The sequence below is a fragment of the Leopardus geoffroyi genome, chromosome C3 (genome assembly GCF_018350155.1).
Source record: "Leopardus geoffroyi isolate Oge1 chromosome C3, O.geoffroyi_Oge1_pat1.0, whole genome shotgun sequence".
In the NCBI taxonomy this organism is placed as follows: domain Eukaryota; kingdom Metazoa; phylum Chordata; class Mammalia; order Carnivora; family Felidae; genus Leopardus; species Leopardus geoffroyi.
In genome coordinates, this window is record NC_059338.1 from 64,202,247 (window position 1) to 65,123,163 (window position 920,917).

General features: G+C 47.0%; 6 protein-coding genes, 7 long non-coding RNA genes, 2 other non-coding genes and 1 pseudogene across 30 annotated transcripts; 9 read left to right on the top strand and 7 right to left on the bottom strand.

Annotated features, from left to right (window-relative positions):
- The first annotated feature begins 11,799 nt into the window (after nucleotides 1-11,799).
- Nucleotides 11,800-57,316, top strand: DESI2 (desumoylating isopeptidase 2). 3 transcript variants are annotated; one of them, XM_045453181.1, is made up of 5 exons: nucleotides 11,800-12,102; nucleotides 43,099-43,171; nucleotides 45,754-45,847; nucleotides 47,490-47,631; nucleotides 55,700-57,316. In XM_045453181.1, the coding sequence occupies exons 1-5, from the start codon at nucleotides 12,061-12,063 to the stop codon at nucleotides 55,931-55,933; spliced, it is 585 nt and encodes a 194-aa protein (XP_045309137.1). In that variant the 5' UTR covers nucleotides 11,800-12,060; the 3' UTR covers nucleotides 55,934-57,316. The 3 variants fall into 3 exon arrangements, with proteins under 3 accessions (XP_045309137.1, XP_045309139.1, XP_045309138.1); XM_045453182.1 differs by having other exon boundaries at nucleotides 11,856-12,692; XM_045453183.1 differs by lacking the exon at nucleotides 45,754-45,847 and having other exon boundaries at nucleotides 11,826-12,102; nucleotides 47,495-47,631.
- A 27,961-nt stretch (nucleotides 57,317-85,277) lies between these two features.
- Nucleotides 85,278-86,619, bottom strand: LOC123585237 (uncharacterized LOC122455338 homolog). Its single transcript, XM_045453184.1, has one exon. It carries the CDS (start codon nucleotides 85,750-85,752, stop codon nucleotides 85,402-85,404), a length of 351 nt encoding a protein of 116 aa, XP_045309140.1. The 5' UTR covers nucleotides 85,753-86,619; the 3' UTR covers nucleotides 85,278-85,401.
- A 21,546-nt stretch (nucleotides 86,620-108,165) lies between these two features.
- Nucleotides 108,166-108,301, top strand: LOC123587149. Its single transcript, XR_006707188.1, has one exon. It is a non-coding gene; the product is annotated as a U4 spliceosomal RNA (small nuclear RNA).
- Nucleotides 108,302-128,039: 19,738 nt separating this feature from the next.
- On the bottom strand, nucleotides 128,040-155,949 carry LOC123585240. Of its 5 annotated transcripts, XR_006706004.1 has the most exons (5): nucleotides 150,453-151,608; nucleotides 141,821-141,966; nucleotides 140,385-140,469; nucleotides 132,622-132,928; nucleotides 128,040-128,077 (listed from the first exon to the last, which is right to left on the bottom strand). It is a non-coding gene; the product is annotated as an uncharacterized LOC123585240 (long non-coding RNA). The 5 variants fall into 5 exon arrangements; XR_006706003.1 differs by lacking the exons at nucleotides 128,040-128,077; nucleotides 132,622-132,928; nucleotides 150,453-151,608 and adding exons at nucleotides 139,566-139,617; nucleotides 152,235-155,949; XR_006706002.1 differs by lacking the exons at nucleotides 128,040-128,077; nucleotides 132,622-132,928 and adding an exon at nucleotides 139,566-139,617.
- LOC123585239 (cytochrome c oxidase assembly protein COX20, mitochondrial) lies at nucleotides 151,692-159,448 on the top strand. Its single transcript, XM_045453187.1, has 4 exons — nucleotides 151,692-151,806; nucleotides 158,265-158,379; nucleotides 158,475-158,538; nucleotides 159,202-159,448. The coding sequence occupies exons 1-4, from the start codon at nucleotides 151,765-151,767 to the stop codon at nucleotides 159,377-159,379; spliced, it is 399 nt and encodes a 132-aa protein (XP_045309143.1). The 5' UTR covers nucleotides 151,692-151,764; the 3' UTR covers nucleotides 159,380-159,448.
- HNRNPU (heterogeneous nuclear ribonucleoprotein U) lies at nucleotides 156,535-178,677 on the bottom strand. Of its 6 annotated transcripts, none has more exons than XR_006706001.1 (16): nucleotides 177,784-178,653; nucleotides 176,736-176,847; nucleotides 176,577-176,650; nucleotides 174,378-174,517; nucleotides 173,691-173,790; nucleotides 173,183-173,295; nucleotides 172,577-172,840; nucleotides 172,168-172,287; nucleotides 171,616-171,744; nucleotides 171,355-171,523; nucleotides 170,854-171,108; nucleotides 170,167-170,351; nucleotides 169,731-169,802; nucleotides 163,646-163,715; nucleotides 161,504-161,606; nucleotides 156,535-160,987 (listed from the first exon to the last, which is right to left on the bottom strand). XR_006706001.1 is itself a non-coding variant. In XM_045453186.1 (14 exons), the coding sequence occupies exons 1-14, from the start codon at nucleotides 178,415-178,417 to the stop codon at nucleotides 169,255-169,257; spliced, it is 2,421 nt and encodes an 806-aa protein (XP_045309142.1). In that variant the 5' UTR covers nucleotides 178,418-178,677; the 3' UTR covers nucleotides 168,175-169,254. The 6 variants fall into 6 exon arrangements, 2 of the variants coding, with proteins under 2 accessions (XP_045309142.1, XP_045309141.1); XR_006706000.1 differs by having other exon boundaries at nucleotides 177,727-178,653; XR_006705998.1 differs by having other exon boundaries at nucleotides 161,504-163,715; nucleotides 177,727-178,655.
- A 23,213-nt stretch (nucleotides 178,678-201,890) lies between these two features.
- LOC123585241 lies at nucleotides 201,891-214,300 on the top strand. The gene is made up of 3 exons (XR_006706007.1): nucleotides 201,891-202,375; nucleotides 205,772-205,871; nucleotides 214,122-214,300. It is a non-coding gene; the product is annotated as an uncharacterized LOC123585241 (long non-coding RNA).
- Nucleotides 214,301-234,535: 20,235 nt separating this feature from the next.
- On the top strand, nucleotides 234,536-236,583 carry LOC123585242. Its single transcript, XR_006706008.1, has 2 exons — nucleotides 234,536-234,780; nucleotides 236,248-236,583. It is a non-coding gene; the product is annotated as an uncharacterized LOC123585242 (long non-coding RNA).
- A 20,028-nt stretch (nucleotides 236,584-256,611) lies between these two features.
- LOC123585244 lies at nucleotides 256,612-258,623 on the bottom strand. Its single transcript, XR_006706009.1, has 2 exons — nucleotides 258,299-258,623; nucleotides 256,612-257,060 (listed from the first exon to the last, which is right to left on the bottom strand). It is a non-coding gene; the product is annotated as an uncharacterized LOC123585244 (long non-coding RNA).
- Nucleotides 258,624-259,459: 836 nt separating this feature from the next.
- LOC123585245 lies at nucleotides 259,460-263,178 on the bottom strand. Its single transcript, XR_006706010.1, has 2 exons — nucleotides 263,049-263,178; nucleotides 259,460-259,789 (listed from the first exon to the last, which is right to left on the bottom strand). It is a non-coding gene; the product is annotated as an uncharacterized LOC123585245 (long non-coding RNA).
- EFCAB2 (EF-hand calcium binding domain 2) lies at nucleotides 261,747-393,017 on the top strand. Of its 2 annotated transcripts, XM_045453189.1 has the most exons (7): nucleotides 261,801-262,261; nucleotides 324,983-325,067; nucleotides 365,807-365,879; nucleotides 386,465-386,544; nucleotides 387,664-387,706; nucleotides 387,805-387,871; nucleotides 392,414-393,017. In XM_045453189.1, exons 1-7 carry the CDS (start codon nucleotides 262,231-262,233, stop codon nucleotides 392,527-392,529), a joined length of 495 nt encoding a protein of 164 aa, XP_045309145.1. In that variant the 5' UTR covers nucleotides 261,801-262,230; the 3' UTR covers nucleotides 392,530-393,017. The 2 variants fall into 2 exon arrangements, with proteins under 2 accessions (XP_045309146.1, XP_045309145.1); XM_045453190.1 differs by lacking the exons at nucleotides 386,465-386,544; nucleotides 387,664-387,706; nucleotides 387,805-387,871; nucleotides 392,414-393,017 and adding an exon at nucleotides 385,957-386,389 and having other exon boundaries at nucleotides 261,747-262,261.
- Nucleotides 325,425-325,509, top strand: TRNAQ-UUG. Its single transcript has one exon. It is a non-coding gene; the product is annotated as a tRNA-Gln (tRNA).
- Nucleotides 388,560-390,049, bottom strand: LOC123585246. Its single transcript, XR_006706011.1, has 2 exons — nucleotides 389,776-390,049; nucleotides 388,560-388,828 (listed from the first exon to the last, which is right to left on the bottom strand). It is a non-coding gene; the product is annotated as an uncharacterized LOC123585246 (long non-coding RNA).
- Nucleotides 393,018-424,400: 31,383 nt separating the features above from the next.
- Nucleotides 424,401-432,750, top strand: LOC123585248. The gene is made up of 3 exons (XR_006706012.1): nucleotides 424,401-426,518; nucleotides 426,692-426,838; nucleotides 432,739-432,750. It is a non-coding gene; the product is annotated as an uncharacterized LOC123585248 (long non-coding RNA).
- Nucleotides 432,751-441,665: 8,915 nt separating this feature from the next.
- KIF26B (kinesin family member 26B) lies at nucleotides 441,666-919,919 on the top strand. Of its 4 annotated transcripts, XM_045453192.1 has the most exons (15): nucleotides 441,666-442,434; nucleotides 443,292-443,693; nucleotides 616,810-617,346; nucleotides 664,400-664,566; nucleotides 771,003-771,186; nucleotides 825,879-826,085; nucleotides 831,176-831,269; nucleotides 832,265-832,527; nucleotides 835,867-836,050; nucleotides 851,482-851,641; nucleotides 891,543-891,705; nucleotides 892,642-896,044; nucleotides 901,284-901,486; nucleotides 901,878-902,028; nucleotides 913,058-919,919. In XM_045453192.1, exons 1-15 carry the CDS (start codon nucleotides 442,372-442,374, stop codon nucleotides 913,204-913,206), a joined length of 6,330 nt encoding a protein of 2,109 aa, XP_045309148.1. In that variant the 5' UTR covers nucleotides 441,666-442,371; the 3' UTR covers nucleotides 913,207-919,919. The 4 variants fall into 4 exon arrangements, with proteins under 4 accessions (XP_045309148.1, XP_045309151.1, XP_045309150.1 ...); XM_045453193.1 differs by lacking the exons at nucleotides 441,666-442,434; nucleotides 443,292-443,693; nucleotides 616,810-617,346; nucleotides 664,400-664,566 and adding exons at nucleotides 744,118-744,471; nucleotides 744,671-744,737; XM_045453195.1 differs by lacking the exons at nucleotides 441,666-442,434; nucleotides 443,292-443,693; nucleotides 616,810-617,346; nucleotides 664,400-664,566 and adding an exon at nucleotides 743,627-744,111.
- LOC123585731 lies at nucleotides 451,000-451,629 on the bottom strand (annotated as a pseudogene).
- Nucleotides 919,920-920,917: the final 998 nt, after the last annotated feature.

Below are 920,917 nucleotides of genomic sequence, written 5' to 3' on the forward strand. Positions count from 1 at the left end.
CACCACTGTTTTTGAGAGTTCTGACATTACAAGAGGAAAATAAAATAAAATAACCATTATAAGCACTGGGGGAAAGGAGATAAAAATCCTCTCTTTCAAAAATAAGATCATATGCCTAGGAAACCCAAACTTAGTCACAAGAACTACCCTATAGTTGTCTAGACTAAGATAATTTGATGGCACAATGTAAGATAAATATTTAAAAATTAGTACTTTTTCTCTAGAATGCTATATAACAACAATAGAAATAACAAAAAGTAATCTATTCATTGTAGTGACAAATTTTTTTTTATGTAATTTATTGTCGAATTGGCTTCCATACAACACCCAGTGCTCATCCCAACAAGAGCCCTCCTCAATGCCCATCCCCCACTTTCTCCTCTCCCCCACCCCCATCAACTCTCAGTTACAGAAATTAAATTTTATTTAATTACAAATCTTTAAAATCTTTATTGAAGGAGGTGAGACAAAATCTGATAAAAATATTTGATAGAAAGAAAAAACACCCGATAAAAATGAGAGCAAAGGATACAGTCATTTTACAGAGGAGCATACCCAAACAGCCAATAAATGTATTTAAAACAACATTTTTTGTGTGTGTTTACTATGCGCCAGGAATTGTTATAATAATTTACCTAATTCTCTTCAACGCTGTGAGGTGGGAATATTATTATCCCATTGCAGAGATGAGGAAACAGGCACAAAAAATGGCAAATAATTTTTGTAAGGTCACACAGCTGCTAAGAGATGGAGGTGAAATTCACACTCAGGCACACTGACTCCAAAATCAGGTGCTGTCCACCTCTGATAGTCAACCTCACCCCAGTCAGAAAGATACAAAGTTACAATGAGGCTGCACCCAAAGGCACAAAGTCGGAAGGGTAACTCTTGGGAAGGAATGAGGGTCAGGAAACTCTCGCACTTCTGAAGGAAAACCCAATTATTTCAGCCTTTTTGGAATGTGATCTGGTAAGATCTATTGAAAACATCTATGCTCTTGCGGCGCCTGGGGTGGCTCAGTCCGTTAAACGTCCGACTTGGGCTCAGGTTGTGATCTAACAATTCAAGAGTTCAAGTTCGAGTTTGAGCCCCGTGTCCAACTCGGAGCCTGCTTCGGATTCTGTGTCTCCCTCGCTCTCTGCCCCTCCCCCACTTGCACTCTGTCTTTCAAAAATAAACATTTAAATTTTTTTTAGTAAAATAAAAAATACGCATATATACACGCTCTTAGACCCAGAAATTCCACTCTTAGGAATCTATTTATGGGATGAGATGGGATGGAAAGGAGATATATATACATATATATATATATATCTATATATATATATATATCCTACTTGTAGGATATATATATATATATAGATACTTGTATCTATATATATATATATAGATACTTGTATCTATATATATATAGGATCCTACTTGTAGGATATATATATATATAGATATATATATATATATGGGTAGATATATAGATATATAGATAGATAGATAGATATATAGATATATACTTGTATATACTTGTATATACTTGTATCTATATATAGATATATATATATAGATATATACTTGTATCTATATACTATGTATATACTTGTATCTATAGATAGATATATATATATATAGATATATACTTGTATATACTTGTATATACTTGTATCTATATATATATAGGATCCTACTTGTAGGATATATATATATATATATATACTTGTATCTATATATATATATATAGATACTTGTATCTATATATATATAGGATCCTACTTGTAGGATATATATATATATAGATATATATATATGGGTAGATATATAGATATATAGATAGATATATATATATATATATAGATAGATAGATAGATATAGATATAGATATATATACAAGTAGGATATATGTACAAGTAGGATATATATATATAGATATATATATATGGATAGATATATAGATATATAGATATAGATATCCTACTCGTAGTATAGATATAGATATATATATATATATCCTACTCGTAGTATATATATATATATATGGATATATATATATAGAGAGAGAGATACAGAATCTATATATACGTATATGCTGTATCATTGGTTGTCATGACAAAACTCTACAAAAAGAACTAATGCCTATCAATAGGTGAAGAGTTGAATCGATTGATTATACGTTGACCATATAGATCAATCTGTACTAGTCGATTTGAAAGATTTTCCACGAGGTTTTGTTGAATGAGAACACAGAGAAGTAGTTAGAGTATGATCTTACAAACAAAAGAAAACCTCTGTGTGAGAGAACATGAAGAAATGTTCGGAAGGATACATCACATTCCGTTAATGCTGTGTGCCTGTGTGAAGGTGTCTGTGGGTCACTGTGGGAGGGGAGTGGGGATATATCAAGAGAAGTTCTAAATCAAACCCTTAAAAGGGCGGAAGAGGAAACAATAGAGGAGTAGCACGTAAAACTCTCCTTATTGTAAAACAGCGTGTCTGTGATGTAATTCCAAGTGACATTTGCTTTCTTGCTCTCGTTCCAGCCACATTGAACTTATACCATTTTTATTCATACAAAAATAAAACTCTTGTCATCGTGAACAAAAACATGGGAGACAAGGAAGGGGAGACAGTAAGTGGAGGCAACTCTTTCAGAGAGTTCCTTTGTTCCTGTGACAGGGAGCAAAGAAATGGAGGCCAACACAAGGCAGAGGTGAGGCCGGGAAGATGTTCTGGAATACTGAGAGGTATCGTCCGGGAGCTAGGGAAAACCAGCAGAGGAGGCGGATAACTGCTGGACCAAAATCTTGAGGAGGCAAGATAGCTGTGATCCAGCGCTGACCCTAAGGATGGAACATTTCACCCACTGCTACAGGGGGGAGCCAGAGTGCCGGGGTACCCGTGTAGGTGGGGTGGCAGGAAAATGAGCAGTGTGGCGGCCTTGGGAATGCTCCTGGCAGGCCTCCAAATGAAGATGTGCGACTGAGCCAGGAAATCGGCAGCTGCCTTCGGGCGTCCACCACCACACTTGCACCAAGGCCACACGTGCACCCTCAGGCTGCTCCCCTCCGGCGACAGGGTACAGAGGGGATACTGAGGCAGACTGGATCCTAGGTGGACCAGGACCCCTGCGGCCTGCCTCAGGGACTCCTGAAGGCTTCTCAAACTTATATCGCATGGCCCCTGTAAGGTGGTGTGGAGACCCCCACCCGATCTCTGTCTCTCGCCCTCTTTTCTGTCTCTGGTGATTCTCCCAACCTTCCACTACTTCGCATTTCCTTTCAGGGAGTACTTCCTCTAATAAAATCGCTGCATACTTAATCCCGTGTTGGCGACTGCTTCTCAGAGGCCTGGGCCAACGCAGCAGTGACCCGAGTGGTCTGAGCAAATGGGCAGGCAGAGGGGATTTGAGACTGGCCCAGCACCCAGCAGGCAGAGACAGCACCATCCTGGAAGGTAAGAGGGGCCGCAAAAGTTTCTGGCTCAAGCTCATGGTTCAGTTGCTGAAGTTTTCATTGGTAGTGACCTGGGAAATGTCCCGGTGGGAGTGCTAGCGGGTGTCATGGAGCAAGCATTTGAAAAGCATGGACTAACAAAGACAACAGAGTCCCCCGGTTCTTGCTAAATTACGTATGTTTTTCATTGAAATATAATTGACATACAACATTGTGTAAGTTCAACGTGCGTTGATTTGATATTTACATGTCGCGAGAGGACTACCATTGTGGCATTAACTAACACCCCTGTTGTGTCACATAATCATTTCCCTTTTTGTGGTGGGAACAACTCAACATCTAATCTTTCAGCAACTGTGAAGTTTATGATGATCGTTGACTATAGTCACTGCGCCGTGCCATAGCTCTCCATTGTCTGCTAGTTCCAAGTTTGTGCCCTTTAACAGCATATGCCCAATTCCCCCACCCCTCTGCCTCTGGTAACCCCCATTCTACTCTGTTTTTATGAGGTTGGCTTTTGAGGATTCCACATATAAGTGATATCACACAGTATTTGTCTTCCTCTATCTGGCTTATTTCACTTACCATAATGCCCTCAGGATCCATCCATGTCGTTGCAAACGGCAGGATCTCCTTTCTCAAGGCTGAATAATGTTCCATTGGGTATATATGTACACCACATCTTCTTTATCCATTCATCCCTTCACACTTGAGTTGTTTCCATAGCTTAGCTACTGTAAGTTATGTTTCAATAAACATGGGAAAGTATATATTTCTTCAAAATCCTGTTTTCATTTCCTTTGGATATATACCCAGAATGGAACTGTTGGATCACGGGGCGGTTTTATTTTTATTTTCAGTTCATTTATTTACTTTAAGAGAGCACATTCACACAACCTTGAGAGTAGGGGAGGGACAGAGAGAGAAGGAGAGAGAATCTTAAGCAGTCTCCGAGCATGGAGCCTGTTACAGGGCTTGATCTAACTGTGCGATCATGACCTGAGTCACAATCAAGAGACGGCCGCTTGACCAACTGAGCCACCCAGGGGCCCCTTATTTTTAATTTTTTGAGAACCCTCCGTACTGTTTTCCATAGTGGCTGACCAAACTGACATTCCCACCAACAGTGCACCAGGGTTCCCTCATCTCCACACCCTTGCCAACACTAGTTATTGCTTAACAACGTGCAGAAGGTCAGTGCGAGGCAGAGCCCCAGTGGTTCCAGGCGAAGGGTGGTGGCTTCAGAGGTGGCTTATAAAAAGAGATCATCATCACTAGTAACAGAAGGACAGACACCACTGAAGCTTTGGAATCACAGGGCTCTAGAGATGTTTGAACGCTCAATCAAGGCAGGTCTGTTATGTAGAGGTTGAGGTGCTGGTAGGGATAGAGGTTGAGGTGCCGGTAGGGAAAACCTGGGATCCTGAAAACTGGAACAAGGTCATCTGGATGGATGCCTCTGAACGCACAGTCTCTCCACACCCACTCCTTCCCACACGCACCCTCTGGACATGAAGATGTTGCCCATCCATCTCTAGTAAGTGGTCACTTCCCCTGGGCTGGGGGATGCTGCAGAAGCCCCTCCCTCACAAGAGAACGTGTGCCCCCCCCCGCCCTCGACATCCTCTCATGGATTGGTACAAAAACTAACCTTTATGTACCCACTGAGCGAGGGGAGGACTCCTGAGACTGGATTCCAAGGGTTCTTTAAAGCCGGATAAGCAAGTTCTTGATGGCTTGGAAGCATTTTCTCAGGATATGGGATCTAACTAACACCTTATCGAGGACCCTAAGGGAGGGGGCAAGTTTACTGCTGGGGTGGCTCTCAGGAACCTGGAAAAAACAACAGCTAACTGTCAGCACATAGAAAAGCCTGAGTCCTGGCAGTTGGTAAAGGAAGGAATAAAAAGGCTCAGGGAGGTGACAGGCTGGAATGGATGCATTACATGAGGTCCCGATGGCACGCCAGTCATCAGGGACATATGATCTGACGAGAGGACCACCAGCATCACTGAGAGGCCCAGTGGTGGCTGCCACTGCAGCCAGGGGCGAGAGGAGGTGAGGCAGTCACAGATGGGGTTCATTAACACCCACGGGGAGGACAAGGCCCCAAAGTAAGAGAGGCTTGGTGATGGCACTTCACTTCCAGAAACCAGGGGGCCACAATTACCATAAGGACAAGGAGTGGCCATGGGGATTTGACCTGCAGGGAATTATGGAGATGGTCAATAGAATATTCTGGCAAAATTGTTGGACAGCCAACAAGGTTGTTGACTGCACCTATTAAAGAAAACAAAATGGAGGAGGCGGTTAAGGGCAATCGTCTCGACAAAAAGTCATCGTCCTTGCTCCAGTCCCCAGACCTAAGTAGATTATTAGATCCAGAATCTGCCAGTTCCCTAGGAAAAAGGGCCCTGCAACACCAGGGCAAGTCTATAGCATGACAATTCCCCCAGAGACCTGTGGCCATCCAGTCAGTCGGCTGTATTGGTCAAAGTGGTGAAAGCACCTACACTGGTCAAAGTGGAATAGCCAGACATTTGGAGGACTTACCAGACGGAGGTCTGACTTGACAGCGATACTCAGAGGCCCAATGTGCCACCAACCCCCTTTAGCATGGGGACCTTGAAGGGCCACAGTGGCTCCATGCCAGGGGTCCTTTCCCCAGTCCTCAAGTGCATAACTGGAATTGACACATGTGGCTGTTGGAGTAAAGCCCACATGGGGCTCCTGGACTGTGGGATAGGAATGATCATAGTTGGGACGGCCAAATGGAAACCTCTAAAACTGCTCCCCCCCCCCCCCCACACACACACACGAGGCCAAGTTAGAAAATCATTACCATTTCCAGGTGGGTAGCTGAGATTACTGCCACCATTAAGCCCTTAAGGATGCACGATTGGTAGTCTCTGTCACGTCTTTATTTCATAACCAGTCTGGCCCATGCCAAAAAAGGAAAGGATCCTGGAGAATGACCGTAGACCCCTGCAGATTTAACCAAGTAGTGGCTCCAACGACAGCTGGCGTGTCAGATGTGGTGTCCGCGCTAGGGCGGGCTAATTGGACCTCGGGTATCTGGTGTGCAACTACTGACCTGGCAAATGTATCCTTTACGGCCCCTTAAGAAAAGAGGGTCAGAAGCAGTTCACGTTTACATGGAAAACAATATTCAATTATCTGCCCATCTTATAGAATTCCCAAGTACACATTGTCATACACAGAACCAAAATAGCAAACCAAGCCCATGTCTGGGCTGCTCGCAGAGTCTGGGATGCCATGCTGTTGTGGGACCCCGGTCCTTCTGTACCAATTAAGAATGAAACAGCCAGCTAGGGCAGATGATTGCCCAACTTTCAACAAGGATGATCTCTCTCTCTCTTTTTTTTTAATGTTTTTATTCATTTTTGAGACAGGGAGAGACAAAGCATGAGCAGGGGAGGGGCAGAGAGAGAGGCAGACACAGAATCCAAAGCAGGCTCCAGGCTCTGAGCCGTCAGCACAGAGCCCGACGCGGGGCTTGAACTCATGGAGTGTGAGACCATGACCTGAGCTGAAGTCGGACGCTCAACCAACGGAGCCACCCAGGCGCCCCAAGGATGATCTCTATCTTAGCACCAATACGGAATAATTCTGGAGACATGGGAAGCACAGCATTGACAGGTGAGCTGTGTGGAACTCTTACCTCCGAGCCAGGAAAAACGAAGTGTCTTGCATGAAGTGATCATCCACTCTAGGTCTACAGTGCTGGTGCCCTGCCTGGGCAGCCTCCTCAGTGGCCGCTACCCAAGACTGATCAAACACAAGTCGGTACAACTATCAATGGCTGAAAAAGCCACTTCGTCAGTACAGATACCTAAGACAAAACCCACAATTATCCTCTGAATCTTTCCATGGGGTTTTCTTCTCGGTTGGCAACTCTGAACTGGAAAACAGTTTCAAGATGTCCTGTAGAGTGTACATTTGTGCCTTTTAACTCTGGACTACCTGTCGGGCTGCAGCAGTCAAGATGCACCCCCCCCCCCCACCCCCAGTCATCCTCGCCTCCTAGTAGTCACATCTGCGTGGTCTCCTCCCACACTGCACCAGAGTTGGTCTGCGTGATGTTAGGTCCCTTCCGAGATCAGGTGATAAGACACTGCGGTTTCCTTCTCTGTCACTTTCCCACTCTGGGTCACTGAGAGAACCAGCCACCAGGCGGTCGACCCTGGAAAGGCCCATGTGGTGCTGACGTGTAGCCTCCTGCTACAGCTACGTAAGTGAGCTTGGAAGATTCTCCAGCCCCGGTCAAGCCTTCAGATGATGGAAACTCCCTAAGAGACCCGTTCACCTAAACATAAATCAGATGGTCTCAGACTCCCGACTCAGAAACTGTAAAATGTGTGGGTTTTTTTAATGTTTATTTATTTGACAGAGAGAGAGAGAACAAGAGGGGTAGGGGAAGAGAGAGAGGGAGAATCCCAAGCAGGCTCTGTGCTAACAGCGCAGGGCCTGATACAAGGCTCTATCTCACAAATCATGACCAGAGCTCAAATAACGAGTCAGACACTTAACCGACTGAGCCACCAAGGTGCCCCTAAAATGTTCTGTTTTAAGCTGCTGTTTCGAGGTGTTTGCTAGCCAACAGAAAATAAGGCACTGTCAGGCTCAGTTCATGTCTACAACACAGCTCATGTAGCAATAAACTTAAAATTTATGTTCCTCTGTAATGCTTTGGAAACTTAATGTCTCCCTCTGGGTTGCCTAAGAAATCGTTTGTGGGAGTTTGTATCAAGGCTCCTATCACTCAGTTTCAAATCTGCCGTTCTCGGTAGAGGCTGGGACTCCACTGCCCAGTCGGTTTCTTGGGACCAGGTACCAGAGGGACATGGGCAGGCAGGAGGAAGGGCTTCCTGTCCCCACCTTTCCTGTCCGCGTGAACTTGGCTATGCTTCTTCACCCCGGAAGGGCCGCAGGCTTCAGTAGCGTGTTTGATTTCTAATTTTTTTAATGTTTATTTCTGAGAGTGTGTGCACCAGCAGGGTAGGGGCAAAGACAGAGGGGGTCAGAGAATCCGAAGCAGGCTCTGCACTGACAGCAGAGAGCCTGGTGCGGCGCTTAAACTCACAAACCGTGAGATCGTGACCTGAGCTGAGTTGGATGCTTGAGCCACCCAGGTGCCCGCAGCATTTGATTTTTTTTTTTTTAACGTTTATTCAATTTTGAGAGACAGAGACAGAGCTCAAGCAGGGAAGGGGCAGAGAGAGAGGGAGACACAGAGGCTGAAGCAGGCTCCAGGCTCCGAGTTGTCAGCACAGAGCCGGATGCGGGGCTCAAACCCACAAACTGTGAGATCATGACCTGAGCCTGAGTGGGACGTTTAACCGACTGAGCCACCCAGGCACCCATGACAGTGAATTCTCTTCTGGATCTGATGAATTAGAAGTGACCACGGGACATGGGATGTCAATGAATTCTCCAGAATCTGCAAATACATTAGTGTACGTAGGGAAAAAAAAAGACTTTGCAGATGTGATTAATGAAGGATCTTGAGATGACATACTCCTGCCCAATGTAATCATGAAGGTCCTTCTAAGTGAAAGGGGGAAGCAGGAGAGTCAGAGAAGATATGAGGATAGAAAGAGGGGTTGGGGCAATGTGGCCATGAGCCGAGGAATGAGAGCAGCTTCTAGAAGCTGAGAAAGGAAGCAGATTCTCCCCCTGGAGCCTCCAGAAGGAACACAGCCCTTGATTTTAGCCCAGGGAAACCCATCTGGGACTTCTAACCTCTGGAACTGTAAGATTATAAATGTGTCTTTTATATACATTGTAGTTCCTGTTCATGTGAGACAGCAGCCATGGGAAACTAGTATCTCCGGTAGAGAAATCCAGTAGGCTGCAGGCTATACCGGCCCAGTGCTTGGGACAGATGAGGGGTTTGGAGTTGGGGGCATCAGACTTTTCAGCATGTGTGTGATTATGACAGCTGAGAGCAGATGAGATCACAAAGGTCAAGGCAAGTGTGCAGGGTCAGAGGTGAAGTGAACCGGCGGTGTGAGCCCTCGGGAGTGCAGCAAAGACTCAATGAGGTGTTACCGGATAGCACCCTTCCCCCATATCTCTAGTTTGTTCACCTGGGTTGGGTGGAGAAGAAGACCACACCAGAGACGGAAGGGAAGGCAAAGCAGCTGGGTACACCGAAACTCGAGTTTAGAACTTTGTCCACAACAGGTCTGAGGACAGTCAAATATCAATCATGCATCCAGCACTTACCACACTCGGCATTGCCTGGCCGGTGAATCTTATTTCCCTAGTATATTTGTTTCTCCCTATTCTACACCCCTGTCTCTCTCTCTCCAAATTCCCTACACCCCTCACCTTCCCTCTCCGACTCTCCGATGACCATCTTGCCTCTTAATCATTGAGAAAATCAAAGCAAAGCAGGAGGGAATATTCATTCCTCCAGCCCCCAAATTTCTAACCTGCCTTCATTTGTCTTCTGTATCTTCACCACTGTGCACCTGCACCTGCCTTACATGCCGTCACCATGGTTGAGGCATCCTTCCTACTAAAGGCCAACCCTGTACCACTCGTGCACTAGATGTCCTCTTCTTACCTGGCCCTCAGAAATCCCCCCCCCCCATCTCCTACATCATCAATTTCTCTCTCTTTACAAACAACTATACCTTGGTATCGCTCATCTTAAAAATGTCCTCCATTGGCCACATAGTCCTACCCCACTATTGTCCCCAGTTGCCTGTGGATCTCCATGTCCTCACCTCACATTCACTCCTCAAACATTCCGGATGTTCTTTGGATCCCACTCTTCCCAAGACTGCTCATGTCAAGATTACCAGTAACCTCCAATTTGATACAATCTAATAGTCTTGTGGCTCCTGAGTTGCATGTTCTCGTGTCTCTGCAGTTCCTTTTCCTTCCCAGCTTGACCTCTAAATGAAGGATCCTAGAACTTAGCCTTTGGCCCCTTCCTGTGTTTTTAGCTACACATTTTCCTAGGTCATCCAATCAGTCCCAAGGCTTAACAGTCTATTTATAATGGCTGCGTCTCCAGCTTACACCAATGCCTATTTGATATCATGGATGTCTAGAAGACATTTCTAACTTAACACGACCAAACCATAATTCTTGATTTCCCTCCTCCCAACCGTTCTTCCCAAGTTTCACATCTTACAAATGCCACCACCACCCACACAATCTCCTAAGTGAAAAATCTAGAAACTGCCCTTGAATGCTTTCTCCCTAACAAACGCAACTCATTAGCAAGCCCCACGAGACTCCACTTTCAAACTATTGCAGATAGAATGTTCTCAGTGTTCCCCACTACTCCCAATGCCCAAGCCACCTTTTGGTATGCACTGTGGAACAGCTTCCTAATTGGTTGAATGTTAGCTTTGCTGCTCCCCCTTTATGCGGTTTTTGTCCGGATGGATAGCCGTCCTTCAGATCTCAGTCTAAACCAGACCTTGTCACCAAGACGTTCCAGATGCAGCCACCCTAAGATTACTGTCAATCACTTCATCCCATTTTGATTCTCTGCAAGGCACATACCACCCATATTTATTCTTCCTCCTCTTATTACGGTATTCCCCAGGGCTCACAACACTGCCCGGCATACGGCAGGCACACAAAGATTTGTTGAATACATGCAAAAGCAGCTACTGTGTCCTAACGTTATGCTAATCTGTGAATGCTGTACTCTCCTCCCATTGTCAGCAAGACAGTTTCATAAAACGTAAGATTTCATACTGAGCACTAGCTGGACGCGTGTTATGCGCCCCCCCCCCACCCACCCCCCCCCGCAACCTGCCTTCCTCTATTTCCGCACCTTCTCCACGTGCAAAAAAATAAGCAAGGAAGGAGGGTTTGGAAAACAGGGTCATCGCTACGGTCTTTTGCCACACTCCGCTGGCTTCAACGTGCTCAACGCGACGGAAACTAACAGCAGTGGCCCCGACCAAGAAGGGTTGAAGGTAGAGGACTTCACCTGCCGCCAAGGGCGGACCGCAGAGGACCGGCGCCGATCCCCAGCACTGCACGCTGGGAGCTGTAGTCTCCGGGGGAGGCCTGGTGTGGTAGGAGCGGGATCCCCCGCTGCATGCTGGGAGTTAGAGTCGACGGCTGGAAACCGTACTTGTGAGATTCGGCCTCTGCGCTGGGAGCGGCGAGCGGCGGAGTCCTCGCTGCATGCCGGGAACTGTAGTCTTTCTGGGACCCCTCTCTGCTTCAGCGTGGAGAGGCGCCATCTTAGGTCCCGAGGTGCGGCCGCGCCGAGCCAGAGCGCAGGCGGGCTCAGCCCCCGCGCCGGGCCGGCCCCGCCCCCGGGGCGCCTGGCGCCCGCCCCCCGCTCAGGCCCCGCCTTTCCCCACGTGTCCGCCGCCGAGGGGAGGTGCCTGAGCCGGAGCGGGCCCGCCAGAGGTCCGGCCCCGTCGGCGCTGAGGGTCCTGTCGGCGGCGCCCGGGAGCGGCCCGGCTCCCCGATGCTCCCGCGCCGGCTGCCGCGGGCCGGGCTGTGCGCTTAGTGCCCGGCTCTGGCCCCCCGAAGTGCCCGCGGGGGTGGGAGCGGCCTCGGCCCCGCGGAGACGGAGCGGCTGGAGGACGAGGCGGCGGCCGCGGGGAGGAGGATGGGGGCTAACCAGTTAGTGGTGCTCAACGTGTACGACATGGTGAGTGCGGCCCAGGCCGGCGTCCTCCGGCCGCGGGGCTCGGACCCCGGCCCCCGGCCCCTGCGCTTCCTGCCGCGCGTCCCCGCCTCCGGCTTAGTTCTCGGGGGTGGGGGAGGGGAGCAGGATTAGGTTTTAATCCCCGCGCACGTCGGCGCGCGGGGAAGCGCTGCCCGGTCCGCCCGAGGGCTCCGGCCGGGGCTCCGGGCGCCGGGCCCGACAGCTGGGCGGGCGAGCGGTGTCCTTTCGGCGAAGCTGGGGTCGCGGGTCCGACCTCCACTCCTGTCCCCGGGGACTCCGGGGCCGCCCCGTCCCCGAGCGCCTGTCCGCCCCGCTCTGCCGCTTCTCGCAGCCGCACGGCTCCCGGTGCCCGAGTCTCCAGAAACTCCCAAGCTCACGGCTGTCGGTGCTTAGGCTAGACTCTCTCCAAAGGCGCACAGGGGCCGACAGCCCCTTGCCTCCGAGGCAGCCTCATTCGGATGAATGAGGCTCTAGTTTACCGAGAAAAATAGCCTAGCTGAGTTACGTAGATAGAGATCTAGGTGGTGCTCCTTTGCTAGATTCTGAAGACCACTCTGCAGGTGATGCAACAGGTATCCGACGTGACCGCAGGAGAGGGAAGGGGAGTTTATGAGGTCATCTAACTTCGGGGTGCCGCAGGCACCCGGGATCGAGTCCGAGGACTGGTTTGCCACGGAATTGCGCCTGAAGTACCCGGCAGAGAAGGATCGGGGCAGTTAGATGCACGCCTGGCTTTGTTGCTTTCGGTTGGCTAGTTTTCGTTCTGCGAAGGGTTCCCTCCGCCTGCGTGTGTAAAATTTCTTGTAAGTGTTTTGGCAGGTGAAAAAGCCCTCCTCGTTATTTCTGTGGGCTGAAAGATGCAGAAGGAGCTGGAATACGAGAGGTCAGGAGTCACGGTTCGCCCTCGCAGATCTAAACTTTGTATTCCTTTGCTGTGTGTAAATTTCTACCTTCACAGTGCAGCTTCTTGGGTAGAAAGGAATTTCGGCGTCCTATTCTGGGAGTTATGTCAGGATGGGGTAGAGACCGCCTGGGACTTGAGGTGACGTCTCCGTTGATTTGGTGGAGAGGTTTGGGGGTGGAAGGAGATGGATGGACGTGCGTGAAACGTGGTAGGAAGAAATTAGAGAAGCATAGAACTGGAGGGCCTAGAAACGCAAGGCACTAGTTAATAAGGTCTTTGGCGTGTGTCACTGGTTAGGAGTGGTTCTCTGGATTTCAACTTTTTGTGGTCAGTGGGATACCTTTACTGTTCAAGACTTTTCATTGCCCTTTTACTGTTTCATCGCCTGCCCCCCTCCCCCCACCGCCGTCATCTGCATTTGGTATCTTGTCTGTTCTTGAAGACTTACAAAACATCTCACGGCATATATTCTGCTTTTGAGAACACAACATGCCTCTTCTTCTGGATCATTAAGCCCCTTTATAAGTTAGGGTTATGTAACAATGACCAGAGGGTCATAGACTAAGAGAAATCTGAAGGTCGAAGCAGGGAGAAGTTTTGCTGCTTTCGTAAAACTGAAAATACATTATTTGGCCTATGATGGGCTTCCTTGCACCTCAGGTGCTCTATGAATCACAAAAATCGTTGCTAATTGTGGTGAGTGTAGGAAAAGCTAGAGGTGATATTTAAACCGATACATTTTAAAGGGAGGAATGTTCTGAAAGATGTTAAAAATATTGTTAGCAAAGATCTTATTCCTCACATCACTTTTATAAAGTGGGTAGTTACAGAGGAGGCAGGTAGAGAAAAGGGTAAATTAAACCTGCCCAGATAACCAAAAATAGGATCTAGAATTTCTAGACCACAGTCTGATTCGTGATCTCCTCTGCTGAATAATTCCTGTGTTTGTTTCTTAACGTATTGCTTTTCCCTCGCAATAGGAGGAGAAGCAGCATATGAATGTTTATCAGAATGGTAAATAGTTGAACTATTAGAGTTCTGACAATCTTGCCCTTGTTGTGTTCTTTTGAGGGCTTTCAAGCTGTGGCTGTTTGATGTCAGTCATTCAGCAACCTACAATTTTTTATGACCTTGTAGAAGTCACAAAAATGAATGAATGATCTTTCCCTCTTTGAGGAATTTAGAATACCATGGGGGAGGTACAACAGTAGTAATAATTCAAAACAGAATAGTGTGATTTTGTGATTTTGGTAGCAGAACAGGATGTAAAGCAGACCACGTGTGGTTGTGGGCTCAGGAATTGCTGGAAGGTGCAGGGACCTGTAAAGGCGGAGAGCAGTCAGCAGGAATCGTTGTGGCCAGAGGAGAGCGCACGTCGGCCTGGGAAATAATCAGCTGGCCCAGGAGAACTAGAGTGTAGGATGCATGAAAGAGACACATTGGAAAGTTTGATTAGAACTTTATTAGTTTGGGGCTGGAAGGAAGGGCTAGGGGTGGGGGGTAAGGCTCTGAACCAGGGGGGCCATCTTCACGGTAGGGAACAGCATGATCAGAGGTATGTTTTTGAATGAAGACCAGTGTGTTGAGGAACAAGTGTGTTTCCTTTATACTCCCTTTTCCCAAGTTGTATTGGTTTTGGAAACCTTTTTGCTTGATGTCAGGGGCAAATCCTTTTATCTTTGATAGTACTGCCTGTGCGTCATAGATGCCTTTGATGGGGATTGCTGTTGTCTGTACAGGCCCCGTCTAGCAGCATTCTGTCTCGTCCAGACTTCACAAACATCAAAATCAACCTTTGGTTTGCACTTCTAATCACTGTTTATAGGGACCCCTTGCCTGTATCCCTGTGTCTCCTTGTCTGTGAGGCTGTCACCAGCTCCAGCCCTGACTGTTTGGTTCCTATTCCCTAGATTGGGAATCGCTGATCATTTCTGTTTGTCCCTAACTGCCACATGTAAGAAGAAATTGTATCAGGGTCACCCGCATTAACTTCTTCCCACAGAGGGATAGTATAATCCTTAAGAGGTTACTTAATCCTACAAAGTGCTGCTAAATTATTGCTTGCTGCTTTCTCAGTGATTATGTTCCTCTTTGTACTTGGGGATAATCTACCACCAATAAAACCTGTCCTGGGTGATTTTCTGAGTCTCTGAATGAGGTGATTCGCATATTCCCAGTTTGCTAGCATCCGTAGTAGAGCAGGTGATTCAGACTAGTTTCAGCTGCTGGGACAGTCTCTGCTGGAGCCACAAGGTGTTCATTTGCCACGGATCCAGATTTTGTGCTTTTTCAGGTTATCTTGACTACTAATGAATTGTTAGAAAAAAAAAATATGCAGTAGCTTGATAATATTTGTAGATTCATTCTACAAACAGTTTTCTTCCTGTTTTCAAATAGCATCTGTACATCTCCAGAGCCTTAATAGGAAAAAAAAAATGCATTCTAAGACTCTTCAAGCAAGGAAGTTTGGCACCGTACTTTAGACGATCCCACCTCCATCCTACCTTGAAGAGAACGTGAGGGCACGCACATGGGAGAGGACCTGACTTCCCACACATCTTTAGATCTAACTCAGACTTATTTTTAATGTTTTATTTATTTTGGGGAGAGAGAGAGTGGGGGAAGGGTAGAGAGCGAGAGAGAGGATCCAAAGCGGGCTCTGTGCTGACAGTGGAGAGCCTGACACGGGGCTTGAACTCATGGACTGTGAGATCACGACTTGAGCTGAAATCAAGAGTCGGATGCTTAACCGACTGAGCCACCCAGGTGCCCCCATAATATCTTTATATCAACATGTCCAGAACAAACTTTTTCCTTTCCCTTCTCTCCATAGCTCAGATTTTCCCCTTTACTCCATTTAATACCCCCCCCAACCGCTCCCCTCACTAGCCTCCCCCCACCACTATTGTGTTGTAATTTTGTCCTGATGACCTTCTGTTTAGTTTCCCAAGCCAGAACCCTGGATGTAAAACTATTAATTCTTCTGTGTTACAAACCCTTCATAGTCCAGTCACCAGGCCCTGTCTCCTTTAGTTGGGTTGATTCTGTCTAAAAGTAATTGAGAGCTTAACAGTCAGTAGCTAATACTGGAAGGGTACTTGTCTTGAGTCCAGATATAAACAGTCCCGGGGTTGGTTCAGCAGCTCTGCTGGGACATCGGGGACCCAGAGTCTCCATGCTTCTGCTCTGCTGTCTGTTCCCATCACGTTGGCTCTTGTTCTGGTTTGTCCCATCATAGCTGTGAAATGGCCATCGTAGCGGCAAACATAGTATCTTCAGTGGGACGTGAAGGAAGACAGGGGTAAGCAGGGCCTTCTGTGTGCACCTCTCTCCTTCTAATAGGCAGACGAGGCTTTGCCAAGGCTGCTCTCCTTTGCCGAGAAATGGTCCCAAGTTGGCTCCACCGTGACTGGGAGGAAGCTACCTGACTTTCCCGGCCTGAATGGCAGTGAGCTGCAAACCCTAGTCCCATTGTTCTTTAAGTCGGTTACCTTATCATTATTTCTGCTGTTGCTTCTCAAGTTCAGGTCCTTGTTATCTCTGTTCGTAGAACAGTCTTCTGGCTTCAGTCTCTGGCATTACTTCGTTTTAATCCATCTTCCCTTCTGTCACCAAAGTCATCTTTCTGAAACATAGATGATTGTGCCATTCCTGTGCCTAAAATTCACTTGCAGGGTTGGGTCTAATGCCCTTTATGATGTGACCCCTCCCTGACTAATAGGCCCACCTCCCACCAGTCCCACACTCTGTCCCATCCCAGCACAGACACTTCGTGCTCAGTACTGATATGTTTAGTTCTGCAAGCAGGCTCTGCTACAAGAGCTTACGCCTCAGTGTCTGTGCTTGTCTTACCTGGAATGTCCTGTTCTGGCATCGGCCACCCGCCGCCTCCTGCCTTAGCCTTGTCTTTATTCGGCAGACTTGCGCCAACTTTTGCGCCCTAGTTGTACTTTGTACGTATCTTCCACTGTGTGTGTCATAATTCTGTGCGTCCCATTAGACCAGGTTCCTCGATGGCAGTATCTAGAACTGGGCCTGTCGTGAGAAGGTGTTCTGTAAATATTTACCAAATGAATGGGACTTCAGGCAGTTTTATTAGGAATGGTGCCAGTACTTAAATGGCATCAAACAGTCTTCCAGTTTCCCTTCCCTTTGTGCCAAAAACCTTTCTGTATTTGTCCCCCTATTTAGTACATTACTGGATTTTAGCTTTGGTTGTTGTAAAGGGGTGATCGAGTGAAGGGGGGAGGAACACGGGAAGCGGGGAAGGAAAACTATCAAATATTCTTCTTTGACATAGTTTCGTTTTGTTTGTTTGTTTGTTAAACACTGTGGGGCTAGACTGTTGATTCAGTGAAGTTGGAGCCGCAGCCACTCCTTGAGAGGCCCCCCTCACCTTTGTCTTCCTTTACATGCTGCCGAGCGAGGATCCCGCAAGGCTCTGACGGTCCTGTTGCAGCCGTGACCCGCAGACCAAGAACAAGTAGTTGCTCCTGGGGAGATCATCTTTCTGAGAACATTGTCAGAATTTCAGCATGGATGAACCAGTTAATGGGAACTAGTCTTAATTCCCTTGCACCACGTCTGCTTCTGGGCCCAGGGCCGCTTCACCGCTTGACATAGAAACAGTGGGTCCGTGAGTCTAACCAGAAAAAAAGGACGGTCAGTCATAAATCTGACCTCCTACGTTATCTGTGGCGGTATCATTACTTTTTTTGTTTAGTCTGTATGAGAAAAGAATTTAATCTCTGTACGGATTTGTGTTCTGTTGCTAGAAAAACGAATTGCCAAAAATGTAGCGGTTTGAAATGGCTCGTGGGCCAGACGTCCAGGTGGGCGGGGCTGGTCTCACAAGGCTAAAGTCAGGGTGTCGGTGGACCTAGACAGGGACAGATTTGCCACCAGGCTCATCCAGATGGTACCAGGATTCGGTGGCTTGTGGTTGTAGGGCTGAGGTCTCCTTCCATGCTGTTCCGTGCAGTTCCGTGCTGGCTGCCAGTCGGAGCCACTCTGGGCTGCTTGGAGCCTCTCACGTTCCTCATTTGCATCCTTGGTCTTCAGACCAGCTGGAGGGCCTGGAGTTGTGCCATGTGAGAGTCTGACCTCCCTTCCCCTGCGTCTAGCCCACCTCCATCCAGAGAGCTCTCCGCTCGTTTAATTAAAGGGGACCCACAAGGATATGCCAGGGTAATGTCCCTGTGTTAAGGTGTCTCTAACTTAAATTACATCTGCCAAGACCCTTTGCCATGATTCACAGAACAGATTCACAAGTTCTGGAAACTAGGGTGTAGACACCTTATAGAGTCCTTTCCCTATCGCACCATCTATGAAAGGTATTTTGTAAACCCCAGAATATTCAGTTCTCCCTTTTAGCAGGCCCTTGACTTGTCATGGAATAAATATTATCTCCATAACTTAAAATGGAACATTTGAAGTATTCAAGAAGTAAAGCATGGAGAGGCGCCTGGCTGGCTCACTCAGAGGAGCATGTGACTCTTGATCTTGGGGTTGTGAGTTCGAGCCCCACGTGGGGTGTAGAGATTTCTTCAATAAAAAAAAACTTAAAAAGAAAAAACATGGAAACCTTTTATGAGTGGCTCATACTCCGATGTGAAAGGTCCGGGCATGTTGGTGAACACAGGCCCTTCAGACCGCAGCGGGATATTGTGTAGCAGCTCCGAGGTCACATTTGTGATGATGGATAAAGCTAACAAATTAGAATTTAATGAAACTAGTAAATACGACTAAATACCAACGAAAACCTATTTTAGGTGAATTCTTACATTGGATAGAATTTTTTTTAAATGTATACTTTAATTTCCTTTTGTTGACTGATTTTCTAGAAGATTATTTAAATTCCAAAGTATTATTGTTCAAGTGTCATCCAGTCGGTTGATAGAATATACAGGGAAGTCTGCCAGAATAAATAATCTTAAACTATAACAAAGGCAGAAAAATAATAAAGGGAAATGAGCTACATGAAAATAATTTTAATTTTCAATTAATCTGAAATGGATTTGGGTATATGACTGTGATTGCCCTTCCCCCAAAACAATAACGTAAAAACAAATTGACCCCACATTATTTGGAATAAAAGTCTGGGCTCACTAGGTTGTGATACTACTAAATTCTTGCCCATATGGAATTGGGGAGTCTCATTACTACACTATTTGAATTATTATAATTTCACAGCGTATCTTAGGCTGGACCAGTTTCCTTTCATTATTTTTCCCAAATTTTCTTGGCTATTACTCATTTCCTCTTCTAGGCTTTCTGAAAAATTCCGTACATTTTTTTTTGTCTCTTTGGGTTTTTTTTTTTTTTTTTTTTAAACTGTCTTAAAATACACATAAAATGCACTGCCTTAACCGTTTATGGCTGTATTAATTCAGGAGCGTATATTCACACTGTTGTGCAGCCGATGTCCAGGACTTTTTCATCTTGCAAAACTGAAACCCTGTATTCATTAAATTCCCTTTACCCCTCCCCTCGCCCCTAGTTACCACAGTTCTACTCTGTCCTGCGAATTTGACTAGATACCTCCTAGATGTGGAATCAACAGGACTTGTCTCTATAACGAACTTATTTCACTTTACATAGTGTCCTAAAGTTGTACCCATGTTGCACCACATGTCCGAGTTTCCTTCCTTTTTAAGGCCGAATAGCGTCCCGCCGTGTGTGTATCCATTCATGTGTCCATGGACATCGGGGTCGCTCCCACCTTTTGGTGACTGTGCATGATGCTGCTTGAACACGAGCGTACAAATAACCTGTTTGGGTCCCAGCTTTCAGTTCTTTCAGAGGCGCACCCAGTCTGTAAGTTGTTGTTTTCATTGGAACTGCACTGGTTTTAGTGCAGTTTAAAGTAACTTGGGAAGAATTGGCATCTTTCCTATTAACATATTCTTTTTTTCTCAATGGTGAAAATGGGATTTTTTTTTTTTTTTTTTTTGCTTTTTGAAATTTTTATCGAGAAAATGCAAATATTTCATACATGCATGTAGTTGATAGGTTAATTCCAAGTCCATATATCTGAGCCATCTATTAACAGAATATACTTCATAAGTAAGTAAAATAAGATTGATTCTAGGTCATTTTGTCATAAACATCCACGCTGCATACGTTTTCACCATGTAAGTAATTGACTATAGGGCAATTTGCTGTAAAAAAAAAAAAATCACAAAAAAATGACATTTCATTTGAAAGGACATAGTGAAACATGAAAAATGAATAACAAAATTAAAAGATCCTATTGCGAAATACAAAATATTTGAATACATTTAAAACATGTGTAGACTTTTGACAGTATTGCGCAAATAACCGATTTGATTTTGTGGATTGTACCTAGGCATTCGTCTTCGAAGTCTTTCATTTGTAGTATTATACCTTTTTTTTCTTTTTTTTTTGTATGTTGATTCATCTCAGCATCACTGTTTTCCTTCTTTCACTTCCTTCCTTCGTTAAGAGAGGTATCTGTTTCCAAACACGAAGATGCGGATTCGTAACCGAGCTTTGCATTGTGCAAGCCGCCTGCACTGCTTTTTTCTCCTGGCATGTTGTCACATGTTGGTGATAGTCTGGAATTCTCTGGGAAGTGTGGACGATGTGCCGGCGCCCGGATGCGTTCGTGATGGAGCCCTGCCATCACCATCGCTGCCACGCTCCCCTGTCCCCAGTACAGCACGGGGTCTGGCCTGACCCTCCTGTTTCACACTGCCCGTAGGCGGGCTCCCTCACGGTGTTTTTGTCAAGTCGATCCATATAGTCGTTACCATCCAGTCTTTCAAGAACACTACGTCCATGCATCACTGAATAGATCGTCGTGAGAGCAAGCTAAGATTTATACAACATCAAAACAGGAGTTTTGTTAATGGAGAAATAAACCGACGGCCAACTTCGATACGTTAACCCAGCCAAGGACGGTCGAGTCATCGACTCGACTGGGGAGATGAAGCCAGACCATCCACCAGTTATTTTAGCTTTTATGGCAAAATGTTCTTACAGCCAACTGGTGGTACAGCAGAACTGTTTGTGGCAAAAACGTCTGTGGCTGAGACGCACAGGGCGAAAATCCCGGACGTGACTAAAAGGCATTTGGTATATTAAGTGGCAGTAGGACTCACCAGGAAAATAAAGCAGGGGGAGGGGAAGGAGAGCGTAGGCCGGGATGGGGCAGTGCGGTTTCTACTACGGTTTCAAATCGAGTGGTCAAGAAGGGCCTCGCCAAGAAGAAGGCATTCCTGAAAGGTGAAGGGGTACACCGTGTGGATACCTAGGGAAAGAACATTCCAGGCAGAGTACGCAAGCACAGAGGATAAACCAGGCCACATGCCTCCAAAGTAAATGTACAGCAAGAAATAGAAGCTTTTAGGGGGAATTTCTGATTTATGTTCTCAGATAGGTTCATGAGGGTCATTGAAAATTGAGCAGACAGTACCAGAGAAGGAACAATCTGAGATCAAGAGAGATTCCGCAGAGGTGAAAAGTGCCATTGCCTGACTGAAAACTGCAACAGGAGATTGAAAACTAAAGAGAAAGTAGCAAGATTTAGAAAACCTCTCAAGTAGAAGTCTCGCCAGCCTCCAAAAGGATCAGGTGCCAGGCAGTGTTTGTTAAAAGTTAGGAACGTTCAAGCAAAGCCCGGTTTAACTTTTAAATGTTAAGGATGAAATAAAAAGTCCTACAGACACGCACAGGCAAAAAAAGGTACCTCAGGGGACCAAAATCAAGACTTCTCTGTCCTGACACCAAACCCCAAATACAACGGAGCATTGTCTGCGGAGTCGTGAAAGGGAGAGCATTTCCGTCTGAATGCCCTGACGTCTCTAGTGGTCACTCGCGCAAAAGGACGTGGAGAGTATCTGGCACCTCTGGGGGGGCTACTGGAGGTCTCAAGAACTTAAGAATGGGGTGGTGACTGTAGAGGAAAAGCCATGGTCTCCAACGCTAGTTGGAGTTAGCAAAGCTAGTTCCTATGATATATATGGTTATGGACTATGCCAGGGTCCTGAATTACTCTTCAAAGAGAATGAACATGATGTTACGATTAAGTCCCAGGTTGTGTTGACCAAATCTGGAAGAGAGGGAGGGAGGGAAGTCAGCAGATACGGTTGGTTTTGGTCTGTATTGGAAAATTGTATGTGTAAATGCTTTTTGTCATGTAAATGTAAGTAGTGTTGGGATAAAGTTGGATCTAGAGGGGAAACAGCAGAGAAAACACAGTACGTACAGTGGAGGAGAGAAAACAGAAAGAAAAATGGAAAAGGAAGACAAATAGGCCCAAATACAAAAATTATGAGATGGTCGTAAATAAATTAAATCCCCTATTAAGTTTGTTAAGTATGTTTATGTCCTTTCCTTACAGAAATTTTAAATTACACGTGGTCAAAACTGTCATCGTTTTATGACCATTCAGGTTTATATCATCCCTAGAATGGCTTTTCCGGGTCTGAAATTATAGAAGTAATCCCCGTGTTTACTCTCCAGGGGAAAACCAGTTACCCCAACACTGTTGATTGGATGATCGATCGTTCCCTATGTTAATTGGAGGTGCATGCCACATTTATCCTCTAACAGATTGTCATGGATGTAGAAGTCCTATTTCTTGACTCTCTGGGCTTGTCCTGTATTTAGTTGCCTCTTCCCACACTCTCATCAGATGTTTAGTTGCGTATTCCAGTGTTACGATACTGGTGATGGAGGTTTCTCTTGCTCTCTCTTGGCATTTTATGTTTCTCACACATTCGTATTTCAAATAAAACTTAGAATCAATTCATCAAAAAAACTCACTGAAATTTTCAGTGCAGTGACATTAAGTTTATGAATAATTTGGGGGGAGAATTGACAGATTTAGAATATTGAGTCTCCCCATAATATAAGAACTTTTGTATTTTAACACTCATTTTTGAGAGAGAGACAGAGTGCAAGCAGGGGAGGGGCAGAGAGGGAGGGAGACACAGAATCCAAAGCAGGCTCCAGGCTCCCGAGCTGTCAGCACAGAGCCCGACGCAGGGCTGGAACCCATGAACCATGAGATCATGACCTGATCCGAAGTCAGACACTTAACCGACTGAGCCCCCCGCGTGCCCCAAGAACTGACCTTTTTGAGTGACTATTACAGGCCAGCCATTGCCTCATATCATCATCCCTTTTTAAGATGATGAAGCTGAGGCATAGTTGAAAGGCCTGCTCAGATTTGTGGCCATAAGTGGTAGAGCACAGTCCTGCATCCCGAGCTCTGACACTACAATCTGTGCCCCTAACCACCACATTACAGTTCTCTTCCTCCTCCCATCCCTGGAAAGTGCTGTTTCTCTATTTGTCTTGATTTCCACACCCCTGACCCCACCTAACTTCCACTCTGTGCTTTCTGGAACTCCTGAAGGGGCAGTGGCAAAAAAAAAAAAAAAAAAAAAATCCCTGACCTCTGAATATTCCTGTGATGGCTAATTGTATGTGTCAACTTCACTGGGCCAAGCTAGTACCTGGGTTTTAGTCAAACATTAGTCTAGGTGTTGCTGTGAGGGTATTTTTTGGATGCAATTTACATTTAAGTCAGTAGACTTTGAGTAAAGGATAATGGGGGTGGGCCTCATCCAATCCGTTGAAGGCCTTAAGAGCAAATACTGGGGACCCCTAAGGAGGAAGGAACTCAGCCTCCAGAGGAGCTACAACATCACCTCCTCCTAGGTCTCCAGCCCCCCCCCCCAGCTTGTCCTGCACATTTTACACTTGCCCCCCGCCCCCCGCATCATGTGAGCCAGTACCTTACAATGACCCCTCCCTTCCTGCACCTTCATCCAAGTTAGATTCTGGCATCACCGTTACTGCCGTTCCCTCTGGCATACTTGTCTGGCAACCCTAGTGAAGTTGAACTCCCCATCTCAGCAGCTGAGCGCGGCTCGAGAAAACCCCACAGCCATCCTGACTGATCTCACTTTGAAATCGTGACCACAAACCCCAAGGGGACCCTAAATGCTGTCTGGCAGTGCTTCCATATTTCTTTGGTCAACTGACTTTCCCACTCCAAGACAGCTCCGGTGCCCCTCCCCGGCCGTCACTCTCCGCTGGTGACTTCACTGCTTGCTTCACTTTAAACAAGAAAGTAGGGGCGCCTGGGTGACTCAGTCAGTTAAGTGTCCGACTTCAGCTCAGGTCAGGATCTCACAGTTCATGAGTTCGAGCCCTGCATCAGGCTCTGTGCTGATGGCTGGGAGTCTGGAGCCTGCTTTGGATTCTGTGTCCCCCTCTCTCTCTGCCCCTCCTCCACTTCGTGCTCTCTCTCTCCCTCTCTCTCTCTCAAAAATAAACATTAAGAAAAAATTAGAAAGGAGCAGCTGAAGAGAATATGATCTCCCCCCCCCCCCACCACCACCACCACCACCACTGCCTTGGTACAGTCCTGCTGTGCGTGGAACGGGAATCACCCGTGTCCTTACCGGAGGTCAGACCTCCCACTCTGTGCTGGATCCCAGCCCCTCACTTCGGTGCAAGGACCTCTCACTCAGAACCGTCCACGCTCTCACCTGCTGTCCTCGTAGTCGCTATGGAACGTGCTATGATAGTTTCCGGTCCTTGTCCTTCTGAACTGAGGAGTTAGTGGACTTATTCTGACATTCTGTCCGTTGACCATGCACCATATGGCACCACGCTCTCAAGCCAGAGGTTTGTGTCTTTTTAATCAACTTCTTTAGAAATGTGTTACTTTAAAAGACTAACAAGGAAGCAAGCAAGAGCTGGGCTATTTCAGGCCTGTTCATTCATTTCTGTTGCTGTTTATCTGGGCATCAAACGGTAATTCACACACGGTCAAGTTCCTCACTCTGCAGTGAGCTTGAGGGCAGAGACAAGGTCTTACTCTTTATTCCCAGAACTTGGTGCATTGTCATTGCTTTTAAAAGGTTTGTTAGGCTCACCTGAAGTTCTCCTAGGAGCCGTCATCCTGAAATTGTTCCTCTCTCCACTGTGTCCTCTTGTTCATTGAGGCTGCCTGCAGGACGATGGAAAGGATGGACGGACGGACCTCCCCACCCTGTCAGGTGGCCAGCGAGAGCCCCAAACATCTGTGCCGGTTCCGAACAGGACTATCAATGTGACACAGAGTCATGGCTAAGGCAGGGGCAGCCGGAAGCTGTCCTTGACCTCTTCCTTGATCAGGCCTGCTGTCTGCCGTTTGGAATCTGTTCTTTGTCTTTGAGGTGTAGTCTGGAATCCCTCAGACCGTGTGGATTTGCATCCCACCTCCTGCTTTTTACCTGTGTGACCTGGGAAGGTTTCTTAACTTCTCTGTGTCTCTGTTCCTTGCTAAGATGGGAATCGCAATTCATAGGGTTATTGTAAGGGTCGATTTATGTCCAATGCATGGACAGGGAGCTGGTACATGATAATCACAAGAAAGCACCAGCTGTGTGTTAGTGGTGTTATTTGCAGGATTAGAAGAAACTGAGCAAGCTCCCGGTTGTATTCCTTCTGCAGTTGCAACACCTCGTAACTTGATCTTTGGAATTTCCTCGCTTTATCTTAAGGAGTGTTCCGCTACCGAGGACAGGAAAGCAGGCTGTTGCGTGTTTGACATTAGCTCTAAAATCTCCCATCACGGTGTATGTGTAACTCTGGGGCTAATTATGTAAGCCTTTTCTCTTCCCTTGTGCGTTGAGAGCCTTTGAGCCACGTGAACTTAATGGAGCTGATTTCTCAGTCTTGAAACATTTGTGGAAGTTGTGAAAACAAACAGCTTGGCCGAGACTGGTTTGTACACCATAGCAGAGTTCTCATTTCTAGCTCATTGTCCGGCAGTCAGTTAAAGCAGCCACCAGGTAAACACACTGGTTCTTCCCAGCCCTTCTCAGCATAATGTGCGTGTGTGCCCTAGTTTACTGCCCAGTAGTACGGGAAGTTGTCTGCTTGAAGGACTCTTGCAATTCTCAGGTCCAAAACGAACGTATCTTCTAGATTTCTCCTCCTGATGTCCTAGAAAGGAGTTTCAGATACGAAGGTTCGTTTCCAGAACAGGAGGTCTCTACGTTACTGAATTAGTGACCAGGTGGGCACATTATATGGCATTTAAGGCAAAGGCTAGGCAGTGACTCTTTTTACTTGCAGTGGTGCGGGAGGGGTCACCATAACTTCACACTTAAGGAAAAATGATGAATAGTCATGATCTCCATCTTACTCCGAAGTTGTTCGGGGCGCTTCCAGATCATGTAAAGAAAAGGAGGAGCCCATGAGGCTGTCTGCTGGAAGCCAGGCTGTGTGATAGGAGCAGCAGTAGGTAGAGGCTATGAAGCCTGGGCTGTTTATGGTTTGGCCGCTCATCATGTGACCATGGGCAAATTACTCCTAAAGAGATTTACGTGTTTTGCATGGACCGTTACTACGAAAGAGAGTGAGTGAAAGTACATTTTAGGGTAGCATTCAAAAATGAGTTTTTGGTTTACTACATATGCACATATTTCTCTTCTAACACAGGTTTGTGATTGATTGCTTACATTCTTAATGAGTTCCTTATGGACAAGGACTGAGTTAATCGTCCGTGTAACCCCAGCGCCTGGCAGCCCCTGACACATAGGTGTGCCTACATTGTATTGAATCTGGGTTGTTTAACTTGCTTCATTTATGGCTTTGCTGCAAGTAAACATTTTTAAATGAGATTTAAACTGAGGTGCAATTTAGGAGACCCTTCTAGAACAGTAGCTCTTCTTTTAAAAAAATTTTTTTTTATTGTTTATTTATTTTTGAGACAGAGAGAGACAGAGCATGAACGGGGGAGGGTTGGAGAAAGGAAGACACAGAATCCGAAGCAGTCTCCAGGCTCTGAGCTGTCAGCACAGAGCCCAATGCGGGGCTCGAACTCACGGACCACGAGATCATGACCCGAGCCGAAATCGGATGCCCAACTGATTGAGCCACCCAGGTGCCCCTAGAACAGTAGCTCTTGATTGTATCCTAGACCAGCTAAGAAATACACTTACATCACACCATTACGCACATGTGTAAACTGATACCAAACGTTCAGGAAACACCTTATTCAGTGTCTTGTCCTCTGATAAGTCCTATTCCGTCATATTTCACTCATTGGAAATAATGCCGGTGCCAACCCACCGAAATGATTTCGGGATCCTGTAATGGGGTGCAACCTACAGTTTCAAAGATGCTTCTCAAGAATGCAAGCTCTATGAAAACCAGAACTTCATCATATTTGCTACCATGTTGCTAGCGCTTGGCACATAGTAGGTGTTCAGTAGATATCACCTGCATGAGTAAAAGAATGGAGATACTCTTTTCCATAGGTCACAGTCGAAAAGATAAAGCATTACAAACTCCTTGCTGCATTTCAATTCATCCAGTATTTGAGCAGTCTACTAGGTGTAATACAGTGCCCTCAGCACCATGGAGGATCCAGGAATTTTTTTTTTTAAGTTTATTTATTTTGAGAGAGAGAGCAGGGGAGGGGTAGAGAGGGAGGGAGAGAGAGAGCATTCCAAGCAGGCTTCACACCATCAGCATGGAGCCCAACGCAGGGCTCGAACTCAGGAACCGCGAGATCATGACCTGAGCCAAAATCAAGAGTTGGATGCTTAACCATCTGAGCTACCTGGGCACCCCTGGAGGATCTAGAATTAAAGAACACTCAGCCTCAGGCCTCGCTCAGTTTAGAGCCCAATCCAGAGTGCAGGTCAAATACAGATAGGCCATGAAAGAAGTTTCAAGCTTTTACCAAAATATCTGACATCAGCTATTGGGACAACTACACCAAGTGCCTCGTAGGAAAGATTTGCCAAGAACTTAGATTTCTGGTACAGATATGCCGTCAGGACCAAGAATTGACAGTACTCTGCCTCATCTATACCAGAGATAACATTCTCTGGTAATGAAAATCGAGCCAAACTGTAGGTTACATGCAATAGGTTTAGTCTTAAAAATATTCAAGGAGCATTTGGTTCACCGTTGATTTGACTTGTAAAAATCTATTCTCCTTTAAAAAACAATTTACAGTTATCCTGGGTCTAGCTTGTGGTGGGTCCTAAAAATTAGGTTTTTTGACAAGCACAGGAATTTGTTTTTGAAAATTGGTTTGCCTAGTTGATAAAGCGGAGGAAACTGACGTTATGTGAAATGCATAGGAGCACATTTTCCTTGGTTTTAAGTTTCCTGTGAGTGCGTAGTGATGTGTACTCATGCTCGTGAACTTCAGGACAGTGCTGTGGAGCTTTAAGTCTCAAAGCACAGTCCTTGGGAAGGCCAGCTTTGGACTAACCTTAAAATGGATCGTCAGAACTGTGATTTAATAAAAGAGGGTGCAGGCTGAATAGTTCTGCTGAAACAAACATACACTGGGACTCTGTGTGTGTGTGTGTGTGTGTGTGTGTGTGTGTGTGTGTGTGTATGGTTACACTGTCTCAAAAAAAGCTTTACAGAACATTTACAAAACTTGAAACCCTATTAACTAAAAAATTACTAGCAAATAAAGATCGAGGCTTAATACCTAAGGTTATCAACAATTTATAGATAGCATGGTAATGAAAATGTTAATGTTATGTAAAGATTTTTTTTCCTAAGACCCAGAAAGTGAGTGATGTGCTTATTTTATTTATTGTTTTAAATTTTTTAGCGTTTATTCATTTTGAGCAAGACCGTACAAGCGGACGGCGGGGGTGGGCAGAGAGAGGGAGACACAGAATCCGACACAGGCTCCAGGCTCTGAGATCTCAGCACAGAGCCCCACGCGGGGCTCGAATTCAGGACCGCGAGATCATGACTTGAGTCAAAGTTGGACGCTTAACCAACTGAGCCACCCAGGCACCCCAATGTGCTTATTTTAGATAACATTCTCTGGTAATGAAAAAATTGGACATTCTTAGAAATAATGATAATGGAATAGAATATGTAGTGTGCCATCCTTCTTACGGTATAAAGCAAATTAACAGATCTGGATGCTTACGGTTTTATCTAGAAAAGAAAGTAGTCTGTCTCAGTTCATTCAGTGAGTTTTTATTGACTCTGTTTTACGATTAGCCTGATGGTAAGGCTCTATAGATAGCATTTTAATAAGATTTACTATTAAGTAGCATTTGCTGTAAGATTATCTAGGACTCAATCCAGTGGTACCAAAAAGACCTCCTGAGGTAGTCAAACAGTGTGAATGTCAAAGACGGCTTTATATGAGATGGCACTATGGGAATTACCCCAGTCTCCACTACTCGCGGTTTATTTTTAATTTTTAACTCAGTAAGTGAAAGGCCTTCTCTTTTCCCCTAAACACCTTTTTAAATTTTTTTTTTTTCAACGTTTATTTATTTTTGGGACAGAGAGAGACAGAGCATGAACGGGGGAGGGGCAGAGAGAGAGGGAGACACAGAATCGGAAACAGGCTCCAGGCTCTGAGCCATCAGCCCAGAGCCTGATGCGGGGCTCGAACTCATGGACCACGAGATCGTGACCTGGCTGAAGTCGGACGCTTAACCGACTGCGCCACCCAGGCGCCCCCCCCTAAACACCTTTTTTATGGGAGTTAAGTAAAACACTTGCCTTAACCCACACGAACACGGGTTTTTTTTAGGGGAAACCATCATACTTTATACTTAGATCAGTTAATACTACCTTTTGAGGAAGTCAGGCCCAGCACCTAAGTGGTTATATTAAATGTTTTAAGTTCCAGACTAGGGAGATAGCATGTATCCTCACTGCTGCTTTCAAACAGGAAGCATAAAATTTTATTAAGTTGATAAGTCAAATCACTGACTGAAATGAAGTTTAATGAAAGTTCTCTGTCAGAAGAATAACATAACATTTTAATATAGGACTGTAATACACCACAGTCAATTCACTTCTGTAAACAGTGCTTTAAAGTAATAAATGGAAATGTTTAGGTCAGTGTTTTGCATTGAGGCAAGATGGAGCTCAAAAGTAATTGCAGTTATCGATGTATTTGTTGCCTTCCCACATATTTTAAGATGATAGGTTTCCTGTGAAGTGTTTCCTTTTACCTTTTATTATATTAATACTTAAAAAGCTTCGAAAAGCCCTCTACACTTCCGTGGCGGTTGGTGTCGGAAGAGGTGAAGCTGGAATCCGTGCTCCTTCCTCGGCCCTCTTCTGTATGCTTGGGAAGGCCCAGGCCGTGATGGCCCAGTGCCGAAGTGACGTGTGGCTCTCCAGTTCCTCGCTCCTGTTCGTGACTGTAGGAGCGCCCTGTGACACCACTGGCATACTTATGGAGACCTGTTCCTCAAACCTGTGCTCCTCCAGAGGATACATGATCGCGTGTGGGATTCTTAAAGCAGACGCAAATTAATTCTGCCGTTGTTTGCTATTCACTGTAATGAGTCACTGCTCCTGGGAATTTGACATCGGCTCCCAAAGATTCTTGAAAATTCCGAGATCTAGCAGATAGCTGGCACTGAGCCGCTTATTTACATGAGCGTACGGCCATTTCCCGGTAGGTAAGACGAAAGCATGAGGGAAGGATCACATGGTCAGTAAACGTGTTTGCTACTCCTGACGCTTCCTGTTTCCCGGGCGGGTCAGGTAGCCCTCTGAGGACTTCACGTGGTGTATGCTATCTATTAATAATCCCCATTTTATAAATAAGGACAGAGAAGATGGCGTCTTTTTTAGGTTACGCACCTAGCGAACAGTGAAGCCAGAGTTTGAACCGAGGCTTTCAGGCCCCAGGATCTGAATTGGAATCCAAACGCTCTTTGAGACCAACAGGGGACCTTGAAGAAGTTCTCATATACGTGCATCAGAAGAAACCAAAGCAAAGAGCTCTGGTCTCCTGACAGCCCAGTGTCTTTTCCACTATCGTTCAGATTCTTCAGCCCGTGTGGGTTGTCGTACTTGGATCAACCTCTTTCTATCCAAGCAATATCTCTGTAGTCAAGTGTAACAGAAGCCACGTCCTTGGGATCTAGCCCGGAATAAAGGAACACTGTGGGCTTTCCTGTTAGACCCGAAGGGAAGGAGCGCTCTGGATGAAGCCAGCTGACCAGGCGATACCCTCCATCCAGATGACTTAAGTAGGTGGTTGATGGGGAGACACTGTGGTAACTTGCTGGTTTCGTGGTTTGAGAGAAGACTAATTCGTGGGAGCGTCTGGCAGCTTGACCATTTTCCTTTGCGACAGAAACGTCTGATTTCTCATATGATCCACTGAGGGCCTCTCTTCCTCAGCACTGGGTGAATTTGGCACATAGCCACCTCTTGTGGATGTGCCCCTGACGTTCTGTGTCCCTTCTCTCTCGCAGTGTGGCCTTTGTGTGATAAACTCTCTGTGATGGCCAGCCCCGGCGTCAGTCTGTAGAGCTCTGGGAGCGACAGTTCTCAAACTAGTCCCCTGAATGCTAGTTGTACTCTTACACTTGAACCAAGCTCTTAGGAGTAAAAGTGGTCTTTTCCAGTTCGGATGAACGGCTTTTGGGTGAAACACTTCTGGGTTATCCATCTTTCCCAAGTACGTGACTGTAAACCTTGGCACCTGCTACTGTTTAGACAACAAAATCCGGGAAGACGTATCCAGCAGAAATTAACAGAAGTCTTGCGTACATCCAGCCATATCTAACTCAGCAGCTTGTTTTGTTTGTTTGTTTTTCATGGACGTGTGTTCTTGGCTGGGAGCTCATGTTGTGTATTTTTTGTTTCTTTTGGAAAATGTCAGTGTTTTATGGTGTTCTACAAAAGCAAGAATTTCCATAGCAGGTTTGAGAAGCTCTGTTAAAGCTCTGTGGGGAGATAAAGTAAACACAAAGGATGGAAACCATGTCAGAGAAGGACTGAGAAACCCTACTGTTAATTTCAAAAATCTTGGACTTGGGGGAGGATAGTGGTTAAATCACGGTAGGGAAGTTTTGCAACTGAAGTCATTTAGGAAAAGGCTCAGCTGTCATATAGTTTTTTGTTTTGTTTACGCTTATCTTATTAAACCCCCACTTAAAACAGGCACCATCCATATCGTCTGCAAAGCCTTGGCAGGACTTTGAGGGCGAAGGACTCGACAAGGCATGCTGACCTTGAAGGCATGTTGACCTGTCTTCCACAGGCAGCCAGCCCGGTTTTTAAAGGTGGAGCCTCTCAGGCCTGTGCTCTAATAATAGAGCCAGGAAGCCCAATCAGAACAGACTCATTTGGAGGGCATCACTCTCTATGACTGACCCCCCCCACGGAAGCTTTCCCCTCTTTCCTTCTGAATTCATTCAGGGAAAAAAAAAAAAAAAAAAAAAACACCAAAGAAAAACATCTAATCTCCTTCATCATGTAAATTCTAAGAATTTTGGCAGTAATATGCTGCTGTTCATATGTTCATTCTGGTCCCTGACCAGAATATATGTATTTAGAGTTGCTTTTTGTCTGTTCTTTTTTTTTTTTTTTTTTAATGTTTATTTATTTATTTATTTTTTTTTTTTTTAATTTTTTTTTTTTCAACGTTTATTTATTTTTGGGACAGAGAGAGACAGAGCATGAACGGGGGAGGGGCAGAGAGAGAGGGAGACACAGAATCGGAAACAGGCTCCAGGCTCTGAGCCATCAGCCCAGAGCCCGACGCAGGGCTCGAACTCACAGACCGCGAGATCGTGACCTGGCTGAAGTCGGACGCTTAACCGACTGCGCCACCCAGGCGCCCCGAATGTTTATTTATTTTTGAGACAGAGGGAGACAGAGCATGAGTGAGGGAGGGGCAGAGAGAGAGGGAGACACAGAATCTGAAACAGGCTCCAGGCTCCAAGCTGTCAGCACAGATGCGGGGCTTGAACCCATGAACCGTGAGATCATGACCTGAGCCGAAGTCAGACGCTTAACCAACTGAGCCACCCAGGCGCCCCATCTTTTTGTCTGTTCTTGATGTGTTTGTTATTTGTTTATAGCCTGGCTTCTATGTGATTTTTGAAGGCAGCTGTCCGAAATTTGAGAAGTAACCTATTTAAAGGCTTTTGACTGGGGATAAGAGTTCAAGAACTAATTGGACCACCTTTTGTGTCATTAGAAAATGTTTTACAGGGGTGCCTGGGTGGCTCCATCGGTCAAGCATCCAACTTCAGCTCAGGTCATGATCTCATGGTTTGGGGGTTCAAGCCCCATGTCAGGCTCTGTGCTGACAGCTCGGAGCCTGGAGCCTGCTTCAGATTCTGTGTCTCCCTCTCTCTCTGCCCCTCCCCCTCTTGTGCTCTCTGTCTCTAAAATAAATAAACATTAAAACTTTTTTTTTAAAGAAAATGTTTTACAGTAGCTTGTATATTTTTCATTGTTTTTGTTTTGGTCGAAAGCCCCACGGTCATGATCTGCATATTTTATTTCACTCAGATTGAAGTTTACATTGGACCATTTGTTAGAGTAAGCACAGGGAAATGGAAACTTTTTTTTTCTTCATGAATTTTTTTGGTTTTCATTTTGCTAACAGTGGGAAAACTTTCCTATAATGCCAAATTTCCTTATTTTTTTTTTTCCAAAGGAACTAAGTATGTATTGTATTCAAAGGAAAATTTGTCCTTGGGGGACACTTGGTATTTATAGAACAGTTTTTAAGTTTGCCGACTACAAAATGACAGGCTCTTCTGCCGTTTATCTGCAGTTCATAGATCCTTTATTTCTGTTCTTCGCGTTTTTTGAACCGTTTTCTTGAGATATAATTCACATGCCATCCAGGTCACCCTTTGTGTGCAGTTCAGTGGATTTTAGTGTGTTCACAGAATCCTACAGTCATCACACTCCATGTTAAAAATTTGTCTTCACCCTGAAAAGAAACCCCATCCTATTAGCAAACACTTCCATTTCCCTGCAGACCTCCCAGCCGAAAGTAACCACTGCTATACTTTGTTTTCTTAAGTTACCTGTTCCGGGCATTTCGTGTAAATGAAATCATATGCTCTGTGGTCTTTCCTGACGTGGCATAATGTTTTCACAGTCCGTTCATGTTGTCCCCTGCATCAGTACTCCAATCCCTTTTGTTGAGAAGTGGTGTTACATTGTATACATATATCACGTTTCATTCATTCATCGGTTGATGGACATTTCGATTGTTCCTGGTTTTTGGTTATCGTTAAGTAATACTGCTATGAATGTTGATTACAAGTTTTCATGTCACTGTGTATTTTCAGTTTCTCTTGGTGTAAACCCAGGAGTGAAATTGTTGGCTCATAGAGTAACTCTAGGTGTAATATTTTGAGGAAATGCCAAACTTTCCCAAAACTGCCATGCCATTTTGAATTCCCATCAGCAGCGTATGAGGATTTGTTTCCCCACATCCTTGTCAGCTTGTGTTTGTCTTTTTTGATTATTGTCATTGAAGTGGGCGTGAAGTGGTATTTAATGGTTTTGACTTGTGTACCTTCTTTAGAGAAATGCCTGTTTAGATCCTTTGCCCATTTTTTAACTTGGATTATATGTCCTGTTCTTGAATTCTAAAAGCTCTTTATATATTCTGGATATATATGCCTTACCGAATACGTGATTTGCCAGTATTTTCTCCCATTCTGTAGGTTGCCCTTTTACTTCTTTATAGTGCCCTTTGAACTTTGAACGTACATGTCTTAGTTTTTGTGAATCTGATTTATTCTCCTTTTTTCTTTTGCTCGTGCTTTTGGTGTCACAACTATGAAGCCATTGTCTAATATAAGATCATGAAGATACACTTTTGTTATTCTAAAAGTTTTATAGTTTGCTGCTCTTACATGTAGGTCTTTGATCTATTTTGAGTTAATTTTTGTATATGGTGTAAGGTGGGGGTCCTGCTTCATTCATTTGCATGTGGATATCCAGTTTGTGTTTCTTTCTTTCTTTCCTTTTTTTTATTTTTTATTTTTTTTTTTTATGCTTATTTTTGAGGGAGAGAGAGCATGAGCGAGCACGAGCAGGGGAGAGGCAGAGAGAGAGACACAGAATCCAAAGCAGGCTCCAGGCTCTGAGCTGTCAGCACAGAGCCTGACGCGGGGCTTAAACTCCAGAACTTGGAGATCATGACCTTGAGCTGAAGTCGGACACTGAACCCCCTGGGCCACCAGGCGCCCCATTCGGCTTCATTTTTTAAAAGAACTTTCTTTCCCTCATTGAACTGTCTCAGCACCCTTGTCAAGGATCAGTTAATCATACGTGTAAGAGTTTATTTCTAAACTGACTTCTTCTCCATTGATCTGTATGTCTGCAGTTACACACTATAGCTCAATTCTAAGTTTTAAAGTCAAGAAGTGTCAGTCTTCAGACTTTTTCAAGATTGTTTTGGATATTAGACTTCAAGCATTATCTTACCAATTTCTGCAACAACAACAACAAAAAATTGAGATTGCAGTGATTCCACAGGTCAACTTGGGGAAGATTGTCATCTTAACAATATTAAGTTTTATATTCTGTGAGCATGGAAAGTCTTTCCATTTATTTAGGTATTTAATAATGTTTTATCGTTTTCCGATACAGAGTTACATTTTTTTGTTAAATTTATCCCTAAATATTTTTTGCTGTAACTGTAAATGGAATTTTCTTAGTTTCATCATTGCTAGGATGCAGAAATACAGTTGATGTTTGTATATTAATCTTGTGCCTTACAATCTTGCTGAACTTGTTTATTAGTGTTAATAGATTTTTAGTGGATTTCTTCAGATTTTTATATGCAAGGGTACATCATCTGCAAATAGAGATAATTTTACTTCTTTTTTTCCAATCTGGGTGTCTTTTATTTCTTTTTCTTCTGCAATTGCCCTGGCTGGAATTTCCAGTACAGTCTCTTGGAAGGGGCAAGAGCAGACATTGCTGTTTTGTTCCTGATCTCAAAGGGAAAGAAAGCCTAAAGTGTTTCACCATTAAGTATGATGCCAGCTGTGGCTTTTCATAGATGCCTTTTATCAGACTGGGGAAGTTTCCTTATATTCCTAGTTTGTTGAGTGTTTTTATCCTGAAAGTGTGTTGGATTTTGTTAAGTGCTTATCTGCATCTAATGAGATGATTGTGTGGGGCTTGCCCTTTATTCTGTTGGTATGGTTTAGTACATTAATTTGTTGAATATTAAACCCACTTTACATTCCTGGAAGAGATCTCACTTGGTCACAGTGTATAGCCTTTTTTTATATGTTGCTGGAGCCAATTTGCTAGTATTTGGTTGAGGATTTTTGAGTCTGTGTTTATAAGAGATGTTGGTCTGTAGTTTTCTCGTGAGGTCTTTGTGTTTGGTGTCAAGTTCATTGTGGCCTCGTAGAATAAATTGGGAAATGTTCCCTTTTCTTTCTTCGGGAGTAGTTTGTGAAGAATTGGTACTAGATTCTTAAGTATTTGGTGGAATTCACCAAAATCATCTGGGTATAGTCTTTTTATTCATGGGTAGTTTAAATTACTATTCTCTCTCTCTCTCTCTCTTTCTCCATTCTCATTTGTTATAGATCTAGTCAGATTTTTTATTTCTTCTTGAGTCAGTTTTGGTAGTTCGTGTCTTTTCAGGAATTTGTTCGTTCTGTCTCAGTTGGTATACGGTTGTTCATAGCATTCCGTATAATCCTTTTTATTTCTGTAAGGCCAGTAAAGAGATCTAGTCATAGATTTCCAACTAGTAAATAGTTACTTTAATCTCACAAAGAAATTAACTCTTAAACTTGGGGGCTTTCTAGGTATAGAAACTACAAAGAAACATGAAAGTCAAAGTACTGTCGAGTCTCCCATTGTTATTGCTAACAGTGAATAAACAGCCTCAACTTTAATGCCTGCCCGGCACAGAATATTGAGACACAGCCTTTGAGAAAAAAAATGATGTTAGGAGGGGGTAAGCTTCTGCTGTTTAATACTGTCCAAAGGAATGTCTCTGGGTTAAGACCTCCTCTTCCTGGCAACTTGTAGGCTTCAAAACCTTGAACAAAAACACTTGACCTGATGGTCCAACTTTCCATCCGAGAGTGGAGGTGAATGCTACCAAGTGTTCATTTGCCATTGTCGTGTGTCTCAGCAATTTTCATTAGAAACGTTATGGAGATCAGATCTCCTTAGAGTGAACTCCAAGGGACTGGCCAGATGTTTGGATAGGACATTTCTCTCTCATTTTTATGTTTCTCATATTTTACAGATCTTCCAACTCTAGAAATGCATCAAAACATACACATTTTTCTTTCGTAGAATGTAAAGTCTCAAATGCAGGGACATTTCCGACTCTAAAGCAGTAGAGTACCTACCCAGGCAACTTAAAGGAGTTCTAAGCATCGGAGAGATTATTTTCAGTTGTGAAAGGGCAGAAAATAAAAGATCTGAGTTCAAGATCCCCACTCTGGCAAGTGCATTCCCTTCCTTGCCCTCCCTGTCTTAACTCCTGGCCAGAAGTCACCATTTGTGTATGATTTTTATTTTCGTGAAAACCTTTCCGTTAATAAAGCATTTAGATTCCCATTATAGAAATTTATTATAAAAGCACTTTATATATTTATTATAAAAGCTATTTACTGCTCACCTAAAAGATAAATTGTTAAAGTTAAGCGATACTAGACATTAAATGGAAATAAATGTTTCGTTTCTTAAGAGTGTAAAACCTTTTGAGTTATCGCAGACAAACCATTTTGGATATATCTCTGTGGAGAATATTCTATATTTTGAAAGAGAAGCTACTCTATAAAAAGAGAAAAGGTCACATTTAAAGCGGAGCTGTCTGCATCCAGAACAAAAGCCTGTCGGTGCTGTTGTTAAAGAAATCAACAGTACACAGACCAAATTATTGGTTGCAAACAGCATAAACAATGGAATTTTTCAAATGGAAAAGGCAGTTTAAGTCTTAGAGAAAAGGAAACCAGCCAGTGACTGCAAAAGCCTAGCAAAAACTGTGTGCAGACTAGCTGATCCCCTTGTGGTGTTTTCTACTCTTTCTCTGAAAAGGGAGAGAAAGGAGGAGGATAGCAAGAAAAATGGAAAAAGCCTCTCTTCTCTTGGAAGGAGGCGAGAACCAGATCATTTTCTTTAGTTCCCCCTAACTTTTTATTTTGAAAATGTTTATGGCTTCAGAGAAGGAAAACTGGAAAGAAGAGTAGTCTGTATACTCTTCACCTGGAGTCACCAATTTTTAACCACGTTTGCTTTCTCATACCCTCTCTTACACATACACATACCCACATTCACACCCACACAAAGTCACAAACATTATAGCATTTCATCTCAAAATACTTGAACATGCATTTCCTACCTAACAGGGCATTCTCTCTACCTAACCACAGTACTGTTATGACACCCAAGAATTTTCCCATTCGTTATTATTTCCCCTAATAAAGTCTTGGGGAAGAAGACGGGGGTTTAATGTAAGATGCAGTCAGGGTTCCTTCATTGCATTTAGTTGTCGTATCTTTTTCATCTTCTTTAAAGAGTAATAACCACTCTTCTTTTGACTTTTATGTCACTATTTTTGAAAAGACCAGGTTACTTATAGAATATCCCGTAGTCCAGGCTTACTGATTTTTTTCCTTATGGAAGCATACGATATGTTAAACATATCTTGACAAAACCAGTAAAGAAAATGTTGTGGCCTTTCTATTTTATCACATCAGGAGGCACGTAACATCGGTGTGTCCAGCTGTTGGTGATTCTGTTCAGTCACCCACATAAGATATTCACCGTATTTTTTTTCATATTGTCAAAGGTGTCTTTCTTTTTCTTGTAATTTAGAGAAATGTGGGGTACGATACTTTGAGACCCGGTAAACATTGTTCTCCACCAACCTCCTCCTTTTTCTCCAAAATCAGGAAGAAAACAAGGATGCCCACTCTCCCCACTTTTATTCAGCATATAACTGGAATTAGGCAAGAAAAATAAATAAAAGGCATACAAATTAGAAAGAAAGAAGTAAAACGGCCGCTATTACGGATGACGTGATACCATATATAGAAATTGTTAGGACTAATAAAAAACTCAGGTTGTGGGATACAAAATTAATATGTAAAAATCAGTTGTGTTTCTGTATACTGGTAACAGACTTGTCAGAAGGAAAAATCAAGAAAACGTCCCATTTACAGTTGAATCAAAAAGAGTAAAATACCTAGGAATAAATTTAGTCAAAGAGGTGAAAGACCTATATACTGAAAACTATAATACGTTCATGAAAAAAATTGGAGACAAGTAAAAAGCAAAGATATTTCGTCCTCAAGGACTGAAAAAATTAATAGTGTTAAGATGTCCATGCTATCCAAAGCAATCTACAGATTCAGTGCAGTCCCTGTTAAAATTCCAGTGGCATTGTCCACAGAACTAGAAATAATTCTAAACAGATTTTAGACCTGAGTAACCAATTTTGACAAAGAAGAACAAAGCTGGGGCTATCACACTCCCTGATTTCAAATACTACAAAGCTCTAGTAATCAAAACAGTATGATATTGGCATAAAAACAGACAGATACATCAGTAGAAAGGAGTAGAGAGCATGGAAATAAACCCGTGCATTTTTTGGTCAGTTGATTTACCATAAAGGAGGCAAGAATAGAGTATAGGGAAAGGGCAGTGTCTTTAATAAATGGTGCTGGGAAAACCAGACAGCTCCGTGCAGAAGGATGAAGCTGCGCACTGTTTTACACCATATACAAAATCAGTTCAAAATGGGTTAAAGGCTTGAATGTAAAACCTAAAATTATGAAACTCCTAGAAGACATAGGCGCTGATTAGCTCTTTGATACTGGTCTTAGCAATGTTTTTTTTGGATCTGACTCCAAAGGCAAGGGCAACAAAAGCAAAAATAAACAAATGGAACTACATCAAACTAAAAAGCTTCTGTGCAGTAAAGGAAATGATCAGCGACATGAAAAGGCAACCCGCTGAGTGGGCGAAAGAACTGACACAACCCAGTAGCAAAAAAGTCTGATTAAAAAATGGGGAGATGATTTGAATAGGTGTTTCTCCAAAGACGTACAGGTACATGAAAAGATGTTCAACATCACCAATCATCAGGGAAACACAAATCAAAACTACAATGAAATCTCACCTTACACTTGTCAGAATGGCTGTTACCTGACAAGGTATTTCTTCTGACAAGAAATAACAGAATATGGAGAAAAGGGAGCCCTCTGAATTATCGGTAGGATTGTAAATTAGTGCCGCCACCATGGGAAATAGTATGTAGACTCCTCAATAAATTAAAACATGAGCAACTTTATAAGCCAGCAATTCCAGTACTCTGGGTATCTATCCAAAGAAAATGAAAACACTAATCCAGAAAGATACGTGCATTCCTGTGTTCATTGCAGATTTATTTACGGTAACCAAGATGATGGAAGCAACCTAGTTGTCCATCTGTGAATGAACAGCTAAAGCAAATGTGGTTGATTGACTGATTGAGAACTCAGCCATATGAGTAGTATAGCATGTAAATATTACTCAGCCATAAAAAAGAATGAAGTCTTACTATTTGCAGCACGGATGAACCTTGAGTGTATTAGAAGTGAAATAACGCAGACGGAAAGAGACAAATACTGCCGGCTTTCACTTACGTGTAAAATCTACAAAACAAAACAGAACAAAAACCCAGACTTACGGAGAACACGGTGGTGGTTGCCAGAGGGGAGGGTCTTTGGGAAAGGGAGGGCAAAATGGGTGAAGAGGAGTAAGGAGTGCATACTTCAAGTTATAAAATAAATAGCTCACTGGGATGTATTGTACGTCAATAACATTGTAAGGTGAAAGAGGGGAACCAGACTTACTAGGGGGACCATGTCACAGTGTGTGTAAATATCAAATCGCTGTGTTACACAGCTGAAACTCGTGTAATATTGTCAATTACACTTCAATAACTGTCTTCAAATGTTTAGGTAAAAATGAAAGTATCCCTTTATACTGCACCCCCGCCCCTGCTGTAGCTACGCCCCTTTCCCAAACTGTGAACAGAGATTGAACTGTATCCTTCGAACTTTCTTTTGCTGTAGTTGATGGCAGTTTTGTTGTATTTTTTCCATATTTAGCGTGTAAACATGTACGAAGGGCGTATTTATTTATTTTGCAAATAATGTGACCATGCTACAGATGACATATCGTGACTTGGTGTTTTACTTTATGTGTCTTTTTATGTCCCTTTGTACTGAGTTACCTCACTCTTAGGAGCTGTATGATAGTTTATACTATGGATTTACCGTAACTGATATTTATGTTTCTAGGTTTTCAGTATTCTAGACAGCTGCAGTGAATATCCTGGAGTATGTCTCTGCATATGTTCAAGTATTTCTATAGAATAGATTTCCAAGAGGTAGAATGGTTAATTAACTGTCATTGATTCACACTTCTGCAGTAGCTTCCTCACACCCTTACCAACACCGGCAATATTTAGCAATATTTTTTATATTTGCCAATCTGATGGGTTAAGAAAAGAATGGTAGCTTACTGTTTTCATCAATATTTTTTTGTTTTCTAGTGAGAATGTTCATTCATGTTTGTTAGCCACTGATTTCTACTGTGATTTCTCACTTGTCCATGGGGGTTATTTTTTTAATGGAGCTTTCGTACACTATATCCTTTGTGGTCTGAATTTCTGCTACCTAAACTCTGGAATTACGTAGATTTGATAAAGTCTTGAGAAATCCCTTCCTATATGTACCCTCACTGCTGTATCCAAAATCAAACTGATTCAGATGACGACGTTCCTGACTTGCTGTCAAAACTCAGGAACCAAAGAGAATCTTTTAGAGAGGAAGACGCAGCTCATTCTAACCTTTGCTATGGAGTGTTACGAATTCACCCCCCTGTGTGTGGTTTATCTTTTGATGTCATTCATGCGGTTTTACCCAATAAAAAGTTGGAAATGTTTGTCGAACGTCTGTGGTTTTCCGGTGTAAGTTCTAAGGTTTTGCTTTTATCTAGGTCATCTTTTCTCAGTTAAGAATTTTTTCAATCTATTTTATTTTCTTCTCTATGGTTATTTTTAGGCACACTGGAATTCTTGGGTACATGAAGTGTATCTTTATGCATAATGTATTTTGTCAACACATTTTTAATACTTCATCCTTTATCGTTAATCATAAACATCAACTTTATCATACACCAGATTCTTATGTACGCAAGGATCTTGTTCTAAAGCAGTTTAATGAATGTATCAATATCTAGATAAGAAAGTTCCTTATTCTTTTTCAAATATCCCTTGCTTATTACTGCTTCGTTTTTCTTCCGGGTACATTTTAGGACAAAATAAATCGATTTTGCCCATTTATGCTTCCTGCGGCAATGTATGTGAATGTGCGCTCCCCTGGGTCTGGGAGAAACTGGTTAGGGGTCTGGAACCAAGGGTAAAACTTGAATAAACCCAGAAAAATTAAAGACAAATTATCCTCTAAACCTGGAAGAAATCTAATGGGTTTGTAACACTGTTAAGTGCCGCCTAAGTGTTTGTTTAATGAGCTCTTGACTCATCGATTCTTCTAGGTAGACCCTTTCCAGTCCTTGTGCTTCTCCGCGGTCACCCCCAGCATTCACATCACGATGCTGGTGCACTCCCTTCACTCTTCCAGACATCTCTCCCCATCCCCCTATGCCCCAACCCCCCCCCCCCCACTTTCTATCCGAGGAAATTTCATTGGTTCCTAAAAACCCAGTTCAGATACTACCTTTTCTGGGAATGTTTTCTTCCTGCCGACGGTAAGAAGGTTGTGGGAGCCTTTGTGCCTCTTCTTATTTGTTCCTATATTATCATTATCCAGCTTCGGACTGAGCCAGGGCAGAAATGCCATATGGGTGTTTTTCAAGTGTTTTTGAAAACTAGTAAGACATCTCCCAGTCTTCAGGGAGCTCACCAGAGAATGGGAGGAAAAGCTGAAGCTAGAAGAAAAATAGATGTGAAAGCATAAATTATATGTGATTTTTTTTTTTTTTTTAAGCCACAGGAGAGCTTTTATATCCGTTTTTCCCCCCAACCTGACCAGGTTTAGGTCTTATGGTTTACGCTCTAAGCCTTTGCAAATGGAGGCATTCATAGTACCAGCAGAGGCGCAGAGATTGGACCAATCCTTTATCACGGTGTTTGGAGGCCAGAAGGAAAAATACTGAGAAATGGACTTAGAAAGACCTAGATGTTCCGTGAAGGACTTAGGGGTCATAATTGCTATCGTGTGGCACTGTGTTTTAAACGAACAGATATTCTGAATCTCTCCTTTTTTTCCTAGTACTGGATGAATGAATACACCTCGTCCATCGGAATTGGAGTTTTTCATTCAGGAATTGAAGTATACGGCAGAGGTACGTGTACCCACCGTGTGAACAGGCTTTCCGAAGACTGTTTTCTCTTAAAGCGCTCGCAAAATCATCACTATAGGTCTTCCTCTTTTTTTGCAACTGCTTCCATACATTACTGCAGAAAGTAGAAGAAAATCTCCCCACATTTTGTACTGTAGTCTGGGAAAATGCCCAGAGTTGAATGCATTTGAGGAGAAAGTACTCAAGTTCATGAACATAACGTTCGTTGAGTTATCTTTTCTCCCAAATACAGCGGCTTAAAAAGCAGTTGCTTCTTGGATTATTTCACCACCACAGTTTTGCTCTGACAAATACTGGAGTTCCTAAGAAGCCTTGTGCTTTGAAAAACCATCATTCTGGTTGGAAGAGTATTGGTGCTAGAGTGTCATACTTGAAATACCAATTTCCTGAGGGAATTTCAGTATTAAATTTTGTTTTTGGAGACTTGCAAGTGTGTAGTTATAAGGTTGGAAAATATCACTGAGCAAATCCTGCCCTTGGTTCCATCTAGCTTTTTGCTCAAGAATGATGGCCTTTGTCATTAGCCCAAGCCCTTTTATTCTTCATTGCCCTTAATTATGATAAATATGACAGGAGCCACTCAAACCAAGCAGCTTTGTTTTTAACAGCTTTTTCCTTTGTTCTAATTCCCGCTGCTGGTGCAGGATAATTTCCTCCAGGTCAAGCTGTAAGCAGTAATGATCTGCATAAGACGGACCACATTTCCAGTTTCGTCGGGGTTGTAAAAATACATTATTTTGAATCCTAAACTCACCCCGTAGCAGAAATGTCTGTCACGTGCTTCAGTCAGGAGGCCTTTGTGCGGGCCCTGAGAATATGCGTTGCAGTCCACCTGGAGTTCCCCGTGAAGACCGCATCCCTGCTGTAGCTGGTGCAAGGAAGAGGCTCCATTACCTACCTGGGTCGGTGTGGTGCTTCTCCTGTCCCTTTCTTACATTCCACACCAGCCGCTTCTGGGTGCAGCATAGCGTATCACACGTTCGCTATAAAGATGTGCCATTTAAGCTCCATGTGAGTTGGGAGCCTGCACTGTCTGTCTCCCAGATAATTAATCCCCAAAAGCAAGGAGGCTCTTGCCCAAAGGGTCAGCAGTCACTACGTGTTGCTGCGGGTGGCCTCGTCATCTGTGGGTTTGTGCCCTTGTTTGACTTCGCTTTTGCCAGAGTTGCGTGTTTCCCCTTTAACTGAATCTCTGGTGTTATAGTTTTCTAAGTGCTACCAAGTTGTGAACCGCTTGATCCCGTTGCTGTGAAGTAGAGAAGGACGTGTGGGCCTGTGGCGCTTTCTCCATTTTCCAAGCGAAGAAACCAAAGCTCAGATCAGCTGGAAGTCAGATCAGATCAGCTGCTAATAGTTCTTAGAACTAGGACTTGAACCCAGGTGTTCTTACGTGCCAGTCATTATTCTGTTACCTGTCTAACCATTGCGCCCCTCCACCAAATGATTCAGGAGTCTTCAGAAACATGGTTCGAAACATGTTCGTATAAGTTTAGCAAAGCTAAAGTCAGATGTCTTCCTGAAAGTAAATGACGCTTCTTGAACAGATGAATAAATGGCTCTGTGACTTTCCTTAATGGACTTGAAGAAGTTAAAAATCTAAACATAATCTTTCCATATCCAACCTGATTATCGACAAGGTTTATTATAAAGTCCTATCGTTAAGATAAGTTTTAATGTGTATTTCAGAACTGAATGCCAAACACTTTCTTATCCAGACCTTTGCTTTTTTTCTGGAAGGTCTGAATCAAAAGTAAACTTGGTATGTGCCTTGTTCTCACCCATGCTTTGTTCTAAGACCTTTCACGATTAGATTTAATAAATTTTAAGAGATGAGATTAATTTAAACATTTGTTTGTAATTTTTAAAGTAAGTCCACTAAGATTTGCCACTTAAATATCTAAATATCTCATACCAGCAATTTGAATTCCTTCCTTCTCCGCTTCTGTTCTGGATGAGAGTTTATATCCCATGATCCTTCAGTACAAGTAGTTCCCGCAGAGCTGAAAGATCTTCCGCGAGAGTGTGTGTGGAGAGGTGTATACATTAACTCGGCAGCTTGCTTGTTTTCTTGAATGAGGGGGATTGAATTCAGTTTTCCAGGTTTGGTAATGTTTCATTATTCAAAGATAAACCAAGAGCCTTCAACCCATGAGCCATGAAAGCTCATTACTGTTAGTCAGTTTCTCCAGTAAAGTGTTGAGTTTGAAATTTGATGCCTTCAATTTGGAAAGCGGCAAAGTGCAGAACTGACCGCCCATGTCTTTTGGCACGACACATGGGCAGAGAGACCGTGGTCACCTGCGATAGTCACCCTCCTCCTGCCAACAAGAGGGGACGAGTCAGGGTCACCTTTGAGTGTCTTTTGTTATCAGAATCAGGCCTTTTGTATCGACTGTTGTTACACGTAACAGCTAAACGAGACTGAGATATTTGTAAAAGCATTGATAAACTGGAAAATATTTAGATGGTGTCGTTATTATCCTCATCATTTATTAAAGCTAATTCAGCATTCTGGTTAAGTTTTGTGTGATAAATACTAAAAATCATGAGTTTTCTCTTTTCAGAATTTGCTTATGGTGGCCATCCTTACCCCTTTTCTGGAATATTTGAAATTTCCCCAGGAAATGCTTCTGAACTAGGAGAAACATTTAAATTTAAGTAAGTAGGGAGGATAATTTTTATTACACTGTCTTAGGTGCCAAAGCTTGTTTTCAGGCCTATGGAAGTCACTCTGTAGACTAAAATCTAGGAAGTTAAAATGTTTAACGCTGTTTTAGTTGCTGACATTTATTTTAAAGTCAAACCTGTCGGAGTTTGTGTAAAGATGAGAATCGGCCAGATGAAGTGCCTGAAATAACCTAGTCTTTTGCTTTTTTTCAGGACCCACGTGAGTTATTTTGTGTACTTTAGAAATGTTCTTACTTTAGTATGTAACTTGGATTCTGCCTTAGAAAACGTGTGTATGTGAGTGATAGCTTCCCCCTCAGACTCCCGTGCAGAGAGATGGAAGAAAGGGTCGCTGTGACCTACCTGACACTATTAGAAACCTCTTTACTCTCCCAGCGAGTGCAAACAAAGATGCAGCATCGCTGTGTTGTACGTCTGAAACTAACGTAACGTTGCGTGTCAACCATACTCCAAACAAATGAAAACTTTTTTCATAAAATGCATGAAGAGAAAAAGAAGTGGTAGGATTTTTTTTTTTTTTTTTGTAATCTTTTCATTTTTCCCGATGAAAGGGATACTGTTGATACATTTGAAATACCCGAACAGTTGATTAGCTGAGGAGCTATTGTTAAGGTGCATGCAGTACGCCTATCGAGAAACGAAAATACTCTGGACCTTACCGAGAATTTGAAAGCTTAATGATCCAAATTTCCATTTCTTAGTTAAGGTTTGTATGTGAAGAGATACTTAGAACCTTAGTTTCAAGGAGCTCTAAAGAACCTTCTGGGCCTATAATCATTAACTTGCCAAGTGGAGAATAGCGAAATGAGGTTGTTAACATTGAAATTCAGGGTAGGGCTACTACCCATGTCGATCACTACCAAGTTCATGGTTCTCCCAGCCTGTCACTGATTTGCTCTAGTGCCATCCTGAGTCTGTTCCTCGGGTGTCCCTTTTGGCAGGACTGCTAGATGAAAGGGTTTTCTAGGTATTTGTAGTTTTCTTGGATGCCTAATTTGTATCTGCCTTAACTTCTGCTTTCTGTTGGATATCATGTCTGTCGCATTTCCAGGGTGGGGGTTGGGTGGAGGGTGTTTGGTTTTTAATTTGGGGGTTGGTTGGTTGGTTTTTATAATGCTGTTAAAAAAAAAAAAAAAAAAACTGTAGTTGTTTGGTAGTTTGTGTCCCCGTGGCACAGAAGCCAATAACATAAAAGACTATTTCTGAATGGGATTATGGCCAGTTCTTCACTGGCCAGTATTACTGAGCAGGAATATTTGCAGCATGATTTGGGCCTGCAGTAACCTGGCTGCTTCCACGGTGCTTGTAAAAATAACAGGACCGTGCGTTTTCAGTATATGACACGCTGCTTCCTAAAGAAAATGACCAAGTTTGCATTGGTATGATTTAGAAGTAACGGACTTAAGAGATTAGGGTAGAAATGCAAAAGCTCAAGTAACACAAAATGTAAAAGTATCTCATTTACCGTTTAGTCGTAGTGCATTGACTCCACTCTGTTAACCAGTCAGAATATCCCTGGAAATGAGCAAGTCTTGAAACACGCTCTTTCTCCATACCTGAAACTTACACAGCTGTGGTTTCTCTTTCTTTCTTTTCCTTTTTGTTCTTTAAGAGAAGCTGTAGTTTTAGGGAGCACGGACTTCCTGGAGGACGACATAGAGAAGATTGTGGAGGAGCTGGGCAAGGAGTACAAGGGCAACGCCTACCACCTGATGCACAAGAACTGCAACCACTTCTCCTCGGCACTGTCGGAGGCAAGTGTCACCCTGCGGTCCTTCAGGCACACGCCCTCCGCTGTCACCCTGCCTCCTTCAGGCACAGAACCTCCGCTGGTGTGCCCACTGCACTGCTCTTTCCTTTGCTCGTTTCCTCCTTGTCTTCCCGAGTCTTCGTGTTGTGTAAAGCGTGGCATTCTGGTTCTTTGCCTCATCTGAGTGGCCTTTCTGAGGTCGGTGGCTTCCGAGTGGGCACCGCGTTAAACTGTGACCCCATTCACGACTTCGCCGCGGGGAGGGTGAGCACTGATAATCGTCCCTTCTTATCCTAATCCGTTCCCTTCCAACCTGAGCTTCCTCTTTAAAGAAATTAATGCTGGGGCACCGGGGTGGCTCCGTTGGTTAAGCATCCAACTCTTTTTTTTTTTAAGTTTATTTATTTTCGAGAGAGAGAGACAGCATGAGCAGGGAAGGAGCAGAGACAGAGAGGGAGACACAGAGTCTGAAATAGGCTCCAGGCTCCGAGCTGTCAGCACAGAGCCCAGCATCGGGCTCGAACATGGGAACGTTGAGATCATGACCTGAGCCGAAGTCGGACACTCAAACGACTGGGCCACCCAGGCGCCCCAAGCGTCCAACTCTTGATCTCAGCTCAGGTCACGGTCTCACGTTTGGTGAGTTCGAGCCCTGCGTTGAGCTCCGCATTGGGCTCTGCATTGACAGTGTGGAGCCTGCTTGGGATTCTGTCTCTGCCCTTTCTCCCCCCACCCCACCCCCTTCACATGTGCCCTTGCTCTCTCTCACTCCCTCTCAAAATAAACTTCAAAAAAAAAAAGTCTCCACTGCTAAAAAAATTAAAAAAGAAAGAAAGAAATTAAAGCCTGAACCACTTCTGCTACTTAGCCACAAGATTCTTCTTTTTCTATATTAGTTGCCAGTATGATTTTTCTCCCTGGCGCTTAAAATTATTAACAAGCCGTCCATCTCTGCGGTCTTGAAATTTCGTTCTGCCAACAGAACACCCCACAGGCACTTACTTGCCTTCCCTGTTCTGGACTCCCAAGCCAGGAGACCTGAGAATTGCAGGACCTGAAAACAGAAACCAAAGGGAAGACATGAGACTGTGAGATGAGGGCTGGAGAATCCGCTAGCCCTGAGACAGCTTCTCTGCTTGTTGACCTGTGGCGGCTGGTGGCAGGGCAGTGTCCCATCCTGCAGAAGCCGGAGGGTGTGAGGGACAGAACAAGCTGCCATCCCGGTGGTCCTCATCCCTTCCCACGTGGCTCTGGACAGGCCCGGGCTTGCGTGTGGCCTGGGATGGGTCCCTGGGACCCTCAGCAGGTAGGACGCAAGATTCACGTCGCTTCCACCCCTGCACGGCCGGCTGAGTCAGAATCTTATCGCTAGTGATTGTGCCGACATGGGAGTTACAGAAGCACCCCCAGGCTCGTGCATACGCCAGTTCCACGGAGGCGACCCGGTTGCTCCCCAGGAATGAGAGAAGGTTCAGGCCTCCTTGACCCCATCTGCCGGAGACGCGTTCAGGGATCCATCGAATGGGAGAATCGGCAGAGATCCTGGATGGCACCCAGTCCCGTGTCCTCGGTGTGCAGACGGGGCAGCTGCCGTCCGTTGTGAGTGGGGAAGTGGCCTGTGGAACTGGGAATGACAGATGCAGCCCCAGGACACCTGGCCGTTTTAGCCAGGCCGCTGATGTGAGGCAGGGACGTGTAGCCCGGGTGATGCCTGAGCTTCGTTCCCTCTCCGGGCAGGAAGAGAAAAGGGAAGCCCCCCAGTTCCCCAAGTGGAGTTGTGGGTGAGCCCGAAATGCTGACCATTGGTTGCTGCCTCCTCCGAGTGGGAGGGGACATGATGAAATCGTTCCTGGGGCCGGAGCAAGGTCAGAAGGGGGACAGGGGGGCCCTGCTACTGAGCCCCCACCCCCTCCCAGCTTGGCCCTCCCCCGACGGCTGGAACAACAGTCTTCACTAAATTTACTGCTGGGGGTTTGAAGAAATTCCCAGTCAGGAAAGAAAAGGGGAATTTTTTAATGGCTTTGTATTTTGTGATTATACGATAGGAGTTGATGTAAAACGATTCATGCTTATAATTGTATAGGGGATGCGGGGACCGTCTCGGGAATACTGGCAGAAAACGCGTTAGTGGACACAGCTCTCTCACTTCTTGAAGCCGCAGAGTGGGTGGATTAAGTCTCAATTATTAAACGAACGCCTGTCTCCACAACTGGGATTTTTTATAGGGTTTTTGCCTCTCGCAGCCTCTAAAGGCAGACGACATACAGAGAGAGACAATTTCCAGATGAACTTCGGGGTTTTAAAACGCGGTTTTTAGATACTGATTAGCCCTTATACTGTCAGTTATCTGAGGCGGGGAGGTGAGGATTTTCCGGTCGTGTTTATTTGTCAGCTGGTCTTGAAAGGGGCCTCGGAAGACCTCAGTTGCTTAACCTTAGAAACGTGGCTCCCTAGCTGTGCACCGTGTTCACTCACTCATTACTGTCCTGGCCTTTTCTCAAAATCCTGAAATCACGATCCCGATTGCCTGCCCCAGACTGTCGGCCGAAACCCACCCTTGTCTGCTCCACACCGGGCCAGACTGAAAGCAGGTGCAGGCCCAGGAACCACCTCCTCCTTGGGGACCCTTGCGGGTCTGGACCCCTGTCCGCGGAGCCCTCTGCCACAAAAGTGTCGTGCACGTCGACCGCTCCGTCCAGGTGGCATGCAGGTGTGCCCTGGGAGGGGCTCGTTCCCCAGCAGGGCCCCCTGCGCCCAGCCGCTCGGCCCCGTGTCGCTAACCAGGGATTCTTGCCAAAACCCGCAAGTGGGGGAGAGCGGGGCCCCTCGGCTGCTGCAGTGGTGACAGCAGGGGGGCATCCAGACCGCCTTCCCCCCACTCCCCCTGCACTCCTTAGTGAGGCAGAGCCGTTACCAAATGCAGCAGCCACAGAATTGGGGTGTTCCTCCCTAGGCCCTTCACAGGCTAAACGGTCAGGGGGAAGGAGGGGTGACCTGTAAACCCGTTGTGAAATCTTCTGCAAACTCAGGATTTCATCCTGACCAGTGCCTGATAACGACGTGTCCATCTAGTTTGTCACATAAAAATATTTTCCAGTGACAGCTTCTGTTCTCGTATATGTCCTTTCCAGACCAAAAAAAAAAAAGAAGTCCAGATGAGAGTAAAGGATAATTTTTAAAGCGTAAAGTTAGGATTGCCAAACGGCGCACACTGATTTCGTGACCGCGAAAACCAAAATCCTGGTGCCGGGGGAGGTGTGCGGGCAGGGAGGCGGCCTTCATGACCGGTTTCTCGATGCTGCTCCTCCCCTCGTCCTAAAGACCAGCCGTTGCGTCTTGCCTTTCTGAGCTGCTGCGAGCACCTTGGATCCGCCAGGCTGCTCACCTGCGAGCCAGCGACAGTGCTGACACAGCAGAGAGGCTGTTCCCGCACCTGCCGCACAGAGTGGAGGCCGATAACCTGGTCACGACGGACAGAACTGTTTGGGTCTGTCTGTGGGCAGACCCTCCAAGATTCGACTGATCTTTCAGGCCAGATCGGAAGCCCTGTCAGTGCGTTTGGGCAGCGGTAACAGGGCAGCACAGGCCCGGTGGCTAAGAGACAACAGACCGTTCCTTCTCATGTCCAGGATCCAGGCACTGGCAGGTGCAGCCTTCTAGTGAGGTCCTAGGCCGCTTCTTGCCTTGGCCTCAGGTTGCGGGAGGAGTGAGGGGCTCTCAGATCCCTGGTAAGGGCACCAGTCCTATTTGTGAGGCCTGGGCCCTCATGACCCGCCCACCTCCCAGGCTCCCTACTTCCACCAGCGGTCAAGTTCGAGGTTAGGATTTCAGCTTACCGGCTTTGGGGGACAAAAATCCTCATCCTCGAGCGAGTCCCACGGTGTTCACTGCCAGTGAGGAAGCACGCTGGGGGCCTTGTAACCGGTGCTGCCTGACCCATGCGTGCCCTGCTTGGGGGCCCTCACACTGTAAACCTCCCGTTCTGGGGGGTGTCACGTGTGCCCTCTGGGATTGGTTCTTGTGTGGGTGCCCTCTCGTGACCCCACCTCTGGCCGGGTGAAGAGGGTTCCCACCAAAACTCAGGTGGAAGCCACTCGGCTTTCTAAAGTCAGCCTTTATGGGTTTGCTTTAGTGGGGTTTGCTCTAACTGGCTAGGTCCAGGAGCCCTAAAAGTTGTGACTGAAATCAAAACTCCAGGTTGCCCTCACCCTGCTGTGTAGGGTCCTTTGGTAATATTTGCTGCAACAGCTTGGCTAAGTTTGGGGAGGGGGGTGTAGAAAAAGAGTTAAAATGGGTCAGAGGCTGCTGTCCCTATAAAAGACTGGGGCCTTGGATGGCATCTGAGAACTTGACTTTCGGAAGGGCTGCCAACAGTTGCAAGATGGAAGGGCAGCTCACCAGACCTGACCTTGTGTGCATAGCGTGATTTCTGCAAGACACCTGCTCCCATTCCAGGGAACCCCAAATCTTGGCACATGCTGAGAAGCAGGTGCCTATACGAACAGGCACAAATAAAACCTTGGATGCTGGGTGTCCAGTGAGTTTCCCTGGTGGACATTTCACATGTGTTGTCCCCCCTCCTTGCGGGGTGGACCTGAGTGAATCCTGTGTGACTCCATGGGAGAGGCCCTTTGACAGCTTGTGCGTGGTTTCCTCTGCACTTTTCGTCCATTTCCCTGTAGTAAATGAGAGCTGCGACTGCCGCTGTGTACCCAGTCCCGTGGGTTTCTTGGCAAGTCACGGTCTAACCAGGAGCTGGTCTGGGGGACCGCTGACACAGCTCACTTCTCCAAAAGTAATCAAGAGGTTTTTGTTGTGTTGTTTTGTTTAAGTGTCATGAATTTCCCCTCCTCCCAGATTTAAAAATACTTGACTTCATGAGAAAAATCTCAAACAGCCTAACCTTCCACCAAAAGAATTAGAAAAGAACAAACAGAGCCCAAAGTTAGTAGAAGGAAGGAAGTACTCAAGATCAGAGGAGAAATGAATAGAGACTAAAAAGACAGTGGTAAAGATCAGTGAAACTAAGAGCTGGTTCTTTGAAAAAGATCAGCAAAATTGACAAGCCTTCAGCCAAACTCACCAAGGAAAAAAGAGGGTTCAAATAAATCAAAAGTGAAAGAGAAATCGCAGCTGACACCACAGAAACACGAAGGAGCGTTAGAGACTATGGCGAACAATTCTGTCCATAGATTGGACAACCCAGGAGAAGCAGACGTTCCTAGAAACATACAGTCTCCCGAGACTGTATCGTAAGTAGAAAATCTGACCAATTTACTAGGGAGGTTAAATCCAGCAAACAGTAGTCCACGACCAGATGGCTTGACTGGTGACTAACACGCAAAGGTGTAATACCTAACCTCAAACTTTTCCAAAAATGAAGGAGATGAGTACACTTCCAAACAAATTCTGTGAGGCCAACTTCACCCCGATACCAAAACCAGACCAGGACGCTACAAAAAAAAAAAAATCACAGGCTGGTATCCCTGATGAACAAAGATGGAAAAATCCTCTACAAAACATTAGCAAACCAAATTCAGCAATACATCGAAAGGATTCTATACCGTGATCGAGTGGGATTTATCCCAGGGGTGCAGGGTGGTTCCACAATCGCGAACCAATCAGTGCGATATACCACATGAAGAAAATGAGAAAAAAGAATCATACGGTCATCTCAGTAGCTGCAGAAAGGCATTTGACAGTATTCGGCGTCCACTGATAAAACTCTCAACGAAGTGGGTATAGAGGGGACGTACGTCAGCTTATATAATGAAGGTCGTACAGGACAAGCCCACAGCTCGCGTCACACTCCGTGGGGAAAAGATGAGGAACAAGACCGGGATGGCCACTCGTGCCGTTACCAACAGTGCTGTGATGAATATCCCCTTACATACATCTCTTCATATTTTGCCAGCATGTCTCTGGGGGAGATCTCTAGCAGGGGACTCACTGCTTGAAGCTTAAGTGCAAAAGTAATTTTGCTACATAAACCACTACCCGCAGTAAGAAATATGTTTTACGCCATGACCCGGTCTAAACACACATGTACACGTAACACGTTAAAACAAGTGTCACAATTACCCCACCTCTCTACAGTCTGACGCTGAATGACTCACTGGTGGATCTGGACTCAAAGTTTAGAGACGCTGGCTTGGTAGAGGACCAGCACACTTCTGAGAGGGCCGGGCGGGAGATCTTTTAGGCTGTAGGACTGGTCACGGACGGCACTCTGCCGTGGAGAACTCAGCTCCCGGGCACGGCTGCTATAACTTCACCTACGAAATCAGGAGGCTGTAGTTTGCTGTCCTCTGTTTTAGCCTGATCAGGACACACACACACACACACACAGAGACGGGTTGGGATGAAGATCAGGGCACACACACACACACACGGGTTGGGATGAAGTCAGCCTCCTGGGAAGCACATGGACGTGGGAAGAAGGGAGGGTGCCTGCTGAGTAAAACCAGGACTTCGGAAGCAGGATGAAGGAAGTAGCTGTTGACAAGTCAGCGGTGGCTGTACGTTAACCTAAATATCCCTTGTCGCCTCTTCTGTGGTCAGCCTTCGGGTATGCAGATACCTGAACGTGCTGTGGGTATAAAATACATGAAACGTTCCCCTGTGTTTCATAGCGCAGAGGGACAGGCATGGCGTTGTGTAAGGTCCATTGCTCGGCTTTCCTCCAGGTGTAGTTCATGGACATATGCAAGTATTCTTAAGTACTCTCTACCTCTCTGTGCTGCCGGGCCAGCTGATCGGATTTGGTCAAAACATGCCATCTTCCCTCGAGTGAGGCCATCTCACTTGTTAAGACAGAGACTTCGTATTAAAGGAAATGTAACTGTTGTCTTGTAAGGCTAACCCCTTTAGGAAGGAAAGCTACATGGTTGCTTAATTGCAAGTACCAGTTTACTTACATTTTAGCTAATTTGGGAGCATAAGATATTTTGAAACCTTTTTTCAAGGTCATCAATTCAGATATGATGTCAAGATCATGATTTTTGACACGACTGGAGGCAGGACTGCTAAGGGGACAATGAAGCAGGGACACAGTAAGCCAGCCCCGTGTTGTCTGCAGATGGGAAGGAGGGTGATAAAGAGTGAGGTCCGCAGTGTCCGGGTGGCTCAGTTGGTTAAGTGTCATACTCTTGGTTTTGGCTCAAGTCATGGTCTCGTGGTTCGTGAGTTCGAGCCCTGCATCGGGCTCCATGCTAACTGTGGAGTCCGCCTGTGATTCTCTCTCTTTGTCTCTGTCTATCTCTCTGCCCCTCCCCTGCTTGTGCTCTCTGTCTCTCTCTCCCTCTCTCTCAAAAATAAACTTTAAAAAAAACCAAAAAAGTGAAGTTAGTTGTGGAAGACCCGATTCTTACTGTTTGAGATTGGCGAGGGTGTGGGTTATGGCCCAGAGTCCTCTAAGGACAGGGTAGGGATGGGGAGTGGGCAGAGAGCTGCCGCAGACCGTCAGCTGGGAGGGAATCCCCCTGGCCCCACGCCTGCACCCCCACACCCCTAGCGGAATCTGTGGACGAAAGCTCAGCCTGGCCTTCCAGCCTGGTTCTGACCGCAGAGTCGCAAAGCCAGGTCTGCATCCGTGGAGACGTTTCTTTCTTGACCAACACGAGAAGTAACAGTTTAGAACGCGGGCCCGGACAAATGGGGTGGCGGAGACTGGACGGAAGTAGGAAAGAATCTGTGAAAAGGGACAACTGACGGCGGGGAGGATCCCCAAGACCAGCCGCTCTGACCGTCTGGAGCGTGTTACTCTGGTCCCTGTGTCAGCAAGGCTTCCCTGCTGTGTTGTTTGGAGCACTTGACATGGAGTCTCAAAGCAGTTGCAGGGAGCCAAACGGAATTAGCTTCATGCTGTAGGTGTAGAAAGTGAGCCACTTGACAAGCCTCCGGAGGTGGCGGCTGCCTGTCATCCCGGCCTATGTGCTTCCCCGCACCCCGCCTGCCCGTCCCCCGGCACCGGACCGGGGCCCCTCAGCCCGCACCCCGCCTGCCCGTCCCCCAGCACCGGACCGGGGCCCCTCACCTCGCTCACCTGACACCGCCCCCTCTCTCCTCCGTAGATTCTGTGCGGGAAGGAGATTCCTCGCTGGATCAATCGTCTGGCCTACTTCAGCTCCTGTATCCCCTTCCTCCAGAGCTGCCTCCCCAAGGAGTGGCTCACCCCCGCGGCCCTGCAGTCCAGCGTCAGCCACGAGCTGCGGGAGGAACTGGAGGAGGCCGAGGACGCGGCCGCGGCCGCCTCCGTGGCCGGCCCCTCGGCGGGCTCCAGACCCGGGCGCCACACCAAACTATAAAAGGCCTCCCAAGTCTCACCCTCAGAACTGTCTCCGGCCGGTGACTGTCCCCAGAGAAAAGTAAGAGAAGCGTCCTTTGGGTATTTTGTATGCAAAGATGGCTCTCCCCCAAATCCCAGTTCTTCAGCTCAGGATTATATTTGTAATCAAAAGAATCACTTGGCGCAGGAGGGAGAACTTTGTACGAAGCCGCCCTCGGTTTTTTTTACCCACGTGTAAATTGGGGTTTACTTCTGTTTTCTACAAGCTCTGTTAAGTTATGTTTACAGTATTTTGTATCGCTGTTTACAAACCTTGCATGGACTCCTGCCACCGTGAAAGAAGACAGCCTTCACGTCTCGGGAACTTCGGTGGATCACCTTCCTCCACTTGCGACAATTTCCAGAGCTACGGCGTCTGCAGTCGGCACACGAAGGGCGCTTGAGGGGCTCTGGCCACCACTACCTGCTCCAGAAGGGTCGTTGAGGTTCGCGTGTGGTTCTGTTCGCGTTCGGGCCCTGGGACACCGAGGCCAAGGAGCTCCCGCAGCCCGAGGGCTCGGGGCCCGGGTTGGCGGGAAAGGCTCTGCTGGGCGGGGGCCTGCACCCCTGACACCTGTCCCCCCGGGCAGGCCGGCCCGTCCCATGACGCCTCTGATTCTGCCGTTAGGATGGTTTTCGTTCGAGATAGTCTTGCTAGGAACCGAGGGGTATTTTTGCACACGTGTTGGGGGCTTCATCGATCTTTTAATATGGACTGACCTCCCTGCACACGATTACGCTGACAGGGCGGGAGTAGCAGCAGGAGTTGACATTCAACTGCTTTTGAACTATTCAGGCTGCCTTTTATACTAGACCTTGAAAACTGGAGCCTGAAGTAACGCCCTCCACAAAGTTCACGGTTTGATATCCTGACACTTCATGTACCAGACGGAGCGCGTCAGAGTTCTGTTGCTTCGTTCCGGGGGTAGTTTGACCTCAGAGTAGAAAAACCTAGTCTCATTGACCTCTCATTGAAGGATGTTTGTGTGTCTTAAAACTCCTCTTTTTCTGTTCTCCCAAGTGTGTGTCTCTTATGTGACCTCCTCCCACAAGGAATTGTCACCACCGATAGATAAGTCCTCGTTAGCAAGGACTCTGTCTGCTCACATCTACTCCCAGTTTGACCCTTGGATGTAAGAGCCAAGTCACTACATGTCAGATTCAATTTTTCTGCCTTAAGAATGAATGTCCTACATAGAATATTGGGTGAGCGCATAAATTATCCAAGGCAGTGACTTCAGCTTTATATATATTGTTAGTTTTAAAGTCACCTCCTTTTATTTAAACTCCTAGATCGGATTGTTTGCTATTTCTCTTTGTAAAGATACATATCTTTCAGTAAAGGACATTTTTAACTTTTCCATCAGCTGACTCTGATTCATTGTATCAACCTAAGCACACCCTGTTCGAGGGGAAAACGGAACCTTGGGTTATAAGCTGTGACCTGAGGCAGATGAAGCCACTTAACCTAATTTATGCTTTTGACTGTTCTGTTTCTGGAGAGGAAAGCCTTTCCGGTTGTATTCTCAGTTCTTCAGGGGGTGCAGAGCACCTGTTTAAGAGATGTGACAGCAAGAAGAGACGAGCATCTGATCTTTGTGAGAAGTAGGCTTGGTCCGGGCCCGAGAACGAGATTCAGAACACGACACTGAGACTCAGGCAGGTGTCCTTGCTCGGAGGACAGTCCTGTCGCTGAAACCCGGGTTAGTGAAAAGCGTTGGATGCGGTTTGCTGGGGAGTGTTTTTAAAACACGTGGTGGAGGACCATTTTCTCTAACCCATTCTGGCATACGCGAGCCAAGTCTGTGCTGCTCGCGGCGGCGGTCAGTGAGACCCTGGTGCGTAGCCCAGAACCCCCATCTGTGGTCCCCAGAACCCAGCGCCTCAGCACACATGATTTCATTGTCGTCATACTTCTCCTCAGCATCCGGAGTTAGAAGTAGCGTAAAGGGTCCTCAGAGAAATCCACGGCAGCCTGAGGCCCGTTGTCACGCTGGCAGCCAGCAGATACGGTTCTGGGCGTGAGATTGCCCGCAGCCTAAATTGTACTCGAGGTTGAAAGATACAGAAATGTCTTCACTGTAGAAAATCTCATTTAAGTCCGTTCCAGGCTGCAGTTCAAAATTGAGACTGGACTTAACTAGCATTTAACCAGCGTCTCCCTGCCCTTGGAGGAAAAGAATTGTGTTCTCGCAATTGTGATCTCTGCTCAGAAAGACCCAGTCGTGAAGATACACGTGACGGGATGGAGTCAGAGACTCTGTCATCGTCACCGAGCGAAACACGCTTCTCACAGTAGGTTGGACAGAAATAGAGTGTGGGAGGGTCAGGAGCGGTGTTTTCAACGCCCTTGGGTGGGTTGGGGGGGGGGGGTCTGTCCACCCTGAGAAGGGGGTGTCAGCTCTGGAACGTGGCCTCTGGCCTTGTAGGAGGCGGTGATGCCACAGTGATACCTGAAGCCCAGCCGGGGTTGCTCTGACCCACAGCTCTGGCACAGGCTCCCTTCACCAGCATTTGCACAGAGCAGGGAACTCTGGTGTTAGCCGATCGATGGCACCGTGTACACGAGGAGACACTACAGGCAGCTCGGGCCTCTGTTTCCACGGCTTCCCTCCATCACAAAACGGGTAGAAACACATTCACTGCTTCAGGGCTCTAACGTGTGCGTCTTCTTGTGGCTTGGTTTCTGCAAGATACTCCATACCTTTGACACCTGCTGTGTTTTCTTCGGGTTCTGTTCAGCAAGCTGGCCATACTGCCATTGTGTCCTGTTTTCCCTTCAGTGTGGTTTTAGGGCTCAGCTCAGTTGTTAGACTCGCGTTGTCTCCGCAGTCGATACACATCTTCGCTGTTTGAAAGGTGTTACAGCTGTTAAAGAATCTTCATGAACCTGAAGATAATCTCTTGTGAAGTTGAATGCAAATGTACTGTCATTCATAGTGTTTATATAAAAAAATACCAGGAATTTCACTTTTGCTACCTTGATATATAGCATTGGGCTATCATGTTAACAACATTGAAATACATCGATTTATTAAAAAAAAATACTTTTATAAGAAATGTTTTATAGTGCTTTCTGACCTCCAGACCTCTTATGTGTTTGTGTTGGGGGGGGGGGGTGGGAGCTAAACTTTTAAAATCCAGGGATCCTGGGGCACCTGGGTGGCTCAGTCAGTTCAGCATCTGACTTCGGCTCGGGTCATGATCTAATGGTGAGCTCAAGCCCCACATTGGGTGGGCTCAAGCCCCATGCTGACAGTGCGAAGCCTGCGTGGGATTCTCTCTCTCTCTCCCTCTCCCTCTCCCCCTCGCTCATTTGCATGCTCTCAAAAAAAAATAAAACCAAGGATCCCATCTGCTATGCAGACATGGTCAACCATCTTGTGAGCCCCGGTGTATCTACTCACATGATTGCTCTTGGCCCAAATCTAGGGCCCGGTTCCTTCGCTGCCAGAGAGGACAGCCACATCCCTCACAGGCAGTGTGTCAACCCCTGCTCTTGGGCAATGAAAGCAAGCTGAGAAGGGTGACGTGTCCTCTGCTGTCCACCCAGAGTGCGGAGGGGAGACCCACAGAGGAATAGCCCCCGCTGTGTGCACACACGCGCATGTGCATGCACATGAGGCGCCGAGCAAGCAGAAGCCAGGGTGCTGGGACTCCCTGTTTCCTATGAACCTGTTCTGCTTCTGTTCACCTCCGGCCCAACCCTTCCCCCTTCCCCACTGGCCTTTTTGTACCTAGCCAAGTAGTATTCCCTTCCACTAGCTCAAAAACTTCTCTTGAATTAAGTGTCGTTAAACAAACTGGCAGTCTTGTGGTCAGTGCCTGTCCATGATCTGCTAAGAAGGAACAATCTAGAACATATCTGTTCTCCCCTCAAACACAGCCACAGAAATGGAAGAGAACCCCCACCCTGATCTAAATAGGTTCTCATAGGATTATAACAATTCTCAGGGCACGTGGCGGGGGTCAGTTGGTTAAGCGTCCAACTCCGGATTTTGGCTCAGGTCACGATCTCCCAGTTCGTGAGATCGGGCCCCACATCGGGCTCTGTGCTGACAGTGGGGAGCCTGCGTGGGATTCTCTCCCCCCTCTCGGCCTCTCCCCCGCTGGTGATCCTTCTCTCTGAAAATAAACTTAAAAAGAAAAGATTATAACAAGTTGGCCACAAGCTCAGATCTGGTAAAGCAGCTGGTCTTGGCTGCAGAAGAGATGCCACATACACTGAGAAACTGTCCTTACTATCTGCTCCTGAAGCTCTCATCACCCAGACGTTGACCTTGTTCTAAGTTTGCAGAAGCATACGTTGATAAAGATAAATGGCTTTGTGCTATACTTTCCAAGAGTCACATGAGACGTGGGCAGTGTTTCCTTACAGATTCTGAACCCAGAGAACTGCCGCGCCCTCTCAGACTAGTGCCTTTGATCCTTCCCCCCAAAAGAAAATCCTCCCAAAGATCACCCCTAGACCCTGCACTGGGAAGTGTGGATAGTTCCCTTGTCGAGGCCACGGGGGAAAGCTAATGAGAAGAAGGGTCTTCTCAAGTTCATCACAGAGACATTCATTTCCAGAGGCCAGACAGGCACGCCTCCTGATGAGGAGGGCTCTGTGACCCCAATCAGGAATGTTCTGGTCCCAGGCTGTTGAGCGGAGTAGAGCTCTTTATGTACCTTGAGCTCCTCCCTGACCCCCTCATTCAGGAGCAGTTGCCTGGTTCTACAAAACACTCCTGGCCACTTCACAGGCCCAGTTAGGGGAGCCTGGCTGCCAGGCTGTTTTCCTCACACCCCTAACTCCCAGAGAGCGGTGGGAGCTGGTGCCTGGGCAACCTCCAGGTGCTTCTGGGGCTGCATCTGTACAGAGGGAGCCACCAGCCTGGACAGGCTGTCCTTAGAGCTTTGCAGGCAGGTGGACTCGGGAATACAGTTGGCAAAGTTGCGAAGCCAGACCCCTCGGAGGGAGGGAGGAATGACCTGTTGTGTTTGCTCTGCACTGGGAAAGGCATATGGGCAGAGCGGCGAAAACTTAGACAAGGAAAAGTTATTCCGTCTACCTAGGACCCTCCGTCCATGTGGCCAGTGATCATGCATCCAAATGGGGATGGATTTTCAGATCACCAGACTGGAATAGGAGAGACGAAGGCATTCAGGGCTGCCAGACTCGGCCCTAATCAAAGACAGGACACCCTTGCCTCCCTCTTCCCCAGGATCAGCCACCAGGCATCACAGGGAGGCCATGGCCATGGCCCCTGGCAGGTAGTTGACCATCCTCAGAAGACCAGCATCCCCACAAATACAAAAAGTTGTCATCTTGAGTCTGAAAAGGCAGTGGATTTTGTGACCAAGACAATGGAGTAAAGGGACTCTTGTGCCCCTGCTGTGTACTCCCCGAGGCAGCACTGGGCACTGTACCCACATTACTTCAACCATCGCAACAGCCTAGGCCATGCATGATTCCTGCTTTGCACACAAACCATCGAGGGGCGATTAGCCCAAGACCACACGGGCGGCGTAGGAAACGCCCACGTTTCAACCCAGCCCATCACAAAGCTTCTCCTTGCATTCAAACACACTGCTTTGCTGACGGGGGGATCCCTGGCCCACCCAGGACCTGCTGAATCAGATCCGGCATTTCACAAGACCCTGGGGTGATTCCCGTGCACTAAAGTCTGAGAAGCCTTGCCCTGTACCTCAGGACTCTGTTCCGTGCGGGGCTGTTCCAGCCCCTCTGCCCACCGAGGTGAGAACTGCTTAGAGGTGACTGTCCGGCAGGTGTCGTCAGTCAGAGGCATGAATGTCTGCAATACCTGGTGACTGAATCTCCAAAATTGAAGAGGTGTGGTATGGTTTTCTGAATGTCTCCTGGGTTTGACGGAATTCATCTAAGTTACTCAAGGAGCAATCCAAAAGCGCGAAGCATAAACTTGACCCCGTCCAAGCTGCTAACAGGAAGCCCCGGATCCACACACTAGGATTCTGGACTGTGCTTTGAGCTGTTGTCCACCCCCCTGTGAGGGGCCACCAGGGTGGCACCCAGCACGCGGCCAGCCTAGCCAGTGTGTCACCCAAGTCCCAGCTCACAGGCCGCCCTGCCCCAGTCTGCACCCCCCACCACCCTGAGCGTGGCCTGCTGTTCATCCTCCTTGGGCACCCCCATTGGCCACAGGCAAGTGCCCCAGTAGCCTTCACGTCTTCAAACGTCTCCTGGCCTCTCCGCCTCACGTGCACCCCACTGTCCCCTGCAGGCGTGCCCCCCCCCAGAGTGTGCACCCCCACCGCTCGTGGCTGCTTCCACAGACCTCCTCCTCCTCCCTCCCAGCTCCCCAGTGCTCCGCCTCCTCCTGCCTGTCTTCCCCTCCACCCCAGTCCTGTCCTCATCCATTCCCAGGGACATTACCCACACGGGTGATGCATCCCACACCCTTTCCCCGCGTTTCTCCCCAGGGCTCTGTTGCCACTGGGTAAGACAGTCCCTTGTGCTAGACCATCCTTCCTGTCACACATGTGGCATCTGTAGACTATGGATTAATCAGAGCACTCCCCACCCCCAGTCCCTGCCATGTCTAACGTCCCCAGGGGGTGGGTGGTCAGTCCCTGGTTGAGAACCACTGTCCGTGTCCCAGTCCCTCTTTCGCCACAAGCCTGTCACCACCTCCTGACGTCCGGGCTCAGCGAGCACCAGACTCTGCGGGAGGCTCGGCCCTACAGTCCGCGGCCAGTAGTGAAATCAGCTCCAGGTCGGGACACTCCACGCCTGGGCCCCTCTCTCTGGCATCGTCATGGCCTGGCAGGTCCAGCCCCAGCGGCCGATCCACCACATGGTCCCCTCCACGCAGCTCCCGTGGGAGCCCGGCGCTACCCCGGGTGACACCTTACGTCCCATCACGGCTGATCCCTCGCCCACATCAGCCCAGAACCTCACCGTGTGCGTCTTTGAGCCCGAAGGCAACCTGGGCAGTTGGGTCTGTTAGGAAGACCCGGGCTCCAGCATCCCCTGTGCGCCTCTACTGTCACAGAACATCTCACTTCTGACACGTCTGGTCCCCACACCAAGCAATTCTGTGCCACACCGGCAGGGTGTCCTGCGATGGACGTCAGTGCTGACGCCGGGTGCCGGGAGAGGGTGCCAGACCCCCCCCCCCGCCCAGTTCAGGGCTCCGCTCACTGCAGGCGTCCCCAGTGACCACAACTTCTGGTTGCCGTGGTTACAAATCAGAGGTTCCCACGACCCCTTCCTTGAGTCCAATGCACCTGCTAGAGCAGCTCACAGACCTCAGGGTATTAAAGGACATGATGAAGGACACGATGAACAGCCACACGAAGAGATACATAAGGTGAGGTCTGGGAAGGTCATGAGCGCAGGAAATCTCTCCCCATGGGGCTGGAGTGCGTCACCCTCTCTCATGTGGAAGCGTCCACCCCCTGAAGCTCTCCAAACCCTGTACCATTGGGATTTCTATGGAGGATTCTTCAGGAAGGTGTGATGGATCATCACCTCCATTTCAGCCCCTCCCCCTTCTCTGGATAAGTGGGGGTGGAGGGGGAGGTGAAAATTCCAAGCTTCTAGTCATGGCTTGGCCTTTCAGATGAGCAGCCCGCATCCAGGAGCCGTCCAGGACACCCCCCGACCCCCGAGTGGCCTCGGTAGAACTAAAGGTGCCCCTAGTTCTCTTACCACGTAGGAACTTACCAGAGTTTCAGGAGTCCTGTGTCCAGAACAGGGGCGGAGACCAGCGTGTGTGTTTCCTATTAACTCCCAACCTCCAATGTCCCAATCTGCAAACACGTGGATTTGTTCCCAGAATCACCATCCCTGTCACCATGGGAGGCAGTCTCTACTGTTCCCGAAGGCCAGCTCCTCCCTTGTCACACGACACCTATTTCCCGTTCTCCACTGGGTCATTTCCTAGCAGCATAAAATACGTTCCGTGGTTTCTCAGCTAAAAGCAGAACCGAAAACACCCCGACCCTGCCTCGACCCCCTCCCTATAACAGCGCCGCGTTTCTGTTTCTCTGTGCAACAGAACGCCCTTCACCTTCACGTCCCAGTCATTCTTTTCAACGGCACCTTTGTGGCAAGATACATAGGCAAAGGGATGTGTAAGATGCATGTGTACAGTTTAAAAATAGTAGGGGCGCCTGGGTGGCGCAGTCGGTTAAGCGTCCGACTTCAGCCAGGTCACGATCTCGCGGTCCGTGAGTTCGAGCCCCGCGTCGGGCTCTGGGCTGATGGCTCAGAGCCTGGAGCCTGTTTCCGATTCTGTGTCTCCCTCTCTCTCTGCCCCTCCCCGTTCATGCTCTGTCTCTCTCTGTCCCAAAAATAAATAAACGTTGAAAACAAAAATTAAAAATAGTAAAATGCGGGCGTCTGGGTGGCACAGTCGGTTAAGCGTGCAACTCTTGGTCTCAGCTCCAAGAGTTCAAGCCCCACGTCGGGCTCTGTGCTGACAGCGCGGAGCCTGCCCGGGATTCTCTCTCTCCCTCTCTCTCCGCTCCTCCCCCACTTGTGCTCTTTCTCTCGCGCACGCGCGAAAGTAAATAAACTTTAAAAAATAATAAAAAATAGTAAAACGAACACCTCCCTGTACCCACCACCCAGCTTAAAAAGCAGAACACACGCAGGACCTCAGAAGAGTCATCCCGTTCTGTGGTGGCTTCCTCCTCCCTCCACAGAGATGCCGCCATCCTGAGCTCTGTGTTCATTATTTCTTTGCTTTTCTTTATGGTTTTAACACCCACATAGGCATCCCCTTGACAATATGTAATTTGGTTTTACTTACTTTAAAATGTTATAGGGGCTCTCGGGTGGCTCAGTTAAATGTCTGACTCTTGATTTAGGCTCAGGTCATGATTTCACAGTTTGTGGGATCGAGCCCCACGATGGGCTGTGGGCTGGCAGCAAGGAGCCTGCTTGAGATTCTCTCTCTCTCTCTCTCTCTCTCTCTGCCCCTCCCCCCTCAAAATCAATGAATAAACTTTAAAAATTTTTAAATGTTATATACATGAAATCACACTGTATATGTTCACCTGTGACTTTTCAAATTCCATATTCTATTTTTTTTTAATTTCTTTAATGTTTATTTATTTTTGAGAGAGAGAAAGAGACTGTGTGAGTGGGCAAGGAGCAGAGAGAGAGAGAGAGAGAGAGAGAGAGGGAGACACAGAATCTGAAGCAGGCTCCAGGCTCCTAGCTGTCAGCACAGAGCCCGACACGGGGCCTGAACCACAAACCGTGAGATAATGACCTGAGCTGAAGTGGGACACCTAACCCACTGAGCCACCCAAGCCCCCCTCCATATTCTATCTTTTAATTCAGGCATATGAATGTGTGTAGCTACAGTTCATTTTTCACTGCTGTGTAGTATTCTGCCACAGAAATAAACCACAATTTTATTTATAGATTCTACTTTTATGGGCATTTGGGGCCATTTCTGGTTTATTGTATTATGAGCAATGCTTCTATGAATATTATAATGCATATCTCCCACTGCACATGTAAAAATTTCTCTCAGAACGGAATCGCAAGGAATGTACCTGTTCAACTTATTAATGTAGGAAAAACAAGGCACTCTTCTTATTACACTTTTATTACATAAAAAAAAAAATCCTATCCAGCCCTCTCTCCACCTGCTAATGAGAGCCCCACAGGCTACCTATTTTCTTATAATGTCATACGATGAAATTTCAGAGCCTGGCCTTCAAAAAGATTTTCTCGATGCTAACTACAGGAGTCACAGAGGTGAGACCCGTGCCCTGTTCCCACAGCTCTGTCGCCGGGACGGAGGACGTTCAACAGCACAAAAGTAGTGCCGAGAATCCGGTTGGCTTGGTTTTAGAACTCAGAACAGAACGCCTTGTTCTAAGCCAGTCAAGTGGACGCGTGCGAGCATTCACCACCATTTGCGACTCTGGTTGGAGCAACAGGGGTTGGTTAGACGCCCGCCCGTTAGAAATGGTTGCCGTGCCCCATGAACATAACCACCAGGGGAAGGCAACCTTTAAGGGACACCTGCTGTCCGTCTTACTCCATAATTCACGGGCTTAATTATAGCGCTGTAGACAACATCTCAGTGAAAGGTTATAGATACTTGAAAAAAATGTCTCCCGCAGATCAAGAGAGGACCGTGACCCTTCTCTCCCAAGTGCATTTTTGAGACACCAGAGCCCCTGCGAGATTTATTTAACACATCCTCTGAAAGTAACATTCTTGCGTCATCTCGTCAGCACGTGGTGATGGAAACCGTTTTGCCAGTGTGGCTGCAGCGCTGTCCGCGCTCCGGAGAAGATTCCCTTTCCCACTGCTGCGCACCCCTGCCCATCCCTGATACTGACTGACTCTCCAGCGTTTGGCAATCTGCCAGCGTAAACTGGCACCGAGCTGTGCTTTCGATCTGCGTTTTCCCGCTCAGCTAACAGGATTGAGAATCTTCAGTGTTTCCGGGCTACTTATGTTTCCTTTCCTGTGACATGTCCGTCCTACCCCTTGTCTGTTTCGCTATGAGGTTATGTGTCTTTTTCTTACTGATTTGTAGGAAATCCTGACATGTTCTGGCTACTCTTCTTTGAGAGTTCTGTGTACTGCAAATCGTTCCTCCCAGCTTGAGACTTCTCTTTTCGCTTTCAGGCGTGTGTGGATAAACAGAAGTTCATTTTAAAGTAGTCAAAAGTATCAGTATGTTTCTCTATGGTAAATGTTTTTTTGTCCTAGCAAATTCATCTCTCCCCCTAAACCATAAAGATATTCTTCTACGTTTTTCCAAATATTTTAGTGTTTGCTTGGTGCAAGTCTTCAATCCATCCAGAATCAATTGTATGTGTATGTGAGGCAGAGAGAGACCCAGTCTAGTTGTTTTTCTTACGAGTAACAAGTCGCCCTAACACACTGCCCCAAGTAGCCTGTCCATTACCCGCTGATTTACAATTCCTATTTTCTGTTAACCAAGTTTCCGTGCATATGTGAGTCTCTTTCTCGTCTCTCTCTACTTCCACTGGTCTATTTACTATCTCCAGACTAATGATACACTGTCTTAATTGCTAAGACTTTAAAATAAGTCTCAGTGTATGTTAAAGCAAGTCTCCCTAACTTCTTTTTTTTTTTCAATTTTTTTAATGTTTATTTATTTTTGAGAGAGAGAGACAGAGTGTGAGTGGGGGAGGGGCAGAAGGAGAGGGAGACACAGAATCCGAAGCAGGCTCCAGACTCTGAGCTGTCAGCACAGAGCCTGACACGGGGCTCGAACTCACGAACCGTGAGCTCATGACCTGAGCCGAAGTGGGACGCTTAACCCAATGAGCCACCCAAGCACCTGAAAGCAAGCTCACAGGTTAAGCAGGCTGTGGAATACAGACAAGACTCCTAGGAGGGGTTAAATAGAGCACAGAAGTTTCCTCACCTGTGAGGCGCGTTAGGCACGGGTGAAATAGAGCACTGTGCGCTGACACAGATGACATGCGTGGAAAGCCCACGGAGGTGCCAAATCCTCACGAGGAACACAAAGCTCCAAATATTTATTATACGCCACATCACGCACTTGGACTCCAAAATCCCACGATGCGGCAAATCTACCTGAGGCAGCCGCGGCACCAAAATGCCTAACCAAATATGCATAATATACATGAGGCACTCGACATTCACGAGTTAAATTGGCCACTGTTTTAAAATGTACCCAGATTAGGACGCCTGGGTGGCTCAGTCGGTTGGGTGTCTCGCTTCAGCTCAGGTCATGATCCCACACAGTTCGTGGGTTCGAGCCCCGCGTCGGGCTCTGGGCTGACAGCTCAGAGCCTGGAGCCTGCTTCGGATTCTGGGTCTCCCTCTCTCTCTGCCCCTCCCCCACTTGTGCTTGGTCTCTCTCTCTCTCTCTCTCTCTCTCTCAAAAGTAAGTAAACGTTAGGGGCGCCTGGGTGGCTCAGTTGGTTGAGCGGCCGACTTCGCTCAGGTCATGATCTCGCGGTCCGTGAGTTCAAGCCCCGCGTCAGGCTCTGTGCTGACAGCTCAGAGCCTGGAGCCTGTTTCGGATTCTGTGTCTCCGTCTCTCTGACCCTCCCCTGTTCATGCTCTGTCTCTCCCTGTCTCAAAAAACAAACAAACAACAACAACAAAAACAAAAAAAAAAAAACAAAAAAAAAAAGTAGACGTTAAAAAAAATTAAAGAAAAATGTACCCAGATTGATTTTAACCAGGTACAGTAGGACACGCAGACACAGAAACGAGGGCCGTGCAGGAAGACGTTACACTCACCGATCCCCGGAAGCAGGCACGCCGGCCCCGTGGGGGAGAACCGAGAGCCGTGGGGAAGCCGAATGAGCAAGAGAAAGCAGGAGCAGGAGCCTTTGTTGTGGTTTTCCCAGAAGGAGACAGGCAAGGCAGGGTCGGCAAGCTGAGCGGGCAGAAGACTGGAGAGTTTGGATAGCTGAGCAGGCCCCGGGCTACAGAGAGGCCCTAGTTTTCCAGAACCTTCCCTGGGCTGATGTGGAACAGGAGGAGAGTGCCCCAGACCGCAGGATCCTGATGGAAGGATAGCTCACCCTGACGTGGGCAGCCCCTGCCGGGTCTGCAAGACCCAAAGGCGTCAGAGCATCAGAAAATACAGAAAATAGGGGTGCCCAGGGGGCTCAGTCGGTTAAGCATCCGGCTTCAGCTCAGGTCACCATCTCCGGGTTCATGAGCTTGAGCCCCACGTCGGGCCCTGTGTGGACAACTCAGAGCCTGGAGCCTGCTTCGAATTCTGTGTCTCCCTCTCTCTCCCTCTCTCTCTCTGCCCCTCCTCTTGTCTTTGTCTCAAAAGTAAACATGAAAAAATTAGAAAAAAGAAAATACAGAAAATAAACAACAGGATTAGCAGGGTCACCCCCTCCTGGGACCATGCGGGCTCTAGCGTCCCAGGCACCCTCGCCAGGTGTTCTGTGGGCCACCTGGTGGCTGTGGCCAAACGTCCTGCCTCTCCTGGACACCGTGAACGTCCATCTCAAACATCTTCAGTCTCCTTCGCCACCCTGGGTGTCCTGAGCTCTGGTCCCCACAGACCCCTCTGAGAGCTGATGTGACAGAGGGAGAGACTGTGGGATTCTCTGTGAACCTCATGGAGCACAAGCCTCAAGGCCCCTCAGCTCCAGGGGGGGATCGGAAGCCAGGCTGCGTCCCCGATGAACGCTGTGGAACCCCGGGTTCAGGCGGCTGGTCCTTCCTCCCACCTGGGCCCTCCCTGTGTCTGTGTTACTCCACTCCTCCTCCTTGCTTGAAGCTGTGTGTTTACACCGTGCCATTTGGGCATCTCCCTGTGGGCCGTGAGCTCTGCCCCACGGCCCGGATGGCCAGCTTGGGGGGCAGGGGGTGCTTGGAGGCCACCAGCGCGTCAAGGCCGCTCTTCCTGTCCCACTGCTGATTTGCCAAAGGGCGCTTTGGAGCAAGACGCAGCCTCGGGTTCGTAGTTGTCCGTGACCGCTGGTGCCTGGGTTGTGGAGTCTGAGGTTTACGCTGTACGAAAGCCAGTATGGATCTTGAATGAGAACAGGAATTAGCACAAACGACCGGAGTCTCACAGATTCTAGTTATTTCATTTTTTGTTTTTATTTATTTATTTTGAGAGAGAGAGAGAGACAGTGTGACTTGGGAGGGGCAGAGACAGAGAGAGAGAGAGAATCCCCAGCAGGGTCCGCACTGCCAACGCAGAGCCCGATGGGGGACTCGAACTCACGAGCTGTGACACCAGGACCTGAGCGGAAATCAAGAGTCAGATGCTTAACCCCCTGGGCCACTCAGGCGCCCCAGTTGCTTTGTTTTTTAAGGTCTCTTTAAGCAGTTTACCAGGAGTCCTAGGTGGGAAAGCTTCCATCCAGATGGGCAGGTTCTAAGGGCCAAGGCCAGTGAAGGGCCTGAAGCTCACGGCCCGTGAGCTTCGTGGGGAACCCCATTTGCTGGTGCTCCCGGAGAAGACAGCCCTCCCCGCTGGACACCTTCCCTTCCCCTCCCTGCTCCTCGGAGTCCGGTCTCAGGGCAGACCCGCACGGGTCCCTGCAGACTGGCACAGCCGTGGGCAGGGCAGCCTGGCGGGAGCTGGGGCTGGGAGAGAGCCCTGGTGGCTTGTGGTGATGCCCTGAGGCTCCCCCCTCCAAAGGGCTCCCCAGCTTGTGGGCCTAAGAAGCATCTGGAAGCTGCAAACACAGATCCGCACAGGCATCACCTCTGAACAGTCTGAGTCAACGGACCCCGAGGGGGCCCAGGAATGTGCATTTGTAGCCAGCACTCCAGGGGGTTCAGACTCAGGTCTGCCGACCCCACTTGAAGGCAGGTGGGCTTAAGGAGGGCTGGAGAGGCCCGGACAGAGAGGCTTTCGTGAGCGGACAGGCAGCGTCCTCCCCTCAGCCTGTTTCCATCTCTCTAGTTGGACTGTTTGACCCCAGGCTCTCAGGTCCAGCGGCGCGGATCCAGAAGGAAGGACGAAAGATTCACGGAGCACCTCTCTGCACCTTCGCATCATCCCCTGTAATCCTTCCAGCAGAGAGGGAAGGGACGTTCTGAGAAGCGAAAATAAGTGGCCTGGGGACAAGCCCCAGTCCCGTGCTGCGACCTGGGCTCTGTCGTGCCTCTCGGGTGCCTTGAGGGAAGCAGTGGAGAATATGTTTATGGAGCCCCTACGTGTTCCAGGCCCTGTCATGTCCGTTTCTGCACGCGGTCCTCACGCTGGCCTGTAGAGACGTCGCTGTCCACATCGCAGGCACGGGGACTGAAACTCGAGGAAGTTGAATAACCTTCTCGTGGCCAGACAGCCTGTCGGGGGCAAGCCGGTGTCGGCCCACGTCTGTGTGACCGCAATCGGCCGCCTCCCATGGGCTGCCCACCCCCGGCTCGGTCACTTGGCGCCCCCAGGACTCATCTGCAATGTCACCGGTGCTGAGCGCCTCCCCGAGGCTGCAGGGAACAGCCCGGCGAAGAGCAAACTCCAGGCTCGCACACAGGCTGCCATCACTGCCCTGCCACCAGGTGGACAGGGTCCGATCTCCCCACCACCGGGAACCGAGGCTCGGCTAACGATCAGACGAGCGGCAAGTGGCCTAGTGCTAAAGGGGCCCTGCTGGACCTCAAGGCCGAGTGGCTCCATTCTGACTTTCCGGAACCATTGTCACCTGTCTCTGCGCAGTGCCTCCTGGGTCAACCCCCAACCCCTCTGTCAGGTGATCTAAGAAAATGTTTGGCCTGAATGGCGATAAAGCAACAGAGACCACTCTTCACCTGTCTCTCTTCCATCTTCCCCCTCCTCTAAAATTCTTTAGGGAGCTGGCCACCCCGAAAGCCCCAACTTGGTTCAGACATCCGGAGAGCGGACCTTATTCCGCAGGCTGGGGGTAAACCCTGATAGTGTCAGCCGTTGATGGCAATACGTTTCCCCTCTGGCCCTTGAGACATGAGGACACTCTGCTGGAGGGATTCTGAGGGATTCCTGCCTCTTATGAAGGTCCGAAGACGCAACCCTGTTCTTGCGGGTGCTGTTATACCCAGAAGGTGCGTGCGAACTGCCGCAGCCTAAAGATAGAGCCAGTGCACCAGGGACAGAAATGGAGAGACTTGGGACTTTGATGCTTCGCCGAACTGCTCGTCACCCAAACCCGGAACTGGTCTCCCTAGGGATTTCTTATGATGTGAGATGACCTCCCTATTCGTATGCGACTTTGAGTCTCTTTTCTCGCAGCCAGAAGCAGCCTAACTCATGCACCTGAACCGGGCCAGGACTAGATCTGGCTTTGCGCACAGCTGTATCCTGCCTAAGCTCATATGATGTGTCGGGCCGATTTCTCTCCATTTCTTATCTCCACCTCCTCACGACTGGCTCCTGCCTCAGGCACACCCTCTCCTCGAGGGCCAGGCACGAGGTGTCCTCGTGTGGGGCCAGCAGGAAAGAGCCTTTGTACCGAGGTCCTAAAGTCTTTTCTTGACTTTCCCCACGGGGAAAACGCTCCCATCCCTGACCTACACAGTAACCGCGACATGGAACATGCTGGTTGGCTTAAGACAGGCTCTCAAATAGGGCTGCGTGTTAGAATTAACCGGAGCATTTAAGAAGTGCATATCATTAAGTGAAAGAAGCCGATCTCAAAAGTCTGGATACTGTCTGATTCCAATTATAGGACACTGTAGAAAAAGCAGTGGGAAGAAAGAAAGGAAGAAAAAGAAAGAAAGAAAGAGAAAGAAAGAAAGAAGAAAGAAAGAAGAAAGAAAGAAAGAGAAAGAAAGAAGAAAGAAAGGAAGAAAGAAAGAAAGAGAAAGAAAGAAAGAAAGAAAGAAAGAAAGAAAGAAAATCAATGGTTGTCAGGAATCTATGGAAAGGGATGAACCGTAATGTAAACTATGGACTGTGGGTGATAAAACAATGTGTCGGCGACTATCACAAATAATCCACGCTGGTGGACGATGCTGACCATTGGGGGAAGCTACGCAGGAGTGGAGGCAGAAAACGGGTATGTGGGCACCTGTACTTTCCACTCACTTTTGCCGTGAACCTCAAATTGCTCTTAAAAAAAAAAAAAAGTCTATTACAAAAAAACAAAGCCGGTGCCCAGGTTCCTGCCCAGAACCAACAAACCAGAGTCTGAGGGTGGAGCCCAGGGCTTCTGAAGGACTCGGGTGGATCTGTGTGCAGCCAGGATTGAGGACTGCTGGCAGAGCCCGGGGAACCCATCCCTGGACCTTGGCATAGATAGTGTCAACCTTTTGCACACCTAATGGCAGAGACTGTTCCAGAAGAGAATCTGGGATACTTTTATTACCAAGCAGCATGAGAGATGAATGCCACTGTCAGGGACAACATACCCAGCTGGATTCCTATCCCAGGAGCTCACAGCTCCGGGAGTAAAAGAGGCTGTGTACCCCCCCCCCCCCCCCACACACACACACACAAAGTCGCTGAGGGCTTCTGTTTTGAATAAGGAGATAAGCATCTCAGCCTACAGGTACAGATGTCCTTTCCAGGTGGGAGAACAGGGTCTTGTTTTCTTTAGCACCTCGTCCTACCCCCCAGATCCCCTTAGGGTGAGCGCACGGGCTAGGAGTCGAGGTCTAGGGCTGTACTGGAAAAACAGAGTAGTCTGTAAATCCAGTCGCCCCCTTCCAGGCATTCAATGTATAGCAGAGGCTTATTAATCCAATTTAGGATGAAATCCCTTCCTGCTGCTTCCAGCTTGATATCACTTCCCAGGGTCCACAGATCTGCCCTCCATCAAAGAACGAGACCATTAAGCAACCCCACCCAGCCTCTGCTGGCCAGCATCAAGGGCCCCAGGACACTGGGAGCAGCAGGACAGAAGGTCATGAAGGTTCCAGGCCTCTGTCACTCACTGACCTGTGGGGTTCTCACAGGGACCACATGAGCCATCACGCAGGAAAGCATTTGCAAATTGTGAGCCCCTGTGCAAAAACAGAGCGTTACTTTAAAATCCATATATGAAGATGTGCATTTTTTAAAAATTAGGAAAGTATTGGTATCAGAAAGGGTTCTTCACTTTACATCGTGTTTACCCAGGAGTCCTTTGAATGACAAGTTCCCTGTTCCTTCTAGATGATTCTGTCAACAGAGCATGTTGGGAAAACTGGATATCCCACGCACAAAAGAATGAAGTTGGGCCCTCACTTGATGCCATCGTCAAAGAAATGAAGCCGGACATTAGTGAAAGCATTTAAACATTTAGATTAAAATGTTTTATTCAGAAACTACTGACAGTAGGAAAAGAGCTGAGCTCCATTCCTATTTGTGCAGAAGTGACTGGTCTTTTTGAGGGAGAAGGTGGGGGGGTGTGCCTCAAGTGAAAAATGACAAAGGGCTGGTCAGTGTGAATGTGACTGGGCCAGTGGGGTCTCTAGCTGGCAGTTATGGAAGTTAGGAGTCTATCCTCCCACACAGTCTGGGAGGAGCCCTACTTCTCCTGATGATTACATTTCAAAGGAATGGCTCTCAGGTTCTTGAGAGAGATACACATCAGTTTTAGGAGACTTATAAACATCTCAAAGAGACAGAAGAACAATTCACACTTGTACTCCCATTTTAGTATGTGTTCTAAGAAAGGGAGGTCAAGGCCCTACCTTCAGGTGTTGGCTACAACAAACAATAAATTCTTTTGACAAAGCTGAACTTTTCCAGACAGGAACTCTACAGTGGGGCTGGGTTGCCTGAGGGCCACCGGCCTTAGACTGCCAAGAGCCAAGTTCAAGGTCTCACCAGGTCTCCTAGTACAAGGGTTTAAATGGAGTGTTTGTGCTCAGAGTTCATGCTGTCCTCACCATAAGCAAAAATTAACTTAAAATGGGTAAAAGACCCAAACATAAGAACTAAAACTGTAACACGCTTAGAAGAAAACACTGGACTTGGCAATGATTTCTTGGATATGACACCAGGAGCACAGGCAACCAAACAAAAAAAAAAAATTGATAAGGTGGAAAACAGCAAAATTTAAAATGTCTGTGCTTCGAAGGACACAAACAACAGAGTGAAAAGGTAACCTACAGAAGGAGAGAAAATATTTGCAGGTTGTGTATCTGATAGAAGAACTCCTACAACTCAAAAAGAAAAAACAAGGCCAATTTTAAAAATGGGCAAAGGACTCAAAGAAACATTTCTCCAAAAAAGATATACAAATGGCCAATACGCACACGAAAGATGCTCCATATCACTAACCATCAGGGAGATGCAATACAAAACCACAATAGGATTCCACCTCACACTCATCAGGATGGCAACCGTGGAAGGAGAGGAGAGGAGATGAGAGGGGATGGGAGGAGAGGGGAAGGGAGGGGAGGGGAGGGAGAGGAGAGGAGAGGAGAGCAAAGGAAAAGAAAGGAAAGGAAAGGAAAGGAAAGGAAGAAAGAAGGAAGGAAGAAAGACAGAAAGAGGAAGGAAGGAAGGAATGAAGGAAGGAACGAACGAACGAAGGAAAAGAAAGAAAGAGAAAGAAAGAAAGAGAAAAGAAAGAAGAAGGAAGGAAGGATAGAAGAAAGGGAGGGAGGGATGAAGGAGTGAAGGATGAGGGAGGTACAGAAAGAGGGGAAAAAAACAGAAAATAACAAATGGTGGGGATATGGAAAAATTAAAACCCTTGCACTATTGGTTGGAATGTAAAATGGTGCAGCCACTGTGGAAAAGAGTATGGTGATTCCACTTGTTGTGATGAGCACTGGGTGTTGTATGTAAGCCAATTTGACAATAAATTATACTTACAAAGAAAGAAAAGAAAGAAAGAAAGAAAGAAAGAAAGAAAGAAAGAAAGAAGAAAGAAAGAAAGAAAGAAAAGAAAAGAAAAGAAAGAAAGGAAAGAAAGAAAGAAAAGAAAAAGAAAATAGTATGGTGATTCCTCAAACAATTTTAAATAGAATTACTACAAAATCTAGCAATTCCACTTCTGAGTATATACCAAAAAAAATTTGAAAGCAGGGTCTGAAAGAGGTATTTGCACACCCATGTTCACAGCAGCATCATTCAGAATAGCCAAAGGTGAAAGCAACCCAAGTGTGTCAGATGAATGGATCATATATATATATATATATATATATGGGATATATATATATGGGATATATATATATATATATATAATGGAGATAGATTAGATATATATGAATTAGATATATATGAATATTATTCATCCTTTAAAAGGAAGGAAATTCTGACATATGCTACAGTACAAATGAACCTTGAGGACATTATTCTAAGTGAAATAAGCCAGTCGGGAAGAAGGGAAGATGGCAGTGGAGTTTTGTGAGGCCTCGGTTCCAACAGCAGTGGTGACGGGTCTCATTTCAAAAGGAGACCAAAGCACACTTAGTTAAAATGTGCCACATTAAGGCCAGGGACCAAACACCACACCAGGCAAAGAGAGACTCTACAGATGACAGGCTCGAAGGATAAAGCAGCCAGACAAAACAGCAGAGCACACAGAGCCCATATTGGACACACTCTTGGAAGTGCCAGGCCCTGGGGAGCAGGGGACACTACACTGCAGGGCACTACAGGATCTCTTCTTCATAAGGCCATTGCCCTCAAGAACAGGAGACGTAGCTGACTGTCCTAACACACAGAAACAGGCACAGAGGTGGCTCAGTCAGTTAAACATCCAACTTCAGCTCAGGTCATGATCTCACAGTTCCTGGGTTCGAGCCCTGAGTTGGGGCTCTGTGCTGACAGCTCAGAGCCTGGAGCCTGTTTCTGATTCTGTGTCTCCCTCTCTCTGCCCCTCCCCTGCTCACACTCTGTCTCTGTCTCTCAAAAATTAATAAATGTTAAAAAAAAGAAAAGAAAAGAAACAGGCACAGAGACCTAGATAAAATAAGACAGAGAAATTTGTCCCAGATGAAAGAACAGAACAAGACACAGCCAGAGATCTAAGTGAAACAGATATAAGAAACATGCCCGATGGAGAATTTAAAGCACTGATCATAAGGATACTCACTGGATTTGAGAAAAGAGTGGAAGACACCAGGGAGACTCTTACCACAGAGATAAAGAAAAACCAATCAGAGAGGAAGAGTGGAATAAATGAGATAAGAAACACGTTTGATGGAATGAACAGCAGGCTGGAAGAAGCAGAAGAATTAACGACCTAAAAGATAGAGTAATGGGAAGGAATCAAGGTGAACAAAAGAGAGAAAAAAGAATTATGCAAAACCACAATAGACTTAGGGAACTGAGTGATTCCATTAAACATAATAACATTCAGATTATAGAAGTCCCAGAAGAAGAGAGAAAAGGGGGCAGAAATTTTACTTGGAGATAATAGCTGAAAACCTCACTGTCTGGGGAGGGAAACAGATATCCAGATCCAGGAGGCACAAAGAACCCCCAACAAAATCAACAAAAGCAGATCCACACAAAGATATATTGTAATTAAATTGGCAAAACATTAAAAAAAAAAAATTAAAACAGCAAGAGAAAAGAAGATAGTAACACACAAGGGAAACTCCACAAGGCTATCAGAGGATTTTTAAGCAGAAACTTTCCAGGTCAGAAGGGAGTGGCACGTGCTAGTCAAAGTGCTGAATGGGAAAAATCTGCAGTCAACAATACTCGACCAACAAGGGTATCATTCAGAATAGAAAAAGAGATTAGAGTTTCCCAGACAAAAACTAAAGGAGTTCATGACCACACTACCAGTCCTACAAGAAATATTAGAGGGGACTCTGAGTGGAAAGGAGAGACCGCAAGTTAACAGTACAAAGGCAGGAAACGCAAAAGCAGGAACAATGACTATTTCTGCATAAATTCAGTCAAGGAACTCACAAATAAAAGAATATAAAATACGAACATATACCTGAAACATGGAAAGGAGAGGAGTAATGAATGGGTTCGAATGTAAACAGCCATCAACTTAATATAGACTGCTATATGCAGATGATGTTATACACATACCTAATGGTAACCATATATCAAAACCACTGACAAATATGCAAAGAATAAAGAGAAAGAAATCCAAAATATCTCTTTAAAAAAATCGAACTATGAAAGAGAGAAAGACAAGAAAGGTTCAGAAAATCTTCAGAAGCAACTGCAAAAAAAAGTAATACAAATGGCAATAAATACATATCTATAATTACTTTGAATATAAATGCACTAACACTCAATCAAAAGACATAGAGTGAAAGAATGGATTTAAAAACAAGACCCATCTATATGCTGCCCACAAGAGACCCATTTTAGACCCAAAGACATCGGCAGACTGAAAGGGAGGGGATGGAGAAATATCTATCACACAAATAGATGGCAAAAGAAAGCCGGACTAGCAATACTTATATTAGACAAACTAGACTTTAAAACAAAGACACTAACAAGAGACAAAGGACACTATATAATAATAAAGGGGACAGTCCAACAAGAAGATACAACAATTGTAAATATTTATGCACCCAACATAAAGTACCCAAATGGATAAAACGGTTAATAACAAACATAAAGGAACTAATCGGTAATAATAGTAGGAGACTTTAATGCTCCACTTAATTCAATGGACAGATCATCTAAACAGAAAATCAACAAGAAAGAAGGGCTTTGAATGACACACTGGACCAGATGTATTTAACAGATACATTCAGAACCTTCCAGCCTAAAACAGCAGAATACACATTCTTTTCAAGGGCACTCAGAACATTCTCCAGAATAGATCATGTATTAGGCCACAAAACAAGCCTCAACAAATTCAGTAAGATCAAAGTAAGACCACGCACCTTTTCTGACCACAACACTTATGAAACTAGAAATCAACCACAAGAAAAAAACTGGAAAGAGCACAAATACATGGAGGTTAAATAACATGCTGTTAAACAATGAATAGGTCAACTAGGACATAAAAGAAGAAATACAAAAGGACATGGAAACAAGTGAAAATGAAAACACAAAGGTCCAAAATTTCTGGGATGCAGCAAAAGTGGTCCTAAGAGGGAAGTATATAGCAATACATGCCTACATCAAGAAGCAAGAAAAATCTCAAATAAACAACCTAACCTTACACCTAAGAAAAAAGAACAGCAAACAAACCCCAAACCAGCAGAAGGAAGGAAATAATAAAGGTTACAGCAGAAATAAATGATGTAAAAATAAAAACCAACAGTACAAATCAATGAAACCAGAAACTGGTTCTTTGAAAAAAAATCAATAAAATTGATAAACCTCTAGCCAGACTTATCAAAAGAAAAAGAAAGAAGGAATTCAAATAAATAAAATTACAAACGGGAGAGAAGACATAACAACACCACAGAAATACAAACACTTATAAGAGAATATTATGAAAAACTATATGGCAAGAAATTGGACAACCTAGAAAAAATGGACAAATGTCTAGAAACATATAAACTGCCAAAACTGAAGGAGGAAGAAGTAGAAAATTTGAACAGACTGATAAACTGCAAATTGAATCAGTAATCAAAAAAGTTCACAACAAACAAAAGGCCAGGACCAGATGGCTTCACAGGCAAATTCTACCAAGCATTTAAAGAAGAATTAATACCTATCCTTCTCAAACTATTCCAAAAATAGAAAAACTTCCAAATTCCTTCTATAAAGCCAGCATTACCCTGATACCAAAACCAGATAAAGAGACCACTAAAAAAGAGAACTACAGGTGAGGTATCCCTAATAAACATAGGTGCAAAAATTCTCAACAAAATACTAGCAAACCATATCCAACAATACATTGAAAATAGTATTCACCATGATAAAGTAGGATTTGTTCCTGGGTTGCAAGGTTGGTTCAATATCCACAAATCAATCAACATGATACATCACATCAAGGGAAAGGATAAGAACCATATGATCATCTCAGAGACAGTAAAAGCACTTGATAAAGTACAACATCTATTCATGATTTAAAAAAAAAAAAAAAAAAAAACCTCAACAAGGTAGGTTTAGAGGGAACATACCTCAACATAAGGGCCTTATATGAAAAACCCACAGCTGACCTCATCCTTAGTGGGTAAAAACTGAGAGCTTTTCCCCTACATTCAGGAACAAGACAAGGATGTCCACTCTTGCCACTTTTATTCAACATAGTACTGGAAGTCTTAGCCACAGAAATCAGACATCATAAAGAAATAAAAGGCAGACAGCAAGAAGTCAAACTTTCACTATTTGCAGATGACACGATACTCTATATAGAAAACCCAAAAGACACAAAAAAACTACTACATTGATAAATGAATTCAATAAAGACGCAGGATAAACAATCAATGTACAGAAATCTGTTGCATTCCTATACACCAAGAATGAAGCAGCAGAAAGAGAAATTAAGAAAAGATCCCATTTACAATTGCACCAAAACCAATAAGATACCTAGGAATAAACCTAACCAAACAGATAAAAGACCTGGACTCTGAAAACTATAAACACTGATGAAAGAAATTAAAGAAGACACAAAGAAACAGAAAGACTTTCCATGCTCATGGATTGGAAGAACAAATACTGTTAAAATGTCTATACTCCCCAAAGCAATCTACACATTTAATGCAATCCCTATCAAATACCACCAGCATTTTTCACAGAGCTAGAACAATCAATCCTAAAATGTGTATGGAACCACAAAAGACCCCATATAGCCAAAGAAATCTTGAAAAAGAAAAGTGAAGCTGGAGGCATCACAAATTCTGGACTACAAGTTATATTACAAAGCTGTCGTAATCAAAACAGTAGGGTACTGACACAAAAATGGACACATGGATCAATGGGAGGGAATAAAAGAACCCACGAGTTTTTGGTCAACTAATCTTCAACAAAGCAGGAAAGACTGTCCAATGGGAAAAAGATAGTTTCTTCAACTGTCTTTGAACTGCTACATGCAAAAGAATGAAACTGGACCACTTTCTTATACCATGCACAAAAATAAACTCAAAATGGGTTAAAGACCTAAATGTGAGACCTAAAACCATCAAATCTTAGAAGAGAACACAGGCTCTAGCAACTTCTAGATATGTCTGCTGAGGCAAGGAAAACAAAAGCAAAAGTAAATTACTGGGACCACATCAAAATAAAAAGCTTTTACACAGCAAAGGCAATAATCAAAAACTAAAAGGCAAGTGATGGAATAGAAGAAGAGAATTGTAAATGGCATATCTGGTAAAGGGTTAGTATCCAAAATATGTGAAGGACTTAAAACCCCAACACCCAAGAAACAAATAATCCAATTAAAAATGGGCAGAAGACACGAACCAACATTTCTCCAAAGAAGACATCCAGATGGCCAAGAGACACATGAAAAGACGCTCTAAATCACTCATCACCAGGAAAATGCAAATCAGGACAACAATGAGATATCACCTCACACCTGTCAGAATGGCTGAAATCAACAAAAGAAACAACAGGTATTGATGAGAACGTGGAGAAATAGGAACCCTCGTGCACTGTTGGTGGGAATGCAAACTGGCGCAGCCGCTGTGGAAAATGGTATGGCGTTTCCTCAAAAAGTTAAAAGTAGAGGGGCGCCTGGGTGGCGCAGTCGGTTAGGCGTCCGACTTCAGCCAGGTCACGATCTCACGGTCCGTGAGTTCGAGCCCCGCGTCAGGCTCTGGGCTGATGGCTCAGAGCCTGGAGCCTGTTTCCGATTCTGTGTCTCCCTCTCTCTCTGCCCCTCCCCCGTTCATGCTCTGTCTCTCTCTGTCCCAAAAATAAATAAACGTTGAAAAAAAAAATTAAAAAAAAAAAAAGTTAAAAGTAGAAATACCATTATGATCCAACAATTTCACTTTTGGGTATTTACCCAAAGAATATGAAAACACGAATTCAAAGGGATACATGCACCCCTGTGTTTACTGCAGCATTATTTACAATAGCCAAGATATGGGAGCAGCCCACATGTCCATCAGTTGATGAACGGATAGATGATAGATACACCTGGTTGGCTCTGTTGGTTAAGCATCCGACTTCAGCTCAGGTCATGATCCCACGGTTCATGAGTTTGAGCCCCATGTCAGGCTCTCTGCTGTCCGTACAGAGCTCGCTTCAGATCCTCTGTTCCTCTCTCTCTCTCTCTCTGCCCCTCCCTGTTCATTCTCTCTCTCTCTCAAAAAAAAAAAAAAAAAGAATATTACTCAGCCATAAAAAATAATGAAATCTTGCCATTGGCACAACGTGGATGGAACTAGGGAGTATAATGCTAAGCAAAATAAGTCAGTCAGAGAAAGACAAATACCATATGATTTCACGCATACGTGGAATTTAAGAAACAAAACTAATGAGCTAAGGGGGAAAAAAAGAGAGACAAACCAAGAAACACTTTTAACCATAAAGAACAGATGGTCACCAGAGGGGAGGTGGGTGGGAGGTAAGGGAAATAAGTGATGGGGATTAAGGAGCACATTTGTCATGATGAGCACAGGGTGATGTACGCAAGTGTTGAATCACTATATTGTCGACCTAAAACTAATACTGTTATGTTAACTAACTGGACTTAAAATAAAAACTTAATAAAAAAAAAAAAGAGAGAAACCAGTCATGAAAAGACAAATAGTGTATGATTCCATTTATATGAAATTCATACGGACAAAAAGTGAAACACTCTTGCCAGGGTTCGAGGGAGAGGGGGCATGGAAAGTTACTATTTAATGGGCACAGAATTTCATTTTGCAAAAAGACGAGAGTTCTGGAAACGGCTGGTGATGGTTGCATGATCACATGAACGTGCTTAGTACCACTGAGCTCTACACTTCAAAATAGTTACGATGGTCGATGTCATGTTTATTTTACAATTAAAAATATTTTTTTTTAATTTTTTTTCCCAACGTTTTATTTTATTTTTTGGGGGACAGAGAGAGACAGAGCATGAATGGGGGAGGGGCAGAGAGAGAGGGAGACACAGAATCGGAAACAGGCTCCAGGCTCTGAGCCATCAGCCCAGAGCCCGACGCAGGGCTCGAACCCCCGGACCGCGAGATCGTGACCTGGCTGAAGTCGGACGCTCAACCGACTGCGCCACCCAGGCGCCCCTAAAAATATTTTTTAGAAAATGGTTCCAGTCATGTGGTGGCTGTCAGAAATATAATGTATAAATACAAAGTTAAGAGCTACTGTACCCATGTGAGTCAGACCGGGGTGGTGGTCGGGGGGCATCGTAAATCTTACCTCTCTCATTTGGCGGATGAAGGCTGCCTTCCATGCCCAGCCATATACATATATATATGTACATTCCTTGGAGCACCGAGTCAGGTAGAAGCTTCTGGAACTCTGGGCACATTGACCTATTCACAGAGCACAGACCCCTCCTCTTGGGCTCATCAGTGGTGTGAAATGTACAGCACCCCTCCCCTTCTCTTTCAGAGGGTAAAGCAATTCACCGTCTCGAACTCTTTTCCACGGACCCCAAGCACCACAGCTCGTCCCCTGTCGTCCCCAGGGTCACAATGAGCTGCCCTCTTCACTGGTAGCCACCGCCCAGAACTCAGAGGGTGAGGCTGCTCAAGAGGCCGGTGTCCTTCTCCATGGACACACGGAGGGGTTGGGGGTTGCACCAGAAAACAACCCAAAATGGCTAACAGAAAACTGCATTTCTTTTTATTGGCTTTCTGCTTGAAGGAGGATAGACGTGAGAGAAGGAACAAGTCTCATGCCGGTACTACTCCAGCCCCGGAGGATCAGAAGTAAAGACTGTCACCGTGAAATACTGTCAAATTCCTGAGCAGTGGGGGTGGGGTGTCTAATGGGGGAAGGGTCCACCAGCCCAACTCCCTGATACAGCACGTGCACCCGAAGGCCGTGTTTCTGCCAAACCTGGTCTTTGACAGGAGATTCCCGCTGGCATATGAGCCCAGAAAATCTAGTAAAAGCTACCACTCTCTTGGCCTGGGAGGGATCCAGGATAGGGATCCAATGGCTGGGAGACACCGATCACAGGGAGGCCGCCTTACCAAAACCATAAGGCTTTGTGGGAATACCTACAAGTGAAACTCGGAATTTCACGAGTGAAACTCTGGTCTCTGGGAATTAAACCACTATAATAATTCTCTAACTGAAATATTTACATTACACCGTGCCTATACCCAGAGCTGACGTGTGTGCGTGTGTGTGTGTGTGTGTGTGTGTGGAAATGAGTGCACACAGACCCCAGCACGATCTAGACGAATTTCCTTAGCCTCACGAAGAGGAAGGATTGTGGAGGCCACAGACTGGCAAAACAAAAAGGCACAGCTACACCCAAATTATGGGTCCGAGAGAATTACCTTTGCATTAGTTTGGCTAATTCTGGCCAGTTTTCTGAAAGAAAGAAACGCGGGGAACTTTGCATAGTTGGAATCTCTTAACGTATTATTCAACAGCACCTCTGTTCTGGGCTTTGAGGATTCAGGAATTTGGTCCTCTTCCAGGGACTTCTAAAAAAAAAGTCTCTCACCTTCAACCTCTCCAAGCAAGGAAGATCTCACTGGGCTGCTCCCTACAGAACGGCTTTTTAATCAGGCATCCTGGAATCCCGGTCTCATCAGCTACAGACAAGACAACAGCACTGATTTCCTTATAAGGATGAAGGCTGGCTACACAGCTTACCAGCTTTTCTCGTGGAAGCGCACCCCTTACCACACCCCTGAGGAATAACTTAGGGGGTCCGGGGCAAGGGCAGGAATGGGGAGGTTAGCAAAGGGGCAAAATGCACCTAACCTCAATTATAGACAGTAGCCCCCCCCCCCCACTTCAGCAGCACCCACATCAAAGCAGAGAAGCTTCTAGGCCCCTCGCTCTGGGTTTCTGGCTTGCTGTTGAAAGGGCAGTTTGGGCAGGTGGGGGCAGCAGGGAGGACCGTAGGTGTGGGCAGTAGTCTCTGGGAACAGCCCCAGGAGAGGCAAGCTTAATAAGTACCCCGACCGTGGATGCCCTTTCAGAGGCCTTCCAGCACTTTCCCTTCTAGTATTTTACTTTCATCCTCCCATGCTTGTGGAGGCCGCGTATCATTAGCAGGTTTTTATTGATGAGGAAAAAGGAAGAAATTATAGACCCACCCAGGAGTCTCCCGGATTCCTCTCCCTTTCCTCTTTCATCTCCCATCACTAGTTTTCAAACTCCCTGCATGCAAACCCCAAACCTTGGTTTTCGTGTTGGTTTACAGAAGCTCACAAATGCCTGTAAACAAAAAATAAATAAATAAATAAAAGAGTTTGAGCACGTCCATGCGGGGTGAAGAGCTCAGCAATCCGTTTAAAACAAAAATGGGGCGCCTGGGTGGCTCAGTCTACAGACTCTTGATCAGGTCTTGAGTTCAACGTTCTGAGTTCAAGCCCTGCCTTGGACTCCATGCTAGTCGTGAAGCCTACTTAAAAAACAAACGAAACCTTTTTTTTCTTTTTTTTTTTAAATCCCCCAAGGGCTGTGACTTCTGCGGCTCTCACCCCTTCCCAAGGGTTGTCCAGGCCCAGAAGGCGCAACACAGGGTGCGGGAACCCAGGAGGTTGTGGGGTCCCTGGAGGGTGCAGGGGGTGGTGTAACTCCCCTGGTGGGTGCAGAGCTCCGGGAAGGTGCAGGGCCCCAGGGGGATAGGAGGTCCCTGGAGGGTGCGAGGTCCCCAGGGTGAAGGGGGTGGGGGTGGGGGACATACTGCTAGGCGCCTGGAGGGTGCAAGGCTCCAAGAAGGTATGGGACCCCAGAGGGATACGAGGTCCCTGGAGGGTGCGGGGCCCTCGGGGCGGGGGCGGGGTGGCGAGCCCCCCCCCCCCCCACCCCCGAGGGTGCGTGGCCCCTGCGGCGCCTCCCTGGCTTCCCTTCGCCTCGAGGCCCGAGGCCCTGCGGCCTAGGAACGGCGCGCTGACCCGAGCCCTTTTCGTCCCCGAAAACGCGTGCGAGGACGCCAGGTGGCAGGCGCCCGGCCCCAAAAAGCCCGCGTTCTCTCATTCCCGTGGCGTCGGGTTTATTGTCATTCCTCGCCTTTTGTCCATCACAACCGAACCAAAGCTGTGGGCGCACGGGGCGGCCCGGGGTGGGGGTGGGTATCCTGGCGGCCGCCCGCGGCCTAGTCTCGGCCGGTCGCGCGCTCCAGCGCCAGCAGCGGGATCTCCTCCAGCCGCTCGGGCCGCTCCCCGCACCGCAGGTAGCGCCGCCTCCAGGCCGCCAGCCGCTGCAGCAGCCTCTGCACGCGCGGATGGGCCCACAGGCCGCGCTCCGAGACCGCCCGGCCGCGCGCGCGCTTGGCCTTCCTGCGCCAGCCGCGGGCCGCGCCCCGCCGGAACAGCCGCCGCCAGCACCAGCAGCCCGCGCCGCCGTCGTCCGCGTCCCCGCGCTTCAGGCGCGCCGACCCCTCCGCCGGCCCGTGCTGCGCGCCCCCGCCACCGCGCCGGGGCCACCCGGGCCGCGCGTCCTCCATGCCGCCCGGCCTCCGCGCTCCCACGGGCCCCTCTCGGCGAATGGGTCCTTTCCGCCGCCTCCCTGGCGTCGCCGCGGCCTGCCCTCGGGCTCCGGTTGCCAGGGGAACCCGAACGCTGACCCCACAATGCCCGGCCCGGCGGTCCTCGTCCCGGGGCCGAGCGCGCGGCCCACCCTCAGCACCTGACGAGACCCCGGAGACCCAGCTAAGCCCCCGGTCCTCGAATAGGTCGGCGGGCCAGGCTGTGTACTGATTCCCGGACTGGCCTCAGTCTGGCGGGAAGGGACCTAGGACGTGCCCGGGGTCCATCTGGCCCTCCCGCTGACTCCCACCTTAAGCATCTGCACGACCCCCACTGGATCCGGGCTTGATGTCAGTCCCTGGGGGCTTGTCATCTGGGGGGTGTGGGGCCTGGTTTCAGGTATTCCGTACTTTTCCGCCAGTAGGGAACCAGAGTTGCAGGAGAGATCTCAAAACCTGATTTTCTTCATCCGACCTCTTCCTCGTGGAATTATGATTGATTTTTTTGCAATGTTTTTTTTTTTTTTCTGATTGCAACCATACGAATTTTTGTGGAAAAATTGAAAACACAAATGCAGCAAAGAAAACATCTTTTCTCCTGCTTCTGTAATATCATTTTTGCACTTGTCAGTTTCTCAAATTCAAGCAAGGAAAAGTTAAAATAACTTCCCCATGTTGTGCTTATTATTTCTAAGCACTCCACCCAACATTCTGTACATTTCTCTCTCTCTCTCATTCTCTCTCTCTCCCTGTCTCTCTCTCTCTATTTGTAGCCCACTGACAAGTGAGCAAGCTCAGATATATCTGCCTGAGTTTGAATTCTGGCTCCAACATTTTCCAGCTTTAACTTTCGGCAAGTTACTTAACCTCTCAGTGCCTCCCCTTACCCATCTGTGAAGCTGAGGAAATAGCAATCCTACCTCTGTGTGTGTGTGAGGGGGGGTGGGGTGGGGGTTGAATTAAATGAGCACTTAGTATACACTGGGCACATGGCACATGAGTAAATTATGACTATGCAATCCTAACAGCAACTCAAGTGAAGCGGTGCCCAAGTGAATATTCCCCGCTGTGCTGATTGAGAAAATAAAGCCTAAAGAGGTAAAATCATTTATCTGGGGTAAAATAGCTTGTAAGTTAAGGCAAATGATTTGCACCCCAGATTCTTTGAGCCCCAAGATATCAAGTGACCATACTGTTGAGTATTCAACTAGTCACCTTAGTGGTACAGTGTCCCTCCTTCTAGTGTACCCACCCTCCAACGACCACAGCCAATAGGTAAGGGCTGGCATTTAATGTTTGCATAGACTCTGGGTGCAGAAAACAGGAGGAAAAAAAAAAAAAAAAAAAAAAAAAAACAACCCACCAGCTGTCCAGTCCTTATTTCTAGCGACTTTATAAATTCACAGTCATCTGGGCAGAAGCCTTTTTGGTTCCTGTCGCTCCTGAGCAGACGCTAACAGTGGCCTTCCTTCACTCCCTCCCTTCCTGCACAGAGTCCCCCTGCAAGACCCGTTCCCCTGTAAGAACTACTTTGTTTAATTTGCTCCTTCTCCATTGTTCCAAGGCTGCCTCCTCCTTGTGTTCAGGCTGTCTGTGCTTCCTGCCTGCCTTGACCCGTAGCAAGTCAAGCACAAAGTAAATCCTGGCTGACAGATTTGGCTTGTAAAGAAACGAGTGCATCATGGGGCGCCTGGGTGACTCCGTCAGTTAGGCGTCTGACTTAGACTCAGGTCCTGATCTCGCGGTTTGTGAGTTCCAGCCCCACATCGGGCTCTGTGTTGGCAGTGCGGAGCCTGCTTGGGATTCTCTCTTTCCCGCTCTCTCTGCCCCTCCCCACTCGCTTAATTAAACTTTAAAAAACAGCAACAGCAACCTGAGAGGTGATGAGGAACTGTCTCACAACAGCCCCCAGTCAGCTGCAGGCAAGTGGGAAATGCTCTGGCAGCTCCGACCAAGCCCCCCGTGCCCTCCTGTTCTGGAAGGATTGCTGGAATGTTCTGTCAAGACTTAGATTCGGCTGCAATTCTTGGCTGGCTTCTGTGGCCTCTGTGGATACACACAAGGTGGTCAGGGCACCTGCACAAACCAGTTCACAAGCTTCCTGAATCTTCTTCTGGCTGTTATGGACTAAGCTGCGTCCCCTGAAAATTCCTGTGTTGAGGTCCTAACCCCTAAAGCCTCAGAACGGGGAGATGGGGCCCAAAGAGGTCATTTAGATGAGGTCATGAGGGCGGGTCCTAATCCAATATGGCTGGTGTCCTCCTAAGAAGAATGGGACACCGACGGACATGCAGGGAAGACACAGGGCAAGGTGGCCATCGTACAAGCCAAGGAGAGAGGTCTCAGAAGAAACCAAACGTGCCAACACCTTGATTTTGGCCTCTCAGGCTGCAGTATTGTGAGAAGATAACATGTCTGATGTTGAAGCCATGCAGTGTGGCATTTAATCATGGCGGCCCTGGCTAACGAAAACACGGGCTCGCTGGCTTTGCCTCCCATTTCATTTTGCCTTAAACCCCTCTTCTTCCTAGGTCATTCTGCTCTCAAAGCACCAGGAAGCACTTCCTAACTTTAAGGCTCTGCCACTCCCACGTGGACGCTCTCTGTGAGGCTCCGACCAGGCCTGTGCATCGTCAGGCCACCGGGAAGGGCTGGGCGGTCGCAGACAGAGCCTCAGGCCTGGCTTGGAGATTGGGGTTTTCCGATATCTGCTTGGGCTAACCCTGGGTCCAGGGTTGCCAGATAAAATCCAGATCACCCAGTTGACCCTGAATTTCATATCAACAACAAATAATCTTTTATTATAAGTATGTCCTATTTATTGCATAGGCATGCTTATAGTATAAATCAACGGGTCATTTGTGGTTTTTTTTTTAAGTTTATTTATTTTGAGGGAGAGAGTGAGTGGGGGAGGGGTAGAGAGAGAAGGAGACAGAATCCCAAGCTTGAACTTGGCTTGAGTTCGACACAGGGCTCGAACTCACAAACCGTGAGATCGTGACCTGAGCCCAGATCAAGAGTCAGACACTCAACTGACTGAGCCACCCAGGTGCCCCTTAACTGGTCTTTTGTATTTTTATTTGCTACCCTACCAGGGTCTTGGGGAGAGTCAAAGGCACCCTTCATAAAGGCACCCTGGGGCAGTGTCCCTCCAGATCCCTCAGGAGATCTTCAAAACTGGCCAGAGGCTGGAGCAGTGTCCACGTTCCCCGACCTCAAGCAGAAGCTTCTCATGCCGCCGTGTCCTAACCCAGGTACCCAGAATAGTCCCAGAGACCTGGAGTCTCCAGAGTTAAGAAGAGCTCACATTATAAAAATAATGGGGTGCGAGAACCCCCTTTCTTCACTCCAGGATTTTGAGGGAGTGACAGAAGATTAGGACCAAAGATTTGGTACCCCCCCCCCCAAATCCAGGGGGAAAAAGGATAGCGCAATTAAGAGCATAGGCTTTGGGGTCGTACTGACTTGAGAGAATTGGCAAAATGGTGTTGAGCACGTAGGGACCAGTCTCTACATCATGTCTCAGCAGAGCATGAGAGTACCCTTCCTACCTGTCGTCATGGTGACGAGCGATGAGACAGGCACGTAGGGCCTTAGTCAGTGCCTGACCCAAAGCCCGTGCTCGGTCAGTGGAGCCCTGTGTCCTGAAATTTTCTCCACTTTGGCCAGTTTACATCTCCTGCTCCCAACGCTCCCCGGCACGTACAGGTCTCCTCACGGGTGTCCCAATAGTGCCTTCGTTTCTGAAGCTCTAGGGCCAATGACAAGCTCTGTGCGCTCAAATTCCTGGAAACTTTCCCAGGAAGATTTGGGATGCAGAGATGTGACGTTGAAGAAAACAGATGGATTTGGTTCTCCTGAGGTATGGACAGTGAAAGGTCAGGTAGGGGAGAGCACGCACCACGCCAAGAGGCCCCAGCCCAGGAGGCCTCTTCCTCCCATCTCCAGCCAGCTCCCCCGCATCGCACGCCCGCCGGCTACGCAGCCAGGAACAGGTGGACAGCGCCGGCTGAGCCCTAGGGCTACGGGATTAAGCCAGCACTCGGTTCCATCAAGGCTGAGCCAGTGACATCATCCCTATATATGAAAGGTGACATATTTGTAAGCAGAGACATGAAGCAGGGCCATGAGATCACCCAGGCCAACACCTGCCGTTGCCCAAATAACTGGGCCAGAAGTGAAGTGTGGAATTTGAACAAAACAGAGATTTTGCCACTTCTCGTTTTGGATATTGCCCTCATTCTAATATAGAAATTCGCAAGGTGACCATTGCAAAATTGTTCTTTATTGTAAGAACCAAATGTTTCCCCTAGATATTTTGAGATAAAATTTGGATAAAGTAAATGCATCCTAGGGAAAGCTGGTTCCCATTTTAGGAAAGCAAACTCTGTATCCAAGGACACTGGATAATTACACCCCTGAATGTTTGTGTGCTATTACAGTGACTACGAGGGAACTAGGTTCTCTCCCCTTTACCGTGTGTAAGCGGATCTTACCCTAGGATGTCAAGGCTACTGAAATGTTAGTGCTACCTCAGCGTCAGACAAGGCTTCCCCTTAGAAGACCCCCAAACCACGGCCTATGGAAATCCAAAGCATTCTCCCCCCACCCAAGATTTCTGCAAATTCTTTGTCTCCAAACTCCTCTCTCTGTACATGTACACCTTTCTCTCTGACTTTCACAAAACCCCTTTCACAAAACTTTCACAAAACCACTTGAAACATGGGACATCTGAAATTCATAGACTTTCATGGAAATCTTGGAGAGGGAAATCAAGGGGCTTACATTGTAAAAATACAAAGGACTTCCCAAAGAACAGTATCATGGTTCTCTGGGTGTCCACCTCTGTGGGGCCTCCCTGCCCAAGCTCAGCCTTCTCCCTCCTCCTGGCTTTGTTCAACCTTGCCACTCTCTCCTCTCCACGTCTCTTTCCCCTCCTTCAAAGAAGACAGAAAAGCAATCCTCTGCCTTGTTCATGGCAAAGAAGTTTTCCTTTTTCTACTGATATATTGATGCCTGGAGACAAATGACTTCAAAATCTTACCTACCTCAATCAGCTTGATATTTTTCTTAAAGACAGATATTTCCACCAAAGAGAATACCTTTTCACCTCCTTACATGAAGTACATTTCTATTGTTATAATGTAAACCTTTGTAACTTCCCTGTGGGGTCAGAGGTGGTGAGTGGATAAGTGAAGAAGGAGGATGAATACTACTGAATCAGTATCATCTCTATCACCAATCATCACCATCACTGTCATCATCATTACCATCATCATCATCACCACCATCACCACCATTATCAACTTCACTATCAAAATCACCACATCACCATCATCACCATCATCACCGCCATCACCACCATCACCATCATCATCATCACCATCATCACCATCATCACCATCACCATCATCACCATCATTACCACCATCATCATCATTATCATGCATTGGCTCTGGCTGTAATATAAGGGCATAGCATTCATGATAGCACTTCAGCCTCACGACAGTGTATGAGGCAGATAGAAAGAGCATCACATTTCACAGGTAAGGTCACTGAAGTGTAAATTGCTGTTGAAGGCACTATGGCACTACAGGCAAGCAGAGACAAGAGGCCAAGGCAGGAAAATCTTGCAGATAGGATTCCCGCCTGAGGAACTGACTAGGAATTTGACCGCCCTCCTGGGTGGAAAACCAGGAACTACCAGGAAGGGGTAGAGGGGTGCTGGAAGATTTGAACCAGGCAACGATATACGATATTTATGAGAGAAGAAGCTTTTGTGTTGTTCTTGGAGAAGGTCAAGATGCAGTTAGATGTTGCCTTGTGTTGGGAAGTAGCAAGGCCCTTGGCCTCTTGGAGAAAGGGAGCTGGAAGAAAAGGGCCCAAGGCAAAGCTGCAAGGGGTTTCTGGGGATAGAATAGAGTTGTCTTAAACCAGATTGTGAAAAGGGACCAGCTCTATTTGCTCTTTACTCACATTAGCTATTGTAGGGTCAGTGACCTAAAGTTTGTAAACATAATTTTGTAGACCCTTGAGTTCTGTCTGTGGCTTATTAATTTCAGTTTTTTTGCTGTCTTTATAAAGTTCTCCTAGACAATGCCAGCCTACTTTTTTTTTTTTTCAACGTTTATTTATTTTTGAGACAGAGAGAGACAGAGCATGAACAGGGGAGGGGCAGAGAGAGAGGGAGACACAGAATCGGAAACAGGCTCCAGGCTCCGAGCCATCAGCCCAGAGCCTGACGCAGGGCTCGAACTCACGGACCGCGAGATCGTGACCTGGCTGAAGTCGGACGCTTAACCGACTGTGCCACCCAGGCGCCCCAGCCTACTTTATTTTTAATAAGGAAGATAAAGAGGAGATTTTTTTAAATAGTTACTAGGACCAAGTTTTAAATGCTAATTATGTACAACATATATCTGAGCAAGGGAATGACTAAGGGAATCCAGAAAGAGTTTCCAAAGGAAAGGTGGAATTCAGAGAGAAGGGGTCTGGGACACTGACACAGCCACACTCTGCCACCCTCTGCCCTGAGTTCTCCACTCAAAACTTTGACGTTGAATCAACCAAACACAATGAGTAAATCTTGTAAGGCTATGATTTAAATAAATCAACCGTAAGAGGGGAAATTTGAGCATGGACTTTAGATGGCACTAAGGAATTTTTGTTTATTTGATTAGGTGTTAGAGTGGCATTACAATTTTCCAAGGTGAGGGTTGCTTGGGTGGCTCAGTCGGTTTAAGCGTCCCGCTCTTGATTTCGACTTGGGTCATGATATCACAGTTCATGGGATCAAGCCCTAAGTTAGGCTCTGTGCTTAGTGGGGAGGCTGCTTGGGATCCTCTCTCTCCCTCTCTCTCTCTCTTTCTCTCTGCTTCTCCCCGACTCCCTTGAGTACACGTGCTCTCTCTCTCTCTCGAAATAAAATTTTTAAAAACATTACAGGGCACCTGGGTGGCTCAGTTGGTTAAGCGTCTGACTTTGGTTTGGCTCAAGTCGTGATCTCGTGGTTTCGTGAGTTCAAGTCCCGCATCAGGCTCTGAGCCTGTTTGGGATTCTCTCTCTCCCTCTCTGCCCCTTCCCCACTGGTGTTGTCTCTGTGTCCCTCAAAATAAATAAATTTACATTTTTTTAATAAAAAACATTGCAAAAAAAGTTTAAAGGTAAATACTGAAGGATTTAAGTGCAAAACTGGAGTTTACATTAAAATATCCAGGAAAAGGAGAGGGAGAATGGGTAGATGAAACACATCTGGCAAAATGTTGGTGATTTGTAAAGCCGAGGGGATGGGTCCATGGGGATTGTTATATCCCCTGTGGTTTTGCATATTTTTCCAAGAAAAAACTTTGGAGAGGCTGGCATAAAGAGTTTGTCACTGTGGGCCCTACTTAGTGTGATGGGAAACAGAGATAACTTTTCAGGTGATTTGAACAGATGTTTGAAACCACTGACCTCAACTATGAGCCCTTCCTGGCAAGGGAGATGTGCCTGGGACACTGACCCAGATCTCTACCTCATTTGGCCTAGCCCACAGCCCAGAGGAAATCCCAAGGGGCAAGATCTCAGAGGAGGGAAGTCTCCCCCACATTTTTACCACAGAAGGGCCACGGGCCATGGAGGCCACGCCAGCCTATTGGTAAATACTTCTCGGAACCCAAGGGATGATGTTCTCACTCTGGAATTTCTAAATCACAGCATCCAAACGATGACCATAAAGTCAAGTTGCTTTCTCTCAGTGTCTCAGTTTCCACATCTGGAGAAAAACCTGAAATAACAAGATGGGGACAAACCAAACCTGCTCTCTGCCAGGGACAGCTGTGAGGCTCCGAGAGAGAGCCACGATTACAAGGCGACCAAACAGACACTAATTACAAGCCACACAAGCCCCGAGGTGCTCCCTCATCCTTGGCTCCAAAGCTTCGCGGCCGATGGCTGGTGGAGGAGTGTGAGTTCGCTGCATGATGCGGTCAGAAAGCCCTGAGGACTGGGCAGACATTCCAGGGGATTCCTGGCCCAGGATATTCCAGTCCAGTGGCCAGGATAGGCAGCGCATTCCAATGTCGGCTTGGGCCAAAGGCTGCATTTATTTGGCCACATGTTTTATTTAAGGAAGCCCAAAACATGTGTTTCGGTCAACAAATTCCTTACTCCACACTCAATAGCCAGCGCGGCCTCCAGAGATAATTTGGGTGGGTAGCTCATGCTGTTTCTGTTTCCAGGCTGAAACCTCTGTGGTTCAAAGGCCCCAAAGATGTCAGGGCCTGATGCAGTTTGGGGACTCGCCCACCCTGTGGAGGTGTGGACACATGGCAGGATATTGGGAGAGGCCGTCTCGGGTTGGCCCTGTTCTCCCAGCTTGGAGGGGAGCGGCTCTGCATTCTCGGATGCCCGCATGTCTGTCTGCTTCAGACCAGACAGCACCCAGGGAGATGGACAGGGGCGCTTGCCCTGTCCACTCTTCCTCGTCTGACATCTGCCCCACCCCCAGCCCTCATAGTCAATGACCCTGCTCCTCTCAGGCCACAGAGGTTCGAACCCAAACTGCATCACAGAACTGGTCTCCCCGCATGGGGTGCCTGGGTGGCTGAGTCGGTTGAGCGTCCGACTTCGGCTCAGGTCACGATCTCATGGTTCGTGGATTCGGGCCCCACGTGGGGCTCTGTGCTGACAGCTCGGAGCCTGGAACCTGCTTCGGATTCTGTGTCTCCCTCTCTGCCTGCCCCTCCCCCACTCAGGCTCTGTCTCTCTCTCTCTCTCAAAAATAAATAAGCATTAAAATAAAGGAAAAAAAAGAAAAAAGAAATGGTCGCCCCCCTCCAAGAACTGAAATCACGATAGTTTCTGGTTAGATATGTGTGGGTGCCGGACCCAGAAAGTCATGTCGACTCACGCCAAGTTCTAAGTATAGGCAAAGGCGGAGGTATGTATCCCTTCAGTGTATACCCTTTCCAGCAAGATATACTCATTCTGTTGGACAGTATAGACTAAGAGTTTTCAACAGACACGTGGAGCAATTGCTCAAGGTCATACAGTAATGCCCAAGGACATCTAACTGGCCTCTGGATTTCTCGAATCCAAAGGCAGCTCATACCCTATGAATGAGAACTGCTACCTCCTTGGGAAGACGCGGCTTCAACTGAACCCACGTAACGTGAATTAAGAGGTCTGGTGGGGCGATAGGCTCGGCAGCGTTGTAACCCAAAAATCAAGAGGGGGTGAAGGAACGGGGCATCAAAACAGCCAGCATCCAGCAGAAAACGGCCAGCCCCCGAAATCACTGAACCCGGCACACCTTCCGAATTAGGTATATTTTAGGCGATGAATGTAATCTTCAGCTCTATTTTTAGCTTTCCAATCCTCCAGAAGCAATTGTGAGAACAGATAAAACCTCGGTGACAGAATCTATTACGTGTGAACTGCTCACCCCGTGTCTCGGAGGCAGAAACACTACAGTTCCTCAGGTTACGCTTTGTTGTTTTTTTTTTTTTTTTTTTCCTTTTGGAAGGTGACACAAAGAGATTTCTAAATTCTTCATAGTGGAATACTTACTCGTTTGTAACCGGAACATTCCTCAAGGTCTGTAAATGAAATCACGAACCCTCGGGCCTTTTCAGACATAAAGTTGCTGGGAAGTCTGACAGAATAAATGGCTGGCTTTCCTTGACACCCAAATGGAAAAAACCGTGGCCAGAATGGTGTTCGCGACGCGATGTCGCGTTGGTGGCTTTGGTTCCCAATTCCTCTCTCCAGGCAGTGTGACAGGCTCAAGCAGATGAGTCATCTGGGGTGGCCTCAAACTCCGCACGACCAGGCTAGCCTGGAGCCATCAACACAGACCCGGGGGACACGATGAAAGCGGCCAATGAGGAGGTTAACCGAGGGGCCGAAGGAACGGAGGGGACACATGGCTATCGGGAGGAAGGCTGGAGAGACCCCCAGAGTGCGCCGTTCTGGGGCCCAGCCCCGCTTCGCCAGACCCTAGGTCCTAGCGGCACTGGTCTGGGATAACAGCTGTGTATCTCATACGGAGGACTTATTTCCTTGAAGGTTATGAGAACCACACTCCAGCACACTCAGCCACAGGCAGAATCCCCTGTGAGCTCCTCCAAGATGCCACTCGGTGGTCGACACCATTATTTATAACCCCAAGGCCGCTCCCATCGGTCTAATTAGGAAAGCCGGGACCCTGATGAGGCCAAAGCCCGTGCCCCAGGCACCAGTCACCAGGGTCAACAGAGAAACTGATCCTGGGCAGCAGGTAGGAGGGGTCATCTGCACCTGCAAAAGCGAGTCCTGGCTCTGCCCCCGGCCAGGGACAAGTGTCTGCACTTTTCTGAGCCCCGGTTTCCTCCTCTGCAACCCCGGGGATCATAATAACATCATCTTCCAACGTGAACGAATTCAACGCGGACCGTGAAAGTACTTCGTTAAACGCCATGACACGTGGGACGTTACGAATTCATGAGGAAACCGAGGTTCCTTGTAATGCATTCGTCCCCAGCACATGGTCTTTTATGTACTTCATAAATATCCGAGGACAAGGGGGATTATTAGGATTAAAGTATGCCGATCCCCCTCCCCCACCGCCAGCAGCGGACCCGGCAATGAAAGAGAAGGCAGGCCATGAAGCTTAAGGGAGAAAGTGCCCTCTACCCTCTGCTGGGGGCTAGAGGTTCCTGGGGGTGCTCTTCTGAGGTGTGCGGGAGCCAGGAGACCACCTGTCAGCCTTTTCCAGGCATCTGAAGCTTTCTTTCCTAAAAAAAAAAAAAAAGGTAACAATCTAACCCAGGCTTTAGTTTCCAGGCAATCAGCTTCCACTGAGCCCGTGTTTTGGCACTTCCTGGATGCGTGAGTCGTATTTACTCTGCACAGAACAGCGCAGCTCAGACCCCAGCTGATGGGACCTCAGTGCAGGCTTCTTCACCCGCTTCTGCCCTGGGTCTCTTCTAAGAAGAATGTTTCTACGTACATGGAAAGGGAGATCACACAGGATCATAAAGGACACAAACCAAATCTGATAGTTTTACAGTTTATGCAAAGCAACATGTTTGCCTCATTATGAACATACTTTAATAGCAATATTGGGCAGCGGGTCTAATCTCACTATCAAAACTGAGAAAGTGGTGACAATCGTGACGTTCCAAACAGCCGTAACGTGACAGAAAATGTCTTATGAGTGTTGTGCTGGCGACAGAGTCACAGGGACTGCTAATGGTTTCTGCCTGCATTTCGGTTGGAGGTTAGTAAACTTTCTGAGCCTGCAGACCTCCTGACACCTAGTCCCTAAGTTAAGAATTCTTTCTTTGGCGCAAATAGTGACAGGGTCTGAGTAACGGGACGACACAGGACCAACTCAGTTATTATTTACTCACTGGGTCGTTAGAAGCCTTGTCCAGGCCGAGCCACAGGGAGCCATGCTGGTGGCAGAGGCTAAAAGGCACCTGTGACCCACATAGGGCCCACCTACTCAGAGAGGGGCTGTCCCTCACCTGTGCCCCTGTCCTTCACCCCCACGCCACCTGGACATCAACTCTGTCTTTCCTCTCACATTTGTCTTTTCATCTCCCCTCCCACTGCCCATCTGTCTGAACTGACCTCCTGGGCTCGAGGGACAGCTGGTCCCCCTCACCCTTCCAGTGTGACCTGTTCACCGCTATCAGGCGAGACTTCTTCATGGGGCTTCCCTGCGTCTCCCTTTCTGCTCAGAGACACCTGCTTTGACTGTCCCTTGTCACTGGTCCCAAAGCCACATCTCATTTTGGCTTTTGGGGCCCTTCACAATTTCAAAGTTATTTCTCTCTCTCTTTTTTAGTGTTTATTTATTTATTCTGAGAGAGACAGCAAGAGCTGAGGAGGGGGCAGAGACAGAGGGAGAGAGAGAGAATCCCAAGCAGCATCCGCGCTCTCAGCACAGAGCCTGACACGGGGCTCGAACTCTCAAACCGTGAGATCCTGACCGGAGCCAAGGTCAAGAGTCAGACGCTTAACAGACTGAGCCACCAGGTGCCCCTCGAGGTTGTTTTTCATCAATTCTCAACAAGTGCCCAGTCTCCTTCTGGCTCAAGCACACACACACACACACACACACACACACACACTCAGGCTTACACTCCTTGCCAGACTCACCACTCAGTTGAGGCCTGTGTCCGCCCCCTGAACCGTTCTCCTGTCACCATTCACTCACACCAAATCCTGCCTGTCCTACAAGAACCACCCCCCGTCCCTTCCCCCAGCTGAGTGCCACCGACCTAGCCCGTCTCTCAGTCCCCACTCATGATTTGGCGTTAAGTATCTCCTATGTCATGCACGTTGTCTCTCCAACTGGCCTCTCAATGCCTTGAGGATAGGGAATCCTATCTTCTACACTCCCGTGGGCTCCCTGGGCCCAGACTAATGCAGAGCATACAGAGAATTCATGACATTTGGTCGAATTATCACAACATGGGAAAATGTTTATTTTATTAGATCTCTTTGGGGGAGCTCTGTACGTGTTTGGAAGAACGGCTTTCACGGGCTCCTTGAGGCCAAGAGTGAGGCCTCTGGAGGAATTCTCAATCAACAGAAGATGTTGTTTCAATTACTCCTGTAAGATCAAGAGAGTCATTCGTGGAGCTTCTGAGAAAGAGGGGAGGCAGAAGGGACATGGGGAATAAGACAGATTCTGTGCTGCATTATGATGAACCACTGCTACTCCAAAGCCTTCAGCAAAATTCTATTAAAACTCACCAAATAGCTGGGACACATAGATTTCTGATGGATGGAAACCAGTGAGGGGGCCAAGTTTTATACCAGGGGTGATGTGGGGCTTTAAGACTTTATATGGGTGCCAGAGCCAGATGGACAGGGGGGCCTTGACCGGCATTTGGCTCATGTTCCCATAAATGACAGGCCAGTGCAGACGACTATCATGGACACGCTTGTGATGGCACAACAGCCCCAGATGTAGTCTCCCTCCTCCACTCGGCTACTGTCTATTTAAAGAAGTACCAAAGTGAAGGCCAAGCAAGGCCCTCAATATAGGACAGTCACGAGTCTGTCTTTGATAAGACCCACATGGAATGTGTTGCCTTGACTTGGGTTTGATGTTGAGATCACCTCAAGATCGGGTCAACCATCCATTCCATGAGCACACTTCCTTAGATTGGATTCAGGGGGCCACGCCAGGCTTTCGGCCCTGTGTATTCAGGGTGTAGGTGGGATTTTGCACTTACTGGTTCCATCACCTGTAAGTGTCCTCATTTAGGGAGGCATGAATTCTGCCACCTCAGCTCCACCAGGAAAGGCACTTACAGTCCATGTCACCAACACTGTAATCCGAGAAAAAATACAATGGGACAAACAGGCATTTCATTTATAAGACGTGACAGAGACTAGATAAATACTCCACAGACTCAATTCAAGTTCATTACACAGACTTTGTTCATCACGTTACATAAAAATGTTGCAAAATCGAGTAGAGTATGTATTAGAGTTCTCTAGAGAAATAGAACCAATTGTATATACATACATATGGGGGCGGGAGAGAGTCGGGAAGAAAGAGATTTATTATTTATTATAAGGGATTGATGCGTGTGATTACGGAGACGGTCAAGTCACAGGATTGCAGTCAGCAGGCTGGAGACCCAGGAGAGTTGATGATGTAAGTTCCAGCCCAAGACTGGCAGGCTGGACACCAGGAAGAGTGGGAGTCCAAATGCAGGAAAAGCTGAGTCTCAGCTCAAAGGCAGGAAGAGTTTCCTCTTAGCCTTTTTTGATGTATTCAGGCCTTCAACTGAATGGGGCGGGCCCCACCCATACTGGGGGAAGATTATCTGCTTCGCTCAGTTCCCCAATTCCAATGTTGATCTCATCCGGAAACATCCTCTCCGACGTACCCAGAATCGTGGTTCACCGGATGTGCAGAAAATTCGGTGGCCCAGTCAAGGTGACACGTAAAAGTAACGGTCACAGAGTACAACAAGGTATCTAATTATACCGGGTAAAAACACAGGCAAAGTGAATCAATTGTGTAACAAAGTCAGAAGAGGGGTGGCTGGTTCCCGGTCTTTCCTGAATCAAACTTGGTTACATAGGTATCTCCTGTCGTGAAGGAGCCCCTCAGGGGCTGAGCCCTGACTGAGCCACTCAGGCGCCCCTCAATTCAACATAGTTTAAAAGGTGGGCAGGAGGCGAGGGGAGGGGGGGGGTGGTTGTGAGTATCTGTCCTACTGGAAACATCTACTGAAATGTCTTAGAAGATAATCCTGCTATAAATTCCTTCCAAAAAAACTGTGTTTCCTTGGCTCCTATCTTTCAGTCTCTCAAAATGCCTGGCTTGGGAGCAGAATGATACGGCCCCTGTTTTGATTCCCTTACACGAAAGCCCACTTACATCGAGATGCATCTTTTGTGCCTTACATGGGGCCCCAACATCTGGCCCCAACCAGGGGACGCTCCCACCACGTCCGGAAGCACAGGAGTCCAGGCTGATCCCGGCGGGGGCCACAGCTGGAAAACCTCAACAAAGCTGACCGGGTTGAAGTGACACCACGCAGGAACCTCGTCGCCAAGTTTTCTTCCATTTTTGCTGCTGTCCTGCTCTCCCTGAGTCTCCTTCTGAGAGATCATTGTTGCTTTGACATTTCTGGGCAGAAAGAAATTGATCTCAAACCCGATTCATATCTGGCTCTTGGCGGGGGGGCAGGGGAGTGGGGGAGATCTCATCGTGCAAAGGGAGCTTTGGATAATTTTTTGAAGGAGTACTGTCCAAAGACATTTCGTTTCCCTCTTAATTCTTCCAAGTGCATATTCTTTGAGAGTTGAATTCCCAGACACCCTGTAAAGTAGAAATTGACGGGTCAGGGGCGCCTGGGTGGCTCAGTCGGTTGAGTGTCCAACTGCAGCTCGGGTCATGATCTCGGGGTCCCCGCGTTCAATCCCCGCTTCGGGCTCTGTGCGTGACAACTCGCAGCCCGAAGCCTGCTTCGGGTTCTGTGTCTCCCTCTCTCTCTGCCCCTCCCCTGCTCATTCTTGTTCTCTCTAGTGCTGACCTAAAGTCTCTGGCCTCCACATTAACATTTTGGCCTGAATCAAGTGCCTTGTTAAAATCCTTCCAATTAAGTTTATCCTTTCATTTGGTAGACTATTAAGTAGGCATCCCATCAATGCTGGAAAGCGGGTGACCTGATTTGGGACTGCAGCTCAGCCACCCACTAAGTGACCTTTGGCACATCATTTAACCTCTTCGAGGCCATTTCCTCAAACCTGCAGTGTGTGGGATAGATTTAAATGCATATATGCAAAGTTCCTAAGCCACCGCAGCCATTCAGATGAATAGCATCTATTCGTCACCATTGTTGCCATTAATTTCAATATCCCGTGAAGTCAGCGTAGACCTGGTCCAAGGAAATCAAGACAGTTGAACTAAAATAGTGCACGAATTAGGGCGCCCGGGTGGCTCGTGGGTTAAGCCTCCGACTCTTGGTTTCGGTTCAGGTCACGATCTTACAGTTGGTGAGTTCAAGTCCCGCGTTAGGCTCTGCACTGACAGCACGGTGCCTGCTTGGGATTCTCTGTCTCCCTCTCTCTCTGCCCCTCCCCTGCTCGCTCTCTATCTCTCTCTCAGAATAAATAAATCAACATTTTTAAAAATAAAATAAAATAGTGCACAAACTCCTTTATACTTCAGGACGTTTGAAGCTCTACGATCAATAGGACACACTTCAGTAGAATCGAGACAGGGTTCAAATCATCAATAGGTCTGGAATCTACCAGAATTAGAGTGTTTGTGATTAGGTATGCCTAAGTCTTTAATAAAACGGAACAAATGCAATTTATTTTAAAATCACTCTAGCATGGCTGGCTTGAGGTTTTTATTACATTCGATCGATCCTTTTAATGACAGGAATGAGTGGTAGGGAGGTAGTCTACTTAATTGCATTTTGATGAAGTGATGGATTTTGAAATCTTGATAAACATGATTCGAAATGACAAACGCGGGGCGCCTGGGTGGCTCAGTCGGTTAAGCGTCCGACTTCAGCTCAGGTCACGATCTCGCGGTCCATGAGTTCGAGCCCCGCGTCAGGCTCTGGGCTGATGGCTCAGAGCCTGGAGCCTGTTTCCAATTCTGTGTCTCCCTCTCTCTCTGCCCCTCCCCCGTTCATGCTCTGTCTCTCTCTGTCCCAAAAATAAATAAACATTGAAAAAAAAAATTTAAAAAAAAACAAAATGACAAACGCAATTCAGAGAGACATAATAAGTGGACTTTGCAATAGCTATTGACAGTGAAGAAATCTTGAGGAGAGGGTCCACATCCATGTAACCTTCTTCCTAGCCTGGGAAAAATTCATTTCTTACACGGTGGTTTGCAAAGTATGACAAGAACAGCACTGAGGTTGACTTTAACAAGTATGTTGAAAACGTGATTACTGAAGAAGGTAATGAGATTTTTCTTTCCGTTGCAGGAAGGAGAGAAAGTTCCTCTCCCTGAAATTTTCACGTCGGATAAACCCAAGGCTGAAAAGGAAATAATTATGTAATTCCTCTGCTTCACGTTATCTCCTTTTTAAGGAACACAAACTATTAGTAATACCCTGGTGAGAATTTTCATATGTGAGTCATTGCCCATGAATCATCAAAAGGCTTTGATTGGGAAAGATGCAGTTATATGCCCTATTCCCACACTAAAAGAATCACTCCCCTCCCACAGGGGCCAACAGAAAAACATGGCTCTTCAGCCTTGAACTTTAACTTCTTTTCTGTATTTCTTTGCAGTTTGATTTTTATGGGGATCTGGTCTAGGCTGGCCGGCTCCTCTGCGACTGACGTTATTTAGGGCTTCCTTCCACACAGGATATAATTCTTGCTCACTGTTGTCTCTGCCTTCATTGGCTGTTATTTCTGCAAGGATAACATTCAAAAGTCACTGTTTTTAGAGGCTTACAGTTTACAGCGCAGTTTCGTAATTACCCCATTGGAGCATCTTAGCAACTTTACGGAATATAAATTAGTGCCCATTCTACAGGTTGGGAAACGGAGGCATCAGAGCGGGGACGTGACCTCCCAAGGCCCCACACCTCCTCGAACCAAGCAGAGTAGATCTAACCCCTCAGCAGCTCACCGGCCCCCACCTGCCTGGGAGCTGAGATGCGGAGAGACCCAGAGAGCACAGAGGGGTTCTCTCCAGGGAGAGAGCAGGGAGCACGGAGACTCGCAGAGCCGGCCACGTGGCCCAGGGCCACCAAGCGCACTGCCCAGGGCCACCAAGGCAGGGTGCGGCCTTGCCTGGGTCCGCCGGGCCCCCCCCCCCCCACCGCGAGAGGGCCAGGCACCGAGGACACCCCGTGAAGGGAGGGGGCCGGTGCACACGGGAAGCTCACCTCTGCTATTCTCACCCACTGACCCCGTCCCCCAAGATATGCACATGGCCTGCCCCCCACACCGGCCTTCCTGGAGCAGGATGCGCTCCTGTCTGCTCACAGCTGCAGGGGGTGGTGCAAAATCAAACCCAGCCACCGCCTGGGAGGGCGAAGAGAGTGCGCACGGCGACCCTCCGCGGGGACGGCCTCAAGCCTCGAGGCCGCACGCCCCAAGGCATCATCTCCTGGATTTGATGGGCCCCCGCCTCCAGAATCATTCACCTCTTGCCTGTGGGTGCACAGTGGGAGACGCGGTCACGCAGACAAAATCATAAATGCAGTGCTCAGGGCAAAAGCGGGCTCTGTGTTCTGCCCTCTCTTGTCCCTTCCTTCCCTGTGGTCACCCTCGAGGCCCCTTCCCAAGGCCTTGCGCCAAGAGCACAGTGCCTACGACGGACCGCGAGCACAGAGGGTTCACGGTGGCCGGAGGAGCACTGGCCAGCAGGGCCCCGGGCAACCCTGGCCTCCCGGCCCTCGACCTCCCCTCCTCCCGTCTGCGGGTCCCCGGCACTGCGGGTCACGTGCCGACCCCTGTCATGACCAACACCCGCAGTGCCTCCCAAGCTCATTCTCAGACCGCCGACCGGCTACTCTATCTGTCCGGCTAACTCCTCAGTGACACATTCCGATGACCCTCTGACCCCACCGGGAACCCACCCCTCCTGTCCGCCCCCGGTTTCCGCTTGTCCTCTCCTGGTTCCTCACCCACCTTGTCCCGTAACTAAGCCCTGTGCTCACTGGCCTGCTGACACCCTCTGCTCCCTGCCCCTCTCGACCCGAGGCCTCCGGATGAAACCACAGCCCTGGTTAAACGGACTCCGCCAGTCTTGGGCCCGCACAGCCCCGGCTGGAGAAAAGCACAGAGTCACGTCCTCGGTGCTCTGGAAATTGGCCATGATGAAAGCGAGTGGGGCCCGAGTGACGCCCCCCAAGCCTCCCGTACTTGTCTAGTCTCCCCTCTCCCTCTCCCCCTCCCCAGCTCATACCTCTCCAACCTTCTCTCTCCAACCCCTCAGGCCTCCTCCCCATCTCGGCAACTTTGCTCTCCCTTCAGCGGGAAAATGGAAGCAGGGAGACCAGAACTCCCACAGGCCCAACATTCCCGCCAGCCTGCAGGAGGGGCTCGCTGCTGGGCCCGCGGCCCTGGTGCAAGGGCTGAGCGGCCGCACCACCGCATTCTCTCTGCTCAGTTATCCCTGTCCACGGACAGCACGCTATTCTTCTTCATCTTTTTTTGTTTAATGTTTATTTATTTTTGAAAGAGAAAGAGAGAATGTGAGCAGGGGAGGGGCAGAGAGAGAGGGAGACAGAAGATCTGAAGCAGGGTTCTGGGAGAGAGCCCGACGCGGGGCTCGAACTCACGAACTGTGAGACCATGACCTGAGCCGAAGTCGGATGCTTAACCGACGGAGCCACCCAGGCACCCGTCTATTTTTCCGTCTTAAACGGAAAGAAATCTCTTCACCTCCTCTCCCCTCCAGCTCCCAGCGGATTTATCTTCCTTTACCACCAAACTTTCTGAAGGAATGGAGTGCACATCGCTTCTGCCACCCAAGTTTCTCTCCTCTTCTTTCTTGAATCGACTGCAACCGGGCCCCCTCCCTGCACCGAGCAGTCCCGGAGGCCACCCGTGGTGCCGTCACCAACCGTCTTGTCACCCCCTCCACCACATGTGACACAGCTCATGTTCTCTGCTTCTTAAAGCTCCTTTTCCTGTCCTGGCTCACCCCTACTTCTCAGCCATGTGTCCCAATGCCCTTGGGGGTCCCTCTTCACTTCTGTGACCTTACGTGTCAGCGTGCTGCAGGCCTCGATCTCTGGACCTTTTCTCTCTTGTTCCCATGGGGGAGTTTCATCCACTCTAGTGGCTTATGTACAGTTGGGGCGCTTGGGTGGCTCCGTCAGTTAAGCACCCGATGCTTGATTGACACTTAGGTCACGATCTTGTGGTTCATGAGTTCGAGCCCCATGTCAGGCTCTGAGCTGACAGTGTGGAGCCTGCTTGGGATTCTCTCTCTCTCTCTCTCTCTCTTTCTGCCCCTCCCCCACTCGCTCTCGCCAAATAAATAAGTAAACTTTAAATACTACAATTGACCCTTGAACAACACGGGTGTAGGGGCACCAAGGCCCACACAGTCAAAAGTCCAGTATAACTCTTGACCCCCAGAAAACATAACTACTAACAGCTTACTGATGACCAGAAGCCCTACTGATAACATAGTCAATTAACACGTATTTTGTATGTTATATGTATTATGCACTGTATTCGTCTAACAAAGGAAGCTAGAGAAAATAAAATGTTACTTAAAAACTCATAAGGAGGGGCGCCTGGGTGGCTCAGTGGGTTAAGCATCCGACTTCAGCTCAGGTCATGATCTCACAGTCCGTGAGTTCGAGCCCCGCATCAGGCTCTGTGCTGACAGCTCAGAGCCTGGATCCTGCTTCAGATTCTGTGTCTCCCTCTCTCTCTGCCCCTCCCCTGCTCATGCTCTGTCTCTTTCTGTCTCAAAAATAAATAAAAACATTTAAAAAAATAAATAAAGATAAAAACTCATAAGGAGGAGCGCCTGGGTGGCTCAGTCGGTTAAGTGTCCAACTTCCGCCCAGGTCATGATCTCACCGTTTGTGAGACTGAGCCCCAAGTCGGGCTCTGCTCTGTTAGTGCGGAGCCTGCTTGGGATTCTCCCTCTCCCTCTCTCTCTGTTCCTCCCCGCCTTGCACTGTCTCTGTCTCTCTCCAACTAAATAAATAATTTAAGAAAGTAAAAATAAAAAACTAAAACCTCCTAAGGAAGAGAAAACACGTTCGCTGTGCTGTATTTATCAGAAAACAAATCCGCGTGTAAGTAGACCCGCACAGTCCAACCCCGTTGTCGTTCAAGGTCAGCCGCGTGTGATGATCCACAAATGTGCTACCTTCAGCGAGAACCCTTCCCTTGAGAACCCTTCCATGCATACTCACAACCCAGCGGCTCCTGGGTCCTCACCTGGCTGCGTAACCGGCACGTTAACGAGGCCCCACACGGAGCTCACGGCCCTTCCGGCCGTCTTCCCCAGCTGGCTCGAGACAACAGTGTTCTCGTTGCTCAGGCCAGAGACGTTGATATGATCCTTGATTGTTCTCTTTTCTCCCCCAACACACCCGTTTGTTAGCAAATGTCTCAGGCCACACTGTCAGAACATCCAAGATCTAACCACTGTTCACCCCCCCTCCACTGCCTCCACCCTTGTTCAAGCCAGTGTCACCCCTCACTTGGGTTACCACGACAGCCTCTTGGCAGGCCCCGCTGCTTCTGTGCTTGTCTCCTCTATTCTACCCTCAACAAAGCTTCCCGAACCATCTGGTTAAATTCCATCACCCAGCGCATCTCCGTTTCATGCAGAGGGAAGCTGGAGACCTTAGGGGGGACCAGCGCCCTTCCTGGCTGCACCCCTTGTCTTCCCGCCCTCATCCCTGCTGCCCCCACTCACCACCCCCCCAACTGCCAACAGCCACACTGCTCCCCTACTCACCGGATCCAGACACACTGCCCCCACCCCCCCATGGCTCCAGCCACACTGACCCCACCACCCCACTGACCACAAGCCAAGCTTTTCTCCTTAGGATTCATTGCACCCTAACGTACACTTTATGCACTTTACTTACTTGTGTTCGTCGTTCCTCTCCCCTCTCAGACACCTTTGCGGGCCGGGAGTTTTGTCTGTTTGGGTCACTTCCATATCCCGGTGACCGGGAAGGTTCACGGTAGCCACACTGTGTGCTCACCACTGCGGGTGGCTTCGTGGACAGGAAGGCCTAAGCCCACGCGAAGAGGATGATTCCCTAGCGGTCGCATGGGAGGTATGGTTTCCAGTGCTTACACCCCGAGTACTGCAGAGAAATGACTGCAGTGGGGGCCCCTCTCCGACCTCCCCGCCATCAGACCACCGAGGCCCAGGCGGTGAGGCCATAGCCTGGTGCCAGAAGCCCCGAGGAAATGGGCTGATTTCGGCCTCCCACTCTTACCAGGAGTTTGACCTCGGGGAGAACAATTGATCTCTCTAAACCTCAGTCTCCTGATCAGTAAAATGGGAATAATGCTACCACTCCAAAGGTCTATCGAAGGGTTAAGTGATACCGGATAAAATACTTCCTACAACGCCTGACACAGAACAGCACTTGGAGAATAGAAATGGAATTTATTAGCAGAGAGAAGAAGCTTGTCTATTATCAAAAGGATGTGGGGGGTGGGGGCGCCTGGCTGGCTCGGTCGGTGGAGCATGTGACTCTTGATCTCGAGGTTGTGAGTTCGAGCCCCACGTTGGGTGTAGGGATCACTTTACAAATTTTTTTTGAAAAAAGGATGCTGAGGGGTCGCTTGCTGTGTCTCTACAGAATGAATATGCTTTGGCCACAGCGGGGAAGGGTCAAGTTCAAACCATGGAAGGCGTGTCCTGTTGTAAAGGGGAGTAACCAGGGGAGCAGCTTCTACAGAGAAGCTGTGACATCTCACCAGTACAAATCTTTAAAGACTTGTATATTCTGGTTTGTCACAGGCTCTGTGAACCTTTCTGGTTTACAAGGCTGGGATCGTAAAGAGTCACAAACATGGTGCTTCCCCGGAGATGCTGCGAACCCCACAGCAAAACCTGACCTCCGGAAGCTAACAGGTGCATGTTCCGAAGGCAGACACTGCAATCCTCACCCTCCTTTGTTAATTCGCCTCTCCCCTTTTTTTCAATCATATTTTGTTTTCATCTTCTTGGTTTGCATTCCGCCCCCCGCTCGGTGTTCACTGACGGAGTGCAAGCACTTAGCCTTGAAAACTGCAGGCTTTTCTAATGGCAGGCGAGAGACAGCTCATCAGAATGAGTAGAGAAACGCGTGTATGCCCCCTCACACTGAAGGCAAGTGGATACTCTCTTCTACAGCATAAACCATCCTTGCGAACATTACTTCCGGTCAAAGATCTGGTAAGATCTTGGGATTTCAGAGAGCATTCTGAAAATAACCTTTAAGCTTGGCACAGTGGCAGTCTCGTAGCCAATGAGGTTTATCCGAGGTGCTATTATTGCTAATTGAAAATAACCTTTAAGGGGTGCTTGGGAGGCTCGGTTGGTTAAGCATCGAACTCTTGATTTCAGCTCAGGTCATGATCTCACGCCCGGTTCATGGGTTTAAGCCCCGTGTCTGGGTCCCCGCTGACAGCACAGAGCCTGCTTGGGATTCTCTCTCCTTCTCTCTCTGCCTATCCCCCACTGATGCTGTCTCTCTCAAAATAAACTTTAAAAAAAAAATCTTTTAAAAAAAGAACCCTTGGGGCGCCTGGGTAGCGCAGTCGGTTAAGCGTCCGACTTCAGCCAGGTCACGATCTCGCGGTCCGTGAGTTCGAGCCCCGCGTCGGGCTCTGGGCTGATGGCTCGGAGCCTGGAGCCTGTTTCCGATTCTGTGTCTCCCTCTCTCTCTGCACCTCCCCCATTCATGCTCTGTCTCTCTCTGTCCCAAAAATAAATAAACGTTGAAAAAAAAAATTTTTTTTAAAAGAACCCTTAAGATGTCTATAGTACTGATCATCTCACTTAATAGTTTGTTCCTTGGTAGTAATTCCATTGAAATGGACATCTCCATTTTCTAAACGCCTGTGATTTTCATGTGTTAAGCCGGAAAGGGATCATTGCCCCTCCCTTCCCACATGCAAGGTGGTAAAAAACAAAAACAAAAACAAAAACAAACAAGCAAAAACCTCAGGACTTTCTTGAATTTGTATTTGAACAACAAGTCTGTGTCTTGCTTGAATTAACAGCACTAACAGATCAGGGTGACCAGAGCCTTAGCTCTGCCTTACAGGTCTGGTTCTCAGCTCCAGCTGAACCTTAGCATCCCCTGCTGGTGAGTACCTAGGTTAGTGATTTCTGAGTACAATCACCCAGGAAGTTTGGTCTGGCTCCCGAGTGGTAAAATCAAACCAGCATTTCCGGAGATGGGGTAGAGGCACCAGTGTCGCATTAAACGGTGCCCAGATGGCTCCAGTGGGCCACCAGGGCTGAGACCCACTGGCGCGGCCGAACCAACATATATCCTACTTCCTGGGACAGAGTTTTCCACGTGGTTTTGCAGGGCTTTCCTGATAAGTGAAGTAAGTCTCAGTTAACAAGACAGAAACTATAATATTAATCCAGACTCATGTCATTTACTGCTATAATTCCTCTTCATATGTAATTTTCACAATCCCCAAAACGCTTTTATTTTGGTGTTAAAATTTGTGGTTCATAAGATCCTCCTTTTAGGGGGAAAAAAAACCCTCAGATTTCTCTTTTAAACCCTCCAATTGTTTTCTTTTCAATCAGACCTTTGCCTGGTGGTTTAAAACTTTAAAGGTATCGACCCTCTCTTTTCCTCATAAACAAAAAGCCTTACGTTGATTTATTTATATTTATCAAACTTTTCAAAATGATACTTTATTATTATTATTGTTATTATTATTGGAACGCTATCCCAGAAGCAGAAACGTCCGTGACAGGGAAGGCCTTTGTGCCCACGTTTCTATATTTTCTATAGAGAGCTGCTCTGTCTCGTGCTGTAGCTAAAAACCACATGGGGCTCTTTAAATTAATTTATAGCAATTCAATTTAGAAATTCAGCTCCTCAGTTGGACTGGTCACATTCCAAGTGCAGTGAGAGGCAACGATGATAGACTGTGCCTAAGTAGAATATGTCCACCACTGCAGAAAGCCGAACGGGGCAGCACTGAATGTGTGACTTAATTTGTACAACCACATACGGTCTTGCTCCTAGACGTTAATGGAACCCAGGGGCCCTCCCCCTCCACCTGGGGAAGATCCTAAGCCAAGAGGTAAGGAAGTGTGCCTTAAAGAGCACAGCCCTGCAGGTTAGAGGGAGCTGTTTCTGGGGTTTCTGAGGTGTAAGCCCTTCGGCTTTGACTGTGAAGGTAGCTCATTTCAGGTGGCTCCTCCAGTAAGCATTAATGCGAAGTATTGTCAAAAAACAAAATTGGGGGGCACCCGGGTGGCTCAGCCGGTTAAGCGCCTGATGTCGGCTCAGGCTGTGATCTCACGGTTCGTGGGTTCAAGCCCCACGTCGGGCTCTCTGCTGTCAGTGCAGGGCCCACTTTGGATCCCCTGACTCCCTCTCTCTGCTCCTCACCCCCTCTCAAAAGTAAATAAACATTTTTTTTTAAGTGTAACAAAGTAAATTTGAAGATCTAATTGGCTTTGTTAAATAATTCGTGAATGGGGTAGCATCCCATCTGGCGAGAGGAGAACTCTAACAAAAGCAGGGTTTTTAAAAGCAGAAAGGGGGCATTTAAAAAAGAAGAAGGGAACTTGTTAGCAAGGTTTGCATTGTTTAGGCAAGATTGCCTTCTTCTTTTTTTTTAATTTTTTTAAATATTTTTTTTTCAACGTTTATTTATTTTTGGGACAGAGAGAGACAGAGCATGAACGGGGGAGGGGCAGAGAGAGAGGGAGACACAGAATCGGAAACAGGCTCCAGGCTCTGAGCCATCAGCCCAGAGCCTGATGCGGGGCTCGAACTCACGGACCGCGAGATCGTGACCTGGCTGAAGTCGGACACTTAACCGACTGCGCCACCCAGGCGCCCCTAAATATTTATTTTTGACAGAGAGAGAGACAGAGAGAGACAGAGCATGAGTGGGGGAGGGGAAGAGAGAGAGAGACACAGAATCTGAAACAGGCTCCAGGTCCTGAGCTGTCAGCACAGAGCCCAACGTGGGGCTTGAACTCACAGACAGCAAGATCATGACCTGAGCTGAAGTCGGATGCTCAACTGACTGAGCCACCCAGGTGTCCCAAGATTGCCTTCTTAGGGTAGTGGAAGGGGTCTGTCAATAACTTTCCTACTACTGACCAGGAAATTCCATGTTGACTGGTTAAAGGTTACATGGGGATTTGGGGGATTGAATAGGCAGTTGGGTTAGGTATTCAGTCTTGGTTTGCTGACTTGGCCTAAGTGATGCCATTTTGGCCTTGTGGTTTTCTTTCTCTCTCTTTTTTTTTTTAATGTTTATGTAGTTTTGAGAAAGAGAGAGACAGAGCGTGAGAAGGAGAGGGGCAGAGAGAGAGGGAGACACAGAACCCGAAGCAAGCTCCAGGCTCTGAGCTGTCAGCACAGAGCCCGACACGGGGCTTGAACTCACCAACCGCAATATCATGACCTGAGCCTAAGTCAGATGCTTAACCGACTGAGCCACCCAGGTGCCCCTCTTTTTAATAGTGTTAACATAATCAGCAGAACCGGGGAGACAGGTGACACAGGCACTGATAGGGACCGTCAGCTTATCAAAAGAAAGACCCTTCTCAGCCTAGAAGCCCAAAGCTGGGCTCATGATTCCAAATGTGTGGCCACTGCAATGGCAAGGACTTAACCAATCAAGGGGATCGTGACAGCCCTAAAAATCTGATGAGGGCAATTAGGCAAAAAAGAAAAAAAAGAAGAAAGAAATACAACTAGCACTATTTGAAGGTGACATAATCTTGCATATTGAAAATTCTTAGAAATCCACTAAAAAACTATTGGAATTAATATGTTTAGCCAGATTTGCAGGGTACAAGATTAATATACAAAAATCAGTTGTATTTCTATAACACAACAGTAAATAATGCAAAAATGAAATTAAGAAAACAATTCCATTGGGGTGCTGGGTAACTCAGTTAAGCCTCTGACTCTTGATTTCAGCTCAGTTCATGATCATGGTTTGTGAGATCAAGCCCCAAGCTTGGGATTCTCTCTCTCTCCCTCTCTCTCTGCCCCTCCTCTCAAAATAAATAAATAAACTGAAAAAAAAAAACCCTTTTTGTATGCTGACAGATTAAAAAAAAAGAAAATTCAATCTACAGTGTCATCAAAGGGAATAAAGTAGGGATAAATGTAACGAAATAAGCATAAAACTTGTACTCTAAAAATTACAAACTATTGTTGAAAGAAATTAAAGGAGGCCTAAATATTGTGAATACAAAGACATTCCATGTTCATGGATTGGAAGACTTGATATTGTTAAGGTGACCAACACTCCCCAAATTAATTTACAGATTCAATGCAATCCTTGTCAGAATCCCAGCTACATTTTTATGCAGAAATCAACAAGTTGATCCTAAAATTCATATGGAATCGCAAGGGATCCAGACTAGCCAAACAATCTTGAAAAAGAAGAACAAAGTTGGAGGACTCACACTTCCCAATTTCAAAACTTAGTACAGGGCTACAGTGATCAAGACAGCATGGTGTGGGTATAAGGGCAGATGTAGAGATCAATGGAATAGTTTTGAGAGTCTAAAAACAAACCCTTACTGACAGTTCAATGGGGAAAGAATAATCTTTTCAATAAACTGAATGGGGACAACTCCATGTTCCCTTCCTTATACCACACACAAAAATGAACCCCGAATGGATCATAGACCTAAATGTCAAAGCTAAAACTACAAAACTCTTAGGAGAAAACATAGGAGTAAATATTCATGCACTTGGCTTAAGTAAAGCCCCCTTACACATGACACAAATAGCATAAGTGACTAAAGAAAAAATAAACTGGATTTCATCAAAATTAAAACCTTTTCTGCTTCCTAGGATATCACCAAGAAAGTGAAAATCCAACCCACAGACTGGGGGAAAATATTGGCGACTCATATCTCTGATAAGGAATTGCATCCAGAACAAAGAACACTTACAACTCAATAATAAAAAGACAAATAACAGAATTTAAAAATAAGCAAAAGGTACGAACAGACACTTCTTCAAAGAAGACACAGAAATGGCCAACAAGCGCATGAAAAGATGCCCCAAAATGGCTCATTAGCCCTTGGGGAAATGTAAATTAAAACCAACACAAGATATCACTTTGCATCCATTCAAGAAATATAATTTTTGGGGCGCCTGGGTGGCGCAGTCGGTTAAGCGTCCGACTTCAGCCAAGTCACGATCTCGCGGTCTGTGAGTTCGAGCCCCGCGTCGGGCTCTGGGCTGCTGGCTCAGAGCCTGGAGCCTGTTTCCGATTCTGTGTCTCCCTCTCTCTCTGCCCCTCCCCCGTTCATGCTCTGTCTCTCTCTGTCCCAAAAATAAATAAACCTTGAAAAAAAAAAAAAAAAAGAAATATAATTTTTTTTTAAAAAGATACCAGGGGCACCTGGCTGGCTCAGTCAGTGGAGCACACAACTCTTGATTTGGGGGTCTTGAGTTTGAGCCCCACATTGGGCACAGAGATTACTTTTAAAAAATAATAAAGGTATTATCTATTTTTAATTAGTTTTTAATTATATTAATTTAACTCATGTGTTTAAGTAATCAAAAAGATAACAAGTGTTGATGAGGATGTGGAGAAATGGAAACCTCACTACCAGTGAAAATGTAAAAATGGTGCAACCCCTTGGGACAACAAGCTCAGCACGTCGTCAAAGTTACCACGTGACCCAGTGATTCCTCTTAAAGATCTATATGTACCCACAGAAACCCTCCACACAAACACTTGTACATGATCAATGTTGACAGCAGGATGACTCATAGTAGCCAAAGGTTGTAAACAACCCCAAGTATCTATCAACCGATGAACGGATAAACCAAATGTGAACGTAGCCACACAATGAAATATTATTGGGCGATAAAAAGTAACGACGTACTGTGTCATAGCACAGATGAACCTTGCAACGTGCTAAGTGGAAGAAGCCGGACACCAAAGACTGCCTGCTGCATGGTTCTATTTGTCTGAAATGTCCAGAAGAGGCAAGTCTATTCAGACAAAGTAGATTGGTGGTCTGGAGGGCGGCGGGGAAAAGTAATTTATGTGGGAAGTTCGCTGGCGTGATGAGAGGCTCCAAGGTTGATTATGCCGCTGGTTGCACAACTCTGTGACCAGGTGGATGCCAGTGAGCTGTACCCTGCAGGGGCGGGGGGGGGGGGGGGGGGGGGGGAGGGGGAATTGCCTAGTCTGCAACTTAAATCTCAATAAAGCTGTTTAAAAAAAAACAAAAAACAAAAAGATCTGGTGAACCTGTGAGTGCTGGATGCCAGCCAGCACCATCTAGAGCCTAGACTCTTCTTTGAAGTGTGGACGGTGGACCTGACGCAGCTCAGGCTTTCAACCAACTTATTAAATCTGCATCTTCCAACATCCCATAGGCACACTTTAAGCTTGAGAGGCTTCGGACTCAGGAAACAAACTCTAGAGCGACGTAGTGATTGATAGACATTGAGAGAATGTACGTGACATGTACTTGAAATATTTCTTTAAGTATTACTTTGTCTTCTTTATTTATTTTCTGAATCGAGGGTAGTGCTGTGAGATAAATGTTTATGCTTTTATTCAAACATGATAGGCATGCTCCTAACTGATCCCCCCTTACCAAGTTCATCCCATGGCCCCTGTTCTCCATTCCCACTGCAGTGGGCGCTGGCTGGGCTGGGTGCACAGTGAACCCCTCTCTTGCAAGCTTGTTCTTCTGAACACCATCACATTCGGCAGGTGGATGGGCTGGTCCAGAGGCTCCAAGTCAGCTCTATTCACCTGCCTGGCAAGACGGCAGGGATGTCTACCAGGCTGCGAATGTCTACGAAGGAGCCTACATGGGCCTCTTCAGCATGGTGGTCTTGGAGTAGTGGGATGTCTTTTTGTATGGTGGTCCGGGGCCCCAGAGTGATTGAGTGGGCAGGAAGTGAAAGTTGCCAGTCTCCAAAGGCATGGACCCCAAATTGGCACCGCATCACTTCCATCCTATTTTATTGGTCAAAACAGGCACAAATGGGGCGCCTGGGTGGCTTAGTCAGTTAAGTATCTGACTTCAGCTCAGGTCACGATCTCATGGCTTGTGAGTGTGAGCCCCGCGTTGGGCTCTGTGCTGACCGCTCAGAAGCTGGAGCCTGCTTCACATACTCTCTCTCTCTCTCTCAAGAATAAACATTTAAAAAAAAAAGAAAAAAGAAAAACAGGCCAGAAGCTGCCCAGATTCAAGAGAAGGAGCCATAGACCTAGTCGGGGAGAGAGGAAAATGGGAGTCATTATTTAGCGGGTATAGAGTTTCAGTTTTGCAAGATGAAAACGCTCAGGAGATTGATTATACGACAATGTAAATATACTCAGCACCACTCAACTCTACACTTAGAATGGGTAAGGTGGCAAATTTTGCATTACGTGTATTTGACCACAAGTAAAAATACAAAAAAAAAAAAAAAAAAAAAAAAAAAAGAAAAGAAACTCCCTTGAACAACGCGCTGCCAATTTAAGGCCACCATGTCATACATAACAACAAGCACGCGCCCAATTGCTGCTGACAGTTGGCAATCTCTTTAAGCTCATCTTAGCTGTCTGTAGGGCCCAGGATTTTATCACTGCAAAATTGTGTTGGTGGTGTCATAATTTCTGAAATAAACGTGAAGACGAGACACCACAGAATGTGCCCAGTGAGATTCTGAAATGGGTCCTACAGGGAGGGTGACAGAACCGCATGGGAGCAAGAGCAATGGAATACGTTCATCTGCAGTTCAGATCATGGAATATGTAGAATGAAGCAAAACCGATAATTGGGAACGACTCTCAAATGTTTCATTTACAGGTGAAAAACCAGAGGCCCATAAAAATTACCTGAGGACATGGAGGCAGAGATCATGCTCCTGGATGAGAAGATTTAATACTGTGACTCCCTCTTTCTCCCTGGCTTCTCAGTGGGAGACATGTTAAAGGACAGGGTGGAGGGTCTGGTGCCAGCAGTTCTGTGTGCACTGGGCCCTGTTCAGTGTCATAGTTGGGGAGGGACACTGGGGACTTGCCTCAGGGCACACAAATTCAACTGGTGCAAACATGTTAAGCCATCATCTTAGAAGAATGGGTAAAACTTGGGGCGCTTGGCTGGCTCAGTCAGTAGAGGATGCGGCTCTTGATCTCAGGGTTATGAGTTTGAGCCCCACGTTGGGTGTAGAGATTGCTTACATACATACATACATACATACATAAATAAAAGATCGGGTAAAACTTGATATTCTCCCCACTCAGCAAGAGCCTTCCTCCACCTCTCAAGTCATTGGCTCTTGATCTCTTGAACAGAGATGGGTTGAGGCCAACACCCACAGTCAGCTGAGGCCCTTTGGGCTCTTGTCCCTCCCAGGCTCCTGACCTTAGCTGGGGAGCAGCCTCTGTGTCAAGTGTATCCTCCACCTACTGATAGAATCCCAACACAAAGGGTATAAGGAGATCCTCAGTGCAAGTGACATCAAGAATGTGACCAATATTTGATGTCCAAGGGAAACAAAAACAAAAATAAAGTATTGGGACCTCATCAAGATAAAAGCGTCTGCACAGTGAGGGAAACAATCAACAAATCTAAAGGGCTGCCTGAAGAATGGGAGGAGATACTTGCAAATGACATATCGGATAAAGGCTTAGTATCCAAAATCTGTAAAGAACTTATCAAACTGAACACCCAAAAAACAAATGATCTAGTTAAGAAATGGGCAGAAGACATGAATAGGCATTTCTCCAAAGAAGACATCCAGATGGCCAACAGACACATGAAAAGATGCTCAACATCACTCATCATCCGGGAAATACAAATCAAAACCAAGATGAGATATCTCCTCACACCTGTCAGAATGGCTAAAATGAACAACCCAAGAAACAACAGGTGTTGGTGAGGATGTGGAGAAATGGGAACCCTCTTGCATTGCTGGTGGGAATGCAAACTGGTGCAGCTGCTCTGGAAAATAGTATGGAGGTTCCTCAAAAAGCTAAAAATAGAACTATCCTACAATCCAGCGATTTCACTACTAGGTATTTACCCAAAGAATATAAAAATATAGATTTGAAGTGGTACATGCACCCCAATGTTTATAGTATTTCACTAATAGCCAAACTATGGAAAGAGCCCAAATGTCCACCAACTGATGAATGGATAAAGAAGATGTGGCATATATATATATATATATATATATATATATATATATATATATAGTTAGTTAGTTAGTGGAATATTACTTAGCCATCAAAAAGAATGAAATCTTGCCATTTGCAACTATGTAGATGGAACTAGAATGTATTATGCTGAGTGGAATAAGTCAGTCAGAGAAAGACAAATACTTTATGACTTTACTCATATGTGGAATTTAAAAAACAAAACAGATGAACATATGGGGGGGAGAAAAAAGAGAGAGGGAAACAAACCACAAGAGACACTTAAAGGTAAAAAACAAACTGAGGGTTGCTGGAGGGAGGTGGGTGGGGGATGGGCTAGGTGGGTGGGGGATGGGCACAGAGGAGGGCACTTGTTGGGATGAGCACTGGGTGTTGCATGTAAGTGATGAAACACTGAATTCTACTCCTGAGACCAGTATTGCCCTGTATGTTAACTAACTGGAATTTAAATAGAAAGTTGAAATGGAAAAAAAAGAATGTGGTCTATATTTGAAAGGAAACGTGGAGACGTTAATACTAAATCCGAATGACAAGGTTGAGTATCACGGACATTTCTAGGCTGCCAAGACAGATGAGTGATCACACTGACCAGTGTCCGCTCTGTGGGTGCCATCAACATAAATGACAAGGAAGTAGGCTATTTGGCTTTCCAAAGGTCAAGACAACACAAAGCCAGTTAGCAGATTTGGGCCAGATTCCGGAACCAAAGCCCAACTTGTGTGCATCTCTGACCTTTTGACGTAGAAATCCCATTTGGAGGCGTCTACTCTAACCGTAGTGACAGATGTCGTCTCTGTCCAGCATCCATCCTTGTGGGGAACAGCACCGCCTTCCCTCGGGAGATTTCATCTTGGACTAGGAGGCTCTCTGTGGCAGAGCCCCACAGCACTCGAGTAGCTGGGACAATGAGTTGAACTTGAAGGAGGACATCACAGTTCCCCCCCAGAGACTACCAGAGGCTGCGGTCGTGGGGGTGGGAGCTGTGCGAGCGGGATGTAGGGATGAAGAGAAAGACAAGACCTCCCAGGGGGAGGAGCCAGAAGCAGCAGACCCATGAGATCTCCTTGAGATGATGGATGTTAACGAAACCTGTTGTGATCAGTCCACAATACATGTAAATCAAACCATCTTGCCCCTTGCCTTGAATTTATAGAGTGACGTAGGTCAATTATTTCTCAATAAACCTGGAAAAAAAAAATAAAAAATTATGAGAAGACACAAAAGTGTAAAAATATAATGCCAGTCACCAGGAATATTCCACTTTCATACATGTGTGTATCCATACACATAAGTTAGAATCATGAAGTATTTATTGTTTTGGTTTTATACCTTCCTTTAACTTCACATCATAAGCATTTCCATGTCATTGAATATTTAAAAAAACAATTAAAAATATTTTTAAGTTTATTTATTTATTTTGAGAGAGACAGAGACAGCACGAGTGTGGGAGGGGCAGAGAGAGAAGGAGAGAGAATCTCAAGCAGGTTCTGCACTGTCAGCATAGAACCTAATGCGGGACTTGTACTCATGAAACCGTGAGATCACGACTTGAGCTGAAACCAAGAGTCAGACGCTTAACCAACTGAGCCACCCAGGCTCCCCTAAAAAAAAAAAAAATTTTTTTTAAAGATTACATAACATTCTATCAATGGATAAACCATACTTTAACCATTTCTCTTATCAGGTCTTCTTTTTCTTTTGCAAGATTATATATACCGCTATCATGAACATCCTTTGTGTGCGTCCCTGATAATTCCCTTAGTATCTTAACGAGTATCTTTGTGGCAAGTCACAGGAGCCCAACTCAAAGTAGCTGAAGCAAAAAAGTAGAACGCATTTGCTTACATAATGGACAGAAGTCGAGCTGCCCCAGGGATGACAGATGGTCCCAAGGGCTCTAACAAGGCACTCTATCCTGCCTGTTTCTCTCTGGGCTTGCTCTCATTCTCTCCTATGCTCTAGAATTATCCTACATGAGTCAGAGATGTGCTGTGGGGTAGCTCTGGATATAAGTCATCCCAAATCATGAACCCCAGAGGAAAGAAAATACTTGATCTTTACCCCAGTCCATAAAAATCCCTGGAAAGGTCTCGGATTCCCTGGCAGGGGTATGTATGGTCACATCCACTTTGAACCAACCACTGTGCCCAGGGGGTGGGCACTCTGACTGTCAGCTTTCACCAGAACCACATGGTTGAAAAGGAGAAGGAAGGAGTGTTGTTGCCCACAAGGATGGATGCTGGACAGAGACGACATCTGTCACTACGGTTAGAGTAGACGCCTCCAAATGGGATTTCTACGTCAAAAGGTCAGAGATGCACACAAGTTGGGCTTTGGTTCCGGAATCTGGCCCAAATCTGCTAACTGGCTTTGGTGTCGTCTTGACCTTTGGAAAGCCAAATAGCCTACTTCCTTGTCATTTATGTTGATGGCACCCACAGAGCGGACACTGGTCAGTGTGATCACTCATGTCTTGGCAGCCTAGAAATGTCTGTGATACTCAAGCATGTCATTCGGATTTAGTTTTAACATTTTTACATTCACTTTCAAATATTTACTCCTCTTCTGGGGTCACCCACATTGACTGCTGACATATGGTGGAGTATTGAGACAGAGATCGAGACATCTCTGAAGGTGGTGGCCTTTCTAGTCCTGGATCCCCATGGGGTTGGCCAAAGCTGTCACTGGGTCTGGATCTCAGCTTGACTTCTTCTTCTGCCCAGTCCTGCTTCTGAGCCCTCCCTTCCATAGATGCTGATCCCAAGGGCAATCCTTAATAAATACTCCACACATCAAACACTGTCTCAGAGTCGGCTTTCTGTGGAACACAACCCACAGCATAGCCTTTATGATCTGAAGTCATTTTGGTCTTGGATCCCAAATTGCCTTGTATGCTTTGATTTCGCAAGGGTATGCCTACCTCTCATGGGGTATGCTTACAAGAAGACTGTAAGCGTCTTGAGAGCAGACGCTGCTGTACGTTTCGTTAACACCCATGCCACCCTTCCCCCACCCTCCATCCCAGCACTCTTTGCTCTGAATTAAACTCAAGGATTTAGTGCGACAAGAGCAAGCACGTAAAGGGCCTTAGAAATTTTATATCTACATTATTTGCAAATCACAATGGGGAAAACATGGACTCTTGTCTCAAGGGCTCAGGCTGATATAACAAAATACCACACAGATTGGGTGGTTTACACAATAGAAATTTGTTTCTTACAGGTGGAGAAGCTCAAGATCGAGGTGCTAACTGATCCAGTTCCTGGTGGGAGAGAGGGAGAATGAGAAAGAGACAGAGAGGATACCTTGTGTCTCTCCCTTTTTTTATAAGGACATTAGCTTCATCCTAAGGGCCTCACTCTCGTCACCTGATCTAAAACTTACCTCCCAGAGGCGCCATCACTAGGGATTAGGGCTTCCACATATGAATTCTGGGGGGAGTCACAAACATTCAGTTCATAACCATTCTTTTTCTTTATTTTTCTTTAATTTTTTTAGATGTTTATTTATTTTTGAGAGAGACGGAGACAGAATGCGAGTGGGTTAGGGGCAGAGAGAGAGGGAGACACGGAATCAGAAGCAGGTTCCAGGCTCTGAGCTGTCAGCACAGAGCCTGACGTGGGGCTTGAACTCACCAGCGGTGAGATCATGACCTGAGCCGAAGTCAGACGCTCAACCAACTGAGCCACCCAGGTGCCCCAATTCTTTTTCTAAAAAGGTCCTACAGTTTCTGGATTCCTTCCCCACTCACACTCTGTCTGTGTCTCTGTCTTTCAAAAATAAATAAACATTAAAAAAAATTTTTTTTAAGAATTATATATAGCAACGAAGGTTAAGTATTCTGCCTTGTAAAGCCAATTGCAAAGTGGAAAAAGAATCCCCTCTTCCCACGTTTCCCATTCCATTGGACTTCTTTTTTTTTTTTTTTTTTAATTTTTTTAATGTTTATCTTATTTTTGAGAGAGAGACAGACAGAGAGTGAGCAGGGGAGGGGCAGAGAGAGACAGAGATACAGAATCCAAAGCAGGCTCCAGGCTCCTTGCTGTCAGCACAGAGCCCGACGCGGGGCTCCAACTCATGAACCGTGAGATCATGACCTGAGCTGAAGTTGGACGCCCCTCCATCCTCTTTAATCGTCATTACTCTCTTTGGCTGTTTCAAGTTGCATGATGGATTTACTTAAAGTTAGCTGAATTATCATCAGAGAAAGACATATATCATATGACTTCACGCACATGTGGAATTTAAGACACAAAACAGATGAACATAAGGGGAGGGAAGCAAAAATAGTATAGAAACAGGGAGGGGGCCAAAACATAAGAGACTCTTAAATATAGAGGACAAACAGAGGGTTGCTGGAGGGGTTGGGGGAGGGGATGGGCTAAATGGGCAAGGGCCATTAAGGAGGACACTGGGGATGAGCACTCAGTGTCATATGTAAGTGATGAATCGCTGGATTCTATTCCTGAAATCATTGGGGCGCCTGGGTGGCGCAGTCGGTTAAGCGTCCGACTTCAGCCAGGTCACGATCTCGCCGTCCGAGAGTTCGAGCCCCGCGTCAGGCTCTGGGCTGATGGCTCAGAGCCTGGAGCCTGTTTCCGATTCTGTGTCTCCCTCTCTGTCTGCCCCTCCCCTGTTCATGCTCTGTCTCTCTCTGTCCCAAAAATAAATAAAAAAACGTTGAAATCATTATTGCACTATATGCTAACTTAGATGTAAATTTAAAAAAATAAAATAAATAAAAAATAAAAGTAAAAGTAGCTGAAGTAGCAATCCTTGAAATTCACCAATATAGGAAACCTGCGCAGGTATACTAGGGCGACACCTGGTGGTAAGATTTGCAATAACATCATGAACCTCCTATAATGGCGGATTCTCAGCTTACCCCTGAAGAAAATGGAATAAAATTTTAAGAACCATTTCACAGAGTTAGCGACAAGGAGAGGGGGTGTGTGCACATGCACACATGTGTACATCTTCTTGTGCATGGAAGATAGAAATGACCCACGACACAGGCAACAAAAATGAGAGTATGATCCAGAATGTGTGCCGTTTAGCCTGTTCCTTAGGTCTTCTGACCTCCTACAAGATACTCAGCCACTCTGGGCCCCACTTTCTCATCTGTAAAATAGAAAAAAATCATAATGCCTACTGAATTCTCTGAACAGCCTAAATGAAAAGGCGTTTTGTGAACTGTATGAACACTATCTACACATATGTCTATATATACATATGGAATTAAGACTAAATGAGAGTTAAAAGAGAGTGAGTATAATTTGCAATATGGCCACACGCTCTGACAACATTTTTTTGTTTTTTTGTTTCTAATAGGGCAAGAACAAGGTGATGGAGCATGCAGAAAAGGGCTTTTTAAAAAAATCTCTTTAGTAGTCATATTGGCAGTGTTTGTGAGACTGTTGTAGGAGTATTAAGGAAAAAGCAAATTGACTAAGTATGGGATAGTCTCTTATCCATTTTGTTTTTGAGAACCCTCTACTCAATTTTGGAAGAAGGGGTACACAGCTGTAAGATAGAAGCGGTTAAGCAAAAATCTTGTGGTCCTGAATTTGAAGTATCCGTATGAATAGATGGAGTATTTGTGTATATCATATCATATCATATCATATCATATTATACTATATTATATTATGCTATATTATATTATACTGTACCATATTATACTATATGTTATATTATATTATATTACACTATACCATATTATACTATACCAAATTATACTATACTATATTATATTATACTGTATTATTATATTATACTATACCATATTATACTATATTTATATTTTATATATTATATTATATTATATTATATTATATTATATTATTATATACAACCTCCACTGAAAAGGCTCAGAAAGAAAACAGCAACCAACAACAGTAGCAATGAGCATCTTTGGTGCTGATTATTATTCTGAAATACCATTTCCCACTAACAGAAACCCAGGCTTCTTGAAGAAATGATTGATTCCTGGTTTGAGGCAGGAAATGTATACATTGACCCTGTGACATCACTTAATCATATGAGATGGCAGCAAAGCTGTCTTAGACGACTAGATACTGTAAAAAGGATTCAGAGGCCAATGGTAAGAGGCATCCACTTGCCAAAGGTGGAGTCATTTCTGCTTCAGTAATTCCAAGGGATTGAAATTTAAATCCATAGGTTCATAATTATATACCTTTTATTTTTAAAAAATTTAATGTTTATTTATTTTTGAGAAAGAGAGAGAGACACAGAGCACAAGTGCCAGGTAGGGGCAGAGAGAGAGGGAGACACAGAATCCAAAGCAGGCTCCAGGCTCTGAGCTGTCAGCACGGAGCCCCATGCAGGGCTCGAACTCACAAACCACAAGACAGTGACCTGAACCAAAGTCGGAAGCTTAACCGACTGAGCCACCCAGGTGCCCCTTTAATTATATATATATATATATATATATATATATATATATATATATATATATTTTTTTTTTTTTTTTTTTTTTTTTAAACCTGGGTGCCTGGCTGGCTCCATCAGTAAAGCATGTGACTCTTGATCTTGGGGTCATGAGATCCATGATGGGCATAGAGCTTACTTTAAAATAAATAAATAAATAAAATAAATATCATCACATTTGGGGGATGCTTGAAAAACCGGTACATAACTGGAAAGAATGCAGCACTTTTCCTACCTTTCCACATGAATTGTACCGCTGGGAAAGCAAATGGTAGATGAAGGGCAGCATTTCCATATGAAAGTGTTACAATTAATAAATGAAAGAGAAGTGATGGAATTAGAGTGTTACCACCCTGCACTCCCAATGAATTAATGGATTTAGGCATTAAGCAGCAATGGCTGCTAACATAACAAAAGGGAATCGGATGATTTTATGCCTCCTGATTCAAGATCACATCACCACTTAATGATTTCGCCAACGGGATTGACCTGGGTCTCACCACGCCTCAGCTTCATCCAACCACCAAGTGGTAGGAAATCCAGAACATGCTGACCTGTACCAAGAGTACGTCATTGGGCAACATCCAGACTACAGAGAATTTCGCAAGCCAAAGGATTCAGGTTGTTCAATGGATAAAGTATAAGGCTGAGAAAGGGATCAAGGGGAAACTTAAAATAATATCAAAAATTTTAAATGGGGGCTCCTAGGTTCAGCATCAGTCGGTTCAGCATCCAACTCTGATTTTGGCTCAGGTCATGATCCCAGGGTCGTGGGACCGAGCCCTGTCTTGGGCTCTGCACTGAGTGTGGAGAGATTCTCTCTCTCCCTCTGCCCCTCTCCCCTTCTCATGCGCTCTCTCTATGTAAGAAGAAGAAAAACCTTAAAAGAACAACTATAGAATCCCAGGGTATTTACCCGGGTGAAAGGACTGTAGGAAACACAGGCAAGTGATCAGCTTACTGGTTACTTGGGAGGAAGAATATGGTCAGTATGGGGTACATGGTGGTGTGGGGCGGGGGAGCTCTACTCAGTGGCTGGCAAAATTTTATTTCTTGATCTGGGCAGTAGTTACAAGGGTGCTATGATGATTCATTAATATATGCATTATAATTAAATATTAATACATTAAATATAAATATAATAGTATGTCAATATAAAATTCAATATTAACTTCACACCTCAATTTTGAGTATTAATCTGAGTATTAAATACTAACATATACCTTATGATTTATTAAGCTCTCCGTTTGTTGTGTGTGATTTTTCTGTATCTGTGTTCATTTTTGCAACAAAAAAAAGCTAAAATAAAAAAAGAAATTGGCTGGCAGAAATTTGTGGAATCTTCTCACAGCAGTAGAAGCACACGGAGGGTTTTCACAGCTTTGTTTTTACACTTAACCTTTCCAGTTGATAAGGTAATGGTAATTACTTGGGTTGGCCACTAGGGTGTGCTGTCCGTTGCCCACAGCCACTGCGCTTGATCCGGTAAAGAGGGACTTCCCACGTTTCTGTAGTGCCCCGTGAGCATTAGGACAAAGCAAGCCATTATCCCATTGTCATTTGATCACGATCTACCTAAGTGTCAGAACCAGCAAATTTTATTTGGAAAGTTAGATCCAATGTGTAAGTACAGTGTAGATACTGAAAATGCTGTAGCTTTCTCCCCCTTTAAGTTTTAATTTATTTAATAAGTTATTATAACCAAACCTCATGAGCCATCATAACAAAACATTAGGACCTAACACATGGAGGATGAAGGGTGACGTTGTCAGATCCGTCTTTTACACAGATGAGAGCACACCCGTGGCGAGGACAGAAACTCTCCAGGGCTCTTCAGACGCGCCATCAAACATGTCAGGCACGCTGCCCTGGGGGGACTGCCACGAGCAGCCGGCCGGCCTTTGAGGGCCCCTGAAGAGTGAGAGTGTTGGCAGGGTCAAGGCTTTAGAGCGGAGATGGGGAGCAAAAGTGGGACTGTGAACCCAAGAACCGTCCTGCCTGATGCGCAGTGTGGAAAGGGCTGCTGGTCACAGAATTTTATTCGTAAGCTTGGCGGGCCTACATCTTCGGCGGGGAACAGTGGCTCCTGTAAACAGCTGCTTATCTTTCCTCTATGGGGTGAACAGGTGATCTCTTAATAAATCCTGGGTCTCGGGTGCTTTGTGTTGCTAAGGAAATAGAAAGCTTCTGAATTGTTCATAGGCCAAGAAAAAAGATGCTTTGAGTTTTGTAAATTTTTTAAAACTATTTATTTATTTGAGAGAGAGGGAGAGAGCGCGAGCACGCACCTGTGAGCGAGGGAGGAGCAGAGAGAGGAGAGAGAGAGCCAGACGCTCAACCAGCTGAGCCACCCAGGTGCCCCTCGTCTTGTAATTTTTCTACAAGGCTGCAATAGACAATACAACAGCAAACCTTAACCTGTAGCAGCTTAATTTTTACTCTGTCATTTGGCCGGACGTCTCCAGCCATCCGAGGGTGTCATGCAAGTGCACGTGGGTCGGTGTGCATGTATGTTTGTCACAATGCACTGGAGTCAGGCATTCTGGTTAGTTTTTGAGATGTGAGATTGGGTGGCTTCATTCATCCGAGACACCTGGGGGCACACACCCTTCCCCTTCCCGCGGTGTCTTAGCGGGAGAGGTGGGATGCTGGCTGAGGGCAGGGAAAGGTAGGTGGGGAGGATTCCCGCTCGGCAGACACCGAGGCTTGTCCCTGCTCCCTGGTGCCATTTAGGGACCCCATGCCTCAACCCAGAGCCCAGATCCAGCCTCTGTCGCTGTAGGACATTCCCAGGAGCCTCAAGCATACACTTTGTTCTGGGCTCCTGGGTACCCCACAGTGTCCCAACCTCTAGGCTTCCTTCCGGCCCTGCCAGCCTCACTCCCCCGGTGTCCCCTCCTACACCCTGACGCTTCCTCCGGTGCCCCCTTTTCTGAGGCACATGCCATGGTTAAGAAATGGACTCTGAGCTCACAGAGAACCAAGTTAGAGTCCCGGCTGAGCCACTTTTTTAAAAAATTTTTTAATGTTTTTATTTATTTTTGAGACAGAGAGAGACAGAGCACGAGCAGGGGAGGGGCAGAGAGAGAGGGAGACACAGAATCCGAAGCAGGCTCCAGGCTCTGAGCTGTCAGCCCAGAGCCCGACGCGGGGCTCCAACTCACGGAGTGTGAGATCGTGACCTGAGCTGAAGTCAGAGGCCTCACCGACTGAGCCACCCAGGCGTGCCCCAACAGGCTGAGCCACTTTTACGTGACCTTGGGCAAAACATCTAACCTCCCCAAGCCTCGGTTTCTTTTTCCATTACATAAGGATGGTAAGGATAATAATATTGATGTAATATTTATCTTTTCACAAAGCAAACATTCACCTGTAACCAACACCAGATCAAAAAATAGAGCAGGAGGCACCCCGCGCTGCTGCCCCCTCCCATTCGCTGACGCGGCCCGCGCCCCCTGACGTGGAGACCGTAGATTTGTCTGGTTTTGAACTTTACGCAGATGGTAGGTAACCTACAGTGTATACATTTTCAGGTCTGGCTTCTTCCGCTCAACCTTCTTTCTATTTCTGGGATTCACCCACGTTGTCATGTTAGCAGTGACTCCTTCTCGTTCTGCCACCGATGAGCACTTGGGTCCTTTCCAGTTTGGGCCATTACCAAGAAAGCTGCTAGGAACATGCCAGATGTTGTCTTAAGCAGTAGAAAATAAACACGCTCACTCTCTCCTGCACTGGGGCAGAACAAATTCTAGACGGAAATATCACACACATGGGGCACCTGGGGGGCTCAGTCGGCTCAGTGTCTGACTCTTGGTTTCGGCTCAGGTCATGATCTCCTGGTTTGGGAGTTTGAGCCCTGAGTCAGAGCCTGCTTGGGATTCTCCTTCTTTCTCTGCTCCTCCCCTGCATTCTCTCTCTCTCTGTCTCAAAATAAATACAAAATAAATAAAATAAACTTGGGGCGCCAGGGTCACCCAATCAGTTAAGCACACAACTTCGACTCAGGTCATGATCTCATGGTTGTGGGATCAAGCCCTGCGTAGGGCCCCACACTGACAGAGCAGAGCCTGCTTGGGATTCTCTCTCTCCCTCTCTCTCTGCCCCTGCCCTGGCTTGTGCTCTATGGCTCTCAAAATAAATAAAGAACATTTGGAAAAAAAGAAATAACACACACATTACAGAGTTGTTTCTGAGAGGTAACATGGCACAATGGAAAAAGATACAGGGTTTAAGATAAGACACACTCATGATCGAATTCTGGATTTTCCACTTACTAGTAGTCAGACTTGGACAGTTACTTGCCCTCTTTGAGAATCAGTTTCATCACCTGAAAAGTAGTAATAAAAAAATATCTCCCTTTGGAGTCACCTGGGTGACTCAGTCCGTTAAGCGTCTGACTTCGGCTCAGGTCATGACCTCAGGGCTCGTGAGTTCAAGCCCCTCGTCGGGCTCTGTGCTGACAACTCGGAGCCTGGAGCCTGCTTTGGATTCTGCGTCTCCTTCTCTCTCTGCCCTCCTCCGTCTCTTCTCTCTCTCCCAAAAATAAACACTAAAAAAAAAAGATTTTTAAAAAATATCTCCTTTGTATGGGCACTTAGGTGACTCAGTCAGTTGACGGTCTGACTCTTGATTTCTGCCCAGGTCATGTTCCAAGGGTCGTGGGATCGAGACCCACATCGGGATCTGTGCTGGGTGTGGAGCCTGCTTAAGATTCTCTCTCTTCCTCTGCCCCTCCCCCCCCCCAAATAAAAACATATATATATCTGTCTTGTTTGGTGACAGAGATGGTCACCTGCCATGGCCTGGCAGGGAGCCCGGCACAGACGGCCCGTGTAAAGGTGTGTCTGAGCACCTGCACCAGCATTCTAGGGGTGAGAGAAGACCACAGGTGCAATGGCAGAGGCCCCTTCCCTCCTGGATGCATGTACTCAGGGTACTTGCTCAAGCAGATGTCCTGGAAATAATCTTATCATAAAAGAAACAAAGGGCAGAGACATTTAAAAATTTCCAGAACGTCTGACCAACTGAAACAAATCTAACTGCACATCCGATTGGTGCTGTATCCAAACAGATAAAGACTAAATCGTAGTACTGACTGCACACCCCCTGTGGGGTACACCCTAAGGGCAAAAGACGACAGAGAGAGAAATAGGGACACGCACAGGAGGAGCAGATCGTCACGGTAACATCCTAGGAACCAAGATTTGCAGCGTAAAAGAAAAGAGGTAAGAATATAAAACCCAGGGGCGCCTGGGTGGCTCAGTCGGTTGAGCGTCCGACTTCAGCTCAGGTCATGATCTCACGGTTCATGAGTTCGAGCCCCGCGTTGGGCTCTCGGGCTCTGTGCTGTTGGTTCAGAGCCTGGAGCCTGCTTCGGATTCTGTGTCTCCCTCTCTCTACGCCCCTTCCCCACTCACACTCTGTCTCTCTCTGTCTCTCAAAAAATGAATAAACGTTAAAAAAAATTTTGTAAAAAAAGAATATAAAATCCAGAAAAGTTGAGTAAAAAAATCTGTAACTGATTAATATGTACTATTATTTAGTAGACAGTAACTGTCTACGGAAAAGGCCAAGAAGCAAAGACACCTAATGGCAAGGAGCGTGCCTGAGGCCCAGATTGTAAATATCCTAATTTAAATATCAGCATAAGTTCATGACTTAATGAAACTTTTCTTTCTACCTCTGCTCATGGAAAGAGCTTGAAAGCAATGGCATCCTGGGAACAGTGAGGTCACCTAGCAATCAGGTCCTGGTTTCCAAATACTTTACCCACTTAAAAAAAAATTTTTTTTTAAATGAAATGGCTCTTTGGAGAAATGGCGAGTCTGGGTCCAAGGCAGAAAATACACAAGACGTTCCAGGGATATCTTTTGTGTCAGAAAGAAAGGAAACTATTGAGGACCTCCGGGATCTTTTCAAAGATACAGGACTCGACTTGATAAGGCCAAAATTGGGACAATTTGAATGTCAGAAAGAATAATGACCACAGTGGATTAAAAACAATAAAATTATAGGGGCAGCTCAGTTGGTTAAGCGTCTGACTCTTGATTTAGGCTCAGGTCGCGATCTCGCTATTTTGTGAGTTCGAGTCCCGCATGGGCTCTGTGCTCATAGCGTGGAGCTTGCTTGAGATTCTGCCTCTTTCTCTGCCCTTCCCCCACTCACACTCTCTCTCTTTCTCTCAAAAAAAAAAAATTACAAAAACCCAAACACCCATGACACTAATCGCCCTGCCCCTCCCCCCAACCACCACCACCACCAAAAAAAAAAAAAAAAAAAAAAAAAAAGCCCGCATTGCTTGTTTTTGGAGATTATCAAGGTACCAACACATTTTTCTGCGAGTTGGCAAATGAAGGAAGAGTCTAAGTATTTGCCCTGCCTTTCTAGTCAGCTCTGATGTCAAGCTAACCACACGGTTGATGAAGGAAAGTTCTTTGAGAAGCCCAGTTCATAAATCCAGAAGCAAATGGTAGCCACTAATGAAGTAATGCATCTTGGCCACGGTCATCAGTAGGGACGAAAACCATCAGCTCAGGGGAACTTTCAATGGAGGGATCAGGCCGACGCATTGACTGCTTGACCCAAATCTTTGAACGTCAGAAATAGGGAGCGTGTGGCACGACGGACGGTCAAGTATCTCACCTGCAAACCTGGATCTAATCAAGCCTCTGGAGCTGCCTGCCAGTTTACAGGAAACAGAAGGACAGCAGAGCGGGCTAAATGACGCAACAGGGGCACCTGGGTGGCTCAGTCGGTTAAGCATCCGACTTTGGCTCAGGTCATGATCTCACAGCTCATGAGTTCGAGCCCCACGTCAGGCTCTGTGCTGACAGCTCAGAGCCTGGAGCCTGCTTCTCAGATTCTCTGTCTCCCTCTCTCTGTCTGTCTCTCTCTCTCTCAAAAAATAAACATCTAAAAAAAAATGACGCAACAGAGGGGCGCCTGGGTGGCTCAGTCGGTTGAGTGTCTGACTTGGGCTCAGGTTATGATCTCGTGGTTCCAGCCCCGCATCAGGATCTCTGCTGTCGGCCCAAAGCACATTTCAGATCCTCTGTCCCCCTCTCCCTCTGCCCCTCTCCCGCTTGCTCTCTCTCTGTGTCCCCCCCAAATAAACAAACATTTAAAAATAAACAAATAGGGGCACCTGGGTGGCTCAGTCAGTTGGGCGTCTGACTTCAGCTCAGGTCATGATCTCACAGCTCGTGAGTTCGAGCCCCGCATAAGGCTCTGTGCTGACGGCTCGGAGCCTGGAGCCTGCTTCGGATTCTGTGTCTCCCTCTCTCTCTGCCCCTTCCCCCACTCATGCTCTGTCTCTCTCTCTCAACAATAAATAAATGTTAAAAATTTTTTTAAATGTTCTAGCAAAAAAAGCAGGGTAGGATGATACGTATGAAGTCAAATGGACCAGAGGTTGATGGTTCAAGCAGATAAAGGCTACTTAAGAGCCCATTATGTTATTCGCTCTACTGGGGGGTATATTTGAAATCTTCCAAGGTAGAACATTTTCAATTTTATCTAGAATTTAAATCTATGCCACAGACATAAAGTACATTGAATCTCATTAATTTGGACTAATGGAAATCAATGCCAAACTAAACTTTTTTAGAGTATAATTCCAATTGTAGAAAAGTGTATTTCATTTCAACAGACTGTATATTACTCGTAAGTTGATGCAGTCACTTGGACCGGGAATGTTTTAAAGAGTTCTTTAAAGGGTTCCTAGATAAAACATCCGTCGTTGTATCTGGATGGTTAAGGCAGGTAACTCTTCAATGTCCGTTTCAGCAAGGGCCCCAAAGGCCAAATGGTGAACAACAGGTTCCAAGTTACCTGCTGTCTCGATTGAGATAGCGACTGGACCAGACCGTCTACGCTGGACTGGTAAAGGGGGAGATCTAGGCCAGGTCCTCGGGTACCAGGTGACCACCGTCTTCTAACTTACGAGAGGTCAGGAGCTGGGCTGTGTCCTCTGCCCACTCAATCCCAGGGAAGGGATGAGGGTCCCCAAAGGGGCTCCGAAAGCCCCAAGGGCACTCAGGAGTTGGGGGTCATGACTGACGGCAGGCATGTGAAAGGGGAGAAGCCATGGCAGAACAGCCTGTCTGCAGGCAGAGCAAAGAGAATCACCTGGAAACGAGCTATACTTCCGCTGATGGCCAAGCAAAGGGAGATGTTTCCAGGGACCATATGTGGACCCCATGGTGGGCCCCTGCCTGGTGTCATGGAAGGAATTCCTCTAAGAGCACCACTTAGAATCCGGACCACCCAGAGGTCTGTCCTGCAGACCTACACCCCTGTCCACCATGGGAAACGCTGCTCTGTCCCCTTCACCCTGCCCCGCAGGCATCAGAAACTGCTACTAATTTCCAAGCCAGAATTAGGCCCAAGCTTGGGAAGCGGGGACATTTTGAAATTAAATACATTTGGAGTTTCTTTTTTCTTTTTCTTTCTTTCTTTTTTTTTTTTTTTTTTTTTAGAGAGAGAGCGAGAGCACTAGCAGAGGGGAGGGACAGAGAGGGAGACACAGAATCCAAAGCAGGCTCCAGGCTCTGAGCTGTCAGCACAGAGCCCGACGCGGGGCTCGAACTCACAGACCGTGAGATCGTGACCTGAGCCAAAGGAAGTCAGACGCCCAACCGACTGAGCCACCCAGGAGCCCCAGATTTGGAGTTTCAACAGAATTCTTAATGAGACTTTACATTTTCTGAAAGGACTTATTCAGGTGACAGACACAGAAACCAAAAAAGCTTTGGGACGTAGTCATAATTTTATCCAAGAGAGAGGCAGAATGAGTCTACAGAGTAAGCTTAACAATTAAAATTTCTTTTAGGGGCGCCGGGGTGGCGCAGTCGGTTAAGCGTCCGACTTCAGCCAGGTCACGATCTCGCGGTCCGTGAGTTCGAGCCCCGCGTCGGGCTCTGGGCTGATGGCTCAGAGCCTGGAGCCTGTTTCCGATTCTGTGTCTCCCTCTCTCTCTGCCCCTCCCCCATTCATACTCTGTCTCTCTCTGTCCCAAAAATAAATAAACGTTGAAAAAAAAAAAAATTAAAAAAAAAAAATAAATAAATAAATAAAAATTTCTTTTATACTTACCTACTCAATCGAGATTTTTTTCACCAAACCACTGAAAATACTTGTAAAACCTTGGCAGTAACTAGAGAGCTGGGGATCCACACAGGTTGAGACCAGAGGGCCAGGGGCCAGATGGTGACGACAGCTGAGCCCTGTCACGGATCTTGGTCTTTGTCCTAAAAACAATGTGGAGCCCCTTCATTGTGGATTACGAGGTAGGATATTCAGTTGCACCGGGGCAAATGCGGTGGAAGCTGGAGTGGAAGCGGGAAACCAGTTCGGAAACTACAGGCATCCGGAATCCAGCCAGATGGTGGCAGTAACCCTGCTGGAAATCAGGAAGGCGAGGAGATATTAGGTTTATTGGATGAGAAAATCTACAGGGCTTTTTGATGATTGGCTATGGGGGGGGAAGAAGGGGGGCGGGCAAGAGAGGGTCCCTGGGATTATGGACTGAGCACCTGCATGGGTGTGGTGCCTTTTCGGGAGGGAGAAGGCCACAGGGGAGGAGGTCTGGAGGGAAGAATGATGAGCTTTGGTTCCAAAGCGGTCAAGTTGAAGTGAAGTCCCTGGGAAGGGAGCAGGCAGGGAGCTGGAGACAGGGCCTGGGGCTCAGAAGAAAAGGGGCCACCGAGAGCGAGTGCAGCCTCCGGAGGGCCTGGCTGGCTGGGCCGTGTGGGAAGTGACATCAGCGGCCAAGAGAAAAGCCCCAGGGAAAGTGAGGGGTGGGAGGGGAAAAAGGTCAACCCAGAATATCTCAGAAGAGGAGGCCAGAGAGCAACCAAGAAGAGGGAGAGAGAACAGTGCCATCAAAGTTTAGGGTCAATGGAATTATAATAGTGGGGGGAGGGGGGGCAGATGGTAGCCACACCCGCGACACGCACACCACACCACACAGACTTGCTGAATCACTGAGGTACACCCGAGACTAATGTAATTGTGTGTCCTCTCTACCCCAATTCAAAAAAAAAAAAAAAAAAAAAGTTGAGGGAGGAATAAACCACAAGTTCAATGTTGTTGGATGGCCAAGGCAAAGATGTGAAAATGGTCGTTGAGAGTTCTTATAGTTTTGACAGACGGACTGAGTATTCGGGGATAAATGACACAACATCTGGTGTGTCCTTCAATGTAATCCTGGGCTGGGGTGGGAGGCAGCGGGTGGGGCTACCTGGGCGCGAGCTGCTAATTGCGGGAGCTGGGCGCTGAGCGCGGGGAGGTTCACCTCGCCCTTCTCTCTACCTAGGTGTGTGTTCGAAACTTCCCACCACAAAGTTTTTATTTGCCCCGTATGGAGGTTCCTCAAAGAGTTAAAAAAATAGAACCACCCTATGACCCACCAGTTGCACTACTAGATGTTTGCCCAAAGGATACAAAAATACAGATTCGAGGGGGCACATGCGCTCCAATGTTTTTATAGCAGCATTATCACCAACAGCCAAACTATGGAGAGAGCCCAAATGTCCATTGACTGGTGAATAGATAAAGAAGACGTGGGGTACACACACACACACACACACACACACACACACACACACACACACTGGAATATTACGCAACCATAAAAAAGAACGAAATCTTGCCATGTGCAATGACGTGGATGGAGCTAGAATGTATTATGGTAAGCGAAATAATCGCAGAAAGGCAAATACCCTATGATTTCACTCTTCTGTGGAAACTGAGAAACAAAACAGATGGACATGGGGAAGGAAAAAGAGAGAAGGAAGCAAATCATAAGAGACTCTTAAAGACAGAGAACAAACTGAGGGTTGATGGAGGGAGGTAGGTGGGGGATGGGCATTAAGGAGGACGCTTGTTGGGATGAGCACTGGGTGCTACATGCAAGTGATGAATCACTAGTTTTGCCATACATGTTAACTAACTAGAATTTTATTTTATTTTATTTATTTTGAAAGAGAGAGCGTGTGCGCGCTCACGTGGGGGAAGGGCAGAGAGACAGGGAGAGAGAGAATCCCAAGCAGGCTCTGCACTGCCCCTTAGCTAACCAGAATTTAAATGAAAACTTGGGGAAGAAAAAGGTTGTATTTTTTCCATAATAAAAAGTAGCCTTTGGGAGCACCTGGGTGGCTCCGTCGGTTGCCTCCGACTCTTGATTGCAGCTCGGGTCATGATCTCACAGTTTGTGAGTTCAAGCCCTGAGCCGTGCCCCGCAGCTGGTAGCATCCTCTTGACCCAGAGGAGAGCCGGGCACCTAGCAGGTGATCAAAAAACATCCTTAAGCCAATGAATGAGTGAAACCCACCGGAGAACATTTTAGTTTCAGCTTTAGTGACAAGCTTTTCTTTTTTCCTTTTTTTTTTTGGAGGGAGGGATGGCGCTTCTGAGGGCTGATCTGTTACTTTGCCCAGAAGGTCAGTGTCTCCTGAATCGTGTGCCGCATTGCCGTCCTCTCCTTCCGTCTTCCTTTTCCCAATGCAGTTAGTTTTTATTGCCGCCACCAAGAACAGCTCCCAGACTTAGCACTTCACATCTTGTGCCTTTGAAAAATCCCCCTCAAATACGAACATAAAAATCCTACTCTAAATGCAAAAGATAAGTTCACCAAAGCGTTGCTCTAAAGAAAACGTCCACTTCAAATCCTCTTTTTTTCACTTCACTTGCAATTTAAAATTAGAAACGAGTCTTGGGGCGCCTGGGTGGCTCAGTCGGTTAAGTGTCCGACTTCCGCTCAGGTCATGATCTCACAGTTCGGGCCCCACGTCAGGCTCTTTGCAGACAGCTCAGAGCCTGGAGCCTGCTTCGGATTCTGTGTCTCTGTCTCTCTCTGCCCCTGCCCTGCTTGTGCTCTGTCTCTCTCTCTCTCTCTCTCTCTCAAAAATAAATAAATATTAAACAAAATTTATAAAAAAAAATAAAATTAGAAATGAGTCTTGACCTCCACCTCCCCCATCAAAAGCTGGTCCCTGGAAGAATAAAAGCATACCGAATGATTCCAACAAACTTTTTGAAAACCACATTACCTTAAGGTAATTTAATTTAATTTAATTATTTAAGGTAATTTCCCTTTTGAAATACTAATGTCCGAAATGCTAACCCTAGTGAAAAATAGTAATATCTTACATTTGATTGTGTATTATATGCATAAGTGTATGCCACCCGGCCCCAGCATTGTTTGAGATGGCAGGCGGTGAGGGCCACCGAGGCAGGAACCGTGGTTAAGGCCAGTATCTTGGGCTCATAGACTAAGCTCCACTCTCTCTAGCTGTGTGATCCTGAGCCAGTCACTTCTGGGCTTCAATTTCCTCCCCTGTAGAAGGAGGTATTAATGCCTCCCTCACAGGGTTGTGAGGGTTAATGAAAAGCCCTTGGAACACCTGAAATGTGTGAGTTAGCTAATATTGCCTATGTATTGTCTTTCTTTTTACAGATTAGGAAACTAAGACCCAGAAAAGTTCACAAATGTGCTTAAGGTTGCACAGCCAGTAGGCATCTGAGTTTTGACTCATCCCCAGAATTTCTCACTCCAAACTGAGTGCTCCTTCCATCGAACTACAATTATCTCCCATTTTAACAACGAGAATGTTCGGCTGCGCTTAGACAAGGTCAGAAATAAGAATCCTCAAATTATAGCATGCAATCGGGAACTGACAGCAAGAATACCATTTGCACGTTCTCACGACGTCCCCGTTCTAGATAGATCAATCACCAAAGCACAGAGATTTAACTACTGTTTTACCAGCAACAAAGTACCGTGATCCTTTAAGTTATAGCTAAGTAATTCCCTTCGGGATTGTTTTTTGTTTTTGTTTTTGTTTTTGTTTTTTCTCATCACTCCCTCTTACTGGCCTCTGTGACCGGATGCAACTGTATGGCGTGTTACAAAAATACAGCCGATCTCGTTATTCACCATAAAGTGAATGTCCTGTAAAGTCACTGCGAACAGAGTTACTGAATTCGCAGGGGGAAAAACAGGGTTAGGTTCGGTGAGCCTCCGGCGACAACATTTTTGTCAAGCAGTCAAATCATAACCTTGTTTTATGTGTGTTTCTGTTTAAAGACACCTTATTTAATATACATTGTTGATTCGTTAACATTGAACTCAGGGGCGACATCACTGTAACTCATGCCTGAGCAAAGCGTATCTAACACGTATTTCTCTCGTAAAGTACTTCACAGCCTTCTTGTGCTCAGGAGCGTTGCCAGGACCCCAGCACTACACTCGGGGGCCACTTTAAAGAGCAAATCACCTACGAAAAACAGAGCAATGCCAAAAAGCATGGCATAAAAGTGACCACGAGAGGGACATTTATAATATTCAAGCTAATGAAAGCAGGCAGAATGCCACCGTGTTCTACCTCGGTTGGGAACGTGCGCATTGGGCAACTCAAAAATTTCACCACGCTGTGTGTCTGGCTGTGAATGACCCAGGGACTTATTTGAGGATAACAAATCAATTTTAGCAAGGAGATGAGTTCACAAATGGAGTCTGCAAATAACTGTCAGGAAGAGCCGTACGTACTTGGAACAGAGAGAGGCCGTGTGGAAGGGGGCCGTGAGCTTCTAGACTGGCTCGCCTGTTAAGGAGGTGCGTGGACAAGTCCCCAAGTCAATCTCCAACTGGATCCAGAAGTCCTTGCGGCACTAACATTCATTGATGCATTTAATGACTGTCACATAAGCATGCAATAGACGACTTGACTAAATGGATCATGGGACCTTTGCGACTCTGGGCAAACAGCTAACCTCTCTGAACATAGATTCCTTCTTTACAAAATGATAACATTTGGCTCAAAGAGTTGTTGGGGTGGACAATGACATGGGATAATAAATGAAATCATAATATATGCGAAGTGCCTACAACATGGTGAGGACTAAAACGGTCATTCTTTCCTGAGAATGTAGAAAGCCTGCTTATTAATATAAACTTGTTCGGGGCACCTGGGAAGCCCCAGATCGGTTGGGCACCCGACTCCGGCTCAGGTCGTGATCTCACTGTTTGCAGGTTTGAGCCCTGCATCGGGCTCTGTGCTGAAAACTCAGAGCCTGGACCCCCTGGAGCTTGCTTCGGATTCTGTGTCTCCCTCTCTCTCTGCCCCTTGCCGACTCGCGCTCTTTGTCTCTCTCTCTCAAAAATAAATAAACATTTAAAAAAAATTTTTTAATAAATAATACAAACTTGTTGAACTGCATGCTGGGAAAAGGGGCTACTTAATAACTTCATAAGATCCAAGAATAACCAATGACGAATATGTTTGATCAAGTACCTAGTGGTTTCTAAACTGGTAATAAAATATGTCAAGATTGTTCCTGAGTTATTGCCAATTAGCAGATTAAATGTGGCCAGCTCAGCCACATCAGGTTATCAAAAGTCCCTGGCTTTCTCATGCATTGATTCATTCATCTGTTTATTCCACAAAGATTTACAGACTACTTACTATGTGCCAGGCACTGCTCCAGGCCCTGGAGATAAAGCAGAGAACGAAATAGTTAAGTCCCTGCTCTCCAAGAGCTTATGGTCAAGCCTAACGAGGGGCAGACAATAAACCGAGATCTAGTGCAGTGTCTGGTGACAATCAGAGCTAAGAAGAACAATAAAGTGGCTCAAGGGGACAAGAGCAACGTGAGGAGGACCCCCTTAGATGGCAGGGTCAGAGGAAGCCTCTTTAAGGAGGTGCGTTTGAGCAGCAACCAGGATGGTGGGAAGGAGACACCCGAGAGAAAATCCTGGCAGGGCAAGGGCACTCCAAGCCTTGAAATACGAATGAGTCTGGGGCACCTGGGTGGCTTAGTCAGTTGAGCATCGGACTCTTGATTTTGGCTCAGGTCATGGTGTCACAGTTTGTGGGTTCGAGCCCCGCTTTTGAATCTGTGCCGACACGTCTGAGCCTGCTTGGGATTCTCTCTCTCCTCTCTCTCTGCCCTTCCCCTGCTCTCTCTCTCACACAAAATAAATAAATAGTAAAAAAAAAACAAAGAATGAGTCTGTGCATCGGATAAACAACATGGAGGCCAGGGCCCCAGAGTGTAGGGTCAAGAGGGGAGAGCAGTACATGAGGTCAGAGTGGTAGGACAGACCAGTTCATGGAGGCCAAGGAGGTCATGCTAAGGACGGTGGACTCCTTTCTAGATACTGTGGTGAGCCAGCCAGTCATGGTTGGGAGCAGGTAAATGACTTTTCTGATGTGTTTGGAAAGAGTAACTCTGGGTGTCATGAGGCAAAGACCATGTGAGGGTCAAGAGCGGAAGCAGAAAGACCAAGCAGGGGCTGCCCCGTCACGTAGGCAGGAGGTGGTGGTGGCCTGAAGGAGGGTGGTCGGCTCCTGAGTAACAGGATGTAACTGGTGCCGGGTTAACTATATTCATGGAAGTCATGGTGCAGGAATTCTTTACTAACAGCTGGCAGGACGTTTAGGCGCTCTGTACCCGAGTTGGACTCTAACTGGCCTTAAACAAATCTGAGGGGAGAAAAAAAGCCAAAGTTCTCAAAACCACCCCTTTTTCCTCTTTCAGATCTCTGTGACCTTACCCTGCAAGACCTTTGAAAAGGAAAGAATATACTGGAGATTTCCTTCGTGGAATTTTTTTAAGTCGGGTAAACATACATTGAATGAATTTGAATTGCTTTTTAAATCCAATTATGAAACATTTAAAGCCACTGAAAAGCATAAAATACAACAAGCCTGGCTGGCTCAGTCAGTTAAGCGTCCGACTTCGGTTCAGGTCATGATCTCGTGGTTTGTGAGACAGAGCTGACAGCTCAGAGCCTGGAGCCTGCTTCATATTCTGTGTTTCCCCCTCCCTCTACCCCTCTCCCCCTCATGCTCTGTCTCTCTTGGTCTCTCAAAAATAAATAAATGCTAAAAAAAAATAAATAAATAAAGTAGGGGGCGCCTGGGTGGCTCAGTAGGTTAAGTGGCCAACTTCGGCTCAGGTCATGATCTCACGGTCCGTGAGTTCGAGCCCCGTGTCGGGCTCTGTGCTGACAGCTCGGAGCCTGGAGCCTGTTTCAGATTCTGTGTCTCTCTCTCTCTCTCTGACCCTCCCCCGTTCATGCTCTCTCTGTCTCAAAAATAAATAAACGTTAAAAAAAAAATTTTTTTTTTAAATTAAAGTAGAATAGAATCTTCCTGGTTGCCTGTCCTCGGTCACATACCTCTCCTTCCCCACAAGAGGAAATATTTTCCTGAATTTGGTATTATTATTTCTAGGTGGACCTTTATGTTTTTACTACTTTATATGCATTGCTACATGCATAGTGTTGTTTTGTATAATTTTAAGCTTTATATAAACACTTTACATATCTTTGCGCGGTTTACATTTTGTTCCAAATTATGTAAAAAATATTAAAATTATTGTAAAAGTCATCCACATTGATGTTAATCTAGTTCACTTGCACTGATGATATATATGTTATTGCTGACTTCGCCACAATTAATTTACCCATTCTCCCATTCAAGACACTTCCATTGTTTACATTTACATTGTTCTTGGCATACTGCTATGATTATTCTCACTTTTATATGTGAGAATTCACACTTTTACATGCCCCCCTTTTTTTTTTAAATTTTTTTTCAACGTTTATTTATTTTGGGGGGGACAGAGAGAGACAGAGCATGAACGGGGGAGGGGCAGAGAGAGAGGGAGACACAGAATCGGAAACAGGCTCCAGGCTCTGAGCCATCAGCCCAGAGCCCGACGCGGGGCTCGAACTCACGGACCGCGAGATCGTGACCTGGCTGAAGTCAGACGCTTAACCGACTGCACCACCCAGGCGCCCTACATGCCCCCTTTTATATGCGAGTCAAAGTTAAATCTATTTTACTTACTATTCAAAGCGTGGTCCCAACATTAGCAGTATCAGCATTGGCTGGAGCTTGCTAGAAATGCAGAATCTTGAGCCCCACAACAGACCTATTGAATTAAATCTGCATTTTAACAATACTCCCAGGAAATTTATGTGCACAAAGTAGCAGTCTAGCAGAAGCAGTCCTTCTCAAATGATTGATGGTGAACCAGTTCTGTTTTGGTTTTTACATTTTCAATCTGTTACACACGGATATTTTGTAAAATATCAACATTTCAGGGGCGCCTGGTGGCTCAATCGCTTAAGCGGCTCAGGTCATGATCTTCCGGTTCATGGGTTCGAGCCCCGCGTCAGGCTCTGTGCTGACAGCTCGGAGCCTGGAGCCTGCTTCGGATTCTGTCTCTCCCTCTCTCTGCTCCTCCCCTGCTTGTGTTCTCTCTCTCAAAAATAAATAAACATAAAAAAAATGTTTTTAATCAAAATTTGATATCACTGCTCAGGAAGGGAAGGACTTATCCAAGTTCAGATGGTCTGGGAAGTTCCCTGGAACGTGGCGTTGAGCTTGCCATGGAGACTGGGACATGACCAAAATGGAACACCACATCAGGGAGTCTGCCTGTGGGAAGACAGCAGAGCGGGGAACCCTTGCCAGCCATTCACTGCAAAAGTAGTTTTCAGAGAACCCATGACTGACAAAAACATTTCAGGTAATTGGAGGATATGTGCAACAAAGTCCACATGAAATAGGGAAGTTGCCAAAGAAGACTTTGCCTCGTTTGATTATATACCAACTATGGATGGAAGGAGCAATCTGAAAGATTTGAATAGAAAAAAGAATCAACTTATGGGGCGCCTGGGTGGCTCAGTCGGTTAAGCGTCCGACTTCAGCTCAGGTCATGATCTCACGGTTCCCAGGTTCGAACCCCACATAAGGCTCTGTGCTGACAGCTCGGAGCCTGGAGCCTGCTTCGCATTCTGTGTGTCCCTCTCTCTCTGCCTCTCCCCCACTCGCTCATGCTCTGTGTCTCTTTCTGTCAAAAATAAATAAATATTTTAAAAATCTTTAAAGAAATAACACACACAAAAAAGAAAAAAGTAATCAACTTAAAGACTGCCAAGCTATGGGGCGCCTGGGTGGTGCAGTTGGTTAAGCGTCCGACTTCAGCCAGGTCACGATCTCGCGGTCCGTGAGTTCGAGCCCCGCGTCAGGCTCTGGGCTGATGGCTCGGAGCCTGGAGCCTGTTTCCGATTCTGTGTCTCCCTCTCTCTCTGCCCCTCCCCCGTTCATGCTCTGTCTCTCTCTGTCCCAAAAATAAATAAACGTTGAAAAAAAAAAATTTTTTTTTAAAAAAAAGACTGCCAAGCTAAAACTGAACTACTTGGGAGCCCTGATCCACAAAAACAATATATTATTGAAGATCCCTATTACAGGAATGACTCCAACTCGAGGATGTGTACCTGGCGGTGTATCCATTCACTGTCGAAGACCGACACTGACTACACCAAAGTGAGGTTCAACATTTCTCAGTAGCAGTGTTAAAGGGAAGTAATGTCCCATAGCTCAAGGCCACATATGTTTCTCCAGTTGACTTAGTGTTTCTTACCTTAAAAAAAAAAAAAAAAAAAAAAAAAAAAAAAAAAAGTTGTAGATGGAAATCAGTTGTGTTCGGCAGAAAAATACATTAAAATCTTCGATTCAGACAGTTTATGGAGTACATTAAGTGTTCTCAGACCGGTTGAACCTCCCACTTCGCCCCAGTTACAAAGATAGGGGGCCAAACAAAATGGTAGACCCGCAAAGCGGAACATAAATGAAGTAAACAGCTTATTGTCAAGGCCAGATCAACCTCGGAACTCACGGTCACAAATGATCTCCTCTCCTTCTTCAGGAAGTTTATGTAGATAATTTGATAAAGAAAAAATGCGTTCTTTTCACTTTTCATCTTTCTATCTCAGGGCCTTTTATTGAATAAGAATGGCCCCATGCACGGGAGCCTCCAGCTTCAGCTCAGGTCATGATCTCACAGTTCGTGGGTTCGAGCCCCGCGTCGGGCTCTGTGCTGACAGCTCAGAGCCTGGAGCCTGCTTCGGATTCTGTGTCTCCCTCTCTCTCTCTGTCCCTCCCCTGCTCACGCTCTGTCTCTCTCTTTCTCAAAAGTAAATCATCGTTAAAAAATAAATAAATAAAAATAAAAGGACAGGAAAGAGAGAAACATTTATGGGGTTAATCGTTAGCACCTTTAATACTTCTTAGATTTTGTATGCTTAGTTTATCTCATAAGGAAATCGACTTATTTGTTCCCATTTAAACCAGTGTACCTGTGAAATTTTAATATACCCAGAAAGAAGGACACCACATGCTGGCTTATCTTATGGTCAGTTTGAGGAATGTGTCTGTTTTCATAGGCACACACACCAAATGTAAATGTATATTGGCTTAGGTGGGACAAAAACCATTGTAAAGGTTGAGAAAGGAATTATATTAGGTTGAAGTGCTTGAATATTAACATGTTAGGTTAATAACCTTTCATCAGTGTTTAATAAATGTATAGGAAAATATGGGTGATTTCTGTGTGCTTTAAAGTAACTAATCTCCCAATTCATATGGAGATATAGCAGGAAAGACTGTTTGCAAAATAAAGTGGGGAGCTATAATAACACAACTGAAATTAAAAAAAAAAAAAAAAAACGGGGTGGGGAGTACACTGGAGGGAAAGAGAATGCCAGAAGGAGCAGAGGCTGACGTCTCGGGCCTGGGACAGTTGGACTTCCTGGCATGCGCTGACGAGAGGGAGCACAGGAAGGAATTTTGGCCTCACTTCGCAAATATGAAACCTAAGGCTATCCAAGATGCAGTTTTAAACGTGCAGTGAAGAAACTAATGGTTTCTTGTACAAAGCGTTAGTTAAGGATCTTGAAGAAGACGGCATCAGTATTTTCCCTATACTTAAATAATCGTCCTCCCTAGTGGCTTTAAGAAGCAATTGAATCCCCACTAAAAGTACAAGACTTCTTTGAAGAAATGGTTGATTACAGGTCTGGGGCAGGGAACGTGCACAGAAGCGTACTGAGCATACAAAGAATGTCTATATCTAATTGTAACGCATTAAACGCATACATACGGAAAATCATATCCAAATAGATCTATGAAAAGGGGAGGAGGAGCTCCAGCAAACAAACCTAGGTGGATTGGCAAAATATGGAAACCACCAGTTGACAACCCCAATGTAATCATCAGTTCAAGGCAAAATCATGCAAAAAAAAAAAAAAAAAAGGCAACACCGTGAGGTGAACGGATTTGGGGGAGACTTGCATAGACTTTTAAACGCAAAAAGGGAAGCCTATCTTTACGATGGAGAGTTCCTGGTCTCCACGTTAACCGAGGGACCAAAGTTAGCATCGCTGTAGTGGGACCACTGACATAGGAGCCCCCGGATGGGTTACAATCTGAAATACACATCATCTAGAAATATTCTTACTAAAAATGTTTAACTTGGATTTAATCAAGCTATTAGACCACATGTGTCAATGGGAATATAAATTTTCTGTATAAATGTTCTATCTAAAGCAAAAACGAAACCAAAAAGCCCACAGGTGAAATTTATTTAAATACTTAATTTAGCCCATATCTATATAGGAAATATTAGTATTTCAACATGTAATCAATATAAAAAGTTAGTGTTCATATTTTACCTTCTTTTTTTGTAGTGGGCCTTCAAAATCCAGTGTGCACATTTCGGGGCACCTGGGTGGCTCAGTGGGTTAAGCATCCGACTTCAGCTCAGGTCACGATCTCACAGTCTATGAGTTCGAGCCCGCGTCGGGCTCTGTACTGACAGCTCAGAGCCTGGAGCCTGCTTCAGATTCTGCGTCTCCCTCTCTCCCTGCCCCTCCCCTGTTCATGCTCTGTCTCTCTTTGTCTCAAAAATAAATAAAAAAAATTTAAAAAAAATTTTTAAAGCACATTTCAATTCAGATGATGAGTTTTCATTGGAAATGCTTGATCTGTATTTAGATTTCATAAAATTTACCACTGAAAAAGGAGATTTGCATACCTAAGTTTTTCCAAGCACACTTAACATTTTTCCAACAATGAAATGGAGCATGAGTTTTAGATTCAAATTATTTCAACTTAAATTAAAATTCAGTTTCTCACTTGCATTAGCATTAGTTGCGCAATGCCTACCATACTGGAGAGCGCAGTCCTAGACTTAACTTCCAGTTTACAGAAAATAAAGGTGATAGTAAGTAGACAAGTTAATGATACCACAAGAACAATCCAGAATGTGGGACGTTCTGCAAAACAACTGGCTTAGTTTCCAAACATTCAGTGTTATCAGAAAAAATAAGATGGGGAGACCGTCCCTGACAAAGACTAATGAGATGTAACAGTCAAATGCAGTACCGGATCCTTGTTTGAAAACAAAAACCAAAAGCGTGGGCAATTGGAAAAACTTCTCTGAACAACCAGGGAACTTTGAATATGCACTACATGCTAGATGAATCACGGAATTATTGCTCATTTTCCTTAGGTGCGATAACGGCATTACGATGACATAGGAGATTGATTTATCTCGAGGAAGGATAATAATTCTAGTGGGAGAATCATTCTAGAAATGCAATTGGATCAAAATATCAGTCAAAGTTGACAGGAGAGGGGCACCTGGGTGGCTCAGTCGGTTAAGCGGCCGACTTCGGCTCAGGTCATGATCTCGCGGCCCGTGAGTTCGAGCCCCGCGTCTGGCTCTGTGCTGACAGCTGAGAGCCTGGAGCCTGTTTCAGATTCTGTGTCTCCCTCTCTCTGACCCTCCCCTATTCATGCTCTGTCTCTCCCTGTCTCAAAAATAAAACGTTAAAAAAAATTTTATTTTAATAAAAAAAGTTGATAGGAGAAAAACATATCCAGGGGCATGGTGACCCCAAAATGTTTATCTTCTACGCAGCCTTTTCCCAGGAAGCGCCTAGAGGATGCCATCCTCCAAAATGAGCGAGGAAGCCAAGAAAGAGGAAGATGAGGAATGACGAAGCAGGTGACCCAGCACAGGCGAGAGGTGGTGAGAGTCTCCAGGAGGATGGCTGGGAATCCGTCCTAGAAAGCAGCCATTCTGGACTGGACCACAGAGAGAAAATCTCCAGGAGAGAGGTCTTCAAAGAAAAACCTGGCAGGCAGGTAATACAATGTGTTTGACTCTACTGTGGGAATTTGATAACTCTACTGGAGAATTTTGAGAGAAATGTTAGTGATAGGTGCATTCAGTAGTATATTGGCAAACCACCTCTCTGAAGAGAAAAAAGAAAGAAAAAGCCCTGATTTGTAGCATTTGTTGATTTCAATGGCAGAAATACTCCCACTATTGCCTTTTTTTTTTTTTTTTTTTAAGAGAGAGAGAGAGAGAGCAGTGGAGGGGCAGAGAGAGAGAATCCCAAGCAGGCTCTGCTGTGAGCACAGAGCCTGACTAGGGGCTCGATCTCACAACCCTGGAATCAGGACCTGAGCCGAAATCAAGAGGGGACTCAATTGACTGAGGCACCCAGATGCTCTCAAAATAGCCAAATTAAGCTACCAGCATGAAGTCACTGAACAGATTTGGCAAGAGGTGCCCATGATTGGGTCTCAAGAGTCATTAAGAAATGCACGTATACTATCAATTGGTCCCAAGAACCAAATGAGAATTATATGGTATAATTCAGATAATTTCTTATGCAAAAAAAAAAAAAAAAAAAAAAAGAGCCAGTAAGACCTAGCTCCAACAAAATTAAGCAAACGCACAAATACAGCAATTACTAAATCCCTCCCCCTGCCCCAAAAAAGTTCTACAAGAAAAGAAATGGAATCCTATGACTCCGCGTGGCTTAGCTACAAACATTTACATTGTCGTGGCAACGTCCCCACGGAGTGCGGGTTTAACACTGCAAAATGTGATGCCCCATGTTGAGAGGAGGGGGGGAAGGGGTAGAAAACAGAGCTAAATTGTCACTATCAGTAGACAATGCCTAAAAGTGAAAAATCAAGAAATAAAAGAATAAGTCTTTTATTTAGAAATATGAAGGGAAGGGGCGCCTGGGTGGCTCAGTCAGTTGAGCGTCCGACTTCAGCTCAGGTCATGATCTCGCGGTCCATGAGTTCAAACCCTGTGTCGGGCTCTGTGCTGACAGCTCGGAGCCTGGAGCCCGCTTTGGATTCTGTGTCTCCCTCTTTCTCTGCCCCTCCCCTGCTCATGCTCTCTCTGTCTCTCTCTCAAAAATAAACATTAAAAAATTTTTTTTAATTCAAAAAGAAATATGAAGGTAAACTATCAGAATAACGAGCCAAAAGAGATAAAGGCCACTGTCTGTGGGGTGCAGAACAGACACCCCGAGTAAATTAGGGCGGAAAACAGCTGCTTTTCTTTCTGACTCCATTAAGCCTTGCACACACTCATGTGCACATATGCACACACGCTCACATGCACAGACACACAAATAGGAAAGAAGAGGAGGAAAATTCAGACTTCTGGTTATAAAGGTCTGACAACACAACTTTTTATCGCTCCCTTCCTTAAAACCTATTGAAATGATGAAAAGAATATAAAAATAAATCGGCATTTCTGCTGGAAAGACAGGAGAATGTACCAGTAGAGGACCAGGACAGTAGGCATTTCCAGATGATACAGAGGCGCTGGGATCGGATTGATTATTAAACCCAGTACACCTGATTTAAAAACAACCCCACACTCAAAAAAATAAAAAAATAAAATATAAAATAAAACAAAACAAAATGAAATAAAATAAACCCCACAGAAGCCTAAGAGGAAACCTCAAACCTTCGCTAGCACAGCCCTGCTAACCCCCTACAACGATATTCCCATTTCCTTCCCACCAGCCTGCAGATGACCGCAGCTGTCTAGGATGGGGTTCCTGATCCTGGATGCTCTCTCCCAGATGAGAAAATGAAAGCAGACACTCTGGGCAGCGTGCCAGAGGGCTTACAACCACCAGGAGCAAAGGAAGAGGTAGAGAAGAGTTTTTCTGGTCCCGCTCTGCCCACTGCGCTAACCTACCACCTCATTTAGGACCCCTGCATCCACTGCCAGACAAACACGGAGACTTGCAACAGCCAGCATGGTTGGCAAAGCAAAGCACCACGGTGGGAAGGAGACTGAACAGATCTGGCATCGTGTTATCCTGAGAGTCGCTCCTTTATTTCTTGTCACTGAGACCTGGACTGGATGCCATCGTTTTCAACACCTGGCTCAACTTTTTATCCATTCAGTGACTTTCTCCACACCTTCCCAGTACACTTTTTTCTTAATGTTTATTTATTTTTGAGGGGGGGAGGAGCAGAGAGGGAGGGAGACACAGAATGTGAAGCAGGCTCCAGGCTCTGAGCCATCAGCACAGAGCCCGACGCGGGGCTCGAACTCACCGACCATGGGATCATGACCTGAGCCAAAGTTGGACACTTAACCCACTGAGCCATCCAGGGGCCCCTCCAGTACATTTCTTTCTTGTTTAAGCTAACTAGAGTCAGAGTCTGTTACTTGGAATGAAAAAACCCTTGCCATACAAAAATATGGTTGAATGATAATAAGCTTAATTTTATGTTACTGAGTTTATATTTATATATCCATATATTTATAATATATATATTATACTATTATAACTAATAACCTTAACATAGTACTAATATAGGAACACACACTGTTTTCAAATGCCTATGGAACATGCACAAAATAATCTCTTAGGTAACACACACACACAAATGGATAAATCACAAAAAGTAGAAATACACGTGACACAGTGTAAAACAAAACAAAACCAAAAAACTAAAAGCAAATTCCAAAACTATATCCACACTCATTTACTTGTGAAGAAATAAAAGCTGAAACTATTAAAAATTTAAGGAAAAAAAATGTAATAAGAACATTACCTCTCAAAATCTATGACATACCATGGGATAAAATGATTCTCAGAGCAAATTTTATAGCCTTAAATATATTCATTAGAAACCAAAAGTGAACTAAGGGAGTCAATTCAAAAAGCTGGGGGAACATGGGTGGCTGTCGATTGAGCGTCTGACTCTTGATTTCAGCTCAGTTCATGATCCCAGGGTTGTGGAATTAAGCCCTTCACAGACACGCTCAGTCTTCATTGAGCACGGTCAGCTCGGAGCCTAAATAAAGTCTCTCTCTCTCTCTCTCTCTCTCTCTCCCCCTTTCTCTCTCCCTCTGCCCCTCCCCCACTCATTCTCTCTCTCTCTCTCTCTCTCTCTCCCTCCCTCCCTCCCTCTAAAATAAAATTTAAAAAATAGATACCAGGTAAACAGAAAAAATGCAAAATAAAAAATAAGATAGATTAAAAAAAAGTGGTTACTAATGCCAAAAGCTTGTCTTTTAAGAAATAATATATAAATGATCAAAATTATTAATGAGAAGGGAGCACATGAAGATTATTTTCAAAATTATGGGAGTATTTTTTAATTATGGGAGTCAAGGCTTATGTAAGCAAGACGCAAGATCAAAAGCCATAAAAGAAAATATTGACAGATTACACTCCATTTTTTAAAAAAAGTTAAAAGAAATGAAGTGTCCAGAAACAAAATTAAGAAGTGAAGTGGAAATAACTTTACTATGAATTAAAAGCCAACATTTTAAGGAACTGCTATAAACAAGTAAGAAAATCACATATACAAACACAATTTTTAATGTGCAAAACCTATATACAAAGTTAGTTCTTGGAAAAAGAATAACCAACAAATATTTGAAAGAATGCTCAAAGTTTAAGCGGTAAGTTTAAGATAGTTTAAGCAGGAAGACCCCACTTTTCACCCATCACATGAGCAGAAATTTTAATACATAACATGTAGTGTTAAAAAGGTTGTGAGGAAACAGGCTCTCCAACACATTGTTACTGGGAATGGAAACTGCTAGTATTTCTGGAGGACACTTTAGCAGTAGGTATTCAATTTTTTTAAGTTTCTTTATTTATTTTGAGAGAGACAGACGGTGCGAGTGGGGGAGGGACAAAGAGGGAGAATCACAAGCAGGCTCCACAGGGTCAGTGCAGAGCCAGAGGCTGGCCTCGAACTCAGGAACCATGTGATCGTGGCCTCAACCAAAACCAAGAGTCAGACGTTTAACCGACTGACCCATCCAGGCGCCCCAGGTGGTCAGTTTTGTTTTGTTTTTTTTAACCTTTATTCATTTTTGAGAGACAGAGACAGAGCGCAAGTAGGGGAGGGGCAGAGCGAGAGGGAGACCCAGAATCTGAAGCAGGCTCCAGGCTCTGAGCTGTCAGCACAGAGCTCCACCCCCCACCCCTCAAACCCAGAACCTCAAGATCATGACCTGAGCCAAAGTCGGACACTTAACAGACTGAGGCACCCAGGCGCGCCCCTCAATTTTTTAATGTCACACCCCTTCCAATCAAGCCACTTCCAGAAATCCATCCGACTAAAATACTTGAACATGTGCACAAAAATATAAGTATAAAGATGCACTGAAGCACTTTTTTTTGATTAGTGAATAAACAAAAACAGAAACAAATTTTCTGTCACTCAGAAGGAAAATGAGGTTTGATGAAAGGATTGATGGGCAGCCTTTAAAACGAATGAGAAAATCTATAGGTACTTACATGAAAAAGTTTCCAACTTAGTGTTAAATGGAGAAAGTAAACTATTGAATGCAAATTAGTGAGTAATTAGATCTGTGTATCATATACGTACATACAAGTAGGCGTGTAGGGTGGGCAGGTAGCCGCTTTTTATGCTAAATTCCCATGTTGTTTTAGTAAAGGAAAAAAGGAGAAAAAAAGGACAGTTTGGAAACTGACACATCAAACCTGTGAGTTCACCTTAGGGGAGAAAGGAGGGGTGAGAGTGGAAAAAATGTTTACTTTTCAGTCTTACCCTGTAAACTTGGGGGGGGGGGGCATATTGTATTGGAGAGGATAATACAACATGCAAGTATTACGCAACTTTTGTGAAAATGCCGTTTTTAGTATAAAGAAACAATAATGCTTTCCAAGACCATGAGTTTACAGTTTTTACATAATAAGTTTACAGTTTTCCAAGTCACAGGAAAAATAAAATAGCAGCGCTTATGTGTTTCACCCGGTACTTTTCCAGTTCTCCTTCGTTTTCAACAATACTAGGAATTACTTCAAAAGAATTCCTCCCTCGTTTACGGAATCTTACTACCCCGAAACAGGACCTTCCAGACCAGGAGTTCAAAGCACAATTAGCTCGACGGTTGCAGGAGAGAACCCCCACGTGGCGGGATGCAGGGGTGCGGAGCTGTTCTCCCACTGCCCAACACCTACTACAGCAGTAGGCGGTGTAACTGTCCGAGTCCACCCAGAGCTCGGGTGGCACGCAGAGCTGTCCCCATCCACCGCGCGTGGCACGGGGACTGCAGAAAGGGGTCGGGCGACGGTGGGGACGAGGTCAGGAGCCGGAACGGGGCGACAGGGACCGCCGCCTGCCCGCCGCGTACACGCGTGCCCAGGAGCGCACTTGCAAGGGCACCGGGCGGGGGGCGCGCGGCCCCGGCGGGCGGACGGGAGGCCCGGGAAGGGGGCACCGCCCGGCCTCTTCCGCCGCGCTCGGGCCCGAGCGCCCTGACGCACGTCCGCCCACGACCGCTCCCTCCATTTTGTCCCCAGTCTCCTTCGGGCGAGGCGGGCGGCGCTCTTTTAAAGCCATTAAGTCGTGGAACTAATAGGGGAGGCGGCGGGGCGGGCGTGGGACGGCGGAGTGCAGGGGGCCGGCGCTGGAGGCTACACGGCCGCCGGCGCTGGGTGGAGCTGCCCGCGGCAGCCAGGGCTCGTCCTAGGGCCGGAAGGACAAAGGACACTCAGGGGCCGCGGGCCGCGAGCGAGCGCGGGCCTACTTCCGGGCCGGTGGGCCAGGGCTGGGGGCGGGCTGGGCCGCCGACCCGGCCGCGGGGCCCGCGCGCAGGACAAAGCGGCGGCGGCGCGCCCACTCTCCGCGCCGCGGACCCGCCTCGCGCGCGCGCGCCCGGCACCCAGGCACGCGCGCGCGCGCCCGGCAGCCGACGGTTAGAAATGGCGGTCGGGGCGGAAGGAGGGGGCTGGGGCGGGAAGCGGCGCAGCCTCGAGGCGCCAGGGTTTTGTTTTGCCCCCGCCCCGCCGAGGATCCCAGTGCAGGGCTGTTTCACGAGCCCTCCTTCTCTCACGGCCCCAGCCCCCCGGACTGCGGAGACCCCCTTGTGGAGAAGGCGTCACCCGCCCGTTTGAACAAAGGAGACGGCCCCCCAACCCAGGCGGCGACCCTGCGCGGCCACTGCGGAGACGGCAGAAACCTGCCCTAAAATGGCGGCCGGCGCGCGGGGGCGGGGCTGGCAGGGGAGGGGGCTTCCGCTCGCGGCGCGGGCGGGGCGGGGCGCAGGCGCCCTCCGGAGGCCATGGCCGCCGCGCCGGAGCCCGGCGAGCCCGCCAAGGGGAAGGTAAAGGGGCGCGCGGGCCGGGGGCCGGGGGCCGGCGGTGGGGGGAGGCCACCCGCCGGTACGCGGGTTCCGGAGAGTTACCGTCCCCGCCCCGACATTTCTAGCCGCAGCGTCCTGACGAAAGTGTCCGGGACTCGGGGGCGGAGGGGACCGAGCGGCACCGGCAGTGACCGTGACACGGGCTGGCGGCCCTGAAGGAGAGCGTAGCCGGCCGGGGCCCCTGCACCGCCATGTGCTGGTCGCGGTGAAGAGCGTTTGCGCGCTCCCCGAGCACCGGTGCCTGGTCTTGGAGATTGTGTCCTGAGCACGACACACGGGGACCCCGGAGTGCCGAGGAAGGGAAACTTGGTTAGATTCCGGGGAACTGCTGCGCACAGCAGGCGGAGGGCGGGTGAAGACTGAGGTTTTCCCCGTTTGCGTGCGCTCACCTGCAAACTGCACCATTTCACGTCTGCGGAAGATGCAGTCGCTGCGGCGCGTTGCTCTCAGGATAAAAGCCGAATTCCGTGGCCTGTAGTACAAACCCCTCAAGTAGCCCCTAACCGTGCAGCCTGTGTGATTCCTCTCCCTTCCAATTGCACCAAAGCTACCCGAGGCTCTAGACACAGGGGGCTTGGAAAAGGAGGGCGGTTTCTTCTAAAGGGCCTCCTGACTCCCCAAAGCAGACGGAAATGCCTCTGTCCCCATCTCCCCGGCACCTTCCACTTAGCTACATCATTCCCGCACTCATGATACTGGATGTTCATCATTTATGTCGTCTTCCTCTTGGGCTCCTTCAGGGAACCCAATTTATATATCCTCAGTGCTGAGCGAATAACGGATGTTCAGAAAATGGAAGAAAACATTTTTTTTTCAATAGAGAGCTTGTAGAGATGCTCACTTTGGGCCAATAATGAACAAATACGCAAGACCTACTGTGTGCCAGAACGGTCCTAATCTACAGTTTTAGGATAGTCTCTGCTCAACTTGGAAATTTTGCTACTTCAGTTACTGCTTCTCTGGGGATTTTTCCGTTAAATTTGGCTCAGGTCATCCGATGGTTAATATGAACAAATGTTGGATATTTCCATATTGAATATCAAAACATATTTGTCAGTTTCTACACTATTAGTGCCTTTTTTTTTTAATGCCTCATACACTATTTGGAGTATACGTCATGTAACCAAATGTACCCCAATTTAAAAGTTGTTTATTTCAAGAGGCACCATAACTGTAAACACTGGCATCTTAAAAAGGGCTTTTATCCCTCTGTTTGTTACCTTTGACAGATGACTGCTATCATTTAAGGGTGCAAAGTATGGTTTAGCCATTGAAAATTTAAAAATTTAATGGAAAAAATACTATTGACCTATTTAATTGGTCCATCATTAGTAAAACAAAATACTGTAGTTGGTGAAAAGAAGGCTTAGGTACAAGCCGCAAAACTGAACACTACCAGATTTATGTGGCAAGGTTGGGAGGGGGGGAAAAGCTTACTCATAAAACACTAGTACCTATCAAAGCTCATACAAAGAGATTACAAAATTTATGTAGCATAAGCTATGACTGAATTAGTAGCCCAGGGTGATGTCAGAAAAGGAAGCCTGCAGTTCTTTTTAAAGAATTATTCAGTGATCATTCCAGTGTAATCTAGGGATTATTAGCATCAGCAAACCTAAGATAGAAATGGGAGTTAATCAAGCTGATAGAACTAACCCTTAAAAACTCTCTGCCCCCATTCTCTGCTCTCCAGGAAACTTTAAAATACAAAATTTGGTACTGGCCTACCAGGAAAGCACTGTAGGTAAATTCTGAATTTATCAACCCATTCAAAAAGTATTTACAGAGTACCTCCTGAGTATTAGGCACTTGGTGCTAAAGACACAGCCTTGATCAAAACAGGCAAAATGTTCCTTGTGGAACTTCCGTGGTGCTGCAGGACTCAGACAAAAGGGAAACCAGAATTTCAGCTACTGACTCAACCATGCAAAGATCCAGGAGAAGAAAGGCAGTGTGTGCTAAGGAAGAACCATCTGGGTCAGTGCACCTAGACCAGAGGATGAGAGTGGGGGCCTTCACGACAGTAGTAAGGAAGGCATGGGGGGATTTAAAAGGACGATGGTCTGTGAAGATACTATGAGGGATGATGGTAGCCTGGTAGGAGCAGCGGAGGTGAATTTAGTTCAGGATGTGTTTGGTTCAGGTATGTCCCAGACTTGTCAACACATTGGACATGGGTTTGATGAAGGATTCAAGGATGATGGCGCCTAGGTTTTTGGTCCGCAAATTGGTGGAGTGATGCCTGAGAAGTAATTCTAATTTGGAACTATTAATTTCAAGGTGCTTCTCTGACATACACAAGGCATCGCTAGACAGATGAATGGGGAAATGAAAGCTTGGGAGAGGTTAGGTGTGATTTACAAATATGGGAGTCGCCATCATGCAAATGGCATTTAATTGAAAGCCTACATTTGGGAGCGGCGAAGGGCAGTGCGAGAGGTCATCGGAGGAGGGAACAGCAGCACTGCCAGGAACGGCCAGCAAGGTAGAAAACCAGGAGGCACTGTCCCTCCCATCTGAAGCCGAGGAAAGCGTTTTGAAAACAGTGCCATGTGCGCTGATGGGAGTACGGCGGGTTTTATGGTGTCTCACGCAGGCTTCTGCAGTGCAGCATAGGGATAAATGCTCTTTGAAGTGAGTTAAAGGGAGGGGAGGTTAACTTTAGCTTTGCGGTGAGAGGGAGCAGAAAAATGGGATTGTACCTTAGGCGGCTTGTTGGCGAGAGGGGTGTCAAGAGAGGAGGGGTTTTGCTTTTAGCCCGGAGAGGAAAAATAATGGTGCAAATGAAGGGGTAACCACATTTGCACCATTTTTGAGTGGTCAGGAGGAACCCACTGCAGTTAGGACTGGTTTGAAATAGGAAGACAGACACCCAGTTCATCTGGTGCATCGGGAGGAAAGTATGTACCGGCCCTTGATGCAGTGGGAAATGGGGTGCCTCTATAGTTGTCTATTTCCTATAAATTATTAAACTGGCATGCTGGCTTAGAAATCTTTTGAGCATCCCTAATTCCATCAAGGTGAGCTGGAAAAGCTGCTTTTCCAAATCTAAGCTTAAAATTTTTATGGGGCACCTGGCTGATTCAGTCAGTAGAGCATGTAAACACTTGATCTTGGGGTCGTGAGTTCGAGCCCCACGTTGGGCAGAAGAGTGTCCGTTTTTTTAAAAAAAAATCTTAACATAAATAGTACTCCAAAGGGACTTATGGCTTGAGCCTTTTAATTTACATTTCTGAGCCTTACAATTCAGTGTACTTTCTAAAAGCGTTCTATGTGCTTAAGACTGGTTTTTCATTAATTTTCCTATACTTGCTTTTAAGTAATCAGTCTAAACTCCAGCTTTACTGGGAAGCTGAGAATTCTCTACCAATGAAGGGAAGATTGGGCTCTTAAAAGAAGTCTGTGCACTCTTATACGCAGTTTTGATACAAACTGCCGATCTGTACTTAGTACTTACTCCCTAGATGTGTGACCTTTGGAAAACGTCCCCCCATTTCATTTATGAAAACAAAAGAAAGGGTTAAGGGATAGTGGGAAGGACAAGCTTTGGGGGTCAGGCGGACTTACTTCCACGTCCTCTCTGACCTCTCTGCAGCAGGTCACAGCCAGGCTCGGAGGTCTCCTCACATTGAGAGGTTGTGACAAGGGATGTAAAGGGCCTGGAAGGACAACTCCCGCCCCAGCTCTAAATTACTGTTGTTTAATTAGACCAGTGTTGGTTTCTTAACTTTAGCACAAACCAGTTTTGTTGGATGTGGTGCTGATAAATGTAGTGTGGAATGTTTGGCAGCAGCATCCTTGGCCTGTAGCCACATGTTGGTTTTCTAGAAGATTCCATTTTATAAAGTAGATGTAACTTCTTTTAAGGGGTCTTTTAAAATAAGACTATTTTGAATCACCTCCCTTTTTAACATTTACTTTTCTTAACAGTATCTAAAAGCTGTCCCTGATCTGGTAAGATTCCTAGAAGGGGGGGGGGGGGGGACCCTGAAACTTTCTAAACCTAGATCTCCACGGCCCATCCCAGAATCTGAGGGCAGATTTGAAAACCTCTAAACTGAAAAAAGGTAAGTTTCCTAGCTGACTTAGTGCTATTTCAGATATTTGGCAAGGTATTTTAACTTTATAGCCTAAGTACCCCCAGAAACGTTTCGTCTGCAGATGCTGCCCGGTAGGACTCGGGTATGGAAGGGAATCCACATGAAAAAAGCCATTCATAGAGTGATGAGTGCAGTGGCCAACCCGATTGTTCCTTTTATTCTTAGGACGTCTCTGCCCAAACGTGCAAGCCATAGTGACTTCCTACCCTGTGGCAGACCTGAGAAAATGGGCACAAACCACCCCTTCTGGTCTTCCCCTAGGTAAATGGGCTGGTCTGAAGACGAGGGCGTTAGCCCTGGACTGCAGTGGGGAGCCCTGTCTGCAGAACAGCTCATACCCTCCCCACCTGCCATGACTATTCTGTCCCCCTTGGCTTTTTGAGCTGATGGGGGACAAGCGGAGTTTTCCTAAATCAAATGAACTGCTAGACACAGAATCAACCTCTTTGAAAACACAGGGACGTATTAAGTTTGTACTGAAGAGCTTTTACAATTAAAGTCGGCCACATGTATCCACCAAGCAGCATTAGGGGTGTGTGTCTGGGATGGGGGAACAGGGAGAGAGAAGAAAATGGGATAATCAAGAAGATACATAATTTCAGCTTTATTGTGAACCAAATCACACTTCTTGCCTGGCAGCAGCTTGAGCCAAAGCAGCAAACACAGGAGGAAATACAAACAAGAGTATCTTCATAATTCAACCTTTAATCTGATTTGCCATTTACTGCCCTTTTCCCATTCCTTCCGATCTTTTCCCTCCTCCTACAGGATCCTGCCTCACACCATGCTGTTCACAAATTATTCATTGAAACTCTTTAAAATATTTACTAAGAGAGTGTGCGTGTGCACACACACATTGGGGGAGGAGAGAATCGCAAGCAGGCTGTGCTGTCCGTGCAGGGCTGGATGCGGGGCTCCATCCGTGACCCTGGGATCATGACCTGCGCCGAAATCAAGGGTCAGACACTTAGCTGAGCCACCCCAGGTGCCCCATAACTGAAACCTTTATTTTTTTTAAATGTTTATTTCTGAGAGAGAACGCGAGTGGGGGAGGGGCAGAGAGCCGGGGACAAAGGATCTGAAGTGGGTTCGGCAGTGACAGCTGCAGGGCTGACAGCAGACAGCCTGATGTGGGGCTCAGACTCAATCAGACCTGAGCCAAGGTCGGGACACTTAACCGACTGAGCCACCCAGGCACCCCCATGACTGAAACCTTTATATGGACAAGTCTGCTTCCTTTTTTCAAAGTCTGTTACCGAAAACTTGCATTTACTCAAGTTTTAGGAAACCGTCTCATTGTTTTCTAAGTCCTTCTTACGTAGGCATGCCAGAGTCCAGAGTGAAGCAAGTGTGACTTTAAAAAAAAAAATTGTGTCCTGCCTTCCCCAAACCCCGAAAATCGACTTCCATTGGATATTCACACTAAGCATGTGAGGCTAAGCTGAGCAGTATGTTTTTTAATCAGGAAGAGCAAGTCCATACATCCATGCAGACTGTAGAAAAAGGCAAGGTTCATCTTAGCACCCGAAGGAACTTAAATCATCTCCTAGCCTGATGCCTTTCATTATAGATCGAGGGCCACAGACATTAAAGGATACACATATATCCCACAGGCTGTAGAAGTCGGTGGCAGAGCTGACAGAGAAACCCACCTGCACGTTTCCACGGCTTTCCCCATGACGCCTCCCCCGCCCCTCAGTGCCGTGTGCTATCAACAAAGACTCAAATACAGTCCAGCACAATTTCTTATCACAGGCAAGGAAACAGACCAAGAAATAGTGCACGTGTTATCTTCACGTGAAATACTTTCATGAACAAAACTGATGTTCACCTGATACCAATAAAATCCGAAGTCCTTGTTGACTTTAAAACAAACGGCACTACAGTCTCATAAGCAAGCGCGGCTGAGTATTTACTTTTACCATTCTGTGCTTCCCGAGGTATGGGAAGCAAAGTGTTGCTTAATTTCAGTGATCACCAGATTGCCACCAGATAATTTCATTGATGTTTAAATGATCAATGATCAGAGTGACGGATGCTCTTATTTCCAAATCAGTCAACCGGCAAATTGTGGTATTGATACCATACTTTAATTCGTTTAGATGTTTAACTTGTCCTGTTCTAATGGGGTTTTCTGGTCAGATTCTCCAGGTTTCCCACATTTAGAGATTCAGATTGTAGGCCAAAGCCCGATGACCAAAGATGGTAAGTGGGTTCACGGTTGTCACACAGCACATGGCCTAGAGTTTTTAATCTTTGCCAAACCACCCAGAAATAAAATATTTTGTTCAATCCAGGTTCTTTTCTATTTTATCCTAGACCTTTAAGCTCCTAGGAATTTTGGATGTCGAGAACATCCCCTGTGCACGAGATTCAGTATTATATGGTTCATTAGGATCTGTTGTGGCTGGCCTTGGACATTTTTTGTTAACTAGTGAGTATCTGTTTTTCTCTACATGTGGTGAACATTTCCCAGATGGACTAGTATGTAATGTTTAATTACAATGGTCATGTTATGCTTTTTGACAGGTAGGATTAGAAGATCATGTGATGTTGGAGTAGGAGGATTTATCTTGGTGACATTAGGATGCTGGTATGTGTACTAAGTAATTCCAGAATATCCAGGATGGTGATAGGTTTCTCCAGTTCAAGCACATGCTCTTTTCTGAGCCACCTCCCACTAGAAGACTCCCCCCACCCCTGTGCCTTTATATCTTTTAAATGTGCGTATGTAGACGCATTTTATACCATTTGTCAGATGAACAGACGAATGCAGGACATTCCGTCAACACCAAGTTATGACTTGCACTTTAGGGAAGGCCTCAACCTTTTCCACGCTCACTTCCGGCTTATGGCAGCACAGCTGAAAATGCTACTTTAAGAGTGTGTTCACAACTACTGGCACAACACATGCATGAATCTGATGATGGGTTTTCTTAAGGGGGGCGGGGGGAGCCAGACCCAGAGGACCCAGAGTACATCATACATATGAGGTTCTACAAGTAAAACTAAGCTAAAGGTCATGAAAGTCCTCATTTTATGTAAAGCATACCTTAATAATAATAATGTGCTCATAGGTATTCTTGACATCAAACTACCCCCCCCACAAACAGTACTCCGAATCAGAATGGTGGTATTTTCAGTCTTGGAATAGTCATCTGTAAGGCCTCTTGAATTTTGTTACTACAGACATCACACTTGTCTCTAGAAGAACTTTCTATGAAGAAAGACTTAACTCCTGTTCTTTTCTTACAAGGTTCCACTGTAGGTATAATTATGCAAAGCTAAGAATCCAGGAAAGAATGGCCAGAGAAGGAATTAAAAATAAGATTTTATATGAAAGTACCCACCTTGATCCTCAAAGAAAACCAGCCAACGGCAACGGCGGCAGTGGGGTGACCTCGAGCACAGAAAACCCAGCTCCAACTCACTGAGGCCCACGCTAGTACACCTTGTACGTGCCGTGACTTTCAATCAAGTAAATAAAGCGTATGTTAGTTGTAGTCTCTTTTTCCTACACTTGTGTGAACACACACTTATTCTCACTCTTGGACTGCGGCCAGCGTAGCAGATAGTGGGCTCGTCAAACTTAGCGGCCTCACATGCTCAGAAAAGTTTCCTTGTAGTAAGAGTGTGAGTAATGGCATTTCGAGAAACAGAATCTCTCCCAGTTGGGTCAGCAAACTTGCCTTAAAAACAAGTAACAACTGCATTACTGTATCCTGTTAAAAATGAGGAAATACTTCCTGGTTTCTAAAGTTAGGTGCTACTGTAAGCCTTAAAACACTAATGGACCGTAGGACTTTGCGGATTGCTGTTTTAAAAACGCACTCACCACCTGACCATATTCTTCGATTTCTTAGAACACGTAGGATCTCTCCAAAAGTGAAGATTGTTTTTAAGTGCTCTAATTTTTCTGGAAGTATGCAGTTTCTTTTAAATGGAATTTAAATATACACAGGGCATGCACAAACATTTTCAGAACTTGTTTGGTACAAACAAAAAACTACAGGATCACACACATATTATTACATTAATGTGAATAAGTAATTTACAATCCAACCAGCTTTCATGTAAAAAGGCAAAACAGAAACAAAAACAAGGCACCCAACCAACCAAGTCTACAGCATTTATTCATTCACGGGAAAAAAACTCCCTTTTGGAATGGAAGCAATGGAATTATTTATTTTTTGGCTCAATAAATAGCCAACAGGACTTTTCAGGAAAATCTCTTAAATAATTTGACAAAACACAAGCTAGGGGGTCCCTTCCTGGTTAAGAGACGGTAAGTCTGAACACAGACCAGCGGACAGGATTCTGGTTATTTATTAATGGTCCTAGAGCTGGATTATGGTGGGGAGCCAGAGAAACAGAACAAGACCAAGATATCCTGAAACTTTATTCTGGGGTGTCCCACTTTTCAAAGGTAAGTGGGGAGTGCATGCTCCGTTCAGGTCACACAAGGGAGCACCCTTCCCTCCTAGGCCCACCTTTCCCGTGGCCGTCCTCACCAGGGGCAGGGCGCGCGGGCTATGTGGTCTCCCAAATGCCACACCTCCTAAGAATATTCTCATCATCTAGGGGCCGCCCAAGGCAGGATTTGAACACTAATGAGGAAAGGTTGTTGGAAAGGAAAATGCAGTTTACGAACATCTGTCCACTACAGACACAACTCAAAAGCTGAATCCAGTCTGTTATTCAAAGTGACCAGTCACTCACGTTTTAAGAGGCAGCACTGTATCTGCATGGGGGGGGGGGGGGGGGGGGGGGGGGAGGGGACCGAGGAGTACTGATCCAACTGGACCTTTAATAAGCTGTGTGCACAGGCCACTCCTGTTCTCAGCTTCGGTTTGCAAACGGAGGCGATGTATAAAATCAGGCAATCAGATTAAGTTAACTCAGTTCCCACCTTGCCCTCCCATTCTATGATTACATCTTACCCTGAGTGAGAGAAACCTCTCGGCTGGCAAAAATTTCCAAGGCCTTCACCAGTTACAAGGTTAGTTCACTTTCACAGCAGAGTAACTGCATAAATTGAAGACCTGGGTAAAAACAAAGTTGTGACATACTTACTTGGATTGACTCTGAAAATATCGTTTAGTAAGTTTACATGATGATGCCTTCTATTTCCTTCCTCAGTTACGGAGGTTAGGGATCACACTCCTTGCTGGACTAGAACACACTCCAGGCCCCTCCCCTGTGGCTCCCAGACACCTTCCCTGAGGCCTCCCGACAGACCTCTAGGTCCCACTGCTAGTCTCCAACCCCGTCCACTCACGCTCCGCCATCCAACCTCAGGCTCCCACCGGGTGAGCGCTGTGCCAAGCCTGTCTCCAGCGCACCTCCGGCCACGGAGACCTGAACTCAGGCCTCTGCTTGAGCTCTCCCACTCTGGCCACAGGCAGAGCCCAAGTCCCTTGTCGGCAACTCCGGTCAGCTCTTCTCTTTATGTTCCCAACCCGCGTGCCTGGCAAGGGCAGTCCCGTGTCTGTTAAACAGTGCTCCAGGTCCCTGCTCCCCCCCCCCCCACTCGCCACGGGACTGGAAGGGCAACCTACCTTCCGTGACAGCAGGAACCTCCAGGTGAATCTCGGCTTTCACTGTTCCATTAATTCCAAAACTTCACACTAGGTGATCTAGCAGTAGATACCAGCTAAATAGCTGATTAAAATAGAATTGCGGCCATTAGTAGTTTTAAAAACGCTTTGTGGCTTATCTATAATGCTTCGTTAAATCTGTCTGGTGCTCTATGCATTTCCCCCTTCCCTTACCCCTCCCTCGACTACTTGCCTTTTCCATCACAGTAAAAGGACCTCAGGGAATTTAACATTAACTAGAAGCTTTTCTTTGGACTTGTGATTTATAATGACCAAGTTTGGCAACAAAAAATTTTAACTATTCCTAGTACCATTATTTGATTTGCAAGCATCTTTTTAGTCTACGTACCTCTACTCCATCGCTGGTTTCCCTTTGCTTCGATTATATAATGCGAGGAGGTCTATATAATAAATTCAGGACTCCTGTTTATGCACTTTTCAGCAAAGAGCTAGGGATCAAATGGGGTTGGAATCCTTCTATTCCTAGATAAAAATCTGTAGCGGATGGGGGTCAAGGCACCCCTTTGAAAGTCATGTTAATATACGTACTACAGTTTGGGTAAACAGAAAGTCTTAATGAGTAGAAAAAAATAAAGCGAGTGCTAAACTTCTGATTTTTAATGGTCCTCTATAAGAATAGTTTTTGGAAGCATCTTAAAATATGGTCCAGTGGTCATCCAATGAGGACAACAGAATATACCAATACCCCAATGCTGGCGTCTCACGCGGCCGATTTTATGCAGGAAGCTCCACCTTTTTTCTCTTAAAATACGAAGCTTTAGGGACAAAGCTTATTACAAAGGTCTTCCTCAAGGTATTACACGTTGAAGCTTGTAACGTTGAAGCTTATAACTCCTACTTCAAGTAGGAGTCTTCAACAGCTATGCTTGCCTTACTCTTCATTTTCTAGAATAAAGGTTTTTTTCCAAGTATTTCTATCTTGACAAAACCAGCAGTGACTACATTAACACGAGCAGGCACTAATGTAAAAAGCCTTCGGTTGTTCATTTTTGTGAACAAATGGTATCTGTTCCACTTTCCTAGGAATAACATCCGTTAAGTTCCATATGCCATAAACTTATGGTAGGACCTCCCCTTAGGAAACCAAAGTCAACAACCTGTATACACGGGGTTTCTTAATGGAGCAGTTTCCATGGAAATGTTTCTTCCCTTTGGACTGTGGGAACAAGTCCTATGAAATGAAAGCTATGCTTTGCTATCTGAATTCAAAGCTTATTTCTGAAACAAACCTTTTTCTTGTAATGGTTTTCTTCCTCAAGTGAACAAAATCGGATTTTTACTCTTTAGTCTGAAACAGAGCAAGCAGTCTGCTCTTTCAGAAGCCATCAGATTTTAGGTGACACCGTAGAGCTCTAGTTCATTGAGCAAATCCTGATAGCTACGTCTCAACGCTATACTGTATTACCCAATACATTTCCCTCTAAGCTTCTTATCAAGCCTTTAAAGGACTTCAGGGCGGTGAGAAATTACATGCTCTGGACTGGCACAAGCAGAGCTCACACTGAGCCTTTTTATTCCTTCTGTCTTCACAATTTAAATTTACTTCCTAGTTGATTTTTCCATTTTGATATGGAGTCCCATCTCATTATCCAAAAGGATCTCAATCTATTTTCCAAATGTTTATAAACTAATAGAGTAAGCATGTACGCATTTAGCACAGATGCAGAAAGATCTGGGGAAAACACGGACACAGGTATCCTGGACAGTTTTCTGCATTAAAGCATTTTCCGTAATCTCTACAAGTGAGGAGAATTAAAAAGAGTGTCTTCCAAAAAGTTAACAACAGAAGGAATTTGAACCATTAGACTAAGGACCTAACCTTTTAAGGGCTCAGCTCTATCTGCATACGCAGTCTTAAAATCCCATGCAAGGACCACCACTTGCGGGCACACCAATACTTCATACTTGGGGGTGCGAAGGACAGAGGAGAAAACCTGGTTTTCCAGTTTATAGAATCTAGCCAATCAGGGTTACCAATGTCTCCCAATCCCCTACTTTTAAATAAGAGAGTTCTAATTAAGGTGATCCTGGAAGCCCAAAGAACAAGTATGAAATGTACAAGCAGCAATGAATTTGGAATACCTATTGGAATCACTGGAACACATTTAGTTGGGCCCTTTACTCTTCCACACAGGACATTCACATGGACAGACTAAGGAAAAGGAGATGAAATTTCAATCAGCATATATTTTTTTTTTTTTGCTTTATTTCTTAAAAAAAAAAAAAAAGATAGATAAAGCTGGAACCTTTCGTTGTACTTGACCATGACGCTCCCACTCCCTTCAACTAGACCACTGAAATGTAAGGACACCTTCTATTACTAGCTACCTAAAAAAATTGCTAGTTGCCATTCTAGTAAAAGCCCCGCTCCTTCTTCTGAAGTACCGATTTTCCCTCACCTGTCTGTAAGCCTTAATACTTCAAAACGTTTCCGTCACAGGTTGGCCGACCATACTGGCCATCTCGCTGTTCTTGGCCTTTTAATTTTTTTTTCGTTGACCCTAACGTGTTGAGTATGCTTCTTAGGTGCTTGGCAAGTGCAGAAAATTTCACTGCACAAAGCGGATTTTACTTCCGGTGAGCGCCTGGACTGTTAAAGGACTGGCAGGGCAGAGCATGCCATAAACAGTTCAGTGTTTATTTAGACAGGTTGGCTCTCTGGCCTATGCAGTCGGAGCTGCGCATGCTCCAGAGAACGTGCTCCGCCACTGGGACGGCAACGCCACTGGCGGTGCAGCCAAAACAAGCGAATCTTCCCCAAAGACATTTCTCTATTTACCTAGACTGACGTTACCGCCTTGCTTTCAACTATAGAACATAGTTTCTCATACCCACCCATCCAGCTTTAAAACCAAACCCCCCCCCCTTGTCAAGATGCAAGTATACGTTGAATCCTGGCACGAAAAGGGAGAAAAAATTGTAATATTCCTAGGCAATAATTAAAGTTAAGTACAAACTGAAACACACAGTTAAGGTCCTTGTCCTAATAACCTCCCTAACCAAGTAGCGCCTATCGATGATCTGTTCCCCTACAAGTAACTGCTCTACAATCACAACTGAATGCCCCAGGAGCTACGCAATGCCAAGAAATTGTAGTTATTCCGCTTTCCATGTGGACGGCACAACCTAACTTCACAAAATACACAGGTGTTAACATTTTTAAAATAACTCCGGTTAACATTAGGACTATAGTATTTACAATCTACTGAGCCTTACAGACTAAATTAAGTTCCTTGGACCAACTAATCAGACATACTCAATCTCCTGTAATTTTAGTCAACTGGTTAGGATGTGACGTCTGTCACTTCATGTACGCGCATGCTGTTGGCCTTCTCCTATGGATCTTAAGTGCTCGTATGGGGTCTCCAGCCGCATGCACGTTGAAATAGACTAAGTATAACCACCAAATAAAGTAGCGTACGTTCTTAGCAAAAACAATTGGCTATTAAGTAGGTGATTTCAACTATTCAATGTCACATATACAGGATTTAAACTTCGGGGTATTAAGGGACTTGGGGATCCTGGTTTTTCTTTTTGTCTACCCCAACGCACCCAAGAGATATACACTGTGTCAATCAGCACGCCTTTAGATCACTTTCATCACAATTCTGAAGGGTTTACCTTAGATAATAGCGAGGTGAGTAAAAAAGAGGAGGAAGGCTAAGGTCACTCGCTTCAACACGAGCTAGCCACCATAAAGTATTTTTAGTATTTGTCTATCACGTACCTGCAGTGCTGGCACCAGGGTATAAAATACACTGGGCCTCAGAGGAACCTCAAGAAAAACTCAACCACTAACCTAGCTACACATACGACCCCCGAGTGTTTCACTGCAGACTTGAAGAAAAGGGCCGAAAATTCAAACCTAAATCCAAACAGAAGGCTCCGCGTAGCAGAAGGGCATTATGGTTTTAGGTAAGTTTATGAAATTAACCATTCGAGTTCGAACAGGCCGGTTGAACGGGACTAAAACTATTTAGACAGCTAACACAGTTAGTCTAAATACCAATTTACCGTCCCCTTTAACGCCCCGGGCGTAACCATCGTGACCTATTGCCAAGGCCCTTAATGCTACGTATCTTTGCTCTTTACCATTACTGAAACGTTACACCATTTCTCAGAGCCCCAGAAACACTGACGACAAAGTTTAGACTCAAACCATTTTAAATACTTAGGTACGCACGGCTTTAGAAAAGAATGCTGTACTCCTCTTTCCGGAGTAGTTCGAGGAATATTCTGGGGGGTGGGAGTGGCCAATTATTCTCTGCTACATCCACCCACTTTTAAAAAAGACATTTTATACTTACGCGTACAAAGGGAGTCGTGGAAACGGTTTTTAAGGTTACATTACCAGACGCTAAGACTTGGGCTATGAAAGACAGGTTTATGCCTTCCTTGGTAGCTTATCCTGGTTTTGGCTTTTTAAAAAGTACCAGATATATTCCTACAGACCTATAATCAGTTTTTTGTAGGTGACTGAAGTCTACCCCAAGCTTAAAAAGGTATGGGAATACTTCGTTTTTATTTGTGCGACGGGACCTATTATGAAAACGGTCCTAAGGACAAACAGCCAATTTATATTAAGCGCACAGAAAAACACACTGATTCCCGCAACTGATGCAAGCATTGGATAAAGAACACATTATCTCCATGAATGTAAATTCTCCCGAAGGTGGAAAACATACTTAAGTATTACTTCTCCCGGAAAAATTTTAAGTACTTTGTCAAGGCAAGTAATCTTTAGGAAGCTTTAATACCTTGTCAGTGCTCAGGGCATGGTCCTCATTTTCAGACAGAATCTACCCTGGGCAAGTGTGAGCTTCGGGTTTTGTGGATTTAATGAGGCTTCCTTTGGTCAGACTGACTTCACTCGTGCTGCATTCTAAGATTTCATCTTACTGTCTGGCCAGGAAGGGGCCACAAGTTAGTCCTGACCTCCTAGGTCCGAGCCAGAGACCTCCACGTCACAGGCCAAACGGGAGCCACAAGACAGAACCTACCAGCAGCAAAGCAAATGCTCTACAGGACAGGAGCTGTTACTTCATTTCTTACAGTGATCTGCCATCTTTCCTGATTAACCTATTCCTGCGCTTCTCACACCGCTGGAGCTCACCAATCTGATCCAACACCTCACTCAGGAGGACAGGACCACCTGCAAAACTTTCTAGGGGGAAGTACCACTGAACCAACAGCAATCTCACCGGTGGAGCGGAGACATTTGTTCCCCACTAGGTCTTGTGTTTCTTCGGTTCTGCTCGCCACAGAGGAAAGGGCTAGAGGAGGGGCAAGCAGGAGACCAAGTTTCTCGTTTACAGACCCGACTCTGCTAATGGCGTTTCTTCTTTTTCGCCCTTTTGCTTGCTATCTGATACGCTCCCGCTTCCCAGTTCCTTAAACACGAAGATTATTCCTTTCCAGGCATATTTAGTTCTAATCTTGAGGAGACTGCTGCTGGAAATTTTAACATATTCCTGGACAGTGTTTTTATCTATTCCACTGGTCTTCCCAAACTTCTCTGGACTACCCAAGGGAGAACAGTCTACCTGACAGTATTATTTGGCCATTACTCCCTCACCACGATTCACGTTAGAGTATGAACTCCTCGGGAAGCAGTTTTCAACTAGAAGGTTGATCCAAGATGTTTCAAACGTACCCAGAACACTGATTAGCAACAAAGCTGAAAACAAATTTTTCCCCTGGGTAGGTCTACTATGCAATCCTCGTAATTACAATGTGTACTGATATAATAGTTAATGCCAGTGGTTGCCAGCACTAAAGCTAACTGCTAAAAAAACAAAAACCCTTGAGACGCTATCTTGTCCCGTTAAGTATTCTCACCGGAATTCCAGGATTAGCCTCCGCTCCCAAAATGTATCAACTTAAACCTACACCACCAGCTAAAACTCCACTCCCGCTCCGCTTGTGGCAGAATTCCTAGGAGTATGAAGAAGTGAAAAATCTGACTGAAGATGGCTAAAACAAAAATCTAAGCAAACAGAAGAAAATACAGACAAACCTCAACTTACCAGAAGCAACCTAAAACACCAACAAAACGCTAGACTGAAGTCAAGTTTTAGTTCTACAGTTTGACTCCTGATTCCTCACTTCACATCAGTGAGGGTCCTTTAGAAGATTAAGTGTTCTGTGCAAACCCAATAGAATTACAATTAGGGGATCTAATGCGGTCACATAGCTACAGTTAAGTTAGCAGTGTTGTGTAGTCGTGAAATCAAGGACTGGCTTGTACGATGGCTTCTAAAAGCATCTGTTCCCAGAGTCTCACGTATCAGATATATGCGTATTAAGATATTCTCGAGGACAGCCGTTAGCATTTCGTAAAGATGGTAAACTGAGTGTTAACTTCTCCCAGCCAGTACACCTTTTCCCCTCGTTAAATGTTAAGTCGTCTGGGGGGGGAGGGGAAGGAAGGATTCAACTTTACTTCGTAATTAAAACTCAATTGTCAGTATACATTTAAGTTTTTAAAACCTAAATGTTCGAAGTACGGAGTACAGAATAAGCTGTCCAGAAAGCACACACTTAAATTTCCTCCTCTTGGGAGTTTTATAAAGGGATTTTGAACCTTGATGGCGAGAATCCCAAAACGAGAGTAAAATGAATTCTTTTTATTGCAAACAAACGTCTAAATTAATTTCTCCACCCACTTTCTTTAGAAAGAAAAAGAAATCAGCAGGCTAAGGAGATACCCATTCAAGAACTGACATGATTAAAAATTAAGATATAAATGGGTGACTCACAATTTCATTAGCTTACAAAGATGGTGGAGTAAAGTACTACAAGCACACTAGTGATACAGTATTTTGTGGGAGAAGGGCATACAGACATAGCTAACTTCATATAGATCCCATTAGACAACTGGATTTACAACAAGTTTTTTTAATAAGAAATGGGCAAAGCCAGCTTTCTTTTCAGAATCAAAATGCAGAACAAATGGAAAAATTATGGTATTGAACCTTCACAAGTTTGAGCCTCCACAAATAATGCAACCAAAGTTTTACATTTTGAACAGCCCTTCTACGTACACTCCATCTTCTCTCTCTTGGTTCCAAGTTTTCTCTTCGTTCCCCATTAGGCCAATTCCGTTGTTATTTTAAAAAAAAAAAAAAAGAAAAAGAAAAAGACTTCCCAGTTATGGTCAGGAACTACGATGGAAGCTTCCCCCTCCGCCGCTCGGCAAACTACAGAGAGGATGGAGTGTTCTAGGAGCAGTACAGAGTCTCAGGTGATTCATGAGGACTGCGCGGTCCTCCCATGAATCTGGTTGCTAACATTTCTATTATATTGTGACAATGACTCCCGACTGTTATCTCTGTGAGAAATGGGGGGAGTAAATTCTTAATAAAAGACACCAGGTACAAAGCAACATTTTACTTTTGTTGTGATAAAAAAAAAAAAAAGTCACATTTTACAGATAAAATGTAGAACCCTGAAATACTGACACATTCTCTTATCGTGCACAATGCTGAGGTTCTCTTACGATTCACTTTAAAACTGCAATTAAAAATGTACAAAAAAGAAAAGAAAAAAAATCAACCCACAAAGCTTCTAAAAAAGGAACCCGCAGGCACTTCCTCTTGTGGAATGTTTAAAAAGTTAGCCTACTAAAGAAAACAGTCGACTTCTTGTGAAGGTTTTGGAGAAATATGTATCAGTTCGTTTTATTTGGGTATTCAATAATATCCTTGGTGATAATGCTGACTCCATGGCTTCTGACCCCAGAATTGCTGTAAGAGAAAATTTTTTTTTTAAAGAAAAAACATCAATAAGCCACTCAAACTGCTTTTAGGAAATGACAATCTAATTCAGAGTAATTGCTGGAAACAAATTTACACCTGTCATACCTCTGATTTCTATCAAACCAGATTTAGTTAGTATTAATATCCCATTATTATCAATAAACACATTACAAAAGAAAACACATCATGACTTGGTTAGTTTATACAATTAAAGCTAACAATAAAAAGAACCGTACGTATTAAAGAATATTACTTTATTAAAACAGTAAGTTACAGCCATCTCCACCTATATTCAAACCTCGCCCTGTAACGATTATAAAAACGCTCCAATCCCTGCGCAAGGGTTTCAAGACTGACTCTTACGATGAACTTAAGGCACAATGAATGTACGTAGCACATAAGTTACTTACACCCTGCTGCCACTGGTTGTAGCCCTGAGATTGGTTTTTGTAGCCACGATTGTTTCCTCGTCCTCTGAAGTTCTGGGGGGGGGGGGGGGGGGAGGCAGGGAGAAAAAAAAAATCCTTGAAAACTCAAACTCCAGAGCACAGGTCTGTGCCATACACAGGAGCCAGCAGCACAGGACAGGCCTCGCCTCTAGCAACTCAACCCTGGGCGCCCTGTGCTGTTTGCTCTCGGTGTTTAATTTATTCATTTAAGACATCGTTGGACGTGCTGCAGGTTCATGCACCTGAACACCAAACTTAGGCAGCCCTCGGTTCTACCATCCCTGGGGTTCCTGCGCCACCGCACTCAGACCTAATGGCCTCACTGAGGCTGTGACATGACTTTACAACTTTCCCGACTCCATTATCCGAATCATCAGGGCGGGGGGGCGGGCATTACCTGGTTGTAGTTCCCTCTGTTGGGCATCCCGCCTCTGCTGTAGTTCCCTCTGTTCGAGTAACCGCCTCGGCTGGGGAACACGGGGCCGCGAGGGTACGGGTAGCCGATGCCGCCACTGCCGCCACCGCCGCCGCCTCGCTGCGGCATGTTGCCCCTCCTGTTGTAACCACCACGATTCCCAGGAGCTGCAGACAAGACACGTTGGCTTTAGCAACCTCGCACTTCCTTTCCACAGGACCCTACTCTTGCGGACTGGTCCTCTACTGCAGAGAAAAGTAACTTCTAAAACCAACAGGGGCGCCTGTCTGGCTCGGTCGGGTAAGCATCTGACTCTTGATTTTGGCTCAGGCCCTGACCGCAAGGTCTGTGGGATCGAGCCCTGCGTCAGGCTCTGTGCCGACAGCGCGGAGCCTCCTTAGGATTCTCTTTCCCCCCCTTCTGCCCCTGCCGCGATCACACACACTCTCTCAAAATAACGTTTAAAGAAAAAGACACAACGTTTAACACCTAACAAGGCGTGCTTAGGATCACATCACGGCATCTGAAGCTAGTTACTAGGGCAGCAGAGTCCAGGGAGGTCAACTGTCCTGCGTTAAATTCAGTTGACCACCACCCAGCACCCAAACTTAGAAGATGGTCATCACTCGTTCCAACCTCCAACCAAGTGAAACTCAAAAGCAAACTCGCCTCCTCCTCTGAAACTCCCGCCGCGCATGTTGAACCCGCCACGTCCTCTGTGGCCGCCGCCTCTGTTGAACTGGTTCTTGCCACTCTTATTTTTATTGCTCTTCTTGGAGCCAGTGTTCTGTTTCTTTTCCGGCGGCAGCGCCTTTTTGCTCTCCTCCTTATACTGCTCCAGAAGTTTTTGGGCTTCCTCCTTCTGCAGCTCAACATAGGTGATTTCATCAAAGCACTCGGCCACCTCCGGCAGCGTGAAGTTTCCTACAAGGAATAGGGTCAGATTAGCCCCAGACCACAGTCCTAAAGCCTGCTTTCATCCTTTCAAACCACGCTATGCCATCTGCTCGGTGTACGAGCGTTTCCCTAAAGAGAGAAATAAACCCCACACACACATTCCCTTAACAAAGAGCGGAGGTAACTCAGGAACCGGCATCACCGGCAAACGTTCACGCGAGTTTGCAGGTACAGATCTCGGAAGCTTTAACGTTAATAGAATTAAATTCATACCTTTCATTTTGAGGACAGCGTGTTCTGGTAGGTCTTTCCCCTCTACTTCAGCTTTCTTCTGTGTTCTTTGCTTATAGTCTTCATCTTTTGGGCAAACTACGACAGCTTTTCGCTGGAAGCCTGCAAACAGGCACATTTTTCTCCTCTGGGCAGCAGCAGACACGTTGGTCTTTAAAACAAAGTTCATAAACCCAAATGTTAGCTCCACGCCAAACCCAATCATCAGTTCCTTTTGTTAATAACCTCAAGGCTGCAGCTCACCTGATCCAGAATGAAATTTCGCTTCTTACGGGCAGCGATCTCAATAAACTTTCCGAGACACTGTGGAGCCCTCTGCAACAGCGTGTTCAGTTTTCCAGTATCAGCCATCTGTTTCTTAAAACCTGCCACCTGTTTTAAAAGTTCAACAGTTCCTTTGAACTTGTGAATAAAGCTCAATTTTTTTTTAATATCAGCTTAGATCTACATGGAAACCAGACATTGCAAAGTTTAAATACTGCCTTTCCTTATCATCACTACAAAAAAGGTCATTTTATCATGTAAGCAAGATCCTCTGCTCTCCTAAGTTCAGCTACTAAATGTCGATAGTTCAAAGTTTCCTAGAAAAAATAAAGCGTCGCCCCTGGAAGGCACTTTACCTTCCAGACAGAAGTAGTTTACATCCTTCTATAGTTTAAGTAACCAATGGAACTTTGCCCAAGCTCCTATCTCTAAAACACCAACGCAAAATGGATAAAGACAACAGGCAAAAAAGTTTTAATGCCTCCTGGTCTTTTTAAAGTGCTGAGATCACACCCTCAGTATTTTTCTTACCATCATTTTATCCATTATGGTGTTTGTTCCGAGAATGTTGTATTTACCAGGATTTTCTGCCGCATGTTTAGTAACCCAGGTGGTTTTCCCAGCTCCAGGCAAGCCAATCATCATAACAACCTACCATGGAAAAAAAAATGTTTCACTTAGTAGAGCCATCTAAAAATTCCTGAAGTTATTTTGTGAAGTGCACAAAAACCCAGTTTCAATTTGTAAATTTTCATTGCCCTAAAACAAGGGAATTTTTGGAAAACTTAATATTCTACATCAAAAAACACAGCTACAGCTGATGCCAACAGCCGTGCCACAAAGCACATGAAACAGAACAATCATCCAGATCTTCTGAATGTCATTCTTGCCAAACAAAAGTAACCTTCAAATGCTTTAAAAAAAAAAAAAATCCACTTACTTCACAATCTTTCTTCTCTTCAGGCCCCTTTGGTCCTCTAACTCGATCCTCTAAGGGGACATTCTGGATAAAAGTATAATCTTCTGGTATTGGAAAATATGGCTTTTCCTTCTGACCAAAATTAAATTCAACTGCACAGTTGTGGCAGAGAACATGCGGGAAGAGTGGCCTTCCAGCAAGAATTTCCTTACTGATTTTGAAGGCAATGCCAAGATCTTGCCCGTTCTTTGCATAGGAGAGTTCTACTTCATCGCTTTCAAAGTTCTGTTAAATTGGGGAAAAAATTAAGATTTTAACCTGCTTCCTTTAAACTTGCTTTAAAAAACCCTCAAAATTCAAGTTGAGTGAAGCTTACCCTCTGGAAAACAGATTTAGGTTAAACGTTAGGAGCTTTAGAATAGTTATAAACAATGAGACACACACACATCTAGAAGCAGAAACAATACTGCCTTCAGTAAAATACACTAGATTTTTCAGGTCCAGTTCACATTAAGTAGTTTTTAGTCAAAATGGGTTAGTAATGAAGGCCAATGTCGATAAACCTTTTTAAAAAAAAATCCCCAGCTAGTAATTGCTCACTTATATATAGAAACTTAGTTGACTTACAGCAAAACATGTTATCACATCATTTTCATCAAATTTCTCTCCATAATCTTCAGTCTCACAGTTGCAGGTTTTTATTCCTTTAAGAGAATACCCATAAGAGAATTCTTCTTCACCTAAGAAAATAATGAACTTTCGTGAAATCGATTGTTCAAAACAGTCCCATGACCCACATATTTTAACATTCAGGATAGAGGACAACAATATAAATGAGTACCTAACCTAATATTCTTCCACTCATGCTGTATCTAAAACTTAGACAAGTAATGAGAGCTACAAAGGCTTATATAACTATTTGAAAAACTGCAGACCACAGGATAATGCTTTTCCTAACCACTGGTCATAAAACAAGTAACCATCCTACTATACATGCTAATAGCATTCATCTCTAAAATACTAACAAAATAGATTAAAAACAAACAAGACAGAATTAGAATACTTCTAATTGTATTTCACTACTGAAATCAGACCCTGAACACTCATGAGGACAGTACTCTAATGGAAACTTTACCAAGCAACATTCCACTTGTGGTTAGTGACCAGCCAATCCGAACTTCATGTATGTCAATATCTTTTGTATATAAATGCCTTACTGGGATCTTCTCTGTAACCTGAAAGTCAAATCATAAATGATTACAATGAAGATAAACCCTTGAACTCTAGCTTCATTTCATCTGGGCCATGGGCTAATTCTTCTCTGGCTACTAATACAAAGATACTCATTCTACCCTGTCATCTCCCCCCTCCCCCATAAGAACTTTACAAATTGACAGAACTTATAACTTGGAATTGAAAAGGTTCAAGTTAAGTACTTGGTTGGATCACATTTAAAAGAACAGATAATGTTTAAAAATTACATATTCCTGACTCGAAACCCGATGAAAGTATACGCTCAACATGCTTTGCTCTGGGACAAAACGAGAAACCCGACAGTTATTTTTAAACCCTTGGTGGGCCTTTCAAGTGCCTGATAAAAAAGGAGCACCCTAAAGAAAAACAGACTGGCTCAATAACAAATTCTGATTGTAACAAATATGGTTAACGGTTATAAAACAAAGGTCTTCCAAGCCCCTCTTCCAGTCCACAGAAACTTCCAAAGAAAGAAGCCCCACTGACACTGAATAGTGTCCAGCAACTGGAAATTCACTTGTTTAAAAAAAAAAAAAACAAAAAACCAAAGTCACAAAACTGCATTTACCTTCATCTCAAAACAGACTTTGCCTTTGGACACACCATAAGATGCCCTTCCTCCGGCCCAAAGAAAAGCAAAACTCTCCATAGTAAGGGAAGAAGCACTGAGGCGGTCTCTTGATATTTTAAAATGTAGATCACAATTATCTGTAATTATATCAAATACCATATTATTTCTTTTGACATCCAACGTGAATACAGCTGCTACGTAGGCAAAACCTGGTGATTACATTCTTGCGTATTTCCTAATGCTTCACGGACACTGCTTCTACAAACCATGCTGCTGTTCTGACCTTCCATTTAAGCCCCACCCCCACACCAAGTCACTCTCACCAAATTACCAACTAAAGCGTAAACAGCCTCCAAAACTAAAACAGCCAGGTTTAACGTGTATTTTAAGTATATAAAATAATCAAGACAATGGGACATGGATACATACCTGCTCTGCTCTTTACCTTGATTTAGAGGCAAGCAGTAGAGGATAGCAGGAAATCAAAGTGAAGTATGCCAGAACCAGGGAGAATTTACCCGTGCCACAATAAAACTGAAGGTAGGCCATGATATTTTAAAATACAGGAATATGAGACGTTGATCCTGCACTTTGTAATTTTAAAACACCAGGGGCTCTAGATCCTAAATTCTTTCTAAAACTTGTGAAGGCAGCCTCAACCCTACAAAGTGCAAACCTGGTTGTCTAACACTGTTCATATTACAGCATTTTAAGGTCCCTTTTCCCCAGGCTTCCCGGTTAGGCAGTAACAATGGGGGATTATCCACTTCCCGGATTACTCAAATCCAAAAGGTCTTTAACTTAGCTACCTTTGGGTCACTGGCTCATTTCGTATGCACCTTCTTGGAGTTCCCCCCATGAGAGCTAAAGTTAAAAAACTGTTTTCTTCAACAGTTTTTATTGATGAAAGGAAATTAAACCTAGTTTGGAATTCTCCTTAAATAAGCTTTGCTCTCAAAAGATTCCTGATCGCTGATAGAATTTTTGGCTCAAACTGTGCTTGTACCCAATGTAAGTAGCAAATTAAGGAGCTAATATTCCTCAGTAATGAATTAAAAGCCTACTCTGATAGTAGCGTTACTTCTTGAATCACTGCTTCACTGTCCTACCCATGCCCGCCCAGTTTGTATTTAAGCAACCGAACTGTATTTAAAACTTTCAAAGAAACTACTTTTCCGTGTGTGTTTTCTCTTTTAAAAGACTCCCTTAGCTCAACTACCTGCAAAGGACATTTAGTAAGAAATCCAGGGTCAATGTTTACATCCTCACAAACCTGATTAAAATTAAATTCGTATTGGAAAACACGGGAATCTACACTTTAACTGCCTGGATCTACAGGGCAGGTTCACACCTTACCGCTTACTTTTCAAGCAATTGTTTCTACCTTTTGTTCTTTCTATCCAAGTGAAAGAATTGTGCATTCTGATCAAATGTTAAACCAACAAAACGTTGTTGTTAAAAAATAAAGTCACACACGTGACAGCCAAGGCCCATCTAGAGGTCTGCAATCCTCCTCATACTCAATTGCAACCCAACTTGGGTAAAGGAGCAGTATTTACAGCGCTGCCATTGACACCATTCGCTGCTGAAGAAAGCTAGTAGCCCCGTGATAGCCCACTGCTGCTGCCCCAGGTCTTTGGAAGAAATCAACTTATGTTAAAGCAGCAGCTACTGAACTGGAATTGAGAACAAAAGAGCAGTTATTGAAAAAGTAATATTACAATCTTTTAGAATAGGGAATACACTTGCGTGCTAATGGGAAAAGCCATTCATTACATATTTCACTAGCCCAAAGAGCTCCCTTGCTAGAATTCTACCCCAAAAAGGGAAATTATCGTAGGAGCCTGCAAGGACAAGTTACAGATAGTCTTACAAGTTTCCATTAGCTAACTAAAATTTAAAAAACTGGCATTAATTTTACATTCCTACAAATGAAAACTTTCGAGTCATATAAAAAAATATAACCAAATTGCCGAAGCCTGGAAAATTATCAATACGACACAACCGATGCTGTACTAAACATTTAGCTACCGAAATCTGAATACAAGCCATCACCACCTTCCTTTTAACAGAAACGGTTTAGGCCAAGTTTTATGCGTTTACGTTCAGTGCACTGCGTTGTTTTCTAACACTCTCGGACCCAAACCGCCACACTGAGAAACCAGGGGAGTAGACGGGAGAAACCGCTTCACTTACAAGTATCAAGACAAACCACTGTGTCATCGAAGTGCTCATCTTCCTCTTCAACAGGTGGCTGGGGAGATTTGGCTCTGAAAGACAGAATTGTCTCCTGATTCAGCTTGTCCTACCCAAGACCGAACGGGTAACGAGTAGAACTAGATGGGCATCCTCTACCTGCTATACTTGTTCTCTTCAATGTACTCAAAATATCCACGGCCATGATCTTCTCGAGGTCTTTTCACACCTCTCTTTTTATCTCCGCCTTTCTGCTCTGTTTTGCCGTCTCCTATAACACACAACACCCCCGCGTAAGGGGCCAAGCCGCGACACGGCGGAAAAGAAAAACCCCCTTCCTGTTCAAAGACGCAAAAAGCTCGACTTTCCCGTTCTTTTCCGGGAGGGTTTTCAATCGACGAATCCAACGCGAACCCAAAGAACAATCAGCTCGGAACCGGGCTGCAGTTAGTGACGCAGTCCAAAACCATCGCTAATTTTGCCACTCTACGCGAAGATTCGAGAAAGCTCCTGCAAGCTAGCGCGGCACAGGCCCCGAGCCCACGTGTATCCCAAAGAGAGTTCAGGAAGGGGGGAGGGGCCGGGCCGGCCCGCGCGCCCTCCCCTCCCCTCCCCTCCCCCACCCGGGCCCGCGTTCCCCGCGGCCGCATTGTACTGATCTTCCGCCCCGCTCTCCCCGCCCGGCCCCTCCCGCCGGAAGTGACGTCACGCCGAGACCCTGCGCTCCTTGCACAATACCGCGGCCCAGCGCCGCCAAAGCGCGCCCGCCCCGGGCCCTCGGGCCTCTCCCCTCCCCCCGAGACATGTGCCCGCACCGCGCGCACGCAGCGCGGCGGCGCCACCGCGGGCCGACGGGGCTCCCGCCCGCCGCTCCTCCCCCTGCCAGCGGCAGCTGCAGCTTCCCCCCCCACCCCCCACCCCCGGCTCGCCAGCCACATAATGGAGGCGCCGCCGCCACCGTCGCACGCCCCGAGCCCGAGGCCTCGCGGCCGGGCGGGATTCCCCGCGCCCCCTCCCCCCCCTCCCCGCTACCCCCGCGGCGGCCCCCGCCCGGGGCTCCCTCCCCCCGGCGGGGCTCCGGCAGGCCTGGGGCACGGTCCCCACCCCGCGCGGGCCTCCCGCCGCGCGCAACGTACAACGCAGCACTCACCCGCCGCCGGAGCCCCGGGGCGACCGCCGCCTCCGCCGCCTTCCGCCTTCTTCTTACCTCCCGCCTGCTGCTGGCCCTGCCTCGCCCCGGGCGGCGCCACCGTCACCGCGAACAGCGAGGTGGGGCCGCTGCTCTTCCCCGCGGCCTCCTTGGCGGCCCCGCGCTGCTGTGGGGGCTGTTGCTGCGGCGTCGCCGGCGGTTGAGGCTGCTGCTCCCCGTGCCCGTTCTCGTCGCCCGCGCCTTCCTCCTCGTCGCCGAGCTCATCTTCCCCTTCCTGGAAGCCCTGATCGTCGCCGTTCTCGTCTTCCGAGGCGGCCTCCTCCTCCTCCATCGGGCCCGAGTCGGCCGCCCCCGCGGCCCCGTTCTCCTCCCCTAGCTCCATCTGGTCGCCATCCAGCGCGGCGATCCCTTCCTCCTCCTCTTCCTCCTCCTCCTCCTCCTCGTCGCCGCCGGCCGCGGCCTCCTGCTCGAGGCCTGCTCCCGAGCGCCCGGCGGAATCCCCGCCCAGGTCTAGGCTGCCGTTCCCGGGCTCCATGGCGGGGCGGCCGCCGGCCTCCTCGTCGTCCAGCGCGGCCTGGAGTCGCTCCATGAGCTCGGCCTTGAGACCCTTGTCGGAAAGGCGCCGCTTCTTGAGCTCCTCTTTCAGCTCCGAGACCTTCAGCTTTTTTACATTAACAGGCGAGGAACTCATGGTGAGGGCCCCGATTCACCGCTAGGCGCTGGCTCAAACTCGGCTCCGCTCACTCGGCCACTGGTGGCGGCTGCTGCGGCTGCTCCTCGGCCCGGGCGGCGGCTGCGGCTGCGGCTGGAGGTGGGTTCGTGCTGCAGAGCGGACCCGCCTGGTGTCGAACGGCGCCAATTCCTTTCACCGAGTTCGCGAGGGAGACGCGGAGACTCGCCTGGCGCGAGCGAGCACGCAACGTCCTCTCGCAGGGGCGGCGCCGCGCACGTAATATAGGCGCCCCGCCCCCTGCGCCGCCGGGAGCGCCGCGCAGGAGGAGAGCCGGAGCGCGCCCGCGCCCCGCCCCGCCCCGCCCGTGCCTGCCTGCCTGCCTCCCCGCCCCCACGCCGAACCCGCCAAGAGCGCGGCGCAGGCCGCGCAGTGCGCTTCCAATTGGGGCCGAGCAAATGGAGGAAGAGGAAACCGCCTTTCGGTTAAACCGATCTTCTGCAGCCTCCGCTGGCTTTTCTAGTCCTCTGCCGGCGGTAATCGTCCCGCTCTTGGCCTTCCCAGCCCGGAGGCTGTGTGCGCGCACAGGCTCGCAGGCCTCGACCTGGCCTGTTCAGTCGAGCCCTCCACCTTTTCTTCCATCTTAGATCTGCCTTCGTATCTGTCTCCCCAGCTATTTGTTCGAAACTCCTTCAATCTCATTTCCGTGTCGGTTTGTACCACACGAATCGGCAGTTATCGGACGCGGGGGGCTTTCTTCCGCTTAGTGTTTGGTTTAATTTTTCCAAGCCCTGCCTGGCGCCCTGGGTTTTAAATTGAGGAAGGGCGAGGACAGAGTATCTCTATTGTCTCTTCCCCAAGCCCGGGTGCAGGGCTGGCTTCGGGAGCGGGAGCCTCCACTCCATGCTGCCAGCCTCCCCGGGGCAGCTGTTCGCCCGGTGCTCAGAGCCTGAGAAGTTAAATAAGCCTCAGAATGGCGTTTCTGAGTCGGCTCTACCTACCCAAACACACAGACCTCTGCAAAATTAATTCCGTCCAACTCAGGACCTGGTCATCCAGTTATGACGTCCCAGCAGCCAACAATGAGGATGAGACCCAGCTAGATCATGCACAACGATTCTACTCCTCATCCCATACAAATACTCCTGATCGTGCTGAAACTCATAGGTTAATTATCAAGGCTCATGAAAAATAAAAAACGAGAAAAAGAAAACGAGACTATCCCTCCCGAAGACAATTCTGTTATTCTGGTGTATTTTAGAAGCTTCTTTTTCCTCTTTGCGAAATAAAAGGTGTGTTATGTTCTTGCGGTTTTGGATAGGGGTGCCAGAATTTGGATTTGTGATGGGAGGAACATCTTAAACCCCAGAAGATCTGCACAGTGACTGGCCAGTGGTCCACGATCTCGGAGGAGGTCAGTTACCCCCACTGTTTGGTGTTTGGCTGGCACAGTAACGCTGCCCCAATGTTCATTTAAAATTGGAACACTGCGAACACTCCCCCATAGGCTAGTGTGATTTAACTGATTAATAAATTTCATTTTTAAAGTTTCTTCTCCATAGCTTTTAAGGAGCATGTGTTTTACCACGCAGTCGTTATCAAGATGAAATATTAACACTTGTGAAATGATCTGAATTGCAATTAACGGACTATGCACAGTGCTGGTAATTCTCAGCTTAAAGCTGGTGGAGGTGGAAGGTACCCAAAATAGGAACTTCCAAACCGTGCCAAAAACTCATTTAGCCTCTGCTTATAATGTCCTTGGAGCTTATAAACAACTCACAGACTGGAATTTGAGCTTTTCAAGTCCTTTGCCTGTGTTCAAAAACGGGAAGAGAGCTCCAGGGGGCTTCCGTGTCCACCAACTGGATAATTAGTCTCTTCAGGAATCAAAGTTAAATGTAGTCATTACAATGGTCCTTTAAGTTTATAAGTGTCCTTAGATACTCTTACATTTTTAAATATTCGTCATAGGAAAACAATTTCCACTTAATTAGAAAAAAAACCAAGCTCTGAAAGTAAAGTCTGTAGGTCTAAATGTCGATGTATAACAATTGTTCTTGGTACGTTAAGTCAGTTGTAATAAACATGAAATATAAGAGTAGATGGGCACGAAAAGTTCCATAGCTTTACCTCCATTGACTTTTAGAGCTTGATGGAGCCAGGAGATTGTCTTCGGTCCACCCATTTTACAGCCCGGGAGGCTGAGGGCCCCCTTCCCCGCCAGGCCCCCCCCCCCATGCTCCTTCCTTACACTGGGACTTCTTAGATAACATTTGAAAGAAAAACAGTTTTTGCGGATGGTCAGAGCCATCCGTTACTGTTTGTCCTGTCTACAAACAGGTGAAATCTGCAATTCCATATTTTACTACTTGCAAGTGCAAATAGCGACTTAGCGTTAGCGTTTTTGTTTTCTACCCTTCTAATGCCACCATGATTGTCCTGTTCTGCAGAGACCAGGAAAAGTACAAGTCACTTCCCCTAAATCACTGGGGGGCCTGTAAGACTCTTGAAACTCCCCCTTTCTGAAATCCTGGAGACTAGTTAGGATACTGAGCGGAAGTCGGGACAAATGAATTCTCAGCAGCAAAAAGCGATTAGCCCATTGTGTACAGGTAGCCGATCTATTACCACGTTAGGGGGCCCAGAATATGTAGCTTACATTTGTAGGTTGATGCAAAGGCACATACCTAAGCACCGTAGTTTGTCACAGAGTTCACTCAGCAAACATTTTGGAGCACCTTGTCTAAGGCAGGCCGTGCGTGGCGTACTGGGGATACAGCGGTGAGCTGCTATGAGATACTATGCCGTCCCTCTCTCAGGGAGAGTCAGGCAATGTATCAAATAGAGGTGGGAACAAGTACTATGGGGAAATGCAAATCAGGAGAGCCAGAGGGTATGCTGATGTGGGGGTGAGTTTTTCAGCTATAAATGGGGGTGGGGTCAGGAAAGCCTAAGAAAGAAGGTAACATCAGAGCAAATATCTAGAAGAGGCGGAGGCAAAGAACGGCAAATATAGAAAACTGAGAGAGTCAACGCCCAACGGACCCATTTATCTACTTAACAAATATTTATCGATCGCCTGCTGTGGAGGAGTATTTTGCTATGTGCAGGGAAAACAGACATGAAGGACCCAGGCTCAGGCCTCTAGGAGCTCGCAGTTTGGAGAGAAACGACCGGCTATGATCAGGATGCTACGGTGCCCTAACCCGCGTAGAGCCGACCACCTTGACCCTCTGCTGAGCTCCCTTCAGCAGGGTTCCCACGGGGTAGGTCTGGAGACACGCTTGTGTACCCACGGACGTTCACACGTGGAAACCAAAACCAAAGCAAACCTCACATACAGACTTAAGAAGCCCAGTTGTGTGACATCTGACAGTAAACAGTAATTAGCTAGGATAATCTTCTAGCATCCCCATTATTCTAGATACAGAGCTAACATTTGCAGACTTTTGCCAGCTGATAATTAAGTCCTTCACTGAACGCTGTCCGGGCTTTAGGAGGGCAAAAGTCAAACTGAGAGTGCCCCCAACACTGTCCTAATTGCCTGCACACCGTGTATATATACTCTTTCCTTCGTCCCTTCTGCTTTTACTTTATTCCACCCAGGTACACTTTACATTTTTTTCTTAATGATTATTTAGTTTTGAGAGAGAGAGAGAGAGTGTGTGTAAAGCAGGCTCCAGGCTCTGAGCTGTCAGCACAGAGCCCAACGTAGGGCTGGAACTCGTGAACCGCAAGATCATGACCTGAGCCGAAGCCGGATGCTTAACCCATTGAGCCACCCAGGCACCCCTACCCAGGCGCACTTTAGATGGGCTGTTTCTTAAGTCTGCTGTGTTTGTCCCGATTCATTTACTGGGGGTATGAATTGGCAGGGATTGAGTGCCTGCTAGGGATCAGCCTCTGTGCTAGTCATTTTATACAACATATTTCTAATTCTCATAGCAATGTCACAAGGTAGGAATTATTATCTCCATGTATAGATGGCGATAACTGAGAATCAGAGGGGTTGAGGAAGTTGGCCAAAGTTGATAAATGGCAAGGCTGAGGGAGCAACTAGCCTGCCTCCCGTGGCCAAGCTCCCTCTGCTGCACCAAGAGGATGCATTAGAGTTCCAAAGTCAAAACTCACATGCTGGGTGGCAGCAAGATTTGATGGTGTATCGTCACAGGAGAAAGAGACACGCCAATGATTCCATTGCAAGGGTAATGTATGCGATGATGGAGAGGTGTCTTCGGTTTGGGATGTGGAGCGAGGAGTTGCTTAAGGGAAAGACGCGGGAGCCGAGTCTTCAAAAGCGTGTAGGGCTGAGAGGGAAGGGCATTCGGGCAGCAGGAACAGCCTCTTTGAATGCACAGAATGCACGTGAATCATTCCCATGGCTGGAATTCAGTACGGCTGGGGTAGGAATAAGGCTTGGGAAGCAAGGGTAGATGGAAGGGTGGAGAATACTGAGAGGGGACAAAGAGGCAGATTAAAAAGAATCCAGCTGAGCTAAGATACTGGGGCTTCATCCGCTGACCAAGACGTGGGGAGGGCGGGCACTAAAGAATTTTAAGCTGAAAAGTGGCACCATCAGGTCCAAATTTTAGAAAGATACGTAAGCAGAAGAGTGTTGAAAACTCCCACTCGAGTAGGTTCTAGGCAGGAAACGTCAGTGAATGAAGAGGTCCAGGTGTGAGAAACACCGCAGTCATGACGGGGCAAGTGACAGTCTCCCGTCAGGGCCACCCTGGGAGGGATGCCGGTTTCAGAGACCTGGAGCAAAGGCCCCAGCTGAATAGGGCAGCCGCCTATGGCCTGCAGGGAATCGTCACTTGTATGTGACATCTCCTGAATTTTACAGGTGGCCAAGGCCATGCAGGCCGGAAAACAAGAACAATTCCTGTCTTTGGCCACCTGTTTGTAAGCCCCAGGCTAGAGGGTCACGGAGGTGTCAAAGGCCAGAAGACCAGTTAGGAGGCTATTTGGAGTGAACCAGTTGAGAAGGCATGAAGGCCACCTGACCCAGGTCAGATGTGTCACTTTAAGTTTATTCATTTATTGGGGCAGGGGTGGGGTGGGGGAGGGGCAGAAAGAGAAGGAGAGAGAAAATCCCAAGCAGGCTCCGTGCTGCCAGCGCAGAGCCCGACTCGGGCTTTGATCCCACGAACCATGAGATCATAACCTGAGCTCAAATCAAGAGTTAGACGCTCAACCGACTGATCCACCCAGACGCCCCCAGATGCGTCACTTTAGAGGCACCCCAGTGATGTTCCTTTGGACTCTGACATGACCACCCAGGCTTGGCAAATTAATCATTTGGGTTAATTTTCGAAACAGAATAGAAATGAAAGATTTCGTGGGAGTGGGCACCGTCTTTCCTAAAGGAAAGTGGCTGCGCAGCACCCAGTTTTTTTGGACGTTTCCGACAAGCGTGTATGAAGGCAGTCAGCCCTCAGCTAGCTCCTTACCCACCACCCCCCTCCAGCAAAGTGGCCGCATACAGACCACAAGATGTATGAATCAAGTCACAGAATCAAAGCAAACCTTAGCAACACGTAAGGCCTGGGAACTTGCTCCCTTTCCCTCTCTCTACGTGTTTATACCATCGGGATAGGGGGAGGCTGACTGCAAGGAATGTTCGGATAGGAGCACAAAGGGAAATCTGTAACCCAAGGGGGGTGATCTATGGAAAGAAACACGGCAGTCTCGACTGGTGGACCTCAGCTGTCCAGGGTGGGCCCTGTAGGGGCGACCAGGGGGCTCAGTCGGTTAAGCATCTGACTCTTGGTTTCGGCTCTGGTCACCATCTCGCAGTTCATGGGTTTGAGCCCCGCGTCCGGCTCCGTGCTGACGGGGTGGCTCCTGCTTGGGATTCTCTCTCTCCCTCTTACTCTGCCCGCACCCTGCTTGCTCTTTGTCTCTCTCTCTCTCCCAAAATAAATAAACAAATGTTAAAAAAAAAAAAAAAAAAAAAAAAACCCAGAGTGGCCTTTGTTATAGGACCACATGGGGAGAGGGACAGACAGACGGACAGGACATACGTATGAGAATCTGCCAACTTACCAGTCGTCTCCCTGAGTCATTGCCCAGCTGTGCCATGTCTGAATGACTTCTCGTGTATCACCTGTCATCCTCCTAGTGAGTCTAAGCTTGTCCGAGGCTGCGCCTTGCTTATTCTCCTCTGTTTTAAGATTCAGTTTGGGTGTCACCTCCTCCAAGAAGACCTTCCAGATTACCCCCCACCCCAGCCTCCCTTGCCCTTGACTATGTTGCATATTCCTCCTCCGAGCTTCCAAAATCTCCAATGCCGTTCCTGCCTCCTGGTTTTATATTCTGTTTCTATGTCTGTCACCCACTGACTGACCTTCTCAAGGGGGCATTGCTGTATGTCTAGGTTCATTTACATTCTTAGTCTAGCCTGAGAGGTAAGCATTCAGGACAGGTGATGTGTGGAATAAGTGAGCCTTTGTAGATCCACAGAGCTCCACAAATGGCTCTGTTTCTTACCAGGCAGGTGACCTCAGGCAAAGTTTCTCCTTCTCTCCTTAGTCTCTGAATCTGTAAAATGATCACGTGCTGTTTCCCCCTGAGGGGTAGGAATTACATATGCAAAAATGCTACACTATAACATGCTATACAGGGGCGCCTGGGTGGCTCAGTCGGTTAGGCGTCTGACTTCGGCTTGGGTCATGATCTCGTGGTTTGTGGGTTCAAGCCCCACATCGGGCTCACTGCTGACAGCTCGGAGCCTGGAGCCTGCATCGGATTCTGTGTCTCCCTCTCTCTCTGCCTCTCCCCTGCTCACGCTCTGTCTCTCTCTCAAAAATACATAGACATTTAAAAAAAAAACTGACATGCTATACAAATGTATGGTATTTGTATAGTTATTATTTATCAAACAGGCTTTTGGGGGAAAAAGAGGGGGAAAGTTTTTGTTTACCTATCTCAATCTGAAATTGAGTGGTAACATAGTGTTTATTTTGAAAGAATTTATAATTTAGTTTGATAGCTTTGGGAAAAAGAGAGAGCTATGATTGTCTGGGTTGATACGCTATGTCTCTCTTTTTTTTTAATTATGTTTTTATTTTTATACATTTGAGAGAGAGAGAGAGCACATGAGCAGCAGAGAGGCAGAGAGAAAGAGGGAGAGAGAGAATCCTAAGCAGGCTCCCAGCTGTAAGCACAGAGCCCAATGTAGGGCTCGATCTCACAAACCGTGAGGTCATGCTCTGAGCCAAAATCAAAAGTCAGACGCCTAACCAACTGAGCCACCCAGGTGCTGCTACACCTCTTTTGATTGGGAGTCAAGACTTCGAGCAGTTTATCTTCCTCCTGGGGCAGCAGTCACATTAAAGAACATTTTTTTAATGTTCATTTATTTTTGAGACATAGAGTGCTAGTGGCGGTGGGGGGGAGGGGTAGGTGTCAGAGAGAGAGCAAGACACAGAATCTGAAGCAGGCTCCAGGCTCTGAGCTGTCATCACAGAGCTTGACATGGGGCTGGAACCCATGACCCGCAAGATCATGACCTGAGCCAAAGTCGGACGCTTGACAGACTGAGCCACCCAAGCACCCCTAAACGAAGTCACATTTAAACAAAAGGTCTGGAGAGATTCTTGACTCTTGAATGCTTACCTGTGCACAAGGTTCACGACCAACTCTTGCTAAAGAAAAAACATAAGTGGGTGCCTTACATTGCTTCCGCAGAAGCATTGTCATTGTGCATAATAATAATAATAATAATAAAAACCTTAAAACTGATGAGACATTAAAAAATAGTGCAATGGGGCACCTGGGTGGCCCAGTTGGTTGAGCGTCAGACTTCAACTCAGGTCATGATCTCACAGCTGGGCTTGTGAGTTCCAGGCCTGCATTGGGCTCTGTGCTGACAGCTCAGAGCCTGGAGCCTGCATTGGATTCTGTGTCTCCCTCTCTCTCTGCCCTTCCCCGGCTTGAGCTCTGTCTCTCTCTGTCTCTCAAGAATAAATAAGCATTAAAAACATTTTTTTTAAGCTCAGTGCTTTCAAGTGTGTAGATAAAGTTATTGACAGCCCATCACATGGGACAGGTTTCTCTTGGTAACGGGGACGGCCACTCTCACACCCTCGCCTGGGATGGCTCAGTGATCCACGGTGAGGCACTCGGTCACAAAAGCAGCACAAGTGAGATGTAAAAGGGGGTTCCGCTCTCCAGTGCTCACTGTATCCCTGTCTTCCCCTCCAGAAATGGAACTTCTGAAAACGACCTTTATCACAGAAATACTCCAGCAGCCCAGCAGTCCAATGACAGATGAACCTGACCCACAATTATGATTGATAATATTGCCTAGGCACGTTGATGAAGCACTTTGTCAACAGAATCTTCATTTGCGTTTGTCCAGAGGGAACTGAGGAAATTTACCTCCCTGGCCCTCCCACCTTCCTCCACTGTCCGCCCCCCCACCAGGGAAGACAGGAACAAACACATTCAGAGAGGGGGCGGCCAGTGAGGTTTCACTCACGCCTCCTATCTTTCTGCACAGGGCTAGGATTTCTTCGCGCTCTGAGAGAGGTCTGATGGGCTGCACGCTGGGACAAATTTCCAGTTTCTTCCTCCATCAGCCCTTGGGTCAGGCCACACCGTTTACTTAAATGTGAACTCCCAGGACAGAACTTCAAACGAAGATTTTACATTGTAAATACTGGCGATTTTTCTACCAGGGGTGGTTCGAAGTCAGCTGCACTTACCATCAGCATGATAATAAAGAGCTTGCAGAGAAGTGAATCACTCATTAACAATTCGCGGGAGCGATTGATCTTTTTAAGGCCCTGCTGAAAGCTCTTGGCGGCTTCCCACCGCCTTGGAGATAGAGCACGAAATTCTGCCCGGGCCCCCCGGAGGGGAGGGGGGTGGCTCCAGCAGCCTCCCCAGTCTTTTCCCTGGTTTCCCTGAGTGTCTTTGGCTCTGAGGACCCTTGTGATCCCAGGGCCTGCCTCTGTGTCCTTCCCACTCTTGGCCTGGCTAACCCCCTCTCTGCTTCAGATCTCAACGTAATCCTGATGCCCTGACCAAGTTCTGTCCTCCCGACGGAGTTTACTGTTCCCCCCCCTCCCCCACCAGCCCACACTTCCCTTTCCAAACACAAACTGTCACTACAGTAAACCCACCTCTAAGGAATGTTGTCCATGCAAAGTGCCCACTGTGTCGGGAGCATCCAGCCAATGTTAGCTTTCTTCCCATTGACTTGCTAGTCTCCCTTCTTGCACTATATCTTGTCTGTCTTGTTCCTTCTGTAACCCAGACCTCCCACAATGAGAACTGGGCTGAATCTGAATCATAGGTGCTCAATAAACATTGGTGGAATGAAGGAATAGATACAAATGTGTTGACTAGGGGATGTGTGTGTGTGGGGGGGTATTTTTTAATGGGTACAGGGGTTTCTGTTTGGGATAATGAAAAACTTTTGGAGATGGGTGGGGGATAGGCGTACAACATCGTGAATGTCACTGAAATGTACATAAAATGGTTAAATGGTCAATTTTACGTTATGTATATTCTACAATAAGAAATTTTGTTGAATGAATGCGTAACTTTTTCTTTCTTTCTTTTTTTTCTTTTTTGTTTTTTAGTAGGCTCCACACCCAACGTGGGGCTCAAACTCACAACTCTGAGATCAAGAGTCACATGCTCTACTGACTGAGCCAGCCAGGCGCCCCTGTAGTTAACTATTTTGAACCTGATCTTTATTCAACTCTAATACTTTAATTCAGTAAATATTCGTAGAGTGCTTACTATGGGTAATGTACAAAGGTGCTCTCTTGGACTTATGGAATAGTCTAAAAAATACACTCAACTTTCACACCCAGTTACCCTTCGTATGTAAATATGTTTTATCTAGGTCTTCTTCATCTTTATATCCCAAGCCAACAGCACATAATATGTGTCCAACCTTCATTTGCTAAATCAAAAATAGGACATTGGCAATAACCTAGTGTTTAAGTAGGGCTTTCCCCATCACAAAATGCTTCCCAAACAATATCTCCCATCTTGTTCTTTCTCTTCCTTTCTCTTTCCTTCATGTTAACAGTCATCCCTTCCAGACTTTCCGTTGTCAGGCCCAACACAATTTCCTTAATTTTCTTATCCTTGCTTGACCAGCTAGTCATTCCCACGTGTCTAAGCAAATTTTCGAGGCCTTCGACAAAGTCCAAGTCCTGGAAAAGGGTTGCACTTGACTCTGATAAGGCCAGCTTAGCAGATAGGTTGAGCTATCCTCCCTACGACCCCAAGACCTCCCCCACCCCCACCCCCATCACCTGTCACAGAACCTTCTGGGCACCCTTGGGAGCCGGGAGGACACATCGCACCTCAAAAAGGAACCACACACCATTTGTCCACTGTCTGTGGTCTGAATGATGGGTTTCCCAGTAGCTTTTCTTTACTTTCCACTGAATAAACTTCAGTCTTTTTAGAATGTGAGGAGCTCGATAAGAAGAGATGGTATAATAAAACATTAGGCAGCACTGTAGAGAAGGAAATATCAAAGTATGAGGCTAATCAGGGTGATAACGAACATTCCGTTTTCAAGGCCCGTGTCAAACGGCGTTTGTCACCAGCGGGAGCAGTCTTCCGAGGAGCTTGGCTTTCCAAGGTAGACACCGTGGAAAGAAGTAGAGAGGCGACGACCTTTAGATCATGGTTTTGAGGGCGCCTGGGTGGCGCAGTCGGTTAAGCGTCCGACTTCAGCCAGGTCACGATCTCGCGGTCCGTGAGTTCGAGCCCCGCGTCGGGCTCCGGGCTGATGGCTCAGAGCCTGGAGCCTGTTTCTGATTCTGTGTCTCCCTCTCTCTCTGCCCCTCCCCGTTCATGCTCTGTCTCTCTCTGTCCCAAAAATAAATAAACGTTGGAAAAAAAAAAAATTAAAAAAAAAAAAAAAGATCATGGTTTTGAGATCTCACTTGACTTCCATACATCTGATGTCTTGGACACAGGGGGTGAGTTCCCATCTAAACACCGTCTTCCCAGTGGGTGCCACACGGAAGAGCTTTTACGAGCCCCGACCCGAGCCAGGCTGCGAGCGGTAGAGTCCATCCCCTGTATTTACTACCTTTGTGAACTGAGGCATGTCTCCTGACCTTTCTGTACCTCGGTTTCCCTCATCTGTAAAATGAGAATACCGAGGTACTTAGTCATCAAGTTGTTATGAGCGTTTGACCCACAAATACTCGCAAAGCACTTCAAACAATGCGAGGCTTGTACTAAGTATTATATCAACATTTGACAAGTGAATAAAATCCCAAGTATATTTAATGCACATCTTACTACCCCCTGGTTTCCAGAACAATTTCATGTGAGTCACCTCACCAAATCTTCCCAACTCTGGGGTAGGTAGGATTGCCTCCATTTCACGGATGGAGAAATAAGGTTTCCTAAGCGTTTTTGCTAAGTTACTGGCTTTGAGGAAAGTTGATTAAAAAAACAAAAACACAAACATTTAATATCTTTTATTTCTTATCCTTTCTCCAAGGGAAAGGATCAGCTCTCTTTTTTCCTATTTCCACAGCAAAGGGAATGGTGGGGAATCACTCAATTTTTATTTGATTGCATAGTAATAAGTAAACTAGTTACTGATGAAATAACATATAGTTTGGGGTACCTGGGTGGCTCCATCGGTGGAGTGTCAGACTCTTGATTTCAGCTCAGGTCATGATCTCACGGTTCACAGGTTAGAGCCCCAGGTCGGGATGCTTAGGATTCTCTCTCTTCCTCTCTCTCTGTTCCTCACTCGCCCACATGCGCGCGCTCTCTCTCGCTGTCTCAAAATAAATAAATAAATAAATAAATAAACATTAAAAAAATAAATATAGTTTGTATCTGTGTATTTACAATGTCTGACACATTGCATGTGTCTATTCTAAGACTATTTATCTATTGATCTTTATTAGTAGTAGTGGTCTATTTATCCTCATTGTTCAAGAACCAATATTAATGTTAATTTCAAACATATTAGTCTCAATGGTGTATGTTATACTTACACTCCAAAGCCTAGCTTGAAATTTAGGCTTTCAGCCCGTCGAGGGAAGCTCAGTGTAGACTTTGGATTGAGAGAAACTTCTCTTTCTTCTCCCACCACACACTCATACCTAGGGCTACATGAGAAGTTTTATTTTCTGCTCTGCAGTTATTGGCCTTTCCTTTTATTTACTTTTTTAAAAGTTTATTTACTTATTTTGAGACAGACAGCATGCAAATGGGGGAGGGCCAGGGGGAGGAGGACAGAAGATCGGAGACAGGTTCTGTGCTGACAGGAGCGAGCCCGATGCAGGGCTCGAGCTCACGAACCACGAGATCATGACCTGAGCCAAAGTCGGCCGCTTAACGGACTGAGCCACCCAGGCGTCGTGGCCTTTCCTATTTTAAATAGGATAGTATGCATGGGGCAAAGGTTCTCAGAGTAGCAGAAGGAACCAGAGAAGCAAGACTGCCTTCCTCCTCAGGCCCTATGTGCTTCTGGGCCCTGCAGAGTGGTATTAAGTATACAGTCTTGGGAGCTGGGAGCCAGTAGTAATAATGGTATATGCTATATATAATATATACTATATTAGTATGTCTGGCATTAAATCCCAGCTCTCCCATTTTCTACCTGTGTGACTTCAGCCAAGACACTCGATTTCTGTCCATTTCCTCATTCACAACATGGCGGTAATGGTACTGGGCAGTTGGAAAGATTATGTGAGTTCACGAGTGTTAAGCTTTTAAAACAGGCACATTCCGCAAATGTTAGCTGTTAGTGCTATGTTCTGTTTTGCTCGACGTTGTCATCAGCCTCTTCTCTAAGTCAATGGCTTTCAAACACTTTTGCCCATGACCTTCAGTGAGAAATACATCTTACAGCACCATCGAGTATGCTCACACATAAAAAAACTAAATCGAAATTTTGCAAATTCACTACTCTGAGCACCTGCATTATCCTCTATTAGTTTCTGTTCCCCTTGAAAGGAAAATACCGGTACTTCCCTATTAAGTAGATTTCACAATCCCCTAATGGATTTGAAAAACTCTGTTCTTTGATACCTGTGATAAGCAGAATAATGTCTAACACATCCACGCCCTAATTCCTAGAGCCCGCCAACATGTTGCTTTAACTGGCAAAAGGAGCTTTGCAGATGTGACTAAGGTTACAGACTCTGAGATGAGAATGTTAAACCGACGGTCCAGGTGGGCTCACTCTAATCACATGAGCCCTTAAAAAGCAGAGAACTTTGGGGCGCCTGGGTGGCGCAGTCGGTTAAGCGTCCGACTTCAGCCAGGTCACGATCTCGCGGTCCGTGAGTTCGAGCCCCGCGTCAGGCTCTGGGCTGATGGCTCGGAGCCTGGAGCCTGTTTCCGATTCTGTGTCTCCCTCTCTCTCTGCCCCTCCCCTGTTCATGCTCTGTCTCTCTCTGTCCCAAAAATAAATAAACGTTGAAAAAAAAAAAAAATTAAAAAAAAAAAAAAAAGCAGAGAACTTTTCCCGGCTGTGGTCAGAGAGAGATGTGACAACAGAAGGGTAGGAGATGGGAAGGGAGAAAGACTCTGCCGTTACTGGATGTGGACATGGGGCAAGGTGGCCATGAGTCAAGGGAACTTGGTATCCTCCAGAAGCGGGACAAGGCAAGGAAACAGATTCTTCCTCAGAGCCTCCGGAAAGAAAAGCAGGCCCGCAACACCTTGATTTCGGTCCAGTGGGACCCAGGACAGGCTTCTGACCTCCAGGACTGTAAACGAATACATGTGTGCCGTTTGAGATACCAGATTTGTGATCTTTGTTACAGCAGCAATAGGAAACTAATACACCACGTAAGCTGGAAAACTTGACTTCGTCTTAGCTCTCTCTTCCTAGCCTCATACATTTCAGCAACTCCTCTATTCCTTCTGCCTAACCTTTGAGTACCTCTGGAATAACCCATATGCTTCCCCGATTCATTGCCCTCATTCTTGGGCCCATTGATCTCTCTCTTGAATGATAGAAACTCCTAACCACCTTCTCTACTCCTAGTCCCCAATCTGCGCCCCCCCCCCCCCCGATTTCTGGCTTTCAGAGTTAACTTTCTCAACCACCAATGCAATTACCTTTTGGTGCTTTTGAGGCTTCATCATGCCTGTCCGATAAAATCTGAGGTCTTTGGAGAGATATTCCAAGTGCTTTGGATGACCCTTTTCAAATCCCTCAGGACATGTTTCCCTACTGAAATTTGCACTGTTCTGGCTCCTTGGGATATTGTATTTATAGTCATGTTGCCATCTCGCTTTATTATATACTTGGTGGTTTAATTTTTTTTTTTCTTGTTGTTTTCAGACTTTAAAAAACTGCTTCCTGGGAATGAAAGAAGGCACATAGGGCACCTGGATGGCTCAGTCGGTTAAGCGTCCAACTTCGGCTCAGGTCATGATCTCACATTTTGTGAGTTTGAGCCCCGCGTTGGACTTTGTGCGGACAGCTCGGACCTGGAGCCTGCTTCGGATCCTGTGTCTCCCTCTCTCTCTGCCCCTCCCCCGCTTGCACTCTGTCTCTGTCTCTCTGTCTCTGTCTCTCTCTCAAAATAAATAAACGTTTAAAAACAAAACTTAGGAAGAGAGAAAGAAAGAAAGAAAAAAAGAAAGAAAGAAGGCACAAAGGCCAGTCAGCCCACAAATTCTGTATCCCAACCAAGACCTCTGAGTGTGTAGTTTATATTATGGCTCTCCAAGCACGGTGGGTTTTATTTTATTTATTTATTTTTTTTAAACATTTATTTGTCCTTGAGAGACAGAGAGAGGCAGAGCATGAGCAGGGGACGGGGAGAGAGAGACACACACAGAATCCGAAGCAGGTTCCAGGCTCTGAGCTGTTTGTTAGCACAGAGCCCAACGCGGGCTCGAACTTACGAACTGCGAGACCATGGCCTGAGCCGAAGTCAGAGGCTCAACCGACTGAGCCACCCAGGCGCCCCCGGGTTTTATTTTTTAATTAGCGCTTTAGTGGCATGGAGAACTCTCTTTACATGCTTGGGAAAAGTAAACAAATTTGCCAGGCAGTATATTATTTTCATCTTCTATTTTAACAAGCCTCGTTAAACACGTGGACCAACCTATGCATTTGAAAGCTCCCGCGGGACCCAACCTCAAAATGCAGATGAGAAAGAAATGTGTGATGGTGCCCTCTCACACCTCTGCGGGCAGGAGTCCGAGGTACTTCCTCACGGTCCACATGTGAGAAGGAAGGTCACCCAGAACAACCAAAGTCCTAAGTCTCAACCTGCCCCCAAGGTTTCCCCAGCATTGTGGTTTTTTCCTACATATCCCCTGTGGTTCAGCCAACCAACTCAGATAAACGCACAATTAAATTTCGCCACAGCCAGAGGAAATTTCAGATCCCAAAATGCACACGTTTATAAAACTTTGTATTCGTTCGCACCAGCTGCCGTAACAAAAGAGCACAGACTGCAGCGGCCTAAACCACGGAAATGTATTTTCTCACACTTCTGGAGGCTGGAAGTCCAAATTCAAGGTGCCTGTAGGATTGGTTTCTTCTGAGGCCTCTCTCCTTGGCTTGCAGACAGCCACCTTCTCGTTGTGTCCTCACATGGCTTTTATCTGTACACGCATCTTTTCAGTGTCTGTCCGTGTGGCCAAACTTTCTCTTCTTATAAGGACACCGTTTGGATTGGATAAGGCACACCCTAATGGACTTATTTTAATGGAATCACCTCCTTAAAGTCCCTATATCCAAATACAGTCAAATTTTGAGTTACTGGGGCTTTGGATTTCAACATGAATTTGGGGGTTGGGGTGGGACACAATTCAGCCCATAGAAAACAGTAAGGACGTTACCCCCTGATGCTCAGCCTTGACACTCTCGGACTTCTTCTTCTTTTACATTTTTTTAACGTTTTATTTAATTTTTGAGAGACAGAGAGAGACGGAGAGTGAGCAGGAAAGGGGCAGAGAGAGAGGGAGACACAGAATCTGAAGCAGGTTCCAGGCTCTGAGCTGTCAGCTGAGCCCCACAGGGCTCAAACCCACAAACCATGAGATCATGAACTGAGCCGAAGTCAGACGCTCAACCAACTGAGCCACCCAGGCACCCCACACACTCGGGCTTCTAACAAACTCCCCCTTATGTGCTGGTCAAAGCCCCCATTAAGGTCCTTCTGTCTGAGGATTATATTTCTATTTTCCAGCCTCCAGGCTGGTCTCTACCCCACAGCCCTAATGTGGTCTCTGGAGGAGGAATCATGTCTTTTTGTCGGAGCCTCACACACCTACCCCACGTTCTTTGGTTATCATTTTCGCCTGTCACGGCGACCTCATCACTGACTCAGCTTGCCTACACTGCCATAAGAACCCTGCTTTCTTTCCCGTCTTCCTGATGCTTTTGGCTGAGGCTCTTTTGCAGCCTATCCTCAGCCCTTATATTTGCAGTGGAATTTCTGAGATACTGTGTTTCTCTCTGGCTTGCTTCCCCCTCCCCTGTGCCCTGTTTTCTTTAAAAGCAGTTTTGAGTATTACTCTACTCTTTGCTATATGTAGTCACTTAAATCCCACTCACCCCACACAGCTTGAATCCCAGATGCATTATCTTTCCAATCAGAAACTCATAAAGATCATTTTCAGTGATCCTTCTAACATTTCCACTATGTAATTTGGGGGGCCCTCCCACTCCTCCCACCTTCCGTTCACAGCTCTCTCTCTCTCTCTCTCTTTTTTTAATGACATTCTTGCTTCATGGACCAGGCTCAGACCTGACCAGTGGACTTGGCCACCCAGGAGTGATGCCCCAGTCCTTGGCTGTGGTCTGGGAGCAGCGCTGCTCCTCAGGAATGAGTCAGGAGCAGAGTGCGATGCCCAGCAGTGGCAGTGGATTTGGGGATGGATAGCTCATGCCTGGAGCAGTCACAGGTCCAAGGTCAATGTCCTCTCCTGGGAAATTTGGTGGTATGTGCAGGTAGATATTTGGAGAATGGACAAGGATAGCATGACTAATCTAGGCAGAGGCTTATTGAAAAGACTTTGAGGGGTGCCTGGGGGCTCGGTGGGTTAAGCATCCAACTTCGGCTCAGGGCGTGATCTCATGGTTCAGGGGTTCGAGCCCCACATCGGGCCCGCTGCTGTCAGCACGGAGCCTGCTTCGGATCCTCTGTCTGCCTCTTTCTTGGCCCCTCCCCCCACCTCAAAAAACCAAACAAACATTAAAAAAATTAAATAAAAGGTTTTTTTGTTGTTGTTTTCGTCTGGCAATTGTGTGTGTGAGGGTTACGTGGGTACTGAAGACTCCCAGCCTAACGCAGAGTCACCCTGGGGGACCCTAAGAGGAACTTCAGTTCCAGGGTCTACTATCTGGAAAACCAAATTTAATTCTCAGGCGCCTGAAGCATCATGTGAGTGTCAATGTCTTTGCTTTGATCTCGCTTAGCTGAGATCTGATTATCTGCGTTCAAAGTTTGCATTAATATTCAGGCTAACTAACAGGCAAGGCTGAAAACGCTGAGGTTGCTGGCCAGCCCACTTGTTAACTACTATAATTGAACTAGACTGTGGTCATTAATATAAATGACAGTGACTCTCCTTGGTCATCTGGTCAGCAGTAAAGAGCACCGAGCTAAGAGCAAAGGATCTGTTTCCAATCCTAAGCCCTCTCTCAAGCATTATTTGCACCTCTCTGAGACATTTCCCTCACCTGCTTAAAGAATGAGATGAATATCCTGAATGCGTAACTTGCATTTGTGAAAATAACAGGCACACATTGTTCAATGGTCAAATAATGCTACAAGGCTCATCGCAAAAAAAGAGCAGATTGTTTTTTATACAGATGGTCACAACAGTATCTCCCATCCCGCAGTGTTCTTCTGAGACCTTGACACCTTGGGAATGGGTGGGGGGGATTGGGGAGGGTCTATGTTTCCTCCCCCCTAACCAGAGTGACAGACGAGTATGTATTGATCAGGGTTCTCCAGAGAGATAGATCAGTAGGATAGAGACAGAAAGACAGACAGGCACACAGACAGACAGAGACATTGATTTATTATAAGGTATTGGCTCCCCCAGTGATGGAGGCTGAGAAGTCCCACATCTGTCCTCTGCAAACTGGAGACCGAAGAAGGCCCGTGGGATGTAGTTGCAGTTCAAACACCTGAGAGCCAGGAGCTCCAAGGGCGGAAGACGGATGTCTCAGCTCACGTGGGTCAGACAGAGAGCAAGTCCGCCCTTCCTCAGTCTTTTCGTTCTATTCAGACATCCAAAGGACTGGGTGATACCCACCTGCGTAGGGAAGGCTGCTCTACTTTGCTCAGTCTACTGGATCAAATGCTGATCTCTTCCAGAAACCCCCTAACAGACGCGCACACAGACGACATTTAACCACATATCCCCAGACGTTCCGCGAGCCAATGAAACTGACATGGAAAATTAGCTCTCACAGATGCCACGTGACATCTTGTTCCCGTGGGATACTCACCTCTGGAACCCTGAGCTCCCATATGGAAAGAGCTCCCATTAGGCTACCTGGAAGGATCCCCTAGAGAAGCCCTGAGACTGCATGGGGAGAGAGAGAGAGAAAGAGGGAGAGGAAGAGTGAGAGAGGGAGACCAGGGAGAGAGGCCAGGCTGGGCCCCTGTTGCTCCCGCCCCACTCCACATCCTTGAATCTGAGCACCAGCCGGAGAGCCCTGCGTCCCAAACTGCCCAGCAGAGCCGCTCCTGAAATCCTGAGCTCGGAGCCAGGGAGAGCCAATGCACACAGGGGCGGTTACTGTTGGAAGCCGCCAAGTTCCGGGCAATTTGTCACCCGACAGTGGGAACCAGAACACTTCCCAACCCACCTCCTCGTTCAGCATCTCTCTGCCGAGAGCCGCCTGCCTCCTTTCTTTTAGCAACGTCTCCTCCCTGCTCATAACTCCGGGAGGATTACTTGGCTGATACGGCTATCCGTCTCAGACGTGTCACAATCTGACTCGCTCTTTTTGGAAGATGGGAGGCATCGTATTCTTCTCTCAACCCTCCTTCCCATTTCTACCTTGTCCATCAGCCAAACATTGTCATATCGAAATCTTGGTTAAGCCAACACTGACTTTTTTTTGCCTTATCGTTACTACCACCGAGTACTGTCCACTGTTGAGCAATTGACCCACGACCATTACGTCCCCTTTCTAATCTCTCCCTTGCCCACTCCTTCGGCGTCTCATGTCAGGACCGCTTCTTACCGCCACACTCCCCAACGGGATTGCGAAGGCCCCCAAAAAGATCTTCCTGCGTGGTTAAACCCATCACACAGGGCCAGGGCGACAAGGCCACCTCTTCTGGTCGGCAATTCAGTGTTTTAGCCCAACGGTTTCTCCCAAGAGAGTCATCCTTCTGCCCGAGGATGGGCTGAGGCTGGTGATATACCCGGGTGACGCGCTGGGGGAGCAGGGGGACAGGCCTGGCTACACTTTCACACAAACCCTCAGCTTTCTGCCCAGGGCCTCTCCCCTGCCTCCCTGGTTGCCAGCTCTTCCTGGATCTGGACCTCTAGGTTTCTATTTCTCCAAAATTAACCTCTGGACCCCTGGGGAGTGGGGGCTGGGTAAGGTGGGGAGGCGGGGCCTTCGCCTGGCTGTGTGGAGAAGGGGAGGGGGCATGATGGGAAATCTTATACATGACTTTGAACCAATTCTTCCATTGCCAGGTCCAGGCAGCAGGTGCCGATTTATCCCAGCTGCGAAGCTTCCCTGGGTCTGCAGAGCCCGTCAGACCCTCCTCTGATCTGGTGCTTTTCCCTTTAAAAAAATTTTTTTTTAAATCATTTTATTTGTTTTTAATCCTCATCATGGTTAAGTATACTCTTTAATCCCCATCCCCTCAGCCCCCCATCCCACGACCCACCTCCCCTCTGGTAACCAGCAGTTTGTTCTCTGCCGTTAAGAGTCTGTTTTTGGTCTCTCTCTCTCTCTCTTTTTCCTTTGCTTGTTTATTTTGTTTCTTAAATTTAACATATGAGTGAGATCATAGGGTATTTGTCTTTGCCTTATTTCGCTTAGCACACCACTCTCCAGCTCCATCCATGCCATTGTAAACGGCAAGATTTCATTTTTTATGGCCAAATGATACTCCCTTGTCAATCTGTACCGCATCTTTATCCATTCATCACTTGCTGAACACTGGGGCTGCTACCATAGTTTGGCTATTGTAAACAAACCTGCTCTAAATTTCAGGGTGCGTGTATCCTTTTGATTTCGTGTCTGTGATTTTGGCGGGGGGGTAAATACCAGAGGTGGGATTCTTGGATTATATAGTATCTCTACATTAATTTTGGGGGGAAACTCCATACTGTTTTCCAGAGTGGGGGCACCAGTTTGCATTCCCGCTGGCAGTGCAAGAAGGCTCCCCTTTCTCCACATCCTCGCCAACACTTGTTGTTGCTGTGTTTTTGATTTTAGCCATTCTGACAGGTGCGAGGTGGTATCTCATTGTGGTTTTGATTTACATTGCCCTGATGATGAGTGATGTTGAGCATCTTTTCATGTGTCGGTTGGCCATCTGGATGTCTTCTTTGGAGAGATGTCTGTTCGTGTCTTCTGCCCATTTTTTTTTTTTTAAAGATCTTACTGTTTTTAAGGTTTTTTTAAAATTTATTTTGCGAGAGAGAGACAGGGACAGAGACAGAGACAGGGTAAGCATGAGTGGGGGAGGGGTAGAGAGAAGGAGAGAAAGAATCCCAAGCAGGCCTCAAGATGTCAGCCCAGAGCCTTATGTGCGGCTCGGTTTCACAAACGGTGAGATTGCAAGCTGAGTCAAAAAAAAAGAGTTGGACACTTAACCGACTGAGCCACTTAAGGGTCCCTAAAGATTTTACTTTTAAGTAACCTCTACACCCAATATAGGGCTTGAACCCACAACCCCGAGATCAAGAGTCATACGCTCTAGCAGCTGAGCCCAGCCAGGTGCCCCATCTTCTGTCCATTTAAAAAACAATTTTTTAAAAATCTTTATTTATTTTTGAGAGAGAGAGAGAGAGAGACAGAGCATGAGCAGGGGAGGGGCAGAGAGAGACACACACAGAATCCGAAGCAGGCTCCAGGCTCTGATCTGTCAACGCAGAGCCTGCCGCGGGGCTTGAACTCATGAACCGTGAGATCATGACCTGAGCTGAAGTCCGATGCTAAGCAGAATGAACCACCCAGGCGCCCCTCTTCTGTCCATTTTTAATTGAATTATTTGTATTGGGGATATTGAGTTGTATCAGTTCTTTATATACTTTGGATACTAACCCTTTATCTGATAGGGCATTTGCAAATATCTTCTCCCATTTAGTAGATTGCCTTTTAGTTTTGTTGATTATTTCCTTCAGTGTGTATAAACTTTTTATTTTGATATAGTCCCAGTAGTTTATTTTGCTTTTATTTCCCTTGCCTCAGGATACCTATCTAGAAAAACGTCATTAGAGCCGATGTCAGAGACATTACTGTCTATGCTCTCCTGAGCGATTTTTATAGTTCAGGGTTCTACATTTAGGTCTTTAATCCATTTTGGGTTTATTTTTGTGTATGGGTAAGAAAGTGGTCCAGTTTCCTTCTTTTGCGGGTGGCTGTCCAGTTTTCCTGACACCATTTGTTGAAGAGATTGTCTTTTTCCCATTGGATATTCATCCTCCTTTGTCGGAGATTAATTGACCATATAATTGTGGGTTTATTTCTGGGTTTTCTATGGCTTCTCCCTTTTTTATGTGAGTCACCACGCTTCATCTGATTTCCCTATTCACAAAATGTATTATTACCTCTCATCCACTGTTACGTTCTCTTTTCTTCTCCCTGGCCCCACAGGTTTATTTTTACATCATTTAGGAGAGTGTCGGCAGGCAACAGGGATGAGTACTTGTGTTGTCTGCGCCGTGTTTGAACAGCAATCTCCCCACCTACACTTTGAAAGATCACTCTCAGAACCAAACAGAACAATATATGCAAAAGTGCCTTGCAGACTCTCAGGTGCCAAACAAATGTGATTTACTATCATTTGGTCCCTTGGTGGAATTTCCTGTCTCGCTACTTTTGCCAAAATGGACACTTCAGCAAAGGCAGTCATCCTTCTAACCATAATCCTTAAAAATCTTCATTCATCTATGGGGCGCCTGAGCGGCTCAGTCGGTTGAGCGTCCAACTTCGGCTCAGGTCCTGATCTCACAGCTCGTGAGTTCAAGCCCCTCATCAGGCTCTCTGTTGACAGCTCGGAGCCTGGAGCCTGCTTCAGATTCTGTGTCTCCCTCTCTCTTTCTGCCCCTGATCCCCTCGCATTCTGTCTCTGTCTCTCTCAAAAATAAACATTAAAAAAAAAAAAATCTTCCTTCGTCTGTGTTTTATCTAAGAAGATTTGCTACCTTTATTGGCACATTGTTTTGAGATCAGATACCCCCAAATATAATTTTAAAATAGTTAAAAGCCCTTCAGGGGTGCCTGGCTGGCTCAGTTGGAAGAGCATGTGACTCAATTTCGAGATGGTGAGTTTAAGCCCCACGCTGGGTGCAGAGTTTACTTAAAAATAATAAAATCTTTAAAAAGCATTCCTCAAAGTGATATAACCATCATAGCTATAAAGTTGCAAAATTTAAATTCTTAGTAAGTTTAAGTGCATGAATTTAGAGTGTAATCAAATAACCAACCAGCCTTTTATTTTTTAAGTTTGTTTATTTATTTGGATCATGAGCAGGGGTGGGGGCAGAGAGAGAGGGAGAGAGAATCCCAAGCAAGCTCCGTAGTCAGCCCAGAGTCGGACATGGGGCCTGAACTCATGAACTGGGAGATCATGACCGGAGCCAAAATCAAGAGTCGGATGATTTAACCACCCAGGTGCCCCCCACAACCAGCCTTTTAGATGCCAATTTAAAAGCTTAAAAAAAGAAGGGACCCCAGAGTGGCTCAGTCGCCTGAGTGTCCAACTTGGGCTCAGGTTATGATCTCACAGTTGGTGAGTTCAAGCCCCACATCAGTCTCACTGCTGTCAGCACAAAGCCCGCTTTGGATCTTCTCCCCCCCCCCCCCCCACCTCTCCCCTGCTCGTGCTCTCTCTCTCTCTCTCTCAAAATAAACAAACATGAAAAAAAAATAAAAGCTCAAAAAATAAGAAGTTTAAAGTATCCGATGTGACCTTCATAAATTGGTTAACGTCTCAAGATGATTACGTGTGCTGTTCAAAGCAAGTTGCAGGGGCGCCTGGGGGGCTCAGTTGGTTAAGCGTCGGACTTCAGGTCAGGTCATGGTCCCCCAGTTCGTGGGTTCGAGCCCCGCGTCGGGCTCTGAGCTGACCCGGGGATGGGGGGGGGGGGGGGGGGGACTCTCCTTCCCTGGAGCTCCGGGCCCCTCCTCACTCCCCTGAAGTTGCTTTTCCCCTTGATTTCAGCCTGGGGTGCCAACTGCCTCATTCATCCTCCAGCCGAAGCACCCAGCACGGGGCCGGGCCTGCGCGGTGCCCACGTGTCTGTTGAAGCGAAAACACTGCCGGCGGCCGCGTGCAACTACCACTGCGCCTTTTGGGGGGGATACAGCCAAGGGAGTTGGGTGGAGACTCCGCTTGAGATTTTAAGGAGACAAAGATGAGGACGCCTTCCTCCCCCGTGGAGACAAAGTTGTGGAGCTGACAGATTGCTTCGTCTTTTCACGCGACGGGGAACGAGGGGCGGAGAAGCAAAACCTCGGTTCTGGCAGCCGCCGAGCCCAACGCGGGAGGCGGCGTGGATCCTGGCAGCTCGCGTGTTCCATGAGAGACACCTGCTTTGCTGGCAGCCGGGAGACAAAGGCTCAGAATAGCACAGGCGAACCCACTCACAAAAACACAGAAGCTCCCCTGGACTGTAGGCAAGGGGTCGGGGTCGGGGGAAGGCCAGGAGGAGGCCTGGGGCGGGGCTGACTTGGAGCATGTCCCAGCGCCGTCAAAGGGACTTGAATTTCCCCCGTGATGGGCCGGGAATGGAATCCAACGCCCGTCGAGTTCAGAGGCGGCGAGAGCCTGGCTCAGGGCTCGCAAGGTAGGTATGGCAGGCTGCGGCGGCGGCGGGGGGGGGGGGGGGGGGGGGGGGGGGGCAGGAGGCCATGGGGGGAGGGTCTCTGGGCCCTACTGCTGAGAACTGGGCTGTCCCTCTGTTGGGGACGCGGTGAGCTCCCCGGCACTCTGAGTTCCAGGGCAGTGGGGCTGGTAGTCCTGGAGGCAGTGAGAACCGCAGCCCAAACAAGAAAGCAGGCGGTGGGGGACGCGAATCAGGGACCGGGGGCCAGAGGCAAAGCCCCAGCCTGGGAGGCCACGCTGTTAACCAGCTTGAGTGCCTCTCCCGGGCCTTCTGACAAAATAGTCCTAGTGTCCAAAATAGTCCCTTCAGAAGCTCCTTAAGGAAAGGGTCCTGGGGGGTGGGGGGGTCCCCTGGGTGGCTCAGTCGGTTAAGTGCCTGGCTTCGGCTCAGGTCGTGATCTCACAGTTGGTGGGTTCAAGCCCCGCGTCAGGCTCTGTGCTGACAGCTTGGAGCCTGGAGCCTGCCTCGGATTCTGTCTCCTTCTCTCTCTGTGTCTCCCCTGCTGGTGCTCTCTCTCTCACTCTCTCAAGAATAGATAAACATTAAAAAAAAAAAAAAAAATAGGAAAAGGTCCTGGGGTCACAGAAGTTTGGGAAACACAGCTACAGTAAACCCTCTTAGGGATTCACAACGAACAGTAGCCCCAAGGGGCTCTTCATGAAAGGAAAAATAGCAAAAACCAAAACCAAAAAACACTTTACTTTCTTTAACCCAGGCTTTCCTCAAACGCTTTTCTTCGGGTTAAGGCCTGTCGGCGTCCTGCAGAAAGAGTTCCATCAGCCGTAACATGGGGACTGCTGTTCCCCGGAGGCCTTGACCCTGGAATATTGCCTTTCTAACAATCTATAGTGAAAGATAGATTTAATTATAAATCTTAGCCGTGAGTTTTAATGTCTTCTTGTCTCAAATAACATGTCAGAGTTATGGAAAATTCACATGTCTTTTTTTGTTTTTCCAATTAGCTTTTTCAAAAAATATTTTATTTACTTTTCACAAGCGGGGGAGGAGCAGAGAGAGGGGGACAGAGGATCCGAAGCGGGTTCTGCACTGGCAGCAGTGAGCCCCACTGGGGCTCGAACCCACGAACCCCGAGATCGTGACCTGAGCCAGAGGTGGACGCTCAACGAACTGAGCCACCCAGGTGCCCCATTTCCAATTCGTTTTTTAAAGATGAACTTTATTTTTTTTTTAATGAAAATCAAAAAAAAATTATTTTATTTTATTTTTAGAGAGAGAGAGAAGTATGCACAAGTAGGGTGGGGGGAGGCAGAGAGAGGGAGAGAGAGAATCTCAAGCAGGCTCCACACTCAGTGCGGAGCCCAATGCGGGACCCTGGGAGCATGACCTGAGCCGAAATCAAGAGTCGGACGCTTACCGACCGAGCCTCCCAGGTGCCCTCAACTTTAGTTTTTAGAGCAGTTTGGGGCTCACAAAAACTTCAGCCGCAGGTAGAGAGTTCCTGTATGTTCCCTGCCTCCACACAGGCACAGCGTCACTCACTATCAACGTCCCCCACAGGATGGGGCATTCGTTACCACTGATGAACCTACAGGGACACATCAATATCACGTCAGTATCACCTACAGCCCCTGGCGAACATTAGGGTTCACGCTTGGTGTTGTACAGTGAGTTTGAACAAATGTATAACGACACGTCTCCACTGTCATAGTGTCATACAGAGTGTTTTCAGTGCCCTCAACGCCGAAAGCGTCCTCTGTGCCCTGCGTATTCGCTCCTCCCTCCCCCCTACCCATGGCCACCACTGATTTCATTACAGTTACTGTCACCACACAAAGTTATTCCAATATTATCGGCTATCTTCCCTGTGCCGTACTTTGTATCACTTGACCTGTTTGTTTTATAACTGAAAGTTTGCACCTCTTAACCCACTTCACCTATTTCACCCAGCCCCCCCCCCCCTTTCTGGAAACCACTAGTTTCTCTCTGTATTTATGAGTCTGTTTCTGATTTGTTTTTAGATTCCACAAACACATGAGATCGTATGGTATATGGCCTCCTCTGTCTAACTTGTTTCACTTACCATAATGCCCTCTAGGTCCATGAAGAGGATATTTTTAAGAGGGGAGAGAGAGATGGGGTGCCTGCGTGGCCCAGTCGGTTAAGCGTCCGACTTCGGCTCAGGTCACGATCTCGCGGTTCGTGGGTTCGAGCCCCGCATCGGGCTCTGTGCTGACAGCTCGGAGCCTGGAGCCTGCTTCCGTTCTGTGTCTCCCTCTCTCTCTCTGCCTCCCCTGCTGGCACTCTGTCTCTCTCTCTCTCCCTCTCAAAAATAAATAAACATTAAAAAATTAAAAAAGAAAAGAAAAGAAAACCACTGGCCTATGGGGAAACCCAGACTCCATCAGAAAATCTCAAAAAGCTTTTTCTATTCGGCCATTTACCACTGGTAAGCATTTGGTGACCTAAAAGGTTAGTGAGAAGACAGATATGAAGACCCAGGAGATACGAAAGAAATGGGCCAAGGACATGGCTTTTCATCTCACAAGACAAACCGCATCAGGCTTTGGCTGGGACAGGACATGCGTCGGTCAGGTCGCGAGGCCAAAGGAGAGAGAAGAGGTCGTTTGCTCCCGAAGCCTGTGAAAGGAGACCGTTGGAACCTTCGTTTGCAGGGTTATCTGCAAGTCTTTTCTTGATCTGAAAAGCCGTTTGGTTCTGTGCAACTGCCCTTTTGAATGTTCCTCGAGGGGAAATGCTCCTTTTCGGAATCAAAAGCTAGGGGGGGCGCCTGGATGGTTCGGTCGGTTGAGCATCGACTCTTGATTTTGGCTCAGGTCATGATCTCCAGGTTCATGGGTTCGAGCCCCACGTTGGGATCTGCACTGACAGCACGGAGGCTGCTTGGGATTCTCTCTCTCGCTCTCTCTCTGCCCCCTCCCCGCTTACGTGCTCTCTCTCTCTCTCTCTCTCAAAATAAATAAATAAACTTGAAAAAAAAGAGAGAGCTAATATCTAATACTTGTTGTAACCATCTTTTTTTTTTTTTATTCCTTTAAATGTTTGTTCATTTTTGAAGGAGAGAGAGAGCGTGAGCAGGGGAGGGGCAGAGAGAGAGGAAGACACAGAATTTGAAGCAGGCTCCAGGCTCCCAGCTGGCAGCACAGAGCCCGATGCGAGGCTCAAACCCACGAGCTGTGAGATCAGGACCTGAGCCGGAGTTGGACGCTGAACCGACTGAGCCACCCAGGCGCCTCTCTAGATTTCAGTTTAAATGTTGCTTCCCTGTCCCCAATGTCTAGGCAAGTCTGTTATATCCCTGGTTGCAGTACTTTGTGTACTGGTAATTAACCAGTCACTAGCAATAATTTCATTTTTGTCTCCCTCGCTCGACTTTAGCACCTGTGTCTTCGCACACGTACGGTTGTGTGTTCCCAGCACCTACTGGCACCTGATACATGGTGGCTGCTCCGGAGGCATCCGTCGAATGATGAGTGAGGTCATGCCCGTTTGGACTTCCAGTTTCAATGTTGGCTAAAAATGTCAAAAAAATAGATTATTTTTGGGGTGCCTGGGCGACTCGGTCAGTTAAGCATCCGACTCTTGATTTTGGCTCAGGTCATGATCTTACGGTTTGTGAGTTGGAGCCCCGCATCAGGCTCTGTGCTGACGGTGGGAAGCCTGGTTTGGATTATCTCTCTCTCTCCCTCCCTCTCTGCTCCTCCCCTGCTCTCTCTCTCTCAAAATAAATAAATAAACTTAAAAAAAAGATTATTTCCTATTAACTTGTGTCTGTTTAGCTTCTGACCTGAGAATCATAATTTGTCTTAATTTCCTTTCAACTTTTCCTAAGAACATTCCTTCAGATCAAGGGCTGTGACCCTGACCCAGTCTTTTAAAATATTTTTCTTTTTAATTTTTTTTTTTTACATTTATTTATTCTTTGAGAGACAGAGCACAATTTGGGGAGGGGCAGAAAGAAAAGGAGACACAGAATCCGAAGCAGGCTCCAGGCTCCACGCTGTCAGCACAGAGCCTGACAGGGGGCTCGAACTCACAAACTGTGAGATCACGACCTGAGCTGAAGTCAGACGCTTGACTGAGCCACCCAGGCACCACTTAAAATATGTTTTCTATCAGTGCTTCTGAATAATTCATATCCTCGCTTTTGTATTCTCATTGGCAATGGTAGCATAGTATTTTACCATGTGGAGGGTTTATGTAACTATTTCCTATCGAGGGGGCATTTATGGTGTTTTTAGCTATATATTTTTTAAGTTTATTTAATTATTTTGAGAGAAAGAGAGAAAGCACGAGTGGGGGAGGGGCAGAGAGAGAGGGAGAGAATCCCAAGCAGGCTCCACATTGTCAGTGTGGAGCCCAATGTGGGGCTCAAACTCACAAACCATGAGATCATGATCTGAGCTGAAGTCAGATGCTTAACCGACTGAGCCACCCAAATGCCCCTCTTGTTTCTTTTTAATGTGTATTTATTTATTTTGAGAGAGTGAGAGAGAATGGGACAGGGGCAGAGAGAGGGAGAGAGAGAATCCCAAGCAGGCTCTGCACTGTCAGCATCGAGCCTGATGGGAGGACTTGACCTCAAGACTGGTGAGATTGTGACCTGAGCTGAAATCAAGAGTTGGATCTCAACCAACTGAGTCACCCAGGTGCCCCATTCAACTTTCTGATAATCATAAAAAAAGGAAAAAAAAAAAAGGCCACAATAGGGGGGAGTGGCTGGCTCAGTTGGTAGAGCACATGACTCTTGATCTCAGGGTTGTAAGTTCGAGCCCCACATTAGGTGTAGAGATTACTTTTTTTTAATTTAATTTTTTATCTTTTTAAATTTACATCCAAATTAGTTAGCATATAGTGCAACAATGATTTCAGCCGTAGATTCCTTAGTGCCCCTTACCCATTTAGCCCATCCCCCTCCCACAACCCCTCCCATAACCCTCAGTTTGTTCTCCATATTTATGAGTCGCTTCTGTTTTGTCCCCCTCCCTGTTTTTATATTCTTTTTGTTTCCTTTCCCTTACGTTCACCTGTTTTGTCTCTTAAAGTCCTCATATGAGTGAAGTCATGGGATTTTTGTCTTTCTCTGACTAATTTCACTTAGCATAATACCCTCCAGTTCCATCCACGTAGTTGCAAATGGCAAGATTTCATTCTTTCTGATTGCCGAGTAATACTCCATTGTATATATATACCACATCTTCTTTATCCATTCATCCATCGATGGACATTTGGGCTCTTTCCATACTTTGGCTATTGTGGATAGTGCTGCTATAAACATGGGGGTGCACGTGTCCCTTCGAAACAGCACTCCTGTATCCCGTGGATAGATGCCGAGTAGTGCAATTGCTGGGTTGTAGGGTAGTTCTGTTTTTAGTTTTTTGAGGAACCTCCATACTGTTTTCCAGAGCGGCTGCACCAGCTTGCATTCCCATAGGTGTAGAGATTACTTAAAAATAAAATCTTTTTTGGGGTGCTTGGGTGGCTCAGTCAATTACGCGTCCAACTTCAGTTCAGGTCAGGATCTCACAATTTGTGGGTTCGAGCCCCACATGGGGCTCTGTGCTGACAGCAAGGAGCCTGCTTTGGATCCTCTGTCTCCCTCTCTCTCTGCCCCTTTCCTGCTTGTGCTCTCTCTCTCTCTCTCCAAAATAGATAAACATTTAAAAAATAAAAAGAGAATCTTTTTAAAAAATGCCATAATAAAGACCCTCATACATAAATGTTGCTACATCCCCAATTATTTTCTCAGGATAAATTTCTAAAAATAGAACTCGTAAGTTAAAGGGTCTGAGCATTTTCTAAGACTAAAGACATATTTTGCCTGGTTTTGTTCCACTAGGGTTGAGCTGGCGTCTCAGACTTAACTCAGTATTCATGTGAGTTGCCTGCTGACTCTATACCCACCCCTTGCTTTTTCGGTGTCAGCGCCTACATCCGCTCTATCTCCTGTATTTCGTCCTGCTTCCCGACTGGCGACCACATTGCTTGATTTCCATGTCTCATTACTCTCCTGACTGATTTGTTCGTTGACTTAAATATTTACGGAGCTCCTACCGTGCGCCAGCAATGGTGCTCGGCAAAGCGAAGTAAACAGCTGTCCAAATGATAACCGAAGGTGGTAAGTGTTCTGAAGGGCGCCGACGGGATGCTAGAATGTAGTAAGAGAATAAATCTTCTCTCCTTCGATAGGTTTTGAGGAAAGTCCTTTCTGAGAAGGTGAGCCCGAAGGATAAGTAGGAACTAACTGACTGATAAGTACACGAAAAGATGCTTGACACCATTAGCCATTAGGGCAGTGCCAATCAAAACCGCAGTGAGGCACCACTTTGCAGCCGCTAAGATGGTTGTAATGAAAATAAACATGGGAACAGGTGGATGACAGGGAGAAATCAGAAGCTTCAAACACTCCTTGTGGGAATGCAGAATGGTATAGCTGGTGCGGAAATGGTCCAGCATTTCCTCAAATGTCTGAACCTAGAGTCGCCACGTGACCCAGTAATTCAGCTCCTAGGTGTGTTATTAAAGAGAACTGACGATGTGTATTCACACAGAGCTCGCTCACGAATGTTCGTAGCAGCATTATTCCTAACAGCCGGAGATTCGAAACAACTCAAGCGTCCACGAAGAGGTGAATGGGGAAACCAAATGTGGTATATCTATTCAGAGGAATGTTATTCAGCCATAAAAAAGAACGAGGCACCTTGCTCTTCTACAATCCGCTCCCCAAAGGCAAATCATGTTATTCTGACTCTTCTGGTGCTTTCTCATCACACTTAGAATGAAATCCAAACTCCTCATCCAAGTTTACCAAGCACTAGATGATCTGGCTCCTACCCGCCTCTCAGACCTATTCTCTGATATGCATTCATTCCCCTGCCCGCTTCTTTTTTTTCTGTACTTAAAACATTCCAAGTTCATCTAGACTGTAGTGTTTCTTCTGCTCGAAATACTTTCTCTTCTGGTCTTTGACTGGCTCCGTTTTATCATGTAGATCTCATCTTAAATGCTCTCTCCTCAGGGTTGGCTTTCTCGGCCGCTCAGTGTAACGAGTCGTGTAGTCGCTTCTCTCCGGACATTCAGTGTCAGCTCTCTGCATGGTCTCAGTGCCATCTGATGTTGTTTCTTCTTTGTTTCTTGTCTGTCTTTCCCACAAAATCTAAGCTCAATGAAATGTAGGGACCTCATCACTTAGAACAATGCTTGAACAGAGGGCACGTAGGTGGCTCAGTCGGTTAAGCGACTGACTCTCGGTTTCGGCACAAATCACCATCACACGGTTCGTGGGTTCAAGCCCCGTGTCAGGCACTTGGGTCAGCACAGGGCCTGCTTGGATTCTGTCTCTCCTTCTCTCTCTGCTCCTTCCCTCTCTCCCCCCAACAAAAAAATGGGCAAACTTAAAATGATTTTTAAAAAATTTTTTTACTGTTTATTTGTTTTAGAGAGAGACAGAGTGCGAGCAGGGGAGGGGCAGAGAGGGAGAGAGAGAGGGAGACACAGAATCCAAAGCAGGCTCCAGGCTCTGAGCTGTCAGCACAGACAGCATCAGCGGGGCTTGAATCCACAGACCGCCAGATCATGACCCAAGCTGAAGTTGGACACTCAACCAACTGAGCCCCCCAGCCGCCCCCCAAAATCTTTAAAAATAAAGAACAGTGTTTGAATGAATGAATAAAAGCCTTTCCATGAAAAGAAAAAAAAGGAAGTGCTGACACAGGCCACAACATGGATGAAGCTTGCAAACATGATGCAAAGTGAAAAAAGCCAGATAGAAAAGGCTGTGGCCTGTTGTGATGCCATTTATATGAAATGTTCAGAAGAGGCAAATCCATAGATGAAGCATAGATTGGTGGTTGCCACGGGCTAGGGGTGGGGGGATGGGGAATAACCACTTTTTTAAAGTTGATTTACTTATTTTGAGGCGGAGGAGGGGCAGAGGGAGGGAGACAGGGAATCCCTAGCAGGCTCCACACCGCCAGCAAGAAGCCCAACGCAGGGCTTGGACTCATGAACTGTGGGACGATGACCTGAGCCAAAGTCCTACGAGCCACCCAGGCACCCAGGGAATAACGACTTTTAACGGGTATGAGGGTTTGGGGGGAGGTGAGGAGGTTGTTCTGAAATTAGATCGTGGTGATGATTGCACAACATTGTGAATACGCTTTAAAAAACACCAAATGGCAGGGCGCCTGGGGGGGCTCAGTCGGTTGAGTGTCCGACTCTTGGTTTGGGCTCAGGTCACGATCTCAGGGTTTGTGATTTTGAGCCCCGCGTTGGGCTTTGTGCTGACGGCACAGAGCCTGCTTGGGATTCTCTCTCTCTCCCTCTCTCTTTGCCCCTCCCCAGCTTGCTCTCTCTCTTAAAAAAGAAATAAATATGAAAAAATTATTTAAATGAAAAAACACTGCATTACACACTTTAAGACGATTAAAACAGGGGATTTTATGTTAATGGAATTACTTGCTTTTGAGGTGAAATTCACCTAACATAAAATCCACTATTTTAAAGTGTACAATTCAGTGGCATTTAACACATTCCCAAGGAAAGTGAAGGAAACAACACCCACGTGTCATGTCAGGAAAGGATGACTGTCTTCCCATTGCCATTTTTACGATGCGCTTGTAATTTTTTTAGTTTATTTATTTATTTTAAGAGAGAGGGGGCATGCACACACAGGAGGGGCAGAGAGAGAGACAGAATCCCAAGCAGGCATCGTGCTGTCAGCACAGAGCCCGATGTGGAGCTCGAACTCAGGAACCCTGAGATCATGACCTGAGCTGAAATCAAGAGTCGGACACTCACCTGACTGAGCCACCCAGGCGCCCCTACGACGCACTTTTTAAACAAAATCTTCCAAGGAAAGATATTATGAAAGATTACCGTGAGGGGCTTCATTTTGCTGACACGTGGTACAAGTTGTAAAGTTAAAGTATCAGTCCCTTAGGAATTACTTTATGCTGCTATGAATGAAATAAACTTTGAGATACCAAAAGTGCAGGGAGCAATCAGAAACAATCAGTCAGGAATAGCACAGCAAATCCAGAAGGACAAGAGCTTTATTACCACGGCTGAGCTGAGCAGGGGTGAAGCAGGAGAGAGAGGCAAATGGAAGGAACAGGGTCAACCAAAGACCAGAAGGAGAGAGAGAGAGAGACAGAGACAGAGCGTGAGCAGGGGAGGGGCAGAGAGAGAGAGGGAGACACAAAGCTGTCAGCACAGAGCCCGACCCGGGGCCCGAACCCACAAACCGAGAGATTGTAACCTGAGCCTAAGGCAGACACCCAACCGACTGAACCACCCAGGCGCTGTCCTTTCTCTCTTAGTATGATCGGCATTTCCGAGGCCACACTTCCCGTTGCCGTCACCAAGTTGCCTCAGCTCCTTTGCACTCAGAGACCACCCCTCTTGTATATTCTGATGACCGACCTTTTGCCCAGATCAGGAAAGCTCCGTGAAGAATGAGGTTTGTCCGTTCATCCTTCTGTCCATGCAGGAAGGTATTATTGAGCAACAATCATATACAAGGCACATGTCACTTAATACCCGGAAAACGGAAAAATGGCTAGGTTGATTGCTAGGGCAAAGGGTCACAGCAGCCTTTTCTGTGTGCATTTCCATCGACTGCTAGGCAGAAAGACTTCAAAAAGCAACCAGTTGCATGCAGGGGGCTCAGAGGCCTCCCCTGTGAATTATTTGCAATGATCATTCTCTAGGACGGAAAAAGAAGCCTGGCAAGTTTTTATATTTGTCCTTTAATACCTCTAAGGTGGGGCGCCTGGGTGGTTGAGCATCCGACTTCGGCTTGGGACTGATGGGGTTGCTGAGAACAGGAGTTAATGCAGGTAAAAAGCTTCCACAGCAAGGGCTGGGACACAGTGAGTCCTTAAACATTATTATTTTGTAATTAAAAAAAAAATTTTATTTATTTACTTTGAGAGAGAGCACAAGCAGGGGAGGGGCAGAGAGAAAGGGAGAGAAAGAGAATCCCAAGCAGGGATGCAGGGCTCGAACCCACAAACTGTGAGATCATGACCTGAGCCGAAACCAAGAGTCGGTCGCTCAACGTGCTGAGCCACCCAGGTGCCCCTTATTTTGTAATTCTTTAATGTTTATTTATTTTGAGAGAGAGAGAGAGAGAGAGAGAGCATGAGCATGAGTGGGGGGAGGGGCAGAGAGAGAGAGGGTGAGAGAGAATCCCAAGCAGGCTCCGCACTGTCAGCACAGGGCCCCATGCAGGGCTCGAACCCACGGACCGTGAGGTCATGACCCGAGTCGAAATCAAGAGTCGGACCCTTAACTGATTGTGCCACCCAGGCACCCCTATTATTGTTATTATTATTAAAATATATACAAATTGACACAGTTTAAATCCACCAGGAATATTCAGTGCTTTCGGCAATGCAGCGTTATTTAAAACTTTATTGTGTGAAGCTATGCCACTTTTCTTGGCGATTACCAAGTTCTTTGGGGATGAAGAGAAACTTGGATATTTCAGTGAGCTAGGTTTTCACGGTGACTGAAACAGGTGGGGGAGTTCCAGTGACCACATACGAGTGAAGCGCACAGAATTCTCACGCGAATCATTGCTAATGGGAAAGTTGACTTTTCCTCTGGATTAAGGACAACACGACGGGTTCTGAGAACAGTGGTGGGTTTGCAGAGGATTATAAGAGCAGGCTGCAGGGGTGCCTGGTGGCCCAGTCGGTTAAGTGTCCAACTCTTGGTTTGGGCTCAGGTCATGATCTCACGGTTTGTGGGTTCAAGCCCTGCATCGGGCTCTGCACTGAGAGCACAGAGCCCACTTGGGATTCTCTCTCTCTCCCTCTCTCTCTGCCCCTCCTACGCGTGCGAGCTCGCTGTCTCTCAAAATAAATATATAGACTTAAAAAATAAGAGAAAGCTGCAACCTGAGGGACCCGGAAACAACAGAGACTGGGACCTAAGTAACCACCACCAAAGAAACGGGGATCAGAGCTGTGCGTCATCAGAAGGAAATTGGTAATGGTGCTTGGGTGGGGCTTTATTCTTTCCAGGGGAGATTCAGGTTCAGAATCAATCATTTGGTGAAATGAAAAGAAAACGTGAAGGGGACTGGACGGAGAGTTCTAGTACTAGAGACAGCACGGGTCACGTTGACACAAGCATGGCACTCACAGGAGGAGGGCTCGAGGGAGATGGCCTTTTACCCGTTGGCCTTTCTGGGTCTCAGTTTCCCAGCCACGGAATGAAAATTCAATGGAGACCGTCTTCCTCCACAAAGTTAGAAAAGGAGTAAATGTCAAAGTTCCTTAAAAGAGACATTCGCTAAATGTAATTATTGCGTGCGGATGTTGTCATGTATTTACTCTTCCAGATTAATTTTGGAATCACTTGGCTGATTTCTCGTGAAATTCTTTTGGATTTTTTTTTGTTGAAACTGAGTTAATGTATACATCAGTTTGGGAAGAATTGACAGAGTTTTAATATTACATCTCTTCTTCTGGGGACAGGACATGCCTCTGCATTTATTCCAGTCTCTCTTTGTGTGCTCCAGGAAAGACTCTCAGGTTTTTGTGTAAAGGTTCCTTACATTTCTAATTTTGTTTGTGACTAGACCCTTTACACTCTTTGGTTGCTATTTGAAATTGGATGTTTTCTCATTATATTTTGTATCTGGGTTATAGAAAAGCTATTTTTTAATATTGATTTTAGAACCAGTCACTTAATGAATTTCTCTTATTCTTTCCAACAGCATTTCGGTTGATTGCCATAGAGTTTCTGACTACACAGATAGAGGACCTGAAAAAGAGAGAGAGAAAAGGATAATTTCATCTCTTGGTTTCCAATAATTAAACTCATTTTTTCATTGTCTCTTTGGTTAAAAACTACCAGAACAACATTGAATAATATGGTGAGAGGGTACACATTTTACACGGTTGTTTCAGATTTTTAAAATTTTCTGATTTTATTTTTTCAAGTTTATTTATTTATTTTGAGAGAGCGCACGCATGCGTGCGTGCGTGAGACAGAGAAAGAGAGAGAGAGAGAGAGAGGGAGGGACGGGGAGGGGCAGAGAGGGGAACAGAGCGAGAATCCCAAGCAGGCTCCACATTGTCTGCTCAGAGCCAGACGTGAGACTTGAACGCATGAGATCATGACCTGACCCCAAATCAAGAGTCAGATGCTTAACTGACTGAGCCACCCAGACTCTCCTATTTTTTTTTTTTTTTTTATTTTAGAGAGAGAAAGGAAGCAAGTGGGGGAGAGAGGCAGAGAGAGAGAGAGAGAGAGAGAGAGAGAGAATCTTAAGCAGGCTCCACCCTCAGTGAGGAGCCAGCCCAGGGCTCGATCCCATGATCCTGGGATCCTGACCTGAGCCCAAACCAAGCGTTGGACACTCAACCGACTGAGCCACACAGGTGCCCCTGTTTCAGATTTTCGAATGAATGTCTGTAGAGGTTAGGGGTATGATGTTTACTGTTGGTTTCAGAGACAAAACTTCTAATACATGAAGGAAGATTCCTTCTATTTTTTCTTTACTAGTGGGAAAAAGAAAACACGTGTTAGTTATTAGAGTTCCTGCTTGCAAAGAGTATTTCCCACAAGGCCCCGCATATCTCATTTCGGTCAAAAGCCCTTAGATCCACCCCAACTTAGCACACATCGTCGGATTTGTGAATCAGTAATAGTTTGCGTAATCATTAGGACCTGAATACAGAAAGCCCCTTTTAAATAAACACGGCGAAAATTAAAGTAAATTCGGGAGAACAGGGATCCCGCGCAAGTGCCACATGTAAGGCATTTTGTCAGACGCGCCCAAGCAGTGTTTCTCAAAGAGGGGTCCACGGTTCACCTGAAGTGCTTGCTGGAAGGTGTAGATTGACGACTGCATCCCAGAACCACCGAAGGGGACGCTGGGGACGGAAGCTGGCGAGCCACCATCACAGCGCGCTCCCCCAGTGATGCTCGTGCACCTTGCGGTTTAAAACCCTGCCGCAAAGATCAGCAGAACTTGAACAAAAGGGAAGCTGAGTGTATTTAGACTTGTCATCACAGAGTGGCGTTAGCTTACCTGTCACGCCGCAGTGAGTCAACCAGTCGACGAAACAGCCTGCCTACAACTCACCCCGTCACTTTGGTCTGGGTGGAATCCTGACCATTTCTAGAAAGTTCTTTACATGGCCGATTTTTCCAACAGTGCCACAGAGGCCCCAGTATGCCTCCAGAGGAGGCGGAGTTGCTGGAACTCTCTTTTTACAACGTCAAGCCTGGCGGGTCCACTTCTATCTGTTTTAGCGCCCCGGGGAGTATTCCAAGAATAAACGTTTGAAAATGACTGATCTACACCCGTTAGCGACATCTTGATTTTACTGAAGATTTTGATTTTTTTATGTCGGTGCACGTGATTACAACAGTCTTGAACAAGGTGGACATAGTCCCTTTTGTGTGTTTCTTCCTTTAGATATTGGTCTCAAAAAGTGAAATCTCTTCTATATCAGGAACCACGACTGCGCATGTCATGTCTAAAATGCTTCTATGAATCCCAGGACATTCTATAGCTGTTCATTATTGCTATTCAGAAATTCTCTAAAATTTTTATTTTAAAGGTTTTGAAAAGGGGGGGGGGGAACCCCAGTGAGATAAATATGGGATAAATAGGGGCACCTGGCTGGCTGGGTCGGTAGAGCATATGACTCTTGATCTCACGGTTGTAAGTTCAAGCCCCATGCTGGGTGTACAGATCACTCAAAAAAAAAGAAAAAAAAAAGAAAAAGGTAATGAATGTAGGCTCTGGGCCCAGGACTAGGACAGGAGCCGGATCTCTGGCTAGAGCCTTCCGATCACCTTCTGTTTTTTTGGTGAATATCCTTATTCCCCTCTGGGTCTCAATTCCCTCTCTGTTAAATTGAAGATGCTGGAGCGTGAGATTTACAAGATTCCTTCCGGCTCTAAAAGTTGATGACTTATTTGCATGTCAAAGTACTCAACATAGCCTGCATATCGCAGTACTTCAGGCTCTAGTCACAAATAAGAAGAATTTTCTGGTTAATCATCAGGTACAGAATAATGTCCTGTACCGCTAGAGATGAAGACTTATTACAAAATTAACTCAGCACAATTAGTGTTTACTTATGTGTAATTAAAAGCAAATTATTACTTTTTTAATGTTTATTTATTGAGAGAGAGAGAGAGAGAAAGAGAGCACGAGCGGGAGAGGGGCAGAGCGAGGGAGACACAGACTCCGAAGCAGGCTCCAGGCTCTGAGCTGTCAGCACAGAGCCCGGCACGGGGCTCGAACTCACGGACCGTGAGATCATGACCTGAGCCGAAGTTGGACAGAAAAGCAAATTATTTTAAGGGACTCTAAGCTCATCATCATCATTATATTTTTTAAACTAACGCATGATACATTAACTTCCTGTGTTCCATTAAGATAACCAGCTCACGGGGCGCCTGGGTGGCGCAGTCGGTTAAGCGTCCAACTTCAGCCAGGTCACCATCTCGCAGTCCGTGAGTTCGAGCCCCACGTCAGGCTCTGGGCTGATGGCTCAGAGCCTGGAGCCTGTTTCCGATTCTGTGTCTCCCTCTCTCTCTGCCCCTCCCCCATTCATGCTCTGTCTCTCTCTGTCCCAAAAATAAATAAACCTTGAAAAAAAAATTAAAAAACAAAAAAACAAAAAGATAACCAGCTCATTGTGGACAAGGATGCCACATTCAATCAGGCGCGGGATCTCATTTCTCCACTTCAGGTTTGGGCTCCCTTTCTATTTATTTTTCAGGGCAAGTTTTATTTTTTTCAAGTAGGTCCTTCCTCTCCTCCCAAGACCTTAGCAGAGCTGACATTTTAGATGTGTTCTTTTGTACTCCATAATTTCTCACCGGTGCCCACTGCTTATAACAAAAAATGAGTTGAGTTATGAACCTTTCACCTCTTTAGCAAACACCGTCAGAGCGCACCCTGCAGCCCTAGCAGGTGCTCTAGAGCATGGGAAGCAAAGAAGGAGAGGGGATGGCCGCGGTCCTGAGCAGTTGCCAGCCTTCCTGATGTACTGGAGGAAGGGGAAACCATATCCAGCATCCTGATGTCGCGACAAGGCTGATCCTTGACCAATGCCCATTTTTCCCTTTGAGACAAAATTCCTTAGCAACAGTCTCTTGTGAAATATACATTTGACATTTTAACAATATGGTGTTCGTTGGACGCAGAGCCCCGGGAATATCTCTTTGCGGTTGTCAAAACAAATTCAATGACAAGATAAGGAGTGGGTTGAAGTAATTAATACTATTTTGGTGTAAGCATCACTAACAAAGTGGTAAAAGACAAGGGCTGAAAACGACAGCCGCTTTACCTAATGATCGTATTTCCCCTTCCCCTGCCCCAAATGCTATTCTACTGTTTTATAAAAGAGAGATAAGGGGTAAGGCATCTTAGCAGAAGAAAAAAGTAGGCAGGTACAACCTACAGAAGAATTTATCTTCCCTTTGCTTCCATCCCAGTTTCTTCTTTGCCTAGAGATCGTAGCATAGATGGTATTCCCAGGAGGTTGGGTTCCCCAGGGCTGGGTAAAGTAACGTATCTTAAACAACTCTTCACAGCTGACTTCTCCTTTGCATTTGCATGTACCCTGCACTGCGTAAGCCCCTTATAATATATATGGTTCTCTTTGCTTTGCTGGGTTTTTCCCCCCCTTGTGTTAAAGAGACACTCGATAGCATCCCACAGGGCTGTGTTTATTTTCACCTCACAGCTCCCCCACTTTTGCGAATGCAAATTAGACACTGCTGTAAGGTTTTTTTGTTTCCTGCTTTGTTGGAAAAGCTTTCACAGTGGCAATATCTGTGATCGCTGGTGTATTAAATGTCAGGCCTCGAATAATTACTCTGCCCTGAGCTGATGGTAAAACAGGGAACTAATTCTTTACTTCTCATCCCGGGCAAGAGAACTGCCCTTAGGATTCAACCCATACTGGTCAGACATGCTCAGACTCAGCCCCGTTGTGTATCTCATGCTACCTCCAAGAAAAAGAAAAGAGAAAAGGAGGAGAAGGAGGAGGAGGAGGAAGAGAGGAAGAAGAAGAAAGAAGGAAGAAAGATGAATTCACAGAACCTAGACTGACTAGTACCATTAAGAGGAAATTACATTCACCATATTTCCACGAAATGGCAAAGAGAACCAAGATAAATGCCAGGATGCATCTTGGATCTTACCGATTTATTAGCTTGTGGCAGAATTTAGGAGAGCAGGAAAAGACGTGACTTGTACCCTTTGGGATCAAGTAAATTTTTTCCAAAATTATTTGTAAAATATTATTTGGCTATTTATTGTGTGCATTTGAAAATGAAAGTAAATTAAAGAATCCGTGGACTTTACATCTTTCTATACTTAAACAAATATTTTTAAGTTTATTTTGAGAGAGAGAGAGAGAGAGAGAGAGAGACAGCACTCGTGTGCATGCACATGCACGAGTGGGGCAGCCGCAGCTGGAAAGGAGAATATCAAGCAGGCTCTGGGCCGTCAGTGCAGAGCTGGTTTCGGGGCTTGAACTCACCAACCTGAGCCAAGATCAGGATCAAGAGTCGGATGCCTAACCCACTGCGCCAATCAGCGTCCCCACCCCAACCTGTCTATACTTTTTTATAGTGTCTCTAGTGTAAGAATGTCGGGATCATTTCTGCATTATAATTTAATTCCTTCTAAGTCAAGTGTTTTCGTGTGATCTTTGAAATAAATAACAAAGAGAAGCATCAGTGTTCTTAAGTGGGAAATGGAGTACCAAATACCTCCAATTAAATGTGCAATATGTCAGGAACTGCCAGCCGGCTGCTAACATTTGAGAATTGCGGTTTTCCAAATATATGTAGTTAAGTCGTCTGTTAAAAGGATACGCGAACCTGCACGCTCTTAGGAATACAGATGTCGATACTGGACCACGGGAGGAAGCCTCTGGTGCCCGGACTTCTGGATCTAGGCTTATAAATATGAATGAACAAGGCCAAGGAAACGCAACAGCAGCACGAGGGGGGAGGGGCACCAGCCCACCACCTACCGCTCCGCGGGCAGCTCCCGCTGCACACCTGTGCCCACACCTGCACACGCCACGGACACCCGCGTCCACGCCCATGTCCACACCTGCTCCCCCCCGCGTCCCACCCACCCACACCCACACCTGCTCCCACCCGCGCCCCACCCACCCACACGCACATCCACATCTGCATCCACCCCACCCACCCACCTCCACGCCCGCATCCGACACCGGCCCACACCGCCTGCAACCGCGGAAACCCGCCCCAGGTGCTTGCGGGGACTGGACTCCCCTTCTCTCCCCACCGCAGGGATTCTTGCCCGGCGATCCTGCTGTCAGGTGCCCGGCCGCCTGCCTAACACCATTTTCTTGAACACAGTGAGAGTATATTGTGAAGGCGTAGCCTGTGTGAATGAAGTTCATGTCAGAGATTCGAGCAAAAGAAGACAGTCTGTGCGCGTCCAGAAGCCTAGAGCCCCGTCGGCTTAGCAATTTTCACTGGTCATGCGCAGGGTGGTTCTAAGCTTGGGAATGTAATGGTTTTACAATTGTGGGGACTGCATTTACCCTGCATTCACTTACGTTTTACCGCACCCACCTTCAGGAAGTTTGACACACGCCTGATGATTTTTTGTTACTCATTTTAGAGAAAAAAGACGCAATGTTAATTTGGAAAAAAAAAAAAAAAGACTAAATACGAAAAGGACAAACTACCTTCAAACTCGTGATTACATACAAAGGCTTGATCAGATTCAGTTTCGATTTTTTGACGTAAGTACGTCACAGGCTGATCATTTCGTACTGTGTCACATCAAGGGCACATGATACTCGGTGGCTTCTCTTTTGGTGATGACAGTATCTGTTGACAGATACTATCGACTTGATGCTTCATTGTAAAGTCCCCACCACACCCCACCCCCACCCCAGCTGTTCACCTATGGTTTCAGCAGGCCCGTGATGATCGTTTTCTAAATGCTCTATTCATTTGTGGTTGCAATTCATTTGCCGTTGACGACATTTTCATTGTATCATCCCTTCTTCATTTATTAGCAGGATCTCTTCTCCTTGATTATTTGATGACCCTGAGATGCAATCCTTGCAAGAAAGGCAGAATAAATGCTTGCTTCTTTATTTTTACTCATTTATTTTCAGAACAAATGATTCTTTCCTTAACATCCTTGGAAGGCGACCAGTGAGTCTGTTTTTGGAGCATTACTAGGAACCTGTGGATATTATCACACTTGATGGATGTCACTCTGTTGCAGTATTTATTTACTTATTTCTTGGATTCTCAAAATATCCCACCTTTGGCCAGTGCCCCCGTGTCCTTCTGACACAACCCCAGAAATCTTTGACAGCTTCCTTGCTTCCGCCACAACAAGATGTTCCAGAGGTCAAAGGAACATATTAAATGCCACTGGGGGAAAGCGATCAGCAAAATGTAGAATATGAGACACCGTGCAGGACAAATTATTCTGTTTCTGCAATAATAAATTGATTTGAGGGGGAACGAAGGAAGCGAGAGACCTCTAGATTGGAAAGTCATCAGTTAAATGCAATATCTGGACCTTGTTGGATCTTGACTTAAAAAGAAAAAAAAATTCTGTGTCTCCCTCTCTCTCTGCCCCTCCCCCGTTCATGCTCTGTCTCTCTCTGTCCCAAAAATAAATACACGTTGAAAAAAAAGAATTAAAAAAAAAGAAAAAAAAAGAGCTGTACAAAAGTAACATGTGAGATACCCAAAGACGTTCTTAGGCGGGCTGGCTTTTGGATGATACTAAGGACTCATCGCTAAAAATCTGAGGTATGGTACTATGACTGAAGTTATGTTAAGAGACTAAAAGACTAAAAAGAATTCTGTATTTTAGAGATCCGTTACTAAAGTGTTTCTGGATGAAAGTATACGATACCTGAAATTTGTGTCAAAATAATCTCGTTGAGGTGGAGAAAGTCGGTGAGATACAGACGGGGTGAGACGGGCCTTGCGTTGATGATGATTGAGGTTGGGTGATGGGTACGTGGGGGTTGCCTATGTTATTCTCTCTGGTTTTATATCTGTCTGAAAATTGCATAATAAGGGGTTTGCGATCTATGTTAAAATAGAAATCACCCTAGAAGGAAGCCGAGGAGGAACCGATCGTGGCAGAACTACACCAGCTCCAGAAATAAAGTCTTGCCTAATCCAGAAATGTGCTAGCCACCTGCCAGCCGCAGTGGCAGGGCCAGAGGAAAGATCCGGTGACTAAGCCAGGAGAACGGTACTGCCTTCCTATTAGCACTGTGTTGCATGATTCCTGAGGTGGGCCGCGGGCTTCTGCTGGGTGCTTTGCCTGCATTTACCGCACGCAATCCTCACGCTAACTGGGTCAGAGGGGTACTGTGATACCCATTTTGCGAATGGGAAGACTGAGGTCCAGAGGGCCCACTCACTTGCTGAGCAGCACCGACACGCCTCGGACGGCTCGGTCTGGCTGTGGAGCCCATGCTATTAACACAGCAGCCTGAACAGCTCTCGATAGACGCCAGTCCCGTTCGAAGCGCTTCACGTCTATTAATTCATTTAATATTTACGGCAATAACCCTTGGAGGGTGATGCTGCTGAGATTTCGCGGAGAGGAAGTTGCAAAGCAAGTGCGCCAGACCACACGCCTAGCAAGGGGCAGGGGCCAGACCTGTCTGCCCTTCTCGCACCGGTGGCCCCTCCGCTGCACCGACGGCTGTCCGCCCCGGGTCCTTCCTTCCTGGTTTGGCAAACATCTACTGAGCATGCGCAACAGGCAGTCTGTCTCCCGGGCGCCGGGCCGTGGTGATGAAGGAGTCGTTTTCCCACCGTCCGGTGGCTAACAGGCCCCAGGTGCCTGCCTCCCCGGGAGCTACCGAGGAGATCATGAGGCGAAGACTCAGAAGCTCACGCTACCTTGTTGGCACTTCCTTGGTTGACGCCGAATTGGAAGGAGAACGGAAGCAGCAGCCCCGAGAAGGGTTCTCCTGGACCCTAGAGGGGAGCCTCTGGAGGAAGGGGCCCGTGGATCTTCTTGCGTCGCACGATGATCGTGCACGGGGCCAGCTGGTTCCTGTCCCCCAGGACACCATGCCCATTCCTGCACCAGAATGTTCTCTCTCTCTGGCTGGGTTCTGTTCGTCCTTCACCTCCTCTCTGCCTTGGCTCTCAGGGGGCTCCCCTTCTCTGAAATCGTTTATTGGTCACGCTGATCCATTTACGACTTAATTCTGTACGAACCTCAATTGCTACTTACCGTTTCACTGTGTAGTATCTTGCCTCTACGTTGAAATTGTAAATATTTTCAAGACAGAGACGAGGTCTTATACTTTCATGGATATTCCGCCAGCAAGCCCCAGACCATGGAGGGGGTGCTCACTAAATATTGTTTAAATGAAAAGAGTCTGTACACGGCAGTGTTTGTTAGATGGCAATGCATAAAATGATTAAGATCACAAGCTCGCTTCCGAGTGATGTGCCTCGAACCAAATGATTTACATTCTGAATGTCTTCGTGTTTTTCTCTAGAATGGAGATGATGATTCCTTCTTTGTGCATGTAGATGCTCAGCACAGTGCCTGGCACAAAACAAAGATTCAATATTTGTCAGACCTAATATTTTTATTATTATTTAAAAAATTTTTAATGTTTATTTCCGGGGGGGGGGGGGGAGACACAGAATCCGAGCTGTCAGCACAGAGCCCGATGCGGGGCTTGAACCCACGAACCGTGAGATCGTGACTTGAGCCAAAGTCTGTCGCTTAACCATCTGAGCCACCCAGGTGCCCCTTTTATTATTATTATAACTGCCTAGCAAAGTAAGGTTTTATTAACTAACTATAGCATTTTTTTCCTACATGTGAAGTCAAATCAGAAAGTTGCTTGGTATGCATGATTTAGTTGGCTGGGGAGGTTGGGGGGTATAGTGGAACAAGAATGGGCACCAAAGGGGGTGCTGGGGCAGGGGCTGAGTCGGTTGAGCATCCGACTCTTGATTCCGGCTCAGGTCATGATCTCGGAGTTCATGAGTCCAAGCCCCGCATCCGGCCCTGTGCTGACATCGAGGCACCTGCTTGGGATTCTCTCTCTCTCCCTCTCTGTCTGCCCTTCCCCACTGGCTCACTCGCTCTCTCTCTTTCTCTCTCTCTCTCTCTCAAATTAAATAAATAAACTTAAAAAAATATGTTTAAAAGGAATGGGCACAAAAGCTGGGCCAGAATTCACATCTCACCTTTAACACTGGCTGCGAGACCTTAATATTTATAAGCTTCCGTTCGTTCTTTGGAAAGTTGGAAATAATAAAAGGAATCCCGTCAGGTTGTTGTATGGTTTAGAAAACAAATACAAAGCACCTAGTCCAGAGTTTAACACAAGATGGATCTTAGGTAAACCATTGTGTTAATATCATCAAGCCTGTAGCGTCCCCTCTCTACGGAGACTATGTCTGTTAAGTAGAAGAGACATTTGTGGTTGTACATTGACCCCGCTTTTCTAGAAAGTGTTAGCCCTCTAGACTAATGGTAATACCTCCGTCCCTCTGAATTCTTGGTATTTAACAATACCACTTACTGTTACATACTCCCAGGACACTTGGTACATGATAGGCGCTTAATGACTTTACATTGAATGACTCGGTAATTTACTTTTTATAGACCCACAAAGATCATCCCCCTTCTGTTAACACATTTATCCTCAGCTCATCAACCCTTAATCTACCGATGACTGAACTCATCCATTACATTTTTTGCTTCTTAATGTTGTTCTCAGGGGATAACCTTCATACCTGTACTCCTTTGTTCCACCCATTGGTAAGATTTTAGATCAGATAGGAGAGAGAGCATCCCAGGCTGGGTGAATGATGTTTTCGAGGGGGTCAGGGCGTCGAGGAAGACCAAGTGAATAGTGCTTGACTGGAATCAAGAGTGCCAGATGGAAAGAAATTTAGAGATAAGGTAAGATAAGGGAGGGTGGAGACAGATTGTGGAGAGACTTTATGGTCAGGCTGAAGAAGGCGACTTGACATTTTAGGTGATTGGAAAAGCCAGGAGATTGTCTACATAAGTTACAATGATTTTTAAATTTTTTTTTCAACGTTTTTATTTATTTTTGGGACAGAGAGAGACACAGCATGAACGGGGGAGGGGCAGAGAGAGAGGGAGACACAGAATCTGAAACAGGCTCCAGGCTCTGAGCCATCAGCCCAGAGCCTGATGCGGGGCTCGAACTCACGGACCGCGAGATCGTGACCTGGCTGAAGTCGGACGCCCAACCGACTGCGCCATCAGGCGCCCCAAGTTACAATGATTTTTAAATTTGATTTTCTACGTTACTTTAAGGAGTCAAAAGTGCTATTAGGCTTACCATGGAAATAGTAATCTCATGCCCTACCTCTTGCGACCCCCCGTTCCTCCCCCCAGAGGTAACCATGTTTGAGTCCTATACCTGTTTCTTTTGGTTATTTGAATTTATTTGTTTTTTTTTTTTTTTGTATGAGAGATGATTCCCAGCCCTTGCTCCATCCCCTTCCCTCAGTCTTCCCAATATATTCACGTCATAATTTACGCTAAATCAATTTTTCCCTTTACATCATTCTGACTGTATACAGTTTTCAGCCAATTAAATTTTATTTCCTGTACAGTTTTTTGTTTTTCCTAGTGTTAACGATTGCCTCACTGTTTCATTTCCTTAGTTTTCTGCGTACTTACCACTAAGTCAACCCCAAATGCCCCAATCAAGATACAAATTGATGAAATACATTCAATAATCTACTGAACTTTTTCTCAACCCGCCATGTGGAACTAAGATCACGGAAGTTCATGTTTTGTCATTTTTCTCCTAGTATTCTGCCAAGGTTATCTTCTTCCAGTACTGAAAAAAACCAACCAACCAAACAGACAGGGGCAATGATTTAATGAACCAGTCACGAAGGGATATTGATTAGGGCAAATACTTTGCCCGTGAATAAAGAAGGTAGGATGGTGAATGTAGGAGCATACAGAAAGACATCAGGATGTTGTTGGCTGCTGAGGCTAACATTAATTTATGTTCCCCAAATAGGGTGGATTCATTTCTACAATATACCTGTTCTTATTCATCTCCTGTGTCCCGGCACATAGGCCATTGTTTGATTCTTAATTGACCATGCATAAACAGCCCTTGGCAATGTCCCTGACACAAAGCAACTCGTCAATATCACTTCTGTATTTGTGTAACACACATCATCTACTCAGAAACTTTGTTTTCATTTTAGCTTCTAGTGACCTTTGTTATGGAAAGCCTTTGTATGCAATTGCTAACTTTTCCAAATATTTTCAGGTTCATTATTTTCATTCGATCCTCAGAGCATCCAAAGACTTCGACTGATTTTGAAGCCTGCTGTGGTGCTTGCTAAGTGGTGTGTAAGTTACCTACTTTCTCATTTTTCTCAAAGAAACTGGGGATCACCTCATGGGACAGTTGTAAGAGTTAAATGAGATCATCTCATTTAGGCCTGGAAATGGCCTCAGAGATCATTTATTTAAGTGAACTGATTTTTCCAGTAGGGGAATTGAGGCCCAGGCACTTTTAAGTGAACACGGGCATGTTCTGTGGTTTTGTTTGGTTTCTTTGGGTCTGGACAATGCTTTTAAGCAAAAAAGGAGTAGTTGCCAAAACAGGTTTGGCCATGTATGAACAGAAAACCCAAATTAGTGGTTTAAATAGAATAAAGGTTTCTCTTCCATGAAAAAAAAACTGTGGCCCCTAGGTGGCTCAGTCGGTTAAGCGTCTGACCCTTGATTTCGGCTCAGGTCATGATCTCATGAATTCGAGCCCTGCATCGGGCCCTGCTCTGAGGGTGCAGAGCCTGCTTGGGATTCTCTCTCTCCCTCATTCTGTCTCTGCCCTTCCCCAGCTCTCCCTCTCTCTCAAAATAAATAAATAAACTTAAAAAAAAGAAAGGGAAAAGAAAAACTAAAGATAGCAAATTCAAAGTGGTAACTCCAGAGGAAGCAGGAAGCTAGGTACCTATCGTTCTGCTCTACTCTTCCTAACACAGGGCTTCCATCCTCATTACTGTGTTAGGACACAAAGTGGCTGCTGGGGCTCCAGCCATTTCCATTCTGTCAGGAAGGAGGAATACAGGGAGGGAAGAGGGACACTTCCCAGCTCAGCTGTCCCAGGGGATCACCTGGACATCCCCATACGAATTCCCCTTTTATCTCATTATCCACCCGACGTGCAGAGGAGATTGGAAAATGTGTTCTTTTATCTGGGAAGCTTGCCGCCTGGGTTAAAGCAGGGTTCTGTTATAAAGAAAAAGGGGGAATGCATTGGGTAGGCAGTTTCTGTCCCAGTTGTCAACATTTTCCAGATCAGAATATGTTATGCAGATTTTGGATTTCTCTTATAAAAATTGGAAGATAGAGCTGCGTTTGGGGCCAGGGAGAAGAAAAATCTCAGCTGGATTGGAAGGGAGAGCCAGAGAGAGTGAGGGAGACCCGGGAAGGCTGGCTGAGGAGAAAGGAGGGAGTGGACGTCCTGAGACACGAGGAGTGATGTGGCATTCTGTTCTGATAACATTTGTGTTTTGCAATCTAGTGATAGTGTGGAGGATGCGTTAAACAGAAAGAGAGCAGAACGAACAGGAAGGAAGCTACTGCAGAGATCCAGGCATCAGGTGATGGGGTTCTAGACCAGCAACGGCAATAGAAATGTACTGTAAGCTCTACACGTGATGTTTAATTTCTTAGTAGCTGCATTTAAAAAGGGAAAGAGAATCAGGTGAAATTCACTTTCATAGTCGATTTCACTTTTCCTTCATTTTTTTTAATTAAAAAAAATTTTAATTTTTAAAGTAATCTCTACCCCCAATGTGGGGTTCAAACTTACAACCCCGAGATCAAGAGTCACATTCTCGGGGCGCGTGGGTGGCTCAGTCGGTTGAGCGTCTGGCTCTTGATTTCAGTTCAGGTCAGGATCCCATGGTTCTTGGGATTGAGACCCGGGTTGGCTTCCAAGCTAAGTGTGGATCCTGCTTGGGATTCTCCCCCCTCACCCTCTCTCTCTCTCTCTCCCTCTCTCTCTCTCTCTCTTTTTACCCCTCTCCCCTGCTCACTTGCTCTCTCTTTTTCTAAAAAACTAAAAATTAAAAAACCAACTCACATTGGGGCGCCTGGGTGGCTCCATCGGTTAAGCGTCCGACTTCGGCTCAGGTCATGATCTCATGATTTGTGGGTTCGAGCCCCGCGTCGGGCTCTGTACTGACAGCTCAGAGCCTGGGGCCTGTTTCAGATTCTGTGTCTCCCTCTCTCTCTCTCTGCCCCTCCCCCACTCGCACTCTGCCTCCGTCTCAAAAATAAATAAACATTTAAGACATTTGAAAAAAAAACAAAACAAAAAAACCAAGTCACATTCTCCACCCACTGAGCCAGCCAGGTGCCCCTGGATTTCACTTCTCTGACATGTTTAAAATATTATTATCTGAATATGTAATTCATATCAAAATTATCCATAAGATAGTTCACATTCTTTTTGTCCTAAGTCTTTGAAATCCAGCGTATATTTTGCCCTTCCAGCACATCTCAATTCAAATGCCAAATTTTCATCAGAAATACTTGGTACAGGGGCACCTGGGTGGCTCAGTCAAGGTTAGGCGTCCGACTCCGCTCAGGTCATGATCTCACGGTTCGTGGGTTCGAGCCTCGCGTCGGGCTCTGCGCTGACAGCTCGGAGCCTGGAGCCTGCTTCGGATTCTGTGTCTCCCTCTCTCCCTGCCCCTCCCCTGCTCACATGTACCCTCTCTCCCTCAAAAATAAAAAAATAAACTTTAAAAAAGTTATTACTTTTCCAACAACTGAATTGAGTGTTTTTAAATTTATGTTACCTAAAATGAAATCAAGTTAAAAATTCACTTCTTGATCACACTTACCTCATTCCAAGTCCCAACAGCCACACTCAGCCAGGGGCTCCCTGCCCTGTTGGGACAGAAGGAAAGGACCCAGTTTGAGACGCATGGCTCGTAAAAGGTGGTCATCAAGAGGAACGCTGCAGACCCCCATCATCATCACCTCACAAAGCATTAGGCCAAGCATCGCCGTTTGGCACATTCCCTAGACTCGCCGGCTTCTTTGACCTCTCCTGCCCCTTCACCTACATTGCTCTCCCTTTCTTTTTTCACCCGGAAAATGTCTCCGTATCTTTTAAGCCTCCATTCAGAGGTCATCCCTGTGAAATCTACCCCAGGCCCCTCAGGCTTGGTAAGTTGCTCTATCCTATTTTCACACTTTTGTAGATCTGTAATGTTTCTGCGGCAGGGAACCGTGTCTTAATGGTCTTTGAATCCCTACCACATGGCAGGTGCCTTATAGATTCTCAAGAAAGGTTACTGAGTGAAGAAAACCTTCCGTTTAGCCTGCATCTTGTTTCTTTATGGGCACTTTTGTCTGACACATTTTTTAAAATTAGTATTAAAAATTTATTAAATTATTAAAATTTAAATTATTTAATTATTTTAAATAATTATATATTATTTATATATTAAATGATTATTTAATTATTTAAGTTATTAAATTAATTATTAAATGCTTATTAAATTAATTATTAAATTATTAAAAAATTATCTCTCATTATTTTTGAGAGGGAGAGAGAGAGTGTGTGTGAGCGGGGGAAGGGCAGAGAGACAGGGAGACAGAGAATCCGAAGCAGGCTCCAGGCTCTGAACTGTCCAAACAGAGCCCGCCGCGGGGCTCGAACTCACCAACCATGAGATCATGACCAGAGCTGAAGTCGGACCCTTAACCGACTGAGCCACCTACTTAAAATTTTAAGTGCATATTCCCTTTGATCCTCCCAATTCTACTTTTAGGAATTTATTGTATAAGAATATTTGCATACATACATAATCATGTGTGGAACAAGGGTGACCTTTGTATTGTTCATTGTTATTTTGAAAATTTGGAACAGCCCCCACATCCACTGGCATCAGGTGATTAAATGAAATGTAATATGTCCATACTGTGGAGTACTATGCAGTTGTTGCAAAGAATAAAATTTCTCTCTGTAAATATAAATATATAGATATATCTTTCTATATATTTAAAAAAAATTTTTAATGTAAACTCCAAACTACACATGGGACTTGAACTCATAACCTCAAGATCAAGAGTCGTATGCTCTATGACTGAGCCAGCCAGGTACCCCACTCTGTTTTTTTTTTTTAATTTTTTCTTTAACATTTATTCACTTTTGAGAGACAGAGCACAAGAGGGGGAGGGGCAGAGAGAGAGGGAGACACAGAATCTGAAGCAGGCTCCGAGTTCTGAGCTGTCAGCAGAGAGCCCGACGTGGGGCTCGAACTCACGGACCGCGAGATCATGACCTGAGCTGAGGTCGGATGCTTAATCAACTGAGCCACCCAGGTGCCCCTGTTTTTTTTTTTTTTTTTTTAATGTGGAGAAATATCCATGCTTTATCACTGAATAAAGAAAGCAAGTTAGAGATAATACTATATTAAAATAAATATGCAAGAATATTACACTGACACTTAACTGTGATTATATTTGGGGTATTAGAACTGGGGGACGCATGGGTTTTCACTTATACCAACACACGTTTTGTTATCGCTTGAGGTTCATTCAATGCTCACATATCATACTTACAATATTAAAAGATATTTTTAAATATATAAGGATACCGGGAAAGTAGAGAAACAAGAAAATGTGTCAACAGCAGAAAATCCAGGCTTCGTAGGAAGCAGTAACCCCAAGCCAGGCCTGCCAGAAAACAGTGACAGCTCTGATGGCCTGGTCACCTCATTCTCTCCTCAGGAACGAAGGCCTTTTGCACCCTGCTTTGGCGACATGTCCATAACTACCAAACCATTTTCTTAGATTCTTTTTTTTTTCTTTTAGAGAGGGAGCTTACATGAGGGGAGGAGAGGGGCAGAGGGAGAGGCTCTTAAGCAGGCTGCACACTCAGCTCGTAGCCCGTGACCCTGGGATCGTGACCTGAGCCAAAATCAAGAGTCAGACGCTCAACCAACTGAGTCACCCAGGTGCCCCCCTTGGACTCACTTTCTAATGCCTTCTCTCCAGTTTACATAACAAATTCCCCAAGAGAAAGGATCTTGATTAGGTTGGCTGATCATGTTCACCTGGGTGACTCCTGTTGGGTGAGATTCTTTTGCCAGGCTACCTCCCGGTCCTGTATTCTCCCTTTATAGCTCACTGGCTTTGGCGAGAGCCGCCGGACAATCAGTCATGGCCAAGCTTGCAGAGCTATGTGACACAAAGCAAGGCAACATGCGTAAAGATCGCCCACATTTTAGAAGAAGAGGATGGGTAAGACAGAAGCAGCATCACACGGACCACCCACTGTCCTCTCCCTTTGGTCTGATGCAACCGAAGACAGAGAGGTTAAACAGAGTCAATAGTCATCCGACAGCGTGTCACGTCGAGAAAACCAGCCAACAACCCGTCTTGAAGACGTCCTCGTCAGTGAGGAGGAAGCTCGTCTTCGTCGGATATTCCTGGTGGGTCAGTTTGTGTTCCCTGGACCATGAGTTTGCACTGCACGTGCTTACGATCAACAGATTCCAGAAGCAACCTTTCTGCACTACTTGAAGCTTTCTTTTTTTTTTTTTTTTTTTTTAATGGTTATTTGTTTTTGAGGGAGAGAGCGTGCGCGCGAGTGGGGGAAGGGCAGAGAGAGAGAGAGAGAGAGGCCCAGAATCCGAAGCAGGCTCCAGGCTCTGAGCTGTCGGCACAGAGCCCCGCACGGGGCTTGAACTCACGGACCGTGAGATCATGACCTGAGCCGAAGTCGGACGCTCAACCGACTGAGCCACCCAGGCGCCCCTGAAGTTTTCTTTTCATTCAAAGATTAATTGGTTGAGGAAAGGTAAGCAAAGAAAGAAAAGGAAGGGAAAAGAAAAAAGAAAAGGAAACCCAAAAACCAGTGTTACTGCTTCTGAAGGAATGACAAAAGTCATGCTGTTTGCAGGAATGAAAATGCAGAATTTTATAGAATCTGGGATTCCTGTAATGCTGTATTCTTGAAATATTTCAAAGCCCAGTCTGAGCATCTATATTTAAACCTTAAAAGGCAGGTCATTCAAACCCTCCAGGATAAGGGAAAGAAGGCAAAAGAATAGATGTGTCCCAAAAGGCTGTAGGGACGAACACTTTCTTCATTATATTTAATCTAAAAGTAGACATCTTCAGGCCACTAGTATATTGTTAGTCTTTTCTTGCCGGCGAAAGGGCCATCTGTCTTTGAAAACCGATATAAGGTCTATTTGTATGTATGGTACTCGTGAGCGGGGTAAAAGCCATACGAAGGGCGACCTGCGACATCAGGTTTCTATGCCTCGAAGCAGGAAGACCAATTCACCAAGGTGTTATCTGGTCCAACTGTTGGGTCAGTGAAGTTTTATTATTATACAACGTCTGTCGCATATTTTTCATCCCTCGTGTAGCCATCACAGTGTCTAATGACGATTTCAATTTGTATTAAATAACCGAGTATGGAATGTCTGTCTTGTGCCAAACACAGTGGAAGGTGCTGGGATGCCAGAGTAAGAAAGATCCGTTTGCTGGCCTGACGTTACTCCTATCTAGCAGGGAAGTGCATAGCCAACTATAATGCAATAGAACGTGTGCTCGATGCAGAGGTGCACAGCCTGGTACTTAATCCCAGTTAAGGTTACCTCATTTCACCAGTTCTAAGGCGCACCTTACATCTCTGCCGTCGGGAGGCATCTTACAATTCGTGGCGTCTTGCAATTATTATCGGCGGCTTTGTTTGCTTTTCTTCAATGACAGCGAAACAACGGAACATCTTACAATCAATGGCACCCTCAACTGGTGGTGTCTTTTTTCTTAAGTTTTTGTTTACTCCTTTTGAGAGAGAGAGAGCGCAGGGGAGGGGCAGAGAGGAAGGGAAAGAGAGAACCCCAAGCAGGCTCTGCACTGCCAGCGCGGAGCCTGATGCAGGGGTTGAACTCATGAACCTCGAGATCATGACCTGAGTCGAAATCAAGAGTCAGACAACCCAGGTGCCCCTACATTGGTTGCGTGATAGGGTCACATAGAAATGAGAGAGACACTTACGCTGGGTCTCTGAAGAATGAGTAGGATTTTTTGCTAGGTGGAAAAGCAATGCACGACGGTGGAAAAGCAACGCGCGACGGCAAAATCCACTGGCTATAACCTTTTGAGTCAGGAGACCTGAGTCCTAACTTCAGAGACCCTGGGCCATTTCATAAGTAACAGCTGAGCCTCGTTTAGCGAGCGCTGTGTGTCTGGCAATGTTCCAAGGGTTTTAAATAAGTGGACTTCTTTAGTTCCCAAAACAAGCCTGGCAGATAAGACGCTATTATTATCTCCTTTTAAAAAATGAAGAGGGGCGCCTGGGTGGCGCAGTCGGTTAAGCGTCCGACTTCAGCCAGGTCACGATCTCGCGGTCTGTGAGTTCGAGCCCCGCGTCGGGCTCTGGGCTGATGGCTCAGAGCCTGGAGCCTGTTTCCCATTCTGTGTCTCCCTCTCTCTCTGCCCCTCCCCCGTTCATGCTCTGTCTCTCTCTGTCCCAAAAATAAAAAATGAAGAACCTGTAGAAGTTAAATAAATTGCTCATAATTACCCAGAAAAATAAGCAGCGAATTAAAACCCAGGAGACTGGCTACAGCTGTCCATCACTGACACAAAGGTCTCAAATGAGTTTTTGCCGGAATGTTGCACAAAGGTTCCTTATTATCTAATGCGAGGAAGAGGGCTTTTCAGGTGAAGGGGACACTAGGAGCAGAAGCCACAAGATTTTAAAGTGTTTAGGAATTCCTTTCGGCTGCAGATCTGGGGGGGCGGGGAAGAGGGTTGAGGCAGGCAGGCTGGGGGCTGCAATATCACCAGACAGGAAGCTAGAAGGTTATACTGATGTCAGAGTACAAAGTGCTTCATTGAGCTCTCGTCTCTTGGACTTCATCTCTAGACCACACAGCACTGGTAAATACTTTGGAGCAGGGGGGTGACTCAATCATGGCTGTGACTTAGGAAGATGACAGCCAGGAGTGGGAAGGCGCATTCGGGTGGAGCATGACGAAGGGCAGGGACCCATCGGGTGGCTGACTGCTTGGTGCAGGGACACAGCAGAGGCCTGTGGGCGGTAGTCATGGGCGGGCCCAGCACGGGTGGCCAGAGACGCATTTCAGAAGGAGATCCGAGCCCCGTCCCACAAAGGCAAGGGTAGCTCTCCTCAGACAGTCACGGAGGGCAGGTCAACCAGCCACCCCAGGACTGCAGGACAGGGGTTTGGAATCCATGTACTTCCGGGTAAACCTGGCTTGTTTACCTGGATGTTTTGGGTTTTTTTAACTTAAAAATTTTTTTTTGCTTTAATGTTTGTTTATTTATCTATTTATTAAAATTTTTTCTTGGGGCGCCTGGGTGGCTCAGTCGGTTGAGCGTCCAACTTCAGCTCAGGTCAGGATCTTGCAGTAGGTGAGTTCAGGCCCCGCGTCGGGCTCTGTGCTGGCAGCTCGGAGCCTGGAGCCTGCTTCAGAGTCTGCGTCTCCCTCTCTCTCTGCTCCTTCCCCACTCACGTTCTGTCTCTCAAACATGAATAAACATTAAAAAACAATTAAAAGAAAAATTTTTTTTCGTTAACATTTTTTCACGTTTGAGAGACAAAGCGAGAGCAGGGGAAGGCAGAGAAAGAGAGGGAGACACAGACTCCGAAGCAGGCTCCAGGCTCCGAGCTGTCAGCACAGAGCCCGACATGGGGCTCGAACTCACGGACAGTGAGATCGTGACCTGAGCCGAAGTCGGACGCCCAACCGACTGAGCCACCCAGGCGCCCCTACCATATCATTCTATGGAGTTTGTTTTATTTTTAGAGAGAGAGTGTGTGAGCAGGGGAGAGGGGTAAAAGGAGAGAATCTTCAGCAGGCTCCACACTCAGCGTGGAGCCCGACGCGGGGCTTGATCCCACAACCCTGGGATCCTGACCTGAGCTGAAATCAAGAGTCGGACGCTCAACTGCCTTGAGCCACCCAGGCGCCCCTCTACAGAGACTGTTGAAAGGTTGGTTTTGGTTTTGTTTGGTTCTTAATCCGACACACAGAACGTTGCTTTATTCATGACCGTATGTTGCCTCGCGCCTTTCACAAGCCGGTGACAGTGCTCACCGTGAGCTCGTGGCTAGAGGCGGCCTGGAAGTGAGGAGACGATTGGCCTGAGTTAGGCACAGAGACCTCAATTTCGAGAGGAGTCTGGTGGGAAGAGAGTCCACTGATGGTCAAGAGTAATCGCGTGTCCGCTGTGCCCAGAATGCTAGAGAAGGGACCTACGCACTGAGGAACAAGGTCAGCTTCTTCGTCGGCCGACGGGTCGGAAAGGGACCACCGGGAAAAGTAGTGTACACACACAGTAGTGCACATCAGCCAATGGGATGAGAAAACGAGCACTGCGGTGCAGACTGGACGTAGGGAAGCAGCCGCGTCTGCCGCGTGTGGCCCCCGTATGTGCGCACTGGCCTATGCTGCACGGAGCTTGAGCGGCCTTGACAGAAGTGCCGGATATCCCAGGTGTGTTTGGCCTAGTTCTCATATTCCGAAAACACGGTGGCCGAAGAGAAAGAAAAAGACAGTGTCACTCAGAAGCTCGGAATTTGGGGGGCACCTGGGTGGCTCAGTCAAGTGTCCAACTTCGGCTCAGGTTATGATCTCACGGATCGCGGGTTCGAGCCCCGCGTCGGGCTCTGTGCCGACGGCTCGGAGCCTGGAGCCGGCTTCGGATTCTGTGTCTCCCTCTCTCTCTGCCCCTGCCCTGCTCGTGCTCCGTCTCTCTCTCTGTCTCTCATAAATAAATAAACATTGAAAAAAAATGTATTAAAAAAAAAAAAGAAGCTCTGAATTTGCGAAGGTCTCTCTACAGCCCTGTGATTCCATTCTGCCTCTCCAGGCGCCATGGCTGTTCCCTCACAGAGAGCTCTTCCTCCACCGTATGACCCCATGGGGCAACGGGATGGTGTCACTCTGAGCGCGTTCATCCCTGGGATTGCCCCCATAAACCTAACGGAAGTTCCAGAGATGCCCCATCAGTGATGTGGCATTTGCCACCAGGGGAAGGGTGCCGGCCAGGCCAGGCAAGACCAGGACTCCAGGTAGCACTGGACTCCCAGGAAGGGAACTGACCCATCAACGCCCCAGGAAGCTGGGGCAGGCGGGTTCCCTCCCTCCACCCCACACCCTAATATTCCAAGTAGTTCTAAGGGCTTCCAGAAGCTGCCGGAGCAGAGTGGAGGGAGGGCCTAGCGTTTTTGGGGGAGGTTGGTTTGCTTTGAGTCAGAGCCATCCAATGGGAATATAGCACAAACCACGCAGGTGATTAACCAAAATTTAGCAGCCCCATTATAAAAAGTGAAAAGAAACAGGTGAAAATATTACGTGGAATATTACATCTCGGCATGTGATCAATGTAAACGTGTATTAACGAGGTATTTTACGCGGTTCCTTTGTATCTGTATTCAGATTCTGTATCTGTATCCTTTGTATCTGTATTCAGATTCCAGGGTGTATTTTCTGCTCACACCTCAGTTTGGAACGGCCGCATTTGAAATGTTCAATAGCCACGTGTGGACATGCACAGGTCTAGACACCTACACTTGGGGCAGCCAGAGTAAAGCACCAGAAGTGTTTTGTCTGGTTTCCCAGGGCCAGGGGCCGGACTCTTCTCTTCCCCATGTCTCACTCAGCTTAGGGGGTTTCTGTACTGAGGACGGGACTGCCTCCCTGTCCGGTGGTTCCCTTCCACTCAGCATTTACCAAAGTCCGAAAACTTCCTCGAGAGACTGAGTGCGATTTTTTTTTTTTTCCTTTTCCAGATTTAGGACATCCAGGCCCTTCAGCACGGAGGGCGAAGTAGGGGCCCTCTTGCTCTGGTCTGAGGCTGGTTCTGGAGTGCAGTAACATTATTTCAACTCCTGGATCAAGCAAAGCCAAAATCCAGCTCTACCTATAGACATTTGAGTGACGCGTGTCCTCTCTTCTGCTTGAGGCTGTTTATGAAGGGTTCTCTATCGAGCACAACTGAAAGATTCCTAGCTGATATAAGGTTAACACTTCCTTTCAAATATCGGGAGCTGAATAATCCTCAAGGGACCCGTCAATGCCTCTCTGTTCTTGGGGCTGTGCAAACAAGTTACTTTCCAAAATGTCAACTGTCTTACAGGTTTCTCTAATTGTAGGTAAAGAGACAAGTTGGACCACATCAGACAGGTGCTCCCAAGCTTGCTCAGCCTTTCAGGCAAACACATATGTTACTGACATTCTGATTTTCACAACATCCTTCGCTTTTTTCAGATGCATGGGAAGCCCATAAAATAATTCCTCAGAAGCATCGGCAAAAAACCCCAAATCTTAGGAATATGAGAATTCCTGAACAGAAGGGCATATTACTATTTTTTTAAAGTTTATTTATTTCGAGAGAGAGAAAGAAAAGAGAGCAAGTGTCGGGAGGGGGGGTGCAGAGAGAGAGAGAGAGAGAGAGAGAGAGAGAATCCCAAGCAGGCTCCATGCTGTCGGCACACAGCACACGGAGCCCAACTTGGGGCTTGGTCCCATGAACTGTGAGATCATGACCTGAGCCAGGATCAAGAGTTGGACCCTTCACCGACTGATACACTCAGGTGCCCCAGTATATTAGTATTTTTTTTAAATGTTTATTTATTTATTTTTGAGAGACAGAGACAGAGCATGAGCAGGGGAGGAGCAGAGAGAGAGACACAGAATCCGAAACAGGCTCCAGGCTCCGAGTTGTCAGCACAGAGCCTGACGCGGGGCTCGAACTCACAAACCGTGAGATCATGACCTGAGCCGAAGCCGGACGCTCAGCCGACTGAGCCACCCAGGTGCCCCTCGTATTTTTTTTTTAATGGGATGTTTCTATACACTAACAATGAACAATCAAAAAAGGAAATGAAAAACAATCTATTTACAGTAGCCTCAAAAAGATTAAAATATTTAGGAGTATCACAATGTTAAGACGTATTACCCAAAGCAATCTAGAGATTCAAATGCAAATCCCACTCAAAATCCTAATGACTTTTTTTCCCAGAAATAGAGAAAATCCTAAAATTTGTATGGAATCCCAAGGGACTCTGAATAGTCCAAACAATTTTGAAAGAGAAGAACAAAATTTTGGAGGACTCAACTTCCTTATTTCAAAACATATTACAAAGCTACATAGTACACTTCAAAACAGTGCGGTACTGGCCTAAGGACAAACATAGAGGCCAACGGAATAGAACACAGAGCCCAGAAATAAACGCTTATGTATATGGTCAAATGGGGAAAGGACATTCTCTTCAACAACTGGTGTTGGGAAACTTTGGGTGTCCATCTAGGAAAGAATGAACTTGGAATCTTATTCTCCATACAGTAATTAAACCAAAATGGATTAAAGACCCCCAAACTAAACTCAAAGAAAGCATTTGGGAAAACTTGAAGACGCTAGGTTTGGCAATGATTTCTTGGACGACACAAGCACAGGCCAACAATAGCACAAATTAACAAATTAGATGACATCGGACTTAAAACTTTCTGTGCATCGGAGGACAAAATCAATGGAGTGAAAAAGGCAACCTACCGAATGGGAGAAAATACTTGCAAGTCATATATCAGATAAGGGGTTAATATTCAGAATATATAAAGGACTCCTACAACTCAACCACAAAAAAAATCGAGTAATTCGATTTAAAAATGGGCAATGGCAGGGTGCCCGGGTGGCTCAGTCAGTTAAGCGTCCCACTCTTGATTTTGTCTCATTCAGGTCACGATCTCACAGTTTGTGAGATTGAGCCCCGTGTCGGGCTCTGCGCTGACAGTGAGTAACCTACTTGCGATTCTCTCTCTCCCTCTCTCTGCCCCCTTCCCTGCTTGTGTGCTCGCGCTCTCTGTCAAAATAAATAAAAAATGGGCAATAGGCTTGAATAGACATTTCTGCAAAGTTGATATACAACCAGCCAACAAGTACATGAGAAGGTGGTCAACACCACTAATCGTCAGAGAGTTGTAAGTCAAAACCACAATGAGATACCAACTCTACTCACTGTAATGGCTACCATCAAAAAATTAGAAAATTGTAAGCGTTGGGGGATACGGAAAATTGGATCCCTGTGCAGTGTTGGTGGGGTTGTGAACTGATGCAACCAACATGAAAGACCATACAACGGTTCTTTGAAAAATTACAAATAAAATGACCATATCCAGGAATCCCACTTCCACAAGCCAAAAAAGCAGGGTCTCAAAGAAGTATTTCCACCCCATGTTCATAGCAGCATTACTCGCAACGGCCAAGAGGCGGAAGCAACCCAAATGTCCACTAATGGATGAACACACGAAATTAGCATATTATTTAGCCTGTAATGTAGGGGATTTAGCCTCAATGTAGGGGATATTACTTAGCCTTAAAAAGGAGGGAAATCCCGTCACATGCTATAACATGGATAAACCTTGAGACATCATGCTAAGTGAAATAAGCCAGTCACACAATGACAAGTACTCTATGACTCCACTTGTATGAGGTGTCAAAAGTAGTCACACCCATGGGAACAGAAAGTGGAATGGTGGTTTCCAGGGGCTGGAGGGAGAGACGGTGGGGGGCGGGGGTCAGGGGGGTGGAGAAGAGCAGTTGTTTCACGATTATAGAGTTTCATTTCTACAAGGTGCAGAAGTTTGGGAGATCTGTTGCACAATAATGCGAACATAACACTACTGAACTGCACACTTAAAAATGGTTAAGATGGGGGCGCCTGGGTGGTGCAGTCTGTTAAGCGTCCGACTTCAGCCAGGTCACGATCCCACGGTCCGTGAGTTCGAGCCCCGCGTCGGGCTCTGGGCTGATGGCTCAGAGCCTGGAGCCTGTTTCCCATTCTGTGTCTCCCTCTCTCTCTGCCCCTCCCCCATTCATGCTCTGTCTCTCTCTGTCCCAAAAATAAATAAACATTGAAAAAAAAAATTTAAAAAAAAATGGTTAAGATGGTAAATTTTTTAAAAAAGAGACGTAGTCTGGCTCTCTTCCTATCTTAATGCACCTATGGTTGGTTCATTAATACACATATTCTTTTTTTTTTCAATTATTTTAGTTTATTTATTTATTCTGAGAGAAAGAGAGAGAGCGAGCATGAGTGGGGGAGGGGCAGAGAGAGAGGGGGAGAGAGAGAGAGAGAGAGAGAGAGAGAGAGAATCCCAAGCAGGTGCCCCAGTATATTCGTATTTTTTTTTTAAATGTTTATTTATTTATTTTTGAGAGACAGAGACAGAGCATGAGCAGGGGAGGAGCAGAGAGAGAGACACAGAATCCGAAACAGGCTCCAGGCTCCGAGTTGTCAGCTCAGAGCCCGATGCGGGCCTCAAACTCACCAACCATGAGATCATGACCTGACTGGAAACTTTTTTATATTTTTATCGTAAGTGTACTTAGAGGTACTTATAAGAAGACTTCCTATGTCCCAATTGGTTTGCTTGAACCAAACTCCAAGCAAGATGCACACATTACATCTGGTGGTTATAGCTCTTCAGTTTCTTTTGGTTAAGAGTGATTTCCTTCCTTCCTCCATGGCTCTTTTTTCAATGCTATTGACAGATGGAAGACGCTGGTCTAGTCCGTCCGGTACAACGTCCCACATTTGGGATTTGCCTGTTGGCTTCCTTCTCCTGGCATTTAACTCCTTGTCCCATTGCCTCTCCTGCTCTCTCCCTCCCTCCCCCCCCATTTCCTGTCAATGAAAGCTAGCTCTAGAAGCTTCATTAGATTCAGGTTCAGTTTCTTTTGGTGAGATTTCATATTAGGGTGGTATAGCCATTGGTAATTTAATAAAAGTTCCTACAAAATCAAGCAATGTTGGCATCTCTCCTAAAGACGCCCTGTCATGGGGCATAAAAACTCCAAAGTCCAGCCACTAGCTTCAACCATTTTTTCTGCTCTTGCTTGTGTTGGCCAGAATTGATTGCCTATTTTTGTCATTGTCTAAAGCAGAGAAAACAACCCAAGGGCCTCCCTGACTATGGAACGTGTTGGGAATGAGTAGGTACATACCCTTTGGGTTCTTGGTTGCAAGCCACAGAAATGAACTCTGCCCACCTTATGAAAAAAAGTATTGCATTAGGGGCACCTGGGTGGCTCAGTTGGTTAAGCGTCCAACTTCGGCTCAGGTCATGATCTCACGGTTCATGGGTTCGAGCCCTGTGTCGGGCTCTGTGCTGACAGCTCGGATCCTGGAGCCTCCTTCGGATTCTGGGTCTCCCTCTCTCTCTCTCTCTCTCTCTCTGCCCCTCTCCTGCTCACGCTGTGTCTCTCTCTCAAAAATAAATAAACATTAAAAATTTTTTTAAAAAGTACTGCATTAAAAGGATATAGGATGGATTATAGAATCTGTAGGTAAGCCAGAGAACCGGGCTCAGAAAAAGGATAGAAGTATCAGGAAGCTAGGCAGAAGCACCCATAACCAAGGTCACCCCATAGGATCCTGTTGGATGGGAGGCCTACCACCAGCATCAGACGTTCCTGCCACCTTCTGTCCCTAGACCTTGCTCAATGGATGGTTCTCCACCATCTCTCTACCTTCATGTCACTTGCTCAAGATTCAGAGTTCCGGGCGGGTGCAACTAATTTGCCATCTTGGCTCACACATCCACTTCCTGCTCTCAGAGTTTTGGAAGAGGGGGTATCTGGACGTTTTGGCATCTGTAGTGGAATCCCTGGTCTTCCCTTACCACTTACAAAATGGGAGATCAATCCTAATTGGAAACCGTGTAGCCAAAAACCCTAACAAATATCCATTGCCCAGAATGAATTGGATTACTGATGAGATCTGTTCAAAGGACAGGTGAATAGGAATCACACAGAGCAGAAGGAAGGTTTTCAAACATAACCGCAGTCAAGGGTTTCGGCCAAACAGCCACATCTGATGACCTGTGATGGTTGTCACCTTGTGGCATGCGGTCAGAATCACCTGGAGGGCTTGTTGAACCACGGAACGTGGGGCCCCACCTCCACAGTTTCTGATTCCGTAGATCTGGGAAGGGGTCCAAAAGCTTTCTATTTCTGACAGGATTGTGGACAATGCTGGTGCTGCTGGGCTTGAGTTTATACCCTGAAAACCACTAGGTTAGGTTCCAGATCAATAACTCTATGTTATGTTCTCACTCAGATAATGTGTGTAAGTGATAATCTGTGATTCAAGCTTCAGAAGGATTCTTCACATTGTGACTCTGTGGTCCAGCATTAGCCTGTAAATCGGACTTCTTTCCCATACACTGTTCAGGTTCTCGAACTTGACTTCCCCGCATTATTTGTCTCTGGCCTAAAATCCCTGGTTCCATCGCTATTCTTCATGTGTCACGGGCTTAATTCTTCTCAGCACCCTGGTCACCTTCCTATGGATTCTTTTCAGATCGCTACTGTTCCTGTTAACGTGAGGGACCCAGAGTTTGAAACCTATTCCAGATGGAGTTTGACTACTGTAGGGCAAACACAAGAGATAACCTCCCTTACGTTGTTCCCTGTCTATTAATTTCCTTCATAAGCTGAATCATATGATTAGCCTCATTTTGATAGTTTTAGCCTTGAAAGTACAAGCCAAACTTCCTTCCTTCCTTCCCCTTCCTTCCTTCCTTCCTTCCTTCCTTCCTTCCTTCCTCCCTTCTCTTCTCCCCTCCCCTCCTCTCCTCTCTTCTCCTTTCCCCTCCCCTCCCCTCCTCACCTCTCTTCTCCTTTCCCCTCCCCTCCCCTCCTCTCCTCTCTTCTCCTTTCCCCTCCCCTCCCCTCCTCTCCTCTCTTCTCTTCTCTTCCTTCCTTCCACACTTCTTAATGTCCATATCCTCTCATTGTAAAATTGATCATGTAAGTCTGAGTCTAGGATTTAACATTCATCCATATCAAATTTTATTGTTTGAGCCTTGACCTATCATATTTCCCTGTTATGATACTTTAATCTTAAATTGCCAGGGAGCCTGGGTGGTTTAGTCAGTGAAGCGTCCAATTTCAGCTCAGGTCATGATCTTGAAGTTCATGGGTTCGAGCCCCATGTCGGTCTCTGTGCTGAGAGCTCGGAGCCTGGAGCCAGCTTCTGATTCTGTGTCTCCCTCTCTCTGCCCCTCCCCCGCTCATCTCTATCTCTTTCAAAAATAAACATTAAAAAAATTTAATCTGAAATTACCTGTTTGATATAATTATTGTGACTTGAAACTTTGTGACAGCTAAAGATATGATCAGCATAGTACAAATATTCATTCATTCATTTATTCAGTAGGTGTTTACACGTTCTATTATATTACCGTTGCTGCTCTCGTCCCAAGCATTAATAAGATGTTGATCAGAACAGGGCCAAGGATAGAGCTCTATTGCACATACTCCCAGGAATACATTGGCCGCTAATCCACCCTTTGAAGGTTACCGTGATTGTATCCATTATCACTTTACCTAAACCTATTTCCACCTAGTTTCCCCGACGATAATTTGTTTACGAATGTGTCTTCAGGTTTCTGGCACATACCTTGATGAAATGAGATCCATGCTGTCAAGCAAGGAGACTTGGAGACCAGGAGATTCTGTGTTTCGAACGATGTTGTGGTCCATGACTTGGGTCGTTAGAGCAAGGTGTGCGTCCCAGGTTTGCACTTACTACAATGAATCGTTCGCAGGGTGCTCAGTTCTCAGAGCCTCGGTTTCCTCATCTCAAAAAAGGGAAACAAAGCCAAACTTGCAAGGTTGTTATGAGGATGAGATATCATATATTGAAAGCATCTAGTACGCACTACTCTTTTGAATGTGGTGTGTGAAAAAAATCATAGGAAGAGAAGGATTTCCAGGGAGGGGAAATCAGATTTTTTTCAAATCCTATCTAAATTCAGGAAAAGGGGGCGCGTGGGTGGCTCAGTTGGTTAAGCATCCTACTTCGGCTCAGGTCATGATCTCATGGTTTGTGAGTTCGAGCCCTGCGTCGGGCTCTGTGATGACAGCTCAGAGTCTGAAGCCTGCTTTGGAATCTGTGTCTCCCTTTCTCTCCGCCCCTCCCTTGCTCGTGCTCTGTCTGTCTGTCTCTCTCTCTCTCTCTCACAAATAAATAAATATTAAAAAAAATTTTTTTATCAGGGAAGCTTTGATTCAGGGATTTGTAAATCAGAGAATTAAGCAGCACAGGCAAAAATGATTATCAAATAATTTTTAAAATTTTACTATGATCTTTAACCTCAGTGAACTGGTTTCCTACTTAATTAAAATATACAATACGGTCATGTGGTTATTTCTCTCATAATCTGTGGCAAGGTTTGAGCCACTATCATTTCTGTATTACTATGCAGAAGACCTTCCCAAGGCTCAGAGAGAAGAAGCAAATTTTATTTTCTCTGGGTTTCGCATGTAAAGTAAGGACTTTGTATAGGATTTTGGAAGGATTATATGCCATGACATTTCCCTGGTTATTCTAAAAGGAAGGTAACAAGACATTAATTAAATAATACAAATATTTGCATGAGGCTTTGAAAAAGAACACAAACAAAAAAACCTGGTAACTATATCTAGAGAGGGATTTTAGGCTGGTGGAAGGCAGGGAGGAGGGAGACTTTCTTTTCATTATACAGTCTTTGTGTACCTTTTGAATTTTGTACTGTAGGCATATATTACTGATTCAAAAAAATAGTTAATCCTTTGTAAGTAGTGGAAAAAGAATTTTAAATAACCTTATCCTTTTCACTGAAAGCTTCTTTTTGTAAAATCTCAAAGCTTGATAACAAAGAAACCAAACTAAATTCCCTGAAAAGTCCCATTAAAGTCTGATAATGTATATGAGTTAAACCAGTTAAATGAACCACATTAAAATAGATTTACTTTATAACTTCTAAACACTGCCTCCCAGCCATTCCAATTAACAATAAATTGTCTCTAAAAAGATGCCTGACCCATTTGCAAAAACTTTACTGAAAACATCGAATTTTTAAATGCGGACAGTTTAAAAATTTTTTTTAATGTTTATTTTTGAGAGAGAAAGACAGACAGACAGAGTGTGAGCGAGGGAGGAGCAGAGAGGGAGACACAGAATCCAAAGCAGGTTGCGGGCTCTAAGCTGTCAGCACAGAGCCTGACACGGGGCTTGAACTCACGGACCTCAAGATCGATCATGACCTGGGCCAAAGTCTGAAGCTCAACCGACTGAGCCACCCAGGTGCCCCTAAACACGGACACTTTTAAAGTATAAGGAACAGGATAGTATGCTCAATTTAGATGTTGAAGTATCGAGATCTATGTTTTCAAAATATTTTGGACAACTGTATAACTTTTATATAGAAGACATTTTTATGGTTATATATTTGACTTTTGCTAACAAGATTGTATTCTCTGAACAGTCAACAATTTGCATAAATCCTGACTGCCTGTTTGAGGCAAATAAAATAAGAGTTTTACAAAGAAAATTGTGCACAAGAGGAAGAGATTAAAACCATCCCCGGGCGTCTGGCTAGCTCAGTCGGTGGGGCATACAATTCTTGGTCTTGTGGTTGTGAGTTTAAGCCCCACATTGGGTGTAGAGGTTACTTAAAAATAACATCTTGGGGCGCCTGGGTGGCTCAGTCAGCTAAGCATCAGGCTTCGGCTCAGGTCACGATCTTGCGGTTTGTGGGTTCGAGCCCCGCGTCGGGCTCTGTGCTGACAGCTCGGAGCCCGGAGCCTGCTTCGGATTCTGTGTCTCCTCTCTCTCTGCCCCCTGCCTGCTCATGCTCTGTCTCTCAAAAATGAGTAAATGTTAAAAATTAAAAAAAAAATTAAATCCTAAAAAAATCAACTATCTCCAAGGATGACTTAGATCATAGAGCTTTATAACACAAAATGAGAGCCCTTCGGTTTGTGAAATTTCATGCAAAAATACTTGTTTAGAAAATGTTTCCGTCTTTAGGTATGAGCCAGCATCATGGAAATATTCTTTGCCTCAGCTACTGCTGTGATAGACGCTCTGACAGAGCCCCGTATTAGCTGATTTGGCAAATGCCAGGAAAATGAAAACCCAAATCCTTGCGCTTAAGGAGTGAATAAATACCCAAGGATATAATAACTGCTTGAGAAAGTCCGTAAAGACCTGCAAAGCACTAGGACCAAACAATCAAAATTACATCCTGCAAGTATTTCTTATAAGTACAGTGGATATTTAGTGTGAGAGGACTCATTTTTTCGGTTTGTTCAGATGACCAGAAGAAAATGCTTTGTTTCTTGAAATCGTCATATAAGAGAGTCTGCTTTTATTTTTATTTTATTTTTTTAAAGATTTTATTATTCTATTAAACATTTTTAACATTTGTTTATTTTATTTATTTATTTTTTTAATGAATTATTCAACGTTTATTTATTTTTGGGACAGAGAGACACAGTGAACGGGGGAGGGGCAGAGAGAGAGGGAGACACAGAATCGGAAACAGGCTCCAGGCTCTGAGCCATCAGCCCAGAGCCCGACGCGGGGCTCGAACTCACGGACCGCGAGATCGTGACCTGGCTGAAGTCGGACGCTTAACCGACTGTGCCACCCAGGCGCCCCAACATTTGTTTATTTTTGAGAGAGAGAGAGAGAGAAAGAGACAGAGCATGGGCGGGGGAGCGGCAGAGAGAGAGGGAGACACAGAATCCGAAGCAGGCCCCGGGCTCCAAGCTGTCGGCCCAGAGCCCGTCGCGGAGCTCAAACCCACCAACCTTGAAATCACGCTCTGAGCCGGAGTCAGATGCTTAACCAACCGGGCCACCCTGGCGCCCCAAAGATTTTATTTTTAAGTAATCCCTACACCCAACGTGGGGCTCAAACTCACAACCCCGAGCTCAAGAGTCGCATGTTCCACCGACTCAGCCAGCCAGGCGCCCCCAAAGAGTTTGCTTTTAAACTAATAGAGATTTAATGCTGAGCAAACAGAGCAGAAGGAAAATCTTCTTCCTCGTTTACCTGGTGTAATGGTATTATCTCCCTTGTGAAGTTCCTGGCACCGTGGTAGGTTCTCGGTACATGTGAGACCTCTTCCCTCCCTCCTGGTTAACCTCAGCAGCCGGGGTCTCCTAATTCCTCCCTCAAACTAGAGCGACTACGTCAGTGTCTCCTAACAGGCCAGTCCACTAGCAGACCGCACAGGAGGCCACTCGTAAGGAGTCCCTTGAACAGCAGTAGGCAGGCAGACCAAGGCTGTTATCTCTGCTGTCGTCGAGGGGGAACTCAGGGTCGCAGGGGTGACCTCAGACCGCCCAGAAAAGCTCCACGGGCGCTCGAGCCAGAGAGCACCCCGTCTCCCAGAGGACATGACAGGGATTCTGAAATCTTTGCCAAGCGGTTTTAACCCAGCGCCAGCGGGGTGTAGACGCAGGAGGCCAGGATTTCCCCTGTAGGTGTAGGTATATGTCGCTGCTTCCTTATAAGCTGTCCTGAGACCACGCAGGCTGGGACACATCCGCTCAAAGCTAATACTCTGTTAAACAGTTACCAGGACTCCTGAGGTTCCCAGCAGACGTCTGAGGACTCCCAGGGGCCAAAGGCCCCAACTGAAAGGTCTGGGGGTTGTTAAAATGCCAAGTGGGGTTGCTGTAGCACTTCCCAGCCACTCAGATTGCAACTGAGCCACCCAGAGATCACTTACCTGATGTGTCTACCAAGCCCTTTGACCTTTTCCCTTCTAGGACAAGAAGAAACTCAGAATAATAAAGAAGAACGATAACCACCTTTTACTGCGCTGCCGTTTTGTGCCAAAAGCTATGGAAGTGCCCGAGACACCACCACCGACCCGGTTTTTCTTCACAACAGCCTGCAGGGAAGTGGTGTTTTCTCATGTTGCGAATGAAAAAGCTGAGACTCAGGCTAGAGAATTTGCCCCGGTTCCCACAGCTAACAAGTGGCAAAGATAGGATCGGAACCCAGGACTGATCGGCATTAATACCCGTGCTTAACCTACTCGGTACGCAGCTTTATAATGACACGTAGTGTTAACCATGTGCTTGGCAAGGCGAGGAGTCTCTAGCAACACAAGGATTTGTTTTTTGTTTTTTGTTTTTGAGTATTAAAGGCGAAAACATTTGAAAGCGCACAACCTGTTGCCCGTCATGCGGCAGGAACTCTGTTAATTTTTTTTTTTAAATCGTTGTCTGGCATCCTGGAACATGTGCAGTGCGGTGGGTAGGCACACAATGGTCTTCTACAGGGCTTGATGGGTTCTAGGGACAACTATTATATATTTAAAAATAGCAGCACTCACATGCTTCCATAGTAAATCAGTTGGCCACGTTAAAAATAGATTCTAAACATAGCAGGAGCAGAAATCCAATCTAATGCCACCAAGTCACCGAAAACAGTGACGGCGGTTCAACAGGAAAGGAGACCTTGCATCAGTTGATTATGCGTTTGTCTGAAACCGTCCACCTCCGTTTCAGATTCGGTCTATCCCTCCTCTACAGCAGAAAATACACACACGTGCACAGGTGCACGTACATACACCTATGCAAGGAAACGAAGATGACACGTTCCCATTTATTTCTCTATAGTTGTGTCATTTACAAACCTGTTCATGTTGAGGCTTTGGTACTTAACACATACTAGATGAGCTACAACAGTATGCATTTCTATAAGATCTTTTTTTTAAGTTTATTTAATTTGAGAGAGAGAGAGAGTGGGGGAGGGGAAGAGAGAGAGAGAGGGAGACAGAGAGAGGGAGAGAGAGAGGGAGACAGAGAGAGGGAGAGAGGGTAGGGGCACATGTGGCCAGACTGGTCAATATCTAGAAAGGATGGGACACAGAAGCCACAGTCAAAACGATTCCCTCTGTGTCCAGCAAATTTATAGTGGCAGACATAGAAAGTTGGGTTAATACTCTGTCACTGTCATTTGAAACCCTGGGAGGTGGCATGCCAGATAAAAATTCTAATTGCTGTGCCAAGGACTCCTTCCCCAGAACCACAAATGGCTTTCAGGAAAAGACTGGAGTTTTGGTTCTCCTTTACTATTATTATTATTTCCTTTTATTTTTATTTTTATTTTTATTTAAATTTATTTTTATTTTTATTTATTTATTTATTTTTTTTTTAAAGAACAGATAATTCTTTCTTCTTTTTTTATTTTTTTAATTTTTTTTTCAACGTTTATTTATTTTTGGGACAGAGAGAGACAGAGCATGAACGGGGGAGGGGCAGAGAGAGAGGGAGACACAGAATGGGAAACAGGCTCCAGGCTCTGAGCCATCAGCCCAGAGCCCGATGCGGGCTCGAACTCACGGACTGCAAGATCGTGACCTGGCTGAAGTCAGACGTTTAACCGACTGCGCCACCCAGGCGCCCCTAAAATTTACTTTTTTTTTTTTTTTTTTTTTTCAACGTTTTTTATTTATTTTTGAGACAGAGAGAGAGCATGAACGGGGGAGGGGCAGAGAGAGAGGGAGACACAGAATCGGAAACAGGCTCCAGGCTCTGAGCCATCAGCCCAGAGCCCGACGCGGGGCTCGAACTCACGGACCGCGAGATCGTGACCTGGCTGAAGTCGGACGCTTAACCGACTGCGCCACCCAGGCGCCCCCCCTAAAATTTACTTTTAAAAAATATTTATTGTTGAGACAGAGCGAGAACATGAGCAGGGGAGGGGAGAGAGAGGGAGACCGAGGATCTGAAGCAGACTCCGGGCTCTGAGCTATCATCACAGAGCCCGATGCGGGGCTGGAATTCACGCATCGCGAGATCATGACCTGAGCCAAGTCAGAGGCTCAACCAACTGAGCCACCCAGGCGTCCTGCTTCAATTCTCCTTTAGTCCCTACTTGAGAAGTGTTTAGAGCACACAATTCATTTTCTTTTAGTTGCTAGAGTGTCCCAGCTGTGTGCCTGATTATTTAGGGAAGAAGCCACAAACCATGTGTCCCTAAGTCACATAATCTTATTTCACGAACGGCAAAAAGAGAATGACAGCTGGGTGTGTATTATAACTTGAAATAGAATGTCACATTGAGCAACCTGTACCATAAAAAATCAAACGTAAAGATACATTTGAGAGATGTCTTTTTTGGGGGGTACCATATAAAGAATGTAAAAAAATTTACAGAAGGACATATCATAATGTTGATTTGTGAATTAAGGAACAATAACCGTTTTCCTTAAAAGAAGTCTGAAAGAGGTTTATTTGTAAAACATGATGCAAAAAAGGAGAACTGGGGACAAAAACATAGGAGAGTGGCTAATACTATAGGTTTCGGAGTCAGACTACCTGAGTTCGTAACTCACTTTGGTCAACTGTAGGTCTTTGGGTAAGGAATCTCACTTCTCCAGGTCACAGTTCCTTAGAGTGTCAAGAGGGAATAATCATAGGTGTATACCTCAGAGGGTCATTGTGAGGGTTAAAGTCCTATATGTAATTTCAGGCTGAGCACATAGGACTTGCAATATTCGTTATTATTTTACAAAAAGTAACAGAGCAGATAGATATCACTAAGTACCGAAGATAAGCCGATTACTACAATCAAGGACGGATTTTTTTTTCCCCAAGAGCTAAAGGAAAAAAAAAAAGAAGACTTCACTTTTTGGCCTCAGAAGCGATAAACATTCATCAATAAAGACTATCCAAACTTAAATAGCAGACTATTGAATGAAACTGGGAATACAGGACATTGCCTGAAATAGCAGATATCTTCAGTGGCAAGATTTTCACACCACAGAAACAGTTATTCACATGAGATGCCTCCCGCCAGCTCTCTGAAGGGGCTACGGGCTACAGCACTGTCATGTAACTCCTGGTGGAGAAAAAAATTCTCTGCGTTCTGGTATATGTGCGTAGGACATGGAAAATCTAAAAAAAAAAAAAAGAAACATGAAAAAATTTGAAATGATTGTTATCTTCTTTAATTTTTTTTAATGTTTATTTATATGTAAGAGAGAGAGAGAGGGCGTGAGCAGGGAAGGGGCAGAGAGACAGAGACAGAATCTGAAGCAGGTTCCAGGCTCCGAGCTGTCAGCACAGAGCCCGACGTGGGGCTCCAACGCATGAACTGTGAGATTGTGACCTGAGCCGAGGTTGGATGCTCAACCGACTGAGCTGCCCAGGCACCCTGAAATGATGCTATCTTCTTTAAAAAATATTAATTGGGGTTCCTGGGTGGCTCAGTCCGTTAAGCATCTGACTTCGGATCAGGTCACGATCTCACAGTTCATGAGTTCGAGCCCCGCGTCGGCCTCTGTGCTGACAGCTCAGAGCCTGAAGCCTGCTTCAGATTCTGTCTCTCCCTCTCCCATTGCCCCTTCCCTTCTTGTGCTCTCTCTCAAAAATAAATAAACTTGTTTATTTCTGAGACAGAGTGTACGTGGGTGCACGAGCTGGGGAGGGGCAGAGAGAGAGAGGAAAAGAGAGGATCCCAAGCAGGCTCGAGCTTAGCATGGAGCCCGACATGGGGCTTGATCTCAAGACCATGAGATCATGACCTGAGCCAAAATCAAGAGTCAGACGCTTAACTGACTGAGCCACCCAGGGGCCCCGAAATGATTGGCGTCTTCAGCGTGCCCTTAGCAGAAGCAGATCTTGGTTTATTCATAACTTACCTAGATTCGTAAGTAACCAGCAAGTATTTGTTTCAGACATTGGGCAAAGGTATGCAGGTTACAAAGATTAATAACATGCATTAGTCTTTTTGGACTTCTATGTTCCCCGTATAGACTGAAGAAAGAGCCACATGATTTGGATACTTGATGTGAGGAAAGAAAACTCCATGTAAAAATGAGAGTCAAATGTCCCCTCTCCTTCCAAAGGGAAGACCTGTTCAGTTGGTGCCATGGGAGACGGCGCTGTCTGCCATTAGACCATGACAGCATTTCCCTTGAGAAAGCCAGGCCTGAACTCAAACACCGGGATGGCTTTGCAGCTAATACACCAAATCGCTTGCCGTATAATACGAGGAAATGGTTATGGCCTGAAAAAACTTGAAGATAGGTTTAATCAGTCCTTCTCTCTATTCACAAACTCGCCCTGTAGACTTTGTCTAATTTCCAGAAACGTTGGAGGTGTTTTGGAATTACATTGAATTGCTCTGTTCAGTGCTCCCTCACCCCGGGGCATTTCTCTAATATAGTACCTTTCTTATTGCACTGTTTTCCCCCTGTTAGTTCTGAGCTACCTGTTCATTAATTGAGCCAAATTATCTAGAGGATACAAATTACATAGAAGAGTTCAGGGACAAGGCTGTGTTTGACACAGTTTTTTGAATGCATTAGTTCATTGATTAATCCAGCGTTCCCAAACTTTATTCAGTTACTTTTCACGTCTGGTTTTTGTCATATCCTTGTTACTTGTACAGGTAGATCATATTTTCTTTAACTTGACATACATTGAATAATTTCCAAAATGTAGTTTCATCTTAAGCAATATTTCTGAAATCGTGGGTTTGAGGTACTAGATTTTATTTTTTTACTTTTATTTTTTAAATGTTTGTTTATTTTTGAGACAGAGAGAGACAGAGCATGAACGGGGGAGGAGCAGAGAGAGAGGGGGAGACACAGAATCCGAAGCAGGCTCTAGGCTCCGAGCTGTCAGCACAGGGCGTGACGCGGGGCTCGAACTCACAGACCATGAGATTGTGACCCGAGCCGAAGTCGGATGCCCAACCGACTGAGCCACCCAGGGGCCCCTTGCTTTTATTTTTTAACATTTATATATATGTATATATTTTAAAATGCTTATTTATTTTTGACAGAAAGAGAGAGACAGAGAATGAGTGGGGGGGGGGTGGGCAGAGAGAGAGGGAGACACAGAATCAGAAGCAGGCTCCAGGTTCCAAGCTGTCAGCACAGAGCCCTACGGGGGGCTTGAACTCACAGACCGCGAGATCATGACCTGAGCTGAAGTCAGATGCTCAACCGACTGAGCCACCCAGGCACCCCAATGTTTATATATTTATTTTTGAGAAAGAAGGAGTGTAAACATGATGGGGTGGGCGGAGGGAGAGACAGAATCTAAAGTCAGGCTCCGCATTGTCAACACAGAGCCCAATGAAGGGCTCGATCTCACGACATGGGGATCATGACCCGAGCTAAAAGCAAGAATCAGAGGCTTAATCAACAGAGCCACCCAGGTGCCCCAAGGCACTAGATTTTAAGTACACATTTAAAAAACCCATCTATGTAAATTAAAAAAAATTTTTGAGCCACCTGAAATAGTCTACCACTCATTTGGGGAAAAGGGGGTTAATAAATTAATGAAAAACTGAATTTGAAAGGCCTCTTTTGGCTTCTCTAATCCAACACAGTTCCACAGAGGTTCAGAGATTTGGCCAAGCCCACTGGCCCAGGGGAGAGTTAAGAGTAGAACCTTGGTCTGTACCTTAATGTTACAAGTTTAGTGTTTTCCTCATCATGTTTGTTTGCAAAGTGTACCCCAACTAGCTGATTAGCTATTTAAATATGGGAATTTCTACCAAATAAAAGGATTTTCTTCTGGGTGTAAATGGTATGAAAGTACTTCCTCTGTCGGTAGCTAACAAGCAGTTAATAAGCCAATTGCTTTAGATCACTAGAATCCTTACGTTCTTAGTTGCCAAAGCAATCATCATCTCTAATTTTTAAAATATAATAAAATAAAAAGAATAGGATTACACGAATAGAAAATGTTAATAATGAGGGAAATGGGGGCACCTGGCTGGCTCAGCTGGTTAAGTGACTGACTCTTGATCTTGGCTAAGGTTATGATCTCATGGTTCGTGAGCTTGAACCTCCAATCGGACTCCATGATGAGTGCGGAGCTTGCTTGGGATTCTCTCTCCCCACTGCCCCTCCCCTGCTTGCCCTTGTGCTCTCGTGCGCTCTCTCTCTGTCAAAATAAATACATGTTAACAAAAATAATAATGGGGGAAATGGCGGAGGAGCCAAAAAGAGGTACAGTACATGGGAACTCTACTTTTTGCTTATTTTTTTTTTTTTTTTGCTCTAAAAAATAAAGTCTATTAATGAAAACAAATGAAGAATGCTACTGAGGTTTACTTAGTCCTATTTAAAACTGGGATTATATGTGACTGATACTATTTTTGTCCACTATATTTTAGTAGTAGGGTTTTGCTATGGACGTTGAAGAAGCTTTCATTGCTAGGATAGCCCAAGGCTGGACGGACAAGAGTACAAACAGGCTTCTATGGCATATAGATGTGTAGACCCTGGACTGGATATGAAATTTGCCTTTAACATTATCAACGTCTGATCCTAAATTCTATCTGTGTTGTTACTAGATAAGTGATTGTTTTTAATAAAAAAAATTTTTAGTGTTTATTTTGAGAGAGAAAGGGAAAGAGAAAGAGATCGTGAACCAGTGAGAGTGGGGGAGGGGCGGGGAGAGAGGGAGAACTCCAAGCAGGTTCTACGCTGTCAGCTCAGAGACCGACGACGCTGACCATGAGATCGGACCGTGAGATTGGAACTTGCCAACCATGAGATCATGACTTGAGCTGAAACCAAGAGTCAGATGCTTAACCATCTGAGCCACCCAAGTGTCCCTAGATAAGTGATTCTTAACGGAAAAGATCATGGTTATCAGCCTAAGATTTCAAAGCATAAGTATAATCAAGTGGTAAAGATGTCATACCCATGTTAAAGATGTGGAGGCACAGAGGTCTAATAAATATGCCACAGCAACGCCAGCGGTAGAGATTTCTAAATAACATCAGAGAAAAGGAGAAGGAAGATTCAGGATTCTAGACCTTTGGTTCTCTCACTGTGCTGCTCATTGTTCAAGTGATCATTTAAAAAAACAACATAACGACTTTGGGCGCTCACATTTAAAAGAGAAGGGCATTAAAAAGAGATACACATAAGCCTTCATTCTGTACAGAGTTGCTTAGGATTCAGGGAGGGTTCTATGTTTGTGGACATTAATTTTAAAAGTATTTATTACATTCTTGGTTTTGACTTTTTTTTTGCATTGTTTTATGATTAGATAGAACAAATATAACACAAAGCTCTCTCCCCTGTGAGAGAGCTATTTATGATTAGTATTAAGTTTGTAGTTAATATTCGGTTAAAGGTCAATGGATTCAAAGGCCTTAAAGACCCATTCAAGGCACTGAAATAAAACAATCTAGTAAATAGATTTAGTCAAGTTAAATTCACAATCTCTTGATCTTCACATGGAGATATAACCTACCTCTTACCTCCTAGAGAAGGACACCGTTGGTCTAACCCAATGACATCTTTTTTTTCCTCTCTCTCCCCAATGACATACTTCTATGGTATTCTGGATAACTGAGAACTGGTCACACGTTACAAATAAAAAACCACTACAGACATGGTAAGGTTATAGTGTGCACTATACGTCATTTGAAGGGGAAAGCTGTTTTGTGGGTCACTAACTTAGGAAACGTGGGACCAAAACAAAAACACAAACAGAAGACAAACAAACAAAAAAACGCAAACCAAAAAAAAAAAAAAAAAAAAAAAAGACCAGCTCAAAAGCTATCTCAGCAAATAGAGAGCAGCTATCAGCTGTCATGTTTGTGAAATCCCTATGGTGCCTAACGGATTGTCCTGCACACCTATATTTTCTATAGTGAGCGAATCTTCCTCCTGTAAGAACGGAGGGGGCGGGTAACACGCACAAGACAGTGCCTTCCTGCCACCCCACCTCCCCTCCAGGCATTGGGGCTGACTTCCTCTTCTGACTTGGTGAGGAAGGATTATGAGAATGTGAGAAGAAATGGGAGGTTCTAGGGAACTGGTCGACCCTTTCCAGGCGCACAAGCCGTGCCCTGGCAGCACTGCCCCTGCCTCCACTCGCCCAGTTTTCGTTCCCACCCAAGCCTTTCTAAAAATAACTTCCTTCCTAACCTCTCTCCAGCCGCCACCACTCACTCTCAGTCTCGCACCTTCCCTTACTTTCTTTTTAATTTTTTTAACGTTTACTTATTTTTTGAACGACAGAGCATTAGCAGGGGAGGGGCAGAGAGAGAGGGAGTCACAGATTCCAAAGCGGGCTCCAGGCTCCGAGCTGTCAGCACAGAGCCCGATGCGGGGCTCGAACTCATGAACCGCGAGATCATGACCTGAGCTGAAGTTGGACGCTTAACCGACTGAGCCACCCAGGTGCCCCTTCCCTTACTTTCTTGAAAATAGAAAGGAGGAAAAAAGAAGAGTGTAAAGAAAACCCCAGCAAAACTGGAGATTCTTAGGTTTGTACCATTTTGCTTAGCGATATTCTCTGGTGGGGATGGGGTTGCAAATCCCTGTTCTGGGGGAGTTACTAGGTAATGTAGGATTGTATCAAGGAGTTAGCTGCCAATTCACAAGAATATTGAGTCTCAACTGATTGTTATTTGCAGGCATTTTACTAAGTGGCCATCATCATAGGCCAGGCCTATAGAGTCAACCAGGAGGCACAGCATGGAGCCATGTTTTCCAATTCTAAGGCTACAAATGGTATTGTAATTGTCTTTAATACAAGATAATAATACTGATGGGGTTTTGGGGTGTTGGTGGGGGTTCAGAGCCAACAGCCAAGAAAGAATTCTTCAAGACGTCTTTGGTGCAAAAAAAAGCGTGGGCAGGAAGAGCTGCCCTGGGGTTGTGCACAGTGACTGCTTATATACTGTGGAGGTGGGGGAGGTAAAGTCAAGAGGAAGTTTCTTAAAGGGATTTCCACATGCTAAAGAGGATTTACAGATTACTGGAGGCCTAGCTATTGTCAAGCTAAGGTTGTTTTTCCCTCTGGCAAAGCAGTAACAGTAAGACAGTAAGCAGTTCCTGGAGATTAGGCTATCGATGAGATATTTGTAAACTGATGGAGACTCTGTTTAACTATTTGTTTTCTGCCCTTTCCTTTGTTCTTGGGCAGCCAGGAGTGCCTGAGGAATCTCACATATATCCCATGTGGGATGGGGGGGGGGGGGTGGCGTGTGTTAGCTTGTCCTTGGCCTTCAGCTTCCCTTATGGTCCCTCATCAGTACTATATACAGCAATTAAAAAAAAAATCCACATATACATAGATCTAGAACTATGCATTTATCCCTTAGGCTAGTTTCCTTTTGTCCTGTAAGAGCCATGTGGACTGTCATTAATCTGTGCAAACTCTGGGAAGGAAATTTCATTATAGTCGTGGTGGTTTTGAAATGGTACAGTGAAGGAAGCACCACATGGGCCAGGAACCACCCTCTTACCATCTCAGAGAGAGTCAAGAACTTTACGAACCAGGAATCATGCCTCTAAAAAATTTCTAGGATTCCAGGATGTGTATAATAACCCCATTTGTTAATTTTATTATCCTATCTCTTTCCTCATACGTCAGCAGTGAAATTCTTGAAACTAAAAGAAAACCCAGTTTACATGATTGTATTGAAGGGTAACAAGGAAGGTGGCATCAGAGAGATGGGGATGCTCCAGCCCCCTTCACAACACCTCTCCTCACCCCATGGGTGGACGATGCCTCCTTCAAGAGGGAGGAGAGCAGGCCAGTCCTTGGGACACAGCAGAGGGAAGAAATGAAAAATCCAGAGTGAGATTCTGAGGCAGAACCTCAGGACAGCCTTTAGGGCTCAACTGTAGAAAAGCTACTTTTCCTCTTAGAAAAACCATTTGGGGATCTTCACTCTTGGTGTCGTCATCTTTAATACAGTAGCCATCTTTCAGGGATACTGTGATGCGAAGCAAGACAGTCCATGTGAACTGCTCGGCATAGGTCCTAGAACACAGTAAGTGAACCAAATAATCTCACAACTGGTCCTGGAGCCATTGAGGAGTCACATGGCCACAGTCTAAAGACATTAAATCAGGCCAGAAGTAAGGGAGCGGTATATGTGGCTTCATGTCCCAACTGGTCAACCCATCTCCTTATGTCCATCTAACCTCCACGTAACCTCAGGTGGGGGAAACTGAGGTTCCAGAGAAGAAATAACATGGCCAAAGTCATGTAGCTAAAGGGCAGCGGGTCCGTTTATCTCCTATTTGCTTGAATCTTCTATTCAGCATTATCTCCTTATGCGAATGCTAACATAAACGAAACTTAATTTTCAAAGATTTATTTTTGGAGCTGGAACTAAAAAAATCATTCCGAAGTCAATCACCAGCACAATTCTACACTTTTTCTCTATTTTCACACCTTGTGGGGGTGGGGGTTGGGGAGAGGTTATATGAGCGATCATAAAACATTTATCGAATCTCTGGGTCAGCTTCCCCCTTCACCTCTCAGGTCTGATTTTCGATGAAGAAAGAACAGAGACTCACCAAAAGTTACTTCATGCTGAGAGTCCCTGGAAAGTGCTACTTAGGGCAGGAAATGAATTAAACAGTGACTTGCTGTGTCAATGTGTGTTTTCAAGTGAAACAAAAAGAAACATGTGCTTTTGAGAAAAATACGGCCAGGAGTGTGATTTTTCTAGATGCTTCAAGAACTGCAGTTTCACGTAACATTTACTTTCAAGCTGCCCACAAGTGCTATAGTCCCGGCTTCCTGCCCTGGGTCTCCCTGAAAAGCCCGAAGGGGCTCTGGCACTGAAAACAGTCTTGTCTGGGGCCAAGAATTTAATGCAATCCTCCATTTTCCAGGGGCCTGAATCTCAATCTGCAGGAAGGTGGGCCGAAAAGAAGAGTCATGGGTGGGGAAGAGCGAATTTTGCCTCATCTCCTGCCCTCTGAAAGCTAAACTAAGACTTTTAAGTCTGTCCAGGCAAGCATGCCATTATCTGGTTCCCTTAGAGTCCCCAAGAGTCTCTGTCAGTTGCTTTGGTTGATGTTTTGAAGCAGTATTAAAATAAAAAAAAAAAAGTGGGGGAGGAAGGTGACTAATTCTGCCCAGAATATTTGCCCTTAACATTCTTCTCCAAATACTCAGGTTACTAAACAGGATGTAACAATAATACGTATTTAATTAAGAAGCAGAATAGCACAGGGGCTCTGGGATCACAACTAGATCCCTCTTACCAACTGAAGCAGGCCATTAATGTGAAGATGTGGCTTTCTCATCTGTACAACGGGGATGCCAGTATCAGCCTCATAAGGATTAAAAGAGATAATGTATACACAGTATTCAGAAGGGTTGTTTTTATTGCCGTAACTGTAATGAAACCAAACCGTTACTCTGTTGTATTCTGATAAGGTTTTCATTTGGAGATACCAGGGGTAGGTAGGGAAGGTATCTTGAAGGGGCTGAGCTTTCTTCTGTCCTTTCTTTCTTTCCTTCCTCCCTGCCTCCTTTCCTTCCTTCCTTCCTTCCTTCCTTCCTTCCTTCCTTCCTTCCTTCCTTCCTCCCTCCCTCCCTCCCTCCCTCCCTCCCTTCCTTCCTTCCTTCCTTCCACTAATCTCTACACCCCAATGTGGGGCTCGAACTCATGATCCCAAGATCAAGAGTCACACGCTCTACCAACTGAGCCAGCCAGGTGGCCCAGGGAGAACATTCTTGATGTTAACCATCCACGGAAGGGTAATAACTTTAGGAAATGGGAATTAGACAAACCAGAGAAGTAACTGCCTCCCGGTCATTTCCTGGGTCTAGCGTTCAAGGCATCTGGATATGCTTAAAGCCACTTCTGCTTGGGAAGATTTAAAAATGGCAGGGTGGAAATCAGGAAGGGGCCACAAACGGAAGATGCTAAGCTCTATCATGTAGACTGCAGACGGCATGCGGGGAGCAGTCACTACATTCTCTAGTGAAGAGTGTGAGGCCTGGATCAGACCCCCTCCTGTTGTGTAGCTCCCACTGGAAAAGCAAACTCTCCCAGTGGAAGCTGAATCTCAGGAAAGAAGTTGGGAGTTTGACCTCAAAGCGTTCCTTCCTACACGGAAGTGGGGGTTTATCTCGAAGAAAGTGGATTTCCTCGCAAGTTCTTAAGCTTTGGAAAGCTCTTGGTTACATCTGTTGGGTCTCATGAAAACTCCAAGATAGGGAGTTTGGATGTTGCCATTTCTACTTTTCTGAGTTAACAGAGTTTTAAAGAGATAAAAGAGGGGCGCCTGGGTGGCTCTGTCGGTTGAGCATCCGACATCAGCTCAGGTCATGATCTCATGGTTTGTGAGTGTGAGCCACGCATCAAGCTCTCTGCAGTCAGCATACAGCTCGCTTTAAATCCTCTGTTCCCCTCTTTCTCTGAAATAATAAAAAAAATACTTAAAGAGATGAAATAAATGACTTGCCTAGGATCGTGTCAGTCCACGGCAGTGCCCAAGGAAAATCCAGTTTTTGCTTTTTTAATGATTCCTAGTCCAAGAAGATTTCAATTATCCCCAGAATAGGAAAGGAGACATAGTGTGAAGATGTTTTGACTATGATTTTGCGTCACTCACGCCACTTTAGCTTTCCATTTCAGACACAACTCAGGTAACTGAGTCAATTGTATTCAGAAGAAACATCTTCTTTGTCCCTCACAGGCACGGAACAGACATATTCCGTGTCCCTCACTGGCATGGAATCAATGCCTGTGTAAACAGATTTAACTCACTATAAATTCAAACATGCAAAAGGACATAACCTGTACATATCCATCTGGCCCCACTGAATAATTAATCAACTGTCATTGTCTAGAACTGTGCCCTTGCTTTTTAACAGTCTGGTAGTCTGATTTAGCCCTAAGATTGTATAATAGCTGAGTGGGGCCAGAAATAATTTTCCAATTAGGAATTTCAGAAAAACTCATGAAAAATCACGATGAGAATCTTAAGTGAAAGAATGCTCTAGCGACATACAGTATTATCACAAAGTTACTCAAAGTCATAGTTCAAAAACAAAATATATTCCGGGGCCGGGGGGGAGGGGGAAACCAGTTGTAGTTTGCCATTGTCCACAGCAAGTTAATAACATTTTAAAAGAATTTAAAGTGTAATAAAATCAGAAGTCAGTTTTCCACAACCAAAGAAAAGTGGACAGTCAAGTAGCATCGTGTAGATAATTACTCACTGGCATTGTACACCTCTATTTTGTCATTTGGATTACTATTTTTTTTTTCACTTTGTGGAGTTTTCCAGAATAATGATACTTTTACGTGTAATCAGCTAGTCAATTGAAAAGTATGTTTTAATCTCCTAGTATGTGTCCCAAATTAGGTGAGGTAGAGAAACTATGGGTATATAAAAGATGTATATGGTCAGGCTCTGTCTTCAAACCTAATTAATTGGAAGAGACATTAATATGTTACTTCTTTACTCATCCAAATTTAGAGAAACCGTATTGTCTTAAATATGCTGTAGGAATTCGGGGAAGTAGAGATTAATGTGATTTGGACTATTCTAAATAATCAAAAGCTTTGCTTGTTAGTGAGTCACTGAAAGGACTAATTCCAGTCTTGATTTTGAATATATATGTTATTTCAGTCACAAAAATTGGCAAATTGTTCTAGGCACCGGGGACCAACATGTGGACCAATAAAGTGTTTCCTGTCCTCGAGAGCTTGCTGTACAAGTAAATATACAAAGTCATTGCAGATCAATGGACGAGGCTCTATGAGTCCTGGACCACAGAGGAAGCTTCAAGGAGTTTGTGACCTTCAACGTCTTGACAACTTGGGGGGGGGGAAGGGGGGGGGGGGGGGGGGGGGGGGGGGGGGGGGGGGGGGGGGAGGGGGCGGGGGGGGTAAATGTGCATTTGCAGGAGGGTGAATTTTGAGAGAAAGGCATTCCAGAAAAAAGAAACTGCAAACGGCCTGTGAAAAGGCATAGTGAAAAGGAAACCTGAGACCAAAGCTGAGGTTTTCTTTCCTACGTTTATTTCAAAGCCCTTCACTATCTGTATAGAGAGAGGGAGTCTTTAAAAACAAACTACTAGACTCTAACGACCACGAAATTTACATATATGTGAATGCTAATGGTTACTTCCCCATGTTTTGGGGTGTTCAGAATTTACTGTAAACAACTGTATCCATTTTATGTAAGTCCCTATCTTCTAATAGAAGCCATTTTGTGATGATTCGATAGTTTCTAATCAATTTCAAAGAGAATGCCGGTCGTGGCACCAAATGAATGTCTTCTATAACAAATACTTATTTTAATTAAGCCTAGTTTGCTTTAGGGTTCACTGAGAGAGTATAAGGGGCATAAAAACTACGTTAAGAAAATCATTAGATACTAGTACCTTGTATTTTGAAGGCCTCAACATTTACTGTGAACAGTTCATACAGGTTTACATAACGTCACTCCAATTAGCATGCACTTAAAAATCATCCAAGATTAGCTTAAAAATCTCCCATTTGAACCAGATAATGCAAAAATCATTTTAAAAAGAAAACGTTCTCGTATAACGAGCTTATCCTTAAAAGGAGACAGAAATGTAACATCAGGCTACGGCATCAAAGTTTGAGAGCAGCGGCATTGAAAACTTTCCCGTGGCGATCTTAACTGGAGGTCACGTCACATTTCACCAGCGAGGACATTTTCACGTGCACGTCGAGGAGGAAGGCGGACACCACTCGGGGGCCGGGACACCCTCCCGTTTGGGGTCGGAAGCTGCAGCCCCGACGGCGCCGAGTTTGCGCCAGCTGCCCCCCGGCCCCGCGCTGCCCCCCGCTCCCCGGCCTCTCCGCAGCAGGGAGGCCACGGCTCGGCCCCCGGCTCTCCGGCTGCCTGTTAACATCCGCAGGGAAAAGGCCTAGCAGCGCCACGTCGCGCAAACACGGGAGGGAGGGAGCCGCGTCTGCGAGGTCCCCACACGGGTCAGCAGGGAGCGAAAGGCTCGGGGCTCCCTCCCTCCCTCCCTCGTCCCCAGGGGGCGGTGCGCGCGGGGGAGGGGCGCGCGCTCGGAGCCTCCCCCCCCCCCCCCGCCAACGCCCCCGCCCCAGGGTCTGGACTCGCGCTGGGGCTGGTGGGGGCAAGGACGCCTCGACCTAGGGTGACGGCAGGCATCTCCCGGGCGACGGCTCCGCAACAAGATGGCGGACGCTAAAGAAAGGGAAGGCCCAGGTAAGAGCCGCCCGCCGCGACCCCGGCCCGCACTGGGACGCTCCCGGCGGGGTGGGCCGCCCTCCACCGGAGCCTCCTCCGCCGGGAGAGAGCCGACAGGGGAGGGGGCCGCCGGCCCGCCCGCGGGGGAGGCCGCCTCCCGCGACACCCGCAGCCTCCCCGCCGGCGCCTCGGCCCCGCCCAGTTCCCTCCTCCCGCTCCCCTCCCTTCTCCTCCCGCTCCCCTCCCCCTCCCGTCTCCCTTCTCCCCCCTGCCGAGCTCCCGGCCGCGGCTCCGCCAGGCCGGGGCGATAATGGCGTCCTTGTTCGCGGCCGCCGGCATCCCGCCTCCACAGCCTCGCCTCGGCCTCGCTGCCGCGGGCGCCACGCCGGCAGCTGCCGGGCTGCGGGCGTCTGGGGCGGCCCGGGCGACGACGGGCTCCGGCCGCCCGGATCCGGCGGCCTTTTCGGGCCGCGCCGAAGCCCCGCCCGGCGGGAACGCGCCCGCCGCCTCCATTTTGCAGCCTCAGTGGGGACGCGGGGGGGGACGCGAGGGTACCGGCCTCGGGCTCACGGGCGGCCCCCCTCCGCGCCTCCAGTCCCCGGAACGCCCGCCCCGCCCGTCGGGGCCAGTCCGGGCACACGCGCCCCGCAGCCCTGGGAGGGTCCTGGGAGGGAGAGCCTCGAGGAGAGAAGGCGGACGAGCCCGGCTGCGCGGCGCGGGGTGGGGGTGGGGGGGGAACCCTCCCGGGTCTTTGAGGGGCGGGCGCCCCGGCGGAGCCCCGACCGTCCGCGCTGAGCTGCAAGACCTTGACGTTGTCTCAGCGCCGCCCCGATCCTCGGGCACCCTCCGCGGTTGCTCAGAAATAACAGCCTGTGTGCGCGCCAGCGGGCGCACTCGGGGCCACAGCCGCGGCCAAGAGCCGGGAGACCGGAGAGGCGAACCTCTTAAGAGATGAAAAGTATTCCAGCCCTGTTCCCCCTCTGGAGTGCTTGACACACCCCGTCACGTGTCCCCTGGCTCCGCCGGCGACCAAGTGCGTTTACAAGTGAAGAAACCAGTCTCGTTTGGGTGATCACAGAAAATCAGCGGAGAGACACGGGAAACCGTGCCAAAGATCTACCTAGTGATAGCAGGAATAGGATTTGATTTATTTATAGCACTGCTAGCCTGTAGAGTCGGAATGATGGTATTACAGATGTTACCGTTCCTAAGATGGCCTTCTAATATTACTGTGCCCCTTTAAAAGTGAAAGATCCATCCAAAGGCAATGATTACTTTAAGACTCATGTTAAGATGTTTTATTTTTTTTAAGTTTGTTTATTTATTTATTTTAGTAATCTCTACACCCGATGTGGGGCTGGGAACTCACAACCTCAAGATCAAGAGTCCCATGCTCCTTGACCTGAGCCAGCCAGGGGCCCCTTTAATTTTAAGACTTCCCCAGGAAACCAAATGAATTGTTTTTGTTTAGTAAATTATTTACAAAAAAATGGAAAAATCATTAGGGGATAAATGAGCAAGTTAGCTATGGATATGTGTGTGTGTGTATATATATATATACACACACACACATATATATATACACACACATATATGTATATACACATATATATATATTTAAGATTAATGAACATGAGAAAATGCAGTGGATCGTGTTGCGAATACAATACTTGTTTAAAAAATAGATTTTTCTGATATTTCAGTTTTCAGAAATACTTTTCTCTGTAGAATAAATTCAGAGGAAGAAACAATTCTGTTCATCGCTACAGAAGTAATGATAAAAGCTGGATGTCATTCATTGAGCTGGCATGTATTTAATGCCTCTGGAAGGTGTTCTGATTAGGCTCGGATTTTGGAAGGTGCAAATATGAGGAAAAGCATCTTTTGTCCCAAGAAAAGTGAGATGAGAAGGGAGATAAGACATCCACAAAGGGGAGAGAACAGTTAGCTGGGCTCAGTGGCCTGTATGCCAGGTGTGTTTCTCGTCTCTGCCCTTGACCTTCTCAATCAGTCTGTATTTTAACAGATCTGTAGGTGACCCATAGGCATAGAAAACTTTGAGAAGCAGTGTTACATAGTATTTTTTATTATTAACAATTTTATGAGTTAACTATAATAGCAGTTTAGAGGACCTGATGAAATAAAGGTCCATTGCCTGAGGGTAACCTAGCAACTCATTTGGCAGTATCTTTTTTTTTTTTTTTTTTAATTTTTTAACGTTTATTTATTATTGGGAGACAGAGAGAGAGAGAGACAGAGCACGAGCATGGGAGGGGCAGAGAGAGGGGGAGACGCAGAATCCCAAGCAGGCTCCAGGCTCCACGCTGTTAGCACAGAGCCCAACGCAGGCTCAAACTCACAAACCGTGAGATCATGACCTGAGCTCAAGTTGGCCACTTAACTGACTGAGCCACCCAGGTGCCCCGTATATACATATCTTCTTTGTAGGGACATGATTCCTGTCCCGTATTTGATTCTGAGCTCTGAAGGTTGAGAAATTACATCTCCCCAATTAGTCAGCATTGATCAGCCTTTGGGGATTCACTCACGCCAACAACTAATGAATTATTTAAAATAAATTTTTTTTAAGTTTATTTAAGTAATCTCTGCAACCCAATGTGGGGCTCGAACTCATGACCCCAAGATCAAGGGTCTCCTGCTCTTCCAACTGAGCCAACGAGATACCCCTGACGAATTAATTTTTCTTCTCCTCCCCCCACCTCCAGCTCCATGAATTATTAATTCATTAGGGGTAGGCTGATACTTTAACCAGAAAGCTGATCTCTTAAACTTTTGGGGAGGGTGAATTTATATTTCAGAAGTTCCTTGATGAACGTGGAATCACACAGAAGAAAGGATAGTTTTGGAGGATATATCCATTACTCTGTACGCTTCGAGAGGAAGGGGACTGTTTTCTGCTCTGTTAAACTCAGTGTCATGCAGAGTGCTGTCCGTCCCCCCCCCCCCCCCCCCCCCCCCCAGTTCTTACAGGTAAGCAGTATCTTTCTATTACATCTGGCTCAACAAACTTTTTGAGAGCCACAGTATTCACTGGCTTGTCTTCCAAAGACAACAATCTCAAAAATCCTCTTTGTAGAAACATACATATATTTTAAAGAGTTCATCTTTAATCTTGAGTGTTTTTCGGGGCACCTGGGTGACTCAGTCAGTTAAGCCTCTGATGGCTCAGAGCCTGGAGCCTGCTTCAGATTCTGTGTCTCCCTCTCTCTCTGCCCTGCCACTGCCTGTGGGTGTGCCCCCTCCCTCTCTCTGTCTTTCAAAAATAAACATAAAAAAAAAAATTGAGGGTTTTTTTTTTTTTAATTATAAAGGAAGATTAATTTTCTGGATTTATGTTGTATCCAGCTCTTCAACATGTAGGGATTAATCTTGATAAAAGTAGTGACAACACTAGTAACAAAAATTGCCTATGATGGGTAATTATGTTTTATTTATAGCATTTTCTATAAGACTATAGACATTGACGTTCTACTCAGTTGTAGCATTTTTGTGGTTTAACATAATATATTTCGTCCTAGATCAAAATATGTATATAGTTATGTTAGCTAAAAAAGAAAGGAATTTAAATTTTAGAATCAAGTTAATTCTAGAAGTTTCTTAATTTTGTTTTACTGAAAGAACGTTTGAAATGGGATAGCAAAATTTTGTTATTTGTTAATTAATTAATTTTTTTGCAGAGAGAGTGAGTGAGGGAGAGGGGCAGTCGGAAGGGTGGGGGAGAGGAGAGAGAGAGAGACTGAGGGAGGGAGGGAGAGAGAGGATGAGTCTTAAGCAAGCTCAGCACAGAGCCCAATGTGGGGCTTGATCCCAGAACCCTGGGATCATGACCGGAGCAGAAATCGAAAGTTGAATGCTCAACTGACTGAGCCACCTAGGTGCCCTCAAAAATGGTTTTTGAAGTTCTGCTATTTCACTCAAGTTTTCTCAGCTAGAATATTTTTTTCCTTTTCTTTCTATTTTGTTTGTTTAAATAGAGAATCAATGCAATTGTTGATTCTTTGAATCTTTAAATCTTACTGTTTCTGTCTCCTAGAGAATTTTATATAGGACTGCAAGGAACTTCTGTTTGTAATTAGAATTGTATCTAGGAAACAAAGTGCTTAGGAGTAAAATTCTCTGAACTTTTGGCAGGCTAGGGAGCTTTGGAAGGTATGTCAGTTTTTTTTAGTAAGCCTCAGATACTCAAAAGCTTGCTTTAGGATATACTATTTTTGTGGGGCTCACGGGTGGCTCAGTCAGTTAAGCGTCCGACTTCAGCTCAGGTCATGATCTCACAGCTGGTGAGTTCAAGCCCCATGTCGGGCTCTGTGCTCACTGCTCGGAGCCTGGAGCCTGCTTCAGATTCTGTGTCTCCCTCTGTCTCTGCCCCTTCCCTGCTCGTGCTCTGTCTCTTTCTCTCTCAAAAATAAGTAAATGTTTTTTGGGTTTTTTTAATTTAGGATATACTATTTTTTGTACTAAAATCTTGCTCATTACTTTGCATTGCTTGGTAAAGTTCACTTCAACTATCAACTAAATGGAAGAGGTTTTACAGGTTTTTGTTTGTTTCTTTCCTTGTATTGTGCTGTTCCTTTCAAAACCCAACATTTGGAAATCTAACGTAAAAAACAAACTACAATCGGACATTACTTTTTAAGAAAGGAACTGTTGAGGGGCGCCTGAGTGGCTCTGCCGGTTAAGTGTCCAACTTCGGCTCAGGTCATGATGTTGTGGTTTGTGAGTTCGAGCCCGGCATTGGACTCTGGCTGACAGCTCAGAGCCTGGAACCTGCTTCGGATTCTGTGTCTCCCTCTGTCTGCCCCTCCGCTGCTTGCACTTTGTCTGTTGCATTGTCTCAAAAATAAACAAACATTAAGAAAAAAAAAAAAAAGGAACTGTTGATAGTACAGGGTATACTATGGAGTAGTAGAAAAAGTGAGCTTTGGAGTAAGACCTGAATTTTGAATTCCAGCTTCCCCAAGCTCTGTCTGATCTTAGCCAAGATGCTAGACCTAAGGAGCCTCTGGTTCCTCAAATGTAAAGCAGGAATAATTATACCAATTTCATAACGTTATTAGGTTGGGGACAGTGTCTTCTTACTCATCTTCGTATCCCCAGCGCCCACCATGATGCCTGACAGTAGAGAAATGCTGAATAAATAGGAAGGAAAGTGCTGGACACCCTCTAGGAAATATGTAGCTCTTAGTATATGTGCGGCATGGAATCCAAGAGGAAGAAAAACTTAAATCTAAGTCTTTCCAGTTGTCAATCACACATGATGCATTCATGCATATTTTGGGGGACCATTTAGTAAGTTTTCTCCCCGTTTTAGACAGATAACAATCCAGGTAGAGATGAATGGAAGGAGAAAATGAACTTCCTGAAACTTGATATGCTTCCTCTAGTTCATAATAAAATTTGGAGGAAAAACTGGGCTGAAATTGATGTTTGTAGCGACCGGTAAAAACTTGTCAAGAAAACGCATGCTGTAAAAAGCAAGTGGGCAATGAGACACCACTTCACACCCATTCGGACGCCTATGATAAACAATAGCTGTTGGTGACGCGGGGGGGAAATTGCACCCCTTACGGGCTATGGATGGGCATGTAAAATGGTACCATTGCTGTGGGAAATAGTCTGGCAGTTCCTCAAAAATTCAGATATGAATTATTATATGATCCAACAACTCTGCCTCTGGGTTTAAATGTTTTTTTAATGTTTATTTCTGAGAGAGAGAGAGAGCGCACGCGTGCACGCGGGAGGGGCAGAGAGCGAGGGAGAGAGAGAATCCTAGGCAGGTTCTGTGCTGTTATCGCAGAACCCGACGTGGGGCTCGAACTCCCGAACCACGAGATCACGACCCAAGCCGAAGTGAGACACTCCACCGACTGAGCCCCCTGGGCGCCCCTCTGCATCTGGGTTTCTACCCAAGATAATTGAAAGCAGGAACTCGAACAGGTATTTGTATGCCCGTGTTCATAGCAGCATTATTCACAATAGCCGTAAGGTGGAAGCGACTGAGGCATCCATCAGTGGGTGAATGGATACACAGAATGCTGTATATGCATATGATGAAATATTGTTCATCCTTAAAACAGGAGAGACATTGTGACTTCATGGTACCACAGGGATGAACCTTGAAGATATTCTGCTAAGTGGATTTAGCCAGTCACGAAAAGAGAAGTACTGTAGTATTCTCCTTATATGAGGTACCTAGAGTTGTCCGATTCATAGGAACAGCAAGTTGAACAGTGGTTGCCAGAGGTTAGAGAAAAGGGAAGTCGTTATTCAATGGGAAGAGAGGTTCAGGTTTTGCTAGATGAAGCATGTTCTGGAGATTGATTGCACAACCACATGAACGTACCTGGCACTATGAACTGTACACTTACGAGTGGTTAAGACGGTTCATTTTTTATGTTTGTTTCACCACAATTTAAAATAGATCAAATGGAAATGTTGAGTACATCCAAAATGAAAAAAAAAAATGGTACTTTTTTGGGGGGAAGGCAATTTGGAAGTTCGTGTTAAAGAAAAAAATGATGTCCACATGCTTTGATTCTTTAATATACTCCTGGGTATTTGTCCTTAGAAATATATTCTGGAAAAAAGTGAGAAGTAAACAAATAATGATTTTAAAGTTACTTATAAATTTGAAGATACACATAAGATCTACTTGTCCAACAAATGGGGGGTGTAAAGTAAGTTGTTATGTATTGACTTATTGAGCTTTAGCCATTTAAAACAACATATAAAAATTATATGCATGAATGGGTAAAGATTACAGGGGAACATAGGATGAGATCAGGTTGGATAGATTTTTAGGGGCATTCATTTTTAAAAGTCTCATTATTTTATTTTTTAAATGTTTATCCATTTTTGAAAGAGAGAGTGTGCGTGTGCGAGTGGGGAAAGGGCAGAGAGAGAGAGAGGGAGAGAGAGAATCCCAAGCAGGCCCCACACTGTCAGCACAGAGACTGATGCGGGGCTCAAACTCACAAACCACAAAATCATGACCTGAACTGAAGTCAGACACTTGACCGACTGAACCACCCAGGCTCCCCCAAAGTCTCATTATTTTATTTTATTTTTAAATTTTAATTTAATTTTATTTTTTTTAATGTTTATTTATTTTTGAGAGAGAGGGAGAGACAGAGCATGAGCAGGTGAGGGGCAGAGAGAGAGGGAGACACAGAATCCGAAGCAGGCTCCAGGCTCCAAGCTGTCAGCACAGAGCCCGATGCGGGGCTCGAACTCACAAACCGCGAGATCGTGACCTGAAACGAAGTCGGACGCTCAGCCAACTGAGCCACCCAGGCGCCCTAAAAGTCTCATTATTTTTTATTTTTATTTATTTTTTTTTAATTTTTAATGTTTATTTTTGAGAGACTGAGAGAGAGCATGAGCATCGGAGGGGCAGAGAGAAAAGGAGGCACAGAATCCAAAGCAGGCTCCAGGCTCCAAGCTGTCAGCACAGAGCCCGATGCGGGGCTTGAACTCACAAACCGTGAGACCATGACCTGAGCCGAAGTCGGACACTTAACTGACTGAGCCACCCAGGCGCCCCAAAAGTCTCATTATTTTAATGTCATTTATACAGAAGCTTTAAAATGCACTGAACTGTTTTTATGATTTAAAACCTGTATGCCAATTGTAAATTATTCTTATCCATTTGTGAAAATGTGTTTACCACACCCTGTACTTGACAATGCTTCTGTAAACCTCTAGTATGGATCTCATAGATATGAAGAGTGTAATAAAGTAATTTATTCTTTAAATGCAGCAATAAATTTGGAGTCTAAAGACCTGGCTTGAGTTTGGATACTGCTTTTTTTTTTTTTTTTTTTTTTCCAGATTTTACTTGGGCGTGTCACTTAATTTCTCTGAACTTCAGTTCAAAGAGTTCCCAGTCTAATGAGCACTTACTCTGAAGTGGGGCCTGGGCTAAATGTTTTTACATCAGGTCAGTCATTTAATCCTTCCAACAAACCTATGTGATAGATGCCTCTGTTAACATCCTTTCTACAAATGAAGAAACGGAGGCTTAGATCGGTAAAACACACTTCCAGTTTCAGCTCTGACAGATGAGAGCTTGGAAGTGATCAGTGCTGTCACTATAAATGGGAAGAAGCACTTGGTAATTTTGGCAAATTGCTGGAAGCTGCGTGAACCACCATAACTGTGGGAAACTCCCTGAGATCCTGTAGTCCTAGGCAATCCCTCTCCCTTGGGTTTTGCTTCCAGGAACCCTACTGGGTCATCTGGTAAAGAGCCCAGAAGACCCCATGTTGCTCCAGCAGGGGAGCGGGGAGAGTAAACATTTTGAAATCTCAGTGCATTCCTCATAACAAAGACCTGCTCTCCAGGGGAAAGAGACTTTACCAGTGGATCTGAGGGGGCCAGGAAAAGCCAAAAAACAGTCATGAAGGTCACAGCCTTAGACGGATCCACTAAAAGAATGAAGTTTAGTTATGAGATAGATGCTTCTCTTCACTTCCACCTTCCCACCACATCACACAGTTGTAGCACAATAATAGTGGATCACAGATGAAAGATGTGTGTGGTGAACACTCTGGTGAAGGAGGAGTCCTTAGAGGAATCTGGCACCTGGAGCAACAGCAAATAGTAAACACAGCCTGATTCCTAGGTAAATTGACATAAAGCCTCTTGTTTGTCCGTCTTAGTTCCTATTACTTTATGGATCATGTCTGGCTTTCAACAAAAAATTACAAGGCATGCTAAAAGCAAAAACACAGTCTGAAGATAAAGCAAGAGTCAGAACTAAACTCAGATCTGTGATGCATATTTTGGAATGATCAGATGGAGAATTTAAAAAAGAGCTGTGATTAATATGTTGAGGGCTCGAATGGAAAAAGTAGCAACATACAAGAACAACACGGGCAGTGTAAGCAGAGACATGGAAATGCTAAGAAAAAATCAAAAGGAAATGTTAGAAATCCAATGCAATAGAACAGAAGAATATCTTTTATGGGTTCATCAGTAGACTCGACATGACTGAGGAAAGAACGATGAACTTGAAGATGAGGTCAATAGAAACTTCGCAAACTGAACTGTAAAGAGAAAAAAGAATGAAAAAACAAACAACCCAGCATCCAAGCACTGTGGGACAATTTTAAAAGGTGTGAAGCACACATAATTGGAATACCAGAAGGAAAAGAATGAAAAGATGGAGCAGAAGAAATATTTGAAGTAGTAATGAAGCTTTTCCCCAAATGAATGACAGGTACCGAAACAGATCCAGGAAGTTAAGAGAACACCAAGCATACGCTGTTTAAAACTGCAGAAAACCAAAGATGACAAGAGAATCTTGAAAGAAGCTAGAGGAAAACAAACCCCTTCCCTGGGCTTTGTCGGAAACCATGTAAGCCAGGGGAGAGTGGAGTGAAATATCTGAAGTGGTGAAAAGTCGGAAAAGCAATGTAACCAAGGTCACTAGTGATGGAAACGAGGTGAAGCAAGGACTCCATTCAAGTCTGACTCCAAGGCCAATGTCTTCTGCCTCTATGCCTCACATAGAGAAGTCAAGTGGACATTTAAATAAGGAAGAAAATAAAAGTCACCCACCATCTCATTATCTAGAGTAGTGCTCAAACTTCAGTGAACATCAGAATCACCTGGAAGCCTTGTAAAAACATGGATTGCTGAGCCCCCAGACCAGGATTTCTGAACCAGTGGGTCACACCAGGGGTGTGAGAATTTGCATTTCTGTCAAGTTATCATGGGATGAGGATGCTGTTAAAAAGCACTGATCTAGAATCAAGTTTGTCATTCTGATGTGTTTCTTTCCAGATTTTTTTTTTCTTGGCAGATTTGTATTTTGTTGGTTTCCTATAGTTGATATTGTAGATAGTTTTATTCCCGGCTTTTTCACTTACTCTTTTTTGTTTGTTTGTTTTTTGATTTATTTTTGAGAGACAGAGAGAGACAGAGCATGAGCGGGGGAGGGGCAGAGAGAGAGAGAGAGAGAGAGAGAGAGAGATTGAGAAACAGAATCGGAAGCAGGCTCCAGGCTCCGAGCTGTCAGCACAGAGCCTGACGCGGGGCTTGAACTCATGAACCGTGAGATCATGACCTGAGCTGAAGTCAGATGCTTAACTGACTGAGCCACCCAGGCGCTCCTTCACTTACTCTTAATAAGCACTTTCCCATGTCCTAAGTGTTTCTCAAACACATCATTTAAAATAGCTGTATTCATCGTTATTTATGGCACATATTTACTTAAGCCTTCCCTGACTGTTGGATATTTAGATTGTTTCCAAATTTTCTGTGCTGTAAATAATGCTGCAATCAGTGTTCTTCCAAAAGGACCTTTTGACCCAGCTTTGATCCCCACCCTCTACCCTCTTTGAATCTCACCTCTGTTGGATCTTACTAGTTAATAACAGAGGGTAATCTAATTTCTAAATTCTAGGAGTATCTTGTGATCCTTTTATACTAATTACATTAATTCTTTTTTCAACTTCTAATAAAAAAAAAAAACCTTTTTATTAACCACGTAGTGGTCAGAGTTTATGATCAGTGTAAGATACATATTTGCTTTTTGTTTGTCTGTTGTATTATAGCACAAACTCCATGAAGTCAAGCGACTTGTTTCATTTACTGCTGAATCCCTGGAATTTAGGACAGGGTGGAGGAAGTAGCAGTCACTGTAAATATTTGTTTAATGAATGGATGAACCAGGAGTAACACATTGAGTAAAGAAATTTAATGTCACCCTTCATGATCTCATTATGGGTAAATGAATTTTTCTGCTAACCTTTAAAAATAAATGCTGAAAATAGCCCAGAGCTACCCCCATTACATTTGCAGAAGCACTGGGACTGGAAACACATATTTAATCTAACTTCACAGCAAGCTAGAATGCTACGTCCACTTCACCATGGTGATTGAGCACACATGTTTATTTTTACCATTCTTGAAACCCCACTAGCACGACAGGAAGGGAATTACAAAAAAGGCATAGACCTACAAGGGTAAAGAGAGTGGGAGAGGAGATAATAGCGGTTTCTAAAAAGACGTTAGGAGAAAAGAATAAAAAGATACTAGGAGAGGATGTAAGAAATTATTAAATGGATGGATGAGTGGCAACTAGCCTAGCAGAACCAAAGGAAAGAAACCCAAGTCTGTAGAGGAAGGAGCCCCGAAGAAACAAACCAAGGGGAGCTGTACTACCCTGGGGACGCTCGGGATTGACAGCAGCAGCCATGGCTGAAGGCGTGTGTGTGCAGTGAGGCTAAATATGGGAGGTGTGGATTGAAGTCACGGCACATGGTTGGATCTCCCGTCCCCTGGAATGACCAGGTGATCACTTCCCTTCCGTCCACGCGGGAGACTGGAGTCGTACTCTCTGATGACTTTTTTTTTTTTTTTTTTTTTTTGGGACAGAGAGAGACAGAGCATGAACGGGGGAGGGGCAGAGAGAGAGGGAGACACAGAATCGGAAACAGGCTCCAGGCTCTGAGCCATCAGCCCAGAGCCCGACGCGGGGCTCGAACTCACGGACCGCGAGATCGTGACCTGGCTGAAGTCGGACGCTTAACCGACTGCGCCACCCAGGCGCCCCTCTCTGATGACTTTAAATCAGAGAGACGGGATTTAGGGATACCAGCACAGTTGATGGTAGGAGGAGATGTGCCACCATTTATTATTGTTACCATCTTTGATATAGTAGCTGAAATATTATTGCAATTTGTATGAAATGTAAATATTGTCACATAGATTAAATATTCTGAGTAGGACTCAAGATAATAAACCTGGAAAGAGGTAGTGTGTCTAACAGGATGTCAAAGAGATGGGGATTTGAAATTCTTTTCATTAGGAATGAGGAAGAGGCGCTGTGTGCCTCTCTAACCGATTACTGGATTCGCACTGGTATATAGAGTAGTACGCATACTAAAAACTTCAAAAGAAAAGTGAAAGGGAATCCAGAGATTCAAAGACCTGAGGTGAAATCCGTAAATACGATGAAATTTCATGTGAAGCCGCAATATAAAAATGAGAGGGAAGCTGTCTCAAATATGGCCTCAATTTCGATGACCTTGATCTCAGCTACACTTCCATGGCCAAACTGGAGACTGCCATACTCTAGAATTGGGGCACCTCTGACAATCTCACATTGAGATATTTCATTCTTGGGCAATATTTTCTTCAATATTTTATGGGAAAAATAACTTTGTAAAACAATTTCCTGAAATAATTCACACTTTGTGGAATAATTTCAAATTCACAGGAAAAACTACAAGAATGGTACAGAGATTTCCCACATTCCCTTTACCCCCATTCACTAATGTCAACATTTTGTCACATTTTCTAGGAACAAAGGTAGTCGTCTCTTATGTAAAATCTCTATGAAGTTTGAGTTCATCTAATTCTACAGTCCACATCTCGATTTTGTCAGTTGTCCCAGCTGTCAAAAATGCCTGCTCTAGCATTGCCCCTCTAGGGCAGGTTCTGGTCCAGATCACGGACTGCGTTGAGTCTCTGGCCACTCGTCTGTCCTCTGGAGCAGCACCTCCATCTTTCTTTGTCCATCATGGCCGTGATTGCTTCAGAAAGGGCTTGGGTCATCTGCACGACTGCATGATCTCATCTCTCTACTCCCCTCCCCTCCTATTCACTCTGTATTCCTTTCCTTTCCTTCCCTTTCCTCTCCTCACCTTTCCTGTTTATTTATTTATTTTGAGAGAGAGAGAGTATCCCAAGCAGGCTCTGAGCTGTCAGTGCAGAGCCCGACTCGGGGCTCAAACTCATCAACGTGAAATCATGACCCGAGCCGAGGTTGGACGCTTAATGGATTGAGTCACCCAGGCACTCCAACTCTTTCACTTCTTACGTGGCAGGGCAAATACAAGCCATAAGATAGAAATTCTCCCAGTTTCTTGACACATACGCATTTATCTGTATCTACCTACCGGATTATTGCAGAAGCCCCTTATGTGGTTTATTCGTTTTCATTTACCGTGCTGAGAATCTGGTTATCTGGTTATGAATTCTCTACCTAAAGCCCTTTAGCGTTTTCCCCTTGCATCAGTACAGGCTAAACTCTCTAACAGGACAGATTAGGATGTTTTGTTTCGCCAGGTCTTTTTCTGATCACGGGTCTGGCACCACCTCCGTGCCCTGGACATTTCATCCCGACGAACGGTGTATCCGTTGTTCCCGTCATGACAGCGGTAGGCCCGTGCACACATCGTTACCGCATGATGGGCTTCATTTAAGAAATTGTGTTGCTTGGTGGTAAGAACGGGAAGTCTATAGTAAATCCTTATGGATTCGTATTTCAGCTTTGCCACTTCAGAGCCGGGTGGCTTCGGCGTAGGCACCACACCGTTCTACTTTCTTCACGTGTCAAACGGGTGTAGCAGAGCCGACCTCATATGGTAGCAAAACATGTAACAGAGAGCTTCACACGTAGTAAGAGCTCTGTACGTGTTCTCAGTCGTCACGCTGTGCTCGACACTGCGGGAACACTTAAAATTTCTTTTAACGTATATTTATTTACTTAGAGAGAGTGCAGGGGAGGGGCAGAGAGAGAGAGAGAGAGAATCTCAAGCAGGCTCCACACTGTCAGCTCAGAGGCTGACGCAGGGCTTGATCACATGAACCACGAGATCATGACCTGAGCTGAAATCAAGAGTCTGATTTGCTCAACTCACTGAGCCTCCCCCCGCCCCTCCCCAGGCACCCCTGGGGGAGCAGTTAGATGTGGACCTTGCTCTCTTAGAGATGATACTACTGCAGAGGAGAGAACCATAGTTACAGAATTATTTAGCTACATTTGGGATAAGTACTTCAAAGATCGGGGTTTCAGAAGAGGGACACTTAACTTTTTCTTCCTTCGGGGGTTTTGAGCATGGCATTCCCTCTCGCTAGTTTTCAGCAGGAGGAAGTGCAAGTTTGAAAGGCCGAGGCAATAAAGAAGAGCGAGTGGCTTATTAGAGCATTGAATGAGTGCCCGTGTAGCAAGTGTTAAAGAGCGGTAGGAGGTGAGGTTTGTGGAGTAGACAGAAGTCGGGCCTATTTGATGACCAGGCTGGAGGGGGGTGGGTGCTGACCAATTTTCAAGAGGAAAAGGAAGCCATCTTAGCTTTTTAATCAGGGAGAGAACACCGTTTAGGTTTTTATTTCATTTCATTTCATTTTTTAAGTTTATTTATTTTGAGAGAGAGAGAGAGTGAGCAGGGGAGGGGCAGAGAGAGAGGAAGAGAGAGAATCCCAAGCAGGCTCCCAGCTGTCAGCACAGAGCCCGACACAGGCTTGAACTCACGAACTGTGAGATCATGACCGGAGCCCACACCAAGAGTCGGACACTTAACCAACCCAGGCACCCAGGCACCCCTTAGTTTATGTTCTTAAAAGGTCACTTGCTGGGGTGCCTCGGTGGCTCAGTGGGTTAAGTGTCTGCCTTCAACTCGGATCATGATCTTGCGGTTCATGAGTTTGAGCCCCACGTTGGGCTCTGGGCTAACAGCTCAGGACCTGGAGCCTGCTTCAGATTGTGTCTTCCTCTCTCTCTGCCTCACCACCTGCTTGCATTCTGTCTCTCTCTCTCTCTCGCTCTTAAAAATAAACATTAAAAAAATTATTAAGAAATAAAAGGTCACTTGGCTGTACTGTGGCAGATTGGAGCAGGGTGGGAGCAGAGGATGTTGGTGGTGTCTCAGACTACATGGCAACAGAACGAATGACTGAGAACGTCTCAGAGTCTAGAGATTTAAAAAGAAAAAAAATTTTTTAAATGTTTATCTCAGAGAGAGAAAGAGAGCATGATCAGGGAAGGGGCAGAAGGAGAGGGAGACAGACTCCGAAGTAGGCTCCAGGCTCCGAGCTGTCAGCACAGAGCCCGAAGTGGGGCTCGAACCCACAAACCGCGAGATCATGACCTGAATTGAAGTCGGACGCTCAACCGATGGTGGTTCCAGAGTCTAGAGATTTTTAATTGCTTTGTACTGGATGTCGGGACTTGGAGGACAGGGTTACTTACAGATGGATTAACACCATTACGACTTCTGACTCCTCCTGGTCTCTGCCTAAATCCCCGCCTTAGACTGGATGCCACCCTTGTGGTCCCACAGTCCCATCTATACACTTCTGCTGAGTTTGAGCACATCCGCTGTTACAGTTTGCTGTGGCTGGTTTGTTTTTCCTTTAAACTGGAATGTATTTGTAGGTCAATAAGCACCTGACGCAGAAAGCACAGATGAAAGCTAGATGATGAGTGAATACAGGATTTCATTTTTAAGCCAGGCATTTTAGTGCTACAGCATCTTTGGATCAAGTTGATTGTGAAATAAGAATTCATTGAGAACTAACCCTCCCCACCTCAAAAACAAAAAACGAAAAAGACGAATTGGGTTCTTGGTTTGTTTTTGTTTTTGTTTTTTAAAAAAGCTTATCTCTGGAATAGGTACTGGCAGTCTTGAGACGAAGAGAATGATAATGTTATTTGTACCTTCTCGTTAATTAACCTTAAGGGCATTTCTTTACCCTCTTTGCTGTGTGTTTTAAACAGTCCTCGTGGTAAAGATTCCTCTTGGGACTCATTATTTCATTTTAATTTCTGTAGGTGGGGTTTGGAGCAGCTAGTTAAATATTTAAATATGTATAAGACATCTTAGGCCTGGGGCACCTGGGTGGCTCAGTCGGTTAAGTGTCTGACTTCGGATCAGGTCATGGTCTCATGGTTCGTGGGTTCAAGCCCTGCGTCAGGCTCTGTGCTGACGGATCAGAGCCTGGGGCCTGCTTTGGATTCTGTGTCTCCCTCACTCTCTGCCCTTCCCCCGCTTGCGTGTGTGCTCTCTCAAAAATAAATAAACATTAAAAAAATTTTTTAAAAGACATCTTAGGTCTGGGAAAGAACTCAGGTGTACTACTTGTTTAAAATTCTCCTCCATAGAGGTCCCTGGGTGGCTCAGTCATTAGAGAGTGAGACTCTTGATCTTGGGGTCTGGAGTTCAAGCCCCACATTGAGCATAGAGCTCACTTAGAAACAAAACAAAGTTCTCCACTCTACAGCCTTACATGATGTGACTTTTATTTTGGTCATGACAGCCCCTATATTTATTATCATTAGTTTCTTCTTTTAAAATTAAATGTGACTTTTTTGTTTTTTGTCTTTTTCATTCTATGGTTTGACTTTAACTTGGTTTGGTAGCTAATTTTTAGCCTTAGCATTCCCATTGCTGCAAAACAACTATAATGTCAGATATGTTGGCTTTGGTGGTGCCTAACATGGAATTTTTTGTTTTTTGGTTTTTTTAATGTTTATTTATTTTTGACAGAGAGACAAAGCATGAGTGGGGAAGGGGCAGAGAGGGAGGGAGACACAGAATCCGAAGCAGGCTCTAGGCTCTGAGCTGTCGGCCCAGAGCCCAACGCGGGGCTCAAACTCACAGATCGCGAGATCATGACCTGAGCCGAAGTCGGACGCTCAACCGACTGAGCCACCCAGGTGCCCCAACATGGAATTTTTAAAATTAATTTTTATATTTTAATTCCGGTATAGTTAACACACAGTGTGATAGTGTTAGGTGTACAATCTGGTGATTCAACAATTCTATACGTTACTTCGTGCCCCTCGTGGTAAGTGCACTCCTTAATCCTCATCTTCTGTTTAGCCCATTCCCCGCCCACCACCCCTCTGGTAACCATCAGTGTGTTCTGCATAGTTAAGAGTCTGTTTCAGGGCGCCTGGGTGGCTCAGTTGGTTAAGCGTCCGACTTCGGCTCAGGTCATGATCTCGCGGTCTGTGAGCTCGAGCCCCACGTCGGGCTCTGTGCTGACAGCTCGGAGCCTGGAGCCTGTTTCGGATCCTGTGTCTCCCTCTCTCTCTGACCCTCCCCCGTTCGTGCTCTGTCTCTCTGTATCTCAAAAATAAATGTTTAAAAAATATTAGAAAAAAAAGAGTCTCTTTCTTGGTTTGTGTCTCTCTTTTGTTTTTTCCTTTGCTCATTTGTTTCTTACATTCCACATACAAGTGAGATCAGAGGGTATTTGTTTTTCTCTGACTTATTCTGCTTAGCATCATAGTCTCTAGCTCCAGCTATGTTGCAAATGGCAAGATTTCATTCTTTATTTGTGGCTGAATAATATTCCATTGTATATATATACACCACGTCCTCATCCATTCATCAGTCGATGGACACTTGGGCTGCTTCCATAGTTTGGCTATTGGAAATAGTGCTGCGTGCGGTAAGCATAAGGGTGCGTGTATCCCTCTGAATTAGTGTTTCTGTATTTTTTGGGTAAATACCCAGTAGTGTGATTACCGGGTCTAGGGCGTTTCTATTTTTACCTTTTTGAAGACACGCCATACTGTTTTCCAGAGCGGCTGAAGCAGTTCGCATTCCCACCCACAGTGCAAGAGGGTTCCTTTTTCTTCGCATCCTCACCAACACCTGTTGTTTCTTGTGTAGTTGATTTTAGCCATTCTGACAGCTGTGATATCTCATTGTAGTTTTGATTTGCATTTCCCTAATGATGAGTGATGTTGAGCATTTTTTCTTGTGTCTGTTAGCCACCTGCCTGTCTTTAGAGAGATGTGTTTGCTCATGTCTTCTGCCCATAGTCAATTGGATTATTTGGTTTTTGGGTAGTGAGTGGTATCAGTTCTATATATATTTTGGATGCTAACCCTTTCTCACGTATACCATTTGCAAATATCTTCTTCCGTTCAGTAGGTTGTGTTTTGGTTTTGTTGATTGTTTCCTTTGCCGTGCAGAAGCTGTTTTATTTTAACGTAGTCCTAATAGTTTATTTTTGCTTTTATTTCCCTTGCCTCGGGAGACCTATCGAGAAAAATGTTGCCACAGCTAATGTCAGAGAGATCACTGCCTATGCTCTCTTCTAGGATTTTTATGGTTTCAGGTCTCACGTTAGGTCCTTAATGTATTTTGAATTTATTATTGTGTATGGTATAAGAAGGTGGTCCAATTTCATTCTTTTGTATGTAGCTGTCCAGTTTTCCCAACACCATTTGTTGAAGAGACTGTCTTTCCCCATTGTGTATTCTCTCCTGCCTCATCAAAGATTAATTGACCATATAATTGTGGGCTTATTTTTGAGCTCTCTGTTTTATTCCTTCCATCTATGTGTCTGTTTTTGTGCCAGTACCGTACTGTTTTGGTTACTACAGCTTTGTAGTATAACTTCTGGGATCACTGGGATTGTGAGATCTCCAGTTTTGTTTGTCTTTTTCAAGATTGCTTCGGCTATTTTGGGTCTTTTGTGGTTCCATACACATTTTAGGATTGTTTGTTCTAGTTCTGTGAAAAATGCTGTTGGTATTTTGATAGGGATTGCGTTAAATGTGTAGATTGCTTTGGGTAGTATAGTCATTTTAACAGTATTTGTTTTAATCCATGAGCATGGAATGTCTCTCCATTTCTTTGTGTCCTCTTAAGTTTCTTCCTTCAGTGTTTTATAGTTTTCAGAGAACGGGTCTTGGTTTATTCCTAGGTATCTTACAGGTTTTGGTACAATTGTAAATGGGATTGTTTTCTTAATTTCTTTTTCTTCTTCTTCATTATTAGTATAAAATGCAATGGATTTCCGCATATTGATTTCATATCTTGTGACTTTACTGAATTCATTTATTAGTTCTAGTAGTTTTTTGGTGGAGTCTTTAGGGTTTCCTATATATAGTATCATGTCATCTGTAATAATGAAACTTTTATTTCTTTGTTACTAATTTGGTTGACTTTTATTTCTTTTTGTTAGTAGTGCCTAGTATGGAATTAAAGAGAAAAAGGAATTATTATATAATGATGTAACTGGAATTTCACCTCTAACTTGAATTTCACCGACTAAAATGCATTTTATATTATATTGATATATCAACTTAATTATATTTCTTTTATTTATTTTTTGTTTTAAATTTAAATTATTTTTTAAGTTTTTTATTTAAAAATTTTTTTAATGTTTATTTATTTTTGAGAGAGAGACCACGAGCAGGGGAGGGACAGAGAGAGAGGGAGACATAGGGTCTGAAGCAGCTCTAGGCTCTGACAAGTTGAACTTTTGACATCCTTTGCCTGCCTCTATTGTGTTGACTTTCTAGAATGTCATAGTATTGGAATCCTACAGTATGTAGCCTTTTCAGACTGGCTGTTAGCAACATGCAGTGTTTCTACACATCTTTTCATGACTTGAAGGCTCTTCCTTTTTTTTTTTTTTTTTTTAAATCACTGAAGAATAGAATGTATGGATGGGTCACAGTTTATCCATTTACCCACTGAAGGACCTCTTGATTCCTTCCAATTTTTGATAATTATAAGTAAAACTTCTATAAACATTCAGGTGCAGGTTTTTGTGAGCATATAGGTTTTCAACTCATCTGGGTAAGCATCAAGGAGTGTGACTGATGGGTCACGTATGGTAAGACTATGTTTACCTTTGTAAGAAACTGCCGAACTATTTCCCAAAGTTGCTGCTCTACCGTTTTGCACTGTCACTAGCAATGATGGCATTTTCTGTTGCTCCACTTCTTTGCCAGCATTTGGTTTTGCCAGTTTTGTGGAGTATAGCTGTTGTAATGGGTGAGCGATGGCATCCCATTGTTGTTTTAATTTTCAGTTCCTTATGACATACGACGTTGAACATCTTTTCATATGTTTATCTGCCTTCTTCTTTGGTGAGGTATCTGTCCGCAAGTTTTGCCCACTCCCCCTCACCCCTGCCCACCTTTATTGAGGTATAATTGACAAATAAAATGATACGATGATTTGCGTGTATGTGTATGTGTGTGTATATATATACATATATTTAGACACAGAAAAATACATATTTTTCTCTAGTCAGTGAACACAGTCATCCCCTTATGTGTGTGTGTCTGTGTGTGTCTGTGTGTACATGTGGTGAGAATGCTTATTTTTTTTTAAGTTTACTTATTTGAGAGACAGAGAGAGGGTGAGAGAGCATGAGCAGGGGAGGAGCAGAGAAAGAGAGAGGGAGAGAATCCCAAGGAAGCTCCACGCTGTCAGCACAGAGCCCGACATGGGGCTTGATCCCACGAACCATGAGATCGTGTCCTGAGCTAAAATCAAGAGTTGGAAGATCAACCAAATCACCCAGGTGCCCCAAGAATGCCTATTTTTAATTTTTTAAAAAACATTTATTTTCGAGAGACACAGAGCACGAGTGGGGGAGGGGCAGAGAGAGAGAGGGAGGCACAGAATCCAAAGAAAGCTCCAGGCTCTGAGCTGTCAGCACAGAGCCACCCAGGTGCCCCATGGTAATCCTTTTATGTCCTTTTATCTTCATAACAACTCTAGGAGGTATTATTCTCACTTAACAGATAAAGAAATAGGCTAGTAGGAGGTAGGTCCTGTTTGATCAGCATTTAAACTTTTAATGTTCCACATTTCTGGAAAATTATGTAAACGTTTTATTTAAAATCAATAAATATTCATAAGGAAGCTATGTTTCTTCTTCACATTCAGTACCTTTCAAGTCATTTTCATGTAGTTTGTAAAAAAAAAAAGGGAGATTTTTTTTCCTGGTTTTCATGGTACAGAAAGTAAAGAAAGTTATTGAAATTGACTTTCTGGACTGATTAATTCAAGAAGAAAATCAGTTGGTTTTCATAGAAGGCCTCTTACATTTTGTGACTGTGTGTTTCAAACCACACCAAAAACAGAGATAAGAAAAGCTGATGGGAAGCTGAAAACCCTAAGAAGCTTTCTTCTAAGCCATAACATGTAGTTGACAGACATCTTTTTATAGACATGTCTGTGATTGCACAGTTTTTTTAGGCTTGACAATTTTTTCAGGGAGGAAAACCTTTCTGTAAAGTTTATAAAAGCTGTTTACAGTAAAATAGCAAACCATAACAAGTCAGAAACCTACCCAGCTCCCTTTGAAGCACTGTTGGACCGTGTTTCCATAAAAGTATAGACAACAACCGCAGTGGAACACAATTCAGTCTTTGTTTAATGAGGAGAAGTTGTTTTATACCACTTCCAAAATAATTTTTCAAGCCTTGAATTCTTTGTAAAATTGAGAAAGTGACAAATCCAGACGAGAGAGGAAGAAAAAGGAAAACGAATTTGATTTAGCAAAATTTGTTAGACAGCTAGGATTACAGAAAAAAAGGAATGAGTTTGACACAGTCCTTGTATGAGTTAACTGTTACTGTGCAACCGATTTCCCCCAAACCTAGAAGCTTAAATGACCGAACACTTATCATTTGATACAATTTCCAGATGTAGGTTTAATGGGCGATTCTGGCTCAGATTTTCTTACAAGTCTGGAGCTCACTGACATGACTGTTGGCAGGAGGCCTCGGCTCCTTAATGGTTGTTGGCCAGAGGCCTCAATTTCTTGATACATGGAACTTTCCATAGGCCGTCTGAGTGTCCTTACAATCTGGCATCTGGCATCTGCCAGACAGAATCATCCAAGAGACAGAGACAGATAGAGATCAAGACAGAAGGTGCAATATCTTGTATAACCTAATCTCAGAAGTGACACCATTATTTGTGCCGTATTTTATTGGTGACCTAAACTAACACAAAACATTAAAGGTGACTACGCAACAGTGTGAATACCAAGAGGTTGGAGCCATTGGGAGCCATCTTGGAGACTAGCTAGCACAGTCTTCCATTTGGCTCCCAATGATCCAGATCCTTCCCACATGTACATTCACTCTCTTTCAAGGCCCACCGAAGTCTCATCCCATTCCAGCATCAGATTAAAGTCCAGAGTGCCATATCTAAATCAAGCCTAGGTGTGGATGAGGTTCCTTGCCTATGGCCTCTTGAGTAGTTTCTCTCCATCTGTAGACTGTGAACTAAAGAGACAAGCTGTTTTCCACTTAACCACCCAACATGTAATGGTGGAATAGGTAAAGTATAGCCTCCTTGGACTGGAAGGGAAAATAGGAGGCACACAGGAGTCGCTGGTGCATAAAATCCAGCTGGGCAAATGTCGGAAGGTCCTTGATTAGGACTCGGTTCTACTGTCTGCAGATGATTCTAGATGGGCTTTAAGCTCTACCGTGTGGGCTCTTGGTCCTACCCTCTTTGCCATTCTCTCTCTTTTATGAGAAATAGTACATGTTTTCAGCTAAGTGTTTTTCTAAGCCTGCTTCCGGCCAACAGAATTTCGGGGAGTCCAAAGACTTTTTCATTTTGTACTGTATTGTACTGTACTGATTGCATTGCAAGCATAACAATCTTAGAATCTTCATGGGTCTCCTGTGAATCTTGTCCTTTAGACAAAAGCCATACCCAGCTTTACTTGAGACAAGCCATTGTCTACCTTGAGCTTCCTGAGCTGAGAGACATTAAGCTGCATTTGAAGCCCCACTGGTTGATCGCGATGATCTGTGGGACACACCCTCGAACGCTTGAAATGCTTTTTTGCTAGTTTGAATGGTGCCCTGAGACACTGTGTTTGATCTTTCGGAGGGCCTAACAAAGGATTTTATAGCCACATATTCTGTTTCATGTTTAGACTGTGTTTTCCTGGCAGTGCCCCAAATTTGATCTTTGCCCAGAAGCCATTTCTTATCTTAGCATCTATTGCCATCTGGAGAGGCAGGGAATTTTCACAACTAGCAATTCCTGGCTGCTTTTTACTTAACAGGCTTTCCTTTGGGTTATCTTTTTCCTCTTGCATTTTACTACGTGCAGCCAGAAAGAACCAGGGAGCACCGTCAATGCTTTTCCTAGAGGTACTTCTATCTAGACCACCAGGTTCATTCGGCATGTGTTCTACTTTCCACGTTAATATGAATTTTTCTGTGGTTCATAAAAGGGGGCCCCTTTGTGGTTTCCAGTGTGATTTCTGCACTTTCTTTTAAGCTCTAACAGCCTACTCAAAGGCCAGCACTACCTGAGTCCAAAGCCCCTCCCGAATATTTAGGGTTTTTTTTTAGTAGCATCTCACTTTCAGGTACCAAAATTCTGTGTTATCTGTTACCGTTATCTATTAATTATTCGAGTTGGAGATCAAGAAGAACAGAGAGAGACAGACAGTAAGACAAAAACCTACCATTAAAAGTGACATGCCATTACTTCTGCCTTATTCTGTTGGTCACATGATTGGTCCCAGAAGAACGGGAAAGGTTTGCCATATCCCTGCCTGTAGGAATTCCATAGTTGAGTGCATATTTATTAGTGCCTGAGCATTGTGCTAGACTCACATGTTGTTCATTTATATCCAACCCTGAAAGGAGTTGTTACCTCCAGCTGAAGCTTAAAGAGATAACTTGTTCAAGAGCTCACCAGAGAACATAGATTTGAACCTATGTTCAGGAAAGAAGACTTGGGAGCCCAGGCCTGAGGTAAAAGAGTGGATAGATATTCCATGGGATTGTTGCTTTTGTTTTTAAACCTGAATTTTCTTCAGCTTCTGTTACATATGTGGAAAGCTTTGGTCAATGATCTTTTCTTATAGTCCTTTCTCCATATAGCTCTGACCTTTACCTGTCTTTTCTCATCCTTCTATGGATTTTCCTCTGGTCACTTTCCATGGAGTGCTTTGGGACTTCAGACTTATTCTAATGTAAATAAACTTCTATCCAAATACTATTTTTCTAGAACATTCCCCTCATCTGTTTTTCTTAATTAACCCTGGCGTTCCTTTTCGAACATCATGCCTCTTGGTGCCATCTTGATGGCTAACCATCTTGATGGTTATTCATTCTCCCATGTCTTTTATCTTGTAATAAGTTACATCGGCCCACTTCTACTTCCAAATGACTGCCCTTTCATTCTTATAGAAAAGTTCTTTTTCCTTTGAAATTTATCCCATCTTACTCACCCTCTGTTCGTCACTGTCATTTGAAGTACAGATTTCATAGTGGCTCGTAAGATTTAGCCAGGAGAACATGATGTTGAAAATGAGTGGAAGGAAGTTAAGGTCATTGAGGTTGCAAAGAACAAGGAATTATGAAACTTGTGTGTTGGGTGAGTGGTCTGCCTGGTCACTGAACTCACCCAGGATGATGGTGGAATTTGAGATGAACAGAAAACTGACCAGTGAGACCACTCATCTCTCTCTCTCTCTCTCTCTTTCCCATTGACTGACCACAATCTCCTAGATTTCAGTGGTACTCTGCTTTCTTACTTATAAAACACTTGCTGGTAGATCTTACCAAGACCTCTAGACTCCTTGATCCTTCTCGCCTCTTCCCCACTCCCAGTTTATCAAACAAAACTGATTCTAGCTAATGTAAGTAGAAAATGAATTTATTAGATGATAGCAGGGAGCTCACCAAATAGTCAAGAACCAGGAGGGTCAGCATCCTATCACAGCTATGATGATATAAGGACAGTCTGGTTAATATGCCCCTGCTAGGACCACTGCCCCTGGACCACTGCTACCAAATTCTGGCTGTTACTGCTTCCACCAGCCCCATAGATCATTTAAAAATTGTCTCTCATTTTTGTTTACCTCCTTAAGATTAAAAATCCTGTACAAGAACATTTGATTGGCTAAGCCTACTTCATTTGTCTGTTACATCAGAAGACTGGGAGGGGAAAGATCTATCCTTTTTGGCTTACTTAGTGAGAGAGCAGACATTGTATTCTGCCAACATACCCAATGGGGGTTCTATCCAAATGGGAAGAGTATTTGGATCCTAAGTGCCAAAAAAATGAAGAAGGAAAAGGAGAGGAAGGAGAAAAGGAAGGGGGGGGGGAAGGCAGAAAGTGAAGAGGAGGAAGAAGAGGAAGGAGAGGCATCCATGAAAGTCTCCTTTAGCCCCCTGCTGGCTTGGGGATGGGGGGCTGTCTGCCATAAAGCTGTCTGGTCCAACATCAGCCTCCGTACTCTCAGTAGATGATCCTGCTTTGTATTTCAAAAATGGCAGCCATCAGGCTTGAACCCCCTCAACTTATTGCTTCTACCTTTAAACATATCTTCATCAACACTCTCCTTTCCTACTTTCCTTTAGTTATTTTAGTAAAAGAGCTGTTCCTTCTCTTGTTTGAGGCTAAGTTTCTCATTTGCATTCATAATCTCATCCACTCTGGTCTTCTCCAGGACTTTTCTTCGTTAACTAAGACTTCCTTCTCTTTATTTTTGTTTTTATCTTATTTTATTTACTTAGTTTTTAAAAGGAATCTCCATGCCAAACATGGGGCTCGAACCTATGACCCCATGATCAAGAGTCGTGCGATCCGCTGACTGAGCCAGCCAGGCGCCCCCCCTTCTCCTTGTTAAGAGTATTTAATAATATCTCTTTTATGCCAGACATTGTTGAATGCCAGAGGTGTACAGATGAATTTGATATAGTTTTGAAGGATTTAGTATTTGGCAGGGAAAAACAGACACCAATAGTTGGTTGTAGTGTAATTACTTACAATCAGGATTATTTATCACTATCTTATCCATTAGAATGTCAGCATATCTTTTTGTTCTCTGCTGTGTCTTCAGTGTCTGGTACACAGTTGGTGCTCAATAAATACTCTTGCATGAATGCTGAGAAGTAAGCACAGGGGGCTAGGAATCATGCAAGACAGTGGTTGGCCCAGCCTAGAGGATGGAAAAAGGAAGATGGAAGTGGGGGAGCTACAGAGGCTTGGTGGAGGAAATATCAAGAACAGCATTTTCAAGGTTTAAAGTCAGCAGGGAAAAAATGAGGCGAGAGTCCCAGGCAGAGAGGGGAGCATGAACGAAGGTGGGGAATGATGAAGAGGCAGGTGGCTTGAGCAGGTAGGTGTTAAATAGTTAATAACAGTTAACATTTATGAGTGTTTGTGTACATAGTCTAAGTCTTATATATGTATTTTCTCACTTAATACTTACGGTGTTCTGCGAGTAAGGTGTTATTCCCGTTATAGAAAAGAAAAATATCTTCGATCCTTAGGGAAGCTAACTAACTTGCACAAGTCCACTTGGCCTCTAAATCTTAGAGAGCAGGGATTTATTTTGGCTTTTTTTCTGGCTGCAAAGCCTGGTGTTCCTTAAAGCAACCTTGTTATACTAACGAAGTGGTTCCCAAACTTGGCTGCGCATCAAATCCCCCGTAGAACTTTGTAAAAATACAGATCCCTGGCTTGATCCAGGATCCTGAATCTAAACTTCCAGGGGCAGAGTTTATGGGTGCATATTTCTTTTTTTCTTTTTAAAAATTTTTTTAATGTCTATTTTTGAGAGAGACAGACAGAACATGAGCGGGGGAGGGGCAGAGAGAGAGGGAGACACAGTATCCGAAGCAGGCTCCAGGCTCCAAGCTGTCAGCACAGAGCCTGACGCGGGGCTCTAATTCACGAGCTGTGAGATCATGACCTGAGCCAAAGTTGGACGCTCTACCGACTGAGCCATCCAGGCGCCCCTGGATGCATATTTCTTAACAAGCTCTTGGATGCTTCTCCTACAACTGACCCCGTGTGGTTCTCTCATCCTTGAGAATCACCACAGCCAGTGTCAAGAACAAGGCAGGAGTCATTGATTAGACCCTCGAGATCTAGTATTCCTGAGGATCTGTGACTTTATCCTGTAGGTAATGGGGGGATTCCTGGAGGATTTTAGCTGGAAAGTGATGTCATTAGACATGCATTTTTGCCCACCACTTTGGCAACAATGGGAAGGATGAAGTTGGAGGTACAAACAACAAGAACGTTTATCTTTAGATTTCTGTCTTGACGGGTTCCTTCCTTTTTGCCCACAAGCATTCTCAAATCTCCATACATTTTTTCTCATAGTCCTGCTTGTCTTTTAGTTATGTGAGTTTCCCCTCTCTCCTTGCTAAAATTCTTAAACAGCTATACTCAATGCCAGGTTTCAGTCAGGTCAGGAAATGCTGCTTCTCATTTTCTTCATGACTGCCTCACCCTTAAGAATCCAGCTTCCACCCCGTTATCCTATGTCTTCTCCAGCGTCATCTTTCGTTCAGTAGATTCTTACTGAATGTTATTTGCAAGCATGGTCCTTTCTCAGATTTCGAGTTGACATGATAAAGACCTGGGATCGAAGAAAGGGATCTAAAGGAATAGAGATAATGGGCCAGTGGCAGAGTAATCAGTCAACAAACTCTTAACATACCAGCCTGCTTCAGAACCAGGGGTGGGAGCAGGTGGCCTACAGGCAATTAGAAGTCAGAGGAACCTCCATCTGAAGATGGATGAAGGGTCTGATGGAAAATGACTTTGGTTTTGGATAGGCTTGAGTTTGAGGAAGTGAGATTTGTAGTAGAAATATAGGCCTGTCACTTGGGTGAGAAAAGGCTCAAAGCTAGACAAATAGATTTGGTAGTTCACAGGTTGAAGTGGTAAGACGTGGACAGTGCATAATGCATTACATTCATGAAATTGTTTTAATGTTTATTTATTAGAGAGAGATCGTGGGGGAGGAGCATAGAGGGAGGGAGAGAGAAAGAGAACCCCAAGCAGGCTCCGCACTGTCAGCACAGAGCCCGATGCAGAGCTTGATCTCATGAACCACAAGATCACGACCTGAAGAGTTCTACGCTTAACTGAGCCACCCAGGCGCCCCAATTCGTGAAATGTTTTTATAATAATTTGTATCTTTACATTTCTTGAAACAAATTCTTTTGCTTAAGGAATGGGAAATATATAATTTATCTTGATATACTAGAATTTAAAATGACACAAGGATTCAATTTGACTTTTGGATTTGGATCATAATCATTTGAGAACCTCCCAAAAGGTTGCATTTTCCTAGGAGAAAAGAGTGCTGTCTCTTTGATATATTTTATGTAGTCCTTCCCCTCATTTTCTATATGCTTTCTACTCAAGCTGTTATGTCCTTCATTTTATTTTTTCTGTTCATGCTATTTTTCTTTTTATTGTTTTGTTCCCCACTAAGTTGTGTGTGTAAAGAATGAAAACCAACTTATTCTGTTTGTTAAAGTTTTGGATCAAACTTTTATTGCGTTTTGTCTATTGGCATCTTTTATTTGTGTTATAAAATGTTTCTGGAAGCCGGGTGAGCGGAAAAGTAGTAAGATTCATTTGCAAACCTTCATGTCTGGGTAGAACTCTTAAGTATCATTGCATGACCTATAATTTTTAAGACCTGGTGATGGGAACATATTGAAAATAGGCTATAAAACTGGCCATAGTTGGAGCAGTTATCTTCTGTAGGAAACAAAAACTTAGGATGCCCCAGTCCTGTTTTATTATGTGCCATATTTTTAACGTAAATTAAACAATTCTTTGTGCCTTTTTTACAACTATATGCAAGTATTATGAAACTTATATATATAAACATTTCAAAGATTCAAAGCTTTTTATAAAGAATTATATATATACCAATCTTAAATGTTAAGTCTAGTATATGATAATATTTATAATCTAAGCAATTTCTTTTTTTTAAATGTGTATTTATTTTTGAAGGAGAGAGAGAAAGAGACAGAGCATGAGCAGGAGGGGCAGAGAGAGAGGAAGACACAGAATCTGAAGCTGTCAGCACAGAGCCCCATGTGGGGCTCAAACTCATGAGCCGTGAGAAAATGACCTGAGCTGAAGTCAGTTGTTTAACCAACTGAGCCACCCAGGTGCCCCTATAATCTAGGCAATTTCTTAAAAGCAATGAAAAGCAGTGTGATGTAGTGAAGAGAACAGAATCTTTGAAGCCATCCAGACTTGTGCTTGAATCTTCAGTTTCCTATTTCCTAGGTATTTGTCAAGTCACTTATTTAGTTTTCTAAGCCTCAACAACCTCATCTATCAGGTGAGGATATTCACAGCCAATCCTGCTGATTTTTTCCGAGAAATAGTAATAGTAACTCACGTCTAATGAACCTGTGTATGTGCCTGGGTCACTGCATACATCGTGTCTTTTAATCCTCACAGCAGCCTTGTAAGGTAGCTGCTATTATTATTGTTGTTGTTGTTCATATTATCCCAGCATTACAGATGAGACTACTGAGACTTAAGGAGATTTGGTAATTTGCCAAAGCTAGGAAGACTTTGGGGATGCCATCAGTTTTGTCTGACTTCAGACCGTTAGCTTTTTTTTTTTTATTTAACTTTATTTTTTATTTTTTAAAATTTACATCCCAATTAGTTAGTATATAGTGAAGCAATGATTTCAGTAGATCACTTAGTGCCCCTTACCCATTTAGCCTATCCCCCCTCCCACAACTCCTCCAGCAACCCTCAGTTTGTTCTTCATATTTATGAGTCTCTTTTGTTTTGTCCCCCTCCCTGTTTTTATATTACTTTTGTTTCCCTTCCCTTATGTTTATCTGTTTTGTCTTTTAAAGGCCTCATATGAGTGAAGACATATGATTTTTGTCTTTCTCTGACTAATTTCACTTAGCATAATACCCTCCAGTTCCAGCCACGTAGTTGCAAATGGCAAGATTTCATTCTTTTTGATTGCCGAATAATACTCCATTGTACATATATACCACATTTTCTTTATCCATTCATCCATCGATGGACATTTGGGCTCTTTCCATACCTTGGCTATTGTTGATAGTACTGCTCTAAACATGGGGGTGCATGTGTCACTTCGAAACAGCACACCTGTATCCCTTGGATAAATGCCTAGTAGAGTAGTGCAATTGCTGGGTTGTAAGGTAGTTCTCTTTTTAGTTTTTTGAGGAACCTCCATACTGTTTTCCAGAGTGGCTGCACCAGCTTGCATTCCCACCAACAATGCAAAAGAGATCTTCTTTCTCCGCATCCTCACCAACATCTGTTGTTGCCTGAATTGTTCATGTTAGCCATTCTGACACGTTCGTGAGGTGGTATCTCACTGTATTTCCCTGATGATGAGTGATGTTGAGCATTTTTTCATGAGTCGGTTGGCCATCTGGATGTCTTTGGAGAAGTGTCTATTCATGTCTTTTGCCCATTTCATCACTGGATTATTTGTTTTTTGGGTGTTGAGTTTGATAAGTTCTTTGTAGATTTTGGATACTAATCACCCTTTATCTGATATGTCATTTGCAAATACCTTCTCCCATTCTGTCGGTTGCCTTTTAGTTTTGCTGATTGTTTCCTTCGCTGTGCAGAAGCTTTTTATTTTGATGAGGTCCCAGTAGTTCATTTTTGCCCTTGCCTCCAGAGATGTGTTGAGTAAGAAATTGCTGCGGGCAAGATCAAAGAGGTTTTTGCCTGCTTTCTCCTCAAGGATTTTGATGGCTTCCTGTCTTACATTGAGGTCTTTCATCCACTTTGAGTTTATTTTTGTGTATGGTGTAAGAAAGTGGTCCAGGTTCATTCTTCTGCATGTCGCTGTCCAGTTTTCCCAGCACCAGTTGCTGAAGAGACTCTCTTTATTCCATTGGATATTCTTTCCTGCTTTGTCACAGGTTAGTTGCCCATATGTTTGTGGGTCCGTTTCTGGGTTCTCTATTCTGTTCCCTTGATCTGAGTGTCTGTTTTTGTGCCAGTGCCATACTGTCTTGATGGTTACAGCTTTGTAGTATAGCTTGAAGTCTGGGATTGTGATGCCTGCTGCTATGGTTTTCTTTTTCAAGATTGCTTTGGCTATTTGGGGTCTTTTCTGGTTCCATACAAATTTTAGGATTATTTGTTCTAGCTCTGTGAAGAATGCTGGTGTTACTTTGATAGGGATCACATTGACTATGTAGATTGCTTTGGGTAGTATCGTCATTTTAACAGTATTTGTTCTTCCTATCCAGGAGCATGGAATCTTTTTCCATTTCTTTGTGTCTTCTTCAGTTTCTTTCATCAGCTTTCTATAGTTTTCAGTGGATAGATTTTTCACCTCTTTGATTAGATTTATTCCTAGGTATTTTATGGTTTTTGGTGCAACTGTAAATGGGATCAATTCCTTGATTTCTCTTTATGTTGCTTCATTTTTCGTGTATAGGAATGCAACCGATTTCTGTGCATTGATTTTATATCCTGCAACTTTGCTGAATTCATGAATCAGTTCTAGCAGTTTTTTGGTGGAAACTTTTGGGTTTTCCATATAGAGTATCATGTCATCTGCAAAGAGTGAAAGTTTGACCTCCTCCTGGCCAATTTGGCCGTTTTATTTGTGTTGTCTGATTGCTGAGGCTAAGACTTCCAATATTATGTTGAATAACAGTGGCAAGAGTGGACATCCCTGTCTTGTTCCTGACCTTAGTGGGGAAAGCTCTCAGTTTTTCCTCATTGAGGATGATATTAGCGTTGGGTCTTTCATAATATGGCTTTTATGATCTCGAGGTATGATCCTTCCATCCCTACTTTCTTGAGGGTTTTTATCAAGAAAGGATGCTTTATTTTGTCAAATGCTTTCTCTGCATCTAGTGAGAGGATCATGTGGTTCTTGTCCTTTCTTTTATTGATTTGATGTATCACAATGATTATTTTGTGGACATTGAACTAGCCCTGCATCCCAGGTATAAATCCCACTTGGTCGTGGTGAATAATGTTTTTTAATGTATCTTTGGATCCAGTTGGCCAGTATCTTGTTGAGGATTTTTGCATCCATGTTCATCAGGGAAGTTGGTCTATAGTTTTCCTTTTTAGTAGGGTCTTTGGTTTTGGAATCAAGGTAGTGCTGGCTTTATAGAAAGAGTTTGGAAGTTTTCCTTCCATTTCTATTTTTTTTGGAACAGCTTCATGAGAATAGGTGTTAACTCTTTCTTAAATGTTTGGTAGAATTCCCCCTGGAAAGCCATCTGACCCTGGGCTTGTTTTTTGGGAGATTTTTGATTACTGATCAATTTTCTTTACTGGTTATGGTTCTGTTCAGATTTTCTATTTCTTCCTGTTTCAGTTTTGGTAGTGTAGATGTTTCTAGGAATTTGTCCATTTCTTCCACATTGCCCATTTTGTTGGCATATAATTGCTCATAATATTCTCTTCTTATTGTTTTTATTTCTGTTGTGTTGGTTGTGATTTCTCCTCATTTTTGATTTTACTTATTTGGGTCCTTTCCTTTTTCTTCTTGATCAAACTGGCTAGTGGTTTTGTTAATTCTTTCAAAGAACCAGCTTCTGGTTTCATTGATTTGTTCTAGTGTTTTTTTGGTTTCAATAGCATTAATTTCTGCTCTAATCTTTATTATTTCCTATCTTCTGCTGGTTTTGGGTTTTATTTGCTGTTCTTTTTCCAGCTCCTTAAGGCATAAGGTTAGGTTGTGTATCTGAGATCTTTCTTCCTTCTTTAGGAAGGCCTGGATTGCTATATACTTTCCTCTTATGACCGCCTTTGCTGCGTCCCAGAGGTTTTGGGTTGTGGTGTTATCATTTTCATTGACTTCCATATACTTTTTAATTTCTTCTTTAACTGCTTGGTTAGCCCATTCATTCTTTAGTAGGATGTTCTTCAGTCTCCCAAGTATTTGTTACCTTTCCAAATTTTTTTCTTGTGGTTGATTTTGAGTTTCATAGCATTGTGGTCTGAATATATGCACGGTATGATCCCGATCTTTTTGTACTTACTTAGGGCTGATTTGTGTCCCAGTATATGGTCTATTCTGGAGAACATTCCGTGTGCACTGGAGAAGAATGTATATCCTGCTGCTTTAGGATGAGATGTTCTGAATATATTTGTTAAGTCCATCTGGTCCAATGTGTCATTCAAAGCCATTGTTTCCTTGTTAATTTTTTGATTAGATGATCTGTCCATTGCTGTGAGTGGGTGTTGAAGTCTCCTACTATTATGGTATTACTATCAATGAGTTTCTTGATGTTTGTGATTAATCAATTTATATATTTGGGTGCTGCCACATTTGGCGCATAAATGTTTACAATTGTTAGTTAGGTCTTCTTGGTCTGTAGACCCCTTGATTATGATATAATGCCCTTCTGCATCTCTTGATACAGTCTTTATTTTAAAGTCTAGATTGTCTGATATAAGTATGGCTACTCCAGCTTTCTTTTGTTGACCATTAGCATGATAGATGGTTCTTCATCCTCTTATTTTCAATCTGTAGGTGTCTTTAGGTCTAAAGTGAGTCTCTTGTAAACAGCATATAGATGGGTCTTGTTTTCTTATCCATTCTGTTACCCTATGTCTTTTGAATCGAGCATTGAGTCCATTGACATTTAGAGTGAGGACTGAAAGATATGATTCTGATGTTGTTCCTTTTTAATGAGTCACTGATTTCTCTAATTCTTAAATCGTGCCCTTTTGCCTTAATCTCCCTCTTTTTCTCTGCTTCCTTAGTCTCTATGAGTTTGTCCTCTATATCGCTGATTCTCTGTTCTGTCTTTTCCATCCTTGCCGCCGCTGCATCCATCCATGATTGCAGCTCAGTTATAGCATTTTTAATTTCATTCTGGCTGTTTTTTACTTCTTTTATCTCTGCAGAAAGGGATTCTAATCTATTTTCGACTCCAGCTAGTATTCTTATTATCGTGATTCTAAATTCTGGTTCAGACATTTTGCTTGTGTCTGTGTTGGTTAAATCCCTGGCTGTCGTTTCTTTGTGCTCTTTCTTTTGGGGTGAATTCCTTCGTTTTGTCATTTTAAGGGGAGAAATGGAATTAATGAGGTAGAAAAATTGAAATTAAAAAAAATTTTTAAATATATTAAAATTAAAAACACACCCCCACAAAAATCGAATAGATGATACTAGATCCTAGGTGTGTTTTGATCAGGGTGTAGAAAGTAGTTTGACAGATTAAAGAAACAAACAAACAAAAAAGGTGGGGAGAGAAAAAAAAAGGAAATCGTTTGAGAATTTGAAAAAATGAATACACTAAAGTAGACTAAAATACATAAAAGTAGAGAATATAGTAGGAAAAATTATAGAAAAATATTTTTAATAAAAATTAAAAAGAAATATGAATTTTTTAATTTCACAAAAAAAGAAATGAAAAAGAGAAAAAAGATAAAAAAAGAAAAAAGGAAAAGACAAAAAAAATCGTTTGAAAATTTGAAAAACTGAATACACTGTAGTAGACTGAAATAAAATGATAGGAGTAAGGTAGAATTTGAAAAAATTTACATAAAAGCAAAAAATATAGCAATAAAAATTAAATAAAAATATTTTAAAAAGAAATTGAAAGTAAAAATGAAGTTTTTCTCTTTCTGCATTCAAAAAAAAGAAATGAAAAAGAAAAAAGAAAAAAAAGAAATTGTTTGAAAATTTGAAAAGGTGAGTACACTGAAGTAGACAAAATAAAATGATGGAAGTAAAGTAGAATTTGAAAAAATTTACACAAAAATAAAAAATATAGTAATAAAAATTAAAGACAGATATTTTTAATAAAAATTGAAAATGAAAATGAGTTTTTTTCTCTTTCTGTATCAAGAAAAAGAAAAGAATTGTAAAAGTGAAAAAGGAAAAAGAGAAAAAAAATTGAATAGATGAACCTGCTAACAGATTGAAGTAGGACTGAAATTGCTTTGTTTTCCCCTAGAGGTCAGTCCATGTAGCTCTTTATAGTCCATAGCTTAAGCGGGTGGTGAGGTTTGTGTTCTTGAAGAGCAAAGTTGGCCCAGTTGGGTAGGGCTCGGTGTAACAGCTCTGCTCTCCCCTAGATGGCGCTGCTAGCCTACTGGGGTGGATTGTTGTGGTGCTCATAGGTGCGCGTGCGCCTGCACATGCACGGGAGGGGTGAAAAATGGCGCCGCCCAGCCACCCAGTCTGTTCTCTGAGATCAGCAGTTGCCCACCGGTCCTTGGTCTTCAGCTCTCCTCCACTCCCTGCTTTTTCACTCTCCGTGACCAGGCCCCAGGCAGTACCTCTCTCCCAAGTTTTGTCTCAGATGCGGCTGTTTTCCCCGGCCCCTTACTTCCAAAGGACTGTGGCTTTGACCTGCTCCGCCCCTCTGCAGGAGGGTCTCACCGAGCAGTGGCCGAATGAGCAATGACCGAGTGTTGGCTGCACCCAGGAACACCCACTGGACCCTGCTGTTGCCGGTGTCCTGAGACTGCAGCCGGGTGCCAGCCCGTCCCCCCAAAAATTTGCGAGACTGTACCCTCAGCATTTCAGGGACCATGGAAAATCGCAACACACATCTGACACCAGGCTTCACCCTCAACAACCTTGCCCCAGCACCAGCGAATGTGGCTGCCTTCCGGGGTCTGCTGGGACCAAGTGGCTTCAACAGTCTCTACCAAATGTCCTTCCAGCAGTGGAACTGCTTTTCCCCGTGTGGCCCGAGAACCTCCCGGACCCCACTCTGTTCCTGGGGATTCACCTTTCCCACCAGAGCACCGCCAGGTATCGAGCTGCGGAGCTGCAGCTTTTGCGCTCCCCTTGTTTACAGTCTTAATGGAATTTAAACCCTCTCCTTTCTCCTTTCTCCCCTTTTAGTTTAGTCCCTGAGGCTGTTTCCAATTTTCCACTTTCTCTCCAGCTACTTTTGGGGAGGGGTGCTTTTCCCCGTATGCTCCCCCGCTCCCCAGTCTCCATCCTCTCTCCGCCCGCAAAATGGGTTTCCTACCTTTCAGGGCTTCTTGCTCCCCAAGTTCAGCTCTTCATGTCACGTACCTGCTGAATTCTGTGGTTCAGGTTGTGCAGATTGTTGTGTTAATCTCCCAATCGGTTTTCTAGGTGTGTAGGATGGTTTAGTGTTGGTCTGGCTGTATTTCATGGACGTGAGACACACAAAAAGCTTCCATGCTGTTCCGCCATCTTGGCTCCTCCCCCAGACCATTAGCTTTTAAATGAAATCATCCCAGACGTCACACTTAACCTTGTGTCTGGCACACGGTACAAGTATTACATTCGTTTGTTCAGACCTGTACCGCACGCCCATCCTGGAGATGAAGCGGATATGCCCATCTTTCATAGTTTAGGATACAAAGTAAAGGCAATCTCCAAGTTACAAGTTCCCAATGTGACATAATGAAAATAGCTTATGTTTTTAAGTTATTGCCAAACGCTATGCGCCAAGCACTTTACATATAATATTCAGTGCGCACAGTGGCCCTATGGGATAGGTAAACTGTCATTAGCTTCATTTGACAGATTGGAGACTCAGGCACAGAGAAGTTAAGTCACTTGCACAAGAGATTAAGTCACACTGCCTGGCAAAGCTTGGATCTGAGCAGTGAGTCCAGAGGACGTGGGCCACATTATTTATGTATGTCTCGTAGAGCACAGTGCCCAGCATATAGTGGCCGCTCAACAAAGATTTGCTCACTGGGTGAATGAATGAATGAACCGATGAGTGAAACAAACATGACTTCTCCTTCCCTCTTCTCACTCCAGGCCTTCGGTTAGTAACCAACTTGCTCTGACATGATCTGAACTACTGTTCCTTCCCCATGATCGTCTTCCTTCTTTCCCCCCAAGAATTGTGTAATTGCTATGTGTAAGTTCTCAAATCTGGCTAAATACAGTGGTGTGTGTCTGCTGTTCCGGGCAGTGGGAGAATGAGGCTGGAAACCCGCCCCGAGCCATTGTGGGCCATGCTTCGTGGGTGTTCACACTGCCGAGTGTTGTGTGGTTTATTCGTTTATTTTCCTATCATTTGATCATTCATAGAACAGATTTTATTGGGCACTAAGTACGCACTGTGTGTCTGCTCTGATGCTAAAGGCTTGGGAATACATGAGTGTTGAGAACTGAGTCTCCTTACCATCTCTGCCTCCAGCTGAGTTACCCTCAGGGCTGCAAGAGTGATCCTCCTTGATTATAAATCTAGCTAGATGCTCTCTGCTTTATAAATCTTCGGTTGATATCTCTTGCCCTTAGGATAAAATCCAGATTCCTTTAATGTGTCCTTTAATGTGTAAAAGACCGTGTCCCTACCTTGCATTCTGTCTCATAGCTACTTCTCAATAGAAGGATGTTTAGGATCTAAAACTTGAACTTTTCCTCATGTTTTTTGGTTTCTTTTTTGAGAGAGCATTGTAGTACAATTTTGCTGTTCATTATTTTAATTATTTTTTAAAGGAAGACAAAGTCTGGGATTGTGATGCCTCCCACTTTGGTCTTCTTCAAAATTACTTTGGCTATTCGGGGTCTTTTGTGGTTCCATACTAATTTTAGGATTACTTGTTCTAGCTTCGAGAAGAATGCTGGTGCAATTTTGATTGGGATTGCATTGAATGCAATTGCAAAGCATAGATAGCTTTGGGTAGTATTGACATTTTAACAAGATCTATTCTTCCAATCCATAAGCACGGAATGTTTTTCCATTTCTTTATATCTTCTTCAATTTTCTTCATAAGCTTTCTATAGTTTTCAGCATACAGATGTTTTACATCTTTGGTTAGGTTTATTCCTAGGTATTTTATGCTTCTTGGTGCAATTGTGAATGGGATCGGTTTCTTTATTTGTCTTTCTGTTGCTTCATTATTAGTGTATAAGAGTGCAACTGATTTCTGTACATTGATTTTGTATGCTGCGACTTTGCTGAATTCATGTATCAGTTCTAGCAGACTTTTGGTGGAGTGGAGTGCTAATGCATAGGGCAACTTGTACCCCAGTGTTTATAGCAGCGCTTTCAACAATAGCCAAATTATGGAAAGAGCCTAAATGTCCCATCAGCTGATGAATGGATAAAGATGGTTTATATACACATGGAATACTATGTGGCAATGAGAAAGAATGAAATATGGCCTTTTGTAGCAACGTGGATGGAACTGGAGAGTGTGATGCTAAGTGAAATAAGCCATACAGAGAAAGACAGATACCATATGTTTTCACTCTTATGTGGGTCCTGAGAAACTTGACCGAAGACCATGGGGGAGGGGAAGGAAAAAAAAAAAAGGTTGGAGAGGGAGGGAGCCAAAACATAAGAGACTCTTAAAAACTGAGAACAAACTAAGGGTTGATGGGGGATGGGAGGGAGGGGAGAGTGGGTGATGGGCATTGAGGAGGACACCTGTTGAGATGAGTACTGGGTGTTATATGGAAACCAATTTGACAATAAATTTCATATTTAAAAAAAAGGAAGACAAAAAAATCGGGTATAAGGATATATCCGATATAAGGATATAATTTTTAAAAGAACGTGTAAGAATTTGTATCTTGTAAGTACCTCCCCCCAAGAATGCTCAGGGAATGGGGGGCACACAGTAATCAAAAAGTGTTCCTGTTTTTTAGCACTCTCAAAAAATAGTCTTAAGAAATTCTGATTTTATCAAAATAAGCTTTCAGTCAGTGTACAGTATGTTTTAAAACTTACAAGATCGTCTGAAATGAGGCATATATTGCATAGCTCTTTTATAAACATATGCTTATTAACTGGTATTTCTGGTATAATTTTACCATCTGACCATCTTATAAAAGTGCTTATTTCCACATATGGTCATTCCATTTTTTGCTAAATGGGCACTCTATAAAAAGTAACATTTTCTGGAACACCTGCTGAATATGACATTTCTGTGAAATTTAATATGTTATTGCTAATATTTTCCCCCAAGCTTGGCAAAATTGCATATACCTTGCTGAAAACTTACGTATTCATTTTAGCTGTATTTAATTTTTGAGATAACACTTCTGATATTGAATTAGATGTAACCGTGAATTAAATAGACAGAATTACTTGGGCTATCAACCCATCGTTTTCTCATGTGTTAAGGTTGTGTACTTTTAAACATGTTCTGCGGCGAGAAATTGATCCTTTCCAGAGCACACTTGTTAATTACAGCTTTATTTCTATTAACATGGCAAAGAGTTCAGTTTGAGTAAGACTGTGCCTAGTGAAGAGGGGCTGAGTGTGGATTTTTAAAAATTGGTTAAGACTTCAGTAAACACATTTTCATTAATGGTGGTTATAGTCAATGCGGTGCTTCTTAACAAAAACAAAAACAAGTGATTAGTCTTTAGAGTAGAGAACAATAGACCAAACCCCAGTCCGTGACCACATAAGACTCTTTCAGGAGGGACCCTTTCATTGGTTGAAAGGACTAAGTGACTATTAAAATCTCTTTCATTTTAGATTCTGTGGTTTTCAATTGATCTTTTTCTCTACTGGCCCAACTCTGTCATCAGCCAAACACTTCATGAAGTTTCTCAAAATTTGTATAAAATCTTAATCTGTTATGGGTTAATAACTAATGAAGACATAATGGGTCTCAGTTATTACCAACGTATGATAAATTACGTTTACACAAACATATAGAGAAAAGCACTTTGATTACCAAAATACTGTAAAAATTAGTGATAACACATTTGATCACATTGTGTTTCATTCTACTTCTAGGTAAAAAATGTATTTCTTTAAATAGAATCATTGCCTCTATTACCTCATTTGTTACATTCTAATGATCCTCGAGATTTTTTCCTAGACAAAAATTATTTTTTTCACAAAATATTTAAAAATCAGATGCATTTTAATTGTTATTTTGAAATGTTGCTGTGAGCAGTGTAAATTTTCAAATATATTTGCCAGCATTCACCTCCATTATTGCAAAGACATATTGTTATCCTTTAATTTGAATAGTTTATATCATTTTCTGACAACAATGGAACTTTCTAAAGCTTTCATTATGTTGTTAACATGCAAATATTAATAGGTTAATATAACTTTCTGACATGTTGTCATGGTATTTCAGACAAATATGAGGAGACCTGGTCTTCTATTTTGGCAAGAATATACACAATCAGGCCTTTTTCTTTTTATGATGAAAAAAATGTAGTTAAATTAAACCAGGAATACTTAAAAAACAAAAACAAACGCTAACCAGGAAAGGGCAAAAAGGGGAAGGTAGTGCTTTAGTTTGCTTCTGACTTGCTGGTTGGCTTAACTACCTGGCCTGGAATCTTTTTCCTGTACTGAACCAATCTTGCCTTCCTGGGTTAATCCCATTTAGTCATAGTGTATAATCCCTTTAATATGTGGCTGGTTTGGTATGTGCGAGTATCGTGTTGAAGCTTTTTGTGTTTACATTTATAAGGAATCTTGGTCTGTAGTTTTCTTTTCTTCTGATGTCTTTGTTTTTTTTTTTTTGGGGGGGGCGGTCACGGCAATATTGACCTCATAGTAAGTTGGAAGTGTTTTTTCCTCCTCTTCATTTTTGGAAGCGTTTGTAAAGGCTTCAGGTTAATTCGTTAATCTGTGCACATTAGATGTGGCCCCATATATGTGTTTGCATCTTAAACTTATGATGTGGAAGCTTATGGCACAAAAGTCTATTCTACGTGGTAAGGAGCACGATGGGGACATGGTCTCCAGTATGGTATGTAACTTTCTCTTTGAGTATTAGAGAGGCAGAGTAGAAATCCATGTAAAAAATTCCGATGAGATTGTTTCTGTCAATTTACTGGTTAAGGGCAGGATAGCTAAGAACCTCTTGTTCAGCCATCATCTAGCAGTTTTTATTTCATAGCTTCTATCTTTTGGCTACAGGTATATTAACAGATGATAGAAGAGTGTGAAATAATGGCAACATATTTCTCATGTGGCGTATTGGAAAACTTTTCTCTATCTCTTCTGTACTAAGGCTTTTGAGAATATTTCTACCACGAAATTACCATGAAATCCATACTGGTTTTTGGTCACTAGTCAAGTAATCTGGTTTTAGAAAGTTAAGATTGGGAAAGGGAATTATCATAGACAGGGTTGAGAAACCTTTGGCTATTATGAATACTTTAAAACAAACATTATATTGCTACAAAATTTCAAGCAAAAATTTTCATATTGGAATCCCGTGCTAGGGTAGGAAGTGTCTGGAAATCTGCCACTGAGCTGCTAAGATGTGCCAAATAAAATGTTTATTTTACAGGGATGTGTTCGATTTAATGTCAGTATCTATATTGCCATAATAGAATGGATCGCTTGGCCATTCTGCCCTAACAACAGGCAAAAAGCTGAACACTTTGAACAATTACCAACTCTTCTTGGATCTGTAAGAGAGGAGAAGACACAGGACAGACTGCTGCCCCCAATATTGTAAAGACAGGTGAATACAGGGAGTCACAGACAGTGCAAGACTCCAGAGCAGAGACTCACAGACAGAAACAGCTGTGGGAACCGGTGTCAGGAGAGGAAAACCTGGACTGTCATCTATGAAGTACTGGACACGCAGTGTGGACAAGGGTGACAGTTAAAAACTCCAGGGGGACCCAGTCATCGGGGGACCCCACACGTTTATGAGTTTTACCTCCAGGAAGTTGACCAGATTCCAGTAGTAAATGTCAGAGAAAAATCCCCTTGTGCTTTCAGTAAGAGGAGGGAAAAAAGGAACCATTTTGAAATACTCCAGAGAGGGGTGCGTGGGTGGCTCAGTCGGTTAAGTGTCCAACTTTAGCTCAGGTCATGATCTCACGGTTCCTGAGTTTGAGCCTCGCGTTGAGCTCTCTGCTGTAGGGATAGAGCCCACTTCAGATCCTCTGTCCCCCTCTCTCTGCCCCTCCCCTGCTCATGTGCTCTCTCTGTCTCAAATAAATATTAAAAAAAAAAAAATCTTTGAAATACTCCAGAGCACTCTGTTTTTAACAAGAAGAAACGAGTTAATGAGAACCTAACCTGCTGGGATGTTATCAGAGCCTAAACTGACCTGGGGGGAGGGAAATAACCAACTCCAGCTCACTCTGGCCATCTCGTCCTACCATCCCACCTAACGGGAGAGGAAACAACAGAGAAACACTTGGGACACTCATAGTCCAAAGGCATGGGCTCACTGAGACCTAATCGCGGGACTTCTAGAACACTATCCCCAGCTCCCACACCTCACCATTGCATTATAAAGGCCTTCCTATTCCTTTCCCTGGCACATCATGCCCAGCTATAAAGAAAAAATTACAATGCATACCAAAAGGCAAAAGAACACAACTAGAAGAGGCAGAGCAAACATCAGAACCAGACGCGGCAGGATGTTGGAATTATCATAGAGCATTAAGAAAGAAATTGTGATTAATATTCTAAGGGCTCTCATGGATGAACTAGACGGCATGCAAGGATAGGCAATATAAGCAGACAGATGGAAATCCTAAGAAAGAATCACAAAGAAATGCTAGAGATCAAAAACTGTAGTAGAAATGAAGAATGACCTCAGTGGGCTTATCAGTAGACACAACTGAGGGAAGAATCTCTAAGCTTGAGGATATATCAATAAAAACTTAAAAAACTAAAAAAAAAAAAAAAAAAAAACCAAAGACTGCAAAAAAACCAGAACAGAATATCTAAGGACAGTGGGGCAAGTACAAAAGATGTAACATATACAAAATGGGAATTTCAGAAGAAGAAAGAGAGAAAGGAACAAAAAAAAAAATTGAAACAATCATGACTATTTCCCCTAAATAATGTCAGGCACCAAACCGCAGATCCAGGGAATGGGGGAACACCGACAGGGACAAATGCCAAGAAACTACACCTAGGCATATAATTTTCCAACTACAGAAAAAAAAAAAAATCCTGAAAGAAACCGAGGTCAACAAACAAACAAACAAACAAACAAACACTTCACTATAGAGGAATACAGATAAGAATTACATACAACTTCTCCTCAGAAACCATGCAGGCAAGATGAGAGTTGAGTGAAATATTTAAAGTGTTCAGAGAAAACCCCCACCAGCCTAGAACTCTTTATCCTAAGAAATTATGCTCCAGATAAATGCAAGAGAAATAAAGACTTTCTCAGACAAACAAACATTGAAGGAATTTATTTCCGGTTGATCTGCCTTGCAAGAAATGTTCCAAGTTCTTGGGTAGCTCAGTCAGTTGAGGGTCCGACTTCGGCTCAGGTCATGATCTTACAGTGCATGGGTTGGAGCCCCACATCAGGCTCCCTGCTGTCAGTCTGTCAGCACGGAATCTGCTTCAGGTCCTCTGTCCCCCTCGCTTTCCCGAAAATAAATAAATATTAAAAAAAAAAAAAGTTCTTTAAAGAGGAGGAAAATGATATAGGTCAGGAACTGGGATCTCTATGAAAGGAAGAGCACTGAAGAAAAAATAAGGGTAGGTAAAATAAAACTTCTATTTTTCTTATTCTTAATTGATTTTAATAGATATAATTTGTTCAAAATTACACTAACAACAATGTATTTGATTATGTATGCTTATGTATATGTCTTATGTACATATACACACGTATGCTTATGTTTGCTTATATAAATGAATGACAGCAATGATGTAAGGGGTAGGAGGGAGGAATTGATTATTTTGTTATTGTAAGGTACTCACATTACATGTGAAGTAGTCTAGTATTTGAAAGTGGACTTGGATTAGTTGTAAATGTGTATTGCATACTCTAGGGCTACTAAAAAGGATTTAGGGGTGCCTGGCTGACTCCGTTAGTTAAGCATCTGACTTTGGCTCAGGTCATGAGCTCATGGTTTGTGAGTTCCAGCCCTGCGTTGGGCTCTGCCCCTCCCCCACTCATTCTCTCTGTCTCTGTCTCTCTTGCAAAATAAATAAACTTAAAGAATTTTAAAAAAGAAATATAATGTATATGTTATGAAAGGACAGAACGTGGAATCATATAAAATGCTCAGTTAAAACCAGAAAAAGCAGAGAAAGAGTGGAAGACAAAAATAGGAACAAGGAATAAGGGCAACAAATAGAAAACAGCAGATATGGTATTTATTAACACAACTATATCAATAATCACTTTTTGTAAGGATTTTTTTTTAAAGTTTATTTATTTTGAGAGAGAGAGCATACACAAACAGGGGGAAGGGCAGAGAGAGAGGGAGAGAGAATCCCAAGTAGGCTCCGCACTGTCAATGGAAGCCCTATGTAGGGCTCAATTCTGCAAACTGCAAGATCATGGTCTGAGCCGAAACTTGTTGGTTGCTTAACTGACTGAGCCTCCCAGGCACTCCTGTATCAGTAATCACTTTGAACATAAGTGGTCTAAATGTACCAATTAAAAGACAGAGATTGTCAGAGTGGATCAAAAAACAAGACTCAACTATATGTTGTCTGCAAGAAACCCACTTTAAATATAAAGACACATATAGATTAGAAGTAAATAGATGGAAAAAATACATCATGCTAACAGTAATCAAAAGAAATTGGGAGTGGCTATGTTAATTTCAGACAGAGGACACTTGAAAGCAAATACTCAGGGATAAAGAGGCATATCACATTAAGGATAAAGGGGTCAATTCTCCCAAGAAGACATAATAATCCTTAACATGTATGTGCCTAAAAAACAGAGTGTCAAAATGCATGAGGCAACAACTGTGAGGAGAAATAGATGAATCTACTAGTCATCACCCCTCAGCACCCCTCTATCTGAAATGGACAGATCCAGCAGACAGAAAATCAGTAAGTAAGGAGGTTCATTGAACTCAAAAACATCATCCGTCAACTGGATATAATTGATAGCTATATACTGTTTCATCTAACAATAGCAGAATACACATTCTTCTGGAGCTCACATGGAACATGAATCAAGATAGACCATATTCTGGGCCATAAAACAAACCTTAACAAATTTAAGACTAGAAGTGTCCACTCTCATACTACAATGGAATTAAGCTAAAAATCAGTACCAGGAAGATGACTGGAAAATTCCCAAATATGTGGAGATTAAACATACTTCTGGGGCTCCTGGGTGGCTCAGTCAGTTGAGCGTCCAGCTCTTGATATTGGTCATGATCTCAGGGTTGTGGGATCGAGCCCCAAGCTAGCTCCATGCTGAGTATGGAGCCTGCTTAAGATTTTCTCCCCGTCTGCTCCTTCCCTGCACACCTGCATCTCTCTCTCTCTTTCTCTGTCTCTCTCTCTCTCAAATTAAACAAAACAAAACAACCCTCCATACTTCTAAATAACACATGGGTCAAAGAAGCAATAATAAGTGAAATTTTAAAATAGTTCACAATAAGTGAAACTAAATATACAGTGTATCAGAATACACACTTGTTAGAGATGCAGTGAAAGCAGCCCTTAGAAATGCATTGAATGCATATATTAGAAAAGAAGAAAGATCTAAAGTCAGTCATTTAAGTTTCTATCTTAGGAAACTAGAAGAAGAATAGCATGTTAAATTCAAAGTAAGAAGAAGAAAAGAAATAATAAGAATTAAAGCAGAAATCAATGAAATAAAAAAATAGGAAATCAATAGAGCAAATCAATGAAACCAAAAGCTTGTTCTTTGAAAAGATTAATAAAATCAGTAAGTCTTTAGCCAGGCTAATTACAAAAGAAAAAATAGAAATTACAAAGATCAGAAATGAAAGAGGGGGCATCACAACAGATCCCATGGAAATTAAAAAGATAGTAAAAGAATAATGTAAACAGTTCAATGCCCACAAATTTAATAATTTAGATGAAATGGATTAATTCTCTGAAAGACCTAAGCTGCCAAAACTCACCCAAGAAAAAAAAACAGCAATCTGAGTGGGTCTGTATCTATTAAAGAAACAATCAACAACAACTTTCCAAAACAGAAAGTACCCAGATGAATTCTATCAAACATTTAAGGAAGAATTTATACCAATGCTCTCCAATCTCTTTCAGAGAATAGAAACAGAGGGAATACTTCCTAAGTCATTCTATGAGGCCAGCATTATCCTAAGACCAAAACCAGACAAAGACCTTATAAGAGAAAAAATTACAGACCAACACCTCTGGTAAACATAGATGCAAAAACCTCAACAAAGTATTAGCAAATTAAATTCAACGATGTGCAAAGAGAATTATACACCATGACCCAGGTATGCAAAGCCAGTTCAGTATTCAAAAAGCAAGTAAGGTAATTCATCACATCAATCGGCTAAAAAAGAAAGTTCACATGATCGTGTCAATAGATGCAGAAAGAATGTTTGAGAAAATACAGCACCTGTTCCCTCAGTAAACTAGGAATAGAGGGAAATTTCTTGCCAAAATTCCTTGCAAAAATTTCTTGCCAAAATAAAGAATATTTGCCAAAATCTACAGCTAACATCATAGTTAATGGTGAGAAACTTGGGGCTTTCCCACTAAGATCAAGAACAAAGGAAGAGTGTCCCCTCTCACCACTCCTCTTCATATGGTACTGTATGTACTAGTGTACCGTTTAAATGTTTGGGTCTCCCCAAAACTCATATGTTGATATCCCAACCCCCAAGCTGATGGTATTTATAGATGGTGGGCCTTTAGTAAGTGACTGGGTCATGAGGGTGGAGGCCTAATGAATGGGATTATTGCTCTCTAACCCCTTCCACCATGTGAGGCTATAATGAGAAGTCCATAATCTGGAGGAGTGCCCTGGTCACCAGACCATGCTGGCCACGTGATCTCAGACTTCCTGCTCTGGAACTGTGAGAAATACATTTCTGTATTTGTTGTTTATAAGCTACCCACTCTGTGGCATTTTGTTCACAGCCCAACAAGAAAAGAAAAATCAAAGGTATACAGATTGGAAAGGAAGAAATGAAATGGATTGGCTTTACACATAAAATGTATTTTTTGGATTCTTCTGAAAGAAAATTTGCATTAAGCAATTGGCATATTTTTATTTTTAATTTTTCAATAACTTTTTTTTTGCACACTTCTCATTAGAATAAAGGAAATGTTTACTTACATAATCATGTTCTCTGTGAGTATAAGAATTTTAACATCCCTCCCCTTTTCTTATAACAGCTTTATTGGTGTATAATTCATATACAGTTCATTTTTTGAAGTGTACATTCAGTGGTTTTTAGTATATTCATGGGTATGTGCAAGCTATCACCACTGTCAATTTTAGAACAATTTTACTAGAATGGTTAATTAAACTTTCATTCTTATAACTTCTTTTAAACCATTTTAACTATTTTAAAATTTTTATTTATTTTGAGAGAGAGAGAGAGAGAGAGAGAGAGGGAGGGAAAGGCAGAGAGAGGGAGAGAGAGAATCCCAAGCAGGGATCAAGCAGGGCTTGATCTCATGAACCATGAGATCATGATCTGAGCCGAAATCAAGAGTTGGATGCTTAACCCACTGAGCCACCCAGATGCCCCTTAACCATTTTCAAGTGTACAGTTCAATGGCATTAATTACATTCACGGTGGTGTGCAACTATCACCACTTTCTATTCTCTGAACTTTTCATCATCCCAAACAGAAACTACCCATTAGACAATAACTTCCCATTCTTCCCAGCTCCTGGCAACCACCATTCTACTTTCTGTCTCTATGAGTCTGACCATTCCGAGTACTTGATGGAAGTAGAATCATTCATTATTTGTCCTTCTATTGGCTTATTTTCATTTAGCTTAATGCCTTTAAGATTCATCTCTTTTGTAGCATGTCAGTGTTTTCTTCCTTTTCAAGGCTCAGTAATATTCCACTGTGTGTGTGTGTGTGTGTGTGTGTGTGTGTGTGTGTGTGTGTGTTCCACATTTTGTTTATGTATCCATCTGTCAACAGACATTCGGGTTGTTTCTACCTTTGAACCATTGTGAATAATACTGCTATGAATATTGGTATAGAAATATCTGCTTGAGTTCTGCTTTCAGTTATTTTGGATGTGTACCCAGAAGTATAATTGCTGGGTCATATGGTAATTTGATTTTTAATTTTGCGTGGAATTTCTGTACTATTTTCCACACTGGCTGTGCCAGTATACGTTTCCACCGATTATACACAAGGGCTCCGCATCCTCACCAATACTTGTTATTTTTCATTTTCATGATAATAGTCATCCTAATGGGTGTGAAGTGGTATCTCATTGTGGTTTTGATTTGCCCACCCAGTGAGCATCTTTTCATGCACTTATGAGCCATTTATATAACTTCTTTTGAGAAATGTCTATTCAATGTTTTTGCATGTTTTTAACTTGGGTTGTTTTAGTTGTTTAGTTGTACTTTATACAGTCTGGATGTTAATCTCTTATCAGATATATGGTTGGCGAACATTTTCTCCCATTCTGTGGGTTGTCTTTTACTTTCTTGATAGCATCTTTGATTCACAAAAGTTTTAACTTCAATGATGTCCAGTTTATGAATTTTTTTGGTTGTTTCCTCTGCCTTTGGGGTCATATCCGTGTAATCATTGCCAAATCCAATACGGATGAAGATTTTCCCCTGTTTTCATCTAAAGGTTTTTATAGTCTGAGCTCTTATATTTAGGTCTTTGATTCCTTTTGATTTAATTTTTGTGTATGGTACAAGATAAAGATCCAACTTCACTCTTGTACATGGATAGCTAGGTTTCCCAGTACTATTCGTTGAAAAGATTGTCCTTTCTGCATTCAGTGTCCTTGGCACCCTTGTCAAAAATCAGCTGACCATGTGTGAGGGTTTATTTCTGTGCTTTCCATTTTATTCCATTGGTCTGTCTGTCCTTATGCCGGTACCACAGTGTTTTGATTATGATAACTTTGTCATAAGTTTTGAATTCGGGAAGTACGAGTCCTGTAGGTTTGTTCTTTTTCAAGATTGTTTTGGCTATTCTGGGCCCTTTGAGATTCCACATGCATTTTAGGATGGGTTTTCTGTTTCTGCAAAAAAAACACCAGTGGAATCTTGGTAAGGATTAGATTGAAGGTGTACATCGCTTTGATACTAATTTGCTAAGGCTGTTGTAGCAAAATACCATAAACTGGATGACTTCAACAACAGAAATGTATTGTCTAACGGTTTCTGGAGGCTAGAAGTGTGACATCAAGATGTTGGCAGGATTGACTCCTTCTGAGGGTTGTGAAAGAGAATCATGCGTCTCTCTCATCTTATGGTGGGTTATTGGCCAGTTTTGGTATTCCTTGGCTCCTGCTGCATCACTCTGATATCTGTATTTATCTCCAAATGGTGTTTATGCTCTGTGTGTATCTGTCTCTCTGTCCACATTTCCACTTTTTATAAGGACATTAGTCATACTGGATTAGTGGCTCACCCTACTCCCATATGACTTTATCAGGTTAGTCATTACAGTTGCAACAACCATATTTCAAACAAGATCACATTCTGAGTTTAGGGGGTTAGGACTTCAATATACGAATGGTGGGGGGAGGGTACGATCCAAGCTATAATAGGTAGAATTATCACCTTAACAATAGTAAGTCTTCCAGTCCATGAACATGGGACGTCTTTCCACTTATTTATGTCTTTAATTTCTTTCATCAGTGTTTTGTAATTTTTAGCACACAGGTTTTTGCTTAAATATATTCCTAAGTATTTTATTCTTTTTGATGTTACTGTAAATGGAATTATTCTTAAAATTTTCTTTTCAGATTGTTCATTGTTATTGATAGAAATGCAACTGATTTTTGTGTGTTGATTTCGTATCCTGCACCATCGTTGATTTCCTTTATTAGCTTCTGACAGTTTTATTTGTGGTATTTTAGGGTTTTCTACATGTCATCATGTCATAGCAAACAGATAATTTTACTTCTGCCTTTCTAATTTGCACCTCTTTTATTTTTCTTGCCTAGATCCTCTGGCTGGAACAGCCAATCCTATGTTGAATACAAGTGGTAAAAGAGGGCATCCTTGTTTTGTTCCTGATCTTAGGGGAAAATCTTTGTCTTTCACTATTGAATATGATATTAGCTCTGGGTTTTCATACATGACCTTTATCACGTTGAGGAATTTTTCTTCTATTCTTAGTTTTCTGATTTTTGATATTGTTATAGGATGTTGAATTTTGCCCAATGCGTTTTCTGTTTCAGTTGTAATAATTACATAGCCCTTTATCCTTTATTCTATTAATGTGATGTATAACTTTGTTTTTTGTTTTTCGGAGTTTTTTTTGAGTATAGTTGACACAAAATATTACATTAGTTTCAGGTGTACAACATAGTGATTCAGCAAGTCCACATATCATACTATGCTCATTCCAAGTGTAGCTACCATCTATCACCATGCTATTACACTCCCATTGAGTATATTTCCTGTCCTGTACGTTTTGTTCCTGTGACTTATTTACTCCATACCTGGAAGCCTGTGTCTCCCACTTCCCTTCACCCATTTTACCCATCCCTCTCCTCCCCCGGCAACCATCAATTTGCTCTCTATATTTATAGGTCTAATTCTACTTTTTGTTTGTTTGTTTTGTTTTGTTTTTTAGAGTCCACATATAAGTGAAATCGCATGGTATTTGTCTTTCTCTGTCTGACTTACTTCACTTAGCATGATACCTTCTAGGTCCATCCATGTTGTTGCAAATGGCAAGATCTTATCCTTTTTTATGGCTGAGTAATATTCCACTATGTGTGTGTATACATATATTATATATATGTATCACGTGTATATATATTAAATATATACATATATATGTGTGTGTATGTGTGTGTGTGTATATAATCTTTATCCATCCATCTATTGACGGAACTTGTGTTGAATTAGTGTCTTTGTTTTCTTTGGGTAATACCCAATAGTGGAATTACTGCAATGATGTGGTGTATAACTTTGATTGATTTTTATATGTTGAACCAGTCTGGCACTCCTGGAATAAATCCCATTTGGTCATGATGTGTAATCCTTTTAATATGTTAATGAATTTGTTAACCACTACATTTTACTGTCTCTCATTTTCCTAAGTACCTTAATCCTTTCCTTGCCAATTTCTTAGCAAACAGACAATTCTCTTGTTACACAAATTGTTCTATAATGTAGAAAATCACTAAGCATCACCCAGTTTCATTATAGGAAGGAAATAAATATAACTCTGTTAATAATACCCAACAAAACACCAAAAAGGGAAACTCTGGAATGTCCATATCCATATGAGATATGAATTATCTCCTATCTAATTATTAACTGTTTAGGAGGCATTTATTGAGCTTTTAGTATGTTTAAGATGTTTGACTGTCAAAGTTATTCTGAAGGTGTTTACAAGTATGGAAAAGAAACAAATAAATAAGCTAAATAAATAAATAAATAAATAACTACCATAGAGTTCGATGTAATAATATGATAGATATGCCCGTCGATGCTACCTAATTACATCTAACTGAAAAAGAGGATGAGGTTAGCCTTCAAAAAGTGTGTTACTCTTAAACTGCCTTGAATGATGAGTAGAGTCAGCCAGGAAAAAGGAGAGGACTGTTCCACACAGAAGGACTATCAAGCACAATGGTGCTATGGAAAAGCATAATGATTGGGAAACCACAAAGATTTCCGAGATGGGAGATCTGTACAGGAAAGTGTTACAAAATGACATTTTTGAGATAGGTGGGGCCCAGTTCATAAAGGATTTCGTGGGCTTGATTAAGGGAGTCTGAATGGTTTGTTTTTTTTAAGACCCCAGAAATCATTGAAAGATTTTAGAGTCATGTGAGCAAATTTTTATTTTAGAAAGATCATCCTAGCAAGGACTGTGGCTTGAAGGTTGGAATGGGAAGAGGGGGAAAGGAGACTGCAGGCAAAAAGACAGCAAATATTAATCCTGTATTAATCGGGGCTAGAAATGATGAGGGTCTGCACTTAAGCAGTGGCAGTGGGAATGGAAGAGGAGAGACAGATTTCAGAAGTGTTTCCTATGTACAATCAAAGGGTGTTGACCATCAGATAGGACTGTGAATATGGGGCCCTCTGAACTGGCTGGGGGGTGAAACTGGAAAGACAGTGATCAGGGGCGCCTGGCTGGCTCAGTCGGAGGAAGCATGCCACTCTTGATCTTGGGGTCGTGGGTTCAAGCCCACATGGGGTGTAGAGATTACTTAAATAAATAAAACTAAAAAAAAAAAAGTGAAGGACAGTGATCAGAGAATCAATAGAAGGCAGCAACGAGAAGGAGGAGGAGTAGGTGACATGTCCTGAAGGAACAAAAAACTTGATGGAGTAGGAGTTTTTAACAGGATGAAGCAAGGACGCTCCCAGGCCACGCCGGGATGTAGGGCGCTTTGTAAGACACTGCGATGCTTGGTCTCTTCACCAAGCTGGTTTCATGGCGGGAGGGAGAGGAGGCTGAGGAAGGATGGGGGGGGACCGTTTCAGTTTAGAAGAGGCCAAAATAAATAAATAAATAAGAACAAATGGAGCACACAAACTTTGACGAGAGTTTGGGTTGGAAAAACTAAGTGGCAATGATGATACAGCTGGAGAGATCTGAAAATTGAAATAACTGTTAGATGATTTTAGTGGATTCTTGCTCCTTTTTAAGAACGTCACAATTACATGGGGGTTATGTGGGAGAACTGTCCTTATTTTTAGGAAATGCATGCTGAAGCATTTGGGGATGAGGTACTGTCATGTCTCAATGTATTTAGGGACAGAGACAGAAGGAGGAAGCCACACATGGAAAAATATTAGCCGTCGTTCAATGCACGTGGCGGGTATAGAGTTGCTTACGGTGCTGAGCTCTCAGCTTTTCTTTTCTTTAAAGTTTTTATTTTAATTCCAGTTAGTTAAAATACAGTGTAATATTAGTTTTAGGTGTACAACATAGCAATCTATCACCTGATGCTCATCACAAGTGCCCTCCTGAATCCCCATCACCTGTTTCACCCATCCCCCCACCCCCACCCCAAGCTTGCACCTTTTCTGTATGTTTGACATTTTTCTTAATCAGAGGAGTTGGAAACAACATGACGGGCTAGGAGCAGGGGGCTGTAAGCAGCAAGGGGAGCAAAATATTGCTAATATTCCTTAAATCCCTGAGATAGTTGACCAGGAGAAGGAGCGACACTGTCAAAGGACTTAGGTGATTTACCTTCGGGGAGTGATTCCCAGCCTTTAACACTTACGAACATGAGCATGGAATATAATATTTGTATAGGCTACTGGGGTAAACAGCTAGGGGAAATTTGAGGCCTGATGAACATGGGGCCTAATGAAAAAAAAAATCATTGCCTTTCCTGTATTATTTTTATAAGAAAATAAAACACAGGTATTAGGAAATTTGTAAATGATGAATTTATATATATAAATGTTCCAAATATATTTAAAAATTTTATTAAAAAATTTTTAAAAATGTTTATTTACTTTTTGAGAGAGACAGAGCACGAGTGGTGGAGGGGCAGAGAGAGGGGGAGACACAGAATCAGAAGCAGGCTGCAGGCTCTGAGCTGTCAACACAGAGCCCGACGCAGGGCTCGAACTCACAGACCGGGAGATCATGACCTGAGCCGAAGTCGGATGCTCAACCACGAGCCACCCAGACGCCCTATATATTTAAAAATTTTAATGAAGAACTTTTTATTTCTTTATTTTTATTTTTTTTTTTGAAGTAAGCTCTACACCCAAAGTGGGGCTTGAATTCAGGACCCTGAGATTGAGAGCTCCATGCCAACTGAGCCAGCCAGACACCTGCCCTCCAGAATACTTTTGAATATCAGATTTTATGCTTCAATTTTTGATAGTTTACCACCAATGAGAAAAAATATAAAAGCATCTTTCTCAACCATTAAAAAATTCTAACAGTTGGGGACACCTGGGTGGCTCAGTCGGTTAAGCATCCAACTTCGGCTCAGGTTGTGATCTCGTGGATTGTGGGTTCGAGCCCCATGTCGGGCTCTGTACTAACAGCTCAGAGCCTGGAGCCTGCTTCCGATTCTGTGTCTCCCCCTCTCTCTGTCCCTCCCCTGCTCAGGCTCTGTCTTTCTCTGTCTCTCAATAATAAATTAATGTTAAAAAAATTAAAAAATATTCTAACAGTTGAAATTATATAATCTAAAAATGTATCCTTTAATTGGCAAATATAATTTAGATAATTTTTTTAATAATGCAAATTGCTTTTAATCCATTTGAGCATGCTTGTATCAATTATTTCAAAATAATGATGAAGACAAGGGCACCTGGGTGGCTCGGTCGGTTAAGCGTCCGACTTCGGCTCAGGTCATAATCTCACGGTCCGTGAGTTCGAGCCCCGCGTCAGGCTCTGTGCTGACAGCCCAGAGCCTGGAGCCCATTTCAGATTCTGTGTCTCTCTCTCTCTCTGCCCCTCCCCTGTTCATGCTCTCTCTCCATCTCAAAAATAAATAAATGTTAAAAAAATAAAAATAAAAATAAAAAATAAATAAAAAAAAATAATGGTGAAGACATAATTTTTGTAACATGCATGTGTTGTTAGAACCATGTAGCAGGGGCGCCTGGGTGGCGCAGTCGGTTAAGCGTCCGACTTCAGCCAGGTCGCGATCTCGCGGTCCGTGAGTTCGAGCCCTGCGTCGGGCTCTGGGCTGATGGCTCAGAGCCTGGAGCCTGTTTCCGATTCTGTGTCTCCCTCTCTCTCTGCCCCTCCCCCGTTCATGCTCTGTCTCTCTCTGTCCCAAAAATAAATAAACGTTGAAAAAAAAAAATTTAAAAAAAGAACCATGTAGCAGACTGCTAAAAGGACACATCGGCTGCAGAGGGGCAGAAGTAGACGATTTATGGGAAGGTAGGGATCTGGGGCTGTTACCTAGACCCATGAATCCCCTCAGTCCCAGTGGATCACAGATTGGGTTGCACACGATGCTCCTTGGACATCAGGAACATGGACTTCTCCAGCAACTCCTTGTGCTTTGTCCATGGTAGGCAGGGATGTATTTGGTATATAGTTTTTTTTTTAATTTTTTAAAAATGTTTGTTTATTTTTGAGAGAGAGAGAGAGAGTGCAAGCGGGGGAGGGGCAGAGAGAGAGAGGGAGACCCAGAATCCAAAGCAGGCTCCAGGCTCTGAGCTGTCAGCACAGAGCCCGACGCCGGGCTGGAACCCACAAACGGTGAGATCACGACCTGAGCCGAAGTCAGACGCTTCACCGACTGAGCCACTCAGGCACCCCTGGTATATGGTTTCTGAAATGAGAGCCCATGTGGTAGATCACCTCCTTGGTGATGTGGGGCAGTGGGTATCTGCTGGCATTTGTTGTGCTTGCCACCCGTGGGAAGGGACATGCCATCAGCTCCTGTGCTCCCCTGAACCTCCTTTGGGAAGCCCTGGAATAGAAAGATGCGCTCACCTGCCGGCCTCATCTGGCCACAGCGAAGGACGAGAGGATCAGTATTTTTGGTGACCGTTATCCGTTCACATGTTGCCAGTGGCCAGTAGGTGAGGATTCCTGAGTTAGGGAAGTCCCAGAGTTCAATTCAGGCATTAATTATTCCCGACAGGTGATGATTGGAGAAAGGAGATTACGTGATCAGGTACTTTTGGAAAACGCTGCATTAAGGTGAACAGGTTTCTTTGCTGTAGAACATCCTAAAGACTTTAATATAGTAACACACATCACGTATTTCCAAGAGGAGACTGTAGTATTCAAAGGTTCCCAGAAATATTGATCACTGAAGTCATTTCTTGAGAAGCATCTTGAGGAATGGGTGTGAAAAAGTGTGCTGCAGAAAATTTAGAAAATATTGAAAAGAAGGTGTTAATAGTACCCCTTTTTCTTTTTTTTTCAGTTTATTTATTTTGAGAGAGAGAGTGAGTGAGGCCAGGGCAGAGAGAGAGGGAGAGAGACAGAATCCTAAGCAGGCTCCACGCTCTCAGTGCCGACCCCAACGCGGGGCTCGATCTTCCGAACCATGAGATCGTGACCTGGGTGGAAATCAAGAGTCAGGCGCTTAACTGACTGAGCCCCCAGGTGCCCCAGTGCCTGTTGTTTATATGTAAACTTAGAGAAATCGAGGAATGCTGCCTTCAGCTGTAGGTAACTCCTGTTTCAGGACACAAGTCAGCATGAGCTTTGCTGGTCAAAGACTAGTGCTCGAATCTATTAAATAATAATATTGCTTTGGGGCGGCTGGGTGGCTCAGTCGGTTAAACATCTGACTTTGGCTCAGGTCATGATCTCACCGTTTGTGGGTTCAAGCCCCACATGGGGCTGTCTGTTGTCAGCACAGAGCCTGCTTGGGATTCTCTGTCTCCCTCCCTCTCTGCCCCTCCCCCACTTGCACGTGCCCCCGTGTGCCCTCTCTCTCTGTCTCTCTCTCTCAAAAATAAATAAACTTAAAAGCATAATATTTTTAAAAACCAAAAATTATCACTACCACTTGATGCATTGAAGTTGTTTTGGTAGCTGCTTAGTGCGATAAGTCATGAAGAGGAACTAAAAAGTATAAATTTTAGAAAGAAGAGACAAAATGTAAGATCAGAAAATATAACCAACTGGAAAGCGATTATAATTAATAAAAGTTTCAGGAAATAGATGCATATAACATAAGTAGCAGCAATAAGACACTCAACATTTACCTCAACTCCCCAAAATTACAGGGTTTTAAAAAATGATTCCCGCGTGGGGCGCCTGGGTGGCTCAGTCTGTTAAGCATCCGACTCTTGATTTCGGCTCAGGTCATTTTCTTCCAGTTCCTGGGATCAACCCCTGCATGGGACTCTGCCTGACAGTGCAGAGTCTGCTTGGGGTTCTCTCTCTCCCTGTTTCTCTTCCCCTCCCCTGCTCACACTCTCCCTCTCCAAATAAATAAATTAATAAAAAAAATTCTCACTTGAAATCTTCAAAACCCATAAAAATACTCAGGCATAGTCTTCTTGGAGAATTGTATATGACTTATAGGAGGAAAACTATAATGTGCAATATTTAATTTAGAGATAGAAAAGGGATGTATAACTAATATATATCGCTTAGATGTGAAAACTACATATTTAAAAATCTTCATTCTTTCTCACTGTGTAGCTTCATTGCAATAGCAGTACAACTCCCAGTGGTATTTATTTGGCCTTTCTAAACTTTATTTGAATTTCTAAATTTCTTTTGGAAGAATAAACTGGTGAACATATCAATGAACATTCCTAAAAAGAAGACCAATACAGTGGCAATAAATAAATTAGTATGCTAATTGCATAAGACTAGACATACAAATCAGAATAGAATCAGTAGAATACACAGTCAATAGAAGTAGTCTCCATCACATAGGACACTAGATCACATTGTGAAGTAGGAGGAAATAAATCAAATGCTTAGAAAATTAGAAATTACTAAACTAAGATTAGAAGCTAGTCTGTCACTTTAAATCAAGTCAAAATAAATGTCATATGTATGAAAGTGTAAAATGTATTTTTAAATTGTAGAAAAAAATTGAGTATTCACCAAATCTCCAGAACAAGGTGATTTTCTCTCTCCTTCTTGGTCCTTTCAAAGGATAAGTTCCTCCCCTCCCCTCCCCTCCTTTCCCCTCCCCTCCCCTCCCCTCCCCTCCAAAACTTATAATAAGTTTTCTTCACACCCATTGTATCGTCTTGCATACACACTGGGGTGCATATATCCTTTATTTAGACATCGATTAAAAGTTAGAATAATTCCCCAACAAAGAATGTTTGGATAGTACGAAAATCATTTATACTTGGCTTAGGGATGTGACAGCAGTACACTATAAGACCAGATATCACAATAGAAGTGTCTGTCTGGTGTTGAGATAGGCTGCCTGTGGGGGGTTCTCTGTCTTGCAGAGCTCATCAGGCAGTCTGGAGAAGGGCACATTGTCTGCGTTGTAGGAAGTATTCACAACTCCAGTCAAGAGTTAGACTGAACCTCCAATATTCCTCCCGAGTGTCCAACCCAGGACCAGCCAGATATGAGGGGCACAGGGTGAGGTATGAGGGCAAGTATGTGGTGCTTCCGTGCCCTCCCCAGATTGGCCTCTCTCCCAGGACCTCCATATATGCACCAACCAGGAAGCTCCTCAGAGGATAAGTTTCAAAAATTTAAAGTAGAAAAAGAAAACTCATCTGCTGTGACTACCTAAAAATAAAAGATAATATAATTTTTCAGTGACCTTAAAGTTAATGTCGTGATAAAAACACTCAATAGTAGGTTTAGAAGGAACACGACTCAACATCATAAAGGCTGTCTATGAAAAACTCAAAGCTAATATCATCCCCAATGGGGAAAAACTGAGCACTTTTCCTCTACAGTCAGGGACAAGACAGGGGTGTCCACTTTCACTACTGTTATTTAACATAGTGCTGGAAGACCTAGCACTATGATCAGACAACATAAGAAATAAAAGGCATCTAAATCAGCAAGAAAGAAGTCAAACTTTCACTATTTGCAGATGACATGATACTCTATATAGAAAACCCTACAGACTGCATGAAAAAAACTCCTGGAACTGGTAGTTGAATTCAGCAAATTTGCAGGCTACAAAATCAATGTTACAGAAATCAGTGGCATTTCTATAAACCAATAATGAAATAGCAGAAAGAGAAATTAAGAAAAGAGGCCCATTTACAACTGCACCAAAACCAATAAGATACCTAGGAATAAATCCTAACCAAAGAGGTGAGACCCGGACTCCAAAAACTACAAAACGTTGATGAAAGAAATTGAAGAGGACGCAAAGGAATGGAGAGACATTCCATGCTCATGGAAGAACAAATATGGCTACAATGTGGTTTTTTATGGAACCACAAAAGCCCCCAAATAGCCAGACCAACCTTGAAAAAGCAAAGCAAAGCTGGAGGCATCACAAATCCAAACTTCAAGCTGTATTACAAAGCTGTAGTCACCAAAACAGTATGGTACTGGGACAGAAACAGACACATGAAACAGAATAGAAAACCCAGAAACAACCCCGCGACTTTATGGTCAATTAATCTTCGACAAAGCAAGAGAATATCCAATGGGAAAAAGACAGTCTCCTTCAACAAATGTTGGGAAAACTGGAAAGGAGCATGCAAAAGAATGAAACTGGACCACCTTCTTACACCATACACACAAATAAATTCAAAATGCATGAAAGACCTAAATGGGAGACCTGAAATCATAAACATTTTAGAGGAGAACACACTTAGTAGCCTCTTTGACATTGGCCATAGCAACTTCTTCTAAATACGCCTCTTAAGGCAAGGGAAACAAAAGGAAAAATGAACTATTGTCAAGAGAAGAAGCTTCTGCACAGCAAAAGAAACAATCAACAAAACTAAAAGCAACCTGTGGAATGGGAGAAGATATTTGCAAATGACATAGCTGATAAAGGGTTAGTACCTGAAAAATATAAAGAACTTATAAAATTCAACACTCAAAAAATGAATAATCCAATTAAAAATGGACAAAAAACACGAACAGACATTTCTCCGAAGAAGACACGCAGATGGCCAACAGGCACTTGAAATGATGCTGCACATCACTCATCACCAGGGAAATACAAGCCAGAAGTTCAATGAGGTATCACCTTACACCTGTCAGAATGGCTAAAATCAACAACCCAAGAAACAGCAGGTGTTGGAGAGGATGTGGAGAAAGGGGAACCCTCTGGACTGTTGATGGGAATGCAAACTGGTGCAACCACTGTGGGAAACATGGAGGTTTCTCAGAAAGTTAAAACCAGAACTGTGCTACGATCCAGCAATCGCACTGATAGATATTTACCCGAAGAATACAAAAATACTAATTCAAAGGGATACATGTACTCTGATTAATAGCAGTATTACCTATAACAGCCAAATTATGGAAACAGCCCAAGTGTCCATTGACTGGGGAATGGATAAGGAAGATGTGGTATATCTATACAATGGAATTTACTCAGACATAAAAAGAATGAAATCTTGCCATTTGCAATGACATGGATGGAGCTAGAGAGTTCTATGCTAAGTGAAATAAGTCAGAGAAAGACAAAGACCCTATGATTTCATTCATATGTGGAATTCAAGAAACAAAACAAAGGAGCAAAGGGAGAAAAAAGAGAGGCAAACCAAGAAACAGACTCTTAGCTATAGAGAACAAATTGACGGTCCCCAGAAGGAAGTGGGTGGGGGATGGGTGAAATAAGTGATGGGGATTAAGTCATCACCTGTTGTGATGACCATGGGGTGATGTATGGAAGTGCCGAATCACTAAATTGTACGCCTGAAACTATATTACACTGTACGTTAACTAACTGGAATTTGAATAAGAACTTAAAAAAATTAATAACATGACCTTAAACTTAGAAAGCGGACATCAGTTTTCTGCACTGGCAGTGTTACAACCAGTGAGACTTTCCCAAGACATTATTATGACTAATTAGACCCTTCCCAATGTCCCACACAAATTCAGCTGTTGCAACTCACTATATTTCAGTGAGATAATAAGACAAACTCACAAAGATGAAATGGACAAAACTGTTCACCAAAGAATAACTATAACAATGGAAAATTGGAAACAGCCGAAATGCCTACACTTAGAGGGTTGGTTACATAAATTATGATAAATCTCTATAATGGTATACCAAGCAGTCACTAGAAATGATAATGTAATAAACATATTTTTGAAATGCAGGATGCTCACAATTTATTGTTGAGTGAAAGTTAGATTAGAGGACAACAAGAGAGTAGCTAACCCCACATGGTAGGATTCAAAGTGATTTTTACCTAATCTAAACTTTCTTCTGTATCCTTTTTTTCTTCCAATAATCTGGTATGCTATGGATGGTCAGCAAGGATGTGAAGCTGGTTCTATTTTAGAAAAACAAATGCAAACAACTGACCTGGAATTTTTTTTGCAGTAATTATGACACAAGGTTAAGTCTTCATTATTTAAAGAGCACCTACAAAAATTGCCAAGAAAAAACGGGAGATCCTAGAGGAGTGAGCAGACAACAAGAACCGATCGTTCACAGCAGGTCCGCTTGTGATCAAAGGAGAGTAAATTTAAATAATCAGATGACATTTTTTTTTGTTTTTTGCTTGTGAAGTTAGCAAATGTGGTTCACTGCCATGTTTTTTATAATAAAGAAAAATTAATATCAGTAAGTTGTGGCATATTCCTTTGGTACTGTTAAAAATGGAAGGTTAGGTAGGTTATGTTGTAGCCTGGAAAGGTATAACGTTTGATTGAAGGAATTAAGAGTTACGGTTCTTAACTAAGGAGTACTAGCAATTAGAGTGTGGGAGAGAGCAACCCCTCTGAACTTTGGTTGATACCTTGCTGGTTATAAATGTGGATACAGCATCTGACGCAAACCTAGTACGTAGTGTTGTATTCAGTAAGTTTTCGTTGAGCGAAAGGATGGTATATGAAATACAATATACTAAAGGTTGTGTGCGAAGAAAGATTGGATGAAAATCTAGCAAAATGATTCGTGGTTATGTTAGGGTAAAGGGAATATGAGTAAATTCCCCCTCCGCCCATTTTCTGTAATTTGATGGTATTCTATTTATAATTAAAATAATTATATAAACTCAATCTCTCCCTTTCTAGGTGTCCTAGTTTTACTTAGTGTCTAAAAAATAAAATTTGAGACTTCACTGCATTTTCCCCCTTTAGGCTTCCACTCAGTCAGACATGTTGGAGTCAACCTCAATTCTTATCTTTTTCTCTGCACCTAACACCAAACCTATCAGCGAGTCCTGTTTGCTGTGCCCTTTAGAATATATGCAGAATCCTGTCATTTCTCACCGTCTCCAACTGCTTCCATTTTTATCCCTGCCATCATCAGTCTCCCTCTAGAATATTGCAATAACCTCCTAAGTAGTCTCTCTTTCCACCCTTGTCCCTTTCCAGAACATCCTTTAAGGGGAGTCTGGGTGGCTCAGTTGGTTAAGCGTCCGACTTCAGCTCAGGTCAAGATCTCATGGTTCGTGACTTCGAACCCGTGCTGACAGCTCGGAGCCTGGAGCCTGCTTCAGATTCTGTGTCTCCTTCTCTCTCTGCCCCTTCCCCACTTGCACTCTGTCTCTGTCTCTCAAAAACGAATAAACATTAAAAAAATTTTTTTTAATTAATTTATTTATTTTGAGAGAGAGAGTGATCAGGGAAGGGCAGAGAGAGAGAGGGACAGAGAGAATCCCAGGCAGGTTCTGCACATAGCCCAATGCAGGACTCAAACCTACAAACAGTGAGATCATGACCTGAGCTGAAAGCAAGAATCAGACGCTTGACCAACTGAGCCACCCAGGTGCCCTTTTCCAGTATATTCTTTTTTTTAATTAATGAATTATTATTATTATTATTTTTTTTTTAGCATTTATTTATTTTTGAGAGACAGAGTGTGAGCAGGGAGGGGCAGAGAGAGAAGGAGACACAGAATCCGAAGCAGGCTCCAGGCTCTGAGCCGTCAGCACAGAGCCTGATGTGGGCTTGAACCTACAAACTGTGAGATCATGACCTGAGCTGAAGTCAGATGCTTAACCGACTGGGCCACCCAGGCACCCCTTTCCAGTATATTCTTAACATCGTAGCTGAAGTGAATATAAGCCAGGCTATGTCACAGCACTGCTTAGAACCCTCCGGTGATTCATCATCTCATTTAAAGTAAAAAACAAAATCCTTAAAGCGGCATGCAGGTATAGAACCCGTATTCTGCCCCCAAATCCTCAAATGCACACTTTCTGACCTCATTTCCTACCCTTCTGCCTCTGCTGTTCTCTTTGCCTAAAAACTCCTCCTGTGGATATTCACAAGGCTGCCTCTTCCCCCTCATCACTAAGGAGGCCTTCCCCCCATACCCCCCATTCTCCCCCACCCACACAGCCAGCACTCTTCATAGGCCTTCCCTGCTTTATGTTTTCCAGGCCCATTTGACCTACAGTGTATGTGTGAGCTTCTGTATCTCCTCCAGTACGCATAGCTCCATGAGGTAGGGACTTCTGTCCGTTCTGCTCCTTGCTGTAACCTTAGCACTGACAGTCGTGTCCAGCACATCGTAGAGCCTCAATAAATACTTACCAAATAAATGACTTCCTAATTGTTTCAGAGAAGTAATTCTTAGTCTCAAAACTCGTTTGAAAGCTCTTTGAGAGAGTATCACATGTGGCCTTTGCATGCCTTCCCAGCCCCCGGCTTCCGCCCTCCTCGGGCACAGGATAAAGCAGGGCAGGTGGGCATGCCGGTGACCTACAATCAGTATCTAGTGCCGGGTTCCTTCTGCCTCTTCGGCTGGGACTCTCTGCCCAGACGACTCGGGACAGAAGATACGCCGTGTTGGAAGCTTCCTGTGTCTCGATCGCGGTGGCCCCATGACCCTGTACACGTGTAAACCCCGTGAGGCTGTGTACTCGAGAGGCGTAGGTACTCCGATAATGCACCGTGTGTGTCTCGTGCCTCGGGAAACAAGAGTCCGTCCGTTCCCTGACTCCTCTAGAGGGAGGGAAGCACGCTAACTGGTGCGTTAAGATGAGGAGAGTTCCGCGTGCTCTTCCTTATTGAGAAGTTCTAGCTGAGCGGCTGAAATTTCTGTTCGGAATCCAAAGGGAGAGTAATTAAAACAATTTTTATTTACTTTGTCTTTTGCAGACATAACCGTAGCAGAGTTCCACAAAAAAATCAAAGACGCCTTTGAAGTGTTTGACCACGAGGCGAATAATACGGTGGATGTGAGGTTTGGACGTGTCTTCTTTGTTCTGATTCTAAATGACGGACACAACTCCTAAAATAGAAGAGGGGTCTTGTCTTTTTCCAGGTCTTGGATTTCTTATGCTGTTTAAAAGTGTTTATTTCCCTGTGCTCTGTGGAAGCCCTCTACTAGCTAGTGCTTTGGATCAATACTGTATCCTATTCTTTATAACCTGGTGAAAAGAATATCCACGTTGCCCGCTGCAACCTCCAGACTGTAAATTCTGTGAGTGAGGTGACCCCTGCTGTAGCATGATTGCTGGGCACATAGTTGGTGCTCAGTAACTATTGGTTGAGTCGAGTGAACAGAATTTGCTTTTAAAATAAGTAGGTTTTGTGGGGCGCCTGGGTGGCTCAGTCGGTTGAGCGTCTGACTTTGGCTCAGGTCATGAGCTCACAGTTTGTGGGTTCGAGCCCCACGTCAGGCTCTGTGCTGACAGCTCGGAGCCTGGCACCTGCTTCGGGTTCTGTGTCTCCCTCTCTCTCTGCCCCTTTTCTGCTCGTGCTCTGTCTCTCTCTGTCTCTCAAAAATGAATAAACATTAAAAAATTTTAAATAAAAAAATAAATAGGTTTTGTGTGATCGAGCCAGAAATTACAAAGAAAGATTAATAATACTTGAACAGTGATACGCTCCCCAAGTCAAGTAACAAAAAGAACCCAAACAGAAGAACATACAAAGAGGAGAGAGAGACATGAATACTGCTAGATCGGGAATGGAGGACAGGAGACAATAGTTTGAGACCAGAAAGGAAACAAAGCAAAACAAAAAGGCAGAAGAAACTGTCCACGAGAACAGCAGAGGCTGTGGGATCCAGGCCACGGACATCCCAGAGAGGCCACGGACCTTCCTTCCAGGAGACCGAGCCGAACGAGGAACATGTGGGGGGATCACAGTCTTGAAACTCAGAAGCGAGGACACAGAGGCCAGCGAAGCAGTGGGAAGTGACAGAAGGGCTAGTCAGGGGACTCAGTGCTTTAAAGGAGCCACACCGGCGGAACCACTGCATGCGATTTTATTTTGTTGGCCACACATTGTAACTGTGTGTATTGTATAGTGTCTTCATCCCTGAAGGCACAGGTGTGACTGTAGGAGAGGAGACTGAGAAGGGGCGGTGCCGTTCATTACTTTATAAAGTTGAGTTTCCTCCCTCCACCGTGTTTCTGGGCCTTGAAGCAGGCGATAGATAAGGTTGGGAATTCCGTTCCAAAACCACCAACGCGGTCGGCCTTGTGTGAGCCTTGGCTCAGCTGTTGCCGAGGATGTGTGTGGCTTCACGTGGCTTCAGATGCTCTGGCCACAGCGCGGGCCACATGGGTGCCACTTGGGGGGGCACTTTATCCTCAGGATGGGTATATCATAGGAGGAAGACATCCGGTGGGGCGGTCATGCCGGTGACAGGGTTTGGGATGAGGTGGGGAGCATGTGGCATGAACGACTCAATCCAAGGATGGCTCTTGCCTTCGCCTCAGACCTCTTGCTGAGGCTGGAAGGTTCCCCAGGGGGCAGGGGACAGAGGTAGTGTTAGAGAGGTCAGGGAGAGCCAGAGGAAGACCAGGGGAGCAGAGAAGAGAAACCAGTATTTGCTTGAGGCTTGTGTCTGACAGGTGACCTGTCGTTGGGTGTGGGGGGCTTCAGGGACCTTCCCTCATCTCAATCTTTTTATTTGTGTGGCAAGAGTTGGCATCTGTAGGGGCGCCTGGGTGGCTCAGTCGGTTGAGCGTCCGACTTCGGCTCAGGTCATGATCTCGCGGTTTGTGAGTTCGAGCCCCGTGTCGGGCTCTGTGCTGACAGCTCAGAGCCTCGGGTCTGCTTTGGATTGTCTCCTTCCCTCTCTGCCCCTCCCCACGTGTGCTCTGTTTCTCTGTCTCTCAAAAGTAAACAAATGTAAAAAAATTAAAAAAAAAAACATTAAACAATTACAAAAAAAGAATTAAAAAAAAAACACAACAAGACATGGAAACAACCTAAGTGTTCATTGATAGATGGAGGGATAAAGAAGTTGCGGTATAGATATACAATAGAATATTATTTGGCCATAAAAATGAGGAAATCCTGCTGTTGGTGACAGCATCATTGAATCCTGAGGGAATTATGCTCATGAGATAAGTCAGGGAAAGACAAAGACCGTGTGATTTCACGTATAGGTGGGATCTAAAATGCGAACAAATAAAAAAACAAACTCAGGAAAGGAGACCAGGACACTGGTTACTGGACTAGTGGTTACTGGACATGGGGATGGGGGAGGGGAGCCGGAGGAAGCTGGTTGCGAGGTGCAAACCTCTAGTTATGTGGTAAGCACCGGGGTGTGATGTACCACAGGATGAGTACAGCTAACGCTGCTGGGTGGTTTGTAGGGAAGAGGTGAGGAACGTCAATCCTGAGTTCCCATCACAAGGAGGCCTTTTCTTTCCTTTTCTGTTCTTTTCTTTCTATTGTGTCTGCATAAGAGGACGGATGTAGGTTGGACCTGTTGTGGTCACCGTGTCCCAACGTACGTAACTTGGACCGTCATGCTGCAGGCCTTACACTTACACAGTGACATCTGTCCATTGTTCCTCAATAAAACTGGGGGAGAAAAGAATTGAAGGCAGAAGACTATGTAAAGAATAGCGTAGGGAAGCATCTGACAGAGAGTCCAGAGATGTAGCTAAGGGCTCGGTTTGGGCAGGAGAGAGCTGTTGCTGGAGAGGCTCCCAGGACACTTAGCTGTGTCTCTCCTACAGTGTAAGTATGGTGCCATTTTCTTGGTAGGGCAGCCCTGGTCCCCCTTAGGATGAGTTTTGGGGCAATTACTCTCCTTTCTCCTCACCTCTGCTTTGCACGAATCGAGAGATTGAATTTGAAATTGTACCACCATGTTAAACGTCATGAAACGGGCCTCTGCTGCATTCCTCCCGGTCCGAGGGGCAACCCCAGGTCCGGAATCAGACTGCCGGGGCTCCACTCCCAGCCCTGTGACTGAGGAACTTACTTATTCTCTCTATTCACTTTGGCCTCAGAGGAAGGATCCTTTCAGGGGTCTGGGAGGTCTTAACTATTTTTATAGTAACTTTAAGACAGTATTTGCTATTTTCATTCTCAATTTTTCACAAGTATATGTTGGAGGTTTTGAAAAGCTACATGATGTGTGATATTGCAACAGATTGAATGCAGAACCAGATATGAGAATCCAGCTGTCTTCTGTGAAGCCCGACAGCAGGGAGATTTGCAAACATGGAAAACGGTGCCGTTCTTCTAACTCAGTTTGTTCTTGTTTGGAAAATGCACTTACTTTTCATAAAATTACATACACTTGCACTGGATTTATTTATCGTTATTTCTAAATGAATATTTTAAAATATTTAAAAAAGATTTCTAAGGGCGCCTGGGTGGCTCAGTCGGTTAAGCATCTGACTTCAGCTCAGGTCATGATCTCACGGTTCGTGAGTTCGAGCCCCGCGTCGGGCTCTGTGCTGATGGCTCGGAGTCTGGAGCCTGCTTTGGATACTGTGTCTCCCTCTCTCTGTGCCTCTCCCCTGCTCACGTTCTGTCTCCCTCTCTCTTTCAAAAATAAATAAACATTAAATTTTTTTTAATTATTAAAATAAAACAAAAAAGTAAAAAAGATTTTTAAGTGAATATTTAAAATATTTTTTAAGTTATTTATTTATTTTGAGAGAGAGCATGTGCAGGGGAGGGGCAGAGAGAGAGGGAGAGAGAGAATCCTAAGCAGGCTCCATGCTGTCAGTGCAGAGCCCGTTGTGGGGCTTGATCTCACGAACCGTGAGATCATGACCTGAGCTGAAATCAAGAGCTGGATGCCTAACTGACTGAGCTCCCCAGGCACCCCTAAATTTTTTGAGGTTTCATTTCTTTTTTTTTTTTTTAATTTTTTTTTCAACGTTTTTTATTTATTTTTGGGACAGAGAGAGACAGAGCATGAATGGGGGAGGGGCAGAGAGAGAGGGAGACACAGAATCGGAAACAGGCTCCAGGCTCTGAGCCATCAGCCCAGAGCCTGACGCGGGGCTCGAACTCACGGACCGTGAGATCGTGACCTGGCTGAAGTCGGACGCTTAACCGACTGCGCCACCCAGGCGCCCCTGAGGTTTCATTTCTAATATGGTAATAGAGATAAATATAACTCACATAAGGAAAAGCTCTCTGGGGATCTCTATAATTTTTAAGAATGCAAAACACATTTTGAAACCAAAAAATTTGAGAACCAATGATGTCAGTGGTCATTTTTTTAAAGCTTTTAGAACAATATTAGCTCAGAACAAACTAGCTATTATTAATAGTATTACATTATTAGTAGTAACTTTAGTAGTAGTATTATACTTTAGGACAATATAATTAGTAGTATTATACTTTGTATTATTGAAGTAAATAATTTAAAGTAGTTTTTCCTCTGTTTGCTCTGGATTAGCAATTATACATAACAAACCTCTCATAAGAATTGTTTTACTTATTTCTGTGCATTGCGTGTTGAGTTTTTAAGTTCTGAAGTTCATTTTCCTTATTAACTAGCTTTTGAAAGTTGGCACCTTGAAAACCATTGAGGCAGATTTTTAATATCATTAATTGGGACCATTTTAATTTTGCCTCATATAAAACATAGAGCATGATACATTGTGACTTAAGTACATTTTCCTGTTCTGTGTTCAGATTTCAATCAGTAAGACTGATTGGGAACCAAATTTTTGTATAGATGAGATACAGACAAGGGATAAAATTCAAAAGGTACAAAGAATAGTACAGGCACGTCTTTCTACCTCTAACTCCGGCTAACCAGTTCCTCTTTTTATTTATTTTGTTTTATTTTATTAAAAAAAGTTTTTTTGGGGCGCCTGGGTGGCGCAGTCGGTTAAGCGTCCGACTTCAGCCAGGTCACGATCTTGCTGTCCGTGAGTTCGAGCCCTGCGTCGGGCTCTGGGCTGATGGCTCAGAGCCTGGAGCCTGTTTCCGATTCTGTGTCTCCCTCTCTCTCTGCCCCTCCCCCGTTCATGCTCTGTCTCTCTCTGTCCCAAAAATAAATAAATAAACGTTGAAAAAAAAAAAGTTTTTTTAATGTTTATTTATTTTTGAGAGAGAGAGTGAGACAGAGTGTAAGCAGGGGAGGGGCAGAGAGAGAGGGAGACACAGAATCGGAAGCAGACTCCAGGCTCCAAGCCATCAGCACGGAGCGCGACGTGGGATCCAAACCACCAACGGTGAGATTGTGACCTGAGCCGAAGTCAGACGCTCAGCCGACTGAACCACCCAGGTGCCCCATATTTTATTTTATTTTTGAAGTTTATTTAACTATTTTGAGAAAGAGAGTGAGCAGGGGGAGCGGGGGACAGAGAGACAGGAAGAGAGAGAGAGAATCCCAAGCAGGCTCTGCACCATCAGTGCGGAGCCTGAGGAAGGGCTGGAAGTCAAGAACCGTGAGATCATGACCTGAGCTGAAATCCAGAGCCAGAGGCTCAACCCGCTGAGCTACCCAGGTGCCCCAGTTCCTCTTATTAAAGCAAGATTGTTACAAGTTTTTTTCCAGAGACAGTCCATGCAAATACAAGTGTGTGTGTGTGTGTGTGTGTGTGTGTGTGTGTGTGTGTGTGTGTGTGTTTTAATGTGGTAAGTATATATAACATGAAATTTAACATTTTAACCATTTTTAAGTGTACAATTTATTGGCTTTAAGTACATTCACATGCCTGCCACGCATCTCCAGAACCTTATCTTCTCAAACTGGAACTCTGTACCCCTTGAAACAATAACTCTGGACTCCCCCTCTCGCTAGCTCCTGGTGGCCACTCATCTACTTTCTGTCTCTATGAGTTTGACTGTTCTTGGGATGCCATATAAGCAAAGTCATACAACATTTGCCCTTTTGTGTCTGGTTTATTTCTTCTAGCATAACATCTTTGAGGTTTATCCTTGTGACATGCTCAGAATTTCATAGCGTTTTTTTTATTTAAACATTTTTTTTAACATTTATTCATTTTTTGAGAGTGAGAGAGACAGAGCATGAGAGGGGAGGAGCAGAGAGAGAGGGAGACACAGAATCAAAAGCAGGCTCCAGGCTCTGAGCTGTCAGCACAGAGCCTGACGTGGGGCTTGAACCCACAGACCGCGAGATCATGACCTGAGCTGAAGTCGGACGCTCAACCGACTGAGCCACCCAGGCGCCCCAAATTTCATAACCTTTTTAAGGCTGAGTAATACTCTCCTGTGCGTATACACCACGTTTTAGTTATCCATTCCTCTGTTCATAGACATTTGGGTTGTTTCCACCTTTTGGCTTTTTTGCTCAATGTTGCTATGAACATCGCTGAACAAATATTTGTTCAAGTCCCTGCTTTCAGTTCTTTTGGATGAACACCCAGCAGGAGAGCTGCTAGATGATGTAGTAATTCTATGTTTAATATTTTAGGAAACCACCACACCGATTTCCACAACAGCTGCATCATTTTACATTTCTACCAGCAAAGCACAAGGGTTCCAAGTTCTCTATGTCCTTGCCAACATTTGTTATTCTGTTTTTCCTTTTTATCATAATGGGTCTAAAGTGGTATCTTGTGATTTGGATTTGCATTTTCCTAATGATTAATGATGTTGAGTATATCTGCTTGTGCTCATTGGTTATTTGTACCTCTTCTCTGGAGAAATGTCCATTTAAGCCCTTTGCCCATTTTTAAATCGTACTGTTTTTGTTTGTGTTTTTTTTGATGTTGAGTTATAGGATGTGTATTTTTTTTAAAAAACGTTTGCTTATTTTGAGAGAGAGAGAGCAAGCCAATGGGGGAGGGGCAAAGAGAGAGGGAGAGAGAGAATCCCAAACAGGCTCCCTGCTGTCAGCACAGAGCCCAGAGCTCAATGTGGGGCTTGAACCCATGAACCATGAGATCATGACCTGAGCCAAACAAGAGTCAGAAGCTTAACCGACTGAGCCCCCGGCGTCGCGGGATGTGTATTTTTAATGTAAGTGGTGAGAGACTAAACTGTTCTGTACTTCGCTTTTTTCACTTATCATATCTTTGTGATTATTCTTATTAGTACGTAAGAGCTTCCTCATTTCATTGTATGGATGAACCATAATATACTGAATTAAATTCCTATCAGTGGTTATTTAGGTTGTTTCCAGGCTCTTGTTATTTTTTTTTAAGTGTGTTTATTTTTAGTGAGAGAGAGAGAGAGAGAGATGCAGAGACAGAGAGAGTGAGAGACAGCATATGTGTATGCACATGATCAGGGGAGGAGCAGAGAGAGAGAGAGAATCCCAAGTAGGCTTCTCACTGTCAGCATGGAGTCTGATGCAGGGCTCAAACTCATGAATTGTGAAATCATGATCTGAGCCAAAATCAAGAGTTGGACACTTCACCGACTGAGCCAGCCAGGCATCCTCAGACTCTTGTTATGACAGTCCATGTTGTGGAGAATAGCTTACTTTGCATGTTATTTTGCAAAAGTGAGAATTTTTCTTTAGTTAAATTCTTGAAAATATATTAAAGTGCATGAATATTTTTGCTAGCTGTTGCTATATTGACAATGTATTCTTTCACTTTATTTAAAACTTTTTTTAATGTTTATTTATTCTTGAGAGAGAGAGAGAGACAGACAGAGTAATAGCAGGGGAGGGGCAGAGAGAGAGACAGAATCTGAAGCAGGCTCCAGGTTCCTAGCTGTCAGCACAGGGCCTGACGCAGGGCTCAAACTCATGAACTATGAGATCATGACCTGAGCCGGTTGGACACTTAACTGACTGAGCCACTCAGGTGCCCCTTTTTCACTTTATTTTATGAGTATGCCTGTTTCCTTACTCTCTCTTAGACAAAGTTTAATCATCAGACTTTAAGATTTTTGCTAATGTGATACGTAAAGGATAGTAACTCAGTGTTAATTTTCATTTCTCTAATTATGGACCTCTCTCTGTATGTCTAAAAGTGGTTTGTATTTCCTTTTGTTTGAACTGGCAGTTCATGTCCTTTCCCATTTTTTTATTGAAAATTTTTTTATATATTAAAGATCCTAGTCATAGAGTGTGAACTGTATGCCATCTGTCTTTTGACTATTTTTACTTTCTGGTGTTCAGAAATTAAAAAAAAAAAAAGGTAAATTACACACCAATATGGATTTGGTTTTTGGAAACAAACAGAAGTCATCAGAGTAGTCTTAATAGAATAAATTTAAGTTGGCCTGAATGAAGCTAGTATAGTAAAAAATAACATTCCACAAGGAATGCCTTTATTTTTATTTATTTATTTTTTTTCAACGTTTATTTATTTTTGGAACAGAGAGAGACAGAGCATGAACGGGGGAGGGGCAGAGAGAGAGAGGGAGACACAGAATCGGAAACAGGCTCCAGGCTCCGAGCCATCAGCCCAGAGCCCGACGCGGGGCTCGAACTCACGGACCGCGAGATCGTGACCTGGCTGAAGTCGGACGCTCAACCGACTACGCCACCCAGGCGCCCCAAGGAATGCCTTTAAAGTAAAGAAGCTAATTAATTTTTCCATGTAGCTGATGAATTTAATTTGAATGTCATTCAAATCTGAATCACAAACAAATCTAGTTCTTTTGTAATCAGTTTTCTTTCATTTTTGAGTCTAACAGAATAAAGGTATACTACAAGTCAGTAGAGTCAGTTGCTGGCTGTATCACTGAATTTTTTTTTTTACGTTATTGTAATATTACTGACTATATTCCCAGTGCTATACCTTTCATCTCTTTGTACGTCTTAATCTCCTTCCTATTTTATCCACCCTCCTTCCCCACCTCCCTTCTGGCAACCAGCAGTTTGTTCTCTGCATTTAAGAATCTGTTTGTTTTTTGTTGGTTGTTCATTTGTTTTGCTTTTTAGATTCCACATACAAGTGAAATCGTATGGTGTTTATCTTTCTCTGTCTGACTCACCTCACTTAGCATAATACCCTCCAGGTCCATCCATGTTGTTGCAAATGGCAAGATTTCATTCTGTTTTATGGCTAAGAAATGTTCGTGTGTGTGTGTGTGTGTGTGTGTGTGTGTGTGTGTGTGTGACATCTTCTCTATCCATTCATCCATTGATGGACACTTGGGCTGCTTCCGTATCTTGGCTGTTATAAGTAATGCTGCAATAAATATGGAGATGCATATATCTTTTTGAATTAGTATCTTTGTTTTCTTTGGATAAATACCCAGTAGTGAAATTGCTGGATCATATGGCATTTCTGTTTTTAATTTTTTGAGGAACCTCCATTGCCGTTTTCCACAGAGGTTGCACCAATTTACATTCCTACCAACAGTGCATGAGGGTTCTCTTTTATCCACTTCTTTGCCAACACTTGTCATTGTTTTGTCATTTTGAGACTATTATGACAGGTGTGAGGTGATATCTCATCGTGGTTTTGATTTGCATTTCCCTGATGATAAGTGATGTTGAGCACCTTTTCATGTGTCTGTTGGCCATCTGGATGTCTTTGGGAAAAGTGTCTATTCAGGTCCTCTGCCTGTTTTAAGTGGATTATCTTTTTTTTTTTTTTTTTTTTTTTTTTGTGGTGTTGAGCTATATAAGTTCTTTATGTATTTTGGATACTAATCCCTCATAGGATCTATCATTTGCAAATATCTTCTCCCATTTGGTATGTTGCCTTTCTGTTTTGTTGATGGTTTCCTTCACCATGCAAAAGCTTTTTATTTTGGTGTAGTCCCAGTAGTTAATAAGAGTAAACTTTTGTTTTCCTTGCCAGAGGAGACATATCTAGAAGAATGTTAAGGGCAATGTCCAAGAGATTACTGCATGTTTTCCTCTGGGAGTTTTATGGTTTCAGATCTTACATTTAGGTCTTTAATCCATTTTGAGGTGTTTTTTGTTTGTTTGTTTGTTTGTTTGTTTGTTTTAGTGTAGAGTGTAAGAAAGTGGCCCAGTTTCATCTTTTTTGCATGTAGCTGTCTAGTTTTCCGAATGTAATTTATTGAAAAGACTGTCTTTTCTCCATTGTATATTCCTGTCTCTCTATCCTGTCCTATTGATCTCTGTGTTTGTTTTTGTGCCAGTATCATGGTTTTGATTACTATCATTGGTTTTTTATGTGCCACCCTCTTTTTATTTATTTTCCTCATGCCTGCTTCACTTAAGCCCCGAGAGTGTTAAGAGTAGCAAATGAAAAATCATGAATGGATTTTGAAAGGCGTTTAAGATCGGATCAAGTTATATATGTTTTTAACACTCCATTCTAACCAACTCCAGAATGGTCTGATCCTGGAGAATTTGGTGCGCCAAGATGACAAGGGTCCAATCCTGGAATAAAAGTGCTGGTCGTCCCGTTTCCCAACCACACCCATCTGTGCCATTCCTATGTATCTGTGCCTTTGCAGAGTGACATTATTGGTATTTGAGACTATTCTGTGTTTACTTTATTCCTACTTCTTCTATAGGAGATTTTTCCTAATATTTTCTTGTTTTCATAGTCTTTGGGCAAACTTTTTGTAGTCCAGCGGCCCCCCGGGTGTCCTCTTGCTAATGCACCCGAGTCTGCTTTTTGGTGTTTCCATCCCAACTCAGCATGAGTCTCTGAGGCACACAACACCCAGTGTTCATCTGTTTCACTGATAAGGAGACTTGAGTTTCTTAAGCAGTTGGCAGGACCTTTGAGTGTATTAGAGCTTGTCTAAAATTCAATAAGAAGTAGGTAAGAAGAACCTTTTTGTGATGGATTAGGGATAACTTTTCCTAAGAAGATTGGAGGTACCATGAATATTATTTCTACTTCTTTGTATTTAATACTATTTTTGAAGATAAGTTGATACAAGATTTCACAATACATTTAATCAGGTAGTAAAAAGGGTAGTAAAAAGGGCGAGCAATACGGAGAGATTGCAGGGACAGTTTCCCTAAACAATTATTATCTGAGAAAGCTTGAAACGACTCAAAGAGCTTTGGAGAAACTGCGCAGGTCAGTGGGCCTGTGTTTGTGCGATGGGAAAACACAGTATTAAAGAGGAATGGGATTGTTGGATCCATAATTGTAAAAACTGGGTCTGTTCTTGCATAGTTCACACACGTGAATGAAATGAGTGATGACCTAGACCACGTGGACAACTTGGATCAATTTCAACAACGCATGTTGCGTCACAAAAATTACAAAAAGAAGCAAACCTGATAACATACGTAAATGTTAAATATACAAAAGAACAGCAGCATCTGTGGGTATGAATACAATGCTGTGCATGGGAACGAGAAATATTATCCTCAGAATGGTGGTCGCATCTGAAGACAGAGACAGAAGGGATGGAGAGCGGGACTTCAGCTGTTTCTGCCGTGTTTTATTATTAGCGAAAACATCGGAAGCAGATGTGGCAAAAGGTTAAATCTTGGTATTGGATGTATGGCTGTTATATTTTTGTGTGTCCTTTTTTCTGTAATATTTCACAATGTATTTCACAATAAAAATGCATATTTGTTTCAAGAGTGGTGTATACCTTGGCTTTTCACCATCTCACTTTCCGGTTGCTTTGTGAAATTTCGGTTTGCTTCTAATAGTCCTTTTGATGAACTGCGATTAAATAATCACTCGAAGTTTTAAAATCTCATCCCAGGGGCGCCTGAGTGGCTCAGTCGGTTAAACGTCCAGCTTTGTCTCAGATCACGATCTCTCAGTTTGTGGGTTTGAGCCCCACATCAGGCTCTGTGCTGACAGCTCGGAGCCTGGAACCTGCTTGAGTTGTGTGTCTTCCTCTCTGTCTGCCCTCTCGCGCTCGTGCTCTCTCTCTCTCTCTCTCTGTCAAAAGTAAACATAAAAAAAAATTCCAAAAATAAAAAATTGGGGCATCTGGGTGGCTCAATCGGTTAAGTGCCTGACTTCGGCTCAGGTCATGATCTCACGGTTTGTGGGTTTGAGCCCTGCCTCGGGCTCTGTAGCTGACAGCTCAGAACCTGGATCCTGCTTCGGATTCTGTGTCTGTCTCTCTCTCTCTGCCCCTCCCCCACTCATGCTCTCTCTCTCTCTCTCTCTCCCTCTCTCTCTCTCAAAAAAATTAAGTAAACATGAAAAAAATTTTTTTAATTAAAAAAAATTTAAAAATCATCCCAAACCTTACCTCCCAAAATAACAGTTGTTAATGTTAGACAAATGTGGCTGTAGACCTCTTTTTATTCATATAATAGGATAAATGGGGAGTTAATAAGAAAGGAAGTAGGAGGAATGGGAAGAAAGGAAAAAGAAAACGTATGGAAGAAAATAATCTGGAATATAATCCCCATGAGGGCAGGACCCTCTGTCTGTTCTGTTCACTGCTATATTTCAGCACCTCGGACTGTGCTTGGCACACAGCAGTTGCCCAATATACATACATTTATTAAATACATGAGGGAAGAGACTAGCCTGTAAAAATAAGATCACGATAACCATGCTTTTAAAAAACAAAAAGTATTAATTTAATTTTACTTCAATTAAGAAAGGAAAAAAATAAACTTAAATTGAAGTTGTGGACTCTCAAATGTTTGCTGGCCAGGAGAGACATTATTTATTTTCACTTCAGAGAAGATAATGAGGAAAACCTTAAGAGGGTATGTGTGTTTTTAAAAAACTACTTATTTCAAATACAGAGTGTCAGTTGACTCCCTCCTGTGGAGAATGTGGACGTTAGCACTTTTAAAATTTCTTCCATTTTTTCACCCTCAGTTCCCCGATTTATCTGCAGCATATTATTATGTTTACGCTGACAAGGTACAATATTCATACTTGGTTTTGTGTTAATTTTTTTAGTATATTTTTTCTCTATTTGAATGGAATTACTGCTGACCCCCATTTCCCTTCCCTTCTCATATTCTTTGATTTATTTCTGTGGTCTGGGTTCTCTTGTCAGTTTCTTTTGCGAAAAGGGCTCTTGGGTATTTTTGCAAGTTCTTTAATGTTTATTTTTTAAAATGTTTAGAGAGAGAGAGAGAGCATGAGGTGGGGAGGGACAGACACGGGGAGGGGGGTAGGGGGGAGACAGAAGATCTGAAGCAGACTCTGCGGTGACAGCAGAGAGCTCCATGCAGGGCTCGAACTCTTGAGTCACAAGATCATGACCTGAGCTGAAGTTGGACGCTTAACCAACTGAGCGACCCAGGAGCCCCAGTTCTTTCATGTTTCAAATGTTTGCCTTATAGTCAAATACTTTGTACTTGAATGACATCTAAAAAGTTTATGCCATCATTGTTAAAAATGGCTGTAAGACAAACACCTTGGGATGTATAGCTGTATCATAATTTAATGTATCTCCTAATTTTGGAAACTTGGGTTGCTCATAATATGATGCTATTGTTGTGTCAGGGCTAAAATTATTGACGTGGAATTGTTCAAAAACTGTAGCCCTTTCCTGGAATGCCAAAAAGTAAATCCTGGAAGCCCGAGATCTTTTTTCTTCCCTTTTCTGAAGAGGAAGACTTTGTTTTTTTTTCTTGTTGGGAGATAAGGTGTCTCAATCTGCATAATTAAATTCTGATATTAGAATGGTAGTGGCAGGGGGGATGAATAAAAAGTTGCTATGGTCTGGGGTGCCTGGGTGGCTCCGTCAGTTAAGCATCTGACTTCAGCTCAGGTCATGATCTCATGGTTTGTGGGTTTGAGCCCCGCATCGGGCTCTGCGCTGACAGCTCGGAGCCTGGAGCTTGCTTCAGATTCTGTGTCTCCCTCTCTCTCTGCCCCTCCACAGCTGGTGCTCTCTCTCTTTCTCTGTCTTCCAAAAATAAATACATGTTAAAAAAAAATAGAAAAAAAAAAAAAAAAGAAACGGCTATGGTCTGAATCTTTGTGTGCCCAACCCCCACCCCCCTATTTCATATGTTGAAATCCTAACCCCCAGTGTGATAGTATTGGGAGTTGGGCCTTTGAGAGATATTAGGTCATCAGGGTGGAGCCCTCGTGGGTGAGATTAGCAAGCTCACGAAAGAGACCAGGGAGCTAGCCCATCCCTTCTACCAAGTAAGTTTACAGCAAAAAGACGCTATCTAGGGAGTAGGTTCTCACCACACCAAGTCTGCCTGCCCCAGGACCTTGGACTTGCCAGCCTCCAGAACTATGAGAAATAAATGTTTGTCGTTTATAAGCACTCAGTTCATGGCATTTTGTTTTGGCAGCCAGAACAGACTAAGAAGGCCACCCTCACTGTGACTGAAGAGGAGTTTGCCAAAGACTCAAAGATGTTAAGGGGGAAGAAAGATTTGAGAGAGAATAGTGGATCTTGGTGACAGGGTGTGAAGGGAGTAATCAGGAAGGGGGATTGAAATTAAAGATACATTTTTAAAATAATATATTTCCATGGCTCAAAATTCAAAGAGAACAACAGTCCAGAGAAAAGTCTGGCTAACTCCCTTCCACCAGCCGTCCAGGACCCCTCCAAAGTATTAGTGACAATTAGTGCTAATTTCTAGCGATCACTCCAGAAATATCCTATGCGTACATATACAAGGCTATGCATGTATGTTATTTTATTACCCCCCTTTTTCACTCAAATGGTTGTGCACTTTCATAGGACGGTACAGTTCCCTTGGGATGGGACCAAGCCCATGATGAAGTTGATTTTTATGGGCTGTCAGTAGCATTCAGGAGTCCAGAATGGACGTAGCTTTCCAGTTTACTCTTAGTCTAAGTACACACATGTGCTAAGTTTTAGTGTATTGGATGACATCAGAAAGGTGGGGGGCGGGGGTCCTAGATGTCCTAGTAAACCATACCCCAGGCTTCATAGATGGGAGTTGACTAATAGAATACCACGTGACAGACGTATAGCTCTTAGATTGGGACTATCCTGTCCAGGGCACTTAATTTGCTGTTGTGATAAAGAACACCCTTTTCCTGTCTTTGGTAACTTTGGAGGCTGACTTTGGTTGACCCTGGATTATAGATATCTGTCTGTCGTATTTATTGTATTGTCTAGATCAGATGCGATTTTTTTTCTTACAATTTTTTTTTAAATGTTTATTTTTGAGAACGAGTGAGCAGGGAAGGGGCAGTGAGAGTGGGGGACAGAGGACCCAAAGCAGGCTCCAGGCTCCGTGCTGACAGCACGGAGCCCGACGCGGGACTCGAACTCATGAACCGGGAAATCATGACCCGAGCCGAAGTCGGAGGCTCAACCGACTGAGCCACCCAGGAGCCCCAGATCAGGTGTGAATTTTGTTCACCTTAAAAATCAGGAGCTGGGGGCTGAGGATTGGTGGTCTCGGGGAGTGTACTTCCTGGGGCCTCAGGGCATATAATTCCTGGGGTGTGTACCCTCTGTGGCTTCCAGCTTCATAGTCCTGCAGCCTCAACCTGTTCTCCTTCACATAGGAACTAAAATACGATAAGAGAAAAATAAAATAAAATAATGATGGAGCGGGGCTCCGATGACAGACAGTGTCCTAGCGTTTCTGTTGGGGCCTGTGGAGAGATGCCGTATTTGGTTGTGTAGCCATCTCTGGTGAAGGCAGCCGCGCCTCCTCGCAAGGCGGGTCTAGGGGCGCAAAGTGCCACACCCTACACATGAGGGACCTCTCACCGGGACTGTGGATTACCCCCTATCCGGTAGAGTTTCCCCCACAACCCTGATGGGGTGGTAGAAACCTAAAAGTAGGCCATTTCAACCCAATTCCGGGCCAGGAGTCCTCCCTGGTAATGCTAGTGATTTCCTGCCATGGTGCTTGACTGGTAGAGACTGGGCAGGCTAATTGTATTCCTGCCTTCCTGAGCACACAGCTAAGCTAGACTTCCCACCCTACTGGGAAGGTGGCGGGAGGCTCAGAAGTGCAGTCTAGGTAGATCGCCTGGCTGGGTTGCGGCCAGTGGAATGTCCCGGAAGTTCTGCCTGATCTTTAAAAACCTCCCGTGCGTGGCCCTTCGTGTTTTCTCTCCTTCTGGCTTGATGCGTGCAAGCAGAGTGACGTTGGAAGCCATGCGTCGAAGGTGATGGAGCCACAAGGTGGAAGCAGCAGCGTCCCTGAACGATTCTTTGGGGGTAAAGCCGTTCTTCGATCAAGAAAACTCATTTTGGCTTTAGTATAAGCCACCTCCATAAGCGTTGTGTTAAGCCCCTGGATGGTGGAGTGTGTTGTAGGGGTGACTGTTATCCTCACAGAGTTGCCTTATGGAACTTTCTCCACAGGAACCCAAGGAAGGATTTGGGGCGCCTAGGTATCTTAGGGAGCTGTGTCCGAGGCTGAAGTTGGTTGAAGAGGCTGATGGGAAATAGAGGAAGAGCCCTCATTGTTTTGCTACCGCCGTCAGGCGTGACGTGTAAAATGTCCTCCTTCGCGACTTACCCTGCAAATCACAGGCTGTGGCGATCAGATACATCTGTGGTTGCATCAGAAAGTCTGGGAGTTGTTTGAAATGGCCCCAGAATTGACTGGGGAGGGGAGAGGAGCGAGAAGGGCAGGAGGCGATCAGTAGCCAGTGGTTCCGTATTGTACACAGGGCCAGTGACTCGGTGTCCACCATGGTCAGTTGTGGCGGTGGGATTCCGTGTTCGACAAATTCTGGATGGAGGGAGTGGTGGAAACTTCATCCGTTTCATCTGTAGAGATAGTAAGAGGTGTCTAAATCTGTCCTTTCCCTGGGGGAGGTGAGAGAGACAGGACTGTGCTGGGTGCTATTCAAGTGGCTGTGAAAGGAGATTGGGTTACATTAGCAGGGTCCCAAGGAGCATGGGAATTCATTGTTTGTGTCTTTGAAGGACTCAGAAACGAGCGTTTGGAAGTGTCACTGCATAATGCAGTGATGAAACCAGGCCAGGAGCCAGGCTGCAAGTGCTGTAATTCAAGTCAGCTTCTGGTTAATTTAAAGGCACGGTGGCTACCCCAGCTCCTGACCTGTAGCCTTCTTCGGTTTCATTTTCTGAATTACTGAGAAGTGATACCCAAATGTCTATTTTTTTTCCCCCTGAAAAGTACCAGTGCGTTTTGTGATAGTTTCCAGCCTTTCCCTGAGAGCTCATTTTGGCCATCTTTCCTTTGCTCTCCCAACTCTAAAAGTATTTTTCTTTCTAACTAAGAGCTTCTATTTCTCGTCTCTCCTATGTTTAAGAACTTACTGAAGGGGTGCCTGGGTGGCTCAGTCGGTTGAGCGTCCAACTTCGGCTCGGGTCGTGATCTCACTGTCCGTGAGTTCGAGCCCTGCGTCGGGCTCTGTGCTGACAGCTCAGAGCCTGGAGCCTGCTTCAGATTCTGTGTCTCCCTCTCTCTCTGCCCCGCCCCTGCTCATGCTCTGTCTCTCTCTGTCTCAAAAATAAATAAAACATTAAAAAAATTTTTTTAAATAAATAAAATAAAAATTTACTGAAGACAGAATGTATTTAACATTTGGGTTCTGCAATGTGTACACAATTGTCTTTGGTCCATATGCAGTGTCACTAATATTTTTCTTTTTTTAAAATGTTTTATTTTCTTTTTGAGAGAGCGCAAGCAGAGGAGGGGCAGAGAGAGAGGGAGACAGAGGGTCCAAAGTGGGCTCTGCTCTGACAGCAGCGAGCCCTATGTGGGGCTTGAACTCACCAATTGTGAGCTCATACCTGAGCTGAAGCTGGACAGTCAACCAACTGAGCCACCCAGGTGCCCCTACAGTGTCAGTCCTATTAGCGGTCCTATGACCAGAAGTACTGGTTTGTGGAGTTGTTAGGAAATAAATATTATAAAGGTGGATTGAGGCCATTCAGTGAATGGTCTTAATTGTGCCCTACGGAGCCTGGATTTTGTTATGTAGGCAGCAGAAATCCATAAATGCAGAGAGGTAACAGATTTGGGCTTTTAGAAAAAGAACTCTAGATGGTAGATAGGTTGACATGTGGACTAGATCAGTGGTTTCTAGCTCTGGGTGCGCTAGACCTAGAATTACCTGGGAGCTTCTTAAAAAAAAAAAAAAAAAGCCCACACAGTGAAATGAGCAAAGACTTGAACAGGAACTTGAAGAACGTGGCATACATTCTTTCAGTAATAGGCACAAACAAGGATATGGAGCAAAAGGAATTCCCAAACCCGGCTCCCAGGAATCTTAACTAGAGCTTAGGGGAAAAAATGGCTAACAGTGTGTGTGTGTGTGTGTGTGTGTATGTATGTGGTGGTGGCCTTTACAGAGCCGCCCCACAACCCAGATAGCCCAGGACTGCATACAGAAGAGCAGCATAGAGCTGACCTCGAGGGCTCTCCTACCTCACAAGACCCTTGGCTCTCCGGAACCCATAGCCTAATGCCAGGCAGAAACATGGAGGCCAGCACAGGAGCAGACATGGAGAGAATGAGGGCCTAGCCACACAGTCTCAAGTAGTGAGCCCTTTGGATAAGTAAGCTTTCCTTGGATTCACCCTGATCTCTATGTTGTGCTGAGTAATCTTTTCCCTGAGGCAGTGAACGTGGAATGTGCTAGCCGCCTTGGTTGGGGGAAGGGTGCCTTGAGTTGGATGGAAAGGCTTCAGTGTCATTCCAAAACATCCCACTCTAAAGATGCCTTTCCTATAAACCAAAACACAAATAGCGAACAACAAAACACATTTCTACCCAATAAACCCCCAGCTAATGCCCTATCCTGGTCTTTCTCTTCACAGCTAAGAATCTTAATGAGAAAAAGGGTTTGCTTTCATTGATAACCTTCATCCTGTTCATTCTCCATGTACACTTTGTAATTTGACTTCTATCCCCAAACCCATTCCCATTCAAACGGTGTCTCCTGAGGTCACTGGTTGTCTCTTCCCTTGCTTTCCCCCAAGTTCACCTATTGTTTTTATCCAACACCTCTGATTTCTTCCTTCTGAGCTCCTTTTAGGTCCATCCCCATCCCTCTTTTCCCTTTAGGTCCTTTTCTGGAAAATCTCATCCCTATCCAAGTCTGGGGCTCAACCTGGAAAAATTTTTAAGAGCCTGTAACAACTCTTAGGTCAAAGGGGAAATCTTAGGACAATGACATCAAAAACTTCTGGAAAGTAACCATAATGGAAATGAGATATGAAAATGGAAATGACATTAGAATCCATGAGGTACAACCAAATAAGAGCCCATGAATGCCTAGATCAAGGAAAATAAAAGCACAAGAAAATGGATAGAATATATGACTCAAAAAGCTGGGGGAAAAGTGCAAAATGAGAGAAAGCAGAAGGGAGGGCTTGGTGAAGATAAAGCATGATGGGGCTGGAAAAGGGAAATGGTAGGAACTAATGAATAAAATGAAGGGCTGGTTCTTTGTAAAAGGTTAAAATAAGAAAAGTCCCTGGCAGTTTTTTGTTTGTTTGTTTTGAGAAAGCACAAAAAGGCACAAATGTCTGGGCTGAAATAACAATCGCAATGGGAAATTCAAAGATATCATGAGAGTCGTTTGTACAACTCTATGCAAGCAAATCTGAAAATCTAGCTGTAAAGGGCAACTTTCTAGTAGAATATCATTTGTTGGAACTTGTATACCTGGTTTGGACACACTTAACTATTGTTAAGCTGGCAATACTCCCCAAATCGATCAACTGATTCAATATAATCCCTATCAAAATCCCAGCTGCCTTTCACGTTTTTTTTTTTCCAGTAATCAACAAGCTGGTCCTAAAGTTTATATGGAATTGCCTCCCAAAAATAAATAAACATTAAAAAATAAAATAAAAAAAATAGGGGCACCTGGGTGGCTCAATCGGTTGAGCGTACGACTTCAGCTCAAGTCATGATCTCGTGGTTCGTGAGTTCGAGCCCCGCGTCAGGCTCTGTGCTGACAGCTCAGAACCTGGAGCCTGCTTCAGATTCTGTCTCTCTCTCTCTCTCCCTCTCTTTCTCTCTCTCTCCCTAACCCACTCACATTCTGTCTCTGTCTCTCTCAAAAATAAATAAACATTAAAAAAATTTTTTTAAGTTTATATGGAATTGCAAGGGACTTAGAATAGCCACAGAGAATCTCAAAAAAGAAGAACAAAGTTGAACTCACCCTTCCCAGTTTCAAAATTGACACAAAGCTACAGTAATCAAGACCTGTGATACTGACATAATGGCGTGAGGCTACACATGTACATCAGTGGAATGGAGTTGAGGGTTGGGGAATGAATCTTTACATTTATGGTCAATTGATCTTCTGCAAAGTTGGCAAGTCAATCCAATGGAGAAAGAATAGTCTTTGCAACAAATGGTGCTGGGACAACTGGATATTTCCATGCAAATAAGTGAAGTTTGGACCCTTGCCACGTACCATATATAAGAAATAACTCAAAGTAGATAAGAGACCTACACTGAGGACCTGAAACTGTAAAACTCTAGAAGAAAACACAGGTGTTAAGTCTTTGTGATGCAGGACGGGGCGGTGGCTTCTTAGATATGACACACAAAGCAAAGCAACAGAAGGAGAAAGATAGGTACATTGGACTAAATCAAAATTAGAAACTTTAGCGCTTCAATGGACACCATAATGAAAATAAAAAGTCTGCCACGGAAGGGGAGAAAATATGTGCAAATCATGTATCGGCATCCAGAATGTGCACAGAACTCTTACAACTCAACAATAAAAATACAAATAACCCAATGAAAAAGTGGGTAAAGGATTCGAATACACATTTCTCCAAAGAACATATTTAATGGCCAATACGCACGTGAAAATATGCCACACATCATTCGTTGTTAAGGGGGAATACAAATCAAAACCGTAAAGAAATACTACTTCAGATCCACTAGGATGGCTATAATTCCTCTTCATGTAAACTAACGAACGTCAGTGAGGATGTGGATAATTAGAACCCCCATACTCTGCTGGTGGGAATGTGAAATGGTGCAGCCACGTCAGGGAACTTTTGTCGTTCCCCAAGAAGGTAAACACAGTTACCGTAGGACCCAGGCATTTCATCCCTAGGCATATACCCAAGAGAAATGAAAAAACATGTTCACAGAAAAGCTTGCACATGAATGTTAACAGCAGCATTATTCCTAATAGCCAAAAAGGAGAAACTCAGCTGTCCATCAACCGATGAATGGATAAACAAAACGTGGTGGGTCCACACAATGGAATATTCTTCACCCACAAGAAGGAATGAAGTACCGATACATGTGACAATGTGGGTTTCCCCGGGAGACATTACGCCAAGTGAAAGACAACTTGGGTAGTAGATAGTGATCACGAGGAGGTGAGGGGAGAGGGAATGAGAAGGGACCGCTGGCAGGTATGGGATCCTCTCTGGGAAATGGTCTAGGATTAGATAGTGGTAATGGCTGCTTACCATTGTGAATTTACTAAAAGCCACTTTCCAAAAAGTTAATGGACCAAAAAAAGTGAAGCAAAACAAGTGAACAAAAAATGGCACCCAGTAAAGGTAAAAAATCTAAACATACCAATTTCTGTAGAATCAATAGGCAAGTTTTCAGAGCACTCTCTCACCAAAAGGCTTCAATCCACATGCTTTCACGGGAGAATTCCATCCAACCTGAAAAACACTTTTGTACCAAGGGTACTTAATTTCTTCCAGAAAATAAGAAAAGAAGGAAAACTTCCAAATTCTTTTTCTGAAGTAAGTATAATACTGATAGCAAAAACTTAATGAAAAATTCCTAGAGAACAATCTTACTTATGAATATCTATACAAAGATTATAAGGGAAATGCTAAGCAATGAAATGCACATTAAGGCAAAATGGGATTTATTCCAGGAGTGAAAGAATAGTATTATGTTTGGGAGAGTATTCATATATTTCATTATTTTTTAAAGTTTATTTATTTTGAGAGAGAGAGAGAGAGAGAGAGGCAGGCACGGGAGGGGCAGAGAGAAAGGGAGAGAGAGAGAATCCCAAATAGGTTCTGCACCGTCAGCGCAGAGCCTGATGCGGGGCTTGAACTCATGAACCATGAGATCATGACCTGAGCTGAAACCAAGAGACAGACGCTTAACCGACTGAGCCACCCAGGCACCCCTACATTTAATGATATTAATAGGTCTGAGAGGAAATATCGCAGGATCATCTCTACAGACACATAAGAGGCATTGGGCAGAATTCTGCATGCTCATAATTTTAAAGATTCAATATGTCGGAGTTCCGCAGAGAAACAGAATAGGACACGTCTGTATCATCTATACCTACGTCTATATCTGTATATCTATATTTGTATGTAGAGCAGGGTGGGGGCGGGGAGGAGATTCATTACAGGTATTGGCTCAGGTAATTACGGAGACCAGGAAGTCCTGTGACTACTGTATGTAGGTTGGAGAGTCAGGAGGGCCAGTGATGTGGTTCAGTCTGAGTCCAAAGGCCAAGCAGCAAGAGCACCAGTGTCCAAGGGCAGGAGAGATGGGTATCTCAGTTCAAGGAAATACAGCAGATAGGCCCTTTTTCTGCCTTTCTGCCTTCTCTTCCTACTCAGGCCCCCGACAGATTAGATGATGTCTGCCTACATTGGTGAGGGCAATCTGTACTCAGTCTACCATTCAAATGCTAATCTCTTGGAGACAACCTTACAGACACACCCAGAAATAATATTTTGCCGGCTATACGGGCATCCCTTAAGCCCAATCAGGTTGACACCTACAATCACACTCAGTAGGGGCGCCTGGGTGGCGCAGTCAGTTAAGCGTCCGACTTCAGCCAGGTCACGATCTCGCGGTCCGTGAGTTCGAGCCCCGCGTCGGGCTCTGGGCTGATGGCTCAGAGCCTGGAGCCTGTTTCCGATTCTGGGTCTCCCTCTCTCTCTGCCCCTCCCCCGTTCATGCTCTGTCTCTCTCTGTCCCAAAAATAAATAAACGTTGAAAAAAAAAATTAAAAAAAAAATAAAATCACACTCAGTAAAGTCGATCCGGAAATCCATGTATCTTAACATGAAATCTGTGTATCTCAGCCTAAAATCCAGTTTCTTTCTTAACAAGGGAGCACAATCAACATTTCTGTTAAGTCAGGAACAAAAACAAGAATATCCATATCTGCCATTATTATTTAACATTAGAGGCTTTAGCCAGCGCAATTAGGCAAGTTGTAATGGAAACATAAATATTGGACGTGAAATGGTAGAAGGTGGGAAAGATAGAAGAGAGAAGAACGGTCTTTATTTGAGTCTATCTTTTCCTCACCTATTGGGGAAGTCACCCGTATCATAAATGAACTCTCTGTGAATATTTCTGGATTTTCTGTTCTATTTCATTGCCTGTTATGCCACACTCCATTCATTGTAAAGGACTTGTAATGTTTTACTATCAAATAGAGCTAAACTTTATTATGAAATATCTAGAAATTATGAACTATCTAGAAAACCCAAGAGAACCAGTGGGAAAATTGCTATGGGGGAAAAAAAAACTCCAGTAAAGCAGTAGGAAATCAAACCAATACACAAAACTCCAGAGCCTTCAACTATACAATGACCAGTTAGGTGATGCCATGGAAGATAAGACCCATCTACAAGAGCAACAAAAAAGCTAAAATTTAGAGACATAACAAAAAAAATTACAAATGCTACCTTTGGAAAACCTGAAAGATCTAAAAACAGACTTGAACAAATGGGAAGACGTACCACGTGTTTTGGATAGGAAGACTTGCACTCATAAGGGTGAGTTCAACTTACAAATTCAACACAGCCACAGTTGAAATACCAACAGAACTTTTCTGGAGCTATGCAAGTGAATTTCATGTTCACATGGAAAACAAATAAGCAAGAGTAGCCAAGAAATTGCTGATAAAGAAGAGAATGGAGGTGAGTTTAGCTTTATTTGATAGTAAAACATTACAAGTCTTTTACAATGAGTGGAGTGTGGCATAACAGACAATGAAATAGAACAGGAAATCCGGAAATATTCATACAGAGAGTTCATTTATGATACGGGTGACTTCTCCAATAGGTGGGGAAAAGGTAGACTCAACAACTATATAATAGCCATTCGAAACAGTATGAAATTAGATCTGTACTTCAAGTTGTATACCAAGATAAAGTCTATATGCAACAAAAATCCAAGCATAAAATGGAAGATCTTTTTAAGTGTTAAAAAATATACAGATGAATTCCTTTATGAACTTGGAATTCTAAAACAAAATTCTAAAGTGAAAAGATTGGCATGCTCAGCCACATCAGAAAAAAATTTCAAGAAAAAATTTAAAAAATCAAGAGATAAACGACTGAGACAATGTTACGTGGCAAATGGCTAATATCTCCGAGGTATAAAAGTGGTACCTCTTTAAAAACATCTGATTTTTAAAAGAAATCTCCAGTTTTTAACCATAGAGAAAAAGGCATGTTATTATTTTAAAATAACTTTTCCAGGATCCGACACACAATCCTTGCACTTAGTTGTCTAGTGTCTTCAGTCCTCCAACCTGTGACAGTTCCCCCGTCTTTCTCTCTCATGACCTTGTTACTTTTGAAAAGTCCTGCTCAGTGATTTTGTAGAATGCCCCTCAGTTTGGGCTTGTCAGATGCTTTCTCCCCCCCGCACAGATCGAGGTAATGCGTTTTTCGGCAGGAATACCAGGGAGTGATTTTGTATTCTTCTCAGAGCATCACGGCAGCGGGTACTTGATGTGGCCATGTCATTGCTGGCGATGCTCACCTTGTTCGCTTGCTTGAGGAAGTGTCTGCTAGGTTTACCACCATGAAGTTATTATTTTTCCCTTTGGAACTCATAAATATCTTGGGGGAGAGACTTCAAAATATCCTTTCTCTTCAAACTTTGCCCACTAATTTTCACATTCATTGATTGATCTGACGTGTAACAAACGATTACCATCACATTTGCCGAATGGTGTCTCAGTGTTATTTTTTAAAAAGGAAACTCCAGGACAGTGAGCTTTTTGTCTGTTTTGTTTGGACGGCGAGCAACCATTTGGTCAGTGTTGATCTTGGGATTATTTAGATCTTTCACAGCAGTGGAAGATGTTTTAGTTAATTAATCTAGTAAAGGTTTATTAAGCCCTTGTCACAACCAAAACATCTATGAGAGATATGCAAAAGGCGCTGTGGTTCTGTTCCACTTCCGGGTCTTTTTCTCTACCACTACTTTTCACCTCAAATCGCATTAGCCACCGTGATTGGTTCTAAGAAAATGTTATTGCGGAGACTCCTGAGAGACAGAATCTCAGGAATCAGAGAATGGAACCAGCTTCCAATTTTGCTGTATACTAGTTACGTTCCTGGAGGGTGAGTCCTTATTTTTAAAATGGGGATTATAATACGGATTGAGGGGTGCCCGGATGGCTTAGTCGGTTGGGCGTCCGGCTCTTGATCTGCTCAGGTCCCGATCTCATGGTTCATGGATTTGAGCCCCGTGTTGGGCTCTGCACTGACAGCACGGAGCCTGCTTGGGATTCTCCCATCTCTCTCTGTTCTTCCCCCACCGGCATGAGCATGCTCTCTCAAATAAGTAAACTTAAAAAAAAAATTCCCGTAATATAGATTGGTGTGAGAATTAGATGAATGAATAAATATGAAAGTTCTTTTTGATTGAAAGGTATTTTTCAAACTGTAAAGTGTTCTACAAATTCATGTACTATTTAACAGATATATACTGAGTCCTTGTTATGTGTGAGATCCTCACACAGGGAGGGGCTCTGCCCACACGGAGCTTACATTTTAGAGGAAGAGACAGAGAATATACAAGTAACAAGATTTCAGTAAAAAGTGCTATAAATATAGTACATAAAACAGGGTGATGTTATGAAATGCTCTAGGGAAGGTAAAAGAGGGTGATGTGTTAGCAAATGAGGGGTTAGTGAGGTGGGGTGAAACGGAAACAGTGTAGATCTCTGTCAGGGAAAATTTCTCTGGAGGTCATTTTCGAGTTAAGATCTTTAAGATTCGAGGGGCTCCTGGGTGGCTCTCGGTTGAGCATCCGACTTTGTCTCATGTCGTGATCTCACCGTTCATGAGTTCGAGCCCCACCTCGGGCTTGCTGCTGTCAGTGCAGAGCCCGCTTCTGATCCTCTGTCCCCCTCTCTCTGTGCTCCTCCCCTACTCTCTTTCTCTGTCTCTCTCAAAAATAAAAATAAACATTAAAAAAAGGATATTTGAGATTCGAAGGAGCCAGCCATGTGAAAAACTGGGGGAGGGCAAATTAAAAGGTCCTCCGAAGGGGCAGGGGTCTAGTGTGTTAGAGAAAAACAGAGGACGGTGTGGCTGTGAGGCAGGCAGCTGGAGACCAGGGTGTGAGACTAGTCAGGGGGTGGCCAGGCCCCAATTATGTTGAGCCCTCACAGGCATTATCAGTGCAGTGGGAAGCTCCTGGGGGTTTTAAGCAGGAGAACTGCGTGGTATAATTTTCATCTTTATTTATTTATTAAAAATTTTTAATGTTTATTTTTGAGAGAGAGAGAGAGAGAGAGGCAGAGCATGAGTGGAGGAGGGGCAGAGAGAGAGGAGACACAGAATCCAAAGCAGGCTCCGGGCTCTGAACTGTCGGCACAGAGCCCGATGCGGGGCTCGAACTCATGAACGGTGAGATCGTGACCTGAGCCAGAGCTGGACGCTTAACCGATTCAGCCACCCAAGTGCCCCTAATTTTCATTTTTAAAAGATTGTTCTGGTTGCTGAGAGAGTGGATGGAGGTGGCTGGTGAGAGCAGAGGCGGTGGCTAGATGAGGGTGACTGCCATGGTCCCGGCAAGAAATGGCGGCCAGAAAAGGGTGGTTGGAGCGTAATAGTCGTTATTGTTATTGTCAGGGGCCAAGATGAGCTCCCCCAGCCAGAAGTCACATCCTCAATGCCCAGCATCTCAGAATGTAACCTTATTTGGAGATAATCACCTCTCTAAAGAGGTGGCAGAGATAAAATGAGTGCATGAGGGCAGGCCCAAATCTGACCGAGTCAGAAGAAGAAATTTGGGCCCACCGAGACACGAGGGATGCACGCACGCAAGGAAGACAGTGTGAGGACACGGGGAGAAGGTGGCCGTCCACAAGCTGAGGAGAGAGGCCTCAGAAGAAACCTGCCGTGCCGCCATCTTGATCCTGGGCTTCCTGCCTCTAGAGCTGTGAGCAAATAAAACACCTGGGGGGTGCTTAAGCCCCCCCAAGCGTGGTGTTCTGTTATAGCTGCCCCAGCCAGCTAATGCACTTAACGATAATAATGATAGTGGTGGTGATCCTTGTCTCTCTGGTTCATGACAGTAACCACAGCACCCACGGTAAAAATAGAGGTGCCATTGAGTCATTTATTATCTAGAGCGTCCAATATTTGCTAGAGGTTTTTTTCTGTGATACACAGGGGACCCTGAGTCCTTCACTTGGGGGCTGGAACCTCTAGCACATAGGACTATACGAGAAATAATACTGTAACCGGTTAGAGCCCAGAGGTTTTTGGAAAGCACATTTTAGCAGTGGGAAAACGATCCTCACTTGACTAGAGGGGCCTCTGGAAAAATAAGCCTTTTTTTTTTTTTTTTTTTTTTTTTTTTTTTTAATAGAGCAGTTGTGCTGAATAAGGAGGTTTAGCCATTATTTCGGTTTCATTTCACGGCTTTGCAAAAGAAGATCAATCTGTGAAAGACGCCCAGTGCGAGGGCAGGGTCTTCCTTCTGCCGGCTGTTCTACCGAGAACAGTCCCTGGCACACAGTCGTGTTTGGCAAATATTTACGAAGTAAATGGAAATCATTTTCGAATCCCGCTCTGTTCCTTCTTAGAAATTTTTGAATCGCTTTCCGCATTCTCTTATACGTCGCCGAATATCCGCTATTCGGTACAGGAGGTAAAATATTTTGCCTATCTTTTGTCCCTTAGCATTGCGTCAGTTGTCCTGAACGCGGTCTTCACTTTGAACGATTTTGACCTTAGCCTGCCCTTACGCGGAAGACTGGCCAAGGGCCTAGCTCCGTGGCACTGGCTCCACCTTGTGTCAGGAACGTGGTACTGCACCCACTGGAAGCCTGCCAGGACCAGCCAGGCCCTGGTCACACAGGCTGTGTATAACCTAAACGGTGCCACTTTTGGGCAACGTTCCTGTGACTCGTATGTTCTGAAACGATTTTGTCCCCACGTCTACGCATTATATATAGTGCAAGTACAGAAACAAATTCGTAGTATTTAACCATAAAGGCTTCTGGAATTGGTTCGTACTTCTTATCGACACAAGGCAACGTCTCCTCTGCCAAAGCGGATGAAATGGCCCTGCAGATTTTTAAAGACTTTATGTGAATGTTGATTTTCATTTTCTTGGAAAATGCTACCAAAAGTCAGGGGTCCTCGATTAAGAAAAGGAAAACCCCACGAAATTGATTTAAAAGAAAGAAAAACATTTTCCAAAGGAAAAACAGATTTTTTTTTTTTTTACAATAAACATACCGAATTTCTGTTTCAGAAACACGGTCGAACACTCAGTGAGTGGGCCCTCGTTCGTTCAGAGGATGAACCTGTCTAGAAACATCAGGCCCAGCGCTGACTCACAGAGATGATGGTTAGGTTTGCAGGGATCCTGCAAGGCGCCGCCACACTCATTTATGGAACAAGTCAATTACACAAACTTACAAGGAAATTATATTGAAAAAAACAAAGGTGCTCCCTGGGGCAGCACGGACACCCAGTTTGGAAAGGCGCAGAGATTAGCACGGCCCCTGCGTGAGGGCGTCACCCGGACTCGTCAAGCCCTCTGTACTTTTCCAGGCTGTTCTTATAAAATGCGAAAATGAAGGTGCTTATTAACAACGAAAAGGTAATACTCAAAAGTGGCCACTTCCTAATTGCAGTACCACGTTTGACTCTTACGCTTTTTTTTTCGATTTAAATTCAAGTTAGTTAGCATACGGTGTAGTATTGGTTTCAGGAGTAGAACCCAGTGATTCATCGCTCACATACAACACCCAGCGCTCATCCCAACAAGTGCCCTCCTCAAGGCCCATCCCCCCACCCACCTCCCCTCCAGCGTCTCCCAGTTTGTTCTCTGTATTTAGGAGTCTTGGATGGTTTGCCTCCCTCTCTGTTTTTATCTTATTTTTTCCTGCCCTTCCCCTATGTTCATCTGTTGTGTTTCTTAAATTCCACATGAGTGAAATCCTATGATATCTTTCTTTCTCTGATTGACTTATTTCGCCCAGCATAATACACTCTAGTTCCATCCACGTTATTGCAAATCTGTCTCGTGTACGTGTGCTGGGGTGCCGTGCGGTGATGTGCTGGGAACACCGGGAACATCTCTTCCCACCTCCTCCCCTGGTGACTTCACTCTGGCAGCTCAAAATTGGCCCAGATGGCTGTGTTGACACCGTGGAAATGCAGATGCTTCCAATCAGGGCTTTTCCCTCTTGAGGAACCAGTTGAAAACAGCACACTCCCCATTGTATGCACATGCGTTTGCGCCGTTTCTCTGGACTCTCTTCTAAACGCCTGACAAAAAGACTTTGGAAGAAATTATTAAAATTCAAAAACGATTTTAGGGGCGCCTGGGTGGCTCAGTCGGTTAAGCGTCTGACTTCAGCTCAGGTCACGATCTCGCAGTCAGTGAGTTCAAGCCCCACGTCGGGCTCTGGGCTGATGGCTCAGAGCCTGGAGCCAGCTTCCGATTCTGTGTCTCCCTCTCTCTCTGCCCCTCCCCATTCATGCTCTGTCTCTATCTGTCTCAAAAATAAATAAAGGTTAAAAAAAAATTAAAAAAAAAACCCAAAAAACAAAACGATTTTAGTTTTATTTTACTACATTGACTTCAGTAAGTTCCTAAATAGTTGCTTTAAAAGGTACTTTAATAACCGTAAAAGACTTTAACGATCGACTAATGTTACGAGTAGTCTTAAAAGATACTTTACAATAATTCTCAATCGTTTCGCTTGATTCACAGTTCCGGTTCGTGCAAGTAAAGTGGGTTGATCAGCCTTAATGTTGTATGTAACTGTACCACTTTATTTCACAGTTTTGCTCAACTTTCCAGTTGTCTGGTATCTTTGTCATTTCTTCTTTCTGAACTTCTGTCTTTCATTTTCGCCATTAAGCTTGGGAATTTCTGTTCCTTGTCTCCGAAAGCTATAATCTCATCTCCTTCAGTGTTTTCTTGCTCTTTCTTTTTCGGTTCTCCTCCTTTCTAGACCTCTGTCTCTTTCTCAGAAATTCATGGCCTGATGTTTTTCTGGCCTCTGCTCTTTTTTGCCCTTCTCTCTTTTTTTCCCCCGTTTTTCTTCACTCACCTTTAGGAGCCTCTCTGCTCCTGAGGCTGAACTGTGAGTTACATGGTTTCCTCCTTGATGGCCAGGACCCCAGCCCCCTCCCGGGCATCTGGGGTTCTGGAAGCCCACCTGACTGCTTCGGCTGCAGTCCCGTGTTATTGGCAGCAGAATCGTTAAGTAAGAGGAGCTCTCGGGATCGTCCGGTCTTCTGTGCCTCTGGCCTTGTATTCTGGGACGAGTTACAACAAGAGGCATCTTTGCCTCTCTATTTCCTGCTCCTGTCCTCCCCACCTCTCCCCTCCCCTCTCCTCTCAGGGAACGCGGGAGGCCTCTTGAAATAAATTCACCTAATGCATTGTCATTTGAAGAAAGAACACACCGGAGGAGAAAGGGTTAGTAGTACTTAAACACCCTCTGCCTTCCCCCTGCTGATCCAGGCTGGAGGGGCGCCTGTGCAGTGAGCTGCCTTCTTGGGCCAGAGTGGATCTGACTGTGGCTGGCAGGTGCTGTCCCATCTGTAGCGAGCCTGAGCCCTGTGCTCGGTGAAGAGTCCGGCAGAGAAACTGCTCTGGTCCTGTGCCCACAAGGAGCAGTTCACGGTGCTGCCTTCCTCACTGGGGGGCTCTGTCTTCTCCAGGTACTTATACCTACAAGGAACAGTAGACCGATAGCCAGCCTCCTGGCAACTTGTACTTCGTGAAACACAATGTCTTAGATCTGTCCAGTGCTGCCAAGTTTTTGATTTGATTTTGATTTTGATTTGATTTGATTTTTTTAATATGAAATTTATTGTCAAATTGGTTTCCATACAACACCCGGTGCTCATCCCAAAAGGTGCCCTCCTCAATACCCATCACCCACTCTCCTCTCCCTCCCACCCCCATCAACCCTCAGCTTGTTCTCAGTTGTTTTTTTTTCAATATATGAAGTTTATTGTCAAATTGGTTTCCATGCAATACCCAGTGCTCGTCCCAAAAGGTGCCCTCCTCAATACCCATCACCTACCCTCCGCTCCCTCCCACCCCCCATCAACCCTCAGTTTGTTCTCAGTTTTTAAGAGTCTCTTATGGTTTGGTTCCCTCCCTCTCTAACCTCTTTTTTTTTCCTTCCCCTCCCCCATGGGTTTCTGTTAAGTTTCTCAGGATCCACATAAGAGTGAAAACATACGGTATCTGTCTTTCTCTGTATGGCTTATTTCACTTAGCATCACACTCTCCAGTTCCATCCACGTTGCTACAAAAGGACATATTTCATTCTTTCTCATTGCCACATAGTATTCCATTATGTATATATAAACCACAATTTCTTTACCCATTCATCAGTTGATGGACATTTAGGCTCTTTCCATACTTTGGCTGTTGTTGAAAGTGCTGCTATAAACATTGGGGTACAAGTGCCCCTATGCATCAGTACTCCTGTATCCCTTGGGTAAATTCCTAGCAGTGCTATTGCTGGGTCACAGGGTAGATCTATTTTTAATTTTTTGAGGAACCTCCACACTTTTCCAGAGTGGCTGCACCAGCTTGCATTCCCACCAACAGTGCAAGAGGGTTCCCGTTTCTCCGCATCCTCACCAGCATCTGTAGTCTCCTGATTTGTTCATTTTAGCCACCCTGACTGGTGTGAGGTGGTATCTGAGTGTGGTTTTGATTTGTATTTCCCTGATGAGGAGCGACGTGGAGCATCTTTTCATGTGCCTGTTGGACATCTGGATGTCTTCTTTAGAGAAGTGTCTGTTCATGTTTTCTGCCCATTTCTTCACTGGATTATTTGTTTTTCGGGTGTGGAGTTTGGTGAGTTCTTTATAGATTTTGGATACTAGCCCTTTGTCCGATATGTCATTTGCAAATATCTTTTCCCATTCCGTTGGTTGCCTTTTAGTTTTGTTGCTTGTTTCCTTTGCAGTGCAGAAGCTTTTTATTTTCATGAGGTCCCAATAGTTCATTTTTGCTTTTAATTCCCTTGCCTTTGGAGATGTGTCATGTAAGAAATTGCTGCGGCTGAGGTCAGAGAGGTTTTTTCCCTGCTTTCTCCTCTAGGGTTTTGATGATTTCCTGTCTCACATTGAGGTCCTTTATCCATTTTGAGTTTATTTTTGTGAACGGCATAAGAAAGTGGTCTAGTTTCATCCTTGTGCATGTTGCTGTCCAGTTCTCCCAGCACCATTTGTTAACAAGAGTGTCTTTTTTCTATTGGATATTCTTTCCTGCTTTGTCAGAGATTAGTTGGCCATACTTTTGTGGGTCCAATTGTGGAGTCTCTATTCTATTCCCTTGGTCTATGTGTCTGTTTTTGTGCCAATACCATGCTGTCTTGATGATTACAGCTTTGTAGTAGAGGCTAAAGTCTGGGATTGTGATACCTCCCGTTTTGGCTTTCTTCTTCAATATTATTACTTTGGCTATTTGGGGTCTTTTGTGGTTCCATAGGAATTTTAGGATTGCTTGTTCTAGCTTCGAGAAGAATGCTGGTACAATTGATTGGGATTGCGTTGAATGTGTAGATAGCTTTGGGTAGTATTGACATTTTAACAAGATCTGTTCTTCCAATCCACGAGCATGGAATGTTTTGCCATTTCTTTGTATCTTCTTCAATTTCCTTCATAAGCTTTCTATGGTTTTCAGCATACAGATCTGTTAAATCTTTGGTTAGATTTATTCCTAGGTATTTTATGCTTCTTGGTGCAATTGTGAATGGGATCAGTTTCTTTATTTGTCTTTCTGTTGCTTCATTATGAGTGTATAAGAATGCAACTGATTTCTGTACATTGATTTTGTATCCTGAGACCTTGCTGAATTCATGTATCAGTTCTAGTAGACTTTTGGTGGAGTCTATCGGGTTTCCCATTTTAAAGTAACCTGTACACCCAGCATGGGGCTTGAACTCAACCCTGAGATCATGAGTCACGTGCTCTATGAAGTGAGCCAGGCAGACGCCCCCAGGTTTTTACTTTAAATGTTAAAGTACTGAGTTAAGAATATTGTAACTGATTTTGTTGTGAAATTGAAGAATGTTGTCACTAATGTATTTTCTTGTAAACTAAGACATCATTAGTGATCAACTTTTTAAAAAATTATTTATTTATTTTGAGAGAGAGAGAGAGAGGAAAGAACGCAAGCAGGGGAGGAGCAGAAAGAGAGACAATCCCAAGCAGGCTCTGCGCTGTCAGCACAGAACCTGACGTGGGGCTTGATCTCATGAACGTGAGATCGTGATCTGAGCCAAGATCGAGAGTTGGACGCTTAACCGACTGAGCTGCCCAGACGTCCCAATAATCAACTTTTTAAGCCAAACATGATAAATATAGTATAACACAAAAAAGTAAATTGTTTTGCAGATAGTTTATATGAGGCAGGATTTCTGTTGTTATTTCTTACTACTTTGGTTTTCCTGCCTGAGAATGAAATGTCCTTATCTTGTGTTTCCTTTTTAAGTTTACTTTTTACTAATCTCCATGCCCGACGTGGGGCTCGAACTCACGACCCAAGATCAAGAGTGGAATGCTCCGACTGAGCCAGCCAGGCACCCACCTCTTGTTATTATTTTCTTTCACGAACACTTTTTATTTAAAAAATTTCACACGTCTAGACAAATAGTAAGAGTGGCGCATGGAAGGAATTCTTGTGTACGGTCCCCTAGATGCACCAATTATTAACATTCTGGCGCATTTGCTTTTGCCTGTGTTCCCTTTCTTTTATGATGTACACACACACTACATTTACGTGATCTACGTATTTATACATTTTATGATTTTATTTTGCTGGACTATTTGAGAGTGAGCTGTAGACGCTGTGACCTTTCCCCTGAAATCCTCCAGTGTGTATCTTCTAAGAGCAAGAATATTCACTTAGATAAGCCACCGGTGTGTGTGTGTGTGTGTGTGTGTGTGTGTGTGTGTGTGTAAGTATAATCTTAGAATCAGAGCCCCTGGGGAGAAAACTTTAAGAGGTCACTGGCTCATTCCCCTGCTTCTTGCAGGTAAATCCCTACCGTACAAAATTGGTATTTTCCAGGAGTGATAGACCCTGGTTCCCAAGGGACCAGGCATGTGATGTGCATGTGCGAGGGACACAGTCTGGGGCACTCCTGAAGACACGGATGTTATGAACCAACACTGCGCTGAGCAAAACCTTATCTGAGGGCCAACTCTGTCCCTTGGGTCGTCTGTTTGGCGCCCTGGATCTGTCTTCAAGGTTCCCGTGGGATGGAACCTCCACTCTTCTTTGGAGGCGCCTTGTCACAGTCCCCAAGTTCCCTCCATCTCGTGACATACTGGATCAGGTTTATGAGAGGTGGCGGTGTGCAGGGCTGAGGCGTGTGGATTCCAGCCTGTGTGTGTCGGGATCCCAGCCACTACTTCCCAGGGTGCTGGGGAAGTTACCCAGTCTTTCTGTGGTCTGGTTTTGGTGGGTCGTCCTCGCAGGGCTGCCTTGGGGAGGAAGCTGGTAGGAGGATTTAGAGCAGTTGACAGCAGAGCCCGGCCCGCTGGTGAAACCCTGTGCGTGGTTACCACTCCCCTTGCAGCCCGCAGGTGGTGGAGGGGAGGGAGTGGGCTGCGGGGTCTCCTTCTCCAAGTCCTAGAGGAGGTGACAGCTCCCAGCCGGAAGGCCGGTCAGTCTCCTGTGTCGCTGTCCTGCCCCCTGGTTGGGCCCGCAGCCCCGGCCCCCTGCTCTGGGGGGGTGGGGGGCGGCTAGAATGCGCAGCTATTTGTGGCCCTGGTAAGTTATTGAACATCTCGGGATCGTCTCCTGGTCTGTGAAATGGAGAGGACAAGGCGCACACCCCATGGGACTGTTGCGAGGGGTCAAGGCGTCCATGGGGACCGCGGGACCGGCAGCCGCACTGAATTCGAGCTTCTGGCCAGAAGCTGCGCGTGCCTCTCCAGAGCGGCCGCCTTAACCCTGTGTTCCCCTTGCCTGCCACTCGAGTCCCCCACTGCTGCCGCCCTGCACGGGCTTTCTGTCCCTCTCTCCCTGCAGGTGCCGGTGCTGTGATGACCGGTGGGCCTCTCTCCGGTCAGATCTGAGCAGCGGGCCTCTCTCCTGTCCAGGATTGAGCCGTGGGCCTTTCTCTGCCCAGATCCGAGTGGTGGGTTTCTTCTCTTAGGCCCCTGTAACACTTTGAACAGTGAGGTCATCCTGCAACCAGGGGTCCAGGCAGGGGGCAGTTGAGGGACCGTGGGAGGGAGAGAGGGGTGGAGAAGCTAAGACAGGACAGACCGAGCATGTGGCCAAGAGCTAGGCCGGCAGGTCTACAGTGGATGGCGGGAGGTGTCCTGACAGTTACAAGATGAGTGATTTATTCATTGTAAGGTTTATTTATATATTTTAAAAGAGACAGAGAGAGAGAGTGTGCAGGAGAGCAAGGGAGAAGCAGAGCGAGGGAGGGAGGGAGGGAGGGAGAGAATCCCAAGCAGGCTCCACGCTGTCAGTGTAGAGCCCGACGCAGGGCTCCAACTCACAAACCGTGAGATTGCGACCTGAGCCGAAAACAGAGTCAGATGCTTAACCCACTGAGCCACCCAGGCGCCCCCAAGATGAGCGACTTAGAACAAGGGCTGTGCTAGCAAAGGAAGCGGAGGGAGAGTGGTTGGAGGCGGTAAGGCACCTGTTAGAAATGTCTTAAGAGAGGGAAGTTACATGAATATCTCAGGGCAAAAGAGGAAGCCACTAGTAAAGGGCTGAATGAAGATGTTGAGCGGGAGGCAAGTGTGTCCAGAAAAAGAGCCGAGACCGAGGGGGTTAAGACTATGTACACTGAGATGAGCACTGAATAATGTATATACTTGCTGGGGGGAAAAAAGGAGCCCAGCCTGGAACTCAGGAAAATGGAGAGGGGTGAGCTTTATTAGGGAAGAGCACTTTTAGTTCCTCGGAGGCTGAGAGGGAGAGGAGGGGAGGCTTGTACACACTTGGAAGGCGGTACAGGGGCCGGGCCTGTCGTGGGGGCGCCCGCCATGGGATGTGTGTCCCTCCCAAATTCATATGATGGAGCCTTGCCCCCCCCACGTGATGGTGTTTGGAGGTGGTGGGCCTTAGGGAAGTGATTAAGTCTAGATGAGGTCACGGGGGTGGGGTCCCCGCGATGGATTGGGGCCCTTGAAAGAAGAGGGAGACCCAGAGCCCGCTCGCTGTCGGCCATGGGAGGATACGGAGAAAGGCGGTCATCCACAAGCTGGAAGCAGGGTTCTCACCAGGTCTTGGACTCTGCCGCCTTCAGAGCCGTGAGCTGCCTGTACCCAGGCTGCGGCGCGTAGCTGTGTGGCCTGGGCTGGCCGAGCGGGTGGTCGGCGGGTCAGCCGTGCCCGGTTTGCATGGGGGGGACGCAGGTGACAGGCCTGTGGGGTCTTCCGCTGAGATTGGGCGTACCTGTGGTTTTGAGCGTGAGGCCGGAGATGATTCAGAATGGCTGTTTGGGAGGCAGTTCGCTAGGGAAGCAGCAGGAAGCGAAAGCAAGGGGGTTAGGCAGCACGCGGGACGCTGGATGTTGGACGGCGTGAATCTGCAGCGGCCCGTGATCTTTTTGTTAGGTCTTTTCTTCCCGCAGTGCTTTGCCGGAGCAGAGGAAGGAAACCGGGGAGTTGCTCAGGGTTAGGGATTAATAGAGCAGGCAGGATGGAAGGTTCAGGGGCCCAGAATCCAGGACAGGAAACGGCAGGTCTGACTGGTTGACGGCAGCAAAGGAGCACGAATGCTCAGTGAATTCGCCACCGCCCACAGCTCGCGGGCCAGTTTGTAGGGCTTCGGGGTGAGTTCTTGAGTTGTATTGTTCTTCAGGCCGCTGTGGACTCATCGGCCCGAGAAGCTTTGCCCTTTCTCCTTAGCGGAGTCAGGCTCTGTGCTTCAGGGCCGGAGAAAAGTAGCGCCTGTGTGGCTGGAGGGCATCAGACGAGCTGTTTTCCGTGGGCAAAGTGGGTCGTCCTGGCTGGATTCACTCAGGGGAGGAGACATGGTGATCGGTTCTTCAAAGGGGAGCCAGAGGGGTAGAAAAGACCTTTCCAGGCGGGAAGGAAGGACCTGCCCTTCTGACACGGAGCCTGCGGGTGGCAGGCCCCGGGCCAGCCGTGTGCCCCCTGAGTGCTCCCACCTCCCCAGGAGCACCCCCTCGCGAGCCCTGGTCTCTCCAGCCCTCTCCGCACCGGCCCCTGCCCATCCGCGTTCGTGAGTGCCCACCTCCCTCTGGTCTTACATTTCTTACAGAATCTTCCCTGGTCCCACGCCTCTGCCCCCCTCCCCAGACATCACTTCCTCCCCTTCGCTACCCGGACCCATCCTCCTGGACCCCGTGCAGTCTGATTTCGACGGCGCCCTCCCTCCTCAAATATCACAGCTGATCTTCCTTCCCTAAACCCATGCTCTCCGCAGCATGGGACACTGAGATGAGGCTCGCTTTCCCCACGTCTTTCCTCAGCTCCCTGGACGCGGCCCTCTGCGGAGTTCGTGCCTCCCCTCTGGCTCCTCTCCTCCGTGGCTAACGCGGGCCTCTTCCTCGTACCGCTGGGTCAGCGCAGGCCCTCTAGAGAGTTCCTCCTGGACCCCTGGCTGGTGTCTTCCTGCCAGCACACTCCCGTCAGAGCCCACGGCTTCGCTGCCAGAGCTGTGTCTCCGGCCCACACTTTCCTCCCGCTCAGGCCCTCCTGTGCGTCGTGTCTGGGGGTGTACGCCGCCCGGCCTGCCACCTAATAGTCAGCCCTTCCTGTGTCGTGGGGGCTGGCAGTGACTGAGGGCTCGTTGCAACCTGGTTCAGGGGCACCTGGGGGGGCTCAGTCGGCTAAGCATCTGACTCTTTTGATTTTGGCTCAGGTCATGATCTCATGGTTTGTGAGTTCGAGCCCTGCTCACGCTCTCTGCGGACAGACTCAAAAAATAAATTAAAAGATTAAAAAACAAACAAACACCTGGTTAATGCTTCTCAGAGAGGCACGAGGGAGAACGATTACCTTGCTGACACGGCGCAAGGTGATTCTCTCTCTCTTTCTGTGTACCTCTCAACGTCTGACTCATGATGACGGCTCTTCCTAGCCGTTTCCAGAAATAGGGAGTATCGGACTGATAATTTAAAATGTTCTGGTAGCCACAAGGAAACAAAAGGCAAAAGAGAAACAGGTGAAATTAATTTCAGTAATTGTTAGTCAACCCAGTATGTCTAAAATATTGTCATTTCAACATGTGTCAATTTAAAAATGATCGATGAGATATTTTACATTTTTTTGTGCGTGTGTGCTCAGTTTTTCAAATCTGTATTTTACACTTACAGCCTGTTTTTGTTTGGGCTAGCCACCTGCGCAGTGCTCAGTAGCCAGATGGACGAAAGGGCCACTGTCCTACACGCCTGCCCGCAGGCGGTTCCAGGTCCCCTCTCCACCCCCTACCCCCACCCCTGCCTCTGGTGTAGGGTAACCAGCTTTTCTTCAGGTCCCTCTGATTCTAGAGTTTCTTCAGTTTTCTTTTCTTTTCTTTCTTTTTAATGTTTTATTTATTTATGTATTTTTAATTTTTTTTTAATGTTTATTTCAGAGACAGAGCATAAGTGGGGGAAGGGCAAAGAGAGAGGGAGACAGAATCTGAAGCAGGCTTCAGGCTCTGAGCTGTCAGCACAGAGCCTGACGCGGGGCTCGAACTCACAAACCACGAGATCATGACCTGAGCTGAAGTCAGATGCTCAACCAACTGAGCCACCCAGGCGCCCCTGGAGTTTCAGTTTCCTGATGCACATAGCAAAAGGCCCGGAAGGTTATGGAAGGGCTAAATCTATGAATACTTACCAAATCATGTTTTTGTCTCTGCCTCTCTTTGGTCTAATGTATACAGCAGCCAGTCTGATGTTACAACGATATGTTTACTAGTTCGGTGTTAGCCAGATTCACGGCACATCTTTAGGGACTTCTCGAAAGTATAGTCTTGTAAAATGCTTCAGTTTCTATGCACACCATCATGTTCAGATCCTGCCTTCACGAGGGACCTGGGCGGGAGAAACAATGCAGAAGTGTACAGACTGAGGTCCTCCGGCGGGTGTGAAACGTAGTCCACAGGAAGACGTGGCGTGTATAGTGGGCCGTGTTTGTTACAAAGGAAAATCAGTAAATGAAAATTAAGAATCCCGTCTTCTGCAGTTAAAGACTTTTGATTTTCCCCTCGCTGCTCATCCCGCAGCCTCTGTAAGTGAAGAAGCCTAACACTCTAATTTAAACTGTTTTCTCAGGGGTGCCAGGGTGGCTCAGTCAGTTGAGCGTCCGACTTCAGCTCAGGTCACGTTCTCACGGTCCGGGAGTTCGAGCCCCACGTCAGGCTCTGTGCTGACAGCTCAGAGCCTGGATCCTGCTTCAGATTCTGGGTTTCCTTCTCTCTCTGCCCCTCCCCTGCTCATGCTCTGTCTCTCTCCATCTCAAAAATAAATAAAAACATTTACAAAAATTTTTTCATTGTTTTCACAGGGCGTCTGGGGGACTCAGTCGGTTAAACATCCAACTCGTGGTTTTGGCTCAGGTCATGATCTAATGACCGCATGGGGCTCTGCACTGACAGTGGAGCCTGCTTGGGATTCTCTGCCCCTCCCTCTCTCCCTCCCTCCCTCTCTCTCAAAATAAATAAATAAACTTAAAAAAAAAAAAATGTTTTCTCAGTAAAATAGGGAGTAAGTATAACACCATTTTTACCCAGAGTGGTAAAAAAAAATAAATATTCTAGTCAAGTGGGGTGCCTAGGTGGCTCAGTTGGTTAAGCATCTGACTCTTGATTTGGGCTCAGGTCATGATCCCAGTGTCCTGGGATTGAGCCCCACATCAGGCTCTGTGCTGACAGCTCGGAGCCTGCTTGGGATTGTCTCTCCCCGCCCCTGTCCCTCTCCTTGCTCACGCTCTCCCTCTCTCACTCTCTTTCTCAAAATAAATAAATAAATATTTAAAAATTCTATTCAAGTGCATATTTGTGAAATTAAGTTAACATTCAAATATTACATCTTTAATTTTAATAATTTTAAGTGGAAATCTTTAATAATCTATTCTAAATCCCCTCTCTTCACATCTAGGGAGTACCGAATAGAATTTATACTTTTCTTAGGTTATTTGCTGAGTTGAATTACATCATCCTGGGGAGGGCAGGGGCATAACTAATATTTATTGAGTGTATGCCATTCAATAAATCTTGCATAATATAAAGCAAGAACTATGCTTTATATTATGATAGTTCGTATTATTTTACTCTTAGGGTGTTCCCCGCCCCTTTCTAAGTATTTGCACGAAGTCACTAGGTTTTAACCACCAGGTCGGCTTCTGCACCCAGAGATTAACCTGTGCAGCCTAGCACGTGATAGAGCTCAGATCTGAACCCTGACAATCTGACACTAGGGGCCACGCTTTTCAGTATTTTGCCACTAATGTGGACTTTAACACAAACCTCTGAGGGAGATATTATTGTCCCCATTTTACAGGTGCAGAAACTGAGGTTTGAAACAGCTAATTAACTTAAAATCAGCTAGTGAGTGCCTGACACTTCTTTTTCTTACCCCCTCCCCCTTTTTCATTTTCTAGAACTTTCTGATTTGGGCTCAGGCTAATCCACGCAAACACTTCTTTCTTCTCCCTTTGGTTCACCTGTCTGCCTTTTCCTTCCCCCGGAAAAGTATCTGCTGTCCTCACGAGGTAGGACTTAATTGAGTGACCTCGGTGCTACATCTGCCCTGACATTGTTTAGAGAAACACAGCGCTTGCTTTCCAAAGTTTATGTTCTAAAACTGTTGACCACTTTTTCTGCAGAGAGATCGGGACAATTATCAGGTCGCTAGGGTGCTGCCCGAGCGAAGGAGAGCTCCATGACCTGATCGCGGAGGTAAGCAGACCTGGGGCAAGGCTGCGTGCCGCGGGCTCCCAGCTTCGTCCATTCCTGGTGCCTAAAAACCCTTCCCTGCAGCTAAGCGTGTCCTAAACTAATGAGGGTGCTTGGTGGAAACATTCGGGCAGCTTTACGGATCAGCCAGCCAACAGGGTCTGAACAAATTAATAGCAGATCTGGAACAAATGGCTTTGACTGAGTAACATGATGGCTCAAGTGAGGAGCCCACTTTATATTGTTTATACACTTTTTTTTAATGTTTATTTATTTATTTTTGAGACGGAGAGAGAGTGCACATGCACAAGGGTGCAGGGGCAGAGAGAGAGAGACACACGCAGAATCTGAAGCAGGCTCCAGGCTCCGAGCCGTCAGCACAGAGCCTGACTCGAGGCTCAAACCCACAAACTGGGAGATCATGACCTGAGCCGAAGTCAGATGCTTAACCAACTGAGCCCCCCAGGCGCCCCTTATTTATACTCTTTAAACTTAGTTGAAGAAAGGCCAGCAGACAGACACAGGGGACTGACTATATGCAGAGAGGATATTGGCACTGGAAAGGAATATACTGAATAATGTCACTTCAGAGGGGATAGAAACGGAAACAGAGACTGGAAGAAATTTATATTTATTTGGGGGAAATAAAACCAACTTTCTGAGCAAGTAGTAAACACAATAATAAGAACTAACTTGACATTGACCAAAGAGTCTAAGAATTTGAAAAAGGGTTATTTGTAACAGTGTAGATGAGTCCCTGGAGAGAGTTATCCCGTAAGGCAGTGGTGAGTGGCCCAAGACCAGAGAGCTTCCTGCCCTGTTTGGTTTTCCAGCAAAGGATCTGCTCTAACTTCCACATGCAGCTTTCAGTCCAACAAAGCAGGGGCCTGCGAGGAACCAAGCTCCCTGGGCCCCCACCACGAGAAGAACCTTTCCAGAACTGCTTTTGTGGATGTGTGGGTCTCCAAGTAGGAGGAAACAGGAGACAGGCAAGGAAGCGCGATTTTGTTGATTTCCTTGTTCCACGTGCCCAGCACAGCACCGGCCCCGGGCGCATCCCTTTCAGTTTCTCCATGATAATCGGTACTTCAAAGACACATGAAATAACGTATTTGAATCCTAACGCACTGTATAAAGTTAAGGAATGGAAGATCAGGAAGGTAACTCTGGTACCCACCTCTTAGCATCTTGGTAACTAAAAGGCAGTACCAGTTTTTCATTAGCATTTAAAAATATTCAGTAAAGCACAAAATCTTTACGCTGGTTTTCCATTTGGGGACCCGGTGAAACTATTTTTACTCAGAGGAAAAAAAAAAAAACAAAACTTATTTTTCCCAAGTTGGTCCTCATTTTTAAAAATAAGGTGTTGACGGGGTGCCTGGGTGGCGCAGTCGGTTAAGCATCCGACTTCAGCCAGGTCACGATCTCGCGGTCCGGGAGTTCGAGCCCCGCGTCAGGCTCTGGGCTGATGGCTCAGAGCCTGGAGCCTGTTTCCGATTCTGTGTCTCCCTCTCTCTCTGCCCCTCCCCCGTTCATGCTCTGTCTCTCTCTGTCCCAAAAATAAATAAACGTTGAAAAAAAAAATTAAAAAAAAAAATAAGGTGTTGATCGCTGCTTGACAGTGTTTATCGACAAAGTGGGAATCTGTGCTAGGGAAAGGAAAGTTGGCATTGTGGAGCAGAGAGGGACTGGAGGATGAATTTACAGTGAAATCGTGACGATTGCGTACAATTCAGTAGAGTAAGAGCAGAGGTAATGAAAAATGGCCCTGGAAAGATAGAAAAGCGGAACCTTTAGAGCCTGATTCCTTGATGGTTTGTTTGTACGTTTCAATCTGTAGCGGGGGTCCGCCAATCCCAACCCCTGGGCCGAATCCAGCCCACCTCCTCTTATTGTAAAGTTTTATGGGGACACAGCTAAACTCGTTTATTTACATATTGTCTGTGGCTGTTTTCTCACTGCAAGAGTGGAGGTTCAGTCCTCGCGACAGAGACCATATGGTTTGCAAAGCTTAAAATATTTACTGTCGGGCCCTTTCCAGGGAAAGTTTGCCAACTCTTGATCTGTAAGTTTTTCTGGCAAAGTGGAACAGACACCACGAATAGTGTCAGGAAGTCTACTTGCAAACCCCAGAGCTACCACTTACAGCTGTGTGGCCTTGGCTGAGCAGTGTCCTCTTTCAAAGCCTGGTCCCACATCTGCGAAAAGAATGCAACAATAGCCAAGTGTCTTTATGAGGATTCATTCTGATCGCTGCAAGGAATCAGCTGTTCCCTGGTGGGCACTCAGTGTATATTTGGGTTGGCTTGCTCTGTAGGTGGCTCTCTACCGAAATGACCCCGTGGGTTTCACAGTTAATCACAGTAGATGCTCAGGCCCCAGCATTTTCTTTTGTATTTGTTCTTTGCTTAGGTACATTGACACAGCCTTTGAAAATTACATGTTTCGAACAGTTGGACCAAGAGGGATCACTGTGCGATCTAAGCCCTACATGTGTTTTTCTGTATTTGTGCGCAACAGTTTGTTCAGATTAAATTATAGCAAGATGCTTAAGAAGCTTAAGAATTATAGCAATATGCTATCTAAGCCCTACATATGTTTTTCTGTATTTGTGCACAACAGTTTGTTCAGATTAAATTATAGCAAGATGCTTAAGAAGCTTTGGGTGTGACTACCCTTTTTAAAGTTTCCCAAATAACTGAGGGGGAAAAAAAGCACATAGATATTTGTAGGTATCAAATACATTTAAAAAAAAAAAAAAAAAAAAGCTCCAAATAGTAGGTGAATAAGGATGAATGTTGTATTGATAAATGCTCTGTAATGGCTTCGGAAACGAAACTATATCTGCTTCATTTGCTTTAAAATGCAATAATGTAAAAAAATACAATCATGTGACAATGCTCTAAAATTCTATACATCGAAGGGCACCTGGGTGGCTCAGTTGGTTAAGCATCTGCCTCTTGACTTTGGCTCAGGTCATGATCTCACGGTCTTCAGATCGAGCCCTGCATTAGGCTGCATGCTAGGTGTGGAGCCTGCGTGGGGTTCTCCCTCTCTCACTCTTCCCCTCCCCCCTGCTTGTCCCTCCCTCCCTCCCTTCCTCTCTCTCTCTCTCTCAAAAACAAACAAAAACCCGCATCAAAATCTATGTTCAGTTCTCTAGTTGCCATTTACTTAAATTTCAGTGTAGGTACATACTCTCAGCCCCTCACTTCCTGAGGAGCGATAGGAGAGCTGATGTCTCTCTTGAAATAGATCATTTAAAAATCACTCAGCATTGATCCCTCTACTTCATATTCTACAATTAGCAACTTGCCCCAAATAATCTCTACCCGCTTGGAATATCACAAAACCCAACAGCCGTAAGAAGGGTTAATATAAATTTTATTGACATGCAGGTTATTAAACCATTCTTCCTTTATTATGGAGTTAGAGCCTTCCAGGCTCTTCTGTGTGAGAGCTGGGGCCGGGGGTGAGGGTGGGGGGGGGACATGGTGGCCTCTCAATACCAGTGGGAAGGGCGTGGAGAGGTCTACAGTGTTCAAAGTTCAAACTCAAGTGGAACTGTGGAGAATTTAAAGTAATTAGAAGGGAGAACTACGAGATGTTTGGAAAATAACACCTATGTTGATAAGATTATTACACTGTACAGTGATTTTTTTCAAAAGGTCAATTCGTCAGGAAGGTATTAAAAATCATAAATGTCTGTGTTCCATAGATGGAGATTTTAACAAGCTTATCAAGTAATTGATAGAGCAACTACATAAAATATCAGCAAAGATGGAGATAATCTCAACACCACCATTAACCACTCTGGCCTAACTGATATTTGTAGGACACTACACCTACAATACATGTTCTTTCCAAGTGTCCATGGAATGTTCAATAGGATATATTAAGTGCTGGACCATAAAACAAATCTCAGTACATTTTAAAAAATCGAAATCATACAGGATATGTTCTCTGATTTAAAAAACGGAATGAAGCCAGAGATCAATTGAGAATAAGATAACTAGGAAATCCTCAAATATTTGAAACGAAGCAACATACTTCTAAGACGATTCATGAATCAAAGAAGAAATCACAAGGGGAGTGAGAAAGCATTCTGCCCTGAACGTTGATGAAAATGCAACACGTCAAACGTTGTGGGATTCAGGGAAAGTAGTGCTTGGAGGCCAGTTTACAACTCTAAATGTTCACGTTGGAAAAGTAAAAAGACCTAAAATTAATGATCTAAATTCTCATCTTAGGAAGCTAGGAAAAGAAGAGCAACATAAACCCAATATATAGAGAAGGAGAAAAATTGTGAAGAGCAGCAGTCAGTGAACTAGAAAATGGACAGAGAAAATCCCTGAATGCAAAATACTAGTCTTTTCAAATAAAACTGATAAACTTGTAGCTCAGACAATCAAGACAAATTACAACATCTAGATTAGAGGAGGGTTTTTCATTATCCTTCAGACATTTGAAAACGATAATAAGAGACAGCTTTATGCCACTAAATGCAGCAACTTAGATGAAATTGACATGCTCACCAAGAGACACAAATGACCAAAACTGACCCAAGAAAAAGTGGAGAATTTGAGTAGCCCCCTATCAGTATTGAAAATTAAATTTATAATTAAAAACTTTCCCATAAAGAAAACTAGAAGTTCAGATGGCTTCTCTAGTGAATTTTTTTTCAAACATTTATGGAAGAAATAGTACCAATTCTACCCCAAATTCTTTCTGAAAACATTACGGGAGGTAACACTTTCCAGGCTAGTATTACTGTGATATTCAAACCAGACAATTGTATTACAAAAAAAAGGAAAACTACAGATCTTGTTAACATAGATGTAAAAAGTCCTTACTATGATTTTACCAAGTCAATTTCAACAATATCGTATATAGGATAATACATCATGAGCAGGTGGAGTTTATCTCAGAAATTTAAGGTTGCCTTAACATGAATCAATGTAATCTACTACATTAAGAGAACAAAGTCGATAAATCATATGATCATTTCAATAAATATATAAAAAGCATTTGAAAAAATTCAATACCCACTGAAGATAACAATACTCAGCAAACTAAGAATAAAAGGAAACTTGTCAATCTGGCCAAGGGCAGCTGTGAAAACTCAAGGCTAAGATGATACTCAGTGTTTTCTACCTAAAATCGTGAACAAGGCATGGATGCCTGTGTTTATCACTCCTATTCATCGTTGTACTTGAAGTCCTAGCTAGTGCAACAAGGTAAGAAGAAATAATAAAAGACTATTTTATATTTATATTATTTTCTATATGTATATATTTTTATAATATTTAATATAGTATATTTAATATTATTATAAAAATAATAGAAGTGAAACTATTTCTATGTCAGACAACATGATTTTTCATGGAGAAAATCCTAAGAGAGTTACCAAAAAGCCACTAGAATGTGTGACTTTAGCCAGATCATAGGCTACATGGTCAACATGAAAAATTAATTGTATTTCTTTTTTTTTCCAGATGTCTTCTTTATTTATTTTATTTTATTTTTTTAAATTTACATCCAACTTAGGTGGCATATAGTGCAACAATGATTTCAGGAGTAGATTCCTTAATGCCCCTTACCCATTTAGCCCATTCCACCCTCCCACAACCCCTCCAGTAACCCTCTCTCTGTTTTCCATATTTAAGAGTCTCTTATGTTTTATCCCCCTCCCTGTTTTTATATTATTTTTGTTTCCCTTCCCTTATGTTCATCTATTTTGTCTCTTAAAGTCCTCATATGAGTGAAGTCATATGATATTTGTCTTTCTCTGACTAATTTCACTTAGCTTAATACCCTCCAGTTCCATCCACATAGTTGCAAATGGCAAGATTTCATTCTTTTTGATTGCCGAGTAATACTCCATTGCATATATATGACACCTCTTCCTTATCCATTCATCCATCGATGGACATTTGGGCTCTTTCCATACTTTGGCTGTTGTCGGTAGTGCTGCTATAAACATGGGGGTGCATGTGTCCCTTCGAAACAGCACACCTGTATCCTGTGGATAAATGCCTAGTAGTGCAATTGCTGGGTCATAGGGTAGTTCTACTTTTAATTTTTTTAGGAAGCTCCATACTGTTTTCCAGAGAGGCTACACCAGCTTGCATTCCCATAATTGTATAATTAGAAATCAATGGTAAGAAAAATGAAATCAAGTAAACAACTCCATTTAAAAAAGCATTAGAATAGAAGAGTCAATACATCTAACAAAATATAGGCAAGACTTATACACTAAAAACAGCAAACACTATAAAGAGAAATTAATTAAGATTTAAAAGGATACATATACATGTTCATGGATTGCAAAACAACATTGTTAAGATGGCAGTTCTTTGATGAATTCAGTATGTGTTCAAAATCATAGCAGGCTTTTTTTTTTTTAAAGACATTTATAAGTTGATTCTGAAATTTGAATGGAAAAGCAAAGGACCTAGAATAAACAAAATAATTTTGAAAGTGCAGGGCAAGGGTGGGTGGACTTTCACTACCTGATTGCAAGATTCACTGCAAAACTACAGTAATCATGACAGTGTGATATTTGTGGACTGAAAGACATATAGACCAATGGGACAAACCAGAGGATCCAGAAATAGAACCATACATCTCTGACAAAGGTGCCAAAGTAATTCCATGAAGAAAGGATGATCACTTCAATAAATAGTGCAGGAGCAAATGGGTATCTGAATAGAAAGAACACAGTTTGTCACTCTTTTTACTCCATACAAAGGTTAACTTGAAGTGGATCATAGACCTGAATAGATGAGCTAAAACTATACATTTCTAGAAGAAGAGAGAAAACCCTGTGATATTGGGTTAGCCAAACCTTTCTTAGATAAGACATAAAAAGCATGAACCACACAAAAAAACAAACAAACACAATAAACAATGATTATCTTAATCAATATTAAAAGGATTTGCCCAATCAGGGGGCTCCTGGGTGGCTCAGTCACTTATGCATCTGACTCTTGGTTTTGGCTCAGGTCATGAGTTTGCGCCCTGCATCAGGCTCCACACTGTTAGTGTGTGAATCCCACTGCTTGGGATTCTCTCTTTCTCCTTCTCTCTGCCCCTCCCCTGCTTGCGCATGCTCTCTCTCTCTCTAAATAAATAAAATAAAATAGAATCGAATAGAATTGAATAAAATAAAATAAAAAAATAAAATAAATAAAAATCATAACGATACTCACTGAACTTGAAGAAAGAGTGGAGGACCTCAGTGAGACCCTCAAGGAAGAGATAGAAAACATAAAAAAGAACCAATCAGGGACGAATAACTCAATGAATGAAATGAAAAATACACCCACAAGAGAGAATAGATAGCATACTAGAGAAAACAGAAGAATGGATCTGTGACCTGTAGGACAGAGTAATGGACAGCAATCAAGCTGAACAGGAGAGAGAAGGACAAATGCAAAATGAAAATAGACTAAGTGAACTCAGTGACACCATCAAGTGTAGTAACATTGACATTATAGGGATCCCAGAAGGAGGAGAGAGAGAAAAAGGAATAGAAAATTTATTTGAAGAAATAATAGCTGAAAACTTCCTGAATCTAGAGAAGGAAACAGAAATCCAGATCCAGGAACCACAGAGAACCCCCAACAAAGTCAACCCAAAGATGTCCATACCCAAATACATAGTAATTAAGATGGCAAAAAGTAGTGATCAAGATAAAAATTTAAAAGATAAAAAATTAAAAGAGAAAAGAATGCAGTAACATACAGGGGAAACCTCATAAGGTTATTAGCTGATTTTTCAGTAGAAACTTTGCAGGCCGGAAGGGAGTGTCATGATATATCCAAAGTACTGAAAGAAAAAAAAATTCTGCAGCCAAGAATACTCTATTCAGCAATGCTCTCATTCAGAATAGAAGAAGAGATTAAGAGTTTCTCAGACAAGCAAAAGTTAAAGAAATTCATGTCCATTAAGTCAGCCTGATAAGAAATTTAAAAGGGACTTTTTGAGTGGAAAGGAAAGACCATAAGTAGGAATAAGAAAGGTAGGAAGCACAAAAGCAGTAACATTAAATGTATCTGTAAAAAGCAGTCAAGCAATTCACAAAATAAAAGATGTAAGGTATGACACCATATGCATAAAATGTGGAGTGGGGGGAGAAGAGTGAAGAATGGGTTCAAACTTAAGTGACCATCAACTTAATATAGACTGCTATATATAATACTAATGGCAACCACAAATCAAAAACCTGTAATAGATATGCAAAAAATAAAGAGAAAGAAATCTAAGTATATCACTAAAGAAAGCCAGCAAACCATGAGAGAAGAAAGGAACAGAGACGAACTACAAAAACAACCGGAAAACAAGTAACAAAATGGCAATAAATACATACCTATCAATAATTACTTTGAACGTAAATGGACTAAATGCCCCAATCAGAAGACATAGGGTGAAGGAATGGGTAAAAAAACATGACTCATCTATATGCTGTCTACAAGTGACCCATTTCAGACCTAAAGACACCTGCAGATTTAAAGGGAAGGGATGGAAAAACATTTATCACGCAAATGGAAGTGAAAAGAAAGCCAGGGTAGCAATAGTTATATAAAGGACAAAATCGACTTTAAAACAAAGACTGTAACAAGGGACAAAGAAGGACACCATATAATCATAAAGGAGACAATCCAACAAGAAGATCTAACAATTGTAAATATTTACGCACCAACATGGAAGCACCCAAATACATAAAGCAGCTACTAACAAACAGAAAGGAACTAATCAATGGTAATATAACAATAGTAGGGGACTTTAATGCCCTGTTTACATCAATGGACAGATCATCCAAACAGAAATCAATAAGGAGACAGTGACTTTGAATGACACATTGGAGCAGATGGATTTAACAGATATTTTGAGAACATTCCATTTTCATTTCTTTGATGTGTCTGTTGACCTTCTGGATGTCTTCTTTGGAAAAATGTCTGTTCATGTCTGCTGCCCATTTTTAAACTGGATTATTGTATTACTATCAAGGAAATGCAAATCCAAACAACAATGAGATATCACCTCACACGTGTCAGAATAGCTAAAATCAAAAACAAAAGAAACAACAAGTTTGGTGAGGCTGTGAAGAAGAAACCCTCGTTCACTGTTGGTGGGAATGCAAGCTGGTGCAATCAGAGGGGAGAACAGTACGGAGGTTCCTCAAAAAATTAAAAATAAAACTACCATATGATCCATTAATTCCACTACTGGGTATTTAGCCAAAGAATATGAAAACATTTAGTCAAAAAGGCATATGCACCCCATATGTTTATTGCAGCATTACTTAACAATAGCCAAATTATGGCAACAACCCAAGTGTCCATCGATAGATGAATGGATAAAGAAGCTGTGGTATGTATATAATGGAATACTACTCAGCCATAAAAAGAATGTAATCTTGCCATTTGCAACAACATGGATGTATCTAGAGAATATAATGCTAAGTGAAATAGGTCAATCAGAGAAATACAAATAAATACCACATGATTTCACTCTGATGTGGAATTTAAGAAACAAAACAGAAGAACAAAGAAAAAAAGAGACAGACCAAAAAAGAGTCTTAACTATAGAGAACAAAGAGGTGGTTACCGGAGAGGAGGTGGGGGGGGGGGGATGGGTGAAATAGGTAATGGAGATTAAGAGTACATTTATCATGATGAGCACTGAGTGATATATAGAACTGTTGAATCGCTATATTGTACACCTGAAACTAATATAACATTGTATGTCGATTGTACTGGAATTAAAAAAAAAATCTCCCTCCCATGTACCCCTGTGTTTTTTAAACTGCTGCTTCTATGGTGTATGTCAGAGGGGCTGTTTGTTGTGGTGTCTCCTTAAGGGGGAAGACCCAGCTTCCTTTTGCCCTCTGGCTCTCCTAGAGCCAAGCCTGCTGATTTTTAAAGTTCCAGGTATTAAGCCCCACTGATTGTAAGAACTTTCGAAGTTAGGCCTCTCTGGCTTTCAAAGCCAGATATTGTGGGGGGGTGGGGGTGGGGGAGGGGTTGTCTTCCCTGTGTGAGTCCCTTGTGCCTGGGTACCTGGCATGGGGTCTTCTCCTCTTCCCTCTCTGTGTCCCCAGCATCCCTCCCTCCCCTGGACAGTCTCGGACAGTCCTGCATGTCTGTTAGGCTCCCAGCTGTATCTCTGCCCCTTCCTCCCTTCTTTGATGTAGCCTTTTTTCTACATTTAGCTGTGGAGAATCTGTGCTGCCAGTGTTTGAGTCATTTTCTGGATTATATACAACTGACGTGGGTGTTACCAATTTGTATCCATGGGATGAGAGGTGAGCCCAGGATTCTCATACCAAAATCTTCTGCCTTAACTCCGCTCTTTGATAATTCTTGGCCTACTGCTGGAGTTCAGTTTTCTGGGTCTGTTAGGTCATTGTTACTCGTCCATCTGCTTTCCAGCTTCCAAAATTTTATTGCTGTTGTATGCTCTCCTAGTCTACCTGTCTAAGGTTTGTGATTGTTTAAAAAATATATTCCTTTACTGCAATTTTAACGAGGTTCGAGAGGGACTGAAGTTACATGCATGTGTGCACTTTGCCTTCTTAACCCAGACTTCCACTGATATTTGATTAGTCATTCAGCAGAAAGCAGCAGTAATAATCCAGAGAAAATGAAAATAAATCTAAATGAGATATCCTTAAATAATCTTTCAAAAAGAGGTTTGCTAAATGTGAGAATTAGAACACTGAGCAATTATAGCATGTATGATATAATACACACTTTAGATTGTATTAAGGAAGCGTGTTTAAATATTAAAGGTAACTACAAAAAGAACAGAAGTTGAACGTATCACTTCCAAATTGATAAAGAGGATAAACGAATTCAAGGGCGTCTCAGTCAGTCCAAAGAATGTGGAAAATAACTAAAAAAGAAGCATAGAAAAATCAGGGTGCATAGAAAGCACAAGATAAGGATATTAGCAATTATAATAAATGCAGCTGGACGAAACTCACAAGGTAGAAAACAGAGATCGTGAAATTGGACTTTACAAAGATCCACCTTACACTGTACCAACAAATTCTGCCTTCAGATGATACACTGACCCCTTCTTACCACTTCTATACCCATCACCTTGGTCCAAGCCACTGTCCCAATCTCCCTGAACAACCATGGCGGCCTTTGAACTCTCTGCTCCCATGCTTGGTCCCCTGCTGTCTACTCTTCACACTACAGTCAGGAAGGATGATGTTAACAAGGTTAGGTCACTCAGAGTGCTCCACTCCTCTGCTCAGAACCCCTCTTCTGAGGTCCCCAAGTCACTTAGGAAAAAAGTCCAAAGTACTTTTCTTAGCATAGCTTATAAGGCCCTAAGGGATCAGGTCTGTCACTTCCTGCCATTGTCCTTGGTCACATGCTGGCTTCCTTGCTGTTTTCGACTATGTCCTACATGCTTCTATTCAAGGTCTTTGTTCTTGCTCTCACCCCTGCTCTAGGGTGCCCTTCTTCCAAGTACCCACAGCACTTAGAGACCTTATGTTTTAGATCTGGACCAGAGTGAGTCCTAATGTGGCAAGAAAGAAAGCATCTCACAGATGATACTACCATCCTGAACTGCCCCATGTTTTACCTGTGCCTTGTGAATCTCTGTCCTTGGAAGTTTGATACTAGGTAAGATCTCGGATTCTGGTGAATCTGACTTGATGATACAAGCCTTTGTGTTTTGTCAGTAGTATTCAACACAATCTGAAGTTCTCTATTTATGTGTCTGTCTCTCGCTTTTGTGATAGAAACTCCTTGAAGGCGCAAAGCTTGTGCCTCGTACACCACTGCATCCTTAGCATGTAGAACAAAGCCCGACGTGTACTGGTTCAAGAAACTGCTCTCCTGTTTGCTGTGGGCCTGAGCAGTAGTCTGGTTATAATTGTGTTTCTGACACCTTCTCTTCTGCCTCTAATACTTTCTAGACTCTACTTGTAAGACCTATTATCAGAATAGTAGCAAATGTGGAGATTAGGCTTACAAAGCACCGCAGAGATACTTACTATAGGTCTGATTCATGTGCTCAAAAATTCCAAGTTTACGGGAAGTAAAAGTAATTAAAAACTGTGAACTGGTCATCGTTCATTCGACAAATAATTATCAAGCATTTACTACGTGCCGGGTGTCAGGCATACAGAGACACAAGACAACTGAAGAAACCCCATCCTAATTGGGCTCGGGATAGTTTCAAACCATTTAAATTTGTGAACATCGAAAATGTAAATACATAGGCATTAAAATATTCGAGATTGTATTCAGTCCTCTTCATTTTGCTAAATGAAGAAACTCACCCATAAATGAATGTTCAGTGCATTTTCTGTGGTCAGTGATTTAATGTTAAATTAATAGTGGTGAGAAGCCTTTATGATGTCAATGTGTCAAATATTCCCTAGTAACCAGTTACAACAATGTAATGATTCTACTGAGTCATTTCCTGCATTTTTCGTCTTGGCTGAAAAATACCTTACCATACCAGACGTACCACAAGCCCCAGAGGTCCCAAATCACGGTTTCTCATTATTTTTAATTGGTTAAGTATCCTCAGAAATATTTTCTTTGAAACTTCAGAAATGGCCATCTCGTTAGTAGAGTAAAATCTGCATAATCCACAAAAATTCCAGTGGGGGTTTCCATCAGCCTGGACCTTAACTACATCATTCTCGTTTCCAGATGAGCCCTGAGACGTCACATCGTTCGGAATCCAACTGTGTCAGAGATTGGGAACGGGTGGGGATAATTATGTTCTGATTTTGAAGTAGCCGGTGACGTGAAATATTGTTATCTGTTATTTTTCCTCAACACCTTGGCATTGGAGGAGGTGGGAGAAAGAAGTAGATCTGCTCTAATTTGTGCTAATGTTAGATGCCGGAGGTAAAGATTTGTAGACCGAGAGGTACTTCGGAGCTTATCTAGAAATGGCTGCCAGCCATGATTTCTGAATGAAAATAGGTAAATGGCGGTGGGGGAGGGGAGTGGGGTGTTGAGAGGATTGTGTTGCACAAAGAATACACTGAGATTATCACTTATCTGTAGCTAGAAGAACAACAGTAAATGGTATGAAAGCAGCGGTCAACAGCAGGAAACAAAACCCAGAGAAATCGGTCAGTAAGTGTCGTTTTCCGTCTCTTACACAAATATGTAATATAAATAAATACATTTCATAATTTTATATAAACCAACCATAACAAGAGACTAATAAAAGTTTTTATTTCAATGTTTATTGTGATAAAATAAATAATACATTATAGAAAATTTTTAAAGAAATAGAGGAGGGCGCCTGGGTGGCGCAGTCGGTTAAGCGTCCGACTTCAGCCAGGTCACGATCTCGTGGTCCGTGAGTTCGAGCCCCGCGTCGGGCTCTAGGCTGATGGCTCAGAGCCTGGAGCCTGTTTCCGATTCTGTGTCTCCCTCTCTCTCCGCCCCTCCCCCGTTCATGCTCTGTCTCTCTCTGTCCCAAAAATAAATAAACGTTGAAAAAAAAAATTTTAAAAAAGAAATAGAGGAAAATCCTTTCCAATAATCCATCACCATAATATAATCATTGTAATATTGTAGTGCACTTCCTTCCATATTATTTTCGTATGCCTGTTTTTAACATGACTGTATTCTTGTAGTACTGTTAGTTTAGCTGGAACCCCTTAACGCCTCCCCCCCTACAAGAGGATAAAATGGGGAAATTGATAGCCATTGATGCCTGCATAACCTCAAGTTCTAGAAACACTCAGTTGGAAGGGAACGTAATGATCTGGCTTAGCTACCTGATGATTCTTAGCATCTCTGATGGTTGGTTCATTCCAAGTTTTTTTGGATACTTACCTTAATAAATAATTTATAACCCAAACACATATCCTGATTTTTGTACAATAGCCTCTGGGCTGTTTTGGAGTAAATAAATTTTCTTAAGTGGGTGGCTTTTTATTATATTTTTTTAAATGTTTATTTTTGAGACAGAGACAGAGACAGAGAATGAGCAGGGGAAGGGCAAAGAGAGAGGGAGACAAAGAATCTGAAGCAGGCTCCAGGCTCTGAGCTGTCAGCACAGAGTGAGACATGAGACTCAAACTCGTGAGCCGCGAGATCATGACCTGAGCCGAAGTCGAACGCTCAACCGACTGAGCCACCCAGGAGCCCCTAAAGTAGGCGGCTTTAAGATTTTTCATTCGTAAAGATTTTTGGCAAATGCCAATGAATTTTTGTTAATAAAATATTCCGTCCAAGGTAGAGAAATACTTTCTAAATTGTATTTTTTTCTTTTTTTGCTTTGAGTCATGATTTGTATCAGAATTTGGATATGTGATATTTGGAGCCTAACTTGAAATATCTCATGGTTTTTGTTTTTATTTTTTAACCACAAAGAGTTAAAAAATGGTACATATATCTTCTTTGGTGACCTGGAACTAGGTGAAATGTAGGTGCTTTATAAACCATATTAACTACTGATATTATCTTGCTTTTGTGAAGCATGAAATCGTTCAATTTATTGACTGAGCGTTGTGTCACTGGGGAGAAATGAATTTTCACTGTGTGTTTTATTGCACCTACTCAGTGAGTTCAGCATTAAAATAAATAATGCTTTAATGAGAAAAGGGATGGCCTGATGATTTCACTGTGGGAATAAAGATGATTTCACTCTGGGGGCAGAGAACTCTGGGCTGTGGTCCCATCAAAGCACCTGACCGAATTATGGACAAGGTGGGCACTTCACCTCCCTGTGTCCGACTTTCTGCAGGAACAAAATACATGAAGACAATTGACTTTGGCCAAAGTGGAGTGAGAAACCGTATTTGCCTCATGCTTCGAGACTGAGATACATGGCGATGTTTATAAAAATCCCACACCATCCATATTTACTGAGACTTCTTCATGCCGGGGAGAGGGTGCAGAGAGACTGGGGTGTCTGCAGGTGTGGTGGTAGCGGGGGGATCTTCCTACAAAGGGGTTTATTATGTCTTCATTCACAAATGCTGCCCAGGCCGCTTGCCAGTTGTGACCTCCTTTTCCGTACATTAGCCCTCCTCGTAGCTGAAACAAACCAGATTGTACCGGACTTTGCTTCATCCCTGTCGGTGGTAACATGATGTATTTGTTTGCTTTCTTTTTGTCTTTTGAAGAGGAGGGACGTGTTTGGTGGCTGGCTGTTACTCTCCCCCTGTCCTGCCAGTCAGCCCACAGAGGCACAGAGGGAGACAGCAGAGGGGGAGCGCACGCCCTGTCCTCTAGGCAGGGGCCGGGGCCGGGCACAAGGCACTAGGTATGCCTAGCAATGGAGTACGTTCTCACCACACACCCTGTGGCCTCTACAGATGGAAGGCAGGACCCAACTCCCGTATGAACAAGTTAGGTCTGTTTGGTGGGGCCGGGAGGGGGTGCTTGAGATTTCAGCATGAGACATGGATTCTTTTAGAAGATGTCATTGCGCGATACAGAACCAAATGTGCGCACCCTCTTGATAGAAATCATCATACTCATAACAAGAGACTCACGGTTGGGCGCCTGGGTGGCTCAGTCGGTTGGGCGTCCGACTCTTGGTTTCGGCTCAGGTCACGATCTCCTGGTTCGTGGGTTCGAGCCCCACATTGGGCTCTGCACTGACCTTGCAGAGCCTGCTTGGGATTCTCTCTCTCTCCCTCTCTCTCTTCCCCTCCCCCAATAAATAAATTAATTTAATTAAATTAAAAAAAAAGAGGTTCACAGTTCACAGAACACCTCATATCATCTCGTGTAAACTTCACAGCAACTGTGTGAGATAAACCGGCCACTTGCCCTGTTACAGGTGAGGACGCGAAGGGGTGTGTTGGTCAGAATATTTTAAACTATCTTTGGTCTAACATGGTGAATATGTTTCACCATGGTGAATATTTGGTCTAACATGGTGAATATTTTTCCGTGAGAAAGGCAACATCTATTTTTTTAAAGAAACTTCCCAATAAAAGAGAAGTGTTTTCCCAGTATGACTTTGGTTGAACGAAGAAATGGCAATGAATTCCTAGTTTTTCCCAACATGTCTGCTCTAACATGGGAGTCCTTCTTGAGTTCACTTCATTATAAGTCAGGTAATTGATTTAAATTTTTTTATGTTCGTTTATTTCGGAGACAGAGAGAGACAGAGCATGAGCAGGGGAGGGGCAGACAGAGAGGGAGACACAGAATCCGAAGCAGGCTCCAGGCTCTGAGCTGTCAGCACAGAGCCCCAAGCAGGGCTGGCACTCAAGGACTGTGAGATCATGACCTGAGCCAAAGTCGGATGCTTCACCGACTGAGCCACCTGGGGGCCCCATAAGTCAGTTAATTGAGTTCTCTCTTGGAGAAAGTAGGTCTGGGCTGTGTTATTTTCTCCATATCAGCTCTGTAAAATCAGTTCTGAATTTCGAATATCTGCTTTGTTAATTTCCAGTTGGTAAGTATAGGAATTTAAGCTTGATAGGGATTCAGAGTCTTTGGGTTACAATGTATCATGCATACTTAGAATGTGTGTGTGTGTGTGTGTGCGCGCGCACGCGCGTTTGGTAGGGTTACTGTGATAGAATACCACAAACAGTAACTTAGATGACAGGAATTTATTATCTGACAGTCCTGCGGGCTAGATGTACAAAGTCAAGGCATGGGCTGGGTTGTTTCCTTCTGGTCTGTGAGGGAAGGATCTATTCCAGGCCTTTCTCTGTGGCTTGGAGATAGCGGTCTTCAGGTTCACATGGCATTCTCCCTGTGTGCATGTTTTTCTGTTTAAATTTCCCCTTTTTATAAGGACACCGGTCATTTTAACTTGATCACCTCTGTAAATACCCTCTCTCCACATAAATCACATTCTGAGGTATGGGCATTAGGACTCTAACATAGGAATTTGGGGAGGACACAACTCAACCCACAAGTCATTCTCTCTGTCTCTCTCTATACCTGTGGATATATCCTCTTTCTACACCTCCCCCCACACGTATATAATTCGATATTTGATATATTTCTATTAAATCTTTTTTTTAATGTTTTTATTTATTTTTCAGAGAGAGAGCCAGACAGGGCATGAGCAGGGGAGGGGCAGAGAGAGAGGGAGACACAGAATCTAAAGCAGGCTCCAGGCTCTGAGCTGTCAGCACAGAGCCTGATGCAGGGCTTGAAACACAAACTGTGAGATCATGACCTGAGCCGAAGTTGGATGCTTAACCAGCTGTGCCACCCAAGCACCCCTGTTTCTATTAAATCTTAATGGCGTTTTAGTATGTGGGTCTAAATAACCATTGAGCCATTATCGCATAACATTTCTAGAACATAGTATTTTTGTCCTATCTTACTTGTGGCCTCATAACATTAACTAGCTTGTCCTACACCAGAAATAACAGAACCACATCTTAGCCTTCCCTCTCCCCATTCGTATTTCCAGATTCCTCCCTTCTCTTCTGGTTTCTTCTTTATGATAGAAAAATATACCATATTTTCAAAATGACTTTTAGGGGCACCTGGGGTGGCTCCGTCGGTTGAGCATCCAACTTTGGCTCAGGTCACGATCTCACGGTTCGTGAGTTCGAGCCCCATCCCCTTCTCTCTTCGCTCCTCCCCCACTCATGCTCTCTCTCTCTCTCTCTCTCTTTCAAAAATAAATACACATTTAAAAAATTAAAAACAAATAAAAATGACTTTTAGAAAAATGAATGGAATCCAAATAAAGCATAGAGTTTACTGAATACTGATGTATTAATATCACTTCATTAATTGTGACAATGAGCCAACTGGCATTGTGCCATGGAAATGGAAGGATTAACAATAGGGGAAAATGGGTGGGGGTGTATGGGAACAATGTACTATCTTCACAGCTTTGCTCTAAATCTAAAACTATTCTAAAATTAAAAAGTTGTTTTAAATGCTAAAAAACCTTCTCTAATACAAAATAGTTTTTAGTCCAAAACAGTTTATTAATACTATTCATTTAGAATTATCATATAATTGGGGCACCCGAGTGGCTCAGTCAGTTGAGCATCTGACTTCGGCTCAGGTCATGATCCCCCTGTTCGTGGGTTCGAGCCCCGTGTCGGGCTCTGTGCTGGCAGCTCAGAGCCTGGATCCCGCTTTGGATTCTGTGTCTCCCCCTCTCTCCACCCCTCCCTTGCTTGTGCTCTGTCTCTCTCTCTCAAAAATAAATAAAACATTAAAAAAAAGAATTATTATTTAATTGCATCGTTTTTATGCCATTGCTTCTGCATCTTTGTGTGCAAAAGAATGGATGAGATGTGGCCTCTAGAGGACAGTGTTGGGTCATAGAAAGATTTTCACATTCTGCCCAAGTTGAAGGTGGACTTCTTTATTTTTCTTCTTACTTTTTAACCATAAGTCCTCTGTTTATTCATTATCCGTCTTAAAAGAAAAAATGTATGCATCTCCTGCCATCCTGGTTCGCTGGAGATCTGCTTTAACTTTGCTGTTTTTGTGCAGTTTTGGCTCTCACAGATAGATCAGACCAGAATGATTGCAGTTTTCGCCCCAGCATTGCGAGCCCCCAGGGGGATTGTGGAAATCGTGTGGGAGCCAGGAGAGCCTTACAGGGCACATGCTATGTGTTGTGAATTCTCACGTGGTGGACAGAGTGCTATAGAGCTGAGCTTTGGAGAACCTCCAGACCATTTGTAGATTGATGAGGATGCTCATAAAATATAGAGGAGTTTTGATCTTTCAAGGTCGAGACTGTTTGCTCCATGGTGATTTATTTGTGGGGGATGCGGAGAGAGGGAGGCAAGCCCTTGATCGCCCCGTCTTCTGGAGCAAATTGGTAAAGCCATCAGCATAGAAACCCGCCATTTTAATTTAAAAATTATCCCTCCAAAGGTAGTCTCATGAGATCGACATTTGATTTTTAAGAGGCTCCTGGGGTTGGGAGTCACAGTGCTACTCAAGCACATCGGAGCCAGATGAACATTAATTTGCACAATCTCGCCTTGTACCGAGAGGCAGCTGCTGAGATAATTGTTCGCGTATTGACGGGCTCAGAGAGTCCGGAGTATCATTGTGTCATGAGATGGGTGACATTTTCTGTTGATAGTGGAATCCGAGGGCTCCGCTCATACCAGGTGAGCCTCTGAGCTTCTAGTATAAACATTAGAAAATAGTTGTCATCGGGACCACAGTGTGTTCCACTTAGCAGCAACCTATAGATTTCTTATTTTTTGTTCAAAGAATGAATCTGTTAAAAGGTCCTGTGTTGAATTGGGATCTATGAGCCTTTTAATAGGACTTTTGAAAAGGAGTGGAAAATTTACAGCTCCTCGTAAATAGCCTGACATGAAAGTTCAGATCAATAGTGTTTTGTTCGGCCACACCGTTGACGTTGAACCTATGGGTGGGAGTCTCTCATTCTCATTTAACAGTGCCAGGTACCCAAATTTCTCTTCCTCCGGTGTAGTGTTTTATTTAGCAGTGGTATAACAAAGTGCCATTAACCATGTGGGCATTTAGTAAATATTATGGTGATTTGATATGTACTCTGGTCCTTGAGACATGATTGGTCCCCTAATCGGGGCCCTTCTCCGGTGTTCCTCATCACGGGGGAGAGCATCACTGCATCCCGTCTCTGCAAGTCAGAGTCCTTGACTCCTCTCTTGGTTCTCATCTCTGCCCATAATAGATGCAGCTCTGCCCTATTGCTTTTACTTCTTTTTTTTTTTTTTTCCAACGTTTTTATTTATTTTTTTGGGGACAGAGAGAGACAGAGCATGAACGGGGGAGGGGCAGAGAGAGAGGGAGACACAGAATCGGAAACAGGCTCCAGGCTCTGAGCCATCAGCCCAGAGCCTGACGCGGGGCTCAAACTCACGGACTGCGAGATCGTGACCTTGCTTTTACTTCTTAAATCTTTCTTGAAACCATCCACTTCTTTGTCATGGCCACCACTCTAGTCCAAGCTCTGTCATAGCTGCTGAGCCCACGGCAGAAGCTGCCTTGCCCCCAACCAGCGTGATCATTTACACACACACACATCTATGAGGCCTTCGGGGATCTCCCGTTGGTCTTAGGGTGACAACCAGCGTCACTTTCATGGACGGTAAGACCCAGTAAGCTCCGGTTCCTGTCTCTCCCTCCAGCTTCATCTGGAAACGTCCTCCATCTTGCTCCCGAGCACCCCCCCTTCAGCCTCCTGGCTTCCACGGGGTCTTAGTGCATCCTGTTTCCTCTACGTGGAGTCTCGTCTCTGCTGGCTTTGTCTAAGTACCTTCTACTCACCCTTTATAAATCAGCTCCAGTGTGATTTCCTCATGAGTGCCTTTCCTGATCTGACCTACAACTGCCCTTTGCTCTATGCTCTAATAGACCCATTCTCCTTCACTTCATTATGTTTATAATTAGACACGCAGCTCTGTTGTTTTTTGATTAATATGGGTCTCCACTAATGAATATAAGCTCTACGAGCAGGGACCATACCCAAGTATGCTCATTATCAAATCCCTAGCACTTGGCACAGTGCTTGGAAAGGGAGTTGCTGAGTACACTTGCTGAAGTAATACATGGCTATTATTTTTTCTTTTCTTTTCTTTTTTTTTTTTTTTTTTTTTTTTTTTTTTTTTACATGGCTATTCATTATGGAATGTTTAGGTAGAGGAAGAAGAACCCACTGGATACATTCGATTTGAAAAATTTCTTCCAGTGATGACTGAAGTACTCCTGGAAAGAAGGTAAGAAGGTACAAGCAGTTGTGGAGGTAGTGATTAGAATTATCTTAATTTAAAAACGCTTGGCTTTTTCACTTTGTATATTCTTTTTAAAAAAATTTTTTTTATATTTATTTTTGAGAAACAGAGACAAAGCGTGAGCGGGGGAGGGGCAGAGAGAGAAGGAGACACAGAATCTGAAGCAGGCTCCAGGCTCTGAGCAAGAGGTCAACACAGAGCCCGAGGCGGGGCTCGAACCCACGAACTGTGCGATCATGACCTGAGCCGAAGTCGGACGCTCAACCGACTGAGCCACCCAGGCACCCCTCATTTTGTATATTTATTCAACCAACCAGTGTTTATCCTGGGATAGCTTCCTTCTGACTTTTCACTATACTTTTTTTTTAATTATTTTTTTTAAGTTTATTTATTTTGAGAGAGAGAGAAAGAAAAAGGCGAGGGGGGGGAGGGGAGAGAGAGAGAGAGAGAGAGAGAGACAAGTAGGGGAGGACCAGAGAGAGAGGGAGGGAGAGAGAATCCCAAGCAGGCTCGGCACTGACAGCATGGAGCCCGATGCAGGCCTCGAACTCACAAACCGTGAGATCATGACCTGAGCCGAAACCAAGAGCTGGACACTTGACTGACTGATCCATCCAGGCGCCCCAGTCACTGCATTCTGAACGGCCATTTGGCATATGCTTAGAAATATCAACCATGTTTGTACTAATCTGATAAGCAAAGTGTAATTACAGAGGCAAAAGGCTACCAAAAGCATAAACCAACAACAGATTTATTATCTTCTGTTTTGAATCATCACTGAGACTTAACCCTAATTACTCTTCTAAAGACCGTGTAGCGTTAGCTTACCACAGTTGGTTTACTGTAGAAATTTTATTTCCCGAGAAGTGGATTTTCATCATGATGAAAAAGATGAATAGATAACATCACGTGATTTTGAACTAAATATTTTCTTTGGGTGTGAAGCGCTTTCGACTTTCATATCTCGAAATCCAAAAGTGTTTCAGTGAGGGAAGTACTATTATCCTTGTATATGAGCAGCTGTTATTTTGTTCTATGTGATCGTTTATTGTGTAGAGACTGAGCTAAATACTGTGACATTTGCTCCCTTTACTGCATAATTAGATACAGACCAATTCCAGAGGATATCCTTCTTCGAGCGTTTGAGGTGTGTAAGCTCCAGATTTTGTGTGTATTTATGTGAAAAATTCATCATATAGAATGTATTCGCCAAACCAAACATACAATATCCACCTTTTCTTTTAGGTATTAGATCCATCTAAACGTGGGTTTCTTTTGAAGGAAGAACTGATCAAATATATGACTGAAGAAGGTAAGAGTGATTTATTACTTCTTTTTAAACTGTGACTTATTTAAATGATTAATAATTTAACAACAATTATGGAAAACTTCTAGGGGATGCTTTTATTATTAAAAATTTTTTAATGTTTATTTTTGAGAGAGAGAGAGAGAGAATGTGTGAGCAGGGGAGGGGCAGAGAGAGAGGGAGACCCAGAATCCGAAGCAGGCTCCAAGCTCTGAGCTGTCAGCACAGAGCCCGACGTGGGGCTCGAACCCACGAACTGCCAGATCACGACCTGAGCCAAAGTCGGATGCTCAACTGACTGAGTCATCCAGGCGCCCCTAGGAGATGCTTTTAAATCAATCATTCTGGTTCAAAGAGTTATTGACTACTGTTATTTTGGTTTTGGAACGGGTTCTGTTTTGTGGGGGTAAGAGGACGAAGGGTGGGTTAAGGGGAGAGTGACAGTTGCTGTATAGGATTTTGTAACGTATAATGAAACTTCTACAAATTGAAAGCACTCCATTCGCTTAGAGTATTTTCAGAATAAAAGCTATGCCCTTGGAAAACATGAACTATCGACTATAAATCAGTGCCTGTGACTAGATTGAAGATTTGAATTAGGTTATGGTAAAATTCCTTTTCAAAGAGCTTTTCAGTTGATGAACTTACAGATAGTACAGACTCCGTTGAATAGAATTCACACAGAAACTTCCAGTTCTTTATGCTGGCGGCATTCTGTATTTGCTTTGACCTTGACCTACACGTGCCCGGTTACCCATAACACTGTTTTCTTGAGGCACTCTCTCTGCTCAGGCAGATGTGTAAGTTCGTCTTCCTTGGACTTCTGTGGCCTGATGGTCACTCTCCTGAAACCGTGCCCATCTGGGTCACGTTCCTTCCTCCCATATGAGGTTAGGGTTCTGTCTCCTTTGTTCCGTTCGCTGGTTTGAGGGTTGAGTCCCTCATGATGCACAGTTGCCATCACTAGAGACAGAACCAAAGTGCAAGTGACTGTGAGGACTGGAGACCAAGATTGTCCACCGGCACAGCTGGTTGGGCCACGCTGACCTGACCCACCACAAGGTGAGGCTACAGGCAACGAGGACAAGAATGACTTGGCTGTCACGGCTGCCACCAAGCACTCTTGTGACACTGTAACAAATATCTTCAAAAAGAATTATTTTTAATGTTTATCTATCTTTGAGAGAGAGAGAGAGACAGAGCACGAGCAGGGGAGAGGCAGGGAGAGAGGCAGACACGGAATCTGAAGCAGGTTCCAGGCCCTGAGCCGTCAGCACAGAGCCCGACTCGGGGCTCAAACTCATAAAGCGGGAGATCTGAGCCAAGGTCAGATGCTCAACAGACTGAGCCACCCAGGTGCCCTGCGAGCAAGAGTAAAGTCTTATGCGTTATAGCCCCACCCCCCCCCCCACAGTAAGTCTCAACAAATGTGGGTTGAATTATTAAATGAATGAGCAGGGGCGCCTGGGTGGCTCAGTGGGTTAAGCAACTGACTTGGGCTCAGGTCATGATCTCACGGTTGGTGAGTTCGAGCCCCACGTCGGGCTCTGTGCGGACGGCTCGGAGCCTGGAGCCCGCTTCGGATTCTGTGTCTCCCCCTCTCTCTACCCCTCCCCTGCTCATGCTCTGTGTCTCTCTGTCTCTCCATAATAAATAAATATTTAAAAAAATAAAAATAAATGAATGAGCCGATGAAAGAAGGATTCATGAAGGGGCCTGATGGAGAGAGATAGGTACTGACAACGTAGTGTGAACAGAGGTGGGGAGGCAGAAGTGAGCGTGATATCTCCGTATCACGGAGACTGTGAGGGGAGAGCGCCTGGGGGCCTTGCTGGCCAACAGCAGGAGACAACCCTGGGTAGATCTGTGGGCTAGCCTGTTGAGGCCTGGGCTCAGGGCTCGGGACTCACCCTGTGGGCACCACAGGAGCATCGAGGGGTGTTGAGCAGATGGTCCTTACGGGGCAGGAGGGATTGTTGGAAGGCCAGTCTGGTGCTGGCGGTTTGTTGGACGAGTAAGAGACCGGTCAGGAGGCTACTGCGGCTTTGGGAAGGTGCCCTAGCGAGGTTAGTCTGGAGCCAGCAGGCGGAATGGAAAGGAGAGATGGGTACAGGGAGCCCCCCAGGTGGCTCAGTCAGTTAAGAGTCCGACTTCCGCTCAGGTCATGATCTCACGGTTCTTGAGTTTGAGCCCCGCGTTGGGTTCTGTGCTGTCATCACAGAGCCCGCTCCGGATCTTCTGTGTCGTCTCTCTGCCCCTCCCCCACTCACGGGCACTGTCTCCCTCTCGCTCTCTCTCAAAAATAAATAAACTGAAAAAAAAAAAAAAAGAGAGAGAGGCACAGTAGGCCTGTTTACAGCAGGATCCGTGGGTCTCGATGAGTAACAGCACATAGGGAACAAAGGTGGGAGCTGAGGCAGGAGTAACAGGGCCTTGACCCGGATGATGGGTGTCACGGGAATGCTGTTGACTGACACCAAGATATCAGAAGCAGACTGCCTCGGACACAGAGATAAGGGGATGTTTCACAACATCCACAGACTATTAGGTTGGGAAGATGCATTCTGGCTGCCCGGGATGTCATATGAAACACATGATAAGCCGCAGCGAACCAAATTCCTGAAAGACGTCCAGGCATGTGATGGTGTCAGACAGTATTTAGCAGCAGGGAAGGTCTCCAAAACTTTGTTTCAACAAATACATGTTGCCACCTGTGTGCCAGAATGTTCTAAGTGTTAGATAATAACATGTTGAGTCCTCATAACAACCGAATTAGGTGGCTGCCGTGATTATCTTCTCCATTTCGCAGGGAGGAAAACTGAGACACAGAGAGCTTAAGTGATTCGCCCAGGATCTTAAAGTTAATGAGACAGCTAAGCATTTGAACCCAGGTAGTCTGCCTCCCAAGATTGTGCTTTAAAAAAAAAAAAAAAGTTTATTCATTGAGAGACAGAGAGAGAGAGAGAGAGAGAGAGAGAGAGAGAGAGAGAGAGAATCCCAAGCAGGCTGCACGCTGTCAGCATAGAGCCTGATGCAGGGCATGATCTCACAGGAGATCATGACCTGAACTGAAATCAAGAGTCAGACGCTTAACCGACTGAGCCACCCAGGCGCCCTCGCAAGATTGTGCTTTTAATCATTAAGCTATTCCGTTCCTATCCTTAATCAAACACTGTGTACCTGCTTCCTTGCCCACGGAAGCGGTGTGACTGCCTTCTGGATTGTATTGTGAACAGCACCGTGTTCTGAGCGGTCGAGTGTAGTCCTCGAGGTCATGGACCTTGAGCTGGACTACGGCATCCAGATCCCAGCTCTGCCACTCATTGGCCGGGGCGGGTGGCCTCGCGTCTCTGTGTGCCGGTTCCTCTTCTGTAAGTGGGGCAGCCATCCTTTCGTCTTGTGAGGCGCTTGGGAGGTTAACTTCATGCGTCTCAACACGTGGTTGTTACCAGTGCTCTGTGCAGGACCTCCACGGTGCCCATCGGAGTTCATTGGCAGTGGAGTTTCCATTTAATCAGGTGTAAGAAAGATGTTAGGCTGTGTAAGCGTTCTGTCTTTTCTCAGGATGTAAGTACGTTTCGAGAACTCGACACATTGCCCTTGTTTGATAATCTGTTGTCATTGTCCTCACGATCCCCACTTGAGTGATTTCTGTGGTTTTAGTTGAATTCCGACCTGGAAAACATCGTGTGTCGTGGCAGGTGAAAAACTCGGAAGATAAGTGATCCTCAGGCCTTAGTAACTCACCGGCTCAGAGAAGCGTCTTTTGGGGGAAAGTGGCGATTTGGACGTTTCTGTATTTTTGCTTAATATCAGGACAAAGTTCTTTCTTAAGTAGTTGGCAACCTTTCCGGCATTCCTCCTGAGTTTGCTTCTCATCTTGGTGGCATCAGGGTCCAAGATGACCCTCAGCTGTTACCTGGATCCAGCAAAACCCACAGATTTTCTGTGTAACTTTTGGTTTCGTATGACAGCAACGCTGGGCCAGCCTTATAACAGAGAGGACCGTTTTGACCCGGAGCATAAGTGGCATCTGTCCGTGGGTTCAGCTGGCATCACGAAGCTGGCCGAGCTGGTCAGGGAGTATTCAGAGACTTCACGTCTCTGTCAGTGGCTCTTCAGCAATTTCGCATCGAGACCGTTTAATCCCTTCATCACAGCCTTGCTCAATATAATGATTAGACTCCCTAGAAAAGTGAGCCTTCGGGTGAAGGCAATTCCAATAGTTTTAATTTAAATAAATAAGCAACCTTATTCAGGGGGGTCTTAATGTTCTCCCACTGTGTTGGCTGGAGTGATCGATGTTATAGGTCGCTTGAGCTATGATGTCTGCAAGGCAGACTAAGTCCCAAGTCGGCCAGGGGTACAACTGCCTGCTCTTTGAGTGTCTGGACGGTCGTGATGTGCTGGCTCCGGGGCCCCAGGAAGAGGAACCAGCGACACGGCGGGGACCTGGGGGGCTCCGTGGCAATTAAGCTGGTCGGCGGAAAGAGAAAGAAAAAGATCAGAGGATCGTAAATGATGAATTTCCCTTCTTGTCCTTCCCAGGTGAGCCTTTCTCTCAGGAGGAAATGGAAGAAATGTTGTCTGCTGCAATTGATCCAGAATCGAATTCAGTTCATTACAAGGACTATATAGCAATGATGGTGATAGATGAAAGTTAAGTGCCTTGAAGACTTAATTTCTAACTGAGAGGCTGATTTTAAAAATGGCTTGTCCTTGTGAATTTCGCATTTTATCTTATAATTCCTGTATATGCTAATTAATGCCCAGTAACAACTATTTCAAGACACTTTGTTCTTTAAAGATGATCATTACGCTGTAAAACACAGATTTATTTGGTGTGGTCTAGCCTTATGGAATGACAAATTGCTAATTATTTTAAAGCTTGTTCTTAAAACGTTTTAACATTATCTGTGGATCGTTGTTAATTTCCCGCAATAAAACTCAGGTGACCTTCAAATTAATTAAGCTGAAAAAATGAAGAATGACCAGAATGACCCCAGTTTTGGCATAGAAGGATCTTGGAATGGGGCAGAATGAGCACAAACTGAAAATGAGTAGTACCATGGGGAAAGCCACAAACGACTAATGCTTTGGCATCTGAACGTGGAAGGGGCGTGATTGAAATAAATATTGATAATTAATTGCTTATGAGTGTCGATTATAAGTCTCATTTGAGATGATATTAACCCAGCTAAAGGAGTTGAGGTAATTGAATGTAGAGAGGAGAAAACTGAATGGAGGGGCGCCTGGGTGGCTCAGTCGGTTAAACGTCCCGCTTCAGCTCAGGTCATGATTTTGGGGCTCACGGGTTCAAGCCCCGTGTCGGGCTCTGTGCAGACAGCTTGAAGCCTGGAGCCTGCTTCGGATTCTGTATCTCCCTCGCTTTCTGCCCCTCCCCACTCTCACTCTGTCTCTCTCTCTCCCCCTCCCCTGCTCACGCTTTCTGTCTCTCAAAAATGAATAAATGTTAAAAAAAATTAAAAAAAGAAGACTGAATGGAAATTGATAATGCGAGGAAGTGGCAATTCTCTTCTGTCTTTAGAGTTCTTACCTGTATCACGATAGCTGCCGTGAGAGTATTGTCCTGACTACTGAGTGAGAATATCGAGAAATTCTGTGGTGTACAGGAGGTATAGCTGTTGAAAGAGCAGAATAAAGTTATCTGAACACAAGGAATCATGATGGAGAAAGGCCCAGGAACTTACCAGCAAAGGGGGAAATAAGGTAAAGGAAAATGAATAGTCTCCCATAACCTGTCTAGCCTTTCATGTGCATGCATTACACACACAGGGATCTCTCCGTATTTTTTTATTTTTTATTTTTAAAATTTTTATTATTATTTAAAACATTTTTATTATTATTTTAAAAATGTTTATAATTTTTTAAATTTACATCCAAATTAGCATATAGTGCAACAGTGATTTCAGGAGTAGATTCCTTAGTGCCCCTGACCCATTGAGCCCAGCCTCCCTCCCACAACCCCTCCAGGAACCCTCAGTTTGTTCTCCATATTTAAGAGTCTCTTATGTTTTGTCCCCCTCCCTGTTTTTATATTATTTTTGCTTCCCTTCCCTTATGTTCATCTGTTTTGTCTCTTAAAGTCCTCATATGAGTGAAGCCATATGGTATTTGTCTTTCTCTGACTAATTTCGCTTAGCATAATACCCTCTAGTTCCATCCATGCAAATTTTTATTTTTTTTAATGTTTATTTTTGAGAGAGAGAGAGAGAGAGAGAGAGAGAGAGAGAGAAAATGAGCGGGGGAGGGGCAGAGAGAAAGGGAGACACAGAATCCGAAGCAGGTTCCAGGCTCTGAGCTGTCCACATAGAGCCTGATGCGGGGCTCAAACCGAGATCATGACCTGAGCTGAAGTCAGATGCTTAACTGACCAAGCCGCCCAGGCGCCCCTATTTTTTATTTTTTAATTAATGTTTCTTATCTATTTTTGAGAGAGAGCGCGAGCAGGGGAGGGGCAGAGAGAGAGGGAGACAGAGGATCCAAAGCAGGCTCTGCACTGACAGAGTTCGAACCCACGAACCATGAGATCAAGACCTGAGCCAAAGTCGGATGCTCAACCGACTGAGCCACTCAGGCGCCCCCCACAGTGATCTCTATTTAAAGATGCTTCACCCTTACGTGTGTGTATACACACACACACACACACACACACACACACACACACACACATAAACATTTGATGTTGCTTATGATTCTTCCTCTTAGGCATGTCCATTCATTCATGAAACATTTACTGAGTATTCTTGGTGTGTTAGGAACTAGAGCTGCAAGGTGGCGCTGTCCCTAACTAATCGAGGTCCCCAACCGATCGAGGTCCCCAACTGATCGAGGTCCCTAACTGATCGAGGTCTCTAACCGATCAAGGTCCCCAGCTGACCGAGGTCCCCAACTGATCGAGGTCCCTGTTTAGTGGAGGAGATCTGCAAGTCAGTCAACAACCACATTTCAGGCTGGGGCACATTCAGGGGGCTATGGAAATGTAAAAGAGGGATAGCTCACTCAGCCAGGCAGGTGAGTTTCCGGGAGAGGAGAGGGTCTGGTGAGCAGAGAAGGCGTCCCAGAGTAGGTAACACCTATGGTAAAGACAAGTGGTTTACTGAGCTGGTGGCAGGACACGGGGTATTTCCACAGGGGACCAGTGAGTGCAAAAACCCTGGGGGTGTCATGAAACATGAAGCAATCTGGGAACTTAAGGTGGTATAGTGTGTTTGGTGTGGATTTGGGGGAACATGATGAAAGAAGAAGTTGGGGCGGTAGACGGCTGTATCCTTAAGGATATCAGGTTAGGTGTGCAGTTAGGGTTTTAGTGTTAGAATTTCGACTTTTTCTGGTGATCATCGAGAAAGAGCATTTGTAAATAGCATGGAAAATAGATCCGGGGGAGTCGAGACTAGAAAGAAGCAGAGAGACCAGCTGGTAAACGACGTGGCTGGTGGAAGGACATAGGTTGGGAATAGTCTGGCCGGAGTCCCAGGTTTCTGACGTGGACAGCGGGCAGATCGTAGAGCCACGAATTCAGCTAGGAAATCCAGGAAGCAAGTCAGGGTTGGTGGGCAAAATGGCGAGTTTGGCAGTGGATGTCTAGGGCTTGAGGAGCGAGTACATCCAACAACCAGTTGGATCAGTAAGAGGAAAATCTGGCAAGAGACTTGGATTTCGGAAGGGAAGAGGGTCAAAGCCCAAGGGGAAGGTCAGCACTTAAGGGAGGGCAGGGGAGGAGGGGCCCACGAGAGACTGGGCAGGAGAAGCCTGAGGGGGGAAAGCAGGAGAGAAGCGTCAGGAAGCCAAGCGGGAGAGGATCGCAAGGATCTCAAGGCTGTAGTGAGGGCAGGGAAGTTAAAGATGGAGGATGCAGGGGCGCCTGCGCGGCTCAGCCAGTTAAGCTGACTTCGGCCCAGGTCAGGACCTCACAGTCCGTGAGTTTGAGCCCCGCATTGGGCTCTCTGCTGTCAGCACAGAGCCTGCTTCAGATCCTCTGTCCCCCGCCCCCCCCCCCGCCCCTCCCTGCTGGTTCTCTCTCTCTCAAAATAAAAAATAAACTGCAAAAAAATTTAAATAAAGATGGAAAAATGTGTACCAGTGGTAGCAACAGCGTTCGCGGGTGGCCTCTGTGGGAGCAGGTTTGGCAAAGTGACCGGGGCATTGTCGGGTGGGTTGGGGACCAGAGGGCTGTGAGAAAGTGGAGCGTGAGGACAGGGCAGGAGAAGGAGAGCAGGTTGAGGGAGTTATTTTTGGAAGAGGGGACACATGCAGGCGTGTGTGTACTCAAAGGGCTGAGGATAGGAGAGAAGTCAAAGACCCTAAGGAAGTAGGCGGATCCAGGTTCCAGAGCAAGAAAAAAAAAATTGTTTTGGGGTGGGTTGGAACAAGGAGCCGGCATAGACAGTTCCTACCCAATGGCCTCTGTTTCATTCTTTTTTTTTTTAATATTTATTTTATTTTTGAGAGAGAGAGCATGAGCTCCAAGGGGCTCATGACGGGTAGAGAGAATCCGAAGCAGGCTCCAGGCTCCCGTCCGAGCTGTCAGCACAGAGCCCTATGTGGGGCTCGAACTCACCAACCGCGAGATCATGACCTGTGCTGAAGGTGGATGCTTAACCGCCGGAGCCACCCAGGAAGGCCTGTTTCCTTCTTGAATGGAGAGGAAGGTAGTCGGTTAGGAGCTTGCGTTGACAGAGAGCCCAGGTAAGGATTTGCAGGAAATCGTGTGTTCAGTGACCAGATTTTCCTCTTACTGATCCAACTGGTTGTTGGATGTACTCGCTCCTCAAGCCCTAGACATCCAGGAGCAGAAATGGTGGGTTGCTCGGCTGACTCAGGGTTAAGGTCCTGTCATCCGAGATGGAAGGAACCAAAGGGCAAGGCAGTGGGGGACTCCACAGGAAAGCAGGCATGGGGATGGTCTGTGGAGTACACGTGTTCGGCACAGATACGGGAGCAGCTAACAGACTGCGGCAGAGGGGCAGGGCCCCCGAACCTCTACAGGGCAGCACGAGTGTGGCTGGAGGCGGGGGGGACTGGCTTTTCTGCCGCTTCCCAGTGGTAATCCCGTCTGCTTGACATTGAACTCCAGTGCGTTCTTAGGGCGTTCCTCTGCTCTCCACGTTATTCCAGCTAACATCTGTGCACTATTCACCGTGCCCTCCACCTATCAGCTCCCCTGACCCGCGCATCCCCCGTGGATAAGGGGTACTGTTGCGTTACCCCCATTTCACAGCGGTGGTAACAAGGCTACACAGCTCTGAGGGTTGCATTCGTCAGTGTTCACCACGTTGTGTTGTGGTAACAAATAACCCGAAAACCTCGGGGCTTTCTACGATGAGCTGTTACTTGTTCGTGTTTTTTTGTCACGTGACCTCTTCGTTCCAACCGTGTCTTCGACGGGAGGGTAGCCATCTGTCCTGGTTCACCCCGGGGGGTTCCCACCGGTCCCTGTTGTACGGACATAGCTGTTACTAGAGCCCCCTCTTAGCAGCATGCCAGTTGAGACCATCGAAATGTGGTCATCCTGTTCACAAATAGCACATCAGGGGCGCCTGGTGGCTCCCTCCGTTAAGCATCTGACTCTTGATCCCGGCTCAGGTCACGATCTCACGGTTCGCGAGATCGAGCCCCACGCCGGGCTCTGCCCCGCCAGTGCCGAGCCTGCTTGGGATTCTCTCTCTCCCTGTCTCTCTGCTCCTCACCTGCTCACACGTGCACGCTCTCGCTCTCTCTCAAAATAAACCTAAAAACAATAGCACATAAAAATGATGGTGAGGAATCCTTCCTGCTGGAAGGTTTTGGGAACGATAACCACCGAGGCGTGGTAATGGCCGGGGCAACACCCGAGTGGGGAACGGATGTGGCTCTCGCTTTGCGGTGCGTGTGAGAATCACCACCCGGAGAGGAGTACGAGCCTCGTGCCCGTGGGCCAGGGCGGGGCTGCGTGAGGGAGGGGGGGCGGTGGCCCTGAGAGCGTCAACCCCCAGGCTGCCCGCGATGGCGAGGCGCTGTGGCTGCGCCGCGGCGTGGCAGGGGCGTGAAATGCCCTGTAAGGAGGAAGCGCACCCAGGGCCACATCATTCGGCGGCAGCGGCCCACGCCAGCGTGTCGCGTTCAAGCATGTCCTCGTGCCCAGCGCGGGGGCCCAGGCAGGGACTTGTCCGGAGCGCGCAGGCAGCTCAGCCTTCTCTTCCAGGAGCCTGTGGCCCTGGGCGACCCCGGTGCCACAGAAGCACAGTTTGGTGAGTTCGCCCCGATGCTGTTCATGAGCAGACGGTGCCACGTTGTCCTCCTGGGGAGGCGCGCTCCCTCCCGGAAGCTCCCTCGGGGCCGGGGACCCCCTTCTGGAATTCCTTTGGAAGTTCTGACTGGTGGCCAACTTCCCACCCCGTCTCGAGGAGATTCAGTCCCTTCGGTAGTCACAAGAGTTGGCCCTGGGGAATGCGGTCCATTTATCTTTAGCACAGACATTGTTTTTCGGAGGCCCCCGTAGAGCGCAACCCAGAAATCCGGTTTTGTCTTCTAGTTGTGGCATCAGTGTGGCCTGTTTACAAAGGGGAGGGTTGTCTTCGTCCGCAGGCACCTCTCTCACCCCCGTGGCCCTCGGCCTCCGGTGTGAACCACAAAGAAAGAGCCGGATTCTGCTTCCCCCGGCTTCCTAGGCGTCCAAGTGCCTGGAGGATTCTTTTCCGTGGAGGGGGGGTCCGTGTAGATCTTTCTCCCTTCCGGCTTCCGGGGAAGCGCACGCCTCGCCCGTACAGCCACTTCCTCGTGGAAGATGAGCGTCACTGCCTTGTGTCCTCTGGGCACGTTAACAAGCAGACGGCCTCCTGGTCACGCGAGCCCCACCTCGTGCCGGGCGTGGTAGCTTCGTGTTTCCACAAGTGTGGTCCCCGATCTCCTGCGTCGGGACACCTGGGAGAGGTGCCCGGTAGACATTCGGGCTCCGGAGCCCCACTCCAGAGCCCGAAAACGGAATCTCGGCGTGCTGTGGCAGGGGTGGGGCTTGGAGCGGGCTCTGCCTCTCTGACTGATTAGGCAGCGGGTGCAGACGTTTAATACTGCTGAGTCTCTGCGTCTTAATTGGTAAGGTGGAAAGAACCCCTATCTTATGGGGCTGGTGGGAAAATCAAATGAGATAATGAAAGAAAATTCTTTAAGGGGTGTGAGGTGTGACACAAATCTTCTTTATAGGAAGCCAGCCAGGGAGGGAGGAAGGGAAGGAGGAAAAGAGGAGAAGGGAGAAGGAGGACGGGCAGGGGTGGGGAGGGAGAAGGGGGAGAGGAAGGGGGAAGGGAGGGATCAGAGAGGGGAGAGGGGGGAAGAGAGGCCAGCTGCCTGGGTAGGGACAGTCAGAGAGGGTGGGAAAGTCGTAGGCGATAATGTATTTAATCTGGGGGCTAAAGTAGAAGGATATCAGGAGGTTTGCTATCTTGGTGCTATTGATTACAAGCTCTTAAGTGTAGATCGAGAAATCAGGAGGGTTTTTAAAAATGTTTTACGTATTTATTTTTGAGAGAGAGCGCACATGCACGGGAGTGAGGGAGGGGTGGAGAGAGAGGGAGACAGAGAATCCCAAGCAGGCTCCGTGATGACAGCTCAGAGCCTATAACTCGGGGCTCAAACCCACGAGCCATGAGACCATGACCTGAGCTGAAATCAGGGGCCGGATGCTTAACCGCCTGAGCCCCCCAGGCGCCCTGAATTGGAGGTTTTAGGCAGTGCTTTATCTTTCTTTTTTAAAAAACTGCAGTAAGATAAAAAAACCGCATAAAATTTGCCATCTTAACCGTTGTCAAATGTACAGTTCAATAGTGAGTATATTTATGTTCTTGTGAATTAGATCTTCAGAACTTTTTCGTCTTGCACATCTGAAATGCTGTGCCCATTAAACAACTCCCCTCCCCCCCCCATCCCCCCACCCCACCCCCCACCCCCGCCGTGAGTACCATTCTACTTTGTTTCTGTGAGGTTGACTACTGTGAGTTAAATACTGCGTGTAAGTCGAATTGTACTGTATTTGTCTGTTTGTGACTGGGATGTTTCACTTGGCATAGTGTCCTCAAGGTTCATCCACGTTGTCGCAGGGGTGAGGATTTCCTTTCTTTTAAAGGCCGAATAATACCCCATGGTAGGTAGTGACCACATTTTGTGTATCCATTCGTCCATCGGTGGGCGTTTGGGTCGCTTTCGCGTCTTGGCTACTGTAAATCATGCTGCCATGAATGATTCCGGGTAAATACCCAGAAGTGGGATTGCTGGATCTTTCTCCTTTTTTGCAAAATTGCTCTCAGTCACAGTGCTTTTAAAGTGGCATAAATTATTCACCTCACTTACTGGAGAAAGCTCTCTTATTCACTTGAGGAAACAATGTTTTATTGTTATTTAAAAAATTGATGCGGTGGAACATTTGAGGCCAATTCTAGTTCTTTGGAGAAGGAGGTAAGATAAAATGGCCCGCTGTGAAAATCCAGACACAGTTTTATATGAGCGGCTGTGCAGAGTGGCAGATAGATCCGGGTACTTCCTTGTTAGTCTTTAGCTACTCAGTAAAAAATCTTGAAAGCCACTTCTAGCCATTTATGACTATGTTCATGAAATTTATGGAAGTATGGATCGAGTATTACCTGACTTAAGGTATGGCTAAAAAAAAGTCAGGATCGTGTGTGTGTGTGTGTGTGTGTGTGTGTGTGTGTTCTGAATGCTTAGGTTTTAAATATCTTGCCAGCTGTGGTGACTCCATTCGGAACCCAGTTACCAGTTCAAGGCATGATGTTCACAGGGGCAGAGTTCGTTGTTAGGGAGAGTAAAGATGAATCGATTTGCCAACTAGTCTTCTTGGTAATTTCCAATATTTTTTAGTTACTCTTCACGAAATCGGATGAGACCTTGTAAGTCAGCTGACCAAGAGCTCCGCCATTTTCTTGACGCTCGCTTCCGCTCACAGTGCCGGTGCTGTATTCAATTCCAGGTCACTTTGTGGGAAACTTTTTAAGCCTCTTATCAGTTTAAGGAGGCTAGTTTTGTCAAAACCAGATAGCATCTGTGAATCCCCCACTTGACTGGGCACCCACATATTTAGTAAAGGGTGAGAGTGTGTATGGGGGCCAAGGCACCCCCGTGCTACCCTTAGGACACCTGCCTTCCTTCCTGACATGTGACTCCTGACATGTGGACCCAGTGACGATGCTAGTGTCCATCCATATTGCGCATGGTCAGAGCTAATTCTAATTTTGAGAATCTCCAGAGGAAAGGGTAAACAAAGTAAACCGTAAAATGCTCTGCAAGTTGTCCGAGTATTTCTAAAGCAGTGCATAGCTATTAAAAAGAAATCGGAAAATACGAGTACGCAAAAAAGAAGAGAAAACCCAAGACTATGTATCTTTATATAACATCTTCAAAACGTCACTATGGAGTCGATTGGTCAGGGTTCTAGACTGTGAGGACAGAAACAAGGCTGCTTCACTGAAGTGAAAGGGGATTCCCAGGAAGGCAGAGGTGCTCATAGTGTCCACAGGCCGTGAGATCATGACCTGAGCCGAAGTCGGACGCTTAACCGACTGAGTCACCCAGGCGCCCCTGTAATCTGCACTTTAATACACCATGAACAATTTTGCTGTTAGTGTGTATTTACCTAAAATAGAAATTTAATCATTGAGTAGTATGTAATTGTTGGGATCTATTGTAATGTATTTAACTAGTTTCTTATTCCTGGTCATTGAAATAATTTTCAGTTTTGCTCTATCATGATAAATTGTTATGAATATCCAGGTAGTTAAATCTTAATTATTTGCTTAGAATACATTCCTAGAAGCGGAATGGTTGAGTCAACTTTATTTTTTTATTTTTTATTTTTTAAATTAATTAATTAATTATTTATTTATTTAAAAAAATTCTTTTTAATGTTTATTTATTTTTGGGACAGAGAGAGACAGAGCATGAACAGGGGAGGGTCAGAGAGAGAGGGAGACACAGACTCTGAAGCAGGCTCCAGGCTCTGAGCTGTCAGCACAGAGCCCAATGTGGGGCTCGAACTCACAAACTGTGAGATCATTACCTGAGCTGAAGTCGGAAGCTCAACCAACTGAGCCACCCAGGCGCCCCTTTATTTTTTATTTTTTGATGTTTCTTTATTTTAGAGACAGAGTACTAAAGTACTATTTTAGAGACAGAGTGGGGGGAGGGGCAGAGAGACAGAGAGACACAGAGAGAGAGAGGGAGACAGAGAATCTGAAGCAGGCTCCAGGCTCTGAGATGTCAGCACAGAACCCGACGCGGGGCTCGAATCCATGAACTATGGGATCATGACCTGAGCCGAAGTTGGATGCTTAGCCGACTGAGCCACCCAGGCGCCCCTGGTTGAGTCAACTTTAAAGAGCTGGGGACTTATTTATAAGCCTATTGTTAATAATGTGTTTTCAAGCTATTCTAGAGAAACCCTCAGCTTTTTTAACTTTGCCAATTTGATAGGCAAAAAATAGCATCTCTTGATTTTTTTTAAATATTTGCATTCCATTGATTACTTGAACTTTCTAAAGGCCCGGGACAATGTATATTGGAGGATTCCGTTGGATTAGCTCCAGGAGGCACCAAATCGGAGCCCTCACAGACTGTTTCCTGTCAGACAGAAACGACAATCCTGCTGCCTGCTGTGAAATCGAGCCCACGACAGAGTCCAGATTCCAGAGGTACGCTTTCCTTCCAGACGCTCATCGCGTGGAGGAGGAGGTGATGGGTGAGAACGAGCCACCGTCACACAGAACAGTTGGCAGGAAGTGTCACAAATACGCAAGCAAACAAATAGGAGCCTGGGGAATAAACATGCAAATAAGAAGTGAAGAGTGATCACCAAAGCCAGAGCGAGTTCTTGAGATGTAAACGCATTTCCCACTGCAATTCGTTTGCTCGCGCGGTCAACATCGACTGAGTTCCCAGTACATGCCAGACTCCATTCTGGGCACCAGTGATGCCGAAATGAATGAGACCCAGTCCTTGTCTTCGACAGAGCTCAGTCTCATGGGAGAGACGTCACGACAAGCCATTACACCACGCAGTAGGTGTTTAGCGGCGATAGCAAGGTGTTTGGGGATCCAAGCAGAAAGCAGCCAGCTCTGCCTGGGGGACTCACAGAGGGCTTCATAGAGGAAGTGACAGGATGAACCACAAGAGGTTTCTGTGCCCCTGTTAGTGGTGTTGCTGCCAGTACTGGGTGGGGGAGAATGTTCTGGAAAGAGATGGCTTGAAGCACATGCTAAAATAGCTATACAGCGTGGCTTGGGAGAAAGAATGGATCTGCTTTGGGGATGCCACCTGTGCCAGGTGCAGAATACGTGACCTGGGAGAGGTCATTTGATGTGTCTCTACCTCGGTTGCACAGCTATAAAATGGCGGTCTTCACATCTATCTTGTAGGGTTGCTCTGAGCATTAAGGGGTGCCCGCGCAGGACTTGGTAAGCGGTATCTGTCACTACAAAGTGCTCAGTAAACATCTGTTGAGTGATGAATACAAATGTTTTCTTATATAGTAGATCTTTTAGAATTATATGATGAAGTTGAGTTCAGATGCTTGTAGGGTTTCCGGGCATAAGGAAGGCTATTTTCCTCCACTAGTGACCTCACGAATTTTATGAAAAAAGGGCATACATGTTTTAACTTCGTTCAACAAACATCTATTTAGTGCCACTCTGTGCTTGGAACTGCTCCGGTGAACAAAACCAAGTCCCTGCCCTTTTGGAACTTGGCTTCTCGTTGCGGAGACAGCAATGAGTCAATAGATGTATATGTCACACGGGGAAAAGCCCTGTGGAGAAGAAGCAAGATAAGGGTAATTAAGAGAGCGTTGGGACACCATTCCAGCCAGGGTGATACGGGATGTCTTCTCCAAGGAGGTGACATTGGAACAGTGACCTGAAGGAAATGAGGGAGCATCGGGGAAGAGCATTCCCCGCAGAGAGGACGGCAGGTTCCCAGGGTTTGGCAGCCCGGAGAAGCAGCAAGGAGACCATTGAGGCTGTGGTAGCCTGGGCGAAGAGAAGGAAGCAGGAGTTGGGGATGGGGAGGTAGGCAGGTCCAGAACACGAAGGGCTGTGTAGGCTGGGAAGGGACTTCGGTTATTTGCTAAATGTGAAGAGAAGCCACGGAACGGCATAGAACCAATCAGTGGCCTGTTGCGTGGAGTATGGCCTCTCAGACCAGGGTGACAATGGTAGATGGGGTGAGAAGTGGTTGGCATCCATCCATGTGGAGTGTGAACCAAAAGGATTTCCTGAAGGATTAGATGTGAGTGGAGAAGGAGAGAAATGGCAAGGAATGGAGAGTGTGGTGGGGGACAATGGCAACACGGAGAAGCCAACTCAACACCCAGGTTGGCTGTCCAAGCCCGGAGCCCACGGCAGGAGCTGGGAGTGGAATGGTCAGTGTTCTGGTGACGTTCAAAGCCATGGCATTGGGTGGGATCACCTAAAGAGGGCGATGGGTAGAGAAAAGGAGAAAGACACACAGAGGAAACATGGTATCGGGAAGATCCCGGATCCTGCTGTGTCCCCACTCACCAAGTACCACTGAGGGCCTCTGTCTGTCTAGACCCTCACCCAGTTCTTTCTAGTCAATGGCCTTTCAGATTCCCAGAGACAATTTGGACCCCCCCTGGCTTAGAAAACACTGCAGGTGTTGGAGACAGCTCCAAACTTTTCACTTGCTTGTGCAATCCAAGAATATCCCCTCTTATCACATTGCAAGTGACCTGTCACGATCCCCATGATTTCCCAATTTCTTTTAAACTCTCATGATCTTCAGCCCTGAGTGGAAGGGAGTCAAGATTAATCAGGGCCTACCTAGCCCTGTCGGGGGCTTCGTTAGAACTTATAGGGGCTCAATCTAGAAAACTGAAAACATGCCCAAAATGCTAATTTTTTTTTAATGTTTATTTACTTTTGAGAGAGAGAGAGAAAGCATGTGCAGGGGAGGGGTAGAGAGAGAAGGAGACAGAATCTGAAGCAGGCTCCAGGCTCCGTGCTGTGAGCATGGAGCCCGACACGGGGCTCAAACTCACAAACCGTGAGATCATGACCTGAGATGAAGTTGGCTGCTCAACCGACTGAGCCACCCAGGCGCCCCATGACTTTGTTTTTCTAAATCGAGTCTGCCCCCAAGCCCCTCCTGTCCGATCATGTTACGAAGAGCTCTCGGTTTACTAGTCTACCCACCAGCCGGGAGCAGAGACCCCACCCCACTCACCCTTGATGTTAGAAGCAGGCCCTTCTCTGCCGGGGGCCACAGGTGTGGCTCCCCTGCCTTCCCACTGCCCAGCCCAGGGACCCCACCTGCTCTCTCCGGACACTTCAGCTCTTTGCTTGTTTGTGGGAAGGCTTTTGAAAGCAAAGGCATTTCGCTTCTGCCCTGTTTGCAAAGGAAGCCCCGGTTCTCTGAGACTCAAAGCCCAGTGTGCCCCCCCGTGAAGGGGTGGGTGGTGAGGAGGAGAGACGGAATTACTTTTAAGTTTTTCTCTTTCAACAGCAGGAAGAATAATAAGAATAAGAATAACACAGTAATAACCCTATAAATTATTCTGCCGGGCTACAATATATATGTTTTTGTAAAATGCTTTATTATGGAGAGTTAGCGGGCAAAGTACAGTGAACCCCCTCCCCCCCTTCCGCCCCCCCAACTCCTTCCTCAGCGGCTGTCAACTCAGGTCCCATCCCATCTGTCTTCAGGTACACCTCTCCCTCGTTATTCTCAGACAACTCCAAGACACCATTTCATCTCATCCATGATATTTTCAGCATATTTAAAAGACAAAGATTCTGGGGCGCCTGGGTGGCTCAGTCTGCTCGGGTCATGATCTCCAGTCCATGAGTTTGAGCCCCGTGTCAGGCTCTGGGCTGATAGCTCGGAGCCTGGAGCCTGCTTGGGATTCTGTGTCTCCCTCTCTCGCTCGCTCTCAAAAATAAACATTAAAAAAATAAAGATAAAGATTCTTATTGAAAAACATAACCATAATATGATGAAAATAATAATTGCTTAATGTTAGCATATATCCGGCCAATGTTCAGATGATCAATTTTCCCATAAATGTAATGAGAGGCTTTAAAAAAAACACAGTTTGAGTTAGAAGTCAAATATGATTGGTTGTAGTGTGTGTGATTAGTTGATTTTTTTTTAAGTTCCCTTTAACATATGATTTTTGTCTCCAACCTTTCTTCCCCCGCCCCGCCCCAACACATAATTATTGAAGAAACCGCATCGTTTGTCCGATAGAGTTTCCCACGGGCTGGATTTCGCTGGCCGCATCCCCATGAGATATGTAGTTGAGCGTGTCCCTCTGTCCTCTCTAACCCATAATTTGGCAGTTGAATCTAGGCTTGATCAAATTTGGGTTTGATTTTCTGGGTGGTGCAAGATGACTTTATAAGTGTTGTGTCCTTTCATTGGGGAATGTGTGATACTTGGTTGTCCGTCTGGACGTCAGTGCTGTTGGCGTTGAGCGCTAAGTTTATCAATACACGAGGGGTTGCAAAATGGTGAATCTGCTTCTATCCTCGCGTTCTCTAATGGTGACCAATGAGTTTTTGTTTGCTTTTTAGCATTGTCAGAAACTTCTGTGTGTTTGGTATGCTTCCATCCGTCGTAGTTACTCGTACTGATGCTCCAGTACCCCATCTTTGCTTAGTGGGAATCTCTTCAGGTTGGCTTCTGAGAGCTTCCTGAGTACGGGGGATGAGATGTTTTAGGCTCGTTTCGTACAGTATTTGGTTTTTAATGATGTGTTGTCTACCCTTGGTGACCTGAGATCGGGGCCAACAATGGGTCTTTCCTTGTGCTGCGTGATTAGGCAGAAAGAAGCACAAGAAAGGTTTGGTTGGCGTTAGAGATTTGTGGGTCCAGATACATGCTTTCCATCGTGGTTCTACACAGTAGTGCACAGACACAAACCCTCTGGTGAAATGGGGATCAGAGAACCTTCAGGATGGTTTGTGAGCAGCTTAGTTGATCTCCTGACGCTAGAAGCTGGATCGGAGAATGCCACTGGGACGTGAGGCCCAAGCGTGGGCCTCTGATTTCTCAAATCCAGACAGGATTCTCTGGGAGGCCGTGTATGTAGAACCTCTGAAGCATCGTTATAATCAATATACTAACTGACTTTTATTTTTTTATTTTTATTTATTTTTAATAGTTTTTTTAAGTTTATTTATTTCTGAGAGAGAGAGTGCACGAGCAGGACAGGGGCAGAGAGAGAGGGGGACAGAAGATCCGAAGCAGGCTCCACTCTGACAGCACAGAGCCCAACGCGGGGCTCGAACTCAGGAACCACGAGATGGTGGATGCTTAACTGACTGAGCCACCCAGGCGCCGCAGTAACTGACTTTTAAATCCCAGTGGCAGGAGGATTTATTACTTGTCCTGATTTCCCGCTTGTTGGTACAACAACGCTAACAAAAATATAGGAGAGGCAGGCCCCGTACAGACTTTTTAAAACAGTGGTAAAAAGTGATAAGAGCCAAGCTCAACACCTCTCCCCTTGTGTGGCCGGTCAGATTCACCTTCCCTGCAGGGGAAGGACCCGGTGGGCAGTTGGAGAGAGCTGGAATCGTTATTCTTGGACTCTGTCTAGAATGTGAGGGGGCTCGTGGGCGTCGTTCCCTGTAGTTCAGGGGGTGGGGCCCGAGTCAGGAGGTCTCCGAACACAACTCCACTCGCAGCAACCTGTGCCAGAGCTGGATCCGCGGAAGAAAAAGTGGGACGAGGACAAGGGACTGCTTCTGGAAGCTGGAAAGAAGGTAATGAAGGAAGCACATCCCTGTCTGAATTCTATCAACACGGACTTAAGAGGGAATGTGGGGGGCGGGGTGCGCCTGGGTGGCTCAGTCGGTTGAGCGGCCGACTCCGGCTCAGGTCATGATCTCGCGGTCTGTGAGTTCGAGCCCCGTGTCGGGCTCTGTGCTGACAGCCCGGAGCCTGGAGCCTGCTTCGGATTCTGTGTCTCCCTGTCTCTCTGTCCCTCCCCTGCTCGCTGTGTCTCTCTGTTTCAAAAATAAATAAAAAATTTTTTTTTTAATTTAAAAATTAAAAAAAAAAAAGAGGGAGGGTGGTTCGGAGATAAGACAGGGTAAAGGGCAGGAGAGGCAGGAGACTGAATATGCAGAACCAGGGACAATGACCAACTGACTCAGTCTTTTGGGGGACATTGGAAATGAGAGGGGTGTTTTGATGGGGAGGGTGACCAGAAGAACTAACAGCTAGAGAACAACCAAGCTTACATTATTCTGGAGCTGCCTTTGCAAGGCACTGATCACCTCTTTGGGCGATCTATTTATTTATTTTACAGTTTATTTTATTTATTTTGAGAGAGCATGTGCGTGAGTGGGGGAGGGACAGAGAGAGGGAGACAGAATCCCAAGCAGGCTCCAAGCTGCCAGCACGATGCAGGGCTCGAACCCATGAACGGGGGTGGGGATCATGACCTGAGCAGAAGTCAAGGATCAGGCGCTCAACCAACTGAGCCACCCAGGTGCTCTACCCCTTTGGGTGATTTAAAAAGGACTTTCTATTAAGAAATTTCAACACTAGGGGCGCCTGGGTGGCTCAGTTGGTTGGGCATCCGATTTCGGCTCAGGTCATGATCTTGAGGTTCGCGAGTTCGAGCCCCATGTCAGGCTCTGGGCTGACAGCTTGGAGCCTGGAGTCTGCTTCAGATTTTATGTCTCCCTCCCCTGCTCACGCTCAGTCTCTCTCTCTCAAAAATAAAATAAAAAATAAACATTAAAAAAAATGAAAAAAAAAAAAAAAGAAATTTCAACACTAAAAGAATAGGACAGATGTACTCCCATGTATCCTTCAGCCAGTAACACGTTCCCAGTCTTGCCCTGTCTATGCCACCTGTACCCTCACCCCTGCTAGACCATCTCAGAGCCAATTGGAGACATATGTCATTTCATCTCTAAGGGCTTTGATATTATCTTTGACAGACATGGATGCCCTTCCCTTTTTTCTGCACAACCATGAAACTGTTATTATAACATAAAAAGATTAACAAGGATTCCTTAATATTGTCTGATATGCAATCATTGTTTAAGTTTTCACACTTGTCTCATAAATGTCTTTTTACCATTGGTTTATTCCAATCAGGATCCAAACAGTGTCCACATGCTACATTTGGTTGATGCATCTTTCGATCTCTCCCGCTCCCCTCCCCTTTTGTTCTTGCCATTTATTTGTGAAAAGCCTGGCCACTGGTTCTAAAGAATAGTCCACATTTTGGATTTGTCTGATCGCATTTCTGTGGTAGTGTTTGACGTGGCTTTCTATTCTCCATACATCCTGTAGACCCATTGTTAAAACTAGAGGCTTGATCAAATTTCGAGATCGGTTTTGTTTTTGTTTGTGCTTTTTTGCAACTTCACTGAAGGTGGTATATATATATATTTTTTAAAGTTTACTTATTTCTTTTGAGAGAGAAAAAAAAGCACAAGTCAGGGAGGGGCAGAGAGAGAGAGAGAGAGAGAGAGAGAATCCCAAACAGTCTCCACACTGTCAGCAACAGAGCCTTGATGTGGGGCTCGAACTCATGAACCATGAGATCATGACCTGAGCCGGAGTTGGACGCTTAACTGACTGAGCCATCCAGGTGCCCCTAAATAGTGATTTTTAAAAAAATTCTGTTATTCCTTCTGTATTTATGTGCTGGGATTCCTCTGTTAAGAATAATTTTCCTTCATGGACTGTTAGGCTCCTTTGAAATGTTGTCTGTACAGCAAGGGTATCGTGGTTTGCTTGGTTCCTTTAATTTTTCAAAAGAAATGTTTCTTGATTTCTTAAAAAATTAAAAAATATATATATATATATTTTAAGAGAGAGACAGAGCATGATCAGGGGAGGGGCAGAGAGAGAGGGAAACACAGAATCTGAAGCAGGCTCCAGGTTCTGAGCTGTGTCAGCACAGAGCCCGACACGGGGCTTGAACTCACGAACCAAAAGATCATGACCTGAGCCAAAGTCAGATGCTTAACCGACTGAACCACCCAGGCGCCCCTCTTCATTTCTTTTAAAAACATGCATTTTATTTTTATTGATTGTGTGTGTTACAGGTGGGGTCTGAAATTGCCTGGGCCCTTATGGGAGGTGTGGCCCCCACTTGGGTGCCAGCCAAAGCCGGAGTGGGTAACATGCGAGGAACCTAATTATTTTCTGGTGATTTCTAGTGTTTGCATTAGCAGTTACTCGCTATTTTTGTCACAGTGAATCTGTCTTTTTTCATGTGGGTGGAAGTGAAGTGTTTGGACTTGATTTGATGTAATAAAGCTGTTGCAGATTGATAAACAGGTTTCAAATGTTGTAAGGTTATAAAGAAAAAGATGATTCAGAGTATTTATGTAAATGATAATAGTGCAGCAAGAATTCATAAGAAATCTGAATGTAATTCTTCCCTAACTAAACACATATAAACGACCAACTAACACACACACACATATATTTTAGTATGCTTTGATATTGAACATATTTAAATTATATATTTAAAACAACGTTCATGTTAAAATTTATTTATTCTGAGATTATGTGTGCGTGAGCGGGCGAGGGGCAGAGAGAGAGGGAGAGAGAATCCCAAGCAGACACCGTGCTGTTGGCTCAGAGCCCAAGCTGGGGCTCCGTCCCAAGAACTGTGAGCTCACGACCTGAGCCAAAATCCAGAATTGGATGCTTAGCTAACTGAGCCACCCAGGTGCCCCAAATAATCCAAAAAAACCCCACCCACACAACTGGGATTTGCATCTTTTTGTGTCTGTTTCTTCCATTTTAAATTTGGTCATTCAAGAACACACATTGGTTACCAGGGAATTTGGAGGCAGTTGTAAGCCAGATAGAAATGTAGTTAAATTTCTGCAATGATCAGATAGTTTCAAAATGCTCTTAACAGGGGAATCGGGAATTCATATGGCGTGGGAGATAGAATTATTTTCAAAGAGTTGGGACCTCACTCCAGGGAAAGGCTGCGTGTCTAAATCCCTGATGGACGTGCTCGGGGCGCACGGCTGACGCCGGGGGCTCGGGTCCTGAGGGTGATGCAGCAATAGTGAGGTTGAGCGGGCAGGTACGAGGCTCACAGAAGTGTAACCCGTGGGCCCAGAGGGTGCACCCGGGGCCCAGTCAGCCGCGGTTGAAAACTGTTCCGGACCTGGAGGTGTGGACCGAGGGGGCCCACGCGCCTCCACACTGTCCCCTCCTGGCACGTGCACCCCTTGGTTCCCGGCCCTGGGCTCCTGGGCAGGTCCAGAGGGACCCCCAAGTCGGGACCCCCACCCCCACCAATCCTCTGCCAGCGCCGACTCCCCGCTGTGCCCCTTGGTCTCTGAGCTGATCCTCCCTGTCCCCGCCCGACCCAACGTCTCCGTGTTCGTTCTTCCTTTCCTCTTTATCCACCTGTCGATTTCTCTCCGATCCTGATCCTACTCAGGTCTACTCCTCTTGTAAAAGACACTTTCCAGGGCGTCTGGGTGGCTCAGTCGGTGACGCGTCCCACTTCCGCTCAGAGCATGATCTCGGGGTCTGTGAGTTCGAGCCCTGCGTCCGGCTCTGTGCTGACCGATCAGAGCCTGGAGGCTGTTTCAGATTCTGTGTGGGTGTGTCTCTCTCTGCCGCTCCCCTGCTTGCAATCTGTCTCTCTCTCTCCCCAAAATAAATAAACATTAAAAAACAAAGTTAAAAGACACTTCCCTTCCCTAGGATGCTTTCCCCACATCCCTGGTCTCTCCCTGCCCTTCACCACTGGCCCGGGGAGAGAGTGATGGCCTCTCCAGTCCACTTCTGTCCTCCCTCCGACCCTCAGACCCTCCACCCTGCCTTCTCTGGGGCACCTGGCCTGCCTCCCACCCCACCCCCCACCCCCGCCCTCTCTGCGGCCACTCACCAGCCTACCACCCAAATCCCAGCTGCCACTTCCGGTCCTTGACCTGTGTGAGTTCACTGTCCTGCAGCGTTCCCAACTTGCTGGATTCAAAAGCATGCTCTTTCCAGATCCCCCTCCCTCTCTCATCCCCTTAAATATTAATGTCCCTTAATGACATTCATGAAATGAAATTAATGAAATTCATGACACCTTAAATATTAATGTCCCCAGGATTCAAGCCTTAGCTTTCCTTTAAACAACAACTCCCCCTTCCCCCTGCCCAGCCCCTGGTAACCACCTTTCTGCTTCCTGTTTCTATACACTCGGCTACTCTAGGACGCTCATGTGAGTGGAATCAAGCACTATTTGTATTTTTGTGACTGGCTTATTTCACGTAGCATCATGTCTCTGCGTGTGACAAGATTTCTTTCCTTTTTAAGGCTAAATAATATTTCATTGCACATGTAGAACACATTTTGTTTATCTGTTCACCTGTTGATGGGCACTGGGCTCCTTCCACCGTCTGGCTCATGCAGATAGCACTGCTTTGAAGGTGGGTATGCAAATGTTTCTTCCAGATCCTGCTTTCAGTTCTGTTGGCTGTATGCTCAGAACTCTACTGGATCTTACCGTAGTTCTGTGTATAATTTTCTGAGGAACCACGGTACCGTTCTCCATAATGGTTACACCATTTTACGATCCCGCCGACACTGGTCGAGGTTTCCAGTTTTTCTGTGTTTTTGCCAACGCTTGTTATTTTCTGGGGGTTTTTGATAGCTGTCATCCTACCAGTGTTTTGATTTGCATTTCTCTGATGACGGGTCATATTGACCATTTTTTCATATGCCTGTTTTGCCATTTGTATGTCATCTTTTGCAGGAATGTCTGTTCCAGTCCTTTGCCCATCTTTAAATTGGATTATTTGATTTTGTTGTTGTTGCTGTTGTTGACTTGGAGGTCTTTATAGTGTCTGGATATTAATGCCTTATCAGGTATAAGGTGTGCAGATATTTCCTCCTATTTTGTAGGTTGCCTTTTTCACTCTGTTGATTTTGTTGCCCAGAAGTTTTCAAGCTGGGTGTAGTCCCGCTTGTCTGTTTTTGCTTTTGTTGCTTGTGGTTGGCATGTTTCTAGAACACGTTTGAGTCCTACAACTCAGTGGCTCACGGCCACAGAAGGGCGATAAGAGGAAGTGCCACCATCTTTTTCCTTCAAAGGCTCCTGAATTGAGGTTTGCTGGGTTTCAGTGGGGACTTACCCACGCTATAATTTGAGGGAGAAAAAGCGTCTTACTGGGCAGAAGCTTCTATCGGGTCCTCTGTTATAGACCAGCTTACAGATGGTTGAGAAAAAACGCTTTTCCTTTTTAATAAAAACAACGGCAAATAACTACACGTTCAAACTTGTAAAAACCTGTCAACACAGAGTACTAAACCTGCTAATGAATATACCCTCGGAGGGCAAAGACCAAAAAAAAAAAAAAAAAACGAAAAAACAAAAAAAACAAACGCATGCTTTGCTGCTAAAAATTAGCTTTATAATATACTTTTTGGCAAAAGGGGAGAATGAAAAAGAGCCGCAAAGACATAAAAAAGGCAGCAGGGAGACAGCCCCTCCCCTTCGTCTTCACCCTGGTCCTGGGTGTTTGTCTGGCGCTCACAGGCACTGAGGTGAGACCACCGAGTGCGTAAGGTGCTGAGAACGCAGGGTGACCTCGACAGGACAGAGGCTCCCAAGTGTCTCCCCCCCCTCCCCCGCTGACCACAGGGAGAAGCGTTTGTAAAAGAAAAGTATGGCTTACCACCCCCTCAATTCTTCGCAGCATCTGCAGGAGAGAGGGAGCTCAGATCCGTTTCTTTACTGTGCACGTGGAATTTCCAGGCGTGCAAACTTTAATCGACTAATGAAGGCCACATGAGTGTCTTTTAGTTTCATGGTACCTGTGGATTTGGGCTCTTTCTTACCTCTCGAAATATTTCCGGTGCCTACTTTGTCTCTCTTCTCTTGCACGAAAGACAGCTTTTTCCTTCTGACTTTGAAATTCCTTGCGTCAACAACAATGACACCTTCTGTACTTGAGTCTGTCCAAGGGAACACAGCACAGGGGTTTTCTTGAAAACCCTCTGGTGGCCATCAGCTAATCTGAAAGGCATTATTACTGTTGTTTTCTAGGAAGAATCCTATTACTTTAATTATTTCCTTTAAGCTCACCTTTAACATTATTGGAGTTTCAAAGAGGTATCTGTAGCTGAGTAAGAGAAAGTCACTGAGAATTTTACTATATTTGTGTGTTCCTGTGTTTAGAGATATGTGTGAAAGCATGTGGTTTTATTTTATTTTAATTTATTTATTTTTTAAGTTTATTTATTTTGAGGGAGAGAGAGAGAGCAGGGGTGGGGGCAGAGAGAGAGGGAGAGAATCCTAAGCAGGCTCAGTGCTGTCAGCACAGAGCCTGACACGGGGCTTGAACTCACAAACTGTGAGACCATGACCTGGGCCGAAATCAAGAGTCGGACACTCAAGCGACGGAACCACCCAGGCACCCCATAAATACGTGATTTTAAACTTAAAAAAATTTTTTTTAAACATTTATTTATTTTCAAGAGACAGAGTGCGAGTGGGAGAGGGGCAGAGAGAGAGGGAGACACAGAATCCGAAGCAATCTCCAGGCTCCGAGCTGTCAGCACAGAGCCCGACGCGGGGCTCAAACTCACGGACTGTGAGATCACCACCTAGGCTGAAGGCGGATGCTCAACTGACTGAGTCACCCAGGTGACCCTGATTTTAAACTTATTAATAAATAGTTTTTTTCCCCCTGTGGTAAAATATACGTAACATAAGATTTACCAGTTAGTTCTGCGACATTAAGTACGTTCACACTGTTTCGTGACCATCCCCACCACCATCTCCAGAAGTTTCTCATTCCACACTGTAGCTGTGTACCCACTAAACAACTCTCTGTTCCCTCTTTATACTGTTTTGAGAATGGGTTTTATAATAAAAAGCCTATACTTTGAAAAGCAGGATGGGGCTCTTGGGTGGCTCCGTCAGTTAAGTGTCTGATTCTTGATTTCAGCTCAGGTCACAATCTCATGGTTCGTGGGTTCGAGCCCCACGTCAGGCTCTGTGCTGACAGCGCGGAACCTGCTTGGGATTCTCTCTCTTCCTCTCTCTCTGCCCCTTCCCCACTTGTACTCTCCCTCTCTAAATAAATGAATAAAATTAAAAAAAAAAAACAACCAGAGAAACAGGATATATTTTACCTCGATCCTTAAATAATGTTTGCTCATTCTGCTCTGCTTTCAAGATTATTTTTTCTGTGAAGGTTTTTCCCCCCAAAAGCTCATGACAGTGTCTTACAACTGAGTCAGCCAAATGAGACACAGTCGAAATGCCAATTTAATGAGGTTTCCAGGTATTCTTCTATGAGGATTCAGAGAAAGCTAGTAAGGATTTATCTAGAGTTACTCTCGGTGATCTTAACCCAGTCAGTGTTGAGGTTGGTCACAGATTTTGTCCACTGTGTGGACTGTATCCTTGTATTACTTTGTTGCCTTTTCATTTACATTTTTCCCCTTTCTTTTAGGGATAAGATCTATTGCTTGTACTTTCTCAAAGAATTTTAATTCCAGTGTAGTGAACGTGCAGTGTTACATTATTATTATATTATTTCAGGTGTACAATATGGTGACTCAACAGTTGTATATTTTACTCAGTGCTCATCAAGATAAGTGTATTCTTTTTTTTTTATAATTCTTTTTTTTTTTTTTTTTTAATTTTTTTTTCAACGTTTATTTATTTTTGGGACAGAGAGAGACAGAGCATGAACGGGGGAGGGGCAGAGAGAGAGGGAGACACAGAATCGGAAACAGGCTCCAGGCTCTGAGCCATCAGCCCAGAGCCCGACGCGGGGCTCGAACTCACGGACCGCGAGATCGTGACCTGGCTGAAGTCGGACGCTTAACCGACTGCGCCACCCAGGCGCCCCATTTATAATTCTTTTTTAATGTTTATTTATTTTTGAGAGAGACAGAGTATGAGCGTGGGAGGGGCACAGAGAGGGAGACACAGAATCCGAAGGAGGCTCCAGGCTCCGAGCCATCAGCACAGAGCCCAGTGCAGGGCTCGACTCACGAACCATGAGATCATGACCTGAGCTGAAGTCACACGCTTAACTGACTGAGCCCCTCAGGTGCCCCAAGATTAAGTGTATTCTTAGTGTTTTCATGTTTTTATGTTTGTTTCAGTACCATTTATAAGGCCCATTATTTGGACTGTGCTGGACACCATGGAGAATATAAAAGTTGAAAATCTGATTCATCTATTGGAACAATATTGTGGTTCCTGGGGGAAAATGCAGTAGGACGAGGACATTCCAGTCCTCATTATCTCATGTAATCCTCCCCAAACTCTACCATTCGTGAGTGACTGTGATTATCCCCATTGTAGAGCAGAAAGAGCTGACACACACAGAGATGAAGGGCACGGTGCCGGGAGGTGAGGAAATGCAGATCCCAGCCCAGATCTGCCTGAGTCCAGGCACCAAGTTTGACACTCACCGCTACCGTTAGGACACCCGTTGGTATACCGTTACGTCACTCAGAATGTCTGGTCTGGAAAATAAAAGAGAGTTGATCTTGCACTGTTACCTTTCGGTTTTCATTGAAGTGACAGTGAAAAGGGAGGGGCGCCCGGGTGCCTCAGTTGGTTAAGCGTCCGACTCTCGATTTCACCTTGGGTGTTGATCTCACCGTTCGTGAGTTCGAGCCCCGCATCAGGCTCTGAGCTGAGAGTGTGGAACCTGCTTGGGATTCCCTCTCTCCTTCTCTCTCTGCTCCTACCCTGCTTGCTCTTCTCTCAAAACAAATAAACTTAAAAAAAATTTTTTTTAAAGAGAAAATGAAAAGGGAGCATTTATGAGAAGACCGTCTGAGTTTCCTAATGGTCTCTCGTCCTACGTCCAGCATTGGTTTGCAGGGTTCCTTCCGAAAAAGCCTTGCTGGGCCGTTTCCAGACCCTTCCACGTATGCCTTTCCTGTGGAGACCGCCAGGCAAAGCTCAGTGGTTGGCCAGAGGCCTGTTTCTGCCATTCTTCAATGTCAGGCTGAGGACTTGCTCAAGAGGAGATCCAGCCATGCTTGAAGAGCCTGCCTGATTGATTGGATGGTCAGGCTTTTGATTTCTTAAAAATGTATTGAAGGGAGATGCTATCAATCAGTTGATTTAAATTATTATTTTCTTAAAAAAAAAAAATCATTGCCCCTCTTGAGCTATGAGGAAGGAGAGTGACTTCCCGGATCCTCCGTGTGGGTTACGCCTGGGAAGACAGGTCCCCGCAGAAATACGGGGAGGCGGGGCAGGGGGGAACGTGCTCTCAAGACCGGAAGTGTGCAATTACACAACCTGGTAACAACTGATTCACATCTCCCTGTCTGCTGTCTGCCCCCGTTGATGGGTGCATCTCATTTACTCTTTCGCTCACGCGTTCGTTTGTTCATCAGTATTTAACGTTCTTGAGCGAGGCGCACCTGCCCCTGTAGCAGGGCCGGGGGAATAGTCCTCAGAGCCCGCCCTCGGGGGGCCTGCTGTCCCCAAGGGGCATAGACAGGTGAATGGGCGAGTCACCCCACCAGTGGCCAGTGTGCTCCTGGAGCTCAGAAGGCGAGCCACCTTGGTGACATCTGAGCTATGTCTTCAAGGGTGAATAGGAAGTTTCCAGACACGTGGTGGGGAGGGAGGTCATTTCAGACAGTGACAGCCGCTTCAAGGGCACAGCACCTCCGGATCGGCTAGCCTAGGCCTCCATCCAGCAGATGCAGTCGCTGAAAACGAGAAATCCTCCGGGAACCGGAAGAAAGGGCCCGCGTTTCTTGTTTATATTTATTTAATATTATTATCATTTTCTTCTCTTATATACTCCTTACTTATATTCGTCTAAAGCTTTCAGCCACTTTGACTATCTGGCTGAAACCTCTCTTTGTCTTAAACTATGGATGTAAAGATTCATACTGCCAAAGCGGCACAGAAGCTGGTCTTGTGAAAACTGTTTTATCAACCAAATACACACAAGAGCCAGACAATAAAATCCTGGCTCCCTAGCTCCTTATCGTGTACTGTGTGGTACAAAGTATTTTGTTTTTATCTCCCTCCTTGTGACTGATACTCAAAACGCCAGCTATGATTTTATCTGACATTCAGAAATATCAGTGTGAGAGCCTCTAAGCCCTGTAAAGAAAATTACTGTTTTTCTTCATTTTTTTTCCCCCACCAATATCGAGAAGCTCTCAGCTTATTGTCATTGCATCTGGCTTCCTTCTATCAGCAGAGGACAATGGCAAAAGGAAAGCATATCCCCTTAGTTTTAAATATGCCTCAAATGGGAAATCCTGGCTGCTGGGGCGAGGGCAGCTATCGTGTCTGAGACTCACGGTGCATGAAAACTCTGAATCTTTTTGAAACTATGGGAAGGGGCTCTCCGAAATACCCTGGAGTCCAGGACATTCCTGCGCTGCTGTGAGAAATAGATGAGAACGGAATTCGAATGAACGATGGCACCTACGATGCATCTTTTGAGGTTGAAACCGCAGACCGGTCTCTTCCGGGAAGCCATGAATAAATCTCGAAGAAAAGGACCCGGAGACGATGCGGGCTGGGCTGGTGAGGAAGCCAGGGGAGGTTGGTCGTGAGGTTTCCAGAGTGTTCTTGAGGTTCCTGTGCAGGGTGGGGGGATGCCTGGTTATCACCTTCTAGGGCTCTTTAGGAACTAAGGAGAAACCCTTCATTGGCAGACGCCGTGTGCTGTGCGATAGCAGTAATCATGCTGGGGTGCTTTGATTTCTAGCAGATATGATATAAAGAGAAGATTGTGTCTGCACGAGGATGGCTCACAAGGTCGTCGGCTTAGACGCAGGGCGTGACCCCCCCCACTGGATGAGGAGCTGGGCAGAGGTGGCTGTGAACCAGCTGTGCTCAGGTTACAGGTGGCTGTGAGATTTTGTTAGAGCACAATGCGTGCCTCTGGCTATTTTGTGGAGGTGGGAGAATTCCAGTTTGCTAGAAGCCTTGATATTCCAATGATGTATTGGTAGCGAACAGAAATTATGGATAGGTTTACAGTTAGGAAAAATGAACAAATGAATGAATGACCGAGTAATTGACAGGAGAATTAACACATAGGAAATTAACAGAGAGGAGAAATGAACGAAGAAATCAACCAGCGAGCAGCTAAACAGTGTGAATTCTTGACTGAGGCCTCATCATGATTCTTTGGTAAGATAATTTCTCAGCTCTGATGTGTTTAATGCTTATAACCAACCACAAATTTAAATGTAACAGGACGGGCTTATTAGCCCAAACGTCCTCCGTCAGAAGACAACGTACAAGAAATTGAAGAGCCAATTTCTTTTCCATAATAAAAGTGATCATAAATGAGTAAGGAACTGATCCTAGGGTGCATGTCAGAGACTCCGAGAGAGGCTGGTGGCCATTTAGTTAAAGAAATAAGGATGATCATGAATGTCAAACTAAGAAATTACCTGACCCACCTTTTGAGTGAATAAGAATGTGCTTGGTACAAAACTTCAAAGGTGTAAAGGCTCATAGCACAAAGATGAATTATTATTTATAAGCCTGTCCCTCAGCCACTCAGTTCCCTCCCCGCTGAGTTCACCGGTTCTGTAGAGTTCTCTGGAAGCGTGTGGGTGGGGAGCATACTTTTTGCAACTGTATGCATCACACTTTTCCACTAAACAGCAGATCCTATACACCGACTTCATAAATATCCTAAGTATCTACCTCGTTCCATACCTGCCTAGCATTCTCTGGCGTGAATACACCACATTTTATTTAACTAGTCCCCTTTTAAGGAACATTGAGGCTTTTTTCAATCTTTGAGTAAATCTGAATTCTGTCGCAGTGCATGTTCTGGCCCACGTAGAAATAGACCCATTCTTTTTCCTGGATTGCATTTGCCGGCTGGGTTTTTGCTCATCCTTTAATTTTCAACGTTTTTCAAGCATGTGGCGAGGGGGTGTTTCTCTTGAATACTCAGGTGGTGATGGGGACATTTCCAGCAATTGCTCTAAGTTCCGTGTTAGGTACGGCGTCACCTGTCACTTGGCACGTCGGGTGAGATGTTCTGAGCTAGTTTCTTAGGTGGGAAGTTGCCTAGCGGTTGGATACATACGCCGTGTGGAACAACGCAGTTGGGTGCATTCCAAGTTAAGGGTGATGTTAGACTTGGCCCACCAAACCCAAAACCAATGTGGCGCCCAGCCTTCTACAAAACCCGAGTCGTGTATGTGTTGATACGTGTGGTGTTAATCCAGCTCTAATCTGGGGTTGTCAAGCCCGGACTTCTGTTTTCTAAATACTTAGGGCAAATACAAATCAGAATGAATTTTGTCAACTACACTTTTCTTTAGTTTTTAAAACTTTTCTAAAATTTTTTTTTAACGTTGATTTATTTTTGAGAAACAGACAGAACGTGAGCGGGGGAGGGGCAGAGAGAGAGGAGGCACAGAATTCGAAGCAGGCTCCAGACTCCGAGCGGTCAGCAAAGAGCCAGATGCGGGGCTCGAACTCACGAACCGCGAGATCATGACCTGAGCCGAAGTTGGACTCTTAGCGGACTGAGCCACCCAGGTGCCCCTGGCTTTGAAAACTTTATAGATTTTTTATTATTATTATCATGAAATCCACACAAATGTTTCATAAGTAGAATTTTCAGGAAGTTTTATGCCCCTACATAGAAACCTCTAACAAAAAACAAGTAACCCAATAAGGAAACAGCCAGGTGTATTTTTGCATGATGCATATACTCTGAAATATTAACACCTAACGCAAGATGTGATCTTTGTTGTTCCAAGAAACAGAAAACTCAGCTCCAAAGGAGGAATTAATCGGCTCATATACAGAGCAGTCTAATAGTAGCCCCAGCTTAGGCGCGGCTCCATCCAGGGCTCACACATCGCCCTTAGCACCTAAGTCTCGGTTCTGTGTCTTTGGGTTGGTCCCACCTTCGGACAAGCTCTTCCCTCAAATTCCCAAGATGGCTGAACGTAGTTCCTGAACGTTCCCTGGCAGAGATGTACCACCAGGAACCAGGGTTTCTATCTCTAGTCATGGGACAAGAGTCTTGGACTTCATTCTGACTGACAAAGCCCATCTTGGAACCATCGCTGATTAGCTCAGATCTGAGGCCATCCCTACCCCTACAGCCAAAGGCAGAGCCTGACTTCCATGAAGTATCTGGGCTGGGAGGGGCGGGGAGGTGCTCATCTGCACAAAATGAGACTGCAGGCCAGGGAGGGAGAAAGGAGCAAATGTCTCTCTCGTCCCCATGCCTTTGCCAGGAGGACACCAGCACCCCCTGCCACAAATAGCCCAGGAACCTGGCAGGTCTTAGGCTTCTAACTGTTTCCTGATCTAATTTTCTGCTTCCTCAGTTCTCGATGGCCTCCCTGCATCTCACCTCGTGTGACCATCTGCTTTTCTCCCTGTCCACCCAGACACAGAGCATCACCCTTTGCCCTCAGTTTGCTTCAAAGGTACTCTAGGGGAGCCTGGGTGGCTCAGTCGGTTAAGCTCTTGCTTTGGGCTCAAGCCATGATCTCAGGGTTCATGAGTTCTAGCTCGCGATGGGCTCTGTGCTGACAGTGCAGAGCCTGCTTGAGCTCCTCTCTCTGTCCTTCCCCTGCAGCTCTCTCCGTCTTTCTCAAAAATAAACTTAGTTGTTTTTTTTTTTTTTTAAGTACTCTCACAGGGGGCAAACTGCTCAAGCCTCGGCTGTCCTTGACCAAAGGTTGGCGGCGTGGGGAGAGGGAGTTCCTGAGGGGCACGTTGTTAGCAGCACACGATTTAAAACTTAAAACCAGCCCATGAAAAACCCGGCTTTAACATTTTTTTTTTTTTTCAGCGTTTATTTATTTTTGGGACAGAGAGAGACAGAGCATGAACGGGGGAGGGGCAGAGAGAGAGGGAGACACAGAATCGGAAACAGGCTCCAGGCTCTGAGCCATCAGCCCAGAGCCTGATGCGGGGCTCGAACCCACGGGCCGCGAGATCGTGACCTGGCTGAAGTCGGACGCTTAACCGACTGCGCCCCCAGGCGCCCCAAAACCCGGCTTTAAAGATGCAGTTCGCATCCTGTAAAATTCGCCCTTACAAAGTGTACATTTCAATGGCTTTCAGGAGTTTCACGGAGTTGTTCTGATCACGTGACATTTTCAGGCTCCCAGAAAGAAACCCCTGTCGGCTCTCCCCCCCCCTCCGCCCCCCCCTCTCCCCTGGCCCCGCCCCTGGCAGCCAATCCTCTATTTCCTGCCTTTGTGGATTTACTGCTTCTGGATATTTCATATCAAGGAATCGCGTAATATGCGGCCTTTTGTCTCTGGCTTCTTTTACTTAGCGTGATGTTTTCAGGGTTCGTCCACGTCGTAACAGGTGTCAGCTTCATTCCTAACGTGGCGAATAACAGTCCCTCGTGTGGATGTGGCCCATTTGGTTTATGCAGCGGCCCGCTGATGCCCATCTGTGTCGCTCCCACGTTTGGGGCCTCTGAATAAGGCTGCGGGAACATAGGGGACGCCAGCCTGTTTTAAAGAGTGCCTTTACCGCGGCTGCCGTGGGGGATTTCTCACTGGCCCTGTCTCCCCTCTGCACCCCAGCGGCCCCCCGGGTGGTATGCACGTGACTGTATCACAGAAGTGCCATCGGCAGAGACGACCGGGGCTGCAGAGGGGGAACATCTCTCCCTCCGATCAGGGGGACTTGGTGCGGGGGTGTGCTGAGCTCGAGATGTCCATTAGACATCCCGGTGGAAGCTTCCAGAAGAGAGATGAGCCTCTGCGGCTGCGGGCAGGGACGAGGTCAGGGCTGGAGACGGGAGTCTGGGAGTCCTCAGGAGATGTACCCCACCAGAGCCGGAACCTGGTGCGAGCACTGAGATGGTGGGGGAGGCTGCGGGGGGGGGGGGGTGCGGAAAAGAGGACTGAGGCCCAGCCCTGGGTGCTCGGCCTTGGGGAGCGAGCCACCCGTGAGGGGGTGCCCGGAGCGCGGGGCAGAGTGGAGCGCAGGGTGCTGGGCCCCCAGCCAGAGCCCCCACGTCTGCAGGGACCTTGTTGCTGTCGGCAACAGGTGCTGGGAGGAGGGGGCGGGCAGGGGGTGATAGAGCTGACGCCTCCCCATGATGCGGCGAGGAGCCCAGGGAAAGGAGAAATCCGGAAATGGCAGAGATCGCCGCGGAAAGCACATCGAGCAAAACGGAGGTGGAGACATCAAGGGGTTCCAGATGGTTGCAGGGGAGGAGAGGGCGCGGGGGCGGGGAGGGGTGCGGCTGCGCGGGCTCGAGAAAGGAGCCTTTGGGTGTCATGTGCGCTTCACCCTGTCGAGCTGGATTTGATGGATCATGAACTTTCGGAGGACAAAAACAGCGGGCATTTGTGCACGCGCCAGCCCGCACACACGCGCACACACCCCACACCCTACACACACACACACACACACACACACACACACACACACGCACCACAGAGGCCCGTGGTGATTCCTGAAAGGTGTGTGGGGGTGAAGGCCTGCTGTGGTAGTGGGGCCGGCAGGGGAGTAATCTGCCTCCACCCAAGGGCCCCTCACTTGGTGACATCCCACATGCACGGCTGGGACATTTGACCCTTTATTCACGATGCTCTTTCCTGGCTCCGTGAAAGAAAACCAGAGTCCAGGGAGGGTAGTAGGATCGACCGGGAGAGGACAGGGAAGGAAGTCAGCACAAGTCTCTTCCTTCTCCCGGGTTCCACGCCTCCACGTGCTCCCTTCTGCCGTAGGGAGCACCGGGGTCACCCTCCCACCCTGTCCCTGTCAGGCGGTGACCTCCCCACCACATCATCCCCCGCACCACCCAGGCTCGTGAAAGACCATGTGGTCTTTCTAGTTTGGAGAACGGGAATTCTAGAAGAACGGCAGAAACGCATGTAGAAAATTCCTGAAATCCCTGGGTATCAGGAGGCGATGACCCGAAAGAAACAGAAGATGTGGGGAGGGGGCAGGAGGTGGCCACGGGCGAAGATTCTGTGATGACACGATGTTTGGCTATTTGCTTATTTCCTGTGGCTTTTGCTCCCGACGAGAGGGTCGGGCTGTCACAGTGAAGCGTGTGGTGTCACCCCGCTTTCATTGTGGGGGCTCTGGGGGTTGTGTGGGCCCTGGGGGTGTGGTGGCTCCGGGGGTGTGGGGGGAGTAGGGGCTCCGGGGGGTGGGCCAGGGCTTTCACTGGCTTGAGGAAGGGAACTTGGGGATAGTGGCACCTGAACCAGAAAGAAGCAGCCAGAAACCAGGAAGGGGACTGCCTCGGGCTGAATGTTTGCGCGGCCGCCAGCTTGGAGGTTCAAAGCTAACGCACCACATGATGGTGTAAGGAGTGGGGGCCCTGGGGAGGTGAGTCGTCCCGAGGGTGGAGCCCTCACCAACACAACTATGCCCTTGTCAGAAGATTCCCCACGTGAGGGACCTCCAGCTTCCAGGCCGTGAGAAATAGATGTGTGCTGTTTAAAAGTCTCTTTTTTTCTCAAATATTTATTTTGAGAGAGAGAGAGAGAGGGAGAGAGAGAGAATCCCAAGCAGGTTCCACGTTGTCAGCGCAGAGCCTGACCTAGGCCTCGAACCCAGAACCCACGAACCGTGAGATCATGACCTGAGCCGAGATCAAGAGTCCCGCGCTTAACCGACTGAGCCACTCAGACGCCCCTAAACATTTGCTGTTTAAGCCCCCTGGTCTGTGTCGTTTGTTATGACAGACCATGCTGAGATGGGGACGGAAAAATAGGAGGTGCTGAGGGGACAGTCAAGGGAGAGGAGGCAAAGATTTAAAAAGCAGGTGGGGAGGGGACGGGCCTCAGAGGAAGAGGGGAGGCTGGTCCCAGAACTGGGTTTGGGTGTTGTTTTGTGGTCTGACACAGTGAATTAATATGTTCCTTTCCTGGGCTGACATAACACGTTGTCACAAACTTGGTGGCTTGCAATAGCAGAAATGAATTCTCTTGTAGTTCCAGAGGCCTGAAGTTCAGAGTCAAGGTGTTGACAAGGCCATGCTCCCTCCAGAGTTCTAGGCGGCTCCTGCCTGCCTCTTCCAGTACCCGGTGGCCCCAGGAACTTGGTTTGTGCAGCATCGCCCCAGTCTCTGTCCCTGCCTTCCTGTGGCCTGTCCCCCATGTCCCCCTGTGGGGGGGGGTCTCAGCTCTCCCCTTCTCATCTAAGGACACCAAACACTGGATTTAGGGTTCACCCCTCAGTGAACATGATCTCATCTCCAGATCCTTAATTACATCCGCAAAAATCCTATTTCCAAATCAGGTCACATTCGCAGATGGGGGGACATTAGCACTTGGACATATCTCTTTGGGCACCACAGTTCAGCCCACGGCAATTATTTCCATCGTTTTCACTTATATGCATGGTATTCTCTAGTAGGAGATACTCTTAGGTGTATTGGACAAAATTTAAAGTTCTTTTTTGTTTTTTGTTTCGTTTTGCAAAAAAAAAAAAAAAAAAAAAAAGTAAAATGAATGGGTCCATAGAAGATATTAAAAATCTGGAGTATGACTGAGAAAAAAGAGAGCAATTGAAACCCTGAAAGTGAGTACAAATCTCTGATAGAAGTTTCCCTGTGATCTCACTGGATTCCGTGTGGGATGATGTCCAGCAACACATCGCAAGGAAACACATACGATGGTGACATTTTCAGGAATCCCTGCGCTCGGCGAGTTTTCTAGTTGTATATTTGACTCAAATAAATGACTGTCCCAGCCGTTCATCGATTGAACGAACTCTGAACCCTGCAAGACACGGGTCAGATCCTGTGAGGGGAACCAACCGGAATGTGGCTGAATGTGTCCCGGGAGAGTTGACGATCTGATAGGAGAGGAGGACCTTGTCACTGGAGCCCACGCGGGACAGCCATGGGCATTTGGGGAAGAAGACCGCGCATCCCGTTGGGGAGATCCGCGAAGGGCTTCCTGGAGGGGGTGGCGTGGGGGCTGGGCTTTGCGGGAAGGAAGACTGAGCAGGCGGTCACTGGAGGCAGGCCATTCCAGGCGAAGGCAGAAACAGAGCCTTGAGCGAGAGGTGTCGTGGTGCGCGTGGGGGAACAGGGGTGGTTCATTTTGGGTGGCGTTGGAGTCTGTAGGAGAACATAGCGGGGATGGAGTGTAGCGGGGTCAAGGGGGGGCCAGCTCATGGAGGGTGTCCAGGGCCATGCAAAGGAGTCTGTTGTGCAGACACATCCTTCTCAGGAGGGCAGTTTGAGGGTTTCCAGTTGGAGAGAGCAGGAGATAGTTGGAAAAAGCACCTCCAAAGGGAGCGTGCCTGCCCCCCAGGGTCCAAGGGCCTGCACGGCGGGAACCGTGCCAGCTCTGGGCAGGGCACGATTCGTGTAAGACTTAGAGGGTGGGGTGAGGCCAAAGGCCGAGTCCCCCTGGGGACGCTCCCGCCATCACCCAGCTACGAGCGAACAGGCACGGATGGAGGGGAATGGCCACGGGGAGAGAAAACAGCAGAGCAGCTCCCTCTGAGATCTGATTTGTGAAGCGTGGGCTGAACTCCCGGCTCCAGGGGGGCTGGGTTGGGCGGATTTCGAGCTGGACGCTCATTCCTTGTTTAGGTTAAGACAACGCGGGCAATGGTTCTCTCGGCCTCTCCTCCGACAGTGTCTCCCTTGATGAGTTGCTGATTCTGAGGGTGATTCTGATCGTGGTCGACACACGGGCTAAGGTAAGGCACAGACCCCTCCGCCCACCCGGGGCTGGGGTAGGGGTAAGAGTGGGGAGGGGATAGGAGGCCACACTGGAAGCCAGACGGCCCCGTGGACTGATGTGTGAGCTCAACTTCCCTAAGACCTTGGACTTAGCCTTGCTTCCTCTCCTTCTCTCTCGATTCTCATTCAGCCCACCAGATCCCACCTACTAGACGTCTTCCATCCTGAAGACATTGTGCTAAGTGAACTAGCAGTCACAAAAGGACAAATGTCACTTACAGGAGGTACTTGGAGCACCTCAAGAGACAGAGAGACAGAAAGCCACAGAGACAGAGCGGTGGGTGCCAGGGGCTGGGGGAGGGAAGCTGGGGACATCGTGTTCAGCGAGTTCAGAGTTTCAGTTCAGGAAGATGGAATGTTCTGGAGACGGATGGTGGTGATGGTCGCACAACAGTGTGAATGTGCTTACGGCCATGGAGCTGTACGCTTAAAAATGGCTAAGTTGATAAATTTTAGGTTATGTGTCGTTTACCGCAATTAAAAAAATACAGACTAACATGTGGATGCTAAAAGAGCCCACAAACATGGCCAGCACTGACCATGTCCATGGTTACCAGCCTGGGCCAGGCTGCCTTTATCTCCCATGTGGACTGTTATAATGGCATCTGCCTGGTTTTTGCTTCTGCCCTGGCCGCCGTCTTTCTATTCCAAACATCATCTGCTCAAAAACCTCTAAGCACCTCCTTCTGTCACTTGGAGTAAAAGCCGAAGCCTCTACATGGCCCACACGGCCCCTGGTGGCCCTCTGAGGCCATCTCTGACTATTCTCCTCCCCTACAGTGACTTCTTGACTTTGCAGTTCCCTAGATGGGCCAAGCACACTCCTGCCCCAGGGCCTTTGTACCTGCCATTTCCTCTGCCGGAAGTACTCTTCCCCACAGCTGCGTGCCTTAGCCCTTCACTTCCTTCACCTTTCTTCAGGTTTCAGCTCAAACGGCACCCTAGCAAGGAGCCTTCCCCGACTACCCTGCCCCTTGTCTCCCCCACACCATCCATCTTCCTTGCCTTCACACCAATCAACCCCTGCCATATTTGTTTATTCATTTATTCCCAGTTTGCTGCTCCCATTAAAATGTAAGTTCCAGGAGGGCAGGTCTTCTTCTGTTTGGTTTGCTGTTGTATTCCTAACACCCAGAACAGTGCCTTGCTTGTCTTCAGTGCTGAATAAATAATTATTTAAGGGATGAGTGGGTTGAGACTTCTCACTTCTTAGACAGTGGATTAACCAGGGGAACACAAACCACTCCAGATATCTCCAGCAAGAAGAGATTTAATTCGAGGAATAAGGGTCTTGCAAAATCACCGGAAGGTGGGGGTGCAAAGGTAAGGGGAAACCATCATAGCCCTGGGAGGTTTCAGAACCCTCAGGGACCATTGCCAGGGTCACATCTGCTGCAGCACCAAGGCACAAATTCCCTGGGAAATGAGGCCCTAGCAAAAGTCCTGTGGCTTCTAGACAGCCACATCTATCTCTCCCATCTTCCTGATGTCACTTGAGTGCTCTCATTGGTACAGTCTAACCCAGAATCCTCCTGGTTGGTATTCTGGGAAGTGTAGTTCTCAGGCTTCCTCCTGGTTGGCATGCTGGGAAATGTAGTTCTCAGGCTTCCTCCTGGTTGGCATTCTGGGAAATGTAGTTCTCAGGCCTGCAGCGCCTGCCATTAAGGGGGAGTATTCAAGAGTAGAGAACAGGGCTGACATCCCATGGAAGGCAGAGAATGTCTACCCTCTTTGTTCTTCCTGCTTTATTCCCTTTGATGAAAGAGTGATCTCACAGATCGGGGTCTGTCAGACTTTGTTGTCCCACGCCCCATGTGGTAGGAATGTTCTGCCTCACATTTTCAGAAGGTAATGATTATGAGCTAGAGTTTACGGAGCTCTGTGTCAAGCACTGTACTAAGCCTCTCACAGAAATTACCCAATTTAGTCCTCGGGAGGTGAGAATTGTTACCCACTCTCATTCTGTAGGTGAGGAAAGAGGCAATGGAGGCTGAGTAACTCGTCCAAGTTTGCCTAGCTAGAATTTGACGGCGGAGTTTGAGTTTTTAACCCTCAGATCCCACTGCCCTACACGAAAGGTACATACCAGTTCTGGAGAGTTAGGCCACGTGAAGGTGCAGAAGGAGGGAAGGGTTTTGCGAGTCTGGGTGAATTTGTCAATAACACACAAACCAAGACTACCTGCACGTCGTCCTCGGAAGCTTGAAAACACACTTCAGGAGTGGTTCTCAAGAAGCATGGCTGTGGGCTCCGGGAATCCCCCAATAGCCACGCCCCTTGCTCACTGTCGCAAAGAAAGCGGAAGTAGAAAAAAACCAACTTGTGATTTGGCAGTCGAATCCTTTCCTCGCCGTTTTAGCTCCCTTCGTGATGGCAAGCATATCGTTCAGCCTTCTTGTGTTTTGGGCACCTCATCGGTGTAAATGGAATAAGTATGTTAGGCTTCCCCAGTGAAGAATGAGGGGAGGGGGGTTGGACTCACTTACCATAAATTACTCTGAAAATCCAACTGTTGAAGAGTCCTGCTCTGTGCAGGCAGAGATCGCGCATTGGACTAGAGGATCACCGAGGTGTCGTTTAAAATTCATCAGTGACGGGCTTGCAGAGGAAGACAGTCACACAGTCCGCTTGATTTTGCAGTCGTTATTTTTACGGTGAAAGCTTTGCCTACACTTCCTTAACTTTAAATCCATCACTCTCCCTTTTAATCTCCTAGAACTTGATGTGTTCCTGTCTTTGTTCTTACTCCTAGAAATGGACTCCCTGACACCGGCCTTGTCTTACCGTGGTTATTTTTAGACTTTATACATATTCTAGCTGCTGCTGCAGCCTTCACTGCTACCCGATTTCTCCTAGATTCCTTAATTACTTGTGATCGGACACTACATTCGTCTTTGGGGCTAGAAGACACTCAGAACAGAGCGCAGTGCTTGACGTGAAGTTTGAAGCGAGTTATTTCACAGGAAAAGGAAAGCACTCGAATACGGATATGCATTCATTTCCATCATCAACGTGCGTTATTAAGAGCCACACCCAGTGCTGTCCTGAATGTTAGGTATGTAAAGATTAAGGACATGGCCACTGGCCTCGAGGAGCTCACAGTGGGTATCATGCACATAATTTTGAACCCTTTCATGCACATTTCAAATCTTAAGTTGGACCGTCTTAGCAACCACCGCATGCCTTAGCTTTGCACCGTGGCTATAGAACCCTAGGCTTACTAGGGACAAAGACAAATGGAAGCAGACGTGGGAACAGCTTCCACCCAGCGTTGTTGTTATGCAGCTGGATGCTGGATGCTTGGTGATGAGGGATGGCAGGGGAGATAAGACGCACGAGCGAAAGTTTATTACTAATTTTGAGCCAAATCCCTCTCATTCGTCTTGTAGGGAAAACTGCTTTCTGGTTGTCAAGCACTCCGAGTCTGGCATTCCAAGTCCACCCCCTTGGTGTCAGAAGTGTGATGCTTTGGCTTGCTCCGTGCTTTTTGTTTTCTCACACTTCTGAGACCCCGTATCTTGACACATTCTTTCAGTTCCTTCAGGAGCTTTGGCAACACCTCTCCATGTAGCGCAGCTCAGCATTTCATTTGTTGCTGCAGATTCCTCCTTAAAGATTGTGCATGAGGATGACGGCTAAGGCGAGAGCCAACACTTGGTCCCGGGCCTCCCTCCCTGCCTGGGGACCCGGGGAGGGGAGTCACGCATCACAGTTTGTGGCCTCAGGCCTCGGGTTGTGTTTTCAATCCACGCCCTCGGCCGTGTTCATCTGAGAGATGAGATCGTAAGATTTGCTACAGGAAAAGCTTTGCCATAATAAATACCTGGCATCTCTAGTGGGGTCTCTTACCCACCAAGTAAGGGCAACTCTCCAAAGGCCATCTTGTACCCCAGGCACGGCTTCTGTTCTGTGAAACCTGGGTGTTCGCTGTTCCTCCTCCTTCTGAACCTCCTTCTCACTGGAGGGAGTTTTTCTTTCTCTTTCTATGCATTTTTGGTCCTGGGCCAGTATGGAGGCCAGTTGACCCAAAGCTACACAGGGTTTCTTCCACTCGGAATAACAGCCTCTGTTTTTTGTTATTGCTTCTTTAGCTGCCTGTGACTCAGTCTTCAGGGGAAGGGGTCTCACCCACAGGACCTAGTGCACAATGGGCATTTAATGATCGTCAGTTTTATTCGTGTGCTCTGGGAAGCCCTGCCCCCGACATTGCACCTGGCTGCCTGTTATCGAGCGGAGAGTCAGATCAGCCAACAGGCCGTGGGCCGGGATTTCTCTGGGCGCATCCTCGTTCTCCTGGGACTTGGTTTCCTCATTCTTGATGTGGGAGTGAGAAGGCTGCCTCCCTCACAGGTGGCTGCAAGGAATTATAAACCAATAAAGTGATTGCTTGGCATATGGCTGAATGTCAAGGGCAATATAAATGCTTAATCTCATTTATTCAGTAGTAGTTGGGCGGCCACGTGAATGTTGCTGTGGAAACCATAACTCCTGAATTCCCTGATACTTGTCGATGTTGTTGTTTTTAAATGAGGCTTTAAATTTAAATCCTGTGACTTAAATATATATATATTAGAAAAGTAACAAGAAGGATCATGCTTGATCTCAATCACAGCCTTTTTGTAAGAAACAGTGTGAGCGGCCGTGGTCTCCCCCACCCAGGAGCATCTGTCCTCCGGTTATTCTCACCGGATCTCTCTTTTTGTTCAAGGTCATGGCTCTATTCATTCATGCATCCACGCACCAACCCATCCATCCACCCACCCACCCCCACCCACACACCCACCCATCTACCTACTCACATCCCCACACCCAGCCCCACCCCCCCACACCCAGCCATTCATCCACCCATCCACCCACCCACCTATGCCCCCTCCCACATACCAACCCCTCTATCCATCTACCCACCCATCCATCCACCGGCCCACCCACCCATCTATCCATCCATCTACCCACCCACCCACTCATACACTCCCCCCTACCAACATCCCCCCCCCACCCATACACCTACCCATCCCTTCACCCACCCACCCACCTTCCCGTCTATCCATCCACCCACCCACCCACCCACTCTCTGAGCTCAGTCAGCATACCAATCCACCCATCCATCCACTGATCCATTCATCCAGAAACACTGCATTGCCAGCTCATGAGTTAGAAATGGGACCAAGCGTGAATGACTCAGAACCAGTGGTTTCACAGCGAAGTCGCAGCCGGGAGAGAATGTCTGGGGCGGTGGGAACACGCGATGCCAGAATGTGTGCAGCCGGTGTGAACAAAGGCAGAGGCCACAACAAAAGGAGTGGTTGCTGACGTGAGAGCAGAGGCTTCAGCAGTTCAGAGCAGGACCAGGGGCTCCTCCCGATGGTACCCCGGGCTCAGGCAGCACCCGGCTGGGAGATGCCCACGGAAGGTGCGCTGGTTGGAAACATTGGTCCTGAGTTGAAGCCCTCATTGGAGGAACTCCGGGAATCCCACCCCTCCCGTTTGCTCTCCTCTGAAAACAGGGTCTTCACCTGGCTACCCCCTTCCCCCGAGGTCTTTGAAGCTCTTCCCTGAGCTGTGTGTGCCTTTCGGCCCCTTGCCTCCTCGTGGCTGGCTGATGGCTCCCAGTGACTCCTGGTTGCTGCCATGGCTGAGCAGACAGCCCGCTCCTCCTTGCTCTGGCGGTTCCACACCGAGATCCTACTATCACCACTTTTTTTTTAAAGCACCCGTTCCCAGTTTGGTTTCCGAGTCCTCAGTTCCCACCAGCAGTCAGCCAGTGTCTCCTGGTGCCCTCCCCGTTGGGGACCCCTGTTGGGGTCCACTCTGGTTGATGTGACGATGCCCGCCGTGCCGGGGTTCCTGAAGTGGCACACAGGTGAACCTTCTTCCTGGGGATTCTAGTTCAGAGGGTCGTTGTGGCCGTATCCCTTCAAAATCAAACACACCCCCCTCCTCCCATGTGCCTTGGGTTGAAAACACTATTTCCACGTGGTTCTTGTCCCACTCACAGGTCTGTAAGTCAGCCTCGACACCTCCTCCTTCCCCCACAGGCCTCCATGTCTCCACGTCGAGCTAGCTGAGTGTTGATGGCCCAGAACAGATTCCTCGTTCCCACTCCATTTTGCCTTTCCTGCCACTTTTTGTTTATTTATTTTTAATTTTCCTTAATGTGTATTTATTATTGAGAGACAGAGAGAGACAGAGCATGAGCATGGGAGGGGCAGAGAGAGAGGGAGACACAGAATCCGAAGCAGGCCCCAGGCTCCGAGCTGTCAGCACAGAGCCCCACGCGGGGCTCGAACTCACAAACCGTGAGATCGTGACCTGAGCCGAAGTCGGACACTCGACCGACTGAGCCACCCAGGCGTCCCTCCTGCCACTTTTTAAAAACAGCTTTCTTGGGGCGCCTGCGTGGCTCAGTCAGTTAAGCGGTCGACTTCGGCTCAGGTCATGATCTCGCGGTCTGTGAGTTCGAGCCCCGCGTCGGGCTCTGTGCTGACAGCTCGGAGCCTGGAGCCTGTTTCGGATTCTGTATCTCCCTCTCTCTGACCCTCTCCCGTTCATGCTCTGTCTCTCTCTGTCTCAAAAATAAATAAACGTTAAAAAAAAAAAAAAACCCAGCTTTCTTGAGATACATTTTACACATAAGAAAAGTCACCCTGCTGGCATGCACCCTTGTGTTTTTGTTTTCGTAGATGTGCTGGCGGCCGACATCATAAGGCAGTTTCCAACAGCCTGTGAGCTCCCTCGGGCCAGCTAATCCCTGCCCCTCCCTGAGCCCCAGCAACCGCTGACCTGCTTTCTGTCTCCACTGTTTGCCTTTTCTGAGCATTTCCTATGAATACAATCCTACAGTGGTGTGGTCTCTCGGGTGCTTTCTTTCACTCAGCCCAAGGCTTGTGAGGTGCATCTAGGGGCCAGACTGCGTCAGAACTGCTGGTATTGTTACCGCTCTGTGTTATTCCGTCATATGGAGATAGCACGTTCTGTGCAACTGACCGTAGACGTTTGGTTGTTTCCGCTTTGGGGCTATGACGAATGATGCTGCTGTGAACTTTCGTGTGCAAGTTTTTGTGCGGACATTTTTTTTTTTTTTTTTTTTCTTCTCTTGGGTCGATACTTAGGAGTAAGAAATAATGGGTAGGACAGGAATTTGATATTGAACTTTTTGAGAAATTGCCAGACTGTTTTCCAAAGTGGGCACACCGTTTTACGTTTCCACCAGCAATGCACGGGAGTTCCCATTTGTCCATATCCTCAACGATAGTAGTTACTGTGTCCTTTTTCATTTCACTATAGTTGTTCCAGTGGCACCTCATTATGGCTTTTCATTTCCATTTCCATGAAGACTAATGGTGTTGACCATTATTTCGTGTGCTTATTAGCTACTTGTGCACTTTACAAAAAAATTCTTTTCATGTTTATTTATTTTTGAGAGAGAGAGAGGGAGACAGAGTGTGAGCAGGGGAGGGACAGAGAGGGAGGGAGACACAGAATCCGAAGCAGGCTCCAGGCTCCGAGCTGTCAGCACAGAGCCCGACGCAGGGCTCGAACTCATGAACCGCGAGATCATGACCTGAGCCGAAGTCAGACGCTTAATTGAGCCATCCAGGCACCCCTATGAAGGCATTTTTTTTTTTCAACATTTATATTTATTTTTGGGACAGAGAAAGACAGAGCATGAACGGGGGAGGGGCAGAGAGAGAGGGAGACACAGAATCAGAAACAGGCTCCAGGCTCTGAGCCATCAGCCCAGAGCCCGACGCGGGGCTCGAACTCACGGACGGTGAGATCGTGACCTGGCTGAAGTCGGCGCTTAACCGACTGCACCACCCAGGCGCCCCTGAAGGCATTTTTAGTGGCTGCATGGTACACCATGGTCTGATGACAGCGTAAGGTATTAAACCCATCCCCTACAGATGCACGTGTAGGTTATTTCTTTTCCTTCATAATTATAAACGGTGATTCATGGGATGCCGTGATCCCTTGTGATAAATGGCGGCATGGTCCATGGTCGTCACATCTGGTGCCCAGTGTCAGCGGGCTGAGCACTCATTGTCTGATCCTCCTCTCTGACTTTAGTAACTTGCCTTCCCCCGCCCCCCCCCCCCCCCCCCCCCCCCCCCCCCCCCCCCCATCCTGAATGCAAAATGAAAATAACGATAAAACATCTATCACTCCAGCCCCACAAATTCACACCCTTTCTCTTTCTCTGCCCTTATCCACTTCGGACTGAAATCACACTTGGAATTTAGCCCTAAGGATGAAATGATCAGCGATTGAAGTGATCGTCTGAGAGCAGAGAACCTTCTTCCTTAGCTTGCAGGGTAACCACGCTCCTCTGACACTGTCGTAGTGGCCAAGCAGGCCCGTGAAAGTAACCAGCTTGCTGATGACTCCTTGGCAGCGCACACGTGATCATATGGCCCCCGGGACACCAGTAGATCAAATGCAAATATTGTTTGCATATTCATCAAGATACCACATGGACAGTGCAAGCTGCTTCAATTTATCTTTCAAGGAGAAACTCAGCTGCCTCTGGCACGTGCACGGCCCTGGCTCCACTGGCATGTCTGTGCCTGAACCGATATGGAAGTTATGTCGAAAGAAAAATATCAAAGAGGAGTGGACTCTGTTACCTGTCGCCCTCTGCTTAGCATTTAGAAGTTGCCAGCCTGATTGTGTTTTTCTTTTTCTCTTTTTTAATTTTTTAAAACATTTACTTATTTTTGCAAGACAGAGAAAGACAGAGCATGAGCAGGGGAGGGGCAGAGAGAGAGGGAGACACAGAATCCGAAGCAGGCTCCAGGCTCCGAGCCGTCAGCACAGAGCCCGACGCGGGGCTCGAACTCACGCACCGCGAGTTCATGACCTGAGCCGAAGTCGGATGCTTAACTGACTGAGCCACCCAGGAGCCCCTATATTTTTCTATTTTTGATTTATTCTTTCCGACTTTCAAAAATACAGTGACGTCATATATTTTAGCTATAAAACCTACGAGCTACTTGTCCCCGAGGTGTAAATAATGAGAAAACTAGGTTTTCTGGCAATATACAAGTCCATGAAACATTCCCAAAGAAGTTACATCCATTTAATAATTAAGTAACAAAGAATATGGCATAAGAATTTCATTCTTTTTTAATGTTTATTTATTTATTAGAGAGGGAGAGCATGCACAAGTAGGGTAGGGGTATAAAGAGAAGGAGAGAGAGAATTCCAAGCCGGTTCTACACTATCAGCACACGGCCTGATGTGGGGCTCGATCTCATGGACTGTGAGATCATGGCCTGAGCTGAAATCAAGAGTTGGAGGCTTGGGGTAACTGGGTGGCTCAGCCAGTTAAGTGTCCAACTTTGGCTCAGGTCATGATCTCATGGTTTGTGGGTTTGAGCCCCACTATGGGCTCTGTGCTGACAGCTTGGAGCCTGGAGCCTGCTTCAGATTCTGTGTCTCCCTCTCTCTCTGCCCCTCCCCTGCTCACCTCTGTCTCTCTCTGTCTTGCAAAAATAAATAAAATGTTGAAAAAACCCCCAAAGGTTTGGAGGCTTAACTAGCTGAGTCACCCAGGCACCCCAAATTTCATTCATAGCCAAGTAATAGACCTTGAAAAATTTTTTTTTTCACTTTGTACTTACGGATATAACAGGGAGATACTGTTTCACTTGGGGAATCAATGGAATAAATACATTGGTGTTTATAGAAGCTCTTGGCTTTCAAAAGTCAGTATGTGATATTTTCATTCATAAAACAAGGTGTGTGTGTGTGTGTGTGTGTGTGTGTGTGTGTGTGTTGAAGTAATGCTATTAAAGTCCTTGAATGTATATATGTTTACATAGATTTTTCTATCAGTGAAGGGTTTGGTTGCATCATTAGAATCCTTCAGTCCAACAGAAAATAAAGTTATAGTTAGACTCTTTACACTTGATCTTAGCCAAAAGATTGAGAAATGATATATAGTTAGACTCTTTAGAGACTAACTTTTTTTAATTTATTTAAAAATTTTTTTAATGTTTATTACTTTTGAGAGAGAGGGAGAGGGAGAGAGAGCAAGCAGGGGAGGGGCAGAGAGAGAGGGAGACACAGAATCAGAAGCAGGCTCCAGGCTTCGAGCTGTCAGCACAGAGCCCAACACGGGGTTCGAATCCACAGACTGCGAGATCATGACCTGAGTGCAAGTCAGATGTTCAACTGACTGAGTCACCCAGGCGCCCCTTTAGAGACTAACTTTTTAGACTTCTTACAGAATAAAACCCCTCAAAACCACAAGAATTCTAAAAACCTAAGGTAGACTTGAGAAAGCCACCATTAAAACAAACATCGGGGAGTACTTTATATATGATTGAATTTCCCAAAGAAAACAATTACAATTTGGATAACAGCAACAAAGAGCCTATTTATTTATTTTTTATTTTTTTTAATGTTTATTTTTGAGACAGAGAGAGACAGAGCATGAGCAGGGGAGGGGCAGAGAGAGAGGGAGGCACAGAAGCTGAAGCAGGCTCCAGGCTCTGAGCTGTCAGCACAGAGCCTGATACGGGGCTCGAACTCATGAACTGTGAGATCATGACCTGAGCTGAAGTCGGATGCTCAACCAACTGAGCCACCCAGGCGCCCCAACAAAGAGCCTATTTAAAGGCACAGGAGAGTGGCCAGAAGTAGGCAGCCGCCAGTGGGGAGTCAAGGGTTCAGTACCTGAAAGAAAGGTTCTATGGGTCTGGCCCAGTCTGCTGGTCACAGTGGCCTTATCACTCCAGGAGAAAGCCAGTCTTGCTGGTGTGAGGCCTGGCCTGGTGGAGTTAAGGGCTGTTGCTAGAAAGGGAGAAGGAAAATCTTGGAAAGGAGAGAGGCAGCCCTAAAACCTGCAATTTCCCCAAGTCCTTAGCTTGTGAATTCTGTATACATGGGCGAGCTACAAGAAGTCCAGGGGAAAACAGCATCTGGAAGCTGAAAGGATTGATTTCACCATAGGGGAGCAGATCTTGGAACGTAAATCCCAAGTTAGAGGGTCTGGCAAACACTTTGGGCTTTTTACAGAAACCCCAGAAGCGCCACAATTAAAATTTTTTTAAATGTTTATTTATATTAGAGAGAGAGAGAGACAGGGGAGGGACAGAGAGAGGGAGACACAGAAGCCGAAGCAGGCCCCAGGCTCTGAGCGGTCAGCACAGAGCCCGGTGAGGGGCTCGAACTCACGAACTGTGAGACCATGACCTGAGCTGAAGTTGGATGCTTAACGGACTGAGCCCCCCAGGTGCCCCAGAAGTGCCACACTTTAGAGGTAAGGAACAAGTCTCAGGACCAAGGAATTTTTCTTAGCTATAAGGGCATAACCGACATAGAACCAGTCTAACAAAACATAAAGCCAGGTTGCTACAAGTTTAAGGTGATCCATCACTAGAGGAACTGCCTGCTGCTTGAACAAAATCAATACTCTCCAAAGGAAAAGAACAGAATCTAGCATCTTTACGATGTGATGTCCACCATATTTGGCATGTAGTTAAAATTTACTGGATATTGGATATGAAAAGAAACAGGAAGATGTGGTTCAGAGTCAAGAGAAAAACCAGTCAATAGAAACTGACCCCCCAAATGAGCCAGATGTTGGAATCAGCAGACAAGAAACTTGAAGCTGCTATTCGAACTGTGTTCAAGGATTTGAAAGAAAAAGAAGCAGATAAATGGAAATTGTATTACGTATGTATGTAGGTATTACAAAGTACAATATGTGAAAGGAAGAATTTACTGGACAGCCTTAACAGAGAGTGCTTAAGCAGAAGCAGTCATTGGTGCAATTAATACAGGATGGACAAAAATTCCAGATTGGAGAATTGACGGGTAAGGGCAGCATTAATAAACAGAACCGTAGTAACTTATGAGACAGTTCAACTAGTGCAATGATACACATGTAATTGGAGTCCAGAAGGAGAGGAAAGAGAGAATGGGGCAGAGAGTAAGTTATAAAGAATGGCTGAAATTACCCCAGATTTGGTGAAAAACTTTTATATCAACTTATAGGTCCTAGCAATTCAGCAAAGCTTAACCAGGATAAGTACAGAGAGAGCCACATGTAGGAGCATCATCGCCAAATTGTTGAAAATCAGTGGTAAAGAGAAAATGTCCAGAGCATCCATAGAAAAAGGACATATTACATACAGGGGAAATTCCTATAGAATTACTGCTGATCTCCAGTCAGAAGCAAAAAAGGCTTGAAAGCAATGAACAACATCTTTAAAGGACTGCAAACAAACAAACAAACAAACAATAACAAAAACACAAAAAAGTTATCAACCAAGAATTCTATGTCCAGTTAAACTATTCTTCAAACACAAAACATGAAAAAACGACATTTTTGGATAAGCAGAAGCCAAGAGAACTTGTCACCAGGAGACTCTCAATACAAGAAATGCTAAAGGAAGTTCTTTAGTCTTAAGGGAAATGATCCAGTTGAAAAGTTGGCTGTGCAGGAAAAAATGAAGAGTCCCAGAAATGGTAAAACTGGGTAAGTAGAAAAAAAATTGAGTTTCACCAAAAAATTAGAGGTTGTTTAAAATAAAATCGATAAGATTATATTGCAGGTTTTATAATGTATGTAGATGTAGAATACTGTAAACCCTTGGTGTGCGAGCATAATTCATTCCAGAAACATGCTTGTAATCCAAAGCACTTGTATATCAAAGTGAATTTCAAGAACCATTGGCTCATCTGTGATCATGTGACGTTGAGCATCACATATTACTCATATTGCAAGACATCGCTCATTTATTAAGTTAAAATTTATTAGAAATGTTTGCTGATCTTGAAGAACACTCACGGAACAAGTTACTCGCAATCCAAGGTTTTAGTGTATCTCAAAACAGCACAAAAGAGGGAGGTAAAATGGAGTTTACTCTTGCAAATATCTTCCATATTAATTAGAGTGGCATGATGTTAACTCTCAGTGCCCCGTGATAAATTAAAGATTCACACTATAATCATCAGAGCTAAAAAGAAAAAAAGGCCAAGAGAGAGATGAAAGTGGAATGCTAAAAAATATTCAATTAACAAAGAGAAGGCAGGAGAGGCAGAGGAATGAAAAACAGAGTACAGACCCGTACCCAGCAACATGAAGCTCAAAAACTTTTACTCAAAGACAAGAGCCAAATACAAAAGAGTAAATATCGCCTGGATTCTATGAACACAAAGCTCAAGATCAGGCAAAGCTAATCTATGGTGATGGCAATCAGAGCAGTGGCTGTGTATGAGGGGTGGGAACGGCCTGGGGAGAGGCAGGGGAGAACTTTGTGGAGTAACAGAAGTTCATACCTTGATCGAGGTGGTGAATTCTCTGGGAGTATATATTTACCAAAGTTCCCCGAATCGTACACTTAAGATTTGTGTGTGATTTCAAGAAGATTTCATTGTATGTAAAGGTTACTTACATCCCTTTTTCAAAGCCTGGAACCAAACTCTCCTGCCAGGGCCTCCCGTTGTCAACTGTGATCAACAGAGGGCGCTCTGAGCTCACCAAACACGCTTTGGGGACCCGGCTACTTGGGGATGCAAATCAGACCAGCTCTGGTCTCCTCCGTCTTCAAGGTGGATCTCGCAGCTCCCCAACAGTTCTGCCTCGACACCCCACCTCCCCAGCACCCCCACCCCCCGCCACCGCGGCCTCACGGGCTGGTCCATTTCACCTGGCCGCACGCTGCTGTTCCACTGGTGGCGCAGCGCGTAGCTAGCTAATGGCGATGCCGTTTCCCGCGGCACCTCCGCGGAATACAGATGTGCTTGGGAGCTGGCGTGTGCCGCCTGGAGGCGTACCTGCCCCCCTAAGGTCCTCTCTCGATGTGATCGCTTTTAAATTGGAAGCAGGAACGTAATGGAAACTTCCACACGGTTCTCGACATCTTCATTTTGACCTTCTTACCTCGCTTTGGTGGCTGTGAAATCTTCCCACGCCAGGGCTGGGGCGGGAGGGGGCGGGTGGGTGGATGGCAGCGGGAGCGAGGCACAGAAGGAATTTTCCCCCAGGAAGGCGGGAGGGGCGTTGCACCCCAGAAGGTTGTCTTCCTTGCCCCCTCCCTATCTCAGAAGGAAGCCAGCGACTGGAAAGCCCCAAACGTCCTTTGCGCCCTCGCCCACCCCCAGGCCGGTGTCTCTGGGCGCGGAGATGCCATTACACCTCACGTGATCCCCGCACTGGGCCGGTCCCTCTCGAGGCGTCTCGCGGGGTGTTAATTAAAGGTCACAACAAAACAGACCTGCCGGCTCACCGGGAGAAATGTCCTCCCGGGAAATGAAAAATGACACCCTGGAGCAGCCACGTGTGGAGCCTGGCATACGCCGGTTTCCTGCGCTCCCGCGCGCTGCGCCGGGGGCCGCGGGGGATCGGACAGGGGGCGGTGGCTGGGTGCTCCAGGGGCTCCGCGGGCCCCAGGCGCGGGCGGCAAAGGAAGGAGGGGTGCCGAGGGGACCGAGCGGGGCGCGGCGCGGCGAGGCCAGCCCGCACACACACCCCCTCTTCCAGGCCCGCGAGGCTCGCGCTGCGCGTGTGCACCGCGGCGAATCCCTCAGTTTCCCCTGCCCTGCGGCGGCCGGCCAGATCCGGGCTCACCTGGGCGGGCCCCGGGCGGCTCGGCACGTCGCAGATTGGGGCGCGCGCGGGCGGAGGTGGGGGGACAAGCCCCCACCCCCCGGGTCGTCCGGCTGCTGTTGGGAGGGTGCCCCCGGGCCGGCCGGGGGTCGGTAGGGCAATCCCAGAAAAGGTTTGCAGGGCAGGTCTAGGAGAACAAAGGGCGGGGGTGGGGGGGTGGGGAGGAGGACCCGGCATGTTTGCGGACTTGTTTGTGACTCAGTCCCTTTTACACGGCGTTTCAAAGGCAGAACTGCAAGCCTCGCCAGGAAGAGAAAGAACTTGGGGGCGGGGAGGCTCGGCGCATTTCGGTCCAGCCCTCTCGCTCGGCGCTGCCCCTCCGCGCCGGGCTCGCGCGGCGGCGCTTCCTTAAGGGCCCCCGGCCGCGGGCCGCTCTCCAGTAACTTCCCCGCGAGGGGCGAGATTTACGACCCCCGCCCCCCGGCGCGCACCGTCAGGCGGGCGCGCCGCCACATAAAATGGATCCCGGCCGGCGCGGCGGCGGCAGCCAGGCGGCGGGCTCGCGGGCGGCGGGGCGGCCGTTCCCGAGGCTCCGCGCTGCGCCCGGGCGCACACGCGCGCGCTGACCGCGGCGGCGCCCGGGCCACGCCGCGCCGCCTCTCCCAGCCCTCGCGCAACTGTCAGGCCGAGCGGGGCCGGCGGATATTGGCTCCGCGACGCGCCGAGGCTCCTCCCCGAGTCTGGATCTTTATATTTTGGGAGAATTTCTTTGAACTCAGTTACCGAGCTCCGGGAAGGAGACAAGTTCCCACAGCCGGCGCGCCCCGCGGAGGCGCGGCGCGGCGCGGCGGGGCTCACCCGCCTTCCCCGCGGCGGCGGGTGCCTGATCGCCCCCCACCTCGCTTCCCTCGTGGAGGAAAACGGACTCCCTTGGCTGGGGAGAAATGCCAGGGATCTGGATGTGACCGTGAAAAGAGAACGTGTGACTGGAGGAGGCAGAAGAGGAGGAGGAAAAGCATTATTGGAAGAGAAGAATAAACCAGCCACTCCAACCCGTTCTGCAAATTAGTGCTATTACTTCTGGGGTCCATTGATTTGATTCTTTCCTTCCCCCCCACCCCAAATTAAGGAACCTTGACTTGAGGGCCAAGAGCCAGCCCCCCGACAACTGGGGGGATACCCTTCTGGGTCGGAAGACCTTTTGGATGTAGTGTTGGTGGAACATTTAGACACTCTCTTCTGGAAAGGCCACCATGAATTCGGTAGCGGGGAATAAAGAGAGGCTTGCGGTCTCCACCAGGGGCAAGAAATACGGGGTAAGTTGCGACGGCTACGATGCGGAGGCGCGTTAGCAGAGGCCCCTCGGCCGGGGTCCCCCTTTCCCGGCGCCGTGCAGCCGCGCAGGGCGGCCCCGAGCTCTCCTGCTGCTGCAGAGGCGCCTCCGCCAGGCTGTGCGTGCGCGGAGGCGGGCCCGCCGGCGAGGACGCCCGCACACTAGCCTCACCCTCGGAATTTTCTGTCTTCCCGTTCCTTTCCATCCCTGCACCCCTAACTTTTGCGGCATTCGTGCACTTCCAGGCAGAGTTAAGCCGAATGTGTGTGTGTGTGGGGGGGGGGGGGGTGTCCATGAATCCTCAGCCATTCCTCGGGATCATTTCCCTGGAGCCGGGAGAACCTTCCATTTACCTCCAGGATCCGGAGGGCTGTACCCGGAATGAATAAAAATCCAGAAGCCCCCCACCCCCACCCGCCCCGGGCGTAGCGTCTTCCAGGAACTTGAACGTGGGTTCTTTTGGGGATGGGTGTCGGGTTCGAAAGCGCGGGGTGCAGACTGTATGGGTTCCCCCCGCAGAAACCATGAAAAGCCCCCGAGCGAGCCCTCTCCAGCCGAGCGGAGGAGGAGTCCGCCGGCGCCCGGGAACCCGCGCAGGGGCACCTGGGGTGGGGGGACCCACTTAAGGACGATTCACGGGGCAGATGGAGGCAGATTCGGCCGCAGGGCTCGGAGCGGTCTCGGACGCACTCGGCCGGGCCCTCGGGGGCGCGCGGATCTCCGAGCCGGCGCGCGCGGGGCAGGGCGGGGGGAGGTCGCCCCCAGCCCGGCCCGACCCCACCCCGGGGACGCGGGAGCCCGCCGCCCTGCGGCCCCTGACTCTGCACGTTTCCCCCGCAGGTGAATGAAGTGTGCTCGCCCACCAAGCCCGCGGCGCCCTTCTCCCCCGAGAGCTGGTACCGGAAAGCATACGAGGAGTCGCGCGCCGGGAACCGGCCCACCCCCGAGGGCGCGGGTTCGGCGCTCGGCTCGTCGGGGACCCCGTCCCCCGGCTCGGGCACCTCGTCCCCGAGCTCGTTCACAGGCTCCCCGGGCCCCGCCTCCCCGGGCATTGGCACCAGCTCGCCGGGCTCCCTGGGCGGCTCGCCGGGCTTCGGCACGGGCTCCCCGGGCTCGGGCAGCGGCGGCGGCTCCTCCCCCGGCTCAGACCGCGGCGTCTGGTGCGAGAACTGCAACGCCCGCCTGGTGGAGCTGAAGAGGCAGGCGTTGAAGCTGCTGCTCCCGGGGCCCTTCCCGGGCAAGGTGAGCCCGCGCGGGGGCAGGCGGGAGGGCGGCCCCGGGGCCGGGAGGCCGGGCGGACCGCGGTGGGGGGGACACCCCACGCCTCTCCCTCGCCAGGGCGTCCGCGGGGCACGGAGCCGGGAGGGGCGCCCGCGGTTTGAGGCCTCTCGCTCCACTGGGTATGCCCCGGGTTACGGGTCCTGCAGCCCTCCGCTCGAGTCCCCTCGCCGTGCTCCCCGAACCCGCCGGGACCTCGGGGCGCCTTCGCCAGAGACCCTGTTCCCGCGTGCCGCCAAGCCTGGCGACGCGGGGTGCGGGGGGAAGGGAGGACAGCCGACCCCGGCTCCTGGGGGGGTTTCCTCTCTGCAGTCCTCCCCCCACTCTCTCCGGCTCATCGGATCCCTCCCTCTCCCCGCCACCCGTGACCCTCACCAAAAGCCCGCGGGAGTGGTAAAAGCAAGCCGGTATTTAGGGGTCGGCGTTCCCCACTGTTGATCGTGGGCCCCTAGTTCCCAGGATCACAGAAACAGAAACACACCCTCGAAGGCCAGCTTTTGCTCCCTCGCTTTCCGCGAATCGGCCGGAGGAAGGTGAAGGGGCGGGGGCGCCTGGGAACCCGGTCGCCTCCAGGCCCGCCCCTGCCGCGAGCACGTTGTCCCCTCCATGGCAACGCCGCGGCGTGGTGCGCGCTGGAGCCCCCGGAGTGCAACACAATGCAATTGTGTTTGCACTGTTGAGTCCAAGTACTATCAAATGATAATATTTACTCTTCCGCTTCAAAGAGTTTTTATCAGTGGTTGGAGAGCACTGTCGAGAGAACAGTGACTAGCTGTGGGGATTTCTGACACTGCCCAGTGGCGTTTTCTGATGTGTATTTCTGGGACTTTGGAAACGAACTACCGTGATTTCAAGTGGTGGAAGTTTAGCGGCAACTCCATCTGCCTGCCTCATTGTTTTCATACGCAAGGGTTAAGTTAAGCAAATACCCACAGAAGTTGTAAAATTTTACATGTGGAAAATTACCACCAAGAGAATTGGTTTTATGAATCCCGCATTCATCTCAAGAATAATTAACCTGTGGATTGTTGTCAGTATGCCATTTTTTTTTTTTTTTTTGTATCTTGGTAATAAATCTGGCCAGGCACCCTGCGAACAAATCTCAGGAAATCTGAAAGCGGATTTTATACTTGCATTCTGTATCCTCCAATTTAGCACTACTTGGTCACTCACAGGTTTATTTATTTGCTCTTTTGATCATTTATCAGTAGTCCCTGATTTCCTGCCACATTCAAGGCACTGTGTTAGCAAGGCCCTGGATAACAGGTACCTACAGCCCTTGTCCACATGGAGTTTGCGTTCTAACGGATGATACATTCAACCACGAAATGCACAATTCAGAATTTATTCCCATTTGCGGTAAGTGCCGCAAAGGAAGAGGGTGGGGCGCTGTGAGATGGTCCAACCAGGCTAGACCATCTGATGCATTTTGAAAAACCTCGGTTCTCCAAGGTATCATCCTATATTTGACAATCCTAGTAAGTTACAGTCTACCGAAGTATTCTAGAACATTCTTGAGGACCTGTTCTTACAATAGTTGTTTGTGGTGTTGTTTGAGTGCTCATGTGTGCAAAGGTAAATCCAAATAGACCCTTTCTATAAATATGGAGGAAGGGAAGGAAATCAGTAGGGAGGAGAAACATGTTGCAATTCAAATGTATCCGTCACGTTTTGTGGAGTCATGTGACAAAGTCGAGTTTTGGTTTTGTTGAGGCACCTGGAAAATTCATTCCCAGGGTTACCAGAGGCAGTTCAATATATTCGTCAATTTTATTTACCTGATGAAATGAAAGTGATCCTGGGGAACTGATCATTGGATTTCCTGAATCTCAGTGCTCTGTACCACCTTACGGTGACCCAGGCATGTCTGAGGAAGAGCGGTCGATCACGGGGAGAGTCACACAGGATCACTGTAAGGCACACATCAATATCATACAATGCCACCGTTGCCTGGAGTTTCGTATGTGACATAGTGCAGTGAAACATGACATTTGGTACAGGGGGTGTGCAAGACTTAGCCAGAAACCACAGCGATCTGGATTGCCTTATTTTTTTAAAATTTTTAAAAATCTTTATTTGAGAGAGACAGAGAGAAAGTGCGAGCGGGGTTGGAACAGAGGGAGAGGGAGACACATTCTGAAGCAGGCTCCAGGTATGGGGCTGGAACTCAGGAACCGTGAGATCATGACCTGAGCTGAAGTCGGACGCTCAACCGACTGAGCCACCCAGGCGCCCCTGGACAGCTTCATTGTTAATCATGAGGTATAGGGCCTCAATTTGTTGGCCTAAACGATAAATTTAGTTCTATTTTTCTTTTTTGAGCATTGGTACCCTCATATTAGGTACAATTTCCATTGCGCTGTTAAAGTTGCAATGTTTTAAGTAGCCCTCAGGTACCAAAAGAGCTAAGTTTCATGGCACCAAGAGATGTCATTGTGACTCCAACATGCAATTTGCCCTGGAGAGTAAGAGTCTAGAAGATAAAGGCATGTTTTTGAGGGATAATTAGCAAAAATCATCATGGTAATTAAGTTGCTTAACTGTATTTGGAAAATATTTTCTTGATAGAATACTAAACTCTACTAAGTGGTATTAAAAGTCTCCTCAGTGGCTGTTTAAAAATCAGAGGGAGGGGCGCCTGGGTGGCGCAGTCGGTTAAGCGTCCGACTTCAGCCAGGTCACGATCTCGCGGTCCGTGAGTTCGAGCCCCGCGTCGGGCTCTGGGCTGATGGCTCAGAGCCTGGAGCCTGTTTCCGATTCTGTGTCTCCCTCTCTCTCTGCCCCTCCCCCGTTCATGCTCTGTCTCTCTCTGTCCCCAAAAAAATAAATAAACGTTGAAAAAAAAAATTAAAAAAAAAATCAGAGGGAGAAGAGCACATTCAGGAATCTTACTGTTTTAGGACGGATTTGGATTTAGTTCTTTCTCCACCACTGATTCATTTCATGACATCGAGTAAATCCGTTTGTGTCTGTGTTTTATTTTATTAAAAAAATGTTTTTATATGTTTATTTATTGTTGAGAGACCGAGAGAGACAGAGCATTGGCATGGGAGGGCAAGTGAGAGGGGGAGACACAGAATCCGAAGCAGGCTCCAGGCTCCGAGCCGTCAGCACAGAACCCGATGATGCGGGCCTCGAACTCACAAACCGTGAGATCATGACCTGAGCCGAAGTCGGATGCTCAACCAACTGAGCCACCCAGGCGCCCCCATTTTTGTCCATATTTTAAACTTTCCTTGGAGAAAGACGTGAGGGTTGATGATTGTCACTTAGCCAAGATACCGTTAGATTTAGGGTTGACATATTTAGGGATTTTCTCATGAAACATTTTCCACTTTCGTTTGCTGATTTCGTGAGTACATTTTCCAAATATCCTCCAGCTGTGTGGGTTCTCACCCTGTGCCCACTGGTAGGTAGCAAGCCCTACTGAATCCCCCCAGTTTTGTGCCCGGGGCAGTTGGTTAAGGAGGGGAGGTAAGGTGCTGGCGAGCCCCTCAGGGGTGTCTGGCTGGCCCCACGAGTTCGACAGTGGCTCTGGTGGCCTGAGGAGTGACCACCGTATTCTGAGTATTCTTTAGGAGTCACGTGGCCACGGGGGAACAAGGCTCCGTGGCACCAGGTACCGCGATTTGGAGATTTCTAGCTCAGGTAACTGGGTGGGTGGGGTTGGTGTTCACCGAGGCAGGAACAGGAGGAGGGGCCGATTCGGGTGGAGCTCAAAGAGAGCGGTGATAACGGGTTTGGTTTTCCATGCACCGAGTTTGAGGTTTCTGGAAAGAGACAGAGTAGAGGCCGGTGTAGGACTGAAGGGGACTCTGGGTGTAGAAACAGCAACCGTGAGCTCCAGCCACCGTTCGCGACGCTCTGGGTTTGTCCTTTCAAATAACAACTTACCTGGCTGAGCAAAGATTTGTGCCCGGTGACAGACCGTAAAACATTTGGATTGACTTTTATTACTTCAGTCAGTTAAAAAAAAAAAAAAGTACTTCCTGGGTTTATATCATGTCTTTTCCAGGGCTGGGAAGCAGAAGTGGTCCAATAAAACAGAGCGTAGATGTGCAAAGCTACAGATTTGTTGGGATTGTCAGTAAAAACAGTCCTTTTGCGCGTCGTAGTGTTCCAGTGAGCAAATATAAAGCCATTTCGTATCTACTGTCTTTCCTGTTTTACACACAGTCGAGGCACCAAGCAGAAATAGGGGCCAAGGAATGAATCTCCCATTTTGGGGCTATCCTAGATCGTTCTGATAACGGAGACAGAACTTTTGAATTGACAGTGGAAACCCTAAGAAACATCAGCCCCAAAGAATTCCCTGGAGTAAGCAGAAATGTTCCAGGTTGGCAAAAGGGTATCAGACATCTGTTCATTTCCATATCAATACAAGGAAATCTTTTATGTAAAAAAAAAAAAGGTCCAGAATCACATTCCTATCTGATTTTTTTTTTTTTTTTTCCTCAGCCAAGTATTCTGGGTCCATTTAGGCCCCAGAAATATCAGGAAGATTAGCCAGACACACTGAGAAGGGTGGCCAGGAATCACAGAGATGAAAGAAAGGAATGTGTCATAGGGGTTTAAAAACACCAAACGTAGACTCTAAATAGCCAGAGCCCAAGGAAGTCTAGACTTGGGGAATATGTGTGTGTGTGTGTTTTCCTAGCTCCAAAACGGGTACGAAAAAACTATTTAAAAGTTCCTCCAGAAGCCGTGGTATGATTATTTAGAAATAGATACGGAATGTATTACATTTTAAACACGTATGAATTCTGAGAGCTGTGTATCTGAAATCTTTTAAGAACATGTGGCTCTTTTCAGAAAATGTTATTGGAGTCTTTTCCATTTGAGAAATATTTTAGATACGAGATCAGCTAATAGATAACATCACTGATGAAAAAGTCCTGTAGCATTTATCATTAAAACGTGTCTGAGACATTTTAGGGATTCTGAAAACATTCCCAGTAGAGACACGTGAATGGTGATCTCTTCCTTAAGGCTTAGCAAGCTATGGAATAATGGCATTTCATTCTACCAGCCTTTTAATTGTGAACCAACACGGTCAGTTTTTATAGTGACTTAATTCACTTTGTAAAAACCCCTGGGCTGTAGTAATTTCTTCCACACTCACTGCACGTAGGATTATTGCATTAGAAATGTGATTTTTAAATGGCTGAGGCTAGTAATTTGTCAGCATTTGGAAGGATCAAGTCAATAAACTTGAGGCAACATCAGTTGCTCTCTGACATATCACAGATTGTGTCATTCATTGGCTGATACTAATGGTGATGGTAATGGTGATGCTTACTGTCCTTAGCGTGTGCTGGGCGCTCTACTCCGATATACCCCTCCCCCACATCCATCTACCAAATCTATAGCAAAACAAAGATGAACCTGATTTCCTTACCCTGGAAGTCCAAGTGATCCACGTGGTTCAGATCACAAACCGAAGCATGAGTAAAGATGCCAGGAATGGAGAAATCCAAGGAAGCTCCCCCCCGCCCCACCAAATCCTTTGGGTTTTTGTTGGTTCAACTGCCCGAGTGGGAGACACCCCCCCTCCCCCCGCCTGGAGATTATTTTCATTAGTTATTTATTATTGTGATTATTTTTCCCGGGCTCCCAGATGGTAACATCGCTTTTAGGCTCTGGGGGCAGCGGGTGGTGGGAAAAATACGTGGGGCTGTGGGGATTCGGAGCTGCGTAATTTTCTTGGCTGGAGTGTACCGCAGGGGGACAAAGGACTTCCTCATATTCATAACCGTTCAGTTGAGACTGTTGCCTGTCCCTTCTGAGAACGCCCGGTTGGAGGGCCCTGCACTGACCTTCTGGGAGGAAGAGCTCTTCAGGGGGACGTCTCCGCACCACCTCAGTAAGGCTGCCAGAGTTCAACTCTGTTCCGTCCCGGCAAGGATTGCAAGTTGGCTGGCGTCTGTCAGGGTTCACGGTCTCTGTTCAGGGATACAAACCGCTTTCCTTTTTGCTATCTTGAGTCACAGGCTGACCATAGCATCTTTTCTTTAACCACCCCCCCTCCTTTTTTTTTTTGTTTTTTAAGCCTCCTGTATTGTCTTCCTGTTGCAAAGCAGCCCTGTTCAGATGGGTTCCCACTGACCTTTCATACTTAACTTAGACCAGAGATCTCTTAAAGTGCATTTACGAAGGTGCCCGAGGACCTGGAATAAACCCGTATCCCTAAGTTACTTTAAAAATGTTGATCAACATAGTAAATCAGTCTGTATCTGTCATACCACCTGTGGGATGCTCCGGGACCCATCTGAGAAAGGTGGATGTCAAGTTCATGGTTACAAAGGCTGTCTGTCTGTCCAGCACGTCCAGCTTTCAGAGGAATCCGCCTTTGTTTTTGTTGAGTGTTTGTATGCTTTCCTTTTTAAAATTTAGATATCAGATCCACTGGGAGGTTACTTTGGTGTATAATGGAAGGTATAGATCAATTTTATCTTTTTCTAAATGTCTATCCAGTTGTCAGCAGACCCTTTATTAAAACATCCATCTTCCACCCACTGATCTGAGACACCGTCATTGTCATAAAACAAATTTTCAGTTGCACTTGGTCTGTTTATGGACCTTCTGCCATGTTCTGTTTATCTGGTTCTTCGTGTGCCAGTTCCGCACTCTTTTAAATATAGAATCTTTGTAGTAAGTTTTAATATTTGGTAGGGCTCGCCCTCCCTCTCCCAAACAGTGCCTTTCCTTTCTGGGAGTTTCCTGGTTACTCCTCATGTTTTCCTGTATGCACTTTATTTTTTTTTTAATTTTTAAAAAATGTTTATTTGTTTTTGAGAGAGAGGGGGAGAGAGAGAGAGCGAGCAGGCGTGCACAAGCTGGGGAGGGGCAGAGAGAGAGAGAGGGAGACACAGAATCCAAAGCAGGCTCCGGGCTCTGAGCTGTGAGGACAGAGCCTGACGCGGGGCTCGAACTCACGAACCGTGAGCTTAATGACCTGAGCTGAAGTTAGATGTTTAACCAACTGAACCACCCAGGTGTCCCCCGCCACCATATGAACTTTAAAATCAGCTTGCCGGGGCGCCTGGGTGGCGCAGTCGGTTAAGCGTCCGACTTCAGCCAGGTCACGATCTCGCGGTCCATGAGTTCGAGCCCCGCGTCGGGCTCTGGGCTGATGGCTCAGAGCCTGGAGCCTGTTTCCGATTCTGTGTCTCCCTCTCTCTCTGCCCCTCCCCCGTTCATGCTCTGTCTCTCTCTGTCCCAAAAATAAAAATAAAAAAAATAAATGTTGAAAAAAAAATAAATAAAATCAGCTTGCCTAACTCCAAAAAAATATTTATTTTAATTGGGACCATGCTAAGTTTATATGTTAACCTGGGGGGTATTTGGTATCTTTTTTTTTTTTTTTTTTTTTTTTTTACAGTCTTGGAGTCTTTTATTTTTTTTTACACTTATGCCATGAATCCATAGGGAATGGGTTCCAACAGCTCAGGCTCCTTCCCGGTGGTTCTCACAAAGTGTGCTTCTCTGGGTGGGGCAGGGTGGCCCTTCAGCTGAACCCAAGTACCTTTCTCCTTGGCTTCCTTCTGTCTCTGACCATTTTCCTTCACACGCTTCAGGAACCTATCTCGGCCCCTTGAGTGCTTAATGTGCTCAATCCACACATTAATTCTCTCAGCGAGAATCTTGCCCTTCACTTGTTTGTTTCCAGCAGTGACAACAGCATGCCGGTGACGTCGTAGACTCTCCCAGTTTTGCCTTGGTGACATTTGTGGGGCATTCCTTTTTCAATAGTGCCCATTCCCTTGATGTCCACAATATCGCCTTTCTTGTAGATTCGCATGTATGTTGCCAAAGGAACAACTCCATGTTTTCTAAAAGGCCTAGAGAACATGTAGCGGGTACCTCTCCTCTTTCCCTTTGTGTTGGTCGTTTTGGCGAATTACCGGAAATGGCAGTTCTGGCCAAAAGGCAGTATTTGGTACCTTTATGATGTTGAGTCTTTCCCAAGAACAGGAAGTGTCATTCCATTTGAACAAGTCTGCTTTTCAGCAATTTCATTAGTCAATTAATGAATTAAGAGGGGGGCGGGGCAGAGGGAGAGGGAGAAAACTTAAGCAGGTTCCATGCTCAGTGCAGAGCCCCGCGCGGGGCTCAATCCCGTGACCCTGGGCTCATGACCTGAGCTGAAATCAAGAGTTAGGCGCACAATCTACTGAGCCACTCCGGTGCCCCACTTTTCAGCAATTTTTAAAGTGTTTTTTTTTTTCTTCTGTAGACTTTGTGCATTTCTTGTTAAATCTGCCCTTAGATATTATATCTTTTATTGCTGTTACAAATGAACATCTTCTCTTCTAACTGAGGCTTGTTTATGTGGAAGCAGGATATTTGATTTGTATGTTCACTTTATATCCTGTTGCTTTATTAAACTCTTTAGATGTCTTTCTCGGTTTTTAAAACTGGCATTCTTGGGTTTTTGAAAGCGTTTGTCTTACAAAAGTAGAGATATCATTAGTCTTTTTTTTTTTTTTAATTTTTTTTTTCAACGTTTATTTATTTTTGGGACAGAGACAGAGCATGAACGGGGGAGGGGCAGAGAGAGAGGGAGACACAGAATCGGAAACAGGCTCCAGGCTCCGAGCCATCAGCCCAGAGCCCGATGCGGGGCTCGAACTCAAGGACCGCGAGATCGTGACCTGGCTGAAGTCGGACGCTTAACCGACTGCGCCACCCAGGCGCCCCTCATTAGTCTTTTCCTTTGCTGTTTGTACCCCTTTAATGGTTGTCTGTTCTTTGTTACATTGATTCCCGCCCCCAGTACAGTATTCAGTGGTAGCAGGTACGGGGGAATGTGTATGGTTTTTCCCATTAAGACGCTGACTTTTGTTTTATTTTAGTTTTTTAAACTGAAAAAGTTAATTTTTTCATGTTTATTTATTTGGGGGGAGAGAGAGAGAGAGAGAGAGAGAGAGAGAGAGAGAGAGAGAATGAGTGAGGGAGGGACAGAGAGAGAGGGAGACAGAGAATCCAGGCAGCCTCCATCCTGTCATCGCAGAACCCAACACAAGAGTCAGACGCTTAACCGACTCAGCTACCCAGGCACCTTCCCCCCTTTTTAAAAATGTTTATTTATTTGAGAGAGAGAGAGAGAGAGAGAGATGTTGGCTTTTGAACTAAGGTGTACGTATAGTTTTACAAATTAAGGGAGTACCCAATTCTCATTTGATTTAGGAATGGGCCCTATGTTTTGCCAAATGTGTCTTCAGGCTTTAGGGAGGTCGATCATATGAGTTTTCTCCTTCAATCTATTTTTTTTAATCAAAAATTAAAAAAAAAATTATTTACTTTTGAGAGAGAGTGAGAGACAGAGAGTATAGGTGGGGATAGGGTTTTTGTTACTGTGGGTCTGATTTTTGAGAAAGGTTGTGGATAACAAAACTGCTTTGGGCTCTGTGGAGCTTGAAGCGGGATGCTCCCATGAGTCCCAGGAGCATTCAGAGCTAGAGACATGAGTCTGGGAGATGTTGGCTTGGGGAGGGTGGTGGGATCCCCAGAGGGCGAGCTCTCCCTGGAGGATGTCAGAACACAGAGCTGTGGGACCCACGGACATTGAAGGCACAGACAGCCTGAGGAGCCGGGAAGAGAGATCAAGGAGAGGCCAGAAGAAGGGGAGGAAAATAGGAGACAGTGGATTCCTGGAAACAGAGAGGAGGTAGGAGTAGGGGTGGTAAAGGCCAGATGCCTTGCAGAGATCGAGGAGGTAAGGACTGAGGTTTCCCTTGATTTAGCAACTAGGAGGCGGCTGGGAATCTTTGTTAGAAGAGTTTCTGGTGCCTGGAGAGAGGCAGGCAATGACGTTGTGTCTAGGAGTGGATGGAGGGGTGAGGGCAGTTGAGGTAGCATTTGAGTTGTTGACAACACTAAGGTTAAGAGAGATCCATTTTTAAGGCGCTTACAAAACTGACGTTAAAAGTGAAGATCTGGGGTCAGCAAACTTGGGTGGAAAATCAGATTACATCACTGTGTGACCTTGAGCACAGCCTTTCTGAGCTTGGTTGTTCTTCGTCCATACAATGGCAGCAATGATAGGACTCCCACCAGGGTCGTTGTGACGGCCAGTGAAATGTGCGAGGTAATATTCAACCATGGCTTTGTTTTCATTCCAATGACTTTGTCCAGGAAAGTGAATTTTATGCAAGGCCCCCCTCTCTCTCTTCCCTCCCTCTGTTCCTTCCTTCCTTCCTTCCTTCCTTCCTTCCTTCCTTCCTTCCTCCCTCCCTCCCTCCCTCCCTCCCTCCCTTCCTCCCTTCCTCCCTCCCTCCCTCCCTCCCTCCCTTCCTCCCTTCCTTCCTCTCTCTCTTTCTTCATTTTGCCAGTGTCTGACAGCAAAAAAGAGAAAGCAGTGGTCAGAGAAAGTGGAACCATTCAGCTCCTCTCCTTTTCCATTTCCTCACCTCCACGTGAACAAAGCACTTAATGCATCCCCCTCTGGGTGACTCCACAGAAAATTTGGGGGTGCTCAGTTGACAAAAATCGCCACTGCTTTTAGTTGAGATGGCCTGAATAGGGGTGGAGATTCCTTGTCACAGATGGAAATCCCTACCTTAAGCCCCGCCCCTCAGGAGGCCCCCCCCCAGGGAGCATCGAAAACCTAGTAGTTAGCATTTCTGCCCAGGAACGAAGGAGAGCCCGGCTCCCCCCTCACCTCCCCCACCCGGATCTGGGCAGCACCAGGAATTTGGGCTTATCTGCCTTCCCATCCAGCTTTATCTTTCTCAGACAGTTTTCTTTGCAGTTATGCTTTGCTGATCCTATCGCATCGATTCCGACCAGACCTCGCGGAGAAGTCTGGAAATAGAGACACCCTCCCCCACCAAGCGGTATTTCCTGCACACATCTCAGCTGGCAGAGGGTTCTTGTAAACTCTTACCCAGGAAGGGTCGATATTCCTGTGCTGCTACGTGGGCTAACGTATCAGAAGGCTCTGGAGTAGAGTGAATTCTTTTGATAAGCAGAACCATATCTAAGTATATCTTAAGTGTAATAGACCACATTGTACCTCTGAGGGGCTATTTTGATTCGTGGTTTCAGCTTAATGGAGTTTAAGTTCAATATTTTGCCAGCCACACAAAGTTTTTGGAAAAAGGCTTAGCTCTCTACCCACAGCATGGTTTAAAAACCTTTGATAGTCCTTATGCACAAAATGTCTTTATTTTTAAACCGTGAGCTGCAAATAATAAGTTAAAAATCTACTCTGCCACCACAGAAGTGACAAAATGTGGACTTTCATTACTTCTTTATCTCATCTGAGTGATGTCTGAGACTTATAATTGCTAATTCAGGACTTCCCTCCCCTCCCCGCCCCCCGAAGTTAACATAGGAACTTAAAGAGCTGAGATTTTCCTCGGGTATGATTCCATTTTTTTTTTAATTAGCAGTGATAAGCGGCTACACTTCCCGGGGAAACACTACCGTCTTATTTATAGCGGTTGCTTTCCTTGGGGTTGGAATTCACTGTTTCCCTACGCCCTGCTCCACCTAAATGGTGGTTTCACGCAGCCACAGGAGACTTACTTATTAACTGAGTAAGACACCAATAACAACAACCCTCAACTGTTGAGCTCTCCAACCAAGCGGCTCCACAGAAATTAAACAGCTGAATTCAGGCAAACAGCTAGCAACCACCATTGTCTAAGAAAAATAATCGGCCTCCTGGCTCAGTTGTGTGTCTTTCCAGAGAGGGACGTCCTGGTCCTGAGCGTGGCAGCTGACAGTGACCTGGGGTGCCCTCCCTGCTGCCCCAGCTGTGAGCGGGAGCGTCACATCTCTGCCAAGCCAGGCAGCATGGCGATGGGGCCAAGGGGTGGACGGGAGAAGGACGGAAAGGGGAAGAATAAGATAAGGGGATGAGGAGGAGGAAGGACAAGAGTGGGGGCGAGAGAAGCAGCAAAATAAAGGGCTGGTGGTTGGTAAGCATCTCAGGTTGACTGTAGTCCCAGATGGGTTTTTTTTTTTTTTATTAAAAAATTTTTTTTTATACATTTATTTATTTTTGATAGAGCACAAGCGGGGGAGCGGCAGAGAGGGAAGGAGACACAGAATCCGAAGCAGGCTCCAGGCTCTGAGCTGTCAGCACAGAGCCCATCGCGGGGCTCGAACTCACAAACCGTGAGATCGTGACCTGAGCCGGAGTCGGACGCTTAACCGACTGAGCCACCCAGGTGTCTCCAATCCCAGATGTTTAGAGGAGAGAGGACCGTCCTTAGACAAGGGGACAGAGATGCAATCTTGTCTCCAGCACTCATTAGCACGGTGAGCTTGGGCCAGCCGGCCAGCCAGCCAGTGCTTCATTTGTAAACCAAGAGGGCCGGAGTCGGTGGCCTCTGCGGGTCCCTGTGAAGCCGGAGAGGAGCCCCGACACTATGGAGCCCAGTCCTTGCTCCCAGAGTCCAGACGGATAAGCTTGACAAGGCTCTCGATGGATTTCTGGCTGAACCAGGAGCCCGGAGCTGTTCCGTGGGCGGCCCCGTTTGTGGGCCTCCCACCCTCGGCCGGCCAGGCCTGTCCTCCTCGTTCGCCCGTCCAAACAGAGGTGCTCAGCACTGCCATCTCCGACGTGTCTACGTCTGGAGTTCGGGTCATCAGCCGACGGACAAGACTCTTCCTGTTTCTTAAAAACGCTGTTTACTTTATTGTCTTCTGTGTTTGTATGCAGAAATAAACTTGGGCAGACAGAAGGACAATAGGTTTTATAAGAGCACTTTGGTAAGGAACGTTTGAGAAAAAATATTGCCTTAGGTATAAAGACTGCTTATAGTTGTTTGTTGGGTTATTTTATTTTATTTTATTTTTTTGCTTGTAGTTTTACAGGAAAAAAATCTGCCGTCCTGATTAGGATTTAGAAATAAATTTTTAAAAATTAATTAATTTATTTAGAGAGGGAGAGAGTGCAAGAGAGGAGCAGAGAGAGAGAGAGAAAGAGAATCCCAAGCAGGCTTTGCGCTGTCAGCGCAGAGCCCGATGCGGGGCTCGAACCCACGAACCGTGAGCTCATGACCTGAGCAGAAACCAAGAGTCAGACACTTAACCCGCTGAGCCACCCAGGCGCCCCAGGGTTTAGAAATAATTTGCGGGGAGTTCATCTTGGGTGGCAGTATAGGGACATCCGAACTCCCGACATTTTATTTGTCCTTCTTGAAAAAAAATTCTACCTCTAGATTTTTTTTTCTGAAACCTTTTCACCCTCTTTGATTTCTCCTTCTTCCCTTTGCTCTTACGAGCACCTAGCCGGGGCCATACTTGTTGAGACCAGTATTCACGCCCCCCCTATGCCGTGCGCACGACTCAGGTGTGATAGACCTGCAGTGTGGAAGCGTGGTCTCTGGGGGAGGCAGCGGCTCGCCGCGGGCCGAGTCCACAAGATCCGTTCGTTTTTGATCCATTTCGTTTTCCTTCCTGAACCACTCACCCAGCTTGTCCTTAAAGTGTCTGCTTGCCGTGAACCGTTCCCCGAACTCCTGTTTTGACTAGAATCACTTTGCATCGTAGTCTGAACGCAGCTCAGGGAGCATGGCTGTTAGGAGCCCAGCTTCGCGTGGACTTGAGCTGCGCTAGAACTTCGGTGCAGGGACAGTGGAGAGCAGGGACAGAGCAGGCACAGAGCACCCCTTGTCCCTTCTCGTTCTTGCACTGGGCGCGGGTGCGCGTGTGCATGTGGATCGTGCTCCCCGATACCGTAGCCTTTGTTTTGCCTCCGGTTCTTGTCCCCCGAAACTTGCCCGGGTTCCTATTTGTGAAATTCCCCAGAAGCTTTTCTACCCTCCCGGGCTGTGCGTGTGCGCACTGCGCGGGGGCCGCGAAGGGAGCATCCGGGCTGGTAACGCGGTGGACATCCTGTCTCAGGTTTCAGACGTTGTCAGGCCCAAGCTTTTATGGGAGGTCAAGGCAGCTAATAAAGCGGTCTGTGCGATTAAAAGGGCATCGAGCAGCGAAGGATGGCAGACCGTCGCGGCAGCCGGCGGGCGCAGGCAGGGCTGACAGCTGCGAGCCCGCTAATGATGGCTTTACGAGCATTTTTGCAGCCAGGGTGGTAAATGCAATACAAAGACCTGGTTTTAATATGCCCAGTCAAGCTCTCTGCTTCCCACTCGGGGAAGGGAGTTGCTGGCTGTGGGCTTTTTTTGCGGCCGTAGTTGGTGCTAATTTACTTTTCTATGGAGCGTTCCTTGTTATTAGTGACTCTCTGTAATGGCCCTTTTCGGTGGGCGGGAGGAGATAACAGAGTGATGGAGAGGTTTAGGGGGCTGCCGAGGGTCACCCAGAAAAACCTTGGGCTCCTGACGCTCCATCAGGCTCAAATAGGATTCACGTATGCGGCGGTTTTGACCGTGTGGATCTCCCGGACTCTGAGCCCTGGAGCAGAGTCATCTGAGGTTTGGTACCTGTGCACCCAGTAGGCAGTCTTTTTCTTTCTTTCTTTCTTTCTTTCTTTCTTTCTTTCTTTCTTTCTTTCTTTCTTTCTTTCTTTCTTTTTGAATATGTGAATTCTCTGAGGACTTCTGGACTTTTGGGGAAAAAAAAATCTCCTTTCCACTTCTGTGTTACGGTGACGTCACGGGGGACGAGGGAGGAGGCCGACAGAGGAGGGGGATGCTGGCGGGGTGCGGCGAGGAGGGCCGTGATGCCTTCCCACTGACGTGGCCTCCTGTTCTAGAGGGTGGCAGTCCACAGGATGAAATGTGAGAGCGGCTCATTCACCCGCGTGGGTCCTGGCCTAGGTGTTTATGGTTTGGTTGGTTTAGAGGTCCTTGAGTTTCTTGCGGGTTGAGATGCCCTCGTTCTGGCTCGATGTCCCCTGGTTGTATTCGCTTCTGGTCTTGCAGAATAACGGAACGTGGGAACGCTCCCTGGATGCTTAGGGTGGTCCCAGTTTTCCAGGGAGGAAACTCACCTTCACTGGACAGAATTAAGCTAGAAGCTCATGTCCCCAGACACCGGCCCCCCGGGTTTCATTTTTCCCTTCATCTGATCGTGGATCCGCACAGTTGAGGCTGTGCTGCCACCATTATTTGGTGGGATGGTGACACACAGTCACGTCCAGGCTGGAGAAGCCCTTTCCCTTCAAGGCTTGGAACAGCCACAGTTCAGAGGGGAGAAATGCCGTAGGCTGGTTTCAGGTCCTTCGGGGCATAGTCGCAGAGAAGTGAGATGGTTTGTTCCAAAGGCACGAATGGGGTCATGCTGGTTCTGAACACAAACAGTAGTGTCCACCGCTCCATGTTAGGTCATTTTAGAAGGATCACGAACTTTCCAGAGCTTCTTTGTCACCCTCACGCACGGCGACATTCAATATACTATGTCAGATTAAATGAACGCCGTTAATTTTTAATGTTATATGTCACCTCTACTCCTGGAGACCTCGGAATATCTTTTGGAGTCATTAGCATTTTGTAATCATAGAACAATAGCACAGAAAGGAGCCTTAGAGGTGATGTAGCGTTGGGTGGCTTTTGTTAGGAAAAGCCTGGTTCCTGCAGCCAGACCACGGGGCTTTGAATCTTTGCTGTGTCGTTTGCCTGCTCAGTGGACTTGGAGAGGCACGTTCCTGCTTTCCGCCTCAGTTTCCTGGCGTGAACAGGAATAACTGCTTCACAGGCATGTTCTGTCTGGCACATGGTAGGCGTTCATTAAATATTAGCATCCAAACTGCCATTTTCTAATTTTTAGAAAAAAATTTTTAAATTTATTTTTTGAGACAGAGAGACAGAGCGTGAGCAGGGAAGGGGCAGAGAGAGAGGGAGACACAGAATCCGAAGCAGGCTCCAGGCTCCGAGCTGTCAGCGCAGAGCCTGATGTGGGGCCCGAACCCACGAACTGTGAGATCATGACCTGAGGCCAAGTCGGACGCTTAACCGACTGAGCCACCCAGGCACCTTAAACTGTCATTTTCTAGAAGAGACAAGTAAAACTTACGTCTCTAGATGGGGGGGGGGGGGGGGGTCTCCTGACCCCAGGGTTCATTGCACACAATTAACATCCAGGGTGTTTATTTTCCATTCTGTCGTTAGCCACGTCTGTCCATCTCTCCGTTCATCTGTCTGGTCTGGCCAACATTTCTTTGGCCGTCACTGTATAGGTGTGTGGTCCCGGATTTGGTGCCGGGACAGGAAGGTGGTGAAGACAGAGCCCTGCCTTTGAGCCTCACAGCCCGGGGATGGGGGGGTCGCTGCGCTGACTGCTGCCATATCTCTTCCACGGCATCCCTGCCGGAGATGACATGGCTGGCTGTGGAGTGGGATGGAATGGTTTCCAGGAGAGGTGACGCTCGCCTGGATGAGTAGGAACTAGTGGGCGAAGGCTGAAGGAGGCAAGGTCTTGGCCCCCCCCTTACCTCTCTTCTCTTAGAAGAAGACCGGCCACGGGCAGCCGGGAGCCCGCCAGCTCCTCTCTCCCGTCTGCTGTGGGACGGTGTGCGTCCCGGGCAGGGGTCACGTTCCTCTGCTCCCTAGGAACCGGTCCAAGCGGCAGATCTCTGTGTGCCTACACCAGAAAGTTTTACACAGGCCATCGTCATCATCACTGAGTAAATGCATGACGGCGGGCAAGGAACTCTTTTTGAGGGCAGTACGTTCAGTGCTCCCCCGTGTAATAGTCATTCGTACGTTACCGTAATTATATCGCACGGTTTGCAGTCAGCTAAAACAACCCGACTCATTAGGTCTGGGGTACCTATGTACCGCAGTATGTTTCATGGCTGTGTAACTTTTCCAGATCTGTCGTCACATTTTGCACGTGTAGCTTTTTGGGAGTTAGACTGAATGGGCACCTTTAAAGATTGGATAGGTTAATACAACCTGATGTTTATATAGCTGCTTTTTTTCAGGCTACTGTACTGGGTGGGCCTTTGCTTCCATTCAACAACTATTTGTACAGCAGGTGGCTCGTGCCAGGCGCTGTTCTAGGCCTCGGGGCCCCTGATCGATGTCACCAGGGCCTCCCTGCCTGCTCTTTTCTGGTGCAGTGCTGATCGGAGTTTGTGGGACTTCGGGCGTTAGCAAGATACTCGCCTTTTTTAGAGCTGTCTGACACTTCCCCGCAGCATCTATATCACACTATAAAGCTCCTGGGGCATCCGGGTGGCTCGTCCATTGAGCGTCGGACTTTGGCTCACGTCATGATCTCGCGGTTTGTGAGTTCGAGCCCTGTGTCGGGCTCTGTGCTGACAGCTCAGAGCCTGCTTGGGATTCTCTCTCTCTCTCTCTCTCTCTCTCTCTCTCTCTCTCTCTCCCACCCCCCCCCCCCCGCTCCTCCCCTACTTGTGCTGTCTCTCTCTCTCTCTCTCTCAAAAAAAAAAAAAAACCAAAAAACAAAAAACAAAAAACACTATAAACCTGTTAAGCTTCTCTTGCAAAAGCCTCCTTCAGACCATTCTCATGGACTCTGGCTAACTGGGAGTTTCTTTCGGTGGCTTCCTGCTCATTCCTTACTGCCTTTCCTGCTTCGGACTTCCCACAGGGTGAAAAGCTACAACAGTGGCTTTTGTCGGCAGCAAGGCCATCGATGGCACAGGAACCGCTTTCAGATGCTGCTGATGTGGCCCAGACTCAGTATCGTGACCCAGAAGGTGAAAGGCTACCTATTCCATTACAACCTAGAGCCAGTCCGCCTCCAGACCTGAGTGCGTTTCGGCAGAGAAAGGAGGACGGATAGGGTGACACGCACCCACTAGATAGCAGCTAGAAGTAGGTGTGGGAAAATATAAGAGTGGAGCTTCGGTTTCTAGAAGCATCTTTGTAAAGGGCGTTACTGAAGTTAAATACAAGAATATCAACGATGCCATCCTGTAGTCCTGGAGTATGAGGTGTGTATGTGTAAAATCTGTTTGCATATGAGCCGTGAACATATAGAGTAGATAATACATGTGAATTACAAAGGACTGGGTTCAGACGCGGGAGTTTTTTTCTCTCTGTGCTGCAGTTTCGAGAAAGGGTGAATTCTTAGTTACATCGTTTAGCTCTACCAAAAAGGAGTGCGGGTCTGAAACAATCTTAGAAGACTGAAACACACTTCCTTTCCAGGTCTCGGGGTCAAGCCTCGTTCCCTCTGGGTGGCTGGCAGGTCACCTGTGCCGTGGGCATGGTTGCAACGGGTGGCTCAGCGGGGTGGCCACTTGAACACGAAGCCCCAGAACAGGGAGCTGGGAAGAGGGAAGTTACGTTGGAGGCTGGACTGCCTTCCACCTGGTTCTCCCTGTAAATACCAGCCAAGGGCATTTCCATTGGCTGAGATCCTATGAGATTCTGTCCAGTAGAGATTTGAGGGGGAAAAAAAAAACCCAGAAGGTACAAAAAATTAGAAGAATTTTGTGGCAAGATGTAGAAAGTCACTGAGTCCGGCCATGATCCAAAAATAGCAAGGAGGCCGTGATCTGAGTTCTAAGGTCTCTGTTATTGCATTAATGTTTCCTTAAAAGCCTCCTTTTGTTCTATTCTTTTTTTTTTTTTTTCTTTTTTTACTGTTCATTTATTTATTTATTTTGTGAGAGAGAGAAAGAATGCGATCAATGGAGGGGCAGAGAGAGAGGGAGAGAGAGGATCCCAAGCAGGGTCCACGCTGCCAGCACAGAGCCTGACTTGGGGCCCGAACTCATGAAACCTGAGATCACGATCTGAGCCAAAACCAAGAGTCAGACGCTCAACCGACTGAGCCCCCCGCCCTGGGCACCCCACATTTGTTCTATTTCTAGTTGTTTTCTCTTCCCATCTGGAGTTAGAAGGGTAGAAGCCACAAGCATAGAAACATTGCTTTATCGAAGGTGGTGAAATTTGACTGCAAGCGTATTCCCTGTGAGACAGTGGAATTATTTTTGGAAAAAGTATTTGTTTAGGAAGAAGCAGATCTATGGTCTGTGAAGATCATACCAGAATTTCCTAGTAAGGAGTAGGTCATATTCTATGGAAGGGGATCAGAGATGGTCAAGAAAGGTGGATCTTTAGGTCTAGCCTGGGATTTTATTTCCTTTTTTCTTTGCATCCCAGCTGGGCATCTGGAATGTTCCCCTCTTCCCGATGGCCCTGTATGTTTGCTGTATTTCAGAGGCCAAACGCTCTGGGCTTGGTGTAATCTGCTCCCACCCCTGTTCGTTCCCTTGATTAAGCTGCACGCCCTTGACGGTGGTGTTGGCCGAGGAGGGCAGAGTGCTGAAGGACCCGACGCCTGTTGTGTAATATGCCATATTAGCTACTCCCAATGGAGAGTGATGGGAGGTGACTGGGAATCTCGTTCACGCCTTTCATGCTCAGTACGGGGCTTTGGGGACCCTCAGAGGGTCTCTCCTGCTATTAACTGTGACTTCCGCTGCCATGGGGGGGCGTACGGCTGACAGGATAGGCCGACGGGTGATGGATCCTCTGAATGTCAGGTGGTTCTTTCTGTGACTTCTGGAGGAGACTTTTAAAAATTTTTTCTTTATTTAAAATTTTTTTTAATGTGTTGAGAGATAGAGACCTTAGAGCGTGAGCGGGGGAGGGGCAGAGAGAGAGGAAGACACAGTCCAAAGCAGGCTCCAGGCTCCGAGCTGTCAGCCCAGAGCCCGACGCGGGGCTCGAACTCACGAGCCGTGAGATCCTGACCTGGGCCAAAGTCGGACACTTCACCAAATGAGCCACCCAGGCGCCCCGTGACTTTTGGAGGAGATATTTACTTCTCGGTAGAACATGGTGTGATGCATTGAACACTGTGTGGTACTTTTGCGAACAGGGGGTTTGCAGGGAGCTATGCAGCAGCCTCGAGGGCCGTTTGCTATAACTTGTGCGTAGACACACAAAGGCGTGGCCGGTTCCCCCTGGTTTTGAAAGAAGGAAAACCCTGTCTTTATTGATCCCTAATTCCCCCAACACTACCTGTTAACAAAAGAGGAGTGCCAAGCCCCCTTAGCGCTTTTCTTGGGTCAGGGGTCATGCGGAACCTGGGCCATGGTGGGTGCACTTGAGCCTGACCCATTGCTCACCAGCAGCCAGGAGAACAATGGCGGAGAGCGTGGCCTCCTGGGAGCCGTCACTACCTCACTCTCTATGATTCGTGGCTTCTTGGTTTCGGTTTTACTTGTCCCCTCGTGATGGATAATGGTGGTGGTGGTTTGGGCCTGTTTCTGATTAGTGAAATGACCCTTCACGCGAGGCTAAGTGAAGAATGCTCTCCCGAACCTCCAGAACCCTGGGTTTTCCTGTGGCGAGTTGAATGGCCTCAGGTCCTGCGTTCTCAGACCGAGAAAATAAAAGGTGTGGTGTGGGGGGATTGCAGCTTTTTGTGGCGAGAGAAGGTGGAGGACCCACTGGGGAGGCAGCCGGGGGCAGAGTGTGTGTCTTTGGCATCGAGGTGAGGGTGCCAGGCACCCTGATGACTCTGGGCAGAGACTACACGAGTTTTGCAACTCGAGCTGCTGCTTCAAGTGATTCTAGAATGTTCCGGAAATATGTAGAGCACCTTCTAAGTGCCGGGCATTGCATTAGGAGCTCGGAACTTTCAAGTACAACCAAATAACTGAATGTGACCTTGGGGTTGCTGTCCTGGGTTTGGGGCTATGTTTTAAAATTAAAAAAAATTTTTTTTAACTTTTACTTATTTTTTTTTTTTTTAAATTTTTTTTTTAACGTTTTTATTTATTTTTGAGACAGAGAGAGACAGAGCATGAATGGGGGAGGGTCAGAGAGAGGGAGACACAGAATCTGAAACAGGCCCCAGGCTCTGAGCTGTCAGCACAGAGCCCGACGCGGGGCTCGAACTCACGGACCGCGAGATCATGACCTGAGCCGAAGTCAGCCGCCCAACTGACTGAGCCACCCAGGTGCCCCAACTTTTACTTATTTTTGAGAGACAGAGAAAGAGAGCACGAAGGGGCGGGGCAGAGAGAGGGAGACACAGAATCCAAACCAGGCTCCAGGCTCTGAGCTGTCAGCACAGAGCCTGATGTGGGGCTCGAACCCAAAAACCGCGAGATCATGACCTGAGCCGAAGTTGGACGCTCAACTGACTGAGCCACCCAGGCACCCCTGGTGGTCTGTATTCTAAGCTTTTTCTTTCTTTGTTTCTAAATGTTATATTTAATTTTGAGAGAGCGAGTGCGAGCTGGGGGCAGAGCAGAGAGAGAGGGGGGACAGAGTATCTGAAGCAGGCTCTGTGCTGTCAGCCCAGAGCCCAGTGCAGGGCTCGAACTCACGAACCGTGAGATCCTGACCTGAGCCGAAATCAAGAGTCAGACACTGAACCGACTGAACCACCCAGGCGCCCCAAAGCTTTTTCTTTTTTAACTGTGGTAAAACAGACCTAAAGGTGACCGTCTTCACCACGTTCAAGTGCACAGGCCAACAGCGTTAAGCACATCCGCGTGCTGGGCAACCATCCGCCCTCAGGTCTGTCTCATCTTCCCAAACTGAAACCCTGAACCCACTGGACGGCTCTCCATTCGGCCTTCCCTGCGCTAAGTTATTTTGAGCCAACATAGTGCTGGAAACACTCCGGAGGAATGTTCTAAGGAGAAAGACCTGAAAGATTGTTTAAGTCACCCATTCACGTATTCCTGCCTCAGACATCCCTGAAGCCCCAAATGTGTGCCACTCTCTGCGTTACGTGCTACAGATTCAAAACCAACCAGACGTTGGTCCCAAGAGCTTTTACCAACTCATGGAGGAGATAGATCGAGCCTGAGTCTTCTCACATGGAAGCCGGCCATCGATGAGCTCAGAGGCCAGCTCACTGCACGGGAATGTGGGATCGTTATTTTTTTAGTAGACTCGTTGAGATATAATTTACATGCCATCATGTAAATAGTTAAAAAAAAAATTTTTTTTTTTAAGTAGGATGAGGGGCTTCAACTCCCAATCCTGAGATCAAGATCTGAGCTGAGATCAAGATTCAGACGTTTAACCGGCTGAGCCACCGGCTGCCCCCAAACGCACCTGTTTTGAATGTACAATCCAGTGGGTTTTAGTATATTCCCAGAATTTTGCAGCTATCAGACCCATCTAATTTTCGAACATTTCTGTCACCCCCGCTCCCCTGTCTGCCCATCTTCTGAGCCACAGGAAACCACAGATTTACTTTCTTTTTCTATAGATTTGCCTGTTCTGGACATTTCACGTACATGGACTCATGCAGTACGTGGTATTTTGTGACTGGCTTCTTTTACAAAGCAGAATCTTTTTACGGTTCGCCATATTGCAGGATGGGTCAGAACACCATATTGGAGGGTGGTATTCCATTGCGTGCTCATCGGTGGCTGGATAGGGGTGTGATTTCCAGTTTCTCGCTATCGTGAAAAATGCTGTTATGAGCATTGGGCATCAGTCTCTGTGTGGACATATATTTTCATTTCTCGTGGGCAGATACTGAGGCCAGGAATTGCCAGTGTCCGTGGTAACTCTGCGTTTAACATTTTGAGAAACTTCCAAGCTGTTCTCCAGTGCGGCCACCCCGTTTACCTTCCCGCCAGCAACCGATCAGATTTCCTTTCTCCACATCCTCACGGGTTGTTGCTGTGGTCCCGTCTTTTTGACTCCAGAGGATGTGAAGTGCCACAACTGTGGTTTTGATCTGTGTTTCACTGACGACTCGTAAGGTCGGGCATCTTTTCAGATATTCATTCCGCATTCTCAACGTTTTCTTCAGAGAAATGTCTAATCAAATCTTTTGCGTCTTTTTTAAAAATTAAAAAAAAAGTATTTATTTATTTAGTTTATTTTAGAGAGTGGGAGAGCACAAGCAGGGGAGAGGGGCAGAGGGAGGGAGAGAATCTCAAGCAGGCTCTGCACTCAGCATGGAGCCCAGCACGGGGCTTGATCCCACGACCGTGGGATCATGACCTGAGCCGGAATCCAGAACTCGATGCTCAACTGACTGAGCCAATCAGGCGCCTCTTTTGTTCACTTTAAAAAAATTTTTTTTTAACATTTATTTATTATTGAGAGACAGAGGGAGACAGAGCATGAGCATGGGAGGGGCACAGAGAGGAGGAGACGCGGAATCCGAAGCAGGCTCCAGGCTCTGAGCTGTCAGCACGGAGCCCGACGTGGGGTTCAAACTCACAAACCGCGAGGTCACGACCTGAGCCGAAGTCGGACGCTTAATCGACTGAGCCCCCCAGGTGCCCCTTTGTTCATTTTTTAATTGGGCTTTTTGTTGTTGTTGTTGTTACTGAGTTGTAAGAGTACTTTATATATTCTGGATATTAGTCCCTTATCAGATACGTGATTGGCTAGTGTTTTCTCCCAGTCTGTGAGTTATCTTTTCATTTTCTTGATGATGTCATTTGAAGCACAAACGTTTTATTTGTGATGAAGTCCCAACTTACCAACTTTTCTTTTCTTGCTGTGCGCTTGGTGTCCTATCTGAGAATTCACCGCCTAACCCGAGGTCATGAAAATTCATTCTCATACGTTATTTTAAGGGTTTGATGGTTTTAACTTCAATTTAGGTCTGTGGTCCAGTTTGAGTTAAGATCTTTCACTTTTCCTGCAGGAAAAAAGTGTCCCCGGACTCATTCAGGTCTCAACAAGATCGATGTGGATTTTCTTTCACGCTCTTTAAGGTTTTAACACAGCACACCTGGTGGCCATCACATGCTGGGTGGGGTCAAGGTTGCAGAAAGTGACGTGCGAGTTGGCCGGGGTTGGACATCCTGGCAGAATCTCTGAGGCGTCTTTGGACGGCTGGGAGATGGGCCACATAGGCAACTTGCAGGCAGGAGACGGGCTCCAGGACCTTGGCGCTAAGTAGAGGAAAGCTTGACCGCCTGACCAGTGTCACTGGTGACAAAGCAAACGAGCCATCGGGGAGAGACCTGGTGTCATGGCACAATGAAGTTGCTGTGGCACCTGGGCAGCCTGCCAGGCAAGCTGTCACAGGGCAGACAGTGATCAGGACTTTTGCTGGCGTGCTGTCATGGAGTTAGTTGATAAAACTCTCTCTCCATTCTCGCTTTCAGTGTTTTTTGTTTTTTTTTTTTTTTGACATCCTGCCCTTCCCTCCTGCAGAAGGACCTACTTTCCTTCCTTCCTTCTTTCCTTCCTTCCTTCCTTCCTTCCTTCCTTCCTTCCTTCCTTCCTCCCTCCCTCCCTCCCTCCCTCCCTCTTCCTTCCTTCCTTCCTCCCTCCCTCTTTCTTTCTTTCTTTCTTTCTTTCTTTCTTTCTTTCTTTCTTTCTCTCTTTCTCTCTTTCTCTCTTTCTCGTTTATTTATTTTTGAGAGAGAGTGCCAGCGGTGGAAGGGCAGAGAGAGGGGGGCGACAGAGGATTCGAAGCTGGCTCTGTGCTGACAGTAGTGAGCCCGACACAGGGCTCGAACTCATCATGAACTGTGAGCTCGTGGCCTGGGTCGAAGTTGGACGTGCAACCGACCGGCGCCCCCGACCCAGGAGCTCTCTTAAGCACACCTTTGGTTTTCTTCCCAAGTCCCCCAAGGATCAGCTCTAACTTTTGGGGAAGTGGGAGGAGGTGAGCTGCTACGCTTAGTTGTACCAAAAACCAAGGCCAGTGGCATAGGATAGAAGTCACTAGATGCATTGACCTCATTGGATATTTCCTCTTGAGGCGTGAATCATAAAAGCAAATTGAGAGGTAGCCTGTCAAGATGAACGTTAACTTTGTAACTTGAGCTCCAGGCCAGGTCTGAGAACAACTTTGGGCACATTGCCGGAAACAGCTTAGCCCCCCTGGCAGACTGAGCGATCATGGAGAGCAGGGGTTGGTCTTAGGTGCTGACCTCGGTGTTAAACACAGATTGTCATCACACACAATTACACACCCCGTGCGCATACTCTCCGGGGAATCTCTGGTCCCCGTTTCATGTTCTTCCATTCACCACTTGAGTTTAAACTCTTGGGGGAGAGTACTGAAGATCAAACGTGGCCATCTCTCCTGCGTGACAATACGAAGAGAGCCAATATTTAAAACTCTCAGTTTGTGTAACAAACCAAATATGGAGTACCAGTTCTCATCGCGAAATGCTATATCCATGGTTTACCTTTTGAGAGAAACTTCCCCTTGGTGCAACTGAAGTGAGCTTTTCAGGAATTCTCTCATTAAGTATGCAAGTGCACCTGTACCTTCTATCTCCCAGGGTGTAGACAGAGGCTGCGTAATACCTAGTAGATGGTTGTTAGCAAATGTGGCTGTTTGGTTTCTTCCTCCTAAGCCCGAGAGAACTGACACGCGTTTATTACTGCTGCAGTCGATAGAGATGTATTATTGGACACGTCTCTTGTTTGCAGGGCACAAGTCTGTCCAAAGCACCGACTTAAACCTTTCTGTGGGTGTTTACATCCCAGTACAACGGGAAACCATATGATTCTAGATTGGAATCCAAGACACTCAGACCCACAGATAATTTTCAGAGCCAAATTTTTTGTATTGCTTCTCTGGGATTATGCTAATCACCCGATTCAAATTCAGTTCAACCCACATTTTTGAGAGCCCGCTGTGTGCTGAGGCAGTAGAGATACTCGATAAGATGTGTTTCCAGCCTTGAAGAAGAATCTAAAGAGAGGAGAGTCTGGACAATATCCAGAGATGTGTATTGTGTTGGGACTAAGTCAACGTAAACATCCTTTCTTAGGTCGTCTCGTTACTCTGAAAGTCAGCTCTGTTCTCCATCAGCGAACACCGTCATCTGTCTTTTCTCTTTGCGAAGCCTGACGGGTGGCAGGCACATTGCAAGCCTTTGTCACAGGAGTGGGCAATCATCTGATATTGTAATGACCAACATCAAGAATTCCACTTGCCACCAGGGGTGCCTGGGTGACGCGATTCAGCGTGCCTCTCTTGATTTTTGCTCAGGTCATGATCCTGGGGTCATGGGATCAAGCCCTGTATCGGGCTCTGTGCTGAGTGTGGAGTCTGCTTGGGACTCTCTCTCTTTTGCTCTCAAATTAAAAAAAGAAAAGAAAAGAAAAAAGAATTCCCCTTTGTCACCAGTTTATTCATATTTTTAAGGTTTATATTTTCTCAAATTGGTCTTCACTCCCTGACCACATGTGTGCTAGTTTTCTTTTCTTTTCTTTTCTTTTCTTTTCTTTTCTTTTCTTTTCTTTTCTTTTCTTTTCTTTTCTTTTTTTAGTGTTTATTATTTGAGAAAGAGACAGAGAGCAAGCAGGGGAGGGGCAGAGAGAGAGGGAGACACAGGATTGGAAGCAGGCTCCAAGCTCCGAGCTGTCAGCACTGAGCCCAACGCAGGGCTTGAACCCACAGACTGCGTGATCACGACTTGAGCTGAAGTCAGCCACCCAACCAACTAAGCCATCCAGGCGCCCCCATGGTTTTCTAATTAATAGCAACAGCAACAAAATCCCCAAAAAGTTGAGCTCAGTTGGGGTCTGGAGATGCAGGAAGTGTCCCCTGAGAGTCGTGTGAAAGCTTCCCCTGCAAAGAACGGAACCATTTCCTTAACCTCAGGCTAAATGTCACCCACCAGCACCTTCCTTGGAGTCTTCATTTTCCACTTCGTTTGGGTGCAACTAAACCCAGCTGAATAATCTTAGTAAGTTATGCCCTGGGACAAGGCAACCTTACAGTGTCTGTGAGGAAAAGTGAATTTCAATAACTAGGGTCGAAAGGAGTTGTTTTTGGAGAGTAACAGTGAAAAGCAGTGGGAAGTCCCAAGGTCAGGAGTCAGAACACCTGGGGACTGTAGTCCCACTTCCTGCTCTGAGAGCCGTGCGTTGAATAACTTCCCTCCAGTTTGGTCTCCTACAGAGTGGGAGTCTTAACACCTGTCCTACTTACCTTTTAGACAAGAATCAAATGCGATATTGTAAGTGTCTACGAAATTAAAGTGATATTATTGTCATCATCACCACCAGGGGAAGTATGGTAGTATTGGACAAGAGCTCCAGCTGTTTTCGAACAATCTACATGTCCAAAATAAAAGATAGCAAGACCTTCGGCAAACTGGTGGTTTGGCTAATGAAGTGGAGTGTTTCTCTGGTCACTTGCTTTTGACCAGCCCAGGAAACGATAAAAGGGATGATTCAGGGTTTCTGTCTTGATGGAATGCTCAGTGCATCCACTTGTGCTCCAGGGGAATGTGGATTGGGAAGGCTCTGGATGTTTCAGTTTTGTGAGTGGGAACGGGTAGTCGCGGTGGGAGGGGATGAGATGGAAAACTCAGTTTTCGTGGCTTACGAGACAATGTTAAACAGTTACTGGAACATTTATTAGTCACGTGAGAGGGTGAGTTGGGTAAGGGCCTTGAAAGACCAGCAAAGGATGTGGAATTAATTCATGTTCTTGAGCCCAAGACTGAGATAGTGAAAACTGTGGTTGAGGATTGCTTTTCTGATCTTGGAGAAATTCAAGATTGAATGAAGAGAATCTGCCTGAAGATTGAGATGGGAAACAGGGGGCAGATTTAAGACCCTGTGGGAAATAGGCGTGGCTGGTGAGCTGCGCGAGTGGGTGGGAAGTGAGGCCTATAGGAACAAGCAAAACCCACCTCTCTCTCTGATGGCCTCCATTTGCTCCAGGGTTATATTTTCATATTGTCATATTTGGGTTTGATTTAATAGCTCGCTTTAGGGAAGACATTTTACATTTCCCTTTATGCTCTGCAAACTACTGACAAGGCAAGTTTTGAGAAAGTCGCTCCCAGGACAATCCCGCTTACAAAAATGCTTAAAATTGGGAGTCATGCATTGCCGGTGGGAATGTCAAATGGCGCAGCTGGTGTAGAAGATGGTAGGGCGGTTCCTCAAAAATTACGCATAGAATTTTCCATATGATCCATCAGTGCTACTTCTGGGGGTATACTGAAGAAAATCCGAAGGAGGGATTCAAACATGTATTTGCACACCCATGATCAATAGCAGTGTGTGTGTGTGTGTGTGTGTGTGTGTGTGTGTGTGTTTACTATGTATAAAATTCAGCCTTAAAAAAGGAAGACAACTCTGCAATGCTACACTATGGATGAACTTTGAGGGCATTTTGCAAAGTGAAATAAGCCAGTCACGAAAAGGCCAGATCTTGTAAGCCGAGTCCACTTACGTGATGAGTCCGGAATAGTCAGACAAAATGTAGAATGGTGATTGGCAGGCTGTTTGTGGAAGGAAGTGGGGAGCTCGTGTTTCATGCTACAGGGTTTCCGTTTGGGAAGGTGAAGAAGTTCCAGAGATGGATGGGAATATGGTAAACCAACAGTGGGAATTACCACTGAATATACACCGAAAGATGGTTAATGTGGTCAATCTCAGGTATTCCACCGGGACAAAGATGTGAACGGTTCTCTTGCATTGGCGGTTGTTTGCTTTCAAATCCTGGAAAATATAGAGTATAAAATTCTCTGCGTATGCTATTCTGGTTCGGGAAAGTTAGCAATGGTCGTCCTTTTCTTTTTAATGTCATTTGCTCCAAAAACAATTTAAAAAGGCAGTGATGTTTCCTAGGCCAAGCGCACCCTGTATACATTTTCATTAACACACTGCAAAGTGTAATTTTCATTAACACACTGCAAAGTGTAATTTAAAATTTGTCTTACTCTGGGAGTTTTCTTTCTGAAAGAGGCCCTTAAATTAAAGGGAAACCTTCTGTCTTCCATAGGAGGCTCCAAAAGTTGGCTCTTTGTGGCCAGGAAGGGGGTCAGCCTCTCTGGGTTTGCATAAGTGTTAGCAAACTGTGAGAGACAGTCGAAGGGAACAACCCACAGAAGGGCTCCCGGCCCGCGGCTCAGATCTCTAGGACCCCCTCGTCCAGAACCCTCCCACCTTTCATGACAGGTGTATCAGAAGCAAGTCATTTGATTGGTAATCTTTCCATCTAAAAGACTGTCTTCTGGATCTTTTTCCTGGAATGACTTGGCATGTGCTCTGGACTCTAGACCAGAGGACGTGGGCAGCAGCCTCACAGCTGCCCCGTAGCACGCCCCGTGATCAGTCACAGGTACCATAGCTACTTTGGAACCAGCCTCATTTCCCCAAGAGCAACTTCGGACTTTGAAAACCCCAGTTCCTAATTCCTAATGCCTGTGCAGGCATCCATTTTCCCTTCCCCGTAAGATTCCTGAAATGATTATCTACATTTCTAACAGGTGTCACTAAGACCTCAGCCCCTTTGTAAAGTGTTCCTTGATTGGAACAAAGTGGCCATTTCCCCTTAGTCTCAGGATGCCTCAGTTTCCCTATAATGAATACGTACCAGATATGTATAAACATTTTTTTTTTTTTTTTTAATTTGTGATCCTGGATTTTCCTGTGATAAGGTACCACCAGGGTTTGGGAGGAAAGTTGAAAAGAAGTTACCTTCTAAAATGGAAACTAGTAAAATCAACCCCTGATAGATGATGTTATCCATGTGTAGAAAGCCTTCAGACAAACCCACTGAAGGAATGATTGATCAGGGATGCGTTGGTACAGCTAGGATGTGCTCTCTGGAAGATGTGACCGGATCATTCCTATGAAGAGAAGTTTATAAGGAAGTCGATTATATGACGACGTGGCCGTGAATTGATGGTGTCATGACTGACCAGAGAAAAGGAGAATTAGATGGTATTTGTCTCTGCCTTGCAAAATGCCAAGGGTGAGGGTATTTGACAATTGATTATATGAATAAAATAATTGCTAGAAGTAGGGCTGTGTCCCATGAGGTCTCCCTGGTTATTTAGGGCCATGGCCTTTCCTGATTTACTGGGCACCTTTTTTTGACGGGTTGGGTATCTCTTCTACTATAATTAGACACGGCCTCGTTCACAGTTTTGTCTCTATGAATTTGCCTATTGTAGAGTACCTCACATAAGTGGAATCCTACAATGTTTATCCTTCTACAAACACTGTTAATTAGCTTTACAAAATAATAATGAACTTAATCACCGTAATAATTATTTCAAGATTCCACCAAATTGCGAGCTTATTGTTATCCTCAAAGTATAATTAAAATACTATGTACTGGGGCGCTGGGTGGCTCAATTTGTTGAGTGTCCAACTTTGGCTCAGGTCGTGATCTCACTGTTGGTGAGTTCGAGCCCGGCTCGCTGCTGTCAGCGTGGAGCCCGCTGCGGATCCTCTGTCCCCCTCTCTCTGTCCCTCCCCTGCTCACGCTCTCTGTCTTCCTCAAAAATAAATAAACATTAAAAAAATACTATGTACTACAATTTTAAATAAGAGAATTAAATTTAAGAAAACAACCACAGAAAAATAAAGGTGTTTAATCAATGGATGCAGAAGATTCTAAGCTTAAGGGAACAGAAGACTCCACCTTAAACATACACAATGTTGTAGGTCAAACGTATTTTGGGATGCCTGGGTGGCTCAGTCGGTTAAGTGGCCGACTTCGGCTCAGGTCATGATCTCGCGGTCCGTGAGTTCGAGCCCCGCGTCGGGCTCTGTGCTGATAGCTTGGAGCCTGGAGCCTGTTTCTGTTTCTGTGTCTCCCTCTCTCTCTGCCCCTCCCCCATTCTTGCTCTGTCTCTCTCTGCCTTTCAAAAATGGATAAATGTTAAAAAAGAATTTTTTTTTAAATTAAAAAAAATGTATTTCAATAAAAAAAAGAGGCAAAAAAAGATTGGAAGGTATCACAAGAGAAAATAGGGACAGGTTTGGTTACATACGTACATTCTGTATATCAGAAAACAGAAGGACATTTGATAAGTAAAACCAATCTGTAGAGGATGTAAAAAAATTACAACACAGTGTTGTACCACACAGTTTTTCTGGTACCGGTTGTTAATGTAAACAGCGAGACCCTCACAGATAAACGGACTCAATTTTTGAACAGACTTTGCAAAAGGGGAGACACAAATATAACAAAAATGGTTCAATCCCATTAGTAATCAAACACATGCACGTTACAACCCTGATTCCAGTTCGGATTCAGCTTAGCAAAGATTTTTAAAAATGTGATATTCTTTCATATGGCAGAGGGTACATTGATAACACCTGTTATGGAAAGCCGTCTGATGAGCCGTAAGGTTATTTTTTGCCTTTGACCTACTAGTTTCCCTTCTGAGGGTCTCTCTTACGGAAATAATCGTAAGTACAAAGATCAACGCCCAAAGATATTTCCTAAAACATTTTCTGATTGTAAGGAACTTAAAAGAAGCTATGTGTTCAGCCTTCTCGAAATGGTTCAGTGAATTACGACCCATCTGATCGAACACTATGTGGGGATTTAAGTGAAATTCATACAAAGTTTCCGGGGTACGGGGATAAGGTCAGTGATGTCATGATGTCACTGATGCTGAGTGAGCAGAGAACAGGATGTGACACACTACATGTGCTGCATGTTCTGGTCTAGACAGTTAAACATTTCTGGGGGGAAAAAAGTGAATGTTGGCAAAAATATACATTTTTTGGAGTGTTGGCTAAAATATTAAGAGGACGATATGAATGAATGGCTGCTAGTCTCTTGTAGCAAGCTGTCTTCTAACTTCGTCACCACGGGCATATGTTGCTTTAAAAATACTTAACATTTTGGTGTGTTTTGCAGAAATTTGATGCTCAAATACCCATTTTTAGGATTTCTCTATTGAACAAACCGTCCTACGAGAAGTTAGCCAGTTTTCAAACTTTATATCCTGCTAAGTGATCGTCTGTACTGATGACTTTTTAAAATAGTATAATCTTGGGGCGCCTGGGTGGCTCAGTGGGTTGAGCGTCTGTCTCTTGATTTCAGCTCAGGTCATGATCTCGTGGTTCGTGACGTCGAGCCCCACATCGGACTCTGCACTGACAGCGTGGAGCCTGCTTGGGTTTCTCTCTCTCTTCCTCTCTCCCTCTCTCTACTCCTCTGCTTGTGCACTCTCTCGTGTGCTCTGTCTCTCTTAAAATAAATAAATAAATAAATAAATAAATATATAAATAAATAAATAAATAAACATTAAACAAATAGTATAATCTTTCAGAAGAGAGGGAAGAACTGTGTTCATTTTGGGTGCCTGCACAGCCCCCAGTGTGCATTCTGGGGGGAGGGGAATTGTCTGTTTCCATTGGCTTTGGAAAAAGAAAGTTTATGCTTTCGCTTTGAAAAAACATTTCTCCCCCCAATTCCCTATTGCTTTTCCCCTTTTCGGGTTGTAATAAATAGAGCTTATTGAGAGCTGGCTCTTGTATGAAGCATTTCACGTGCATCCTATTTACTCAATGTTCAGAGCAATCTTGTTAGGGGGGTACATTTTGATTCCCGTTGTGCAGATGGGGAAACTGAGCACAAGGGTGTCAAGTAAATGGAGAGGCCCATGTTCAAACCCAGGTAATCTGACTCCAGAGTCTGTCCACTGTGCCAGGTTTATTGGCAATTTACATGTACTTTACGCAGGAATCACCTCAGGCACAGACAGGCCAAGGCTGACCTCTGATGAAGCATCTGGCGAATCAGGGGCAGAGAGAGGTTTGGAGCAGAGCCGTGGCTGTCCAGTTATTGTCCAAGGACCAGAGCTTTCCGGAGCTAGACAGTTCCTTCCGCACTCGAACACTGCTTCTGGCTTTTAAATGAGCATTCGTGAGTTTTCCATGGACTTTTGAGAAGAGTACCCGAATAACACTAACACAGTTGTTGAAGGACTCCAACGAGGATGCTTCATTTTTGTGGGATGGGAAATATGGTCACTGCTTCCATAGAAAGTTTTGATTTCCAGGACACCTGGGTGGCTCAGTCGGTTGAGCGGCCGGCTCTTGATTTTGGCTCAGGTCATGATCCCAGGGTCGTGCGATCAGCCCCGTGTCGGGATCTGCGCCGAGGGTGAGCTGCTTAGGATTCTCTCTCTCCCTCATTTGTGCTCTCTCTATCTCTCAAGAAAAAAAAAAAAAAGTTGTGATTTCCTCTTCCAGCCTCATTTAGCTTTGGAGAAGGCCTGATTCCTCACCATGGCAAGTATATTTTTAAAATTCGCCCCTCGTGTTGGACCCCTCGTGTTGGAATCGACTTGGACTTTTCATTTTGCATGGATTGCCTGGTACAGGAGACAGTTCTGGAAAGGGAGGCCATCTCTGAGCAGGGTTGCCTTGACTCTGGTAAAACAGTAACCCTGAGGACTCAGGGTAGGGAAACAACAGGATAGTTCCTGTTTTATTTTATTTTATTTTTTTTACTTTGTTTTAATGTTTATTTTTGAGAGAGAGAGAGAGAGAGAGAGAGAGAGACAGATCATGAGCGGGTGGGGGGTGGGGAGCAGAGAGAGAGAGGGAGACACGGAATCTGAGGCAGGCTTCAGGCTCCTAGCTGTCCGCACAGGGGCCGCCGCGGGGCCCGAACTCAGGGAATCCCGGATTGCGTGCTGCTTTTACTCACCCGAGCAGTCTCCTCAACTATGTCCACGTTTCCCTGACACTTGGGCAGGGTGCTCCCTGGCACCCAGTTTGGGGAGTCTTCCCCTTTCTGAGGGGGGAGGAACGCTGTTGTTTTGCCCTGCCCCTGTTTCTCCATCATTTAAATAGGGGGTGTGCAGGTGGCCGTGAGCCACCTTGTCTGAATTCCCTGGAAGAAATGGGTCACCAGCATGAACCTGAACCCAGCAGATCACGTCCAGGCAAGGGCTCCGGTCCCTCTGCTGCCCACGAAGGAGCCTGACAAGCCAAGGACTCTCCTCCGGGGCAGGCTGCACCGGCCTGCCTCCTTCCCTCAGCGTTCAACAGGGGCCCATGGGGCAAAGAAAACCTGCCTGGGACGTAATCTGCTGGGGCCTCTCAGGCTGCCCTTCTGTGGAACGAGGATCCTTCTAGTGCCCTTTGGCCGGGCGTTAGGACCTTCTGTGTCACGGCTATAGATGCAACACCGCGATTAGATGCTGTCCCTATGGCAAGACCCTATTTAACAGTGTCACTGTTCTCCTGGTCGTTGAGACTGAAAATATAGTGGTCTCTTGTCTCCTCCCCAGCGGCTGCTCTGTGGCCGAATCTGAATCCTGCTGATTTCTCGCTGTGGATGTCAGGGCTTGCCTCTTAGCTCGTACCCCCAGCCTCCTGCCTGGTCTCCCGAAGTCTGTTTTCTTTCCGTTCCTAATGGCTCTAAACACCACGCTCACTGGTTTTCAAGTGAATTTTCAAGGAAGGCTCTTGTAATATCATGGATCTGCTCAGAAGCCTTCACTGGCTCTCTACTGAATGGGGCGCTTAGTGCAAAGTCCTTAGGCCCCTAGGTCTCCTACCCGCCTCTCCAAGGCCGGTCCCTTGTGCTGGATGTGGCCTGTGCTCCAGGCCAGGGCTCCAGAGTCATGTGGGAGACTTGTTAAGACACAGACTTCTGGGCCCCACCCCCAGAGTCGGCCCGGGATGGGCCTGAGAACCTGCATCTCCAACAGGCTCCCCGTGATGCTTTGCGAAGCACCGTCGTAGCCCAACTCTCGCTGGAGGTTAACAGACCTCAAAACCCTCCCTGGAATTTCCTTCTGGTGCTTCCTCCTTCTCTTTCAGCACCCCCCGCCCCCCTACTGGGTCCATCCTACCCTTGGAAATCCTACATGTCCGTCTGAGCTTTTCCCAATGCCACCCTCTACGGACGTGATTGCGGTCTGACCACATGGCCCCGAGCACACCTTCCTTTGGCCACAACCCTATTCCCTCTTTCATCGGAGCCCACCGTGTGCCATCGTTATTTGTATTCTGTCTTATTTCCCCCTTCTGGATGGGAAACTCTCTTGAGGGGAGCAACACACAGCTCCTCTGGGGTTTGGTGGGAAAACAATTTTTCGAGATAAGAGCCCACCCCCACTCCTGGTTGATTCTGTTCTGCTGTAAAGATTCTGGCAAGTGCTTCGACCCTCTTAAAGGGCAGGGATTGTGTCTTCTTTGTATTTGAATCCTCTGCAGCACCCGACTTAATTCCTTGTCCGCAGTAGGCCCACAGTCAGTATTTGTTGAACGAATAACGAGCTTAGACACTCGAGACACTGCAGGCCTAAGAACTAGGCAGGAAGCTCTACACAGCCTCCTTGCTTCTACGCCTGTAATCTCACAAACCGTGGGCCTTCTAGGAGAACATTTATTATTTTTCACGAACTGGTGTGTGGCACAGTTTAAACCTATTTATTATCCTTCCAGCATGTAGCCTTGACTGCTGTCCTCTGGCCAGGAAGACATGAGCAGGGTGGGGCACGACTCATCCCCAGGTTATTACTTTAGCAGAGGAGAGGGCTTTGAAGGGCGAAGGCTGATCTTTTATTTTAGCTCGATATAATTATGGTGACCTCGTCCTTTAAAACATACACAGAGACACTGCTCATGGCCAGTGATGGTGGCCTCCTCATTGGGGAAGACGGGGAAACAGGGACAAGCCAGGGAGAAGAGGTTTATGTTCTTAAGGATTCATCTTCGGGACTTGATTTGATTTGAGTTTTGATTTTTTGTTATTTTTTTAAATGCGTATTTATTTTTGAGAGAGAGAGAGCGTGCACATGTGAGTGGGGGAGGGGCAGAGAGAGAGAGGGAGACACAGAATCCGAAGCAGGCTCCAGGCTCCGAGCTGTCAGCACAGAGCCCGATGTGGGGCTCGAACCCAAGAACCGTGAGATCATGGCCTGAGCTGAAGTCGGATGTTTAACTGACCGAGCCATCCAGGCGCCCCTCAGTACTTGATTTTAAAAAGTTATGAATGGGGGCGCCTGGGTGGCTCAGTCGGTTAAGTGGCTGACTTCAGCCCAGGTCATGATCTCGTGGTCCGTGAGTTCGAGCCCCGCGTCGAACAGCTGTCTGTGCTGACAGCTCAGAGCCTGGAGGCTGTTTCAGATTCTGTGTCTCCCTCTCTCTGACCCTCCCCTGTTCATGCTTTGTCTCTCTCTGTCTCAAAAATAAACAAACGTTAAAAAAAAAAAAGTTATGAATGTAATGCATGCGCACCGTAAACAACACACAGTGTGCAGAAATAGAGCCCAAGTTAAAGTACCCCTGGGGATGTATACTTAATAATTTAGTGTGGTGTTTGGAGAGATTTTGAGGATTTAATGCCCCGGAAGCAAAGTACATGATGTTCACAGCATAGACAACAATTAGCTACAGTTTTGTTATCTAGGATGGTCACCACATGATTCTTCTGACGGCTGCACAATTATTAGCACGTAAAGGGCGTGTGGGTGGCTCAGTCGGTTAAGCGTCCGACTTCGGCTCAGGTCATGATCTCACGGTCCGTGAGTTTAAGCCCCATGTCGGGCTGTCTGCTGTCAGAGTGGAGCCCGCTTCTGATCCTCTGTCTCCGCCTCTCTCTCTGCCCCTCCCCTGCTCATACTTTTTCTCTCTCTCTCTCAAGAGTAAATAAACATTAAAAAAATTATTAGCACTTTGGGCATGTTTTCAGTTTTCCGTATGAGTGTTTCCCAGTGGTTTCCAGCCTCGGCCCGTACTCTCTCACCTAGCTATTTGGGAGAAAAAGCTAAGGAAGGAGATCCTGTCTTGTGATTTCTCCCTGCCCTTCCCTTCTTTCCTTCCTTCTTCCAGCAGATTTTCATGGAGCACTTAGTTCGTGCTGGCACACTCGGGCACGGGGCCAGGTGAGCAAAACGGACCCAGTGCCTGCCTTTGGGGAGGTTTGAACCAGGGTAGCAGAGTCAGTGTGGTCTCTGGATCCAGACAGCCAGGTCCACATCCCGCCTCCTGCACTTACTAAGCTGTGCGCCCTCAGTCAAGCTACTTGTGTCTCTGGCCCTCAGTTTCCTCATCTGTACAATGGGGATGATGAAAAATACCTCTCTCAAAGGTTATTGTAGGGAGTGCAATAAATAACGCAGGCTAGATGATTAGAGAGGACCCTAATATTTGGTCAGCGTTCAACAAATGTTAGTTACTACTTGCAGTTGGGGTGGGGGGGGGCCGAAAGGTGGGAGATACCATGAGAGCGTATGACAGGGGGTCGGTCCTCACTTAGACTGGGCAGTTGAGGAAGCATCATGAGCGGTGGGGTTGGGAAGGAGGCCCGGGTGGCAGGGCAGGGGTGAGAGGGGAGAGTGTGTGAGCTGAGGCTGGAATCTTGAGCGGGGACAGACCACGTGGGGCCCGGGATGTCTAGTTCACTTCACGTGAGGGATGAGGTGGGTAGGGCCTTCCCCAGGTGGCAGGGCTGGTCCGAGCTAAGGCAGGACACAGGTGTCCTTATTCCTGACGCACTGCCTAGAAACCCCTTTACCCTTAAACTTTTATTTTTATTTATTTATTTATTTATTTATTTATTTATTTATTAAAAAAAAATTTTTTTTTTCAACGTTTATTTATTTTTGGGACAGAGAGAGACAGAGCATGAACAGGGAAGGGGCAGAGAGAGAGGGAGACACAGAATCGGAAACAGGCTCCAGGCTCTGAGCCATCAGCCCAGAGCCCGACGCGGGGCTCGAACTCACGGACCGCGAGATCGTGACCTGGCTGAAGTCGGACGCTTAACCGACTGCGCCACCCAGGCGCCCCATACCCTTAAACTTTTATTGCTTCCAGTTCCGGTCAGATGCAAAGCTGCATGTTTTTAGAGGGTCCTCATGCCCAAAGAGGCCGAAGCGTTAGTGGATATAACCGACCGGTTCCACCCTGCCCGCCACACGCAGGCACGAACACACCTCCCCCTCTGCCTCCTCTCTCGCACCTTCCTTAAGGGCTCGGAGCTGTGAGCCGGGCGACCGAGAGTAGCTGAATGGGGGAGAATTGAGGCTGCCCCTTTGTTTCCAGATTTAAATCGTCTCGTCCGGGAGCCTTTTTATGCATCTCTCATTTAGCCAGCCAGCCAGCCAGCCAGCCAGCCCACCAGCTGCTTGTTTATTCATTTATTCGTGCAAGTCCACAAATACTCATCGGAGGGCAGGTACAGACCAAGCGTTCGCATCAGGCATTTCTGATAGTCCACCAAATCAACCCAGTCTCTACCCTCATATAGTTTATAATCTGTCAGCGATAAGTCAACGGCAACTTCGCACGGGCCCACACTTGCTCTGTGCTGTGGGATGCCAAAAGGTATGCAGGATGGTCCCGACGCCCCTACCCAGTCTTGTGGATCCCGCCAGGCTGTTTTCTTTACGGGCTTATTTCTTTTTAATTTCCACGGTAGGGGCAGTGATAGTCCCAAATCTCATTTCTCTCCGAAATCTAATTTCCACAGATGCTCAGTGAGTGCTTGGGCGGCTGTTCGAGCAGCACATAGCGTTCAACAAGGAACAGAATTTCATGAACCGGTTTTTTATTTTCCCTTCTGGTCTCTTGGGTCTGGTTGATCTTGTCTAGAGCCCTGATAATCTCCTAGACAAAATATTTAAATCTTCCTCAGCTCTAGGGACTTTGAGGAAGGAATATTGTGGCTGAAGTCCTAAATATTTTGGAATATAATTAATGCAATTGTTACACACAGATGCTGCTCTGTTACAGTCCCCATCCCGAGAGAGCGTGGCACTGTCTTTGTGTGTGGAAATGTACACGTATGCTCATAAATGTCTCCAGCCTCCCGACTGCTCATCTCTTCCCCTTTGGGCCACCCCGTACTTTGCCTTCTTCGGCCCCTGGTCGCCTTCATGTGCGTTTTTCTCTTTGTTTCTAGAAGAGGAGGAAAAATTGTCACTGGGAACGACTGACGGGGGTTTGAGCTGTTGTTATCTCTTCAAGGGGAACTTGCCTTTTCACAGAAATGAGAGCTTTACCCCGAAGGAGCAAGCGACTCCCTTGGTACTTCAATTTCAGATGTGGGCGGGGCCGATTTGGGGGGCGGGTCATAGGATTTTCCAAGTGTTCTCAAAAGCAGCGGTGGAGGGTGTTGCAGATTTTTCAAGTAGGGTAAAGGCCTTGCGCTATCCCTCTGTGTTCTTATTTTTTGGAAAAGGTAACCAGATTTCTGTTAGTCCCACACCCGGTACCCAGCATCACCCCTACAAGAAAGAACCCTGAGGAGAGGCGTCGCCGTTTCATTTTACACACGCGGCAGCCGAAGATCACAGCAGTTAAGGGCCTCGTTGGGGCCACACGGCTAAGAATTGAGACCTGGGCCCCTGAGTTCGGATGCCCTGCCCGAGGGAGATACAGCCCCGGGACCTGAACAGCCTCGCCTCGCCCGCCTACCTCTTAGCAGTTTTCAAGTTAATACAAGTTAACCACACAAATACGCCGGGTCGGTTCCATTTTGAAATAACACAGCAGTTAGAACGTAGGTAATCATAAGAAGAATGGTATGCCTGAAATAAAACAGTCCCGACAACAGAGCTGACCCACCCACCTGCCCTCAGATTTGTTGGCAGAGAGGATGCCAGGGTTGGGGGGTCCAGCGCCAGTGAGGGCCTGTGACCCGGTTCTGAATTCTTGTTTTTTTTTTTTTTTTTAGATTTGGCCCGTTGGCCTCCTAGCCCGCAGCCATGCCCGTGGTTTTCTTCCGTGACCACTGGAATTCCGAATTCAGAAAGGTTATTAGCCACCTGGATAATTGCACCTTTATAACTTTTAAGACAACCACCCAGAGGCAGAGGATAACTACAATAAATGGCTTGTAATTCTAGGTCTTAGATCTTTGCTTTAACATAAAACCAGCTTTCCGCTTCCTTAGATTCACAACCTGAAGAAATCAAAGCGAGACATTAGCAGAAGTCATTAGCTGCTATTGAAAGCATGTTCTGAGACAGAAGCGAGTCTCCTTTTTAGGGCACGTGGGGGTAAGGGGATGCATTTGAAATTTTGCCTGTGCTGCCGTAGGGATTCGTTTAATAGGGAGAATTTTCACCCCCCCCCCCCCCCCCCCCCCCGCCCCGGCTGTTTTGCACCACAGGGGTGTGATTGTATCTTGGGCAGCTGCTTGACCTGCTGCTTCTGGGAGAAGACTTGTATTTCCTGTGGGGTTTCAAAGTTGCTCTGGTTTGCGTCGCTGCGATGTTATAAGTCTCCCTGACTGTGGAGAGGCGGGAGGGCTGTTGGTCAACCCTTACGGCGGCCTGTGGGGCGTCAGAATTACAGAACAGCTTTACCGAGGGTTGTATGCACTCCAGTATCCCATTTGAATGACTGGGTCCTTCGTCCGTCGCCTCCCCCGGCCCCTGCACACAGGCATGTTCGTAGGACGTGGGACCCTCTGGCAGAGAGCGCTCCCTTCTGTATCACTGGGCCCTCCTAACACTACCCTCTGTCCTAACGCAGTTCGCAGCCTCCTGAGCAGCCTGTGCCGTCAGCACCGAACCCGACGCGGGGCTCAAACTTACGAACTGTGAGATCATGACATGGGCCGAAATCAAGAGTCAGACACGTAACTGACTGAGCCACCCAGGTGCCCCTTCAAAATATTTCTTTCCATTAAAAAAAAAATTGCTTTTTAAAGTAGGCTCCATGCCTAACACAGGCTTGAACTCACGACCCCGAGATCAAGAGTCACATGCTCCCACCCGACTGAGCCAGCCAGGCGCCCCGTGTTTGTTGATCATCCTGGTGGTCTTCCAAGATGTGTTACCTTTGGATCTCCACTGGAAATGCCCTAACAGCAAGGATTTTAAGCTGTGACAGCAGGTCATGGGGCAGATACTTGCGGTCGTGTGCGGAATGCCTTCCCGGGACTTGGAGTTAGCGTACAGCGAGCGTTTGTCCCCTTTTAAAGATTTTCAGGATTTTCTTACCCGTATTTCAGGTGGAATCAGGAAGTGGACTTTTTGTGGCATGTGTACAGTTTCCATAATGCATTTCCTCCCACCTCCTAGTGGTGCAGCAGGAAAGGGCCTCCCCCCACAGCTGTCTCCTTGTCCCCAGCCAGCCAGCCTCTTCCTGCACTCCTGGCATCTACTCCCGGGCATCAGGAAATGTTCTGAATGCGTGGTGGCCACGTCCATATTCCAGCGGCTATGGCCAAAGAGAAGGAGGGTTAGGTGGTGAAAGCGCTTCTGGATAAAGCTTTCGTGGGAACCCCTGTCAACCGTGGCTTCTAGAATGTCGTCAGGACCTGGGTCCCTTCCCCAGAGGAAGATGGACCCCGAGCTGTTCACGTCAAGCTCACAGAGAGTCAGCAGTTAGCTCGTGTCTTCACGCTAAGATGTTTTAGGTTTATTTCACATTTCCTTCTGGAAGCTTTGCCTGCCAAGCCCAGGCAGGCGGCAGTGAAACAGTAGTGGTGGGACCTGGAGAGGGGTCTCCTGAGGGGCCTGGAAGACCCATCGGGTCTAGAAAGCAGCACACGCAAAATCACATTGGAGCTTCATGGGTGATAATAATTCACATATGAAATATTCCAGCTGGAGCACGCAGTAGAAGTAGTATTTGGAACACCACCCTAGAAGCTCTACGGATTTGAAATTGTAGTGAAATTCATCTTCTGTGTTGTAAGGCGCTCTTAAAATTCCTCTTATGGCTCTGTCTCAACCTCAAAGCAAATAATTGCCCTTAAAGTTTCGGGTTTTGATCTCTTTCTTGCACAGGGTTTTATACTGTGAGATGCTTCTTAATTGTTCATCAGCAGCCCTGATTGGAGCTATAAAGGGGAGTGCATGTGTTTGTTTCACCTCCTTTGTAAACTCAGGCCACTGGGGTACCTTCTAGCACACGGTCTCCCCAAACACTGGATTTTGTGCACGCCAGGATGGCAGATTCTTGAATAGAATCACTGTAGTTGATTGTCTCTGTGAACGCAGTTTACTCGAAGCACGGTATGCCGGAATTATTTCTGTAACTCACGACGGTGTTATCATTAAGGTGTGTGCAAAGGACACTAATTCCTGTTCTACGGGATAAAACAGCCAAGGCACAGAAATAATTCTGCCTTATTGAATCTTCTCATAAGAATCTAGGGGAAATAGTGCTTGAGGTACACCATACTAATAACAATATGCTCAGCCAGGTACACCAATTACCCTAAGAATGATGTGGGTGGGGACCGCATTCCCGCAGTGATTACGTAACTGTGATTCACCTGGGAAAGCCAGCAGCCATGTGACATTGCTTCTGAAGCAGCCCCCACCTCCTCCCGGGTACCTGCGTCCATGATGGTTCCACCACCCAGTCTCGTTCGGGGCCGACGGAGAACCGGGCCAGGTGTCCAGGGTCCTCTTTGTTGACTCTTGCTGTGGGTTCCCTCGCACACGCTCCACCAATGTCCTGAGAAGCCAGGGTCCCTGGTCCATTGCCAGTGCCCTGCCAAGGCTGAGGACCTTAGCTCCGGGGAGAAATGGAGTCACTGGGTCCAGAAACAGGGTGTGAAGCCTGGAGCCTTGATCACACCTGCGTCCAGCATGGTCCCCGCTTCTTGTACCGGTTGTATCTGTCCCGGGCACCCTCTGCTGTCCTCGCGTTTCTCGTGACATGTCTTAAACGGGTTTTCCTGGCGTGAGGTGAGGAGGAGTGGGTGTAGGAGACAGCTGTTGAATCAAATAATGTGTCTTCTTCATGGAATAACGTGTTCTTTTTATTTATTTATTTTTTGAATGTTTATTTATTGTTTTGGGGGGGGGGAGGGGCAGAGAGAGAGGGAGACACAGAATCCGAAGCAGGCTCCAGGCTCTGAGCTGTTAGCACAGAGCCTGACGTGGGACTCGAACCCACGAACCGTGAGATCATGACCTGAGCCAAAGTCCAGAGTTGGATGCTTAACCAACTGAGCCAGCCAGCCCTACCGCCCCAGAGGGGCGTTCACTGGTTTCCTTTTTCAGCAGGCTTCTTTCCTCGATGGATAATTAATTCCCTGTGAGCTAATCAAGGGCTCCTCGGATGGAGCCCCTCTTCGATTCTCACCTCCGTGCCAGGGACGTTTTCTTGGCAATTGAAACCAGAGCAATAGATTGGCAGTAGGACCGTATTTGGCGAGGGGTAAAACAACCCGTGATTGCACGTAATTGCAGCAAACAATTTTGAATTTTATTAATGAGGTGCTCCAAACAGCATCTTTTAGCCCATTGTCCCATTAACAGCGGATTCACTGGAGTTCAGGGGGCTGTAACTTACATCGGTCTTCCCCCTCTGAAGGCACCTGCCCCTGTAGTCTGTAATTGACACAAGTTTGTCATTTTTAGGAATGGTTCGTCCCGGAAGCTGTAAAATGAACAGATTTGTTGGAGAGCTGCGTGGCTTTAGCCTCGCGCGGAGGGCCAGTTGGCTGTTTCTGCTTGGAACTTCTTTCCTTTCCTTAGAGGCGGTGTGGGCACAGAAAGTCCTCAGGTCCACGGTTTTGAGGAAGGGCCCAGGGAGGCAAGGGGATATCTTATTTACAACACGAGCTTCTTTCCCAGCCATTTGTTTCCTCCCACCAGCGTGCAGCATGTCCGGGTTAAGCGGGGTTTTCGGGGTACCCAGGAAGGCTTCTGGGGTAGGAGAAGAGGCAAGGTGGGGAGCGGTGTGCCATGTTAGCTGTCGGCTGCTCCTTCCCTCAGCGTTGTAGCTCAAAATATGGCATGTGTGGGTGTTTGTCTAACGGAGGAGAGAGGTCCAGTCTGACACACATGGAGAACTGGAAAGGAAGAGACATACCGATCATCAGAAGTTTCCGAGGGGGACATAGGACATAGACAGAGGACTTAGATTTTGCCCCTTGTGTTTCGGGTGAGCCAGGAGGGCTTCCTGGAGAGGCTGGCCTGGAGGATAAGCATTGCAGGCGTGAACTCGGAGAGTGCTGGGTGCCCAGGTGCCGCTGGCTTTGGCCTGGAGGTGAGCTAGGTACAAGGACGGGGCTGGAGGTCAAAGGGGAAATGTAGGTTGCAGCAGGGCATGGGGGTCTTGAACACCAGGCTAAAGATGGCACTTGATTCACTGGCCAGGAGGTGTTCCTAAAAGGCTTTTGAATATCGGGTCATGTGGTCATTCTGACGATGAGGGGGCTTTGTGCAAGATGGACTCAGAGGAGAGGCGTGGCCGCTTCATCTGGTCCTTGGGCTGCTGTCAGGATGTGCTGCGGAGCCACAGGCGGGAAGATCATCCTTCGGCAGCACAGGGGAAAGGGACCTTTGAGCAACATCTTGAGTGTGAAACAGGCTCCAGGCTCCCAGCTGTCATCACAGAGCCCAACGCAGGGCTTGAATTCACGAACCGAGAGATCATGACCTGAGCCAAAGTTGGACGCTCAGCGGCGGGTCCTTAGCCATCGTCTCCACTGCTGTGTGGAAACCTCGGCAGGTGCAGAGCAGTGACTGAGGGTAATTCCCCGACGCTGCTGGTTCTGCGGGAGCCTCCAGGCCTCTGGCTTCTTTCTTCCCCAGAGGAGCCTCCCAGATGAGGGAAATCCTTTCGGAAGACCCATTTGGCTCCTGACAGCTGGCAATGTTGCTTCCTCCTTGGGATACCACGGCCTTAGTTATTTCTTGGGACCAAAAATCTATCCCGAGGAGCCATGGCAGTTTTAGAGCTCACACCGAGAGGCTGTTTGCACGGGCTCTGTGTTCTCTCGGGGAGATGGTTCCAGCAGGAGGCTGAGAGAGGAAGACCGCCGACTGTTGCTAAACGCGGTGTCCCTTGTGAATAACAAGGCCCAGCTTCCAGCCAGACTGGGGTCTGCTGCACTGGGCGTGGGGTGGGAACAGCCGCCACGCGCTCCCCAGATAGCTTTCTGAGCCCCTGTGTGGCCCAAAGCTCTCCCAGTTAGTAATGCCATAGAAGGCCTCTCCCTTCTGGTGACGGGCCCATCTCCAGACCCACCACAACTGTCTAGCTTTCTGCCTGTTGGCGGGACCAGAAATGATCTGTCTGTGAGGTCAGCTTTAAAAAGATCCAGGGCAGGGGTGCCTGGGTGGCTCAGCCGGTTAAGTGCCTGACTTTAGCTCAGGTCATGAGTTCGAGCCCCGCATCGGGCTCTGTGCTGACAGCTCAGGGCCTGGAGCCTGCTTCGGATTCTGGGTCTCCCTCTCTCTCTGCCCCTCCCCTGCTCGCACTGTATCTCTCTCACTCTCTCTCTCTCTCAAAAATATGTAAGTGTTAAAAAAAAAAAAAAAATGAAGAGACCCAGGGCACTGAAAGGAGCCCTCTCTGGGGGAGGACAATTGTGGTGCCTTCTGTCCTGTGGAATCCCGTTTTCCATCTGAACTTGGGGCTCTTTTCCACATGCCTACGTGGGGCACCTGTTCATGGACTTGGCCTCTGGAAGAAGCTTGGATGTGACAGTCATGCTGTGTTTCTAGGCCCAATTCTGGATGTGCCTTGTTCGTTATTTTGTCCCTTATGCTCGTTAGTATTTCCCAAAGAGTTCATGGTAATTTTTTATAAATTAAAAAAAAAAAAAAAGCCTCTTCTCTTTCTCTTCTGCTGTTTTCTCCCTTTGCCCACAAACAGGGAAAGAACTTTCTATCAGGATTCATTTAATTTTCTCTTGGGAGCAGTTTTTTTTTTTTTTTTTTTTTTTCTTCTCCGTTTCTCAGGAAATACAGCCTGACTTGCTGTAGGCACCAAACGCTATCAGATGCTTTTCTTTTCCACTCCGCGCACGTGCGCCCAGGGAAGCGAGCGGCTCAGGACGTTTGTTCCTCAGGGAATGGGGTGGGATGTAGGAGGGGGCTCGGCGCCTGGGGATCGTGAGAGGGGGTGCTCCCCACCCCGAGGCTGTTGGGAGGCTGGAGGCAGGGAGCACCCCTTAGCCGCACCCAGGACGCCAGCCCCCCTCCCGGTCCCTCCCAGACTGGAGAGTGGCCTCTGGCTGAGCGCTTGGTGATGTCACATGCGGAGGCTTCCATGGGAGAAGCACTTTGGCCACGTCTCGCTCGGAGAGAACTGTATTGTTCATCTCCATTGCGAAGGCTGGGAATTGGAGGCCCAGAGGGAGTAAGTGATTGCTCACGACCAAGTAGAAGGTGGTGGGGCTGGGGCTTGAAATTCCGTCCTCACGGCCCACGGCGGCGGCTGCTTCCCCCGGGGATGGGTGCAAACCCCTGAGGGTCCTCTCTGTCTTCTGCTCCCTTCCGGACAGTGCTGTCACCCTCCCCACTCCTCCCGGCCCCCTACTCGCAAATAGGTTCTGATGCCCGGAGTGGGTTTGGAGTGAAAAACGCACGAGGTTTTCTGTCCCCTCCCTTCGGGGACACTGCGTCGCCCCAGCTCCTACCGGGTGCACGGGGGTTTGCCTTTCCCCTTTGACGCCGTGGAAAAGCCGCAGCCCAGCGGGCTGCGTTCGGCCATCCCGCTGGTGGGAATCTGCACGTTGCCCCTGGTTTTGGACCCACGGTCTGTACACGTGGCACCCCTTGTGCGAAGTCACCCCGAGAGGTGTCCCCGTGGTGGGCCCAAGCTGCCTGCGCTGGCCTGTCCCCCTTCACCCCCGCTGCTAGTTATCACGGTGGCTCTTTAGCGGAATACCAGTCACTTAATGAGTGCTTAACACCCACGAATTGAATAAAATTATTCTATAGCTGGTGTCTTCCATGACTATAATTACAAAAGGATTCCAATCATCATTTATGGGTGTTCTCCCCGGAGCGAACACTGAGGAAGGCGTTGACCCAGTTCGTTGAAAGCTCGAGCTGATAAACAACATTAACGCACGTTCGGGTCTATTGACCGATGTCCTTTAAATCAGTGGGGTTTTCCAAGGGGGGGGGGACCCCTAATGGAGCCAGACCATTATTATTATTATTTTTTTTTTCAATTAACCTAGTTCAATTTCAAGTTCCTTTTGGTTCAAAACAATTTAGGTCAATCTCAGATTTTTAAGAATGAATCTCTGGAGGGAAAGGAAATTAACTGGGCCCTGAGGGGGCTCGGCTACCACAATTAACCCCAAAAGACAGACTGTCAGGCTGATGGGGGGCCTGGAGAGGGGCCGTGTGACCACTTCAGGCCATCTTCTCCCGCGGAGACCCTGGCGGGGACGGCCTCTTTTCTAGCTCGCTGCCTGCTGGAATAAACCCTGCCTGCTACGGGGCCTTGGTGACGTCTTCCTGTTTCTCAGGCCCTTCCTGTCTTTGAAAGTGGACTGTTCTCTCGCCTCCTGAGAAGAGGGGTCAGGGGCCTTCACTCCCAGGGATCACTGGCCAGGGGACCAGGGTGCAAGAGACGCCCCAGGGAGACTTCGGGGGATGTGCGCTGGGGAGAAGGGAATGGTCCAGCGCGGTCATTCACTGGCCCCAGGACCCCAGATGAGGAGCAAAGCTCCTCGGAGCCTTTCCCCATCTCATGCGGCCGTATGCTGCACCTTCCCGACTGCCTATCGAAAGATGTGGAGCCTCAGCTCCGAGCTCCTGGCTGAGGGCATCCTTATACCCGGAATGCAGATTTTTCTAAGGTTGGAAGTCTAAAATGTTTTTAACATCTATTTATTTTTTGAGAGACAGAGACAGAGCACGAGCCGGGGAGGGTCGGAGAGAGAGGGAGACACAGAATCCGAAGCAGGCTCCAGGCTCCGAGCCGTCCGCACAGAGCCCCACGTGGGGCTCGAACTCAGGAACGGTGAGATGGTGACCTGAGCCGAAATCGGACGCTCAACCGACTGAGCCACCCAGGCATGCCTAAGGGTGGAAATCTAAAATGCAGTTCCCTCCTTCACACGGAGTAAGACGCCCTCAGGCCTTCTGTGCCCCTTCCCGTGACACGTTTTCCCCACGGGGGCCAGAAGCTGAAGTTTTGTCAGCGGGGAGACGATCATCTCAGAGGAAGGATGGTCCCCGCACCCTTGAGTTCGTAACTGGGTGGAGACCCGAGGAACGGGAGGCCCCTCCGAGGTGGTCATTCAGTGGCTGGGACTTACCGCTGCCTGGCGGATGCGGGAAGCACCCATGTTCTCGAATAGGTAGTGCTCGTGTTCTCAAATAGGTAGTGTCCAGACCACGGGTGTCGCAGAAAGGCCCACACCCTGAAGACTAGTCTCTTGGCAGTTGGTCTGCAGTCTCCAGAAAGTGGAGGCATTGAGTTTCCTTTCTGGAGGCTGGTCCCTCTTCCGCCCCCATTCCCCACCGGTTTCCAGAACTGGGACCTGAGTTCGAGGCCAGACTTCGCATTTTCCATTTCCTGGTCTTGGCTCGCGGGGGCCTGGCTCACGGTGTCCGTCCCCCCGGGACAGCTAGTGTCCTGTATTAAGGGGAGACGGTGCCCACCCAAGGCCGGCTCTTCCTCCTTCTCTGCACGTAAAGGAGCTTCAAGAATATAAAACACCGGTGGTCACAAAACCCTTTTGGCCACACCAACGCGTGTCTCCCATTTCATTCTAAGCGAAGGATGCTTTCTTGCTGCCAGGACCCCCCCAGACAAGTCCCGTTTGGACAGAGGTGACTACCAACTAAAGAGAAATTTTAAGGGGAAGATCCTTCTGCCGCCCACGAATGTATGTGGCTCTCGTGGCACCACAATGACCCCGGTTTCCTGAACTGAGAAATGCCGGCCTTCTTCCTGCTGCCCGATGTCATTTTGTGCCTCTTCTCCAGCCCACTTGGAAGGGGAACCTTTGATGTTGGCGCAGGTGAGGTTCTCTGTGATGTTCTGACCTGCAGACTCATAGGGAAAACGAGCGTTTCGTATTGTCTCCGCCTCCTGGTTTGAATTTTGCTTCACTGCCCGCTTCTTTTGCGTGTCTAACCTTGAGGTTTTCTCTTCACTGTTCCGTCTTTCATTCTTTTCTGAGATGATTGGCCTACAGCCGTCGCTTTCTCCTCCGAGAGTCTCCCAGGCCCCCTCAGAGTTTGTAATTGGCTTTTGTCCTTCTTTCTCAGTGTCGACTCCGTTTAAAACAGTCAATATTTTCTTTAAGAAAAAAATTTTTTAAGCGTTTATTTTTGAGAGAGAGAGAGAGAGAGAGAGAGAGAGAGAGAGAGAGAGAGAGAGGGAGGAGGTGTAGAAACGAGACACAGAATCCAAAGCAGGCTCCGGGCTCCGAGCTGTCAGCACAGATCCTGACGTGGGGCTCGAACTCACGAACCGTGAGATCATGAACTGAGCTGAAGTTGGATGTATAACTGACTGGCTGAGCCAGTTATTTTCTAAGTGCCAGTCGTGTCCCCACACCAGGCCGGGAGCTCTGACAGCAATGGAGGTGAGCAAGCCACCGTCCTGTCCCTGGGAAGCGTGTGGTTTACTGGGGGTGTGGGGGTGGGAAAGTGGTGCGTGTGTAGCGTGTGGGGTTTGGTAGAGCTGGTGGAGAGAGGCTGGACCACAGGACGGGGGCTCAGAAGAGAGGGCATTGTGTCTGACGGGTTGACGAGGAAAGGCTTCTTGGAGGAGGTGACGTTTAAGTTGGCCATACTGACCTCTTCTCTCTGCTTCAGTCTTTCTCCTTAGCCATTCCCTTTGGTTCTCTTCCCTTTCCCCGGACTGAAAAGTGCTTATCCTCTGCTTGGCTCAGGTCGTGATGAAAGGCGTCCTCAGGCTTGGTTTACATGCCAGTCCGATGGCAGCACCATGCCAGTCCGATGGCAGCATCAGGGGAGGGAGTGGTGGCCGAGTGCAGTTGGCCCTTGAACAACCTGGGTTTGAATTGCAGGGGCCCACTTGTACATGGTTCCGTTTTGTTCCGGCAAATACAGTACAGTCCTGTAAATTATTTTCTCTTTCTTATGATTTTTTTTTTAAGTTTAGTTGTTTTGAGAGAGAACGAGTGGGGGAGGAGCAGAGAGAGGAGAGAGGGAATCCCAAGCAGATTCCGCCCCGTCAGCCCAGAGCCGGATACATGGCTCGAACTTACAAACCACGAGATCATGACCTGAGCTGAAATCAAGAGTCAGATGCTTGACTGACTGAGCCCCCCAGATGCCCCATCCTTATGATTTTAAAAACTCCTTCCGTTTCTCTAGCTTACTTCGTGGTAACAATACAGTATGTACTACTCATGGTATACAAAATAATGTGTTAACTTGTCATGTTATCAGTAAGGCTTCCAGTCAGCGGTAGACTATTAATAGTCTAGTTTCAGGGGAGTCACGCAGAGGGCAGGGTGTCAGTACCCCAGCCCCCATGTTGTTCAAGGGTCAGCTGTACTTCCAGGGTCTGGCTCCTGGGTGACCAGCCAGGTGACCCGATGTGATGTGGTCTGAGGAGCCTTCCTTCCCTGGGGTGTTGTGAAGATGTCAGGAAGAATTCCTGTGGAGTAGATTCCGTTCCTGAGAGGAAAAGAACTCCCAAATTACTGAACATGCCTCTTTGACAGAAGGGGATCTCTTGGTTGAGGGCACGCAAAGCCAGCACTTCCCTCCCTCCCATTTCTGGAAGCCTGGGGCGACTTTTCCTTCTCTGAGGATTCATTTCATTTGTTAGTTCACTCGTTTGTTTGTCCATCCATCCATCCATCCATCCATCCGTCCATCCATCCATTATCCATCCATCATCCATCTACCTACCAGTCCATCCATCATCCATCCACCCACCCACCCATCCATCCGTCCATCTGTCCATCTTACCAACCACCCATCTGTCCATCCATCTATCCACCCACCCATAATCTACTCATCCATCCATCCATCCACCCATCCATCCACCTATCCATCCACCCATCCATCCATCCATCCATCCATCCATCCATCCTTGCATCCATCCATTCATCTGTCCATCCATCCATCTGTCCATCTATCCTTCTATCTATCCATCCATCCATCCATCCATCCATCCATCCATTTTCCATCCATCATCCATCTACCTACCAGTCCATCCATCATCCATCCACCCACCCAACCATCCATCCATCTGTCCATCTGTCCATCTTACCAACCACCCATCTGTCCATCCATCCATCTATCCACCCATCCATAATCTACTCATCCATCCATCCATCCATCCATCCACCTATCCATCCATCCATCCATCCATCTGTTCATCCATCCATCCTCCCATCCATCCGTCTATCATTCCGTCACATATTCATTCAGTGTCTGTTCCGTGCCAGGCATTACACTGGGCTCAGGGGCTGCAAAAGGGAACTGGAGCTGGTTTCTGCTCCTGATGGTCTTACATCCTTTAAGGTTGTATTTTGGACCTGGGAAGCTGGCATAGTAGAAATTGGGTCTCTGTGTATCATCTCTGTACTTTTGTGTCTCTTTAGAGACTTACACGATAATTTCTTAGATTATTTGAAAATGCGCCCTCTACGTTCATCGTATGGAATGCTGTGATTTTGGCCTGACCTAATCTTCCTTTCAGGATTTTGTAATTAAAGGAGCCAGCCCCCAGTGTCAGTCATAGTTGTAGTACTCGTTATTTCTTGAGGAGAAACCCCTTCTTCTTGAGTCCCATTTTTATTGGCTTGACTTGCTTCAATAAATTCCAAACCGCTCGACACTGCATTGATACCTTATGAAGATAAAGCACCACATCTTTTAATGGAGCTCTTTGCAGGAGCAGATGTGTCTGTACCAAAGACAAGAGCAGGAGACAGGACTTGCGCTCGTGATCTCGAGCAGGGTGAACTCAGAAAGATGGCGGCCCCTCTGCCCGCCCTGCCCCCACCCTGTCCTCAAGAACTCCCGAAGAACAAAAGGCAATTCAAATCCCGGAATATTACTTCTGTCGCCGTGGCACCAAACTATTAAAAATAAAACTGTCCCTCAAGGCAAAACATTTCATTTATTTTCCTTTGAATGAGTAACTTGTTTATTAAGATGAACTAAAGTGGCTAAGGCTAGATCGTACGCAGGCACGAAAAATTGATTTATTGTAGCCTTTCGGAAAGTGCGCTTTCTGTTCCTGGGAATTATCGTTGGATTTTAAATGAAGAACTCGTTTAGTCAGATGGGGCGCAGCTCCCCTGGAAATTAGCCTAAGCAGGCTCTACGTCCCGGGGTAGGAGTCGACCTCTGTTCCTTGGCAGATTGCTTCTTTCGGACTGAGTCAGGGCGTTGAAAGATTTGCCTGGGTTTAGTGATCTTCAGGGAGGACTGTATTCTGGCCTCTAGTTTTTCTTGTGTGTTTTTTTTTTTTCTTTTTTAACTGTTTCTTATGAAAGTGTTTCACTTTTGCCTTTTCTCACATGAGACCATCGTAGCAGCGTATCCATCACGGTTCTGAGAGACGCTTTGCTCTTCCTGACCCAGCTCAGAGGCATTCCTCCTGCAGGGAAGGTGTTGACCTCGGCAGGGAGGTTCCCCATTGCTCTCTGCTCATCTGGGGACGGAGATGGGATGGCGAATTCCCCTCTGAGGCCCTGTTTGTTCTCCAACGATAGAACTTGAGAGAAGAAAGCTATACATGGTTAAAAAAAAACAACAACAAAAACTTGTACCCAACTCAGTAGCAAAACAGAGGAAACTTTGCGTTAAGGAGAAATGTTTTTTGTGTTCTGGAACGTTTTCCCTTGAAAATTTGGACAACGGATGGTTGTTATTCTGTTTTTTGGTTGTAATTGTTTTATTTTAATACTGCAACACGCATATTATTTCTGACATGTAATCTCATGACATCCCTTGTCCCCGCCCCCAAGAGTCCCGGGTGGTTGCCTGCTAAAGATATTAACCTCAGTTTTGAGACGACAAAACTGAAGTTCAGAGTGGCTTCCTGACTTGCTTAACGGTAACGTTGGTCATCGCTGCCAGGGACTGTGCGTGCGCGCTTCTCCGTGTCGCCCTTGGTCACCAGCACCCTGCCGGTTAGGTTTTCCGACCACCCCACTTTTACAAGCGAGGACCAGAGAGAGGCACAGGGAGAATAAGTGAGTGCTCGAGATTAACCAGCCGGTGGCAGAGCTGGAACTTAGCCCGCCCTTTTTTCCCTCAGTCCCAATTTGGCGATCTAGTAATGTCATTTTGATCGGTGACTTTTGCACCATGCAGGGTGCCATTCAGTACACATATGTCCTGTGCACCGGGCAGAGGGCAGAGGCCAGGGCTGGGACCCCTAGAACTCTGAGGCCGAGTCCCAGGCGTCTGGCTTTCTGTCATCGTGTTCCTGTCACCGAGCGGTGAAATGAGGCCCCAGGAGGAAGGCTGTGCCTGGGGCTTCTTGGTGGGGTGCCTTAGGGCCACCTCCGCGAATGGGGTTCCATCCCTGTGGTCTGCTTGGCCTAGGTGAGCGGGTATAGGATCCGCAGCTGTCACGGGACGGGGGTCGCTCAGGTGCAAACAGACGGAGTTCAGGGTCTCCTTCTCCTTCCTGCTTCCCCTTCTGCCCATCTGAGATGGAAGGAGAACAGGAGGGTGAGTGAAGAGACAGAGGCAGGTATGGGGGTTTCACCCGGTCGGCTGCGGGATCTGCTCTCCATGGGAGAACAAGAACCAGGTTTCGCCTTCGGCCCCGTTGCCAGCCCGGGGTGACCCCAGGAGCTATGTGGTGTGCTGTTGGGAATTCGCGAAGCTGGGGACTGTCCGGGGAACAGACCATTTCACTGGGGGTTTCACAGGTGTGTGCTAAGAATTTTCATCAACAAGTGTGCATTGTACCTTGCTGTAGGGGGAGGGCTTTATATCTCCAAATCTGCGAATTAGTGAACAGGATGATCCTTAAATTTTTTTTTTTTTAATTTTTTTTTTCAACGTTTATTTATTTTTGGGACAGAGAGAGACAGAGCATGAACGGGGGAGGGGCAGAGAGAGAGGGAGACACAGAATCGGAAGCAGGCTCCAGGCTCTGAGCCATCAGCCCAGAGCCCGACGCGGGGCTCGAACTCACGGACCGCGAGATCATGACCTGAGCCGAAGTCGGACGCTCCACCGACCAAGCCACCCAGGTTCCCCAGGATGGGCCCTTTTAAAAAGGGAGTTTGGGGGCAGAAGTGAGCCACTAAAAAGTTATCGGTCGTCCACTTCTGCTTTTTGTACATCCTGGCAAGCTCTGCGTGGCCACACCTGAGACCCTTCTCCCCGCATTCGTGTGGGCGGTTCTGACCTAGCCGTCTCAATTCGTGCGGACCCTTCGGAGACTGGGTGTTGCCAGGAGGGAGCGTTGTGCACACACTTGGTTTTCTGGGAGGCACCCCTCCCCCACGGTCACAAGCAGCTTGTTCTGACCCTGGGCTTCTCCCCGTCTGTCCGAGAGGTGAAAGCAGTGTCGCTTCGAGAGACACCCAACACCTGCTTGTATTAGGAACCAGCGCGTTAGCTGTGTCTTTCCCGTTTCCAGCCTGATCTTGGCCTTTCCTGACAGCTCCCCCCTTCCCAGCAGAGGCGGCGGTGGCGTGGCGGTGGCAGGGGAGAGGGGTGACGCCCCGCCCGGGCTGCTAGGACTGTCCCCCTGGGTCTGGGTAGGCTTTTGGGGGGAGGGGCAGATTGCACCTGCCTCCACTCCTGCCAGCGTCTCTGAGCAGCTCCCTCGCCCGTGAGCTCCTTGATTTGCCTTTGCAGATGGCGTGGGGACAGCTGAGACTCCACCAGGACGCCGGGCCTTCAGGAGGACCCCTGCCGGGTCCTTCCTGTGGCACTTCTGGCGGTCCAGTTTGCATCGGCAGCCGGGTGGGTGACGTGGGAGACGTGGACCAGAAAATTAAGAGGAACAGGGCAGGGCTTTCCTTTCTGAGAATTATTTGTCTTCCCCTTGACAGTTGAGACCAACAGTTAATAGTAAATCACGCCGATCGGGGTCTTAAGTCTTTCATATATGTTCACAGTCAGTCCTGCCGCAGCCCTGCAGGTCATAGGGTGAGAATTATGGCCATGGCTCCGTTTTTCCCAGATGCAGGAACGAGGCTCGGGGAGGCTAGGTGACCAAAGGAGAGGGATGTGGGTCTTTTGTCTTCACATTCTCTGCTCCTCCCATTTTCCCTCCAGCTTTGGGTTCGAGAAGCCTCAGCCCCCAGCTTGGCGGGTAATTGCACCCCGCCGGAGTGGAGGGCTGCAGGGGGTGAGAAACCGGGTGTAAAATTTCAGAGCGATTGGTCATCTGTGATGGATGAGGATTCCCAAGGGAGTGTCCCTCACTAGTCAGGCATCGGGAGGGATAAGAAATGTGACAGTGTGGTGTTCCAGTGAAGTGTGCGTGCGTGCGTGTGCGTGTGTGTGCGCGTGTGTGTGTGTGGTGGGCACTGTGGGAGATACGTTCTTTGAGGACACAATTCTGCCTCTTGCAAGAAAAGGCTGAGATTTTGCAGCTGGTTTTCTTTAACTAACAGCAACACCAGCGTTGTTTCTCAAAGCCACAGAATCTCCAAACACAATGGAAATCCCAGGAGCGTAGGGTGTGGGTTCTGGGGCCTGGGGTGGGTGGGACAGGCTTGGGGAGGGACGAGCACAACCCGAGCCGTCTTGTCCTTCCTCGGTAACGAATTTCACACGGCTCCACTGTCCTCATTTTGTCTGCGGGATGCCCAAATTTCAGCCTGGGAAAGAAGGGGATCGGGAAGGAGCAGGCCCCAGGGATTAGTGGCGGCCATAAAAACCAGACGTCAGCCCAGGACGGTGGCATTTGGAGTGATTCTGATGATTGTCTTCCCCTCAGCTGGTGTCCATTAAGCTCCAGAGTGACATTTGAATAAATAAGTTTGTTACTGGGAGATTAATTTTTTTCCCTCCCCACCCGAACGTTTTCAAAACAGCAGCAACAGTAACAGTAAACAGGGGAGACCATGTCGCCCGTGAGACTCGTGGGGCCAAACCAAAGAAAGAGAAGGAAAACAGGGACGAAAGCAAGAACGGCATCTTTGGAAGGGGCTCCCCCGTCCCTGTGAGCACTTGGCGAATTTGTTACGAGCCTGCCGGCCCCTGGCTCAGAAGTGGCCTGACTCCCCCCCAGGTCTGAAGGAAAGGAACACAACTCTGGTGCTGCCTCTGCCCTGACTCCTCCCGCCTTACACTTTGGATTTGCATCCAGTCTGCCCAGTAGCCATGGATTCAATTCTGGGTTTGGAAGTAAAACCTCAGAAATGTGTTTTTTTTATCCTTTGAAGCCCAGGGAAGTCAGGACCCTGGGTTCTAGGTCTGGCTGTGCCATAAGCTAATGGGAACTACTTAATTAATTTTTAAGTTTATTTATTTGAAAGAGACAGCGCAGGTGCGGGAGGAGCAGGGGGCGGGGCGGGGGAGAGAATCCGAAGCAGGCCCTGTGCTGTCAGTGTAGAGCCAGACGAGGGGCTCGAACTCACGAAACCGTGAGATCACGACCAGAGCCAAAACCAAGAGTTGGACGCTTAACCGACTGAGCCCCCCAGGTGCCCCAGCTGATGGAAATTTATGATCTATCAGTATAGTCAGATGGACGCTCGAGGGGAGCTTGGGTCCAGGGCAGATGGGGCCACAGCTGTGGGAATACAAAGAAGATGAACCGTAATTCTCCCCAGGTGTGAAGCACATAATTCTAGAAGATATTCTTGTCCCCCCCACCGCCATATGTGTAGGAAGAGGTACGTTGTAATGGTTAGATATCACATGCCAACATAATGAGGGGAGAAAGAATCTTGACATAAGGGGTCTGGAAAGAACACCGAAAGATAATACATATTCTCCGGAGGGAGTAAATGATTCATTGTAGAAAATGAAAGTCCGAAAGGAAGAGAAGGAAATACAGGTGAATTTTTATTGGATCTCAGAGCGGGGAGAGCCTCATGTAAATGGCAAGGGAAGAAAAATCAATGAACAAGGCTAGCGGATTGAGTCGCGAATTGCACAGATAAGCACATTCATAGCCTTACAACGCAGAGCCTTGAAACAACACCAACAACACCACACCGCCGACTGCTGAGACAGTGGATACACTGTAGAGTGGTTAACACAGTGGGATTTTAAAAATTGTAGCCAAAACGAATGCCTGCAGGGACACACAGTGATCTGGAGGAATCTTAGCAGTGTAATATTAAGTGCAAAGAAGGTTACTTACAGCACAAGAGCATTTAAAAAATTATATTTAAGTTGAGGTTTGATTGACCAACTAGTCTGTCAGTTTCAGCTATACGACAGAACAATAGCGTGTTTACCCCTGAGTTTAATAGAAGTTTCACAGGTTAAGTAGAGTTGGAAGGATTTTACAGTAGACGCCTGTATCGCCCACCCTCTGGTTTGTACCTTTCACATTTGGTTTTATTTGCTTTTCTGCGTATCCCGCCAGCCTTTCCCTTCATCCGGTGGTTCTCAGCTGGGGGGTGAGTTTGCTCCTCAGGGGACCCTTGGGCAATGTCTGTGGGCATTTTTGTTGGGCACAACTGGAGGAGCAGGCTGGTGGCATCTCGCTGAGGCCAGGTGTGGCTCAACGTGCCGCATCGCACAGGACCGCCCCCGCCGCAAAGAATTATCCAGCCCCGAACCTGAGTGGTGCTGCGGTCGAGGAACCCTGCATTCATTTCTCGATCTCACTTTCTGATGCATCTTGGAGAAGTTTGGAGACACCCCGCGGGACATGATCATGGCCTCAGAAAGTCCTCTCTCGGCCCCTCGCGGTCACGCCCCTCGGACCCCCCACCCCCGAGCGACGCTGTTCTGATTTTCTGCAGCACAGATGATTCTTGCCTGTTCCGGAACTGCATATAAACGGAAGCATAAAATAGACGCCTTCCTGTGTGAGAGTCCTTTCAGGTGTGAGGCACAGCAGTGCTCAGGGTGTTCAGAGCCCCTTCGGGGGGCCCGGATGTCTCCGTTAATTTCATAACAAGCTAGGACTTTTCTCACCCTTTACATCACGTACCTTGACATTGATGGAGCAAAGGCAGCGGCAGGTGCACCGGGGCTGTGGCACCAAACTGTACTTACTTGTTTACCCCACACCTATAGAAAAAGAAGCTGGTATTTGATTAAGAATGCCCATGGTGACGGGGCGCCTTGGGTGGCCCAGTCAGTTGAGCGTCCCACTTCGGTTCAGGTCACGATCTTACAGTTTGTGGGTTCGAGCCCTGCGTCGGGCTCTGTGCTGACAGCTCAGAGCCCGGAGCCTGCTTCGGATTCTGTGTCTCTCTCTCTCTCAGTCCCTCCTCTGCTTGCACTCTATCTCTCTCAAAAGTAAATAACATGAAAAAAAATAATTCTGGATACTTGTGTCACCATGAGCTTGATCGCTGCTCAGCACCTGAAGGCTTTTCTCATGAGATGGGTGATGACTTTAACACATCTGGTTTTTAAAGTAATGTAGATTTGGGGCACCTGGGTGGCTCAGTCGGTGAAGTGTTCGACTTCACCTCGGGTCATGGTCTTGTGGTTCGTGAGGTTGAGCCCCGCATCAGGCTCTGTGCGGACAGCTCGGAGCCTGGAGCCTGCTTCAGATTCTGTGTCTCCTCCTCTCTCTGCCCCTCCCCTGCTTGTGCTCTCTCTCTCTCTGTCTCTCAATAATAAATAAACGTTAAAAAAATTAAAAAAAAAAGAATAAAATAAAATCTCGTAGATGGCACGTACCAGCATGTGGAGATTCTGCCTAACTCAGTGAATCGCTGTTTTCCGGATGACCCGTGTATGACGTTACATCATACGTGGTAAAAGTTCCTTTCCAAGGGTAAATGGACCCAGGAATTTCACGTAGCAGAGTATGAAAAGTCATTGCATGGTTTCAGGTGCCCCATTGAAACTGCCCTTTAAGAAACTGCCACTTGTGAGGTTTTGCTTTGTATCAAAGATAAATAGCCATGATTATCTGAAAAGGCTATTAAAATACTCCATTTTCCCCCTGCGTATCTCTGTGAGGCTGAATTTTCTTTATATGCTGTAACTACAAAAACCAATCACGACAGATTGGATGCAGAGGCCGATAGGATATCTGGCCTATATTCTATTAAGCCACACATTAAAGAGATTTGCAAAAATGTTAAAAAAAACCCACATTTGTCATTCTTCTTTTTTTTTTTTTTCTGGCTTGGGAAAACATAATTATATTTCTCGAGAACATTAGTTTGTAATGGGTTTGGTGTATCATATTTAAATGAATTAATACATATCTTGGAATGTCCTCATTTTAATTTCTATTATTATAAAATAGAAACCACATAAACAAAAGCATTTGGGTGTTCTCAGCACTTTAGAGGGTAAAGGGGTCTTGAGGCCAGAACTTTGTGCACCGCTGATTTTCATAATGCATTTAAGATGTGCGTGTTACTGGCTCAGTAGTTTATTCCTTTATATCGTGATACGTACAGGCTTTTCTCCCTGTCCGAAAGTAGAGCATTCTTATTAAAACTTTCCTAGGCTGAAGTGGCATGAAGCAAAGAAGCAATTTCTATTCATCTACATGGGAAAATGTTTGAGCATTCCTCCACCCCCAGAATAACCTCTCTCAGGTTTTTTTTTTCTGATACGTAGGACACATCTTGCTAGGGGATGCACAGACTAAATGGAGATCAAGCACAGATGCTCACAGACACAGGTCACACTCTGGAGGCTGGACTCCGGAGATGCCCAGTGGGGTTCCGGGGAAGGAGCTGGGCTCAGCCAACGCTTGCTGCTTGGGGGCGGGGCAGGGACACTGCCTCTATCGCACTTAGCGCAAAATAAACGCTGATCGTATCTGCACTGTTTGCCTGTTTTCAGAAAAGCAAAAGTCCTCTTTGAATTTGGCTAGATGTAAGGCTTTGTAAAGCCCAGTTAAAGCGCCAGATAGTTTATAAAACAAGGAGAACGATACCAGGTAGGGGGGCTCTTTCCAAAAGAAAACCACTTCCCAGAATCGGGATCTGTGGCAGGAGAAAGCATATGTCTGTGGCTCCCATTGGCTGCATCGGACGGGAGGAGTGAGGCTGTTAGGCCTGACATTTAGAAATTCCCACTGGGAATTATTTTTCTGTTGGGTTTCCTCTCACCCATCTACTCCCGGCTTTCCTTGCTGTGGATTCTCCCCTCACTCCCAGGTCCAGCGCAGGTGGCTTGAGGCCAGCGAGGGGCTCCCGGAGCTATGATCGGGGGCGCCCCGCCCCCAGTCGGTAGGGGAGAGAAGGATTTCAGCCCAAGTTTTATTCACCCTTAGCAAAGCACAACTAGCTTTTATTATTATTATTATTTTAGGACTTGGGATAAAAGGGGCCATAAAAACGAGAGCATAAAACAGCTTTTACTGAACAAACATTATGCTGATTTATTTGTGAGCGAAATCTGAACCATATGGTCTAGTTTCCCTTAAAACACACAAGGGGTTCAGGATTAAGGGAACAGGCACTTGGCAAATTTGTTCTGTGTTTCACTGAACTCATGATGTTAGAAAAAATAAAAGAGGGGTTCTCGGTGGTCCCACGGTCGCTGAGTGCTTGCTGTGTGCGGGACGCGGTGCTGAGCGATTCCCATCCCCGGTCGGCGTTAGTCCTCCCCGCGGCCCCAGCAGGGGGCGCCTTCGCCCCCGGGGCAGCAGCCGCGCCCAGCGCGGGGCCCACCACCTGTACGAGTTTTTGCCAGCACGGGGAAGGTGTGGAATCCAGGCTTTGTCCAACAGTGACAGCTTTTCCTCCTCCAATCCCGGGCAGTGAAAAGATGAAACTGAAAACGGGGCCGTGAACTCGGGGCCCGCAGGTGAGCTGGTTTCTCAGGTTGCAGGGCCAAGCGCGCGTCCCCTTGAACCAGCTCCTCCCAGGGGGAAGGGAAGCAGGGCCTTCCTGACCGGCTGGGGGGCGGGGAGCGAGTCTTCTCTCTCAGCCACCCTGCCTGGGAGCCGCGTGCACTCGTGCATTCGCGGGTGTGTGATCTCTGAATCTGGGAACGAGCAGAGCATTGCAGAGTCCTGTGCTGCCCGCCGCGATCGGGAAGGTGGACTTTTCACCCACGGCGTCGCAGATGCCTCGCAGACACCCGGGTGCGCGCCCCAGGCTGGTCGGGTGGCGTGTTTTCGGGTTCTTGAGATGCAGGCGGTCTGCTCTGAATGGACTGTCGGGGATGGAAGGCTGTGGACTCCCCGTCAGCCCCTACATATTCTAGGGACACTGCCTTTTCAGCCCGAGGTGACATTACTGTCAAGATGTGGTTGCTGAGGGCCATGCGTTTCTGGCTGAGCCGAGTGGCGGATGGGTCAGGAAGGAAGGAAGGGTATCCTTGTAAGGGGCAGGGTTGTACACTTGTAAAGTATAGGGTTCTCTACACTTGTATATTTCCGTAGCCAAAGTCACCTTTGTTTTCTTTTTAATTTTTATTTATTTTTGACAGAGAGAGAGAGTGAGCAAGTGCATGAGCAGGGAAGGGGCAGAGAGAGCGAGAGGGAGACACAGAATCCGAAGCAGGCTCCAAGCTGTTAGCACAGAACCCGACGCAGGGCTCGAACTCACGGACCGCGAGATCATGCCCTGAGCCAAAGTCGGACGCTCAACCGACTGAGCCACCCAGGCACCCCGGCCGACCTCACCTTTGTACCTAGATGTTTGTAAGGAAGAGCTGGCTTGAGGTCCGTATCTTCCCATGTGTTCTGAATTAAGAAACAAATGTCCGTCTCTTCCTTTCCATTGGGATCACCACGTACTCACCTGTGTGGTTAAAGAGAAAGCGCCCCACCTGTTTACTCCACAGCCGGGGAATTTCAAGTCTCCTGAACCCTCTGCCCAATGTTGCTAGAACAGTAGCTTAACAAACCTTCCAGGTGAGGGAGGCACATAGCCACAGGTAAGCCAGCATGATGGGGAAGCTTGGCTGTGTCTTTGCAGCTAGACCTGAGGCCTGGCCTCCATTCTCTCCTCTGTCATGGCCTTTCTTCGTCTTACTCTGGTCACGTGGCCCCCTGGTGACAGTGCGTGCCTCTCGGATCCAATGTGTGCAAAGCCACTGCCTTCTCAACTTGCTCCCTGCTGTGCTCCGGGGTGTGGCGCTGCGAATCAATAATGACAGGAAAGTGGGAAGAACGGTTACAATTTTAAACCCGTTGTTGGGGCGCCTGGGTGGCGCAGTCGGTTAAGCGTCCGACTTCAGCCAGGTCACGATCTCGCGGTCCGTGAGTTCGAGCCCCGCGTCAGGCTCTGGGCTGATGGCTCAGAGCCTGGAGCCTGTTTCCAATTCTGTGTCTCCCTCTCTCTCTGCCCCTCCCCCGTTCATGCTCTGTCTCTCTCTGTCTCAAAAATAAATAAACGTTAAACCCGTTGTTTCCTGAGCCACTAAATGTAGCAGACTTTGTTCTGTTTGGGTTCTTTTTCAAAAAGCCCACTGTATTTTTTTTTTTCCCCCAGACTCTGACTATATGGCTTATGGGAAACGGTGATACAAAATTCTTAGACCCGCCTTCAAAAGCCGCTTCGAAAGCCTTCAAAAGTCATATAAAGTGCACCTGCCACTGATAACATAAATTCCTTAGCAAACGGGTCCACCAGGAAGACCTCCTCCCTCTTCACTCTCTCTTGTTTCATCCGCCATCCCGGCAGCCCCTTCGTGCGTCCTCCTTCAGAGCCTTAGGGGTTCTCGACACCTGTGTATTTCCATAGCTGAAGTCACCTTTGTATCTGAATGTTTGTCAGGAGGCGCTGTCTTGAGGTTCGTATCTTCCCATGTGTTCTGAATTAAGAAGCAAATGTGGGTTTCTTCCTTTCAATGATAAAGATGCCCTAGTTATAATTAGGGCTAGAGGAAAGAGTAATAATAATATTAATGAGAGCGACAAAACACCCAGCATCGTGGAGTACTTACTGTGCGCAGAAAGTAGTGGTTAGTGATCTACATCTGTTATCTCAATCCTTGCAACGATCCTGGGAGATAATCCCACCTTCAGTGTGCAGCTGAGACTTAGCAAGGTCACCTTGCTCACAAAGGTCACAGGCTGGGTAGGAGTGGAGCGGGGACGGAGGTCCAGGCTTGTCTGACTCCAGAACTGACCTCCAACCACCGCATGATACTGTCTTGCAAAAGCAGCCTGAAGCTTAAAGGAAAGTAGACAAGGTTACGTTCCGGCCATACGGACTGGTTTTACCCACACCTCTTTGGGTAGATTGTCACATTCCCAAAATTGTATTTTTAGGGAAGTTGCAAATTTCCCTTCCAAGTGATCTCTTGAGAGCCGGATGCCCTCTGCCCAGAGTGATGTAGGGATAATTCCTAAAGGAGGCACGTTGTATTTCATAACTCCTGATGGTAAGGAGCTCATTACATATAAAACTTTGAGGGGTAATGATAGAACTGTCCCCTGGAACCAGATCCAGTCTGGTCACTGATTTGGTCTTGGTGTTGTAACTTTGGTCTTGGCTATTCTGTTCATTAATCCGATGTGTACTACTGCATTTGTGTATATTTTACTAACACTGTATTGTTGTATTCTTGTAATCTATAAGTGATGGGCACAGTGACTGTTGAAAGTGTGAGTTGAAGGAAAGGTTTGATTATTCTATAATCGGAGTGTTGCTTTGGACTTAAAGGGGCTGCCACCTAAGCCTGAATTGCTGTAATTTTCCAAAAGTCTCTATTCATGCTCCTGTTGGTGTATATAAAGATTAACAAAGAGAGCAAATAAAAGCATTTGTAGCCCATGCCTGAAGTGTAACTAGGGGACAGAGAATACTATAAATCTCAGTTACATATAAATGGGGAAATAAACATCCAAGACCAGCAAAACCAGCTTCTTAGCGCGCCCTCTCCTGCCAAAAAGTGCCGTTTGTTAAGATACTACACTTTACTGTAGCAACAGAAGAGGGTGCTCTTGAACTAAGTAGCTTAGTAAGCCACCCAAAGGATTTTAGGAACACCCGTTCTTACTGGTCTGGGAACATCCAAGTTATTTAGAAATGACCAGAAGATGATATGTAACATGCAGAAAAATGTACTGTAAAAGGAAAATAGGAAATGAGAACTAAAACCCTTCAGTGGAAGGAGAAGAATACACCCCCTTAAAACAACCACTAAGCAAATGAAACCTATAACACTCCTTTCAACATGAACTGAGTATTTGGAGAAAGAAAGCCTCAAATCGGAAATTTGAAAATCTCAAAATAGAAACAAAAGCCTGGAAGATCTAAAACGAGAGATTATGGCATGCAAGAAGGAAATTGAAGAGAAAGACAAAATCATCCCAGAGATAAAATTACAAGGTGTCCATTCAGGATCTTCTGAAAATATATTAAGGGATATGGAGAAGAGGAGCAGAAGACAGCCAAAATGAGGTGGAAAGGGACACAAGAGATAGTGATTGACAGAAGATAGGCAGTGAAGGTCCAACACACCGATAATTGAAGAGAAAAAAAGAAACAGATCGGTGGACTAAAATGGACTTTTAAAATTACAATGCAAGAATTCTTTCCAGAACAAAGAAGATGAGAATCTACATATTGGAAGTTTCTACATGTATTTGGGAAGACTGACCCAGAATGCTTAAATGCTAGACCTATCCTAATAAACTTGTAAGTTAAACATGATTAGGAAGAGAAGAGATGGAAGAGGAAGAGGAAGGTGATGAAAACAGCCCGCTGGGTCTGCAGACAAAAATACTAAGTCACTTAAAAAAAAGGAAGAAAATTAGGTTGGTATCAGACCTGTCAATGCTGCATGCACAATATTTTCAAGAGACCTAAGGAAAGCGGGAGCTGAGGATTTTATATCCAGCAAATCTATTCTTCAAATATCAAGGCTATGGGGGAAAATGTTAATCTTACAAGCAGTCTGGGAATACCGTACCATCCACCCCTTCCAGAAGGATGTGCTAGAGGGTTGGCATCACCCAACTAAGATAAATGGAGACATTTGGCAAAGTAACTGGTGATTTGAACAAAATAAGTTGCAAAACTACTTTGAAAGAGGACTTCGGGTTTCTGAGGTTAAATGGATGTACTCGTTCATTAGATCCTTGCGAAGACAGCTTGAAGAGTAAAATAATGGAGCCAGGTTGCAATGTTTCCACCAAATCCGGAATCTCTGAAGAGCAGTCATGGCTTCGGAGGCTCTGGGTGACAAGTGGGTAAAGCAGGGGAAGGGAGAAAGTGGAAGTCATTAATGGAGGTTTAGAAGAACCCGAATCACTATAAGTGGGAAAAGATGAAGGAGTTATCTAGGGGGAGAAGTGCAGGATTGGATTTGGTCAATTTTATTGACAGAAGGCACCCAGATACATTGAGTTTTTACAAACATAAGAAATATCTAACGATTCTAAGGAGATAATACTCCTTAATTAGAATTTGGTAACATTATGGAAAAAAATCTGTCCCTATCCCACCCTTTTGTTATCTAACCTCTGGAAGATCCTGACCTAGCAATGGTGGCCAATTCATGGCCCGTGTGCTCTTTACTCCTTTCCTTCCAAGTCACGTTGGACATCAGTAACTGAACTTGGCAATGGTGCGCTTGTTAGGAGCTGAAATGTATTTGTCATCCCTGCCCCGAATTGTAGGTCTGTGGTTTGATTACTTAGCGTCCTCATCTCCTTAGTGGACACTGTGGGAATTACAGACACATTCTCCCAGCAAACATTTATTAGTCATTAAGTAAATGTCAAACACCATTTTAGACACTGGGCGTTACAAGATGATTAGGACACGTTCCCATCCTCCAAGAGGTTCCCAGAGCCCAAAAGGAGGTGAATGATTCCGTAGGATTTGCCCTGTAGATGTGTTACTCATAAGCTATGTCGGGCATTGCGGTGATCATACAGTATTCGACTTGGTTGAAAAATTGCGGAGTCATATGGACCCCTAGTGTTAGGCGTGGCAAAACGGGTTGCACAGCGTCTCAGATAAGGTGGATTTCCTTGTCCTCATTCTCTAGCACCTTGTGACTCAAAGTGTGGTCTGAGGACCAGCAACATGGCATCCCCTGCAGAATGCAGAATCCCAAGCCCCATACCAGACCTACTGAAAAGAGTTCACATTTTATTAAGATACCAGCTGATTTATGTGTACAGTAAAGTCTGAGGAGCACCACAGTTTTCTTTCTCTTCAACCACACTTTTTATTTTATTTTATTTTATTTTATTTTATTTTATTTTATTTATTTTTTAATATGAAATTTATTGTCAAATTGGTTTCCATACAATACCCAGTGCTCATCCCAACAGGTGCCCTCCTCAATACCCATCACCCACCCTTTCCTATCACCCACCCTTTCCTCCCTCCCACCCCCATCACTTTTAAAAAAAGCTCCTCTTAACCAGCCATAAGATATGTACTCGATGTATCAGTTCCTCCCTTAGCCATAGTTTTTTTTTTTAAGTTTATTTATTTTGAGAGAGAGAAAGAGTGAGTGAGCACACAAGCAGGGGGAGGGTAGAGAGAAGGAGACACAGAATCCCAAGCAGACTCCACACCATCAGCACAGAGACTGATGTGGGGCTCGAACTCATGAACTGTAAGATCACGACCTGAGCTAAGATCAAGAATTGGACACTTAAATGACTGAGCCACCCCGGCGCCCCAAACCATAGTTTTCTTTTAATTTTTTTAACATTTATTTTATTTTTGAGAGAGACAGAGCATGAGCCGGGGAGGGATGGGGCAGGGCGGCGGGGGGGAGACAGAATCCGAAGCAGGCTCCAGGCTTCGAGCTGTCAGCACAGAGCCCGATGCGGGGCTCGAACCCACGAACCGTGAGATCATGACCTGAGCCAGACTCGGATACCTAACCGACTGAGCCACCCAGGTGCCCCAAGCCATGGTTTTCTTATTTGTAAAACGGACATGCCAATAGAACATTTTGGTGGTGTTGGTATCTGTCCGGTGGATTGGCTGCTTGGATTTACTGAAATAATCCGTGTCTTGTGTTTCCTGTGGCGCCTGTCTCAATTAATAAATGTTAGTTTGTGGATGACATAAATAATACCAGTTTAGTGGAAAATTTGGGACTTAAAAATAGCCTTTCTGTACCCTATCCTGTTCCTCAGTCGGGCAACTTTGGAACCTTCCAGTTGTTGGACTCCCCTTTGATGCTTTTACATAAGCACCCAATTGTTTGTCCCCTGTGAGGCTGGGTGGTGCCCACACTCACAACTCACACTCATGTACGCGTGTCACCTATGTGCTCAGGGAGACCAGCCCCAGCCCTGGATGAGCTTGGCTGCGGAGCTCTGCCTTATTGGGTGTTGCAAGGGCATCACTCAGGTCCCAGGGCTACCCCGCTGCACCTGATTGTTTCTGGGAGCTAGAGGGCCAGACAGGGAGTTTCCCAGCACAGCGAGGCTTGCTGGTGAGACAGCAGTGTGTACTCTGGGCCGTGTATAGGCAGGACCTGGGTGGGGACAGCCCAGGGCCTTGGGGCTCAGTATGCAAGTTGAAGGTCCTCTTGGGGGGTGTTTGCAGTTCAGAGTGAGGAGAGGGACTCTGATTTATTGAAACTCCCCGGGTTTGACTGGAAGCTCTTGATTTGCGTGAACTCGGCGGGGGAGCTCCCTTTCCGGGTCTTTGCGACACCAGCCTGCTGTTCCGTGTTTCCAAGAGAACGAAAGCCTGTACTCTTAAAATGCCACGCCCCCCCCCCCCCAGCTGTGGTGGACGTTAGCCACTGCTGGACACCCAGGGGCACTTGGACCAACTGTGTGTTGGCCGTGGCCTCCCTGGCTTCCAGAAGGCAGAATCTTCCGGAAGAGGTAGACTGCCTCACCACACTCCTGTCTGCTGAGTAGCCAAGAGGCGTCACCGGATACCATCATTTTGCCCTCTCTGCTCTTCTGTTCTACGCCCTGCGCTTTGCTGCCATCAAGGGCTACCGCCTTTCTTGGCAGGGTTGATGTGTTCGTGAAAACATTGGCATGTGTTGGCGTTTTGCAAGTTAGGCCACTACTCTAAGTTGTACTTCAGGGGCGCCTGGGTGGCTCAGTCCGTGAAGCATCTGACTCTTGGTTTCAGCTCAGGTCACGATCTCACGGTTTCGTGAGTTCGAGCCCAGCGTAGGGCTCTGTGCTGATAGCACGGAGCCTGCTTGGGAGTCTCTCTCTCCCCCTCCCCCACTCACGCTGTCTCTGTCTCTCTCAAAATAAATAAATAAGCTTAAAAACAAAAGGTTGTACTTTGCTTTTTTTTTTAATAAAAAATTTTTCTTAATGTTTTATTTATTTTTTGAGAGCGAGAGACAGAGTGTGAGTGGGGGAGGGGCAGAGAGAGAGGGAGCCACAGAATCCAAAGCAGGCTCCAGGCTCCGAGCTGTCAGCGCAGAGCCCGGTGTGGGGCTCGAACCCACGAACTGTGAGATCATGACCTGAGCCGAAGTCTTATCTTTTTTTTTTTTAAATTTTTTTTTTTTTCAACGTTTATTTATTTTTGGGACAGAGAGAGACAGAGCATGAATGAGGGAGGGGCAGAGAGAGAGGGAGACACAGAATCGGAAACAGGCTCCAGGCTCTGAGCCATCAGCCCAGAGCCTGACGTGGGGCTCGAACTCACGGACCGCGAGATCGTGACCTGGCTGAAGTCGGACGCTTAACCGACTGCGCCACCCAGGCGCCCCCGAAGTCTTATCTTAACCGATGAGCCACCCAGGCGTCCCAAAAGGTTGTACTTTAAAGGCCATGGTTAATTAGAGGTAGGTGTCCTTTGCCATTCGAAATGAAAATTTATGTCAGCCGCATAAGAACATGTATCAACAGTTACATTTGCTTTTTAATTTCTGGTAGTAGGGGATAGAAGGGAAAAGTTCAGAGTATCGGAGGGCTTCATGATGTGATATTCTAAATAAAACAGCTGCGGTACAGTACGAAGGGCCCTAAGTAATCACTGCTAAGTGGGACCCACACGTGCGGCTTTTAAGGCAGGTATGTGAAATACTGGGTTTGCCATTTGGATCGTTGTTTTGGGTAGTTAAATGAGAAAATGCTTACCACCTTCCCACACACCGCCACCACAAGCGGTTTGTATGCGCTGTGTCATTTATGTTTTGGTGGACGAGGCGTGGATAGGAAAGAAAGGCGTGTGAGAGCTCACTTCGTATGCTGGTGCGTTCCATCATTTGCCAGCCGTGGGTCTTTGGGAAAATCAATCTTAATCTCATTCAGCCTCAACTTTACTGCCTACATCATTGGTCTGTTGTTAAAAGAAAGGCTACTATACGTGAAAGAGCTTCACACGATGCCTGGGGCACCGCTAATGCTCCTTGAGTGTTATAATTGTTAACGTGTGACCTATAGGATTTGTCACGTGAAGGAAACTTGAAATAAAGTCCTTTATAAATCTGTGATGTTAATAGTCGGGGGCCCCGGGGTGGCTCAGTCAGTTAAGCATCTGACTCTCCTTCTCTCAAAATAAATAAATAAGCTTAAAAAAAAAAAAAAGAGGTGCCTGGGTGGTTCAGTCGGCTCAACGTCTGCCTCTTAATTTAGGCTCAGGTCACGATCTCACGGTTCGTGAGTTTGAGCCCCACATTGGGCTCTTTGCTGTCAGCACTGAGCCCGGTTTGGATCCTCTGTCCCCTTCTCTGTCTGCCCCTCCCCTGCTCGTGTTGTCCCTCAAACAAACAAACAAACAAACAAAAACAACAAAAAAACCCAAAAAGCCCAATAGGCTCTGAATTAAATTTGTGTCATAAATTAGAGGTTTGGTGTAGTGAGTTTTCCTAAAGAATCCGTGATTTACATTGTATGATGCAAATGCTTGGGTTTTCCGTGTGCTTGCTTCTTTTTGGCGAAATAAAAATCTAAACCCCAGAGCTCCAGAGGGTAGAAATAAAAAGCACACTGCATAGAGTCCTAGAACTCTAGAAGTCGAGCGTGCGCCCCACAGGGGCAGGGACTCTGTCTGCTTTGCTCTAAGCACACGCCAGGGGCCCGAGAACTGTGTGTCACTTGAATAAATGCGTGGGGTCACACAACTCAAAACCCTCACTTTGCAGATGGAAAAACAGGGTACAGCCGAGTGAAGTGAGTTGCCCCAAATTACAAAAGGCAAGACGAGACCCCGGTCAGAGCTGGTGACCTCACCTGCTTCTATAGCTGGGGGAACAGCGGAGGTCCTCCGAAGAGAGGTTGTGATGTCTTAACCAGCACTGGCTGGTTGCAGGTCTGTCCCCCTCCCTCCCCTCTTCCTCCTGTGCCACCGTCCCCCATGGTATGACCTTCGCCAGCCCGGGGCCTGGACAAAGACAGATGCGACCTACAGGCCTATGACGTACGATGCACCTCTGAAATGTCTCCTTAGATTAAGCCTGTAGCAGATGTGGGCATTTAATCTCCCTTCTTTACGGACAGATGGCACAGCCCTGAATCTCTGTTAGCAAGCCCACTCTCCTGCCACCAATTTCAAGGTGCCGTTGGCTGCTGGAGGCCATCTGGATGGGTTCTGTGGCAGGAAAAGTGCTTCTCCAGCACCCAGGGAGCCTTGGGTAGGTAATGGTGCCGGCGATCACTCGGCTGTGGTGCAGCCCACGTCCTGGGCTCTGGGAAACCGTGGCCTGGTGAATTGTGACGCTGTAGCTGGGCCCCGGGCACTTGTAACCATCGTGGCAAAAAAAGCCTTTGTGGGACTTCCCCATTTACTTCTTTAAGGTTTTTATAAACAACCCCCCCCCCCCCACCGCCCCGGCGCCCTTGTTTGCTGGAAAATCTATTTTTTGAACTGAGTGCATTACTTCACATTATTCTAGGGAACACGCACATTTCTGTGCAAACAAGAAAGCCATTCTTTGAAAGTCATAAAACATGTATCTTTTTACTTTTTTAAAAAAAATTTTATTATTGAGAGAGAGTCAGAGTGCGAGCAGAGAGAGAGGGAGACACAGAATCGGAAGCAGGTTCCAGGTCTGAGCTGTCAGCACAGAGCCCAACACGGGGCTTGAACTCACGAACAGTGAGATCATGACCTGAGCTGAAGTCGGACGCTCAACCGACTGAGCCACCCAGGCGCCCCTTGTCTTTTTAAAGACTTTTTAAAGAATCCGAGAGAGCAGTGCTTCTTAAACCATCTGTGATGAAGGCCCAGATTTAAAATTTCCCAATATGTTACATGTTGATATATTTGTAAAATACAGTCAAAATGAGTTACTGGAAAAATACAGTGAAAAACCTAAAGACATCGGGTCACCTGCGTGGCTCAGTTGGTTAAGCGTCCGATTCTTGATCTTGGCTCAGGTCATGGTCTCACAGTTCAAGCCCCACATCGGGCTCTGCGCCAATGGTATGGAGCCTACTTGGGATTCTGTCTCTCTCTCTGCCCCTCCTCCGCTCACAGTGTCTCTCATCTCTCAAAATAAATAAGTAAAGTTAAAAAAAAAAAACTCCTAAAGACATGTAAAATGTAAGCCTCTACTATATTTATGTATTTTTAAAAAAATTTTTATTTTTTACTATTGGAAACAATGGATATATTTTATACCCAAATTGGGGCAAGAGATTGTAGCTGCTTACCCTGAATTTCTTTTTTTTTTTTTTTTTTTTTTTTAACGTTTTATTTATTTTTGAGACAGAGAGAGACAGAGCATGAACGGGGGAGGGTCAGAGAGAGAGGGAGACACAGAATTGGAAGCAGGCTCCAGGCTCTGAGCCATCAGCCCAGAGCCCGATGCGGGGCTCGAACTCACGGACCGCGAGATCGTGACCTGAGCCGAAGTCGGACGCTTAACCGACTGAGCCACCCAGGCGCCCCCTGAATTTCTATACTTATCTCTGGCATCAGTAAACTGTCTGCAGACTTGACTTTGAGTAGCCCTTAATATGGAGATATGGCTTCTTATCTCAAAGTTTGTTTTCCAACATGGACTAAAGGGTTTTCTTTTCTGCCTCCCCTGTCACTCCCCGTCCCAATCCATGGATTTTCCTTCCCGAATCTGACAGCGGCCTGAGGGGCTGGGAGCCCCTGACACTTGGTGGAAGAGGGAGGTAGGTCAGGAGGAAACACTGCTATTTCCCGCCACCTTCGGGGGGGGGTTCTCCCTGGGGATGAGGCTCCATTCCTCTCTCATCTATACAGACAGCTGAAATCCCACGGAAAACTGCGACACAGCACATGGCTAAAAAGCCGTTATTGACATGAGGCCAAGAAAAAAAAAGAACATGAGCTAATGAAAATCTCTCTGGAAAAGCTGCATCTTAGTGACTTACTAGAACTTACTAAAAAATGCCTCCTTTCTTTGCATCGACTCCTACCAGAAATTCAGAGGAAAGGCCCTATCGGTGACTAGAACCCATTTTTTTTTTTAAGTTCATTTATTTATTTTGAGAGAGAGAGAGGGAGAGGGTGAGCAGGGAAGGGGCAGGGAGAGGGAGAGAATCCCAAGCAGGCTCTGTGCCGTCCGTGCAGAGCCGGATGTGAGGCTCGATCCCACGAGATCATGACCCGAGCTGAAACCAGGAGTTGGACGCTTAACCGACTGAGCCTCCCAGGCACCCCATAGAACCCGGTTTTTATGCACCGATTGGGATCATGCTTAGCACCACGATCTCCTATATGTCTTAGGGTTTTCTCATCCAGAAGTCATTCCTCCTGACACTGTATTTTCCTTTGCCACTTAGAATCTCTTCCCCTGAAGCTACGCCATCCTCCTCGATACTTTGAATTATTTGGATGCTTGGTGACTTCCTGAGTGCTCTTTTGCAGCTTCCAGTACTGCGTTTCTTTATCATTTTTTTCTTGGGACTGGGAAAGCAGGATGTCCTCGTTGTAACCTGCCGAGCAGGGTTGCAACATCACACCTTACTGGTCGGTGGCTGGATTCCTTGGGTGGCCTTTGGGGCTCATCCCTGAGATGAGACAAACGAGAACAATGTCTGTTAGATTTCAAATAGCGTCCTGAATGTCACGGTTCTTTTCAAATGGCCCAAACACACAGGTAACAGAGAATGCCATGTGAACTTTCCATCACCAGCTTCATCGGATCTTAACGCTCGGCCGTATTTGCTTCAGATCGCATTTTATTCTATGGATTTGAAGGATAAAGTAGCTGAGGCTCTCTGTGGGCTCTTTCCCGCACCTGTTCTCCTTCCTGAGAAGTGGTAACTTCTCAGTAACTGGTGTTTACCATTCCTGTGCTTGGCCTTCAAATGCCAGCTACTTGCACACATAACAAACATGGACATCTGTAGTGCCTCGAGCCATTGAAAGGTTGGGCATAAATGGTATCATATCTTGCATAGGAAGATTCTATAATTTTCTTTTTCATTTGATGATTTCTTTTTGAGATTTTTTTTTTCCGAGATGATACAGGTGTAGTATTGCTGCATATATTCCAGGGTGAAAATACGTGGCTCATTTACTTCTGCGCCTTCTCTGAGTTAGGGTCTCCTTCTCTGTTACGTACATGCTGCCGTGTACATTCTTAGATATGTCTTTTGTGCCTGCACGGAAGTTTCTCTTTGTGTACGAGGCGGGGGGGTTGTCAAGTCACTGATTGTACATCCCCACTTTACCCATTATTCCCCAATTCCCCAAACTCTAAAGTAATTGTTCCAGTAGACACTGCCATCTGATTTCTCACTTGCCAACGCTTATTTTTGTCAAACTTCATATTTTTGCCGGTCACATGGGTGAGACGTGATGTGTGATTGTTTTTCAATTTGTATTTCCCTGATTCCTAGTGAGATTGATTGTCTTTGTGCATGCTTAGTAACCGTTTGTAGTTTCCCCTTCTGTAAATTGCCTGTTCATGTCCTTTGCCCGTGTTTCTATTAGATGTTTGTTTTATCCTTACCGGTGGAGGGGTTCTTTACATATTCAAAATAATAACCTTTTGTTGGTTGTGCATTTGGCTTATTTCTTCTCCAAGTCCGTGGTTGATTTTTTCATGGTGTTTTTGTTGTACAGAATTTTTAAACTTCCATCTAGTCAGCTTTGCCCATATTCTTCTCTGTTCATGTTTTTTATGTGTTTGATCTAGGAAATACTTCCCCAAATATCATCCTCTATTTTCTTCTAAAAGCCTGTTTGTTTCATTCGTCTGAGGAAGACAATCCAAGTTACTTCAATCTCTTCTTGCCAAATATGGAATGGCATCTTGAATAGCGTCATGATATCTAATTCTACTACAGAAGAATCAGTAAAATCCATGAAAGGGTGCACATTGTGCTTTTGAAGTTATGCGACCACGGATCTGGCTCCACAGGCTTCTGCCACAGTTGGAAAAGACTTGCTGCTGGCCGCTGGCCTAGTGTAGACTGAGAGCATGGCCGAATCATAGCGGGAGGCAGATACAGAGTGAGATGAGAGGACATTTATGTGAGTGAGCATAGGGGGTGGGGATCACGGGCATGGCAGGGGCCTGTCCCTCCTTCTAGCATGTCCTGTGTAGTCCCTGACCTCTGCTCTGTCTTAGCTGTCATTGGTGTTCACTAGAACCAGATTCCAAGCGGCACAAAGGGTTTGTGGGAAGGGACGCATGTGCACACGTGCACGCGCACACACATTCCATAATTTACCAACGATCCCTTCTGCTCCCCTGCCGCTTCCGCTTCTGGGTCCGGAAAGAGGCTCATAAGGAGGGTCACCTCAGCCACAGCTCAAGTCAGAGGATAAACTCAGGACGAAAGTGTTAGCTCTCGAGCATTGGGCGTCACACCAGGACTGAGCTGAATTCGTTGTTCTTTTTTATATGTGTCAGGTGCAGAGTTCCATACTGGGAGCCCATGAAGCTCAGAGTGATGGGGAGGAAGGAGTCACGGGCCTGTGAGAGACTGAGAATAGGAAATTAACTGGTAATGAAGAGCGTTGATGGTGGAGCAGGTGGCGTCTGAATGGTGTGACCGGATGTGCTGAAGCCAGAACTGCCCACGGCTTCCCCGGGGTCTGTGCCCTCTGGCCTTTGTTCCTAACTGGCGAGTCCTCCGTCCGTCCCGGGCCGTGTGCCTCACAGGCCACGTATGCCGTCTGCTTCAGATCGGAGCCCCTGGCCGTGTGAACCACTGTCGTGCCACTGCTGTGCCTCAAGGTGGAGAGTTTGGGGAACACTGGGCCTTGCTGTTGCCCTTTCCTGATGGGGCGATCCTAGGCCAGAGTCCAGTCTCCTGGCTCACGTGTTGCTCGTTCTCAGCAGAGGGTATAGTGCTTTGGGGAGCTCATACTTCACACACCTCAGTCCAGGACACGCGTTGCAGACCCGTGAAAGGCCTTAAAGCGTGAAGAACTTACAGGTGCGGCCTTTGGCATTTTTGCACTTCAGGGATGTCACTTCTGAAAAGACCCCGTCAGTGAAGTTCCAACTTTTTAAACATCAGCCCGGACCACTTAGATGCCCCCTGACTCAAGGCTCTTGTTTTTATTTTATTTATTTTATTTAACTTTTTAAAATGTTTATTTATTTTTGAGAGAGAGAGAGAGAGAGAGAGAGGGAGCGGGGAGGGGCAGAGAGAGAGGGAGACACAGAATCCGAAACGGGCTCCAGACTCTGAGCTGTCAGCACAGAGTCCCGACGCGGGGCTCGAACTCGGAACGGCGAGATCATGACCTGAGCCAAAGTTGGACACTTAACTGACTGACCCACCCAGGCGCCCCAAGGCTCTTGCCTTTAGAACCATCAATCCTTCCGGGGATGGTGATGTCTTCACTAGTCTCCTCCTCAGTAGCATCCACAGCAGGGCTGGCCTGGCGTTCACTGGCAGGGGTATGTGTGGCCACCGTGGTTGTTATAATACTGAAACACAGCCACACATGCTGGTTAATTACGGCTTTCCTCAGTCCAAGTCCCGACTCCTGCAGGATTTTGGGACCACCCTCCAATCAGCACCTGGAGGGTAGCACCAGGCACAGCACAGGGTTCTCAGGACCCTGCTTGTGACTCTTGCTGGTTTTTATTCTCACGGGGGGGACAGACAGGCAGACAGCCGCGCACACAGCCCCGCTGCCCCGTACCTGGTCATTGAAGAATCCATTTCCATTGGTAGATGTCCATGCCACAAAAGTTGTTAAACATCGTGACTGTCGAAACATCATAAAACCAAAATTTGAGCCCTTTTCTCTGGTTGGAGGAAAAAGGAATTCCACTGTATCCGGAGCTATGTGCTGGGTTCTTTGGCGACGTTATAATAATAGATGTTGCATGAAGAGCTTGCTTGTCAGGGCAGAACACACACACACACACACACACACACACACGCACGCACACACAGAGTTTAAAAAAGCAATGCATCACCGCGTCGACACTGATGTAGAATATAGGTGCCGGGGGGTTGGGCAGAAAGATACAGCCAGACTGCTCCAGAGGGTAAACGATTTTCTTTCTTTCATTCCTTATGGTGCCCGCCAGCATAGCTGGGTAGGATTTTGGCAAATATGTAAAAATGTAATTGATTGGCGAATATCAAGTGAATTTTTAAGGCAGGTTGGGGGGGGGCGTGGAAAGAGGGGAGAGGTGGACATTTGGGAGCCGGCCGGACAAGGGCATGGGCGGGCCCGTCACAGTGGTGGCCTCGGCTGGCGGGACGGTTGTGGATGAGGGTAGTGGTCAGCGGGCTGAGGGACGTAGAGGGGGGCTGGCAGGACCCTGCGGGCGGGACACGGGGGTTTGGATTTAATATAAAAATCAGCAAGGATGCAACGGCGAAGGTGTTTCAGCCATCACTTAAGTTATAGGGCAGGGTCCTTGCCCCACAGTAGTTAAAACTCACCTTTTTGGAAGGGCCGGGGGCAGAGGGAGGACCCCCCCCCCCCAACTACGTATTTTATTACCACATCCTGCAGAAAGCCTTGGTCTTTTTCTCTTTTGCCCCGTGTACCTTTCTGAGCGGCTCTGCGCAGGGCTCCTACAGCAAACGTCCGCGGCTCACCAGAGCCCACATCAGCCCTGGTTGCAACGCTCAGTCTTGCAGAGGGGGGTTGGGGAGATCCGGGAAACTGCTTCTATTAGTCACACCACCAAAAGTGCAAAGACTGCTGTGCACATTCAAATGGCTTCATTATCCTCTTAGCATCCCGGGTAAGTCTGAGGCTTACAGCTCAGATAACACCGTTCTTCTCTGCCTGTGATAAAAATGCCAGTAGTATACTTCTATATCCCCGAATGACTGAGCACATTGACGGAGACGTTGTGACCCACTTGGGAACCTGAGCACTTTCACTCGGAGTGCTGTCTCGGTAGGGAGAGACCCTCTGCGGGGGCCGCCTTCGGAGGTCTGGGAACCCCGTGTTTCTCCGTAGCCACTGGAGGCATTAGCCCTCTTCTGCCTGCCTGCGAGAGGGCAGAATTATCTCGCAGGAGCTCAGATTCCTCGAGACTCTTGTGGTGGTTCCATTACTGCTTCAAAACACCTTTTCACATAGGAAGATACTTGTGTTTGGCCAGAGCCCAAACTCCGGCTATTTCCTGAACTTGGGAACAATACTTAAACGAAATTCACTCGTTTTTAATGATCATTAAGGAAACAGGCTTGCTTTTACAAGCCTTACCGTGATGGAAGCGGTTAGTGCCAAGAACTAAATTGTAATAAGCTTGAAATGCTCATGTGTGCTTCACAGCAGGGATCTAGGCTTAGATAACACTTTGTTGTTTTTATGGGTTAATCTGCTCATAAAATCTCTTCAAGCGAACACATGATTATCTCCCACCGTAGTTTAAACTGAACTTGATTTGTGATCTTATTTTCTCTTTTCTGTTGGAGATATTTGTCAGTATCGCTGACATACGATGTCACATCAAGGAGATCAAGTGTCAATCAGTCTGCACCTTGAGTGGAAATCAGTTGTGGAGACCTGAGTAAAGTTAGTATGTTCTATTCCCTTATTAAAATTTTTAAAAAAATTTATCTGAGAGAGAGCAGACACAGGGGAGAGGAGCAGGTCACGATCTCACAGTCTGTGGGTTTGAGCCCTGCATCAGGCTCTGTGCTGACAGCTCAGAGCCTGGAGCCTGCTTCGGATTCTGTGTCTCCCTCTCTCTCTGCCCCTCCTCTGCTCACAGTCTGTGTCTCTCTCTCTCAAAAATAAATAAACATAAAAAAAGTTACAAAAAACAAAAAGGAAAGTACCTCACACATATCTTGCTCTTGAAATGTGCTGGCTCACAGGACACACAACGTCAGGTCTGCTAGGTGTCGCCAGAAAGTTCTACAGAGGGGTTTCTCTACCATTGCACACGTTGCCGTGTGTTTTCATACTCCAAAATTTTGTCAATCAGAGGATCACAAAAGGGTGTTTCATGGTTTTAATTTGCATTGCCCTAATGACTAGTGAGATTGAGCATGTCCTCATAGTTTCATTGGCCATGGGGTTTTTCCCTTCTAAAAATACTCTGCTCATTTCCTTTGCCCGTTTTTCTCATTGTTTTGCTTGTCTTTTTCAAACTCACTATCGCAATTGAATTTTAGGAGGTTTGAATGTAAGTCTTTGTTGGTCACTGTCTCGGGGGTCTCCAAGACCATGCCTAGGTCCTGGTTCCCGGGGGGCTCACAGGACTCAGCATACAGTCTTGCAGCAAAGATTCATTACAGTGATTTTGCAGAGCAAAATTAGCAAAGAGAAAAGGGTGAGGTCCAGAGGAAACGGACTGTAAACTTCCAAGAAGAGCCCTTTTCCAGGAGAGTCATACAGGGTGATGCACTTCATTCCTTCAGGATCAAATTGTGTGGAATGTTGTCTCCCAGGGAGGCTTGTTGGAGACTCCGTGCCCAAGGTTTTTATTGGAGGCTGGTCACGAAGGCATTCTCTGCCTGCCACATACCAGAATTTCAGACTCCCCGAGGGAAAGCAGATGTTTGGCATAAACCACGACGTTTGTATGAACAGGTTAGGCACAGTGAGCCACTCCTATCAGATCTAGGAATGGTGGGAACCTTCCCGAAATGCAAGTCCCAGATGCCAGCTGAGGACCAAGCCTGCAAGCAGGCATTTCTGAGGAGAGCAGCGAGGCCTGCTATGGAAACATTTTTCTACGCAAGTATATTTATTTCAAATATCTTCTTCTAATCTGCATTTACGTCATTTTCAGTCGTAAGTAGTAACATCTATGTTTTCTTCACTGCTTTATGATTTTGATGTCATGTCTAAGAAACCCTTGCCTGCCCCGTCCGTAAAGGTAGCTCCCTATCTTTTTCTCGAGTATGTATTCATGTGGTATGCCACAAACAGGCCAAGTCTTGGTGAGTCTAATACTTGGCGGGTTCTCTTGAATTTTCAGAATTTGCAATTATGAACACCTGCCTCCTTTCAGTCTTTACTCCTCTTCGTGACTTTTCTTGTCTTACTCCTCTGGCTATGTTCTCTAATGCCTGCTGAGTGGGAGTCAGGGCACCCTCATTGGTTGTAAGATTTTTATGGGAACGTGTCCATCATCTGACCATTAAGTATGATGTTTGCTATGCAATGCAGGTAGATGTCCTTTATCAAAGTAAGGAAGTTCTTGTCCCAGTTTGCAAATATTTTTCTAAATTTTATGAATGGGAGTTGAATTTTATGAAGTGCTTTTCCTGTGTCTATTGGGGTGATTATAATTTTTGTCCTTAATATGTTAACGAGGGAGCTGTATTAAGAGATTTTCTAATGTAAAACTATTATTCACATTAAAGACACTTTGGTTATTATTATTATCATCATTTTAAATGTACCACTGGGCTTGACTTGCTAAAATTTTATTTAAGAATCTCACATCTATGTGAGAAAATTATAAGGCTGTAATTTTCTTGTACTGTCCTTATCTGATTTGGTTTCAGACTTACAGTAGCTTCATCAAATGAGTTGGGGAAGTTGTTTATGTTTGTTTGTTTTTCTATTCTTTGGAAGAGTTTGTATAAGACTGAAATTGGTAAAACTTAGTAGGATTTGCCTGTAAAATTTTTTGGACATGAGGAATATTGTGTCAGTGTTTAACCACTCAATTAAAAAAAATGATTATAGGACTGTTTATTATTTCGATTTATTCTTAAATTACATACAGATTAAATCACTTTTTTATTATACTGTATATAGCATTTTAAATTGTCCTTTTTTCCATTAATGGGCATTTCCTACGTCATTAAATCTTCATCAAGAAGGTGGCTTTTAAAACTTTAAATTTAGCAGTGGATTTTTATTTATGATGAACTTTATTTCTAGAATTTCATAAGGTCACATATGTTACTAGATGTGCTGGGCACATAGTAGACGCGCAATAATTTTGGCCGTAGGTGGCACCCAGAACTACCCAGGTATTGTAACTTTCCAGGGCTTAATACTGGAATTTCCTCATGCTTTACTGACAGAGGGTAAAGGCAATTCTATGAAAATTAATGGCCAGGGGTGGGGTGGGGGCTTTCCTTTCTGCTAAAGGAAAATAACACATTCTTTTGGAGTGATGACTTATTTTTGAAACACATCCTGCCTGAAATGATGAGCCCAGATTTCTAGGTCTGAGCAATCTCTGTTGGATTTTTTTGTTTTGTTTAGAGATTTCCGAAAGGTGCCAGGTTCTTAGTTCTGGGGGAAGAGTAACCTGGGGAGGAAATACTTTTCCCCTTTTATTGATCTCAGTTCATAGAGCCTAGCATATGGTTTCTCATGGCGCCATTCTTGCTGGCCCACATGGGGCCAGCAACACCCTTGCAGTACAGACATTTAATTGCTGCCGGACACGGGGATCACAGAGTCCGTTTCCCTGTGGTGGGTTTATGCATTGCTCGTTTCAGGTTTGGAAGCGTTGGACCCTTTTGGTGCTTGGCTAATGGCATAGCAATTACATTTCTTAATAAAGACAAAACACTCTCCCCATTTTATTTTTTTTAAATTTTATATATATATATATATATATATATATATATATATATATATATTTTAATGTTTATTTATTCTTGAGACAGAGAGAGACAGAGCATGAACAGGGGAGGGGCAGAGAGAGAGGGAGACACAGAATCTGAAATGGGCTCCAGGCTCTGAGCTGTCAGCACAGAGCCTGACAAGGGGCTCGAACTCACGGACGGACCACGAGATCGTGACCTGAGCCGAAGTGGGACGCTTAACTGACTGAGCCCCCCAGGCGCCCACCCTGCCTTTTTTTTTTTTTTTTTTTTTTTTAAATTTGTGCCTCTCCTCTTAAAGAGCCCTCACTGATCCTCACACACTTTTTCTCAAAAGCACTCTATGCACCCATGCCGTGTGTGTGTTTTCTGCTTGGTGCATCACACGCCCTCTACAACCAGTGTCCACATGAGATCCGACCCAGTGGCCTCGTGCTGTACCGGGGGCACAGAAGACCGGCTGCCAAGCTCTCTTATCAAAAGCAACTTGTCTTCCATCGAGACGTTTCTGTTCTGATTAGTTTATTTGTTTTCAAGTTTATTTACTTAGGGAGAGAGAGCAGGGGAGGGGCAGAGAGAGAGGGAGGGGAAGAATCATTCCCAAGCAGGTTGCAACGCTGTCAGCACAGAGCCCAACTCGGGGATCGAACTCATGAACCAAGAGATCGTGCCCTGAGCCGAAATCTAGAGTCTGAAGCTTAACGACTGAGCCACCCAGGTGCCTCCTGATTAGTTTAATTTAAAACAATTACTTCCTTACGGAACGTGCAGACTATCTATGTAAAAATCTCACACAGCAAACTCTTTTTAAAAAATCTGGGACGTGGCTTGCTTTTTTCTTTTTGGCAAGATGGTGACCCTGCTGTGTTCTCCTCATGGCCATGGAGTAGCCGTTTTTAAATCGTTAGACGTGGTGCTTCTTGGGTTTCACATAAACACATTTCTTCCTGGTACTCAGCGCTGGTGAATGGCTGAAATATTTCTTCGCAAAGTAGAAATGAGAAAGGGCAAAGAGATGAAATGAGTCACTTCTCGTAATTCTAAGTCATTTTTGGGGTGCGTGTGCTCTTGGCCTCCTTCCTCCTCCACTTCCCATGTGGCCGTGGACTTGGGTGGAGGCCCCCTCGAGCAAGCTGCGTGGCCTCTCAAAGACTCCCAAATCCAAGATCCCTTCTCCTCTAACGGCCAGTGAATTTATGACAAAATCAGGGCCCTCAGGTCACCGCTGCCGTAGGCCAGGAATATTACCGCCACTTGGGATTTTGACAGAATCCTGGTTGGGCCTCACATGACCCGGGCCACCAAGTTTACTGTGGGTCATCCACCGGCCGGAGGCCTGAACCTGACCCACGCGTTCCCATGACACTTCTAGGCGGGTGTCAGTGTTCCACGTGGGAGAGCCCTTGGCCGTCAGCCCGTCCAACAATCTCATTTTGAGGAGGCCGAGGGCCCTCAAGGACCACGTGTGAAAGTGAGTGGCCACTACTCCCAGCGCGTCTCAGCTGCTCCCGCTTTATGAGTCTGCGGGAGGCTGCCTGAGTTTTTGCAGGTCACATGTGGATTCGCAGATGCACACGAGCTCCCCAGCAGCCCGGGGAGGGCTGGGAATGAGAAGTGAGCGTCTCATCAAATCCTTCTGTTGTCTCCGATCGCGCAGGCCAGGAGTAGGTATTTGTCATCCGGGCTGTTGGCCAGAGGCTTCTTATTCTCCACACGTTCTCTGGGGGAGCTGATGGCCACACGGGCCTGGGTTCCTGGGGCCCTTGATGTGACCGCCCTAGACTGCTGAGTTTTCATTGCCATTTCCCCACCATTACCATCAGCCACGAGTTTCGCTGAGCGCCCGGGCACCGAGCCCTGACACCCTCCAGAGCTGTAACACAGAGCCCTGTCTTCTAGAAGGCGGGCGTCCATCCCGCTAAGTGGCCACTGCCACACGACGGGCAAACAGCCACACTAGGCCCCCGGGCCCGGTGAGATGTGCACTTCAGGTGCCAGAGTGCTCAGGGATGGGAGGAGTCTCGGGCTCCCCTGGGGGACGGAGGCCTGCACGGTCCGCCCCTCTCCCTTTGCTCAGTGCCGGGGCAAACAGTGCCGTTGGTGTTGGAGCAGGATCAAAGCCCGCTTCTCGCTAACCTGCAGAAACGAGCAGGTAAACAAATGGGGCCCGTAAAATACAGAGAGACCGACAGGAAAGTTTGTCTCGCTGTGATCAGCAGCTGGCCCCTTTCCAGATTCCACCTGCTCTGGGCCGAGCCTCACGGTCTCGTGCCAAGGGCCTCTCGAGGCGTCTGGCACAGCCATCGGGTAACAGCGTGCCGGTGTTAGCCAAGGGTGACGGGGGCAGAGCCGCGCCGGGAGGAGGCGTCGGGGGGCAGCTCGAAGCCACGACCAGCAGGACCCACGGGGGAGGGTGAGGACGAGCGTCCCAGGCGGGGAGCGGCCGGCTGCTGACTCACCGTGCGTCTGGGAGGTGACTCGGTCGCCCCTGCTCTGCGCAGTGTGTGAACCCGACTTAGCGCTTGGCGTGCCCGCGGGCCTGCTGGCGTGAAAGGTCCCCACGTGGCCCGCATCTGATGCCACCGCCGATCCAGGCGCACAGTCTTGGTCACACACGGAATTGAGCATCTCGTCCCGTCTGCGCAGCTTCTGAGAGGCCGTGCTGACCTTGCCCCAGGACGTGCAGACGGTTGCTCAGTTACTCGATGTGAATTTGTTCCCTGGGGGAGAAAAGGGACATGTCCGTCCCTTGTCTGCAGCTGCCAAACCCGGCAGCCCCCGGGCAGGGGCACGATCGGGTCGGGTCGTACGTGATATGAGACCTCGGGCCAGGTGAGTTTGGGGAGTGACGCTGTGACCTGAGCCTCAGGCTGCTTTTCGCTGGAAGAAGAGGCGTGGGGCTGCTGGTTTCTGAAGGTCTTGGCTGGGTTCCTCTGTCCCGCGTGTCTGGCTTGGTGCAGAGCCCAGAGCAGCGTGGCCTGGGCGGTGGGGCGCGAAACGCAGGAGGACGACGCCCGCCGTCGGATGCCTTCTCTCCCTGGCCCTGCTGGACGAGGGCTGGGCCGCGGGTGCTGCTGGGCAGGGAGTCAGCGTCAGTTCCGATGCACACAAATGCCCTCGTCACATTGGCCATCCAGATTCTGGAGAAAATAAGGCCTAGGGCGTGTGAGACTGAGGACGGGGTGGAAAGCCCTGGGCTTGGGTTGTGTCGGGTCACTTCCCGGGAACCTGGTGATCAAGCTTTCGTAACGTGGAGAAGCGTTTTGCAATGTTGATAATACCTGAGAAAAGATCTGTTCGAAAAGGATGCGCTCTCTCTGTTGACACTCTTGGCCGGTGTGTAGCACAGCTGGGACAGCAGGGTCGGGCAGGACACCTCCCGGCGCTCTTGTGCTGCGGGGAGGGGAAGGAGGGCCTGGTGGACCAGGCGAGGAGATACAATAAAAGAGCATCGACGGAGGGGCGCCTGCGTGGCTCGGCGGGTTGAGCGTCCGACTCTTGATTTCGGCTCAGGTCATGATCTCACGGTTCGTGAGTTCGAGTCCCATGTTGGGCTCTGTGCTGACAGTGCAGAGCCTGCTTGTGATTCTGTCTCTCTCTGCCCCCCCCCCCCCCCCCCCCCCCCAGAATAACCAAGTAAATAAAAGCATTGATAAGGTTAACATGTAAGAGGTTGGATTCCCAGAGGGGACTATTTGCCTGACCCCCAGACCCCCACATTTCCCATGGGGCTCAGCAGAAGCTTAGCTTATGGAATCCGGACCCCGTGCTGGACCCGCACGTACACAGAACCCTCCGTGCTTCCTTTCCATCGCGTCATTCAGGCCAGTGAAGTGATGTGCTGTAGAGTGTGGCTGGGGGGCATAGCAGGTGCTCGGTGGTTTATCTCAGCTTCTCTGCCCACTTACTGCGTGGCCCAAGGCAGGAACTTAACCCCTTTTGGATCCAGGGGCCTGTAAGAAAGGAAATGAAAATGTCAGACCCTCCCTAGGGACCTGGAGCAAATAACCAATAGGAACACTGTGATGCTTGATCAGTATAATCCTGTTGGCTTTCTCAGACTTCCAGCGAGGTCTGTAGGATCAACAACTTTTGAGTCTTGCCTACTGGGTTGCTGTCACACTACCTGGTGGGATTTACTCCCCTTGAATGGCAGGAAGAGGGAGGTTCCTTCTCACATGTCTGTTACTTTCTGCCTGGTGGACATGTCTCGCTGACATTTGTACTGGGTTGGAGTGGGGTAGGTGTTCAATCTAAACCAACCAGACCCAAGCTCCTGACCGTGGATTCATTTAGTTGATGGACTTCAGATGCAACATTTTTGCAAACGCTATCTTGCCTCCTGTCCTCCTTTCTTACATTCTCCAGGGCACCCCACCCAAGACTGTGAATGTAACTTCCCATTGATGACTGATGGGCTAATGGATGGAGCCTGAGCAGTTAACCCTTGAATTTCTTGATGGTTCTTGACGTGCAAAATCTGAGATCTGGGATCATCATCTTTGGATCTAACGTGAAAACGGTCTCTTCACAGCAGTTTCTTGTGCCCCTTTGGTCATTGATAAGTGTGGTCAACACTTTTCAAGTCTCCTATCTCAGCTGGGGCATGAAATACTCCAGGTGGGGCACATTATTACCATTGCTTCCCGTGCTGACAGATTGGTCACGTCTTTATACTGGTCTCCAGAGAGCCTTGTTTCCTCCTATATAATATACACACCTAAATGCCCCAGGACCAGCACAGTTAAGAGCAACTGTCTGCCCCGTTGAAGGAAAGACCAGGGGCCACGGAGTTTGATTACTTGTTCTAATTTTGCTTTGCGTACAATTTTATTTCCTTGGTAAGAGCGACTTCTTTACTTTCCTGTTGATGCTTAAGAGGTGTAGGGAGGGGGCCCTTCAACATCTGCCTATGCTTCACTTTCTGATTGCTTTTCCAGGTAGTGTCTCCAGTGAGGGGGCGATTTCCTAATGGGGGCTCTCAGGAGTCTCACTCTGGAAGTAGAATGGAATTTTTAGAAGGCTGGAAGACGGATGTTCATTTCATATACACACACGACGTCAATAACAGTGACATTTTAGCCAGTGTGTGGGGTTTAGTCAGGAAGAGAGCTTCATCCTCATTGGCTCATATGTACATATGGTAAAGCACTTGGAATCCTACCCGGCACACGATAAACACCCCGTGAGTATTCACGGTTATTCATATTCCCATCTTTTAGTACGTGTTCCACGGCAGGCTGCAGACGAGAGTGTCGTGGGAAGGGGACATCAACAGCCTGCCTCAGACTTACAGGCCCTGCTTTTGTAGCCCCAGGACGGAGGGGCAGGGGGACCCCTCATCAGAGATGATGAGTAGGTTGCCCGTGCCCTCTGTAAGGTGCTACTTCTGACCCGTGGCCTCCCCTGAACTGTTGTGTTCTCCACCCCTGCCTTGGCGTCTCCCATTGCTTGCTCCAGGGTGGAGAGAGGGGGGAGGGGCTGTGCCTCTGTCCCATACGCCATACCCAGCTCCAGGTTTGGGTTCTTGGCGTTTCCGTGCTCCCCCCCCTCACTCCGCAGGCGCAGTGTTGGCATGTTTGGTGAATTGACATGCTCCAGCGAGCAGCTCTCCGAATAGAAGCCAGGAACTTTCCAAAGGGATATGCAGATACGTCTCATGACCGAGTGAGTACTCAGTGCGTGTGGGCGCTGAGATAGTCACGGGGGACGGGGCATCCTGCCCAGGAGCTCCAGCTACGCGGTCCAGGAGCTGGTGGACCGTCAGGCTTCGCGGACCCCTCATGGCACACGGGACGCGTGAGACCCGATTCCTAAAGATGCGGTCACCGTCGTGAAAGATTCTCTTCCTAGGGTTACACACCAGTCATTTAGCCAACCTGGGCGATACCACAGACTTCACTCGGAAAAAAAGCAGTTAGCTCACAGATGTCATAATGCTAAATAACTAGTTTGGCCGACTTGAACGAGCTGAGTGCTTCTTTTGTCGTCTTGTAGCCACAGTCTGTGTGTCTGCTCAGCTTTCTTCTGCTGGGGCTTTTCCCTCAGGATCGCCATCAGGTTTTTCCAGTCTTCAGATGATTAAACTCACAGATGGCAGCTTCTATGTTATTATGCCACTGATTAAAGAATTGTTAAGGCAGATTTATTTCTCTAAATACAAACACATGCAAAACTGAGATCTTGGCCCAAACTTCGCGAGACACAATAGCGCATTGTTTCTCTCCTCAAGATGTGTTTCATTATATCCTTGTGTTATAAAACAGCAGTGCCTGGCATTTCTATTATGGTGGCTGTCACTAAGGAACTCGAAGCTCTTGACTGCAGTTTGGGGAAGATACTCGGCCTTTCTGGTGTTTTCCTTTCTGCCATCGTCACCAACATGCTGAGGTGCGATGATGTATGCAGAGCACCGCATCGCATACAGTGGTGCTCACTAATTCCGGTCGTTCCCTTTACCAGTAGTCTGATGTGACCGATGTACTCGTGGTTCAACCTGCGTGGTCCTCGCTCCATGTTTCTGCGTCCTTTATTCCCTCCTGGAGCAAGGTGAGAACCGGAGTTCGTTGCCATCTTTTCCCTTTGTCTGGTTAAAGTTTAATTAAAAAAAAAAATTACTGGTCTTGGTCTCATGCCAGCTGGTCTCAAATTATTGTCCTTAAAAAAATAAAAGCGCCGTCATTCATTATGCACAAGTATAATTTGGTATGTAGAAGCCCCCTCCAATTTACGAATAAATTATTAATCTAATACAAGAGTTTATCAAGATTTCTGGATTCAAAACCAATATACAGAATTAAATCACATTTATTTACATCCCCAATAGTTTGATAACGAAAAGAGTATCCAGGAATAAATCTAATGAACGACGCATACCACCTCTGTGGAGAAAATTATACATTTTTTTCAAAAGACATTGAGAATTCTAAATAAACAAAGAGTGAATACGGTGTTCACGATAGGATGGCTTGATATTGTCAAATGTCACCTTCCCACCAAGTGCCGCAAAGATCCAGGGCAATTCCGATCAGAATCACCACAGGCTTTTGGGGAGAGGAAGTGATAGACATTTATATAAGGAGCTGAGAGAGTAAGGCAGATTCATTGTAAAGCTATGTAAATAGTTAAGAGAATGTGTATCAGCAAAGGGAGAAATAAATAGACCAGTAGAGCAGAAGAGAGAGCTAGAAGCAGACCAATACATGGGGAAATGTATTGTATGGCAGCCTTGTGGACAAGTGGGAGAAGGAAGGCTTATTTAAGAAATAGTGCTGAGATCATTGAAAGCCAGATGGGAGGGCAGCCATTGAATTAGGTCCCTGTTTTCACCATATACAAAAAATTAATTCCAACTGGATTAAAGATTGAAATGAGAAAAGCAAACTCTAAACGTTTTAGGAAAGACTGCGGGAAGGTATTTCTATGACCTTGGGGGGTAGGAAATGACTTTCTGAAGAAGACACAGAACGCATAAACCATGAACTTAAAGATCGGTAAGTCTGACCATATTTAACTAAGAACATTAGTTCCTCAAAAGACACCCCAGAGAGAGTAAGAACAAAACAGAACAAAAACTACAGACTCAGATAAATTATTTGAAATACATATAACTGAAAAAAAACTAGTACCCAGTATATATAGAGAAATACTACAGATAAATAAAAAAAAGATAATTCAAACAAAAATGGGCAGGGGACTTGAACAGGCATTTCAGACTAAAGCAAACAGGATGAGCTGATAAACATATGCAAAGGTGCCTAACCATCACAATTTAGTAAGCCTCAACTTAAACCATAATGTGGTACCATTTTGTGTAAGCCAGATGGACAAAAATATAGAATCTGACATTATCAAGTGTTGGCGGTTAGGTTGTGTGGGCCAGCAGGATTTCTCTTACAACACTGGTAGGAATGTGACATGGCACACTGACTTTGGAGAGCAATTTGTTTTTACTCCTATGATCCAAGCAATGGGCTCACAGTCCTACCAGTCCACTCCCTGGTGTAGACCCTGGTGGGAAGAGAATGAGCTTTGGGATCAGACAGACCAGGAGCGGAACCCCAATTTTAATATCTAATGGTATGACCTAAAGCATATGACTTTTTGAGCTCCTTTATCTGTACTATGACAGTAGCAATAGAATGTTGTGTTTAATGACTGAAAATTAATGGCACAGAGTAAACCTCACAAAGGGGTAGCTATTTTTATTATTTTCTGACTGAAGGGCAAGCTCATTGAGGACCCCGTCTTATCCGTCCTGTCACTGCGTATGATGGGTAGGCAGTAAAGATAGGCTTGATGTGAATTCTCCCCTAAATGCCCAGCTCCTGCTCTGTGCATTTAATTGTACACAACCCTCCGTGCATCCTGCCACCTCCACGCCATGGAATGTTCTTCACCTGTGAGATTCCCTGCCTGCTACTGTCACATCACTGTGGCGTCTTCTCTGCCATAGCGTCAACCTTTGGCCTGTCATGTATCCATTCAGACAACAAATGCTATTGCCCTGGGAGGATGTGTCGTCTCTCTATGGATGGGCACCTTTTGTGCTTTTTGTGAGCTTCAAACCCGGCTCTGCAAAGAACACAGTAGAGCAGAGGGCTGCCGTGTGGATGGATCCAAGGCGCACCACTGAACTTCTCTCAGTGCGGCAGTCTCAGAGATAAATTTATCCTTTCCTGAAACCTCATTAAAGTGTGCATTTGTCGTGATGAGCATTGAGTAACGTGTAGAATTGTTGAATCGCTGTATTGTATACCGGAAACTAATATAATGCTGTATGTTAACTATGCTGGAATTAAAATAAAAAAACTTAAAAGAGAAAGAGCATGGCCTTTGAACGCGCTTCCCATGTCACACGTGGGGCCACCCCCGCCTCTGGCCATCATGAAGCCACGTTCCTAGGCGCGCTGTTAGGGCCGCGGCGTGAGTTTAGACGTACAAGTCAGCACACAGAAATCGGAGCCCAAGAGGATTAGATCTGACATTTGAACCAGTCTGGGCCTTCTTCCCAAGCATCTCCTCCAGTCCTTTCGGCCTCTCTTGATGTGACATCCTAACCTCTCCTTTGTAAACATCATACTATAAATCCAAGTCTTTCTGAGCCAATATAGGACAACTGAGCATCCGGTTGGCCTGGAACTGAGGGGTTTCCTGGGAAACGGGACTTTGGGTGCTAAAACTGGGAGCTTCCTGAGCGCACTAGGACTGTTCGTCACCGTAGCCAATCTTGGACACGTGGTGCGGGCAGTTCCCGGCTGCGTGTAGGTGCGTCGTGGCTCACCAAAAAAGATCCGTCCCACCAGAGCCTCAGAACACGACCTTGTTTGGAATAAGGGTCTTTGCAGATGTAATTAAGATAAGGATCTTGAGTGGAGATCATCCAGGATCAGGGTGTGCCCTAAATCCAGTCAGTGATGAGGGTCCTTCCTAACAGGCAGAGAAGGAGAAGACTTAGAGACATGGCAGGGGTAGAGTGATGTCTATAAGCCAAGGGACACTGACGATTGTCAGAAGCTAGGAGAGGCAGGGGCAGACCCTCCCTGCGAGCCCTCAGATGGAACCACCCCTGCGGGCACCCTGGTCTCAGACTCCCGGACCCCAGAGCTGGGAGGGAATAAATGTGGGTTGTTTTAAGCCACCAAATTTGCTTAACACCTTGCTACGGCAGCCACAGGAAACTCCCCCAATGTGGCAAGTGAGTTGGGGATGTTTACTGTGGAAAGCTGGGAGGGGGATTTTCGATTTCTTTTGTAGTTGGCAGTCCAGCCCACCCACCCCTTTGCTCAGAGTGAGCCAGCCTCTCTTTGTGGCCGTGGTCTGTGTCTGTTTTGGCGTGGGCTTCTGTTCACTGGTGCCCTGGGCACATTCGTTAGTAGCGCCCGGGGATGCCTGCAGGACCCCCCTCTCCCCCCCCCCCCCCCGCCCTGCGCCCGGGCTGCATCGTAGGGAATGTGCCAAGCAGAGGCTGGGCCCATGGCCTTGGATCCCTGACCTTCCTAAGCCAAAACAACAGTTTTCGAGGACTCGTTTTTAGGGGATTCAACATAGGGTTTTGTTTGGCGGGGAGAAATGTCTCGCCGTGTAAGAAGGAAAAGAAAAGGGAATCTTTTGAAATCTCTGTAGGTTGCATTTCCTGTCTCTTTGCTCTCCAGATGCCGTTTTCTGCCCTGCCACTCTCGGCTCCTTTCCTGGCAGTACCCCTGCAGGGGTGTGGCAGCTTCTGTGGTCACAAGGACTCAGTGATGAAATGGGGGGGGGGGAGGCTTCCAGCAGCGTCTCCCCGCAGATGGGAGTTTGAAGAACTCCCAGGGCTTCGGCTCGCACCCTTGGGAATGGCTGGCCTCACCCCTGCCCATGCATCTCTGTTGCGTATTCTTGTCCCCTCTTGGGACCCAGTATCCTGCAGATATTTGCACTCGAGGCTGGGTCTCATGGTTACTGTTCGCTCGGAGCCGGAGAAAGGAGGAAGGGGGTGGGGAGCAGTGGGCAGGCAGGAAAATGATTGTAAAACGGTCACAGGAGACGGGAGGTGGGTAATGACAAAAGGAAATGCTGTCCCTCCATTAGAGTGCTATAATTTCCCCCAAGTACTGCCACAGGAATTGCACTTCAGACTCTCTGCCACGCATACACCCGAGAACAATTTACTTACATTGTTCCCTCCGTGTCGTCTGCGTCCTGTCCCCCGCGCATCGGGCACACGATCACTTGGTACCGTGGAGTATTCGTTTCTTTTGTGCTGACTTTGCTGCCAACACGTCCCCCCCCCCCCCCCCCACTTTCAAGTCACGGCCATCGTCAAGTGCACTCTTTATTTTACATCGCTTCTCGTGTTCCAGGCGCTTCATTTCATTACTTTGCATTCAGAATCTTCAGATGATCGTAGAAGCTGGTGATGGGGATTTCCCGCAAATGGAGTCTGCCCTCCTCCAGCGGCACTCGGTTCCACCGCTGTCGTCGGTGCTGGTGGGTGGAACCCGGGTGCCTCGGTGCCGAGCTCCAGCCCCGCTCTGCTATGCGCTGCTCAGCTCTTGGGAAGTTAACTTGTCTTCCCGTTTTCTCTCCTCTAAAAACGAAGACCCGTGGAATCTTGGGGGGTATGTTGGCTGATGAAGTGACAGGCGCATCATGAGACGCACCCCCGTGCCGGGGCTGATGGATGCGGCTCAGACTGGTTGCACGGGACGCCTGCCTCTCAGACTGTCTTCCGACCCCTGTTCGGAGCCCGGCTTCCTCGAGTCCTGTGTGACGGCTGGTCCCGGGGAGGCCTGTGCGTGCTCCTGGAGTGGGTGGCCCTCTCCAAGGGGATGGGAAGGAGTGGTGGATACCACGTGGGCCCTGTTGATGGGACCCGGTTGGGAAATAAGACGTCCCAGGTAGTCTCTGAGCTGCGTGTGTCTGGAAGGGAGTCCCAGTTAGCTGAAGCCAAGAGGAAAAGGCCTTCTTACCTCTTCCCCACCAGCTCAGGGCTCCTGCCCGTCGGGGGACGGAGCCCGTAGCCTTTCCTGGTGACACACTGAGGCTGGGGCATTCGGGCGTTAGTGCCCGGTGCTTTTATTCTATCTGGTTGACGTGGTGGTGGCCTGGACCTTCACCAGCAGGTGACTGTTCTCACGTCTCCCCAAGGAATCTCAATGTCCTGTGTGCTCTCTTATCAGGGCTGCTTCCCAGACTATTCATGGCAAGTCCTCAGACCATCTGCTTTTTCTTCCTTGGGAGAGAGGAGGGCCGCCTGAGGGCCCCTGAGAACCTTGCTGGCCATGGTGCAAACCACACTAGCTGTGTGCGAGCTCTCAGCCTTGGGCTGTAGGAGCCGGGGGGTCTGCGTGGCTCTCCTCTTTTATTTTTATAACAAAAAATGTGTGCAAAAAGTATGCATAGTGGAAATATAAAGTTTGAAGAAGAGTGTTAAAAAAAACACCCGTGTTCTGTCCATCAAGCATAAGAAATAGAATGTTCTAGTGCCCTTGAAGCCCCATATACATTGCTCTCTCGTTGTTCCTCCCGCCTCCTATCCCCTCGAACGAAAATCTGTCCTGAGTGTATTGCTAACCAACTCCTTGATATGAACACGGCTTTTACCACATATCATACGTTCAAATAATATATTGTTTAGTTTTGCCACCCTTTGAGCCTCATGTAGATGGAATCACACCGTATAATGATCACATAGTATTTTTTTTAGATCTGTTTATTTCTGCATTTTTTATTGGGAATTATATTCCTTATAATTTTATCGCTTGAGTTTTGGGTTTAAAACAACTTTCTTCGAGAAAGTTTTTTTTTTTTTTTTCCTCTAATACCTGGGGTATGTTAGGTCAACTCAATTTGACTTAAAAAAAAAAAAAAACACACGAGTAGTGTAAATTCTGACTCCAACACCAAATTCAGATGAGGCAGTGTTTTCATTTCACCCATTCTACCTGGAACCAAGTCTGAGAGAGGGGTGTATGTCCATAGCTTTCTTCCGTGGGGTAGATGTTGTCCCCCAGGGTGACTTCCTTTGGTCGACAGACGTCAGCCTGTTTCCTGCAGAGTTCTCTTATGTAGATTCCTACACCTAACGGTGCCTGGTGGCTCAGTCAGTTAAGCATCTGACTCTTGATTTCGGCTCAGGTCATGATCTTGCGGTTTGTGAGTTCAAGCCCCGTGTCGGGCTCTGCACTGACAGTGCGGAGCCTGCTTGGGATTCTCTCTCTTCTCTGCCCCTCTCCTGCTTGTGCTGTCTTTCTCTAAATAAATAAATAAACATTAAAAAAATATTTAGATTCCTGTACCTCTAAAACGCGAGGCTGGGTATACGGCAATAAAATGGTAAAACCGACATTGGTTAGCTGTTGCCATGATAGTGCCACCGCAAAATTAGTGGCTTAAAATACCGATCATCTATTGTTGCCCCCGGGTCTGTGAAGTGAGCTGGGGTCTGCTGATCGAGGCTGGGCGCAGCTCCGCGTGGCGCCCGCCTGCGTGTTGGGTTCAGCCCGCTGCACGTCCTCGGATCATTGGAGCATTTTCTCCTCTTCCTCTTCCTCCTCCTCTTCTTTGAATTGACATGTAGTTGACACACAGTGTTCCATTAGTTTCAGGTGTACAACTTAGTGACTCGGCAAGTCCCTATGTCATACTGTGCTTTGTCTGCCTCCGTGCAATGCCGTCAGGGCACCACTGACTTGTCTCCGTGCTGCACCTTCCATGCCTGTCATTTACTAATACGGCCAATGGAAGCCCGCATCTCCCTCTCCCCTTCTCTCACTCTGCCTTTCCCCACTCCGCCCCTTCCCCTCACAGTCATCACTCGTTCTCTGCGTGTGGGTTCTGTTTCTGCTTTTTGTTTACTCATTTGTTCTTTATTGTTTATTTTTTTAGATTCTGCACATACATTAAATCATGTGATATTTGTCTTTTTCTGTCTGATGTATTTCACGTAGCATAACACACTCTCGGTCCGTCCGCGTTGTTGTAAATGGCAAGATGTCACTCCGTTGTGTATATGCATCACGTCTTCTGTATCCATTCATCTATCAGTGGACACTTGGGTTGTTTTCATATCTTGCCTGTTGTAAGCGATGCTGCAATAACCATAGGAGTGCATGTATCTTTTTGATTTCGCGTCTTTGTTTTCTTTGGGTAAATACCCAGTATGGAATTACTGGATCAAATGATATTTCTCGTTTGGATTTTTTGATGAACCTCCATACCATTTTCCACAGTGGCTGCACCAGTTTGCATTCATTCCCACCAGCAGTGCTCAAGGGTGCCTTTTTCTCCACATCCTCACCAACGCTTGTTATTTCTTGTTTTTCTTTTTCTTTCTTTTTTTTTTTTTTTTTTTTGATCCTAGCCATTTGGACAGGTGAGGTGATATGTCATCGTGGCTTTGATTTGCATTTCCCTGACGATTAGTGGTATTGAGCATTTTATGTGTCTGTTTGCCATCTGTATGTCTTTTTTTGGACAAATGTCTTTTTAGGTCCCTTGCCCATTTTTTAATGGGGTTATTTGTTTTTTGGTGTTGAGTTGTATAAGTTCTTTATATGGCTTCATCTGTTTGTAACCCCTTATTGGATATAGCACTTACAAGTATCTTCTCCCATTTAGTAGGTTGCCTTTTTGTTTTGTTGATGGTTTCCTTCCCTGTGCAGAAGCTTTTTATTTTTGGTGTAGTCTTAATAGTTTATTTTTATTTCTGTTGCCCTTGTCTGGGGAGATATATCTGGAAAAATGATTCTATGACTGATGTGAAAGAATGCTTATGTTTTCTTCTAGGCGTTTTATGGTTTCAGACCTCACATTTAGGTCTTTAATCCCCTTTGAGTTTATTTTTGTGTGTGGTGTAAGAAAGTGGCCCAGTTTCATTCTTTGGCATGTAGGTGTCCAGTTTTCCTGACACCGTTTATTGGAGAGACTGTCTTTTCTCCCATTGGATTTTTTTTTCTGGTTTTGCCAAAGATTAATTGACCATATAATTGTGGGTTCGTTTCTGGGCTTTCTGTTCTGTTCCGTTGATCCGTGTGTCTGTTTTTGTGCCAGTATCTTACTATTTGCTCACTACAGCTTTGTGGTTATCTTGAAATCTGAGATTGTGATACCTCCAGCTTTGTTCTTTCTCAAGATTGCTTTGTGTATTCAGGGTCTTCTGTGGTTTCATACAAATTTTAGTCCGTATGCTTGTGTTTGTTCTCTGAAAAATGCTGTTGGTATTTAAAAAAAAAAAAGAATATATATATGTGTGTGTGTGTGTGTGTGTGTGTATTTTAAGTTTGTTTTTATTTATTTTGAGAGAGTGCAAGCAAGGGAGGGACAGAGAGAGAGAGAGAGAGAGAGAGAGAGAGAGATTCCCAAGTGGTCTCTACACCATCAGAGCCTGACACATGGCTTGATTCCATGAACCACGAGACCATGACCTGAGTCGAGATCGAGAGTCAGACACTTAACTGACTGAGCCACCCAGTTGGTACCCACTGTTGGGATTTTGATAGGGATTGCATTGAATCTGTAGATTGTTTTGAGTAGTATGGATATTTAAACAATATTAATTATTCTAATCCATAAGCATCGTATATCTTTCCAATTGTTTGTGTTGTCTTCCGTTTCTTTCTTCGGTGTCTTCTAGTTTTCAGAGTGTGGGTCTTTCCCCTCCTTAGTTAAGTTAATCCTAGGTATTTTATTCTTTTCCATGCAGTTGTAAATGAAATTGTTTTCTTAATTTTTCTTTCTGCTGCTTTGTTACTAGTGTATAGAGACACAGCCGATTTCTGTGTATTAATTTTGCATCCTGCAACTTTACTGAAATCATTTATCAGTTCTAATAGTTTTAATAGCTTTGGAGTGGACTCTTTCGGGTTTTCTATGGATAGTATCATGTCATCTGCAAATAGCAACAGGTTTACTTCTTCCTTACCAGTTTGGATGCCTTTTATTTCTTTTTCTTATCTGATTGCTGTGGCTAGGACTTCCAGGACTATGTTGAATAAAAATGGTAGGAGTGGACACCCTTGTCTTGTTCCTGATCTTAGCGAGAAAGTTCTCAGTTTTCTCCTATTGAGTATGGTGTCAGCTGTGGGTTTTTCATGCGTGACTTTTATTATGTGAACAGTGGCAGAAGGCCAAGACTGCTGGGCATAAAGATGCATGCCACTTAAGGTCCGGGCCTCGCATACTTGATTTCTATCCATATCCCATTAGCCACAGCAAGTCACATTGACCCCAGGGGGGAAGGATATACACGCTTCCTCTAGTGGAAGGAACTGCAAGGTCACGGGGCAGATACAGGTAAAGAATTCGGAATAAGAATTCAGTTTATAAGAGATCCCGCTCTTTCCCTGTTTGTCATTGTGTGTGGATCTGTGCTCACAGAGCTTCATTCTCAAAAGTTTAACTGTCTTGAGGGTTGGATTTATTAATCAAGTATGTTCAGATCTCTCCGGTGGAATATTCCAGATGGAACATTTCCTAAAATTAACAAAAAGGAAAAAGAAAAGCAGAGGAATACTAACTCACGCTCACCGATGCTTCCTCTTGCTTTATTGGCTGCTGAGCAGAGGGCTCCTGAGAACAGGAATTTATGTGGCAGCCTTGTCCCCTTAAAACTTGCCCCTCACAGGCCTAGGGTGTCACCTAGTCTGCGGAGTTCTTGTGGATTACCTGGGGCTTCTTCGGCTGGGATGGGGAGGGGAAAGGAAGACAGAACTCAACTGCATATATTTTGTATTTTGGACATTGCTTCTTAAGCTACTGGTGAACAAAAATCTCTAATTCTGCAGGAAATTACTGGGATCTGAATTGGTTCATTTTCAGGATATCTAGATGTTTGGCATATGTGTTAAAAAGAGAAATTAGGTGGTGGCTCTTCATGAATTAAAGATTATTTGATTTAATTTAATTTTAAAAGGACTTGGTGTAAATGCTTTAAGTAGCATTTTTTTCCAAAATGTTTTTAAAATTTCAATTAAAAATCTTTGGTTTCCTTACAACTTTTCACAAGGTTTTTGTTTGTTTGTTTGTTTTTCATCGCATAAAACAGGAAAATCTTTGCAGATCTGGAACGATTTTTTCCCTCTCTGGTGATCACTATGTATTTTTAGCTATTTAGTTTAATTAAAAAAAATTTTTTTTAGTGTTTATTTATTTTTGAGAGAGAGAAAGAGAGACAGAATGTGAGTAGGGGAGGCTCAGACAGAGAGGGAGGCACAGAACTCGAAACAGGCTCCAGGCTCCAAGCTGTCAGCCCAGAGCCTGACACGGGGCTCGAACTCTCACGGCCTGTGAGATCATGACCTGAGCTCAAGTTGGCCGCTTAACCGACTGAGCCACCCAGGCACCCCATAGTTTAATTTTTATTTAAAAAATGCTTGAGGATTCATATATGGTTCATTTTATACCCTTGCTCATTTCTGTTTCTCTAAGTCATGAAGTTTTCACATGAAGCAGGATTCAAATGTCTTAAAATTGGCCTGTGTTTTCATGTTGCTTTAATTATCTCTTGGTTTTTCGAAACTATGTAAGTGAGTTTTTTTCTTTCTGCCAAATTGTTGGGATGGGGCTCTATTTTCAAGGCCAAGTGAGACATTATTGTAACCTGCATTTTTGGTAGACTGACACCCTTTCAGCACCACAGAGATCACATTGTTAGCGAGAGCCCCTGGGTGCCTCATGTCTTTGCTGACATGTGCCCAAAGAAGAGGAGAGAATTCTAACTCCAAGAGTGATTTAGGAATTTCACTGTAAAGTAGCTGCTCCTTTTCATCTCCCCAGCTTTATTTTTCCCCGTCAGCTTCTGGGTTTTGATAATTATCACTTGAGTGTCCCAGTCATACTGTTGTAGGCTTTGTTAAAAATAAAATGGGTGATCAGAGAAGGAAACAGCTAGAAAATCCACTGACGGTCAATTTCCGTGTCCTGAATGGTTTTCTTTCATGGTGCCATCCCTTTCCCACTCTATTTCAGCACCGAGCATTATTCCTGGAAGGACTTTTGTGTTTTCTAAGAGTTCACCTGCTCTCACTACTCACTTATCTCCTACCTTGAAGCCATGATGTTCATTCCAAGCATCGTAATCTTTTCACAGCAACTCAGTGTGATTTCACACACACGAGGCTGTGGCTTCTATGGAAGAGTGAGCGGTGTAAAATTATTAACCCCTTGGGACAGGGACCCCACTGCACAGTAATCTCCTTAGCAACAGCAGAAGACAGGAAAGCAGACAGCATAAGTGGATTGGGGATAATGCAGCATCCGATTTGATAATCTGTCCTCAGTGCCTCCAGAACGGAATCCCAACCAGAAATGATAGCCTTGCCCGAAGAATTTGGGGCAGATTTCTCTAGAAAAGGTGGCGGTCTTGTGCAGGAAGGGCCTAGGAATGGGGTTGGGGCCATTGAAGCTAAAGTCTTGCCCTGCGGTGGTGGGCCACGGGGTCCGTGGGGCTCCTAGAGAGACAGCATCACGAGCTGGGTGGCAGTGTTCTGCATAGATGAAGGCGATTCTGATGTGGGTCTGCTTTCCTTGTGTTTCGAGGAGGAAGAGCCATACATCACGTTGAACTGGGTGTGTGAATTAACATTCCCAACCTCCCTGTCATTAGCAGCAACAAGAATAAACCTGAGGGTCTTGAGGTCTTGCCCAAAGACCTCTGACCTCCATGATTGTCGAATACCCTGTTTTCAGTTTACTGTGTTTCTATTTCAAGGAAGGGACATTTCAGCCACAAGAGGAGAGTCAATCCAAACAGTTCAACTGTTTTTCCACACCTGCTGGGCGTGCGACACAGGTACCTAGCATAATGGGCTGCAACCGTATTTGATGACACTGGAGGTTTGTGCTACCCTTTGATACATGACTTACCTGTAAAAGAAAGCTGTTAGGACTGGTGAGTAGCAGTTGCTCAGAAAGAAAATATTTCCCTCTGAATCACCAGTAATTTTGGAAACCTCACCACAACCGACTGATCGAGTCAGGCAACCTTCTTCGCAAAGCACAATGAAACGGAATTTTGGTCTAATCGTAGATGCGGTTGTAGGGTGGGATTTGAAGGCACCTTTTCTCCTTTGGCGAAAAGAGTATCACTGAAGAAATTCCTGAGAAGCCAACAGGAATCCAGACTTCGTAGAACCCTTCCATTACCCCGTTCAGTTATTATTACTGTGATTTTCTACTTAGGGAGTGTATGGGCTTGAAAAAATCATCTAATAAACATCGATAGCAGCAAATTAGAAGGAACCAGATGCACCCACTCTAATTAATCGGTGTAATCAGTAGTGACATGCAACATCCAGGATGGAAATTGGGAACTTAAATTGTGGCTTTGTGGCTCCAATGAGTTTTTGCGGTCTCAGGTTTTTCCTTCCTCCTTGAGTAACTACATTATCTGGGGCTTCTGTGTTTTCCTTTCCCCTTTACCTGCATGTTTTCTTACTTTTATTTGGAGGGTGGGAGGGGGTTCAATTAAAACTCCTTTCATGGAGTGATAGGTTCCAATTATTCTGCAGGAGAGCTGGGGGTCTATTCTCGGGGTTTTCTTAATTCATTCCGAAGACCCACAAAGAGAGGAGTGTGTGGAGTAATGGAAACTTAGATGCCTTCCTCTTTTTGATGATGAGTAGTACAGATTGGAAAGAGAAGTAGCACATCTCTGCCTCGAAGAATCTTTTCTGGTTTTCCTCTGCTTAGACATCGTTTTCTCTGGGAAGCCACCCCCACTGCCCCCACTCGACCCTCCGTCCTTCTTCTAACTCGAGGCCTCCCTTCCCCTGTCTTAGTAGTTACTCTAGTCTGTCTTGCAATTGCCTATTGATTGTCTGTATTTTCTTCCATTTGGGACACAGGACTGTGTCTCATCCCCTGTGTATCCCCAGCATCTAATGCAGAGCCTGGCATTCAGTAAGTGCTCACTAAAAGCTGCACTGAATGAATGAGTGAATGAATCAAAGTAGTGTCTGTGTCGTTAAGGTGGTGAGGGCTCTTGCACACCTCATTCCTCTCTGCGTCCCCGGTGCCTCCTGGGTGCATCTGCTACCTCTTGCTACTGTGAGCCACTCCAAAACTTTATGACTTAAAAAATAGTCATTTATTTAGCCAAGGTTTTGCCGACTGGGATGTTAGGCCAGGCTCAGCCGGGTGGTTCTTGGTTCTCTCCCACGTCTGCTGTCAGCTTCCGGGTCAGCCGGGGACTTGTGATCTTTCGCCTCCTGAAAAATTAGCCCAGGCTTATTCAAGAGGCCACGGGGTGGTGTTCCAAGAGGGAGAAGTGTGCATGATGTCCTGAGGCCTAAGCTTAGAAGTAGTGCAACATCACTTCTGCGGTATTTTGTTGGCTAAAGAAATCACAAGGCCAGTTTAGAGGGAGGGGAGATCGACTTCACCTTTTTATTTTTTATTTTTTTTTTTCAACGTTTATTTATTTTTGGGACAGAGAGAGACAGAGCATGAACGGGGGAGGGGCAGAGAGAGAGGGAGACACAGAATCGGAAACAGGCTCCAGGCTCTGAGCCATCAGCCCAGAGCCCGACGCGGGGCTCGAACTCACGGACCGCGAGATCGTGACCTGGCTGAAGTTGGACGCCTAACCGACTGTGCCACCCAGGCGCCCCATTGACTTCACCTTTTTAATGGCAGGAGGTTCGAAGTCACATTGTAGAGGGCAGGGATAGAAGAGAATAATTGAGGACGTTTTTTTCCAAATAATTAGCCAAAATCTGGGAAAAATCTCTCAGAGAAGATAAAGTTTCTCTTTGGTTCCATTTTCCATCCCTTTCTTATCCTTTGCCCACTTCTTGATGGCTGTACCCTGTCGTCAGCCGGGTACTCAGGCTTTCATGTTTCATGTTGTCCTGTCAGCAACCCGTTCAATTGACGGATGGTTGCTATACTGTTGCTATATTACCGGAAGGCAGACTCTGTAGCAGTGAGCAAGTGAAACATAATTCTTGTCCTGTACTGGGAACGATGTTGGTTTGGGTAGAAATTACCAGTGTGATTAGTTGCAAAGACACGTAGGATTGGAGGGAACAGCCGACGACCGGCCGTTGAGGGTATGGTGTCGAAGGTGGGACTATCGTGGAAGGATGGAGATGCTAACCCAGGAGCGGCGATGAGGCAGGAAGGCGGCGTGGAGCACTTCCCAGGGAGGGCGAGCACGGAGGAGGCCCTGAAGAGGGAAAAACATCCCCAGGAGCGGGGGAGATCAGGTCTCCCAGGGCTGCGTGGGCCATAAAGCCTCCTTCCCAGGAAGGGTGAAAAGCTGTTGAAGGGTTTTTAAATAGGGAAAGGTAGAACCCAATCCACTTTGAAGAATCTTCCTGGCTGCACAGAGAACAGATTAAGGGTCTGCAAGACTGGATGTGAAATCCTTTCCATTCTCTACCATCCAGACGCCAACCCCCTGCTTCCTCAAAACATTAAAAATAGAACCACCTTGTGATCCAGCAATTTGGGTGTTTATCCAAAGACAACGAAAACACCTGTTTGAAGAGATACGTGTGCCTATGGTTACTGCAGCTTTATTTACAGTAGCCAGGAAAAGGAGGCAGCCCAGGGTCCGGGGGCAGATGAATGGATAAAGAAGACGTGGTGTGGGGCCATCTATGGGTGGCTCAGTCGGTTAAGCATCCGACTTGGGCTCAGGTCATGATCTCGCGGTCTGTGAGTTCGAGCCCCACGTCGGGCTCTGTGCTGACCGCTCAGAGCCTGGAGCCTGTTTCAGATTCTGTGTCTCCCTCTCTCTCTGCCCCTCCCCCTCTCATGCTCTGTTTCTCTCTGTCTCAAAAATAAACATTAAAAAAAAAAAGACGTGGTGTATCTATCTATATATACACGCACGCACGTATACGTATATGTATACGTACACATACATACGCATATACACACATACATATGTGTGTACATCTACATATACACATACACATGGTCCCACAGTGGAATATTACTCAGCCGTAAAAAGGATGAGATCTTGCCATTTGTGACAACATGGATGGACCTAGGGGGGCATTGTATACAAAATGAACACACAAAACGAAACAAAAGCGGACTCCTAGATGCAGGAAATAAACTGTTGGGTACCAGAGGGGCTGGAGAAATGGGTGGAGAGGACTAGGAGGCACAGACTTCCAGTTGTGAAATTATAGGTCGTGGGGATGTGACGTGCTGCATAGGGAACATGGTCAGTCACATTCATGATAACTTTGTATGGTGACAGGTCATAACTAGACTTATGGTGGGGATCGTTTTGGGATGTATAAAGATACCAAACCCATATGATGTACCCTTGACATGAATAGGCTACTGTCTGTCAGTTCTGCTTCAATAACACAAGAACGTCATTCTCTCTCCCGCCCTGACCAGGTGTGAGGAAGAAAGCAATCTGACTAAACTGAATTCTCCACCAGGATTGCCCATGACCTTGTCAGCAGGACTTGTTCAAATAAATCTTTAATGAACACTTCTAGGTCCTTCTGAAGCTCGTGTTGGAAGGCGTCCTGTGGAGGTGGAGGGGACAGGGACGGGAAAGGGAGGGGAGGGAGTTGTCCCGCCCACGCATGGGCCACCCCCGTTCCTTCCGCTGTGGGGCCCTGCAGGGGAGAGGGCTGCGGGCTGCAGAATGCTCAGGCCTCAGGAGAGGCTGAACTTGATGGTGAGGGTGCCCGAAGCCTGTTCTGGGCAACTTCCTCCTTGCCGCTGACCTGACGGTTGCTCACTTTTATTTTTTAAACCTTTTTTTTTTTTTACTTTTAAAGTTTATTTATTTACTTTTAGAGAGAATGAGGGTGAGAAGGGGAGGGGCAGAGAGAGAGAGAGGGAGAGAGAGAAACCCCAGCAGTTCCACACTGTCAGCCCAGAGCCCCCACCTGAACTGGAGTTGGATGCTCAACCAGCTGAGCCACCCAGGCGCCCTCTCTTTTAACCCTTTTCTTAGGCGTCATTTTAAAACCTTTGCAACTTGTGGGGTGCTCGGGGGGCTCAGTCGGTTAAGCGACCGACTTCGGCTCAGGTCGTGATCTTGCAATTTGTGATTTCGAGCCCCGTGTCGGGCTCTGTGTGGACAGCTCCGAGCTGGAGCCTGCTTCGGATTCGGTGTCGCCCTCACTTCCTCGTGCTCTGTCTCTCTCTGTCTCTCAAAAATAAGTAAACGTTAAAAAAAATTAAAAAAAAACCTTTGCAACTTGTTAGAACCTTTTACTATCTTAGGATGATGCCTGGCTCTCAGGCGAAGCAGAGATCTTCCTTCTGGCTTTGCTGTGTGGGAGCGTCTTGAAGCATCACCTTACAAGTTTCAGGGTGTCACTGACCCGTTTTATTGGGAATAACTGACCCGTTTTTGTGGCTGGAGTAAACCAAGCATGTGTCCACAGCAGGTGTCCCTTTCCAGCTGTCCTCGGGTCTGAGCGGGCCACAGAGGCAGGGTGGTGGCTGTCCAGCTTCTTCCAGATGACACATTCACAGCCCCTCTCCGGCCAGCGGCCCCTTCGCCGGTGGCCCGTGCGCGCCCTCCTGGAGTTTTCTTTTCAGCCCAGGTCCTGCTTCTCAATCATGTTCAGTATTGGGTTACTTGCAGAATGGAGTCATTATCTTTAATGTTCAATAACTGTGCCACAAAGGTAATGTAATAAAATTCGAGAAATGTAATTTAGAGAGGCTTTCTACTCAAGCCTGACTGTGTGTGTGTGTGTGTGTGTGCGCGTGTTCAGTCTTTCATAACCCCGTCCCCAGGGCTAAGGAGAACCTTGTTTTCCTGCTGCTTCTGCTTGGGTTGTCCTTTTTATTTTGCTCTCATTTTTGCTTGGCAGTGTCCTGAGTGATCTGTGTCAGTGGGGTGTTAGTGTTGGGAGCTGGAAGGCGTAGGGACGTCGGGCGCTGAGGATGCCCTGAGCTGTGCATCTGTGCTCCGGGCGTGGGTGTGGGTGGCGGAAATGGAGTGCTGTGGGCTTGAACTCTGTGCTTTTCATGCACATGAACGCTGTACCTGCTCTGGGTGACTTGACTTGACCCCCAAGCCTGGGCTGCCTCGGCGTCGTCTCTCCAGACAGAATGTAGCCGCACAGCAGGTGGACGGCTCTTAAATGCCTGGGCGGCGAAAAGCCTGGCGCTGGAGAAGGAAGGTTCCTTCTTTCCTTTTATTTCGTTGTTCTGTGGAGGAACGTAAAATGGAATTTAGTCATTCTGATCTACGTTCTTGGAGGAAGCGTCGTGATACACAGGCTTTGAATTTGCAGATCAAAACTCTGATTTCCCCTGGGCGGCGTCCCCTGGAGAAATTAAGGCAGTTGGACCGTTTTGAGTTGTTCCTTTAAGGGGCACAAACCATAATGGTGACCCTGTTTCGCATCCCGAGGGGCTGTGGACAGGAAGTCAGTGGCAAGGTTCAGAAAACACTCCGAGCTTTTTCAGAGAAAGGAGCCATAGAGATGGAAGGCCCTGCGGTGGCGTTGGATGCCTCCCACACGGCCTCCAGGCTCTCATTCCGCGCCAGTCGTAAAGGGAGCGGATCTGTGACAAGTTCCCCGCCCCCACCCCCCCAACCCCCCCTTACTCTGTTCTCAGAGAATGAGCCACAGGGTCCGGGTCTGACTGTCCACGAGAATCCCCTCCAGCAGCGAGTCTGAAGTCTTCATCTTACATCTTTGAAGGAGTAGGCGAGCCCCCCCTCTCAAGTTTACAGCTTTTCTTTTTCCTTCTTCTTAAATTGCTTTATAAATAACGAGCTGACTTGTCTTCTTAAGGAGTGCAAGTTAACAAGACCGCCCTTGAACGTCAGCGTCAAACGGAATCCGGTACAGAGCGGGCGTTGGCTTTTCCATCTAGATCACTGGGGTCTCTTCCAGGCCCCCCCTGTGCTGGGGCTGAGGAGGGGAGAACTGGTACAGGTGGGGGGTGGGGACCGGTTCGTAAAGGAAAGGTTAAGAAGACCACTTTCGAATTTCACGACACTCCGTTTTCGACCCCTGTGATGTGTTCTTTTTTTTAAAAAAAAAAATTTTTTTTACATTTATTTATTTTTGAGAGGCAGAGAGAGAGCATGAGCGGGGGAGGGGCAGAGAGAGAGGGAGACCCAGAATCCAAAGCAGGCTCCAGGCTCTGAGCCGTCGGCACAGAGCCCGACGCGGGGCTTGAACCCAAGAACCGTGAGATCGTGACCTGAGCCACAGTCGGACGCTTAACCGACTGAGCCACCCAGGCACCCTCCCTCCCACCCCTCAACCCGTGATGTGTTCTTAAACATGTCCTAGTCTCCTCCAGCTTCTGGGGAAGGACCGCGGAGAGTGAGAGCCCTAAGTAGGGTGTCGTGCCAGTCAAGACATGAATAATGAAGCGCAGACTTGTTAAAGACCTTTATTTGGAATGCAGAGAAATTATCCTTTTTCGAACATCAGACACAACCTTGTATCTTTAGGGACATATTTATACACACCATTGGCGTAACATTTTAACTAAATTAATTAGATACTTGAGTTCGACAAATGGTCAACTCAGGCAGCTTCTTAGCTGGTTTTTAACCAAACCGAGCCCGTCAACTGCTTGAATCAGACTGTCATTTGTGTGCCAGAGCCGGGCCTCGCATGACGAGGTGAAGCTGATCTGTGATAGGCGGCTGGGGTCAAACTTAAGGAAGATCCAGAGAATTCCAACCACGGAGCCGTTGCCCCTCCCGCAATAATGAAATGAAGTCATAATCCCCACCCCTCGAGGTCTCAACGGCTTTCACGTGAAGTGGTATTTTCTGTTCACGTTGAAAAGCACACCAAAGATGTTGATGCATTTGGCAGGTGCGAGGGAGGTGATGAGAGAGGGCTTCCCAGAGGCGTTTGGGCGGTAGAGAGAATTCCACTTGGGGTTTTCTTACGTTCTTTTGGAAACATCACTTTTCAGGGACTTGAACTAATTGACAGAAAGAGATCCGTTAAGCATACTTAGAAAATTTCTTTCTTCTGGTTTTGCGTAGACTGGCTTTGCCTGAGAGCCTTTTTTTTTTTTTTTTTTTTTGGACTTCATTCTCAGAATGGCTTGGGCAGATCTGCTTTGACTTGATGGCTTTGGGCGTAAAGAGGCCTGGAGGAGTGTGAGACTGTTCTTGGGAGTTAAGGTTTGCTAAGACAGCTCTGGTTCAGACTTGAACTTGCGGGGACGTCTCTGCCTCTCCGTGATTCGTCCTTATAACCCTGCATCAAGCCCGCTGTTGCGATGTCGATTTCAAGGTGGGTAGGTCTCAGCGAATCTTCAGTGTGGTTGTTTGCCAGCCTACAGTACATGAGCTTACCTGAATTGGGCTCCATTGCGGCCCGGACTTTGGGGAAGGAAGCTTTAGGGGCCTGGAAGTGGCTGTTATCAGCGCTTGCTAACTCAAGTCTCCCCTCTCCGGCTTTGTAGTTGAGATCCCTTGCTAAAGCATTCTGAATCTCCATGATTACAGGGTAGCACCATTTAATACCAGAGGCAAGCAAAGCCGGCCGAGGTGTGGTTAGTAATCTGAGTGGGGATGATAAGGGCCCCAACAAAGAAATTACCCTTGGGATCCTCTGCTGGCATCCCAAGTCTTCATGGGATGCCAGGACCGTTCGGTCAAGAACAAAACTCTTGGTTAGTGAAGTCGACCATGTTTTTTCTCCTGTGCATCTGCTGGTTTTCACCCCCTCATCTTTATTAACTTCATGTCCCTCGCCCAGAACTCCATCCCCTCTCCTTGGTAATTCACGCCCATCACTTTCTGAAACGGCCCAGTCAAAAACTCAGCTCTTCCCAGATCCTTTCTACGGCCCCACTGCAGCGCTCTATAATTTTGTATTTACTCTTTAGTGATTTCATTTACGTTCGACTTTGTCGATGGTACGTTTCAGAGTATTTGTGGGCCAAGGCAAGTAGAGCTGACCCACTCAAACTAAATTGTATGAACCACACTACGTTTTCAGTTTCGGGGATTATGTTCTCAAAAAAAACCCCTGGGAGCGATTATCGTTGTTTCCATCCTTCAGAAGACGAAACTGACATTCAGAGAGATGCAGTGACTTCACCAAGGTCACACAGCATGGTGAGGGGAAGAGATGGGACTTGAATCCTTGTCTTTTGACTCCGTGCCCAGTATTCTTTCCAGAACCACACCCTGCTTCTTAAGCGTGGCTGACCAAATAAATTTTGCCTTTGAAAAATTAGGACTCACAGTTTAAAAAATGGAAGCCTTTGCTAGCAGGAAATACCCTTCTGAACACTCTTTTTTTCCCCCCTGGGAAATAACTGGACTTAGAGAAAAGGTGTAGGCTCAGCCTTCAGAAAAAGATGTTCTCAAGGTTTATTTATTTCTCTCTCTCTCTCTTTTTAATGTTTATTTTTGAGAGAGAGACAGAGACAGAGCACAAGCAGGGGAGGGGCAGAGAGAGGGAGACACAGAATCGGAAGCAGCCTCCAGGCTCTGAGCTGTCAGCACAGAGCCCCACGCGGGGCTGGAACTCACGAATTGTGAGATCATGACCCGAGCCGAAGCCGGACGCTTAACCAACTGAGCCACCCAGGCGCCCCTGGTTACTTATTTCTTTATGAAGCATTTGTCAAATGCCAGTCCTGTTCCAGGTACCACGCTAGTTGATGGGAATAGGGACAGTGTCAGATGAGGACAGCATTCCTGCCCTTCCCCAAGGGAGGTGGGACCCACGGTAGCCGACTTCCTGTGTGCTTGTGAATCTGGGAGACGGCCGGCTGGTGTTACGGCTGATAGGCCAATGTAACCTTCCTCTGCTACAAGTAAGCTTACACTATGCAAAAACTGGTCTTCGGGGTGCTTTGGTGGGTGCATAGATGCGCAGTTACACACAGTGGAATATTATCCAGTGTTGAAAAAAGATTGAACTTCTGACACATGCTTCCTTCCAGCACGTACCAGGAACCCCAAAGACGTGCTTCGTGAATCAGGACAAATGCTGTGTGATTTCGCTTCTATGATAGGCAAGTTCACGGAGGGAGAAAGTGCAGGATACCTGAGCCTGGTAGGAGGCTTTCAGTTTGGGGGCGATGAAAATGTCTCAGAGATGGAGAGCAGTGATCTTTGCAAAACAACGTATGCACTTGCCGTGGACCCAGATGCCTCAAAACGGTGAAAGTGGTAAATTTCGTGTCATGTGTTTTGCCACACACACGCACGCACAAATGATTTTCCAGAATGTTGCCCACGATCCTTAGAAACACGTTTAAAGCAAGAGGAAGATGGGCGTCGTCGTGGCAACCGGTCTGGGGAAGGCGGAAGAGACCCCACATGCCGCCAAGGGGTTTTCGGAAAGCAGAAAGCGTCGGGATGAACAGCCTTCCCGTGAGACCGTGAGCTGTTTCGAGAGTGTTCAGAGCGGTTCTGGCGAGGGCCAAAAACTGGACCAGGATCTGGGTAGCTCTTTCACAGTCGATTGGGTAATGAGAAGAGCTGTTCGCGGAGAAACGAGAACACATGTACTGGAAGGCTGCCTTTGCTTAATGTTCCACGCAATCCAGGAGGCCAGATGGCATTTTATGTGGTTTTCACAACTGTGATTTTGGATTGATTACTCAACCTGTTTGTGTTCCTAACCCAGCTCCCTGCCTCCCGCCTGCCTGTGAGCGTCCCCCGCCTTCCCAGAGCCGGGTTTGAACGGTGGCATTGTTGGGTTTTTCCTTGTGATCGCCACATCAGTGCCAGCCTCTCCTACCTGCAGACCCATTTGCCTACCCAGAGTCTAGCGTGGAAAAGAAAACCCCTTTTCCAACAGGTCTGATCAAATGAATGGCTTTCGCTTTGCGTTCCTATTCAATTCTGGATTTATTTTTTTCAAGCTCGGGTCACCCACTTGATGGGTCCTGAGAGGTCCTGTTCTGATCCCGTGTTGACTTTCCCTTACCCGCTGACCTTCCGTCATCGGGCGGTGGTTTCGTAAGAAAAGCTAATTCATTTTCTATATAAGTATGAAAAACGGAATAAAATAGAAGTGATAAAAGGTAACATTTGCATGGCATGTCAGAATTTTCAAAACACTTTTCCCGTATGAAATCTCTTTCGGTCTTTTTTCACCTTTCTGCGTCTGGTACTTTGCCCGGCACTTGACGTAGCCATCCTGAGAAAGAGGTGAGCACGTATCCCCACTTCATATGAGGAAACTGAGGCACAGAGAAGTTAGGGAGTATGCCTGAGGCTGCACAGCTACCGCTGGTTAGAGCTGGGTCTGGAGATTGTATCTGCTGGGTTCGCACCCAGTGTTCTTTCCACCATCCCACGATACGTACAGGAAAAGAAAAGCCAGCGTAGCATAAATAATCTCAGCATTAAGCACCATTTTGAGCTATGTTCGGATCCTTGTTGTTCTTTATTTTTTTTATTTTTATTTTTTAAAGCTTATTTTGAGAGAGCATGCACAAGTGGGAGAGGAGCAGAGAGAGAGAGAGAGAGAGAGAATCCCAAGCAGGCTCTGCACCGTCAGCACAGATGTGGGGCTCGAACTCACGAACCGTGAGACCACGACCTGAGCGGAAACCAAGCATCAAACGCTCAACTGATTGAGCAGCCCGGGCGCCCCTCATTGTTGTGCTTTATTAAATAAGTCACAGTGGCCATTTGAGCACTGCAAAATTTTCTTTTCACTTTTCTTTGTTCTTTAGTAGCTCTGCGGTGAGGGTCTTTGCTGGGCCCATTTCGACAGATGAGTCGGAGACTGAGCAGGATGTGGGGAAGGGCCCTGAGGCAAGGGGCCTGCTTTGGCCCCTGCGACTGGGCTCCCGTTGCCCCAGCAGGGAAACTTCTCGAAGTGCTGGCCAAGCGGGCTGCCGTGCTGCCCGACCGAAATTCTGGGACCACACCAGGAGCTCGAGTGTCGTGAGTGCGTTATCTTCATCTTTGTGCATCTGGTATTTTGCCCAGTGCTTGACGTAGCAGGAACTCAGTAATTATTTGGTGAGCGGAACCTCTGAAGATATTGGCTCCTTCTTGGAGGGAAGTACCATATATTGACTTGCTCGACGAGAAGTCACTGTAGTAAGATTTCAGACGTAGCCCATTCGTTACTTCTTCTCCCCCTACTTTCCCCAGGAGGTTTTTCCTGTCTTTAGTTCAAGTTCCTCTTAAAACACAACCATCATCCTTTTGTTGGTAGGGGCAGAAATGAGCTAAAATCTCCTTGGAGGACAGTGAAGTGCGATGCTAAAGTGTGGACCCTCTTCTGTGGTTTCTGCGGCGCCCCCTGATCCCTCCCTGGCCTGCAGTGTGCAGGAGGGGAGGCCGGGGGTCCCTGGCTGTGGCGCTCTGGGTTATTACAGGGACAGAGTTTGGACCTGAGCTTGAGCAGGGATCATCCTGTTTCCTGTTGGAATCGATTTTCTGTCCAACTTTCATTTCCTATTGTACATTCCTCTGGGGTCAGAACAGCTTTGTCAGACAAAAGCAGGGCTTTCCTCTTTGGAGATATTCCTGGATTCTCTTCAGCTGTGTGTTTATCTAAGTGGACAGCCAGGCGATGCAATAAAGTGTCTGCCCAGCCAAACTCCGGCTGTCCTGCCTGATGTCATGTTATGGGGGCCAGGCTCGCGGGCCGGAGCCCCAGGTCGCCCTGTCGCGCGCCCTGTGTCTTCCCTCCCAGGTCCGTCTTCATTTGTCAGATGGCCTTCCTTCTCTGCAGCCTGCGTCGGAGAGCTCTTCAGGAGACAGGAAATGTTATCAGTTCAAATGTTCACTGCTTAAATGAGCCTGGTTCAAAGCTTAACAGCCTGTTGCTGACCTCAAACTGGATCTCACAGAAATCCCTGCTCAGGCCCTGTGCCTTCCAGTCGTGCCTGGTTATTTCCCAGTAAACGTTAAGATCACAACCTCCAGACCATCCGACAGTTGCCGAGATTTGTGAAGACAAAATCCTTTAGCAGCTTGAGAGGCTAAGTAGAAGCAGCCCCGGGTCCCCAAGTCTCCAGTCCCCACGTTTGTTTGAGCTTCTCGGTCTCAGTCCCAAGGCCTCCGCACATGTGCTGGGATGTCTGAATCCAATGGGACAGCGACATCAATAAGCTACCATTTTGTCAAGTTTTCCAAAGACGAGGAATTTCATTTGATCTGTTATTGTGACTTACGTCAGCACATCTTCTAGCGTCGTCTTCCGTGATGTTTCTTGGATTTACGCACGGTAGACTACATCGGCTTATTTGCTGCTTCACAATCAAGGCCCTGTTTCCTGATGTATGATCGTAACGACAGGATTCTACGGGTCGGCATGTTGTTATCAGCAGTAGTCAGAAAAATCGAATGTAAATTTATCGTAACGCCATAAAGGGTGCAGGCCCTTTGGGCCTCAATAATCTCTCGTTGGGAGAGAAAGCTGGTGATGTGGCGAAAGTCTTGCAGCACTTGTTTTGGTATTATTTCTAAAACATGGTGGCTAAGAGTACACAAACATGTTTGTGTGAATTGAGTCACGCGAAAGCATCCAGTTTTATTCAGCCATAAATCGGACATTGCGTCATTTGGACACAGGATTGAAGGAAGGTGGTTCCATAAATTTAGCGACAAAGAAAGCCATAGCTTGCTTGTTGCTCAGCCCCCCACCCCTGTTATCCGTCATGGAAGCAGTAAGGAACATTGAGGAACTTTCCCCATGTATCAGGGAATCGTGGTCATTTCTTCCAGAACATGAAGAAGTCTTGGTGGTAGAGATGGGGAATGGCCATTGGTATGGTGATTCGGAAAAACCAGAAAAACCATTTTTTACAGAACATTTGAGTTCTATTTTCAATGCTGCTTCTAAATTTTTTTAATGTTTATTTATTTTTGAGAGAGAGAGAGAGAGAGAGAGAGAGAATCTGAAGGAGGCTCAGAGCCTCATGTGGGACTCGAACTCACAAGCTGTGAGATCATGACCTGAGCTGACATCGGAGACGCTCAATTGACTGAGCTGTCCAGATGCCCCTCTCAGTTCTGCTTACAACATGTTCAATGACCTTGACCAAATTTCTTTACCTCACTGGATCTGCATTTCCTTATCTGTATAAAGAAATTTCCAGACCAGGGTTCTTAAAGATCCTTTCCAGTTCTGACACTGAATCCCATGCATCAGCTTACTTGATTTATTTGCGCAATCTTAGAGGAATTAATTTGGATTCATTAACTGTTTGCATCTGGGTAACTTGCACACCCGAAGAACGTCTTCATTCTTCTTCTTCTTACATTAACTGAAGGAAACATGCTGTGGAGGAAACGAGGAATCCCCAGAAACCAAAGCTAAGAGAAACCTCTGTTTCAGAGCACGTGCTCGTGAAATGTCTGCGTCGGCACTCCAGCCATGTGGGACGCCTCTGCCCCCGGTAGCAGGTCCTGGGGTTTCGGGGCTGTCACTGGCTCTTGTGCTATGAAATGACACCTTGTTCAGCTGTGTGACAACAATGTCCAGAGGGGAAGGCGTGAGGACACCGTACCAGTACAGGCTTCCCCCCAGAGCAGATGAGATACTTCTCAACCTGGTGACTTGGTTGGAAGGTTTTCCAACTCCAGAGTCTTCTCCACTTCAAGTGAGGATCCCTGGGGATGCTCCCAGCGTAGCTGATCACCTGACACTAGAGAAAAACAAAAAAGCATTCCTGTTCCAGGAGAGGAAACCAGCCACGTACCCAAGGGGCACATTCTGCATTGTCTTTTGGAGAAAGGAAAATACACTCATGACAAATGAGTCTGATGGAGTTTCAGATGGATTTCTGTCTCATTCTTTGATGATCTCAGAGAGCCAAGTTTTGGAACATCCCCTCCGGGCTCAGGTCTAATCATGGAGGTTCACAGACATCACAGTAACTCAGTCTCCTCTCTGGTCCAGCCAGGTACCAGAAAAGACCAGAAAAAGGCTCACCGTTGATGGCAACACTGATGGGGAGTCAGGAGGATATTTTTACTCTGGAAGGTATATCCGACTAATGATACAAAATGGACTTGGTATCATTTCAGATTCTGCTCTTGAATCCATAGAGTGAGCAAGGAAGAAGGATTCCTCGTCTTTCATTTCGCTCTTCCCCTCTTTGCTTCTGAATATCTTTTCGTCTTCTCCTTTCTCTGCGATCTATTCTCCATCAGTTTACAGACAAGCCCGTGTGGAAATAAAAATCAAATGACCCACAAGCGTCTCTTACTGTTGTCCCAGCTCTCCAGCCGCTGCCAGCTTTTTGAAAGAAAAGCCTATGCTCTGAAGAAAAATCCACTGCTCGCAGCTGATTCACCTCTTTTCTTAAAAATGTTTAGGGGCGCCTGGGTGGCGCAGTCGGTTAAGCGTCCGACTTCAGCCAGGTCACGATCTCGCGGTCCGTGAGTTCGAGCCCCGCGTCGGGCTCTGGGCTGACGGCTCAGAGCCTGGAGCCTGTTTCCGATTCTGTGTCTCCCTCTCTCTCTGCCCCTCCCCCGTTCATGCTCTGTCTCTCTCTGTCCCAAAAATAAATTAACGTTGAAAAAAAAATTAAAAAAAAAAAATGTTTATTTATTTTTTTAACTTATTTTTTAAATGTTTATTTATTTTTAAGAAAGAGAGGGAGACAGAGTACAAGCAGGGGAGGGGCAGAGAGAGAGGGAGACCCAGAATCTGAAGCAGGCTCCAGGCTCCGAGCTGTCAGCACAGAGCCCGACTTGGGGCTCGAACTCACGGACCGCGAGATCGTGACCTGAGCTGAAGTCGGACGCTCAACCGACTGAGCCACCCAGGTGCCCCAAATGTTTATTTATTTTTAAGAAAGAGAGGGAGACAGAGTACAAGCAGGGGAGGGGCAGAGAGAGAGGGAGACCCAGAATCTGAAGCAGGCATAAGGCTCCGAGCTGTCAGCACAGAGCCCGATGGGGGGCTCGAACTCACGACCTGGGAGATCATGACGCCCCGAGACAGCACCAATACTCTTGACTCCATTTCCAATCTGGAAAATCTTTCCCCATTTTGGCTTTCTCTCACATGGGGCTGATGAGTCTTAAGTGGAGTGATGTATGTGGATCCCTCAGAAGCTGCTCACGGAGTTAATAATAAACATTAACTGCTCTTGGTATTTTGGGGGCACTGGGTTTCCTGGTTTGGTGCTCCCTGCCTCTTTCTCTTGTGCTGGTTTTCTTTATTCTCCCTGCTCCTGTCCTCAGCCCAGAGTAGATTTCCCATGAAACTGGTGAGGTTTGAGCTTTTTGGGGTCTCTTGCCTGCACGCGTCACCGCACGGTGTGGAGCACGCATGATGTGTGTTCCCATGCCGTGTGTTTTTCTCGGGTTTTCACCGCGGGTGGCAAAGACTACCCCCTTTCACCCTGTTCCCCTTGTCAGGAGGGGTTGGGGGAGCTGTGCACGCTGCTGACGGCCTGCGGAGCTGAAGTCCTGCCAGAGGTCCGTTTCGCTTGCACGCCGTGGGTTATGTTTACGTGGTCCCCAGTCACCTCTGTGTCTAGTTAAGTTAGTGCCGGGATCCCTGTGTAGGAGTGGCTCCCTCCTGCCCACCCCGCCGGCTCGCCCAGGTCCAGAGGCCACATCGCAAGATGAGAACGTTATCTGGGGTCAGCACCAGAAGTGGAGGAGAGAGGTATGGAGCCAGAAGCTGGACTGTGGGAACTTTTCTAAACCACCCCGTTTAAACATCATCCCCGTGCTGGGAAAAGGACTGAAGCGTCTCCTCTCCGTAAAAACTGGTATTACGAGCTTGTGGTCACGTGAAGAGAAAATCAAAATTATACTGACCGAATATGTCGAAACGTGCACAGGTGGCAAAAGACAAAAATAGGTGAATTGGGCTATGTGAAAAATTAAAAAAAAAAAAAATGTGTCAAATGAGGTCATCGAGAAAATGAATAAACAGCCCACAGGATGGGAGGACATTTTGCAAATCATTTATTTTATAGGAGATGTGTATCCAGAATATATAAAGAGCTCTTACAACTTAATAATGAAAAAGGCAACCAAATTAAAAAAGGAGTAAATAGACCATTGGTTGCCAGAGGGGAAAGGGGTTGGGGCCAGCAGACAAAATAGGTCAAGGGGATTAAGAGGTACAAGCTTCCAGTTACAGAATAAATAAGTCACGAAGATGAAAAGTACAGCATGAGGAATATAGTCAGTAACATAACCGATAGTAACTAGATTTATTTTGGGGATCATTTCATAATATATAAAAGTGTTAAATCTCTATGATGCACACCTGAAACCAATAGGATAGCGTATGTAAATTATATTTCAGTTAAAGAAATTGAACAGGGGCGCCTGGGTGGCGCAGTCAGTTAAGCGTCTGACTCTTGATCTCAGCTCAGGTGATGATCTCATAGTGGTGAGATCGAGCCCCCCGTGTTGGGCTCTGCGCTGACAGCCCAAGGCCTGCTTGGGATTCTCTCCCTCTCCCTCTGCCCCTCCTCCCGCTCGCACTCTCTCAAAATAAATAAATAAACATTAAAAAAAAAAAAGGAAAGAAAAAACAAAAATGAACAAAGGATTTGAATAGACATTTCTCCAAGGAAGGTATATAAATGGCCACAAATACGTGAAAAGATGTTCTTCATCATCAGCCATCAGGGAAATGCACGTCAAAGCTACACTGAGATATCACTCACACCCACTAGGGTGCCTGGAACAACAAAGACAGACGATATGAAGTGTTGGCCAGGGTGTAGTGACATTAAACCCTCGTACGTTGCTGGAGGAAATGAAAAAGGTGCAGCCAGGGTGGAAACAGCTTGACCGAACCTCAAAAAGTTTAGCGTAGGGTTACCTTATGACCCTCCAATTTTCACACCCCAGTATATACCCAGGAGAAATGAAAAAAAAAAAAAAAACATAGTTCTACACGACAACTTGCGCACAGACGTAGATAACAGCATTATTCATAGTAGCCAAACCGTGGAAACAATCCATCTGACGAGTGGATGGACAAAATGTGGTGTATCCCAAAAACGGAATAGTATTTGGCAATAAAAAGGAAGGAAGTAGGGATACGCCCTACCACGCGGGGCAATCTTGTGAACGTTCTGGTAAGTGAAAGAAGCCAGATGCTAAAGACCCCACGTTGCGTGATACCACTTTTATGAAATGCTCGCATTGGGGAAACCGGGAGAGAAAGTAAGTACAATAGTATTACCAGGGACCGAGGTGGGGGGTGACAGCTCGTGAGTAGGGGGCCTCTTTTCTGGGGGATGAGAGTGTTCCAAAATCAGTGACGGCTGTAAGCCCTGTAAACGTACCAAAACACATACGTGTTAAGGGGGTGGATTGTATAAGTGTGTAAATTATACTTCAGTGAAGGAGTTTGAAACATGTAGGGAAGAAAAAAAAAAAGCTTTCAAGAGGTGTGCCCGTAACTGTACGATTTAGTCAGTGCCTTCCAATGAAGTCCAAACTCCACGGCTTGGTTTTTCAAGGCGTGTTATCTCTAGAACTCTTTTCTTCCTTCATTTATTTGTTCACTTGTAAACCTGATGCCTATTCCAATGCCGTTAATTTACCGTGCTGGCTGTGTCTTCTCCTTCCGGAGAGATATTCCCTTCATCCTTCTTTTGCAGCCCTCAGCATAGTCTGCCCTGTGTGCTGTTTATTTCTGTCTCCATCTCACTGAGATCTCTTTGAGGTCAGGAGATGTGCGCGCCCACGTTGGCATCTCCCGGAGCCCCGGCCCCTTGGTTGTATCCGGCTGGTACCTGATAAATTTTTACCTCGTGGTAGGATGAATGGATTGCGAAATTGTTAGACACGACCCTGGATCTGACACTGCCTTTACCTCCCTCGCACGAGTTTTTCAAGAACAGCGCGAGATCAGACATACAAAGACATTTCGGGAAACCCTTAAAACTCTCACCGTGCAAGGCATTATTATTATCTGTCACCCTGGTTACTCTTCAAATTAGTGTCAATCAACTTTTGGTGGCACACTTAAGATCCCTTATCGTCTGCGTTAGTTTGTCAGATGAGGTAATGCACTTTTTTTGGGTACGGTTGTCACTGAAGAGATTGGCAGTGTTTCGTAGCGGTAAACAAAACTGTCTCACGCGCGGGGCCCTGACAGAGAGGGAATGGGGTACCAGAAGCTCTGTGAAAACACTTACATCCATCTCAGCAAGAAGGAGTTGTGATCTGCTAAATAAATTAGCGTTCTGTTCTGTTTCTCCACTCCCCTGCTAACGAGCGAGCCCTGGAGACTCCTGGTCCTGGGCGATAAGCCCCCGATACCCATTCAAGTTCAGTTGAAAGCTCCTTCCTCTAGGGATCTCAGTTTAAAAACAGGATTCCTTAAGTAAATATATTTATCAAACTAAAAATAGTTAAAATATACAGAAATGCATAGAGAATGAGGTAATAAACCTATGTTTAACAAATGCTTTTTTTTGGGGGGGGGCCATACTTGCTGTGGAGTTTCTCTTTTTTTATTTTTTTTTATTTTTAACATTTATTTATTTTTTGAGAGACAGAGACAGAGCGTGAGCGGGGGAGGGGCAGAGAGAGAGGGAGACCCAGATTCCGAAGCGGGCTCCGGGTTCCCAGCTGTCAGCACAGAGCCTGACGCGGAGCTGGAACCCATGAACCTCGAGATCATGACCCGAGCTGAAGTCAGATGCTTAACGGACTGAGCCTCCCAGGTGCCCCTGGAGTTTCTCTTTAATGAAAACATTTCCGAGACTGTCGAATCTCTCCTTCCCCTCTGAAGCCCCATCTTCCTTCCCCTCCTTAAAAGTAATGATTGTGGGGGCGCTTGGGTGGCTCAGTCGGCTAAGTGTCCAGCTTTGAACTCACAGCCCATGGGTTCAAGCCCCTCATCGGGCTCTGTGCTGATGGCTCGGAGCCTGGAGCCTGCTTCCGATTCTGTGTCTCCCTCTCTCTCTGCCCCTCCCCTGCTCACTCTGTCTCTCTCTCTCTCTCTCAAAAATAGATAAACATAAAAAAAAAAAAGTAACGATTGTCTTCTACCAGGAACCCTATATGGGTTGATCTTCCAACTTCGATGTCAACTCTTGAGGCCGTTGTCTAACTTCAACATTGTTCATCTCCTCTGTTCCCCATATTCAGAGTCCACGTTGGAGCCCATTGAATGGGGATTTTCCCCGAGTCCTTTTGAGTCAGCCTCTGGGTCAGGGGAGGACAGTTACACAGGGACACTTGTCACCACATTCCTGGAGTTCTGGCAGGAGGAGGGAGAAGGCTGTGTGGTCTTGTCTTTGAAATCTGAAAGTTTGGTGACCCCGAGGACCTCTTGGATGTGGTGTGGTGCAATTTCACAGACTACCACTTTGCGGATCAATCCAGTTCCATAGCGGTTTTGGGGAAAATGGCACCATGCTAGGTACTGGGGAGAGGAAAATGACGTGATGTGTGTGGGGACACGCATGTGAACACACACATCTTGTTCTCATCTGTACCTGCCTCATTCGGAGGTAAGCTTGTGAGGTCTTTTTAAAACCCACGCAGTGATAGAAACATAAATCCACATCTTAGGTCCCACCGGCATTTGGAACACAGGCTATGAGGCATGAAGACTGCCTGGTGTGGCCCCGGACTTGGTCATGAGCTTCTCGGTACAGAGTTGAAAGAGTGGAATGGGATCAGTGACACGCTTTAGGGCCCTCACACTCAAAGCAGGCTAGTTGCCCAAGGAGGCATGTCGTTTCTGGTACAGGTGCCTGGGACCCATTTCCCCGAGGTGAGAACTCCACCCTGATGGGGTGTGGAGGGGGACTGACCGGGACATTGTAGCAACGCGTGCAGTACTCTGAGCGGTGTGGGATGTGCAGGGAGCACAGCTGAGGGACGGGGGTTGACGTGACCAGGAATGCCTGGTACCCAAGGGCTATTAGTGCCAATAATGCTGCCAGTGGCCTTGTGATGGTTAATTCTAGGGGTTAACTTGATGAGCCATGGGTTCCCAGGTGTTTGGTCAAGCATTATCCTCGGTGTGTCTGTGAGGGTGTTTTTGGATAAGATTAGCATTTGAATCCACAGATGGAGTAAAGCAGATTGCCCTCCCCAGTGAGGGTGGGCCTCATCTAATAAGTTGAAGGCCTGACTAGAACAAAAAGGCTGGTGCCCTTTGAGTAAGAACAAACTCCCCCTGCTTGGCTGCCTTTGATCTGGAGCATTGTTTTTTTTGTTTTTTTGTTTTTTTCCCCCTGCCTTTGGACTAGAACCAAAGCATGGTCTCTCCCTGGGTCTGGAACCTCCTGGCCTTCAGACAAGGCTCTCCTGTATGTATGTGTCTACACACACATGTGCCCACGTACATCCCGTTACTTCTGCGTTTCTGTAGACCCCTAACATAAACATTCAATAGAGACAGAGACAGATAGCACGGGCCTTAGGTAATAGCTGTAAAATTTCTTTGGGCTCATAGGCTTTCTAACTGAAATCATTGAATGGAGGGAGGATTTCGTACTCTCTTGTCTATTAAGTATTCTTATAATAATAACAATATCAGGGCGCCCGAGTGGCTCAGGCAGTTAAGTGTCCAGCTCTTGACTTTGGCTCAGGTCGTGATTTCATGGTTCGTGGGATCGAGCCCCGCGTTGGGCTCTGTGCTGACAGCTCAGAGCCTGGAGCCTGATTCATTCAGGTTCTGTGTCTCCCTCTCTCTCTGCCTCTCCCCAGCTTGTGCGCTCTCTCTCGCTCTCTCTTTCTCTCTCTTTCTCTCACAAATAAATAAAACTTTAAAAACTTATTAAAAAATACTAAAAAACAACTCAGTAATAACATTTATGGCATACTTCGAAGCACTTTACGTATATTAGCTCACATAAGCCTCATAACGATATTCTAAGGGAACCGAGGTGCTCAGAGGTCTGGGAAGGCGTCCAAGGTCACAAAACTGGGAAACGATGTGATATTTTCAGGGTCCTAATCTGAGTAAAGCCGATCTTCCATTTGCTGCCAGGGGTGAAAGTAGGAGAGGGCCCTGTTGGGGAGGACCACACAGGTATTGGCCCTTTGACCCCCAGGCTTCTCTGTGTCTCTGGAAAGGAGGGACAGACACGTGCACAGTGCTGCTTACTGATGGCAGTGAGAGAGCTCGCAGGAAGAGGGGCGCCCGCAGGAGGCAGTGTGGGGGCCGCCGGCTGAAAAGCGATCACAGCAACTACTGATCCCCCGCCCTCCCCCCAGATGTGAATTTAGGAAGCACTTCCTGGGGTCACGTGCAGCCAGCAAGGACCAGAGCAGGGATGGCGGGGAAGTTGTTTGACGCGGAATTCGGTGCTTCCCGCACCACCCTGCTCCCTCACTGGTTCCGTCCGCACCTCGGGGGATCTCTACCGAGAGCCGGGTCCAAATCCCAACATGGAGCCCAAGGAGAGACCTGGCTTAGAGAGCGCACGCAGGTTCTCGAGGAGCGGAAGGGGGGAGAGAGGTGAGGCTGGCGTCTCCCTGTTTGGGCATCGTTCTCGCCTCCTGGGTTTTTCCTTTGTGGTTATCCACTTCGTGGGATCCTAACCTCAGCTCACGAAGAGCACGCGTGACCCGCGGAGCAGTGTCCCGAGTAGGCCCGCATCTCTGCCATTGGCCCTCCTTGGGTCTGGACGGAGGCTCTCGCCGTCATCAGTGGATAGGACTGTGCTTAATAAAGCTGCCTCTGAAGTTGAGGCTTCCGAGACCCACGTGCTACTGTCTCCCCTGGGACAGGGTTCTGCCCGCTCTTTGGGGACCCAGGCTTATCTGCTCAGAATCGGCCGAGCTGGGTTGGGTGTGGTCACAGGTGTATGAGGGCTTCCTGGGGTCGTGGGTGGGGAGGCCGCGTGTAGGTCTCAGACCGTCCAGTGTGGAGGTGGCTGTCGGGGGGCGGGTAATGGGCACCGGGATTGGAGGCTCCTGACACACCGCTTCCCGCCCTGTCACCCTGCCGCCTCCCTTCCCGCCAGGTGAATATTACTTAGACACCCAGCTTCTGATTAAAGCTGTGTGATGGAACTTGTACCCAGGATGCGGCCGGTGGCCCGTGTCGGCTTGTTGGAGTTAAAAAATATATTTTAATTTGTTCCGTTCTCTGGGGAAATTATCTGCGCCCGCATGTGATAATCAGCTTTCACAAAACCTGAAATTATTCGAGCCACAAAAATGAGATTTTTGATCTACATGAATGAAGAAGTCTTTTGCTCCACCCCCCACCCCCAGCCTTTTTCTTTCTTTCTTTCTTTCTTTCTTTCTTTCTTTCTTTCTTTCTTTCTTTCTTTCTTTCTTTCTTTCTTTCTTTCTCTTTCTTTCTTTCTTTCTTTCTTTTGTTTTTGTTTTCTTGTTTTTTTTGTTTTTGTTTTTTGAGAGGAGAGAAGATTAAGAACATTTGAATTCATTCCTCCCCTTCTCTCCCAGGACACTGTCGTTAACAGTTGTAACAAAATGCTTAGACCACTAGTACCTGGTGCAACATCTTTATGTGCATTTTTTTCTCTTTTTATCCTAAACTTCACGCCAGTTCTTAAGGTTGGGGGGTGGTGAGTATTGCCCCCCGCTTCATGGAAGACAGTGGGTCACTGGGAAGCTGAGATTTGCCCAAGTTCACTTGGCCAATGGGTCGCAGAGTCGGGACCAGAACCCAGCTCTCCCGGCAACCAGATCAACACCCTTCCCCCTTACCAGGAGGCCTCGAAGGAACACTAGCGGGAGGGGGGTCTCTAAGGGAACCGAGTTGGGGATGAAAATGGATTCATGTCGCGCCCCGTCTGCACCCGTCAGGATCAGCTCCGTTAAGTTGTAATGTGAAATCCCAGTGGTTTAACTTGTTTATGCAAAGTCCCCTGTGGGTCCGTGTCCCCAAACCGCGTGGATCTCATGACCCCTCTGCGCCAGCATGAAGCCTCAGGGGGCGCTGAGACAGGGAAAGGAGGACCGAAGGGCTGCGTGTTGGGTTCTCAGTGCTTCAGCCTGGAAGGGACAGAGTTCGGTGCCGGCTGCGTGGCCCTGGCCAGGGGCACGAGGAGCTGGGCACTGTGTCTTCTGTGTGTCCCAGAAGGGGAGGAAAACCACGAGCGCTGACTGCCACGGCGTCTGCTGGCCGGGGTGGGGGGTCTGCTCTGGGGCGCGGGGTCCCCTCGGACAAGCACCTGTGTCACAGATCCCGAGGGAAGCAATTCCTACTACCAGAAATCACGCCGGAGGCACCTGTAAGTAGATGTTTTACGGGAATAAACCCCGCAGCCTCTCCTGGGTGTCTGGGTTCAAGGCTCACAACGCCGGGTTTACGGATACCATTTTCCTGGCTCAACCTTCCGATGATTCGCCTTGACCTGAGGAAGCAAAGTCTGAATGCGAAGGATTTGGCCCCTGATGCCTCCTTCGTGCTCGTTGTTACACCCCCCACCCCCCCACGCTGTCATCCGGGGCGAGCCGGTTCACTCTCTTCCCTCCCGGCCTTGACACGCGGTGGCCTTTGCCCTGCCGTGCCCCCCCCCCCCCCCCCCCCTTGCTCCTGCCTCCTCCCGTCACTCAGGTCTCAGCACCTTGGAGAAGCTTCTTCCGTTGTGCTCTGTCAGCCCCTCTGGGTAGCCTTATCAGCAAGTGGATCTTTGCAGGCTAGTATCCTGGGCGCGTCCGTGCGTCCCCAACTAGGTGGCAGACGGGATCAAGGGGAGCACTGGCCCCTCCGAGTGACACTCAGCACAGGCTTAGCTCGTCCACAGAGGGGACTGAACACACACGCGCGTTTCTTAAACACAGGAATGACATGCGAGGGGGCGAACGAGGCCAGACTAGACAGCGTGACGTGCTTGGCTCCCACGTCCTTCTCCGTCGGCGGCGTGCTAAGCCGTCGTCAAGACGCTTGGTTTTGAGCTTGGCCCCTGTGTCCCTTGACCCCGGCGTCAGTGCTCTTGGCAAATACCCTGGTATTTCGCTACCTTGCCTTAGAAGTGGCAGACGCACCGTGTTCTAATATGCAGCGTCTTTTTCTTCAGCAAGGTTCCAAGTCACGTGATGATACGCGGTGAGTGGCAGGGTGCCCTCAGATACCTGAATTATTCGGCTTCTCATCCCCAAGTTATGGTTCAGTGGGTCTAGAGGTTCACTTTGGGAGGATAAACGTCCCCAGGATGGTGGTGATGGTTGCACAACCCTGAATCCCCTGAATTGGACACTTAAGAAGAGTTGAAATGGTAGATTTTATGTATATTTTACCATTGTAAGAATTAGATTGCCATTATTACATGTATATATATATATATGTACATACACATATGTAATTAGTAATTACATATAGAAATTTTAATATATATAGTATATTATATATACTATATTAATTGCATTATTATATATTGTATTGTCATAGGTAAGCGACAGGCACATGTACACCATTCAGTATAGGGCCACCTCACTAGACCGCAGGCTGTTTCACGCCACAGGCTAGTGTGTGATTGCTCTTGCCTGGGCCAAGTACGTTTTGGCTCCCTGGCTTCTTATTTGGGAAAGTTATTCCCCAAAGGAGACTCATTCTGGCTCAGTAGAAACATTCTCTGCCTCTTTCCCCAAGATGAAGACCCCAGCTCAGTGATTTCCAAATCTTTTTTTTTGAACTCTCAGCGACCTCTTTTGTTATTTTTCCCCCCTCTGATAGAATTCGCTTTAAAAAACAGTTTTATCTGTCTTCGTCTTTGTCTGAGTGACTTATTTCGCTTAGCATGTGATTTCATTCCTATGCGGAATGTAAGAAACAAAGCCAGTGAGCAGGGGGAAACCTAGAAAGAGAGGGACAAGCCGAGAAACAGTCTATTTATTTTTGTGAGAGAGAGAGAGAGAGAGAGAGAGAGAGAGAGAGAGAGAGACCGAGCGGGGGAGGGGCAGAGAGAGAGAGGGAGAGAGAGAATCCCAAGCAGGCTTTGCACTGTCAGCACAGAGCCCACACAGGGCTCGAGCCCATGAACTGTGAAATCATGACCTGAGCCTAAATCAAGAGTCAGATGCTCAACCGACTGAGCCACCTACGAGACCCAAGACTCTTAACTAGAGAGAGCAAATTGCTCCCAGAGGGGAGGGGGTGGGGGATGGGCAAAACAGGTGATGGGGATTAAGGAGTGCACCTGTTGTGAGGCACACAGGGCGGTGTATGAAAGTGTCGAATCACTAGATTGTACACTTGAAACTAATGTTACGCTGTATGTTAACTATACTGGAGTTAAGATAAAAAAATAAAAAAATAAATTGGTTTATACCAATTCATACCCCTGCGTTTATTAAGTAACAACTCATTTGTCCTCCTTGTGCTGGCATAGACACCTGTAACCGCCCAGCGGTGTTTGCGATTGGCTGGGACAGCTGGTCTCTCCACATTGATTCGACGTAATTGCTGCACTTGATAGAATGCATAATGAGTAAACGTGTGGTTTCCCTGGGGGCTTCTGACATACCCAGAGTAGCTCCAGAACCCCACTGTCACCTTCAAGGAGACGAGGTGCCCTGCATTTCACTTGCTTCTGGCACGTTTCCTTTAAGAGTCCTGGTGCCTCGCTTGTCCGGCCCCGGCGCGGGCTCCCGGAGGCCGGGTGATGGATGCCCCCGTCAGGAGAGCATATTGGATCTGTTACGCACCAGTGATATACGATTTCAACATCTCAGGCGTGATTTGGATGCTCTGCACTCTCCCTCACTGGAACTTTGCCGCCACGTTGTTTTTGTGCTTTGCTGCTCAATGAGAGGAAGATAAATCTAGAAACCTGCTTGAAAATGGGCATACTGTATTCAGTTGCATTATTAAAAGATCTTAAAGGCTGGGCCTTAATTTCCTTACCTGTAGAAGGAAGACGTCGGACTAAGCTTCCTTCCAGCTCCCGAAATTCTGAAATTCCAGCTTACAAATAAGTAATATGAAGGGGGCCTAATCGCCCTTGCATTTTTCTGTCCGGCAGGTCCGGGAGCTCCTTTTCTGGGTTTCAGGAGGGTATTGCTGTCCCTCAGGGTTGATTGATCTGTTTATTCTAAGCTTGAGGCGGGAGCTACAAGGGAGGTCCTTTGTTGGGGGCACTGCTGAGAAAAACAGCCTAAGCACCTGAATACCGCCGTGGGGGACGGAGTGAGCCTAAAGGACACACGACTTGGGTGCTTTGATTTGGCTGCAGGGAGAGGAATGAGTGGGGAGGCCAGGGGACGCCAGGGAACTCCAGGGAAAGCCGAGAGCTGTGGCCTGGGGCAGGGAGCTCCGGAGTGAGCAGCCGGAAGGATTTGGTTTCCTTAACTCTCCAGGGGCCGGACCCCCATTCCAGAGGCTGACTCTTCTCCGTGCGATTCTGGTCCCTTCCCTCGAGCCCCTTCAGACTCGATGCCGCATCAGAATGTGGTGTTTCTTTCTTGCCAGCGAAGGGAAGACTTTCAGATGAATAAAGACCTAAAACAAGAAAACTTTGCGAAAGTAGAACGGCCATTGGGTTTTATCTTTCTCTCTTCAACAGCCCTGAAAAATAGGGGCACACGTGAGAACTGAGCACTTTTGAGCAAGCTGATGTCTCTTAGATTACAGGTTATGCCTCACCTCATTTCCAGGTCAGAATAGCACTAGACCTCTCTCCCGAGGCAGACTCCTCTCGAAGCAGAGATGAGGCAAATCTGTTCTTTTCTTAGTTCGTGTGGCCCCTGTCGTGAGGGCTGAGAACTCTGAGATCTAGAGGATCCTGAAGGATATCAAGATTTAACTCTGGGTCAAATCAGCAAATATTTATTTACTTATTTACTTATTTATTTTTGAGAGACAGAGCGTGAGCAGGGGAGGGGCAGAGAGAGAGGGAGACACAGAATCCAAAGCAGGCTCCAGGCTCCGAGCTGTCAGCACAGAGTCCCGAGGACGCGGGGCTCCAACTCATGAACCTTGAGATCATGACCTGAGGCGAAGTCGGACGCTTAACCAACTGAGCCATCCCAGCACCCCAGCAAATATTTATTAAGTACACACAAAAGACAGGCTCTGTAGACAAAACAAATCAACGAGTCAATGCGAGTACTTGCCCCTGGGGAGAAAAGGCAATACAATGAATGGCTGGCAAATACAGGTGTGAGTTCCACTGAGTCTCCACAGGATGAAAGAAGAGGAAGCTTCTGGAAAGAGAAGTGTGCCCCAGCATCCACGTGACTATCCCTCAGGGGCTTGGCTAGCTTTCCCCAGGGCTTCTGCAGGGCACTCTTTTACCCCTGGGGAGTATACTCAATACAATCACTTGCCCACCAGTGTGTGTTTGCCTCCTGAGCTGTGGGTAACAGATCAGTGGGGGAATTGTCCTGGGGCTGAATATTGTGATTTTCAGATGCTGACCTTTCACAGCGGGGACTTTGCTGTGACTCCTGAATTCAGGGCATAGAGCTAAGACAGAAAGCAATGAGCACGAGTTTGGGAAACCGACATACTCATTCAGGTTCCAGGGTGAAAGGTGGTTCCGGAAACTCAGGAAACTCTGCATAACTCAGGTGTCTGTCATTCCTGAGATATAACGGCTGGGTTAGGTCAACACAGGCTAGTGAGACAAGATCCACCAAAGCAAAGCAAAGAGGAAAGGGTTTCTCAAAGACAAGGACAACTTACTACTTAAGACTAGCCTAGACCAAGATTTACTAGGGGGGAAAAAATTGCATTTTATTCCTAGAAAGAGGAACAGCTTTATAAAGAGGAAAAATAAATAAAGGGATATTTGGATCTTGGTTCTTGGGGGGATTTATATCAGTCTTTATATCTCTTCAGGTTAACATTCATCTTTAGCTTGGCAGAAACAGCTAAGATTCATGAAGCATCACACACGGGAAGAAAAAGCGTGGGGGTCTTGGCAATGATGGGGAGGGACGTGGCACAACGGCGAGACTACGGTTGTTCTCTTACAGGAAAAATGCATTCTGAGGTTCCAGGAGATTCCACGAGAGGGGGAAGCTTTCCTTTCGAAGTCGGGCGATCTGGCAGAGTAACAGAGATCAGAGCCATAGAAAGGTCTACAGATAGGCCACTGGGAGAGGTGGGGACGGGAAGGCAGGTAACCGGGAGGGGGAAAGGCTGGTGGTTGGTCGTGTTGACTGTCGGGGCCCTCAGCTAGGCCGGGGCAGACGGGCAGGGCTTTGAGTTTGCTGTAGTCGCTCTGCAGACCTCAGGACATCACTCCTATGATGGAGCACCTATGGGTATTCTTTCCCCGTAAGTCACACCCCCCAGGGTGCAAGCAACAGAAAGCAAAACACGAGCTGACTGGGTGTCATGCAGCTCTGTGATGTCACGTCCGGATTCGATCCCCTTACTGACATCGACTTCTAGGAACTTTCTGTCCTTCTGCATTTGTCTGCTGCATTTTCCGGCTTCGGGACTTTTTACGGCTGTCATCATTCAGTATAAATAACAGCCCGCTGAGGAGCGGGTGACAATGTGGCGTTTTGCTGGGCCACTTCTAGCTCAGCATTCCTCGCGAAGGCTCCGGCTGCTGGCCGCGTGCCAGGCCTGACAAACAGCCACGGAAATGACTTGGCACAAGGTGAGGGTGTAAATTCTCACTGAAGTTACTCCATGACTACATCTTTCGTGCTTGGTAAAATAATTACTGTGTTGTTTTTTTAATTTACATCAAGAGAAACACCGATAAAATGATTTCCTGTACCTGGATTACAGAATGTTCCGTGATCTCTGAGCTGTGTCTTTTTGTGTGTGTGCATCTCACATAATGCCTGTCCTTCCTTAAAAATGTATCTACGAATTCCGGGGGATGCACCGTGATTAGAGTTCCAGGCCACTTTCTGGAATTTTTGCGAATTATTTGAATACCGTGATCTCACTACTTATGGGGCCCGGGGTCCATTTCTGCCGTCGGACTGGAGAAGAAAAGATTGTACTTGAAAATGCAGCTCTCTGGCTTTGCGAACATGTGAGTGGAAGCATTTTGAGGGTCGGGCTCATGAGTGTTTTTCCATTGCAGCTCAGGCATGGATCCCTCAAGAGGGAATGATTTGGTAGCATGGGAAGACAGGCTCAGTGTTCTCATTTTGTGTCCTCTTAACATGTACTTTAGGAAATGTACTCGTTCCTGACAGTTTATAAGTTTTCATAAAGAAATGACGTGTTTTTAGAAGTAACTGTAGGGGCGCCTGGGTGGCTCAGTCAGTTGAGCGTCCGACTTCAGCTCAGGTCACGGTGTCACGGTCCGTGAGTTCGAGCCCCGCGTCGGGCTCTGTGCTGACGGCTCAGAGCCTGGAGCCTGCTTCCGATTCTGTGTCTCCCTCTCTTTCTGCCCCTCCCCTGTTCATGCTCTGTCTCTCTCTGTCTCAAAAATAAATAAACATTAAAACAAAATTAAAAAGAAGTAACTGTAACTTACATTCGTTCAGGATGTTACTGTTCACACAGTGCTTTTATACATTTTATTTTGACTTTTATACATTTATTTTGATGGTCAGCCCTGTGAGGCAGATCAGCTATTGTTATTCTTACATGTTCCAGACGAGAGACTGGAGTTTTGGAGCGGTTATAGGATGTGCACACTATCATGCAATTAGTCTTGAGGCTCAGAGGCAGGCAGGCTTGGAACATAGAGCTATTTCAAAAATCCCTCTACCAACCCACCCCCCCTTTTTAAAGTTAATAGATTAAAAACATTTTTTTAAATGTTTATTCATTTTTGAGAGACAGAGACGGACAGAGTGCAAGCAGGGGAGGGGCAGAGAGAGAGGGAGACACAGAACCCGAAGCAGGCTCCAGGCTCCGAGCTGTCAGCACAGAGCCCGACGCAGGGCTCGAACCCACAAACTGTGAGATCATGACCTGAGCCAAAGTTGGATGCTTAACTGACTGAGCCACCCAGGTGCCCCTCAACCCATGCCTTTTTACCCCCAGCCTTCCCCTCTTATCCATGCCTGGCCGTGGTATGATAGATGTTATAATTGATGAGCCTATATTGATACATTGTCATGAACTGAAGCACACAGTTTACATCAGGGTTCCCTCTTTGTGTTGTACATTCTAAGAGTTTTGACAAATGTGTCGAAACATGCGCCTACCATTATGGTGCATGCGGGATGATGGTTTCATTGCCCCAAACCTCCCCTGTGCTCTGCCTCTCCACCCCTCCGTCCTCTCTAACCCCTGGCAACTACTGACTATTTCACCTGCTTCACAGTCATAGTTTTGTCTTTGCTAGAATGTCACGTAGTTGGAATCGTACTTCATCCTTCTACTACCTTTTTAGACACCAGCATTTTCCCTTCATTGTTTATATCAATAGCAATTACAAAATTTACTATGTTTCTATTTGAGATAAAACATTTTCATGAACAGGTGACATTTTTTTCACCACCGTCTCCTGTGCTCATTCTCGTTACCAGTTGGAATGTGGTCAGTGGGTTTCTGTCTTGATTAAAATGCCCTAGCTTAGCCACCTAGTGCCGGGGTGGCTCAGTCAGTTGAGCGTTCGACTTCGGGTCAGGTCATGATCTCACAGCTCGTGAGTTCGAGCCCCGCATCGGGCTCTGTGCTGCCGGCTCAGAGCCTGGAGCCTGCTTCAGATTCTGTGTCTCCCTCTCTCTCTGCCCCTCCCCTGTTCACGCTCTGTCTCTGTCTCAAGAATAAATAAACATTAAAAAAAATTTTTTTAAATAAAAAAATAAATAAAATGTCCTTGCTTAACATAACAAACCTTAGTATTGGCACATGTCAAGCATTTTGTTCCTCTGAGGAAAATCCAGAGGAATCTTCTCCTGTAGCCTAACTGTGATCATTTTCCAAGCGAATTTTACCTGTTTCGGTTGAGAAAATTGAAGCATTGAAGGAGGAAAGGTCTTGCCCAAGTAAAGACATCAGGAGAACAGATAAGCGCTTCCTTATCCCCACTGGAGATGCTGCCCAGTTTAGCCATGATTGGCCAATACCCCCAAAAGAGAGACCTTGAAAGGAGAGGGTATGCCTGTCGGCTCAGCTCATCAACACGCGAGATGTGGCAGAAGCCACGGGTTCGGTCCTGATACAGGTTAGTGGCTTACCTTGGAACTCACCTTTAAGTGCCGGAAGCTGTGGGGGGCCCATACGGTCCCCCCGGATCGTAAGGGGAACCATGACACCACGTTTATTTCCCAAGTCCCCCTTGCCCCAAACCCAGGAATAAAGCAGGTCAAACACACAGGCAGATCAAACACATGATTTCCGTTCTCGAAGGATTTGAATACCAGCATTAGTTGAAGGAAAAGAGCACGTTCTGAAGTCATTTTGTGGTGGATGGAGCCACAACGAACGCGCCGAGTGACTTCTGCATTTGCCGGCTGTGCTTGTTTATTGTGCGTTTTCTGTGGCCTGGGTGCCCATTGTTTGCAAGTATTAGAGATGCCCAGAGCGACGAAAAGATGAAGGCATATAAACACTGAATAAACCTTGTTGCTCTTTAACAAGGACAGAGTGCCTTATTAGAAAGCTAACAGGGTTCACTGATGGCTAATGCTTGCTTTTCTGGTGGTTGTGTCACAAACATGGGTGTTTTTAACCTTGTCAGTTAGGTGGCAGCATAGTCTAGTCGAGTGCAGTTCTAGCTTATGGGTCAGAGTTTTCTCCAGTTTGCTCCTAAGTCATTTATTGATATTGTATTGGGGTGCCCCTGGGCAAGCCACTTGATGTCCTTTGGTCTCCCTTGCTATGTCTGTAAGATGGGAATAATTATAGTGACAGTTGGCTCTGACTCAGGACAAATGAGGTGACACAGGGGGTTTGGAGCTGTCAGTATATAACTTTTTTTTTTTTTAATGTTTGTTTATCTTTGAGAGGGGGAGAGAGAGAGAGAGAGAGACAGAGCACGTGCGGGGGAGGGGCAGAGAGAGAGAGAGAGAGGGAGACACAGAATCCGAAGCTCCAGGCTGCGAGCTGTCAGCACAGAGCTTGACGCGGGGCTCGAACTCACAAACTGCAAGGTTGTGATCTGAGCCGAAGGTGGATGCTTAACTGACTGAGCCCCCCGGGCGCCCCGGTATACAACTTTAAGCTGTTATGCAGGTGTCCATATTAAAAGCACCTTACCGTCAATACTTATTTTAGATGGAAGGTGTATACGTACATATGTACACATATTTTACTTGCTATATATGTATTGTTATGTGCATATCCACATATATGTGTGTGTGCATATATGCATTTGCATATGTGCACGTGTGCATACATGTGTGTATATGTGTGCATGTATATACATGTGTGTGCATGTATATATGTGTGTGTATGTGTATACAGTGCATACATGTGTGTATATGTATGTGCATGTATATGCATGTGTATGCATGTATATATGCATATATGTGTGTATGCATATACAGTGCATACATGTGTGTATGTGCACGTGTGTGAGTATATATGCGTGTTGTGTGTGCATATGTGTGTGCATGCATATATGTGTATATGTGTGTATACATGTGTGTATACATGTGAATATGAATGTGTATGTGTGTATATGTGCACATGCATGAGTATGTGTGTGTGTGTGTGTGTGTGTGTGTGTGTGTATACACGTATGCCTGTCCTGTGTTTTGTGCTTTGCAGTTGCATAAAATTCTTCTACAGGCATCACCCCATTTGACCTTCCCAACAGTCTCCAGGACGGGGGGGATGTTCTTGCATTCATTTTCTAACTATGCTTGACAGGGTTTATGGTTCCTGAAACTTGATACACTTACCATGATTTTGAAATAAGGGAAAAAAGAACCTCACTGTAGACAGAAGTCAAGATTTCGAGCGTTTGTTTATAACCAAATTGTGAGCAGGTTTGCAAGAGTTGCAAGAAATTCAGAACCCAAATCAAGAAGATCAGCTTTTTGAAAGAGGTCTCTCTAGATGGAGAATGACCGAGCAGTTACATATCACCGAACCACAGCTTTGCATGTTGGATTTGATTTGCCAGGAAGGTTCTGTTGAGGACGGTGTCCTTCAACCAATCTGAAAATGCTATTTAAATTTGTTCTTAAGAAAGGCTCTTAAGGTACCACCTGTTCATGTCATTAGTCTGTTAATTAATCAGTCTGTCTACTGTTTAATTACTCATCCATTCGAAGCATTTTACTAAGCTCCTACTGTGTGCCCCTAAGGAGTTCCCAGCTGCAGTGGGTGAGGGGAGTTAGTCAGTGTGGATAGATTTGGTCAGGATACTGCGCAGGAAGTACATTTTCAGGCCTGGGATGGGCACCATGTGGCGGACAGAATTGGCCGGAAAAAAAAGTGAAATCAGAATATATTGTTCAGGACATCTGATCTTCAAGACAGGGACTCCTCGTGGAAATTTGAGGTGTACTGGCTGAGAGACTTCTTTCAACGGAGGCGATAAACAGTGGTTGTGTCTTGGATAAAATCCACAGGGGTTCTGGGAAAAATCCCTCTATGAGGGGTTGGGGAGATCTCTGCAGAGAAAGTTCTCTGTACTGTAAGATTACAGGGGTTGTAGAGGATAAAATGTGTGCTTTGGGTGGGTATTTATTCTTTTCTCTTTTTATCATTTGGCCTTGGCTTAGTGCCCAGGTCACTGGTATTTCTCCCTTGACTGGAGACATCTCCTTCCGTGCCCTGCACAGTCTTTGGAACATGTAGCATCTGAGGGACCCTCCGTGGGGCCAGGCACAAGACAGGGCCCACCATGCCACAAGCACACCACTGCTGGACTCTTGCAAACTTTTGAACCCAAGACGAGACCCGAGACACCATGCTTCAAAAGAAAATCAGTATCTGTTGCCACCTCCTTGCACACATACACAAGGTAGAATTTATCATTTTCTCAACTCATTTAGATGTTGTTCCTGGGTCTGTAGACAGTGAGACGGGACCATTTCACCATTTTCCTTCAAACTGTGACATGTGGCACAGTACCTGCCACATAATAGGTGTTTCATTAAAAAGTATATTAAAAGCTGAAAGAGGCGGGGCACCTGGGTGGCTCAGTTGGTTAAGTGTCCGACTCTTGGTTTCGGCTCAGGTCATGATCTCACGGTTTGTGGGTTTGAGCCCCACGTCGGGCTCTGCGCTGGCAGCACAGAGCCTGCTTGGGATTCTCTGTCTCCCTCTCTCTCTGCCCCTCCCTCACTTGAGCTGTCTCTCTCTCTCTCTCTCAAAATAAATAAATAAACTTAAAAAAAAAAAGGCTGAAAGAGGCTAAAAGTTCTCCTAGATATTCTGGTGATGAAGAGGCAAACCGTTCGATCGGGCCAAACATCTAGCTAAGGGAAAGGGCATTTTACAAAAATCAGAGCCCGTCGTCACGTTCAGTCCGCAAATTTATAGATCTCTGCACTCGATCGGCAGAAACACGACGTGTATATGCTTCTTAAGCACCCATGTTTTTAAGTACTTGGTAGAGGTCCTTCCGTAGGACAAAATCATGAGTCTTATTGGAGTCGTTCGGGTTTTGGGGGAAGAACGCAAAGTTCAGTGAGGGATAAGTATCATTTTTCACTACGAGCAGGCTCCTTTGCGGACACGAGCTTACAAGCAAGGCTGTTCCATCAAATGCCACTTAGCCCTCAGCCCAGGAAATCGTAAAGATGAGCTTAGCCGCCTCCATTTCATCCAACCTTCCGGTTCTAGGAATGTGAGCTTCACTTCCACCCAGTTCATATTACAGCAGCTTCGCAAGCGCCAGGTACAGGGCGTGATTGGGATTTTGTGGCAGAGCTGCGGTTGCGATCTTGACTGTGGTCACCGGTCCCCTGCGGGCCACTCAGGAGCGCTGTCTCCATTGCTGCTTTCCTGCTCACTCCTGGATGGAGAAACGTGCAAGGGGAAGACCTTGGAGTGCAAGCCATGCACGCGGCAAGCGGGGTTTGATGCGGAGACGGCCACGGCCCGTCCCTGCTCAGAGCAGAGCAGAGCACCTAACGGAAAGATCACAAGTGCCTGACAAGGTACGAGTGAGTGCAGGTGCCCTAGAAGTAAGCTGGGCTCCTGGTACGGTCCACACTCAATGGCGGTTGCGGTCCACCTAACCGATGCATTTCCGACGTGAGCAGAGGTCATCGAGCGACGGCACTTGAGCTCCTGACCTCACTTTTGTGGTCACGAGGCTGCTCCTTTTAGAAAGAAAACAAGCGCGTAGAATATTCCAGCAGAAACAGCGGTCGCGTGATTTGGTAGGTGGGTTATTTCGGGCTACTTAGCAAAATAACAGCGTTTCTGGACAGTGGGAGATGTGCTCAGCTCCTCCCAAGATCAGGGAAGGGGCCTTTTTTTTTTTAATTTTTATTTTTTCCTTCCCACCAAGGTGGCCGTCCTGTCCTCAGCCCAGAGACTCTAGTTCCAACAGCGGTGGGATTGATCCCAGGGCCACCAAGCACAGGTTCTGGGCCATTTTCTCTTCCAGTTCCTGTGGCCTCCTAATGCTCAGAAATGTTGGCTTTCATGAAGAGGCCAGGACAGGTCCCCACGTGTGCCAGGGCTTTGGCTGTGGGCTTGGCACGAGGGAAGGCAGGTTGGGCTCCATGGGTCACGTCCCTCACAGAAGCCAACTCGGGACTGCCTTTTGGTTTACACGGATTTAGCTGGTATTTCCCCATCTCTAAGAATTACATTCACCACTTGAACTATGCACTCGTTCATCAAAACTTGGAAAATGTCATAGAACTGGAAGGTGGCTTGGAAGTCTTCTTTCGGCCAGATTCCAGTCTGTTTCCTCCCTTTGTTGATGGAGGATGAGGCCCCGAGAGGCCAGGCCGTGAGTGCGAGTCCTTCCCTCTTCTTTCGCATTCCTCCCCCCTCCGTCTTCATTTTCTCTCTCTCCCACTTTCCTGTCCTTTCTGTCCCGTCCTTTCCCACTCTTCGTAGTCCGAAGAGGTTCAAAAAAGGTTACGGTCGCAAAGATGTTGGGCCCGGGGGCGGAGCCAAGTTTCGTGAGACGGGAAACCTTCCTCAGTTTGGGGAATCTTCTTTCAGAACAGCAATGCCTTTCTCGTGGTGAACATTTCTCAGTATCGGCAACATAGACGCGTATAGAGTAGTCACGCTGTGCATCATAGCCTTACAGCATGTTACCTGTCAGTTCTGTCTCGACAAAGCTGGACAACAAGCAGCAGCAGAAGACCGTGGAAGATTAAGTGCATGTGCGGGGGGCCCTCCCAAGGCCTCCGAAGGGACCCTTCGAAGCCCCTGAAGCTGAGGCCGCTGTCTCTGGCGAGGACCGTCAGGTGTCCCCCTTCCCCCTTCCTCCCACTCACGCCCTTTGTCAGATGGAACAGTCTCGAGGGTTTCAATCAGAAAGCCTATCGAAAAGCCTTCCTTTGTACAGTGGTTTCATCTTAGGTGATTAGAGCATGCAGAATACACGTAAGTGAGCCTTATTTATCCTGTTTGATTGTCACACAGGTTGTTTTACTGTTGACGCTTGAACGGCATGGGTTTGAACTGTGCAGGCCCACTTATGTGCAGATTTAGTTCGATAAACATAGTCCAGTCCTGAAAATGCATTTTTTCTTCCTTATCACTTTCTTTTTTTTTTATTATTTTTTAAATGTTTATTTATTTTTAAGAGAGAGAGAGAGACAGAGAGAGAGAGAGACAGAGTGCAAGTGGGGAAGGGGCAGAGAGAGAGGGAGACACAGAATCCAAATCAGGCTCCAGGCTCTGAGCTGTCAGCACAGAGCCCGACGTGGGGCTCGAACTCACAGACCACAAGATCATGACCTGAGCCGAAGTTGGACGCTCAATCGACTGAGCCACTCAGATGCCCCTTCCTTATCACTTTCTTAATAACACTTTCTTTTCTCTAGCTCCCTTTATTGTAAGAATGCAGCATATAATATATACAGTGTAAAAAATGCATGTTTAGTCGACTGTGTATGTTATTGGTAAGGCTTCTGGTCAACAGGCTCTCGTAACCCCCCAGTTATTCACCTGGAGTTTTCATTTCATGTTTCCCTTCCTTGTGCCTCATCCCTGGTCTCTCCCTCCTCATAACTTGTAGCTACGACTATCTCTAGAAAGTCACATTCGCTGGAATATACACTAGGGAATCTTGACCTGGGATTTATGGGTCCCCATCCCCTTGACATGGCGTACTGAGAAAAGGTCTTGTTGTTTTCATAATTAGGACAATTCCCATGTAGTGAGTGCTTCCTGTTTGTCAGGTGGTACCTGATTCTGCTTCACCAGGATCTCAGACGGCTCTGTGACCCTGGAAGAGTCCAGAACCACTGTCTCATAACATTGACTAAGAAATAGTCTAGCCTCTGACTTCTCTTCTTCTAAGATGACTACAAACATCTACATATTTGTAGCTATTTTTTCTATTAAGCGTACTACTCTCCAGTGCTTGAAGACACTAGACCAGTGCAGAAAAAAAAAAAGCATTTCCTATTTTTAGGAAGGTAATATTTTCAGTGGTAGAGGTTATCAGACATCAGGGACTTGTGACTTCCAGAAAACGATAATAGGGTAACCTGGGATTGAAGGAATGCCTTTATCCTAGATACGAGAAGAAACCGTCAGCTAGGCTACAGCAAAGAGTGGCAGTGAGTGGAACCGTCTGGTCCTGTCAGAGCTGGCAGGAGAGTGACAGGTGACACAGGGCAGCGTGACAAGGCTGTGCTTGGCTGAGGAGGGTGTGCAGGGGTGTGGTCCCAACTGGGGCGGGAGACCTGGCTTTGCTCACTCCTGTGCCGCTTGGAGGGTGTCATAATGAAGGGGTCATTGATTCCTTTTTTGGGTCTCAGGCCTAACACGTGCAAAAATAAGGGATTATATTAGGACTAAGGACCCTTATAGCCTCAGTCTGTTCATTGCTTTTGATTAATTAATTACTTGAGAGAGAGAGAGAGAGAGAGAAAGCGGGGAAGGGGCAGGGAGAGAAAGGGTGAGAAAGAATCCCAGGCAGGTTCCACGCAATCAGCACAGAGCCTGACTCGGGGCTTGATCTCACTCTCATGAACCGTGAGATCACGACCTGAGCCGAGATCAAGAGTCAGATGCTTAGCTGACTGAGCCGCCCGGGTGTCCTATCACTCTATTCTTTTATTTTTTAATTTTTTTAATGTTTATTCTTGAGAGAGAGAGAGAGAGAGAGAGAGAGCGAGAGAGCATGAGTAGGGGAGGGACAGAGAGGGAGGGAGACACAGAATCTGAAGCAGGTTCCAGTCTCTGAGCTGTCAGCCCAGAGCCCGATGCGGGGCTTGAACCCACGAACTGTGAGATTGTGACCTGAGCCGAAGTCGGACGCTTAACCGACTGAGCCAGCCATGCGCCCCATCCCTGTATTTATTCTTAAGCGTAAATACAGTTGACTCTTGAATAGCGTGGAGGTCAGGGGCACCAGCTCCCTGTCCAGTGGAGAATCCATATATAACTTTGACTCCCCCAAAGTTAACTGCAAATAGCCTAGTGCTGACAGGAAGACTCACGGAGAGCATTAGGAGTGCGTCCGCATGCATTTGATGTGCTCTGTTTATCACGTGCTGTATCTTACAGTAAAGTGAGTTAAAGAAAATACTCTTACAACCTCAAGGCGGGAAAGTACATGTACAGAACTATCCCGTATTTATTGGGAGAAATCTACGTGCAGGTGGACCCACTCCATTCAAACCTGCGTCCTTCAAGGGCCAACCGTAAATCTCCAAAGTTGGCCAAGATAATGGGTCGGTGGTTGTGACTGTACTTTGTACATCTTCCTCTTTGGGGAATCTTATGCTCGTTTTATTGGTTAATTACCAGATCTGGTAAGCAGAGAGCTAACTTGACTGCCTGTGTACGAGCTCAGGCATCTGGCCTTAACTCACGCTATGTCTGTGATGTGGTCCCGACAGTTCCTAGAGTGGCCTTGGGACCTCCACCTGACACCAGGCTCCTTCTAGCAAAGACGGGGAGATATGAGGATACACTTGGTTGGTTTCTAAAGGCCCAGGGACGGGCCCCAGGGTTTCTGATGACTGTAGCTCTCTCGGGGGACTTGTGAAGAGAGGCAGCAGAACGGTGAGTTGGCCTTAACTGGGATATTTCATTCACGCCTGCAGGGACACCCGTGTCCCTTTCAGTTCTTTACGCCCATGCACCCTCCGTGCTGCATTGTGTGTTATTATTAACATATTATAATCTATTAGAGGGTAATTTTCTCCAATTTTCTGTCATTTTGCAGTTCTGTGCAAGAGGCATTAGATTGTGGATTAAAATGTGGGCATCTGGATATCACCAGAAAAAACCAGCCGAGTTCAGAGGCTTTCAAAAACAGCAGTATGCTTGAATAGCTTTAGCCTTTTCTGCCATTTTTCCTTTTGCGGAGAGGGGGCAGGAGAGGAGGAGAGGAGAGAGAAGAGAGGACAGATGAGCTGAGGAGAGGAGAGGAGAGGAGAGAGGAGAGGAGAGGAGAGAGGAGAGGAGAGGAGAGAGGAGAGGAGAGAGGAGAGGAGAGGAGAGAGGAGAGGAGAGGAGAAAGGAGAGGAGAGGAGAGGAGAGAGGAGAGGAGAGAGGAGAGGAGAGGAGAGGAGAGGAGAGGAGAGAGGAGAGGAGAGGAGAGAGGAGAGGAGAGAGGAGAGGAGAGGAGAGAGGAGAGGAGAGAGGAGAGGAGAGGAGAGAGGAGAGGAGAGAGGAGAGGAGAGGAGAGGAGAGGAGAGGAGAGGAGAGGAGAGGAGAGAGGAGAGGAGAGAGGAGAGGAGAGGAGAGAGGAGAGGAGAGGAGAGGAGAGAGGAGAGGAGAGAGGAGAGGAGAGGAGAGGAGAGGAGAGGAGAGAGGAGAGGAGAGAGGAGAGGAGAGGAGAAAGGAGAGGAGAGGAGAGGAGAGAGGAGAGGAGAGAGGAGAGGAGAGGAGAAAGGAGAGGAGAGGAGAGGAGAGAGGAGAGGAGAGAGGAGAGGAGAGGAGAGGAGAGGAGAGGAGAGGAGAGAGGAGAGGAGAGAGGAGAGGAGAGGAGAGAGGAGAGGAGAGGAGAGGAGAGAGGAGAGGAGAGAGGAGAGGAGAGGAGAAAGGAGAGGAGAGGAGAGGAGAGAGGAGAGGAGAGAGGAGAGGAGAGGAGAGGAGAGGAGAGGAGAGGAGAGAGGAGAGGAGAGAGGAGAGGAGAGAGGAGAGGAGAGGAGAGAGGAGAGGAGAGGAGAGGAGAGAGGAGAGGAGAGGGGAGAGGAGAGGAGAGGAGAGAGGAGAGGAGAGGGGAGAGGAGAGGAGAGAGGAGAGGAGGAGAGAGGAGAGGAGAGGAGAGGAGAGGAGAGAGGAGAGAGGAGAGGAGAGGGGAGAGGAGAGGAGAGAGGAGAGGAGAGGAGAGAGGAGAGGAGAGAGGAGAGGAGAGGAGAGAGGAGAGGAGAGGAGAGGAGAGAGGAGAGGAGAGAGGAGAGGAGAGGAGAGGAGAGGAGAGGAGAGAGGAGAGAGGAGAGGAGAGGGGAGAGGAGAGGAGAGAGGAGAGGAGGAGAGAGGAGAGGAGAGGAGAGGAGAGGAGAGAGGAGAGAGGAGAGGAGAGGGGAGAGGAGAGGAGAGAGGAGAGGAGAGGAGAGAGGAGAGGAGAGAGGAGAGGAGAGGAGAGAGGAGAGGAGAGGAGAGGAGAGAGGAGAGGAGAGAGGAGAGGAGAGGAGAGGAGAGGAGAGGAGAGAGGAGAGAGGAGAGGAGAGGAGAGGAGAGGAGAGAGGAGAGGAGAGGGGAGAGGAGAGGAGAGAGGAGAGGAGAGGGGAGAGGAGAGGAGAGAGGAGAGGAGGAGAGAGGAGAGGAGAGGAGAGGAGAGGAGAGAGGAGAGAGGAGAGGAGAGGGGAGAGGAGAGGAGAGAGGAGAGGAGAGGAGAGGAGAGGAGAGAGGAGAGGAGAGGAGAGGAGAGGAGAGGAGAGGGGAGGGGAGAGGGGAGGGGAGAGGAGAGGAGAGAGGAGAGGAGAGAGGAGAGGAGAGGAGAGGGGAGAGGAGAGGAGAGGAGAGGAGAGGGGAGAGGAGAGGAGAGGAGAGGAGAGGGGAGAGGAGAGGAGAGGAGAGGAGAGGAGAGGGGAGAGGAGAGGAGAGGAGAGGAGAGGGGAGAGGAGAGGAGAGGAGAGGAGAGGAGAGAGGAGAGGAGAGGAGAGAGGAGAGGAGAGGGGAGAGGAGAGGAGAGGGGAGAGGAGAGGAGAGGGGAGAGGAGAGGAGAGGAGAGGAGAGGAGAGGAGAGAGGAGAGGAGAGGAGAGAGGAGAGGAGAGGGGAGAGGAGAGGAGAGGGGAGAGGAGAGGAGAGGAGAGGAGAGGAGAGGAGAGAGGAGAGGAGAGGAGAGAGGAGAGGAGAGGAGAGAGGAGAGAGGAGAGGAGAGGGGAGAGGAGAGGAGAGGAGAGGAGAGGAGAGGAGAGGAGAGGAGAGAGGAGAGGAGAGGAGAGAGGAGAGAGGAGAGGAGAGGGGAGAGGAGAGGAGAGAGGAGAGGAGAGGAGAGAGGAGAGGAGAGAGGAGAGAGGAGAGGAGAGGGGAGAGGGGAGGAGAGGGGAGGGGAGAGGGGAGGGGAGAGGAGAGGAGAGGAGAGGAGAGGGGAGGGGAGAGGAGAGGAGAGAGGAGAGGAGAGAGGAGAGGAGAGGAGAGAGGAGAGGAGAGAGGAGAGGAGAGGAGAGAGGAGAGGAGAGGAGAGAGGAGAGGAGAGAGGAGAGGAGAGGAGAGAGGAGAGGAGAGAGGAGAGGAGAGGAGAGAGGAGAGGAGAGAGGAGAGGAGAGGAGAGGAGAGGAGAGGAGAGGAGAGAGGAGAGAGGAGAGGAGAGGGGAGAGGGGAGGAGAGGAGAGGGGAGGGGAGGGGAGAGGAGAGGAGAGGAGAGGGGAGGGGAGAGGAGAGGAGAGAGGAGAGGAGAGAGGAGAGGAGAGGAGAGAGGAGAGGAGAGGAGAGAGGAGAGGAGAGGAGAGGAGAGGAGAGGAGAGAGGAGAGGAGAGAGGAGAGGAGAGGAGAGAGGAGAGGAGAGAGGAGAGGAGAGAGGAGAGGAGAGGAGAGAGGAGAGGAGAGAGGAGAGGAGAGGAGAGAGGAGAGGAGAGAGGAGAGGAGAGGAGAGGAGAGGAGAGGAGAGGAGAGAGGAGAGGAGAGAGAGGAGAGGAGAGGAGAGAGGAGAGGAGAGGAGAGGAGAGAGGAGAGGAGAGAGGAGAGGAGAGGAGAGAGGAGAGGAGAGAGGAGAGGAGAGGAGAGAGGAGAGGAGAGGAGAGGAGAGGAGAGGAGAGGAGAGAGGAGAGGAGGAGAGAGGAGAGGAGAGGAGAGGAGAGGAGAGGAGAGAGGAGAGAGGAGAGGAGAGGGGAGAGGAGAGGAGAGAGGAGAGGAGAGGGGAGAGGAGAGGAGAGAGGAGAGGAGAGAGGAGAGGAGAGGAGAGGAGAGGAGAGGAGAGGAGAGAGGAGAGGAGAGGAGAGAGGAGAGGAGAGAGGAGAGAGGAGAGGAGAGGGGAGGGGAGAGGAGAGGAGAGAGGAGAGGAGAGAGGAGAGGAGAGGAGAGGAGAGGGGAGAGGAGAGGAGAGGAGAGGAGAGAGGAGAGAGGAGAGGAGAGGGGAGAGGAGAGGAGAGAGGAGAGGAGAGAGGAGAGGAGAGGAGAGGAGAGGAGAGGAGAGGAGAGAGGAGAGGAGTCTAGTGCCTGGAGGACATTTCCAGAGCGTGTTGCTCAGGGGACACTGAATGCTTGTGTTGAACTCGCCTTGCGTGGGCTCTCTTCCAGCCCTGGTGTCGCTTGGCCTCAGAGAAGATCTGAGTTTCGGGGGCTGTCAGCCCACTGGGGAGGGAAGCGGCCATCGCCAGTGCTGTGAGTTCAAAGGGCAGAGTTGATGTATATAAACACGCTATTATTCTTGACTGTGGCCGTAAAGCCCCACACGCTCTCCCCACTGGCTCTCTTGGGACTTGAACCAGACAGATGGGGCCCCCAGCACAAGGCGGGGGCTGCTGGGAGCAGCAGCGGGGGACGGCTGGATGTCCAGACCATCCACACGGGGTGGCACTGTCTGGTGCCCTCCCCTGTGTCTTTCCAGCAACCACGTGGCTGGAGGCCGTGATGACATCCACGGGCACACTCACCGTTCGTTTCCCTTACTCGCTGCTGCCCCGCCGGGTCTCCCAGCTCTTTCCTTTGTGACCTAAAGGTTCATCAGATCACATCACAGTGGACCCTAACTAAATATTTGTTAAAGAAGCAAAGCAGTGCGAGAAATACAGTCAATAAAACCAAAAAAGGACCTAGATATTAGGAGCCTGAGTCTTCTGAAAGGACACTGCTCGCCGTCTGGTCCAAAGGCTCCGTGGGGTGAGCTGTCCCCTCGGAGCACAGACCCCACCTTGGGCTGGCCTGAGGAGGGGTCAGATGTGGGGGTACAGAGAGGCGGGGGCTGAGACCCCCGAGTAGGGTGGGCGATGAGCAGTAGCATAGCTTCCACGGGAGACCCCCCCCCCCACCCATCCCCCGCAAAGAATCCTGGGCAGACGGCTGTGGACAGGCAGGCTGGCATGAGGCCGGGGGGACGGGGGTATCGGGTGAGGTCTGATTTATTCCCTCACGCTCTCCAGGATTTCAGGCTAAGCCATACGAAAGACATGCTCCCCGCCCAAGACAGAACACACCTAGGTGAGGAGCAGGAGGGATTGTTGATTTTCAAGCACAGTCCCGGAATGAAGATTTCCCCCGGGGAGGAGAGCCGGGAGCAGGGATACAGAAGTGACCCAGGCTGGAGGGGATGGGCGGCTCTCCTTCTGCTGAGAGTGACTGTGGCCTAGGATCCTTCTCTTGCCGGTGAAGCCCGGGCCCTGGAATGGGGGCGTGTGAGGTTTCTGAAGAAAGCACTGTCCCAAGTCATTGGAGTGTCCTACAGGATGAATTTTGAATTGATTTTTTTTTAAGCCTATTGATTTATTTTGAGAGAGAGAGAGAGAGTGTGCGTGCACACTTGTGTGAGCAGGGGAGGGGCAGAGAGAGGGAGAGAGAGAATCTCTCTCTTTGTGCTCTGTCAGCGCAAAGCCCCGACGTGGGGCTCGAGCTCATGAGCCGTGAGATCATGACCTTAGCCGAAGTTGGACGTTCAACCGACTGAGCCACCCACGTGCCCCTACCTGATGAATTTTAGGAGAATCTTAGAAGCCTGCTTTGAGGAGCGGCAGGGCCCAAGACTAAAAAAAGTTACAGTCCTTGACACTCTTTACATTTAAAATAAAAGGATCTTATAATTTGATACGTAACTCAAGAATAAATAACTCAAAGTGCTTTTTTTTTTGGTTAGCGTTTATTCATTTCTGAGAGAGAGCATGAACAGGGGAGGGGCAGGGAGAGAGGGGGGCAGAGGATCCGAAGCAGGCTCTGCATCGACAGCAGAGATCCCGACGCGGGGCTTGAACTCATGAACTGTGAGATCATGACCCGAGCCGAAGTCAGACCCTCAATCAAGTGAGCCACCCACGTACCCCTAACTCAAGGTGCTTTTAAGGAAGGCCTTCTATCATGTAAGGATTTAGCTGAAGCTACAGCTTGAAAGTTGTTGAAGGAAGTTAGAGAGAACCAGATTTGTCCAAATATTGCATCCGTCCCAAAATACGGTGCTGTCTACGGCAGAGATCTGCGTTGTGCTGTGCGAGCCCGAGGCAGGGCGTGTGAACTGTCACTTTATCGGTGGCAGCGGAGGAAGGACTTGGTTTTCCACGAGGCCAGGTTAGCAGTGAGCTCAGACAGCGATGCCCGGATGCGGAGGACACACAGGCAGATACCCACGGCATAACAGTCACCGTATTTTATGCAATGTATGGTAATAAAATGCTGCGTAAAACGTGCTGGTGGGTGCTTCTTACGTATGCAGGAAATGAGGGGTTCTTTTCGCTGAGATTTTCTGACCCTTTCAGACCGAGGTGCGTGTCAGGAGATGCGGTACGTACATGATTGTGAGCTGGGTTAAGCTGCTGTAGCATCATCTTGTACTGATAGTTGAAGGGCATGCGTGTAAACCTTTTCTTTGAACCGTCGTGGATTCATTCAGGCACATGACTGAAAGTGACATAAGCCTGCCCGTCTCCCAGGGGTCAGGCGAGAGTGGGTGTAACATTTCAGGACAGAGCAGGGGTTCTCACTTTCCATGAGGATCCACCCTCCAGATCTGGAGTTGCAGTTTGAAATGTGTTCTTCTTTGCGCCTCTGAATGTCAGAAGTAAGTGCTTCTGCTGTCTTTTTCCCTAGAAACTTCTTTACTGAAGGAGCTTCTGTCTGGTCTAGTGTCCCTTCCCTCCCGGGTTGTTTCAGCCCCTCTACCTGTCTCCTGCCTTCCCCCTGCACATCCCCTCCCCACCACTGCCGATGTCACCTCAGCGTCCCCGGAAGCCACAGCCCCCTGAGACTCACAAGGGGTTTTGGGGTCCTCACGTCAGCCTGGTGTGCTTATCTGTGCTTTGCACAAGATGGTGAGGATTCTTCGCCAGCTTGAGACACTGTACTTGGCTTTGCCGTGCTTTGGGAGGGTGGCGGTGGCTTTCATTCACCACACGGCCTCGCCACACGGTCAGCATATGGGGGCTGGCTTTGTTGGTCAGTGGCAGGGTGAGAGGCAAGGTCAGAAGTGGCAGTGGACTGACTGCTTAGGAACGTCTCCTGGAGAGACTGTACTTGGGTCTACCCAAGGAGACTCCACAGAATGGGGGCAAAATGCAGGCTACATAGGCTGATGAAGCCATCGTGGGTGGTACAACAGGATATATACCAGGAAGCAATAATCAGAGGACTTGTAAGAAAGAAGAAAAGTAGAAAGCATGTAAGGGAAAATAAAAACCAAGACTCTGGGGAGGACTTGCACACCAGGTCTGGAGCAGGATTATTCACGACAGTCAGACGGCAGACACGACCCACGTGTCCATCGGCGGGACGAATGGAGAAGCAGAATGTGGTCCATCTGAATATCATTCAGCTCTTAAAAGGGAGTGAATTCTGACGCTTGCCACAACACGGATGAGCCTGGAAGGCATTATACTAAGTGAAATAAGCCAGAAAAAAAAGACCAGTATTGTATGATTCCATTTCTGTGCAGTCTGGTTGATAGGGACAGAAAGCAGGACGGTAGGTGCCAGGGGCTGGGGGAAGGGGTTGGGGTATTGGTGTTTAGTGGGGACAAAGTTTCAGTCTGGGAGGATGGAAAGTTCTGGAGACGGATGGCGGGGCTGGTTGCACAACAGCGTGACTGTGCGTAATGCTGCTGAACTGTATGCTTAAAAACGGTTCAAGTGGCAAATGTTATTTCTGTTTTACTACAGTTAAAAAAAAAAAGATTGAAACCCTATTTTCCGTTCTTACATCCTTAGCTTTTAACCTTTCCAGTCCATGGGGTGCCTGGGTGGCTTAGTCATTTGAATGTCCAGCTCTTGATTCCAGTTTGGGTCACGATCCCAGGGTTGTGGGACCAAGCCCTGCGTCTGGCTCTATGTGCTGAGCTTGGAGCCTGCTTGACATTCTCTCTCCCCCCCGCCCCCTCTCTGTGCTCCTCTTCCTGGCTTGTGCTCTGTCTCTCTGTCTCTCTCTCTAATAAAAACATTTAAAAAAATGTTCGAATCTTCTCCAAATCTTTATCTCCCCTGTGAGCACATGTGGGGGCGGGGGAGGAATTTATTTGGGACTCAGGAGGAAGCAGGAAAGGAAGGTCTGGTGGTCTCCTGTTACCCACACACTCAGGTTCAGGAAACAAGGCGTATGGGAGTTGGCCTCTGAGGGGACTGGTCGTGGCTCCCTTTAAATGCTCTTCGAATTCTACAAGGCAGTTGCATTGATGTATTTCGAGCAATCCCATGGCCGCCTACTAACTTAATTTGTGTTTTGCTCATCGTTAGTACCCGGGAATGTTATTAAAATGTTCTTTCCTGGTCTTAACTAACGCTGTTCAGTCCTTGGAGCCTGGTTGATTAATGGCAGGGTAATTGCCCTTCATTTCTTTGCCTTCAAAATAGTGCCACCTGTGTCTTTACTGCCCTCAGAGATGTCTTCTGCAAAGAGCAGAATTCCTGCCAGGTCGGCCCCTCCTCCAACACGTAGGTGGGAAGCCACTGGGGTGCACAGGAAGGACACCGAAACACACAGCCCTGTGGGAGCCTTCAGAGGAGTGACCCCAGGCCTCTCCCAGATTAATTATCACTGACCAGGCTGGGGCCAGTGATCTCTGGAGGATCAGCAGAGGAGAAGGGTCATCTTCTGGGGAGGACTACAGATGCTGGCCAGGCAAAGAAACACAGTCAGCCCCCAGGAAGGAGGAATGAGTTTGCAATACAGTGTGTAGTGTGTGGCCGTTGGTCAGTTCTCAGTGACATTTTCGAGCAGTCGCTATGTCTCTACCTCTGCCAAGCACTTCCCACAGTCACCCTCAGGTCGGATTCCCGGTAAGCCCGTGAGGTAGGTGTTCTGCCGTTCTGTTTTCAAAGATGAGGAAAGCAGGGTGTGAAGAGGGAAGTGAAGTGACTGGACACATGTATCTGGTGTCAGAGGTGGGATTTGAACCCAGATCTGTCTGATTCCAAAGCTTGTGTCCCTAAACAGGGTAAGAGGTGTGTGTAATCTGGAGTCCCCGGCATGTTTCCATGAGGTGTCCTCATGAAAGCAGGGATGGGTAAGAGCAGCCGGGCCAATGGCCGATGGATGTCTACTCTCCTCCTCCCCTGTTCACCTACCTGCACTTCTGAGTGTCCATCCCATCTCTGGATTTTGCTGCACAGCTGAGCCCTTCTGTGCCACAGGTGAAGGCTTCACTGGGCTCTCCCAGCCCATAGATTGGCCTGCTACGCAGGCCAGGGTTTGGTTGACTCCTGGGTACCCAGTCCCAGTCCTGGATCTGGGATTGTCCTTTCCCCTTGTGGCCTTGCCTCAGCCTCCCCTGACCTGGCAAGCCAGACTCCTGCATCCCATTCAGTTGTTGTCCAGGGCACATGCACACACACACACACAAACGCACGCACACACACACACACACACACACACACACACACACTGTAGTGATGAGATAGGATTGGTCTGGCCTCCTGATAATGGCCATGGTGACCTTGATCTGCTCCTGGCCAGGGGTGTGTGTGTCATTTTTTCTTTCCCCATGAATGTGGAATCCTACCAGACGGACTTTCAGGGAAACATCCTCCCTGTGATTATAATTTGCATCTCTGTGGGTGTGGGTGGTGGCCGTTCTGTGGGTATTAGAGCTTGGGAGAACTCTTGAAGAGACCTTGGGGTTTAGTCCGTGGTCCTCCCACCCCACCCCCTGTTTATCTTCCGGATCAACAACACACTTTTTGGGCTTACTCATCTGGAAGCTGCTGATACCCTGTGCGTCCTTACCCCTTCTTTCCCTAAGTGCTCAGGGACCACAGAGCCGGCCAGCTTCATTAAACCGGGCAGACTGGCGCTTGGCTAAGAAGTCAATTTTAGATGAAACTGAAACCCAGGATAGGATTTTTGGTTCACCTCCCAGATCACAGGAATTTATTGCCTCGTTAACAGTAAAATAAACGTTTGAAATGATCCGAGAACAGGCTGACCACTTGGAATCCCAGGTAGTCTGTCAGGCCTCCTGTCTTCAGCGGGTGTGTGACTTACTTTTGCTGCCGGGGGGACCCACCATGCGTGGGGAGGAAGGAAGCAGGAAATGAGATGCAAAGAGAAAACTGAGCGCGTGGGCATTGTGGCTTATCAAGAAACAAGTGTGTGTGTGTGTGTGTGTGTGTGTGCACGCACGTGTGTGTGTTGGAGAGTTGGACATATACACGGACAAGAGTAACACCTCACCCCTGAGTCATTTATCTGGCAACCTCGAGTATGTAAAATCAGTGACAAATGAGAACATTGTCCAAAGGGCCGTGGAATGGCCATACAGAGGTTCCAAAGCTCAGACTCATGTTTGTTTCCTCAGAAGAGAGTTGCCGTCCTTCGTAGCCTAGTTTAGATACTGTTCTTGGCCTGGAGCAGATCAGAAATGGCAAATTAAAGGTAGAGATCATCACAAAGAGAAACCCAACAAAGTGACGGCTAACAGCTTGACAGCGGGAGATAAGACAGAAAACAGACCTGCATACTCTTGAGTACAGCCTTCTGGAACCTTCTGGTCCCTTTGGACATTACGTCATGTGGCACAGTATGAAATTAATTAATGTTCATAGTAGATACTGAATCATCAAAAGCTTCTAATTTTATTTAGAAGACAGGATCACCTCTAATTCTTTTAGAAAGAGACCTTTGGATGTTGAAGTAACTGTCTCTTAAACAGTATATGCTTCCATCATCTCTACCAGGAGGCAGAAAATCGTGGCCTACAGGCCAAATCCAGCTTGTCTTTTGTGCTATAGTGGCAGAGCTGAGTAGTTGCAACAGAGACCATACGGCCTGCAAAACCAAAGGTATTGATTGTCCGGTTCTTTATTTATTTTTTTATGTTTATTTATTTATTTTTTTATGTCGGCCCCACACCCAGCGTGGGCCCGAACTCACAACCCTGAGGTCAAAGACCTGAGCTGAGATCAAGAGTCAGACGCTTAACCGACTGAGCCGCCCGTGTGCCCCTGGCTGATCCCCGATGTAGATGTCGGTTTTTTCCGGGATGTCAGTTTCTGCCTATATGTGCACCTGACTCATTTGCATGCATTGCCAAGTGATCCACATACATGAGTGTGTATACGTGTGCACTTGTGTGTCATAGTAAGCACAACTGAATGTTAAGCACCGCATTTCCTCCTCAAACATAACTATGTAAAAAGGTTTGGATCTAATTAGCCATTACTCTTCCTGCTTCACTCAACTGATGATATGTTATGACCTCTGACCCAAAGGACACAGACCTTCTGGAGAACTGCACTGGACACCTCACCATCCTCTCAATGAGCTCCTTGAGTATAAGCGTATTGATCCCACCCAAAGCTTCTACAAGATAGATGTCCTTGCAGAGTGAAGGATTCAGTGATCGTGTATCCCAGGCAACATGGGGTCTTGTGGGATATTAAAATGGTACTGGGAGTCGAGGAATATTATGTGCTTCATCAGGTCGGATTTTGCCTTCAGATTATTCTCGTGGCCTTTGCCACTGACTTAATGGAGACAGTTTCTCCAGCTAGGCAGGCAGGCATGTTGATTGATTATTCCGTGCTGATGTGGCTATACCACATTAGTGATAGTTATTCTGACTTTGATATGCTCCTTGATCAGGCTAGCTAATATACTTCCCTTTATTCTATTACTTTCAAGCACCAAGGGCCAAAATTCATTGTGGAAGGTAGGCTTCTGAGATTATAGACTCCCATGGGTAACATATGTACATGTGCCATTAAAATAAGCACTAAAATGTGGTTTGGACTTGAGGTGGGCAAGGGAGTGCCTTTTTTATTGAGATATAATTCACATGCTCTAAAAAATTTTTTTCAACGTTTATTTTTGAGAGAGACGGAGCACAAGCGGGAGAGGGGCAGAGAGAGAGGGAGACGCAGAATCCGAAGCAGGCTCCAGGCTCCGAGCTGTCAGTACAGAGCCCGACGCGGGGCTCGAACTCAAGAACCGCGAGATCATGACCTGAGCCGAAGTCGGACGCTCAACCGACTGAGCCACCCAGGCATCGCTAAGGTGTACAGTTCAAGAGATTATAGTATATTTACAAAGTTGTACAACCATCTCACGTATTTTGTCTTTAATATACAGGAGGTTTGGTTCAATTTTGAGGAACTCTATATAATCCACACAAAAGCAGCAGTGGCACTTACATTGAAATCCGACATTCGTGGCTCTGCCCAGATTTCTGAAACGGCCTGTGCATCACGGGATTTGTTGAGCACGGACTCTGACGGTTCTAGGTCCCCAAGGTCATTCTATACGTCAAGTTGCTCATCCTAGGGGTGAGCAGGTCCCAGTGTTCCTGGCCTGTAGCCTCACCTCAGACCCCAGGGTTTTGACCACCCTCCCTGCCTCTGGAATTCTTTCTCCCTCCAAGATAAGGAAGCGGGGAGCCCGTTCTGGAAATGACACGTGGCTCTAGCTGAACTGGTTCTCAGTGGAATCGCTACCAGATATAAATGGACCTGCCTTTCTCTAGCCCTGGCCCCCAGCTCCTTGTCCGCAATGGTCCTGGTCCAGGGCGACTGTTCACGCATTCACTCGTTCACTCGTAAGTACTTGTTGAGATCCTACTGCGTGCGAGGTGCCACAGGCGAGACTCTAGGAGTGCAGAGGTAGGAGAGACAGCCTCCTTTTCTCATAAAGTTTATATTCCAGGGAAGACACGACATTAAGTGACTGATTACCCCATTAACTATGCAGTCACGGCTGTGGAACAAAGAGATGTACGGGGTTCGGGACACAAGGGTGCCACACAGGCCAGCCTGAGTCTGCAGGTGCGGAGGCACCTCTGAGGGTATGAGAATCAAGCCAAGGTCTGACGGGTCCGTGTGGCAGGAGAGGGGAGGCAGGAGCCATCGTGGAGGGCCGTGCTGGCAGAGGAAGGCTCTGCTGTGGAAATTGCCCAAGTTCCAAAAGCCACTGTAATTGCTGCGTGGTCAGTGGTCAGAAGCGAGCCGGCCAGACGGGTCTCTTGCCATCCCGGGGGGAGACACGAGGGCGGCCTCTCTGGCTGGTGCGGGGACAGCAGCGGGCGTGGGACGCAGGTCGGAGATGTTCGGGAGACGGCACAGACAGAGCCCAGTGTGTCTTCTTCATTTGAATCTGTCGTCCCTCTAGCCCTTCTCCCCCGACCCCAGCCCCTAGATGACCTCACTTCTCTTTGGCCGACGACACTGAGCATACCCTGAAAGCCACTCGATGTCCCTGGAATCAAGTGGGACTCCTCTGAGGAGAGCTGTGTCTGTCATGTTAGAGACCCCTCATCTCTAACGGGAAGGTCTCTCCAGACCATTTCCTGCGACTGGAAGTTCCCAGGAGCTTTCGCCGGAAAAGCTGAGGGCTTCCAAGAAGGCAGAATCTCCGGGGACCTGGAGAAAATCCCAGGGAGGGAAAGACTCGCTCACAGCCTTGCTCCAACCAGCACACCACATTCTGCACATTCAGAAGTGCCTCCACCTTCTGGAAAGCATCTGAGGGGCACGTGCCTCCCTTCCCAGCCTTCTCAAGGGAGGGGGGCGGGCGGGGCGCGGTGCCGGAACTTCCCGGCCTGAGGACAGGGCACCGCTTCCTTCCCTATCGGATGACGTGACATATACTGCCTGGATGTTGATTTGCTTTTCACTTCGCTTTCGGATTTTCAGATTCTCAGACGAGAAAGTGAGTTGTAAGGTGATCCTTTGTTTCCTCTTGGGCGATGAGTAAGAATCTGTGCTTGGGAGGTCACACCAGGTGACCACCTGGAAGACGTCCCCAAACATCAGTGCACCTCTGAGCTGCGTGGGTGTTTATTTCAAGACCAGCAACTGCTGCAAGATGAACACGTTAAAAATAGTTCAAGGCAGGGGCGCCTGGGTGGCTCAGTCGGTTAAGCATCCGACTTCAGCTCAGGTCACGATCTCACACTCCGTGAGTTCGAGCCCCGTGTCGGGCTCTGTGCCGACAGCTCGGAGCCCGGAGTCTGCTTCGGATTCTGTGTCTCCCCCTCTCTCTGCCTCTCCATGCTCGTGCTCTGCCCTTCAAAAATAAATATATGTTAAAAAAAAAAAACAACTTAAAGTATTTAGCAAGTTCGATGAAAAAAATTTTTTTCTACCATGATGTAAGTATTCATGAGAAACAAACTTCTTTTGCCTCTGCTTGTCCGGGGTAATTATTACCCTGTACACATTAGGGTCTGTGTTCAAGTCAGCGTGATGAAGGCCACTGTGAATTTGAATATATAATTTTCACAAAATTGTGACTACATTCTTAAACTTTAGAGTGTTTGCCTTCTGGCAGGAGGTTATAAGTCAGGGAGAAATCATCTTTGTAAGTGACATTAGACACAGACTCTTTTTTCCTAATTGATAAGGACCTCATTCGTGGCTGGTTTATTATTCCCGTCACTGCTTGACGTTTCTGACAGGCCTCGAAGCTCAAGTGAAAGAGATGTGTTCGGGCGTGACACGCGGGCTCGTAATTCACGAAACTGTGGCCTTCTACCTGTAAAGGGGAGGGATCAGCAGAGGTGTGGTTTTGATTTAAGCAGTGAGAGCCAGAAAACAAACAGAAAACCTTTGTTCGTGGTCACAGAACACAGCTGCTGAAGGAAAGCATTAAAAATCCAGAATGCTTCCTGCACGATCGACTTCTCTGTGCAGAATTACAGGGAAGGCCAAGGTTCTCCTGGGAGAATCTCCAGGCTTGGAGTGCGGGTGGGGGTGCCCTGCTTTAACCAGAACTAATGTTTGTCGCTCGCCTGCCTGCCTTCCTTCCTTTGCCTTCATTCCTTCCGTCCTCCCTTCCTGCCTTCCGTCCTTCCTGCTTTCCTCTTTTTCTTTTCCTTCCTTCCTTTCCTTTCCTTTCCTTTCCTTCCTTCCTTCCTTCCTTCCTTCCTTCCTTCCTTTCCTTTCCTTTCCTTTCCTTCCTTCCTTCCTTTCTTTCCTTTCCTTTCCTTCCTTCCTTCCTTCCTTCCTTCCTTCCTTCCTTCCTTCCTTCTTTCCCTTCCCTTCCCTTCCTTTCCCTTCCCTTCCCTTCCCTTCCCTTCCCTTCCCTTCCCTTCCCTTCCTTTCCTTTCCTTTCCTTTCCTTTCCTTTCCTTTCCTTTCCTTTCCTTTCCTTTCCTTCCTTCCTTCCTTCCTTCCTTCTTTCCTTCCCCTTCCTTCCTTCCTTCCTTCCTTCCTTCCTCCCTTTCTTTCTTTCTTTCTTTCCTTCCTTCCTTCCTTCCTTCCTTCCTTCCTTCCTTCCTTCCTTCCTCTTTCTTTCTTTGTCTCTCTCTCTCTCTCTCTCTCTCTCTCTCCCTTTCTTTCTTACGTTGGGGTTCTGTGTATGTACAATTTTGTTTGCAAAAGAGAGTCCTAACCACCTCTAAAAGCAGCTCGCAAGAATTGGCCATGTCCGGAAGGTTGGTCACGAGCTCTCCTGTGCTGGACTAGGGTGTCCCTGCTGGTGACTTGGAGGATGTTGGGGTCCTCTGCCAGTGCAGCAATTCCAGAATAAATCCCTGCCCCCCACGGCACCGGCTTCCAGCCTGTCTCTTGCATTTCCAGTGCTTCTGTCGGCACGCTGGCCTCTACCAGGTACCATTGCCTTCTATTTAGATGCTCAGTGTGCGAGGGACTTGGTCGCATGCTCTGGCCATGTGTTTTGCTCTAAGTGGTATCGTGCTAGGCGTATCCTTCTACAGCTCAAAGTGGTGCTCAAAATTCTGTTTTTCAGATCTGTCCGTGTTGACACATGTAAAAAGACTGTGTTCCTTATATTCTTCCCCTCAGCCTGGGTTGACCCCCCTCCAGCGTCTTCCCCACTCCCATCCCCATGCCCCCCCGCACACAGTTTAGCTCCTTCTGGAGGAGACGGACCGTTCCGTTGTGTCTTCGCTGTCTGACTTGGGCCGTTCCCAGGAATGGTGAGTTTCTCTGTCCAGGGCTCCCTTTTGCAGTTGGTCTTGTGACCCTTGGCTTGTATTTGAATGTCATCTGTGGCCATAAACTCCAGAGAAAAGAGGATCAGGCTAATTACCTTGGCTTTTTCATTCTCCTAACAAAGAGGGCCCCCACTCATTGTCAGCCCCGCCCCGCCCCGCCCCCTCCCCGCTGGCAGGAACCTGTTCCTCCCTCCCCCTGCAGCCCCAGAGCCTCACCCCACAGCAGTCTGGGAAACATCAAAGCACAACACGCCCTTCGCGCCTCCCTCACTACAGGAGGCCAGGGTCTCCAGAATCCCACCTCCCTCCACACACCTCCCCTACTCATGCGTTTTCAGGGGAGCTCCAAATCCGTTTTCTGCAAAACTCCCTACATTCCCCGCCTCTTTTCTGAGAGGCCCTTTCCCTCCTCTTCCTGCCCTAGAATGCCACACTGGACCATCCCCCTTCTTGACTTTCCCAGCCCCCTTTTGTGTCCTGCTGTCAGGTCATTGGTGACCCAGCCCCCCCCCCCCACCTCTGGCTCCTGGGATCCTGCCCTCGCCCCACCCTGCTTATCTGCGGGAGACTGTGGGTCCCAGCGTCCCTGTACATGGTGCTTCTGGTCCCGGGGCCCCCAGACCTGGGTCTCTGCTCCTCCAGTGGCCTGTCCTCCGCCCCCCGGCCCGGACCTGCACCCCAGTCCTGTCGCTGACACCGCTGCCCATGGTCTCCTCTCTGTCCCCCGCTTCTTCGGCTGCTTCCTCTCCTTGCTCACTTGTCTGAAGCCTTGACCCCGGATGCTCCTTCTCCAGAGGTACGGCCGCCTCCCCCCGCCATGCCCTGCTTCCCACCTGTGTCCTGCCTCCACTGCCCTCCTCCCACTGAGAGCCTTGGCCCTCCATTAGAGCCGTCCCTTGCTGTGACCCCTGGGAACCTGAGTTCCTGTACCTGGGACTCTCGCTGTCCTCCTAGAACTGTGGCTTTGCTAGAACCCGGCCCCCCACCCCAACTCTGCCCCGACTGCACCCCGCCCAACCCAACTGCTTCTAGTTCTTGACTGCTAACCTCACAGGGGCCCTTTGTCCTGGCCGGCAATGCCGCCGCTCTCCCGGTCAACTGTTGTCCGTCTTTCTTCCCAACCTCACGCACACCCTTCACTTGACGCTGAATGTCCACAGGCTCCCACCACCGTCTGCCCATCTTCTCTGCCTTCTCGCCCGAGACTGGGGAGGAACTGCTCGTTCCAGGGCCAGTCCCTGCGCGGGCTGTCTAGGTGGCCTTCCCTCTGACTTGTTCAGGGTCACCCTCCAGCGGTTGTCCCCTTCTTCCTATGTCATGTCTCTGTGTTTGGATCATTCCTCTTGGAATGCAAAAATTCCCTTCTAGCTCCCAACAACCACACCCACAAAAAATTAAGAGTTCCCTTGACCCCATACCCCCCACTAACTACATCCTGCTTCTCTGATGTCTTGCAGCAAATTTATTTAAAAAAAAAAAAAAAAAAGAAGAAGAAGACTTGCTTGTGCCCTGTCTCCATTTTTCATCTCCGCCCTTTCCTGAGCTGCCATCCCTCGACGAAAAGCCCCTGTGAAGTCATCAGGGATAGATAATATTTGTAATATGATTAATTTCATGACAGACAGTGATTATCATATGATAATTGCGCTACATTCATTCATTCAACAAGTGTCGGTTGACCTACTATGTGCCACACACTGTTCTAAGAGTTTTATGAGTATGAACCCCCATAAGCCTGTACCCTAAGGAGGGTACCCTTATTGTCCTCATTATATGGACGAGGAAACAGAAACACAGAGATTAAAGAATTCACCCTCTACCCCGTAAGTAGCATTCGTTGCTTTCCTTGGCCCACGTGTGGTGTTTCCCGTTGGACCATTCCCTCCTTGAAATACTTTTCTTCACCTTGTTTCTGGAACATCACTCTCTTTGCTTTGTCCTTTACCTTACTCCCTGGTTCTTCTCTGTTTCTTTTTCTGGTTCCTTCTCTTCTCCCCTAAACAAATCCTGGAGAGCTCAGCCATCATGCCTTTTCTCTGTCTGTACCCCCTCCTTCTGTGACCTCTCTTGCTCCCACTGTCGGTAGACTGTTGGCCTCTGGAAGGGTATGTCCAGCAGTGGCCTCACACCTGAATGCCAAACTTGGTTTTCTCCCTGACCTCACTCTCGACCATCTTCCCTCCTCCAGACATGCTGGCCTCCTTCCTGTCCCTAGGCATGGTAATCCGGCCCCGGCCTTGGGCCCTTCCTGTGTGCACCCGTTCTCCCTGAGATGCTTTCCTGAGATGCCTGCTGGGGCTCATGACCTTGCTGCCCTCACATCCCTGTTCAGGTGTTCCCTGATGGACAAGCCATCTCTGAGTGTGTGAAAGAGAGCAGTCTCTCACTTCACCCCCCAGAAGTCCCTTTCCACCTGCCCTGCTTCATTGTTCTCCATGTGTCACCACTGGACATACCTTATTTGCCATTTACTCCTTTTTCTCCAGAAGAGAGGTCCCGACGGCAGAGACTTGGTTTTGTTCTCTGCTCTGTCACCAATGTAGGGCATATAATAGGTGCTTAATAAATACATGTTGAGAGGCACCGGGATGGCTCAGTTGGTGAAGCATCTGATTCTTGATTTCAGCTCAGTTCGTGATCTCATGGTTCGCAAGTTCCAGCCCTGCATCAGGCTCTGCACTGACAGCAGGGAGCCTGCTTGGGATTCTCTTTCCCCCGCTCCCTCGGCCCCTCCCCTGCTCTCTCTCTTCTATCAAAATAAGTAAACTTGAAAAAAAAATAAATTAATAAATAAATATTGAGCGAGTGAATGACGTCTCCCCACCCCCGCCCCCAGGGAAATGCATAGAGAGAGATGCTTTTAGAACTCTGTGTCTTTTATTTTCTTAAGGTAAATCTCTTTGGTTGTGAATGGATTCACGTTTCCGAAGTGAATAAAATACTAAGTGTATAAATGAGTCTTCTTTCCTCCTCCCTGAAGTTTTAAGACATTTATAAATGTATCTGAAATTGTATAAGAGATTCCAGAAGGTTTTACAACATGCTTTCAGTTGATGGTAATAGCCAGAAATAGTTTAAATAACATTAATGGGGTATGGTTTTGCTAAAGGAACATAGTGTTTTTAAAATGGAAACTTCAATAATCCCATTTTACAACTTACCTAAACCTTTGAAATGCACAGCACTCATTAATGTTGAATTAGTTACTAAAAATGTCCCCCCCCCCTTGCAAATAAATCCACCCTGATATTAACTGCCTAGGGTTTAAAGGTTTTTAATAATGCCTCAGTGATACTGGCTTAATGAATTAGGTTCCAAGGAAAGTGACCAGGCTTAGTTAACGATAAATCAGGTTCTACTCTTTGCAGAAAAAGCAGCTAAAACTGTGCTTGTAAATAATAATGTGGAAATATCTGGTATTAATCAAACCACCACAGCTGGGCTCTATTTTCAGCTCCCAAAGGCAAGGTGGAGTTAATATTGAACATACCTATATTTGAAACTTAACACAATTACGCAGTCCTTTGAGAATGAGCTTTGGCAACAAATCGGCTGGGGGTTGCACCCGAAACAACGTTTATAAAATTGTACTTCCAAAGGCTTTGTCTCAGGTCAGTTTCTTTTTTTTTTTTTCAATCATGCGATAGCCTCCCGACCATGCAGTTAAGTATTGGAAAAAAAAGTGTTGGGCATAATTTTTGTATAAATAATTGCCCTTCACTCTTCCCTGAAGGGGATAATCAGATTCGGCCGGTGGCTGTGAAGGCATCTAGCTTGGCCCCGTCTGGGTCAGTGGACCCACCTGAGTCCGGGGTCCAGCCTCGGCCTGTCCAGAGGTGTGCAGTTTGCCCGTGACATCCTGGGCATAGCAGAAAGCCATTTATCTGGCCAGTGGCTAGATACAGACACAGATCTCGCCACATCAGAATCCCCATCTTTCTGAAGGAGATTCTTCGGGAGTTTTCAGCTCAGCCTCCTCTGAATAGCCAGGGCCTTACCAAGAAGCACGTCTGGTGACTGAGGATGCCCACAGGCCCACCTGATGGGGGACAGCTCTCCTCTTTGCTCCACTGCTTTGAGGTGACTGCAAGATCCCAGGGAACATGGTGTCATGGGCCCAAAGGCCCCCAGAGTTTACAGATTCCCTTTGCCCGGGCTTCTAAGTGGAAGTTCGAGGTGGTGTGAGACTGTCAGTCGGACTGTCTTTCTGGAAAATGCCACCATTGCAGTGAGGAGAGAAGGCTGTGAGAGTGGCTTCTCACAAGTGTTTCAGTGAGCCTGGGGTGGAGCACATGTGAGGTCAATCTGACTCCACGTGGGGAAGAAACAGGGCCACTTTCTCGCTTTGTCTTTTCCGACCTATCCCGTGATAAGTGTAGCTGAGAGCATTTCCCTGTCTGTGTGCAAGGTCTGGACAAAGAGCTGGACACTGAGCTGGCCTTGGGACTTTGATCTTGGCCTTTCTCGGGAGCCACAGGGTTATCTGGATGGGCCCTCTTTGGTCCTGTTATTCTGTTAACCCCCTCTTGTTGATTAAGTTTTTACCTTTCAATCCCGGTGTAGTTCACATACATACCGTTTCGTGTTAGTTTCAGGTGCAGTATAATGGTTCAACGATTCTCTACATTCCTCGGTGTTCATCATGATAAGTGTCCTCTTTAATCCTCGTCACCTCTTTCACCCTCCCCCCCACCACCTCCCCTCTGGTAACCGCCATTTTGTTCTCTCCAGTTAAGAGAATGTCTCTTGGTTTCTCTCTCTTTTTCCTTTGTTCATTTGTTTTGTTTCTTAAATACTACACATGAGTGAAATCACGCGGTGTTGGTCTTTCTCTGACTTCTTTCACTGAGCGTTACACTCTCTAGCTCCGTCCATGTTGTAGCAGATGGCAAGATTTTATTTCTCTGTATATATGCACCAAATCTTCTTCCTCCATTGCTCTATCCATGGACACTTGGGCTGCTTTGGTTATTGTAAATAATGCTGCAGTAAACATAGGGGTGCAGGTAGCCCTTTGAATGAGCGTTTTTGTAGTTTGGGGGCCATTAGGCCTTTCGGCACTTGGGTCGTAAGCTTCCTCACTGCAGACGGGTACGTGCACTGAACAGGATGTGGCTTATGCCCTGATTGTTCTTCAGGTCTAAGTAGATGAAGGACTCGTTGCAGTCATAACAAAGTCCCTTTGTGTCTGTGATTCCATTTATTCCTTCCATCAGTACTAAAGATGAGTGTTACCCTCGCGTGGCTGACGAGAAAACTAATACTGGGAGGTTTGGCCAAGACTGTGAAACTAGTTGATGGTGGAACTTGGGCTAACAGATACTCACCACTCAAGTTCAGCGCTCCATTCATCCCGCTAACTGCTTCATCACCTCCCCAGACGAAGAGGAAGAAGCCCTGTGTACTTGAATCTTTGATTACAATGTGTTTCGTAACATTCTACAAGGGTTGGGCCCAGGTTTCGTTTCCAGTACTTAGCAAAGAACCTGATGCCATGAGGTGCTTAATAAAGGTTTGATAGGGGCGCCTGGGTGGCGCAGTCGGTTAAGCGTCCGACTTCAGCCAGCTCGCGATCTCGCGGTCCGTGAGTTCGAGCCCCGCGTCAGGCTCTGGGCTGATGGCTCAGAGCCTGGAGCCTGTTTCCGATTCTGTGTCTCCCTCTCTCTCTGCCCCTCCCCCGTTCATGCTCTGTCTCTCTCTGTCCCAAAAATAAATAAACGTTGAAAAAAAAAATTAAAAAAAAATAAAAAATAAAGGTTTGACAAACGAATGAAATTAGTGAGTGAAAAGATGAGAAAAGAGTGAATATTTTGAATGAATAGATAAGCTGGGCAAAAAACCTATGTGTCTGTATTTGTACCGGAAAGCACCGTGTGTTAAAGAGGTTTAATATGTGGCCGTGTATGTTGTGGAGGATATGCATAAATCTCTCGTTTCCTCCAACTCCCTATGGATATGGAAGGTCTGAATCTGGTTCGCATGATGTTTATTAAAACGTCCTCGAGTCGTGTTGGAATCTGTAACCAAAATCAAAACTGAGATCTATGTTATGAGTGTGAGTGTGAATGTGTATGTGGTGTATACGTATGTGTGGTAGGTGTGTATGTGTTTGGGGTGTGTGTGTGGTGTGTGTGTAGGTGTATGTAGTATGAGCATATATGTGTGTGAGTGTGTAATCCGTGGGGGTGCGTGTTGGAGTGCATGTGGTGTGGGGGGGGTATGTGTGTGTGCACGTGTGTGTGCACGTGTGTGTGCGCGTGTGTGTGCACGTGCGGGGGGGTGGTGTGCTGTGGGGACAGCGAGAAGCGTGGCCTCTCCCGCCCCGAATGCATTCAGGTCTGTGCTCTTCCCACCTCTTTATCTTGCCACGAGCGCCTCAGAGGTGCTGGGGGTAGAGTTGGTGCTGTTTTCCGTTTCTTACACGGCGTATGCAGGTGGACAACGTGCATGAATTGGCCAAGTCACATCTACCTTTTATTGGGGCTTGTTGGTCAAAAAGCCCTTAGAACTATGAAGACAGGGGCGCCTGGGGGCCTCAGTTTGTTAGGCGACCCGCTTCGGCTCAGGCATGATCTCCAGGCTCGTGAGTTGGAGCCCCGCGTCTGGCTCTGTGCTGACCACGCGGAGCCTGCTTGGGATTCCCTCCCTCTCTCAAACGTAAACAAACATTTAAGAACCACGAAGGGAAATGAATGAGTAACGGTGTAGCCGTAAGAGCGAGTGCGCTGTCAGGTTCCAGGCTCTGTGTCTGGAAGGGCCGGATGCCCCGAGGGTGGTCCCGGTCCGGCTCCCCCCCGCCCCCCCCCCCTCCAGATGACCTCCGGCTTCTGGTTGAGCCGCTGCAGGAGCACGGCGAGGGGGTCATTCCGGACAGACAGCTTCAGCTTTTGCTCGGGGGGGGGGGGGGCACTGAGGCCCTGGTGAGGACAGTAGCCGCGGGGGAGGGCCGGCCTCTGTTGGGGTGTGCGGGTGGCACACAGGAGCGCAGACGCCAGACCGGCGCACGTGCCCACGGCCACGGCCGGAAATGTCGCCTGCCCCGCCCCCCGTGACCCCGGTCAGGGTCACGAGGAGGGAGTGTGAGCCTACGGTGGCGGCTGACTGTCTGACGATCACGGAGAGGAGAGGTGGGGCGAGCCCCCCCCCTCCCCCCCCGTTAGGGCTTCTTGTCCCTCCTGCGCCTCACCGCCGCCTTCCCCCCACAGTTGGGGCTGTTTCGGTGACGCTTGGCTCAGCTCAGTGGGTTTTCAGACCTTTTCAGCATCGATCCTTGTGGGAGAAGGGAGGATAAGAAGTCTTGCGTGACGATCCCGGGGCTCCTCCGTCCCACCCCAAATGCGCAAGCAGAGGTCTAACGATGGCTGTGTAAGTTCTGGGCCCGCAAGCCGATACTCCGCAACTAGACCTCGGACTCGTCGGTTTGTCCCGTGCTCTCGGCACTTCCTTTGCCCCAGGGGCGTGTCACGCCACCTCCCTGCACCATGAGTGGACACAAGGGTGCCTCGCGGGGTCTACTCCAGCGGGGGGCACTTAGGGCCAAAGCCTCTGTGACCTCCCTCGACAAACCTCACCAGCGCAGAGCCTGGCACGTCGTCGGCGCCACGTAAATGTGGGTTCTGCTGCAACAGGGACCTCTCTGGTCTTCTCTGTCATCGCATCGAGTCACCTCCCGGAGGAGTAATGCTTCCTGTCACGCCGTTGGCTTTCCTTGTCCTGGCGGGAAACTGCGAAGTTACCGTGATGTGACATCCGGTCGGAGGCTCGAAGTGACTTCATAGCGACAGCAGCCTCGGCCGTGCCCTCTCCGGCCCAGGCCGGGCAGCACAGATGGAAATGACAGGCTGTGTGAGCGGTCGCTGGAGCTGCGGGCCAGCTGAACGGGGTCATGTGGACAAGATCGGGTCCCACATCAGCCCTGCCCTGCCATGCTCGTGTAGACAGTAGGCGGCACCATCAGCAGTAGAAGTGGGGGGAGCGATGGCACGTGTGTCCAGACAGAAGGGGACGCAAGGCTGGGGACCTGTGCCCCACGGGCGCATGCTGGGGTCTGTGCCCACCCACAGCAGCTCCCCCACACCCACGGCCCAGCACGACGGTCGGCCACAAGCCAACGGTCACAATACAAAGAGACTGTGCTGTTTGGAATCCGGTATCTCCACACTGCAGTGAGTCTGGGGGAGAGGAGCTGGATTCGCTTCTGGATTTGGAGCACCTGCCTCTGTGTCCTGCATCCGTTCTAGGACAGTGGGTGACAAGAAGTCGGGAGAGGGCTCAGGCCCTGCTTTCAACACCAGATGACACGGGGACTGGGCCATTCTTTGGTCTGGGAGTCTTTTCCTGTGTAAGATACTTAGCAGCGTGTCTGGCCTCTACCCACTCGATGTCAGTAGCTGCCTCCCAGTTGTGACAATTGTGACTATCTCCGGGGATTTCCGAATGTCCTCCAGGGGTCAAAATCACCAGGGGTTGAGAGCCACCAGAGCAGGGAGAGGATTTAGTGAAGAGACATTTGCCTTATACCCGTAGTCTCTGGGCTGTGTCCCACGAGCCATATATCATTGTCTTGGATGACGACAAGACAAGCAGTCCCCAGCACCGAGGTTTGCAGAGACGTTGCAGTTCGTTGGGTGGGGTGGAGAGCTCCCCTGTCGGGGTCACAGTGGGGGTAGGTGCTCGGAAGGGAGGGGAGAGGTCCCTTCCCACCTGTTCCTTCTCCCTTCTCTAGCTCAGTCTCCGTTCCCATCCCTTCTGGACAGTGTGGCACAGAATCACCCGGGATGCTTGCTGAAATGCACATTCCAGAGCCCTACTCCCCAGAGATTCTGATACAGGGTACAGAGCATCTGAGAGCGGCCCCGGGGTCTGCATGGTATAGCTTCCCAGGTGATTCTGCTGCAGGTGGATGGTCTGGAGGTAACGCCTTGAGAGGCAGGGATGTCAAAGCAAACCAGCTTTGCCAGTCCCCTGAGGACACTAAAATCTAGCATAAAGAAGAAAACGACAACTTGAGTACAAAGCAGAAAGTCATAAAAGTCCATAAGAAAGATGAAGTTCTTAAATGTAGAAACGCCTTATCCTGAAGATGGATTCATTCATTCATTCATTCATTCATTCAGCAAACACTTTCTGAGTGCCTATACTATACTTCAGACATTGTCCTAGGCATCGGGGTGATGCAGTGAACAACGTAGACACACGTCCCTGTGCTCACCCAGTTGATATCTCGCAGGAGGAGACAAAGAAGAGGCTCCATAACAGAGTAGTATGTTAGAAGGTGGCAGTGCTGTAACGAGAGAGCAGAGAAGGGGGTTGGGGAGTGCTGGGGGTGGTTTGCAGGTGTAATCAGGTGCTCAGAGAGGACCTCCTTTGCAAGGTGACATTTGAACACCTTGAAGGTGGTGAGCGACAGTCAGGTAGATACTGATAGGAGCGAGTTCTCCGTGCACAAGGGAGAGCAAGCATAGAGTCACCGAGGCAGAGTGAACATTCCTGGTGTGATCCAGGGACAGCAGGGGGGCTCCTGTGGCAGAGCGGAGTGAGTCAGGGAGCAAGTCGTAGGACTGGGGGTGGGGAAGGGAGCAGGAGGCCCGGTCCTGCGGACTGTGACTTGACTCAGGTGGGCCGGGGAGGATTTTAAGTTGAGGAATGTCAGCATCAGATTGCAGACTTAGAAGGATCACCCTGGCTGCTGTCTTGAGTAGACTCTGGGGGGGTGGGGTGGGTGGGGGGTGAGCAGGGTAGAAGTTATCATTACGGTTGAAATTATGGCATGGTTTCTGCCCCCTCGGCATTTACCGTGATTGTGGAGATAGGACATGTACCACTGTAACTAACAAGGAAGTATTTGCTAAGTGATATGATTAACTCGGATCAGAGAAGTGTGCTAAAAGTCAGCGGAGGAAGACATCCCTTCTGAGAGTCAGACTTCATGCCCAAGTTGGGCCTTAAGATGGATGAACAAGGTTTTTTTTGTTGTTGTTGTTGTTGTTTTTGTTTTTTAGTTCCAGGGGTATATAATTGGCATTCGGTAATCTGTATACATCGTAAATATACAAGTTGATACCTTTGGTCACATGCATGTACCCACAAGACCACTACCACAATAGTGAACATCTCCGTCACCCCCGAAAGTTTCTCATGGTTTATGAGGCAGGGCGGGAATTATCATGAGGACAGAGACTTGAACAAAGGCACAGAGGCAGGGAAATGCAGGGGCTTCCTCCGGACAGAAGAAGCCCACCCTGACTATACAGGAGAGTCATACAAGGACCCCTGAGAGAGACGTCTGACAAGACAGCTGGAACCAGATTACATGGGGTCGGAAACACTGGGTCACATGGGTTAGGTCACAGGGGGACGAGCAGAGGTATTTAAGTGTGTTTTAGGGTATAGAAGAAACAGAGTTTGTCTGCTAAAATTTCATCTTTTAAAAAAGACAGGGGCGCCTCGGTGGCTCAGTAGGTTAAGTGTCCGACTTCAGCTCAGGTCATGATTTCACAGTTTGAGGGTTCAAGCCCCGCGTCAGGCTCTGTGCTGACAGCTCGGAGCCTGGAGCCTGCTTCGGATTCTGTGTCTCCGTCTCTCTCTGCCTCTCCCCTGCTCATGCTCTCTCTCTCTCTCTCAAAAATAAATAAAAACATTAAAAAAAAACCCAAAAAACCCAGCAACGCCAAGCTCAAATTATAGGTACTTTATCTTTTTGTAGTGAGTCCAAAAAAACATAGCCAAGTACATTACTGCAGTCTTTCATGCATACATAGTCCATTAAAGGAAAAAGAAGCATCAGGCAATTTCATAATTAGATAATTAACAGACTCCTTAACATCATTAAACTAATACAACTACTTAGAGATTGAAAAAAAAAATCCATTGCCACCTGATAGTACATTATAGCCCGCATATAAAAATACATCTAATCTAGGGGCATCTGGGTGGCTCAGTCGGTTAAGCGTCCGACTCCGGCTCAGGTCATGATCTCATGGTTTGTGAGTTTGAGTCCCGCGTCGGGCTCTGTGCCGACAGCTCGGAGCCGGGAGCCTGCTTCGGATTCTGTGTCTCCCTCTCGCTCTCTGCCCCTCTCCCACCAGTGCTCTCTCTCTGTCTTTCAAAAATAAATAAATGTTAAAAAAATTGAAAAAATACATCTAATCTAGATAGACTTTAATAATTCAAAGGTAGAACTTTAGCATGTTACAGTAGACTCTTGATTAATGCCTCATAGTTTTGAAGGCCTGCCCTCTAGTCTTGTGTCAGGTTGAAGGAGAACTTTGAAGTTCAGGGAAACACTTAAATAGGTTTTCAGTGAGCATCTCCTGCCCTCCCCCATCCTGAGGACTTGATCTGCTTGTGAACGGCTCCTCCTCTCCAGGACCAGGGGGTGGACCGGAGGGCAGGATTTTCAGGTTTGAAGGTAGTTAAGCGGCTAAGATGAAATCATCTTCCTTTTTCCGCCTCCTGGGCAGAGAGGTTGGAAACCCCTCGGAGACACTTGCTGGTTGGCGGCTCTGGGATTCTACCTGACCATCCAGCAGGGTGCCTTTGCAGAACTGGTCACTCCTGGGGAGAAATAGAGAGACTGAGAAATGCTTCTCAGTTGAGACGCATTGTCTTCTCAGTTCCGTGAAAAGGAGCGACTCCGATTAGTGCACCTCTGAGCACAGAGAAGGCTGTGAGCCACACGGTCGCGCTCGGGAATTCTACGGATCCATTCTTTGGTTTCTTTGAAGAGGACCTTGACTTTCCGTAATAGGAAGGATGTTAACGGAAGACCATATGGTCTCATCTTTATCGTCTCCTCGCCTCTTAACGCCCAAAGTGTTTGCTAACTCCTCCTGGACACAAGCACGCCCTAGGATCCTTGTCACCGTCGTTGCCATCATCATCGGACGGACTGAATTCATATCCACAAGGTGCGGTGTTAGATACCGAGAAGTGTGACCCTGACATTAATTGCTACCTTTACTTAGCATTGCCCAAGGACAGGGACTGTGCAACCACGTTACATCCAGTCCTCACTCGATAAAATAGGGACTATTCTCAATTCCCGTTTCCTTTTTTTCTTAAATCATCAACTTTTTTTTTTAACATTTACTTGTTTATTTTGAGACAGGGTATGCATGTGTGTGCATACTGGAGCATGAGCAGGGGAGGGGCGGAGAAGGGGAGAGAGAGAATCTCAAGCTGGCTCCGCGCTGTCAGCGCAGAGCCCGAAGCGGGGAGCTGAGCTGAAATCAAGAGTCAGACGCTTAACTGACTGAGCCTCCCAGACACTCCTATCAATTTCCATTTTCACATCTAGGGGGACTGAAGCTTGGCTGAGTTGCTAAAAAATGCCTCCCCATGAAATAGCTACTAAGTGGTCAAGTGGGGGCCTGAGCCTCTCCCACTTCTAACCGATCGCTTTCAAGAGAATCAACAGGGACCTTCGGTGCCATTGAGTCGGAAAAGGTCAGACACAGGGCATTAAAGAAAATGTGCGTGATTGTAGTGGAGGGACACCTCACCTATTCTCTCAAGTAATTCGTGAACTGTTCTTAATCATATTAAGTTCTAATTAAAAATCTGCCTCTTCTTTTGAAGCAGAAAGGTCGTATCAGCCACAAGGCTTTTTCGCACGTTGCTGCGAGCAGCCGTGTGAATTGCATCCTGCTGCTGCCGGCCTCGTGTGGGGAACACGATCATTCACGCCGGGTCCCTGCTCTCCCCGGAAGACCCGGGTAACTCAGGCTGGGCACAGTCCCTACATTACAGGTTAATTTGGCCTCTTCTGTAGAACAGCTCTGGTCTGACAGTTCACTTTCTTCCTCTGGCGGTTTTTTTCGGTCCCTTGGAGCTCATTACCTGGCATGCGTTTCCTTGCGTTCTTGCTCACACGCGGGGATCTGTGTTCTCAGGTGATCGTCGTTACGGAGGGAGGCCCGGTTGGCGCAAGAGGTGGGTCAGTAATGATGACGATGATGATGGTGATGAGCCTTGGGTCCAGACGTGGCCTGAGGGGCCGGAGGGAGGTTTCACGTTACCAACGCCGGCCTGTGATGTCAGAGCCAGGCTGGGTTTGCTGTGCTTCTGTGGTTTGGTTTGGGCTCTTGCAACAACTCTCCACTCGCTCTTGTCCCCTCCCTCGTGCAACCACCGAACTTTGCAGAATGAGCCTTGTGTCCTCGTGCCAAGCAGAGGAAATTGGTCAGGGATGCTAGTGAGAACGGCAGCCCCCGTAAGGCCGTCACCCTCGACCACGAGGGGCGGTGAGACGTCATCACTCGTCACCGTCTGATGTGTTCCCTGGCTTCCCTCCAGGGCAGTCCCATGCCTTGTATGTGGGTCTGGGGACTCTGCGAACCGCAGCAGTAAGGGACACTGAGGTTTGTCCGTCAGTTGCCCCGGGCAGGTTCAACCAGACGGCTGGGCAGAGTCTCACCGGAGAAGGACAGTGGGTTGTCACGACCGACCGGAGGCATCTCTTTGATCTTTCCCGTGCCGTCAGGCACACGTGGAAAGTGAGTGGTGCAGGTCAGGGGGCTGGTGAGCATGGGAGACCATGCCATCCCAAGGAAGAAGTTTCGTCCGCCAGGTGGCACTTCCCGTGCATCCTTGGACTTGATCTGTTGGCGTTCTTCCTTCTGCCTACAGCTAGTTAAGGTTTGGTCAAATCATCTGGTTCTTTCTTCTGAAATTACTGAGGCAAAGATGAGATGAGATGAGATGAGATGAGATAAAGTTAAATTAAATTAAATTAAATTAAGCAAAAATAAAATACTACTTCTTGGAGAGACGTCTGGGTCCAGATATTCGAATGTGGAGCCAGGAAGGAGGGAGTTCAGATGCACCTGAGGTCTGCTGTCTGTTGTTTTGCAAACCTTCCGTTTTGCTGTTTCCGTTCCAAAAAGAGCAGCATTGACATTGACACCTGCCTTTGGGGATGGAACTGCTAAGCAGAACACTGGGATTCTTGAGAAGGAAAGAACACTGCTGAGGAAGGTGTTGGGAGATGGGGAGGAGGCGGGAAAGCAGACGTTCGCTGCAAAGATTGTAAGGAGTGTGAAGGTGAATTCCATTGATCTTTTGGGAAGCTGCCTGCAGTGGGGATCAAAACACGACATTCTCGGAGTCCTGCCCGCCATCCCGGGCCTCGTGGGATGGCGTTTATGGAGGAAGAAAGTTTAGGAACAAAGTAGAAACAAAGTGCCTTTGAAGAACGACTTCAATCCTGACGCGCTTGTCTCCAGAGGCCTCTAGAATAATAAACCAGAAGCAAACATCAACAGGAATTTGTATGACACATGCTGGACACTGACTCCAGCTGCTGCCTCCCTCCCAGACCCAGAGGCTTTGGAGGAACACGGTCAAAGTATCCTTTTGGCTAAAATTACACGGAGAAAAACGACAACCTTGTCCTCAAAAGTGGCATTAGTGTTTATGGCTGAGCAGAGGATGAAATGGGGCGGGAAGAAGTGAGGGCCATGAGCAAATGGCCTGCTTGGGCAGTAGTTTGCACGTTCCCACCCTCGCTCCACGATCTATGCCCTCATTAGCAGCTGTGCCCTTGGACAGTGAGCATGTTGCTTGCTTCCTGGGGGTCCAGCCCACCTGTACCGGGGTAGGTTTCTCTTGTTGGCAGTGAGTCGGCCTGATGGTAAAGCAAAAACAAAAACAAAAACTCCCCCAAACAAACCCCCAAACCCAAAAACTTTTGCATATAAACATGACTTTTCTGGGAAATTAGGAGAAAGAGTCATAGATCTTGTGTTGAGGTAAGAGAATGGAGAATATATTCGAATAGTTTAAGGACAAGCCAGGGAGAAGGACGGCATCTGGGTTATGGTTGGCACACATTAGGTTCCTCAGCCAGCTAGAACAAATACGGTTGGGGAACTCTTAGCTTTGGAAGGGTTTGTGTCATGATAATGGTATAATAGGCAACTAGCTCACTTAGACAAAATAAACGAAACATGGACCCAGCTCAACTTTGTTACTTGACTGTTGTTGCTTTGGTTGAATTCTTTTCATTCATTTACGTAGTTCACAAATACCTGTCCAGCCCTTACCGTGAAGTAAGCGCTGTTTTTTTTTTTTTTTTTCATTTTTTTTTTTTTCCAGTGTTTATTTATTTTTGGGACAGAGAGAGACAGAGCATGAACGGGGGAGGGGCAGAGAGAGAGGGAGACACAGAATCGGAAACAGGCTCCAGGCTCTGAGCTATCAGCCCAGAGCCTGACGTGGGGCTCGAACTCAGGGACCGCGAGATCGTGACCTGGCTGAAGTCGGACGCTTAACCGACTGCGCCACCCAGGCGCCCCAGTAAGCACTGTTTGAGCCACGGAGGGATTAAAGATGGAAAGAAAGAATATTTCCCCTCAAGGACCTGACAGTCTAGCAGAGAAGTAGTTCTCCAAATAGAAACTACAGAAGTAAGATCGCTCCTGGAATGCAGGTCTAGGATAGCAGGATAATGACACCATCGGATCTGCCTTCTAGTAAAATCGTCTTGGGGGGAGGTGGGTTGAGGTCAAGGCTAGAATCAGGGAGACCGTGGTGGTGTGAGAAATGTTTACAGCTTTATCATGACAGTGGACATGAACAGAGGCACTGTAAAGGGCTCTCAGAAAGTACCTTCTACATTTGGCGGTTGGATTGGAGGGGAAAGGGGGAGACAAGGAAGGTTCTAGATTTCTGGCCTGGGTGCCTGAATGGATAAGGATGCTATGTAAACTTTGATAGTGATTGTTGGAATAAGAGTACGTTTAAGGGCCAATAAAATTAAGTTTGAATTGTCAGTTTGAAGAGTATTTATTGGGGTGATGTTTTCCAGGGGGGGTATGGGATATAAGGGCTTTGGAGTTCAGGAGAAAGACCAGCAGAGACAAAAAGAGAGAATTCCCAGTCACCAGGATATAGATGGCTATTGAAGCCATGGGCTTGGATGCCATTGCCTGGGGAAGATTTCATCATAATTTTTTAGATCAGTCTGCCAGAAGACAGTGGGGAGGTCAACCTAAAGAAAGTCATCAGTCTAAGACATGCTTAGGGGATGTGTTAGGACGCCCCTTTTCCCAAAACGCCCCTAGAAGAAGTGGAGCTGTAAAGGGGTTGGAGAACCATCTTCCAGAGTTTTCTGTGTTCCTTTCTGGCAGTGAGAAGTTGGGCAGGTATTTGCCCTAACCCTCCTCCTAAGGAACATTACCAGTCGCCCAAGTGTTTTCTTGAATTCCTCCCCATGGCAGATGTGCAGGAGAAATCATTTTGTTACTATTTTTGAAAGATGAGGATGTTTGGGGCACCGAACCTTCACCTTCAAAGTTGAGGATGCAAATGTTGCCCAAATACCAATAGCCTACTTTTCGTACGTGCTGAAGTGAAAATTAGGACGTTCAAGATAGAGATTCAGCTTGTGCAGGGTTCCCGCTGTTCCCAGGCGATTGTTTCCCGAGCTCACAGGGTGAACGAGGACTAGATGTAGGAATGTCTTTGAAACCCAGGGGCTAGGTAGCAAGCCAGACTGTGGGGCTTAATTCATTCCTTCCCGGGGTCCAGGTTTCTTCGGGCGCAAGCTGACCCCAAGGGCGCTGCCCTAGCCCATCTCCTGGGGCCACTGCAAACCTTTTTGTGCTCGTGACAGAAGAGATTGGCATGTGTGAGCCTTCCATGGCTCTGAAGCCTCCTTTTCTCTTTTCTTCCTGTTTAGGACTCCTCTCCCCCGAGCAGCATCTTTTCCCCAGCGTGTACAGAAAGCCGTGTCTGTTGACCATTCCCCTTTGAAGTTTTGAGTTGCGCTAAAATATTTATAACATATGGACAAACCCTTGCAAAGGGTTTTAGTTTCCACAAGCTATATCTCTTGACTAATTGGGGGTTTTTAAAAAAAATGTTTGCTTAGTTCTTTTGAGAGAGAGAGAGAGCACAGGTGGGGGGAGGGCAGAGATAGAGAGAATTTCAAGCAGGCTCCCCGCTTGTCAGCACAGAGCTCAACATGGGGCTCCATTTCTCAACTGTGAGATCATGACCTGAGCCAGAATCAAGAGTCAGACGCTTAAGCGACTGAGCCACCCAGGCTCCCCAACTAACTGAGGCCTTTTGCTGATAAGCACCCGCATGGGGTTTCAGATCAAGGGTGGCTTAATTTAGGGAACGCCTCTGACATCAGCCAGCAATTGTATCTCGTTGAAGAGTCGATCTCAGCTTTCCTCCGGAGGAGACAGCAGAGGCTCTTTGCTGCTTCTGGGTGTCTGTGGTCATGTGCATTGTACTGATAGAGGGCTTTGCTGCAGCACTCACGGCTGGTTTTGTTGACACCTCTGGAACCAGGTGGGGAGGGCTGAAATTCCGTGGGTCTCATGTGTGTTGATTGGTCCTGGACTGGAGGTGGCAGCAAAGGGTCGTGGCATCCAGGAACCAGGAAGGTCCCCTGGACCATGAACTTGCGGGAGACAGGAATTGTTTTCACGCATCCTGAGGTCCCCAACCTAGCGCAGGGCCTGGCCAACGGACGTTCTTTGTTAAATGTTAGACGTTGAACGGCAAAACAGCAGTGAGCTGAGTGAAGAAGTTACTGCTTCAAGGGAGGGCAGTAAAAACCAAGAAGAGGGGCACCTGGGTGGCTTAGTCTGTCGAGCTCGGGTCATGATCTCGCGGTTCATGAGATCGTGCCCCGCATCAGGCTCCGTGCTGACCTCGTGGAGCCTGCTTGGGATTCTCTCTGTCCCTCCCCGCTCACGCATGCGCGCGCGTGCACACACACACACACACACACACACTCTCACACTCTCTCTCTCTCTCTCAAAATAAATACTGAAAAACAAAACAAGAAGAAAAGGAGAAAGGAACCCCCAGAAGCAGGCTTATGCCATTTCTGGAGCATGGATGTGTCCCCCCCCCTCCTGAGCTGCAGATGTCAGACTCAAATCTAGATTCTATAGGGATCGAAAATAAATTGTGAAGTGCGGACGGGACCGGACTTCTATCTGCCTCCTCACTGTGACGCCTCTTCCTGATGATTGGATTAACACAAACGTTCTAAATCAGCCATTCGTTTGAGGCTTCTTGAAACCAAATAGTTTGGCATCTTGAGAGCATGAGCTATATGGGTTGCGGGTTGCTTTTGAATGCCCGTCTCTGATTTCTTACGCTGTCTCTGGTTACGTAGTAGAACGTGGGGATAAATAAATGACCTTGAAACAACCAAAGGATAAAATGCGGCCTGGTCATTAAAAAATCACATTTTCAAATGACATGTACTGGTAAGGGAAAATGCTCATTTTGTAATGTATGAAAAAGCAGGAACCTGTGTCTGGGCACAGATGGGGGCTCAAATAAATTTCTTTTGAATAAATGACTATTGCCTACATGAGCGAGGTGAAAACTGTGCAAAAAACCCCATGAGTCCATCGATGAATATGACTCTTCGGCTCTGAAAAGCACGACCTAGGGTTTGAGACGTCTGGGTGTAGTCCAAGCTACTAACCTTTTTGGAGCTCAGTTTCCTTATCTGAACACCGAAGTGACAGCCTGCTCCAGAATGGTCCCTGAGGGGTCCTTTAGCCCACAGGGGGTCCCACATGCTCGGAGTTGTGATCTGACTCTGGACAGAGCAGCTGTCACCGGGAAGGATGCCACCAGGCAGGTCTCATATGGCTCGCAGCACTTTGTCAACCGGACTCGATCAACCTTGACCTCTTATTATTTCCCATCATTTTAGGTGACTGTCTTGAGTTTCTGCCTCCTGAGCCACCCCTTGCTGCTGCCGTGTAAAGGGGCCTCTTGATTTATTAATCAGTTAATCAGCGCCTGCTGAGGAGCTATTCAGGGTAGTTAAACAGGGAAAACAAAACGCTATAGCACGTAATCAAGACAGATCGTAATTAAGAACATCTCTCCCACCGCCGATCTTTCTTCCTGCCCACCCAGGCACCCCCCCCCCCCCCAACTGCCTCTCTTACCCACAGCTCATCAAGCCCCATTCAATCCTGAGGGCCCCCCCCTTTCCCATGAAACCAGACAGTAAGTTTCAGAAGGGCAGACTTTTCTTCTAATGTCCTAGAGGAAAATGAGCCTCATCAATTATTTGCAGCAAATTTTGGATCTCAAAAGTTCAGTCAGGCCCCCAAAATGACATATGGCTCTGTCTGTATATACACGTACCATACTCTCTTGTCCCGATTTCTCCACGGCCAGAGTCACGGAGCTGGAAGGATCTTACGACAAGGATCGGCCATGGCCTCTGGTGACACACGAGGGGCTCAGTGAGGCCAATTAGCTTGTCCAAAGTCACACAGCTAGTTAGTAGCAGAACTGGAATTAGAACTCAAATATTCTGGTAAACGGTTAACAGCCCTCATGCTTATTTCTCTGCGAAATCCTGTTTTCCTATAAAAATGAACATAAAGTGAATGAAAGAAATCATCCTCATTAACTTCATTTTCTGATTTCTTTTAAACTTTTATTTGTTTTGAGAGAGAGAGAGAGAGAGCGTGTATATGTGCCAGTAGGAGAGGGGCGGAAAGGGAGAGGGAGACAGAGAGAATCCCAAGCAGGCTCCGTGCTGTCAGCACAGAGCTCAGTGTGGTGCTCGATCTCACGAACTGTGAGATCATGACCTGAGTGGCAATCAAAGAGTCAGACACTCAACCGACTGAGCCACCCAGACACCCCCTGATTTCTTTTAGGCAAGGGTTTCCGAGCTAAAGAGTTTTGAATAGTAGTTTTAGACGATGCTTGTGGGGACAGGTGTCTTGGACTGTTTGTCATGGAGGTATTTTTCTTTGAATTGGTGAGGATATCAGACACGTGTATCCAGCTTGCCATGGAGCAGATGGTCAACGGGGAATCTGCAGGGGCTGCTGGGCGTCTGGTCCAGAATCTGTTCGGTTTGGTTTCCTTCCAATGGCACTAAGCACGCAGCACTGATGAGGCCAAGACTTTCTTAGAATAGAATCTCCATCAATCACCAGCGTTCCATGGCCTGCGGGGGGCCAGGGGACCACGTGCATCAGTCGGGGCTGACGGCACTCACCCCTCACTCCCTGTAATTCTTCAGTGGACACGTGGAGAAGAATCTGGAATGTTCTTTGGCCATCCTGGTGAGGAGGATGCTTAGAAATCTTTTTTTTTTTTTTTTAATTATTCCTAATGTCTCCACCATAATAATCTCCTATTTATCAAAGGTGTTTGTCCACTAGAGGCTTTTCTGCCAGCCCGGCTGCTCATGTCTGTTGGAGGTCTATCAGACAGTCAGACTCTGAATACATCTAGGGCTTAACTCCTAAGCCAGACATCTGAATTGCACTTACCAGCCTTGAGTTACAGGTTCTCCTGTTTTGTTTTGCTTGTGTGCTCTCCAGGACCCTGCTTTCTCGGCCGTGATTCACGACAAGCTCCAGGTCCCCAACACCATCCGGAAGGCATGGAATGACAAGGACAACCGCTGTGACATTTGTGCCACACACCTGAACCAGCTGAAGCAGGAGGCCATCCAGATGGTGGTGACCTTGGAACAGGCAGCTGGCAGTGAGCATTACGATGGCTCGCCCGGCTCGCCCCCAGCCCTCTCCAACATGCCCACCCTGGTGGGGTCCCGGCACATGGGTGGGCTGCAGCAGCCCAGAGATTGGGCCTTTGTGCCTGCCTCCTACGCCTCCCCCAACTACACGGCTTTCGTCACCAACAAGCACAGCAGCAAACCCAACAGCCTCGGGGTCAGCAACGGGGCCGAGAAGAAGAGTGGGTCCCCAACCCACCAGGCGAAGGTCAGCCTTCAGATGGCCACCAGTCCCAGCAATGGGAACATCCTCAACTCAGTGGCCATTCAGGCTCACCAGTACCTGGATGGCACCTGGTCCCTGTCGAGAACCAACGGGGTCACCCTGTACCCATACCAGGTACGTAGCCTCTGGGCAAGTTAGAATAGGGTTGGTTGGAGTCCGTGCAGAGAAGTGGGTTGCACTTCCTGTCTTTGCTCTTTTCCTTCTGGGGACTCACCAACTCAGAGCCCAATGTTTCCATGTGGCCCCCCACTGGCCATTGCTAAATAAAGACGAAACATATGAGGGGCCAGTGATCCATGGTAGCGCTCTGCTTCCAATGTCTGGACCCTCTTAAAAAGGTGTAGACTCCCTTCCTAGCCCCTTCTGCCTTGTTGGACCATAACCCTTTTCTATCTGCAACTCACTTTAAATACGGTTGGGATTAGGTTACCAAGTGTCTTTCCGTTTTCTTATTTTCTCTTTTTCAGTTGTTTAAATTAGCACATACTCCCGAGTTTCCCTATAGAAATTAAGGGAGCAGGTCCTAAATCTGCCAAGGAATCTTAAAAAATTGTCTTAACTTTTCTTGGCTGAGTTTTCTGTTGGATGAGGGTTGGGTTTGCCATATGTGTTCTCTGTGTCCCCTGCATCAGTCATGTGGCAAGCAGCAGAAAGCATTGAAGTCCCTGTGGATTGGAGGGGTGGCCATGGTCACAGAGTGTCTTAGTCAGGAGATCTCACTGGTGTAACAAATGATCCCAGGTTATTTCTTACTCATGGCCCTGTTGTATCGGGTGTTTGGTGCCTGGCCTTCCACTCGTTTCCATGTCACCATCTTCCAGGGGCCTCAGAGTCTGACACCAGATCTTGAATAAGCAGCCAAGGAATGAGGGAAGAGAGATTGTGGAGAATCTCATGGGGGGACTTGAGGGACCCAGCCTGGAAGGGACATAGGTAACTTCGTCCACATTCCAGTGGCAAGAATCCAGGCTTTCGGCCTTACCTTCCCTCAGCGGAGGCAGGGAAAGCCAATCTGACCATGTTCCCAGGGGAAAAAAAAAGAAACAAGTTGAGAGAACACAGTATGGTTTTGTTACGTGGGGCAAAGGTACGGGGGAACATAAAATGCGTTAAATGTGGCTGATCAAATTCCTGGTGACTTTTCTAGAGTGGAAGAGGGAGTATAGATGGCTTGTCTTGATATCTTGAAGGAAAGTGGGGAGCCTGGATCCTTATCTTAAGAAGTTAGCATTCTTGGATCGCCAGACTGCCATTTACTGGGTGCTTTGTAGTTTGCAAAATACGGGGCACACATCATTTTATTTAACCTCACAGTAGACCTGTGGGCAGGCAGGACGGATGTTAGATCTTCCTTTTATAGACGGGGAACACAGTGCTTAGAGAAATTGAATGACCTGCGGCCACACAGTTGGGGACAGAGCCAGCACTGGCTTGCCACTTCTAACTTTCCCCCAGCTTTACCCCAGAGCAGTGTCCCGTCAACATCTTTCCCAGATATGGCTCCTTTCCAGACCCGACATACCAAAGAAAATCACTCCTGTATTGACCTGCAGGGACCTACCTGCCACTTTACTCTGGGGTGGAATTTTCTGGATTGTGAGTATAAAAATCTGATGCCGAGCCAGCGGCCCCCTGGATGGGGCTTTATCATCTAACGCTTGAGCATAACCATGGAAGGCGGGAACAGAATAGCCTCTTTCCGCTGTTGAGTAACATACCTTTTCTGTTAGAGATTTTAAATATATTATGTTGAAAACTAATAAAGAAGTATTATGTTTCCTATAAAATAACATACAAAAAATACAAACAAGTATAAATAAGACTAAAAATCAACATCACCCAGAAATGGACTATATAACTGTTGGGTATGTTTCCTCCCAGGATTTTATACAAGCCCAATTTATACAATTGTGATTATGTTTAATTCTGTGATCTGCTTTTCGCTTAATATTGCTGGGTGCATTTTCCTGTGCCATTATATATTTTTTCCTAGAATAGGATCCTTAATGGTAGCCTAGTATGCCATTATATAAATATGATCCATTATCTGAGTGTGGCCTAATTTATATACCCAAGCACCAATTATTAGAGTTTCAGTTTTCGCTACTATAAATAAAATGCTCGGCTGCACATTCTTGTACTCCGGTCGTATTTTCAACACACCCTGAGTTGTGTGAGGCACGTACTCATGTTACACAGATGACTCATGTTACACCTTCCTGGGCCCCAGAGCACTTGTGACATATATCAGGTGCTAGTTAGAAGATTCAGCTGCTGCACAGCACTAATGAGCAAGGATGAGGGATTGGGCCTTGGTGCTTTCCTAGAAAATAGTCAAAGTGTTAGGAAAGTTTGTATGGGGTGGGTGGGCAGGGTAAAGATGCTGCTTGAAAGCAAGATTAAGGATTTTTGATGATTTTTTTTTGTTGTTTTTACTTGTGCCTGATTAGTTTTGCTCCTCCCCTTCTTCCGTGTCTGCCGAAAAAGAATGTCCTGCCCAATCACAGATGTTTATTAAGCTCTAACCAAGTGCTGGACACTGTGCTAGGTGTCGGTGGGGCTCCCACGTTGGGCTAGAACCCCAGGTTCCGGTCCCGTGGTCTTTACGGGGTCGGGCGGGTGAACCACCCAGTGTCAGCCGGGGAGGTGAGTGCGGGGGTGAGAGAGCGCACAGGAGGGCTCACAGTCCAGCCCGTGAGCAAGGCCGATGCAAGGATGATTCACACAAGCCACCGACTTGAGAATTTCCTGGGTAAATTCGAATGCTTCTTTCCGACTCCAGAACAGGCTAATTCGTGCATTTCGGCCTAGTCGATAAAGGGAATCTGTCTGGGATAAAGAGATTTGGTGCCTGGCTGTGAATCAGTGCCCCCGTGTCATGACTGTGTCATCCTGATGCCCTGGGCTAGGCGATCGGCGTCTGGCCAGACTGAGTGTCTCCCATTACGGACATCTCCCTGCCATAAATATTCTGCAGCTCACAGGATAGCCAGCTCAGCAGACACGGCTGACTGTTCTGAAAGCTGACCTCGCTTTTCCTGCCCACCCACACTCCTGCTTCCCTCCGCACAGAGCAGGTAGCCCTCTGGACCGGTGCCAGGGCTGTTCGCTGAGCAGAGAAGCATCTAGACTTTGTTGCTGCTGAAACCTGGAGCCTGCAGCAACGTGGGAGAAGAGGATGTTGTCCTTCTCCCATTTAAGTGCAGGGAGGATGACAAAGATGAGGACAGGCTTTCCAACACTGACAGGGTGAAACCTTCACATGGGTGATAGGAAGGTCCGTCACATTCCTCAAGCCCCCCGTTACCCACACCAAAGCACAACAATCTCCAGTTGTCTTTCACAGAAAGACCTTCTGCTATTGGCTTGTAGGCAATTAGCCCAATCTGTATATGTACGTGGAAAGCAGAAAGTACTCTAGAACCTTCTTTGGACCACCTGGGTTTTGACTTTGAAAAGACATGTCTGGGTTAGTTCCTTGTAGTCAACCACAGGTTAATTCCATCTTTTTTTTTTTTTTTTCTAAGTTGAATAATCCCTTGGAGTAAATCTATTTTATTTGTTTTGTCTTTTTTTTTAATGTTTACCATTTATTTTTGAGAGAGAGAGGGCGAGTGGGGGAGGGGCAGAGAGAGAGGGAGACACAGGATCGGAAGCAGGCTGCAGGCTCTGAGCTGTCAGCACAGAGCCCGATGCGGGGCTCGAACTCTGGTTACCATGAGGTCATGACCTGAGCGGAAGTCAGACGCTCACCCAACTGAGCCACCCAGGTGCCCCTGATTCCATCTTTTTGAAAGGCAGCTGCTTTTGCATGATTTCTAGTCATTATAGTAAACACCCGCAGGGAACACTGCACACACAGCACTCAGAATCAACAGAATGTTGTGATTCCAATCCAGAATCACAGAATCAACTTCCCTAGAGTGGTTCACTGTCTTTTGCATCACGGTGGGAGAATTGGAGACCTTCCTACCTGGGTCAAGTCCATGGCGCCACCCGTTGGTGAACCTCAGTTGAGTAGCTTAACGTCTTAGTCCCTTTCCTCACCTATGGAATCCCGACCTTGTAAGGTTGTTGGACAACAGTCAAGAAAAATATGAAAACATTTTATAAGCTCTGGGGCAGGGATGCAATTATTAGGGATCTATTTGAATCCCCTCATTTGCCAGAAGAGAAGCCTGAGGCTGGGAGGTAGGAAGTTTTTTGTGTTCACTCTTTCCTAAATCTTAGTTTGATCTCTCTTGCTAGATTACAAACCCGTTGAGAACCCGATGCCTTTTATTCTTATGTCGCTCACAGCAGCCAACCCGTGCAAAAGTGTCTGCTCCTTAGAGACAATGCCAATCTCAGGGAAACACTAAAGGTGTTTCTCATGTCTGGCCCTAGGTTCACGAAAACATTCCAGGCCAAAGGACCTATTGAGACCCCAGGAGTTTTGGTAGAAACCACCAGTTTATGGGCACCAAGCTTATGTTTAACCTGAAGTATCTTTAACCTGAAGTATCTTAACGATACTCAGTAGATCCTTGGACACAACACAAAGAATCCGGGTGGCATTTGATGTCACACTCAATACAGGGGCACTTGAAGGGATAGGAGAACTTTATTTCCTAGGACTACAATAAAGTCAACATGTCAAAACAATGTAAGATGATGTTAGATTAATACATGAATCATAAATCCATAATGGATCATTAACGTGATAGAGTATTGAGTGTGCATTCCTTGGGTTAAAGGAAAACGTCTCTGGTGTAAAAATTATCCTGCTTTCTCAAAAAGCATCCATTGGAATCCATGTCAGAGACGGTGGTAGACGGAACTATGGCTGAAGTCAGTGTGGGATTGTCTATTTCCAGAAGACGACTGTGCCTACTAAGTCACAGGTGTTATTGGAGTTGACATTTTAGGTTATGGGCAAGAGGACTGCGGTAGCTCCAGCAGCCTACGAGCGAGTCAAGGCTCACTAAGCCACGAGGCTCGTGCGGTACCTAAACTTGCTCTTGAGAGGTCAGACAAACTTGGGAGGACATGCTGCTGGTCCTTTTTACGGAGGATTTCCTAGCACCTCTGCAAGAGGAAGGAAGGAAGATTCTGCTCGCTAGTGTGCCCATACTCAGAGCCTTTGCTTATGACTTACGATGGCTTTGTGGACACCAGAAGCACGTGTTCTAGGGTAGCCGAGCTCAAGGGACGGGGTATGCATGTGCTCCTTCCTGCTGAGCTACTTTCTAGGCAGGAGCGGGGACAGGTGTTTGCAGCCCCTGGGGGAGCAGAAGACTCTCATTCATGTTCTTTACTCGGACAACTTGTCCCCTAACATATGCACAGTGCCCTTCTCGGGCCAGCCCCGGTGTCAGCTTCCTGCCCTGTGTTTGCTGCCGCTTCTGCTGAGCCAGGGCGATGGCATAAGATGTCACCATTTGACAAATGACAACATCAAAACCACTTATTTTTAACATGATGGGTTTTTGTTTCCCACCTATTTATAGATGATCAGAGGAGTATTATTTATCTTTATCCTTTTTGACAAACTGGGAACACAAGAAAAGGAAGTAGATTGTATATTCAGTCATGGGCAGAGCGTCTCTGGAGGATACGGTGCTCAGGGTGAAATTCCAGAAGGGTCGTCGTATCTTAGGGATGTGGGCAGGGCTGCGGTTTGAAGCAAACACCCCAACTTCAGCAGGAAATTTCAAAAATACTTTCTCCCTTGGTGTGGTAGGCTGAATAAGCCCCCTGCCCCAAAGATGTTCATATCCTAATGCCTGGAAAAGGAAGCTTGTGGATATGTTTCCTTACACAGTAAAAGGGGCTTGGCAGATATGATTAAGTTGAGGATTCGGGGGGAGATCACCCTGGATTATCTGGATGGGTCCAGCATAATCACAAAGGCCCTTATAAGAAGGAGACAGGAAGGACCGTCAGAGCCAGAGGCGATGTAGGGACAGAAGCAGAGGTCAGAGAGGAGAGAAGGGCTTTGGAGGTAGAGGAAGGGGCCGCAAGCCACAAGCAAAGCCAGCTTCTAAAAGCTGGCAAAGGCGAGGAATCCTCTGCTAGAGCTTCCAGAAAGAGCCAGCCCTGCAGACCCATTCCAGACGTCCGACCTCCAGAACGTTAGCGAACAGAAAATGGAGCATAAATCTGTGTTACTCTAAGCTGCTCAATTTGGGGTAATTTGCTTCAGCAGCAACTGGAAACTAATGCACCCGGGAAACATTTGGTAGCTGAAAAGCGTGGCGGGAGCAGCGAGGTGAGGTCTTTGGACGAGGAGCTGCTCGAGAACGACCAGACATTACCCTGCGGATCAGACAGTATGTCAGCAAGTCCGCTGATTTTCTGAGGGTGCCTTCCCCAGGATGCGAGGTCACTCCTCCTGCAGGGTTGGCCTCTAGTGGTCTCGGATTTCCCCCTTGTTGTAGCTTGCTGATAACCAGCACACCACGGTGACTCTGCATTGGCCACTGTAATTACCACCATGGAAGTCTCGAGAGAGAATCCCAAGCAGACTCCGCGTCGTCAGCACAGTGCCGACGCGGGGCTCAAACTCACAAACCGTGAGGTCATGCCCTGGCTGAAACCGAGAGTCAGACGCTCAGCCGACTGAGCCACCCAGGCGCCCTGGTATCCTCTTTACGTTTCGTGGGAAGACAGCCGTTGGAGATTTCGGAACAGGGGAACGAAAAAGTTTCCTTGCTCTACGGCAGGAATTGTTTTAAAATTTTTTTAAATGTGTATTAGTTATTTTTCAGAGAGATAGAGCTTGTGTGAGTGGGGGAGGGTTAGAGAGAAAAGGAGACACAGAAATTCGAAGCAGGCCCCGGACTCCGAGCTGTCAGCACAGAGCCCGATGTGGGGCTCAAACCCACAAACCGTGAGATGGTGACCTGAGCAAGTGTGACGCTTAACCTGCTGAGCCACCCAGGTGCCCCTCAGCAGCAGGAGTTTTTAACCGCCCGCTAGAATCACTTGAGAGCTTTAAGGAACTACCACTGCCTGAGCCACACCCCACACCGAGTGTATCAGAAAATCTGGGGGTGGGACCCAGGCCTGGCAGTTTGAACTGCCAGGGTCAAGAACCACAGCTTTAAAGAAGAGTTTACCTGGCAACGGTGTAAAGTCCAGGGAAGAGAGCAAAGGTGACAGATGACAGATTTCAGACAGATAGTATATTTGTTTCTAAAGCCACCATAACAAATTAGCACAAACTAGGCGGCTTCGATCAACAAAAACGTATTCGCTCACAGCTCGGGGTGGGGGGGGGGGGCTAGGAGTCCCAGATCAAGGTGGGGCCATGCTCCCTCTGAAGACTCTAGAGGGGAATCCTTCCTTGTCCCTTCCAGCGTCCTACTGGCCACAGGGCCTTGCGGCTGCTTCACAACAGTCCCAACCTCTGCCTTCCGCGGACGCCTCCTCCGGGGTCTCTCTCCGTCATCTCCTTGTATTGTAAGGACACCAGTCACTGGATTAAGGGTCCATCCTAATCCAGGAAGACCTCATCTCCATCCTTCACCAACTACGTCTACAAAGACCCAATTCCAAATCATGTCACAGGGCCCGAGCTGCGAGTGAATTCAGGGGCGCCGCGATTCAGCCCACTGCAGACAGGTGACAGATGGACAGACGGTGGAAAGATGGGCGAAAGGTGAAGGCAGGGTTGGGGGCGTGGGGAGTCTTTCCGGTTGAGCCACTTCGGAAACAGGAGCAGGGGCACAAGTTTACGGTGGCCAGCGGTGAAGGAGTCCCGTTCTCATCCTTTGGAGAGAGAGAACGGGGAGGGGGAAGGGCACAAAGGGTAAAGCAGAGAGAGGCAGGGAGACATCGTACCCACAGACACCCTTACACAGACGCAGGGGGACAAAATGAAGCAGCTGCTCGGACAGACAAGGTCGAGTGACCAACTTACAGGTGTGGGCTTTTTGTGGAGTAACAGCTTCCTTTTCTGAGCTTATAAAATACCTTCAGCGTCCGTTTGCGCTGCCCAGCCACAGGGGCAAATGTAAACAGCACTTTGGGGAACGTTACCCTGGCGGGGGAGACCTCACCTGGCCGGTGCTGGGGGGCGGGAGGTCCCTTCCTTTTCTGCTGACCAAACTGGTGGCTGGGGTTAATGTGGTGGGATGGTCTATATATATATATATATATATATATTTTTTTTTTTTTTAATGTTTGCGAGAGAAAAAGAGACAGAGAGAGAGCAAGTGGGGGAGGGGCAGAGAGAGAGGGAGACACAGAATCTGAAGCAGGTTCCAGGCTCCGAGCTGGCAGCCCAGAGCCTGACACGGGGCTCGAACTCACGAACCACAGATCATGACCTGGGCTGAAGGTGGACATTTAACCAACTGAGCCACCCAGGCGCCCTGTTTTTTTTCTTTTTCTTCAGCAATATTTCTAGGCCCCAGAGGGAGGTGGTGGGCATGGGGCGATTGTGTCCCAGGCTTGGGGACAGGCTTTCCTCTTCCTCCAGCTCTCAGGGCTGGGCTGGGGTGCAGGGCAGAGCTTAGCATCACCACATGAGGGAAGAAGGTGAAATCATGGTCAGCGAGAAGACTCCCTAGGTGTAGGCTCTTTTTCACAGTTCTCTTTTGTTTAAAAAAAATTTTTTTTTTTCAACGTTTATTTATTTTTGGGACAGAGAGAGACAGAGCATGAATGGGGGAGGGGCAGAGAGAGAGGGAGACACAGAAGTGGAAACAGGCTCCAGGCTCTGAGCCATCAGCCCAGAGCCCGACGCGGGGCTCGAACTCACGAACCGCGAGATCGTGACCTGGCTGAAGTCGGACGCTTAACCGACTGCGCCACCCAGGCGCCCCAATTCTCTTTTGTTTTAAATAGCCTCCCACATCCTCCCTCATCAGAGCCATTCTACCAGCCCTGGTGTCCTGAGGCAAGATATTTGCTTTCTTTGTGGAGTCGAGAGAAAGAGCCAGAATGCCCACCGACCACAGTGACCTGGTCCAGGGGGAACAACACACACTGATCTATCTTTCCTTCTTTCTTTCCTTCTTTCCTTCTTTCTTTCTTTCTTTCTTTCTTTCTTTCTTTCTTTCTTTCTTTCTTTCTTTCTTTCTCTTTCTCTCTTTCTCTCTTTCTTTCTTTCTTTCTTTCTTTCTCTTTCTCTCTTTCTCTCTTTCTTTCTTTCTTTCTTTCTTTCTTTCTTTCTTTCTTTCTTTCTCTTTCTCTCTTTCTCTCTTTCTTTCTTTCTTTCTTTCTTTCTTTCTCTTTCTTTCTCTCTCTCTCTCTCTCTCTCTCTCTCTTTTTCTTTCTTTTAATGACAAAATAAACAGATTTGGGGGGAAAGTCTGAGGCTGATACTTATCAGTGCTTTTATCCAAGTCTCGAACAATGAGGGACTCGATGCTGGGCCACGCTAGGTTTGCTGCTCAGGCACCATCAATAAAAGCCCGGCGTCCTTGCTTACTGTGTGGGGTGACCTCTGGCACGGCTTCCTGGCTGTCACGTGCCTGTGTTTTCTCCTCTGCAAAGCGGAAAGTCGCAGAGCCGCTGTGGGGACCGTGTGAGACGATATACGTTGAGTGCTTAGCACAATGTCAGACACATGGTGACCCCGGCGTTCAGTGACCTGAGCGTGAGCGCCATGTCCCTTCAGCAGCTTGGGTTCGTGGGACTCAAGACCGACTGGAACCAGGGCCCGCTTTTCTATAAGAAGCAGTGGTAAATGAAAACACAAGGCCCAAACCATAAAGTGAGTATCACGCACATGGAATCGGTGCGACTCACCAGCTCGGGAAACGTCAGCCACCTCTACGCGTGACCAAGCAGCAGCTTCCCATTTGTGTACCGCAGCTGAGGTGAGATTCTAAGCAGAATGATCTCATCCCAGCATTAGGGGATAAATTGGTAAGACACCGAAAGGCCCATGGACCAATGTTCTTCGTATTTGAAGACCTTTATAAGGGAGGAGGGGAGGTGATATATAGGCTCATATCATTTAACATTTTACAGAATGATAGAGAGCTAGCATTTAGACCAACCCAAAAGAGTAAATCCTCCTTATTTTGGAGTTAATTTGAAATATCGAGCGATCCAGGCCTCGATCGAGATTCTTAACACTTTTTTTAAATGTTTATTTATTTATTTATTTATTTATTTATTTATTTATTTGAGAGAGAGAGAGAGCGATAAAGCATGAGCAGAGGAGGGGCAGGGAGAGAGGGAGACAGAATCTGAAGCAGGCTCCAGGCTCTGAGCCATCAGCACAGAGCCCGATGCGGGGCTCGAACTCACGAACCGCGAGATCATGGCCTGAGCCGAAGTCGGACACCTAACCGACTGAGCCCCCCCAGGCGCCCCTGAATAAACACTTTGAAACAGAGGGCCCAGGTCTTTCATTCTTGCTATTTGTATACCCACAGTGGCATACCATTATAACACACATGCTTTCTTATTATTTACTTATCTATTTATAAAATACAAATCTTTCTTTTACAATTACTGTAGACTCTGCAATCTTCAATAAATCGGAGCATTGAAGGCTCCCCCTCACCCGCCCCACCCCAGGCACACACCTAATTACTTTCAAGTTGAGATTTGACTGTGCTAACTGTCTTGAGCGTGACAAATTAGCGTGCCTCTATCTTATAGAGGTATTTGTGAGGATTAGGTAATGAGTCACATATTTCATATGCCCAAGTCGTTCCCGGGGAGTAACTGAGGTGCTGCGGAAGCATACTAGCGACCAGTTTCAGGACTCTGGAGACCAGTTAGCGCCTTCCTGCTGCCCCAGTGGCCTCAAAGGGTTGGCGTGTCTTTTCAGCAGTACGTCTGAGGCCTGGGAATGACTGGGACACCAAGGAGAAAAGTGGCACCGCATGAAGAGCACACACAACAGCAGCCACGTCTCTATTCGAGGCTGTGGCCAGGAGTTTTCTAATTACAGGCCTAATCTGGAACCCATCTGACAGTTTCCATCACCTTCGCGAGGCTGGCTTCCCTCGGGCCTGGTGGATTAGGCTGTGAAGGGCAGTATTGGTGGGAAGATCGAACCCATTGGCCTGTTCATGACACGCTCCCTTTTTGTTAAAGCACACAGACCTCAGGGCGCCTGGGTGGCTCCGTCGGTTAAGCTTCCGACTTCAGCTCAGGTCACGATCTCATCGCTTAGGAGTTCGAGCCCCCACACGGGGCTCTCTGCTGTCCGTGCAGAGCCCGCTTCGGATCCTCTGTCTGTCTCTCTCTGCACCTCCCCTGTGCTCTCACTCCCTCGCAAAACAAAACAAAACAAAAAGACCCACAGCACCCCCCCCCCACAAAAAAAAAAAAAAAAACCCACAAAACCACAGACCTCAGAGATGCCCGTGAAAGCGGGATGGGAAGGTTTGCCCCTGTGAATTACAGATGACAGATCAAGGCCCGGAAACGTCAAGTGACCTGCCCAGGGTCACACAGCTGGGAAATGCTGGAGCAGGGATTCAAACACCGTTTCCCTCACGCTTGCCCCTGTCCCTCACCACGCTGCTGAGGGAGGGGGGGCCATTTCCTCAGATTGCTCAGACACGCAGCCTTCCTGGGGAGGGACGCCTGTGGCACTCACGCTGCTTTTGAGCAGTTCTGTGTCGCTGGGATTTCCAAGTTGGGTCTCGTGTTATATTGCTCGGCACGGTCATAGAGAAACAAAGACCACGTTACCTCTTCTCACTGGGCGGTGGGGACAAAGCTTGAGAAAGTTGGGCCAATAACCGCCCCCCCACCCCAAAACCCCAAACCAAAAAGGCCGTGTAAACAATACTGCCATCTAGTGAGACGTGCTTTGGCTTACCTTAAGAGGTAGACACGACTAATATTTCAAATCTGATCATAAATTACAGTAATTCCCTATGATTAATAAAAGAAAACCGGGCCATTTCCTTGTCAATAATATCTTTACAAAAAAATTTTTTTTTAACATTTATTTATTTTTGAGAGACAGAGAGCAGGAGCAGGGGAGGGGCAGAGAGAGAGGGAGACACAGAATCCAAAGCAGGCTCCAGGCTCTGAGCTGTTAGCACAGAGCCCAATGCGGGGCTGGAACTCATGAACCATGAGATCATGACCTGAGCCGTAGTCGGATGCTTAACTGACTGAGCCACCCAGGCGCCCCCAATAATGTGGCCTTAATTTAACAGGGTAACATATAACTATGTTTAAACTCAGCATCCTAACACATATCCTTTCGAAAGGACCTTGTTGCCCGAACAGATTTTCAGTGACAACAGAACTCCGTTTTGTCCTCGTGGAAGGGGCGCCCGGATTTGTGTGCAAACTGTGACTCACCTGCTGAGTTACCTGAGTAGTGTCGTGACCACACAGAAGGTCAACATCCATCCATAGCATCCGTCTCCTTAACGTTGTTTTGAGGATTAACTTTATTCATCCTGAAATATATTTTTGAGTTCTGAACACTGGATTTAAATGAAATTTTACACACACACACACACACACACGCACGCACGCACGAGTTGCAGAATGAGATTCCATACTGAGAAATTCTCCAAAACCCAACACACAGGGACTACTTGTAGAGTGTGGTTCTCCATCTTCCCACACAACACCCTGAAAGGTGACGTATCTACCCCGGAACGTGCTGTCACCCCTGAGCAATGGTTGTGGAATCGGTGAATCCTGAGGCTGAGGCATCCCTTACGTGTATTGCAGGTTTGGTTGAAAACTTTCATGTTTTTGTTTCCCTGTAAGGAGAGACAATCCTTTCTTACCCGAATAGCCTTTTTGATAGAATGCAGGTGCTTTGGGGGATTGACCGCTACTATGGGGGGAGGTGGCCCGCTCCCTCCAAACACAGCTCAGAAAACCCGCACAGTCATAGTTGAGGAGTCCGGCTGTTTAGAAGCAGCGGCCGTTGGGGCACCTGGGTGGCTCCATCAGTTAGGCAAGTGTTCGACTTCAGCTCAGGTCGTGATCTCATGGTTTGTGGGTTCGAGCCCCGCATCGGGCTCTGTGCTGATGGCTTGGAGCCTGGAGCCTGCTTCGGATTCTGTGTCTCCCTGTCTGTCTCTGACCCTCCCCCACTCATGCCTCTGTCTCTCTGTCTCAAAAATAAACGTTAAAAAAATTAAAAAAGCAACAGCCACTTCGTTGAGTCCGTTAGGAGGTGAGAGAGGGACAGGGAGCAGAGAAATGAAAGTTCTTGTCCACAGTAAGGAGGAGAAAAGCTGGATGGTGGTGGCTGATGCTTTCTGGAAAAAAGGAGCGGGATGTGCTGTCCTCCAGGGAGTGTGGTCTAGAAGCTCCTCTGTTCTCGAGCGAGGCTGCAGACCACGCGCTAACCCAGAGGGTGGTCCGCTGAGTCGTTCCTGAACGTGTGCTGGGGGGTGAATCTCTCAGAAAGCCCTTCAGCCCTGGAAATGGCATTGGCTTTGGGAAGACCGTGGAGAGAAGTAACCCTCTTAATTCCACGTCCACTTCTACGACTTCGGTGGTGAGCCGGGCGGTTTCTCCACCCACGGTGGGGGGAATCCTGAGGGCCCCTTCTGCCCTCTGCTTCGTCAGCCTGTGAGCAGACACCCCGAGCTTTTCCTGTACCCCCTCCCTTATGGTCTGCTCATCTTAATCTGGTTTTGTCTCCAGCAAGGAGTCTTGGGAGACAAGACTCTCGACTTGGGGAGCCGTGTGTGAATTTCGTCAGCTTGGTTTCGTTGTAATAAAAATAATAATTATCGCTACCGCTTGCCGGGGCACTGCGCTTAGTGCTTTGTGCGTATTCGTTCCCTGGAGCTTCGTAACGGTCCTGTGAGGCAGCACATCACACAGTGGCAGAGAAACGGAGGTGCGAGTTCATGGAAATAGACACCACCTGCACAGAGGAGTCCCCCCTTTCTGGAATTTAAAAAAGTCAGTGAATGTTTTACTGAGCATTTACTCAGTTATGTGTTAGAATTAAGTTTAGTAGATGGCATTTCTACAGGTTCACAATGTAAGTTTTATGGTCACAGTAAACAACAAGGAAGTTCTGGCTTCTCTGACTGTAAATATTCAGCAAGTCTGAGCCTTAATGATTTCTCATATTCACTTACATTGTCCATAGTCTTCACTTCCCTCACCTCACGCACTCACACGTTTTCTCTTTCTCTTCCTTTTTTATTTTACTTTTTTACGTTTATTTATTTTGGGAGAGAGAGAGATTGGGAACACATGCACACGAGCTGGAGAGAGGCACAGAGAGAGAATCCCAAGCAGGCTCTACGTGGTCAGCAGCACAGACTCAGGGCTCAAACTCACAAACCATGAGATTGTGACCTGAGCCGAAATCAAGAGTCAGATGCTTAGCCTACTGAGCCACCCAGATGCCCCACTTCCTTTTTTCTTGTAGATTATGCAGTCACCTCTAGAGAGTTTTAACACCTAATTATTTATCTTGTAAATCATTCATACATCTCCCCCGCCCCCATCCTACCCCTCTATCTTTTTTTTTAATCAGAATTTATTTGCATCTCTGAGAATGGGTGGGCACAGGAAATAAAAGGACTTGCAATGAAAATCCCTCGACTCCATCCGTAGTTAGCAGTTTATGCAAAAGATTTGGCAGGAAAGGCAGTGGGAACGGAAGTAGAGCAATTAACACGAAAGTCACTTATTGAAACGTTGCAAACCTTCGACCTCTTCTAAGTGCCTGCTAACTTCCAACGATATAACAGGCAAAGTGGAAAACAAACCAGTGCAGCATTTGGGGGTTAATTGGTGTAAATGTATTAATTACAGTAACTAGTCGTTAAATGTTTAATAAGGTAGATGCGTTGCTAGCATAATGCCTATCTAAAAATCATCCACTGAATGCACTTCGGTCGTAAGCACACTCAGCCTATTAGGAGCCAGCACTTAAACTCTCTGGGACACTTGTGCCTCGGAGCACCGCGAATTATACACACCTGCCAGGCAGTGTGAGGAAGGCGATCGGGGGGAGAGCGTTAAAGAAGGCAGGAGGAGGGGCAGATCCGTGAAGGCCCGGGGATGTCGCGGAGTGAGGTGCCGGGAGCCGGTGAGGACGCAGAGGGTGATGTGAAGCATGGCGAACGGGCAGAGCGTGGGTTTCATCCCTCGGTGGTGGTAGACGGGAGAAACCCTATGCAGACAGGACTCGGGCGGATAGCGGGGGCCATCCTGCTGGTCTGGTGGGGCAGAGGGCTTGGGTGAGGGGTGACAGATTCCGCAGATACTTAGAATAAGGCCCGAGGCCGCCTTGAGACTGGGTGGACTGGGGACAAGAAATAGGATGGTTGGGGCTGACCCCTGGTCTGTGTCGGGTGACCACTACATGGGTGGTCAGCTGATGGGCCCTCCGGTTCAGAGACATCTGTGGTCATGAGTCTGGGGGTGGGAGACGAGGCTGCCTTGTGTGTCGGAGGCAGAGACCAATGAGGCCGCACAAGGAAGAGAAGCAGGAGGCAGGTACACAACTGGTTCTTCTGGAACCTGGGTCTTCGGGCTCTGTCCTGGTGTAGAAAGTCAGTGAGGAATGATGAGCTGTTCTGATCATCTCCCCTTTACTTGCGTGTGTATGTGCGTGTATGTGTGTGTGTGTGTGTGTTGGGGCAGGGAGGGCATCCAGTGGTGGCCTTGAAGGAATGGCAGAGTGATTCCCGTGGTGGTGGTGGTGGGCAGGAACTCTGATCCGGATAACCCAGCCCCCTGGGCGGTGGGCTCAGGGGGGGCTCTTGCTGCCCGGCTGGGTTTGGCAGCCATGGAGGAGAACCGGACTCTGACCACCCACAATGCAGAAAAATCTTGCCCCCTCCCCCCGCCCTGTCCATAAACCTTGCAGGGATCATCGGGATCCCACTGACCCGGCTTCCGGCCCCATATTAGCATTGTTTCCTCCTTTAAACAAGCGCCTTTTTAAAGCCATCCATTGATAACGTAAACGATGAATGACCTCATTAGCTTAACCTACGACAAACGGCACCCTCTGATCCTAGGAGGAGAAAAACAGTTCAGTTGAGGAATATCCCAAGCCAGGGTTTTCATTCATTCAGTGTTCTGAGACGCCCACAATATCTCAGGTGTCAGGGGCTGGGAAGAGAGGATGAGTAGAGCTTAGTTTGTCCCTTCTGGGATCTTCCGGAGCATGGCTGTGTGATGTGGGTCCACCTGGGGTCAGCGCCTGGGCACAAATCAGACGCCGGGCTGTGGGAACACGGGGTGGAAGCCAGATAGGCCTTCCATCCGGGTATCTGGAAAAGTGCATTTTAATATTGGTTCCTTACAGAGCGACGAGTTCAATGGACTGTTTGTACAAGTCGTAGTCCAGAAATAAATAGCAAATATTGTGTTATGGGTTGAAGTAGAGGCTGTATTATCGAGTCTAACTCTTGATTCCACCATTAAAAGTATCTCCCTGCTTCCTTTGTATGTGTGATATTAGCAGGCTGCCCTGCCACCTGCCCAGAGTGTAACCGGGCATTGGTTTGGACCCTTGCAGGGTGGGTGGAATGGGAAGGCGTCAGAGACTCTGTCCAAGTCTAGTTACCTCCCTCATCCTCTTGGATTCCACCTCTGGCTATTCCACCCAGGAAATGTTAAGGGTTCTGGGCTGCAGTTGCCAACTTTGGCATAGTAGGTACTAATATTTTTGAGGCCAGAGGAGGCCATTTTGAAACCTTGGGTTAAAAGGTCCTGTGGTCCCACGGATCCCCTTGAGACACTGAACAGCAGGTCTGTTTCCTCTTGTCCTGGCAATTCTTTGGTGCCCACCTCTGTGAGCCTGGAGGTGTTTCCAGGAGCATTTTGTGACTGAGGTGTTCTGGCTCATAAAGTTCCCGTTCACTGTTTGGTGAGAATTAATCTTACGGGAGAAAGGTCCATGTTATGACCCTTTTAGTGTTTTTTTGTGTGTGGTAGTATTAAAAAACCACTTTCTAAGAAGCCTTGAATAATAACTTTCGTTCTGGATCAATACTTTTTTTAATATTTTATTTTACTTCTGAGAGAGAGAGAGAGAGAGAATGTGGGGGGGGGGGAGGGGCAGAGAGAGAGGAGGACAGAAGACCCCAAGCAGGCAGGAGCCACAAACCATGAGATCATGACCTGAGCCAAAACCGAGTCAGATTCTTAACCGACTGAGCCACCCAGGTGCCCCCAGATCAATACTACGTACAGAGTAGGAAAAAATAGAAAGTAGTTCAAACTGAAACATACTGTTCTTGAAAAATGCAGCTAAGGTGACTATCCAGAATCACGTACTTTAAATGACTGAGGACAAGATGGCTGCTTAAATGCCTGGTCAGAGGCATACTGCAGTCTTGATTTGCCCAGATTTGCTCTTTTTTCTTTCTCTTTCCGTGCACTTAGGATGCTGTTAGCATTTGTTGCCATGCTCAACAATTGCCAAGACAGCGGCCATGTTGCTTAACCTGGCCCAGTGCATCTTCGCCATGATGGACCCCGTTCCTCCCACATGTGTCTCCTGCCTTCCCCAGAGAGACGTGGTTCTCAGTCATCACAGAAACGTGGCCCTCACGTGTACTTCACGAGGGAAAGGGTTACGCGTTCTCCTTCCATACCCCTTCTTCATGGAAATGAATCTGACCTTCATCTCCAGTTTGTTTAGAATTCTATTTCTACTGGGAATGTTGCTCTGAGTCTGTATATTCCAGAAGGGAAGATATCCGATCGATGGCTTCGATTGACCTGAGTGAACCTTGAATGAACCTTGAGCCTGTCTGCGGAAAAGCCACTGTGGGGTTTGAAGTATGCTCACCTGTATGCCTGTCTCTTGTGAGGGGACTCTGCAGCAGTGACTGGAGAGACAAGTGGCCCTGGGGACTGGGAGAGCCGCCCTGTAGGTCAGGCTGGTAGTCAGTAAGAAAGCTTACTCCGAGGGATATCATATTTCCTCTTGGAAGGAGGAAGGAAGTTCCATTTCCTTTTATCTAGTGCTTAAGAATTCAAGAGTTCACACTGTGTCCACTCTCAGAAAAGCTCATCTTCGTGAACACATGTTCACATGAGCACATGACTCTTCTGGGGGAACTGGATTGAGTTATATTTATCTATCTTCATTACTAGAATCGGCTGACAAGGAGCTATAGTTCGTATTCTATCCACATTAAAAATGAAATTACATTTCAAGCTCATTGTACATAACCATGTTTATCCTTTGGAAGGAGTCTTCTAGTCTCCTGAGTATTCGAAGCAGTAAATTGTGTTTTTGGAAGGAGGCTTAAGTTACTTAGAATGTTTAAATTTTTGAAAAATTTTCATCTTTTATCAGTTTTTAAATCAAAGTTGCACACACACATCAGTTAACGAGTTAAATCATTTGGCAAGACTTGATGTGAAAGATACCATTCTGCTGGGAATGCAGTGGGTGTTTCCTGCTTTCCAGAGTTCATTAACATTTATCTCCACATCGTGCCATTCTTCTGTTGCTGCTACTTGATTTATTTAGTTTTAGATCACCTATTACAGCAATTCTCAAAGTGTACTCCATGGACCATCTGAGTCTCCAAGACCCTTCCACTGGGTCCATGAGATCAAAACTATTTAAAAATTTTGTTTGATGTTTATTTATTTTTGAGAGAGAGACAGAGCGTGAGTGGGGGAGGGGCAGAGAGAGAGGGAGACACAGAATCTGAAGCAGGCTCCAGGCTCTGAGCTGTCAGCACAGAGCCCGATGCGGGGCTCGAACCCACAAATTGTGAGATCATGACCTGAGCCAAAGTCGAATGCTTAACTGACTGAACTACCCAAGTGCCCCTCAAAACTATTTTTATACAATAGTCAGACATAATCTGCCTTTCTTACTATATTGACATTCGCCCTGATGAGTGAAACTTCTGGCATGTTTGCTGAATTGAGACAGTGGCACCAAACTATACTAGTCATTATATTCTCCATCATCACCTATTCAGAAATTTTTAAAAGTACATTTCCACTTAAGAATGTCCTTGGTGAAGCAATAGAAGTTTTTGGAAAACTTGATTCTGCCACCATGAGCCTGAAAGCTTCCCAATGCTTAAGGACTTTTTTTTTTTCTTATTGACATTTAACTGACACTCAATGTTACATTAGTTGCAAGTGTACAACTTAGTGACCCTCAATGTTCGGTATTCCTGTATGTGAAGTGTACCTGCCATCTGTCACCCAACAATGTCACAATACCATTGACCGTATTCCTGTGCTGTTTCTTCCATGTCGTGACCTTTTCATTCCATAACTGGAAGCCTGTCCCTTCCCCCTGACCCCCTTCACCCACTGTGCCCGTCTCCACCCCAGTAATCGTCAATTTGTTCTCTGTATTTATGGGTCTGTTTCTGCTTTTGTCTGTTTGGTTTTTAGATTCTACATATAAGTGAAATCATATGATACTTGCCTTTCTGCATCCGACTTATTTCACTTAGCATAATCCCCCCCAGGTCCATCCATGTTGTTACAAATGCAAGATCTCATTCTTCTTTATGGTTGAGTAGTATTCCAGTGTGTGTGTGTGTGTGTGTGTGTGTGTGTGTGTGTGTGTGTGTGTGCCACATCTTCTTTAGCCATTCATCTATCCCTGACTTAAAGACTTCCTGATAGAATTAATGGTGATGTCAACAAACGTGATTTTTTTTGCCATTGTGTAATGGAATATATCAAAACATCTGCAAGATATGTATGACTCAGGAAACCAATATTTTCCAATGACCTAGGCACTGTTAGAAAATTTTATAACCTAGTATCCAACGTGCATGGTCGCCTAATGGATTTTATTATAACAGGATACTAAACATTTATTAATGTAGTTTCCGATTGCTCATTTCAATGAACCTTTAAGAAACTACCACTTGTCAAGTTTTAGTACAGAATCAAAGAAGAATGTCCACAATTATCTGAAAAGGCTATTGAAATAGTGCTCCATTTACCAACTACATATCTGTCCGAGGATAGATTTTTCTCCATATATTCAGTGGAAATAATACAAGCCACATAACTAAAACAACATATGCCAGGCATAAAAAAGATTTGTGAAAATGTAAAACAATGTCAATCTTTGCATTAAATTTTTTATTTGGGAGAAGAAATGTATCTCATAAAATATATTATTTATGTTAAACATTTAATGGGCTTCTTGTTCTGAAATAAATATATATATTTTGAGTTTTAGTTTAATTTGCAAAATGGCAAATATCAATAGATTTAAGAGGGAGGCACAGATCAGGAGGATCTGGGAAAGAATTCTTGAATAAGATGTAATGATCAGATAGCTAATATTTTAGAACACTTTGAGAGCAGAGTTACAGAACACAGAGGAGAGTTTGGAGTTGAGTTAGTGGTAAAGACCCAGTAAACTAAGCAAATTGAGAAACGGAAATATTGTACAATAAAGGAAAAACTCTTTGGTGTCCTTAGTAATTTTAAGATTGTATTTTTTTAAAGTTTATTTATTTATTTTGAGAGAGACAGAGTGGGGGAGGATCATAGAGAGAGAGGGAGAGAGAGAATTCCAAGAAGGCTCCCCACTTTCAGTACAGAGCCTGACATGGGGATTGAACTTATGAACCATGAGATCATGACATGAGCTGAAACCAAAAGCTGGACACTTAACCTGCTGAGCCACCCAGATGCCCCTTTAAGATTGTAAAGGGTTCCTGACAAGTTTGAGAATTACTGACCTCTTGCCGGACCATTGAGGAACATGAAGATCTAATTCTCTTTCACCGTGACCCACTCTCCACTCCCCGCTACATATGTTTACCTATTTTCCCATTGCTCTAATAATTGGGCATAATTTTGGTTCAGTTAATATCTGGTGTTATTATGACTACATAAAGACTATCTAAAGGTATTGCTGTGACTACGTAAAAGCTATTTGCAACTGAGCCATGTAATTCTAGTTACTTTCTCTTATTATTATTTTGAATTTATTTATTTATTTTGAGACAGAGAGAGAGAGCGCGCACACAAGTGGGGGAGGGGCAGAGGGAGAGAGAGAGAATCTCAAGCAGGCTCCATACTGTCAGCATGGAGCCTGATGTGGGGCTTGAACCCGCAAACTGTGAGATCATGACCTGAGCCAAAACCAAGAGTTGGATGCTTAGCCCACTGAGCCACCCAGGCGCCCCCCGGTTACTTTCTCTTTAAGCATGCAACTGGGGTAAATTTTTGATACTTTGGATCTGAATTATCTCTATTCTTTCTTGATGCTTGATTAATACTTTTTGTCTGGATAAGCGTTCTAGGTTGGAAATCATCATCCCTTAGAATTTTAAAGGTACTTCTTTAGTGACTTTTTAGCTTCCAGTGTCCATGTGGGAAAGTCTGAAACTTGGTCATTTACATGAAACATTCCTCATCTCTGTCTCTGTCTCTCTTGGGAAGCCCTTGATCCCTCATGCTGTGGAATTTCCCAGGAATGTATTTTGGAGTGGATCTAATGTTATCCATTTTTCTAGCACTTCATGAGTCTTTCAGTCTTCATGTTGGCCTATCCCAAGGGATTTTCTTTATTTCTTTGTCTTCTCTTCCATTTTCTTTGTTTATCCTTTCTGGAACTCCTATTATTTAGCCATATGTTATGTTTTTTTTTTTTAATTTTTTTTACTTTCCTATTTGCCAAACATTTTTATTTTCCATGCATTTTCTGGCAGATTTCTTCAGTTTCATCTTTGAACTATTTTATTAAGGTTTTCATTTCTCTATCATGTTTTTAATTTCTGAGAACTTCTTTTTGTTGTTGTTAATTGTTCTTTTCCAAATTTACTTTTCTTCAAATACTTTAATTCCATTCTTGTTTTATGTATGCGGCATTTTCACTCATTGCTCTGAGAATATTGATAGTGGGCTGTGTTCTGTTCTGTTTTAGTTTTATTTTCCCTGCATCTCTCTCCTCGAGATAGTCCCCCTGTTTTGTATTAGATTCTTCCTTCAAATATTTGATGATCCTTGGCTAACAGATCATATTTATGAGTAAGGCAAAAATAGCAAGACAGAGGAGCATGGGAAGAGATTGTTGAGTGCTGTCCTACCTGTAGAGTGACCTGAATATCCATTTTTTAAAATTTCTTTAGTTCTTTTCTTTGGGGTTATGCAGATCCCCAGGAAAGACTCTTCTAGCCTGGCGTGAATTCTGGGAGCCGAGAGGAAGAAGACAAGAGAGGTCTCAAATTCAGTGTTCAACTTAATTGCTCCTTTATTGCTTCCCTACTCCTAGAGGTGCCTAGTGGGTTCTAATATGGAGACCCTAGGTGTTATCCTGTTGCAGAATAAGCCTCTAGACTCCCAGGATGGGGAGGTGCAGTCACCTAGACCAGAGGAAGAGATCTGGAGCTCTAAGTCCTTCCTAAACCAAATCTCAGCCAATCCCCTTTGGCTTAGCTCCACCCAGTGTATCTGGTGCCATCAAGTTTTAAGCCTTTTGGGAGATTTTAAAGTATGAACTGGGTCGTTTGCAGCTATGCTAATTTTTATCTTGAGACTCATCTTTCTGGGATCTGCTAAGTTAGTTACTGCTTGCCCATCTTGGTTCCAGCTTCTAAAATTGTGTTGCGTCTGCTTCTTCTCCCATCTTCTGTGGCCTTGTGAGTTGACGCTTCCTAAAAACCGTGTATTGTTGTTTCATTAAGATTTCAGGAAAGAGCAGCACTAATAAATGCATGCATTTAACTTATCATCTTTTACCAGAAATGCTTTTAAAATATTTTAAAAGCATAAAAAATACTTTCTTAGTAGGTGAAATTGCTAATAGGAAGATTCCTCAAAAAATTAAAAATAGAACTACCCTATGACCCAGCAATTGCACTACTAGGGATTTATCCACAATATACAAAAATGCTCATTCAGAGGGTCACATGCACCCCAATGTTTATAGCAGTGGCCAAAGTATGGAAAGAGCCCAAATGTCCATTGAACAGATGAATGGATAAAGAAGATGAATGGATAAAGAAGATACATACACAATGGAGTATTACCTGGCAATCAAAAAGAATGAAATCTTGACATTTGCAGCAACGTGGTTGGAACTAGAATGTATTATGTTAAGCAAAATAAGTCAGAGAGAGAAAATACCATATGATTTTACGCATATGTGGAATTTAAGAAACAAAACAGATGAATGTAGAGGAAAGGAATGAAAAATAAGATAAAAACAGAGAGGGAGGCAAAAACCATAAGAGACTCTTAGATACAGAGGACAAACTGAGGGTTGCTGGAGGGGTGTTGGGTGGGGGGGATGGGCTAAATGGGTGTTGGGCATTAAGGATGAGCACTGGGTGTTGCATGTAGGTGATGAATCACCAAATTCTACTCCTGAAACCATTATTATACTACATGTTAACTAGTTTGGATAAATAAATTAAAAAAAAATAAAAGATAATAAAATTTGAAAAAAAGAAGGAAGCATCCATTTCGTCCCTACTAAGTCTTGAACAAAGTTTGTTGTTGTTGTGTTTAATTTACTAATATCTGAACTATTATGGGCCTAAAAGAAAGGAAACCGCTTGATTTTGGTTCCAGCATTGAGCAGTCAAAATGTAACACAAGGTTCAAACTCAAGTAGATCTGGGCACATGTATATGCTGAAGGTAGGTCACTGTTGGGGTGTCTTAAGGATGCTCTGGTTTCCCAGGGTGGGATTTTCTAGGCTCTTGATTTACTTGACTTGACCCACAGATAGTCCACTCTTTTCATTCCTTTCATTTTGCAAAAACAGCCCAAATTATGAAATAAGCTTCAAAGATAAGTTTGGTGGTGGATAGGACACCGTGCGAGGAAAATACAGAACTTTGCTCTTCGCCGAGGAGTGAGCCAGGCGCCAAGTGGACTTTCTTGGATGCTGTTGCCTGAACAACTGCTCTGGACCCTGTGATGTACTGAAGCCCATACCCTGGTCGTGGTGGGAGTATTTACAGCTTGGAAATTGGCAATGCTACAACTCCGGGTGTTTTTTCCTGGAAAGCTGGTTTTTCAGTCTCTACGGGCACACCACGCTTGACCTGACTTTCCTCTGAGGGCAGCGTGATGAACTCCCCAGACGTCATGATGACATCGTTATATTTACATTCCATGACTTTGTTTGTACTCAGCACAGTGTGGCTCGGGGAGGCCAGGTGATACAATGGGCAGAGTTTAAAATTTGGAGCCAGAAGGCTTGACACATCGACTCTCCCGTGGCTACTTCTAGCTCTGTGATTTTTGGCAAGCTTCTCTGAGCCTCGGCTTCTGCTCCTGAATCTGTAAACAGTGGGAACAGTTTCTACCTAGCAGGATTAATGTCAAAATTAGCCACAATGACAGTCTGCCCTCCCAAACCTAAGTCCTGCGGAAAACCCTGGCCTCGTGGCTAGGTACTTCTGTGACCTCTTCCTGTTTTGCAGCAAGGTTGTTACACCTTTGAATAGAATCCTTATTTTTATAACAAAAGGCTAATTTTACCTGTTATTTATCTAGTCTTCAAAATTTACGAGGCCACTTAATCAACAGTATAGGATCGGTGTACTTCTGACTCGCACAAGAGAGTGTGATCTCAATTGTTCTCTCCAGTGCTCCAAATCCCAGAAGAGTGATTAGGTTAAGGGTCAATAATTTAAAACACAAGTAGCAAATTATCCAGCCATTCTGAGTTATATCCTGGAGTAAGGTTAAAACATGGAAGAAGATATTTACACGTTTGGAGCAAATCAGCTTAATGTTTTGTCTTTTTTTTTAATTTTTAAAACTATTTATTTATTTTTGAGAGAGAGAGACAGAGAGTGAGTGGGGGAGGAGCAGAGAGAGGGAGACACAGACTCCGAAGCAGGCTCCAGGCTCCGAGCTGTCAGCACAGAGCCCTACACAGGGCTCGAACTCATGAACGGTGAGATCGTGACCTGAGCCGAAGTCGGACACTTAACCGATGGAGCCACCCAGGTGCCCCAACTCAACATTTGTTATAACCATCCATCCACTCGCAATTGTGTCTTGATCTTCTGCTTTCAAGCTTTCATCAGAAAATTATTATAAGAAACAACTATTCCCATTTGGCTTCAACATTTGCTGGTTTTTTGTTTTTTGGTTTTTTTGGGGGGTGCAGACAATGACTATCCATTACACGGCTCAATTTCCCAGGGTTTACAACGTCCTACACAAGACATCTGTCCTTGATCCAGTGAATAACCTTATCTCTCCTGAGAAATTGGTCTGTTTCATCCTCTTAATAAGGACTTATGAAACTCATAATGTTTCCCCATTCAATTTTGCACCAGGAACATGAGAATCAAGTTTTAAGATGAATCATAAGAATTGTGTAAATTTTTTTTGGTCACCTTACATCTCTCCTCTAGACCCTGTTTTCACATGGTTATTTCCATTTTATTATTTTTTTTATATTTTCCTTTTTTTAAAATTTTTAAAATGTTTTATTTATTTTTGAGACATAGAGAGACAGAGCATGAGCAGGGGAGGGGCAGAGAGAGAGAGCGAGACACAGAATCTGAAGCAGGCTCTGAGCTGTCAGCACCGAGCCCAACACGGGGCTCGAACTCACAAACTGCGAGATCATGACCTGAGCCCAAGTCAGATGCTCAACCGACTGAGCCACCCAGGCCCCCCTATTTTCCTTTCTTTTTTTTTTTTTTAAGACAAATGCTTTTGGCAATGAATGAACGAATGAGCTGTGAATGAGTGAAAGAAGGCCAATGACTGTAACTAGACACGTTTTAGAAATTGTGCAGTGTGAGGCAGGGCCATGGGAATTGGCGAGATCGGACAAAAGAAGAGGGAACATGAAGGTGTCTTTAAATGTTTGAGATGTTGTATTTTGGAAGAGACGGTGGGCGTGACTTTTACTGCTCCTGGGGAGAGAATATAGGAGCCAAGATGTAGACTGTCCATTAATTGATTTGTTCATTTCCAAGCTATTTCTCATGTGCCTGATGTCAAGGCATATAGAGGAGGCTCAGTGAAGAAGACAAGATCTTTGCTCTCAGATTCTTCCATTTTAGGGAAGCAGGTCTAGCTGACTGCAGAGGAGAAATTTCTACCGGAGCTATCCAATAGTGGGATATACTGCTTTGTAAAGTAGGGAGCTGCCTGTCTCTGGAGAATTCCAAGAAGGCGCTGAAGGACAAGTACCCTGAAAAGTACTGTGACTCAGGAGAGAGGGTGGATTTGCTGACCTCTAAGGTTCCACACTGCTTTGGTATTAAACTGAAGGATTAGGCTGTTTCAAAGGAAGCGGGCAGTCCTGAGGGGGCAGGGGGAGGGCAGTAAAAATGCCTTCACACTCCAGCTCCTTTACTCTGTGACCCAGGCAGTACCTTGACCCTCCATAATCCTAGGTGCCGGTGGAGGCAGGTGCAGGCAGCCAAGGTCCAGGGAGCCTGTGTCTGTGTCCATGAGTTCTCGGAGCCATTGTGAGGATTGCTTTAACTATTGACGGAGGCTCCTCCTGAATCTCTCCCTGTGGAAGTCAGGGCAGGAGACAGACACCTGGGCTGATACTGAGACCCGGCACTCACAGCCCACGCTTCTTTCTGTGGAGAAGCCACGAAGGAGGACTGCAGCTCGTAGGAGAGCAGGGCTGGGTTGAAGAGAGGCTGGCCCGTTGGCAGATGTGTGCCCGGTCATCACGTGGCGTCTTGGACAGCGAAGTTCAGAGGCTTGCTGGGAAAAGTAGGTACAGAGGACAAGGGATGTCCCAGTATAATTTCCTCCAAGGAAAATTTGACTCAGAAGTTTTTCCCCACCATGTTTCTTTCTTTCTTTCTTTTTTTTTTTTTTTAACGTTTATTTATTTTTGAGACAGAGGCAGAGCATGAACGGGGGAGGGTCAGAGACAGAGGGAGACACAGAATCGGAAGCAGTCTCCAGGCTCTGGGCCATCATCAGCCCAGAGCCCGACGTGGGGCTCGAACCCACGGACTGTGAGATCGTGACCTGAGCTGAAGTCGGACGCTCAACCGACTGAGCCACCCAGGCGCCCCATCCCCACCATGTTTCTTCACTCTTCAGGGAATTTGAAATCTTTAAAAGATGACTTAGTGCACAGAAAATTTGCAAGAATAAAAATAGTGCAAAGGACACCCATCTTCCCCGTATCCAAGTTAATTATTGTTCGCTGTTTTTTTTCTGAGTCCTTGAGAGTAAGACGCATACACCATGAGTCTTTACGCCAAAATACTTCCATGTGTATTTCCTAGGAAACGGGATATTCTCTTGTGTAGCCAGAGTACAGGTCTCAACGTCAGTGAAATTAACATCGATGAGTAACTTTATGCTATCTATCATTCTTATTCCAGTTTTTTCAGTTGACCCAATAAAGTCGTTTATAACATTGTTTCCCCTCTGGTACAGGGTTCAGACCAGGATTAGGCTGCAATTCATGGCTTTGTGTCTGTTTCTGAAGATCTTTTAACAGTCATATTATTAGTTAGTTGTCTTCTTAGTGGCTTATTCTAAACCTTTAGATAAAAACACTTCTATTCTTTTTGTTCACTTGAAAGCCAAGGCTAGGTTCTCTGGAATCCAAGCCCACTCTCATTCTATAGAAAATATTTTCACACGTGAGGTGGAAGGGATAGGGGGTAAGGAACTTTGTATCTTATACATGGTTGACCCTGCTTTATTTGATTTGAAACACAAAAACGGATCAGAAGCTTTGAGATCATTCTCAAATTCCCCTGTTGTCAATCTGACTTACTGCCAAGAAGTTTTTCCTTTGTCTTTGCAGACGAAAAAGATCATTTTGAGATTGTTTTATCTTGAGACAACACACTGTTACGAATCCAGAAACAGATTAAAAAAAATACCTTTGCGTTTACTCGGAGTCCTTATCTCAGCCCTTTTATGCAATTTATGAGTCCACAGCAGCAACACATGGGATAATTAAGCATTTCTATGCGTGCAATGCTTTGGTTAGCTCAGGAAAGGGTGTATTCAGCAATTCTAGTCTCTGCCTTGCAGAGCGACTTGCTTAATGTGCGTCAATATGCATTATTAAGTGTTATAACACATCAAGTAAAAAATATGCCCAACACTTGCGAGACACATGCAGACTTAGATTATTGGGATGAATTTTCAGATGGCAGCGTTTAGTCGCAGCAAAACTGAATAATTCACCAAAGCTTACTTTAAAGAGTCAGAGCTACGATACTGACCTTTTGGTGTAATCCCTCACTTCAAAATGCCTCATCTGAATGTCGTCTTTGGTATCTAAAAAAACAGAGGGATGGTAGAAAAGTAATAGAAGATACATTGTTTGAAAGTTTGCAATGCTTCTTTGCAAAAAAAAAAAAAAAGATCATTTTGAGATTGTTTGCTTCTTTGCAAAAAAAAAGTTAAATGGAAAAAAAATTGGCTTCTTGTTTTCCAAAGCATCTGTACTTAAGAGGCTACAGGGAATGAAAATGCTGATTTTAAAAGATATATGCATCTCTATGTTTATTGCAGCTTAGTTACAGTAGCCAAGATACAGAAGCAGCCCAAGTGTCCATTGATAGATAAATGGATAAAGAAGATGTGGTGTCTATACTCAGCCATAAAAAAGAATGAGATCTTGGGGCACCTGGGTGGCCCAGTCGATTATGTGTCTGACTCCAGCTCAGGTCAGGATCTCACAGGTTGTGGGTTCGAGCCCCATGTCAGGCTCTGTGCCGACAGCTCAGAGCCTAGAGCCTGCCTGGATTCTGTGTCTCCCTCTCTCTCTGCCCCTCCCCCTCTTGTGCTCGCTCTTGCTCTCTCTCAAAAATAAGTAAATGTTAAAAAAGAATGAGATCTTGCCATTTGTGATGACATGGATGGAGCTAGAGGGTATGATGCTAAGGGACATAAATCAGAGAAAGACAAATACCATAGGATTTCGCTTCTATGTAGAATGGAAACAAACGGAAACAGACCCATAAGTACAGAGGACAAACCGATGATTGCCGGAGGGCAAGTGGGGGTAGAGGGATGGGCAGAGTGGGTGAAGGGGACCGGGAGGTATGAATCAATAAGTCGCGAGAATAAAAGGCACAGCACGGAGAATATAGTCAATGGTATTGTAATGGTGCTGTGTGGTGGGCGGACGGCAGCTACGTTTGTGAGCCTCGTGTACCGTATAGCCGTGTACCGTACACCATAGAACTGATGGAACGTTGTGTATCAACTGCACTTCAGTACAGAAATTTTTCAATACAGAAGTTTTTTAAAAAATGTTTTTAGTGTTTATTTTTCAATAAAAGTTAAAAAAAATTTTTTTTTTAGTGTTTATTTTGAGAGACAGAGAGAGAGAGAGCGTGAGTGGGTTAGGGGCAGAGAGAGAGGGAGACACAGAATCCAAAACAGGCTCCAGGCTCCGAGCTGTCGGCACAGAGCCCGACGCGGGGCTCGAACCCACGGACCGTGAGATCGTGACATGAGCTGAAGTCAGACGCTCAACTGACTGAGCCGCCCAGGCTCCCCAATAAAAGTTACTTTTGGGGGCGCCTGGGCGGCTCAGTTGGCTAAGCGTCTGACTTCAGCTCAGGTCGTGATCTCGCGGTCTGTGAGTTCAAGCCCCGCGTCAGGCTCTGTGCCGACAGCTCAGAGCCTGGAGCCTGCTTCGGATTCTGTGTCTCCCTCTCTCTCTGCCCCTAACCCACTCATGCTCTCTCTCTCTCTGTCTCAAAAATAAATAAACGTTAAAAAAATTTTTTTAAAAAGTTACTTTTAAAGAAGAGGCTTCAGAGACTCTGAAGGCTGGCAGAGGGTCAGATTGGTAACACTTTCTAACTTACTCCTCATCACTCTTGACATAGATTTTTTTTTTGGCTGTCCTGGATATATCCTTTTTACCTAGTTTACTTTATAAACTTTGCCTATGTTATTATGAGTTATAAACAGGAAAAAAATGGACTGTAAAAATTGCATGTGATTTTAATGTCTTCTGAGTTGACAGTATGTAGATTCATAACTATAACCTGGGGGAGGTGTGCCTGCTGGGTATAAAGCGATCACATCAATAACGAGATATCTCTGAAGTTCTTTTCCTTGACTAGTGGAGGATTCTCTAGATCTCTACATCTCTATCCAATATGGTAGCCATTGGCTATATGTGATATACGTTTGGGATATGGTTACTCTGAATTGAATTGTGGTCTAAGTAAAATACACATTAGATCTTCAGGACATAGTATATGAAAAGAAAATATAAAATATCTTACGAGTAAGGTCTTTTCAGATTGAATACATGTTGAAATGATAATATTTTGGATACACTGAGTTAAATTAAATATTTAATTTCACCTTTTTCTTTAAATGTTTTTTAATTTTTTAAAAATATTTATTTATTTTTGATAGACAGAGACAGATCATGAGTCGGGGAGGGGCAGAGAGAGACGGAGACACAGAATCCGAAGTGGGCTCCAGGCTCTGAGCTGTCAGCACAGAGCCCGACGTGGGGCTTGAAATCATGAACCGTGAGATCATGACCTGAGCCGAAGCCAGAGGCTTAACTGACTGAGCCACCCAGGCGCCCCTTTAAAAACTTTGTAAAAAGCTTTCCACTTACTGAGACTGGCGGTATGATTAATACTCCACTCTTAAGAGGCTAAAGAATCGGGAAGATTATCCAGAACCTTCTGAAAGGACTTTCCCTGTCACGAGCAGAGGCATCCGGGGAGACGTAAGGGCCCTTAGCAGCCTCAGATCAGCCATACGCTTCTGTGTTCACACCTTCTCTCCAATAAACGCAAACATTGGGAAAGATAAAATATTTATTCCTAAGTGTCTATAACTGAATTTATGGGTCTAACTGGCTGGATATTATTGCTTGTGTAAGCCCGTGCAACTGTGCACGTAAAGCATGGTTTTATTAGTTCCTACATAAAATTTTTATGGTAATGGCAAACAAAGGACCAATTTAGTTTAGCTGAGTTCGTTCTTATTGCCCTGGCTTCGAATAGATAAACCGCAGTGCAAATAACAGCAGTGAACAGGGAGGAGGGTCAGTTCTCTCAAGGCCGGGGCTCCCGGTGGAAAGGTGGAAACAGGGCTGCTCGCTGAGAAACCCCCAGAAGGCCTGGCCAGAGCGTAGGAGGGGTGAGGCTGGCGGGGGCTGCCACTGGCTTTCAGGTCTGTTGTGGAGCCGTTCCACTCCCCGTCGGTAACCACGAGGCATTCAAATCTCGTTTCTGAAAAGGCCTGCATAACTGCTATTGAAAGAACTCCCACATACTGTATTTCAGCTGGAGACTTGTAGAGAAAAAGGGTTCAAGTAGCTTATTGTGGGGCATCTCCCACTGTGGGATTTAGACAAAGCGCAAACAGAACAAAGTTCCTTTAAATGGGGTGCCTTCATCTGAGTCCTTCCTGTCTGTGGTTTGGCGGGCTGGCCGGACAGAGAGCGAGCCCACGCCCCTCCTTCCCACCACTGCCTTTTCATGTTTGACCCTTGAATGTGGCAAACGATCCCCGTGGTGGCCTGGAGTGGAGGGAAGTGTTTCCAGAATTTGAAGATAAAGCATCTTTCATAAATACTGCCTTTCCCTTCCCTGTGACTAGTTAATAATTGAAAGTAAGTCTGATCTACGGCGAGCGTGATTCCTGAGCCAAACTTCGGGAGACCGGATTTGACACGTAGAAATCTACTGATGGGGACAATAGCAAGAGGTAGTTTAAATTGAGGGAGGCTGAGAAGTGAAAGGGAGATTATCACCCACGTGAGACACCGGCCTCGGTCTCAGCAATCAGCCGAGACGGTGGGGAAGGCTTGGTACATGTAGGGTTCACTCTGCACCAAGTTCTGCCCGAGACATTGATGAAATTCCTCCCCAGTGATGGGAGGGCTGGAGTGGTTTCCATTCTAGACGTTGAAAGTACTTACCCACCAAGAAACTCCTGTTGAGAAGAGTTTTCCTGCAGGCATCTGGTTTATTGCTTCCTCTCAGTGGGTCTACACTGCCAACGGTCTAGAGAGCACGGCCTCTGGTTGTCCTCAAAGGTCTCTCGAGGACCAAGGAGCTTCCATAACTCCCGACAGCCCCCTTTGGGGATGTGCTCCTTTTAAGACCAGTCTAATGTGAAGTTCTTTATTCTATGCATTTCCTCAGTGGATGTGTTTAGTGATTGTCAGATGTGCGTTTGTGCATTTCCTAAGTAGTTTCTCAAAGAACTGCTTGATCAGGGTGTGTGTGTGTGTGTGTGTGTGTGTGTGTGTGTGTGTGTCTGTGTGTGTACTCACGTGTATTTACTTTCTTCTCATCTTAGTCTCTGGGAAGAAAACAATCTACTAAATCTTAAGCTAACTATAAAATGCATCTATGTTGGGGCGCCTGGGTGGCTCTGTCGGTTAAGCGTCCAGCTTCGGCTCAGGTCATGATCTCGCGGTCCATGAGTTCGAGCCCCGTGTCAGGCTCTGTGCTGATCTCTTGCTCAGAGTCTGGAGCCTGCTTCAGATTCTGTGTCTCCTTCTCTCTGTACCCCTCCCCACTCACGTTTTGTGTGTCTCTCTCAAAACTAAATATTAAAAAAAAATTTTTTTAATAAAAAGAAATGCATCCATGTTGTTTTGCCCTTGGTGATGTTTTCTGACGTGCTGGTGGTTAGCCCCGTAGAAAGTCACACGGTGGTTTCCATACTTCTGCCCAGAGGGTTAACTGAGGGCAGTAATGGAACTCCGAAGGCAAGATTTATTCCCTGCGTTTGTGGAAAGGACCTTCCAAATGGATACATTGCTGTCCACGCTAACAAGGGGTACTACAAGTCCCGTGTATTCTCGATTTGTATTGAAAATTGTGGCTTTGGATCCCCCGCCTCTTTCTGAGATGGCCTGTCTGATTCCACGCTCCAGACCTGAGACCCTGGGTCTGTTGGTCTGATTGCCCTGCCGACTTCAAGTTTCTTTGGGTGAAGGGTAGAATCACAGTTTGGGGAGTTGAGGCTCAGACTTAGTGGAGAGGTGGAAGTGATTGCTTTTTCTCAAGAGGTTGTTTGGAGACGAACTCAACTTTGGGGGGAATTGCAGGGAGACTGATTTGTTAATACAGTTTTAGAGTCTTTTAACTCAGGATTGGATGAATAGCTTTTCAAGTGTGTATGAAAGACAAGAATCCCCAAAGATCAGTTCTATTTTAAATAGCCGACTCCAGGGACCCAAGGTTTGTAACAAAAGGGCAGATATGAGAGAGATGAACTCACAGGTCCGGCTCTTTTCGAGAATAAAGCACAGTGGCTGGGATCCCTGAGGCGTCGGGGTCTGCCAGACTTGCTCGCTCTGATTTGTTAGCTAGGAGAATCTAGTTAGATATGCTCACAATAAGTTAGTTGGTATTGACTTTGCCGGGCCTGACCCATATTATAAAGTTCTAACAAATGGAAAGTATAGCCGAGCTTTGGGAAAAGCCATAGCATGTACAATGGAAGAGAAAACCAACATCTTAATTGAACAGAGGAGAAATTTGAGCAGAAGCACCAAGTGAAGAAATTAGGACACTGGATGGAATGCTACGGCCACAACAGAAAGAGGTAGAATATTTATTTAGTGAAGACAGAACGAGATCATGCAATTCCCTGGTGTCAGCTCACACAGCAAATCTTTGTCTCTTTGCTAATTCTGTTCAGAGCAGGGGGGCACTGAGAAAATTATATGAACTTGAAGAAATCTGACAGCAGCAAAATGAAATTTGGAGTTTAGTTTTATGACTGATAAGGTCTGGGAGTTTTCAATATCCTGAAATTTGAGAATTTGGGGTTAGGGAAGGACTCAGGGATATCCCAACGTTGTTGAACTTCTCAAGCATGCTCCATAGGAGCATGTGAAATTTTACTAGTGAAATTTACTAATGAAATACAAATGAGAACATGCATACATAAATAAGCATATTTTATTAACAATCCGAATCTGCTGCGTGAACCGATTTAGAAAATCGTCAGATGCCACGTCTGTCGTGAGTCCGGTGACAAGATTAGGCCTGATGAGGATCAATAATCCAGAGATTTCCGGAAAGCAACCCTACCACGCTGTTCTGTGCATCCTGGCCCTGTAGGACTAGGGTGATACAAAAGGTTAAATTATGAGCTTACAGCCTCATAGGCAGCAACCTCAGACCTCTTCGCCAGATTATTTTAGGTGAGCCCAGAAATGTTTCCTCCTCCTGCAGAGGTTTTCAGTGGCAGGCTTTAAAGCACCGGCTTTGCGTCCCAAGCCTGTTGTTGCTTGAGGAGAAGGACTCTGCAGAGTGTTTTTATTTAACATGCTTCGTGGCAGGTCTCTGATTTTGGAAGCGGCGTTGTGGAGAGGTTAATTGATTCTGTTAGGGTCCCACAGCCAGCCATTTTGGCCAGAACCAAGCCCCTGGCTTACAGAGACCGAGACTCTCTTTCTCTCTCTGTATTTCAGGGATTTTCAGGCGTTTTAGAGTGCTGCCATCCTATCATTGGCTTTTGGGGCGCACACAGGAGTGCAGCAGTTGGCCACACGTTAGATGTGTGATTTTGGACAGCCCACCTCACCACTCCTGCCCACAGCCTTTTCATGTTTACATGTGAGTGTTGGCCTAGGATATATCTAAGGACTTTTCCAGCTCCATTTAAAATTTTTTGGACGGTTCCTTTTTGGACAGTGTGGGATTTGGCATTTTCTGCCGTTGGTGCGCAGAAGATGCGAGGGCAGTTCGAGCAGGAAACGTCAGAGCCCGTACCTCGCTTTGGAACAACCAGCTGACCCTCAGACAATGTCTGTGCCTGGTCCACCATGGATGGTTCGAGGCAATGGTGGGGAATGTTGTTGTTGCTGTCCTCGGTGCGTTTGTATGTTTTGGTCTACAGGCCAAGCAAATGTTGAATGAGGAAGACACTCTCAAGATGAAACAGGAGGATTTATTTCTAAATGTCCCTGCTTTATATTTGCCCCACAGGGCAAGGGGCGCGTGGGTGGCTCAGTCGGTTAAGCGTCCGACTTCGGCTCAGGTCGTGATCTCACGGTTCATGAGTTCGAGCCCCGTGTCGGGCTCTGTACTGACAGTTCAGAGCCTGGAGCCTGCTTCGGATTCTGGGTCTCCCTCTCTCTCTGCCCCTCTCCCACCCATGCTCTGTCTGTCTGTCTCTCTCTCTCTCTCTAAAATAAATAAACATTAAAACAAAATTAGAACCACAGAGCACATTCAGCTGCATTATCTCATTTCATCCCAGACATAGTCACGTGACCCCCCCCAGCTGGGGAAATTAGGGCTAAGAGAGGCGAAATGACTTGCCCAAAGTCCGCCATGGTGTGTTCCACCAAGCCAGGCCCAGACTCCGCTCTTACCATTCCGTGCAGCATTTCCTGAGTGCCAAATGTACCGCGCACCCTTTGCTGGGCACCGGGATTACACTGGCAGTTCCATTTGGTCCAGCCTGTCTCTGGGACTAGGCACCTTTCTTTGTGGCTGCGGTTTTGAGCTGGCCAGGGCAGAGCAGAATAAATCCTACAATCTAGGATGAGTCCCAGTGCTGCCAGCTTCCTTGAATGGGCTCCGAACGAGGAAAAGCCCCTCCCTTGGCTGATTTGAGCCCCAAACACCTCCTGTGCTCTCGTGGCTCCTGGTGTCAGGGCTCCGACAGCTGCAGGCATCACCCCCTGCCTCACTTCCACCATCCCTAGGCTCCCGAGGGGCGCACGTGTGTGTGTGTGTGTGTGTGTGTGTGTGTGTGTGTGTGTACGCGCGTGCACCTGCGATGTGTGTGCTTGCCTCTGTTAGGTTCCCAACAACGTGTCCTCCGTTTTGCCCAAGGTGCAAGGTTGCTTTGTGCACATCTTGGTGGGTCACTTAGAGCCAAGGATTGTCTACAAGGCCCCTGTTGACTTTTCCTCACGGGAGCTCAAGGAAAATATGAAGAAGTAAAAGTGCCCCCAAGGAATGCCCATTTTAAATTCCAGGCCATGACGCACGGCTGGTTTTCTTGAAAGCTTTCCAAGCATTCAAGACGCATGCTGATGTGCTCTCCAGACAAAACGCAGCAGGGGGAAACTGGGTGGAAAAGGCCAGGATCCGTGTGCGAATTGAGTGCTGTGCTGCGTCTGCTCCAGGTAACCTTAACGTCCAGTCTCTTACTCTTCTTGTGCTTCTCCTTGGGCGAACAATCCACGCCATTCTGCAAAATTACGTAATGCAGACATTCAGACATTCAACCCTGCTAAGCCCTTTTCTTTAAAGGTTAGGACTTGTTTTTGTTTTTAATGGAAAGGTGAAAGGGAACGGCTGCATCATTTTGACACGATCTTTACATTTCAGAGTTTCTTCTGCATTTTCTCATCCAGCACCTCAGGGTTCTGAAGCTCTTGTCTGGTACCGGCTTCGGGCTCTGGCCTTGACTGCTCCTCTCCTAGAAACCGTCTTGCTAGGGGGCGCCTGGGTGGCTCAGTCGGTTGAGCATCCGACTTCGGCTCAGGTCATGATCTCACAGCTCGTGAGTTCGAGCCCCGCGTCAGGCTCTGTGCTGACAGCTCAGAGCCTGGAGCCTGCTTTGGATTCTGTGTCTCCCTCTCTCTCTGCCCCTAACCCACTCGCATTCTGTCTCTGTCTCTCTCAAAAACAAATAAAAATTAAAAAAAAAAAGAAAAGAAAGAAACCGACTTGCTAGGATCACTCGCCCAACATTCCAGAGCATTCCAGCTCCCCAGCTGGGGCTGGCACGTGCTCATACCCAGCTGACTGAGAGGAACAGTTGCTGGTTTCCTCTCCTTGTTCACCTTTTTATGTATGTATGTTTCTTTTAGCTGTTCTCTCATTCTTCTCTTTTCTCTCTTTTTTCTTTGTTTCTTTGTTCCTTCTTTGCCCCCCGCCTCCCCCAGTCATTGGTCTCACCACTATACTTAATTACATGCTGAATACCTTCATTTTATTGCAGAAAGATTTATGTACTCTATTCATTGTTTTTTAAACCAGGTGAAAATAACCTTCATCTCTTAAAAACAGACTCCAGGCAACCCCAACCCAACTAAATTAAGTTCATTTTTTAAAAAGTATGTTCGTTTATTTATTTGTTTTTTTTGAGAGAGAGAGTAAGAGAGGACAAGCAGGGGAGGGGCAGAGAGAGAGGGAAGGAGAGAGAATCCCAAGCAGGTTCCGCAATGGCCGCGCAGAGCCAGATGTGGGGCTCGAACCCATGAACCGTGAGATCATGACCTGAGCCTAGATCAAGAGTTGGACACTTAACCGACTGAGCCCCCCAGGTGCCCCTAAATTAAGTTCATTTTTATTTGCTTGTATTTAATGCATGTATTAATTGATGTGTTCATCAGATATATTCCATGTTGAGACTGTCATACTGAGGTGAATGAGACCCAGTGCCTGTCCTTCCTGAGCCTGCCATCTGGTTGGGAGAGAGAGACCAGTGACAGGCAATTATAAAACACACAGATGCTTTGGGATCGTGAGGACAGATCTGGGGAACACACGGAGAGGGATGGCCCTGATCATTCAGTGTGGGTAACACTGCCCGGGACCTGTTGGCTCATGGTTGAGTATTTGGCGGTGGGAACCAAAGGTAACCTTCCCCCCAGGAGCAGAACAGCCCCTGGGTGATTCAGAACATGCAAAAGGGGTTAGTCCTCTCAGAGTTTGAGAGCTGACCTTGAAGGAGCCTCTGGCTCAGCCGTGATGTCAGATCTGGATTCATCAGGACTGTGATTTCCTCTCGACTCCTCAGTCCGAGTTCACTTGGTTGCAGATTGCGAGTGAAAGCACTTACAGAAAGATTCAGACCATTTGGTTTTATTTCAGTTTGGTCATAAAAGTCACAAAACGCTGGATAGAACGAGCCGTTGGTGCATGTTGAAAAATTATTCAGATGATCCTTTTCTCCACTCGTTAGCAAAGTGTTTCTCTGTTGCCCCATTTCCCGACGGGCAGCGTCATTGAGGACCTGTTCTTTCTCGGGAACAAGAGACACTCAAGAATAGAAACCAAGCCCAGTGGCATTACCTGTCTGGGGATTTTCCGTGTGGCAGAGTTGAAGCTCTTATTTGGTGATCATTGTGCCCACTTCACGGAGTTGTTGTCGGGATTGGCTATGGCAACACGTACCTAAAGGTCTTCAGACAGAATCTGGCTCGTGGCCGGTGCTCAGAAATGGCGACAAGCATGATGACGATGGTGGAGGGTGCTTGCTGTTGTTCCGCAGAGTCCTCTCCGGCTGGACTCCTCGTATCCTTGTATGTCATGGAATATGTCACCCAAACCACCCCGCAACACGTAATTGGGTATTACGCGTTAAAATCATTGCGACCCAGCATCTCTGCAGGTGAGGTCAAACGCACCTGTAGAAATCTCATAAGCTTGACGGCAAGAGTTAGCCCTCATTACAAGACATTCTTCGTAGGGTTATCTGAGCTCTGCCTTGAGCTGCACATCTTTGGAAGCAAGAAATGGAAGGGAAGAGTCCAAAACCGAAATGCCGCTGGCCCATCGCGTCTTCCAGCACCCCGTTCTTTTTCTAGAACATGTGGGCTTTACCTTTTAGCAACACACAGAGTGAGCAAACAGCCAGCAGGTGCCGAGGGCCAGATTTCAGCCCTGACCACGAAATCCTGAAACGCGACAGCCTTTTCTGTTTGCCGAGTCTCGTCGCACAGGGCAGGACCCGGGACGAAGGTGAGGCTGTAAATCGAGGGGGAAGAAGAGGCAGCTCTCCGCGGCCCTGGGCAGCGCCGGTGAATGGAATTCTCTTTGGCGAGAGGTCACGGAGTCAAATGCTGTGGATGGATAATTTTATGGCCACTAATAAAATTTATAGCCAAAGCAAGCTAAGATAATAAGGGTAATCAAACATCCAGGCCTGGGACATAAGAACCCCGTCGTGGCCCCTTGGTGCTGGCCGAGGGGGTGCGGCTGGACAGCACAGGAAGGAGAAAAGACCAGAACCAGTCCGTGGGGAGCATCGCGTTAGGGAAAGAACGTTAGCCGACTGTTCGCTGTGATTTGGCCCGCGTGAAGGAAGGTAAAGGAGGACGGTGTTTGACTCGGGCAGGTGTGCCGAAATCAGACGCTGTCGAACCAGAGCTGAGTTCAGGCGGGGGCTTTCTGTAGCCCCATCCTCATCCTGGCTTCCAGACCAAAATATTTATTGAGCGCCCACTGTTTGCAGAGCTGTAAAAACATTAAGTGACAGTGGAAACAATAAATAATAATAAAAGAGATGTTCCCCCAACAGTGAGATATCAATTGCCTGAGAGAAAATGCTATTAGATGGTATTTTCTGGGCTTTGGGGGTCATAATGTCATCAGACATAAAGATGGAGGAGATGTTTGTTGTCCGTGGATGTCTCTGTGCAGGAAATAGATACCGTTGGTATCTATTCCTGGCTGCCTTGTTGGAGTCAGAGGAGGTGACTTTCTGGGTCAATAATGCCATTTAAGATGAACCCCCATGCCGACACACTCGAAGCTCTCAGCCGTTCCCGTCAGCAGGGAAGTCAAAGGTCAGTGGCTTACACATTGCGATTTGCAGTGTGGAACCAACCTTGGTTTAGAAGAGCCAGACATCTTCTGCCTTGTTTCCGTGGTCAAGATCATAACCAAATGTAAGATTTACTTTTTCTGAGGGGACACATATAGTGTTCCTCATACTGAGGTATCTGTGCAAAAATTTAAATGTGGCTGAAAGACATGAATCTCACCTAAGATTAACAGATACGGAGTCGGGGTGCCTGGGTGGCTCAGTCGGTTAAGCGTTCGACTTCGGCTCAGGTCATGATCTCATGGTTCATGGGTTTGAACCCGCTTCGGGCTCTGTGCTGACAGCTCGGAACCTGGAGCCCGCTTCGGATTCTGTGTCTCCTTCTCTCTCTATTCCTCCCCTGTTCATGCTTTTTTAATTCAAAAAAAAATTAAATAAAAAAAAGATTGTAAAAAGGACCAACCTGTACCCATGAATGAGAACTGGGAGCCTCAGGCAACTGAGGACCCCACATGTGCAAGCACACACACATGTGTGCAAATGCACACACGTTTTGAAAGCAACAGATACTGTTACTTTCTTGAAATGGTCCCGTGTCACCGAGATAGAGCTAAAAGCAGGTTTTAATCAGAACTAAAAAGGGGCACCTGGGTGGCTCAGTCAGTTAAGCATCCGACTTCAGCCCAGGTCATAAGATCTCATGGTTTGTGAGTTCAAGCCCCACGTCAGGCTCTGTGCTGACAGCTCAGAGCCTGGAGCCTGCTTTGGATTCTGTGTCTCCCTCTCTCTCTGCCCCTTCCCTGCTCACACCCTGTCTCTCCCTGTGTCTCTCAAAAAATAAACATTAAAAAAAAAAAGAACTAAACAACAAAATCCGGTGGTGAAAATCTAGTCCCCCCACCCCCACCCAAAGTTCATGATTAGGACCCTCAGCAAGCATTCGGTTTGTTGCTTCTAGACGGTGACAGTGACATGTACACTCCATGGTGACAATGAATCCCTGCCACCGGAACTTTAGGTTTTTACAAATGTGTTGGATGGATAGTTGGAGGTTTGGGAATCTGTGTTTTCACAGAAGATTCATGTACCTTTCATAGAATCATGAAAGAAAAGTTAATGCTGAACAGTCTGAAAAGCAGAGGTAAACCATATAGTCCTATAAAAATAAGGCTCCGTGGGGTGCCTGGGTGGCTCAGGCGGTTGAGTGTCCTAGACTCTTGATTTCAGCTCAGGTCATGATCTCACAGTTGGTGAGATCCCACCTCAGGCTCTGTGCTGACAGCGTGGAGCCTGCTTGGGATTCTCTTTCTCCCTCTCTCTCTGTCCCTCCCCTGCTCCCACTGTCTCTCTCTCTCTCAAAATAAATAAACTTAAAAAAAAGTAAAAAACAAAAATAAGCCTCCTGATTCCAAATTATGCAGTGAAGATAAAGTTTCGGGGGTCCCCACTGTCTTGGGTATTTTCTCCTTCAGTGGATTGCAGGGGCCCCGAGAGCCACGCTGAGACAGGTTCGGCCCTGAGGGGCAGCTGGTGGGGGAGGGAGGTGACCTGAAGGCAGGGGCAGGATAGAGATCATCCCAGAGCAACATCTCCGGGCCCAGCCCTAGCTCCTGACTCACTCAATCTTTCCGACTCTCTCTTTCCTTGTGGGGAAACTGGTTACATTCTCTTAGATTGCGGTTTATTTAGGTGACAATCTCAGGACTGCAGTGAGGGCCGTGTGGGGACCCACGGAAGGTACAGCCCACCCTTCGTATCTGCCTAATGTATCCCCATCGGCCCTGGGAGCTGCAGAGGTGGAGGCGGGGCTTAGAGAGGTGGAGGTGGGGCTGCAGAGGTGGAGGCGAGGCTTCCACAGCTGGAGGCGGGGCTTACAGAGCTGGAGGCGGGGCTGTAGAGGTGGAGGCGGGGCTTACAGAGGTGGAGCTGGGGCTGAAGAGATGAAGGCGGGGCTTACAGAGCTGGAGGTGTGGCTTATAGAGGTGGAGGTGGGGCTTACAGAACTGGAGGCGGGGCTGCAGAGGTGGCCAGAAAGGGCCGAGTTCTCCAGGAACCTCTGCTTGCCCTTTGGAGTAGCCAGTCTTCCAGGCAGATTTTTACAAAGAGAACAGGGCATGTATTTATGACTGGGAGCAAAAAAGGTGGACCCTCTTAGACTCACTTTTGAATCGGGGGACCGGGGAGCCCCCCACATTGGTAGGAGAGGTGCTTGTCCTGAGATAAAGTTGGGTACCCTGGAGGAGAATGCCCCTGAGTGGGTGGCATGCCTCCAGGGGTGGGAGACAGCTCGGGAACGTGGGTGGGGGAGGTGTTAGCTTTAGCACCAGACAATCATGGAGCGTAAACCCCTCCAGTCCTTAAGGACCATGGCTCCTGAGAACCGGCTCTGGGGTTCATCCCTCACGGCTGAGGGGATCCCCATGAGGCCCGAGGCGTGTGAGGCGGCCCTCTCACCCATGTTGGTGGGAAGCCGACGGGGGGCCCCCGCCTCACCCCCACCTCCAAGACCCGGGCCCGCACCTGCTCCTCACCCCGCAGACACCGAGCAGGCGCACACCGACCTTTGTTCCCTCCGGCCCCCCGAGGCCCTCTTTGACTTAAACATTTGGCTGATACCACATTTCGCAGCCTCCCCACTATCGAATCACCCACACACCCCTTTCCGTTGGAGGGAGAACACGTGTCTTTGGCCGACAGCAAGTTTTTCCAGAGAGCCTTCTTTACATCTCCCAAGGCCAATGACTAGGCCAAGTTTACTTCTCTGAATCTGCCTGGTGCTGAAGCTATTACGTAAACAACTCCTGCGGGTCTGTTTCCTCATCTGCGAAATGGGAATGATAGCCAAGCTGTCTACCTAACCTAACAATGATGGTTTCCGATGAGGCTCGTAGGAGAAGAGGTTTATCAAAACCAGAGGGGTAGACAGATATCAGGGCATCCTTATTACTGATGATGTAATTGTCATAGATACGGGTCTTTTAACTTTCTCTGCTTGGTGGAGAACCAATCCGGTGACTGGCTATTGCCGTTTCACAGAGCCACAGACAGAATTTGAGTGGGAACAGCTCTCTGGTAGCCAAATTTCATCATCTTTCATTATTTTGTTTCTTCTGTAATGGAACAATCCACTTACAGCTTACGGTATTGTCCTACGGGTAGTTGGCAGGCTTGAGGCAAAGTAAATTCTTGGTGCCAAGCATGATGGAACCTCAGTAAGAAGAACTCCTCGCCACCATGTGTGTGAAAGATGATAGCTGATCTAACAAGGGGGCTCCCTCTCTCTCAGAATGCTCTAGAATGCACATGATTTTTTAAAGTTTAATTTTTGAGAGAGAGCGAGCAAGGGAGAGGCAGAGCGAGAGGGAAAGTCCGAAATCAACCGACTGAGCCGCCCAGGCGTCCCTAGAAAGGATATGACTTTAATTGTTAAATTAAAGCAGCTAGAGCTGCTTTTCCTAAGAACAAGTCTAGCTCCACCATTTTTCAGAATGGCAAAGATTTGGCTAAACAGAGATAATACAAGTTGCTTTAGGCCAGCTGCCTTATGGACTGTCTTTGTACAGTCTTACTGACTGCCAGTGGGTTCTAGGCAACAAGAAAAGGAAGGGAGGGAGAGAGGGAGGAAGGAAAGGGAAGGGAAGGGAAGAGAAGGGAAGGGAGGGGGAGGGAAGGGGGAGGGAAGAGAAAGGAAGGAAGGGGAGAGGGGAAGGAAGGGAAGGGAAGGGAGGAAAAGGAGGGGAGGGGGAGGGAAGGGAAAAGAAGGGAGGGGGAGGGGAAGGGAAGGGAGGGAAACGGAGGGGAGGGGAAGGGAGGGGAAGGGAGGGGAGGGGAAGGGAAGGGAAGGGAAGGGAAGAGAAGAGAAGGGAAGGGAAGGGAAGGGAAGGGAAGGGAAGGGAAGGGAAGGGAGCCTCGCATAGTAGCTATACGTACTAAGTACCCAATACATGGTTGTTTCCATGAAGAGATGAGCAAATGAATCTGTAGACTCTAAAGGAGGCAGCTTTTCATCCCTAAACTAGCACACAGTGGAACCAAAACATTACACTTGGGTGCTGACAGGCAAGGGGGAAAATCCTGCCGTGTCCCAACAGTCCAACAAAATAGGAAAGCCGTAACAGGAACCAAGTCTTCTTACTTCAGTGACTTAAGGAAAAAAGATTTAATTAGATACATGTAGAGAATAAGTAGAAAATCAGAATCGCTCAGATTTACTCCACAAACATGTTTTAACCATCTCCACGTGCCAGGCACTGGGTTGATTTTCATGGACACAGTGGTGGGCACACCAGCCCCAGTCCCACCATCCTAGGGTTTTGAGAAACAGTGATCTTTGGTTAAATGCATCATCGGAACCCAGGTAAAGACACTGAAGGAAGAGACCACCCTTCTGTAACAGCATCCACCAGAGGCTGGAAGGAGTCTGGAAGAAAGCTTCTCTGAGGAAGTAGTTCTTGAGCTTGGATGTGAACAAAACGTAGAAACATTCCAGATGGAGCGCGAAGGCATGTGCAAAGACTTTGTGGCAAGAGGAGCAGTGGGTATGTTTGAGGAGCAGTGGGTATGTTTGAAGTCCAGAACCCTGTCGGGCAGAGAGTGAGGGGAGATAAGTTGGCAACGACTGTAGCTGTTTGTATATTATTTCTGAAAGCTTATAATCCCTGGAGAGGCTATTGGGCATAAACACCAATGAAAACGTGAATTTACTGGTGGCCAGAGCCTACAGGAGCAGGCATTTGGGGGGGACCCTTCTTCCCATTGTGAACAAACAGAACAAAAACCAGAGAATGCTCAAGAGAAAGCACAAAGCGAGCTCAGCCAAGCTCTTAGAGGGGGAAGGGGTTGCAATGGAAGGCATGGACTGCCCCCCACCCAGATCCTCACACTGTGTCTGAAATCAGGGTGCTGGGAGGAAGGGCGGTGTGACCAGGGACCTAGACAATTTCAAGTTTATATAGCATTTGGTTTCTTCAAAAAAAAAAATTTTTTTTTCTGGGGTGACTGGGTGACTCAGTCGGTTAAGTGTCCCAACTGAATTTCAGCTCGGGACACGATCTCACGGTTCGTGAATTCGAACCCCGAGTCGGGCTCTGCGCTGACAGTGCTGAGCCTGCTTGAGATTCTCCTTCTCCTTCTCTCTCTGCCCCTTCCCTGCTTGTGCTCACCCTCTCTCTCAAAATAAATAAAGACACTTAAAAAAATATTTTCTGAGATAAGTAAAATGCTAACATTTGTTGATCATGTTAACTGGATCTACCTGTATGTGTTTTATTATTATTTGATGTTTTTTGTATCTGTTTAAAAATATTTTTAATTAGGAGGAAGGGAGGGAGGAAGAGAGAGAGTATAGGAGTGAAAGAGGGTCTAGGACTGCCCTGAGCGTCAGGGTCCTGTGCTCAGTTTCACATTGTCTTGGGCGAATCACTTCTGTGCTCCTGTTTTCCTTACATAAGAAAAGGGGTTTTGAAGGGGAGGATCTTGGCGGTCCCTTCTAGCTCTAAGTCATTCTGTGTTTCTGATTTCTAAGAACAATCGATTATTGAATAATTCTACTTACAGGTTTGGGAATGGAGTGTCCCATGTCCACGAATCCCTACTTTTTTTTTTTTTTGAAAAGAGATCCAATCTTGCCCGGCAAAGATAGCCAGCAGCTAGCTGTCTTTTAAGGAGGACGGTGCATTGAAGTTCATCTGTTTAGTGACATTCCTGAAAGCCATGAGCCCACAGGATGCTTGCATTCATCCCGGGCCAGACTCGGGGACCTGGAAGCACCTCGAAGCCTGTGCCTCTGTGTCAGGCCTCTCGCCATTCGCCGCCCACATCCTGGTGGCTTCTCTGTGGGTTTGTAGGGCACCTGCAAGGGCCTTTCTTACACAGGGAGGCAGAAGAGTTTCAGAAATGAAAAGGAAACACCACAGGCAGAGATCAGGTGACAGCCGCGTTCGTGAGCCCACGGACATACGTGGTAACCCATCTGGCGGTGCATTCACTCACTGCTATCCTGACTGCCTTCAGATGTGCGCCGAACCAGCGTATGTATGGTAGATTGTAGCTACCTCATGAAGCAAGATGGTGCTGTGGGTTCTGGGTATAGTTTTGGATGTGGTTGGGGACGGCGCCCTGGACCACGGGAGCTTCATAAGTGCTATTTAGTGGCGGCAGCTGGTCGAGCGGAGCCCGCGCCCCGCGGACAGTAGCAGAAGCCCAAGGACAGGTGACAGGCCCCCAGCATGGGCAGCAGCCCTTGCTGAGTGCACAGAATGTTCTCCAGGCCATGGGCTACTTTTGCCGCCTCCTTCCTGGGCCCTCTTACGTGGGTCAGATTTCCTAACAGCCCGTTGAATGAATGAGAGTAAGAAAGTATGTGTTGGCAAAATTTCAGCTGCAAATGCCAAAGCTTTCCAAGTAAGAGCATGAATTTAAGCAAAGTTTCAAGTGAATGGACCTCAGAGTAATGGCTGTTCTGCTAATAATGAAAAGTACAAATGTTTTTATGTTCAAAGGTTAACAAATGGGACGCTTTCACTGGCCTCCTGGCCTGCTCAGTTACAAAGTGGAAACTGTTCCTGATCTTTGCTTTATTGTACTTGTATTTTCTAGGCAATTAGAAGGATTTTCCACTCAGCATTTAAGAGGCTTGAACTGGCTGCAGACTCTTTTTTTAAACTAAAGTTTCTTTCTTTCTTTCTCTCTTTCTTTCTTCCTTTCTTTATTCCTTCCTTCTTTCCTCCTTTCCTTTCTTTCTTTCTTTCTTTCTTTCTTTCTTTCTTTTTCCTTGTTTTTCTTTCTTTCTTTATTCCTTCCTTCTTTCCTTTCCTTTCCTTTCCTTTCCTTTTCTTTTCTCCTTTCTCTTTCTTGCTTTCTTTCTTTTTTGTTCCTTCCTTCTTTCCTTTCCTTTTCTTTTCTCCGTTCCTTTCTTTTTCTTTCTTTCTTTTCTTTCTTTCTTTCTTTTTCTTTCTTTCCTTCCTTTCTTTTTTTTCTTTCCTTCCTTTCTTTTTCTTTCTTTTTTCTCTTTCTTTCCTTTCTTTTCCTTTCTTTTTTCTCTTTCTTTCTTTTGTAAAACTAACATTTTTTTCCCCTTTTGTGCATGGGCTGAAGTTTTAAAGTAACAGGCTTTCCAAATAGCATGCTTAGGCTTTGCCCACATAATTATTACATTTGTCGTGGAATTAGCACTCCTTGAAAGTATATTTCTACATAAGATTCTCATTTTGCCCACAAGTATGGTTCTTCCTAGCGTATCCTGTGGGTTTTGTTAAAACAGACCCAGCCCCATCCAGCGGACCATTGCAAATAAAATGGAAGCCATTTATCTTAATGAATGAGTAGGAAAATCAAGTCTGTTGAAATGGTTGAAATCCTCCAAAAAGGGACAGCTTGGTAATCCATGGGGGCTGTATCCGTTTCTCTGAGCTTCTCTTGGTGCTGTTTGCTGACTGCTCCCCGAAACCACAACAAGTGTTTTAATTAACTCTTCACTTTGTTAGCAGGCTCACCTCTCCTTTAATGATGTCTTTGCCCCACCCGTCTATCGGCATCTGGGCCAGCAGTTGATGTTTCTGCTCTGGTCTTGGGCCGCAAACCGTGGTAATGGCTCAGGCTTTCCTCTCCAAATGGACAGGAAACACAGGCATAATCAAAACTCAACAGTGTCAGGGGGGTGATTTTATTCCATTATTTTTAATGAAAATGAGGAGGTGCCCCGGGGCTAAAATGCTAGAAAATAGCCTCTGAGAGGCCCTGAGCCCCCACAGTGCCCCCTCCCCACCTGCACTGGGGCCCGCTTGCCCCAGCAGAGAGGGATGCCGTCAGCGGTGCTGGGGAAGTGCAATGAGCCACAGGTATTGAGCTCAGTGTCTGTTTTCCTTGTCAGATCTCCCAGCTGATGACGGAGACGGGCCGGGAGGGCCTGACCGAGGCAGCGCTGAATCGCTACAATGCAGACAAGCCTTCGGCCTGCGGCGTCCCGGCCTCACAGGGCTCCTGCGTGGCCAGCGAGACCTCCACAGGCACCTCGGTGGCCGCTTCCTTCTTCGCCAGGTAAGAGGGGCGTCCCAGAGCCTCGGTTCTTTCGGACGAGCCCGCCTGGTTAGCCTCTCGCGTGCGCCGCATTAGCTAAAGCACCAGGAAGAGTCTGGGGCCGCTCTTGGGCTTGACTCTTTCCGACAGGGCTTCTCAACCTCAGACTGCTGACAGGTTGGGCCAGACAGCTCTGTGGTGGGGGACCGTCCTCTGCGTCACAGGGTTCTTAGCAGCGTCCTTGGCCCCTGCTCACGAGATTCCTAAAGCATCTTCCCCAGTTGTGACAACCAGAAAGGTCTCCAGACCTTACCATGTGTGCCCTGGGTCGAGAGCCACTGCCATAAGAATACGTGGCTCTAAGGATGTCCTCCTGGGACGAGGACTTTTGTGGGCACAGCCCTGTGGTTGGTGTTTCCAGATTTACATCCTGGTCACAGAAAACAAACTGCTTCAAAATTAACTATTAAAGAGATAGTAGGGTTTTTTTTTGTTTTTTGTTTTTTTTTGTATGTGGATAGTTACCATATACTATCCGGCTAATCTTAGAGACTTTAGAGACATGAGAAACAAAAACCGAAAGGTATTTCAACAATGTTTTCTGCCTAATTTTAGCAGTGGAGCAGAGACAGGGCAGGAGACAAAAGACAGCTGAGCAGAAGGCACTTTTGGGACCGTCTAATTCAGTCCCCTTGTTTTATGAAGGAGGAAACTGAGGACCAAGAAAGTCAAAGTATGAGTTAATTTATAGCAAAGCCAGAAATGGAAACCAGATTCCTCTGCTTTATTTATTTATTTTTATTTTATTTTTATTTTTTTTTTGGGTTTCCTCTGTGATTCATTATTCGATCCTTGGAACTTAACTTTAGAAAACTTCTAAGATTTGCGAGCTCCTGGGCAAGCAGGAGGTAGGACACATGACCGCAGATCTGAAATCAGAAGACGCCTGCAGTTCGAGTTACGGGTCTGCCTCAGTTTCCTCCTCTATGAAACAAGGATAGCACCTCAAGATTTCCCTGAAGGCTAAGATCAATCATTGTAAATTATGAAGTGCTGTATAAATGGTGATTCAATGTGGACTCAGCTAGTATGTCGGGAAGAAGGAGTACCGTGTGGTTTTTCTTGCCATCCTTGTGCATGGTAATGTCCAAAGCACCAACGTGAGGAAGGGACTGTGATTAGGACAGGAGCAATCAGAGGAGGAACAGAGGCTGGTGTCCTGTGTTAAAAACAACTACAGGGGCTCCTGGGTGGCTGAGTCGGTAGAGCGTCCGACTTCGGCTCAGGTCACGATCTCGCGGTCCGTGAGTTCGAGCCCCGCATCGGGCTCTGTGCTGACAGCTCGGAGCCTGCTTCAGGTTTTATGTCTGCCTCTCCCCTGCTCACGCTCTGTCTCTCCCTTTCTCAAAACGAAATAAACATGAACAAATTTTTTTAAAACTACAATAAAGGCAGCGCATAGGCTTGTCAGAACACCGGCCCTGAGATTCTCATTGTAGGTCGGTGCCGTGTTTATTGTCCTGTGCACAGTGGGGCCGACCTGAGTGTATGGGAGGTAACAGGAAATACAGTAGTCTCCTCTTAGCCACGGGGGGTACACTCCAAGGCCCCCAGTGCATGCCTGCAGTTGTGGATAGTACTGAACCCTACGTGTACACCGTTTTCTCCCATACGGACCTGCCCATGAGGAAGTTCAGTTAATAAATGAGGCACGGCAAGAGGTTAGCTGCGATAACTAGCAATAAAATAGAACAGTTATCACCACATACTGTAGAAAAGTTAGGTGAGTGTGGTCTCTGTCTCAAAATATCTTCCTGTCCTGCACGCACGCTTCTTTCGTGATGTCACATGGTTAAAATGCCCTCCGTGGTGAGGCGACGTGAGGCGAGGACGCGGAGTTGCGGCGTGGCGTTAGGCTACTGTTGACCTCTGACGCTGTGTCTGAAGGAGGATCGTCTGCTTCCTGCTTGAGGTCAACCACGGATACCTGAAACCGTGGAGAGCAAAACCGCGGATAAGGTGGTCTACCGCATGCACGTGCTGGCCGCCTGACCACGGGCGCTATTGTGTTATTTCCATCTGTACGTGCATTTCTATGTTGTCTGGGATCATTGAGCCAACTAACTGGGGGGCCGTGTCTCTGCCATTCAGGAAGGGAAGAAAGGGATGGAACGGAATGCGCAGACATGCTCCAGGCACAGAGGATCCCAGGACCTAGGTGGGTTAGGAGAGCATGTCCAGAGGCGGGTGACGAGAGTACTGAGGAACTAGGAAGCCATGTCATGGCAGGGCTAGTCTGGAGAAGACGGCCCTCGGCTGTCTCTTGGGCCGTCGTGTGAGAGAAGGATTTGGTGGGTTCTCTAAAACACCCAAGCGTGTGGGCAAAGGCTGAATAAAACCTGACGCTGGAGCTCAGCTCCGACACCCTCCGGCTCGGCTCTCCCAGCTCAGAATGAAGGACAATTTGCATGCCATTCGAACTGCCCTGGGACAGATTGAGATATCCGTCACTGAGGGAAATCAAACTTACCTTGGGTGACTGGCCTTGATGCTGAGGAGAACATTCACTGCTCAGATGTGGGTTGACCTCCTGTGCACCTTCCTGACCTGAAATACTCTGAATGTGAGAAGCCTCAGCTCAGGCTCCACCCAGAGACTTTTACAGGTCACTCGCAGAAAACACCAGAAGTGGGATTTGAAGCAGGAAGAGATGGGAGGTTAGGACCCCCGATGGCCAGTGTTTAGGCGAACGAGTGTTTCCCGCAACAAGGAACCCAGCAGTGCTTTGGAGCAGGGAAAACGTGTGGACACGAGACAGGCTGGGATGGCCCAGGGTCCAAATGGAAACACGGGGGTGAACCCAGAGTGGAGGGGCCTGTCGATGGTGGTGGTGGGAGCCCCGGTGATGTTAGCAATAAACAAACACTGGACTGAGTTCAGGTTGCAAGAGCTTGTGGCGGGAGCTTTCAAAGAGCTGGAAAGGATCCGTAGGGCTGCCTAAATCCTCATTATTACTTTCTTTGTGGTGAAGGCTGATAGCACTAGGAGCTTGATGGTTTAAGGCATTCAAAGTACGCGGTTTGCGTTTAAAGGGTTTACAATGTATGGTGGTGGGGGGGGGGATGTAACGTGAAAGAGAATAGTGTTTCATACACACACACGTGCACATGTGCACACACACGCACATGCACGTGTTCCCCTCACGCCCTTTCCCTGTTTGCCCTGTCGGTCTCCTCCACGACAGCTGGGAGTTCACACATCCCAAAGAGGGAGGCGGTTCATATGCTGCCTCCCTGTCACTGATGGGAACCTCAAAGCAGAAGATCGAGTGACTTTCTCAAGGCCCAGAATAGGAAGGGACAGAACCAGGCATATACCTCGCCTCTGCGGATCCCCTGAGGGTCTGCATCGAACCACCCCCGCTTACGTCGTCAGACAGCCGACCGAGTTCAGTGCTTTTCTGCCTCAGATAAAGTAAAGCTGGGTAAGGCGACAGTACAGGTGGCCTCCGGTAGGGGTGAACTCTTTTGTTGAGGGTTGTAGACACCGACTTTTCTTTGTGATCTCAGCCTTTCTCTGTCAATATTTACTTTCTAGAGCTCTGCGGAAAGGTCGGGTGGACTTTACTGCATTTCTGATACAACGTCTATAAAATAAGAATTCCAGTTCTGAATAAGCAAGGATACCTTTGGCCGGAGCAACTCCAGGCGTGCGGTCTGCAGGGCCGTTCCCGGTCTGTGACGGGCGTAGAGGTTGAGAGGAAGCATTTAGAAACTTCTGTCAGCCAGTTCATAAGAGTAATTTTATGTCCATTAGGATCTGGGAATAACAAAGTGGAGCTTGTATTTTGAATGTAATGAAAATTAAAGAGGGGCGCCTGGGGGGGCTCCATCGGTTAAGCATCTGACTTCAGCTCAGGTCATGATCTCGTGATTTGTGAGTTCGATCCCCGCGCCGGGCTCTGTGCTGACAGCTCGGAGCCTGGAGCCTGCTTCGGATTCTGTGTCTCCCTCTCTCTCTGCCCCTCGCTGCTCATGTTTTCTCTCTCTCTCAAAAATAAGTAAACATTAAAAAAATTTTTTTAAATCAAAGAAAAAGTGATTCCTCACCACAGATAGTTTGAGAGGCGCCTGCTTTAGAAAATGATGATGCCCGGAGCATTTTGTCCTTTGATCCTTATCTTCCCAGAATTTCTTTATTTCTTGAAACAGCAGCATCGTGGTAGACTGTCTGTGCTTTAGAATTTCCGTGCCCTGGTTTTTGAAAAACATTTTTTGGGGGGGTAAAATAGTAACCTCATACTAAAAACATAAATAGTCGTAGTAACCAAAGAAAGACGGGCACAATTCTCATCAAGTTGGGTGGCTGTTGTGTGTTGACTTTGAACTTCACAAACGAGGGAATCTTCCTGCTCCCACAGTGCTGGGAAATGGCAGAGTAGGGTGTGATTAGGTTTTTTGCATTTGTTGGCTGTTCACTTTGGGTGAAGATTTACTTAATTATGTACGGAATGTGAAACCCAGGAAGACCTCCTGGGTGGATCCCCAGCATTGCAGGCTGAGCCCAAGGAATCTCTGTTTTTATTTGAAGAGCAGCGACCAAATTCTGGATTATGCGTCCGATTGCCTTGGATCCTGGTAAATCAGACGAATCTTTCAGCTGACCTCTGGTCTTCACGTTGATGTTCTTTCCCAAATAACCTTGAATGACCATTTAAAATCGTGTGGTTGTTGTTTTAATCCGTGAAGGAAATGAGCATCTGGAGGAGTCTCCTCTCCGTTCAGAGCAAGTGTTTGAAAACGGTGAAAACTACCAGCTGTCACGTGAGCTTTACAAAGGCAGGTTCCAGTCCCGCAGCACTGGTGCCGCCATATCTGGGCGCTTGGTGGGCATGCATCTTGAGTGTCATGTCTTACTACTGCCTCTTTTGTGTACAGCTCTCGTATTGAGTTCACAACCTTTGGAAGACCATGACTTCTTATTACAGTCAAATCAGACTTCTTAGTACGATTATATAGAGGCCATCTTTGATTATCAATGTTTTTTTGTTTTTTTTTTTTAATTTTCCCTATTTTCGTAGCGGAAATGTGAATGTCTCCAAATCTGTTGGCGCAGATTTGATTCCCTCTGGTTACTCAGCGTCTCCAAACCCTTTAGGGTGCATCTGTTTGCTCACTCTTGGGTCCATCCCATTCATTAATGCTTCTCCCTCTCCCCCTCTCTGCCTCTGATTTTCCAGTAATGGGGTAATTTTGAACTCATTGATTCTCTTCTTGAAGACTCTGACCTTGAAGCAGTTTTCTGCTGTTGATTAAAAGTGCGTCTGTCCTGGGTTTGGAATATTCTGGGGACATTTTGGTGTTCTCTGCAATATCGGGGTGCCCTCACATACATTTTGCGGGATCCATTCTCTCTGCTTTCTCTTCCTCTCTTGCCTTGTTCCTCATTTCCTTCCGTCATTCGTTCGTCAGGGATGTTATTATATTTCTGTCCAGCTCGACCTGTCATGCGATTTCTTTCATCTTTGCGTATAGACGGCTCCTCCTATTACCTGCTTTCTCCAAGCCCCTTGCGCACAGCACCGACTGTTCGTGACTGATTTGTCTGGTTTTCCAGGCATTAAATCCAAGACCAGCTTGGGCCCTAGGGTCAGGGGCTAAGTCAAGCTGCAAGAGCTGTCTCCTGGCTCCGAGGCCCCGGCTTCAGGACCAGGTTGATCCGTTCATCACCCTCCTCGGGACATTTACTCTTAGTGCTGTGTGGACACGTGCTCTGTATGCACAGCTATTTCTGTTACGGGAAGGTCCTGCCTAAAAGCCCTCTGCACATTCTTGCCAGCAGCCGAGGCAAACAGTGCCTTGTTGCTCTGCTACAGCACGCACTTTTCATATATAATGTCGTACAGCGAAGCCTTTCTTTAGTCCCAGGCCGTGTGAACACAGAACAGTAGTGCTTGGTTTTATGCTGAGAGTTTGTGAAGTCAGAGAAGGACGAGACGGAGCACGGGACTACGTGTGGTCCTCGTGTTCTTCCATCAGGTACTGTGCCCCCTGAGGGATGCTCACATCTTCCTCTGATGAGCACTTGAGCAATTAGCACCAGAGAAAAACTATGCCAAACACAGCCCGGTTGGTCTCAGGTGATGTAGGAGGCAGAAAATGGAGCTGCGCGCTCAAGATCCAGCTGTTTCTTAACGATTCACTGTGGGGTTGGAGTAAATTCCCATGTTAGTGTCTGTTCTAATGGAATGACGCCTCTAGGGAAGACGGAGAGCTTCTAGGGGCTCATGTCGCGGAACTTTGCTGTATTATGCTTTCGCTGTCTCTTGTTTCCACTGAAGTATATCGTACCTTACACTTACCCCCTCGCCGGAATCTCATTCTGACCTGGTGTCGATTCCTTCCCCGCTTTCCCCCAGTTAGACCCTTCCCTGGCCCGCTCCAGCTCCCCGTTGGTCTGTTCCATGCCCCTCCCCCCGGAAGTGAGGCTTCCACTGACTTCCTGTGGCACATTTGTGGTTGGAGTCGGCATGCAAAATCATGCTGTTTGCTCCTGGGACAACAACAACAATTAGAGTGGCGGGTGAGGCTTAAATGCAGCCACCACCGTGCTGGTCGAACTGAAGTCCTCCCTCTGGGCTCCCTCAATCCTTGAGGGCCTCTCTGTCCATCTGCTACACAGAGGTACAGTGTGGGCTTGTTGGCACAGCTTAGGGCAGCAGTTTTGAAGGCCTGAATTGGAGGCCAAGCCCCTACCCTCTGGGTTTCTTGTTTATTTACTCTGGGCAGGTCAAGCTCGCTTTTCTTAGAAAACCTCCGTGGCCTTCTCGGAAAAGAGGGGACTCTTGCTCATGTATATGGATGAAACGAATTTGTAGGAATCCTACCCGTAGGAACATAGTTCCGCTTGAACACGCATCTGTTGCAGTATGAAAGGGACACATTAAGAGGAGCCAAATGTATATTGAGTGCCATCAGATGTCAGGGGCTCAAGGAAACAGTCTCAGGTGTTTGCTGCATGAAAAAGTAAATCCTCGATTGCTTACGAGAGACAGTGAAAGCACTGAAGAAAAAGTGGCCGTAATTCAAAGTCTACACTATTCTCCTTTGTGTTCAAAGAAAAAAAAAAAAATCTTGAAACGCTTGAAATGGATAACCCTAACATCCAGGACCAACCCCAACAGCCTCCAGAACCGCTCTGTGTTGGGGGTGTGTGGACCATAACAGAAACGGCATTCATGGCTTGGCCCGCACCACTCGGGGCCGGCGATCTGCGCGTTTTCGGAGCTGGTGATCTGCACTTTAGAAAATGGCCAGTGTTTGCAGCCCTTTCCCACCTCCTGCTGCAGGGATCGTGTAGAACAGGGCAGTTTCTGATTAAACGAGCCCTTTGTCTGAATGCTGGCCTGTTGGTGTGTTGGCAGTCGGCTTGCAACATCTGGAAATCATTTGCACAGCTCTGCCTTGGTTGAAAACCCGATTCATGCCTCGGTGTGGCTGTTCGAAGGCAAAACAAGCACAGTGAGCCCGAGGAAGCTCAGGTATTCTCACGGTTGGACATTCTGGTTCTCACTGCACATTTTGAGTATCTTCTTTTTACCAGTGTCGGGGTGGGGGCGGAGAAGAAGGGTATCGGATCAAGAGAAAGATGAAGTAGTCCGAGGTGGAATCCACAGGCGGCCACGGACCTTCTGACTTGAGGCGAGTGACTTGACGTCTGGAAGCACGCTCCCTCGGTTACCTGGCGGTGGTCACGGGTACATGGCGGTCGTCGCGTCTGTTCCACAGGGTGGTTTTGAGGATCACGTGGAAACGCGAGAGCACTTTGTAAACGTCGTGTAGATCCTGCAGACGACATTAAGATGGCAGCAACGGAAAGGGATGGAATATTCTACCCTCCCTGGGAAACCCAGCGAATTCTCAACATTTCCTATGGAGTGGACGACTTTTGTCACGCCCACCGTTACAGGGTGCTTACGTGGCACTTTTTCCCCTGGGCTAGTGACCAGGAAATAGTTCCTTTCTTTTCTTTTCTTTTATGTTTATTTATTTATTTTTGAGAGAGAGAGAGAGAGAGAGAGAGAGAGAGAGAGAGAGAGAGAACGCACAAGTAGTGAAGGGACAGAGAGAGAGAGGGAGACAAGGAATCCGAAGCAGGCTCCAGGCTCTGAGCTGCCAGTGCAGAGCCCGATGTAGGACTCAAACCCACAGACTGTGAGATCACGACCTGAATTGAGGTTGGATGCTTAACCAACTGAGCCACCCAGGCGCCCCAGGAAGTGGATTTTAAAAGCATACACTAATGAAGTCATGTCCGGTCTCTGTCCATCCTCCACTCTTTCTGAATGGACTCCGGGCCATCGCATCCTCCCTCTTCCAGCCCCAGTGTGGATCGTGGGGCAGTCAACAAAGAAAGAGACTGTTTCCCCTTTTGCTTCCATTGTATTCAGCATTTTCATTCATTTTCACCATCGGCTTTGGCCGGGTCCCAGCTACCTGCTCCTCAGTCCTCCCCAAGTCGCAGGTAATAGACTTCTTAGTTGCTCCTCCCTTCCCTCCTTTCTTCCGGTGTTTTCCTTCTTACTGTCGGATTTTTTTCTGGGGCTATAAAACCAAAAGATAAACCCCCTTCAGGCGAGTTAGAAGTGTGTAGTCAACCAACTGAGCCCCACCCGATGCAGCTTCCCGAGGACAACCTCGCCTTGTGGCTCACTCGTGTTGCCAGTCGCCGACGATGCCTGGTTCCTCTGCGGTGAACTATGCTCCTGAGCCCCGTGTGGGCAGTGTTTGTCTCTGAGGTGTGATGCCTGACCTTTACAATTGCCGCAGAGGTCCCAGCAGGTCACCAGGCCGGAGTGGTAGTGCTCAGTGCTTCCTCATTTATATGTAACCAGGCGACATTTATCGAGGGTTTCATCTATGCCGCACAGAATTCTGAGTACTTTACGCAAATTTGAACTTCAAGAGCCCCCCATGAGTTGGCCCTCTTGTTATCCCATGGCTTAAATATGGAAACGAAAGCACGGATCGGACAGCGAGGCCAAGGTCGATGACGTGCCACAGAAGCTACAGAGAAAAACATTTTGACCGACGGCTTTATTTTTCTAATTTTGCAAGTTGCTAAAATACCGCTTCGTACCTCACTCAGAGTGGAAGCTGAAGGTTTTCCAGGGACTTGCGATCTGCTCTTCCCCCCCCCCCCGTCCTCCCCCCCTCCCTCTTGCTTACCACGCTCCAGGCACACCCACGTCCCTGTACTTTATCAGAGAGCGCGAGACCATTCCCTCCTCTGAAGCTCTGCTCTTTCTGTTCCCTCTGCCCTTTCCCCGGATTTCTGCTCGGCTCCGCCGTCCCTTCCTTCAGATCTTTGCTCAGGTGCCCTCCCTCACCTCCCTGTGTAAAAGTACCGGCATCCTGTCTCTCTGTCTCCCTCCTCCCACACAGCACCTGCCTACTGTCTTCAGTGTTAGTTGAATGAACAAACGAATCTCGGACTAAAAGGGAGGAGGGCAGGCAAGTCTCCAGATTTTCCTCCACTGAAGTTCTTTGAGAATTTCACACCTTTCCCCTTTCACTTCAGACCTGGTGCTCAGGGATTAAATTCCCCGTTTAGCTTTAGGACGTTTTGGGGAGACGGAGTCAGAACAAAGCCCGAAGAAGGTATCCTTGGGAAATGGGGATTCTTAGGAGAGAGTGAGTGCCTGGTAGTCTTTTTCAGAGGAGGATTTGCAAGAGATGGGGCAGGTGGCCCGGCCTGGGGCAAAAGACACAAACAATCAAACAAACAATCAAAGAGTTAAAGCAGAGGAAAGAGGCAGGACGCCCATTTTTCTTCCTGTCTCCTTGCAAGCCTGTCTTTTCCTCCCTTGACTAAACCTCTTCGCTTTTTGTCCCCTGCTTTGATTTATTATTTTAATTCTATAGCTGTCCTGGTGAAGCATGTAAAGCATTTGGGGATAAAATCATGTGGAAGACATTATAGAAACGAAAGACGTGTTATTTTATGTGGTAGTGGGTAGGGGTTCACTATGCTGATGAATCATTTCGTCGACGAAAACACAAATCTGTCCACAAGCGTGGTCTATCCACTGAACAAGAAATTGGCTTCTCCTTGAGGGGATAGGAAGGAGGAAGTTAGGGACATCGTGATACTAATTTGGTGAGAAACTAATTTGGTACAATTGAAGCGCGAAGGGACCCGGTGAAGTCTCTGCTTTTTTATATTGCGGTGGCGGGGGGGGGGGGGGGTGGCCCTGAAGGTGGGATTTTTATTTTCTTGCCTCTAAAATGGAAATAATGAATTTCTCTTTTTCTTCTATCTGATTATTAAGGCGTAGATCTCATGAGAACAGTGCCTGTCCGATCCCCACCCCACCCCTGGCTGCCCTGCTCTTGGCCCATGCCTTGTATACAACAGGAGCTCAATAAGTGAATGTTGAAACAGGGAACCAACCATGCTTGAAACACTCAGGCCTGTCTTGCTTCTCAAATGACTGAAATGCTTAAAGAAGCTAAAACTTAAAAAAAAAAAAAAAAAAAAAAACAACCGCGGGAGTGTACTTGAAAATCGTGTAATTTATTATGCTGCCTCAGAGTTCTCATCATTCTGAGTGCTAGTATTCGTGGGAAAAGTAATTGTGATGGCTAAAACATAAATGGAATTTTTTTTTATCATTATTGATTTCAACACAGATTCTGCAACACATTTTTTTTTTAAGAGGAGAGAGAGAGAGAGAGAGAGAGAGAGAGGGCGTGCGCATGCGCAGGCCAGGGAGGGGGAGAGAGAGAGAGCGTCTTCAGCAGGCTCCACCCTGAGCACAGATCCCGACCTGGGGCTCGATCTCACGACTGTGAGATCGTGACCTGAGCCGAAATCAAGAGCCAGCCCCTCAACCGACTGAGCCACCCAGGCGCCCCTCCCTGCAGCACACTGCTTCTGATTATCGGCTTTCTCTTTAGCTTAGGCCGAAGTGATTTTAGCATCACACCGTAATGACGTGCTGTTCCTGGAACCTGGTGTGTTTGTCATGAAATACACTGAAATTCGGGAAACGCCATTTCAAGAGTCTAGAAATAATGGCCTGTGTCATTTTCTTGGCACCCTCCAACACCGAAGCCTTAAGAGTCCATAGTTTGTCCTTTTAAACTCTAGCAAAGGGGAAAAAGGGCCTTGGCCATGACAAAGGGAGACGAATTGTCTTGGGGCCTGTTGTGAAAAGGGTATAATCAGCGTGAGGCAGGCCGCTCTGAATAATAATGATAATAAAAAAGAATAAATGTGGACCATCACTCACAATTTATTTCTAGTCTTTTAGGTGCCTCAAAAAATAAATGTGGTTCATTTTTCCCAAATAAATTTTCCTTTATTATCATCTCTGTCTCCTTGGTGCTCGATTGAAGGTGGCAAGATGGCCCTCGCGGAGCGGGCAGAGTGTTTCCCCAGCCCGGCTGTGCCGAATTTTAGCGACACTCCCTAGGGATGAAGAAACACTGAAGTCTTAAGTCCTGCTACATGCCCTAGCCACCTGCAAGTATTTTAAACTCAAAATGACACCTTGTTCCCACCCTCCAGGGCCTCTAGGTATCAGGGTAAAGTTGAGAGAGGGAGTGGAGGAGGGTTACTAGCCAATGTGTCATAGAGTCCTGGCTGGGGTCTCCCAGGAGCCTCCCCCACCGGGGCCCGCAGCCCCTCACACACCACTGTCTCCGGGCCCCTCAGGAACTCACGCGATGGACGTAGCTGGTGGTAGCAGGCACTGTTGACCTCTGCCCCCCTGTGCCTACCACTCATGGTTCACTGAACCAAACCTTGTAGCTCCCGAGGTCCCCCGCCCTTGTGACTCTGCCCCAGGGTTTTCCCTGACTGCCGGAGACCACCTCGCTCAAGCGTGGGGCCGGCCAGAGTGCCAGGGAGGAAATCCTGTTGGGAACAGCTCCCAAATAAGACGGATGGGAGGTGGGGGTAGTTACCCCAGCTCCCCTGCCCGTTGGTTGGGACATTGCTGAGGCCTAGTCCACTCTGACCCTGATCCATCGTCCAGATTTCCTCAGTAGGACTGAGCCCCAGCTGCCCCTGGATCAGCAGCCCCTTGATAATGAACCCTGTGGTGGCCTCCCTCCCTCCCGGTCTCACTCCCACGCCCCTACTCCTGCTTCCTGGAACCACCTGCCAATTAACCCTCCCAGCACTGTCATCCTCATCCAGGGATGCTTCTAAGGACGCCCAGCATAAGATACTGGCAGTATGTCTTCATTCACTCATCCATCCATCCGTCCATCCGTCCATCCGTTCATCTGTCCATCCACCATTTTTAAGTCCATGCTGTATGCCAGGCGTTACATTAGACACCAAAGACAGCAGATGGGCAGCCACTGCCCTCAAGGAGCTCTCAGTCCAGAGGATCCTCAGTCCCATTACTGGGCACTTAGAAACAATATATTGGAAGTTCAGAACAGAGAACCCCGGAACTCCCAGGATCACTCCCCCTGAGTCGAGTGGTTGTTTGGATGTCAGAGGTGACTTCACAGCTCTTGTTATTATTATCAGAAGCGATCTTATTCATTCATTTGCTTACCGGCTTATGGCCTGTCTCCCCTTCTAGCATGTAGGATCCATAGAAAGAGGCACTTGTCTCTCTGTTCCCTAGTGGCATCCTCAAACCTTAGAATGGGGCTGGCGCTTGGTCAGTGTTTGGTGAGTGCCCCCTGGGGCGTCTGGTAGCCTCCTCCCGTCTCTCCTGGGGTGGGTCACCTGTGTGGCAGCAAAGCGCAGTTCCACTGTGAAAGTAGCATCTCTGCTTAGGGCAGGAGAGAAAGAACGGGGCTCCCTGCCTTGGACGCCACGCCCCGAGGGCTGGGGCTTCCTTTCGGTCCCTGCTCCTTGGGAACTAAGTACTTTGCCCAACACTGTACCTGAGGCGAGCGCTTTCCTTTAACATGATGTTTCCTTTAACAGCGGGGCACCTGCATGGTTCAGTCGATTAAGCGTCCACCTCTTGATTTCAGCTCAGGTCATGATCTCACGGTTCGTGGGATCAAGCCCCCCATCAGGCTCTGCACTGACAGTGTGGAGCCTGCTTGGGATTCTCTCTCCCTCTCTCTCTCTGCCTCTCTGCCCCTCCCCCACTCTCTCTCTCCCTAAAAAATAAATATGAAAAAAAATTTAACACGATGGAAGGGAATGTGCTTTCCTCAGAATCTATTGATTTAAATGTCCATCACATCTAATAAAACACCTTCCCCCCCCCCCCACACCCCGGGGGCGCCTGGGTGGCTCTGTCAGTTAAGTGTCTGACTTCGGCTCAGGTCATGATCTCACGGTTCGTGAGTTTGAGCCCCGCGTTGGGCTCTGTGCTGGCAGCTCAGAGCCTGGAACCTACTTTGGATTCTGTGTGTCTGTCTGTCTGTCTCTCTCTCTCTCAAAAATAAACATTAAAAGAAAAAGAGTTTCGGGGCGCCTGGGTGGCGCAGTCGGTTAAGCGTCCGACTTCAGCCAGATCACGATCTCGCGGTCCGTGAGTTTGAGCCCCGCGTCAGGCTCTGGGCTGATGGCTCAGAGCCTGGAGCCTGTTTCCGATTCTGTGTCTCCCTCTCTCTCTGACCCTCCCCCGTTCATGCTCTGTCTCTCTCTGTCCCAAAAATAAATAAACGTTGAAAAAAAAAAATTAAAAAAAAAAAAAAAAAGAAAAAAAGAAAAAGAGTTTGGTAAAAAGCACCTTCCTGGGAACATCTGGGCTGGTGTTTGGCCAAACAACTGGCCACCATAGCCTAGCCAAATTGGCCACCAAACCTAGACTCAGCACGGAGGTTAACTGGAAAGTCCTTTCCGTTCCGTGCGGTTCATCAAGTGTGTACGGAGACTTGATGGGGCTGCTGCTGGAGCTGAGTCTTGCCCATCAGGCCACCGAGGGGGTGTGCTGGCCGGGCCTTGGGTGGCACACTTCTGCTGGCCCCATCTTCATCCCTTGTTCTGTAGCGTCCCCGCCTGGTGACGTGTTCAACTTAATCTTTGTGTCTTTTGCATAAGTTGGAGAAGCCTTTATCATTCATTACTTAAGATGCCTTGCACTTTGTTTTCTCGTTCATGTTAAAGAGAGAGAAAATAAAGATAGACACCATTAATCTTTAAGCCTCCCCTGTGGTCCCGATTGCCAACCACAGCCTCCAAGGCCCGTGGTGGACTTACTACATTGTATGTTCTTTATTTCCTTTAAGGCCGGGCACGTGAGGAAGATTGATTTACGGAGCCTGGGACCTGCTTAGTTGTGGGGGAGGGAAGCAAAGGGATGTTCACGCTGCGGTAAACTTCAACATTACTAGGATTTCCTTACACAGCCAGGAAAAATATCCCCGTTTACGTCTATTTCTATTGGAGCTCATAAATTAAAGAAAAAAAAAAACAAAAAAACAAGTCTATTTCCTATACACCTGGAACTTCAAAATCACAATTGGTGAACCTGTGATTGCCCCCGTCACGGAAGAGACACGAGAGTGACGGCTCGGATGGGGTCTTGCATCATGGCTTCGAAACCCAAGCAATGACTCTCCCCGTGTCTTTTCACGGTGCTTAAAAAATGTCAGGATGAAGGAAATGATTTACCTAAAGCATGGACTCTAAGACTTTGGTCCTACTCTCTTTTTCCTCTGACCTCCCTCTTTTATAACTGACTCTCGTTTCTGGCTTCTTTCTCTCCCTTTCTGTATTTCTTTCAATTTTATTTTATGTAAATTTCAAAACAAGTCTAACAGCATCAGAGACAAAACACAGGAAAGTCTTCTTTATTTTCCGTTCTGTTCTGAGCCGTAAATTCCTCCACGTACTCAAATAATACACCCAGGAGGGCTGGTGGGCTGAATGTGATTGATAAATATTTTAGCACCTGCCCACCACAGGGCTTCCAGGAGTGAGAAATTACTTTTCCTCCTATCCCTAAGGGATTGAGCGTCACCTGCCCGTAGTTGCTGTGTGCCATTCTACAGGGGTCAAGGCTGAGCGGTCCTCGTGGACAAATAATTATGGGCACCCTCGAGGCCCCATGGTCTTTGACTTCTTCGTTTTGTTCTTTGAGGACTATCTTTAGTTGTTTCTGTTTTGTTTTGTTTTGTTTTTGAGAAAATGCATACATAAAGGAGAAAGAGGATATACTTTATTTCGATTTTTAGAAGCCGTTTAAAAATATGTTGTACCGGAAGCAGTAGAAATGATTTTCCACTGTCATACCACCCAGCCCTTCCACTCTTGGGTATTCCCCAAAGAGCGGTGGAGGGATAGGAACATTCATAGCAGTATTATTCGTAGTAACCCCAAACCGGGAACAATGCAGGTGTCCACTAGCTGATAAATGGATGCGCAAAACATGGTCTGTCAACACAATGGAATACTATTCAGACCGTTCAGACTATTGGTTGATGCAACAACATTGATGAATCTTAATAATTACAGTGAGTGAAAGAAGCCAGACCCCTCCCCCCCTCCCACCCCCACAACCCAAACCAGGAGAGTACATATGGTATGATTTCATTTATATAAGATTATAGACAATACAAACTAATCTGCAATGACAGAAAACATATCAGTGCTTGACTGCACATGGGGAGGGAGGGACAGATAACAAACGGTCTCTGGGGGATGACAGATACATCTGCTATCTTGTGATGGTTTCACAGGTGCATATATGACAGGACTTATCGAATTATATACTTTGAGCATGCACCGTTTATTATATGTCAGTTATACCTCACTAAAGCTAAGTCGATGGGGTTTGTGGGCACTAGAGAAGATGTTTTGAGCTGGAGAGCGGATTGTCTTAGAGAGTAAATAAAGAGTTTAGATAAAGGATCGTTTTCTCTGGGGGGGGGGGAGTGTGAATACTAGGAACCCCTAGGAAAACATATTGAACTGACCTTATTTAACATTTTTTGCAAAGGATCAAGATAAGAAAGTACCATGGCAAATCTCCACATGTGTGCACACAACTAAGTTCCTCCAGGTAATAAAATATTGTCAAGGTAGAATAAATAGGTAAAGACGCAAGCAGAGAAACTTAGAGAGCAAGGAGCCGTGTTTTCGGTAAAGCAATTCAAACTGTCCTTACGGGATTGGAGACGTTGAGAAACTGGTTATAATTAAGGACAAGAACCTAAGGACTTAGTCGCTGGAAGATTCAGTCTAAGATCATGACCAGAGAAACCAACACTAGCAAAGTTTGTTGGACATTTTTAGAAAGGATATTATAGATGCAGTGAAAGGTATCACCTTGTCCTTGGACTGAAGAAAAATTTGTTAGAACCTAGAAGTTCTTAAATGTTTTTTTTTTTTTTAACTTTTTAAAGGTTTATTTATTTATCTTTGAAAGAGAGAGAGAGAGCATGAGCTGGGGAGGGGCAGAGAGAGAGAGAGAGACACAGAATCCCAAGCAGGCTCCAGGCTCTGAGCTGTCAGCACAGAGCCCGACGCGGGACTCACACCCACGAACCGCAAGATCGTGACCTGAGCTGAAGTTGGACGGTCAACCGACTGAGCCACGCCGGCGCCCCAAGAAGTTTTAATAAATATACTTTAACATGTGAAAGAGAAGCCGAAACTACCGAGGGGGTAGAGGGATGTCTCTTTGAGAGTAAGTAGGCTGTTGGAAGAAGTCTTCAGTCCAGAGGACAAGGTCTGGGAGGGAATCTGAGTGGCTCACTTGACATGTAGATAGATGAGTCATTAAATCTTGGGAGTCATCCCTTAAGACTGGGAAGAGGCCGCATCGGAGGAAAACAAAGCAGGCTGGCCTCCACATGCCAAAGGCACAGCCGTGACCGAGCGAGCATGTATTAAGCCTTCAGGTTCAGGTTCATTCACAGACGGTGGGCTGATTGGAAGCTATTAGACAGAGCTGGGGTGGGGCAGCAAGCCCCCACCTTCTCCGCCCCGGAGGGTGACAGCCTCCTTTCTTGCACAGGAAGACACGGAATTCTTAGCCCAGTGCTTTTGAGTTTCAATCCAATAGCATGGCTGTTCTAGTATGTTTCTGAAATAGTCTTTTCTATAGCATGTAAACAAGTGGCTACGTTATCCTGAGCATTTTTATCAAGATCAGCTGATATAAATGCCTGAAGTTCGCTGAAAGCAGGCCAGGATCTAGAAGCCCCTTCGGCAAGTCTGGAGTGGTCACGTGGGTTGGCCGTGTCCCTTGGGAAGCAGACACGTGGTCAGGCTGGTGTAAAGTGACCTCTGGTACCCGATTCCAATGTTGGCTTAACAGACGCTGGGCAGTTCCCTAGCACCTGGGAACTTTTCCCGTCCAAAAGGAGGCAAGACAGGAAGGAATAAAAATCCAGACCAGTGCAGTCACTCGGAAAGAGGGCAGGGATGGCCTGGTGTTCTCTCCTTGGCCTTGGGTGGAATTTGCAGAGTGCCGCTTGGGGGCTGTGAACTCCATCCACTTGCTTTCCAGGAACCTGGGGAGCAATACCGCCAACATCTCTACTGCCGTCATGAACAGGGGTGCGGAGCGTGTGGGCATTGCCCTCTGGCGCTAACCACCAGGAAGGCACCGAGCGTGGAAAACGCAGGGGTCCAGGTGCGAAAGTGAAGACACGGGGAAGCCTGGTGGCTTCCCACAGACACAGCCCCCAGGTTTCCTTTGTCAAAAGAATAGAAGGGTACAGTTTAGGGAAAACGTTGACTTTGTCCCTAAAATGTCTACACCGCAGCCACAACTGAGTAAGAGTCTTCCTCTGTGGCTGGCTTCTTATTGGCCGTCATTCTGTCACTTTCTGATGCTCCAGACAGAATGGTCATTGCTTCCTCCTGCTTTCTCGCCCTGCCCCCACGCCCCCCACTCCCGCCACGTCATCTGTTGGCTCCTGGGAGTGAAGGTTCCAGTCCGCTCAGCTAACGAGTGCGCGATTCCGACCGTAACGAGCAAGCCAGAGAGACCCCAGGAGAGGAAGAAGAAGAGGACGTTCCTATATTTTTATGTGGAGATTGATAATCAAGGCTAAGAATCCCGGCAGAAGGTGAACAGCGCATTAAACAGAGGGGAAAAGATAATAAAACATCGCCTGCTGCGTAACAGTCGCTGGGTAGAAATGTTCCCTGGAACTATCCAGCTGTTGCACTTGATGGCTCATAAAGCCTCCGTAACGTCCGTCAAGGGCCTTTTTTCTTGGTGAGGGACCATTTTTTTCATGCAGTTATGATAGCATCTGGTTCCTGTCCCTGGAAATGCAAGGAATCCACAGGCACGGGCAGACGCCGCTGGGGCAGAGCCCGGCTACTGAGGCATCTGGCTCCTTGAACGGGTTTCGGGTCACTTCTGACCCAAAGCACATCATCCAAGTGCAGATTCAGATTCGGCAGGCAGGCAGTGACTGAGTGCCTGCTGTGAGCCAGGCCCCGAGTTCGGTGATCTCATTTAATCCTCACACGTGCGAGCTAGCTATCACTTTCTCAAACAGAATACTAAACAAACAAACAAACATAGCCTGGACTATTAGAGGCACATCCCCAGCTCCCTCTGCGGCTGCAGGGGACAGGCCGAGATCCCTGGGCCTGGTGGCCTTTGTCGCTGCCACAAAGGTGGAAGAAGACATGAAAGCTGCTTCCTGCCTGGGTGTGAAATCCTTCTGCGTGTGATTGTCCCACCTGGGTGCCTGTGCACTTGTGTGTCGAGGAGGGACGAGCCTTTCCGGCGCACCCCAAATGAACCAAGGGCATACTAGGTGACCTGTTGTTTTCGGTTGGGTTCCCCAGAAGCAGATCCCTAAGTGAGGATGTCTGTGCAAGTGATTTAATAAGAATGTGGTCCCTGGGGAACGGGTGAGGGAGCGAGGGAGGCGGGAAACAGAAAGGGAAGCCAGGAAAGGTCCATCTCTGTATCCTTGCTGCTGGGGAGCTCTGGTGTGTGAGCTCCGGCACAGAGGGGTCCTGAGCTGGGCAGTGGAGCTGGGGCCGTCATACTCCCTGACCACCCAGTAAGGCTTCAGAGAGAGGTAAATCCCAGAGACTTCCAGTCAAGTCTCCAGCAACCCAAGGGTAAGTCTCTGAAAACAGAGCAGCAGGTACTGGCTGTTGGAAGCAAAGGCATGCAGAAAGGAAGCACACAAAATGCAGAAAGAAGGCTGAGGGAAGGGGGCTCAGCACCAGCGTTCAGCACTGAACTTGCCCTTGGCCACACATAGCCGGCAGAGGAAGGGGCTGGTGAGACGGGGAAGCCGCAAGATTAACCCAGCATCAGCTGTCTATGCACAAGAAAGGACTCTGATCTTCCTGAATTCTGGGGGTGCCGTGTTTCATCACTAAACTGTCTAGGATTGGGGAGCAAGCCAGCTGGAACAGAACATTGAGTTATTTCACGTCGGACGATAGGACAGGATGAGGCCAACTGACGTCTCTTGAGAGTAAGAGGAAGTGGTCCCTAAGTAAACTTCCGTGATCTCTTACAAGGTGGGAAAACAGGAGGGGAAAAGGAGAAGTGGGGAGGAGGTCACCCAAACAGGGGGCCTCCCCGTTGGAAATCATGCTGTGACTTGAAGTGCCACAGATTCCAAAATCCACATGTGTCTATCTTCAAAACCGAGAGCGGCATGTAAAAAATAATTATATAGTATGCGAACCCTTGGCAGCAATATTTTAAGTGGAAACAGATTTCTTCCATTATAAAGAAATGTCAACTCTTTCTTTTGGGGCAGGGGAGTTTCCTCACATGCGTCCCAGCTGAGCAGAAACACCAAATTCCTACGTAATTGATAGCAGAATCTGGTTCTGTCCTCAGCTCACTTTGTATCTGTCACAGCCATCAGTATTGAGGACTCTGGACACCAAGTACATTATGGTTTTAATGTTGTGATTGAGTAGAGACAAGAACGAATATTCCTCCTCCTTGGGCTGTGTGGCAGCATATAGAGTGAGATCCAAGGGTGGTCACCAGGAATTGGAACGGAACCATGTTTGTCTTATGAAATCCTGGTCTTCCAGGCAAGTCCAGCCTGGGGAGCACCACCAAAAGGTCATGGGTAACAACTTAAAAAGGCAGTTTGCAAATGACATATCAGATAAAGGGCTAGTATAGAGTCTATAAAGAACTCACCAAACTTCGCACCCGAAAAACAAATAATCCAGTGAAGAAATGGGCAGAAGACATGAATAGACACTTTTCCAAAGAAGACATCCAGATGGCCGACCAACATGAAAAGATGTTCAACGTCACTCCTCATGAAGGAAGCACAAATCAAAGCCACACTGAGATACCACCTTACACTGGTCAGAGTGGCTAAAATGAACAAATCAGGAGACTACAGATGCTGACGAGGATGTGGAGAAACGGGAACCCTCTTGCACTGTTGGTGGGGATGCAAACTGGTGTAGCTGCTCTGGAAGGCAGGATGGAGGTTCCTCAAAAAATTAAAAATAGAACTACCCTATGACCCAGCAATAGCACTGCTAGGAATTTACCCAAGGGGTACAGGAGTGCTGATGCATAGGGGCACTTGTACCCCAATGTTTATAGTGGCACTCTCAACAATAGCCAAAGTATGGACAGAGCCCAAATGTCCATCAACTGACGAATGGATAAAGAAGTTGTGGTTTATATATACAATGGAATACTACTTGGCAATGAGAAAGAATGAAATGCCATTTGCAGCAATGTGGATGGAACTGGAAGGTATTATGCTGAGTGAAATAAGTCAATCAGAGAAGGACAGATATATGTTTTCACTCATATGTGGATCTTGAGAAACTTAACAGAAGACCATGGGGAGAGGGAAGGGGAAAAAATAGTTACAAACAGAGAGGGAGGGAGGCAAACTGCAAGAGAGTCTTAAATACACAGAACTGAGGGTTGATGGGAGTGGGGGAGAGGGGAAAGTGGGTGATGGGTATTAAGGAGGGCACTTGTTGGGATGAGCACTGGGTATTGTATGTAAGCCAATTTGACAATAAATTATATTAAAAATGAATATTTATTATAAACAAAAACAACAAACAAAGGCAATGAAGGGCTCCTGGGTGGTTCAGTCAGTTGAGCGTCCAATTTCAGCTCAGGTCATGATTTTGCGGTTCATGAGTTCAAGCCCCTGGGTCGGGCTCTGTGCTGACAGCTCGGAGCCCAGAGCCTGCTTCGGATTCTGTGACTCCCTCTCTCTCTCTGCCCCTCCCCTGCTCATGCTCTGTCTCTCTCTCTTTCAAAAATAAATAAACATTAAAAATTTTTTTTCCAAAAAAAAAAAAAAAGGCAATGAATTAAAATATCTTAATGACGATCCTGGAATTATGTTTTGTGTGTGTGTTTATTCGTTAGAGATATCTACTGAAATATTTACAGATGAAATGCTACAATTATGGCATTTTCTTCACAATAACATAGAAGAAGAGAGAAGTTGGGGTATACATGGGATAGGTTGGCTACAAATCGATCTTGTTGGGTAGTAAGTACATAGACTATTAACTATAGACTCTTGTCCTTTTTCATATATATTTGAAATTTTCCACAATAAAAAGTATAAAAGTTCATGGATCTAGTTGCTAATGAGAGGCCCCTTTAGAAGACTCAGAAAGCCCAGCCCTGCTGGTCCTAGAGTACCCCTCACATTCTCTCTGGTGACCACCAAGCTCCCGCCAGAGGCCAGGTGAGGACACCTGACTTCCCAGCCTGGTGGCCTCGGCTGCTGCCACTGCTGCTCACCTCCCAGAGCCCGTGCCTGCAGTCCCTAGGCCCCCAGCATTGCTGTTCTATTAGGCCTCCTCCCTTATTGCTTTGCAAAATTTACTCTTGACATGAGTTTGAAGATTATGCTACTTTGAGCAACGTGGCCTATTACTGTCTCATTTACCCTCATCACATTCCTTTTGTTTTTTAAATGTTTATTTATTTATTTTGAGAGAGAGAGGTGGGGGGAGAGAGAATCCCATCCCATGCAGGCTTCACACTCAGTGCAGAGCCCGATGCGGGGCTCGATCTCACGACCGCGAGATCAGGACCTGAGCCGAAATCAAGAGTCAGACGCTTAACCAACTGAGCCACCCAGGCGCCACTCCCCATCACATTCCTTTTTCTCAGATAAAGACATTAGGGTACACACTGGGTCTGGTTGCTTCTATAGAGGGAATTTGGCTACATTTCGTAGAGGTAGCTGGGAATAAAAAGTATAAGAAGCTTGGATTAGGTCCTAGATATCCACCTTGGAAACAGCACAGCCATGCAGGTAACTAGGCCTTTGGCAGGCTCAGGAAAGCATGGGGTCTTAACCTACTGACTCCCAATTGGGTTTTACCCTCCAGGGTCACCTCCTTTTTGATAAGTCCGGAGGTTCCAGAGCTTAATTAAAAGGAATCTAAAGAGTATTCGAACTGACTGAACGTAATCTGCCCTACGGTTGCAACCGTGGGTGCTGTTTGAGCTTCGCCTCTTCGCCTCACAGGGCACGGGGTGGATCCAGCCGGCATTCCTGGGACAGGTGCATTGCTGGTATGCTCTGTGTTGCCCCTGTGCTGTTGCTCATTCGGTTTGACAGCTCACAAGATGCTTTGGTCTTCTGGGCTCCAGCCCATTGGTCCTGGGAGTACCAAGGAGCTCCTGGGTAATGTTTGAGGCTTGAGGTTTTAATTCCATTCACTCCAGCTTGTCTGTTGGTTTGAGTATCTACTAAGCGAGTGAGAATATGGGGAATCCTGAGAGGATAAATCATGACTCTTCATAAAGGCTAATCTTAGCAGGAATAAATATATATCTTCTCAAGGTATAGCTGATGTTCCAAAGCCTGGAGGAGATGCTGAAGTTCCCTCGGTGTGGAGCATTATAAAAATACCCCAGGGTTCTTATCAGTTTGGTCTGTAGTTCGAGACCTGTCGTTGAGGTTCAGAATTGACATCACAACCTATGAAGTGTTGAATCCTCTCTTGCATACACAGAGCTACCTTGAACTTAACTTTATTCTTTTTTTTATTTTATTTTATTTTATTTTTTTTAATTTTTTTTTTCAACGTTTATTTATTTTTGGGACAGAGAGAGACAGAGCATGAACGGGGGGAGGGGCAGAGAGAGAGGGAGACACAGAATCGGAAACAGGCTTCAGGCTCTGAGCCATCAGCCCAGAGCCTGACGCGGGGCTCGAACCCACGGACCGCGAGATCGTGACCTGGCTGAAGTCGGACGCTTAACCGACTGCGCCACCCAGGCGCCCTGAACTTAACTTTATTCTGTCCATTCACTGAAAACCATAGTGAACATCCGTTGATTCCAGAGAGTGGGATCGGCAACACTTTGGCTAACCTTGTGATTTTTTGAACTAGAAGCACCTAGAGACTATTGAATCCTTACAGTGACCCAGAACATTCACAGCCATGGCATTCTCGGAGGGAAGAACCTCCATGCCCGAAATGAGGAGACTGTTGGCGTTAGCACATCTGAACTTGAGGATCGATCCTATGCCGCTGTCATTGGCATTCCGAATAGGGCCGTGTGGATTTTGAACCCCAAATGAATACAGCTACAGACAGTCCATCACAATAACAGAAAGGCCGAGCCTGTGGCTGCCATCCATGTCGAGGGCCTTGCTTGCATTGAGGGCTGAGTCCCCGTGGATCACCGTCATGTGGAAGTGATGGGGGTGACAAAACCAAGATGTTTCCGAAGATCAGGGACAGCAAGCAGCTTGCAAGCCCGAGTCAGGGAACATGCTGGGCATGCCACTAAGGAATATGTTTCCCCAATACCTCTTTCTGGAGGTGGCTTTGGATAAGTTGCCTTTGAACTGCATTTGCTTATGAAATGTCTAGTGATCACTTCCATCGTTCCTATGTTTCAGTGTGAGGCTCCGCGGGGGCTCCATTTTTATCGTCCCCTCTGCGGCTTTGTGCTGTTAATCGGGTAGGTCACTAAGAGCTGGGAGGTGCACCCACTAAACACCTGGGTAGCTTGAGGTCTTTACACTTGACAAATTGGGAGACAAATTATAACAACTTTCCCATTTTAGACTGGATTGTGGGATTCCATAGTCAAGTTACCCGAAAACCCCTGGATGGATAAAAACGGAAAGTATCCCTGATATTGCACCGTGGGAGGGAAATGTAGCCAACAAAAGACAAAAACTTAGATTTCAAATGAGTGTGTGTCCCAAGGACATGCCCCTACCATGAGATGCTTTTTACAGTCTCCTCAGTATCTTAACCCAATTACTGCCAATGCTTTGCGCTAATGGATTCACCACAAGTGGATTTACTGTCCATGGGATCTATCTGTTCTCAAGTGAGCATTTTTCATTCTTATACATGTGAGTTATGTCCATACATGACGGATGTGCTGTTTATTGACAAGGAGAGCAGAGCATCGATACGGTTTGCCTTGGGCCGTGCCAACGCTGTACTGTGGGATGCAGGTGGGATATGTCCGGTGACTTCTTTTTGCTTTCGTTGCATTGAACCACTTGCAGTAATCAACTGCTTTCTCCAGTTGGTAGTTCTGGCTGCCATGCCCTTCAGTCTTCCTTGTTGACTTTGTGGTTCCCAGTTGCTTTCCCTGTGTAGCTAGGAAGCAGTGGACCAGCTCCTTCCCAGTCTCCAAGTTTATGGGGCTGAAGGTCCTTGCTAGCCACCCACATTTGTTGACGGGGCTCGAATTCGAACACAACGATTGGAAGGGGTGGGCTGGTACCATGCTTCTCTGATGCTTCGGGTGTTCTGAAAGGAGAAATGAGTCCTCTTCTCTTGGATTCAATGCTAGAGGGAAAAAGGAGTCATGCTAATTATATGGGGAGAATCCTCTAATGTTTTCCTCTAAAAATATTTCCAAGAAAATGTAGGGCACTGTCCAGTGGGCGCAGTAGCTATGTGAGAACAATGATAGATGGCAGATTATTCTTTCTTCTCTGCTTCTTTCTTCTTTCTTCTCTTTCTTCTCTGCTACTAGCTGATTCTGGTACGTTTGGTTAAAAAAAAAAAAAAAGTCACTTCATTGCGACTTAATCTTTCATTGTGAAAATGAAGTAACCAGTGACACTCTGCCTCTTAGGTATGTGTAATCTACAGCAGGATTTAGAATGAATGAGGGTTAATACTGAAGGGACCTTTTCAGATTGGGGTACCTGAACCCCAGTGATGGAAAAGCCATGTGCCAGGCCACGCAGAAGCTGTTGTGTGTATGGCACAAGCCCCTGGGGCATGAGTTTTTCTTAAAGACTTGAGGGGTGGGTGGACAGTTTTTTTTTTAACAGTAAAAAACAAAGAGACATATTATCGAATACCATGTGAAATTTGGATGAGTTTTTAAGCTGGAGGGTGAACTTCTAAGTATTTATTGCTTGCTAGATTTAGCCTGTTTAGGGTTATGCCCTCACTATGGGGACTGATTCAACCCGTTCGTTGCCATGAGATTTACTACAGGAAAAAGTTTTACGTTTTTTGAAATTTTTAAATTATTTTTTTCATTTAAGATTTTTTTAAGTTTATTTATTTTGAGAGAGAGCGCAAGTGGGGGAGGGCCAGAGAGAGAGAGAGGGAATCCCAAGTAGGCTCTGCACTGCCAGCCCAGAGCCTGACGTGGGGCTCAAACTCATGAAAACGTGAGATCATGACCTGAGCCGAAACCCAGAGTCGAATGCTCAACAACTGAGCCATCCAGGGACCCGCCCCCCCTTTTTTTTAAAGTCATAGTGATTTATTTTTAATTCCTTCTATTGTTTTTCTGTTTGTTACTTCATTGATCTACTTTTAGTGTTATTATTTCCTTCCTTGTGCCTCTTTTGGTTCATTTTGTTTGTTTTGCTTTGGAACGGGGAATTTAACGCATTTACTTTTATTGGTATGAATATTTAGGCTATGAATTTCCCCCTGATCGCTGTTTTAGTTGTATTTTACAGATTATGGTTTTATTAACAGTTTGTTCTAGAAATTCTGCAGTTTGGGGGGGGTGGTCCTCTGGGTGGCTCAGTTGATTGAGCATCCAACTCTCGACTTCTGCTCGGGTCATGATGTCACAATCGTGGGTGTGGAGCCTGCTTAGGATTCTCTCTCTCCATCGCCCTCTGTCTCTTCCTTCCCCCCGCCCCTAAAAAAAAAAAAAAAAAAAAAAAAAAGAAATTCTGCAATCTTGGTTTGCATTTCCCCTCTTAAATGAGAATGATTTAATACAGAATTTTAAATTTCCAGGGGGAAGAACCTTTTGCTTTTATTATTATTTATTTTTGGTTTTACTATAGTGCAATCAGATAATGTCTTTATTATTTCTACTTTATGACACCTTGTTGATGCTTCTTTTTATGAGTCAATGCAAAGTAAGTATTTATGAATTGCACTTGAGAAGAAGGTGTATTCTCTATTGTCTGGGTTCAAAATATGATGTGTATCCAGAAGATGTTTTTTTTAAAAGGTTATTGTGGTAAAAAAAAAAAAAAGTAATATAAAATCGACCTTGTTAACCATTTCTATAATCAATTCCATTAATTACATTCTTTCACAGTTTTGTGGAACTGTGACCACTCTCTGTTTCTAAAACCTTTTCATCACTTCAAATAGAAACTCTGTAACCATGAAGCAATAACTCCCCATTTCCCCCTCCCCCAGCTCCTGGTAACCTCTATTCTACTTTTTGTCACCATGAATTGCCTATTGGAGATATTTTATGTAAGTGGACTCATTCAGTATTTGTCTTTTTGTGTCTGCTTTCATAATTTTTCAAGTTCATCCAAGTTGTAGCATGTATCAGAATTTCGTTCCTTTTCATGGCTGAGTAATATTCTGTTCTATGGATATACCACATTTTGTTTTTCCATTCTTCTGTTCACGGGCACTTGGCTCTTTCTACTTTTCGGCTGTTATAATGTTGCATCCACACGACTCCTGAAACAGAATGCTGCCGGCACCGGTGACAGTCACAACAGAGTTTATTGCAATGAGAGGCAAGGCCGACCGATTGGGACCAACACTCTTGATCAGAGTGCGGCCTCGAACAGCCGGAGGACAGAGTTTTTATAGCCGTTCACCTCGTTTTATCATCACCTGGGAACAGAACAGAGAAACAGTTCCCAGATGAGTTAGAAACAGTGGCCGGATGAGGTGATTATTGTAGACTTTCTGCGGTTAAGATGCAACCAGTGGATCTCCTTGACCCTGCCTCTGATGCTCTTTTCTTTGAACTTTTGTTTCCTTAATGGGTGAAGCCTAATTTACAAGAGTATGAGGCGTAATTTACAAGAGTAAAGCAAGGCTGTTATCTCTTAACCTTCAGTGTTAGAACAAAGCTGTTACTTTTCAAGCTACAGTGGCAACACAAAGCTGTTATTCTCTCAAGCTACACATTAGCCCTACACTACAGTTTAACCCTTACAAGAAGTAATGCTGTGGTGAACATTGGTGTACAAGTCCCTGTTTTCAGTTCTTTTGGACATAGGCCCAGCAGCAGAAATGCTGGGTCATATAGTGATTCTGTGTTTAGCTTTTTGAACTGGCCACCTGTTTGCTGCAGTGGCTGCATCATTTGAAACTCCCACCAGCAAAGGATGAGGGTTCCCATTACTCCACATCTCACCCACACTTGTTATTTCCATTTTTGTTTGTTTAGTCGTGTGGTTTTTTAAGTTTATTTACTTATTTACTTATTTTGAGGAAGGCAGAGACAGCACGAGTCAGGGAAGGGGCAGAGAGAGAGGGAGACAGAGAATCCCAAGCAGGCTCTGTCCTGTTAGCACAGAGCCCAATGTGGGTCTCGAACTCACAAAACCATGAGATGGTGACCTGAGCCAAAACCAAGGTCAGACACTTAACTGACTGAGCCCCTCAGGCGCCCAGTTGTTTGTTTTTCAAAAGATAGCCTCTTAGGTGTGCCATGAGGTCTCATTGTGGTTTCGATTTGCATATTCTTGATGGCGAATGATGTTGAGCATCTCTTCATGTGCTTATTGACCATTTGTGTATCTTCTTTGGAGAAATGTCGGTTCAAATCCTTTGCTCATTTTTAAATTGTCTTTTGGTTGTTGAATTGTAGGAATTCTTTGCATCCGTTGGATGTTGTCAGGTAGAGGTTTTCCAAATATTTCCTTCCATTGTGTACATTGTCTTTTCCCTTTTCCGATCATGTCCTATGATGCAAAAGATTTTAATTTTGGTGAAGTGCAGTTTATCTATTTTTTTCTTTTGTTGCTTGCACTTTTAGTGTCATATCTAAGAATTCACCTCCAAATCCTAGGTCCTGAGGATTTACCCTTCTGATTTCTCCTAAGAGTGGTATGGTTTTAGTTCTTATCTTTAGGTTGTTTATTCATTTTGAGTTCATTTGTGTCTATGGTGTGAGGTAGGGGTACAAATACATTCCGTGGTGTGTGGCTATCTGATTCTCCAAACACAGCAGCAGGTCTGTCTTACTGATCATGTTGTTTAGGTCTTGTAGAGCTTCACTTCCTTTTTGTCTTCTTCAGTTGTCTTGGACTGAGAGTGGCAGGATAAAGCCCGGACAGTCCCATACTGAGCTGTATCGGAGCCTGAGATGAAAAAAGATCAGCAGCACTGACCCTGTTTTAATTTGAAAATTTCCAGTTTTCTTCATCTTGGATTGTTTGCGTGAATTTTTATTTTATTTTATTATTTTTTTTAATTTATTTTTGAAAGAGAGCATGCATGGGAGGAGGAGGGGAGAGAGAGAGCAGAGAGAGAGAGAGAGAGAGAGAGAGAGAGAGAGAACAGAAGATCAGAAGTGGGCTCTGCATTGAAAGCAGACGGCCCAACACGGGGCTCAAACCCACAAACCATGAGATCATGACCTGAGCTGAAGTCAGATGCTTAACCGACTGAGCCACTCAGGCGCCCAGCATTCATTTTTATTTTTAAAAATATTGCATGAAATACTCATTTTGGTCCCTAAGTTTTTGGCACCCCTTAAACTGTGCGTCTGAGGAAAGTGCATCTCGTGCTTCACCCTAGTCCTGGGTTTGGGGAAGAGGCTCTTATTACTAGTGTGTTTCTATTGATTTCCCCCTCGCAGCTCAGGTAGTTTTAATTTTTGAAAGTCAGTGCTGTGCGTTTGGTGCAAAAATATTCATAAGTGTCGCATTTTTGCTGTGAGTTGTGGCTTTTACTATTTACAATGTCTTCTGTCTTGCTTAATGCTTTTTCACCCGGATTCTACCTTGCCTGATATCAGAATCGCAAACTATAAGGGCAAACTTGAGATCCTAACAAGTCCTCGACTTCCAAAGGATGAAACTAAGGCCCAAGGACTTTGGGAGAAGTTGACGTAATTATGCTCATTAAATTACAAATGCTGGGGCGCCTGGGTGGCGCAGTCAGTTAAGCGTCCGACTTCAGCCAGGTCACGATCTCGCGGTCCGTGAGTTCGAGCCCCGCGTCAGGCTCTGGGCTGATGGCTGGAGCCCATTTCAGATCAGAGCCTGGAGCCCATTTCAGATTCTGTGTCTCCCTCTCTCTCTGCCCCTCCCCCGTTCATGCTCTGTCTCTCTCTGTCCCAAAAATAAATAAACGTTGAAAAAAAAAATTACAAATGTTGATCGCTTTACTTCTGTGTACTGATAGAGTAATAGCCATGGTGTACTTCAGTGTGGAGGTAATATCTTTCCGAAATTTGCGTAAGTAAAACTTAACCGTGAATGTTCTTATCGTTGTACAAGTATGGCTCAGGCCACAGGGCCAACCAGGGGCTTGGGAGGGGCAGGCTGGTAGGCTGGGGGCTGAAAATGGTACCCCGTTAGGGGCTATATCTCACACCAATATGCAGGACGTGTGCTAAGAAAGGCCCGTCAGTGGAAGCGGAACGACTGAACTTACTCAAGTAGAGAAGTTTGAAGTTTTGGTTCTCACAGGATCCTGGGCCTCCTTTTTGAGCTCCTAGAAGTTTTGTGAGTGGAGAAAGGAGCTGTTTCACAGTAGAGTCTCTTTCTTTCCCTCTTTTGTACTGCTCACCATCACCTTATGGCCACTCACTAATTCCCCTGGCTTCATTCAAGCAGGTCAGCAACATTCAAGCCTGCCTCGTTACTTTTCTCCTAAGGAGTTCTTGCATCTGCGCCTTTGAGCATCTAGGGCGGTCGATCTGACGAGGGGTGGAAATAAAATATGGCTCGGTCCTGGCCTTACCAGCCCCTCCCCAGCGCATTCAGGCGGCACGTCTCGTTACGCGAATGGAAAGGGGGGTGGATGTACAAAGCACATTTTGGTCCAGCGTGCTTTCTTCCCTTTGTCTCCCTTCTGGGGTACTCAGAGGCATCAGTAACAGGGCAGGAAAGCCCTGGCCGAACAAAACTTCGCATTTTCCTTTGATACCTTCCAGTGGGAGGCCCCCTCCGATGCACTTTGTCAGCAGGCTCCTGCTTCGGGCACACATTGAGAAAACCATTGAGGAGGCTCAATGGAAAGATCTGATCTGTCCTAGAAACTGCCCCAGTTCTCTCTCCCAGAGCCACCGGCAGCCGAGGAGAAGGGAGCCCCCTCCCTGCAAGTCTTTCTTTCTTTTTCCTTTTTTCTCTCCTTTCTATTGTAAGGATTGTGGGAACTCTCTTTAAGGGAAAATCACTCCCAAGCTGGGCTTTGTGTGCCGACGCGGATAAATGCCTAGATATCTCGTAGCCACTCTGTAAAACTCGAGTCACCCCTTTAGACTGTCACAGACTTATTCGGGAGGGACATTTGAGTTCAAGGTGGAATAAGCACCGGGTGCCGTGTGTATGGTCCCTTCCCGCCACTGAAAGTTAAACGCTCGCTCACCCGGCAACTGTTCAGGAGCCCCGTGCTCCCTGCTCGCGGATCTGTCGCTTGGACGTCCACACGAGGCCGGCTCAGCACCACGTCTGCGGTGGCGTCTGATGTCTTGCCTAAGTATTTCCGAATCCCTGCACATCTTATCACTTTCCAGAAACCATGCTGTGTCACTTTCTATTTTACACTTGCACCTGACGTTAGAAGCAGGTACGTAAGGCAGCGATGCCAAGGTAAATACGGCCTTTCTGTAGCCACCTTTCTCTCCCACTCATTGCAGTGAGCCCTGCTGGATACAAGGGATGAGTATTCCAGAAGTGAGAGCGTGACCATTGCCCCGAGCACCCGGTTACGCGGCCCGGCAGCCCTCTTCTGTCAGGACTGCTGGGGTCCAGCAAAGACCTTCTGCTCTTCTTGGGGTCTTTCTTCAAATATGGTTCCAGGCCAGGAAGGGGAAAAAGCCACTCAGTAGTGGTGCGACCTTCATGTAACCCCTCTCCATCTATAGAAATGAAGGGGTCTTTCCTGGATCTTGGTTTCTGTAATTATCTGGAAATGTATGTTTTGTTCTAATTATAAGATAGGCCCATTGAAAATATATAAGGGTATAGGGGCGCCTGGGTGGCTCAGGTCATGATCTCACGGTTCGTGGGTTGGAGCCCCACGTCTCTGTGCCGACAGCTCAGAGCCTGGAACCTGCTTCGGATTCTGTGTCTCCCTCTCTCTCTGCCCCTCCCCTGCTCACGATCTGTCCCTTTCTTTCTGTCTCTCTGTCAAAGGTAAATAAACATTAAAAAATAAAGAAAAATATATAAGGGTAAAGAAGATATTCATGATCTCAGGGGTCAGAGATAACCACTCATGGCTTTTTAGTGTCTCTTTCCAGTCTTTCCCCAATGTGTACAGTTACTTTACAGAATTGGATTCCATGTTATTTAATATAATTTGAAAAATAAATATATGAAGTCTTCAGATTATTATGTTGCATGGATAATACTTCACGAATAGCCTGTTGTCCTATATTTAGGTGTTTTCCTATGATAAGTGGTGCTGCAGTGAGTATCTTTGCACATAAACTGGTGTGCGTATTTTGGGTATTTGCTCAGTCTGTGATCCTAGCAGGAGAATCATGGGGTCGAAGTGTATCGCTATTTTTAAGATTCCTGCTACGTAATGCCAGATTCCCCACCAGCTCTCTGTGAGTGCCCAACGTCCTGAGCCTGTGCCCACACTGAGTATTACCTTTGCCAATTTGACAGTTTAAAATGATGCCTCTTTTTAAACTTTATTCATTTTTATTGCTCACCAGCTTGACTGTTTTTCATGTCTTCATCAGTCATTTAAATTACTTTATGAAAATTTTTCCATTTTTCACTCACCCTTCCATTAGGGTTATTTGAGTTTTTCTTAGTGATTTTTCCAGGAAGTCTAAAATTCCATCATTATAATGTATGAACTGAGCTATCAAAATACTTTAAATTTTTATGATGCTACAATAATCAATCTGTCTCCTTTTATAATTTGAACCCTGTTGTCATTTCTCACCCCTAGTGCCTGGAACAGAGCTGTGCATAGAGGGAGCTACATAAATGCTTTTTTATGACAGAATCATTCATTACCCAAACATGCCATCAATATACAGTGTTGGTTACTGAAGCTGAGAGGGTTGTTTTTGTTTTGTTTTCTATATTTATTTTTGGGAGAGAGCAAACAGGGGAGAGGTAGTGAGAGGGGACAGAGGATCCGAAGCAGGCTCTGAGCTGACAGGAGCAAGCCCGACGTGGGGCTCGAACTCATGAACCGCGAGATCATGACCTGAGCCAACGTCAGACGCTCAACCAACTGAGCCACCTAGGCACCCTGTGAAGCTGAGAGTTTTTAGTCCATTAGAAGTTACAATAAGGGAAGCCTTTCATCATGAATTGTCCCAGGAAAAGTAGATGAAAGGGAAAACATAAACCAAAATCACATATGGGACCTTATGCTAGCAGAATATCAGAGGGGGAAAATATTACAAATCAAAACAAAAACACAGCTCAGAGTTCTTTTCAAATTAAACAATATTTTATGCATGCAAAATAAGAAAGACGAGAAACACGTGATTAAAACTTAATGCTTTGTCATGTTTTTTTCCTGATTATTTTTTGAAGTATTTTTTTAAATGGTTTTTTTTTTTCATTTGAGAGAGAGAGAGAGAGAGAGAGAGAGAGAGAGAGAGAGGTGAATAGAGGATCTGAAGTGGGCTCTACACTGACAGCAGAGAGCCCAACACAGGCTCGAACTCATGAACTGTGAGGTCATGACCTGAGCCAAAGTCGGACGCTTAACCGACTGAGCCACCCAGGTGCCCCAGCCTGATTATTATTATTATTATTATTTTTAAAGAAATGAATCATCCCAGAATAGTTGAGCCCTCCTGCGTTCCATCTCACCCCCCCTACCCCTCCAGTGGTAACTATTATTCTGAATATGGCAGTTTTTATTTGAGTACCTGTTACTATACTTTTATGACACGGGTGTATGTCTGTAAGCAATATGGAGTATGGATTCCCATTTTTAAACCTTTTATAAGTGGCATCACACCCTAAGTTTCCTATTGCAACACTTCCTTCCTCATTCAATATTATGCTTTTGGTACTGATCCATGTCGGTGGTATTCTATCGTGTGGAAACGTCAACACTTATTTATCCACTGTCCCATTCGGTGGTGGTTCCAATATTTTGCTGTTGCAAACGGTGCTGCAATGAACATTGTTGATGGTGTCCCCTCGTTCACAGATGTGAATTTCTCTAGGTTGGCAGTGGCATTGCTAAGTCACAGGTATGTGCATCTGCCCCTTTCCTAGAAAGTGCCAAGTTATTGTATGTGTTTTTAAGGGTGTCCTGTAACTACTGGAGTGTCCCCCTTGGACATTTCCATCAGCAACGCCAGCAATGTCGGTGTTGAGTGCTTACCTTGGGCCAGGAACTGGTCTGAGGGTTTTTGCACGATTCAGCACATCTAATCCTCACCTGTTCCTTTGGAAATGAGGAAACTGAGGCTGCAGAGACCTTGCAGATCATGCCTACAGTCTACAGCCAGTGACAGAGGCATCCAGACCCAAGCAGTGTAGTTCCTAAGCCCTATCTCCTGATGCTAGGCTATGCTCCGAGTCCCAGAGAGACACCAGCCCCACCAAGACCCCAGCTACGTACCCACCAGGAATCCCCTGCAGAAGGAAGCTGCCTTACTAGAGGGTTACTGTTTGTAGCTTAGGAAGAAGAACCAGATGGTCGCTGAATTCACCCAAGGTCTACCGATCAGGGATCAGGGGCTGATAGGCTCTGGATGTGGTGTGCCAGCCACATTGTTTCCAGTTTTTTTCTCTCTCTCTCCACCTGTGCATTCAAAAAGACATATGGCTAGCGCTTCTAGTTTCTTTTAGGGTAGACAGCTTGCACTGGAAAGGTCAAGTAAATTTCTTACAGGAGTAGGAATGGATCTGATCTTGCACGTGTGAATTTTAATTGCAGCGCTTTAATCCTCCTTCTGAGCACCAACCTTTCAGGATTGATTCGTTGCATCTGTTGGTAACACGGTCCTCGGTCTCCTGACCGGATTCCTCGCCCCAGGGCCCTCATTTACTCATGAGTAATTGCTGCAATTTTCAGAGAAAACACTACCGGCACGGTCATGTTTGAACATTTCATCAAATATGACGTGAGCCCAGTTAGGAGGGATGGTAGTGTCCTTGGCCCTCAAATGAGGGCAGAGAAATGATCTCCCTACCCTGTGATCTTCCTAGGATCATTCCTGCCGTAAGGATTTGGAACTGTAGGTGAGGAAATGACTTGGGGCCTCACAGCCCGGTCGATGGGACCACGTGGGGAGGCAGGCTGCGAATGGCTGACGGAGGCCTTACTTCCAATTGCCTCTTGTTAGTTAGGGCCACGTGGGAAAGAGAAGGCGGAGCGGGAGGCGGAAGCCACTTCCGTAGCAATGCATTTCTCTTTGTACACTCACCGTAGGCACGCAGCACTGACAAACTAATTATAGCTTTAGCGCGAGCATTTTTCTCTTTCTGCATTTTGTTTGCAAACAGCCAATTACTTCCATCCCTCATGCTGGAAAAACACAAAAACCACACCGCGGACTAATCATTTATGTTTCTGGCTAAGTTCAGCTGTCCACTTATCTCCCCTCTTTTCGGTTTTATCTGTTTCAGGTCGGGTTCCTAACCCCTCTTCCACCCCCACCCAGCTATTTCTTGCGTCTTTCTAACCTGACTTCAGACCCAAGTTCCAGGTGTGTGTTATCTTACCCATGTGCAGCCTTATCTACTTTGGAATGTCCCGAGAGAGTCAACAAAACCAAACACCTCTACGTTCCTTAAGACAACAAGGACGTTCATCCCCCTGCATACTTAGCGCATCTCCTGTACACGGGGCACCGCCGGTCACTCCGAGGATGGTAAGCCCTGGCACCTTGCCATAAAGGACCTTAGGACTGACTGAGTCAATAAAAGAATGAGTGGATAATTTGGGGTCACCTGAACTGGAAAAAAAAAAACCCAAGTTCTAAAGAAAGGCGGCAGAAACAGAAAGAATCAGTGTGGCATACAAACCCGATACTGCAGCTCTGGGGCTGGGTTCCTGTTCTCTCCCGTGGCGCATAAAAGGAGGAAAATCTCCGAAAGATGGATCTGTGATTCAAAGTCTGTCTCCATCCCCCTCATTTTGTCTGCCTGTGACCTATAGATGAAAGAGGAAGTCAAGAAATGCCCTGGATTAATTATCTCCAAAGTTTTCTTACAGCAGAATTAGTTTATCATGTCCTCTCTGGATCATTTTTCTCGTAGATCAGGAGTTAGCAAAGTATTGGCCCAAGGGCCAAATCCAGCCCGAAGCCACCTGTTTTTGAGAATAAAGTTTCATTGTAACTCAGCTACCCCCAAATGTGTAGGGATTGCCTGTGGCTGAGTTTGCACCACAGCTCACTGGAGTTCAGGAGCTGGACGGAGACTGTACCGCTTAAAATACTTATCACTTGGCTCTTTGTAGAAAGTCTGGCCACCCTTCAGAGTACACAGGAAAAAAGACATCAGGGAATACCAGCGCGGAAAGGTTCTTGAAAAGTCGTTTGGTAACGCAAAGTGGCAAGAAAAAGGTGTATGTTTTGTAAAAGAAATGCAGACAGTGTGGACAAGTGCCAGGCTGTTTTTCCTCCAGCCGCAGGGAGCACGGAGCCGTGGCGTCTGTATGGGAGCTTACACACAGCTCCCAAATGATGCCACCTGTCTAGAATTATCTTGGCCATCATGGCCGAAATCCATTCAACAGACTTTTCTTAAAGACTTCTTCCCTCAGAACAGGAGATACAAAGACAAAGAAGATAGAAGCCAGCCCCAGCTTCTGACAAGGCAGACATGCAATCCTTGCAAAACAAAGGTTACCCAATCAAATATCCCAGTGAGTATGGACAAAGGGGCAAGTGGACAGGAACCCTCACCCTACCTGGAGAGGCAGACAGGAGCCCACTCTGTGGTTCTGGCATGTGGTGCCTTTTATTATTAAAAAAAATTTTTTTTTAATGTTTATTTATTTTTGAGAGAGAGACAGAGGGGGAGCCAGGAGGGGCAGAGAGAGAGAGGGAGACACAGAATCTGAGGCAGGCTCCAGGCTCTGAGCTGTCAGCGCAGAGCCCGACGCGGGGCTCGAACCCACAAACCGCGAGATTGTGACCTGAGCTGAAGTCAGACGCTTCACCGACTGAGCCACCCAGGCGCCCAGTGGTGCCTTTCATTCTTACGGGAGAATCTGAATGGAAACCAAGAGCCTGTCCATCTGCCAGGGACACGAAGAGTCTACTAGCTGCCTTCCTGGCCACGACTAAGGAGACATCCAGGAGGAAGGAGTCTCACCTCGATTCTCAAACATCACTTGGGGACCCAAGTTGAAGCCTGGATTGCTTAGGGGTGATGCCCTAAAATCTGGACTCTGGTGAAGCTTTCCCATGAAGTCAACCTCATTTGCCCAGTCTTACAACCAGTCAGACCCACTGATAATGTGTCGGGCAAGCCCACAGCAGGAGCCAGAACGCCCGGTGGCAGCGGTCAGTACTGGTTTGTTGAGGGAAACACACGGAGGAGGAAAGAAATTAACACCCGTCTTTTGCTCCATTAGGGACAGCTGCCCCAAAATGCAGACTAGCGCCTCCTGTTGGCCACAAGGATGGTGCGCTCAGCGGTGGCTCTCTCCAGGCAAGGGCGACGACTTCTAATGGCGATGGGACGCAGGTGTTCGTGTCATTTCACCATTGCTTTGGGAATTTAATTTTAGGTTTCCTGAAGACGGGAGATTTGGACTGGTAATGGTGGAAGAATTTTGCAGATCTCCACTGATCTACCTGAATCCTCAGGATTACCATTGAGAGCGGAGTGAGTTGTCTCCCAATCGGATCCAACGCCATGGCTTCAAGACCCACCGAAAACAGGCTGTCACGCAGGCACGGTTGCTTTTCCTAGATGATATTTTCTGAAAATTAATCTCCAGAATGCTTCCAAGTCTGGCTTTATGGGAACCTCTTAAAACATACAAACAAGGGCCCCTGGGTGGCGCAGTCGGTTAAGCGTCCGACTTCAGCCAGGTTGCGATCTCGCGGTCCGTGAGTTCGAGCCCCGCGTCGGGCTCTGGGCTGATGGCTCAGAGCCTGGAGCCTGTTTCCCATTCTGTCTCCCTCTCTCTCTGCCCCTCCCCCGTTCATGCTCTGTCTCTCTCTGTTCCAAAAATGAATAAACGTTGAAAAAAAAAAAACCATACAAACAAACGTGTTCTATGTTATTGAGTATTTCAGCCAGCAACTCAAAGCCAAAAATAGACTCCCACTTTGCAGCGGAGGAGGACGGGGAGATCACAGCGATGGACTCCTTCAGTACTGTCTTTACGGCGTGTTCACCAGTACCCACAGTGTATCGGCAATAACGGCCACCATTTCCGGGGGGGCTTCCAAGGGTCAGTCTCTGTTCCAATAAGCACTTGACAGGTACCACCTTCTGTTGTACTCACCAGTATCCAGAGGTAGGAGCTGAGGTGCAGAAAGGGACTGCAGCTGCCGGAAGTCCACGGAGGCTGGACTTGAACTCCAGGTGGACTGATGTGACGGGCTGCACCTCAGTCTTTACCCCGCTGCCTCTTCTGAAGGAATCGATGCGAATGGATTAATGAGTCCTGTCTGCTGAGGCAGGCGGCCTCTGGGGGACACAGACACTTTGGCTCCTGCCCCAAGTTTACGACCAGGTAGGGAGACAACGCTTGGTACAAAACACACATACACATCCATGGAACGGGATGGACAAATGGGTAGCAGGCAAGTGCCCTCCCCCTGCTCTCCCAGGGGTGCCCCTCCCAGAAGGACACACTACATTTTATAGGTCAGGAAGAGCAACTTCTCTTCCTATTTATTCCTTGTGCTTCACCCATCACACACATTACCTCAGTCCTCCTATTTGTCCCATGAGGGTGGGGATTATTATTCCCATTTTATGGAAGTGATGATTGAGGCTCAGAGAGGTTGAGCAAGTGGCCAGATCTCACAGCCGAGAACTGGTGGAGTCAGGGTTCACGTGGCGGTGTGTGGCAGATGAAAAAAGCCTGAAGATTCCCATGATACCGTGTATCTCCCCTGGAAATACAGGAATACTGTGGTGGGTTTTATTTCTTCCTGGCTGGAAAGGGCAGCTGGGGGCTGGAATGCTCACGAGGGGGCCAGAAGTGAAGCCACTGATTGATCTGAAGGTAGTTGGGCCATCAGGAAGTTCACAGTCCGTTCCTTGAGGACTTCCTGGGACCGGGCTGTCCACGATTGCAGAAATTACTCCAGATCTGCCTATCAGGAGACCTGGGAGTTCAGCATATTCCCCACCCTGGGAACCAACAGTTTGCATTGTGAATAAAGGGAGAAGAGCCAGTGGAAACAGGACGGTCCTGTGTTCTGTGAGTGGAGGTGGCTTTGCTACAGGAAGCGGGAGGTAGGCAACGCGGGACTGCACTGTGTACAAACGCCTCAGAGAGGAAGGCGTTTTCCTCATTCCAACTCAGGGGTATTGTACTGGGAGGTTTGTTGCCCAAGGCTTCCCCATAATGATTTTTTAAATGATTCATTCCTCAATTAGTGATGTTTTATTGCTGCTTTACCACAGAGCTTTCAAAATCATTCCCTCCACCCCCACCCCCCTCCGGAAACGTGCACAGCCTCTGCCCACATTTAATCACGCCGTCCCCTCCCTTTCTGGTCTGTCCTCCAACTCCTGCGTCGCCAAGATGAGAGGAGCACACATTAATCGTAGGAAATCAGCAGCAGGAGCTAAAATGCATATTTGAAAAAAATGGGCTGGCCTCTACTTCTAAGGATGCTGCCGCCGATCCGTCAAAGGCAGCTCAAGATGGTTTTAAAAGCAGTGGAGAGTGGATCAGACCTAGTAAAGCGCGTCCAGTTCCCCTGACCCGGTCTACGCGTATGTGCATGTGCGCATGTGTGCATGAGTGTGTGTATGTGCACGTGTGTGCTCAGCACAGAGCGTTCCTTACCGGGCTAAGGCTGCGGTGCCAGCATCCAGAGAGAAAGCACCCGAAGCTGTGTCCCGGGGAGGGTACAGTCTAGCCGATCAAATCCACAGCAGGTGCCCGGTCGAGGCGGGGCCAGGCGAGCAGGGGGTGGAGCCATGGTGCGGAGCCGCAGTGCGCATGCGGGCTGGGCTGGTGCCCGCTGCCCGGATGACCTCGTCTCTGCCTCCGGCGCCCTGTGACACCGGTGGGGTTCTTGCTGCAGGTTCGCAGGTGAGACTTGAAGAAACTGCCAGTGAGCAGTTGTCCCCCCTTAGCCTAAGCGCGTGACCAGCTGACGGGGGAAGCGACAGGATGCGCAGGCAGGCAGCGTCCATGCCTAGTGCTCAGGGTTCTCGTAAAGGCACGGGGAGGGGCGGCCACGTGTCTCTGTCACGTGAGCGTTGCACTCCTGATTTCCACTCAGGTCGTGATCCCAGGGTCGTGAGATCGAGCTCCCTACCCTGTCTGGCTCCTCGCTGAGCATGGAGCCTGCTTACGATTCTCTCTCTCTCCCTCTGTCCCTCCCCTGCTCGTGCTCTCTGTCTAAAATAAAATAAATAAAATTAATAAAATTAATCAATTAAAAATAAAATAAAAAGCATGGGGGAATGGAAAGGTTGTATCAAAGGGTAGGAAGGACCCACAGAGCAGATGTCTTTTGGGTTTTCTGCCCAGTTACCCCGAGACTCGTTTTCCAGTTTTCACCATATGCAGTTTCCTTCAGATTTATACAGAGTCCTTTAACATGCATATATTCGTAGCTTTTTAGGGTCATCAACCTCTCAAACATTCTTGGGATCCCGGCAGAAAACAGAGGGCACAGTCTGTAGGATGAACAGTTCAAAAGGGGCTGTGTACAGAGCTGTGGCCGGTGCAGAGAAGCCACGAGAGATGCTCCTTGAGCCAGAAACGGAAGTGCTCCCAACGCTGGCAGGCGGGAGGGGCGGGGAGAGGAAGCCATTGACACAAAGCAGAGACCGGGGACCCCCGAGCAGAGCTGGTGTGGGCAGCAGAAAGACACAGCCAGCCTTCCCCAGCCCCATAGGGCAACAGCTGGGCGCCAGGGCCCTGCCCTCCCCCATCTCGCTCTGAGCCTTCTATCACCTGAGACATCCTGGAAACCAAAGGAAGTCTCTCCGTCCATGCAGCATGCACAGAGGGGTGGCCAGAGTGGGAGTGGACCTGGAAGGGCACGTGGAAGGTCCTCCGCCCGGCATCTGGTGGAAACAATAGGCCAGCTCGTCAGAAGAACGCCCAAGCACGCAAAATAGCCCTGGACACTTTCAGGGAGTCTGTGAGCTCCTTTCAACCCATCCTGCACCTCAGGGTGAAAGTTCCCGATGGAGATTGACGGCAATAGATTTTTTTCTAGGTAAAAAGCCTTGGGTGTGTGCTCACCTCAAAGCCCGCTAACAGCTGAGCGGACGAACGGTCTGCACGCGGGTACACAGGTCACACGTACAGTAAGCCAACGTTTCTTTTCTTGTTTCTGCAAAACAAAAGAATAAAAAAGCCCCAGAGAAGGATCAGGTGAAGTGGAACACCACCGTAAGTGATTCTAAGGGGCTGTTCAAAATGGTGGCTATTTAATGGAAAGCTTGTGGCTGGGATTTACAAGGTAAATAAAATCAACTGTAGGAAGGGAAAGAAAGATTTTGAACCCAAAACATCCCGCCTCTGTTTGGTTTGTTAAATGAATCGCAAACATGGGGGCAGACAGTCGTGAGGATCTTGACTCAAATGTTTGATTGCCTTCTCTCATAAATGCTTTAAAAATTCTCTGGCTTCTTAAAGTTACTGACATTCACTTCAAGAAAAAGGCCTACCTAACCTTCAGCTTTAGTTTTGCATTCATCTAGGTAATAAAGCCGCTTAGGATCTTCGGCCCAACAATGTATGTTCTGTTAAAACACTAAAGTGTCTGTTTTTGCACAAAAAACCGTGCTCAGCATCACTCATTGGCAGGAAAATGCAAATCGAAACCACCATGAGATATCACCATCGCCTGTCCAAATGGCTAAAATAAAAAACGCAAGGAATATCAAGTGTTGGCAAGGATGTGGAGAAAAGGGAACCCTCGTGTGCTGTTGTTGGGAAGGCAAGTTGGCGTGGCCACTGTGGAAAACAGTGTGGAGGGTCTTCAAAAAATTGAAAATAGAAATCCCATATGACCCAGTCCTTCCATTACTGGGTATTTACCCGAAGAAAATGAAATTACTAACTTGAAAAGATACCTGCACCCCCACATTCACTGCAGAATTATTTACAATAGCCAAGCTGTGGAAACGAGCTAAGTGCCCATCAGTGTGCACTTGGATAAAGAAGGATAAAGAAGTGTGCACTTGTGTGCACAAGTGTGCACTTGGATAAAGAAGATGTGGGGTTTGTGTGTGTGTGTGTGTGTGTGTGTGCAAATAGGATAGGATAGGATAGAATAGAATATTATTCAGCTATAAAAAAGGAGATGTTGCCATTTGTGACAATAATGGGTGAACCTTGAGGGCATTATGTTAAGTGAAATAAGTCTCAGAGAAAGATGCCATGTGATCTCACATGTAAGTGGCATGTTAAAAGAAAGAAACAAAGAAAACAAAGACCAAGCTCACAGATACAGAGAACAGACTGGTGGTTGCCAGAGGTGGGGGTGTTGGGGGCGGTGGGTGAAATGGGTGAAGGGGGTCGAAAGGTACAGACTTCCAGCTCACAGGTAACATACACCATGATGACTGTACTGTATATTTGAAAGTTGCTAAGAGAGCAAATCCTAGAAGTTCTCATCACTAGGAAAAAATATGTATACGGTGACAGTCGTTAAGTACTCTTATGGTAATCATTTTGCACCAACATCAAATCATGCTGTATACCTGAAGCTAATATAAAGATGTTCTTAAAGATGATGCAAACTGTTTGTTGTGTTTTTAGTTGAATCGTGAGGGTGGTGCTTCATGGACTGTTTCGAGTAATGCCTCTCGTACCCATCGTTTCTTAACATACTGGTTTTGGTTGCTTTGAGCGTTCGAGATGACAGTCTGGTCCCTTGAGAAAAGTGTTTGGTACCTGAGTGTCTGCAAACAGAAGGAGGCTTTTGTTTCCTAGGTTTTTCTTCCCCTGTGGGCTCCACAGTAGAAACCAGTGGACCTGAATTCCTCGGGGGTCCCACTCAGCTGATACTTTCATCAGCGTGGCCTAACGTTTGCGGGCCATGCCTCTCACCCACACCGGTGGCCTGTGCCTCAACGAATGGCTTTGATCACGTGTTAGGTGCAGGATGTTTGTGCCACAAAAGCGAGAATCAGGTCAGACACCTCTTAAGCCTCTGCCCTTCGACCCATAGAGTCACCCATACCTTTGAACTTTTCCAGGAAGTGGTGGCAGGGTGGGTCAGCAGCTTAGAATTTTTTTTCAATTCCTTCCTAGTGATTTGGAATTATCAGACACGTAGAAGTGAACTAACTTCCTTTCTGCCTTTTACCCTCCTCTGGGTCTCCACCAGCCTCCGTTGGCCCTCCATCCTGTGTTTTTATTTGCCACAGAGACCCCTCCCCCAATAACTCTTGGAGAGGAAACAGCACTGTGGGAGTTACACAAATCACCTCCCCTTGGTTACCGACAGAGAAGCATGCAGAGGGGGTCGCTGGTCCCTAGAAGGAGAGGGAGGGAGGGTGTGTGAGCCCTCCCTGTCCCCCTTACCAGATACCCTGCTGCTTCAGAGGTAATTACCTTATTCTGGGCATCCGTCTTACAGAGCAGACGGCAGCCCATCAGGGTAGTAGGGTTGCATTCTCCCGAGAGTTGGAACCTCATTGTGAAATGTCCCAGGAGCCACATGCCATTTTTATGAAAACCTGAAGAGGTTAGAGAAAAGAGTGGAAAAATAAGGAGGCTTTTGCTGAAAAGAAGGGAGCTGTTTGCCAAAAGAGGCAATTCGGGCTTAGGAAGTTCTGTTTTGAAATTCTTATTTCTTAGAGACAGAGAGAGGGAGGGAGGGGGAGGGCTTGTTACTGAGTTGAGTGACATTTCTCTTTATTAAAAAGTTAGAAAGTCTGGCAGTAGAATTGCTGATAAAAGTTCAGTCCTACAGTGTGGTTTGGTTTGGTTTTGTTTTTGCCAGCTATGCTTTTTTTAGCTGTTTGCATTAGGACTGTTAAATTAAGGGTTCTCGCAGGAGAAAAACTTGTTATTGCTTTAGCAAGTGAAACTTTTCAAAAATGTGTGTGTGTGTATTTTTTAATGCTATAGCATGTGTGTGTGCGCACGCGTGTGTGTGTGTGGTCGTTGTGTTGTTTTAGCGTCAGATGCGGTCTCGGAAAGGGAAGGGTGTCTGTGCCGTAAGATCTTTCCCCACCTGGCTGCCGTTAAGTGACCTCCGTTCTGCCTGCCCCGGCGTGGCCCCTGCTTGAACACCCAACACCAGGCTTTAATGCACGAATATCACCTGTAGCCGTTAATGCGGTGCTCCCGAGTTGTGGCACATGTAATCGGTGCTCCTTGGGGGAGAGTGTCAGGAAAGGATGGTCTGCCTGGGCTTCAAATTGCCTTGCCTCTCAGTCTCAGCTAAAATCAAGCCATTAACTTGGCTTTAATGTGGAGATTTTGTGGTTCAGTTTTCTTTGGTGGTATCCATTAAAAAGGGGGGGAAGGGGAGCTGAATTGATTGGCATAGCCTTCAGGCATTTAGTATATATTATTAATATTTCGTATGTATTATTAATATTCTCTACTTGCAGCAAGAACTGTCACGGCTTAATCAGAGCTAGCCCACGCTCCAGAATTAAACCATGTTTTTTTTTTTTTTTTTTTTTTGTGGCCACCTGAATTCCAGGTTGGACTAGGCTAAGAGTATCTCGTAGCATCTTCAAGTGACTTTTGTGTTAATTAGCCAAACCTTTTTTTAAAATGCTGCACAGGGGCACCTGGATGGCTCAGTTGGTTAAGCATCCGAGGGACTCTTGTAGATTTCAGCTCAGGTCATGATCTCACAGCTTGTGGGTTTGAGCCCCACGTCGGGCTTCATGCTGTCAGTACAGAGCCTGCTTGGGATTCTCTCTTTCCCTCTTTCTCTGCCCCCAGCCCCTGTCCACACACGCTCTCTCCTTCAAAATAAATACATTGATTTTTAAAAATGCCACACAGACTTGTAAAAACTTGTTTTTGTCTATTTTTGGATTGATTGGCATTGTCATCGTGCATGTTTGTTTTAATGAGATGGACAGCTCAGAGCCCTGCTGGGATACATCCCAAACCCAGTTGACTCAAACAATTGATTAAAACTTTTTTTTTTTTTTTTTTTTACTGCCCACCCAAGATGTGTATAGCACTGTGCTACAGTCTGCAAGGGGGATGTAATCTAATCCCTGTTTTTTTAGGAATTCAAGATCTCACTGGAAAGAATAATACATGGCCAATTAAATGGATGCAAAAGGTAGTCCATGGATCTAGGCAAAACGAGTAATACCAGGAGGGAATTCAGCCAGGGGTTCCAAAGAACTGGAGGTCGCAGTGGATTCCAGTCGGGGGAGCCTTTGAGGGGTTGACTCAGGCCTTTAAAGAACCAGTTAAGGCAGAGGAGCTGCAGGGGGTTCCCCGCCATATACTGGTTATTCAGCGTTTGGGTTTCTCGGCCCAAGGGCAGTCACATGCAAGGGGGGTCTGATTGGAGGGGACCTTGACACCCAGGCTTGGATCTTGTGGGCAGGGGCAGTTCCTTGAGGGATGTGAAATACTCAGGGCCTGGCTGTGCTCACGGATTAGGCACAAGGGAGATGAAACAGGCTCTTGCAAGAATCAAGACCGGAGTTCCTGACAATCTGGACCATGGGGACATGAAAGGATTAAAAAAAAATATTTGATAGTGAAAAAGCTATGATGGAATGAGCGGGGCAAAAACGTAGAGGGAGAGCATGCCAGGCACATCTCTGCTCATGTCAGATGTTGTAAAAGCACGGGGCCTTGTGCAAGGGCGGAACTCTTGGGCATTTATTGAGTGAATAAATGAATGAATGGGTGCATTTATTTTCCTGCTCATAAAACCTTCACCAGTAGACCATTGGCTCCTAGAACTTTATTACGCCAATAAAAGTGATCTTATGTAGTAGTTTCCCTCCAAACAGACTTGGCGGAGAAGAAGTGGCTTCTCAGTTGACCCTCTTTCTCTGGGCTCATTTCACCCGCTTGCCCCCCAATTATTCAAACACGCCATCTCTCCCTTTCCTTTCAAGGCTGTAGTTCCTCCCAGGAGGAGCCCCTTGGACTGGCTTGGGAAAGTTCTCGTGGCCCTGCGTGGACCTACCGTGTGCAGCTGGAATTCACAGGTTATGTGCCTGTCTCCTTCTCCAAACCAGGCTTCTCCAGTGCAGGCACAGAAAGCCATCTTTCTAACGCAGCCGAGAGGTAGAAAGAGAAACTGTTTCCTACCCGGATGGAAGTCATCAAGCCTGGCCATTTGCCTCTATGTATACAGCACTGTTTTGCTCCCTAGGCCAACGCTCCTCACTCTCATGCAACTTACCCTTTATTTAGGGAACCAATAAGTTGCAGATAATATTTGCAAAGTGCTATGGTGAGCCCTTGTGGAGAAATGCAGAGGAGAGCAGCGTAGGACAATCAGCCGAGTGAGTGGGTGTGGATCCCCCCCAGCGGTCTCCTTGATTTGCTCAGCAAGGTCCGTTTAACCAAAGGGGACAAATATCCGGTCTGTATCTTCATCCCGTCTTTACTGTTAGATGCAAAGCTCTTAGGTAGGGCTAGATTGCAGTGGTTATCGGAAGTGCCTTGTGTGTGATAGTTCTTACTGTTTCCAGTGTTCTGGTTGATGTTTTCTTTTTAAAAAAAATTTTTTTTAATGTTTATTTATTTTTTGAGACAGAGAGAGACAGAGCATGAATGGGGGAGGGGCAGAGAGAGAGGGAGACACAGAATCGGAAGCAGGCTCCAGGCTCTGAGCCATCAGCCCAGAGCCCGACGCGGGGCTCGAACTCACGAACCGTGAGATCGTGACCTGAGCTGAAGTCGGACGCTCAACCGACTGAGCCACCCAGGCGCCCCTGGTTGATGTTTTCGATTAGTCTGGAAGCTTTCGATATTTCATGATCTTGGAGCAGGCACAGGGCTTGTCACCAGCACCTCTCATTGTCACTCAAATGAGCTGGTGATGTTCCTGGGGTGTTAGTAGTTGGGGGTGAGGGTACTCTGTCAATGGAGGAGGCTGAAAAGCCCCTCTAAATCTTCAGTATAGGGACTGTCTCCCTCTCTCACCCTATTGCTCTTTTAATTACATAATTGATCCATTCTTAATGGGTGGGGATGAGAAGAAAGGGAGAAGGAAACTAAAACAGAAAGAGGAAAGTGAAATAATCCCAGCAGCTCCTTGTTAATATCGGTGTATGGCTCCAAATACTTAGAGAAATTATTTCTTTCTTAATTTTTACAACAAATAGGATTATACTACCAATTTTCACACTAACAGAGAATTTCCGGGGCAGTAAATGATGTCAGTCTGTGTTCTGAGGAGTGGCAGAAAATGCCCAGCTCCAGAGAACAGGGACCCTGCAAAAAGGACAAGGGCCCATCTGGTTGCCCTCCCTCAGGGGCAGTTCCATTGTTACAGGAATATATTTTATTTAAATTTTTTTTTTCAACGTTTATTTATTTTTGGGACAGAGAGAGACAGAGCATGAACGGGGGAGGGGCAGAGAGAGAGGGTGACACAGAATCAGAAACAGGCTCCAGGCTCTGAGCCATCAGCCCAGAGCCTGACGCGGGGCTCGAACTCACGGACCGCGAGATCGGGACCTGGCTGAAGTCGGACGCTCAACCGACTGCGCCACCCAGGCGCCCCAGGAATATATTTTATTTAAAAAACAGTATCTGTGTAAAAGATTTCACTGCTCATATAAATAATAACTTGTAAACCCATATTCTTATACTTCCATTGAATAGAGTACTGTGTGCTCATTCAGAGTTGAAAACTCCGATAAACATCTGTGTCCAGATAGCCTCCCACACTTAATGATGGTCTTTGGATAGGCACCAGAGCAGCCATCAGCTGTGCCCTGCTAAGACCTTGGCCTTCTCTGCCTCTCGTGCTGAGCCGAGCAGACAGTTGACTCAATGCTGATGGCCCCGTTTCTGGTGCCTGGGAGCCAAATCATACTTGTGCGTGTTTACGGGGAGCCATGTTTTCACCCCAGCTCTGCTGGGGAAGCCTTAGGTGACTGACAACTTAGGAGGGAACGGGAAGGTGCCATTGTTCACCCTCATTGTGGGTGCTGAGTGGGCACAGCTGGTGTCCCAGATGCCACGAGACCTGGTGAGGTGGGTCCAGAAGGTCACTGGATGAGTGGGAATAAAAACAGTAAGAAGAATGGGAGAAAATACTTATAAATCATATGTCTGATAGGGGTCTATAATATAAAAAGGACTCTTACAACTCAACGATAAAACCACAAACTGCTTAATTTAAAAATGGGCAAAGGAAATATCAACAAAAGTCAAAGTCTGGAAAGAGCCCAAATGTCCATCAACTGACAAATGGATAGAGAAGGTGTGGTATATATACACAATGAAATATTACTCAGTGGTCAAAAAGAATGAAATCCTCCCACTTGCAACAACGTGGATAGAACTAGAGTGTATTATGCTAAGCCAAATAAGTCAGGCGGAGAAAGACGAATAACATAATTTCACTCATATGTGGAATTTAGGAAACAAGAGAGATGGACGTAGGGGAAGGCAAGCAAAAACAAGATGAAAACAGAGGGAGACAAACCATAAGAGACTCTTAAATACAGAGAACAAACTGAGGGTTGCTAGCGGGGGGATGGGCTAAACGGGGGATGGGTATTAAGGAGGGTGCTTGCTGGGATGAGCACTGGGTGTTGTACGTAAGTGATGAATCACTAAGTTCTATTCCTGAAATCATTATTACACTACATGTTAACTAACTTGGGTTTAAATTAAAAAAAAAATACAGGCAAAGGATTTGTATGGATACTTCTTTAAATGTATACAGATGGCCAACAAGCACTTGAAAAGATGTTCTACATCATTAACCGGCAGGGAAACGTAAACCAAAACCACAAGGAGATGCCACTTCACACTCACTAGGATTGCCGTGGTAAAAAAGGTAGTGTTTTCGAGGCATTTTGAGTGTTGGCAAAAATGCGGAGGAGCTGGAGTCCTCACACGTTGCTGGTGGGAATGTAAAATGACCCAGCTGCTGTGGAAAACAGTCTGGCAGTTCCTCAAAAGGTTAAACGTAGAGTTGCCGTTTGACCCAGCAATTCCACATATAGGTGTATGCCCGTGAGATCGGAAAACGCACGTCCGCACAAAGTTGTACACAAATTGTTCATAGCAGCGTTATTCATAAGAGCCCACAGGTGGCTGGACCCAGTGTCCATCAACCGATGAGTGGATAAACACCATGTGATATATCTCTACAATGGAATGTTATCGGGCCATAAAAGGAGTCAAGTGCCAATAACATGCTAAAGTGGATAAACCTTAAAAACATGGTAATGAACGAAGTCAGACCAGAATAGGCAAATCTATCGAAACAGAAAGTAGATTGATGTTGCCTGGAACTAGGGACGTTTGGGGGGATGGCAGTGACTAATTAAAGGGGATGGGTCCCTTTGGGGGTGATGAGCATGGTCCGTAATCGGCCATGGTGGTGTTTACAGAGCTCTGTGACTGTACTAAAAACCACTAGCGTGCGTACTTTATTTTATTTTATTTTTTTCAACGTTTATTTATTTTTGGGACAGAGAGAGACACAGCATGAACGGGGGAGGGGCAGAGAGAGAGGGAGACACAGAATCGGAAACAGGCTCCAGGCTCTGAGCCATCAGCCCAGAGCCCGACGCGGGGCTCGAACTCACGGACCACGAGATCGTGACCTGGCTGAAGTCGGACGCTTAACCGACTGCGCCACCCAGGCGCCCCAAGCGTGCGTACTTTAAAATGGTGAGCTTTATGTTATGTGAATTTTATCTCAATAATAATATAAAAAAATCAGTGAAGGGCAAGTTTATAGTTTTTGGCCCCTAAGAAACTCCCTTAAAAGGCCCTCTTAGGCTTTGTTAGCGGAAAACTAAATAAACAGCAAGAGTGTAAACAGTAGATGCGTCCTGATGGGGCAAAGGGAATATGGAGAGTATGTGTTGATGAGTCTGGGAAAAACAGACAAAAATGCTCTTTACCTGGAATAAGTGGGAGAAAGGTTATACCTGGATAGGAGAGGGAGAAAGAGAGGAAGGTGGTTGTGTTAAGTAAAGTAGCCAGGACTCATCAAAGGCTTGGCTTGAGCAAAAACAGAAAGGAAGTGAGGGCGTTCACCAAGCAGGTATCTGGAAATCTCCCAGGGAAAAGCATTCCCAGCAGATGGAACAAGATCACAGGCTCCAAGGTGAGAACAGGCATTTTGAAGGGATCGCTCTGGCTGCCGGTTGAGAACAGACTGTAGGGTGAACACCCAGTAGAAGTAGGGAGACTCATCAGACTATCATGTGATTTGGGTGAGAAATGATGGCGGCTCAGACCAGAGTGGGAGCAGTGAAGGTGCTGAAAAGTGGTCAGGTTCGGAATATATTTCCCAGGGAGCCAGTACAATTTCTGTTTAGTGAGAGAAAGTGAGGATATGAAGATAAATCCAGAGGTTGTGGCGCGATCGTCTAGAAGGAAGGAGCTGCCATTAGGCAAGATGGAAAAGGCGTGAGAAGGGAGGTCAGGACCTCCTTTGGATGTGCTGTGGGAGATGTCCATTAGGCAAACAGGAGGATCTGTCAAGCAGGCAGTTGGATAAATGAGTCTGGAGTTCAGGAAATAGTCTGGGCTGGAGATATAAATTTGGGAGTCATTGGCACGGAGGTGATGTTTAGAACCACGGAAGGAGCAAGATCGCTAAGATCCCCATTTATTTTAAGGACGAAGTAACATACATGTGGATAGAGAGTGGTAATATCTTCTGTCTGTTGAGTTCCAGCGATGAGCTCATGTTATAACCGAAAACACACATCGCAGATAAGCTTCTCTAGAAATGCATACTTAACAGGCTTCAGCTGCAGACACCCAGAGTATATCTGTGGAAGTGTGTCATCAGGACCTTAGGAGTATGTGTATCAACATCGCGTGAAGTCCCTTTTGTTCTAATTCCGCTCTTCATTTTTTTTGGTTATCTTTCCCTTCTCCCACACACGGCCCAGCTTGTGATAGGTGTGTACCAGAGCGGGACTGGTTGGTTGGTTGGGACATTGACAAAAAAGTGGGCGCTCACCTTACCTAACGATGCATTTGCACTGTTCCCATGTAGAGGAAGTGGTTTGACAGTTGAGGGTCAGAGGATGGTAAAAAGCAACCCTTTGCATGGTGAGATCACTGAGCAAACATTGAGTCCATCCGGAAGAGGCAAGTGGGATGCCGACTGGTCCAGAAACGATGCCAGGGAGGGATGATTGCAGATCTGTGGGGTTGTGCCTGGAGAAGATGGGAACATGGGTCGGAATTATATTCAAATATTTGAAAGGGCACAGATTTACTTTATGTTTATTTTATGGTTATGTTTATTTTATGTTGCTCCAGATACAGCTAGGATTCGTGGCTAAGGATTGCAAACAGACAAATTCCATTTAAATAGGGAACCACTTTCAAATAATTCAGGCCACGAACCTGTGGTGCTGGGTGGTTTGGGCACAGTGCTCGCACCACCCCGTGGACACGACAGGTGGAAGCTGAGGGACCATCAATCTGGGTGCAAGCGGAGGGTCTCCCACACTGGACCAGGACCTCTGAGTGCACTGCCACCTTGCGCATCCCGGGACTCTAGGGGAGCATGTCCTTAAAATGATGGGATGGATTTCCGAGGGGGTTTGAGAGTTGCTACATTTCCATGGTACAAACAGGCCCTCGTTCTTCAAAGGGTCACGGCGCAACTTACACGCCTGTTTGGTTGAACCAGCTAACTCGGGTTGAGTGAAATCGTAGGTTGTAAATGATGCATTCCGAGAGTTAGACCTGGCCAGTGGCCAGGTGTGCAGACTGAGTTTGGAGTCTTTTAGAAATACACTCTGCGTTTCTGTGCCCGAACTGCCCTCCATTCTCTGGATTCTCTATTTTCTTATCTTTTTTTTTCTCTTTAGTTGATTTACTTATTTTGAGAGAGACAGAGACAGCGTACGAGTTGGGGAGGGACAGAAAGAGAGGGAGAAAGAGAATCCCAAGCAGGCTCTGCACTTTGAGCGTAGAGCCTGACGCGGGGCTTGAACTCACGAAACCGTGAGATCGTGACCCGAGCTGAAACCAAGAGTCGGACGCTTAACCGACTGAGCCCCGCAGGCTCCCCTGTCTTCAGTGTCCCAGGTGCGAATGCGGTTTAGTCGTAACACTTTTAAAGAAATGTTTTAAATGAAAAGAGAAATGGTTGAAGTTTGGATACAAACACTTGCAATCATGAGCTGTTCTTAGTGAAACGGACCACAGAGATCATCTGATCCTATCCTCATTTTATAGACAAAGAGGATTCGCGATCCAGACAGTGGTTTACCCGAGAGCCCGTAGTGGATTCAAACCTTCTCCTCTCATTCCCTCTTACGTGTTTTATCCACAGTTATTTTATATTTAAGATTTAGCAACAGCTACAATATGAAAAGTACTTACAGCGTGCCAGGCATGGTGACGGCCATGCATGATGTATACATTTTCTTATTTAAAATGTCACCTGCAGGGGCGCCTGGGTGGCTCACTCGGTTGAGCGTCCGACTTCAGCTCAGGTCATGATCTCGTGGTTCGTGGGTTCGAGCTCTGCCCGCATCGAGCTCGCTGCTGTCGGCACAGAGCCTGCTTCGGATCTTCTGTCCGCTCTTCCCCCCCCCCCCCCCCGCCCCTCCCCTACTTGAGCTCTCTCAAAATTAAATTAAAAGAATTTAAAATGTCATCTGCACGTGCTATCTTTGGAATATTTATGCTTTAGAAGGAAACAACTGCTTAGAACCAGTGGTGGGCCAAATGGCTTTCTCTGATCTTTCCTACCACGTGGGTCTCATCATAAGTGATAACTGTTGGAGGCTCTCGTACCAGCCCTGCCCTGCCCTCCCCCTCCCCACCAGGCCTAGAGAGTGCCCGCAGCCCCCAGCTCAGCTGGCACACAACTGTTTCGGGGCCCATTCCCATATTTCAGTCAGTCTGTCTCGAGAACAATGCAGCTCCTGAAACACCCTAATGCTCAAATGTAAGGAGAAAGGGACGATGTAAAATTCCAGGCTCTGTGTGTGACCTAATGCCCTTGGGGAAACCAAGTGTGGTGCCTGGGAACTCATCATGAAACAAGGAAGTTCATGTTTTCTAGCATCACTCAGTGCTCGCTTCTACATACTGTAGGGAGGTGTAATGCGCGTTCCTCTTCCCACATCTTTGATCTTTTTTCACAAAGCTAATGTGGGAGAATTCTTTCTTTCCCTGGAGTGTCAGACCTCCTGTCAACTCACCATAAAGACAAGGAAGAGATTTCCTTTTCCACAAGTGAGGACAGATGTGGCCCGGTGTGGATTGTTGTTGTAAGAGATGAATACAAATGTTCTCGTTACTGAGTGCCAAGTTTTACTTCTCCAGAGTTCCCCGAAAGCCCTCCAGCCGGGGCTCTCACCCCCAGACCTTGACAGACGTCCTCTGCCACTGGAGCAGTCTCCAGTTGGATGGGAAGGCATGTTGCGGTCTTCTAACAGCCTCCCCGCAGCGTCTAACCAAACTGCTCCCCTCTTGGAACTGTGTTTATGGCCCTTGCTGATGAGACCCATGGCAAAGGAAGAAAAAAATAACAAGTAGGGCAGCCGTGTCGGATTCTAGGAGTAGAGGCAAACCCAGGAGGAAGGTTGTCAAAAAGGCAGTTCACTGGGGAAAGACATTTAAAAAAAATTTTTTTAAATATGAATGAAACAAGTAGTTTGGAACAAATGCCTTTATTTATTTGGGGGGGGGATAATTCTTTTTCTGATAAATTTGAAAGTCTAGCTGAAAACTCCTACTCTGTTAGAAAATATAAATTGCCAAAAATGATTCAAGAAAAAAAGATGAATTTCTGAATAAGCTACCAGTGACCAGGGAAGATATTGAGAAGGGTCTCAAAATAGACCCTTTCAAAAGACACTTAGTTCAGACAGTTTTGCTTGAGAGTTCTACCAAACCTTTAGGAATGAATCAAAGGCAACAGCAACAAAGAGCTATAAAGTACCTAGAAATAAGCTTAGTAATATGAAAAAAACCCATAAAACTTACTGAATGACACCAGCGGTCTTGACACACCATATTCTGAATTGGAAGACTTGATATTATGAAAATATTTATTCTCCCTAAATTGATCTACAAATATAATTCATTTTCCAAGGATAATTTCAGTTGGATTTTTTAGTAGAATTTGGAAAGAATGGGGAATACACTAAAAAATCTTTTTAAGCTTTTAATCGTTTCAATCCAAATATCACCTTTACTTGTAATTTTCTTTTTTTTTTAATATGAAATTTATTGTCACGTTGACTTCCATACAACACCCAGTGCTCATCCCAGCAGATGCCCTCCTCAGTGCCCATCACCCACCCTCCCCTCCCCGCCACCCCCATCAACCCTCAGTTTGTTCTCAGTTTTTAAGAGTCTCTTATGTTTTGGCTCCCTCCCTCTCTAACCTTTTTTTTTTTTCCTTCCCCTCCTCTATGGTCTTCTGTTAAGTTTCTCAGGATCCACATAAGAGTGAAAACATATGGTATCTGTCTTTCTCTGTGTGACTTATTTCACTTAGCATCACACTCTCCGGTTCCATCCACGTTGCTACAAAGGGCCATATTTCATTCTTTCTCATTGCCATGTAGTATTCCATTGTGTATATAAACCACAATTTCTTTATCCATTCATCGGTTGATGGACATATTTATTTTGAGAAAGAGAGCAAGCAAGCAGGGGAGGTGCAGAGAGAGGGGGAGAGAGAGAGAATCCCAAGCAGGCTTCACACTGTCCGTGCAGAGCCTGATGCGGGGCTCGGACCCACCAATGGTGAGATCATGACCTGAGCCCAAACCAAGAGTCAGACACTTAGCTGACTGAGCCACCCAGGTGCCCCCAAAGACATTTATTTTTAAGTGAGAGCTTCCAATGAGGAATCCTTTATAACCAACATTAGAACTAGATATTTCACTGGGTGGATGTATGTATTTTTTTTTTTTTTTTTTGCTCTGAAAATCCAGAGGGTTGAATGTAAATATTATTAACCAGGCTCTTCTGAGGGCTTGGGACAGACTGCCTGAGGGCACCCTGCTTTCTGCACTTAGGACCTATTCCATCTGCCTGGTCATCCTTTGAGTTGAGAAGAGAGGACACTACTGGGTGGGATTGGGATGAGAAAGAGACTAGTGGAGAACTCACTATAATAATGGGCTATGGAGCCTCAATTAACGCATTCCGCATGTGCCTCCTACCTGGGGGTGGCGGTGATTATTACCAGTTTTCCCACCAATGATTGGCTCATGCGTAGGCACATGTGGATTTCCGAGGAAGGGCTGCACCATGAGTGCCCAAGTCTATGGAGCTAGTGAATGCACACGATTGGGGCCTTGAAGTCTTTGAAGTCTGGGAGTGTGGTGGGATGAATCCAACTCACAAATGCTAGGTTCTGGGAATATGACACTTCATCAATTCAAGTGAGTTCAAGTCATTGGCAAAAGTTTCCCCTTCGAGTGTGAGAAGACCCAAGTGAAACATCCCGGGTGATGCTCCTGGGCGGAGTTTCCTTCGGAAGATGGGGAAGCGGGTGCCGGTCAAAGCTCTGGATCATCTCCTTTTGTGTCTCCTTCAGATCTCAGGAGGTTTCATGAGTTCCCGGGTTCTGACATTTAATGGAGGATCCAAGAGCTTGGTAAAGAGAAGCTGCCTCGGATCTAATGATATAAAACTAACGATAGTAAACACATATGGCAGGGAGCCTGGGTGGCTCAGTTGGTTGAGCACCCGACTCTTGATTTTGGCTCAGGTCATGATCTCACGGTTCGTGAGCTCGAGTGCCAACACATCAGGCTCCTCCGCTCCCCCCCCCCCATAAGTAAACTTTAGAAAAAGATGTGTTAAAAAAAAAGTTAACACAGGGGCGCCTGGGTGGCTCAGTCGGTTGAGCAACCGACTTTGGCTCAGGTCGTGATCTCACAGCTCGTGAGTTCGAGCCCCGCATCAGGCTCTGTGCTGATGGCTCAGAGCCTGGAGCCTGCTTCAGATTCTGTGTCTCCCTCTCTCTCTGCCCCTAACCCACTCGCATTCTGTCTCTGTCTCTCTCAAAAATAAGTAAACATTAAAAAAATTAAACATTAAAAAAAATAGCTAACACATATCGAACATTTACTTGGTGTCAAGCTGTATGCTAAGTGCATCATTTCATTTTGTCCTCGCGGGTTCTGTTAGTGCCCTCACTTCCGCATAAGAAAAAATGAAACTTAGAGAAGTCAAGAGAGTTGTCCAAGGTCACCCAGTGGGAATTGAAATCTTGGTCTCGTCCCAGACCTGGCTTCCATGCCTGGGAAAGTCGGGCCTCCCATGCTCGCTTTCTCACAGGTACTTACACCTGCTTTAGGGAGCAGGGGAGGTGCAGGAACAAGGTCGAGATCAGGAAGAAGAAATTTCACTCATTACCTCCGGGGAGGATGTGTTAAACAAGTCTGCCCGGTGCATTTGTCACGGGTGCCATCGCAATGGGCACATAACATGCACCTCCCTGCGCACAAAGAAGGGCGTGTGCGGTGGTCCGAACACTGGGGTGGCCAGAGGCTCCAAAGGGGAAGGCGGATCTCTGCCCTGGATCATTCCTTTTGCTAATTTGTCAGGTTTGGTGTGGAAATCCCGAATTCTAATTATGTGGGACGACGACGAGGGATTCAACCAGAAAGAATTTTTTTTTTTTTAATCTCAGCTCATCCAATGTTTTTTTTTTTTTTCTTTTCTACTCCGAGTAACACGTTAGTGAGGTGATGTTATAAAAATCTGTAACTTTGCCTCCTCCTTCTCCCCGTCCATCTTCCCCTCTGTCTTGCCTGTCGTCTGCTACCTTTCCCACGGCTCTTTACTTGAACGGTGCTTTGTCTAGAGCGACCGGCTTCCAAGCTGCTGCTTAGTTCTGGCCCTTTCACTTCTGCTGTCACTCCAGACACTCTCACCTCACCTGTCTTCCCTCCTTCCCTTTGCCTCTAACCTCTCTGCCTTTCCTCCCTCCTTAAGCGTTACCATTCTGGGTTCTATTTTTACTCATTCTGGGCAATATGCTGGATCCGCCCTCACTAAAGAAAGTGCCAGTGAGATGTTCCCCGTGCTGCATCTGTGAGCTCTTACACATGGGTGTAAGCTCACAGCACCTGATGGAGCCGGGTCACTGCCTTCCCGTAAAGCCCACTGAAGGGACACGCTGTCGGGAGTCACCTTGGTCGGTCTGTCTGTCATACTCTTAACCCCGTAAACGGACACTGCGTAACCTCCCTAGTACGTTTTATTTAATTTTTTTTTTGCCATGAAAAAAATTTTTTAACATTTATTTATTTTTGAGAGAGCAGAAGCAGGGGAGAAGGAGAGAGAGAGGGAGACACAGAATGCGAAGCAGGCTCCAGGTTTCAAGCTGTCAGCACAGAGCCTGACGTGGGACTTGAACTCACAAACCATGAGATCATGACCTGAGCCGAAGTTGGACGCTTAACGGACTGAGCCACCCAGGCGCCCCTCCCTAGTGCATTTTAAGTGACCAGTCCTTCCTCTGGTCCATATCGTTTCTGGGATGGATTCCTGTTTGAAATATTTGGCTCACAAATTAGGCTGATGGCAAAGAAATTTTGTAGCACAATGAAACAGATTTTGGAGCATTGTTCAAGGTTTGGAGATGTGGATCTTTGTTCTAAATCACAGATTTGGAGGTTACTCCAGCAACTTAGATTTTTTTTTTTTTTACTGTGGGTTTCTTTCTTTCTTTCTTTCTTTCTTTCTTTCTTCCTTCCTTCCTTCCTTCCTTCCTTTCTTCTTCTTTCTCCTTCTCCCCCTTCCTGCCTCCTACATCTCCCCCTTTTCTCCTCTTCTTCCTCCCTCCCTCCCTTCCTCTTCCCCCACCTCCCTCTTCTTCTCCCTCCTCCTCCTCCTCCCCTTTGCCACCCTCCTCCTTTCCCTCTTCCCCTCCCTCTTCTCCTCTCCCTCCTCTTCCCCCTCGTCTCCACCCTCCTCCCCCTCCTCTCCCTCCTCCTTCCCTTCATCCTCCTCCTCTTCTTCCTCCTCCTCCCCTTTGCCACCCTCCTCCTTTCCCTCTTCCCCTCCCTCTTCTCCTCTGCCTCCTCCTCCCCCTCCTCACCACCCTCCTCCCCCTCCTCTCCACCCTCCTCCCCCTCCTCTCCCTCCTCCTTCCCTTCATCCCCCTCCTCTCCTTCCTCCTCTTCCTCCTCCCCTTTGCCCCCCTCCCTCTTACCCTCTTCTCCCTCCTCCCCCTCCTCTTCCCCACATCCTCCCCCTCCACCCCCTCTTTCCTCTCCTCCTCCTCCTCCTCCGTCTTTTCCCAAACGAGAAGCTTCCAACAGGATAGATTTGTGTGCAAGGGCTTGGTGACAGGGGGCCCTGAGAGCTGCTTCTCTGGGTTAAGTGAGATGACGAAAGACAAGCAGATACCTTGGGATTTAAGTCTATTTTTCCCAGGGGAAGCAGAGAAAGAAGAAGTGTCACCCAAGAACCCATCAGCAGATGAGTGGATAAACAAAATGGGGCATACCCATACAATGAAGTAGCATTCGTCCATAAAAAAGGGATGAACTTCTGGCACATGCCCCAACACGGATGAACCTCGAAGCCACGTGCTAAGTGAAATAAGCCGGACACGAAAGGACAGGTGTGTGACTCCACTTCTGCGAGGGCCCTAGAGTGGGCGAACCGACGGAGACAGGGAGCACGATGGTGCTCAGCGGGGGCGGGGGAGGGTGGGATGGGGGTCACTGTCCCGTGAGTGCCGCGTGTCAGTTTGGAAAGTTCTCGTGATGGCTGCACCACACCGCAGATGCGCTTAGTGCCGCTGAAACGTACACTTGAAAATGGTTCAAGTGGCAAATGTTAGGTTATATCTATATGTGGCCACAATGAAACATTATTTTATAAACTGCTACGCGGGAAGGTAGCCTTAGGAGAAAACTCTGCAGTGTCTCACAAACGGCGGACTCGGCAGCCGTTTCCTGGGACCACAGGCCCTTGCACCCGAGTGATGCTGGCATGTTCTCCTTCGCTGTGACGGCTACATAAATAAATGAAGGCAGGCATTAAGATTCCATACTGCTCTGCATCTTGGTCAATACTCACCCTACCTTCTGGTTAAATAGGAACATTTTTCTTTGTAGCAGCCTCCGCCCAGCTGTTATTCCTAAGTACACTGGCATTTACTTAGACTTGACCTTTCCTAGAGGAGGTTTAAAGAAATCCATATGCCCTGATTAAAAATAGAAGACCGCGTGCTTTCTCAAGGGTTAATGTAGGCAAAGCAAAGAAATGTTGGTTCTAATTTTGGTGCGTGTTTCTAAAGGCTCCCTTAACACATTCTTGCTTTAGCTCTCCATCCACTTGGGCTAGTGCTATTTCATTGAGCGTTTTATAAAATCCCTGAGAAACTCCAGAAAAATATTCATGCCCACCTCCCTTTTTTTTTTTCAAGAGGGTCAGATTAGGAGCAAAAAGAGAAAGAAAAGTATCTGCCAATTTGATAAATCATTTCTAAGAAAGAAGTTTATGTGACGTATAAGACTAGGCAATTCAAGAAAAAAAAAAAGAGAGAGAAAAGGAGAGCATCACGTATAGTGCTTTAAAAATGGCTTTTATGGGGGCACCTGGGAGACTCAATCGGTTAAGCATCTGACTCTTGATTTCAGCTCAAGTCATGATCTTACAGTTTGTGAGTTCGAGCCCCGCATTGGGCTCTGCGCTGATAGCACGGAGCCTGCTTGGGATTCTCGGTCTCCCTCTCTCTCTCTGCCCCTCCCCCGCTTGCTCTCTCTCTCGCTCTCTCTCTCAAAAATAAATGAACATTAAAAAATGGCTTTTATGTAGAACGCTTAAATACACAAAGTAATACCACTGATAGTGTCTTATTTAATATTTACAACAGCCCAGTAAAGTACTTACTGTTGTGTCACAGGTGAAGAAATAAACTCTCAGCTTTCATAAATGGCTCGCCCAAGGTCACACAGGTCCCTGGAAGAAGGGTCAAATGCTAACAGAGAGCATGTTCCCGGCCACAGCACCACGTTGTCCCAGAGTCTAGGGTCCCAGGCCTGCGCGGGGGGCCGGCTTCCCACACTTAGCCTCCGTGCCGCCACGTGTATGCGGAATGTGTCTCTAATTGGGGGAAATTGAGGACGGGGGTGTCCTGGAGGGTTACCATCACCAGTGCAGCGCCCCTTGTATCATCTGCCCCCTTGTAAATACCATCACGCCACGTGTTTTTGAAATGGTCTTTAACCTCTGAATTTGAGATTTTCCACGTAACAGACTTAAACAGACGGCTGGCTCATACGTGTCTAAAAGGAAAAGTGCCGCTTTCGGACCCAACTCTGTCATTTGTGGAGCCCTTGCTCAAAAATGACCACAAATGTCAAGATGGTGACAGTGGAGGGGAAACCGTGCACAGCCGGGGAAAGCCAGCTCGGAAAGGCTGCAGGAGTTTCTGCAGACGACCCCTCCAATGCGCCCTCGGGGGCTGGCCTCCCCCTTTCCTCATGTGCTTTTGTTTTTTTGGTTTCCAGCCTTTTTCTTTATTCTTTTTTGTTTTTTCAACTTGACTGAAAACAATACAATTGTAAGATTTTTTTTAATAAGTATTCATTTTTGAGACAGAGTGTGAGCAGGGGGAAGGGCAGAGAGAGGAGGACAGAGGATCCCAAGCAGGCTCTGTGCTGACAGCAGAGAGCCCGATGCGGGGCTCAAACTCATGAACTGTGAGATCATGACCTGAGCCACCCAGGCCAGCCCCCCCCCCCACAATAAGATATTTAAAGCAAACATCACGATGATGTGAAAAGTGCCTGCATTACATAGGGGTTCCTTCAACCAGTTAATCACCAAGTCTGTCAGCTCACATGTTTACCTTTATTTTTTATGGTTTTGATTATTTTGGTGAGAACATTTGAGTGCTTCTTTTTAGCAGATTTCAGATACGTGGCACGGCATTATCCACCGTTGTCACCAGGTTTTAGGCTAGAGCCTCAGCCTTTCTTCCTCCTTAGCTGAAAGCCTGATTCCTTCTCACACTCCTTGTCCTTGACGGCCTAGAGCTACAGAAAAGGAAGTCAGAGGTCCTGAGGCCCAGACTCTCTCTTCTAACCCATAGTTTTAAATTGGATGTTTGTTTCTCCTCAAAGCACTAGAACTTTCCATTGGTATCGTGCCTTCTCTCTTCCGTGCTGTGGTGGCAATTTTTAGGCTCACTTGGTTTTTTAAAAAGCCTCTAACCAGCGTGCCTGGGTGGCTCAGTCGGTTAAGTGTCCGACTTCGGCTCAGGTCATGATCTCGCGGTTCATGGGTTTGAGCCCCGCGTCGGGCTCTGTGTGGACAGCTCGGAGCCTGGAGCCTGCTTCGGATTCTGTGTCTCCCTCTCTCTCTGCCCCTCCCCCACTCATGCTCTGTCTCTGTCTCTCTCTCTCTCTCTCTGTCAAAAATAAATAAACATTAAAAAACTTTTTTAAAAAAAGAAATATGTCCATCGCAAGGCATCCTTCTGAATTTCAGGCATTTCCTTGGACAAACTTATTGAAACACAGGCTGAGCAGGACTGATGCGTGCTTGGTACGTCCTCCTCCCAGGGGTGGGGGGTGGGGATCATCTCAGAGGATGTGACGGCTGGAGAGGGGCTGGCCGAGGCGGGTCACGTCATGTCTGAGCAGCGCCACACAGCTGGGCCTTGGAGCAGGGCACGCCGGGTCTGGCCACCCCTAGGGTTAGATGTGAACCACAGATCGGCTGCTCCTCCGCTCCAGCCCCCGCTTCCTCCTTCCACTGACGAATGGAAGACCCAGGTCTGGGCTGTAATGGAGACTTGTGGGCAAGTGATGCATTCGAGCTTGGAGAAGATTATTATAATTATCCCAGGGCCCTGGAGTGGTGCTCACTTGTGTTTCAGACACGAACATCAGAGGGCCGATCTCTGAGAGGCTGATTTAGTGAGTCCTTAATTACAGAGGCACCCAGCCTGGGTTCTCGGTGCCGCAGGCTGGGTTTGCAGCTGGGAGGTGCAAAGGGTGCTGGGAGATCAAAGCTCGTCCCGTGACTCTTACACCTTGTGCAGTTTATCTGCAAACCTGTGTTCCCCGCCATCTCAGAGGACCAAGGCTCCCGTCCTAGAGCCCCTGGCAGTGAGTCCTGGACAGGAAAGCAGATTCCCATCTCCTGCAAGGTCACTGCCAGGCATGGAACCACTAGTCCCGCACCTGCATTCTGGCAGCTAGACCTCTTCCCTGGGGATCTAGGGAAAGCCTCTTTACTGATCACAGGCACACATCCATCACCAAGCAGCCCTTCTGAATCTTAGGCATTTCCTTGGACCGACTTCTGGAAACACAGGCTAAGGGGGACAGATGCATGCTGTTCGACCCTTAAGAGCAGATAAGAGGAGGCAGCTCTTGAGAAATCACAGTTGCATTTCAACTGTGAATAAACCTGGACTGCACTCACGATCACCTGTGGGAAAGATCTCCCTATCTCATGGAAGTCAACCCGATGGCTCATTTTCTTTTAAAATTGTGCCATCTGTGACCAAGTCCTGGGGTAGAAATCTAAGAGGTGTCGAGCCACACGATGGGCTGACGTGACTCTAGGACAGCGTGCACGCGTGATCTCAGACTGGCATTCCGAGACCGTCAGATTCAGGACATCTGTTAAACACAGCGTCGCGTCCCTCCTGGAAGGTTTAATTTTAGTGCTTGCCACGTTTGCGGTTTTTCAAAAATGTTTCCACTTCTAATTCCTCTTTGGGATGTGCTTACGTCATGTTCAGAAGTATCAGGAGGAAGAAACAAATTTGCTGTTTAGAGGGTGTCATGGGATAGCACCACGCGGCTTCGTTTAATACCGACCAGAACGCTGTCTCTTTAGACACTGCTAATGATATTTGTATTACTCCGTTGCAACTAATAACAGCTAACGTTCATTGAGCGCTTACAACGTGCCTGGCACTTGGTTAAGAACTTCGTACTAATCAACTGGTTTAATTATTACAGAGACATTTTGAGGTAGATCCTGTTGCTCTCTCAGTTTTGCAGAAGGAAGAGACAGAGGGTCAGGGAGGTTAAGTAACACGAGCGAGAACAGCTTGCTAATAAACAATGGAGCTGCGTGTAAACCTCATCCATCCAGAGCCCGTGCTATAATAACTGGACTGCTGTATGTGAAATTGTTTCACTACCTGGAATAGTAAATCACGTTCAGTGCCCTGGCCCAGTATAATGCAATCTTAGCCTCTACCTTGAGTATTGAACGTGGCAGGAAACCGTGCTGCTGGTGACCGCTCTGTCACATCCACGATGGGGAGATCCAGGACAGACGAAAGATGAAATCGGAGTTGCCATTGCCATATTGGATTATTCCCAAACTATCCCCAAGGGGCTTCTGTGTGGACCACAGGCCATCCAGGCTTCCGCAGAGTGCCTTTTCATTACACAGGTAGTATTTGCATCTCTTGCCCGTCGGTGGGCTATGTGCTAATAAAATGTAAGAAGCTTCAAGCTGGTGTCTTATCAAAAGCATCATCCATTTTCCATGAATTCTGCTCTTAGATTTGTTTTCTCCCTCAATGTTGCATCCTTGGGAAATGTTACGTTACGATGAAAATATTTGAGACTATCTGAGAGTCATTCATTGCTGTATGTGAACCTTTCTATCAAGAATCCTAAGTATTCTGTGGTTTCCCTGTTTGTGAAATACATGGTTAACTCTAATTGTGGCTGGGGAAATAAAAAGAGAGAAATAAATGGTGTTTTGAAATACCTGTAATATTGGCTTCCTGGCTACAAAGTATATCAGATCATCATAATTCCTTTTTTTTTTATAGAAATTTCAAACCCATATCCACCTCTTCCATAATGAAGAATTTTTTCCTTCTTCATGTTTTGCTTAGATTGGCATTTGTCCCGTGAGAAATCACTGAACAGATTTAATTTTGTTGATTCTTTCTTTCGAGACAGAGTATTTATTCCCTGCCAAAATTATCCAAAGAATGAAATGAATTTCAACCAGAGATGTAAGGACCTAAAAAATTTAGGTCAAGGCCAACGTATAAGTGGCTTTGTCTTGCTGACATTGGTGTTTTCTTATTTCTCTTCTGGAAAGAAAAGAACTATATATTGATATTTCAGAGTTACATGTAGCCCACATTACTGACTGCAATTGTTTCCTGCTCTTCTGATGTAAAAGCTTCTATTTTCTTTGTCTGGGGCCCTCTGCTTCTGTCCCAGACAGCTGGGCAGACACAGGTAACCTAAAAGTCCTATGCCCGATGCAGCATTATGGTGGCATAACCTTGGCTAGGTCATAAAAGTAAGCCCAGAGAATGTTCTATCACCTGAGCAAGAGCCTCGCCTCTAGGAGCTCCTTATGGAGGACAGAAAACAAGGTGCCCTAAATAGGACAATGGATTAAAAATCTTGTGAGATGAATTCTGGATCAGGCCTTACGTCCTGTGTAACTTGAGCTAAGTGACCAAATTTCCTTTGACCTGTTTTCCTGATAATAAAGTGGAGTTAGTGAACCAGAAAATCTCTAAGTTCCTGTCAAGTTTGAGAATTCCATGAAACTCTGTGCCCAGGACCTTCCTGATGTCTGGTGTTTCACTCTGCACCTTGGGGCCCCTCCCACTGAGCCCCCTGAGGATGAGGGCTGTGTGCTGGGTCCGCTCCTTCCGAGGGCATAGTTCAAACCCTCTGCTGTTGTCAGAAATGTCACTTTGGTGGCCTCTTTGGTTCTTTGGGTGTTTCACTGAAGCTCAGGTCCTCTAATGTTCTCTTGGCCTAATATGGTATCTAGAGCCTTTTAGGCTTTCTTCTGATGGAGAGGGAAGAATTCAATTCTCCCGAATGCAGTGTTCACCTGTCAAGTTTAGGAAGACCTTCTAGCAACCTTAGTTCCTTTTTTGTGTACAGCTAGAATTAATAAGAGGGCGTGGCTAAATTGGGCCAAGAAAAAGCCAGGATTACAATGGTTCACCATATTTTTAGAGGAAATACAGGTGGAAAGGCAGGACAGAGGATAAGGCCATCCTGGCCGCTAAAGTTTTGCACAGAACTGTGAAGCAAAGGACATTTTTCAAACTGACATCAGCCAGTTTGGCTATCTGTCATTATTTTGGGTCGATACTGTTAGCCTCCCATAGTTCAAGGTAAGGATATAGGTTTTCTGCCACAAAACCTTGTTTCCAGGTAGTATTACTGAAGAATGTAAGCCTTAAGCCAAATTCAGCCATAGTTAGAAACGTGTATTAGCAAGCTGGCAGAACAAGTTATATGATCTGTTTTGTAAACTTAAGGAAGAGCTACATCTCTGTCCTTTTAGGCATATCCTCCCACAGTACCTCGTGTGAAGGATACACTGGAATCGGGTGCTAGTGGCATAATTTACATCATCATTTAGTTCAAGTCAGGCAAAAAAAAATCCTGCAATCATCTGAACAATGAACCAATCAGGGTTCTAAACCATAGCCTAATTGGGCTTGCTAGATTCTTATATACTGTTTGTACAAGAGCAAGGGTGCTATTCAGTATTTCTAGCAAGTCCACATATCTTGAACACAATCATTTTGTCAAAGAACAATCATTTCTAAACTTGCGTTATTCAAATTAACAACACCTTTGCTGCTGACCAGTAATAAAGATAGTCAGAGCAATTGTAGTGACTGCATCTGGAGTGTGACCTTCAGTTGGAGTCTTTCTGATAATAACTTGGACTGGTTTAGGCACTGACCAATCAGAACAGAGCCAGAACAGAGTCTGGCTTCAGCTAATGACAGATAATGGAGGCCCCCACTGAGCCAGGGTTGTCTCAGTGGGCAGTCAAGGCAATAAGACTTGAATAACTAAGATGTGAGAGAGAAGAGAACTACAGAGAGTTGAGAAGATTCTTTTCTCTCTTGGGTCATCTGCTGAGCATGAAGCAGACCTCTGGCATTATCATGGGCCTGAAGATGCAAAACTTTGAGTTCAGGGCTGCCCAAGTAGGCAGGACTTGAGAGGTCAAGATCGACCGAGAGAAGGAAGGCACAGAAAAGTAAACTAGGTATTCCGGTAGTTTTCCTCTTTGAAGCATTTGCTAAATATTACTGTGCAGAACAAGAAACCAAGTTGCTATGCAAAGAGGTGTTGAAAAGAAGAGTGGAGTTTTTAGTATCATAGTGTAAAAATTGCTGGCATTCAAAACCCACCTAGGAAAAGAGACTCTAGTAAATACCCAATGGGGATTGTGGTGAGCTACACCCTAGGAGTAGAGGTAAACCCAAAGTAGACCACACCATACAAAAACTCAGCAAGTCTTTGATTGGATTATGGTGATCACCCCCATTCAGGCTGCCTACCAGAGGGTAAGGTGAACCATTGCTAAAGGAAGGTAGTATTTTCATAATTTTTTTCAATCAAAAATTACTAGGCACACCAGAAAATAGATCCAAGAGAAACAAAATAGGTAATGGAAAAAGACCCATGAATGACCCAATTATGGTGATATAGACATAGACTATGAAGTAATGTGGTGAAGGAAACATAACACGAAGAATTTCTCTAGAACGCTGGAATTTGTAAAAAAACAAATTGAGAATTCGTGAATTTAAAAGACAAAATAAGGGGTGCCTGGGTGGCTCAGTCATTTGAGCTTCAGCTCAGGTCATGATCTAGCATCTCGACAGCTCAGAGCCTGGAGCCTGCTTTGGGTTCTGTGCCTCCCTCCCTGTCTGCCCCTCCCCTGCTTGTGCTTTGTCTCTCTCTCTCTCAGAAATAAGTAAACATTAAAAAATAATACAAATAAAAAGCTGAAACACAAAATAATGCACATCACACTAAGAACTCAACAGATATATTTAACTTCAGATCAGATGCATTACAAGAAAGAATAAGTGAAATGGAAGACAGATCAGTGGAAGATATCTCCAGGTGGATAAGTAGAGATAAAAAATGATAAGAATACAGAAAATAGCATGTAACAAATGTTAGTCTATGTAACAACATGTAATTGGAGTCCCAGAACAAGGGAAGAAGGAATGAGGCAGGAGCAATTATTTTCTGGAAAGGATCGAAGATGTCAAAACATGATTCAAGAAGCCCTGCATGCCTCCACCAGATACGTACAGAGAAAATCACAACAGAGCACAATCTGAACACCTCTGAAAACCCAAACCAAAGACAAAAATTGTGAAAACAGCTAGGAAAAAAAAAAAAAAAATCATGAGACTCAAAGGAGCAACGTTAAGACTAACAGCTCACTTCTCAACAGAAGCAATGGATACGAGAAGACAATGGAATGTCATATTACTATGTTGACAGAATGTAACTGCCAACTGAAAGCTTTATAAATCTGGCAAAAATATTTGTCAAAAGTTAAATTGAAATGAAGATATTTCAAGACAAAAATTAGGGGCGTCTGGGTGGCTCAGTCGGCCAAGTGTCTGACTTCAGCTCATGTCATGATGTCATAGTTCGTGGGTTTGAGCCCTGTGTCAGGCTCTGTCCTGGCAGCTCGGAGCCTGGAGCCTGCTTCAAATTCTGTGTCTCCTTCTCTGTCTGTCCCTCCCCTGCTTGTGCTCTGTCTCTCTCTGTCTCTCAAAAATAAATAAATGTAAAAAAATTAAGACAAAAATTAAAGAATTCATCATCAGTAGACTAGCATTAAAAGAAATACTGAACATATTTATACAGATAGAAAGAAAATGATCCCAGCAAGGCAGGAAAAAAATGAAGAGTGACAGAGAAGCTAAATGTGTGGTTAAGCTGATATATATTAAAAATATATGTAATGGATTGATGACTAGTTAGAGGGAGAGACAGATACGTGATAAAGCAAATATAGAAAATATGAATTCTAGAATCTAGATGAGGATTACATGGGTATTCACTGTACAATTCTTCTGATTTTATTTTTGAAAAATCTCATTTCAAAATGTTGAGAAAAATATATGGGTAAATATAAGTGAATACTGGTCACATAAAGCAAGAAAAATAAGGTTGTGTGGGCTCTAAAATACATGTAGAATTAACCATATGACCAAAATAATACAAAAAGTGGAAGAGGTGTAAATGGAGTTAAAGTGTTATGAGGTCATAGCAACATCCAGGAATATTAAAAGTTGTAATTTTACTAGACTGTCGTAAGTCAAAGACACATATTGTGATCTCTAGAGTAGTAAAATAATACATAGAAGGGGGAGTACAATGTAAAGTTATTGGTCAATCTAAAAGAACAAGAAAGCCAATAAAAGGGAACACGCGTATGTGGACCAATAGAAAACAATTCGAAGATGGTAGCTATAAACCCATACATGTCAGAAATTGAACTAAATGGAAACTGAGTAAATACTCCAAGTAAAAGATAATTATTGTCATACTGTATTAAAAAAAATAAAAACCCAAAGTCTAACTGTACTGCTTATGAGAGAGGCTCCTTAAATATAAGTACACAAAGAAAAATACTTTCTTTTTTTTTTTTCTTTTTTTTTTTTTTCAACGTTTATTTATTTTTGGGACAGAGAGAGACAGAGCATGAACGGGGAGGGGCAGAGAGAGAGGGAGACACAGAATCGGAAACAGGCTCCAGGCTCTGAGCCATCAGCCCAGAGCCCGACACGGGGCTCGAACTCACGGACCGCGAGATCGTGACCTGGCTGAAGTCGGACGCTTAACCGACTGCGCCACCCAGGCGCCCCAGAAAAATACTTTCTTTTAAAAATGAAAAAATGGGGAAAGATACACTTTGTAAAAAGCAAACAAAACAAGCTGGCGTAGTTATACTAATATCAGAGAAAGTAAAGTTTAAAGGAAGAATCATCATTAAAGATAAGTAGGGAGGGGCTCCTGGGTGGCTCAGTTGGTTAAGCATTTGGTTCTTGATTTAGGCTCAGGTCACGATCTCCTGGTTCGTGAGATGGAACCCCGCACTGACAGTGCCGAGCCTGTTTGGGATTCTCTCTCTCTCTCCCTCTCTCTCTGCCCCTCCCCCACTCATGCTCGTGCATGTGTGTGCGTGCCCTCTCTCAAAATAAGTAAACTTAAAAAAATAAATAGGGATATTTTGTAAAAATTAAAAGGTCAATCCACAAGGAAGTTATAACAATTTTAAATTTGTACATGTCTAATAACAGAGCCCCAAATGAGGAAGCAAAAGTTGACGGAATTAAGAGGATAAATAAACCAATCCATAATCATAGTGGGGACCTTTCGCACCACCCCTCTCTCAAGAACTGATAGATCAGGCAGACAAAAAAAATCAATAAGGATATATAAGATCTGAACAACACTGCTAATTCATGTTACCTAATTGATGCACCTAGGTCACTGGACTGAACAGTGACATAGTACAGTTTTTTCCGAGTTACCAAAATTTACCATATGCTGGCTCTTTATAAAGGAAGTCTCAACAAATTTCAAAGGCCCAAATTCATTAAGTTTTTGACCAAAGAAAGATTCAGCTAGAAATCAGTGACCAAGAAAATAGAAAATCCCCAAATGTTTGGAAATGAAGCTGTCTACTATAAATAACCCACGGGCTAAAGAAGAAATCTCAGCGGAAATTTGACAATAGTTTGAAATTCAATAAGGAAAATTCAACATGTAACTAACCAACCATCCCTGAAATATGTATTCCTGATTAAGGCATTTTAAATGTTAAGTAACTGTCCCTATGGTATAAAACAGTGCTAACCCATATATATATCGCACTATGTATGACTTTTAAATGTAACAATGTAACAAGAATAAAACTAGTGCTTTAGGTAAGATTTCCAATTATTAAATACAAAGCAATGCCTCGATGAAGCCATCCTGAAAACACACTTATCCCATCACATTATATTCATCCATCTAAAAAAAATGATGCAAGCATAATTTCCATGTGATTTCTCAACATTCAGGCATCATTTATTATCCGTCCAATTGCCATCGTCTTCCACTTCCCTGTGTATTGCTTTTCCATTTGGGGGCAGAGGGAGTAGAGGGGTGAGAACCTGGTCTGCCACATTTTAGAGTTTAATATTCTCCCCTGCTTGCTGTAGTATGATCAGAGAGGCTGGAAATTGAATCAGAGACCTCGGGGCCAACCCAAATGATGAGTCAGCCTGGATGTGAAGGTTATCACTGCTGGCTCCATTTGCTTAATTAGAAGCTAGTGGGATATTATCATCTACTCCACCCGCAAAAAAAAAAAAAAAAAAAAAAAAAAAAACCGTCACTTGCCAGGCAGCTGGGTGCAGGGAGAATATGCTGAAAATGGCATTGGTGAGTTTTCAGCCATAACTGAAAACTGTGTATCCACAGCGACCGCGGAAGGAAGTGTGGCCGTGTTCTTTCTCTGGGTGCGTGTGGATGGGCAGCGACTTCTTAAAGCTGTAGCTAATAGCGTGGTCATGTGTGCTGGGCTTTCTTCCTGAAATCTGTGCCGATGGCCAGGTTTTCTTCCTCTTGATGATACAGTCATTAGTGTTTGACTTTCTTGCAGTCTGGAATGTCCAGTAATTGAATAGGTGCCATTATAGGCTGCTCGTGAGAAGGGTTAGTCCTGCCCGTGGCCGCTCGGCCCTGTGTTTCCGTGGTGCAGAGTCTGAGGGCATCAGCGGAGGGGGCAGGAGCAAAATTAATTTCTCCCCCAGCTCTCTCCCTGGCTTACCTGTGCACACTCTTCTCCCCTTGCATCAGCATCGGGGAGTGTGTGTGTGTGTGTGTGTGTGTGTGTGTGTGTGTGTATCTATGGGAGAAGAGTTCCATTCTTGGAGAGGACACAACACTTCATAGATAGACTCTAGATTAATCCAACATCATCAGAGTATGAAGAGGTTGGGTGAGTCAGCCCAGATAGACTGGGTATATAGCAAAGGCTATATGGTGAATAAAAAAATTTTTTTTAACGTTTCTGTATTTTTGAGAGAGAGAGAGAAAGAGACAGAATGTGAGCAGGGGAAGGACAGAGAGAGGGACACACAGAATCGGAAGCAGGCTCCAGGTGCTGAGCTGTCAGCACAGAGCGCGACGTGGGGCTCGAACTCACGGACCGTGAGATCATGATACGAGCTGAAGTCTGACACTTAACCGACTCAGCTACCCGGGGGACCCTCAGGGGGAAACGCAGAGATCCTGCCTCATACTGATTTTTTCCTACTACATTCCATGGGAAGTAAGGTAGAAATTACCTTCTGATTTTATTTTTCCAGGACAGGTAAGCTTGGCTGAATTGCTGGAGGCACACAGCTGACCCATAGATGACTAGGTAACAGCTGCGTTTATAATTGTAGTGACCCGCAAAGTTTCCACCCACAGATGTTCTCATTCTCTGCTTGTGAGAGAATTAAGGGGGCCAGGGGGGCCCCAAACTACGGCGTGGCTTCAGAAATCACATGTTTCTTGGAAATAGCTTGTTAGTACACATGCCTTTCAGATTCACCAGTTGATGCCCTGGTCCTAAAGGGGTGGAAAACTGGACAGATGCCTTGTTTTGGTGGGGTTTTGCTTGTGGTGTTCAGGCTGGTAGGCCTGGTGCCCGGTAAAGTGCCGAATATTGGATGCAGGGTAGCACATGGTGGGGAACGTAGGAAGAGGTATTTTCCCAAGGGGGATATTCTGCCCCTCCCCCCCCCCCCCCCCACAAGAGTCCGCCGAGGCTTGGCCTTGGTAGGAAAATTACTTTCCTCCCCGCTCTCTGACTTTCCAACGCATACTTTGTTTCAGGCTGGGAAGCTGATTGTCATTCATGAGAACTTAGACCGCCCCAACTCTTGCCAAGAACGCTGGCAGTTTATAGAACTACCGTGACTTAGACATCCATTCTGTGAGCCCCGGAGCAGAGCTTTGGGGCATTCCTTCCGGTTCTGAGATTCCTTAGAATGGGGTTGTTGACTTACCTTGGAGAACTGAAAAAGCAGGGCCCTGACCTCACGCCTACGAGCCTGTCTGGCTGAGTCCTGGGCGCGACACTTGTCTCAGCCTTCAGCTTTATAAAGGGCTGATCTGCTTTGAAGCAAGAGTGCTGATCACGTAGCCCGCATCCTGATTCCTAAATAGGACTCTCTTGCGGGTCCCCTGGGTGGCTCCATTGGTCAAGCATCTGACTCGTTATTTTGGCTCAGGTCATGATCTCACAGTTCATGTGATTGAGCCCCGCATCAGGCTCTGTGCTGATAGCATGGGACCTGCTTGGGATTCTCTCTCTCTCCCTCTCTCCCTCCCTGCCCCATCTCAAAATAAAATAAAAAATGGGTGCCTAGGTGGCTCAGTCGGTTAAGCATCTGACTCTTGATTTTGGCTCAGGTCATGATCTCACAGTTAGCGAGTTCGAGCCCCACTTTGGACTCCTTGACATTGCAGAACCTGCTTGGGATTTTCTCTCTCTCTCTCTGTCTCTCCCTGCCTCTCTCTCTGCCCCTCCCCTGCTCGTGCTCTCTCTCTCTCTCTCTCTCTCAAATAAACTTTAAAAAATAATAAAAAAGACTCACTTGCAACAATAAATACATTTCATCTGTGAGGACCAGTTCTTTAACACTCATGCAAAGTTTTCCGAGTTAGAAAAAATATAATACTTCAAAAAGTGCAAAACCTGTAACACTATATAACTCAAACAATAGGTTGGAAACTGGGCTTGTTGTAAGTAACGTATTAATAACACCAGGTGTAATACCTGTTAACACGCTTAGTGCCTAAAGCAATTTGGCGGGCACTCTTTCTACTTTTGCCAATAACTTGTCAAAAACTGACTTAGAGTTCCTTCCAAATTCTCAGACGGACATCCAAGACAAGGTAGCTTGTGTAGCCCTCAAACTTGGCCAGGGCAGGGGCTGGCTCCTGGCCCACTTGGGAAGTCACACTGAATGGGAGGAAAAGCTCCAAGTAGTTGAGAAAGGGACCTCGGGTTGGCAAGGTGCTGAATAAGAATGGGGTGAATTAATTGACTTGTAACTTACACAAGCATCAGGGTGAGGTTGAAGGTGAAATTCATTTCCTCAATAGCCCCAGCTCCTAACTTCTGGAGCTAAAATGCTGCCTCTGTCCCATGGCGACCAGAGAGGAATCTTCGTATTGAGCCTAGGACTTAGTGATGAAGGGCAGGCTGGCAAGGCCAAGTCACTCAGAGATATTCCTAGAGGAAGGATGAGCTACGTGGTCCCCTGGAGGCAAAGCACTGGAGAGGAATTGGGGGCTGCCTAATTATGAAGTTAGAGATTAAGAGTGATGTGCCTGAAAAGCACTTAAAAATTTTTTTGAAGTGTTTATTTGTGAGAGAGAGAGAGAGGCAGAGTGCCAGCAGGGGAGGGGCAGAGAGAGAGGGAGACACAGAATCGGAAGCAGGTTGCAGGCTCTGATCTGTCAGCACAGAGCCTGACGCAGAACTCGAACCCACAAACCATGAGATCATGACTGGAGCAGAAGTCAGCCGCTTAACCGACTGAGCCACCCAGGCGCCCCAAACCTGGATTATTTTGAGGCTAGAGTTCTTTGTCACCTGTTGTTATATAACTTTACAAAAGCAAGTGGAGTGAATTTTTTCTTTCTCTTACATCTAAAAAGAGGTGAGAGTCCTGCCTTAGCAAACAAAGGTATCATGGAGATTCATTTTTATCTGCAGAGCACTTTTTAAATGTGGGGTAATTTCTGTCCTGGGCTGGTAGTTAGAATCCGTATCAAAATTAGACTTTGGGACCTGAAGCGTGAACAATTCCAATTTTGCTAAGACTAGCCACATAGTTAGAGGCGTGTCGCGGTCCAAAATAATTCAATTCCTTTATCAACACACAGATGGAGGACTGTTGAGCCTTTTACTAAATTTGGCTATGCTACACTTCTGTCTCTAGAACTAGGCAATTGCTTCATTATGCATACATAGTGCTTCCCTCATATTTTGGTAACCACTGCCCTGCTGTGCATTCATAAGATGCTAGCTGTACATCTATAAAACTCTTTGAGAATTTGGCCCACTGACTATCCAAAGTCAACATATAAACCAGGCAAGGTAGTGTGCACTTCAGATAAGACAAACTCCAGGCCCAGGATAGATAACCAGGACCTCCTTTTCTGATAAGAAAGTCATTTTGCCTATTGTTTTGTAACTACTGATAACAAAGGTCATTATAGTACGGTGTCTTCCCACTAGAGACTGAAAATTTAATGAAAAACTAGATAAAACACATATACTTTCTTTGATCTTTCTGAGAAGAAGTTGAAATGAGGGACGGTTGTGTTTAAAAGAAGAAGCAAGGGGCCGCCTGGGTGGCTCAGTCGGTTGATCGGCTCGGGTGATGATCTTGTGGTTTGGGAGTTCGAGCCCTGCGTTGGGCTCTGTGCTTATGTATCAGAGCCTGGAGCCTGCTTTGGATTCTGTGTCTCCCTCTCTCTCTGTCCCTCCCCGACTCAAACTCTTTCTCTCAAAAATAAATAAACATGGGGGGGGGGGGAAAGAAGCAACAATTGTTCTGGAAAACCATGACTGGTTTAGTGAAGATCAAAACTAGGTTTGTCCTCCTCTAGGCACTCTATACATATTTGATTGATTGAATGAATGAATGAATGAAAATAATGGTTGTTAATGTGGACATAGTCTGGGTTTGAAGAAAATGCTCCTGGACGAGGAAAGAGAAGTAAACGGCCAAGGATAAAGAAGCCAGGACATTAGCAGGTGCCAAACCCTTCCATGAGTAGGACGGGATCTCCCTGAAAACTTACCTATAACTAGGACAGAACCTTAAGGGTGAGCTCTTTTTTGAACTATAAATTCGTTTTCCTAATTTGTCTTTTAAAAATTACATTCAGGCGCCTGGGTGGCTCAGTTGGTTAAGCACCCGACTTCGGCTCAGGTCATGGTCTCACGGTTCTTGGGTTCGAGCCCCGCATGGCGCTCTCTGCTGTCAGCACTGAGCCCACTTTGGATCCTCTGTCTTCCCCCCACCCCGCCCCCTGCTCTTTCTCTCTCTCTCTGTCTCTCTCTCTCTTTTTCTCTCAAAAATAAATAAACGTTAAAACAAATTATATCCAGATTTCCATGTCTCGCTTTTCCTGGTGAGTACCCCTAATTAACAAAGATTTTGTGTCTGTTTGGTCATACGTGTTATGAATTAAACTTCTAATTTATACAAAATGCCAAGTTTTTTTTTTTTCAAAATGCCAAGATTTTCATGTTCCTTTTGGGTAGTGCCCACCACCCTCTATGTACCACATGTCGAAAAGTTTTTAAGATACGGGCTTTTCCCAAATTCGGCATTTACTTTCTTGAAAGTGCTTCCTTCCCCCCCCCCCCCCCACACACACACAGATCTAACTAAATATTAGAGCTATTTGACCTTTTATTTAAAAAAAAATGTTTGATGTTCTGACTATTTTCAACAAAAGATCTCTGAAATGTGTTCTATGGAGAGAATTCCTCAGTTCTTTTGAGAGGGATAAAAATTCTCTCTTAAGTCTGCCAGACTGAAGATCAAGGACATCAGAGCACCACGTGTCTGAAGAGTGATTGTCATCGTGAAAGGGGGCTTGATGGTGACAGGGGTGTTTCAACCCTTGGATGGACTAATGGATTTGGAGCTAGAATGGAAGAGTTTTATTCTTGCTTATTGCTGTGGGGTGGCTGCCTTACGAAGGTTTGAATGTCGTTCTCTGCGAGGCTTTCGTTGTTTTCCAGAGCCAGCCCAGCTAGGCTTTGGGATTGGGCACAGCATGGCTCCACCTGGGCTCATCCCAGGCATTGGCCAGAGGCATTGTCCAAAGCTCTCTGGAGGGGATCCACGGGGTACACCTCTCTTTAGTGCCCTGGTGCGGCCAGTGCAGGGGCTTCCGAAGGACAGGAACTCGGTCCTGCTCTGGCCAATTTCTTATACCTCCAGGGTATGGCTTAATGAAATGCCAGTTCCCAAGCCATCAAGAGCTGTCATGTCTTCTGTGCATGCTGCTTGAACAGGGCTCGTGAGGGCAGGGCAGGAGGTCAGTGTCTCCGCTGTGGAAAGAGAGGGGGCTGGGGCCCAGTCCTGTGCGGGGGTGGGGCTTACACCCACCCATCGCTCGCTCCCCCTCCTCGGGGCACAGGTGGCCCCCACTCTGGGGCGTCTGCAACCTCTCCATCTGCCTTCCCATCCACTTTACACTCTCCCTCTGATTTTCCCCTTCCCCGTCTTCTCAGATATAATTGTAGCTCTGGTCGCCGTTATCCTCTCTCATAACCAGCCTTGGAAAACCGGGAGGACCAGACGATAGCAGTCTGTGAAAGAATCTGTTCAACTAAGAATCTTAAATCCTTAACTTCCTACTATAAGCCTAGCTGCATAATGAGTTCACCGTGGAAAATGTAGCAATAAAACACGGTGTTATTTAAAACACACACACACACACACACACACACACAGGCAAGCTCTAGTAGGCTCCCACCATGCCTGACCGCTCCGAAGTGACAGGGGCACCGTTTTCTCATTAGCACATTTGGGATCCGTATGGGTGGGCAGTTGAAGTCTTGATGATACAAAGGGTTGCATGCAGGGCACTATGTACAGGTCTCATATGAGGTCCCTTCATGCCTTCCGTCAAACTTCCTTTTCTGAATAGCAGGGATCCTGAAACTAATGACCAAATGGAAACATTCATAAAATGTGTGGAATAGGGGGCGCTTTTTAACCATCTCTACGTTGTCAGAATACGCATGATTCGTTTTAATCTTGGCGTCGTTAGACGATTAAGGATTTTCATACGTTGGATATTTCCCACAGGGAAATTCACAGGTAATTTAGGTATGATTCTTTTAGAGTTCTTTTCATTATTTGTAAGGATTTGGTTACCATTAAACCTCCCTTGCATATGAATATATACATTTTAATGCAAAATGTGTCACTGGAGTTTTAGCTGCTTAGATTTCTTTAACCATTAGTTGAGACAGTGTTTTCTTGTAAGAGGGAAAAGGAAACTACTCAGGCCTGCTGCGGACAGTAGGGACTACTTTCTTATGTCCCCCCAACGCAGCCTTAATCACATACAGTGCTTGCTGTGTTTTGGGGCGAGGAAGGAGATCACTGTGAACCACAGGCAAGGAATTTGCTTCATTGAACTCAAAGTTCTATCCTGTATTTTACCACCTTAAAGACTTCCTGTAGACCCACAAACTAATAAATTGTGCGAGTTCTCTGGAAAGCTGTTCTCAATACCATCATCATTTAGCTCCCGATCTAAATAAACTAGAACTTAGCCGTAAAGGTATCTGTTGCTTAATCTCTCTTGTCTTTGTATGCGAGCTGATTTGTTTTCCCAAATCGTGGGAAAACTGTGTTGTTATTCTACTTTTTTGTGTGTCCTCTGAGGACCGTGGGAACATCATAGAATGGTACACAATGGGGGCACCAAGACCTCCCTTGGAGAAAGATCTAGAAGGCACATCGTCATGTCCACTACACATGGCCACTAGGAGTTCTGGTGAACACAAGAGATGGCGGGGGAGGGTGGCAGTGACAGCTTTCCCAGCCACCTGCCAGGCCACCCCAAACTTCTGGTTGGGATCCCAAACTCAATAGTACTGAGTGTGATGCTTGCCAAACAAATGTTTTGACAAGTAGCCCGGACCTGAAGTTGGCTTCTCCTTTGTGTTTCAAGGTGGGATCCTGAGGGTACTCGTCATTTCATTTTTCACCAAGTTCAGTGACCATGTTCATCAGCTTCATTTGTTACGGTGGGAAATGCACCAGAGTATGTGCGGAAGGATTTGGATTCTAGATCTTGTTCTGGAATTTATTAGCTGTGTGACCAATGGCAAGTGACTTGACTTTTTCTGAGCCACGATTCTTCAGTCCTTCACAGGGGACTCAGTACCAAATGAAACATGTTAAAAACTCCAGATGCCCTTTAGGTTAAGGGTGTTGGCCAGGACCTCTTCCTTTACCCCTTCCCCCATCCTGTCCATGCATTTATCCCATTATTGCTGGGACTGAATTCTAACTTTTGATTTATGATTCCTCCACGTCAGGTAAATGGGGGATGTTTCTTTTCCTGCTGATTTTGGTGGTCCTCCTCCAGGAGAGTTAATGCAAGCCCTTCCCTCTCTTTAAGCAGCCCATCTCTGTTCAGGACATCCCTTTGCCACCATTTGCCCACAAATATGGCACCTTTTTGTAGCCCCAGAAACGTCCGTTTATCAAAAACCCCTTCCACAATATCACACATCTGGTTCGCTTCACTCTGGTGTTTTCTTGGCTTCTTCTCTCCTGAACCTCGTTTTTTAGGTTGGCTCTTTGCAGTTTTTTTTTTTTTTTTTTTCTATTCCTTCTCCACGAAGTCCTGGCTTTCTAGACGAAATCCCAGATGTTACGACTTAGTTAAAATTTCTTCTTTGTTGCTAAGTGTATTGTGCATACAAAACAATATGTGAACCATAGCTAGGTGCTCAGTTTAAAGACCAATAATGGAGCAAACACCTATGTCCCAGCCACCTAGGTTAAGAAATACTCTTAGGATACAGTCAGCCGTTTAATTAACGCGCGTGTATCGAGTGCCTACTTTGCATCCAGAATTTGGGGATGTAGCACGATCGAGAGACCATGTGGCTTACATGAAATAGCATGTCATCATCTCACAGGGCAGAAAGACTGACCGATAAATACTTACAACATAAAGGTGCTTGCAGAGAGAAATACAGACGAGATGTGATTGGGACCATTGGCGGCTCCTGGGAGAGTGAGACAGGCTTCTGAGGGGGTGAGACTGTGGATAACTTGGCTGGGGAAGAAGAGAGTTCTAGGCCAAGGCGACAGCTCGTGTCGTCTCAGAGCTGGAAAGCACGGCATGCTGGGAAAGCGGCCTTTCCTCCGAGCGTGCACTCTGCTTCTTGGATCCTCCCTCCTGGCTCCAACCCCACGGCGTTCCCACGGGTGATCCGTCAACATCTCTTTGAGCCCCATTCAGGTTTTCATTCATTCACCCCCTCACTCAACACTGGCGAGGATGACAGTCTTCTGAAACTTTTGCCCGCATCAGAATCGCCTGCGGAGCCTGTTAAAATGCAGAGTCTGGTCCCACGGGTTCCGTCAGCATCTTTGGGGTGGGGTCCAAGGGCCCGCATCGCTGACACACTGTCACCAGGTATTTCTAATGCAGGTGATTGGGACCACACTTAAGAGAAACACGGTCTGGAGGGGAGGGTTGTCGGGAACAGGAGGAATCGCCTTGTGCTGTCCACGGCCACGGTCATGGCCACGCCTCCAGCGTGCCTTATCTGTGCCTTTCTTGCCTCTAGCTTCCTGCTTCGGCTCCCCTCAGCTGTCACTTCTTTCTCCTTGCAAGCCACCACCTGCCCCTGGGCTGTGGCGGTGTCCCCTTTGGTGTGCCTCGCGTCCCTGCCCCATGCCACCCCCTCCCTCGGGCAAGAGCCGTGCCTTGGCTCTGTGCTATGCCGCCGCGAACAGTGGAGCGTGGCATGCGAAGTTCACGGTCACCCTGAAAGCCCCCTGCCTCGCCTCTCTACCCTCTTCTTTTCGAAGGCTTCGTGAAGCAAGGGAACAGAAACAGGAACCCCACAAACGCGGAGGAAGGCACGACTGGAGAGGACAGCAGAGGCAAGGGGCCCCGGCTGTCTGATCTGCACTTCCATTCCCGAGAGCATTTGAATAGTTTTAAGACGTGTAAACTGCGAGACTAGACATTCCCACTGAAATATATGCACGTAGGTATTATTCTCGTGGGGACCCGTGCCTGCATCAGTTCGTCTGCAAGTACTTGCCTGTGGAGTCCCGCCCGTATCCAGAACCTTGGTTCTGTTGGCTTTGTCTGTACCACATGGGTGTACACGGATCTATGGTTAAAGATTTTAAACACTGGATTTTGATCGTCTGTTTTGCGGCTGCCGTGCTCAGAAAATTCCTAAGCTACTGTGGGTTAATGGGAGTTTCATCAAGTGTTTCTCTCTCTCCCGGTCTCTATTAGTGAAGCTCCTCTCTTCTCTGCCTCTCTGCCTCTCTCCCCCTCCCTCCCTGCCTGCCTCTGCTCTTCCCTCCCTCTCGCTCTGAGATAGCAGACAAGAGAGAAACTGGTGTGGCTTCCCCTGAGAAGCGTGCTCGCGAGCGCCGATGGGCAGAACCCCGTGAGTTCCTCTTCCTTCCATGCCCTGCACTTGAAGGGGGATGCAATGTGGCAGCAGGGGCTGAGCTGGACCCGAAAGGTGGCAGAGAGCTCAGGGAGGCCGGGATCGAGGTTTAGCCTAAGGCTGGAATCACAGGAATGTTTCACCAGGGTCTGCCCTGAGCACTCCCAGACCCCCATGGATTTCAGAATTTCCCAGCCTTTCCTCCTTTACCTTCCCTCTGCCTTACTTCCTCCTGAGATGGCCCCAGATCTGCAAGAGACATTTGCAAGGAGCTATTTACTAACAGACGTGAAAACATGGATCCTGCACTTGATTATTTAGCCATGATTTATCACTGATGATGGACTGGAAAGCAGCGTAAGTAACAGCTATCTATGTTCCTGTGGTTAGACCGTCTGTCTTAGTTGTGGTTTGCTGTTGTTGTTGTTGTTACTTTAACTTTTCCCGTGAATTTCCTTCTGAGAAAAGTGAAAATAACACGTAGCAAGCAAGTATTCCAAAGAAGTTAGGAGGGTCCACATGACGCGAGCTTTCTTCTTTTTCTATTGACTTGCAGGATACGTACAGCTAGATCAGATGAGACACAAGCTACTGATACAAAATCTGCAAACATCCCCCGGAGGGTAAGGCTGGAAGGGGAAATAAATGAACCAGGTTTTTGAACTGACAGTCATTGCCATAATCAGACTATTCGGAGTTGCTAAAATATTTGACATTGGCTCCCTGTAGAATCAAAGATGGAATTGAAATGTGTTCTCTTCACAGGGTCATAAAAATGAAGGTAGCCTGTGGCTTTCAGAACCCGTTCTGGCCACATACATATGAGATTGATCCCCCTCCCCCCCCCCCCCCCCACCAAGGTTAAATGTCAACTCTGTTCTATTTCAGCTTTTCTGGAGACAGAACACCTCCCGTTCTAGCGTATAATGTCTGGTCACCATAGACCTGCAGGACCCTGGCAATTTGAATTCTAGCCATCGCCAGTCTGTGCTTTCCGTGCTAGGCTTCATGTAAGCATTTAAACCGCTCAGTCTTAGGGGGAAAAAACTGTAACCTGAAAACCAGAGTCCATTTATTTCGCAGGAGAAAGGAACAGCTACCGGAAAAGATTAGAAACGAAAGAGTATGATTTAGCCTTTTCTTCGAAATTTGAAATGAGGTTGATTGTGTATGAAAAGAGTAACGTAAGCTTTCTTGATTAGGAAAACAGGATATTCGAGGAGACTTTTAAGATCAAAAGTCACTTCCATAGGACGGCAGAATACAATGCTGGCATTTTTTTATGGCCAGTGGCAACTTTTCCTTTTAGAGTCTGTACGAGAGTGTCAATACAAGCATCTTCTTCCTAAAACTTGCTGAGATTTGGAAGTGTGGTTTCTAACAGTGATGCTGCCATGGGCTTTTCTGAGTGACCTTCGGTTTTCTCTCTCCATCACATCCAGACCCCGGGCAGGGCTATTGCGCAACACCCCCCCCCCCCCCCCCCCCGCATCGCTGCCTCCGTCCTTCCCTCTGAGTCTTGGAACATCATGAAAGACTCCTCTAAAGATTCCCTTTAGCGAGCCCTGCCCAGCTCTGGACAGAGAGAGCACTGTAATGTAACACACAGAGCTGCCAAATTTGGAATTGAATGAGCTCTGTTAATTCCTGAATATTAAATCAGTTCTGTGAGCTCTGCATGAGATCATATCTTACAAACCTAACCCAAAGTGTTCCTAACTTTATTGATTGGCATTTAACATCGTCAAGGGCTAGAGCGCTGAGCACCTGCGGGGACCAGCCTAAAACCACACGAAATCCCCAAACCCTTCTCGGATTCCTGCCTGGGCAAATATACCTAGGGCCACGCCTTTTAAAATATGTCCTTTGTTATCAAGGGAAATCTGAGACAGAAAACACATGTTGGCAGGGTCACGTGAGCGCCTTTCTGCACATGAAGTGGTTGTATCGCAAGGGGAAACGCTTTCGATCTTGTGCTGTTTTGTTTTGGTTTCTTGTTTATGTGGATTCCGTCAGACGAGCGCATCTGGAAGAGATTTGGAGGGGAGTGAAAAAGCTGAGGCGGAACATGCAGGGAAAAGAAAAATCACTAAAAAAAAAAAAAAAAGGTCGGACTGGAAAGGGAATAATTCTCTTACCCAATTCCCATCCTTGGTGTCGGTTCCCCGTGAACGCAGATAACCGACGTAGCCTTCCTGGGTTCGTGGAGATACAGATTCTTCCATTCTGCTTTTGGATTTCGGGCAAAGGAGGGAGGGTTCTCCAGAAATGTTTTTAAAAGCCAATAAGGACCCATCTTTCGAGTTCCTGCTCACTTTTACAGAGCAAGCAACTCCCAGCCGCTCCTGCTTTTCCTCCTCGACACCCCCGTGCCTCGCTATCCCTTGGAAGCGTCCCTGGAGAGCAGCTCCTTGGTCCCCCAGGGATCTCCTGTGTGTCCTATTAGGGCAAAAAAGACCAGCTGTCAAGGGCAGGGTTTGCACGGAGGGTGGAGAGTGCTTTTCAGTGGTGAATGAGCAGTGGGGGCCAGATATGCTGATAGCGAACAGTCTGAGAGACATCAGTAAAACTGCTGAGCCATTAAAAAAAAAATACTGCAGCCAAGGTGAGACACAGAAAGCGAAGGAGGTGGGTTGCCTCTGAGGAGTTTCAGGCAAAGTTCTGTTAAGCACGCAGGGCCGAATTGATAATGCCGAGTGGGTGAACGAGTCTTAAACTGGTCAATACCTTGCATTTCGTCTCGGCCCTGTGCTCTGCAGAAAGCTTGTTCAGGACGAACTGCCCCCTGTCTCGCTGGGCTCCACAGTCCTGGGGGGCGGGGCGGGGGGGGGAGAGTGTTTTCCCTTCTTCTTTAGCGACCGGGTCCCATCTAAATGTTGGGTGCTTACGGAAGCTTCTAGAAGCAGATGTGGTCTTCAGAGCTTCAGCTCGGAAGAAAAGTGCAGAAGAGTTATCCTCGCTGTCCTTAGTTGTTGTCTTTGCCCTCTGTGTGAGCCTATGGCCGGCAGTCTTACATCTTTGAGGATCTCTCTTGCCAGAACGCGGGTCCTCGGTGGCTCATCTGTACCGCAGGGAACTCTAGGGTTCCGGGTGTGCTTGGCTGCAGAGACGTGTGCCATGTTGACACAGCACATCCATTCTCGGCCCCGTCTTCCCACCTGTTCCCTTGGAGAGACTGCAGGGGGGACACCTGTCTTCAGTACTTTTGGAAAAGAAATCCGACCTGCGAAAAATGCTTCTGCAAGTCTTCCTGATCGGAGGAAAGCCTTGCCTTCTGTCCCACACGCCCTCTCGTCTTCCTCTAGGAGCCCGCGGAAGGGCTGCTCCCCGAGAACATCTACGTTCCGCAGAACCAATCCTTGTATGCACATTCGAGCCACTGAGCAGGAAATGTCTTAGCTTCTCTAAGCTTCTGTTCTTTGCGTCAGTAAAATGCATAAAATCTTACCTCGTGAGATTTTGCAAGAATCCAATGGTAACGCGTGCTTAGCACGGTGTCCTGCCGTGTCCTTGTTGGTGACGCCGTCCTCCTTTTCTCCTGTGCTTTCAGCAGAGGACCCCGATCCTGAGTGATGGGGATCCTAGGGAAGACGGGTACTGGAGTAGGAGTCAAGACCTGGGTACTTTAGTCCCGGCTCTGTTGGTGACCACTTGTATGACCTTGAGGACGTTATCACTTCTTCCCCGTCTCCAGAAATGGAAATAGTTCCATTTCCCTACACAGGTTACCCTATCGAGATTCACGCTGGCCCTCAACCTGGCCTGCCCTCCGTCCCTCCCGGTCTTGGCTAATTCCTTCTTCTCTTGTGTGAGACCTTCCCTGATCCCCTGTGCCTGCGTCAGGGCCCCTGCTCTGTAATTCTGTGGTTCCCGCATCTCTCACCGGAGACTTCGTCACCACAGAGACATCACTGTTGCCCGTCTGCCTCTCTCGCTAGCCTGTAATCACCTTGACATTGACCCCCGCCTCTCGAAGCTCTGTGTTTGGTGTCTAAGGCCAGGAACCTACTCCATAGACATTTGCCGAATGGATGCATGAAGGAAAGAAGGAAGGGATGGAGAATCCCTGCTCCTCCCTCCCCCATCTCTCTCTCTCTCTCCAAATAAATAATTAAAAAAGAAAGAAAGAAAGGAAAGGAAAGAAAGAAGGTGTGAAAGGCTTAAATCAGTGGAGAGTGCTGTGTGGTGGCCCTTAGTTTTAAGGTTGCAGGAGACATAGTGTACTTTTAGTGCCAATATTTTAGGCGGGTTTTTGGGGGTCCTAAGATTCAAAAAATTTTAGTGAGCCAAAACAATATCCTTTTTTTATTTTTTTTTGTACTGCCCTTGCCGTGTGGGTCCGCTCTTTGTCACAGAAGCAGGGAGCTAGGGCTTTGGAACCTGACACCCCAGGGTTGGATTCCAGCCTCCTATTTGGGTCTTTGCTGCACGTTATCAGCCCTCACATGGGAGATTACGGTTTTCCTGAACCTCGCTCGAACTCTGGTCCACGATGAAAGGAGCCCCTTCTAGGTATTAGGCCGTTTTTTCTCTCAGAAAAGGTGTTCTTTGCGGGATGGGGAGAAAAGCAGGTTTCCAGAAATAGTCCGTCATTCCCAGTGGCCAGAAATAGTCCTTCCCAGGGGCCAGTGCACACCCACAGGATGGCCCAGAGGTTCGACTGAGGTCACCTCCACGAGCAGGCTTTGTCACAGACGTCTCTGTAGGGGTGCGTCTATTAATACGACACACAGATCTGGAAAAGCTCACTGCAGCTGCCTTTGCTATTCGAGAGAGTACACCGCGGATCCGTGATTCACCTCTTCGGGTCCAGCCCAGGAGTGGGGAGGCTCATTTTTCACTCACCTCCGGCTCTCGGCTACCTGCACAAATGAGCCGCCTCCGGTAGCCCGGAACCCCGGGGTTGGGCTGGAGATGTGGGGGTGAGGTCATGAGCCCTCAAGGCCTTCCCCCTGCCCACTGGCCGCACGGAAGGGAAATGGAAGCATTCCGCAAAGCCACAAATCTGAGATGTCAGCTCATAAATATGTAAACTCCTCGCTTAGGTAATAAGCTTCCTGACAGCCAAAACTGTCATTTGCACATTCTTGTCAGCTGAACGCAGAGTTCCAGTTGCCAGACTGTCCCTGGATACTGGGGACTCAAAGCCGGGGAGTGGGGAGGGAGGCTGGGCTAATTGTTCTCTAAAGACCTCTGCCTCCTCCCCCCGCCCGCCCCCCGCCACCATCAGGGGGCTTTCTCTCTGGGTATTTTGGTTGCTAAGTGTAGGCAAAAATTTTGCAGTGTGGCACTTGGAATAGGAACAGGGTTGAATGCGAATATACAAATGGAGGCAGGAAAAACATGCCCGCTTTTGCTTTTTTAGCTTTTGGCAACGGCGACTAAATCTGTACACTTTTGCAATCTCTGTTGTATCATGTTGAAAACTCGGTCGGGAGCTTAACCAAGATCAACGGTTTCCTGTATATCTGACTTGAAATGCAGGCCTGCCGATACAAATTGGGGCAGGGAGCAGATATTTGGTGCATAACCATTCACCGAGCGTCCGATATGTTACAGGCCTGTGTGCAGTTTGGGGAACTCACGGGTGAATCAAGGAGAGGGGTGCTTACGACACAAGTTCTGCTGTGAGACTTTATGATAAACCCCAAAGTGGCTCTATTAGCAAAATACGACCAGAGATTATGGAAGAAAAGAATAAGTTCTCCTTTGGGTGGTGGGGAGGGACTCCCATGCATTAGAGGTGAGTCTCAGTGGATGAGGAGACAGGTGGCTGGGATAGGAGGCAATTTCAGACAGAAGAACTGGCCTGAGTCTCTGTTCACACACGGAAGCATGACTGTGCATGAGTGTCACGGAATTACGTGGGGATTAAAATTGAATACAGTTGACCCTTGTACAGTGTGAGGCTTAGGGGCATTGACACACCCACCTCCACCCTGCACAGTTGAAAATCTGCATATGACCTTTGACTCTCCCAAACCGTAACCACTACTGGTCTACTGTTGACCAGAATTCTTCCCAGTAACATAAACAGTCGATGAACGCATATTTTGTATGTTGCATTTCTTGGATACTGTGTCCTTGCAATAAAGTAATCTGGAGAAAGGAAAATGTTATTAAGAAAAGTATAAGGCATTGGGGCGCCTGGGTGGCCCAGTTGGTTAAGTGTCCGGCTTCAGCTCAGGTCATGGTCTCGCGTTTTGTGGGTTCCAGCCCTACAATCAATGCAGAGCCGGCTTCGGATCTTCTGTCCCACTCTCTCTGCTGCTCTGCCACTCGTGTTCTGTCTCTCTCTCTCTAAAATAAAGAAAACATTAAAAAATATGTAAAAAAAAGAAAATCATGAGGAAAAGAAAATACATTTACAGGACCACATTTATCGAAAAAAAAATCTGTGTATGAGTACATCTGTGCAGTTCAAACTGGTGTTCTGGGCCCACTGTATTTTTCAGATTCTCACAAGAGGCTGAGATGAGTGATGGATCACACTGAATAGGACGGTGGGATGGGGGTGATGAGTAAAGGGTTGTGTCAGAAGAGACGGGAAATTGGAGACAGCGGATTGTGGGTCAGGTACAGTGAGAGGACGTAGGACCCACGCCTGTGTGTGAACCTTGGTTCTGTCACTGACTGGGTGGGTGGTCCTAGACTACTTGTGTACTCATGATGTCTGTGTGTCCATTTGTGAGTATCATGGTGGAAAGAGGAAAGGCCGTTCAGGAGAGAAGAGGAGATTGAGTCCAGACAACTTGATTTCCCTTGAAAAGTCAGAAGTAGTGACTTAGAAGTACTTAGAGTACCTTGCGGGTGATTTCAACATTCGTCGTCCACACCAGCATTCAGCAGATCAGTTACGTTTATTAAGGTGCACACCCAAAATTCATGATGCTGGGAGAGGCTGGTGAGCCTTCTAAAACACCAAAGAAGGGTAGGATAGTATGTCACAGTGTTACAGAAGCAATAGCGTTTCAGGGCAGGAAGAGTCCTTTGGGGGGGGGGGGTCATGTATTTTGCTGACTTTCAAATCCTTGAAGACCAGCGTTCTGGGAAGGGAGCCGGTGCTGACATCCGGAAGCGGAGTTGGTAACAAGCACCACGTTCTCCCACAGTCGTTCCTGGACCCATTTGCACACCTGTGTTTTCCATTCAACAAATGTTCGTAAGGCCCTTGCAACATGTAGGATGAATATTTGCATGAGATACTGGCGGTGCCCTCCAGGAGCTGCCTGTTCTGTGAGGAGGTAAGACATGTGTGTAGAGAATGTAGACAGGAAGTTATTTTTAAAATACAATGAGAGAGGGGTACCTGTGTGGCTCAGTTGGTTAAGCATCCCACTCTTGATTTCAGCTCAGGTCGTGATCTCACGGTTCATGAGATCAAGCTCTGCGTCGGGCTCTGTGCTGACAGCGTGGAGCCTGCTTGGGAGTCTGTCTCTCCCTCTCTCTCAAAATAAATAGATAATGAAACAGATCTGTGAAAGCTCAGAAATGGAAACTCTCAGAAATGGAAAGCTCAGAAATTGTTTCCAAGTCAAATTTTGGAAGACTGTGCCCCGAAGTAGAGAATTTGCTCTATTAATGTGGACTTCCACGGTCACATTTGTTTTATTTGAGAAGTTTTGAGTATCCAGCGAGAGGGAAAAGGTAAAATTGAATGTTCGGTGTAACCCGTGTTTTGATTCTGGGGAAAGGCAGAGCAGAATCACCCAGATTCATCGGTTAGTTAACAATAAATGGGAGCGGTACCTAAAGGCTTTATATCATGAGAACGACCCCAGGGATAGGCCAAGGAAATGTGGACTTTGAGCCCCCTCTGGAGGAAAAAAAGAGAGCCCTCCCCAGCTAGCCTGGCAACAAATGGTTTCTTTTCTAAAGGTCAGAAATGGAAAAAAAGAACCATCTAATCAAATTGACTTTTGGAATTAACCTTATAAACCAGAAGTCTACAGTCTTTAACTCACAGAGGATCCGATGAAGATATTTCCTTCAAGAGGCAGCTTCAAAAAGCATCCCTCCCTCAAAGCCTTGCTAAGACATATGTGAGACACAGACTAATAATGATGTGGAAAAAATAATTATAATGAACACAATAATTATATTTGTTTTATGAACACAATAGCCTGCAAAATCCCACACCACAAAATGTTTCGTTGATGATCGTCATTTAAGAAGCTGGCAAACCATAAAAACAAACCAAAAAATCTGTTTACTCATTCACTCGTTCTATGAGTGTTGATGGAGTATCTGCTCTGTACCAGGCACCATTCTTGGCAATAAATAAAACAAATAAAAGTCCTCGCCCTTGTAGACGGGCTTGAACCGGAGCAGGAGATATTAAGCATCAGCTCTGACCGCGTGCCTTCCCTTGTGGACACCGTAGGAAGGATGAGTGAGGGTGTGGGTATGGAGGCAGAGAAGCAAAAACACAGGAATCCGGGGGAGGGGGGGTGGTCTCTCAGAAGGTTGTTCTGTGCTGCACCCTTTATAAAGCGGTCTACAGGGACACCTGGGTGGCTCTGTCAGTTAAGCATCTGACTCTTGGTTTCAGCTCAGGTCATGATCTCATGGCTTGTGAGTTGGAGTCCCACATCAGGCTCTACGCTGACAGCACGGAGCCTGCTGAGGATTCTCTCTCTCCCTCTCTCTCTGCCCCTCCCATGCACTCTGTCTCTCTCTCTCTCTCAAAATCAATAAACTTAAAAAAAAAAACAAATAAAAAGCAGTCTTATTTTAGAGCCCCTACAAATAAAAATAATCACCTTCCCCACAGATGATGGAGAACCTGTTAATATAACCTGACGAGTCTTATTCTGGAAGTGTTTAGAAACTCCAGTACACCCAATTATGACCCAAAGCATAGCCTTGCAGAACCCCTGGGCTGGAGGAACCCTCAATTGAAAGTCACCTCCACCTAGACCATGGTTTCCAAGTTCTTCCATTGACGGGAAGCGTGTGAGGACCATAGGGGTGACTCTGTCAAGATCTGGAGCCAGACTTTCTCCTTCAGGGTTGGTGATTTGGGGGCCAGTCTCCCATTCAACCATCCATGTTTGTGTAGTGGTTGTTAAGGATGGACAGCGCTGGGAACACAGCAGCGGGACAAATGGACGTGCCTCCCGACTTTATGGCGTCTTCAGCCCTGTGAGGAAGACACAAGCAATCACAGCCAGTTGTGAGACGCAGTACGGCAGTGACACTCTCGGCCACTCCTCTTCACCAGGAACCACAGCTGGTAGGTGCTGGGCTGGTGCGAGGAAACATGGCGGTCAGTGGCACAGACAACTGCTTTCCAGCGCATCCAGGAAAGTGATACTGTCTACACGCGATTTCATTTGTGGGCCAATTTAAACTAAACTGCGTTAGTTCGCTTAACACAGCATTTTGGCTTTGTATATGTATTTATTTTGCGCACACGCTCTCTGAGGGCCCCAGGACACTACCTAAAGTGTGTCAGTGCAGGTAATAACTGTTGGTCCTGCCCCTGGTTGTTCTGGCACGAGGACATGCTATCAGAGGAGCAACTAGCAAGTAAGCAATTCACCTCTAGCACACAAAGGCTGAAGACGCACGGGTGACCTAAGAATCTAGCTTCAGCTGGTGGTTTTCAGGCAAAAGTAACCACGCTGACCAAGCTGTGCCTGACGTCTGATTTAAGGTTGTAGAAGACGCCAAGACAGAGGACCCTCAGATTGAGAGGGTCCTTTTTTCCTGACCTTTCTTAGCTAGAAATAAGGCCCTCCCAGCCAAGAGCAGGGCCGAAAGTCGTATTCAAGATGCCTGGGACCTGAAACGCATCAGAGTCAGTATCACAGAGTCGATGGAAACGTTGAGAAGGCCTGGTGGGCAGTGTTCGGAGCAGGGCCGAAAGGTGTGGCCTTCACGTTGTTTTCCATTATTTATATATTTAGAAGCTTATGGGAACAAATCTCTAAAAAGAAACACTTAAGATATAGTTTTCATATTAATATTGAATTATAATAATAATTGTAACAAACACTGGGTATGTACTATGGGGCAGGAACTGTTCTAAGAGAGAGAGAGAGAGAGAGAGAGAGAGAGAAAATATAGATAGATAGCATCTATCTATATTTTCAAAATTTTTTTAAACATGTATTTATTTTTGAGAGACAGGCAGAGTGTGAGTGGGGGAGGGGCAGAGAGAGGGAGACACAGAATCCGAAGCAGGCTCCAGGCTCTGAGCCATCAGCCCAGAGCCCGATGCGGGGCTCAAACTCACGGACCGCAAGATCGTGACCTGAACTGAAGTCGGACGCTTAACCGACTGAGCCACCCAGGCGCCCCATATATTTAAAAAATTTTTTTAAACATGCATTTATTGTTGAGAGACAGACACAGAATGTGAGTGGGGGAGGGGCAGAGAGAGAGGGAGACACAGAATCCGAAGCAGGCTCCAGGCTCCGGGCTGTCAGCACAGAACCCAATGTGGGGCTCAAACCCACGAACCGTGAGATCGTGACCTGAGCTAAAGCCGGACGTGTAACCAACTGAGCCACCCAGGCGCCCCCGTCTATCTATCTGTTAATCTCACTACTCCATGAGATGTAGCGACTCTCATACCTTGTTTTACAGCTGAGGAAACTGGCACGGAAAAGTTAAGGCACTTGACCGAGGCCACAGAGCTGTGAGTGGCAGAAAGCACATCTGAACCCAGATAGTTTGGCTCCCCAGGTTATACCCTTGGCTGTTTCTCTTTTCTGCCTCTGGAGGAACTCTGAAGTCCTAAAGTACTGTAACACTAAATAAATGTTTGCTGAAGCATATATTGAGTCATAAGCTGCCTCCGCGTAACCCTGCCCCACCCACACTTCACTGCGGAGTCCTGGAGGCCCGTCAGAATCGTGGGCCTGCGAGCCCCCGTGAGGGATTTTCTAGTCTAGATTGAGCCTGGAGTATTCATCACCTAGCTCCCTAAAATCAAAGCAACACTTAACTAATTTGGACCCCCCCCCAACTGAAGTGACTTTGAAATAACTACAAGGGGGGCAGCTGGGTGGCTCAGTCAAAGCATCCGACTTCAGCTCAGATCATGATCCCGTGGTTCGTGGGGTCGAGCCCCGTGTCGGCCTCTGTGCTGACAGCTCAGAACCTGGAGCCTGCTTCGGATTCTGTCTCCCTCTCTCTCTGCCCCTCCCCCACTCACACTCTGTGTGTGTGTCTCTCTCTCTTTCAAACAATAAACATTAAAAATTTTTCCAAAAAAAAAAAAAAAGAACTACAAGAATTGACTGATATAATATTATCCTACAGTATGACATAGGATGTGAGCTTCTCTTAGCAACCTTGATGAAAATAGGAAGCAAAAAATTCACCTAGAAGATCAGTAAATAGCAGAGTAGTTCCAGATAACATTTGTTTAAGTTTCCCCAGAAAGGTTGTAAGTGGCTTGTAAAGGAAATTAGATCTCAGAAACATATATAGGAAACCAGGTAAGAAGGAGGGAGTGAGAGAAGCCAGTTCCTGAACCAAGTTAGTTATTGCAATTGCACATTAATTAGGCTCTGAGTTTCATGGAAACAAAAGCTAATGGCTCAGAAAGGAAGGGACCAAGACATCGGTTGAGCTCTTACTGCGTGCCTGTCATTCTGATGGCGGCCACTTTCCATATGTAATGTCCTTTATCTTCACAACGGACCCTTGCACCGGGTGTCCTTAGTTTCATACGTGTCCAGGGAGATAGCAAAGCCAGGATTGGAACCGTGCCTCTATGATTCCAAAGCCTGTGCCTTTTTTATTGGCTTATATTCCTCTCACCCAGTAAAGTGACACATAGGATTTGTGTGCAGACCTCTAGTCTTTCTCAGAGAATTTGTCTCAATGGATCCAGGGAACTTATAGATGGTAGGTGCTTAGTCAATATCTGTAGAAGAACAGGAATAAATAAAGGCATGGATAATAAGAGGAAAGATATTTTCTTTAATTTTCATAAGCTGTAGAAATGGTTTCTATGGATGCTTTTGTATCGGCCCCTGCTAAAAACAAAGTCACACTGGAGCCTCATAATTCAGTACAAGGCACATAAGCTAAGGTCTAAAAATGCAATGTTTTACATTTTTTTTTCTTGTTTAATTTTTTGAAATAGTAGCGTAGGCCTCCTTCCCTATGCCTCTTCAGCCACCCCCCCCTTTATTTCGCAACGCTCCGAAACGTCCTCGGCCTCTCCTCTGACTCTGTTCAAGGTCAGTGATGAACTTATTAGTTCTGGTCCAGTGGACACTTTCCATTCGCTGTCTTTGTTGGTCTCTTAGTGGCATTTAACATCGGTGACCACTCGGTCTGTCTCCCTACCCCCCACCCCCCCAGTCTGCTGCTCCTTTACAGGCCCCTCCGCCTTCCCCTCCCCTCTCTCTGCATCACTCATTAGATGTTGAAGCTCCTCACGGTTCGGTCATGGGCCACTCGTCGTTCTCATGCTGCTCCGCCCCTCCCTGGCCATCTCGTCCATTCTTGTGACTTCAGTTGCCATCTTCATGCTGAAGACTCTGCAATCTGAAAACCTCAACCAAATATTTTTTTTATTTCCAAATACTGAGAAAGATCTAAACTGTAATTGTGTGTCTTGAAAGTAAGCGGTTTCTCTTGATGAAGTCAAAGGCTCGGGAAACAAGTGAAAAACCTGATGTATTTCTTAACCTTTTCTTGGTAGTTAGTCATACATTAGGAGTCACTTCTATGCATCTTTGAACAACTCTTTGCGTTGGTGGCGACTACGTATTTGACAGAGTGGAAGGGAAGCACAGACGTTGAAAGATAAAGTGTGCGTAGCTACCCTCAATTGAATAGGATTCATAAAGATAAAATGCCTTCTGAAATTTTAATAGAAATCAATGTGAAATTAGATTCAATTTATAATAACTCAAATTACAAGCAATTTATAGAGTGTATCTGTTGTGTAAACGTGGGAATCCACACGAGAAGATGATTGATCGTTTGATTGATTATGTAACATGAATTACATTCTGTCCAGCTGCACCTGAGTATATTCACAGACACAGCTGGATGGCGTCCTGGTCTAGAGAACAGATATTTTCTTCTTTTCGCACAATCTGTTCCTAGAAGCTCTATCAGGACATAAATATTATTTTCCTGATAAGAAAATCAGACCTGGAGATTGTATTCTCAGCCAGGGATCCAGTGTCAGAAAGCTGTGGTTCTGATTAACAATGAGTTAGTAAAGTTGAGATAGTACTTTAAACCTGTGTGGCTACTTAAAATAATACAACCATGGGGTGCCTGGGTGGCTCCGTCAGTTAAGCGTCCAACTTCGGCTCAGGTCATGATCTCACAGTTGGTGAGTTCAAGCCCTGCATTGGGCTCTGTGCTGACAGCTCAGAGCCTGGAGCCTGCTTCAGATTCTGTGTCTCCCAGTCTCTCTCTCTCTCTCTCTCTCTGCCCCTCCACTGCTTGCGGTCTGTCCCTCAGAAATAAATAAACATTTAAAAACAATTTTTTTAATTAAAAGTAAAAAATAAATAATATAATCATGCTCCAAATTCTGCAAAAATGGGACTCATTTAACTTCGAGTTCCAGTAACTGAGACTAGACACAGCATGAAAAATCTATTATTACCTATCGTAGATTTCACCTCCCTAAAAATAATATGCCTTCCAAAGTAAACATTAGTTCATTGTGCAGCTTAACTTAGGTTTCTTTACAGACTTCGCCAGGAAATTCAAACCAAAATCTTCATTTATTTTGATAAATTTCTCTCTTGCCTGCAATTTGTTTCAAAAGAATTCCTTTGGTTGTAGCAGTGTTCAATCTTTTGGTAATTTTTTTCAAAAACACCTGCTAACTGCAAGACAAAAAAAGTAACTGAAGAATGGAGCAGAAACTTTCATTGACAGGAATCCACTGAGTTATCTTCCCATTTTTAATTTCTTATTCTCCCTGCCTTCTCCTCTCCGTCCCCATACTACACAGATGCACTTGTGCACGCGCGCGCGCGCGCACACACACACACACACACACACACACACACACACACACACTTCTGCGTGCGCATAGCCCCCAACAACTTCAGGGGTGCTGACTAGGGACAGTACGTGCCATAGCAGAATGAGAGGGATTGAGGGGGGTCCCTACTTGGTGCTCAAGACATGTTCTATCAATGAAGATATGCACCCCAGATCTGCCTCCTTTCCCTTCCCCTGTTATTTTGTAGCATAACCACCCTGCACCTGCAGAAATAACCAAGTAAGTGGGAAGGTGTAAGAAAAGGTAAATGATAGGTCACTGTTAGCAGCTTTGATTCAAAGTCACAAAAGGAATCACCCCTCCAGTCACATAGGCTGTGATTACCTTAGAGTCTTTCTCCTTTCACAAATTATTTTGCTTTGGGGTGATCTCTCATCTATGCAGTCAGTCCCGTTGGGGATCACTTCTCTACTGAAAACAACAGTTGCCTCCTTCCTCTGCATCGGGGCTTTTGGACACACTTGTGGTGAGTGTACTTTATCGCCGTGTGCGTTTATCACGTTTTCACCAACCTGCACAGACCCCAGCCCACGCAGCCGGGCAGCAGAATCGATAGGAAAGGGGGCGGGGCATGTAAGTTTCCGCCTCTCACCCTCTAACAGGGCTGCGGAGGTGCAGGCAGTCTAAACCACTGCCCCGGGGTCTGGGGCAGTCCAGCCTTGCAGCAGAGTCAGGGAGAGGCAGTCTGTCCCTCTGCTGTATCCAGAGACCCCATGCAGATTGTGGTTCTTTGGAATAACTTACTTAATGATTCCTTCCAATTTCAACTATAGTAAATAATTTGCTGAACAAAAAGAAATATTGGTATTAAAGGAGGAAAAACAATTGCTTCCTTTAACAAACAAAACCGTTATATTCAAATTTAATTAACCAAGAAGCCCCCAAACCACAGAGCATGTCAGCCAGCATTGACAATTAATTAGCTTTGCTCTGAAAGAGCCACAGGTATTGAGCAAAGAGTTATGGATTAAAAGCTTTATTTTCTCTGCAGACGCTGCCCATTTCTAGCTCTCACACCCTGATAGCACTTTGCTGCTTCAGGCATCAAATTATTTCTGGAGTGAGTAATCTCATGTCAGTTTGTGATTTCACATGATCAAAATACGGGAAAAGTGAGAATAAAGCACTGTTTCTTTTAAAATGAAGACCTAAAGGGGTGCCTGGGTGGCTCAGTAGGTTAAGCCTCCGACTTCGGCTCAGGTCGTGAGCCCACAGCTTGTGAGTTCGAGCCCCACATCAGGCTCTGTGCTCACGGCTCGGAGCCTGGAGCCTGCTTCTGCTTCTGTGTCTCCCTCTCTCTTTGCCCCTCCCCTGCTCATGCTCTGTCTCTCTCTCCCTCCCTTAAAAATAAATAAACATAAAAAAAAATAATAGTAAAGACCTAAAAAGTGAACAACACAACTGCCCTTCAGTTTCTTCTGCTTTTCAAAATAATTCTCTACCAAACAGCCAAGGAAGATAAATATTAAGGAAAACTTAAGGCATTAGTGGTCACCCTTGGCTTTTAAATGGACTGTCTTGTTTATGGTAAATCATGTGATTTCTTCTTTTCCACATTACATTAGCATATGTATAAATGACTTAACTAGAAACTACTGGAGTTAGCATTTAAAAGGCAGCATGATGTAATGAAAAGAACATTAGATTCATTAGATTCTTGGAATCAAATTATCTGGAATATGCTTATTCCTTGAAGGAATCTTAATTTTAGTTGGATAGTCCTTTTACCGTAGAAGATCTATGTACACACCCACACACCCACACACACACACACACACACACACACACACACACACATTTTATGGACAACTGTTTCTCCCCAGAAAAATCCGGCACTGGCATTCCACACGGAATGGGCCTGAATTAGCCTGTGGTTGTCTTTTCCTGTCTATAGGCAGCTGAAATGCTGCATTGTAGTTGCCTGGTTTCATCCACCGCATTCAGTAAGACTAGCTGGTTCTCCATTACTCGTGTTTGTGATAGGTCCCAGTAATGGCGGTTAAAGGAAATCATATATATCTAGTTGGGGATGGATTTTTAAACTTACATTTGCATTTATGTGGGTCATGTGTCTTAGGTGCTCACAGTTCTTTTAATTTAGGTATTATTGGGCCCAGTTTGCAAAGGTATAGCTCTGGAGGAGGTTCAAGCTATGCAGTTTCTCTGGTACTAAGCAGGCTTGGGCTGGGCAGATCAGGCCAGAGGAAATGATCTGTAGATGGGAGGCATCATCTGTCCAGAAGAGATTAATGGCCAGAAGGTCAGTTGGCACAAGGCAAAATGTATAAGGACCTGAGTGCAAATTAGGAAGAAAACCAGGGAGATCAACCCAGGCTGGAATGGAGGGCTTGTAAGCAAAAGTCAAGCTGGCAAGCCAAGGCGGAGGCAGGAGACCAGGAGGCCAAGGTTGGAGCCTGGAAAGACCAAGCTCCAGGGCTTGGAAGCAACTGCACGATAGGAACAAATGCTGGGTCGTCAAACCCAGGTGCAAGGTCATTGTCACCAGCTCAGACAGAAGGCAAGGGCAAGGCTGTGTCCGAGGGAAATGGGGCAGTGTGCCCACCCTGCGGGTGCTCTTCACCTGGCATCATCCAGGGCATCTATAGTCAACACACTGCAAAGAGAACGCCCTGAAGGCGTACCTCCAGACTGCCGTGTTCGCGATGGTTTTCTCCTCCCTGCCGAAGTTCTTGCGGGTGTGTATTGGCAGGTGGGAGCCCGGGAGAGCAGGGAGTAGGAGTGTAACTTTGTAGGTGTGTGTGGAGAGGAATAACGACGTGCAGGTCGCGAAGAAGCCACCAGCTCTGGAGTCGTAAGCTCAAGGGTATGTCACACGGCATCGAAGGCAGTTGACAAATCGGTAGTGCGTTCCTTTAGACCTTTCTGTTACACGCGAACTGAGGATGATTTCGGTTTATTCCATCTTCCAATGTTCCTGACAGAACGAGGGTCTTCTCTCTTAAGATACGACAGATCGCAGAAGCTCGAAGCAAGAGGCCTCTTGCTGCTGTCATTCAGTCTCGGAACCAGAACTTTCCAGTCTCTAGGGAGGGTTTTCTTCCAGGTCCTGCCCTGGAGTTTGCCATCGGGGCAGTACCCAGGTCTGACGTAGGAGGTCTGCTGGACATGCGGGTACTGAGAAGTCCACCTGTTTCCAGGCTGCCGACAGAGGCACCAGGCACCAGGTCACCATCAGGCTCTGGGCGGGTTCATTGAAGCAGAGGTCCCCAACCTTCTCTTGGGCCCCAGGGCCCTGCCTCCTACAGATGGCACTGTGCTCACTGGTGAAGGCGCTCCATGAGAGCTCAGCTTGCGCAGAATACCGAGGGAAGCCAAGAAGTTTAGCCGCAGTGTCCAGTGCCTTGCTTCCCGGCCGCCAGAGCGAGCACAGCTTGGAGGACGGTGAGTTCTGAGCAACAGGCAACCTAATGAGTGGAGAGGGCTTAGCCCGTGGTGAAGACAGGTGGAAGGTCTTTCTTAAAGTGTTCCAAATCCCAGTAGACATCGGAGCCACTTAGCTGAGTCCTGAGAAACCACAGCATCAGGGAGACCATGGCCTATGCACCTTCCAGAAACGGAGGCGGAGGACGCTTCCCTTTGAACTTCCCAAGCCACGGACGGAGTGTTTATTTGGTGTTTCTAAAATCCAACAGCCAGGAAATTACAAATCCATGATCTGTACTTCTGTTTAGCTTTCTATACCAATGGCCAATTGTTTTTTTTTTTTTGTTTTTTTTTTTTTTAATCAGACATCTTCTGCTTTATTTGGACATAGGAAAGCATTTCTCTTTTCACACAAGGACCTTGGCTCAGCTAACACTTTCATAGGGACCTGGCTTTCCACAAAGGAGAAGCTTTTACTTTGAGTAGCTTTGGTAAAAACCATGGTTTATGAATGGGGTCTTGTCACGGCCATTATTTTTGCCTTGAGCCATATTGTCATTTGTTCGTAACGTTCTTACTCTGACCGTGAAAAACTTCCAGACACACATGGATGGTAAAACATCTACCAATGGCATGGGTTTTCAAACATTGCTTTTTACCCTTTGTTGTGCCCCCAGGTATGGGCGAATGGTGTGCGGTTCGGATAACAGTTCAGGAGGAACTTCCAGCTTGACTCTGGTGGGGAAGCCCTTGAACTGGGTAGCTGGTTTACCTGCCAGGTGTCCCCAGTCTCCTTCACACTTCTCTTTATCTCTGGAGCCGATATCAAGTTATCAGCCGTGTGGGGTGGGGTGGATTCTTCTCATCTGTGCGACGTAGGAGTGGACTCTGGGACACAAAGCAGCGTCTGGGTGACTCAGAGATGACTTCTGTGATATCTGTAGCCCATTGACTGCACACTTGTGTTGTGCATGGCTGTCATTCGGTAAATCCTGATGGACCGATTGGGTTCCCAGAGCGCTCGGATGCATTCTAAGCAGCTTCCGGCATCCTGTTTGTGTCTACAGAGGGGGAGGCAGGAGGTAATGGGGGGTGGTACATAATGATGTCCGTGGTGGCAGTAGATGTTGTGTTGCTGTTATTGTCAGGCAAGGACTCACTCTGGGTTGGGATTTTAGGGACAGAGAAGCCATTTTCATATAATTTGCCATTCACGTCCTAATTCTGGGCATGACCCGACTCACTCAGCAGAGACATTTTCCCCCTGTGATAGGAAGGTACGTTGCTAGGCAACTAGATCGGTAATTGGTAAATGCTTATATATGATTTGATTTGAGTTACATACAAAAATATGTAACTGGCTTTTTTTTTTGGTCTTTATTATTAATCAAATGATTATCATTTGGTTTTATTTTGCCCAAATAAAATAAAATAACTGCTTTTATTTATCAAGTTGCATCATAGCACGAGGCAGTGGAAAATCCCCAGTCCTAGAAGACAGAAAGCTTGAATCCTAATCTCAAAGATGAGAATCGCTAGTCCTGTGACTGTGGATAAGATCTGGTAACTTCGGAGCCTTCCTCTTTTCTAACCTGTCATTTGTGGTACAGATAACTTCTCAGCAGCGAGGATGGCTGTGACCAGGGATGGAACATACTTTAGAAAGAATAAGACGTTCTGTTGCAAGGTCTAAGCATTACCTAGAACCCTAGGCTACGTAAGCTTGGACTTTCCATGTGTCGTAACCCCAAGGGCTGGATGGATCTCCCAGCACTTGAGTAGTATATACTGTCACCTCAACAAGGCACAGAGTTCTGGGGTCGGTGTGGCAGGTCCAGAAGAAAGGACACGTGATACTGATGTTCAGCAAGTTAATACTGCAGTGCTGGAGAGAGAGAGAGAGAGAGAGAGAGAGAGAGAGAGAGAGGCAAGAGCCCTCACCTCAAAGCAGCGTCTCATCAAACGTCGGAACACAAGATAGATACTCTCAAGACCAGTCGCTGTAAGACTTCAAGGCAACAGATGAGGCCCCCTGAAGGCTAAAGTAGTTGATGACGGCAGCTTAGACAAGCCGTTGAAGAGTGGGTAAATTTTTTAAGCATAAGGTAAATTCATAGAAATTATCACCGTGGGTGAGTATCATGAATTAAACTGTAGAAGTCAATTCATGTTCAAAGTGTAATCGCGTCCTGCTGTAGTGTGTTACACGCCGTGGTATGACGTTAATGGCCAGCCATGGTTTGCTCCTAAACATTTTATTGGAAGTCATGTCACGAATTCTCTTCTAGCGCTGATGAAATGGATCATTTACATAAAAATGGGGAAAACCCCAAGACCCGTGTGATTTTCAGTCTCTGGAGACATGGAAATGACCTCAGGGACAGCCAGTTATGAAATGGAAAGGTGAAGGAGGATGTTCTCACTCCCTGCTGGAGAGTTTCCAGAAAGACCAGCATGCTTCACGGCAGTGCCAGAGCGCTTTTAAATAGGTCTTCTCTCACGGTGACGCCTAACTGGCACTCTGTTGCCCTTGTTTTGTTTCTTTGCTTGCACGTGGATATCTTAACTGTTGCCAGAAGGTTCGCCTTAGACCACTGGTTCTTGTCACATCCTCTGTATTTACAGTCGGCTCTATTTTCTTCTCCGTCTTGTGTCATTGACCGCACAGATTTCTTAGGAGCTTCTGTGATCTGTCATGTCATTGCTCATTATCAGGCAGTCTCCATCCTCAGAGCTCTGACATATTTTAGGATGGCAGATAAGCCATCGTAGCCCATGGCAGCCCCAGCCATTGTCACGTTCAGTTGAAGTTTGGATCGTCTTTCATGTGCTGACGGTGGACATCCTACCACCGTCGTCCCCTCCTGGGTCAGGACCCTTTCCCTTTGGCAGATGTAGCAGTTTTGAGGACCTCAGCCTGTCCTCCTCTGGAGCGGTTGGTTCTTCAGCTGATGTCTCACCAGTCAATTGCCTGGGTCCAGGACCGCCTGGGTGGCTCAGTCGGTTAAGCATCTGACTCTTGACTTTAGCTCAGATCATGATCTCGTGGTTCACAACTCAAACTCTGCATCGGGCTCTGTGCTGACAGCATGGATCTTGGTTGGGATTCTCTCTCTCTCTCTCTCTCTCTCTCTCTCTCTCTCTCTCTTTCTCTCTCTCTCTCTCTCTCTCTCTCTCTCCCTCTCCCTCTCTCTCTCTCTCTGCCTCTCCCCCGTTCGCACACACACTCTTTATCTCTCTCAAAAATAAATACACATTAAAAAATTTTTTTAATTACCTGGATCAAATTTGGTAGAGCTTGAATGACCTCTTAGTTTTTATAAGCCCGTCTATCCGAGCATCTCACAGTTGAACATCCGCCTCAGATCAAAGGAAGTGCTCTCAGAATGTGGTTAGCAACACACAGTATGTAGGATTTTAAAAAGGACGGCGAATCCTTAAAAAATGACAATACTGCCTGATATTCCTTCCTCTTCCCTAAGGTAAGTTCTATGCTTCATGAAGCTAATAATTCTTAAAAGATTGTTAGGTCAATATTTTAGTAATCTCTAGACACTAAGGGTGGTAGGCCCCAATTTAATTCTCATGAGATACACTTAAAATGATGGGCTTTCCATTTAAGCACCCCACAATTCTGAAAATTGAAGGTCAAATAGTCTATCACACAAGCACCAAGAAAAAAAAAAAAGAAGAATCCTCATAAATTCCCCCTCTGATCTATATAACTGAGACCTAAGGTTTTCCCCCCCAACTAAACCAATAAAATTTACCAGGTAATTATTTCTCTCATTTTTTTTTTTTTTTTTAGATTTGGGTAGATCTGGCCAATCAGAGTAAGGAACCATCCCATGTGAAGGTCATGTCAGTTCTAAACTGATTCCTGAATTCAGATACCATCATATAATATGTTAGGATGGTTGTCTCCTGGGTGAGATGATAAGGCAAGGGAGAGAAAGGGGTAGAACCCAGAGGGAAGAACTGAGCTCCCCAGTTTCAATGCTCGCCAAGTTCACACTAGCCTGATGTGCTTAGCGTGGCACCATTTTCTTTTTCCTTTTTTTATTTTTTTAAATGTTTTTCATTTTTGAGAAACAGAGCACTAGTTGGGGAGGGGCAGAGAGAGAGGGAGACACAGTCCGAAGCAGGCTCCACGCTCTGAGCTGTCAGCACAGGGCCCTACGCAGCGCTCAAACCCACGGACCAGAATATCATGACCTGAGCCGAAGTTGGACGCTTAACAGACTGAGTCACCCAGGCGCCCCAGCACCACTTTCTTGACAGGTATTCAGTAAATATTAATTTCATCCTGTTAGGGAGGCTCTCTTTTTTTCTTGAAATAAGGCACAGAGCGGCGCCTGGGTGGCTCAGTTGGTTGAGCGTCCGACTTCGGCTCAGGTCATGATCTCGTGGTTCCTGGGTTCAAGCCCCGCGTCGGGCTCTGTGCTGACAGCTCAGGGCCTGGAGCCTGCTTCAGCTTCTGTGTCTCCCTCTGTCTCTGCCCCTCCCCCGCTCATGCTCTGTCTCTCTCCCTCTGTGTCAAAAATAAATAAACATTAAAATGTTGTTAATAAATAAAAAAAGAAATAAAAGAAATAAGGCACAGAGAAGTAAATGAAGATCATCGATATTTAAAGATGTGTACCGGGATGAATAGCTTGAGGTAGTATATGATATTATCCATGGTAAGAACGAGACAAGTAAATACTGCTTATAATTGTGTTTTAAGGAGGGCTTTTTTTGTTGTTGTTTGAAATCTTGTAAGACAACCTACTCATTTGTTTTTCTCCGTCGGAAGAAAGAACTTGTAAGGCATTAATTACACAAAATACATGTCTAGCCAAAATGTCTTCACTCTTTCTGTTCTCTCATGACTGCCTCTCCTTTATGTCACTGATAATACAATTATCCATGAATGATTTCTGTACCTTAACCTTCTCCTCTCTGCCTGTCATTGGAGTGCTACACAGTAGGAGTGGGAGCTACTGACTTGCAAGAAATTGGAACACGTAAGACAGATCAAACAGCTGGTTATAACGATGTCAAAATTAAAATAAAATGTTCTTCTAGAATATAAGGGTGTAAAATATGGTTTTTGTTCATCTTTCAAATTCTGGCGTTCTCTATGGGTATTTATCTCAAATGCGTGTTTCAAACAGAAAGGAATTTTTCAATGTGTTCGCAAAAGGATTCCCCCCATTTCTGTTTTTCTGCATGGAAGCCAACCACGGCTTCCCTAAAAGGACTAGAGTTTCCAGGAATTGCTTCAGAATCTTGGAAGAGATTTTGGAAATCATCTGATTTTCCCAATGCACACGTTCTTTCCCCTGTTGCCCCCTGGAAGTGCCTTTCTAGCTACTATCTGGATGCTTCCAGTGGCAAAGAGCTCACTATTTCGCGAAGCAGACCCATTACTAATGGGTTACTCTAATTTCTGGAAAGATATCACTTATACTTATAAACCCAATTATGCCTTTCTGTTTTACCTGCCTGGTAAGAGATGGTGTGGTGCAACATGGGGGAGGGAGACCTAGATTCGGTCTTAGCCTCACTGCCTATAATCCTTCAAAGTACCGTCTATTAAACCTCCTGGGGGGCCTGGGGGGGCTCAGTCACTTCAGCATCCAACTCTTGATTTCAGCTCAGGTCATGATCTCAGGATCGTGGGATCAAGCCCTGCACTGGGCTCTGTGCTGGCAGTGTGGAGCCTGCTTGGGATTCTCTCTCCCTCTGTCTCTGCCCCTCCCCCCCCCCACTCAAAACAAATATATAAACTTTTAAAAAAAAGACAAAAAAAAAAGAACTTCCTGTTACTGAACACTGCACGTGCAATCTTAATTTTCATAAAAAGCGTATAACGGTAGGCACTATTTTTGCTGTGTCTTACCATGCAGAAATGATAACATTTATAATAGGGACGATGGTCGTATGATTGAATGCCAAGTACATGCCAGGTGCTCTGGAGACACTTTGTATACATTATAAACATCAGAATTGAAGTAACTTGCCCATTATCTCTACTCAGCATCTGAAGAAGCTGGGTGTTCAGATTCAGGTCAGGTACTAAAAAGACTCTGGGTTTGACTCTTTAAATCTCATTTCTTTGTGAGATGGGAGTGCTATTATTTTCTTCACCAGGTTTTCTGAGATTCAGAAAGATAGCCTGTGAAGTTATCTCGCATTCTTGTTTGAAGAATACCTCCTGCTACATAGCATGTATTCATTAAAAAAAATTTTTTTAATGTGCATTTATTTTTGAGAGAGAGACAGAGCATGAACAAGGGAGGGTCAGAGAGAGGGAGACACAGAATCTGAAACAGGCTCCAGGCTCTGAGCTGTCAGCACAGAGCCAAACGCGGGGCTTGAACCCACAGACTGTGAGATCATGACCTGGACTGAAGTCGTACACTTAACCAACTGAGCCACCCAGGCACCCCTATTAATTTTTTTAGACTTTTTTTTTTTAAATACTCTTCCCTCCCTTTTCTCCTGGTTTATATTCCCCAGGCTAAATATCCCCAATTCTTTGGGTCTTCATTCATTCATTCAACATATACATATGCTTCTTTGGCCCTGCCAGGATCTACATTATAGACAGGAAACAGACAATTAACAACCAACATGAATACTAAGTAAGTCACCTGCTGTATTAGAAGACATAAGTGCCATGCAGGGGGTGGTCGGCTAAGGCAGGCAGGATAACGGAAACGAGGAGATTGGGGGCAAGGTCGTGGTTCATTTACTATAGCTGTGCAACCAGTTACCCCAAAAACTTAGTGGCTTAAAGCAACAGTGATCATTTATTATCCCTCGTGGTCTCTGGAGTTCAGAAATTTGGGACAAGACATAGTTGGGATGGGTCATCTCTGCCCACAATGCCTTGGGCCTCAGCTGGAAGACTTGAAGTATGGCCCCTGGAATCATCTAAAGGCTCATGTATTCAGACGTCTGGTAGTTGACGCCGGCTGTTGACTGGAGCCCTCAGCTCTTCTCTGCGTGGCCGTTTCTGTGTGGCTTGTGCTTCCTCACAACATGGAGGCTGGGTTCCCAGGGCAAGAGAGCTGGTAGCAGCCATATTGTCTGTTACGACCCAAACTTGGGTCATTCCCACCATATTCTGGGTTCAAGACAATGTCAAAGTTCCACTGAGGCTGAAAGAGAAGGAAAATAGACCATGCCTGTCAATGGAGATATGTCAATGACGTGTCATAGGAAGAGTGTAAGAGATGAGATATATATCGGTGCAGCCATTTTGGAAAGTACAGTCCGCCGTGGTGCACAGGGTAGGTTCACTGATGAGGTAACATTTGAAGAAAGATTTAAAGGAGGTAAGGGAGGAAACCATGTGCCTAGCTCTACCTGGGGCAGAGCATTCCAGGCCAAGGCAGGAGCCTGTGCAAAGGCCCTGTGGCTGGAGTGTATCAGGAGTATCTGGAGGCTCGTATGGCTGGATCAGAGTAACTGAAGGCGAGAAAAGTAGGAAAGGTGGTCTGAGATATGAGGGAGGATATATGTGAGGCCTTCTAGGCCCCTGTAATTACTTGGCTTTTACTATGAGATAAGAAGCAAAATGGAAGGTTTTGAGCAGTTATGTTTTAACAGAACCACTCTGACAACTGTGTGGAAAATAGACTGCACAGCAGGGGCTAGGGGTGGGGGGCAACAGAGGAAGGGAGACAAAGTAGGAGACTATTTTAGGAATCCAGGCAAGAGAGCTTAGTGGCTCAGAGGGACACAGGAGCAGTAAAGGTGATGAGAGGTAGTACATCACGGACCTATTCTGAAGTTACAGCCAATAAGGTTTCCTGATGGATCGGCTGGCTGGTGTGAGAGAAAGAGGAGTCAGAGGTGTCGGGGCCATTGCACGGATGGAATCGCCATTTTCTGAAAGAGGGAAGGCTGAGGGCGTACAGCTTTTCAGGAAAAGATCATGAATTTGGTCTTCAAGTACGAGACGTCTGTTAGATCTCCAGGTGGGGCACAGGGCATCGGGGCTCCGCCCTCCTGTTCCTCACGTAACCCATTCCCCTGTATTTCACTCTCGTGAAGATTTTTGGGTTTACAGCTAAGAACATACAAACTTTGAAGTGATGATTCCTGGTGGCTGTGTTTGCACCGTGGCGACTTTGTAGCTCAAGAGATTTGCCAGAGGATGACAATTACCGACCCAAGATTAAAACTAACTATTCCCGATCAGTAAGATGGGGGATGGGAGGAGGTGCAGGCGATGATGATTCTGTCTCCTTGACCTGTGTCACTGGTGACCTGTCAGGCAGCTGACAGTGGATGGATTAGGAGGTTTTGGTCTGTTGAACAAGGTCATGGTAGTCTGGTTGTTTTAAACAGCAGCTCAAACATTTAATACCATTGGATGAGGCAATTGGAATTCGTCCAACACAAGTACAGTGTGAAAACACCAAGAATTCATCCAGAAGCGAATATGTTAGAGTCTCTGAAATGCCTCTGCCTTGTGGCCACTCGCCTCGTTTCACTGTAAGAGGAAGTGTTGCCGAGCATTTGAATGGTCGGAGACGTGACATGAACAGTAGATGTTATTAACAATGTTGGCAACCGCCCCACTCCCCCCCCCCCCCACCACTGTTCCCCATCTGCAGGCTCTGTGCCAAGTTTGCTGGCTCTGACCCTCACCCCCTGGTGCTTGCCCAGTGAATTGCATTTTGTATCGAAAGACCACCCCGCAGAAAGCCTGGTTTCCACCCAAGCAGTCCCTGCTCTCAGCAGCACCATCTACCCTGGCTGGACTTCATTCTGATTTGGTGTTCTGTTTCTGAAACCAGGTTGATTTATGTTTCCCCATCGCATTGGGCCGTTTTCTTCCACCACCAGGCACAGAGCATGCCTTCCTTGGTCACCTTGTAGATCGTCATCAGGCTGGCTTGGAATTGTTAGAATCTCTAAATAGCTCATAAGGTCTCTCACACTTGAGTTTGTGCCAGAGAAGCTATGGGACGATTAACCTAATGGGTGCTGTTTTATCCCCAGAGATGACCAGCTTTGTCCATGCCGAAGCTGAGTGTAGATAACAAACTACCCTTTGTAAATCGTGATTGCAAGAGCCGTGCACTTTTATGGCATTTTTCTTCTGTGTGAGTGATTGGGTAGCTCATGAGGGTCGTTGCAGCGATGGGGCTACTGGCAAGCACCCAGAGGATGAACAGGGAACTGTCAAGATTCAGGAAAAACGAGGGGCTCTTTAAGAGAAAGAAAACACGAGGCACCTGGGTGGCTCAGTCGGTTGAGCGTCCAACTCTGGATTTCAGCTCAAGTCATGATCCCAGGGTCGTTGGAACGAGCCCCGCATTGGGCTCCCCGCTGAGTGTGGAGCCTGCTCAAGATTCTCTGTCTCTCTCTGTCTCTCTCTCTCTCTCAAATAAAATTTAAAAAAAGAGAGAGAGAGAGAGAGAGCAAGGAAATAAAGTAACCCTAGCATATCTGATTGGACCATACTTTTCTCCTTACTGGCCCTTTTCTGCATTTTTCCTTCCAGGGCCGCCCAGAAGTTAAATCTGTCTTCCAAAAAGAAGAAACACCGGCCTTCCACGTCTTCTGTGGCCGAGCCCCCGCTCTTTGCCACCAGCTTCAGTGGCATCCTGCAGACCAGCCCTCCCCCGGCCCCGCCCTGTCTGCTGAGGGCCGTCAACAAGGTGAAGGACACGCCAGGCCTGGGCAAGGTAGGTGCTGGGCGGTGGGGCGGGTTGCGCATCGAGGCGAAAGCAGAGGACGAGGAGCCCAGTTGGTTTGTTAACACAAGGGGGTGACCAGGGAGCACAGGGGTCAAAATGAGATTCACTTGGAAGTACCATCAGCTTTTCTTCAGTCCCATGTATGACGTGGCCAGTGGAGACCATGAGAGTGTTCAAGGTCTGATTGGGTTTGGGCAGGACACAGGCAGCTGGGCAGTGTCGACAGATCTGTAGCCGTTTGAAGTAAACAAAGACACAAAGGGCAGCAGGCGGAGGCTGCTTCGAAAACTTCGTTTTCAGACACCACCCCAGACTCTCGGTGCCGACGTGGGTGCCTGGGTGAACTCCTCACACTGTGCTCTTCAGATGGAGAATAAGCCGAGACTCAGGAAAACATTTAGCTGAGGAAAGGTGGCTGCTGTGTCTCTTTCGTCTTCGTCCGAAGTGGGACGGGGCACACAACCCCGCCAGTGCCTTGTGCGCTCAACGCGATCTGCCACCGCCTTCTTTCTGGAACGCTGCAGGTCTGGCTGAAGGCTTGGCTGCTGTACTGTGAGGACCGAGCTCGCGCGGTCGCTGATCCCCTTTTCCCCTGGACCCCCAGTCACGGCCGTTCCAGGTGCCTGGTCTTCCCGGAACTCACCGGCCTTCTGGAGCTCACCGTGGGGCCCTCTGCCCCTTCTTTCTTGGCCATGCCTTCCTCTCCTCACTGCTTCTCTGCCTCCTCCCCTCCTCCGTGCTCTCCCACCCCCCCCCCCCAACTTCACCACCCGCCTCGGGAAGGCATGAACTTGCCGTGTTCCTCTTCCCAACGGTGAATAAACTGGAAGATTGTTTTGAACGGAGCATTGCTTACTCCAGCGGAATGTATGCGGTTCTGGAATTTTCCCGACGGTTCCCCCCAGGCCCAGAAGAAGAGTAGGGAACAAGGGCTGTAGGGCTGCCCTCGCCTCACCAGCCAGGAAGGAGACGGAGAAAACCCTGTGGGTTGGGATCTCTCTCTAGGGAAGGACTTGTAGAGGGGACAGCTGCTGAGGGGGGACAGTGACACCCTCACGGAGGTCATCATGGATGGTTGACGTGCTGCCTTCTGAGGAGGGCGGGTAATGCAGGGCTTTAAAATCGTGTCTTTTCTTTTTAATCGTGGTAAAGCTAACACGTCACGTAAAATTGACCACCTGACCCATTTTTTAAGCATACGTGGGCTTCTGTTCTGCTAAGAGGAGTTTGGAACTTGAATGCTGGAGCCGAACTGCCCCCGGACGAAGTCGACTTAGAAGTACAGCAGAATTGAAAATAGAATAAATAGTAAGCGTTGTATATAAATCAGTATGGGCGAAGTTGAGAAGCTTGACTGAACTGCCAGAAGCCACTTCATTGTTTAAACCTGAGGTGGGGGTGGGGCGCAAGCCCCGCTCAACCCTGACCTCTCGTGCCTCAACCACGCGAGGACTCCCTCAGGAGACCCGGGAGCGTTTCCCAGGCCTGTGGGTTTAGTGAACAAGATAACTGAGGCCCCCCCAGGGGGTAAGAGATTTTCGGGTTCCTCCTGACTCAAGCCCGGAAGGCAACACCTACAGCCATTTTGTTTTCTGCGGTCTCACTGGGCTGCCACTAGGTATGCGTGATCTTTAACACTTTGGGGTGGGGACAAGAATGCGTCGGGGCCGCGGGGGCAGCCAAATAACCGTGGAATCCAGTTGCCTTGGTCCAGGGGAGAAGGACACGCTTCCCTTTGCGGAGTCACGGCCGGGCGAGAAAGGGTAGCAGGAGCGGCCGAGGGCAGACACACAGGGAGACCGGAGGCGCTCCATGGCGGGGACCATGCCAGCAGCAACCCGGACCCTCCTCCCAGAGCCAGTGTGGCCGCTGGGCACTGCTTCAGGGCAAAAGCTCCTCTGGAGGCCGCGGGGGCGGAAGGGTTTGCAGTAACTTCAGTGTGTCTAGAGCTGACGTATAGCAGACACACAACACAGAAAACCTCTGGGCGTCGTCGGCCCCGGGGGTGCGCCTTGGCAAACTGCAGATGCTTGTTGAGCACCTATTATGTGTCAGGCACGGTGCTGGACGCTAGGCTTGCAGTCAGGGGCAGACAAGGCAGAGGCCGCTCCTTCCAGCACTTTCAACCTGGTGCATTTATTCCAGTCAGTCTTAGAAGTCTCACTAATCTCAGGCGCTTGGGTGGCTCGGTCGGTTAGGCGTCCGACTCTGGATCTCGGTTCTGGTCATGATCTCGCGGTTCCTGAGATCGAGCCCCGCATCGAGCTCTGTGCTGACAGCGCAGAGCCTGCTTAGGATTCTCTCTCTCTCTCTCTCTCTCTCTCTCTCTCAAAATAAACTTAAAAAAAAAAAAAAGGAAAAAAATCTCACCAATTTGGACCAAATCGAAGGACAATCTGCTTTAAGGAAAAATTGGCATCGCAGCCTTCAAATAATTCTAACTTGCAAGTAATATCAACAAAACGATACTAAGCGGTCTTGTAGACACATCCTTAATGAACAGATAGAGGTGATTAGTGGATGAGAGAAGCTTAGTGCCTGTTTATATTTCATTGATTTGGCTTATATGTAAATGATACCTCTAATCTCTTCGAAAATGGCTCCTTCCCCTAAGTCAGTACGTGCTCCTCAGGAAATTTGTTTGCACAATTAATTAACGTCCACGTTTCAGGTTCATTGGTTTGTTGTCACAGCTTCGTGCCAGAGCTCTGTCTTGGATTACAAGCTTCTAGAGCAAATTACGTTACCTGTTGAACTCACCGAGCGTGCGGCTTTGCAGCCATGCCTCCTGTGCGTATCGCTTAAGAAAAAAAATTTTTTTTTGATGTTTATTTCTGAGAGAGAGAGAGCGAGCACGAGTGGGGGAGGGGCAGAGAGAGAGGGAGACACAGAATCCGAAGCAGACTCCAGGCTCCGAGCTGTCCGCACAGAGCCCGACGCGGGGCTTGAACTCACGGACCGCGAGATCATCACCTGAGCTGAAGTCGGACGCTCAACGGACTGAGCCCCCCAGGCGCCCCCTGTGCATAACACTCGAAGGCGAGAGCGGTCACGGGACCGGCAACGGTCTCGGTGGTGAGGCCAGCAATCCACCAGTACCTGGCTAATGCTCCTCTTCCCAGGAGAGCACCTGGAGGGAAATCCAGGAAGCATGAGGGGAAAGGACCCTCCTTTCCCCTTCAGGACCCCCAGGAGTGCCTCCAAAGCTGGAACATTGAGCGCTCAGCCTGTGTTCCCCCATCGTGTTTTGGGGACGTAAGACCGCTCATATAGGTGGGTGCTCGCAACAAGAGAACCCACACTGCGAACGATGGAGTGATCGCCCAAAATTGGATGGAGAAACTTGGAGGGGAATCGTGGAAAATGAAGCGGGGACAGATGGGGAGGACGCGTCATAGTTGATTTACTCAGTGAGTGTCTATAGACGTACCGTGTACCAAGTACCACCGTGGGTGCCCCAGGAGGGCACACTACAGGGGAGCAGGGTGGCCATTCTGGGCGCCTCCTTGCAAAGGAAGTGGGGGGAGTCCTGATCTCCGGGAACTCGAGGCTCCCGTGAAGATGTTTGCCTGGCAGGAGCCTCAGCCACTACTCCTGTGCTGTTTCCTGCCCCTGGGGATCCCTGCTAAGACTAGGCATCCTGGGGGGTGGCCCCCCGTCACCATCTGTCCGCAACCGTCTGTGCGTCTCTCGAGTGCTTCCCGAGATTTCTCTTCCTGGGGCAGTGCGGCCCAAAGGCAGGCGACTTGGCAGAGTCCTAGGAGTTGGGACTTAGAAATAGACTTGCTTGTCTGGCTGCATTATTTCTCTTCTGCTGTAAATGCTGGGCCATAACCCTTTGTTCTTCTCAGCCCTTGGTTTTAAGTTGTGTGTATTTCATTCAGCACTATTTTGCAAAACCAGTAACAGCATATCTTGACCTCTGTTAAAAGGTATGTTCTGTAAATAATCTCTCTCTGTCTCTCTGTCTCCTGCTCGCTCACACACACACACACACACACACACACACACACACACACGCTGCTTGTCCAGTGTCACCACCAGGTTCTATATTGTCTAGATTTAGCAGAATTCTCAACTGTCTCTTGTTTGATGTGTAAACTCCTAGCATAGAAAAAATAAAAGAACCACGTGAGCTCTTTCGTGCAGGCTCTTTTTCCTTTACGGATTTATAAACCTTCCCACGGTAGAAGTCATTTGGTTGCAGGCACACCTCAGACATACTGCGGGTTTGGTTCCAGCCCATTGCGGTAAAGCGGAGATCACAATCAAGTTGGCCAAATGTATGTTTTGGGTTTCCCAGTACATACGAAAGTTACGTTTACGTGATACTGTAGTCTATTAGGTGTGCAGTAACATTGGGTCTAAATCAACAATGTACATACACACATACCTTAATTAAAAAATACTTATTGCTGAACACTGCTAACCATCTGAGTTTCCAGTGAGTCGTGATTTGCCTGCTGCTGGAGGGTCTTGCCTCCCTGTTGGCGGCTGCTGACTGGTCAGGGTGGTGGGGCTGAAGGTTGGGGTTGGGGCAGTTTCTGAAAGTAAGACAAGTTCGCCTCATCGCTGGACTCTTGCTTTCATGAGCGAATTCTCTGGAACACGCGACGCAGCCTGATCGCATCTGACCCCTGGCGGAACTTCTTTCAGGACTGGAGTCCTGCCTCAGACCCTGCCGCTGCCTTATCGGCTCAGCTGATGTCCTGTTCCAAATCCTCCGTTGTCATTTCAACGGTCTTCCCAGCGTCTTCACCGGGAGGACCTTCCGCCTCCAGAAACCATGTGCGCATCCGATCAGGTTTGACGAGGAGATGGCAGCCCTTCGGTCCCGTCTGCAGCCCCCACTTCCGACCCCGGTTCCCTTGCTGTTTCCACCACAGCTGCAGGGGCTCCCTCCCCTGACGTCTTGAAGGGGCATCTTGAGGGCTGGAACCAACTTCTTCCAAAGCCCTGTGAATGCTGATGCTTTGACTTCTTTCCACAAATCACAAGTATTGTTAATGGTGTCTAGGATGGTGAATCCTTCCCAGAAGGCTTTCAGTTTACTTTGCCCAGATCCAGCAGAGGAATCACGGTCGACGGCAGCTATGGTTCTACAAAATGTATGTTTTCAAGACCTGAAATTTGATCCATGGGCTTAGAACGGATGTCGTGTCAACAGTCATGAATTCAACATGAATCTCGTCCGTGCCCATCAGAGCTCTTGGGTGACCTGGTGCATTGTCTGTCAATGAGCAGTCATTTTTTGTTTTTGTTTTTTTAATTTTTTTTAATGTTTATTTATTTTTGAGACAGAGAGAGACAGAGCATGAACAGGGGAGGGTCAGAGAGAAAGGGAGACACAGAATCTGAAGCAGGCTCCAGGCTCTGAGCCTCAGCACAGAGCCCAACGCGGGGCTCAGACTCACGGACCATGAGATCATGACCTGAGCTGAAGTCGGACGCTTAACTGACTGAGCCACCCAGGCGCCCCTGAGCAGTCATGTTTTAAAAGCATTCTTTTTTCTGAGCAGTAGGTCTCAACAGTGGGCTTGAAATATTCAGTAAACCATGCTGTAAACAGATGTGCTGTCATCCAGGCCTTGTTCCATTTCTAGAGCACAGGCAGAGTAGATGTAGCATAGTTCGTAAGGGCCCTGGAATTTCTGGAATGCCACACGAACATGGGGTTCGAGTTAAAGTCCTCACCAGCTGCATTAGCCCCTCACAAGAGAGTCAGCCTGTCCTTTGAGGCTTTGAAGTCAGACACGGACTCCTTTCCAGCCATGAAAGTCCTAGATGGCGCCTTCCAATGCAAGGCTGTTCTGTCTACACTGAGACCTGTTGTTGAGTGTAGCCCCCTCATTAATTCTCTTGGCTGGACCTTCTGGAGAACTTGCTGCAGCTTCTCCATCAGACTTGCTTCCTCACCTTGTACTTTTACGGAGATGGCTTCTTCCCTTAAACCTCATGACCCAGCCTCTGCCAGCTCAGACTTCTCTTCTGAGGCTTCCTCCCCTCTCTGAGCCTTCACAGACTTGAAGGGAGCCAGGGCCCTGCTCTGGGTCAGGCTGTGGCTTAAGGGAATGTCGTGGCTGTTGGCTCTTCCGTCCGGACCACGGACGCTTTGTCCACGTCGGTGGTACGGCTATTTCGCTGTCTTGTCATTCGTGTGTTCCCTGGAGTAGCAGTTGTAATTTCCTTCAAGAACTTTCCCTTTGCATCCACAGCTTGGCTCGCTGCTTGGTGCACAAGGCCTGGCTTTCTCTCTATCAGCTTCGACGTGCCTTCCTCACTCAGCTTCACCATTTCTAGCTTTTGATTTAAGGCGAGAGACGTGTGACCCTTCCCTTCCCTTGAACACACAGAGGCCACCGTAGGGTTATTAACTGGCTTACTTTCGATATTAACATGTCTCGGGGAACAGGCCCGAGGAGAGCAGAGAGATGGGGAATAGCCAGTCGGTGGAGCTGTCAGAATACACCCGATATTTATCGATTAGTTCGCCGTCTTGTATGGGCACAGTTTGTGGTACCCCAGTTACAGTAGTAACAGAGACTGCTGATCGCAGGTCACCATAACTAGTATGGTAATGAAAAAGTTAGAGATATTGTGAGAAATACCAAAATGTGACACAGAGACGGGCAGTGAGCAGCTGCTGTTGGAAGAATGGCTCCAGTAGACTTGCTTGGCATGGGGTCTCCACATTCCTTCAATTTGTATTAAGTGTCTGTGAGGTACAACAAAGTGAACCACAATAAAATGAGGTGTGCCTGTACTAAACCCTGTGACACTCTCCTGAAGAGGAAGCCCAGATTCCTTTCCAACTGACATTCTGAGTACAAGATGAAAACAACGAGATAGAAAAAATTGATTAAAGTAAGAATTTTAAAAATGTGTTTTAAGTTTATTTATTTATTTTGAGAGAGAGAGAGAGAGATCGAGCATGCGAGCAGGGGAGGGGCAGAGAGAGAGGGGGAGAGAGAATCCCAAGCAGGCTCCACGCTGTCAGCACGGAGCCTGACGCGGGGCTCGAACTCACGAACTGAACCGTGAGATCGTGACCTGAGCAGAAGTCGATGCCGAACCGACTGAGCCATCCAGGCGCCCCTAAAATAAGATTTTTAAAAGGTACTAAGGTAGCTCTTATGTATTCAACAGGTAGAAATGGCTGGCGTATCCCTCCCTTGTTTAGGAAGTGATGCCAGGTTATGTGGAGGAGAATTTCACGCCTTCCAGCCCACCAGAGTCCGGGTTATTTAAACAGAGTGCAGATTGTCAAATTTCTCCTTCCTGCTTCTACCATTCCTCATCCCAAAGCTGTCAGTGAAAACAGGAAAGACTTGAGCCAGCCTTTGACATTCATTTTGAGAATGTATACAAAATAAAGAATTCAAATGTGATGGAAAATTCTGGATCCTACTACTCACTCACCAGTGACTGCTCTGTCCTTAAATGCTACACATGGGGAAAGTGACTTGTGAGTTCTCTACTTTGGAGAGCTGGGGGGGGTGGGCAGTGGGGGGAAGGGATGCATAGATAATACTGCATAAATAATACAAAATAATTCATCACATGGCCAGCCTGATAGCTTCGTAAATTAAGTTGTCAGCTCTTCTGGGGAGTAAACTCGTGTGACCTTCTCCTCCCTAATTACAGTTCTTGTCTGTGCTCTGCTGGTTTTGCTGGAGTCTGCTAAGCTCTTGTAGTTGGAGTTTGGTTTTCTGTCCTTCCTTTCTTACTTATTCTGACCCCTCTTCTAGTCTGCATCTGAAAGAGAAAGGAGGCTTGGAGAAAACATTCAGACTCATGAATCTTGCCAGGTCCTGCCCCCCAGCACCCCATGCAGAGGTTTCCACGCGGTCCCAGCACCCTCCCAGCTCTGGGCCTGCCCCATCCCAGACACTCTTGGGGCCCCTCCAAGGGCCAAGCTGATTCTGGAGCAAACCCAAATGGCCTCAGTCATGGGGACTTTTGTCCACAGCCCCTGCCACGCCACTCTCCAATTAGCAGCTTTCGCTGTTGCCAACGAAAGGGAAGTATTAGGAGACGTTCTCCGTTAAAGGCCACGGCAGAAAGGGTCATGGTCAAACATGTGTAAGGAAAGTGGGGCGCCATTTTGGTTTTTCATTACTAGTGTGACTGCCCCTAAGACCGCTGGTCACCTTGTATGGAGGTAATGCTCCTTTGTCTTCATTATCAGATGGAAAACGAGAAGGGTTAAGCAGGCACGTTTCAGCTTCGTTAGATCTGATTACGGATGGGCGGGCGTGTTACTTAATATAAAACACTCCACTTGGGCCTCTCTTTGCCTGGGATATCTACACAGAACAAACCGGATAAAAGGATTCGTGGGTGAGCAGGGACGAATAGTTGGGTCCTGTAGCTCAGAGTTATCTGTCTTCTATCTCGGCCCATTATTGTAGCCTTCAGGGCACAGGAAGGGGAAGAGATTTGTATGTCCATTTTCTTCATAGAGCTTCTACATTTTCCAGTTCTCTGAACTCCTGTCTGCTTTAGCTGAAGAGTGGGGGTCTTCTGAAGACCCGGTCAAAGCTCCAGGCACGTGAAGTTCTCCAGACACTGATGTTCTTGGCCGTCCTGCAGAAGGAACATCTCTGGGCGAGTTTCAACCTAGGAAGATGATCAGTCATGAAGCCTTGAAGGCAGAATGAGAGATTTTTAATCTTATTCCCTATTTTGTATCTTCAGCCTCAATCCCAGGGTTGTTTGTTTGTTTGTTTTTTACATATTATTGAGATGGCAGGCATGTGCTAGCACGTGCGTGTGTGTGTGTGTGTGTGTGCACATGTGAGCATTGAGAAAGACGAAGGTGATTTTTCTGAGGAGACATTTTAAAGGCTAGAAACCAGTGCCGTAATTGGATAAGCTTGGGGCCTCCTGGAGTACCTGTAATCCTAATTAGCATCCTGACTTATGGAATGAAAGCACAAGATAAAATGAGGGAATTCTCTCTGGAATAAATGCCACATTCTCAATTAACCAAAGGCCACATAAGATGGATTATGATGCCAGAAGAAGGCTTTTGATCATTCTTTGGCAAAAACCGCATTTTGGTCGGGCTCAGCACAATTAGACAATTACTGATATCAAGAGCCTGGGAACAGTAGGTCTGTTTTAAGCCAACACTTCTCGCATCGTATCTTTCTAGGTCTTTCTCTTGCTAATGGCCGAAAGGAAAGTTAATCATAATTATCCCATTAAAATGGGATGGATAGTAATGTTTTATAAAAAAATGGTGAGTCCAAACTGCTGAGTTAATTAGAAAGTTTTACTTCGTGCCTCCAAGTAGGAAATGTTCTTGCCTCCTGAGACTTGCATAACAAAACATGTGAATTCCTTTCTGATGCTTCCTTGAACTAAAATGTGTCACTGTAAAAGGGGAGAATCATTTTGATACATTCTTTTTTTTTAATGTTTATTTTTGAGAGACAGAGAGAGAGAGACTACCTGCGAGCGGGGGAGGGACAGAGAGAGAGGGAGACACAGAATCCCAAGTAGGCTCCAGGCTCTGAGCTGTCAGCACAGAGCCCAACGCGGGGCTTGAACCCACGAACCGCGAGATCATGACCTGAGTGAAGTCGGACGTTTCACCGACGGAGCCATCCAGGCGCCCCCATGTTGATACATTCTTAAAAGCAAACCCGAATTTCCCTTAGATTGTTAAATGGTTTCTGAATCACAGTCCTCTGCCTACTCATCCCCCTCTTACTTTTCAAGTCCGTCTCAGCCCGTGCTCTGTGATACCATCTGAGCAATACTACCATCACCTGGGGGGCTGAAACAGAAACTTATTTCTCACCATTCTGGAGACTGAGAAGCCCAAGGTCAGGCTGGCAGATCTGACGCCTGGTGAGAGCGCTCTTCCTGGTGTGCACGCGGTCGGTCACCTTCTTGTGCCTCCCATGGGAGACAGGACAGAAACCTCTCTTGTCTCTTCTTACAGGGCGCTCATCCCCTTCGTGAGGGCTCCACCCTCATGACCTAATTACCCCCCAAAGACCATCCATCCTAAAACCGTCACCTTGGGACGGACGCGAACGTGCAGACCAAAACACTGACCTCTAAATTCCAGCACTGAGTTGGAGTATTTGACTTCCCACAGAAGCAACCAGAAGCAGAACCATTATAATAGCCGTGCGTGCCGGGGACAAAATTCCTCGCACATTCTTTTCCCCTTCCCTGGGTCCGGTCTGTGCCCCGTGGCTACAGCCAACTACTCAGATAGAAATTTCTTCCCCTTGGAGCCGAGATCTCCTTACCACCAGCAGTGAATTGTCGGTGGAGTCTGGGCCAGCTGGGACCAGTCAGAGGCAATGGTAAAATCGGTCTGCCTCCCATGCTGGCTTCTTAGGTTTGCAAACTCAGCTCTCTTACCCAAAGTGTGAGCCTGCTGGTAAACCAAGGGAAGGAGCGCTCATGTCCGCTCGTCCCGATGCTCCCAGGCGACCCAGTCCCCCGACCCCCACCCCAGAGCAACGCATTTAAGACCCCACCCATACGTGACAATGTGCAGGTGCAACCTTAGCAGACAGGCCAGTGTGGACGGAGGGGCAGGGGACTGACACCGCTCAGTGAGTTCAGTTCGCCGGCCTTGATGGGGGAGCGGCTGGGGGCCAGGCACCAGGAGAGCCTCGGGTGTGTTGTGAGGATGGGATCGGGCAGTGTAGACCCACTGCATAAACCCAGGCACAGCTACAGCCGTCATCACTACACAAGGGGCTGCTGGACGTTTCTCTCAAAACAGGAAGCCCACAAGAAGTTACCTCTGGAATCTTTTGACACTTTTTGCAGGAAAAAAGGGACCCTTTTCTCCCAAGGGTTATTTCCTTCAGCAGCTTGGACCAGATACCCACCACCCCTGAGTTTGGGAATGCTTTATCCCATGGGTGAGCCGGGAGCAGGGTTTGCTGGTCTGCCTGCTTCCCACTCCGTCCCCTGATCTGCAGAAAATGGAAAAGGTAGCGCCCTGAAAAGACTTCAGAACAAATAAAGCCATTCAGCCTGCTGCCGGCGACACAGCCCCCAAATCGGCTGTCGGCTCGGTTACAAGCACAAGCCACACGCTGGGTGGGCAGGAGTGGATGCGGGATCCCGGCCCAGGAGTGGATGCCGGAAGCAAAAGGCTGTGATGTCACCTCCCCCAGAAAGCTTGCTCTTGTCTACGGGTCTGCTTGGCCTTTGCTTGGCTGGTTTCCGCCCATCCTCTGGATACCACGGGAATGCCATCCCCTCGGGGAAGATTTCCCTGCTGAGGGGCCCCAACTTCCTCTCCATCATACCTACCACCCTTTGGATGAACAGTCTCTCTAATTCAGCGTTTCATGGATCTCTGTTGACCATAACCTTCCTGATGGCAGGGTCGTATCTCTCTTGTCCCCCTTCACATCCTACACAGGTACTCAGTAAATAGTGGGTATATTAGGGCTCTCGGAGAAGCAGAGGAGGGTGTGTGTGTGTGTGTGTGTGTGTGCATATACAGATACTGATGCATATATGTACCCAGAGAGAGAAACTGTGGAGGCTGACAAGTCCAGAACCTGCAGGGGAGGACAGCAGGCTGGAGACCCAGGGGAGACTTGCAGTTCAAGTCCAAAGGCAGTCTGCTGGCAGGATTCCCTCTTCTTCCAGGGAAGTCAGTTCTTTCTCTAGCAAGACCTCAACTGATTAGGTGAGGCCCACCCATGATATGGATGGTAATCTGCTTTAATCATAGTTAGCTGATTTAAATGTTAATCCCACCTAAAAAAAAAAACACTGAAACATTCAGAATAGTGTTTGGCCGAATATCTGGGTGCCCTGGCCCAGCCAAACGGACACATAAACTTACCATCACATAGGGGAACAAATAGAAGGATGGAACCATGACGTGGGTCTCCTTCTCCTAGGGTGATCTTTCACATCTGTGTATTATGGTCTGCAGATGCTTTCACCTGTATCCTCTCCCTTGACCTTTAAAACAGCCCCGAGAGATAGATGAGGGCACTGAGATTCAGAGAGGGCAAGAGAATTACCAGAGACAGCACAGCTTTTCAGAGTGGCTAGGGAGACCCTATGTCTTTGTTCCCAGTGTTCTTTTTCTGATCATATAACACAGACTGGCCATTTCCTTGTGCCGGGCACAGTTCTGAGTGCTGAACTTGTATTAACATATTAAAACCTCCTTTCAACTCTGCGGGAAGGGTCTGTTGTAATCGCCCCTATTTTACCTCTGAGGAAGCTGAAATAGATCTAAGGCATCTGCCCAAGGTCACGTACCTGATCTGAGGTAGATCAGGGATACGAAGCCCAGTTCTGGGACTTGTTCTCTGCACACTTCCTGTGTACTCATTTGGCTTCAGGAAAGGCCTGTGGTGTCCATGCAAATGTCCCTGGCTGTGGTACGGCTGTAATCAGGGGCTGGCTGACAAGGGGCCGAGGCAGGGGTGGGGCGGGCCTCCTCTGCTGCCAGAGTCCCATTACTCTCCCCTTCCCTCGTCGCCCTGGAGAGCTTTATAGTTGTTCTGTGTTGCTTTATCCCCTGGTATGGATCGCCTTCTGTGGTTTCCATGCAGTAAAAGTAAATTACCGGTGAAAGCAAATTAATATTCAGAATGATATTTTTAAAGGCAACAAACAAACAGAAACCTGCTCTGAGTTCCATGAGAGAAGGTGCCCTTGCCCTTGACCCCTACTCCAGGCTAGTGAGAACTCAGGGTCAGCACTGTGGGGGGACGGGACCCCGGGAGCTGACTTGATACTTAATCTCCTCCTAGACTGTATCAAGCTCTCTGGGTGATCCAGCTCCATTGAGACCACTGGGTCTAGAACACCAGATCAGTGATGATGGAAACGTCTGAGTTTCTGTTTTTGTGTAAAGACATCTGTTGTGAGCACGGACCGGGCTGTGGTCTGTGCAGGCAGGGCGGGGAGAGGGCGCGCCCGGAGCCCCTCTTTCGAAAGAGTTCAAGATCATTCTTGGGTAGACAACTAAAAGAACCTACTCTTTTTATCGTCATCGCTCTGGCTTATCATGGCAGCTACGGCTGGAATTTGCACAAGATAATTGGCTTCCCGGTGAGTTTTCTTCCTTCCTCCTCTTCACTGCGTACATTCTGATATTCCTCCAGGATCTGTGCTGGAGCGTGATGACAACGGGCAGCGCAGTGGGCAGAGGAGGATGTACTTTTGTTTCATTTTTAACACTTTGATGTACTACCTGCACTTGCCCCGACAGATTGTATGGATGAATCATGGTGGCGTGTGACACGTTCACATCCCCACAGACTCTTCCTTAAGAGAACTCACACATCAGGGCGCCTGGGCAGCCCAGTCGGCTAAGCGTCCAACTCTTGGTTTCGGCTCAGGTCGTGATCTCGTTCATAAACTCAAGCCCCACGTCGAGCTCTGCGCTGACAGCAAGGAGCTTGCTTGGGATTCTCTCTCTCTCTCTCTCTCTCTCTCTCTCTCTCTCTCCTTTTTGTGCTTCCTTCCACATTTTGGCTTCATTCTTCTTCAGTCCGGATCAGCTTTCGCCTCACACAGGTGCCGACAGCTCTGAAGTGTCGTGTTTTGGGGAACCTCGGTGGCTCAGTCGGTTCAGCCTCTGACTCTTGGTTTCGGCTCAGGTCATGATCTCACGGTTCGTGAGATCGAGCCCCGCGTCGGGCTCTGCGCTGACAGCGCGGATCCTGCTGGAGACTCTCTCTCTCCCTCTCTCTGCCCCTCCCCTGCTCGCTCACTCACTCTCTCTTTCTCTCAAAATAAATAAATCTTGAAAAAAAATATATAAGGTATCGTGTCTTACAGCTTCCACCAGCAGACTGGACAGGTTTCTATCTTCTCTGGCCCGAGGCTCAAAACTCCAGGCAAGGGCTGGTGTACAGACTAAGAAAGTGGCTCTTCCCGCTGGCACATCAGGGTTGGGGTGAGGAGGAACATGTCCTGGGAGATGATGATGCTGCCCTACAAGAGGGACAGATGACGGTCATCCCCTGCATGTTCAGGTGGTTCATAGGAAACATTAATGAGCACTGAGGAGGAAAGACCAGTGCAAGGGATGATGTGCCTTAAATTCGAACGTGATCCATGTCAGACCCCAGCGGTACTAAGTGAGCATTTACTATGTGCTTTTGTTTTGTTTTGCTTTTTAATTTTTTTAATGTCTATTTATTTTTGAGATGGGGGCAGGGCACGGGAAGGGGAGGGGCAGAGAGAGAGGGAGACACAGAATCCAACCGATATAGGCTTGAACCCTATATTGTGACCTGAGCCCGAGTCAGACGGACACTGAACCGACTGAGCCACCCAGGCGCCCCTCTCTGTGCTTTTGAAATAAGGATTTCTTTGGAAGTTCGTCTTGTGGACCACTTTTCATACTCATTGAGCAGTTTCTAGGGGAGAAGAGTGGTGTGTGTGCTCAAGAGAGCTTAGAGTAAAGACACTGTGCAGAGATTAACCCCGGGGAGTGACGAGGGGCCGTGTGCAGCGGGAAGAAAATCTAAGGCCTTGGGGGCCTCAGAGGAGGATCTGGGCACTGCTCCACCGGGGAGCACTGACATCCTTGTGGTTCTGGCAGGAGATGAAGGTGCCTCCGGGGAGCACTGATTCCAGACGGACAGTCTTACATCTACCAGTTAATGCTGGCCACCCTCTGCTTACCCCGTGTTGCACAGAAAGGTCCAGACTTCAGCACATCAGTCTTTGTGAAAATGTTTGTTTCTCCTTTTACCTGTTCCCACGGTGGCTCACCACCGCCGTCCCATACGCCTAGCGGTGCAGAGCTCATGGCCAGAGGGCGCAGGCTCCCAAGTTGGCCCTTGTAAGGTTACGTTATGAAACATACAGCCGGACGGCCGTGGTACGTGATGTCTGTCTCAGGCTGGGCCGTGATCTAACTCCCCGTATTTCCCCGGGGAAACAGTCGTTCGACAGACACTCCGGGCGCACTCAGAAAAGCACCAGGCGCCGTGGGGGGAGACACCGGCTTTGCAGTGTGAGCAAAACAGACACAGGTGTTCTTTGTTTTTAAATTTTGTATTTCTGGAATTTTCCAAATGATTTCTGGAACTTTCCAAATAACTTCCATAACCGTCAATTATTGGTGTTCATATCGTATCAGTATTGGTATTAATCTCCAGTTAGTGGAAAAGCTGAATAGGTTTAGAGGTCTTAAGTGGGCGTGAAGTCTGAGACAGAATGAAGATCTCTTTAAGGAGGGGTCACTAGACACGCCTTTCAGCGCCTCCACTGTCTCCGTCACCAGCAGCGTGATGAGTCCACGATGTGTCTGTCGGCGGAAGGAACGTGGAATCTGAGGACGTGCGCTGGAACCCCGGCGCTCCCCACGTGGCTGCCGTGTGACCCTTGGGAAGGGTCTTAGTCTGTTCAGGCTGCGGTAACAAAACGCCACAGCCTGGGTGGCTTTCAAACAACAGAAATTTACTTCCCGGGGTCCTGGAGACCGAAAGTCTGAGATCGGGGTACCAGCGTGGTCCAGTGAGGGCCACTCCCGGGTGGCAGACTTCTTGTGTCCTCCGATGGCAGAATGGGCTGGGGGGCTCCATTTATGGGGGCACCAACCTCCTGACCAGTCACCCCCAAAGGCCCCCACCTCTTAATACCATCACATTGGGGCTTAGGTGTCAACATACGAATTTGGAAAGGGCACAAACGTTCAGTCCGTAGCAGGAAGACACTTACTTCTTAGGGCCTTAAGTTCCTCATCTGTAAAATGGGGAAAATGATCATTGCAAGCGTTCCGTGACTGTGACAGAGAAAGTGAGGCATGTGGCCGGCTCTGGGCTGTGGGAAAGCCTCCTCCATGGATGCTGTGGAGCTCAGGGCGGGGTATGACATTCCAGATGGGGAAAGCTGGGGCTGAGATTCCCAGTGATCCGTGGGTGTGGACACTTTAGGCGGCTCTTCAGGAGATGGGTACAGGGAGATGTGAGTCCATACTTAGGTCTGGAACCAGGATTGAAACTCTAAGGGGAAGAGGCACAGGTCCAAGTTGAGTAAAGGTCCAAGTTGAGACCAATCTCAGACAGTGTTCATCCAACCGGAGGTGGCACTTAGCCAACAGCCCTCCAAAGTCAAGGAGCCAAGGGCTGACACTGAGGGGAGGAACAGCTCTTCCTAGGAGGCCGGTCACTGGCAACCTTGGGTCTCAGGGATGAGAAATCCATTCTGGATGCTGAAACGGACCTTGACTCTGAGAAAGCCAGGGCAACTTGGACAGACTACCGCCTGGATGCAGGGCCAGCAGGGGGCCACCGGCAGCTTCTCAGCTTCCTCTGGGGAAGGAGAGCGGTGGTACCCAGGCCAGCGGGGGGCCTGAACCTGGATATGCCCACGGCTGCCCTGTGGCCACCCCAACCCAGATTCTTCACCTTGGTCCTGTCCAGCTAATCACACTCTCCCCAGTCAAGCTCTCCCTTGCCTGCAGTCCAAACTCCGAATCCCTCGGCCTGGGGCTGCACGTGGCTGTGGCTGCTCTAGCCCTCCCGTCCCACCATCCCCCTGTCCCCGCCCTCCCGCCTCTCTGGGGGCGGATATTGCATCTGACGACACCCTGTCCGAGGTCCCTCCACGCGTTAGTTGGGTGCTGGGATCAGAGACTAGAGACAAAAAGGTGTGGGGTGCCTGGGTGGCTGAGTCGGTTAAGCGTCTGACTTCGGCTCAGGTCATGATCTCATGGTTCATGAGTTTGAGCCCTGCGTCGGGCTCTGTGCTGACAGTTCAGAGCCTCGAGCCTGCTTCAGATTCTGTGTCTCCCTCTCTGTCTGCTCCTCCCCCCCGCCCCCCCCCCCGCAATACTCTCTCTCTCTCTCTCTCTCTCTCTCTCTCTCTCAAAAATAAAGATTTTTAAAAAAGAGGAAAAGAAAGGTACAGGACAGGGAGCCCACTGTGCCCTTCCCCTGCCTGCCTCTCAGAGCATTCTGCTTGAATGCTTTTAGTCACCATTTGCTGGAACAACAACTTACTTTCCAGGGAAAGTTCATGACCTTGTCACTCAGAAGACCTCAGTCCCAGGGTCTCACCAGTCCCCCCGGGCTTGGGAAGTGGCCATAAGGGGAGAGGATTGCTATGCATTTCTGTCCAGATGATTTAGTTTTCCAGAAGATGCTCTCAAATCTTCAGTGGGAGGCCAGGCAGAATTCTTACCAGATTATAAGAAAAACAACACATCCTTATACAGCGCACACGGGGTGCTATTCAGTGTTTCCTCCATATGTAGCATATGTAGGCTCATAGTACTTTCATTAGAATTTAAGGAATTCTGTGTTTACAACCAAATGGACAATGAGTAAGTAACCACAGGTTTTGATTTCTCCTCGGGTTGGTCTGTTCTTTTCCATCAATATTTTTTACATCTCGGCTCTAGACGAGAGACTTTGATGCTATGTCTATGTCACATCCCCCTGTCTGCTCATCTGCCCTTGGCTCAGCCAAGGAGGCTCACCTGCCTGTCACTGGTGGCCCTGGGAAAATGCTGCTCATCCCTCGAGGCCCGTGTGACCTGCCACCTGCAGCCCCTCCCCCTTGTCCCACCTGCCTGTGCCGTGCGTGCGTCCCCGTGCGGACCGTGAACTGTGGAGGAAGGGATGTATCTCAGTCACCTTTTTTTTTTTTAATGTTTATTTATTGTTGACAAGAGAAAGAGAGAGAGGGTGCGAGCTGGGGAGGGGCAGAGAGAGAGGGAGACAGAGGATCCAAAGCGGGCTCTGCGCTGACAGCAGTGAGCCCGACGTGGGGCTCGAACACACAAACTGTGAGTTCGTGAATTGAGCCAAAGTGACGCTTGACTGACTGAGCCCCCCCGGCGCCCCTCTTAGTCCCCTCTTGGGGCACGGGTTCGTCTGAACATAACAGTCTGCATCGGTTCAGTCCATGGGCCACCTGCCGTTCGCAGCCGCCCCTCTTGGAAGGAGACCCAGACGCCCCAACACGCAGCCCTTGCCTTTACGTAAGAGCTTCCCTTCTGGTGAGAGAGGAGGGGGACTTGGGGAGCCCTGCATGTGTGGCCACACTCAACGGCCTGCCATCTCACCTCCTTCCTGTGAAATAAAACGTAGCTTTATGAGATCACTTCCTGTTCATTCTGCCGCGATACTTACTTTAAAATTCAGAGATCGCCGGGTGTTAATCCTCTTCTTGTTTCCTGTTCCTAATTATATTACGAGAAGAGCAAAGAGGGAGCTTGGATTCGGTGACGCTTTCACGCAGTGAGGAGGCTCAAAACATCCTCACTTGTGCTTCACGGAGGTTCTCGGGAACACTTAACGTTTCAGGGAAAACGCAAACGTATCGAACCTGTCAGTCTCCCCCGCCTGAGGAAATCTGAGATGGGAATCTCAAGTTGTTAGACCTGCTGTCAGATGCGCTGTCTCCCCCAAAGACATCCTTCCCTGCGGCTGCCAGCTCCCTCTCTCCGCCACCCCTCTCTCCCTGTCCCCACAGGGTTTGCTCCAGGCCGTGGGGACCAGCCTCTCTGCCCAGGTAGCCTCCCCGAGACTCCCCTGTGCACTGGGTCTCACCTTCAAAATCACGGTCCCCGAGGGGGGCCATGCTCAAGTATAACGCAGGCCGGACCCCGCTAGTCCCGTGGGCCAGCGGGAGCGGCGTATGAAGACGTGATAAACAGAGGGTGGCCCCAGCCCCCTTGGGGGGTACCAGAGCGGCACCCCCAGGCTCACTGGGTGCTCTGGGGAGCTGGGAAGCTTTCCAGCTTTTGGGTGGCTGTTTATCACGAGGGGCATTCAGCGGCCGGGAGGCAGTGCTGAAACCCAGCAGCACAAAGCAATTTCCAACTTGATCTTGGCTGATTAATAATGAAACAGCAATGGCGAGTGAGCGGTGGAGGGGAGGGTTGGACATTTGGGGAACCACCTGGGCGGCTGCAGCGACAGAGGGAAGCCATTTGGTGTGTGTAATGCTCCTCGTCCGGGGAGAAGAGCAGACCTGAGACAGGGAGGCTGACTCAGCCGCACACACAAAGCGGGTCAGCGACCTGTCGTGGCTGAGGGGTCCGCTGGCTCCTCGGTGCACAGAACCACTTGGACGGTTCTCTGTAATTCTGTGATGTTTGAATCCCGGCTGGAAAGGGGGCAGCGGTCCTATTTCTGATGTAGTAATGATAGTCACTAATACTTACATAATGCTAACTGCGCTAAGTGCTTTACATACATTAGCTCATTTGCATGCATAATACATCTACGTAAACTCATTTACATACACGGCACGGTTTCCTATATTAGCTCATTTACATACATAATACATATATAACGTTTGCATGGATTAACTCGTTTATGTACATAATACATTTGCATACGGTCAGTCTATTTGGGCCGATGTAACACAATCCACAGCCCGCGGGGCTTAAACAACACACATTTATTTCCCACAGCTCCAGGCTGGGGTCCAAAATCAAGGTGCTGGAGATCTGGAGTCTGGTGTGAGCCTGCTTCCTGGCCATAGACCGCCGTCTTCTCCCCATGTCCTCACGTGGCGGGAAGGGTGAGGGGGCTCTCTGGGGATGGCGCTAACCCACCGCCCTCATGACTCATCACCTCCCAAAGGCCCACCTCCTAACACCATTGTGGGCCAGGTTTTCAGCATATGAGTTCTGGGGGGGACACAAACATTTAGTCCATAACACATGCGTAATACATGTATATACATGAACTCATTTAAGTCACCTATTTTAGGGGCACCTGGGTGGCTCAGTCGGTGAAGCATCTGACGTCAGCTCAGGTCATGATCTCATAGCTTGTGAGTTCAAGGCCCGCGTCGGGCTCTGTGCTGACAGCGCGGAGCCGGGAGCCTGCTTCGGATTCTGTGCCTCCTTGTCTCTCTCTCTCTGCCCCTCCTCTGTTCGCACTCTGTCTCTCTCTCTCAAAAATAAATAAAACATTAAAAAGAAAAATTTAAATCACCCGTTTCACTCATGAGGAAGCTGAGTCGTAGGGACTCCTGTGCCTGAGATCACACGGGTCAACTCTGGCTGCAGAATGTCAGCTCCTGCCGGCCCTGTGCACTGATCAGGCTGCCTCTGATGGTTTGGCTTGAAATCACTAATCTTTCTGGACACACGTTCCCAACTGCTGCACGCGTGGGCGCCTTCTGGCTTACTAGGAGTCAATACGCCTGAGCCTCACAACAGACCAACACAACGTTTACAAACGAGCCGTTAACCGAGGGTTCCTGGTCGTGGAGGGGTTCAGTGGGGACATGAGGGCTTGCCCAGCTCCCTGTGGCCTCCCTCTCCCCCTGCACGAGCTTCGCCCCCCCCCCCCCCCAGCCATCCTCCCGTCACTGCTGTGATCGTGAGTCCATGCCTGGATGGCCAAGTACAAGAGGGACCAGATCAGACTCGTGACGGGGTCCTCCCTGCTCTCTGCCTCCTCTGCCAAGCTTGGGCATGACCCCACCTCCCAGCTGAGATTAGGAAGGGTGGAGGGGTCAGCATGGGGGTGGAGGTCAGGAATCCTACAGAGAAGGGCACCTGGGTGGCTCAGTCGGTTGAGCACCCGACTTCTTCGGCTCAGGTCACGATCTCACAGTTTGTGGGTTCGAGCCCTGCATCTGGCTCTGTGCTGACAGCTCAGAGCCTGGAGCCTGCTTTGGATTCTGTGTCTCCCTCTCTCTCTGCCCCTGCCCTGCTTGCACTGTCTCTCTCTCTTTCTCTCTCTCTCTCTCTCTCTCAAACATAAAACAATAAACATTAAAAAAAAGAAAAGAAAAGAAAAGAAATCCTACAGAGAGAGGGGAGATGGTCATTTGGTTTATGACTTTAACCCTTTGCACGTAACGAACAGTCAGACTCTTCAAAAAACAACACTGTGGCAAAGAATGGCAATTTTTAGGTTGTACCCTTAAAATAGGAAGATGCTCACATTGCTTAAAAGGGGTGTTCAGGGAGATATTTACCAAAATTCTCATGGCTGTGGGACAGCTGGGTGGCTCAGTAGGTTGTGTCCGACTCTTGGTTTTGGCTCAGGTCATGATCTCACAGTTTATGAGTTCTCACTGTCCGCATGAAGCCTGCTTGGGATTCTCTCTCTCTCCCTCTCTCTCCCCGTCCCCTGCTCACACACACTCTCTCTCTCTCTTTCAAAATAAATAAACTTAAAACAAAATCTCATTGTTGTGTCTGTCTGCTATGTTGGCACATTCTCACCAATGAGCCCCAAGATGTGAGGCTTTGTCGTGAGTTTCTGTGCACGCTGATTCCCACAGTGTCTCTCATGACCAGTCCCCTCCCCATGTGCAAACACAGCTACGGAATCTACCTGTTTGCACGCTGCTGAGACCCTGGCACCTTTACCTGAGTTCTGCTCCCTGCCTGGCCAACCCCTTGTCTTGGAGAAGTCCTTGAGGGTCCCCTGGTGGAGTGTGAGTCACCCTCGGCTGTGCCCTGTGGCCCTCTGTATGCACTGACCAAGTGGTGGTGTCATTACCTGTCCAACCTCCCCATTAGACAGCAAATTCCTCTGGAGAATATGAAAAAAACATTGCCTCCTGCTGCCCTCCCACCCCACCCAGGACAGGAACTGGCACCCAACAGATGCGTGTTCAGGGCATGACTGTGAGGTCTTTGGTGGGAGATCCTGAAAGGCATCTATTAAAGGCAGAAATCAGGGGGCGCCTAGGTGGCTCAGTTGGTTGAGCGTCCGACTTCAGCTCAGGTCATGATCTCACGGTCTGTGAGTTCGAGCCCCGTGTCGGGCTGTGTGCTGACAGCTCAGAGTCTGGAACCTGCTTCGGATTCTGTGTCTCTCTCTCTCTCTGCCCCTCGCCTGCTCATACTTTGTTTCTCTTTCTCACTCAAAAAAAAAAAAAATAATAGACATTAAAAAAAAAATTTTTTTTTAAAGGTAGAAATCAGGAAAATTCAAATGTCGTTTCCTGAAGATACCCCCTGAGCCCAGAGTTGAACCAGGTCCCGCTTGCATCATCTCCTGCTGCCATCATGATGCCAGGGCGCTGCCCCTCCCCCTTACCGGGCATGAGGACGGACGTCAGCTTTTGAAAGCTCTGGGTTCAGTTCCGTCCGCAGTAACCCAGCTGCGCATCTTTAGATGAGGCATCAACGGAGACTTTTTCATGGACACCCAGACCCCAAGGCACATGCGCGTCCCCTTCCATCCCGGCAGATGTCACAGGCTTTGGGGAGCGCCCTCCTTTCCAGAATCCCATTAGAAAGAACAACACGTGAGTTTCCACAGTTGGTTTGGGAATTTACTGCCGTGGAATACTCCGCCAATTCAGTTGTCACCGCGGGGAACGCTTGGCTGTTGGCGGTCCCGGAGCACATCGAACTGTAGGGTCTGCCGCGCTCTCGCTGGGCGTTTGTACAGTGTTCTGTGTTCTGGGTCAGGTGAGAAGTTACAGGCATGACAGCAGTACGAGCAAACATTGTTGTACCCCCTCTGAAATAGACCTACAAGGAGCAGAGGAGAGAAGAGAGAAGAGGCTCCTAGTTCATGCGGATTGATGGTGCATTTTCCACAGAAGGTCAACGCCCCCTTTTCACCATCCTGGCCAGACCCAGACCAGATGTGAGAGGAGCACAGAATTTGGTTGTGTTGACTCTCTGCTTTCCAGATCGGCTTTTACCCCACCTGCCTCACTGGCAGGTACTACCTCTGACCCCAGGCTCCGCCCACTGATCCCTAGTCCTTCTGGGTCAATGGCAATTTAGGTGATAACTGTGATCACTATGTGAAGTCCTTTCTAGGGTAAGGTAAGATGTGAATGAACGAAGGAGTGAATGAGTGAATAAGTATCAAATGGTTAGATCCCGTTGCTTGTGTTAAGATGATCTTTAGGAGGAAAAATAAAGAAGTTAAGGGCAAGAGTATTTTTTACGTGTCAGGGTGCTTGGGTGGCTCAGTCAGTTAAGCAGCTGACTCTTAATTTTGGCTCAGTTTAGGATCTCAAGGTTCATGAGATCGAGCCCTGCGTTGGCTCTGCGATGGCAGTATGGAGCCTGCTTGGGATTCTCTCTCCCTCTCTTTCTGCCCCTCCCTTGCGCTCTCTCTCTCTCTCAAAAGAAATAAGCTTAAAAACAAAAGTATTATTACTTCTCTTCCTCCAAAGCAAAAGCTTTCAAGTGCAACCCACTGGTTTCTCAAACTTCCTTCTTTACCCAAGAGCACAGGGTCATGGCTTCCGGAGCGGAGAGCCCTGCCCCCCCAGCTAGGGCGAAGGGTCAGAAGCAGCAACTGGTGATTAATCAGGTGGCTCCCGTCTTAGGGCACAGTCCACGTTTACTGTCTCTGCAGCCCAGACTGTGGAAATAGGCAGACCCGTAAAGGCTGGTCATTAATATTTCCCCAGGAGACGTTCCAGATGCTGCTGGGTGGACTGTGGCATAGCAACGCTCCTCCTGCTCCTGATTTATTCCATCGTGGAAGAGCTTTCCTTCCAGGGGAGTTTCCACAGAAGTGACCCTTTTAGGTCTTCACGAGCTGTTCTCAAGGCTTCTCATTTGGCCGCCTTTTCACCACGCGGCGGGACGGAGCGGTGCCCCAGGGTCCCACCTCCCCCAATGGCGAGGTGGCGGACTTGCCATTCCTCCTCAGAGTGCCCTTCTCCCCTCCTGTCACCAGGAGCTGCTGATAGGTCCGCGGGAGAGGGACAATGTCTGGAAGTGACCTCTCCCACTGACATTTCATCGTGGCGTCCAGGGGCGTGCAGGGCTGGCCAGCGGCAGGAACGCAGGCTGTAGTTACAGAGGCATTTGGGATGGGAGGGCTTTCTTGCATACTTGCAAACCAAACTGTAGCCATAGTTCTGTGGTGCACCGTGAAGAAACTGGAATCCTGGCTTATTCGCAGAGTGGCTCCCCATGAGTCTGCCTCCTCCAAGTTTGGGGATGCGGCATGGCTAGATTTCAGGACAAAGTTCTTCCTTTAAGCACTGAAAGGGCAAGTAGGACAGGGTTGGGCAGCAGGGACTAGGGGGATGCCATTGATCTCTCTTCTTTGCTGTCATTCTGTGTTCAGAAGTTGTCATCTAGGGGCTTCTGGGTGGCTCAGTTGGCTGAACATCCGACTTTGGCTCAGGTCACCATCTCACAGTTTGTGGGTCCGAGCCCTATATCAGGCTGACAGCTCGGAGCCTGGAGCCTGCTTCGGATTCTGTGTCTCCCTCTCTCTCTGCCCCTTCCCTGCTCACACTCTGTCTCTCTCTCTCTGTCTCAAAAATATATAAAACATTTAAAAACAATTTTTTTTTAAGTTTTCACCGGAATCAAGAGTCTTCGGTCAGAATTCAAAGGGAAATGCACCCTCAAAGCCTGCAAAAAGGCTTGAAAGGTGTGTGAAACATCACACAGTTGGAGGCACTTTCCTGGCTGTCTGCAAAGGCATGGACAGGAACAGGAAGCCCGTGGGGGTGTTCATGGACTAGCTGTTGGTCCAGACCAGCAACATCATACTCTGGTCCTTCTGGTCACAGGGGCTCGTGGAGTTTCCTCAAGGGAGTGCTTAAAAGACACCAAGGTCATGGGGAATTCATTTCTTTTGCGTCTTCCCCGCATATTCGGATTCTTCTTCCCTTGGTGTCACAGCAGGGGTCGAGGATATGGGGAATAATAATCCCAAGAGTTTCACGATCTCTTGAGAGTTTTCAAGCCCTCCAACCAGGCTGTGCTTTTGAATTGAGTTGAACCGGAGCGAATACAAGAGGAACGCAGTATGAGTGATGTTAGAACTGGAGATCTGGTTCTTCGCTCCCCACACACCCCCCCCCCCCCCCCCCGCCGTTAGCAAGAAGGTGAAGATTGTTGGTTTGCTGTGTGCACACTGAACTAAGATGGGAAACAGGGTTAAGGTGTGTCAAGACAGCTGGGTGTGAAGAAGAGATTATTCTCGCAGGCAGGGAGTAAATGCTGAGAGAGCCCACCAGGGAAGGTACAGGCTCATCCCTGGAAATTGAATTTGATTTTCGAGCTAGAGGATTAGGCAAATGATCACTGAAGTTCTCTTTCTTTCTCTTTGTATAAGGTACTCTGCTGTGTATTGACTGTCTTCCCAGATCATCCCACTGGACCTTAAGGAAAATCTCCCCTTGGAGAGAACTGAAGAATCCAGCTAGGGGCTTCTAGAATAGTCGAGGGTTCTTTTGTCTTTTTCTGGGCACTTTCACGTGATCATTCGTCTTTCCCTTGAGACAAACCTATGAGTTAGTTAGGGGCAGATGTGTTTAATTTCCGCTTTATAGATGAGAACACCGAAATTCCAAGGATGTCGGGGGATCACGCAAGCTGGGTTTGAAACTTCAGTGTCATTTTTGGGTTTCTTCTACTCATCATGCATTTACTCCCTCTCCAGACGCTGCTAACTTTTTCCTTATGAGGTTGCCTGCGTCTGTTTCTTTCTGTCCACTTCCAGTGTCACCAGCTGGGACTTTCATCACCTCAGGCCTGGACTGTGACATTGGTGTCCTACATGACCATCCAGATGCCAGTTTTCCCTCTTCCTTGATATCTTCCCTGAGTTTTGGGATCTTGGGACTGTGCTCCATTCGTTGGGCAACCCCCATGAGTTTTGGGCACAGAGCCGAGGACGTACCACACTGCTTGGGGCAGGAAAGGCTTTGCAGAGATTTCTTAACGCATTTGTGCCCTCACACCATGATGCTAACTCACAAAAGCTCTCAATATTTGTTTTTGGACTGTGGTCCTCTGTCTGCGGTAGACCAATGGTTGTATGAATCTGTATTTCTGTCTCAGTGTCATGCAGTCATGAAATGTCAGCTCACAAGTCCGTGAAAGCTCAAACTGAAATTCTTTTGTTTTGTGTTCCCCAGAGTGTCCTGGTCTGTTTGCCAACTGGGGCAACATATCCATACTTGTGATGCTATATTCACATCACTTTCCAGTTTTCATCAAAGCTTACTATAAGTAATTTTGAGGCTCTGTTTGTTATATCTAAATTTCATTTTATTTTTTTAAAGTGTATTTATTTATTTTGAGAGAGAGCATGAGCGGGGGGCGAGGGGCAGAGGTTGATGGAGAGAGAAAATCCCAAGCAGGCTCCACACTGTCAGCCCAGAGCCCAACACGGGGCTCAAACTCCCAAACCGTGAGATCATGACCTGAGCTGAAATCAGGAGTCAGATGCTTATCTGACTGAGCCACCCAGGCACCCCTCTTATACCTAGATTTAAAAACCTATCATAATAACTAAAAATATATCCAGTTGAATGATAATACTCCCTGCATTATAATCCACATTTTCATGGAATAAAGTAACAACCTCGCATCACGTCCTCTTTAGTTTCTGTCATGCCCTTCTCCCCATAAGACTAAGTGCTTCGATGACAAAGAACCAGATTTGTTGATGTGAACCATATTCGCTCATGTAATTCAGTTCCTCAATAAGACATCCAGTAAGCACCCATCACATCATGTAGAAGGTTCTGCACTTAACCCTTCATCCTACAGGAGCTGTGTCACTTGACATCAGTGATGTACCTAGGGGTGGGAAATAACAGTGTTGGGACTATTTGGGGCACCCACCCACAATTCCTGTCTGTGTTTATACCACGACACCACACTGCTTCCAAATAAACACTGTTGACTACGGGGCACCTGGGTGACTCAGTTGGTTACGCGCCTGACTTTGGCTCAGGTCTTGATCTTGCGGTCCATGAGTTCAAGCCCCGCATCGGGCTCTGTGCTGACAGCTTGGAGCCTGGAGCCTGCGTGGGACTCTGTGTCTCCCTCTCTCTCTGCCCCTCCCCTGCTCCCACTCTGTCTTCTCCCCCCTCTCTCAAAAATGAATAAACATAAGGGGCGCCTGGGTGGCTCCGTCGGTTAAGCGTCCAACTTTGGCTCAGGTCGTGATCTCGCAGTTTGTAGGTTTGAGCCCAGCATCGGTCTCTGTGCTGACAGCTTGGAGCCTGGAGCCTGCTTCGGATTCTGTGTGTGTGTGTCTCTCTCTCTGCCCCTCCCCTCCTAGTGCTCTGTCTCAAACATAAATACACAGTAAAAATAAAATATAAATAAATAAACAGAAAAAAAACATCATGGACTGTGAGAGACCCGCCCAGTTGTGAAAAGTTATCTGACCCCTAGAGGGAGGAGCAGATCTGTGTGACGTCCCGGTAGGTAGAGCCTGTTCATCATCCTGCTCTACTCTCGCTCTGCAGATGGGATGATACAGGGTGGAACGTTCCATAATTCCATCCTGATTGGCTTTTCTTGAAAGGTGCGTGTCCAGTAGCTTTTGCCTGCCTTTGATTCGCCTCTGCAAACACTTTCAGTAGCAGAATTAACCAAGCCTTTCTCTTGGTTTTAGGAAAATAAGCAGCAGCTCAGGAGAGGAGGCATTCTGATCTGCTCACTGTGTACCCAACGGATTCTACGTAGCCCCGTCTTCTGTCTCTCAGAGGCCGGGGCGCTACCTTTGGTCAGAGGTTCCTAGGGCATCTCCAGTGCATTTACACAGATTCCTTTGTGAATCTCTTGATCACACCCTCCACAGACATTCATCCCATCTCTGCCCCTGGTAGATACAGGAAAGTGACTTCCTGGTGAGAAATCCCGCACTGGGAAGAGCCAGCCTCTCAGAGAGGTATCCACCGTCAAAAGGGCTGAGGGTCCAAATGACAGATACGCGTGGCTGGCTTCCCTCTCAACGCCACCTTGATCGAGACAAGATCAGGGTGCTGGTGGCCCTCGCAATGGAGAATTCTGTTAGAACGACATCCTCCGGGAATAGCTTTAATCCGCTGAGTATGACAAGTGTGGCAAATGTGTAGAAAGCCCAGGTCTCGTGGCCTGGCTTTGAAAAGGTTGCGAGACGAGGGACTGGGTACCAGCTCCAACAGACAGGATGGGCTTCTGCTCCATTCCTGTAAGAGCAGTCGGCCTTGGGCAGGCTGGATTGATTTACCTTTTGTCATTGGCTCAGAACGTTCCATATCCCCCTCTCACACTTGGCTGTGACTCCCATGGCAGTCATCACTTTTGGAAACAGGAGGAGGCAGGGGACGTTTTCGTATTTCAGATACTGAGGGTGTTGAGGTCCCAGGGATTTACCACTCAGCCCCGGACTGGTTATGGGAATTTGTGGGGACAGGCGCGGCTGGTTTGAGGGTGTGGCCCCGAAAAAGAGGCTGGGCACACTTGTGTTGCTCCACTGACTGTTTTCAGGCACGGACTCATGTGTGCTGGCACCGCGGCCATCGCTAACCCTGTGGAGGACCCTCCCATGGGCCCAAACCGTCAAGAGCAGTCCACCGTCCCGCCCCCTCTTTGCCTGTCACTGTTCCCAGGACAAATGAGGATGTCACTGCTGCAACCACTTAGAATTCCCTCTGAGCATTCATTCGTGGGCATAACCTGGCATAACCTCAGAGACAGGAAGTGGAGCAGTGATTGCCAAGGAGTTGGGCGTGGGGGTTGGGGGGGGGGGGAACTATTAAAAGGAATTGGATTAGGCACCTGGGTGGCTCAGTCGGTTGGGCATCCACCTCTTGATTTTGGCCCAGGTCGTGGTCCCAGGGTCATGGGATCGAGTCCTGCGTCAGAGCCTAGTTAAGATTCTCTCTCTCTCTCCCTCTGCTCCACAAAAGAAAAAAGAAAAGAAAAGGAAAAAAAAAGAAGTAGGATTTCTTTCGGGGGGATAGAAATATCCCGGGATTAGGGAGTGGGTGATGGTTGCATAGTATTCTAAGTGACTTTTTTTGGAAAACCCCTTGAATCGTCCCTGTTCAAATGGGAAGTGTCATGTTATGTGAATTTTATCTCAGAACACTAAAGGCAAAATAAAAAAAATGAAATATGGGGCCACCTGGGTGGTTCAGTTGGTTAAGCATCCGCCTCTTGGTTTTGGCTCAGGTCCTGCTCTCGGGGTTCGTGAGTTCAAGCCCCACATCAGGCTCTTGCCTGGGATTCTCTCCTCCCTGCCTCTCTGCCCCTCCTGTGCTCACTCGCTCTCTTTTTCTCTCAGAATAAATAAATATTTTAAAAAATAATAAAAAACAGATATAAAACAAATGAAACATTAAATATGAAATATGAAACTAATCTCTTGATAGCAGTACTACCCTTCAGTCCTCACCCTGGCCCGTCTCACCCCCCAAGTTTATTTCGAAGACAGGTCACATACAAATGCCACATGTTTATTTTTACACGGGGTGACCCTGTGAAATGCCCATCGGACCAAAAGGTGACCCCGTGATAAGGCCCTTGTGCGGCTCGGCTGTGTGTGCTCCGTGAGAAGCTGGCCCAGCCTCCTCTGTGGGAAAGGGCTCCTGCCTGATACAGAAGCCGGGGAGACACCCTCCCCTCTTCCCACTGGCCGCCTGGTTCTGTCGCATACAATGCGTCTCAGTGGACGCGTGGACAGAACCTCCACACCTCACCCAGTACCTGAGGAGGGAGAACTAAAAAATGCACGGAATGAAATGCTCAAACCAAAAGGAAACCCCAGGAACACAGAAGAGCAACAAAGGTCTGGGCCGTGCCAAGCTCTGGGGTTACGACAAGTGGCACTCACGGACGCAAACTGTGTCTTTGTCCCGAGAAGGCCCCGAAGTTTGCCGAGGCCACCGTGCCTTTGAAATGAACGAATGACGATTCTTCTTCCCCTGAGAACACTTGCTTCTGTATCATTTCATCACTCATGCTTTCTTTTATTTGCTGTCTCACTGAGCCCTCCCCACTCAGGTTTGCTCTTAATGAAAATTGGCTGAGGCGGAAAAAAAAAAAAATACACCAGTTTCTTCTAGAAGGTTCTTTCTGAGAATGAAGATGGACGTGCTTTGGTTTGGGGCCAGTTTTAGGTCCAACCCCAATAGTGGTCTGAGGCCAGGGAGAGACCCCTGCAGTGGCTGGAGAAGGAGCCCCCGAGGGACAGCGGGATGTGGCCAAGGCCAATACAGCTCACCGCTAAGATTCAGGAGGTCAAGCTGCCTCTAGCCCACCTTTTGCCCCTCTTCTTTTGTGGCGGGACCAGCGACTTCCCTTGCAGAGGTGGCAAAGGTCAGGGGAGGTGCCGTCCACCCCAGCATCATGGGTGTGAGGGGAGCAGTGCCCCAGATACGCCTTTCCCTTGTCCTTGCACGTCGCCACTATCCTTCTCAGAGAATGGCGACAACAGAGACTGTGATGTTTGGGGGGAAATTCTCAATCGCACATCTTTTTCTTTTTCTTTTTTTAATTTAATTTAATTAATTACTTTATTTATTTCAATATATGAAATTTATTGTCAAGTTGGTTTCCATACAACACCCAGTGCTCATCCCAACAGGTGCCCTCCTCAATGCCCATCACCCTCCCACCCCCCATCAACCCTCAGTTTGTTCTGTTTTTAAGAGTCTCTTATACTTTGGCTCTCTCCCACTCTAACCTCTTTTTTTTTTCCTTCCCCTCCCCCATGGGTTTGTGTTAAGTTTCTCAGGATCCACCTAAGAGTGAAAACATATGGTATCTGTCTTTCTCTGTATGGCTTATGTCACTTAGCATCACACTCTCCGGTTCCATCCATGTTGCTACAAAGGGCCATATTTCATTCTTTCTCATTGCCACGTAGTACTCCATTGTCGCCCATCTTTTTCAACATATGAAATAAAAATAAAAGCCTTAGTCTGTTTGTGGCTCCATGGAAGTTAGATTTTGCTCACTGACATGTTTTTGGACGCTCTTTCTGTGTCCCAACTCCCGGACAGGTCAGGTTCCTGGAGCTGGTGACCGTCCAACTTTTCGCATTCTCTGTCCCCTCAGAGAGTGACTTTGTTCAAATAACAAGGACTTTGTCGTGTGGTTGAAGGTGTTGGGGAAATGAAGATTTAAAATCCATAACATGGGGCTCCTGGGTGGCCCAGTTGGTTGAGCATCCCACTCTTGATTTCCGCTCAGGTCATGATCTCACAGTTCGTGGCTTCGAGCCCCGCTTCTGCTCTGCGCTGACAGCACAGAGCATGCTTGGGATTCTCTCTCTCTGTGCCTTCCCCGCTCCCAGTAAAAATAAACCTTAAAAAATTAAAAAAAAAATAAAACCCATAACATTATTGGCACTGTCGATATAATAATTTTATAAATGTTCCTAGAAGGAAACCAGTCATTGACGGGGGCCACCTCTCTTATCCCTTTTCTTCCGTGTCACATTTTCCCTGAGTGACTTTTGTCAAACTGTGAAAGTGAGGTGGCCATCAGTGGGGAGTCTGTGGCCTGAACAATCCCATGCCACTTCCCCGTGCCTGGCCAGGGCCCCTCACACACGGGTCGGGTCCAAGCGCTGTCTACGTAGATCATGTCCTTCCCTTCCCGCGTACCCTTGAGACCATGGCAGATGTTGCAAAGCCAGGCAACGTCTCACCAGACCTGGGGTTGAGGGAGCAGCCCCACACACACGAGGGACTCAGGATTGCCGACACCCCTCCAGAGCCCTGACCTTTGAGAAGCCCATGTGGCTCTCGTGCGCCCTCTTTCCCCCAACGTGAACATTACAGGGTGGATTATAAAAATGCAGCCTGAGGTCTGTAAGCACAGGTTACCCTGGGGAGGCCAGGCAGGCATCGACAGGCAACCTAGCCCTTCCCCGAAGAAGGCCTGGAGTTAGCGACATGTCACTCTTCTGTCCCAACGGCGTGTCATTTTCCCTTTTCCCTTTCTCCTTAGTTCCCCACCTTTTCCCTTTCTCCTGAGTTCCCCGCCATGCCCGGGGACCATATTTGCTGTCACTTTTCTTTCTTAAAAAAATTTTTTTTAATGTTTATTTATGTTTAAGAGAAGAGACAGCGTGTGAGCAGGGAAGGGGCAGAGAGAGAGAGAGAGGGAGACACTGGATCCAAAGCAGGCTCCAGGCTCTGAGCTGTCAGCACAGAGTCCGATGCGGGGCTCGAACCCACCAGCCGTCAGATCATGACCTGAGCTGAAGTCAGACGCTTAACCAACTGAACCGCCCACGCACCTTGCTGTCACTTTTCTTTGTGAGGACTTAGGGACCTTTTTAGGGATGAATCCAAAAAGACCTGAGATACTGGCCTTCGTGTGACAGTCATGCTGACAGTGTGAGCTGATTGTCACAAGTCACGGCCAGAGTGCCTCCTGGCCACCTCCGAGCCTGCATGCCAAGTGTCTGGGCATCGAAGAGGTTTCTCTGGAGCCTTCCCAGGACTCTTCTGCCTTGTTACGTTGACTCTAGAGCTGGCACTCCTTTAGGGCTTGGGAAAGGGGGTGCTCCTCTAAAAAACCCATTTCTGGTCTTTCTCTGTTTGGCATGTTGTTTAGACAAAGAGGAGTTTGTACCTTTCACTTCCCACCAGACGCTCCTAAGCAGAAGCCTGGGATTTGAAACCTGGGGATTTTTTCCTGCCCTCTAAATGCATGCCTTGTTGGGCCGGGGGTTGACACAGTGCTGTTTCTCACATCTTTATAGCATAAGGGACTGCCTTAGCCACAAAGACACAGCCCCTTGTTGTCACTGATACGAGCCACTGTATTTACACGTGTATCCTTTGGGCAATTAATTTGTGCTTCTCAGCATCATTTATGATGTGATTCATGTCTAAATTTAATATAAAAGTGTATACTTCCCCCAAGACTTCATGTACATTTCAGAATTTTGTGTCCATAATTTTTTTTTTTTTAATGACCTAATCCAAACCTCTCCTCTTACAGATGAAGAAACCTGAATCTAGGGCAGGGCTTCTAAAGAGCAGCACTGTTGACATTTTGGACCAGCTAATTCAGTGACGTGGGGGTGGGGGGGTGTCTGATGTCTAAGTAGCCTTGTAGGGCTACTTAGCTGCTTCTTTGGCTTCTACCCTTTAAACTTTTTTTAAATGTTTCTTTATTTTTGAGAGAAAGGCAGAGCACAAGAGGGGGAAGGCAGAGAGAGAGGGAGACACAGAATCTGAAGCAGGCTCCAGGCTCTGAGCTGTCAGCACAGAGCCGACGCAGGGCTCGAACCCATGAACTGTGAGATCAGGACCTGAGCCGAAGTCAGACGCTTAACCAACTGAGCCACCCAGGTGCCCCGGCTTCTACCCTTTAGATGCCAGTAGCATCGCCCAAGTCACAATGTCTTCAGACATTGCCATACTTTTGCTGGTTGAGAACCAATGGTCTAGGGGCGGCCACACAGCCAAGTTGTGACAAGGTCAGGAGCAGAACCCAAGGTGTCCTGACTCTCAGATCCGCCCTTTTCTGTTGGGCAGGGGAATTAAGCTCTCATTCTGACCAGGGGCCAAAGTCATGGTCAAGAGCACCTCCACAGCTCTTGAGGGAGGTCAGAGGGAAAAGGAGGCCGAGGCACCAAGAGCAAGGGAGAACTTTGGGGGCCTCTGTGCAGATGTGTTTGTTCCCTCTACCTGCTAGAACCCAGCCCAGTGATTCATCGATTCAACTTCTGCGCCTCAATTTCCACCAGGCAACGTGTCCTAGAAACTCCTAAGATAGGTGTCCAGAGTGAACAGGTTTAGGAGGGAACACGAGAGGCAGAGGAATGTTTCTTCATGTGCACTGACCATCGTCACCCCCAGAACCCGGACTAGCCCACGGCAGACAAGCCTCGCACAACTCATTCTGAGCCAGGCGGAGGTCAGCTGGCCCCGACCTCCTTCCTCTCGTGCAAGTCCCGATGCACATAGTTTCTTTGGCACTTTTTCCCAAGTTGTACCAAATATCCACTTTGTACCTGTATCTTTGAAACCTTTCTCCTGGCCACAGGCTTGGAGCACATTCTGGCCCTAAGTGTGCAGAGGGAGGCAAGTAATGAATGCCCCGGGGTATTGCCACTTTCTGATGGAGAAGGACACGTGATTACCAGGGCTCTCGTAGGCGAGAGATCAGAAGTTTTCATGCTGGGCCTGACTCCGGGGCAGGTATGAACCTGGGTTTCCACTGGGTATGGGTAAGGAAGCTCCCCTGTAGGGCTCTGGGTGGAAACCATTCTTACACTTGTTTCCTGAGCTCCGCCGTTGGCTCAAAGGCTCCACGAGGCTGGTCTGAACACAGGATTTCATTAGGTGGCTGTGCCTATAGGCAAAGCAAAAAATTCACTCCACCAAGTCTTTTGATTCAATGATGCTAGAGACACTGAAATCGAAACAGAAATTTTGCATGAAGTCACTTTCAGGTAGTTAAGTAGGCTCCTCCAAGACCAGAGTTAATGAACCATAGGAAAATAGGTTCTAGGGATGGGTGTTTTATTGTAATAAATCATTGACCTAGAGGGGCGCCTGGGTGGCTTGGTCGGTTAAGCGTCCGACTTCGGCTCAGGTCATGATCTCACGGTCCGTGAGTTCGAGCCCCGTGTCGGGCTCTGTGCTGACAGCTCAGAGCCTGGAGCCTGTTTCAGATTCTGTGTCTCCCTCTCTCTCTGCTCCTCCCCTGTTCATGCTCTGTCTCTCTCTGTCTCAAAAATAAATAACGTGAAAATAAAAAAAATCATTGGCTTAGAGAAAAATGCTTTCTAAAATTTCCCGGTCCTGTTTTTCTTTAATCCTCTGAATGAACAGTGAGGTAGTCTCTGCGTTTCTGAGTTATTTCCTTCCCAGCCAGCTGGTAGTAATCCAAAGGGAAAAACAAGTTTGACTGATTCTGGGAAGCCATATTTCATTGCCGTTCGCACGTGGACCATAATGCTCCATTTTCCACAAAGTAAACAAAGAACACTCTGGAAATTTTGCACAAAGAAAAATTCACATTGATCTCTACAGTTGAAATCACCTAGAGGGGAAAAAAAATAGTAAATTAAGTAAAGGGAAGGCTCAACTTTCACTAGGACCAGGCTGTGTTTCCAGAGATGTCCCTCTTTGAGGAAGCAAGCGTTGTGGTGTCTCATCCCCCTCAGGGGGCAGCCCGTGTGCTCGAGGCCAGACGCTCACTCCTTCTGTCTCATTCTTCCAGCTGTAAAGTGGAGTCAGAGCTATGTCCCTGTCACCACGGTGACACCCTGAACACAGCTGCTGTAGCAGTGGGAAGAATTCAGACTTTTGCCTAAGAATGTCATCTCGTGACAGGCCAGACCCCGTGGGCTTGTGTTTTTCCCTTTGCCAAGGGGGTGTCAAAACTGGAGACTCCTCTGCCCCGTCCCTCCCCTGAGAGCAGCCCCTGCCTACAAACTGAGGGAAATGAGCAAGAAAACGCAGGCCCTAGCTGGAAAGAAGGTGTCACGCTCAAGACCGGGCATTCTGAGAAGAGGGTGGTAAAGAGGTTCTTCCCAGAAGTACTGGTCGTGGGCAGGACACTAGAAGGACCGATCCAGAAGTCGGAGCTGGTAAGAGAGGAGCCCCAGTGTCCCTCCCCTCCGTCTGAGGGGCCCTGGAGAGGCGGCAGTTTTCAGAGCCAGCGCGAGGGGGGTGTGGAGAGGCCTCCGGGCTTACCTGCCTCCGTCCGGTGCCACCTGCTGATGCGGTCCAGGAGGCCCCCCTCCCTGGCGGACGGGATGGGGTGCATCTGGAGGGCACAGAGGAAAATGGGGCAGCGTGGGTCAGAATGATTCTCTCAAAATAGCCTCCCCACTCCCGGAAAAAAAAGGCATCCTAGCTTTTGCTCCTGCCACCCTTCTTTGTCCTCGGATGGATACGGCTCCCCCTCCGACCCCCTGCCTCACCTGTCATTTTCCATCCTGTGTGTTGCCCTTATTCCATGTTCTGCCAATACTGTAACATCGGGCAGGAGAAAAAAAAAAGCTACTTCAAAACATCTCTTTTTGCCACTAACAGCATGCGGCGGGCTCTGCCATGAGAGTGACATAGATCCAGAACGTGGCTTTATCCTGAGCTCATTGCATCCGTTTTCCTCAGTACGCCCCGTCTTTCTCCACGGCCCCTGGCTGACCCGACCCCCTGGCTGCGTGCCGCACAATGGCACCGGGAGAGCTTTGGGCCACTCCCCAGCCAGCTTGTGCAAGTGAGGATTCCACACTGCACACCCTGTAGACGTCAACCTTTCTGGCCCTCTTGAGTGACACTTAGAAAACCATTTGTTCAGATACGTTGTCGATGCCCACGAGACCAGCAAGAGTTGGTATTGCCCAGAGGGCTGTTCGCCACACTGTCTACCCCCCGGTTTTTCCCACGTTTGAACCATGAGCCACTGACGAGACTTTGTCCTTGATCAGACTAGTACTGAGTCTTGTTGCAAATACATTTGTGAGAATCATTAATGATGAAGATAGATAATTGTAGAAGATTGAGACAGATGTGAGTGTGTGTGTGTGTGTGTGTGTGTGTGTGTGTAAGAATGGGGTCAGTTTTCTTCGAACCATTCATTCTCTTGCCTTTATCTACTACATTCAGTGAATGGCTTCTGTTGGCAAGATGGCTGACTGGGGGGTACCTGGGGGGCTCAGTCGGTTGAGCGTTGGACTTCGGCTCAGGTCATGATCTTGTGGTTCGTGAGTTTGAGCCCCACATGGGGCATCGCACTCGTGATGTAGAGCTCGTTGAGATTCTTTCTCTCTCTCTCTCCCTCTCTCTCCCTGCCCCTCCCCCACTTGTGCTTGCACGCACTCTCCCTCTCTCTCGCAAAATAAATAAATAACACTAAAAAAAAAATCTTTTTTAAATTAAAAACCCATGGCTGACTGGGGTTTCAGTCCTAGGCATCTTCATTTACATCTTGCTCCCTGGTCACTAAACGGGGGAGGCGGGAGGCATGAGTTCCACACCGGCTTCGCTGTATCAGGATGTTGAACTTGAAGCCATCACTTTACCTCTTTGGGGCCCAAGTATCTTATCTATAAATACAGTGAGCGTGAAGTGCAATTACTCTCCAAGTGAGTGATGTGGAGTCACTTAGCCATTTAATTAGTACTAGACGTGACTGTTAATATCCAGGCAACTATTGGGATTGGGGCAAAGACCTTCCTGGCCTTTGGAAGTCAGATGTTTCAGATACGCAAGGAAGGAGGGTGCTGGATTTCATGCGGCCTTAGGACATCCCCAGTTCTGCCTGGTGTGTCAGCTGTGAAGTCACCGTGTGCCCACCGAGGGGGTCATCAGCCTGTCAATAAACTACACGGGGAAGGTTTGAATAACAGAGCAGAGAAGTTTCAAAGACCTTGTTATCATCTATAGAGTTAATAACTTACAACTTTAAAAAATCCCCGAATACAAATTCACACAATTTCGAGTTGTTTTAAAACGTTATCAGGCCATTAATCTAACTTTTAAAAGTCCCTTAATAGGGGCTCTTGGATGGCTCAGTCGGTTGAGCGTCTGACTTCGGCTCAGGTCATGATCTCGCGTCGGGCTCTGTGCTGATGGCTCGGAGCCTGGAGCCGGCTTCGGATTCCGTGTCTCCCTCTCTCTCTGCCCCTCCCTTGCTTGCGCTCTGTCCCTGTGTCTCTTCCAAAAGTAAACAAGCATTAAAAACTTTAAAAAATAAAAAATAAATGAATAAATAAATAAGTCCCTTAATATACTTAATCATAGCCTGCATTTTACTTTTAAAACCTTTTTAAAAATAGGTTGCAGCAGGCTGAACCACAGCAACGCGAGGGCAAAATGACCTAAGAGGATTCCATAAAAGTTTCCAGAGCAACCATAAACATATTCGGTGCGCGGTCTGCTTTGTGTACAATGTATATGCAGTAGGCTGGGCTTGACCTAAGGGGTTTGTGTTTGTCCTCGCGCCTTGTACACGACCTACAGCCAGAGCTGAGTTTGAATCCCCTTTTTGCTGTTTGCTTCCTGTGAGGCCGTAGGGAAGCCATTTCACTCCTTTGAGCCTCGTTCTTCCATGGTGAGGAAAGGCCTACCTTTTTTTTTAATATTTTTAAAAAATTTATTTATTTCTGAGAGACAGAGAGACAGAGCATGAGTAGGGGAGGGGCAGAGAGAGGGAGACACAGAATCTGAAACAGGCTCCAGGCTCCGAGCCGTCAGCACAGAGCCCGACGCGGGGCTCGAACTCACGGACCGCAAGATCATGACCTGAGCCGAAGTCAGACGCCCAACCAACCGAGCCACCCAGGCACCCAACCAACCGAGCCACCCAGGCGCCCCACCCCCCAGCCCCCATCTACTCCACTTTTATAGATGGATGTTTCTTATCATGCATGAGAGTTTATTAAATCAGTCCATTCTGACGGGAGGTCATTAGAGCCCTCGTAATGGTATCACAGGGCGCTTTGCCATCTGGACTGTGTTGCAGGTGGATAGAATCATAATAAGATCTTCTGGTACCTAAATGGGCTTCAAGATGGGTCTGGGTCACATCATCGTTCTCACTTTTAATACGTCAAAGCTGTTAAAACTGGCTGGAAGGTTACCTGTCACCTGCCCAACAGAGCAAAATTAGCATTTCTTCTGCTCCATCCGGTGAGCGTTCCATGTTTTCAGTGACCTGTTTATTCTGAAACACTTCCATCAAATTCAAGCATCGTTCTGGATGAACTATGACCTAGAAGCAGAAGGTCCTTCCTTGGTGAAATGACCCTACATTTTTGAATTTTAATTACTATTTTCCACATGAAATAAATATTGACCGTCCTACTCAACCGTAAAGGCTTATTGATTCTAGAAATTGTAAATGAAGGTGTTCAGTGTTATTCTCAAACACGTTCACACTCATGCACATACTCACAGACTGCTGGAAAGCCAGGATGGCCTTTTCCAGGAGGAACAATGGTCTTGGAACGATTTGTTGATTTCCTTTAATGTTGGTTTCCTGAGAAGCAAAATTTCAGAAGACCCTCCATAATCATTTCTTCGAAGAAAGAGAAACTGAAGAGAACCTATAGGAAAGGTTGGTTTGGATTCTGTCGTGGTAAGTCTATGCTTCCCCACTGGTAACAAAAGCCGTGAGGGCAGGTAAGATCTACAGAACCGAGTTAAGTATAGACCGAAGACTGGGGCTACTTTCAGAAGAAGAGTTCTGTATCCCAGAGATCCTTCCTAAGGTCAACGTTTATATCACTTTAGAACTCAAGAATTTTCCTCGAGTAGACGACGGAACAGAGAGTCAGAAGCCACTTCTGTTTTGACAGCACTGAAATGTTCTTTCTTTAGCTGCCAGAATCTTTAAAATTAATAAGACTGTCATTTTCCCAGAATGTAACATCCACATCAGTTGTGTTTTGGACTCCCGATGGAGTTGGGCAGAAAGTTCCATGAGGAGGAAGCCGACATACCTACTGCACAGCGGCTCTCCCAGCATGATGCCCACAGCAGCAAAATCAGCAGGAGTGTGTTAGAAATGCAGATTCTCGGGGTGCCTGGGAGGCTCAGTCAGTTAAGCATCCGACTTCAGCTCAGGTCATGATCTCACAGTTCGTGAGTTCTAGCCCCGCATCAGGCTCTGTGCTGACAGCTCGGAGACTGGAGCCTGCTTGAGATTCTGGGTCTCCCTCTCTGTCTCTGCCCCACCCCCACTCACACTCTGTCTCTCTCTCTCTCAAAAATAAACATTAAAAAAAAAAAAACCTTGACACAATGCTTAGAGCAGCATTGTTCATAGTAAGAAAAAAAAAGAAGAAGAAATGCAGATTCTCAGGCCTCATCCCAGACACACTGAGTCAGCAACTCTGGGTGCGGGGGTGGGGGTGGCTCACAAACTGTGTTTAAACCAATAGGGTAAGTTTGAGTGGCCTGCTGCTCTTGAGTAAGACAACACAAGCTTTCCTTCGTGTGCTGATGTGAAATCCGTTCCTGGGAACCTGTTACTTCACTGTTGTTACTTCAAAAAAATGTGCCTAGGGACACCATATTGGGCTGCCACTTGCCATCAAAGTTTACAAAGTAAAGAATCTATGCTGTTTCCCCTAACGTGTTAGAAACCCAGTCACTAGGGACGCCCGGGTGGCCCAGTCGGTTAAGCGTCCAACTCCGGATTTTGACTCGGTCATGATCTCACGGTTCATGAGTTCGAGTCCCACATCGGGCTCTGCGCTGACGGTGCAGAGCCTGGTCGGGTCTCTCTCTCTACCCCTCCCTTGCACTCTCTCTCTCTCTCGAAGTAAAATAAATAACCTAAGAAAGAAAGAAGGAAAGAAAGAAAGACCCAGTCGCTAATGAGGCAGGAAAGAAAAATGTCCCGTGAGATGATATGTGACCCTGGGGACAAAGAGGCTGCTGTTCCTCCTCCGCCAGGCAGCCCCCCAGCTCCCAGCAGCATAGCCTCTTCTGTGGCTAGAACGGAGCAGTCTGCATCCTGTGGATTTACAGACACTCCCATAAAACAGCATTCTCCTTTCCTGAGTGTCCTCGCGCACATCTGTCCCTGGCTCTCCCCTTGAATGCAAATGTTTTGGCATGCTTTGCTTCCCTGGGTAAGGAGAGTGCCTTGCTCATTGGCATTTTAATAAATATTTATTTGGTGGTGGCCTAATTCATTATTCTCCTTGTCAAACCTCACGGCTGCTGCCAGCACTGAGCGCACGTGCATTCGGTCGACTCCCAACTGCACGGTTGTGGGTCCTCCTCCGGCGCCCCACGGAGACTCACTGAACAAATTGTCAGCACGTTTTATTTTTATGTTTTATTTTTAAAGATTTGTTTGTTTGTTTGTTTTTAGGGGGCGTGGGGGGGGGGCACAGGCAGAGGAAGTTGCAGAGAGAGAGGAAGACACAGAATCCGAAGCAGGCTCCAGGCTCCGAGCTGTCAGCACAGAGCCCGATGGCGGGGCTCGAACTCATGAACTGCGAGATCATACCCTGAGCCAAGGTCGGATGCTTAACTGACTGAGCCTCCCAGGTGCCCCTTGTCAGCACATTTTAAAAGGTTGTGCTATAAAAGTGCAAAGCTGCACGAGCGTTTTCTCCCTTGACTTCTTAACAGCCCCAGTGAAGAATGTTATTAGTGTTTTCAGATGAGGAAATCGAGGCCCCTGGAGCTTTGCTGCCGAGCAGTGAGGCCTCCCAGCTCTTCCCATTCTCTGACCTTCAGTGGCTCCCTATTGTCTGGGATAAGTACAGACTTTTTAGATTGGACAAGACGTCTGTCCGCACGCTGATATCCATCTGTTTTTTCCAACTGAAATTCTTATCCCTCCTCCACCACGCCCACCCTAAGCTACAGTCAGAGTAAAACCGCAAAACTACACTCACGGGGCCCTCACCGTGTGCCAGGCTCTTTAAGAGCAGTAACAACTCGTAACAACTTCTATGAGGTCCTGGCCCTGTTACCATCTCCACTTTACAGATGAGGAAACTGAGGCACAGGGAAGCTAAGAAACTTGACCCAGAGCCCTGTAGCTACCTCATTTGCATGCATTTGCCCACACACTCTGTCTGGGGTCCCCACGCCTGACTTGGGTGCCTTGCAGACCCCAACTTTTCTTCCAAGCCTCACTGACAATCATCGTCACGAAACCTTGCCTGGTCCCTTCTCCCCCGGTGGAAATTCCCCTGCCCCATTTGGGCCCTCAGTGTACCTCAGTATGAGCTCTTTTTATTCTTTTTTTTTTTTTTTAATTTTAGAGAGAGAGAGCGCGCTAGCAGGGGAAAGGGGCAGAGGGAGAGCGAGACAGACAGAGAAAGGGAATGAATCTTAAGCAGGCACCACGCCACAGAGCCCGATGTGGGGCTCGATCCCACGACCCTGGCATCGTGACCTGAGCTGAAATTAAGAGTCAGATGCTCAACCGACTGAGCCGCCCAGGTGCCCCAGTACAGAGCTCTTTTGTACCCCTCCTGTTACCATAAGCCCCTCGAAGACACAACTGGTTTTTAAGCTCTTTGTATCTGCAGAGCCCTGGATGCTCTGCAGAGCCCTGGATGCCTGGCCCAGGTTAAGAAGTCCTTACTCAGCCGAATGCTGAAGGAATGAAGGAATGAATTGACGGAGGTACTGCTTCCCGAGTTGGATGTTTATACACCAGACCGGTTTGGGGGTGGCCGGGAGTCTGGGGGAGCGACCAGCCTCGTTCTGATCGTTCTGTGTCTCTTGGGCAAGCTTCTGAGATTCTAAGTCCACCCTGATCTGACTAGGGGACGGCGGCTCAGGCTCGCCCTAAATACGAAGAGGGCAGGTGTAGGTCCCCCAGAAGGCAGGATGAAACAGCCCTCTGCAAGCCGGGTTCCAGGAGCAGAGCTCCGTGATGAGGACACCGCCATGCAATACAGCCGGTGGCAGCGTCCCTTCTACGGAGCCACGATGGACCCTCCCTCTGCATCCTGGTCTTGGAGGAAAGCAGGTTCCATACGATACAAAAGGCCCTGGGGAGCGTCTCCGTGGGACCAACGCAAAGTTAGCGTTTACAGCTCGGCAAGCTGAGGCTGCAGACCACCCATCGCAGCGCAGGCGAAATGCTTCTGGCATTTCCTTCAGATTCGACGTACCTGGAGGGCTTTTAAATGCTCCCTCTCGGGAGTGCCTCTTCCCGATCAGGTGCCTCTGGTTTAAGGTTGCCAAAGCCCCCCTGCCCCGCAGGGAACATGCGCTGCCCTCCCAGGCCTCCTCCACACCCCAGCTTTCTAGTCACTTGCTGGAATACGGGGACCTGCTTTAATTTGTTGGGTTGTTCTTTTCCCACCCTACCCTATGCACCCTGGAGGAGAATGTGGTTAGGTGAAGACCGGACTTGCACACGTTCGTCCTTGACCTCCATCTCATTCTCTACACCCGCATTCTATTTTTTTAATGTTTGTTTATTTTTGGGAGAGAGTGGGGGAGGGGCAGAGAGAGAGGGAGACACAGAATCCGAAGCAGGCTCCAGGCTCTGAGCTGTCAGCCCAGAGCCCGACGCGGGGCTCAAACTCACGGACCGCGAGATCATGACCTGAGCTCAACCGACTGAGCCCCCCAGGCGCCCCTGTACACCCACATTTTAAAAAGAAAGTAAAGAGGGGTGCCTGGGGGGCTCAGTCGGTTTAGCGGCCGACTTCGGTTCAGGTCATGATCTCGCGGTCCGGTCCTCGAGTTCGAGCCCCGCGTCGGGCTCTGTGCCTGTTTCAGATTCTGTGTCTCCCTCTCTCTGACTCTCCCCCATTAATGCTCTGTCTCTCTCTGTCTCAAAAATAAATAGATATTTAAAAAAAATTAAAAAAAAAAAAAAAGAAAAGAAAGAGAAAACATGTCCTCCGCATAATCCTCGGTATTAGAATTCCCCGTTCTGCTTTGAACATGGGTCCTGCCGCCAGCGAGGGCTTCTCTGCCAAGCAGAGGGGCGGGGAGGGGGACTCCAAAGGGCCAGCGGCTCACCCCTGGCCAGAGGGGGCAGGAGTTTCTCTTTCACACTTCCCCCCGGCTGGCCTTCACCCCCTCCTCTCTCCAGCGCATCACCTACCTCCCCCGCGGGCTGTCCAGGTCTGTCCCATGCCATCGTCCTCAGCAAGCCTGGGGCTCACTGGAGCCGAACTGGGTGACAGTTGCTTCCGTTCCAAGCCTACGACTTGGAAATAAAGTAATCCAAAACGGAATCCCTTTTACGTCACGAGACCGGGCTGCCCCCGTGGCCCCCCAGTGGGAACAGTGTGTGTTTCACGCGTGTGTAGTGGAACAGCACAGGTACACTTCTAAGGAGAGAAATGGACAGACAAGGAATCGGGGGTGACTGTGGCTAATGCCGGGGTGAGTGCACTCTCGTACTCTTTCTTATTGAGGATGAAAATCTAAGACTTACCGAGGGCCCGGGACTTGGGACTGGCTTGGCGTCTTTCTGCTCCTCTAGCCCCTTCTCCCCTTCTTCAGCGTATGGGGGTCACGAGAATGTAGGGCTCGGTGCGGCAGTCCACTGAGTGCCTGTCAGCCTTCAATGCAGGTTAATTTACCCAACTTCCTAACTTTCAGCTAAGCCTGTTCCAGATTTCAGCCCCTTGACCCCAAAGTTCCCCAGATGCCTGTTCTCACTAGGACACGTACCTGATTCTCCTCTTGCCTGAGACTGAGGCTACGGGGTTCCACACTGGACAGGAGCCCAGGCTTGGGGGTCGTGTATCACGGCTCTTTAAGGAAAGGATTCCCCACTTGCTCCGAACCCACCTTCCCAGTGGGCCCCAAGGATGCCTGTGCTCCCACTGCCAGGCAAGCAGCCTAGAGGCCGGCAAAGTCTTCATGCTGAACGGACAGTTCAGAACGGACAGTGCTCCTAAGTGATCGTTTCATATCGAAAACGGGCGTCAGAGATGAATACCAGAAAGGTACATACCTTGGGGCGCCTGGGTGGCTCGGTCGGTTAAGCGTCCGACTTCGGCTCAAGTCATGATCTCACGGTCCGTGAGTTCGAGCCCCGCGTCTGGCTCTGTGCTGACAGCTCAGAGCCTGGAACCTGTTTCCGATTCTGTGTCTCCCTCTCTCTCTGCCCCTCCCCTGTTCATGCTCTGTCTCTCTCTGTCTCAAAAATAAATAAACGTTAAAAAAAAAAAAATTAAAAAAAAAAAGAAAGGTACATACCTAACTATTAGATGGTAAGAATGGCTTTTTGTTTTAGACAACAGGTTGTTTATTACGGTGTTTCCCCGGATTCCGTGCAGTATCTGGCAGCTGGTATTTCTAGGTGGTCCCAAGACTGGGTCACTCGACTTATTCTCAGAGTTCTGGGTGTCACTTCCCTAGACCGGAAGCCGTGGGATAGTAAAAAGTCCCAGGCCCAGGAGAACGCAGCAGTGAGGTCCAGACACAGCGTCAAGTGTCCGCTTAGCAAGCTGCAGTTTTCATATTTATAATAAAACGGGCTGCAGAAAAAGAAAAGTAACTTTCCCTTTTGTCCTGGTGTTTCCAAAGGCAGACAGCACCTCTCTGGCGACAGACGGGGTCTGCGTCGGCAGATGTGACATTTCCTGAGCGTCCGCTATTTAATGACAGATCTACTATTTAGCTGTGCAGTCGTCACACATGAGTGAGCTTTAGCGGTAAATGGGCCCTTATTAACAATAAGGGCCAATGCCAAGCTGTGTGCGCCTGAAAGAACTCTGATGCAAGGCGTGCCCACTGCTCCTCTCTCAGAAGGTCCTTCTGTGCCGTTTTATCTCTGGGATGGGGTATTTCCAAAAGATAAAATATAGTAACCACAAACTAGCCACAGTAGTTTTCCTTCCCAGCATTCGGAAAAATCTGCAGTTGCCCCTTCCCCAGGATTTACCAAAATTCAGGCAGAAGAAAGAGAGGCTGGGAATTGGAAGTCCTGAGCTTAACCTTGGATCTGTAAACATTGGTGGGCCCGGGGCGAGGTGGCCTCGGCAACGTCCTGCAGCAGTGGGGTGACGCTTTGTGTCTCCAGGCCTCTCGTGTGGCATAAACCAGTAAGGTTCACGGTCTCCTGAGCCCCTGGGTCAGAGGTGGTTGAAGACATTGCTGGGAGAGGGGTGACCTTGTGTTAGGTTCCTGATGGTGTATGCTCTCACAGGGCCGCCACGTGTGTGGGTTCAACGTGACTGTGATCGTTATGGAGACCTGCTTTGTGCCAAGGGCTTGGCACGACTCTTTGCCTAAGAATCACGTAAATCCTTCCACGTCGGGATTATTATCCCGATTTTACTGATGAGAAAGCTACGTTAGAATGATATGTTTAGGGGCGCCTGGATGGCTCAGTCGGTTAAGCAACCGACTTGTGATCTCGACTTAGGTCATGATCTCACAGTTTGTGAGTTCAAGCCCTGCATCAGGCTGTGTGCTATCAGTGAAGAGCCTGCTTGGGATTCTCTCTCTCCCTCTCTTTCTGCCCCTCTGCCACGCATGTGCACACGTGCTCACTCTCTCGCCACATAAACTTTAAAAATGAAATAAAATAATAAAATGTGCACGGTCACACAGCTGGTAAGAGCTGGCATCTGACTTTAAAGTGTATGATCTTTCCAGTAGACTCATACCCTCAACAATAGTAATTTGTACATGTATATTATAAATTTTTAAAATACTAAAATTTCAGGGGCGCCTGGGTGGCCCTGTTAATGTGGGTGGCCCAGTTAAATGTCCGACTGTTGATTTCAGCTCAGGTCATGATCTCATGCTTGATGAGTTTGAACCCTGTTTCGGGCTCTGCGCTGACAGGTAGGAGCCCCCTTGGGATTCTGTCTCCCTCTCTCTCTGCCCCTCCCCTGCTCGTGCTCTGTCTCTCTCTCTCAAATATAAATAAATAAACATTGAAAACAAATTGAAAAGAAAAGAATAGCTGGTATATATTAAACACTCATGTAGCAGCACAGTCATAAGCGGCTCTTTTCATGATCACTGTAACCCCGCTAGGAAGGTACTGTTGTCAGGACGAGCTTCTAGATAGGCCTGCGGGAGGTTAAATCACTCGTGCAGATACACCGCGGTAAACGGTGCAGCCAGAGCTCAAACACAGGCAGCCTGTGGGCAGAGCGTGTGCCCCAGCCTCCAGGCTACCCTCCACATAGTCCTAGGGAGGCCAGGCAGACAGCAAGTGCCCTTAGCCTTGGAGCTGCTCGTCCAGGGACGCCCGAGAACCCCATGTCCCACTTCGCTTTGGACCCAAGAAGGACTGTGTCTTAGGATGCGTTTTAAAACCCGCTCATCCATGCGAAATGAGTTCCCTAACACGATGAGCTAAGAGATGGGGCCTCTTGTATGTAGGCCGCTGTCACAATTCCAGTCCTTGCTGCCAGACCAGCCCCTGAAACGTGCCTGCCTCCACCCTCCCAGCCCGGCCAGCTTTTCCCCGGCCTGCTAATTGGAGTGAGGGACCTCGCTCCCAGAGGCTGCCTGGCCCCCAGCAGCCCTTCCCTGGCTGCAGACCCCCCTCTGGGCCATGCTTCCTCCCTGCTGGGCTTGCGGGCTGAGGCTGACACATGCACCAGACAGGAGCTTCGGGGAACTTCCCCCCCCCCCCCCCCCCCGTCCCCACTCCCCGAAGCACTTCCTTAGCGAGCACATCTCATTACTGGGCTCCATTTTCTGGTCCTGCACATGCTCCTCTCACGCTTAGCTTTCTGGTGCTACCACCTGTCACCTTTCCCGGCGTGGCTTTTAATAATGTAAATCTCCCCTCTCTGATGGCATCACCGCTCATCATGTGCCATCTGGCGCCACATGAGCTCACCCGCTGGCACCCCTGAGAAGCCGGCCACCCAGCGCAGGGACAGTACCCTGTCTTTAAGGGGGTTCGGCTCTGGCCCAGCCCCCCAATGAACAGGTTCAGGCTCTGCTGGCTTTGGTGGAAGGGACAAGCCTCTTCTCTGGCGCTATCTGACCCAGGACGCTCACTGCAGGGCGAGTGGGTCAAGGGCCCCTGCCCTTTCACCTTCGCCAGCGGTCAACTGGCTTTGGGCAAGTCACTTAAGTACCCACTGCCCTTAAAGTAAGGATGATGGTGATAATGTCCATGTTAACGTTTCCCTGATAAAGCTGTTGTGGGGAATCAAATGGAAATAAGGATGAGAAGATCCCCTGTAAATATAAAATTCGGGGCACCTGAGTGGCTCAGTCGGTTAAGCATCTGACTCTTGGTTTCAGCTCAGGTCATGATCTCATGGTTTGTGCGTTCAAGCCCCACGTCACGTTCTGTGCTGTATGGAGCCTGCTTGGGATTCTCTCTCTCCCGCTCTCTCTGCCCCTTGCCCACTCATGTTCTCTCTCTCTCTCTCTCTCTCTCTCTCTCTCTCTCAATCTCTCTCTCTCTAAATAAATTTTATTAAAAACTTTTACTGGGTGGCTCAGTTGGTTGAGTGTCAGGCTTCAGCTCAGGTCATGAGCTTGTGGTTCATGAGTTCGAGCCCCGCGTCAGGCTCTGTGCTGACAGCTCAGAGCCTGGAGCCTGCTTCGGATGCTGTGTCTCCCTCTCTGTCTGCCCTACCCCCCCTTGTGCCCTGTCTCTCTGTCTCTCAAAAATGAATAAACACTACAAAAATTTTTTTAATAAAATTTGTAAAGAAGTTATGGCCGTGGTACAGATGGCTGGTGATGAGTCAGTGATGAAGTCACTGATTTTGTCAACACAGAGTAGATGCTCCCCCAGATAGGCCAGGGGAGCTCTCAGCCTCGTGGCATCTGCCCTCCTAGCCCCCAGACTCAGCACCGGATCCTGTTCCCCTGGACCTTTTCTGGGGGAATGGCCCCATGAACCTTGACTGGGTCAGTAGGATTACTATTGTAGTTTGGTGCAAAGAAACTCTGTCCGATTTAGTTTGATTCTGCAAGTAACTGAGCTGTGATGCATGGATCTGTATAATTCTGTAAAGATAACTATGTTTGGATGGAACCCAAGTCTCAGATATGTTTAAAGGCTCCCTCTGTTAACTTAGGGAGCACGGCCCTCTCGTCCACCCATCCCTCCCAGGATCAGGGTTATTCGAGACTTCCACCAGCTCGTCTGTCAGGTCAAGCAGGCACATTGGGTAAATCGAACGGGAAAGGAAAGTCATGTATATGGGGGTCGGTGTGTCGGTGGTGGGTTAGCACTAGAATCTTAGGTTATAAAGTGGAGAGTGTCCTTTACATAACAGCTGGAAAATTACACCTTTAATCCCCTTTGGAAACTTTTACAGTAGATTTGTCAGAATGTCCTAGGCACGGAAGGATGTGGAGGGTTGCTGAATTTCGTGGTAGGTCAGAAAAGTAAGAGTGCTGAGAATACATACTGGGGGCACACTGTTTACGGCTCCTGTCCTCTGATCATCTCTCTTAATGTCTGGAGAATCTTCTGGAAGGGACTAATGAGCCATAAGCAGACAACATGAGCGTATCCAGAACATCTGATCAAGACAGGAAAGAAAGGAATGAAATAAGGGAAACACCACATCCAGATTTTAGAGGTTCAGATCAAATTCAACAGGGCGCGCATACCTTTGCAAAAGATAGAAGCAGACCACTTGGTCTTTAATTTAATTTGTTGGGGGGGAGGGAGGAAAGTCATTTGATCCCATCGCTCCTGTCACTATGTATGGGCAGGCTCATTCAAGAATTTTTTGCTTTAAGTTTTAAAATTAAGGCTGGTAGGGGCACCTGGCTGTCACAGTCATTTAAGTGTCCGACTCTCGAACTCTGCTCGGGTCATGATCTTGCAGTTCGTGAGTTCGAGCCCCGCATCAGGCTCTGTGCTGATGGCGTGGAACCTGCTTGGGATTCTCTCTCTCTCTCTCTCTCTCTCTCTCTCTCTCTCTCTCTCTCTCTCTCTCAAAATAAATAAATAAACTTAAAAAAATAAAATAAAAATTAAGGCTGGTAGAAAGGCTTCTGATGTCATTCACCTGGTATAGAAAAGTCTATTTTACACTAGTTGATTTGAGGAATATGCCTTCTTCTTTCCTTCCTTTTTTCTTTTTTCCTTTCTTCTTTCTTCCTTCCTTCTTTCTTTTTTCTTTCTTCCTTTCTTCTTTCTTGAATAATATTTTACATGCGTGTACTGCTTTATATTCTGCCTTTATTTCTTCGTTGCTTCCCACCTGTCCTTCAAGACAGGGGTCGTGGGTGGTACAACAGCCCAACTTTAGGGGTATGGAAGCCAGGGTCCACACCTGAAGTCACACAGCCACTCAGTGGTGGTGACGTTTGGACTAGAACCTGGTCCCCTGGCTCCTAGCTCACCGTGGTGCCCATCACACCTGGAACCTGTAAGAAAGGAGATTGGCTCATCCCATGCAGGGACCCTTCTGTTGTCTCTCATTTCTCCCTCAAGAGCTGAACCCCACCTGAAAATCTAGGGAAAGCAGGAAAGTCACCCTGGTGTGCGGTGAGGCCAGCACAGTGCTCCCTCCGCGGACGTCCAGCCTCCACTCCCACCAGGCAGGGCTGGGGCACCGAGTCTGGCTTTCTCTCTTCTGAGGCGGACAAGGTCGCCTAGAGGACAGAGTGATGGATATTTCCGTGGCTCGCGTCTGTCACAAGGAACCTCGGCGTCTCCATCACAGGCGCCGGCCTCAGCAGGAAAGACGCAGGGTCCTGGAACAGACTGGTTCTGTGGGTTGGCCGTTCTGTCTCAGCTAACGCGCCCTTCGGTTCCAGACTCTCCTCCAAACCATCTGACTTGTTCACTTTTCTCACTATTCTTGGTGGATTTTGACGAACCTGTCACACTGGGCTCTGGTTTGCCTTGAACCCTTCCCAGACATGTTTTAGGAACTTAGGAATAGATCTGGGGGCACCTGGGTGGCTCAGTCGGGCTCTCTGCTGTCAGCACAGAGCCTGCTTCATATCCTCTCTCTCTCCCTCCCTCTCTCTGCTCCTTCCCCGCTCACTCTATACAAAATAATAAATAAAAAAAAAATTTAGGGGTGCCTGGGTGGCTCAGTCGGTTAAGCATCCAACTTCAGCTCAGGTCATGATCTCATGGTCCATGAGTTTCAAGCCCCAGGTCAGGCTCTGTGCTGACAGCTCAGAGCCTGGAACCTGCTTCGGATTCTGTGTCTCCCTCTCTCTCTGCCTCTGCTCTCTCTCTCTCTCTCTCTCTCTCAAAAATAAGTAAACATTGAAATTTTTTTTGATTAAAAAAACAAAGAACAGATCTGGAAGGATCAAAGATAACTCTAATACTCTGCGATCAGAACAAAAATGATGCCCAAATGGCATTTCTTGTGAGGTTGATCTGACTTCACCTTGATTCATTTCTAGTGACCTGATTCTTAAAAAGTTGTGGACTGGAGGGCACCTGGGTGGCTCAGAAGGTTAAGCGTCTGACTCTTAATTTTGGCTCAGGTCATGATCTCACAGTTCGTGGGATTGAGCCCCACGTCTGGCTCTGTACTGATGGCACAGGGCCTGCTTGGGATTCTCTCTCTCTCTCTCTCTCTCTCTCTCTCTCTCTCAAAAAGAAAGAAACTTTTTTAAAGAGTGTGGGCTTGGACATCAACGTAAGGAGATTCAAAATATAAAAGTGTAAAAAGGCGTGCAAGGTGTCAGCACTTAATTGACTCTGAAGCCTCTAGCCTTGTAGGGGAAACGACGTATCCTTGGTGACACAGGTGCACTGAGCATTTCCCGTGGCCGCGACACGGTCCAGGGGCCAGTCACTGTCTCCTGTGTGTCTGTTGAGGGCCTTCATTGCGGGGCCCCACAAAGGACTGTAAACAAAGCTGGCACATGAGAACGGTGATGGGTGGTCTCTCCCCACCCCCACCAACCTCACCACCATCCGTGGTCTTCTCTGTTGCTGAGCGAGCCTTCCAAAGGTCACGTTGGCCAGAACCTTCCTTAGAGTCTGACGCAAACCTCCAGCTGGGAAGCTTCTGGGTAGAGAGAGGGGCAGTGAGGAGCCCCCTACGTCCACACCAGGTTCTCTTCTCCGTGACTAGAGGTGGACACGAACATCTGTGCACATGATCACATGTGGTGGCAACAGTGAGCACCCATGGGGACCACCGCTCAGGATCCCCCGTGTGGTGGCCACAACGTGATGGAGCGTCCACACAGCCCAGGAGCGAGGTTCTGCCTCTGTCAATGAGTCTCTCGCAAATCCTCTTGGAGTGTCTCGGGCCGTCCAGGGAGGGAGGCTGCCGTGGTTGATGAGCAAGACGCCCAGAGCTGCAGCCGGCCCCACCGGCTGCCGAGCCATTAGATAGATGAGGCAAAAGTGGGGTCTTGACCACTGAGGGTGGCTGTTGGTCGAGGAAATGCCAACCTCCTGTCGTTGGAACGTGTCCACTCAGACCGCGCCCTGGTTTTCTGGATCTCATTTTGCCAGTCCTGCCTTTGCAACTGAAAGCAGGGATCGTCCCCCCTGCCCTGAGAGCTGGGAGACAGCTGTGGGTGTTCAGGACGGCAGGGACCCTCTCTGTGCCCCGGAGCAGCAGGGACAGGAAGGGCTGAAGCAGGTGCCCCCGGGAACCCACCAGCATCTGCAACAAAAATGAAAACTTCTGGCAAGTCTGGGGGACCGTCTTGATCACAAGTGGTATCTTCAAAGCGCTTTAATTACAGAGGATTAAGCCAAACGCCAAGTGCTGGAATGAGGGAAGAATTGGCACAAAGGAAGTCAAGCAGAAAAACCCAATTTCCTTCCTTTAAGGGGAGAAAAAAAAAATCCATTTATTTAAATGAACTGCGAAGGAAAAGAATGGCATTTCCCCACCCCCACCCAGAGTTCAGTGGGTCTTGAAAGGACTGCATGTCTCCTGGGCCAGACCAGCGGCCAGCACCGTCAGCCTGTCTGCAGAAATTGGAGGGCAGGCTCGGAACTTCATTAGGATGCAGGAGCACCCCCCACCCCCGGACAAATGACTCGCTAATTCAGCCCCTTCTCTCCCACGTCGCCATGCAGGCCTTTGCCTGGCTTGGCTCATATTTTACATTCAGCACCTCTGGTTACCCAGAAATTGCATGTGAAATTGTGAAATCGAAAAGCAGCGGGCCATGTGACTCCATCAGTTCTGCCTGGCATTTGCATCCTCTCTGACTTGTAGTGCTCAGAGGCCGGGTGAGGGGCTTTGCTTACGGAAAGCCCGGAGGCCCCAGACACTACCAAAAGTTGCTGTCTGAATATGTGCCCTCGGCACACCTGCTGTGTGACTGGGGCAGATCTACCCGCACGAGCGGGGCTGAAATCAGCACGGAGACGTTCACAGTGAACGAGAGAATTGCCAGAACGGAATGTAGACCAATGTGCTGCTTGCTGTCACACACACAGTGACGGTGTTTTACTCGTAGGAGCCTGCGAGGACCAGTGCGTAATCCCTAGCGCTGTCTGCAGGGATCCCCCGTGGCATCCCGTTTGTGATTCACGGGACCCGGCATCCGGGGCGAGAAGTTCTAAAACCTTACCGCTAACACGGTGATCAGAGAATGCTAGGATGTCACAATTCAGAGGGAGGCGAGTACGGGGGAAGGAGGAAGAGGGAGAGAAACAGGAATCACGCACCCACCCTGCGCTGGTTACTCTGCAGGTCAATTTCTTTCATTCTTCCCATGGTCCCCTGAGAGAGGCCTCATTGTCCCTATCACACAGGTGAGAACACTGAGGCTCCAAAAGGCTGGACCACATATGGGAGGCAGTACTTGTCATGATGTAAAAAGTATGAGCTTTGGTGTCAAGACAGAGGTGGGATCAGAGCCCAGCCTTACCACGAACATTTTCAGAGATTTGGGGCAAGTTCTGGAGCACTAGTTGTCTCATCTGGACAAGGGTACCTATGCATTGGCTTGTCAGACTCAATAATGTCCTTTGGGTGACAGCACAGCCCTAGCACACAATAGACCCCCAGGAAATGGCAGGAGTCCTTATATGACACCCCCCAGCGGGAGAACCAGGATTTAAACCCCAAGAGCCTCACCCCAGCCACGGGTTCCTTCCACTGTGACACCCGGCCTCCAGATCCACCCTGAGTGCTGTTCTGAAGGGATGGGAACCAGCACCGCTGGGACACAGCCAGGGCAACTGACGAGGCCCGTGCCCGTCAACCTTGTACATTGCAGGCCAGTTCCCGTGTCTCAACAGACAGGGAGAAGATAAACAGGAGGGTGCCCTCGCTCCATTATGCACAATGCAGATTATTCTCGGAGCATTTCTGCATGTTGGAAATCTTTTATTTAAAAATGGATAAACCCCTCTCTGCGAAACTGCCTGACTGACATTTCATCAGACCTGACAACTGATCCGATGAAGAAGGCAAGACACAGAGATGAGGTTTAAAAGAACCCCCTACAGAGCTGCAGGGTTCACCACGTGGTATTATAAAAATCATCTGGGGGCGCCTGGGTGGCTCAGTCGGTTAGGCGTCTGACTTCAGCTCAGGTCACGATCTCACGGTCCGTGGGTTCGAGCCCCGCGTCCGGCTCTGTGCCGTGACAGCTCCGAGCCTGGAGCCTGCTTCGGATTCTGTGTCTTCTCCTCTCTCTGCACTTCCCCCACTCATGCTCTGTCTCTCTCTATCAAAAAATGAATAAATGTTAAAAAAAATAAAAAAAAAAAAATCATCTGTCTCTCTCTGTCTGTTACCTTGTGTATCACCAGCCTTTGTGTCTTGGGAGCCTAGCCCAGTGCTGGAATATAGCAGGTGCTCACTGCCACATTCGGACTGAACTAGCAACACAGAAGCAGAGGCTGATAAGGGCGCAAACACCTTCCAGTTCCCCAGGACTTGAGCCTCCAGAGCTGTGTGTGCGGCTGCAGCTTGACTTCGGCTCACCTTAGGGCTCGGGGGCAGGCGGTTTATTTCCATGAGTGCTCCGCTAGGCCGTGGGGGTGGAGCAGGCTGGCGGTCATGTCTGGTCCGTGGTCACTTCCTCAGGAGGCAGGTTAAAGGGACCCGCTCCCGGTTCCCACCGAGACGCGCTTTCCTTCCCTGAAATGACAACTCCTGTGCACTCGCTTAATGGGATCCCAAATAACACGTTTTGAACGAATCTTTTTTCACCATTGCTCTTGGAACACATTTCAAATGCTGGCCATTAAAAACAGGCCATTTCACAAGCCTTTAATGATGACACTAATAACTGTGGGTTTTTGTCTCCGAGAGTCCTGATGAGCGGAGGCGAGGAGTAAATTATGGAGCTAACGTTTATGTCTGTGGTTTATCGATCTGTGAGGGGTCCTCTTCCAGGGAATTACGCCAGCCCCCAAACCTCGGCCATCCAGATTGCCTGTTCGCCTGTGTGACTGGCCCACCAGCATACAGTTAATTTTCAGTTTATATTAATAAGAAGATAAAGAACACGATGTGCCGTTTCTGTAAGAAAGTAACGGACGTAGCAAAACATGCCACCTGGTAGTTACAAACAGGTCAGTTTTCCGGTTATGTTGTTATTATTTCCAGGTTATGTCGTTAACCCGTGTCATCATGAGAAGGTTCCCTGCCGCGGTGGATGCTCGTGTCCCCAGAGTGCATAGAGGGTGCCCCATCATAAAGTATCCACCGACGTCACTGCACGTCATTTCCCGCCTTTGTTTCCTGCAGGTGAAAGTCATGCTTCGCATCTGTTCCACGTTGGCCCGCGACACCTCCGAATCCAGCTCGTTCTTAAAGGTGGACCCGCGGAAGAAGCAGATCACCCTGTATGACCCCCTGACCTGCGGAAGTCAAAACGTCTTCCAGAAGAGAGGCAACCAAGTTCCCCCTAAGATGTTTGCCTTCGATGCCGTGTTTCCTCAAGATGCTTCTCAGGTGGGTGTGGCCCCTCCCACCGTCCCCAGCCACAGGCTCAGGCAGTGTTGATTGGTTCCAAGAAGCCTTCCCCGTCCACCAGGACCTGTGAGCTGGGAGGGTGTCTTTCAGAGTGTTCTGACGTGTCAGTTCTTCCGGCTGTACAACTTTTGGAAACCCGTGGGAGTTCCGTTGAATAGTTCGGTCCCATTGAATTATCGGTGTCAGGCCTCGGGTGGCATCATCGTGCCAGGATTTCAACACAAGACATCCTTGGAGAGAAGGAGGAGGGCGGAGGAGGGCGCCAGTCCGCGGATGGCTTACAGAAGCAGGGACTGGAAGGCAGAAGCGGAAATTTTAGGAGCAACAGCACGAAGATGGTGGCGTGTGTGGTCCGCTAAGAACACCACGCCTGCCTGGGCTCCTGGGTGTGTCGAGGAGCTGGGTTTGAATCAGGCAGAGTTCTAGGGCCCTATGGGGGGCAAGTCCTAGTGAGGCATTGGTGTGGCAGGCAGGGAAACTGAGGCTCACATGCAGTCCTGTGGCCTGAATCGGTGAGGTGGAGTAGAGGGGAAGAAGAGAGGCGAGGGACAGCCGTCCTATTAGTTAGCTGGTGATGCGTTACAACTCAGGGGCTTAAACCAACGAGCATTTATTATTCCTTGTTAATCTATGGTCCGGCCAAGCGTTCTTCCATTTCTAGCTTGGCGCACTTACGTGTCTATCCCATGTTTGGGGGCTGCCTGGCTTTAGGCTGGTGTAGAATCCACGTTGTTTCTCCTCAAGCAGCAGGCTCTCCGGGGCTTGCACTCACGGCGGTGGAATGATCTGCCTCCCGAGGCTAGGCTTGGCGTTGACAAGGCTTGGCTTCTGCTGCGTTCGGTTGGCTCAGATCTGAGGGGTGGGAAGAGACCCCGCCTCTTGAGTGGTGGCACTGCAAAGTCACCCTGCAAGGGGCACGTGCACACACACACACACACACACACACACACACACACACACAGGGAGTGTGGAGAGTTATGGCCGTTCTGCTCCGAGTATAATTTGGAGGCTCCTTGGGGGCCCAGAGTGCCAAGATTCCTGGACCGGAGCTCCTGGAGCCAATCCCAGTAAGAACAGATGTCCACTGGAAGATTCAGTCACACCATCTGGTGCAGTTCGTCTGCAGTGAATCGGCACGGCTGAATCTTCCGGTAGACGCGTCACCCAGCTTACAGGTGTGCGGTGACCTGCCTCGCCTGCGTCCTGGCATCAGACGGCTGCATCTTCGGATGCGTTTCCGGCTGGCCCTTCCCAGGATTCGTACAAAACAGGGTGCTTCGGGGTGGCCAATGCCTGCAGCGGAGCCTGAGGACAAGGGTGCTCGCAGCTCCTGTTTGTTTCCGACGCTGCATCCGACTGTAGAAGAGAGGATACTCACACGGGCCCCGGAATCATACCACAGACACACAGTGCGTGTCACAGGCTCCGTTCGTTAACGAGCTGGGCACATGGTTTCCCCAAAGAGTTTCACCACGAAGAGACAAAACACCAAGAAGTTCGATAGTTTCTCTGTGACTTTTGTGTGCGCGCGCGCGCGCGTGTATGTGTGTGTGTGTGTGTGTGGTACCACCCAGCTCACTAATCTAAACCTGACATCGTGTCTAATAAATGGCCTGCACGTAATGTAATTAACACAGTTAAAACTTTTCTGAAGCGGTTCTCCCCAAGTTGCAGAAATTCCAAAGCAAACCCTAAATGAAGTGCGGGCTGTTAATGAGTTTTAGATTTATTCCCGAAAAGAGCCATTTTTAATTGCTCACGTTTGCTCACATTTCACACGGGGCTCCACGCGACTGTCACACTCGCTTCCGGAAGCTTCTCTTTTGTTAAATTCGCCAATAATATAATGCATTGCATTTCTCTATTCAATTTGTGGTTTTCGGGAAGTTTCATATACATTAACCCACTGGACTCCTCTCGGATTCTGTGCTGTAAAAGAGAGAAGTTTTGCCATGTTCACTTCCCGCGCAAGGAAACTGAGGCTCAAAGATGCAGCCTCTCATTCGTAGTCCCTTTCCTGAGCAGACCTCGCTTCCTGCTCTCCTCCCCGTAATCTCTCTGTCCTGCATCTTTGACCTCCCGCCATTTTATTCGCTGTTTACTAGCAGTGTGTCCTTGGGCGGGTCACTGCACCTCTCTGGGCCTCAGCCTCCTCATCTGTAAGCTGAAGACAGACCCAAATCAATGTGATTCATTGAGCCGATACATATGAGATGCTCGAAATAGAGCCGGAGCGTGGCAAGTATTCGATAACTGTGAGCTATCTTTGCCTGTCGTGTCATCACTGATGACAGTCATGGTCAGCCTCAGCGCCCGAGAGGTGAGCACCCTTTGAGCCTCTGAGGCAGGAAAGCAGGAAAGTGGGCGTGGTGGCTTCTGCTCTCAGGTCCTCAGTGGGCTCATGAGCTGCAGCCACCAGGGAGGTCCCAGGCGGTTATGAACTTGGCTTTCTCTCAGTCTCTCGGGACATCAGCTAAGCAATGATTGGAACAGTCCTTGCTCCTCACTGCCCTGGTGGACCCTCCCTAGGACCCATGGTGGCCTTGGCAGTCATCAGCTGCCCCCTCCGGGGCAGACCTCCACTGGGTCTGGCTGTGGGAATGTGTCTTAGTCCGTTTGGGCTGCCGTAACAAAACAGCACAGACTGGCGGGCTTATAAACTACAGAAATTTCTTTCCCACAGTTTTGGAGGCTGGAAAGTCCAACAAGACCAAATCCATCCCAATTCACAGCTGTCTTCCCGCTGAACGGGGTGAGGGAGCTCTCTGGGGCATCTTCCCCAAGAACACTGATCTCGTTCATGAGGGTTCCACCCTCATGACCTACTCACCGCCCCCCCCCCCCCCCCACACACACAAAGGCTTATTTCCAAATACCATCACAGTGGATGTTAGGTTTCTTGTTTTTTAATGTTGATTCATTTATTTTGAAAGAGAGCGAGCAAAGCAGGGAGGGACAGAGATAGAGACAGAGACAGAGACCAAGAGACAATCCCAAGCAGGCTCCACACTGTCAGCGCAGAGCCTGATGCAGGGCTTGAAACCACAAACCGTGAGAACATGACCAGAGGTGAAATCAAGAGTTGGACACTTAACCGACTGAGCCCCACAGCTGCCCCTGGGCGTCAGGTTTGAACATAGCAGTTTTGGGGGCACACATTCAGTCCCTCGCAGGAAGGGCGGTGGGGAGGACTCCAGCATGTGGGTAAGTGGAGGCTTCCTGCTGCCTGCGTCTGTGCTAGGGAAGGCTCCCTGCCTCTCTGGGCCCCCCAGACGGAAGGCAGCAGGGAGCCCCCAGGGGCCACTGTCAACCACTAACAATACGAGATGGACAGGTCATTGACCACTGGAACTGCAGGAATTCAGCAAGGGGAGCCCCGTGAGGCCACTCCTATGTCTCCTGTGGCCACTGGCCTTTGCACAGATGATTCTGGTCCACACACAACCAGCTCTCAGCCCTCGTCTGTTTGGTGGCTGGCTCCAGGTGGGGCTGTGAGCCCCCTGGCCCCCCTCCTCACTTCATGTCCAAAGGAGGCAGAGTTCATGCAGCAAGAACTTCTCCCCCCTCTGCAGAGGTGCCCATGGGGAGTTCCAGATTCTACTGCTCGGGGCGCCTGGGGGCTCAATGGACTGGCCTCCGACTTTGGCTCAGGTCCTCATCTCACGGTTCGTGAGTTCAAGCCCTGGGTCGGGCTCTGTGCTGACAGCAAGGAGCCTGCTTAGAGTCTCTCTCTCGCTCTTTCCCTGCCCCTCCCCCGCTTGCGTGCGTGCTCTCCCCCCCCCCCCCGACACCTCAAATAAATAAATAAACATTAAAAAGAATATTCTACTGCCTCAGTCTCAGGGCTTCGAGCCAGCCTCTCGCTGCCTAGGTCCTGGGGGTGTGACAGATCCTGTGGTCCCCATGGCAGCCTTGTCCTGCCCCCCCTCCCCCTAAGTCCAGGAGGAGCCCCCGGCAGAGTTGTTGAGGCACCACCAGAACAGACAGTGGGGTGGGGGTGGAGTATGGTTTTTCAGTTTGGGTTTGGGAGAGAAAATCGATTTCCAAGTATTCACGCCTGTTGTACTCATGCAGCCTGGAGCTGAAAACTGGATTCCCACCGGGAGGCACGCCGCCCCGCCGACCGCAGAGCCCGGGTGTTTCACGCCTCTGAGTGCATCCCTAAGTTCGGACTCTGGCAGGAAGGGGACAGCACACAGTGCACTGTTTTGTCCTCCTGGAAGCCTCAGATGCTACCCAGAGAGTTCCCAGATGTCCCAAGTCAGGCCACAAAATGTACTGAGTTCCTGTCATTTGAGGAGCGGTAGCTTATTGGGTGTTAATGGGGAAATACCGAAAGTTCTCAGAAGCCTGGCCCCCTCCGAGGACTTGAGAGTCATGTGGCAGACGAGACACAGCAGGCTGAAGAGCATCCGTTATAACACGCTGACGAGGGGCCTTTGACACTGTACATTGTATCTGCCCAGAGAGAAAGAAAGGGCTGGTTTTGAAGAGAAGGGGACGTGGCTCAAGAACGAGGAGGGAGGTTGGGAGAGAGAGTCGATGTAGATCACCAGGCCCCTGCTTATGTGAGAAATGCAACGTTTCCCAAGGTCATTTTCTTGAAATGGTATGTCATCTTTTTTCCACTAACAAGCTTGGTCCAATTCAATGCCGTGTGTGTGTGTGTGTGTGTGTGTGTGAGTAAAGGAAGGATCCAGTTAGCGGAGGGCCAGTGGAAAGTCTAAATGCCTTGTCCAGCAGCCCAGAAGGGCAGATCAGGAAGGCCACGAGGTCCATGAAAATGCCCTGTGCTGTGCTCTCGTCCCAGCGTGTTGCTGCCTGGCCTGCGGAGGCGGCCGCTGGAACGGGCTGCAAGTCAGCAGAAGGGTGGTTTGCGGGCGGTGTATGTGAGGCTCGGGCTTGCAAGAGGCAGAGGCACCGGACGGTTTCGAGCATCCCAGGAACTTCTTTACGGCCTGACCCGTCCGTAGCGCCCCGGCCGTGGGACCGGAGCCCCGGGGCGGCGGGCTCCCCCCGCCATTGCTCACGGTCCACTCACTGCACGTGTCCCCTCTTGTGTCCGTCAGGCCGAGGTGTGTGCTGCGACCGTGGCGGAGGTGATCCAGTCTGTGGTCAACGGGGCAGACGGCTGCGTCTTCTGCTTCGGCCACGCCAAGCTGGGTCAGTGAGAGCCGTGCTTGTCTCTGCTGTTTGTGTTCCGAATCACACAGCCCGTGCTCCGGCGCGGGTCCCGGGGTCTGCGTCGGCAGATGGAAGGCGGTCGCCTGGACTGAAGAGTCACCAGTAACGGTTCCTGCTGCTAAAATGCAATGCCCGTCCCAAGTGGAGACCCAGTCACCTAGGAAACGGGGTGGGGTTCTTCCCACTTGGCCCAGAGAGCCAGCAGGAGGAGGGACCCGCGCCGAGCAGGGGCTCTTGGGTTCAGGGCGGTGGATAGAGCCCTCCGGGGAAAGCCCAGAACCGTGTCAGGACCTATCTGGGGAGCACCTGACAGCCGACCTTGCCTCCCAGCCTCTGGCCCGTGCCGGAGCGAGAAAGGACAAGGGGGTCAGGGGGCCAGGGGAGCACCCGGCCAGGGGGTTGGATGATTGGACCCCCTTAGGGTGCCTTCGTACTCCTGGCCTGTGTCCCTCGGCTCGGCAGGCCTCACTTTCCAAGTCAGTAATTTGGGGTGCTCCCAAAGCACCCCTTTGCAGGGAGGGAGGCCAGTTCTAGGCCGGGACAGAAAACTCATTTCACCTCACTTCTGTCCTCTTGATCTCTGATCAAAGCAGCAACCCAGAGCTTAATAGAATTTGTTCATGCTATAAAAAGAGACACAGCATTGAACTTGAGGAAGGATATAAAGTGTAAGTATGTGCAGTTAATCTGTGGGGTGGTGATAAAAAGGGCCGTCATAGCGTTGAAAGATGTCTGCCTTCCCACCGCGTGTGAGACAGTGCAGCGACCGGATGGTGTGGGATCCTCCTCGAGGGGAGCCGTGACTTCATCCTGTCTGGGCACTCACGTTCTTTATTACAGCCATTTAGCGCGTAGTACCGGGAAAGGCTTACCGCTTCCCTTGCCTCTTCCTCTCCTTCCTTCCCTCCCCCCACCTCCCCTGTGGAGGGGGACACTCAAGCCGTGTTCCTGCCTTGCCTCGCCCCCCCCCCCAGGGAAATCCTACACCATGATCGGAAAGGACGACTCCATGCAGAACCTTGGCATCATCCCCTGTGCTATCTCCTGGCTCTTCAAGCTGATAAACGAACGCAAGGAAAAGACGGGAGCCCGCTTCTCGGTGCGGATCTCAGCCGTGGAAGTGTGGGGCAAAGAGGAGAACCTGAAGGACCTGCTGTCTGAGGTGGCCACGGGCAGCCTGCAGGACGGCCAGTCCCCAGGCGTGTACCTGTGCGAGGACCCCATCTGCGGCACGCAGGTGATTTGCTCTGGAGCTCAGTGTGGGGGAGGGGGGGTCCAGAGTGGCTCCTCCCTGGGGAGGCTCCCCTGTGACTCACTCCACATGCACACGGGGGAGGCTCGTGAATGTTTACTTGCAGGTGGACGGGGACTTTATGGCCTGCAGCTGGCTGCAGGGCCATCGGCCCCTAACCTAAATATTTGTACCTTGGATCTAACTGACAGTGAGCAGCAACCACAATTATCGGAGCCCTCGGGGGCAAATTGAATTCACTTTCTTTACGCCCCCTCTCAAGGAAAAAAAGAAAGTACAATCTTTCTTTTGTGTAACAACAAGCCGAAATATTTACTGCTCTGCACAAATAGCTCCAGCCATTACTGGCGCTGTTTACGGCTCTATAAACTGTGTTTCTGGCACTGGTTTACAGCTGGGTTAGTAGTGCCGTAGGAAACGCTAATAACCACTTTCTAATTAGAACCATGAAATAATTGCTGGAACCGTGGAAGCCAAGAGAGGCTCCAGTCCACCTTCGCGGGAGGTGGTGCCTGTTCTGTGCGTCTCACGCTTGCCGGCTGACAGCAGGTGGAGTGCGTCTGGTTCATATCCAGAAGAATCTGCCCTTCCAATCTCCAGAAGGCTTTATTTCCTAGTTTTTTTCTGATAAGTGTTCATTTTGATGAGTGCCTGCCTCATCCCCAGTGGGATTGTTTTCTCGGGCGAGGTTCCCTCCAAGTTGCACCCATCTGTTCACACCTGGCCGTGTTCTTCCCCGGCTCAAAGCACCTCAGATCCTTCCGTTTCTGTTATGAATCCCCCATTGCAAACCTCCTCATGATTTGTGAGGTCCTACATGACCCCTGCCTACCTTTCCAGCATCATCTCTTGCCATGCCTCTTTTTTTTTTTAATTTTTAAAAATGTTTTATTATTTATTTCTGAGAGAGAGAGAGAGAGGGAGAGAGAGAGAGAGAGAGTGTGTGTGTGTGTGCGCGGGGTGGGGAAGGGGCAGAGAGAGAGGGAGACACAGAATCCGAAGCAGGCTCCAGGCTCCGAGCTGTCAGCACAGAGCCCAATGCCGGGCTCGAACCCATGAACCGTGAGATCATGACCTGAGCCGAAGTCGGACGCTCAACCCACTGAGCCATCTAGGCTCCCCTCTTACCACTCCTGTTAAGTTACGTTCAGGTCCCTTAAAAAAGGCAGCGCCCCTCAAACTTCACTGTGCATATGAATCACAGGGGATCTTGTGAAAATGCAGGTTCTGGTTGAATCCGTCTGGGATGGGGCCCCTGCTTGTGAATTGGTAACGAGTTTCCCAGTGATTGAGCACACTTTCAGTTGGAGGGCACTCAGACACCAGCCATCGTCCCTCTTCCCTCTGTACATCCTCCCCTCTGGCTCTTCATCTGGCAAAGTCCCTATCCTTCAGATGTCACTTCTTCCAGGAAGCCCTCTTAGATGGCTCTCCTTGGTCATCTGTGACTGCCCAGTTAGTTCTCCCACTAAGGGTGGGTACCATGTCTGACTACGATTGGCCGTTCGTAGTTTAAAAAAAATTTTTTTTTACATTTATTTATTTTTGAGACAGAGAGAGATAGAGCATGAACAGGGGAGGGGCAGAGAGAGAGAGGGGGACACAGAATGGGAAGCAGGCTCCAGGCTCTGAGCCATCAGCCCAGAGCCTGACACGGGGCTCGAACTCACGGACCACGAGATCGTGACCTGAGCTGAAGTCGGACGCTTAACCGACTGAGCCACCCAGGTGCCCCTACCGTTAGTGGTTTTAATAGAGGCATCAGATACCACTTGGATGTGGAATCTAATCAGAATCCAAACCACTTGGTCATTCAAAGCCTAATCCGGCGGTCCTCAAACTGTAGTCTTTCTCAGTCACCTGGAGGACTTGTGAACACAGGGTGCCGGGCTCCCCCTCTAGAATTTCCGATTCAGTAGGCCTGGGATAAATCCCCAAAACATGCGTTTCTAGCAAGTTCCCACGTGACGCCGATGCTGCTGGTCCAGGGACCACACTTCACTTTGAGAACCACTCTTCTGAAGCATCACAGCACCTGTGACAGAAATCAGTGTCACTTCGCCTGCTGTTACCTCTCCAAGAATCACCTGGATGCTCAAATATGCTGTGGCCTCTGTTCCCTTTTGTAATAACTCTGCCCGTGAAGCCCCCACTCAGGTGAAGGACCCGGTTAACTGAGGGCTAAGAAGAGATCAACAGCCTCTTCATTTTAACTCTTCGTGTCGAAAAATCTCAAAAAACCCTTTACCTTTTTTTTCTGCCATAATCATTCAAACGGTGACCTCAAACACCCCAGAGTCTCTCTTTGAAGTTTGGGGATTTTGAAGGTCCCAGGTGCCAAGATCGGCCCTCAGAGTTCAGAATTACACGTGCAGTCAGAGTCGGGATAGGAAAGTATCAGAATGTGTGCCGACCCCAAGGCACATACCACAAACCATTTCTTTGAATAAACGAGATGTTTCCTTTTCTCCCCCGCCCCAAAAAGGGGTGCTAGTCAAATTCTGATACTATCGTTCTCATTAAGGTTTACTCTGATTTCCAAGGGATCTCATAGGATTAGGACACGTGGCCCATGATGCTTTCTTAGTTAATAAGTACCATGAGCATGAATTTAGGGATTAAAGATAAATTAAACAGTAGAGATGAGACAGTCAAGTATGTTGGGCGTTTTCATGCATCTTTTTTTTTTTTTTTAATTTTTTTAGTGTTTATTTTCTTATTTTTGAGAGACCAAGTGTGAGCGGGTGAGGGGCAGAGAGAGAGAGAAGGAGACACAGAATCCGAGGCAGGCTTTCCACGCTCTGAGCTGTCATCACAGAGCCCGACGCGGGGCTCAAACCCACAAACCGTGAGATCATGACCTGAGCCGAAGTTGGACGCTTAACTGACTGAGCCACCCAGGGGCCCCCAAACGTTCTAATCTTAGAGATCAGGATGCAGAGATCCTGAGATCATGTCCCTCGTGTGTTCTTGGGTGGGTGCGTAGCTGAGGCGGGGGCAGGGCGGGGTCGGGGGGAGTTTACTATCCTCTGCAGAGATCAGGCTGGGCCCCCTGCTCCCTGCCGTTCACTCGGATACAACCATTTGCTATTCACACCTGCTATTACTTAAATTGTCAACCTACGTTCCCTGCCATACGTGGGCTCATTATGGACTTCCTGAAATGGATTGGTTGGGAATTGCAGGTGAGTACAGGCCGTTGTTCCGGAAGGACCCGCGGCCTTCGAGAGGCACGCGGCTTTTCCGCAGAACAGAGAGCCAGGTGTGGGCAGCACGCCGGCCCTCCTCCGGCTGGCGCCTCAGCTCTCGGCTTGTGTCTTCCAGCTGCAGAACCAGAGTGAGCTGCGGGCACCCACGGCGGAGAAGGCCGCCTTCTTCCTGGACGCTGCCATCGCCTCCCGCCGCGGCAGCCAGCAGGACTGTGACGAAGAAGGCCACCGCAACTCGCATATGCTCTTCACGCTGCACATTTACCAGTACCGCATGGAGAAAAGCGGGAAAGGAGGAAGTAAGTGGCCCCATCTCCACCCAGCAAGAGACCCGCCGTCGAGGGCCGCCGTGACCCTTTTGGTTTCTAAAGCGGGCGACGCGCCCAGCGTGGGGCTCGGACGCACACCCCTGAGACTGAGAGCCGCGTGCTCTGCCAACTGAGCCAGCTGGGCGCCCCCTGACCCTTTTTTCTTAAGCAGGGTACGATTCCACCGGTATGGGGTTTGCTCACCTGGAGCTCCAGACAAACGTCGAGTCTGGACTGTGGTTCACTTTTGAGCTGTTGGGGGGCGAAGGTCATTTACAAATGTAACTACTGCCAGGGGAAGGTGAGCGAGAACTTGAAGCGGAAAAAACAGCCGTTTAGTACTATCTTTTTGTTCACAACCTGTACAGGTGCTTTTCATGAAAGCCCGATATTTATGCGCCAGGCACCGTGATGATATGTTATTAATCATTAGCTTGAGTCCCCTCTGTGGAGCTGGAAGAAACAAAGGCGTGCTTTTAAAATAATCTAGAAACGAGACTTTTTTAGAACGAACCGGATTCTGGCTGCCTCCATCCCTTGGGTGATGCCGGTCAGTGACGTTCTTCTAAGCCCGGGGCCCAGGCCCTGCCCTGTGGGGAGCGTCACTGCCAGGAGCCCAGTCCCCTCTGGGCTACGTATTCGAAGCCAGCACTGACCTCGGTGCCGCGTTCTCCCCTTTGCCTGCCAGGTCGTGCGCTCCACACACTGGGGAGTATCTCAGATGGGCTCTTGGACCGTGGGCCCCGGGTCCGTGGACCTCACTGCACTTTGCAAGGCAATGTGAGCCGCTAGGCTGGCCGAGCAGCAGCTTCAAAGCCTCTCCATGGCCACGTCTGAGGGCTTTCGAAGCGTGGGCAGCTGGTCCCCCTGTGCCCTCTGAATGATTGCCCCAAGGACCTGGGTCCCCGGAAGACAAACAAGAGCCCCGAGTAGGAGATGAACCCCAGTGCGTGGAAACTGTGAAGCTAATCGACTAACACAGACCATCAACAAACCTGATTCTTGGTGGAGCCTGGAGTTAAGGCATCCAACTGGGATCCGTGGAAGGGCTTCCCGAGTCCTCCACAAGTCTTCTTGCCCAAGACATGGAAACCAGTAGCCTGGAGCTGTGTCTTGAGGACTTCTCTCCCCGCCCCCAGTGGAAGCTCTATCCTTCCCTAATCTCCACGCTTCTGCTGGGTCAGTCTTCTGCCATGGCTGTTCCTCCTTAATTGTTGTTAATTTTTTTAGCATTTATTTACTTATTTTGAGAGAGATAGAGGATGTGTGTGTGCACACGTGAGGGGGGAAGGGGCAGAGAGAGAGGGAGAGAGAGAATCCCAGGCAGGCTCCCTGCTGTCAGCACAGAGCCCGATGCGGGGCTTAGTCCCACAAACTGTGAGATCATGACCTGAGCCGAAACCAAGAGTCGGACGCTCAACCGACTGAGCCGCCCGGGCGCCCCCAGCTGTTATTTTACTTCAGGTTTAAAGAAGTCTGATTTACATTTGGTAAAACTTGCCCCTCTTGTGTGTTGTTAGAGGCGTTTTGGCAAATCAGTACGGTTGCGTAAGCACACGACCGTCAGAGACAGAACAAAGCCACCAGCGCAGAAAGCTCTCTCTTTGCCCTTTCTGGACAGTCCCCCCCCCCACCTCTCGCCCCTGACAACCACTGATCCGTGTTTCTCCTTTTAGTGTTGCCTTTACCCAGAACAGCACATAAATGGAATCACGTGATCCCCATGCGGCTTTTTGTGTCTGGCATCTTTGATTTAGCAGAACGCATCTGAGATTCATCCGTGGTGCTGTATCACTCGTTTGCTTATATTTCTGGCTGCCCTCGCCTTTAGTTTCAGCTGAGCCTGGAGACTTGCCCCTGCCCCTCCTCCTGCCCCCTGGCCTGAGATCTCACCATCCACCCCATCCTGGGGTTGTGGTTCCACGAGGCAGCAAGGCTCTGTCAGCCCCGGCTGCTCGCTGTGCTGGCTCCTCCCTGGGAGTCTGGAGACACTGGCCCCACGTGCCGGGCACTGGGTGCCCCTGGAGACAGACCAGCAGCAGCCCCAGTCTCTCCCGAAACCAGCCAGGGTCATAAGGGGGTGGGGGTGGGGACTGATTCTCAGCGAAGGGCTCGTGACATGGCCAGCACTTCCGTTTAGAAAAATTTCTCAAAGAAGGAAACAAGGGATTAGGAGAGGGATGAGAAGATCCAGACCTTTAAAATTCATAACAGAAGTTTATCCCCCTAACAGTCTGGGGGGCTGGCTTTTAAATCCTGCCCTCACTGTTTTTCCTGGATTGTGTCGAAGCAGCACGAACGTGGGAGTCTGAGAAATGTTTTGTTTTTTAAGCTTTCTTTTTTTAAAGCTTTATTTCTTTTAAGCTGTTTTATTCTTTTAAGTCAATAATAACGGAAATAATCAGAGCCCGCAGCGGATTCTTGCACCGTCGGCAGAGAGTGACTCACAAAAGATCCGAATTTTCAGCCAAGTTGCTTCCAAATGGCGCTGCGCGGAAGGTCTCGGGAGGTGGGGTGGTCTCCTCCTTCTGGGTTTCGAAACCACGCTGAAAACGGCGGTTTCCGGTTTTTCACTTTTGTGTGTGTGTGTGCGCGCGTGCGGGGTTCTGCCCTTAATTTGGAACCTGAAAGGGGGAAAGGATCTTGAAAATAAACCGTTAGTTAAGTTGCTTCAACTGTAAGAACTGAAAAGTGCAGCGTCACAGGAGCGTGGGCTGGGACGTTCCCTCGACCCACCGATGCTCCAGCGCTCAGCACGTCCTGGGCACTTGCAGAATATTTAACATTCCCTTCACCTTCGTATTTATACATTGTGAAGGCACATTGCTCTTAAATAATACATCCAGGGTAGAGGAAAAGGCAAGTGCCATTAATGGCTCCCCGGACTTCCTCGGGGGTGCTTTTTAATGTATCTGTAGGTGAGAAGGGGAGACGGTCCACGGACTGCCACCTACCTGCCACGACACCAGCTTCCTGGGAACAGAGGAATCCGCACCCGAATGTGCACAGCTTCCAGCCCGTGGCTCACTTGACTTGTGCGAATTTGTATCTGTTTAAAATATAATGAGAGATTTGAAGTGGTGTTTAAAAATGGAAGGTTTTGTTTACTTATCATAGATAAGTAATAATCCCTGTGGACCTGGCAGCCAGAACTCAATTAAAGGGAAGTTTATTAATTAGTTACCCTGCAGGGAAGCAAAGAGCAGAGCGTGAGGCTGTTAACTGGCCATCAGAGGCTCAGACGCCGGATTCAGAGAGGTCTCTGCGGCAGGAACTAGACACGCCATGCGCATACATGCACCGGAATCTTACGTGTATGGATTGTATACGCACATGCATGTACACACGTATGCACGTGTAAGGAAGGGGACGAAAATCTTCTAGATGTGTCCAGTCACAATAGAAAATTCTACGCTGATGTATTCCTGTTTTGCACATAGCGTTAGCTTAAGCTTAAATATTTCCCTGTTTCATTTCTATTAACTAATTTATTTTGAGAGAGAGCACGCAAGCAGGGGAGGGACAGAGAGAGAGGAGAAAGAGAATCCCAGGCAGCATCCGCACTGTCAGTGTAGGGCTCCAACTCACAAACTGTGACCTCATGACCTGAGCTCAAACCAAGAGTCGGAGGCTTAACCCACTGAGCCACCCAGGTGCCCCAAATATCCCCGTTTGAAAGGGTTTTTGGAACGCTTATGGGGCTGATTCCCCATGTGTCCTGGAGCCTTCCCCTGCTTTGCCAAGCTGATGTGAGGGGCGGAGGGGGGAGGCTGAGAACCCCCGTGGGAATTCCTATGTTGGGAAGGAGACCCTAAGGCCCTGATGATCGAGAGCTGTCCCCGAAAAAGATGGGTCTATCAGGAGTCTGTCCACTATGTGTTTAAATCAAATGGAGCGTGTGCTGTATTTTCGAAAAATCAATGCATGTCTCTGTTACCTAGCTTAGCTATCTTTCTGGAAGAGAAGGACCATCCAGTTATCTTATCAGAGAAGTCCGCTCATGCAGCACAGGCCGGAGATGGTCCGTTGAGAAAGTCAAAAAGGAGAAACCTGTCAAATGACACATTCTCGTCATGAACCTTTTTTTTTTTTTTTTGCATGTAACAATCTCCAAAAAAACACCTCCTATGAACCTTTTATTTCCACTTAAAACGTACACATGTGTATTTATTCATTGATGTTCTGATACAGGGCCACGGCTTTCTCTTTGAGATGAATTTTCAGCCAAAGTCCTGGCTTTCATAAAGCATGCCCATGTTAATGGTCTGGTTTTTACGTTAAGTTTCTTCTAACTGATCCAAGAACTTAAAATACACTTGTGCAGCCTGCTGGTGTTAGACCTTTTCTAGATTCTTAAGTTTTTCCCCACTCTGTAATTTCTCATTTCCACCTAATTCGGCATCTCTTTAGAAAAAAAACCTCATTTTTATCACATCTTCCCAAAGCATTGAGTTCAGTTTTTAAAGAAACATTAGTTCCCTTTACACAGTCATATTTTATTTGTTTGCATAAGATAGGATTACATTTTTATCTACAGTAACAAGTGGCATAATTAGGTCCGGGAGGGAGCCCAGCTGACCTGTTAAGTATACAGCTCATTTTCAGGGAGCGCAGACCGACAAGAAAACAGCCCGCACTGGCCACGCACATCCCATGTGCCAAGGGCATCAGGTGATGTGCCTCATAGGTGATGGCCGGGAGGCCAGGCAGCCCTTCCCAAACTTCACTGCACCTGAGAGTCACCTGGGGAGCTTTGCAGTGAATCCCAGTGTCTGGGGCACACTCCAGGCCAGTGAAGTTAGGAAGCCTCCCGAGTGGGAGCCCAGGCATCCGTATCTTTTTAGGTGACTCCTCAGTGATTTTCCAAGGCGATTCTGACGTGCAGCAAAGTTTGGGAACCACTGAGTTAAAGACAAGTGAGTTCAGAGAGCATCTACATACTTTACAGTTAGCTCTGGATTTTCCTCTTAGATTCAGCATTAATTTTCTAGGAGATGTTGGGCAATTTATTCGACATCTGTGAACCCCGTTTCCCTCATCTACAAACCCGAGCCAATTCTTGCATTACGGGATTGTCGTAGGAATTCAGTGGTAGTAGGAGAGTCGCTCGATGAACGTGAGTTAGGAGAGTGGCCCAGAAATGGGGTGAAATTAGCAATGCTTCCTGTGCGGAGACTAAGGCACGTGGGTATGTTGGTTTGGCCAAGCTCTAGACTTAACCCATACACAGGAGAGTGTGAATGAAAGGTGACTCAAGGCAGACTGAGTTATGGTCCCTTCCCCCCTGCAGCTGTGACCGCAGAAATGTGACGGGTCGATGAGGAACCTGCTCCTTACCTGCTGGTAGCGTTCATTGATACAGAACTGCTTTCTCGCCAGCCATCTGTAGTCACGTACATGCTTGCCAATAGCAGATGGCCCGGGCCCGCTCACCTCGTACCCTTCCAGATTCAGCACCATGTGTGGAATCCACAATTCTGTGGCCCCTGGAATTTGAGTGGGTGTAGCGGACATTGTCTGAATGTGACTTCCATTTTGAGTCATGCAGGTGTAATTATAGGTATTTTATAAGGTTCTTCTTCAGCACGGTCTAAACTGTGCCTTTTGTTCTCTGTGCTCTATTTTACTACATGCACATTATGCATTTTATTCCATTACATCAAATGGACTATTAGAGTCTGAGAGTCCAAACTGGTCCGTCTTTGCCCTTTAATCTATGGCACACGTGGACCATCTGAGCTGCTCCAGTCTATATAATTAGGTTGCAAAACAGATGATAGTTTGCTTTAAAAATAACTGTTTTCCTCCTGTGCTGCCGTGACCCAATCTTGCATGAATACAGTAAATAGTACATCTTCCCTTGCCAGAGTTTTTACTGGGGACAGTGGAAGGTAAGGAAAATGGAGCGTCCTTTGTGTGAACATTCTTGGCCACAGACCTGCCCAAGTCACTGACGTGGCTGAATTGAAATGCTGCGCTTTCTGTAAACACTCATCACCTGCTTCTCTGAGTCCGAGATGTGGAAATTGAGGGTGAGGCACGGTAGAGGGCAGGTTGGGGTTAGGACCGTGGTTCCTTCAGTGTTTTCAGCCTAAAGCACTATCAGCAGCTCGCCCTCCTGATCTGCACTCATGTAGGCTCTGCCTACAGATGTGTGGCCCCCCAGAGACGGGCCACATGCCCGTCACATGTCCTCCAGGACCCACCCTGCAAGGTGGCCTGAGGCGCCAGAGTCTGCTGCTGCCTGGGGAGCGAGGGGAGGAAAAGGAGATGATCCAGAAGCTGGGGTGATGTGCCGAGGGAGAGGGGGCCGGGGCAAAAAGGGAGCCCGTCACTTCTACTGTCTCGGGAGCTGGCTGAGGCCGGCACGATGCAGGATGAAGGGCCCAGGTCTTGAAGGTGTGAATCCTAGCTGCACCGCTGACCGTACGATCGCGGCACGTTTCCTTTTTCAAAACATAACGAAACAGCTTTAATGAGATACACTTGAAATACAGGAACAGGCACACACTTGGTCAGCTGTGTCATATGTATAGACCCAGGAAACCAGCAGTACAGTCAAGACAATGAACATATCCCTCACCCTCAAGAGGTTCCTTGGGACCCTTTGCAATCACCCCGTCCAGCATCTCTCCTTCCGCCTCCCCACGCTCAGGCAACCATAGAGCGACTTCAGCTCTTACCCTTTGCCCTGCATTTCCTAGAGTTTTATACCCATGAAATCCTATCTCACAGTCTGCACTCTCTTGAGCGGCGTCTTTCACGTAGCGTAATTGTTTTGAAACTCAGTCACTTTGTCACATGTATGAGTAGTGCCTTTATTCTTTTTCCTAAGTAGCAGTCCATTGTCCGCATAGTCCCCTGCTGATGGCCATGAGTGCTGGTTCACGTTTGGGGCTACTACAAATCAAAGTACTGGGGACACTCTTGTGCAGATCTTGGTATGGACACATGTGTCCTTTTCTTGTAGGGAAATCCCTAGAACGGAATGGCTGGACCATATGGTAGATGTACATATCCTTTTTTTAAGGAACTGCCAAAGTGTTTCCCAAAGTGATTGTACCATTTTATATCCCTACCAACTCCTCCAGATCCTCACCCACCCTTAGGGTGGTCAGTCTTTTTAATTTTAGCCTATTTATATAATAGGCATACAGTAGTATCTCACCTTTCTTAGTCTGCATTTCGCTAATGACTAGCGGTGCTTGGCATCTTTTCATGGGCCCATTTGGCACTCGTATATGTTCTTTGATGAAATGTCTTGTGCCCGCTTTGAAATCATTTTTGTCTTATAATTAAGTTTTGAGAGTGTTTAATATGATCTGGATACAAGGCCTTTATCAGATACACGTTTTTCAAATATTTTCTACCAGTCTGTGGCTTACTTTTTCATTCTCTTGACCATGTATTTGGAAGAGGAGAAATAGTTTTGGTGAATGAAGGTCCAGCTTCTCTGTGTGTTCTCTTATAAATCATGTTTTTGGTATCATATCTAAGAAGAAATCTTTGCCTAACCCAAGACCAGGAAGGTTTCATATTATGCTTTCTTCTAGAAGTTTTATAATTTTACATTTTGTGTTTAGGCCTTAGATTCATTTTTTTTAATAAAATTGTGCAATGTATGGATTAAAGGGTTTTTTTGCAAATATGTGCGTGTGTGTGTGTATGTACATACTCATAGAAGGCAGTATCTTCATTTTGATAAAAATGTTTCTGAAAAACCTGCTAACATCATACCGGTAAAAGACATGCATATATAAATATAAATATAGGGGCGCCTGGGTGGCGCAGTCGGTTAAGCGTCCGACTTCAGCCAGGTCACGATCTCGCGGTCCGTGAGTTCGAGCCCCGCGTCAGGCTCTGGGCTGATGGCTCAGAGCCTGGAGCCTGTTTCCGATTCTGTGTCTCCCTCTCTCTCTGCCCCTCCCCCGTTCATGCTCTGTCTCTCTCTGTCCCAAAAAAAAAAAAACAAAAAAAAAAAAACAAAAAAAACAAATAAATATAAATATAAATATATATATGTGTGTGTGTGTGTGTATATATATATACATATATATATATATGTCTCCCTCAAACATTAAAACATTTTTTAAGAAATAGAGTGGACATTCTTATCTTGTTCCTGATCTTAGAAGACATTTGATCTTTTACCATTAAGTATGATATTAGCAGTAGATTTGCTCAGAAACTCTTTATCAAACTAAAGATACTGCCTTCTATTTATAATTCGCTCAGAACTGTTATCAGGGATGGATGTTGAATTTTGTTAAACATTTTTCCTGCATCTACTGAGTGAATCATGTAGGATTTTTTTTTTTTTTTTTAGTTTGTTAATATGGTGCAATATGTGTGTGTGTGTGTGTGTGTGTGTGTGTGTAAATTTCCAGTACCATTTGTTATAAAAACTGCTTTTTCCCTACTAAATTACCTTTGTTAGAAATTATTTGTCCATATTTGTGTGGATCTGTTTTGGGACTCTCTACGTAGTGTTCCATTGATCTGTTCATCTATCTTTATACCAATACCACAGTGTCTTGATTTATGGTGGCTTTATAATAAGTCTTGAAATCAGATACTGCACTATTAGCCTTCCAATTTTGTATTTATTCTTAAAAGTTGTTTTGTCCAGGGGCGCCTGGGTGGCTCAGTCGGTTAAGTGCCCAACTTTGGCTCAGGTCATGATCTCACCGCTTGTGAATTTGAGCCCCGCGTCAGGCTCTGTGCTGACAGCTCGGAACCTGGAGCCTGCTTCCGATTCTGTGTCTCCCTCTCTCTCTTCCCCTCCCCTGTTCACACTCTGTCTCTTTTTCTCTCTCAGAAACAAATAGACATTAAAAAAAAGTTGTTTGGCTATTCTAGGTCCTTTGCCTCTCCATATACATTTTAGAGTCAGCTCCTAAATTGACTCTGTAGAATCACCTTGTACCAAGAACGCCTGTTGGGATTTTGATTGGGATCACACTGAATCTATAGATCCATTTCTAGAGAATAACTTCTTAACAATACTGAGTCTTCTGATTCGTGAACACAGCTTATTAGGTCTTCATTCATTACTCTCAGCAATGTTTTGTGGTTTTCAGCATACAGATCTTTCCTTTGTCCATTTTATGCATAATTATTTCATACTTTTATCCCGTCGTAAGTGGGGTTTTACAGTTTAGGCTCTAGTAGACTATATAGAAACAAAGTTGATTTTTGTCTGTTGATCTTGTATCCTGCAACTTGGCTAAACTCTATCAGTTCTAGTTGCTTTTTTGTGGATCCCATTAGACTTTCTACACAGATGATCATGTAATCTGCAAATAAAGACAATTTGACTTCTTGCTTTCCAATCTGGACCCTTTCTCTGTTTTCTTGACGTTACAGGCTACAACTCCCAGCACGACATTGAATAGAAATGGTGAGAATGGAGGGGCAGCTGGGGGGGCTCAGTTGGTTAAGCATCCGACTCAGGCTCAGGTCATGATCTCACGGTTAGTGAATCCGAGTCCTGGGTCAGGCTCTGTGCTGACAGCTCAGAGCCTGGAGCCTGCTTCGGATTCTGTGTCTCCCCTCTCTCTGCCCCTCCCCGCCCCCTCATATAAATAAACATTAAAGAAAATTTTAAGAAATGGTGACAGTAGACATTCTTGTCTTGTTCCTGGTCTTAGAAGGCATTTGATCTTTTACCATTAAGTATGATGTTAGCAGTAGATTTGTTCAGAAACTCTTTATCAAACTAAAGATACTGCCTTCTATTTATAATTTGCTAAGAATTGTTATCAGGAATGGATGTTGAATTTTGTTAAATATTTTTCCTGCATCTACTGAGTGAATCATATAGTTTTTTTTTTTTTAGTTTGTTAATATGGTGAATTATATTGATAGGCTAATTTTTTTTTGTTAACCAACCTGCATTTCTGGGATAAATCCCACTTACTCATGGTATAAAATCCTTTGTATATGTTTATAGATACAATTTCTTAATGTGGTTCTCTAATTTGTTCAGAAATTTTGTGTCCATGTTCATGAGGGATATCGGTCGTTAGTTTTCTGTCCTTGTAATTTCTTTGTCTGTTTTGGTGTCAGGATAATCCCCGCCTCATAGAGTAAGTTGGGAATATTCTCTCCTGTTTAATTTTCAGGAAGACGTTGTGTGGAATTGGTATAGCCTTTTCCATTCTGCTACTTTATCATTTCTTTTTTTTTTTTTTTTTTTTTTAATTTTTTTTTTTTCAACGTTTATTCATTTTGGGGACAGAGAGAGACAGAGCATGAACAGGGGAGGGGCAGAGAGAGAGGGAGACACAGAATCGGAAACAGGCTCCAGGCTCTGAGCCATCAGCCCAGAGCCTGACGCGGGGCTCGAACTCCCGGACCGCGAGATCGTGACCTGGTTGAAGTCGGACGCTTAACCGACTGCGCCACCCAGGCGCCCCTACTTTATCATTTCTTAAGTGTTTGGTTGGATTCACCAGTGCAGCCATTTGGCCTGGAATTTTCCCTGTGAAGCGTTGTTAACCAGAGATCCTGTTTCTTTAATGGACACAGATCTGTCATCTTTTACTTCTTGAATGAAAGTAGTTTCGGTACTTTCTATCATTCGAGATATTTGCCTGTTCTTCAGTTGTCTAATTGACTGATGTGATGTTTCCTTATTATCCTTTTGATATCTGTAGAAACTGTAGCAAGGCCACATCTCCCATTCTCGACATTAGTAATTTGTGCCTTCTCTCTGCCTTTCCTATCAGTCATTCTTGGAGATTTATCGAAGAACCAACTTTTGGCTTCAATGGGTTTTCTCTATTGTTTTTCCTTTTCTATTCCATTGATTTCTGCTTTTATGTTCCTTATTTCCTTTCTGTTATTTATTAGTTAATTTGCTCTTTTTTTTTTCTTATTTCTTAAGGTGGAAGCTGAGATCGTTGATTTGAGACCTCTGTTGTCTTCTAATCTAGGCATTTAATGCTATAAATTTCCTCCTCTGTCCTTCTTCAGGGATTTCACAAACCTGGATATGTTGTGTTTCATTTTCATTCACTTAAAAACACTTTCTAGTTTCCATCTTGAGTTTTTCTTTGACCATAGGTTATTTGGAGCTTTATCGTGAAGGTTCAAAATATTTGGGAATTTTCCAGATAATCTTTCTGTATGGACTTCTAAGTTAATGCCATTGTGTCAGAGAACATACTTTGACGTGAATCCTTTAACATTTATTTAGACTTGGCTTCTGGACCAGAATATGGTCTATCTCAGGAAACGTTTTGTGTGTATTTCAAAAGAATATCATTCTCCCATTGCTGGGCGGAGTGTTCTCTAAATGTCAAGTACAACAAGCTGGTTGGTAGTGTTGTTCAAGTTTTCCTTGTCCTTACTGGTTTTCTGTCTACTTGTTGTATCGATTATTGAGAGAGGGTTATTTGAAACCTACACCTGTAATTATGGGCTCGCTTATTCTTGTAGTTCTCTCAGATTTTGCTTCATGTATTTGAACTTCTGTTATTGAATGCATAAATATTTTTGATTGTTAGAACCTCTCGCTCAATCGTCCTTTTCATGAAATGTTCCTGTTTGCTCGTCTTCACATTTTTCGTCTTAAGTTTCTTTCATTTAACATCGATAGAACCACTTTAGCTCTCTTACGGCCACTGTTTATGTGGTATAGCCTTTCCCACTTAACGCTTGTAATGGATTTTTTCTTTATATTTGAAGTGCGTTTCTCATAGGCGGCATATAGTTAGGGCTCGCTTGTTTATCCAGTCTGGCATTTTCTTCCTTTCAAATCGGAGTATTCAGACTGTTTACATTTAATGTGACTATTGACGTGGTTTGATCCAGATTATCATTTTCCTATAGATTTTCTATTCAACTTGTCTGTTCTTTTTTTTAATTTTTTTTTTCAACGTTTTTTTATTTTTGGGACAGAGAGAGACAGAGCATGAACGGGGGAGGGGCAGAGAGAGAGGGAGACACAGAATCGGAAACAGGCTCCAGGCTCTGAGCCATCAGCCCAGAGCCCGACGCGGGGCTCGAACTCACGGACCATGAGATCGTGACCTGGCTGAAGTCGGACGCTTAACCGACTGCGCCACCCAGGCGTCCCTGTTCTTTTTTTTCCTTGACTTTTTTACCTGCCTTTTTTTGGACTTACAGAGTATTTTTAATAATTTTACTTTGGGGGCGCCTGGGTGGCGCAGTCGGTTAAGCGTCCGACTTCAGCCGGGTCACGATCTCGCGGTCCGTGAGTTCGAGCCCCGCGTCAGGCTCTGGGCTGATGGCTCAGAGCCTGGAGCCTGTTTCCGATTCTGTGTCTCCCTCTCTCTCTGCCCCTCCCCCGTTCATGCTCTGTCTCTCTCTGTCCCAAAAATAAATAAACATTGAAAAAAAAATTTTTTTTAAAAATTATAATTTTACTTTGTATCCTCTGGCTTATTAGCTATAATTACTCACTATTTCCTGATTGCTCTAGGGTTTATAGTATACACCTTTAAGTGATTACAGTCTTCTTCCACGTGATCTTATAGCACTTCCTGTATGTAATAAGAACCCTACAGTACGGCCCTTGTGTATTTCCTCACTTCTAAACTCTCTGCTATTGCCAAACTTTTAAATTTTGCACATGTTCTCACCCACACATTACACTGTCATTATTTTTGCTTTAGCGGGTCAATTATCTGTCAAAGAGATTTAAATAGGGAAAAACGTATATTTATTGGTCAAGTTATCATTTCATTTCCACAGCTCTTCATTTTGTGGGTTTGCTTTTGGTGAATTTTTTTTTTTTTTTTTTTTTTGAGAGAGAGAGAGAGAGTGAGTGAGTGCACGCGTGAGCCAGGGAGGGACAGGAGAAGGGACAGAGGATCTCAGGCAGGCTCCATGCTCAGTGCAGACCCTAACACAGGGTTCGGTCCCACAACCATGAGATCATGACTTGAGCCAAAGTCAAGAGTCTGACCCCCACCGACTGAGCCACCCAGGCGCTGCCCCTCTTTCAGCTTTTTTAAGTCCGGAAAAGCCTTCATGTCCCTTTGATCTTGGGATGAGACTTTCGTTGGACGTATAATTTCAGGGTGACAGTTTCCAGCACTTTAGAAATGTTGCTGCACAGTCTTCTCACCTGTACGATTTCCAACAAGAAATTTGCCATCGTCCTTGTCTTTGGTCCTTTATATATAATCTGCTTTCCTCCCCTGACTGTTTTTAAGGTTTCTCTCCTTATCACCGGTTTTGAGCAGTTTGATTATGATGCACCTCAGTATAGTTTTCTTCATGTGTCTTGTGATTGGGGCTCATGGAGCTTCTTGGATCTGTGGGTTTATAGTTTTCATCAAATTTGGGGGGTTTTGGCCATTATTTCTTAAAATATTTTACCTGTGCCCCCTTCTGTGTCTTCTCCTTTGGAGACTCCAATGATATACCTATTAGGACACTTAAAATTGTCCTACAGCTCTTTTTTCTAAGATTTTGTTTTTATTTTTAAATTTTCTCTCTGTTTCATTTCAGAGAGTTTCAGTTACTTTATCTTCAAATCTATAAGTCCTTCTGTAATGTCTAATCTGCCATTTAATTCAGTGTATTTTTCAGCTCACACATTGTAGTTTTCAACTCCGCACAGATGCAGTTTATGTCTTGTTTAATATATCTCACATCTCTACTCAACTTTTTAAACAGTTGAAACCCTGCCATAACTGTTTTGATGTCCTTCACTGTCAATTCTAATGTCTCTACCAGTCGGTTCTTCTTGGTTTCAATTATTCCTTCATTATGAGTCTCATTTTCTTGCTCCTTTGCATGCCTGCTTATTTTTGATAGATTCTGGACATTTTGCATTTTGTAAGTGTCCTTAAGCATCGTTTTGGGATGTAGTTATTTGTAAACAGGTAGACCCTTTCTGGTCTTGCTTTTAAGATTTGGTACATGGGACCTGGTTACTGCTTATCTGGGGCTAAGCATTCCCCACTAGTGAAGTGGGACTCTCCTGGGTCCCCCACCTGGGGCCTGTGAATCTTGAGGCTTCCAGTCTGGCTGTTGGGAACAGGCACTATTCCTGGCCTCGTGTGAGTGCCATGTGCTATTACCTCCAATCTTTTCAGGTGGTTAGCTCTCCAGCCACGCGGTTCCCTCACATGCCTGTGCTGACCAGTACTGTTTGGTATTTGAGGGAGGACCCCTGCAGACCCCAACTTCCCTTCTCTCCAGTACTCTGTGCTTCTAGCAGTTGCCACATTGGTCTCCCTGGACTCTCGCTCCTTCTCCTTGATGCAGGTAGTCTACCACATTCCGCCCGAATACCCTGTCCCTGGGGCACAGCCTGGAAACACTCTCAAGGCAGTAAGCTGGGACACAGGTAGTGCTCCCTTGTTTGTTTCCCTCCTCCCAGGGATCACTGGCCTTTACTGCCTGATGTCTGGTGTCTTACAAACAGTTGTGTTATACATTTTGTTTGTTTTTATGTAAGGCGATCAGTCTGGTCCCTGTTACTTCACCTATGCCAGAAGCAATGAGCAAGTTGCTTAACTTCTCTGAACTTCTGCTTTCTCACTTATATATATATACATATATGATATAATATAATATAATATAATATAATATAATATAATATATATTATGTTTATTTATAGCTTACTTATTTTTTTTCAGAGAGAGAGAGGGCAAGCGAGCATGAGCGGGGTAGGAGGAGAGAGAGAGGAAGAGAGAATTACAAGGTCCGCACTGACATAGCACAGAGCCCAAAGCGGGGCTCGAACTCAAGAACCTGTGAGATCATGACCTGAGACGACATTAAGAGTCAGACGCTTAACTGGCTGAGCCATCCAGGCGCCCCTTTCTCATCTACATTTTAAAAAGGACAAGAGTCTTCAGCGTATGGTTTTGGTGTGGGAACTGAATGAGACCGATGTTTGTACAGCACCCAGCACTTGGCAGATACTCAGGAAATACTGGGGTCTTTCCCTGTCTCTGTGCCTTGTTGTTACTTCTTCCTGATTTTACCCCGGATTATCAGCGCAATTCCTGGCTGAGCTTTAGGTCAGGGTCTTCATGCTGATCAACCAAAGCACGTGATCACTCCTGGGCTATTTAGATGCGATTCGGTCAGTTTCAGAGCTCTGCTATCCAGAGGACATGTAGGTGAAACCTTATTGTCTTACTGGACGTTCGCCTTCTCTGAAATCTCCAGTGCAACCTACCGGAATTATTCACTTGTCACAGGAGGAATGTCAGTAGGTTTTAGGTCAGCGATGTGTGGCGGGCAGAATTTAAGAGGACCACGCTATTTGCAACCCAGCTGGATTTTGTTGGGGTTTCCTGCTAAGTCGCGGACATCGACCTGTTGCTTCTCCTTTTCTTTTTCCCTCTGAGTTCCCAAAGAGCTCTGGCGCTTACCAGACGAGTGTTTGCCAGACAGAACCTAACCACTTTTCTCTTTTCTTGTCTCATGTCAGTGTCTGGAGGCCGCAGCCGCCTGCACCTCATTGATCTCGGCAGCTGTGTGAAAGCTCTTAGCAAGAATCGGGAAGGAGGATCAGGGCTATGCCTCTCGCTGTCTGCACTGGGCAACGTCATCCTGGCTCTTGTCAACGGCAGCAAACACATCCCTTACAAGTAAGTGACCTTCTGCTGAATGAATGGAATGGGGTCAGCATGGTGCCAGGGCTGGGTGTGGGACTCTTGGTCCAGTGACCTCTCGGGAGAGGCACACTACAGCCCGACCGTCTGGGTGGACCACATTGTCAGCTCAGTGCCCAAACCAGCCTTTGCTAACGAGTGCGTATCTCGTCATCTTCCAAATTCAGAAGCTGTGAAAATACTTAAATTACTCTAATCCTGACAATCAAGTCAGATAATCGGGAACTGTCTCAGTTGGGGTCTCTGATCACAATGGCCATGGCTAGATTATGGCCACCATCACACAGATGCCTCATAGTGATGAATGCAAAGGGCAGAAGATTGAACTACCCTTCCCTTCAGAGTAGGGCTATCATATCTAACCAATAACAATACAGGATTCCCAGGAAAATTTGAATTTCAGATAAAAAACAAATAACTTTTTAGTGTAAGTGTGCCCTCCCCCCCCCAGTAATGCATGCAAAGCCTGTATTTTTATCTGGTAGCCCTACTTAGGAGAGCTCCTAAAGCTTGGGGAATTGCCACCCACCTCCCATGCAAATGTTGACTCCACTTCCAAGATCCTTTCCCTCTTCCCATTATGCTCCACAAGGAGGAAATTAGAGCCTCTCCTATGTCTGGAATAGCCAAAGACTGGCCATGTCCTCTGTGCCCATAAATGATCCAACCCTGGAGCTACCTGTCACCACTGTCACCCAATTCAGCTTTGCCCTTGGACAACATGGCGACGGTGGTGGGCGCTCTCTGCCTGTTCGGGCCCCCGCCAGGGTCCAGCTGCTTCTCTCACTGCCGTCTGAACCTTCACTCACCATAAAGTGATGGTTCTAGATGAATTCTTACCTGCGTCACAAGGATACGAGCCTCAGAACGGTATGCGTGTGAAAGCTTTTTTGTAAAATTGAGAACGCTGTGGCCAATAATTAACGACAATCATCTGGTTGAGCCTACCCTCGTCTACTTAATGGAAATAACGCCTACAGAGTTGCCATGAGGATTAAGCAAATGTATGTGAATCTTTTTTTTTTTTAATCTGTAGAATTATGCGTAATGTAAGTCACTGTTGTGTGGGAGGAAAAAAGTCAGTCAGGCCATTTGTTCGACAACAAGTGAGATTCGGGATGAGTCCTCGTGTCTTCCTTCTTCTCTGCCCTAAAGTGATGTCGGCACCATGATTTAATTCTGCACCCGGGGGACCATTCGTAGACTGACTTTAGGAGTTTAAGTAGCAGGTATAATCCAATCTGTCTCAACTCCTGAAATTTGGCAACCTGGTGGGATAAACCCAGAAATGGTTTTCACAGCCCTTGTGAGGACCATTTTCCCTGAGAAAAAATTTCAAGTTGAAGGTTTATAAAGTTTCATTTGGTGTCACTTCCGCAGTTGAATAAACTTGACTTGTAATGACAAGAAAAGAAAGAGCGGGGACACCTGGGTGGCTCAGTCGGTTAAGCATCCAACTTTGGCTCAGGTCATGATTTCACAGTTCTTGAGTTCGGGCCCCGTGTCGAGCTCTGTGCTGACAGCTCAGAGCTTGCAGCCTGCTTTGGATTCTGGGTCTCCCTCTCTCTGCCCCTTCCCACTCATTCTCTGTCTCTGTCTCTCTCTCAAAAATAAATAAATATTGGGGCACCTGGGTGGCTCAGTCGGTTAAGCATCCAACTTCAGCTCAGGTCACGATCTTGCGGTCCGTGAGTTCGAGCCCCGAGTCAGGCTCTGGGCTGATGGCTCAGAGCCTGGAGCCTGTTTCCGATTCTGTGTCTCCCTCTCTCTCTGCCCTTCCCCCGTTCATGCTCTGTCTCTCTCTGTCCCAAAAATAAAATAAACGTTAAAAAAAAAAATTAAAAATAAATAAATAAATATTAAAAAAAAAGAAAAGATGGGGCAGCTGGGTGGCTCAGTCAGTTAAGCGTCCAGCTTTGGCTCAGGTCATGATCTTGCGGTCTGTGGGTTCGAGCCCCGCATCCCGCTCTGTGCTGACGGCTCGGAACCTGGAGCCTGCTTTGGATTCTGCATCTCCTTCTCGCTCTGCCCCTCCCCCAGTTGCACTCTGTCTCTACCAGTAAATAAACATTTAAAAGAATTTTTTTAAAAAAGAAAGAAGACAGGAAGGAAGGGATGGACGGAGGGAGAGAAAAGGGTAAAAAGAAAGGTCTGGACTGGTACTATCAGTGTTGCAGACCTGAGAAAGAAAGGGTGGGTACTGGCCTCAGTTGCCTTCCCTGTCCACACAAAGGGAAACATGTCTATTAAGGTGATAATAGATCATGATGTAAGTAAAATCCAAAACACCATCTTATGCGGTCACTGATTACATTATTTTACTTCTGTATCTCTCACGTCGTTTCTGTCGAGTCACATGCTTTTAGGATTTCAGTAAATATTTGTTGAATCAGTGAGTGTAAGCAGGGAAATCACTTTTACTTCAGATAAAGTAACTTCCCGTTGGTTAAAGTTGATTCTATTGTGGGGCGCCTGGGTGGCGCAGTCGGTTAAGCGTCTGACTTCAGCCAGGTCACGATCTCGCGGTCCGTGAGTTCGAGCCCCGCGTCAGGCCCTGGGCTGATGGCTCAGAGCCTGGAGATTCTGTATCTCCCTCTCTCTCTGCCCCTCCCCCGTTCATGCTCTGTCTCTCTCTGTCCCAAAAATAAATAAACGTTGAAAAAAAAAATTAAAAAAAAATAATAAAGTTAATTCTATTGTAAACATGTAGGGAAACGTCAAGGATTCTGTTTGTTAATCGCTCAAGGGCACTTGTTCAAGTAAACGTAAGGTGACACGGGGCAGTCTCCCTGACCAGCCGCCTGCCCCCTTGGGAGGGCTGACAGAGTATGAAACCTCCACCCCCTTCCCTGCAGACATGTGTCTGCTTCAGTTCCCGTTTTCTTCCTTCCATGCTAGCTGTGTGGGAGTGACGATTACGTTGTTTGGGCGTCTGAAGCAAGCACAGACTCAACATAAATTCAGTGTCTGCTCGAGACCTAGAGTGGTCCCACCGTGGGGACCCTCCTGGAGATGGGGTGCTGGGAAACGTGGTGGCCGAGCCGTCAGGCCAGCCCCATCCTTCCCAAAACCCTCATCTGCCCGTGACTTGTCCCACCTAGTCCTACCATCCCCCTACTCCTTCAGGCCCATCTTAGAGTAAGAGCCTAAAAAGACCCTTGCTGTAATAGTGTCTCTGTCTCAGCCACAGCACACGTTCAGTATATGGCATCTGCAAATCACATTCGCAAGGCGATTCATCAACCAGAAACTATCCTTTTTCAAGGTACAGGAAAAGAAGGCAAAGATTTACTCAGATCTCCCAGCCAGTCGGGGGTGGGGGGGGTGCCGACTGTGTCACTTTTTAGGGCTCCGGGACCTTGGTTCTGAGCCCAAGCCGCCCATCCGTCCTCTCCCCCAGCCTCATCAGGCTCTGTAATATATTAGCTGCCTTTGCTCCGCACAGCATGGGGCGCTCAGCACAGCGGGAGGGCCCAGATTTCCTTTATCAATTCAGTCAAGGCTCTAAAGCCACATTCTGCAGCATTTTGTTAGCATACTAAACACCTTTCTGCAGTCAGCCTCATCTTTGCGAGAGAGGGAGGGAGGGGAGGTTGTCTGCCCTTCTGGTTTTCTCTCTTTCTTGCTCACAGCAAAAAGCAGAAACCCAAACTCCGCATTCGGCACCCGTCTGCAACACATGCACAGCAACCCGGTACCTCGTCGTTTGTCACCCTAGACAACTCTACGCTTGGAACCTGCATTACTTGTGTTTGCTTCTGGGAAATTAACCGGAATGTGCACAGTGGGGATATAGCCTGTCCTCGTTTGTTGTCATCCCTGTATCAGATGATTTGTCATGTGAGCGAGCTGGAATGTGAGTTTGGATGCATTACCCATCCCAGGCGCTCCCGTGGGCACCTTAGGTGTGCCCCGGATGGTTTTGACTTTGCAAATGATATTGCCTTTGTAGATGTCAGAACGGCACGCAGCGGGTTCCCAGCCTCAGCCGTTAACACGGCACAGGCCTGCTGGCCACCCCAAGTGCTATAAATCAACCCTAAGTGGTGACGCCATTCAGAAAAGCATGCAGGGAAGGCAGGGAGAGGCCAGCAGCTCCAGACCCCTATTCAGTTCTGCACAGATCACTCCCTAACTTTGGGGGACTCTCGTCTCAGGAAATCTGTTGTAGTCTGAGCATTTTGACGATGCATTTGCAAGTTTTCTCCCCATGTTCGTTGCAGCTGTCTTGGGCACCAAGGTCATCAGGGGTCTTCCCATTTGGTAGATGAGAAAACATAGGCAGAGGCGTTGAAACGAATTCCCCTGCCAAAAGCCAATATTGCAGACACACGCCTCTAGATTTGGCCCCCAGAAGGGCGACCACACAGATCTGTGGATCTGTCAGTGTGAACGTGGCTTTGGCTAAAGCGTTATTATGTCCCAGCTGATCTGTAGGGCCAGTCTTTCCAGAGACTTGGAAATTCTTTTTTTTTTTTTTAATTCTTTTTAAATGTTTGTTTATTTTTGAGAGTGAGAGAGACAGCGCGTGAGCAGGGGAGGGGCAGAGAGAGAGGGAGACACAGAATCCGAAGCAGCTCTAGGCTCCGAGCTGTCAGCACAGAGCCCGATGCGGGGCTCGAACTCGTGAACTGTGAGATCACAGCCTGAACCGAATTCAGATGCTTAACCTACTGAGCCACCCAGGCGCTGCGAGACTTGGAAATTCTGACCACCACCCAGTGTCTCAAAATAGAATTTTTGGTCCCTTTTAGATGTGGTCCTGTGAGGGGTACAAACCCTTAGGAAGCTTACCCGCCACACAGCTCTGCTTCAAGCCCTGAAGCGTCCACCTTCATCCTCAATTGTTACCCTGTTTGGAGAAGTAATTATGTAATAGGCCGAATGTCTATTTGTGTCTTAGCCAACAAGATGCTTGTACTGTGTTTCCAGACACGAGGTGTTTTATAATATCTTGGTTTCCATTCAATACAAGAGGTCACGGAACATCTTCTGTGACTCCCTCACGTTGCATGTGAGACTCTCTTCTGAGTCCGCTCGAGACCCGGCTCTGCGTTACGATCCCGGGAAGGAAGTGATGCTCGATGCCTTTCTTCAACGGGTTTGGCCTGTGGTTCAGGCCAAGACTTCCTCCTGGGCTCACCGACGCGTCTAGGGCTCAGGCATCACCAAGCCTCCCCCTTCTCTGTGGTATAGCTGCTGGGAGAGGCGGGAGGAGCCTGAGGCAGGCGTTATCAGCTTCTGACTGCAAGGACCGCAGGGGCCTCCACTCCACAGAAGCAGTAAGGAGCCCGCCATCAGGGTCTGGAATGGGAGCACTTTTCCTCAAAGGCCCCGGTGAGGTCAGGAACCAAGGTCATTACTCAGAACGTGCCAGCATTTGAGCAGTTCATTCAGGCCAATGAGCAGCCCTTGGAAGCTTACATTTAAGTCAGTGACTTGTGGAGAAATGACGTTTTGTACACAGAGGCAGCTTTTCCAAAATGCCCACACCTCTTTGCTGAAATTCATAAGGCCTTTCCAGGACATGCATCCCTGAGGGAGATGCTTTGAGAGAGATTTCCTCCGAGTAGCCGTTTAGAGGGTCTCCACTTGCCCCAAACTGGAGACCCACTCGGTGTCTGGGAGGGGGAAGGGGCCGTGGATTGAGATTAGTACAATACTATTTCCCCTGGTGACCCAGGAGACGAAAGTTTGTTCGAATAGATATTATTTACGCTTAATATACAACTAAATAGATATTTTCCAGGAAAAATGCAAAGGAATATAGCAATGCTCGACATTTGCTGAAGATCGCACTTAACGGAAACTCTGTAAGAATCTTTGCGCACGCGCATGTGTGAGGTGTAAGAGACACATGCATATTTAGCAACTTTAGAAGTACATTAATGCTGTATTATCTCCTCCTGATTTACAGGGAGAACATCAATTTAGAACTATTTGCACAAACTCCGGGTACTGGTTTATAGCATTCCCTGTTTAGAAATAAAATAACCAAAGTCTCGGGTTGCCAGGCAACCGTGGCAATGATAATTCTTAGTATTGCCGCTTCAAAAATATTCATTTTTATACATTTTAACGACTGTTAGGATGCAGAGAAAGTGAGTTCAGAAAATCACCGGGACACAGAGGCGCGCCCCCCCACCCCTGTCCCTTTATGAGATTTTCAGCCTTCTTTCTTTTGTTCTTCCTCCTAGCTCCATCTACGTCCCTGGCCAGTGGTGTCTTCATATTTAATTATGAACATTTCCAGAGATTGATACCCTCTTCTTAAGAGTTTCGGCAGCAGCCGCCAGTAAATGAGGTTAATGACCTCCAGGTTGTTCCAGAACCACACAAATCATTCAGGGAGAGATGAGACTGTCTGGGAATCGGGGTCGCAAGCCCCGGGTTCAGGCATGGGTCCCTTCTCCTCTGGTTAGGCACACAAATTCTGCGTGTCCTCCTTTTTGTCCTCCAGGGGGCCACTTTTGGCCCCCTCACGGAGCCTCAGGGATCTACTCAGTCGCCATCTCTAAGCAGCAAGGCCTCAGTCTACTTTTTCTTTGTCAACCGTGGCTCATCCCCGCAGGATAATAGGCCATGTGGTTGGAGGGCTGGGTAGAAATTAGGAGATGACTTCATTTCCCTCTTGGCTTTTCAAGAAGTTTCCTTCCTTTCTGAGATTACTAACGAAACTCTCTTCCCTCCAGATTCTGAACCAGCTGGCAAATACGTACAAGAGTATGACTGGGAGTTAGACCCTCTGTGCTGAATCTTAGCATAGGGCAGGGGGGGGGGGGCTTCTGTCCCTCCATGAGCCAGACACCCAGACTCACGAATGGGCAGAATCAGGTCAGCAGGGCGGTCACTTACCTGGGCAGCCACGTGACTTAAGTGCAGGAGGGAACGTGTGACTTGCAGAGAGGGAGAGGGACAGACAGGCAGCGTTGGGGCTGTTCCTGCCCAGGGTCACATTTACCAGGCTCACCAGCCAGACCCCTTGCCTGCCGTGGGAAGAAGCGAATAAGAGGAATGTGGGAACGTTTTCCTCGATCTTTCCAAGGGGACAGAGGTTCCTAATTTGTGGACTTGCTGGGTCATAGGGAGAAGAAGAGAATAGTTTCCAATACCTATCTTCTGATTTTCCAGCAACATCCCAGGTAGCTAGCGCAGTGCACGGATGAGCTCTGAATGAGGCTCGTTTCATGCCGTGAGCATAATGACAGTTCACAGTCATTGTCTTACTGTACATCAGGAACTGCTCCAAAGGCCTGATGGGCGTTTAATTCTGCCGACAGCCTTATGACATGGATGCTATTGCGGTCACACTGCTATTGCAGATGGGGAAGCTGAGACAAGAGGGGTGAGTTAACTTGTCCATGTTGACGCGGCCGGTAGGTGACAGACTGTTTCACTGCCCCCCAGTGAATCACCACTTCCTAACACAGTGTCCATGGTGCTGTGCCGCTGCGTCGGTAACTGCTGGAATCACAGATGAGGTGAGACAGTGGATCTGTTGCAGAGCTCAGGCGTGTGTCGTGGGTTGGAAGTAAGGAGGTAGTTCCAGGGGGTGGGACCAGCTGTTAAGTGCAGGGTCCGTCTCCAGGCCTCTGCTTGGCCCGGATGGCTAAGCCGGGGCTGGCTGACTTCAGGAGACCCGTGGCAGTGGGGAGAGGGGAACAGGGAGGGTAGGGAAGGGAAGCCAGGCCACTGAACCAAAATCAGAACTACCAGATAAGAATGTTGGAATGAATGAAACCCTCATCACTCAGAAGCCGTGTGCAGGAGCCAGGCCAGAAGAGAGCAGGGCTCAACTTGACCTCCTCAAATGGCTGTCAGTGGAACCCGATGGTCCAAACCCTGTATTCTGAGCTGCACTGAGGGATGATCTCAACAGAATCTCACCAGGCCTTTTCCTTTCTTAATTTCTTCAGTCTTGCTCGTGTAAGAGCCTGTTGGTGGAGCCTTTTCACATGCCCATTAATGGGAAAAGCTGCAGATTCTGTGATGCTCTCTTAGGCTGCGGGACCCCCGGAACCCCCACGCAGCCCTCCCGCCTTATTGGGTGGGCTCCAGCATGAGAAGAATGACCGTGTCCCATGCTGGGGGCGGCCTGCTGACAAGACAGAACTTCTGGCCCTCTCTAGTTTCTAGGAGGTGCACAGAGGCATCTCTGAGTTGGAAGATTCCTGTCAGAATAGGAGAGGTTATCACCCGGCCTGTGTCTTCAAGTTTTGCCGAGGACAAGAAAGGCAAGGAAAGAGTAGGCTGGAGGTGACAGTGACGGTAAGCTGTCACAGCACGAGATAATGAGCTTCCTGAAACACCAGGCTAACAATAACGGCTTTGGGGATTTCCACAGTTGGGGGCTGAGGGAGTCAGTCTATCAACTGGAATTTGAGAAGTTTCTTCAGACTCGACTCCCTAAGAAATATGCAGTCAAGTACTTGTGGTTTCTAAGAGATGGTCTACAACATGGGCTGGGGAGCCGAGGCAGAGCTGAGACAGGGGAGCCCCTGGTGCGGGTCTCCTTCACCCGCTCCCCTGCCCTCGGGCCCCCTCCCCCACCTCTGGCGGCCACCGACCTGTTCTCTGTACCCGAGTTCAGATTTTTAAAGTCCACGTGTAATTAAGATCAGACGGTATTGGCCTTTCTGCATCTGGCTTCTTTTACTTCGTATAACACCCTCGAGGCACATCCGTGCTGTCACTGGTGACAGGATGTAACTTTTTAATGGCCGAATAATATTCCACCGTGCGCCTATGTGTGTGTGATCTTCATCCGTGGGTAGACACTGGGCACTGTCTTCTCTTCCTTGATTCTCAAGGGCCAAATGGATTATAAGTACCTCTTGTTAACATGGAGAGCTCGTGAATTTATTCAACAAGACTCTGGGTGCCTAGCAGGTAGATAGGGTTGCTGCCTGATCCATTGAATTAAGGAAGTGAATGGCTGTACCTCAATAGTAGACTTTCCTCAATGGGTTCACAGAGCCTGCAGGTGCATGGAGAGTTCAGGGTCAGATGTTGCTGTGCCCTCAATTGTATCTGTGTTATACCCCACTAACCAGGGTGTAAGTCAGATATTTTTTTTTTAATTTTTTTTTTTCAACGTTTATTTATTTTTGGGACAGAGAGAGACAGAGCATGAACGGGGGAGGGGCAGAGAGAGAGGGAGACAAAGAATCGGAAACAGGCTCCAGGCTCTGAGCCATCAGCCCAAAGCCCGACGCGGGGCTCGAACTCATGGACCGCGAGATCGTGACCTGGCTGAAGTCGGATGCTTAACCGACTGCGCCACCCAGGCGCCCCATAAGTCAGATATTTAAAGATACATACCTTTCATATAACATAGCCTTTAAACATAAGCCAAGTACTTTTGGTTCTCAGCCAGAGACCACGATGTGTTCCAACACTGAAGCAAAACGTGACCATATGGGATTTCGTGAGAGAAGGGTTTTCTTCCAAAGAGATTTTCAAGACTAAGGCTGATGATCTAACTTTCACCTTACACTTTCGATCCCAAGTGACCCATAGAGTTTAACTCCATTAATCATGGAACTCAGTGCTGTTTTGATCAGTAGGGTGGATTCTGATCTCTTCCAAGAGGACCTGGCTAGCGGTTTTCAGGGACTGATTTTATCGTAAGTGGGATAGAGGCCACCACGCATAGAGGAAAGAACTTGAGGAATACATAGCAGAATATCTGGAAGTTCTTTTATCCACTTGGTCCTTCACTCCATTCATTGAAAAATGTTTATTGGACCCCTACAATATGCAGGGCACTAGGGATATAACAGAAGAACACGGATGATCTCCACTCTTGGACAACTTATAGTCTAGCGGAGATACAGACGTGGACTGCCAGGTCTGACACCTGATGGTACGTGGGCACCGGTGCTCAACCACCACCGAATCAGAAGGATGGTAGAAAAGGCTGTGTGGGCAGACGTGGTGACTCGGAAACCCTCTGCTCATCTCCAGCCTTGTTTCATTCTCTTACACGTCAGATTTGTCAAGTTTTCCGCTGCCCATCCTTTAGACGCCTGAGCCACTCACAGCTGCCCTGTCCTTCACCGCCATGGTGTCGTATCTCCTGACACAAAGCATGATAAACGGCTGAGCCAAACGCAAGACTCCGAATCTGCCGCTAATTGTTACCTTTAATGATAACTAATCATCTTACCACCAGTCATGCTGCTCCCGGGAGAAAACAGCTCAAGTGTGTTTGTATGGTGGGGAGGGGGGTGGCTCCAGGTTTATTCGGGGCCAGTGCACAGAGCACTGCAGATGCCCTTGGACACCCAGAGGGTGCCGTGATCACTCAAGGATGGCCAGATTTAGGCACAATTAGGCATTAGAAGGGATGGGACATACAAATGAGTTGAGGCTTAATTCATTAAGAAACTGTCTTGAACGTTAATAGAGCTTCAATCAGAGTATCCAACCATAAATTCTCACCTGTTCCACAGCCAAACAGGTTCAGGCTCGACTGAGCATTAATAGATTTTTTTTTTGGTCCATGCAAATGAGGTGATAATTCAGTTCATGTGTAATTGAACAATTTTCAAATAGTTATGTTCACGGAGCAGTTAAGTTGTATCAAACTGTCTAACGTACCAGTGAGTCTTTAACTAAAACAGGGCTGAGTTTCATTTTGATATACTAAAGAGAGACCTGGAGAAATAGAGATGGTTCTAGTAAATTTGTTAATAGTTTGAAGGATAGTCGACTTTAAAAGGCTTTACAATATTCGTCCTGTTCAGTGACCTCCTGCACTCAGGACCCATGGAGGTTGTTGTTTTTGAGTGTTGAGAGTATTTCTATGTAGTTCTTAGAACAAAGTGCATTTATACTACACCCTTCGCCAGGGGAAAATGCCACACAGTTTCCTTCTGAGGATTCTTTTGGTGAAAGCAGAGGAGACCAGGTTCCTGGCCCTCCACACAGCTGCCAGAATGCCAATTTAAAAGGCAAATCTAGGGGCACCTGGGGGGCTCAGTTGGTTAAGCATCTGACTTCGGCTTTGGTCATGCTCTCGCGGCTCATGGGTTCGAGCCCCGCATCAGACTCTGTGCTGACAGCTCAGAGCCTGGATCATGCTTTGAATTCTCTCTCTCTCTGTGTGTGTCTCTCTCTCTCTCTGTCTCTCTCTCTCTCTGTCTCTCTCTCTCTGCCCTTTCCCCCCCTCTCAAAGGCAAATGAGCATTTAAAAAAATTAAAAGGCAAATCTGATGTCACCCCTTGTTTAAATCCTGCAGTGGCTTCTTGTCGGCTACAGCATAGAGTTCAAACCCTTTTATGGCCTGTGAAGCTCTTCATAATTGGGCTCACAACCACTTTTCTGATCACAAAAACCATGTACAGCCTCGTGAAACTCCCCCACACCCTCTCACAGCCCCATGTTTTGTAGATGCTATTTTTTTCTGCCTACAAATGGCCTTGATCGTTCATCTGTTCTTTCATTCATTTATTCATTCATTCATCAAATGATTATAAGAAACATGCTAAATTCCATACTGCCTTGGATCTCCTTCGTTTAGACAGTTTCTGCTTATTTCTCTTACATGTTTCCAATGTGGAATCTGCCATATATATAGATATAGAAACACATCTGCCCAGTCTACAAAATGACACATCAAACACCCGTGTGACCACCACCCAGGTTAGGAAATAGAACATTTGGAAAGCCTCTGTGCTCCTCTGTGAGGACATAGCCCTCCCGCCCTTCCCGGAGGTGGCCACCGTGCTGAATTTTGTGTTTACAGCCCCCGAATTTGCCTTATCCTTTTACCAGGTAAATTTGTGTCTGTGGTTCTGTCTGATTTTGACCTTTACATAAATGGAATCATGCTCTCTTCTTGGCTCTTCTGTAACTTCCTTTTTTCAACCAAGATTTCATTTCTGACGCCCACACTGATGTGTGCCACTATTGTTTATTGATTTTCCTTGATGTATGATGTTTCTATTGTTAGGGGCATATCATAGGGAATCGGTTCTTCTGTTGATGGATTTCCAAGAGATTTTAAAAAGTTGATTGTTGAATTTTGTCTAACCCATTTCTGCATCTAATGAGATGCTCGTGTGGCTTTTCCTTCTTTAATCCTTTAATACGGTAAATTACATTAATCCATTTTTTAATATGAAATATCTTTGCATCCCCTTCCTGCTTATTCTTCAAGGCTTGCCTCAAATATTGTCTCCTCTTTGAAGCCTTGTCTGATCTCCTTTCCTCCCTCCTGCTCCTTTGTTCCAGAAAAGTTGTTTCGCTCCTGTAATCCCCTGTGGCATTCTGAAGGTATTGTATTACAGGCCCTGATGTTATATTTTAATTATTCGTTTGCATACTCAGCTCTCCTATCACATGAGCTCATCAAGAAAATGACAGTCTTTTTTTTTTTCCAGGTTCCTTATTATTTTTTCACTAGTTTGCGTTAAATCAACCTGATTGAAACCCTGATTTTTTTTTTTAATTGAAATATGGTTGACACACAACACTACATTAGTTTCAGGTGTGCGACACGGTCCTTCAACAAGTCTGTACGTTACGCTGCGCTCGCCCCCAGTGTAGCTGCCGTCACTGTTTCAATACCATTGACTGTGTGCCCTGTGCCGTACCATTCATCTCCATGACTTACTCCTTCCATAACCGGAAGCCTGTGTCTCCCGCTCCCCTTCCCCCACTTTGCCCATCCCCCCAGCCTCTCCCCTCCGACAACCAGAAGAAGTTTGTTCTCAGCATTTGTAGCTCTTTTTCTGCTTTTATTTGTTATGTTTTAGATGCCACGGAGAAATAAAATCCTATGGTAATTGTCTTTCTCTGTCTGGCTTATTTCACTTAGCCTAATGAATGCCCTTGGGGTCCATCGATGTTGCTGTAAATGGCAAGATGTCATTCTTTTTTTTATGGCGGAGGAATATCCCATTGTGTGTATATTCCACATCTTCTTTACCCATTCATCTGTTGTTGTTATGGAACCACTTGGGTTGTTTCCATATCTTGACTGTTGTAAATAGCCAATAAACATAGCCAATAAACGTAGGGGTGCATATATCTTTTCAAGGTAATGGGCTTTTTCCTTTGGGTAGATACCCAGTTGTGGAATTACTAGAACGTATGGCATTTCTATTCTTAAATTTTTCAGGCATGTTTTCCCCACAGTGGCTGCACTAGTTTGCATTCCCACCGTCAGAGGGTTTCTCCACATCCTCGCCAACACTCGTCGTTGCTCGTCTTTTTGATTCTAGCCATTCTGACTAGTGTGAGGTCGTATCTCGGGATTTTGATTTGCGTTTCCCTGATGGTGACTGATGTTGAGCATCTTTTCATGTGTCGGCCATCTGTTTGCCTTTTCTGGAAAAAATGTCTATCCGGGTCCTCTGCCTGTTTTTTAATTGGATTATTTGGGGGCTTTTTGGTGTTGGGTTGTGTAAGTTCTTTATATATTTTGGATATTAAGCCCTTATCTGACATGTCATTTGCAAATATCCTCTCCTATTCACTAAGTTGCCTTTCCATTTTGTCGGTGGTTTCCTTTGCTCTGCAAAAGTTTCTTATTTTGATATAGTCTCAACAGTTTGTTTTTAATGTTTTTGTTTCCCTTGCCTAAGGAGACATATCTAGAGAAATGTTTCTATGGCTGATGTAAAAGAGATTACTGGCTCTGTTTTCTGGGAGTTATATGGTCTCAAGTCTCACATTAGGTCACTAATCCATTTTGAGTTTATTTTTGTGTGTGGTGTAAGAAAATGGTCCAGTTTCATTGTTTTACATGTCGCTGTCCAGTTTTCCCAACACCATTTATTGAAGAGACTGCATTTTCCCCATTGGGTGTTCTGGCCTCCTTTGTCATAGATTAATTGACCATATAATTGTGGGTTTATTTCTAGGTTTTCTATTCTCTTCTGTGGATCTGTGTGTCTGTTTTTGTGCCAGTACCATACTGTTTTGATCACTACAGCTTTGTAGTACAGCTTGAAATCCGGGACGGTAATGCCTCCCGCTTTGTTCTTTCTCAAGGTTGCTTCAGCTATTCAGGGTCTTTTGTGGTTCCATACACATTTTAGGATTGTTTGTTCTAGCTCTGTGAAAAACGCTGTTGGTGTTTTGATAGGGATTGCATTGAATCTGTAGATCGCTTTGGGCAGTGTGGGCATTTTCACAATATTTGCTCTTCTAATCCATGAGCACGGAATGTCTTTCATTTGTGTCATCTTTAGTTTCTTTTATCGGTGTTTTATAGTTTTCTGAGTACAACAGGTCTTCCGCCTGTTCAGTTTGGTGCAATTGTCAATGGGATGTTTTTTCTTCTCTTTATGTTACTTCATTCTTGGCATATAGAAATACAACCGATTTCTGTATGTAAATTTTGTATCCCTCAGCTTTACTGAATTCATTAATTACTTCTAATAGTTTTTGGGTGGAGGCTTTAGAGGAACCTTACTTCTTTAGTAGCAGATAGGAGTCAGGCTTCTGCCTTCAACTTTTGGGTGGCCCTGCCTCACTAACCTGGAAGACGCTTTTGGGCCTCCAGACTTGCTTTGAGGCCACCAGAACTGAATTCTCAGGGATGCCTGTCGGGGGCTCAGTCGGTTTAGGGTCTGACTCTTGATTTCATGTCAGGTCATGATCTCGTGGTTCGTGAGTTCAAACCCCACATGTCGGGCTTTGTGCTGACGGCATGTGGAGCCTGCTTGGAATTCTCTCTCTCTCCTCTCTTTCTGCCCTCTCCCCTGCTCATCGGTGTGCTTTTCTCTCTCTCTAAAAATAAGTAGATAAACTTAAAGAACATTTTTAACAAAGAACCCCGTTCTCGGCTAGCACAAAGTGTGTCTTTTCGTGGTGATACTAGCTGTATAGGAGGTGGAGAAGCATTGAAGCTACGACCTACCTTCTCGAATCAAATATAGAGCAAAAATAGATTCACTCTGCCAGGTTTACTGTGGCAATTTGTCAAGCATCTGTGATGTATAAACTACTATTCTGAGCATTAGGGCTGATGCACAGAGCTTAGAGACCAGGAGGACAGAAGAAACCAGTACTCGGTTTGAAGACAAGAGATGAGAGTTAAAAGTCACATTGTAGAGTATGTTCAAAGTAGAAAGGTCCAGTATGTCACCTGTGAATATGTTCCCTCTAGCAGTAATAAATCATGACAATAATAAATATCCGATACAATACAGATGCTTACTGTTATAACTCTCCGAGTGTCTGGACTTTGGTAGAAGCAAACGTGTCTTAGAGTCCATTCAAGAGTTTCAGTTACTCAAGCAAACTCTTTGCAATAGGCATTTATGGCATGGCTTCGGGATTGGTGCCCTAATGATCTAAGTTTAGGGACGTTCCAGGAATGCGTTGGAACGCTAAAGAAAGGCTGTCCCTGTGCCCAGCTAATATCCCCAGATTTGGGAATAGCGGCGCTTTATTTGACAATGGTATAAATTTTAAGCTACATCTAGAAGACCGTGTACTCTGGTGTCAAGAAGGACAGGCCACGTGTGGATGGGGCTTCACCTGCTCTTGTGATTAACTTTCGGCAGTGGGCGGAGTGGTAGTGTCTCCCGGGTAAGGCCCAGGAAAGTGCCTGCAGGCCCTTCCCGTTTCTGGGTCGCTGAGCCTCCACCCACCACAGGAAAGGACAAATCCACAGCCCAGAGCCTTCCCCACTGTGACCTCCTTGACAATCAAATTCTGAAAAAGCAAACCTCCCCTCTTGATTTCTTACTGGAACAACCAAACCCATCTCGGCATCTGCTTGACAATTTCCTTTGGAAAAGGAGAATAGCCACCTTTAAAAACCATACAATTTGACCTTTCCAGAAGCCAGAGGCTTTGCTCACCAAAGTCATTTATTTGAACCTATAATTTGTAAATGTAAAGAACGAAGTGATTATTCCTCTAAAAGCCTTCAGGATGGAGTCAGAATCGCCCTTTTGTCATTAAGTCCTTTGTTCAAGGGCCCATTTAAGGACCCATTTCACAGGGTCATGGAACCTTGAGCATCGTACAAAAACAATGAGTAGCAAAGGTACCACTTTTTGAATATTTGCTGAGCGCAGGTCCAGTCTATATAATACAAACATTCTCTTTTGGTCTTCGCATGAACCTTAGGGATAGATGCTGTTGTTTCCCCACTTTTATAGATGAAGACACTGAAACACAGAAAGGTCTGGCAACTCATCAGCTGTCACAGGTATAGCATCTGGTCAACTAGGACTGGAACTCAGGTTGTCGGGCTCGAAGCTCGCCTTTTCAGTCACCATGTTATCCCCAGGGCGTAGCATGGAGAAAGCACACAGAATTAGCCCAGGTAGACCTGGGTCCAGGCCTCAGCTCCTCATTTGCTGCCTGTGTGACCTGAGGATCTCCAGTCTCCATCCGTACAATGCGGAGAAGATTCAGACTTGTCATAAGGAAGTAACGCACAGGAAGCATCTCGTGCTCAGTGAACCACCATGAGAATATGACCGTGGTCTCTCAAGTCTCTTCCACAATCATTATCAGGCCTTTGGTAGTCCTATTGTTGATGGGGTTTGGGGAGATGGTGGGGGGGGGGGGTGGTGGTTCGGAGCCATCGGCCAAGAAAGAATTCATGAAGACGTCTTTGGTGCAAAAAGGTGGTTTTATTAAAATGGGGACAGGACCCGTGGGCTGCACTGGGGTCCTGTGGGATAACTGAGTAGGTACTCTCAGGTTGGGAGGGGGTCAGGGATAGAGTAAGTCTCTAAGGAATCTGGGAAGCAAGTTTTCCAGGACCTCGAGGGGCTAGCTGTTGCTGGGGAAACGCCATTTATTACCTTTCAATAAAACCTCAGTCATGAGACCCTTCAGATGTATATTGGGGGGCCATAACCTTGGAGTATGATGGCCAGCATATATCTTGGGGAAGGTGAGATAAAGGAGGTTTCCAAAGGAATTCTTATATGTTACAGTAGACTTACAGGTTCCTGGGGGGTCAGGATAATGTTAAGCCAAAAGTCTCTTTTGCCCCCAACAAAGTGTCATCATTGAGGCAGCTGAGCTCGTAGAGGCAGGTCACTCTGCCAGTTTCAAGGACTTGTCAGTGGGCTGCAGGCAGTAAGAGAATTTAATATTTCATTTGCCTTAGTTTCCCACATCACCATGGCGAGCACTCAAACCCCTTTCCTTTGTTCTTGCGTAGCCAGGAGTGTCTGAGGAATATCACACATATTCCACTCAAGGGGGTGTGGGTGCTGTTAGCCTGTACTTTGCCCTCACACTCCCTCCTCACTGTATAGACCCCAACACATAAGGAGTTCAGGTTTAGAATTTGACGGTGATCTCACAGCTCAGTTGTCTGTTCATGTGGTCCCAAAGAGCCAGCACTTAACCGTTGGGTTCTAGTGAATGTAGCCTGCATCCTCTGAGACGCTGGAAATCTATTCGGTGCATATGCCATCTGGGGTAGCTGGACGTTTTTCTCAGACAGTCCGCACGTTAAACCCACTGTCTTCCATCTTGTTCCTCCAGGAGCAAAGAGTAGACATGGATGTGTAGAAACCCATTAGAAATGGAAGTGAAACATCTCTCAGTGTGCCAGAGCCTGAGTCCAGAGGGAGGGATGGGTGTATCACTGCAGAATCCAGAGGGAACACACGTGACTACCCAGATGGCCAGGCCTGGGACCCACAAGAAGAAAGTGGTTTCTGGTGCCTTGCAATCTATTCTCTGAAGTCTTGAGCAAATGTAGCAGAATCCCATCATTCCAAGCCTTCTTGCTATACAGATTTGAGTAGAGAGTGAGTGAAACCAGAAATTTGTATGAATATAAATTTCATACATGATGGGGGCTGGCCAAGAAGGCAACCACTCCCCATCAGTACTATCCCAACCGGTACACTTACTATTTTTGAGATTTTATTCACTAGAGTGACAACTTGGAAGCCTCCGTAGTTATGCCGATGCCATTGATTTGTTCCTGTTTCCCAGGTGTGAGGGCGGGGAAAAGAGCTTTTTGTGGCCAGTAAGCCACCCTGTCCGTAGTGCTAATTCGGGTACCTAGAAGTCAGAGTCTCATGCTTTCAGGATATTTCTGGTGGCATTGAGTATCTTCTCATGTTTCTTAGTTATTACTCTCTGTTTGCATAGCCCTCGTTTGTGTCTTTTGCCCCATTTTCTTTTTCTTTTTTTTTTGAATTTTTTTAATATTTATTTTTGAGAGAGAAAGAGAGAGAGACAGAGACAGAGTGCCAGCAGGGACGGGGGTGGGTGGGTGGTGGGCAGAGAGAGGGAGACACAGAATCCAAAGCAGACACCGGGCTCTGAGCTGTCAGCACAGAGCCTGATGGGGGGCTCGAACCCATGAACTGTGAGATCATGACCTGAGCCGAAGTCGGACACTTAACCAGCTGAGCCATCCAGGCGCCCCTGTTGTGCCCCATTTTCTATAAAGTTGCTTCTCTTCTTATCAATTTGTAGGAGTTCTTTGTAAACTCTGGATTCTACTATTTTGCACCATTTTTTTTGAATCCCCACAGATCTGCAAGGCCCGTTGGGTCTTTTAACAAGTGTCCACACATGCAGGGGGTCTGTCTCTGGGCTCTCTGCCTGTGTAGATACTGTCTTAGTCACTTCGGACTTGGTGAATTTTCTTTGCAGTATGTTTGGTTTCCATTGAATGAGTTTCTGCTCTTCACTGTTTCCTTTCTTCTACTTTCTTTTAGTTTATTTTGCTGTTCTTTATCTCCATCTGAAGATGGCACCTTGGCTTAATTTTTGCTCTTTAATGTAAGCACTTAATTCTATACATTGTGCACTAAATACTGCTTTGTATCCTCAAGTTTTGATAAAGATGATGATTTTCACTATCACTAGTTCAAAATATTTTCAGTTTTCATTATAAATACTGTTTGACCCGGGGCACCCGGGTGGCTCAGTAGGTTAAGCGTCCGACTTCGGCTCAGGTCACGATGTCACGGTCTGTGGGTTCGAGCCCCGCGTCGGGCTCTGAGCTGACAGCTCGGAGCCTGGAGCCTGCTTCGGATTCTGTATCTCCCTGTCTCTCTCTGCTCTTCCCCTGCTCATGCTCTCTCTCTCTCTCTCTCAAAAATAAATAAACATTAAAAATTAAAAAATAAATAAATACTGTGTGATCCATGGGACTGAAGTCCACAGTTATTTGGAATCAGTTTGCTCCTTTGAGGCTTGATTTGCTAGGGCAGGTGCAGAGCATCTAGGGCTAGTCTGAGCTAGAGGACTCTAGCATTATTATTGCTAGTAGTAGTATTGTTATTATCAACCCCTTCCGAGGACTCCATCCCAAACCCCATATATGAGCAGATCTTTCCACTCTGTCTGCTTGAACACATACTATTCCCTCCCATGGAATGACGGAATGGTCTCCCCCCTCCTCCCTCTCTCCCTCTCTCACTCTATGTCTCTCCCCAGCTCTCTCCTTTTTCCTCTCTACTATTCCATCCTGCAAAGTTTAGCTGCCTTGGCCTCCCCAAATTCTCAACTTTGTCTCCTATCTCAGCAGGTGGCCGCCTGGCTCCCTCTGGCCTCCTCTGTCCTGCCACCTCTCCAGGTGGGGGGGGAGCTGGGCCACCTGCAGGGCTCGGCTCATATGTTTCCTTTCTCTCAAAGATTACTTTTCTCTGCTGCTCTTGCCCAGTATCCAAAACATTTGTTTTTTTCTCCTAAATTTTTTTTTTTTTTTCTAGTTTAAGGCTGGAGGGTCAGTCTAGTTCCCGGTTTTCCAACATGGCCAGAAGCAGAAATTGGTCGTCTCTGATGACTTTCTTGTTGTATTCCTTCAGACATCTTAATTTGCTTAAGCACGTTAATCAGCTTTTTGTTGATTATTTGTAATCTCTGTTGGACGCTCTCATTCTGCCTCTTGTTTCTGCTGGCTCTTTCTCATGGTGCCTCCATCCTTTGTCTACCTCTGCCCCGAGGCAACTGCTTTCCATTGGCATTTTATTTGTGAGAATTCTTTGAGACCAAGGATAAAGGTGGCTTGCTTTATCATCTGTATTTTCTTCTGCTCGGTGCCTGGGATCCCTACCAGTTGAGGATACCCTATGTGATATTCTCAGCTTGAAATATTTTGGATCACCCAGCTACTGAGAATTAAAACTGAAAACCTGCTTTAATCTAGCCTGTGGTTCCATATTCTCAGGACAATTTCTTTTTCTATTCTGTGCCATTTTTCGACATGGACCTGTGTTATATAGTGAGGGGCGCAGGTGTTGTTGAAGGGGATTTTCCTGTTAAAACCATCATGTTGGGCAGCCTTTTGGCCTTGTCTTCTGTTTCCAATGTCCTTTGAAGCCACGTAAAACTAAGCAGATTATTACCTGGTTTGGCAAATGCCTTCAGCGTAAAGCAGACTTGTGTGTTCTGCTTAGTTCTGGTAAGTTCCCAATTTCATTTATTTTTTTGGCCTGAAAATTCTTGACTCTTTTACAAGCTCAGCAATGCATTTAATAAGACTTGTGAAAATATCTTACCTGCAGTGTTTAATTGTACTTGATAAGAAGGTCTTTTTAGGTACCTAGACTACCGTATTGCTTTTTTTGATACTTTTCTGTATTCTGTTACGCATTTCTCCCTGTTCTAAAGTGTAAGTAAGGGAATCCTATAATTTATTCTCCAAACTGGACACTTTTGAGAGCAAAAGAGTTACTTAGTTAATAATATTAATATTTTGAAATATTTTCTGACAAATCCATTTATAGTAGTGACTTGTAACAGAGTCGTAATCAAAATAACCTTCAGAAGTATTTTCTTACCGAAAGAATCCATGTACAACAAAGAAAAAAATTAAAATCTTTTTATGTTGTGTCTCAGAACATTCAAGTAGAATAAACAGAGGGGAGCCCGGGGGGCTCAGTGGATTAAGCGTCCGACTTCAGCTCAGGTCATGAGGTCAGGGTTCGTGAGTTCAAGCCCACATTGGGCTCTGCGCTGACAGCATGGAGCCTGCTTGGGATTCTCTCTCTCCTTCTCTCTGCCCCTCTCCCATCCTTCTCTCTCTCTGTCTCTCAAAATAAAGACTAAAAAATATAAGCAGAATAATGATTCTTGATTCACCTATTTTAACCATCTTCAACAAATCTATGCATATTATCCTATCAATGGTGTCTTTCTGAAGACTATCATTTTTTCTAGTATTCACTTAGAGCTACGGTGTTTTTCTTCTTCACTTCCCTCACTGCCTACCTTGTACATGTGTGTGCCCATGTGTGTTAACATATAAAGCTCTGTGTTTCTATCACTATAGCTTCTATTTCTCTTGGGAGATTATCACAGTCTGGTTGAAAATAATTACGAATTTATGTGCACCACGACCAACTACAAGTCCTTTTCGGCGGCATACGTGTCTAACTCAGTAAGAATATTGTGTGTGAGTTTTAAAAAGATCTTCCCCCTGCCCCCCCCAAAAAAATAAAATAATAAAAGATCTCCCCCAGATGCATTTCCAGAGCACAGTTCTGGAATTTCAAAATTTAATCCTTGATGCTGTTTGTCTCTTGCTGTCTAATGTTCATGCTGCTCCTTCTTTGCTTCTGCAGGAATGTGTTTTCAGGGTCCTGCCTGTCTGTAAGCTTTGTTTCATTTAATATTCGCAATTCATCACGAGCTTCCCAGGCTGCGATTTTTGTGTTTCGTTGGGTGAGAACCTGAAACAGGCTTACAACTCATTTTGAACAAAGTACAATTAAAATGTAAAAGACCTATTTCCAAAACTCCAGTGCCTTCTTGTAGGACACTGAAGCAGACTTCCGCAGTATACTTCAAGTTAAAAACTGTCCGGTGTCAGCAATATTCTGTCATTTAAGCTAGTTCTTTAGACTCCCAAATTTCCCAAATCCGACTGGTGACAGGCGGCAGAGAAAGACCTGATCATCCCCCTAATGAAATAGGTGTTTATTTCGCATAAGATCGATCACAAAATTTTTCTTAAGTTCAGTGACTCTGTATGTGTAAACCTTGCAGATTGTGACAACCACAGCTTGTATTTCTCTGGGGAGAAACAGAAGTGTGTTTGAGCACAGTTACGAATTATGTATGTCCGGTAACCGGTTACAAGTGCATTTCTGCACATGTCTGCCCAGGTAGCGGGAATGCTAAGGCTTCAGGTAGGAGCCCCATCCACTGCACGTGGACCATGAAGGCAGAGAGTGAAGGTCTGTCCAATTCTTCCCACCTTGTCATTTAAAGTCTTAATAATAGGGGCGCCTGGGTGGCTCAGTTGGTTGAGTGTCTGACGTCGGCTCAGGTCACGATCTCACGGTTCGTGAGTTCGAGCCCCGCGTCGGGCTCTGTGCCGACAGCTCGGAGCCTGGAGCCTGCTTCCGATTCTGCGTCTCCCTCCCTCTCTGCCTCTCCCCCACTCTGTCTCTCAAAAATAAATAAACATTTAAAAGATGTAAAAATAAATAAATAACAATAAAGTCTTAATAATAACATGTTTTCAGAAAATGAAAACTCCAGGACAACAGAAACTGGGCAGGATGCAGGATAATGGGCATACACTGAGACTCTTCTGGGCACCTCTGAACCTGTGGTCAGCCTTGCAGAGCAGGGGGCATGTCTATCTGCATTTGTCATCCCAGGACCAGCAGAGCCTACGTGTATCTTCAGTTCTTAGTAAATGCTTGTTGGGTGAGTTCCCTCCAAGTAAGCCTATCCATCCAAATAAGACTTTCTCTGTGTGTTAGTGCAAAGGAATGGGGACAGGGCAGTCTTGGGCTTTGTAACAAGATCCTCCAAAATCACCACATCGGAAGCTGTTTCCTCTGCTGATACTTAACTGCAAACAGTAGTTGCCTTGATATTGAACTCGACTCTACAACCTGGTCTTATCAGTCTTTTGAACCTATACGGTCTGCTGAGACCCAACATTTTTGCTCTAAAGACCTTCATCCTGTGCAGTGTCAATCTAAGGAAACCATGGGATCGTAACCTAGATGCATTTACAGACTGGCCTGACTTGACTTGGCCACAGTCTTGATTTTAAACTGAGGGCATCTTGGTGGCTCTGACTGTTCCTCTTTGGGGACTGTTGTACACATTCCTCAAGGCGGGGCTGATGGTAACCTTGGTGGAAATGTCTCTCCTGTGAGCTGTCCTTGAAGATTGTGGGCTGTGCGCACACAAGTAGGCCATGGCTTGTCCTCTGGAATGCTTTGGGAGCCTGGAAGAACAGGGGGACTGGGAGCCCTGTGCTCAGCACACGCTCAGTCCAAGGGGTCTCACTGTGACGGTGGCCCCTTATGAGGAAAAAGAAAAGGTATTTTGGAAGTTACAGAATTAGGAAGCTTGGTTGGGTTGGGGGAGACTTCTTTTGAGGGAGAGGTACTCTTCTGGTATTTATTTAAATATTCATAGAAGGGCAGCTCTGTGCTGGATACTGTTAGGTCCTAGATGTGACGAGAGAAGAGAAGTGACCGCTGCCCATTTTATACAGCTCTTCAAGAAGAAGGCATCCTTGGTGGTGTTGGGACCGTCAGTCTCACCCATGGAGACTGCTTCATAGCATTTCAAAGTAACGCTGTGATGTTCCAAAAATTTTTTTAGAAGTGGGGAGATGAAAAGAAGTGGCATTGGAAGACGTGATTAACTCCTAGTTTGCAAGCTTCTTGTCTCTGGCAGGACTTTGAGAAACTGCCCAAGGAAGGATCTTGCAGGATATCAGTGATTTGAGTCTGAACTCAAAACCACATTTGTCCCGTGTAAGAAATGAATAGCCATTTGTGATGAGACCCATCAACTTAAAAGACATAGATACTGTGCCACAATAGCTTTTTTTTTCAAGCAGAATAATTATCACTGGAGAGCTCGAATCAGCTTTCTTAATTCTTTTTCAAGAAATGTGCAATTTCTTCGTGTGTCATTCCCTATTAAAATTTGGCAGACTCTCTCTTAAGTTATTAAATGTATGCATTGTGGCCTCTGTGTAACATCTCTTCTCAGACATGTACCGGTGATGAAACCATTCTTAAACTTAATTTCCTTTTAATTCCTTCCAATTAGTAGGCATTGCCTCTGTGCCAAGAGCCAGTCCAGTTGGTATATTTCATGAGGACTGCGGGATGATGTTTCCGTAAACCACACGTGATGCCCAGAAGGCGTTCTAACAGAGTTGCCCTCATCATCTCCTTGAAGTTGGTTGTACATGATTTCAAAAGAAGTTTGTCCCTGGGCAGTTGTGGCACACGTGTTTAACAACCATCTTTCAAGTTCTCCCCAGCTGGTGACTGGTTAGTGGTCTGCAAATAACAAGAACCATATTGGACGAGTGCCTTCACAAAATTCCATGGGCCGTGTTTGGTCACTCTTACTGGCAGGCCTATCACAGGAAAAGCAACATGGGAAAGCTTTTGAGCCACAGATGCCAAAAAATGTTAGTTGAAATCTAAGAATGATGAAGTGTTACCAAAAAAAGGAAGTGGTGCTTTTGTGCATCAAAGGACACCAACAAGAGATGGAAAAACAACCCACAGAGTGGGAGGAAGCATTTGCAAATCGTATATCTAATATAGGATTCGTATCCAGAATATATAAAGAGCTCCTAAAATTCAACAACAAAAATGCAATTCACTGCAACAATGAATAGACCTTTTCTGTTGCAAAGAAGATACACAGATGGCCGATAAGCACATGAAAAGATGCGTTCCACATCATTAGCCACTAGCGAAATGTAAACAAAACCACAATGAAATACCACCTCCCATCCGTTAGGAAGGCTGTTATTAAAGAAACAGAAATAAATGTTGGCAAAGATGTGGAGAATTTGGAACTCGGACTCGGGGCTGGTGAGACTGTAAAATCGTACAGCCACTCTGGAAAATAGTTCGGCAATTCCTCAGAACCTTAAAAATAGAATTGCCGGGGTGCCTGGGTGGCTCAGTCGGTTGAGCGTCCGACTTCAGCTCAGGTCATGATCTTGCGGTCTGTGAGTTCGAGCCCCGCGTCGGGCTCTGGGCTGATGGCTCGGAGCCTGGAGCCTGCTTCCGATTCTGTGTCTCCCTCTCTCTCTGCCCCTCCCCCGTTCATGCTCTGTCTCTCTCTGTCTCAACAATAAATAAACGTTAAAAAAAAAATTAAAAAAAAAAATAGAATTGCCATATTGTCCAGCAGTTCCCCTCCTAGATACATACTCAAAAGCATGGAAAGGAGGGGCGCCCGGGTGACTCAGTCAGTTAAGTGTCCAGCTCTTGATTTTGGCTCGGGTCATGATGTCACGGTTGTGAGATCGGCCCTAGATCAGGCTCTGCGCTGAGTGTGGAACCTGCTTAAGATTCTCTCTCTCCCTCTGCCCTTCCCTGCTCACATGCTTGCTCTCTCTCTCAAAAAAAACCAAAACATTGAAAGCAGCAACTTAAAACAGATACTTGCACAGCCATATTCACAGCAGGGTCCTTCACAATAACCAACAGGTGGGAACTTTCCAGGTGTCCATCAGTGGATGAGTGGAAAACGAAATGCGGTGTGTCCGTGCAATGCAATATTATTCAGCTGAACTATGTACTTAAAACGACTAAAATAGTAAAGTTATGTTGCGTGTGTCTTACTACAATAAAAAAGAAGAAAAAGGAAGGCAGTTGATTTCCAAGGACACAAAGTCCCTGGGAGTTGCTAGAACCATCAGACTTTTGTTTTGTTTTTTGTTTTGCTTTGCTTTGCTTTGGTGGGGATGACTGGTGGGTTAGTGAAGGCAGCTGGATGTAAAGGAATTTCCATAGGATTAGAGTAAACAGCATTCCAGGCTAAGTGTCTGGGATGAGCCACAGTACAGGAGAGGCACAAAAGTCCACACTTCCTCAAGGAGTCGTGAGTAGTGGGATGGCCAGAGTCTACCGGCCGGAAGGTGTCTGGGATATTTCGCAGCCTCCTCCTCCCTCTGTCCAGCTCCAGGTCCAAAGCTGCTGACTCTTCTTCACTGTCACCCTTTATGTGATAAGGAGGAGGCCACCCAGACTGTCCGTCAATGAAATAACAAGTGGTTTGGAACCATGGTCATGCTGGTCTGCCGCCCATTGGGCCAGCACCCAAGTCCGCCATCTTGGTGAATAATGAACTTTGTGGCGATGGTGTTCCTTCTGGAACCGCTTTCAGTATCCACAGCCGAGTGTTGGCAAGGCCGTTGGTCAGGAGCAGGGGAGAGGGGTGGGAGGAGAGAGCAGTGAATGCCTCCTCGTGACCTTGAAGCTCCACGCTCATGACTGGAAAGAAAAGCCACTGCACAGGGAGAGATGTGAGCTCCGTACCACCGGAGAGAGCACGTTTGATCATCTGATCCGTCCTCCCAAGATCTGGGCTGAACCTTTTCTGACAGCATGGTATTCTATGCCCCAGGCCTCGAATAGCGAGCCAGCTTCGGTCCTGTCTCTTTGAAGGTTATCCTGCAACACAAGGGGAGCGCATGGATACGCAGTCTGATTGAGCAGAGAGAGATTGGACTTCCCCGCCCGTGGTGTGCACAAGATCAAAACACAGTCAAGGGAATGCAAATGAGGTGACCACTCAGGGCTCATATGTGCATTTTCTCTGTTTGTTTTATTTTGATGGCAAACAAGCATAGGATTGGCTAAATTGAACTCTGGAGACTGGAGGTCATCATGAGTGTCATGTAGTGTTACCATTAAGCCTGGACCCTTTGGCTAATGCTGTTTAACCTCTTTCTAGCCTTTCCAAGGAATGTGGTGCAAGAGGGACTCACCTGGGTATCCAGAAATTAAAAGCCCCGTAAGGCACCCAGGACCCACACTGCTCTGTCATCTTAGGGTTTTGCATAGTTAATTGGTAAAAAAAAAAAAAAAAAAAAGTAGACGAAACCCTTCCAGATGCTTCTCTGCCACTTTTTGGTAAACACATTCCTTTTGAAAGGGCTCTAAATACACTTGCAGATTTTCAAAGCCCAGATTGCACACAGTTGTAACATCAACACGGAAGGGCAGTCAGAGACTGGACGTAGAGGTGCCATCAAGATGCCCCGTCAGACGTGCACTTTGTACACGTTTCTTCCCTGAAGCAGACATTACAACTCATGGAAAAGCATGGGGACATTCCTAAAACGTAGGTGACACAGGGGACACAGTAAGTGGGGAGTGGTGTAGCAGGAAGGCAGGGGGAGAGATCTGAGAGAAGGCACCAGGCGAGAGTAGGATTTTATTATGTCCAAGAATTCCATTTGTAACCTTCGTGTATTTTCTTTTTGAGAATTTATTTATTTATTTGCTTGTTTGTTTAAAGTTTATTTATTTATTTCTTTTGAGACAGAGGGAGAGAGAGAATCCCAAGCAGGCTCCACACTGTCAGCATGGAGCCCGACGCGGGACTCACACTCAGGAACCGTGAGATCATGACCTGAGCCGAAGTCAGACGCTCAACCGACTGAGCCACCCAGGCACCCCTCTTTTTGAGGATTCTTTAAAAATACATGGAGAAGAGGGGCATCTGGGTGCCTCGGTCGGTTGAGCATCCGACTTCGGCTCAGGTCATGATCTCACAGCTCATGAGTTTGAGCCCCGCTTTGGGCTCTGTGCTGATAGCTCAGAGTCTGGAGCCTGCTTCAGATTCTGTCTCTGTCTCTCTCCCTCTCTGCCCTTCCCTGCTCATGCTCTGTCTCTCTCTCTTTCAAAAGTAAACATTAAAAAAAAAAATTTAAAAATCCACGGAGAAGGACAGGAGCGAGCAGGTATCGGGGGGAGGGGCTCTGGGTCACCATGGCAACATGACTCTTGCCGCCAACCCTGTCACCCATCAGCGCCTGACTCCCTTTTGGATTACCATGACGATCTCTGACCTTGCAATTAACAGACGCTCACAAACCTGAAGATGACCTACACTTGAAGGACAGCAAAGCTTCCACACAGTACTATGAGCTCATCTTCACCCGGAGAATGTGTAATGGGTTATAATGCAACATAACTTATCCTCCCCCTTTACACTGTGGCAGCGGCTCTATAAAACGTGACTGGACTGTAGGAATGTCTAAGCATCGATAATTAATAATGGCTGTGGCCCAATGAATTTTTTATAGTTTACAGTGTTGTCTTAGTTTCAGATGTTCACAATACGGTGATTCAACAACTGTATATATTACTCAACGCTCACTGTGATAAGTGGACTCCTAATCCCCATCCCCTGTTTCACCCCGCCCCCCTATTTTACCACCCCTCTGGTAACCACCTGTTTGGTCTCTAGAGTTAAGAGTGTGATTCTTGGTTTGCCTCTTTTTTTTTCTCGTTCATGTGTTTTGTGTCTTAAATTCCATCTGTGTCCTTGCAAATGGCAAGATTTCATTCCTTGCATAAAAGGCTGAGTAATATTCCGTTGCGTATATATAACACCTCTTCTTTACCCATCTATCAGCGGACACTCAGGCTGCTTCTATCATCTGTGAGGCCATGTGAATTTTTAAAAGTTAAGTGAAACTTCAAATAATGTGAGAAATGTCAGAATAGTATTTATGTTCCAAACTGCAGTAATAGGGGTGCCTGGGTGTCTCAGTCGGTCAAGTGTCCGACTTCGGCTCAGGTCACGATCTCATGATCCGTGGGTTTGAGCCCCACGTCGGGCTCTGTGCTGACAGCTTGGAGCCTGGAGCCTGCTTCGGATTCAGTCTCCCTCTCTTTCTCTGCCTTCCCCTGCTCTCACTTCTCTCCCTCTCTCTCTCTCTCTCTCTCTCTCTCTCTCAAAAACAAAGAAACGTCAAAAAAATTTTTAACTGCAGTAATAATAGAAACATTATTATTCCTCTTAATCTGGTCCTGCAGGTAGATTAATTACTGAGCGTGCATCTATTACAGATCAGTCTGCATGGTTAGTAAGTGTAGAGGATCTTGTTACCGACTCATTAAGCACCTCTTGGTAGCATCTTAGACTTCATTAGCATACACAATTTTGGGAAATTCAGGGGAAACCTTTGAGCCCGTTTTCTATATGTAAGGTCTGCTAATTTGCCTTCTAGGTTATTGTTTTTAGTTTTTCTTTTCTTTTTTCATCAAAGTGATGACATTCTTAGCTCCTGATCATGCTAATACATATATATATATAAATATACACACTAAGTAAAATATATATATATAAATATACACACACATATATATATGTATGTGTGTGTGTGTATATATATGTATATATATATATATATATATATATATATATATATATATACACACACACACACATTGTCCAAGTTGCTGGAAAGAAAGGTCAAAATAAAAAGAAAGGTCAACATAAAAGCACAGCTTTTACCCTCAGCGTTGCAGGATCTTACTGAAAAGAGCTGGCTGGAATTAGCCACACTGTGGGGATTGGGGGTGCAATCCTTGAACCACCAAGTCTGCCCCAGACTTCTGACACCTCGTACCAGTTTGAAGGGTTCCTGAAACCACCCTCGAGTTTGGTGATTCAGTAGGAGGACTCACAGCCTCACTGAAAGTACTCACAGCTGTGATTCATCACAGAGAAAGGACACAGATCAAAACCAGCCTGAGGAAGAGACACAGAGTGGTCCAAACACAAAGCTTCTGTTGTTCTGTCTGTGCAAAGTGTGTGATCCTCCCAGTGCCAGTGTGTGACATACACACGAGTATTACCACCCAGAAAGCTTACTTGAGCCTTGGTGTGCAGAGCTTTTGGGGGGACTACCTTATATAGCATGATTGATGGATGGATGGATATCCCACATGGTTGTGCTCAGTCTACGGGTTGACTGGTCCTGCATAGCCCAAAGCCCCTGACCTAAATCACACGGTTGATCTTTCTGGTGTGGTCAGCTCCCACCTTAAACAAATACCCTTCTAACAGGAATGACATAGATTACCTCCCAGAGGCTGAGGACAAAGTCTAGACCTTTTTGAGCAAAGCCCTATTCTTCACTACTCATACTAAGGGAGGCTTGGTATGAGTTTGCACGACCAACTAAATGTTTGAGGAGCAATGGAAGGAGTAGGGAATATTTCAAAGCAAGAGAACCTTTAAGGAGGATATGATAAATGTCTTTTAAGCTGTAAAGGGCCAAGGTGTGCACAAGAATTAGTCTTACCCTGTGTTTTCACAGAGAACAGAGTGAGTGCCCATGGTTAGAAGCATAAGGAAGATTTAAGTTCAGTACAGGAAAGAGCTTTCTAATAATTGAGGCTATTCAAAGATATTACATAGCGTACCCCGGGAGTTGGTAAGTTCTCAGTCATTAAGAACATTCTGGCAGAAAGCAGATCACCTGCTATCATGGCAGTTCTTTTATCGGAAAATGCAGTGACCCCTGAGAATCCTTCCAACTGTGATATTCTGTGGTTCTAAAATTATTTCTCAGCTTCATTCAGGAGTATGTCCTAGAATCAGCAGACTTTCAATGCTGTGATTCTCATTGCATGAATCACCTTTAAAGTATCTTCTGTCATCCCTGTGTGCTATGGTCTCGGAAGGAATGTATGTTTTCCTGAGCAGAACTTAGATCATTTAGAGCAATTCAGATTCTACTAATTCTGAGTGGCCAATAACTGAGACTGGATGGAGATTTTTCCTTGCTCTAGAGGAGAAGGCCTGAGTTGTTAAGCAAGTAAGTAACGTAAAAACAAACAAACAAACAAACAAACAACAACAACAACAAAAAAAAACCACAAAAACTTTCTATGGAACACTTTTAGTTTATAAAAGTGAATCCATGTATTATAACCAGGTTACTCATTGCAAGTATGTCTTATTAGGTAAATCTGAAGCGGTTAAGTTAGAATTTTAACTTGAACGTTCTGATAGCTATATAAGTAAATTATATCACATACTTCTCTTAAAATATTTTAATGAGACTATTAAATCAGCTTATAGCTGATCTTTCATTCTTTTTTTAACTTTTTTAAAAAAAATTTTTTAATGTTTGTTTATTTTTGAGAGAGAGACACGCACAGAGTGCAAGTGGAGGAGGGGCAAAGAGAGAGAGACATACACACAGAATCTGAAGCAGGATCCAGGCTCTGAGCTGTCAGCACAGAGCCCGACGCGGGGCTCGAACCCATGAACCACAAGGTCATGACCTGAGCCGAAGTCAGACACTTAACCAACTGAGCATCCAGGTGCCCCTTATTCTGTTTTTAAATTTTTTTTAATATCTATTTATTTATTTTTGACAGAGAGACAGAGTGCAAGTGGGGGAGGGGCAGAGAGAGAGGGAGACACACAGTCTGAAGCAGGCTCCAGGCTCCGAGCAAATGGTCAGCACAGAGCCTGATGTGGGGCTTGAACTCATGAACCGTGAGATCATGACCTGATCCAAAGTCGGATGCTTAACCGACTGAGCCACGCAGGCGCCCCTACAGCTGGTCTTTCTCATGAAGCAGGCCGACCTCCTGTGAATTTTATCTTATTCAGATAAATGGAACACTGATGTCCAGGTTCCACTGGACTCGCGCAGCCCAGATTTCCTTAGACTTTGTCTTCCTCTGAGAACAGTGGCAACTATTCAGGTCATAAAGCAGCTTTCATTGGCCCCAACCCATACCTGCAATGTGAAACCTTTAGCTTACGTGAACTGGCTTTCCACCCATATATTTTCCAAATGGATGCCCATCACGTGCCTAGTCTGTCAGGGGTAGTACTGCTTCACATAGGCCCCCTGTGGGCCACCGTCCCGTCTTTCTTGCTTCTCGTTGGGCACTGCCCCCAGAGTTCTGGAGCCGCCATGGTGCCAGCCTTGGATAAGCAGGATGGCCCGGGGAAGAAGGCATCGCTCCCGTGTGTTACTCTGTGTCAGAAGCCTTCCAAAATGGCGCCGTTTGTGCCTCAGGGCTCTCCAGTGTCTAATAAAGAATTCTGTGAGCGAACAGTTAGATTAACCTTGTCCACTCCCAGTTGGTTACAGTTTTAGGACCTCCACCCACAGGCAGTTTTAGGTTAAGCAAGGCACACACCCGCATCACGTATATACCGGCTGGATCACAGAGGCTGGCCCTTCAGCTGGCAACGGGTGGTTCTCCGCGGGGTCCTTCCCCGAGCTCTCCCCTGATGAGGGAACTCTCCATCCCTCACATGGCTAAATGCCCAGTGCTTCCAGAAGCTCCTCTAACACACGTGCCAGAAATAGGGGCTGGTTTTGCCGGTGCTTTATTATACAAGCCAGAGCCCCTCCGCTCCCCAGCGTCCCACAGTGAGACCTGCTCACACTGTTTGCGGGACAAATGGCGTAATGCCCAAACCACAGCAACTTCACGTTATTCCTTTTGAAAATGCATTAGGATAGCTTGGTCTGTACCAAGCTGTTGGTTCTTCTGTGGTACCGGAATCCAGATCGTTCATGCCTTGAGAGGTTGGCACCCTTGAGGGGAACATTGCTGAGTGAAGGCCGTTCCTGCAGAGCAGACGGCTTCCCCAAAGAGGAGGCGCGAAAAGTCTCCTCCCAAAAGCGTGCAGGTCTGTGAAGCAGTCGTGAGGAGGGAGTCAGCAACACCCTTACAAATAAATAAACTCGAGGGAAGTGCTCTTCCCCTGTGGATGTATGTATTTCAATCTGTCAACTCAACAGTGTCAAGAAGGCATGTCCTTGGGACCTAGAAGACAGAGGCACGAGAATTGCCCTCACCCAGTGGGGCTGGTGTCCTCTGCTCAACCCTGCTTCTAATGGGGTAAAAACAAAAACAAAGACAAAAACACAGATGTGGTCCACATTGGGCCATGGATGCTGATGTCTTGGGACCCTGGTCCCCAATACTTAGGCTGGCCTCAGGAGGTCACTCACTAGCGACCCATTAGGTGACGGTAAGAAAGGATGTTCACAGACCAGTAGGATGTAAATAGGAAGGAGGCAGGGTCAGTGGGAGAGAGAGTGGAAAATTCCATTTGAGTGTCCAGACTCGGCCCAAATTCACGATTTTAATCTGCCTCTTCTCTTCCTTTCTGTTCGTGCTTCCTTTTCACTCTCCTCTCTCCTCCTGGTGGCCAGTGGGTAAATGCAGGGGTCTGGGGCCTGGGGGCAGAGCTGGGAGGTCAGAACCCTTGGAGCTGGCCTGTGACCTAGCAACTCTTGCGCAGCGGGTCAAGCTGTCGGCCTGAGGCTCTACAACACATTCCGGCAGCTTACAGGTAAAGTGGATAGAAAGTGGGATGCTTTCCAGAATGCAGTGTGGCTCCAGGGTCATATCCTTAATGTGAGTGATGGGGCAACTGGGAGGATCTGTCGGTTGAGCGTCCAACTCTGAATTTCAGCTGAGGTCTGGATCCCAGGGTCATGGGATTGAGCCCCGCCTCCGGCCCCATGCTGAGCATGGAATGTTGCACTCTCTTGCTCTCTCTCTCTCTCTCTCTCTCTCTCTCTCTAAAAAACAGAATGCGAGGGTTGCCAACGTGGGTTGTTTTTTTTTTTTTTTTGGCATTTAAATGTTCATTGTTACCTTGATCTGGGTCTCTGACACCCACCTGAATTCCGTGTGCGTGGTCTCCATTCTTCAATACCGATGGTGTATCACTTAAAGGAAAACACTGTCGTGTTTCTGGAGGAAAGCAGGCCTGCGTGCAGCAGCGTGGGTAGCCGTGTGCCCGTGTTTCTGGTGTATATGTCTGCTGTGACTCTTGCCACCCACAGGACTCTCTCTCTTGCAAATTCTCCCGGAGCTTAATTAGTCTTCTGGATTAACTAAGCTCCTTTCTTTCCACACTTCATTAAGAGCTGACATGAGGGAACAGGCACAGTCTTGTCTTGCTTGATTCTGAGCCCTCGAGGTGTGGGTGCTGAAGGACCCCCACGCACGTTACCAGTGGACACCTGTGGTGTCTCTCTCATGGGAAGCAGGGCGTGAAAGAAGGTCGTCCTGTGGTGTTGTCGTCAGACCGCCCGACGTGGTGAGTCAGAGCTGGCCGCCTCTGTCTCCTTCAGAAGGACATGGTTCACAGATGCCCCACTTTCTGCCTCCAGGGTTCCTCCCCACCTTTCTGGAAAAGGAGCATATTTAACACTGCTCAGGAAAGGCATGGCCTTTTTCTTGTGAAATTCTCGGGCTGACACTGCAGCGTGATGCGGGTATCATATTTCATCAGAGGACCTGTACCCCTCACCAGTTGGGAGGGTTGCCTCTCCAGAGGGTCAACGAATAATGAGCCATGGATTCTGGACCACCCTTTCAGAAAGGAATTCAGAGTTTTGTTGGGTGTTTTAGGGACCTCAACAAATAAACACCACGTAGGGGGATCCCAGCCAAGGAGACGGACGGTGCTGTCACTGTGGAGGTGTGGGAGTCACAGTGACTGGGGACGCCCCTCAGGCTGGAGGGCGCTTTCCTTATCGTGTGTAGTATTAGATGTCCTTGTGTCATTGGCTTTAACGATGATGTCACAATGCGCTTTACCCGCGTGTGTCCCTCACTGGATAGAGTGTGACCTGGCACCTGTATGGTACCCGACGTGCTCGGTACCGTGTCTCCTGAACGGGCCGCTGCAGATAACGGGCCCAGCCTCACAGCCCCTTCAGAAGGACGGGCTCTGCTTCTGGATGAAACGGGAGGTGATCCGGGCAGTTGCCCGTAGCTGTGTCCCGGTGCTCGAGTGAGCCTATAGCTCGGGATTTATCCCTCGCCGGTTTCCATTATGCTGACTTCCGCTCTCCCCTTGCAAGAAACATCTCAACTAAAAGAGAGACAACGCAGAATGTCCACTCAGGAAGAGATCGTTGAATAGTAAGGAAATCGCGACCCACCTTCACGCTCAGCTTGCTGACTCTTTGGTGCCGTGTCTGGGATGAGACCGCGTTATGTTGTTACTCTAGAACACAGGTCAAAAATAACACCCTTTTTTCTGTAAAGGAGCAGAGAGTAAACATTTGTGGCTTGATGGGCCACTACTCGACTCTGCTGTTGCAGCACGAGAACAGCGAGAGGCAATATGTTAACAAACAGGTGTGGCTGTGTTCCGATAAAACTTTATTTACAAAAACAGGTGGTGGGCTGGATTTGGCCTGCAGGCCCTGCCCTAGAGGACCACCTGCTCATCGTGCTCTTTTTGGATCATTACCATTACCATTTGTTCACTCTCCCATTCTTTTGTCTAATAAAAGGTTGGTTTATTTTTTAAAGGAAGGCATTGTTCCAAAACCCATTTTATTTTTGTTTTTAATTTTTTTTTAACGTTTATTTATTTTTGAGACAGAGAGAGACAGAGCATGAACGGGGGAGGGTCAGAGAGAGGGAGACACAGAATCCGAAACAGGCTCCAGGCTCTGAGCCATCAGCACAGAGCCCGACGCAGGGCTCAAACTCACGGACCGCGAGATCATGACCTGAGCCGAAGTCCGACACTTAACAGACTGAGCCACCCAGGCGCCCCGCAAAACCTATTTTATTTTATTTTATTTTATTTTATTTTATTTTTCAACATTTATTTATTTTTGGGACAGAGAGAGACAGAGCATGAACGGGGGAGGGGCAGAGAGAGAGGGAGACACAGAATCGGAAACAGGCTCCAGGCTCTGAGCCATCAGCCCAGAGCCCGACACGGGGCTTGAACTCACGGACTGCGAGATCGTGACCTGGCTGAAGTCGGACGCTTAACTGGCTGCGCCACCCAGGCGCCCCAAAACCCATTTTAAAAGGTGTGTGCAGGGACGCCTGGGTGGTTCAGTCAGTTAAGCCTCCGACTTCATGATCTCACAGTGCATGGGATTGGGCCCCATATCGGGCTCTGTGCTGACAGCTCAGAGCCTGGAGCCTGCTTCAGAGTCTGTGTCTCCCTCTCTCTCTGCCCCTCCCCTGCTCATGCTCTGTCTCTGCCTCTCTCTCAAAAATAAATAACCATTGAAAAGAAATAGAAAATAAAATAAAAGATGTATGCAGGGTGGGGCAGGAAGGAGGTGAATATGTGTGCTGGGCACATGGGGGCTTGGAAGACTGGCCCAGGCCTTCCCAAGACCGCAGTCGGTTCCTGCCCTCCACCCACGCCATCCTGTGCAGCAAGGACCCCTCCCACATGGCCCCTAAGTCCCCCATCCAGCCTGGAGCTGGGGCTTGGGGGCCACTGGCCCTGCACCTGTGTGTTTCCCTTCCTCCTGCCTCAGCCATAACACAGAGACGCAGACTGAGTCCGTGCTGACTCTTGCCCTGGAAACTCTTTTGAAGCTTTTAATTTTCCTACCCCAGCCACCAAGTTAAATCCGCAGTTTTCAGCCTTTAGTACCCTGCCCCTTCTTTCACCTTCCCTCCCCAACTTAACTGTCTTTGTTCCAAGTTAAAAGATCATCACGAGGCAGAAGAGAACCCAAGCTTTATAGCCACCATTTTTCATTCCCATAAGGATATGTTTTAGAGTCTAGAGAGGCCGGTGTGAAAGAGTCTTGCAGTTTTACTGGCTTTCCTCGAGGAGAGCTAAAACGCCGGTTGCCAAGCAACGTGCCCCGGCTTCTTCCGACAGTGTGGACTTGGGGAAAAAAAAACCATCCTACAATTGACTGGTGAAGGGGGAGCCGGGTGGAAATGCACAGGGCAGACAGTGCGATGTAACCGTGTTCTGCCTGCTCCTCCTGGCCCCTCTTCCTGAGGACGGACACGCGGTCACACGCAGGAGGGAGCGTGCCCTCAGCAGAGCGCGACGGTTAGCAGGCATTCACACCAGGGGACTTCGTGGGACACGTGATCCTCATCAGCTGCAGGTTCCGTGTTTATGAATCACGTTCAAACTCAGCTCAAGTGGCGCCTTTGCTGTCGTTTGCGGACGTGCACAGCGGCCCAAACGTGGGGTGGCTTGATGTGCCGTCCCCAGCTGAGATGGGACAAGCCAGCCCTCTGCCTCCTCGGCTCGCCTCTCTTCTTGTAAACAAGGCTCCTCTTCAGAGTCCTGTTTGGTGCCATGTTGTTTGTATCTGTGTGCTTTTTGTTGGTGGTTTCACTGCCGAAAAGGCCCCCAAGCACAGTGCTGTGGGGGTGGCCCGGCGTTCGTTGGTGCGAGAAGGCAGTGACGTGCCTTACGGAGAAAATATGTATCTTCGAGAAGCCTCGTTCAGGCATGAGTTGTAGTGCCATTTGGCATGAATTCAGTGTTAACGAGTCAACAATATGGTACATCCAGAAAGAGGAAGAGGGAATTCACTGACCTGTGCGTCAGGCTGCTTCAGAAAGAGTAAGGTAACATCTAAAATGCATGATGAAACTACAGATAAAAGGCTCTCTTTATGGAATCATAAGATGAATGGTCAAATTAAAAACAAAAACAAAAAAACATCAGGGCGCCTGGGTGACTCCCTTGGTTGAGCGTCCGACTTCGGCTCAGGTCATGATCTCACCGCTAGTGGGTTTGAGCCCCGTGTCGGGCTCTGTGCTGACAGCTCAGAGCCTGGAGCCTGCTTCAGAGTCTGTGTCTCCCTCTCTCTCTGCCCCTCCCCTGCTCATGCTCTGTCTCTGCCTCTCTCTCTCTCCCTCAAAAATAAAAACATGAAAAATAAATAAATAATTTAAAAATTTCAAAAAAAAAATAAAAAAGCATAGTGGACAATATTGTGAGGCTGAAAAAGCCAAAGAAATTTATGTTCTTATTACCTAGGGTCAGAAAAATAAACCCTCCTCAGCTAGTGTTTTGTTCTAAAGAAATAGTGCGCGTAGTTCATCATTTGTAAGGAATGTGTATTAAATCAGGTGTTCTAAAAATTTTTTTTTCAACGTTTATTTATTTTTTGGGACAGAGAGAGACAGAGCATGAATGGGGGAGGGGCAGAGAGAGAGGGAGACACAGAATCGGAAACAGACTCCAGGCTCTGAGCCATCAGCCCAGAGCCTGACGCGGGGCTCGAACTCACGGACCGCGAGATCGTGACCTGGCTGAAGTCGGACGCCTAACCGACTATGCCACCCAGGCGCCCCTTAAATCAGGTGTTCTAAACAGAAACACGTGAAACAAGGTTATGTATCGATCGATTCATTGACGGGAAACTGACCAGTGGCCCCGAGGAACCGTTCCCATCTGGACTCACTGCTTCAGGGTTCACAGAGACTTAATAGACCACAACCACCTCGGACAGTAAGAATTGACTGCAGCGGTCACGACTTCCCCCTGATGGGATCTGTCTTCCACTCGAACACACAGTGAAGACAAAACCCTAGACTCAGGCAGGTGCAGGGTCTCCGCGAAGAGTGTGTGCCGGGGGTGGGACCTGACCGCCCGTCTGGCTGTCAGCTCTGGTGGCATCCGTGACCTGCCTGCTGGACACATTTTGAAGGCAGATGAGTGTTTGCAGCGAGGCCTCGATCCTTCTGCACACCCCCTTCCCTGTCTCAGTCCGTTGAGGCCGCTCTGACAAAATACCACAGACGGAGGGCCTCAAACAGCAGACATGTATGTCTCAGAGCTGTGAAGGCTGGAGGTTCAACAAGGTGTTAGCAGGTCTGGTGTTCGGTGAGGCAGCTTCCTGGTTCATAGACGGCTGCCTTCTGGTGACAGCCTCCGATGGCGGAAGGAGCGAGCGAACTCCCCGGGAAGTCCCCCTTATAAGAGCGCTGTTCTCGTTGATGACAGCACTGCCCTTGTGACCGGTCACCTCCCGAAGGCCCCCCCCCCCGCTCCTGATGGCATCACTTTGGGGGTTAGCTTGCTTGCATTCGGTCCGCAACACTCTCCTTCCACGACTTTCATCACTGATGATTTCGGCTGAAGGAAAACCCTGATGCGTTTTTTTTAATTGCCCTGGAACTAAGCCAGAGTGAGCCCGGCGTCCCGAACTGACACCTTAATTGGTTCCAGATGGAAAAGGCAAACTCTGGCTTTCACCCCGCAGTCTTCCTCCCCGAAGGCCCCATGCAGGTCACGTGTGAAAGGGTTTCCCCGTTTCCAAGGCCTGATCTCTGCAGACGGCAGCCTGCCTCTCACACTGGGTCTGCCGAGCTGGACGGTCCCTCTCCAGGGAGCTCTGCGGGGGTGGCCGGCTGACAGCCTGGTGGGGACACGGACGTGAGGACGAGCCCCCGGAACCTGGCATTCTGAACACAACACACAGCTATGCACACAGGGCATGGGAGACGCAGAGGCTGCCTCCGCCTTTGGGATCAGGGAAGCTTCCAGAGGTGAAATGACATCTGGCAGCAGTTGAGAGGAGAGGGCTGATGATGACGTAAGCAGAAGCCTTTTAAGAGCGAGGCAGGGAGACTGTTGGGACACGTGCAGGAATGGAAACACATGCACCATCGCTCCAGGTCAGTTTTGGAAGAGCCTGCAACCACCATCTGTAAAGTCCCGAGCCTCATTATCACCACTCAGGGCCCTGGCCCCACACGGCACCTGCGGAGTCCCCAGAGGAGGCCTTTCTAGAAAGGTCTGCGTTCTGTGGCCGACGGATTGAGTGCTCGGGCCCGTGTCTCTGTTTCTCCACTCGTAATCGGGAACACAGACACCTTCTCCTGCATTGCCGCCACGTGCAGGCACGACAGGAAGAGACAGATGGTGATAAAGTGCTTGCCACTCTCGCAAACAAACTGGGTACGTTGCAGACACACGGATCTAACACGCAGGTTCGTGGCTGGCAAACCACTTTGCCTTGCAGGGACCCCTCGCGCACAGACACTTGAAAAGAAGGGCTATGTGTGCACGCGGCCTGCCGAATCAGTCACAGAGCCGTCTTCTCCCTTCCTCCAGTTCCTATCCCCAGGTCCCGTCGTGCACAGCGCCCGGTGGGCGCACACAGACGCACGGGCTTACCCAGGAGCGGGACACGAGTGCCAAGGGAGGTGTGTCACATGGATTCCATCCTTGGGGTTAGAAGCCCTTGCTCGGCTGCCCGCTACAAACAGCCGTGTGCTAGAAAATGATGTTAATTAGTACGCCCTTTTTTTAAAAAATGGGGGGAAGAAAACCCTGCTGCCCACAACAAAAAAGCCACGTGGAGGCCCGCGGTCCTACCCTGACAGCCAACGTGAAGCATGACCCACTAATGCAGCCCTAATTCACTTTGTTTGGCAGAGAGAGCAAACTCACCATGCTGCTGCGAGAGTCCCTGGGGAACGTGAACTGTCGCACCACCATGATCGCGCACATCTCGGCGGCCGCCGGCAACTACGCAGAGACCCTGTCCACCATCCAGATCGCCTCCAGAGTCTTGAGGATGAAGAAGAAGAAGACGAAGGTAGGGAGCTCCCAGGGGGTGCAGCGGGTGTAGATGCTTTGGGAGCCCTACCCTGGAGCCGAGCCGGTATTCCTAATCCCCGAGCGAGGGGGTGGGGGGGCCAGGCGATGCTGACGATGGTCAGGTGGGGGGGTGGGGAGGATGATGAAGTCCGCGCCCCCTAGCCCTGCCAGCTGCTGGTCATCCAGTCTGGACCCCTAACCGGGAGCACTAGGCCCATGTCAGGCATCTGGGTAGGAGGGGAAACACTCCGTGTCTCCCTCCCTGCCCTGGTCCCACGTAGATGGAGACCCTGTCCTGAGACTGGCTGAGCCCATCTTTGGATTAGTGCTTTGCTCACGTGGTGCTACTTCTCCCGCATTTCCAGGAATCATTTATGGGCTCCTGGGCTTTGCCACGTGAATACAGTGGTTTCTGGTGGATGCAAAGAGCCTGGCAGAAACTACCAGCCTTGCTTTCTCGGGCAGAGGCAAAGCCAGGACCCTGGTGGCATGACCAGAATGGGGCAAAAAGCCATCACAACTGTGGTCACCAGGCCAGCTGGTGAAGCGGAAGCTTTTTCCCTTTTTGTGTCTTTCTGTGTATGGCGGGGAGTGGGGGAGGGGGGGTCAAAAATGGGCCTTTACAACCTGTGTGACGCAGGGTACCACAGATGGCTGGGGTATGCCACGGTAGTGACCTGTCTGCCCTCAGGAGGTCACCCAGGGCCCGGGCTGGTCACCTGTCCTGAGCAGGCTCTGTTCCCCAGCGTGCCACATGGGCCGTTCTCACTGGAGGCCACGGTGTGGTGGCAAGCTGGGGCACGCCGGCCTGACGCACCACGAGGAACAGCCTGATGCAGGGAGGGGAACCGGGGTGGCCTGGGGGGCCTGTTCAGAGTCGCTGTGGGCTCGCCGGGAGGTCCGCCCCCGCTAACCTCCCCACTCTCATCCTCAGTACACGTCAAGCTCGTCCGGTGGGGAGAGCTCCTGCGAGGAAGGCAGGATGCGAAGGCCCACCCAGCTGAGACCCTTCCACGCCAGGGCCGCGGGGGACCCGGACTTCCCCATCCCCCCGCTGTCCAGCGACCCCGACTACTCCTCGAGCAGCGAGCAGTCCTGCGACACGGTCATCTACATCGGGCCCAACGGCACGGCCCTCTCCGACAAAGAGCTCACCGACAACGAGGGCCCCCCAGACTTTGTCCCCATCGTGCCCGCCCTGCAGAAGGCACGGGGCGACGGCCGGCCCCCGGAGGCCGGAGGGGCTGCGGCCGGCAAGTCAGAAAGGGACTGTCTGAAGTGCAACACGTTTGCAGAGCTGCAGGAGAGGCTGGACTGTATCGACGGCAGCGAGGAGCCCAGTCAGTTTCCTTTCGAAGAGCTGCCGGTCCAGTTTGGGGCCCAGCAAGCAGGCAAGGGTCCTCCGTTAAGCCAGGCGGCTGGGGCCAACCCACTCTGTGAGTCTGAGAAGGAAGAGGCCGGGTCCGACGGGCAGCTGACTGACAGAGAAGGCACCGACCCTCCCGCCTCCAAGATGCAGAGGAATCACTCGCCCGGCCCCACCCCAGCTCTGCCCGGCAGCCCCAGCCCTGCCTCGCCCAGGAGCATCCTGGGCAGCGGTGGCGGCCAGCACGCTGCTTCCCAGCTCACGCAGAGCCCCAGCCTCCAGAGCAGCCGAGAAAGCCTGAACTCCTGTGGCTTCGTGGAAGGCAAGCCCAGGCCGATGGGGTCCCCGCGGCTGGGCATTGCCAGCCTGTCCAAGACCTCCGAGTACAAGCCGGCCAGCTCTCCCTCCCAGAGGTGCAAAGTCTACACCCAGAAGGGTGTCCTGCCCTCTCCTGCCCCCCTGCCTCCCTTGAGCAAGGACGCCTGCACGGTATCCAGCGAGTCCCTGCTGCAGCCTGAGGTGCGAACCCCCCCAGTTGGAATGAGCCCCCAGGTTCTGAAGAAGTCCATGTCCGCTGGGAGCCAAGGGTTCCCCGAAAGCCCGGTCGATGACGAGCACCAGGGGGCCACCTCTCCAGACCCCAAGAAAGAGGTCCTGAGCACCACGACGGTGACGGTGCAGCAGCCCCTGGAGCTGAACGGCGAGGACGAGCTGGTGTTCACGCTGGTGGAGGAGCTGACCATCAGCGGCATCCTGGACGGCGGCCGCCCCACCAGCATCATCAGCTTCAACAGCGACTGCTCCGTGCAGGCCCTGGCCTCGGGCTCCCGGCCCGTCAGCATCATCGGCAGCATCAGTGAGGATCTCGAGTGCTACTCCAGCGTGGCCCCCGTGTCCGAGGTCAGCATCACGCAGTTCCTGCCCCTCCCGAAGCTGACCCTGGACGAGAAGGCCCGTGAGGCCGGGAGCCAACGTTCCTCCATCAGCTCCTGGCTGAGCGAGGTGAGCGCCGGCAGCGATGGCGAGCAGTCCTGCCACAGTTTCATCGCCCAGACGTGCTTCGGGCACGGGGAGGCCATGGCCGATCCTCCGGCCTCGGAGCTGGGCGGCGGCATCCAGAGCAGCCCCGTGGTGTGCCGGGAGAAGCCCGAGGCGGGCCCCGACGGTTTGCTCATCCTGTCTGACGTGGGGGAGGACTCTTTCGACAAGGCGACCCCCATCCAGGGCTGCAAGATATCCACGCTGGGCAAGGCCATGGTCACCATCTCCAACACAGCAGACCTGAGCAGCTGCGAAGGGTACATCCCCATGAAGACCAACATCACAGTCTACCCCTGCATTGCCGTGAGCCCCCGGCCCGTCCAAGGGCCCGAGGCGTCCATCGCCCCCGGGGTGAGCTCAGTGCCCAGAGCAGCCCAGCCCCAGGACAGCCGGGAAACCGGTGCGAAGACAGAGATGAGATTTGAGGACCCTTGGCTAAAACGGGAAGAGGAGGTAAAGAAAGAGAGCGCCTATCCCGGTGAAGAAGGGGCCGGGCGTGAGGCCGCCACAGGCCCCCCCGCAAAGCCTGAGGCCAGAGCAGAGCAGGACAGGAAGGCCAGCCCTGGGGACAGGCTGAGCAGCAGCAGCGGTGAGGTGTCCGCTTCCCCCGGGAGCGACAACCTCAGGAGGGTTGCGGATGGCTGTGAGATGGCCCTGCCCGGTGTGGCCGCCCAGAGCCCCGTGCACCCCAACAGAGGCCTGAAGTCCAGCAGCCTTCCCAGGGCTTTCCAGAAGGCCAGCCGGCAGGAGGAGCCGGGCAGTCCGTTTTACCACTGCGCCGCGGAGACCAACGGGCTGGGCAGCGCCCAGGGTGCGTCGCCCTGCAAGGCGGCCCTGGAGAGGAAGGCAGCATCGCCCAAGCACTGTATGCTGGCCAGGCCCAAAGGGACGCCCCCTCTGCCGCCGGTCCGCAAGTCCAGCCTGGACCAGAAGAACCGGGCCAGCCCCCAGCACAGCGCCTGCAGCAGCGGCACCAGCAGCCCCTCGCACCCCCCGGCGCCCCTCCTGGTCCCGTTCCCGGATGAGGCCGGCGGCCAGGCCAAGGAGGCCAGCAGCAGCAGCCGGCTGTTCAGCGCCAAGCTGGAGCAGCTGGCCAGCAGGACCAACTCCCTCGGCAGGGCCACCGTCAGCCACTACGAGTGCCTGTCGCTGGAGAGGGCCGAGAGCCTGTGCGCGGGGAGCTGGCGGGCGCACGCGGGCAAGGACAGCACGATGCCCCGCGCGGGGAGGAGCCCGGGCCGCGGGGGCGCCGGGGCCTCGCCCACCGCCCTGGGCCCCGCGCCGCCCGCCGCCGCCGCAGCCGGCGCCCCCGGCGCCGTCGCGTCGCCCAAGGCCGGCACGTGCAAGATCTCGGCGGTGAGCAAGCTCCTGCTGGCCAGCCCCAAGGCGCGCAGCCTGGCCACCGCCACCACCAAGACGCTCAGCTTCTCCACCAAGTCCCTGCCGCAGGCGGTGGGCCAGAGCCCGGGACTGGCGGCCAGCGCCAAGCCCACGTCCTGGTCCACGCAGTCCCTCAGCCGCAGCCGGGGCGCCGGGCCCGCCGGCAAGCCGCCGCCGCGCGCCGTCAACGGGCGCATCTCCGAGCTGCTGCAGGGCGGCGCGGGCGGGCGCGCGGGGGGCGACGAGCGGCCGGCCGCGCCCCCGCTGCCCTCGCCCTACAGCAAGGTGACGCCGCCGCGCCGGCCGCACCGCTGCAGCAGCGGCCATGGCAGCGACAACAGCAGCGTGCTGAGCGGCGAGCTGCCGCCCGCCATGGGCAAGACGGCCCTGTTCTACCACAGCGGCGGCAGCAGCGGCTACGAGAGCGTGCCGCGCGACAGCGAGGCCACCGGCAGCGCATCCTCCGCGCACGACTCCACGAGCGACAACAGCAGCTCCGTGGGCGGCCGCTGCCGCAGCCTCAAGGCCCCGAAGAAGCGCTCCAACTCAGGTAGGCACCGGGCAGGTGCGGGCAGGACCCCGGGCTCCCCTTCCTGCCTCCCGCCCCCACTGACCGCCTGCGCCCTCAGGCCTCCACGGGGCCACGGCCGCGTTAGGTGTCGCTGTAGGAACCCACTGCCAGACGTTGGCGTGCCGGGGGCATCCAGCCCGTGGGCACCTGCTTGCGCGGCCCTCTGGAGTCCCCGAGACCCAGGCTTGTCTGCTCTGGGAGCGACGGTGCCGCCGCTCAGGGCTTGCGGAGGGGTCAGGTCAGAGCCACCAGCCTCATGGCCTGGCAGCTACAGACACCAAAACTTGGGGCTGGTGGCCCTGAGACCCTGGCAGCCGCTCCCAGAAGCAGGATGAACCGCACTGATCTCCTTGGCCCTGTGATGGGGAGGTCCTTCCTCTGTCCCCCCTCACCCCCACCCCCAGACACACTCCTGGACAGTTGTGTGTATACAGCCACCATGGGGCCTGAACACACGCACAGTACACCTGCACAACACACACACACACACGCACACACACTGCACCAGCACGGCACACCCAAGCATCCTGGTGCCCCAAATGCATGCTTTCTGAGCAAGTCTTTGCATCTCCAGGAATCTCCCATCAAAAGCAAGTAAATAGTGCAAAGGATACAACATGGTGGTAAAACCCCCTGACTTGTTAATTGGAGTTTGGAGTGACACGTGACAGGACGTTATGATGGATGAGAAGAAGAGGACCCAGGTCAGAGGGGGTGGCCCTCGTAGCCATGGGGTAGGTGAGGTGAAAGGTCAGCCGGGAGAGACTGGGCCGGAGAGACAGGCAGAAGGAACTGAGGACGACTTGAGCTACTTCAGAATTCTCTGTGATCGAGCTCCGCTCTTCAGTGGCTTCCACAGAAGTTACCTCTACTTGTTCTCTAGCGTAAGAACGCGCTTTTATTTTTTTTTAATTTTATTTTTTTCAACGTTTATTTATTTTTGGGACAGAGAGAGACAGAGCATGAATGGGGGAGGGGCAGAGAGAGAGGGAGACACAGAATCGGAAACAGGCTCCAGGCTCCGAGCCATCAGCCCAGAGCCCGACGCGGGGCTCGAACTCACGGACCGCGAGATCGTGACCTGGCTGAAGTCGGACGCTTAACCGACTGTGCCACCCAGGCGCCCCAAGAACGCGCTTTTAACGAGGCCACCTCGTAAAGAGCCCCGCGTGCAACTCTGTGCCTCAGTTAAAGTGAGAGTGGCGTGGTCCTGCCCTCCTAGCCGGTCCTTTGCCGTACTGAGCCCTCCTGTGGGACCCCAGGCTCCCTGGGAGCCCTCAGAAGCCCTTGTGCCACAGAATATTGGTGGCACCAGCAGGTTTGGAATTAAAATATGGGGGGAGTCCTCCAAGTGGGGTCTCCTCTGTCCTGCAACTGCTCCGGCAACAGCTTTTTCTCTCAACCATGGGGGGCGGGGGGGTTGCTTTTTCCCTCCTCCCAACGTAGGCAAGCACAAGCTCTAGAATGTTCCAACCCAAACGTAAGGCACATCATAAAGCATCTGTCTGCCTCAAATCGAAGAAATCAACCTCATGGTTCTAGATGCTGTGGTGTCGCTCTCCCCACCTGCCCACCGCCTCACAGACCACAGTGTGTGAACGTATTGTGCTGTGAACACGTCCAGGACTCACGGCTGTCCGCCATCTTTATTTCCCGGGCGGCGTGTTCTTCAGGCTCAGACCCACTTTGGCGATGCCCCACCCCAGGCCCTCGGCACTCTGGGCCTCATCAGGGACCTGGGAGCGGTGCCCGTGCGAGACAAGTGCAGAAAGAAAAGCCACTCAGTAATAACATGACAGCTGCTGTGTCCTCTTTTCAGGGCCGTGAGCGTGAAAACATATTGATGTTAGTCACTAAAAATAGAAAGAAAGTTCATCCGAGCCAGACTGTTTGCAGGGGGGCGGAGGGAGAAGAAGATCTGCTGGCCTTCCCAGTACTTGGTTGACAAACCTTGTTGCTACAATCTACCCAGACTTCATTCTTCAGGGTCCACACCGTTGTGACGCAGCCTGTGCGCTCACATGTGTTTGCCCGTTAGAATGCTTTCCCGCACCCTCATCTAGAGCCTTCCGTCTGCCAGTCCCTTTTGTTCTTTGAGCATCTTTTTTCCCCAAGATTTGCATCTTCGGTGTGGCTGTCGCGCTGGGGTAAAGAGCTCTGTAAAATGGCTGCCTGGAGAGTGGCCAGCAGGCTCAGCACCTGTCCTTGCGGGGTGCCGCCTGCTTTTACAAACGTCATCCTCTGAGCGTCTCCTGTCAGGTTAGGCTGTTGGAGGACAGGGTGTAGGATCGAAGCACCAGGCTAGGTGCCTGATCGCCAGGAGCACCGGACCTCTGTGACCTTCATAATGAATGTGGCAGTGGAGATCCACAGCCACACCAAAAAATGCAAAAAATGCTGCTCACAGGTTAGGTGACCTTGACAATGGAGGTGGCAGTGGAGACGTGCTCCTCACCGTTAGGGGACCTTGTCTTGCTTATTTATGGTTACTACTAAGAGAAATGTTGGCTGTCAGACATGATCAGCATAAATCAAAAGCACCTTCCTTAAGAGAAGCCGTAAACCTTCTCAAAGGAAACTCCTAGCTGGGTAGCTGGATTTTATAATTACTAGAGGTGTTTGAAACTGCAGAGGAGACCGGTTATCTTTTATCGGAGATTGCTTTTGAGTTTGGAAAACTTTAATGCTTTGGTTGAAAAACGAACTAGAAATACAGGATGAGGAGGATAACCTTGAGCTCTCGGTGCTCTTGTGCACATAACACGAGAAACCAGCAAACGTCCTTAAGCTTATTGGTCCCCTTCCTGGAGATCCGTGTTGGTGGAAGGTGCGTGGAATTGGCCAGACTGTGACACTCTGAGGACCCGGCCTCAGGGCACATGGGTCCTGCCATAAAGTAGGAGACTTGGGGTCTTGGGCAACAGGGTGAGATGAACTCAACGAGGGGATGTTCTTGATGGATGTGACGACCACAGAAAATGTAAGCACAGACCAAGTTATGCCTTCAATGCCTGGCAAAGTTGTAGTTGGCCATGGGGTTGTCGTTCTGGGTTCTTGACCAAGAGAGAAGCCGTGTTTGCTTTTACTGATGGATTTTCATCAGTCCATCCACAGGGCACTGCCAGCCGGATGTGGTCAGCAACACGGCCATTAGCCATGAATTAGAGTGGTGACGGCCAGCCTGGATGGGGAGCACGTGTCTGCCCTGGCTGGGGTGCGCTCAGTGGCTAAAAGGACGTGAATCAGGGAAGGCCCCACCGGAGCCCCTCTGGCATCACTCCTCAGGTGTCACGTGAACTCTTCCCAGACTCTTGGCCACTTCTTCACGTCCCAGACCTTTCACCCCACGCCTGCTGGGTTACCCCCTGAGCTTCCTCCTGTCACTTTCCTGCTCCCAGGCTGGCTGGGGAAATCTGAGAATCAGATCAGCACCTTGGTCTGGATGAAGTCCCTTCCCACTGTAGCAGGCCCACCATAGAAAGCCGGGGAGGGAGTGAGGGAGGCCTGGGGAGCCTGCCTGTTCCGGGATGCACGTAGGGCTTGACCTGCCTGGACATGAGCTCCCGCAAGGCCAGTTCCGCACCTGGCTCAGCCCGCTGGGTGCCCAAGGCCAGTTCTGCACCTGGCTCAGCCCACTGGGTGCCCAAGGCCAGTTCCGCATCTGGCTCAGCCCGCTGGGTGCCCAGCACTGTGTGGTGCAGCCTTCCATGAGTCATTCGGACACCCCTGATTGATTCACTGGCTGGTGGGCTGGCTGGAAGATGGTCCTCCAAGTGAGCTTAGAGTTTTTTTCTATGTCACCCCGCTGGTGACCAGTGCTTTAAACACCAAGCTTGTCTTCTATATCCTTTGCCACGCTAAGCACCGAGCACCATGCCTGCCCTTCTCTGGGTGCTTGGTAAACTTAACCGACTGATGGGATGCCGGGTTCAGTATGCTGAGCTGCCGCGCCAATATCCACGACTTGTTACTCCTCACCAGGGCCGAGAGAGGCCTGATTCACTGTGTTCCCCCTGTGCTGCTCACTGGGTCCTCAGGTACCATCTTGTCCCTTCCTCTCAAGGTGGCTGTGAACCTCAACATGCCCTGGAAGAATTAAGTCTTTAACTTGTTTTAATGTTTATTCATTTTTGAGAGACAGAGAGAGACAGAGAGAGACAGAGTGTGAGTGGGGGAGGGGCAGAAAGAGAGAGGGAGACACAGAATCTGAAGCAGGGTCCAGGCTCCGAGCTGTCAGCAAAGAGCCTGACACGGGGCTCGAACTCATGAACCGTGAGATTGTGACCTGAGCTAAAGTCAGATGCTTAACCGACTGAGCCACCCAGGCACTCCAAGAATTAAGTCTTTGAAGAAGACAAATCTGGGTAGACAATCACGTAAAAGTCTCTAGGGTACCAGGAATCCAGGCTCCTTCTGTCTTCTTTTTGTGTCATTTATGATCTTCACTTCATGACGCAGCCACTGGGCCCATATTTCACCCAGGACAAAGGAGAAAGGAAGAGGAGGAGGCCAGACCCCCCACCTTTAAGGACACTTCCTAGCAGTTGCCTGTAACACTTCTGTGGATACCCTATCAGGAGGAGCTTAAGGTGCAGGTACCCAGGGCGTGGTCCCTTCCTGGGGGCTGTGTGCCCTGCCACGACCCAGTCTCTTTCCTGGAGGAAGAAGAGAACAGGTCTCGGGGACAGCTAGCCATCCGTCACAATGTGTAAAGCATGTTGAATAGGGCCTGACGTATAATCGGTGCTTAGTACAGTGTTGTTGTTATAAGCAAATAAGCAGTGTTTCCTAGAACTCCTATGACCACGTTACCAAACACTGGGACCCCTTTTCCCTAACACAAACATCTCTTTAATTTCACTGTGACACATATTCATGCTGAGCATATGGCTCACGGTTCTAGACCACGTGTTTTTGTGTGTGCGCGTGTTCTGGTGTGCATGCGTGTGTGTGTGTGTGTGTGTGTGTGTGTTTCGTGGGCGGAGACCAAGGGCAGCTCTAAAGGTCAGGCAGGGAATTCGTGAGCTCTTGGTGGTGAAGCCTACGTGCCAGTTTAAGGGATTAATTGTCAAGGTGCGTGGCTGGGCCTTGGCGTGTTTCGCATTCACCTGCCGCACATCCTGGGATGCCCATCAGGGTCCCCCACCAAAAGATGCGTATCAAGATGTAAAAGATTGAAATTCAAAAAGATTCCCTTTGGGTTTAATTCCGTACTTAGGTTCTCAGAGACGGAGGCTCATCCCTGCACTGTCCCTGGACACCCCTTCCCCCGTAAGAAAACCCACCAGCAGCACCGGGGTCCGCTGGGTGGATGGCCCTTTGCGCAGCACCCAGAGGGGCCTCGGGGAACCTTTTGAGATTAAAGTCTACGAAATCGATGACGTGGAACGACTACAGCGGCGACGAGGGGGCAACGGCAAGGTGAGCCTCCTGGTCCCCACATGGGGGCAGCCCCCCAGCCAGCCCCCTGGAGAGCTCCGCACTTCTCCACCCCGAGTGTCGAAAGGGCTCCAGCGCTGGGAGAACTGCCAGTCCTGGGGGCTTTTTTGGCTCCAGCTGGGAACGCCAGCCACCTCCTAAATTTAAGAAAGGGCTGCGGTAGTCCTGCCCTGTGGCTGTCCGATCCAACTCCGGTGAGACAGAAGCGTGGCTGGGCTGGCCCGGGGCTCTCCCGGCTCCCCAGTGAGGGGCCAGCTCCCTCGTCCCCGCTGTGCACATGGCGTTCCCATCTAGAAGAGGCTGCGTGGGTACGAGCTGGGTGGGGGAGGCTCTCCTTTCCCCGCACCCCCACGCCTTCTCGTCTACCTTGTAGGAGGTCACGTGCTTCAACGCAAAGCTGAAAATTCTGGAGCATCGCCAGCAGAGAATCGCCGAGGTCCGAGCCAAGTATGAGTGGCTGATGAAGGAGCTGGAGGTCACCAAGCAGCACCTAATGCTGGATCCCAACAAGTGGCTCCGCGAATGTAAGACCCCAGGTTCATTCCCGTCTTTGGGACTACTGCGTTGGCCGGCGAACCAGGCCTGGCACACGTCCCGGGGCGAGGTGTCCACGGATGGTGCCGGGACCCGAGGGCTTGGACACCATCAAATGGACACAGTAGCTCTGAGCCCACGGTCTCACTCTCTGTAGGGAAGGTGGGCGGGGTGGGGTAGCAAAAAGGGGTGGGGAGTGTTGCTCTTGCGAGAATTTTTCTTATGTGTCTCAGTCCAAAGCATCTGAAAATGAGATTCCACGCCCCCCCCCCCCACCTCATCCTGCATATGGCAGATCAGCCAGACATGAAGTTGCATTACAAATCCGCTCTTGGGCCACAAAATCACGTTGCATATCTAGCCTGAAATACACAAGAATTTATAGAGCTCTTAATAGGGTAGAATGTGCAATCCTAGAAAAACCTCACAAAGAACCCAGAGAGCAGGAAAAAAAAAAACATTTTTGAGTGGAAAAAAAAAATAACATTCGCCGTGTTATTTCTATTTAATAGAAAGCCCAGGATGACAGTAACCGTCTCCTAACAATTCAGAACAATTTTGCTCTCTCTGACAGATTCAATTGTCTCGTATTTATTTGTTCCTAACCATTCCATTTACTGCAAAATAAAGCTCAGATCTGGTCCCAACTATTTCACTGATATGGGACCCAAAGCTGGAAGACTTTGTGGAATAAAATGCATAGCTGCCGATAAGTTTCCTTTCCCTCCCTGTCCGGCACTCACCAGCTCTTCCCCCTCTGCCTCCACTGGTCTCCTGCCCTTCACCACTGTCCCCCTTGCTCCCCCACTACCCCCTGCCCCTCCCCTCCCACACATCAGTCACCGTCTCCACTGTGTCCCCTGGCTCAGAGAGTCCCCTGGGTAGGTGGAGTCTGCAGAAATACTGGGCCCAGAAGAAAGGGACAGAACTTGTCAGCCTCCTGGCTGTGTCCTACCCCTAATAGCAGTCCGCCCTCCAGCAGTTTCTTTTCCGTAAGAACGGGGTGGTAACATCACCTGAGCACCTCCCTGGGTACTTGCGAGGATCCAGTGCACCAACCTGAGGACAGAGGGTGGTGGCCAGTCTGCCAAGCATCCCTCCGTGTTGCACCGTTTGTGGGATGACCACAGCCCTGCAGACCTGATCGGAGGTGGCTTTCCCACACACGAACCGTGGGGCCTCCCTGAGCCTTGATTTCCCAAGCTGTAAAATGGGAAGCATCGTGGAACCTACTTCGTGGGGGGTCGTGAGGAGGGAGTGAGTGATGCTGCTGGGTGCTTGATGAAGGTGCTCAGTAGCAGGACTAGTTGTACTCGTAGTACTGTTGTTATTATCCCAGAACCGAATACAAGTCATCAGCAGAAGACGGTTCCCTAGCGCCTGCCTGCGCAGTGCGCGGACTTAGGTCCCCTGTTAGAGACTGTACGGGGACACGGACCCACACTCTCAGGCCCTGGTGGGGTGCGATGACATGAACAAGGACGCTAGCCAATGTCTGGTCATGGCATAAATATGGGGCCCAGTGCTCACTTCTCTCCCACTCGTGGATAACCCATCTCCTTTCACAAATCCCAGGAGCCTCAAGGTCCTGGGGTTGCCCATTCTGGCACCCCCCCCCCAGCCTTCATTTGTGCTGTTTTCATTAAAGTTTTAGTTTTTTTTTTGTTTGTTTGTTTTATTTGTTTTGTTTTTTTTTTCAACATTTATTTATTTTTGGGACAGAGAGATACAGAGCATGAACGGGGGAGGGGCAGAGAGAGAGGGAGACACAGAATCAGAAGCAGGCTCCAGGCTCTGAGCCATCAGCCCAGAGCCCGACGTGGGGCTCGAACTCACGGACCGCGAGATCGTGACCTGGCTGAAGTCGGACGCTTAACCGACTGCGCCACCCAGGCGCCCCAAAGTTTTAGTTTTTTGAGCGCCGTTTATGTTTGAGGCAAGCTCGAGAACTGTCTTTTTTTTTTTTTTTTTTTAATTTTTTTTTTCAACGTTTATTTATTTTTGGGACAGAGAGAGAGCATGAACGGGGGAGGGGCAGAGAGAGAGGGAGACACAGAATCGGAAACAGGCTCCAGGCTCTGAGCCATCAGCCCAGAGCCTGACGCGGAGCTCGAACTCACGGACCGCGAGATGGTGACCTGGCTGAAGTCAGACGCTTAACCGACTGCGCCACCCAGGCGCCCCTCGAGAACTGTCTTTATCTTACAAAGTCTCGTTTTTTTTTCCCCAAGATGGGAGTGAGCTTACACATGAGCACATATGTGTAGTCGCTTCCAGAAAACAATCGCTTCCTTCATGCCTTTGTACCTGTCTAGAATCAGCAACTGTATGATGCTCAGAAAGGCAATGAACAGAAGGCTACATGAAGGCAGAAACACAGATTGGTCCTTTAAGATGAAATGAAACCAAAAATGAGCAAAACAAAACAAAAAAAAACAAAAAACAAAAAAACAGGCCACAGGCTGACGATGCACTGGGAGTGGGTGATAAGCTGACTGTTGGCACAGAAATCTATATGCTGGCATCCATTTTTATTTTTCTTAATTCCGATGCCACTTTCGAGGTGGTCCAGTAACATAGCCTGAGAAAGGTATGTCATGGTGGGTTCTGTTTTTAATTTTTTAAATTTTGTTTATTCTTTATTGCCATGCAATATTGCCATGCTCTGTTATGTTAGTTTCAGGTGTACAACACGCTGATTCTCTATGTCGTGCTGTGCTCATTGCACGTGTGGCACCGTCTGTCACCACACGACACCGTGACCACACCATTGACTATATTCCCCGTGAGAGGAAGAGGGAGGGAGGGAGACCCAGAATCAGAAGCCACGCCTTCCATCCCCGTGACATATTCCAGGGAGGAAACCTGTACCTCCCTCCCCCCTCCTCCCTTCAGGCAACCACCAGTTTGCTCTCTGTATTTATGGGTCTGTTCCTGTTTTTCCGTTTGTGCAATTTTTCATCTCTTTTAAATTCTGCATATAAGTGAAATCAAATAGCATTTGTCTTTCCCTAAGTATGGTGCCCTCTGGGTCCATTGATGTTGTTGCAGATGGAAAGAACTTGATCTTTCATATGGCTGAATAATATTCCATTTTGCACGCACGCACGTGTGTTTGTGTGCACGTGCGCGTGCATGCGTGTGGCACGCACTATGCATATATCAGCCGTGCTGACGGGTTTGAGGTGACACTTCATTGTGGCTTTGATTTGCATTTCCCTGATGATGAGTGATGTTGAACTACTCTTCATGTGTGTGTTGGCCATCTGGATGTCTTCTTTGGAAAAAATGTCTGCTCAGGTCCTCTGCCTGTTTTCTAATTGGATTCTTTGTAGGTTTGGGGGTTGAGTTGTCTAAGATTTTTTATATACTTTGGATGTTAACTCCTTACCAGATACATCGTTTGCAAATGTTTTCTACCACTCAGGAGGTTTCCTTTTTGCTTTGTTGATTGTTTGCTTCACTGTGCAAAAGCTTTTCATTTGGTGTAGCCCCAATAGTTCGTTTTTGCTTTTGTTTCTCTTCCCTGAGGAGACAGATCTAGAAAAATGTTGCTAAGGCCAATGTCCAAGAGATAACTGCCTATTTTCTTCTAGGAGTTTTATGGTTTCAGGTCTCATATTAAGGTCTTTCATCCGTTTTGAGGTTATTTTTGTGTGTGGTGTGAGAAAGTGGTCCAGTTTCATTCTTTGCATGCAGCTGTCCAGTTTTCCCGATGCTATTTATTAAAGAGACTACGGTCTTTTCACCATTGTACAATCTCACCTCCCTTGATTAATTGGAATATATAAGCATGGGTTTATTCCTCTGGCTCCCTATCTGTTCCATTGGTCTTTTGTTTCTTTGTGCCAGCATCACAGTGTTTTGATTACCATAACTTTGTAGTATAGCTTAAAATGTGGGACTGTGATGCCTACAACTTTGTTCTTCTTCCTCAAGATTGCTTTGACTATTCAGGGTCCTTGGCAGTTCCATACAAATTTTAGCATGATTTGTTCTTTTTTTTTTTTAATTAAAATTTTTTTTTAATTTTTTAATGTTTATTTACTTTTGAGAGAGAAAAAGAGAGAGAGAGATACAGACAAAGCACAAGCAGGGAGGGGAGAAAGAGAGAGGGAGACATAGAATATGAAGCAAGCTCCAGGCTCTGAGCTGTCAGCACAGAGCCCAATGCAGGGCTCAAACTCATGAACCGCGAGATCATGACCCAAGCCAAAGTCAGACACTTAAACGACTGAGCCACCCAGATGCCCCTAACATGATTTTTTTTCATTCTGTGGAAATTGTGACTGGTATTTTGAAAGGGATTACATTCAATCTGCAGCTTGCTTTGGGTGGTATGAACATTTTAATAATATTAATCCTTCTAATCCATGAGCATGGTATATATTTCCATTTGTTTATGTCATCTTCAATTTCTTTCATCAGTTTTTTAATAGTTTTCAGAGTGCAGATATTTCACCTCCTTGGTTAAGTTTTCTTCCTAAGCACTTTATTATTTTTGGTGCAATTTTAAATTGTTTTCTTAAATTTTTTTTTAACATTTATTTATTTTTGAGACAGAGAGAGCATGAACAGGGGAGGGTCAGAGGAAGAGGGAGACATAGAATCTGAAACAGGCTCCAGGCTCTGAGCTGTCAGCACAGAGCCCGACACGGGGCTCGAACCCACAGACCGCGAGATCATGACCTGAGCCGAAGTCGGACACTCAACCGACTGAGCCACCCAGGGGCCCCTTAAATTGTTTTCTTAATTTCTCCTTTGGCCAGCTCATTATTCTTGTATAGAAATGCAACAGATTTCTGTATGTTAATCTCATATCCTGCAACTTTCCTGAGTTAATTTATTACTCTTAATGGTTTCTTTGTGGAGTCTTCAGGGTTTTCGTTACAGAGTATGTCATCTGCACATAGTGACAGTTTTATTTCTTCCTTATCAATTTAGATGCCTTTTATTTCTTTTTATTGTCTGATTTCTATGGCTAGGACTTCCAGTACTAAGTTGAATAAAAATGAGTGGACATCTTTTTCTTATTCTTGATCTTAGAGGAAAAGCTGTCAGTTTTTCAACATTGAGTATGATGTTCGCTATGGGTTTGTCATATATGGCCTTTATTATGTTGATGTTGTTCCCTCTAAACTCAGTTTGAGAGTTTTTATCATGAACAGATGTTGTACTTTGTCAAATGCTCTCTCTGCGTCTATTGAGATGATCATATGGGTTTCATCCTTCAATGTATTAATGTGACGTATCACCTTGATTGATTTGTGGATATTGAACCATCTTTGCATCTGTGGAATAAATTCCACTTATTCAAGGTGAATGATTCTCTTAATGTATTGTTGAATGTGGTTTGCTAATATTTTGTTGAGGATTTTTGTATCTATATTCATCAGGAATATTAGCCTATATTTTTTTTATAGTGTTTTTATATGACTATGGTATCAGGGTCATGCTGGCCCCTTAGAATTAATTTGGAAGCTTCCTTTTGGAGTAGTTTGAAGAGAATAGGTATTAACTCTTCTGTAAATGATGGGTAGAATTCACCTTGAATCCATCTGGTCCTGGGCTTTTGTTTGTTGGAAGTTTTTGATTACTGATTCAATTTTACTACTAGCCATCAGTGCAGACTCTCTGTCTCCTCTGGATTCAGTTTTGGAAGTTTGTATGTTCCTAGGAATTTATCCATTTCTTTAGGTTGTCCAATTTGTTGGCAAAGTTTCCACTGTAAAATGAAAAATCATTTCATTGTATTTTTCCTTGTATTCCTTTGTGTTTCTGGGGTGTTATTTGTTTTTCTCTTTGATTTCTGATTTTCTTTGAGTCCTATTTTTTTTTTTTTTTGATGAGTATACCTAAAAGTTTATCAATTTTGTTTTTCTTTTCAAAGAACCAGCTCTTGGTTTCATTGATCTTTTCTATTTTTTGAGTCTCTATTTCATTTATTCCTGCTTTGATCTTTATTTTTTCCTTTCTTCTGCTAGCATTGGGCTTTTTTCTTCTTTTTCTGCTTCCTTTAGGTATGAGGAGAGATTGTTTCAGATTTTTCTTGTTTCTTGAGGTAGGCCTGTATTCCTATAAAGTTCCCACTTAGAACTACTTTTGCTATATCTCAATTTTGGATCGTTGTGTTTTCATTTGCATTTGTCTCCATGTATTTTTTTTCTTTTCATTTCCACCTAGATTTCTTCACTGACACACTGGTTGTTTAGTAGTCTGTTGTTTAGCTTCCACATGATTGTGGTTGTCAGGTTTTTTTCCTGTAATTGATTTCTACTTTCATACCACTGTGGGTGGAAAGATATTTGATATGATTTCAGTCTTCTTAAATTTATTGAGACTTGTTTTGTGTCTTGACATGTGATCTTTCCTGGAGAATATTCCATGTGCATCTGAAAAGAATGTGTATTCTGTAGTTTGGGGATGGATTGTTCCTGTATGTATCTGCTAAGTCCATCTGGTCTAATATGTCATTCAAAGTCGTTGTTTCCTTGCTGATTTTCTGCTTGGATGATTGATTGATGTCAGTGGTGTGTTAAAGTCCCCTACTATTGTGTGACTGTCAATTTCTTCCTTTATGTCTGTTAATATTTGCTTTATGTACGTGGGTGCTCCACTGTTGCGTGCATAGATATTTACATTTGTTGTATCCCCTTATTGTATTAATGTCTTTGTGTTTATGTAATTCTCTTGTCTCTTCTTACAGTCTTTGTTTCAAAGTCGGTTTTGTTTGCTAAAAGTATTGCTAAACCTGACTTTTATTTATTTATTTATCGGCTTCTATTTGCATGGAATATCTTTTTCCATCCCCTCACTTTCAGTCTGTATGTGTCTTTAGGTATGAAGTGAGTCTCTCATAGGCAGCATATAGATTGGTCTTGGTTTTTTATGTTTTGTCACCTGATGTATTTTGACTGGAGCATTGAGGCCATTTACACTGAAAGTAATTATCAATAGATGTGGACTTATTGCCATTTTATTAATTGTTCTCTGGTTGTTTTTGTAGTTCATCTTTGCTCTTCTTTTGTTTTCTTTCCTTGTGATTGATGACTTCCTTTAGTGTTATGCTTGGTTTTCTTTTTATTTGTTTGTATCTGTTGTAGCTTTTTGGTTTGTGGTTCCTATTTAGCATCCTAGATATATAGCCGTCCATATTAAATTGAAGGTCATTGAACACAGTCTAAAAGAACTTCATTTTTGCTCCCCCCTCCACATTTTATATACATGTTACCATATTTTACATCTTTTTGTGAGTCCCTATAACTAATTTTTTATTTTTAAAAAATTTTTTTAAATGTTTGTTTATTTTTGAGAGACGGAGAGACAGAGCACGAGCAGGGGAGGGGCAGAGAGAGAGGGAGACACAGAATTCTGGGCAGGCTCCAGGCTCTGAGCTGTCAGCACAGATCCCGATGTGGAGCTTGAACTCATGAACCGCCAGATCATGAACGGCGAGATCATGACCTGAGCTGAATTCGGACACTTAACTGACTGAGCTACAAGGCGCCCCCTAGTTTTTTAGATATAATTGGTTTTATTACTTTTTTCTTTCAACCTTCATGCTAGCTTTTGTAAGTGATTGCTCTGTATGTTTGCTTTACTCGTGAATTATTTTCCTTGCATAATTTTCTTCTAATTAAGGCATTTTCTTTCCTACTTCAGTCTCTTTAAACATTTTTTATGAGGCTCTTTTAGTGGTGATGAACTCCTTTAACTTTTGTTTGGGAAATTCTTTATCTCCCCTTCAATTCTGAATGATAATCTTGCCAACTGGATTATTCTTGGTATTAGGTTTTTTTTTCTTTCAGCACTTTATATGTATCATGACTCTCCCTTCTGGCCAGCCAAGTTTCTGCTAAAAAAGCAGCTGATATTCTTATGAGGTTTCCCTTGTATGTAACTGGTTGCTTCTCTCTTGCTGCTTTAAAAATTCTCCTTATATTTAATCCTTGACATTTTAATTATTATATGTCTTGAAGTGGACCTTCTTGAGTTCACCTTGTTTGAAACCCTGTGCTTTCTTCCCCACGTTGGGAAGTTTTCTGCTATTATTTCTGCAAATAAGTTTTCTGCCCCTTTCTCTTTCTCTTCTCCTTCTGGGGCCCCAATAATGTGAATGTTAGTACATTTGACATTGTTCCAGAGGTCCCTTAATATATCTCATTGTCTATTATTATTTTTACTTTTTGTTATTCAGCTGAATACTTTTCATTACTATTTTCCAGATCACTTATCCATTTTCTGCCTCCTCTAATCTGCCGTTGATTCCCTCTTATCTGTTTTTCATTTCGGTTATGTATTCTTCAACTCTGGTTCTTATTTATGTTTTTGGTCTCTTTGTTTAAGTTCTCACTGAGCTCATCCACTTCTCTCTCCAGTCAGGTTCAGGTGAGCATTCTTACGACCATTTCTTTGAACTCTTCATTGGGTAGCTTGCTTATCTCCATTTCCTTTAGTTCTTTTTCGGAGGTTTTGTCTTGTTCTTTCAGTTGGAGTATATTCCTCTGTCTCCTCATTTTGTTTGACTCTCTGTGTCTCTATGTGTTTATTTCTTCTCATAAACTTGAAGGAGTGATCTTGTGTAGGAATGTCCCCTGTGTTTTGACTGTCTGTGCATCCTTGGCTGGCTGGCTATAGCTGCAGCTGTCACAGGCTAGGGAATGGGGCAGTCTATGCTGAGACTTCCCTGATGGGATGGCGGGGGCCAAAGTGGTGCAGGCCTGGGGTGTTTCATGGTCACCTGAAACCTGTGTCACCTTGGCAAGATGGCTGGAGCTTTGTGAACACTGTCCAGGACCATCAGGTGTGTGCCACACTGGGACCATGTTGGTGGGACTGCTAGGGCCAGTGTGGGCTGAGGGTCTGGGATTTGCTGTAGCAGCAGGCCAGCTAGGTGTCTCAACCCTGCTCCTGTCTGCACTATCAAGGTGAAGGGGGAATGGAAACCATGGCCCTAGCCTGTGCTGTCATCCTGGAGAGAGTTCCAGCAGCTTCCTTGCTATTTGGCAGAGTTGTAGGGCTGGTACCTGTATACTCTTATTGCTTTTTAAAACTGTGGCTTTTTGGGGGCTCCTGGGTGACTCAGTTGGTTGAGCACCTGACTTTGGCTCAGGTCATGATCTCAGAGTTCGTGGATTCAAGCCCCACGTTGGGCTCTGTGCTGACAACTCAGAGCCTGGACCCTGCTTTGGATTCTGTGTCTCCCTCTCTCTGCCCCTCCCTGGCTCACACTCTGTCTCTCTCCCTCAAAAATAAATAAACATTAAAACATTAAAAAAAAAAAAAAACTGTGGCTTTTTTTCTGTGCCACAGAGCATCTGGAGCCAGAGTGGGCTGAGGGCCCAGGGCTCACTGACTGGCAGGCTGGCTATGGCACCTGGACCGAGCTCCCTTCTGTGGTGTAAAGGCAGAGGGTGAATTGTAAACTATGACTCTCCCCAGCCCCTCCGGCTTGGAAAGAGTTCTAGCAAAGCCTCTCACTATTTGGCACAGGGCTGGTTCCTTTCTGTTCTAGTTGCCCTTTTAAACCATGGCTTTTTTTTTCCCTGTGCCCCAGGGCTGATGAATCTGCTCCTGGCCCCTCAGTTCTATCCCTCCCAGCAGCTGACAGCACCCCGGGCAGAAAGCAGTGTTGGGGGTGGGTCTCCCTTCATTGCCATGTCTCCATCCCTCTCCTGGTTCTCTGTGCGGTCCCTCCATCCTTTGTCGTGCAGGCAGCCTTCAGTCAGCCCTCAGGTCTTCATCAGGAAGATTTGCTCAGCAGGGAGGCACACATTTAATGTGTCAAGGAGGGGGAGGTGAGTTCAGGGTTCTCCTCCGTCGCCATCTTGGGCCTTCCCTCTGTGTTTAATTTTGTATTATTTTTCTCGTCCCTCTGTTTTTTAAACTTTAGACACTCAGGAGCCCTTGGTCTCATCCCCGGCTCCAGCCCTGAGGGTCTGTGACCCTGAGCAAATCACCTCCCTTGCCAAGGTCTCAGTTAATGCACCTGTAACAAGAGGCAGCCCTCTTGAGAACCCCGTGCATTTCCCCGGCACTCATGTCACAGTTCTGGGGCCGTGTTCACTTTCAACCTCTCATTTTTATTGTACTCTCCATGGCAACTCGAGTTTGGTAAAGGAGGCAGAGTAGCGTCTGTGACTCTCATTTTGCTTTTAGGCACCTGAGCTCGTGGAGGGTAGCCATGGCTGACCCAGAGTGCAAAGCAAGTGTCCACCTCAGATTCCAGGGCCATCCCCCAACCCTGGCTGCTGTCCACGCTGGGCCCCCTGCAGCTGCCCTGAAGCCAGCACCAGGCAGCCCAACCCCCCGCCCCCACCTGCCCAGTCACCGCTGGACAGAGCAGGGGCCTGGGGACAGGAGGGAATGGCCCCAGATAACTGCTCTTTAGGGACTGAAGGAAGCAGACTGTTCACTCTGTGCAGGCCCGAACCTGGGGGACGGCATCTGGGTCCTAAATCTCAGCTCGTGTGCCCAGTGCAAGGGATCCTAATTATCATAGATGTTGGCGTCGTCATTTCCTGAACCACTAGTGAGTGTGTGAAAGTAGGAGGTGCCAGGAGACAGGGTCAGGTTACTCCACCTGCTCAGAGAGGCAGTTGTGTGCAGCTGTGAGAAGAAATACGCAGAGAAGAACGACCATAATGTACGTAGACAAAGGGATAAATGTCATTCAGGTGAGGAGACCCCCAGAAAGGAGGGGATTCTCTGCACCCCGGCTTGGAGATTTATTTTATCACTAATAAAGAATAATGGCTCTGTCGAGGCCCACAGCCTGTGCTGGAGGCGGATGGGGGTGAGCTGAGCTGGAGCGTCGCCTGATCCCTCAGTAGAGTCTCCGTAAAATGAGAGGTGTCTGAAATCACCGTGAGAGCGGAGGGCCCCGGTGTAAATGCAGGTGGCGGGCAGGGTCTCGTCCCAGCCCGGGGAGGCGGCGAAGCGGGCAGGGGGACACAGGGGCGGCAGGTGGTGAGCGGGAGGTGCCCTCCGCGTCTCCACCAGCCTTCTCCTCCTTTGCAGTTGACTTGGAGCAGGTCTGGGAGCTGGATTCCCTGGAGTACCTCGAGGCGCTGGAGTGCGTGACGGAGCGCCTGGAGAGCCGTGTCAACTTCTGCAAGGCCCACCTCATGATGGTCACCTGCTTCGACATCACCTCCCGGCGCCGGTGAGGCGCCGGCCTGGCCTGCCAGCCCCTGGCCCCCCGGGACCCCACAGCCAGCCCCTCGCCTGGCCCTTGGTGCCGGCGGCTGGGACACAGCAGAAGGAGGATGAAGGTTGGTGCAAGTCTGGAGTGAGCGCTGAGCGGGAGGCAGTTTTCTGGTGTTTTCTGTAGGAAAGGTGCGAACACCGCGCGTGTGGGAGGAGGAAACGATGGAAAGCCCAAGGACGTGGAAGCCCCGTGAGACTGAAAAAAGCACTTTGAGGAACTTTCAAGAACTTGTTTATACAGGGGTCCTGCTGGCAAGAGACCTCTCTCTTCTCTGGCTTTGTGGGAAGGGGCGAGGGTGCGCACAGGATCGCTGTCGGGAGCGAGACCGGAACAGCGGATTCCCCAGAGCGACTGATTAAGTGCCTTGCAAATCTTTATTATCCAAACCTTTCTGTTCATACTTTCTCGTGTCCAGATGGTGCTGGTCCAGACGGAAACAACCACAAAACAAAACAAGCCCCATGCGTTTTTTGAAATGTATTTGCAGCTCGTTTTCTCTTGGTGTTTGATCCGATTTCTGACTTGCTGTTTCTACGTAAGTAGTGTTTGTAGATCTGTTCCCTAATCGGTATTGCTTATGAATAAATGTTAACTGTCCTTTACGGTTCTTCCGCTAAGGCCACTTGCACAGAGCCTAGGGGCTGCACAGGCACAAGCCAGTGTGTCTCCAGAGAAGGTCGGAACAGCAGGTGACGCTCGATGCCACCCCGCAGCAGGGGGCAGGGGCAGCGGGCGGACTCGTGGGGCAGGTGCACGTGGGCTCGAGAGAACGGGAGAGGCGACGGGGGCCGAGTTTTGAAGGGAAAAGAAGCCTGTGTGACCCGGGCCTTACGTGCCCTTGGAGAGGGATGTTTGTTGCTGACGACACATCTTCACCTTCCTGATGCGTGTGCTCATTCCTTTGCCCACAAACCCGGGGTTTTTCATGGCCCTCAAAACATTCTCCGTGGTCGTTTTGATTCCAAAGACTGGATTGAGAGCTTGAACCGACTCAAGAGAGCCATACTTTTTGTTCTCCAGTCTTGCGAGTTTGTTAGAAGCAGGGGATCTTCCCCAGTTGAGAGAATGTACTCAGAGACTCAACAGTATGGGTTCAGAATAACAAAGGAGGTTGGGATCACACCACAGCTCTGTTGTCCAGGGTGCTGCTTCAGTGCAAACGGTCCCCAGTCTCCCATGTCCCGAGGCCTCCATCCCTAGAAAGGACAGGCTCGTCCCCTCGGGCCTGGCACCGGAAGGCGGAGAGGTTTCCTGTGGTGAACCACACCCCCCTGGAGAGCCAGGGCCCGGGGCTTTTGTTCAGGTCTTAGGTCCCAGCGACGTAGGACCTAAGCCTCAGATTGAGATGTTCATTCTACCACGACCCGCCCCCCCTTAGGGACTCTCATACCCACTGTAGTGATGGAACCCCAAGGCACCGAGTGGTCAGCGGATTATCTGAGACCAGCTGTGGAGGAGCAGCGGCCTCCTCTTACCTCCCAGGTCAGGGCCCTCGCCTGCTCATGGTTAAGAGGGCTCATCCTCTCAGAGAATACTACTCACGTTTGCCCTCAAATGCAGCATAGCATCAGGAGCCTATTTCTAGGCTAGACAGCCCCTGCTACCCAGCACCTCAGCCCCAGCTGCCCCCCAAGGAAACAGACCTGTGCGCGTCTGTGCCGGCAAAACTCAGCCGAACTCGGTACATAGGAACCGAGGTCTCGTGAGCCCAGCTACCTGACCCTTTACTGGCCAGGACAGGCACAGATGGCGCTGGTGGCTCGAGTGTTTGGAAGTCAGCCCCCCTAGACGGGAAGCCAGCCTCATGGATGACAAGTCGAGCTCCACATTGTCAGAGCCTGCTCCTACACGGAGGGACACACAGGATACGGTCTCATCGGAGAGCCTGATGGGCAGAAACATGGTGGAAGTGTTCAGGAATGGACCGATCTCCCTAGTTTAACAAGTCTGTCTGTCACGTGGGGAAGCAGGGCCTCCCCACGCCACTCCTCAGCCTTAACCCCAGCCTGCGGGGCAGTGCAAGGCTCTGGCCACGCCTCTCGTCTCACAGCATCTGTACAAACAGACTTGTTCAATGGCAATGTTGTGGAAGCTTCTGGATCTTGGCCAAGGGATGCCCATCTTCTGAGCCTTGAGTTTGCATCCCCTTGGGTTTCTGCTCTGAAATATACTGCTTCATGCAAAGCCTTTAATTGGGGAGTTGTCAAAGGTGAGTATTCTGGTCTTCATTGGAAACAAATCACTTGAGCACCCCACGTACTCAGCATTTTCCCCGGTGTGTCACCCCCAGCTTCCAGGTCACCACACTGTGCAGGCTTCCCCAGGCAAGGGGGTGCTGATGCCTTCCCTGGAGTGAGGCCAAGTGGAAACATCTACAGAAACTTAAAATCTCAATTAGTGGAATCTTTCCTCCTACCAAAGCCTGCTTTCGTACATTGGTAGCAACTCCACAAGAGAGCAAAAGCATTGAGTGAAACCAAGAGCTATCTTACTGAGTCCAGTTGGCTTCCCCAGGATGCCATGCCATGGAACGTCTCGTGGGATGTCGTCAGCCAGGCTGAGGACTACAACTTTGTGTGGAGGTTGTCCATTCTGGCTTTTTCTTTTCTTTTTCTTTCATTCTTTTAAACCTACGTAAACTGCAAACATCTTCATGTGCCTAGTATTGATTAATTATGTGAAGACGTCATGAATTTCATGCTGTCACGTGCTGGTTCCTGGTTCTACCTGTGAGTTGACTATAGAGGATGCTGTTCAGGCACAAAAGAAAGCAGGTGTGACCAACTATCCCACTAATTGAAGAATGCCTTGTTGAATGACCAGATAAGTGGTTCCACAGTTTGGTCTTGGTGACAGATAACCCAAGAAGGCAAGGAGAATGGCACAGAACTCCCATTATCCACACATAGAAGGACTGGAAACTTCTTATTTGAAATTAACGTTTCGATGCATAAAGCCTTAATTCCTCGTCTGAAATCTGCCCTCCACCCTCCAAATAGTTTAGCGTGAGGTGTAGCATTAAGCGGAACAAAACGCAGACAAAGACAAAAGGGAAGTAGTGATATTGTTTCCCGCGGAGTATATCCATCTTGCTTTTCATGATGCTGCTTTGTGCTGCGACAGAGTGACAGTTGGCTTTATCCCAGGCTTCCGGTCCCCACCTGAGAGCTGCAGCCTTGGATCTTCTTGCCCTTGAGCTCCTCCCTCCATCACGGAGAAGCTGTCGCTAACTTTCATCTCTTCCAGATTCGAAATCAGAACACCGCATTCGTTGTTTTATCTTGTGTTGCTATTCTGAACACGGGGAAGTTGGTGCAGATGCGGGGAGGGGGGAGGGTCGTACAAGAGACCCTGAGCTGGGGGCTGGGGAAGGGGGAGAAGATGGCAGCCCAGCGCAGGGAACCCCGCAGGCAAGAATCTGGCCAGTTGTCAGAAATTAGTCTTGAGCTTGAAGTCTGTGCTCCTGGAAGATGGCAGTGGCTTCACCGTGGCCACAAATACCATCTGGGAAGGTGGTTCCAGAGGTCCGACACACGCAGTCACATCTTGTGCCTGTTCTTAGATTTCTGTTCGTGAAGGGCAAGGGGCCCTTCTTCTCTGGGCTTCAGATTCTAAAGCTGATGGTGAATTTGGATTAATCCGTAACCCTTAAGTGTCACCGTGTGAAAGCAGTTCACTGACCTGGGCTTCGTGAGACCAAGAGCCAGGCTTCCAAGAGCCGACCGACTGTGGCCGACTGTGCAGACACAGTGGCCAGTCTCATTAGCCACGGCTGATGTGTAGTTGAGGCACCCCCGAAACTATGCAGTGAATGTTTTAAAGTTCCTTATTCCCAAAAGGATTTCAGGCTACAAAAGAAATTAGTAAAGATGAGTCCATGTCACAATTGAAACCGGAAGAAATCAAGAAGAATATACTCATTTTTCTTTCCTTCTGGAATATTCATGCACTCAGAGCATATCCTAAAGGATTTCCTCACTTTTAAAGGCAACATCTTTTCAACCCTGAAACCATGTCAAGTAAGAAAGAGGTTGAAAGTCTTGTCACAACTAGTTGATGCTAAATAAACTGCCTCGTCCCGCCATCCCCAGGGTCTCCCTGCCACTGCCTGGCGTCCCACGACGGAGGGACGCTCCTCACCACTGCCACATGAGAGACCTGGCTGCACCGAGAAAGCCCAGCACAGCCCACTGTCTGTCCCACGTGAAACAAAGCCAGATGCCCAGTTTCACAGACACTGCCAACAAATGGTCTAAAGGGGTTTTAGAGTTGGGGGGTGGGAGGTGGTCAAGAAACAGGCGGTAGAAAAACTATGTTTCTCTGGACTATAATATCTCTTTCCCCCTCCTTCAGCAGATATCCATCAACATTTGTGGGTAAGAACTCACAAATTTGTGTCGCTTAGCAATTTTCCCGACAAAAATACATATATATATTTTTTAAATACAAACTGTTCATTTCCAGATAAAAGCCCAATTCCAACCCAGGAGAAGCCTGTGTAGCTCAAGCCCTTCTTGTCAAAAAAGTTTTTTGTCCATTCTTAGAAGCTAGTTTATTCATTCCTGAACAAACACATTCTGCTTTTGGGTGGCCCTCCTCAGAACCGGAAATGATGTCATAATATCGGACCCAGAATGGCGCTCGAGGCAGTAGAGAGCCTTCAGTGCACCCAGTGAACACTCTCCAGACGGACTTGTGCCCGTGCGTGGACTTGTGCCCGTGAGTGCGTGGCACTCACCCGTCTGCTTCACGCAGACACAGCTAAGAGGGCTCATGGCTTCATTCCCCCCACGGCTAACCAACAGCCCACGGTCATGCTCAACCTAGGAGGAAGTTTAATTTCTTTGCAAACTCAGGATATTGTTTTATAGCATCACTTGTGTTTTATCCTTTACTTATACATCACACTTGGAAACGCTATCCAAGTGCTATGCATTAAAGTGTAAGTTGGGGGCATTGGTTGTTCTTTCCCTGCCCTCTAGTGAGGTCTGCTGGTGGCGACATGGGCCCCGGGGAGGAAAGATAGATAAATCTGGAGAGCAGGGATTAGGGTCCAATCCTCAAAGTACAGGGCTAAGTTCAAAATCTAAGCTGTTCCTATAGCGAATAGCTGAGGGGGGGGAAGGTCCCTTCAGTTTGAATTTGATGATAATGGGCTTGGAAATTGGCCTCCACAGGCCTGGACGGAATACCTGAGAATTCTGAGGAAAGTGTGGACGGTAGTAGGTTATCGCTGTCCCCAGAGAGCCCCACCTACCCGTCAGGAGCTACGGAAGGGGGTTTGGGAAAGCAACCAGATCTCCTTCCCCTGGATGTGGATAGTACCTGTTTTTCCTGGAGAAACCAAAGCACTTTACTGAGTCTTACAGCCCGTAATACTTAAGGCATCTTGTCCCCTCCCTGGGTCCCTGAGAGGCAGGGAGGGGCTGGGGTCAGTAGTCTCATTTGAGAGGCAGCTATACCTAGGAGAAAAGCCGTGAGCCAGGAGTAAGGAAGCCGGGGGCCAGGCCCCCGTTCCCTCCCTCGCTATGCAACCTTGGGCCAGTGGCTCCACTTTGCCGGGCCTCGGGCTCCCCAGCGGGAGATCGGGGGTCACCATAGCTGCCCTTCTGGGATAGTGTGGAGAGAAAATGGTATCATCGTTGGGAAGTGCTTTGAAGAAATTCAAGCTCTGTGTTAGGAGCTGGGGATAGTCATTTATACATGAGGAAACTGAAGTCAAGAGTCCGTGAGCGGCCCAAGTCCACAGAGTAGTTTTATAGCAGAACGTGACTTGAGTCCGGCATCTTGGGCTCTTCCTGTGAGGTGTGTGAATATGTGAACGTCCGTCATGCCTCCGTGCTGGCGCTCATGTGTGCACGGGGCGTAGATGGGGGCATGTGTACAGAAGGGATGTGATGCGATGGAACAGCATAGGACCGAAAACCAGAGTTCTGAGTCCAGTTTTGTCGAAAGTCCTATGGCCTCGGCCACACTCCCTAACTCTGTTTTCTAATCTGTAACACGAGGACATTGTGCTAAACGATTGTCGTGGTTCCTGCCGCTCTCGTCATGTATGTATGTATATAGAGATATGCTTATCTGTAGAAATGGGCCGGTTTGGAAATTGGAGACAAGGCCTGCCAAGTCATTTATTGTATCAGAAACAGCCAGTTCTCGGACACGTCCACCAAATCTTGTTTCCAAATTCGATGGTAGTATTTAACGTCGTCGTTTTAAATTCACTGTTTGGATAAAAGATTGGTGCCGTTTGAAAAAATCAAGTTCTTCAGCTTACGAGTGTTTGCCGTTAAAACTTTTTAATAAAGGTCACTTGTTAAAGTCTGAAATTCACCGATTCTGTACTTGGGCAGGTCCCAGCAACCTATTTGCAGACAGACTGGGTTTTGTGTATGGGCCCTCATGTAGCTATATACAAGTTAGCTGCTGGCTTGATCATGATGAATATGAGCAGTCTACCCGGAGAACAGCCTGGAAAAGGAGGTTCTAGTTCTCAAAAACTGATGACATGAATCCATGAAGCTGTGTGCCATTTCCAATGTGAAGATAGTGTTTGCCGGCTATGATCTCGGACCTTTTGTGGCATATGAGGTGTAAAATGTTGTCAAAAAAAGAATCTGGTGTTTAAAAAGAATCAAACTATAGTGGCATTAAATGTTCACTTCTCTTCTACTCAGAGTCCTGGATGCCTCTCTATCCAATGTATCCTGTTCAGAGGGGAAAACAGTTCAGGGTCTGGGAGGAGGGTTCTGCACACTACAGCAACCCCTTGGCTGGGGGTTTTCTCCCGGTCCCCTAGGGAGCTCCCGGGATGGGGCCTGCCTTATTCCGCTGTGAGGCTGGCCTCCAAGTTCAGATGCTCGGCCGGGGCCAGGTACACGTGGGGGCTGAGTCACAGAGCTCCCCCCACCCCCCCTCACTGTTCGGCCTCCCTGAGGGTCAGCCGCTGGGCTGGGGTCACACGTGTGAGTGTGGAGAGGCATGGTCTTGATGTGGTATTTTCGTTGGCACGGTGCCTCTCCTCGGCCCGGTGTTGGAGGCTTGCACAGGGTAGAGACGCTCTCAATCCGGCCTGGGCTGGACACACAACCCCTTGTCACAACCGTGCTGGTGTGAGCTGCAACCAGGTACACTCAGGTAAGAAAGCAAAACGAGATCAGAGCCTAAGAAAAGGTCTCCGAGAGTACCCCTCCCCGGCAAGGACAGTCTCGTCCCGTCCCGACCCCTGAGGAGCAGCGAGGCACTTGCCAAGATGTTGGTACCACATCCGTGCACACATCCGCGTGCTCCTCCCCCCTCCCGCGAGAGAGGCCCTGCTCTGACTCCAGGTCTCCTACCCGGCAGGGTGGGCCTGGCACCCCCACCTCCCAGGCTCCCCGCTGTTCTCCCCGAATCACACACCAGACCTTCCTGGGCCCCCTTTGGGCCACTCCAGGCAGAAGCCATAAGTTCTTGAGAAGCTGTAAGCCATAAGCCATAAGGGTTTTCTAGAAATGATGCCTTCAATAGAAGGACAGTGGAGGCGTTGCCTGACCCTGAGCACCGCCCCACCCCTCCCCGAGAGAAGAGAGCATCCAGAACTGGTTCCAACCCCCTCACTCCTAACTTTGGGAAGAAATGGTCCAAATGTATGATCTTACTGTATTTGTCTCTAAAACCATTAAACTCTC

Coding starts and splice junctions, on each gene's coding strand:
- DESI2 (XM_045453181.1), top strand. CDS start 12,061: ATGGGGGCTAACCAGTTAGTGGTGCTCAACGTGTACGACATG. Junction 12,103..43,098: donor TGCTCAACGTGTACGACATG/GTGAGTGCGGCC, acceptor TTTTTTTCCTAG/TACTGGATGAATGAATACAC. Junction 47,632..55,699: donor TCTCCTCGGCACTGTCGGAG/GCAAGTGTCACC, acceptor TCTCCTCCGTAG/ATTCTGTGCGGGAAGGAGAT.
- LOC123585237 (XM_045453184.1), bottom strand. CDS start 85,752: ATGGAGGACGCGCGGCCCGGGTGGCCCCGGCGCGGTGGCGGGGGCGCG.
- LOC123585239 (XM_045453187.1), top strand. CDS start 151,765: ATGGCCGCCGCGCCGGAGCCCGGCGAGCCCGCCAAGGGGAAG. Junction 158,380..158,474: donor TGGACATTTTTTGTTAACTA/GTGAGTATCTGT, acceptor GCTTTTTGACAG/GTAGGATTAGAAGATCATGT. Junction 158,539..159,201: donor TTGGTGACATTAGGATGCTG/GTATGTGTACTA, acceptor TTTTCTTACAAG/GTTCCACTGTAGGTATAATT.
- HNRNPU (XM_045453185.1), bottom strand. CDS start 178,417: ATGAGTTCCTCGCCTGTTAATGTAAAAAAGCTGAAGGTCTCGGAGCTG. Junction 176,848..177,726: donor CCCCGGGGCTCCGGCGGCGG/GTGAGTGCTGCG, acceptor TGTGTGTTATAG/GAGACGGCAAAACAGAGCAG. Junction 173,791..174,377: donor AAGTCTGTTTTGAGATGAAG/GTAAATGCAGTT, acceptor TTTGACTTTCAG/GTTACAGAGAAGATCCCAGT.
- EFCAB2 (XM_045453189.1), top strand. CDS start 262,231: ATGGCGGACGCTAAAGAAAGGGAAGGCCCAG. Junction 325,068..365,806: donor AATAATACGGTGGATGTGAG/GTTTGGACGTGT, acceptor CTTTTTCTGCAG/AGAGATCGGGACAATTATCA. Junction 365,880..386,464: donor TCCATGACCTGATCGCGGAG/GTAAGCAGACCT, acceptor TGGAATGTTTAG/GTAGAGGAAGAAGAACCCAC.
- KIF26B (XM_045453192.1), top strand. CDS start 442,372: ATGAATTCGGTAGCGGGGAATAAAGAGAGGCTTGCGGTCTCCACCAGG. Junction 826,086..831,175: donor TTCCTCAAGATGCTTCTCAG/GTGGGTGTGGCC, acceptor TGTGTCCGTCAG/GCCGAGGTGTGTGCTGCGAC. Junction 902,029..913,057: donor CAACAAGTGGCTCCGCGAAT/GTAAGACCCCAG, acceptor CCTCCTTTGCAG/TTGACTTGGAGCAGGTCTGG.